The sequence below is a fragment of the Lissotriton helveticus genome, chromosome 3_2 (assembly GCF_964261635.1).
Source record: "Lissotriton helveticus chromosome 3_2, aLisHel1.1, whole genome shotgun sequence".
NCBI lineage: Eukaryota > Metazoa > Chordata > Amphibia > Caudata > Salamandridae > Lissotriton > Lissotriton helveticus.
The window spans coordinates 349,404,147-350,557,579 of NC_136062.1; the positions used below are offsets into that span (position 1 = coordinate 349,404,147).

The 1,153,433-nt window shown below is 44.6% G+C and overlaps 1 protein-coding gene, 1 long non-coding RNA gene and 2 pseudogenes across 2 annotated transcripts in view; all 4 read right to left on the reverse strand.

Annotated features, from left to right (window-relative positions):
* Window positions 1-21,288: 21,288 nt before the first annotated feature.
* LOC144826319 (uncharacterized) lies at window positions 21,289-573,449 on the reverse strand. Its single transcript, XR_013609784.1, has 4 exons — window positions 573,182-573,449; window positions 368,539-368,650; window positions 348,185-348,232; window positions 21,289-21,316 (listed from the first exon to the last, which is right to left on the reverse strand). It is a non-coding gene; the product is annotated as an uncharacterized LOC144826319 (long non-coding RNA).
* Window positions 336,674-337,956, reverse strand: LOC144826317 (amine sulfotransferase-like; annotated as a pseudogene).
* Window positions 558,018-558,732, reverse strand: LOC144826318 (homeobox protein Hox-D13 pseudogene; annotated as a pseudogene).
* A 191,740-nt stretch (window positions 573,450-765,189) lies between the features above and the next one.
* The window catches only part of NELL1 (neural EGFL like 1), a 3,494,430-nt gene continuing 3,106,186 nt past the window's right edge, over window positions 765,190-1,153,433 (reverse strand). The window contains exons 15-19 of the mRNA XM_078684549.1: window positions 1,112,922-1,113,062; window positions 991,365-991,558; window positions 904,909-905,085; window positions 783,023-783,247; window positions 765,190-767,864 (exon numbers count right to left, since the gene is read on the reverse strand). Of these exons, the coding sequence (XP_078540675.1) occupies window positions 767,814-767,864; window positions 783,023-783,247; window positions 904,909-905,085; window positions 991,365-991,558; window positions 1,112,922-1,113,062 (788 nt within the window). The 3' untranslated portion in view covers window positions 765,190-767,813. The remainder of the gene's footprint in view (window positions 767,865-783,022; window positions 783,248-904,908; window positions 905,086-991,364; window positions 991,559-1,112,921; window positions 1,113,063-1,153,433) is intronic.

A 1,153,433-nucleotide genomic window follows, 5' to 3' on the forward strand; every position in this document is an offset into this window, starting at 1 on the left:
TCACAGATGCTCCAGATGCTACAGTATCACCAGAACAGAATCAGGGAAGAGCAAGAACACGAAAGGAGACGTATGAAAGACACGAAAATGAAAGTATTAGTTGCACAATCTGTTCCACCAGACAGTCAGAAGAGGGGTCCGAATCAAGCCAGTCATCCTGCAGCTCCCGTTAAAGGGACATGCAACTACTGTAAACAGCCAGGTCATTTTATAAACGAGTGTGCAGTTCTGAAACACAACATAGCTACTGGTAAGACTAAAGAAAGACCACGTCCGCCTAGACAAGAACAAGTTTCACAGACTTCTCAGTCACCACAGAATGCACAACAGACAGTTCCAGCACCGCAGCCTATCGCTGCAACACAGCATGTTACACAGCAGATGTACCAGTATGCCCAGACAGAATATCCAGATTATCAGCCGTATTCATGAAACAGCCTAGAGAGGGAGGTAGGCTTGCCTCTCATCGAGATACCTGTAGATCAAGAGGGTCCCTATGTACACAGTCAAGTATTAGGGAAAGACAGAAAGTTTCTGATTGATACAGGGGCAAGTAGGACTACCATCAGTCATGACGAGGTTCCAGTGGCTCCGCTCTCAGGCTCTAGAAATGTTTCCCTTGGATTTTCAGGAAAGCCGATTGTTAATGAAATATCAAAACCAGTTACTCTAGAAGTCGGTCCATTGTCCCGAACTACTGATTTGTTACTCACGAAATCTTGTCCAGAAAATGTGTTAGGCATTAAGACATTAAAAGAATTAGGAGCAGTAATTTGTTGTTCCCCAGTGGGGGTCCGCTTGTTTTTGAGAGACTTCAAAGGTCATTATGTATTACGTGATTTTGATCCAAGATTATCGAATGTACCACAGCATTTATGGGCGCAAGGTCCAACTGATGTAGGTTGTATGCATATCACACCCCATCGTGTGACTCTGAATCCAGGTGTAGTTTTGCCACGAATCAGACAGTACAAATTGCCACCTGAGGCTGTAGCAGCCTTATCCAAAATTATTGACGAGCCTATTGCTCAAGGAGTGGTTGTAGAAACTGACTCCAATGTATGTAATTCTCATATCATCCCAGTCCTGAAACGTACTGATCCAAATGCACCTCCAGTATATCGATTAGTGATTGATCTTCGAGAGCTTAATAAATGTATCATACCCCAGTACCCAGTAGTCCCAGATATTTCATCCCTCTTGACAGCCATTGATTCTGAAGCTACGTTCTTCACAGTTATCGATCTCAAGAACGCATTTTTCAGTGTCCCCATTCATCCAGACAGCCAGTACCTTTTCGGTTTCTGTTTAAATGGAAGAAGCTATAAATTCACACGAGCTCCTCAAGGTTTTACAGAAAGTCCTAGCATTTACAGTCAAGCACTTAAGAGACAACTAGACAATATTCACATGCCAACTGACACTGCCCTGCTCCAGTATGTCGATGATCTACTGATCACAGCCCGTTCTGAACGTGACTGCGAGCGAGCGTCACTTACAGTCCTGTATTTTCTGGCCGAGATGGGGCACAAGGTGTCCCCTTCCAAATTACAATTCTGTGTCCAGCAAGTGGTCTACTTGGGACACTTACTGTCCAAGTGGGGTAGGCAGTTGACACCTGACCGTATCCAGTTAATAGCAAGTCTTCCACAGCCCAAGACACAGAAGGAGGTACGAGCTTTTATCGGCCTCACTTCTTACTGCAGACAATGGATTCCTCAGTATGCATTTCTAGCCAAACCACTGATACAATTAACGACACAGGAGGCAGCCGTATCGACTGTCCTCCCTTGGACCCAGGAACATACTCTTGTTTTTAATGAGTTAAAGAAAGCCTTATGTCAAGCACCAGTTCTAGCAACACCGAACTACAGTAAGCCTTTTACACTTTTTGTCACAGAACGTGATGGTACTGCATTATCTGTTCTTACACAAGATCAAGCAGGACAATACAAGCCCTGTGCTTATTTTTCTAGCACATTAGATCCAGTGGCCCAGGCTCTGCCTGCGTGCCTCAAGTCAGTTGCAGCCACAGCTCTAGCGATCAGGCAAAGTGATTCCATAGTGTTAGGACACTCCATGACAGTACAAGTTCCACACTCCGTGAAAGTTCTCTTAAACCGAACCCAGACTCAGCACTTGACAATTGCACGTTTAACAGGCTATGAACTGACACTGTTTCAGCCACATATAGAAATTAGACGCTGCAATATTCTAAATCCTGCTACACTGTTACCGTCAGTTACTTCAAATCCTGCCACACATGACTGTGTGGAAGTTGTTAACACTATGACAAAGCCAAGACAAGATCTGACCGATATTGCATTACCTAATCCAGACCTGACACTTTATGTGGATGGTTCATGTATGAGGACAAGTACAGGAGAACTAGTAGCCGCGTATGCAGTGACTACTGAAACCGAAGTCAGTTCAATCCAGGTAAAAGTGTCCCGGTGGAACAAGGTGGATTCCAACCTCCTGACCACCCTTTTGAAGTCCTCCAGATGGATTATATTCAGATGGAGCGATGTCGAGGTTTCAAGTATGTCCTCGTAGTTGTATGCGCTTTGTCCAGGTGGACAGAAGCATATCCAGTTCCAGATTACACAGCCACGACCACTGCCAGGCAGTTGGTTCGTGAGTTCTTTCCCCGCTATGGACTCCCTAGGGTCTTGTATTCAGATAACGGCCAGCCATTCTCATCCGAGCTCATGAAACATGTTTCCCTTCTGTTAGGGTACCAGTGGAAGTTCCATTGTGTGCGCCATCCTGAAGCAGCCGGTCTCCTAGAGAGACATAACCAGACTTTGAAAATCCGCATTGCTAAAGTATGTAGAGAAAAAGGTGTAGATTGGTTAGTAGCTCTGCCAGTTGCTCTATTCTATATGAGGATGGTTGCACATTCCAGATCAGGTCTGTCCCCGTATGAGGTCGTATTCGGCCGTCCTCCAAACATGTGGGGTACACCTAGACCCCGTAGTATTACAGACGTTTCCAGTAATATGCTGACAGATTACCTAGCTTCCTTGATGTCTGCCCTACACTCTTGTCGTTCACAGGTTGCCGCTGCATTTCCAGACAACACTGAGGTGAAACCACATGAAGTCGTTCCGGGAGAATATGTTTTGGTCCGCAATTTTGATCGTTCAAGTCCGCTGGAGCCCCGTTGGAAAGAGCCTCGAATGGTGTTATTGACAACAAGGACCGCGGTCAAGCTAGAGGGCCGGAAGGGATGGGTCCACACCAGTCATATCAAGAAGTTCCATGGATTACGACAAAAGACATTTATTAAGGACTGCCTTATTCCTAAGGACTACCCAAAAACAGACTCTGAGTTCAAAATTCCCCTGTTAGAGAAAACTCCGCAGCAGGAGTATAAAGCCAAGTTGAGGTCTAGTAAAATAAGTCAGCCAGTTTAATTGTCTAAGTCCCTCTCGGGTGAAACGGTTAGACAGGTTCCTGACATGTATGAGACAGACCCACACAGTGAGAGAGTTAGTCAAAACTCTAAAAGATGTATTATCGTTCTATTCTTCTTGTTATTTTCGAGTCTTATGATCACCTGCACAAGTTATGCTTTACATTTATGTTTTCCAATTTCACATGTACATATGTTTTCTAATGCTACAGTAGAGCACACATTTAGTGATCTGCCTCCTCACGAGCTATCCTATCGTCTTGCTATGCGTAACAACACATTTATCCGAATGTTGCACTATTCACATCAGACCAGCAATGCCACTAATTGTTGGGTGTGTGGTCGACTCCCCCCTTTCCAGACACCGAAGGGAGTTCTGCCACTCTTTCCTTATCCGTTTTCACATAATGGTTCGTGTGGAGCATGGTCTACGTTAACGTCATCCTCCACTGATATGTCCTTTCTGAATCGAACATGTTTCCCAGACAAGCAAGGTCTTTCCCATAGAACAGGGTTAGATCTAGAAAATGAAGTATATGATTTAGGTAATTATTCCTCGAATTTCATGGTCCTGAATGTTCAGTCCGATACTACTCCAGATTTGCCTGCTATTTCAGTACTACCAGTCAAAGGCGAATTATGTGTCAGAAAGAATGGTTCCGCACATGTAGGACATAGTGATTGTACTACTACTGTCGAGTATAGTGACAGTGGGAAATCTATTTTCAAAGCCTCACGTCATTCTTATTTTGTTTGTGGTCAGACCGCATATGTTCGTCTGCCCCTCGATTGGGATGGAACATGTTATATTGCCTTCCTACTGCCACCAGTTTTTCTAGCCCCATCTGATTATCACAGAAACACACATCTAGTACACGTTAGACATAGAAGGGAGACCGAGTCCCCAATTGTCGATCAAACTGAAACTGCTCTAGAACAATATCAAGACTTCAATAAAGGTTTCTTTTTCTTTATAGGACCTGTCCAGAATAGTAAGCTAATACGTAGGTTAACCAGAACCCTTGAAGCAGTAGTGAATGAGACCACTTCCGCTCTAGGTAACTTAACCGAAGAACAATCTGCTATGAGATTTGTCGTGCTCCAAAATCGTCTCGTTCTTGACGTCATACTGGCCGATAGAGGAGGAGCATGTAGAGTCATCGGATCTAGTTGCTGCATTTTCATTCCTAATAACGCGCCGTCTGTTTATTCAGCTATAACCAGACTTCATAAAATTGCCCATCAGTTACACCAGAATCCAGGCACCTGGACGTGGTCCGGTTGGCTCTGGAGTATCATATCTGCCTGGGGATGGAAAGTATTGTCATTCCTAGGTATAGCAGTAATGATCATTTTCAGTTGCTGCCTCTGTTTACAATGTGGCCCTGCGATTTGCGGCATGTGTGCTACCTCTTGTATTCCTAGTCCTAAATCCCGTTCCAAGACAATCCGAGACGAGCAAATGATGCTACATGAACAGATAGATGGTATCATGAATATTGATGTTTCCTGATGGAAACGTAGGGCACAAGGAGGGAATGTGGAAAAGTAAATTTTGCCATGTTATATGTGCCTACGTGTTCCCCATATTATGCTATATGTGCATGATCGATATGCATGTATCCCCCTATGACCGATTAAAGACGCAATTATAGTTGTGTCCATCTCTAGTATGCCAGTTTCCAGTTCTCGTGAAAGCAACGAGTATTAGGCCTATGTTGCCACATTTTACAGTGTGCACGTTAATTCATTGAATTGTCCCCGTTTCTAGGCCTCAAAAGGGGCCCGGACATCAGATTCAGCTCCTGTCTCCTGAACCCTCTCCGAGGAGCGATACAGCCCCCACCTGCATCCCTGACCCTTCACTTACTTCCTGCCTCACAGTGCCCGGCCCGGCCTTGCTCTGCCTTCCTGTCTGCCAAGAGTATGTTATGCTTCTAGTTATGAGTCCAGCCCTCCTTCTCTGCATTCCTAAGCTACTGAATCGCATCAACAGTTTCAGCCATGGTCTAGCCTTCCTGTCTCCATGTAAGAGAAATACTGTATTAATATTTATAGAATATTCCTAGCACACGCAATATATGTAGAATTATGCATGCACCAGTCTTAGTGTCAAGTAGCCTTTGCCCTGATAACTTTTGGATTCTATCAACATGTACTCCAAACACCAGATACCAGATATGCCATAGGTACAAGTCGTTCTGACACTGCAGACTTTAGTCTCCTCTTCCAGCGCAGAAGTCATAGCCCCCAGTTCCTCCTGGTAACACGTCATTGCCCGTTTGCGCGCACCACTAGGTTAAAGGTCCCAGCTGCTCAGGTAGCCCCCTCCATGTTTCCGCCCCATTCATGACACTTCTGTTACGTTTACATCACATGTCTATGTGTACGCCCTGTACACGCCTTCTTGTTACACCCATTTTACTCTTATCTTTCGCGACTGCTACGAGAAACGCCTACTGCTACGCCTACTTTATTGACTGTAATGTATTTGTTTAAGTATATATATACTGTGTACTGTTACTGAAGGTTGCCAAATCCCCCGATTCCCATTTCCCCGGCAGCTGCCATCAGTCTATTTCCGTGCAGGCTATCCCGTTCCTGTCCCTTCCCTTATGCCTGATTAAAGCCTGTCAGACTTCGATACCTCGAATCCTGTCTCCTATTTATTGAGCTATCTGTTTTATTCACTGTATTCAAAAATAGTACCGGTAATTAATTATTTATTTACCACACCTCGCTAAAGTCAATGAAAAGAATGAAACAACCCCAGAAGAAAATACACAGAATCACCAATATTATTCAAAAAAACAAAGAGAATTACTAACCTGAGTTTTACGAAAGAAATTAGGCCTCCAGTGAGATATCAACCTCTGATGAGCATTGTTCTCATTCACAGGGGTGTGGAAAAATAAGACCAAACCCAATTTCTGTTAATTTCTCCCTGGAATGTGACAAAGGACAAACCTAGCCAGTCAGAAGGCACAAATGGGGAACATGTTCTGGATCAAACAAAAAAGGTGGAAGTAGCTGCGACCAGAAGGCAGGTAGGCTTGCAGGAAGAATGCTCTGATGAAGAGCGGCAAAAAGTGGTTGCCTTCTTAGTTTGTGCTGTATAAAATCACAATAGCCCACATGAACAGAGAGGAAACTAATTAGTATCTTCAAATCGAAACACCAGCCATGCATTTAAATAAGCACTGATTTTATTTAGAAAACCTTGATTCACATTGAAGGGGCCATTAGGCAGACTATCGTTATGGTCTTCTAGACTGAATTGCTTGTAATATATTGTTGGTTGAGTACTATACCCCAAAGTCATAATAATTACTCCCAAAGGCGAGGAAGTTATACGAGTCTTTGCTAATACCCAGCCAGAGAGGACTGGTGTGCAATAAAACAGGCATTACAAATAGCTCAAGTGCTATCTAGAAATCTCGCTGGTTGGAACGAGTTCTTCATGATATCCCCTTGCAAGATACACTGAATGTTCAGAACCAGTATACGATGAACCAGAAGTAAAGCAGAATTCAAAATAAATTTTAGACAAATTCACCTCATAGATAATCTTTATATGAACACCACTATTTTTATGGTTTTTAAACTAGATAAGTCAGCATTGTAAAATGGTACAGAGCTAGAATATCGATGTTTAAATATCAATGTACAGAAATATCGAGGTAAAATTATTGTGCAATAGAAATATCCATGGAAAAAATATCCTGGTCACGAATAGTGATTGTTAGATAAGTAATATCGATTGCAAAAATATATCGAAGTGTTAAATATCGTTTACAAAAATATAGTTGTAAAAAACATCAAACTATTATTAATGTTGTGTATTTTAGTTTTTGTATGAAAATTGTTTGTAATTTTTGGACATGTGTTAAAAGTTTAGAGGTTAATATATTTTTTGAAATACAATTTTGCGTTTTTAGTTCTGTAGTGGGTTGTGGGTTTATAGGGGAATAGGGTGGGAAGAAATTTAATTTCATAGATTTTTTAATTATTTATAGTAGTTAATACATTTTTTTAAATGTAATTTTGCTTTTTTAGTTCTGTAGCAGGTTGTGGGTTTATAGGGGAATAGAGTGGAAAGTAAAATAATTATATGAAACTTATTTAGTAATTTATATTTATTCATAATTGTATAGTTGCGATGTTATTGAGTTCAATGTGTACACTAATTTATTAATTATTGTTTGATAATTAGTTAATTAATTTAAATTAATCACTTATTAATTAATTATGGTAATTGTTTTATTAAGTTTATGTGTGTTGACGTGTTTATAGGTGTAAATGGTGGGAAGGGTCGGAAGTAATTAATTTTTTATTGATGAATTATTCATTATTTGTTAATTAATTTGCATTAATTAATTATTGATTACAATTGTGTAATAAATGTTAGGTGTGTGTTGTGGAAATTATAGTGTTAAACAATGTGTAATTAATGAATGTTTATTATTATTTTTAATAATAATATATTTTAATTTAAATATCATTTATGTTAATAATGGACATTTTATTTCATAAAACTGTTGATGTTTTTTGTTATTGTTGTGATATCCAGCACTTTCCCTACTGTTGCACTCACTGGAGTGGGAATAGTAATGTTTACCCCTCTGCTATCCAACACTTTCCCTACTATTGCACTCACTAGAGTGGGAATAGTGATTTCCCCCTCCCCCACTGTCCACCACTTTCCCTACTATCGCACTCACTGGAGTGGGAATAGTAATTTTTACCCCTCCGCTATCCAACACTTTCCCTGCTTCTGCACCCACTGGAGTGGGAATAGTAATTTTTACCCCTCTGCTAGCCAACATTTTCCCTGCTTTGTAAGTATTCTGTTGTGAATATGTGTTTTTTTATAGCTTAATGTGTTAATGAATTATAGGATGTTTTCTTTTATTTGAAATTATTGATATATATTTTGTATATAATTTAAGAATTTATAAATTAAATAATTATAACAGTTAATACAATGCATTTAAGTAAATATTTGTAAATATATGTATTTTTGTGTGTTTATATTTTTTAAATTAAGCTTGTGTCTTATTCAGTTAAAATATATATTAAGTGTAATTTATTGTGTTAAAATATTAATATTATTTAATATATTTTGTTTAAGTTATATATATATTTTTAAGCCGATATTTTTTACATCTATATTTTTTACTTCGATATCTTTGATTCAATATTATTGTACTTACCTGTTTAAGTATGGGGAGTCGATATATTTGTAATCAATATTTTTACCTCAATATTTTTGTAAACTACATTTTTTACATCGATATTTCAACATGGAACCTTGTAAAATATACACCATTCACTAGTCACACAGTACTGTAATAATGATGCCATTCACACACAAATAGGGGCGGCTTGGTGAAACAGCACAGACTACCAGGCACTGTCTGAGCGGCAAACCAGGCCGCTCAGACCAATCCTGGTCATGCTCTCATAGCATGAGAGCAGTGTCTGGCAGTGGCGTAGTTAGCCCTTTGGCCACCCATGGTGGTCTCTGCATTTGCCCCCCTCTCGGCCGCTGCATTGGAAAACGGGGGTGGGGCTCGCAAGATTTCTCGGTTTAACCCATGGCGGGCGAATTGATATTCCGGGTGCTGGTGATTGCCATCCTGAGACGGCAGGTAAGAGTGGAGGGAGGCTGTCGCTCCGAAAACTCGTGCCGCCCAGGAGTACCGCCATTCCTATGCCCCTTACTACACCACTGGCATAGGATTTAGTAGGAATCCAGGGCTTTGAGGCACATCCACATCCGAGGAGCAACAATGCGACCTGCAGCATTAGTGGGAGTGGAGTGGCAGGTAAGTTTTGTATGCTTTTATTTTATTGCCTAACTCCCCTTCTTTCCCCGCCCCACAATTTTACATAGGCAGCAGCTGCCACTGCACACAAATAAAACAAAACCACTATTGATATAGCAAATTCATGTGTACATAGGTAAGCATCAATGCATGCATGTATGAGTGTATGTATGTGGTATTTCTGTGGTGCAAACCTATCCATAAGGCAGCTGAGAGGTGTACAAGTTCAAAGGCAATCATGAATTTAGTGAGTGATAGGAGATGTAACTGGTTTTCACAATGTTAATGCATTGTGATGTAGTGTTAAATAAAGAGATGCATCAAGTCATTCCTAAACTGGAAGATCATTGTTGTTTTTCATCCCAAAGCATTGCTCCTGTATGATACTATATGACATCATTCACATTTGCGGGAACACATAAGGATTACAAGATTATCCAAAGTGTATAAAATAGCAAAGAGGCCTTTTAAGCCTGCATCATTGACTTGTCACAGGGGGGTGAGATGGTGTTTATGTTATATATACATTACTGATGAAGAATTAAATAAACATATTGAACATACAGAGAAGATACCCACATTACTTGCAGAAGCAGGCTCTAAGCTGAACTTCAGGAATTACAAATCATTCTATTTGAATGTAATCTTCTTCGGAAAAGAGTTTTCCTGTGAAGGTAAAGAACTAGCACCGGAGTCCTCAGAAAAATCTGGGAGATTGGAACCCCCAACACTCTGTGTTAGAAATGGGGGTCTCTAGTTGGCAGAGGTAGGTACCTTTGGCCAAAGAGGGACCCTTGCTTCTAGTCAGGGTAAGGGGGATACACTCTTAAAATAACCCCTGCTCACCCCTTGGTAGCTTGGCATGAGCAGGTAGGCTTATCTCAGCAGTTGTGAACACATTCAGTAATACAGTGAAAACACTGCTAATGGACACCACACCAGTTTAGAAAAATAAGTAATCTTTATCTACACCAAAACAAGACCAAACAACAAAAATCCACAATACAGTAATACAAATATTACTTTCAAATGGTAGGAATAGTTCAGTGCAAGGCAAATTGCGGATGCAACACTTTTCAAGTAAAGTACCTAGGATGCGTCGCACACACAAACAAAAATGGTTGCAGGGAAGGTGATGGGTCAGTTCCTTACATTCAGAGAAGGTGATGCATAGGTTCCTTGGTCCAGGGGAGGTGATGCGTCTGTTCCTGTACTAGGGGTGGGCGTAGTTTGTGCAGTAGCCCTACGCGAAGCTACGCGAAGTGCACTTCGCACTACGCGAACTTCATGTAGCACTACGCGAGCTGCGTAGTAGCATGTTCGCACTGTGCAAGATGCATTTTCAATGATTGTACAGTGCAAACAAGCATCCGGCACTGTGCAATCATTGAAAACGGCATCTTGCACAGTGCGAGCTGTAGTTTTCAGCAGCTCAAGTAGATTTTTACTCGAGCGGCAGCTTTCTCAACGCAAACTGGTAGTTTCTCATCGCGAGCGGTTGCGAGCATGCACGACCACTCGCAATGAGAAACCTGACCTCCCCGCGTTCAGAGTCTCGCCGGGATGTCATTTTGCTTGCTCGAGGTGGCGAACATGACGTTGAGGACCGCAAACAAGCAAAAAATGACCGCTGCACTACGCTACGCTGCGCTACGCATGTTCGCACTGTGCTACGTGCAGCTCGCATAGTGGGAAGTTGCGCAAACTTCGCAAACTACATGAGCGTAGAGTAGTGCTTTGCCCAGGGTTATTCCTTACTACTGTGCAGAGTAGTGATGCGTTGGTTCCTTACCAGAGAGGAGGTAATGCTTCGGTTTGTTCCTCCATGGGGAGGAGATGCGTTGGTTTCTTACTGCATTCCCCAATGATGCAACAGACTTGGCAACTTGACGCGATGTGATGGTCCAGTATGATGCGTGGATTCTTGCAGCCGCACGGCAGGTCTTGCATTGGAATTGGTGCTGCGATCTTGGACTTCAGAGAGCGTGCACTCGATGTGCAGTGTGGCGATTTCTCAAGCAGCGGCAGGCGCTGTGATGGTCACTTCAGCGATGCGTCGGAAGGAGATACGGATGTGTCACGCTTCCTGGTGTTGCAATGATTTTCATGCTCCCAGCGGAAAACAGTCTCTAGAGGTCCCAAAACAACCGCAGGAAGACCTCCCAGCAAGGTAGTTCAGGAGAGCTGGTAGTGAAGTCTTTGTGTCCCTAAGAATTCAGAACAGGATGCATGCACAGTTTCAAGCCCTTGGAGATCTTCCTCAAACAAGGGACACAGCAAACAGCAAGTTTGGCAGCAAGTAGCCACTGCAAGCCAACCACAGACAGCCAGGCACAGTCTTCCTCCTCAGCTTCTCCGGCTCTACCCTTGGCAAAGGTTCCTCTTGATTTCCCCGAAGTGATCTAAAGTTCAGGGGTCTGGGCCCCAATATTAATTTAACAAAATCATTTGTTCTCTGGTGGCAGAAAAGCCCTGTGGTCAGTCAAAACCAGTTCTGTCCTCTCTGGTGCAGCTACCTGGCAGGAAAAGGAGACAGCATTGTGAAAGGCAGACCAGGCCCATTAAGGCAAAAAGAAATCTGCTCCCCCTACTCTAAATGCAGCCCAGGTCTATTTACCTCAGTCCTGACTCATCAGACTCTCCGGAGCAACTGCTCCTCCCCAGCCAATGTCATTCCAAAGCCAGACATGCAATACACAAAACTAACAGAGGCACACTGGATGGCTATGCAAGAAAATACCTGCTTTCTAAATGTGGTATTTTCAAACACAGAATGTATAATTCACCGTCACTAAATGATGTATTTTAACATTCAGGCATATCAAACTTTATTTTCCTACCTTATTCCCAGGGGAAGTTATGTTTATAAGATGTTATAAGCAAACTACCCATTCTATCCTATAGAAACAGGTAGACTTGCAATAGTGAAATACGAAATGGGTAGTAATTCCCAATCAGGGCTTGCCACACACCAGGGCCTGTCCTACCTTTTACATACATTGCACCCTGCCCACAGGGGCACCTTAGGGCTGACTAACATGTAAGAAAAAGGAAGGCTAGGGCCTGGCAAGTGGGTGCACTTGCCAGGTCGACATGGCAGTACCAGACTGCACACCGGCTCTTGCAGCGGCAGGCCTGAGTTACATTTACAGTCTGCTTATGTGGGTGGCACAATCAGTGCTGTAGCCAACTAGCAGCATTTGATTTACAGGCCCTGGGCACACACAGTGCACTAAACTAGGGACTAGGGAGGTAAATCAAATATGTAAACCATGGAACCACCAATCCATAACAACAATTTACCAAGGGAGCACTTGTACTTTGGCACTGATCAGCAGTGGCAAAGTGCCCAAAGCATCTAGTAGGGCAAAACGAAGTCCAACACACAATAAAAACACAGGAGGCAAAGGGCAAAAATACAGGGGAAACCCACACAAATGATGCCAGGTCTAATACTCTGAAAAAGCTACAAGAGTGAATGGAATTTCAGAATTTTGGATGGCCATATTTGTTGTATAAAGTTAGACTATTGCACCAGTTGATAACCACTACATTTGCAGGGAAGGACTGGATAGTAGGGCACATTCACATATATAAAGACACTTTATATTGACACCATTGCATCGGATAATGCATAAAAAAAGCATTAGGAATAGCTCTGAGTCAGCCAGGATTTACTTACAAAACGTATGACCAAACTAAGGCTATGTAAATTGCATACAAGTCAAACTTCACAGTGGGGAAGCAGGTCCCTCCAAAAAGTTTTCACATGAGTGCAGATAGTCCTTGTAAGACATTGATTTGTAGGTTGGCAGTGGTACAAGTCCTCTTTAAGCAGCAACCACAATCCTTGTTAGGGTGAGGCGTAATCCAACTCTAAAGTAACCTGTGCGCAACCCTCTGGCAGCTTGGCACAAAGCAATCAGGCTTAAATTAGAGACATTGTGGAAAGTATTTGTGCAAGACTAACAGTAATAAATGTGAAATCACCACCCAAAAGGATTCCAAACCAGATTAGAAAAATAGAGTCCATTTTAATAAATAAAAAAAGATTGAAACAACAAAAATCCAATCAGTCTAATTGGAAACATGCAGGTTTTTAAAGATTTCTGTTAAAATAGCACCAAAAAGCACAAAGTGTCAACTATAGATATCTGGTCATGCAGGCCCAGGAAAATGTCACAAGTTCAGGCCAACTACGATGGAGTGTGGGCTGGCTATAGGTACCCAGTTACCTGCTGAACAAAGTACTTTATTTCTTGGTTTGAGGAGCATTGCGAGGATCCACCTCAAAGATGCATTGTGCTGTTGTATAGCGTTTTAGGACCTTAGTGTAATTCTCCCGGTGCATGCCCTTATATAGGTAAACAATATCATATCCTAATATAGGCATAGAAATCACAACCATATTAAGACATAGCTCAAATAGTCCTAATACGGCTTGGCTACTTCCACAGCGATTTCTTGGAAAAACCCGCTTTCAGCAGTCAGGGACTTCCCCCTGCATGAATATTAATTTATCCAAGAACTCTTGGAGTTTTCAGAGAATTAAGTCTCTAATGACGTTATTATGTCCAATCTTACGTCAAACTCGGCACCTTCAAGGGATAAATATGCCCACACTTGTCCAAACAAACACACAGTGGTTTGGAGCAGTTCGACTATCTACTTGCCCGACGCGCCCTGCAGCAGCAAGTACCGAAGGAAGCCGACCCTCCAGCTGACACACTGAGAGACGCTGTACTTTCTCCAGCTCCAGTGTTTCCAGGCTACCCTTGCGGGTTGCTGGGAAATTGAGTCCTAAGAGAGAGATACCAGACTTCCTACATTCTAAAGACCAAGGTACAGAGTTGATTAGACCCTAAGAGAATTATTGGATTAGATTCTTGGCAAAAAATACTAAAACTAAGCAACACCTCACTTACTTCCTCCCTTGTACTAGACCTAGGTTAGGTACACCGTGGTAGGCGTATTTTAGAAGCACCAGTTGAGTACTTTTTAGTCACTATTTATTACTGTATATATTTTATGCATTTTAGGTATTGTATGGCTTAGAAACCATATCATCCTTTTACAATATTATTTTATAATACTCTTCGTCTTGTACGCTTTGTACTTTACCGCAAGTATTACGATTGCAGCAGTTCATTTCTTATGCTTGAGAAAGAAGACTGTTCAATAAATACCTTTTTATTGAAAACGCCCGTCTCTCTATTTCTCTGCACTTCTGGTGAAAAGAAGCATGCACAAATGACTGAGTGAAATAACTATCTATTGTTTCCGCTACTCTAGAGATATATTTCTTAATCTTGGGAAACAAACTTGTCATGTTTATGCGGTTGTCAGAAACAAATCCCTTCTTGTTCATTCGAGAAAGTTTCTAGTGACCTCTGAGCTAGCTGGCACACACACAATTAAGTTTAGTATATTCCGTAGTGATCTAGTCGACTTCAGTCCCACGTCTAAACTACAGGATACACTATTCCAATGCGCAGAGCCTATTGAGAATGTAGGAATTACACTACAGTGCAGCCTCAATTAGACGTTGTTCTCGAGATACAGTGAGGCTGCAATTGCCATGTCCTGCATCATCATTCCAGATCCCATCAATGAGGGCTTACCATATGAAGTCCAGTGCTGAGGATCTATTGCGCGGTCAGGGTGATACGTTGGTTCTGAGGAGCTGCGAAGCTGAGATGCGGAGTATGATGATGGGTGCAAGGGCCTGCTCTGAGAATGCATCGCGCAGCAGAGGTTCTGAAGAAGTTGTTGGCTGCAAAGCCAATGCAGGTCTTTGTGATGGATTAAATCCATGTTGCAACGATGACATGTTGGGTCTGCTCTGGTTGTACCACACAGCAGAGGAGATGCTTTGGTTTCACTGGTTCCACAGATGCTAGCAGTGCACCTTAGGCCAACTTGGAAGAGATTGCTGGGCTGGCACCACTTCGTAGTGTAGATTCACAGATGACCAGACCAGATGCTGGGGTCAAGATTGTTGGAGCCTTCTGTCCATGAGGCATAATTCAGGAGGCAGCCAACTTGCCTTTGGAGTCTCTCTGGGTACTGGGTTCTAACAGATACAGGTACAGCCCTTCTTACCCAGGCAAAAGGGCAGCAAGCAGCAGCCCAGCACATCAGGGCAATATTCCAGAGGAGTGGTCCAGAGGAGTGCCAATCCTTTTAAGCAGCATAGCATTCCTTCTTTCTGGCAGAGTATCCAAAAGTTCAGAAGTATGCTCAAGAAGTGGTGTCTGAGGATAATATTTATACCTGGTGCTCTTCTGCTGGAAGGTGGGAGAAGCTTCTAGACTTTCTCTGTGAAGTCCTTATGCATCCTGTCTTCCCTGCCTTGGCTCCAGACTTATTACAGGCTGAGACTGTTTGAGCGGAGGGCATCGGGGTATGTCGTGCAGGAATCTGGGCCAGGCTACCCAGAGAAGAGCCAGGTCTTTATGCTCTTTCTAAAAGTTAGCAGAGATGAGCTGTTTTTTATTTCTGCAGGGTGTTTATTCCAGGTTATCGCTGAGTGCAGTAGAAAACCTCTCTTCCATCTCAGTTGTTTGAAATGGGGGGTGCGGAGGAGGTTGGCACTGCTAGATCTTAGAGTCCTAGCTGGGATGTAAGATGCCATGTTTGTTTTCAAGAAATTCGGCCCTGACCCATGCATAGATTTATATGCCAGGCATGCTAGCTTACATTGGTTTCTTTTCTCAACCGGTAGCCAGTGAAGATTTCTAAGATTGGAAGCCACTGGCTCAAACCTGGGGATGTTCAGTATCAGCCGGGCTGCAGCGTTCTGCAACCGCTGAAGTTTTAAGAGAAGCTCTTTGGGTAGCCCAGCAAATAAGGCATTCCCGTAATCCATTTTGGAAAAGTCCAGCATAGTTACCAGTGTTTTACAGGCAACTGGAGGGATGTAAGGCAGTAGTTTTCGAATTAGTTTCAGGGTGAACCAGACCGAGGAAGTGAGTTTGTTAATTTGGGCCTTCACGTGATTTTGGAATCGAACATGAATCCCAGGTTCCTTACACTGTCCACAGGTGGCGGACAGTTGCCTAAGCTGTCAGGCCACCAATTAGGTGACCAGATCTTATTGTCCCAGTAGAGTTGAAACACAGACGGCTTATACCAGGTCGGCCACTTACCCATTCATTTACCATGTTATGCATGAAGAAAAGAAACCCCATTATCTAGGGAGGCAGGGTAGACTCACAGATGGCAGTGTCCAGGTGCTGGGTTCAAGGTAGTCGGTGCTTTATGTCGCTGAGACTCGAGTCAGGAGTCAGCAAAACGTGGCAAGTAAAAGGCAAAAAGTTTATGGTAGACCCTGAAGAGAGGGAAAATAAATTGATTATAGCGACAGTTATGAAATCCCTGGAGGTAGATAATAAAGCAAGTATACTAAATTCTAGAGACATACATGCGATAGGCACTTCACTAGGGGCCAGATGTACAGCATGATTTTGCATACGCAAACGAGTTTGCAAACCTGTTTAAGCATGCAAAATCACTGTTGGCCGTGTACAATTCCTAAATAGTGAATTGCAATTTATTTATTTAGAATGTTTTGTGACTGCAATTGGCGTACACAAAACACTCGCAAATTACCACCCTCTTCAAGAGGGTGGTAATTTGGAAGGGGTACCCAGGAGACCTCTTCCACTTTATGACTGGCTCTAAAAATATTTTTTAAGGGCACGCAGTGGTCCCGGGGACCACTGCCTGCCCTTAAAAAATGAAACGAAAATGTTTCATTTCTGTTTTTTTTAAAATGCATCCCGGTTTCCTTTAAGAAAAACGGGCTGCATTTAAAAAAAAAAGAAGCTGATTTATTAAAAAGCAGCCCCAGACATGGTGGTCTGATGAGCCCAGCAGGCCAACATCCCTGGGAGGGCTGGCATTCCCAATGGCCTTGCAAAGTGAGAGAGGCTCATTATTATTAATGAGCCTCGCAATTTGCAACCCCATTGGCAAACGCGAAAGAGTGAGTAATAAAACTGTTATACATTTTATTAGGCGCCTCACAATTTGCGACACGGAATGAGTCGCAAATTGCGAGGCGCTAATTGAAAGGGTCTTACATCTGGCCCTAGGTCACTTAATATATTTAATTGTCCCTAAGTAAAAACATAGAAATTCTTTCAATATTAGCAAGTAATGCTAAAGAGCCCATCGGAAAAAAACAGTGACTCAGTCATTATCAAACTACCTTATATAGAGGTGAATAACCACAAACCACAGAAACTATAGAACAGTGATAGTCAGGTCCCCAGTAGCAGTAGAAGAAGCATTCTAGAATTCTGATTTTAAAATAAAGCATATACACTTGAAACCTTTAGGTAATTTAACAACACAAATATCTGAAGTACATGCTCTCCTCCTGGCACTTCAGAAAGCGAATACATCAGTAATGCTTGAATGTTAATTTACCTTAAAGAAATGAAAAGACAAGAGGCATGGGGCAAAACAGGAACAAGTTGGTTTAATTAAATGCAGTGGTAGGGAGAGTCTCAATAGAATGTGTCTCAGTAGAGTCTCTCGCTGTACAAAGTTATATCTGGTGCTATGTACAGCTTGTGAGGTATAATAACACAATTTCTGCATTCTTGAAAAGCATCTCATTCAAAAATTAACAAGTTTGTGCATCTGATAAAGACACAGATGGCCCTCGACCTTGGGGAGAGCTAGTGTGGGCCAGGGTCCGGCATGAGAAGCGTGTGATAATTACGTATGATGTGTATGATACGCATGTTGTGTCCTGATTGGTTGACTGTTTCTATCTACATGTGGTATCTAGCTTTGGGGTATTTTTGTGGAGCAGGTGTCTTTGACCAAACAGGTTTTTTTAGGCCAATTGCCTCGAAACTGTTTGTAGTGCAAATATCTATTTGTGGAATTGATCAGGGTTTTTCCCTGGGTGTGTGTTTGCCGTTGGGTAATGAGAGACCCCACCTATGACCTGTTTTTTGATAGGCATGGGTGTGGGTCTCAGGGCTTATCTGACCATGTATCTCTCACTCAGGGTTGCTTGGGAGGTCACCATGGGAAAATATGTTAGCAATGATGCAAGTTCACTGGAACTATTGAAAATGATATGGCAGTCACTGCTGTAATTTTAATCGAAATTCTCAACATTGCATATGTAGATGTCATTGGGTACATTGAAAATGTCCTTACTGATATTGACATAGTTATGCATTCCTTGATCATGAGTTACATTGAGATCACTTTTACTGGTAACAACATTGTCATTCTTACATGGATTATAGCATACATTTACATTGTTACTGTTGGTATGAGTATGGCTGTAAGAGCTCAGGTGAGTGCACACATTGACATTTTCTTTATTGGAATTGCAGTTGTCTGGCCTCCATATATCACGGTATTCAATTACATCATATTTACCCATTCCAACGTCAGTGTCAGGTTTGATTATTTCTGACTCCTCATTTTGCGTACCGAATACAATTTAGATTTAAAACATTGAAAATCCAATATTACAAAGACTCAAGAAGAAGACACTAACAAATGAGCACATTTGGACAGGAATAGCTGACTTCAAAACGCAGTATCTATTGATGGATGTTCAGCACTTGCTGGACCACCAAAGTCAGGGAATCCACTCAAAAATTAATTCAGCCATTAATGAAGCTGCTGCATCAGCAGTGTGCAAAAAAGAAGAAATAACCTGGTTGCAAACTTAAGTCCACTATACAATAATGCCACAAAAATATAGACCTACCTGCAGGCTTTGCAGCAAAGTATATGTAAATTGTAAATGTAAATTGATATTTGTATAGCGCACTACTCACCCGCAAGGGTCTCAAGGCCCTTGTACGAATACCGCTGTGGAACCCATCCTGGCTTTCCCTGTGAGGTGTCCACTCCTGGGCACCCCCAAGGTGGAGGCCAGGCATCCTTAGCATTGTGGGGGCCGTTGTGGAGATTAAGCAAGCTATTGCCCAGAGTTGCAGAGTGGGACCCATGATTGGCACCGAGGCGAGAATTATCAGGTCCGAGGAATTTTGAGCCCAAGACCCGCCGAGGCGGGGAATTGAACCCTGATCCCGGGCCAGACCTCTGCATCAGGGTCTGCCGCTCTAACCATTGAGCCACACTTCTCCACTCTACATGATGGGCTACTTACAGTTACAAAAGTACTGATTGAACTGTTTGAGGTGAATTAGATAGATTATATTTAGGCAAAACAGTAAATGGGGGAGGGTTTCAGCATAAGCAGCACATGCAGAGGTTACAGTTAATCTGCGTATTTTGCAAGAACACTATTGTTGTCCTAAGGGTTAGGGCGCTCAACCTCGGACCTGGAGAACTGGGTTCGAGTCTCAGTAATGACGCTAAAACCTCCTGTGATTCTGGGCACATCACCTAATCTCCCAGTGCCTAACAAAAATGAATGTGTGTCCTCATGTAACGTAACTGGTGCTATGTAAAGCACTCTGATACCCAATTCAGGTCAAGTTCGCACTATATAAAACTCTGCAAAAAAAAAAAATTAATGTCCAAATAAACTAGGCAGTATGTGCTACAGTGTAAAGTCTTCCTAAAGGTGAAGCTTTCTTTCACTCTAGTGAAGCCATTACAAATGTTGTGAACATTTGCTATGAAAATATTACAGAGTATTATATGATGTGATTGTCCATTCAGGTAACAGCTAAATACCATACGATCATTTAACTCTTTGGGAATAACAGTATCAAGCTTCTTGATCCAGTATTACTCCCGGCCGCCACATAAATACCTGCACCAATTAAATCAGCTAGACTTGCACGAAAAAAGGTTGTGGGCAACATAGAACCCAGTGGCTGTAGGATATAGCAGCTTGCTCACTGCAGCTTGCAGTGATGGCCCAGGCTCGATGGGTAAATCCCTGCAACTGAAGTAGGATATACGGTGTCAAAGCACATCATGTCCCAGAAGTCATCCCCCTGCCGGCTTATGTTTTTCCATACCAATGGGGATTATAGCAAGTTGTAATGATGAAACTCTTTCTTTGCACACTATGATAGTGTAACCATGTACATTTGTCGATACAAGTAGTTTGATTATTGTTAACATGTTGTACCTTTTTCGATACCATGATTGTGTATGGTGACCATTACAATCTGCTGACTCCTTGTGGTAACAAGAACGATTTCCTAACGCGTGTATGCTGACCATATACCAGACATTTATTTTTACATATGGGTGATGTACCTATATTATATTTTTATGTTAGGAGGCTGCAACCACCACCATGAATTTTGTTCATGGTGGTGGTTCATTGCACTTTTTTGTAGCTTTTAGGATTCATAATGTTCTGACACAGCGTTATCAATTGGGCGCGATCTCCGTTACGATGACCTTTTGTTCATTCCAGTGCACCCCGGTTCACACTTTTGGTAACAACACTATTTTAAGTTGCGCTTGAACACCTATCAACAGTCCGCTTTCTATGCATGTTTAGAAGGTTTAAGCACACCAAGATGGTGGCGATCGCACTGAATGCCGTTGAAGTTGGTAGACATTCGGTAGAATTATTGAAACTTTAGGACTCTCCATTCACTTTTTCTAACAAACTGCACCTTAAAATGAATGGACTTTAGGGGAAGACATGCAGAACACATTTTGTCTAATCGCTAAACATTGTACTTTAAGAGGGATTGATTGGACTTACTCTATCTAAGGCATGCTTGTCCCTCCGGTGGCTCTTTCATACTTGTACCAGTTGTTTATCTTTACAACATCTTTTGAAAAAACAAAACATTCCCTCCCGCACAAATATACCATAACATTATTCCAAAATACACACAAACACCATACTCTAAACACAATTAAACATATATATCAAACCCTAACATCGACCGATAAATAAACTAACCACATTTCACAAAGGCAGGACTAAAACCTAAACCTCACAAAAAACACGAAATCCAAACACGACATACACTACATACTACTTAACGACCTTCATACTAATCCTAAATTAAATATTAAATAATTGAAATTAAACTTACATTAACCGATGTGATGCAGCTTCCAAACGTGAGCTTCTCCTTTCAGAAATGACCTAAAACAACACAACATACAACTTAGTTTAAACAATGGCTTCCTTAATTAAAAAAGAATTATATTTTTCTTTATTAAACTCAATGTACATTACAAATATATTACAAAAAATGTTTTAAAAATAGTAATTAGTAATAGTTATGTATAAAAAAATGTTTAAGATATTTTTCAAATGTTAAATTATAATAATGTATATGATAAAACAAATATTATGTATTAATATCATTAAAAACAAATATATATATATATAGAGAAAATTATGAATGCATAATAAAAAAATACTGTTTGCAAATAACGTGAAAAATGTATAAATGCTAAATGTCATTTTTTTGCAAAATGCTTTCTCTACTTAACAATACTATTTATATTTTCAATATAAATATTATTGCACAAACTATTAGATTATTTATTAAAATATACAATTATTTATATAAAAGTTATACAATGAAAACATTGTTGCAAAATAAATGTTATTAAAAATATAACTATATGTAATAATGTAATGCATATTTATATTATAAATAAATAATGTATAACAATTTGTATAAAACCCAATGGATAACATATCTTATCTTTGTAAAAATGTTTATCACTTTTATATAAAACAGAAAAATATTCAATGCTAACTATACTACTAATTGATATGTTAATCTATAAATACATACAAAATATGCCATGTATTCAAAAATAAAAAAATATTTTCTTTTCTCTGTATAACAATATATATATATATATATATATATATATATATTCACTGAAAAAACCATAGGTTAGAGACCATATATAGTTAGGAATTAGCATTTAAAAAACCTTGAAAATTCACTGAAAAAACCATAGGTTATAGACCATATATAGTTAGGAATTAGCATTTAAAAAACCTTATTTTACTCACACAAAACCATTGAAATTCCATATATAGTTAGTTGCACTAACTATATATCGCGCACCCGCAATCCACTGCTGATGATGTCGCATATTACATCATTCATGACATGGTCAGTGACATCACTGATGACATCACTGCGCGTTAGCGCATCCGGAAGTGCTCCGGTGCGTGAAGCGCAGCTTCCCGGAAGCGATCCGGGGCGCGGCGCGCAGCGCGTTACGTAAGCATAACAGGTCATGTGACTTGTTAATAAAACTTTTCACTGGTTCATTTTACTTTTCTTATTCTAATGATGAAAGGCTTGGTCATATGACCTAAAAAGTACGCTTTTTATTACTTTCGAACATTATTTTTTCTTAAACATATGTTATAATGTTCCAGGCTAATGTACTTTCCCGGAAAATTTACAACTGTCCTGCAAGTAAAATATATTCCTTTTTCGAGAAAAAGGGCGTTTCTTCGTCCCATGACGGAGCCGTTGAGCAAAAGAGGCTCGGCCTGCTGTCTTAGTCGCCGATACGCCTGAATATCAGATTCTTAAGGATCACTTTATGTTGCAGAAGTAGAAACACAACAGCCCTTGACCATTTATCTTTACTGCGTTCCTGCGTATTATACCTTTTACCCTTCATGTAATTGGACTGCTTTATTTCACTTGCCTTTTACTGATTCTAAAACAGTGACTATTATTAAAAACTTTACCAATGTAAATACTACTACCAGGTTTTCTTTTAAAAACCTTTATTGTGAAAATGTCAGTATACAAATACGGGCCTATAACCACGTGGGCCGGCCACGGAGCAAACTGTAATCGTATATGATGAGTAGACATTTACACTGTAGAGGAACGTAACGGGCGGGCCATTAGGTTGCAAGAACTAAGGTGTCTAACAGTTGCGGAATCGGTGGACGTACATTTTATAATTAAAATACGACAGAGCCAGTTACAATAAAATTATCTAGATATACATTTGCGGGCAAGTACCATGGGTGACGTTAATTCGAACTTTCAATAGTACAGTAATCAATAACACATCAGAACTTAATATCAATAGGGATGTCAAAATATTCAATCAATTCTCGTCCCCGCCCGCCATGTGCTTCAAAACTGCATACGTATCTCGTGATATCAAGGTTCTGCAACCAGTACACAACAAGGAGTTACGAGTCCCATTTATTCCGGCGCCATTTTGGGCGAGGACGGGCAGGTCCCGGATATAGTCAAAATGTCTCTACCAACCATCGACTATGATGATGTTCATATGCTGTATTTATTAGAGTAACACTCATCTGTCCACATGAAATTAATTTGCCACAATCTAAACATGTCATTTTAATCTTTCCAAAGTTCTTCTAAATATTTGGGACCGTTTCCCTTGCCTCTGATGCTGTCAGTGCCACTTCTTTGGTGAATGTACTGGCAGGTCGGGGGTTCTCCTCCAAATCTCTCTTTTGTGCAGCACTATAATTAATCGGTGCCACCTCTCCATATGATGATGCATGGTATAGTTACCATAACTATACTTTTTTTTCGGTTCCTCTGGAGAGTACATCGTGGCAGATGAGGCAGGTAACGTACCGGGCATTTACCTATTTTGCATGTAGAGGAAAGGAAAAAAAATTCGAGCGTCCGAGTTCTAAGGTGTCCCAGGGCCATTTCAGTGGACCAGGCCCAAATCCAAAGAACAGGCCGCCATTTTGAGAGTCCTGTTGCAGCCGCCTGTCGCTGTAGCATCAAGAGCGGCCGAAACTCAGCTGAATGGCAACTGAAACGGTAAAGGGGCGCCCCACTACAGCAGACGAGCCTCCACCTGGGAAGGCCCGTTCACGCCGCCTCCCCCCCCCCTTCGGGCACCCCACGCCGTTATTCGGAGCAGGATTGTAGGATGGCCACACCAGTGCGGCAACTTGCTAGACACCAACTCGGTGCCAACCGAATCTCAGCGCCTTGTGGTGTCTTCTATTCAGAAAATATTGTTGTGCTGCCTTCGGCCTATTCGCCGCAAGTGCGCACGCAACTCAGCTGCATAGCGAGTGAAACACCAAGGGGCGCCCCACTGCAGCCGAGGAACCTTCATCTTGGGGGCGACGCACAGCATCACATTGCTTTCCAATGCAGTCAGATCCTCAAACAACCCCCACTGACTGACGCGAACTCACAGGCCAACGGAGCGCCCCACGCCGACTTTCGGCGCAGCATTGTAGGATGGCCACACCAGTGCGGCAACTTGCTAGACACCACCTCGGTGCCATCCGGATCTTGGCGCGTTGCGCTGCCTTTGGCCCTATTCGCACATCGGTCCGCTACTGACGCCACCTCACAGGCCAACGGGGCGCCCCACGCCGACTTTCAGCATTGTAGGATGGCCACACCAGTGCGGCAACTTGCTAGACACCACCTCGGTGCCATCCGGATCTTGGCGCGTTGTGCTGCCTTCGGCCTATTCGCACATCGGTCCGCTACTGACGCGAACTCACAGGCCAACGGGGCGCCCCACGCCGACTTTCAGCATTGTAGGATGGCCACACCAGTGCGGCAACTTGCTAGACACCACCTCGGTGCCATCCGGATCTTGGCGCGTTGTGCTGCCTTCGGCCTATTTGCACATCGGTCTGCTACTGACGCAAACTCACAGGCCAACGGGGCGCCCCACGCCGATTTTCAGCATTGTAGGATGGCCACACCAGTGCGGCAACTTGCTAGACACCACCTCGGTGCCATCCGGATCTTGGCGCGTTGTGCTGCCTTCGGCCTATTCGCACATCGGTCCGCTACTGACGCCGCCTCACGTGCCAACGGATTTTCTACGCTTTTTATACCCTATGCCGCATAACAGGTCATGTGACTTGTTTATAAAACTTTTCATTGGTTCATTTTACTTTTGGTTTCCTAATGATGGAAGGCTTGATCATATGACCTAAAAATAACACTTTTCATTGGATGAAAACTTTTTTTTTTCCCAAACGATGAAAGCCCCACCTTGTTTCTGGATGTTTCAGACTGAAGCTGGCGTCAGCATGAGAGCACCACCATCTCGTGGCTCCGTCGTGGTCATTCCGCGAGCAATCATGGCAGCCGCTCCCCACCGGAAGCCTGCAGGAGTCGGGGGCCCCCAAGACTTTTGTAGAATCCTCAAGGCTGAGGGGACGCTTTCGAGAATGGGGTCCAAGACCTAGCAGACAAGCGTCCGATTTCCAAGTTGTCCCAGGGCCATTTCAGTGGACCAGGCCCAAAAAGGAAAGAGCCTGCCGCCATTTTGAGAGTCCTGTGGCAGCCGCCTATCGCTGCACCGCAAGAGTGGGCGCAACTCAGCTGAATGGCGGATTTTGGCACAGTGTACCAAAAGCGGCCGGAATGGCAACTGAAACGGTAAAGGGGCGCCCCACTACGGCAGACGAGCCTCCACCTGGGGAGGCCCGTTCACGCCGCCTCACCCTCCCACCCCCCCGCCGGGGCTCCCCACGCCGTTATTCGGAGCAGCAATGTAGGATACCAAAACCAGTGCGGCAACTTACTTGACATCACCTGGGTGCCATCCACATCTCAGCGCGTTCTGCTGCCTTGTGACTATTCGCACAACAGACCGCTACTGACGAGCCACCCCCCGGGACGCCCCACACCGTTATTCGGAGCAGCATTGTAGGATACCCAAAACCAGTGCGGCACCCAGGCAACATCACCTGGGTGCCATCCAGAACTCAGCACGTTGTGCTGCCTTGGGACTATTCGCACAACCGACCGCTACTGACCATTGTTGCTTCTTTTTTCCTAAAAATGTTTAAATGTTTTTACTGTTTTTGTTGCGTTGTATATATTTATAAGTTATTAAAGTTTTATAATCCGACTACTTTGTTGGAGTGCTATATATTTTTAATGTGACACATAATTGTAAAAACTTTGATGTACAAAGAGGCATCCCTGGAATCTTCCCCTTCCCAATCACAATACAGGATGGTTTTCAGATAGTAGGAACGCGTGTGGTGTGACGGATATCATCGGGTGGGGGCCTTGATCTACTGTAACTCCTTTGAAGAGGGATTGATTCTTTACAGCTGGGGACATAAACTACATCTGCAATTTGAAAAATCACTTGGTAAGAGGCAAAATTCAAGAAACCCCAGAAAATATTCAAACCACCATAACTGGAATGGAACCTATATATGGCAACCACAAATGTGGGACATGTCATATTTGCCCGCAGGCTATCGTGGGTGAAAATGTCAGTACCAACACCCGCAGGATATCTGTACGACGGAACGCCACTATGACGAACTGTCGCACCAGTAACATAATATACCTAATTCTGTGTCCGTGCAACCTCCCATATGTTGGGGAGACAGGCAGAGAGTGCCGAATACGAATAGGGGAGCATAGATCCAATATTAGGAATCAAAAAACTGCGGCCCCAATTGTAACACACTGGCTAGAAAAGGGACACAAAGAACTAGAACTGCGTTGGTTCATTCTAGAAAAAATTAAAGCGAATCCAGGAACGGACCCCGTGGGTTTACGAAAAAAACGGGAAGTATTCTGGATTTTCTTTTTGAACGCGTTGGACAATGGACTCAATGAAGAATGTCCTTGGCACCAGGCATTTCTGTAAACATGATCTCTCCAGCAATAATGTCCGACCACCCTATTGGATAAAAGCTATAATGAACTGGATGGAAACATCTTTGCGTTTGGATACATCTGTCTATTGGACACTTTTGCACATTATTAGGGAGAACTTTCGAATAGGTGTGCAAAATTTAAAAATTTAATGTCCCTAAAATATACCCACTAGTCGAATAAAATAGAATATAATTCCCTTTTTTTTAAAAATGGTGATTATTAAGTAACTAAAGGAATGAGGTCCAGTTTCCTTTACTACAGCTTCCGAATTTTAGCCGTTCTAAGATGGCCGCCATATATCTATCAGAAAAATCTAGTCGGCAGTCGATGTTTGCTACCTTACATCTGCCTAATCTCAGCCGTTCTAAGATGGCCGCCATCTATCCACCGGGAAAATCTAGCCTGTCGTCGATGTTTACCACTCTACGCAGGTGATACCGATTCTCTGTGAGGCGAAAAGCGGGCTATTTAAATGCAAACCGGCTCTGAATCAATGAGAGTCCGATCTCCGGCGCCGGAAGGTCGATGCGGTCCATCGGCGGAACCCCCTCTACAGACTGATCCGCTATTTTCGAAGGTATGTTCCACACATCGACATGCTACTACTTAGACCCAAAACATGCTTAGTCATATTCTGATCACTGTTCTTGTTCTACCTTCTATACCCCACTAGGTAGCCTTATGCGCAGCTCTGTACCCTCCCTACAGCGGAAAAGACAGTGGCATTTCGCATCACCCAATAACGGTGTGTATACGCCTGTACTTGATTTTCGAAATAACTAGTAGACTAATTCAATAATGTTTACTTATCATAGGCGCGTTATTCTTTACTCTTATTGACAGCCATAAACTTATTTCAATAGCGACGAAAAACGGCGGATCCACATCTATATCACCCGTGAAACCTGCTTCATTAAGCTGATGGTGTGTATATTTGCCAGATTCCCCTCTATCCTACTTTGTACTAATCAGAGGATACCAACAATAATACACATTTAACTCTGGCCGTTTATCCTCTATTAGGGATTTTTGACTGATAGTTTCCTACCCGCTCTTACCTACTCGGATAGCCGGAAGTGTGGCGAATTCACATCATAGATTGCTGAATTTTGGAACCGGTTCCCTTATTCTTTGCCACCTGATAACCATCTATTTTAGGTAATGAAACGCTCCCCTTGTGCAATCGTTGTGGGTTGACTAGACAACGCGAGACCATATATAATAAGTATCCCTGTTTGTTTATTAGGATCTATAAGATTGCCAGCATTTGGTGACACCTTAAATTCCCATTACTACGAAAGAACCATTTAAAGATTATCTCAGGTATTGTGAGAAACATATTATCCTCGAATGTGTACCAGAACGTAGGATTTAGTGCTGTTAACTTTATAATTGGAATCGGAATCCAACTATGTCTCCAACTAAATATGACACCTCAGTCTTTAATATTATCATGTTTACTTAAAGTATCATTTTACTTATAGGTTCTTTTTCGCGGTACCCAGTGTGAGCGGAAATAGAAACTACCTTCTACTGCACAAGTCAAGTTAAGTCAAGTCAAAGAATTTATATAGCGCACTACATACCCGGAGGGTCTCAAGGCGCTTAGGGATGGGAGGAGGATTACTTGTCAAATATCCACGTTTTAAGTTGCTTTCTGAATGCTAGGTGGTTCTGGGTAAGGCGAAGGTAAGTGGGGAGTGAGTTCCATGTTTTAGCTGCCAGGTATGAGAAGGATCTACCTCCCATGGTGGTCTTGTTGATGCGAGGTACAGTGGCAAAGGCTTGGCTGGAAGAACGTAGTTGGCGGGAGGGGGTGTAGAAGGACAGTCGTGAGTTGAGGCATTCTGGTCCGATATCGTAGAGTGATTTGTGTGCGTGGGTTAGAAGTCGGAAAGTGATCCTCTTATTGACGGGTAGCCAGTGGAGGTTTTTCAGGTGATCAGAGATGTGTTCGTTACGCGGGATGTCTAATATGATCCTGGCTGAGGCGTTTTGGATTCGTTGGAGTTTTTTCTGGAGTTTAGCGGTAGTGCCCGCGTAGAGGGTGTTTCCGTAGGATTCCATAGGATTACTGGTCTCAAGTTTCTGTATCGTTACGACTACAATTTTATAATAGGTAAAAAAATGTTTTTTTGAATAATTTGTCTTTAGTGGTTTAAACAATTGCTATGAAGAATAGAAGGAGAAATCGTTAGGTACCATTGTGGTTTGACCCCAAAATACTGCGCTTATTCCATATATGTTCTCTAAATCCCAGTAATGAAACAAAAGTTGTCCAAAGATGAAGCCTACTATTCCTCCATTTCCCTTTAGAGTAAATGAACTCACCCCATGGGTGGACCTTTTTTGTCCCTGAGCGTCACTTGCAATTGCAAGAATCTGTCTTTTATTTGGTTAAATGTGCTCTAGAAAGAATGTATGATGTACTGTGATAGACGAAAGTTGTGATGAAATGTACTCGATGGGTCGCTTAGTTAAGGTTATCTCTATACCTCTCACAGATCTCACCTAACCGGGAGTCTGTTCTAGGGAGTGTCACTAGGTAGTCGGGCGGTGCATAGCCACAAAAAGTCAACTATATAGTTGTCATACTAATACTAATAATCAATGTATTTTTCTGTATTAAATTGTATCAAAGAGTGAAAAAGTACATGTTCCAACACGTTATGACTGTATTTTTATAGAATGAAAAAATTAAGACATTGTTTTTTATTTCCAGATCTTTGTTCATTTCCCTCCCAGTTAACAACCCCCAGCCCTGACGAAGGTGTGGCCCTTCAGGCCTGTCACCGAAACGCGCGTCGGCTTGTGTTTCCAGAAATACGGCGTACTGTTTTATAATCATCAAAAGCCGTATTAATGTCATCTATCTGGAATAACATTCTGATTTATGTAACAAATTTACCATCTTTGTGTTACATATTCCAGGACGATAGGGATGAATAAATGCATGGAAGAATGAAAGTTGAATGAGAGAATATTAGGTAGGTTATTTTGGATATTTGTGAACATGAGAGTATGAGTGAAGTATGTTTTGTTACTGGGTAGGTCCTAAAGTAAAATGAATCTCTCTTATTTTTATCCCCTTTTTGCACTAATGTATGTTGTTTGATATCTTGTGGATTTGAAATGTTATCTATTTTTGTACAACCTTTTTTACATCAATCCAAAGAATATATATAAAAAAATAAAAATATATATATATTTTCTAAATACCTTTTGTTGAGTATAATTGGATTGACTAAATTTTGTCATGTGCACTGCTAAACTCCTAGGCTAATCATCCCATATATATTGGGATCCTATTGTTAGGACCATTACATCATTAGGCGGGGTTACGTTCCTTGTTCTATTTTCTGTTCTCTCCCCCTTACGGCCTGCCTACATCCTTAAAAACCCACTGGGGAACCCCCTTCTTTCATTAATTTACTCACAGCCCTGTGCTGTGGGGGTAGTCCGGGTATTTGAAAATTAAGCGACCTGAGCGAGACGGGCTATGAGAGAGAGTTGATATATGATATGAATGTGTGTTTGACTGTGGAGCACGCCTAACCTAACTTCCTTTCCAAGTTCTCAGAACCTATTTTTGTCCACTCTATTCTAATACGATATAGCCCCATTATAATAATGTCCAAAATGGACACTATAAAGACATTCGGTTTTACCGATGATGACTTTGCCAAAATGCTTGGTCTCCCTGCGGATGGCAACCAGGACTTCACTGTCCCTAAAGGACTTAATGGAGACTGGAACAAACTACTCAATCTTCGAAAAAAATCTAAAAGGACAGAGTTACACGCCAAATTTATGCTCGATTATTTACGCGCCGGCACCATCCCAATCGGACTTAGAGTCCGTAACATCCCAGGGATGTTCATAGAAATCAGACAGTTCCTGGAGCGATGGGCCCTCATATCCAACCGTTGCTCCAGGGACTGGATGATGCTCATCGTGGAAACAGCTCGGGCCGTGATTGATATTCTTAACAAAGAAATTTGTGAATTAGAGGATAAATTGAAAGAGGGAGATGCAGTAGATGAAGGCAAAAGAAAACTTGAAGAGATCCAATTCGAACTGGAATCCTTCTCTGAGTATCTTCTTAAAAGGAAAACAGAAAAACTGCGGAAAGATATTCGAATGTTTTCCCAAGAAAGGGCATACCCATACCTGGGAGCTAACTTCTATACTGCCCAGGAAGAAAATACATCTCGCGGGCAAGCACCCAGTTGGGGTCAGGGAAGAAAAGTCACCACCTTCTCAGAAACTACCGATTCTGAAGGTGATGCCCCTGAAGAGTATGATCCTAGCTATGACGAAGGATATAATCCTAATCAAGGGCATAATTCCAATAGAGGGAATAGAAATGGAAACTACAATCATCAACAGAATAGTTTTTTAGGGAATCGCCGGGGAAACACCCGTCCCCCTGCGAGAGCCCCTCAAACGAGGAATTACCGTCAGGGTCGCGGACAACCGCAGATGTATGTACAGACCCGCCATCAACAGTATTGGCGAACATAAGGGGGCTCCCTGTGTTTAATCTGTCAAATGAAACTTTAGACCCTATGGCCATTCAATTGTTAACGAGAGGCTTATCCTTTGTACCATCAGCTAACTTCAATAAATTTGAATTAAACAGGGATCTGCAGCAATTTTTTAGAAAGGTCCGTCTTCAAAAGTTCTTCTTGGAGGCTCCACCTACTAACAAAGACAATAACAGATCTGGATGCAAACCCCCGTCGTCATTCACGCCCTCACTGGAAATGGTAGGCCCTGAGGTAAACATATTCGAAAAGAGTGTCATGAACAAAATAAATAAAATGACTCAATATGTACCCATCCCCAAAGCTAACCTGCCTGTAGCAGAGAACAAAGCTTTAAAAGAACTTGAATTGAACAAAAATATCACAATTAAAGCCTGTGATAAAGGGGGAGGGATTACTGTATTTGATACCTCTGACTACAAAAGAAGAATGACCAATTTACTTTCCTCTTCAGGTCATTACATACGAATTACACGGAACCCCGAAAATGCTCTGAAAAAACGGATTCTAACCATGGTTCAGAGAGGAGTTAATTTAAATCATATCTGTGAGGCGGAAGCTGAATTTCTAACCCCGAGTAACACCAAAATACCCATTATATATGGGCTACCCAAGACCCACAAAAATAGCACTGATCCTCCCATGCGACCAATTGTCTCTACAATTGGCTCTGCCACCGAGCCATTGTCAAAGTATATTGACAAATTTTTAAATCCTATGGTCACTGAATTAGAATCTTATGTGCGAGACACGGGACATTTCATCCAACAAATAGAAGGCACATCATTCTTTGAAAACTCTGAGATAATGGTCACCCTTGATGTGGAATCATTGTATTCCAACATCCCTCAAAGAGGGGCATATGAAGTGATTGAAACCATACTTTCAAGGAACTCGGATATCACCAATGACGAATTCATTCTACAATGTCTCAAGATAGTTCTTTTTGAGAACTACTTTGAATTTGATAATTCCATGTACAGGCAGGCTACCGGAGTCAGCATGGGAGCTAGCTGTGCCCCTAGTATAGCCTGCCTGTACATGGGAGAATTTGAAAGAATCAACATTTTCAATGAAATGGCCCCCTTCTTCGAGAACGTCAAAAACTGGAAACGGTTTATTGACAACATCTTTTTTATCTGGAAGGGGGCTGAAGAACAATTGTCTGAATTCATCAAATGGCTTAATGCGGCGGATGCCAATTTAAGATTTACCAGTCACACAAGTACAACTAAAATTGAATTCCTGGATATCTGGATTGAACACCACGAAAACTCCATCAAGGTATCGCTTTACACTAAACCGACAGCTCGAAACACCTTGCTCCAGTACTCCAGCTTCCATCCGCGGAGTCAGAGGGATAGTATCCCTTATAGTCAATTTCTCCGAATTAGGAGAAATTGTTCAAATATGCAGGATTTCCTAATTCAAGCAGATATCTTACAAGAAAAACTCCGGTTTCGAGGTTATCCAGCCAGATTGATCAAAGAGTCCTTCAAACGGGCAAGATATACTAATAGAGAATCAATGTTCACAGGAGCAAAACATGAAAAGACAAACCAACTAGTCTGTGTCACTCGCCATTCAGAAATGAATCACAGAATTAGACAAGCCATCAACTCGAGTTGGAACATTCTAAATTTGGAAAGTGAGAAGCCACATCTGAATCGACCTATATTCGCCTTAAAAAAAACCCGCAATTTGAAAAATCACTTGGTAAGAGGCAAAATTCAAGAAACCCCAGAAAATATTCAAACCACCATAACTGGAATGGAACCTATATATGGCAACCACAAATGTGGGACATGTCATATTTGCCCGCAGGCTATCGTGGGTGAAATTGTCAGTACCAACACCCGCACGATATCTGTACGACGGAACGCCACTATGACGAACTGTCGCACCAGTAACATCATATACCTAATTCTGTGTCCGTACAACCTCCCATATGTTGGGGAGACAGGCAGAGAGTGCCGAGTACGAATAGGGGAGCATAGATCCAATATTAGGAATCAAAAAACTGCGGCCCCAATTGTAACACACTGGCTAGAAAAGGGACACAAAGAACTAGAACTGCGTTGGTTCATTCTAGAAAAAATTAAAGCGAATCCAGGAACGGACCCCGTGGGTTTACGAAAAAAACGGGAAGTATTCTGGATTTTCTTTTTGAACGCTGTGGACAAAGGACTCAATGAAGAATGTCCTTGGCACCAGGCATTTCTGTAAAAATGATCTCTCCAGCAATAATGTCCGACCACCCTATTGGATAAAAGCTATAATGAACTGGATGGAAACATCTTTGCGTTTGGATACATCTGTCTATTGGACACTTTTGCACATTATTAGGGAGAACTTTCGAATAGGTGTGCAAAATTTAAAAATGTAATGTCCCTAAAATATACCCACTAGTCGAATAAAATAGAATATAATTCCCTTTTTTTAAAAAATGGTGATTATTAAGTAACTAAAGGAATGAGGTCCAGTTTCCTTTACTACAGCTCCCGAATTTTAGCCGTTCTAAGATGGCCGCCATATATCTATCAGAAAAATCTAGTCGGCAGTCGATGTTTGCTACCTTACATCTGCCTAATCTCAGCCATTCTAAGATGGCCGCCATCTATCCACCGGGAAAATCTAGCCTGTCGTCGATGTTTACCACTCTACGCAGGTGATACCGATTCTCTGTGAGGCGAAAAGCGGGCTATTTAAATGCAAACCGGCTCTGAATCAATGAGAGTCCTATCTCCGGCGCCGGAAGGTCGATGCGGTCCATCGGCGGAACCCCCTCTACAGACTGATCCGCTATTTTCGAAGGTATGTTCCACACATCGACATGCTACTACTTAGACCCAAAACATGCTTAGTCATATTCTGATCACTGTTCTTGTTCTACCTTCTATACCCCACTAGGTAGCCTTATGCGCAGCTCTGTACCCTCCCTACAGCGGAAAAGACAGTGGCATTTCGCATCACCCAATAACGGTGTGTATACGCCTGTACTTGATTTTCGAAATAACTAGTAGACTAATTCAATAATGTTTACTTATCATAGGCGCGTTATTCTTTACTCTTATTGACAGCCATCAACTTATTTCAATAGCGACGAAAAACGGCGGATCCACATCTCTATCACCTGTGAAACCTGCTTCATTAAGCTGATGGTGTGTATATTTGCCAGATTCCCCTCTATCCTACTTTGTACTAATCAGAGGATACCAACAATAATACACATTTAACTCTGGCCGTTTATCCTCTATTAGGGATTTTTGACTGATAGTTTCCTACCCGCTCTTACCTACTCGGATAGCCGGAAGTGTGGCGAATTCACATCATAGATTGCTGAATTTTGGAACCGGTTCCCTTATTCTTTGCCACCTGATAACCATCTATTTTAGGTAATGAAACGCTCCCCTTGTGCAATCGTTGTGGGTTGACTAGACAACGCGAGACCATATATAATAAGTATCCCTGTTTGTTTATTAGGATCTATAAGATTGCCAGCATTTGGTGACACCTTAAATTCCCATTACTACGAAAGAACCATTTAAAGATTATCTCAGGTATTGTGAGAAACATATTATCCTCGAATGTGTACCAGAACGTAGGATTTAGTGCTGTTAACTTTATAATTGGAATCGGAATCCAACTATGTCTCCAACTAAATATGACACCTCAGTCTTTAATAATATTTATATAATGTTATTATTTAATAATAATATTTATATAATGTTATTATATAATATAATATAATGTTTACTTAAAGTATCATTTTACTTATAGGTTCTTTTTCGCGGTACCCAGTGTGAGCGGAAATAGAAACTACCTTCTACTGCACATAGGATTACTGGTCTCAAGTTTCTGTATCGTTACGACTACAATTTTATAATAGGTAAAAACATTTTTTTTTTTATAATTTGTCTTTAGTGGTTTAAACAATTGCTATGAAGAATAGAAGGAGAAATCGTTAGGTACCATTGTGGTTTGACCCCAAAATACTGCGCTTTTTCCATATATGTTCTCTAAATCCCAGTAATGAAACAAAAGTTGTCCAAAGATGAAGCCTACTATTCCTCCATTTCCCTTTAGAGTAAATGAACTCACCCCATGGGTGGACCTTTTTTGTCCCTGAGCGTCACTTGCAATTGCAAGAATCTGTCTTTTATTTGGTTAAATGTGCTCTAGAAAGAATGTATGATGTACTGTGATAGACGAAAGTTGTGATGAAATGTACTCGATGGGTCGCTTAGTTAAGGTTATCTCTATACCTCTCACAGATCTCACCTAACCGGGAGTCTGTTCTAGGGAGTGTCACTAGGTAGTCGGGCGGTGCATAGCCACAAAAAGTCAACTATATAGTTGTCATACTAATACTAATAATCAATGTATTTTTCTGTATTAAATTGTATCAAAGAGTGAAAAAGTACATGTTCCAACACGTTATGACTGTATTTTTATAGAATGAAAAAATTAAGACATTGTTTTTTATTTCCAGATCATTGTTCATTTCCCTCCCAGTTAACAACCCCCAGCCCTGACGAAGGTGTGGCCCTTCAGGCCTGTCACCGAAACGCGCGTCGGCTTGTGTTTCCAGAAATACGGCGTACTGCTTTATAATCATCAAAAGCCGTATTAATGTCATCTATCTGGAATAACATTCTGATTTATGTAACAAATTTACCATCTTTGTGTTACATATTCCAGGACGATAGGGATGAATAAATGCATGGAAGAATGAAAGTTGAATGAGAGAATATTAGGTAGGTTATTATGGAAATTTGTGAACATGAGAGTATGAGTGAAGTATGTTTTGTTACTGGGCAGGCTCTAAAGTAAAACGAATCTCTCTTATTTTTATCCCCTTTTTGCACTAATGTATGTTGTTTGATATCTTGTGGATTTGAAATGTTATCTATTTTTGTACAACCTTTTTTACATCAATCCAAAGAATATATAAAAAAATAAAAATATATATATATTTTCTAAATACCTTTTGTTGAGTATAATTGGATTGACTAAATTTTGTGCACTGCTAAACTCCTAGGCTAATCACCCCATATATATTGGGATCCTATTGTTAGGACCATTACATCATTAGGCGGGGTTACGTTCCTTGTTCTATTTTCTACATCTGCAGGGCTACCTGATAGCCTGGGACCGGCCTGGACAATCGGACACAGAGGAAGAGGAGTGTCAGAGGGTGCGGTAGTGAATAGGGCGAAAGGGAGGTGTCGGGCGGGCACAGGGTGTGATTCTCTGGGAAGAGCAGCGCAGATGGGGGGAGGTTTATTGCCCATGCATAAGACAGAGAGCGGGGGTGACCAGTGCCTGGGGGAGATGCTTGCGAGGGTGGGGAGCCATGCTAAGGATCGACAGCGTGCAGAGAGTGGGTCTGGTCAAGGCATCTAAAATGGCTGCCGTGCACGACAAAAGTGTGGCATTTGAAAAAAGGCAAGATGGCGCAGACAATGTTTATCAACACTTCCTGATTTCCTTCGAATCGAACGTTAACAGACGTTATCTCTCCCACACTTCCGGTCCCCCTGGGCTTAAACGCCGAGATGGTAGGGACTGCATCCCGTGGAGATAGGCCGAGACGTCACTCAGCAGAAAAAAAAGAAAAAAAAGTCTATAAACATACAATAAGTTAAAAGTCAATCATTCTTGTTTCCTTGTAGTACGCTCCCCAGTCCGCTTCCCGTTACGCTAACCGGGCGCACCCCACCAAAAAAAACGATTTTTCTTTTTTTTTTTTTGCCCCGCGGAGCCCTTTTAAAGCCTCCACATCAAACCTAGGGAGTCAGGGAGGATCTACTATGCCCCCTTATGGTCATTTGCCCCTTCGCTTTGGCCTCCTCTTGTCTCTCGATCCTACCGAGAGACAAGATGGCGGCCGCTCCGTACTGTTTGGAATGTTTACAGACACCGGAGAGCCAATCAGCTTCACTTCGCAAAGCTCCGTAACGCGAAAAGTACGCGAAACGGAGCGCTACCCGGGACGCTGTCACAGATATATATCTTTTTTTGAACGTTAATTTCTCAAAATCCACTGCAGCACATATATTGAGACCCAGCAAAGGCACATCGGGCTACCGGTCCCTACAATTTTGCCAAGTTTCATGCAAATCCATTCACCCGTTCGATTTTTTTTTTTTTTTTTTTTGCCCCGCGGGGCCCTTTTAAAACCTCCACATCAAACCTAGGGGGTCAGGGAGGATCTACTATGCCCCCTTATGGTCATTTGCCCCTTCGCTTTGGCCTCCTCTTGTCTCTCGATCCTACCGAGAGACAAGATGGCGGCCGCTCCGTACTGTTTGGAATGTTTACAGACACCGGAGAGCCAATCAGCTTCGCTTTGCAAAGCTCCGTAACGCGAAAAGTACGCGAAGCGGAGCGCTGCCCGGGACGCTGTCACAGATATATATCTTTTTTTGAACGTTAATTTCTCAAAATTCACTGGAGCACATATATTGAGACCTAGCAAAGGCACTTCGGGCTACCAGTCCCTACAATTTTGCCAAGTTTCGTGCAAATCCATTCAGCCGTTCAGGCTAAAAGTGAGGCCAACCGCCCTATGGAAATTAACATGGGAAAAACGCGTTTTGGGACCCCCCTTTTTTCTCGGCCCCCCCTTGACGAACCCCCCCCCCAAATTTTCAGGGGCTGCTCAGAAACAAAATGTTCCATTTTCCTGAAAGTTTCAGCCAATTCCGTCCACAAACGCCAAAGTTATTAGACATAGAATTTTCAAAAATCCCATAGAGAAAAAATCCTAACTATATATACCGTCGCCAGTAGGTAATATATATATATATATATATATATATATCTCTTAAACTCCGCCCGATGAGACAGCCGTCCCACCCCTGTCCGTTTTCCTTCCAGACAGCTCACACAAAAGAAAGGCGAACAGAACAGACCCAGATTTCTTCGTGCAATTAGTGGTTTATTTAAAAAAATAAAACCCAGCAAGTCCGCATGACGCGTTTCGCCTCCGACACAAGGCTTGGTCACATGATGACGTTGCGGAAATCAAAGAGGATACTTATACAATTTCTTCAAAGGGTTGAGGAGGAGCCACATTGCATCCACCCTGCTTATTTTAACCCCTTCGACTCCAAAGCTATGCATAGTCGTTTTGCAAAATATTAATGCAGAATTCATGGCCTAGTGCCATATAGTTATTGTATCACAATCGTAGATATCCCGACAATACATATTCTGTGCAAATTACGCATGATAATATAAATATACACATAATATACAACTTGATAATGTACATAAATCAATATAACCATATATATACACATAATGTTATTATCAAAAATATTCAATATGTTTAGCAAAAATATAACCAAATGCATAACTATACACTTCGAATTCATTTTATACTATATACATATTATATACAATGCTAGACCAGTGTCAAAGCGTGTGGACCAAAAAGTAATCCAATTTGATCCTTTTTTTTTTTTAAACTGGCATATGTACTACTGTGTCAAGATGTGGCCTGTGGTTCTTATAAAAAGATCACTGCCCAATCACATCTCATTTGAAACAATAACTATACATCAAGCCTACTAATAGGCGTAAATTTCTTATACTAATGCATAGCTTCTATATTTCAATTGAAATTGCCACAACTCTAATTCATATGGATCTATTATTTTTAATTGTATATCCTTAAAAAGACTTGCACCCTTGTGTGTGTAAACAAATATTATAGTGCAAAAATGGTGTTCAAATTCCTTTTCATATATAACAAAATTAATATTGAAAATTGAAAAATTATATTAATGAACCTTTGGGAGAAGGACTAGATTTTATTCGACCATCTGTTACCACTACGGGCCTAATGAGCACCTTGACACCCACCTCTGGAGATCTTATTATATTTGTTATTATTCATTTGGCACCAGGGAACTGTGTATCTATGTGAGATTAAACCCACCTTTTATGGACCACTTTACAGGTAAATTACTGAGACAGTATATACATCAAGAATTAGAGGCAAGTGTAAAGATCTTCACTTGCGTTCATACCGTGTGGAGTCTTGCTGTCAAATTCTAATATATACCTCGTCTCCAACAACCGAAGCTTAGCATTTCTGTTACCCCCTCTCTTAAGAGGGAGGACACAGTCAATGGCATAGTATTCTAAGGAAGCAGGATCACTTTTGTGCACACTTTCAAAATGACGGGCTACCGGGTATGTCTGGTCTTTGCCCACGATAGCCCTGATGTGCTGCAGTATCCGCTTGTGCACCGGCAAGCGAGTACTACCCACATACTGGAGAACACACGGTCACTGCAGCACATAAACTGCAAAATCTGTTTTGCAGAACATTCTCTTTCTTATTTTCACTGGCTCTTTTTTGAAAGGTACAACATATTGCGTCTTGTTGCACCTGTATTTGCAAGCCTTGCAAACTGTACATTTTTTAAAACCGCCTCCTAAGGCAGCCCAAGTATCCGAGACTTGTTTCTCAAGGAAGTTGTGTACCAACCTATCTGCCATGGACCCAGATCTTCTAAAAGTTATATCTGGTTTTTCGTGGATGTATTTACCGATAATCGGATCACCTGTTACTAGATTCCAGTTCTTATAGAATATCCTGCGAATTTCTTTATGCTGTCTGCTATACTTGATGATAACCCGTGGTTTGATCACTGACTCTTCCGGCTCATGTGTCATAGGCTTAGCTTTGATTTTCACTGCCAATGCCTCTTGCCTGGTGATAGAATTAGCTCGGCTAATAGCTCTTTGGACAGTTTTTGCCGAGTACCCACGTGCCAAAAAACGCTCTCTGCTCTCATCCTGTGCTGATTTGCAGTCTCTTTCTAAACTGCAAATTCGCCTTATTCGCAGCATCTCCCCGAAAGGAATGCTGCTGATTAGATGTTGCGGATGTTGGCTAGAGGCGTGCAAAACAGTGTTCCCTGCCGTGGGTTTTCTATGCATTCTTGTAGCTATACCTGTTTCCGTTACAAACACCTCAGTGTCCAAGAATGCAACTGATTTGGCATCAATATTTGAGGTAAACCTCAAATTGAGGCCGTTATTATATATCACTTCCACAAACTCTGTTGCTTCAACCATTGTACCTCGCCATATCAAAAAAAGGTCATCTATATACCTCAGATATAGTAAAACATGTTTCGTCATTGTTTCATTCAGTGCCCCTCTGAGGACCTGCTCCTCCCAGAGCCCCATGTGCAAGTATGCCAGACTCGGGGAGAAGCAGACCCCCATTGCGACCCCTCTGACCTGCTGATATAGCTGGTTGTTGAAAAGAAAAAAATTGTGTTCTAAGCATAGCTCAATCATAGATAACAACATTTTATTGTGCGCTGAGAAATTCATAGGTCTCTGATTTAGAAAAAATTCCACCGCTTTGAGTCCATCTGAATGCTTAATCGATGTATACAATGATGATACATCTAACGTCATTAGCAAACAATTGTCCTGCCAAACCACATTGTTCAACTTTCTAATGAAATCAGAAGTATCTTGAACATATGAGTCCAAACCTTTTACCCAGTCCTGTAAAAAAAAGTCTATATAGGGCGAAATGTTCTCAGTTGCGCTATTTATAGCCGATATGATCGGACGTCCCGGCGGAGTATTAATATCTTTGTGCACTTTTTGTATTAGATAAAATGATGGTATCACAGGGTGATCATTTTTCATGAATTTGTATTCCTCATTTGACAACAATTTGGCACTTCTCCACGCCATCAATTTCATGTTTTGCTCTTGCCATGCTGCCTTTACCAAAGTGATGTTACTTTTCTTATAGCAAGTGATGTCAAGCAGTTGCTTCTCAGCCTCAGCAACATACATTTGTCTCGGCCATAAGACAATGTTCCCGCCTTTATCGGCCTGGCGTACTATCACATCGTTTTTCTTTTCAAGTTTTTTGATTAGAGTTTGATAACATTGGTTCTTTTTGTTTATAACTTTCGCTTGTTGTTTGTAACGATGTAAAGTTGTTTTAACTCTTTGGTAACAAGTTCATGGTATACCTCAAAATTATCGTGCACTGAAACCGGTGAAAAGGTTGGTTTTGGTTTGAATGGGGTTTAACTTAAAGCACAGTCCTCAGAAGATGTGGTTAAAGGCAAGTCATTCGATACCATATCCTCTTGTTGTAAATCCCATATCGTCTCAAATGTATTGCGTTCTCCTGCTACCAACAGAGAAGGGCTACTCAATGTTTCCGTCGGTTTCTTTCTTTTTGGTTGTTGGAGAAAAAACTTTTTAAGTTTTAATTTTCTTATGAAGCGATAAGAGTCCATTCATGCATCCGCGTAGTTGAAATCCATTGGTGGACAATAGGTTAACCCCAATCCTAAAATGGTTTCTTCTTTTGGGGTCAAAGTGATATCTGTTAAATTTATGATTGATTTTTTGCTGCATGCTGTTAATTTGCCTTTTTCTTTGATTTGTTCCAATGGCCCCTCACGGTTTGTTTTGCATTGGGCTGTGTTGAGGCTGCGGCACTTTCTCCTTGCGCGCCGCTTTTGGTTGGCACGGTTTTGTTTGCCTGTGTCTTGCCTTTCACTCTTGGTCATAAAGTGTCGCGCCGGTCTTGACACAAGCAGCTCACCTCCTGTGCTAAAGACAGCTTGACAGACCCCACCGTGGAGGGCCCTGCGGCCTCGTTTTCCGTTTCACTTCCAGAAGTTAAGCTGGCGTCTGTGGATGAAACCAGTACATTTCCATCTTCCCCTGTAGTTTGTCTGGTTTTCCTCGCTCGAGCTTTAACACTCTCATACTTCTTAGCATAAGTGTGAGAAGTGTGGCTCAGTGGTTAGAGGCGGCAGACCCGGAATCTGAGATCGACCGTGGACCAGGGTTCGATTCCCCGCCTCGGCGGGTCTCGGGCTCATAAATTCCAAGGTCTCGACAATTCTCGCTCCAGTGCCTACTCGACTCACGGGGTCACACTCTGCGACTCTGGGCAATAGCTTGCTTAATTTCCACATCGGCCCCTCGCGGCGGGATGCCTGGCTTTCACCTTGTGGATACCCTGCCGGGGTTTCTCACAGGGGAATACCAGGACGGGTTCCCTAAGCAAGCGCGGAGATGCCCCAGGGTAAGTCCTGCGCTATATAAGTTTCATACATTTACATAAGTGAAAATGTGTCCATTAAGATAATCAAGACGGTCGCGTTCAAATTTAAAGGCTTTATGTTTCTTTATTATCTCTTCATCTTTTTTAACTCTTTGTGCCATATCACTACTCATTTTGTTAGCTTGTTCACTAGGTCCAAAACCCGCTATTTCTGTTTCTATTTTCTCGATTTCCGCTTGTATTTTTAGGCGGTCACGTTCAGCGTATTCAACTAGTACCCCCATCAATTTAGCGGAACAATCAAGATTTATTTCTGCTCATGTCGTGAGCATTGCGGGATCTGGCGTCTCATAACTTGGTGCAAGGCTTATTCGAAGGCCTTGTGGGACTCGACCAACAGTTAAGTATCTAGATGGAGACTTGTGTTCCCACCACTTAGCCTGTTCCTTTTTGGTGAGTTTTTCTAGTTGTTTAAATAACTCTCTCAGTGTGGGATTGGCGCTCGAATTAGTGTCCGATGGTAACTGATCCTGCGGATTCGACCCCCCAGCCGGGGCTTTGTCGAACATGCTCTCCGCCGCCTCCTCCCTGCTCCGCAACGTATCCGCGGACATTCCTGCTTAAAGCAACAGTTGCTTCCACTATTGGGGTAATTTGTTTGTTTCAAAAACCACACTTAAATCGGCTCAAAAAACAGACCTCGGATCCCCGAGCTAGTCCGTATACTTTCACCGACTGCACTCACTCCCCACTGGACTTTCTGGGTATCGTCCTACCTTTCGTGGGCTGTCTCTGACGCCGTCGGATTCCTCCACACGCGGCGCCCTCGACTCCCGTATACCAGGCAGGCGGTTCAACCAGCATCCAGGGGCTTTCGCGGTACGCTTCTCGCCGAAGCTGTGCTACTGTTTGTTTCCGGGTTAGGGCAGCAAACTGCTTCCAGCCGCCGAGCCAATCCTCCGGGGAGTGGTCTGTACTACACATTAGAAGCAACTACGGTGTTGAAAATCTCTTGAACTCCGCCCGATGAGACAGCCGTCCCACCCCTGTCCGTTTTCCTTCCAGACAGCTCACACAAAAGAAAGGCGAACAGAACAGACCCAGATTTCTTCGTGCAATTAGTGGTTTATTTAAAAAAATAAAACCCAGCAAGTCCGCATGACGCGTTTCGCCTCCGACACGAGGCTTGGTCACATGATGACGTTGCGGAAATCAAAGAGGATACTTATACAATTTCTTCAAAGGGTTGAGGAGGAGCCACATTGCATTCACCCTGCTTATTTTAACCCCTTCGACTCCAAAGCTATGCATAGTCGTTTTGCAAAATATTAATGCAGAATTCATGGCCTAGTGCCATATAGTTATTGTATCACAATCGTAGATATCCCGACAATACATATTCTGTGCAAATTACGCATGATAATATAAATATACACATAATATACAACTTGATAATGTACATAAATCAATATAACCATGTATACACACATAATGTTATTATCAAAAATATTCAATATGTTTAGCAAAAATATAACCAAATGCATAACTATACACTTCGAATTCATTTTATACTATATATATATTATATACATATATCAAAGATTTGTAAATAAAATAACATGCATAATATTTTTATAAAAATATAAACATAAATAAAATATTGACATGTGTCTGTATTTAATTTATAATTTTCTAATTCCCCCATATCTAATAAAATATTAACATGAATTTACTTTTATATTTCTTTATTTTAATACACATGTATATTTATATCAATAACCTTATTTCAAAATAATGAATACATTTTAACTATTCCCACTATACACATATTAACTCAGGGAAGATGCAGGACACTAAACATATATAATATACTATTCCGGCTTGAATCTATATTAACTCAGGGAAGGTGCTAGACACTAAACATATATAATTTACTATTCCCACTCCAAAACATATTAACTCAGGGAAGGTGCTGGACACAAAACATATATACTTTACTATTCCCACTCCAAACTATAATAACTCAGAGAAGGTGCTGGACACTAAGGGGCCCAGTATGATGGCGGGCGGAGGCACCACCGCGGTTCTGGCGACAAATGCAATTTTCCGCAAGCGAGCAACGGTCCTCACGCCCTCCATATTTATCCCCCTGTAATTTTCATACACATTTCTTTCGCTAATCACTGTATCACTATGCGGGCTCTTGTAGTACGTGACACCCCTACTAAACTACAATCCCCAAAACCCTTTGAGCCACTTGCGCCACGCAACGTAGGGCGGTGCCGGCAGTCAGTGGCGTTTTCGCAGGCATAGACTACTTACAAATACGCCGGTCCCCGTTAGAACCATGCAAAAGCCGGGGGACGGAGACCTATCCGATTTGAAGGTGGACAAAGTAAGTGAGAGCATGTGCACAGGGAAGCGGGACCATTCCAGACTAGTTTTCTCTTCTTTATAATGTTGTTTGCTAGTCATGGCCCTAGGTCACTACCACTAGCAGGCACAAAACCCTGAAACGAGCTAAGAGTTATTTCTCCTTTTGGGGCACTCTATAGGGTTTGACTACAGGGCTACCACCACGTGGCCACGGGAGATTCCACAGAAAATCGTGTAAGACTGTGTGTGTGGTGTTGTGTATGGAGCACAAGAAGTATGAGTATCTTAACTGTCGCGAATTTACATAAAGAATTAAAATGGACCCTGGAAGAGTGATGAGAGAGATTTTAAAGTGTTCTGATTCATTGGTAATACGCACTGCCTGGCATGTTGATACTGTCAGTTTGCGAGCAAAGCTCGCCACTCCACTATATTCTATCACAAATCTTGATAGTGTACAGACCTTGATGTGAGTGGCACAAGATTGAAAGAGTTTGAATACTACTAAGTAGCACATCTTTTGGCACTGGTGGGCCCACTCTTTCAACTAAGCACATATTTGGGAAACACGAACGTGTAAAATTACATGTATACTGATACATTGCTGTATGTTTTTCCCTCTTCCTTTTATTCATTTCTTCTAGATGGAGATCCACATGTGGTAGACAAATTCTTTATCTCGTCATGAGCATGCGGGCTCCATGTGCGCCCCCTCCCCCCCAGCACAGCGGGAAATTAACCCCCGCAGCGAAGGGGTTAACCTGCTTCACAGGGCTCTGGATGGGAGTTGATGTTGTGGGTGAATCACCCTTGGAGCTCTTTTTATGTGTACTCACTGCTTCCTGGCTTTTTGTCCCTGGGGGTCACCTGTAGGGCCTTTGCGCTCCGGGTGGCTTTAGTTTTCAGTGGGGATGGTGTCTGCGCCCTGGACTGCTTGGGCTGCTGCTGTTGTGTGCTGTCTGTGCTGTATTCTGCTCTTGAGGTCTGTGCTGTCTGGTCACTATCATCAGATGTAGCTACTGGCAGCGGGGTGGCCAAAGGGAATGGACCTGGACTCTGAGAATGTACCAGTTGAATGGCCACCGTCATTGCAGTGGACAAAGACTGGACAGTCCGGTGTAGCCCATCCACTTCTGAATGAATGCCCTCCATGAAAGCAACGACCTGTGCCAATTTTTTGTTGTGGTATAGGAAGGCATTGATGAGATTTGTCTGGCCCACACACAGCTGGCGCAAAACGTCCACAGACTCTGCATTGATGGCAGCAGGGGGGGCAGGGACAGCGGTGCCTGGGGTGAAGGACACTCTTCCCTTCTTACTAGTGCGAACACGGGCACCACTAGTGGAAGTAGGTGGGAGGGTGGGCTCTGGACGCTGTGTGGAGGAAGAGGAGGCAGAGTGCCCGCTCCCTGTGCCCGCCAGGATAGATGCATCACCGCTGGTGTCAGATGACGTTGAGGTTGGTGTCTCTGGCTGTGGTTCCTCAAGGAGACTCCTGTGCCCCTACGAGGCGCTGGTCACATCAGTGTCACTGTGCTCGTGTGCAGCAGTCGTTCTTGATGCCTCACCACTGGTGTCTGTCCCCTGTCCTTCTGCGCCCACGGGAGATGCTGCAGGAGAGAGATAGGTAGGGTCAGTTCAGTGGCATCAACACAAACATCATATGCAAGCAATGCACTAAACAAGCTGATGATATCCCCATGTTGCACATCACCGTGTGCAGTAACAAAGTGAAACCTCAATTCAAATTTCGATTTTACGTGTCATCATTTAAATGTGGTATAAGTGAGCCATGTGATGACCACACAGCCAAATAGCCTGCCGTGGGCTCCATTTACCAGACACAAAAATCCCTCTGAGCACACCTAGGGGCCTGAGAGGGGCAAAGATGTACCTCCAAACATGCTGCCACTATCACATCTGAAGGGAGTAGAAGTGGACAACACAGATACAGACTTCAACATAACACTCCACAATGGCCATGAGCTCCTGCCATCTACCAGGTCGTTCTGTGGGGCACAACTACAGTTGCACATTGGTGTCAGATGTCTAGTCCTCACAAATCTGATTTAAGCCAATGCACACATTGGGGAACGCACACTCAGATGATGCACTCTGCCGTTCCTTTCCATGGGATGCCCCCGACTCACCGAATGCAGATGATGACAGAAGGCCACTACTCAGAATGAAATGTCAAGGGCCATTACTCCAATGACATGAGCAAGTACAGGTAGGGCAAATGCATGACAGCTGCACACAACACAGAGGTCACTTACAAGCCACTGTAGCACACTACCAACATCACAGTGACCAGCGCTGGCCCAGGTTTGGAACACATGCAGCCACTAACAACCAAAGTCACCCTTCCCAGAATAGTCACCCCCATCTTGCTGCTGATGCTCCTTCAAACGCGCATCCAGCTCGGGCTCTGTCACAGCTAAGATGCGGGCCATTAGTGGTGTCATGCTCCAGCGCACCGACCTGCCAGTCCGAGGGGGCAGCCCCAGCATCCTCTCTGCCACGTTCTTGCTCAGCCGGCAGATGTCAACCCACCTCTTGTGACAGTATGTGTGCCCTCGGTTAGTGACACCCAGAGTCCGCACCTTGTGTGCAATGGTCCTCCACACAGCCTTACGCTGGTGGACTATGAGCTGCAGGCATGGGAGACCAGAGGGTGAAAAATCAGTGACAGTGTTCTGTAACACTATTTCTCAGTAGAGGTGCATGATACTAACTCAGCCCAACTCCACTGACATGTCAAGCTGAGACAATACTGCATCTCATATGGCACATTTGCATGGGAGAATCAGACGAACATGAATGCAGGCATGAGAGTGGACACAGTACCTGTACATCTCAGACACATGCAGAATACTAGCACAGAAAGTCATGTGTAGGCTGCCCACATCTCCTATCCAATCTGAGGGTGAGCAAGACATACATCACATTTCAATATATGTTTAGGGGCCGGCTCACTGTGTTCAACACTGTGCATCCAACAATGTCCTATCCCTGTAAATGGCTCACTGTGTCTTGGAGGTCACAACGAGGCACATGACATTACTATCCAACAGTCTACTCACAAGGCCTGTCATGTGCATCCTAAAGGGCTGAGTTGGCTCTTTGATGGAGAGTACAGAAAACTACACACATGTTACTCAGTGATGTGTCCTAGTCAGATTGGGCAGTGACTGTGCAGGCCATGCGGGATCACACTGTGTACCAATGTGGGGCATCAGAAATGTCACATGAAAGGACAATATGAGAGCAGAAACAGTACCTACACATGCCAGTCAGTACACATGCTAGAAGAAATGGAAGGGCTGTGCACAAAAGTATGACAATCTGCTGTGTCATAGGTGAATGACCCCTAGGAGTGTCACCCTTTGGTATTGAAGTCCTGAACATAGTACTGAGCCATGGCTGATGCAAATTATGAGTCAGACACAATTCCATCACTACCCTCTGGACGTAAACCCTTGCTAAGGCCACAGATGAGCCACTGAATTACATCAGGGATCCCCACAGCCATACACACAAACAATTACTGTCCTGACTACAGCATTACCTACATGATGCGTCACTGTATGGCTGACAAGACAATACATGTCCCTCCAAACTTGATGTGCAGGCAGGGAAACATGTGAAGTGGGCTACACACACCTTTCCCCTGGGGAAAGCATGCTAGGCAGTGCATGACACAACCCCACACCCTCAGGCACATACTTCAGCAGATGAACGTCATATGTGCCCCACCTACACTCTCACTTCCACTCTGAAACTCCTACCCCAACACTTGGAGCACCATATAGCCTCAGATACTGGGTGAGCACGTCATCCACCAGGACCACCAGCTCCTCGGTGGTGAAGGGACTGGCCCAGATCTGCTCAGTCCTTGCCATCATTGTGTCCAGGAGACAGGAGCATAAGCAGCAGCAGTTGGTGGTGAGGAGTGGCAGGCAGCAGGCTCTGGAGACAGGAGCAGCAGCAGTTGGTGGTGAGGGGTGGCAGGCAGCAGGCTCTCGAGAAATGAGCAGCAGCAGCAGCGGTTGGTGGTAAGAGGTAGCAGGCAACAGGCTCTAGAGAAAGGTGCAGCAGCTGCAGCAGTTGGTGGTGAGGGCTGGCAGGCAGCAGGCTATGGAAACAGGTGCAGTTGGTGGTGAGGGGTGGCAGGCAGCAGGCTCTGGAGACAAGAACAGCAGCAGTTGGTGGTGAGGGGTGGCAGGCAGCAGGCTCTAGAAGCTGTGGAAATTTGAGGCTCTCTCCCACATATGTTTAGCCTCCTGGGGTAGGTACAGTGGTTCTAAGCTGCTGCAAATGGTGTTCCAGGTCAGCTTTTTTCAAATGCATCTAATGACCTGCTCCACGCTGGTGGAGCACGCCTACCGCGATTTACAAAATTGCATTGGTCTACCACGATTGCGGTTCCCATTGGCTGTAAGGGCATGGTCCATGGGGGTGACACACCTCAAGGTCCAGGCGTCTCTACCGCGGGCATGCATTTTTCAATTGCATCCAATGACCAGCTCAGCGGTGGCAGAGCACGCCTACCGCCATTATCAAAATTGCATTAGTCTACCGCAAATGCGGTTCCCATGGCCTGGGCCATGGCGGTGACAGACGGCAGGGGCCAGGTGGTAGCTACAGTGATTTGTGTGCCATACATTGCAATGAATGCCTGTGATTTCGGTGTCGGTGCATGCCAGCCGCCATTTGGCTATACTCACATCACTATCACTTCTGCAATTGTGTTTTGCACATTGGCGGTGACACACCGCAGTGACCAGGCGGTAGCTACCGTGATTTTGTGCCATACATTGCTATGGATGACCGTGATTTGTGTGTTAGATCACCTTGACAGCACCTTTGGGCACGTCATGCAGTGTGAATGGCCAATGGCCAGGCCTCAACAGTGCATATTGGACACTAGAATCATGGCACAAGATTGTGCACTCAATGCCAATGTAACCTGAACCCCACTGCTGACTACACATGCCATGTTGTTGAATATCATTAGAAACATTGGCATTTTATGCCTGACTTCACAATGTGCAGATTTGACTGTCTAATTTTCTTGTAGCATGCACATACTTGTCAATCAACGCACAATTGTTGGGTCAGTGTGTGGTTGATGTGTGTCCTGTGTGACTTACGCAAGAAGGTGTGGCAGATACAGTAGTTCGGTAGGAGACAGTAGTGTGGCAGTTTCCAACATATGCTGTTGGTACTACTCTCAGGGCTGCCTATGCAAAATGTGGCCATGTACCTTTGTCGTTCACATATTTGGATATTGTTTGTGAGGTGCCAGCTGTTAGTAGACAGGTGTATGGATGGTGTAGCTAAGGTTGTCCCTTAAGCTGAACTGTGATGCTAGTCACTGTTTGCATTGTGTCTGTCAGAGCATAAGTTGTTGGACACATTTGCTGATGGATTGCTTTGACATGTGTCCACTTTCATCTCACCTAGGAGGAGGCCAAATGTGCATCGTTCCGTCACAGTGCTGGCAGATATGGAGAATGAGGTCATACGGAAATTCCATCTGGATTGAGATCCTCCAAGACCTATTTGCTACGTTGGAGCACCACCTGCAGCCTCGCAGGACATATCCGGGTGCTTTCACACCAATGTCTAAGCTGTTGGGGCACTGAATTTTTTTTGCTTCTGGGCTTTCCAGTACACGGTGTCTAGCGCAACCTATGTTCAGCATGGTGCTACGTGATGTCCTGTCTGCTATGATGATCTACAAGGACAGATATATCCATTACCCCAGGAGGCATGAGGTGTGGCTGTGGAGGGAGTTGTCTATGCTCTTGGCCACATCCCCAATGTTGTTGGTGCCATTGACTGCACACATGTAGGCCTTGTTCCACCACAGGCACGTGAGCACATCTACAGAAACAGGAAGAATTTTCATTCCATCAATGTGCTAGTGGTGTGCCAGGCGGATATGATCATCTCATACGTGTGTTCTAAATTCCCAGGCTGAGCACATGACTCGTTCATCATGTGTAAGAGCACTGTCCCCCGACTGATGGATAATCTGATTCCGGAGCATGCATGGATTGTGAGTGAGTACAAAGAATCCATTAGCATGCTGTGTGTGACATACTGTTCTCTGCCAAAGTTACATTACAAAGTTGCTCTGTGTATCTTACACCTAGGTGATTCAGCATATCCCAACCGTCCTTGTTGCAGAGTTCACTGCAGAATTCCAGGATCCCGGGTGAAGTCCGCCAAAATGATGTCCATGGAAGGACACGTCGTGTGGTGGAGCGTACTTTTTGGTCTTCTGTAGTCACGTTTCCATTGCCTGGACAAGACTGGAGGTGCACTGAGGTAGTCGCCCAAGAAGGTGTGTCAGATTGTAGTTGCATGCTGCATGCTCCACAACCTGGCTGTGTGCAAGGAGATCCCGCCAGCAACACATGTCCAGTGATGAGGATAGTGGAGAGGAGCAAGGTGTCAAACTGCGTCAACAGCTCATCAACCGCTCCTTCACCTGAAGGTGAGTAACAATGTACAACTGAGCCGTTGTCGGCTGATGTTGTTGTTGTTGGCAAGGTGTATGTGAGATTTGTGACTGCAGCCTGTTGTTGACTCAGTGATGTCTGCCAATGTTTGTGGGACAGGGGAGTTTGACAAATCTCCTGGATGTTTGTGTTGGTATAGTAGCTCATTGTAATGTGTGTACATTATAGTACCTTGATGACTAGTCTTGTGTGATGGCTGTGATGCTAATACCTGACTAGTGACTAATGTTCTGTTGTGTATTCCTATGTCCCTACAGCCTTTCCTCACCTACATACATTACATACTCCAGGTACATTGTAATCATGCTGAAGACTGCACATCCTGGAATAAAGACGGAGCAGACACAACGACATGTGTATGTAAGGAGTGTTTAATTGAAATGAGGACATGTGACGGGGTGTATATTTATAAAAAGGTGATTGGTAATGCAGTGAGTTGTCAGTGATGGTACATGAGACAATCGAGTAGTCACCACATTGATTTGGTGACCCAGTCCACAGACGTATGCCATTCACAAGGCAGTGTGGGGAAAGACAGTCCAAAAAGTCAATGCAGTGGTGAAGAGGGTTGCCATCATGGCTGGCTCCGTAACTGACATTTGGCAGGTGCTTTGCCACGGGATCCTCCCTGGTTGTTATTCGGACAGCCCATTGATCATTTGACAGGGGGGCCTCTGCTGTGGGGCCAGTGGGGTCTGAAGACTCCCCCCTCTCTGTGACCACAGGGGAGAATGGTGAACTGTCATCTTGCAGACCACTAGAGGGAGGTGGTGGTGTTGGTTGTGGTGCAGGCCTGTCCCTCAGGACCGCCACTAGCTGGCCCAAGAGGTCCACTATATAACCCATTCGGGTGTCCATGGACCTTATCAGCAGAAGGAGCTCGCGTGAATCTTTCTCAGCCTGGCCTGTTTGTCCCTGGGCCCGTTCATAGGCCCCAAGGACTATGTTGATGTTCTTAAGGACTTCGGTCACAATGTCCAGTTGTCTGTGCTTGACCCTGCCCTCCCACCTGCCCTGCTGCCACATACCTGTTGCCTCACCAGCTGCCACATACCTGTTGCCTCCTCAGTTGTTGGTATGTGGTGGTCATCCTCTGTGGCAGGGAGAGTGTTGCAGGGAGCACTGGTGGTGGTGGTGGTGGAGGCCGCACAGGCCACTACAGCAGCTGTCTGAGTAGATGTGGCGTTGGTGCAGATGTGGTGGGGGGACAATGAGTTCCTGGGACCTGTTGCACCCTGGTATACCAGATGGCCACCTGCGAGCTCCACGTCCGAGAGTGCCAGGAAGTCCTCATCTGAAAGTCCATGTTCCGGGGGGTAGGGAGAGACTGTTTCTGCAGGTTGCTGTTGTTGTCCTCTGCAGTCAGTTCTTGGTCACCTGTGGGACAGAGGGGAAATGGTCAATGTAGTGCACCCCTCAAGTTTGGTGTGAGATGTATCTCATTCACAGGTTATATACCACACAGTTTACTAGTTATCACATTATTGGTCTGCACACTAGTGTGCATCCTGACATGACGTGGAGGTACATGCATTACTTGTCCATGGTGTGACATGTCAGTACATACCATGCGGCACATGCATATTTTGTGATTAAAAGGACATGCTGTCATCTGATGGCTAGCGCCACAACTTTATAAGTGGCATCTCTGTTGCTTACTCTGCCTGGTAGACATTTCATCTGAGCATGCACTAGCCATTGTTGTCTCATGCATACCTTTGTCATGTCATGCAAATCTCAATTTGTAGTACAGACCATGCTTGCTTTGCTTTTCATATGGTCATTGATGCTCTGCCCACATGGCACTTACACATGGCATTCAGTGTTGTGCATAATTGTGCACATACTTTCTTCTACATGTGAATTGGTGATTCACACTATGGATGCAGTGACAGTTACATTTGCTTAGCTGTCTGCACACTGTGAGTGGTAATTGGATCTGTGATTTTTTGTGGGATGTGAGGGCTGGTGTTGGCATATGGGAGCATGTTCTTTGTGAGGAGTGGTTGAGTGCATGCACTGTCTACTTACCTGTTCTGTTGTCAAATTTAGGTTTAAATTGTGACATCCTGCTCAAGGGTGGGACAAGAGAGAAGGAGGTGGCTACCTACCTGTTAGTTTGAAGTGTACAATGCATTGGCTGACACATGCATCTGGGAGAGAGTGCTCCATCCTGTTGAGGGGTGGGACAAGGGGCATTGTGGGAGTTGTAGTGCAGGCCTCCCACACCCAAACAGCACAACCTGGGAATATGGCCATCTACCTGTTAGATGGAGGTGAATACTACAATGGCTGACACATACTTCTGGGGGTGATCCATCCTGCTGAGGTGTGGGGCAGGGCGCATGGTGGGAGTAGTAGTGCAGGCTCCCACACCCAAACAGCATAACCTGGGAAGATAGCTACCTACCTGTTGGATGGAGGTGAACACTGCAATGGCTGACACAAGCTTCTGGGGTTGCTCCATCCACCTGAGGGGTGGGACAGGGAGCAAGGTGGGAGTTGTAGTGCAGGCCTCCCACCCCCAAACAGCCCTCCATGGCAAGATGGCTACCTACCTGTTAGATGAAAGTGAACACTGCAGTAGCTTACACACGCTTCGGGTGGGAGGAAGTGCTCCATCCTGCTGAGGGGTGGGACAGGGGGCATGGTGGGAGTAGTGGTGCAGGCCTCCCACACCCAAATAGCACAACCTGGGAAGAGGGCTACCTACCTGTTAGATAAAGGTGAACACTGCAATGGCTGACACATGCTTCTGGGGGGAGTGCTCCATCCTGTTGAGGGGTGGGTCAGGGTACATGGTTGGAGTAGTAGTACAGGCCTCCCACATCCAAACAGCACAACCTGGGAAGATGGCTACCTAACTGTTAGATGGAGGTGAATACTGCAATGTCCGACACATGCTTCTGGTGGTGATCTATCCTGCTGAGGGGTGGGACAAGGGGAATTGTGGGAGTAGTAGTGCAGGCCTCGCACACCCAAACAGCCTTCCATGGCAAGATGACTACCTAATTGTGAGATGAAGGTGTACACTGCAGTGGCTGACACATGCTTCAGGGTGGGAGGGAGTGCTCCATCCTGCTGAGGGAAGGGACAGGGGACATGGGGGATTAGTGGTGCAGGCCTCCCACACACAAACAGCACAACCTGGGAGGATGGCTACCTACCTCTTAGATGAAGGTGAACACTGCAATGGCTGACATATGCTTCGGGGCGGGTGCTCCATCCTGCTGAGGGGTGAACAGGGTGCATGGTGCGAGTAGTAGTGCAGGCCTCCCACACCCAAACAGCACCACCTGGGAAGATGGCTACCAATCTATTAGATGTAGGTGAACACTGCAATGGCTGACCCATGCTTCTGGGCGGGTGCCCCATCCTGCTGAGGGGTGGGACAGGGCGCATGGTGTGTAGTAGTGCCGGCTCCCACACCCAAACAGCATTACCAGGGAAGATGGCTACCTACCTGTTGGATGGAGGTGAACACTGCAATGGCTGACACAAGCTTCTGGGGTTGCTCCATCCATCTGAGGGGTGGGACAGGGAGCATGGTGGGAGTTATAGTGCAGGCCACCCACTCCCAAACAGACCTCCATGGCAAGATGGCTACCTACCTGTTAGATGAAAGTGAACACTGCAGTGGCTGACACACGCTTCCGGGGGTGTTCCCATCCTGCTGAGGGGTGGGACAGGGCGCATGGTGGGATTAGTAGTGCAGGCTCCCACACTCACACAGCACAACCTGGGAAGATGGCTACCTACCTGTTGGATGGAGGTAAACACTGCAAAGGCTGACACAAGCTTCTGGGGTTGCTCCATCCATCTGAGGGGTGCGACAGGGAGCATGGTGGGAGTTGTAGATCAGGCCTCCCACTCCCAAACATCCCTCCATGGCAAGATGGCTACCTACCTGTTAGATGAAAGTGAACACTGGAGTGGCTGACACACGCTTCAGGGTGGGAGGAAGTTCTTCATCCTGCTGAGGGGTGGTGCAGGGGGCATGGTGGGATTAGTGGTACAGGCCTCCCACACCCAAACAGCACAACCTGGGAAGACGGCTACCTACCTGTTAGATGATGGTGAACACTGCAATGGCTGACACATGCTTCTGGAGGGGGCGCTCCATCCTGTTGAGGGGTGGAACAGGGTACATGGTGGGAGTAGTAGTGCAGGCCGCCCACATTCAAACAGCACAACCTTGGAAGATGGCTACCTAACTGTTAGATGGAGGTGAATACTGCAATGGCTGACACAAGCTTCTGGTGGTGCTCCATCCTACTGTGGGGTGGGACAGGGGGAATTGTGAGAGTAGTAGTGCAGGACTCGCACACCCAAACAGCCCTCCATGGCAAGATGACTACCTAATTGTGAGATGAAGGTGTACACTGCGGTGGATGACACATGATTCTGGGTGGGAGGGAGTGCTCCATCTTGCTGAGGGATGGGGCAGGGGGCATGGGGGATTAGTGGTGCAGGCCTCCCATACCGAAACAGCATAACCTGGGAAGATGGCTACCTACCTGTTAGATAAGTTGAACACTGCAATGCATGACATATGCTTCAGGGTGGGTGCTCCATCCTGCTGAGGGGTGAACAGGGTGCATGGTGGGAGTAGTAGTGCAGGCCTCCCACACCCAAACAGCACAACCTGGGAAGAAGGCTACCTACCTGTTAGATGGAGGTGAATACAGCAATGGCTGACAAATGTTCTGGGGGGTGCCCATCCTGCTGAGGGGCGAGACAGGGGGCATGGTGGGAGTTGTAGTGCAGGCCTCCCACCCCAATAAACCCTCATCCACCTACCTGTTAGATGAAGGTTAACACTGCAGTGGTTGACACATGCTTCTGGGTGGGAGGGAGTGCTCCATTCTGCTCAGGGGTGTGACGAGGGCATGGTAGGATTAGTGGTTAAGGCTGCCTGTACACATACAACCCTGGGAATGTTGCAGCCTACCTTTGGGGTGATTTAGATGGGGTGGATGTTACATCTGTGAGACCTGTGTTGGATATTCTGGTACATATGGATGTACTTGGGCCTAGGAGGTGTAGCTTTGTAGTTGTGCAAGACTGTACATGGCAGTGCGATGGTTTACATGTGTTTGTTCTTACCATCCTGCACTCCCCCGGGTATTGCTGTGAGACTCTCTGGATGCAGTGTGGCAAGCACCTTTTCCTCCCATGCGTTGAATGTTTTTGGTGGGATGGGAGGACCACCGCCAGTCCTCTGAGCCAGCTTACAGTTCTTGTTCCTATTTTCTTTAACAATCCTCTTCAGGTCATGCCACCGCTTTATGATTTTATTTCTGGAACGTGGGGTGGTCCCTACTGCAGTGACCTTGTCGACTATCCTTGCCCACATTTGTGCTCTTGCAGCTAATGGTGTCTGTTGGATCAGGCTGCCAAAAACTTGTGGTTCTACTCTGATTATCTTATCTACCATGACTGAGAACTGTCCACGAATTTGGGCATTTTCTGTGGTGCCATGGTGTGTGCTGTGCTAATGTTTTGGGGTAAAGTTGTGAGGGTGGTGCGGTGGTGTAGGTGATGTGTGTGTGTGTGTGTGTGTTTTGCTGGTGTGATGTGTGCAGGTTGGCCTCTCCTTTGTCCTGGGATGTTGAGCTCTTCAGTTGTGGAGTATTGGAAAGGATAATGGGCAGGGAAGGGGCTGTTTTTATGCTCAGCTAAGTGGGTGTGTCAAGTTGGGGTATTGCTGTCATGTGTGTTGTGTGGGTTGTCCTGGGAATGGTACTTGTTGAATTTTCCATGTGGGTTTGTCTTTGGGATGTGTTTGGTGTTTTGGTGGTTCAGAAAAGGGGGTGGTGATGAACAGAGTGCCTGAATTAAGCAGACCACTCTTACCCAGTCCAAAGATCAGGGCTTGATCCATCACCGTTTTTTAGCTCACTGCACCATCCCAGCTCAGAACTTGGCTATATGCAAATTAGTCTGTTCCTGTCCCAGTGCATGATGGGAACAGGGCAAACCAAACTACCAAGCCAATTCTTGTACTGGGAAGGAAACAAGCTTCCGGGGACCGGTTCTGCCATTTCAGGCGTCGTCGGTCCGGCTTGCTTGAATCCTGATGGTGCAATGAGCAAGGGACTCACATCTGAGTATACCCTTCCACGCTTATGGTGGACAAAATGATTCAGAAAAGGGGGTGGTGATGAACAGAGTGCCTGAATTAAGCAGACCACTCTTACCCAGTCCAAAGATCAGGGCTTGATCCATCACCGTTTTTTAGCTCACTGCACCATCCCAGCTCAGAACTTGGCTATATGCAAATTAGTCTGTTCCTGTCCCAGTGCATGATGGGAACAGGGCAAACCAAACTACCAAGCCAATTCTTGTACTGGGAAGGAAACAAGCTTCCGGGGACCGGTTCTGCCATTTCAGGCGTCGTCGGTCCGGCTTGCTTGAATCCTGATGGTGCAATGAGCAAGGGACTCACATCTGAGTATACCCTTCCACGCTTATGGTGGACAAAATGATTCAGAAAAGGGGGTGGTGATGAACAGAGTGCCTGAATTAAGCAGACCACTCTTACCCAGTCCAAAGATCAGGGCTTGATCCATCACCATTTTTTAGCTCACTGCACCATCCCAGCTCAGAACTTGGCTATATGCAAATTAGTCTGTTCCTGTCCCAGTGCATGATGGGAACAGGGCAAACCAAACTACCAAGCCAATTCTTGTACTGGGAAGGAAACAAGCTTCCGGGGACTGATTTCTGCCATTTCAGGCGTCGTCGGCCCGGCTTGCTTGAATCCTGATGGTGCAATGAGCAAGGGACTCACATCTGAGTAAACCCTTCCACGCTTATGGTGGACAAAATGATTCAGAAAAGGGGGTGGTGATGAACAGAGTGCCTGAATTAAGCAGACCATTTTACCCAGTCCAAAGATCAGGGCTTGATCCATCACCGTTTTTTAGCTCACTGCACCATCCCAGCTCAGAACTTGGCTATATGCAAATTAGTCTGTTCCTGTCCCAGTGCATGATGGGAACAGGGCAAACCAAACTACCAAGCCAATTCTTGTACTGGGAAGGAAACAAGCTTCGGGGGACCGGTTTCTGCCATTTCAGGCGTCGTCGGCCCGGCTTGCTTGAATCCTGATGGTGCAATGAGCAAGGGACTCACATCTGAGTATACCCTTCCACGCTTATGGTGGACAAAATGATTCAGAAAAGGGGGTGGTGATGAACAGAGTGCCTGAATTAAGCAGACCACTCTTACCCAGTCCAAAGATCAGGGCTTGATCCATCACCGTTTTTTAGCTCACTGCACCATCCCAGCTCAGAACTTGGCTATATGCAAATTAGTCTGTTCCTGTCCCAGTGCATGATGGGAACAGGGCAAACCAAACTACCAAGCCAATTCTTGTACTGGGAAGGAAACAAGCTTCCGGGGACCGGTTTCTGCCATTTCAGGCGTCGTCGGCCCGGCTTGCTTGAATCCTGATGGTGCAATGAGCAAGGGACTCACATCTGAGTATACCCTTCCACGCTTATGGTGGACAAAATGATTCAGAAAAGGGGGTGGTGATGAACAGAGTGCCTGAATTAAGCAGACCACTCTTACCCAGTCCAAAGATCAGGGCTTGATCCATCACCGTTTTTTAGCTCACTGCACCATCCCAGCTCAGAACTTGGCTATATGCAAATTAGTCTGTTCCTGTCCCAGTGCATGATGGGAACAGGGCAAACCAAACTACCAAGCCAATTCTTGTACTGGGAAGGAAACAAGCTTCCGGGGACCGGTTTCTGCCATTTCAGGCGTCGTCGGCCCGGCTTGCTTGAATCCTGATGGTGCAATGAGCAAGGGACTCACATCTGAGTATACCCTTCCACGCTTATGGTGGACAAAATGATTCAGAAAAGGGGGTGGTGATGAACAGAGTGCCTGAATTAAGCAGACCACTCTTACCCAGTCCAAAGATCAGGGCTTGATCCATCACCGTTTTTTAGCTCACTGCACCATCCCAGCTCAGAACTTGGCTATATGCAAATTAGTCTGTTCCTGTCCCAGTGCATGATGGGAACAGGGCAAACCAAACTACCAAGCCAATTCTTGTACTGGGAAGGAAACAAGCTTCCGGGGACCGGTTTCTGCCATTTCAGGCGTCGTCGGCCCGGCTTGCTTGAATCCTGATGGTGCAATGAGCAAGGGACTCACATCTGAGTATACCCTTCCACGCTTATGGTGGACAAAATGATTCAGAAAAGGGGGTGGTGATAAACAGAGTGCCTGAATTAAGCAGACCACTCTTACCCAGTCCAAAGATCAGGGCTTGATCCATCACCGTTTTTTAGCTCACTGCACCATCCCAGCTCAGAACTTGGCTATCTGCAAATTAGTCTGTTCCTGTCCCAGTGCATGATGGGAACAGGGCAAACCAAACTACCAAGCCAATTCTTGTACTGGGAAGGAAACAAGCTTCCGGGGACCGGTTTCTGCCATTTCAGGCGTCGTCGGCCCAGCTTGCTTGAATCCTGATGGTGCAATGAGCAAGGGACTCACATCTGAGTATACCCTTCCACGCTTATGGTGGACAAAATGATTCAGAAAAGGGGGTGATGATGAACAGAGTGCCTGAATTAAGCAGACCACTCTTACCCAGTCCAAAGATCAGGGCTTGATCCATCACCGTTTTTTAGCTCACTGCACCATCCCAGCTCAGAACTTGGCTATATGCAAATTAGTCTGTTCCTGTCCCAGTGCATGATGGGAACAGGGCAAACCAAACTACCAAGCCAATTCTTGTACTGGGAAGGAAACAAGCTTCCGGGGACCGGTTTCTGCCATTTCAGGCGTCGTCGGCCCGGCTTGCTTGAATCCTGATGGTGCAATGAGCAAGGGACTCACATCTGAGTATACCCTTCCACGCTTATGGTGGACAAAATGATTCAGAAAAGGGGGTGGTGATGAACAGAGTGCCTGAATTAAGCAGACCACTCTTACCCAGTCCAAAGATCAGGGCTTGATCCATCACCGTTTTTTAGCTCACTGCACCATCCCAGCTCAGAACTTGGCTATATGCAAATTAGTCTGTTCCTGTCCCAGTGCATGATGGGAACAGGGCAAACCAAACTACCAAGCCAATTCTTGTACTGGGAAGGAAACAAGCTTCCGGGGACCGGTTTCTGCCATTTCAGGCGTCGTCGGCCCGGCTTGCTTGAATCCTGATGGTGCAATGAGCAAGGGACTCACATCTGAGTATACCCTTCCACGCTTATGGTGGACAAAATGATTCAGAAAAGGGGGTGGTGATGAACAGAGTGCCTGAATTAAGCAGACCACTCTTACCCAGTCCAAAGATCAGGGCTTGATCCATCACCGTTTTTTAGCTCACTGCACCATCCCAGCTCAGAACTTGGCTATATGCAAATTAGTCTGTTCCTGTCCCAGTGCATGATGGGAACAGGGCAAACCAAACTACCAAGCCAATTCTTGTACTGGGAAGGAAACAAGCTTCCGGGGACCGGTTTCTGCCATTTCAGGCGTCGTCGGCCCGGCTTGCTTGAATCCTGATGGTGCAATGAGCAAGGGACTCACATCTGAGTATACCCTTCCACGCTTATGGTGGACAAAATGATTCAGAAAAGGGGGTGGTGATAAACAGAGTGCCTGAATTAAGCAGACCACTCTTACCCAGTCCAAAGATCAGGGCTTGATCCATCACCGTTTTTTAGCTCACTGCACCATCCCAGCTCAGAACTTGGCTATCTGCAAATTAGTCTGTTCCTGTCCCAGTGCATGATGGGAACAGGGCAAACCAAACTACCAAGCCAATTCTTGTACTGGGAAGGAAACAAGCTTCCGGGGACCGGTTTCTGCCATTTCAGGCGTCGTCGGCCCAGCTTGCTTGAATCCTGATGGTGCAATGAGCAAGGGACTCACATCTGAGTATACCCTTCCACGCTTATGGTGGACAAAATGATTCAGAAAAGGGGGTGATGATGAACAGAGTGCCTGAATTAAGCAGACCACTCTTACCCAGTCCAAAGATCAGGGCTTGATCCATCACCGTTTTTTAGCTCACTGCACCATCCCAGCTCAGAACTTGGCTATATGCAAATTAGTCTGTTCCTGTCCCAGTGCATGATGGGAACAGGGCAAACCAAACTACCAAGCCAATTCTTGTACTGGGAAGGAAACAAGCTTCCGGGGACCGGTTACTGCCATTTCAGGCGTCGTCGGCCCGGCTTGCTTGAATCCTGATGGTGCAATGAGCAAGGGACTCACATCTGAGTATACCCTTCCACGCTTATGGTGGATAAAATGATTCAGAAAAGGGGGTGGTGATGAACAGAGTGCCTGAATTAAGCAGACCACTCTTACCCAGTCCAAAGATCAGGGCTTGATCCATCACCGTTTTTTAGCTCACTGTACCATCCCAGCTCAGAACTTGGCTATATGCAAATTAGTGTGTTCCTGTCCCAGTGCATGATGGGAACAGGGCAAACCAAACTACCAAGCCAATTCTTGTACTGGGAAGGAAACAAGCTTCCGGGGACCGGTTTCTGCCATTTCAGGCGTCGTCGGCCCGGCTTGCTTGAATCCTGATGGTGCAATGAGCAAGGGACTCACATCTGAGTACACCCTTCCACGCTTATGGTGGACAAAATGATTCCAGTGAAGAATTGGCTTGGTAGTTGGGTCTGCCCTGTTCCCATAATGCACTGGGCCAGGGACAGACTAATTTGCATATAGCCAGGTTCTGAACTGGGATGGTGTAGTGAGCTAAAAAACGGTGATGGATCAAGCCCTGATCTGTTGACTGGGTAGGAGTGTTCTGATTAACTCAGATACTCTGTCCATCACCACCCCCTTTTTGAAAATATTTTGGCCACCATGAGTGTGGAAGGGTATGCTCAGACATGAGTCCCTTGCTCAGTGCACCATCAGGATTCAAGCAAGCCGGGCCGAAGACGGCTGTAATGCCATAAACCGGTCCCCGGAAGCTTGTTTCCTTTCCAGTGAAGAATTGGCTTGGTAGTTTGGTCTGCCCTGTTCCCATGATGCACTGGGCCAGGGACAGACTAATTTGCATATAGCCAGGTTCTGAACTGGGATGGTGCAGTGAGCTAAAAAACGGTGATGGATCAAGCCCTGATCTGTTGACTGGGTAGGAGTGTTCTGATTAACTCAGATACTCTGTCCATTACCACCCCCTTTTTGAAATTATTTTGGCCACCATGAGTGTGGAAGGGTATGCTCAGACATGAGTCCCTTGCTCATTGCACCATCAGGATTCAAGCAAGCCGGGCCGAAGACGGCTGTAATGCCAGAAACCGGTCCCCGGAAGCTTGTTTCCTTTCCAGTGAAGAATTGGCTTGGTAGTTTGGTCTGCCCTGTTCCCATGATGCACTGGGCCAGGGACAGACTAATTTGCATATAGCCAGGTTCTGAACTGGGATGGTGCAGTGAGCTAAAAAACGGTGATGGATCAAGCCCAGATCTGTTGACTGGGTAGGAGTGTTCTGATTAACTCAGATACTCTGTCCATTACCACCCCCTTTTTGAAATTATTTTGGCCACCATGAGTGTGGAAGGGTATGCTCAGACATGAGTCCCTTGCTCATTGCACCATCAGGATTCAAGCAAGCCGGGCCGAAGACGGCTGTAATGCCAGAAACCGGCCCCCGGAAGCTTGTTTCCTTTCCAGTGAAGAATTGGCTTGGTAGTTTGGTCTGCCCTGTTCCCATGATGCACTGGGCCAGGGACAGACTAATTTGCATATAGCCAGGTTCTGAACTGGGATGGTGCAGTGAGCTAAAAAAGCGGTGATGGATCAAGCCCTGATCTGTTGACTGGGTAGGAGTGTTTTGATTAACTCAGATACTCTGTCCATCAACACCCCCTTTTTGAAATTATTTTGGCCACCATGAGTGTGGAAGGGTATGCTCAGACATGAGTCCCTTGCTCAGTGCACCATCAGGATTCAAGCAAGCCGGGCCGAAGATGGCTGTAATGCCATAAACCGGTCCCCGGAAGCTTGTTTCCTTTCCAGTGAAGAATTGGCTTGGTAGTTTGGTCTGCCCTGTTCCCATGATGCACTGGGCCAGTGACAGACTAATTTGCATATAGCCAGGTTCTGAACTGGGATGGTGCAGTGAGCTAAAAAACGGTGATGGATCAAGCCCTGATCTGTTGACTGGGTAGGAGTGTTCTGATTAACTCAGATACTCTGTCCATTACCACCCCCTTTTTGAAATTATTTTGGCCACCATGAGTGTGGAAGGGTATGCTCAGACATGAGTCCCTTTCTCATTGCACCATCAGGATTCAAGCAAGCCGGGCCGAAGACGGCTGTAATGCCAGAAACCGGTCCCCGGAAGCTTGTTTCCTTTCCAGTGAAGAATTGGCTTGGTAGTTTGGTCTGCCCTGTTCCCATGATGCACTGGGCCAGGGACAGACTAATTTGCATATAGCCAGGTTCTGAACTGGGATGGTGCAGTGAGCTAAAAAACGGTGATGGATCAAGCCCAGATCTGTTGACTGGGTAGGAGTGTTCTGATTAACTCAGATACTCTGTCCATCACCACCCCCTTTTTGAAATTATTTTGGCCACCATGAGTATGGAAGGGTATGCTCAGACATGAGTCCCTTGCTCATTGCACCATCAGGATTCAAGCAAGCCGGGCCGAAGACGGCTGTAATGCCAGAAACCGGCCCCCGGAAGCTTGTTTCCTTTCCAGTGAAAAATTGGCTTGGTAGTTTGGTCTGCCCTGTTCCCATGATGCACTGGGCCAGGGACAGACTAATTTGCATATAGCCATGTTCTGAACTGGGATGGTGCAGTGAGCTAAAAAACGGTGATGGATCAAGCCCTGATCTGTTGACTGGGTAGGAGTGTTCTGATTAACTCAGATACTCTGTCCATCACCACCCCCTTTTTGAAATTATGGTGTTTTGGTGGGCCAAGTTAGTTTGCTATGTGCACTTGTTTGCCTTCTTGTTATTTTTTTGGACAACAGGCATTTTTTTCACTGAGCGTCAGCACCGATGGCCATGCTACAGGCCTTCCTCCGACTCTCCCATTCATCACTGTTTGCGACCCCGGCGGTTGGATACAGAGGAATGTACCACGGTCACATTGGGGATATCATTACACATATATAATTTTCTATTCCCAACCAAACCTATATCAACTCAATGAAACTTCAAAACAACATATACATAAAATCAAAATACCCCAAAATTAAATATCCTAAGTATTTATAAAACAATACATTTGAAAAATACCTGTTACCCTATTCACAATTTAACAAAAATGTAAACAACATTTTTTCCATATTTTGTATTTGCATAAACTAAAAATAATAACATGAATATTTTTGTTTTTGTAAAATTGTGATTATTATTTATAGTTAATTTTAAAAGTAATATAAAAATAATATTCCAATATTTTTATTAATTTACATGTTTCTAACATTATTAATGACAAACCAAAACATTGAAACATTTAGTCACTATATTAAATGTTAAATTATTATTAAACTTATTATTACACATTTTTATTAACTAAAATATATATATACCAGATCAATACAAAGCATCTCTACATTAAATGTATTTTTTAATTTGTTATATTTTATTATTCACAAATCATATTTTAATATTTAAAATATGTATTGATTATTTTCATAATTTTTAAACTTTTTGGGAAAAGCAATAAATGTAATTACCTAAATTATATTCAATATATATGATGAGGGGTATAACACCGAAACCGGTCCCAGAATGCTTGTATCCAGTCCAGGTAGGACCTGGCCTGGCCGTTCAGGCTGGACTGTTTCCTTGAGGAACAGGGTCAAGGCTAATTTGCATATGGCTGGGTCTGACCTGGGGTGGTGAAGTGAGCAGAAGAACGATGATGGATGTCACCCAGATCTAATACTACTGGGGTGAAAGTCTGAAATGTTTCAGCACTCCGTCCATCGTAATATGTGTTGCATTGACTGTCTCTTTCTGACTTCTAACCACACAATATGCATTTGTGCCAATCTGAGAAAGCATTTTATTTAAAATATGTAGTAACGTAAAAATGATGTATAACAGCCAAACTATCAAAAACAAGATTATCATTTAAAATAATAACAATAAATGTAATAGAAAGATAAGAATAAGGAAAACATACAAAACATATTATTTGCAAAAAATACAAAATAAAATTTGCACACACGTACACACATGTATGCACATACACACTTCTAGCACAATAAGTGATAAAAAATGTAGAAGTTAAGTAAACACATTTAAAATTTGGTCAATTAGGGCCAGTAAAATACCAGTCTAGAAAAAGAAGAGGCGACCCATAAAAACAGAGAAGTCCATTACTTTGGCCGAGAACACCACCAACACCTTAGAACTAAAGCAACACATTAAATGCAATAAAACAAACATAAAGCATGTCTACAAAAAATGATTTTTCTAAAAAGAAAGATGTTTTCGATTTATATTATTCACAGATCCCATAATGCCTTATTAGCATATGTGGGGTATCCCTTATAGAAAGGAAAGTATAACAAAAGTACATGCTTATTGGAAATGCACAGAATTTTAGTATAAAAGGTCCTGTTGGTGAACCTCAACTATAAATGATGATATTGGAAATATTAAGGAGAACAGCAATCCGCGCAATGACTAAATTAAGAATATCGTGAAAGGATTAAAGGAGTTATTTTTGCACTTAATGGGAGGGTAATTAAGGACTGCACCACAAATACACGTAACAAGACTTCCTTTTCATAGTCAAAAAAGGGGGTAGTACGCAGGAAACCAATAACTTAAAGCTGAGCTGTGCCTGCATGAAAAGCATTCTCATAAATATATATATTATGCCCATCTCTCTTTCATAAAATTCAAGGCTAGTACCATAACAATAATGTATTCTTCAGTTTATGTTCTATCCCTGATAAACAAATCACTATCTTTCATGTATTTCTATCTACAATAGATATGAAACAACAATTATTGCAATTTAAATTTCAAAATGGAATGCACATTGAAACACAAATACAATATAATTTTCACATTAACAATATTTTCTGTGTTAGGTTGCTAGGCACTGTAGCACAGAAAATAACCCACATGGCATCAAATTCGGAGAAGGTGGAAAGCAGGCCAACAGAAAAGACAAACTCACTTAGATAGTGCATAATTTAAGCTTTTGTGTAAGTATTTACGCATCGGCCATGCTCTTGTCGTGTAACCCTGTTTGAATCCTCTCTGCTTGACTGTGAAAATTCCTGTGACTTCAGCTCTTGGGTGTGGCTCCAGCTAATGAGTTTGATTCACTATAAAAGCTCTACTTGACCCCCTTCTCAATTGTGAATCAGTTAGCACCCCAACTTGGGGATCAATATATCATCAATTGTTTGCAACCACAATTGCGGCCACAGAGCATTGATATATTCCTTTCTGAATCAGAAATAGGAGAGGTGGTTCCCCTTTCATTCCCCTTCCCCTTTGTATCTTTGAAAGGATCTCTAAAGAAATTTTACATCTCATAAGAGGATGTTTGTACCAAAGGAAATGTCCATTTGCCAATCCTAATATTGTGATTTTGTGATTTTCATTGCCTGTGATAACAAATGACTTTTTACATGAAGTCTGTATTTTCTCGATTCATTAGATCTACTACACTATTCAGGGCAGTCCCAATGGTCTATGTTCGGTGGGCCAAAGTAAAGCTCAGACTATTTATTAACTATTAAACCCTATTTGATAGTCTTGACCTCTGGTCCATGCCAGCAACTCCGGCTCACACCGCTCCGAGCCCCTCCACTGGCAGGTTCGCGCCGGCAGCACGTCTCAGGTGTTTTTTTTCTCCTCTTGCCTGCTGTTTCTGTTTTGCCTTGCATGGTATTGTAAACCCCCCTTTTACTCTTTTTCATTACTGCCTTGTCCATTGTGTGCTGTTTACTTTGTTGGTTTATTTTACTGTGTACTCTGTACTGTTTTACTCTTCCCGCCGCTGATGCCCCTGCTGCACCACCCCCGACACAGTCCTGCTCCTTTCACCCTCCCTCTGGTCCCGCCTTCCTTCCCTACTTAATGCTGACCGCTGCGCGGTCGCACCGCTGGTGCGCCTAAGGCAAGCCGGTCTGCGCCCATCTGTGACCCGCCCGTGACCAGCGCCAGGTACCCTGGCTCCCCGAGGCCCCACCGCTACAACGCAACCACCCTCCACGCACTCTATCCTGGAAGACAGGCCGACTGCAAAAGATCCTCGCCGAACACCACCCATGGACAGTTCTCGTGCAGACACTGCCGCAGAAATTTCATCATCAGCAAAGCTCTGATGGCCGCCGAAGGCCCGGGTGATGCACGCACCTCCGAAACCCTGACATGCATCCTCGTTAACGTGCGCTTCCTGCACCAAAATGCCATATAGATCTGGGACCTGATCGACACCATCTCGCCCGATGTCGCCTTCTTCACGGAAAGCTGGACCAACGCCACCTCAGCCCGACATCGCCACTACCATCCCTGACGGATACAAGATCCAGGGCAAAAACTGTTCGCACAGCCCGGGAGGAGGTCTCGCCATCGCACAGAAGACCCCCCACCATATCCAGCATGAGTGACCCCTGCTCCAACACAGAACACCTCCACTTCCAGACTACCAGGACCTCGCACCCAGCCCGCTAATACCATCACAGAGCTCAACGCACCCCACGCCATCACCTTCACAGACTACATTCTACTCGGGGACCTGAACTTCCACCTTGACGACTGCAATGACCCCGACTCCATCACTCTCCTTGACAACCTCGGGAACCTCGGACTGAAGCAGCTGGTCAACACACCCACGCACAGAGCTGGACACACCCTCAAACCCATCTTCGTGGGAAAAACAAACATCCGCTTCAGCCACACCACCCAGCTCCCCTGGAGGGACCACCACTGCGTCCATTTCCCCTTCAACACCACCACAGCACCCAAGCCCTCACCACGCCGGCCATGACAGAACTGGAGCAAGATCACGGAGGAACCAAACAACACCAACCTCCTCCAAACCCCCCCCCCCCCAGCGCCATGACCAACACCAACTCCGCAGCCATGGATTTTCACCGCTGGATCTCCTGCTGCCCCACCAAGCCTGCACCCCTCCGACCAGCCCGCCAAACTATGTCCTCTGAAGGCCACCTGCTTCACCACAGAACTTTAAGAAGCCAGACGCTCCTGCAGACGCCTAGAGAAAACCTCGCTAAACCAGAAAATCGGAAGCACAGAACAACCGCAGGAAAGCCCTGAAGGAATACCACCAGCACATAAGAGACACCAAATGGTACTTCCTAAGAGACAAAGTCCAGACCAACGCGACCGACGCCAAGGAACTGTTCAATGTTATACAGCAGTTTGCAAAACCCACCAGCAAAGCCACAGATGTCACACCCTCCCAGGAATACTGCGACAAGCTCAGCTCCTACTTCCACCTGAAGATCAAGGTCCTCTATGACAATTTCAGCGAGCCAGTGCCAAACACCACCCCCCTACCCACCACAGCCGACAAGACCGACCATCACTACCTGGGATCCCGCTCCCAACGAACTCATCACTGCGACCATGAAGAAAACCCACTCAGGTGCCCCAACAGACCCCTGCCCTCTACACCTATTCCACAGGGCCACTGCCGCCATCGCACCCAAACTAGGACAGACCATCAACGCCTCCCTCAGATCCGGCATCTGCCCAGACGACTGGAAACGGGCAGAGGTGAAACGCCTCCTCAAGAAACCTACGGTCGACGCTACAGACCTGAAAAACTACTGGCCCATCTCTCACCTCCCCTTTTCAGCCAAAGTCACTGAGAGACTCGTAAACGCCCTGCTGACCGCCTACATCAAAGTGAACTCCATCCTAGATGCCTCCCAGTCTGGATTCTGCAGCAACCACAGCACCGAGACCGCCCTCCTCGCCACCACTGACGATATCCGCATGCTACTTGACCAGGGACACACTGCAGCCCTCATCCTTCTAGACCTCTCCACAGCCTTCGACATGTCTCACATCACAAGCTTATAGCCAGACTTCACTACGCAGGCATACAAGGAACCGCCCTTGACTGGATCCAATCCTTCCACTCCAGCAAACAAGGAGGATCCGACTCCCTCCCTTCCTCCCTGAACCCTCGGAAATCAACTGCGGAGTATCCTAAGTGATCATCACTCAGCCCCAAGCTCTTCAACATCTACATAGCCCCCCTCGCCACCATCGTCAGACAGCATGGGATCAGCATCGTATCCTACACCGACGACACCCAGCTCATTCTCTCCCTCACGAAGAGTCCCAAAGACACCAGACTCGGCTTCCAGGAAGGAATGAAGAATGTGGCAGCATGGATGAAAAACATCAGTCTGAAGCTCAACTCTCAGAAGACCGAGGTCTTCATCCTTGGACCCTACACCAGGTGACCCTCTGCCCTTGGGAACCCTCCCACCCCTACAGACCACGCTCAGAACCTCAGCATCGCCCTTGACTTCTCCCTCTCTATGAACCGCCAGATAAATGCTGTCGCCTCCACCAGCTTCAACTGCCTTCAGATACTCCATAAGACCTTCAAATGGATCCCCCCGACTGCAGAAGTATCATCACCAACGCACTCATAACCAGCAGACTGGACTACGGCAGCACCCTTTACCCCAGAATCAACAGAACTCTTCTACGCAAACTCCATACCATCTAGAACGCCGCTGCCAGACTTCTACTCGGGACACCACATCATGAGCACATGACCCAACACCAATGAGCCTTCCACAGGCTCCCTGTCGAGAAGAGGGTCACCTACAAACTCCTCACCCACGCCTAAAAATCCCTCAACAACATCAGAAACAAATACCTCAATGAGACATTATCCTTCCCCGTACCCAAGAGGAACCTCCACTCCGCTAACCATGCCCTGGCAGTGGTTCCCCGCATCCACAGAAACAGAACTGGTGGGAAAGCTTTTTCCTACATCACAGCCAAGACCTAGAACAAACTCCCTGTGAACATCAGATACTCCCCGACCCTGCACTTGTACAGGAAGGACCTCAAGATCTGGCTTTTTGACTGATCCAAAGCCGCTTCCCCCCCGTGCCTTGAGACCCTCATGCGTAAGTAGCACACTTTATACACCCTTGATTGATTGATTGATTGATTGATTGATTGATTGATTGATTGAAGGTTTACATTTTTTTAAATTTTCCCAGTACTTTACCCTGACTATGGAGTCTACCTATAGTAAATAGCAAAAATGTTTTTTGTGTGAAATTTCAATGTATATTAGTTATATATACTGGAGCACTATGAACTACATTTTTGAATCCATATCAAATTAGTTTAAATATAGTAAATAAATTGGCAAAAAGGGAAACACATTCAATTTCTTAAACTGTTTCTATTGCTTGTTCTTATGAGTCTTATGTACACGCAGTTTAATTACTGTGGCTGTGTCTTTTTTAATTATTTTTTAAATGTTGTTTTTAAAATTTATTTTTTATATGGTTGTTATATGTATTTTTTGTATTTGATATGGTTGTTATATATGAATATCTTTTCCTTTTGTTTAAATTGCTTGATATAATTTTTTGTCATTTATATTTGTTGGTGAATCTTATATATGTGTTACATGTAATCTGAACATGTTTTGGTTTGGATTCTTCCCTTTATGCCCTGATGTAGTTTGCATCGAGAACGAAATGCGCTGGCTGAAAAACCCTGTCTTTCTGTGAACCGTATCTTAATATCTTCAATAAAGAATTATTGGAAATTTACAGAGCAAATTCCTGGACATTACCTCTTCCTGCGCACACCATTTATAGACTATTCTATAATCTGGATAACAGTTGCACCATAGGGCGGTTGGTGTCTGGGTCTGTAGCGTGGATTCAACATTGACAAAATAGGAAACTGGTATAGAGGTGCGGGTAGTGTAGTCCACCGTATAATGTGTTTCCCTTTTTGCTGATATATTGGACTTCCTTGCACTCTTGAACCTTTCATTATTTATTCTGTTATTTTTGAAACAGCTTACTATGGCTCGTTTTAACGATAGAAGGGAGGAATGGGCACATGACTTATTTGGAAGAAATGCGAGTTTACAACTACCATTCAAAGTTACTGAGAGTAAAATGAGTCTTTGGGCTCTTTTTTTTAAAATTAGAACGTCTAAAGAAACAGGAATAGGCAGCAATATGTAGATCAGAAGAAGACCCCAAGAGGTCTGCTTATCCTCATATTTCCCACCTTTGAGGATCTCAGCGATGACCTCCTCAAGGAATGGGATTGTAATCGTGAGGGGGCATCGCTGGTGATGATGCAAATTCTCATCCGCCATGCTATTGAGAAAGGGGCTAAACTTTTGACTGAGATATAAGAGGTAGAAAAGGAAATTGAGGCATTTGAGAATAAGGAGCTGTGACGCGGGGGACCCGGACTCGGGCCCCCCTGGCCTGCCTATTCATGTCTTGCCTATGTTGTTTCAGCATACAGACTCGTGGAAACCATCCGACGTTGCCAGCTGTCTACCGGTGCTAGAAAGTGAGGGCCCCTGCACCTTTAAGTGGGCGGCAACGGAACCTGGACCATCCCACAGCAGCTCTGTAAAACCCTGCCCAGAACTGAGACAGGTGTGTGTTACACCTGGAGGAGTAGAGTGGAGACTGGAGTGCGAGGACGGAGCGGAGAGGCGTTGGAACGAGGACGGAGAGGAGTGGTGGAGAATCGAGGACGGAGAGGAGCTGAGGACGAGCCAGGACGGAGAGGAGTGGAAGAATACCGAGGACAGAGCGGAGGAAGGCAACAACCCAAGCCACAGCGGGAAGAGGCGAGACCAGGACGGACCGGGAGAGGAGAGCTGCGGATTCACCCCCACGGAGACGCGAGACAGCAGCGACACGCCAGGAGGCCAACGAGAAGGCGCATCGCCCAGCCACGCTTCCCGGGAAGTGTGGCTCGGACAGGTACGGTCTCGTTTCCTGGGCTGGGCGGGACATAGTTTGGGCAAACCACCTTGACCCTTACGCGGCTCAGTTCTCTGGAATCCCCGACGTTCCCCTGCACCATCCCTCACTTATAGCGGGGTAGATAACTTGCAAGCGTGTCTCCTCACTACCCTCCCCTCACCTCTGTGCGGCTAGAATAGCCGAGTAATCCTGGTTCTCTTTTATTTTCTGCACTCTGGCAAACTTCCCCGGACTCCACGCGACCACGGCGGAAATCCGGACTTCGAATCCCAGCAGACACCGGGAGACGAGGAGAAGTAGTGGAGCACGAGAGGCCGCTGAAGAGGCTGCAAACCCTCTTCCCTTCTACCGGGTCCCGGTAGCCAAACGTAGACTGTACAAATCAATAAAACCTGCACTCCCCAGAACCCCTTTGTCAGTGGATTTGTTTGACTCCCCGGCCGAATCCCCACAGGAGCACATAGAGAAAAACTATGAGATTTTGAAGAAAGTTATTGAGGAACACCAGAGTAATCTGAAAGATAAAAAAATGCGCAAAATAAGGCGTGACGACCGTGATTATAGAGACGGTCGTATTATACTTTTGCAAAAAAATTTGATCATATTGTAATTCCAGCAGACCACTTGATGTTGATGAGCGCAGGTTGTTGGGTAAGGGCTTGAGTTTTTGCCCGACCCAGGATGGCAATACAACTGACATTTTTGTTTACTTATTCAAATGTATCCGCTCTGTCAAATTAAAAGATTTCTTCCATAATAAACCTGTGGATAAGTCATTGCATGAGACTACTGCTACTTTATCTTCTCATACTGTTGCTGAAATTCGAGGTATTTAATGTTTATCCTCATTGGAAAGGGAAGAGGAAATAGATATGAATATGATCTTAGATGAGTTAAACATCACTGGGAATCTTAACATTGAGAGTGGGTGGAAGCTTAAGTCGAATTTTATACCTGCTACATCTTACCATCCCAATATTGATCTGTTTTCTTTTCAAAATAACTGAAGGACTCCACAATATGGAGAAACCCAATAGATTTAAGATGAAACCTTCAACGAACTTAAGCACCGGTAAAAAGAAAGCCATTGTGAGATTTCAGAATGACAGGAGTATAGTCATCCGCGAGGCGGATAAGGGTGGAAATGTTGTTGTGGTGAATACCCAGGACTATATGGGTGAAATCATACGGCAATTAAATGACAATCAGTGTTACCAACAATTTTTAACCAACCCTATGATGGATTTCATAAGGGATATTAATCTTAGACTTACTGAATGGAAAGACATTTGGTTGCTTTCCGATAGTGAATTTCGTTATCTGAAAAAAGAAAGTCCCACACACCCTTGTATCTATATTCTCCCTTAGATACATAAAGAGAGTTTGTTCCCTCCAGAGAGACCGATTAGTTCTGGTATGAGCTCCCCAACTGAGGCTATCTCGGATTATGTTGACCTAAAATTGAAGACGTATATTCAAAACTTACCTTCCTTCATTCGTGATAGCAAAGACATTTTATCCAAACTGAAAGACTTTCAATGGTCAAATGATTTATTGTTTGTGATCCTTGACGTGGTAAGTCTTTACAAATGTATTGATCATTGATTTGGCATTACGGCTGTAAGATCATTTCTGGACCAAGGGGGTGCAGACCAACTTGAGCACCAACAGATGACTATTGAAATAATAGAGTTGATCCTAACTAGGAACTATTTTATACATGATGGAGTATGGTACCATCAAAAACGTGGAACAGCGATGGGATCCAGGTTTGCTCCCTCTTATGCTGCCTGTTCATGGGCTGGTTCGAGAGAGAGCATGCCTGGGGTAGATGTACCTCCCCCGGGATGGAACACATTGTGTATTGGGGAGGTACATCGATGACATCATTTGTTTATGGTCTTGGGCGGAAATCTCATTACAAAAATACTTCGAATACCTCAATATTAATCCTTTCAATGGAAGCTTCACTATGGAATTCAGCCATGATGCGATCAACTTCCTTGACCTTCATTTCTATCTGAAAGAAGGGATCATACAAAGTACTCTCTATTGGAAAAGTACGGCATGCAATAGCATTTTGCATGCGAGTAGTGCGTATGGCACTTCAGTTATCCAGAATATACCTTTTGGCGAACTAGTAAGAATTAGGCGCAATTGTAGTGAATAAGAGACATTCACTACTAACATCAGGGAAGCAAGAAAAAGATTCGAAAACAGGGGCTATGCTAAAAGCACTTTGTATAAAGCTGAAGAAAGAGCCCTCAAATTAGATCGAGAGATGACGCTATCTAATAGCACTCGAAAAGTAAGGAGTGTAGGACAGAAGGATAAAGTACGTTTCATTTCGCAATACACCACACATAGTAGTGACATTTTTTTATCTTTTCAGACGTAATTGGCACCTGTTGCAGGCAATACCGAGCCTACAGGGATCTATAAGGCAATACCGAGCCTACAGGGATCTATCACTAATAATCCTTCTATTACCTATAGGAGTGGTGTGACTCTTAAAAACAAACTTTGTCCCTGTTACATCACAACTGAAAGGCGAAATACGTGGTTACCGGAAAAACCCAATGGTTTCTATACCTGTTGTTCCTGCAATATTTGTAGGTTTGTGTCCAATAAAACAAAAAGTTTCTGTCATAATGACTCGCCCATATATCAAATTAGGCAATTCATTAATTGCAACACAACATATGTTGTGTATATTATCGGATGTCCCTGCAATATGATATGTTGGAAGCACTAATTTATATATTTATTTTATAGCACTTATAAGGCGCGCAGCTACCCACAGGGTTTCCCGGCGCCGGACTAGCAAAGCACATGACACAACTAAAGAGAAAGCAATCGGCAGGCGATTATTTGTTGAACAACCAGGTTTTTACGCTTTTCCTGAAATTTGTATAGTTTTCTTCCTTGCGTATATGGATTGGCAGTGTGTTCCAGAGAGTTGGACCCAGATATGAGAAGGATCTCCCGCCCATTCTGGCCCGTTTGTACCTCGGCACCGCGAAGTTCGCTGCTGTACATGAACGGAGGCTGCGATTGGGGAGGTAATGCTTGGCAAGGTCTTGTAGATACTTGGGGGCAGTACCAGCTTTGATTTTAAACAGATAATTCAGGGTTTTAAAGCGAATCCGATTTTCAACCCTGAGCCAAAGCAGGTCCCTAAGATGTTTGGTGATCCTGGCGTATCTAGGGATTCTGCAAAGCAGTCTGGCAGCAGCGTTTTGCACGAGTTGCAAGCGTCTTATTACTGCTTTGTTTGAGCCCAGGTACAAGATGTTACCGTAGTCAAGCCGAGATGTAACTAAGGCATTGACTACGGTCTTCTGGGTGGTAGTTGGTAACATCCAGACAATTTTGCGAAGCCATCTAAGAATGGTGAAGCATATGCCTGCCACTTTATTGGCTTGCTGTGTCATAGATAAACTGTCATCTATGATGACCCCAAGGTTTCTGACCTGGGAAGCTGGTGGCGGGAGCTTACCTAACGACGTCGGCCAATGGGGATCACTCCAAAGATCTTTACTATTCCCTAAGAGGAGGATCTCGGTTTTCTCCCCATTTAGTTTAAGTTGGTTAGCCGACATCCAACTAAATATTTCATGAAGGCCTATTTTTAGTGCAGATGGAGCAGACGGGTCAGATTTAGAGAGTGAAAACAGAATTTGGGAGTCGTCTGCATAGGTCATTAAGGCAAGACCATAATTTTCTGCAAGGTTGGCAAGTGGTCGCAGGTACAAGTTAAAAAATAGAGGACTCAGGATAGATCCCTGTGGTACACCATGGGGAGAGTAGAATACATCAGAATAAGCCGCAGAAGTGGCGATCTGGAAGGTGCGGAGAGATAAGTATGATCTAATCCACTCTAGTGCCTTGCCCTCGACACCACTCTCCTCCAGCCTGACAAGCAGTCTGGAGTGAGAAATGGTGTCAAAGGCCGCACTTAGGTCCAACAAGACCAATGCTACCGTTTGGCCATCATCCATGAGCTCCCTGATCTTTTCTGTGACCCCGAGCAAGGCAGTCTCGGTGGAGTAACCACTCCTAAAACCAGATTGGGACGAATGGAGCAAGTCATTGTTTTCCACATAATTTGAAAGAGCCTTATGAATGTGCCTCTCCAAGATTTTAGAAAAAGCAGGCAATAACGATATTGGACGATAAATGGCCAATAACGTGGGGTCCGCGGCTGGCTTTTTGAGCAGAGGACTGACCATAGCATGTTTCCATAAAGCAGGAACTGTGGCCTGTTCTATGGAGGCATTAAGTATCTCTGCTATGGAAGTCATGGCGGAGTCCTCCAGCTGACCAATGATGCTGATAGGAATGGGGTCACGTGGGGAACCCGATTTGATAGATTTTAACAGTTCCTTCAGTTTATCCAAGTTAATGGGGGCCAAGCTTCAAGGCGACAACTTCCTCTGGGGACTTGGGGGGTGTTGTCTTGCTTGTGTGTATTGATACTGTTTCCGTTGATGTTAGAGACAATATTCTCGATCTTTTCAGTGAAAAAAGACGCCAGATCCTGGCACTGCTGAGTGTTAAGAGGATTAACCTCCGCTCTTGAATTCTCTCCAGCCAGCTCTTTTACAGTGTTAAAGAGGGTCTGGGATTTATTTACGGCCGTGTTAATAGTAGTAGTGACATAGCATGCTTTGGCTTTCATGCAGGCCGAGTGGTAGCTATTTCTGGCCTTGCGATAGACCTCTTTTTGATGCAGTTCATATTTCTTATGCCACTGCCTCTCCAAGGTCTTACATGTAGATTTTTCTTTCTTAAGGGCCTCTGTATACCAGGGGGCGGGGGGGCGATGCACTTTCCCTTTGCAACAGGATAGGGGCAAGCAAGCATTCACTGCGCCATTTAGCCATATCTGTGTGGCCTCTGATATGCTTTCCATATCCCCATTTAAACATGGGTGGTCTTTCCTCAATGCGTTATTGAGATCATCAATGTTTAGGGTTTTCCAATTTCTCCTAAAAGTTTCAGAGGGAATCGTGGAAGGGCGTTTGGCAGGTTTAAGTGAAATAGAGAAAAGTGTGAGGAAATGATCTGACCAGCAAATAGGGGTGGTGTTCAGCCATAAAAGTTCTCTCATGTTAGATATGATAGGGTCCAACAAATGTCCAGCTTTGTGGGTGGGGCCCTTATTGCGTAGAGTCATATCTAGGGCCATAAAGTCATCAATAAGATTTTTACGGATCTTGTTATTGTCGTCTTCCAAATGAAGATTTAGATCTCCAAGTACTGTAAAAGTGTGGGCGTTCAAATGGTGAGGTAGAATGAAGTTTACCAAATTGTCTGACCATGAGGGATTATTTCCTGGCGGACGATAAATAAGTAGGCCAGAGAAAGTAAAATTAGGACTGAGGGTAATTTTAAATGATGCCGCTTCGCAGTTAGGAATGTCTGCAGGTTCAAAATTACACACAAGATCTCTACTGTGAATAATGGCAATGCCCCCTCCTAGTTGGCCAGCACGGTCCTTCCTTGCAATAGCATAACTCGGGGGGAGGGCAATTGCAACATCTGGACCTGCACCATCATGTAGCCAAGTTTCCGTTAAGAATATCGCGCTGGGCTTTTCCTCCATTAAAAGATGGAAAATATCTAATTTATGTTGTGGTAATGAACGACAATTTACCAGGTAGAATGTAAAGTCACTGGTACTCTCTCCCTGACAGTGGGGTATGTGAAAGGTACCGTGGGGAGTATCAGAATAGGGCTGATGATTTGTTAAACAAAGGGTACACTTGGGACATGTTTGTAATCCAGCTAATAGCGGGTCCAGTGTTATGCTTTTATCATGGCTGATGGGGCGAAACGCCCTAAATTGCTCACATGTTATCATACCTGAAAAGGGTGGGGCAAAGATCTGTGCCCTATGTCCCGGCCTGGCCCGGACGGGCACAGACGGGCCGACTCTGGCTGGACTCCGGCGTAGACGAGGCGCGTCCGCTAGCGCGGAGTGGAACTGTTTCCTTTTATCTCGGAGACTAGCGCGCTCTCACCGCTCTGTCCCTCCCTAAGATGGCCGCCACTAAAGTCCCTAATGCTCGGTGCCTTGCCCTAGATCGGCAGGTATCGAGCGAGTATGTGCTGGAAGGGATTGCGGGTCAGCGACAAGTATGCTATCTGCAATTTCGTGATTTTTAAAAAATATAAGTACAAAGTATTGAAACAAATGCAATTTTTAAAATTTGTTCAGTTCGACTAAAAACAGCTTGAGAATGTCATCTAGCGTTGTGCTAAGCAGCAGAGTAACACGCTGCCTGTGTGCTCGCTAAGCTCGCGACCACTGTCTGGGGGCTCCTTTTATCTCGGAGACTAGCGCGCTCTCACCGCTCTGTCCCGCACTAAGAAGCAGCTTAAACTCCTTGTATACAAGAACACAGGAGGGCTAGTTTGAACAGGGACAATAAATATCCCCTAGCAGAACATTATCTAAAATTCCATAATGATAATAGTGATTTTTGGTTCTATGGAATTGACCATGTAGCTCAAAGCAAAAGGGGTGGTAAGAGAGAACTCACCCTAAGACAGACTGAGGCAAGATGGATATGCAAATTGAGGGCGATTATAAAGGGCCATAATTCTGATGATGAGATGCACTTCTTTCTTACGAACTGATTACTCCGATGTAATTATATAATGTATATTCCTGTGTCTGTGTCTCTTGCTTATTCTCTATGAGAATTAATTAATAATTGGTTTATGTGTCCTATGGTGTTGGTGCTATTTGGGCTATGGTCCCCCTTTTCTTTGAATAAGAATTGGAATTTGATTTGATTTAGATCTTTGGTTTTTTGTCTTTTATATGTATGGTCTTAATACATTCTAAATATATTTCTATCTAGACCTGAGTATACTTATAATCTGAATTCGACTTTATTCCGATTGTTTGTTTTTAGCCTCTGTATTTTTAATTCAATATGTTTTCATCTAGACTTAGTCTCTCTCCTCATATATATTCTGTAGTTCTATCCTTTTGTTTCTAACACGTTTTTCGAATAATTATTATGTTCACATACATTTATATATACCCATGATCTTTCTTTTATCAAGAATGTGAGATCTTGAGAATATTTAATTTTCGAAGTGTCCCATTATACGGATTTATAACGATACTTTTGTAGATAAGGTGAGGTATAGATTAATTCTAACCTTGGTTGTTATGAACGTTTTTGCAAAATTTCCGTAATGAATTTATCTAGTGCTCTAGCGGCTGGGCAATGCCCGCAAGCGACCTATTTCATCCGCGCGATGATTGACTAATTTACCTAAGGGCGCGGTCTAGTTTTTGTCTGCTTTATTTTAAATTAGGTGCTATCTACATTTTGGAGGTTTGCGCTGTAGTTAGAAATTTGGTGTCTAATGCACCAATGGTGGAGCACTAAATAAGTGATGTATATATTTTTTGCCGTGCGGAAGCTTAGTGTTTAGTCTGCGGTGGTTAGATTAGTGTAGCTTGAACTTCTCTGGGCATGTGGTGTACGCACTTCTGGCCTGACTATGGGCGTGACTCAGTTCTTGGGGGTTTGGTAATTTTGCTGACATGCTCCATTGCACGTTTGTATAAAGGATGATATGATAGGTTGGTGGCGTTATGTCGTCATGTACGGTAAACGAAGGACTAACGACTTATTTTCAGAAACTTCCTTTTAACTTAATGGACCCGTTCCAGTGGTTTGATTTTCCTGCCTGTGTGCATTGGTCGTTGCACCGAATTGACGACGTTTATAGTTCATGACTTTATGCCATCACGTATGCCCTGGATATGATGGGTATATTTAAAGCAACTCAAGTTAGTGGTCTTCGAGTTCGGCGTTTCGGGCGCGTTGCTGATATTCGTAAGGTAAGCGTGGGGCCTTTTGTTTCTCACACCCCCCTTTTTCTTTTAAGTAACGGGGATGCTCTGATCTACTGACCTCTATTCTTGGACCACTCATCTAGCTATAGGCCATAGATTTATATTTGGCCGTAGGTGGGCTTTTTCCGGAACAAAGCATGTAGATGACAATTTTGTTGTAAAAATTTCCCCTGGGGGTTCTGTTTTTCAACATAGTAATCATGCTATTTTGTCCCTTCTGGTTTCCCCTTTTTGATTAAAATCGAATGGGCTAAGATCGGTAAAAGGAGCTTAAAAAGGTTCTTTGGAGTTTCGGTTTTTCAATATGTTCTCTTAAATGTCTCTCTGTCTAAGCTACCGTATAGCTTGTTTATAATGTTAGCTCGAAGAAGGATGATGTTTTACTTTTCTGTTTCTTTCTTTCTCACTGCAGGCCGCAGTATGGCTCGCGGGCTAATTCCCCCTCTTGGCTTGAAGAATTGATACTGGAGTCCTCAGGTTTCATTGTAATTTTGTGACTAAAAATAGGTAATCTGGTGGGTTCTTTGTCACATATCCATTATTCGTTTTTGTATATACAGCTAAGCATGGGCTGAAAATTCGTTCCGCTCGCGGAATTTGCGAATTTTTGGCAATTTCGTGGTCCACGATTCGCGCGAAATTGCCAAACAATTCGCAATTCGTGAGTTGGCGAATTTTTTTTGCTTGGTCGCACTTCAAAAATACAATCTTGCGCGGGCGGCGTTGACTTACAGTGATTCTGAGTTCACCGAGTTGTTTTCCTCCCGGTTTGCATGCGCTACACCATTTTGGATCTGGCTGCATGATCGCGCGAGACTTTTCACCCACCAGTACGCCATGAAGCCCCGCCATCTTGCACTGCGAGACTTTGAGAACGCGAATACGTCATAAGGGCCCGCGATCACGCATCGCAAGAGTAAATATTAGCAAATACGTAGATGCGACGCGCAGTTGACATCCGGCGGGAGATTTGAACAGCTCGCTTTCCCAAAGTCGCAAAAATTGCAAATCTGCACAAGAAATCTATCTCTGGCAGCATAAACCTTCTGAAAATGATGATTTGGATGAGAATAACTCCTCAGATTGAAATTTGGCTGAACTTCTTTGTGTAAGGAGTCCATTTTTAGGGGGGTGGGAGAAAGGAAGTGCCCCAGAGTCTTCAACTTCCTGTTCCTGTCCAGCAGGCTCCTCCCAGTGCTTTGTCCATTTCCTGGTCACTTTTCATTTGGATCTGGAGCTGGAAGGATTACTCTTTGTGGCTGCTGCTGGATATTTGTATTTGAGGACTTTTTGTTTTGATCACTTTTGGATTTGAGATTTTACAAGTAAGTTGGTGTTGTTTCTTTGGGGCATTGCAGTTGCTGCTACTACAATTTATAAACCTTTTCTCAACTTTAAAAAATATATATTGTGGGTAGCCACAGTATCCAGTAGCCCAGGGTTAGTCATGGGTGTATGTACAAAGTTTCTGGGAGTTGTGTTGAATTTAAACATTATTTAGGGCATGGATGGCATTGGATTGGGGTGATTTTTGTGTGTATTTCGATTTTTTGGGTGTTGTTGGGGCCTGGTCCAGGGCCTGGCCATGTGGGTGGGGGACATTTTGATGCCTTCTCCAGGGCCTGGCAATGTGGGTGGGGGTCTAGGGGCCACTTTGAAGCAAGGCAGTGTGCTTTGTGCCATAGGCCTGCACCCAGTCTGCCTTGCCTTCATACATCATGTCCAGGGGTACTCAGTGGTGCATGGCCCAAGTCTTTCTGTGGGATCTCTTGAATTTAAACATCATTTAGGGCATGGATGGCATTGGATTGGGGTGATTTGTGTGTGTATTTCGATTTTTGGGTGGTTGTTTGGGCCTGGTCCAGGGCATGGCCATGTGGGTGGGGGCCATTTTGATGCTTGGTCCAGGGCCTGGCCATGTGGGTGGGGGTCTAGGGGCTATTTCGAAGCCAGGCAGTGTGTTTTGTCCCATAGGCCTGCACCCAGTCTGCCTTGCTTTCATCCATTATGCCCAGGGCTTCTCAGTGGTGCATGGACCAAGACTTTCTGTGGGGTCTCTTGAATGTAAACATCATTTAGGTATGGATGGCATTGTATTGGGGTGATCTTTGTGGGTTTTTCAATTTTCGGGGTGTTGTTGGGGCCTGGTCGAGGGCCTGGCCATGTGGGTGGGAGCCATATTGAGGCCTGGTCCAAGGACTGGCCATGTGGGTGGGGGTCTAGGGGCCATTTTGAAGCAAGGCAGTGCGCTTTGTGCCATAGGCCTGCACCCAGTCTGCCTTGCTTTCATCCATTAAGCCTAGGGGTACTTAGTGGTGCATGGACCAAGACTTTCTGTGGGGTCTCTTGAATTTATACATCATTTAGGGCATGGATGGCATTGGATTGGGGTGTTTTGTGTGTGTATTTTGATTTTTGGGTGGTTGTTGGGGCCTGGTCCAGGGCCTGGCCATGTGGGTGGGGGCCATTTTGAGGCCTGTTCCAGGGCCTGGCCATGTGGGTGGGGGTCTAGGGGCCTTTTTGAAGCCAGGCAGTGTGCTTTGTGCCAAAGGCCTGCATCCAGTCTGCCTTGCTTTCATCCATTATGCCCTGGGGCACTCATTGGTGCATGGACCAAGTCTTTCTGTGGGGTCTCTTGAATTTAAACATCATTTAGGACATGGATTATTTTGGGTCTTTCCATTTTTGGGTGTGTTATGTTAATAATAATAAATACCTAGTTACAATAGTATTAATTGAAGCACAACATATGCAACATTTATTTAACCGATGCTCCTCTTGCTTCTTTGCTTTTAGCTGCAAAAAGACTGAGAACCAGGAATAATCCTCATCCTCATCACTTGTTGTAGTGCCAGGAAGACGTCCTGCTGCAGTGTGTGCACAACGTCTGACATCTGAAGAAGAAAGGTGGCCGTAGCTCCTCTACCAAGAAAGTTGCCAGTGCCACTGCCAGTAAGAAGGAGCAGAAGAAGCAAGTGGCGCCACTTACCAAGGAGACTGGTGTGCCGACCCTAACTTTTTTGGGGAAAAAAAAACTACGCCTGCAGCAGCGGTGTCCGCCGGGGACCAAGCCACCACGCCTAGTTAGGCCCAAGCCCATGAGTGCTGCAGAGGCAGCCACTGCCAATTGGTCGTTCACCATCGACCAGTGATGTTGGCGTTGACTCATCGCAAAGTAGCATCCAATCAACGCAGGGTGTAACTTATCTGACGAGTGTTCAACCACAGCCGCAACGACAACCACAGGTGCAACAAGGAGCGGCACAAGGAGAGGCGCAAGGAGAGGCGCAAGGAGAGGCTCAAGGCGAGGCACAAGGAGAGGCACAAGGAGAAGCACTACTGCCCACAATACTTGTACCTCCAAAAGTAGTGGCACATCAGGAAATCGGGATTCATGCGGAGGTATCAGCCGAGCAAGCCACTCCTGATGATCCATTGTCTTCCAGATCCCAAACAAGGAAAAGAAGGGCTAGTACAACTTCTTCTTCAAGCCCCCTTCCTTCTGATGATCTAGATCTTGATTGGCACCCACCAATTCAGTCTGAGAGGGAGGAACACCATGAGTCGACTAAGCTAGGTAAAAGGAATGTTCCCGCAAGGCTTTCAGTTATGGGTGATGATGAGTTTGACGAAGAAGAAGTAGAAGTGGTGTATTCTGCTACTGATGAAGAGTCTGACAATGACGACACAGTCGTCACTCCAGCCCCAGTGGGCATGTAGCAGACAGACATTTTTACCCTTTCCCGATATTCTGCACGGGATGTGGGCGGTGTGGCACTGGTGCCACCACCAACACAGGTAACTACTACACCAACACGACCTACAGCTTCCATATTTTCTCTTCAGAAGGGCCGGCAGGGACCTCCATCCAGCTCGACCTCCATTACCTCAAGTAGTGGTGCTGTAAGTGCACAACATAGTCAAATTCCGCCACTCCCATCCTCCACTTCATCTGGCATTGAAAGTGGCACCTCCACCACCACCAGAAATCTCAACTCCCCAGTTTGGGACTTCTTTAGTATTAGCAAAAAAGGCGGAAAACCAAGTTATTTGTTCAATTTGTAAACAAGTCGGGGTAAGCTTGTTATCAACTATGGTACCGGAGGCCAGAGAGGTCATCTCCAAAAACACCACAGCATCCGGTGGGAGGCGCACCTAAGTAACAGCCAGAAAGCCAAATGTACAAATGCAAATGTAACCATTGATATTGCATCTCATGATGAGTAGCTGATCGTGCAAGGGGGAAGTGAAGAAGTGAGAGACATTTTTTCTGGTACACACAGTACCCCAGGCAGCAGCACTGCAGAGGTAGCGCCCACACCCTCTCCCCCAGCAACATCTAGGAGGCACAGTAAAAGTCTGATAGAGACACCAATGCAAAAAATCACATCAATGATCCTAACTAGGTTGAAGAAGTCTGGATCATCATCACATATGAAAACGGTCCAGACCACCATTAAAAGCATGTTTTGGTCAGAGGCACCATTTGAACGCAACCACCCAACGGTTTAATTTAATTGTTTAATCGGTTTAATTGTATAATGCAATGCTGGCTAAAATGTTAGCGCTGGGCCTTCTCCCTTTTTCTTTCATGGAAGAGGTGCATTTTCTAGAATTTGTGGCAACAGTCGGCCCTAAATGGAAGTTCTATTTTGCCAGAGTTGCAGTTCCAGCACTACATAAAGATGTGCTAGACGTGATTGGGGCAGCTCTGCAGAAGAGTGCTGTACACACTATCCACCTGACAACAGACATGTGAACCACTTGCCAAGCTGTTGATTACATGTGCATCACTGCACACTGGGTCTCTTTTGAGGGGGTTAGAGAGAAGATAGCTGCAGGTGTTTACAGTGTCACAATTTTTCAAGCTACTCGGAAACATGCAAAAGTAGCCATGTTTGCCATGGAGAAATCTCATACTGCAGTAAACATTTTGGAGGAGTTTAACAGTAAGGTCTTTCAATGGCTGCAGCCAAGAAGGCGCATTATTGGTTATGTTTCCACGGATAATGGCAGTAATATAGTTAAGGCCATGGCTGATGGTGGCTATTTCAGAGTGCCGTGTTTGGCGCACAGCGTTGACATTATTGTTCAAGATTTCTTGAAAAAAGAAAACATGGTCAGCAAGTTACCTACTACCTGCCGAAGAATCTGCACACATTTCAGCCATTCTTTTAAGGCCCGGAGGCAGCTGAGGATCATTCAACATGACCGTAGAGTGCCAGTCAGAGGACTCATCCAGGAGTTGGCAACACGTTGGAACTCAACCTTCTACATGCTTGAGCGTCTGTTTGAGCAGTACTTGGTAATCAATGAGTATGTCTTTCACGCACTGGGTGCTTCTATGAAAGACATGAGGCTAGAGGTGGAGGAATGGGACCTAGTTAAAAGCCTGACAGACATGCTTCATCCTTTTGAGGACTTCACGCGTAAAGTCAGCAGGGAGGACTGTACTTTGGGCAAAACTATCCCGTTGTTGCGAATGCTAGAGCACCAACTGAAGGCGTTGTCTTCAACGTTCCAAGTTGATGCTGAAAAACAAGATGCATATCGGTTGGCGGAGAGCTTATTAAGCTGCCTAGTTGATAATGCAAGGCTTAAAGCAATACATTCAGAACAACATTACATTTGTGCCACTATTCTGGATCCACGGTACAAAAAGACACTGGCCAGCAATATATTCATTCCTTTTTCTGAAGCAGATGTTTCCAAGTACAAACATTGGATAGCCCTGTCAGCCACTCAGTTCGAAAAAGAGCGGCAGGAAATTGAAGGAACCACCACAAGTACTACTGAAGCAGCAGGCCATCCGGCGTCAAGGTCCTCTTCTGTGGCCGAAGGCAGTCACTTTCCCTGAGAGCCATTACCGACACCAGCAACCGTCTCATCATCACCTGCACCAGGCCCAGCCATAATATTGTCGGAATCGGATTGGATAACTCATCAAGGGTTTGCTTGTTCCAGTGTTGATGCAAATGCAACAGATGGTACGCAAAGTGGAGCACCCCTGGAGGCCCTTGAGTGGATGGTGCAGGCGTATCTGGATGACCCAATAGAGGTCTTCTTTGATCAGAACCCATTGGTGTATTGGTATGGGAAAAGGCCTCAATGGCCACTGATCACCAAGCTGGCTATAAATTATTTGGCTTGCCCACAAGTGTGTCTTCTGAACGTGTTTTCAGTGCTACTGGTGCCATTGTAACTTCAAAAAGGACCCGCATCTTGCCCAAAAATGTGGAGAGGTTAACAATGATTAAGATGAATCAGCACTTCTTACCACCAGATTACTAAACACGTGAATCCACACAGGAAGAAGAGGACACCGACTTAGGGGACGGAAGTTCTTCTCTGTTAGCTGACCTACTCCTGTTTCAATTCACAGAGTTTGAGGACGAGCTTTAATTCCCTGACACCTAGGCTTGAAATACTAAAAAAAAAATTCCGTCCTTATTCACTTTTATTTCTGTGTGTCTTTCTTTGTTTAGCAACTTTTAGCACAACAAAACTCTAATCACAACAAATCCATCAGCAGCACTGTCTTCGTCTTATTTTCATATTGAAGGTACCGCTGTCTGCATTCCTGAAGTTCACAAGTTCACAACTCAGTCATGCGCCTCTATCCTCCTCCTCCAGACTACCCCTATCCATTTCCCTCAAGGCAGATGGCCGGATTACGCAGAATCAAGAAACTGTCGCTTCGTAGACTAGTCCCCTCAAAAGAAGTGGGACTGGAATGACTGACTATGCTGACTGTTACTTCTGAAATTGACACAAGAGGCTGCCCTGTGGCCCTTCATTTAAGAATAAGATGCTGACAAAAAGTGGAACATGTAATGAATGATGAGATGGCATGCAGTGGACAACATTGGCTGTCTGGCTCTGATGAAAGCAATTGCTGTTTGTTTGTTGTGCATGAAATGAATCCTATGTGTTCTGTTATTATTTAATCTTTTACACACTAAATGTAACTCAAGTCTACTCTGTTTACCTTGTTTAATGTAAATTGTTCTTCTACTGCAGGGTCCACTACGTTGCATGATTTTTTAATATGGAAGTTGTCCTTGGACTCACTGTGTGTAGACTATGACTGCATGAACAACATTGAGTTTGCCAACAACATGATGATTGATTATGAGTCATGATGACCAAAGTTACATAATATTGTTACAGTTACTTATTTGGATGGATGGATCATCATTGTCGATTTACGGAAGAACTATGGCCATTTCATGAGTGGAAAACAGGTAAACTAGTCAACAACAACCACAGCAGGGCTACATGTCTGTCTAGTCGTGGTATGGAGTGCTCAAGCCAGTGTAGTGTTATGCCAGAGTCCAGACAGCGGTTCATGTTAAATTGTGGCTATGTGGCTTGCTGTATAAAATTAGATCTGCTTTGTCTGTCTGTGTCAAAGAGGTATGCTACCTGGAGGTTGGTTCACTCAGTGGTGCCTGCCTTTACCGTCTGCATGGCCCTGGCCTGCTGTGTGCTAATTATTATCCGGGAAACAGAGACTCAGAGTAGGCACTTTAGAAATGATGCATGTATGTAATATTGTTGCCTCTGAAATTGAAAGTGTTATTTTTGCACTACACACCGTACCTTATATTTTTCCTCTGGGGTATTTTAATATCCCTTTCTGTTTTTCCATCAATAAGTACAAGCCGACACTTACCCTGTGCGATGGGAAATACATTAACTCAGGCTTACCATAGCAATCCGCAATTCCGCATCCGCCAGGCAGGCAGTGGACAGTGTGGTCACCAAGATTGATCGACGGAGCGCCCGATGGAATGGAGGAGTACCGCGAATAAGAGGAATGGCTGGATACATGTAACTTCCCAATTTGACCAGGACAACTACAACATACAGCTACAGTATCCTCTTCACTTGTCCTTATCTTTTATATAATGTTATTGTTGTGTACTTCTATGAGTGCGACTCTGTGCGTTTGCGCTCTGCTTCAAATATATCCGTACAGCTATTTGATAACTTTCTTTGCTATTTTTAAAACTAACGTAATATACTACTAAGTGTTTATTCTCTCTGAGGGCAGATAGGAAAGTGAAATTGCATAATTACTGCAGCCCTGTACTGTCTAATTGTTTAGTACTAGTTAGTAAGATGTAGTAAGTACTACTTTTCAGTAACCTAACCATCCATTTAGCAAACTACTTCATGCATGCACTTCGTTTGTGTCCCTTAAAAGATTTATGGATATCTTCGTATCCAAAAATTTGTTTTTCTTCATTTGTTGTTTGTCCATGCTGTGTTTTTTTTACTCTCTCCAAAAAACTTTCCCAAAAACCCCCATCCCCATCCATTTTTTAAACCCTAACCCTCTTCCTCTAAATGACACCAATAATTCCACATGCTTGCTGGAGAGGAAAAGGTTAAAAGCAACAGAAAATCGATTTCAAGGCAGGTCAAGGAATCCAAGGATATATTCTCATTCTGCTTGACACACACCCATGAGTATTTTCAAATTAATTCAGAATTTCATGTCGGCCATCGAGTGGATTCATCAACAACAACATCCTTCTACACGTGGCGAAAGCTTAAGCTGCTGTGACCTTCAGTACTAGTTGTTGTAGTAGCCATAATCCACGTAACTAGTAGCTAACTTTTGATTGAATACTTTGTTTAGGCTACAATTTATGGCACTGTTCTTGTGTACTGCACTATCATACTGTTCTAATGCTCCTATGAGGACACTCAATATCTCATTTCCTTTTTTTTTCATACGCTGCTACTGCCAGTGTGTACCACTACTACTACCACCACAACAATGCCATTTCATCCGTCCAGGATTCCATAGCCAACCTTAATCGCCATTTACCATGCAGCCAGCCCTGTGCTTGGCCCTATTCTCAAACACGAATCACAGGTAAGATAAGCAATTTGGGGGAGGAAGAATAATGGAGTAGGAGGAGAGGAGAGACTGACTAGAAAAGTAGTAGGACAATTGAATTCACCAACTCTGTAAGTGGCACTTTTATACAAATTTGGGCGATTACTTAGACAATTTGAATCAACCAGCCAGTTAAGTTTCAGGAAAACAAACGTACAGGTAACCCCCCGCGTTCCCCAGAAAATAGTAAACACACATATGCTATGTTTAAGAGGAAAATATATCATTATTTCGACCCTAACAAAAATAAACTATCCCACAAGACCCGACTCACCCCCTCCCTAACCCCAACCAATGTCCATGAAATGTCCCGAAAAGTTCCGAAACCCCAATGCCCAATTCCCACTCCCCCCAAAAGTCTTTAAAAAAGGGGCAAGGGCCGTCTCTACTTTGGCCGGCGGTGTCCTGTGCCCATGTGGTCACGCAGCTCTCCGGAGGGCCTTGAGCAGGACTTTCTGCCTCTCCACCTCCTGCTCAAGATAGGCCACTCGCAGGGTAGGGCGGTGCACACGCGCCTTTCAAGTACTGTGGGGGGCAGCTGTTGGTTTCCTGCTTGGCGGCGGCGGGTGGCTGCCGGACCACGGCGCCATACCGCTGGAGGATTGCGCTGGCTGTATGACCCAGGGGAAGTGGAGGAGGATGCAGCTGTTGTTGACTGAGAGTCATCCTCCTCCTCCTGAGCCACCAGCCGCCGATATTCGGAGACAATTGCCTCCATCTTCCGGCACCTGGCCCGGATAGCCAACTCCTTCCTTGATAGTTTAGAAGGAGTATCTATATGAAGAAAGAAAAAAATACTGTAACCAATACTCTTTCAGATTAACAGAAAATAATTCAACAGAAATTTGTGTCACAGTAGCATTAGCAACTTGCAAGCACAGTACATAACATTTGTGGCATGTATCTTTCTAATCTCCCACTTCTGCTCTAACATTAGTGGGAGTTTCAGGAATTCTACTAGCACTATAGACTCACTACATTAGACTCAGCCAGTACACCAGTTGTCTTCTTCTCTCCTGTTCAGCGAAATTAGTACGTAAACTTGTGGAAGCCGGCATAATGTCAGCGCAGTCAGCTTGCACCTAAGAAAAACAGACGCAAGCCATGATGACGCAGACTCACGTTACTGTTACCAGTACATGCAGGTGGAGAAGCTCTTACTTTTCTATTACGGGTGGCACTGGCCATACTCTGTTACAAGGGCTACTGCTCAATTATTTTAACTTTCACCCTGCCCTGCCCCTGACTACTATAATTTTGTACTTGTAAAGCGCACTTATACCCTAACTGGGGTTTCCTGGTGCTGTACGCATACCACTGTGGAACCCTTCCTGGCTTTTCCCTGTGAATTTCCCACTCCTGTGCACCCCCAAGATGAAGCCAGGCATCCCAGCGCTGTTGGGGCCATTGTGGAGATTAAGCAAGCTATTGCCCAGAGTTGCAGAGTGAGACCCATGATTAGAATAGGCACCGAGGTGAGAATTATCAGGTCCGAGGAAATTGAGCCCAAGACCATCCGAGGCAGGAATTGAACCCAGGTCCCGGGCCAGACCTCTGCATCAGGGTCTGCCGCTCTAACTATTGAGCCACACTTCTCCACTCTCCACTCTCCAAAAGGAAAATGAAGAAGATAATATGATCATCTATCCCTTCACATGATATTTGCTTATATTAGGGATGACAGTAGGTGCTCTGTTTTTATTGATTGAGTAAACACCGATAGCCCAGACATGAATGACAGAGTTGAAAAAAAATTATTAACATAGGTAAAGAGTGGTCCCCATAATCGCCGGAGGAAGGCACTTGTGACTTGACTTGATAATGTGAACTATAAAATATAGATACACAATATATGCTGTGCTTGCAAACTACTGTTAGCCAAGGGAGTATACTGAAAAATTACAACTTCTACTTTCCTCGGCTTTGTTACTCTGGCACGGACATGCGGTGTTACATGCTCTTCAAACTAACACTCTACATCGTCTACTCTACATACACCTATGCTATCTATGAGGAGGATACCATCCAGGCATCCATTAATTCAAAGTAAATGTCAATTATTCTTCTTAATGTCTCAACTGGACAAACCTTACACTTCCATCTCAAATTCGTGCTTTGGATAATTTGTTGGAGTTCAGGAGAGCCATAAAAACCCATCTGTTCCCTCTTGCATTCCTGGATTCTGTTTTCTGTCCATCTGACTCTTTGAGGTTTGTTGTGTTGTGTGTCTTGCCTGTCCAAATCGCCGGGACGCCCCTTTGCTGGGGCAGCTGTGCGCTATACAAGTGTGCATAACATAACATAACATTTTCACACCGAAAAACACCCTTTTTATTCTATTTTGTAAACCACCACCCATGCATCCGTGCTTGACTTGCATTTGAATTTGACCCAAAGGATATATTGCGCACACATACAGTTTCTGTTTCACTCACTCAGGCAGTCCTCTTTTCTTTCGCCTTCCACCCATCCTTGCTTCAGCCAGCCATGCATCAGATTCCTACCAGCCACCTCTGCCTGCATTCAAAAACACATATCATTCTTTGGCAGTCATTAATTTAGCTCGCTCGTCCTTCCTCCTTCCTTACACCCTTCTTTCCCTTTTCGTTCATCCCATCCATCAAGTTCATCTATGATCTGACTTGGCTTCTCGATAAAACTTTCACAGCTGAGTTGAAGTCAAATTTATAGGAGGCCATTGGTTACTTGTCAACTCCCGCCGCTATTGCTTTTCCGACTAAATAACAAGTCATAATATACTCAACCTATCAATCCTCCACCACTATCTCTTCTTAGTGGCAGGAGTACAAAGGAAGGACTGGACTTGAGTCTCTAGTCTCTCTAGCATTAAGCAGTTCTGTAAAGTACACTCATACATAATCACTCAGGCCAAATGAGCACAAAATTGAAAACAAGTAAGCATAGTAGCACCGCCACTGACTGAGCAGGCGAACACTTGCAATCACAGAAGCTTTTGAAACATAATTTACCTGCAATGTAAACGGCAGCATTCTTGCTCTTCGGAAAAAAACATATATTTGCAATATAACACAGAGCACAAGAAAACAAAGTAGTCACCAAGCCCAGGGATCTCGATGCCAAGCTGGGCGAGCAGGTCTTGTTCCCGGTCCAGTATGTTGGACCACCGGTGCGTCACCTGGTTGTAGGTGCGCCGGACCCCTCACTCCCTATAAATGGCCCAGCACACCTTACCCCATAGCTGGCGACCCTCCCGGAGTCCGTACCCGGTACCGGGCCTGCCCCCTGCTGCGACGGTCTTGGGGAGGTGGCACTGCACAAAGAAGACCAGTGCGGCCACCTCCACCGCGCTGAACATCTCCCTATGTGCAGGAAACCAGGACCTTGTTGTGTATTGGTGTACCATAAAAACTCATCTCATTACCTACAACCCCAGTCCGAATGGTTATTGTGTCTCATTTGTTCTCCGTACTACAGCGAAGATACCAATGATTAGACGTCCTAGAACATGTCACTCTGTCCCCCTCAGGAATCACGGGAAGAAGAACATTCTTTTGTTCAAACACTCATACTTGTCCACAATGTGAGTAAATAGAGACACTGTATAGTTTAAAATGTTTATTTTAACTAATATGCTCTACAATGCAGTATACTAGCCAACATAAGCAACAAAATGCATAAGAACAATATAATCAGCATGGTTCCATAAAGCACAAACGGGGCAATCATTTTAGAATGATAGTGGGAACAGGGCTACAGTGCCTTACCACCCTACCCATGCTACAAGCTAGTTCATTATATTTATAGAAGACCTCTAAGCTTTGTCAGGGGGACCCCATACATCTGAGTGTAGATGCAAGTAATCACATCTCAGGACAAGCACAGTTCTTCTTCGTTGGCATGAATCTCTCCAAGTGCCTTTTCATGCATGCAATGCCATATTAGAAGCTCTCGGCTTTCAATAGGGCAGCGGTGCTGTATGTTGTGTTTATGGGCGCGGGACTGACCAAAGTGAATCAACAGCATACAATGTTGTTCGACCTTGAACACGATGTGCAGACTAGGAGTACGGTGTACCTCTAAATGTGTGAAGGGCAGAGAGTTCTCATGCACAAATGAATCAGAAGTTTATCCACGAGAATATCAGAATGTAGTAACGTGCACAAAAGCAGCAAGCTGGCTGCCAAGCATAAACAAACTAATGCTAACTTAGCAATGCCTGCAGTTAATTTTATGACCTCACTACACACTTTAACATTCCAATATCAAGGAGAGCGCAAGGTGAAGGAGCAAGGGGGAAGAGAAATAGAATATACTAAAGAGAAATGGTAACACTGGGTTGGTAGCTGTCAATGTGCAAGGTTTGCCAACAGAGTAGCTGCCAGGAAGATGTGTTCTTTTACATACATCTTGACTGCATGAATGTCCCAGCTAATCCAATATGTGTAGAGACATGGAAACACTCCATGGAAGCTCTCTGGCATGAACCCCTTTTTATTTGAGTCACAGAGATGTATACATAACTTTCACCTCTGCTGCAAAAAAGGAAAACCAACTGATACTTTCTATCCCTGCTTTTGGAAAGCAGTTACAGTATGTCCCGGTTTTATATAAAAGAGGAACAGTGTCTCATAACCCTGATCCAGTATACACATTTAAAAAATGTGTTAATATTATGTACTAATCTAATATATGCCATATGTACTAATATTAGCACTATAATAATAGAGAGCTCAACAATATTGTTTATTATGAGAATGAGCAGTATAAGTAAGAAATTGCCTGCATTGTGCTATTATAGTACTATGTTGCCTTGTGGTAAAGTCATATAAAATACCCAACATATCAGCTGCAAATCTGATGTACTTCAGTTTAGTTCTCCAACAACCAACAGGTTCCCTAGCATCTAGCCCTCCTCCCTTTAGTCCAGTTGAGCTTAGACACTTTTTGCCAGTGGTATTTAAATGAGCTGGGGGCACATCTCGCTCAGACACTAGTACAGAAAATATACTCGAGCAGCAGCAAACCAACTCAAGAAGCATCACTGCGGCCGCTACCACCTCTGTAATAAAATCTTGATGAATGACGTCAAATCTTGCATGCGGTCACATTTCTGGAGCTATGGGGGAAAAATTCCACCACGCAGCGATTAACAGTATTTGGCCTGAGCTTCGCCTTACAAGAGTAATACAGATTCCCCTAGTGTAAGACCATTTTAAAATGTTTTAGGGAGTGAGCTCAAGCACGTCAGGTAATAATATATAATTTTGTTATATGTTGTATGTCACATGGGGTCTTTTTCACGAGTGCTTTTAAGCTATAATTAGTACATAACCACTTTTCTTCACAAAGACATTGTGTGTGATTGATTTCTTCCACCACAGATGATCGCACAAAATAGCTGTTAAGTACACCCACTATGGAGGAGTACATTGATCGAGATATGACACTGCATATATGAAGGGCCTGCCAGCTTGGCTAGTAGGCATGCTTTTTTGATTTTTGATTTATTTCCTACAGATACAGTGTGGCAGTGTACAAGCGTATGTATTAAATATCAGGTGAACACACATTAGGTGTGCTACCCATTGTTTCCTATTCACAGGATTCTTTAGGAGTGGTATGCACGGGGCTGGCTGTTGTGTGGTCCTGAAGAAGATCATTAGAGGAAAGTTCGAAACATGCTGACCCAGTACCAGGGTACCATACTCATTACAGTTAGGTCTTTCCCTAGTATTAACCCCTGATTTTAAAAATAAACTGACTAGGAGCAGGAATAAAATATTAGCTCACCCTCTAGCTATTTTCAACCTATTTTTTCCCACACATCACAGCACCACACATATTTTCCCAAAACTAAGTGCTCCTACGTAGTTTGTGCTCCTACATAGTTTGCAAGTCGCTACATGCCTCAATCCGCAGTGGAACGAGAAGACCCCAATGATGAAGCATGCCACCTAGGGATAACCCTGATGGGTGAGGGGACTCGAGAAAATAATTTTCCCTCTTGAAAGAGGGTTTTTCACACATGTTCAGTGGGATCCCTGTTTTTCCTATGGTTGGGTTTCTAATTCCGGTATTCCGTATGTTGTGGAACTGCATTCAGTAAGGAGGGTGAACCTAACCTTAACCTCTACCTCCCCCCGCTTTCTGATTGCACAAGCACGTTAGCACTGGTAAGCAGTGGTACAGTGCACAGAGTCCTATGGCCACCAAAAATAAATTTAGCAAAACATTCTGGGAGCAGGCAAAACATTTGAGGTAAGCCCACCCTAAGGCTGACAGGTCTAGCAGTCAAATAAACAAAAACATCATGAGGTGTTTTTGGAAGAATGACAATTAGAGTTTTTTAATTGTACTTTGATTGTTTCTTCTGTAGTGCAGCCCAACCGAGAAGTGGATGATAATGTGCTGATACTGTTACCGAAAGCAAATATAAACAAAAGAGGTAATACACAATTTCATGTTGCAAACAGAAGCAAGGCCTACAGCAAAGTTGCCATAAAATTTCACCAGATAAGCCTACGATATGCAAGGATGGGGTTGTAGCAGGAGAGGGATATTGGGGGATGGTGAGGGCAAAAATAGAAAGGTGCCAGGTTGAGAGAGATATGACTGGGCAGGTAAGTGGCAGGTCTAACACCTAGGCACAGAACATAAGTGTCTCTTGTGATTGATCTCTGGGGAATGGTGTCACCGGAGGTGATCTTAGGTGAGGGGCCCCATGCACACTCCCACCCCCAAAGACATCCATAGACTCTGATGGATGGGCTCCTTTGGATGTCTCTGAGGCTTGGGGAGGGAGCTGCATGCCTCCTTCCCCATAATATAATGAAACAGCATGGCAAATGGGGTAATCGGGGGCTGTTTGAGGGTTTTGGGAGAGGGTCCTGCACACCCTTCTCCTTATTATAATCAAATTACCCAGAGGGATGAGGAGTACAGGAACTCCTTGAGGCTTTTGGAGGGGGAGGCTGCTTGCCCTTCTCCCTTTATTGTGGAAATGGCCCTAGAGATAGGACCACTGCCTGCACTTAAAAAATAGTTTCAACATTCACAAAGGTGAATGGTTATCAATACCCATGAAGTGTCAGTAAATAATGAATGTTTGGAAGTTTAATTTGGTCACAGAACTTTCATACATAGCACTGCAATTTGATATTTGGAAATGATGCCCTAAACATGCCCCTTCCAAATACCATATCACTAAAAGCAAATTGTGATAGGGCAAATGTTACTAAATTGCAAACTGTGTTTTGCATATATGAAAAAGCATTTTTACACTAGGAACTCACTAGGCCAAATCAGGCCATTTCCAACAACAAAAATGCTTTTGTACATTTGGCCCTTAGTCCTAACTATAACTAGCCAGTTGCGATCTAGAGTTATTATTAAAGTGTTCTGTGCATATAACTCTGGACACTGACATTTGTATTGCTACTGTAATAATTGTGCTGTGCTCTTCTTGACTCATCCTACACCACCTCTCTTGAGATTTCTTTGACTGCTCATTCGCATCAAGTCAAAAACGCTTGACAAGGTTATCTTTACATGACAGAACAAGGGCTGATGACCTAGTTTATGGGGATCCTGGTATTCTCATGTTCTGGGTGTCTGGTGGCCTCTGCAGAAGTTGTCTTCAGATAAAAAGCCTGACACCCCTTTGGCAAATGAGGGAATAACTTTCAGTAGACTATCAAAATGATTGTCTTGTATTATATCTCAGTGCTAATCTAGTATATCCTCTTTATGAAACATATTCATCAGCTCAGAAATTATACTATTATTTGTTATAGCTGCAAAAAAATCTATCATTGAGGTAGAGAACCGATTTGGTATGTAATAATTAATGTAAATGTAATTCTTTCTTTAGCTGAATTATTGATTAAAAGTGGGATTTTAGCTCAAATAACTGAATTGCTTATTTTATTTTTGACTATCCTTACATGGTTTTCCTCTCCTCAGGCTGATTTCTAAAATCCCATGGCCACACTTTTACGAATAATTTGAGAAGTAGTTTGACAAGGCACCTCTCATGTCATTGCAGATTCTGGGCTGGCTTAGTAAAAATCTTTACCTTTCAGGGTGAATTACAGATTTCCTACTCGTTCTACTGAGCATTGCGGAGAAATAAATTGACCAGGATGTGCCGCTGAAGTTATATTTAAAACAGTAGCAATAACAACTGACAGGGCGTCAGAGCCTAATGGGACATAATTGTATCTCTTCTTTGATGTAAAGTGTAGGTCATACACTTATTGAGATATGGAATTCAGACTGTGTGTGTGCGTTTTGTGAATATAAGAAATAATGTAATGTTTTTCTTCTCTTACTCCGCCCTTCTCACTCCTCCTTTGTTATCTCTACCTCCCTGGTTGGATAAGGAGAAGAAGAGTTACTCTATCCTTATCAATACCTGGGGGCAGATTTACAAGCCCCTTGCGCCACCAGTACATCACTTTTTGTGATGTACTGGTGGTGCATGTTACGGCTAATATTTACAAGGACATGACATGCCCAGGACAGGAAAAGCCACCCTGCGTGGGTTTTCCTGTCCTAGTAAATATGGCCCCTTTACACACAGCACTTTCCGTGAAAGGGGCGTTCCATGGGTGTTGCTGTGGGTGTTCCCACGCAACTCCCATGGAACAAGACACATTTCCAGATTTATGAGGAATCGTGAATCTGGAAATGAGTCTGAATGCTACGCCACCCAAGGGGTGGCTTGGCTAGGCGCAACAAGGAGAATTGTTTTAATTTCTCCTTGTTTTTTCCTCTTTCAATGTGTGCTGCATTCTACAACACGCATTGAAATTGGCAAAAAGCCTGTTTTGATTGTTTTTGTGCAGGAAGGTACCCCTTCCTGCACATAAACAATCTCCCCATGACACAGGCACCCTTACACCATGGTGCAAGGCAGAGCACAGGAATGCGACCTATTATTGTAAATATGTCGCATTCTTGTGCTTTGGAAGTGCCGCAGAGTGGCACAGCCAAAGAGCTAGCGTTGCAGTGCTGCAGCACTTCCTTGTAAATCTGCCCTCGGAATTTCACGACAAAAAATGTAGACTACGCATGGAAGCTTAGAAAGGGTTGGTGACTTTTTGATGGGTGATATCCATACATGCTGGCTAATGCTTCTTTGTTAACAAATTTTTAGCGAGCTTAAATTGACAAAATGTTTTAAGCTATAGCCTATTGTATTTCCAAATAGGCAACCCAATAGAAAGGGCATATCAGTTTTGACAATATTTCAAAATTGACTCTAGTTCCCAAAAAACACAATGTAAGGGATTATAGTGCCAGCCTCCTACATACTGTAAATTGTATGTTACACTCTTCTGCACTTCTCACTTGTACTTTAGTAGTGTCAGAGAGAGGCAGAAATGAAATCACTCTCTATTAGGTGACACCTGACTGTTTCTTCTTACACTGCCTCCCTACTAACTAACTGTGATCTTTAAATCTGTTTGCTTGAAATCCTGCACTCCAAGTTCAATGCACCTCTTACATTGAGTCTTACCTAGTTCTGCTCATCATAGGAATTAATATCATAGCATTAGTCTCCCAAAGTGAAGAGAACCAGTGTTGGTGGTTAACTACTTTGAGGACATCCCGCTATCAATTTAAATATTTATTTATTATATTTATATAGCGCATTATCACCGATTGGTCTCTAAGCGCTTGTACTTCAAGAAAACCTGAACCATTCAGAGAGTAGACACCCCAGTTATATCATACCCCATGCTTCTCGAAAAAGCACTGTTTTTAAAGATCGCCTGAAAGGCATTAGATTTGGTTCCTTCCTGAGACTTGATGGTAGCTTATTCCAGGCTAAGGGGAGAGTGGTTGAAAAAGCCCGTCCACCCAAAGTGGTCAGACGATAGCGCGGATTCACTAAAAGAGCGTCATCAGATGAACGTAAGGTTCTTCTATGTGTATATTGCACCAACCTGGCTTTAATATAATTGGGTGAATTGCCATAAACCGCTTTGTGAGCGATGCACAGACCTTTAAATAAGATCCTCTGCCTAATCGGAAGCCAATGTAATTGGCGTAAGAGAGGAGAGGCATGAGTGTATCTGGGCTTTCCAAAAATCAATCTGGCTGCATCGTTCATCACGATTTGTAGTCTCGAAAGTTGCTGCTGGGGAAGCCCAATGTAGAGGGCATTCCCATAATCGAGACGTCCTAGAATCATTTAATATCGTCGTTTGCACTGATGTAAAAGTTGACATTTGCACAGTATAATTTTTAAAAATGTGGACACTGTAGTAAAATTGTACCTTGTGTGGGAAGTCACCGCTCATCTCCCCGTTCCACCGCAGCTTGTGCTGTTTGTTGTGGAGGGAGTGGACCAGCGCGGGACAGAGGGAGTCTAGCACCCTCACTTCCGGTGGCCATTTTAGAGAGGTGACGGTCTAGTGGTTTCACTAGGACCGTCAGGAGCCTCCTACTTAAGGCGAGCTTTTTTGGCGCGCTGAAGCTCTTACTCGCACATATACTCGGATAGGCAGACGCGCTGCTGACTACTTTTAATCCTAGCACGTTGTTAATAGCAGAATTGTAATTTTAATATCGTCGTTTGCACTGATGTAAAAGTTGACATTTGCACAGTATAATTTTTAAAAATGTGGACACTGTAGTAAAATTGTACCTTGTGTGGGAAGTCACCGCTCATCTCCCCGTTCCACCGCAGCTTGTGCTGTTTGTTGTGGAGGGAGTGGACCAGCGCGGGACAGAGGGAGTCTAGCACCCTCACTTCCGGTGGCCATTTTAGAGAGGTGACGGTCTAGTGGTTTCACTAGGACCGTCAGGAGCCTCCTACTTAAGGCGAGCTTTTTTGGCGCGCTGAAGCTCTTACTCGCACATATACTCGGATAGGCAGACGCGCTGCTGACTACTTTTAATCCTAGCACGTTGTTAATAGCAGAATTGTAATTTTAATATCGTCGTTTGCACTGATGTAAAAGTTGACATTTGCACAGTATAATTTTTAAAAATGTGGACACTGTAGTAAAATTGTACCTTGTGTGGGAAGTCACCGCTCATCTCCCCGTTCCACCGCAGCTTGTGCTGTTTGTTGTGGAGGGAGTGGACCAGCGCGGGACAGAGGGAGTCTAGCACCCTCACTTCCGGTGGCCATTTTAGAGAGGTGACGGTCTAGTGGTTTCACTAGGACCGTCAGGAGCCTCCTACTTAAAGCTCACATGGGGCTGACGCGCAGCGGACGCGCGCAGCGGGCGCACCGATGGCGCGCCGGAGGTGCGCCAGAGGTAAGCCCGTCTGTGCCCGTCCGTGCCGCGGCCGGGACTAGGGACACTGCCCTTGGCCATTCCAATCAGGAGTTACACTTATCCAGGGACAAGCTACTTATACTGCAGGGCCAGAACAGCTGCTGTCAAAATACTCTGAATGCAGACACCTGGAGGGGACCTATACGCTGTAAACACTGTAACGTTGAGCTTAGCCCGCTGATACATGCCAATACACCCTCCGGCTTAAAAATCTTTCAGGGTGGACTCATTAACGCTAGGTCAATGGGTAAAAATGGCGCTAATGTATACGACCTAATTACTGAGAATGACCTTGATTGCCTGTTCGTCACTGAGACGTGGCTTAAAGACTGGTCCACCCCTGATGTTGTCCTAGCGCTACCACAAGGGTACCGCATCCAGCGATTGGATAGGCAGATACAACGCGGGGGGGGGCTTGCCATTATCCATCGCGACTCGATCAAATGCACTACATTTGATCTTCCAGATATTAAGGAAGCGGAAAGTCTAGGCTTTAATCTTAATTTACTCAACACCACAACCTTCACTCTGTCCGGAGTACTGATATACCGACCCCCCGGTCAACAGAAAAACTTTCTAGCCAGCCTAGCTGAGGTGATTAGCAACCTCGCCCTCAAATTTGCGAACTTTACTGTCTTAGGCGACCTAAATCTACATCTTGATTCTGACTCCGACACTAACGCATCCTGTTTTAAAGATCTTATAGATGTATTAGGATTGACCCTACTGACACGGGACCCCACGCACAAGGCAGGACACGTATTGGACTGCGTATGCTCTAACCTTGCATGTCTAAAGGTAAAACCGCCTCGTCCCCTAACCTGGACTGACCATATGTTCATTCCATTTGACTTTTCAGTAGAAGGAAAGGGGATTAAAAAGGGTCTCCCTAAAGTAAACACTAGCAAGAAACACGACTGGAAGAAAATAAGCAAGGACCCAGATTTGCAGCTCAGAGCTATGGCACTTAAACCCATTCAGACTGGCATCACGGAGGCAGATAATAAAAATTTTAATTACTGGTTAGAGGAAATTCGAGGTCCCCCTAAGGCCACAAACCCCAGCAAACTTCTCCATACAAAAAAATCAGCACCCTGGTTCTCACTCTCCCTGAAGGAGAAACATTTAGAAGTTAGAAAATTAGAGAGAACTTGGCGCCGATTGTATAAGGAAGAAGATCTCTGCCACTACAAAGAATCTAGGAGGCAGTACCATGCCCAGATTAAAACTGCCAAAAAAGAATATTATTCAAAAGCAATTGATTCCTCGAATAACAAACAGAAAGAGATCTTTAAAGTGGTGAATGATTTTATGAAACCAAAGTTCCTCCTATCAGAGATTCCGCCCTCTCTCACCTTATGCAACTCGATTGCGGATTTCTTTGAGCAGAAAATACTAAACCTTACTAAAGGTTTCTCTGAACAGCCTGCTGTCATAGCAGTAGAGGACCTTGAAATCGCCCCTGTAGTAGCACAATTTTGTGACTTTCTGCCTATTAATCTAGAAGACTCACGTCAACTGATCCTGTCTACTAAATCTGGATCTCCCTTTGACCCCTGCCCCCCTATGATGCTACATGTCCTAGTAGATACAGTTAATCCTTTCATAAACAATATCATAAACTCATCTTTATCCTCTGCGGATATCCCCTCGGACTGGAAATTAGCGGCAGTGAAGCCCCTGCAAAAAAAATCTCTGCCAGATCCATCAACACTCTCCAACCTCCGTCCAATTTCCCTGCTCCCGATGCTTTTTAAAATGACCGAAAGGGTGGCGAATAAACAGCTCACCAAATTCCTAGAGGACGAGGATATCCTGCACCCTAATCAATCTGGATTTCGGGCCTCACACTCTACGGAATCCGCCCTTCTGTACACCGTGGAGACACTGAAGACCGCCATGGATCAGGGGAAGAAGGCCGTCCTTATCCTACTTGACCTATCGGCGGCCTTCGATACGGTGTCCCACTCAATACTAATCAGGCGACTGAGGGCAGCAAGGATTGGGGGCACCGTGTTGGACTGGCTGAGGAATTTCCTCGACCACCGTAGGCAGGTCACAGTGTTAGGAGAACACCGCTCTGAGGAAAAAATCTTACAAACAGGGGTACCGCAGGGCTCTAGCCTAAGCCCGGTACTGTTTAACATATACATGATCCCTTTGATTGAGCTGATTTCGTCTTTTAACATCAGCACTATATCATACGCTGACGATACTCAGCTCATCCTAGTGCTAGACAGGGAAAATGGAAAGGCAGAGGAAAATCTAAAAGCCTGCCTCACAGCAACCTTCATTTGGATGCGTGACAACCACCTAAAATGTAATGCTGGGAAGACCGAAATTATACCTTTCGGCCCCCAAAATCCCTTCTCCCCCAGCCTATGGTGGCCTTTAGGGGTGGAGTCCCCTCCGGATACCATCACTGCGGCCCGGAACTTAGGGATCAGATTCGACAGTGCCCTATCTTTCAAACAGCAAGCAGGGGCAGTGGCAGGGTCTTGTTTTAACATCATCAGAGGGCTTAGAAAGTTTTTTGACTTTCTTCCTCTGACAGCTAGGAAGACGGTGACAGTAGCACTTGTAACATCTCGCTTGGACTACTGCAACAGCTTATATGCAGGATCAAATCGATCTGTCCTGCATAGGTTGCAAGTTGTCCAAAATGCTGCTGCCCGTCTGGTCCTAAAATGGCCGAGGAGGTCTTCTGCCTCTGCCGCCCTCAAGGCCCTACACTGGCTACCTATTCACAAACGCATACTTTTCAAAATCCTAGTGATTACCTTTAGGGCATATCACCACAAAGGACCTAAATACTTCCTTCCCTGGTTCAAACATTATGCTCCAACACGCTCCTTAAGATCAGCCAACAAGAACCTATTACAGACCCCTAAATTCAGACTTTCAACTAGAGGAGGGAAATCTCTCGCAACGCTGGGCGCAAGAGCTTGGAATAAGCTCCCTTCCAACCTGCGCCTAATCTCCGAGGAGAAGATTTTCCGTAAGGCTCTGAAAACCTGGATTTTCAACCTTCCAGACTCGGTCTGTATGACCCTGGTGTAGACACAGTGCCCTGTTCAAATGAGATAGATGTGTGAGCTGATTTTCCGGCCTTCCATCTGGCTACGGGCTATAAGCGCCAGGATGCTCCTTGGAGTGACAGTCGCGCTATAAAAGTGCACACTTACATTACATTACATTACATTGCGGACACCACCGTCCTTCGTGTGGAAAATGAGAGCATTGGGAACATTTTCCGGAGTTGCCTTAGGAGGCCAACGCAAGTGCCAACCACCGAAGACACTTGATTTTTCATGGATAGATTACCATCTATATGGATACCCAGGCTTTTCACCACTTTTGCAGGTGTCGGTGTCCTACCCAACTCCTGAGGCCAGAGAAGATCGTTCCAAGGATTGCTTGAGGTGGTAATAGGCAGTACTTCGGTCTTCTCTGGATTAATCTTCAGGGAGTTGGTGGACATCCAGTTAGTCGTGTATTTTAAGATGTTATGTAACCTAGCCTGGGTATCAGATGACTCCTCAATTTGTATGATAATCTGTGTGTCATCGGCGTAGTTAAAAATTTGACACTCCATTTGATTTAGAGCAGAAATCAGTGGCTGTAGGTATATATTAAAAAAGGAGCGGTGAGAGGGCAGATCCTTGCGGCACTCCGCATGTTATTGCCGCAGATGTAGAGACCAAGTCTGACAGCTGGACCCTCTGCGATCTTCCCTGCAGGAATGATGTTAACCAGCCCAGCGCGGTCCCCCCGATGCCCAGATCTCTCACGCGTCTCAACAGTAGGTTGTGATTCACCGTGTCAAACGCGGCTGAGAGATCTAAGAGCACCAGGGCCCCCGGGATCTTTTTGTCAGCTCTACATCTTAGTTCGTCTAAAATGGATACCATCACCAGCTCCGTGCTGTGATTTTTTCGAAAACCAGCCTGATTATGCTCTAATAGGGCATTGGTCTCCAAGTGTTTTGAAAGATGACTCAAAACATGCTGCTCAATCATTTTAGCCAGAAAAGGTAATTGAGAAATGGGCCTGTAATTTTTATGATCTTTAACATCGGCCCCTGGCTTCTTAAGAAGCGGGATCAGCCTTGCCTCTTAAAAAGACACCGGGACCTGTCCCTTCTCTAGGGATCTATTAAAGAGGGTGAGCACATCCTCTTCCACTCCTGACATCGCGAGCTTAAAAACACTGGGTGGGCAAGGATCTACCTGCGAACCCGAGTTTACTCTCTCCGTCAGGGTGGCCAAAATTTCCTTAGTAATCAAGGGCAGATTGTTTATAGGATACCGTACATCAGGAGGGTCCTGCATGATATGCAATGGGCAGTCAAAACTTTGCATCTGGGAAATTTCTCCCAGGAGGTTATCGATTTTCCTGATAAAGAAATCCTGAAAGTTCTGGCAGTCTTCCTGTGAGAATTCAGGTTTCTGTTCTTTGGTATTTCGCAGTTCCTTGAGTACTTTAAAAATTTCTTTCTGTGGCAGCTGAGCAGTGTTTATTCTATTTCAAAGAAATCTGCTTTCCGGGCCAATATGGCCTTTTTATATTGTACCAGCTCCTGTATATACAGGTTCCGAGTATTGCCATTATAATCCCTCCTCCAGGCTCTCTCCACCTTACGGAGCGCCTGTTTCTTTGCTCTTAGAGTTTCATCAAACCAAGGAGCTCCCCTCCCCCTGTCCACCCATTTCATCCTTTTTTCTGGAGCAACGACATCGATGGCATTTTTTAGTTTATCAAATAATTTTTGACTGCTAAGCTCAACATTCTCAGAGATTATATTAACCTCCTTTGTGTTTAATAAGTGTCCAACCAGCTCCTCCTGGTTAATGTTACCCCATTTCCTTACCATTTTCCATGTAGTTCTTTGTTTATTCCCCACCCAGTTGCTTTTCTGCTGACCAATAATTAAGTAGTGGTCTGACCAAGCGCATGGTGTGGTACTGATGGAATCTGGCAGGGAGTCTAGGCACCATACCAGATCTAAAGTATGGCCTTTCTCATGGGTGGGGCCGGTCACTATTTGACGCATACCAAGAGTCATTAGAGCCTCTTCAAGAAGAAGGGCTTGTCCTACCTTTGGGGAAAGCTCCCAATGGAAATTGAAATCTCCAATGATCATGAGCTTATCATAACGAGACCTAAGGTCGTGTATGAGCTCTAGTAGGTGATCCAGAAAGATTGATTCAGCCCAGGGGGGACGATATAACAATAAGATAACCCAACAGATAGTACCCCTCTCAAATTTCACTCCAAGGGTCTCTGCTCCACCCAAAGTTTCTGCGCATATCCTTTCCGGTTTCCAACTGTTGTTATATAAAAACGCTACTCCCCCTCCTCTCTTAGTACCTGTACGGTTAAGACAGATAGCCTCGAAGCCTGGGGGGAGAGAGGCGACCAAATCCGGGGTTGAGGATTCCTCAAGCCACGTTTCTGTGACCCCGAGGATGTCAATATCGCCATCCTGTAATAAAGAGAAAACTTCTAAATTATGTCTCTGTAAAGAGCGAGTGTTTAACAACCTATAGTTCAGGATATTATCCATCGTGCGAGGTTTTGTTCCCTCCTTCGACTGTATATGTTTACATAGGCCCTCATGTCGTAATATGGCTTTGCATTCTTGGGGGGGTTCTACATTAGCCCGATTAAGTTGTAAAAGCGCAGTTCAACTGTATGTAACAAATTGGCCAGGGGTTGTAGCCCCTAGTCCCGGTTGGGCGCGGATGGGAAATATTAGCTTTTACACGGCCTCTCTGTACTGAAATCTCAGCGCCAGGTGTTCTTGGATGGAAATGCACGAATCAAATCATATAAATAAAGACATCACTCATATATCCACAGAGAATTGCAAAATATGTATACACTCACACAAAGAGAAATAGATTATGTGTAATGGGTTGAAAAGTCAGATTGAGTGATTGATTAATTGAAAAGAACAGCTATTAAACTATTCTTTGGAGAGATGCATCTTTAAACAGTTTGGGTCAGATGTAGGAAGCCTAATACCGGTCAGTAACGGCCGAAATTAGCGAACTTCCGCCGTTACCGACCGGCATTAGGCATTTGAGAGAATTCGGTAACCGAATCGGTAATTTAAAGTGTAGTGTGTTTATCTAGGTATCTGAATCAATATTCATATTCTTTGCCCTGGTCCGGTTATAAGTCAATAATATCCCTACAACGGCATAGAAACCCTTTTTCATAATTCAGTCATAGCGCATGCTGTCACATTAAGCAAGCACTATTCCTCCAGCCCCCTAGAAAGCACACCGAGTTCTTAAACAAATCCATGCCTCCAGCAACCTGGGAAATCCCCGCTGCTATTGTTTTGATTTCGTCCGAGAACTCCTGTAAAGCACTGTAAGAATGACCAGTTCTTAGTGACATCTTTATTGACGTCTTATGTCCATCCTTACGTCAAACCCAGCACCTCTCAGGTATAAATATACCAGCAAACACACGGTGGTAATCCTGGAGCAGAGCAGCTATCTACTTCCGAAGAGCCCAGCTGATGCGAGAGCCCACGGACGCTGCCCCTCCCTTTTGACGCGCTGAGAAAGACGCTGTCTTTTCTCTTGCCGAGAAATCCAGCCTCCAGCATTTCCAGCTTACCCTTGCGGGTGACCGGGATACCGAGTCCTGAGAGAGAGATACCAGCCCTCCTGCCTTCTAATACCCAGGTACTGAACTGACTAAACCCTTACAGAGAATTCTTGAGTCAGATCCTTGGCAAAAAACTTAAGTCTAATGAAGTCAGTAGAGACCTAGTTAACCTCAGTCCTAAGTCTACACTACTGAAGATATTATTCCAATGCGCAGAGCCTATTGGGACTATAGGAACTACACTACATGGCGCCCAACGTTTGGTAAGGCGATAAATCTAACGCAAGACATTAGAGTAACTCAGTCGTGCTTTTTCACACAGACCCTTTCTCCCGTAATACTCCAAAGACGTCTGGAGTGGGTCAAAGGTTAAAATCCGCCGAAACTTAGTAGGAGGAGACTCCTATGTATAGTTTTTGGTTTATTCAACGTTGAAGGATACAGTGTTCCAAAATATTATGCACCTAATCTTTGTTTCCTTGAAACTTGATCTGCAACAAAAACCCTTCTGTCAGTAAAAATGTCAGAAACTGAAGAAGAGAGGGAGACAGCTAGAATAGCAGCTCGCCTCCTAGAGGATGACAATAGTCTCCTGCAGACTGACCCAGATGCAATACTCATCCCGGTCAACATAGGAATAACTATAACTATTAAACATATAGAAAATGGACTAACATCGAGAGGTGGTACAGTCATATTCGTAATTGAGGCACATGAATATCAGCAGACAGAGGTATTCTATTCATGGATAAACTTTCCAGCAGCAAACGCTGTCACACATGAGTTCCACTATTACAAAATAGAGGAAGCTCCGGATGACTACACTCCTTTCGAGGAGGTGGAAATCCCATTAAAATACCAAGAGCACCTGCTCTGGTTTAAAGGCGCCCTAAAACATAATAATCACATCACCAGGCTCGGTCCACTAGGTAGACCAGGAGCAACGTGGCCGGTTCTAGCCAGCTACACACCACATCCAGACATCGAAAAAATGTCAATACCAGAACTTTTCGCACAGCTAAAACAACTGATTAAAATACATAGACAATTAGTCCAATATGTAATGCGGACTTCAACAGTTCAACCAGCTATTAGCATTCCACAGCTGACCCCTCATCAGGGGAACACAAATAAGATTACACCACAGAACATACAGTCATGTCTGGGTAAAGTACCCATAAAACGGGAACAAATTCCATTCTGGTTAGCACAAAAAATAACTCAAATAGAGGCAGTATTTCCGGATACTACCCCTGTTGAGAAACACAGAATTCTGACTATCTGTCTTCCAATGGGGATCGCACCACATGTGGAGGACTGTGACACTCAGGGCACAGTCTTTGCTTCCATTTACACAAAAACACATGGTATTCCGTCCATGGCAGTAATACACGATGTGCTAAGACAGATTAAAAATGAATACGGTCCAGAACCTGCTTTAACTCTGAGTATGAAATTACTGAAAGACTCCAAGCAGGTCTCTGCTTTATTATTATCCAACATAAAAGGAGAAGCAGCATCTGTGGCGATCCGCCAGAAACTGAAAGAAACAGATATAGCAGACCAACCATTTGAACTTGCCAGAATCATAGAAAAATCCTATGAAGAGCTAGGAAGAGATAGTTTGGGTGGGAAACCAGTAAAACCCCAACTAACTAAAAATCCTGAAAAGATATTTATTAAAAATAATCTAAACACTCCAAAAAAGAGCTGGGATGGAAATAAACAATCCACTCCCAAAGAAAAAAGATTCCAGTCCAGAAGAAGGTCCCCTCGGCGGAGAGAAAGATCTCCGGACCAAGGACACAAGTCTCCCCAGAGGGAGCCCTCTGAGGAAAGATACAACCTTAGAAATAGGGATAATTTGAAGAAACCTGATAGATATCAAGATATTGATACACGTCCCTCTTGATCTTTTCAGACTTCCTCGCAGAAATCGGAAAGAAGAGGACGGTCAGAACACAGGGAAGAGCACGTCAAGTCCAAAGACAAGGAACCTGCTCATCAAAGTAAAAAATTACAATTTCCTAAAAAGAAGGTAGCCAGTATTAAAATAATCAGACATGTCGAGGATCCGGAGGACACAGCTGAAAAACGGAGAGTGGGCTCAGACAATGCTAGACAGCGCAGCAGAAGTGAGCATAGCTCGCAAGATCCTGATGAATCATCTGGAGACAGTGGACACGAATGAATACATTCAGGTGGAAACTGCAGATACCAGAGTTAGCAAACCTCATAAAATATACGAAATAACATTACGTATAGAGGGAGATAAGACTAGGGAAATAAGGGGTCTATTTTGGGATAACCTCTCCAAAGGCTATGACATCCTTTTAGCTGAAAAAAACTGGCCACCAGAGTTTGTCAGGGAGTGCCCTCATGGCGAAGAAATGATTATGCCTGCCTTCTCAAATCATATTCCAATTCATAAAAAACTATACACTTGCAAGAAAGTGGGCAGTAGCCCAAGCCCCTGCATTATATAAAAACCATGTTGGATGGGATGAGGACTCTCCTCCTCACAAAATCCAGTTAAAAAGTCAACCAACTGCACAGTGGCAGTACCCAATTAAGCAAGAAGCTAAAAAACAGGTCAGGGAGATCTTAGATCAACTTGAATACCAGGGGGTGATTGAAACTTGCACCTCACAAATGAACAATCCTTTGTTTCCTGTCTCCAAGCCAGACGATTCATATCGTCTAGTTTTGGACTACAGACACCTAAACTCATGTTGCAAAACCTTTGCAGTACAAAACTCACATAGTGCAGCACTAATGAATAACATCGTGCGCAAAAAATACAAAACAACATTAGACATCTCTAATGGATTCTTTTGTCAAAACATAGCACCTGAATGCAGGTATTTGACCGCTTTCTCAATAATGGGCTCGCAGAAAAAATTCTGTCGACTCCCACAGGGGTTCAAGAACAGCCCAGGATTATTCTCAGCAAGAGTAACAGAGTTACTACAAATGTATGATGATGAGGCATTATCTTATGTCGATGACATCTATCTAACAGACGATGACTTGGATACTCACTTGAAAAGAGTGAACACCATAATACTTGCCTTCGCAGCAGAGGGTTACAAATTCAACTTTAAAAAGTCACGAATTGACCATCTAACTGTCCTGTTTTTAGGATATGAATTATCAAGTGAAGGCAAAAGCCTGGCAGACAATTTCTTAAAGAAATGTGCTGTAATCCAAGCACCAAGAACGCTTAAAAACTTACAATCAATTCTAGGTTTCCTGAATTTCGGAAGAACTAACATTCTAAATTATGCAGAGAGGGTTAAACCTCTCTATGAACTAATAAAACCAGAATTCAAAACAATCAATTGGACTCAAAAACACACAGAAATTTTGAGATCATTGCAAACAGACATGTTAGCTAAAACAAAATTGCAAACACGCGATAACACACGCAACCTTGTGATCCGGGTCATCCCAGGAAAATGCGGATTCACATACCTAACCTCTAATGAGGGAGAAACGGTACCAATAGCATACAAATCACATTTGTACACAAAAGCTGAAATGAAATTTAGCTCAACTGAAAAAATTTTAACCGCGGTTCAGACTGCGGTAGCAAAAGAAAGAGCCCTAGCACAAGGTAAACGAATAATCATCGTTACACCAGTACCAGCTCTAGAAGCGGTAACAAAGGCAAGCATTCCAAATGCTAAAGCACTACATCTAAAATGGATACAATGGGTTAATTCTGTCGACTCCCACAGGGGTTCAAGAACAGCCCAGGATTATTCTCAGCAAGAGTAACAGAGTTACTATAAATGTATGATGATGAGGCATTATCTTATGTCGATGACATCTATCTAACAGACGATGACTTGGATACTCACTTGGAAAGAGTGAACACCATAATACTCGGGTTCGCAGCAGAGGGTTACAAATTCAACTTTAAAAAGTCACGAATTGCCCATCTAACTGTCCTGTTTTTAGGATATAAATTATCAAGTGAAGGCAAAAGCCTGGCAGACAATTTCTTAGAGAAATGTGCTGTAATCCAAGCACCAAGAACGCTTAAAAACTTACAATCATTTCTAGGTTTACTGAATTTCGGAAGAACTTACATTCTAAATTATGCAGAGAGGGTTAAACCTCTCTATGAACTAATAAAACCAGAATTTAAAACAATCAATTGGACTCAAAAACACACAGAGATTTTGAGATCATTGCAAACAGACATGTTAGCTAAAACAAAATTGCAAACACGCGATAACACACCCAACCTTGTGTTCCGGGTCATCCCAGTAAAATGCGGATTCACATACCTAACCTCTAATGAGAGAGAAACGGTACCAACAGCATACAAATCACATTTGTACACAAAAGCTGAAATGAAATTTAGCTCAACTGAAAAAATTGTAACCGCGGTTCAGACTGCGGTAGCAAAAGAAAGAGACCTAGCACAAGGTAAACGAATAATCATCGTTACACCAGTACCAGCTCTAGAAGCGGTAACAAAGGCAAGCATTCCAAATGCTAAAGCACTACATCCGTGATGGATACAATGGGTTAATTCTCTTGCTGCAACAGACGTGGTCTACGAATTTGATCCTAATTTAAAAACACAAGAATTTCTCCAATATGAATTTGAATGTCCTCAGCCGACCGAAATCTTGCCTCTTGAACACTACGGCTGTATATACAGACGGATCAGCACAGCCCGCCGTTGGGGGTAAACAAGCTTATAGTGCTGCGTGCGCGATTGTTAAAGGTCATTGGTACGAAGGAAAATTTAGACCACTGGTCACTAAACCACAATCTCTAGGAGATTGAACAGCTCAGCGAGCTGAACTACTAGCATGTACGATGGCGTTTGAAAATACTGATCGCGAATTCCCCACACTCATAGTGTGCGATTCATATTATTGCGTTCAGTCTTATAATGAATACTTGCAGAACTGGGTTCCAAATGGTTTCAAAGATGCAAAGGGTGGCACAATCAAGCATAAAACGCTTTGGGAACAAGTAGTTCTTTTACAAAAGGAACTAGAAAAGACTCACGTGATACATACACTGAGTCATCAACGTGATGGCGTTCACATATCAGGGAATTCATTGGCTGATGAGGCCGCGAAGGCAGCTGTGCAAACGGCTTCCGTAGCTGCCATCACCCGGTCAAAAACAAAAATAGACAGCGAGATATTGCAAGCTGTCAGCGCTACAGTAAAAAATGCGATAAAAACACTCCCGAAAGGCTTTCCAGTAAAGTACTCATACATAACTGATGCGAATAACGTTCCATTTGCTCGAATCCCTGGAGTGGGGGATAGGGCAATTCCAAACATGGAACATAGGTTAGGACTAATTATAGCGGCACACGAAGGGCTCGCTTCTGCACACGCTGGTGTTTCGGCCACAGTATCATTATTAAAACAGATATACTGGTGGCCACACATGAGAAGACAAACTAGGAACTATGTTCTAGAATGTGAAATATGCCAAAGAATGAAGGTATCAATAGTGAAACGACCAGCACAGACGCCCCTTCTAATCTCAGATAAACCATTAGCGTGTGTTTACCTGGACCACTGCGGTCCCTTACAAAGGGATGGCAACTATAAATATATCATGGTCGCAGTGGATTCCTGCACTAGATTCATTTGGATGTGGCCCCAGCGCTCGGCTGATGCCAGAACTGTTATAAAAGGTTTGCGAGTCTTTATCGGCACATACGCAATTGGCATGCTACACTCTGACCAGGGTCCTGCTTTTAGCTCTCGAGCTTATAAGGAGGCCATGACCAGCATGGGCATTGCATTGCGGTATTTATGTCCCTTCCATCCTGAGGGAAACGGGATCGTGGAAAGAAAAAACCGAGACATAAAGCAATCTATAACAGCAAAGGTATTAGGTTCGGGGGTTGGGTGGGTCAAACATTTAACAAGTGTCCAACGTAGTCTTAATAATCTGCCAAGAAATTCTCTAAAAGGTTTCAGTCTGTACAAACTATTGTTCGGGACTAGAATGCATATCCAGGACCTCGATAGTCAAACTTCAGTGGTAGAAGGAAAATGCTTTGATATCAAAGATCGTTTGGCTATTTTACAGGACTTAAATGAAACAAGAAAAGACCTGAGCAACAAAAAGTTGAAACAACAGCCAACAGCCACTGAAGAGAAACCACCTGTCCCCGCAAGGCCTGTCTGGATTCCAAAGATTGGGGATCTGGTCAGAGAGAAAATCGCGGTGAAGAAGGAATTTGGGCCTTCTTACAGAAAAGCAGTACCTGTCTTAGCTGTCAACGGAACAAGATCAGTTGTACTACCGCCGCTTGCTGGTAAAAAGGAGAACCGAGTTGTATCCATCGACCTGGTTAAACCACAATCATGTGGCCAATAATAAGTAGTAGGCCAATTGCACTCCCAAGAAATAGCAGAACACCAACGTTTGCTACAAAACAAGAGGTTCAAACTGAGAGACTAATCACATTTGATAAACCTACAGTGAATCAACAAGGACTATGCAACAATGCCATGGAACTTACGCCTCTTAAAACCCAAATTGCAACAATTCGTCAAGAAACACCTGTCTACAACGATGTAGCCACAGACTATGCTAATGAAACAGAGAAAAATCCAGAAGCAATTCCAACAATTGACAGAACTGCATCAGGCTACTTCATCAATTTCGATGACTTTTCTGAGGATTCAAGCGAACCTGAGGAAGAGCCAACAACAACAAAGACTCTTAAAGACAAAGCCAAAGAACTCTTTCATCAACTTCAAGAAACCTATCTGATTTCTCCATGGATTGAGTTTTGGGTGGTGCTAGGTGTATTTTTTCTCCTGCTTTGGCTCATCATGGTACTATGCTTGGGACATTTCATTGAGGGAAAATATATTACAATGGACACAGCAAGTCAGAATATCAACTTGGTGCTGAAGCCACACAAGTCTTCACACATCGAGAAAAGAGAACTTTCTTCAGTAAATTTCACAGCCAATCCGATACCCGGTGGGGTAGCACGGGACAAAACAGATTACGAAATATATGGCCCGGTCGAGCTCTTGAAGTATCCTCATCAATTTAAGGTTTCATTAAGTGACTTCGTAAAACCGAGCACATTCTCTGATGATTGGGACTTTGAAAGTATTAATTATTATAATTATTATAATTACATTTATTAAGCGCGCAGCTACCCGAAGGTTTCCCGGCGCTAAAGCAAACAGAGAGTAAGTTAAGTTTTGAGAGGGAATAAGCACGCATATTAAATGTTAAAATGCCAGGTCTTAATTCCTTTACGGAATCTCAAGTAACAAGTTTCCGATCGCAAGGATTGAGGCATCGCATTCCATAGGGAAGGTGCAAGTAGAGCGAATGAGCGGCCGCCCGTTTTAGCTCTCTTGACCCGAGGGACCTGGAATTTGTTTTGTGTGGAGGATCTTAGCGTACGGGAGGGAACATAATGCTGCACTAAAGAGGACAAATATTTTGGAGATTTACCCATTTTAATATGGTGCATTATGCACAGAGCTTTAAATTTTACTCAGCTCTCAATGCGCAACCAATGCAGTTTGCGCAGATGGATAGAGGCCGATGATCTGGCAGGCAAGTTACAGAGAAGGCGAACTGCCATATTCTGAACCACCTGTAATTTCTTTGTTACCTCCTTACAGGCACCCAGCAGCAGAATGTTCCCGTAGTCCATGCGAGATGTAACAAGGGCCTGGACAACTGTCCTCAGGGTATCAGCTGGAAGCATCCACGTGATTTTTCTCAGCCACCTTATGATGGTGATACAGGTGGCTGAGACTTTTACAACGTGTTGCTTAAATGACAGCTGGTTGTCAAAAAGGACCCCGAGGTTGCGGACTGAGGCTGAAGGGGTAGGAGTTGGGCCCATCTGATGGGGCCAGTGTTGGGGACCCCAGAGCGAGGTGAGAGAGCCGAATAGAAGTAGCTCTGTTTTGTCACCATTCAATTTTAATTTATGGCTGTGCATCCAGTTGGAGATTTGTACCAACCCGGACTGCAAGGAGGAAGTAGGGAGATGTTTGTTGGTGGATAGCGAGTAGACGATTTGTGTGTCGTCTGCATATGAATAAATCATGAGGCCTGCTTGTTCTGCCAGGAAAGCAAGAGGTCTCACATAGAGATTGAAAAAGAGGGGGCTGAGGATAGACCCTTGGGGCACACCATGAGAGGAAGAAAAGATGGAGGAGACAGACGAAGGAGAAAAGACTTGAAAAGTGCGATTAGACAGAAAGCTAGCAATCCAGGCCAGGGCAGGACCATCAATACCCACAGATTGTAGGGTGGACAGCAGGATGGAATGGGAGACGGTGTCAAAAGCGGCACTCAAATCTAACAGAATGAGTGCCACTGTCTCCCCGCTGTCTACCTGTCTTCTAATGGTCTCAGATACACCAAGAAGCGTGGTCTCAGTAGAGAAGCCGGCCCTGAACCCAGATTGAGAACCGTGTAGGAGATTAGAAGATTCAACATAAGAAGTGAGAAGAGAATTGACGTGTTTTTCCAAGGCCTTAGAATAGCAGGAAAGCAAAGAAATAGGACGAAAGTTGGAAGGGTTATTTGGGTCCGCGTTGGCCTTTTTTATCATTAAGAAGATTCAGAATGATCTGGAGTATGGATGGATCCAAGTTACGTAGAACTTGTGGGGGCATAGGATCACAGGGAGAGCCAGTTTTTATTTCTTTTAAATAATTTTGAAAAAGAGAGAGCGAAATCGGTTCCCAGGAGTGAAGAAAAGGGGAAATGGGAGTTGGATTAAGTGTATCGGTGGAACCAGGAGTGGGTAAATGAGACACGGAAGTGGAAGAATCAATGGGAGTAGCATTAAAAGTAGCATAGATCTTATCTATTTTCTCCAGAAAATATTTTGCCAGGGCATTACATTGTGTTAAATCCAGGCAAGGGTCTTTAGGTGCAGCGGACATGCCTGAAAGATCTTTTACCACTTTGAACAAGGCCTTGGGTCGATTTTGGGCATTGAGTATAGAGATATTGGCATGGTTAGCTCTGGCGGTATCGCAGGCAGAATGATAGGCCCGCAAAGCGGCCTTATATTTTGTTTTGTTAATTGTACAATAATTGGAGCGCCAAATGCGTTCCAATTTTTGCAACAAGATTTTTCAAGGCGGAGTGCATCATTAAACCAGGGTGCCGGAGGGTGATGAATCTGAGATTTATTTTTCTGAGTTGGGAGGCAGGAGTCAAGGGCTGATGTCAACCAAGAGCTGACCACCGACACTTCTTTCGTAGTGATGGTGGGAAACGTAGGTTTGGAAATTTCAAGGCAGGTGTTCAATTTATTCTTATCTAACCGTTTCCAGTTCCTGCTGGCCTTGTGAGGATGTGAACTAGTTGGAGAATTGTGATTAGATGTCTTAATTGAAAAATCAATAATAAAATGGTCAGACCAAGTAACAGGAGAGGAGGAATGGTAAGTGATACCATTAAGATTTGAAATAAGGGGATCTAGTAGATTACCGGCTTTGTGGGTAGGGTCGGAATTGAGTAAGTGAAGGTCCAGAGCGGCTAGATCCAACAATAGACGTGTACTAATGGGACAGGAAGTTTGATTAAAGTGAATGTTTAGATCACCTACTATAAGAAAAGTGGTGGATTGTAGTAATAGAGGGGCAATAAGCTCCGGGAGAGCAGAGGCCCAAGCCGAGGCCGAGCCACGGGGGCGGTAAATAAGGATTCCGGTCAAAGTAAACGAAGGAGAGAGGAACAGTTTAAAGAGACCTGCTTCGCAACCAGGAAAATCTAAGTCTTCCCATTTGCAGGAAAAATCTCTTTTAAAAATAACAGCAATCCCTCCGCCCTCCTTGAGAATACGGTTTCTCCCCACAAAGGTGTAATTGTTGGGGAGGGCCATGGCGATGTCTGGGCCGGAGGTGTCGTTGAGCCATGTTTCTGTAACAAACATGGCTGCCGGACTGGATGACTCAAGGAGGTCAAAGATATCCCTCCTATGCCTAGGGAGAGAACGACAGTTGATGCTGATGAAGTTCAAATTAGGACATGTTTTCAATTTGGAAGAGGAGGCCTGATAAGTGGTAGGCGAAGTGTCCCAGAAAGTGGATAACAGATAATCAGTGACCGAGATAACAGAGTCTAATGTAAGAGCACATTTAGGACATTTTAACGGCGCATTTTGACAATTCAGGCTAGGGGCAAAAGTGCATGGAGGTGGCTGTAGACTCAATAGGGCCGAACGTGAATAACTAATGTAATCAGGGGCAGGACGAGTAGCCCCTGGTCCCGGCCTGGCGCAGACGGGCGCAGACAGGCAGGACTTTGGCACGACTTCGGCGCGAAGTCGGCGCTCCCGCTGCGCTCGTCCGCTGCGCTTCCGCCATTGCGTCATTAAGTACCAGGGGAAAGAAACTCACTAGCCCGCTAACCTGCCAATCGGCCAGCAGGGCGGAAGTGAGGATGTGGGGGCGGAAAGGAATTCGCGCTCACGTGGCCCCGCCGCTGCAAACGGCACAAGCCGTGGCGGATCGGTGCCTGGAGCAAAATAAAAGTTATGCGGAAGAGAGAGCGTTGCGCCGAGGAGCGGCGATCATAGCCAGGTAAATTGTTCGTCAAATCAACAATTAAAACAAACTATACAATGTGCAGAAAAGCGGCAGAATAAAGTGTCACACACAGAGCAAAAATTATTAAAATCTTTAAAATTATGAAACAGAGAAGCGCAGAGCCTCAGCGACCTCTCTTACCAGCTATTATTAATGATATGATGTGAGACTTAGTTATGTCAGCAAAATTTACAGAACATGATTATTTACAGGGTTCGTCTAATTATGACCAGATGTACTGTTACAACCACTATGCTAACCATTATTTGCATAAATCTGCTCAACCTAGAAATGTTTTTAATTATGATCAATGGGAACATTGTGCAACTCCACCAAAAGGCAGTTCGAAAACATTTTATGAGAAATTCCCATACTTCTCAGGGTTTAACACAAGTGATGCAGAACGTTTTATTTCAAAATGTTAAATAAGACAGGAATGAAAACAATGCTGACAAACACAAAATTAATCTATTCAGAAACATTTTATGAGAAAATGAATACATTTGGTTTTGATTTTTGGAACAAAAATATTGAAACGAAAACCATCTGGGGTACCAGAGATTGGCAGGTCCAAGGTATAGATTCATTATTCAGAGCCTGCATGATCCCAGAACAAATTATATTCTTGAATGACACAATTCAACAAACAACCTGTCTTGGCCTAGCCAAAATTAAAGACTTAAACAAACCGTCTATTCCGAAACCAACACCTGACAGTAATAGCACTACAGATGTTGAGATAGACGTATCCCATATTTTAAACCAAAACAGAACACATCCTGATTGGAAAAAATGGTTGATCTGGCCCACTGACACAAATAACTGTCAAGATAGATTCCTGAACAAAATACAGGGGTTCAAATTGACCAGGCCAGACCCTAGATACTCCCAGAGACAACATCCAGGGATAGTAACAACATACAGTGTAGGAAACCTCTGCCTCGAATGGCTACAGACATCCACACTGGCAGAAATTAAGCAACACTTGACTTTACTTAAAGAAGGTGCTGACTTGCGTGATTTTATAATGGGACCGCGCAAACAGCGTCAAAAACGTTTCATAGCGGCCTCTATATATGCAGCTTATAACGAAGCTTGGAAAGTAACACAAATTGAAACAGCAGAGAAAATACGGGAAATTGACCGTATTAATTTGGAAAAATCACTCTCTGTTGTGGACAATGGGTTAATGACTCTGTCTTCCAGAATATATTCACTGGACAGTATTGTATCATCTGCAATCAATATAATAGAGCAGGACTTACTAATGTTACAACATGGTCAGTCCCAATTGTGTTCTATTGTACAGCTTGGCTGGACGTTACAAAATCTGCGTTCAGGCTACGTGCCTTGGCGTTTAATCAACACAACGTCATTCTTTAACCTTACTGATACACAAATCAGCTTGGCACAAAAAGGAGCAGGATATACAATTCTGAGCATTGAAAAACTTGAGAGATTACCATTGACAATGTCAGAACGACTTGTCATTGAATGGATAATACACGGAATCATAACTATTCCGATAACAACTTTCCAATTTCGATACTGCCAAAAGTATATACAGGCAGGCCAGTATGAAAGGTTGGGTAAAGGATACATTAAGTCATAATGGAAATTACCTTACACACACACATGTTATAGTGAAAAAGGACAGAATGTATTTCTTAGTGGTAATAATTGTGAAAAATCACTAAGTGGTATACTTCTGTGTCGGGTATAAATTTGCATGGGGCCTGTGAGGGGACTTCAAATAACCTTTCATGTCACCAGCTTGGCACACCTGCAACTCGAATAGAGGCATTCTTTAGACGGCTTTCTAACGGGAGCTACATTCTAATTGTGGACCACAGATGTTGTGGCTTGGTGCCAGGAAAAGCTTATCTCGTAAGCGTTTCGTCCATGGTCACTTGTTGTATGCAAGTATTGTATCTGAACGACACTCCAGACAGGGAGGGAAGAATTTGGCCCAGTTTGAAAATCTCTTCTATTCGAATTGATACTTTAAGCAGAATAAAGTCTGTTCTTCTACAGACGCCTGTGCCCTTGACGTCATCGAAAGAAACGTATGATCTCCAAGTTGCAAGGACAACGACAGAGATACATGCATTATTATCAACAAATTGCCCCCTACACTTCGCAGGAATGCTAAACCAAATCTTAAAAATTTCTGATACGAATGGTATCCCAAGTGTATTTAAGACACTTTTTTCGGGACTGTTGACACCCTTCAAAGCAGTCCTGGGCATTTTTCCTAATTTTGTCCATTCAATCTTTGGTGGCCTTCCACTCCTGTTGGGACTCGTAGCAGGCATTTTATTTTTGATACTCCTGCTTCGTTATGGCAAGCCATGTCACAGACAAGACTCCAGCAACAATGGAAGAAACGATCCTAGCTATACGCTATCGGGACCGCATAACTAAAGTCCTTGGATTAGCCCGGCTAAGAGATCTAAATATGACCTGGTTTCTTTCATTCAGACCCATCTGACAGAATTGTATCTTACCTGTGTTAAGATGTATGCTGTGCGGAGAAGAATGCGTGTTGGACGTCTGTCTTACACTACAATCAGAAGAACCATTGGATACGGATACTTTGCCTAGTGCCGTAAAGGCTCATGCATCGTGTTGTCCCCAGCGGTTACCTATCCTGATGACGGCATTCGTGGAAACTTCACCACTGCGATTAAAGGGTAGTGAAGTACAAGATGAGAGCAGCATCAATCAGGTACGATCTTCTGTGAGCAATGCTGATCAAAACATCATTGAAAGCAATCATGCTCAAGACTGCATGGTAGCGACATTCACCAACTTGGTCGAACTTTCACCTGAAGCGGTAAACTGCTTTTTTGTAAAGTCTGTCTGAAATGAAGTTCTCTCCCGAACAAAAAGAATAACTTTAAGCATACGAGCACACAGCGTTCCCTGAACTCTGAATTTGGCCTTCAGCTTTGAAAAACAAAAGCTACTGGAAATATTTGGAACTGTTTTGAATTCTTCCCCTGACAAACGAAATAATTTTTTCATCCATTTCCAAAATATATATATTTTTTTGGGCACTCATCCTCTGCTTAAAGTAGAACTATTATTAGAGAACAGAGCTTCTAATTTTAGGAACTCTAGAGACAAAAACATTACCTCAGCCTCTAGCATATTTACAAATAACTGTATTTATATGTGATGAAGTGGTCTCGAACCTTCTTTTCTGTATTAAGAGCCATTTCATGTGTAATTTCGCAAAATCATTCCGCTGATATATGCATCCTATTTTATGAATGATTACTCTGCTTGAAATACTGTACCTATACTCATTTTTGTGTATTTCGCATATGCCATTTCAAATGCAAAAATGTATTTTGGGGTGGATCGGTATACACATGCACTATTAGATATGTTTACTATTGCTTAGTTTAGTAATTATGGACATGAATTCGTGGAGTGGGTGTAGTGTGTTTATCTAGGTACCTGAATCAATATTCATATTCTTTGCCCTGGTCCGGTTATAAGTCAATAATATCCCTACAACGGCATAGAAACCCTTTTTCATAATTCAGTCATAGCGCATGCTGTCACATTAAGCAAGCACTATTCCACAAGCCCCCTAGAAAGCACACCAATTTCTTAAACAAATCCAAGCCTCCAGCAACCTGGGAAATCCCCGCTGCTATTGTTTTGATTTCGTCCGAGAACTCCTGTAAAGCACTGTAAGAACGACCAGTTCTTAGTGACATCTTTATTGACGTCTTATGTCCATCCTTACGTCAAACCCAGCACCTCTCAGGTATAAATATACCAACGTTGCCTTAAGCAAACACACAGTGGTAATCCTGGAGCAGAGCAGCTATCTACTTCCGAAGAGCCCAGCTGATGCGAGAGCCCACGGACGCTGCCCCTCCCTTTTGACGCGCTGAGAAAGACGCTGTCTTTTCTCTTGCCGAGAAATTCAGCCTCCGGCGTATCCAGCTTACCCTTGCGGGGGACTGGGATACCGAGTCCTAAGAGAGAGATACCAGCCCTCCTGCCTTCTAATACCCAGGTACTGAACTGACTAAACCCTTACAGAGAATTCTTGAGTCAGATCCTTGGCAAAAAACTTAAGTCTAATATAGTCAGTAGAGACCTAGTTAACCTCAGTCCTACGTCTACACTACTGAAGATATTATTCCAATGCGCAGAGCCTATTGGGACTATAGGTACTACACTACAAAAGAATCGGTAAATTACCGAATTCTTAAATACCAATTCAGTAAATTACAAAATCCTTAATGTAGGAAGCACTCAAGTGAGTGCTTTTCACTTGTAAGGGTTCGTTATTTACCACCAACTACAAGTTGGTGGTAAATCACGAAAACCGTTAAAAAAGCAATTTTGTGCTTTTTTAACAGTGCCATGTGGCAGACATACAAGGGCATGTATGTGTGCCACATGTGCACCCATGCACTATCAGGGGTGCCCACCCTTGTAGGTCTTCCCCCTCTTACCGATTAAGTATTTACCGAATCGATATTCCCCATTTATACCTAGGGGCCTCCAGGCCCATAGGAATGAATGGGGATACCGAATCAGTAAATACTGAATCGTTATTTACCGAATGTTACCGATTCGGTAAAAGTTACAGAATGAATACCTACATACCATTTACCCATTCTAAAATACAGAATCGGTAAACATCGGTTTTAGAATTGGTAAATGGTATTTACCTACATATAGCCCCAAGTGACCGAACTAGGAGAACTACCTGAGATGACCCATTGGCAGCATGAAGGAGGTCCCTCCAGGAGGAATTCTGCAAGGCACAGATGGAGTGCCCTACTGTTGTTGGTTTTCAGCAACAGGCTGCAGACCAGGCAGTAGGTCGTCTGTCTAGATCACGTTTGATTTATTAGGAGAATGGTGTCCTCTATAGTCAGTCTAAGATTGCTGAGCCTGGGACAGCCTGTGTGCTGCTGGTACCTGCGTGCTACAGGGCCTTCCTACTGGGTCTTACTCATGACGTGCCTTTGGCAGGGCATTTGAGGTGCGACAAGACCAATCATAGGCTTGTCACCCACTTTTACGGGCCCCAAATGCAGAGGCAAGTTGGCACACATTATAGGTCTTGTCAGACTTGCCAGGCAAATGGCAAGAGTGGAGGTGGTGAGCACTCCTTTTGAGTGGGTGGGCATCGACATTGTGGGATCACTAAAACCCAAGACATCCTTTGGCAATAAGTTTATCTTGGTCTTGGTGGGCCATGTCACCCAGTTCCGAAAGCTGTCCCTCTCAGAATAATCACTGCCCCTTTGGTGAGCTGTGCATTGATGGGGATCTTTTCCTGTGTGAGGTTCCCCAGAAAGGTGGTCTCTGACCGTGATACCAACTTCATATCTAGGTATATGAAGTTATTTTGGGAGGAGTGCGGTGTAATATACAAATTCACCTCTCCTTACCATCCCCAAGGAATTGGGTTGGTTGAGAGATTCAACTGAACCCTGAAAGGCATGATAAAGGGTCTTGCAGAACCATGAGATGTAAGTGGCACGCATTCCTAACATGCCTGTTGTTTGCCTACAGGGCTCAGTACCTTTGTATGGGTACCCTGTGAGATGACCTCTGAAGCTGAGGAAGGAGAGCTTGGAGAAAACTCCTGGTAAGATCCACCAAGATGTGTTCAGCTACATGCTGGCCTTCAGGAACCAGAATCTGTGCTTCAGAAAAATCGCTCTGGCGAACCTGGAAGCCAGCCAGGAGGAGATGACACATTGGTACTACCAGAATACCACCCTGGTTGAGTTTCAGCCTGGACAAAAAGTGTAGGTGATGGCACCAGTGGTGCCTTGTGTGCTTCAAGAAAAGTGGACTGGTCCATTTGAGGTGGTGGAGGGTAAGAGTGACTTGACCTACTTGGTCATCTTGCTGACTCCCAGTACCCTTTGAGGGTCCTGCACATCAGACCTCACTTTGAGACGTCTGAAGTAACAATGCTCCTGGCAACAGATGATGGAATGGAAGAAGAGAGTGTGCCTCTTTCTGACCTCCGGTCCGCGAAGGAGCATCAGTGAATGGAATGAACCTCTCTCCCACCCTGACTCTAGAGAAGCAGAGGGACTGACGTCAGGTGCTGGGACAGTTGGTCACCCTGTTCTTCCTGAACCTAGGGGATAACCAATTGGTGTATCCATGATGGGGACACTGGGGACAGTTTACCTGTGAAACATAACATTTACAGAGTAACTGGCAAAGTCAGGGCCAGCATCAAGGAGGAGGTTTCCAAGATTTTAGCGTTGGGGGTGATTGAGCCCTCCAGCAAAGTGGTCTTAGTTCAAAAGCTGCTGCACCTGGTGCCACCCCTGAACTCCAGTTCTGTGTGGACTACCGTGTGCTCAATGCCTCCACCAGGACTGAGGCGCATCCTATCCCCAGAGCTGAGGAGCTCATTGATTGGCTGGGAGCTGCCTGGTACCTTAGTACATTTGATCTAACATCTGGGTACTGGCAGATTACCTTGACTGATGGGGAAAGAGAGAGGTCTGCGTTTTCAATGACGAAGGGGCACTACCTGTTCTGTGTCATGCCCTTTGGGTTGAAGAATGCCCCCGCCACATTCCAGAGAATGGTCAATCAGGTACTGTACAGGCTGGAGGAATTCAGCAGTGTTCAGCTTCAGCTAGGAGGAACTCTTACAACACCTCTGGGAGGGCTCTGCAGAAGGGAGGCCTCACTATCAAGGCCAGTAAGTGCCATATAGGGCAGAGATCTGTGGTGTACTTAGGGCACCAGGTAGGAGCGACCAGGTGGAGCCCCTACAGCCTAAGATCAACACGATTCTAGCTTGGGAACCCCCAAAGGCCCAGACAGAGCTGGGAGACTTTTTAGGTCTCACCAGGTACTACAGACGGTTTATCAAGAGATATGACACCATTGTTGCCCCTTGACAGAGCTGACTTCAAGGAAGCAGCCAAGGAAAGTGCTCTGGACTGATGTCTGTCAGACCGCTTTTGAAGCCCTGAAATCTGCCATGTGCACGGCACCCGTGCTCAAGGCACCAAACATTTCCCAAGAATTTGTTGTGCAGACAGATGCTTCGGAGCATAGTGTGGTAGCAGTACTCTCACAAATGTACGACGTGGGCTTGGACCAATCTGTAGCTTTCAATAGTAGAAGGCAACTTCCCAGGGAATAGAGGTGGAATGCAATTGAGAGAGAAGCTTTTGCTGTGATCTGGACGCTGAAGAACCTAAGACCCTACTTGTTTGGGAGTCACTTCCGGGTTCAGACAGACTACAGGCCCCTCAGATGGTTGATGCACTTGAGGTGTGAGAACCCACAACTGTTGAGGTGGTCCATCTCCCTATATGGAATGGACTTTACGGTGGTACACTGCCCCGGTACAGAACACGCCTGATTCTTCTGCCTTAGTGATGAAAACTCCCAGAAGGGTGGGTAGTACGCCCCACCTTTCACCTTTCAGTTGGAGGGAACATGTGTTGGACTTGGTATCTTCTACGTGGTTTCCCCGGACTTTTTGCCTCTACCTCCTGCATTTTTTATGCTGTACTGATTTTCGTTTTTGCTGGCTTATATGCTTTGGGCGCTTTGCTACTGCTGATTAGTGTCAAAGTGCAAGTGCTCCCTGTAAACATTGCTATTATAATTGGTTCTCCCTGATTGGCATAATTGCTTTACTTAGTCCCTTGTACGTGCACTAACTGTGCCAGGGCCTCTAAACAAAATGCTCCAAGTGGGCCTGCAGCACTGATTACGCCTGATCACAATCCTGACAGCGGAGTCCGAGCATTATGTACAACTCCCAGTGAAGCTGCTCTGTTCAGCTATTGAACAGATCAGCCTTGGTTCATCCCCTTGACCGTCACCTACCCAGCCGGACTTTGAGCACATTTTCTCCCTGTCTCCCTGTCTCGCCCATTCCACCCTTCTTGTTCTTCTGTAACTCTACCTTTTCCTTATCTATTTTTTTATCTATCTATCTATCTATCTATCTATCTATCTATCTATCTATCTATCTATCTATCTATCTATCTATCTAACCGATGCCTATCCTGACAGCAGCGTCAGAGCACTATGTCCGATGCCCGGTGTAGCTGCTCTGATGGGCCTTGGTTCACCCCTTGACCATCACCTGCCCAGCCGGACTTTGGTTATAGTTTCCTCCCTGTCTCCCTGTCTCACCTATTCCCCCTCATTGTTTTCTGTAACTTTTTCCTTGTTGTCCTATCTTTCTATCGATCTATCTGACTGATGCCCGATGGAGCTACCGGGAGAACTATAGGGATGATTGGCTGTGGATTCCCTCCTCGGTCGTCACCTACCTAGCCGGTCATTAGGCAGACTTTCCCTTCATCTCTCATACCTCCACCCCTTATTCCTCTCCCTTCTTACTCGCTCCCCCTCTCCCCCCTATTTGTCTCTCCCTCTCGCTCTTTATGGTGTCGCATATATTTAATGTAATGTGTAATTGTTATCATTGTTGTAACATTGTTGATCCTTATGTAAAGTGCTCTGATACCTACGTTTAGCCAGTGCTATATAAAACTCTTTAAAATAAAAATAATAAAAGAAAATACCCACAGGAGTAGCCATGAAATGGTATCTCAGACCTGCCACTGCAGTGTCTGCAAGCAGTTTTAAATTGCCATGACAACCTGGCAAGTGCACCCACGTGCCAGTCTCTAACCTTCCCTTTTCTTACATGTAAGACACCAGTATGGTAGGTCCAAGGTACCCCCCATAGGGAGGGTGCAGTGTCTGTGTGTGTGCATGTCCTGAGAGTGTGTGGCATGTCCAGAGAGTTAAATACTACCAATCTAGTTATTTTTTCTATAGAAAGGCTATCTGTCTCATAGGATAGAATGGGGAGGGGGGTATTTTATAACATGTTACAAGTATAACTTCCCATTGGGACAAGATGGAGAAGTAAAGTTTAGACTCTCTGAATTCAGAATTTCATATCACATCTTTTAGTAAAGATGATTTTTAATTTGAGTGTTTGAAAATACACTCTTAGAAAGTAGACATTTTCTTGTGCCTCTGTCTGTTTGTGGATTGACTGTCTGGTTTTGGAGTGACTGGGGCTGAGGATGTGCATTCACTGTAGACAACCACTGGGGGGTTGAGGTGTGCCTTGCCCTTCCTGGATGACTCAGAGCTGAGATTAATGGGGCTAGGCTGCATTTAAAGTAGTGGGAGTAGTTTTCTTAGCACCTGTATAGGGCCTGTCTCCCTTGCACAATGTTGTCTCCACCCCCTGTGATCATATTACACCAGTGAGGAAAGAACTGGTTTGGACTGGGCTCAGAGACCCTTGCACAAAGAGAACAAAGAAAAAATGGGGTATAAGTAGTAAATCTTAAACCCCAGAACTTTAGATCGCTTCTGGACTCAAGAGGAAAATCTGCCAAGGAGAAGAGCTTTGAGGAGAAGTACTGCCCCTTTGCTGTGTGCTGTGTGGGGTTGGCCAGTAGTTGCTGTTTCTGCTAAGGAAAGGACAAAGACTGGAACTTTTCTGTGTACCTGCTTGAAGAAGAATCTCAAAGGGCCTGACTGTGCTGGCCTCCTGTTCTGAAGTCTCAGAGACACAAACACTTCATGCCCAACTGCCCTGAATTCTATTGCTGAAAATTCTGACCTGCCAGAAGGTGCTTATTCCAGTTGTGGGCCTCTGGAGGTTGTTCCTGCTGTTGGGAGCTGAAAGAAACCTAAGAAAAGTAAGAAAAACTGTCTCTGACTCCATCATTGCCAGTGCCTGCATCCTGTTATCGCAGCGCCGATAAACACCTAGTGTGAATCCAAGAACCCACTGACTTTGCATCGTCACCAGAAGCAATGCCTCACCGCCGATGCAAAAGGTCTTACCCTGTCTTGGACACAACACATCACCTCCTCATGGACACGACGCCTCGCCTCCCACATAGAAGCCAGTGAGCTGGCCTCAACCACAGGCCCGACACCTCACCTCCACAACCCCGTGCATCATCATATACTTTGTTTCCAAGGTACTGTTTACTTGGGGATCCGTGTGACTACGTGCCCAATGTCATGCTCCTCCCTCGTGGTTGGCGCCGTACTTTGGATTTATTGTTGTGACGACATTGCGATTGCCCCATGTAGAGCTATTTTTTTCTACAACCTTTACTTTTGCAATACCTGCTCTAAAAGTCATATTTTGTTGGATGTTGTTGTATGTTGTATTTTTGTCGTTCTGATCTTGTTGACTTTAGATAAAGATACCTTATTTTTTTTAAACTGGTGTGGTGTCCGTTTGTGGTGTTATCTCTGTGTTAATGTGTATTTTGAGTATAAATACTTTACACATTGACTATGGGATAAGACTGAATGTTCGTGCCAAGCTACCCAGAGGGGAGCAGGAGTCATATAAGCAGTGTATCCCGCTTTAGTACCTTGTGCCAGTGACATCCTCACAAGAAGGATATGAAGACAATGTGAAATTCCATATTGCAAGAGAAAACATTTTTTAATGTGTATTTGTAAACCGCACATTAACTCTCTTAGGCATCGTGGCCAGAGTGGTGGATGTTTTTTGTTACCCACCTAAATGGTACTGTTATACCTGTGTGAGTCAGTTGGTGGGTGGGCTGAGCAGCAGGAAGGCTGCTCCTGGCGGGGCTCTGCTTTACATCTTAATATCTGATCCTGAATAAACCTACTTAACCAATCAACCTGAGACCCGATCATCTTTTAATTACTACAGGTACTCACCATAATGACCTCATAGTAATGAATGGCTGAGTGGACCGACCCAGATTAGAAGATCTGATCATAAAGTTAAACACAGATTTCTGCAGTGAATGCATTAGTTCACTGAGACACCAGACCAGGCGTTTTACTGAAACAAAATTCCTAATCTAAAAGCTCTCAATGTCCCGCTTCATTAGACATATTGATTGAAATGCACCAATGATAAACACTGAATAGCAACAGTACATACAAAGCCAAATATTCTGAAAGGATAACTAATCACGATTTATGGACTTAAATTGCGAAAGAGGCAAGTCATCCTTCTGAAATGTGTAAAATCAGCAAATTGAGTCAGTAATAATAACAGTTTTAATAAAGCATCATGAGACATTACAATTTAAGTTATAATAGCAATGATACTAATGAGAATATTAACCATAATGCTAAAAAGGAATGTTAGTAATGCTAACGCTTATAGTAATGATACTTGACTGAAAAAACATCCTGTTTGGAAAGGCGGGGTTAGCTGAGCAGTTCTTATCTGCTATTCAGCGATGGCATTTCTTAGCATTGCATAGTCAATAGTTGCTCTACCATTAAAATGCCTCGCAATTTCATTATGAATTCATAACTCTGGTGTCCATGAGGATCCCAATTGCTCGACAACGTTGTATTTGCGCTGGCGGTTCCTCCTCCCAAAAGGCATGGGGCCTCATTTATGAAAAGTGACGCATCGCTGCGTGAAAACAGCGATGCTTCACTTTTCATTGCGCCCTACTTGCGACACCAGTGATGCGTCATATTTACAATATGACGCATCATGACGCAAGGAGTTACAGATACGTCAGTATTTCTGACGTATCTGTAGGCGTAAAAATGACGCATTGCTGGAGTGTGTCACAAAAGAGACGCAACTTCAGGAATGGGCCATTTATCATGGGCAAGTCCCATTTCAATGTGCCTGCGTCAGTCTTAAGCCTGCTGTGAGGCAGGCGTAAGAAAATGACGCATTTGCGTCCTAGAAGTAACGCAGTGAAATCTCATAGATTTCACTGCGTCATTTCTACGAGGCTTATTTGCATCAAAACGCCCACCCTGCATACATTATACTTGGTGCAGGTATAATGTGGCGCAGGGGTTTACAAAGTGACGCATCTACCTAGATACGTCACTTTGTAAATATGACGGAACATGGCACATTTTTTTACCCTGCTGGTGCGTCACAAAAAGTGACGCACCAGCAGGGCAAAAGTTACGCAAGGGCTCATAAATAAGCCCCATGAGACGGCCAGTGAAAGCCTGCAGGACTCATAGAGAGACACAGACAGCTCACACAGTGCCTCTATGGAAGCAAAGATGTGATCAAACATATTGAGCTTAACAATGGCATGGAACGCTGTGCTCTGTCTTCTTGAAAACACCACAGCGCCCCCTTTGTTAACACAGACTGATATAAAACTAAAGCGATTTAAACTAATTATGCCGCAAGAAAAGAGTGAATTGTATGGCCAACCTTGAGTGGAAAAATGTCACATTCATTATCACGCTCCACTTGAGATGGTGTCTAGGATAAATATAACAGTTAAAGGCATTAGCAGTCTACCTAGCGTGTACTTTTTTTCGTATATTGAGAAACATCACGTTCTCAGTCACACTTCTGTTCGTTTATTTTTAAAGCTTAAAAACTACACATTTGGTATTTATTGTGCTGCAACCTAATATTTGGTTTAAGAATCTAACATAACCCTATTATGCCCAATCAAGTTTTAATTAACCTATTTAATTTCTTTCAGTAAGATTGGGCTAAAGGAAATGGATTAACAGGCCATGTGCAGTGAACTGACCAATGAAATAAATGCCTGTGTGAAAGAAGAGCAGCAGGCAGTCTAACTCGGCTACTGACCAATGAAATGCCTGTGTAGAAGAAGAGCAGCAGAGGGGCAAGGTCAAAGCCCTATACACTACAGCCTTTCAGTCTCTTTTTGTAATGATTTGAACTACTACGGCACACAGCTAGGACAATCTTTAAGAAGACGGAAGTTTAATGAGCATTTTTACTTGAATGTAATTCTTTAAGTCAGTGAAACATTAAATTTAAAAAACAGTATTTCTGAAATACGGCACAGGTTCAAGAAATGGTGCAATTCATTTGTTTTACAATACTATGGGAGTTCACTTCCTGCTGTAAATGATTGCACTGACACTGTTTGGCGTTTTAAAACCTCTTTATTCCCAAGCGCCGGGAAAGCCTGTAATCACCGCTTCGTACCGAGGCACCCAAACATGGCGGCTATGACGTTCCCGTCATCCCTTGTGGCTCTCGGCGTAACCACTAGAGCGTCACCACATATCTCTCCCATTTTACCATTATCAACAACACTAAGAACATTATACACAATATCAGCAGCTAGGGAGGTTGCGTCATAGACCAGTCTCATGAAGGAACAGTCTTACTTGCTTTCCATGTTAAAGTCCTCGAATTTCTTTGGCACTCTAACCACTCTGCCGGACTTCGTTCTTACTCGTTCAGGGCTGATGCTCTCGCCATGTCCACTGTCTGTCCTGCCAGCTCCTGCCTTTTTCCTTGTTCGCTGTTCACTTCCTTGTGCTTCCCCACCTGGGCTCTGTGGCGCAACCTGGTTAGTTCTACCCATTTCTTCGCATTCCTTCTGAGTGCACTGGTGTTCATTGCTCCGATGAAGAGGGCTGGTCCCAAGCTCCTTGGACTCTATCGCTTCTGCCATTCCAGTTCGTTTGCCTCCCTCAGGAGTGAATGAACTCCACTCATCTGGAACTTCCCATTTCATGATTTTGTTGCACTTCGCCATCCTGTCTTGTGACCGCACTTTACCATTGCTTAGCAAAGCCGACCTGGCATACGGCTCTACTACTTGCAGTGGAGGGGTGAACTTGCTGTCTACCTTCTTCTTCCACCGCCTGTTTCACTCTTACCCACTCACCCTTTTATAGGGCCACCTCTTTGACGTTCCGTTCGTTGGTTGTAATGTTCTGTGTACAAGGCCTGTGCCTTCTCAATATTCCGACGTACGACTGCCGGGGACCACTTGCTTTGGACAATAAGATGTTTCCACGCCAGATTGTCCTTCGTAAACGGGTCTCGTCCACGCAGTATTCTGAAGGGGCTATATCCTGTGCTTGCAGGTGTAATGCGATATGCCCATAGCATCCTTTGGAGCTCCTTCTCCTAATCTTGCCCTGCACTTATCGCTGCTTGCACTGACCCCATTATTACTCGATTGAACATCTCTGCCAATCCGTTCTCCGCTGGGTGGTAGACTGGGGTGTGTTTTACTTCTATCCCATTTCGGACTATGAATGCATCCCATTTCGCGGACACGAATGGCAGTCCATTATCGCATGTGATCACTTTAGGGATTCCTTCTCTCAAGAAGGTGGATGTGAGGAAGGAAAGCACTGCTTCAGTGTCTGCAGTTTCACATACTTCCACTTCTGGCCATTTGGAATGCCTGTCCACCCGTACTATAGCATATTTGAGCACTCCATTGTCATCCAGAATGGGGCCTAATATGTCCACCGCTAGTATCTCCCAAGGACTGGAAGAACATGCAAATCTCCCCAACGGCGGCCGCAGAAAGACTTGTGTTTTGTCCGCCCTGCTGCATGGTGCACAGTTTCGGGCATATCTCTTCACTTGACTGTCCATGGCAGGCCACCAATAGGCCTGCTTCGCCCTGGCTTAGGTCTTCATTATTCCAAGGTGTCCCTCATGTAGAATAGTTAGGAGGTGTTCCCCTAAGGTCTTAGGGGATACCACCTTGTCTCCTCTTACTCTCGAACTTCCCAGAATTTCCTCAGCTGGCTTTCTAAGTGTTTCCTGTCCGGCCAACCGCACGTCACGTAGCTCTTCACCGCCTTCAAAGTCCCGTCTTGCTTGTACGCTTCTTCCCATTCTCTTGCACTGATTACAGTTTCATGGTCTTGTGTGGACGCCACCATGAAGCCCTCCCATCCTGAGGGCTCTTGATCTGCTGCCGGCTCCATAGCTGCCGCTATGCTCAGGAAATCAGCCACTTTGTTTCTGTTTACCAGTATGTATTCCACTTCATATACGTAATCCAATAACCTCAGGGTCATTTTTGCTATGCGGGGGGTCGCGTGTGCATGCCCGCTGGAGGTGAGGACTTTCACTAGCGGTTTGTGGTCCATGCGGAGCAAGAAGCTGGAGCCCCATAAAAACTGCCTAAATCGCTCCATGACCCATACTGCTGCCAGAATTTCCTTTTCTATCACGCTGAACTTTTCTTCGTGGGGCGCTAACGATCTTGAGGCAAAGCTGATGATGGTGACTTCTCCCTCCTGGGACCTCTGTATCAACACTGCCCCGAGTCTCTTGTCGCTGGCATCGGTGGTCAGTACGGACAAGGCAGCTTGGTCAAATCCTTTAAGGGGTATGGCTTTGCAAATGTCTTGTTTCAGTTTGTCAAACTCCGTTTGCTCGTCGCTGGTCCATTTGAATGTGTTCCTTTACTTCAAGAGTTGTCTCAGATGATGGGTTTTGGAAGCGAAGTGTGGGACAAATTTACTGTAGAACTCTGCGAATCTATGACAGAATATCGAGAATGCAAATATCGACAGACAAAATATCGGCGCTGGAATATCGAAGGCAAGTATAGCGACACATTCTATCTACAACATGGTAAGTACAAAAATATCGAAAATAAAATATCGATGTTAAAAATATCGTAAATAAAAATATCGTTTTTTTTCAGTAAAAAAAAGTTAAATTAAATAAATAATACTTATATATAATTTAAACTTATTTTAAAATTTGTTATAATGTTTAAAATGAATAAATAAAACATATTTAATATTAAACATTTAATTAAAATTAAACATACAATATATAATATATACTTAATTATAATATATATATATATATATATATATATATTTATTAAATTAATTAAACATATTACCAAATAATATAAATTAAAAATACCTCAACACTCATAAAATATTAACATAAATAATAATAAATAATTATATTTAATAAATAACAACAATTAAATATACTTTCAATATTTTTAAAATTATTTAAATACAACAATATGTAACATATTAAATACATAAATAAATATAAATAATATTGGATAGCGTAAGGGTAAAAATTACTATTCAAATTCCAAAGAGTGCAACAGTAGGGAAAGCGTTGGATAGCGTACGGGTAAAAATTACTATTCCCTCTCCAGAGAGTGCAATAGTAGGGAAAGCGTAGAATAGCAAGTGGGTAAAAATTACTATTCCCACTCCAGCGAGTGCAAAAGTAGGGAAAACGTTGGATAGCGTAGGGGGAAAAATTACTATTCCCACTCCAGTAGGTGCAACAGTAGGGAAAGCGTTGGATAGCGTAGGGGTAAAATTACTATTCCAACTCCAAAGAGTGGAACAGTAGGGAAAGCGTTGGATAGCGTAGAGGTAAAATTACTATTCCAACTCCAAAGAGTGGAACAGTAGGGAAAGAGTTGGATAGCGTAGGGGGAAAAATTACTATTCCCACTCCAGTGGGTGCAACAGTAGGGAAAACGTTGGATAGCGTAGGGGTAAAATTACTATTCCAACTCCAAAGAGTGCAACAGTAGGGAAAGAGTTGGATAGCGTAGGGGGAAAAATTACTATTCCCACTCCAGAGAGTGCAACTGAGGGAAAACGTTGGATAGCAAGTGGGTAAAAATTACTATTCCCACTCCAGAGGGTGCAACACCAGGGAAAGCGTTTAATAGCGTAGATTTTTATTTTAACATACTTATAAATCATTCTTATATTTGAAATAATGTATAAATACATTTTTAAAAACATCAACATCAATAAAATACAATTACTAATTAATAAAACCAATGAAATTTTAAAAAAAATATTGACAATAAATTAACAACAAACACCATTAAATATTAATAATTAAATATTACTCACCAAATAATGAAAATAATAAAAATAACTAGTTATTAGTTATATCACTAGTTATTAAAAAATAATTACGATTTAAAAATATTAATTCCCAATTAAATACATTTTTTATGTTTAAAAATAATTATTTGCCAATTAATAATTAATTAATACATTAATTATCAGTAAAAAATGTGTTTAAATAATTAAATATTTACAATTAAATTACTTCCCACCCAATACCCCTATAAAACCACAACACGCTCCAATACTAAAACATCACATTTTAAAATTAACAATAATTACCAATTAAATAATTAATTTATCAATTTAAATAATTAATTTCCAAATAATAAATAAATACATTATACATCAAATAAATTAATTAATTACAATTAAATTACTTCCCACCCTATTCCCCTATAAACCCACAACCCACTCTGGTACTAAAACATAACATTTAATAAAAATTAACATTAATTACCAATTAAATAATTAATTTTTCAATTAAATTAATTAATTGCCAATTATTAATTAAATTAAAAATTAATTACACATAAAAAATTCATTAATTATTTGCAATTAAATTACTTCCCAACCTATTCCCCTATAAACCCACAACCCGCTCCGGTACTAAAACATAACATTTAATAAAAATTTGCATTAAATACCAATTAAATAATTAATTTATCAATTCAAATAATTATTTGTCAATAAATAATTAAAACAAAAATTAATTACACATAAAATAATCATTAAATATTTACAAATAAATTACTTCCCACCCTATTCCCCTATAAACCCACAACCCGCTCCGGTACTAAAACATATAATTTACTTAAAAATAAATTTAATATAAAAAAAAATACACATATAATATGAATTAATTTAAATACTTTACAAATACATATAACACATACATAATAAAAAACATAAAAATAATACACATATCGATATTAGTGACATTGAAATTAGTTACATCGATATATATGCTATCGATATTACTAACTTCGATATTACTTACATCGATATAAATGAAATCGATATTACTTACCTTAGGATCGATATTCTGTCCAACGATATTCTTGACATCGATATTCATGACCTTCGAAATTTCAAACACGATATTTTGGTAGGTCGATAATTAATACTCGATATTTTGACTGTGTACCGAACTCTGCCATGCCTAGAAACGAGCGAATATCCTCCTTCTCCTTGATGGCTGATACATTGGCTCTCTTTGGTTCTATTCCCTTTTCACTGATCTCATGACTCAGGTATGTCACAGATCTTACACCAAACTTGCATTTTGCCCACTCTGGGGTGAGCTCGTTTTGTGCCAGAATGGTTAATACGGAGTGTAGTTTCGTGTCGTGGTCACTCTTTGACTTTCCCATTATGAGGATATCATCTTGGAAGTATTGTACCCCTTCCAGTTTTTGAAACAGTCGATGCATGAGTCTTTGAAACACCGCTGCTGCGGATGCTAATTCAAATGGCATTCTAAGGAATTTGTAACATCCGAACGGTGTTATGAATGATGTTAGGTGACTGCATGAAGGATGTAGGGCAATTTGATGGTATGCAGATGAGAGATCCACAGTGGAGAACCACTTTATTCCTTTCGTCTTCGATAGCATCTCGTTTATCCGGGGTAGCGGAAACTTGTCCACCTATATGTTCTTGTTAAGTTCCCTTAGATCCACACTCAGCCTTACCTTCCAATTGAGTTTCTGAGCGACAAGGAAGGGCGCGAGCCACTCTGCACTTTCAATTGCTTCTATGATTCCATTCTGTTCCAGACATAGTAGTTCTTCCTGCACCGCCTCCCTGCTTCTGAAGGGAATGTTTGTGGCTTACCGGCCGTGCCCCTTCCTTTAAGCGTATTTTGTGTGTGAATTTGGTCATCCGACCTATGGTTCCCTTGAAGACCTCAGGATACCTTTCTTCCACGTATCTTCTTTATACTTTTGTTCTACCTCCGTCATTAGAACTTGGGTGACTCCTCCTGGGTTAAGTTGGATTCCTAGGGCGCCTAGATCTATCCATCCAAGAACAGAAGGCCCCTTCTTGGCAACGTACAGCTTGCCGGCCGCTGTTCGACCTTTTAAACTCAAACGTGAGAGGACAATCCCTACCATGGGTATGGGTTCGACTGTGTACGTGACTGGGCGTATGTCCGGGGGACCTAAGCTTGCCTTCGTCATGTGTTCAAAGTCTCTTTCTCACAGAGTTCTCTGAACTATAGTGTACGGGGAATCTGAATCCGCAACTATATTGATTTGTACTCCGCCGATCGTCATTTGTAGTACCGGCTTCTTGGATCTCGTGCAGTCTATTCCGAGGACTTGGTCGTCTATGCATAAGACTTCTTCTCCTTCTCTTCCTGGTGTTCCTTCTCCCTCTTTGCAGTCTTGGGATACGTACTTCACCTCCGTCCTCCTGAGCTTGCGCCTGCACACCTTTTCGTAGTGTCCCATTATTCCACAGAAGGAGCATTTGGCCCTGAAGGCTGGGCAGACTTTGTCGTTGCTAGCATGTTTTTGGCTTCCGCACTGGTAACATTTACTCTTGTTGTCTCCTTGTGGCCTTTGTGTTCCTGTAGTTCTATGAGGGTATTTCTTCTGATACCTTGCGTTGGGCGGTGAAGCTTGTTGGGTTCTTGCTAGTCTGTTTCTGTCTGTCACCTTGCATACTGCCGTTTTGCTGACTGTCTCATTTCTCGCCGCTTCCACGCAACTCTTGGACAGCTCCGCCTTCTTTACCAGTGCCACTACTTCTTTGAGGGGAGCATCTCCATTTACCCACAACTACTCTTGGATGGCTGTGTCTGAGGTGTGCATTATGATCTGATCCCTGATTAGTTCGTCATGCAGCGTTCCAAATTTGCACGTCACTGCCAGCTTCTGCAGTGCTACTACATAATCGTCGATCGATTCCCCACCGCTTTGTTTCCTCTGGAAAAACTTGCATCTGTCCATGCCTATGCATATTACTGGACGGTAGTGCAAGTCTAGATCATCCAACGCATGTTGGAACACATCCGTGTCCGTAGGAAGCCTGGTTTTCTTCACTAGGTTGTCATATACCCTGATGCCTTCTGGGCCTTGGTTGTGGAGAAGTATTTTCTTCCTCCCAGAGCTTGAGTAAGCCCCATCGCTTTCTTCTTCTAGGGCGGATAGGTAGTTCAGGAAGTACCTCTTCCAGTCTTCCCACAGCATGGCTGTTTCTCCCCTCTGAGGTAGGAAGAGGACTAAACTGGTGAGGGAGGACGATTGTGCGCACATTTTCTCTGCGTTACGTTGGACAGAGATCTGCTGTGCTGCCACGCCTGGTGGACTCCCCGGGGCTTGCCTTTCTCTTGAGCTGCTGTCTTGTGCGGGAGCAGGACTTCCTTCTCCTCCTCGGGAACCACCTGGGAAATCCAGCGCTGTGATCTGCCGTGGATCGGCTGACTTTGGGGCACCCCCCCCCCTGTCCGAGGCCTAGCTCTCTCCGGTGGCCTTCTGAGGCAGACTGCCACGCTGTACTCACGTTGTGGAGATGTTGCTGCTCACTGCCTCCTGTACGCTGTGTCCGTGCCGTCCTCAATATATGCTCGTCCAGTGGGCGAGGGTTTGCGTCCTGCTGGACCAGGCTCACTGTGGCCCCCCTTTGTGCTGGGCCGGCCACTGGTGCCTGTAGAGGGGTGTTGTGGCACACACATGCCTGCTGGGTCAGGGGTTTTTGTGGCTGCCGCCTCTATGCGTAGCTGGCTCCTTCGAGAACCGTCTGCCAGCACGAGCGTTGCCCCTCCCCCCTTCGCGGGGTAATTGCTCCCTCTGCCGCGGTCGGAGTCTTATGTGTGGTCGGGCTCTCGCTCTGCTCAATTAGCGGCTGCAGCGTCCCTCAGCCTCGTCACCATTGTGGGAGTTCACTTCCTGCCGTAAATGATTGCACTGACACTGTTTGGCTTTTTTAAAACCTCTTTATTCCAGAGCGCCGGAAAAGCCTGTAATCACCGCTTCGTACCGCGGCTCCCTAACATGGCGGCTATGACGTACCCGTCATCCCTTGCGGCTTTTGGCGTAACCACTAAAGCGTCACCACAAATACGCAATTTGTAGTTGTAAACTGTGCATTGGGGCGTTTTTAGGGGAGTGCTTGGGTAGAAGATCCTGAACGTAACTTATGCATGTTTAAAGTGACTTTGAAAGATGCTATGTATTTTATGTTTAACAGACTATGGTCTTAATAAACTTTCTGATTACATCTAGTACTAAGGCAGTGTTGACTCTGACATTAAAATTGGTAATGACCTGTTTAAATAGCACAATGGTAATTTCTACATAAATTATAATTAGGCTGTGTGGTTTTAGGTTTAAAACTATAATAACTGATAAAACCCCACTGAAAGAAAAATAGCACTCACCGGTGAAAACATATAAACACTGATAAAACACCTGCACAACCACAAACTAAATGCCATTCAAAGAAAGGAAAAAGAAAGTCAAAGAGTCATTTTGTTCTTACTGAAGGGTTCAATAACATGTAACTTTGTTATACAAGCTAGCAGGAAGAAAGACTGGCTAACATTATTCTGCTTGAGTTTTGTTCTTTAGGGATGCCACTAAAATATTGTTTCTTCTTCCTTTTACTTTTTTCAGTTTTATAGCCTTTGGTCTAAAGATGCAGTGTTTAGTTTCATGTTTTAGGTCTAGTTTAATTATTTTATAAACTGTAGAGAATCAGGACATATCAAACACATATTTGATATTTTGGCTGCATTTGATTCTTTCACTGATAGGTAAAATGGCTAGTTTCATAAAAATCTTTCCTAATACGTGTCATAACATTTAACCACAGAGAATGGGTAAAAACCCTTAATACGTCAGACCATAGTTTCTAGTGGGTCAGGATTGATAGTAGGTGAATTGCCAACACCTCAGGCTTTAAATATTAAATGCAAGGTCTAGTGACAAGCATATATATCACCAAGCATCTGGGATAGTGGTGAAAACGTGACACCAGACTTTTGGAAAACATGGAACGCAGTGCCACTTGTTATGCTCTGCAAAAAATGTTCTTTCCAATTTCAACAAAGATTGGAGTGATATTGTTTGTATTTGCAGTGATTCAGCTATGTATATAAGAAATGTGTGTGATGACCTGTTAAAATTGATACCCGAGCTGAAGGGATTCCCTGTAGGAGATCCTTGCCACTTGTTAGATGGTATGCTGAAAGCATCTTTACAATCTTAAGAGTTAATGAGGGATGCTATTGACTTTTTAGTCCATTCTGGTGCACTGTTTTCTTATGCCCAGGAACTAAAATGCAAATATTTATCATTTCGTGCTTTATGTGGCATCAAAGGAAGAGTCGTCCCAACTGTGCCCCTTAGCTGACGGTTCTCAGCCCAAGGGGATATGAATGCTGAGAGGGACTTTTCACAGAAGTTTACATGGGAAGGAAAGCGCGAGCGCACATGACCAAAGACTCACTGAAGAAGTATTCTATGGTGTACTACAATAAGATTAATTTGTAAAAATCTATTTGGACCTCATATACACTATACGTACACTGTCTATATACCATGTGCTTTAAGTGCAGAAAGCAAGCAATGATAAAAGCAAAACGTTCCATAAACACCGGAAAAACACTTTTTCTGTTGTTTTTAGTGGTGTGAAAATGTGTAACCACTAATAACAACTGTTTTTTAAGATATTGAAAACACTGAAAAAAACCCACCAGAATTTACCAAAAATAGAAACTGAAAACAGGACAGCCTAATTATAATGAATCTTCACTATCTCGCTCCCAACCTGGTGAAGCCAAACCTATGTGGCAGTTCTACAGTTCGGACTCAACATGGTTCCACTGAGGTGGTTGGTAATTAAAAGTTGTCTCCAATCAGGACTCGGAAGCAACATAAGTAGTGGTACAACCGAAAACCACAAAATGGATCTTGGAATATGATTAGGATTGTAGTCAACCTCTTTAGAAATCAGAAATAGTGGCTGCTATTGGGGATGGCATACAGTGTTCATCCATGCTGTACCCTTATTGCCTACCATCTAATTATCTAACTATGCTACTCTGGGAGTTTCCTGACAACATTAAATAGCTGTTATACCATTGGTAAAGCAAATAGCCCTGGCTTATAATTGAAAATGCCTATATAGATCCATAAATACAATCACTCATCTCTGCACTCAATGCAATCAATCTATTGGATATTTTGCTTTTTCAAGTGTTTTTGTTGAGACCATGTCTTAAGACTGGTTGTGTAAATATTTAATGATGGATGAGTCTTGAAATAATGCTGCAGCAATTGTTCCTTAGTGAAGTCCTTTTTCTCTGCTTGTCGTTCTTTGATGATGTGCTTCTCTAATGCATTCTATGGTAGGGCTAGTACTAATAATCAAGAATGGCTGTTTATATACTTTCAAGAACACTTACCCAATGACCACTGGCAGGCCACCAAGACACATCAGTCCCCAATCATGTGCACAACTGGTGGCATTCAGTGTTGTCACCAACAACCAGTTACAGCAGACAAACCCCTCACCCAACCCCATTAGTGATGCAGATGGTGACCCTCTGGCCTGGTCTCCTCTTGAGACAGGAGACCAGGCCAGAGGGTGACCATCTGTAGCAGTTTCTTGCAACTCTACTTCTGGGCTGGAGCTGCTCAGAGTATCAGCCCCCTATCCACCCTAGTTCCACTGTATGTGTAAGCACACTTAGGCCCAGATTCACAAAGGTTTAGCATTAGGTTAACATTCCTAATAGCTAAACCTATTTGGGGGTTAAGAAACTAAAGCTAGTTAGTATTAGCGGTGCTTTGCATTATTTTGCACCAAGGGGCCACTACCTGGGTGATACATGGGCTTTCCCATGCAACCACTCATGCTTTTTGATGCTAACCCCTATCTACTAACATTATTAGACCGGGTTTAAAACCAAAAATTGACGTAACTGAAAAGCATAGCTTAATAGAAGAAATGTTTTCATTTCTCCTTTATTTTATGACTATGCATGTGTTCTGCACTGTGCAGCAGGCATACAGAGTAGGAAAAGCTTTGGAGTGTGTCTAGGCATAGTACTTTATACAGGGAATGTACCCTACCTGTACAAAACCTATGCTAGAGTCAGGCACGCACTCAAGCACTATGGCACTAAGGTGTGTGCCTGGTGCATGTCAGCTGTAATCAGCACAGGCGCTAGGTAGAGGGGAGACAAATACCATGTGCATAAGGCGCTCTCCTGCTCTCTTCCTATCATGCAATGCAGTGTATCCTCTTTGGGGGGCTGTGCTGCGTTCCATGGTAGTTTCCAGAATCTGGGCCAATGTATGTGTGTGAGAATGTACTTGTGCATGTAAAGAAATGTAATTATTCATAGTGCAAGTGTACCTGTCTTGCAGGAATCGTTGTTTATGTGCATGAAGGTAGACATTCCTGCACATAAACAATAAATAATGGCGATTTACTTCTTCTATGTATGGTGCATTAGGCAGCACACATAAAAGTAGATAGTCATCCTTATTCAATGATCATTTTTGTGCGGGAAGGGGCACCTTCCAGCACAAAAACAATCATTAATGCTGTTTGCTCTGGCTATGTGTGCTACAGAATGCAGCACACCTAGAAAAAGCAAAACTAAGGAGAGAAAAGCATTTCTCCTCATAGCGCCAATCTAATATTTGCTCTTTCATGGTCTTAGTTATTGGGGCTAACTCAGATTACACAATCCATAAATCTGGGGCAGTTAAAAAAAACAATAGGGTTATGGTGGAATACCCACAGCAATACCCATTGCATGCCTCTATCATGCAGATACCTGCATAAAAGGGTATCATATTTACAAGGCGGTGTTGAGCCATGCACAGTGGCCTAATGCTGCATTGTAAATATGATGCAGGGTATTGTGACATCGAAAAAATTGACGGTCCAGTGGTGCAAGTCCCTTGTACATATGCCCCAGAGTGTTTGATCTCACTTACTCTGCCTCCAGAATTTTGTGAAAAGAGGTTAATTGCTAGAACCCACTCAGAGATTTATCAGAATGCAGGTGAGACGTATCCCAATGCTGAAACCCTGCTACCCAGCTGATGTAATACAGACAGAGGTTGTAATTCAATTATAGAGAAAGTTCCTAAGATATAGTTTTAAAATAAAATGCACATTTGAATATTTGTTTCTGTATTAAATGTATTGCACCTTTTAGGTTTCATAGCATGGAAGTTTCGCATCCTACATGAGGTACCTGTTAGGAGTGCAATGTAATAGTTTGTAGAACGCACTCACATATTATCCGATAATATCAGAGAAGTATATATGAGAAGAAACGTGAATCAACTGACATGTTCCTGTGAAAGTTAGTGCAATTCAATGTAAAGATCAGTAATTATTGCTTGTGTACCGATCATTGTATCCAATGTAACTCGTTAGTAAATGTGATTCGATGATGTGTTAATGATGATAACGGCTTTCTTAGATTAATAACTTAATTGCAAGATAATGTACTCAACGGAACTGTTCCTATCGAATGTTAACTGCTGATATATTTGTTAGCCTATATTGCATGGTGACTTTAATAATTTCGCTTAACTCGTAGATCTCGGTTTGTATAGTTGTGGCTCCTCCGCTGGTGCGGAGGAGCGTTGCTCCACTAGCAGGAAGCTTCAAAAGAAAGGAAAAAATAAGATGATAATAATGTGATGTTATTATCATTTTATTTAGTCCTCCTGCTGCAGCAGCTTGCGTGAGAGGGCAGGGCAGAGCTGCACAGTAGAGAAGAAGTTGTAGAACACTCCTGTGCGCAATGACTATATGGTCGGCCCTCTTGGGCCGGCCAAACTAGTCATGCGCACTTCCCTGTTCTCCATGCATGCTGCATTACCGCCTGCATGGAAAATATGCCAACACCTCCAGCCCCTGACTGAGCGGTGTATCACGGAACTCAGATCAATCACAATGCTGCGTTGCAGTGTTGTGTATGGCTGCGGGGCGCGTGAGAGCCCTGGTGCTTCCTGCTTCCACACAAGAAGCCAGAAAGAGGATGGGATAGGAAAAAAGAGAGGCGGCCGGGAGGTAAGTGATTTTTTTATGTATTACTCAATTTCCCCACGCCCCTTCACCCCCACCCGCCCCATTACTACTTGTAGGCAGCAGCCGTGACTGGATTTGTAATACATGTGTGGTGTCTTTGTTTCTGAAATTAATGTTCAGATCCTTATGTGAAATTCATAGAATGTTTTTGTTTCATGTTTGCATTGCAGGTGGACAACATTTACTAGGGAAGAGTAGGGGTAATGTTTCATTTGACAAGGTGGTGGAATGAAGGAGTGACTATTAGCTTGGTTGCTAGAGATTAGGTGGAGGGGGTGTTTTCACATGGTAGACAGAGAGAAGACCAAGGACGAGCAGGTACAGAGGGGCGTGCGTGTGGAGAAGGCCCTGTAGGGAGTCAACGTCATGGAAAAGTTCATGGACAAGCCCATTGTGCAGCCTATGAGAAGAATAGCATCATGGGGCATTTGATGAAGATGACTATATGTATATAATGCTTTGTAGATAGGGACAGTCCTCCCATTCCTGCTTGAACTCCTGACAGAGAGCACCTGCGCGCAGTTGTGCCTTCTTTCAATTCTCGTGGCTTTATGCTCCAGTCCCATCTTATGGAAAAGTGACCTCTTAGGAAGGCTTTGGCCACTGATGCCGTTTTCTCTCTAACGTCCTTTGCGTGTGCCCTAACTTAAGGATGCCACTTTACATTAGAATAGAAATAGATATAATTAAATGCTGCATACAGAAGAAGTGTCAATGCAAGGAGATTTGAGATTTTGTTTCCTCATCTCATGCATATTCTTATCGAAATTCTGGTTCTATTCATGCTTCATTGGATGAACTTTTGCATGAGGTTAGGTTTGCTTTTATTTCTCTTGTATTTCTATACTCTCAAGCTAAGATTTGTGTATGTCTAACATTATTTTAATTTGTAATAAAACTGAATAACCTTCACTTGGTTGTCAATTCGAGTTCTTATGTAACCGTTAGTGTTTAAGTGATTTATGATCTTTTCTTCCCTCTATGCATTCATGCTGCAAAGAAGAACCAAGGAGGATCTGACATTGGATTTAATTGAAAAGGTGGGATCAGGCTCCTTCAGGTTCACGCTGCGGCACAGTATAGCCCTCCCACTTGCACATTTTCCAGTGCTACCTATATGTTCAATTTATTATGGTGGGGCAGAAGAGGTATGGTACCAGAATATTGTAAAATAAATATTTTCTGACAAATTCACTGGGGCATATGGTGCAGTGCAGCGCTGTAATAAATTTCGCAGAACCGCTCTGCTCCATTTGAAAAGTGCAGGGATGCGCCATATTTAAAAGAATATGGCACACCCTGTGTTTTTCACTGCTCTGGCACTAAAAATAGCAGCTTAGCGCCAACACAGACACCCATGCGTCATAATGCAAGGGTGCATACGCTGTAGGGATGCCTCCCTTCCTGCACATAAACAATCAATTATGGCAATTTGTTACTTGTAAGTCTGCTGCATTCTGCAGCACTCATCAAAGTAGCAAATCACCATTATTTAAGGATTGCTTTTATGCAGGAATGGACACCTTCCTGCACAAAAACAATCATTAATGTTTTTTGCTCTTTCTATGCAGCACACATAGAAAAATCAAAAATGAGGAGAAATAAAAGTATTTCTTCTCATTACATCAATCTAACGCTTGCTTTTTACACTGTGTTAGTTTTTGCCGCTGCCTTAGATTTACACATCTTTATAAATCTGGGGCAGCATCCAAAAGCAAAACCCATTGCATGCCCCTTTCACGCAGATAACCCTTTCATAAACAGACTAAGAGTACTACTACCCAATGTAATGCCTGTAAAGAAGACAATTTTTAACAGTTTTTTTGTGAATATGTTAGCTCTGGCAAACTCAGGCCTAAAAATGGGAACTGAGCTTGTTAAAGATTTTGGGGCATATTATCAAAACAATTATCGCCGCTTTTGAATGAACTTTTACCTTATAATCCCCACAACACACAGCAAACATTAAACTGTAAAAAAATTAATTACACAATTAAAACAAATTTTTAAAAAAACTATTTCAGCATTTTGCCGCTAACGCTGGAATTTTTATCGCCATTGATAATAACGCGCTATCTCAGTGATAAAATCCAGTGATAGCCGGCGATAACTAAAATTACGCTATTTATCGCTGTCAGTTGATAATATGCCCCTTAGAGATCTGCCTTGGTGAGCAGGTGCTCTAATACCACCTTGAACAAAGTGCTTATTTCCCAAGACACTGAATCATGGTACAACGTCTCAAGTCTCTTAGTTACCTCTTAAAAATAATACATCACATATATTTGAAATATATACTGAAATACATAACTAATTAAACAATGTATATTTTAAACAACTTTTGGGCTCATTACGATGGCGGGCAGACTTCCGCCCGCCATCGTAGCTGTGATCATTGGTTCCTACTGACATGTGTGCGGTCAGATTCCGCACCTTTTGAATTGTAGCGGTGGCTGCTGACAGCAGCTCCGCTGCGATGTAAAAAAGATTATGTTGTGCATATCGCTGCACTATGTAACAGGCACTACATTGTGCCTGCCACTTGGTGAAGTGCAATGGTACCCCCCCAGTGCACAAACACCTCCCCTCAACACAAGGGGGGCCCGCAACAGGCCCCCCTTTCTGTCCGCCACGATACCCACAGCCATCATAATGTGGCGGGGGTAAATCTCATGACAATGGCGGAACGATCGCCACCGCCAGTCCGGCGGTGACTATTTTACCACCGTCATAATGAGCACCTTTATTTTGCATACAATATTAAACGCTTCCATATTTTTTAAATCGTTGTTTCATGCCTTAAATCGACATACTTGACCACAATATTCTTGCTATAGATATTTCTCACTCACAATATTTAGGACTCCATATTTCTGTAAGTCGACATTTAAAACTCGATATTTTGTCTGCCCACTGTGTACAAACTTAGTAGAACAGTCCTGATGGATTTTTGGATTAAGAGGACTATCTGTGCTCCTGACGGAATGAGGATGTTGGAAGAAAACTACCTGGGGAAGTGTGACTATGGTCAATGGAAAGGCATAGGTCACACTGCCCATGAAGACCGACCCTCATCTACTACCTACCTCGCTGACACCTATAAAACATAAATGGATGATAGATCCAAAAAATCAAAATGGGTTTCAATCGTTTAGTTGCAATAGGACAGTGCTCATTTGTACTTGTCTCTGGTTAACTGGAGATTAACATGGAAAACCGGCCACATCTTCTATTAAGTTAAGAAGAGCTTACACTGCATGAATGAAGCCAAAACCAATATTCTGGCTGTAGGAAGATCTGAACCTGTCTCCTGGTCAAACCGTTAAAACACCCCGATCAATCTCCCTAAAAAATAAAAGAAATTGGTGATCATCTTTGACTTTGTGCTCCGCTGTGCCCAAAATCAGCACAGTTATGAAGTAACTGCCCTTCCTGAAAAAAATCTCCCTTAATCCAACTTGACCATTGTGAGAAACTTACAAAGCACTAGCTGTGGCTCACCTTGTTTATTGTGATATTTCCACCCAAGTCTACAGTAGAACCTTATCAACAACATATGTAGCAAATGATGAAAAAGCTGGCTGTCAGAATATGCCTGAACTTTTACAAATGTGATCACATTGTGCTAGCAATGAAAGCACATCATTGGATCCCTGTGGAATCACTAATCAAGTTAAAGGTGCTCTACATTACCTATAACACCTACTGGTAGAACAACCCAAATCGATTCCAACAGATAACACCTACTATTTACCAACCTAGAATACCTCACCACCCAATGCTACGGATGACTCAAGCAAGCAAGAAGATCTATGGGATCCAGACATATGAGAATGAATTAAGCCCAAATTTGAGAGCCATACAAAAAGCCATTCTGACCAGCTGTCAAGCCTGATGTATACTACATCACCATACTTGATGTTGCACACACCTAAAAGGCTAGATCTATACTCTAGATCAAAGTCCATGAGTGCTGGTGTACACCACCTGCAACCACCTGTTCAAATTAAGCACTACGTTTACAGTATGGATCCTCAGACATTTCCTCCATTTGTTGAGTATTTTTTTTAGTTTTTGGAAGAAGTGCCTACCTCTTAATTTTGCTCGGTTGAATATCTTACCTTTGGGTCATTGTCTTTTGTGAACAAGTTAGAGGGGGAAACTTTGCAAGTGTTGCAGGGTTTTTGCATAGAGGGGAAATCTACACCAGTACAGGCACTCATATTAGAAAAAAGTCTCTCTAGTACACATGCAAGACTTGCAGCTATTATCAGATGTGATACTGATGATCCATGCTTCCCTCTGCACATTGAGAGAACTTGTTAAAATGATAATTTATTCGTCATTTGGACAGAACGGACGCGTACACACTATCTGAAATTTAACTGTTATGGAATTTTACTTAAGAAAAAAACATGAATGTACATAAGTCAATCAAATGAAGTACCTATTAAATGATAATATTATGAACATTTGTAAATGCACTGCACTAAATTAAGAAATATGTGCCCCAGGAGAACCATCCTTAACAACAACTCCGGTGTAACGCAAGCCGATCAACAACTTGCACAAACAATGACTTAGCCTGAACCACGCATGTGCGTGGGTCAAGTTAAGATGGTCTAGTGTTCTGGATTGCCAGTCCCAAAGAGTGTTGTAGGAACAGGAGAGGTAAGAGGGATTCGGGGTGGGGAGAGAGGGTTGGGTGTTACTTTTTAGGGGGTGGGAAGAGGTTCAGGGGAGATTTTAATAGGGAGGGGGATTTGTGTTCGTTTTTAGCGGTTGGGGGAGATCCTGATCGTTTTTAGGAGGTGGGAGAGGTTTCAGTTATTTTTAAGGGGGTGGAGGGTTCGTATTAGTTTTTAGGGCTGGGGGTTTGTGATCGTTTTTAGGGGGTGGGAAGGGTTTGTGTAAGTTTAAGGTGTGGGAGGGCGTGGGGTTAGTTTTAAGTGAGTGGGGGGTTGGTATTAGTATTTAAGGGTGAACGGGGTTTGGGTTAGATTTTAGGGTTGGAAGGGGTTAGTGTCAGTTTTCAGGGGTGGGAAGGGTTGGAGTTAGTTATTAGGAGGTTGGGGGGTTCATTTAGGTTTTTAGGGGGTGGGAGGTGGGGATATGGGGTAGATTTTAGGGAGTGGGAGGGGTTCGGAATAGAGTTTAGGGGTGGTTTACCATATATTCCTTTATCACGAAATTTGTGTTTAGAAATATCATTGTCGAGATGCGGTCGTAGTACAGACCGCGTGGTTTAGGGAGTTCTTGTTGAGGAACACGTTGTTCCAACATACAACCGTGCCCCAGCAAACTATCAACTTTTGGCAAAACCACTGCCAAGATCTTTCTTTTTAATGAGAACAGGTGGTTTGCCACCGAGATTCCTCCTTGGAGTATATGAGAGGGCCTTTCCACTAAAGACCAGATTTGCCCGCTCTGCTCCGAGGTTATACAAGATCTGATCTTTATGCTTTTTTGTTTGTCCTACTCAAATGGCAAATAGAGGGAAAATTTTTCTATCATTATGTATTCAATATAGACCAGGATTACCAGTGGGTCTGTGTGTTTCTGCTCCTACGTAAACCCCAGTTTGTGTGGGGGTCGGAATTGCAAGTTAGGTTGTATTTAATGCTTTTGGTAATACTGGGTGTGTTAAATATCTCACGCTTAGTTAAAATTTGGCAGGTCAGACCTGACTCTATTTAACAAGGGAAAAGTGTACGGTATTTACCGTATTATGTTGCTTTTGATGCATTACGCATCAAAAACTTGTTAGAGATACTATTTATTGCACCTGCTAAATAATGTACATGAGGTTATCTGTACTTCTCTGGGCAATTAAAAATACATGGGACTTCATTTACTAGAAACTGACCCATCGGGGTCAATGCGTCAGTCTCCTTGTGCCAGCGCCATATGTCCTTGCAGACTTTGGATGCGCTGTATTTATAATATATGCCTCCATGGTGCAAGGATTTAACTGGTGTTTAAGAAATTCTGACAAATCGGTTGCCGCGAAAGTGACACATTACTGTAGTTGGTGGTAAGGCTGACACAAATCCAGGAGTGCGTCAGAACATATAGGAAAGTCCCATTGTAAAAGCCTTGCTTCAATGTATGCCTGGTCTGAACAGACGTAAGGACTGGGACTCAGTGAAGTCGTAGAGTGATGGAGTTAAATGTTGTAGATATCACTGCCCCACTTCCAGATGGATTTTTTTCGTTGGAAAGAATACCCAGCATACATTATACCTAGTGCAAGCATAATGTGACACAGTGCTCTACAAACCGAGGTTGAGAACTAATATCAGTTAATAATTGCAATATTTGCCACAGATAAAAGACAGAAAAGGCCTGGTGAGATGTTTCTTTGTGTGTGCCGGATTTATAACGTAAACCTTTATTTACATTAAAGAACATTTTAAATGGCAATTCATTAGATGTATACACACCAACTCTCTGCCTGCTATGAATCTGAAGTTAGCACTTACTAAATGTAATAAGGTAACCCATTGTTACTCAATAGGAGAGTTAGGTCAAGCAACAGTGAAGAGTGACTTTTAGTAGACTTTCATCCCATTGGGCTCGAGGTATTAGATTGTTAAGATCCCCAAATTTCTCGCTTATACTACCCACATATAGGGCTATGGTGTTTAAAAGTGAATATTGTATGTCCACCTTTTCTGATTGGTGGAGGGGAGCGTCCACTGATGTGCTTAGCAGGGAAATAAACACACTTTCCCTTTGCGTTGGAGCTGTGTTGTTCAGAGTGGTTCTGCTGTTAGGATCCTTTCCCATACTGACTTTGCTGTCTCTGCTGGGGTTAGTTGAAGGTGATCTCAGCGGGGGCCTTTTGGGGAATCCTGTGAGTAGGAGGCCACCATGTCAGCATATTCCTTGGTGCCAAGATAGGATAGGACTTCTTGATCATCCTCCTGCTTTTTTTATTTGTTTAGAGTTTAATTAGGGCAAACTAGACTCGAGACATCAGGTATAAGAGTGCTTTGCTTAGCATCAGTTTTGTTACATTGGGACACATTCATTTTTAATTTTTTGTGAGGCTTGGGTAGATTTAGTGATTTGCCCAGAATCACAGGATGTTGAGTGTCATTGCCGAGACTCGAACCCAGCTCCCCAGCTACGTGGTTGACCGCTCTAGCTGTAAGGCAACAGACTAGCCTCTATGTAGTGCTTAGGGTCGGCGACTTGAGGTGATGTTTCCAACTGGCAATCTAGAGAATGGAGAGGGGCCTGCAATGGACGGGGGCCAGGATGTATATTGTATTTTCTAGAGCTGTAACTCCCACCTCTGGCTTCTTGATATTGTCGTCCACAAGTGCCACACAGAGGTTTTCAGGGCTGTGAGGTAGAAGCTTGAGTTGATGAGAAGATTTTGGTGACTGGTCCATCTCTTGAAGATCAGTTATATACTCGGGGGATGTCAGGTCTAGAGAGTGTAGGTGCATTTGTGCTGGGGTTTGCCTTGGGGCCCATCCGCTCCTTGGATCTGCTAGGCTCACCCCTGAGGTGTGAGTCCTGGCATCCCGATACTAGTCAATTGTTGGGGTCTGCTCCTCTGGTTCCTCGAACATCGCCGGTTCCACTGCTGTTACATTTTCTGGAGAGTGCTTAGTGCAGCGCACATAGAAGTTACAAAACAGCATTTAAAAAAATGATTGTTTATGTACAGGAAAGTCCCCTTTCCTGTACATAAACAATCATTGGCCTTTTGCTGTCTTCATGTGTGCTGCACAATGCAGCACACATGTAAACACTAAAAAAAAGAGAAATGAAACATTTCTCCTCGTTCCGCCAGGGTAAGACCAGATATTCCCTGGTCTTAATTCTGGTGCTGCCTCCTATTTATGCCTACCTTGAAATTAGGAGGCAGCATCAGAATCAATGGGTCTTGCGGTTGAACGCCCACAGCAACACCCATTGCCCTCCCCTTACACGCCAAGCATAGCAAGGCAATGTTAAGCCATGTTAAGTGGCTAATGCTGCCTTCTATATAAGGTAAGGCCCCTAATGCCAACATGTCACTGAAAGTGATGTTTTGATGGAGATAGGGTCTTTTAAAGGGTTTGTATTTTTTTATTCTGGCTAGAAGTATACACCTGTAACTCTGAGATGACTGAAATGTGCTATTAATGTTAGGGTTGTAGTTTCCAAAGTCAAAAGATATGAAAAATATACAGACTATAATTTTGAACCAACAGGCCCTCAATTACTTGTCATAGGAATATCGTATGGTGTGGCTGCATTCTCCAATTCCAGCCTCCGATACCACCTATCATGACTTGTAGTTCTGCTAATGGGGAATAATTGTGTGCAACCAGGCATACCATGGGAATATACACCTGATTTAGGGACTATTTAACTCATATTTGCCACTTACTCTGAGTATGAACACTGCGGTGGGATGGAGTTGGCTGGAGGCCAGGGGGGAGCGTCTGCTGTTGGATAAGGATGCTCCTGTGATTTCAAGACTAGGACTGTCATGACACTGTTTCACTCAGTATGAATGAGCAATATATCCCAGAGATAATGCTACACCAGTCGTGTAAATAAAACAATAAACTACATTAGCGATAAATTATGAAAAGCTTCTTAAATCCTGTTTGTGAGAAGTTGGCCTGGTATATGATGCTCACTAGTTCTAGTGATCACCTTGTACCATGCCAAGCAACCCTTATGGTGCAGGTTGTAAAGTCAACCTTATAGACAAGCTATCCTAGGGGTAGCATGGACTAAGCAGTCTTAGGCTAAACTCTGTAAAGGCATGTGAAGCAAGCTGTTTTACCATACACAATCCCTTGAATACCAAATGAAAGGACACCACACAGATATATATTGAAAATATATATAGATTTATTTCTACAATTAACCCTGATACTCTTTATGAGCACAGAAGCAAATGCGTTAAAACAAAACACAGTTTAAATACACAAAAGTTGCACAATTATGGATGAGCCCTAGGGGCCACCTAAACCATATACTAAAATAGGGGTATAAGAACCACTATGGGGAAAGTGAAGAGGCCTAGGGCCTGGGAAATCGCTGGAGCTGTTCGGGACTAGCAGTGAAGAAGTCGGGAAAGGCCCGCGGGACTCGGGTGCAGTGCGGAAAGTGCAAGCTTTACCAATGCAATGTCAATGGTGCGTAAAAGTTACAAAGTTAGTTAAACAGGAACCTTCCGAGTGACCTAGAAGGATGAAACTTTAGACACAGACACTAGAGGTGTGTACCAGTGTGGGAACACCGGCGGAGCTGAGTTACCTCACCCACAGGAAGCGGGTGCATAGGGTCGAAGTAGTGTCGGGTTTCGTCACGCAGGTCGATGGTGCTTGGAGTTGAAGATGCTGCAGGCGACTCGAGGTGAAGAGTTCCGGTGGATCCAAGGGTGGATCTGAAGAGGTGAAGACCTGAAAGCAGAGGGGACAATGTTCAAAGTCACTAGCCAGTGACTACCGTGGAACCAGAGTGGAACCAGGCGATGTCGGGTGCAAACAGGCGTCGAGGTGTAGCTTCTCTCTGCAGCCACGTAGACACGAGGGGTCGAAGACGTCCAGGAGTCGGTCACGAGCTGTCCCACGCAGGCTTCTCGCTGTTGGCGGTGTCGGCAACTTGATTGGAGCAAACAGGCCTTGGCTAATGCAAGCCACGCAGGAATCAAAAAAGGCTTGTTACTCGGACCAGCAAGGTCAGAGCATGTGCTCCTTTTTACAGGAGCGAGGGCAAGTCTGGAGAAACCAGACCCGCAGTGTAAGTTGAAGGTTTCGTCGCCAAGATGGCCGCTAGCCACGTGGCAAGTGGACGGGATGGCGCTTCGAGTGGCACAGTGCAAAAGGGCCCCACGCAGATCGTGGAGATGCTGGGGGCTGATCTTCGGTGCAAGGGCTGCTCGAGTTTGGGGCTTCTCAAACCCCAATGCACAGCGTCGAGGGTGCCTCGGGTGCTGCGCAGTCAGCTTCTCGGGGGTCTTCCAAGAGGTCCGGTCCCACGTCTCTCGATGCCTCCACGGGTCCCTTCTTTGCAGGGACTGTGGATCGGGATGTGAGATGTCTGGGAGTCTGGGTCTTGTCAGGCTTTGGGCTCGGTCTCCGGCGGGAGGCGGCGGCAAAGCAGACGTCGAGTTGCTGGTTGGTGCCTGTGTTCACAGGGTGGTCACTCCTTGGCCACAAGGGAGATTCTCTTCCGTCTTCTGTGCAGCAGAATGTCGAAGTCCAGTCTTCTTCTGTATTCCAGTTGATTCAGGATGACCTGAAGTCTCAGGACACAGCTCCCACTCTTATTCGAATCTGGGGGGCCGGATCACCTACTAGGTCCCTCCTCTGGGTGGAACCAGGAAGGGGGGTGGTTACACCCCCTTTCCTTTGTCCAGTTTCGCGCCAGGACTGGGGCTGGAAAGCCCCAGCACCGGTTTGAACTGGCCTATGCACAGGGACACCTTGTGTGCCCCAGGCATGTCTGATTCTATTCAGCCCTGTCCTACCCAATACACAAAATCCTGTCTGGAGTGGTGCTAGCACCTCCCCAGGCAGGATACCTTTTGTCCAAGCTGCCCTCGCTGGAAGGACTCCCAGCAGCAGGAGGTCAGACTTGTGTCTGTGGTGGCAGCATCCATTTTGTGATGCTAAGGCTCTGTTTAACTTTAACCGGGGTTCAGGCTAGGTACATGTCGTGTCCCTCTAGAAGGGTGGAATGCTACCCCCGTCGCCAGAACTGGCGAGGGGGTAGTATTCCAATTCGTATGACACCTTACTCGACATGTTTTGATAAAGCCAAACCCAAGATAGCATTTAACCGCGAGGTTCATAATGCACTTAAGAGTATATGGTATGGCAATATCATGAAACAGCTAAAGGACATGGTTCCGAAAGCTGCAGACAGGCTCAGCTCATGCCAGAGCACCATCTCACATATTTCCAAGCACTCTGCCTCCAGGATTGATGAGGCCTTCCATAGGAGTGACTGATAGGAACATATGTGTCCATTTTAGGTTAGGTATAGGCATACTACACCTAAGTAAGGGGTGGTTACACCGACTTACCCCAGCTGAGTGATCAGCCAGTTGTGTCAAATATGGAGGCCAGGCCTGGGGTGGCACAATACATGCTGCAGCCCCTGGTAGGCCTTGGAAGCACCTATGCCCTGGGTACCTGGGTACACTGTTACAGGGGCCAATAAGGTGTGCCAATTCCAATTGTGTATGTACCTAAGGTACATGGAGTCCATTTTAAGGAGAGAGCAATTAGCCTGGGGCCCTGGATAGCAGGATCCCAGGCCAACTAAAGTAAAAAACCTGTTAAACACCAGGCAAAAAGTTTGGGGGTAACCATAGTCAGATATCCACCTTCCTACATAACCCCCCCCCAAACGAAAGGAGATAAGGCTATCCTTGACCAGGTAAGCCTATATTGCCTAAGTGGCCATATAAGGAAGTACCAGCTCTGGCTTGGTTACCCCCTGTCTCATGGTCCACTAAGCAATCCCTCACCCTAAGGGTATCTGAGGGTCTCCACCATAGGGAATCTCTACCTGTGGTGTGTCTTTGCAAACTTAAAGGCTGGTGTTGGGATGGAGTACTGAAGTGAGATTCCTCTGTAGGACTCAGCTTCCTCCAATCACTCTCCACCATGTGTGCCTTTCTTTCTTTGACTGAGTTGCACTGTGCTCTCAGGGTCAACCTCTGGCTACCTAAAGCTGGAGGCTGGGTCCCTCTTGTTGGCTTACTGGAGGGACAGGTCAGGTTTGGGGCCTTGTGGTCCCAGGTTTGGCTGTGCCCAACAGAATCCATCTGTGGGAGGTCCCTAACTACTTTTAAGGGGGCTCCCTCAGGAGTTTTTAAAGTTTTCACCTCACTAGAGCTACTAGTTTCGGTGCCCCTAATCTGTTGATGGGGTGCTTTATTTGACAGGGGGCCCTTTGGGGCTCACTGTCCTTCTTGTCCTCTGCAGCCCTGGGCTGAGTAAGGCAAGGTAGAGAGGGGCAGGATACCTGCTCCAGACTGGGTCCCACCTGAGAAGGGTCCACTGTCATCAGAGGCTCTGTCAGGCCAGGCCTAACAACCTCTGGGACAGTTCCTTCATCAGGTGTAAGATCAGTTCCCTGAGGAGGCTGATCCTTTCCTAAAGTCTGGTGGGAGGGAGATTTCTCTTCCTCCTCAATGCTCTCTGTTTGTGTGGAGTGATCCATCTTTTCAGGCTTCACAACACATGTATCAGTTTGAGTTTGGGCTGTGGCCATCACAGCCCCACCAACCTTTTCAGGAGGAGACTCAGTTTGGGTATGGGCTGTTACCATCACAGCCCTGCTAATCTTTTCAGGAGGGAAGTTAGCTAAAGATGGGGCTGAGGTTTGCTCAGCCCTACCAACCTTTTCAGGAAGGACATCTTGGATTGGGGCTGTAGCCATCACGGCCCCACTAACCTTTCCATGGAGATTTACCATTTTAGAATGGGTTTCTTGTTCCACCTCAGCCCAGGCTGAGATTTCTAAATCATTCCCCAGTAGACAATCTACAGGCAAGTTTGATGACACTGCCACTCTCTTTGGGCCAGTGACACCTCCCCAGCTAAGATTTACTACTGCCATGGGGTGATTGGTTTCTATTCCATCAATGTTTGTCACCTGATATGTGGCATCAGGTAAAAGTTGCCTTGAGGGGACTAGACATTCAGCCAACATGGTGATGCTAGCCCCTGTGTCTCTAAAGGCCTCAACTTTCAAGCCATTGATGAGGGGCTCCTGTCTATACTTGCTCAAAGTGTTTGGGCAAGCAGTGAAATTGGCAAACCCCATGCCAGTCTCATAGACAAGAGTATCTGAGGTAGGGGACCTGGTTAGGCCAGAATCCACCTGTCCTCCAAAAGTAAACCCACCCAGATTCCTGGGTGTGCTCCCACTTCCTGGGGGATTACTGCTGACAGTAACAGGAGGTGTTGGAGCTGGCTTTGGAGGTATATTCTCTTTATTGCCATTCTTGGGACAACAGCTGTCTGTTTTGTAATGCCCAACCTGTTTACAGACATGACAATAAGGCTTTTTCTGGGTTGAAGAAGTGTCTTGGGACCCACCCCCATCCTTGGAGTTTTGGGGCCCTGGGGAAGTCTTTTCCTTACTTTTATCCCCACCCTTCTCTTGAGGCTTGGTAGTCTCTTTCTTTTGGTCACCACCCTGGTTCTTAGGCCTGATCCTGGTTCTGACCCATTTGTCTGCCCTCCTACCCAATTCTTGTGGGGAGGTCAGATCAGAGTCAACCAGGTGCTGATGTAGAAGCTGTTTTTGACAATTACTTAAGATTTGCTCTCTCATAATTAAATTATACAATCCTGTATAGTCAGTAACCTTACTTCCCAGCAACCAGCCCTCCAGAGCCTTAGTGGCACATTCAACAAATTCAGACCAGTCATGAGTCTGTGTCTTCTGGGTGTCTCTGAACATTAACCTGTACTGTTCAGTGGTTAAGCCTAACCCATCAATCAGAGCACTCTTCAGGACCAGGTAGTTTCTAGAATCCCCATCACTAACTGTGAGGAGTCTGTCTCTGTCTCTACCTTCAAAGCAGAGCCACAAGATTGCTGCCCACTGCTCCTGAGGGACCTGCTGTACTTTGCAAGCTCTCTCAAGTGCAGTCATCCATTTGTGGATATCATCCCCAACTTTGTAGGGGGGCACAATCTTACTCAGGTTTCTATTGTCATAGGACCTGTCTTTATCCTTAGGGATAGTGCTGCCACCAGTGGAGTCTAATCCACTCTCTCTAGGCTGCCTTGCTCTAGCAAGTTTCTCTTTGGCCAGGGCAACTTCTAATTCTTGTCTTTGGATCCTAAGTTCAGCCTCTCTCATTTTGGCCTCATGTTCCCTTCTCTGAGGGCTAGTGAACTCCCTTCTGGAGTTGCCATGAGAACCTCTAGAAACATGGGAAGTATTGGACTCACCTGAGTGATTCTTCCTCCTCCTATGCTCCTGGGTAAGTCCATTTGGGGGTCTAAATGGGTTGGACCCACCTTCAGTCCCAAATAAGCTTAGGTTAGCCTGGTTAAGTCTGCTGACTAACACCTGTCTATTTCTACCATCATCAGAATCACTTTCTTCTCCCTCCTCCTCCTCTTCTTTTTCCTCAGGCTGAGTATTCCCAGGGGTCTGGTCTTCCTCATCTATTTGGATGACAGGGGCAGGGGCATCAGGGTTATCATCTTCAGTGGGAGAGCCTCCATCTCCAGTCCCTGAGGTGCCTGGTTTGGAGTTCTTTAGAGCTTCAGACTGGTCTAAAAGCTCTCTGAGGTGTCCTGCTGTAGGAGTAGGACCTGTTTTGATTCCTCTCATGGAACACAGTTGCCTCAGTTCCTTAAATGGAAAGATAGCAAATTTGGATGGTGCCCTTGGAGGGTCACTCTCAACAGAGGTGGTTCCAGTGGATCCCTCTGCTCCAGACATTGCTCTAGTGTGGTGGATGTGTTGCAATCTACCTACACTGGTGTTTTCCTACAAAACCTATCTAGTAGTTGTAGTCAGGGTGTGCTACTCCCTATCCTCTACAACAACTAAGTTCAGTAGAACTTAAGTATATCTAGTCTTGTTTTAGTGTACCTATCAGGTACATGTATGATCTTTCAAATGATATTTTCAAAGATTGTAATGGTAAAACAACAGCAAGCTCAAATCCCAATCCGCTGCTCACCAATGTGAGAAGTTGGCCTGGTATATGATGCTCACTAGTTCTAGTGATCACCTTGTACCATGCCAAGCAACCCTTATGGTGCAGGTTGTAAAGTCAACCTTATAGACAAGCTATCCTAGGGGTAGCATGGACTAAGCAGTCTTAGGCTAAACTCTGTAAAGGCATGTGAAGCAAGCTGTTTTACCATACACAATCCCTTGAATACCAAATGAAAGGACACCACACAGATATATATTGAAAATATATATAGATTTATTTCTACAATTAACCCTGATACTCTTTATGAGCACAGAAGCAAATGCGTTAAAACAAAACACAGTTTAAATACACAAAAGTTGCACAATTATGGATGAGCCCTAGGGGCCACCTAAACCATATACTAAAATAGTGGTATAAGAACCACTATGGGGAAAGTGAAGAGGCCTAGGGCCTGGGGAATCGCTGGAGCTGTTCGGGACTAGCAGTGAAGAATGCAGGAAAGGCCCGCGGGACTCGGGTGCAGTGCGGAAAGTGCACGCTTTACCAATGCAATGTCAATGGTGCGTAAAAGTTACAAAGTTAGTTAAAAAGGCACCTTCCGAGTGACCTAGAAGGATGAAACTTTAGACACAGACACTAGAGGTGTGTACCAGTGTGGGAACACCGGCGGAGCTGAGTTACCTCACCCACAGGAAGCGGGTGCATAGGGTCGAAGTAGTGTCGGGTTTCGTCACGCAGATCGATGGTGCTTGGAGCTGAAGATGCTGCAGGCGACTCGAGGTGAAGAGTTCCGGTGGATCCAAGGGTGGATCTGAAGAGGTGAAGACCTGAAAGCAGAGGGGACAATGTTCAAAGTCACTAGCCAGTGACTACCGTGGAACCAGAGTGGAACCAGGCGATGTCGGGTGCAAACAGGCGTCGAGGTGTAGCTTCTCTCTGCAGCCACGTGGACACGAGGGGTCGAAGACGTCCAGGAGTCGGTCAAGAGCTGTCCCACGCAGGCTTCTCGCTGTTGGCGGTGTCGGCAACTTGATTGGAGCAAACAGGCCTTGGCTAATGCAAGCCATGCAGGAATCGAAAAAGGCTTGTTACTCGGACCAGCAAGGTCAGAGCAGGTGCTCCTTTTTACAGGAGCGAGGGCAAGTCTGAAGCAACCAGACCCGCAGTGTAAGTTGAAGGTTTCATTGCCAAGATGGCCGCTAGCCACGTGGCAAGTGGACGGGATGGCGCGTCGAGTGGCACAGTGCAAAAGGGCCCCACGCAGATCGTGGAGATGCTGGGGGGCTGATCTTCGGTGCAAGGGCTGCTCGAGGTTGGGGCTTCTCAAACCCCAAAGCACAGCGTCGAGGGTGCCTCGGGTGCTGCGCAGTCAGCTTCTCGGGGGTCTTCCAAGAGGTCCGGTCCCACGTCTCTCGATGCCTCCACGGGTCCCTTCTTTGCAGGGACTGTGGATCGGGCTGTGAGATGTCTGGGAGTCTGGGTCTTGTCAGGCTCTGGGCTCGGTCTCCGGCGGGAGGCTGCGGCAAAGCAGACGTCGAGTTGCTGGTTGGTGCCTGTGTTCACAGGGTGGTCACTCCTTGGCCACAAGGGAGATTCTCTTCCGTCGTCTGTGCAGCAGAATGTCGAAGTCCAGTCTTCTTCTGTATTTCAAGTTGATTCAGGATGATCTGTAGTCTCAGGACACAGCTCCCACTCTTATTCGAATCTGGGGGGCCGGATCACCTACTAGGTCCCTCCTCTGGGTGGAACCAGGAAGGGGGGTGGTTACACCCCCTTTCCTTTGTCCAGTTTCGCGCCAGGACTGGGGCTGGAAAGCCCCAGCACCGGTTTGAACTGGCCTATGCACAGGGACACCTTCTGTGCCCCAGGCATGTCTGATTCTATTCAGCCCTGTCCTACCCAATACACAAAATCCTGTCTGGAGTGGTGCTAGCACCTCCCCAGGCAGGAATCCCTTTGTCCAAGCTGCCCTCGCTGGAAGGACTCCCAGCAGCAGGAGGTAAGACTTGTGTCTGTGGTGGCAGCATCCATTTTGTGATGCTAAGGCTCTGTTTAACTTTAACCGGGGTTCAGGCTAGGTACATGTCGTGTCCCTCTAGAAGGTTGGAATACTACCCCCGTCGCCAGAACTGGCGAGGGGGTAGTATTCCAATTCGTATGACACCTTACTCGACATGTTTTGATAAAGCCAAACCCAAGATAGCATTTAACCGCGAGGTTCATAATGCACTTAAGAGTATATGGTATGGCAATATCATGAAACAGCTAAAGGACATGGTTCCGAAAGCTGCAGACAGGCTCAGCTCATGCCAGAGCACCATCTCACATATTTCCAAGCACTCTGCCTCCAGGATTGATGAGGCCTTCCATAGGAGTGACTGATAGGAACATATGTGTCCATTTTAGGTTAGGTATAGGCATACTACACCTAAGTAAGTGGTAGTTACACCGACTTACCCCAGCTGAGTGATCAGCCAGTTGTGTCAAATATGGAGGCCAGGCCTGGGGTGGCACAATACATGCTGCAGCCCCTGGTAGGCCTTGGAAGCACCTATGCCCTGGGTACCTGGGTACACTGTTACAGGGGCCAATAAGGTGTGCCAATTCCAATTGTGTATGTACCTAAGGTACATGGAGTCCATTTTAAGGAGAGAGCAATTAGCCTGGGGCCCTGGATAGCAGGATCCCAGGCCAACTAAAGTAAAAAACCTGTTAAACACCAGGCAAAAAGTTTGGGGGTAACCATAGTCAGATATCCACCTTCCTACATAACCCCCCCCAAACGAAAGGAGATAAGGCTATCCTTGACCAGGTAAGCCTATATTGCCTAAGTGGCCATATAAGGAAGTACCAGCTCTGGCTTGGTTACCCCCTGTCTCATGGTCCACTAAGCAATCCCTCACCCTAAGGGTATCTGAGGGTCTCCACCATAGGGAATCTCTACCTGTGGTGTGTCTTTGCAAAGTTAAAGGCTGGTGTTGGGATGGAGTACTGAAGTGAGATTCCTCTGTAGGACTAAGCTTCCTCCAATCACTCTCCACCATGTGTGCCTTTCTTTCTTTGACTGAGTTGCACTGTGCTCTCAGGGTCAACCTCTGGCTACCTAAAGCTGGAGGCTGGGTCCCTCTTGTTGGCTTACTGGAGGGACAGGTCAGGTTTGGGGCCTTGTGGTCCCAGGTTTGGCTGTGCCCAACAGAATCCATCTGTGGGAGGTCCCTAACTACTTTTAAGGGGGCTCCCTCAGGAGTTTTTAAAGTTTTCACCTCACTAGAGCTACTAGTTTCGGTGCCCCTAATCTGTTGATGGGGGTGCTTTATTTGACAGGGGGCCCTTTGGGGCTCACTGTCCTTCTTGTCCTCTGCAGCCCTGGGCTGAGTAAGGCAAGGTAGAGAGGGGCAGGATACCTGCTCCAGACTGGGTCCCACCTGAGAAGGGTCCACTGTCATCAGAGGCTCTGTCAGGCCAGGCCTAACAACCTCTGGGACAGTTCCTTCATCAGGGGTAAGATCAGTTCCCTGAGGAGGCTGATCCTTTCCTAAAGTCTGGTGGGAGGGAGATTTCTCTTCCTCCTCAATGCTCTCTGTTTGTGTGGAGTGATCCATCTTTTCAGGCTTCACAACACATGTATCAGTTTGAGTTTGGGCTGTGGCCATCACAGCCCCACCAACCTTTTCAGGAGGAGACTCAGTTTGGGTATGGGCTGTTACCATCACAGCCCTGCTAATCTTTTCAGGAGGGAAGTTAGCTAAAGATGGGGCTGAGGTTTGCTCAGCCCTACCAACCTTTTCAGGAAGGACATCTTGGATTGGGGCTGTAGCCATCACGGCCCCACTAACCTTTCCATGGAGATTTACCATTTTAGAATGGGTTTCTTGTTCCACCTCAGCCCAGGCTGAGATTTCTAAATCATTCCCCAGTAGACAATCTACAGGCAAGTTTGATGACACTGCCACTCTCTTTGGGCCAGTGACACCTCCCCAGCTAAGATTTACTACTGCCATGGGGTGATTGGTTTCTATTCCATCAATGTTTGTCACCTGATATGTGGCATCAGGTAAAAGTTGCCTTGAGGGGACTAGACATTCAGCCAACATGGTGATGCTAGCCCCTGTGTCTCTAAAGGCCTCAACTTTCAAGCCATTGATGAGGGGCTCCTGTCTATACTTGCTCAAAGTGTTTGGGCAAGCAGTGAAATTGGCAAACCCCATGCCAGTCTCATAGACAAGAGTATCTGAGGTAGGGGACCTGGTTAGGCCAGAATCCACCTGTCCTCCAAAAGTAAACCCACCCAGATTCCTGGGTGTGCTCCCACTTCCTGGGGGATTACTGCTGACAGTAACAGGAGGTGTTGGAGCTGGCTTTGGAGGTATATTCTCTTTATTGCCATTCTTGGGACAACAGCTGTCTGTTTTGTAATGCCCAACCTGTTTACAGACATGACAATAAGGCTTTTTCTGGGTTGAAGAAGTGTCTTGGGACCCACCCCCATCCTTGGAGTTTTGGGGCCCTGGGGAAGTCTTTTCCTTACTTTTATCCCCACCCTTCTCTTGAGGCTTGGTAGTCTCTTTCTTTTGGTCACCACCCTGGTTCTTAGGCCTGATCCTGGTTCTGACCCATTTGTCTGCCCTCCTACCCAATTCTTGTGGGGAGGTCAGATCAGAGTCAACCAGGTGCTGATGTAGAAGCTGTTTTTGACAATTACTTAAGATTTGCTCTCTCATAATTAAATTATACAATCCTGTATAGTCAGTAACCGTACTTCCCAGCAACCAGCCCTCCAGAGCCTTAGTGGCACATTCAACAAATTCAGACCAGTCATGAGTCTGTGTCTTCTGGGTGTCTCTGAACATTAACCTGTACTGTTCAGTGGTTAAGCCTAACCCATCAATCAGAGCACTCTTCAGGACCAGGTAGTTTCTAGAATCCCCATCACTAACTGTGAGGAGTCTGTCTCTGTCTCTACCTTCAAAGCAGAGCCACAAGATTGCTGCCCACTGCTCCTGAGGGACCTGCTGTACTTTGCAAGCTCTCTCAAGTGCAGTCATCCATTTGTGGATATCATCCCCAACTTTGTAGGGGGGCACAATCTTACTCAGGTTTCTATTGTCATAGGACCTGTCTTTATCCTTAGGGATAGTGCTGCCACCAGTGGAGTCTAATCCACTCTCTCTAGGCTGCCTTGCTCTAGCAAGTTTCTCTTTGGCCAGGGCAACTTCTAATTCTTGCCTCTGGATCCTAAGTTCAGCCTCTCTCATTTTGGCCTCATGTTCCCTTCTCTGAGGGCTAGTGAACTCCCTTCTGGAGTTGCCATGAGAACCTCTAGAAACATGGGAAGTATTGGACTCACCTGAGTGATTCCTCCTCCTCCTATGCTCCTGGTTAAGTCCATTTGGGGGTCTGAATGGGTTGGACCCACCTTCAGTCCCAAATAAGCTTAGGTTAGCCTGGTTAAGCCTGCTGACTAACACCTGGCTATTTCTACCATCATCAGAATCACTTTCTTCTCCCTCCTCCTCCTCTTCTTCTTCCTCAGGCTGAGTATTCCCAGGGGTCTGGTCTTCCTCATCTATCTGGATGACAGGGGCAGGGGCATTAGGGTTATCATCTTCAGTGGGAGAGCCTCCATCTCCAGTCCCTGAGGTGCCTGGTTTGGAGTTCCTTAGAGCTTCAGACTGGTCTAACAGCTCTCTGAGGTGTCCTGCTGTAGGAGTAGGACCTGTTTTGATTCCTCTCATGGAACACAGTTGCCTCAGTTCCTTAAATGGAAAGATAGCAAATTTGGATGGTGCCCTTGGAGGGTCACTCTCAACAGAGATGGTTCCAGTGGATCCCTCTGCTCCAGACATTGCTCTAGTGTGGTGGATGTGTTGCAATCTACCTACACTGGTGTTTTCCTACAAAACCTATCTAGTAGTTGTAGTCAGGGTGTGCTACTCCCTATCCTCTACAACAACTAAGTTCAGTAGAACTTAAGTATATCTAGTCTTGTTTTAGTGTACCTATCAGGTACCTGTATGATCTTTCAAATGATATTTTCAAAGATTGTAATGGTAAAACAACAGCAAGCTCAAATCCCAATCCGCTGCTCACCAATGTGAGAAGTTGGCCTGGTATATGATGCTCACTAGTTCTAGTGATCACCTTGTACCATGCCAAGCAACCCTTATGGTGCAGGTTGTAAAGTCAACCTTATAGACAAGCTATCCTAGGGGTAGCATGGACTAAGCAGTCTTAGGCTAAACTCTGTAAAGGCATGTGAAGCAAGCTGTTTTACCATACACAATTCCTTGAATACCAAATGAAAGGACACCACACAGATATATATTGAAAATATATATAGATTTATTTCTACAATTAACCCTGATACTCTTTATGAGCACAGAAGCAAATGCGTTAAAACAAAACACAGTTTAAATACACAAAAGTTGCACAATTATGGATGAGCCCTAGGGGCCACCTAAACCATATACTAAAATAGTGGTATAAGAACCACTATGGGGAAAGTGAAGAGGCCTAGGGCCTGGGGAATCGCTGGAGCTGTTCGGGACTAGCAGTGAAGAAGTCGGGAAAGGCCCGCGGGACTCAGGTGCAGTGCGGAAAGTGCACGCTTTACCAATGCAATGTCAATGGTGCGTAAAAGTTACAAAGTTAGTTAAAAAGGCACCTTCCGAGTGACCTGAAAGGATGAAACTTTAGACACAGACACTAGAGGTGTGTACCAGTGTGGGAACACCGGCGGAGCTGAGTTACCTCACCCACAGGAAGCGGGTGCATAGGGTCGAAGTAGTGTCGGGTTTCGTCATGCAGGTCGTTGGTGCTTGGAGCTGAAGATGCTGCAGGCGACTCGAGGTGAAGAGTTCCGGTGGATCCAAGGGTGGATCTGAAGAGATGAAGACCTGAAAGCAGAGGGGACAATGTTCAAAGTCACTAGCCAGTGACTACCGTGGAACCAGAGTGGAACCAGGCGATGTCGGGTGCAAACAGGCGTCGAGGTGTAGCTTCTCTCTGCAGACACGTGGACACGAGGGGTCGAAGACGTCCAGGAGTCGGTCACGAGCTGTCCCACGCAGGCTTCTCGCTGTTGGCGGTGTCGGCAACTTGATTGGAGCAAACAGGCCTTGGCTAATGCAAGCCATTCAGGAATCGAAAAAGGCTTGTTACTCGGACCAGCAAGGTCAGAGCAGGTGCTCCTTTTTACAGGAGCGAGGGCAAGTCTGGAACAACCAGACCCGCAGTGTAAGTTGAAGGTTTCGTCGCCAAGATGGCCGCTAGCCACGTGGCAAGTGGACGGGATGGCGCGTCGAGTGGCACAGTGCAAAAGGGCCCCACGCAGATCGTGGAGATGCTGGGGGGCTGATCTTCGGTGCAAAGGCTGCTCGAGGTTGGGGCTTCTCAAACCCCAAAGCACAGCGTCGAGGGTGCCTCGGGTGCTGCGCAGTCAGCTTCTCGGGGGTCTTCCAAGAGGTCTGGTCCCACGTCTCTCGATGCCTCCACGGGTCCCTTCTTTGCAGGGACTGTGGATCGGGCTGTGAGATGTCTGGGAGTCTGGGTCTTGTCAGGCTCTGGGCTCGGTCTCTGGTGGGAGGCGGCGGCAAAGCAGACGTCGAGTTGCTGGTTGGTGCCTGTGTTCACAGGGTGGTCACTCCTTGGCCACAAGGGAGATTCTCTTCCGTCTTCTGTGCAGCAGAATGTCGAAGTCCAGTCTTCTTCTGTATTTCAAGTTGATTCAGGATGATCTGTAGTCTCAGGACACAGCTCCCACTCTTATTCGAATCTGGGGGGCCGGATCACCTACTAGGTCCCTCCTCTGGGTGGAACCAGGAAGGGGGGTGGTTACACCCCCTTTCCTTTGTCCAGTTTCGCGCCAGGACTGGGGCTGGAAAGCCCCAGCACCGGTTTGAACTGGCCTATGCACAGGGACACCTTGTGTGCCCCAGGCATGTCTGATTCTATTCAGCCCTGTCCTACCCAATACACAAAATCCTGTCTGGAGTGGTGCTAGCACCTCCCCAGGCAGGAAACCCTTTGTCCAAGCTGCCCTCGCTGGAAGGACTCCCAGCAGCAGGAGGTCAGACTTGTGTCTGTGGTGGCAGCATCCATTTTGTGATGCTAAGGCTCTGTTTAACTTTAACCGGGGTTCAGGCTAGGTACATGTCGTGTCCCTCTAGAAGGGTGGAATGCTACCCCCGTCGCCAGAACTGGCGAGGGGGTAGTTTTCCAATTCGTATGACACCTTACTCGACATGTTTTGATAAAGCCAAACCCAAGATAGCATTTAACCGCGAGGTTCATAATGCACTTAAGAGTATATGGTATGGCAATATCATGAAACAGCTAAAGGACATGGTTCCGAAAGCTGCATACAGGCTCAGCTCATGCCAGAGCACCATCTCACATATTTCCAAGCACTCTGCCTCCAGGATTGATGAGGCCTTCCATAGGAGTGACTGATAGGAACATATGTGTCTATTTTAGGTTAGGTATAGGCATACTACACCTAAGTAAGGGGTGGTTACACCGACTTACCCCAGCTGAGTGATCAGCCAGTTGTGTCAAATATGGAGGCCAGGCCAGGGGTGGCACAATACATGCTGCAGCCCCTGGTAGGCCTTGGAAGCACCTATGCCCTGTGTACCTGGGTACACTGTTACAGGGGCCAATAAGGTGTGCCAATTCCAATTGTGTATGTACCTAAGGTACATGGAGTCCATTTTAAGGAGAGAGCAATTAGCCTGGGGCCCTGGATAGCAGGATCCCAGGCCAACTAAAGTCAAAAACCAGCTAAACACCAGGCAAAAAGTTTGGGGGTAACCATAGTCAGATATCCACCTTCCTACATAGTTGATAGCATCAGCCACTCTACTACCTCTTTTAACCCAAGACGGACCCGAGCGACCTTAAGAACTTCCAGCCCATCTCCTTTCTGCTGTTCCCAGCGAAGGTCATCGAAAAGATCGTCAACACCCAGCTCACACGCTACCTAGAAGACAACAACATCCTCGACCCCTCCCAGTGTGAAATCTAGGTCAAGGACAATCGATATTTGCCCGGCGGTATCGCCTCTTTAACCCACAAAGTACTAATCAATGAAGAGGCAGGCGCTGGAGACTGGAAGGCAGGAAACAAGGTTTATTCTCTCCGGAGGAGAACACATCAGTTCGGACAGCAGGTATCGTCACGAGGTGCTCTAACCGCATCTCTAAGGCCTGGCCTCTTATACACAGTTAAATGAATTTTATTGCAGGTAACACAGTCTTGTAATGCTTTGAAGTATGAAAGGATATCCTCCGAATCTCCCCCTCAGGCCCGTTCCCACACACATTTACAGTTGAAGTCCCCACCCCGGTCACAACAGGTGATGATTATCGCGCAGCTGGACATTCCGCCGATTCATGGAATGTTGGGGTTTGATCGGATCTCATGGGGTGGGGGCATTGATCAACTCGGGGGTCCTTTGATGAGGGAAGCTTTCTACTGTACGGGGAGGGGCAATAAACAGTATCGGCAGAGCTAGGTGTCGGCCTGGGAACGAGGAAGACAAACGGGCACACAGGAAAAGGGGGTTTGAATCAAAGGGTCTGGGACCATGAAGGGAATGAAGGGAGGTGTCGCGCTGGGAACAGGATGGGGCTCTGAGGCAGAGCTGCGCTGAAGAGGGGTTTATGACCCAAGGCATGTGCGAGCGAGGGGGTTTGTCAGCGTGCGGGCTTTGTGAGGGCGAAGGGCTATGCTGGGGGCCAGTGGCATGCAGAGGGTGGTTCTGATCGAGGCCCCTAAAATGGCGGGTGCGCACGACAAAAGTGTGGCATCAGGGGAAAAGGCAAGATGGCGCAGATAATGTTTACCAAACCGTACTAATTTTCCACAGTCCTCCCTTTAACATATCCAAGACATCTTGCTGGCCTAGTTCCTACCCATGTCTACTGTGGTGAAAGAAGCAGAGAAGCAGAGAAGCAGGAACCCAGGTGAAGGAGCTATAAACGTTACATTTAAAATCTTTCGTCTTAGGAGGCGGGTCTATCGATAACTCGTTTGCAGGAAAGTCGTAGTAATGAAATATCGGACAAAAATGATTCTGTAGTGAGAGCATGGAGTACATTTCATAGATACTTATAGTCGTTCGGAATGTAAACTGATAGGTCATTACATATGCAAGTTCTGTTCATATTTGGTTGGAGCATAATAAATACAATGGTGGCTGGGAGAGAAATGAGACATAGTAAAAACAATAATCAAGGGTGTCGTTGTTCGAAGTTAGTGAGTTCTCAGCATTCGTTGTCGTCGTTTGTTGGCACTGTGGAGCACCGGCGGTGGAGCTATGGATCCAGCTCTATTCTAAGTCTCGCGTTGCAGGGCATGACCTTTTCCTCGCCTTTCTGGTCAAAAAGGTCCTTTTCGCCCTGTGTCCTTTTGAGTCGATTGTCAAAAAGTTCAGGTGGAAGAAATGTGTGTGTGAGCAGTCCTTAGGGTAGGTCGGAGAAAAAAGGGGGATGGAGCAGGGCCAGATCGGGAACAGACTAGGGGGACGGAAAATTTCAGGTAGGCGGGCTCATGACCGAGTTCAGAGAGCGGGGACTTTTCGGCACACGTTGAACATCGAGCAGGGGCATCAGGTCAGCCCTTTCCTCTCATTTTGTCGGAAACAGTGCCTCGTCCTGCAACTCCTTACTGTCGCGGTCTCGCCTTGGCCAATGTCGCAGGTGTTCCACGGTCTGTAGTCAGGCCGCGTGCTCCCACATCCGGTCTCTTTCTCCTCCGACAGTGGTACCCTTAAATGAGTTTGAAAAGACAGTCTTTAGAGAATTGGCAGAGAAAGGTAATCACATAAGTCTATTTCTCTCCCAGCTCCAAGTAAATGAGAAACGTCCGTTACATTGGGGTTCACAACCAATATATAAATAATTGATGATGGGCTTGTTGGATTTCCTATAACTTTCCTTCATAACTATATCTTTGGTGTTGGTTGGTGTTACATTCATTGTCGTGGTACGAGATCTGGTACTTTTTATTGCATTACAGTTACGTCAGTTCTTCGGACAGAGACCCACCTTCCTAGTACGAGCCTTACAAAGCTATACCGTTCTCCAGGGTTTTACATTTAAAAAGGTGCAACGTGCTATCACCATGGTCTGATAGGTATCTTTCTGAGGGACGAACATAGGCTAAACATTTTCCATTCTATCAATGCATCCTGCCTTTCAGCTAAACATTTTACTTTCAACAGGGTTCATTGCAACGATTTCTTCACTTCGGTCTAATCTTAACTTTGCAAACATCATTCTAGTTCTTACATAGTCTCTTACAACCTGACTACTTAATTAAAAACCGGGGTCTTATGGAAAACAACTAGGGACATAGAAAACTGTGGTAAGGGACTATCGTCTTGCTTTGTGTTATAAGGGCATTATATAGCAGTAGGCCACAGTTCAGTTGGTGAGCGTTCAGTGATACTTCTCGAATTCTAAACTCTGTAGTTTGCTTATCAACAAATCATTTCTAGGAACAACGGCTGGCCTGCGTTAGTCGTAAATCGACCCATCTCTTACAACCGGGGGTGAGGGACAGTTTTAAAACTCTCGTCTGGGGCAGCTGATACAAAACTGGGGGCGTTCTGGGAAGATGGGGATGTTTCGATCACCTTTACTGTTTGGGAATTGCGACAATTCGGGACGGGGAAGGTCGCGTTATCTGAGGCATCTTTTTTTGTCATAGAAGCCGCTGACATGTAGTTCCCTTATTACGGGTCAGATTAGGGAACCTCAGTCGTCTTACCTGTCCTTTCCCTTATGGCTAATTCTCGGTTTCATCAATTTTTATCAGAAAGGAGAGGTAGTGACGCGGCGTCAGGGTGATTTTATTTAGGATACATTTTGTGCAAATACTTGCGGTATTTGGAGCCAATTGGGTGGTGCACTAGGGGTGGCGGTTTGCCAATTTAGGTGCTAGTCGTTCGGAAGAGTGAGAGAGTGAGAGAGAGTGAGAGAGAGTGAGAGAGAGTGAGAGAGAGTGAGAGAGAGAGAGAGAGAGAGAGAGAGAGAGAGAGAGAGAGAGAGAGAGAGAGAGAGAGAGAGAGAGAGAGAGAGAGAGAGAGAGAGAGAGAGAGAGAGAGAGGTGCAACAACAGGCTAAATAGTACACGTGCGACATGGGGAGTGGCCGTGTATTAAGATAGGCTATTCAGCGCATTACACAACATAAGACATTACGGGTCTGTGTTAGAATTTTGAAAGCATGCAGTTTGGGACGGACGAGCATTAGGCTGGGTTACAGGGGACATGCATCGAGTAAAAAGGGCACCATTGTGTCGCATTTTCTTGCATTCTCGGTCCTTTGACCAGTTAAGTCAACGCTTCAGTCACACACAAACATTCTCTCGTAGTTTCAGACATACGTGACATGTGTTCATTCACGCAACACGGATTAAGGGTGATCGTTTTTCATCATGTCATACAACTTATTGGTTCTTTCGTTACAAGAGCAGTTTGTGGGTGTGCTTAGGTGCCACCTGGCAGCGTTAGTCCGCTTCGTGTATCAGACGTGGCGAGGCTTCAGATCTTCACCATACCTTGGTCGTGATTCCGATGTGGCCTGTAGGGGGAGGAAAAGAGGGGAAGGGAGGGGGGACAACATTCGAGCATATCAAAAGCACGGGTACGAAAGTCTTTTACTGACCTCATACTCGTCTTATCTCCTCGGGATAGAATCCCTGGGGTTTTGGTTTCTGGAGCCAAGGGGGGGGGGGGGCAGTGTGTCCTTATAGGCTGTGTGTAGGGAAGCGTTAGAGAATCAGAAGCACTTAGTGCGAGGTTTCTAGTTGGTAGGTGTATCTAGCTATCGGGGTCCTTAAATCTCTTTCAATGCTGTGATGTTCTAAGGTTTATCAGTTCTTCGGTCAACTCTGTTCCCTAGTACCTTTTAAGTGCCGTACCTTTATAACATTCTATCATTTACACCGCCTCACTTTACCCATCCTCGGAAATCGAGGTCCTTCTCCATACGTTAGTTCCTGAGCCAGTCGCATACTTGGAGGCAGAGTATCGTGTCTTAGATTTGATCCTCCCTCTGGGGCTGAGCAACCATCTTCTAATAACCTTAAAAAGAGAACAAAGCAGCGTGCACAAAAAAACTCTCCCGCTGACCCCATATTTTTCGAAAAGTATGCAATACCCATTTCATAGTTCGGAAAACCTTTATTTGCACAATCGTTCAGCATGCAGATATGACAGTGCAATCGTATTTGGTCGGGCACGGCAATGGCTAAAGTGCGTACAGTAGGGGGGTTATTTTGCAGTATTGGGAATATTACGAATATTAAAAAGGCTTATTCATTCATTTGCAGGGAACTAAAATGTCTATCGATAGTTGAGGGATCAAGGGGCATTCATTTCACAGTTGGCAGTAAAGTTGGACTAGTTGCAATCAAATTTCCTATATGTATACCGTGTGCGTGTGTCGTAAGCGAGGTTATGTATCGGCTACAATAATGTCATAATAAATTGTACATTGAAAAAAACATTTTTCACAGGGCCCTTTCACATGTTTATCGAGTGAACCCTCCCTCTTTTTAGTCAAGTGTACAAAGGATCATATACATATTTCAGAACATCGAGTCTTTTTAGCTAAAAACACCACAAGATGTTCGTAAGTTCCTATTGATACCGGCGCCATTTTGGGCGGGGCCGGGTTAGTCCGGAAGTAGCATCAGGGAAAAAATGTTTCCTACAACCGGCAGTTGGACCAGAGTCCTTTTCGGCAGTTCAAGAATTCATGCTAACAGAAGGAGTGGCTATGTCATGCTTATTTCGTTAGCGATCAAGGCAGTTGTCCCTCACCGGAAGCCTGCAGGGGCCGAGGGCTCCGGGGACTTTTGTAGAATCTTCAAGGCTGTGGAGATGCTGTCGGAGGTGGGGGCTCGTGCCCCGGTGGGCAAGCGTCCGAGTCACATTGCTGGTCAAAGTTACTCTAGCGGCCTAGACCCACCTTCCAGGGGCCCAGACGCCATTTTGAGGCCCTGCAGCAGCCGCCCTTCGTCGAGTCTGCAAGAGTAGAGGAGACCCTTTGGAGTGAAAAGAAATGGAACTCTGTGTCGTTGGAGCAGGACATTCGGCTAGGGTGCAGCTGTGGCGCCCCCACCTGGGGGGGCGAGGGAGACTCGTTCGCGCCATCTCCCTCTCCCGGTGCACTCCATGCCGCTCTCTTCCATGGGGATGCACAATGGCCTCTCCACATCCCGTGCTCCACAAGTCCCATGCCCAGTGCTGCGGAAGTATGGCCACCTGCGGCGCATGTTCGGTGCTGCGCAAGTATTGGCGCAGCCGTTGCATGTTCAGTGCTGCGCTAGTATTGGGGCGCCACCATGGCATGTTCGGTGCTGCGCAGGTATTGGCGCCACCGTGCTGGAGGATTTCGGCGCCGGGCCGGGGGCTGGGAAACCTCCTATCCGGGGAGGTGGGAGAGGCCCGTTCGCGTCGCCTCTCCCTCCCAGCCCAACCTGGACAAATTTCTGCAGAGGTATTTGTGATGGCCGGACTGGGGCTGGGAAGCCTCCTACCTGCGGAGGTGGGAGAGGCTCGTCCGCGTCGCCTCTCCCTCCCAGCCCGACCTGGACTAATTTTCGCGGAGGTATGTACAAGACATCCCTCCCCCCAGAGTTGTCGCAGCCATTATTCAAGAAAGAAGTGGCGCCTGGCGTGTTGCTGCTGCCATTACGGAGGAGAAAAGAAAGAAGTGTCCCGTCCGTCTCTGGGTCGGGCTTCCGGTGGATGTCGGCCGGACGCCCCTTGCTCTGGCCCCATGAACGGGTTCCTTGGCTCATCGGCTGCAGCCGGATCCAGTTGGCCCCAGTCCCTGGCCATTGGTGGCCGGACCGGGAGAGCATGTGGCGGGACTATCTGCAACTCTCACGTGCCACCGCGGCCGGACTGGGAGAGAGAGAGAGTCGAGGACATAGACATCCCCCCCCTACAACTCTCCAGTGTGGTCAAGGCGATCCCCTGGCTGGGTCCCGCTGGCCCCTGTCTCTCCTCCGGCTCCACCCTATGTTACGATTTCCTGGCCGACTGTTGGCAGCAGGACCCGCCTTATATGGGTTGCTGCCGGCTGGGCGTAGCCGCAACCCTGCCCCACCTTGTAAGTTTCCAGAGTGGGGGGGGGCGGATGTTCTGCTGACTTTCATTTTCTACAGTTTACCGTTCTTGTTTCTAACGTTTCCTGTTGTTAGGGCATTAATAGGTGTTATTATTACGTATTGTTATTGTTTCTTGCTCGTTATGTTAAATAAAAGTTCATGTTCATCAGTGGCCTACTGATTTCGTTTTCCCATTCCTTTCTTTCCAGGTTGTTTCATGCTAAAGCTTCTGTTAACAGAAGTTAAGTAACACGGAAACACAGGTAGAGGGATGACGTAGATTCATGCATCACGTACACACAAACTCAGACGGGGAGACAGTACAAGTATTATATACAAAGACCCAAGACAAACATAAAACAGTTATTGGCCATAATTATCTTTTTCTGTATGCTGCGCATACTTATTGTTCTGAGTTCTTTTTACCTGTTTCTTATCTTTTTACAGAGTGGGGGGGCAGCAGAGAGTAATCAGTCCCATTGCACTCGAAGTTTGAGTTTGTTAATGGAATGTATACTAATTTGTCCGATACTACTCTGTGTATTGTTTCTATAGGTTATCCGAAAAGAGTGGCCTTTTTTTGTGATAGGGAACAGTAGCGGTAGCACGGGGTTCGTCACCGGGTAACTCAGAGCTAGACTGGGTTTCTCGTCTTAACAATGTTCGATCTATGAGGACTCGAACATGTCGCTGAAATCGGTCTGGCGAAATCTGTGCCATCGGGCATAATCAAACGTGGTGGTTCTATCTGGTTTGTCCATGTCAGTCTGATTCATCTTTGTCTCGCGCTTTTTCCCTTTCTGCCGGCCTGTTATTCTTGTCGGCCCTCTGTTCCTACTCTCGTTCAGTAGAGTCGGACATTGGGCTTTCCAGTGTCCGGCATATTTACAAAAAGCACATTGGTTTTGCCCTAAGTCTGGCCGTCCTGTGCGTAGTATCGGGGGATTACTTTCGGGACGTTGTGCCCTGGGGTTGTCCTGTCGATATATTCCTTTACCTGCTCTGTCCTCGTCTCTTTGCTTTCGTTGCATTGCTTCTTTGCGCCACATACCGAGACTGTCGAGCATAATAGGCGTTGTCTTATTATTACGAAGAGCTATTTCTAACGTTTCTATTTTATCAAGATCGAAGGATCCTATCAGTGGCCACTGTTTCTCTTGATTTTCTTTGGTATACCTGTGCCATAGTTTACTATAGGCTATAGTAACTAATCCATAGTTTATGAACATGTCTTTATTAGGGGTGCCTTCCAGCGGAGCTAGATGGTCCACCTCTAATAAACGGTCCGGGCTGAACCAACTATCAACCAGTGGGGAGAAGACAGACATGACGGCTCACAACGAGGGACAAACAGTCAGCACTTCCTATCTTATCACTGCGTGCAAAGACTAGACAGAATATTTCTATTCTACGTTGTTTGCAGGCAGTGAATACCTCATGAACCAATAACAAATAAACAATAAACGACCAGTGGAGAGAATAAGTAGGCCCGCAAAAGGTCTGCGTCCTCTACCTTTTCACTATCTGCAAAGGGGAACCTGTTCTTTCCTGTTTGCAGACAGAGAATCTCCAGAAAACAATCCGCGAACAGTAGTTCGGGGTAAAAAAAACATTAATCAGTGTGGGAGAGGGTAATCTCCTGAAAACAATTCGCCAATAAATAATCAATCAGTGGGGGAGAAAGATAGGCACGCTGGCTGCGTTACTTATCCTTCACTATTTGCAAAGAGAAAGAGCCTATCGTTTCTCCGTGTGCAGACAGTGAATCTCCAAATAGGTCAATAAAGAGTAATACTAGTATTTTCTGAACCATTAAACAATTATTTCGCGATTCGTCGTGTTTACACGACCTTACCCGGACCGTATGGACAGTTTCCTATCTTCCGAATCCAGCGCCCGATCGTCCTCTTTTCCTCGTATTCCTTGCGGCACTCCTGATGGTTCCCAGTCAGGACCGTAGATCACTCGAGAGAGGTCTGTTCGGAACTAGTGAAGTTCGGATGATCGGCTGCCAGACGAGGGTCTATTGGGCAAGAGCTCTCCCGATCCTTGCAGTCGTTCACTCTGTCGTCAGGACCTCTCCCACTGGATCCACGTGTCGCTGATGGGCCCCACGTTTGGGACGCCAATTGTGAAATCTAGGTCAAGGACAATCGATATTTGCCCGACGGTATTGCCTCTTTAACCCACAAAGTACTAATCAATGAAGAGGCAGGCGCTGGAGACTGGAAGGCAGGAAACAAGGTTTATTCTCTCCGGAGGAGAACACATCAGTTCGGACAGCAGGTATCGTCACAAGGTGCTCTAACCGCATCTCTGAGGCCTGGCCTCTTATACACAGTTAAATGAATTTTATTGCAGGTAACACAGTCTTGTAATGCTTTGAAGTATGAAAGGATATCCTCCGAATCTCCCCCTCAGGCCCGTTCCCACACACATTTACAGTTGAAGTCCCCACCCCGGTCACAACAGGTGATGATTATCGCGCAGCTGGACATTCCGCCGATTCATGGAATGTGGGGGTTTGATCGGATCTCATGGGGTGGGGGCTTTGATCAACTCGGGGGTCCTTTGATGAGGGAAGCTTTCTACTGTACGGGGAGGGGCAATAAACAGTATCGGCAGAGCTAGGTGTCGGCCTGGGAACGAGGAAGACAAACGGGCACACAGGAAAAGGGGGTTTGTATCAAAGGGTCTGGGACCATGAAGGGAATGAAGGGAGGTGTCGCGCTGGGAACAGGATGGGGCTCTGAGGCAGAGCTGCGCTGAAGAGGGGTTTATGACCCAAGGCATGTGCGAGCGAGGGGGTTTGTCAGCGTGCGGGCTTTGTGAGGGCGAAGGGCTATGCTGGGGGCCAGTGGCATGCAGAGGGTGGTTCTGATCGAGGCCCCTAAAATGGCGGGTGCGCACGACAAAAGTGTGGCATCAGGGGAAAAGGCAAGATGGCGCAGATAATGTTTACCAAACCGTACTAATTTTCCACAGTCCTCCCTTTAACATATCCAAGACATCTTGCTGGCCTAGTTCCTACCCATGTCTACTGTGGTGAAAGAAGCAGAGAAGCAGAGAAGCAGGAACCCAGGTGAAGGAGCTATAAACGTTACATTTAAAATCTTTCGTCTTAGGAGGCGGGTCTATCGATAACTCGTTTGCAGGAAAGTCGTAGTAATGAAATATCGGACAAAAATGATTCTGTAGTGAGAGCATGGAGTACATTTCATAGATACTTATAGTCGTTCGGAATGTAAACTGATAGGTCATTACATATGCAAGTTCTGTTCATATTTGGTTGGAGCATAATAAATACAATGGTGGCTGGGAGAGAAATGAGACATAGTAAAAACAATAATCAAGGGTGTCGTTGTTCGAAGTTAGTGAGTTCTCAGCATTCGTTGTCGTCGTTTGTTGGCACTGTGGAGCACCGGCGGTGGAGCTATGGATCCAGCTCTATTCTAAGTCTCGCGTTGCAGGGCATGACCTTTTCCTCGCCTTTCTGGTCAAAAAGGTCCTTTTCGCCCTGTGTCCTTTTGAGTCGATTGTCAAAAAGTTCAGGTGGAAGAAATGTGTGTGTGAGCAGTCCTTAGGGTAGGTCGGAGAAAAAAGGGGGATGGAGCAGGGCCAGATCGGGAACAGACTAGGGGGACGGAAAATTTCAGGTAGGCGGGCTCATGACCGAGTTCAGAGAGCGGGGACTTTTCGGCACACGTTGAACATCGAGCAGGGGCATCAGGTCAGCCCTTTCCTCTCATTTTGTCGGAAACAGTGCCTCGTCCTGCAACTCCTTACTGTCGCGGTCTCGCCTTGGCCAATGTCGCAGGTGTTCCACGGTCTGTAGTCAGGCCGCGTGCTCCCACATCCGGTCTCTTTCTCCTCCGACAGTGGTACCCTTAAATGAGTTTGAAAAGACAGTCTTTAGAGAATTGGCAGAGAAAGGTAATCACATAAGTCTATTTCTCTCCCAGCTCCAAGTAAATGAGAAACGTCCGTTACATTGGGGTTCACAACCAATATATAAATAATTGATGATGGGCTTGTTGGATTTCCTATAACTTTCCTTCATAACTATATCTTTGGTGTTGGTTGGTGTTACATTCATTGTCGTGGTACGAGATCTGGTACTTTTTATTGCATTACAGTTACGTCAGTTCTTCGGACAGAGACCCACCTTCCTAGTACGAGCCTTACAAAGCTATACCGTTCTCCAGGGTTTTACATTTAAAAAGGTGCAACGTGCTATCACCATGGTCTGATAGGTATCTTTCTGAGGGACGAACATAGGCTAAACATTTTCCATTCTATCAATGCATCCTGCCTTTCAGCTAAACATTTTACTTTCAACAGGGTTCATTGCAACGATTTCTTCACTTCGGTCTAATCTTAACTTTGCAAACATCATTCTAGTTCTTACATAGTCTCTTACAACCTGACTACTTAATTAAAAACCGGGGTCTTATGGAAAACAACTAGGGACATAGAAAACTGTGGTAAGGGACTATCGTCTTGCTTTGTGTTATAAGGGCATTATATAGCAGTAGGCCACAGTTCAGTTGGTGAGCGTTCAGTGATACTTCTCGAATTCTAAACTCTGTAGTTTGCTTATCAACAAATCATTTCTAGGAACAACGGCTGGCCTGCGTTAGTCGTAAATCGACCCATCTCTTACAACCGGGGGTGAGGGACAGTTTTAAAACTCTCGTCTGGGGCAGCTGATACAAAACTGGGGGCGTTCTGGGAAGATGGGGATGTTTCGATCACCTTTACTGTTTGGGAATTGCGACAATTCGGGACGGGGAAGGTCGCGTTATCTGAGGCATCTTTTTTTGTCATAGAAGCCGCTGACATGTAGTTCCCTTATTACGGGTCAGATTAGGGAACCTCAGTCGTCTTACCTGTCCTTTCCCTTATGGCTAATTCTCGGTTTCATCAATTTTTATCAGAAAGGAGAGGTAGTGACGCGGCGTCAGGGTGATTTTATTTAGGATACATTTTGTGCAAATACTTGCGGTATTTGGAGCCAATTGGGTGGTGCACTAGGGGTGGCGGTTTGCCAATTTAGGTGCTAGTCGTTCGGAAGAGTGAGAGAGTGAGAGAGAGTGAGAGAGAGAGAGAGAGAGAGAGAGAGAGAGAGAGAGAGAGAGAGAGAGAGAGAGAGAGAGAGAGAGAGGTGCAACAACAGGCTAAATAGTACACGTGCGACATGGGGAGTGGCCGTGTATTAAGATAGGCTATTCAGCGCATTACACAACATAAGACATTACGGGTCTGTGTTAGAATTTTGAAAGCATGCAGTTTGGGACGGACGAGCATTAGGCTGGGTTACAGGGGACATGCATCGAGTAAAAAGGGCACCATTGTGTCGCATTTTCTTGCATTCTCGGTCCTTTGACCAGTTAAGTCAACGCTTCAGTCACACACAAACATTCTCTCGTAGTTTCAGACATACGTGACATGTGTTCATTCACGCAACACGGATTAAGGGTGATCGTTTTTCATCATGTCATACAACTTATTGGTTCTTTCGTTACAAGAGCAGTTTGTGGGTGTGCTTAGGTGCCACCTGGCAGCGTTAGTCCGCTTCGTGTATCAGACGTGGCGAGGCTTCAGATCTTCACCATACCTTGGTCGTGATTCCGATGTGGCCTGTAGGGGGAGGAAAAGAGGGGAAGGGAGGGGGGACAACATTCGAGCATATCAAAAGCACGGGTACGAAAGTCTTTTACTGACCTCATACTCGTCTTATCTCCTCGGGATAGAATCCCTGGGGTTTTGGTTTCTGGAGCCAAGGGGGGGGGGGCAGTGTGTCCTTATAGGCTGTGTGTAGGGAAGCGTTAGAGAATCAGATGCACTTAGTGCGAGGTTTCTAGTTGGTAGGTGTATCTAGCTATCGGGGTCCTTAAATCTCTTTCAATGCTGTGATGTTCTAAGGTTTATCAGTTCTTCGGTCAACTCTGTTCCCTAGTACCTTTTAAGTGCCGTACCTTTATAACATTCTATCATTTACACCGCCTCACTTTACCCATCCTCGGAAATCGAGGTCCTTCTCCATACGTTAGTTCCTGAGCCAGTCGCATACTTGGAGGCAGAGTATCGTGTCTTAGATTCGATCCTCCCTCTGGGGCTGAGCAACCATCTTCTAATAACCTTAAAAAGAGAACAAAGCAGCGTGCACAAAAAAACTCTCCCGCTGACCCCATATTTTTCGAAAAGTATGCAATACCCATTTCATAGTTCGGAAAACCTTTATTTGCACAATCGTTCAGCATGCAGATATGACAGTGCAATCGTATTTGGTCGGGCACGGCAATGGCTAAAGTGCGTACAGTAGGGGGGTTATTTTGCAGTATTGGGAATATTACGAATATTAAAAAGGCTTATTCATTCATTTGCAGGGAACTAAAATGTCTATCGATAGTTGAGGGATCAAGGGGCATTCATTTCACAGTTGGCAGTAAAGTTGGACTAGTTGCAATCAAATTTCCTATATGTATACCGTGTGCGTGTGTCGTAAGCGAGGTTATGTATCGGCTACAATAATGTCATAATAAATTGTACATTGAAAAAAACATTTTTCACAGGGCCCTTTCACATGTTTATCGAGTGAACCCTCCCTCTTTTTAGTCAAGTGTACAAAGGATCATATACATATTTCAGAACATCGAGTCTTTTTAGCTAAAAACACCACAAGATGTTCGTAAGTTCCTATTGATACCGGCGCCATTTTGGGCGGGGCCGGGTTAGTCCGGAAGTAGCATCAGGGAAAAAATGTTTCCTACAACCGGCAGTTGGACCAGAGTCCTTTTCGGCAGTTCAAGAATTCATGCTAACAGAAGGAGTGGCTATGTCATGCTTATTTCGTTAGCGATCAAGGCAGTTGTCCCTCACCGGAAGCCTGCAGGGGCCGAGGGCTCCGGGGACTTTTGTAGAATCTTCAAGGCTGTGGAGATGCTGTCGGAGGTGGGGGCTCGTGCCCCGGTGGGCAAGCGTCCGAGTCACATTGCTGGTCAAAGTTACTCTAGCGGCCTAGACCCACCTTCCAGGGGCCCAGACGCCATTTTGAGGCCCTGCAGCAGCCGCCCTTCGTCGAGTCTGCAAGAGTAGAGGAGACCCTTTGGAGTGAAAAGAAATGGAACTCTGTGTCGTTGGAGCAGGACATTCGGCTAGGGTGCAGCTGTGGCGCCCCCACCTGGGGGGGCGAGGGAGACTCGTTCGCGCCATCTCCCTCTCCCGGTGCACTCCATGCCGCTCTCTTCCATGGGGATGCACAATGGCCTCTCCACATCCCGTGCTCCACAAGTCCCATGCCCAGTGCTGCGGAAGTATGGCCACCTGCGGCGCATGTTCGGTGCTGCGCAAGTATTGGCGCAGCCGTTGCATGTTCAGTGCTGCGCTAGTATTGGGGCGCCACCATGGCATGTTCGGTGCTGCGCAGGTATTGGCGCCACCGTGCTGGAGGATTTCGGCGCCGGGCCGGGGGCTGGGAAACCTCCTATCCGGGGAGGTGGGAGAGGCCCGTTCGCGTCGCCTCTCCCTCCCAGCCCAACCTGGACAAATTTCTGCAGAGGTATTTGTGATGGCCGGACTGGGGCTGGGAAGCCTCCTACCTGCGGAGGTGGGAGAGGCTCGTCCGCGTCGCCTCTCCCTCCCAGCCCGACCTGGACTAATTTTCGCGGAGGTATGTACAAGACATCCCTCCCCCCAGAGTTGTCGCAGCCATTATTCAAGAAAGAAGTGGCGCCTGGCGTGTTGCTGCTGCCATTACGGAGGAGAAAAGAAAGAAGTGTCCCGTCCGTCTCTGGGTCGGGCTTCCGGTGGATGTCGGCCGGACGCCCCTTGCTCTGGCCCCATGAACGGGTTCCTTTGCTCATCGGCTGCAGCCGGATCCAGTTGGCCCCAGTCCCTGGCCATTGGTGGCCGGACCGGGAGAGCATGTGGCGGGACTATCTGCAACTCTCACGTGCCACCGCGGCCGGACTGGGAGAGAGAGAGAGTCGAGGACATAGACATCCCCCCCCTACAACTCTCCAGTGTGGTCAAGGCGATCCCCTGGCTGGGTCCCGCTGGCCCCTGTCTCTCCTCCGGCTCCACCCTATGTTACGATTTCCTGGCCGACTGTTGGCAGCAGGACCCGCCTTATATGGGTTGCTGCCGGCTGGGCGTAGCCGCAACCCTGCCCCACCTTGTAAGTTTCCAGAGTGGGGGGGGGCGGATGTTCTGCTGACTTTCATTTTCTACAGTTTACCGTTCTTGTTTCTAACGTTTCCTGTTGTTAGGGCATTAATAGGTGTTATTATTACGTATTGTTATTGTTTCTTGCTCGTTATGTTAAATAAAAGTTCATGTTCATCAGTGGCCTACTGATTTCGTTTTCCCATTCCTTTCTTTCCAGGTTGTTTCATGCTAAAGCTTCTGTTAACAGAAGTTAAGTAACACGGAAACACAGGCAGAGGGATGACGTAGATTCATGCATCACGTACACACAAACTCAGACGGGGAGACAGTACAAGTATTATATACAAAGACCCAAGACAAACATAAAACAGTTATTGGCCATAATTATCTTTTTCTGTATGCTGCGCATACTTATTGTTCTGAGTTCTTTTTACCTGTTTCTTATCTTTTTACAGAGTGGGGGGGCAGCAGAGAGTAATCAGTCCCATTGCACTCGAAGTTTGAGTTTGTTAATGGAATGTATACTAATTTGTCCGATACTACTCTGTGTATTGTTTCTATAGGTTATCCGAAAAGAGTGGCCTTTTTTTGTGATAGGGAACAGTAGCGGTAGCACGGGGTTCGTCACCGGGTAACTCAGAGCTAGACTGGGTTTCTCGTCTTAACAATGTTCGATCTATGAGGACTCGAACATGTCGCTGAAATCGGTCTGGCGAAATCTGTGCCATCGGGCATAATCAAACGTGGTGGTTCTATCTGGTTTGTCCATGTCAGTCTGATTCATCTTTGTCTCGCGCTTTTTCCCTTTCTGCCGGCCTGTTATTCTTGTCGGCCCTCTGTTCCTACTCTCGTTCAGTAGAGTCGGACATTGGGCTTTCCAGTGTCCGGCATATTTACAAAAAGCACATTGGTTTTGCCCTAAGTCTGGCCGTCCTGTGCGTAGTATCGGGGGATTACTTTCGGGACGTTGTGCCCTGGGGTTGTCCTGTCGATATATTCCTTTACCTGCTCTGTCCTCGTCTCTTTGCTTTCGTTGCATTGCTTCTTTGCGCCACATACCGAGACTGTCGAGCATAATAGGCGTTGTCTTATTATTACGAAGAGCTATTTCTAACGTTTCTATTTTATCAAGATCGAAGGATCCTATCAGTGGCCACTGTTTCTCTTGATTTTCTTTGGTATACCTGTGCCATAGTTTACTATAGGCTATAGTAACTAATCCATAGTTTATGAACATGTCTTTATTAGGGGTGCCTTCCAGCGGAGCTAGATGGTCCACCTCTAATAAACGGTCCGGGCTGAACCAACTATCAACCAGTGGGGAGAAGACAGACATGACGGCTCACAACGAGGGACAAACAGTCAGCACTTCCTATCTTATCACTGCGTGCAAAGACTAGACAGAATATTTCTATTCTACGTTGTTTGCAGGCAGTGAATACCTCATGAACCAATAACAAATAAACAATAAACGACCAGTGGAGAGAATAAGTAGGCCCGCAAAAGGTCTGCGTCCTCTACCTTTTCACTATCTGCAAAGGGGAACCTGTTCTTTCCTGTTTGCAGACAGAGAATCTCCAGAAAACAATCCGCGAACAGTAGTTCGGGGTAAAAAAACCATTAATCAGTGTGGGAGAGGGTAATCTCCTGAAAACAATTCGCCAATAAATAATCAATCAGTGGGGGAGAAAGATAGGCACGCTGGCTGCGTTACTTATCCTTCACTATTTGCAAAGAGAAAGAGCCTATCGTTTCTCCGTGTGCAGACAGTGAATCTCCAAATAGGTCAATAAAGAGTAATACTAGTATTTTCTGAACCATTAAACAATTATTTCGCGATTTGTCGTGTTTACACGACCTTACCCGGACCGTATGGACAGTTTCCTATCTTCCGAATCCAGCGCCCGATCGTCCTCTTTTCCTCGTATTCCTTGCGGCACTCCTGATGGTTCCCAGTCAGGACCGTAGATCACTCGAGAGAGGTCTGTTCGGAACTAGTGAAGTTCGGATGATCGGCTGCCAGACGAGGGTCTATTGGGCAAGAGCTCTCCCGATCCTTGCAGTCGTTCACTCTGTCGTCAGGACCTCTCCCACTGGATCCACGTGTCGCTGATGGGCCCCACGTTTGGGACGCCAATTGTGAAATCTAGGTCAAGGACAATCGATATTTGCCCGACGGTATTGCCTCTTTAACCCACAAAGTACTAATCAATGAAGAGGCAGGCGCTGGAGACTGGAAGGCAGGAAACAAGGTTTATTCTCTCCGGAGGAGAACACATCAGTTCGGACAGCAGGTATCGTCACAAGGTGCTCTAACCGCATCTCTGAGGCCTGGCCTCTTATACACAGTTAAATGAATTTTATTGCAGGTAACACAGTCTTGTAATGCTTTGAAGTATGAAAGGATATCCTCCGAATCGCCCCCTCAGGCCCGTTCCCACACACATTTACAGTTGAAGTCCCCACCCCGGTCACAACAGGTGATGATTATCGCGCAGCTGGACATTCCGCCGATTCATGGAATGTGGGGGTTTGATCGGATCTCATGGGGTGGGGGCTTTGATCAACTCGGGGGTCCTTTGATGAGGGAAGCTTTCTACTGTACGGGGAGGGGCAATAAACAGTATCGGCAGAGCTAGGTGTCGGCCTGGGAACGAGGAAGACAAACGGGCACACAGGAAAAGGGGGTTTGTATCAAAGGGTCTGGGACCATGAAGGGAATGAAGGGAGGTGTCGCGCTGGGAACAGGATGGGGCTCTGAGGCAGAGCTGCGCTGAAGAGGGGTTTATGACCCAAGGCATGTGCGAGCGAGGGGGTTTGTCAGCGTGCGGGCTTTGTGAGGGCGAAGGGCTATGCTGGGGGCCAGTGGCATGCAGAGGGTGGTTCTGATCGAGGCCCCTAAAATGGCGGGTGCGCACGACAAAAGTGTGGCATCAGGGGAAAAGGCAAGATGGCGCAGATAATGTTTACCAAACCGTACTAATTTTCCACACCAGTCAGGCGTCCGCAAGTACCACAGCACCGAGACCGCCCTCATCGCCGCCACAGACGACATCAGACTCCTGCTCGACAACGGGGAGACAGCGGCCCTCATCCTCCTTGACCTCTCCGCTGCCTTCGACACCGGCTGCCACCACACACTGCGTACACGCCTCTACAATGCGGGAATCCACGACAAGGCCCTGGACTGGATCACCTCCTTCCTCTCCGACAGAACCCAAAGAGTCCCCCTCCCCCACTCCACTCAGGAGTCACGAAGACGATCTGTGGTGTCCCACAATGATCATCCCTCAGCCCGACGCTCTTCAACGTCTACATGGCCCCGCTCGCACGCATCGCCAGACTCCACGACCTCAACATATTCTCCTATGCCGACGACACCCAGCTGATCCTGTTCCTCACCAATGAACACCGCACCGCCACAGCCAACCTCCACTGCGGCATGAAGGCGGTCGCCGACTAGATGGAAGAAAGCTGGCTCAAACTCAACACGGACAAGACAGAGATCCTCATCCTCGGACCCAACCCCTGGGACGACTCCTGGTGGCCCACCTTCCTGGGCACTGCCCCCACACCAACCAACCACGCACGCAACCTGGGAGTCATCCTCGACTCGAAACTCTCTATGACCAACCAGATCAACGCCGTCTCCTCAACCTGCTTCTACACCCTCCGCATGCTCCGCAAGATCTACAAATGGATCCCTACCGGCACACGGAAGACCGTCACACACGCCCTCATCAGCAGTAGGCTTGACTACGGCAACGCCCTCTACACCGGAACCCCAGCCAAACTCCTCAGCAGACTTCAAAGAATCCAGAACGCCTCTGCCCGCCTAATCCTCGACGTCCCCCGCTGAGACCACATCACCCCCCACCTGAGAAACCTGCACTGGCTCCCCATCGACAGAAGAAACACCTTCAAGCTCCTGACCCACGCACACAAGGCACTTCACAACACCGGCCCTGCTTACCTCAACGACTGACTCTCATTCTACGCACCCAACAGGAGACTCCGCTCGGCTGACCTCTCCCTGGCCGCCGTCCCACGCATCCATAAAACCACCTCCGGAGGCAGGTCCTTCTCCTACCACGCCGCCAAGACATGAAACTCCCTCCCCCTCCACCTTCGGCAGACAGAAGACCCTCAGACTTTCAGGAGACTACTCAAGACCTGGCTCTTCGACCACTAGCTGCAGTCCCCCCAGCGCCTTGGGACCCTCGCTGGTATGTAGCGCGTTCTACACATGCGCTGATTGATTGATTGATTGGACACTATTGACTTAGCCTCAACTTCCATTGCACTACCTGTTGTTACAGAAATTAAAGTCATGTCTAGGGTGGGTGTATCTCGTGGAATTCTGTGTAGCAGAATCATGTCAAAATACCTAACAATTCCACTGGGTTAAGGAAAATTGAGAGTTGAGCCAGGCACTACAAATGTACGGATGTAAATGCAGTTTTAAATTGTTTTAATTCTGCTTCTAAAAATGGTTTTATTGTGTGAAAGAGTTATATCTCACTCAGCACTTTTCTTAGAGCTCCAAGGGGAAGAGAACTATTGAGTTGCCAGGCAGGTCAGCGCTCCAGTGGTTCAAACACCGCTTACTTAAAATGTCACCAGAGCAGCGGGACCGCAGTTAAGACAGGTACTTGTGGAAAGAAGAAATGCTCAGGAGACGTTGCACTTAAGTATTTAAGTGTTTATTGTAATCATCAGGTTCGAGTAAATAAGCCCACAACCGACAGCTACAGCGTCCTCATCGTAACTGCCAAGATAACAGTTTTAGGCAGAAACGGCGAAAACATGACAGCATGAGATCAGTCAAAAGATAACAGAGCGCGGGGACACGCTCGAGATGTATTTCAAAAGTAAATGTGTAAATAACAAGTTGCTCTTAAAGGGGAACGAGCAACTTATTACCTTAACACTATCCCCCTTATTAAACAATTAAAGGAAAAAAGAAATAGCTTACAACAAAATAAAATGTAACTAATCAATGGAAAAGGTAAACAATACATTGTAACAAATGATATTCTTATTATACAATAAAGTGATGACATGAAACAAAAATCTTTGAATTTGTGTGGAACAGAAACATTACGATGTGGTCTTTGAGAGGCAACAGGTGAAGAGATAATATCAGCTAATGACTGCAAAGTCAGTGGAGAATTGCAACATGTAGACGAACTTGGAATTCCAGCAGAAGAACAATCATTTGACATAGAATCTGTATATGAATTAGAACTTCTGTCAACATTAGTCAAAGATGAATTGTCACAACAGCAATCTATACCAGAGTTTGTCCCATCTACGTCAGAATCATAAAAACGTTTCTTTTTAGTAGAAATGATCTTTAATGCTTGATCATTGGTAATTTTAACCAAACTCCTTCTATTCCACCACCCCCTTCCTTTCAATAAAGCAGCACTTTTAGACACTTGTATGACTTTAACAGGCAAAGTGAGTCTTGACTCTCCTTTCTTAATTCTGTAGGGCTTTTTTAATTAGAACCCAATCACCAACAGAAACCAAAATGTCCTTTGTGTTTTTAGAATCATGATGATACAAAGAAACAGCAGTGTGTTTTGATCTAACAACCTCCCTGATTTTTAGCAAGTCACTTTCATGAGAAGTATTGTTATTGGTCATGTCTTTAACCCAATGAGGACAAAGGTTCGAAATTGCAACCCTGTTACGCAGCAATTAGAAAGGAGAGACACATGTAGTACTGTGGGAAGTGTTGTGGTAAGTCCAAAGTTTCTGCTTTAAAAATACCTCCAATTGAAAGCCAGCAGATAAGGCAGTCTGAACTCCTTCTTTCAAAAATCTGTTAATGCGCTCAACAAGACCATTTGATGAAGGAGAATAGAGTGCAACGGTGAGATGCTTGATTTGTAAGTACTGAACAAATTCTAACATTTGATGAGACCTAAATTGAGTGCCATTATCTGTAACAATCTGTCTTGGTGAACCTTCAATATCAAAAGTACGTTTCAAAAATTTGATAACATGATTGGTGTCTGGAACAGAAACAAACTCAAAATAGACCCATTTCGAAAAATAATAAATTAAAACTAAAAGATGTCTTTTATTCGCTGGAAGGAGCTTAAATGGCCCTGCAAAATCTAAGGCAACTTTTTTCCAGGGTGAGTCATTCCTTTCTCTTTGTATTTGCTCGACTAAGCGCAAATTCCTTGAAAAGGTTAACCAAACCCCTCTGGTGTGCGTGAGAGGAAGTCGTCACGACGTCAGAGGGGAGGGTCTAAGTCTCCTTCCACTAGGATGAGCGTCGTCCGAATTAGGCAGAGGCTTGGCTCACGTTGAAGGTAAAAATGCTTTTAATCCTTTTTGTCAGTCGGTGGGCTGAAACAATCCATCGTCGCCAAATGTGGAAAGAAGGAATGCTCAGGAGACGTTACACTTAAGTATTTAAGTGTTTATTGAAATCATCAGGTTCGAGTAAATAGGCCCACAACCAACAGCTACAGCGTCCTCGTCGTAACTGCCTAGATAACAGTTGTAGGCAGAAACGGCGAAGACATGACAACATGAGAACAGTCAAAAGATAACAGAGCGCGGGGACACGCTCGAGATGTATTTCAAAAGTAAATGTGTAAATTACAAGTTGCTCTTAAAGGGCAACGAGCAACTTATTACCTTAACAGTACTACACCGTGAGGCAGATGTAGACACTGGTTTACTTGTTTTATTTCTGCTTTTCAAAATTATTTTACTGTATCAAATTGATTACATTTGACTGAAATTGCATTAGCTGCTTAGGGTTCCTGAGGCCGAGATTTCTCTTGGCGCCTCGCTGTGGAACGCGCTGGTCGCGCGCTTGTTTGCTCCTGTTTTTAACATTTAAATACCTTCGTTTTTTGGACTTTTGTTATATTCATTTTTAGCCTTCCTCCCTGCTGCTATTCTGTCCTGGCCCTTACCTGCACAGTAATTCGTGTAAACACCACCGCTGTTGGGCGGGTCCGGGTTTCCGGGAGGGTCTGGGTTCAGCGCCATTTTGGATAGGGAAGAAGTGCGAGCGCCATCTTTGAGCGTCCAGGTCACCTGGGACGCCGAGACGACGCTATTTAGGGCGAGCCGGCTGCAAGGTGAGCCTGCTTAGGGTTCCGGAGGCCGAGATTTCTCTTGGCGCCTCGCTGTGGACCGCGCTGGTCGCGCGCTTGTTTGCTCCTGTTTTTAACATTTAAATACCTTCGTTTTTTGGACTTTTGTTATATTCATTTTTAGCCTTCCTCCCTGCTGCTATTCTGTCCTGGCCCTTACCTGCACAGTAATTCGTGTAAACACCACCGCTGTTGGGCGGGTCCGGGTTACCGGGAGGGTCTGGGTTCAGCGCCATTTTGGATAGGGAAGAAGTGCGAGCGCCATCTTTGAGCGTCCAGGTCACCTGGGATGCCGAGACGACGCTATTTAAAGCTCGCCTGACTAGCGCAGCGGTGCGCCTTCCCTGCGCCTGAGTCGTGCCAGAGTCCTGCCCGTCTGCGCTCGTCAGCGTCTCGGAGGCGGATGAGGCGGGACTCTGGCTCTCGGGCCTGTCATTTAGGATGATTACCTACAGTGCTGCTGCTTTATATGCGCTACGCCCACCTGGGTTGGACTGCAAATCTCTTTTCCCCAGCGGTCGCCAACTGGGTAAAGGATTGTAAGGGGGTGGGTGGTGGAGCCTGGTCTGAAACAGGAGCAGCTAGGGGGCCCAAGAGGGTTTCAATGGAAGCAGAGTCAGCATAGGCAGGAATCCTTTTTAAAGAGGGTTTTATTTTGATGGGCATAGTATAGGTTTTCCTTTGGCGGCTGGTTAGTCTTTCCCTCGCAAAGGCGGCAGGGTCGTAGGTGGTCCGGGCAGGATCCAGGTTGTCAGGGCCAGTGGTCCGGTCTTCACCTGAAGTCAGCTCCGGCAGCACCGAGGAAGAAAGGGAAACCGGATGTTAGAGGCTGCGTTCTCACGTTTTACAAGGACCAGGGGTGAGGGACACCAGTGCGCTCGTGTCTTTCACTCTAACGCGGGCAAGTGCTCATTAGGTGCTCGTGAGGTTGGGGGTAGGGGATGCAGGAGCAGGGACACACGTGCGGGGATCTTACTCGCTAGGGGGTAGCGGACTATGTCCCAACCAACCCGCCATACGACCCCGTACCTGCTTGAGCCACACTCCTCCCGTGGCCGTGTGGCAGGGCGGATCGTTTCTCCTCGGCTCTCCTGGCCGCTGGCTTGCTTCTCCTGGGCTCCTCGAGGACACGTCTTGTGGGCTCGTCAGGGAAGTTACAGCTGGGCACGTCCGTGATTCTACTCCGCCGGGGCAACGCCTGGGAAACACCTCGCGTCCTCTCGACTCGGGGCTCGCGTTCTCCGCCTCTTCCTCCGTTCTCGGCTCTTTTGAAGTTGCCTCTTCCTGTGCAGGGGGCGGGGCTACCGCGCCGGTCTCCCAGTCCTTAAAGGAGACGTGCTCAGCCTCCGGGTTCATAGGCCACCAGTATTCCTGATCACCCGTCCTCCACTCCTCTGGGTCCGGACGGTCCCGGGGCTGCATGGGGGCAAGGGAAGCACGTAAGTCAGGTGCGGTGGTCCACCAAGGGGTCATCAGCTCACTGGCCTCGGGGTCAGTTTCACCCACCCCGTGACAAGGATGTTCTGTGTGTGATTGGCGTCCTTTATCGTCGCCAACTCGTACTATACCTTCTCCCCCCTTAGAATGGCATTGCGCCTTATTGAATACTAGATCCCTGGCGCGTCATTCGGCGGAGATTTGGGATCTCCTTGCACCTTCTAAAATTTCCTGTCTTTTTCTGACAGAGACTTGGTTGGGGGCGGGCTCAGAACCAGATATTGCCAGTGCCCTTCCCCCCAATTACATCATTTTAAGGAAGGATAGAACGGGGGGTCGAGGTGGTGGAGTGGCCCTGATAGTCGACAAGACCTTGGGATGTTCCTCTTTCCCTGTGGATAATATCGCAGGATGTGAAGCCCTTGGTTTTATTCTTCATTTGTCGGCTTCACAGACCTGTACAGGGATTCTTGTTTACAGACCACCAGGGCCTATCGGCTCTTTTTTTGAGGATTTGCAGTCAGCTCTGTCAGTACCCTGCATGCGCTCTGCGCATTGCGTGCTGCTGGGTGACTTAAATCTGCACATGGACTCTACAACTGATGCCGAAGGTGATACGGGATATCACCGCGATGCTAGGGCTTGTCCCTTTTATTGATAGTCCCACCCATGTTAAAGGTCATACGCTTGACCTAATATTCTCTACGGTGCCGATTAAGGTGTCCCTCCCGCTCCCTGTTCTATGGTCCGATCACTTTCTAATAAATTTTGTTCTACTATCTGAGTGCCAGACTAGCCACAGAACTCACAAGGATGGGTCTCGACAATCAAGAGCCTTTCACTTAGTGACAGCAGACATGCTCGCTGATGCACTCTGTCAACATCCTTGTACTATGACAGGGAATCTAGAAGCCGACCTGTCGTCAGTCCAAAACTGGCTTCAGGCAAGATTTGAGGAGCTTGCCCCTCGGAAGCCAGCGCGAATAGCTCCCTGCCAGGAATCCGCTCCTTGGTTTACCTCCACTTTACGGAAAATGCGCCAAGACTGCAAAAAAGGCGGAAAGACTCTGGCGGCGCAAGTACGATCTCGTGGAGAAAATCAAGTACAGGGATGTTATAAAACTATACCATAATCAGATTGCTGAAGCCAAAAAGATCTATTTTGAGCATAGAATAGATCAAGCAGATAATATGAGCCGGGAACTATTCAGAATTGTGAAGGAATTCGTGGATCCTGCTGCTGGCGCCCGCATACACTCCCACACTGAGGAGTGGATCAGGCAGCTTGCTGACTTTTTTGTTGCTAAGATCCTAAAGATTCAGGACTCATTTCCCGGGGTGGAGCCTTTGATGGATGTTGTGGCCTCAGGATGTGATCAGAAGCTCCTGCCATCTGTAGAAGCAGAGTCCGGGCCAACTTTGACGGCTTTTCCCCAGTTGTCTTGTGAAGCCTCGCTTGAGCTGCTTTCTCGGTTGAAATCGGGTTCCCCTTTGGATGCTTGCCCGGCTAAATGCCTGGGCAATGTGGCTTCAGCTGTAAACAGCTTGCTGAACCCTTTGCTTAATTTGTCTCTGAGCTCCGGGGTGGTTCCTCGAGAGTGGCAGCACGCTCTTATTCTCCCGCTGATTAAAAAACCTTTGTTAGACCCCTTGCAGCTGGCCAACTATAGACCAATCTCCCTCCTCCCTGCTCTGGCGAAGGTGGCGGAGAAGCATGTCCAGCACACTCTTACCACCTTTATTGAGAACAACGAATTGCTGCATGACTCCCAATCTGGCTTCCATGCCAATTATAGCACGGAGACAGCTCTTGTGGAGGTCACCGACGCCATCAGGGAGATGCTTGATCATGGGGGAAAGGCTATGTTGGTCCTGCTGGACCTGTCGGCGGCATTCGACACCGTCCCACACGCAGGTCTCCTTTTAAGACTCAGGGAGATAGGACTGCGGTGGACGGTTCTGGATTGGTTTCAATCTTTCTTAGCCGACCGTCGACAGGTGATCTGGGCTCCACCGTTCTCCGCGGAAATGCCTTCGCTAGAGGTGGGGGTGCCTCAAGGGTCTATCTTGAGCCCCACCATTTTTAACATCTATATGGCCCCTCTGGCGAAGGTTGCGGAGGCATTTGGAGCCCGGGTCATTTCATACGCTGACGACACCCAGCTCCTGTTCACCTGCAGGAAGGGAGAGGTTTTCGACGGCGGTAGAATTAAAGACTGTCTGAGTGCAGTCTTTGTGTGGTTTCAGCGATGGAGCCTGAAATGCAACTCGGATAAGTCCGAGTTGCTTTTTTTCGGCTGTGCTCCTGACCCTGGCTGGAAGTCGTGGTGGCCCCTGGACATGTTTCCACCTGAGAAATCTTCCTCCCAAGTAAAAAATCTTGGAGTTGTGTTTGACGACGATCTTTCTTTTCGTCCACACATTACGGGATTAGCTGGGAAATGCTTCGGCATCCTCAAGATGCTGAGGAAATTTCTCCCACTCCTCTCCCTGCCATATCGCAAGAACATTGTTCAAGCGCTTGTGGGATCCCGTCTGGACTATGCAAACGCACTTTTTGCAGGACTGCCTAAATATCTTGTGTCCAGATTGCAAATTGTCCAAAACTCGGCGGCCAGAGCAATCTTTGGCCTACCGAGGAGAGTCAGTGCCTCTTTGCTGCGGGTCAGGTTACATTGGCTACCAATGCCCAGCAGAATTAGGTTCCAAATTCTTACGCTGGCGTTTAAAGCCCTCCACTCTACTGGCCCCGATTACTTCAGGAAGCGTATTGCTTTCTATGTTCCACGGAGGAAATTAAGATCAGCTGATCTGGCAAAAGTGGAGGTGCCTGTGGTCAAACGAGTGCGGATGGGAGGTCGGTCGTTTCAGTATATGGCAGCTCGATTTTGGAATGAGCTCCCTCTTTCCCTACGTAAGGCTAATAACCTTCTGGCCTTTAGGAGGGAGCTGAAGACTGTCCTCTTCTCTGTATAATCAGTGCGTCTATAGTGTATCTGCCTCTGGGTTTTCTGGTTTTTTTTTCAGGCCTCTTTGCTAAAGCGCCGGGACACCCCTTGGGGTAGCCGTGCGCTCAAAAAGTGTGGCTATAACATAACATAAGATAACATAAAAAGGGGGTAAAGGGTTATATTGCACTCAGCACTTTATCATAGAGTGCGCAAGGACAGAGTACTGTAGAGTTGCCGGGCAGGTCTGCGCTGAAGTGGTTCAAGCACTGCTAGCAGTTTAGACAAGTACTACACCGCGAGGCAGATGTAATTGACGCTTTTAATTGTTTTAATTAAGCTTTCATAATTTTCATGACTGTGTGAAATTGACTGAATTTAACTGAAATTGCACTAAATAGAATGGGGGAAAGGGTTATTTTGCACTCAGCACTTTAGTGTGTAGGGACAAAGAACCATAGATTTTTCAGTCAGGTGGACGCTCTAGTAGTTAAAGCACTGCTTACCTAAAATGTTGGCAGGGCAGCCGACCCGTCGCTGATGTGCCGAAGACGTGCCAAAGGCAAGCCTGGTTGCACCCATCAGGGCCAAAAACGGGACCAGAGGCCAGGAACCCTACCCCAAATCACCCAAATATGGCAACATACTCCACTCAGTAATTGGGTCGATCTAAGGAGGTTTTAAAACAAAAAATGCCTCCACTCAATTGACATGACAGAGGGAAACCTAATTTGTAAGTATTGCACATTCACTGCCTCAACAGTCCCGCCATTTGAGTACACCAGCCCCTCCAAGCCTGCCTGGAAAATGTGGAAAATGTTTCTACAAAATTTGTGTTCTCTTCCACACCATAAGCTTAAAACTTTTCACTCCTGGAAGAAGAAAAACCTGATGTGAACTTTGTGATCAAAATCTGGCTCAATGAGGAGTCCGCACCAGATATTGTCCAGACCTTACCCCCCCAACTACTATATAACACTTAGAGATAGAGAAGACAGGAAGGGCTGAGGCTTTGCAACATTCACATAGATAACCAAACCCTATCTACCTCCCAATTACAGTATGGGACAGTATGACATTCACCATTTACCTGTCCCCCACATTCACATCCTCTAGAGGTCGTATTTAGCGTCCCCCTGGCCCCACATACCAATTCATCCGGGCCCTATCTGAGGCTCCTACCAGCCTGACAGTCAGTAAACCCCATCTCACAGTTCTGGGAGATCTGAACTTACATCTCAATGAGCCTAACGACACCCAACCTGCCGGTTTCCCCACTCATGTAAAGGGTAACCTGCTACGTCCCATTATTTCTAACAACCCCCAGTTACAGTTCTTGGATCCTTTACCTACCATCTGGCAGCAGCGCCAGTGCAGGTAAGAGTGGTGAGGCAATGGCGCCGGGTGAGGTAGGATTTTGACAGATTACGACGAAGGAAAAATAATTATTTATTTAATTTTCCCTCATGGTCGTCTGTTGAATCCCCCTCCCCAACTCAGCCCCTCCGCTCTTACCACATGGGCCACTGCTGCTATTTGGTCACACCACTTTCTGATCTTGATGGACCTCACTATTCCAGCTATACCACTCCTGGGCCTTTTCATACATGTCACAAATTGCACAATCTCAGAATTGATAAATCAGTCCCTAGATCAAACCATTCCCAGAAAAACAGTAGCTCTTAAAAACAAACATAAGTCCTCCCCCTGGCCGCTGCCCACCTAAGAACACAAAAAAGTGAAAGATAGCAGAAACTAAATGGAGGGAGGATTACGGGGAACACAGCAAAACAAAATACCAGGAAACAGTAATGACTTGCCTTGCAGAAATAAAAACTGCTTAGACCACCCATTATGTAACCAGAATTAATGCAGCTGCAAATTCCCCTAGGGAGGTGTTTAAAATCAGTAAAGCTACTGCTAGAATCCACGGCCAAGGCCCTCCCACTGAACCCTCTAATTCAAGGTGAAGAGATCTGGCCACCTACTGTCAAAGTAAAATAGGTGACCTTCCAAGACACGGAAGAAAACCCAGACTCCAATTTCTTTAGCAAGGGCAAGGAAGCTAATCAATTGCCCTTTCGGAACACCCTTCCCTAACTTATGAAAACTTGTTTACCCTCTTTAGCAAAATCAGATCTATATCCCCACTTGATACTGCCCCCCCTAGGACCTTCCCTTTGGAGCACAATATATTTGCCCTTACTTTCCAGGCTTGAGCAGCTTTGTCTCACACCATATATACAAGACCACCAAAAGCCATACAGAGTGGTTTTATGTGGCCTTGTAGATATGGCACTGCACTGTGCGCCAGCGCAATATCAATAAATGTGACGCTCCAGTGGCGCACAGAGGCTTTTAAATGAGGCCCACAGTTTTCTTGGTTGAACCAGGGGTTTCACACCTGTTTCTACTATCAATCCAATGTAGCTTGTGACCACAAAATATTGGAAAAATTAATTTAGAAAAATATGAAGACAGTGGTAAATGGTTTTGATACAACTCTGGTCCTGAAAGCTAAGAAGAAGATGCTCCAGGCAACAAGAGCACAACACACCTATCGATTATATATCTTTTTAGATGAATACCAATTTGATTGCTTGCACAGCACTTTATTTCAATTTTGTTTAAGAAAATCAAAATGTAGCTATATTTTGGCTATTTTCTCGGTTCCTGTGTACATTTCAAACGCCCGGAATATTTGAAACGAAGGACACACATTTGATATGAAGACCTATTGTCAAAAAATGTCCTTAAGGTTTAAACATGAACTACTACAAACATCCAAAAATGCGCTTCGCAAGTGGTTAGCTTGTGTTCTGGTAATGAGAATACTCTGTGTCATTCCAGCGATAATAGCGCGTACATACTTTAATTACACTATCGTGTTTCTTTTATCTTTGCCTTCACACTGATCTTCCAAATGTTACAGGCCTCCGAGTCATTATAGCATTGGATACTCATAGACATCTGGTTTGCCATTTAGCTTGAAAGTCATGAAACATTCGGACTGCTTGGGGGTACATCCTCCATTTTTTCCATCAGATTAACTTCCAATTAAAACTAAACATCAGAATTAAAGGGCAATTCTTTGATGTTTTTATGTATATATGAAAATACTTTCAATCACCCTGAAAAGGTTTTTATGTAATTAATCAGAAGCGAAATGTTAACTTAAAACCATTCTGTAAAAGCATGAAATGGAAGAAAATCACTATTAATTACTTGAACAAGAGGTTGTTGCAACCCACAGCTCAGGATATGTAGTTTTCCTTTTTCAAATTAGAAACTGCGTACATCTTTTTAGGAAACTGTTCATCAAATAGATAACATTTAGAGAAGCACACAAATCTTTCCCAAAACTTAAATGGATCGAATTCTCCTAGAATATTGCCTAATTTGACATGTTTTCCAATGAGCCTGTGTCACTGTGTAACCACTGAGATGCAATTTATATTGAAATACCCATCCAGAGATGAAGCTGTGTATACAACTAAATAAACTTAGGTGCAGATTTATCAACGAGTTGTGTCGCACTTGCGCCACATAAGGGGTCACAAGCGTGATGCAGCTCGTAAGTCAGATTTATCAAGCCACGGAAGGCCACCTAGCATGGTCCTGCGTTACCTGAGAAATCTAAAGTAACGCAACACAGCGCAAATGGCTGCCTTGTGTTACTCTGCCCCAGGGAGGCTTTACATGGGAACACTGGTGTTCCCACACATCCACTTATGCATTTTGGTGCATCCCCACATTTAGCATTACTGGTAGACCTGCAAATGAGCAAAAATGCCTCCCCAGGATAGGCATAGTGAGGAGAAATATCTTTATTCTGCAGCACACCTAGAAAGAGGAAAATGCTTCAGAGGATTCAGTGTGGCACTATGGTGCAATGGTGTCTGTATTGGCTCTAGACAGCGTATTGTGCGCCAGTGCAAGGAAAGGACAGGAATGTGCAGAATCATGTTAAATATGATATATTCCTGCCCTTTCATGCAGTGTAGCGCAGTAAGGTGCCTTGCTGCACTGCATGAAAAAATAATACATCTACCTGTTAATTTACAAAATGCAATAAAAGTGCAAGTAAAGTAGTTTAAAAGTATATCATTAACACCTGCACTGGCTCAATTCAAAACGAAGCCATTTTTTGAGAATTTTCAGTGTCTAATTTGCACACATTTAACACCGTATTAGCAGTGGCGGCAGCTCCATTAGGGCAAATTACAGTGCCTCCCCACTGCTTCCTCGCAGCACAAGAAGCAGAAAATAAAATGGTATTTAAATACCATTTTATTTTCTACTTCTCGCGCTGCGAGAAAGCAGAGTATGCCCGGTTGGGGACGGAGGAGGGTATGCCTGGTTGGGGGCGGGCGGGTGGCTTGCACCACTCTGAGTGGCCTGACTGCTTGGTCAGCCCTTGGGCACGCACGCAGCCTACATAGAAAAAATGGCATCCCTAATGGTGCACGGCTGGGCACCATCCGGGACTCCGCACCAATTACAACGCTGCCATTGCAGCTTTGTGATTGGTTACAGGAGGGGAGGGAGCATGCCTGTTCCTGTTCGAGCAGAGGCGGCGTGGGACCCGGCCCAGGTCATGTAAGTTTTCAATTATTATTTTTTTTAACTTCTCCGCACCCCCGCGCGATAACCCACGTGACCCCACCCCCCTCCTGTGAGTATTGCGAGCCGTGACTGGCAGTGGTGGATCAGGCCTACTTGTTCAAATGCTGATGATGCAGAAATATTTCAGCATAGGCCCCAGCATAGTATTTTAAAGCTGTTGAAGACTGCTTATAATTCGGTTCCGTAAAAATATACAGACTTTTCAGACATGTTCCTGTGTGGCTGAAGGTCGTCGGAACAGGGGCGTAACACAGGCCCCCGCAGACCATGCAGTGCGGCGGGGCCCCCCCGAGCTGCAGGGACCCCATCAGAACAGTACTGAGGTCGGAGAGCGCAATGTCGGGGACCCCTCTTGCACCCCCAAGTCATCTCATAAGTTGGGCTCGTTATGCAAAAAAACATCCCTTTTGAAACGGCCCCCGCAGTCAACTTTCTGTTTCAGTTTAGAACATGTATTGAATCGTCTGGTGGCCACATTTCAGCGCCAAGTGTTGTTTCCTTCCTTTTATCTTGAGCCGTGCACTTGTAATAAAACCATTTAAATGTCGATATCACAGGCTCTGCCAAGTCTTGTCCTAAAGTGAAACCAGTTAGAGGGACCCTTTGCACCCTCCCTGGCCCAGCACGTTGTGATAAGGCTCATTATTTCATCCTCTTCAGAGGATGGAGCGGGGGGCCAGGCCAGCCAAGTATCACGCATCACGCGTGACTCTAACGCATTTCAGTGTGGTGTTCCGCAACACCGCACTGAAATGCATTGTCACGCATTTTGAATGCCATGCTGAAACTGGCTAGGCACATGTGCTACCGTGCGCCGCTGGCATCTGTGACACAATGTGCCGGCTCTGCTGCTCCTCGCAGACTTGGCAGCAGATAGTTAAAGTTTAGTCTGCAGCTCAGAAGCCTCTGGCGGAGAGTGCTACGAGACAATGTTACAAATTTGCACCTGCTGCCTGGCTGCGTGTTTCGCGCTCGCGGCTGTAAATCACTGACTTCACTGTGACACGGCCGAATTACCGAGACCCGGGGCGGGGCCTGCCCTGAGCAGTGGTTGCTTGCTAGTGGCTGTGGCACCGTGGGGGAGGGGATTATCCAGATGTGACCTCTGCCTCCTGTCACGTCCTGGAGGAAGTCAGGTGGTTGAAAGCGGCGGGGAACTCGAATGAGACTTAGAGTCATGTCGAGTGTCTGCGCATATATTTGTAACCCTCGTTACCCCGGCGGGAGGCCAGCTGCAGCATGATTAACCAATTGCCAGCGCTGCGTCCGGGCTGGGAGATTGGCTCTGAATGGTCATGTCATACAGGCAGTGTGCTGTGCCGCTCTACGGCCGGCGCCGGTGCGGGACCAACGCAGACAGTCAGAGACAGACTCTGAAGTTCAAGTAAGTACTACTTTAAATTAATTACATTTCTTTTGTCCACGCACTGACGCCTGCTGCCACCGAAAGTGTTGTATTAACGTGTCACACAGCGCCGCAGAGCTGCGTGCATGCACAGTCATCAGGCAGATTATCTGATAATTTAATTCAGACACACACTTAAATATACAGGCAGGGCTGCTTTGTCTCTCTTGTTGTCATCCTTCGGTTCTGAGCGACTGGTGATCTACAAGATCATTATCTGATTTCAAATTCACAGTAATGTGCCCTGCAGGCCGCAGGGCTGCTCTGTTATCATGTGGGCAATACGGCCCACTAGGGTTTATCTTTTTTTCTGACCAGTGTGAGGAGATCGCGCTCACACTGACAGCAGTGTTTTACGTCCTGCTGTGCTCCCTGCTGCTTCGCCAGCCCTGGCCCCAGGCAGAGATTCCGGTGGTCTGGGTGGGCCTGTGATACAAAGCATTCTTCACCTGCCCTGGCTCCACGTGTGTTCCGGGAATGGAGGGGCACTTGTGATGTACTATCTTCAGAAGGCACAGCATACCAGAGCCTGTGACTTCTCGATTACCTGATCTGGCAGCTGTGAACGAGTATTCTACAAACTGTCAATTCTGCGCTGAGCCCCCTAATTCAAGTGAGGCCCAGCGACTGCTGTGGCAGAACAATTCCAGCACCAGTTTGGGCGATTGGCAAACTTAGCTGAACCCGTAGTTGGGAAAGTTTGTTAGTGGCCTGTCCAGAAGGGGCTTTCATTCCGTGCTTATTGATGGCTGCAGTTGGAGGAGTGACTTATACCAATAAAATGTTGCAGGCAGTACTTTAAATGAAAACATACAAAAAGTGCTGGTACTTATACAGTACCTATTTCCTCCTTCAAAGTGCCACTGTCTCCCATTAAATATTGCAGCATTGCTGAGAAGTGCAGATGCTCTCTCTTTTAAATTAAAGTAGTGCAGGTACTCGGAACCCCACACCATCTGCCCAGGTACAGCAATAGTTTACAGAAAGAAGATTGGATTTACTGATCACTATGGTAAGGTTTAGTAGCATGGAATGGCAAATATAAAACTGAGAGAACGGTGTCAATTATCTGCGGTTCTGTGGTGCGAGCAGGTGTAATTTAAGTGTAGGATGAGAGGAGATTATGCTAATGTATGAGAGTTTTGTAGGGGAGAGTTGGTGTTTTGAAGGAGTATGTACATGGGAGAAATCCAAAGAAGGATGAGGTATTGCTTTTGCCACCTGTTGAGGAGGACTACCCTTCCATTTCTGGTCCTTTTCAGCATGTTAAGATAATCTTAGAGTTTCTAATTGCTCAAATAGGTGTCATTTCTGAAATGTATAGACTTCCCTTGTCCCCGTTACTTGATTTTTGCTTGCGAGAAAGCGTCACTCATTGTCGTTGAATGTCACTCATAATTACACTGAAGTTCTGAAAATGTCACACATAAGTAATCTGAAACCTTGGCAGCTATGGGGGGCCCGTGAAGTGGGGAACACAGGGAGACTTCAGCCTCAGCCGCTCGATGAGGAGGAGGGCCGAGGCCTTCAGATCTCTTGTTTGAGGCCAGGTCCCTGGTGAAAAACCTCCACTGGGGGAGCAGAGGTAGACAGGAACAGGCAGGATTTGACAGGAGCAGGCAGGGCTTGACAGAACAGGCAGGGCTTGACAGGCGCAGAGGTAGACAGGAGCAGGCAGGAGCAGGCAGGGCTTGACAGGAGCAGGCAGGGCTTGACAGAACAGGCAGGGCTTGACAGAGCAGGCAGGGCTTGATAGGAGCAGGCAGGGTTTGACAGGGCAGGCAGGGCTTGATAGGAGCAGGCACGGTCTGACAGGAGCAGGCACAGTCTGACAGGAGCAGGCACGGTCTGACAGGAGCAAGCAGGGTCTGACAGAGGCAGGCAGGGTCTGACAGGAACAGGCAGGGTCTGACAGGAGCAGGCAGGGTCTTACAGGAGCAGGCAGGGGCGGACAGGAGGATGCAGGGGAAGGCAGGGGCAGACAGGAGCAGGCAGGGGCAGACAGGAGCAGGTAGGGCCTGACAGGAGCAGGCAGGGCATGACAGGAGCAGGCAGGGACAGACAGGAACAGGCAGGGGCAGGCAGGGTCTGACGGAGCAGGCAGGGGCAGACAGGAGCAGGGGGCACAGGCAGGGTCTGACAGGAGCAAGCGGGGCAGGTAGGGTCTGACAGGAGCGGGCAGGCGGGAGCAGGCAGGGGCAGACAGGAGCAGGCAGGGCCTGACAGGAGCAGGCAGGGCATGACAGGAGCAAGCAGGGGCAGACAGTAGCAGGCAGGACAGGCAGGGTCTGACGGAGCAGGCAGGGGCAGACAGGAGCAGGGGGCACAGGCAGGGTCTGTCAGGAGCAGGCAGGGCAGGTGGGAGCAGGCAGGGGCAGACAGGAGTAGTCAGGGTCTGACAGGCGCAGCTTGTTACACACAGGAGACCATTATCCAGCCAAGGGCTTCACACAGGCTGCAGGGCTGAGATCTGGGTGCGCCCTCTGCCTCCAGTGATAGATCCAGGGGCGTTACACAGGCTCCCCCCACAGCCCCTGCGCTCCAGGGGCCCCCTCACTCTCAGCAGAGGGAGACGGCTGCGCCTGCAAGCAATCCTCTTCAGTCTTTGCAAATAAAATGGTGCTCCAGGCCAAGTCCCCATAAATTAAACTGTGCGTGCACGCCACGGTCGGCCTCTAAGCCTCTGAGTCTTCTCTCTCTTTCTGTCTCACTCCTCAGTGAAAACCAAGACTTTAAGAAACAGGTATTACCCTCTCTCTTTCCTCCTTTTATTTGCTCCCCTGTGAAATGGATCCAAAAAATGAAAAACATTTTTGCTGGAAAGTTGTCTTTTTCTGACACAAGTGCAGCCTCAGGTGGAGAGAAATAAAAAAAATCCAAATGTGAAACATAAATAACTAATTAAAGCAAGTCAGAGTGTTTGCAAGGTGGCCAGCTTGATTTATTTACACCTAAACACATTAGCAACACTCTACAGTGTTTGCCAGTGAAGTGATACTTTTGTTTTTCCTCTCTCTTTGCAAAACATTGTTTTCCCTGTGTGGAAAAGTGCACCTTGCCTGGAGGTACTGAAATACCTGCTTGATGGGTGAATTGGAAAACTAAATGTGTACAGCGACTGTGTGTTTACGAATGTGGTCTTTTTAAACCATACTGCCTATGTTTTGAAAGGATATAAGCCATGGGCACTGAAACAGGTCCCTTCCTTGCCCTGTAGTCATGGCCTTACCTTTTCATGCAAAAGCGCTCACTAATTTCAGAATAATGAGTGTAAAAGGAAAAAGGTAACCATGTTGTTCCTGCTTACATTTCACATGCTTTACTTAATCTTGCGTTCCCTATGAGTGTTAGCTTTTTCTAGGATGTTAATTTTTTTTAGGCAGCATATTGCTCTTGTCTAGTGAGTAATTAGAATTGAGTCACATGCAGGTGTTTATAGCGGGTCAGTGCAGTGCAAGTTTCTCTAAGTGGGGCAGTATGTTGTTCAGAGGGGGAGAGGATGTGGCGCTATGGTCAGAGCTGCTGAAGTGGAACTGGTGAACCATGTTCAGCCTTAATGACCAGGCTCCCAGACCACTCTCCTGAGGGAGCACATGCCTGTGCTACACCTTAGAAGGCGCTGCAAGATCTTAAAAGCCCTGGTGTCTTAGCACCAGCAGGTGGACCCTAGCGGTGGCAAGTGTGGATTAACCTTGAAGGTCGGTCCACCACTATCCATGAAGTTCACCTCCAGTCTTGGGGACAGACCTATGAGGCAGCACACCATAGAGTAGCAGTGACTCTGTCACTGAGGTTACAGGACCCTTGAGCAGGTTGGCTCTAGTGCAGTGCGACCGCACCAGGCGCTAACTTCTGGTGGGGGCGTCATGTTTGTAGGTACAATATAGTTTTAAAAGCACTTGCTGCCTCCTTCCTGGCCTCCAACATTTTTGGGCAACAATAAAAATGTCTTGATAACTCCAGTGATTAATGTTCTTCCTAGAGAGAAATAATTTTGTCTAGTGGTAGTTTTGATTCATGGAAAGGTAGCTTAGATGGTTAACATGCATGCTGCTAAGAACATGTGCCATGCAGATCACAAAGTGCGCATAATGTAAATAGGTCAGTGGGTTCCTGCTTTTGCCAGAGAGGCCCTATTGTTACTTGCAGTTAATAAGTTAAAATCCTGTCATAGAACATTGAGCTATTAACTGTCATGTAAGAGCTGCATGCAAACTCCAAGATATAAATTAGATCGTTATGTTTGTTTCCCCATTCTTCGATTAACCTAATATTGCAAAAAAGGGTTCATTTGGGTAGAAATCAATTCTGATTATTAAAGAGAACTCCCAACCGTGGTATTATGTTTTTAATCCTGAGTTTGTGTTTCTACAGACCAATAACTAATAAACTATGGTGCCTATTAGTATGGTTGTCATATGACTCCTACACCTTGTAGTCCTTTGTCTTATGTAACATTTCCTACACAGTGATTTACACACATATGAATGATTGTTTCTGTGTAATATGTGTGATGTAAAGTGCTCTGACACCCTACACTGGTATTAGTGGTGCTGTACATTTTCTGATACTTTATTATTTTGAAATGTTTACACATGCTAACAGTCTCTGCAAATGTTTTTCCTTATTAGTACTAGTGGAACATACAACTGCAGCAATGAGAAAGGTGACCAGTCAACCATTGCAAAGGGCCCTCCACTTCACAGCAGCACAAGTTACATTTTTTAGTAACTGTTGATGTGTTTGGGCTATAAACAATTTATTAGTTGAAATCGTCTGATTATGCAGCAGATGATGTATTATATGGCAAAGCCATAGTTATGTGAAAAACATTTGCAAATTAGGATATTTTGCCATTCATGTTTGAACTGCTCTTGTGGAAAAAGGGAGAAGTGCTGATGACAGAAAATCCATGGCTGGGAGACAAATGGCTTGTGATTCCACTTTTAAGGATATTTGGGACATTCTGTGATTGAAAACGTACCCCACTTTGTGAATGCATTTTAATGTCAATAACACATATTTAACCTTAAATAGACATGTGATCTATTGCTTAAATTAAATATTGTAATAAGCTGTGACCAGTTAGTGAAATGGGAAATGAATACGAAGAATTGGGATATTTTGCTCTTTCTGGCACACCTCTCACTCTGCCCACTGACCCCATCCATTGGTTATTCCCGCCTTCTGATTCTCCTCCCACAGTTCCCCTACTTTTTTTCCCCCACTTCGATCACTGCCTGGCACTAACATGCATTAGAGACAACTGTAGGCTTTTACCACTGGTTCTCTTGGAGAATTACTCCTCAGGTCCAAACACAGGGGCTAAACACAGCACGTTTCTGGGTTCTCTGCACAACGTGTTTGCTATTTGACGCCAGACTTCTGCAGCTTGTGTTGAGGAAATTAAACATCCCCTTGTGCTTGTATAAAACACAGCTGCCAAGTGGCATTGGTACCATGTTTGCATGCTAGAATGTTTAACCCCTTACTTAGATGGTCACAGCACAACTTCCAGAATGCAAGGCGTTGGCTAAAAATTCAGGCCTGGCTGGTGGTGTCACACATGACGATAGAGCCATTTGGAGGCAATGGTGAATCTGTAATTTAGCAGGTTTGTCTATACTCTTAGTAGATTGTAAATACCACCAGTGTTGACACACATGGTGGTCTGAGGACGCTGTTTGTTATGAAGTAAGGCCCAGTCTGGTTGTTCAGGTTAGTCCTTGTGAGGGAAGCTACTTGTCTTGTTTTTACCATGCACTTTGAAAGTACTTTCACTTTGATGCAAGAAAAAAGTTGGATTGTTTTACAAAACATGCTTAATTTTTGTATATTGCTGGACTGGTGATTGCTTTATTTTGCACTTTGAAAGTATTTGCACTTTTTCTTTTGCTTTACCAACTACCGTTTGTAAAGATTATCATTAGGTACTTGCTGATATTGTTTGTTTTTATTCTACATGCTGTGTTATTTAAGGTGTTGCTTGCACTTGTCTGTAATACGTGTAACTTAAATCTTGCATTTAGCATTGTTTACATTACAGAAATGATAAATTAAAACAGACAAACATCTGCATCAATGTTCTGAAGCATCCAGTTGTCTTCCTCAGCCTTGTTTGCCTTCCTGTTTTGCAGTGCTTACTAATAAAGACATTATGATTGAAATTGAGTCCTCAGTTCAGGCTATCATTCACAACCCTTGACAGTCACTAGTGTGTGGCATACAGATAATTCACTAGTCTATTTCTCTTGACTTTTGCAGGATACTGAGTTATAGCTTGTGTACTTCTCATGTATATTGTCAGTCAAGTTTTTATGGAATTGCAGGTTTGGGTTGGTCTTTCAAAGTTTCAAAGTATTGTCAATTCTATTTCAGACCCTTCATAGTTGTTCTTTGTTCTTCAGCCATAGGCAGTTCCTGAGGCAACAGGATCACTCTTTGGCATTGTTCTGATTGCTGCCTCAGTTAAATAATCTGCTTTTGACAGTATTGTTACAAATGGCATAGCTTGTATGTTAAGAGTATTTCCCACTTTCTCATTAGAACTTAGAGAAAGACAATATAGAGGTATTTCATTTAAATGTTGGAGGTTTCAAATCAAAATATGTTAGGTTTCTGGGTGGTAGGGCAAAGTGATAGATGGTGGTCCGCGCCGCCGGGAGAGGGGGGCCCCCTCCATGTGCTTTGCAGGGGGGCCCCCTCAAGTTTCATTACGCCACTGCGTCGGAAAGTATTGGTCTTTATAGGCCTTGGCTTGACAAGGATATTTTCCGATTGGGATGTTAGTGTTAAACATAACGATGTGCTTGCCAGAAACATAGTAATTTGATTTCCCTAGTCATTAAATGTACGGTCCTTTGGCTGTTTTGTGCATAAGGAAAGCAAACATTTGAATTATTTTTTAATTTATTAATTATAGGCGACTTCTTGGCTCTGTGTGGCATGTGGGGTTTGAAGTGGTTCAGACTTTCCCAGATTTAAGAAATCACAAAAAAGGCGAATACATGCGTACGCTGCTTAAGTTATATGCCATGGTGTGTGGTATGTGCCAATCATGGACCTCTGTCACAGTCACAACTCTGGCTGTCGTCTCCACATGTATGTAACATAGAAAGGCCAGTCCTTTGCTGGCATTCGTGGTGCTGCGTGGATAGCCTCTAGATCAGAAGCTCAACAGTCATTCTGTAGGTTGCTTTAATTGTCACTTTGCGCCACACTGGAGAGGACTCCTCCCACTTTTTGCACTGTGTCATTGACAGCACTCTGTCGAAAGGTAGGGCCGAATTCGACCAAGAACCCTTCAGTATTTGCCCGGCGTTAGCCGCCTCTCATACCATTCGAGATTACCAAACAAAGAGGCAGGCGCTGGAGACAGAAGGCAGGAAACAGGAGTTTATTCCGACGGAGCAGAACACGTCAAATCAGACAACAGGGTATCTTCTCGAGGTGCTCTAAACGCATCCTTGAGGTCTGCCCTCTTATACACAGGTTTATTGCTTTATTACATAAAACACATTCTTGTTAATACTTTGATGTACGGAAAGGCATCCTCGGAATCTCCGCTCCAAACCCGTTCCCACACATATTTACAGTAAAAGTCCCACCCTGATCTCAGTAGGTGATGACTATCGTGCAGCTGGATATCCCGCCGGCTCCCGGAATGTGCGCGGCTGATCGGATCTCATGGGGTGGGGGCCTTTATCATTCATAGATTCTTTGAAGGACAGCTTCCTACTGTAAGGGGCAATAAACTGTACCCGCGGGGCTAGGTGATGGCCTGGGATCGGGTGGGACAATCGGGCACAGAGGAAGGGGGTTCATCAAAGGATGCGTGATCATTAAAGGGACGGAGGGAGGTGTTAGTCGGGTACGGAATGTGGCTCCGAGGCAGGGCCGCGCTGAAGGGGTGGTTTATGGCCCAAGCATGTGAGAACGTGGGCTGTCAGCGCGCGGGGGATGCTGGCAGGGTCAGAGAGAGAGAGAGAAACGCGCGGGCTATCGGCAGTGGGTAGAAAGGCCATGGTGTTCAAAATGGCTGCTACTTACGCGCACATTTGAGCTAAAAAGGGGACAAGATGGCGCCGATAATGTTTACGTCGCAATCTAAATTTTAACAGTCCTCCCTTTTCAACATATCTAGCCAGCTTGTCAATTTATGTCTATCCCCATCATATTACGGATTTCTACATCATACAAAGCTTTCATGCGTTCAGCTTCAAAGTTCGGAGTCTTAGGGCACACACAGTTAGAAAATAGTGAACACAGAGGTGGCAAGCATTGAATACCCAAGCAGAATCCGCATATCACAACGATTGGTATCAGTGCAATCATGAGCAACCTCCATCCCCAGTCTTTTACAGTATTCCAGAACCAACTCCCGAGCGACCATCCTTCTTGTTCCTGATGAACTTCTGAGGAGAGTGTATGGAGGTGTTCGATGGCCTTGTACACGGAGGGTGAATTGTCTGGTATGTAGGTACAACAGCTGGACCCGATGATACGACATGCTCCTCCACGGTCCGCCAGAACCACGTCCAGAACAAGACGGTTTTGAAGAGCCACCAGACGGACCGCCTGAAGCTCGGCTGTATTGTTTGTGAGGATACCAGCTGTAATGTTCATCGTTGTCTCGACTGCCTGGGATAAATGTCGAATGGCACGACTGTTCGCCATCGGACCCCAAAGTGGAAAGAGTCCTTTCATTGCATCCAAGAATTGTGCTCCAGTGGAGTCGGCCTGCTCGATGTCCTTTGCTCGTCTCTGTCGGTGATGGTTTGCCGGAGCCACATAGGTTGGAGGAAGGATGAAGGCTATGTAGCAGGTACCTCCCCAGCCCTTTGGGAGCCAGGTGTAGACTTTTGTACCACAGACGAAGTACATGTTTGGAGAGGTGACAAAAGAGGGTGGGTCGGTTGAGTACAAAGTTCTGGTGATGCGGCAAGTGCTGTGGCCCACCATTTGTGTCCCACGGCCTGTGATGCATAAGAGGCCCGAGACATTGACGACAGATAGGGCCACAGTCAGGGTGGCAGCTGTTCGTTTCCGGAGGTAGGAGAAGGTGGGTCTGGCTGGATTGTTGAATATTTGCATCTCCACCCTTTCTTTGGCGGGGATGTCCATGTGAACAAAGGCATTGGAGGATAGAGGGCAAAAAGGAGCAGCAACTCTACCGGTTTTGTTCAGCCAGACTCCATGATAAAAGTGTGACATAGTTTCGCTGGATGTGGCGTTGTCTCTGTAGCTCTCTTGCAAGAGGATCAGCCAGGCAAGGCAGGAGCCGTGATCAGAGAAAGGTGAAGGGATGAAGGGAATGGAATGTCCGGTGGCATGTGGTATCAACCCACAGATCCAGCAATTCGTGGCATTTGCAGCAAGGTTGTGTTGGTGCAGCAACTGTACGAAGGAGTTGTTCCAGAACTCCTTACGCCTTTCTTGGATTTGAGGTGAAAGAGAGACCAGGTAGTGTTCTTTCATGGTGGTAGGCTGTGCAGTCGTTAGGAATGTCTTATGAGCCGGTGCGTTCTCTTCCACGATCCAGAAGGTAGTCATGAGGAGGAGGCAAAAGAGAAGAGTGATAAGAAGAGCAATAGTCTTTGAGCTGTGCAAACTGTCAGTTTTCGGGTTCCTCTAGCGGGTCTTCGGATGTCCGGTTGCTTCCATCATCTTCGTATCGGGCGCTTCCATCAACTTCAAGGTGCTCGGTAGTGGGCAGAACCACAGACTTCGTTTGGTTTCTCTCCTGGCAGCCTTTGTTGTGTTAGGCCGCCGCTCTGAGAATGATAACTTAGTCAGTGGTCTACTTAGCCGAAGCTCCCTCCTTTCGTCGCAGGTTATACCCTTCTCTGGATGGCACAGTGGGATCAGGGAATTTCGCCAATTCGAGTGTCTCTGTCTCAGGGTAGCAGCTCAGGGATGGTCGGTCTTTGTTCAGGAGCTCTTCTTGGGTGGTCACGTCTTCGGTCGACGTCAGGGTCGGAGAGATTTTCTTGCAATGATGTGCATGCAGCCAATTTCGCTTCCCCTCCACTCGAAGAGCTGTTCGGGTGGTGATCAAGACTTGCCAGGGGCCCGTCCAGCGAGGTTCCAGACTCTTCTCCCACTGGAAGTTCCGAATCAGGATGAAATCTCCAGGCCGGATGGCATGTCCGGGGCCCCTGGAAGCATCGGGGATGGCCTGCAGCACCTGATGATGAATAACAGACAGTGTTTTAGTTAGGTTATACAGGTAGTCAGACATTAGGACGTCCGGGACGTCGTGAATAGATGTCGGTTTGGGTGCGGACCAGATACTCATGGGCCGGCCGAAAACGACCTCGTAAGGGGTCAAATGGTGTTTGGTGGGGATGGAACGCATTGACAGCAATGCTAGGGGGAGAGCGTCTGGCCATTTTAGTCCTGTGGTAGCCACTATTTTCGCCAGTTTTAGTTTCAATGTGGCATTGTGCCGCTCGACCAGTCCAGCAGATTGGGGGTGGAAAACTGCGTGGAATTTCTGTCGTACCCCCAGTCCTTTCAGGATGAGCTGGATAACCTTGGCTACAAAATGGGGGCCATTGTCACTGCATAAAATACGGCAAAGGCCGTAGCGAGGGAAGAACTCTTTCAGTAGTACTTTTGCAGTGGCAATAGCAGTGTTGTCACGCGTTGGGTAGGCTTCCACCCATTTGCTAAAAGCGCACACAACAACAAGTACATAAGTCAGTCCTTGACATCTCTCCAACTGGATATAGTCCATCTGTAGGACTTCAAATGGATGGTTGGGGACCCCAAACCCTCCCCGGGGTACGACAGTTCCTTTCCCATGGTTGTGTTGCAGGCAGACTAGACATTGTTGGACTAATCGTTTGGCCGAGTCTGTAATTCTATCGTTATGCCAAACTCGGGAGACAAGTTCGGCCATAGGGGCAGATCCTATGTGTGCAGGGGAATGGGCCATCGTCAGTATGGGGATCAGGTACGAGTTGGGTAGCAACCATTTGTTCGTGTCTTTTGTCCGCCAGCAGCCTTCATCATCCTTTAATCCCACCCGTGCCCATTTAGTCAATTCTTGTGGTGAGCTGGCCATTTGGATGTCCCTAATAGTTTCCCTAGCGTCCGTCCATTTTTCTGCTTTTGACCTAGTCACGTACATGCGAGTCGTCGTCCTGTTATCAGCTGTGGTTCGGGCAGTGATGTCGGCCAGTGCATTTCCCTGTCACCTTTTTGTGTGCTTGGCATTTGATTACGGCAAGTTGTTTGGGGAGGAGAACCGCTTCAGTCAGAGCGGAGACTAGATCTCCGTGCAGGATGGGTGTACCATGAGATGTCAGAAATCCCCTCTCCTTCCATAAGAGCCCAAAATGATGTACCACCCCGAAGGCATACTGGCTGTCCGTGTAAATGTTTGCTGTCGTCCCCTGTGCTAGGATACATGCTCGTGTGAGGGCAATCAGTTCTGCCGCCTGGGCGGATCGTTGCGTGATGCGGGCGGTTTCAACTACAGTTCGGGCTGTGGTAACTGCATAGGCAGCTGAGGTGGTGCCGTCGGGGAGTTTAATGCAAGAGCCGTCTACCCATAGCTCTCCGTCAGGGTTTGGGAAGGCAGTGTCAACTCTACTCCTAGTCTGTTCGTCCGTGAGGGTCACACAGTCATGTATTGGGGGCACATCGGGATCGTTTTCAGGCAGAGGCAGCAAGGTGGCTGGGTTCAGCGTGGTGCATCGTTTCAGCGTGATGTGAGGTGCGAGCAGTGTCAGTTCGTACCCAGTCAGTCGCGCGCTGGTCAGGTGTTGTGTCTTTGTCTGGTTTAGGAGGGTGTCAACAGCATGAGGTACTAGTACCGTGAGAGAATTCGAGAGTACGATTCCCTCACTTTGTCGGATAGAGACAGCAGCAGCGGCTACTGCTCGAAGGCAGGCAGGCAAAGCTCTTGCTACAGGGTCAAGAGTGGCAGAGAAATAGGCACATGGTCGTTGTTTGGGGCCAATGGACTGAGTCAGGACAGACAAAGCACATCCCTCCCTTTCGTGAGTGTAGAGAGAGAAGGGCTTTGTATAATCAGGGGTTCCTAGGACGGGCGCTGAACAAAGGGCGTCTCGCAGTTCCTTGAAGGAGGATTGACATTCAGGGGTCCACGGGAGCGGAAAGGGGACATCTTTAGCCAGTAGGGAAAGTAGTGGTTTCACAATGAGGCTGAAATTTGGCAACCATTGTCGGCAGAAGGAGTTGAGGCCCACCAAAGAGCGGACTTGCTTCGGGGTTTTAGGGATAGGGGTCTCTAGAATAGCCTGTATTCGATCGGGTGTGAACTTTCTCCCGTCTTTGGACAAGAGGTGGCCTAGGTAAGTGACTTGAGGTTGGCAGAATTGCAACTTCTTCTTGGAGACCTTGTGGCCATTTTCCGCGAGGAAGTGCAGGAGTTGGATGGTGGCTGTGACTGCAAGTGGAGTGGTGTCGGCCGCCAAAAGGATATCATCGACGTACTGTATCAACACCACTCCATCCGGCAATTGGACTGCGTCCAGCTGTCTCTTGAGGGCCTGGCTGTAGATGCTGGGACTTTCAGTGTAGCCCTGGGGTGCTCTGCAAAATCTGTATGAGCGGGATTTTAAAGTGAAGCCGAAAAGGTAGCGGCTGTTCGCGTGAATGGGGATGGAGAAGAATGCGTTCTTGAGGTCGATTACCGTGAAGGTGGTGGCAGTGGAAGGAATCAGGGTCAGAATGGTGGTGATGTCTGAGACTACAGGGTACTGGGGTACAACCACTTTGTTGACTTCTCGTAGGTCGATGATGAAGCGGTACGCTTTTTCATCTCCCTCACCCTGCTTCTTCACAATGGGTAGGATAGGGCTGTTGCAAACATTGCTAACTACTTCTTCTACCACTCCTGCATCTACCAGGGACTGGATGATTTTTACCAACGCCTTCTCGCCTTTGGGCGATATCCGATACTGCGGGAGTTTGGGGAGTACTGCGTCCTGTCGAACAGTTATGTGTACAGGGTCTATCATCATGTGTCCTACGTCCGAGTCAGTCATTGCCCATAGGTACAGAGGTAGGGTGTCGAGCAAGGACAAGTCAGTGTCAGTGATAGAAAACATGCGTTGTGTGCGGCAAGATCTGAGCAGTGTTGGGTTGTCGTACAGAATGACTCGAACTCCGTCTTGTGAATACCTAATAGTAGCTCGAAAATGTTTCAATAAGTCAAGTCCCATAATGGCGTCGGGGGTGTTGGAGGAGAGCAAAAACGTCGTGTCAGTGGTGTTATTGTCCAAGTTAAAAGAGATCGGTGTGGACAAGGGATTAGTGGAGGGCGTTCCATCAAAACCTATTGATGTCACATGTGAGCCAGACAAGGGTGCCCTGGGAATCAATCGTTTAGACAACGCACTACGTGTTGCACCAGTATCTACCAGAAATGGAGACTTTGTACCTAGGACCTTAGCGGTGACATAAGGGCCTTGCTGGTCAACATAGAGCTCGACTGGATCCCTTCCTTGCCCTTGGCAGTCCTATGCAAAGTCGTGGGCATTGTCGCAGTCAGACTGTTGGCACTGATTCTGTCGGGGACGGTCAAATGTGTTCGGTCTACCAGGCCTGTCATTGTTGGTGTCGTTTGGGTGCCCTCGTCCCTGTCCTCTATTTCTCGGCCCGCCCGCTACGTCTCTCGTGTCTTTATTTCTGAGTGCTTCTAGTAGAACTGGACATTGAGATTTCCAATAGCCAAATCCTTTGCAAAACGCACACTGGTTCTCATCGAGGTCTGTTCGTGGAGCGCCGGGTGCGGGTGTGCGGTCTCTAGGGGGTGGATTTCTAGGAGCATTCGACTGGTAGTTCCCTCTATACTGTTCCCTTCCTATAGTCACCCCTTGCAACTGAGCAATCATTACCCTCTCTTTCAAGTCCTTTTTCTTTTTCTCAGTCGCTTGATCGTTCTCGTTCTTTTGTCGCTCATAGTATTGAGCCATCTGAAGGATAGCTGCGGGCTTGGAGGCCGCCCAACTACTCTCGCTAGTCTGTAGTTTCTGCGAGACTTCTGGTGTCAGGCCTTTCACATAGTTCTGGACAAACAAGTGATGTCCGGTTGCAGTGGTCATGTCCTGGCCGCTGTAATCGGAGAACACCGTTTCAAACCGGGAGAAGTATTCTGATAAGTCTTCCTGGGGTTTCTGGCGACAGGCCGTTACTACTGACCAGTCCACCTTCCTTTCTGGGACTAAGGTTTTTAATTTCTGCACGATTTTATCTGGTAGGTCTAGAATGGCTTTCATAGGTTTCTGTCCCGGCTCTCGCTGTTTGTCTACATCACCGAGTTGTACCCAGGTATGTCTGAACAGCTCAAGGTGGTCGACTTTCCGGATTTGCTTCCACACATCAGCTGGCAGACATAACCCGAAAAACAAATCGATATCCGCTAGGGTCATAATCGTTGAACCCAGAGCGGTGGCTAATTCTGTATAGAAGGCTGTGGGGTTCTTTCGCAGATCAGGCAAGGACTTTCGGAAAGTCAGGATGTCTTGCCGATCCCATGGTTGGTAAACCCAGTTGTAAACTACCCTCCCTCTCGCATCTTGGTGATTAATATCGTCGTGTGTTCCCAGTCCTCGTGGGGGAACCCAATAGGGAGCGGCCTCCTTTATGGGCATCGAGTGTCAATTTTTTCTACTCTGGCTTCAGTCACTGCAGGAGTCGTGGTGTTGGTTTCTGGTTTCAGTTCCATGAGGTGGCGGAAAACTTCAAGTGTACTTGTGAAGAGGTTCGTCACATCACACTCGTCCCCATCTCCGATATCAATTTTCCTATACAGAGTCGTTAGGTTTTCAGGGCCTTTTCCTTGGTAGCGGTCTTCGTAGGCATTAAGGGTATGGTAACAAAGGCGTACGACAAAGTGTCGCCTGTGGCTATTGGCATATGTATGGTACATATCCGTTATATAATCCTCACTTTCCTTTCGCACCACCAGTGTCTTTACGATCTTATTGATCCCAGCTCGTTCGTCCTTGCTTAATCTATTCGATCTCGCGGGGTCTTTCCTCCCTGCTTCGGGATCACCTGAAGTTGCTGCTTGTGCTGCGCTGAGTGCAAGGGATTCGGTCGGCGCAGAGGCCATGAGGACCGAGTCTCCGGCACTACTCTCGCCTGTCGTTGGGGGTTGCGGGCGCTGTGCTAAGGGTTGGGAAGGGGCGTATGGAGGGGGCATGTAGATGATCGGGGGACCTAGTAGTAAATCGTCGTTCGTTCGCTGTTTGGAAGGTAGCTCGGGGTAAAGTGTAGAGGGTGTCCTGACGGGACACTGGCCTGAAGATTCGGAATCTTGTTTTAGCTTGGTTTCCTCTCTTTCTTTTATTTCTTCCTTTAATTTGTTAGCGGCCAGGTGAGCTGCCTTGCGTAATTCCTTTTCTAACCTGACCTCATTTCTTTTCTTTCGCTGTTCTGTTTCTTTGCGCCACATGCCGAAGCTATCAAGCATAGTGGGTGTTGTCTTATTGTTAGAAAGGGCTGTTACCAGCACGTTTATTTTGTCGTTATCGAAGGACCCTATCAGTGGCCACTGACTTCCCCGATCCTTTCTCGTGTATTTATGCCACAGCTTACTATAAGACACGGTGACTAGTCCATATTTACTAAAGATATCCTTATTAGGGGTGCCCTCCAGTGGAGCCGGATGAATCACCTCTAATAAGCGGTCCGGGCTGAACCAACTACCAACAAACGGGGCGAAGACAGGCATGACGGGTTACAAAGGGGACAAAAGTCTGCACTACCTATCCTTCACTATCCGCAAAGACTAAACAGAGTATTGCGACCCTGTGCTTATTTGTGAATAGAGAATAACCCAAAGAGAACCAATTCCGAACGATCAATGTTCGGATAAACAATCAATCAAATGAGGGATAAAAATAGGCACGACGGATTACAACGGGGGCAAAAGCCTGCGTTACCTATCCTTCACTATTCACAAGGACTAAACAGAGTATTGCGACTCCGTGCTTTTTTGTAAATAGAGAATGATCCAAAGAGAACCAATTCCAAAACAGTAAATGCTTGGATAACAATCAATCAAATGGAGAGGGAAGCAGGCACGGCGGATTACAATGGGGGCAAAAGCCTGCGTTACCTACCCTTCACTATCTGCAAAGAGTAAACAGAGTATTGCGACTCTGTGCTTGTTTGCAGATAGAGAATCTCTCAGAAACAATCAAATGAGTAATACTAGTATTTTCAAACAATCAAACAATCAATTCGCAATTCGTCGTGTTACACGACCTTACCCGAACCGCATGGACAGTTTCTCGTATTCCGCTTCCAGCGCCTGATCGTCCTCCGTTCTCCGTAATTGCTGTGGCACTCCTGATGGTTCCCAGTCAGGACCGTAGATCACTCGAGAGAGGTCTGCTCGGAACCGGTGAAGTTCGGATGATCGGCTGCCAGACGAGGGTCTATCGGGCAGGAGCTCTTCCCGATCGTTGCAGTCGTTCACTCTGTCGTTGGAACCTCTCCCACTGGATCCACGCGTCGCTGATGGGCCCCACGTTTGGGACGCCAATTGTCGAAAGGTAGGGCCGAATTCGACCAAGAACCCTTCAGTATTTGCCCGGCGTTAGCCGCCTCTCATACCATTCGAGATTACCAAACAAAGAGGCAGGAGCTGGAGACAGAAGGCAGGAAACAGGAGTTTATTCCGACGGAGCAGAACACGTCAAATCAGACAACAGGGTATCTTCTCGAGGTGCTCTAAACGCATCCTTGAGGCCTGGCCTCTTATACACAGGTTTATTGCTTTATTACATAAAACACATTCTTGTTAATACTTTGATGTACGGAAAGGCATCCTCGGATTCTCCGCTCCAAACCCGTTCCCACACATATTTACAGTAAAAGTCCCACCCTGATCTCAGTAGGTGATGACTATCGCGCAGCTGGATATCCCGCCGGCTCCCGGAATGTGCGCGGCTGATCGGATCTCATGGGGTGGGGGCCTTTATCATTCATAGATTCTTTGAAGAAGGACGCCGATAATGTTTACGTCGCAATCTAAATTTTAACAACTCCACAAAATGAACTGTCACATGGTACCACCTCGCTCACTGGGAGGTTTTAAATGGGACCTGCGTGTGCAGAGAGCACCTACTTGAGGTAGAGAAACCCCCTTCACAAGAGTGAATAAGGAAGGACGAGGCTGGTTGTTGTTTGGTGATGTTGTGTGAAGTGCCCCGTCTCTCGCGCAGCAGCCTGCAGTTGTTTTACGTCTCAGTGGAGGTTGCTGCTGGCCGGAATTCGACATGCTGGGAGCAGCTTGCGCAGCTCTGGACTCCAAGTGAAGGGGCTGGCTGCTGCAAGTCATTGCATCACATGGTCATTAGCAGAAAACGGGACTCGTAAATAAAATAGTCACCCCGCGCCCTGCCAATCTCTAGTTACACTGCTGCTCTCCTGAATAACCTCTTGCAAAAGCAAATCCGTTGAAGTCAATGCCGCACAGAATGTTGTGTTTTAGTCGTTTTTGTCTTTAAGGTACTTTCTACGGAAGATAATTTTGAATGTTGTTAAGTTTTGTAACATTGTGGAGGATGCAGACATAGGGGTGAGAACTCCCCTTCTGCCTCCATCTAACCCCCCTTGGCGAAGAGGCCGAGCTGGGCTTGTGCATAATCTACAGCAGTGTACCCTTCCTCGGTCCTGGCACACATTAACATCTAAATGCAAACGTGAAGCTTTGCGCTGGCCACACACTTTACCATGCAGATGGTTCGCTATTTCCCTTCAAAGCACAGCATGCTTTTTACAAACCATTTTTTCCACAGAACTGGACCCGTTTTCGGAGCAGGGGCTGGTGGGATCTTGATTTTGAATTTATTTAAATATTTAGGATTTTTGTAACCTGCTGACGTCTGGTTACTATGATTTCTAAATGTAAACGATGCATTTTCTGAGAAAACTCATTTTTCATGATGCACAGAACCCTAAAGGCAATGTATTTGCTTGCGGTGGGGGAGGGGTGGCGAGAGGAGTTGCGTTTGTGTGAGGGGGGGTTAGTGGAGGACATATTGACTGGGCATGGCAGGGTCACTTGTCTGGAGGTTGAAGCATGACTGCACAGCCTCCTCTGGAATTCAAAGAGTCGAGTCTTGTGGGGGGCGCCATAAACATTTCTACTAACTGGAGTCCAGCTGTGGAAAAGTCTCGGCCTTAACAAGAGAGATGTAATGACGAGCAGAGGTGGCCGTCTTCAGTAGGTTAATTCATCACGTACCTTGATGGCGAAAGCTTGAAGTCATAAAGCATGCCCACGTACATTATTATCTGACATATTATTGTGATAAGGGCCGGCTTATGGCACGGGCGAGTTTGACTGTTCCTAGTGGTACAACTACCCACTCTAAACACTAACACTCTTTGAAGTGCAGATTGACTTGCACTTCAAAGAGTGTTAGTGTTTATAGAGTGAGAAAGCAGACTGGTGCAGAAAATGTTTCTCACTCTGAAGCTACAGGCCCTGCCAGGCATAATGCACCTCTGAGAAGCATTTACACTGAGTGCCAGCACTGGGCCTAGCTTCAAAAACATACCATACCGATAGAAATGTTTCTGATGCTAAGCCCTGCTGGCACATAGCGTGTATATTGCTCAGAGATGAGTGGCACTGGCAGGGCCTAGCTACAGAAACATTTCTATCTACATGTTGTTATATGACATGCCTTTATTAATGTAATAATTGCACTTTCACAATTGCTTTATTAACTTTCTTGCTTCTCAAATTTGCTTGAAAATGCACCATTTACCCACTCGTTTTTAAAATGTTCTCAGTAAGTACCCCCCAAAGCCCCCTTTTGATGCTCACAGTGAGCAGTGGTAGTCTCTGTGAAATTCCAGGTTAAATATATAAACTTTAGATATGCCACACTCCTAAAACAACATTACTCTGAGCCAGCGCACTTCTTCTTGAAACAGCTTGTGATTCACAGAAGGATTTCTGTACCCAACTTACACTATATTGGACAAAAAAATTCATTTTCGACTTGCAATTCATGAAAAAAGCCACATGGAAACCTTGCTCAACACTGGTGTAGCCTTGTGCACCTGTGTAAAACCGTTATTTGAAAACCTCCAGTCATGCATTCCCTCTGTTGAGGTTAGCATGAATTTTCATATTATATTTTCAGGTGCTCAGGACCAGATTTATAAAAATACCAACCAATGCAATCCATCAAGAAACTTGATGGATTTTGCTGTGTGACAGGGATAGAGCAAGAATGCACTGTATCTACTAAGTTAGGACACACTTCTGCCATGATGCCAACACAGGCACCGTTGTGCCATGGGGAGTAGGTGCCCATTTTACGGGTATGAAGGTGTCCCTTCCTGCACAAAAACAATCATTGGATACATTTTCTTCTATCAACCTGTGCTGCAGGATTTAAAAAGAAAAGTAATTTAATACGTAAAAAACGATATATTTTTACACCATAAATTACGCACAGAGACACTGTTAGAACTGGGGGTCTCTAGTTGGCAGGGGTAGGTACCACTGTCCAAATAGGGACCCTTGCTCCTAGTCAGGGTAAGGAGGAAACCCTCTAGGTAGCTTGGCACGAGCAGTCTAGGCTAACCAGAGGCAATGTGTAAAGTATTTGTACCAACACTCACAGTAACACAGTGAAAATACCACAAACTGACTCCACAATAATTTAAAAAAAAATAAAGGTATTTAATCTAAACTACACAAGACCAAAACGACAAAAATCCAACATACACAGTTTAAGAATATGGTTTCAAAAGAGTTCTTAAGGTTGTGATAAAATTCTTTAGGTTGCTATAAAATAATCCACAGTTACGTGAAAAGTTCACAGTTGCGTCACGTTTAGCTCACAGTACCTTTAGTTGCGACAAAATTCCAAAAGCAGTAGCTGGTGCAGTGGAAAACAAGCGATGCGTTGCTCCTGAGACCCTGGGAAGGCGTTTGCGACAGCCCCGCTGCAGCAGCGGGCGTGTTGGGATGTATCTGGTCTGTATGGGGAGGAAGGCCACTTGTATGGATTCCGTTGCGTAGGTTCCGTAGGAAGTTTGCTCTCGCAAAGGTACGATGTGACCATCTTTGGAGTTGCGACGATCTACGGGGCGACGATGCGCGGACGAACGGTGATCTTCTCTCTCACAGCTCCTCAATGCGATGGCTTCGGCGATGACTCTCGCAGCGACATGATGCAGTCTGCAAGCAGGCGGTGCGGCGATCTCACCCAGCGGCGACAGGCTCTGCGACGACACTCGCAGTGATGTTAGGCTTCCCGCACCGATCGGGTGCGTCCCGCAAGCGAAGGATGCGACGGCTCGGACAGCGGCAATAGGCGCTGCGACGATCTCGACCTTCGTAGCGGCGGGAATTTCCTCGCACTGTCGGGGATGCGCTCTGCAGCGAGCGATGCAATAAGTTTTCTGTAGCAAAGTCTCTCAAGCTTAGTTTCCAGCTTCCCAACCCAGGTACAACTTCCAGAGGCACCACACAGGGGGCCAAGCACTCCAGGAAGGACAGAACTCTCTCTGTAGAGCTCAGGGGAAGAAGGGGGTGAAGTCCTTTTGTTCCTGGTACTCCAGAACAGGGAGCCAGCTCTTCTCAGGCCCTTGGAGATTCCTTCAAGCAAGGGGACACAGCACAAAGTAAAGTCCTTCCCCTCTCCTTGGCAGCAAAGCAACAGCAGGTTAATCCAGCAGAGAAACAGCTGGACAATCGTCCTACTTCAGTTTCAGCTTTCTCCTTGGCAGAGGTTCCTTCTTGATTCCAGGATGATCTAATTTTCTGTTGTCAGGGGTCCTGTAATTTTACCCCTAAAAGTCTTTGTTCTCTTTGTGCAAGTGGGCCCTGAGCCGGGTCTGAACCAGTTCTGAGTGTTTCTTGAGCACTTTGTTTTCCTGGCTTCTCCTTTCCTTTCAGAGTGAGGGGCAGGGTCGTCAGCCACCCAGCAGGAGGTGGAGCCAGCATTGTGGAAGGCAGGCACAGCCCTATTCAGGCCCAGGTGCTATCTCCTCCCACCACTCAAGTAGCAAATGCAGTCATTCAGCCTAGGGCTGACTCAGCCAGCCTCCTGGGGAATCCCCAGCCCCTGTCACTCTCAAATCAGACAGTCAATACACAAACAGGCCAAGGCACACAGGAAGGTCAGACAAGAAAACAGCAACTTTCTAAACGTGCTGTTCTCAAACACAGGAGTCAAAAACAACCTTTCCTAACAGATGTGTTATTAAATTCTGAGTTCAAGGATACTAGACTCTTATGTCCTATCTTGTTCCTATGGGAAGAAAGGCTGGTTGCAACTGTAGCCAGCCTCCCCCATGTTAACCTATGGAGCAAAATAGCCTTACAATAGTGAAAAACAAAAATGGCTGTAATTCACTACCAGAGCATGTCACCTGCACCAGTACATGCCCTACCTTTCACATACATTGCACCCTGCCCAGGGGGTACCTTGGGCCTTCCATAGGGGTGACCAATGTGTACAAAAAGGAAAGGGTTAGGCCTGGCCAGTGGGGACACTGACCAGGAGGACATTGCATTTCACAGACTGCACACAGGCACTGCGGTGGCAGGCCTGAAACACCATTTTAGGGCTACTCATGTGGGTGGCACAATCAGTGCTGCAGGCCCACTAGTAGCATTTGTCATCACAAGCCCTGGCACACCCAGTGCACTTTACTAGGGACTTCATGGTGATACAAGTATGCCAATCATGTATATACAATCACAATAACAATTTACATAGGGAGCACATACACTCTGGCACTGATCAGCAGTGGCAGAGTGTCCAAAGCATCTAAACCAGCAAAAACAAAATCCAGCACAGCATAAAAAAAAACAGGAGGTAGAGGTAAAAAGATAGGGGGAAACCACGCCAAAGATGCCAGGTCTAACAGACACTCAATCACAAGCACACATACACATATATATATTTAAAGTGTCAACTTGGATAAATCTTTAAAGGCCCGGCCAATTAATACCTGCGCTGATGGAAGGTAACAATAGTACAACTATCCCCCAAATTCAGACCAGACCATGTAGATGTGAAGCATATTTAATAGTTTGTGTGGCTACATACCCTAACTATTAAACTAACAGTTATGAAGATTTTGTAGGAGAAACCGTGAAAGATGTTGCTGATGAATCCCATTTGAGATGAGAGAATGCATATGAAGGTGGTATGGTCATTTGTGTTAAAGGTATCTGAGAGTTTCACAATATCAGGATGTAGAGATCATCTTCATCTGTAGTCAATAAGACACAATCCATGATGTGTAAGGTAGTGGTCTCCATGCTGCAGGGTGAGCTGAAGCTAGATTGGAAGTAATGCAAAAAATGGTTAACACTGATGTGATGTTAGAGTTGAGCATAAAATGTGTTTTCAATGATCTTGCAGATAAATGGTAAGTGAGCAATAGGCCTGTTGTAATTTGGCAGCGATCAGGGTTAGCATTTAGCTGAAGCTATCTTGTATTCGGCAGCCATCTTGTTTGCCATATGTTTACCATGTGCTCTGTCCTACCTTGATGTTGTTTGCTCTTGTACTCTGCCTAGAGACAGACTATATTGAGGCTCTGCCACTCTGCACATGCGCAGAGGAGACTGTGACTGTCCATGCACCTGTCCTTAAAGTGTAACTTTCAGGATGTGTTTACTAGAATTAGCAATTGCTAGCTCCTCCCACTTGTTGACTGTGCATTTCTGTATGACCTTTTATGTATGTAACCCTTCTCTTCTGTACTTGTACCGCCTTCTTTTGAACCCCTGTGTGGGTATAAAAGGACCATGCTCCTTCTGTACAGTGTGCTACTTCATACACTACCGAAGGGTGTTGTGAATTGGTTCCACCTCATGAGGTTTATAAATTGAAGCTTTGTTTTATATTCCAGTTTCCGTGACAACTTCTTTCCTATTGGTCTGAGGACTTTGTGCATAGAAGGGTGAACCCCTAGCACTGGTAGGCCTGGCTGAGGCCCACCCCGACAGGCCGGTAGCTGATGAAGTCTAGTGTGAGTCACTTTAGGAGTCTGAGGATATGACCTGTCCACAGAGTTTCTGGTAGGATGCCTTGAGTAAAAAACACATTGATCATAGACTAAGTTAGGATCCTCAGAGGGAGCTTTGTTGTTGAAGGATGAATATAATGGATCATCTTCATAAGAAGAGGGAGTGGATTATATCAATAAGATCTAGGAGAGATATGGCTTTGAATGCTGACCATTATAGAAGATTTTAGGGCAAGGAGTGGATGTAAGAAATGAGGCCGGCTTGGTGTTGTAGATGTGCTGCTGGGTCCTCTGTATTCTTTCACTGAAGGCGTGGTTGACAACATTGCCTTCTTTGTGGAGTGGCAAAAAGGTGGGCCCCGTAGGGTGTGATGCAGAGCTTGATTATTTTTAACAGTGTTCTGCTTATGTAGGTAGCTTTATTGAGTCTAATCTTTGGCTGAGGTGTTGCATAAGGGGGACTTCAGTATCAAGAGGTCTGCTAGAGCTCTGTTTTCCTGTTATTTTCTTTCCTATCTGTTCATAGAGCATTTGTTGTCAGTAGGTTTTGTAGAGTACCAGGGTACATAAGGGTGTGGCTTGCAATTGTTTGCCTCAATTGAGGCTTGGATATTCAGATAGCCTTCCAAAAATTGTTGAAGTTGATTCTGAGGGTGTTGTCTTTAGATGTGAAGTTGATAGGGTGAGAGATGAGTTTAATCATTGGGTTGGCCCTGGAATATTCTTGGAAGTGTCTGAATATTTGGTCTTTTTATTTGTGTTGACATTGTTTTGTTGGTAGGTTAATTAACAGTGAATTTGTCAGTCCAAGTGCTTTGATACCTACACTGGAATTTCAGATCACTCACTATGTTCAAATACTTAAATAACTTCAAAAATTAATTCAGCTTACTCACAAACCTGCAGCAGGGCATAGGCACGTGATATGAAAGCCGAAAATGTTAACTGATTAAAACTCATCTTGAACTTGAAAATTATTGGACTAACTGGTTGATTGCCTGCTTTGCTAAATCATTATAGTCAGATGAGCACTAAATAATTTAAGAACTCAGGAGTTTGGCAAAAGGTCCCCAAAACGCTCAGAGACTAAAGCTGATGAGTAACTTAAACAAACATATTGGGTAGTGAAAAGAGAGCATGGGGGTGATTCAACAATTGGAAAAAAGTCTTGAAGGACCTAATTATGTCAACAATAGATATAGGCCTCCTGTGCACAGTACGTTGGAGACTTATGCCTCTTACCAGAAACAGATTTATACTGAGATTCAAAACTGCAGCAGGAGGTCAGATACTCCTAGAATTTCTCAATCAAGGTAGTGAAGTTTCTGTTGTTATAAAAAAAATATTATACGTTACCTCATGGAGTTTGCTGTAAAGCGTTTCTCCTCAAAAGAGTATTTAATGTGACAATTTTTCAGCTCTATGAGGACTCAGATGAGTTTTGAGGCATGAACGAGTTTATTAGATAGAAAATAAGTTCAATTGATTGAGAAGGCAGTGTTCCTTACAGATTAGTAAAAAGGCATCTAAAAACTTGGAATTATATCTTAGTTATTGTTAAGCCTACATGCCAAACCGGGTAATGCTTGAGCGTCTGTATTTTTGGGATGAACATGTGTTTAAACTATTTTGTTCGCCATTGTACATCATTGCATTATTTTCATTGGTAGGGCTGTTATTTGCTGTGTACAATTACATTTTCTGCAGTCACTGTGTATCAAAAATTAAATTGATGCTATTTTTTTCTAGCACACATTATAATAATGCTTTCCGTTTGGCATTGTCATGCAATGAATCCTAATAGGATTGAAACAAACTGTCACTTGAGTAATCCATCATGGGGCATTACAAACTCTTAAATCCATACATTTTCTAGGTAATCACTTCACATATCAGACTTCCAAATGAATTGTCTAGCATAATTAGCTGTATGGTGCCCTATAAGTTAAAGTGAGCCTTAGCACACCTTTTAGGTCTAGTGCTAGCCAAGACCATTTGATTTTAATAAAATATGTCTAATATATTTACATATAGTGGCCTTTAGCCACGTCTTGTTATCCATCGGCCTTTTTGTTTGTCAGCCGTATTTAAGAAATTTAGTACAAACACACACTATGTGCAATAGAGTTTCATGTGGCCACACAGTCTTCAATTAGTAGTTGGCCACCGCTGAATCTAAGTAGGCGTACCTTCCTTAGTTGGGTTTATGGCCAATCTTATCTTTCAAAAAGTATTTTTTATTTGAGCCGAGAAATAGGCATTCAGATATGGCTGGATTCACAGAGACTATTGTAATTTAATCAAAGACCAAGCATGAGTCTTTGCCACTAAAACTGCTTTATCCGCATTAAGGGAGTTGGCCTTGATTAGTTTTTTTTTATATGTTTAAAATTGGGCATTGTTATTTCGGTGAAACCTGTCTGCAGACCAAAATATTGGAGGCAAGATGAAATATAAGATCATCAGGAAACAGTTTAGGCAGAATTGATTATTTCATGCCAACATATGTTCACAAGGGAAACAGGCTCAGATGTATACATAACGTACATGCATTTCAAAAGTGACCCTTTGGAGTCCAATCTCCAGTTTTATTTATGCTTGCCAACTGAACTGGGGATCCTAAAAATTGTTTTGAAAGCCTTGATTAATAGTAGATCAAATAATTTTGCATCTTTCCTATATCCCCTGGTGATAGGCGAGCCATATGTAATAGTTGTCTGTAGCTTTCCCCTTATAACTTTAAGAGGATGATCATATGATTGCATCTCAACGATTTACACAGAGATTTGAAGGCATGGATTATAGTTACAGTTTTTGCCTTTAACTCTTTAAAATGATCTTTAAATGAAACTCTAATATAAACAAAAAATCCTAGATATTTATATGTTTTTTACCCCTTCAATTGGGCGTCCTCTGGCCCTTGGTGTTTGGTTTAGCCTGCCAAATTTCATGAATTTGTTTTTTTTGAACATTTAATTCCAAGCTATTCATTAGGATATAATCATCAAAAGCATGTATCAATCTTTGTAAACCTATCGGAGTTTGGCTCAGCAGAATGGTATCGTCTGTATATTGTAATTAGCTACGTTGGACCTCACCTAATTTTGGGGAATGGACATTAACTGATTTCAAGTGCTGGAGAAGATATGACAGAAATAAATTGAAAAGGCCCGGTGCAAGGATGCAGCCTTGCTTTAGGCCATTATGGGTTTGGATTCTTTGTGTCAGGGTATCACCGACACTTAGCTTGACCTGGACCCAAGTATTGATGTAAAGATGAATATTAGCATCTAACAAATAAAATGGAATGGCCCAGCGAACTAGTTTTTTCCAAAAATATTTTTCTAAAACTGACCCTTCAGCTAATAAGGTAAGGGCCAAATAGTTATTAACAGTAGAAAGGCCCTTATGAAAACTTGTTTGATTGAGTGGAATTATACCTAGCTGCACTGCCCAATTTTCCGGATCAATCAATAGAGGGGATACAAAAACCTTAGCGTCAACTTCAGTTAAGGTAATAAACTAATATTTAGCAGGGTTTTCAACCAAGCCGCTTTTATAAATGGGCTGCAAAATGCCACCTTGCTATGAAACGCCTGCAGTTTTCGATACCAGTACCTCATTGAACACTGGTGTCAACACTTTGGCTCACCTAATGATATTGGCACGGAATAAGTCGGTGGGAAGCCTATTAGGGCCAGGAGCACCATTTGATTGAAGGCGGCCTAAGTGAATGGCAATTTCATTAAAGTTTATACAATCCAGAAGGTTATTCAAATCAGAGCTGCGGATTTGCTGTGTAAGTGACTCACTAGGTTTCACAATATTTTTTATACCCAGGCACATGCCACTTACTATCACTGTATTTGGTTTGCTAATTTTATCACCACTGATCATGCTTGGCTAGATCGCCCATGCCATAAAGGTTGGTAATAAAGTTTTCCCATTCAACTTCCATTATGTTAATACTTTAAGCCCTATTACTTCCCCTTTCAACCTCGGTGATTATTTCCAAGAACATTTTTACATTATTTTGTCTCGATTCATGAAGTAATCTGTTCCATAGTCCAGATTGGTAACATGATTTAGCCACATACACTTCTTGCATGTAATATCTTCTTAATGCTCAACACTTTATCCTTATAAAGTGTGGCTCAATGGTTAGAGCGGCAGACCCTGATGCAGAGGTCTAGCCTGGGACCAGGGTTCAATTCCCCGCCTCAGCGGGTCTTGGGCTCAAAATTCCACGGACCTGATAATTCTCGCCTCGGTGCCTATTCCAATCATGGAGTCCCACTCTGCAACTCTGGGCAATAACTTGCTTAATCTCCACAACGGCCCCCTCAACGCTAAGGATGCCTGGCCTCCACCTTGGGGGTGCCCAGGAGTGGACACCTCACAGGGAAAGCCAGGATGGGTTCCACAGCGGTATTCGTACAAGCGCCTTGAGACCCTTGCGGGTGAGTAGTGCGCTATCCAAGTATCAATTTACAATTTTTTTTTTTACAATTTATAAGAATGTTGGTATCGTTGAGAAAAGGTATCCCATATGACTCTATTGAGAGATCGTTTTAATTTGAATAGCCTAAAAGTGTACCATTTATTTGGGGAGATTGATGTTAGATTTAATTTTATTCAATTTTGTATTGGAAATATAATTCCATTTATCGATCATGGAACCTACCCCCACCTGGTACTGTTCACTATCCTTTATTATTACTTCCGCAGCTGGAATTATTTCTTCATGTTTATCCGAATGGCATACCAGTTTCTTCAGATTGTATGAGGAGTGAACCGTGTTAAGGAGCTCATTAAATCTAGGATTACAACTTATTGGCAATTGTAAAGTAATTAAGAAACCAACCACGCACCATCGCACCCAACAGCTGCCTCGCTGCTACTGGAGCATAGTAACGGAAGACCAGATACTCACCTCCCACACCAAGAACCCACCCACCGACCCCACCAACTCTGACGCCGCAGCCCTCAACCTCAGACAGTGGATTTTAAACTACCCCAACACCCTCGCCCCGCTCAAGAAACCCTCCAACAGCCAAGCCAGCAAGAGAGCCACATGGTTCACCAACAAGCTCCAGGCCTCCAAACGCGCATGACGAAAACTGGAGAAGATATGGCTCCACAAACGCCCACCAGACAACCACGCAGCCCACAAGAACGCTACCCGCAGACATTACCACCTCATCAGATTAGCCAAGAGATCCTCCTTCAAAGACCGCTTGGATAACAACGCACACCACAGCAAAGAGCTCTTCAGCAACATAAAGGAACTCTCCAACCCCAGCGCCAAGGCCAACGACATCCCGCCCTCACAAGAACTGTGTGACTCACTGGCCATCTTCTTCCACCGCAAGATCGCTGACATCCACGAGAGCTTCTACACCATGACCACCTCGACTACACCAGACTCCACCTCCCCTGTGAACACCACCAGCGCCAACCGCCTGACCTCCTTCCACTTAGGATCTCAGTCTGACCCGTGCCCACACCATGTACTCAACAAAGCAGACGCAGCAATCGCACCCAAACTACGGAAGGTCATCAACAGCTCATTCGAAACAGCGACATTCCCGGAAAGCTTGAAGCTTGCCAAAGTAAACACCCTCCCCAAGAAGCCCAAAGCAGACCCCAAGGAACTCAAGAACTTCTGGCCCATCTCCCTGCTCCCATTTCCGGCTTAAGTCATCGAGAAAATCGTCAACATGCAATTGACCCGCCACTTGGAAGACAACAACATCTTGGACCCGTCCCAGTGCGGATTCAGACAAAAACACAGCACCGAGACAGCCTCATCGCCGCCACAGACTACATCAGGCGCCAACTAGACAACGGTGAAACATCAGCCCTTATCCTCCTGGACCTGTCAGCCGCCTTCGACATGGTCTGCCATCACGCTCTAGATACATGCCTCCTAGAAGCCGGAATCCAAGAAAAGGCTCTTGACTGGACCACATCCTTCCTTGCCGGCAGATCCTAGAGCATCCGCCTTGCACCCTTCCGCTGCCGAAAGCCACCGACATCATCTGCGGTGTCCCCCAGTGCTCATCCCTCAGCCTGATGCTGTTCAACGTCTACATGGCCCCCCTCGCACTAGTGGCCCACCATCACGACCTCAACATTATCTCCTAAGCAGACGACACCCAGCTCATACTCTCCCTCACCCAGAACCCACACACTGCCAAAATCAACCTCCACGAAGGAATGAAGGCCGTCGCCAACTGGATGAGGAGCAGCCATCTGAAACTGAACTCGGACAAGACGGACGTCCTCATCCTCGGATCCACCCCCTCAGCCTGGGATGATTGCTGTTGGCCGACCACACTGGGAACAGCACCAACACCCACCGACCACACACGCAATCTAGGATTCATCCTCGACTCCTCCCTCTCCATGTCTAAGCAGGTCAACGCCGTCTCCTTCTCCTGCTACAACACCCTCCGCATGCTCCGCAGGATCTACAAGTGGATCCCAACCGAAACAAGAAGAACGGTGACACAGGCCCTCGTCAGCAGCAGACTGGACTACGGAAACGCACTCTACACAGGAATCCCAGCCAAACACCTACGACGACTAAAACGCATCCAAAACGCCTCCGCCCGACTGATCGTCAACATCGCCTGCCGAAGCCACATCACCCCCATCTGAGAAACCTACACTGGCTCCCCGTCGACAAGAGGAACGCCTTCAAGCACCTCACCCACGCACACAAAGCACTCCAGAACACCGAACCAGCCAATCTGAAGAGCAGACTCAGCTTCCACACCCCCACCCGCCAGCTCCGCTCCGCTCCGCCAGCCTCGCCCTCGCCGCTGTCCCCGCATCCAACAAACGACCTTTGGCGGCAGATTCTTCTCCTAACTCGCCGCCAAGGCCTGGAACACCCCCCCCCCTCTACCCACATACAGCAGACCCAAGATCTACTCACCTTCAGAAGACTCCTCAAGACTTGGCTCTTTGAATTGTAGCAGCACACCCCCCGCCCCCTCCCTCCAGCGCCTTGGGACCCTCACGGGTAAGTAGCGCGCTCTACAAGTACTCTGATTGATTGATTGTTTGATTGATCATCTGAGGGTTATGGTTCCTTCTTTCCTCTTTCTTCCTTTCTATCTTTCTTTCTTTCATTCTATTACTTTACTTCTTACCTTCTCTCTATTCTCTTTTTTCACTTCTCTTTCCTTCTCTCTTTACTTCATTCTTTCCTTCTATTATTTCCTTCTTACTTTCTCTCTATTCTCTTTGTTTACTTCTCTTTCCTTCTCTCGTTCCTTCTTTCTTTCCTTTTTGCTTTTCTTTTATCCTTCTTTTTTGCTGTTTATCTTGATTTGTCGTACTTGTCTTCCTTCATTCTTTCTATCTTCCTTTTTGAAGGCAAGAGGCTTGCAACCAATGCCAGACTGACTGTAGTCTGTGTTAACTGAGACATTTTGATATTACTCTGTGTAGGGTTTCGGTCAGACTTCATTTATTAGTCTGCTTGGTGTCATTCATATTTTTCTTCCACCCATTCCAGAATACATTAAGGGTGTATGTATCAGCCTACTTCAGCCATTGGCTGAGTTCATTATGAGTTGTAGCACTATGAGTTACAGCATGCTGCTCTTTTACAAGGAACACATCCTCACTAAAAGTAGTTCCCTTCAGTGGCAGGGAGTACTATTTTAACATGCTCTTTTTTAGACAAAAAAAGTTATTGCTGGTAACAAATGATTTTTATTGTTTAGACTAATGAGGACCTGGCATATTCCCAAGCAATAACGTTTTGCAAAGAGCCTATCAGAAAAAAACAAAAATTACAAGAACACCGGTGACCAATGCAGAATTATTGGCTTTGCCATTGCTTTTTTAATCTGTAATACTACTGATTAACTCAGTAGACTGCACCTCATTAACTCACAACAATAGAATAAACTGTATATTTAGTTGCTAACTTTAACTGTTTCCTAAGACACAGCATATTGAAATGTTGCCTTTGAACCATTATCATTTTTGTAATGTCGTATGTATGACTCTTCTTGAGGATCTCTTCACATCCCACAGATTTCCTAGACACTGAGAGAATTTAGAGGAGCCTAGCCACAGTATTTGAGTGTTTCTCCAGCTTTGAACGTAAGAGCGTATGATCAGTTTGTAATATACATCTTATTGCCATTACATTCATGGTCTATTTATCTATACTCATATAACATTTTGGGTGAAAATTCAGTTAAACATTGTGATCCATTACTGATGGGTCTAGGGACACTAAAATAATAATGTTTTTAAATTCCACACACTCAAATGTCTGGATCACACAGAGGTGATTAATATCTTCCTTGAAGCATTTTGTTAAAAAAAATCATATTTTGACTCAAGGTAAAGTTTATGTATTTAAGAGAACATTCAGAAACACTGACTCATTGTTCACTAGAAAAGATTAATCGAGTTTGCTTCTTCCAGCTCCAGGAAGTTTGAATTTGAGATAATGCGATTAATGTGGGTACCCTAACATCCTACTTGGTCTCTATTTGCTTGGGATGCTCATTGGAATGACTCATACTTCCACTGACATTTAGAGCAGAGCTGTGTTGTGTACTTTGAGGAAACACATGAAAATGAAAATCTAATTTTAACATTCTATCCCGGGACTGTTGAGACTAATTTCTCAAGACGCTTTTGACATTCTCAGGTGGACCATTACTTGCCAATGTTTTCCAGTTATCACATTGTGATCACATTGTGATTGTGACCTCAGCTTTATTTAGCTGACTGTTGTGATCAACAAAATACCTCCATCACATAGTGTGCCTGATCCACCTAGTTAACTTACAGATCTGTCCTACTCCTTTTATGTGTGAAGACTCCGCAGTCGTAAAGATAATTCATGGTAGGACATTTCCTCATTTCCACTTGGCCATTTTTTGGACTTGGTTGGAGACGACAGCCTTCTAGTTGTTGGTTATTACTGTCTTCTCCCTGCTCACACCGGCATTTTTCGAAAAAATACCTCCATCACATAATGTGCCTGACCCACATAGTTAATCAGGAACATTATCCTATTATGTCCTACTCCTTTTAGGTTTGAAGACTTCGCAGTCGTAAAGATACTTCATTGTAGGACATTTCCTCTTGGCCATTTTTTGGGTCTTGATTGGAGACGACAGCCTTCTAGTTGTTGGTCATTACTGTCTTCTCCCTGATCACACCGGCATTTAAAGAAGTCTGTTGCCGGATGCACTTCCCACTCTGCTGGGTAGCCTTTCTTACGAGAGGAGCTTTTTTAGGAGTTTTGCTCTTTGTGTTTTTATGTTATTTTAAATGCTGCTCTTGAAATACGAATTTTAATCATTTTTCACTGCATGATTCTACTGAATTTGTATGGATATTGTATGATGCCAGCATTGTACTTATATTGAATCTGATGAGTTCCAGGTAGAGAGAAAGGAATTTACACTTGCACTGTTGCATGTACTGTTTAGGGAACAGCTTTCCAAACTGTGTGGCGCTACACGTTACTGTGTCGCGCCCCATGGGTAGGTGTGTCGCGTGATCAGCATGCTGTTTAGATCACCCCCGCGGGCTTTCCAGCAACAGGCAGAGTGGCGCTGCAGGGGCTCTAATATGAATAACAAAGCCTTATTAGCATGTTAAGTGGTCTTTTAAAGACCTGTGAAGTACTCGGGTGCAGCTGTGTGTGTGCCCGGGAGCCGTCTGAGCCGGGGCTGACACACACGACGGAGGGGGGCTGGGGGATATTACATCCAGCTATTTGGGTGTAAGCCGTGTTTTACAATGCGCATTGTGTTAAAAATGTATTTACATACCGAATGATTATAAAAATTGTTCCATTATATAAACACATTGAATGCTGGTGCAGAAATAATTGCCATACTATGCATTAATAGCATTTCTACCGGTCAAAATACACGGATACAGTCGGGATATAGTCAAGGAGGAAACTGTTGTTTCTTGTTTGCATAGCATGTGTTATCAATGTGCATTCTGTAACAAACATGATTACATCCAGAATGCTACAAAATAAAATACATCATTGAGTTGTATCCACTCCACTGAGGGATGCAAAATCATAGCGAATACAAGTGCAGAATTACTTGCTATATTACACACTATTAGCATTTCAAAATACATGAATACAGTCAGGGAGGAAAACATTGTATCTTGTCTACATATCAGAGTAAAGGTAGGTAAACCATGATGATGTTAATGCACTGTATTATGTGAATATTTGCCAAAATACCAATGCACATGTGTGTGGCTACTCATTCATGCCAAAGAAACGCTAATTGGGCATGGCTGACTTCAGATTCATTAAGGTCATTATTGATGGTGTCAAGCAGTGACATGCATTTGCATTCCCTCACATCTAGTATGCGCCCCATATTTTCACACTATGGGCCCAGAGAGGCCTTTTCCAGAATCAGCCAGCAAAGTTCATCAGGGCTATGATCAGCGTTGTGGAAGTGTTCAACCAGGGCATTTGACTTTAAAATGTGTGATTCTGGGCAACTTAGTTGACCTCACTGTGCATAAAATTGTAAATATTTGTGGAATGTAACGTGATTGTACATATATAAAATGTAATATCAAAAAATGTGTAAATCTCCTGTTCATGCTCTGTTACCAACCATGTGGGTTTTCTTCAGATCCATACAAACATACGCACATTATCTGGGGGTGGATGTGTGTGGGGGTGTGGGTGTGTGGGGGGGGGGTGGGGTTGTGTGGGGTGGTGTGTGTGTGGGTGTGTGTGGGGGTGTGTGTAGCTGTGTGTGTTTGGGGGGATGTGTGTGTGGGGATGTGTGTGTTGGGATGTGTGTGTGTGTGCGCGTGTGTGTGTGTGTGTGTGTGGGGTTGTGTGTGTGGGGAGCTGTGTGTGGGATTGTGGGGGTGGGGTGGGTTATGTGTGTGTGGGGTGGGTTGTGTGTTTGTGTGTGTGGAGGGGTGTGTGTGGGTGTGGGGTTGTGGGTGGGGTTGTGTGTTAGGTTGTATGTGGGGGTGTGTGTGGGGTGGTGTGTGTGGGGGTGTGTGTGTGGGGGTGTGTGTGTGGGGGTGTGTAGCTGTGTGTGTGTGTGGATGTGTGTGTGGGGATGTGTGTGTGTGGGGTTGTGTGTGGGAGGTGTGTGGGGTTGTGTGTGTGGGGTGGGTTGTGTGTGTGTGAGGTGGGTTGTGTGTGTGTGTGTGGAGGGGTGTGTGTGGGTGTGTGTGGGGTTGTGTGTGAGGTTGTGTGTGGGGTGGTGTGTGTGGGGGGTGTGTGGGTGGATGTGGGGGGGTGTAGCTGTGTGTGTGTGTGGGGATGGGGATGTGTGTGTGGGGATGCGAGTGTGGGGATGTGTGTGGGGATGTGTGTGTGCGGGGTTATATGTGTGTGGGTGTGTGTGTGTGGGGTTGTGGGGGTGGGTTGGGTTGTGTGTGTGTGGGGTGGGTTGTGTGTGTGTGTGTGGAGGGTTGTGTGTGGGGTTGTGTGTGTGGGGGTGTGAGTGGGGGGGGGGGTGTAGCTGTGTGTGTGTGGGGATGTGTGTGTTGGGATGTGTGTGTGTGGTGTTGTGTGTGTGTGGGGTGGGTTGTGTGTGTGTGTGTGTGTGGAGGGGTGGGTGTGTGTGTGTGTGTGTGTGTGTGTGTGGAGGGGTGTGTGTGTGTGTGGGGTTGTGTGTGTGTGGGGTTGTGTGTGTGGGGTTGTGTGTGTGGGCTTGTGGGTGATTCAGGCTAGCTCGCTGCAGTAGCTCGCGTTACCGTGTCCCTGAAACAAATTTCACAAAAAGGTGTGTCACCAACATGAAAAGTTTGGAAAGCTGAGGTTTAGGTAATTCACATTTAAAGTACGCTTTATGGCACAGTGGGTCTTCTCTTGGGGGTGTTTTGGTTGGAGACGGCCGCATTCTACTTGTTGGTTATGCTGCCTTCTTTCTCCCTGCTCACTCGTCTCCAGCATTTAAAGAAGTCTGATGCGTGGATGCGCGGATGTGCAGCTTACGCGCACAGCGGCTTGCCTTAAAGATAAACCCGCCTGCGTCCCTCTGCATGTGGACGGTGCCAGAGGCACGGAATACTGCCCCTCTTTTGCACAAACGGCTGGTTTACTCCTCATTTGCGCTTCTGTCTCTGAGGCAAGTAATTCATACCAATTTCCTTCACACTCGGTCACCTGGGATGGGCAGATTTGCCAGCACTAATTATGATTTTAGGGCTAGGAAATCTTCTACGGTGCCTGATTTGTCAGCCCCAGCCAATAACTATTATCGGAAACTTAGTGCGATTAACTGCCGCTCGCTGACTCGTCATTATGTGAAGCTTTTTGATTCAATACAAGACTGTTCTCGTTAACTGAAAAAAGGGATTTTGCATCTGGGAACGCTGGGAGATTCATAAGAACATCAGTACTGCTCTATCTCAATAAGGCATTTAATGTAAGACTACATTTAGCACAAGGCAAAGGGTGATGCTTGCATTGCCACCTGGATTCCTGGAACCCACCCCTCAAAATAAGAATATAGGTATCCTGAAATGAAAACAAAACAGCACACTTACCAAAAGCACTACAGCATAGATTTTCTAATGTTTCATGGATAGTAGCACAGGATGAATTTTTGCTGCACACCGGAATACAAGCAACCCAAGCCTGGCATCAGCCTGATTTGGGTTGCTTGCAATCTGGTTCAGGGAGAATATAGTCTAGATATTTAATATTTTTTCCACCCTTTAATGAGTGTTGTCAGTTCACATAGATGATGTGTAAGTGGTGCATGTTCACAGGACAATTTTCATATCAGTGTATCTGAAGATGAAGATGACCTTCCACCATTCGACCAGATACCTACAATCTGCCTCCCTCTTCCTCGCAGACAACCCCAGATCTTCCTCAGCAAAAGAGGTGGACGCTCCATCTCACACCTGGCTGCCAAAGCATGGAATGACCGTCCCCTGCACATCTGGACCACCTCATTGCTCCAGCAGTTCAGGTAAGGACTCATTGTCCTGGCTGTTTGAATTAACAGATCACCATGAAGCAGCTAGCAATTCCAGTGCCACAAGACCATCACAATCGCTTTGCAAATCCCTTGATTTATTTATTGATTGATTGGTTGATTGAAGATTCAGTTTGCACTTTTTGGCTATGGTCGGGCCACAGTATTGGATTACATCCAATGGCTAACTGTGATGCTTCCCAATTCTTTTTGCTTTTTTAGTAGCCTTATGTGATCAACTATATCAAATGTTTATGTGAGGTTAAGCAATTTCAATCATATTTAATATCCTCAGGTATTGCATTTATGATTCCCCCTCTGACAACAGTGTTTTTCTAGGTTCTTCCGGAGAGTCTGAACCATGTCTGATTGACTTGTAAAAGGCAAGTTTTATCCAACTGTTGAATGGCCCATCTCCTAGTTGTTTCTATGATACATCAGGTGGGAGTTAAGTAGATAATCTGGATCTGTAACAATTGTCTCTAGGAAAGAGATAGTACTGCAGTATTTCTAAGACACTCCTTCTAAGAACATTACATTAATACGATTGGTGAGCTACAGGGCAAGGTTTGAGAAGAATTGCTTCATAGTCCATACTTCTGCTCACTGACTTTGTTGCAAGTCCTGGATTCTAGACCCCATATCTGCAGGAATCGGTTTATTAATCCATGGGTATAAGGACTTACTCCAGTTCACTGTCACTTAAGAACGAAGTACTATATAACTGTAGCCCCATGTTACACACTGAGCATTCCGGCAAGGGTCGTGTTTGTGTTTTCTGGGCTACTAACAGTCCAATAAAAGGTTCATGGACACAGTGGTAAACAATATTTCTTTGATTAGTTACACACTAGCAACAGAATATTAATTCGGACACACTAGAAACAGAGGACCAGATATACGACTAACAAAATTGCGCCTCGCAAATTGCAACTCTTTAGCGAGTCGCAATTTGCGAGGCACAATTTGCCTTGTACAACAGTGTGTTTAACACTTTTTGCGATTCCCAATGGGGTCATAAATTGCGAGGCTCATTAATATAAATGAGCCTCTCGCAATTTGCGAGCCTATTGGGAATGACATGCCCTCCCAGGTATGGTGGCCTGTTGGGCTAAGCAAACCACCATGTCTGGAACTGCTTTTAAATGAAGACGTTTATTTTAAAATGCAGCCTGTTTTCCTTTAAGGGCAGGTAGTGGTCACTGGGACCCCTTCCAAATTGCGACTGCATTACCACTCTCTTGAAGAGGGAGGTAATTTGCGAGTGTTTTGTAACTGCAATTGCGGTTGCAAAACATTCATTCATGGGTTAGAGAGTCGCTATTTGGAAGGGAATGCCCTTTCCAAATAGTGAGACTCTAAACACTTTTTTGCGTGTCACAATTACCCAAAATTGTGTTGGTACATGACCATACCAATTTTTGCATGCACAAAGAGGTCGCTTACCCGTTTGCGCATGCTAAAATCGGTCGTACATCTGGCCCAGAATATCCATTTTGATATATTTATTTTAAAATAATTATTTTAAAATTCCTAATCTAGTGCATCCACTATAGTATGGTAACATTGCAGAAGATACAAAATAGAAGCAGCTAAGTGCTTCATAAAAAGTGAAAACAATAGGAAGAAATTGTATCATTATCAAAATTTGTAGCCCTAACATCCTTGCTGTGTTAGCTCTTGCACATCAATAAATAATAAGCCTATATTTCTTGAGTTTCCAAGGTGGTTCACATAGCTGGGACTACAAGGTTTGTTGTCTTTTTGGAACAGTTTGCCAGCTATTTCAGGAGCAAAGATATTGAGGTTGTTTGGGGGCAAACATTGCCCTGCCACATTTTAGTTCAGTCTGAGCCTCAGAGAATTATTGCTGCAATCTTTTTTGGTTACAGTGGAATCTATGTGCCACTCCATCTGGATCTTCACCCTTGGTGAAATTTCTCTCTCAATCAATGGTCAATTCCTGGGATTTATATGGAGTATTGACCACTGATTCTCCTCTTATGTTTTCAAACCAAATGAGGGTTTTAAGACACTAGATTTAACTGGATGCAAAATACGTCACCAATATAAAAGCCCCTAAGCATTTGTGTAATCTTTATCTCATGTTTACTTTTGTTATCTACTGCTAAAACCTTGCGTAGTAGATATCAAGGAGACTTGACTTGTGGTGTAGCAATTCGTAAGGGTCTTTATCAAGGAATACCACTTTCACAAAATATGACAAAATACTGACTGAACTAAAGTGTATACAGGCTGACTAAAATGGAACATGTAGTTAAAATGGAATCTGTCCTGTATGTGTTTAATAACCTCAATCTGTCTACTCAAATGAAATAAAGAAACCTAAAAGCAAGTGACTACAATAAATGAAATGATAGATTCATGAAGGGGAATGGTCACTGTGATTATGAGCTCCCTGGAATAACTTCTAAATTAAACAATCACAGATATATTTAATTAATAGGAACTTGTTTTATTACAAGCTTAATTATCTTAACAACTTTATGACACATTGCAGAAGAGAATAATATGTTAGAAAGGTGTATTTGATTGAAACACTTGTAGCATGTACAGTAACACATATTTCCATACTGAAATGACAAGGTTTCTGCATTGGAAGACACATTATCACAACTGCACAGATGAAGCCTAATAGGTCCTCATATCTTCTGACACCGTGCATTCATCCTGTCTTCCACCTCTACTTCTATCTCTATGCATATGCCTAGTTGAAGATCTTCCAAGTTGAGCTTTATTTTATAATTTGCCACCTCACTAGCTGAGTAACATACCCACACAATTCAAACTACAAATAAGGCTGAGGGGAAATTCTGCATTCAATCACTGGAAGACTATATATGCATTCCAGATCTCTGTGTAATTGTTTACTTTGCTCTTTGCTGTTTGATCTGATCATATTGTAAAATGTCATTAGTTCTCATGTATAACTTTTGAACATTCTTTGAACTATCTTGGGTTCTTGGAAATGGTAACATTCATTAGAACTTAGGTCCAGTGAGATAGTCAAGGAAACAAATGCCCATGGAATGACAGTCACCCATTCTTATAGAGGGAGAACAAGATGACCAAATAACTAACCACAGGTATTGCCAAAATGCTGTAACCGTCATTGTCATGGCATACCAAGGCTGGAAGTTAATACATCTTCACTAGAGATAACAAAGTCAAATAGAGGTCTGTATTGGGGGCATTACATTTCATTAATTCAATTTCTTTATTTCGGTTAAAATAACCATAAAAGAATACAATACAGTATTTAGAAACAATCATCATAAGCAGGATATGCCAAATTAAGAAAGTAAAATTGATACATACATACATACATAAAATATCTACTCAGTAAAGGGTTAACTTTGAAGGGCACACAAAATGTGAGGGCATTAGTGGTTCTACCAGACACAATGTAAATTCAACAGTCTTTTGAAACAAATCCGAGCATCCGTGGGCGAGGTAATAAATATATATAAAAAAAAAAAATAGAAAGCTTAAAATTACCAGGAACTTGTTATATAAAAAAAAAAAAAATTAAAACTAATAAATATTTAAATCATGGCAATCATACGGTATTGCACGTATTGCAATTAGGGTAAATCGATAAAGGGGGACTATATACATTTATTTACATATTTAGGTTCAATTGATTAACCTTTAAGGCTGATACATGTACTATCAGTACATGTCCTGGTAATACCATTACATTTGTAAGCCATTTCTTTTTCTAACTATCGCTACAGCAAGAAGAAAACGGCTCAGGCTAAATACTATAGTCTGTGACGTGTCACCCTTAAACATCCTTTCCCCATCTTTGATGTGCCGGAGGCATAAGAGGAGGCAAATGGGTTTGATCCACTTTTTTCTTGCCTGCAAGTATGCGGGGCAAACAAATAGAACATGGGCCTCGTCCTCCTTACCACCCATGTCACAGAGTTGACACAGGTCTGATTTGACACTGCCCTCAAGTCCTTTGTTACACGCCCATGTTGATGTTCTAGATTTAATTTGTAAAATGCCGTAACGGTACTTTAGGTACAGTGATTTAGCCAAAGGGGGCTGAATTTCATCCATAAAGTATTCGAGTTTGCTTTCAATTTTAACATCGAAGAAATTAAGGGTCAATATTCCTACTTTAGAGTTTTGTAATAGACAACTATGGGTGTATTCTCAGTACCTTGCCTTCAGCAATTTTTTGGAGGAATTTGTAAGGGAGTCAGGGTCTGTCCAAAAACTACGCAGGCCCAACTTTGAAAAACAAAAACAATTCCGGGTAGTATTCTTTATTTGCATTATTTCCTTTAATGCATCTCTGTAGTCCACTAGCTCGTCAGTAGACCACAAGCGAACCCAGTATAGTAGTGGACGTAAAGAGGCGTGATCATCCGAACGGCGTATGTTCAAGTCCCAAAATAAAGGGGTAAAGGGGGTGCAACCTGGGAGGGCTAGAAGTTGTCTACAAAAGCTGTTTTCTTGGACTGAGAAGGCGTCTCTTGCTACGTGGCCCCACAGTTCAGCCTCATAGAGGGTAGCCGATTGAGCTTTATATTTAAATAGCTCAATTGCAGGTGATACTGATCTAACAGAGCTATTTATATGCTTCCTAATTATGCGAGCTTGGTTATGTGTTAGTATTAACCTCGATTTTTCTATTTGTGGTTTCCAATTCATTTTAGTGTCGAGGGTAATACCCAAATATTTAAAATTTTGCACATGTTCAATCTTTTCATTATTTACAATAAAAGCTTTGTTAAAACCCTTGTGAGGACTGATCGTCATGACCTTAGTTTTAGAAGCGTTGATTTCAAGGTTTTTGTCCAAACAGTAAGACAAGAAATTGTTCAGCAGATTCTGTAATCCTTTCGGGGTCTAGGAGATTAAAATCGTGTCATCCGTAAATAATAGTGCCAGAACGGCTTGACCACACAACTTGGGAGAGTCATGCTCGCAGCCCAAGAGGGTGTCTGGAATGTCATTTACGTAAAGGTAGAAGAGGGTTGACGCTAAGACACAACCTTGCCTGACGCCTCTCTTTATATCTATTCTCTCAGACAACTCTCCATTAGGTCCCCACCTCACTCTTGCGTAGTTCCCCTCGTGCAGCCTGATCAGTTGTTGGAGAATGTCCCCGGGGGCACCCATGACCCTTAGCAATTTCCATAGCTTCCCCCTGGGGACCAGGTCAAAGGCCGCTCTGAGGTCCATGAAAGCTACATATAGGTGAGAGTTCCTTATATTAATATATTTCCAGATTAAACATAAGAATCTAAAAACTTGATCTACCGTACTAATTCTAGCTCTAAAACCTGCCTGGTATTTTGTTAAAATAGAGTTATCCTCGATCCACATATTTAGCTTGCTTAAGAGTTGACGGGCAAAAATCTTTTGAAGGACATCTATCAGACTAATAGGTCTATAGTGTGATGGATTAAGTCTGTCTCCCTTCTTGAAAATGGTCACAATTTCTGCGCCCCGCCAGGTCTCCGGAATTGGGGCTCCTCTTAGAATATCATTACCGAGCAAGTTAATGTATGGAGCCCACAAATGGTTCTCATGTTTCCAGAGATCCCCAGGAATTCTATCTGGGCCTGGAGCCTTGCCCTGTTTGACTGCATTAATGGCTAGTATGGTATCTGTCAAACTAAATGTTAAGGGTGTATCACATGTATTTATTTCTGTGCTTTCATGTATCCACTCTTCCTCAACCTCTCCACATGAGTACAGTGTAGAAAAGTGTTTGACCCAACCATTTTCCTCGAGAAACCTACCCCTGGATGGAGTCTCTTCTTTAGTACCTCTAGCTATAAAATTCCAAAACAATGTTTGGTCATTCAGTTTACATGCTTGGAGCAAGTCCGGCCAAACTTTTTCATCCCATTCCTTTTTTGCTAATAAAATGTTTTTTTTGTAATGCATTCTTTTGTCTCTAACAGTGCTTGTTTGGTTGCCTTTTACAGCTTTTATCAAATTCTGATTTGGCCTGGCGACAAGCTTAGTTATACCAGAGTTCTTCCTTCGGACAGTTATTTCGGCCGGATTGTGCTTTTTTAGTCCTTTTAGAAAGGATCTCGCTAAGTTGATGTATCAGATTCCCATGGACTGCTATTAGGGAGAAATCCTCAGAATTAGTATCAACTAATGGTAACATGAATGTTACATAGAGTTCATAGATTTTCTTAATGGTAGCAGCATTACCCATCACAGCAGGCCATTTTAAAGGCCTGCGATTATTTGACTCTAGAGCGTCATATGAAGAGTTATAGTCTCGAGGGACCATTTCCGTAGGAGGCACGAATAGTGAACTAAGGATGGTCAGGGAAAGAGGCAAATGGTCGCTTTCTATACGGTTGTCCACCTTCAGGTCCATAAGCATTGGCCATAGGCTTAGGGACACTAATATATAACCTAAATGGCTGGCAGAACAACCTCTTTTGTAGGTAGGTTTACTTGGGCAATCTGATGGAAATCGCCCGTTACAGGAGCGTAGACCATATTCCATTGTCATTTTTAACAGTTGCAAGGAACCTTTTGTACAGGTTGTTGTGTGGCTTGCATCTATGCTGGGAATATTATTAACAATATCTTCTTCCCCAAAGATATATTCTAGGCCCATAACTGGCTCAAAATTCCTGTTAAAGTCTCCCCCTATAATCATCATAGTTTTATGGCCTAGGTTGGAGATGATGCTATCTAACTGGGCTATTGTCTCTGATTCTTAATTTGGTGATTGAGGTCTATTGTAAATATTAATAATAGAGATTACCCGTCCTTTAGCATCTTGGAATTTTACAACCAAAATGTCAGGGCTATTAAAATCTATCTGTTTAAAATCAATGCCCAGTGTGATTTTTACCCAGATTATCAAACAACCACGCGGTCTACCTTTATTTAGGTTTGATGCCGGTATATAAAATGACCTGTAGCCTACTTTGAAGTGGTTTTCTACTCCCCATGTTTCTTGAAATAAAATAAGGTCCCCACTATTAATGTAGTCGTGCCATACAGGGTCAGACATGTTTTTCCTTATTCCGGCAATATTCCAAGAAATTAATTTAACCTCGGCATTGGCCTTGCTATCAAATTGGTTATGGTCCATATTTGTACCTTCATCAATTATTGATGTTGGTGAGTTAATATTTCCCAGTTGGTCCATCGCAACGGGATTAGAGCCCTGTTTAACTGATTCTGTTATATTACACCTGTCCTCATTCATCTGGATAGAATTAACACTTGTTTCCTTCCCATGGTTTATTCCCAGTCAGTCTACCCCATCTTGCCCATATAATTCTGAAAAATAGTTTTTTGTAGCTATCGGGGGATAGGTGTTGAAACCTCCCGACATCTCTTCATGAGCCGTGATTTGCTGACGCCTAAGTGTTCGCATAGCCTTCGAACTATAGAAATAAGTGAGTTTTTTTTGTTCTTATAGGGCCCCTGTCGGGATAATGCTGTTCGTTGGTAATTAATCTTACTACATTGCTATCTCTAAAGTTAACAATGATTGTGTCTCCCTGTATATCTTTTGGCCTTCTTCCTATCCAGTTAACCCTTCTGACAAACAATACTTCTCCTTTCAAGTGTCAGGGATCGGCCTGTTTTTATTCAACCAGAATATCACTTTATTTTTTAGTTCTTGATAGATTCTGGTTTCCCACTCTTTAGTTTTGGGACACCAGTGAGCACAGTTACATATGGTAATGACTCTGGTGGTAAGTTAATCGTTACCAATGGAGCTTTCATGTTGGTGTCATAGTTATCTTTTGTTTTTTCTGCGCTTTCCGAACAATCGGCCCTCCCCATCACATTTTTACCTTCACTTGTTTTTGTACCTTGTGCACTTTTACCAGGGGCTTTTTTACTCTGTTTATTGCAAATGGGACCCTTTCGAGTCCCTGCCTCTATCAGTTGAGCAGTAGCTACACCAGTTGCAGCCCCTGTAGCAGTTACAGGATCCCCAAGAGGTGGCACTGTGTTCTCCATTCTCCCTCTTGCTTCAAGTTTTATCAGATTTTTTAAGGAGGTGAAATTGTCTAGAGTTAACTGTTCGAATCTCTCCAGCTTTTCGTTTACCAATTTTATTATTTCAAGGAGGGGGAGGATCAATGATCTAACAACATGCTCTATATGTGCCATTGACCCTCCAACGCCCTCAGTTGGGGCGGGAGGGATAGTTTCTGTACTGTTACCTGTAATGGTTTGGATAGGTCTCCCTTGGTTATCATCAGACCTTACCAAAATCCTTCCTGTAAGTAAGCCTTGTTCGGGATTTACCGGGTCTACAGTTTTCGATATTTTAGGCTTCCTCACTTTATGTACAGTTTCTGTCATTTCTTTTTATAATACCTCCAGTATTTGCTCGAGTTTGGGGATATCGGTTAACCATTTTAGGAGAAGAGGCGCCATTGGTTAAAGAATCCCCCTGGACTAGTATCAGGTCATTATAAACTAAATGGCTTGTTTCCTCCTTGGCTAACGAGATTGATGGCCTATCTAGTATGTTTAAAGGATTAACCTCCATTGAGGGCCCCATGAAGGAGGCGTCCAGACCCTCTAAGTCGGTTGGATTATTGTTTGAGAGGGATGACTCCGCAGATATATCTTAGGGCTGCAGAATTGGGGTTTGTGAGAGTCTGCTAGCAGTAAGAAATGGTACTAAAGGTGGGTTTTGTGATGGCGAGATGTTGTAATTGCCCTCTATCCTTGGGAGCTCTGCATAGGAATCCAAAAGTATAGAGTCACAGGAATTGACCTATGTGATAGTGGGGTTAGGGTATAGTGAGGGGAGACACATATTTGGGGGAAGCGATAGGCGTCTCTCTGTGCTCTCTGTGGCTGTTACAACTACTCCTATTGTTTTCTGTAGCATCCTGTTTATTGCGGTCAAACTTGGCAAGGGGGTACTAGTGCACTTTTTCTGCCGGGTTCTAGATCGTGTTGTGACAGGAGCATTTTTGCCCATGATTCAGGTGACGGGACAATCTTTTGGTCAATAATGTCAAGTACCTTCAACTCGCAGTGATAATAATCCAGGCAGGTCGGTGTGGCAGGACCAGGGGGGATGGCCCCGCCCTGCCTCGTCCTGCCCCGGACGGCTACAGACTGCCCGCCCTTTGCCCAGGCTTAGCCCGGCGTGACCCGTGCGCGAACCCGTGTCGCGGGGCCGTCTTCGGCTTAAGTGCGCCTCCGGGCGCGGGAATGGTGTTTGTGGCGCTGGGGAGTCTGGGGATTGTAGTCCCCCACCTCCACTCGGCGGCCGCAAGAGATGGAACTGCGGCGGCGGGAGGGGGGACCAAGTAGCCCAGCAGCCAAGTGTCCAGCAGGAGAAAGAGGTTAGTAAGCAAGCCCCCAAAGTCAATTTTCAAAACGCCCGCTCTGCCGGTACCATCTTCCGCTTAAGTGCGCCTCCGGGCGCGGGAATGGTGTTTGCGGTGCTGGGGAGTCTGAAGATTGTAGTCCCCCACCTCCACTCGGCGGCCGCAAGAGATGGAACTGCGGCGGCGGGAGGGGAGACCAAGTAGCCCAGCAGCCAAGTGTCCAGCAGGAGAAAGAGGTTAGTAGGCAAGCTCCCAAAGTCAATTTTCAAAACGCCCGCTCTGCTAGGGCTGTCTTCCGCTTAAGTGCGTCTCCGGGCGCGGGAATGGTGTTTGCGGCGCTGGGGAGTCTGGGGATTGTAGTACCCCACCTCCACTCGGCGGCCGCAAGAGATGGAACTGCGGCGGCGGGAGGGGGGACCAAGTAGCCCAGCAGCCAAGTGTGAAGCAGGAGAAAGAGGTTAGTAGGCAAGCAGCCAAAGTCAATTTTCAAAACGCCCGCTCTGCCGGGGCCGTATTCCGCTTAAGTGCGCCTCCGGGCGCGAGAATGGTGTTTGCGGCGCTGGGGAGTGGCGTCCCCCACCTCCACTCGGCGGCCGCAAGAGATGGTACTGCGGCAGCGGGAGGGGGGACCAAGTAGCCCAGCAGCCAAGTGTCCAGCAGGAGAAAGAGGTTAGTAGGCAAGCCCCCAAAGTCAATTTTCAAAACGCATTACATTTAGAGTTTTATTCGGCATTAGGATTAGTCATAGTCGAAGGAGTAGGGCATATTTTATTTTGACTGCCCTGAAATATATGTAATTCTGGTTAATTTTAAACAGGACCTTATCCCGGACATATATCATGTGGAGGGTGTAGTAGAATTAAAGGGACCACAATGTTTTGTCAGATATGTGCATTTGATTTAGCCTCTAAATTACCTTTTCATAAGAAGTCTTTGCAGTCTCTATGCATATGAGAGTATTTTGGCAGAATATTTTCTGTGAAAAGTTTTTTGTCGTAACTAAATATCATTTACAAAAATATTCCCCTCAATCGTAGTTAAGAATGAAAAAACAACCTCAGTGGGTAGATGCTTTGTCAATGAACACCATATTTATATCAGACGATATTTCTGCATACCCTATTCAAGGGAGAGCAGTTATAGTTCCACTTGATAGGCTGCACCCAATGGGCAGCCAATCTGCCTTTTCAAGTATCCTGTTGTTACAAGAATTAGGGCAAAGCTTCCAACTGTGCTGCAGGTGCAGTGAAACCTGGACCCAGATGCCTGAGTGACCTGATGATCACTGATCATTGCTGTATTTCACAGTTCAAAAAGTGGCTGGGTGGCCATTTTCTGCCTTGCACTAAGGCCCATGCTACACTCCCTACACCACCACCTGGAATATGCTCTGTATCACTGTATTATTCTAATAAGCCTACAGGGACAAAATAGAAGTCACAGGTTGTCAACAACAACATGGGCCCATTCCCTATTGTTTTGCCCATATTTCCAGCAGGGAGAGTTAGTTGCGAAATGGGCCTAATCAAGCCTTTGTGGGACCAGTAACAGCCTTGCAGTCTACTGTTGAATGTGCTTATTAGTGTTACCCAATTTGAATCTGTGGATTCATCTGAGAGTATGTCCTGATACTTAGGGCCACATGTACACATTTTTCATTTTGCTAGTCTTTATTTGCGATTTTTTTTCAACTTGCAAAATGAAATGTAGTAATGTGTCTCAAACACATTAGCAATTCCCAAGTGAGTTGCATGGGACCTGTATCATCAATATTCATTACGCAGGTCACAATTTGAGAACCATAGGGAATAGGCAATAACACTGGGATGGTGGCCTGCTGGGAATAGCAGACCATGTCGGTTTGCTTTTTAAATAAATCATTTTTATTTCCAAATGCAGCCTGTTTTGCTTAATGGAAAATGGGAAATGTTTCAAAGAAAAAAATGAAAAGTTTTCGTTTCATTTTTTAAAGGCAGGCAGTGGTCCGTTGGTGTTGGTGCCCTCATTCACAAAGATGAAGGGGTCCCTTGGGAAGGGGACCTCTTACCGTTTGTGAAAGGCATAACACCAACTTGACATGGGTGATAACTGCAAAAGTTTTGTGACCCCATTTCTGGTCACAAAACATACCTACATGCCCACCCCTAATCCTGCTTCACGAACCTTATTTTGCGAGTCAGTAATAGGTAACCGATTTGCAAAATAGGGTTGATACATGTCAAAAAACCTTTTAGCATTCATACATCTGGCCCTTGGATCCACACAGTATCTGTGCAGGATTTGAATAATGATCTCTATATAAACCGGTTTACAGACTAAAAAAGAAACTTTTGAAGTACCTACAGAGATCTTGACAAAAAAGATTTTGAAGGCAATGCAATCGCAATTATGCTATCAGAATGATAACTTTAATGCCACATTTGTCACTCATGCTAATAAGGGTAAACTGCATTGACCCTATCTTTATATGTTGTCCTTTGGGTTGATACCAAATTTGACAGTCTAGCAATAGTTAATGGGCTGACTTAAGGTTGACTGAAGGTTCTGCCATATGCATGCCATGTATTATTGTTCTTCTTCATTACCATTAAACTATGTTCACTTTTCAGGTAAAGGAGGTCACCAGGAAGGGCGTTGGGGTTGAATTACTGAGAATCATGCTCACAATATGCCAGAAAAATCAGGGTTGAGAGTCCATGACTGATGAATATTATCCTGGCAGTTTGATAGACTATACTGTCATAGTTAAGTTTAAGGCTATAGTCAGGTGGTGAATGAATTGCAGTGAGTAATGGTGACAACTTAGGGACAAGAGAGCTGTAGCACAATATGGATGAGAATCGTTGTAGGGACGAACCTCAGAATGTGAACTGGTTCAATGGCACTCAATTTGACAGTTTTGTATGAACCTTATGGCTAGCATCAAATCCTGGGCTTCCAAATTGACTCTTCTCGCCTCTTCAATGAACTCATAATCATCAGATCAGCCTTTGGCACTAGACAAAACAATTGCTTCCTTAGCACACCATCCAAAGTCGACTGTGCAAACTCTGGTCCTTGCACACATTAACAAGGTTAATTGCTTGGCAGCAGGTGTTCGGGAATCCAAACTCATCATTTGTAGGGTATCTCGATCTGTTGTTTTATAGTTCACCGAGCCCTTTTCTGCAATTCTATTGATTGTATACTATATGGAGCCTCTGTGCCAACTTAATATTTACAGCCAGGACCGTAATAATTTGTATTGTGGAGAAGTGTGGCTCACTGGTTAGAGCAGGCATACCCTGAAGCAGAGGTCAGACCCGGGACCAGGGTTCAATTCCCGACGCGGCACGGTCTTAAGCTCAAATGTCCACGGACTCGATAATTCTCGCTTCGGTGCCTGCCCTAATCATGGGTTCACACTCTGCAACTCTGGGCATTAAGCTTGCTTAATCTCCACAACGGCCCCCCCGCGGCGGGATGCCTGGCTTTCCCCTTGGGGATGCCCTGTAGGGGCTATCTCACAGGGAAAAACCAGGACGGGTTCCCAAGGCAAGCGCCGAGATGCCTCCGGATGATTCGAGCGCTATATAAGAACATACAAAAAAAAAAAAAATTATGTTGTCAAGTAATAGCCTCTATTTTGGCAAAAGAGCATCTAGATTTTTTTAGCAGTTTTTGGTAAAAAGTGCTCTCTATTATCTTCATCATTGGATCAGTTTCTTCAAATGGACTGAAAGAAGTTTCATCTACTTGAACTTACCCACACTGCTCTGTCACCCACAGCATATTGCAGCTTATTGAAATCTAGTATGGGTAGCTGTCCATATTTGAAGTCTCGCTGCAGGCCATGCAGTGCTTAATTTGTAGAAAACATAAGTGACAGGGTCGTCATAAGGACGTCACTGCAGCTTGCACCACACATTGCCCCTTCTGGCACTGCCAATGGCAGTACCAAGACAATTACTAATCATCAAACTCCTACAATTGGACCCCACTCCTCATAAAAAATTATAAGATCAGCCATGGGGAGGGCACCCTGGGGCCTCTATTGGCTCAGGGAGATGGAGCTGGTACCCCTGAAATAAGCCCGAAGGTATGCTCCCCAGGCATAATGTAAATACATGTGGCCTGGCTGTATTTTTTATCAATATTGCAAGTGTCTTGCGGGACCAAGGTATTTTTTGCCATTTTTTTCCTATGTTGTTAATGTCTTCTGTGAGTTTTTTCGTCCGTTCTGTGGCTTTGTCAATGCCCAGCACCATCCAGTGCCTGGAACATGTGGTTCCAATGTAGCTTAAACCATTTAAATATTTTTTGTTATCAGGGAAGACACCAGGAATGTTCAATATCTACTTTAGACTAATGAGTAATTGGCAAGCTAAAACATTTGTGAGGCCACAACATGCTAGGTGGTGCCGCTGCAGCACTGCCAAGCATATTACAAGATCCCTCACTGTTACCATTTCCACGGCGGTGGCCGCGCCATGGAAAGGTTGGTGGTAATGTAACTCTGGGAGCCCTTACAAGGCCCCATGTGCTTCTGTGCAGGGAGGTGCATGTAGGACGGCACGCATACCCCCAGTTCCTGCACGGAATGAAATACACAACATTGTGCATTTCATTCCAGGAACGAGCTTTGGTGCTCCCATTGCGGAGTCTTTTGAAAGATACCGTAGTGGAAATGCAAAAGGACTGCCCACCAGACCACGAAGAAACAGATAATCTGGTGGGCAGCTGCTGGTGTATGAAGTGGGGCAGTGGTGTGGCGGCCCGCTTCCACATCGCAAAACTCATAATCAGGCCCTGAGTGTGTGGTATTTACTAGTGTGTTAGTAATATATATACCTTCCTTTTTCAAAGAAAAAACACTAACTGAACTGTACTGAAATGTACTTAGTGTTGTAGTTGCATGCCTGCGGATGGGATTACTAGCCAACATCACCTCCCCTGAGTAGGCCTTGGACTGTTCTCTCAGAGCTGTCCAAGGCCTCCAATGAGATTCAGGTGCTACAATGGGGTACTTTGTGCCCCGTAAGGAGACAATTGTGGATGTATTACGTGTGCAAAACTCATATTGTGCACAACTAATACCCAAATTCATACAATATAGCACTGATAAAGACAGTTTTTACTGACTAGATAAGTATAGCATTCTCCAAAATTTCAAGACAGTTGAAAGCCTCTTGAAAATGTAAGACAATCCTGGGGTAGAAATGGAACCAATAAGAACGGTCTCCTCCGTCTAAATCTTTTTATTAATCTTAAAATAAATGGAGGTACCTCTGCCAAGTTTACAGATAGACTTTTTGACCCGTATTTTAGCTAACTGTTACAGCAGACACAAATTGCTACAGTAACTACATCTGAGCTAGGAGCAGAGTTGGCACACCATTTTCCTGTATACAGTCATACAGCTACTGAAGGTTCTTCAACAGAGGCTGAGTGGCATATGCAGCATATCTACTGGCTCAAGTGCCAAAATGTGATACGGCGTATGTTCCTTTTAGAGTGGATTCGACTTTAATGTTGAAACTTTGGGAAGCACAAACTCTTCTGCTGAAAGAAAGGAAGAGTAGGCAAAGAATGACAATATGGTTTGACCTTTGGGATCTATGAAAATTTACCATCAAAACCTTCCTTGAGATACCTTTTATTTGGGAACCACAAAATGTTTGGCCTGTCAACATCTTTCCACTCTTTAAAATGATATCTCTAATAACATCATGCAGTGATAGGTCTTTGACTCTGATATCACTGTATTGTGCATAAAAGCCCTCCTCATCTTGAGGACTTTATTCAAAGCCCAATACTACATAGATGTAGACCTGCATCTCCTGTTCTCCTTTTCCCCTTTGCATATTACCCCACTATGGAACTGTCCTAGTCTACATCAGGCTCCACATGAGATTCTCTTCCCTCACTGTAAGTGTTAGAACTGGTGGTCTCTAGTTGGCAGAGGTAGGTACCCCTGTCCAAATAGGGACCCTTGCTTCTAGTCAGGGCAAGGAGGAAACCCTCTGAGATAACCCCTGCTCACCCTCTAGGTAGCTTGGCATGAGCAGTCTAGGCTAACCAGTGGCAATGTGTAAAGTATTTGTATCAACACTCACAGTAACACAGTGAAAACACCACAAACTGACTCCACAACAGTTTAGAAAAATAAATGTATTTAATCTAAACTACACAAGACCAAAACAACAAAAATCCAACATACACAGTTCAAGAATATGGTTTCAAAAGAGTTCTTAAGGTTGCGATAAAATAATCCACAGTTGCGTGAAAAGTTCACAGTTGCGTCACGTTTAGCTCACAGTACCTTTAGTTGCGACAATGTTCCAAAAGCAGAAGCTGGTGCGGTGGAAAACAATCGATGCGTTGCTCCTGAGACCCTGGGGAGGCGTTTACGACAGCCCCGCTGCAGCAGCGGGCGTGTTGCGACAAATCCGGTCTGTATGGGGAGGAAGGCCACTTGTAAGGAGTCCAGTGCGTAGGTTCCGTAGGAAGTTTGTTCTCGCAAAGGGCACGATGCGACGATCTTTGGAGTTGCGACGATCTCCAGGGTGACGATGCGCGGACCAGCGGTGATCTTCTCCCTCGCAGCTCCTCGATGTGATGGCTTCTGCGACAACACTCGCAGCGACATGATGCGGCCCACAAGCAAGCGGTGAGGCGATCCCACCCAGCGACGACAGGCTCTGCGACGACACTCGCAGCGATGTAAGACTTTCCCGCACCGGGCTGGTGCGTCCCGCAAATGAAGGATACGACCGCTCTGGCAGCGGCAATAGGAGCTGTGACGATCTCGGCCTTCGTAGCGGCGGAAATTTCCTCGCGCTGTCGGGGATGCGCTCCGCACCGAGCGATGCGATAACTTTTCAATTGCAAAAGTCTCTCAAGTTTAGTTCCAAGATTCCCAGCACATGTACAACTTCCAGGGGCCCCACAACTGGATCAAGCACTCTAGGAAGAACCGAACTCTCTCAGCAGAGTTCAGGGAAGCCGGAGGTGACGTCCTTTTGTTCCTGGGACTTCAGAACAGGGAGTCAGCTCTTCTCAGGCCCTTGGAGATTCCTTCAAGACAGGGGACACAGCACAACAGAAAAGTCCTTCCCCTCTCCTTGGCAGCAAAGCAACAGCAGGTCCATCCAGCAGAGTAACAGCAGGACAGTCTTCCTTCTTCAGTTTCAGCTTTCTCCTTGGCAGAGGTTCCTTCTTGATTACAGGATGATCTAATCTTCTGTTGTCAGGGGTCCTGTACTTATACCCCTAAAAGTCTTTGTTCTCTTTGTGCAAGTGGGCCCTGAGACCAGTCTGAACCAGTTCTGGGTGTTTCTTGAGCACTTTGTTTTCCTGGTTTCTCCTTTCCTTTCAGAGTGAGGGGCAGGGTCGTCAGCCGCCCAGCAGGAGGTGGGAGCCAGCATTGTGGAAGGCAGGCACAGCCCTATTCAGGCCCAGGTGCTATCTCCTCCCACCACTCAAGTTGCAAATGCAGTCATTCAGCCTAGGGCTGACTGAGCCAGCCTCCTGGGGAATCCCCAGGCCCCTGTCACTCTCAAACCAGACAGTCGAAACACAAACAGGCCCAGGCACACAGAAGGGTCTGACAAGAGAACAGCAACTTTCTAAAAGTGCTATTCTCAAACACAGGATTTAAAAACAACCTTTCCTAAAAGATGTGTTATTAAATTCTGAGTTCAGGGATACTAGACTCTTATGTCCTATCTTGTTCCTATGGGACGAAATGCTGGTAGCCACTGTAGCCAGCATCCCCCATGTTAATCTATGGAGCAAGATAGCCTTGCAGCAGTGAAAAACGAAAATGGCTGTAATTCACTACCAGAGCATGTCACCTGCACAAGTGCATGCTCTACCTTTCACATACACTGCAACCAGCCGAGGGGGGTAACTTGGGCCTTCCATAGAGGTGACTATTGTGCGCAAAAAGGGAAGGGTTAGGCCTGGTCAGTGGGGACACTGACCAGGAGGACGTGGCAGTTCACAGACTGTACACAGGCACTGCGTGGCAGGCCTGAGACACCATTTTAGGGCTACTCATGTGGGTGGCACAATCAGTGCTGCAGGCCCACTAGTAGCATTTGTCATCACTAGCCCTGGCACACCCAGTGCACTTTACTAGGGACTTCATGGTGATACAAATATGCCAATCAGGTATATACAATCACAATATCAATTTACATACGGAGCACTTACACTCTGGCACTGATCAGCAGGGGCAGAGTGTCCAAAGCATCTAAACCATCAAAAACGAAATCCAGCACAGCATCAAAAATACAGGAGGTAGAGGCAAAAATATAGGGAGAAACCACGCCAAAGATGCCAGGTCTAATAACAAGCAAGTAAATTAAAGAAGCATTTCATAATAAACAATACTGTGAATTCTACCACATCTGATACAGGACACAAACAGGAGGTGTTTGGGGGAGGAACACATGTGTGTGACATAATGGTGCTGGAAACAAAAGGATGACTAATCTAACAGGCAGTGTAGCTGGTCTGTGATGTCATCAAAGAGTCATATAAACCTTATGCTATTCCATGATGGTAAGGAAATTAAGCCATTGTGTGATCGCTCCTACGTACACCTCACACAACAAACAGTAGTTGACGGCCCAGATTCTCTAAGGTTTAGTGTCAGAAGTTGACGGCCCAGATTCTTTAAGGTTTAGTGTCAGGTTTAGTGTAATGGAAGACCGATGTGAAACCTTTTCTGGGATTCACAAGCCAACACAAATTGGAATTTGTGTTGGTTTGTACGGAAAAGTAAGCAAAGCAGTGTGAAATATGATTTGGATTTCTTCGCAACAAGGGGGTGTTACATTGATGGTACATGGGCGTACCCGTGAACAACCCATCCTTTTTGATGCAAACCCCTATTCTCAAACATCAGTATAAAAAGAGCAGTGCCAAAAATTAACGCCACTGAAAAGCAGACATTAAACGGAGAAATGTTTTCTTTACTCCGCGCATTGTCCGACTTCGCATGCATGCTGCACTGTACAGCACACGTCCAAATTAGGAAAAGATTTTTCACTTTTCTAAGCATAGTATTTTTTACAGGAAGGATACCCTTCTTGTAAAAAACCTATGCTAGACTCACACGTACTCCCTAGAGTGATGTGGAGGAGTTTGGCTCAATGGTTAGAGCGGCAGACTCTGATGCAGAGTTCTGGCCCGGGACCAGGGTTCAATTCCTGCCTCGGCGGGTCTTGGGCTCAATTTCCTCGGACCTGACAATTCTCGCCTCGGTGCCTATTCTAATCATGGGCCCCACGCTGCAACTCTGGGCAATAGCTTGCTTAACCTCCACACCGGCCCCAACAGCGCTAGGATGACTGGCTACACCCTGGGGGTGCCCAGGAGTGGACACTTCACAGGGAAAGCCAGGAAGGGTTCCACAGCGGTATGAGTAATAGCGCCAGGAAACCGTGTGGTGGCAGTGCGCTCTACAAATTCAATTACATTTACATTTTACAGTGATGATGCGAAGGTGTGCGCTCGGTGCTTGGCAGCTGAAAACAGCTTTGGTGCTAGGGAGAGGGGAGGGGAGGAGAGAGACATTTCTATGTGAATATGGCGCTCTGCCGCTCCCTCCCTGTCTCGCAGCGTAGCGCCTTTGGGTGCTGTGCTGTGCTGCGTAACACCTTTCAGAATCTGGACCGACATCTTTCTCTTAAACATGGAGGAGAAGCTCAGAGAGTCAACACAACAATGCAGCAAACACTAGGACAGGCTCCAATTGTGTCCCAAACACCACATAGAAATTAAGAAACATTACCAAAATAAAATTTCTCTGAGGAATTCAACACGTATTATTTCAGCCACAGGGGCGCTGTTGGTTCCTAAGAGATTCCCACTGTGTAAGCCCACAACAGATTCCACGCAAAGTTAATTTGAATAAAATAACACCATTTGTATACAAATGAATTTCTGTGTACAAAAATCGCCTCTGGGCAATGAATCTGCTGTCGATTTAAGTGGCTACCACTGTGAGATAATTAGCACAGGAAGACCTCATCCGTTCACAAATACCTCTTTATTTTCCTGCAAGAGTTAGATAAACAACGATCTTACAGCACATCATAAGATACAACTCTGTTTACAGTAATTAGTTTAAAAAATTGTTCAGACTGACATAATAAAATCATCACTTCTCATGTATGGTTGGGTCTGGACAATCAAAAGTCACGTGCTGCCAATTAATTCTAATTATGCTTAAGATGTGTTTGCTTAAGAGTCAAACTTCAGAAAATAAATGCATTACCGTTAGAGACAGCCTTGCTATTTGCTACGGGAAGATTATTGTCATAGTCAATGTGATTTATTAGGAAGCACAAGCGTTGTTGTTTGACCTTTGCATGCTAACTGGGGTGATGCTTCTCTGCACAATGAAATGTTATTTCTCAAAACAGTATATTTATTAGTGGCACTTGAAATGTTTTTCCTGCAAAACCTGTGTTCTGTAATTTAACCAAGGTTGTACCAGGTACTGCCAGTTCTTGAACTATGTGAAAGATTTGTAACTTAAAATGTGAGCGCTTATGTTCTATTAAGGGATACACGGCTGGTGCTATTAAATGTAAATTTGGCGGGTAGAATACCAGGGAGGCGTAATCTTGAATCCACCTCAGGCCTCTTTAATTCACTAAAAAAAAAAAAAAACACCAATACTTAAGGGAGGGTCAGAGGCAATATTTAAAGACCAACCTGGATACCTTGCCCCAATTAACAATACTCATGTACCTAGAGTATCCAAGGGTCTACAACCATCTTCCATATACTGTAAGATCTGCTGAGAAAGCACACCACTGAGACACTTGCCGCAACTAGAAAGAAAAAATCTTGGGAAAATATTTACTAAATTTCCGGATTCCCATCACGCACCAAGATGGTGACATGCTTCATCATCTGGGTCTCCTCTTTACAGTCACACTAGTGAACCTAAAGGCTACAACCCTATCATAGTGATGGGGAGCCCGAGGATGTTTTGATATGACTCCTATCAGATGAGAGTAGTTGAGTGTATGGGAACTAAGTGCAGTGCATAAGTTCTAAGTGAGGTTAAAATTGAGTTATGAGACACTCTATATTTATTATTGTCTCTCACAATTCAAATTAACAACAGTGCAAAAATACAGTTTTACCAAATAGCTGTCTAGGAAAATTATAAAGTGGTCAACATGTTTCAGCACAGTCAGAGTTTAGTGCCTTCGTCAGGACCCACCTAATGTTTGCTTCTGCAAAGGTGTAAAACCAAGTTAAAAGTGAAAAAGAGTTATATTAATCAATAGTGCAATAGAAATGGTTGGCAATGATACAACCAAGTCACCTCTTATATGTTATGTACAATCCTTTCTTAGCAATCACCACGTGTTTAAAGGTGTCTAGACCGTCTTGAGGTACCGACGGAGAGAGCGGTACCTCCTTTTTTTCCTGAGCTGTTGCCAGGTGAGGTGAGGCAGCTTCCTTGAAATGTCTTGACACCTTCAAACACATGGTGATTGCTAAGGAAGGATTGTACCAAGATACTCAATTAGACATGCGGAGTGATTTATCTACATCAGTTGTATAAATGATGGATGCATACGATATAACAAACAGCCCTATCAGTCATTTGAGCAAGTTAACATTCTTCAGTCCTATGACTGAAGACTATTTTCGAAAAATAGCAATGCACACTACTACCTGCTCTTCCCTGGACCCCGTACTGCTCAGAATCTGGAAAGAAATGGTGGATGTCAAATCCCCCTACTACTGCAGATATGCATCCAGTCATTGAAGTCAGGCATGGTACCCCAGGCTTTGAAAAAAAACATAGTCACACCCCCCACCCCCTATTAAAGAAGTCATTGGTGGACTCCTTGGTCCTCTACAAATACAGACCAATATTGCTTATGCCCTTCCCAGTACAAATCTAAGAATGCTTTTTCAGCAAGTAACTGTCCCAACATCTGATTGGAGGACCACAACCTCCTTGAGTAGTAACAGTTTGGATTCAGCATGAAACTGAGGAGTCTAGTCTGCTTCTAGCTATGGATGTACTCTCCTGATGAGGGTGGACAGCAGCTAGTCAGGAGTTTTGATACTTCTTGATCTATAAGCCACTTATGAAATGTTTGATCATAGAACGCTGCTGGCAAGACTAGCTACCAATGAAATCAGTGATATAGTAAGGAAATTGATGTGCTCCTGTAAGAGTGCTGTCAAGCAGTTTCTATACTACCATATTGCACTGACTTTAAAGCCATTGAACATGGAGTCCCACAGGGTTCGACACTAAGTCTAAACTTCTTTAACATTTATATGAGGCTACTAAAAAGAGTCATCAAATCCCATAACATTTGACTTGTCAGTTATGATGATGACACACAATGAATCCTGTCTAGTGAAAGCTATCGTGTGAAAGTAGGTGCCCAAAACCACACACTGATCCTACCTTCATAGTAGGTCGGAATACAGTGTAAAACCCCATTTTAATATACCAACCTAAGAGCAGAATAAATTGTTGAGGCCCACTAGCACGGTATTTTTAATCACTTACATCCACTCCATCTCACCACTTTTACACCATACATAGTCCTTCACAAATCAGTGCTCCTACGTAATTCGCAAGTCATAGCACGCCCCTTTTCGAAGAGAACCGGGATGGCCCCAATGATGAAGCATGTCACCGTGGAGAAACCCCGGTGAGTGAGGGGACTCTAGAAAGAATTTTTTCTTTCTTTTTGGCTCTACCTATTACTTTGGTAAGTAGCCATAAACACAAGACAGGTCTCGGAACCCAATATTTTGGGCCCCTACTTTCACATGATGTCCTTGAAGGGCGACCTAGTCTTTAGTTCCTCCTTCTCCCCCATTTATAATACATAGTGAAAGCTAGCAGCAGGTTTCTGTGGACGGCATCCACAACTGCATGAGTGACATTGTCAAATGGCTGGACACAAGCGCTGTGAAATACAATTGGGATAAAACACAGTTTTTTTTGTGCTGTTCAGTTTATAAAATTGTAAATGAAACACCCCTCTAACTTCTGATCACTAACAACAGTAGAATAGTTGAAGCAGTCTGTAATCTGGGGGTCACGTTCGACAACAAACTATCCATGGAGAGTCATGTAAATAGAGTTGCAGACACCTGTTTTGCACTACTCCTTAGCCTAAGGAAATACCTACCACTGCTGCTCCCCAAAACTCTGATTGTACGGAGAGTAGTGCTAAGTAGTCTTGACAATTGCAGCACCTTACTGCTAAGAGTACCGGACTACCTGATAAAGAGATTGTACTGAATCCAAGCGTCACCCACAAAACGTGCACTAAACAGATCAAGAAGATCGTCTACATATAACACTCTGAAAGAACTACAATGGCTATCATTTATTAAAACAGAGGATAACCTTCAGATTCCTGTGCATAGTTTTCAAACACTTCATGGCAAGGTCCCAGGTCCCTACAAAAAAAGACTGATAAGGTATGCCCCAGGGAGATGTCTCCGCTCAGCAACCACAAATCTCATCTGTGTTGTAAATTTTGACAGACAAGACAGGACAGAAGAGCATTTATGATCAGAGTGGCTCAGCTATGGAATGACTTACCATTTGCCATGAGATCTCTATCTGACCTATTGCACTTCAGGGAATACCTTGAATACCTGACTCTGGCCCGCATTATCCATACTTCTTTGATATGGCTTTTGCAATTGCAACCTGCTTCATTTTGGCAGTGGTCCTCAGCACCTGGACACACCTTATTGTGATAGTGCGCTATAAAAGTGTCATAAATAAATATATAACTGATGATAATAACTGTGAAAAAGTGCCTTTTGGATGATCGCCCCTATTTTTTTGTAGACTGATCCTGCTGGTTTTTTGTCTGGCACACCGCTTACTAGGTCCCAAATGTAACGCCCCCTACATCCCACCTAAAAACACTAATGGACCAGTGGAAGAAAAGAAGAAGCACTACGCTTGCTGTTTAAGGTTTGTTAGGAGACCTGAAGGGCTGGCCCTGCTTCCACTTGCACCCAAGACAAAGAAATGGAGTACAAGGGTCAGTTGGCTGACAGTCTCTATATGCTAAAGGAACTTTTAAAGCTGCAAGAGGCCGTTTCCCTGAAATTGGAACCCTTGGATGTGTCTAACTGGACTTCTCTTGCTGTCCCTGAAAACCTGGAAGTTAGAACATTTTGGGACTAAAAGACCACCGGAAAACCAGGATAAACCTGTCAAGCCAATCCATCCAAGGCAAGTTAACACTGGGCTGAAGAAACATTCTTCCTCAGCTCGGACCTTCTCCGCAGAAGCAAATATGATTCAACCAGACCTCATTGAGAATGTATCACTCCTAATGAAATCTTCTTCAGGGGGTAGCCCACTGCCTTCCCCTGCTAGAGGATTCCGAATTCCAAAAAATAAACAAGTCCAAAGGTAAAGGTTTTGACTTGGTGAAGGCAGGAAAAGTATCCGGCCAGTGAGTGGACTTCCGTAGGTGTGAACTTTGAATCTTCCCACTCCAAAGGTTTCCTCGTCCAACATCATTCTGTAGTGGGGGATCGCTTCTCAACTACAACCTGCTTGCTTGTCTCATTGAAAGATTTTGGCTTCCAGAAAAAAGACTAAGGAGCATAATTAATGAAAGTTCATGCAATGCAGCATGATAGGCAAGTTGCTGTCCTGAGTTGCGAGGATGGGGAGAGAAATGAACAGCAAACTTCTGGCTGCCTAGCATTAATGCAAGCATTCTTGTACCAAGGTTCAAGTGTCCTGTGTTATAGGAAGGGTTGTTTTTTTGCAGAAATGGAGTCCTTCCTGTGGAAAAATGACCTCGGAAGGCATAGTCCTCTTTCTATGTATGCTGCAGAACTAACCAACCCAAAGTCATGTAAATCGACTTTACGTGGCTTAGCGAATAAACAAATGGATTTTTCATTGGGTCTGCTCAACCAAAGTGACTCAACCCCAACATATAAACTCAGTAAATCTGAGCCTAACCTCCAACCCACGTTCCATCACTATAGGGCTGAAATCATGGTTAGGTCTTGGTCTATCACAACCAGTTGACTCACCTTGGAGCTTAGTGCTGCTTGGGGGTATTTTTACTTAGAACTTTAACCTGTGCTTAACCCTTTGTTAGATTGGCAAAAATTTCAGAGGCATTGAGTAAAGTTTTTTAAAGCACTTAAACAGTAAAAGACTTAGAAACACACACATGAAAGATCCCACACCACTTCAGAAAGATAGAACACAATTTAATAAATTATTTGACACTTAAATGACAAAACTCCAATCACAAAAACGGGAGTTATGAACTTTTGTAAAATCTGGCACTTAAAAGATCAAAGCACTGACTGCAGACTACTATTTGTGCGAGACCAAGGCTATGTCGCAATTTTTGGCCAACCACAATGGAGCGCCATCAGAATGCATGAGGTAGATTGGGGCCAGTCTCTGCTTACACCCAACTTTGAAGAATGTTTGCAGAAAAATATGTGAGAAGGTAAAGCTCAGTGGGGCAAGGCAGCCAGCAGTGTCTTAGGAGGTGTCATCATAGGGAGCTACTAGACACAGTTATGGTGAAGATTTCTACTATTGGACTTAGTCCCTTTTTTGGAACTCAAATATCTCCAGTGGGACGAGGCTGCAGGGAGTAGCCGATGAGGGCTCCTTGAGACTGTATACCGCTTCTGAGAGGAGCCACTGCACAGGATTTGTCGCTGTGAAGAAGTATGTAGTGGAAGCTACTGCAAAGTCAGACCGACTGTTGATGCACCTTGGGCGATTGGGAAGCAAATAGGTCCCGGTCTCCTCTAGGTTCTCAGGGCACTTTTCACCTGAACATTTATGAAGTTCACTGTTTTGACTTTAGGCTGGTTAGGCACCTTTACCACCACTTTCATCAGTCCTGGACTGTGTGGGCACCACTCCAGGCAGGGTCCATGTACAGGGTTCAAGTTGTTAGAGCTTAGTGTGTCCCTGTATTTCAGAACGGGAGACCAGTTAACTAGCCCTTGGAGCCACTCTGGTCGTCTAGGATCCGAGCAGGTCTCAAGTAGCAGTGCAGTTCGAGGTAGATGGTGGGAGCAAAGGAGAGGTTTCTATAGGGGGTTAGCACACCCCTTGCTTGCACAAGGGTATTGTACCTTGCTTTGTGGTGGGGGCTGACATTTACAAATGTTTCGACCCTATAAAAAAGCATTGAAAATGCACAAAGTGGGGAGATTTACAACTTCTGGCGCATCTCTGCAAATCAGCAGGGATGCGCCAGAACAGATGCGTCACATAATACCCCCCTTGCACCACCACAGATGCGCCACATTTACAATGCGGCACACCATGGTGCAAGGCGGGGCAGATGTGTGACGCATCTGATGCCGTAAAGGTGACTCAGTGCTTGAGTCGTGTCCCAAGCACGACGCAACTCCAGCACTGCTTGGGGCACCCTATACTAGCTGTGCTGCGTCATTCCTTGTGCCTGCTACATGCAGGCGTAAGGTTTTGATGCAGCGGGGTCGGAAAAGTGACTGAGTGAAATCTTGTAGATTTCACTCAGCCACTTTTCCAAGGCGTTCCTGAGCCGGAACGCCCCCGTGCACCAGAACGCCCACATGAAACCTGACGCAGGTCTTGTGTGGCACAGGGCTTAACAACGTGACGCATCTCTCTAGATGTGTCACGGTGTAAAAACCCCACAGCATTGTGCTGGCTTTGCGCCACCGCTGCGTCACAAAAGTGACGCAATGGCGGTGCCAAAGTGGCATACCGGACTTGTAAATAAGCCCCTCGATTCTAGACGAGGAGATAGCTAACTCTTACAATAACATCAAGTATGTCTTTGTGCAGAAGTTAGGCCTACACCTGAGGAGTACTGGGAGAAGTTCTAGCACACACACATAGATTCACAACATTTGTGTGCTGATTTTGTAGCTGTACTAGTGAAAGCAGGCTCGGAGAAAGGCAATATAGCCACAATGTATTATGCACTTTATAATCTGAACACATCTTGAGGAATTTTTATTTGAGTTACCCCAGCATCTATTGATTCCAAGCTGATTTACCCGAGGAAGTGTGGTAATATAGCTAATGTATGGGTACACACTAAGATGTCTAAAAAGTCACAATGAGTTGATTCCAAGAAAGGGGAACTCCTCACCCCCCAGAAAAAGCAAGGGAGCAACAAGAATGAACTGGAGCTGTCACAAGTTCAAAAGTCTAACCAGGAGTCCTGTATCTTTCTCAAATCTAAGTGAGGTGGGTACAAGGAGAGGAAATTCCTAGAGGTGAAGATTATGCCTGGAATACTGCAAGCCAGGACCCATAAAGTGAGACTCTAACAGCTACAAGATGCCCCTTATTGGTAGGCAGTTGCAAGTAATAGCAGGTGTAGGAATGTGGGTGGAAATTGGCACAGAGGATCCCAGGGGTTGGACTGAACCCAAATTAGTATCAGTGGATCAGTGGGTTGGTTGGATGTTTAAGCTCTGGTCAACATACCTCCTAGCATGGTGAAGTGCAAGAATTGAAAAGCGAAAGGTACAATTGATGGATGGAATGCTGGGCAATACCAACATTCACCCCCAGTCACAAAGATCTGGGTTTAATCCATCGTTCTTTTGCTCACCACGCCACGCCAGATCTTACCTAGCTATATGCAAATCAGTCTTGACCTTGTTCTTCATGGGAACAGTCGAGCCCAAACTGCCAAGCCAGGTCCTCCATGGACCAGAAACAAGCATCCTGGGACCTGTTTTGAGGCATTACCCCTTATCAGCCAGGCTAGTTTGAATCCAGTGACGCGGTGAGCATAGGCCTCAAGTCTGGGTAAACCCTTCCCACTTAGGGCGACAAAAGGAAAAGAACAAATGATGGACGGATTGCTGAACAATGCAAACATTCACCCCAGTCACATAGATCTGGGTTTAATCCACTGTTCTTTTGCACACCACGCCACCCTTGTTTAGGCCCAAATTAGTCTTGATCCTGTACCTCGTGAGAACAGTCCAGCCCGAAATGCCAGGCCCGGTCCTCCCTGGACCGGAAACAAGCATCCTGGGACTGCTTTCGGGACATCACCTCTTATCAGCCAGGCCTTCAATTCAAATATTATCTACAAGAGGATCTGATTCAATTTAACAGAGAATTGCCAGATGTTTGTGAATCTCAAAGAGTATCATTTTGTGGTGCAATATGTGTTGGGAGTTAAAGATTTCTTTGCAGATGCAAGATACCTTGTGCATTAAGTAATACATCTGGATACGATCTGGAGGTATTTGGATGGGTAGCAGCTGTGGAGTGGATAGAAATGGAAACGATATCTACTAAAGCGTGGTTGGTGTCCTGGCTCCAGACTAGCTACAAGGAGTGTGCATCCCTTTGTGTCGAGGCAGGAAACAGTCTATTCAAGTGTAAGTGAGACTTTGCCCAGTTTCTCCCTCTCAAAGCTCAACTGCCAGCTACACCCACTCATGTGACCCAGAGGCATGCTACAGGCGCTAAATGGCTAAGTCAGGAAAAGGCCAACTTTCTAAAAGTGGAATGGCATGGCGAGCCAAAAACAATTCATTTAACCCAGATCTGTGACTGGGGATGAAGGTTGGGGATAAGGGTTTAATTTGTTCAGCTTTCTGTCCCTGGCTGTTCTTTTTGCTTTTGTCACACTAAGTGGGAAGTGTATGCCCAAACTTGGGTCCTGTGCTCGCTGTGCCACTGAATTCAAGCTAGCCTAGCTTATGAGGTGTGATACCCCAAATTGGTCCCAGGAGGCTTCTTACCGGTGCACGGAGGACCTGTCCTGGCAGTTCAGTTCTGTTCTCCTAACAGGTAGGGTGATCTCCAGACATGCCACCTGCTGCCTGAGCCTCATCTTGCTGCCTCAAGCCCTCTAGAGTGGGGCACTCTTTCTCCACTTTGCAGAATTCCTACCGGTGGGACCACCCTTAACTTGCTCAAAAAGGTCAAGTAGGTGAGCCAGGGAGGCAATGTCTTCCCCATTAGTCTCAGGAGCATCCTCCTCAGATGCCCCGTCAACCTGACCCATGGAAACTTCAGTGGCTGGCTTCCCATGTCCCTTGTGCCCCGTCTTCTTGGCATTTGCATGGGCCACTGTACACGACTCCAGGAGCCCTTGATCCTTTCCGGTTTGACATACAGTTGCACTTGTAAAATACCAACATCTTCAAGTGTGACCTGAGCTCTACCGCCTCTGGATATGTTGCTCCGGTAATTGACTAACAGACGATTTACAGGCAGCTTAGCTCCCAGGTACATACCCCCTCCCTACTCTTTGGGAACCAGAGCCATTGGCAGATGGCTGTCAACTGCGACTATGACTTGGTGAAATGTGTTAGGGAGTTACTACCATGAGGACACCACCAGCTAACACCTTACAGTCATGCTGCCTCCTGTGTCTCTCAGTGGCTCTACTAATTGCCAATTGATGATGACCCACTGACTATACTTAGAAGTATTGGCAGGCGTGCAGGCTTTTGGCACAATCTACCTATCACTAGGGTCAACTCTGTCTGCTTGCCAAAGCTAACTGGGACCACCTCCTCCCTGAGCATGATACTTGCTAACCCCTGGTAGCTGCCCATCTGTAGGGGGCTATGCCCTCTTTAGAGACTTGAGTGTCCATACTTTTAACACTCTGAGCATTCGGGGACAAGCCCCTTAGTCTATTTGTCAGAGACTCCCTTTTTCTTGGGTTTGGACTGTGACTGGTAACCATTGTTCCCTGCAGGAATTATTTTGAAAAATTTTTACTTTTTAGTTTGTCTACCCCTTCTTTTATCTGGTGGGTCCCCTGACCAAATTTCTGGGAGTCCCCCGATGCCTTTATGGACACTCTGATGCTGACTCAGAGGTCTGCCTCCTCAGCCATCTTTTGTAAGGTCAGTCACCTTGCTGTTTTACTAGATGCTGGCGCAGCTCTGTGTAGCAAGTATTGAGGATGTGTTCCTTATTAATCAAGTTCTAGAGCCCACTATAATCATTTATCTTGCTTTGCCCACCCAGCCATTCAGTGCTTTGTTAGAATGGTCCAGAAAATACACCCATGATTGGAAAGTTTGTGGCTGTCACTAAACCTCTGTTGACACTTTTCAGGGGTCTGTCAAATGTTTGCTAAAAGGAGGGGTTTCATTAGGGTGTACCTGGTTCAGTCCTCTATTTCTAATGTCTGAAGAGAGTCTCTCCCCACGGGAGACATATGCTTCCAGAGACTTCCCCTCTACCTGTGCTCCTCTGAGATCCTGAGTACTCCCAGTGTCACAACTCTAGCAAAAAAACATTTATCAATGTCAGCCCTACCACTTAACTGGGTACCAGGTCTTTGGGGAACGTGACCTTCTTATGTCCTTCACATACAAAGGAATTGCTGCCACCATTGCTGCAATATGACTGATGTGCCTTTAGTTCTAGCTCTTTGAGACTACTTAACCAACTTTTACTCCTCCACCCTTTCCTCTTCCCTGAGTTGGGCCAGGGTCAGATCAGGGAATGTCTGGAAGCCGTGTTTGAATGGTTTCAGAGACATAGTCTGAAATGCAACTCGGATAAGTCGGAGCTGCTCTTCTTTGGAAGTCCGCGGTGGCCGCGGGACATGTCACCGCCTGAGGATACCTCGCAAAAAGCCAAAAATCTGGGCATCTTATTCGATGTAGATCTTTCTTTTAGACCCCAGATTATAGGGCTGACCGGAAAGTGCTTTGGCATCCTGAAGATGCTGCGGAAATTCCTCCCACTTATATCCCTCCATCATAAAAAAATTATAGTTAAGGCCTTGATAGGCTCGCGTCTTGATTACGCGAATGCCCTCTATCTAGGCCTCCCCAAATATCTCCTAGCTCGTTTGCAGGTCGTGCAAAACTCGGCCACTAGAGCCATCTTTGGACTGCCGTGAAGGGCCCGCGCGTCAGAGTTGCGAGAGACTTCACTGGCTTCCAATTGCCAAAAGAGTCACTTTTAAGATCTTGACTCTGGCCTTTAAAGCTCTCCATCAAACCGGCCCGAAGTATCTCCGGAAACGGATGGCTTTCTACGCTCCAAAGAGGGCCTTGAGGTCCGCACGACAAGCCAAAGCAACTGTCCCCATCATTAAACGTGCTCGTACTGGAGGCCGCTCTTTTCGGTATCTGGCCCCTTGTTGTTGGAATGAGCTCCTTTTTGCACTGAGAACTATGTCTAATCTACTTGTTTTCCGAAAGGATCTGAAGACGTGGCTTTTCGCCCAGTAATTTCTTTGCTGCCACGTGGAGAGCATTGTGTTATGTACTTCCCTTCTACTTTTCTCTTTGCCAAAGTGCCGGGACACTCCTCGGAGTAGCCGCGCGCTATAGAAGAGCTTTTATAACATAACATAACATGTGCAGCCTGAACTCCCTTCCTGCCTTCCTTTCTGCCAGTTCCTCTGGGGTCAGGCTATGCGAGGACACACTGTTCCTGCTCTAGGTGGGAGTTCTATCTCAGGAATTGGGTCATCTTCCTTCATTGTATACTGCATTACACGGCTGGTGTATAGCTCCTGAAGTTCCTTCACATCATTCTTCTCCTTTGTGGTTGTCTACAACTGGTGGAACTATGTTCATGAATTCATTCAAACACTGTTCCATTAAATGTTACAACATCCAAATGGCATGGTACAGCAAACACATGGCACTTTTGTAAGCATGGATGTAAGGATTTGAAATATGCTTTATTTATATGTCCTGCATTGCTATTATATCCTCATAAGTGGTTGATACCCCTCTTTTTAAGATTGTCAGCAGGTATGACTCCTGAGGCTTTGTATTTAGTGCACAACCTGCCTAATGAAATGTTTTTTATCCATGCTTTGAATTTTGTTTAACGTTTTTTGCCTTATTTACTCAAAGATGTCAATGCTGTTTTTAGGGTGCATTCTGGGTTTTTGTGTATTGTATTTTTGGTAATAATCGTAAACTCCTAAATAATGAATTACCTGTATCTTGGTGGGTTATTTATTTTATAAAGTTTGTATTATTGGTAGTAATGATTTTACACTTATGCATGGTACAACTTTTACACGCTTCAGTGTGATATTTCTCTTCCTATGGGCCTCATTGGAGTTCCAAATCATGAATACATAACTTATTGAAGAGGAGGACCTCTGCCCAGTTCGTCAGAAGTTCTGCAGCACCAATGTTGTTGTGTACTTCTTTATATTTAGTCTCCTTTCCTGGCATACTTGTTTTACTTCAGCCACTTTATAGCTTTCCAGGTCGACCAGTGAGAATCACATTGTGCTGTTTTGCTAAATACATTGTTATTGTTCAGTTTATCTGCCTAAGAATATATTTTGTTATAGCTGTTCAGGTACTTGGGGTAAAGTTTAACAGCAGTCTCTTATTTGTTTATTTGTATAGGTGTATTTATTGTATTATATTATATAAAGTATTTGGTATTATATTTTCTTCAATTTCTCCATTATTTATTGTTACATTTGTTATTTTGTATAAGAAATGAAGATATGCAGTGTTCTCACTTTTTCATTATAATGTTCTTATGAATTAGAATGATGGGGGTGATTGGAATGATGGGGGTTTTGAAAGGACGGCATTTATGGTAAGAGCTTCTCTGGGATAGCTGCGCTGGGGTGTTTTGGAATACACTTCTTTGAACTCATACTTGTGTTTCCTTTTATTCAGGAGCAATCAACCCACACTACTATGATACCCTGAAGGAGACACTGGGCACTGCACCCATCCTCCTGGGACTTGATTTCAGAAAATAGTTTGTGGTCCAAACAGATACTTCAGAATGTATCATTTGGACAGTGTTATCCCAGCTAAATTGTGAGTGTTAAGATCAACCCGTCGCCTCTATTAGCAGGCAACTTCGTGCTAGTAAGTAGCAATGGAGTGCCATAGAGAGAGAGGCCTTTACTGTGGTTTGGTAGGCGAAGAATCTGACACCCTACCTGTCTATAACTCACTTCCAGGTTGAAACCACAAATCCCTCCAGTGATTAATGTAGATGAGAGGAGAGAACATCAAACTGTTGGAAGTATTGGATTTGCAGAGCAAAAGTTCACTTGACATTTTATCTAGAAGTACTTGTCTCCCAACTGATTGCAAATGTGGTTCATATCTGTCACTAACGCTGTGCATCAAGTTGTGTAATTGTTTAGAGAATACTCAAATGCCTATTTTTTAGTTTCTTTCCACAGATCTTTTTGTCTGGAGACGCTCCATCATTTGCAAGCATTAAAGTGATATTAGAGATGAATTGGAGACGAATGGAGAGGAATCGCCAAGCCACATCCGACTGGAGACACAGAATAGAGCCGAAAGTGTTCATTGGCGGCAGCTGCAAGGAGAACCACTTTTGAAGTTAGGATGTTTAAAAAAAGCATGATGCACTTATAAAATCCCAGTGCACTCTTCTATAAGACAGCCGCCTCCGACAGGCCACATTAATAGAAATGAATTCAGCTTTTCCAATATTTCCTTGGGATTCATCAAAGCATATCAGGCGAGAGCAGAGTGCCTGTTTGAGCATGCTAATTAATTTACAACCCTCCCCAGCGTGTTTGCTCTCCCCTTTAGTGAACACAAATTATCCAAGACTGCTTGTATGTGCAGTTCACATAAAAGTGCAACAAACTGTAGGTCCAATAACATTATTTGTAGGTCATGCCATGTCAGCTGTGTTGACATGATAACCAATCTCCACATTTAAAAAAGATCTAATATTCCACGAATGGATCTACAAATGAAAAATATGAATGTCTGACGTTACAACGCATATTTTACAACGCCTGCCTTTACATTGCAGTTTTTACATCGCAACATCCACTACAACACACTCCATTACATCGTATGGCACTACATTGCATTTTTAGAAACTACCTTTACAACCCAGTCCATTACAACGCATTATACCTTTACAACACATACCATCACAACGCATACCATTACATTACATGTAAGGAAAGTATTGGATAGTATAGGGGTAAAAATTATTATTCTTACTCCAGGGGGTGCAACAGTAGGATAAGTGTTGGATAGTGTAGGGGTAAACATTACTATTCTTACTCCAGGGGATGCAACAGTAGGGTACGTTTTGGATAGTGTATGAGTACTATGCTTTGTAATAGTATGCATTGTAATGGTATGCGCATTAATGCCTACATTGTACTGACATGCGTTGTAGTATCATGCGATATAGTGTCATGCGTTGTACTGCCTGCATTGTAGTGACATGTGTTGTAAATAATGTTGCGCTGTAATCACTGCGTTGTTAGTTCGTTGTAAGTGTAGTGCGATGTAATGGTTGCGTTGTAAACAATGTTTTCCGAAAAATATATCACATCATAAAAATATGTTACATCAACGCCAAACCCGTCGAATCTTTGAGTGGACACACAAAGGTTTATATATGTTCATAATAATGTCAAAAGTCCACTAGTCAAGGTGAGAGTCCAGGTGTGGCAAACTAAACTCAACAATGGGCATGGGGTCTGTAATCTAAAATAGGTATTACAATTCTATTTTGATCTCTAGGTAGCTTGGTCAATAAAGGCCCATCTGCAAGGAGGGGATGAAGGTTGGGCTGTGGAAAAATCAAACACAATCACCACAGTTCCAATGAAGATAAAAATCAATCGCCTTAGTTGATTTATATTTTTTATCACAGAAAAATCAATTAACAGTACCTGAAAATCTATGAATGTACATGTCATTTATGTAAAGGCAAATTATGAGAGTCATACAAATTGAATGAGCAATGCAATACTCCCATAAACTGCAGTCGCAGCAATGGGCGCCAATGTTTTAAAAAAGTATATAATGTTTGTGATTACTAACTGATTGCAAAATCTATACTGTATAAACTAGCTAAACATAGAATATTAAACCCTACTGACGAAATCACAGTTATTTTATAAACCCTGTTTGTGGTTGAGAACTGATTGCAGATATCACAGATAAAATGGTAATGGCTGAAAGGTACACAACACAGGGCCTTGCATTACCTTGTGATACTATGAGTCAAGTAGGCGTTCCATGAGTGGTGCATGGTTCCTGTGCATCCTTCCATGCATGGATTCTGAGGAATTCCATAGCTACAAAGACTTGTAGACATGGGTGTGCTACAAAATAAAGCACCCTTCCTGTCGCAAACTATGCTGACCACAATGGAGACACCCTTACTCTATGGAGCATGGGTGTCTGTGTTAGCACTAAGCACCCCAAAGCCTAAATCAGCACAAAGTGCATCAGGGCAAGGCGAGAGTACAACTTCATAATTTTTTTGAAAATATGGTGCAGCACTGCTCTCTTCAAGGGACACAATGCAGCAACTTTGCTTGCTCTGTTGCATTGCACCATGTCTCTGTAAATATGCCCCAAGTATCTCAGAATTCAGAGTATCAAACCTGCAATGATATGCTTATTTCAAATTTGACCATTCCTTGAAAATGGATGTATTGTAACCTAGACGTCCTAGCATCTCTCAGTCAAAAAGCAACCAGTATGTAGTGGGGACATCTCTGCACTGATTTGATAGGCAGCTTTCTAACCCACAGGGACAATTGCTCTGTAGGCATAGAGCACATGCTGACCTTGATCTTTCAGCCATCTTGATCCTTCTACCATGAAAGTCAACCTTGTCCTTTACCTTGCAAGACATACAATGAGAACCCTATCTTCTAATTCTTCTTCTAGTGCCCAGGCTATTTGTAGACTGGTGATGGACCTATAGTCCTATCAAGACAATTGGTGGATTGAGGAACTCAGTGAAAGAATGGGTATGGAGAGTAGCAAAAATGATAAAAATGAGCAAAAAGAATTGAGTGGTACAGGAGGGTAGTGTTCTCCCCAATCAGAGTCTGCACAAAGCATGCTATTGGTTCTTGGACAGCCATCTACATGTCTCTTGTGTAGAGTTATAAATCCATGCTGGATACACTTTTTCTGCATTGTAGAATTACTTACTCTTTCAAAGAAATTACATCCAGGCAAGATTAGTAGTAGCAGTGTAGGCCATAATGGATTCCTCAGTGCAACAGGCTTAGTCCTAGCCTTGAGGAATCGGGTACTAAAAATTTCCATATTCAGTTACCATTGCAGCAAGACCGTCACCAATAAGCTAGAGTAGAGCTCCATTTATACTCAAAGTCATTGACAGCTGTCCATCCACCCAATGCCTCTTAGACGCAGTGCTTTTTAAAAGAGTAAATTCCCAACAAACTGTGTTAAAGCAGATTTTACCTCCTCAGAGGGGCTTTTCAGAAAGCCAGCAATTGTCATACTCCAAGATACTCCTGAGGATGTTGTGAGCTACTATGCACCAAGTTGATATGGGGCCTGATTCATAAACTGCATTTTGTAGTACATAAAGCAATAACAGGGTAAGAAGTGGGGATGGCTTAGAATCTGTGCATAACCATCAGAATATTTAGCTCTTTAGAGAATCTGTAGCATACTGAAAGGGAAAAGGGGAAATGGCCACCCAGATCCCAAATATTTTTGAGGACTGCAAAGTCCCAAAACCAAATCAATAATCAGTCTTAATAGATGTAGCCAACACATGTTTTGTCTTATTGTCATCGCCCTACGACTTCCTCAGGGCAAAAAGCCTACAATGGCTAAAAGCCTGACACTTTACATGGCGTACTCTCCGTCTGTGTACAGATATACCTTACGACATACCCGGTTTTGGAATAATAGTGGATATAGGTCATATATATACATTTGAGAACACTCAAATTCACAGAAGTTGTTGCTGATATTGTAGTATTTTTGCCCTGAGGAAGTTGGAGGATGATGACCCTAAGACGAAGCATGTGTTGGCTTTGTCTATTTACTACAACTACTAACAAGTTGTGATTGTAACAACCTACAGTGTTAAAAATTGTATATCATCTGGATTTGATTGCCAAGACATATGCCATGACCCCTTGAAAATAAAGAAGAAGAACAGGACTATCATATTTTTCGAACTCTTGGACATTTTATTACTTGCTCAGTATAGAGACTGATTATACATATAGCAATACTTACAGTAATACTGCCCACTGCAAAATGCAATTGACAAACCTACAATTAGAAATCTTCATCTCCACCTCTCCCATAATTTCTATGAGGAGATCTTCATACTCCACATTAACTGCTTAGTATGGAGGGTCCAGAGGGAGTTGCTGGCAAATGGAGAATACCTAAACTAACTGGGTGAGAGATTATGGAGGACTTAGGCGATTTTTAGGGAGGGACAGAGATATCCACCCATAAAAGATTAAGCACATTCTTATTCACATACAGAGATATAAAGTCAAAACAATGTAATTTCAGCTTAGAGTGCCACAGAAATTATGCATAAAAGGAAAAAGGGAACACTGGGTAGTTGCCAAGTTTTAGGTGGTTACCTCAAATTTCAGTTTTTCTAGCAGAATGTTTAAGCATGGGGTTAGCATACTGCTTTCCACACTGAGCTAGAAAGTGACAATAGCTTTTGCCATTTTTATAGCAGGGGCTTTAAACCTAGGACTAGCAAGTATTTAACCAATCCAAAGCTGTAATATTGTGACAGGAATAGTAAAAGGCTTTTAAAAATGTTCAGTTCAGCGTGAATGACACTAGCTAATCGTATGCTAATAGATTTGCTTCCTTTTTTGCAAAATTTCTAAAGTCACTAGAGTCAAAAAGACACAGATCAGTAGAATATGCATTCTAGTTCATGCTTGGAGTAGGTTCTATGCCCCACACAGCTAATGATTAGTACTGCAAAAGAATACCGTAGAAAATAAGGAAGGTAGGAACATAACTTAGAACCTCATAGGTAAGAATGTTGAAATTTGTTTATATATGTTAATGTCACAAAAATATATAATTACGAATGTTAGATCTGACGCCATTGGCGTGGGTCTCCCTTCCATTTTTGCTGTTTCGTCCTGCATTTTTGCTGGTGTTAGATGCTTTGGGCACTGTGCCACAGGGCAAGAGCTCCCTATTGTAAATTTATGTATTACTCAGTGGTTCCATGTTTGTCTATTTGGTTTGCTTGTCAGACCCTAGTCTAGTGCACTGAGTGTGCACAGGGCATGTAAATCCAAATGCTGCTGGTGGGCCTGCAGCACTGGTTGTGCCATCCACAGAAGCAGCCTTGTAAAATGTGTCTAAGGTCTGCCATTGCGGAGCCTATGTGCAGTCTGGTACTGTCATGCTGACTGGGCAAGTGCACACACTTGCTAGTCCCTAAACCTTCCCTTTTCTTCATATCAGTCATCCCTTTGGTAGGCCCAAGGGCAGGGTGCATTGTAAGTATAAGGTAGGACAAGCCCTGATGTGTGTGGCAAGTCCTAATAGTGAATAACAGCCATTTTCGTTTTTCACTATTGCAAGGCTACCTGTTCTCCATAGGCCAGAATGGGCTGTAAGAGTGATTACATTTTATAATCCTAATTTTCTGAGAGAACATGGTAGAAATTCGAGTTCAGTAGCCTGAACGAAGAATGATAAAATACATCATTTAGTGAAGTTGGTTTTAACATTCTGTGTTTGCAAATACCACTTTTAGAAAGTAGGTATTTGCTTGTCTAACCATTCAAACCTGCCTCTGCTAGGTTGTGTATTCCTTTGTCTGGTTTTGTGAGTGACAGGGCTGGGGGATTCCAAGAGACAGGCTGAGTCACCCAGTGGCGAATAGAAAGATCTGCATCTAGATGGGAGGGAGGAGTTGCACCTAAACCTTGAAGAGGGCTGTGCCTGCCTTCCACAATGATGGGTCCACCCCGTGGGGAGCGGCTGATGTCTCTGCCCTGCACACTGAAAGAAGAGAAGGAGTCTTGTAAACAAAGTGCTCCAGGACTGTACGTGCCTTCCACAAGGCTGGCTACACCTCCTGTGGGGTGTCTGATGTGCCTGCCCTGCACTGTGAAAAGAAAGGAGAAGTCTGGTAAACAGAGTGCTTCAGAACTGGTTTGGACTCGGCAATGGCCCCTCTCCCCTCAGAGAACAAAGGAGTTTGGGGTATAAATATTGGGACCCTGATCCCATGAAATTAGATCACTTTGGACTACAAGAAGAAACCTTTACTGAGGAGAGGAACCTGAAGAAACTGAGGAGAGACTATTCCCAAGCTGAAGTGATTGGCCTGCAATGGTTGCCTTGCTGCCAAAGGAAGGAGAAAGGTACTTTGTGTACTTTGCTTTCAACTTGTGAAGGATCTCTAAAGGCTTGGAAAAGAGCTTGCCTCCTGCTGAAGTCTCAGGGACAACAGACTTCACCCCCCAGTTCTCCAGAGTACTTTGGAAGTGCCGCTGCTGTTTTGGGCCTTCTGAGGAACTGCGTGTCGCAAGGAGCTGGAAGCGCGACTCAACGAGAAGAAGCATGTTGCCATCGCTGTGCCTGCCGTCACAACTCCAAAAGGAGGTGCCGCCGCCGGAACTGTCGCACTGCACCGCATCAGAGGGAAGCGTGCCGCAACGTAGAAGTGTGTCTCCGTCGCTGCTGCTGCCGTCGCAACTCCGAAGGAGGGTGTCGCCGCTGTAGCTGTCTCATTGCACCACATCAAGTGTAGAATCTCGCAACGAGGTCGGAGCGTGTCGCCATCGCTGAGCCTGCCGTCGCAACTCCGTAGGCCGCTGGAACTGTCGCACTGCACCGAAACGAAGAAGTGCACAGCGCATCCTTGAGAAGCGTGCCGCCGTCAGAGCTGCTGCTGTAGCATCATAGATGACGCCGCTGTAGTTTTCGCATCGTGCGGAAGCATCACGACTCGTTTTGAGAAGAGTGTCGCCGCTGGAGCTGTTGCCGTTGCATCGTAAGGGTGTCTCTGCTGCAGTCCACGCAACGAACCGAGAACTTCTCCCATCCCCGAGAAGCGTGCCGCATCTGGAAGATCTTCACATCTTTATTTCCTATGCACCTGAACTTTGCCGCATTTCCCTCGCTGCGACATTGCTTGTCATGGAAGCGCAACGCAACCTAAGGTACATTGACGCAAAGTGTCGCATCTAAGAACTGAACTGAACTAAGCTTAATCTACCATCTTAAAGTAACAGTATTGTGTATTTATGGTGTTTATGGTCTTGTGGTAACTTTATATAAAGTCTACTTATTTTTTTATAAAAAACCTGTGTGGTGTCCATTTGTAGTGTTGGTACTGGGTTACTGAATGTGGTCACAAATGCTTAACACACAACACCTCTGATATAAAGCCTGTCTGCTCGTGCCAAGCCATCAAGGGGGTGAGCAGGGGTTAATTTAGGAGTGTAATCCTTTTATCCTAACTAGAGGCGAGGGTCTCTATTTGTCACAAGTACCTACCTGTGCCAACTAGAGACCCCCAATTCTAACATTGTTTGTCAGAGGTAGGGATTCTGGATTTGCATTTGTGACTCATATACAGTGCCTGCTGGTGAACACTACTTAGTGAGTGCAGCCCATAACAATATCACATACTTTTGGTAGATTCTTTTTTGGATTTTTGTTCCATTTTTGAAAGATGCCTGATTCAGTTGTAGTAGAGAGAGCAGAATCCGTAGCCTCTATTGATCTTGAATAGGAAGAAGAGAAATTGGAAAGCTACAAAGTAAAGCATCTGTAGTTAGTTCTTCTTCAAGAAATTCAAGGTTGCCACTGTTGGGTGCACCAAGAAAGAAGAAATCTACAAGGCGCTGAGGGCCTGGGAAGAAGCAAGGAAAACCTCTGAAATTGAGGAGGGGGTGACCAGGCAGTTGAGCCATTTGGCTTAGGAGGAAGGAGAGCACCTTCCCCTGCATGTGGCAATACTTCTAACAAGAGTCTGTCTCCAGAGGAGTTGGAGGACAGAGAGAGATCAAGAAGGCATGAAATTGAGATGACCAAGTTCAAGGTGAACAGGCAACAGGAATTAGAAAATAGAAGGTAAGACAAAGAGGAAAAGAAAATGCAGTTTGAGCATGACAAAGTTTTGAGGGAGTTGAACTTTAAAACCAAAAATGTAGTAGTTACTCCCTCTGGTGGCAGTATACCGTCGGAACATACAGAACGTAGAGTGTATATTCCCAAGAATGTGGTGAAAGAGTTTTACAAAAGTGATGATATTGGTCACTGGTTCAGAGCCTATGAGGTAGCTATGTCTTCCCACGAGTCACTGAGAGAGATTGTGGAGCGGGGTTGTGAGGAAGGTTCCTCAGTAAGGGGTGGGACACATTGTTAGACTTGCCTTCTGAAGTCCAGAATTCCTACAGCCACATGAAAGATGCATTGATGTCTAGATATGGTTTGACACCTGCGCTCTATAGGCAGAGGTTCAGGAAATGCAAAAAGTTAGAAAACAGTACTTGGGTTGAATATGTCACTTTCTTTTGCAGAGCATTGGATGGTTAGGTAAAGGGCAGCAAGGTTAATGATTTTCAAGGTCTTTTTGATTTGATTGCATGGGAGCACTTGTCTGATAATTGTTTTCCAGAGCTGCGCCAGCATCTGATAGATAGCAAGCTGACTAACCCTGACTAACCCTAGAAAGCTTGCTGAGGAGACGGACCGCTGGGTGAGCACCCGGGTCCACAACAGTCACGTGGGAAGTTCAGCCAAAAGTGGTCAGAGTCCCTCGCAGAAGAGTGGGGGGGACAAGGGTAAATAGAAGGAGTTCCGCAAAGGGCCCCAAGGTAATTCCCAAGGGAAGCAAGGGAAAGGTTCCCAGCCTCCCCCTGAGAAGAAGCAAGGGGCCCGGCAGGAAGTCCTGTTCCCCAGGGGCCCCTGAAGTGTTACAAATGTGGCGACCTGGGTTATAAGGCGAATTATACCAGGTGCCTCCCGTTTTTGTAAACCAGCACCTACTGGTGCTACCCCCGGCAGATGGCTAGTGTAGCCTTGGGGGAGGAGATTGATGTCCAAGGTGGGTGGGTCCTGCACAGATCTCCTTAGTTTCTTTAGGAGATTGTGAGATGGTCTCAGAAGCTCAGCTGCCCAGGAATACTAAGAAATATGGGCAGCGAGTGACCACCAATGGCCAAAAGGTGGAGGCTCTTAGAGATACAGGAGCCAGTGTGACAGCTGTCAAGTGTCACCTGGTGTCTCAAGAGCAGATTGTCCCTCATGCATTTTGCCGAGTTGTTGCAACCGACAACACAGAGAGTCATTTCTAATGGCTCAGGTTCCCTTTGAGTGGGGGGTCTCTGCTACTCTGCAGGTAGCTGTGAGGCCCGCCATGCCTTTTGACTGTTTGTTGGGGAATGATTTGGAGAGCTCCCCTTAAGAAAAGGTGGAGAAAACAACTCAATTGAAGATGGTTGGACTGCCTGACTGGGCGTGCGTGACCACCCGGTCAATGTCAGCCAGTAGGGGTTTTCAAGAGGACCTGGAGCCTGAGAGGGAGGCTCAGGAACCTGCCGAAGAGAGAAGTGGTGGGGGCGCGGGAAACCGGCCCCCGAAGTTCCCATGTCCCAGGAGGAGGTAGACCCTGAGGGGAATACCCTGGAGCCTACCGGGGAGCAGGTAGCTGAACTGGGGGACATGCCTGAGCTGACCCATTGGCAGCAAGAAGGAGGCCCCTGCAGGGAGGAATTTTTCAAGGCGCAGAGAGAGTGCCCTTCTCTTGTGGGTTTGCGGCAACAGGCTGCAAGCCAGGCAGAAGGTGATCAGTGAGGGTCACACTTGATTTACTGGGAAAATGGTCTCCTGTATAGTGAGTGAATGTATGAATGAATGAATGGATGAATGAATGAAAGGCGTCTTATCTCACACGAACTTAGCCCAATGGGCGTCAAGGCGCCTACTTCAAAATACCAGCTCATATCCATGGCGTAGCCGTCCATCATTAATAGGCTCTTGAAAAGCACCACGTTTTTAAGGCCTTTTTGAACCGGTCCAGTGAGGGTAGGGTTTTAATCTCAATTGGAACGGCATTCCAGAGCTGAGGGGCAACAACGGAAAAAGTGAGCCTAAGGTTGCTGAACCTGAGTCAACCTGTGTGCTGGTGGTACCCCAGAAGTTCAGAGCCTTCCTACTGGGGCTGGCTCATGATGTGCCATTAGCAGGATGTTTGGGGCAGAAGAAGCCCTTTGAAAGGCTTGTCACCCACTTTCATTGGCCCCAAATGTGCAAGAGTTCAGACACTCATTGCAGGACCTGTCAGACTTGCCAGGCAAGTGGAAAGAGTGGGAGGAAGCACAAGACTCCTCTCCTCCAGCCATTCCCTGTGGTAAGTACCCCCTTTGAGCGGGTGGGGATTGACATTGTAGGGCCACTGGACTCCAAGACAGCCAGGTTCATCCTGATCTTGGTGGACCATGCCACCAGGTACCCGGAAGCCATACCTCTGAGGACAGTGACGGCCCCATGGTGGGAAGAGCACTGATGGAAATTTTCTCCTGAGTGGGATTCCCTCGCGAGGTAGTGTCTGACAGGGGGACCAACTTCATTTCCAAGTAAATGAAGTCCCTGTGGCAGGAGTGTGGTGTAGCCTGCAAGTTCACTACTCCTTACCACCCCCAAGGAAATGGGTTGGTTGAAAGGTTCAACCGAACCCTAAAGGGCATGATTATGGGTCTTGAGGAACCTATGAGGTGTACGTGGAACGTCCTCTTACCATGCCTGTTTGCATACCGTGAGGTGCCACAGAAATCTTTAGTGTTCAGTCCCTTTGAGCTTCTCTATGAACACCCGGTCAGAGGACCTCTGAATCTGGTTAAAGAAGGCTGGGAGCAATCTCCCAAGAAACCTCCCCAGGATGTATATAGCTACAGCCTTCAGAAACCAGACTAGGCATTTCAGGCAACTCGCTCAGGTGAACCTGTAAGCCAGCCAGGAGGAGATGAAGCAATGGTATGACCAGAATGTCACTCTGGTAGAGCTTCAACCTAGACAAAAGGTGTGGGTCATGGCCCTAGTGGAGCCCTGTGCGATCCAAGATAATTGGACCGGAACATTTGAGGTTGTGGAGCCCAAGAGTCCAGTTACCTACTTGGTGGACTTGCGATCTCCTAGGAACCCCTTGAGGGTCCTCCATGTCACCCGCCTTAAGCCCCACTTGGAGAGGCCTGAAGTGGGCATGCTCTTGGCCACAGACGCTGGGATGGATGAGGAGACTGAGCCTCTTCCTGACCTCCTGTCAGCCTCGGAGCAAGATGGGTCAGTGGATGGTGTTAACCTCTCTTCCACCCTGACCCATGAGCAACAGAATGACTGCAGCCAGGTGCTGAGACAGTCTCCTGATCTGTTCTCCCTGGTTCCTGGTGTCACACATTGGTGCGTCTATGATGTGGACACAGGAGATAGCTTGCCTGTGAAGCATGAAACTTACAGGGTAACTGACAGGGTGAGGACTTGCATCAAAGAGGCGGTCTCAAAGATGCTTGCACTAGGGATGAGTGAGCTTTCTAGCAGCCCTTGGCTGACAACCCAGTGGTCTTGGTCCGAAGGCTGCAGCGCCGAGTGCCACACCTGAACTCCAGTTCTGTGTGGACTACAGAGGGATCAATTCAGTCACGAAGACTGATGCGCATACTATACCCAGAGCTGATGAGCTCATTGATCGGCTGGGGGCTGCATGGTACCTCAGCACGTCTGACTTAATGTCTGGGTACTGGCAGATCGCCTTGACTGATGGGGCAAAGGAGAGGTCAGCAATCTCCACACTAGATGGGCATTTCCAGTTCCGAGTTATGCCCTTTGGGATGAAGAATGCCCCTGCCACCTTTCAGAGGTAGGTCAACCAGGTGTTGGTTGGACTGGATGAATTCAGTGTCGCCTACCTGGATGACATTGCAGTGTTCAATGCCAGTTGGGAGGAACATCTGCGCCACCTCTGGGAAGTGTAGATGGCACTGCGGAAGGCAGGCCTCACGATCAAGGTGAGTAAGTGCCAGAACGGGCAGATTTCTGTGGTGTACTTGGGACACCAAGTTGGGAGCGGCCAGGTGGCGCTCCTACAACTCAAGATTGAAACCATCCTGGCTTGGGAGCCACCTAAAACCCAAACAGAGGTGAGAACCACTTGATAAACCTTACAGGAGGTTTATCTAGTGGTAGGGAAACATTGTTGCACACTTGACAGAGCTGACTTTCAGGAAGCAGCCCAAGAAGGTGATCTGGACTGACACCTGTCAGAAGGCTTTTGAGGCCCTAAAAGCTGCCATGTGCACGGCGCCCGTGCTCAGGGCACCCAACTTTTCAAGTGAGTTTATCATTCAGACAGACGCTTCAGAGCATGGTGTGGGGGCTGTTCTGTCACAAATGAATGAGGAGGGCCTAGAACTACCTGTAGCCCTACATTAGTAGGTGGTTACTTCCACGGGAACAGATGTGTATTGCTATTGAGTGTGAGGCATTTGCTGTGGTCTGGGCACTGAAGAAGTCGAGACCCTACCTGTTTGGGGCTCATTTCAGGGTTCAGACAGACCACAGGCCCCTCAGATGCTTGATGCAAATGAGGGGTGAGAATTCAAAGCTGTTGAGGTGGTTTATTTCTCTTCGGGTATGGACTTTGCGGGGGAACTCCGCCCTGGTACAGAATACCCCAATGCTGTTGGTCTGTCCAGATTTTTCCGCCTTAGTGAAGAGAACTCCCAGGAGTTAGAGTAGTTCGAAATCGGCCGTTACCGACCGGTATTGGGCGACCTACATCTGGCCCTCTGTGTTTGCAAATACCACTTTTAGAAAGTAGGTTATTTGCTTGTCTAACCATTCAAACCTGCCTCTGCTAGGTTGTGTATTCCTTTGTCTGGTTTTGTGAGTAACAGGGCTGGGGGGATTCCAAGAGACAGGCTGAGTCACCCAGTGGTGAATTGAGAGATATGCATCTAGATGGGAGGGAGGAGTTGCACCTGAACCTTGAAGGGGGCTGTGCCTGCCTTCTACAATGCTGGCTCCACCCCCTGGGGAGCGGCTGATGTCTCTGCCCTGCACACTTATAGAAGAGAAGGAGTCCTGTAAACAAAGTGCTCCAGGACTGGCTCCACCTCCTGTGGTGCGTCTGATGTGCCTGCTCCCCACTGTGAAAGAAAAGGAGAAGTCTAGTAAACAGAGTGCTTCAGAACTTGTTTGGACTGGGCAAAGACCCCTCTCCCCTCAGAGAACAAAGGATTTTGGGGTATAAATATTGGGACTCTGATCCCATGAAATTAGATCACTTTTGGACTACAGGAAGAAACCTTTACTGAGGAGAGGTACCTGAAGAAACTGAGGAGAGACTATTCCCAAGCTGAAGTGCTGCTTGGGGGATTGGCCTGCAGTGGTTGCCTTACTGCCAAAGGAAGGGGAAAGGAACTCTGTGTACTTTTCTTTCAACTTGTGAAGGATCTCCAAGGGCTTTGAAAAGAGCTTGCTTCCTGCTGAAGTCTCAGGGACAACAGACCTCACCCCCCAACTCTGCACAGTACTTTGGAAGTGCCTGCTGCTGTTTTGGGCCTTCTGAGGAACTGAGTGTCGCAAGGAGCTGAAAGCGGACTAAACAAGAAGAAGCGTGTCTCCGTCGCTGTGCCTGCTGTTGGAACTCTGAAGGAGGGTGTCGACTCTGGAACGGTCACACTGCACTGCATCGGAGAGTAGCGTGCCGTAATGAAGAGGAAGCATATCGCCATCGCTGCTGCTGCCATCGTACCTCCGAAGGAGGGTGTTACCGCTGTAGATGTCGCATTGCACCGCATCAAGAGAAAAATCTCGCAACAAGGTTGGAGTGTGTCGCCGTCGCTGAGCCTGCCGTTGCAACTCCGAAGGAGGGTGTTGCCGCTGGAACTGTCGCACTACACCGCATCAAAGAAGAGCAACTCGCATCCCTGAGAAGCGTGCCGCCGTCGCATTGTAGATTATGCCGCTGTAGTTGTCGCATCGAGCGGAAGCTTCACGCATCGTGGGAGAAGAGTGTCACCGCTGGAGCTGTTGGCGCCGCATCGTCAGAGTGTCGCCGCTGCAGTCCATGCATCGAACAAACAACTTCTCGCATCCCAGAGAAGCGTGCCACATCTGGAAGATCTTCACATCTTTATTTCTTTGCACCTGAACTTTGCCGCATTTCCCTCGCTGCGATATTGCTTGTCGTGGAAGCGCAAAGCAACCTAAGGTACATTGACCCAAAGTGTTGCATCAAAGAACTGAACTAAGCCTAATCTTCCATCTTAAAGTAATAGTATTGTATATTTTAGTTGTTTATGGTTTGTGGTAACTCTATATAAAGTCTACTTACTTTTATATAAAACTTGTGTGGTGTCCATTTGTAGTGTTGTACCTGGGTTACTGTATGTGGTCACAAATGCTTAACACACAACGCCTCTGAGATAAAGCCTGTCTGCTCGTGCCAAGCTACCAAGGGGGTGAGCAGGGGTTATTTTAGGAGTGTAATCCCCTTATTCTGACTAGAGGTGAGGGTCCCTATTTGTCACAAGTACCTACTTGTGCCAACTAGAGATGCTCAAATCTAACAACGAATAATTGTTCTTTTGTGATAACATTTTTTTATAAACTTTCTTTTTTTACATTTTGCTTTACAGAGGGTTTAAAATAAAATCTTTTACAATAATTTTTTAATCAATGAAATATAAATTTGAATCAATTAAATATTTAATTCACTTAAGGTAATATTGCGTATGCACTTCTGTACTTTGTTCTAAATTTAAGTCTAATAAACATTTTGGGCCTCATTTATGAGAAGTGATGCATCGCTGCGTGAAAGCAGCGATCCGTCACTTCTCAGTGCGCTCTCCTTGCGACATGATTGATGCATCATATTTACGGTATGATGCATCATGTCGCAAGGAGTTACAGATACATCAGTATTTCTGTCGTATCGGTATGGCGCAAAAGTGTAGCATTGCTGGAGTGTGTCACAAAAGTGACGCAACTCCAGCAATGTGTCCGGTCACATGGGGCAAGCCCCATGTGAAAGGGCCTGCGTCAGTCTTACGCCTGCTGTGAGGCAGGCGTAAGATATTGACGCATTTGCATCCTAGAAGTGGCGCAGTGAAGTCTAATAGATTTCACTGCGTCACTTCTATGATCCTTTCTTGCGTCAGAACTCCCCCCTTCATACATTATACCTGGCGCAGGGGTTTACAAACTGATGCAACTACCTAGATGCGTCACCTTGTAAATATGGTGCAACAAGGTACATTTTTTACACCGCTGGTGTAACTAAAAAAGTGGCGCACCGGCGGCGTGAAAGTGACGCATGGCGTCATAAATAAGGCCCTTTAAATTTTTCTTCACTAGCACAAAGGCATAACTACCGCTTTATGGCATCATGTCTACCAGCCACTGAGAGCAAGTTGCCTGCTGTGTGTAAAGGTGACACTTTGAAATGTGAGAAACCTTAATTGAAGAGTTGACTTTATATTTATATGGCTTCCATAAAACGCATTATTTACATCTTCTTCTATTTCCAAGTGTCCCATTTACAAACACCAGCCATTTCTCCAAGTGGCCTGTAGGCATGTCGCCTATTTTATAACAGAAACATGCAACCATTTGATTAAATGGGTAGAATTTAAATTGAAGAAATATGCTTCTTAAAAATGAAGATGTAATTGGCATAATTTAATGTGGAGAACAACATAAAGGGCCTTTTTATGAGTCTGACAGTCCACGGACCACCAGATTCTAGGTGGTGGTCTCCCGACTGCCCTATTATGACTAGGGTATTCAGGCTGCCTTGAGACTGCCACAATTGCGATGGAATCGCTGTTCCCTGGTAGTTGTGAGGCGGGCCTGATCCCACAATATGCTTGGGGGGACCTCTGCGGTCCCGCTAAGCATATTACTAGTTTCCTTTCCGCCACAGTATTTACGGTGGTGAGCCCGCCATGAAAACCATGACGGAGAGGAAACAAAGGGGACCCTACAGGGCCCCCTGGTACCTCACGCCATGTAGATGCACACAGGGGGCACTACGGGTGTCTCCCTATGTGAATGCATCCCAGCACCCGGCACGGCATGTACTGCAGCAGTCCATGCAGTGCGGGTCTTGCCTATGACATTTCCATTGCAGTGCTTACATCAAAGGAATCACCCTGGGAACGCCAAAGAACCGCCCGTAAGACCAGGAGAAAACTGTTGATCTGGTGGGTGGTTCGTACACAGGCCCACACCACCAAACTTGTAATGATGGCCTAAGATAGAATGTGACCCTTTGAAATGTGAGAACGTTAAAATGATGTGTTGACCTAACATTTCGTTTTAATTTATCCTATTTGAAAGCTTTCAGAAGGATATTTTTTTTCTCACGCTCAAATATTGAGTTGATAAGGACTTTTATTTAAGTGTTAAATACCTCAGTTCTTCAGCTCTCTAGCCCAGCCTCTGTTAAAATCTGGCTAATGCACTCTCATTATCAGACCCTGCTACCAGAAGCCTGTTGATAATAATGTAAAATAAACACAGTATTCCCTTAACTTTATGGTTTAAATGCCTTTATTGATTTTAAACATACAAATGTCTCCATTTACATTCAGCTGTTGTCAATCAAAGTCTAAACAATACAACCGGAAAGAGGCAGCGTGAGCACCGAGCTCCGCTGAGAAACCCCGCAATTATCCTGAAAACACAATTCCCTGAACCCCCTATCGATACCAGAAGACCAGAAAACAAAGGTGGACCGGGTTGGAGCAGAACCGCTCTTGAATACGGCGTGGTTCGGGACTCCTAGGAGGTTTCCTGAACTGTGGCACCTGCACAGACCGCGCTAGCTGCGACTATGGCAACTGCCTTCGATCGAATTGGGGCGCTGGAAAAGCGGGCCGAAGATGCCGAAAGTAGAAATCGACAGAATAATATCCGCATAGTAGGCCTGCCTGAAAAAGCGGAGGGGCCGGACGTGGTGCGCTAACTGTAGGACTGGCTGAGAACAGTAGTGGCTCCCGAGGGATTGTCGTCCTTTTACACCCTGGAACGTGCTCACAGAGTCCCAGCGAAACCACCGCAGCAAGGACGCCACCCCCGACCGGTGGTGGCACACCTGTTGCACGTTAGGGACAGGGACTTGCTGCTCCAGAGGGCCCGTACCGATGGCCCCTCCCACGTAGGAAATAGTAAGGTCACTCTGTTTCCGAACTGCACCTTCGAGATTCAGCGCCGCGGCGCGTCCTTCCAGTCGGTTAAAAAAGAACTGCGGGCGGAGGGACTGCAGTACTCCCTGTTGTTTACGGCAAAAATGAGGATAATCCTGGATGGGAGGACTTGTTTCCATGAAACACCAGTGGAGGCATGGGAGTGGCTGGAGTCTTACAGAGCTGGTAAAGATGGCCAGCGCGACAGACTCGACAAATCGCGGAGCAACATCAGCTCCGCAAATCACAGCGGATAAGACACCGACGGCGGGGACTGCAGAGGCCATCAATCTCACAAACTGAGCTGGAGCGAAGAGGAGTCCTGAAAGTGGTGACGGCTATATCTAGTGAACTGATGGAGTAATCGCAGAGGGGTACGGACATCGAGAATGACAAAGAGCACTCGGGTGCTGACTCCTCGGAGACAGACTGTGTACATTTGCCGCTGGTCACACCGGGAACGGCGGATGGACTACTAGATGAGTAAAATTGTATTCTAAGAGAGTCAGATGTGATTGTTGGGAGCGGGGAAGGACGGTTGAACAGTATTGCGGGTCCACTGCCTGGGCGCCTGGGACTATAGAAGGGAGGACCTCTGGATCCTATGCCACAGTGTCACGTTTGAAAAAGGGTTGAGTGCTCAAAGGGGCCTGAATGCATATCGGGGGGGGGGGGAGGGAATGGGACAGTTACGGTTATAGGGGGGTTTTGAAGCGGTACTGGACCTGTAGTGTACGAGGTCGCCGGTTCGCACTAAGCACCCCGCATTGCCCATAAGGCTTGCCCTCAGTGACTACTGGTGGGCTTAGAGTTGAGTTGGTTGTTGAAATAGTTTGGATGAAGGCTAGAAATAATGTTCTAGGTCCTGTTCTGGGGGTGGGGGGTCAGGGGAGTTGGGGGAAAGGGTGGGGAAGGGAGGGGGCCGGTGAGTTTGCTATGGTACGTAGTGAAATGTGGGCATTTTTGTATTGCAATGGGAATAACACCTGATTTACGTTGTATTACCTGGAATGTAAGGGGGCTACATACAATGACGAGATGGCACAATATACATGCATACTTGGTCAGGAGGGGAATACATATAGCACTACTCCAAGAAACTCACCTCACAAAAGCAGAGGGACTGGCATTACAATGAAGGTGGAGAGGGCAGGTATTCAGCACCGCATATTCTGCGTTTGCCAGGGGGGCATTGATCTGGATAAGAGCAGGGGTACCGTTCCAGGCCACGAAACAGACCATAGACCCCGAGGGCAGATTCTTTGCAGTAGAGGGGAGACTGAGAGGGAAAGATATAGCGCTGTGCAATATTTACGCACCAAACAGTGAACAGGCACGCTTCTTCAAATTCTTATCAGGCACACTAGCGCATTACCTCACAGGCTTGGTGGTGATGGGGTGAGATTTTAATTCCATAGCAGATATGTCGCAGGACAGGTCACATCCCCCTCTGGTGGACTCCCCTACTCATATAATGGCCAAATGTAGACTGAATTGGCAGACTAGGTGGGGTTTAATAGACATATGGGGCACACAGCATCCACAAGACCGGGACTACTCATACTTCTCAGTGATGCACGATTTACATGTTAGATTAACATAGTCCTATGCTCCTCACGGGTAATGTCCTCCATAGTGCACACTGAATATCTCACAAGGACGTTGTCGGATCAATACGCGCTACTATTTAACATGCTTTGGATGGTGGTACAATCTGACATCCCCACCTGAAGGCTCCGTCCTGAGACATTGGAAGATCCGGTTTTCCAAAGAGAAGTAGGCGAGGGAATAATACATTATTTCAATGAAAATGCGAACACGGCGACCACGAGGGCAATAGAGTGGGATGCATTTAAGGTGGTGATACAGGGGGTCTGTATCAGTAAGCACGTGGGAGAGAGGAAGGTGCTACTGCAAGAAGTGGATAGCGATGAGAGCAGGCTGAAGGCAGCTGAGTTAGCGCGACCTGGCCTGGAGAAATTATGACTATAAATCCTAAGTTACAAGAGTACATGTAGAGGGTGAAAAGGCAGGGACACTGTTGGCCTGGTTGGCCAACCCCACGAAAAAGGGCTCCCCATTCTTGGCACTAAATAACCGAGGAGGTGACACGGTCTTCAATCAGCGTGAAATTTTAGACCGATTCTTACATTATTATGAGACATTATATGAAAGCTCGCTGGTAGCCGGGGACTCAGAAATTGAAGCATTTATGGATAGTGTACCACTTCTGCAGGTGGAAGAGGAGCAAGCGAAATGCTTCGGTCAGGATATCACACTGGAGGAAATTATTTGCGCTATCAAATATATGGCCCGTAATTAAACGCCGGGCGTGGATGGACTGCCAATAGAATTTTATCTACAGTTTGTCGACCTATTAGCTCCACGATTGCTTGAGGTTTATAGAGAAGCGAAGAATTTAGGTTGCCTCCCCAGTTCCATGAGGGGGGCGCTTGTTATCCCGTTGTTAAAACCTGGGCAGGAGAATACAGACACAGGTCGGCTTACAGACCACTTTCAATGTTGATCACAGATTACAAGGTTTTGAGTAGGATTTTGGCGACTCACCTGCTACAGCACATAACGGGTCTGATCCAGGAGGACAACAATGTAAGGAGATGAGTAAGGATTATAGGGGAAGGACAGCTGGGTGCCCCAAATCCAACGGTGCTTTCAGTGGATATAGAAAAAGCCATTGAGAGCTTAGAGTGGTTGTACCTATATAAGACACTAGGACGTTTTGGGCTAGGAGATGACTTTGTAGACTGGACCAGGGTGCTGTATAATTCCGCGGTGGCCAGGGTGAAAGTAGGAGGGCTGATATCACCCCAGTACTGAGTGGCTTTTGGCACGAGACAGGGCTGCTCACTCTCTCCATTATTGTTTGTCCTGGCAATAGAGCTCTTGGCAGCAAGGGCTCGATTAGGACCACTATGAGGGCCTGGGTTTCAGAGGAGAACAGCAGTACATTTTGCTGTATGCGGATGATTTGCTGATGTTTCTAGTGGATGCTGGCGCCGCATTAGATAGAGCAGCGAGCTTATTATCAGGGTTTGGCGATGTTTCAGGGCTACAGGTGAATTGGGCCAAGACATGTCTGTTCCCGGTGAGGCGCGATGGGCTCCTCCCAGATGGATCGAGAGAGGTGCGTTGGGAACCGACGTGCCTGGTGTACCTAGATGTAAACATATATCATGGAGCTAATGACATGCTAGAAGGAAATATAGGACGATGTATGAGAGCTCTAAAGGGCAATATGGCCTCCTGACCACACTCACGCTATCTGTGATGGGCCAATAGCTTTATTAAAAATGGTAGCACTACCAAGAATGCTGTATTTCTTTAGGACGCTGCCTGTTTGGATACCGAACTTGGTCTTTAAATCTTTGAAATCCTTGCTAATCCCCTTCCATGCTCATGACGAGCTCAGCTCGTCATGCGATATACCTCTCAGGTGCTCATGACGAGCTCAGCTCGTCATGACCACACCCGTTTACATTGCTGTCCAGCACAGCAGGGGAAACTCTCAAGCAGCGATGAGGTTAAAGGCTTCCTATGGGGAAATGGTAGACGAAGAGTTGCACAAGCAACTCTAGTACGACCGAAGGCAGAGGGCGGACTAGTGGTCCCAGATTTTGAACTATACTACCTAGCGGCCCAACTTTAGGTGCTGACGCAGGCGGTAGCAGTGGAATTTAGGGATCCAGATAATTTGAGAAGGAGGGGGATACCACGGCATGTTTTATCCTTTATAATTTCACAACAGAAGCTAGATCTTGCCGATCTCTCTCTGGAGGAGAAAACGCTGCGAATGTGTTGGAATCGTAGTCAACGTAAAGCTGGAGTATTACATCCCTATGCTCCCGAGATTCCGCTGGGGATGCCTACTGCATTGCCTCACGGGAGTGACTGGATGCCTTTGATGGACTGGGAGCAGGCTGGGATCCAGGTAATTGGGGACCTATATGAAGACGGGTACTTGTTGCCCTACAGGGCTTTGCAAGAAATATGTGATCTCCCTGGGGGAGGTTTCTTGTTACATGTGGAGTTAGCTCATGCACTACGGCTGCAGTGGCGAATAGGGCAAACAGAAACCAAAACAACGATGGCATGCCAATATGTAGTGATGGCCGCAGGGACTTTTAAGGCGGTAACGTGCTTGTACTCCAGAATGTTGAATGAGGGATTAGTGCCCCAGATGCTTTGAGATTAAAGTGGGAAACAGGGGTTGGGAAGCCTATACCGGAAACCACATAGGCGCAAATAGTACGTAGGGCTTGGAAGGGCGCGAGGAACGCGCGATTCCAGTTGGTGCATTTCTTTATACTACACAGGGCATATCTGACGCCGGGTAGGGTGAAGAGGTACTTCAGGGTGGAAGATGCAGCATGCCCTAGGTGCACAAGCGAAGGGGCGGAGCTGGAACACATGTTGTGGGAGTGTCCAAAACAGGGAGATTATTGGGAGGAAGTGGGGAGCATATTGAACGAGGTCACAGAGAGGCGCCTAACATTTGACATGGCAACATGTATACTGCACTGGTTCCCTCACACCTCCAAGACAAAGCTGAATAGTAAATTTGTGGATCTGGGGCTATTGTTAGCTAAAAGGGAAATAACAAGGCGTTGGAAGTCGAAGCAAGACCCCAATAGCAGGCGGTGGAAGGCTGAGTTTCAAAAGTGGGCCAGAAGCGAGAGTACACTCAGATTTCAACAGGCAAGACGTCTGAAAAATGAGAAGGCGCTCGAAACTGCAAGTGCCTGGGAAACGTTGGTACAAGCACTGGCTGATCATCACTTTGACGAGGAATAAGAGGAGACTACTATGCATGGAAAACCCCCCTTGCAGGTACACTGTGGAAATAGCTACATTGCAATACAAGTACAAAATAAGATTTGTACTGAGTGCTTAATGTATGACACACCGGAGGGTAGGGATAAGGGAGGAACCGAGGCTGGGACCAGGGATAGTATGAGTAAGATGTTTCAGATATTTATCAATGAAGAATGTTGCATGGCGATAAGTATATAATTATGTCCGGATTATAGACCTCACAAGGTAAGAGATGATGACTGTGGAAGCCATTGTATTTTGTAACTGGTTGCTATGAAATTAATAAAATTTGTTTTATAAAAAAAAAAAAGAAAAATGGAATAAGCTTAGAGGAATAGGAAAATAGGAGAAAATAACTCCCCAGGTACCCTCTCCCTCCCCCCGTCCAGTGCCCCCGGTCCCCCGCTAACCCCACACCCCTCCCCCAAACTATGCTAAGCCCTCAGTGACCCACTTAACAGTCTGTCTTCCGTGGCTCCGTGGGACGCAGCAGTCTAAGATATCGGGGGCATGTGATTTCTCGAAATTCGGAAGCCAAGAGCGACAAAAATGGGTGCCATAGGTCGTCATATGTGGATCCCCTAACTTTAAAAGGAAAATGTGACCATGTGTATTAGACCTGGCATCTTTGGAGTGGTTTCCCCTGACTTCTTTCCTCTACCTCCTGTATTTTTGATGCTTTGCTGGATTTTGTTTTTGCTGGTTTAGATGCTTTGGACTCTTTGCCACTGCTGATCAGTGTCAAAGTGCTAGTGCTCCCCGAATAAATTGTTATTGTAATTGGTTATCCATGATTGGCATATTTGTATTACCAAGAAGTCCCTAGTAAAGTGCACGGAGTGTGCCAGGGCTGTTGATTCAAATACTACTAGTGGGCATGCAGCACTGATTGTGCCACCCACATGAGTAGCCCTAAAATGGTGTATCAGGCCTGCCACCGCAGTGCCTGTATGCAGTCTGTGGACTGCCATGTCCACCTGGCCAGTGTCCCTACTGACCAGGCCTAACCCTTCCCTTTCTGTACACATCAGACACCCCAATGGAAGGTCCAAGATACCTCCCCTGGGCAGGGTGAAGTATATGTGAAAGGTAGAACATGGAATAGTGCAGGTGAAATGCTCTGGTAGTGAATTACAGCCATTTTTGTTTTTCACTATTGTAAGGCAATCTTGCCCATAAGTTATCATGGGGAATGCTGTGTACAGTGGTTACCTGCATATCTTCTCATAGCAGCAAGATAGGACATAAAATTCTGGTATCCCTGAACTCAGAATATAATAACACATCTTTTAGGAAAGGTGGTTTTTAAATCCTGTGTTTGAGAACAGCAACCGTAGAAAGTGGCTGTTCTCTTGTCTGACATTTCTGTGTGCCTTGGCCTGTTTGTGAATTGACTGTCTGGTTTGTGAGTGACAGGGGCTGGGTGGCTCCCAGAGGCTGAGTGGGCCATCCCTGAGCTGAACAGCTCCATCTGCATCTAGAGTGGTGGGCGGGGGTAGCACCTGGGCCTCAATAGGGCTGTGGCTGCCTTCCACAATGCTGGCTCCACCTCCTGCTGGGTGGCTTATGACCCTGCCCCTCTCTCTGAAAAGAAAGGAGAAGCCAGGAAAACAGAGTGCTCAAGGAACACTGAGAACTGGTTCAGACCAGGCTCAGAGCCCTCCTGCGTAAAGGGAACCAAGATTTTTAGGGGTATAAGTATAGGACCCAAGACTACACAAAATTAGATCTTCCTGGAATCAAGAAGGAACCTCTGCCAAGGAGAAAGCTGGAAGACTGTAGAGGTAGGACGGTCCTGCTGTGTGTTTGTGGTCTGACCTGCCGTTGCTTTGCTGCCAAGGAGAGGGGAAGGACTTTGCTTTGCGCTGTGTCCCCTTACTTGAAGAGATCTCCAAGGGCCTGAGTAGAGCTGGCTCCCTGTTAAGAAGTCCCAGGAACAAAATAACTTCACCCCCAACTTCCCCCCTGAATTCCCCCCTGAACTCTACTGAGAGAGTTCTGTACTTCCTAGAGTGCTTGGGCCAGTTGTGGTGCCTCTGGAAGTTGTACCTGTTGTTGGGAAGCTGGATAAGAAGAAACTAAAGACAATGTACTAAATTTCACATATCGCTCGCTTGTGGAGCGCATCCCAGTCAGTGCGAGGAAATTCCAGCAGACTAACATTTATCACGTTTGCTCTACAGGAAATTGAACAGTTTGGGAAGGTAGTAAAACTTCCCTCTTCTCCCCATCCCAAATTAGCCTACAGACACTGACCATAACCCCCAGACTTGGTAGGATGACTATGGTCCTTTTGCAACCTGAAGTCCGGAGGTAACTGATCCTTCTTCAAAAGTACTTTATTAGTTTTTGTTTTTGTTTGTACAGAACCATAAAAGTTCATAAGACAAGATATATTCCAAGCTTTCAGTTAAAAAACATGTTACAATATACACTAGGTAAAACAAATTTATCATAGCATTAAAATCAATCTGTTGCACGTTGGAAAGAGCATCAATCGGGGGATTTACTTATACAGTTGTATGTATCCAGGCATTTTCTATACTTCATTGTGCTTTTTAAAAAGCCGGTCACATGGGGTATACAATCGCATTTTAACAATTGTAAATACAGTAGGGCAGGGTGAGCTTGTACAAAATGCAATCTTTTTAAAATAGGTCTAAGATAAAAATCCCTGGGGAAATCATAATATTTACAAAAAAACATAAAGTGCAGCAAGTCCTGTGGAGACAATTTGTCGCAGCCACAGGGTGCTAGCACTGTCCCTCTATGACACCCCCTTGGGACTGCTATTAAAAAGTAAAACAAATTAAACCTAAACCTAATTAGTAAAAAACGCTCATAAGCTGTTAGTGGCCAATGTAGGTATGGTCCCTCGCCTGGCGAGGTTTTGAGCATCATATGGAGATGAACATTGGGCTTCAACAGGTCCATTTCCTGCCTTTCCATTATTTTCCGTGTATTGAAGGACTGTTTAATATATGCTACGTCATTTCTAGTGATTCCTTCCGGGTTTGAAAACAAATCCAAGCGTCCCTCCTTCCAGAAACTAGTTTTAAGGTATTTCATCCAGGGAATCTTGGTCATACCATCTAGACTCAATATCTCGTTTAAGAGACTATGAGTTAAGCCAAGCTGTTTATTGAGCCAGCATTGTAGCCAAAAAGTAAGGGGACGCAAGGACAGGGTGTCACTAATAAAAGGCATACCAGTCTCTTCATGCACAGACATATTCGATGTCCCCTATGGGACCCACAGGAGCTGTTTTAGGAATTTATTTTCGACCACCTGGAGACCCTCTAGGTTACAGTATCCCCATAGTTTGCTTCCATAGCTAGCTATCGAGATGCTCTTTGCACGATAAACCTTCAAGATGGCCCCCACTGGTTTATTGCCCATTCTCGCAGCAAAATCAAAGAGCGCTGCATTAGCCCTTGTAACTTCTCCCCTTTTTTTATTCAAGAGTGAGGCCCAGTTCAGCTGATGATCCAAGAAGACACCCAGGTAGGAAAAAGAGGTACACGAAGGCACCCTAGGGCCATTTACCCTAAATGGGTACTGTTTTTTTGCTCCTTTCCCCACCTGCATCACGTAAGATTTTGTGTTATTTATGGATAGGTCGCGACTAGCCATAAACCTCTGAAAGGCGTCAAGTATTGTTTGTAGCCCTTTCGGGGTGCGGGCTAGAAAGACAGCATTGTCCGCGTACAGCAGGACGGGCAGTGTTTCTTCAAGGTCATTTATATAAAGGTTAGAAAGAAAGGGGGCCGGGATGCACCCCTGCCTGACCCTCCGACTAGTTCTAAAATTTCTTGTTACCTTGAGATCCATGGTGTATCTAACGTTTGCCTTTGTGTCTCTGTGTAGATCTTTTAGAAAGTTTACCAGCTGTTGCTCTACCCCCAAGGCCTCCATGGACTGCCACAGCTTTCCCCGGTTGACACAGTCAAAAGTCGAGGAAAGGTCCATGAAGGCCATGTAGATAGTCCCAGGACGTGAAAGGGTGTACTTGCCCAAAATCAAATAGAGGTTTAGGCATTGGGCCAAGGTTTAGTGCCCTGTGCGGAACCCATACTGGTTGTCAGAAATTATCTCTTTCTCCTCCGCCCAGGTAGTCAACCTCTTTAATATAATGCCCCCTAGGACTTTTACAATAGAATCAATTAAGGAGATAGGCCTGTAGTTTAAAGTACTGTTTCGATCTCTCTTCTTGAATACGGGTACAATTGTTGATAATCCCCAGAAGGATGGACAGCCCTTTTCCGCTGCAGCATTTCCCACTGCTGACAAAATTGGGGCCCAGAATAGGGGGCTACATTTAAATAGGTCAGGGGGGATGCCGTCTGGACCAGAGGCCTTCTTGTTTGAGAGGTTGTTAATTTCCTCCATCATTTCCACAACTGAGAACACCATAGAGGCCAACCCCAGCTCCTCTTTTGGTTGGGCTGGATATATAACGGTATCCTTAAAAAGTGTGGTAAAATGGGACACCCATTCATCCTCCGTGATATTTTACCCCACTTCTTTAACCCCTGACGTTAAAAAAGGTGACCGAATAATTGTGGACCAGAATCTTGAGCAGCTTCCCAGGGTCACAGGATCTAAGAGCTCCTTCCAGAGCTCGTTTTTCAACTCCTTTTTCCTATTAGCCAGCACACTTTTATAAATTGATCGGAGTGTGCGGATCATGGATCTATCCCGGGGAATTATTTTAAGGGCCTTCTAGAAGTCTCTGGCTGCTTTAGAGTAATTGTGGCAGAACCATTTAGGGTCTCCAGATTGGGTTTTCCCCCCGGGGCATGTAACATATTTCCTACATGAAGGGCTATGCTTTCGAAGGCTTTAAGGACTCCTTCACCCAAGGGTTCAGTGCTAATGCAGATTGAAAGTTCAGCAGCGCAATCTTTTTTAAGTCTATCAAGAAAGACGGGCGGTGTGACCTGATTCCATTTAATGCGTCGCCCTCCATTTATAGGTTGTAGCATATTTCCTCCTACAACTTTATCCTTTTTTTTCATAAGGTTCCCTCCTAACAACACACAGACTGGATCGTGATCGCTGTGTGCGCTCGGTGTTATACAGAAGGCCAAGAGGAGGCTCATAATAGTTCTAGAAACTAGAATAAAGTCTATAAAGGTCCCAGGACTTCTACCCTTAAAAGTAGGTTCCTTTTGTGTGGATAATGGTGGTGCAATACTCATGTAAACAACAGGTCATGCTCATCTAGCCTAAGGTTGAGCGCATTTCCCTGTTTTGTGTGTTCAAAGTGTAACCCAGTTATCGTGTGGCAACCCATAGTCGCTAGAGTATTTAACATAGGGCCACCGCAAGGGTGTACATTGAAGTCGCCTGCAAGTAGCAGGTTCCTTCTTGTTGGTCCACGACACTGAGTAATAAAATTGTGCAGTTCAGTAATCCTACATCCCTCGCCCTTGTTACTTGCGTTATAACAGTTTATCACACACAGGCTGCTGTCTTCTTTCCCCAAGATAATGGCCTGGATGTTTCTGTTACCTGAGGAAAATGCCCTTATGCTGCATTTTAATGCCAGGGAGGTAAAGATGGCTAATCTTCCCGATGCACGGCCACTGTTTAAGCTTGTTGCTGGAACCCTCCAATGAAGTATTACAGTTGGTGGCCCATGCCTCTTGGAGACAGATGATAGAGTGTTTGCTTACAAACTGCACCCATAAGGGGTCTAAAACCTTTCCCGACAGCCCCGCAACATTCCATGAGAGAACATTAAATTCTGAGTTAGCCTCTATGGTCACCCAAACAGGCTTTCTAGGTGAATCAAGTTGAGTTGTTCCAAAGTGGTTAACCTCACAGGAACCTTCATCTACTGATGGTGCAGTATTATTAGGGATAACAACAACAAGGTTATTAAAACCTCTCGCCGAACTAACCAGGGGTAAGGGATATACGGGCAAGGTGCTAGAACCATTATGAGGGGGTAGCTAGATGGGTTACCACACAGTCAATCGCAATCATTAAGGCCAGAGAGGGCATTAAATCTGTTTGTGACCTCTATATCCGGGAAATATCCAGGTCCAGCCCTCATCTGAACTCCGTTGGACCTCAGAGATATTGTGTCCCACCCATCTGATCCTCTGGGGTAAGGTGGTTTATTAGCGAACATCCTGTTCCTATTGTAGAAGTTGCTGAAAGTGCCCTGCCGCCCTGGTCTATTTAAAAACCCAAGGGGCAATATTTCTATACCCTGTCCCCCCAGCGAAGTACCTCCCTCTGCATCCCTAAGTATCCTTTCCACTGGTACCGGACTGTTAAAATTCATTACTATACAGTCTCCATCTCTGGTTTTCCTAGAATATCCCAGCCATGCTACTCGTCGGGCCATAATTATGTAATGCGCTACCATATGGCCTCCTACAGTATTTCGGGAAAGCCAGTGTGTGACCTTGTTTTAAATCTGGGAAAAGTCCTCTCTTTCTCCTTGATGGAGAGGAGGAACTTTTCCCAGGACTATCACTAAGGGGGTACTTTGTGAGGGTAGGTCTAGGATAGTTCGATTACCCACACCATGGGCCGACTTGTTGGTCTGTGTGGGTCCATTAGTCAGTAAGGCTGATTGTGTGCCCTCATCCTGATGTGTCTGAGGGGCCCCCACAAGACTGCGACTTCCCTCCGTGCGCTGAGGTCTGTCCTTTATATCCACTGATCTATTATCCCTGTTAGTCAAAGTCCCTTTTTCTGTTGACATTACAGGTTGACTGGGGATGAATCCGGGGGGTTGGTTAATATCAATCCGTTTGCTTAGGTATATCGCTTGTCCCCCCGACTTCTTGTTGTCTGTTAGAGAGTATAGCAGTTGGGTATTATCTGATGTGGCCTGTTGTAACTTACCTAAATTTTCGTTAAATATTTTCAGTCTCTCAAAGAGAGGGAGCATTAGGGACTTTACAATCTGTTCCACCTGCCGTATCGGCCCACCATCTCCCTGTACAGTCATTGGCAATCTTTTCGTCGACTGATGTTGGCCATTTTTCAGCAGAAGGGGAACGCTCTTATTCTGGGCGGAAGCGGCGGCCTGTTTGTGGTTTGGCGTGCCCGATGGGTTGGCCATTTTGTTTGCTAGTTTGGGAATCTTTGCCCATTTGCCTTTCTGCCCGCCCCCACCCCGCTTTCTTTTCCCTATTTGTTTGGTGCTTGTGGATGTCGTTTCAACAGTGGGGCATACATGAATCTTCGTGGGGGGTGTCTTACAAGGCCCACTTTCCTCGTGAGTAGTATTACTATTCTGTGTATTCTGTGTACTATTCCCCAGGGTAATGATACTTGGTGTATCCGACCCTATGCTAATCTCTGGCAATCCTAGATCAACAAGGCGTTGACTTATTCGGTTTTCAGGGGTTGTGCAGCTCTTGATAGATCCCAAAGAGGATTGTTTGGAAAATATTTCTAGTGAGAGCCGTTTTTCGGTGTCTACTATCTCCCGGTCAAGGGCGGCTGCTGCCCGGGTGATATAATTATCTAGAGTTCCGATAAGGCTTCCACCGGTGAATTTAGATGTTAGCTTTCCCCCTTCATCTAATCGTGTGGACATGTTTAGTGAAACAGCACGTGCTTATAGTAAAAACAAATAGCAAGTATTTTAAACATATATCAGCTCAGTCCTTTAGTATTCGCAATCGTTTTATTCACCTGTATTTACAGTCACACCGATGTTCAAGACCTTAGGGGGGTGGCCCAGCCCGGCCTCCTCTGGCCCCGGACGGCCACAGACGGTCCCGCCCTTGTCCCGGGCTTCTCCCGCGCTTTCCCGCGCCGCGGGGTAGGGAGTGCTATTAAATCGCACCTGAGACTGTGGGCGTGACGGGTCCAGACCAGGTGTGCGGCAACAGAGAGAGTCCTGGGACTTGCAGTCCCCCAAGGATCGCGGTAGGTCAGTTCAGCTGACAACAAGGGAGGAGCGCCTCTCCCACTCAGGGCGCTGTGTGTAGGATTCTTCTCCTGCTAAATTTCACCAGTTAGAAAAGTGATTTGCAAACGGTCCACGCCACAAACCACCTCCAGCGCTGCGGCATCCTTCTTTCCAGTGGATGGATGTTAGGAAATCTATCGTGTTCCTGTCTGATGGAAAGGCCTGCGCTCCGATAGCATTCCGGGGTACCTGTTTAAATCTAATTTTGATGTCTGCACCCAGTACTTTATTGCAGCCATTTAGTCGGTCGCTCCCCTTTAGCTAGGAAACAATCGATCATTGTCCCGATCGTGAAGAAATTTCTCTGGTGGCCAGTGAGGTTAAGGTGTTAGGGATCGCCTTACCACTTGGACGACAAATAAGCATGGATTGTTTGAAGTACAATATAGTTTCAGGGCAGGGCGGGGCACTGTACATCAGACCCTGAACCAGCACGTGTTAATTGCGAAGTACACCAGGGCGAAGGAGGGGGCGGTTTATTTGGCTTTTGTGAACCTAAGCTCAGTCTTTAATAAAGTTAATAGAGCTACGCTCTCGGCTGTGCTTGGGGCCATGGAGGTTGAACCATTCCTGATCTCCTTCTTGCACAGTCTTCACGGGGACCTAACTGCTTCTGTAAGATGGGGGGTGAATTGGGAAGACACCCAATCTTTCAAATTTTCAGAAAAGGGTATGTAAGGGGGTATCCTGGCCCCTTTTCTCTTCATTCTCTATATTAATGGTCCGGAACTGGCTCTATTGGACCAAATGGTGGATGTACCAAGGGCAAGCAGTCATTTTCTGCCTGTTCTTTTACACACCAATGTTGCAGTTCTAATGTCATGCACTGCCAAGGGTCTACAGAGCCTTCTAGACCTTTTTGCAACGCTTATGGATGTGCTTGACCTTACCACCAATTATGCTGAGTGCTGCGTAAGGTCCTACAAACACTAGCACTAAATGCTTTTCGATAATGGGTCAGCCCATCTCTAGGGTTGATCATATTTCATACCTAGGAATCTACTGAACTCCAAGCTTTCTTACCAACCCTTGCTCAAGAAAAACACCTATAGGTTTAAATCAGAAATTAGTGGGGTTAGTGTCTTGTCTAGGCGCATAGGTCATATGCACATATGATATGTCCATGCTTAAAGTATTTACTGCTAAGTGTATTACAGTGGCTTGCTACAGGTACGACATTTGGGGTTTTGTGCCATCTTCTCAATTACAGGTCATTGAAAACTCCTTTCTATAAGAACTTCTTAGAGTTCCCAGAGTACACCTTCTGAGATAGCTGGACTGGGTTATATTTCTAACCTCATCGGGTTACGCCCCTTGCTTCTTTGGCTTTCCATTTGGTTAAAGGAAGATTTGAACTTTAACAGACTTATCATTCGACAATGTTTGGCTTTGGATTGTATGTAGGCATTTCATGTCTCTCATATTTCAGATGAACCTGAACCTCTCTGGGTCGCCCTGAGCTCTTTGTGGAACCAGAGCACATTGTGAGGAGAAGAATTTCTTGGATAAAGCAGTCTTTTCCCGCCAGGGGCACAGTGAAGCGAGAGTCCGCTGCATTTCCCAAGTGCTCTATGTGTCATTTCATCATTGTTAAGAGTGTCTCCGTGATGGAACCCTATTTGACGGTGGAGATGTTCAATTTCCATTGCAGGTTGTTTACCTATTTTAATCTGTTTCATCAACTGTTGCTGCCTATAGGGACTTGGTCTAGAGCTTGAGATTTACAGGCGTGTTCTTGCGATGATGTTTCAATTCCTGATACCTTTCACATTGTTATAATATGCCCAAGATTTAATAGTCTCCGTCATATACTTCAGCTTCTTTTGTCTTTGAAAATCAGCCAAGTAAGACCAGCCTTCTTATTTCTGCAATTGTCAAAGTCTCCCACTATTTGTTCTTCATGACTCGTTTTTTATCTGGGATTGTGCACTAGCATTGAACTTTTATACAGTGTTTAAAGTTGGCACTGATGTGATCGTTCCTATTGGAAATTGTAGTGGCTGAGTTTTAGACCTTTTTATATTCTTCTTTTGTATTGTTTTTTGTGTTTTGCATACTTTTGTCATTTTCTTGGAAAATCAAATACAGTTTTCTACTACTACTACTACGGTTACAATGTGTAAGAGTAAATTTACACATCTATATTTACTCACAATTAACCTTTCAGAGTAGGCACCAAGATTTCGATCTCACACTCGCCATTTTCTATTTTAAAGATATTTCACATCATCAAGGGTTATCTTAACCAGAAGAATAGCACTCATTCGTATAGCAGTGTCAATGAGTCACAGGGATGTAAAGGAGTGATTGCACCCTCATTATGGTCATATTGTGTTAGCCAAACTGTAGCACTGAGACCAAAGGCTTCTTGGTGGCTTTAGGGTTGATGACACTCACGTTGTGCTTCTGCCTCTAACTACAGGTGCAATCAAAATCCTCCCTTACTTAATCTGAAGTTAGCTAGCTTTTGTTTGGAAAAGTGATGCACAAAAGTGCTCATGCATAATGATGTAAAGACAATTACATGAAGTGGCCACATTTGCTTCACATCACAGCGCTCAATCTCCTTGGGGAGGCCAGTACGCATTACCCATTTGTTTAGCTAATACAGGAAAAATATATGGATAAAGATGGTAAGACTGCCTGCACCCTTGAGATTACATTAAGGGGAAATCAAGAAGGGTTTCCCAATCTTAGTGCTCACCAAAATTGCCCTATGAAGAACCAGATTTATGGTTGTGGGGTTGCAGAGGTCCCCTAGGCATTAAAAGTACTTTTAGCTAAGTCAGAATGTGAAAATACTTTGTAATTACCAGGATTTGGCAAAAGAGGTTTCGGGCCAGCTGCCAATCAAGGCTGCTGGTCGGTTGTGCACAGTGTGCTGCTGGAAAATCCCAATAACATTTTAGAAGATATATGCTGTCTACTATTTACATTACAAACTACTAGAATCCCACTTCTTTTTGAAGACTAATTTTGGTTGTGTAGGATCTATGCAATCCTAATCATATTTTCAGCATACACTTTTGCAAAAATGATGCATGGTGCAGCTAGGCGCAAAAATCGATTACGCCATACATTCGCTGAACTATTTACAAAACACAAACAGGTGTTTTTGCCAATGTGCATTTTTTGTACAAGTGTCAAATAATGAAGGTGCACTGAATGTATTACTGTATGTGTGAAATGTGAGGAGGGTGGGAGCACACTGGCACACATCCGTTTTTAGAGTTTCACAACACAGGCGGCACCAACATGGTGTGAAAAATTAAAGCCTACTACTGAAGTAGTGTTATCATGCACTACACGTATCATGAGGAACTGTGGCAAATTGATTACATGGATGTGAGTCAATGTGCTCCGACCCTCCTCCTGCTGGAAAAGGCTCTCTAGAGCTACTGTGCTGACGAGCATGTATTGATGCACATGCACCCAGTGAGTGGTACAGAGACTTGAGAAGACTTTGGTCTGCATTTTCCTCACCCCCAAATGACTAGTTGTTACATACTGATGAAGGTATTAATCCAGAAACAAGTGTCTAGGGTTTCACAGCACAGGGTGCACCTGTAAGGGTGAACAATTAAAAATTACTGATGTGTTATCATGCACTGCATTTGCCTTGATGGATTGTGGCAAATTGAGTGCTGAGTTGTGAGGTAGTGTGCCCCCACTTTTCTTCCAAGTGTATGAAATATATGAAACTTCTACTGATACAAATATTAGGGCAGACATTAACCTATAGAACAGGAGAGAGCAGCAACCTAATTTGGTGTGTTGCATTATGCAAAACAGCATCAGATAAAATATTCTTTCATGGTGCCACACACACACACTTTTGCACCATAATGCAGGCCTGGCTGCTGTAGCAGAATGGCTTACTGCCAACTGTCTACAACTTAATGCAGCCAAGACGGAGGTGCTATTGGTGGGCAAAAATCCCGAACTTTGGGGAGATCACTGGTGGCCTTCCAACTTGGGAAAAGCTCCTACACCTAAGCCAGAAGTAAAAAACCTGGGAGTCTGGTTAGATCCTGCTCTAAGTTTTATCACCCAAACTAAAAAAGTTGCCACTACATGCTTCGGTATTTTACGGAGTTTAAAAACTATTTTGAAATTTTTCGACCCAGATACCAGACAAGTGATTGTCCAATCTACGGTGTTGTCCAGATTGGATTACGCTTCTTCTCTGCTTCTTGGTACCAATAAAACAGAAACTGCCCGTCTGCAACAGACGGGCAGAGCTTTAGTAGGCCTGCCCCGCTTTAGCTCTACCTCCAAAACCATTCGCAAACTTCATTGGCTTCCAGTAGCCCAGCGAATACAATTTAAGGTCCTATGTATCTCCTTTAAAATTTTAAGACAGTCTACCCCTAATATGCTAAAACCTTTACTGAAGATGTATGTGCCCACGCGAGCCTTTCGCTCAGCTGGTCAGAATCTGGTTGAAGTCCCCCGGTTCAAGCCCAGCAGAGCCGGTGGACGCTCTTTTCGGTTCCTAGCAGCAAAGCTATGGAACACTCTACCAGGCCACATTCGAGAAATAAATGAACTGTACCAATTCTGGAAAGCCATTAAAACTTTTTTATTCCCTTAATTTCCGGATGTCTCTTTCTGTTCTCTGTTGTGTTTTGTTCAGGATCAGCGCCGGGACGCCCCTTCGCTGGGGCAGCTGTGCGCTCTACAAATTCCCATAACATAACATAACATAACATAACATAATGCACAGGACTGTGCATGATGTCTAGTACAGGCTTTGTACCAATCAGCATACATTAAATGCATGAAACAATATTAGAAACAAAACCATTTCTATTTGCTAGCATCTGCCTCACAAATGTGTTATTTTATTTCGAACAAAGCCTTGTCTACTATTGTTCCTACATAGGACTTTGCATCAAACACAAAAGGTAGTAGAATGAGAACTCCCATGTACCGTCGATGGGACTCCTCTTGATGCAAATGTTGACAAGTATTACGTAGTACTATTTGCGTAATTTTTAGGGTCACTTTTCAGCACAAAAATAGTTTGTGCTGGATAGTAAATACTGCCCCTTAGTAGTATAGCAACTTCACAGTAGAGGTAGTCATTCCATATGTTGCTGCTGTTGCTAAATACCATTAGTTCCATCTTGTATGTGTTCAGCTGCAGGCAGTTGTTTTTCATCCATTCAGAGACTATTGTGAATAGGGGGTGGGCGCGGGTGGCAGAGTGGAGCGGAGTTCCACAGAGTTTGTTCCAAACTACGAGGACCTAGGCATAGTACCGCTATGCCCACTACGCCCAGAGTAGTGATTGTTTATGATATTTTCCTGTACCTTCACAGGGAATGAGAGCAGGCAAATTGGGCTGTAATTTTTGAGTTCACTGGAGTCTGCAGAGAGTTGTTGAGTAGGCTTCTGACTTCGGTGTGTTTCCAGGCATTGGGAAATGTTGCAGTGGTGATAAAGGTGTTGAGTACGATGGTGCGTTCCCAGCTGATCCTTTGGGTTCCGAGGTTGAAGATGTGATGCAAGCATGGGTCTGGGTCTGTGGGAGCTGCTAAATGGATGGATTGTGTGGAGGAGGTGGTGTCTTGGAAGGAGAGGATGTTCCAGGTGGTTAGTGTGGGGTTCGTGTCAGTTACTGTGGTGGCATATCTGTTGAGTAAAGTCTGTAAGTGTGGTTTGGGGTTCGAAGTTTCTGTATATGGTTGTGATCTTGTAAAGAAGGCAGTGGGCGAGTTTGTCACACAGCTCTTTTGACGATGTGATGTTGTTATCGCTGGCAACTGGGTTGTTGAAAAGTTCCTTGGTTTTGTTGGTGCTGGCTTAAATGCGTTCGGTCATGGCTGTCCTCTTTGTTGCACTCAGCAGGCGGTGGTAGAGGTTAAGGGAGGTTCTGAAGGCTGCCTTGTCGTAGGTGTCCTTGATGTGTGCCATCTCCACTCCAACTGTTTGCTGACTTGTTTCACTGTTCTGAGTTATTTGATATACCAGCTGGCCTTTTTAAAGGAATTTCTCCGACTGTTATTCTTGATGGGGATGATGCTGTCTGTGCAATTGGTGATCCGGGCATTGAAGTTTTTCACTCCCTGTTCAAGGTTGGTGATGGTAGCACAGTTGGAAGGTTGATGGCGTTCTCCCAAGTGGTCTCTGAGATTTTATTCCATCTCTGGTGGGGAGTGTTGGTCATCTTGAGTGTGGTGGTGTGGGTGCCTGAGATGCTGAACTGGATGATGGAGTAATTGGTCCATGTGACTTCTGTGACATGGCTGTTTTTGATGTAGATGCTGGTGGTGAAAATTGAGCCCAGTGTGTGTTTTGCGGTATGTGTAGAGTTGTGAATGTTCTGATTCAATCTGAGGCTGCTCATACTGTCATGGAGGTATGCAGGGTTTTTGTCATTGGGGTTGTAGATATGGAAATGTAGGGGCCGAAGAAGATGTAGTCTATGGAGTCTAAGGCTAGTGGTGCAATGAAGTCTGCGATGGTGTTGCAGTAGCTGGAGCACGGACCTGGGGTTTTGTATGTGAGGGTGCCTCTGTTGGCTGTCTTGTCATCCATGTGGTGCTTAAAGTTGTGATGTTTAATGGGCGTCTGTCAGTGTTGGTGCTACACTGTGTGGTCTCATTGTGAATGATACCTGCTTATTGATGTGGCTTTGGAGAGAAATTGAATATCCGTTAGGGATCGCTGTGGCAATGTCTGAGGTGAATGTGGGGTTGAGCCTGGTCTCAGTGAGAAAGACTATGTTGAGTGCAAGTATGGTGATGAGGACCCATGATTCACTAGAATGCTTGTATAGTGTTAGTGCATTGAGAAGTGTGCATGCGAGTTGGTGTTTTTTTCAGGTGGTGTCTATGGTGTGTTTGGGGTGGGGCTGGCTGGTAGGCTTAAGTGTGTGCAGTGGCAGGTGACCTGGTAGGGGGTAAAGATGGGGTGGTGTAGCAAGGCGGGCGGTCCACCACAGACAGCATGAGTTTTCGGGGCAGTGGCCCCATGCCCCCTGCTCTTACCTGCGTTTGTAGTGAGGTGGCAAAGGCAAGAATCACCGGCACCCCCGCTCTGACATTGCGCCACCTTGGAGCATAGATTGTCATGATGGCAGTGTTTCTTGCGCCATCCAGGATCGAGGATGTAGAGCTCGGCAATGGTGTACATTTGTGGGGATGGAGGGCTAGGGGTCAGGGCGCTGGGCACGGTTCAGACACTGATGGGCACAGATGAGCTTGTCTTTGGCGCGCCTTGGGTGCACTAGCAGTGAGCACGGTGCATGGGGAAGCCTGCAATCAGTAGGTCCTGGGGTGAGTGGGACTACTGACAACCCGTTTGGGAAAACCCCAGTGGGAAAACTGGGGCAGCTGCGGAGTCACTGGATCAGTCTGGAACAAGCAGGAACTTGATGCCACAGGGAAGTGGCAAGATAGGTGTTCAGGTGCCTCCTCCTGAATGAAGAAATCTGATCATGTCATGGATGCCAGAGTGTTTGCACTAATGGGCGATAAATTATAGAAAAACAGCTCATTACGTTAAGCTACATTTTAGATGCACAACTGGAGTGGTTGTCCAAGGTATGCACCTCATAAGTGCCTTTTCACTTTGCACTCAGATTATTGACTTTGCAAAATCGGCAGAAACAATTTTTAACAAATGAGCCAAAGGATGCCTCGTCATAACTTTTCTTTTTATATGACTAAATGCTGTCTTTTCTCTACTCTACTCCCTGATGCTGACACAATAAACACAGTCTGAAATTATTTTCTGAGATGTACTATACAATTTTAAGAAGTCACTCACTCACCCTGAAGGAAGCAGAAGCTGTGAAGAATGTTATTATTACATATAACGCTGATGTTCAAGAAATTCACTGCAGCTAAGAAGCCCAGCTCTAGTTATAGAGACATACAGCTAGATTCATGAATGAAAAATCGGCTCGCAAAGGGCCAGATTCTCAGAATCTGGCCCTTTGCAAGCGCAATTTTTGCATTTGGGATTCATCATCCCAAATGCAAAAATCGCTATTTGCGAAATCGCATATTTGCAAGGAATTGCATTTAAGGAATCTCTATTTGAGATTCCTTAAATGCAATTCATTAACCAATTTTAAATTGCGAATTCTCAATATTTGTCCGCTATTTAGAAACTTAAGTGCATTTTTCTCAGTTGCATGTTACACACACACACATGTCCTTAGGACATTTGTGTGTGCAGCACCTCTGTAAATTTGCATTTCTGGGGTGCTACACGGTGTCTTTTGGACACCCCTGGCACCCTTGAAATCGCATCCTTATTTAATAAGGAATAACTCCCCATTCATTCCTATGGGCCTGTAGGCCCATAGGAATGAATGGGAAGTTATTCATTATTTGCGATTAGCAATCTGCTAATCGCAAATAAGGAAGATGTAGGAATCGCAATATTTTTTGCAATTCCTACATGAATCCCGTTTTGCAAGTCCTTAATAGCAATTCCTTATGAATCGCTATTACAGACTCGCAAAACGGGACTTTGATGAATCTAGGTGATAGTCATTTTCTCACACTCTTCAATAGATTCTCACCTCCGTAGGTCGTGCAGTCAAGACGTGGCATGCACAAAATTGCTTGATATCAAGAGCTTGTACCTGCTTCAGCCCCGCCTCTTGGCAGTCATGAAAGGGGAAGGTGACACAGTGGGCCCGATTAGCAAAAGTAATCTGAGACAAAATCCTAACTTTATGACTTTCGGCCTTTACAAAAGGCATTGAGTAGTAGTAAAGTTAGGATTCCTAATATAGCGAAGGAGGGAATGCAAATGCAAGTGCCTAACCGTATATACCAAACAGACGCGTAGAAACCACTGTAACCTGTAAACCACGCTGAACCACCCTTGAAATAGTGAAATACCGAAACTGTACTGTATGTATATATACTTTTCTTAACAAAAATTTGTGAAATAAAAAAAAGGATTCCTAATATTACTATTACTAAAGGCCTTTTGTGAAAAACAAAAGTCGTAAGGTTAGGATTTTGTCTCAGATTACTTTTGAGAATCGGTCCAGTGTGTTTTGACTGGGAGCATGCAACATTAACACAATTATTTTTTGTGTAATTACTTGAAATTCCAGCAAAATTCCATTAAGAGCAAATGTGTCCGTTTGTGCTATATTTTAGCATGAATTGTGTACTTGTGTCAGGTTTTGGTGCAGGGTGCATTTAAACAAAAAGCGCTGTTGTTTGTTCCAGTGATTTAGCTGGACTTTTTAAAGTGAACACTGAACTTGCATAAATATTTACTGTGAGTGGCATATAATTAAGAGTTGTAGTGTGATGGCACAAGTTGGGGAGTTTCATGTAACAAGTATAGTGTGAAATTCCTGCCATTACGCAAAGTATGTGGCATAATTTAAACTTCAGCCAGGCCTAATTGTGACAGCTTTGTTGTCAGGCTGTCAACTCTCTCATACCTTAAACAGTGCTGAGAGTTTTAACTGACACCGGAAGACAATCTAGATAGTATTTAGTGGTAAGGTGGCAACTAAGAAGAGAGAGAGAGATTGCACAGTGGATGCACAGCAAGATTGAAGAGCAGCACGCCTGCTACCTGAGGAGAGTGGGGGTAAGTACAGAGCACCGTTTGGGGAAGAATGGGTAGCAGAACTAGAGGAGAGGCTTCTGGTTGGGATCCAAGCCTCACCAGATCGTCAACTCAGGAGAGGTGCTGGCCAGCAAATAAGAGACGAATGTAGCCTGGTGCAGACTGAAGTAAGACGTAGGAGAAATAAATGGCACCTTTGCGTGCACATGAGACGAGCAGCAACAAAGACATATGTTGCTCCTCCCGAACGCATGGGACAAAAAAGACTGACCTCAAGGGAGATAGTGACCCGAGAGGAAGGCAGGATTTTTGTACGCTCATTTTGCCACCTGTTAGCCTGGTGTACCAATGGAAGCACCAGTATGACAAACCCTGCCTGGAGAAAGGGTCCTTCAAGCCAGAGGATATGTCCATTTCTGAAGAATACATCCGGCAAGGAGGAGGAGATCCCAAGTGGAATTGCACCTACATGCATGATTGTCTAATAAGATGCGAACGAAATGTTGGGGAAAGACTAGTGGAGCTACCCTAAGCCAAAATGTACCCACTACTAGTGACAGCCTATGTTAAAAGTCTGCTTACTAGCCTCATAGTAGCCCAGGCTAACGCAGTGTTTGTCCAAGCTCGCATCCCAGCAGTCACATTGTGTGAAAGACATCGAGCATGATGGGTCTGCATTCAATTCATACAGGGACCAAATATGGACGGCTCTGAGGGAAATGTTCCCTGACAGCTCTGATGTAGAAGGGATAAAGGTGAAATCTATTAAACCTGGGGAGACTATAGCTGAGTTTCTGGATATAATAAGGGAACAATGGGGACAAGAGACCAGGCAGCCATGGACTGACACAGGCCCACAGGTTGCATTCTTTCTTAATATTCTCAAAAAGGGGCGGCCCACTGTGATACTGAGAGGTTTGGACAATGTAGTAGAGTCAGACACCAAACCTCGGTGGGTGATACAATCTCACATATTACACTATTACAAAAGGATACTAGAAACGTACAGGGAGTAACAAGTGCAAACTCAGAGAAACACCGCTAAGTTGGTCCAGCACAAGTTGCAACAAACTACCCTTGAGAAGACCGCGTTGGCCGGAAATGTGCAAATGGTACACGTCTTGAAGGGGGTTTCACCACCTAACACCTGGAGGGTTTCATCCTAACTATAACAGCAGAAGTCAGGGAGGTTGGAAGGAGCCAGACCTATCAAATGTTACTAATGCCACAAAATTGGTCACGTGTCCCAACGATGCAATCTAAAAGAATATCACGAATAGAGGTTAATAAACCTGGGCCAGTACCCACAAAACCCCCATCCAAAAAAAAAGACCTGACGTACCAGAATACGCCTGACCACCACAGCAGGAATGGGGTAGGTGAGCAAACATGTGGCAACCCCAACAACTGATAGGAAACCCGGCCCAACAGAGACCAGGGCCACATCTCTGGCAGGGAGAGGTAACTGTCTGAGGAGACAATGCATTCACGCAAAGATAGATCACCAATGTGCAGTAAGTCAAAACTATGCCTGGTGATGAAAATCTGCACCGCTCCTAGAGTTTGAGGAGTTAATACCACTCCGTGCTCTGTGTAGTGCACAGAGTTCAGAAAAAGTCTGTGGAGTGGAGTATTTTTCTTGCTTGCGCCCGCCGGCATTAAATTGGCGAACACGAGCAAGGAAAAGCTTAATCCAGACCAACTCCTGTGAGATTTTACAATGCAGACGTGTGTGGAAGTTTGCCACTGCTCGAGTTGAGGAAGCTGGTGTTCAAGTAGAACCACTCTTCTCTACTCTACTGTACTCCAGCGACAGAAAGAAACAGTGCCACCTTCTACTGTGTGTGCCGCTTGTAGTGTTGTTCATGTTGATTATGTAGTGTGGGACAAATGCCCGGTACTAAAGATCAGGGAGAATGGGGCAACTGCTTTCAGAACTCCGTGTAGTTTGGCAGAATCTTTTGGTCACATAGCAGAACAGCGAACTCTGTCGAGAACTAGTCAAAACCCCCAATGCGAAGCATGCATTTTATGCATACCTCACAATTCATTGTGCCAAACCTCAAAGAAAGGACCAATGAGACCACATTAGAAATTCAAGTCTTTACTTGTACTCAAGAATTCAGGGCTGCTGGATGTGTTTTATTGATGGGGTCTCCTCACTAGAGTCCACCATTCAATGTGCCTGTGGGAGTCTAGGCCACACTCTACAGTGGATTGCCAAAGGCAGGGCTGGGTGACCACACATCCAGTCCATAATAGCAGGCATCCAGGTCCCCGCACCCACAAGACAATTAGGATGGGGTCGGATCACCAAATTGAAAGGAAACCTCATTCTCAGGCCCCTAGTCCAGAATCAAATTCCTTCATGGCATGAGGTTCCAAATATGACCCTAAAAAACTAGTAGCCTCCAGACTACGGAGGCCTCTTTTAAGTTCCAAAATGCAGCCGTCCTCCAGTGCTTGGTACCAGGTTTCCTATACATATGAGATAACGAAGACCTCATTTCCTCCACCACACAAGATATGACAGGTCGCAAGGCACCGCACAGCCTGAGTCAGTAGGGAGGGGAGGTCCACCAAATATCATAAAGTCAAATGCCACATGAAGTTAGGAACACATGGCTAATCAGGATACAGCACACACAGTACACACAGTGATCATGTGCCTTTCATGCCAGACATCTGGACACGTTACATACTGGCTCACATTGTGTCCACGCAAGGTAGAGGCCCACCTGCATCTGTTATCAGGGGCCTTATTCACGACTCAAAAGATAAGGCCTACATTCTATGCCCAAACAAGTATTGTCGGAATTATTTTTATGATACCTAACAACTGTATACAGCTTGATCAAATTGATTGTACTTTGAGATAGTCCTCAAACCCGCTACCGTAACTGTGCTCCCAAACAAGGTGTTTAATTAAACCAACTGTTCCTGCTTTGAGAAACACATCTTGTCTTTTGCTTTTTGAATACTATTCAATAATAAATAAACACCCCTTGCAATTATGTAATAATTAAATATATTAAAACAAATAGGATTTATTAATACCAACATATATATAAATGTATATATATTTAAAACAAATATAAAGCAATTATAAACATGCAAATAAATATATACATTCACAAAATACAATAAATATACTCACTAACACATATTTATTCACATACACATATCATATACGACAATTATTTAAGTTATAAAATAAGATGATTAAAAATATTTTTATATAATTACAATAAAAAATATGTTATAAATATCTAACAAACAACACATATGATTATCTAATTAAAAAGTAACTGCTTCTTAATTCAAAACACAGATCTCAACCAATGAATTTAAAGTAAAAGACCACAAACCAATTAAAATTGAGAAGTACTTAACTAGCCACCATAAAAACTAACTTAAAGAAAATTACCATTTATTGGCCAAACATGGAGGAAGAGCGTTACTTTGCTGGTGTGAGAGAGAAAGAAGATCTACAAAAACTACTGTAACAGATTATACTACAACACAGGTAACAAACAGCATTTTTTAATTAATATAAATGTCTTAACATCCTTAACTAAACTCCCTAAATTAACTAAATGTTCTCTTCTCTTTAAATTGAAACTAAACTTCGTAACAACAACAGCAAAAAATATACAAATGTGATTAAGTACCCCATCTACAGAAATTACAACTGTGAAACTCAATAAAACAACAAATATAGCCATCAACAAAGCAAAAAGACCAACAATATAAGTATTTTCTTTAAATTACTAATAAAACAAACACAATTATAGATGACCAAAGCATATTTACTCATCACATATGTATATGTCTACACAGATATACCCTGTAAATGGTAAATGGTAAATAGTGGAGAAGTGTGGCTCACTGGTTAGAGGCGGCAGACCCGTAAGCAGAGAACGGCCCGGGACCAGGGTTCGATTCCCGACGAGGCAGGGTCGTGGACCAGGGTCAGCGGACTCGATAATTCTCGCCTCGGTGCCTACTCTAGTCAGAGACCACACGCGGCAACTCTGGGCATCAGCTTGCCTCATCTTCACAACGGCCCCCCCAGATCGCCGGGGATGCTTGGTCGCACCTTAGAGATACCCATCTGGGACCATCTCTCAGGGTGAGCCAGGACGGGTTCCCCAGCGGTCGAAGCGTGGAGATACTCCTCCGGGAGTCGATTCCTAGCGCTATATAAACCCACAATTTCAAATTTCATGGCTGAAGGAGCAAGCTTTATTACATTACAAAAGGGGAAATTAATGCTTAGCTACATGAGTTATACCTACACCCAAGAAAAGGTGAAAGATAGTAAAACACATTGGAAATGTAGCAAATACTATTTAACTGCATGTTATGGTTGTGCTACAACTACAGATAACAACGTTGTGAATGTGAGAGAGCACAACCATCCACCCAATGTGACATAATTAGAAGTAAGGGAAGCCTTAGAAACAATTTGAAAAGCAAGCAAAGGCTCCCAACTGACAAGCACTGAAATCTTGAAAAATGTGTTGACAAAAGTACCAGAACATGTCACAGGACAATTATCCTCCATCCCCAACCTGAAACGATTAATAGCTAAAACTAAAAGAGCTCCCGATCCAACTCCAACCACCCCCCAAATCTTTCAAGAAATTAAAATACTATCTGAATATACTATTACGCACAAAGAGGACAAATTCTTGATGTATGACAACCAAAGTAATGATAAAAGAATTCTTGTTTTTGCAACTAATAATGACTTGCAAAAATTGAAACGCTGTGAAACATACATGATGGACGGAACGTTTAAATTGTGCCCAAAACCATTTTACCAACTTTACACCATTTATGGTGAATTTCAGGAAACCAATATTCACTTAATTTATGCACTGCTGCCAAATACAAATAATCCCACCTATTTTGAACTATTAACAACAATAAAAGAATGAACTGATAATTATTATCCCCAAAGGATAATAATAGATTTTGAATAAGCTATGATATAAGCGATTCTAAAAATATACCCACATACTGCAATCCAATGTTACTACCACCTTAATCAAAGTATGTGGAGACACCTCCAAAAATCATCCTCTAAGTATTGAGTACTCTACTAACAGCAACTTTGCATATCAAATTAAAAAATGAATTGCACTAGTATACGTGCCAGCAACAGAAGTAGAAAATTATTATAATGTGTTACTAGATAACCCTTTCTACAGCATTATTGAAAAAAGTTAACTCCTTTGTTGGATTACTTTGAGGACACCTGGGTGGGGAGGTTGCATCGTTCAGGTCACCGTGGACAACCAACATTTCAAATTCCCTGGCAGAATGTCTACACCAGCACTTTTGCATGAAAAGAAACAGCTAATAATGCAGTAGAAGGATGCCTTCCAGGCACAAAAGGGAGAGGGCAACCAACACTGCACAAACTTATGCTATCAATTAAAAAAGAACAAAGTTACCAAGAGCTCAGAGTGGAACTATCTCTAACCAAATAGGACCAAAACTGAGTAACCAAACAATTAATATGTACAACTAACTCCACCTAAAAACAAGAATGTGTCCAAATATCCAAGTTCTAGAATACATAGACCTAATAGCAAAATCTATTCCTTAATGTGAAAACATATCAAACATATAACTAATAACTAATAAAAAAAATGTAATTCACTAATAGACATTGCCCACCCTCAATAAAGTTAAAAACAACTTACTGTTGTGTAGCTGTGGAATATCCACGAAATCGATGAAATGAAAAACAATCCAAGGCAAAGATAATTCATGTAGTAAGGAAATACCCCAAAAAATAGAAAAATACAACTGTACAAAAAAAATCCAATGCAGCAATCCTCTCGATCACAAAACCATTAAAACCTGTAAATATGTACCTATAAAAAAAGCTCCAACTACCTAAAAAAAAAGGAATTGCATAGCAATTTGTTTTAAAACAATAAACAACAATTTCCTTTATTAAAAAAAAAAAACGTGTGGACAATTCCATCTGTTCACCAAAGCCTGAACCTGTAAATAAAAGCAAACACCCTCCCATAACAAATATGTAAACCCACAAATCGAAATTACAACATTTAATAAATATAAAGACAAATAGTAAACAAATTAGTAAAATAACATTGCATTTTAATAACATTCAATCATAAACAAATCACAAAATCACTACCCTATGTAAACAACACGTAACTTTCATAAAACTGTTAAATAACACCTTTACAAAGACATTAACACTACCACTAACTTAAAACTACCTTAAAATTAACTTAAAAGAAAACCTACAGGAACGTAGACGAAGCAGCTCCCAACCGCGAGGTTCTACCTTCACAAATGACCCAAACAACAAAGTAGATAGTTAAAATAGTGATTAAAGGAAAACAAAATGGTGGCATAATTAAAACTAAAATAGGACTAACTCCCCATAGCAATGAATAGAAAATAATAAAAAATGTTTTAGAAATGTAAAAAAAATGTATGATATATTTTTTTCAAATGTTTAAAATAAACATATACAAACTGTAAATTATTTATTAAGGGGCCGATTCCGATCTCGGTCGGAAGGGCACGGAATCGGGTTCGTCATTAGCGGATCCGGTTTGGAGGCTGAATTTCCGTCCGAGTCGTACACGGGTCCGGACGTCGAAGTACGATGCGAACAAGCATGAAATCTCCGTCTGAATAGTTTCCGGGTCCGAACCGCTCCGTACGACTCGGTTACAAGCAAACCGCGGCGCGCAATGGAGAAGTTTCACGACCGAGCTAGTACGGTGCTCGATTCGGACAGCCAGATTGAGTTGGAGCATCCAGCTTGTAATAGCTCCCAGAGTTGGACTTCGGGGGTCCACGTCGGACCCCCTGTTACCCGCAGCCTTACAACTCGGACACAGGGGGAGACCCAAGGGTCTCCCCAACACAGGAATGTACAGTGCGGATAGCACCGACGCGTACCCACTGTAGGGGCGCACTTTTCCGCGACATACCCATTCAGTCAATGGAAGTCCATGTATGCGTTGTACAACCAGCTACCATTGACTTCTATGGGAGTCCGACCGAACCAAGTCCGACAGCATACTGCTGCATCGTACTCGCTCGGTCAGACTGCAGCAGTCCGGATCGGTTGGAAAACACCCCGGATCGAGCTCGATCGGAGTGCTTTCCAACCGAGATAAGAATCCGCCCCTAAGTATTGTATTACAAAACATAATATATTAATTAATGTATATTAAATATGTTTATTACATATACTCCTTATTTCCTAATATTATACAAATGTTCAAAAATATATATGTACTTTTCAAAATATAAATATAAAAATGAAAATTATTTAACATAATGTAAAAAATGTACAATGTATATATAGTCCAACTACTGCACTTGTATAAATCATGATATAAAAATGTAATACTGTTGATGACAAATATTTCAATTTTTGCACTAAAAATATTAAACAATACAAACGATAATGTATAATAATGTAAAAATATTATTTATCTTTACCATTTTATATGGATACTAAAAATATAGTCAAATGTTTAAGAAATGTCAAATACATTTGTACATCAATGGAATAAAATATAGTTTGTTGTACATGTGTAAATAATTGTTACAATATCCTAATAAAATATGAAAAAACATAACAAGGTGTCTTATTTTTTCAATACTGTAATAAATTGTAAACATATTTTGAATGTCATAATTTACTATTCTAACTGCAACTCCAAAAAAACATAGAGGAAAATGCTGGATGGTAATTTAGTATTGTAACTCCAAATCCAATTAAACTTGGGGAAAGTGCTGGATATTAAACCATAATAATTTACTATTCTAACTCCAAATCCAATGAAACTCTGGGAAAGTGCTGGATGGTAAACCATAATAATTTACTATTCAAACTCCAAATCCAATGAAACTCAGGGAATGTGCTAGATATTAAACCATATTAATTTACTATTCTAACTTCAAATCCAATAAAACTCAGAGAAAGTGCTGGATGGTAAACCATAATAATTTACTATTCTAACTCCGAATCCAATTAAACTCAGGAAAAGTGCTGGAAATTAAACCCTAATAATTTACTATTCTAACTCCAAATCCAATGACACTCAGGGAAAGAGTTAGATATTAATCCATAATGATTTGCTATTTTAACTCCAAATCCATATAAACTATAAACAGTACATATTTAATATATACTCTTTCATTTACAGTATTTAAAAATACATATCCATTAAATTACATATAAGAAATTAATAGACATTTTATTTCTACATTTAAATTAAAACCAAATAGAAAATTCTTTGTTATTATTAGTATATTTTCAATTGTAAAATATACATATTTTTGTATTACACTATTTCATCAATAATTAAATAAATATTAAAAAATTATAATATTTCCAAATATAATATTTTTCAAAATGTATTTTATTTAATTTTAAAAGTTAAAACTATTTTACATTATTATACACAATTTACAGATTTGACTACTTATTTTTAATAACAAATTATCATTAACAATTTAAAAACATATTTTCACAAAATGTCTAATTTAGAATATTTAATTTCTAATTACATTTTGTTCTAAATTTAAATTATTATTATTACAATTTTGACACATTTTTAAAATGTTACCCACCTTTATCACCTAAAAACCCAACATTCTGCTCCTAAAATATGTACAAATGTGAGCAATTTAATACACTTTATAAAAAAAGTAATTACTACCCACCCTTATCCCCTATAAACCCAGCATCCCGCTCCTAAAATATTTACAAATTGTTTAAATGTAATACATTAAATTTAAAATTTTTAAACAATTTTAAATTACTACCCATCCCCTAAAATAAATATAGAAATCAGCAAAAAAAGATCACATTTATTCTTACCATACAAACATTAGAAATTTAATTTGAAAATATATCATAAAATAACTATGAAACAACTAAATAAAATAAAATTCATAAAGATTAAATCGATATTTACATCGATATTTTTTACATGTATATTTTTAACATCGATATTTAACACTCGATATTTTTACACAACTCACAAATTGATATTTTTTACATAGATATTAATTACATCGATATTAAAATCAAACAAAATTCTTACCTCGATATTCTTGCTCTGCACCGTTCTCACACTGGGGAGCATTAGTATAGTCCCTTGTGTGCATTAGCCAGTATTCTAGAGCTATTCTAGCTACTACATACAGCCCACCACTGCTAGTTTAGTGTCAGAAATCTAACTTTTTGCAAGACAACAACTATGAACTGTGCCTTTATTCTACGTGAACTAGGAGATGCAGAACTGGCGTTTCTGTCTTGAAGGCGCGATTTACAAATAATCTGGCAAAAAGTAAAGAGGTCTATGTATTGTTTGCTTGTATGCACCTTTATGTAAATGAGCCATGTACACAAGTCATATCTTTTTATGCATACTTCTACTGTTGTGTACCTTCTCCTGAGAATTGTTTAAAATATTGTGAATCAAGAGTACATATAGGAGACAAGTGCAGTGCAAATGTAAGTTTTTATATAGGTTTCTTCTGCACTTAATATATTTTCCCCCTTCCTTGAAAGTTTGGGATTATGTGGGTAATTTTGTATTCAATGTGGTTACCTATTTTCCTTATTGCCCAATTCGTACAATTTGGTTGTAAAAGTAATTCGGAGAGTTTGTGAATGACTTTGTCTGGAGCGTTTGTGGATGATTTTGTCTTGTGTTCACCATTTTTGAGATGACTAACCGATCCAATTTCTTTGGAACATCCATGTTATCCCTAAACGTCGGACTGCATCCTCTATATGGGCAGGTTGTCTGTTGCCAAAGGCAGAATTTAAGGGCCCCATTATCAACACTGCACTATAGCAAGGTCACAAAAAGTGACTGAAAAAATGTAGTTGCACTTGAAATTAGCCTTAAAGTAACACAACTATCATTTTGCACTAATTTTGATTGCTTTGCACCAAGGGTTCATCCCGTGGCTGGAACATGGACGATCCCATGATAACACTCATGGTTTTTCATTCAAAGCCCTGTCTACTAACATTGGTGGAATTAGGATGGAGAATATTTAATTTTCTGGAAATCTTTGCCACATTGCATGTTTGTTGCAGTATTCAGCACACATGCAATGTATAAAAGTTTTAAAGTTAGTATGAGATTAGTATTTTAAAGTCTTCCTATACAAAGTCTCTTCGAAACAGCCCACTCACACATCTTTGCACTACGGTAAAAGGGTTTGAGAGCGTTGCTAGTGGGCGTGTTTCCAATGATGTCATTTGGAGGTAGTCAGGGGTCGCAGCCTTGACCTCTATCTTGCTCCCTGCTACTCCTGTTACTTTTCCTGGGCCCCTAGCCTTAGAAGAGGCAAAGGTATTCCCCCTCTTTGTCCGGAGGTTGCAAAAGAGGTGCCAGGAGTAGCAGGGAGCAACCTAGAGGTCACAGTTGTGACCACTGCCAACCTCCAAATGGGGTACATGTCTGTTTGATCGGCAGTGCAGAGAATGGCCGCAGCAGTGCCATATCTTTATATATATGCATTTTGTCCCTCCTCCAACGCAGCAAATTTGGTTTCTCTACTGCATTGCGTAACTTTAAAAAAACCTGCATCTAGTGTTTTTAAATTCTTGTAATCCTAAAAACAATGGGGCATATTTACTAGAAAATTTTCAGCGAAGCACTGCAAGCCATCTTGCTATGCTGAACTGGTTCATTAGAAAAGTGAAGGGATGTGTCGTTTTACAGCAATTTGTTGCATCCCTGTGCTTTTCTGTGGCCTGGCACAAAATTAACTGCCTAGCGCCAATGTAAACACCCTTATACAATGGTACAAGGGTGCCTGCATTGCAGGGATGATTGTTTTAGTGAAGGCTGGAAGACCTTCCGGCACAAAATTAATAATTGATGGCATTTTCTTCCTTATACATGTGCTGCAGAATGCAGCACCTATAGAAAGAGCAAAATAAAAGAATAAATAAAGGTATTTCTCTTTGCTACACCACTTTAACACCTCTCCTTGCAAGGCATTAGAATCTGACACATTCCCAGAATTACGAAACCTATAAATCTGGGAATGGGTCATGCATGGGATCATCCACAGCAACATGGAACTCTCCTTTCACGCACAGTAATGAGTAAAAGGGGGATATATTTACAAGGCCATGAGAAGCCATGCCGGGTGGCTTGGATGGACTTGTAAATATGGCTCAGCATTGTGCTCCACCAGAGCGTAAAATAAAGTTAATGATCTGGTGGTGCTGAAGCCTTGTAAATATGCCCCTATGTAATAGAAAATGTGACCGTAAATCAATTTCCTGACCATAAAAATATTTGAATGATGTCCTGAGTAAGCCATCAGGAAAGATCTGGCAACCAGCCTTTGCTGCAATTGTAGGGAGTGATACACTGACAGATGCTCTTGATAGTAAAAGTGCTAATACTCAATATAGATCACAGGTTAGGAAAACTATGAAACCCTTGTGTAATAAATTGATTAAATTAGTTGCTTAATAGTGTGATACTTTTTATTGCTAACAAAACTCTAAAGACTACAACACATTTCAGAACATCGTAAAAATGGTGTCCGCTTAGTAATTTAATTAGCAACAGATGCAGTGAGGACCGTGCTCATAAGATGTTTGCTTGGGTTTTGTGTGAAAGCTACTTTCATTTAGAAATGTGTTATATTGATTTTGGAGCCTCATGTGGTCCACAAAATGAAAATTGTGATGCTGATGCAGTACATTTGATAACGTTGTTAAAACTTTGGGCTTGATTCACAAAGGACCTTCACATTTGTGGTGGTGGCCCGCACTCCTGGCTCCCATTGATGAGTCCAGGAGCCTGAGTTCTCCTGCACTGCTGGGGATGTGGGGCCTCCGTTACTCCCTATAAGACACACGGCCTTCTGACAAATGTGTACATATTTTATAGAGGTTTCACAGAAGCTACTAGTCAACCCACCGTGCTCACAAGATGGATGTTTGGGTTTAGTTTGTATGCTACCTTCATTTGGAAATGTGTTAAATTGATTTTGGAGCACCATGTGTTCCACAAAATGGGAATTGTGATGTTGATGCAGTACATTTGAGAATGTTGTAAAATATGCAGGCCCAATTCACAAAGGACCGCCACACTTGTGGTGGTGGCCCGCATTCCGGGTTGGGCCTCCACAATGAGAAACTACAATGCGGATGTTCCCTCATGAGTGCAGCTCCCTCCACGACTGCGGGCCCCTGCCATCAGTGCAGAGGCCATTCGGAGATGAAGTCTGCCTAGTTACAGCAGATGCGATGTGGCCTGATAGCACTTTGCTCTTTTAATACCAATTGAAAAAAAAAGAGCTACAGTCAGATACTTTTGGCACAGGGCTCTTCTGAAAATTCTTAGGTCTATTTATAGTAACGGGTAAGGAAACGTCTTTATGAATATTGAGGCATTTGTTTTTACGTTGATAATTATGACCAGCAGGGCCTTTAAATACAGTTGCAACTACCTTTGAAATAAACAATTTATACTTGTAATTGCCATAATTAATAAATAAATGGGAATCATGTTCAATTGCTGATTGGTCAGACATTCATATGTGTCATGGGCATCAAGGTTTTTAAACTCATTGTTACTCATACATTAAGCTGCCTCCATGGCCCTCCAGAGAGTTACTGTTTTGGTGAACAGCCCCAAGGTCACTGTTCACTGTTAACCTTAGTGCCAAAGTTGTACCTTAGCATGGACACAGGTATGGAGTATGGCCCACACCTGTTGCCTTGCTCCTGTGAGCAGTGATCACCTCATCACTGGCGGGACCCTGACATGCTGAGAACCCCCACAGGGAGCCCACCGCCACACCCCCACCTCTCTGTTACATCAGCCCCAGAACCCAGCGTGACCTTGCTAGCTTCAATGCTGCAACTACACACCCCTGCTCACTACCTACTTCAGCCTGTTGACATCTATCCTATGCCTCATGGAATGTTCTAAGTGAGTACCACAATGACTGGTGGACCTCTACCACCCGCCGTACATCTGTCATAGGCAATTTCTTCTACCATCCTAACACAAGAGAGATTACCTGTGGTAAGCGCAGGACTCCACCTCCTCCCCAACTTTGCTGGCTGGCCTGCACTACACCTTGACCTTCTCCCAATGGGGCACACAAAGTCTGGGGTCAGTATCTACACACTGCAACAGCTCTGACTGTCTTTCAAGAATCTGAGACTCACCTGAAATGTGTTACTTGGTCAGATGCTGGCCAGTTCTCAGTACGCCTGGGAGGTGCCTTCTGCTTCTCTTTCATCCACCTACATTTAGATTACCATATTTATCTTGAGGGGCCTCCTACCCAGCTGAAGGCACACCCTGCTCGAGACTTCCAGGACTTCCTGGCATGGGCCCCACAGCACTAGGGGCATGTTCTGATAAGCGAGTCCATCAGGGGTTTAGGATCTGACTTTGCTCCACATGCCTCTCAACCATCCCAGGACCATATGTCTGTTGACCACCGCTCATGGCTTCCGGGTTGGCGACTCGCCAGCTGCTCTTCACTGAGGTAGTAACACAAAATAAACCTCATACAGTGTCTCCGTCAGTGTGCCCAGATGACCCGATGGATCACATTCTATAGGAAATCATGGAGATAAGCCAGAGACTTGAAGTAATGGATGACAAGATCACAGACCTCACCACAGATGGACATAGATGCAACCCAGATATTTTTAGATGGCATTGACAACCATCTAGGTGTGCTGGAATCATAAGCTGCATAATCTGATTCCCGGGACTCAGAACTTTACTTTTTCGTCACATGATCACTGACCCAGAAGAGAGAAGTTGGAGAGACAATGTGCATTTTTTTGGCATCCCGGAGATGACTGAACTGGATGACGGAGGGTGATGTTTATGTGACTCAGTTCCTCATTTCCTGGGGTTGACTTTTACCCAGCCACTGGAGATCCAATGCGTCCATAGGTCCGGCAATTGTGACAAACTATGCCTGCTCAGTGGTACCCTTGTATCTTGATTGACACCTATTTGTGTCGATAGGCCAAACCAACCATCCCTTCAAAATGGGGTCTGATGAATTGCATGAATCCTCATGCAGGATGTCATTCTGTGTATCCCACTATGTTGTATATACTTTTTCCATCCCTTAACATGTGTACATTGTGTACATGTGGGAATCCAAGGTGTGTTCAAGTCCTTGATAGTGGCGAGTCTAAGACAAGAAGTCTGTTGTACTGTGTTGTTCAGGAAAATAATTTGCCGTGGTATGAGGCATGCCCAAAATAATACCTCAGTTCCCTGAACTTGGCAATCTCTAGTCCCCCAGACAGATTTTGTGGCTGTGGTGTCCCTCCAAAAGTTGAAACCTTATGAAGACAGCTGGGAAATAAAGGAAGCAGAATATATCTGTTGCGTATTAGTGAGCATATTTTTCTTTGCAGGTGTAGGTGCAACTATATAAGAGTATAAGGTCGGGTCTGAAGTATTAAACCCGAAAAATAAGCAAACTTCAGTGCAAATGGTTGTAAACTACCTTTTGGTGGTTTCGGGCAATGTTTCCATTGATGGTAAGTGAAAACATTACGTGGAATATTTGTTTTGTGCTAGAAATGATAACCATAATGTTGGTAACAATACATGGTATCAAAATTAGATGCATCATTCATCATACAAATCGTTATTAGAGAAGGCAGAAGATTGTTCTAAATCAGAAAGCATACTATTCACAGTTTTAAAGTCCCAATTATCAGAGAATATACTTGAGGTGATGATATAATTCAAAGAAAATTTAAATAGATAAGGTATTTTTAAAAGCCCAGTGGGACCAAATACATTATATGATACCTATCCCAAACCATTCAGTCCGAAATCGGAACTGCTGTAATATTCACAAAGTACAGGTCTCTTCATTCACGATGAGATGATGAATGCAGTTTCAGGACCAAGTTCACATGTTGTGCTGCGGAGCATTCTGGAAATTAATGTCCATTCTGGAGCAGGAAAAAGACAGTAACTACACCTATCCAAAGGTCTAGAAAAAGTAGACCAATTACAATCCAGAGCTGTGGCAAGGAAGAAACAAAGCAAGTCTTTTTCAGCCAAAGGAAGAAATCTGGTATCTTTTCTTTACGGAAAACAGAGGCTGGTGATGACTCTTTGGTAGCTCAGCAGGTTTTGCAGAACTGGCAGACTGGCTCGTCATATTCACATAGGTGTCAGTATTTGACAGAATTCAGTTCTGTGTTTCATTTGTATTTTTTTGTTGTTCAATTACAACAGGTACGAGTTCCATTCAATTGTTGGCAAATTTGTAGAGTAGAATCTTCAAAAGGTATTGGTCTTTCTGTCAGAGCTTCCTGTATGGTAGAGAGACGAGATCAGCGGCTACACAGAAGCCAATGTGGCTTGCTATTCAGTATCGGCCACATAATATGGTTTAATCAGATCAATAGAGACAAATCTCTTTTCTTTCTTTCTGGCAGCAAGCAAAAGAAGTACTGTTCTTGTTCCTATGACAGCCAGGACAGGTACATGCGCTCTGTATAATGGCCCAAATTCTTTTTGTCCACAATCTTTTCTCTGACCAGGTCCCTGATCTTTGGAACCCAATCAGGTCTTGACGAGACTGCTTTCACTTTCCCAGTGACGGTGCATTTTATTTAGACATTGCTTTGCAGTGCCCGTAATTCATTGAGTTCCTGTAAAATTGCCAAATGATCACTGATGTCAAATGTTTTTTCAGCCACCACTGTGTTGCCACAATCAAGGTTGGATACCCACATTCTCGTCCCAGATAGGATCTTGTGAGGAGTTCTGCCTTCTAGGGAACGTCTTGGCATGCTATTAAGTGCCCTCTGGACCCCAAATAGGTGATTGACCAAACTGATAGCCGAGCCTAATACCCTTGATGTTAAGGATTGCTTTAAGTCACGTTTTTCCTCTCCACAATCAAATTTCCCATTGGATGATATGGAGAGGAGTACCGCAATGCAACACCCAAACTACCAATGACTTCCTTGTGTTATATTCGATATAGGTACCCTATATAGGCGCAGGTAACACTGCAACCTTTCACCTATATCCTTCCCTACATTACATATATAACTGTTCATAGGGACTTGGCTTTTACCTAGACACGACACTGCGTTCAGAACGCGGGTTTTTCTATAGTACAAAACTCATACATTATGCATTAGGCTTCTCGAAAGCACAGCAGGACTGACAGCAGGATGTACATCGCCTGTATATTATCTCTGTATAAAGTTAAGTCCGGACGTCATCCTTCAGGCCTACACAGTAACAAAGCAAGGTAGGACCCCTGGGGAGACCTGCGGATATATATACATCATGTCTTGCTAAATAAGATGGAGTACACACTTCCCAGAGAGGCTGAGGTCCTGCATGCAGACACTCCAGCTCGCAGTGGTCTAACGTCCCTCGCAGGGTGTTTAACTCGAGACCAGGACAGGTCCCATATTTTCTCCTTTCTCAGGTAATGGGGTTGACTAGACCTTTTTAAGATTTTATATAGCGCTGGCTAGACCCAGAGGTATCAGAGCGCTTTACATGAGTATCAGATCATAGTTGCAGGTTACATTGTTACAAAGGTTACACAGTTATTAGAGCATGGAAACATAGTTACATGTAAGGTCGAGATAAACAATAAGCACTTATACGTAAGGGAAAAAGCAGGCAAGGGGAGAGATTCAGGGGAGGGGGTAGGAGCAGGGGAAGTAGACAGAGAATGAAGGAGGAAAGAGGAGGGGGAGGGCGACGGGGACACAGACTGGTAGACAAGTCAAAGCTGCATCCAAAGTCCAGTAAGCTCCGATTCTAGGGGAAGTGGTATCATTTCCCAATTATGTTGTGACGCAGTGAACTCTCTCAGAGGGGTCTCTGAGACTCCAAGGCCTACATACTGGATCCTTCCCCAAAAAGGGGAGAGGGAGTACTTTGGCAATGGGTACTATACCATACCTCAGCTGGGAGTGGATCCCTTGGCGCTGTGGACTCTCTCTGCGGGTTCGCTGAGACTCCAGAGTATAAATATTGGCTCTTTACCCACCAAGGGCAGAAGGAGTGCCTAGTCAAAAGGCACAAAGAAGTAGGCAAAAGCTTCACTTGGTAATCACTTCCATGCCCCTTTCAAGTAGAACTCTGTTGTGTTCCTAATTATACGGACCTGGATATTCCTTTTGCATAGAGGCATTCAATACTTTTTTCATGTACTTCCATCAAATATATTGTACAAGCCATACAAATTCTTTCCCTCTGCATCAGTAATATGTTATTTTATGACTGCCTTTGCAAGTGCAACTACTCAAAATCCAAACAAAAATACTTCTTTCTGATAGTGCTGTGAATTTTATTTAGTATGAGCACATATAATAAAATAAAGTTGTAATTACACCTGGACCAGCAAGTTGGCTCACAGAGCGAACACCTACCACTGACATCTGTGGTGGTCTGCAGGTCACAATTTTGAATCCCAACATGGCCAACTCATTCTTTGATTCTTTAGAAATGTTTGGTTGCACAGTATGAGGGGAAATAGAAGCTTCATGTGTTAATCCATATACCTTGGGATAAGGATGGCAGTTAGTTGCCTGCCCTTGAAATTATGGGACCTCTCCGCTGATGAGGGCTCATCATGAGTAAAATGCCACACAAGTGTGGGCAATAGAGCTATTCACACATTTCCCCTAGGGTAATAGTGTGAAGGAAGCTTTTCTGTGCAGCCCTGGTTTCACTTCAGGTGCTGTTTTGTGAAAGAAAGCTGCTCTCCCTTCCCTGATATGAGAAGTCAACTTCACCTGTTGCTTTGCTAAAACCAAGCCTGAATTCCTACAGAAGCCAACTAAGCTAGGGCCGCAGCACACAGGGGAGATGGGGTGCCCAAATGTCATTTTTGCGGGCCTATAGAGGTAGCTGAGAATGAATTAGAATGCACTTTTATCATTATTTATAACCTACAAAACATATTGAACAAGAAGATGACTTAGAAATGTACCCACAGTTCTCTGGGTTACAGTTTACTTCAATGAACATGTCCTTCTGCATTTCTTTATGTGATTTAGCTCTTAGGGTGCAAAAAGAAAACATTGACAATGGCTTGATTGACAAGACAAAGGGGCTCATTAGGATGGCGGACGGAAGAGCGACCGCAGCCCTGGAGTACGCGGAAAATGCCTTTTCCGTGTCCGCCAGCGGTGGACACTCCGTCCGCCATATCAGGATAGGAAATAGTGTCAAAATTCCGTCCGCGACGGAAAAGCACGCACCGCCGCCCAACTACACCTGACCACGCGGCGGACGGAATGAATCCTGAGACTCCGACGTACGTACTGACGTCTAAGACCGTCCCCCAAATCAAGATGGCGGAAAATACACATAAAACCGCTGCGGAAAAACAACCTGTCTGAACACGGCATATTCCCCACAGCGAAGATAAGATACATAGCAGATATACCCACCACAAGCTGTTCGCCACCATGGACCCAGCGCTACATGCTTTCCCGCTGCTCTTCGCGATCCACCACGTCCTAGTCTTGGCCCACCATCAACGCCGACGCAGGTAAGGCACAAACCATTGGCTGTCTGGAGGGGAATACCTGCAAGGGTCGTGACGTAGGGAGGGGGAGTGTCATGTTACCGAAACCACTGATTAGAAGCAAATTGAAATACACATGTGTAGTACGCAAGCAGGAATGACAACGACAAACCACGAGACATGATTGACTACCTTTATTACACATAATAGAGGTATAATCACAGTGTATGCGTGAGCATGGGCAAAGTGGGCACCAGAGCATGAACATCAGAGGCAGCACGTGAGAGGGCAGAATGCAGTATCAGAGCATCAACAGGGCATTGTGTCCAACAGAGCAGGTACATCAGAGGCAGTAAACGAGAGGGCAGAATGCAGTATCAGAGCATCAACAGGGCATTGTGGACAACAGAGCAGGTACATCAGAGGCAGTAAACGAGAGGGCAGAATGCAGTATCAGAGCATCAACAGGGCATTGTGGACAACAGAGCAGGTACATCAGAGGCAGTAAACGAGAGGGCAGAATGCAGTATCAGAGCATCAACAGGGCATTGTGCCCAACAGAGCAGGTACATCAGAGGCAGCACATCAGAGGGCAGAATGCAGTATCAGAGCATCAACAGGGCATTGTGCCCAACAGAGCAGGTACATCAGAGGCAGCACAAGTACGTGTTCCAACCAACCCGTCCCAGGGACCACAACAGTGCAAGGCTGTTCTCAATGGACAATGGACACACCATGTGAAATAACATGTGAGTGAAGTGAACAGCACCTCACATCACAGAATCAGGTGGACTGCGTGAACTACCTGCCTCGGACACACTGCCAGCATCAGAAACAGGAGTGTGAGACACAGCCACAGCCCGAGTGGCATACACATGGGCCACAGACCCAGACACACTGCCAGCACCAGAAACAGGAGGGTGAGACACAGCCACAGCCCGAGTGACACACACATGGGCCACAGACCCAGGCACACTGCCAGCACCAGAAACAGGAATGTGAGACACAGCCACAGCCCGAGTGACACACACTTGGGCCACAGACCCAGACACACTGCCAGCACCAGAAACAGGAGTGTGAGACACAGCCACAGCCCGAGTGACAGACACATGGGCCACAGACCCAGACACACTGCCAGCACCAGAAACAGGAATGTGAGACACAGCCACAGATGTAGTGACGGACACGTGAGCCACAGACCCAGACACACTGCCAGCACCAGAAACATGAGTGTGAGACACAGCCACAGATCTACTCACTGACACATGAGCCATAGACCCAGATACACTGCCAGCACCTCAAACAGGAGAGGGCACAACTGAGACTGTGCTACTACATGATGCATGACAGCAAACAACAGACACAGTGCCACTATCTGATACATGAGAGTCAACTGCACCTGCGCCACTGGGACCACTTAAATGATGAGCCACAGGGCTGTATGGGAGGCAGGGTGGCCCTGGGAGCTGGGGATAGCTGTACTGGAGCGACATCGGGGTGGGCAGGAGTCAATGGTGTGTGTCTGCGTTTCTTAGGGATATGTGAGTGCACCCTGGACAGGACAGGACTGGCAAGTGGTGGTGACTCAAAACAAATATTACCCACCATAGGTGGAGCATCTGCTGTCGGGGATCGGATTTCTGGGGACGTGCTGGAGCCTGCTTGTCGTTTGCTGTGTGCCTGCCGCCTGGACTCAGAATCATGTGTAATGGGTGATGCAACAACAGGGGACTCCCTCCTCTGCTTCTGACTGGCCTGGATGGGAGTGGAGGTATGGGGGGACTCCGCCGCGGAGACATCTGTTTGCCGTTCATTCGAAAACATCAGCTGCAGTGCAGCCAGGGGTGAGGTATGCCTGTCCTTGAGTGCGCCATTGTCCAAGGGAGAAGCCATGTCCCTAGGATGTGCCTTATCCGTAGGTGGAGTGTTGTCTCTGGACTTTGCCTGTGCCCTGGACGGTGCCCTGTTCCTGCCAGCAGACTTGTCGTCTGTGGTGTACCTGTCTCCAGAAGACACCTGCTCACTGTGTGTGTCCCTGCCCTTGGGGGATGGCCCTTGGGACACTCCCTGCTCTTAGGAGGTGCCTTTGTCTTTTGACTGTCCATGTCCCTGTCCTTGGGAGTGGACCCTTCCTCTGTTGTGGGCCTGCCCTTGGGACTCTCCCTGCTCTTAGGAGGTGCCTTTTTCTTTTGACTGTCCTTGTCCCTGTCTTTGGGAGTGGCCCTTTCCTCTGTTGTGGGCCTGCCCTTGGGACACTCCCTGCTCTTAGGAGGTGCCTCTGTCTTTTGACTGTCCTTGTCCCTGTCCTAGGGAGTGGCCCCTTACTCTGTTGTGGCACTGCCCTTGGGACACTCCCTGCTCTTAGGAGGTGCCTTTGTCTTTTGACTGTCCTTGTCCCTGTCCTTGGGAGTGGCCCTTTCCTCTGTTGTGGGCCTGCCCTTGGGACTCTCCCTGCTCTTTTGAGGTGCCTTTGTCTTTTGACTGTCCATGTCCCTGTCCTTGGGAGCGGCCCCTTCCTCTGTTGTGGGCCTGCCCTTGGGACTCTCCCTGCTCTTTTGAGGTGCCTTTGTCTTTTGACTGTCCATGTCCAAGGGACTGTCCATGGACTTGGGAGTATCCCTTGCCTTGGGAGTACCTTTTGTGTTGAATGCCTGTGTAGCATGTGAAGGCATGTCCCCCAACACCACTTGTGGATCCTGTGCGTGTACTCCAGTGTATCTGACGTTGTCTTTGTGAACAGATTTTGCTGACCTAGGGGATGGTGTCTGTGCCCTCCGTGCCCTGACGTGCTGTCTGACGCTGCTTCTAGTGCAATAACCTGTATTAGAGTCCTGGTCAGAATATTCACTACCCCCTGAGACATCCAGTGGTGTAGATGGGGAAACAGAAGTAGCACCCTGTCCATGCGACTGTACTATGGCAGACGACACACTGCTTGCCAATGACTGAACTGTCCTGTGTAGACCAGCAAGATCGCCATGCATTCCTTCCATGAATGCCACTACCTGCCCCAACTTCCTATCATGGTCTTGGAAAGCATTTGTCATATTGGTCTGCCCCACACACAGCTGTCGCAGCAGATCAACAGCCTCAGCACACAGTGCATTTTGGCTCACCGTGGCAGGGGCAGCGGTGCCTGCACCCAACGCCACTCTGCTCCCCCTACTCCTGCGTGCACGAACAGTACATGGTGCAGTTGGCGGAAGTGTGGGCCCTGTGTGCTGTGTCCCGACAGAAGGTGTTGATTGCCCACTCCCAGTCTGTGACAACAGTGCTGGCTCACCAAGATTTTCCGAAGTTGAGGACGATGGTGTCTCCACATGCGAGTCCTCAGGGACGGTCCTGTCCCCCTCTCCGGCGCTGCCCTCCTCTGTGTCAGTCTGCGTGTGCGCGAAGTCTGATCCGGGTGCATTGCCTCCACTCATCTCCGCCGTCTGTGGCTGAGTGCCCTCTGTCAAAGCTGAAATGCACAGAAAAGAGGTGTAAGTCATGGGCACACTCAGGTACAGAAGGCCAAGGAATCCCTAATTCCATAGCTGACAAAGTTCTTCTAGCCCCCATCCTGCACACGGCCCACCTCTACAAGTCATCCTCACATTACATAAGCGTTGGTGGCCGTGACACATGTACAGCATGCGGACAGGGCAGGAGCACGTACATCTGCACACATGTCTTGCCATGGGTCCACGGACCACTACGGCATGTGCTTAAACACTCAACTACTAAGCAAGTGGCGTGTCAACATGCCGGACCTGGATGTCAAATTACACCCACCCAAATGCACCAACATGGCATCGCAGAGATACATACGCACCACGGAACTCAATACTGTGTCTGGGCACCAATACATGCATTGCACTCCCAAGTATCCTACACAGACAGTATGCTCACCGCTAGTTTGCTGTTGATCCACACTCAGCCGTTCGGACAGGTCAGGATGCGTCACAGCAATGATACGGTGCATGAGAGGGGTCATGGAGCATCGGGCCAGACGTGGCGTCCTTGGAATCATCCCCAGTGTCACTTCCGCTACATTCTTGCTCAGCCTGGAAATGTCGTCCCAGCGTTTGTGGCAGTGTGTATGTCGTCTGTTGCACACCCCCAATTCCCGTACATCACGTGCAATGCTCCTCCACACGTCCTTGCGAAGGTGCAGCTTGACCTACCATGATGGGAGACAAAAGGGTGCAAGTCAGTGGACAGTTGGCCTGTCACACAGATAGGGGCAACACGTATCTGTCATCCGCCATGCACAATCCGAAAAATATGTCGAGGCCACAGTACACAGCTGAGATTGCAGAAGCCAGGAGTCATTGGCCACCTCATGCACACCGACATGTCCCGCACTGCACTTACCACCTGTCCGGGTGCGCCGTAGAGCCGTCCAAAGTTGCGGAGCACACCGTCCACGAGGACATCAAGTTCCGCGGCGGTGAAGGGACGAGACCGGATCTCTTTTTCTCTCGACATGGCAAGATCACGGAGTATGGCACTAGAGCAGCAGTCGGTGGTCAGCTCAGCAGCAGCAGGTTGAGGTGATGGTCACAGGCAGCAGTCGGTGGTCAGCTCAGCAGCAGCAGGTCGAGGTGATGGTCACAGGCAGCAGTCGGTGGTCAGCTCAGCAGCAGCAGGTCGAGGTGATGGTCACAGGCAGCAGTCGGTGGTCAGCTCAGCAGCAGCAAGTCGAGGTGATGGTCACAGGAAGCAGTCGGTGGTCAGCTCAGCAGCAGCAGGTCAAGGTGATGGTCACAGGCAGCAGTCGGTGGTCAGCTCAGCAGCAGCAAGTCGAGGTGATGGTCACAGGCAGCAGTCGGTGGTCAGCTCAGAAGCAGCAGGTCGAGGTGATGGTCACAGGCAGCAGTCGGTGGTCAGCTCAGAAGCAGCAGGTCGAGGTGAACAGGCAGCACTGGTTCCCAGGGTAGGATGTGTGCTTTTTGACATCATACATATATAGGGCCCTCAGCACGTGTCAGTGGCATACGTCGCCAGCAATTGGTCAGCCCTGGAAGCGTGTTCGTAAAAGGGCCAATGACTGCCCCTGGTGTTGCGGTGCACTGCTTCCGCTACTTTCGATTGGTCATACGCGGCCAGCGTTCCCTCTTCCCATTGGCTGCATGTGCACGGACCGTCACGGTCACACATCGGCAACAACACATGCAAGCTTCCGGCACGGATGCTTCAGTTGCAACAATGTTCTATCACTGGCGCCACCATGGCGGTGCACGTACTCCGCGGGGGAGGTGCAGGCCTACACACCCTTTAGATGTAGACAATGGACATGGCAGTTCATGTCCCCTCTTACAGTCATATTGCATCATCCACCGTCCACCGGCCGGACCAGCCCGGCCTAGGACCGGCGTGCCGGCCATGTCAGCCACCGCCGTGCCAGGCCCGGCCTAGGACCGGCAGGACCGGCGTGCCGGCCATGTCAGCCACCGCCGTGCCAGGCCCGGCCTAGGACCGGCGTGCCGGCCAATTCAGCGACCGCCGTGGGCTGCTAGGCCTGGCACGGCGGTGGCTGACATGGCCGGCACGCCGGTCCTAGGCCGGGCTGGTCCGGCCGGCGGCTGACATGGCCGGCACGCCGGTCCTAGGCCAGGCCTGGCACGGCGGTGGCTGACATGGCCGGCACGCCGGTCCTAGGCCGGGCTGGTCCGGCGGCTGACATGGCCGGCACGCCGGTCCTAGGCCGGGCTAGTCCGGCCGGTGGCTGACATGGCCCGCAGGCCGGTCCTAGGCCGGGCTGGTCCGGCCGGTGGCTGACATGGCCGGCACGCCGGTCCTAGGCCGGGCTGGTCCGGCCGGTGGACGGTGGATGATGCAATATGACTGTAAGAGGGGACATGAACTGCCATGTCAATTGTCTACATCTAAAGGGTGTGTAGGCCTGCACCTCCCCCGCAGAGTACGTGCACCGCCATGGTGGCGCCAGTGATAGAACATTGTTGCAACTGAAGCATCCGTGCCGGAAGCTTGCACGTGCGGTTGCCGATGTGTGACCGTGACTGTCCGTGCACATGCAGCCAATGGGAAGAGGGAACGCTGGCCGCGTATGGCCAATCGAAAGTAGCGGAAGCAGTGCACCGCCATGGCGGCGCCTATGATTTTATATTGTCAGACGCTGCACCGTGATGTGTTGTCTGCAGTTGCGTCATGAGGGTTGTGAGCGTGATAGGGAAACTTCATATGTCATGCACTATTCCATGTGTGTACATACTATGCCCATCGGTGGGCACACAATGTGCAACAGATGTGCATGTCAACGTGTTGACGTCGGGTGTGACCCTACAGACGTTATTACATCTTCACATCTACACATGACATCACGGCTGTATGGCCACATTCTGGATCTGTTGTCAGTGTGTGGTTCAGGCGAGGTGACTACAATGGTGGGGGTACACATGCATTCAGTGTATGTGTGTTGGCTGTTGTGTCACCATGCATGTAATGACCGTATGCTCACCATTGTTGGTGTTGGCATTGGTGCATGATGACATGGTGTGTGTGTATCATTATCGTTTGTGTGCATGCACTTGCATGTGTGTCTGTGATGTGGCTTCTACACATTAGGGTCATGACACACGTATTGTCAGTAATGTTAACATGTGAGTAAGTTGCGTTGTACGTGTTGACACACTTCCTGTTGCAAGTGGCTGCACATTGTTAAAGGGCCACTCCGTATTGTAGTAACTATCAGAGATGTCACACATATGACCATTCTCCTAAACATTTTTCTTCTTGCTAATGTTGGCTTACATGTGATGTAGTTGCACACGTATGCGTCGTTTGCAAGTTGACTCAAGTTACATCTCTCTCCCACACAGGAGGGCTCCAAATGTGCATCGGCCATACACTGTGCTTGAGGATATGGTTGACGAGGAGATGATTAGGTAATTCCGGCTTGATCGACGTCGGTTGATGGAGCTTGTTGCCCAATTGTCTCCTCATCTGCAGCCACGAAGGACGTATCCTGGTTCCATTACACCCACAGCAAAGGTTATGGCGGCACTACACTTTTTTGCTACTGGCACCTTTCAGTACACAGTTGGACATGCCGGCGGGATGTCACAGTCAATGTTCAGCATGGTACTTCGGGATGTTTTAAAAGCTATGATGCTGTTCAAGGATGACTATATCCATTTCCCACGGCCGGAAGAGTTGCCAGCAGTCAAAGCAGACTTCTATGCACTGGGCCAGATACCACACGTAGTGGGTTCCATTGATGGCACACATATCGCTATCATTCCACCACGGGCACGTGAGCAGGTTTTTAGGAATCGGAAGCACTTCCATTCGCTGAACGTGCAGGTGGTGTGCCTGGCCGACAATATCATCTCCCATGTGTGCGCAAGACTTCCAGGCTCCGCACATGACGCCCACATCATGCGGAGCAGCATTGTCCCCCAACTGATGGCAAATCTGCGCCCCGGTCAAGCGTGGCTTGTTGGTGAGTCTGCCGTGGGGACTTTTGTGATCTCTGTGTGGCATGGGGTACCCACCAAATCTGGTTGTGATATTTGTGTCCGTCATCCCCCTACATAGGCGACTCGGCGTACCCAAACCGGCCCTGGCTCCTGAGCCCCATACGTAATCCTACAACTGCGGGTGAAATGCGCTACAATGATGCACATGGAAGGACACGTAGAGTGGTTGAACGTACCTTTGGACTGCTAAACTCTAGGTTTCGGTGCCTGGATAAGACCGGAGGGGCCCTGCCTTACTCACCAGGCAAAGTATGCAGGATCGGGATTGCCTGCTGCATGCTCCACAACCTGGCCGTGCGCAATGACATTGAACTGCTCTTGGACCCTGAAGACGAAGAAGTTCCTCGGCCTCCCATCCCACCCATGTCGACTGATGAGGATAGTGGTGAGGAGGAAGGTGTGGACCAGAGGCGCCAGCTCATTGATCGCTACTTCCCTTGAATGTGAGTAACTACCTCTTGTGCCGGTTGACAATGCCTTATGTATGTTTGCTGGTGTTGTGTGGATGTGGGGTGCATCAGCTGTGTGTTCTGGTATGTGATGGTTGCATATGTGTGTGTTCATTTATTTGGACATGCAAGTCTCCATGATGTGTGTCCTCTCATCCAAAGCTTTTGTGATGAGTGTAGTTTGTGGAATGTTGCTGTGCAGTGTGTTGTGATGTGTGTGAATCTGTTTCCTGACGTGTGTTTGCTGTCTCTGAATTTCCCTAGGTCACTCCCGCAGCGGCATGATTATGTACGACTTGGATCCCTGCACCTGGTTACGTCTGTTTCTGAGGCAATCATGTGATTAAACATGGAGGCAACACATCATTGAGTGTGTAAGTGGCATTTATTTACAGGTTGTGCATTTGTGCTGGTGAATATTTACAAGTAAGTGTGGGGTGGGGAAGTGGGAGTTGAAGGTAATGGCAGATGAAATGTCCGTGCTGACACCACATTGGGTGTTGTCAGGCTAGTCCAGCAAACCTGTGCCAATGATTGGCTATGTGGGACAGGATACTTGGCAGGGTGAATGGCTGCCTCAAGCAGTGTCAGAGTAATTGGCGGCCCCTCTTGGAGCGTGTGGATGGCGCACCCACACTGCTCTCACCCACTTCCAGCCTCGGACGGCCCCTCCGTCTTTGAGGTGGAACAGAGTCAGCTGGGGGGGCAGGTTGTTCAGGGGCCACATCCGTCGCCAGAGGCACAGGTGGTGGTGGTGGTGGTGGCGGTGGCGGTGGTGTTGCTGGCCGTGGCACCAGGACAATTGGTGGAGGGGGGTGGGGTTGTTCCGGGCTATCCATTCCCTCCACATTGTTGTCTGCTGGCCCATGATGTCCACTATCTTGCCAAGGGAGCCCGAAATTTCGCGCAACATGTTCGTGTTGTCCACCGAGTCCTGGTGGGCATGATCTGCCTGTTCCTGGCCACGGTCGTATGAAGCCTGGCACCTGGCTAGGGCTTCAAGGGACTCTGCCACAGGATGGGGTGGGTGTTTTTCCTCAGTGCGGCGGAGTGTGGATCGCCTGATTGCCTGCTGTGTCCTCGCCTCTCTCCTTTGTGGCCCACTCACCCTCCTTGGGTGGGAGGCCGATGGACCTGCGTCGTGCGGTGGGTTAGGCAGGGTGGCACAGGCAGGAGGGGTGGTACTGGTGGTGGTGGTGGTGACTCTGCAGATCACTGAGGCCGGTGTCGCTGGAGTTACACATGCGACGGTTGTCGGGCCGGGATTCCCTGTGAGCCAGATGGCCCTGGCTGTCTGCTTGGGCCCGCACCATCCTCCGCACCGGTGCTGCCTGTGTCATCGTCCCCAGAGAGTCCGGTATGGGTGTGAGGTGAGTCTTGCGGCCGGGTGCTGGTTTCCCCAGTCAGATTACGATCACCTGAGGGACAAGATTGTGCAGGTCAGTAATGTGGACATTACATGTTCATATCAATTTGTATACATTTCAGTGTCCAGTCGCACACACCCCACCCACCCTACCCTCCACCACCCTCCCTGTGGACATGGGGGCCTGTTGGGAGTTGTAGTTGTGAGCTCTCACACACCCCACCCACCACCACCACCCTCCCTGTGGACATGGGGGCCTGTTGGGAGTTGTAGTTGTGAGCTCTCACACACCCCACCCACCACCACCACCCTCCCTGTGGACATGGGGGCCTGTTGGGAGTTGTAGTTGTGACCTCTCACACACCCCAGCCACCACCACCACCCTCCCTGTGGGCATGGGGGCCTGTTGGGAGTTGTAGTTGTGACCTCTCACACACCCCACACACCCTACCCTCCAACACCCTACACCACCCTCCCTGTGGACATGGGGGCATGTTGGGGGTTTGAGTTGTGAGCTCTCACACACCCCACCCTCCACCACCACCCTCCCTGTGGACATGGGGGCCTGTTGGGAGTTGTAGTTGTGACCTCTCACATACCCCACACACCCTACCCTCCACCACCCTACACCACCCTCCCTGTGGACATGGGGGCCTGTTGGGAGTTGTAGTTGTGAGCTCTCACGCACCCCCCCCTCCACCACCACCCTCCCTGTGGACATGGGGGCCTGTTGGGAGTTGTAGTTGTGACCTCTCACATACCCCACACACCCTACCCTCCACCACCCTCCCTGTGGACATGGGGGCCTGTTGGGAGTTGTAGTTGTGAGCTCTCACACACCCCAGCCACCACCACCACCCTCCCTGTGGACATGGGGGCCTGTTGGGAGTTGTAGTTGTGAGCTCTCACACACCCCACCCACCACCCCCACCCTACCTGTGGACATGGGGGCCTGTTGGGAGTTGTAGTTGTGACCTCTCACACACCCCAGCCACCACCACCACCCTCCCTGTGGACATGGGGGCCTGTTGGGAGTTGTAGTTGTGACCTCTCACACACCCCACACACCCAACCTCCAACACCCTACACCACCCTCCCTGTGGACATGGGGGCATGTTGGTAGCCATTTACATTTTGGTGAGTATGTGTCCGACGTGAATGGGTTGGGGCCTGGGAGATGTGTCTTCTCAGTTGTGTGAGGCTGACCATGTCGTACTGATCGTGGTGCTTGGTTTGTACTTATCAGCCTCTTCTCCTTCCTCAAGTCCGTCTAGGCTCTCTGGGTGAAGTATAACCAGCACCTTCTCCTCCCAATCGGTGTAGGGTATGGGCTCCGGGGGTGTTCCGCCGCCAGTGTGAATGGCTCTCGCATGGTTTTTGGCGCGGATGCCTTTCACCCTGGTTTTCAGGTCATGCCAACGACTCTGTATTTCGTGCTTTGTCCTTGGCACGGTCCCTGACGCATTCACCCGACTGACTATTCTGTCCCACATGTGATTCTTTTGCGCCACGGTGGTCTGCTGGACTTTGGCCCCGAATATGTGGGGCTCAACACGGACTATTTCATCGACCATTACCTTGAACTCGGTGTCCGTGAATTTAGGGTTTTTTTTGGGTGCCATGGTGTGTGGTGCTCAGTGGGTGGGTTGAGTGAGTTGGGGGTGCAGGTGTGTGGTGTGTAGGAATGGTGTAGTGGGTGTTTGTGTGGTGGGTGTGGTAGGGTGGTGGTTGTGTGTCTTCAATTTGAGTATGCTGTAGATCGTATAGGGGCTCTTGCTAGCAGCAATGCTGTGATGCAAAGGATTGTGGTAGTGGGTGGGTGTCATTTTATAGTCGTGTCTCAATGGTTGTTGGCAGTCAGGTGGTAGGTGGGTGTGTTGACTAGTGTGCATTATTGGGTACTTGGGGGGGTGTCATAGTGGCTTGTGATTGGTGTTGGTGTTTCAGGGGGGGGTTGTCCTTTTTCGTTTGTTTGCTATTTACTGGCGGCACACTTTTTGACATTGGTTTGACGGTAGGGATGTTGTTCGTGTTGGCCTTCCGCAGTCTGTTTCTCGTTGCATTCTTTCCGCCGCGGACGTGGATGGCTGTGCGTACCGTGGTACAGGCGGCGTTATCCTAATTGCGGACACGGGGTTTTCACAGGTATGGCGTTAAATGTGGCTGTTTCCGCGGTCATGTCCGTCCGCGGCGGTGGGTGTTCATTTGGGTCTGTTCGCCGCGGACGGTGTTAGATGTGTTCCGTCCACCGCGGACGGCGTTTGATTTGATCCGTCCGCCGCGGTCGGAGTTTCTTGACATGAATATCCTAATCGCAACCGTGGATTCTCCGCGGCGCTGCCAGGAGTTAAATTTCCCCGAACATGGCGGACAGTACCCGTTTCCGTCCGCCATCCTAATCGACCCCAAAGTATGTTGTGTAATTTTATGCCTGGTTTTCCCTTGGAATGTCAAAAATAAATTTGATTGGTAGATCTCCCATTTTCTCCTGGTAAATCTTGTCAATCATGTCACTCTGTGCTACGGTCATTATATTTTTCCAGTCTCCAGCGGTGCCTGTAGAAAGCAATTTAGAAACCCAATGGTGTTAATTAATAAATGCAGCCAAACAGATGAATAGCAATAACAATTAACAGTTTTGGATGCTCAGAGAATCCACTAAATAAAGCTACTTTCTTTGTGACTGATGAATTACATTTGAATTGGTGGTTTTCGGCTCATTCAGAGACATGTCTATGCACCAAAGTTAAACTTAGATATGCACCAATCCTCTTTTTCAGGGTGTCAATTCATATTTTCTTTTCATATTACCTACATTTACATATGAAAAGTAAGTCTAATCCTCATTCTCAGTATGGCTGTAGATCTGTAACATTCATGTATGGGAAGCCGTTCATGTCAAAATTACAGATCCCCCATATAGGACACCTTCTGAAATCCATAGCCTGCTTTTCCGAGTACATTTCCCTTGTCTTTTTTTTAAAAATCAACTGGCATGGCATTGTTTTTTGAGTCCACCATCATGCTTTTGAATGTCGACTGTTTCACAATTTTGTCCAGTTCCTGATCATCCAGCTGATTACTGCAAATCGCAAGTCCAGAATCAACTCCTTATAGGTAATGAAGAGAACATTGAAGTCCCCGCTGTTGGTATACTAGCCTCTGAGGTGATCAAACCAAGTCCCAGCAAACACATGCCCCGCTAAATACTTCTTCAAAAAATGTTCAAAATTGGGTGACTCTTGAGCCTGTCTGATCATGTGTTCGAAATGGCAGAACGAAGCCATAACATCTTTTGGATTTCTGGCTACATAGATAACCTTTCCTCGTCTGTTTCTGAGATCTTTCGGAACAAGGTAATATAGCAGGTGAGAAGTGAAGAGACGTGGAGAGGGTCTCTTGCTACAATCTTGATTACTAAAGTTGGATTCAATCCACGGTGATCGAGCAGCATTTGTAGAATCTTCTATTCCATTCCGATAATTTTCATTACAAATAAGACTTACGATCTGCTGCATCCAAATTGTGCCAGACTTTGGATATGCAACTTGGAATATATTGCTGTCTCTTACTTCAAATTTCTCCAACAAATCTACAACTTCTGGATTAAACACGTTCTTTACAAAAGTGAATCCTTTATATTGGCAGAGGTAAGGATCATCTGCCACAGGTAAAATCTCAGCCATTATCAGCGTGCCTGAAACTTTTACTGGGTCTGTAGTTTGTCAGTTTTAGTTTTATCTCTGCTGCAAATGGATCGGAATAGATTTGTTGTGGGTTTTCAAAACTGTGTTGTCAACATGAAGTGCAATGTTGATAAGCTATAGCGCAAAGGTTGTTTCCCTCCAATCTGTTAGTCAGTTATGCAACTGTAAGGCTTGACTTGGAAAGAAGCATGCGTACAGATCAAATTTTACTAAGCTGTTGCCAGGGCAACAGTCAAAAGTGTAGATAGCCAGAGTGCAGAAAACAGAAGGGGGTTGAAACCATCCTTAAAGCAGGCAGTAGAAAGTATTACATTTATATGCAAATCTCATATTCAAAACTAAAGTTGGTGCTTACTGCTGACCAGCAAGACATCTTGTTGTGCAAATGCACACCTTTTTGTTCCTTTATTTACAACCGAAAATCTATTTTGGCATTTGTTGTTTGGAAGCCGAATGCGCCATGCAAACCAGACGACGGTCATTATGGCTTTTCCCGCTGCAGGCTGGTAGTGTTTCATTCCCAATTTTTTTTTTCTGGAGGCTAAAGTTTTTCAATCAAGTCCACTGCTGGTGTACTTTCCGAAACTAGGTTCTAGTCTCAAGACGTTCCTGGCATAACACCTACACAGATGCCAGGTACATTTAGGTACATCTAGTTAGGGAGACATTGTAGGAGTACGTACTTTCTTATCATGTGTTTTATGTACTTATATACATTCAAGATTACTGAAAAATGGTAGAACTGTATCTCTGCTACTGTCTAATGGTTGCTACAGCATATCTATTTTACACTAGAATAACAACTGTTCAATAAATCCTTATTGAAATGCCCAGACTATTAATTCGGTGTATGTCTGAGACCAACTAAGTGAGCACGAGTGACTGAGGGAAAAGGCTGTAATTGTTTCACCAATTGAGGCTATGATTTTTATCCATACATATTGGCGGCAATTTTAGTTTTCAAATTATAAAATCAAGATTGGTAAAAAGGATCTGTTCTCCCCAGTAATTACGGGGGTCAGAGAAGTACCACTCAACCAGGCCTTACCATTGTTGCCCTGTGCCCCGAGAGAGTCCAAAAAAGCAGAGAAGTTAATAAAATGGCACCGGCCAATGTAAGAGCCCGTAAAAACTGAAAAACTGGGAAAAAGTCCGAGAAGAACACTTCAGAGACCGGAGAAGGCAGTGGAATAGGCAAACCAAAATCGGTGTTAAGTGAGCCTGCTGGAAGAAATATTCAATTCTTGTTACTAACACCCAAATCAGCGTAGCCAAAGTAAAAAGGGGTGGCTCATCAGTATCAAACTCGATCAAAGACTTTTTGGGAAGACATTTTAAGGGGAATGATGTAACTAGTAAGGAGGCAAGTGCTGTGGCATATACAAACTCTGAGGTTAGGAGTGATGATGACTTAACTTCTTTGAATCAGTCGATATTTAATTTATCTGGGGTTCCGCTGAATCCACGACTGTCTTCTTCGCCAAGAATGTTCCAGCGGTCACTTCAATGTGAAATTGAGGACGAAGGTGAAGATGTACCCACAAGTAGTAAAGAAATACGCCCAAAAGACCTAAATGGAATTATTACGCAATCTAAGGAGAATGTGGGTGTGGACTGCTCTTTTGGTTTAGGAAATGAACAATTTCACTGACCACTGCATGGGCTTGAGGTTACAGGAACCTTGAGTACCTCCATGCTTGAGGTTATGTGAATCCTTCAAAAAACCCTGCAAGGCTTGCTAGAGGTCTCTGTATTAAATAATGATCTTTTAAAAACCCAAGGGGAGCAGTCCAAAGCAATTTTGGATGAGCTGACCCAAATTAGAGGTTTAATGCCGGCTCTAGTTAGACCGATTGGTGGAAATCAGGAGGGGGTAGGTAGAAAAGAGGAGGAGGAAGATGCGTTAAGGGACCCAATTTCAAAGAAAGAGGACCATCAATATATATATATCCAGGCAGCCAATGATTGTGAAAAAATGGGGTGAAATGAGATATTATACGAGTAGATTTCAGAGAAGGGAGGTTTGCTCGCACAAAAAGAAGTCTATAAAATATCCTGTCAGGAAGTTGAGAAGAGGGGAAGGAGAAAAGATGGAACAAGTAGGTAAAGAGAGGGAAAACATGCAAAGACGAAAGGAGAATAAGGTAAAGTCCCTAATGGAACAGGAAGAACATTGGTAAAGTTTAGAAAGACTAAAGATCAATAAAAGTGGTCTGGTACCTACAATAAGGGAGATGGAGGGCAAAGAGGGGAAAAGTACAAAAAGGAGGCCATCGAGACAAGTAAGTTCAGGATTTTTAGGAAATCCAATGTGCAGCAAGGCCCTGATTGAAAATGATGAGGGAGAATATTTGTTAATGAGAAGAGAAGCCAGTTTTAAGGGGGATACCTATGGGTCTAGGCAAGCAAGTACTCAAGATCTATGGGTTTTCCTAAAACCGGATAATAATGGTAAAGGCGGGAAAAAAGTTTGAAAACTAAACCCATTAAATCAATCTCAACTTTTATTCACTATGGCAAACTGTGCAAGTCTTAGGAGCATTGGCACAGAGGACCTTAAAGAAGTAGGGTTTGTTACAAGCAGCACAGGGGGTGATGTGACTAAGGTCCTTTTTAATTCTGCTTGGGTGAAAGTTGCGGTGGAAAAAGCAAAAAATGAGTTACAAAAGGAGGGGATTAGACTGGTAAGAAAGGAGGAAATACAGAGACAGTATTTCCTGACGAACCATGCAGGTCTAGGGTTACGGCAGATAAGGTCAATTAACTAGAATTGGAATAATAAGGAGGATATTGCAATTACTGTAAATGACTGTGAATTTGCAGGGTATGAAGAAGATGTGTTAGCCGGAAATAGGTATAAAGCCCTAGCAACCCCAGAATTAGGGAGTATGATGAGGAGGGATTTCTCAGTGAAATCGACTAGGAGCATGGGTCGTCACACAGCCTATCAATCATATCATGGAATATACATGGTTACAAGAAAATATCGGCACAGATTGAGTTCGACAAAATTATAAAGAGTAAAGATATTGTGTGCCTACAGGAGACGTGGCTGTGTGACGATACCCTAGAATCCTTAGTTACAGAAGGATTCGCACAACACTCCAAAGCAGCAAAGAAAAATAATCTGGGGAGGCCATCAGGGGGTCAACTAACGCTGATCTCCTCACAGATAGTTAGGAAAAATGAAAGGTTAAAATTACTTTGTGAGTGGGTATTAGGCTGCAGAATTCTACTGCAGAAGGTAGACCCCCGCTATGAGGGAATATGCATCATAAATGTATATATACAGAAGGGAAAGGATCATGAATATAAGGGCAATTTGGGAAAATTGAAAGAATACTTAGGGGCCCATTAGGATGGCGGGTGGATTGCCCCCGCCAGGCTGTCGGTAGCCACCATTGCCTGGCGGGGGTAATCCGCCCGCCCTCCGCACTGAAATGACCCCCCCCCACATTAGGATGGCTGGGGAGTCCGCGGCGGACGGAACGACCGTCCGCCGCTTTTCCGCCCCAGTCGCCTTGCGGCAGTGGTGAAATAGGTTTGATATGGTTGTGACAAGAGAGCTGGGAATATAAGGAAAAATCTGCACTACTGTTGAAGTACCATACACTATATAGGAGTTGAAGGTGCTCAGTCCAGACACGTGATCCCCACACGGGCCTCAGGGAAGATAGGCAACCTACCACCCAAGAAACTGATTTTTGAAATTGGACAGCACCCTTCAGAAATCATGCACCATAGCAAAACAGTTGTTTAGAAAAGAACATACAGATGAACATAGTATTAGTTTTCCCAAACGTTCACAAAAGACACACAGTGTTGTGACTTTGGTTTTCTTTCTTTTATTCAGTTTGTATTCTTTCTTTTCTTGATAGTTGCAAATAGCCGACGCGTTTCGTCCGTTGCCGGACTTCTTCAGGGCTACAAATACTCTTTCTGATTTCACTTTTTCACATACGTCCCGGTCAGGTTATCAGGGATTTTCTATTATTAATTGAAAAGGTCATAGGCAGGATCACAGATCCTAGTAACGGTCAGTGTAGACAAAAAGACAAAAGCAGGCCCACAGTGAGGTCAAGGGGCTGGAACATACAGGAGCATCTGGAACGAGCGATGGACTTACGTATTATGTTCTTAAAAGCAATATTTATGAAATATGAGATTAAAACAAGGACCCAGGCTGTGACTCTGATGACTGAAATGACCCATTTAGATATTGCCGTGGCTATGGGGAAATTTATGCAAAAAGTGAAGGCATTTTTATATCTTTGTAATGAGTTTTAGCAAATAGTTTACCCGCAATTTAGGTAATAGTGGGTTTGCAGATTGAATATGTTTTTAGAATGTATTTATGCGTGTTAATGAAAAGTACTTTCAGATTAATTTTTACTAAAGATATGTATTATTTGTGGACCAATGGTCCGAATAAACGTGAAATAAACTTGAACTTGACTGAGGGAAAAGTAGTATATTGTTTCAACGATTCTGAGGGATCAGTGTTGTCATGCTCTGAGGTTGCCAGAAACTATTCTCCCCGATAACAGAAATTCTAGTGGCACTGTGAGTTAGCTAATGCAAACAGGTTAACATATCCGGTTGTGTTCCTCTGAACTAGTCTGCCACCAAACTCACAGTTTGTTATCCGAACGTGCAGATCTAACATAGGGTCTATAGGCACTACACAACATTGTGCCACCAACATTGATTGGGTACTTATTTAACAGCTGAATCTGAGTAGTTCAGTTGTGCTATTCTCAGAGACCCTTACTCACAAAACACCAGAGACGTCTAGAGTGGGTGGGCACAAACTCCACCACAGCTAAGTAGGTGAAAAATCGTATTTATTAGCTGTTGGTCAAACAATCTTGAAGGTCTAAGTGTTCCTAAAATTGTGCATAAAAACCTTTATCTTAGTGCCCTTGAACAAACGTCTTCTTTACAAAAATGACTGAGGACAGAGATAACAAAAGAGTAGATCTACACATCTCAGCCGGAGAAGAAGATGCAGACGCAATTCCGATTGCTGAAAACTCAGACATACAGTCACACTGACACTGTTAGAAAATGGTTTATCAGATAGGGGTGGCTTAGTAGTTTTCGTGATTGAGGCACACAATTCAAACAAAACAAAGGTATTTTATTTGAGGGTTACATTCCTAACAGCAAATGCACAAACAAAAACATTTAATTCTTACTCAGCAGGAGAAGCACCAGTGGAATATTGGCCATGGAGGACAAAGAGGTTCTGCTCAAGTACCATGAACAAATATAATGGTTTAAAGGCGCCCTACCCCATATAAGAGGATATTGACACAATGCCACCAGAAGATTACTCATAAAACACAAAGATTTAATTAAAATCTATAGAAACCTGATGCAATTTTTCATGAGAACGTTCAAAGTTCAACCAGCAATAGTTACAATGAATGGAACTCAATCTCAGGGTACAGCAAATAAAATCACACTACAAACATTACACACAGTGATGGGCAGAATGCCCACAAAATGGGAACAAATGCCATTCTGGATAGCTCAAAAAATAGCTCAAAAAATAACGCAGCTAGAGGCAGTATTCACAAATACTATCCCGTATGAAAAACACAGAATACTAACAATCTGCTTGCCCATGGGGATAACACCACAAGTAGAGGATTGTACCACTTGGGGTATGCTCTTTGCTACCATTTATACCAGGACTCATGGTGTTGCTTCATTAGCAGTGATACCAGATGTATTGAGACAAATACAGAGCAAGTATGTAGCAGAGCCTGCTGTGAACGTAGGAATGAAGTTTCTAGGTAACTATACCCAGATGTCAGCCATAATACTTGCTAATATTAAAGGGGAAGCAGCTTCAGTGGCTATCCACTAATGCCTCAGGGAGTTCAGTACTTTAGAACATGAACATGAACTACCAAAAATAATTAAAACTGCATATGCAGAATTAGGCAGAGACAGTTTGGGTAGTAGTAAAGCTTTAACACCACAACTGATAGGCAGTTGTGAAAAGGACACTACCAAGCAGCTACCTGCTTCTTCTATAAAGAAGAGGGATAATAATAAACAACAAATATTTAAAGGAAACAGATCTCAACCCCACAGGAGCCCTCTGAAAAGAGGTATATTCTCAGGAATAGGGAAAACTCAGAGAGGGAAGGACGGTCAGAAAGATAAGAAGATCATACAAAGTCCAGAGACAAGCAGTACGCTCAGGATTACACTTCTAAAAAAGAAGAGAAGCCAAAGTAAAAGCCACAGTTCAAAAAGAAAAAGGTTGCAGGTCTAAAGGTCAGACATGTCCAGAATTCTGAGGACCCGACTACTGAACGGAGAATCGGCTCAAATGATGCTAAACAGTGCGGCAGAAGTAACAATAGCTCGCCGGAACCTGATGGAATTTCTGGTGATAGCCAACTTGAATGAATATGTCACGGTGGGAACAACTGAAACTAGAGTAAGTGTCCCACGTAAAGTATATAAAATAACGCTCCAGATGGAGGGGGACAAATGTAGAACAGTGAGATGTCTCTTTTGGGAAACCTTATGTTTGGCTATGACATTTTATTAGGTGAATGAGATTGGCCGCCAACATTCGTCATGGATTGCCCATAAGGAGAAACTGTAATTCTACCAGCATTCCCAGATCATATTCTCAGGCATTTGCAAGAGACATATTACAGGAGTGGGCGGTAATCCAGGCTCCAGCTTTATACAAGAACCATGTTGGATGGGATAAGGATTCAAGCCACCATGTAATTCCTTTAAAAAATACTCCAACTGCACAGAGGCAGTGTCCAATCAAGCAAGAAGTTAAAAAACAGGTCAGGAAGATCTTAGATCAACTTGAATACCAAGGGGTAATTGAAAATTGCACCTCATCAATGAACAATTCTTTGTTTCCAGTAATGAAATCCGACAATTCATATTGTCTAGTTTTAGATTACAGACATTTAAAAGCTTAAACTAAGAAATTTGCAGTCCAAAATTCACACAGTGTGGCATTAATGAATAACATTGAGTGGAAAAAATACAAAACAACACTTGATATCTCAAATGGATTTTTCTGCCAAAATATAGTGCCTAAAAGCAGGTATCTATCAGCATTCTCAGCACTAGGGTTCCAGGGCAATTTTGTTGACTCCCCAGAGGGTATAGGAACAGCCCCGGCCAGAGTAACAAAGTTACTGCAAAAATTGGATGAAGAGGCATTGTCCTATGTGAATGATATGTTTTTGACGGACGATGACCTAGATGAACACCTGAACAGGGTGAATACCATCATTTTGGGATTTGCATCTGAGGGCTACAAATTTAACTTTAAAAAATCAAAAATAGCCCACCTCAGTGTCCTGTTTTTAGGATATGAGATTTCAAGTAAAGGAAAAATCCTGGCAGACAATTTTTTGGGAAAATGCGCACTGCTCCAACCTCAAAGATCATTAAAAGATGTAAAATCAATACTGCGATACCTAAATTTTGGTCGAACATACATTTTGGATTACGCAGAAAGAGTGAAAGCTTTGTATGATTTAATGGAACCTAATTTTTCAGCCAGAAGTGGACACAGAAACAAACAGATATACTACTTTCCTTACAAGCTGACATGATAGCTTCCAAACACTTACAGACACGCGTAAATGTACACAACATGGTGATCCGTATAATTGCGGGTCAATTTGGGTACACTTTTTTAACATATAATGAAGGTGAAACAGTACCAGTTGCATTCAAATCACACTTGTACACACATGCTGAGATGCGTATCGCATCCACTGAAAAGATTATGACAGCAGTACAGACTGCTGTAGTGAGAGAACGAGCACTGGCTCAGAGGATACCAATAGTAGTAGTGACTCCGGTTCCAGCCTTATAGGCTGCGACAAAGGCAAGCGTTCCTTACGCTAAAGTTTTACATCCGGGATGGATAGAATGGGCTAATTCTCTCACTGCAACAGATGTAGAATACAGGTACGACCAAATTGGAAGACACAAGCATTCCTGCAATACATGCTACAATATCTTCCAAATAATTAAATATTGCCTCTGGATCAGTATGAATATATGATTAACACAGACGGATCTGCTCAACCGGCCCAAGGAAGTTAGCACCAATATAGCGCTGCATGTGCAATCGTTAAAGGTCGCATGCGGGATGGAAAGTTCCATCCTACCTGCACTAAAATGCAATCTCTAGGAGACTGCACAGCACAGTTGGCATAATTAAAACCACTTATACTGGCACCTCTAAATACGGATCACAAATTCCCCACACTAATTCTGTGCAATACCTTTTACTGTGTGCAGTAATATAATGAATACTTGCAATACTGGGTTCAAAATGGGGAATACTTGCAATACTGGGTTCAAAATGGGTTCAAAGATGCTAAAGGTGGCACAATTAGGCATACAATGCTATGGGAACAAGCAGTGGAGTCGAAATCTGAACCACTAAGGACTCATGTGATACACACACTGTCATCAGCGTGATGGCGTTCAGGTTGAAGGGAATTCATTGGCGGATGAAGCCAGAGAGGGGGCTGTAGGCACGGCTTCCGTAGCTGCAATCACTCATTCTAAAACAAAAATAGATGGTGAGTTTAGGGTGGTTGTTTTTGCTTCACGCAAAAACAGCGGTGCAGTACCAAAAAGATTTCCACTCAAGTACTCCTGCAAGTTAGATGCCAATAATAATCCATTTGCTCAGATTCCAGGAGTGCGGAATAGAGTAATTCCAAACATGGATCATAGGTTAGATTTTATTCTAGCAGCACACAAAGAGATAGGTTCCGCACATGCAGGGGTTATGGTGACAGTATCTTTATTGAAACAACGCTATTTGTGGCCTGGTTTAACAAAGCCGACTAAAGACAATATCTTGAAATGCGGCATCTTCCTGCAGATGAAAGGTTCCACCTGCACCTGCAGATGAAAGGTTCAACTGTTACACGTCCAGTGCAGAAGCCGTTTTTAATGGTTGACAAACAACTAGCGTGTGCCTACCTAGACCACTGCAGCCCCTTGAAAAGACATGGGGCTAAAAGTCATATCATGCTAGCAGTGGATTCCTGTTCAAGGTTCCAATGGGTGTGGCCCCAGTGCTCGGCTGACGCTTGAACAGTTATAAAGGATTTGAAAGTCTTCATAGGGACATATGCAATTGGCACATTACATTCTGGTCAGGGCCCTGTGTTTAGCTCTCGGGCTTACAAGGAGGCCGTGCGAGGATTGGGTGTAGCATTACGGTACTCCTCTCTGTACCATTCCGAAGGAATTCGGTCATGGAGAGGAAAAACGGAGACTTAAAGCAGTCTTTAACAGCTAGAGTAATAGGCATGGGTGAAAGCTGGGTGAAACATCTTTATGGCATACAGCGAGATCTCAACAGCTTGCCAAGAAGTTCTCTGCGGGGATCACTCCATTTGAGGTAATATTTGGGACAAGAATGTGGGTATCTGTTCTTGACTGTGAAGGCGCAGTGGCAGATGAAAAGCCTTTTGACATCCATAATTGTTTGGCTGTTTTACAAGATCTAAAGGAATCCGGAACACAACAAAGTAATGTCCACCTGTAGCAGACCACTACTGGGTAAATCAAATCAGTCACAGCAAGACCTGTTTGGATCCCAAATGTCAGGGAGCTGGTCAGGGATAAAATAGCGGACAAGAAAGAATGTTGGCCATCCTACAGAAAACCTTTGCAGGTCCAAGCAGTGAAACGATTAATTACTGTACTTCTGCCGCCTCTTGCCGGAAAAAAGGAGAAAATATTTGTCCCAATCGACCTAATAAAACCACACTATGTGGGCGATACTGAGCAGTAGGCCACGTGGACTCCAAAGAGGCAGACGCCCTACTCTCGCCACTATTCAAGAATTTCAAACAGAAAGACTCATCACGTTCATAGAGTCACCTGCACAGAATGAAGGACTACGCAACAATGATATGGAACTCATTCCCAGGGAACCTGAAATTTGAATTCAGAATCAAAATGAAACACAAATTGCTATTCGACCAAATACAGATGTCTACATCAACATGCCTTAACAGGAACAAGCACAGTCTTCTACAAATCCTGACGCAATACCAACAATTGATCAAACTGCTTCTGGGTACTTCATAAACTTTGATACATTTTCTTTGGATCCAAGTGAACATGAAACAACGTCAGCTCAAAAATCACGCAAGCAATAAGTTAAAGACTCTCTGAACTTTCTTAAAAAGACTTACCTGAATTCACCATGGGTAGAATATGGGTAGTTTTCATTCGACTTAGCTCTGAAACACAGAAGGTACATTTAATTTTAAAGCCACATCAATCATCTCATCGAGAATAAAGAGACTTATCATCAGTTAACTTTACAGCAGTTCCTATACCGGATGGTAAAGTTTGGAACAAGGTTGATTTCGATATATTTGGCCGGACAGAAATTTGAAAATGTCACATTTATTTAAAATATTGAGTGATATCATTACCTCAAGTACATTTTCTGATAATTGGGACTTTCAAACAGTAAATAACATGTTGTCTGATTTAGAAAAATCTGCTGCCTTTTTCTAATAGTGAAACATTGGAGAGCTCATCAGATTTCAAATCAATGTATTGTTATCAGCATTATGGTCAATTGCATTTTTTGCAAACATCTGGTAATCCTAGCAATGTGTTCACATACCATCAGTGGGAACATTGTCCAACACCGCCAAAAGGCAGTTGAAAAATAATTACACAAAAGTTTCCATATTTGACAGGGTTTAATATATTTGACTTAGCCTCATATATTATACGGTTGCAATAATATCAGCACAGAAAATATGTTAACAAACACGAAACAGATTTATTCCGCATTCTTGTTTGCCCAGTTGTCTGAACAAGCTAAGCAAGTAGAGTCCAGTTCAAATGGTGGCAGTGTACAGCCAGCGTAAGGGGGTGAAGTTTACATTCCCAAAAACCTAGTGCAAAATTTCCAGAAGGGTGAAGATATTTAAGCATGGTTTGCCTCTTATGAAGCAGCACTGAGAATGAATGAGGTCCCTGAGTAGCATTAGTGGGGGAAGGGTTGTGGAAACACTTAGAGGCAACTGGGAGGCACACCCTGACTCCTTTGTATGAGGCAGGTAATCTGACCCATCCCCACATGAAGGAGGCTTTATGCCTCAAGTATGGGCTCACACCTGAACGATACCGGGAGAAGTTTAGGTATTTTGAAAACTTGAGTCCAATACATGGGTGGAGTGTGTGAACCTTTATTGCAGAGCACTGGATGGTTGGATAAAGGGGAGCAAGGTAACTGACTACTAGGGGTTGTATAACTTACTTGCATTGGAGCACTTGAATAGTCTTTTTGTTCCAGAGCTGCGCTGGTCTCTAATGTATAGCAAGTTGACTGACCCCAGGAAGCTTGCTCAGGAGGTAGACCACTGGACTAGTGCCAGGGTTCACAAGGGGTATATGGGTAATGCAGCCAAGGCTGGGCACGGTCCCCAGCATAAGAGTAGGGGAGACAGGGGTAATCAAAAAGAGTTCTGGCAAGGGCCTCAAAACAGTACCCTGGGTATAGATTCCCAGTCCCCCAGTTCTAAACACCCATTGCCCCCTGGGGCAGGCAGGATAACAGGGGTCCCCATAGGTGTCATAGATGTAATCAGGAGGGCCACCTGTCAATAGACCCCAAGTGCCCCAAGGAACCACCAGCACCCACTGGTGCATCAATAACCAGGGTTAGTGAGTGTAGCGCTGGGGAAGGAGTGTGTTCCTGTGAGGGTGGGGAGCCAGCAGTTCATGACCCTTGTCTCATTAGGATACAGAGAGGTGGTCCAGGGATCTTATCTGCCTAAGTACTAACCCTGGGCGAAGCACTACGAAACGCTCGCGTAGTTTGCGAAGTTTGCGCAACTTCGCACTAAGCGTGCTGCACGTAGCACAGTACGAACACGCGTAGTGCAGCGTAGCGTAGTGCAGTGGTCATTTTTTGCTTGTTCGCGGTCCTCAACGTCATGTTCGCGACCGCGAGCAAGCAAAATTACATCCCGGTGAGACTCTCAATGCGGGGAGGTCAGGTTTCTCATTGCGAGTGGTCGTGCATGCTCGTGACCGCTCGCGATGAGAAACTACCAGTTCGCGTTGAGAAAGCTGCCGCTCGAGTAAAAATCTACTCGAGCGGCAGAAAACTACAGCTTGCACTGTGCAAATTTCCGTTTTCAATGATTGCACAGTGCCAGATGCTTGTTCGCACTGTGCAATCATTGAAAATGCAGCTCGCGTAGTGCTACGTGAAGTTCGCGTAGTGCGAGATGCACTTCGCGTAGCGCTACTTCGCGAACTACGCCCAGGGTTACTAAGAACACCAAAATTACAGGCAGTGGGTGATCATCAATGGTAGGAGGTTGGTGGCACTGAGAGACACAGGAGACACTGTGACATCTGCCAGGTGTCAATGGGTATCTGAAGAACAGATTATTCCCAATGTGCTTCACCCAGTAGTTGGTGCCGACAAAGTCTGAGTGCCTGTGCAAGATGGCACAGGTTCCCTATGAGTGTGGGGGAGTTCAGGTTCCTTGAAGGTCCTTGATAGTCATCCATGCCTGCTGACTGTATGCTTGGCAATGGCTTGGAGAGTTCCCCATGGAAGGAGGCTCATCTGGAGAAGTTGGGTGTGCCTGAGTGGGCGTGTGTGACCACTCGGTAAATGGCAGTCAGTAGGGGCCATCAAGAAGACCTGGAGCCTGAAACAGTGGCCCAGGTGCCTGCTAGGAAGAGGAAGGGCAGGGGCGTGGGAAACCACCTCCAGTAGTTCCCGTGGTCCAAGAAGGAACAGACCCTGATGGAGATGCCATGGAGCACACAGGGTAGCAGGTAGCCCAACTGGGAGAACTACAGGAGCTGCCCATTGGCAGCAGGAAGGGGGTCCCTCTAGGCAGATGGAATGTCTATCTCTTCATGATTCCAGCAACAAGCTGCAGATCAGGCAGCAGGTGATCATTCTGGAACACATCTGATTTATTGGTAAAATTGATTATTGTATAGTAAGCCTTTATGTTGCTGATCCTGGTGTAACCGTGTGCTGGTGGTACCTGCATGGCACAGGACCTTCCTAATGAGTCTGGCTCATGACGTGCCTTTAGCAGGAAATTTGGGATGCGCCTGGAACTATCAGAGTCTTATCACCCACTTTAACTAGCCCTAAATGAAAAGGCATGTTGGTACACACTGCAGATCTTGTCAGACTTGCCTGGCAAGTGGCATGAGTGGAGGGAAGTGTATGGCTCCCCTCCAACACTTTCCTGTGGTGAGCACCCCTATTGATATTGTAGGGCCACTGGAAACCATGACATCCTTAGACAACAATTTAATCTTGGTCTTGGTGGACCATGCCACCCGTTATCCGGAAGCTGTGCCTCTTAGCGGCACTTCATGAAAATGAAATGCAAGGTAGGTGTTCTCGTGCAAAAACTGCTGCTAACCCCACTACATAATATTTACAAGGAATTCCTTGCATGGTGCTTATGGAGCCTCATCCATGAAAAGTGTTGCATGGCTGTGACTAAAAAGCATTGCAACACCTTTCACTGCACCCTTTTTGCGACACCATGGATTCACTGTATTCACTGTACAGCGTTCCATGTCTCAATTAATGACAGATACGTCTGGAAACCTTACGTATCTGTCAGCGCTAATGTCACACATTGTTTTTCTTAGTTGTGTCACAAGCGTGACACAACTGCAGCAATGTATGAGGCCAGTTTATCCCTCTGGGACTGCGTCACCCTTAGGTTCTGACCGAATGACGACCTAGAATTATTGTAATCCATCAGTGAAATCTGATGGTTTATACTGCGCCACTCCTATGAGGCTTGGTTGTGTGGGAACACCCACCATGCATACATCATGCCTGATGCAGGTATAATGTGGCACAGGGCTCTACAAGGTAATGCATATTCCTAGATGCGTCACTTTGTAAATATGGCGCAACGTGGTGCAAAATTAACGCTGAAAGTGCGTCAAGAAAATTATGCACCAGCGGCTTTAAACTGTCTGATGGGGCTCATGAATGAGCCCCTTGTAGTTTTCCCCTACATTTACGCATAATGGTTGTCATGTGCCAACACGTGCACCCTTGTGCCATGATGTCGTGGAGTTGATTGATGTTGTGTAGGAAGGGACATATGCCTGCACAAAAGCTATCAATCCAAGGGATTTTTTCTTCCTCTGTGTAGTGTGCGTTGACAGTGGATTTGAAGGTTGTGTGAGTTTCAAGGGTATTGTTGTGACTCACTCTCTTCTTGAGATGTCTAGAGGTATGTCTAGACTAGTGGAGTACAGGAGTGAACCAGTTGGCCTTCTTGTAGTGTTGTTTGCCTTGTCTTTTCTTGAGGGATGTCAGGGTGTCGGCACAGTTGGAGATCCATGCGTACTGCCGTTTTGTTGTCTGTAAGAAATGGCAGAGTGGTGGAGCTGAGGGAGTGGACGAGAAGTTCTTCGGTGGATTTGATTCAGCTGCAAAGCAGGGCGATGATGGCAGTGGTGTACGGTGGGCATGATGAAGTAGTGAAGTATACAATGATGGCCGGTTCAAGAGAGTACAGTGGTGTGACTGTAGATAGGCTCAAGCATGTGCCTGGCTGTGTGGGATGGTGCAGTGACTAGCTGCTTGAGTCCAATGTTGGCTAGGTTCCCCTGTAGGTGGGTGGTGTTCTGGTCACTGGGGTTGACCAAGTGGAATTTGAGGTCGATGAGTACAATGTAGTTGGTGGATCGGAGAGCCTGGGGTGCAATGAGGTCTACAATAGTATTGGTTAATGTGGGTTCATGGTACGGGGACCTGTAGACGAGGGTGCCACAGAGGGTGTTGTTGGGGTTGGTCCAGATCTGGAAGTGGAGGTGTTCCATTGTCACCTGTGGGTTATTCGAGTACGTGGTCAGTCGGAGTGTGTTTTTGTAGATGATGGCAATGCCTCCTCCTGGATGGTCAGGGTGGTCCTTGCAGGTGATGTTATAGCCGTCAGGGATGGGGGCCGTTCCAGACCAGAGGATGATCCAGGTTTCCGTGAAGAAGGCGATGTCTGAAGAGGTGGCGTCAAGGAGGTCCCAGATGTCTGTGGCGTATTTGTGGACGAATCGCACATTGAAGAAGATGCAGTTGAGCTGGTTTAGTTGGCTGTTGGTGGACTGGGTGGCAGGAAGTATGTTTGCAGTTTCAGCAGGCTCTGGGTGCAAGGGTATTCTTTGGTGATGCTAGATGGCAGGCAGCATGGCGTCCAGGGTTGAGCAGCAGCAGAAACCAGATATCACAGCACTGTGGAAAGAGGAAGTCCACTAAGGGTTAGTCCTCCACACACCCAAAAGCAAACTAACAGGGGACAAGGAAAGGCCGCACCACCCATTTCCCTTTTCCGAACTAACAGTGCCAACCATATACCATGTTCCCCAGCGAGTAACAGTGGAACAGGCTGAATACACAAGAGCCTGCGCCAGAACCAGCCTGTGTCCCTGGGACCAACGCTGCCACCAATGTCCAATCTCTGCGACTTGAACCAGTTAGTGGAGTCCCTCACCAGTCATGTGCCGTACCCTTGGTGATACGGCCCAGACCTGACTCACCCCCAGGCCTCCTCCATTACGCGTCCCACCTTCTGGACACATGGACATTGACACCGGGTCTCAATACACTGTGCTCTCTCCAAATCTGTGAGTCGGCCAGCAGGAGCCTCAGCCAGATGGGACTTCACAAGCCTGGGTACAGCAGTCACCACCAAGCCTGCTGGGGAAACTCCAAATGCAGGTGATGTAACAGGGCCACCGTAGGTGCAAAGTTGCTGTGCTCCCACGATACAAGTTTGGCACAGCTCAGGGGCCTCACTCTCTAAAGCGTCTGGCCAGCACAACATCCTACAGCCTGTGATGCAGAGAGGCACGGCCCACCAATGATAATCTCCTCCATGCACCCCGGTGTAGGTGTGGCACGTAGTGTGCGATGCAGACCTCCGTACATTTGTGTGCAGCAGCGCTGCTACCATTCATAGAACCATGTGGTGTGAGGTGGTCTTCTCACACAGGTTAGCAACTTGTGTCCATGCAACATGCCAGTCTTCACCACCAGGTAAGGGTGGTTGCAGCACCACCATGTCTATCGGCATGGACCAGAGACTCCACAGCACTTCCGCATCCCACTCCGGGTCCCAGATGCAGGCCCAAGGAGACCTCCGGGCCCCAGGGTCCGTCTGCGCTTTCAAGGTTTTGGATGCAAGGGTGTTGCAAGGAGTGCATGACTGGTTTTTCTCAGCAATGTGCCTCTTTTCATAAATGTAGCCTTGAATTTACTCTTTCCCTGGGACTCTGGCTGGTCATCCTGGCTGTTGAGGGGATCAGGGGGTTGTTCGTCTGTGCTGCACTTGTTCCTGGCTGCTCCATTCTGCATTCCATTGTTTTTATTTCTTATTTTTCATGTGAGGTGGTCTTATAGGTTGTTTGTGCTTCTAGAGGCCTTGGTGCTAGGGTTAGCAGCAGTTTTCACTGTGGCTAACTGTTACTATCGCCATGTATTGTAAATACATTGCTAATAGGGCAATAGTTTTTGGTGATAGACTGCGTTAAGAACACTGCTGCTAACTAACGCTAACGCAAATGATAGTTAGCTGCAGTTCTTGTGCGTATACCCCATAGGTTGTTGTTTCGGAAGGGTTTCCTATATACTTGGAAAATTTGTTTTCAAATATATTAGAGGACATGGTATTCATTTGTTGTATTGTATTGCAGCTGTGGACGAAATGTGTTGGCTGACGCTGTAACATTCTGATTATGAAAACACAAGTTGAAATTTATAAATAAAGGAAGAAATACACAGAAAATTGAAGAATCTGGCTGGACTTTATTCAGTTTCAATATTGCTTTAAATTTGGGTGCATCACTATATTTCTATAGTACGTGTAGTACTACTTTACTAGGGACATCCAAGTAAATTTAGTATGCCAATTAGGTGTAAGCCTATTCTACATGTTTAAATGAGAGAGCACAAGCACTTTAGCACTAGTTAGCAGTTGTAAAGTACACAGACTCTTACGACCAACAGGAATTGTATCCGAAAAAATAGGAGGAGTCCAGGCTAAATGTTTGACGGAAGACCACCCTAAGACTGACCGGCCTGACACAACACTTTTATGCTGGTGTTCTAGTTGAGTATGAGGCTGCACCTCAGATGTGACTGTCTTGGAGGTTGACAACCAGATTGATCTCCTAGACAATAGCAGTATTTACCTACTTGTCCTATAGGACCTTTATGCATCCTTTAATGGGGTCAAACCTCAAATAATGCTTGCTGATTCTTCATCCGCTGGTTGCTCTGTGAGATATTGAAATGGTAACCCTAAAGCTCAAGTAAACACCTTCACCCTGCCCCTCAGGTCCAGGCGACTGGTGTAAAGCAAAGTATTCTTAACAGGGATCGCAGCTCACCACCTCTGACAACTACAGACAATCCAGAACGCCCCAGCCAGACTCGCCTTAGACCTCCCGAGACAAATCTGCATCACCCACCTACCTCAAGGAACTCCACTTGCTCTCTGTACAGAAAATCGGCCCGTTTAAGCTCCAGTCCCATGCATACAATGACGTTTACAACTGCAGACCCACCTACTTAATACCCTGCTTGTAGTTCCATCATCCCACCAGACACCTCTTCTCCGTGACACTTTTCTCGAGTCCTCATCTACCCTGCACATGCAGAGGTGGCACCTTCGCCACCAAGCAAGAAAAATGTGGAATGAGCTACCCTTTCATCTACGGACCTCACCATCTCTTTCAGAGTTCAGATAATCCAGGAAGAACTAACTAGTCGGCTAATCAACTGGAACCTGCCAGGGCCGAGATATGTTCACGGGCGACAAGTAGCACTCTACAAATATACATATTGATTGATTCACACATTCAGACTGCATTTGTGATTAACCAACATTATCCTATGGTGGTTTGAGTAATACGTGAAGAAACAATTAATTTTTTTCCAAATGGACAATGCCAGGTCAGAGGCTATCTCGCATGGTTTCTGTTCAGGTGCACCTTGGCTCTGTTCTTTATCATAATTTGTGTGAATTCTCCTACTGAACCGATCATTAAATCAATCAAATAAGTTGCAAAGCGCACTATATACCCACAAGGGTTTCAAGGTGCTGAGGGTCGGGACAGGGGGGTGCTGTTGCTACTGGTCGAACAGCCAGGTCTTGAGTTGTCTCCTGAAGGTTAGAAGGTCTTCGGTTTGTCGTAGGATGAGGGAGAGGGTGTTCCAGGTCTTGGCAGAGTGGTGGGAGAAGGATTTGCCTCCGGCTGTGGTTCTACGGATGCGTGGGATGGTAGCCAGGGAGGGGTCTGCGGAGCGGCTTTCCTGTTGGGTACGTAGAAGGATAGTCGACTGTTAAGATAGGTTGGCCTGGTCTTGTGGAGTGCCTTGTGTGCGTGGATCAGGAGCTTAGAGGAGTTTCTTTTGTTGACAGAAAGCCAGTGCAGGTTCCTCAGATGGGGGTGATGTGGTCGCAGCATGGGACATCGAGGATCAGGCGTGCAGAGGCATTCTGGATTCTTTGCAGTCTGTTGATGAGCTTGGTAGGGGCCCCGGCATAGAGGGCGTTTCCGTAGTCGAGTCTGCTGCTGACTAGGGCCTGGGTGACAGTTTTCCTAGTGTCTTTCGGGATCCATCTGTAGATCTTGTGGAGCATACGGAGGGTGTTGAAGCAGGTGGAGGAGACAATGTTGACTTGTTTGGTCATGGTGATTTTTGAGTCGAGGATGACTCCCAGGTTGTGTGCGTGGTTGGTGGGTGGGGGGTGTCCCCAGCGATGCGGGCCACCAGGAGTTGTCCCGTGCTGAGGGGTTGGGCCCGAGGATGAGGATCTCCGTCTTGTCTGTGTTCAGCTTAAGGCGGCTATTCTCCATCTAGTCGGCAATGGCCTTCATTCCCTGGTGGAGGTTGCATCTGACAGTGAGAGGTCCTTGGTGAGGGAGAGGATCAGTTGCGTGTCATCTGCATAGGATATTATGTTGAGGTTTCCTTCCACGAATGTGGTACCTCACCAGAATAAATAATACCATTAAATAGATCCACCAGTATGGGAATGATCTCATTCTGAAAACTTTTGTACACTCTGAGGGGGATACTATCTGGCCCGAAGCCTTCCCTGGTGCTAGCTCCTTCAATGCTTCCAACACCTCTTTCATATCAATATCCTTATGAAGCATCGTTCTTTCTTCGCTGCCAGCAAGGGGCCTTCATCCCTAAAATCTAAATTAGGACAATCAGAATGCGTCTCATTCGTGTATAACCTTTGGTAAAAAAATGTAAACACCTTTATGATGTCTTCTGGCTCTGTATAATTCTGGGCGCCCTCTTCTATATCAGTTATTACATTCCTATTGAAACCCTACCTGATTCTTAGCGCTAAAAGTTTACCTGCCTGTTCCCCTGTCTCATAAAATCTACCCTTGTGATTCTGATACTCGTATTCCGCTTTCTGTGCTATCCCCTTGCATAATTCTGCTTTTATAGCCAGAATCTTCTGCTGTCTCTCAGTAGCATCATTGCCCTGAATAATATCCTCTATATGATGTTCTTCTGCCACTACAAGTTGGGCGATTAATTTCTCGTCATCCTCCTGCTCCTTTTTTCTTAGTCTAGCGGCAAAACTTATAGTTTCTCCTCTCAGGGCAATTTTAAATGCGTCCAAGACACTATTTCTATTAGCGCTATATCGATTCATGTCATAATATTCTGTTGTCCATTTCCTTAAGTGTTCTACAAATATCGGATTGGCTAATAACTTCTTCTCAAAGGTTCATCTGGAATAAGTCCTGGATGAGATGCCAATATCATACTGCAAGATTAGCGGGCTATGATCAGAAATGAGTTTAGGTAGCTTTTCTATCCCATGGTTTTATTAGCTGCCTCAATTTCCATCGTCTCTCTACCGTTGAGTGGCAGAAGTCAAGGCGAGACCCCCTCACTTGACCTCCTTGCTTCCGGCCTGGCCTTCTCTGATATGGTCTGTCTTAGGAGGAAGTTGCCCAGAAATAATAAAATTGCCCTGGGTTTATCTCCCTCTTTTGCTTGCACTCGGGGTTTAAACGGAATGCGATGGGCCCTTTGAACCTCAATCGCCCAGTTTAATTTGCTCAATTCAGGGAAGGCAGATTTAAAGAGACTAATTATGTATGCTCTTGCTTCCTGCCCTTCGACTCCTTCAGGGACACCCAGAAATATGAGGTTATTGTCTATTCTCGGATTCCTCTAACTTCCATTGGATGTCCTTGATTTGCGAAGTATGCATCTCGGCCTGGGCAGACGCACTGGAGGCTTCTGTCTCCGTTGTCACTATTCTCTCCTCCATATTTCTCACTCTTTCCCCTATATTTGAGCATGCCTTGGAGAGTTTTCTGACCGTCCCTTGCATCTTCCTCATTGCTGGCTGTGCTTTCCGGCTGTTCTGCCGTGTTTCCTCCCTGTGAGAAAGGATGGCCTGATGTATCACTTCAAGTGTCGATGGAATAGCACTGATTTGAGACTGGGGAATATCCATTCCTTGGCCTGACAGTGGAGTAGTAGAGGAATAATCCCACTTGAGATCTCTCCTCCCCTGATTCTGGCCTGTAGTTAAGTATTGTTTTTTAGCTGTTATGGGAGGGTCCGGTTAATTTTCTTCTTCGGGGTCAGAATCTAAATTACTAGTAACAGGTGATGAACTCTGATCACCCTCCGACCATTCTCCCCCATCTGAGAGTGAAAAAAACAGTCACTGGGCTCTTTATCCCACTCGGGCATATCTTTATCAATGTGAACTAGCTCTATGACCAAACTCATACCTCTTGTTTCATTTTCCAGAGCCGATTGCAGCATTCCCTTACTATGTGTAATTCCATTTAGTTCCAGCGTCAAACCTGGTGCATCTTGATCTTTATCTACAGTCCCTACAACAGACTGAGCCACCACTAGAGGAGCCGCTTTTTCCTTTGGTATGCAATCAATACTGCCACCAATCCCTAGACCCAACCCGCGGACCCCATCTGCAGACCAAACTCATACCTCTTGTTTTTTTTTCCAGAGCCGATTGCAGCATTCCCTTATTATGTGTAATTCCATTTAGTTCCAGCGTCAAACCTGGTGCATCTTGATCTTTATCTACAGTCCCGACCACAGACTGATCCACCACTAGGGGAGATGCTTTTTCCTTTGGTATGCAATCAATACTGCCACCCATCCCTAGATCCAACCCGCGGAACCCATCTGCAGTGAAGTCCCCTGTGTCCGGAACTGTTGGGGCTGTTAGAGCCAGGGGCCCTGGGGACTCAGGCACACTCATGCTCACCTCATCATCCTTTCCTCCCGCTGCTCCTTTCTCCGTACAAGAGGGCACCCCCGTCTGGGCCTACGGCTGTGGCTCTTTTCCGCGAATTAACATATTCGCTATGGACGATGGCGGCGGTCAACTCTACAGTGAGGTCCCCCCCTTTGCTCGTCTCGCCGGACCGGGCGAGGGCGTCTGCTCTAGTACTCCCGATCCCGAAGCTGCCTGCACCTCTCCCCGGAGCGTGCAAGCCGTGGTAGCACCCTTGTGGCTTGTGGCTTCATAATACTTGCATCGCGCTCGCTCTAAGACGCTTTTGCGTTTTTCTCTTTTATTTAGGCATTATTTTTCAGCACAGTTATCCCCTGGTTTTACTCACCGTCCGCATTTCAGCATTGTAAATTGTGCCTTCACCGCTATTCAGGCGGCCCTGACCCTCGCATTTTAAAATTGGTGGGCGCCATCTTGGGTGGGTCTGGGGAAGCGCTGCACTATTGGGCGCTCTAGCAGGCAGGTGGACTAGCCAGAGCCCTATATAAACCGGACCTATGGCGCGCAGCGTGTGCGCGCAGCGTGTAAGCCGTCGCTACGCCGGAGTCACGCCAGAGTCCAGCCCGTCTGCGCCCGTCCGCGCTAAGGACGGGCTGGACGGCTGGCCAAAATGAGGCTGGCCCATCGGCCGGTAAGTACTCGTTACAGGAGATGTTAAGGCTCAAGCCTTTAAGATTATCGTGTTATCATAGAAGCTCTCCTGAATATCTTCTTTCATCTCCTCACTGTGGCTGCTTTCTGGCATGCCCCAGTGGCTCTGGTCTACCTCCCTCCACTCATTTATCATACTCTCCGGTTGATATAGGAGTTAATACGCTGCAAGAAGACTGTATTCTTGTTAATGCTCGCTCACTTATTAAGAACAACATCATGTTTAAGGAGCTCGTACTTGATGGGAAGCCTTCGCTGGTCTTTGTCACGGAGACATGGGCAAAGGACTCCTCTGGTCCTGACCTAATTGAAGCAGTCCCGAAGGGGTACTGCCTGGCATGACAGAGCGGGCCGTGTGGGAGGGGGGTTAGCTATTCTCTATAAAGAGTGCTTCCACTGCCTCATTACACCGGTCAAGGTTTCCAGGGACACCTTTGAAGCACTCTATTTCTCTCTGACAGGCCCCCATAAATTCACATTTAATGGACTTTTGGTCTATCGCCCTCCAGGCCCTAGAGCCGACTTTGGACAGCAACTGCTTCACATCCTAGAACCCTATTTTGGCTGTGAAAACCTAACGGTTCTGGGAGATTTTAATTTTCATCTTGAGCTGTCAGAGACCCATGACACTCTCTCCCTGTTGGATGTTATGCTAGCTTGTGGACTTTCCCAACTGGTGAAAGCGGCCACCCATCGAGCAGGACACACGCTCGATGGAATCTTTTCCAACGATCGGAGGTTGACAGTAAAAGATTCCTTTTTTCTGTCATGGTCAGATCACCTGGCCGTACCATTCACTATGTCCTGTCCGATCTTGGATGGTTTTAGAAATATTCCGAGTAAGACGGAATTACGTAGGAACCTGAATAATATCACGGAAGGTTCCTTCATACCCTGGATATCTAGCTTGTCTACTTCCCTGGGGGACAATGTCCAGTCGGCTGTCTTACAATATGATAAGACCATTACAGAGGCTCTGGAAGTACTGGCCCCCACACGGCCATGTTATTCTGCTAGGAAAAGACCTTCAGCCCGATGGTTTACGGAGCATTTAAGACTACTCCGACAGGGAGACAGGAGCGTTTATGGCATACTAGCTGGGATCTAAAGGATAAGGAAACCCATAAGACCCTGATAAGAAAGTATAAATTGGAAGTTATTAGGGTAAAACAAGAATACTTTACTGTCCTAACTTCCTCACTTTCGTCTCCTAAAGAGCTCTTTAGGATAGCGGATTCCCTTATTACCCTTCAGACCCCGGACCCGGTGATTGCGTCACAGGAGCTCTGTAACAATATTGCTTCGTTCTTCCAGACTAAGATCCTGGACATTTATACCGCTCTAGAGTTGCTGAGACCTGTTACCACCAAGCCCGCGGTCCCTGCTGCCCTGGACCCTGCCCTTTCGGAGAAACCTCAGGCATGGTGCCTGGAATCCTTCCCTTCTCAATCCCTACAGGATGCAGAGACACTTCTTAATAAAATAAATCTGGCTCTCCTCTAGATGTTTGCCCGCTTAAGATCCTAAAGCAGTGTAGAAACTCTCTTTTACCCCCCCTTGTAGACATCATGAACAGGGCCATGAGGGAGGGTATTTTTCCTCAGCAGTGGAAGAATGCAGTTGTAAGACCCTTACTCAAGAAACCCTCTCTCGACCCTGCGGTACTAAAGAATTTCCGTCCCATCTCACTGCTCCCAGCCCCCGCGAAGATGCTAGAAATCCATCTGAATAAACATCTTGCTGCCTTTATGGAAAATTCTGGCTGTTTGGATCCCTCCCAGCATGGAATCAGGAGGGAACATAGCACAGAGTCTGCCCTCACCATAGTACTGGATAATATCCGTATGTGTGTGGATGGGGGACAGACCTCCCTCCTGATCCTCTTAGACCTTACAGCCGCCTTTGATACCCTTTCTCCCTCAGTGCTAACATCTCGCCTGAGGGAGATTGGGGTTCAGGGGGAGGCACTAGCTCTACTCACCTCTTTCCTCGATAAACAAGAGCAAAGAGGGAAGCTGGGTAAATTTCTATCTCCATCCCTGTCTGTGCAATGTGGGGTCCCTCAGGGGTCGGCGTTAAGACCGACCCTTTTTAACATCTATGTGACCCCCCTTGCCAGACTAATTAGATCTTTTGGGATGGAGGTAGTTTCCTATGCGGATGACACCCAGATCCTCGTCTCTCTCTCCCAGTCAGTTACTCCGACTGCCTCCAATTTTAGATCTTGTATGGAGGCTGTCGGACAGTGGATGATTCACAATTCGCTGAAACTGAATGGGGAGAAGACCGAGGTGATGGTGTTCGGAGGTAAGGAGGAGGTATGGTCAGCCGATTGGTGGCCAGATTCACTGGGAGCATGTCCTGTCCCTGCTGCATCTGCTAAAAATCTCGGGGTAGTGATCGATCCTACCCTCAGTATGTGTCAACAGGTAAACAGGACCATCTCCACCTGTTGGGGCATCCTTCGCATACTGAGGAGGATCAGGCACTATCTTTCGCAGCAAGCTAGGAAACAACTGGCAGTTGCTCTAATGGGCTCTCGCCTGGACTACTGCAATGCGCTGTATGCAGGACTGAATAAAAGCCTGCTGCAGTGCTTGCAGGTGGTCCAGAACGCAGCGGCTAGGTTTGCTTTGGACCTACCTCGGGGCACCTCGGCCACTCTGGCCAGAAAACGGCTTCATTGGCTCCCCATGGAGGATCGCATCCTGTTTAAAACCTTGTGCTTGATCTATAGGGCTCTAGCAAGAAACAGCCTTATAGGATCTGGATCCATCTTGTCCTGTTATAGTCCTTGCAGGAACTTACGTTCCTCTAACAAGGCTCTTCTATCAGTCCCGCGTATCCGAAGAGCTAGGTGGGGTGGTAAAGCCTTTTCCAACCTGGCACCCAAGTGGTGGAACGTTCTCCCTGTGGAACTGAGGTCTCTCCCCACCCTGCAGTTATTTAGAAAGGCCCTGAAGACCCGTCTTTTTGCGCTCGCATACTTGTAGTTTGATCTGCCATCTTTTTGATTCATTTTGTTAGGCGCCTTGATACCTTAGGGTTTTAGTTGCGCGATATAAATTATTTTCAAATCAAATCAATCAATCACCCTTAATGCCGGCAGAGTTTGCCGTGTTTTTCGGAGCCATTCTCTCTCTGTGATGAGTGCTCCCAGTGATCAGGTGAGTCAGATGCCTCAGGACAACACGCTCAATCAGTCGGGGTCCAAACCTCCAACGAGACAGCCTGCGAGTATTATGAGAGCTTCGAAGACCTGACATAAGTGGGGGTTAGGAGTGCTTATATTTATCCACCACAGCTCACGGGTGGTTCGCGTACATTAATATGGGGAGGTTCTCTCAGTTTGCTATCAGCCTAGGATTCGCTGATGCTGCTATCGGCCTCCTACACGGCCGCCATCCTGCCTCCGGAAGGATACAAACAGGAAAAGACGTTTTGAGACCCTATTTTTTCCCATCCCCGCTTGACTAATCACCCGCAAACTTTCAGGGAAGGATTGGAACAGAGCTGGCCAAACGTTTGGAAAATTCCGAGAAGATTCATCAATCGGCGCCAAAGTTATTGGCAATAGAATGTTGCGGGTTTCTTATGCATAATAGGTCCTAACTACAATTACCTACTGCTGACCGCCAGTAGGTAATATATATATATATATACAGGATCGCCGAAACGCGTCGGATCGCGGCACCCTTGACACTGCATTCAACATGATAAAATAAAAAAGAATTTTGCTGCAGAAATTACCGGAGTGGTGTCCGTTTCTCTGCCTGGCTGTGCTGTTTGTTCGGTGCTCCAGGGAGCGTTACACGCATATATATATATATATATATATATATATGCCACAAAACTTTCTTCCAACAAAAGAAGTGCGGGACACAACGGTGCTCATCAAGACATTTATTAAAAAAGCGATCGGCATGGCCGGTTTCGGCATGGAGCCTTTTTCAAATGCCACAGTTCGCCAATTTTTCCCATCAAGTCTTTAAAGGGCTCCTCCTACCCAGTGGTGAAGGGCCCAGCTGCAGCTCATTTTCGTGCCGATGCCTCAACAGCCTCTGCCACGGACTGCTGATCCCATCATGCACCTGGCTGGTATCCAATGCGCTGCAGTGGGAGAAATCTTGCAAAAATTCTGGGGGATAAATGTCCTAATGTCCCCTACTTCCCAGCCTCCTTTTCCCTGAGTCCCCAAGACCGGAGGTGCAGTGACAGTGCATGCGCCCCTTCGAGAAGTCTCGGACCGTCAGCTGGCAGCAGCTACTTGAAGAACACAGTCAGGGAGGCGGGCTGTGCAGATCCGATAACTCAGTGAAAATAAATCAGTTCCCTGACGTTCTGTAAGCTTCACAGCCACTTGTAGGAAGGGTCCCCCTTAGCGCGCTACAGGTTGCACGCAAAATATGCCACGAAACTTCCTTCCATCAAAAGAAGTGAGGGACACAGCGGGGCTCATCAAGACATTCATTAAAAAAGTGATCGGCATGACCGTTTTCGGCATGGAGCCTTTTTCAAATGCCACAGTTCGCCAGTTTTTCCAATCAAGTCTTTATAGGGCTCCTCCTACCCAGTGGTGAAGGGCCCAGCTGCAGCTCATTTTCGTGCCGATGCCTCAACAGCCTCTGCCACGGACTGCTGATCCCATCATGCACCTGGCTGGTATCCAATGCGCTGCAGTGGGAGAAAACGTGAAAAAATTCTATATATATCAAAGCTCCAAGGTTCCCACCTGTTGGAGACGCACTCTAACATCCACCGCAGCAACCTACATGAGGTAAAAGCCAGCTTGGTGGGCGGATCCAATTTACAGCATGCCTGTCGATTCACCCCGGACGCAGTTCATGCTCATTGCACTCTTCAGTGGCGCGACAGTCAATTTGGCATAGAGGCCACACCTCCCACTTAAAAAAGTGAGCCCTCCAATGGGTGACTTGAATGAGTCTGCATTGGTTGCCACGGCTACAGCCCGAACGACTGAACGGAATTACACCAAATTGGGCAAAGAGGTAGTCCTCAGTTCACACTTGAGCCTTTTGCTTAAATTGTGTTAATCTGTTCAGTAGTTCCTGGGAAAATAAAGGTGAAAATTATTTATATATCCCTGGATGTCTTTCTTCGTAACTGTGTTAGACTAAGTTGTGGCCAAGGTGTTCCTGCCACGATTCTGGTTCCTGGACCTGCAGAGATTGGTGCTGTTGCTGTCATCTCAGAAGTCGGCTGCTCTGGCTCAGTGTTCGGGGAAAAGGAGCTCATGGCAGCTTTGGTTTTTTAAGATGATGTGGGCCAGGATGCACCTTCAGCCATTGCTGTGGTGCATTCATCATTTATGCAGTTGCTGCTTCTAGATCTGTCTTTGGGGATCCCGATATCTTTGAAGGTTGTGTGCTGCCTGCTGTGGTGGCTGGTCTCATTGACTCTCTCCTGGAGCATGGTTGTTTCTACCTTCTCCTTCGCCTGAGCTGCTGGTGGTTGCCCGTGCTCTTGGTTGGGGCACTATTGGGGGTCCATAATCCATTTGTGCCCATTTTATTGGATTGGGGGCCTTTCGTTCCACCACCTGATAGGGTTTGTCGGCTGTGGTATGGGCCCTTTGATGCTTCGTGCTCCCACCTGTTGTGGTGTGATGTTCTGGTGTGATCCGACAATATGGTTGGACAGCTCTCGTGGTAATTCATTGGCTTGTGCAGAGGCGAGTTGTATTTATTTATTATTTATTTATTTATTGATTGAAGTTTTATATAGCGCTTGCCAGACATGAAGAAATCAGAGGGCTTTACAGCAATCGTAGCGACCGAGTCACACAATATAGCAACAGTATACAGGTTGGCTCAAGATGCTTTAAGTTGGTTTGAGTGGGGATCCATCTCTTCCCATGTCTGCTCAAAACATCAGGAGTACGGCCAATCTGGCAGTGAATGCTCTCTTCAGAGTTTTACCGTCCTCACTGAATTCATGTGTTTCACCCAGAGTTTTTCCATGGTCTGCAGAAAGTTATGTTGTCCAGAAGTGGTTTTATTTGCATCCAGGCCCAATGCTCTTCTGCCGCCATTTGCTCCTGGTCTCTGGTGGTGGGAGTCTGGGGAGTGGCTGCCTTCCTGATCCCTTGACCTCATCTGTTACTGTAAGCCTTCCATCACTTTCCCCTCATCAGGCATTTTGGTTGCTGGTCAAGTGGTTGAGGGTGCTTGTGGTGGCTGTTCATCTGTTTTGGCCTCTGAGATCCTGGTTCCCGTTGGTGATGGTTTTGGCTGTGGGACCCACTTGGTTCTTGCTTCAGAGGCTATCTCCTCTGCGGTGTTCCATTGTCCGCTGGTCCCTCTGCCCTTTGTGGTTGAGCTGCAGACTCTGGGAAGGCTAGGTTTGCCTGCCCACCCTATTTCGGTGGTGCCTGGTTTTTGTAGGGACTCTACTCTGTCATCAGTTATTTTTGGCTGTCCTTCATGGGAACTTTCCTGGTTACTAAGAGGCTTGACGGGAGCTTTCTGCTATGAGGTGTTCTCCTTTATATCTTCATTTCTTGGAGGATGCTGTATTTATGCAATAGCTGCTGGCTTCCTCCCTAAAGTTCAGATTCGATTTCCTGCCTCTGTGGAACTGGTATTGCCTTCTTTCTGTCCTTTCCTTATTAATCCAGGAGAGCAGTTGTTGCTCACCCTTGGTGTTACGTGTGCTATGCCTTTTTGTGTGGACAGGTAGGTCTCCTGCTTTTCAGTCATTTGCAGTCTTTTGGTCTTGCAGGGCATGGAAAGCTGCTTCTGAAGTGACCCTGGGCATTGGGTTGTTCTCATCAATTCTTTGGCATAACAGGGCTCTGTCTAGTGTTGCTCAGCCTTTGTCCAGACAGGGTCCTCTAGGGGAATGTCAGCTTCATGGGCCGCATACTATGGCGTACCCTTTGTTGTGATCTTCCGTACAGGACCTTGGGAGTCTGAAGTTATGTTTCTTAGAGTTTCCAGTTTCACTTGTGCTCGCACTGCTCATTTGGATTTTGGGAGTGGTGTGTTGCAATCTGTGGTGCTTCCTTTTACTGTGTCTTTGTTCCATGGATATGGCATTGTTTCACTGTGGTGTATTTATATCCTGAATGTTTTTTGTTTTATGTCACTATTTCAAAGGCCTTCTATTTGGGTGTCTGCTTTGGTATAACTTATTTATTATGACCGGGTCGAGTACGAGGGATGTAGAGGTAATGCCCTGATTACTTATGGGTAATCCTTATTAGTCTTAGTCGTCCTACTCGTTCCTAATCCAGTCATAATATACACCCATCCACCCTATATCAGGCCATTGTTTTGCTTGGTATTTCAGGAATTACAGAGGGTTTGATATTGTATTGTACCCATTGGCATGATGGTGGGTGGGGTTAGTAAGCATTTCCTGTTTTGTTGCCTGTTTGTAATTGCATACTACCTCATTTATTAGCACGTCGCGGACGAGTAGGACTAACAGTGATGAGAATTACCGGTAGTTAATCAGTGCCTTACTTCTTGATGTCTGGCTTGTGCTTCTGTCACTTCTTGCTTCCTTTCAGCCATTTCCACTCTCCTTTGGCCCTCTCCTTTGCTTGTCCCTAGTCCCTTATTTTTTACCTCCTTTCAATTTGCTGTCCCAATTCAGTTTTGTCACTCAAGGGCCCTAAGCATTAAAAATAAACCATACAGGTTAAGTAAAAAAACTAAACATTAGAGCAACATAATAGTTTAGAAATGGAATTTGAAAACGTTAGAAATTGACTGAAAAACCCAAAGGTTACAGTTAGACTCAGATTTCAGTCATATGAAACCAATGAAATTCAGCAGGTATAGTTTTTACCTGAGCTAACTGTAAATTATGCCCCAGCAATGAACTGCTCAAAATCTCACAAAAGACATCACTCATGACATGGTCCATGATATCACTGATGATATCTCAAATGACACTTCCTATGGCCTACTCTCATTACCCAAGACCTAGGAGAATTCCGCAAAAATCTGCTGTTCATTCTCTTTTTCATGCAAATCCATTATCTTCTGTATGGGAGAGATATCCATTGTACTCTACTCTGGAAACTAATTCAAATTCTTATCACTAGACTGAAGACCTCATCAGTTCTGATGGGGTCTTCCTAGGAAAACTGATCCTAGGTTGATATTACTTGATCCTAGGTCACTTTGCGATTTCTCCAATTGATTATTAACTACCAGTAGCTTAATGTCAGAACATAAGCTGAAGATAACGCAAAAGTGGAATATCGCCTGACCATGGGCCCATGAAGACTTGACAATGTACTTGGACTAGTACACAGCTGTGTGTAATAAGTTAAAACCCTCATACCTTTATAAATATTCAACATAGTCCACTGTTTATGCCAGTCACTATAGTTGCAGTTTTCCACCATAAGATTCTATACCAGATTTCCCTCCTTTTCAGCTTTCAGCATCCCAGTAAACACAGAACTTCTACTGATAATCTCTAGTGTCGACTGATCAAGCAATGTACACTTTCAACTCTCTTTCCCTTACAATGCATCTTTAACTATTATAATGCACAGTATCATGGTTGCTGCTCTGTTTTACCTGTTGTGACCATCTCCAATTTGTCTTGTCCTTAATTCACTCGCTGCCAGTGGCCAGTTGTGTTACATTCAAGGGGCTGTAAATTGTACTACCACAAGTGGGGTACTTGCTCCTGACAAGAGAAGAAGAAAAGACAAATAAAAACCAATTATATCTGGAATAATGTGGAGGGGATCTTCCTAATTAGGTAGTGATGCCCTCATACACCCATGTGGGTGTCAAGCTTCATCATCTGGCTTTTTGCTCCTCGTGGGGCCGGCGCTGCAATGCCACAAATGCTCTTTGACAGAGATCTTTTAATAGCAAAGGCTGTGATGATGCATGTGGGTGTGTGGAGCTCAACAGTGGGGTGTATGTGTGAATTTAAAATTAACTGAAGGGTACATTAAGGGGTCCCTCTGGGAGGTTATAAAAGGGAATAAAAACTGAGTAGTTGGTGCAAGGTAAAGAAGCATGACTGTCTGGTGAATAAAGCATAGAAGTATTGTTGTTTATGCTGGATTATATCAACATGTTTCATGCCCTGGTGGTACAGATGGATCTGAGGCGTTACTTCAGGACCAGCGACTGTGGTGAAGATCCTACTGTGGGTCTGAAAAAAGTGTGGAGATGTTACAGTACGTCGTCTATTCTAGTGGAACAGCATCTGGTTTAAGTACTCCAAATATACTTTCGTTATAATCCAACCTGGAGAAAAGGAAACAGCTAAAAGAAAAATAATACCAATGAAAGCAATGGAACTATCCACAAGAAAAGGAATACTGTGTGCTAGTAGGGGAGTACATAATGGGGGATCAGCACATTGTATCATTCTCTGAATAATATGCTTTCATTAATGAGTATTGTGCATAGTTTTTAATATATGGAGGTCTCACATCTGTGTATCTCAACATGGGAAGGTTTCGCATCCCATCATTAGCAAGACAAACCACCATGTATTTATGCATTGGACTAGACAACACAACACATATTTGTAATTGTTTAAAAAAATGAATGTCACACATCTCTATTGAGATCAATCCACGGGTCGAGTGGCCCACATTTCTTACCCCCAAGAATTAGCTTATGTGCTCCTTAGGTCTAGGCAGAGGACCGTGTACACTGCGGGGAACCTAGACTTATAAATAAACAGGCGCCGCTGTTAAGAATATAGTTACTCTATGTCATTACTCATGTGTTTCTGATATTGTGTTCAGAGTGGTTATACTCACAGTCTGGCGCGCGTGATCACACGTTCGGCCTACCCCTCACCCGGCCTTCCTGGAAGTCGGAGTTTCACTGTATATTCAATGTATATAAGCATCTTCGTATGGGGAAATGGGTCCCATGGACGGGGTTGGTGACCTGGACGTGGATCCGACCAGGCAGAAGTGGAAGACCATCTTGCGTCGAAAGTGACTCTCTCTGGCCGCCATCTTGGAGCAGGATGAATGTATAAATCTTGAGTTTTTCACTATTACTAACGGTGAGATGCAATGATATAATGCAGGTGTTATACTTCTCAAGCTTCAGCCAGGGCCGATCTAGTACTCTGTTGTGCCGGACAGGCATAAAGTTATTGACTAATAGACTACTGCTCCTGTCTTCAATACAAGGGCAGGGGCAGACCTAGTGTAATGTGCCAATCAATCATCGAGTGATACAATAGCGATGTAATGCCCAATACTAAGATAGGAGGGGTATGCTCAGTGGTCATCTTGGAGGGGGGCTATGTGGATATAAAGTCCCTCTTATTATTGTTCCGTAGACCCTGAGTGGGATGTAGTATAACACCATTATGTCAAATCATGCACTAGGTGGTCATGGGTCAGGAATATATGGTCATGGTGTGAAGGAGGAGATGACAATCTCGGAAAGATATAGTGTTCTTCCTTGTCATTCTTTAATAAAACCCAGTGTTGCTTTAATGCAAGAGCGCAACTGGTGATTTAGAAGGCATACTATAATGTCATGTATGGGGTTGTAAGGACAGCTAGTAGCTCAAATGTGTATTAAGGAATTCCCACTGCTGGCCCATGAGAGGGGTAGGCCTCGTAGTATTGAAAAACGAATTTGCCTGTTTGTTACATGTTACATGGCGCCCTGCCCTTTAGGGCTACTCAGGGCCTATCTTAAAGGTTACTTATATATAATAAAAGCAGAGTTTAAGGTTTGGCAAGTAGTTTTAAATACCAAGTTGAAGTGGCAGTAAGCTGCACACACGCACTGCAGTGGCAGGCCTGTGACAGGTTTAAAAGGCTACTTCTGTGGGTGGCACAATCAGTGCTGCAGCTCTCAAGTAGCATTTGAGGTAGAGACCCTGTGTATATGGCATACCACATACAAGGGACTTACCAGTATATTAAACATGCAATCAGCTATACACCAATTTCATCATGTGTAGGAGATCAGCATATGCATTTTAGCACCGTTTAACAGTGATAATGTGCTCAGAGTCCAAAGGCCAACAACAAGAATCAGAAAAAGGCAAAAGGCGAAGAGTTTGGAGAAAGACCACCCTAAGGATACAGGACAACAACCTACTCATAATGAGGCCCCTAGATAATTCACAAAAAACCTTCAAAAACAAAGCTTGTAGTTTTCCACACAGAAAACAAAAAGTAAACTGGTTTCTTACATTATTATTGTATTCCTGTACTGTCATTAAACTTGTTTAAGGAACCAGTGTTCAAACTTTGAGTCTCTGAGTGAATTAATGTATATAGGTTTTGGAACTGAAAGTTTATACTACTGGCAATTCCCCTGAGAAGATCATTGGGTTCCCACTGTTCTGTCAATAATTAACTATAACAGAAAATATTAAAAGCACAATTGTTGACAATATGACTGAATATTTATTGATTGTGTTAGTACTGTGCACAAACTGCAATTTTCTATCCTACAAAATCAATCATCAAATATCCACATATTTGAGTCAAATGAAAGAAAGATACGTACAACTTTCATTTCATTCAAAACATAACTCATGTTGTCTCGAGAATCTATAAAAGCATTGCTCTTTCAATTAAAAAAAGCTAAATATACAAATATGTGAAACTAGGACACAAAATAAAATCTCAAAACGATCTGATGCTGCTGATAAAGACATAACCAACAAGATCGTTGTTTACATTTTAGACAAAATATAGAAAAATAGCAAGTGTACAAGTGTCACAGTTTCAGGGGAAATGTAAAAAGCATGAGGCTGTTGAGAAAAATTCTGCCCCATCTCCCTTTTCAGGCCTGCAGGATTATGGTGCAGGCTCTTATCTTGTCAAGTCTAGACTATGGGAATGCCCTGTCCCTGGGTGCCCCGACGACCACCATCAAAAAGCTTCAGGTGACCCAGAACTGCGCGACAGGCTTACTTTTGAAGCGGCCTCGGAGACACTCAGGGTCAGCTGCTTTGAAAAAACTCCACTGGCTGCCTATCCAGGCCAGGATTCGATTTAAGGAAATGTGTATAGCCCACAAAGCTATGTGGCACGCAGACCCTGCTATGATTTGTTCTTTACTGACCCCCTACCACCCCTCCAGAAATCTGCGTTCTAGCACAACTTTTCTTGCAGTCTCACGGAAAGTTCAATGAGCCAGATGGGGAGGTCGCTCCTTCTCCTGGAATGCTGCCTCCTTTTGGAACACCCTGCCCCCCACCATGCGCAGCGAACTAGATCTACAAAAGTTTCGCAAACTTTTGAAAACCTTCCTTTTTCATTAATTTGCACAGCCTGATTGTTGTACCTGCCCACCCGTCCTAAGCGCTACGAGGCCTCAGGGTAGAAGTGCGCTTTCTAAAACCGAATTTCCTTTCATTTTCATTTCAAAGAAGGTCAGGCACAGCAATTCCACTATCTGATCTACAACCAGTCTGGAGAAGCTTTCTCATGAACTACTGCTCATGATCAATAGCTGAAACATAAAATAACGCTTGCAGAAATGCGCCCATGCTTTTTTAATAAACAATGTTTTTTATCATATTTCTGATTGTTTTTAGATACTGACATTGTATGAATGTTCATTTAATTTTTACAGAGGATATGGTTAGCAATGTCTATACTCTACACGTGTGGACATTTGTGAAAATCAGCCACATGAAGAATTCTGTCTTATCCTTCAATCACAAAAATAAAATCGTTTAGAAACAATTTAAATCAACTATTCCTCATGACCTCTAGGGCCAGCCTGTCCAATCACCTGTCCTGAAATGATCAATCAAAGACAGGTAAGAGATGACCATCCCCAGCGCCTTGGACATCAAGGACCTTAGCAGCTTTGACTAACATTCCGCATCCTTTGAGTACTGGTACCTACCTTGCAGAGCGAGCGTGCAGGCACTTCTGATCACCTATGCAGGGCTTCGAGGCACCAGGAATGAATAAGTGCATATTAGATGGAGTAATAGTGTCTCTATTTAACCACCCTTTAATTTCCTCATAAATTTGGAGGAAGCATATGTTTGCAGATTTCAATCAAATACATGAACTACATACACAAACAATTGAAGTTGTATCTGTTCTGTCAGTATGCTTACCATTGCGAGATCACCTAGAGCTCATCTCATTGTTGAATTATAATGCCCTGGTAGGAAAGTTAAATAATCAGTACACATCCTCTAGAGTTGTGTCTGCAGAAGATGTGTAGGAGTCACGTATGCTTTTGTGCAGAAATGTCAATTGTGAAAGCTACTGAATTATCCTCTGCTTTAATAAGCAATTCCATCACAACAAGTATCACTATAATTAATAAAGCTTCTGCTAATAAGGGTATATTTTGCATTTATAAGAAGTCAGTTGAAATGAGGAGCTGATTTCTTCAAGCTAGATTATATTATTGTCTGTGGCTAACATAGGAGATTAAGAGAAAAATGTACAGAGCCATTTTGTGGTTACAATGCCTGGGTGATTATCGAAATCACAGGGTTTGCAAAGGCAAAATGGATTTTGTAAGGGAGTAAACCCACTTTCTGAGTCAGTGACGGGTTACTAAGAAGGGGCTTGTTTAGGGCATCCCTTCCAAAGATGTGTTGCTGGATGTATCATTGGTGTGCAACCTCAATTTCTTTCACAACTCATTGATAGGTTGTCAACTCTCAAAGGAAGTAGTAACCCATTCACAGAGGGAGCCATTCCTCTTTGAGAATGGAAAACCAAAATTTGTTTGGGAGTGGGTAGTACTTCAGGGGTCCACTGCTACCTCTTAAACAAACATTAAAAGAATTATTCCTGTAAGAGAAACGCGATGCATTAAAAACAAAAATGCTTTATTTAAATGCAGTCCCAGACATAGTGGTCCGCTGACCTCAGCTGATCACCGCCCTTTAATGACTTATTACTGGCAGTTTCAATTTGTGACCTACCTCATGAATAGTAATGAAGTAGGTCAACTTTCAATCCACTCTGAATAATGATTCTGCAAGCTGCAATGACAGTAGAATGGTAAGGTCACAAAATCAGAATCAGTTTGCAAAAAGTTGGCGTTCAGTCTTCACCCACTTTTTGTGAATTGAGTGTTTGTACATCTGACCTTAACTTTCGTAGATTGAAATAATTGTTGACTTATTTGACTGTCAGCAACCTATCTCCTAGGCCTTAAGTCATTTGTTTAATAAACAAACCAGCCAATTCAATAGCCCAAATATCCAATGGAACTGACAATTAATAGCACATATTCCACAAGGCACTACTCTATAGGTACCATTAGTGAAGGCCATAAAGAAAACTGAAAGCAGGCCTGTAATAGCATCTCTTTGCCAACTTTGGGTTTGCTTGTATCAGTGTTTTCCTAGAGCAACAAGACCTGTTTCTAGATGTCTTAATAAGCACCAAATCAGAAGCCTGAATGCACAAGAAAAAGAAGGGTAGTATTTCCTTTTTCACCTAAATAAACCAATATGGGAAAAGGCTATTTTGTACACAGAAAACAAATTAATTTGACGTCTACTTGGATAGGCCTTTAGGTGCTGCTTTACATGAAGGAAAGAGTTAAGCAATACTCTTGCTGTTATTTTCTGACATCAGTTTCTCATAACCCCGACATATGTACTTTAATTATCTTCCTGCTTGTATTATTTGATTCCCAGTACTTGCCCAGTCTCAAATATTTATGTATGTTTAATCCTTAGTATGCATTTCTACTCATAAGGTGAAATGTTGGCAATACATACAAATTCTTATGCAAACACAAAATGCAAGCCTTTGGATACAGTACCTCATGGAATCAAAATACTAGAAGTTGCAGTGACATTGATTTATGTAGGTTTTGTCTACCTCACTGAAGAGCAGTATCAGCTTAATTTACATTGAGGGTACCTTATTCCATTTACTAAATGTCCTTCAATAGATAGAGCTGTAAGCCTCTCTCAGTGAGAGAGTGAAACTAGAGGCATCCTCTGCATAAAGAAATGAATTTACAGCCATCTGAGTCAGCACTGGGGTACGATGAGTTAATTAAAAGAGGATCCGTCAAAGTGAGTAAGTAAAGGATTAACAGTTAGGGTGCCAATGAACATCTTTGTCTAGCTCTCCTCTTTATTTAATACAGTATGAGCCTGCCTACAGTTACTGATAGATATTAATTAGCTTTTTACACAATCTCAAGAAGACCCCTCACCATATTTAGCTACCCATCTATTGTAAAATGTAAAGCCATAACATTCTGCTAAGTGCAGATAGGCCAGGGAAATGTGACTCTTTTTTACAGGGGTATGCTTTTTATCATGATTCTAAGGACCATGCCACAGTGCTTCTCAAGAATGTAAGCCAACTTATTTGAGATAGAAAAGTCTACCTTCGTGTTCTAAATTCTCAATATCAATTATGATTCACTTAATGAAAATCCAATTCCTTCGAACTTTTTACAGACGGCGACACAAACATTTTGATAAAATACCATGCCTGTTTTCCTCCATGGTGGCTACCTGTAAGACATTAGGATTATCAGTTAAGAGAACCTACCTTAAATAATTAAACACTCTTTGTCATGGTGAACCGCTAAAGTCATTACATTAACTGTGCTTAACCCCAGGTAGCTATGGCACAGACCAGATAGGCTTAACTAAGAGGTAATGTGTAAAGTATTTATGCAGTACCAAAACAGTAATAAAGTCCAAACCCAACAGAAGAAAAATTCTAACACAATTTGAAAAAGAAGAGTGGCAATTTTAATAAATACAATTATACCAAAAATGTCAGAGATCCAATAAGGGACGCAGAGATATACATTTCTAATGTCTTAATTAAAAATAGCTCCAAAAAGGGGCACAGCAGTATCTTCAACGGGACGAGAGAGAGGGTACTACGAGACTCTGTGAAATCCTAGGGGAGGGTCAGAGACGAGATAGACTGGGGCTAGATGGTGCGGCAGAGAGTGTCTTGTTTTTATTGATGAATCATGGAGGGAGGGGGCGGATGGGTGGGATGTGTTGATTAATGCTGATATGCGTGTTGTGTTCATGTACTATAAAATGCAAATAAAAAAATGTTTAAAAAAAAAAAACGTTCCAAAAAGCTTTAAGCTCAAACTCCTTTCACTAGGGCGGGACATTGGTGCAATTTGTGGCCAATGGTAATAAAGCTTTTGTCAACTACAGAAACTAGGTTCGACCTACCCACTCTTGCAGCATTTACTGACATTTATGGATGTTCCCTAACTGAAGATAGCATTACTAAATGTAATGCTGCCCCCTAGTGTTTTCCTATGTAACAGCCAGCTTTGCTTCAGTGAAAATAGGCTGTTTCACTGTAAGGACATGCTTACTATTACATTTCTAAATGACTTACTTTTAAATACTATGCCCTCTGCCTTATGGGTTGGTAGGCCTACATAAAGTGACAAAGTAATATTTAAAAGGAAGGGTTAGACCTCTCAAAAACATTTTTTTCATAGGCTGAATTTCAGTTTAAAAGCTACTTTAGTCTGTCTACAGACTAAATGTCATGGTTTACACTATTCTATAGTAGATTACATAATGATTGTTGCAGTCCACTAGTAGCATTTATGCGTGTATGTTCCAACTCCGAAAAATCCGGAAGATCAGGCACCTACTTCCACATGCGGCTCTGTGTCAGGTCATCATGTCCCTTGTCATATCGCGCCTTGACTTCTCTAATTCCCTCTATCATGCACTTCCGCGATTCCTCTTGCACCGCCTCCAGGTCGTACAAAACCAGGCAGCCTCACATTTAAGATCCCTAGGTGGCAATCTGCGAAGCTTTTGCTCCGCAAGCTTCATTGGCTGCCAGTGAAGGAGAGAGCAGCCTTCAAGATGGGCTGCATGGTATTCAAATCCCTTCATTGCTCCTGTCCTGTTTTTTAAAATCCTTGGTCACTTTGTATCAACCAGCACGTTCCCTCCGCTCAGCCTCCCTTCACTTGGTTGTTATCCCCAAATTTAAACGTAATAAATTTGGAGGTCGTCGATTTGCTTTTCTTGCCCCTAAACTCTGGAATTCCCTTCCCCTGACCATCAAATCCAGCAATTCCCTTTTTCAGTTCAGGAAACTCCTTAAGACTTTTCTGTTCACTCTTTCTGAATAACTTTTTCTGTTTACACCCACATGTCCCTTCAGCCAGCGCCAAGAAACCCTCGGGTGTTAGCGCGCTTAAAAAGTATCATTTAACATAACATAACATTTAACATAAGGGCCATATGGACACTTTGTACCATATGCTAGGTGTTATAAATTGGGTTCTTAGTTGAAGTAGGTGTGAGCTTACCACAATCCGAGTCCGGGTGAACAACAATTGTTGTAAAATAAACTTCTGCTTAACCCTCTGGTAATGAGGACACAAGCAGTCAGGCTTAACCTAGGAGCAATGTGTAAAGTATGTATGCAACACACAAACAGTAATAAAGTGAAAACACAACACAAAATTGGTCCCAAAAAGACCTAGAGAAATAGAGTATATTTTCATAAATAGAATGACACCAAAAAGACAAAAAATTAAATCAGAAGAACTTGAGATCAAATTTGTTTAGGTATTAAAGAAAAATACCACTTAAAAACTGGAAGTGCCGAAGTGCTTGTAGTCCGGCTGGAGCGGGTAAGTTCAAGCCAGGAACATAGGAGTCATGCCAGCATTGGAAAACTAGGTAGGCCCCGTGAAAGAATTACCTTGGGCTTGAGAGCCCAAAATGCAAGGTTTCAAGGTGTTGGGAGCGTCCTTCACTGTCAGTGTCGCTGTGATCGATGATCGGAGCTGCTAGTCATTGGAGTAGAGAGGACCACAGTTGCAATGTCGGAGCTTTAGTGGTATCAGACAGGGGTCGCTGTTGTTGGTTTCGGATAGGAACTACTCTGCATCATAACAGCTGGAGCCATGGAACAGGGTTCGCATTGGAACCCGAGTTGGGGAGCTATTGATGGCTGATGCTGCCGTTGTAGTTGGACATGGAAGCTGGACTTCATACCAGCTTTTAGTCTTGAGTTAAGGTGTTGGGCCCTTCAGAAGTTGTTAATCGGAACATATTTGGAGCCAGAGTCGGGGATCATGGAATCACTCAATGTTGCTAGAGTTGGTGAGCGGAAACTTGCAGGAATTTCAGGGAGTAGCACAGTCTGGCACCTCCCAAGGGTCTTGGACCATTTAGGAAAAGCAAGGAGGATCATGGCTCACTCTCTCAGGGGCAGAAAAGCAGCAACCATACACCAGACAAGGTTCTGGTCATGGAAATGCAAGTGAGGCCTGTGAAACTTGTTGTAATCTAAAAGCAGGGAAGAGGACAACTGGTTCTTGGAGCCATTTAGGAGTCTTGGGCAAGAGAGCAGGTCTAGTCTCTCATGCAGCAAAGCAAACAGCAGCGCAGTTTTGTCTTCTGGTTTCCAGACCAAAGTTGTTCTGAGGCAGTTCCTTTCAACCAGGTGTAAAACTATGAAGTGTGTCGCAGAGTATTGACATAAAGCCCTGCATATAGCAATTCCTCTCCACTCCTCCAGAGATGCCATGATGTCTTGTACCTGGTTGGTCATTGTGTAAGTGGGAAGACTGGCTAATAATAATAATAAAGAATCTTTTTGTTTATTAATAAAAATCATTTCAATCAAGGAATATATAAAGTACATTAATTTGCTTAAAAGAATAAAATGATATAGACATAATCATACAATTGTATTTTCTTTACTCAACAATTGCAGACCGGTATACTACTAATTTTGGGGATAGCCATTGCAGCAACCCATCCCTTGAGTGGCATTTCATTCTACAATTTATATTTCAATTAATTTGTCTTTCTTTATTAAAACAACGCTTCCTTATATACTAATAAAAATCGTCCATAAAACTATTGATACTACATTGCATTTTAAATGCCTGAGTTAAAGTGCCAATGTGCATCTCATTCAGTAACTGCCATTCTTACTTGAATCATTATTCTATTTTATTATTTAGGTGAAAATAGGAAGTTTCTCACAGGTCATACACCAAGTAGATCAAATAGTTGATAGTTATTGCAGATCACTACCGTCATAGAAACCCATATAAAATTTCCACTGCTGAGATGTACTAAGCACTAAAATAAATTTTTCATGGAATTACATTTAACGATCACCATGTTCAGGTCTCACAGCTCCATTTAAAAGACATAATATCAAAAAAACATTACTAGTCATTACACACTACCCTTTGCATCTGGAGGGCACTCATACTGTTTCTTTTTTTCTACTATGAGGATGAACTTTTCTAATTGGGTTGTCAAACGTGCATATTTCCTAAAAAGATAAGTTATAGTTGCTTGGGGACATGTTCTCACTCCATTTTCTTTGTGGATTGACTTTAACAGGGCTTTCCTCTCCTGTAGCAATCTGAGACAAGTGGATACAATATGCAATAATGATTCATTAGGAACGCAGCATAGCCTACACTGTTTATGGACAGTTTTGTACCTGTAAAGAAATTTTGTCCATTGAGGGATATCGCCCAAATCATAACAACAAAAATGTTTCTCTTAAAAAAGATTTTAAATGGGAAATAAGATATGGTTGTGGCTCTAATTTGTTAAATCAAGAACTGGCCGGGCATGCCTTTTTTGCAAACTCCTCCTTATCCAATATAATCGATAAGAAGTTAGCCGATTGCTTTAATATCTGTCTAAACACAGCTTTGTTTCTAGCCATAAACTGGGAGTAAGTATTGTGGCTCTTAGTTAGATAAGATCTCCAATCACTTTCATACTCATTCTTCATTGTTTCCTGCCAGCAGTAAAATCAAAGGGTGCCGCGGTCGGACAAAAAAAGTGAGTATAAACATTTTAAAAATGCAAATTGTCTTATTAAGGTTTGTCTTTTCAAGCCAAATTCCAATCTGACATTGGCTAGCCCAACATTCTTTGAGACCCTGATGATTGATTTCAAAACTTTTATTTGTAAGTTATCAAGGATTTCGAGTCTATGCCTCAAAAAATTACTGACACATAATTCAAGGAGGGAATCAGCTTTGATTTCATTACCTTTAGTAAGTGCTCATGGTTCGGACATACCAGTGTATCTCGCAGCTTTCTAAAAGCAAAAGACTGTGCAGTAGCTTTCGCTTTTATATTGACAAAGTGCTGTGTAAAAGAGATTCTGTTGTTAAATAAGATACCTAGATACTTAAATTTTTTTACTGTTTCGATCTTTAACCCATTAATATTCCATATTCCCATACCTGATTTAGTCAAACCTATAGTCATTATTTTTGTTTTTTAAGTATTCATTTGTAAACCAATGGCTAGAATATAATTCCTAAATGATTCTATCAATCTTCATAGACCTATAACAGTATGGTTTAACAATATAGTATCATCTGCATACTGTAAATATTTTATATTTTGTTGTGCAAAGTTTGGTGAATGTGCATAACATTTGTAAAATAAGATGGTAAAACCGGCCATAAAAAGGTTAAAAAGACATGGGGCGAAGACGCATCTTTGTTTAAGACCACCTTGAGTTTAAAGTAGGCAATAAGTACAACTGACGTTCCCCACTTTTTCCTGGACACACATATTAGAGTATAGCAATATAATCATATCTAATAATTGTTTCGGAATATCCCATGTGGATAGCTTTGCCCTAAGAAGATTACGGGGAACAGAATAAAAAGCAGCCATAAGGTCTACAAAACAGATGTATAACTTTTGCCTTCTATACTGTGCTATTTCCACCAATAAGGTAATTGATATAAACTTCAAGATCATTGACTGGCCCCTGCGAAAACCAGTTTGGAATATTGGTATAATTTCTTCTTTTGCGGCCCACTCTTCCAAGTCCTAAAGCGGAAAGGCAGCAAAGATTTTCGCCTCAATCTGTCAGGGCAATCTACTTATTGGAGGGATTGCCTAATGGACCACTTTTATAGATTGGCTGGATTATACTTCCCTACCATGATTCTGGAACCATTTGAGATTTTACAACACCAGTAAACAATGATGTTAAAATATCTGTTAAAATATCTGACCAAAGATCTATTTTTGCTTTAAAAACAGAGCTTGGGATCCAACTGGGGCCTGGTGTTCCATTTGATCTAATCCCGCCTATTACCATTTTAAGTTGTACTACTCGCAATAACTTGGTTACTAATGGTTTGACTTCGTTATGATGATATTAATTTCCCTTTATCCTGCTACTTATGTTAATCAGCTGGCTTGACAGGTACTATTTGTTGTTGTTGTCTAAAACCATGAATAAAAAGACCTTGTATAGTTTATTAATGAAGGAGGCCTAGCATAATTCAGAGATGTTGGCATTGTTGGCTCTTCTACTGCCATATTTAAGGTTATTACTTGGACCCCAAAAAGCTGTCAGATTATGCGATTTGCTAATGAAGTGCTACTTTGTCCATATTTCTTCATGGTGTGTACGTTTGGCTTTCCATATTTCATTTTTATGTATTCCTCTCAAGCGTTTTAGTGAGCACAGTTTTCAGAATTTAAAGGCACAGTTGGGTTGTTTGAAGATGGCCTGTAATCCTTTAGTAAGTGCCTTTGTTTATTGATACAACCGATTTGCATACCACCCAGTTCTGTTTGGCCTTGCAGTATATCCCCTTGTTGTTATTTTTGCCTGAAGGGATCTAACAAGGAAGCACAGAGTGGAGCAAGAATTCAACCATTGATTTCCCTTGTCTGCTCTCAGTTAGTGCTGATTGTATTGCAGGTTCTATGAATGCCCATATGTCCTTTTGATTTATTGGGTGCCACACTAACCTTTTCAGATTGAAAGCCGTTGATCCAGTTACCAGAGACCTTGATTCTGGCAGTTGACCAACTATTAACAACAATGACATTGTTTGTGGACTATGATCACTTTCCACAGTGGGGGTCACTTGATACTTAGAAAGGGAAGATACAAGATCCTTAGAGATAATGACATAATCAATATAAGAATGTTGTCATTTTTAAATGTTGGAGCGCTCTCTGTATTATTCTGGTTGACTTCCTGTAGTAGAATAAGTTCATATTTATTTAGTTGGGAACACCACATCTGTATTAGAGCTCTACTTGGTTTATCTGTTCGGTTTTTAGAAAGCAAATGCATATTGTAGTCTCCTCACATAATTAAGAAAATGGCAGGGTATAGATAATTCAGGAATATAACTATTTACCAAACCAGGGTAAATTGAGATGTCTTGACCGATCTCTTTGTGCTTAAATATACCATTAATGATATTATTGTTTTTTTTAACATCTATTTTGATATATAATAACCATGTTAATTGGAAATCAATTTCACAGTGCTTCATATCCAGGTCCACCGACATATAAATAGATAGCCCGCTACCTGCACAACCATAGGCAGATGAACGGGATGCAAAATTTGCATACTCAGGATATCTGATTACACATATTCTAGGTTTCCTGAAGAATTAGCACTTCAAAATTCTGTATAGAAGTTACTGTATCTTGATCTAGCAATCTTATCAGGCAGTGAATATTCCATGAGCAAATATTAATAGATTTATTTGTAGTGGTCGAGCTGTTTAACCACTTGGATGCTAAGGGGTGTGCTAGGAGGACCATTGAATTTCCATTGAAATCATTGGAAACTCCATGACGAGCTGGGCTCGTCATGAGCGTCGAAGGGGTTAAGCATCATTCATTTACTTCAGCCTTCTCTTTAGTAAGAATTTTCGGAAGCCTAGCCCAGTCATCACTAAAAACTATTTTTTTTTAATACTTCACAAACTCGTAAGCCTGAGTTACAGCTTGTAACTTTGAAGTCAGTACAGGATTAAATAATGGACCTATTGCTCCTTTTAAAACATTGATGTGACCTCCACGTGTTTCACTAGTCATGGGGTTTACCGGAACAGTTCTCTATAACACAGGCTTTGGAATAAATAAGGTTGTATTTTGGTTGTCATAATTTCCTTACTTTGATGCCCCATTTCACAAATTGTGATAAATTTTCTAGGATTTTATTAGTAATCTCTTCACTATGCCAAGTGGTACAAGACACCTCTTAAGTGAGATTACTTGGATCTGGGTTAAATCATCCAATGTTAGATCATTAAGCTCTGGGATTGAATTTAATAGTTTAAGAATATTACTAAGATTTAAGATTATGTATTCACCACTTGAAACATACAATGGGACAAATATTAATTTCACAGAGGAAGTAAAACTGTTATCATCCATTGTCATTTCATTTTTTTATGTGTCCACACTTCGTAAATAATGGTTGTAAGCCTTGAGTCTTCCTACCTCCTGATCAGTCTTCTTCTGTAGCAATTGGATCTAAGCTTTTCCCAGATCTTGAGATTGATGGAGACTTTATGTTAGTTGGTTTGTTTTCTGGTAAAACGTTATTATTATTTCACCTTCGCCTTTCCGTATCCTGCACTGATAACTGAAAGTCTCCGCTTCCTGGTGGGAGCCACTGTACGTGGCCTTGTGCGGACGCCTGGCAATTCGATGCATCTGTGAAGTGCAATATTATATGCTTATAAACAGTATCATCAGAAGAAGATGACACAGCTGGTCTACTAGGACTTGTGGTCTACCCATTTTTCACTTTGCACTGGTGAATTGCCCATGATTTAAAAATTGGGTAATTTCCTTTGGATTATGGAGTGAACTTGTATTTGTCATTTTATTCATTTGCTTTATTTCGTTATGCGTTTTTCTTCATCCTTTCCTTGCTCCTTAAGTTAGCCCTTCTTGCATTGGTTTGGAAGATAAATCTGTATTATTGATAACTTGGGTATCTTCAGCATCTTATGCTGGTGATGACTATGTGTTCATACGTTCAGTAGGATCAGGCAGTTTTTGTAGACTACTTAATATGTGTTCTTCCCTTTCGAATCGATATTCCCTTCTTTCGTCTTTCATTATAGATCGTAATATTTTCTGTCACTGATCTTTGTGCCTGAGGGAAACTTTTTTATTGTCCGTCGATTTTTTCCAATCCTATTTTTATCCAATGTTTTTGTAAATTGGCAAGATGCTGGCATGAGTGGTGCTTTGGTGTCATTGCACTGGCAATGATCTCACTCTATTGTACCTACTCGCTCCTTTGTATTCAATACTGACATTGACTTGCCATCAAAGAACAGACTATATTTAGTTCCTCCGAGATTTTATCTAACATGTGTGCACAGGTACACATGATCGATTGATTATCTCTATCAGATTGTGCCTTGACTACCAGATTTGATCAATTTAGTAACTATGAGTCAATCCCGGCAACATATAGGGCTAGTGTGTTTGATAGATCTAACTGAATGTTCAATTTAGCTCAGTGAAAGTTAAGAGCATTAGTTATAGTATCCATGGTATTGAGCAGGCTACCCCATAATCCAGTTTCGGGCTCTTTTGGACACTCTAGTACTCGTGCTCCTACCAATAATTTTTCATCCTATTTAGTTAATAATGACAGCCAGCTGAGTTGAGGTGATTGTTCATAGAGGCAGCTTGTCCATTTATAGTTAGCACAATCTCAATGTCAATTATCTCCGGACTCAAAGTCGGTTTAAGGTCATGTATAATAATTTATTTTTCCGATATTGGACTAAATGGATCTATTTAAATTGTGTTCTTACGTTCCTTAAACTTGAAAACGCTTCAGGTATATTATTTGGCATCCGTTATCTTTTTTTAAATTTGACAAGGCGAGTTTGGGGGGTCAAAAAGAAGATGACAAAAATACCTCATCACTTATATTTTGATCAATGCCGGATGATAAAGTAATCCCCATATTGTTCTCATTAGGGCTGGAATCCTGTTCCATTCTGAAAATGTTATCAGCGTTGTGATCTATCACTGACTTTTTCTCCTGCCCAAAAGATGTACAGGCAATTTTTGTTCCATTCGCATGCCCGATATGTGCACTTCTTTGCTGAATTACTCCTGTTGGAGTACTAGGGGAATGGACCTGCGTTTTTAGCACCAGTGGGCAAGGGCCCATCTTCAGATTCTCCACAATTGAGATAACTTTGTCGACTTTAGATATGTTGCAAGGACTCTTATCAGCTGTTGAAGGGTTATTTACCACTTCCTCCTTCCCTGGAAAAGAAGTATCATTGATCTTGTTGCGTCCAGGTTTTTTTACAACTTATATCGCGCGTTGCTTTACCTTTGTCCATTGTTGTTTGAACTCCAGGATCTATATTGACTCCCTGGTGCCTTTACTGGTTCTTTCAAAAGTTTTTAAATGTTCTGCTGAAGTTGGCTGGCAAGCAATGTTATGAAATGTTTAATATTGATCCATGGAGTCATTTTCATGAGAGGTCAGAGATGATATTGCTAAATTAGCTGTTTCTCCTGTTCGGGTGCTTAGACCACTACACAATGCTCTGGCCCAGTTTTTTGCCCAATCTCTTCCCCCGCTGCTTAATATGTAGTTGGAGCAATGTCCAATGCAATCAGCCTGACCTCATAGCTATATTTTCTCGAAGGAATAGAGGGTCTGTGAGCCGTTCTAACTGTGCTAATTAAGTTGAGAGCCAGGGGGCATAAGGGCTCCTCTTTTACTTTGAGCACCCTTCTCCTTCCTCCTCTCCTCCTCACATTCAGTACACTGTTTCAAACCGATGCCACTTTTCTTTGTTATTCTATGGTCACACCCTCATTTTCTTTCTTCCTGGGGCAATGCGGGTGCAGATTGCAGCCTTGGGGCAGGCAGACCACCTACCGTCGCTCCCCCCCCTACTTATGCTACCCCCGAACCGCAAGTCACACCTGGTCTCTTCTACACTGGGCCTTCTCCGTGGATAGGGGGACTAGAGTTGGTTAGTTCTATGGTTAGTTAAATTAATTAGCAGCAATGGTCGTCATACAGAGGCTTCACAGGACAAAAGGACACCGTAGGCACTGTATGTGCTGCAGGTGCCAAGATGCCTCTATGGGAAATAATGATGTATGGGAGGCTGCACCCCTTCCTCTAACCATTTGAGGCCTCCACTCCGTGTTTCTGTGGCACCTCTGTCCACCCAGCTAACCACCAAGCGAGTGGACGCCACAAGACGGCCGCAGACTGCACCCAACCTGGTCGGGCCGTCTCCGCAGCCCGTCTGCAGGCCACACTCCGCGGCTGGCCACTACTGGCAACCGCACTCCCTAAGGTTGCTGTTGATTTGTGGATGAAGGTGATGGGGGTAATGTCAGCAGCGGGTGGCCGCCGCCGCTGTGCACAAGCCTCAAGGTCCTGGCAGATGGCAGATGAGAGGGCGGGGAGAGCAGAGGTAGTGAAAACATCCAAGCTCGACCTCGCTCACTGCTCGCCACACCCCTCGAGTCGCGTCCTTTCGTCTACAACAGCCTATTGAAAGGTAAGTGGTGTAAGTGCCAGCTCCACCCTCTCCTGCCTCAAGTGTACACCACTCATGACACACAGCCCCCATTTTCTAGTGTCTGGCTCCAATTCACAACCCAGGGAGGGAGCCATCAGCATGCCAGGCAGGGTGACTACATCCAGGAAAGGCCGCAGAATCTGGCAGAAGAAAAATACCAACTTTCTTAAAGTGGTATTTTGAATATTAGGAGCTAAAATCCACCTCTACCATTAAAGAGGATTTTAGATTTTAATGCAAGTAAGGGTAAGAAATATTTCTCTAGCTGTTCCCATTCCGATTTTTGCATGTAGTGGTTGCACAAAAGGGAATCCGTGTTAGTCTATGGGAGAGCCAGGCCTTGCAACAGTGAAAGTTACATATGGGAGACTTTCACTGTTAGGACATATAACATTTAAAGTACATATGTCCTACTTTTTAAATACAATCCACCCAACCCTATGAGCTGAAAGGTCCTTTTCTAAGGTGACTTACATCTAATAAAAAGGAAAGTTATGGCTGTGGAAGTGGTTTATCCTGCCATGGCAACATTTTAGTTTTATTACTATACTTATAGGCTGCAGGAGTACAGGCCTGAGGCATAGTTATAGCACTATAGTAGTGGATGGCACAATAAGTCCTACATCCCACTAGTAGTATTCCATTTACAGGCCCTATATACCACAGTTCCATTTATGAGGGCCTTACAAGTTATTTAAATGTGCCAAACAGGTAGATAGCAATTGCAACATGTTTAGGGGTGGTGGGGCGGGGGGGGGGGGGGGGAACACAATCACTTTAGCACTGGTAAGCAGTGAAAAAGAGTTCAGAGGTCTAATGCCACCAAAAATGAATTTACCAACAAGCGGACCAACATGCAAAAAAAAAGTCTGGGAAGTGACCACTCAAATGCTTTTTAGTCCAACACTAGGGACTTATAGGTTTCATACACACCTACACTGTCCATGCTTTCTTTCACATTCACATTCTGTGCTCTCAAATAACACCATTTGCCTGTGCCAATCAAGTCAGCGTTGAAGACCAAACCATTAGACAACATGGGCCTACTGGAAGGTCACTATTCTAGTCTTTAATGCAGGCCTCCTTTGGTATCCCACCCAACTTGATTTCCTCTGATGTGTATGGTCCAAGACCTTGGAACACTCAGTACAGTTTAAATCTGAAATAGAATTCGGAAAACGTAGTTGTCTAACAAAGTGGTTACTTACAATTGTATAAGCATGCAGTACAAAACCACAGATCATACCTGGTCTGCTGTAAAAAGGAATCATTAACTGAACAATCAAACATTGGCCATATTCATATTTCAATCATCCACAATCTCTAGAACACAGCATAGATTGAGAGACCACAGCCTATGAAGAGAGCAAAGTTCACTTCTATGACAACAATTCAGAGGGTTGGTGTGCTTGTAAGGTGATATCTTACTGCAACTCACGTTATCATGATAAAGAAAATTATATAAGATGCTAGTCCACTAGCAAAGTGCTGCAAGATCCTGAAGGCAAAAGGCAGTAATATTCATGTTAAAAAATACACATAAAAACAGTAGGTAAAAGGGAAAACTCCTGTGTACCTGGGTGCCTGTTAGAAAATGCCCCTATTTTGCACAGACACCCCCATTTGTTGGACTCTGCACACTGGAACATTGCTGTCAAGTGCCCAATCTATTTGTTCTAACCCTTAAAGCATGTCAACATTGGCAATGTCTGTATTTGCCATATTTAATTTACCATAAAGTCCCTGGTTTGTGGTTCAAAATGTACCAAGTGTAAATGTAAATGTAGTTGAGCTTATATAGCGCACAGCTACCCGCTGTGGGTTTCCTGGCGCTTGCTTAGGGAACCCTTCCTAGTATTCCCCTGTGAGATAGCAGGGTATCCACAAGGTGAAAGTCAGGCATCCCGCCGCGAGGGGCCGTTGTGGAGATTAAGCAAGCTATTGCCCAGAGTCGCAGAGTGTGAACCCGTGAGTCGAGGAGGCACCGGGGCGAGAATTATCAAATCCGTGGAATTTTTAGCCCAAGACCCCACCGAGGCGGGGAATTGAACCCTGGTCCAGGACCGATCTCAGCTTCCGGGTCTGCTGCCTCTAACCCCTGAGCCACACTTCTCCACAGTGCCTGAACATTAATAATCACTAGTGCACTACAGCACACATTGTGGCATGACTAAAGTGTGCAAAACATGACTACAGGCATACCACTGTGCAGTGTCTTTGCAGTTTTAAGCTGCAATATCTACCTGTCAAAATAAACCCTTTTGACAGGATTTTAAACATGAATAAATCACCACTGAGTAGGCTTTGAATGCCCCAATGGCAGGATGCATAATATTTGAAAGTCAGACCTCTAAAGGTTTAATGGTAAACATGCCCTTGTAGTGACTAGGTTTTAACAGATAGCCAAGCCACAGTTTCATTGGCACCACCAGCAAAGGATACGGGTGTGACAACTGAAACTTGAGCTTGTTCCCGCTCAGCTGTTTCTGACCTAAAATTACGATTCCGCCGAGACGCTGCCTAAACACAGGAATATGTCATTTTTGAGCCCCCTTCTCACAGTGTTAGCTTACTTCGTTCTTTCCTGAATGTGGTTGTTATTGAGAGGTGATTTTCCTCCTGTATGAACTTGTTCCTTACATCCGATCCTAACTCCAATTTAAACTTTACTTTTGGCCTATTTTCACTATAAAATTTTTGATTTCGATTGGTTCGCCAGATAGCCTGAAACTGCCCCATATTGGCCTATAATCTCCTCTATCTTTGGGAGTGAGCTGTTTAAAATGCCAGTAAATATCATTAAGTCATCGACATATTGGGCGACTTTTTTTTCCCAATCTTGATGCTTAAAAGGTGCGATCCCCTCTTCCCTTCTCAAGAAACACGCTAAGGGCTCTATGTAAAAATTAAATAGGAGAGGGGAAAGGGGGCTTCCCTGCCTTGTGCCTCTCTTTATCTGTATGTAAGATCGTCATTAGCCAATATTTTGGCTGCAGGGTTTTTGTAAATATTTATTATTGCTTTCTCAAAATTATCCCCAAGATTAAATTTGACTAAGGTGGCATTCAGGAAAGGCCAGCTAACCCTGTTGAAAGCTTTTGCAGCGTCAAAAGTTATGACTGCCAAAGGTGTGGAGTAACGGGTTGCGATGTCAATGGTGCTAATAAGCTCATGCGATAATTTGTGTATTTGCATGCCTTTAATAAAGCCTTTTTGATTTGGGTGGATCAGGGACCCTGCCACTGCCCTCAATCTTTTGGCCAGTATCTGTGTGTAGATTTTGTAGTCTGAGTTCAAAAGGGAGATAGGCCTGTATGATTCATATTTGGTTGGGTCTTTTCCTGGTTTAGAATTATATTTACTATTGCATCGTTCCATGAATTTGAGAGATCTTGATTTTCTAGAAATATATCATTAAAGATGTCTGTAAGGGGGGCTAGTAGTACTTCCTCAAGAGTTAGGTAGATTTCATTTGGTAATACATCTGGGCCTGCCGCCTTTACTCTCTTTAGGCTTTTTATTGCGGTTAAGACATCTTCTCTGAAGATCTTCTGTTTGAGGTCTAATTTCTGTTTCGGGAGGCCGCAGGGATCGCAATTGTATCTAGAAAAATTTGTATTTGCACTTTGGAGCTAGAGGTCTCTTCTGTGTATAGTTTGTCGGGGAAATCTGTAAATTCTTGCCTAATTTCGGAGTTTTCCAAGCAGTATCCCAGTTGGCCTACCTTCTGTATCTTTGTGACCCTGTTCCAAGTTACGTTGGTTTTTGCTTTCCATGCCACAATCTACCCACCGCCTTCTCCATATTCGTATTGTGAAAGTTTACTGGCTTCCCACTTGTCCCTAACTATTTTTTCAAGAAAATCACTTAACTTTTCCCTTTTTTTTTATTTTTACCTCTATTTCCACGCTTTCTAGAGTGGTGTTGATTTTTTTAAGCTATACATCCAAAGTCATAAGTACTTTCAATTTGTTCAATAAAAATGTTTTTCTCCCTATTTTTGTGCCCTGCAGTTCTTAAAATATTCTCCCTCTGATAAAGGATTTATATGCATCCCAGGCTATTTGCTTTGTTGTGCCTTCTTTGTTCAATTTGAAGAACAGTTCTATCTCATCAGCTAACTTATCCATGCAAGTTGGGTCTAAAAAAATGCTCGTCTACTGTCCACCTCTGAGAGGAGGGAGAGGTTTTAAGGCCAAACTATGTTGTACTGCTGAGTGATCTGAGATGTGCGCTGGAATATTCTCAACTTTTTTTGTACATTCCACAAGGCTTCTGCTGCTCAGGAAGAAGTCGATTCTGGATGCAAGGCCTAGCCTTTTGGTTTTAAGAGTAAATTTGTAGTTTTTATTCCCTTTTTCCTTCTACACATCTACAATCCCCAGATCCTTAATGCATAACCCAACCCATTCTCACATTCTCGGTAAATTGGGGAGGTTTTTTGCTGGGAGACGATCTTCATTGGGGCTTAACATTATTATTGGTGCATTGACTGCCAGTAGATTAGAATATAATTTTTAGAGTGGTTCAGGGTCATAAACATTCGGGCCATAATATCTCACTCACAGAATATCCTACTGCACGAGTGGTTTTATCTTAATCTCCTGCTTAAGTGAAGGCAGGAACCACTGCCCACTTAAACTTTGACAGATTTCACAATTAAAGGAAAATCTTGGCCAATCACGAAAACAGAGTACACTCCTGACATGGTCTCCCCAAAAAGTAAAATATCCTAACTGTGGCATTAATCAATTCAGACACATTGTAGTTTAAATGTAATAAATATTATTTTTCACATTTCGGTACATTGTGTTCATTAGAAAAAGTAGGACTAATAAATGATTTTGCCGGTTTTAAATTGGAGTTGAATTATACATTGAAGAGGCCATTCTCAGCAGTGCTTTAAATGGGCCGGTACTCACCAGTACTGAGTACCGGCACTTTTTGATCTTCTCCACTTTCCTTGGACAAAGAGAGTACCAGTACTTGTAAGGGCCCGATTTGATGTGGTTAGTGCTACGCTACTGAGCTTCATCCTTGGCAGCACCTTCTGCACGTCCTGAGCAGCTTCAAGTTTCAAACCAAGCTGATGAAGCCTGGCTGAGCGGGTTAAAAACCGCGGGACAGCAGTTTGTCTTCAGTAGAACACAGAGAGCTGCTACTGGCTCTCTGGTAGCTAAGAGATGAGAAATATTACTTCAGGGTGTCTTTCAGAGGGGGTCAGAAGATGTTCATAAAACCTAATGGACTCAAGTGTTGGACACATTGTTCAGGGTGATATACCTTGTTAGCATGCCTATTGTTTTAAACACATGCACATCTTTGCCCATCAACAATTTAAATTAGAGGGATTTGCATGAAAGAAAATCCCTGTCCTCTAAACTTAAATCAATGCATTCATGATTTTAAAAAAAAGGCAACACTAGTTTTGATAAACATTTGTTAGATAACTATAACCTTAGGTGATTTGCAGCACCCAAATCATCTCTTAAGTATCTCTCCTCCAATGAGACATACCTGTGACAGTCTCTGAAAAGGTTTCAATAGGGGAATATGTACATCTCACCAAATGCGACCCCCAACTTTGTGCTGCACCTGTTAATGTTTTTGAAGGCCTCCACTGTCCAGCACTGCATGTGAAAGAGAATGTGTGAGAGCCAGAAAGTAAAATGAATAAGTGTGTGAGTACGTAAGCATGGATATGACTGTGAGAATGAAAAGCACTACTGTGTGTTTCTGTGAAACTAAATGTGATTCAGAGACCATAAAATGGGCTTTTAAGTGTGTGAGGGGGTGAGTTTGTGTGAGTGGCGGCAAATGAATTTAGACAGAGTGTTAACAGTTCATCTCCATCTTTTCTAGAGATAAGTTTGTGATATTTATGAAGTTCTTAGATGATTTTGTGAAATGTTTATCTTTTTAGGACAATGCCAGCTATGTGAAGAAATGAAGCAGCAGGTTTACCATTCAGAAGACAAATGTAGTGGTGGGGGAGCCAACTAAATTACAGGGAGAGCAGAGCCAAGGGTCTGGCTGGGCTCTAGGAGAATTGCATGAGCCGAGCCCTGGAACTGTTTGCAATGTAAATCATCCAACAAACTTCACATACAATCGGATAAAGTCTCCTCAAAAAAAAAAAAAAAATTCTTTAACATGGTACAGCTCTGACATTAATAGGTAACATAATACAGTGTTGAGATATAATGAAGCAAAAGGAAGATTTGTAAACCAAAATATTTGCCTAAGATCGCAGAGTTTGGTTAAGTGGAGAAGCCCAGATATATTTCAGGTTTTCTTGTTTCAGTTTGTACATATCACCCCCTAAATGAGTATATATTTATCTCTCCTTTTTACGTCAAATGTTAATGTTTTGTTTTTAAATTTGTGCCATTTTGGGCTCGCAGTTCCAAGAGGACCTTGTGTTGATCATGAGCCAGGGATCTGGCTCAAACCTGGCTAGACCTGTAAGTGGCTCACACACCTCTAGGCAAATGTACTTTAAAAATAGCTACTCATGAGGTCAACTCTAGCTTTATCAAAAGGGCAAAGGTCAAGGGTTTGCAGCAGAAAGTGGACGCAGTCGCAAAGAGCAAATTCTGAACGTGATTATTTTTTAAAACTCTGCCCCAAAGTATTTGGCTACAAGAAAGATGTGATAATAAATGCATTCTGCCTTGCCTAACTCATTACAACATGCTCAATTTCGAAATATTACAGAGAATTTTGTGTATCCAGTAAATTCCTGGGTACAATGGCACTTTAATAACTCTGGTGGTGTTAGACCTGTCACCATTGGCGTGGGTCTCCCCTGCATTTTTGCCTTTGTCATCTGTGTTGTTTGCTGTGTGTTGGACTCCGTTTTGCTGGTCTAGTTGCTTTGGGCACTTTGCCACTGTTGTTCAGTGCAAAAGTGCAAGTGCACCCTTTGTAAATTGTTGTTATGGATTAGTGATTCCATGATTGGTATATTTGATTTACTTGTCAGACCCTAGTATAGTGCACTGTGTCTGCCCAGGGCCTGTAAATCAAATGCTGCTCGTGGGCTGCAACACAGATTGTGCCACCCACAGAAGCAACTGTACAATGTAAGTCTGGCTTGCCATTGCGGAGCCTGTCTGAAGTCTGAGACTGCCGTGTTGACATGGCAAGTGCACACACTTGCCAGTACCTAAACCTTCCCTTTTCTAAATATTAGTCACCCCTAAGGTAGGCCCAATGTACCCCTGTGGGCAGGGTGCATTGTATGTGAAAGGTAGGACATGCCCTGATGTGTGTGGCATGTCCTGATAGTGAAATATTGCCAAATTCGTTATTTACTATTCCAAAGCTACCTGTTCCCATAGGACATCATTTTTTATAACATCTTATAAACATAACTGGCCCTGGGAACAGGTAGAAAAATAAAGTTTAGTATGTCTGAACTAAGAATGTTAAAATTCATCTTTTAGTGAGGGTGAATTTTACATTCTGTGTTTGAAAATACTACTTTTGGAAAGTAGGGTTTTTCTTGCCTAACCATCCAGTGTGACTCTGCTAAGTTTGTGTATTGCATGCTTTGCTTTTGGATGACAGGGGCTGGAGAGAGGCAGCGGCTCCAGAAGTTTGAATAATCAGGGCTGGGTTGATTAGACCTGGGCTGCCTTTAGAGTAGGGGTTAGGAGATTTCATTTCACCTGAATGGGCCTGGTCTGCCATCAACAATGCTGTCTCCACTTCCTGCCAGGAAGCTGCACCAGTGAGGACATAACTGGTTTTAGCTGGGTAAAGACACTCTCTGCCCTCAGAGAACAAAGGATTTTGGTGTATAAAAAGAGGGGCCTAGACCCCAGACTTTTAGATCACTTCTGGGAATCAAGAGAAACCTTTGCGTAAGGAGAAGAGCTGGTAAAGCTGAGGAGGAATACTGCCCCTGTGCTGTTTTCTGTCTGGGGTTGGCCTGCAGTGGCTACTTGCTGCCAAGGAAAGGAGAAAAGGACTATGCTGTTTGCTTTGCCATCTTGAGGAAGATCTCCAAGGGCTTGAAACTGTGCTTGCCTCCTGTTCTGAAGTCCCAGAGACACAAAGACTTCACCACCAGCTCTACTGAACCTCCTTGCTGGGGGTTCTGATCTACAAGAGGTGCCTTCTGTTGTTTTGGACCTCTGGAGAACTGTTTTCAGCTGGGAGCTAGAAAATCAACGCAACAACGAAGAAGCGTGACGCATCCGTACCCATTTCCGATGCATCACTGAAGAAACGGTTGTAGCGCCTGCTGCGGCTGGCGAAATCGCCGCACACCGCATTGAGTGCAACGACTTCCAAAGTCCGAGATCACTGCACCTAGTGCGACGCACGTCCTGTTGTGCAGATGCAAGAATCCATGCATCGTCCTGGATCATCGCATTGAGGTACCAAGTCTGTTGCAACATTGGGGGACGCAGTAAGAAACAGACGCATCAACTCCCCAAGCAGCAAGAAATCAACGCATCAACTCCTCTCTGTGAAGGAACAGACACCCCTGTGCCGCACCCTGTGTCGCAGTAAGAAACCGACGCATCACCTCCCCAGGAGGAAGGTACCGACGCATCACCTTCCCTGAGTGTAAGGAACCGACGCATCACTTCCCTGTGGCCCATTTTGTTTGTTTGAGAGTCGCATCTAAGGTACTTTGGGGCACATGCATCAAGCTATTTTGCGACAGCAAACGTGGGAATCGCATAAAAAGGCAGTTTGCTTTAGCAAAATAGCTTAGTCCAATGCATGAAGCTCATTCGTAGAATTTCACATAAATTCGAAAAAAAATGGCAATGACTTAAATAACGAATATGAAATTGCAATTCTGCATTAAGTAATAGCTAATAGGAAATTGCTAATCCTATACATAAAAAATCAACGCAACAACGAAGAAGCGTGACGCATCCGTACCCATTTCCGATGCATCACTGAAGAAACGGTTGTAGCGCCTGCTGCGGCTGGCGAAATCGCCGCACACCGCATTGAGTGCAACGACTTCCAAAGTCCGAGATCACTGCACCTAGTGCGACGCACGTCCTGCTGTGCAGATGCAAGAATCCATGCACCGTCCTGGATCATCGCATCGAGGTACCAAGTCTGTCGCAACATTGGGGGACGCAGTAAGAAACAGACGCATCAACTCCCCAAGCAGCAAGAAATCAACGCATCAACTCCTCTCTGTGAAGGAACAGACGCCCCTGTGCCGCACCCTGTGTCGCAGTAAGAAACCGACGCATCACCTCCCCAGGAGGAAGGTACCGACGCATCACCTTCCCTGAGTGTAAGGAACCGACGCATCACTTCCCTGTGGCCCATTTTGTTTGTTTGAGAGTCGCATCTAAGGTACTTTGGGGCACATGCATCAAGCTATTTTGCGACAGCAAACGTGGGAATCGCATAAAAAGGTAGTTTGCTTTAGCAAAATAGCTTAGTCCAATGCATGAAGCTCATTCGTAGAATTTCACATAAATTCGAAAAAAAATGGCAATGACTTAAATAACGAATATGAAATTGCAATTCTGCATTAAGTAATAGCTAATAGGAAATTGCTAATCCTATACATAAAAAAATTTGCAAATACTGAATCTGGGAAAAATCGCAATTAGTATTTCTTAAATAAGAACAAATTCTATCAGGTGGCAACCATTTCAAAGTCAACAAATCAGGTGCTAATCATCAGCAAACTACTTAAACAGTCCCAGAAGGCACCAGAATGTTTAACAATGGCAGTGCTCCATGTCATGGAGAGGAGGATTAGGCTAAAAGCAGCAGCACAGAGAAGGATTATATAGCAGCACATTTTCAGAGTGCAAGTTACTTTGCTTGGACAGACGGAGGAAGCGATTTATGATAAATATAGGCTGAATGCAGACACAATCTATGAGCTCTCAGCTCAATTTTATCCAATACTGCAGCATCAGACTCACAGGACACACGCCATCCCCACACATGTGCAGGTCCTATGTTCTCTGCACCTCCTTGTTTCAGGGAGCTTCCAGGGAGTAATTGCTGCAGTGGAGGTGTCTTCCAAAGTGGCCTATCACAATTTTTTAACTCATCCCTTGTTGCCATGTTGCAGTGGATATACCACCACAATAGGTTCCCCACAACACCACAACAATTGCAGCAAACTAAATTAGATTTTTATCATGTTGACCATTTTCCACATGTTATTGGTTGCATTAATGGGATGCATGTAGCCATTTGTCTCCCTCAGTGAATGAGTATGTTTACCGATACCAAAAATCTTACCATTCATTGAACATTCAAGAAATCTGCATTTCTAAAACATAATCACAGACATAGTGGCTAGTTACCCTGGCAGTGCGCATGACTCCTATATCTTCCGACACAGTGGCATACATAGACGTCTACTTGTGGATGAATTTGGAGAAGGATATTTGCTTGGTAGACAAATTTAATACTGTCTTGCACACCTGTCCACCATGGTGACCCATAGCAGTGACTAATGTATTTTCTTTTTACATCCAGTAGGTGATAGTGCATACAATGTGCACTCTTTCATCCTAACTTTGTATCTAAATCCTACTACACAAAGTGAGCAGCGATATAATGTTGCACACATCTCCACACACAACATGATTGAGTGGACCTTGGGTTTCCTAAAATCCAGGTACCACTGCTTCCACAAAACTGGGGGTGCTACACTAAGCAGGACCTGCAATAGGGGCTATTTTAGGTACATTTAACATGGGAAGATATTTAGCAATGGTCTTACCTTGTGAGGTACCAGCCTGTTCAGAGGTATCAATCTGGATTATTCCGACAACTGTCTCCGGATGCAGTGTGGATTCTACCATGTCCTCCAGGGGAGTGTTTGCACGTCTTGCAGATGGTCCCCCTCCAGTTTTCTTTTTGCATCTGCACGTCTATTGCAGCCACCCTCTCTTTAGCTCGGCTGGTCAGTTGGTACCAAGACTTGCGCAGGTCTTAGTTTGAGCGCTGTGTGACCCCCACAGCATTTACCGTTGCTTAGATAGCCAGCCAAATATTTCTGTTAATTGACTCTGCAAACCTGCAAGAGCAATTTGCCAAAGATCTTATTATGGCTCAACACCACTTCCTCAAGGAGGATTTCCAATTCTTTCTCGATGAATTTCAGCTTCCTTTTCCTACCTTCACCTTTGTTGTTCCCTTTTCTGTAGCCATGCTGTTGTTTTCAAATAGATTCAGCTTCAAAAACTGCTGGTACCTGCTCAGCTCCATCAGTCTGCCTTCTACTCCGACTCTCTCTGTGAACAGGCGTGTGCATTTCCTGATTCACTTCCTGGTTGTGATGTAATCCCAATGCAGCAATATGGGTAAGTCGCTATTAGAGATTCTGTTTAGTGGTTTCGCTATTACTGATTCGGTAATAGCGGGATCGTTATTTGAATTTGCAATATTTACCGATTCGCTCAAATATAGCGTATTTTTTTATGCATTTGGTTTTGTGAATCCGTAATAGCTATTTCTTAATATTTGCTATTAAGGAATCGCAAAAATGCATTTTGATGCATGTGCCCCTTTGTGTGAAAAGTGTTGCATCTGCAATTTGCTTTGAACTGACCTATTTCTATCATCTGAAAGTCATATTTGTTTTACTGCATTGTGGATTTTTGTTGTTTAGTCTAGTTTTGGTTTAGATAAAGATGGTTAATTTTTCTAAATGGGTGTGGTGTCCATTGTAGTGTTTTCACTGTATTTCTGTATGTATTCACAAATGTGTCACACATTGCCTCTGCAATAACCCTGTCTGCTCGTGCCAAGCTACCAAGGGGTTGAGCAGGGGTTATTTTAGAAGTGTATCCCCCTTACCCTGACTAGAAGCAAGGGTCCCTATTTGGACAGAGGTACCTACCTCTGCCAATTAGAGACCTCCATTTCTAACTGGTGGTTAATGCACTTGCTGCAAATATCTGTGTGCATTCTTGTAATGAAAGGTTTGGCTAAACATGAAATGTTATAGAGGATCAATGTGCCTGCTGCACCGCACAGCATGGAACATGTAGATCTCAGATATGTTTTTATATTGAGAGCTCTGTTGTTTATTGTTCTTGTGCAGAGATTATTGTGTTAAATTTAATTCTTTATCATATAGTTTAGTGATTCCTGATCCTGCAACAAGGCTATGCATAAAACTACAAGGCACACATTAGGAAACTTGTTTTTTTTCTCAATATTTTATTATATGGTTGCTAAAAAAAGGTTACTTTGGTTAATATTAAGGAATTTTTGGTAAGTACTATATACATGGTTAGCCATTCTTACAATGCATGCATATTTGCATATTATTTGCTTACCAGCTTAGAAAGGTAAAAAACATAGCTTCGTCCAAAACTCCACCCCCAGTTAATTGCTTATTTTTGGTGAGTACCTACACTTATTTTTTCCCATTTAAAGCACTGATTCCCAGGATATGTTTGCCTGTCTCTCATCGTTTGACTCATGAGCTGATGTCGAGTATGCATAACAAGCATGAAGGACAATAATTTTCATGGCGATGCCCATCACAACTTTAACAAATCCTATTTTCACGTCCTCTCTGCAAACCGCAATGGTTCAGAAAATTCTTTCTGAGCCTGCAAGGACTGCGCCCTGTTCCTACTGTAAAAGTTGAACAGTGGCAGATGGAAAGCATCTGCTTTCCCCTTTCTGTCTAGTTGATGAAACCTTAGTACACCGCGATGTTTAGAGATGTGGAAAGAGGCCTTTATTGTCAGGTATAGCCCTCACTCTGAGCATTCAGATTGGACTGAACTTTTTTTTTTAACTGAATGTATCCAAAATAAGTGTACTATGCACACGAATCTAGGGGCATATTACCAAGCAATAGCGCTAATTATCGCTATTGCTTGGTTAGAGACAAAAATTTACCGCTGAGATTTTTATCGCAGATAAACCTTGGTATTACCAAGGTTTATCGCAAATGCGATAAAAAACGGCCGCAATGCATGAATATCGCTGAAAAGTCAGCGATATTCATGCATTACCGAGCTAATGCATGTTATCCACCTCCCATTGGATAACATGGCTACGAACTGCTCAGGGGCAGGTGTTAGCTTTTGGAGATATTCGCGCTTAGCGCGAATATCTCCAAAAGTTGGTAATAGGAGATAGCGATGTTAGCAACTGTTTCCAGTCGCTAACATCTTGGCACGCCCACTTTGCATGTCATTAGTGATAAATATCACTGACATGCAAAGTGGGGCCCAAGATGGTCGCTATCTCCTGCTAGCTGTCGCTAACTGGTGTTAGCAACAGCTAGGTAATAGGGAGATAATTTTATCTCCGCTTTCTTGGCTTTTAAAGCCAAAAAAGCGGAGATAACCCCCCTTGATAATATGCCCCCTAAAAACATCAATTCATGTCCAGTTGTATCAGTTAGTGACAAAAAATAATGATTAGTTAGCGACAAAATTTAATGATTACTGTAATTGTAACACGTCGTTTTTCCTAGTTCAGGTCCAAGACATGTTTGTTTTCTCCAGTGCTCACGTCTTCACGTTTTTTTTAACGAAACTATTACTAATATATTTCCTAGCAAGAGTTAAATAAAAGGGTGACGCTTAGAATCTTCTAAAGAGGAACAGAAATTTGGGAGGATTGCTTGTGACTGAAAACTGCTTCCAAGACAGGGTAAAACCAGCTCATTGAATCTGTTCTAGAACCTTTTTTCGGCATCAGCTCTCCTGGTTCGGGTCAGCCCTTAAAAAAAGAGGCGTTTCGTGTTGTTCAAAATCAATATATCCAGTTAGTCTGAGCTGTTACTATAAATTTGTATTAGGAAGACAGTGCTGCTTGCACTTGGATAACTGAAACTATCCTCTGCCATTATTTTCTAATGAGACAAATAGTTTTTTTTTTAGCTCAGTTGCAAAATGAGGACCTCTGGCCTAAATTATCTTGCAGTACAATTGCATCTCGGACATAGAAAGAGGCTCTGTCCGTCAAATGCTCCTTGTGGCCTAGGTCGATGCTTGAGTAATGTGTGTTTTGTAGCAATTGCTGCCCAATATTTCACTACGCCACGCTGATGCAGCAATGTTGTGCCTCTTTCCAAACATTTTCCGCATAAGACCTTAACAGTAATAGACAACAATGACTTCCATTCATATTATTAAGTGCTTAGAGTTTCTGATGAAAGCCTGAAAGAAGTAATTAATGAAACAAAAGAGAATAATTCCAAACGGTGGTCCTACAATCACCTATGAAAAGTACTACCACAGCTGTGAGATATATCAAGGTCCAAAGGTAATATTAAGATTGGCTTCAGAGATGTTTTAAGGCATGGGCAAAGAGGGCTCTGGCCCTGGGCCCGAGCCTTTCAGGGGCCCCCTGATAGAGCCATCAGCTCTGTTCTGCAGAGAGTCTTGCCCTGATGACCTTGAATAACTATTAAACAGATTGTTGCAAATACTGTCTTCCTTTTATGTGTTTTTAGTGTGGGTGATGTGTGAGAGTCTAATACAGACATTTTACAGATGAATGTGTTTGTTTCATGAAACACCCATAAAAAGATTCTTTTAGATTGGGAGTGGGTCGCAGAGATTATTTGCAGAAATATTCTGTAGTACAATTTGAAAACACACACTGCTGTCCCTAAACATTAGACACAAACACATGTAGAATTTGGACCAGTGTGTACGTGCACCATCAGTGACCTGGCTAAAATGAGCATGAAAGAGCTAAAATTGAATCATAAATTCAAAGTTGTTCCGAACAATGGCCCCAAAATACATTTGGCCCTGGGCCCCCAAAATCCTTAAGATGTCCCTGTTGGCTCAGCAATCAAAAGTATTATATTGAAGATATTAACTACTGCTATTTACCTGCATGCCAAGTTCAGTACAGGCTGGATGATATAGATCAGATTTCTATTGGGGTAGCCTTCACAATTCGGCTGATGTTCCATCTGTCTTCTTTATGGTTGATGCACCTCATTGAGAGGCATAGGGACCACTCTGTTTTCAATAGCAGAAACTCAGCTGGCTCCATTCAAAATAGCCTTTTTTGTGGTGGGCCAACAAATCAGAAGCACCAGCTTTGTGGCACTGGAAGTCCTGCACTATCTATTGCAAACTGTGTAATGCTGTGTTCGACCACCATGATCAACATGGCAGTCTTGGGCCAGAAATAACTAGTGATATACATTAGCAAATTCGACTTTTCTGAATGGTCACTGCCGATTATTCTGTGCAGTTTTATGCTGATGTGTGGACTCTGTGCATTATGATATTGCTACTAAATTTATATGATCTAACCTTATAGTGGTATTGATAAAATTGATGCATTCAATTGTTCTATTGAACTTTTGTTGGAATGCATAGTAGATGACACAGAATATGCACTAATGTTCAATGGGAGTTAAATGTAATATATGGGTGCAGTGTGTATTAACACCCCCCACATATATGACAAAAATATATGGCTGCCAAGACCAAGACTGTGGTTTGGCTAGAGTGCACTGTAGAGGTGCTACATTACCATGTGGAAAGGGAAAAGAAAATCGACAATCGAAAGGGAGAGAGATGAAAAGTAACGGCCATTCATCCTACCAAGCAGTAAACATTACACTTAGGATTATGGTGGATATATTATTGAAATAAAAAAGTAGATAATGTAACAGGGAAGGGACCAATATTGTTGAAGTAGAACCCTCGCCCTTTACCCTTTATCTTGGTGCTTCATCATGGGGACTTCCACCAGGACAGGACTTTCACCTCCTAAGGTTCACCAGAATCTGGGCACTCCTATAGTCAATCAGTCAATCAATCAATCAATCAATCAATCAATAAATCAATCAGGGTTCGTATAGACTCCGTTAGGGTCTTTAGGCTCTGGAGGTGGGTTCTGTAGTACATTCGAAGAGCCAGGTCTTAGCAAATATTCTTGGCTTGAATCAAAGAAAATAGAAGTTTGATATTACCTAGGGAAATCTGTAAGGTTGTATATTAGTAAGGTCATTGCATGTTTTGTAAATGTCGATTTTCCTTCGTTTTCAACCATGAATATATGAGATAAGAGATCCTAGAGTCTGATCAACTGGGGCAGGTGGCATACAGTCCTGTCCAGAGAGATCACCCCATGAGGAAGCATGTCACGATAAGTGGTTGAAGGTTCCGAAAGTTTTCAAAAAAAGAAAGTGGATTTGCCATGTAGGAAAACATATTTTACATGTAATAATAGGTCATCCCTTAAGTGTACCTTGTAAGCCCTCAAGGCAGGGTGTCTAGGATATATAAAGGAGTGGCACAGCATATATTTAAAAAATGTGCCTTCACAGTGACTGAAGGCCAAAACTCTACTTCAATGTGTAAGTTCAGCTACTTTTTCTACATCGCCACCTAACGGAATGCTGGAAACATTAATAGAAATTATTTTGTATGTCATTATAGAAAAGATGACTTAAATAAGAGTGACGTCACTGCGATGTATTGTATAACTGCTTGAGCCAGAACTGGCTTAAACCCATTAATTTCACTCATCATACCTTAGAGCTCATCTTTACCTCCTTTGACTTGAAAATGCCAGTAAGGATTTCTCCCAGTAATTCCTAGGACCCTCCTAGAGAGCCCAGCTGCATTCCAGAGAGTGGGAGGAGATCAGCCTGGAACCTTAGACCTAGAAATATAGGGCCTCATTTCCAACAAAAAAGACGCCAAAAAAAACATGCATCTTGGCACTGCATCGCATTACCAACAATTTCCCATTTGCTGGTGCACTATTGGCTACCATGTGCCAGAGCAGCAACAGTCTGCCATGTTGCAAGGATGCCCGCATTGCACGGATGATTGTTTTTATTTTGATGATTGTTTTTGTGAAGGTAGTGATGCCTTCCTGCACAAAAAACAATAATTGTTGGCATTTTCCTATTTTTGTGTGTGCTGTAGAATGAAGCACACTTAGAAAGAGGAAAAGACGAAGAGAAATAAAAGCATTTCTCCTCGTAGTGCCGCATAGGATTCTGACACATTTCCAGGTTACAAAACTTTCTAATTCTGGGCCTGTGTCTTGTTACATGGTTGTTGCGCAGAAACACCCACAGCAACACCCTTGGAATACCCCTTTTATGCAGAGTAATGTGTTAAAAGGGCCCATATTTACAATGACCGGAAAAGTCATGGAGGGTGACTTTACGTGGCCTTGTAAATATGTGCAAGCATGCTGCATTGCCGATCCGGCAAATATAGTGACTCACTGGCAGGGCAATGGCCTTGTAAATGAGAACCATATCATAGGTCATATATTAGGTAGTGGCTGGGGAACTGATGCTTTGCCTGCCTGGTTGCAGACGGATTCTGCCATATAGAAATTGGACTCATGGATAATTTGAAGTAAGGCAAAGATTAATTGCTTCAAAAGAAGGTAAGGGCTCCAAGAAAAGATTTTAGATTGGGTGGTCGATATTCTTCAAGTGCTTGGTAATTCACATGAAAATCTCTGGCAACTCATGCATCACTTTCTCTGATCATTCACTCACTCATCACTTTCTTTGATCATTCCTGACCCTGGAAAGACTCCAAAACTGAAGTAGAATGTAAATGTAAATGTACAAGAATTTATATAGCGCAAATCACCGAGCGGTTTCTAAGCGCTTGCTTAGGGAACCCGTCCTGGTATTCCCCTGTGAGATAACCCCGGCAGGGTATCCGCAAGGTGAAAGCCAGGCATCCCGCCGCGAGGGGCCGTTGTGGAGATTAAGCAAGCTATTGCCCAGAGTCGCAGAGTTTGAACCCATGAATCGAGTAGGCACCGGAGCGAGAATTGTCGAGTCCATGGACATTTTAGGACTCAAGACCCCAAGATCCTTAAAAAAAAAAAGGTAAACTAATGACTCCTTCCTTTAAATAGATCACAGATTTTCCTGAATGTGTCTCCCATTGGCCTATCAGAAGGTGGATTCACTTAAATACGGATGAGAACAAAATGTAATATCCAATATAACCAGATATAAATTTGATGATCTATTCCATGTGCTCAGTGCATATTTGGAAATTTGAAATAAAGCATTTTGCAGGGGTGGCAGTTTCCGACATATGAGTGTGCAACCTGGAAATCACCAGTTACAAAGTTGCCTTCCTCCTTACGGGCATCAAAATCAAGCCATCGAGTCAATTTATTTACAATGTTGTTTACAGAGCTACAAAATTATTTAAATTTTTCAAGAAATGGCTTCTGATCATATGGTCCTTGTCATTTAAAAATATTTTATGCCATCTTCTACATAAGTAAAACTACAGTTGATGGACAGAATGCAGAATAATGTCACAGTACACACACCACCACAGTACAGAGTACAGTACAGTACAGAGATATGGGCCTAACTCCATCGTTTTTTTGCACTCCACACCACCCCAGTTCAGACATGGCCTTATGCAAATCAGCCTTGACCCTGTGCCTCATGGGAACAGTCCAGCCCGAACTGCCAAGCCATGTCTTTACTGGACCGGAATAAAGCATCCTAGGACCGGTTTCTGGCTATCAGCCGTCTTCAGCCAGGATAGCTTGACTCCAGTGGTGTGGAGAGCTTGGATCTCACGTCTGAGCATGCCCATCCAACTCGGGGTGACAATTGCAAAACAACAGTTGATGGACAGAATGCAGAACAATGTCATACATTTACCCCAGTACAGAGATATGGGCCTAAATCCATAGTTTTTTTGCATTCTCCCCTTTTGTATCGCTTTGTTCGCCCTAAGTGTGGCAGGGTATGTTCAGACCTGAGTCCCTTGCTCACTTGGCCACTGGATTAAAGATAGCCTGGCTAATGAGGATTATGAATCTGAAACCGGTCCCAGGATGCTTGTTTCCGGTCCAGGAAAGACATGGCTTGGCAGTTGGGGCTGGACTGTTCCCATGAGGCACAGGGTCAGACTGATTTGCATATGGCCATGTCTGAACTGGGGTGGCTGAGTGAGCTAAAGAATGGTGATGGATTAAACCCAGATCAGTTGACTGGGGGTGAGTGTTTGATTTGCTCAAACGCTCCGTCCATCATCCCCTTTTGTATCTTCTACATAAGGGCACAAACTAATAAAATGACAGGACCTGTTATCTAGTCGATAACAGTTAAAAAAACACCTCAGTGATAGAAAGTGTTAGACCTTGTTACCATCAAAAAAGAGCACTATTTATTTCCAGTAGCGGCTGTTAGTGCCCGGGGTTGTCCGCCATCCAACACTTTCTCTACTGTTGCACTCCCTTGAGTAGGAATCGTAAATTATTCCCCTCCGCAATCCAACATTATCCTTACTGTAGCATTAGCTGGAGTGGAATAGTAATTTTATCCACTCCGCTATTCCACACTTTCCCTACTGTTGCACTCTCCGGAGTGGGAATAGTAATTTTTACCTGTCCGCTATCCAACACTTTCTCTACTAAAGCACCCTCCGGAGTGGGAATAGTAAATCATTCCCTGCTGCTATCCAAAACGTTCCCTACTGTTGCACTTGCTGGAGTGGGTATAGTAATTTGTATCCCTCCGCTATCCAACATTTTCCGTACTATTGCACTCTCTGGAGTAGGAATAGTAAATGAATCCACTCCGCTATCCAACACTTTACCTACAGTTCTACCTGCTGAAGTGGGAATAGTAAATTATTCCCCTATGCTATCCAACACTTTCCTTACTGTAGCATTCCCTGGAGTGGGAATAGTAAATTAGTCCCCTCCGCTATCCAACACTTTCCCTACTTTTGCACTCCCTGGAGTGCGAAAAGTAATTTTATCCCATCCGCTATTTAACATTTTCCCTACTGTTGCAGTTAATGTAGTGTAAAATGTAATTGTAAAAGAATAAAAATAATTTAATATATTAAATTATTATAAATTATTATATATATATATATATATATATATATATTTTTTTTATTTTTTTTTTTTTATTTTACTGGTATATGTTTATATATATGTTTTGATTATATGTTTCTAACATTTTATTATATATTGTAATCAATATTTATTAATATTATTAAGTAAATGTATAGATTATATTTTATATATGTATGTTTAATTTTTTTACATTATATATATTTTTTTAATGTTAAACATTTTATAATATTTCTATCTATTTTTTTAATTATATGTAGTATTTATTTTATATTATTCTTTTAACATTTAAAAAAACAATATTTTTAACAAAGATATTTTTTACAACAATATTTTTTCCGATATTTTTGTACTTACCATGATGTAGCTAGGATGTCGACATTCTTGACATTGATATTTCGGTAGCGATATTTTGGGACCTCGATATTTTGGTCGTTGATATTATATCAGTGATTCACGACCAGTGAGGGGAATGCCACACCGCCACTTTGGGTTTGGCAGTCTATTGGACTCATAATCAGGCTCTAAGACATTCCTTCTTGCTTGGAGTTTTTCCATGTAATGAGGAGTAGTGCTACAGAACAGTGACGCTATTAGCAAAGTCAGCGTCAACTAAACACTGGATATCGTTGGCAGTCTGTACAGATGAACACTCTTGGATCAGGTGCTGCCCTGCTTTGTTCAGTTCTCGTGGAAATGTTATCTGTGCTTAAGCAAACAAATCAGTAGTCTTTGAAAGCATAAACTTCCAAAATTAAAGAGGGTAAATAATTTGACAAATACAGTATGGAGCTAATTAAGGATATCTTTGTATGTGTCATAAAATGAGGCAGTATATGGGGTTCATACATTTTAAATGTTCATGATAAACATTATACATGGAAACAAATACAACAGAGTCTGCATTTTTTACACTGATTGTTGCCACAGTTTGTGATACTATTATTCATTACCCCTATGTATATTACCTGTTTACTTGTCAGACTCTGCCTCCTTTGAGTGGGCTTGGAAGTCACATATGGATATCCACTTTACGTACAAGGTGCCTGCAACTATGGATGGGTTGAGATGCGGCCCCAAGCACTTGACAGTGGCTGCGATTCATTCAAGCACTCCATCCTTCACCTTGTTGTTTTTGCATTTGCAACTATTCTACGTTATTCTTAGCTCGCTTCTGTACTAGGGGATCCCATGGGTTACTATCCAGTCTTCTCCAGGGCACTGAGCCTGTCAATGGCGTCATAGCATAATGGTATGCTTGACATCGTGCTAGGCATGTGTGAATAATGAATTGTTATCAGCTCTTTAACGTTTATTTGCCCTAAAACATTAACATTTTGTGTGCAGCTTAATGGATTTTACTTTATGGTGTGTTTGTGTATTTTTAGTTGTTTTGGTACTTTACACATTCAATAGTTAGGTTAAGTCTGTCTGCTCCTTGCCATAGCTGCCAGGGCTAAACCAAGGTTTATTGATTGAATTTTTGTGCTGGACCTCGTATGAATTTGGACTTATAGTCTTGAAAGGACTCACATCCTTCCCAGAAAGTAACCCTTTTTTTACAATGCTTACAATAGTGAATTTAACTTTGTGATAAGGTAAGAGTAACTTATCAGAATGTAGCTGTGGCTGCTTGAGCCAGATCTGACTTAAAATCCATTCTACCACTCATCACTCTTCTAGAGCTGGAATACACATTGGGAAACTTCATGATCTTAGCTAAGAGGTCAATGGTTCAGCTCTGAGAAGAATTGAGCGGTGTTAACTGCTGACACTTACCAAAAATTAGCCACCTGGGGTTTGACAGGAACAGAGCAGCATAACAAAAGTCAGGCTTGGCACTACCTCCTTAGACTTGGGGATGCCAGGGAGGGCTTCTTCTATTCATTCGGAGGACCCTCCTAAAAAGCATTTCTTTTGTTACAGTGCAGCAGAAAACTAGTTTGGAGCCTGCCATGTGGGAGAAGAGCTAATCTAAACCACGTGGAACAGCTGAGGGGCGGAAGACAAGCCTGCTTAGTGATTAAAACATTTACCATTTTGAAACTGGGAATCTTTAGTAATTTTACAGTAAGGTAAAGAGTAAGTGCTGCAAATAAAGGTGGGGGACTATGATAAAATGGGGATGTGCCGCCTAATTTCTCCAGTCACTGGCTAATGCTCATGATAACTCTGGCACCTCGACCACCACCTTTATACAACATTCTTGGGTATGGGAAATCTCCACTTGAATAAGTCTCTGTTGGAAGAAAACTCTTGACTCTTAATAGAAGGAAAGGACACACTCAACGTCTCGTGGACTGTAGATGCCTGATAGCACTCAGGAACTAAAACTACTCTCCAAGGGTCAAGAGTCTGCCTCCTGTTTGCCTATTTTAAAGACACAAAAAGCAGAAGGACTCTGACTCCGAAAGGCACCAGACACAGAGGACCAAAGCTTGCAGGAGACCTGGCAAAGAAAGACATGTTGGCTACAAGCCTGCCCTGAAGACCTAGGAGCTGCAGGACTAATAGGAAGTACTTACCTTGCAGTGGCAGAAAAGTTGGATTATGTAAATTCTTCCAGTTCCAGAGGACCGGGCAAAGAGGTTGAGGCTTATCTGGGACTGTCACAACCTAGGTAGGGAAGAAAGCCAAGTATGCCCCACTTGGTGCTTTTTACCACACTAGCAACAGGTTTAGCAGGACCTCACGGTAAAGGTATAAGGCCTCATTGATCCCTGCACAACTACAGATTCCAGTTTTACCCTGTTGAGAGGGTTTTACTTACAAAAAGTGTCAAAAGGGCCTGATTGTGAGGTTGGCGGATATGTTACTCCATTACAGATATCCTGTCCACTTATTACAAGTGCATTATATCCAAGGCACTTGTAAGATGGTAGACAGGATATCTGTCATATTTGTGTCTGCGCAACCGGTCAGCCAAACTTTAAATCCGACTCTGAGACCTAAAAAAATCGGGACTTTGGTGTATCAGTAGATCTATCTGACTGGCAACGCATTCTCTCTAGCCATGAAATCCAGCTTTGTCTAGCTCAAAGGATGTGGTGCTGATAGCAGTGGCTTCAGCAGGAACCTGATTAGATTGCACCTGACTTTTGAGGGACCCATGCTTGCAACAGCCTGTGCATAGTCGGTTGTGAGGAAGTACAGGCCTCTCTGTAGAGACCTCTCTATGGGATGACAGGTGAGTGTAGTAGGGTATGGGGAGGTACTGTCCCTGTCCTTAGATTGCCCTCTTGGGTGAAGGGCATGTGTAGATGGGTGTTGGGAGTAACTGACCTCTCTGCTGAGACATCTCTGTTGAATGACAGATCTACAGCTAGGGTGTGGGGAAGAAATTAGCTCTATACTGAGAAGTTTCTCTTATAAGACAAGCATACACACTGGGTTGTAGAGAGACTGCCAGGTCAGCTCAGACATCTTCCTAGAGTAACACGTGCAAAACAAGCTGTGGGTAGAGACTACTCTCTCTGCTCATACCTCTCTTCAGATAATGAATGTTATTAGTGGAGTATAAAATGGAGGTTCCTCTCTGTTGACAACTGTGTCTTAGACAATCAGCGTGCGTATTTGAATGTAAGGACACACTCACCTCTCTCTCAGCACCTTCTTATGTGGACAGACAGGTGTAGTAAGGTATACACAGAGACAGATCTCTGTGCTGAAACTGTTCTCCAGAGTGACAACCATATAAATTAAGATGTGCAAAAGAACTGCCCTCTCCGCCAGCTGACAGCAGTGCGTAGTACACTATGTCAATGCATTCTCTTCCGTGCCAAAACTTCTCTATCGTATATAAATCTTTATACTACAATGGGAAGAAGCACTAATCTCTGTATAGTCCCTTATGCATACGTATACATCAAGCAGCACGCTGACAGTTCTTGAAATTGGAACTGCCAATTCAAGTCAACCTTGCAAACCTGTAATAATTTTAAGATCTTTCAAAGCTAAATAAGGAAAGAAATCCATAATAACAAATTGTTTTATTACAAAAACTCTATTTAACAAATAACAACAACTACATTAGGAAACTACAACAGCAACTGTACAATGATCAAAGCAGCAAACTTAACTAATCTATAAAAAAATTTCCTCACTTCAGTTACCAGGTACCAACACATCCTCTTCTTTTTTTCACTTGGGTACTAGATTTTGATGTACGCAGATCTTCTTTTCCTTTGCTTCAGCCACATTAGCCTGCCAAACAATATCTCCTTTAATGGTCGTTTGTTGACAGGTAAGGTGGCAAAAGAGTGAGTTCAAATAAAATTGAAATCAACCAGTGTGTTAAATCCATTGCAGGAATGTGGAACTATTGTAGATGCAGTCATTCTGAAAGTATTGCTGAGACAAACGTAGCTTGTGTAGCCAAAGTACATAGTTGTTCACCTGTCTACACATTCTTTCAAGTAGCAGAAACAACCTCTCCCCAGTTAATTACTGCACAATGAGATAAAAACCTTCCTTTTGTAAATCAGTTTTTTTTCTGTTTAAGTACGCAGATCATTTTGTAATCAAAAACAACTTATCTACACAGAACATGCTTGTCCAAGGGTACAAATTTCACCATTGGCAGTAACAACAACATCAGATCTGCAATAGAAGAGGCTTGTCTTTCCACATAGTTACTGTTCCCTCTTTCTCACACAGGTAACAATTTTAGTTTTCCTCCTCCATATATTCTGTGACATGATATTTCTGTTTTTCAAAGCTTCAGTTTTCTATTTTATACCTAAAAAAAGACAAGGTATGCAAAGTTTTTTAAAAAATAAATACTAATCAATATTTGATATAAGTGATACATAACCATTTAGTCTGAAGTTTTATTAATATATTTTTCACCCACAATCACATAGTTATATGCACTGTCCCCTAACTTCATGTTCCTTTCTCTTGAAGAATTCAGCACTCTCAACCAGTGCATTTCTTCTACAATTAAATTATAACATGCCATCAAACATTGCGCCATAACAGTTTAAAAAGTAACACATTCCTCTAGACCATGGGTACTCACAAACTTTCTGTTGGGGGCCAACATTACAGTGTGGTTTGTGGCCGAGGGCCGCACCGGTAAGAGTGGGGTCAGTGGGGAGGCGGGGTCAGTGGGGGGGTGGCTGGAGTAAAAAAAAATCAAACCTGGTTCAAAACATTAGACAATGCGACAATACTGTATTTCAAAAGCAGATGAAACTACAAAGAGCACATTTTGGAAATACATTTTTATTAGCAGACAAAAAGACATTCCGTAGCTTCATACACACTTTGACCCCAATTCCATCACAGTTTCCCTCTCTCTCAGTAAGTCAGTCTCTCTCTCTCTCTCTCTCACTCTCACTCAGTATCCAGCTCTCTCACACTCTCTAAGTCAGTCAGCCTCTCTCTATTTCTCTGTCAGTCAGGAACTCTTCTCTCGGTCAGTCAGTCTCTCTCAGTCAGTCAGTCTCTCTCAGTCAGTCAGTCTCTCTCAGTCAGTCAGTCTCTCTCAGTCAGTCAGTCTCTCTCAGTCAGTCTCTCCCAGTCAGTCTCTCTCTCAGTCAGTCAGTCTCTCTCTGTCAGTCAGTCAGTCTCTCTCTCAGACAGTCTCTCTGAGTCAGTCTCTCTCTCTCTCTCTCTCTCTCTCTCTCTCTCTCTCTCTCTGTCTCTCTCAGTCAGTCTCTCTCTCTCTCAGTCAGTCAGTCAGTCTCTCTCTCTCTCTCTCTCTCAGCCAGTCTCTCTCTCTGTCAGTCAGTCTCTCTCCTAGTCAGTCAGTCCCTCTCATAGTCAGTCAGTCATTCTACCAGTCTCAGTAAGTCAGTCTCTTTCTCTCTCTCTCTCTCTCTCTCTCTCAGGCAGTCAGTCTCTCTCAGTCAGTCTCTCTCTGTCAGGCAGTCTCTCTCCTAGTCAGTTAAGTCTCTCTCATAGTCAGTCAGTCAGTCAGTCTCTCTCTCTGCCAGTCTCAGACAGTCAGTCTCTTTCTCTCTCTCTCTCTCTCTCTCTCTCTCTCACTCTCTCTCCCCCCCCCTCTCTCTCTCTCTCAGACAGTCAGTCTCTCTCAGTCAGTCTCTCTCTGTAAGGCAGTTTCTCTCTCAGTCAGTCAGTCGTTCTCTCTGACACTCAGTCAGTCTCTCTATGTGTCACTCTCTCTCAGTCAGTTTCTCTCTCTGTCAGTCAGGCTCTCTCTCAGTCAGTCAGCCAGTCTCTCTCTCAGTCAGTCTCAATCAGTCAGTCAGTCTATCTCTCTCAGTCAGTCAGTCTATCTCTCTCAGTCAGTCAGTCTCTCTCAGCCAGTCTCTCTCTCTCCATCAGTCAGTCTCTCTCTCTCAGTCAGCCAGTCTCTCTCTCTCTCTGTAAGTCTCTCTCAGTCAGTCAGTCTCTCTCTCAGCCAGTCTCTCCCTCTCTCTGTCAGTCCCTCTCTCAGCCAGTCTCTCTCTCTCCATCAGTCAGTCTCTCTCTCTAAGTCAACCAGTCTCTCTCTCTGTCTGTTAGTCTCTCTCTCAGTCAGTGAGTCTCTCTCTCTCTCTCTGTCAGTCAGTCTCTCTCAGTCAGTCAGGCTCTCTCTCTCAGTCAGTCAGTCTCTCTCTTTCTCTCAGTCAGTCAGCCTCTCTCTCAGGCAGGCTCTCTCTCGCTCTGTCAGTCTCTCTCTCAGTCAGTCAGTCGCATAGTCAGTCAGTATCTTAGTCTCTCAATCAGTCAGTCTCTCTCTTTCTCTTAGTCAGTCAGTCTCTCTCTCAGGCAGGCTCTCTCTCTCTGTCAGTCTCTCTCTCAGTCAGTCAGTCTCATAGTCAGTCAGTATCTTAGTCTCCCAGGCATCAGTCTCTCTCTCTCTACCCTCTTTCTACTCTCTCTTCTCTCTCTCTCCACGGTATCTCTCCACTATCTCCCTCCACTGTCTCTTTCCACTGTCTCCCTCCACTGTCTCTCTCTACTGTCTCTCTCCACTCTATCTTTCTCTCTCTCCACTTTTCTCTCCTACCACTCTCTCCCCTCTCTCTCTCTTTCTCTCTCCCTCCACTGTCTCCCTCTCTCCACTGTCTCTCTCTCTCTGGGGGGATATGGGTATATTACCTGCAAGGTCTGCGCGCCGCCCAAGCAGGCCTGCCAGGCCGCTGGCGGCCCACGGGCCGTACTATGAGTACCACGGCTCTAGACACACCTTTCCCTACAGCTAACACAGTGTGTTACTCTACAAGTAGCAATTTCTCCACTCAAACATCTCATAGGAGTAAAGTATGTGTAAAGCAAGGTTCAAACAACACTTGGCCTTGTACTAATAGATTGCAGATTCTTTGTTTTATACTTTCAGAAACACTGCCCCTTTTACTGAGAACCACATGCAGATTGAACATTTGATCTTTAATCATAACATCCAATGCTTGGTGATATCTCGCTACATTCTAAATTCTACCTCTCAAAACCTATATTAAAAACATGCACCTCTACATACAGCTTTTGATTAATTATACCTTGTATACAATAAGTTTAGCAAGAGTAGTGCATTTACTGACACATGTCAACAAAGTTCATAAAGTATATTTTTAATTACCTGAATTCTCTTATATGCAGATAAAGACACCAGTCTGTCTCAGTTCCAAATCCAGCAACTTCTGTTGTGCACAACTCCAACAGGTTTCCTTCTCCTCCAAGTCACCAATAACAATTTGAACTCTCTCTGGTTCTGTCCCAAAGATAGGATTCAACCATGTAATAGGAACGATAGCTATTGGTTGAGCCTTGGCCCCTTTTTCTACTTCTCCCCATTATGATCTTGTTCACTCTTAGTTTGGGAGTCCTAAAGTTAGGAGTCCTAACTTCACTACTCCTAAATTGAGAAAAATCCTAACTTTAAGACTTTCAGTATTCACAGAAGGCATTTAGGAGTCCTAAAGTTAGGACTCCTAACTTCTGTGAATACCGAAATGACTAGGGGCCCGATGTAGGTAGGCATATACCGGTCGGTAACGGCCGAAAAATGCTTTTTCCAATGTAGGTGGCATGTATTTACAGATTCCGTATTTTTACCGAATCTGTATTTACCGAGTCTGTAAAATTACCGAATCGGTAAATGCAGATGTAGGTGGCGCTTTAAACAGTGCCACAGGCCCCTAAGAATTAGTTATTTACCATGTAATACAATTGCATGGTAAATAACGAATTCAGGTGTACATGCACATCTGTGCATGTACACCTGTGCCATGTGACACACAGACATGGCCTTAGGGCATGTATGTGTGCCACATGGCACACAAGCCTGACATTGGGGTGCTACAGGGTGTCAAAGTGACACCCCGTTCCCCCTTGCAGGATTCGGTATTTACCGATTCGGTAATTACCGAATCGGTATTTGCCATTGATTCCTATGGGCTTCAAGGCCCATAGGAATCAATGGCAAATACCGATTCGGTATTTACCGAATCGGTAAATACCGAATCTTACAGATTCAGTAATTGAAAAAGAAAAATTACCTACATCTGCCTACTTCCAATTTACCTACTCTTAAATACCGAATCGGTATGATTCGGTATTTAAAAGTAGGTAAATCGAGCTTACCTACATCGGGCCCTAAGTGCCTTCTGTGAATACCAAAATGGTAGTACGTTTAGGATTTTGTCTTAAGTTAGTTCTGTGAATCGGGCCCCCTCTTCCCAGCAATAGTTATATTGTAATTATATATTCTCATTTTCGCCTATGGGGCTAATAATCTACCAAAGTGAAAACAAACTTGGCTGTTTTCCCTCACCAGGGTTTATAAATTATATTTGATATGGTCTCTGCTTATAGGTACTCAATACCCCACCCTTGGGACGCATTGGAGAGACCTTAGAAGTGATGAAAAATTTAGAAATAAGGTAGATTGTTACTTTTGATAGTGCCTATACCACCAATTCGAATTTGTATTGAATTTACTTTTAAAGAAAGTCTGCAAATCAAGACTATCTTTAAAATGATAGCAGACACTCAGCAGCGCACACATGCAAGTGCAGGAAATCTGGTAGGCTTCTAAACTACCTTGCCTTATTATATGCTAAGGATTTATAGGTAGTTTTATCACCCTGGTTCCAATATATGGTAGGGACTTACATGGTCTGTCCGTACCAATTGTAGACATGGAAAATAAAGACAGACAGCAGGTACACAAAAGTGCACACATGCAAGTGCAGGAAATCTGGAGGGCCTCTAAACCTCCATGCCTTATTGTTTACAAGGGATTAATAGGAAGATTGAATCCCCCCTGACCCTATTATATACTAGGGACTTAAATGGGTCTGTCATTCCCAATGGGAAGTGTACCCAATTACATGCACCTATTCATCAGAGCACTGGCCCTGGTTAGCAGAGCCCAGGGCACAGTCAGTTACCACCAACACCAGTCAGATAAAAAACAGATTTGCCCTGGTCAGTGATTTTAGCTTCAGCTTTGTCTTTTTTTGTGAAACTCAACAAATACGATATCTAATCAAGTATTTTCCAGGCCACTGGCTGTAGAATTTACCAGGTGCAATAAAAAGTGGATGGCATTTTTGTACCATGTAAATACATCACATGATAAATTTTGTAGGTAGGATAAATATTGCATGTAAATATGTAGTACACTAGGAAATGGCTTTTCCTGACAGTGTTTATGCAGCCATTTTTAGGGTCTTAACCCCTGGGAAAATATTGTTTGATGAGCTATTTCATTCTTTCCCACTATTTAGGTGTCACTGGCAAATGCTGCCATTATTTACCCCAAAGTGTTTGTTGGCTGTCATATACACTCAACTAGCAAATGCTACCATTATAGACTCCAGTAGGGTTAGGAAGTATATGTTTGTGTGTTCTGACCTGAGGTCTTGAGTGGTGAGGCACTGCTACTGTCTTACAGGCCAACTCCAGATTGGCAGCTGAGGAGGGAGATATTAGACAGATTTGGTGGGCAGAGGGTACTCCATCAAGAGGATGGCAGACATTACCACTACCATCCAGAAAGAACTCTGCCCGCCAAATGTAGAGTTGTCCACCAGTCCTTAGGACAACTCTAAAATTTGGTAGCAATTGCTGTGATGGAGGTTCCTCTCAACATTAGTAAAAGTTTGATGATCAGCTCCATTAAACACAGTGGCTAACCAACAAACTTTTACCAAGTCTTTTATTTTTCAAAAATAAACTCCCAAAGCGGAAGTTTGTTTTCGAAATATGATATACCAGTGACCCCACCCTACTAGGGGTATTTTCCCTCATGGTATGGAAGTCGATATTTTTTGTTTTTACTGTTCCTCCTTGCCAGTGTTCATCCAACAGTGACGGACAGCAAAAAAGCACATACATTAATTGTGATGATGTGTTAATTTCCAATTCTGTACATCGTGGACGATGCTCTACTTGCCTTGGACCTTTCAGCAGCATTGGACACTGTAAACCACACATTGATTGCCTACAGGCGGGAAGGAGCAAGATGGCGGGTTGACGCCGCCGGGATGTCAGGCTCTCTAGGCAGCTCCCGCTAAAATCCCGTTAAAGCACTACCGAAGTCTGTGACGATTGATTTTTTTTCTACTGGAAATGCTTCTTTTACTGGAATTGACAGAATACTAAAAATGGAGAAGTTTATAGAGTTACTGTAAAGGAGTTTGAGTTCGAATTGTGACTACAGGACCTTAAAGCAATACCGCACCTTGCTGGAATGTGAGAATACGTGAACTAGTGGTCCTTTGTCGGCAGTCGAACCTCACGAACTGTAAAGCTTAAAGTCTAAATCAGGTGCAACAAAATAACTAGCTTGGCGCCTTCATACACTAAAGTGGACTTCCTGGTATGCGATATAACAGATCTTCAGCAACGTATGGCGTAAACTGAGGCAGCAGTGTTACAAACAGCAGACTTAACACAGACCCATAATACTTCAATCAAAGAACTCCAACTTAAGGTGGAAGATCTGGAAAACCGCCAGAGATGACAGAACTTGAGACTATTTCGTGTTCCAGAGGGCAAAGAGGGCTCTGACCCTCAAGTATATCTGGTGCTGTAATTTCAGAAAGCTTTCCTAGATGTGGCAGATTGGGATTGGGACGGTCAGATACAGCGGGATCATAGATTACCTCTTGTGGCCACAGAGGCAGGGATCTAAATTTCCAAGGCCTATGTTAATTTACTTTGGCAATTTTTTGCTACGTCAAGCTGTATACCTAAAGGTTAGTCCTAGCTCGCCTGTAACATCCGAAACTGTAACTTTTTTGTACTCTCATATTTAAATAATGCTACGATGGAAAGGCGCTGGTCCATGCGACAGATAATAGAGCCTATGAAATCCCCGAATGCACAAGTCTTTTTACAAGAGCCGGCATGGCTAAAAGTGCTTAGAGGTGGTCAAAAGTATTTTGTTTCTGCAATTGAAGAGGCTAAGAAGGCACTTAACACATGGCAACAGGAGAAGGGTGGGAAGTATTAAATCGATGAATTGCTGTAGAATTGTTGCAGAATTGTTGTGATGGGGTTAATCAATTGTATGCTTTCACAAGTTTGGTGGCAGAGGCTTTTGGGTGAGGGCCCTGTTAAGGGGGTGCGCTGTCTCCCTTTGGCTGCTTGCTAAGCAGCTTTTTGCTAGGGGGATAATTCATCTCCTAAGGTACCGGGGTGGGTTTATAAGCGTCGGGTGGAGTAAGGTGGTTGGAAAAATGAAAAAAGTATTCAACAAGACAGCTAAAAAAAAGTAGAGATACCTACAATAAGGCAGGAGAAAAATAATCTTAACATAATGATGGGTTACATTGAACAGGAAAACAAATATTTTCATGACGATTAAAATAAATGCATTATTTGGAATGTCTCTGGTCTAAATAGTATACTCAAGAGAGTGTTGGTGCGTGAGGAACTGAAAACATATAATCCACATCTTGTAGTACTAACTGAAACACATCTTGCTTATAAGGATCGGAAGTTATTAGGGCAGCTTGGCTATGAAACAATTATATGCACTTCACAATATTTTTCTATTTGGGTGGGTGGCTATTTTAAATCAAAAGGGATTTTGTTGTGTCCCTTTAAAAACTTTAACGGACCGAGCTGGGGGATGGGCACTGGCCCAGGTAGAAATACAAGCAAAAAAGTATGTTATAGGTGCTGTATATGGCCCTAATTTAGATGAACCAGTGTTCTTTGATTCACTAAATATGGAATTTTTAAATTGGGAAGGAGAACAAATGATTTTGGGGGACTTTAATTGTATTATGGATTACAATATAGACACTAGTAGACAGACATCTAGTCGCAGAATGAAAAGGTTAATATCAGCCATAATAGATAGGGAGAGATTACATCTAGTGACTGACTTGTGGAGATATTTACACCCTAACACTGCAGGATCTACTTATTATTCATCTCCACATCAGTCATATTCAAGAATTGACATGGCGTGGGTTTCTAACTGCATCTCTATAACAGCTGAGATGATGATATGCCCACGCATAACCTCTGACCATTATCCCCTTATCCTAAAATTTAAAGCTGCTCCTGCAGAAATTAATCTTAAAACTTTCACCTTCCCAAAATATTTACTTATTGACAAGTTTTATGTAGAGACTATTAGCAAGCAGCTTAAACTCTTCTTTCAGGAAAATAAGGATACATCTACACCTATTGTAATAGGGGATACGTGGAAGGCAGTGGTTTGCGGCCTGACATTACAATTCATATTACAACAAAATAAAAAAAAGCAAGATCAAATACAACAAGATATTTTGCTTATGATACAGGCTGAAGAGGCCCACATGAATGCAATTTGGTCTGCCTCATCTAACCAAGAGGAGCTGGTTAACTAATAGATCGAAGGGTAGCAGCTAAAAAGCTATTTAGGGAAAGAATGGTCAATAGATTTAACAAATATCGGGCTACACATGATGAATTTGGGGAGCATATGGGAAAGGTCCTCGCTCATAAGGTAGCCAACAATCAGGCTAAAACTCATATTAAAGCAATTAAATCAGCAAATGGGACCATATACACGGAACCAAAGGGGTTTTAGAACAACTCTTTGCTTATTATCAGAAGTTATATACCTCTGAGACTATTGCTAATGACCAAGAAATACAACATTATTTTCAGAACATACAATTGCCAAAAATAAAACAAAAAGATACAGTTATTATGGGTAACGACATTAGCTATGAGGAAATAATATTGGCAATATCTGTGCTCCCTTCGGGAAAAGCTACTGGGGAGGATCCTTTGGAATTCTATAACGTTTTTAAGGAGCACCTAATTAAACCATTTAGGGATTTAACACAATATATTGGTCAAAATGGAGTGGTACCAGAATTTTGGCATCTGACACAAATAGTCTTCTTTTAAAGAAAGACAAATCTCCTACTGAGTGTGGCTCCTATAGGCCCATTGCACTTATTTATTCAGATGCCAACTTTTTCGCCAAAATCATAGCTACTCGATTAGCACCAGCAATGAACGAGCTGGAATCAGTCCACCAACATGGTTTTATTCAAGGTAGAGTGACTACAACTCATATAAATACTGCCATTACTGCTTTCGATCTCGCGGAAAAAAGAGGGATTCATCTGTGTATGTTGCTTTTAGACGCACAAAAGGCCTTTGATCAGGTGGATTGGAAGTTTTTATGGGTAGTATTGGAGAAGGCGATGTAGGGGGAAAATTGAAACAATGGTTTCAAGCTCTATATGTTAACGCTAGAGCTAAACTAATGTATCTAGGTACACAATCGGAAATCTTTCCAATATTTCGGGGTACTTGACAAGGTTGCCCACTTTCTCCCCTTTTATTTGCACTTTATATCGAACCATTTATTTTTTCATTACAAGCTACTCCTCAAATCATTCCATTAAGGCAAGGCATAAACACATTTGAGGTAACGGCCTATGCAGATGACTTAGCTATATTTTCATCCGAACCAGTAAGGGCAATGTTAGAAATAGAAAAAGAAGCAGATAGATTTGGAGGTGTAGCCGGATACAAGCTTAATGCACACAAAATGCAGGTGTTGGTAAATTTTAACACTGGGGATAGTCTAAGTGGGGTATGTACTGTAGCTGTTTATCTGGGGGTCAGAATAACATTGCAGGTTAGCCAAATAATTCCATTAAACTATGAAATATTGATTAAAGAAACAGATCCAGTTAAAAAATGGCACAAACTCCTGATTGGTATCATTGGCCGCGCTTGGTATCATTGGCCGCACTAACATAATTAAAATGAAGATACTGCCATGATTTTTATATCTCTTTAGATCTATTCCTTTACATGTCCCTAATAGCTTTTTTAAAAGGTTGGATGGTCTCTTTAGCATCTTTCTATGGGGTTATAGGACGGCACGTAGAGCGATGGCTCTATTGAAGTGTCCTTTTGAAAAAGGGAGTATAGACTTCCGAGATTTTAAAATTTACTTTTGGTCTTCTTTCACAACTCGTTTCCAGAGCTTATTCATTTCTTCTCGTTCCATCTTTTTCCATCAACTGCTATTGGCAGAAAACAGCAAGATGTATATTTACAAAACCACCGATCCTAATTACTTTAAGCGGATAAAAATCAAGACATTGCAGGATACTATCCCTATAGGGAAAGCTATCTTTAACAGCCGTGACCAATCTTACTATCACGATAAACTTCCATTGTGGGGGAACCCAATGTTCCCGGAGATTTTTCATGATAATGTATTACGACAATGGGCGGATTTTGTCACTTGGGGATTTATTTGATCATGGTGGGTTTGTCTCATTTGAGAAACTACAAACCTTGTTTAACTCACCAGGCCATATGTTTTTCAAATATCTGCAAATCAAGAGTTTCCTGGTGACGCTCTTAAAATTGACCAATATTGCTGAGTCAGATATATGGAACCTATTATATCAAGACAGCGCCAAATTTAAGATTAGTCGCATGTACAAGGTTCTTACTAGTAATAGAAAGGGCGATGGTAATAAATTAGCTCATAAATGGAGCATGATACTTGGAGAGGAGGTCTCGGAAAACGATATAGAGCACAGCTTATATATAGTAAAGAAATCTGTACATGCCACTAATTTACAAATGCAGCAGCTTTGCACTATCTGCAGCCTGTATTACACACCAGAGAGAATAGCTAAATGGACTCCTGCTGGCTCACCCAGCACATGTACGAAATGTCCCAAATGCGATCTTCATGCTGCAAATTAGATACATATGTTTTTGGAGTGTCCTAAATTGAAAGATCATTGGCAACAGATCGGCCAGGTCTGCTCTCAGAAATTAGGGCTTGATTTTTTTCCACCCTCAAGGGATATTATGCTAGGACTTCGTATGTTTAGTCATCAACAAAAACGGCTATTATTGATCTTGTGTGTGGTAGCTAGATTGGTCATTGCTAGAGTTTGGATTAGCATATACCCTCCTAATATTAGTGATTGGCGGATGTTGTTTAAGTAGGTATATTCAATGGAATACATATTGGCAAATTCTGGGGGCTTAAAAGCTCAGAACAAATTTAACTCTATTTGGGGACTTATATCGGAATGTTTTTGATTAGTAATTTAGTATAATTACTTACGTATCTATTGTCTCTTGTTTTACTTTAGTCTTTATATAATTTTTGTGTTCCTATATCTTTTCTTTTTCCTTATATTATTTTTACAAGATATATGTACTCCTGCCTATTATTGGATTGAATCATTGAAAAATTGTTTATGTTATTTGCTGACCTGTTGAATAATAAAGATATATATATTTTTTTTAAGGACACTGTAAACCACACCAAAATACTAGATCGCCTTAAGAAAAGAATGGGCTTAGTGGGTACAGTCCTAAAGTGGTTTAGTTCATTCTTAGAAAACAGATCGCAGAAATTCATAGTGAACCAAACACTATCTGCCTCATCCAGAAATTCTATTGGAGTACCACAGGGCTCAACACTCCCCTGCTCCATTCAATTTGTACATAGAGCAACTCTCAGAAATTCTACAGCAAGCCAACATCTCCTTCCACATGTACGCTGATGATACACAAGTGTGTACATAAAGGTGTCCACTATTCTAGTGGGCACCTTGCACCAGTCCAAACGACCACAATTAATTGGTAGGTTTGCAGCCAACCTTATAGAAAGCTATCCTAGTGGTAGCTGTGGAGAGCAGCCTTCAGGTTAAGACTTAGAGGCGAGTTAAGCAAGTTGTTTTACCAGTTTATAATCTCTTGAATGATCAAATGAAAGTACACCACACAAGGTATAAATCAAACATATATGTATTTATTCTAAATACAACCCCTATGTACTCTTTATGAGGTCAGAGGTAAAAGTACAATACAAGGAACTTAATTAGCATACGTTAAGTTGCAAAGTATAAATTATGCCCTAGGGGCCTCACAAACCATATACTAAAATAGTGGTATAAGAACCACGTGAGGGATAGAAGTCAGACCTAGGGCCTGTAGAACTGCTGGGGCAACTAGGAACCACCCAAGGTATGGCCACAGGATACCCACAGGGGACATGTGCAATGTCTAAACATAGCCTCAAATCACCCTTGACTTTCTATGGAGAACGAACAAGTTGCAATTTTAAAGATTAGGACACTTAGAGGTGAACTACTATGGAACCCTTTTAGACTAGGATACTTTGAGAGTCAAGATCCACGGGAGCACCAGAGTACTTGTGTTACCTCACCCAGGGAAGCAGGGTGCGTAGGTGTCTTTTGGTGTCGGGATTTGTCGTTGATTCCAATGGAGAGCTGCGAAGAAATGCTGCAGGCGACCAGAGTAAAAGTGTCTGGGTGGATCCAAGGGTGGATCGGAGATGTGAAGAACCTGAAAGCAGAGGGCACAGAGTCTGGGCCACTAGCCAGTGACCAGGATGGCAACAGGAAGATGCCAGCCGATGTCGGGTGCTTTTAAGTGAAGTAGGTGATGCTTGACTCTTCAGCCACGAGGACCAGGAGGCATTGACGATGACCAGGAGCTTGATTCAAGCTATCCCATGAAGGATGTTGAGTGTCGCAGCGTCAGAATATGAATTGCACACAGCAAGCCTTGGCAATAGCAACCCATGCAAGATGACAAGATTGGCTTTGGTGCAGACCAGCAAGGCCTGAGGGACTCATCCTATAGAGGGAAGTCAGAGCATGTCTAGAGCAACCAGGAAAGCTCAAGAAACAAAGGATGTTTTTTGTGGGAGCCCACTAGCCAACAGACTAGGAACTGCAAAGGAGCCTCGAGCTGCGGTGAAGAAAGGGGACTTACGGGTCACTCGTGGAATGCTGGCCTCTGTACTTCAGTGCAAAAGGTGCTCAGGCAGGGTCTTCAAAGACCCCAATGCACAACTTTGGGAAACTTCGGGAAGAAGGTGCAGTCACAAAAATGCAGTATGTTTCAGGAGTTCCCATCATCAGGGTTTTGAGAGAGCAGGTCTGGGAGAGGGTCACTCTCTTCTTCCTGTCCTTCATATGTAGCCATGAGCAAGCCCATGCCTGCCCTGTCAACATATGGTTTCAATCTGTTGAGGTTAGCTCAATTGAGCTTATAGACACTATTGTCCAAAGCTCCCTCCTTGTTCTTTGATATTGGCAATTAAACCGCCGTCTCAGTTTAAAAATGGCACAAGCTTTACTCAGTGCGCTCGAGCTCACCTGCATCTCCTCGCAAGGCGTTTCTGCTTCTATGACGTTCAGAGCTGCCCCTGGACGTCTGTGTACACTGACACCGTGAACCACCCGGGGTAGCGTCAAGGAACGTGCAGCCATGTTGTGTTTTTCATCGGAGCTCTGCACTCTAGTTACGCTATCGTCCGATGTTCACTCACTAGTGCTGCTTCTGTCCACCACGTTTGTTTTCCGTTTGGGGGACAATAACGTTTTTTTATTTTTTATTTTATTTTTCAGTACAGCACCAGGACATCGGACTTCAAAGACCTGCCTACTCAAATACTCTGGTAATTTATCTGTTACAAGTTCCACATGTGAATGTTCATTAGTTTAGGTTTATTTATAGCCTTCTACTGCCAGTAACAGATTTTCCTATGGTATGCGAGGTGGTGTAATCGTGTCAATCCTGGCATTACAGTGTTGGATTATCTAAACCACAAAATCTCTAGTACGTGATTTTAATACAGCGCATCGGACTACAGCGATCATCTTATTACAGCCTGTCTGTGCCCGTCCGTGACCGGATCGCGGCCAGGGCCTGTTATGCTGCCAGTTCGGGGTCAGGCGCAAGCAGGATCGTCCGTTCTAGAGAGGAGCTACTGTCGTTGAAGCCAGGACAGCCGTGCAAAGCATATATACCTGATCCAGCTAACGATTATAGCCCACAGGTTTGTTCGGATTGTGGTATATCTTTGAGCAAGGTAATCTCCTCTAGACCTCACAAGCCTCATGCCCAGTCAGACTTTCGCTGCTGCAGCTTTAAAGCGGGTCTTTTAAACTGCAGATCTTTGGTAAAGCATGCTGACGACATTTGGCTACTACTAGAGGATCGGGAGTGGGATGCGATGTTTCTGACGGAAACTTGGCTGAACGACCACACTATGTCCGCCATTGCCCTAGCGGTGTCACTTGGTTTTAAAATGAGCTTCTCCAATCAGGCGGATGGCAGAAGGGGCGGGGGGGTGGCTCTTATTTTTAGAGACCGTTATACGCTCACATCTTCCCTGCCAACTACGATTGCAGGGGTGGAAGGATTGCATTTTTGTCTTCAAATCAACCCCCGTCAGTCACTGGCCGGGTTGGTTATCTACCGCTCCCCGGATTGGTACTGGTGGTACCTCCGAGGATCTGGCTAATTCAGTGAGCCCGATCTCCAGTGATGTTGATGGAGATGACGCTGGGACTTCTAACGCTAAACAAAGAGGCAGATCTTCCCCTCTGAACCCGGGCAAAACAGATGCCGAGGTCGGAGGTACGAAGCCTAAAATTCCAGGAATGTTTAAAAAGAAAACGCACTCTAACGGTAAGACTGTTGCCCAATTTGAAATGGCTGATCAGCAAAACATTCAGCAAAATATTCAGCAAGACCATCTGCAAGAGGAGATGAAAGAGGTGGAGACTAAGAGCAGGGACGAGATCTCTAATTGGGACACCCATTCTGAAAATAGTGTATTACCTCATGGCGCTATGTTAACAGAGATGGCAGATGCTAACTCAGACAAATCTGACTAACCCCTGTCTGGGAGACCATATTGAGAGTGAGGTTGCTCTAGTTACTATTCTTCAAACTATTACGATGTATCGCGAGGAGACAAAAGCAGAAGCCTTGCGGATTCAAGTGGCGGTGCGAAAATGACAGAATACGGTACGCCAAATCGTCAAGACAACTAATGAACTGTCCACTCGGATCGGTGAGGCGGAAGCCAGAATTTCCTCGGTTGAAGACTAAATGGTGCAACAGAAAACTGAAGTTGCCTCTCTAAGTGCCCTCAAGGATGACATCAATTGGAAGTCAATTGATCTTGAGAACAGATCGTGGAGGAATAACCTACATGTCTTAGGTATCCTGGAAGGGGCGGAAGGAAGTAACATTCGACAATTTATTCAGGAACTGTTTTCAGAAGCTTTCCCTGAACTGACGCAATGGAAATGGGAGGTTGAACTACAAAGAGTGCATCGATTCCCCTTCCATAAGTGGCGAGGCATTAGGCCTTATGATGAGAAACCTAGAGCGATTCTGATTTGTTTATATAACTTTTTATCACGTGAAGCTTTATATAATCTAGCTAGACCAGACCGTAAGAGGTAGAGACCAGCCCCAACCCCCAATGGGGGTAGGGCAGTCCCTTTGCCTCATTTCGGTGGGTTTTGGGGTGGGTGAGAGTGGCTTTCAGGGTAGGAAGGGCGGGGTGGGAGGGGTGGTGTGTGGCGTAAGGAATAGCAGAGAAGTGGTTTCAAGCACAAACTACAGCCAAGATTTGTCTAATAAAGACTTTACAATTGTATACTTACTATTTGGTGTGTTAGGTAATATTACGACCAAAGATTTTGATCAAGCCTGGTTTAAACCATTATTAAAATGGGTAAATTCACGGTGTGTTTATGGAATATTTGTGGGTTAAATGACTGGGGGAAAAGGGGAATAACGGCCCAAATGCTTAAATCTATGAAAGTTGATTTACTGTGCATACAAGAGACCCATATATAATAGGAGCTGGCTTAAAGATCTCGGGTTCTTGAATTAGTAGGGTGTACACGGCAGGCTACACCCACAAGAGGGATGGCTGGTATGAAAAAATATGGCTGGGAGCATGTAAGCGTGCAAAAGAAGACCCCTTTGGCCGCTGGGTAATCATTGAGCTGTTTCTGGAAGGCTCGTTATTGACCATATGCACTATCTATGGTCCTAATCTGGATGATCCAGACATGCTGAATCAGCTTAGTATAGAGCTTGCAGCCTTGCAATCCCCTTTAATCCTATGTGGGGATTTTAATCTACTTCTGGATGGAAAGGCTGATATAACTACCAAATATGTTTATGAGACAAAGAAAAATGATGTCTTCAGGGCAACCAGAGGGCTAATTAAAGAATTTGGGTTAGTCGATGTAGGTCATATAAAGCGAATGGGAGCCCCAGGGTGTACTTTTTTCTCTGCCCCTCATCAAAAACATTTCCGCTTAGACTATTTCTTTGTAACCGCTGGATATATCAATAATGCCAATAACGTCAGGTTTGATATTTTGCCTAAAATAATCTCCGATCACAACCCTATCATCTCAGAGTTAGATACTAATTTTAGACCTCTTCCGAGACCCTGGACTTTTGAGCGCAAATTACTATTTGACCTTATGTATGTTGAGCAGATGGGGAAATGGTTAGTGAGTTTTTTTAAATGGTTGGTGAGTTTTTTTAAATTAATCGTGGGTCTGCTCCGGTCAGGTGGTGTGGGATGCTTTGAAATCGGGGGTTCAGGGAGAAACATTAAGCTATTCAATTAATAAACAACGTGAAATACGAAAGGCACATGATATTGACATGGGAAAATTACGAGATATTGAAATCCAGCTGGTGTCGGCAATTGGTAGAGTGGTTAAGGGATAAAGCCATTCAGAAAGCAGCATTGTACCAGAACTTTGCCACAAAATTAGCTGCGCAAAGCACAGTTTATAGATCAAAGATTTATGAGGTGGGAGAAAACTCGGGGCGATTATTAGCTAATAGGCTACATCAGAAAGAGGTCGCTACTAAGGATAGATAGTATTCTTGATGATTTGGGGCAAATGCATGATAAACCTACCGAAGCATTGGAGGTTTTTCGTAAATTTTATAGTAAATTGTATACAGAGGAAACTACTTGTGGTACTGAGGACAATGTAGCAGCTTTCAGTTCTAATATTGAAACCTCCATATTGGCACCTGAGCAAACTGAGGAATTAGATACACCTATTACATGGGAAGAGGTCGAGGCAGCGTTAACATCACTGGCGGTGGGTAATGTTGTTGGACCAGACGGCATTCCTCTCACATTTTTTAGGATCTTTCGAACAGTCCTAAAAGAAGAATTAATGGCAGTCTTTTTGGAAACTCAGAAGGTGAATGCACCTTTCTCGTGGCGGGATGCAATAATTACAATCTTTCTTAAAAAAGACAAGCCACCTTTAATACCTTCTTCTTACAGGCCTAAATCGCTTATCAATGCAGACAGCAAGATATGCTCCAAGATCCTGGCGTTGCATCTTTCTGGCATAATTACCCCTATTGTGCCAAAGTTTCAGCCTGGATTTATTCCTTTACGCGTCACAGCTGATCATGTTCGGCGCTTGATCGCCCTTTTGGATTGGGGGCAAGCAACTTGCTCCACAATTGGGGTAACCCTGTTGGTTGCTGAAAAAGCATTCAACAGGGTTTCCTGGTCTTATATGTAGGAAGCTTTAGGCCGGAAAGGACTTGGTCCTGGTATGTTATTCGCGTTAAAGGCTCTTTACCATTCCCCCACCGTGTGTATACGCTTGGCTGGTCAAACATCTTCCTTGTTTTCAATCTCTCGTGGTACACGGCAAAGGTGTTTGTCTTCACCACTCTTGTTCGACTTATATATTGACCCCTTTTTGAATAAGCTAAATGCAGCTGAAAATATCAACCCCATCGGCTTATGTCATAAAGATTATCGAGCCCTCCCCTATGCGGATTACATTGTAGTAGTTACAACAGACATCGGTACTACACTTCCTGTCATTAATGAATTACCAGCCCAGTTTGGATCATTTTCGGGCTATAGACTTAATATTTCCAAAACCCAGATTCTTTATGTCGGTGAAGATCCCCCGTCTAACATAATTATTGTTCCTGAAGTCACCTATTTAGGAATCAAGATCTCACTTCCAGTATGTAATATTCCAGAACTAAATATGAGCCCTGCATTGACTAAAATAAATTCAGTATTAGAGTGGTTAGATCACCTCCTCTTGTCTCTATACGGTAGATCTAACATGCTAAAAATGTTGGTATTACCCTAACTTTTACATGTTTTAAAAGACTAAAGAGGATCTAATCTAGATTTCTGTGGGATTATCAGCGACAACAAAGAGCTTATAAAAAGATGGTACTGCCGAAAGACCGGGGGGGGGGTTGGGGAATACCCTATTTTTTGTTTTATTACATTGCAGCAACTTTGCAATTCATCAGTCCACTGGTAGTTGGGGCTAGAGCCCGGATATTGTCTTGTAATACTCCTTCTATCGATGAGCTTGGAATGGGCGAGGCAATTAAGGGCTGTCTGGTAAAAGTAGTGGAACCTAGCTATTGCAAAAAAACAAAATTTAAAATCTTAAAAGCTGCATATGCGATATGGAAATTGGTTAAGCGCCAGATGGTAATTTCCAAAATTAAATGTGTATACACTGTTCGCAGCATCCGAGTTACTACCTTTTATCTTTCCTGATCAAATTGCCAATGGGTGGGGCACTAGAGGAATTCAATGTTTGGGGGAGCTGCTTCAAGAGGGACATCTAGTCTCATTTATTGAATTGCAAAAAAATGTTGGTCTACTTAAAAATGAATTTTTTTAATTTCTCCAAATCCATAGCTTTTTGCAGACTCTAGGTCCTGAGATAGAACAGCAATTGATGAAATCTCCTCTCATTGAGAGTATGGGAAAAAAACATCAGTAGGACAGTTTTATTCTTAGCTTGTCACAGAACTCCCAGATGTTCTTGAAAGCTGTCAAATGAAATGGGTAACTAAACTAGGGATAGCTGAACCAAATATTGTTGAATAATTTTAGATGGCTAATCGGGTTCTTATGACGGGAATGATGCGATCACAGCATTATATGGCTATACACGATTTACATTATGCTCCAAGAAAGATTTCTAAATGGAGCACTGCCCAGGAGTAGTATTCCAATCGTTTGACACCTTACACAACATGTTTTGATAAAGCCAAAGCAAAGTTAGCATTACCCGCAAGGATTATAATGCACTTAAGAGTATATGGTATGTCTATAACATAGAACAGCTATAAGGAGATATTTCTGAAAGCTGCAGAGGGGCTCAGCTCATGCTAGGTCACCCTCTCACACAAAACCATGCACTCTGCCTCCGGGATTGTCAAGGCCTGCAATAGGAGTGCCTTATAGGTTAATATATCTCTATATGTAAAGTTAGATATATTTATACTATATCTAAGTGAGGGGTGTTTACACCACCTTACCCAGGCTGAAAGTGCAAGCCTGTGGTGTCATTTTGGAAGGCTAACCAGGGATGGCATAATACATGCTTGAGCCCCTGGTATGCCTCTGGTGTACCTATGCCCTGGGTACCTAAGGTACCATATACAGGGACTCATAACGGTGACCCAGTAACCAATCTGGTATGTACCTAAAGTACATGGTATCAACTAAGAGAGAGAAAACTAGGCTGTGGTCCTGATTAGCAGGGCCACATCCAGTCTAAAGTCGAAAAACCAGTGAAACACGCAATAAGTGGGGATAACCATAGGAAGCAGAACCTACTCCCCTACAAGCCACTAATCACCTCAAGCTTAAACAACCTAAAATATAATTCCTTCTGATTTAATCCCAGAAGCGCTACAAATCATGTGGAATATACCAAACTTTTCACAGTGCTAAACTGTACTCCGAGGATTGTAGAGTCAACCAAATCACTGGCCATTACGCTAGATAAAAACCTGAACATGCTCACACATATTAACACAATGGCAATAAACGCCCGCTTCCATTTAAGCTACCTCAGAAAACTGAAACCTTTCATAACTCGCTCAGACCTCAAAACTGCAGTCCTGGCACTAGTCATATCAAGGTTAGAGTATGGTTGTACACCACTAGCCAGTCTTCCTAAGATTTTCAACAGCCCCACTAAAAGCTGGTCTCAATGCGGCCACAAGACTTATAACGGGATACAGAAAATTTGACCACATCACCCCACATCTGAAAGGGCTCAACTGGCTGCCCTACGTAGCAAGAATAAAACTAAAATTGGCATGTATCACTCAGGATGCTGGGTTTCCTGGAGCCGTGTATATCTGGTACTGAAACCGGCCTTCTTCCGAAAGAAAAGTACTTACGACAGAGGTTTCACTGGTGCAGCACCAATAATTTGGGACGCTATCCCCCGCAACATTAGAAACATTTCTTCCATCCATGCTTTTAAAACTGCAGCCAAATCCTTTTTTATGAACAAATTCCTCACATAACTACAGCAGACTTCACTTTTTCAGAGGACCTTCTTGTTTAATACATATGCTACCATACATCGACCACTAATATCATTGTGGTCCTGTTAATTTGAATGTTAAGCACAAATGTTTGCCTCACAAATCAATGTACAATAAATGTATTACTTTGTAACATAATTGAATCTAGCGACCGTACATTAATAAGGTTTACTGAAACTGCATGGCGTTTGTGATGTTCCAAGTTGAATGATATGTTAATGTAAAGCGCTCTGATACCCTTTTAGGGTCATGTTCGCACTACATAAAACACCAAGTAAATAAATAAATTCACACCAACACATAAGTTGCCAGGACGGATGTTATGATTGTCACATATGCATTAGAAGAAAGTTGCTCATGTAATCAAAACAAGCATCCATTCATACTACCAGGTTCTGACACAAACTACAAACATGTAGCATACACAAATTAGAGGCAGTGGTTGAATGTTAGACCTTAGCAATCATTTTCCAATGAAGAGATTCCTAGACCAGGGTAAGACAGCACAATTCACGGACCACCATTCCCGTGAACATCCGGAGTGCCAACAAATATGTTCTAAGACCAATAAACACATGACATGCCTACTTGGATTCTCACTATCACTATGATATGCTTGCATTGGGGGTGAGGCACATGAGCAGGACGCCAGAGATGATCTTACATCAGAATCTACTAGTACATCTTCACACATCTCTAGAAAAACATCTGTGGCTCTAATGGTGTCCACCAAAAGGCTGCAGCACAAGCCCCATCCAAACATTGTTGCACATGTTTACCCCATATACCACCAACATGAGCACTAGCCAAGAATAGAACCATAAAACCCAAACACCACAACCAGCCAAAGGTGGTCTCACAAGTGAAACTATCAAAGCTGGACAAGTCAAAGACAAGTTAAGCACTTGGCATTGCATGACAACCGCCAGCACTGTTTCCACCATTATGACAAGCGGCACTTGTCATTCTACTGTTCATAAATATTTCCACAGCCTCAACTACGTCTGCCAGCAGGAGCACACCTGTAATGGCAAGGGCATTGTGGCATTAGATGCAATGTCTGCCATTCCAATATCAACTGATATTGGAAGGGCTGGAAACCGTCATCCAACATGAGGATGTAATTTCCTTGACAGTCCCATCCACTGTGGTGGAAGTCATGGAAAAGAAAACCATAAAATCAATAGGAAGAGCTTCAATTTCAAATGATGAAGCCCAAGCTACCAAAGCATATGTCCAAGATATAGACGGGACAGAACAGTGTTCTGGCAAAGTACACCAGCAAAGCTCAAAGCATATCTGTTGTCCCTGAGTTAAGGGGGCATTTTAAAAAAACAGCTCTAGCATTTGAATCAGTCAGATTGGGCTTCTCAGTGGCACCCACATACAGATGCTCTGAATGGCCTGTCAGCCTCCTTACCAGCCAGTTATCAAATGGTGGAACGATATGCAGCCATTAGCAGGAGATTGAACATCTTGGGCAATCTGCAAGAGAGAAGGAGGTTACACTCTCACAAATGAGACATTTTGCAAGACAGGAAAGTCAAGTTCTTTCTCTGAGGCAGTCGCCTCATATTTGAACTCCTTGTAGAGAGGCAGGAGAGGTTGGCCAGTATGGCTCAACCTACTGTACCACCCATGATGCTTGCTCTCAAAAAAGGAAAATGTTGAAGCAAATGCAAGACTTCCCATCCTAAATGTTTGTTTTGTATGGTTTTCAAGTAATGATTATGAAGATTTTAGTTTGAGTTGCAGAAGTCAAATATAGATATAGCTTTACAATGTTTGGACAGTACTTTAGATTTCAAAATGCAGACATTTAATTCTTTTGAGAAAATCTGTTTTTTTTTGTAAAAGTGCTTTTGATTAATTAAAGTTTAGAAATTATGCATGGTTATATTGTTCACTGACATTAACATCCAGTTGGCTAATACAAAATAGGCAAGAGAGTTTATAAAGCCACTACCAGTACCACCTTCTTATAGTGCTTACAAATCAAGAAATATTGATCGTAGCCTCTAACGAAGACTGATGTATTAACTAAACAGTATATTAACTCACGTTCCTGCATAGTTATCAGCTTGGCTTGCTGATTGGAGGAGAGCAATGAATATAGGCTGCCAGAGTGAGGGACAATCAGTAAAGACCATGCACCGTATATCATGGAATAGGAGGGTTCCCTACCCTCCTGTCACCTGTAGCATAAAGACGCAGAGACATACGACAATACCATTGAACACTAAGAAATGCAGTATAGATAGAATATTTACCCTTGCTTCAATTTCCATTTAGAAAGAATACTTCACGATAGGGTCATGTTAGTCCTGAGAATACCCTGCAGATATAGGAATACACTATATAACGTCTACAACATGTCGCCCTGACATCAGCAGTGAGGGAGGTATCATAATAAATACGATACACCACACTCTTATCATGCTCTTTACCTTGGATGGACAGGATAACTTTGCAATAAAGTATCCTAAGAACACGATTACAATAAAGTAATCCTTCCCACCCTAAGAAAATGCTTTCATATAAAGACCCCAAGATTGCCTGCCTTGCACTAGTCTGGCACTAGCGAAGGAGGGCCTCCATAATAAAGCATGCCACCTAGTTTGTGAGGAATTGTGTCCTTTTTAGGTCGAACCTAGGCAGCGCATGCGCTGTCTGGAAGATCTGGGGAATTCAATTCAGGACTTTTATCCCACCTGCTGCCTTCACATTTATTCAGCGCAGTATGGCTCTGTTTTGCTAACTCCTAGTTGGTTCATGGAGCGATACCTCTCTTCCATTTTCTGCAGCACAGTACCGCTCAACTACTATGTCTTTCTGATTCTATTCCTTATGAGTTATGGGGAGGACTTTTTTTCTAATTGCTGTACCACTGCACGCCGATTTAAGCTTTACATATAGTGGTCGCTACTAGATTTAGGTTTACATAACGCGCATCTTGCCAGCTCCATATAGTCCTTCTTTATGTGGTTATGTTATATATGTGTAGCCGTTTTGCTGTACCTCCGCACGCCGTGCATTAGTCTTTAAATGTGGCAGTTGCTACTTGCTTTTGTTTTACAGGGCTCGCATCTTGAACATTTTGCTGGTCACCCCCAGTCATTTGTATTTTTTTGGCATTATTAGAGCGCATGGCTACACTTGGGCGTTCCAGCGCTGTCATTGACCTCTTTCCTTTAGTGCTTGGGATTAGAACCCCTGGAGACCCCTCTTTCTCTGAGGCTCCCACAGGTCCCGGTGGAGTGGTTACACTGTTGGGGAGAAGCTGTGTCCAGTCGTCACACTCTGCAGTAGGTTTTATTTTTTTTAATTTCCTCCCGGGCACTCAGGAATTAATTGCAGTTGTGCCCCATTCACTCCAAGCCCCGAGTTAAACAGGAGTGTAATGTCGCGATACTGCATGTTAGCAGTTTAGTAGATCGTGCACGTAGACGTGCGCAGATGCGGTGTCGTACGGACGCCGCGTACAATATAAATAAAGGAGGCGTGGCCCCTGGAGTTAGTCCGGGACCACGCGGAGTGACTAAAAGGTGTCCCGGGTCCCTTATTGCGCGGCGCATTGTACCCATGCGCACGCGCTAGAAAGAGGCCCAACAATGGCGACGAGGCAGTAGAAGACCCCACGCTGTGCACCGACGGCCGTTGCAGCCTGCCCGCCGGTGCGTCGATGTTCGATCTGCGCCCAGCGCTCCGTCTGTGGTCTGCCCAGTGAAGCAGCCCGCCCCAAGCCACGGAAGTCAGCAGGCGACGCACCACAACACTGATGACCCAGCGTGAGTGTGCACCCCGGGGACAGACTTTAAACCTGGCCTGGCAGCAAGTCCATGAGTGGCGCTCGGCACCTGCATGTTTGTGGGGGGGGTGTCACCAGCACTGCAAGCTGACGCAGGAGGCTCCCTGTCACCGGAGGTGGCCCTGTTTTCACCACCTGTCGCAACACAGGCCCTGCCCATAGGCCCTTCGACAAGCACTATCCAGTAGGCGTCGTTTCCTGGCGACCGCAGCGTCTGTGCCCTACCTCCAGTTCACGAAGGAGTCCCACGTGCCAAGATGGCGGCCATTCCCCCCGTTGAGCCGTTTGTGGTCGACGGTGCGCCTGCTACCCTGGCGCCAAGATGGAAAGACTGGACGGAACGACTACAGTTCTATTTCCAAGGTGCTGGAACGGCGAGGGAACGACGCAGGGCACTTCTTCTTCATCTGGGAGGAAAGGATATCCACAGGATTTACAAGACCCTAGTTGAAGCTACGCCACACACCTACGTCACGCTCCTCAACGCGCTCAACGCACATTTTGAGCCCATGGCCAGCAAGGACTATGAACATTTCATATTCCAACAAGCGCGACAGGAGGCAGAAGAATCCGCATTCCACGGCAGACTGAAAGAGCTCGCTAGCACCTGTGGCTTCAGAGACGAACAAGAGGAGATACGTGGCCAAATAATTCAAGGGTGCTACTCTTCCAACTTGCGAGTCAAAATTCTCCAAGAGGATGGAAAACCGCTTGCTGATATCCTAAAACTGGGCCGCTCCAAAGAGCTATCACAGGCGAGAGCATCTCACATGGAGGCAGCACTCCATAGACCGGTGAAAGCAGAACAAGTCAACACGGCTGAGCAAGTAAATGTTGTCCGGCCAAAGCAGCGACAATTTGGAGGAAGAAAGCAGCAAGAACGCAGAAGAGAGTGTGGATATTGCGGAGGCACGCCTCACCGCGCTCAAGACTGCCCAGCGCGCGGGAAGAAATGCGGCGCATGTGGACGCATGAACCACTTCGCATCGGTCTACAGGTCCTCCAAACAATAACCAGAGGCGGCCCACGGAATCAGAGAAAACCCATATAGCGAAGACCTGGACGATGATTCCAGCGACTATCCGGTCCACTACGTATTTGCCATCAATCAGCCACAAAAGAAGAAGAGACGCCTCCCAAAATGCCGCATTAGGTTGAACCAACAAGAAGTGAGGGCTACCATCGACACGAGAGCCTCGATTGAACTCATGGCGGCAAACGTGTACAACCAACTGCGGGACAAGCCAACTCTCAAGACAGCAAAAATCTGCGTCTTCGCCTATGGGCAAAAGACTCCAATCCCATTGATCGGATGTTTCCAAACGGAGCTACAACATCAAGACAGGAAGGTCCTGACGACCGTCTACGTAACCAAAGAAGGAAGCAGCATGCTCCTCAGCGGACGGGCGGCGGAAGAACTCCAACTGATCTTTTTCGCGATGGCCGTACTGGAAGAGGAATTGGACGCGATCCTCGAGGAATTTGAAGACACGTTCCAAGGCATTGGGTGTCTAAAGGGAAAACAGGTTTCCCTTCACATAGACCCGTCCATTCAACCAGTCGCCCTCAGACATCGGAGGATAGCATTCCACCTCAGAAAAAAAGTGGAAGAAGAACTCGAGGCCCTCGAGAAACAAGGCATTGTCGAGAAGGTCAGCGGGCCCACCCCATGGGTTTCGCCAATCGTGGTGGCGCGAAAACCCAAACAGCCAGGACAAGTCCGCATATGCGTCGACATGTGCCTGTCCAACGCGGCAGTCAAGAGGGAGCGGCACTTAACTCCCACAATCGATGATATCCTGGGAGAATTAAACGGCGCAAAGTGGTTTTCCAAGATGGATCTGCGGTCCGGCTATCTTCAGTTGCCCCTGCACCCCGACTCCAGGTATATCACCACCTTCTCTACCCACGTGGGCCTCAGGCGTTATCGACGTCTCAACTTCGGTATTTCCAGCGCAGCCGAAGTCTTCCAAAACACCATCAGAGAAGTGTCGAGTGGACTCCCTGGGGTTCTAAACGTCAGTGACGATCTGCTCATTTATGCAAACACCGTCGAGGAGCACCACCAAAGGTTGAAAGGAGTATTGCAGAGACTCAAAGACTCAGGACTAACGCTGCACAGGGAGAAATGCCAATTTCTTCAGAACAAGATCAGCTTCTTCGGATACACTTTCTCTGACCAAGGGATCGCCCCTGACCCTGACAAAGTCAAAGATGTGCAAGCAGCCCCAGCCCCGACGAACATATCAGAAGTACGAAGCTTCCTGGGCATGGTAAACGTCTGTGGGAGATTCATCCCAGATCTATCCAACCTCACCAGGCCCCTCAGGGAACTCACGAAGTCGACTACCCCTGGCAGTGGGGCGATGAACAGAACGCGGCGTTCCAGAACACCAAGGCCGCATTGTCAGCGGAGAAGACCCTGTCGTACTTCGACCCGGCGAAATCGACCAATATAGCAGTCGTATGGCCTGGGAGCGGTCCTGACACAGCGTCAAGGAGAGGAAGACTGGGCGCCCATTGCATACGCCAGCAGATCACTGACCGAAACGGAGCAGCGGTACTCCCAGATTGAGAGGGAGGCCATTGCAATCCACTGGGCCTGCAGACACTTCCATGTGTACGTGTATGAACATCCGTTCACCGTCTCCACGGATTACAAGCCACTACTCCCTCTGTTCCGAGGGTCAGTCTCCAAACCACCACCCCGAATAGAGAAGTAGATCTTGCAACTACAGGAGTACGATTACCAACTGGAGTTCAAACCGGGAGCGACAAACCCCGCCGATTATCTCTCTAGACATCCCCGAGCAGCAACGAAGGGAGAAGAGAAAGATGCAGAGGAGACGGAGGAATACGTCAAAGCCGTGATGGAGTGATCAAGGCCACTACCCATGAGCATAGACATGATAATTGAAGCGACCTGCAACGACGAGGTCCTCCAGCTAGCGGTTAACGCCCTGCAAGCCAATGGCTGGAAGGCTCTTCAAGAGTCACTAAACAAAAGGACTCCACAGGCAAGAAGCGCCCTGGAAGCACTACTAAGAGTAAGGGAAGAACTGTCCATGGACAATCAAGGGTGTTTAATGAGAGGGCCCAGAATTGTGATGCCAACGAGCCTAACCCAACAAGCCATCGAACTCGCTCATCGGGGGCACCAAGGCATGGTAAAGACAAAGAGCAGGCTCCGAGCGAAAGTATGGTTCCCGGACATGGACACCAAAATAGAACAAACCGTCAAGGAATGCAAATGGTGTCAAGCGGCAGGCCAACCTGACTGCCCACCCCCGGTCATCACCGAGGACAACCCGCGAGGACCCTGGGAGCGCGTGAGCGTGGATTTCGGACACCTGCCGGATGGAAGGCACATGCTGGTCATCATTGATGATTTCACTAAGTATCCCGAAGTAGAAATCGTGACAACACTCGCTGCCAAAGAAGTCATAGCAAAATTTGAGAAAGCCATTGCCACCCACGGCATCTTCCAGTGGGTTAAGACCGATAACGGACCTCCCTTCCAGGGACAAGAATTTGCGGATTATCTCGCCGAATGGGGGATCTAACACCGAAAAGTGACGCCCCGATGGCCTCAAGCAAACGGAGAGGTCGAGAGATTTATGCAAATTCTCAACAAGGTCATCCGGATTGCCCATGCGGAAGGAGCCCCATTAGAGAAAGCGATCTACTCTTTTCTCAGGGAATATCGGCTCACGCCACATCGCACGACGGAAGCCAACCCGGCCCATCAGCGATGGGAAGGATAGTCCGAGACACTATTCCCAATCATCCTACCTGGACTCCAAGTGTCACAAACGCAGATAGAACACTATGCCAGCTTCCGAAGGAGAGCCAAGGAACCGTTCATAAATGAAAGAGATCACGTCTACGTGAAGGACAGATATCCAGGAAGTAAGTTCAGACTCCCCTTTGAGCCCCGGCCTTGGAAAGTCACGCGCCGCGCCGGGACCATGGTGACGGCCCAGCGAAGAGGAGAGACTGTCACACGCAACATCTCGTTTTTCAAAAGAGCATCCAGTCCAACAGAAGATCCTTTATATCAAGAACCCAGCCAAGACTCGCCCAATCGGCCAGAAGAGGATCATAGTCCACTCGGAAGTGACAGCAGCCTCAGGAGCGAAATTTCAGCATCAAGTCCCTTGGCTGCAACAACGCCAAGAACTATCAGTCCTCAGCCACCCAGGGGAGCCCAATCCTCTGGATTCCAACATCAAGAGACCCCCAAGAGAGTGTTATTCCGGGGAGAAGCCGCAGGCTATGGGTTGAGAAGAAATCCAGCCCCGTCTTCACAACTGGCGGACTTTGCCGTGGGCTGATTACAGACTTCCGAGCCACGAGACTGGTAACCGGCCGGATGGCCCCCATCTTTCTTTATCACAAATGTGTTATCTTGTGACTGTGAAGTATCTGGAGTTTTGTTGTTCAAATTAAAGGTTGAAAGGAATGTAATGTCGCGATACTGCATGTTAGCAGTCTAGTAGATCGCGCACGTAGACGTGAGCAGACGCGGTGTCGTACGGACGCCGCGTACGATATAAATAAAGGAGGCGTGGCCCCTGGAGTTAGTCCGGGACCACGCGGAGTGGCTAAAAGGTGTCCCGGGTCCCTTATTGCGCGGCGCATTGTACCCACGCGCACGCACTAGAAAGAGGCCCGACAAGGAGGGATCCGGTGGTCGAGAATCCACCACTGCTCATCTCTTAGTCCGGACCTCAACTTGTGCTGCTGTGGTGCGGTGCCCATACAGCCAGAGCCCGACTTGTGTCCAGCAGTTGTCACGCCAACTTGAGTCTCAAATTCTACAAAATATTCTTTTTTTGTCTGCGCTGAATTAGCATTTCCCCAGGAGACACGCATTCCCGTAAGCGTGAGACTGCCTCCTCTTCCAGGTCAGACATTCCTTCCATATGCTTCCACAGAGAATGTATACATTTTAAGTAAACATTACCACCCAAGTGTGCTTGAAAAACTATAAGACAAGACAATTAATCAGGAATATATTTGTAACAATTACCAGTAACAATTTTCCAAGTAGTGAATAGGGCAGATTATGAAAACATATTCGCCTTAGTGTTTTCTGAGTTATAGGTAACAAAAGGGCATTTGGTAGTGAACTAAATTAATGTGAAATGCCTTTCAAAGATCAACTATTAGAAAAGCTCATACTTTTATCAGGCTAATAAAGGAATGCGCTAGGCTTGTTACACATCTTCTATCAAATCACTAGTCCTTAATGCATCATTACTAATTCTGGAGAGAGATTGATTGACTTGAATAGGAAAATCATGGCTATCTGCATGTATTTCTTAGGATGTTGTTAATGAACAGGCCCCCCTCGCCTAGGGGAGGGGCACCCTTAGTAGTGCCATGGGACTGAGCCTTCTATGGGGCTAGAATTGGGGGTTGGATGAGGTGATGTCATCAGGATGTGCAGGAAGACCTGGGAGGGTACTTAAGGCTGCTCCCTGGGATCTTCAGCCTCTTTGTCCCCTTGGACCTCTGGCAAGCTGCATGGGCGCATTGTCGACCACACACCCACCCGGCAGAAGAGCGAGGCTTCGCAGAGGGAAGAGCGCTGACAGTTAACAACAAACTAAGTAAGTAAGTGACTGAATCTGGATGGACCCCAGGAGGGGGTAGGATCCACGCGTGCAGAGGGCTGGCGGAAGGGGGGACTGACCTGCTGGTGGTCCTGGACTCTGCTGCCCTAACCCGCAGAGTATGGACTGAGTGGAACATTGGGGAGGCTGCCTGTGTGCAGGTGCCTCGGTGCAACTGTTTACTGTAGCGCGTTGGGGCCGGCTGGCACAATGGGTGCAGCAGAGTTGGGGTTTGGTGGGCTGAGACAGCCAAGTGCAAGTATGTGGCTAAGTTTAAGTGTAATGTTGTGCCTAATTTCTTTACTGTATTTAACAGGTCGAGGCCACTAAAGTGTATGGACAAGCTCAAGTTCAAGTGTAATGTTGTGCCTAATTACCTTCTGCCTTCGTCATGTTAATGCAGCTAAAGTATGATGCTGCGAATCAATTTTATATACCCAAGTAGGATATTGTTACTCTTGTGTTGGTTTGTGGTGAATTACCTGGTTTGGGGTGAATGAAAAAGGCTACGCCATGGACAACATGCTCTGATTCTGAGAGTTTTTGGGTATGGCGGGAAGGAAATGTGGCAGCAATTGGGGAGGAGCGAACGTCATGTGTGCGTACTATGGGAGCCAGTCGATCATCACGGGGAAACTTTGGCAGGCTTAACTATTGAGCATTTCTTTATATTTTTTTATTTTCATTAAACACATTGAATTGGTGCATCAATTCGACAACCGAGAGGAGGTGCATTGCATTCACAGTAATAACTACAAAAGGGGCCTTTTATACTTAGGCTATACATCTGGAAGCACTGCTCTCATGGTGTTGGTGGATCGTCGTGAATTGGGGCACTTGGGGGGCTACAGATATTTCCCTGGTAGTAGTTCCATTTGCTCCAAACCAAGGACCACTTGTTGGGGCATCTCCATACAATATACACTATTTTCTCCCTGAACATGCAACAGTCTACGTCTGCACTCCATGCCGCCGCCTTAGGTGGATGTGCAGCCCCCCACAATTGTGCAATATTTCTCTTCACTATCATGAGTCCTAAAGTGACCCAGAGCTTGCTTTTCCTGTTTGGCTCCCATACATTTAAGAGACATCTCTTCACTTCATTGCAAATTGTATGTGTGAGTGCCTCACTCAGGTTATTGTGGATTTTGCACCAATACCGTTGAATGTGGTCGCATTCCCACAATATGTGCATGAAGGTTCCCGCCTGTCCGCATCCCTGTCTACAGTTCCCCATTTCTGTCTTCCCCATATGGACCAGGCCTGGTCCGGTGATGTAGATTCTGTGCAATATCTTAACCTGTAAAAGTCTTAGTCTAGCCGAGATAGCTACCTCTCGTGGGGAAGCAACTGCTACCTGCCACTCCTCATCATCCAGTTCCAGGCGTCTCCTTCCCACCTCCCCCGTAGTTGCTAGAGGGGGTCTGAAGTGTTGTTAAGCAATTTCCTATAAGTTAGTGACACAGCTTTTGTAGACAAGTAGCCATCTAAGAGTCTGTCTTCAAGGGGAGAGGACTCTGGAGGGGAGGGCCCTTTTGGCTATGTATGTTTATAGGGCATGGGGTATCTGCCGATATCTAAAGTATTCGGAACTGGCTAGGTTTTGTTTCTTTTGAAGGGAGGAAAATGTTAGTACCTCGCCCTTTGCCCATAGGTCCCCAAGCCTGGAGATCCCGATAAGGTCCAATTTTCTGAACCTTTTTGTGGTCCACAAGTTACCCAGTATCTCGGTATCCCATTGGGTAGTTGCCAATGTCAGTTTCTGCTCCCTCCCCAGGCTTCTATTTGCCCGTGCCAAACTTGTACCGACTATTTGATCAGTCCTGTCAGAGGGATCACTGGATTTTCGAGGAAAGCGCCCCATTGTAGTTCCATCCCGACAACAGCCACAGAATAGGTGTTCATGGCGAATCCTGGGTCATCCCTACGTGAGTAGGTGCCATGATTATTGGCTGCCAGGTGGGCAGCCCAGTAGTACTTTTTAAGGTCTGGAAGGCCTATACCCCTGTCGTACCAACTCAGGGTGAATTTGTGAAGTGCTATCCGGGGTCGCCAATTCCATAGTAGTTCTTTTTGGAGACTATGTTTCTGAAATAGCGTGCCGGAATCACTTCCGGGTCATTTTGGAGTGCATATAAGAAACGCGGGAGCAACACAATTGTGAAAAGTGCTGCCCTTCTCAGCAGCGACAGCGGGATAGTTCTCCAACTGAATAGATCATGCTTTAATCTTTGCAGGGGTGGAAGTAGGTTGCACTCGAATTGTAGGTTTTGATCTGAGGTAACAAAAATACCCAAGTATTTAAAGCCTACTGTGGTGATCGGTATTGGACAGTTTTTGGGTTGGGGGCGGTGCTCCTTAAGGACAAATATGAGAGACTTACTACAGTTTATTGAGTACCCAGAGTACCAGCTGAAGGTTGCAAAAATGTCTAGCACGCTATTAAGTGACATTTTGGGAGAGGCAAGGCACAACAGGATGCCGTCCGCTAACAGGGAAATATGATCCTCGCATGTAGCCGACCTTCGCAGCCCACTGGAGTCATATGGATCCAGGCCGTGAGCGGCCAAAAGGCGAGAGCAAAGTGGAGGTGGGACAGCTGACGCCCCTGATGGGTCCCCAAGCCCAAGGCAAACACTTCAGATTTTTTAATATTCACCACCACCTGAGCTAGTGGCTCCGAATAAAGGAGTCTTACCCACTGAATGAAGCTTGGACCTAACCCCATCTTTATTATTACTGCAAACAAATTTGGCCATTTGATGGTATCGAATGCCGTAGTGGCATCTAGTGGGACTATAACTGCCACCTCCTGAATTCTGTCCTGCCTTCTCATCACACCATGTACCTTGCGTAAGTTCAGTGCCGTAATTGTGGTGTGGCATAAAGCCAGACTGGTCCGGATGGACCAGTCTGCCTATAACTTTAATGAGTCGGTTCACGAAGAGTTTTGCTAGGATTTTCGGTCCCGCATTTAGCAGGGAGATTGGTCCATAGGAGGCACAATCGTGTTTAGGCTTGCATTCCTTATGGATAGTGGCCAGTGTTGCTGGCCACTATCCAGTAGAAGTTTCCCCAGCCTTCTGCTCTCTTCCAACATTGCACGCAAGTATGGGGCTTGTTTGTCAGGCCGCAGTTTGTAGAGCTCGATAGGAAACCTTGCCCGGGTGTGGGCTCCTGATCGCTAGTACTATATTGTCGTACGTAAACTCATTCTCTAATAGACTCTGGTCGTTTGCCTACAGGATCAGGAGTGTTATGTCTTGAAGCAGTAGCTAGGAGTCGTATTCAGAGTGTAGTGTTCTTGTTCGATAGACGATGCTATAGTGAGCGGCCAATTTGTCAACTATTCCCTGGGGATCTGTGATGGTCCGTTCTGTCTCATCACTCAACTCCGGCACCAGCCGACTTGCCAGCTTTTTCTTATCTAGCCATGCAATCAGTTTTCCGGCCTTACTCCCCAGATCATATATTCTGCCTTCTTGTACCCGGTCCATGGCTTTGGCCCCGTCAGTAGCTATTCCCTCTATTGAATATTTCTGTTATGCCAGCTTTGTTATCAGGACATGCTGTACCATTATGAGAAAATTCGGTTTGAGTTTCCAAAGTCAAAATGTATTAATTTAACTGCTAACACTGCAAATGTTTTTCTGCTCTATGTTTCGCCCATATACATATGCCCATTACGAATATTATTGTTGTGCTGTGGCGAAGCAATTCTCTGGATACTATTTCATGCTTTATTTATGTATTTATGTATTTATCTGTTTTTTATAGTGTAGGTTTAACCAAGAAGCCAGATTAATGTTTCCGCTGCAAAGAGATCAGTTATGTCTACTGCGAGTTTTGACTCTCACCATAAAGTAGCACAGAGGGTTAATATGCCTGCTGCAAAGAAAGTCTAACAGAATTTACAGAAATGTATTTTATGTGCATAGCTCAGTGGGTTGCTGCTCTTGTGACACCTTGTTGGTCAGCTGAACCTGGCGCAGAGCTAAAGGTGGAAGGTGCTGGTTATTTAGAAATAATAGGTTTTAAAGCACCTGCTCCAGAGTTCCTTAGAGTTTGTCGTTCCTCAAGTGAGTGTAATCTCTGGTATTTGTCTCTTTCCATGGACCTCGTTACATGATTTTAGTCACAAGCAAGTGTCATTCATAGTCATTGAGTTTCAATAATAAGTACATTGAAACTTTGAAAAAGTCAGAGATAAGCAATCTAAAACCTTGGCAGTTATGCTGGTGGAAGAGTTGGGTGGGAAATTCCGAATAATAGCAGTGTTTTTGGCTTGCAACATCGTGCGTCTCCAACTTCACTTGGCACCTTCTTTGTGGGCTGGAGGGTGTGCTTACAGTTCTTCTCCTTCCAATTATTTGCCCACCATTACTCTGACACTTCTCTTCCTTTTATGGCAGCGACAGTGTCCCTTTTCAACCCTCTGTCACGCTTAATAGGAAAACAGTCTTCTTTGCAAGTGGTTTTAAAACTCAAGTCGGTCCCCCTCGCCACGGTGTCCATCTAAATTTGATGTATGTTGGCCATTTGTTGGAAACAAGCTAATCCCGCTGATAAAATAAGAATCACTGAGCTTTCAAGTGCACCTTAGCTGTATAGAAAGTCTTCCAATGGCAACTTCCAAGGGTAGGGACACAAAGGCCCTTTCATGCTTTCAGGACGGGCTCCGAGGTATGTCATTTGTTTAGACCCTTACCTCGCTATATTTTCACATTATTCAGCTTTCTATAAAATACGGCAGTGATCATTTTCAACCATGCAGGTCTTTCTCTGAAGAATGTCAGTGTTCCTCTGTTCTCTTTCCTCTCTGTGCCCCCAGGCAAGAGCCGTCTCAGTGTTAAGCCAACCCTCTACAGCCACTGAGACAGCTGCACCAATTCCCCTTTTATAAATATACCTGGACATTCTATCTTCACTTCCGCATCGCATTCACATACACAAAGTAAGTATTCCTCTCCATCTTGCTTTCTAGCGATTCTTAGTAGCTCTCACCCCTATCTATTCACTACACCACATAATTCCACTACACAATTACACTCCACACAATTGCACAACTAACATTTCCAATACAACCCTCATAGTTCCACTCCACTCCAATCCAACCAAGACACATAGATAAAAAAGACATTTTCATTTACACTGCCAATAGCTCTAACTCTCGCAAATGCGAGACCAAATGCATTGCAAATGATTGTTAAAGAAATGTTTCTGCTCATCAAATGCATTTTCCCTTTAAATGGTCCAATGAGTCACCGATCTTTGTAACACAGAGAATGCATGAACTGTATGGATTATACGTGTCATGTATTAAATCCTCCTTGAATAAAGCCTACCAATTATAATAAATCTACTTAAAGGGCTTTTAGCCACCTTCCTTTAACCCCTTCGGGGCTGATGACGAGCTGGGCTCGTCATGGAGCAGGGCGCTCGCACGCTGATGACGAGCCCAGCTCGTCATGAGCCCCACCCTCGGGGGAAGCGCCAGCGCTCCCCCCCACCCCCCGAGTCTGCCCGATTTTCTGCTTTTCTGCCGGGATGGCAGGGGAAGACTTTCCCCTGCCTCTCGCGCGCTGACGTCACTGGGGGTTCCTTTTGTTTACCGACGCGCAGGGAAGCCATTTGCTTCCTGCGCGTCGGATTGGAAAGAGGTTTGTTTTGCGGCTGGGGCAGGGGGGAATTTTCTGAAACGTTCATCGAGGGGAAGGAAAGGCCTTTCCTTTCCCTCGATGTAACTTTTGAGCATTCTTGCTGCACGATCGTGCGATCGTGCAGCTGGAATGCTAGGGATTTAATGTTTTTTTTTTTTGTTGCCACTTTCGTTGTTCGGGGAGCGGCCCCTTGGGGAAGGGTCGCTCCCCTTTTTGGGGGATCATTATTTGGATGTCTTTGTGTGCCTCCTATGTTGAGGAATGGTCGTTTTTTCAAAATGAAATGCTTATGGGGGACATTTTGAAAATAGTGTTATTGTGCTAATATTTATCAAGGATGCAAGTGCCTCTGTCCTTCATTTCTATTACTTTGTGTTTATCTGAAGTGGCTAAAAAACACACCTGTCCTGCCTAGGCAAAGCTCACTATTGTTTTTGGGCTGATGTTTTTTTTATTTGTGCTGCAATTCAAACACATGCTTTGTCTCCAGTGACCATGTGTGTGTTACTATGCCATCGCAGCTATGTGCGAAGGGGTCCCTTGAGTGAGCTGTCCATCATAGTGGGAAGCTCACAAATGTTTTTGGGCTGATAATTGTTTTCCTGAATTTGTGCTGCAACTCGAGCGCCATCTTTGTCTCCAGTGACCATGTGTGCGTTTCTATGCAATCGCACAGATGTGCGCAGGGGTCCCTTGTGTGAGCTGTCCATCATAGTGGAAAGGCCACAAATGTTTTTGGGCTGATGAATGTTTTTCTGGATTTGTGCTGCAACTCGATCACCTGCTTTGTCTCTAGTGACCTTTGTGTGTGTTATTATGCCATTGCACCGATGTGCGCAGGGGTCCCTTGAGTGAGCTGTCCATCATAGTGGGAAGCTCACAAATGTTTTTGGGCTGATGATTGTTTTCCTGAATTTGTGCTGCAACTCGAGCGCCATCTTTGTCTCCAGTGTCCATGTGTGCGTTACTATGCAATTGCACAGATGTGCGCAGGGGTCCCTTGTGTGAGCTGTCCATCATAGTGGGAAGGTCACAAATGTTTTTGGGCTGATGAATGTTTTCCTGAATTTGTGCTGCAACTCGAGCGCTTGCTTTGTCTCCAGTGACCGTGTGTGTTACTATGCCATCGCACCGATGTGTGCACAGGTTCCTTGAGTGAGCTGTCCATCATAGTGGGAAGCTCACAAATGTTTTTGGGCCGATGATTGTTTTCCTGAATTTGTGCCGCAACTCGAGCGCCATCTTTGTCTCCAGTGTCCATGTGTGCGTTACTATGCAATTGCACAGATGTGCGCAGGGGTCCCTTGTGTGAGCTGTCCATCATAGTGGGAAGGTCACAAATGTTTTTGGGCTGATGAATGTTTTCCTGAAGTTGTGCTGCAACTCGAGCGCTTGCTTTGTCTCCAGTGACCGTGTGTGTTACTATGCCATTGCACCGATGTGTGCACAGGTCCCTTGAGTGAGCTGTCCATCATAGTGGGAAGCTCACAAATGTTTTTGGGCTGATTATTGTTTTCCTGAATTTGTGCTGCAACTCGAGCGCCATCTTTGTCTCCAGTGTCCATGTGTGCGTTACTATGCAATTGCACAGATGTGCGCAGGTGTCCCTTGTGTGAGCTGTCCATCATAGTGGGAAGGTCACAAATGTTTTTGGGCTGATGATTGTTTTCCTGAATTTGTGCTGCAACTCGAGCGCTTGCTTTGTCTCCAGTGACCGTGTGTGTTACTATGCCATTGCACCAATGTGTGCACAGGTCCCTTGAGTGAGCTGTCCATCATAGTGGGTAAATTTAGGAAAGATGGTGCACTCTGCTAGTTGGTGGGCGTTGCCAAACGGGGATCTTCTGTGTGAGTTCACATGCCTCTTATGTGTATAAATGGTCAGAGACTGATGAGAGCAGCAGATGGGGAGAAAGAAGCTCCTGGTCATAGGAATTGTTTTTGGATTGCGCTTGTGAAAATCAAGGATGCAAGTTCCTCTGTCCAGCATCACAGTTAACCACAGTAATTCTGTTGTCCCCCTCCCCACCAGAATCCCTGATGACGTCAACGCGCACAGCACGCGCCAACATCTTCAGGGATTCCCAGGCGGTCGGGAAGCCATTTGCTTCCTGCGCCTGGAGGTGTTAGGTTGGTTTTGAGATATTTGGGGGGGTTTAGGGCTGCAAAGAGGCATCAGGGGAGAGGTAAGTGAATTTCCTCTCTTCTGATGTCTCTTTGCAGGGCATTTCTGCCTCACGGTCGCGCACAGCATTGCGATTGTGCGGTGGAAATGCCCCCACTAGCACCAGGGATCTTATTTTAGATTGTAGGAAGTGACCCATTGGGCAAAGGTCGCTTCCAGGTGGGTCGGATTTTAAATTTAGATTTTCTGGCCCCCCCCGGTGGGCAAATCAACCCGTACTTTTGTCCGTTTTGCCCTTTTTGATGGCCCATCTGTGTGGGTGTGATTTTGGAGGTAAATTTGTGTGTTGTTTATTCATTTGTTATGTTGTTTGTGAAATGTAGTATTAATTTATTTTTTTTCTTCTTTGTTTTTGATCCAGGCTTTTGCTGTTTGTATTGGTGTAGGTTGTGGTACAGTTAATGCTGGTGTTGCAGCTTGTGTAGTTGCATGTGCTTGGTAAGTAAATGTTTTTTGTACTACTTTTCCTAGAGGAATGTGTTTTTATGACAAGTGAAGTTATTGCTGTTTGTGTGGCTTTGTGTTTGATTGTTAACTTTTTTTTGTATTGCTGCTTGATGTGTACTTTGTCTAATCTATACTTTTTTTTTCTTTCCAGTGGGATTTCCTTTCTTTTTGCTGTGTTTCAGCAGAGTAGGTGCTGGTGAGTGTTCTTATATTTGGTTAGATTTGAATTGTTTTTGAGTGTATTGATTTTTGTGTGAAAACTCTACCTTGTTTACTTCTTACTTTGCACAGTGTAGGTTGATGTTCACTTGTGTGTGTAGTCTTCTTGCTTTGTAAGGATAATGGCTGCTCGCAGGATGACTGCTAGGCAGGTTGTTAGTTTGCTTTTTGAGTCTTCCTCTGACCATGGTCCAGACACTGACTCCGATTCGTAGCATGAGGTAGGTGCAGAAGATTCAGGCAGTGAGTTTTCTCTTCGCATGGTATCATCGGATGATGATTCTTCTTCTAGTGCTGATGAAGTGCCTGTGGTAGAGAGGGACATTGATGTGCCGGTAGAGAGGCAAGAGCCATGTGAGCGGCAGCCTAGGTCCTCAAGGTTTCCCTTTTTTTCTCGTCGGGAAGAGGCAAGTGTGGTAAAGGCTGCGCCCAAAAGGTTTCACATTGCTGTGGTGCGCCAAAGGTTATCTGGTGCTGCTAGTCTTCCTGTTGTAGAGCAGCATGAGGCATCTGGTGCTGCTAGTCTTTCTGTTGTTGTTGAGCAGCAAGTGGCATCTGGGGATGCGAGTTCTTCTGTTGATGTTGAGATGCAAGAGGCAGCTGGGGATGTGAGCTCTCCTGTTGGTGTAGAGATGCAAAATGTATCTGGGGATGCTAGTATTCCTGATGGTGTAGTGATGCAAGAGGCATCTGGGGATGCTAGTGTTCCCGTTGATGTAGTGCAGCAAGAGGCATCTGGCCTGCAGGCTAGGGTGGCTTCTTCTTCTGATGTTACTGATGACGTCTGGGTTGCCCCTGGCATGGTGCAGCCGGAATTGCCAGACTTCACTGGTGTTCCAGGGTGTAGAGTGAATACTGACAATTTTTTGCCAATTCAATTTTCTCAGTTGTTTTTTGACGATGAGTTTTTGCAGGAGATTGTGGAGCAAACTAATTTGTATGCAGAGCAGTATTTGAGGGACCACAGTGCCAGCCTTAAGCCCCATCTAGAGCTACCCATTGGTCTCCCACATATGTTGAAGAGATGAAGAAGTTTTTGGGATTAACTTTTTTGATGGGCTTGCTAAGGAAGCCATCAATGTCTTCTTATTGGTCCACTAGTCCCTTGATGGCAACATCTATATTTCCAGCAGTTATGACTCGTGATCGATATATGCTTCTTCTTCGCATGATGCATTTTGTTGATAATGATTTAGCGTTGCCACGCGATCACCCTGATTGTGACCGTCTTTTTAAGATTCGGCCTGTCCTTGATCACTTTGTTGATCGTTTTCCTGAGATCTTTGCACCTGGAAGAGAAATAGCTGTGGACGAGTCTTTGGTATTGTTCAAAGGCCGCTTGGTTTTTAGGCAATACATTCCTAGTAAGAGGGCACGCTATGGCATCAAACTGTATATGCTGTGTGACAGTGATACTGGATATGTTTATAATTTCAGGGTGTACACCGGTAAGGATTCCAGCATTAACACTTCTGCTTGTCCGTCCACTTTTGGAGTGACTGAGAAAATTGTGTGGGAACTAGGTAGACGATTATTTAACAAAGGCCACCATTTATATGTAGATAACTTCTACACTAGTGTGCGTTTGTTCAAGGAGTTGGCCAAAGTGGGCACTGTTGCATGTGGCACGATGCGCAGTAACCGGAAAGGTTTCCCAATAGAACTTGTTTGCAAAAGGCTTGTGCGGGGACAGTCTACTGCATTGCGATGTGGGAAGCTTCTAGCTGTGAAGTTTTCAGACAGGAGAGATGTTTACATGCTGACTACTATCCATGACGAACGCACTGAAGCTCTGCCAGTTCGGGGTGAGACTGCTGAAGTGCGTAAACCTGTGTGCATTTTAGACTATAATAGGCACATGGGTGGTGTTGACAGAGTAGATCAGAGGTTGGAACCTTATGCTGCTCTTCAAAAGGCTTACGTTTGGTACAAGAAGTTGGCTATCCATCTTTTCCACTTGGCATCCTTTAATGCTTTTGTTGTTTTCCAGAAATCTTGTCCTGAGTCAAAGATGCCTTTGGTTAAGTTTCAGGAGACTAGAATAGGCAGCCTTGTACTAGTGGAACAGGCAACTGTGCCAAGATTTGGAGTGGTGGAGGAAGTGGCTAGACTGAAAGATCGCCACTTTCCAGAATACATTCCTCCCACGACTGCAAAAGACAATCCCACTAAAAGATGTAGAGTCTGTTGGCGAAGAGAAGTGCAGAGGGAGTCTCGTATGCACTGTCCTGACTGTCCTTCAAATCCTGGATTGTGTGTGCCAGCTTGTTTTGAATCGTACCACACACAAAAGAAGTTTTGGGAGTTTCATTGAGCTTGTAAGTGTACTGTCTGGTCTGTTTTCTGTAATATTTTTTAGTTTGCTTTTAGATTTGCATTAGTGCAAAGCATTTAGTTTTTGAATTTGTGTTAGCAGATTTGTAGGTTTCTACATTTGATTTGTGGTATTTCTTTAAAAAATTCTAATTTCGATGGTGGTGTGTGCAGGATTGTGCTTGGATTGTTGGTGTGCGTGGACTGGCGCTTGGTTGGTGGTGTGCGTGGTCTGGTGCTTGGCTGGCATAGTGCATGGATTGGAGTTGTGCTGGGGGGGTGAGTGGATTTTTGCTTGGCTGGCGGAGTGCATGGTTAGGTGCTTGGCTGGTGGTGTGAGTGGATGGCGCTTGGCTGGTGGTGTGCGTGGTCTGGTGCTTGGCTGGCATAGTGCATGGATTGGAGTTGTGCTGGGGGGGTGCGTGGATTTTTGCTTGGCTGGCGGAGTGCATGGTTAGGAGCTTGGCTGGCGGTGTGAGTGGAGTGGTGCTTGGCTGGCGGTGTGTGTGGAGTGGTGCTTGGCTGGCGGCGTGTGTGGAGTGGTGCTTGGATGGTGTTGTGTTTGTGGAGTGGCGCTTGGCTGGTGGTGTGCGTGGAGTGATGCTTGGCTGGCAGTGTGTGTGGAGTGGTGCTTGGATGGTGTTGTGTTTGTGGAGTGGCGCTTGGCTGGTGGTGTGCGTGGAGTGATGCTTGGCTGGCGGTGTGTGTGGAGTGGTGCTTGGCTGGTGTTGTGTTTGTGGAGTGGCGCTTGGCTGGTGGTGTGCGTGGAGTGATGCTTGGCTGGTGGTGTGTGTGGAGTGGTAGTTGGCTGTCGGTGTGCGCTGAGTGGTGTTTGGCTGGCAGTGTGCATGGTCTGGTGCTTGGATGGTGGTGTGGGTGGACTGGCGCTCGGCAGGCGGTGTGTGAGTAGTTACTTTCTGTTGGTCACTACACACACTGCTAGTTGAGTGACACTCCACACAGTCCATCATTTTGTGTAGTTGCAGTGTCAGAAATGTGGGCGTGTGAAAGTGATGGGCCCTTGAATGGCGCTGTTTGCTGGTGTGAGTGTTGAAATGTGATGGGTCCGCGGCTGGCGGTGTGAATGTTTTGTATGTGTCACGCGTACGAAAGGTGTATGAATGGCCTGTAAAGAGGTTGGTGCCTTGACGTGCCTTTACAGCTCACGAGCTGTGAGTCAGTGGTTCAGTTTATCATACTTTCAATTATACGCAGTGTATTTCATTTTTGATGAAATTACTTGCGTATCCAATTGTATGTACTGAATCATCACTCACCCTCGTGCCAAATCCAACCAGTATGTGTGTGTGCTTGCGGATTAGATGGGTGTGCAGTAATAGTTGTTTTTTTTTCTCTTTCTGCATTAGGGTGTACCTTGTCCCTTATTGTGATTGTTGTAATGTGTTGCTTTTCCATTCGGATGCTGTCAATGGTCTGGTTTGTATCAGGTATGAAAGGTGCGTGAATGGCCTGTAAAACGGTTGGTGCCTTGTTGTGGCTTTACAGCTCACGAGTTGCGAGTCACTGGTTCGGTTTTTATGCATTTATTTATTGACAGACCATTTCATTTTTTTGAAATATCTTGTTAATAAAATTTTATGTACTGAACCATCACTCGCCCTCGTGCCAAATCCAACCTGTATGTGTGTGTCTTTGAGGAACAATGGTGAAAATGTTAAGTTCACCAGCTTTTGCAAGAGGGGTTACCTGGGTTTTTGGCCCCGTGCGAGACAGCCATCTAGGGAAACCTACCAAACCTACACATTTCTGAAAAGTAGACACCCGGGGGCTTCCAAGGAGGTATGGCTTGCGTGGATCCTCCAACGTTCCTTTACCCAGAATCCCTTGCAAACCTCATTTTGTGCTTGGAAAAAATCATTTTTTTCCACACGTTTTAGTGTGGGAAAGCGTGGCATCACTAGGCTCACACAAATTAACACCCACCCAGCGTTCCCCAAGGTCTCCCGATAAAAATGGCACCTCACTTGCCTGGGTAGGCATAGTGGCTGCTTTAGGAAAAGGCCCAATTCATACTGTGGCGACCAAAACATTACCTTTAGCCAAATCTTATTTTTTGAGGGGGTCACCTGAGCTTTTGGCCCGGGGCTTGCTGGGCATCTTTGGAAACTACCAAACCCAAACAGTTCTGAAAATTAGACACCCGGGGAAGTCCAGGGAGGTATGGCATGCATGGGTCCCCCAATGTTTTCCTACCCAGAAACCCCTGCAAACCTGACATTTTGGTCAAAAACCCCACTTTTCCGTACTTTTTTGGGTGGGATCTCGCTGCCGGAACAAATGTCCTACGACCCAGTGTTTCCCTTGTTCTCCCGAGTAAAATGATACCTCACTTGTGTGGGTGGGCCAAAGGCATGTGACTCAGGCTGGGGGGCTTAATTTGTCAAACTTAAATATGACTAAAAACTACTTTTTTCAAAATTCATTTTTGGGGTGTTCTGCTTTGGGGCACCCACACAAGTGAGGTATCCTTTTACTCGGGAGAACAAGGGGAACGCAGGGTGGTAGGACTTTTTTGCCGGCACGGCGATCCCACGCCAAAAAGTTTGGAAAAGTGCTATTTTTACCTAATTTTAAGGTTTGCAAGGAGTTCTTGGTAAGAAAACATTGGGGGACCCACGCATGCCATACCTCCCTGGACTCCCCCGGGTGTCTAGTTTTCAGAACTGTTTGGGTTTGCTACTTTCCAAAGAATACCATCGAGCCCCGGGCCACAAACTCAGATGCCCCCCCCCCAAAATTAAAGGTAGTTTTGCAATAAGGTAATGTAAATTCACCACCGTACGATTTGAACCGTTTCCTGTTGCAGCCACTATGTCTATCCACGCAAGTGAGGTACCATTTTTTTCGGGAGACCTGTGGGCACGCTGGGTGGGTGGAAATTTGTGGATCCACGCAGATTCCAGAACTTTCCACCACAGAAATGTGAGGAAAATGTGTTTTTTTGGTCAAATTTTTATGTTTGCAAGGGATTCTGGGTAACAAAACCTGGGGGTAGGCAGACGAGTCAACCCATCCTGAATTCCCCTGGGTGTCTAGTTTTCAAAAATGTATAGGTTTGCTAGGTTTCCCTAGGTGCTGGCAGAGCTACGGTGCAAAAACAAAAGGTAGTCTTTTTGTCCGAAAAGTGCTAAATTTCACTGGGAAATTGAGGTGCGACCATGCTGCGTTTTGCGCTGTTTCATGTCGCAGCCACTATGCCTACCCACGCAAGTGAGGTACCATTTTTTTTGGGAGACCTGGGGGCACGCTGGGTGGGTGGAAATTTGTTGATCCACGCAGATTCCAGAACTTTCCACCACAGAAATGTGAGGAAAATGTGTTTTTTTGTCAAATTTTTATGTTTGCAAGGGATTCTGGGTAACAAAACCCGGGGGTAGGCAGACGAGTCACCCCATCCTGAATTGCCCTGGGTGTTTAGTTTTCAAAAATGTATAGGTTTGCTAGGTTTCCCTAGGTGCTGGCAGAGCTACGGTGCAAAAACAAAAGGTAGTCTTTTTGTCCGAAAAGTGCTAAATTTCACTGGGAAATTGAGGTGCGACCATGCTGCGTTTTGCGCTGTTTCATGTCGCAGCCACTATGCCTACCCACGCAAGTGAGGTACCATTTTTTTCGGGAGACCTAGGGGCACGCTGGGTGCGTGGAAATTTGCTGATCCACGCAGATTCCAGAACTTTCCACCACAGAAATGTGAGGAATTTTTTTTTTTATGGTCAAAATCTTAGCTTTGCAAGGGATTCTGGGTAACAAAACCTGGTGGTAGACAGTCGAGTCATCCCATCCTGAATTCCCCTGGGTGTCTACTTTTCAGAAACGTATAGGTTTGCTAGGTTTCCCTAGGTGCCGGCAGAGCTAGGGTGCAAACACTACAGGTAGGCACTTTGCCAAAAAAGGGTCAATTTGTAACTGCAAAATTTAGGTGTGACCACGTTACATTTTGCGCCGTTTCCTGTCGCAGGCACAAGGCCGACCCACACAAGTGAGGTACCGTTTTTATCGGGACACGTGGGGTAATTCAGATTTGTAAATCAACTGTTATTACCAATTGAGCTTTCATGCATTTCTCCCTTTGAATGAAAGACATTGTGTAAAAAAAAAATCTTTATGAAAAATTACCAATAATTCTCATGCTAGTATGAGTATTCCCAAGTTTGAAAATGTGCAATTACATACAGTTTCTGAACTCTATAATTTGTACCCAATTCATAAATACATAGGTGTCTTTCATACAGAATATTCCATGTATACATTTTCCAAGACAAAGTACACTATACCCAGTAAATGAAAAAATACCATTGCAAGTTGCTGCTCAGTTTTTGAATCTGGGTTCGTCGGGTTCTTGGTGAAACTACAAGTCCTATATATCCCCACAATCAGGAGGGTCTAACAGATGTAACGGTATATTGCTTTCCAAGAGCTGTCAAAATTAGAAAAAGTTATAGGTGAAAATGTTGAGACAAAAGGCTGTTTTTTTCAACAAATTTTCAATTATTCCAATATCTAACTGTTAGTTTCTATAACGAAACCTTCATGGATTTAGACAAATGACCCCTTTCTGAATTCAGAATTTTGTCTACTTTTCGAAAATGTAAAGCTTTCCAGGATCCATTATTGCTTTCAAACTCATTTCTACCATTAACTGGACGAAGGTGGAAAGCTCTAAAAATAGCAAAAATAGACTATGTCCCAGAAACATGCCAAAACTGAGTGAAAAATTTCGGTTCTCTGACAAAAGACTGTCATTCCCTGAAAGCTGAGAAAATGGAGATTTCAGCCCCACAAACCCTTTTGTGATACCATTTTCAGGGAAGAACCCAGAGGCTTTCATTTGCAGCCCGTTTTTCCCATTTTTCTGAAAAAAACAAAAAAATCACTATATTTTGGTTAATTTCTGGGACCCCTCCAAGGGAATCCACAAACCCTGGGCGCCTTTAGAATCCACATGATGTTGGAAGAAAAGGACGCAAATTTGGCGTGGATACCTTATGTGGTCAAAAAGTTACAAGGGCCTAAGCGCGCACTACTCCAAAACGCCAAAAAAAGCCTCAGCACAGGAGGGGAAAAGGCCTAGCAGCGAAGGGGTTAATTACTGGTCTGTCAGCGTGTCATTCACATTTTGCTTCCGCCCACTGTAGCATAAAGCATGGGGCAGTGAGGCAGTACACTTCAGCCACTGTTTAACTTCACTTTGAGTGATTACATGTTCTACTTTCACAAGGAGCACAGTTGAACACAAAGTTTTTACTTTGTTATCACTTTAAAGTTGTGTTGAGAGCCCGATGTGATCATAAGGTGCTTTTGATGTGATGCACATTCCAGCTTTATCGGTTCTTGTATCTTGCCAATACTGTTGTAAATCCCTTTTGGAGTGGCCTCTGCTTATTTCTCTGACTGCTACTATTTCATAGTATTCCAGATTGTGTCCATTGGAAATCTTCTGCACCAGGGTATGTCTTCTTTGTTTCTTGCCTTCATTCTTTCTCGATTTCCTTCTTTGTTGCCTTCTTACTATCTCTCTTTGTTTGTTTGTTTCTTTTCTTTTATTATCCCCATCTTTATTTCTCCCCTTCTTTGTTTCTTTCCTTCCTTTGCTTCTTCTTTTTTGCCTTCTTGCCTATCTTGCCTGCCTTTTTATTTATTCTTCCTTGCTTATTTTGCCTACCTTCTCAGTTCATTTCTTTGTTGGTGTTCAGCAAGACTTCATTCATTGGTATGTGGTTGTGTCATTTACATTTTTTATCCACCCATTTAGGGCATGCGTCAAGGGGCAATACATCCGCCTATTTCAGACATTTGCCGATTCCACTATGTGTTATGGCACAGCCGTTTCATAGGAGAACATCCACACACACAAATGTTCCTGTAAGTACCAGTGAGTGCTCTGGTATTTATTGCTTTTTTGAGACCTCAAAAATTATTTATGTCTTCAGCAAATTCGGGAAATCTGTTTTTACATTGATGAGGACCTGGCAGCTTCCCAAAGAATAATGTTTTGCAAAAACCATGACTTATCAAAACAAGAATTGCCAAAAGGCTGGCAGCCAGCGTCAGACCAATTGGCTTTGCTAATATTTGCATTCTGATTCTCATTCACTTACCATTGCTGTTGGGGCTCCTCTTTATCTGTGCTTGGTCTCCCATGTTCAATGGCCACAGGCTTTGGTATCCGTTATCTAATGACAATGTAATGGAGAATGACACATTTCTCTTCTAGAATGATGGCATCTAAACATCTCTAAGAGACTACGGTAAATGCTTCATAGTGAAAGATTCTGGGATCCCATACTGGTGTGATGAGCCGAAACCTGAAGGGGTATCCAGCTTCACCAGCATGGGTGAGACACATGGATGTAGTATTCCCAGTGATATTAAATCACATTGGTATGATCAGTGTTGCTTTTCTGCGAGATCATGGTACAGGAGTACAGACTACACAGTTCTGCTTCCCTCACCAACTGCAGTGTGCTGCAATTTAAAATTGATTTAGACTTCTTAGAGTGTATATGGACCACCAAGGGTGCATTAATGTACTCAATATACCCTCAGCACATTATCAAATGCAACCATGGGACTAGATTTTGCCTTGATGGCATTGACTGTGTGGGGCCCATGGACAATCGTACAAGCTGAGCTACCCACACTAGAAAGCATCCAACACTTTGCAAATACTTAGCTGTTAACATCAGGGGCCAACAGTGTGGATTGCAGTACTGGGCTCCATGACATTGCCTATTGATGCCATATGTTCTCTATGGTGTACCTATCAGCATCTCTTGCTGAGTGAGATTCAGGTGCAACTTCATTACTCTGTCAGTATCAACCGGCATTGCAGTAGTCTTCTTTGTAGATGTTTAGTGGCTTGGCAATCATTATCCTGCTGCAGTTAGCAGTTAGCAGTTAGCAGTTAGCTATGGAAACACAGGAAACTGTCATTATATGGCGTAGTAACCTAACAGGTACTGTGCCAATAGTGGTGTTAAAGATTGTAGGAATCGCTGTTAGCATGAGCTGAGAGCCATTTTGTACTTGGCAGCCATTTTAGTTAGCCATGTGCTCGCCATGTGCTTTCTCCCTGTTCCAGAGCCTTGCACATGCTCAGAAATGCCTGGCTATTAGAATGCACCTGCTCCTAGTATAGAACTGTCAGGCTATTCTTGCTGATGTAAGGAGAAATGTCTCTCCTCCCACTTTGTTGAGTAAGCAAATTTCGTATAGCCATATTAGTCAGTAAGCTTACATGTGCCAGGACATCCCCTTTTATGCTGACTAACCTATGCATATATAAAGGCCATGTTCTCTGTACTCCTTAGACACGGGAGTCCCAGAGTGGCCTGAGGGTACCGTATGACGCAGTCTCCCTCATCTGAGGTTAATAAAAAAGTTTTTTTTATATTACAGCTTCTGTCCCAATCTCTTCTTTGTTGGTCAAAATGACCAGGTGTATCAGTGAAACCCTTAGGGTGTTTATATTTCTTCAGTGGTGTACTTCAGATTTGAAGTTTGAGAGCTGATGTAATAAACCAGTGATTGGTACATCACTGAATGGCTCTTTTTTAGGTGTCGGCATGTGCAGAGGTTTTGTGATTTGCTGGTAGATCTTTGAACATCTACAGTGCATTTGCTGTGCGTTGTTGCATTGTTATGTGTTATTTGTAACAAATCCCCTGTTCAGTACACCTCTGGGTACTTTTACTACCTGCTTTTGGCAGATACCATTTTTGGCTGGAGAGTATTTTCCACTGGTCAAGCACCCCTGTAGTACTTGATATTGGGTTTTATTTTTCCACAGTAGCTATTTGATGGATATCATGATCTAGGATAACTGGTAGCTACCGCATATGCCAAAAAGTGTGATATTTCAGACTTAATGAGACTGTATGCTATATTTAAACAATATTAACTGGGTTATGAAGTAATCAGATCTTACTCGCCTTTTCGCTGCAGAAGTCAGCAACGGCATCGCATTTTGGCTGAGGGCAGGAGATGTGTGGAGATTGGCCAGAAGTTTTATTGGATTGTAACTTAAGCAACTCAAATAGCCTATTTGGGCAACTTTTGGCTTTGTCAAGTTGGGATTTGAAGAAGGTTGCTTCGCCAATCTGATGAGTTTGTTGTATTTACTACTTTTTAGTCCTAGAGTTTTTAGTAGATCAGTGGATGGAGTGGATCTCCAAGCGCGTTCTGCGAATCTCAGGTTGCATCTGTCTGCATTTAGGTTGTCATTGAACCAGTGTTTGGAATCTTTGATGAGTTTTGTTTTTAGTTGAAGGGGAACAGTTGCATTCAGGGCAGACAACATGGCATTGTTATAGTGCTCAGTGAGGTCGTGAACATCGGCCATGTTTTGCAGGTGGCATTAGGGAGATATTGCAGTGAAATATGTGCTCATTTACATTTGTATTATGAAGCGAGCTTTCCCACATTTTTAGTTTTAGTGGTTGTTATGTTTTGAAGCTCCAGCTTTCAAGGATACCGAAGGTGATAAAGTGATGGTCTGACCAGTCACAGGGAAGAATAGAGTCGAGCCGGAGGAGTTGGGATTGGAGATGATTAGATCTAGGGTTGAGACTAAGTTTTGCTTGGGACTGTCACAGAATTGGGTCAGGGAGAGGTCAATTAGGAAGTTTTTGAGCATAAATATACTTGGGGGCATGGTGCAAGGATGGTATAGAACCAAAGCCATGTTTGGTTGATGCCATCATCAATGCAGTCCCACCCATACACAAAACAAATCTAAAGTAATTTATGGGTTTTAGTGGGTTTTATACCAGATTTATTCCTGATTATGCCTCTCACGTCAAAGTGTTGACTGATCTGTTAAAGAAAAAGGTGTCATTTAATCTGGATAACTCCAGGTGTCAGGCGGATTTTGATTGGACTAAATGCCAGTTAGCAAGCTTTACAGTTCTAAAACCATTCAATCCTAAACTGCCTTAATGTATATCTGTTAATGCCAGCAATTATGGATTAGGGACAGGTGTAGAGTACACTAATGGATATGCATCCAGAATGCTCAGGGAGCCTGAAACACATTTCTGCACTATTGAGGAGGAAGTATGTCACGAAGGGATTGCCTAAGGAGAAAACAGTGGAAGCGGCATGGTACCTCCTGTAGGGTTGAGGTACACACGTATCAAATTGGCACATGAAGGACATTTAGGGGGTACATTTATGAAATGTAGGTGAAGGCAACTATTTTTGTGCCCTTCAAAAGACATAGAGGTAGATGAATGTGTCAGTAGGTGTGCCATTTGTTCCACTTTGGAGAAACATTTTGTTGGAAGAAAGCCATCTTTCCAACTAGTTGAGAACTTGTCTTGTACATGGGAAAAAGTAGGAATTGATCTGGTTGGTCTATTTTATGTCCTTCTAAGTCAGTGCTGCTATACATTGCTTTTAGTTGATTTATATTCAAAGTCGCCTGAAGTGAAATTTGTGTCAGAGTCTAATGCAAAAACTGTAATTGAGTTTTTGAAGAGAATTTCCATGCAAGAAGGTTTCCCACAGTTTCTGTTGTCAGAAAATGGTGTCCAATTTGTTAATGAGGAAGTGAAGAGGTTTTTGATGTCATATTTGAAAACATTACTGCATCATCCCCAGAGCAATAGTCAAGTGTAGCGCATGAATCAGTGGTGGTAAAGTGTGTTCAGTGGGCAGCTGCAAACAAATTTGTTGTGATGAATGCTGTAAGTTCAAAAATTTGGTTCAATCATACTGGGCTGCAAAGTTGTACGTTGGCATCTCCTTTTGAATTGTTGAGAGGAAGGAAGCCATTGACCAGGAAATGCCCAATAAGGGCATGCGATGTGACAGTTAAGAGGAACACTCCGGGGCAAGATCTACGTAAAGAGAGAATTATGCCATTTGGTCTAGGGTGAGTCAGAATAAATTAAAAGTAGGAGATTGTTAGAGGTTGGATTACTAGTTGGGGTAGGTATGTACCTACCACTAGCAATGAGGCCCCTACTCAATATAAGGTACAAACAAGGTCTCATTACATTAGCCCCTGGTTCAACCCTTGGTAGATGGCTGTGAGCAGGCAGCCTTAACTCAGGAGAGAGGCATGTAAAATATTTAACAACACCAATACATAAATAAGTATGACACAACACAGAATAAAAATCCCACACCAATTTAAAAATAGGGAATATTTTTATCTTTAAAATGACACCAAAATGACAAAAACCCAAAATAGGGATACTGAGATATGAATTTTGAAAATTTAAACAGGTGCACAGACAGAATATTGAGTTTGAAATGTCAACATACACAAATATCGAGGTGGAAATATCGTGATGCAGAAATATCGACAGCACAAATATTGTAGTCAAGAATATCGACTTCGAGGTAAGAAATATCGTTTTTGAAAATATCAAATATATAAAATATTGATGTTTTAATTAGAGTTATATGTTTTAGTTTGCATTTTAAAAGTGTTAACTATTTTTTATTTTGTTTTTTTATATATGAATTACATTGTTAGTAGTTATTAATTTTATTTGAATGTAATTTTGCCTTTTTTAGTTTTGTAGCGGATTGTGGGTTTATAGGGGAATACTCTGGAAAGTAATTTAATTATAATAAATTAATTATTATTTTTTATTAATTAGTATTTTTTTATTTAGATTTTATAATGTTAATTGTGGGAATTAATTAATTATCAATTAATTATAAATCGTTTTTTAATTATTATTAACCAATGACTTAATTGGTAATTATGTTAAAATTGTGTAATTTGTTTTAGGAGTCGGTTGAGAGTTTATGGGGTAATCAGGTAGGAAGTATATTCATTACAAAAAATATATATTATGTTTTTAGTGATTAACATTTTTTTAATTTTCACTCTATAGTGTTATTTGTGGGAAATAATTTATTATCAACGATGTATTAATGTCTTGTTAAATATTAATAATTATTTAATTGATAATTGGTAATTATGTTAATTGCGTCATTTTTTTAAAAGTGGGTTGTTTTATAGTGGGTTGGGGTGAGTAATTTATTTATAATAAAGCTATTAATATGTTTTAGTTATGAAAAATTATTTCATTTCTATTTTATCGTGTTAATTGTGGGAATTAATTTATTGTTCAATATTGAATAATTGTGTGGTAATTATTATTAATGTATTGGTAATTGATTACGTTAGTTGTGTTATTTTTAAAAGGAACAGGTGGAGGAGTTTATAGGGGAATAGTGTGGGTAGTAACTTAGTTATAATTAATTTGAATTATTTGTTAATTAATGAGAATTAATTAATTAAAATTAAAATATGGCAATTGTGTTCTTAATATTAGTTGTGACTTGTGGGATTTATTGTGGTAAAGAATGGGAAGTAAATGATCTTAAATACATTTTTTAGTTGTTGCCAATTGATATTAATTTATTAATGTAAAATTAGTTATGGAAATTGTGTAATGATTTTTAGTTGTGGTTCGTGGTATTTATTGGGGTAGCTGGTAGAATTTTTTATGTTTAATTAATTAATAATTATTTAATCATTAATATTAATTGATCACTTCATAAATATTTATGGTAATTGTTTATTTTTATTTTTTGTGTGGGTTTTGGTTTTATAGGGGTAACGTTTGGGGAGTAAATAAATGTATATCTGTTTTAATTTATTTTTTAATTAATAATATTTTTTAAACTGATAATTAAATATGATAATTATGGGGTTACTTTTTTTTAAGTTAGTTGTGTGTATGAATTGTGTGGTGTTATAGGGTAAGAAATAAAAAAGATTACATGTAATCAACTATTGTTAAGTATTCGGGCACTATGCTGAAACTTTTGAACGTAATATAGATTGTAGGCACTTTTTTGCTCAGTATTCGGGCACTATGCTGAAAACAAGCTTTCTCCTCGGATACTCTGACTCAACAATCAGAGGCCATTGCTCCCCACACCAAGCCGCCAAAGGTTTGCGCGCTCAAGACTTCGTAGGAAGTTGAAACGCGTTGTGGAATAAACACTTCAGTGGAACTATAATGATGCGGAGTCCTTTATCCTGAGAGTGCGCGAACATTTGGCGGCTTGGTAGTGAAAGATTTCCCGTGTGCTCCACCGGTGTGTGTGCCACTCTCCAAGGGTTCCCGACAGTCCCGTAGCAGCGTGTCTTTCGATAAATATATATATATATATATATATATATATATATATATATATATATATATATATATATATATATATATATATATATATATATATATATATATATATATATATATATATATATTTATATATATGCCACAAAACTCCTCCCAGAAAAGACGAGCAGAGACCCAGGGGAACTGTTGGAGGCTCTTTAATGGACATATTTTGGCGGATGCATTTCTAGCCGGTGTTTGGCCGTCATCAGCGCCACAAGCCTCCATTGATGAGATGCACTCTGCTGCTGAGCGCCGCCTTATCTGAACTCGTGGTAGCGAGTTCGCACCGCCCCCTTCACAGTGCAGCACACCTGTGCAGAGTCCTATACGTTGAAGGAAACTGCATGTCCCAGAGTCCTGTGTGGCGGGTCCCCGGGGGTGTTGCTCGGGGGGGAGGGATCGATGAGTAGAGATCCACTGTGCTCGGCAGGATTGCAGCAAAGTGTGCCCAAAAAAGAAAAAAAAAACAAAGTGTGACGGTTTAAATTTTCCAGGTTTGTAATCCATCAAGTTTCCTCCTCGGCTCCCCAATACCACCTCAGCCTCGGGTTCCAGGGGGTACTTGCGGCAGGGACTACACTGACAGTGCAGGCAGCCCAAAGCGAGGTCTGAATACCCTCGTCACCACCAACATGATTCCCCGGGCTCCAAGGCGGACTTTGAACTGTTCAAGACACTATTGAAGGAAAGTTATTGTGGCAGGGAGCTATATATATATATATATATATACAGCAACCTCCGTTTCCGTCGCAAGCTCGTCCTCCCACGAAAACGCACAGGAAGCAGGACCAAAGAAATTTGGATGCTGAAGTTTAAAAAGTATGTTGATCCTAACTTGTACTTTACATTTAATAGATCGTACCTCGGTGAAACTTGTAATCATTATATGATGTGATGAGATTTTTTTATAGTGAACCTTTTATGTAGGCTATGTATTTACATCTGATCAGGATATCCGAAATGCATTGAATGAGCATGGGGACAAAGATATATAAAGAATGATGGAACAAGAATTTTCCTTCCACCTAGGGGCCTTCTTAAAATCATATGAAATATTGGCTCTGTGTCTTAAATGTAAAATTTGGAGACATTTTTTTTTATCTTGCACTTGCATTTTCCTCTTGACACCAAAATGTACTTTACAAATGATGTCAAAATGGCAGATGAATTAATCCATGTTTGTAAAAGAGGGCTAGCAGTCTAGTCGCTTAAAAATAGTAAACACAAACAAGGGGTTAAGCACTAAGCACTTTACAAATACGGTCTAGATGCGATGGACTCTGGTCCAGTAGAAGGCTAGTGGTAGCTGAAATATGTCGACCGTCCTATTTTTGCTCGTTTTGCACAATGGTGTGGAAATAAATCACGTTTTAAAAAACAAATACCTTTGCTGTGGTGCCATGACTTTCACTGTGCAAGAAATTCTTCATGGGATGCGAAGGAAATCCAGGCATATATATATATTCTTATGGTGTAGGGGGTCTGCTATTAAATCTATCAATATACCACCAGTTTGGAGTGCCGTCTGCTTTCTTCTAAATAAGCGAGCGTGTATTGATATATATATATATATATATATATATATATGTACATTTTAATATATTTGTAAAATTAAAATTAACAGTTAATTAATTGTTCAAAGTAAATATATATTACATTTTTATATAAGTATGTTTATATTTTTTTATTTAATTTATTTCTTATATTTGTTAACATTTATAATAAATCAAAATAATGTTTTGAAGTTAATTTTGTTACTTAATATATTTAACATTGTTTTGTACATCTATATTTTTTACATTCATTTTTTTCTGTATTTTTATACATACCATCATAAATATAGTATGTTGATATTTTTGACATCGATATTTATGACTCGATATTTGTGTATGGGGATATTTTGGGGATCGATATACTATCAGTGAACCGTTTAAATACTTTCTAGTGCTTAAAAACATGTAGTGCCAACCTATGACATTGGTTGCACTTGAAAAGGACAAAGTCAAAGTTTGAGTCCGACCATGATGTTGCCCTAGTTGGATACACTGAGCGTGAATAATGTACGTTGTGGGGTCCCCTCCAGCAGGCTGATATCGATGGAATGTGATTGGATTGATTTTCAGAAAGGCCATGGATAAATCCTGGATGTCTGGATCTCCAGGGCTTTCAGCGGGATGAGCCTGAAATACAGGCTGGGTCATGGTTGAAGGGAGACTGCTCGACTCTTGACTTTTTCAAAAATTCCTACAAACATCTCCAAACTTCTGGAACGTCTTCCTGATGATCTACTTGAGGGTCCAATTTGTTCAGAACACAAGTCTAGAATCTCTGAGATGGTCCTTTAAATTTGGACTACAGTTTCCACAATGCACTTGGCCAAATCCTTAAAAGCCCACTGGATGCACTCCAGGTTGGGGACTTCTTGGAGGAGGTGGTGCAGGCAAACTCTTGTAACCTGTTGCTTTCAGGTAGTCCACTCCTTAATCCTTTTTGATGCAAGAAAAATTCCTCCGGTCTGTGGTTCAAAGTGTGTAAGGAGGAGCACATTTTCAGGGAGAAATCTTACGTGGTGCAGACCAGTGTTCCAGCAGGGCAATCCTTCTTGTAGTTTTAGGCAGCATATTCAATGTCAGAACTGAGTTGCTGTGCAGCTCTCATATATTTATTCAATGATCTGTGGCAACAAGCGTGGGGATACCCCTGTCTGATGGGGTACAGGGTGCCACCCAAAAGTATGACAGCTTCCTCCAAAGTGTGGCACCTTCGTTTGCCACAAAGTACTGCACTTTAAAATTCAAGATGAATGTATCGTCTCCAAAAGAGTACGACCTGGCTAAACCAACTTACTGGTGTGGCGCATTTCCATTAGCACTCCCCCTGCCCTTCTGCAAATTCCTGTAGTCTCCATGCCATCTGGCCTGGAGGTACAGCATGTAGGGGTAGTTAGGCCTGGCTTTCCTTTACTGTCCTCCTCTATTTGAAGCTGTTTAATTTAACCAGTCCCTGGCCTGGCTTGTTTCTTTGCAGCTTCAGATACTTCCTTTATCAGATACCCCATGCTTCCTGCTGGCCCCTTCTCACCTCATCAAAGCAGCCTGGCTAAGCCTTTGAAGGCTGATCAATCAGCAGAGGCTGATAGAAGGCTTGAATTTCACTTACAGAAGAGACATTTCTATAACTTATTTTCTATACTAGTCATGATACATTCAACAGTGGCAAGTTGTTGGATTTATCATTGCCCATCCTTTTAGTTTTTGAATGATATTTGAGCTCCTTCTTAGCAATATTTGCAATTAAATAAGTGTTCCCAATGTTAACATATGAAGCTAATAATCTACAATGGGAAACAATTAAATTGACAGTTTTCCTTCACCAGTGCATAAAAAAACACTTTTCATAATGTCCTTGCTTACAGTAATATGGCACCTCGCCCCTGGAGCGCCTAGCAGAGACCTTGTGGGCAACTTATATGTATAAATGACATAGGTTTCCCTTTGGAAGTACCGGCACCACCAAAGTTAAGTTTGCATGTCATTTGCACTTTAAAGTCAGTCTGCTAAACAGGGCTGCCTTTAAAAGGGACAGTAGGCACACAGTAGTGCACACACAAGTGCAGGAAACCTACTGGGTCCCTAAACTCCCTTGTCCTATTATGTACTAGAGACTTTTAGGTAGTTTGCATCCACTTTGTTCTGTTATATACTAGGGACTTACAGGGTATGTCATTATCAAATATAATTTTTTTATCACATACCTTTTTCATCAGCGCTCTGGCCCTGAGCCTGTCTAGCAGAGTCCAGGGCATAGTCAGAGTCAGTTTCCACCAGTATCAGTCAAAAAATGGGGATGAACAGGGCAAAAAGGATGACTTTACCACGGTCATTTTATTCACTTCAAAAAAGATATTTGTCTAAAAAAAGGCGGAGAAAAATTCAGTGGGCCTGTTGTGGTTGATAAGTTCTGTGGTAATGCAGTTAGAGTAAATGGAAGCTATTGGTGGAAGTGATGATCAGATGAGTGGGGGGCTCAGAGAGAGTTAATGGAAATGGATATTCCCAGTTTCTCAACTTCACACGATGTTAATGTTGTAGTATGAAGGAGCACTCAGGGTAGAAATTTGCCTAAAAGATTTAGATAATTCTTTTAGGTTGAGCATATGTTATCAACCACTCTTTGGGTAAAAGGTATGTACCTTTATTAAGGTCGAAAACAGCCAGATTCATTTGCGACTGGAAAAAAAGCTTTGTATGTACCAAACCCTATTTGCGATTCCGTACCCTATTACCAAATTGCAAATAGGGTTTGCAAATAGGGTTTGCAATTCGGTGTTAGGAAGGTGCATGTTTAAGGCCTCCCTTCCTAATACCGAGTCACAGGGTATGTAAGAATATTTTGAGACCAAAATGTCGTCGCAATACAATTGCATTTTACCATGAACTACAAGTTGGTGGTAACCCTTCTCATTGGTGAAAGGTAATACAAAAAATTTTTCAGCCATTTGAGCACTGCAAAGCACGTAATAGTGTCTCGTGATTTAATGGAGAGTTTGTTATCAATGAGAACACCCAGTATTTTACCAGAGGAGACGAGGTGGGCAGTGTCCCAAGGGACTCCGACCATGGGCTAGAACCCCACAGAGGGGCATTCTTACCCACGATCATGACCTCTGTCTTATCCACATTAAGCTTGAGGAAAGCACCTCAGTCAGTTCCAGGCAAACTTATCCATTGCAATGGTTTCCTGTAAAGGTGGTCTAGATGCAAAAGACGAAGGAGGCTGAAGTTGATTTGTCAGTGGAGCTAAGGTAAGGCATTATACTCATGCCTTTGGGTACCGGATACCGAAGGGGCTTGCTATGTCAAGCTTAATTTAGATAACAGCTAGGCAGGGCATTGCCATACCTGCATGTTCCAGTTTAATACAACGAATGCTCCTAGTGTATCCATACCGCCCGGGAAAGAAAACCTATGCTGTGGAAGGGGTGGAGTTGACCCTGACAATCTGACTAATATTAAGGGGCATTAATTTATTCTCTCTCCCTGGCTAAATCTAAAATCAAAGTCCACAAATTCATTCTTTTACTGTCCCTTGACTGTTTATTCCTGAAACATGGGCGAGAGAGGACTCCAGTCTCGATCTAGTTGAGGCAGTACCTTCTGGCTATACCATTTCATGACTTGATCGTCAAGGCCGTAGAATAGGTGGGATGGCTATAATTGCTCGTTATGTTCTCAGCAGTACTCTTGACTTAGTGGCTAAGAACTTGGGGACTCCCTGGAGGTAACCTTTTTTGGCTTAAGTGTTCGGCTATATACACTTTTCTGGTCTTTTGGTGTATCGCCCTCTAGTACCATGGGCCAATTTTCTCTGATGTATGGTGTCAGAACTTGGAATTTGCCTGACCCACTCTAAATTCTTCATCTTAGGCGATTTTTATTTCCATCATGATGATCTATCTTGCAGAAACTCAGTTTCTTTTCTTGAAGTCATGTCCAATTTTGTGTTTTGTCATTTAGTAAAATATACTACCCATCCCGTGGGCCACTCTTTGGATAAAGTTTTTACCAAACATGTTCAATTCAGTTTTGTAGATGTCCAACCTCTAAACTGGATAGATCATTGGGTAATTCTTTTTCAAGTTTTTTTCTCCTGCTCTTCATCTGGGATGAGATTAGTCTCCTCTAAACATACGTCTTGCAGAAATGTAAGCAAACTTACCTAGGAAAACCTGGAACAGGCTCTTGAACCGCTAGGGCCAGATAGGATAGTTCATTTGCATATACCACTGAAGGTTTCTAAGCCTGGGTAAATACAGCTTTGTATATTGTAGTGCCCCTCATAGCCAGGACTGCAACCAAATGCAAGCCCTTTGCTCCCTGGTTTTCAGTAGAACCTAAGTCTCTTAGGCAGGAATGCTGCAGACAGGAGCATACATGGAAAGCTAATCCCCATTTTAAGGAAAAAGAGCAGCATGAAATCCTTCTTATGGGTTATAAGCAGGACATTGGCGAGCTAAAGCGACATTTTAAATGGAGAAGATTATATACCCTAATAATTTTTTCATGCAGCTGTTTAAACTAGTGAAGGAGCTGTCCAATCCTTCCTCTCAGTTGTCATTTAATCCATCCCAGAATTTTGGGAGACAGTAGCTCTTTTCTTTCAGGACAAAATCCTTTACATTTTCTCAGACTTCAGTGTACCTTTGTATTTCTGCTACCTGCTCCCAAGAGAATTCTCTTTCTGTTTTTCCTCTGATCTCCCTTCAACAAACTAAGGAGTTTTTTCTGAGTCTTAGATATGGCTCTCCTAGTGACCCTTGTATTCCTAAAACCATATATTTAGCTTTGGATCTTATTGCTAATTTCCTGCAGAAGGAGTTTAATTTATCACTGTATTCTGGGTTTTTCCTAATGTCTGGAAGGAAGCAGTCATCACCCTGCATCTCAAGGAAGCACCTGACACTAATGAAATAAAAAGTCTACACCCCATGTCTTTGCTGCCAGCCCCTCCAAAAAGTTTATAAACGGTAATTAACCAAGAATTGGTTAAATGTGTTGAGACCCACAGTGTGCTTGACCCTTCTCAGAATGGGTTTAAGGCTGATCATAGCATCGAGGCTGCTCTCATTGTAGCGGCTGATAGTATTCACTGCCTGGTCGAACACGAGGGGTGGCTATTCTGGTAAAGTGTGTCTGTCTACTCGCCCGTACGGATAGTGCAACGTCTGTAGCAAGCCGGGATCAGCGAGACTGCCTTGTAGCTTCTCCACTCTTTTTTGAATATACATGCTCATTCAGGCTTCAAACTGTTATATGCTGACGATACTCAAATTATCGTCTACATCTCAAAAAACTGATTTCAGAGGCGGAGAGGTTCAACCAGTGCATGTCTAGCATTAGCAGCTGAATAAGAGACAACTCCTTTAAGCTGAATGCAGACAACACTGTTGTTCTTCTGTTTGCATCCCGTAAATTCATCTGGTCTAACATCTGGTGGCCTGAAGCCTTTGGATCTCTTCCCACTCCAGGAAAGATAGCAAAAAATGTTGGTGTTATATATGACCCCATCTTGAGCTTTCCCACACAGGTCAGTTGTATTACTAGTACTTGTTTCTACATCATACGGATTCTGTAAAAGTTCTTCAATTATAGTCATCATCACCTTAGTCAACTGGCAGCTTGATTATTGTAACACACTGTATGTCAACATTAACAGTTCTTCCCTGAATATATTTCAAGTTGTACAGAATGTGTTTGCCTACTTTCTCTTAAACATCCCAGAGAGGCTTGCAGTCAGAAAAGGCATACACGCTCTTCATTGGCTTCCAATTAGGAAGTGCATCTCCTTCAAGGCTCTGTGTATTGGTTTTTGAGAATTGTAAGAGAAGGGCCCAGCACACCTAAAAAATAGGTCTCTCAGATCTGCTTACCTTAATAAAGTTGCAATTCCCAGATTTAGGAAAGAAAGATGGGGAGAGGGCCCCCTTTCAGTTGCTGCTGCTATGCTGTGGAACGTCATGTCCACTCATATTTCTGAAGTAGACTCCCTTGTGTCCTTCAAAAAATCATTTGAAAACCTGGCTTTTCTCAATACAGTTTCCTGTTTTTGTGGTTGGTCTTACTCTGTTGATTAGCCTTTTTCGTAATAGTGCTGAGGGTTTTATTGCGCTTTATAATATTTTATCATATCATATCTCATTTCATATCGACCTCTCTACTCTCTGCCATGGCTTCAGTGCCTGCTCGGAGTATTTCCTGGCAATATTGGAGAGCAAAAATCTTTCGCACTTTAGCCTAGGGCATGCCTGACCTGATTATGAGTACCATTGTAAACCATTGTAACCATGAGTAAACCATTGTGTGCTGTAGATGGCCAACAGTGACAGGGCGTTTAGAGGACACACTACTGGGGTTGTTTACACAAAAGTGTGTACCCTTGTGATGTTAATGCCTTTCAAGGATTGGCCTCTAAGTGCGCCTACTCCTGTTTTTCCAGGTCACTTAACACCAGGTCATAACTGGTAGTAATTACCAGTGTAAACCAGTACAGAACGGGTAATACTACATTGAAAATTGGGCCAACTTCGCTTTGCCCATATTATTGCCCACATGCGATAATCAGGGCAAAAATACATCCACTAGAAAGAGATTCTGCAACTGCACCATTTATTAACGGGTGAATTTAAATAATCATGATGTATTTAAAACATGCTCGAAAATGTATATGCAAAACGGTATAAATGACAGCTTAAATAATCTATTCTGCAGCTTATAATAGGATGACAAGGATACCTGATTCCAGCTGCAACTCTCAGTTGCATTGCAGCGCCTTTTCAACCTGTGGCTATCGTGTGGGTCTTAATGGCCATTATGTCTTTAAAGCACTGGGATCAAACATCTGTAGAAGGTTCTACTGAGTTGACAACCCTTTTAACCTCCATAACATGTAGCATATGCTTTGTGTTCTTTGCAGAATATTGGAAATCCCTCTCCATCCATGCCTATCTGGTTGAAGTAATGCAAAATCTAAATCAGTCAGAGGCGTGCATATTTTATGCAAACAGACTCGCACTCTGCATTTTTCTAAGTGTGAGACTGAAGCACAAAGACAATAATGTGTCAATTGATGAATAATGTATAAAGCTTCATAGTATCAACGGACTAGATTAAAAACAAGCGCGCATTACACTCAAATCGCTGTGGCAATGACTTTGATGATTAGAATAATTAAGTCCATTACTGCAAATGGAAATAGTTCTTAATTGCTTCTACGGCGCAGGAAGCAGTTGTCCCATCGAAAAGATGAATCTCTGCAGTTTGCAATGCCAATTTATATTTGCGACGTGTCACAAACATCTAGTTGAAAAGTTAATTCTGAATGGAAAATGTCATTCAAGTTGACTTCCGACGAGAACGCATACAGATGTGCAATTTCGTATTCATAATTTGTTTTGCTTTAGAACATTTCCCTTCAATTGTATAGTGCCAAAAGTAACAGGTGAGAGTGAAATAAATTGGGTTATTAGCTGAGGGGGTGTGGGGGAGAATAGCCACCTCAAATAGAAAACTTCTAAAGCCCCAAGGACCTCACGGGAGACTCACTGGGTGTCAGTCAGAAGCCATCAGCAGAAACCTGTCCAGGTTGGGTTGTCTCTAGTCAAATGGGCAGTTGCAGGAAAGGATCCTGTCACTTGTATAATTGTAACCTGAACAGGAGGTCAGCGTTATCACTCTTGGAGCACACTCCTTCGTCCTGCGTACAAGAGGCAGAAAAGGTCCAGTCCTTAAGGGCTCTTCTAATTTATTTCTTTATTTATGTAGTTATTTATAAATTAATTTAAGGTACTATTCCAAAATATTTGTTATAAACTCGACTTCACCAGTGAATTGGGCTTGTTATAAATAATTATAAATATTTTAAAAAGTCCAAGAATTACATTTGCAGTTGCTTCCTATTAAATGTAACATTGGATCCCAAGGATTTCCTATGTAGCAGCCACTCCTGCTACAGCGAACATAGCTTTTACAACCTCTACACTCTAAGACATGTTGACATTGCACTTTTACATGTCCTACTTTTTAAGTACCATGACCTGCCTTATGGGTGGTTAGTCCTACATTGGGGTGAATTATTATATTTAAAGAAGATTTAGGCCTCTCAAAAGGACAGGTGTAATATGTACTTGGAAAAATATGGTGCATTCCTGAACTGTCACTTTGCAGTAGGGCAGTGCAGAAGGTGACTTGCTACACTGCCCTACACAAAAACCCCGTAAATAAGGCCCTATGGACTTATAGGTAAGTAAAATATGCCATTCAGGGGTATGCCATTTTTATTATTATGAAAATGGGAGCACCAGGCACTTCACCACTGATTAGCAGGGGTAAAGTCAACAGAGTTATACAGCCAGCAAAATACGTTTAAGCAAAACAAATAAAAAATTCAGGGTGACTCTGAGAAAGGATGACCTACTTTAATATTTTATCAACTCAACTCAAAATCGACTCAATCACGACAAGCGCACTATGCGAATGGCAGAGCGTACTTGGAGATCTGACCCCTCATCACTGCATCTAAAAACGCTTAAAAAGAAGAGAAATGACTACTTTAGGAAAATAAAGCGCACAAAGTCGGACTTCTTTAGCCGTCTACTGGACCAAGCAAAAAACAGGCCAAGAAAACTGTTCGAACTAATCAAGACTCAAACAAAGACACAACCCTTACAATCAAGCAAAGCAACAAGCGACACCCCACACTGTGAAGCCTTCTCTGCTTTCTTTAAGCAAAAGACCGACAACATAAGAAATGACCTCGTCATGGATTTAAGCCGATTCCCCAATCACACCAGAATGTCTAACATTCATCCTAAAAACAATGCATCATGGCTGCACTTCGACATCTACACGGAAGAAGCTATACACAAACTACTCTGCACTTTGAAGCCCTCTAATTACCTCACAGACCCCCTACCTGCTAATGCAGTAAAAGACTTCACCCCCTTGCTCATCCCTCTTTGGACCAAAATCATCAACAGCTCCCTTCAACAAGGTCTCATCCCAGACTCCATCAAGGTGGGGCAAGTCACACCTATACTCAAGAAACCCACAGCTGACCCGTCTGACCTGAACAACTACCGGCCTATCACCAATATCCCCACCCTGGCCAAACTGCTAGAGAAATGTGTCCAACTCCAACTAACAAAACACATTGACCAATTTGACCTCCTTAACACTCACCAATCAGGCTTCCGAGCGAAACATAGCACGGAAACAGCTATGACACACATAATCGATGACGCCCTCCAAATCCTTGACCGCAATGAGTCCTGCCTCCTCATCCTTCTTGACCTATCGTCAGCTTTTGACACGGTCAAGCATGAGAACTCATTGGAGCTGCTAAGCACTAGAATGGGTCTTTCGGGAACTGTTCTCAAATGGTTTTCTTCTTTCCTTCATAACCGGTCGCAGAAGTTCAAGATCGACAATGTGCTATCTAAACCAGTGCCTGCAGATCTAGGTGTCCCACAAGGATCTTCCCTCTCCCCCACACTGTTCAACCTCGTCATGGAACCGCTCGCCACCTTGCTCCAAGCATCCAATGTTCAATTCCATATGTACGCCGATGACACACAACTTTACCTAAAGCTACAATCCCCGGAAGATATCAAACTACTGAATTCCACACTTAGCAACACTCAATCCTGGTTGGCCGTTAATCACCTCAAACTAAATGCGCTGAAAACTGAGTTCCAACTCATCTCACCCCCGGCGAAAACTTCCACCACCCAAACGTGGCTCAATAACCTAACAGCACTCAATGTCCAACCTACTATCGTTGACTCAGCGAAATCCCTAGGCATCACAGTTGACGCCAAGCTCAACATGCAACAGCACGTTAGCAAAGCCACAAAAGGGGCTAATTTCCAAATCAACACACTGAGGAAACTCAAACTCTTCCTCCCTGTCAAAGACTGCCAAACTGCTGTACAAGCTTTAGTCATCCCTCGCATAGACTACGGAATTGTGGCCCTCAGCGGACTCCCGCTATCCACAACAGCACCCCTAAGAGCCTCCCTGAACGCTGCCGCGAGACTCATTACTGGCTCAAGAAAACATTTGCATATTTCCCCGGACTTAAAATCTCTTAAATGGCTGCCTTTTGAAGCCAGAATACAGCTAAAAATTGCAGTAATGACACACTCGGCCGTGCACCACAAAGCACCCAACTACCTCGCGCAAAAGTTGTCTATATCAGGAGGGTCGAGATCCAATCGTAGTACAAAAAAATCTACTCCTGAAACCTAGTAGATTCCGGAAAGAAAAAACATACAAGCGCTCCTTCTCAGGAATGGCACCCAGGATCTGGAATGCGCTCCCTCCGGAAACCAGGCTTATCTCCTCCACTGCACTCTTCAAGAAAGAGGTGAAAACAATCCTTCTGGCCAAGATCTCCTGAACTTACAGAGACTGGATCTGAGTCTCTGCATCGCGCTGTATCACTGATCACCCTGCCCTTTGGCACTATCCTCCTACCTAGGGGGTCACTACTCTCTTTCCAACGACCAATATATGTTACTCTTTGGTGTATTTATATTACTTGTTTACCTGACTGTATTTTGATATGTTTCTGTACATTATTGTTAGCTTCTATGTTTAGTGATTACTATGTTGCTCCCATTATTATCTTGTTCATTCCTGTTGCCCCTGCCCCTGTCTCTGTGAAGCGCTCTGAAATCTGTAAGGATCATGTTCGCGCTATATAAAACTTTGAATAAATAAATAAATAAAATAAACCTCAGAAGTTTGCTTTCGCAGGAATGCCACATGTGACCTGTAGTTCATGCACAAATGTCAGCATTAAGAGCCTAACTCACCCAGCCATCTAACCTGTTATCGAATTTCACATATCAGATGAAACTTGCTAGAAGTAAAAGGTATTTTATGATATTTTGTCGTGGTCGTGGTGGGGTCAATGGTTCATAAAATTATCTGTGCCTATTCTTTAGCTGCTTTTGTAGTAGGTCAGTGGTACAATATCAGTATTACTCACATGCTGCAAAATGCTATTCACAAACCTGCACGTGGAGACCTCTACCTCTGCCTTATCCTATCTTTTCTATGCAGAGATCTCTGCCAACATCACTACATCGCCACACATCTAGGTAAACATTTTGGTAGTATATGAGGGAGTACCTGGAAAATAGGAAAAATTTGCTACAAAATGAGAGGGGGTTAGGGCGAGGTAAGAAGGGGTTAGGGAGTGACCTGCTAATTCAAACACCACCCACATAAGAGTAAGACCATTACTATTCATAAACTACACTTCTAAAGTTACTACAACACAAACAGTATAACATTTTAGTAAAAGTACTCCAGCCCAGCCATAGAGGAAGTCAAGAACAACATATGGCCGGTCATTACTAGAAAATTTAATATTTTATAATTCTAAAAAACTAATTATTATTTTTAAAAGGTAATGCAATCACTCTTTTACCATTTAATAATGATTTGATATATTCTTTTAATTAATACAGCACACACATGTTTTACTAAATGTGAATTAAACATTATGAGGGTTGCTAATTCTAATTATTTAATTAATGTTTAATTTGATGTACTGCAACATTTTATTTTTTTATTCTAGATTAATAGTAATTACCTCAATTTACAGTTTTACATTTTTAAATATTTTAAACATGTTTTATGTATCATTCAACTTTATTATTTTCCCCCACCCTTTCCGTTAGGCAGATTTATGCCCCAGTATCAGAGATCAGGATTTAAGTGTGAAAACCTAGCAGTAATTTTACACCTGTAAATTTTGTCTGTAACCCCCACGTTCATGTAGTGGAGACATATAAGCCACCATTTATGGATAAACCTTCACATGAATCCGTGAATACCAAAAACATGTAGACTGACTCCAATGTGCAAGAATAAATGTACACATCAATACAGCTACATGCATACATGTAACTTTGTGGATACAGCCCAGTGTTTGACTGCTATTTTGAGCATACAGAGAAAAAAAACCTTTGTGTGAGAATGTCTTAGCATCTTTGAAATATTATTGGCCAGAATCACAAGGTGCAAAAGTACAGGCAAAAGTCAGAAATCTGCTCCCTATATTTGGAGAAGATTTGTAACTTTCATCACTCACAAATGATTGAAATATATGACAGGCAGAGACACACATCAGTGCTTCAAAAGTCAAAGTAATGTTTATTTAGACTATTGGTCCTTAAACCACGCAAATAAATATGTATAGATCACTAATATACCATTCATCAGTTTATATGCAATTCTAATATCATAGATAATTTCATCAACAATTTCGTGACTAAAAACAATATCGCTCAACAATTCCTGATTATAGACATACCACTTCATTGCACATACTAAATAAAAGTTTTCACATTTCAACAAGGGTTTTCCCTGTCTAGAATTCATCTACCAAAATCAAGCTAAAATCTCCACCTTTTGGAAAAAAGTCCTACTTATTGCTATATCCTTCATGTCTCACTATGGCTACCATTCCTAAAATACTTTTAAACATTGATTATCTTATTTCACCAAGCAAGACCTTTTTTACTGCAATCATGAACCTTCCAAAATTTATTACAATATCCAAGTAACACACATCAACAAGAATTTCTACAGCGTGGACACGGTTCTTAATTCCATATTTGGAGAAAATTGGACAGACAATCAATTTCCGCAGGGGGCACAGTTTTAAATAATCCACTAATATGTGTGAAATATTGCATTTTGTGTCCAGCTTGCATGTACAGTTCCCACCGGGTTGAATTATTACCATTTTTATTCTGTTGTTTTTATCCAGGGGTTAATACCGATTCCTTATTGTTAATAATTCACACCTAAACCAACGATTTGGTAATATGTCCAAATATGGGATCCAAAGTTCCTTCTGCCATGAATTTAGCATAAAGTGAACTAATTTTTCTCTCTCAAATACTGCCAATCTCTTTCCCGAGATAAATCCTTCCTCAAAGTTCTTAGTTCACCCTTTAAAGACTTCTACTTGTAATGTCAGTTGGCATACTCTTACCTTCATATTTCCACATACAGATTTCAATTTCTTTCTGACTCATTTGACCCATTTTAAATCATTTTGCTGGATCTCATTCTTACATCACTGGGGACTTCTTGTTCCTCTCCCGAGCCCAGTCTTTTCCAAAATGTTAACAGTGCCACTTCTGCCTGTAAATTCTACGAGGTCATACCCATCTCCATTCTTATTGCCTGTTATCAGGTATGAGCCTGGTAGGGGCATTACGGTCTTTATTCTTTTCCCTTCCTCAGTATCCCACCCACTTTTAACACTGGTACAAAGTAATTCTACTCCATAATGTAGTTTTGGAGGTATCATGGCCATAAAGGCTCTCCTTAGTCACAGTTACATTTCTTCCAACCACTCACCAATGTAAGTGCCATAGCCTTCAGGGCCTCCATATGGGTATGCCAATTCACCTGACCTTCTGTCTTTTCGCAAATCTATAAAAACGTTGATTTTCAGCCAATAGTTCCTTTTCCCCCTGTTGTTTCACTGTCGGCGCCGGGAAACCCCTTGGGGTAGCGGTGCTCTGTTATATAAATTTAAATAAATAAAATAAATAAATAAAATTCATGGACCTTGCATATCAGACCCTGGATAGTTTTGTTTTGTTTTTTCAGTTTTGTGGAGTCTAGGTATCATTGAAACTTATCTACTTTTTTCCCAAAGCACAGCACCTTGGTTTTATCCAGATTTACATCAGTGCTTAATTTGTGAGTTTTTGCAGCATGTGGAAAATTCGACTAGCAGAATATTGGCTAAAATTTAGATGTAAAAATGTTAAGTTCCTTCATTCCCTACAATCGAACCTACAAACTGGAGCCTACTTGGGGGAGTGTTCTGAATCCCTATACAAGGTTTAGTTTAGTTGTGCTCACCTACATTTGAATGGTGGCCACTCCATCAAGAACACAGATATTCCCACTAAACTCTAAACATGTTGGAAGATTAATAGCACTGTTTGTAGATTGCCCGTCCTATCAGCTAAGAGAAAACAGAGGCCCTTTACACACTCCTAAGGGCAGACGGGGCATCCCATGTTTTTGACATGATGTCCCACATCCAGCATGTTCTAAATACAACCCTAAGTTCTGCCACGTTGGATGAATGTTTGAGTTTTGAATTCCACCACACCCGATTCAATGCATACGGTGTGAGTGAGGCTGTGAATTCAGAAAAGTGCTTTCTTTTGTGCACTTAACATGACAAGGTGGTTCGACGTAGTAATGCATTTACTCCACAGGCCTTTGCTTCACTGTGTGGTCACGTGCTCGAATTCTGACAGACCCATGCCCTCTATAAGCTATACACTGCCGAAAAACGATGTACCTTTAACCGCATGCGCGCTAGCGGTTTTCCCGTTGGGCGCTGCGATTTTGAAAAACCCGCGTTACATGACGAACTCAGCTCGTCATCAGCGTAGGGCACGTTACGCTCATGACGCTCAGCTCGTCATGAGCGCCGAAGAAGTTAACCTGGGTAACGATAAACAGCTGTGGCGACATTTTAATATTTCAGAAACATTTTATTATGTTTTATGCGTACAGGAAATATAGGAAAAAAAATACATATAGAGCAATCCATCCAGGATAACAATAAATCCTGGGTAACAATAAACATCTGAGGTCGCTTTATCATAGAATATTAATATTTATCATTATACACTGAGATGTGCACACTGCATTGTGAATCAGACCTTATGCAAATCTGCTAAACATGTTGGCAGCATAGTTTGCTGAAAATAAGATTTTGCGTGCTGGCACGTACTTCTGCCATCATTACAGGGCCTCATATGGGAAAGCACTTTTTGGTCCATGCAAGGACATCTTAAGGATTTTGGGGGCCCTGGGCAGAACGGACTTTGGGGGTTAGAACAACATTTACTTTGTAGTCCAATTTCAGCTCCTTCATGCCTTCTTTGGGCAGGTTACAGAGTGCACGGGTACACTGGTCCAAATTCTAAATGCGTTTACATCTAATATTCAGGGTTTGTGAGCCTTTTTTTAAATATTGCAACACAGGAGCAGCGCACTAATATTACTGCAAATAATCACCCTCCCATTTCCACAATTTGAGGACCTGAGTTGCTCTGAAAGAACTTTTTTTTAGGGATGTTGCATGAAACAAACACAACGGGCCTCGATTATAAGAAATGACGCATCGCTGCGTGAAAGCAGGGATGCGTCACTTCTCAGTGCGCACTCCTTGCGACATACCTGATGCGTCATATTTAATGTATGACGCATCATGTTGCAAGGAGTTACAGATACGTCTGTGTTTCTGACGTGTCTGTAAGCGCAAAAGTGACGCATTGCTGGAGTGTGGCACAAAAGTGACGCAACTCCAGCAATGCTTCCTTTCACATGGGGCAAGCCCCATGTGAAGGGGGCTTGCGTCAGTCTTACGCTTGCTGTGAGGCAGGTGCAAGATTTTGATGCAACGGTCTTCTAGTAGTGACGCAGTGAAATCTCATAGATTTCACTGCGTCACTTCTACGACCCTTTCTTGCGTCAATACGCTCCCTTTGCATACATTATACCTGGCGCAGGTATAAAGTGGCGCAGGAGTTTACAAAGTGACGCATCTACCTAGATGCGTCACTTTATAAATATGGCGCAACAAGGTGTATTGTTTACGCCACTGGTGCGTCACAAAAAGTGACGCACCGGGGGCGTAAAAGTGACGCAAGGGCTCATAAATGAGGCCCAACATTTCTATTCAAGATGTCTGTAATACACTCTCACACATCACCCACATTAAAATAAATGAAAAGAAAATGGTATTTAAAACAATCTGTTTAAGAATTATTCAAGATCATTAGGGCCAGACTCTGCAGAACAGAGCCGACTCTATGAGGGGACCGCTGAAAGGCTGGGGAGTGGGGCCAGTGCCTACTTTGCACACACCTTAAAATGTCTCTGGGTTCATGAATTGCAATTGAAGAACGAGAACTGCTCTAGGGATGACTGAACACAGCACATCTACAATGGATGCCTATTTCTTCATATGACACTGCGTCAAACGAGCAAACCATTTTGACATGTTAAGTCCTTGTCATTTTTTCAGACAAAGTCGTGCTGATGACTGCAATCCATCACATGTAAATGAAATTCTACAGGGCTCATCAAATTGTAATCCTAAGTGCCTCTGCCCAGCAGACTGTGCAACATGTTTCATGGTGTTTGACTCCAGACATTTAACATGTCTTACTTGCTCGGCTCATCAGCTATCCTATTTTGCAGGGACATTTTAATCTTTAAATTGAAGCACAGAGTCTAGCTTCTGACCAATAGTTAAGAAATTACATTCTAGTGACACTTGGTCATATTGCTGACTTTTTAACTCATTTGTTAAATTGTTGGCCCATCCCTACTAAACTACTGTACACAGACTGCAAAGTAAAATATATTATATGCTATAATCCCCTAGGTATTTTCCTGCACACAATGGACCAGATATGCCAAACATTCACGGAACGCAACGCAACTCAGCAAGACACCCTGATGTGCTGTGTAAAATGGAGAGGGCAGGAACTCTCCATATTTACCATTATTTGGTGCATTCCTGTTCTCGCCTTGTTCTGGCACACAATGTGCTGGGTTGCACCAATGCAGGCACCCTTGTGCAAGTGTGCCTGCATTGGAGGCAGGATTGTTTTTGTGCAGGAAGGCACACCTTCCTGTGCAAAAATAATATTTTGAGGCTATTACTGTGTGTGCTGCAGAATGCATATATTTCTCCTCAATGCACCTTGGGAAGGCGTAGCATTTAGACACATTCCCAGGTCTACCACTCCTTGTAAATCTGGGAATACACAATCTAAGTAAATGTGCTCATTATGCACACAAGCACACACTTTTATAAACATTTTATCAATGTTAAACATATTTAAACAAACTTTGCATGCAATGCTGAAAAAGGGCTCCACCCAGACCACTTCGACATTTACATTCTGATTCCTGAGGTCAGGACGATTAGTAATACCTAGGGGACTGCGTTCCCAAATCTTCCCTACATACGATGACCTTGATCTGGATCTCATGACCAAATGGGAGGATTCTCTTAACCATAATTCCATGGTACTAATGGATATCCTCATTGAAAGTGCGGACCGAAAGACAGCTACATTACAAACTGAGATTTCTATCTTAGAACAAGAGATTAAAGACCTCAACTTACCCGAGGCCACTATTAAGAACTACACCTTACTGGACGAGATCCTGCTAAAACATCAAGCAGAGATTAAGAATAGAAAAGCACGACAGATTAAAAGGGACGAGGCTGATTACAGGGACGGTAGGGTCTTTACCTATGCTCGCAAATACGACTCTATGATCCCTGGTAACAAACAAGGATCGCAGACAGGTAGATCCACTACCAATAGCTCCACCACATCTAGCACTACATCGTTAAGCACAACAGGACTTAGTGAACCAAAGACAGAAATAACAGAGAACACTGACACCACACGCTCAGCTTTTTTATTAGAAATGCAGATGTGGTGGAGCTATTGGTAGTGGATCTACCTGTCTGCGATCCTTGTTTGTTACCAGGGATCATAGAGTCGTATTTGCGAGCATAGGTAAAGACCCTACCGTCCCTGTAATCAGCCTCGTCCCTTTTAATCTGTCGTGCTTTTCTATTCTTAATCTCTGCTTGATGTTTTAGCAGGATCTCGTCCAGTAAGGTGTAGTTCTTAATAGTGGCCTCGGGTAAGTTGAGGTCTTTAATCTCTTGTTCTAAGATAGAAATCTCAGTTTGTAATTTAGCTGTCTTTCGGTCCGCACTTTCAATGAGGATATCCATTAGTACCATGGAATTATGGTTAAGAGAATCCTCCCATTTGGTCATGAGATCCAGATCAAGGTCATCGTATGTAGGGAAGATTTGGGAACGCAGTCCCCTAGGTATTACTACACTACATCGTTAAGCACAACAGGACTTAGTGAACCAAAGACAGAAATAACAGAGAACACTGACACCACACGCTCAGCTTTTTTATTAGAAATGCAGCGCATCAGGAAAGGCAACAGAATACTACCTCCAAGGGGCGCACAAGACCCAAAACCCACAGGGGTAAGGGCAGGAACAAACGAAGAATATCGCAAGAAGTTGAGATCAGGGACGGTGAGGAATTAACTACAGCAAACCAAGATGTACAGGTTATCAATCGTTCCTCCTTTCCATTAACCTCCGACATGATTTCCCTACTCAGTAAGGGTCTTAGTTTCAACCCCCACGCAACAGGTGACATGTGCCAAACGAAAATAGATGTTTTCAAATTTGTGCGCAACTTAAAACTAAAGAAACATTTTGCTGGGCATAAAGACACCATGAGATATTCTAAGAATATTCCTAATGTTTTTGACGATGAAATACTGACAATAAAAGATGTGCAAACAACACACCTGCTTCTTTCTTTAACAGATCAAGAAGAGAGTCCTTATGACATGGAAAGACTTTTGGAAGAGTTTGATGTGGAAATTGACTATGGGCTGGCCAGTGGTTTAAAATGTAAATCCAAATGGACCCCCACACTACCAGGGGCTAACGCAATAGATAACTTTCACAGACATGTTCTTGAGGATCTCAACAGAACAAACACTAAGACTCTAGACACAACGTTCAAATACAGAGACAACCTGAACAAAGGCGAACGGTTAGCACTTTCAACATTGAGCAATAACCCCAACATCATCATTAGAGAAGCAGACAAGGGGGGCAACATAGTGGTGATGAATCTCGTCGATTATAATGATGAGATTTTGAGCCAATTGAGTGATGACTCATGCTATGAGCAATTAGCTCAGAACCCTATGGGTCCTTTGACACTGCTAATCAATGAGAAATTATCAAATTGGAAACAATCTGGTCTTTTGAATAATGACAAGTATCTTTACCTTAAGGTATCCAGACCAACGTTCCCCTGGTTATACACATTACCCAAGATACACAAGGATCTTCCCTTCCCCCCGGGCAGACCAATAGTTTCAGGAATAGGGGGTCCCACGGAAAGGCTGGCTGAATACTTGGACCTTTTCCTGGGACTACTTGTAAGAAATTTACCCTCACACATACAAGATTCTAAACACATACTGAGCATCATGACAGACATGGAGTGGCAACAAGGCACCACATTAGTGACAATGGATGTGGTGTCACTATACACCAGTATTAATCCCAAGTTAGGCATGGAAGCAATGAACAAGATATTACCCAATAGACCTGCCTCATTATGGGCCCATACCAATATGCTACTGGCCATGATGGACTTAATCCTTGGCAACAACTTTTTCATGTTCGATCATAAATGGTATCGACAGAAAAAGGGAGTTACAATGGGGGCAACATCTTCACCCTCCTTTGCTAATCTCTTTATGGGAGCACTGGAGTCGGATCTAATCTGGGGTACGAAGGGATCACAATATATCTACTCCATCGTATTTTGGGTTCGGTATATTGATGACTGTTTTTTATTATGGTCCGGTTCTGATGAATCACTGCATTCCTTTTTTGAATATCTCAAGAACAATACATGGGAGATCAGCTTCATGATGCAACACAGCAAAAACAATATGGAATTCCTATACTTAGAGTTTTATGTTAAAAACGACACACTGCACAGTAAACTCTACAGGAAACCGACTTCTTGTAATTCCATTCTTCACGCATCCAGTTCACATCCACAACACCAAATACGCTCAATCCCATATGGAGAATATCTCATACCCAGGCGCAATTGCAGTGAACAAACAGAATTCGACAATTGTATCACCAACATGAATGACAGGTTTCTGAGAAGTAGATACCCTAAGGAGGTCATAAAGAAGGCAGAAAAGAGAGTGAGACAAACCACAAGACCAGATTGTCTTAAGAAACGCATGGAGCCTAAGTGCTCCAACAATCAAGTGAGACTAATCACAGAATACAACGCACTACACCAGACTATTAGGAAGAGCTTCAACAAACATTGGAGCCTCCTAACAGCAGATTCCACTCTTAAAGAGTGGATACCTGACAAGCCGCAAATTACCTACAAAAAAGGACAAACACTTAGGAACAAACTCATTCCCACTGTTCCCCTTAACACTATAGCCCCCAACTGGTTGACTAAACGTAGCACAGGCTTCTATAAATGTGGTTTCTGTTCTATGTGCAAATGGGGTAAACACGGGACCAGAACCTTTAAAGGATTTGACAAAACTGTGTACAATATCAAACAGAATATTACATGTCTGACCAAGTTTGTTGTCTATATTATAGAATGCCTCTGTGGCAAATATTATGTAGGCAGCACTATCAGGGCTCTGAAAGATAGATTGGCTGAACATATGAGAGCCATACAAAGAATAGATACCAAATATCCAGTGGCTTTACACATTGCAGAATGCCAACCAATCGAGGATGACATCAAAGTGCGTTTCTATGGCATTGAGGTGATTCCACTGAATATCAGAGGTGGCAACCGAGAACTCACACTAAGACGAAAGGAAGCGATGTGGATCATGCGCTTACAGTGCGTGGAACACGGGCTCAATTTTGATTCAGAATTACAATTCTTCTTGGGTGATTAAGTTCAAAAACTCGATAACCAAAAGGGATCCACACATTAACAATTTAGATTCAAAATAATCAAACAAAACCAGCATACTAAGTCTAATATGTGTGATTCTCTATTCCAGGGACAATATATGTAATTATACTGTTGTAATTCATGTAACATTATCAATGTAACTGTATAAATATTTTAATTAAGGTCAAAAAGGTCCTTTTAGCAATACAGTATGGTGTAAACTTGTACCTTTCATAGAATAACATTACGTCATAATTTTGTAATGTATCAAGTCACCAAACCCACTAGGGTGTGGGTTAAATATCACTTCGTGAAACACAAATTCGAATATCCTTAAGAAACGTCCAATCACTTACTCACACGCCATCACCACGGAGTACACTCCCACTACTGGAAACCCATGATGCCGTGAATCTTACCATAACAGACAGATACAAATATAAGACTAATTCGCTTTCAACATTAAAATGCATTTACTGAACTGTGAATTCATTTTGACGTTAGACACACGTCCTTCTCTGTTTATGTGTATATCCCTATTTTGAAATTAGACACACTCCGTTTTATGCGCACACTATCGCATATTATCTCTTTTATTTATACCGATACACCGTTTGCCACAAGAAACTCTCATTCACATTTTAATTAAATCTCGGGTCATTTCACCGCTTTAATTGTCGGAAGAGGACTAAGATCTCCAATATGGCGGCAAACAAATCAACATGACCGTTCTAGTGCTCCTGAGGCGCACTCCTTAAATTCTTCTCCTCTTTCCGGTCACGTGTCCGTTACTGGAAGACGGCGACCGGGAAACGAAGGAGGAGGGATGCCACTAAGGTGGTGAGTACCGCGTCTAAGAACGCTTAATGTTCACTTAAAAAGAATATGACCATACAGGTTATGCTCTATAGAAATCGAGGACAGCTCTAACCGCGGCGGTTATCGCTTCCACCCCTTTCTGTTCTCTACCAGATACTTCCACGAGTCCAGCCATACCCGCAGGACCTGGAACAGGATTGTGGATCCCCTCCCGGTGATGTACTTAATATATACACATATTAAGGTACCAGTTCAAATATTTTCCATGAGAGAGAGATACTTACGCTGCACCGTTAATTAACTTGTTTGGCAACTTTAAAACACCTTAACACTTGGTTTTCTTTTACTATAGTGTGAATAAATAGCACTTGTTGACCCTATGTGCTTATGAATACCAGGAGAGAGACATATATCATTTAAAGGAAAATAGACTACAAAGACAGACAACCAAACCGGTGTCGTTTTGATTTAGGGTAAGTTGTGACCCAAAATATACATAAAATAATAGGTAGACTTGCCCTACAGTCATCAGTTATATACGCAATTATACTGATGGACACTTGCATAGATATCATAAATGTTTTTTCTCAGTAATTTTTACAAATTGCTGAAACATGTGGGTGCTTTATCTCTTCTCTCTGCCGCAATGGCCTTGTCGATCTAACAATTGCCCCCTTATATGCTTTTCCTTTTTTCCCCCCATCTCAGATTCTGACTCCTTGTGAATTTTTCGCCTATTCCTAAACGAGTGTAGGCCGTGCCACAAGGTAGGCACTTTCTTTCAGGCACCTATATAATTTTCCCTTTAGTAATCACGCACCCGGGGCCTGCATGTTATCACTCAGTAATGGAGCTCGTATGACCAAACACCCTACCAATTACGTGCTCACATGAGACCTTTGGTGATGGATTTGTTTCAAACACGGTATGTAAATCATGTTCTGAAGATATTGCTTCTCAATGGTTCCCACTTCAAACTGATCGACTATCATATCACATAGGAGAAATTGTATAATTCTTACACGATTCGAGGCGTCACAACCGGTTTTCGTTTCTCCTGAACCATCACTTTAATCACATAAAATCACATCATTTCCTCTTATGGTTCGTGGGGACAGGCGTTACACCAGTGGTTTATGAAATACTCACCTTGAGTCACTAGTGCATGTTATTGTTTAGACAATTGTCTTTCTTAATATGCGCTGTATGCAAAGTAATATTCTATACACATTCCTTTATGTTTTTTTGCCAGCCCTGAAGAGTCGTTGTGAGTTGTTCCCACACGACGAAACACGTGTCGGCTGGTTGTGGATTCATTAAAACTACCCTTCTTTTGGATTATACATAAGATATTGCATCTGTCAATTCATTGGCTATATGTTTATAACATTGACTGTTACACTACTACCATTGTAATACCGTGCTTGTTGTGTGCGAGAGCTTTGCTGTTTCGATTAATGCATCATCAGGGTCAACCACCCAACAGATAAGGCAAAATAAAATTCCTGACGCGCAGAGAAATTAACCAGCACTTACATGCCACTACCTTAATTCAGTATCACAAGACTAGCTGGATTCCCAGAGATTTGAGCTGAAAAGCAGAATACACCATCAGCTGACTTGTCTGCAACAAGGGTGTCTTTTTTTAGCCACAAGATCAGTGTTCAACTACCCACCAGTACCTCTGACAGTACAAGCTTAACAGTGGAAAGAGCTGAAAACCTTTTTATTTAATAAATAGTTGTTTCTGTTCTGCTCACTAACTTAGCTGATAACACATTGCTGGCACTCAGCGCTTGGACGCCTCCGGGCAGCTATCTGCGCTTTACAAAACCCATTTTCATTTCATTTCATTTCATTTCACTGTAAAAGAAAAAGTAACTACCAGGAGTCATTTGAATCACTAGTTATGAATATTTCATCCTCAAGGTTAACCCCTTACAGACATCTGTTCTAAACAAGGGAAAGTCAACATCACATAATGTGCTGACTACTAAGGTACCTTTATTCAAGTCCATGCACAAACTATGGTTGCAGCATTTCTTTGGGAATCTGGAGTCCACATCAATTGGAGGAGAAGAACCCTAGTATCTGGAATTTCAAGCGAAGAGCTTTTTCATTCATCACACAAGACTTTAGACTCTTCTCAAGTGTCTCAAAAGTAAGATTTTTTGAAGATGTATCTCTCCGTCCCGAAATAGAAGAATATGCTCAAACAACAAAGGGACACTAATTTCACTGATTTCAGAAAATAACCTCACATTTTAACTAGCGGATTAAGGCAGATCCTTGGTTTTAATGGACCAGAGTTTCTATGAGAGAAAAGTCTTGACACATATCAGTGATGAGCAGATATAATTGTCTCTGGACTATGATCCTACTGTGTCATTAATAAATACCCTCAAATTGATGCTAGACAGAGCTGTTGAAATGGTTTGGATTAGCGCTCAGATAAAAAAAATTCTGATTACAAATTATTGAGGGAGGCCACGTTTCTATGTGTTACCCATTTAGACCAATTCTTTCTGGATGCGGGTCAATTAATGAGCCACCAGGGAAACATCTCAAGAAATCTATCCAACCTCTAGTTCCGGCAGGTCCGTCACACTCCAGATTGTTTGAAACATCTGGAAAATGTGCAGATTGATGATAACAAAGAAATATCGCTTTGTACAGTAGATTGGGGCTGAAATGGCTGTTGCTGCATCTGCTGTTGTTCTTGGAATTGAAGAGGTTGTCGCTGAGAGGGCCTTACGACTTGTTGTCCTTCGCTCCGCATTTTAGTGTGGCACTCTCACAGAAGGAGGGGTTCTAGGGCCAACACCCAGGGGAGCACCGGAGTACTCGAGTTACCACACCCAGTGAAGCCGGGTGCATAGGTGTCTTTTGGTGTGGGGAATTGTCGTTGATTTCAATGGCAATATGCTGCAAAGTACTGCTGCCGTTGAGAAGGAAAGTGTCTGGTGTGACCCAAGCCTGGATTGAAGAATTGAGGGACCTGATAGCTGATGGGATAGAGTCTGGGTCACTTGCTAGTGGCCAGGGGCACGAAAAATAAATGCCCACTGATGTTGGGTGTTTCAGGTGTGAAGAGGTGAAGCTTGACTCTGCAACCATGAGGGCCGGGAGGCGTCAATTACAAACAGGAGCTAGATTCGAACTGTCCCATGAAGGATGTTGAGTGCTGTGGCACCGCTGACCAGATTGGACCCAACAAGCCTTGGCAACAGCAACCCAGGCAGGAAGACAAAAGATGCTTCGTTGCGGACCAGCAAGGTCCGGGTGACTCACCAAGTGGTGGAGAGTCAGGGCACGTCTGGACAAACTATGGAAACCTAATGAAAGTCAAAATTGCCTTCCAGGGACCCACCAGTCAATGGACCAGGGATTGCGAAAGTACCTGAAGCGAAAACACAAAGGGCCGGCTCACGGAACACTCGTGGAGTGTAGGACAGTAATCTTCGGTGGAAAAGGCGCTAGGGGTCTGGGCTACAAGTAACACAATGCACAGCCTCAAGGAACGTCGAGTAGCTAATGCACTTGCAAATGTTCATGGTGTCCAGGGGTTCCTGTTCCACAGTACCCACGAAGGCTATGTGTCTCAGATTTGCTGGGGACTCAGATCGACCTCGGGGAAGTCTAAAAATGTACCTCTGTGTTGTAAATACTTCGAGTCCGGCCTTTAGACAGACTTCTTTTCGTCTCTCCTTGTTGTCTCTGCCCCTATCCTCCCTTTCTCACCTTCCCTATCCCCTCCCCTCTACGCTCCATTATTTTGCCCTCCATGTTCTTTAAATGTTTCCCATTGAGACCTAGCTATTCGGCCAAAGCCCAGTGGAGCTACCTGATAGCTATAGAGGAGATGGGTTTTGGGACTTCCCCCTCGACCTTCACCTATCCAGCCGGACTTTGGGCAGACTTTCCTTTGTGTTTCTGCCGCATCTCCCTCCCACCCCTTTACCCTTACTCCCTTGCCCTCTACACTTCACTTATCTCATTCTCTATGCTCTTGTAATTGTTTGTCTGGAAACTGATGTAAATTGAAACTGATGTAATCTTGTAATTTTGTGGAACCTCATGTAAAGCGCTCTGATACCTCCGGGTCTAGCCAGCGCTATATAAAACTCTTCAAATAAATAAAATAAATAAACTCCAAGGGAGGTTCTACAGTCATCTAGCGTCGTGCAGATCATTGAAGTTCCAGGATTCTGTATCAGAGTTTCGTCCAGGTGTAATCTAAAATCCTGTAGTAGCCTGGGCTATGCACAGGGACACCAAATGTGCCCCCAGTGCAGACTTCAAAGAACTCTTGAAGTGTACCCACCCAGCCCTAATATACTAAATCCTCTCCGGGAGGTGGTGACACCTCCCTGTGACAGGAAACCTATTATCCAGGCCTCCTCTGCTGGAGTTTTGTCCAGCAGCAGGAGGCCAGAAACGTGTCTGTGGCATCCATTTTGTGATGCCAGAGTTCTTTTATACTGGTACTGCGTGTACCAGTGTGGCCATGTCCCTCCCTCTAGAAGGGTGGAATCATATCTCCGCCGCCACGACTGGTGGGGGGTTTGACACCGAACACGACATGTTTCCATGCAGCCATTCCAACGTTAGCATTTACAGCAAGGTTATAATGCACTTAAGAGTATATGGTCTGGCAGCATCACAGAACAGCCCCAGAGAATAGATTCTGAAGGCTGAATGGGCACCCTCTCACACAAAACCCAGCACCCTGCCTTCAGGATTGCCATTGGGGTGACTGATAGGTTTATATGTGTAGTGATTTAAGGTAGATATAGGTAACCTATAACTAAGTAAGGGGTGCATGCACCACCTTACCCAGGCAGCAGAAGCAGTCCCTTAGTGTCATTTCCCAGGGGTGGCATAATACATGCGGCAGCCCCTGGTAGGCCTCTGGGGTACCTATGCCCTTGGTACCTAAGGTACCATGTACCAGGGACTCATAAGGGTACCCCAGTAACCAAACTGGAGTGTACCTAAGGTACTTGGAATCATTTTAGAGAGTAAGCAGCTAGGCTGGGGTCCTAGATAGCAGGGCCCTAGCCAGACTAAAGTCATAAAACAGTGAATCATCAGCAAATAGTGTGGGTAGCCGTAAGAAGCAGATCCTACTCTCCTACACTCTTTTTCTGAAGAACCCAAATGATCAGTTCTAACTAGACCTTCCCTGGGCCTTGTTGGTGGATTTTGTTGGAGTGAGTCTTGGCCTCCAAGTGTTGTAACTGAGTTACTGGACCCTTGGCTGTGTCAAAGTGTGCTCGTCATAGCATTCTGAAAGACCTCTGACTTAGGAACCATTTGGCTCTGAAAACTTTCAGAGGACAGGGACAAAGCTACCAAGTCACTCCAATGAAGATGTGTTAATGCTGGGCCAAAGAGTTACCTTGCTTCCTCTCTGTGCTTTTCCGCAGCATCAAACCTGCTTCAGTAGGACATCGCAGTGAGGTTACCCAGCCTTGTGGAGTCATATTATGCTACAGCTTTCAGCCTTGCTCAGCTGGAACAGTCCAAGCTACACAAAATTGACATGGGGCCAGATGTATGAACATTTAATTTTGTGAGTCTCTAATTGTGATTTATTTGCTACTCTCAATTAGAGAGTCGTAAAGTGAAATGTACTAATGGGTTTCAGACACATTTAGCAATTCCCAATGGGGCCGAAAGTTACCTGCTTCATTAATATTCATGAGGTAGGTCACAATTTGCAACCCATTTAGAATGGGCAATATCAAAGAGATGGTGGCCTGCTTGGGTACAGCAGACCACCAGGCTGTGTCTGCTTTTAAATAAAGCAACTTTTATTTTAATTGAACCTGTTTTCCTTAAAGGAAAAGTGGATGAGTTTCAAAAAGACAAATTAAACATTTCTGTTTCCTTTTTAAGGGCAGGCAGTAGTCTGTGGGAGCCATCTCTCTGTAGCGACTAGGCTCAGGGTACTCTGTTCACTGGGCCTGTGTGGCTCCTGTTTCTCTACTGCGCTCTACTGCGCTCTATTGTGGTTGGCCTGAACTGTTGAATTTGACCCTGTCCAGCGTGACCAGATGCGCCACATTGGTGCTTATGGTTTCTAAGCACTAGAACTTTTTTATTCTTTTAAATGTCATATCTCAACTTCTACGTATTGGATTTTTGTCATTATGATCATGATTTATTTATTAAATATTTTTTTTTAAACAAGCGCTAATTCTGTTTGTGGTGTTTTCATTGTGTTGCTATGTGTTGTGCTTCACTGATACTTTGAACATTGCCCCTTTAGATAGGCCTGACTGCTCTGTGACAAGCTACCAGAAGTTGAGCACAGATGATCTTTTAGTGTGTATCTGGCTTACCGTGACTACAATAGAGGTCCCTACTTGGACAGGGTCCTTACTCCTGTCAACTAGAGACTCTATATCTAACAGTACTTTCTCACTAAAGGTCAAAAGCATCACCCAAACTTCTTCTGATTGCTATCCGGCCTTGTGGTACTTATCCCTGCAACATCCTGCTGCTTTGCCCTGCTGAGGATTTCTGACTTCCATTTCAGAGATTAAGGGCCTGATTATGAGTTTGGCAATGTGAGAGTGGGCCGTCAGACCAGCACCCTGCTCCCAAACTGCCAAGCTTGTTCCCTGACTGCCCGCCAGATTAGGATTTTACTCCTGGTCTGGTGGGCAGTGCTTTGGCAGTCCAAGGTGGTGGGCCTTAGAAAGGCATTGCAATGGGAATACCAAATCAAGTTCCTACACCACATGGACTGTTAAGTGTGTGCCATTAGGGAACTGGGGGTCCATGCATACAGGGGGGCACACCGTGTGCCCCTTGTATACATCCCCTGGCCCTGAAGCAACAGGGTGCCCTGTAAGGCTACATTTACCGGCTCCCCGCCATGAAAACTGTGACAGTGAGGAAACTTGTAATGCGCTTGGCGGTGCTTCAGAGGCACCACCAACCATATTACATGTCTCGGACCGCTGCACCACCCCGTGGACCTGAGATCCCCAGTGGCTACAGCAGTCCTTTGGTAGCCCAACCGCCAAAGTCATCATAGGGCGGTTGGACCACTGGTGCCCACACTGCCACCGTGGCTAAAGTAGTCTTAATCAGCCCCTACATCAGAAGGTAAAATTTCCAATATAGATGAACCTGGTTTCTGTATCTGACCCACTCTCCATCACAGTCAGCCTTAAATCATGCCTAGGTCTGTTCAACTGCAACTAGATGACCACCGCTGAAGCTTTACAATTATGTGGCACAATTTTCATTCCATACTTCAAAAAGTCACATCTCCAGTTTAACCTAATGGATTTTTGCTACTTTGCTGTCAATGTATAAGTTATTCTCTAATATTATAAATTGGAGTGGGGTTTTATTGTGTTGTGTTTTCAGTTTCTTAACAATTTTGGTATTTTACAAAATATTTACATATTTTCTTAAGTTAATCATATTTGCTCTGTGACATAGCTACCGCGGTTCAACACAAATTTGGATTACTGCAACCTTTACTGGAACTAATAAGAACAGTGACATTATTACTTATGGTGACCAATCATCTGCCCCAACTTATAAAAACCTTCCTCACACAGACCATTTCAAGCTATTCTGTGCTCTTCTGGGAATACTTACATGATTTTGTTTTCAAAAAAGGAAGTACTTTTGGACTAAGGAACTATATTCAAGTTCATACCCCAAAAGAACACATGTTGATTTTTAAGAGGTTTATCTGCATCCACTGATCCATTGTTTAAAGGTCAACAATCTAGGTTATAGGATTTGTGAGCCTGAGGAAGACTCAAGTGCCATCATTGTAGTTGCAACAGTTTAGATTCAAATTTTGATGAGGCCTCACAGTTGAGTGAGCTGCATTAGACAAGCAGAGAACTGATTAAAACATATTGGACACCAGAATCAGTACAGAAATGCGTTCAGATTACAATAGGGGTGAGATGATTCTAAGTATGTTAGAGTAGCAAAAGGAGATTCAATCTAGAGTTATTTCTTGAATACCAAAACCTTCGAGCGTCAATAGCAGGATGGGTAGATGGACTGTATTAAAGGTTTCCCAGTAACAGTGACTGTGATTTGATCTTAAGGTCATTCCAAATAGAGATCAGGTTATGTCTGGTTGATCTATGCGGTCATAAAATCGATTCTCATCATGGATTAGGATAATTTCCTCCAGGAAATAGGAGATTTGCATTATGGTGCCAGTTTTATTGGGTTTTGCCTAGTCATGGTTAAGTTAAACTAGAAACTCGTGAGGTCTTGTGAAAGATGCCTGGGTGTGTATTCATCAAGAGTTCTTACAATGCATGGCAGCAAGCAACCCTTGTGCGCTTTATTGCATGAATGGGACAGAGCTGAATTGCTTATATCTACTACAATATTCTACTCTTCAACTCTCTCCTAGCGCTGGCACAATGCAGCCACCCATGGTGCAAGGGTACCTGGATTATGGGCAGGGTAGCTTTTGTGCAGGTGCCTTTCTGCCCAAAAACAGTCCAAAGAGGCATATTCTTGTTTTCATGTGTGTTGGAAAATGCATCATGCATTGAAAGAGGAAGACATGAGGAGAAACAAACATCTTTCTCTTCATTATGCCTCTCTGTAGTAGATGTATTGATTACAGGTAATTCCAACTTTAAAAACCTTTTTAAATCAGGGAATGCATGACATCCACGGGTGGATGCAAAGGAACGCCTATGCTCCACCCGTGGAGTGTCTACCACTAAGAAATGTAACACAAAACAAACTGCTGTGGTGTTTTACATTTCTTTACCTAGCCATGCAAGGCAATACAAATTACGCCTTGCTTGGCTTTGGGAATCCTAAATAAGCTTTTGAGTTCCCAGCATTGCCTTTCGCGATACATGGATTTTGCAAAGGTTTTGTAAATCTGGGTCCTGATGTCTGAAAGCTATGCTAATGATGATGGTTATGGCTAGTGGGAATGGTAGTAAGCACAATATCATTGAAAGCTTGAGATGGGCAAGGGATCCGACAACTTATAGGCTATGACCATTCTCCTGAGGTGAATAAGCCAGCGTTGCTTAAAAATGGCCAGGACTGTTTGTCTGCCAGAGTGGCATCTTGGGGGATGGTTCAAGTTCAAGTTTATTTCACGTTTATTCGGACCGTTGGTCCACAAACAATACATGTCGATAAAAGGTTCATCCAACAAGTTAAACAAAGCATTTCATTAGCATACATAAAACCGCCTAAAACATATTTAATCTAAAAACCCACAATTATCTGATCTAAAAATAGCTATTTATTAAAACTCGTTAAAAAGATATAAAACTGCCTTCACTTTTTGCATATATTTCCGCATAGCCACAGCAATATCTTAGTGGGCCATTTCTGTCATCAGTGTCACAGCCTGGGTCCCAGTTTTAATCTCATATTTCATAAAAATTGGTTTTAAAAATGTAATACGTAAGTCCCAAAATTTCAGGCAATCAAATAAGATGTGCAGCATATCACATTTGGACCCCAAAGAGCAAAAGCAGATTCCCTCCTCATTGATCATAGCCCGCTTTACAGAATTGTTCATATAACAAGGGTTTACCCCAATTCTTACCCTCCGAACCTCATTTCGTAATTTACGGTCCGGTAACTTATCAGTGTAGGGGAAACATTGATCATTATTCCATGCGTCAATCATAAAACAGATCAAAGTTTTACTAGCAAGATAGTTTTTGTCCTGTGCATGCGATAATTCCTTCCCCGTCGACCTGAGTAACTTTTTATCAATATTAGCCACGGAGACAGTAGGGCCTACATTAACGCTCATCTTCTTGCATCTTGGGGGATGGACAACTTATGCCTGAGGAAGTGTGTTGTGCTATGTGTGGCTATATATTTGTCTGGGTGTGTAGGGGTGACTACATTCTTGCATTCATTTCAGCATTATTATATCAATATATTACATCTGTTATTCAGTCTTTATTTTAGAGCAAGGACCTCTCCCATCGTACATTCTCTCACCTCTTGGTCCTCAGGGAGGCTAGTGCTGTAAATTCCCTGATGTGTTTTGGAATATACTTCCATAACTCAAAAGTGCTATGAGCGAAATAAGACTAAGTGACATTGACATCATGATCAATAATGTCTCAGAAACATAAGTCTAGTATTCAGCTTTTGACCCATATTTTCATGCCAAATGGATAAAGGCTGCATTATTGTGTCCACAGCGGCAGCAGGTTGGGTCACCTTTGAGCCCATTACATTCAGTCTTGCTGGAGTATAATACAGCCTTTTTTTTTTTTTTAATAGAGTTTTATATAGCACAAATTTGACCCGAAGGCATCGGGTATCAGAGCTGTTTACATGAGTACCAGTTGCCTTACATGACGACACATTCGGGGAGATTAAGGGCCAGATGTAGGTAAATTCAATTTAGTGAGTCCTTAATAGTGATTTTTAACGAATCGCTACTAAGTACTCGCTAAATTGAATGTAGGTAGGCAAAAATATTTGCGATTCCTTAATATTCCTTAATTGCAAATCGCAAATTGAGAACAAGGAATACCATCCCAATCATTACTATGGGCCTCTTGAATAGGATTTGCGCCCACAATTTGCAAGTAACCAAACGGCAAAAAAAGACACCCTGTTGCACCCCTGAAGTATGCATATGTGCATGTGGCGCACATACATGCCCTAAGGGCATGTATGTGTTCCACATGGCACTTTAAAAGAAGCCAAAAAGTGCTTTTTAAAGGAAATCGCTAATTACCACCCACTTGAAGTGGGTGGTAATTAGCTATTCCTTAAGGCTAAAGTGCACTTTCTTTGTGCTACTTACATTGCCTTTTAGGAATCGCAATTTGCGATTCCTTATATGCAATTACAAAATAAGGAATCACAATTTTTGCGATTCCTTATTTTGCGCTTAGGTTCAATCTTACCTACATTGCTCAAAGCCAAATTGCGAATTTTGGCATTTGCGGTCGCTATTTGGCTTCCTATGCGTGGCCCTAAGTGATTTGCCCAGAATCATGAGATGTAGTGCGTCCTTGCTGAGACTCTGACCCAGTTCTCCAGATTGGAGGTTGACCGCCTTAACTGTTAGGCTAACTCCTCGCCCAAAGCCTTTGAATACATTTCTAATGAATTAGTCTGTATCTGCTGTTAAGTGATATTTCCCGTTTGGGTGCAGCAATTATACCAACTTTTAAATTAGGTGTCCATTAGGATCGCGGAAGGTCTTGCGTCAGTCCGCGAGCCCTGAGTAGGAGGGAACGTCCGCATGTGCTGCGGCGTTCCCTCCTGTGCAATTAGGATGTGACCACCACCCTGGCGGTCACATCCTCTATTTTTAACATTGAGGCGGGTGCTGCTTGAAGCAGCACCCACAGCAATGTTAAAATGAAAGAGGTGCATTTGCATGCACAAAGCGGCAGGCACCGCGCGGTGCCTGCCGCTCTGTGCACGCAAATGCAGAAGGTACCATAGGTACCCCCCATGTGCACCCCCCACCCCTCCCTTCACCCCTGGGGGCCCGCAATGGGCCCCCAAACAAGAATCCGTATGCCTTTGCACGGCGGACATGCCGCCGTGTAAAAGGCATTGAGATTCAGACATCCTAATATGGCTGGCGGTGTCTGAGAGACACCGCCACCATATTAGGCCTTTTCCGCCGCGGTTGTAAGCCAACCGCGGCGGAAAAGCAGCAGACTTAAACCAGGACCCACCAGCCATCCTAATGTGGCGGTGGGTCTTTGGTGGGTCTGCAGAGGATTTTCCGCATCCGCCGGGCCGGCGGTGGCTTCCGCCGGCCCGGAGGATGCGGAAAATCCTCCATCATAATGTGCCCCTAAGAGTGTACTTTGCAAACCAGCTTCCTATTTTTCCTTTGCTCCTGAACCCCACAGGTCTCTGCCATCATGCAATATAGTTTAGTTTTTAGCTCTCGCTGAGTTTCACATTTACTCAATTAGGTCATGTAGTGTAGTTCCTATCATCCCAATAGGCTCTGCGCATTGGAATAATACCTACAGCAGTAAAGGCCTAGGCCAGACGTTAACTAGGTCTACTACTGTTGATACTAGACTTAAAGTTTTGGGTTTGCCAGCTTAGCTCAGAGTTCACTAGAAACTTTCTCGAATGTTCAGAAAAGAATTTCCCTGATTAGACAAGAAGGGATTTAGTTTCTGACAACCATAGAACATGACAACTTTGCTCTCCCCTAATCAAGAGTAAATCTCGAGAGTCGTGTGAACAAAAGGCAATTTATTTTACTCAGTCAGTACGTGCATTCTTAGTCTCATCAGAATGTAGAGAAAAGGAAGAGACGGGCGTGTTCAATAAAAAGGTGTTATTTATTGATCAGTCTCTTTTCTCATACAAGAGAAATGGATCGATATTATTGCAATACTTATAGCTAAGTAAAGTGCATACATTAAAAGCAATAGTATAAAATAATACTGTAAAAACATCGATATGGTTTCTAAGCCATATGATGTTTAAAATGAATAAAATATATTTACATACACATATACATTTGACTAAACGTACTCAACTGGTGTTTCTAGATACGCCTACCCCGTGTACCTGACCTAAGTCTAATACGTGGGCGGGAATAGAAAGTTATAGTTTAAGTTAAGTTTGTTTTTGCCAAGTGAATAACTAAAGAATTCTCTGTGAGGGGTTATTCAGTTCTGTACCTGGAAGTTAGGATGAATGAGGAATGGTATCTCTCTCTCTGGTCTCGATATTCCAGGCTGCCTGCGAGGGCTACCCAGAAACGCCGGGGCTGGATTTCTCGGCAGGAGAAAGCAGCGCGTCTCTCAGCGCGTCAGGAAGGAGGGGCTGCTGCCAGCGGGGCCTGCTCTGCTCTTGGCTTCGGCAAGTATGGCTGCTCCGTCTCGTCACCACGCGTGTGTTTGCATAGGGCAAGATCGGTAATATTTATACCTTTAAGGTGCCGAGATTGACGTAAGGATGGACATAGATACGTCAATAAAGATGTCATACGACTTGCTCGTTAGCACATTCTTTTACTAAAGTTCTCGGTGAAATCAAAACAATGGCCGCAGGGTTTTGCCCAGGTTGTCATAGGTTTGATTTGTTATGAGAACTCCGTATGCCTTATCAGGGGCTGGAGGAATATCGCTTGTCTAATTAGATCGCAAGCGTTATGACCTAATCAGATAACACGTTCCTGTGCCGTAGTGTGACTGCGTCAGATAACGGTATCTGCATCATGGGGGTTTTTCTGCCTCATGGGCTGACTGCTAGTTAACTTGTCGGTTTGTTTTAACTAGAATAGGGTCAGGAATAGGGGGATCGATTCAGGACCTATAGGAATACATGACACCCACTCCACGCTAACTATGGTCATATTTACTAATCTAGGCATAGTATAACATAGTACAACATACTGTAGAGTAGTGTGTATACCTTACCACCCCAAAATACATCAATGCATTTTGAAATTCCCAAATATACTGAAAAATTGCAGACATATATATTGTATGCACTCAAGCTGTAGAATAATGCCAAAGTAATCACGCATTTGTATACATTATTGCTTATTTGGTATATGAGAATTACACATGAAATGGTTTCTTAAATACAGAAAAAAGTTTCGAGACCATTCCATCACAGAATAAAATATTTGTGAACATACCAGCGGGCAGCTAATGTCTATAAGCTATCTAAAATTTAGAAACCTTAGTTCTCTAAGAATAGTTCTTACTTTAAGCAGAAGATAGTGTCCCGAAAAATATGCAAAAATATTTGGGGCTGCTGGAAAAACTGCTGTCCGTGAACTGGAGCGAAAATTGTTCATGTGACTTTATTTTTAAAGTTGAAGGCCGAATTCAGGGAACGCCGTGTGCGAGCTTGCTCAAAAGTCTCTATTTCTGTTCGGGTGAGAACATCATATCATTTAGGCTTTCGAAAAAACTGTCAACAGCTTCCTGGGAAAGTTCCACTAACTCGGAAATAGGTGTAATCATGCATTCATGCGCATGATTGTCTCCATTGACATTCTGATTTGTATTACTGACAGAAGGTCGTACCTGTTCGATGCGGCTTTCATCTTGAACTTCACTACCCATCAATCGTAGTGGTGAAGCTTCCACGAATCAGGTCATCAGGATTGGTAGTCTTTGAGGGCAGCACAAAGCATGAACCTTGATCGGGCTCAACAATGTTTCTGCATCCATTGGCGCATCCGATTGTAGCGTCAGACAGGTGTCTAACACGCATTCTTCTCCGCATAGCAGACACCTCAATACAGGTAAAACACATCTTTGCCACATTGGTCGAAATGATAGAAACCAAGTCATGTTCAGGTCTCTAAGCCGGGATAGTCCCAGGATTTTTGATATCCGGTCCCGGTATCCAATGGCTAGGATTGTTTCTTCCCTTGTCGCAAGAGTTTTGTCTGTGACATGGGTTGCCATAACGAAAAATAAGGACTAAGAATAGGATTCCTGCAATTAGTCCCAGGATCAGGGGAAGTCCGCCAAAAATCGAATGGACGAAATCTGGAAAAATACCCAGTATGGCTTTGAATGGTGTTAATGCCATCGAAAATACTGTCTTAAATACCTTTGAGACCCCATTGGTATCAGAAATATTTAAGATTTCATTCAGGATTTCCGCGAAATGTACGGGGGAATTAGTTGATAATAATGTATGTATCTCTGCAGTCGTCCTTGCGACTTGTAGATCATACGTTTCTTTTGATGACGAGAGCCTGGTAGGCGTCTGAAGAAGCACTGTTTTCATTCTGCTTAAAGTATCTATTCGAATAGAAGTAATTTTCAAATCGGGCCATGCCCTTGCCTCCCTGTCTGGAAAGGAGCTGGGGAACAATGAGCGTCCACAGCACTTGACCTTCGCAGTCGTAGTTACTAGATAAGGAGTCCCGGGCATAAGACTACAACATCTGCGGTCTACAATAAGAATGTAACTCCCATTAAAGAGTCTTTGAAAGAATGGTTCTATTTCTGTTGCAGGTGCGCCTTGCTGGTGACATGAAAGGTTGTATGAATTCCCTTCACAGGCTCCATGCAAACTAATTCCGTTACACAGAAGTGTGCCACTTAGTGACATCGCACAATTGTTGCCACTAAGAAACACTTTCTGTCCTCTATTACTGACACATGCATGTGAATAGGGCAGGTTCCAAGTTGTTTTAAGGTACCCCTTTCCCAATTTCTCGTACATGCCAGCCTGTATATATTTTTGGCAGTATTGAAACCTGAAGGTTGAGATTGGAATATTAATTATCCCATGTATTATCCATTCACTGACAGGTCGTTCTGACATTGTCACTGGTAATCTTTCTAGTTTTTCAATGCTCAAGATTGTATAATCAGCACCCTTTTGTGCCATACTGATTTGGCTATCAGTAAGGTTAAAGATTTGGAATAGTGACGTTGTGTTGATTAAACGCCAAGGCACATAGCCTGAACGCAGATTTTGTAACGTCCAGCCAAGCTGTACAATAGAGCGCAATTGTGACTGACCGTGTTGTAATAACAGTAAGTCTTGCGATAATATATCGATTGCTGAAGACACAATGCTGTCCAAAGAAAAAATTCTGGAGGACAGAGTCATTAACCCATTGTCCACTACAGAAAGTGATTTTTCCAAATTAATACGGTCAATTTCCCGTATTCTCTCTGCTGTTTCAATTTGAGTAACCTTCCAGGCCTCATTGTATTCTGCATATACAGAGGCTGCTATGAAACGCTTTTGACGCTGTTTGCGTGGTCCCATTATGAAATCACGCAAGTCAGCACCATCAGTAAGTAAAGTTAGGTGTTGTTTAATTTCTGCCAGTGTGGAAGTTTGTAGCCACTGAAGGCATAATTTGCCCACACTGTAGGTTGTTATTATCCCTGGGTGATGTCTTTGAGGATATCTAGGGTCTGGCCTGGTCATTTTGAACCTCTGTGTTTTGTTCAGGAATCTGTCTTGACAGTTATTTGTATCTGTGGGCCAGATCAACCATTGTTTCCAATCAGGATGTGTTCTGTGTTGGTTTAATATATGGTTTACGTCTATCTCTTCATCTGTTTTAGAGTTATTGCTAAATATTGTTGGCTTTGGAATAGACGGTTTAATTAAATCTTTGATTTTGGCTAGGCCAAGACAGGTGGTTTGTTGAACAGTGTCATTTAAAAATATCATTTGTTCTGGGATCATGCAGGCTCTAAACAAAGCTTCTATACCCTGTACTTGCCATTCTTTTGTACCCCAAACACTTTTCAATTCAACATTTTTGTCCCAATAATTAAAACCAAAAGTATTCATTTGTTCAAAAAATGAGTCTGAATATATCAATTTTGTGTTTGTTATCAAGGTCTTGGTCCCTGTTTTGTTTGACAATTTGAAATAAAATGTTTCAGCATTACTTGTGTTAAAACCTGAAAAATATGAATATTTGTCATAGAAGGTTCTTGAGCTCCCTTTCGGAGGTGTTGCACAATGTTCCCATTGATTATAATTTAAAACATTTCTAGGTTGTGCAGATTTATGTAGAAAATGGTTACCATAGTGGTTATAGCAATACATACTATCATAATTTGTAGAACCCTGCAAATAATCATGTTTGGTAAATTTAGCAGACATTACTAAGTCAGACATCATATTATTAATGCTTTCGAAGTCCCAATCATCAGCAAATGAGTTTGGTTTTGCAAAGTCACTCAATGAGATCTTAATTTGGTGTGGATATTTCAGGATTTCGACCGGACCATAAATTTCATAGTCAGTGTTGTCCCAGGCTACCCCACCAGGTATTGGATTGGCTGTGAAGTCGACTGAAGAAAGTTCTCTTTTCTCGATGTGTGAAGATGTGTGTGGTTTGAGGATCAAGTTGATTTTCTGACTTGCTGTGTCCATTTTAGCATATTTTCCCTCAATGAAGCGTCCCAAAGTAAGTACCATGATGAGCCAAAGTATGAGGATAAATGCACCAAAACCCACCCAAAATTCAATCCATGGGGAAATCAGATATGTTTCTTTCAGTTGTTTCAAAAGTTCTTTAGCTTTATCTTTAAAGGTTTTTGATGATGGCTGTGTCTTTGATTCACTGAAGCCTTCAGAGGAATCATCGAAGTTTATGAAGTAGCCGGATGCAGTTCTGTCAATTGTTCCAATTGGTTCAGGATTTCTCTTTCTTGCATTTTCACTTGGTACTTCATTATAGATTGGTGTGTCCCTGCTAAATGTTTTTATTTGGGTTTTCAGAGGTCTGAGTTCTATTGCATTGTTGCATAGTCCTTGTTGTTCTTCTGTAGGCGTTTCGAATGTGATGAGCCTCTTTGTTAGGACCTCTGTACTGGTAGCAAACCTTGGTGTTCTGCTACTTATTGGGAGTCCACTTGGCCTACTGTTTGTTATCGGCCACATGTTGTGGTTTTACCAGGTCGATGGATACAACTCGGTTCTCCTTTTTACCAGCAAGTGGCGGTAGTACAACTGATCTTGTCCCGTTGACAGACAAGACAGGAACTGCTTTTCTGTAAGAAGGCCCAAATTCCTTCTTTACCGCGATCTTCTCCCTGACTAGATCCCCGACTTTTGGAATCCAGACAGGTCTTGCTGGGACAGGTGGTGGTTCTTCAGTGGTTGTTGGCTGTTGTTTCAACTTTATGTTGCTCAGGTCTTTTCTTGTTTTGTTTAAGTCCTGCAAAATAGCCAAACGGTCTTTGATATCAAAGCTTTTTTCTTTCACCACTGAAGTCTGACTATCAATGTCAGAGATCATCATCCTAGTTCCAAATAATAATTCGTACGCACTGAATCCCTTCAGAGAATTTCTTGGCAAGTTATTGAGACTACGTTGGACACTTATTAGATGTTTGACCCACCCAGCTCCCGAACCTAATATCCTTTCCGTTATAGATTGCTTTATGCCTTGGTTTTTTCTTTACACCATCCCGTACCCTCAGGAAGGAAGTGAGAAGATTCCCGCTGGACTATGCTCATTTGGCCATGTTTCCCCCCAGGCTGGAGGGCCCGAGTGAAAACAATGGTCAAACGTAGCATGCTCTTAGCGTATATGCCATTTAGACTCGCAAATCTTTGTATAACAGTCCGGACGTCAGCCGAGTGCTGGTGATCTACATTATAAGTGGAACTAGCCTGTATATGTTAATCGCAACCCTTCCTTTTTACTCCTGATTTTTCCCGGAGTGGAACGACGAGGTATTAAACTGTTTCTCTCCCCACTGCGATCTCTGTTGCAGTTTGGGCAGTTTTTTACAAACATGGTGTGGTGCAGGCTCATGCCTGGCCACCAGTACCGTGATTGTTATTCTTCCAGAGAATCTTTTAGTTTGAGGTGTCTGAGACCCTCGCCCATATGTGCGTCTGCGATTAACAAGTTTCTCCTGTCCATGTTTGGAATCACTCTATCCCCCACTCCGGGGATTCGAGCAAAAGGGACGGAGTTTGCATCGATTATGTATGTATAATTGAGTGGATAGTTGATCGGTAACGCTGAGCAGTCGCCTTTTGATGACGTTTTCACCGCCAGCACTGTTTCACCGTCAATGTATTTTAATGTACGCTTTTTTCGAACTACGGGAGCCGATTTAGTGGCTGCCGCTGCGGCTGTTTCAGCCAATGAATTCCCTACAACGTGAACGCCATCACGCTGATGACTCAGTGAGTGAGTCACGTGAGTCTTTGGTAGTTCCTTTTGTAAAAGAATTACTTGTTCCCAGAGCAGTTTCTGCTTTATTGGTGCATCTGTGTTATCTTTGTAACCGTTTTGAATCCATGTCTGCAAATCGCTGTTATATGATTTGACGCGGTAATATGAATCTGACACTATAAGTGTCGGGAATTCGCGATCCGCATTATCCAGCGCCATTTTCAAAACTAATATTTCAGTTTGTTGTTCTGAATTAGTTTCAACTGAGTGTGTTTTTGTTAATAGAGGTTTTAGTTTACCTCCTCGCCACACTTCTTTTGTAATCCCACATGTGGGGTTGTATGCTTGTTTTCCCCAAACGGGGGGTTGAGCATGTCCGTCTGTATAGATTACACAGGCGTAATGTCGTAAAGGCAGAATGTCAGCTGGCAGAGGGTATGTTTTTTCATATTCTAGATTTTCCATTTCTTCTAGTTCTGGATCAAAGCAGTAGTATACTTTGTCCGTTGTGATTGAATTCACCCATTGTATCCATTCTGGATCCAATGTTGTTGTTGGTAAATTACACGGTGTTGTTAATGCCTCAAAGGCTGATTCAGCTGTTCTGACTGTGATATGTCTACCGTCAGCTTGATCTTTTTCTCTAGCTATTGCGGTTTGAACTGCATGAACAATTTTTTCTATGTTGCTGAATTTCTGTTCAGCTTCTGTGTACAAGTGTGATTTGAATGCAATTGGTACCTTTTATCCCTCATTAGAGGTCAGGTATGTGAATCCGCATCTTCCTGGGATGACTCGAATCACAAGATTGCGTGTGTTATCACGTGTTTCTAATTTCGTTTTAATTAGCATGTCTGTTTGTAAGGATCTCAAAATTTCTGTGTGTATTTGAGTCCAATTGGATCTTTTAAAATCTGGTTTTATCAGATCATAAAGGGGTTTGACCCTTTCTGCGTAATTTGCAATGTATGTTCTTCCGAAATTTAGGAAGCCTAGAACTATCTGTAAGTTTTTTAGTGTTCTAGGTGCTTGGAGTACGGCACATTTCTCTAGGAAATTGTCAGCCAGGCTTTTGCCTTCACTCGATAACTCATATCCTAAGAACAGGACTGTCAGATGGGCAATTCTGGATTTTTTAAAGTTGAATTTGTAACCCTCTGCTGCGAACCCAAGAATTATGGTGTTCACTCTTTTCAAGTGAGTCTCCAAGTCATCATCTGTTAAGTAAATGTCATCGACATAAGATAATGCTTCATCATCATATAGTTGTAGTAATTCTGTTACTCTTGCTGAGAATACCCCCGGGCTGTTCTTGTACCCCTGGGCTAACCGACAGAATTGTTTTTGAGTGCCATTTATTGAGAATGCAGACAAATATCTGCTCTCTGGTGCTATGTTTTGACAAAAGAATCCATTCGAGATGTCTAAGGTTGTTTTGTATTTTTTGCGCACTATGTTATTCATTAGTGCAGCACTATGTGAGTTTTGCACTGCAAAGGTTTTGCAACATGTGTTAAGGTGTCGGTAATCCAAAACTAGACGGTATGAATTGTCTGGTTTGGAGACCGGAAACAAAGGGTTGTTCATTTGTGAGGTGCAAGTTTCAATCACCCCCTGGTATTCTAGCTGATCTAGTATTTCATTTACCTGTTTTTTAGCTTCTTGCTTAATTGGGTACTGCCTTTGTGCAGTAGGTTGTGATTTTAACTGGATTTTGTGAGGAGAAGAGTCCTCATCCCATCCCACGTGATTTTTATATAAAGCAGGAGCTAGAGCCACTGCCCACTTTCTAGCAAGTGTATATTTTTTATGAATTGGAATTTGATTTGAGAAGGCAGGCATAATTATTTCTTCGCCATGAGGGCACTCCCTGACAAACTCTGGTGGCCAGTCTTTTTCAGCTAGAAGGATGTCATAGCCCTCGGAGAGGTTATCCCAAAATAGTCCCCTTATTTTCCTAGTCTTATCTCCCTCTATACGTAATGTTATTTCGTATATCTTGTGAGGTTTGCTAACCCTGGTGTCTGCAGTTTCCAATTGAAGATATTCATTCGTGTCCACTGTCTCCAGATGATTCATAAGGACTTTGCGAACTATGCTCACTTCTGCTGCGCTGTCTAGCATTGTCTGAGCCCATTCTCCGTTTTTCAGTTGTGTCCTCAGTATTCTCGGCATTGTTAACTACCTTGATACTGGCTACCTTCTTTTTTGGAAATTGTAATTTCTTTTTTAGCTGAGCAGGTTCCTTGTCTTTGGACTTGGCGTGCTCTTCTCTCTGTTCTGATCGTCCTCTTCTTTCCGATTTCTGCGAGGAATTCTGAAAAGATTGAGCGGGACGTGTATCAATGTCTTGATATCTATCAGGTTTTTTTATATTATCCCTATTTCTAAGGTTAGATCTTTTCCCAGAGGGGTCACTCTGAGGTGACCTGTGTCTTTGGTTCGGAGATTTTTCTCTTCGCCTCGGAGACCTTCCTCTGGACTGGAATTTCTTTTCTTTAGGATTGGATTGTTTGTTTCCATCCCAGTTCTTTTTTGGTGAATTATTATTAAAAAATATTTTTTCTGGACTTTCAGTCAGTTGTGGTTTTACTGGTATTCCACCTAAACTATCTCTACCTAGTTCCTCATAGGATTTTTCTATGATTCTGGCAATTTCAGCTGGTTGGTCTGCTATATCTGTCTCTTTTAACCTCTGGCGGATCGCCACGTTTGCTGCTTCACCTTTTATGTTGGCTAATAATATAGCCGAGACCTGCTTGAAGTCTTTTAGTAATTTCATACCAAGAGTTGAAGCAGGTTCTGGACCGTATTCGTCTTGAATTTGTTTTAGCACATCTGGTATCACCGAAATGGATGGAACACCGTGCGTTTTTGTGTAGATGGAAGCAAAGACTGTACCCCAAGTGTCACAGTCCTCAATGTGTGGTGCGATTCCCATTGGAAGACAGATAGTCAGAATCCTGTGTTTTTCTAGCGGGGTGGTGTCAGGAAACACCGCCCCTATTTGGGTAATTTTCTGTGCCAACCAGAATGGTATTTGTTCCCGTTTAGCCGGTACTTTACCTAGGCAGGACTGGATGTTCTGTGGTGTAATCTTATTTGTGTTCCCCTGGTGAGGGGTCAGCTGTGGAAGTTTAATCGCTGGCTGAATTGTTGAAGTCCGCATCACATACTGAACTAATTGTCTATGAATTTTTATTAATTGTTTTAGCTGTGTTAACAGCTCTGCTGCAGACATCCCATTGATGTCTGGATGTGGTGTGTATCCGGCTAGGACCGGCCACGTTGCTCCTGGTCTACCTAAAGGACCGAGCCTGGTGATGTGATTATTGTGTTTTAGGGCGCCATCAAATAAGAGAAAATGCTCTTGGAATTTGAGTGGTACTTCCACCTCCTCGAAAGGAGTGTACTCATTAGGAGGTTCCTCTATTTTGTAATAGTGGAAGTACTTTGTTACAGCATTTGCTGCTGGAAAATGTATCCATGAATAGTATACCTCCGTCTGCCGATATTCGTGTGCCTCAATTACGAATATGACTGTGCCACCTCTAGGTGTCAGTCCATTTTCTATAAGTTTTAGGGTTATAGATCTCCTTTTGATGACCGGGATGAGTATTATATCCCCGTCTGCATCTAGTGCTGCAGCATCAGCCGCTGCGAGTTCAGCTGCTAATCTAACTGCTTCTCTTTCTTCTTCATTGTCTGACATTTTACTGTCCTGAAGGTTATTTTGTTTGTTTGCAGATCAGGTTCTTTATAGAAACAATGATTAGATGCACAATACTTTGGAACATTGTATCCTTCAACGTTGACTATACCAAGAACCATACATAGGAGTTCCCTCCTGCGAGGTCTGGCGGATATAACCTTTCACCCACTCCAGACGTCTTTGGAGTATGTGGGAAAAGGGGTCTGAGTGAGAAAGCACGACTCAGTTACTCTAAATGTCTTACGTTAGTTTTATCGCCCTTTCCAAACGCGTTGGGCGCTATGTAGTGTAGTTCCTATCATCCCAATAGGCTTTGCGCATTGGAATAATACCTACAGCAGTAAAGGCCTAGGCCAGACGTTAACTAGGTCTACTACTGTCGATGCTAGACTTAAAGTTTTGGGTTTGCCAGCTTAGCTCAGAGTTCACTAGAAACTTTCTCGAATGTTCAGAAAAGAATTAACTTCCCTGATTAGACAAGAAGGGATTTAGTTTCTGACAACCATAGAACATGACAACTTTGCTCTCCCCTAATCAAGAGTAAATCTCGAGAGTCGTGTGAACAAAAGGCAATTTATTTAACTCAGTCAGTACGTGCATTCTTAGTCTCATCAGAATGTAGAGAAAAGGAAGAGACGGGCGTGTTCAATAAAAAGGTGTTATTTATTGATCAGTCTCTTTTCTCATACAAGAGAAATGGATCGATATTATTGCAATACTTATAGCTAAGTAAAGTGCATACATTAAAGCAATAGTATAAAATAATACTGTAAAAACATCGATATGGTTTCTAAGCCATATGATGTTTAAAATGAATAAAATATATTTACATACACATATACATTTGACTAAACGTACTCAACTGGTGTTTCTAGATACGCCTACCCCGTGTACCTGACCTAAGTCTAATACGTGGGCGGGAATAGAAAGTTATAGTTTAAGTTAAGTTTGTTTTTGCCAAGTGAATAACTAAAGAATTCTCTGTGAGGGGTTATTCAGTTCTGTACCTGGAAGTTAGGATGAATGAGGAATGGTATCTCTCTCTCTGGTCTCGATATTCCAGGCTGCCTGCGAGGGCTACCCAGAAACGCCGGGGCTGGATTTCTCGGCAGGAGAAAGCAGCGCGTCTCTCAGCGCGTCAGGAAGGCGGGGCTGCTGCCAGCGGGGTCTGCTCTGCTCTTGGCTTCGGCAAGTATGGCTGCTCCGTCTCGTCACCACGCGTGTGTTTGCATAGGGCAAGATCGGTAATATTTATACCTTTAAGGTGCCGAGATTGACGTAAGGATGGACATAGATACGTCAATAAAGATGTCATACGACTTGCTCGTTAGCACATTCTTTTACTAAAGTTCTCGGTGAAATCAAAACAATGGCCGCAGGGTTTTGCCCAGGTTGTCATAGGTTTGATTTGTTATGAGAACTCCGTATGCCTTATCAGGGGCTGGAGGAATATCGCTTGTCTAATTAGATCGCAAGCGTTATGACCTAATCAGATAACACGTTCCTGTGCCGTAGTGTGACTGCGTCAGATAACGGTATCTGCATCATGGGGGTTTTTCTGCCTCATGGGCTGACTGCTAGTTAACTTGTCGGTTTGTTTTAACTAGAATAGGGTCAGGAATAGGGGGATCGATTCAGGACCTATAGGAATACATGACAGTCAACACTATAAAGGTATGAGGTTCCATAGGGAATTTAGTCTAATAGGCCTTCAATGAGTGCTTGAGCCAATCAATCAATGAATAATTCTTGTTTCCATTTAAAACAAGTAAACCACAAAAGAAAAACAATACAATACAATAAAACACCAAAGGAATTAGAGGAGAATCAAATGTTATAAGCTTTATGAGGAATCAAGTGACAGTTAAAAAACAAAGACAATATTAAAAGAACGCTAAAGCCATTATGTCAACCAAAAATCCTTGAATTCGTATTATAACTGCACATTTTTAAAAGCAGGCAACAAACGGCAGGTTCAAAAGTCAGTCAGCATCTGTAAGAATAACAGAACAGGCCAGGCTTGCCTAAAATTCCACACTGATAAAAAGCAACTTTAAAAATCTTTAACGCATATTGGAATATGGAGAGAAAAAGAAAAAAGTGCAAAGTCTCTTTGGCTGGGGCAACCATCACAGTGGCAGAGGGCATCGACTTTCTCTATTGTCAAGCCATTTGGCACATACACCAAATGATGAGTTGAATTTAAACTTAAAGTAGGTTAACAGAAAGCAATAGATGTTTGACAAACATGTTTAAACCACATTCTTTTGTTAGCATGATCAAGGCTTAATCAGGATTCAATTATTGCTCTGTTAAGCTCAAGTTAATTCTTAGCCAGACAGCCAATCATAAGATGAGGGGACTGTTGGACCTGTCAACCTTAGGGTGATCTCCCTCTACATTTTTGCCCTTTCGCCTCCCATTTTTAGCGTACCTTTTTGTTGGATTTAGGCCTCTGGCACCTCACCACTGTTAAACGGTGCTGAGGTGCAGGTGCTCTCCCCTAAAATATTGTGACACTGGCATATCTGCCACAAACCCCTGCTACTGCAGTGAGGCTTAACGCTCCATAGGTTAACATTGGGAACGCCCCTTCTGGGATAATTTCTGACTGAGACCTAATACGTCTGTCATGTTTGGTCTTGGTAGAATCGGCCTACTCACAAAAAAGCAACCTGGGGGTCTAAAAAGGAGCTAAATGTTGATCCCTAGATCCACTAAACTCCTATAGAAGTGAGCAAGTGACTAAGGTACTCGATCAGACTGACTACCTATAGTAAAGAAGGAAATACAACCTCACAGTCATATGACTCACCGCGATTGTTTGAACAGACCCATACAGAGAGAGATAGGATTCCCATCAACAGTGTGTAGATCAAATGATTATCATTTGGTCATCCTGATAGGGCTGGCGTGTCTCTTGATCAGTAAGACCATGCCATGCCTCAAACTCATCCGGGTCAAGACCCTCAATCGCCGTGATCACCATAGAACTATGATCTGAATGGGAACTGTGCAGTGCAAAAAGGAAAAAAGTGGTGTATATTAAAAAAGGATAGAGCAACAATAAGAACAAACTTTAATCAGCATTGTTCTCCCCCTTATTAAAACCAAGCAAGTAAAGCAGTTTAACCAAATAGCTGCATGTTACAAGGCCAACATGTTTCAACCAAACTGGACTAATTCCAAAGGCTTTCGTCAGGGCCACAGTTCTAAATACTTGCTACTGCATTAAAAAGGTGCAACAAAAAGGATCTAAGTGTGCAGATGAATATTAATTTTCCTCTGTATCAACTTGGTGTATCAGCCATCTGTGTGAAACAAACAATGCAACAATTGAGTCATATTGAAAGAAGTAAAACCATAACTACCCACAGATCAGTGAATTTGATATTCAAAACAATTAATTAATACATCATACTCCCCTGCATTGTACAGGGAGTATGCCTCACCACTCCTGGAAACCTTGCACAGGAATAGAAGGAGGTCCCGCTCTACAAAAGGTAAGGAGGGGGTGTTTGTGAAGAGGAGTGGGAAGACCAACTTGTACTATCCTTGCCTCTACATCTATGTTCACCCCCGTTTAATCAGAACCTCTTGGAGGGCAGTAAAAAGTCTCAAAAAACAGGGACAGACCAGGTTAACAAACCACCTGAGTGTTCAAAGTACCTCTTACATAATGACTGCCTGGTTTATAGTAGCAAATTTCCACCCTTCAAAGAAAGAAGAGGAACTATATCTAGTAATCAAATAAGAATTTGAAACCGCTTAGTTACATAGACTCACCTGTCCGTGGCGACTCCTTTACGCTCATCTGAGCTCAGTGGGAGGCGAGGTACCATAATGTGAGACTAAACAAATAGTGAAGGGAACAGGAAGTGGGCGGAGCTGCACCGGCCGGTGTCATAAGATAACGCTCCGCTTTGTTACTGTCAACCCTCAATGACAACGTTGTCATATTGTAATTAAATATCAATATTGTAAAAGCGAGGCCGGTATCAAACTTACCAGGGTCGCCGGTCTAAGGAAAACAATATCGGCCATTGTTCCTGTCATAGCGTAGTCCCGCGAGATGTAAGACCGGGGCTACCGTATGACGTCATCAGTGCCGTCAATGTAGTTCGGAAAGCTGCCTCAGACAGTGCAAGGTAAACGTTCGAAACGAGGAGCCCAAGCTCTCACGATGCTCCCTCTAACATGCACCGACTTAGTAATAAACCGAACAGAAAAAGAAATTACTCTTTGTCTATCCTTGTAGTCTGTTGGTAACCAAATTTCAACTATTAAACCGGGACTCCAGATACAAAATTAACCGGTATAATGGGTCATTCAGCTGACGTATATTGATACCCGTTTTATTATAGTCCATCATGGTCGCATCTGGGAGGTACTGTATGTGGTACAAACACCACCTGCAAGATCACGTGATACTCTCAAGTCTCTAGAAAAAGGCTGAGGCTCTCAACCAAAAAATGAAGGACAAAACATCATAGGCTTAGAATACGCCGATGTCATCGATGATCAAGTACGTGATAATTTTAACTCCATCAATATATCTAAGATAATATTGTGGTTCTCTGATAAATAACCTCTCCTCATCATCACTATTGTAGCTAGAGAGGGGATCCACCACAGGCCACGCGCGATATAATACGTGGACACGTTGGATGACCAACCCAAAGCAATGATTTTGAAGCAATGTGAACACCTGAAGAATAAGTCAGAAAGGCTAATTAGTTCAATTTAAAGCCACCCAAGGTATTTCATCATTTAATCCACATGTGTCAGTAGACAATTTGAATATCCATTTATTTGCTCTCTTAAATAAGAAATTCGATATGTCACTCACATGGGATGGAATGTAGGGTTTGACCAGGACAGTCCAAATGAAGTCTGTCTCAGAATGGTCAAATTCCAAGAAGTGTTTGTTCAACTTAGACACAGTTTTTTTTACATCTAAACAAGCTCTTGTGTTCTTGCATTCGAACTCGGACCTTTCGGGTCATCATTCCCACATACTTCTTATCACATGGGCAAGTTATTTGATAAATCAAATTGATGCTATTACAGTTTGTGAATTTTTTGAGTATCCATGGTCGATCCGACCCAATGTCTAGTTCTAATGTACGTGATGTCTGAGGGCAGACCGAACAGGACCCACAAGGATGATGCCCTGTCACTGCTGGCAAATCCCAGAGGGTACCAACGGATCTTTTGGGAGTGTCTTTCGGACGGGTATGGACCAACCTATCCCGTAGGTTTGTAGCCCTCTTAAAGGCGAACAAAGGGGGTTCAATTTTATCATTGTCCGCATTTAGAATTCTCTAGTGACGTTCTACAATGCGTTGTATGTGATTGGACGTTGTGTTGAATGTGCTCACAAAGGTAATACGTTCCAGAGGTGGTTTGGCTACTGGAATGTCAAGTAATGCTAGACGATTGTTATTAGTTGCTCGTTGCAGTAACCGTTTAACAAGCCGTTTGGGATAATGTCTTTGGATCAACTGTTGACTAAGAAGTTCTGCATGTTTAGAAAAGGTATCTTTCTCTGAGCAATTACGTCTTACTCTAAGAAATTGCCCGTAAGGCAAATTGTCTCTAAGGGCTTTGGGATGTTGACTCCCATACAATAAAAGGGAGTTCCTGGCCATAGGCTTACGGAACAATTCACTTTCAAGGCCCGTGTTGGTGGCATAGATGGATAAATCCAAAAAGAAAATCCTTTCTTTGTTGAGCTCTACCGTAAAGCGTAAGTACTGGTACTGCATATTCAGCCATTGATGGAACAAGCAAATGGACTCATAGTCACCTCTCCAGATCACCAAGATATCATCTATATGGATATTCAAATTGTCTACTGACACATGTGGATTAAATGATGAAATACCTTGGGTGGCTTTAAATTGAACTAATTAGCCTTTCTGACTTATTCTTCAGGTGTTCACATTGCTTCAAAATCATTGCTTTGGGTTGGTCATCCCAGGTGTCCACGTATTATATCGCGCGTGGCCTGTGGTGGATCCCCGCTCTAGCTACAAATGATGGAGTTAAAATTATCACGTACTTGATCATCGATGACATCGGCGTATTCTAAGCCTATGTGATGTTTTGTCCTTCATTTTTTGGTTGTGAGCCTCAGCCTTTTTCTAGAGACTTGAGAGTATCACATGATCTTGCAGGTGGTGTTTGTACCACATACAGTACCTCCCAGATGCGACCATGATGGACTATAATAAAACGGGTATCAATATACATCAGCTGAATGACCCATTATACCGGTTAATTTTGTATCTGGAGTCCCGGTTTAATAGTTGAAATTTGCTTACCAACAGACTACAAGGATAGACAAAGAGTAATTTCTTTTTCTGTTCGGTTTATTACTAAGTCGGTGCACGTTAGAGGGAGCATCATGAGAGCTTGGGCTCCTTGTTTCGAACGTTTAACTTGCACTGTCTGAGGCAGCTTTCCGAACTACATAGACGGCACTGATGACGTCATATGGTAGTCCCGGTCTTACATCTCGCAAGACTACGCTATGACAGGAACAATGGCCGATATTGTTTTTCTTAGACCGGCGACCCTGGTAAGCTCGATACCGGCCTCGCTTTTACAATATTGATATTTAATTACAATATGACAACGTTGTCATTGAGGGTTGACAGTAACAAAGCGGAGCGTTATCTTATGACACCGGCCGGTGCAGCTCCGCCCACTTCCTGTTCCCTTCACTATTTGTTTAGTCTCACATTATGGTACCTCACCTCCCACTGAGCTCAGACGAGCTTAAAGGGGTCGCGACGGACAGGTGAGTATATGTAACTAAGCGGTTTCAAATTCTTATTTGATTACTAGATATAGTTCCTCTTCTTTCTTTGAAGGGTGGAAATTTGCTACTATACACCAGGCAGTCATTATGTAAGAGGTACTTTGAACACTCAGGTGGTTTGTTAACCTGGTCTGTCCCTGTTTTTTGAGACTTTTTACTGCCCTCCAAGAGGTTCTGATTAAACGGGGGTGAACATAGATGTAGAGGCAAGGATAGTACAAGTTGGTCTTCCCACTCCCCTTCACAAACACCCCCTCCTTACCTTTTGTAGAGCGGGACCTCCTATTCCTGAGCAAGGTTTCCAGGAGAGGTGAGGCATACTCCCTGTACAATGCGGGTGAGTATGATTTATTAATTAATTGTTTTGAATATCAAACTCACTGATCTGGGGGTAGTTATGGTTTTACTTCTTCCAATATGACTCAATTGTTGCATTGTTTGTTTCACACAGATGGCTGATACACCAATTTGATACAGAGGAAAATTAATATTTATCTGCACACTTAGATCATTTTTGTTGCACCTTTATAATGCAGTAGCAAGTATTTAGAACGGTGGCCCTGACGAAAGCCTTTGGAATTAGTCCAGTCTGGTTGAAACATGTTGGCCTTGTAACATGCAGCTATTTGGTTAAACTGCTTTACTTGCTTGGTTTTAATAAGGGAGAGAACAATGCTGATTAAAGTTTGTTCTTATTGTTGCTCTATCCTTTTTTAATATACACCACTTTTTTCCTTTTTGCACTGCACAGTTCCCATTCAGATCCTAGTTCTATGGTCATCACGGCGATTGAGGGCCTTGACCCGGATGAGTTTGAGGCATGGCATGGTCTTACTGATCAAGAGACACGCCAGCCCTATCAGGATGACCAAATAATAATCATTTGATCTACACACTGTTGATGGGAATCCTATCTCTCTCTGTATGGGTCTGTTCAAACAATCGCGGTGAGTCATATGACTGTGAGGTTGTATTTCCTTCTTTACTATAGGTAGTCAGTTTGATCGAGTACCTTAGTCACTTGCTCACTTCTATTGGAGTTTAGTGGATCTAGGGATCAACATTTAGCTCCCTTTTAGACCCCCAGGTTGCTTTTTTGTGAGTAGACTGTTTGTTTGGGGAGTTCATCCTGAGGTGGTCTTTAAATGATTTCCCTGCGACCCTTGGTTTTACCTTTTTGTTATCTCTTGGTAGAATCGGGGCAGGTGAACCCCTTCCAATGATATATGGGGTTTGGGCACTACTACTCTAGAATTATCCCTTTTAGAAAGTAGATATTTCTCTGCCTACACTTAGTCTGGGCACTGCAGATTCCCTCCTCCCATCTGCATACTGATAGCCTGCCTTCACTGTTAGGTGGGATTGGTGATTCACACCTTCTCCGCTTGAATGGGCAGTTACTGGCTGCCCACTGTAGCCTTAACAGCCCTGCCTTTTGTCACTGTGACAGCCAGGTCAGGGAAGGCAGGAAACATCCCAGAACTCCCTGGATCCTTCCAGACACCCCAGCCCCCGAGACCCTTTCAGAGACTTCTGCCCCCTTCTAGTAACTAGACTGCAGGGTATAACACGGAGGGACCTGGCCACACATCTTGCTTACACTGGTAGAGTATGAGGAAACTCTGATGGAGTGAAGACTGCTGTGCCAGGAGGAGTGCCACCTTTGCTAGGACTGACTGCTCCAAGGACCTGCTGCCTCAGCATGCTGCGCTGCCCCCCTGCCTGCTGATCTTGCCCTGCTACGAGAGGACCTATAGAGCATCTCAAGAGTGTCTCCAGAAGAAGAATGACTGATCCCCCTGGTCATTGGGATCGTCAGGACAGCAAAGACACCGGGTACTGTCCCTGCAGCATTGTGGGACTGCCTAGCTGCAAGAAGGAACAGAAAGGACAGCAACAACCCGTTTATGAATTGCCCCTGCAGTGCTGTATGCCTGAAAATCACCGCCGCTGCCTGGGGACCCTAACTGGACTGTAAAGCGCTGTGAGCTGGAAGCGCGGAGAGTCGGGAATCACCGCTGCTGGCCCGAGCGGAGCGTGTCACTGAGAGCAGCCTCCTAGCACTGTGCATGGGTGCCTGCACGTTATTGGCAAGCGGACTCCAAACTGCCCACGAGATCACAGCCGCCGCCCGGGACCTCAAATCAACTGCAAGCGCTGTGGGGAAGACAGAAGCGAAGTGGGCCGAAATCACCGCCGCGGACCGGGAACCGCGGAAGCCCTGTTCGGGAATCCCTTGTGACGTCAGGAGCCGCCGCACTGTGATTGGGCGCCAGCATGAGCTGTTGCCCAGCAAGGAGGAAGCGTCATCGGGATGCCGCACTGAGGCCAGCGAAGCGCAAGGCGTCCCGTTTCATGGCCGCAACCAGCTGCTGCCGGTGAACAGTGGAGAAGCTACCATAACCCCCAGGTAACTGCACAGCCAGGGAACGCCTATAGTTCTGTCTGTGGCAAGGGGGAGGTGTGGGAATGTGAACGAGCACTCGTGGCCGCCCGCCGGTATTTACTGAGGCCGTGGCGCCGCAAGGGGACTACGTACCCGGGAGGAGTCCCCACTAGCGAATAGTGAGCAACGGAGTACTGGCGGACCGGGGACCATTGTGAGGGCATTCACGTACCAGCAGGACTTCCTTGCTCTTCCCGATGATAACCACGACCCGAACGCACATGAAGAGGCATTGCTGTGATTAAAGGCATGGCGGGGGCACTTTAACGTCGTAAGCCTTAACACTGGCGGCAGGATTACAAGCAGGGATTGCACCAAGCCGTTCTGGGCTGCATAGGGCATTTTAGCGACATATATCTACTTTCCCACAAACAACAGACACTAACATCAAGGGCAGCGCTTAAGCTGATAGTGCATCTAAGGGTCCAGCAGTACAAATAAAACTACTGCGTAGCGTGAGGGGCACTGCGCGTTAGGGATAGCGCCAGGCCCAAAGGACCTCATTGTTCTAACACCCCATTGAAGGACCTCGTCACCCTGAGCCCCAGTTCGCTTCCCCACGGGACTTTCCCCCCCTTACCTAAGACTGAATTGGGGGATTACAGGACCATTGTCTCAAGAGACTCACAGAACCTGCACATCTCTTCTGTGGTTATACTGCACCAGGAAAGTCCTGAGTATATGTGCATTCTGTTTATATTGACCTAACCTTGCCTGAAGTATAGATAAAGATTTTAATATTTTTATAAACACTGGTGTAGTGTCTATTTGTGGTGTTTTCCTGTATTATGGTGGGTGGGCGTTACGCAAGTACTTTGCACATTGCCTATTGAGCTAAGCCTACCAGCTCAGCGCCAAGCTACCAGGAGCGTTGTCTAGGGTACTTTGAGACCCACCCTGATGGAACCGGTGGTACCTACTTGGGCTAGGGTACATACCCCTGCCAACTAGAGACCCCGTTTCTAACAGGGACAAATTTCAATTAAATCAGAAACATGCACTTTAAAAAGAAATGCTGCAAGACAATGATTAGGCTTTTGAGGAACCTGGTTTCAATAACGTATAAATGCAACATCCTGGAATACCCCCACATCTCCACACCATAAGATGCAACAGATAAACACTAGGAGGCAGATCTACAAGAACGTGCTTCATCGCTGCAATGCAAGCCCTTTGGCTGTGCCACGCTGCAGCACATTCAGAGCACAAGAATGCAACATATTTACAATGATTTATCGCATTCTTGTGCTCACCCCTGCCCTGGCACACAAACAACGGACATGCACCAGTGCAGGCACCCTTGCACCATTATTGCCCTCTCTGTAATTTTAAATTTAATCCTTCTGAGTTTCTCCCCTCAGAAGTTGGAAAAGTAAAATCCTTTTCTTTGCTACTTCTTAATTACCGATCCCTCCCTAAGCACGCAAATGAAATTTGCCTGCTTTTAGAAGAGAGATGCCCTGATGCTCTCTTTCTTACTTAAACATTTGGCCAATGCGGCCTCTGATGCCGATGTGGTCCAGGCTCTCCCACCTAACTACACCATTGTCAGACAAGATGGTGATAGCGCTCGGAGTGGGGGAATTGCCATCATATATAGAAACACCTATAGCTGTAGATCGACTAGGTGTCTTCAAATAGATTGTGAGAGCTTCTCCTTTACCATTGGCTTCTCTCCTACCTGTACCTTTCAGGAATCCTTTTATAGCGCCCTCCAGGTGGACACGTTAACTTTTGCAATGATCGCTCTGAACAATTGCTATAAATTAAGCCAGTCTCGCTCCCTTTTTCTCGATTCTTGGCGATTTCAACATTCACCTTGATGAACTTGACTCTTCTCCTTCACATGATCTCAAGGCAGGCCTTGAAGCTTTTCAATTGAAACAAATTGTGACGGGCCCTAACCATAAATTAGGCCATTTCCTCGATCCTTTTTTTACTAATCTTGACAATATTATTTTGGATGAGACCATCTTAGTACCCTGATCGGACCATTCCTTGTTATCTTTTGTTTGAACCCCCCGAGATTTGCTACAACCCTTTATAAGGACTAAAAAATTGGGTCGTACTTGGTCAAAACTCTCAGTGGAGAGATGGGCAATCAATATTAATAACTCTACCCCTGCATTTTGCTCTAATCCTATTAAGGCGAATTATTGATTATTTCAATAGTTGGTGGAGTCTTCTTTGCACCTTACCCTCCCTAAGAAATAATTTGCCATTGAGTTGGCTCTAATAAAAAAGCTTGGTATTCCCTCGAAATCAGACAATCATGTAATCATGTAAGCAGTCCGAACGGAAATGGAGGAAGGATTCTTCTGAATCCAGTAAGTCCAATTATAAAGCAGCACTTAGGCTCTATAAAAGTAAAATAAAAGCTGCTCAAACCAGCTATTACCAGGAAAAGATTGTCTCTGCTTCCAATTCCTCTAGGAACATTTTAAAAAATTTTAAATCCCTTATCACTCCCCCCGGCACTCTAACTGAACCGATGAACGCCCAAAAAAGTTGTGACGATATAGTAAAATGTTTTGCCACAAAGGTTTTCAACATCTACTCGTTGTTTCAGCAACCTGATTTTGACATACATCTCCTTCCACCCTCTCAACAAGCTAGGTTGGAGGAATTTGCTCCACTTTCTCTATCCAACTTGCAGCGACTCTTGGGGAATCTTAAGTCTGGACCTCCGGCAGATGTTGCGCCTCCCTCCATTCCTAAATTGGTCTTAGAGATTGTTTCCCAAGTTATTTGGAATGTAATGAACGCCTCCCTTGCCACCGGAGTGGTTCCGCCGTTATGGAAACAAGCAAGAATTAAAGCCCTTCTAAAAAAATCTATTTTAGACCCTGAGGATTGGGCTAATTATCGCCCCATTTCTTTATTGCCAGGTAATAGCAAACTGGCCGAAAAGCATGTTAACTCCATATTAGCTGCTTTTGTGGAGAACAACAAAGGCCCGCACCCCACTCAGACTGGCTTTAGAAGCAAGCAGGGTACGGAGATGGCCCTTCTTGCTGTGGTTGAAGAGGCCAGAAAAATCGTGGATACCGGAAGCTGCGCTGCCATTATTTTGTTAGATCTCAGCGCAGCCTTCGACACGGTAAATCATTGTATCATGATTCAAAGACTGAGGGAGGTGGGTGTAGCAGGGACTGCCCTTAAGTGGTTGCAGTTCTTTCTCTCCGATAGATCTTTTGCGGTATTTGAACAGGATGTTCCTTCAAAACAGACTCCTCTGCAGTATGGTGTCCCCCAAAGATCTTCTTTAAGCCCCACCATGTTCAACATCTACATGAGGTCCCTTGCGGACATTGTGCTTCCCTGGGGGGTCCAACTGGTCACCTACGCTGATGACACCCAGCTGGTGGTGTCCCTCAGCCGACATGATACTAGTGATAAGAACCTGACCTCTTGCCTGGTAAAAGTATCTGAGTGGATGGATCTGTCTTTTCTCAGACTCAATGGTTCCAAGAAGGAAATCATGATGATAGGACAAGCGGCCCCCCTGAATTTAGATCCCTAGTGGCCTAGCTGTCTTGGTCCTCCCCTTTTACCAAAGAAACAAATTAAGAGTCTGGGCATATGTTGTACCCTAATCTTAGTTTCTCGGTACAATCGCGTAAAGTTGCTGCTACCTGTTATGGTCCGATTAGATTGATGAGGAAGATTCTGCATCTCCTTCCTTTTGAAGCTAGACGTTTGCTGGTTCAAGCCTTTATTTTATCGCTGCTGGACTACGCCAATGCGGTTTACCTGGGCGCACCGCAGGGAACTATTAAGATTCTACAGATTATACAGAACTGTGCCGCTCGACTACTAATGAATGTGCCAAAGCACAATGCTGCTAAGTCAGCACTTTGTCAGTTGGACTGGCTCCCAGTGCAGCAAAGAATCTGGTTTAAGGCCATGTGCTGCAATTATATCAGGTTTCCCGGACACTCAGATCTAACAATAAAATACTTCTGATAGTCCCTAGGATTAAACGGGCACGTATGGGTGGCCGACGTTTTTCACCTCACGTGTCAAAATTCTGGAACCAGCTTCCCGACCCCATTCGTCTTGAACCTAACTATCTCTGTTTCAGGAAACAGCTGAAAACCATTCGTTTTCCATGATTAGCGAAGTATGACTAGGTGTCACAAATGCGCTGGGATGCCCTAGGGTAGCCATGAGCTATATAAATGCGTATTCATTCATTCATTCTATTAAAACCATCATCGTTTGAAATGCATTAATACAATTTCTATCATAAAATCTTTATTAAGACTTGTACCATTTAAAAATACTAAGGAGGTTTAGCCTAGTAGATATGCTAATGTATAAAAAGGGGAGCAGGGTAAACTGGAATCAAATTGTTGCCATTTAAGTTTGTTTACATTGAATTTTAACAACTTGGCGAAGAAAGCATAAAAGGAACATTGGCTTTAGAGCGATTATGTGCAACGCCAGTTGCTTCTGTTTGAAATAACAGCCTGCACCTAGTAATACAATCTGTTGCAAATGCCCCAAAACACAAGTTAATTAAAACCTATGATGCCTTCTATGGCACACTCTACACACCAGAGGCACTGGCAGGTGAGGATCGGATTACCACATTTCTTGAGAAAGTCAACCTCCCACGCCTTACTGACAAGGGCTGAGAGCTACTAGTGGGGGACTTTATTAAGGATGAAATCTGGGAGAGGAGGGCTACCCGGCTGAATTCTATTGATGAGCAGGGGTGAAGTTGACCGACTCCCTCCATGTGACCTTCCAAGAGGTAAAGCCGATGGTCTCTTTGGGATCCCTCTCTAATAGGGCAGTGATCGCGGTCCCTTTCAAACTGTGTAGAGACCCGTTGCTGTGTGGAAGATACAGACCAATATCTCTCCTAAAGGGTGACATTAAGAGCCTTCCAAGCATACAGTTGTCTCACTGAAAAGCGGTCTTCTCCTTCATCATTCACAATCCACAAGTTGGCTTCGTTCAAGGCCGTTCCTCCAGGAACCACTTCTGTGACCTGGCACTTATTCTCTGGGCCACCAGGAACGTACCGGAGGAGGCTGTGTCCCTATCTCCAGATGCCGAAAAGGCAGTCGACCTCATTGAGTGAGGGTGTCTTTGCACCACCACGAAACAATTTGAACTGGGGGATCAGTTTATCTCTACACTCTATCTGCTGTACGACTGCCCGACAGCTCAGGCCAACTGTGGAGGGTCCATCTATGACCTCTTCCAGATCCTGAGTCGTACACACCAAGACTATCCGTTCTCTACACTACTATTTCTACTGACAATGGAGCCTTTGGCATCCGACATTCACCACTTCACACTCATAGCTGGCATCCCCATCGAGGACGTTCTCTCAAAGGTATATCTTTATGCCAACTAAATCCTGCTCACCCTGCGAGATCTTGGCAGCTCCCTTCCAGCGCTAATGGAAGTCATAGATGACTTCGTAACCTTATCCGGTTACAAGGTAAACTGGGACAAGAGTGGAAAGCCTCTTGGCTTAAGTACCTGGCATCTTGGTCAACAGGGGCCCAACTGAGATAGTCATGAACAATCTGACCCCCCTCATCACACAGATGAAACAGGACTTAGCAAAGTGGTAACTGCTGGGTTTTTCCATGTGGGAAAGGGCACGGTGGTCCGGATGGTTACACTGCTGTGCTTAACCTACATGCTCGGCATGGTGCCACTAACCACACTACGTCTGATTGACTCCTACATCCGAGCCTTCATGTGGGAATCCACCAGGTGAGACTAGTTGTAGCCAAACTTATGGCATGCTATTCCTGCCTGAGCCTACCATCTGTGGAACACTACTCTTTGATTCTACACCTTTCTGCCTATGTACTGCCGGGTATCTCGGAACCCCAACAAAGAGTTCATACTGAACATTCACTACTCACATGCCACATGGGTTACTCTATGGAGCCCACGCTCCCCAAACTTCATATCCACACCCAGTACTGCAGGCCCTGTCTAAAGCCTGGCTCCATGCTCACCACCTCCACAAAGTGAATCATGGACTACATAACAGGGTGATACTGTGGGGCAATGACACCCTCCATATTGACGGCTGGACCCTCCGATGGCCACTTTGGGTCAAAGTGGGCATATATACCTTGTGCCAGGTCCTGCTGGATGGAGAACTGAAACCTTGTCACCTCCTGAAGGAGGAATTTGGCCTCCACTCATGACAGGCCTGTCAATTCCTGCAATTGCAACATTGCCTTCGGAGCTGCCAGTGTCCCACCCAAGGTCTCTCCCATCCTCACCAGTGGTGGAATACCTGTTCAGATGGGGCCCACATTGGGGTGTGATGTCGGGACTTTACATCACACTAACAAGCAACCTCGTCTCATAGCCCCTCTTCCCAACTTCCACACCAAGTGGCAGGACTGCCTTGAGATCACCAACGAGGAAGATGACTGGCCATAGATTTTGGAAGCCCTGGACAAATGTGCCTGGGAAACCAGATTGAAATGTTGCTTGTTCAAAACACTCCAGGAGTGGTCTTGGACCCCACAAAAACTGCAAGGGCTGGCCTCCTACCCCACTCGAATTGCTGGAGGTGCTTGGTTACCCAATGTGACCTTACCTACATTGTTTGTGAGTGCTCTTCAATCTAATCCTTCTGGACCTATGTGGGGACACCCTGGGGATGTCCATGGCCCTCCAGCTCCCCTTCACTCCTCCTACAGGATCACAGAGGCTTCCCTGAACTATCCCGTCTACAGCCCCAGCTTTTCCACACTGCGCTGTCCACAGCCAAGCTCTGCATCCTTTGCCAGTGGTGCTCACCCACACCCCTTTCTTAAGAAGCCTGGATGGTGGCAATGATACAGATGGCGTCCTATGAATGCATCATTTATGGAAGGCAATACTAGACAGAGGTTTTCACCCAGATGTGGATGCCTTTCCTCCAGGATACTCCCTAAAAGATGGCCGCAATGTTACTAGCTCACACTCCCTCTCACGATTCAACCAGGGCACAGAGAGCAACCTGTTATCTGATGTAATGATACAGGCCCCTCTCTCTCTCCCCCGGGTTGGGTTCTCGGCGTCCACACCCACCCCAGCCTTCCTCAGGGACCCTTCCCTTAGACCCCTTTTTTCCCCTCATCTTCCCACCTGAGGCTACTACTAACCCCCTTCTCTCTCCCTCCCTGTACCCCCTTCTCCATTCCCCCCTGTCTCCTTTCCTCTCTCCCACCTTACCCCCCACCACTGGGCTGCAGACATACATATCTTTCCCCTCAGCACAGATGCCCGAAACCGTACAACAGTGCACAGGGGGCACCATACACCAGGGACACAGGACACCCCTTCCTCTTCCACCACCTGATCCTCTTCCCTGCCACATGTACACCCATCCCGACACCTCTTTCCTCCTACCCCCCTGGTTGTGGCATCTTTCTTCATGGTTCTGGGCCAGCGGTCTACCCCTTCTTGCGACATAGACCTGCCTCAGGTTGCCACCCCCTAATCTCCACACCTGCATCGTCAGACACCTCCTAGGACGACATGGCACAAGGGCCTCCAACCTGCTTGTAAAATAAAAAGGTACATACCTAATCCGCTGCAACCAATACTCAGGTCTGGCACATAGAGATAGGACAAAAGGCCGGACACCATGTCTTCATTAGGGACCTGCCCCCTCCTCCTTGTACCCTTGCCTCCCACCTCCCTATCTGCCCTTCCCACCCAGCCCCTCCCCGTATCCATCCATTGTATTGCACCATTCAATGTTGTGATTCACTGTTGCCTTCCGTCTGCATTTACATTCTGTTGTACACTCCTATTTCTATTTCAATAAAAAATTACAACAGAAAAAAAAGAATTGATACCAATATGCAGCAAAGTAACAGGTCTTGTGATGTTGTATGCCCGGTGGAACAACTTTCTATAATCTTCTATAATCTTCTTGGAGATGTGATGCACACAATTGATTCCTGATGACCACAACTCTTGAACCCTTAAAGTCACTAAATTAGCCTAGACCTCGTCCCCTGGTAGCTATGGCATGGAGTAGACATCCTTAACTTAGAGGCAATGAGTAAAGTATTTAAGCAGTAGCCAAACAAAGATAAAGGCAAAAGGCAACTCAAGAAGAATCTCAAAACAACTAAAGCAATGTTTAATAAATATAAGGACATCAAAACAACACAAATCCAATAGGGGACAGCAGAGTTATGAATTTCCAAATGTTGAAGGTAAAATGTAGGGACAAGAAGAGCTAAGTAAGGGCATTTGGGTGTGCCTGACTATAGGCACAAGTAAAGTCCTACTGAAATAGAGTGCTGGTAGGAAACAGAAACAAGGTTCAATTCAGGTTGTAGTTTCACCTTTAGACTTAGGGCCCGATGAATTTCTTTGCGGTAAGGATACTCTGCCGCAATGGTGATGGAGTATCCTTACAGCCAAGAATGCATTTTTCCCGGTTCATTTACATACGAGCGGACCTATGGGTTAATCACAGTAGAGACTACTCTGTCTTCGCCACTATTAACCCGCTGTGACAGCCCTGATGAGCAAGGGCCGCCGGAAAGAATACTAAATGTCCGCCCAGCTAATTTAGATGTGCAGGCATGTAGTATTTTTTTACTATTTCTTTTTAACGCTCCCTATGTCATGGGAGAAGCCTCCCATTGCAAGGCGAGAATTACTTTATTTATTTACAAAAAAGAAAATCACATTTGGGGATTTTGTTTTTGAAACAAAAAAAAGATAACTGGCTGTTTCAGGGCTGTTTCCTTCCCAAACAGCCCTGTAACAAACAGTAAATTGCCTGGTCTGGAACCGTAATTCCTGCCAATGCCTTTATAAACGACTGTCTGCTAGGTGGTCATTTATAAATTTGCTGGGTGGCGTAGTCTTGGCCTGGAGGTAGTAAAGTTCTCCTCCAGGAAATTTTTGAGAGCTCCATCTGCCAATAATTAAATTGGGCCTTTAGTCTCTGAAATGGAAGTAAAAATTCCCAGTGGGGCAAGGCAGCAGGCTGTGGCTGAAGACTTTTGAAAGAAAAGCTCTAACCTGGAAATGGTCGGTGGGCAGTTGCACAAAAAACCTTTTGTAACTTGTTATGCCCCTGTAACTTGAACAGGTGGTCAGCCTTATGACCACTGATGTTCACTTCTTTGCCCTGGGTGCTAAAGGGAGAGCAGGTCTAGTCATTTAGACATTTCTCTCAGATTGCAGGTCCTGTCCTCTTACACAAGTCTAGAAAGTGTTCTGAGGAGGGCACTGTGGTTACCACATTTATACCTGGAATTAGTCTGAGGGTGGGGGGAATTTTCTTTCCACTCCCTAACCAATGGTGTAAAAATTCCCAGAAGAGGCCATACTCAAACTTGCCACATTTATTGTGCATCCTATTGCAAACAATACAACTGCACCGTTCTCTACCTTAAACTAAGATGACAGAACCTTTTTTTCCATTGAGCAGAGCTCCTGTGTCCATCCTAGAGTTGTGGCAGGGAGATGTGTAACCCCTCCTCTGTTGTCACTCATAATTGGTTCTGGTAGCAGCTACTAACACATTGACAGTGATGCTTGGCTGACTAGAGAGACAAAGAACAGGTCAGTCCCAGGTGTTCTTTACATCTGCCTTTGACCAGGTAGGCCTTTTTTAAGTTAATTAGGTTCCTGGCCACAGCCCAGATGGTCCTCCATCCAGAGGAACAGAACAGATCCCCATAATGTGTTATTTTCTAGATAGGTACCCTAATATAGGCTCAGGTAACATCGTACCCCTTCACCTATATTCTACCCTACATTAAATACAATAAGGTTCTTACGGACTGACCTTTTAACTAGATACTACACTGCATTGAGAACGTGGAATTTTCCCTGGTAAAAACCTCATACATTATGCATGAGGATTCTTTGAAGCACAGCAGGGCTAACATCTCCTAAGTGAGTACGAGTGACTGAGGGAAAAGTTGTACACTGTTTCCACAGTCTTTAGGGATCAGGGTTGTCATGTTCGATGGGTGCCAAGCACTATTATCTCCTTGGTAAGAGGAGATTCTAGGGGCACTGTGAGCTAGATGATACTGTAAGGCCAACATACCCGGTGGGGGTGTTTAGAATCAGTTTGACACCAATCCTCCATTGTATGTCGTCTGAACGTGCAGATCGATCCTGTGTAGATTTTACAGAAACTACACGACAACCCAATGTCTTTGCCTCAGCTCTGGGAACACGTTCAAACCTTATCAAAAGAGCTATTCAGCTCCTGGGTGTTAACTGAAGGAAATGAACCTCTAGGGATATTAGGCAGGGAAAAGTTAACTTTTTAAATCTACTATTTCAGAAGCATTTATTTTAATCCAACTTCATCTGTGAATTGGGCTTGTAAGTTTTAAAAAGTTCAAAGGATTGTTTGCTAGCTAGAGATTACATTTAATATTGTATCTCAGTGCTTTCCTTGTATCTCTGTGCTTGGAAAAGTCGATGTTGCTACAGTGAAAGTAGCTTTTAGGGCATTTTCACTTCAAGGATATTTTTAACATTAACCTTCTACATATTCTACTTTTAAATACCAAGCACTATGCCCTACAAAAAGTAAGGCCTACATAGTGGTGACATTAATATTTGAAAGGAAAGTTTATGCCTGTCAAAAGGGGATATTTTGACGGATCAAATGTACAGTTTAAACCAGCACAGCTGAGCTACATATGGTAGGCATGCCGACATGTTTACCTAGTAAATGTAATGAATGACATAATGAGTGCTGAAGTTGACTAGTGACATTCAACTTACAGACTCTGCATATAATTTTGTACCATATACTAGTGACGTATAGGTGCATCGAATATGCCAATTAGGTTTATGTCAGTTCCACTATGTTGAAAGGGGGTGCACAGGCACTTTGCCACTGGTTGGCAGTAGTACATACAGTACATAGAGTTCTACAGCCAGCAAAAACTTTAAAGGCAAGCTTTGGTCATTTCCAACAGTTGTCATTGCAGTTTTTTTTTAGGTATTTAACATTGATGTTCCAGAATTCTATTTTTTGTCTTTAGGGTCTAGATCTTGGTTGAATCAGAGTATCTATTATTGGTGTTTCGGAGACAAGAAGGCCTTGTGGAACATCACCTTGCTGAATCTGAAGATTTAATGATAGAACTAGTTCTATCTCATAGCAATGCAAAATAAAAATAAATCATAGAATAAAAGAAAAGGGTGTCCAAAAGAACCCTGAGCAATCAGTAAAGAACTCAAACTGTAAAACATAGCGAGAAGTAAAGAATAATAGAAGATATATAAACTGCGATATACAAAGAAAAAGCTAATAAGATCTTCTTCTCAGAAGGGTCCAACTTTAGTTAATCCATTTGATACTACAATGCTTGCAATTGATCATTTTGACACTAGGCAAGCTTTTTTGTTCTGGTGCAGACTTTCTATTTAAAAGTTGAATGAAAATAACTGTTAGTACGTTTCTCTCTCTGGTATCAAACTTGGTGCTAGACCAAGCAGCAGCTGCAAGGTGCTTCCAGATAGAGTTGTGAAATGGCCACATCAGCCATCTGTCTCTAATGCTTTTTCCTCCTTGTTAGTACTGTCATTTCTTTTGCTATTGTGCCCTCACAGCTCACATCTGTTGAAAGAGCCAAGTGAGTCTCCTGCTGTTTTCTATTTCAACCCGCAGAAAGCAAGCTCTATCATTTTACCCAGCAGTAAGCAATTTGCCATTATGCTTTCAAGGGTGCATCTCATGGGTGGTACATTAGCATTTCCATACAGACACCGATGGATTTTGATGAAAATCCCTATCTACTAGTATTTGTAGACAGGGTTGTACACCAAAGATGTACTCCTCGTTGAGGCAGGAATAATGTTTGAGACTTAAAATCTTTCAAACGCTGAATGTGTGCTTCACTGTATAGCACGAGCACAAAGATAGGCAAGATTTTAACTATGTCTATGTTTATTTTTTTGTACTGTGTGGATACCCTTCCAGAACAAAACCTATACTAGGGGCCTTATTATGAGTTTGCACTCTGTGAAATGCTGTATCAGTGGTTGTGGTCTAACTGCCAAAGCTCAGCGATCTATTGCCATATTACGAGATGGGCGGATGGCATTTGAAAAGATTGTGACTGGCACTTAGTTCGCTGTCATGGAAAAAGCAGGTGTCACATGGCGTACAGGGGAGTTTCACCACTGTCCGTATTACGAGTTGGCTTGGCGATGAACTGACCACAGCGGTGGGACTGCCAGCTTCGGCAGAAAGGAAGGATTTGGGGTGCGTATCCACCCCTTTTCTGTTCTTTCCGCCAGAATTTCATGTGGATCCCTTTCTTCTGGTCTCGCCGTCACAGCCGCATCTACGACTCTGTTTGCAGCGATATACAGGTGAGTCCACTTAGTACCATATACCCAGTGCCTGGACTTACCCATAAATGGTCCAGACTCCAGCAATGAATAGGTGGTATTTCCCCTATGTATTAATCAATCAATCAACAATCAATCAAGGCTTGCAAAGTGCAACTACTCACCCATAAGGGCCACAAGGTGCTGGGGGAGTGCTGCAGGTCCATCAAACTGCTGTGGTTCAGTTAAAGAGCCAGGTCTTGACGTCCTTTCTGAATTGAGGCAGTGAGGGTGTTTGCCTGAGGTGGAGGCAGGGTGTTCCAGTTTTTGCTGTGAGATATGAAAAGGCTCTTCCTTTTGCAGTGGTCTTACGGATACGTGGGACGCTAGCCAGGATCAAATTCAGCTGGGTGGATGTCTCTGATGGGTACGTGCAATGCGAGGCAGTGTTTGAGGTATATAGGTCCCACTTCATGTAGGGCTTTGTAGGCGTTTGTGAAGAGCCTGAAGGTGATTCTTTTGTTAACTGGGAGCCAGATGACGTCTCTTAGGTGGCTTGTGATGTGGTTACGGTGGTGGGATGTCGATAATGAGTTCTGCAATTTCTTGAGAATTTTCTGGGTGATGCCGGTGTAAAGTGTTGCGCTGTATTCGATTCTGCTGCTGATGAGTGCATGGGTGGCCGTTTTTCTGGCCTCTGTGGGAGCTGGATTAGCGTGTGTATGTAGGATGATGAGACAGCGCTGATCTGGTGGCTGATGGTGAGCGAGGCGTCCAGGATGATGCTGAGGTTCTGTGCATTGTCTGTAGGTGTGGGGGAGATTCCAAGGGCTGTGGACCACCAGTAGTCATCCTAGGTGTAGGGGATGGAACCCATGATGAGGACTTTGGTCTTCTCTGAGTTAAGCATGAAGCAGCAGTTCTTCATTGAGGCGGCAACAGCTTTCATCCCATCTGTTGGTTTGTTGGTGAGAGAATCAGCTGGGGGTCGATGGTAAAGAAGATCTTGAGTCCCTGGTTCCTGACGATGGCTGTGAGCGGGGTCATTAGGATTGTTGAAAACGTGGGGGTCAGGGAGGAGCCCTGAGGCACTTCGCAGCAGAGCTCTCTGGGTTTTGAGAGGAACGGAGGAAGTCTGACTCTCTGTGTTGGGTCGGTAAGGAAGGAGCTGATCCATTCAAGACTTTGGACACTTGTGCATCAGGTGCAGTGAGAGATGGTATCAAAGATTGCCGAGAGATCGAGGAGGATGAGGGCTGCACTTTCACCTTGGTCAAAGAGGGCAAGGACGTCATCTCTGGCGGCTAGTAGGGTGGTCTCGGTGCTATGATTGCTTCGGAAGCAGGATTGGGAGAGGTTAGGATATTATTATTATTATTATTATTATTATTATTATTATTATTATTATTATTATTAGGATGTGGTTTACTTCGATCAATTCGGAGAGCTGAGTGTTGATGGCCTTCTCAATCAATCAATCAATCAATCAATCAAGAACATTTGTAAAGCACGCTACTCACCCGCTAGGGTCTCAAGGCGCTGAAGGGTAGGGGTGGCTGCTACTGCTCGAAAAGCCAGGTCTTGAGTTGCTTCCTGAAGGAGGGATGGTCCTCGGTGAGTCGTAGGTGGGTGGGGAGGGCGTTCCAGGTCTTGGCCGCCAGGTAGGTGAAGGATCTTCCTCCGGTGGTGGTTCTGCGGATCCGTGGGACAGTGGCGAGGGCGAGGCTGGCAGAGCGGAGCTGGTGGGTTGGCGTGTAGAACGTGAGGCGGTTGTTGAGGTATTCGGGGCCCAAGTAGTGGAGAGCCTTGTGTGCGTGGGTGAGGAGTCTAAACGTGTACCTCTTGCTGACGGGGAGCCAGTGCAGGTCCCTCGGGTAGGCAGAGATGTGGCTGTGTCAGGGGATGTCCAAGACGAGTCGCGCTGAGGCGTTCTGGATGCGCTGGAGTTTTTTCTGTAGTTTGGCGGTAGTCCCAGCATAGAGGGCGTTCCCTTAGTCCAGCCGGCTGGTGACGAGTGCCTGGGTGACCGTTTTCCTGGTTCCAGTGGAAGATCTTACGGAGCATGCGGAGTGTGTTGTAGCAGGAGGAGGTAACAGCATTAACTTGCCTGGCCATCGTGAGGGAGGATTCAAGGATGAAGCCCAGGTTGCGTGCGTGGTCCGTGGGCATGGGTGCGGGGCCCAGAGCAGAGGGCCACCAGGAGTCGTCCCAGGCGGAGGTGGATGGGCTGAGGATGAGGACTTCCGTCTTGTCTGAGTTCAGTTTCAGGCGGCTGAGCTTCATCCAGTCTGGGATGTATTTCATTCCGTCCTGGAAGCTGGCTCTGGCGGAGGTGGGGTCGTTGGTGAGGGAGAGGATCAGTTGGGTATCGTTGGCGTAGGAGATGATGTTGAGGTTGTGCTTGCGTGCGATGGCTGTGAGGGGGCTCATGTAGACGTTGAAGAGGGTGGGGCTGAGCGAGGAGCCTTGAGGTACGCCGCAGATGATCTTGGTGGTTTCTGCGAGGAAGGGCGGGAGATGGACTCTTTGGGTTCTGTCGGAGAGGAAGGAGGTGATCCATTCTAGGGCCTTTCCTTGGATCCCAGAGTGGCGGAGGCGGGTTGTCAGGGTGCGGTGGCAGACCGTGTCGAACGCGGCCGAAAGGTCGAGCAGGAGGAGGGCGGCGGTTTCTCCGTTGTCCAGCAGGGTCCGGATGTCATCGGTAGCCGCGATGAGGGCGGTCTCGGTGCTGTGGTTCTCTCGGAATCCGGACTGCGATGGGTCGAGGGAGCCGTGCGTCTCCAGGAAGGCTGTCAGCTGTTTGTTGACGGTTTTCTCGATGACTTTTACAGGGAAGGTGAGGAGCGAGATGGGGCAGAAGTTCTTGAGGTCTGAGGGGTCTGCGGTGGGTTTCTTCAGAAGGGCGCTGATCTCTGCGTGCTTCCAGCTCTCCGGGAAGGGGGCGGATATGAAGGAGTTGTTGATGATGTCCCGAAGTTTGGGTGCAATGATGGAGTCGGCCTTGTTGAAGATGTGGCGTGGACAGGGATCGGCTGGGGAGCCCGAGTGGATGGTGTTCATCGTGTGGGTGGTATCTTCCGTGCTGACCTGAGTCTAGGCGCACAGGGTGGTGGTGGGGGGTGTAGGTTCGGTGGTGGGGTACGAGTTCTGAGCGCCAAAGCTGTTGTGTATGTCGACGATCTTACGGTGAAAAAAGGTGACCAGAGAGTTGCAGAGATCTTGAGAAGGCGTAATGTCGTTGTTGCTGGCGTTGGGGTTGGAGAGCTCTTTCTCGACGTTGAAGATTTCCGTGCTGTTCTGTTGTGGGTGTTGTTGTCCAGTCGTTTTCTGAAGGATGGCCTTTTGATGGTGCGGATCAGCTGGTGGTGTTTGCGGGTGGCGTTCTTGAGGGCTGTCATGTTTTCCATTGACTGGTTGTGGCGCCAGGCTTTCTCGAGGACACGGCAGGATTTCTTGGAGTCTTTGAGATCGTTGGTGAACCACGCGGCTTTCTTGCTGGGAGGGTTTTTCAGTGGAGCAAGGGTGTCGGCGCAGTCGATGATCCACTGTGTGAGGTTGTGGGATCCTTCGTTGGGGTCCGTGGTGTTGGTGGGAGGGTTTAGGCTCAAGGAGGTGGTGAGTCGGTCGGTGGTGATCTTGCTCCAGCATCTTCGGGGGGTTTGTTGAGGGCGGTGGTGGGTCGTTGTTTTCCTGAAGTTGAAGTGTACGCAGCTGTGGTTGGTCCAGTGGAGCTCGGTGGTGTGGCTGAAGGAGATGTGGTTGCTGGAGGAGAAGACGGGGTCGAGCGTGTGGCTGGTGTAGTGGGTGGGGGTGTTGACCAGTTGCTTGAATCCGAGGTTGGCGAGGTTGTCTAGTAGGGCGGTGGTGTTGTTGTCCTGGTCGCTCTCCAGGTGGAAGTTGAGGTCTCCTCGGAGGATGTAGTCGGGGGAGGCGAGGGCGAGCGGGCTGATGAAGTCTGCGATGGCCTCGCGTGAGCGTGGTCCCGGGGGTCTGTAGAGGAGGGTTCCTCTGAGGGTGGTCTTGGGGTCGGTGTGAATCTGGAAGTGCAGGTGCTCTGCGGTGGCGAAGGTGTCGTCGGTGCTGGTCGTGATGCGGATAGTGTTTCTGTGGGCGATGGCGATGCCTCCTCCAGTCTGGTGACGCGGTCCCTCTGGATGATCTTGTATCTGTCCGGGATGGCAATGGCGATGTCGGGGGCTGAGGAGGCGTTCATCCAGGTTTCCGTGAAGAAGAGACGTCTGGTGCCGTTTTGTCCAGGAGGTCCCATAGTTAGACGGCGTGCCTGTGGATGGAGCGGGTGTTGAGCAGGATGCACTTGAGGTGGTTGTTGTTGGCAGCTGTTTTGGCTGGCGCGGTGCAGGACCGAGTACAGGTGAAGTAGCAGGCGTGGCAGGTGAAGGCTCCGTGGGTGCGTTTCGGGGTGGCTTGGTAGCAGGCTGGATGTCGACCGGTGTTTCGTGCGTGGATGGTGGCGGCGTCGTAGCTCAGTCGGGTTGGCTGGCTCTGGCGGGGTCCAGGGGTTCTGGCGCTGGGTGCGGTCCAGGCGTGGACGGGTGTCAACGGGCTGGTCTTTGGCGCGCCTTTGGTGCGCAATCAGCGCGCCCGCTGCGCGTGGCCACTGCGCGTACCCGCGGTCCCCGCCATTTATGGCGAAGTGGGAGGGAGGAGCAGCTGGGAGGCAGGAGCGGGGCGGCGAATGGGGAGCGATAGACAGGAGAAGGGGGCGGGGCTGCAGGAGAGCAGCGGCGGGGAGCAGAGGGGGGTTGGAAAGAACGGGAAAGCGGAGCGGGGAGAGCAAGGGCAAGCCTGGTCAAGCCTGGAGAGCGAGGGCAAGCCTGGAGAGCAGGCGCCCTAAGGAGAGGCGGCAGCAAGAGGGCCAAGCAGGCAGCGGCAGCAGAATCCGGGCACACAGGGGCCATGCGGTAGTGGAGTGACCGGGTCAAGGGTCACCTTCTCAATGACCTTGGCTGGGAAGGGGAGAAGTGAGATGGGTCTGTAGTTCTTGAGGCCTGTCGGGTCTGCAGAGGGTTGTTCTCTGCATGTATCATTGATATGTGTGCATCCAACACATAAGCATTCAAAATGCCCACACAGACATCAATGCATGTGGAAAACTAGTTACCAACCCTGAAAGATCCTTGCAACTACACCACAGCCACCGTGGTAAACTCATAATGCGGCGGTCGGAAGATCGCTGGTACTGAAGTCTTCTAGAGACCACGGCTGCAGCGCATAGACTGTTGGGGCGCCAAATTTGTAATCAGGCCCTAAATGTCAATACACTGTGGTGCAAGGATGTGCGTAAGGCACAAGTCAGGCAAAATGCAACGGTGCTGAAAGAGAGATAAATAGCACAATATCTTATTAGATACAGCACTGTCCTACTCTGGCCTTGTCACGCAATGCAGCACAGCAACTCTGATTGCTGCGCTACATGACCTCTCGGAAATTTTCTCTCTTCAGGTGCCACTGCGCAGTGCCTTTTTGAACAAAATAAGGTCAGTCTCAAGTCCAAGGTCAATTACTGAAATCAAACCCACTTCACCCATAGTATCATTACTTTTGCAGGGTGAGGTCTGGCATTGCACTAGTAACAAATAATTCGTATTTCCAGAAGAAATTAGGAGGTGAAATGACACCCCCAAAACCAAACAGCAAATAAGGGGCCAGAAGGCAACCTTTTTCAGTCAAGTTTCAATGGCTCAAAATCAAACAGCCTACCACCTATTAAAAATATTAACATAGATCATAAAAGAACGAGACTTAATGATGTGGGTCTGTAACAAAAAGAGAATATTTTCTTTTTTGGGGTTGGGTGATTTTAAAGCAGCCAGAATAATCTATTTCTGCAACTGGGATTCACTTGATCTTGTGTTACTTGTTTAGAGCTTTTCGATATTGGGCAGCAATATATTTTACCTTCCCTGCTATCAACCAATTTGCAAGAATGAAGGTGAACTCAGATTGGCTATTTATTTTAGAAACCGTCGAGAAGTCTATTATAATTTTCTTCCAGTAGGGGTTACTGTCTGCGAAGAGCAAATCAATAACCCATTCTGTACCCAGTAACATTGTAATTGTAATTGAAATTGCATTTATATAGCGCTTACTACCCCGTGGCGAGGGCTGAACGCTTGTCAATCCTGCTTCGTTTTCTCCAGACATGTTTTATCGGCGATTGTCTTTACCATGTTTTACAGATGAACACTTCCGCGAGATGCACGCTGCTTGGATCAAAAAAGACAATTTTAGGACATTTTATAATATTTAAATACTTAAATTGGCGTTGCCACTCGGGGTATAACGAGGTCTACACCAGTTATGATGACAGCAAAAGCCACTTTTCGCTAGATGCTGCTAGCTTTACCACTATCGCCTTTTCATATCAAAGTTAATGTACAATATTCATGCAGTATGGTCATTTGTTTCACTTCAAAGCAATGACCTTAGCCATCAATCCAAGGGAGACATCATTGACAGCCTCTGGCGACAAGTCAGCATCTAAGATGGGCTCTCAGCTTCCAGTTAGACACGCCAGCTTAGAGGACCAGGGTTAAAATGTCCCTGCAAGCACTCGAAGGCAAGACTCAGAAGGGCGTGGAAGTCACTGCTGCTTCCAAGGGGAGATGGCAATGATGGTCGCAGTAATTAAAGCAATTTGTCTCAGTTGTATGTTTTGATGTAGAACCAAAGCCTTGTTCTTAAATTGGAAAAGAAGGAAACGAGATCAAATAGAAGTCAAAGAATCTCGGGGAATTGGAGGTGTTCCGAGTCCTTGCTAATTATGCAAATTACTTACGCACACGTGGGTTTTCCGCATTCTTCTGAAATTTTAATTTTCAATCATTTCCTACTGCAGAGAGGCATTTTTTACATCAAGAGGAGGCTCAGTGTTAATTATTCCTTGCATTCAGGAAGATAGTTCCAAAGTGATTGTAGATAATGTGGATTCTGACTAAAATCCTTGGCTCACTCTTGAAAACCTTGGACTAGCAGAAAATATTTTGTCAGAGAAAAAGCAGATGGTACATGTTCAAAGTTAGCCACATCAACTATACAGGTTAAAAATAAAGGGGCAAAAGAGCAAGGGTAGGTTCGCCACTTTAGCTGCACTTTTTGCCGGTAAGGCGGCCATATTTTTATCGCCCTATCAGTAAGCTGTCGCTAACAACCGTTTTGGGCGCCGTATTGCATGTCAGCGATATTGATCGCTAATGACATGCAAAGGAGGCATTCCCAACTTGAAAGCGACTGTAAGCAGTCGCAAACACACCTTGCGCCGATAAAAAAACTCACCCTAACCGCATTTATCGCTGGATTTTAACACCTGCTACAATCCTGACTTAGACATAGTTTTCTATGGGAGGTGGATTCTATGGCTGAATCCTAACCTGCCTATTAGCGACCTTTTCCTTAGAGCTGGGAATTCATCGCTGGAATTCCAGCGTTATGGCTGGAGAATCGATGCTATCTCTGGTTTATTATCGCCTTTGCGATAAATGTTGATAATAACGCGTTATGTTCGCGGTGCAAACCAGAGATAGCCGGCGATAAAAAATACAGCGCTAAGCACGCTTTGCGATAATCATCGCAAGTCCTTGCTAATATGGTCCAAAGAACTTAAAAAGTACCAACCTTGTTAGGTGAAGGAACACATTTATTCAAACAATTCCACAAAATGTAGAAAACGTAATATAAGGGGCAAAGTAAGTATGACAGTTTGGGGTATATTTACACGCCCTATTGCCCCACAACGTCACTTTGTGGGTGGCGATAGGGGTTTTGACTTATTTGCAAGGTAGCGTTAAGCCACTTAAGACTGCCTTGTAAATAAGGCATCCTTTCAAGATGTAAAGAACAAAAGTACCTGTAAGTCGAGTGACGCTGAGATGCTTAAACTAGCACTAGACAAGTTGCACAGAGAGAATCAAGTCAATAGCTAACAATCAGATTGACTATCAACAATTGCTGTTTGAGTCCTATCAGCCCACCCAGATGGCGGAGCCTCATCATGTAGGACACTCAAACCTTGGTCAGTCTGCAAACGCCCAGATGTATTTTGGCAATGCATCACTTGGCCATGGTCTGATCACCGCAATTGTTCATACAAGAGGTGAAGCTGATGTGTGCAGTGCAAAAAATATATCAAGTGAAGTGGATAAAATGGCTGTCAAGGCAAACAAGGACCTTTAATAGTGATTGCCTGGACGTCAGATTAAAAATAGTGTAGTGACAGTGTGAAATAATCACTGTCTGGCTTGCTTGGTGGAAAACAAAAATAAGGCCAACATGTTTCTGCCGTATTGTGACAGTTCACTGGCATTCATCAGGGCCAAGCTCTCATATGCTACTGCAATTACACTATCAAATGTGTTAGAATAACGAAAGAAAAATTAATAGACCATTATGAAAGTAGAATAAGAGTGGTCGTTCACGACCATCCTACCACATCTTCTTAATTTGCTCAATGGATGCAATTGGTCTTCCCCAACGATCTGTGGGAAGTAAGCCTCACCTCACCCGGCAACTGCTCGGAAGGATAAGGCACCGCTCTGTCCGTCGGTACCTCGCGGCGGGATCTCGAGATGTACTTAGCGAGTTGAGCAATGGGTGTTGCTGTGGACATTCCAATCACAACACCCATTGATTTTGACGCTGCCCCCTATTTACAAGGGTAGTGTAAATAGGAGGCAGGGCCAAAATTAAGACCAGGGAAAACCTGGTCTCAAACAGGTGAAACTAGGAAAAATGCTTTATTTCTCCTCATTTTTGTTGTTTCCATGTAAGCTGCGTTGTTCATCACAAATGGAAACAGCAAAACGCCAATGATTGTTTATGTGCAGGAAGGTCTCCCTTCCTACACTTAACCAATCATTAAAAAAAGATATGTTGTAACTTCTATGTGTGCTGTATTAAGCAGCACATATAAAGAGATATTCTCAAGAATGGGCGATAATTGTCGCCAACCTAGGTTAGCGCAATTTTACATTACGCAGTCTATCGCTGGAAACTAAAGCTGTGCTAACAGCGTATTCTCACACGCTAGCAACAGGCAATAGTTTCCCAATAACGCGTCAAATGTCCACGTTAAAATTTACTGAGACACCGATAAAAAAGGAAATCCGAACATGTAATAAGTTGCGATGGGCCTAACAGTGATAAAAACATCAGCGGTAAGCAGCGCCAGGCCTGCTATTCCCACGTCAGGCGGCAAACAAATTATCATAAAGCTGGAAAAAACAAAAAAAAGAAACCCAAACTACTGAGAAGCGCCATGGAGGAAGCTGGAGCAACTACAGAGGCCAACCAGAACCCCACAAACCCAACGGAGGACCAGCCAGGGACCTCAGGGAAAGAGAAGGGCATGGGGAAGGAGAAGAACATGCGATTCAGTCTGCAAGAAAACAAGATCCTGATTACGGAGGTGCTAGAGCACCACCAAAAACTGTTCATCTCTTCCACTGTGTCATTGGCAACTAAAAATGCAATATGGCTGTACATCTTGGCCAAGGTGAATGCAGTCCGAGAGAAATGCCAAGAATCGCTGGAATGATGTGAAGCGTAAAACCAAGCTGAAACTCGCCAACAACCAGAAAGCAGCAAGGCAGACTGGAGGTGGGAGTCAAGCGCCACAGTAGGAGCTTTGATGAGATGGAGGAAATGGCGTCCACAGTCAGCAGTGGGGCGGCAGTAGCAGGAGCCAACAGAAACAGGATGAGTAACGACCAGGGACTGGGGGGACGGGGGGAGATGGGCACTCTGGCACACATGCACAATGAAGTATAGTACATTGCACACCCCCAATGACTCTGGATCAAGTCCCTTTTCTCCTTGGCATACTGTAGCACACATAGAAACATCAAGTAGGCCCCATCGACATTGTGCCCTGAGGGGGCCTTCCCCACACATTAATCTCAAAACAAACCCATGCACATGTGCTGAACCCAACAAAGCTGCGGGTCCATGAGCCACACTGACAATACAAGTAACACTGCATAATGATTAGCATGGCTGCAGTCCAATTATCATGACATGGTGCACGCCACGACACTGAGTTGGCTGAGTGTGGACCATATCCGTAAAGGAGCAGGTCACAATCATGTGCATAAACAGCCCCTAGACGTCATCCCCCTTACCGTCGGGTTATTCCTACTGCATCTGCAGTGGGGTGTGGTCCACTTGCCTCATCTTCCTCATCATCGTCCGGTGCATCTGGCACTTGAATCCATGGGGCATTGGTGCATACACATATGATGTGTAATGGACAACATGCAATGATCATCTTGCACACTATTTCTGGGCTGTACATGAGTCTTCCACCTGTGATGTCCAGGCACCTGAAATATGACTTTAACCCACCAAATGTGCGCTCAACAATGCCCCTGGTGCGTTTGTGGGCCACTTTGTACTGCCTCTCGGCCGGGGTGTTCGGGGCATGGTAGAGTGTCATCATCCACGTGCAGAGTGCATATCTGTGATCACCTGTGAGAGGTAAGTGAGATTAGTGTAAATTGGGGGTCCTGCATGCTATGTTGGCAGACTTACAAATTTTGTGGCATGTGATTTGTGCGACTTTGGGATTCATGTTTGCCATGTATTGCTTCTGGCAAATGTGCGGGATCAATGTGTATTATGTAGCCTCACAGCTGCTCCTCCCTACCCCTGAACCTATTTACTTGTGTGCGCTGTGTTCTTGCATTGTTTGAACTCCTACAGCACACCATTGTCATGCCTGTCTGCACATGTCCACAAGCCTGACAATAACGCTGTAATGTTGGCCGTTGAAGGTGGGCGGCCATGTGTGTGTAGGCCTATGGTAAGGGTAGGGTAGACAAAGATGTAGAGTTCAGGCTTGGCTGAACTAGCGCTGCGATTGAGGCTAGGCCTTTGGCTTATGCTGCCGAAATGAATATTCACACACAACAGTTGGCAAGTATGAGCCAAGACCGAGAGCGGTCTTGCACTCCTTTATTTATCCATTCGGGCGAGCCCGCCCTCCGGGTGCATGCTACATTGCAACATTGTCGATTAAGGGCCATGTGGCGCCGACACTACAACAGAGACACAAGCCGTAGTCACTTTTGTGGCCAGCCCAGAACAGAACCAAGCCGAGTGCCCAGATCTGAACCACGCCCATAGCCCCGGCCCATTTCTTCACAATCCTCGCACGCCTACAAATGGGCCACCACCGCAGCGCTGGGATATTGTGTGCTTCATAAACCGTCTCCAGACATTACACCCAGGCTTTTCAGCAGCCTTCCTGGAATGGGAGTGGCCCAGTGACTGTGAAGGGCTTCAGTGGCGTTACCGAGGACATGCTGTTGGCTGCTGGAGGTGGACTTGTGGGGTTGCTCCACGGGACAATGACTTGTAGTGCAAGAGGTAGTGGCACCTGAGGCACTGCGTCTGGCACGGGCCTACTGCCACGTGGCGATGCCTTGTAGTGCACGGAGGTAGCCTGTGATGATGCAGCAGGCCTGGAGGTCCAGACGGCGGACTGGAATGGATTTGTTTGAGACTTGTTGTACCACAGTGTAGGCCTGGGGGAACAGTCAGCACACACAGAACTCTGCGGTGTGGTGCTGCAGGGTGCACTGGCGGCCTGTTGCGTAGAAGCCAGCGATCGGCTGAGGAGGCTGCCTAACTCACGGGCCTCGGGCTAGGTGATTGCACCGACACGTGGGGGGTCCTCTTGGAGATACGCCGTGGCAGCAGGTGAGAAGTGAGGCCTGGGTGCGCATGGGAGGGTTATCACCGCTGGGCGCCAGACGGGTCTGGGGACCAGCGGGCTGGGGTGCAACAGGCACACAGTATCATGGTGATCAGCCTCAAGGTAGGGTGAGAGGCGCCACCCTGGCAGACACAGCCCTGCAGGCGATTACGAGATGTGCGCCTGGTGGCGTGTGACATAGCCACTTTGTCGCTGGTTTAAATTTGGCTATTGGAGGAGGTTGGCTACCTCTGTGTAGGCCTATGGTCAGGATATGGCGGACACAGATACACATGCAGTAGTTACTTTGGTTGCCATCCCAGAAGTGAACCACACCCAGAGCCCCGGGCTATTTATTCACAATCCAACGCTGGACTGGCATATGCCGGCCCAGCCCACTACGATTACGCTTACAGAGGGGAGCAACATAGCTACATGTCCAAGGTCTTCCCCACTGCCCGAGGTAACATGGTTGCGTCCACTTTCCACAACTCTACAAACACCAGCAGTATATGCACACATGGGCATGTCTGTGCTCTGCATACTCCAGATTGTCCAGCACATCACCGCCACACTTGGCATTGTGTACATTCTTATTTCAGGGGTCTATTGCCTCCTTTGCACATTCTTGGTCCCACCTCTCCCCATATTCTGCAAATATGTGGCAGAGGGGCTATGCCTTTGTGGATGGTTTGTCGACATGTCTGGCCCCTGTAACCACAGTTACTTGTGTTGTCGTGTATGTGAGTTTGTTACATGTGCATTCCCACAGTTGTGAGTTGTATGATTGTGGAGTTGAGGTGTGTGGTGTATTCTGTTGGTACTTACCAACGAGCAGTGCATTTCCATAGGGACCATCCTGAAAGCGCTGGTTGATGGACTGTCGGAAGATGTAGGAATCATGCACACTGCCAAGGAAGTTGGCGAACATTGGTGAACAGTCCCCGGTGGCCCACTATTGCCTGCACATTGATGGAATGCGTGTGCTTTCTGTTGCGGTAATTGTGTGTAGTGTCTGCAAGGGGCACAAGTAGGACATGTGTGTAGTCAATTGCTCCAAACACGTGCGGGAAGCCAGGTATGGCGTAGAAGACTTGCTTGTTTTCCAGCTGTTCCTGCGCATTGTGGCGGAAGTGAAGGTGCTGGGGTATCAAGCTGATGATGGCATCCAAGACAGCTGTAAGGAACTTCGATAGGGCTGGCTGTGAGACTCCTCTGACTCTTGCAGTTGTTGATTAGAAGGTATTAGAAGCCAACAAATGCAGCACAGCCAACAGCTTTGTCTGCGGGGGGAGGATGGTTGTCCCTTTGACCGTGTTGGACCTCAGATGTGGCTTTGGGCTGGGCTCTCTTTATACTGCAGGTTTTCATCCTACTTAAGACCAGAAAAAAGCAGGTCTTAAGTCCCTGCTGCTAACGTGCCTTATCGCCTGTTTTTGGAATGCATCGCCGATTTGGCTGGTCTTTGAGAATATCGCGAAGTGGTATTATCGTGAGTTTTTGCACGGGAATGCCTACTTTGCATATGATTAGCATTAGTAAGCCTTGGCGATGTTTTTAGAGGAAGCTACCGCAGGTAAACTGACGATGTCAGCTGTCGGCTGTTAGATTTATTGCCCTATTCACAAGCCTGCACTATCGCCACTTTTGTGGTGGAAAAGTGCCACTAAATCGGCAATGAGTCCTTGAGAATATCCGCATAAAAGTTACAAAACGCAATATAAACATTGTTTATGTGCAGGGAGACCTTCCTGTACATAAACAATCTACTCTTCAACTCAAACACCCTTGCACTATGGTGCAAGTGTGCCTGCTTTTGCGTTAAGCTACTAAATTTAGCGCTAGCACAGGGGGAAGTGCAGGGCTGCACCATAATCTTGTAAATATGGTGCAGCTCTGCGTTTCTAAAGTGAAGGTGTGTCATTAGCCTTTGCCACTTTGATGTAAATATGCCCCTACTTCCCTTGACAAAATAATTTGGAAAAGGCATTCTGAATACCCTTATGACTTAAAAAAAATATATATATGTATCTATGTAGTATTTGTATAGAACGTACCTAGCCGAACATGTGGTAAGGCTCTGTGGAGGGTCAAATGCAGTTATACAGTCATAAAATGACAGGAGAGTCAGCTGGTTGTTGAAATATGCATGTGTATGCATAAAACTCAAAGTAATTCATAGAGTTAACCAGGAGCAAGACACCTTAAATAACTGATAAGTGAGTGACCATGTGCAGGTATATGTTAGTGGAAACAATAAAAATTGTGCCTTTTGAGTTAAATACATTTCTGGTGATCAACTATATTCTGTGCGACAAGCATGGAAATAATAGCTGCAAACGGTTGCACATGGTCAGGTACTTTTGTTGCGCAGTCCCATCTCTAGCCTTCCATCAGTGCGGGAAAAAGTGAAAATATGAAGCAGCAGAGACCCAAATTGTTTATGCAATTTCTGGTGTAATGGCTACTCTAAAGAAAGACCTTCAATTCTTCAGGACTGACTCTTCAGAAGTTGGACAAATGTTTAAGTTGCAGAAGGCATTCTGAAAATCTGCTGTAAGGCCATGGGTAAATGTGCATTTGCAGCTGTTCCATTTTAATTCCCTCAAGCAGGTACAGATTTCTCGGATCCCTGCGACCTTTGCAACGCCAGTTATTCTAAAGAGCAAACATGCTTTCTCGCAGGTCCTTTGCCATTATAGCCCTGTTGACTAGTAGCAACCTTCACGTGCATGTTTTGAAGAGAAAGCTGGAGATGCCAGTCTACACTACTGTGGGAGTTGGGTTCCACATTCTACAGCTACTCTGGAACCCTAGGCCGATATTCCTGTCAGCATGGAAGTATGGAAAGGAGGAAAAACGTTGGCCAATCGCTATTTACAGTTCCAATGAACTATGACTTCCACAGACTCCCAGTTAAGTTTAGTTAGTTTATTACAAAGCCAAGAAGAATTGGACATACAAAACACCTCAGAATGAGGGTGTAGAAATACATTGGAAATACATTGGAACTAATACAAAGCCAAAACTATGGATGAAGTTAAAACTATGGCATCAACATCAAGATTTCCCTTCATTGGAGGTTCGTAGGTATAAAGCATTAAGCCGTCCTTAGTCTACCACTAGCGGGACATCCCGACTTAGTATTTCCCAAGGCAAGATCCATAAAGGTGTCAGCATGTGATGTCATCCTGTGAAACCTCTTCATGTTCAGATGGGTCAAGTAGCTCTGTCTGTCAAGGCAAGGCAGAAATCCCCGGAACGGTCACTAATTAAGATACTTTGGGGTAGATTTACAAGAATTGCCGCCAAGCAAAGTTAGTATTGCTTATCAGCATTTTCTTACCGCTGAGTATTGCCGAAAAATATTGCCATGGTACTGACGTATTTACAATTTGTCGCTACATGGTGATAGGATATGCTCACAACGGCCAATGTTTCTGCAAAAAATTAACGTCACTGCGATAAAAATCTTGCTGCTAATGTGAACAAGCATTTGCAATGCAATAGGTCTCGCAGTAGCAAAGTTTAAAGTTGTTGGTATTGTAAATGGCATTGCTTTTTATCTATTTTGTTTTAAAATCAATAAATATATACAACGTTAATTATAATGTTAGTATGTGGTAGTGGGGCAATTGTGTTATAGGAAATACAGTCCATGCATGTGGGATAAGACGCTATCAACAACTGCCACTCCCTATAGCCATGGATTAATATGATGTTTTGCCAAGTGTGTTTTCTGTTGCAGAACCCATACCATGATTGCCAACTGATGCTGAAAATAGTTCCCCAACAAAAAATGCTGACGACCAGCTTTCAGAATTAAATCAGTTGGATTTGTGAATCGCACAGGCGCTGCATACTGTGTTCTGTAGCTCCTTATATAAGTGGCACATGCTGCTTTCGAGAGCAAAGAGCGTGTGCTCTGACCCGACCCCCCACCCACGAAAGCCTGAGGAGCTTGCCGGGGTCACCTTAGTTGATGAAACAACTAGGACTTCATCGCCAATCACGCCTCTGTGTTTGCACACAGCAGCGACACCTAGCAGCCCAGGACCCTCATCGGCAGCACAGAGACAGCTGACATGGTTAGGTGTTTCTGCTTTTATACATCATCCTACCAACGGAGGGCAGTGACAACAGTCAGTAGTTCTGCTAAACCAGCCAAAGTGGGGTAGTGGTGTCCAACCCAGCAGGACTAACAGCAGTTTTACAACCACAGCAATACCTATGCACCCACACTACCACCACAGCGCACAAAAATACTGACCGCACCAACAGAGGGAATGGGTGTGTTGTATACTGGTACACACCCACCACAGAGCACACAAAACAAACAAAATGGCAGCGCCTGCCAGAAGAAAGGCCGCTCTGCATACCAGCAGACTACCACCACATTAGCAGAACTAGGAAAGAGTCTCAGCACAAAGATGCAGGGTATCATGGGTAACTAAAAAGTGTTTATTGTATCTGCTCATAGCATTTCAACAATAAAATGTGTACCAGCAACCAGTTACATAAGAAGTTTTCTTTATATGACCTCAGAACAGGATGTAGATTCTATGGATGGTGGCATACGTGCTCACAGTGATGAACTGACCGGACACGAATCGATACGACCGCCCACAATAAACACACAACGCTATGCCGCAAAAAGGTCTGCACGTGGGTGCCACTGTCAGCTGCTGCCTAGTTAAAGCTGCCAGACTGCACACCGCACACTTCAAAGCAGATCACACGCACCACCTACGCACAATCCAGGCGTCCAGAGACCACTCACCGCTGAAGTGAGCTGCATGCAGGCTGTTTGAGGACACAGTTCATGTGAAACGAAAATGTATCGGAGGGATGCACATTTTCAGGTGTGTGTGTGGGCGGCTGTATTTCCATTTCAAGCACTGCCCTAAACACGTGCCTTTCCTTCCAAAAACCGATTCGGTATGGGTATGGTTTTTTTAAAGCCATTGAGCGGTTTACTATATACCAAAAACACATTTATAGGTAGCAAACCGTGCAATTTACAAAATCATAGAGTTTGCGAACAGTAAATGTGTTATGCACCAAAGCCATCAAGTATTCAAAAGAACAACAAATTAGCTACATGTGGACAGACACCCCTTTGCAGGAAGCAGTGAAGGCAGGTCTTATGTTATAAAGAATGCGCGTGCAAAGAGTGCGCTGCCAAATGGGAATTAAGCCATGTGCTACAGGAAAAAATGCACTCTACTACCACACTGCATCTCCTCTCATATCTGAGCTGCGTACCAATATACACACACAACTCATTTTAGATGATCCCTAGCTCAGCAAGACAAAGAGCTTTGTGCGACACCGCAGAAACAGCTTCCCACCCTCTGTTTCGGCTCTGGGATTGATGTGGGGTGGCGTAACATGGGCACGCAGTAAGACAGGGAGGCATTGTGAGCGGTGTCAGGGAACTCTTAACCTTGCTCCTGGTCCCCGGGCACAGCAAGACAAAGGCGTCCACGGCCACAGAGCTGCATTCTGCACCAGGGGCGGCACGGTCAAAAAGAGTCGATGGGTCGCTGCTTGTGTACACAACAATATTCTGGCATGGCAGGGTCCAAATCAAAAGTGACGTCATCTCCCGACCACCGCCCAGACCTCGCAAAGAGTTGGGACATTATGGACAGAGAATTCACCACACGGCCACTGTGACAGAAGAAAACGTGCACGATGCTGGTAGAGAGCACACGCGTCATCTGTGCACATGACATGCTAGAGAGAATACAATCAAAACAGTGCACACCATTTGTTGTTACAGCGCACCCATCTCCGGTGCAATTCCGCGCTGCCCAGAGATCTAACGTCTCCGATATACTGTCTGCGATGTAACCGGCGTCCAATGATCGCACACGTCAAAGGTCACGCTGCCATAAATAACACATTTCTACACTACCCACCCTCAACCGGCTGAGGAAAATACACATCTCCAAGGCACTGCAATTCAGGCAGGCGGGACACGCATTGACATTGCAGGGCCTACGACGTCCCACATAATGTGCATCACTGACGCGCACAGCGAGGGGTCATAAACGACACACATTACTGATGCACCAACACCCAGGCTGCTAGAGAGAACATACAGACACTTGCAGTAACTGACAGAAAATGTGCACACATCAGAAGGCTTCACAAACAACACTGACACAAAACGCAGGTCGATATTCAGAGCCTACATCCACAATGTATGTGCACGATACACATCAGTGCAAACAGTCAATGGTAATACATATCAGAAGCGCGCGCCGCTATGCTGGCAGACAGATTACATCACAGCTGATGCACGGCTCGTGCTGCCAAAAGAAACATACATCCTCACTGCTGTGCACGTGCTGCTTGCAAGAGCGTATGTCATTGCCCTACACAACATGCTGCTGGTATTCTCATCTAACATAAATAAACCCATGCTGCCCGAGAGAACGTACTCACCACCTCGCTATATATATATAACATACATCGCACATAGAAAGGCTAATGTCCAATCACACTCCTGGAGTCAAAAACTGCACAGAACAAGGGAAAGTGAAAGAGCATCCGCGCGTTGTAGGCACGGCGTGAGCGTGCACATCGGTGTGACCTGCAGCTCATGACCGTGGCAGCGCCTGACTAAGTGTTGCTCGGCTGGTGCTGCCCAGGGAGGAGACCGCCAAAGCGCCTAAAGCAAAAAAAAACCACAACATAGTCTCTACGTGCAATACATTTGTTTACCCAGCATGTGCGAATAGCACTTCAGTAGTCTTGATGCCTCGTGACCGCCATTGCAGACGGACCCGGAAGCTCTTGGCCGGCCGGCCAATCCGCTCGCGGCCGACCGGAAGTCCCGCCTCCCCAGGTCCGCGAGCTGCCGGCGCATGGAGCGCCCTGCCGTCCGGTATAGCCCGGGTCCCCAGGAGGGGGCCGGGGAGAAGGAGATGTGTGGCGCCTGTTGCGGGGCTCCTCTGACCTGAGGGAGCCCCGATTTAGATGGAGACGCGCCGTGAGGAGCCCCGCCGGAAGAGCGCAGTTGGTGAGTGGGGCCCAGGGCTGATGTAAAGTGCGTGCGTGCCTGTTTGTATGCGTGGGGGGGGGAGTGTGTGCGCGAGGGAACGTGTGTGCACATGCGTGACTGTGTGTGATTGAGAGAGAATGCGAGGTAGGGGATAATGTGCCTGTATGTGTGCCTGTATGGGTGCTGTATGCCTGCGTGTGCATGCGCGCGCCTGTGTGTGTGTGCGTGCGTGCATGCAGAGAGGTGGGGACTGCCTGTGTGTGAGCAAGGGCTTTGCGCATGCGCAGCGGCTTTGCGCATGCGCAGCTACCAGACGCTCGCTCCCGAGGTCAAATCCGACGCTCGTAACACTTTGGTGTCCACTCTCCTGAAAACGGATCACATTAGTTGTCGAGCTGACAGCATTCATGCTTCGCATGAATGCTAACGTCAGCTCGACCTAAAAAAGTCATGGCCGGCCCGTTAGATGCCAGAAAATTCACCTTAGTCAGCATCCAGTTACTTTTTTCATGCATTATGGGAAAACGAAACCAAAAAAAGCCTGCGAACCACAAAAACAAAATACAAACGTGGAAGAAAAATGGAACAGGCTGTACCCAGTTTAGCAGGCAATACCAACACCCTGACCAGCCACAGTCCCATGGGAAGAGGAAGAGGAAAAAAAGATTCAGTCAGGAGGAAAATGAGATCCTGATTGCGGAGGTGACGGAGAATCAACGTCAGCTCCAGGGTGTCACTGGGGACAAAAATGCCATTTGGATGTCCAATGTGGCCAAGGTGAATGCAGTAGCAGAAGTCAAGAGGAAAGTGGCCAACTGCAAAAAGCGCTGGCATGTTGCCAAGCGCAAGACTAAGCAAAAACTATCCAACAATCTGCAGGCAGCACGGCAGACCGGAGGTGGGAGTCCAGAGCCACAGGAGAAGCTTCATGCCTTGGAGGAACAGGAGTCGGCAGTCATCTTTGAGCAGTCTGTGGTTGGAGTCGAGGGACAGGATAATGCTGAATATGACCAGCAACATTAGCAACAGGGTAAGTAACAAACAGGGACAGTGGGGTGGGGCAGTAATGTTGCTTCTATTCATCTAAGTGGATCTTAGTGCCCGCCCACACAGTGTGCAGACCAAATTCCAGATATGTTAGTACTTGGGGGTATATTCACATGTCACTTTAGCTGTTTAACACATATAAAGACACATAATGGTGGTGTAAGTGACTTTTAATACAGCACACATGCACATATAAATATGCACATATAAAGATATTTGACCACACAAGTGTCTCCTAACTCTGGGTTAACGTAACAAGCAAAGGGCCATATTGACTAGAGAAGTGGCGGGGCGTTACATTAGCCTCCTCGGCTCAGCACCACACTCCGCCAATTCAGTAACACTAGGTTGCACCTTATTGAAATGAAATTTGTACTTGTAAAGCGCACTTATACCACAACTGGGGTGTCCTGGCGCTGTAACGCATACCACTGTGGAACCCTTCCTGGATTTTCCCTGTGAAATGTCCACTCCTGGGCACCCCCAAGGTGAAGCCAGGCATCCCAGCGCTGTTTCAAAAGTTAGCTGCCCACCACCAATGCAGGCACCCTCGCACCTCAGTAAAAGTGTGTCTGCATTACGGGATGGATTGTTTCTGTGCAGGTAGGTCTCCCACTCCTGCACAAAAATAATCATTGGCCTTTTGCTGTTTCTATGTGTATTGCACAACGTAGCACACATAGAAACAGCAAAAACAAGGAGAAAAACAAGTCTCTCCTCGTATTGCATTGTGAAGACCAGTGGATTTAAGCTGCATTGTAAGCACATATTACCACAGGAAAGTCAATCAAAGTGACGTACCTGTGGTGTTATGGGTTGTAAATATTCCAAAAAGTAACTGAGCATTGGTCAGCCCACTTGGCTCAACACAACCCTCTTCCACTTTTGAAACACAGCACAGCACTGTACATACACCAATGTGGCTCCGTACTGTAACACAATATGCATTGGTGATCATTGTAGTTGACTAGTTGTAACCAGGGCCCTTCGCAACGCCCCGATGCCGGGCGCACACTGACCATTTGTGACCCCCCCTCTTGTTTCCACAGCCCCCGCACACCACAGTATGGACTGGTCTGGAGAAGTACAGCTGCGATGAGGAGGAAGAGTGCGGGCCCTTTAACTGGACCGAAGGTCTAATGGAGGAGGAGGAGTCCGGGACTCTGATAAAGGGCGGCGTCGATGACCCCCAGGTGTGTTACTACACAGGAGGAGTGGACAGAGAGAAGCAGAGTGGAGTGGGGGGAGGCAGCGAGGAGGAGTGGAGCAGCGGAGGAGGGCGAAACAGCGAGGAGGAGAGGAAGAGCGGAGTGCGGTGGATCAGCGAGGAGAGCTTACCGGAGGCGGAGGGATCGGTGAATAAGGAACCGAGAGCCGAACCGACAGCCCGAGGAACAGCTGGGTCTCAGGAGTCGTCGGGAGGAAGAGGAGAGACCGGGACAGAAGGACGGGACACGCCAGGAGGCCAACACCACGAGTCGCCCAGCCGTACACCTGGAGGGGTACGGCTAGCAGAGGTGCGTAATCGCTTCCTGGGGTGGTGGAGAAAGAAAGGCAGACGCCTGACCTAGTTCAACGTGTCCCTTGAATGCCTGTGATTCCTTCCCTGCTCACCCCCCCCATTAAGTTATCTCACGTCTTAGTGTGATTTTCACTGGGTGCCTTACACACGTCCCCTACCCTGAGGGTTGATACTCCTCACACTCAAATACGGATACGTGCCTCTCTTCTGTTTCCTTTTGGGTGTCGGCGAGCGAGGACATAACGGAGCCTCCGAAGACCAGCAGGAGGAGGAGCCCCATCTGGAGAAGGGAGGAGGGAGTGCTCCGGAAAGCCCGACCGGAACGGAGCCGTTCTCCAAGGAAAGGAGCAGCGAGAAAGACTTGTATCGATTCTCTGTTAGAGAAAATAAAACCAGGCATAACTAAGACACGTCTCTTGCCTCTTCATAGTCCCGCGGTCACACTGGTGGAGAATGCGAGCATAGACTCCGTCTGTGCTACAAAGATGGAAGAAGTGGTACAAGCTCTCGTACAAGGACAGGAGAGATTGGAACGGCTGGCCGAGCAACAACTGTGTGCGGCTGACGAAGAAAGGGAACTGATCAAGGCGGCCGTGGTGGCCCGTGCACTCAACCCCCCTCAATCTGATGGACCAGTGGCGGTAGGCAGTATACCCCATAACATGGGGGGGGGTATCGTTGCAGAAATATCAACCTGGGGAGGATCCGGATGCCTTTTTGCTTAATTTCGAGCGGGCTGCCAGAGCCTGTGGATGGCCGGGAGTGAAATGGCCGTTCTTTTTGGCCCCATTGTTGGTGGGGAAGGTCAAGCCGCCTACCAGGTGGCCAACCCCCGAGGGGACACCCCGTATACGGAAATAAAAAGGATCATTTTGGAACATCTTTGCCTGGATAGAGAGGCTTACCGGCTCCGATTCAGACGAGAGAGAGGGGTACCGGGAGAGATACAAAAAACACTGTTTGTCCGCCTAAAGATGGCCGCGGATAAATGGCTTAGCCCCAACGATAGTACCAAAGAAGAGATTATGGACCGCATATATCTGGAACAATTCCTTGATGCCCTGCCTTTCGCTACCCAAAGGTGGCTAAAACAGCACCATGATCTAACCACCAGCCAGGCAGTCGAGATGGCGAACACATTCTCGAGAGTACCACAGAGACCACCCATGATGAGGGAGGCAGAAAAACAGAAACCCCCCTTCAAAAGCGAGAGGAGACCCTTGAAGGCCCCGGAACCAATGAAACCCCGGTCTTGGAGAACAGAGCCCTTGCCGCATAGCGGACCGCAGTGTTTTGAGTGCGGAACCTGGGGCCATATAGCCCGGCTATGTCCATGAAGGAAACCAGTTGAGGAGCCCATGGAGGTGGGATACTTACCCCGGACGGTGCTATACTCAGCGGAGATGGGGCACGCCTATCGCGTAAGTATGGAGATCAACGGTAACCCGGTACAAGCCCTACTTGATTCAGGCTGCCGTCAATCCGTAGTACAGGCCCATCACGTGCGTCCCCACCAGGTCATACCCAAAGAGAGAGTGTACATTAGGTGTGTCCACGGTGATGTGAGACCGTACCCCGTGGCGGTACTACCGTTGATACCCCAGAAGGGCATCCCATTCCGAGTAAGAGTGGGGGTGTTGTCCTCTCTTCCCGAGGACCTGATCATCGGAACGGACAATCCTGCTTTTCTTGATATGTTTAAAAAAAGTATAGGGTCGGACAGGGGGAGAAGGACTGCCCCCGGAATGAGGACATCTATCCCAGCAATGGACTCCCCTGAACCTTGGGTACTGGACAGAAGTTTTCAATTCGCACAAGCTAATGACCCGACTTTGTTCAATGCCTGGGAGACAGCACACCAAAACCAAGGGACAGACCCTATCACATATCCTCGTCTCTTTATCAAAAACGACTTGTTGTATAGACAAGGGAAAGAAGAAGATCCAGAACAACTGCTTGTCCCGGTACCGTTTAGAGAGCAAGTACTGTTTTATTCCCACTCACACCTGGTGGCAGGCCATACCGGGGCAGAAAAAACGACTCAAAACCTACTAAAGTGCTTCTATTGGCCGAGGATTTATAGAGATGCGATGACCTATTGCCAGGAATGCGATGTGTGTCAAAAAAGGAACATGACAAAACCTCCAGCCGTACCGTTACAACCCCTCCCCATCATTGGAGTCCCTTTTTAGAGGGTGGGGAGGGACCTCATCGGCCCTTTACCAAAAACAAACAAGCATTTACAATGCAACGGTTTCGCCTTTGGAAAAGTTTGAGCTATTGGCATTGTAAATGACAACATTTGTATTTATGTGTTGGTTTTGAAAACAGATAAATAAATGGCATTGTCCTTTACATTGCCAATAGCTCTAACTTTTCCAAAGGCGAAACCGTTGCATTGTAAATGCTGGTTCTTCCTTCCTTGGTTCTCCCCTCTCTCCCGTCATTCGGGGCGGGAGAGGACACGGACGGCGGGAGGGGGCGGGAGAGGACACGGACGGCGGGAAAAGTGCACAGGACAGCGAGGGGGGGGGCGGAAAGGCACACGGAGGGGGCGGGAATGGACAGACTTTCAGTGAAAGGGGAGGGAACGGGAAAAAACGTAACACTTACGCTGCTTGTTCAGTGTATTTAATAGGTGTTCAAATCTTTCCTACAAGGAACCACACCCTAAAATCGGAGCCACACCTACACCTGACTCATACTAATTATTGTAGCAGTGGCGATGTGTGTATGTAGGCAAGACTCGCAATGTGATTTGAACACAGGACGGCCATCTTAAACAGCATTCACTTTAGAGTGACATACGTTTGTGTCTTTTAATTATTATAGTAAAAAGTAACTGTTTCATCGAACTATGTAAGTCCATCTAACTAGAAAGGGAATACTTGAAATGTATTAATAGGGCGACTGTGTTGTGGTAGATTGAAAACACAACAAAACTGAAAGGAAATGTCCAACATTGCATCTTATCTCTTTTATTTTACGATTCGAACTCATTCTGTGCCCAGTAAAGTAGAAAATGATAAGTTCCAACATGGCCACCAGCTTCCCGTACTGTTGAGACCGGCTGATCGTCCTCCTCCTCTCTATGTTTCTATTCCAGCGCCTCTTCCTCATTTCCCTGGCTGCTCACTGGCCAGGTCTCCTGACGTTGCTTCCGCCAGTTCCTTCTGCAGGCAGCAGCGCTGGCTCCGAGGGAAGGGCGGCCGCTGGAAACTAGGCACCGAGTTGACTATATATGGTAACAGCCTACGGAGAGTCGCGAGCCCGCCGCCTTCTTCCGGGTTTGAGGAGAAGCTTGGTAGCAGGCGCACCATCCACTGCCTGTCAGGAGCTACGGCTGACAGATCCTCCGCCGAACCCTAGCAGAGAGCAGTCACCGGGAAGATGCCATATGACATTAGTAAGTACCTCTGTCCATTGAATGGATTCAGTGTTAGCTCCTGTGATGGCAGTGGAGACTAACAGTGTGATGGCAGTGGAGACTAACAGTGGCTGCTTCGCTATAGAGCCGGTCATAAGCTGCATGGGCGTTTTGCAGCGATAGTCTGCGGCAGGCTGGGGCTACACCCACGTTCAAGGGTGTTTTTACTGGCATGTGAAACACGGAAATAGAAACTGACAATCTAGAAGCCCAGCTTTATCTTTACAGTAGTCTTAATCATAGAATCACGACGTATTTTCCAACTTGTTTTAATATAACCGAGAGCAGATCTACAATACAAATCGAACTGAATGTTACATAAATGTGTGTTAACTTTTTATAGTGCTCTCTCAAACTGTGGTATATAGCTTGGCGGACGCTACAGGCGTTGCTCTAGGATCATTCTAATAAATAAAAAAACTGGAACAAACCTGCCTAACTATTATGTGTCTTGTATGCATAATTTGTTAGCGCTATAGGCCAGTATGCGGGAGGGGGCGGGAGAGGACACGAACGGCGGGAGGGGGGCGGGAGAGGACACGGACGGCGGGAGGGGGGCGGGAGAGGACACGGACGGCGGGAGGGGGCGGGAGAGGACACGGACGGCGGGAAACGTGCACAGGACAGCGAGGGGGGGGGGCGGAAAGGCACACGGAGGGGGCGGGAATGGACAGACTTTCAGTGAAAGGGGAGGGAACGGGAAAAAACGTAACTCCGCCCTGGGAAAAAATCTCGGGAACGCCCCCGAATCTGGTCCGGCCTTGACGGACAGATCCGGCACTCAATGGCTAGCCTCCATTTATGGAGCTAGCCAATGAGAGACGGGGGACGTCCCCGAAGTCCTTATGGTCAACATAGGATTTCACCTGCGCCGAAAAGCTGCGCAGAGCGCAGCCTTCGGCAGGCGAAACCCAAAAAGCATATTGGGTGTATACCAAGACCAAGTATTGAACTGCTCTAATGTATAAAATACATGTTATTGCTTCAGTAACAACCATCCAACACCACTAACTGTTGCACAATATTTAGCTTTTTGCTTGACAACACACACCTCCTAAACTGCACAAAATGTATACAAAAGTCAATTTACTGTTTCACTAGTAACACCTCAACTGAGCACCCACTGAAATAATTGTACATGAAATATAGTTTAATACTGCAGTGGCAGCTACCTCCTCTGTATAAACTGCACACATGGCAGCAAAATGAATATTATTTGTTTTCACTGGCACCCAACACCTCATCATAAACCGCACTAATCGCACCAAAATGTAATTTCTTAGTTGACTGACGTCTTCGCCTAATAATAAACTGCACGAATTTAAACAAAATATTTAGTTTTTTTGTTTTCACTAACTAATATATAACAATTACGTGCACAAATTGTTTATATGTTTCATTGCCAACCAAAATGTGAGAATCAGAATACCAGCAGCTAAATGTGTCAGGACATGTCAGGGCCTTTTCAGTGCACACAGAGAGGTAGGAAGACCTGTCCTGTTTCTTGGTTAGGATTCTTGAGTTGTATTTTGCACACTCTTACTGCCTCTCAGCACCAAGATACTGTCGAAATACCCTGATAGCAACCATAACCTGCACCCACTGTAACCAAATAGAGTGTATTGTTCCACTGACAACTGTCACCGAAAAGTGAATGGCACAAACCAGAACAAAGCCGATAATGTACTATTTCACTGACGACCATTTCACAGGGTGCACTGTTTGAAACAACAAAGCAACATATATTCCTTAGTGTTTATCTAGAAACTCCTAATAAAATGAACGGATTTGAGTAAAAATATAGTTTATATTTTAAGATAAAACGAGGCCCGAAATCAAACTTCACAAATTGGAAGAAACCCTGTGGATTACCGTTTCATGGACAGCCATCGTCTGCTTTTAATTAAACTGCACTTTTTAAAAATTAATTTAGGGACACTATCTTGGGCTATTTTTAATGCTCTTACTGCTAAAAAACAGATAAATTGTACTGACTTTTATTTCAGCGATAGCTAAAAGCAGGAAATACTAATTTACGTAAACATGTGTTGTATTTAATAACGTTCGATGTACATGTGTTTTTTTATTTCGCTCAAAGTCATATAATGTAATAAACTTGGCTAAACAGAAATGCGTGGTCTGCTATTTCAGTGTCCACTAAGAACAATAAATTGCCCTTATTCTGATATACATACTTTATTCTTTCACGAATATCCGGTGTCTGAATAACTGCAGTTACGCAAGAAAATGTCCATACAATATGTATCGATTGCCATGCAACAGATGCGAAAGAACTTCGGCTTTTCTAAGAGAATCGCATTCACATTCATTTCCAGAAAATGTCAGAGTGACATTGCTTTCTTACACCAGATCCACTGATAAAGGTTGCCCCGGAACAAAAGCCCAAAGTAAAAGCAATTGAGTTCCAGAAAAGTCTTGTAATATGTGTGGCGGTCGCAAAGTTTCAATGTTTGAATTTGTCCGGAGCGTGTAGCACGGGCGAGAATAGAAAGGCGCCTGGGAGGGCAGAGGCATGCCTCCCTGCACATAAATCGCCGGCACTTAAGCGAGTTGTAGTGCACATAATTTATACTTGATGAAATTCAGGAATCGCGGCGCAGCCCCTGTTGTTACCTCCGTGGCGTCTGACGACATGTGCCAGAGGTTCGGTGTAATTGGGTCTGTGTGTGGGGAGGCTTCTCCAAGCACATATTAACCGAGGCGCTGTTTGCATGTCAAGCGCAGTGTCGTGGTGTGCACTTGTCAAACTTCACATGGGATTCAGAAACCCTCAGCCCAGAGGAAAGCTCTCCGGACGCGATGTGATTACGGGAATCATTCTGAGAGTTGCAATGCAATACGCCGAGTGCGCCCGCATGTGTGTTCCCCTGGACGTTTTGGTGGCCCATAACTTCCATTATTAAAACATCCCCCTTGACAGACAGACGGACATAAACACCATGCACACATACACATGGCATGTCCACACACATGTCCACACACAGCTATAATCACACACGCGAAACACACATACCATATAAAAACACAAACCCCACACATACCCAGCATGTACACACGAGCTATGTTCACATACGCGAAACACACAGACCATATACAAACACAACCCCCCACACATACCATGCACAAACACACACACTGCGCACACACATATCCCATGTACACACCATGCACACACCACGCAAACACGACCATTTCATACACACACCGCACACACATACACACAGACACACCCCACATCACGCACTCACATACCGTGTATACAGCCTCCATGTGAACCCACGCATCTGCCTTGCTCGTCAGTTTCTTACCATGAGCTGTAATGGGATTTGGCAAAAGCGCCCCGTTCTATCTTCCAGACAGATGCAGCTGCCCCAGTCATGTCCATGAGAAGGATAAAAGCCCTCACCTGCGAAGGATGACTTCCAGAAGTGCGCGCCCTGAGGCTGCTCCTTGGCGCAGTACACGCCGCCGCTCCAGCCGTTCGCCAGGGTCCACGACTGGTAGCCGTCCATGGGGATGTATGCCTCGTGCCTGGGCTCGCCCGGCCCGAAGCCGGACACCACGTCGATGTACCCGGGCATGGGCTGGTAGGGCCCGGGGTACCCCGGGAAGTAGGAGACTTCCTTGGCCCGCGAGGATCCCTCGCTGCCCTGCGCGCTCGCCCCGCTGCCCAAGGCGGGCACGTCCATGTACTTCTCCACCGGGAAGGCGCCATGAGGCGAGGGCTTCAGGGCGCTTTGCTGCACCCCCACCCCATGCGGCAGCTGTAGTATCCGTTCCCAAAGTGGTAGCCATAGCCCAGGGAGGGCGCGCCGGCCCCATCCTTGCCGGAGTCCAAGCGCGCAGCGCCGGACGACCTCCCCGGGCCGGAGAAGGCGAAGCCAGATGTTGCTCGGCCAGCGGTGGGCCCGAAGACGTTGGGGGAGGCGAGGAAGCCCCGGGCCTGGCCGCTGGAAGAGGTGCCCTCCGCTCGGAGCCCGTCCATGTCCCTCTCAGGGGCCTGCGCACGGCTCTCTCCTCCACCCCCGGCCAGGCATGGCAGAGCCAGGCATCCCCCCAAGCAGGTTAGGTCACCGCGGTGCGGTGATAAAAACTAACCTCCAGCCAGAGGGAGGGAGAGGGGAGTGGGAGGAATGTGTGCGCAGCGTGCCAAGTGCAAGGCCATTGGCCGTCTGAGGCAACGTGGTCCTGGAGCGCTTGGGAATCTCTGCCCTCAACCCCCAACACAAGGTGATCTGGGCCCACTCCCCTGCGCACAGGCCCTCCTGCAAGAGGAGTCTGCCCCCAACCCACTATCCAACACTGAGGCCTCCAGCACTCTGCCCCCCCCCCCTCGCCATCACAAGGAGGGCTCTTGCCTCCAGCACAAGGACTACCCACATCCGGCATATACTTCTGACGATTTTATCAGATTTCAGAGCCTATTTTCCCTTCACTGTAAGGTACGAACCCTTGCACGAGCTACAGATACATCTACGTGTTTCCCATCAACTCACTTTCATATGTCCTAGTCCAAGAAAAGAAAGGTCCTTCGCACTTGACTTCCCGTCACACATTCACCCACGTTCAAGGGTGTTTTTACTGGCATGTGAAACACGGAAATAGAAACTGACAATCTAGAAGCCCAGCTTTATCTTTACAGTAGTCTTAATCATAGAATCACGACGTATTTTCCACCTTGTTTTAATATAACCGAGAGCAGATCTACAATACAAATCGAAATGAATGTTACATAAATGTGTGTTAACTTTTTATAGTGCTCTCTCAAACTGTGGTATATAGCTTGGCGGACGCTACAGGCGTTGCTCTAGGATCATTCTAATAAATAAAAAAACTGGAACAAACCTGCCTAACTATTATGTGTCTTGTATGCATAATTTGTTAGCGCTATAGGCCAGTATGCGGGAGGGGGCGGGAGAGGACACGAACGGCGGGAGGGGGGCGGGAGAGGACACGGACGGCGGGAGGGGGGCGGGAGGGGGGCGGGAGAGGACACGGACGGCGGGAGGGGGCGGGAACGGGAAAAAACGTAACTCCGCCCTGGGAAAAAATCTCGGGAACGCCCCCGAATCTGGTCCGGCCTTGACGGACAGATCCGGCACTCAATGGCTAGCCTCCATTTATGGAGCTAGCCAATGAGAGCCGGGGGACGTTCCAGAAGTCCTTATTGTTGACATAGGATTTCACCTGTGCTGAAAACCTGCGCAGAGCGCAGCCTTTCGGCAGGCGAAACCCAAAAAAGGCCACCAATATGTGTTAGTGATGGTGGACTACGCCACTAGGTTTCCTGAAGCATTTCCCCTCGCCTCTACAACCACGAGAAATGTAGCTGATAAAATGCTGGAATTGTTCTCCCGAGTGGGGTTCCCAAAAGAAATACTGACGGACCAAGGAACCCCCTTCGTGTCCCGTCTCATGGGGGAGGTCTGTAAACTGCTAAACATACATCAAATACGCACAGCGGTGTACCACCCGCAAACCGATGGCCTCGTGGAGCGATATAATCTCACCCTGAAGACCACCCTGAGAAAAATGTAAGAGGTCAATAGTACGGAATGGGATCAGGTCCTCCCCCTAGCATTATACGTCATCCGAGGACAGAAACAAAGCAGTATGGGTTTCTCATCCTTCGAGCTATTGTACGGGCGTCAACCCCGTTCATTGTTGGACATGACCACAGAGGCATGGGAGAAGGAAACCCCGGAAGAGACAACCAAAACCTTAGAATATGCCCGCAATCTACGTTCCAAACTGGGCAAGCTAAGAGACCTGGCATTTGCCAACCTAGAGAAAAGCCAGGTGAAACAGAAGAACTGGTACGACAAGGGAAAAAAATGGAGAAGACTGGAGAAGGGTGACTGGGCGTTGATACTGTTGCCCTCCTCGACACAGAAATTTAAGGCCGGATGGGGCGGACCATACAAAGTGGTCGACACGATCGGAAACCCTAGCTACAGGTTACAGATGCATCTGAGGAAAACTCAGGTGTACCACATCAACATGTTGAAGAAGTGGCTCGGGAGCCCTCCGGCAGAGATACATCTAACGGAACATGAAATGGGGAGCCCAACTAATACCCTGGCTCATCTCGTGATCAACGATGAATTGAGCGAGAGCAAGAAACTGGAGTTGATGGAGACATTGCAAACCCACGCCCCGATGTTTTCCGATATGCCCGGCAAAACTAGCCTGGCGGAACATCACATATCTACTATACCAGGGAAGATGGTTAAAATCCGCCCATATAGAATACCGGAGGCCAGACGGAAAGGAATAAGACAAGAAGTGGAGGACATGCTGAAACTAGGGGTGATCCGGCGGTCTCACAGCGACTGGTCAAGTCCGATAGTTCTGATCCCTAAGCCCGATGGGACGAGACGATTTTGTATGGATTTCCGTGCGCTAAATGAGATATCCACATTCGATGCATATCCCATCCCAAGAATAGACGAACTGATAGAAAAATTGGGAGAGGCCAAGTACATCAGCACGATCGACCTCACCAAGGGATATTGGCAGGTCCCCCTTAAAGAAGAGGACCGACACAAAACCGCATTCTCGACGGAAGACGGACACTACGAGTTCACCGTGCTCCCGTTTGGATTGCACGGTGCCCCCGCCACCTTTCAAAGGCTGATGAACACTGTGTTGAAGGACATCTCTACCTTTACATCAGCCTACCTGGACGACATAGTCGTGTTCAGTCCTGACTGGGAAACCCATTTGACACACATTCAACAGGTGTTGGAGACCCTTGCCAAAGCAGGATTGAGGATAAACGCGAAGAAATCCAGAATAGCGTTTCAAAAGGTGAAATATCTGGGTTATGTGCTTGGCCACGGCATGATCGAACCCCAAATCGAAAAAGTGCGAGCCATATCAGAGACTCAGTTCCCAAAAACAAAAAAAGAACTGCGTGCGTTTCTGGGCCTCATTGGCTATTATCGTCTATTTATACCCAGTTTTTCTCAGATGGCCGCCCCCCTCACAGACGCACTCCAGACGAACATAAAACAATCGGTCTTAACATCGCCCACGCCTGCCATGTTGGATGCTTTTACCTCCCTCAAACGGATGATAACCTCAACCCCAGTCCTAACCTCGCCGGACTTCTCACGTCCTTTTGCACTACATACAGATGCCTCGGAGTACGGCATCGGTGCGGTACTGTCTCAGGAGGGTGATGATGGAATGGACCACCCGATCCTGTTCATAAGCAGGAAACTATTTCCCAGGGAACTCAAATATCCCACGGTGGAGAAGGAGTGTCTCGCTATCCGTTGGGCAGTAGATAAACTGGCATACTACTTGGAGGGGCGCCCCTTTACTCTCTACACGGACCATGCGCCCCTCCTCTGGATGGCTCGAAATAAATCCAACAATGCGCGAGTCATGCGGTGGTTCCTTGCGCTACAGCCCTATGCTTTTAGGGTTTGCCACAAAAAAGGCGTTGACAACAAGGGGGCTGATTTCCTGTTCAGGAATCCACTTCCCGATCGGAAGTGTTCTGGGGGGATTGTGTGTAACCAGGGCCCTTCGCAACGCCCCGATGCCGGGCGCACACTGACCATTTGTGACCCTCCCCTCTTGTTTCCACAGCCCCCGCACACCCCAGTATGGACTGGTCTGGAGAAGTACAGCTGCGATGAGGAGGAAGAGTGCGGGCCCTTTAACTGGACCGAAGGTCTAATGGAGGAGGAGGAGTCCGGGACTCCGATAAAGGGCGGCGTCGATGACCCCCAGGTGTGTTACTACACCGGAGGAGTGGACAGAGAGAAGCAGAGTGGAGTGGCGGGAAGCAGCGAGGAGGAGTGGAGCAGCGGAGGAGGGCGAAGCAGCGAGGAGGAGAGGAAGAGCGGAGTGCGGTGGATCAGCGAGGAGAGCTTACCGGAGGCGGAGGGATCGGTGAATAAGGAACCAAGAGCCGAACCGACAACCCGAGGAACAGCTGGGTCTCAGGAGTCGTCGGGAGGAAGAGGAGAGACCGGGACGGAAGGACGGGACACGCCAGGAGGCCAACACCACGAGTCGCCCAGCCGTACACCTGGAGGGGTACGGCTAGCAGAGGTGCGTAATCGCTTCCTGGGGTGGTGGAGATAGAAAGGCAGACGCCTGACCTAGTTCAACGTGTCCCTTGAATGCCTGTGATTCCTTCACTGCTCACCCCCCCCATTAAGTTATCTCACGTCTTAGTGTGATTTTCACTGGGTGCCTTACACACGTCCCCTACCCTGAGGGTTGATACTCCTCACACTCAAATACTGATACGTGCCTCTCTTCTGTTTCCTTTTGGGTGTCGGAGAGCGAGGACATAACGGAGCCTCCGAAGACCAGCAGGAGGAGGAGCCCCGTCCGGAGAAGGGATGAGGGAGTGCTCCGGAAAGCCCGACCGGAACGGAGCCTTTCTCCAAGGAAAGGAGCGGCGAGAAAGACTTGTACCGATTCTCTGTTAGAGAAAATAAAACCAGGCATAACTAAGACACGTCTCTTGCCTCTTCATAGTCCCGCGGTCACACTAGTGCAAAAGCAGGAGAGCCTGCTTTTGCACTAGTCAACTACATTGATCACATGAGGATGTACAATGGTGAAAGAGTGCCTGTGTTGTGGCTAGCCAGCTACATTAAATGCATGTGCATGCCAAAATTACATGCAACAACGTAAAGTAGAAAATAAGTCTAAGCCCTGCTTCACAGAAGTAGCTGTTTGTCAGAGGACGACAGGTCCATAATGAAAGTTTACTTTCTCTACACGGTATTTTCACTTCTCATCAAGTGGGTCAACGCAGTCATGTAAATATTGTTAAGCATGCTAGCCCTCATTAAACAGAATCTTGATGATGGTCTGGTTGCAATAATGCTTTGGAAATGTTCTACTAGCAAATGTAATGGTGTTACTGCTGCATTTGTGTGCAGATGAAAGAAGCACGCATAACTACATCAAAAACTGGTGGAAGGCCCTCCTTCAAAGTACACTCACCCAAAGTACCCACATCAAAAGCTGCAGTGCCATTGCAAGCAACCTTTGTCAATTATGTGCACATTCCGTATTGACAAAAATGAACATACTGGAGGGCCAAGGTGCTGTCCACCTTTGAGTAAAAGGGATATGCATTTAAAAGTACAGTGCAAGGCCGCGGCATTGTAGGAGTGTATTCCCTAAAATCACAACATGTCTGTTCTATTTGCTATGCTCCCAGTACCACACATTCCCTGTCAGGCTCATGTTAAGTGAAGTATGACAACAGGCCCCATTCACAATATGGCACTAATGCATGTCATTTTGCTGCACGTTGCCTTGACCTGATTCATCAAAATGTAGTCATCGACATTAAAGTATTGTACTCCCACGATTCTCGGGATAGAGTACACAGGAAGAACCCCACGAATCACAACAAGTCGTAGAAGTAGCTCTATATGCTTGTTTAATGAACACAATCACATACAGGCATAATGCAACTCAAGAAGATGCGATAAGTAGTCTCGCTAACAAAAAGTATAATCATACGATACCCATCAGTCGCTGGCCCGGTTCTCCTTAGGGCCTGGTCCAAACGTCCTCTGCAAGAACACCGGTCCCGGTGTTCGTCCAACAGAGGACACCGTGCAAAGTAACGGCCGAAAATGCCGTTCGTATACGACTGATGGTATCGGGACCTCAGTCCGAGGTAGAGAAAACACTGGAGACAGCGTCCTGGCGCTGTGTAGACTCTCGACTCGGGAATGCCCAGCGGCGCACTCTACCGAGGGGTCTGTAAGCTGGTACTGCCCAAAACAGAGACGCTGCAAACACCTCCTGTGGCGTGCGTCTCTGTTACCCAAATCCGCCTAGGGAGCGTAGAACCCAACGCTCAACCCAGACTCCAAAGCGTAGGTGCAATAACGAGCAGCCGCTGGCTTCCCTACTTATTCCCGAAGTTCCGATCCGCGGGACCGCATCTACGTCCTATGAATGGTTCTGTGTCCCCGAGTAGCATCAAGCAGCTGGACACAGCAAACGGCCGGCGAGACTCAAAATATCCGACGGTGTTCCTGGCGTCCCTTGCGCCTTTTGTATTCTTCCTGCGTGCGCGCTGATCGCGCCAGGCATGCTGGATCTTGTAGTTCCTCTCTCCGCGTGACGCGGTGAACTGCGGCTGATTCGGCTTCTGTAGTTCGCCGTGATGCGCCGCTTCCCGGAGGAACCTGACAAGTATTTACTTGTGCTGTTCAGTTAGCAGTATGTCATTGTCATGATGGTCTTGGTTTTGGATGTCCAAGACATATTGACATTGACATGCATGGCTCTTAGGTAAAGTCAACACTGGCATTGAACAAATGCAAAGCTATTGATGTGTGTAAACACCCTACAAGTAACAAAGCAATCCAAATTCCCCAAGCAGAAGATCATGTATCATCCATGTGCCCATCCCTGTGAGGTAACAAAAAAGGTCTGCAGTGCAACTATGCACCAATTTCAGAAGCCTGCCTCAACATCCTATGTCTTCCTGCTTGCATCATATTACTATTGCCAATTCACCAAAGTGCAAGGGTGACTAGATAGAGGGAAAGACTGTCATTGAACAAGAAGGTGTCCCTCCCTGCACATAAACATCCATTATTGGGATTGACCAGTGTCAATGTAAGTTGGTCACCTTTAAGCACATAGATACGTCTTAGAGTATCGGAAATCAAACACATCTACTTGTCATCTCATTGTGTACATCACTGTATCCCTGATCTCAAGTGCATGATTGCCCTCCTCATGCCACAGTACATACTAGGTGGCATTACCAACAACAATGGGGGGTGAAGTCTAATCTACACCTTAAAACCAAGTGACTAACACCAATATGCAGACTTGATTGAGTGCGAGTGACTCATCCACAATGCAGTTGAAAGACACATGAATCAGATTAATTCTGCATTGTCAATAAGGTTACTCAACCAGCACCCGAGAAGTTTTAAATAGATGATGTCACAGATGCTGCAGGGGTCTAGAAATATGCCCCTCACTGTTGGCATACAAGGAAACTATCCTAACCTATGATCAATCAAAATGTCACATTGGTGATGTTGTACAATGATTTACAAAGCTGTGTGCAATAGGTGTAGTATGTGCGATTAGAGAATGGAAAGTGCCATGCCGTCTGATTGTCAACTGCGTAAATGCCTGACCAAAGTGGACAAACACATGCAACGGGATCGGCCCTTTAGATTGCAGAGTAAGAAGCATCACCTTCTGCTGAGCAGCCTGTCCCACTCTTCAATGGAGAAGATGAAGAAGAGCTCACAACTATCTACCAGGACACCCTTCAAGAGCTGCTAGACTCCATAGGCAGTATGGAAGTAAAGAGATCCAGCAGCATCAAGGCCTCCCACCTGTAGCGCAAAACATACAGCAGGCACCACCTAGCACCACAGCTGTCACCCGGGACTCTGAGGACCCACTGTTACATTTCCAACATAGTACAGTAGAAGTCCAGTGTGAGATGGCTGCTCAGGTGCGGGTGAGGTTGGATAGCCTGGTGGCCAAACTGGATGAGATCCGTGGGTACCTCAGTCACCTTACGTACCACCTAGAAGCCATCAGAGGTACCCACAGTCTGCTCAACGCCCTCCAGCATTCCATGGGTGACATTGATGGTGTCCTTACTCAGAGACAACAACAACTGTCCTGTTCAAGTGGCACCAGCGATGTTGCCAAACAGTTGGTGGAAATGCGCAAGATCATGGAGAACATGGAGCGGTAGCAGGATTCACACTTGGCTGCTATGGCTGCCTAACACATAGACGTTGCTGGAGTCTTGCAAGCCCTACTACTCATCATCACTGCAGTGATGCCTCATCTGTTGACACTAGTGAATGCGGCTGCACCTTCAGCATCCACCTCTCCACCCTCTATGTGTCTCTGCCTCTCAGTGCTGCCGCCCATCCACCATCACCCTCACGGGAGGCATATGTAAATCAGAGGAGAAATTGTGGACGAAACAACATTCATAAGGAGAAGGCAGCGGTAGTATTCATCTGTGTCAAATGGATAGTGTCTGCTTAGCCTTGTGCTTACCATCATGTCTCGAATCATCATCGGCCACTGTCCTCAGATAGACTATGCTACATTAACTTTGGACTTTTAATGGACTGCCAATGTGGCCACTGATCCCAATGACACAACAATCAGCCTCCTGACTGAAGTTTTTTTTTTCTAAATGTGTCTCTGCACATGTTCCACCCAAGGACTCTGTCTGGCCATCCACCAGCCATGTGCACAATGAGGGCATTGTTGTCCTGTGACCATTCAAGTTTTGATGTGTCAACAATATATTAGCAGTTTACGCAGCACAGCTTATCCAGGGGGCCATTTGAAAAAGGGTTACTGCTAAGTCTGTGTCCCTGATAGGAAGTGAGATGACAGGATGTGTGTGAAGTATCCAGTCCTTCATATCTCAAAAAACAACGTTGTTGCTAGAAGTTCACATTTCCCTATGTTCAGCATGGGGATAGGGACTTGTTAGAATATTGTGGCCAGTGTCATACCACACAAAGTGGTATTGCTTTACTTTGCTAACAAGTCATACTTGGCAGATATACTCATAGTAAATGATGTGGACAATTGTTGTTGTGATGGATGTCATGCCATGCCACACCTCCAGATAAACCCACACCACATTAAAAAAGATGATGAAGCACAATGTTTTAAAAACTCCGTCATAAGATACAAACTAACTCAGAAGACTACCCCTATGCAAGGTCAGAAGTCAACTTTGCCAGCCTAAATATCATGCATGCTTTCTAGTCACAATCCAACAGCAGTATGACAGTAGCTTTTCCCTAGAAGATGATTTTTTGTGATGGAATCTGTTATATCCAACTACCAAATCACCAGTCCATCAAATCATTTCAAACCTAAGTGACACCACAAATCGCGAACCAATAATGATGTATTCATCAGAAAAACTACTACCTGACCTAAAACTACTACTAATCACCTATTATAACCTAATCTGAACTAACGTATGCTATAAATTGTACACTAAACTAACTACCTTACCAAATACTATACAACACTGAACAACATATATGAGACATTAACCCACATCCCCCCTTAAGGCACATCTGTAGGCGGAACAAAGACAGCTTAACCTAAACATGAACTAACTACACATATATCCTAAACAAATATATATTTTTGGGGTATGTTTTTATTTCAAGAAAAAAATACATCAAACCACCCACCCAAAAGAAAAGGAAACTTAGCCCATAACACTATAAAAATTGAATTAAACACCTAAATCCCTACCTATACCTTACACTAACTTATAACTCATTCTAAAATTACTCTTAAATTACCTAAAATCCTACAGTAAGTAAGTAAACAGTGTGTAAAAATGGATAGGGGGATTGTACAAGAGGGAAGGGTCACAAAGTCATGGGCTCTTAAGGGGAGCACCAGGACAGCCTTGTTATCCTGGAGGTGGATGTTGATAGCTGAAATGTCCCTTTCAACTTGTGCTAATCTGACATTATGGTCCAAAAGACAGCGACAGTCTCTATCGGTATGTGTCCATGGCACAGCTGGCAGTGATGCAGGGCCTTGAGGGCGTGGTTGTAAGGGGGCACCTGGTTGCGTGCCTGAGGCAGGTGCAGCAGATGGACGTGCGGTGTCTGTCGGTGAGCAGCAGCTTGGGGATGACGTTTGGACCCACGTTGGGACCTGATGGGCCTGGCATTGCTTTCTGTCCCTTTCACTTTTTTGTATTAGCAAATTCGGGCAGCAATTTCCAACATCCGGCTGCCCTTTCCTCCTGGTACCTAATAGCCACATTGTTATATCCCTTGGCCACACGACAGATGTGTAGGTACCATTCCTTCCTAAGTTGGAATTCAAGAACCTCCTCAGGTGAAATGTTGTCTGAAAAAACACATATATACACATATATATATATATATATATATATATATATATATATATATATATATATATATATATATATATATATATATTATATATATATATATATAACAATATGTAAGATCCAAGATAAATGACAACGTTCACCATGTAAGTTTAAAACACACGTGCATGAAAACATCGACTCTACACTCTCATTAAATGTTTGGTACTTCCAACATGACCTGAACAATGCAATGTGAATGAAAAGATCAATTAAAACCTGATAAGGATACTGACATGTCAATGTGTGGCATGGGACATAGCAAGGGTAGAGTATAGTCAGAACATTTGCAGATTATTAGAATTAAATGATAGTCTGAGTCTACCAGGGGAATGACCTCAAGATGACAGCTTGACACGTCCAATGCAGAGCAAGGCCATGCCATGCCACAAAATACATAGGGACATATTTACAATGAAGTCTTGGAGCGTGGCATTGGCCTCCTTTGCTTAACATGATGCCCTGCTACTTCAGAAATGCAGGTTTGCAGCATAATTACAACAGTATGGTGCAGACCTGTGTTCCTCCCTACACTGGTGACATATTTAGAAGCCTAGTGCCTAGGTAGGCACTGTTGCATCATGGTGCAAGGGTGTCTGCGTTATGGGATGATTGTTTATCTACAGGAAGGTTCCCCTTCCTGCACATAAACAATCTTTAAATTATGTTTTGTCACTTCTATGTGTGCTGCCTAATGCAGCAGATATAGAAGTAACTTATTGTTATTTTTTGTAAGCTTGACACGTCCAATGCAGAGCAAGGCCATGCCATGCCACAAAATACATAGGGACATATTTACAATGAAGTCTTGGAGCGTGGCATTGGCCTCCTTTGCTTAACATGATGCCCTGCTACTTCAGAAATGCAGGTTTGCAGCATAATTACAACAGTATGGTGCAGACCTGTGTTCCCCCCTACACTGGTGACATATTTAGAAGCCTAGTGCCTAGGTAGGCACTGTTGCATCATGGTGCAAGGGTGTCTGCGTTATGGGATGATTGTTTATCTACAGGAAGGTTCCCCTTCCTGCACATAAACAATCTTTAAATTATGTTTTGTCACTTCTATGTGTGCTGCCTAATGCAGCAGATATAGAAGTAACTTATTGTTATTTTTTGTAAAGCTTGTTTATGTACTAAAAGGCTCACCTTCCTGCAATGGCCTTCTGCTGTTTCCATATGTGCAGCTCAACAAAGCATACATTGGAACAGCAGCCTCATTTTTATATCATTTTTTGACAGTGTCTTATACATTACGCACTCCACCACATTCGTGCTGGGCTTGTGGATAGGGGCCAGACCACCGAAAATGTGGCTACAAAGGGAGACATTGCACACCATTTGCACCCAAAAGATGGTGTGAAAAAAGGGGCCTAAAGCACAATTGCGCTATAAACAGAGGTAGGTGGCTTAAGGCTGCATTGTGACTAAGGTTAAGCCACTCTTGCTACTACAATGTTGTTGTAAGTAATATTGCGGAGGCAATGGTGTCCTTGTAATATGCACCAACATGTCAAAGACACACTACATTAGAGGCAAGCCAGTGATTATAGACATGAATCAAGTGTTGGTACCTTACTACCTCTTACAGTGATGTAGACAAAGGAGGTGTGACCCTGGCTCACGGCACTCAAACTAAATTCTCACGTACACCAGCTCTCATCTTGTGTATGAGACTGACTCTTTAGACTGATAGGTGTAACTGACTACTGATGCTCCAATGTACCGATCACCAGTGACAGCTATCTCATTCCAGGGTGTACAGGGATACCATGTCTGGTCATACCCATCACTAACACCACTCACATGGTTCTTCTCCAGTATGTACACTGTGGAATCCACATGCATTAGCTGCATTGACATACCACTTTTTAAGTTCAGGCCTCAGTGACAGTGTAAGTGTGACTTCACGGGTTCCATTGACTGTATCAGTCAGTACAGACTGACAAAATGATATGTCATTTAGCAGTAGCCATGCAACATAAGCCTAAGCTGCCACATAGACATTATGCAATACCAAAAAGGAATCTACACTTAGCGATTTGGACATGAATTCACACCTGATATCACAGTATTACACACATTGCTGGCACATTGTGAGACAGTTGTATACAGCATTTATCTGTCTATGAGCAACCACAGTCACCACATCCAAAGATAAAGAAAACTTGGATTCAATGGATACCATAGAATCACAAATCTGTTGAAATATATTTAAGATAGCAACCTTTGAAATGTACGTTGTAGTGTATTGACATGCCAAAATCTTAGTAAAAACGGGTCTGGCATGTTGCTAATGCATGTTGGCAAACAATGTGCCATGTTGACATGCCAGCACTAATTTGCATAGAGAACTGTGTCCATTTTCTATGGCTAGCTCCATCACAAAATCATAAATGTGTGCATTCAACTTAATTTACGGCTGACTCATCACACTAGAGGTGAGGTCCATGTGATACACACCCAGACTGTGTTCAACTACATACAGGAGCATTTCCATCAAAACTTCACATCTCACAAACATCAACTTATATGAGGGAGGCATTCATCAGCGGCGTATTGGTCCATGTACGCATCTACGTCCCCCTGGGTTATCAACAGTCTCCCAGCTGTGAGACATGTAAAAACATGCATTTGTTCAAATGTGATTCTCCACATGTGTCATGTTCATAATCAAAATCATCTACATTCACTTGGATGGCCTGTAACAGTTCTGTCTCTGTTCATGGTGCATACATGATGGGATCTACTTTGCCTGTCTGACCCACAATACATGACTATTGCAGCCCTTTGGATTATAAGACACTCCAATGCTTGAGTGACACATTCAGAAGGCGCAGTTTCCACACACAGCGTCAATTTCTAGACGTTGGGTAGTCAATATATGCTCAGCATATTTCACAATGGTGTATTGAGATAATTGACGTGGTCTGATCCCACATTGTGTATGAGGCAGGCTTACACACAGAACATTGTGGCAAGTGTTCCAATGGGGATGGGTTTTGTGATGGACATTACACAACAACACCCATGTCATATTGCAATGTAGCAGTTTTAAAAGTGTGGCATACATGTGATCCAGCAAAACCAACAATTGATCCAGCACCTACATTTTGAACTGTTAACAAAGGCTTAGACCCTTGCAGAACAGGGATTGACAAGCTAGTCCATCAGGTTGTCTGTTTTGTCATGTGTGCTGGATTGTGCAGTTCACATGGGCACTACATGAACATTGCGAGTCCTCACACACAGTGTCATGATTCCCTTATCAAGAGACATGATCCCCTTATCAAAAGTCGCCAAACATCCTTCTAAACAGGTAGACTCTGTTTATTCCCCGATAAAACCCACCCCTATCCCATCCATCCTGCACTCCAGGTTTGTGTAGGCAGGGCTTAATTTGTGCGGGTGCTTTCCGGTGCTTAGCACTGGCACTTATTTCCCAGGGCCGGGTCTATAGACTTTGTCACCCCTTTGCACTGGGCCATGTAATTATTACTTGCCTGTGGTCAGGGCCGGCTTTTGGGCGGTGCGACTGCACCGGGTGCCAAGGTCAGAGCGGCGCCAGGTGCCACCATACCTCTGTCTTCAATTGGCAGTCACTTCAAAAGCCTCCACTGTTAAACGGTTGTACCTCTTTCTTTTCTACGATGTTAATCTTCGTAGAATTGGAAGAAAGGAATACAGTGTTAACAAATCAGGAGGCAAGCTTTCATAGCTGCCAAGGTTTCAGATTGCTATGTGTGACATTTACATCATTTCAGAGTAATTTTGAGTGACATTTCAACGACTACGAGTGACACTTTCGCGGGGGCAAAACCAAGCAATGAAGATTAGGGAAACATATAGATATCAGAAATGACATTAATTTGGAGTAATGAGAAATTCTAGGAAGATTTTAAAACATATCTGCAAAGTACCAGAAACGGAAGGAAGGAAGGGCACTAACCAGAGACAGACTGCGTGTCTGCAATCCTCAGTAACTGAGGGCAGACAGGCACTGCTGATGATCTCATTGATGTGATCATTCATGACATGTGCTAACCCAAAAAGGAATTTTTTTTTTTACCATAGCAAGTGCAACTAGAAGATTAGGCCGTCGCTCAGTCACAGGCATAATCGGTTGCTAATGTAATCAAGTAAAAAAGAATGGTGGGAAACACAGAGCGTAAAACTTGGCAGTGTTTTACTCTGAACACATGATAGTGCAAACAAATACAAATTGCACTGCCAGTCTTTTATTAGTTTAAAAAACAAGCTTTTGCAATCATGTCACTATTTTATCAGATCACTAATGATGAAGAAACCTCGCCATCCACAATGGTATTATTCGGGGTCTGCTGGCAGGAAGTCTTTATTCTGTGTTAACATTTTATCACTCAGAATACAAACGGCTGACAAGTGGTGCAGTACTATTCATGCAATATTATCACCATGACCTGTTAAAATGAAAGCGGATAAAAGTAAATGTTGAATTGTATGAATAGATATTTTCACTGACTCACATATCGTAAGAGATGTAACACCTAGTCCAGGCTGTCCAGTGCGTCCCGGGCCGCGGACCCGTCCAGTAACGCACTGCCTAGCAGCCGCTGTAACTCGGGTCACTGACTCCTCCGTCTCCCTCGGCTGCCTTAAAACCTGAAATGTTCGGCAGGGTGCACTGCAGCACAGCTCACAGCATACTGCGACCCGGGCCGGTGCGAGCTACAGCAGGACACTCACTGCAAGCGCCATGATTGGTTTGCAGGCGCGCAAATTCAGCCTCCTGCCTCCTACACCAGCACGCAGGATGTGACGTCCCCGCGCAGGGCACGTAACACACAACCTGACTGGGCCGGTCATGACGTCAGGCTGAAAAGTGAGTATGTGAACCTGCCAGCGCTGAGCAGCCTTAGGTCAGCTGTGAGCCCCAAGTGTGGTAGGGCAGCGCACGAAAAAACAAAATCATGTCATATTAGAGATATTCTCTTCCTATTAGAAAGTAGGAGTCTCTAATAGGAGGAAAGTAAGTGTTTTTCACGTTTATGGAGCAGATCCCGACACGAAGCGATTTGAGCGCAATTAATATACAAACAACCCAGAAAGGCCAAAAGTGAAACATACAGGAGCCCTTTATTAAGCCTCAGAAAAAAAAAGATAAAAGTACAAGTCCGCTGTTGCAAATGAGCGTTAGGAGCAGGGAAACGGAATGCATACATGTTAAATGTCCAAATAAGCAACTGCCTAGTATTTTGGAAAAATACAACTTAACTGTGCTTGTCTCGAAAAGAATGCTCAGAGTAAGGCCACAATTAAACAAGGAAGATAGCTGCAGATTGAAATCGTAGTTTCGAAGCGCTGCAATGCCACAATAAACAAGCATTGGCATAGCCGATAGGTCTCGCATTTGGGACCTTATAAGTATTTAGTCATGCAACAGTTGGTGTTGTTGCACCAAGGATATTCTGCTGCATGACTAAATACTTACAGTGTCCAAAAAGTGAGACCTATTGGCTATACCAATTTTTATAGCTGCTTCAGGATGTCTTTGTTGAAGTTTTCTGACTGCTTTTTGGGGCAGATGGACAGATATTCTTTGGGGAGCTTATATCACCTACTAGAGTACTCTGGCCCTTGAAATAACAGCATAGCTCGCACTTCATCCATGAGGCATTTGGGAAATAGTGTTGCAGTCTTGTCACTTAGTGTGCGACCCATCTGTTGAGACACATTTTACACTCCTCTCCGCTGGAGAAGACAGAAACGTTGTCTAAGCCAGTGGTCTGGTCCTAGGTGCTGTTTGGAATTTGGCACAAAAATTATAGCAGGAAGACACCACCTCGACAGAAACTGGTCAGTTCTGACGAGTAACAAAAAACATGTAACTGTGAAAGGAATGTCCGGCAACGGCTGTATTTATCAGAGAATACTATGGAAATATTAGTAAAACGACTTCTATACACTGCAACTACCAAGATGCACCTGAGAGAACTGTTGCAGCGAGCCTGCCAAGTGCCAATAGATGTGTGGCCCTACTGCAAAATTAGGCGGTGTTCTTCCCCCCGCCCCCACTGGGGGAGCCTGTAAAGTTTGTATGCCCCGAAGTGCACCTGAGCAACTTTGGCACCCCTTCCACGTTTCTCGGGTCCATATATGATGTGCTGCTCAAGTTCCAGATTTTTTTCTTTAAATTCGGAGACTTGTAGCCTTTTTTTATTCCATTATAAGACAGGACTACAAGTCCCAGAATTCAAAGAAGAAAATCGGCTTTTGCCCACACATGCGTTGCTCTCCAAAGTGTTTTGATTAGCTGCACGGTGCAACTGCCTGTAACAGTACATCGCGGGACTCGGGCGGGCCCTGGAAAAATCAACAGATAAGGCTGCAGCATAAAGGTGAGTTAGGTCAACTTTTTTCGAAATGAGGGCTCTCGAGCTGCACGATTATGATGTGATATGTGAACTTGGATCGTGTAACTCCCCACCATCTTGATGAGACTGCGCAGCATCTGCCCGTTTCTCGGCTGTTGAGGCTCGCCTCTCCTTTCATTCTCCCGTGCTTGGGTGCCTTTTATAAGACCGCGTTACCGGAGCCGACTGTGAGTGAAAGCAGGCCAGGCCAATCTGGAAAAAAATCTTTCTCTTCATCTCTCCCGATCGTTCCCCTTTCTTTAAATCCGCTGTGTTCAGGGCTTTAAGTAGGATGAAAAAAAACGGAGGGGGCAGGGGCGAGGGAGAATGGTATTTGGACGTGGCTTTAAAAGTAAGCAAAAACAAGCAGGTACTCTGGTACAGAGTACTTCTATTTTTACATTTAAAGCACTGCCTACACCCGTAACTGGAACGGGTTTGGCTCCAGGAACATTGTCTTGTCTAACACACATCCAACCCCTGTGGAGCAAGCACACATCCAGGCAATCACCCTCTTGAATAGCCTGGTCTGAACTCCGACTGGCTGGCACCCCTAACCCAGACTGGCATCAAGGCCTCAGAGACATCTGTGCATCGGTTCTCTGTGTAAAGCCTGGCACGACAGTTTGTACGTGAGCTGGCACAGACATCCTTTAAGTGGCTAGCACACTCGCACAAAATGCACTGGTTGGCACACACGGTGAGGGCACACCATGGCATCTAGTCTTCTTCCATAGACTTGGACATGCACCCTCGACACGGTCTAGCACAGACTTTCAAGCACAGACTGACACAAACCAGCAATTCATGGCCCAGCAAACTGCATACTCCTTCTGTTGCCCACACTCTGCCGCCTGGAACCGAGATCCCTTTGCACACCCTGGTACCTACACCACTTACAATGCGGAGTAGCAAATCCTTTCCAATCCTTGCATTGTTTAGTACATACATTTGTGACTGCCTGAAACCTAGGAGTTGTGCATGGCCTTGCACCAACTGCCAATTCACAACATGGCACCGACGGTATACAACCCAAGGCTCACATGGACCCTAATGCTAGCAAAGAAAATGAGCCCTAAACAGTCCAGTTAGGCAGTAAAAAAACAGAATATTTGGAGTTCTGATGGGCCCTCACAGCCACTGCATTTGCCGCACAATTGACAGCCCACCCCCTAGACTACCAAAAGAGTATGTCCCAAAAGATGACCAAGCCACAGTAGGGTGCTGAAAGTCACAGGTGAAGAAGGCATGCTGTTTTATTGATAGAAAAGGTTTAGGTCAAAGAGTTTTAGATCACACCAAAGCTGAAAGATACCATCAAATGTTACCAACCATCAAAATATCTACCAATTGTTAAAGCAATGTGCATGAGAGGGTTTATGGGGCAGTGGAGAAGGAAAGGAATGCGGACTGGTAGGGGTACTAAGTGAGATAAATTACAATAAATTGAAAAATACAAAATATGTTTGAAGAGTTTCAAAACTGAGCGAGGGAGAGAGTGTGTGTGCAATTTTGTCTGTGTGGGTGCAAGAATTCTTAGTAAAATATTTGATCTCAGGGTCATAAATGTAACTCTTGGTGTGGCCACTCAGCCTTTCATTCTTCTGAGGTGAATAAAATTAGTGCTTTTGAGTTGGTAACAGCCTTTTTAATTCGGTTGCAAGGCCTCCTCTGGCGAATATGTGATTTACAAACATACATGGTGTGCTAAGGACACAGAAATGTATTTTAACCTTTTTTTTTTCTATCATTATTTCCTCTGTCACTCCTTGCCGCAGTACCTTTCATGCTTGTATCCATTCCCCTGACCTCCTTTCTTTCCTTCTTCTCATCTTTTTTTCTTTTTCTCTTCCTCAGCACCTCAAGCCATGCCTCCTTTCTTCGTTCCATTCTTGCTTCCTTACATCCTCATTTATTCCCCATCCTTCCTCCTTTGGTGCATATCTTCTTTCTTCCTCCTTTTGTTACTTACTTTCTTTTTTCTTGATCTTTCCTTCATCCTGTCTTTAATTTCTTCCTCTCTTATCCTTCTGCTTGTCTTCCTCCTTTCCTTTCTTCTTTCTATTCTTCCATCACACATAGTTTACTTCCTTTCTCCCTCTATCCCTTTATTTCTTCCTTTCACATTATTTTCATATTTCCTCCATCTATCATCCATTATTTTTATTTACTCACTCCCTGCCTGCATTTGTTGGTGCCTTTTTTTTAATGTATTTCTTCCGTCATCTTCTCCTTTCTTTTACACAGCACTGTACAGGCACATTCTCTTCAGTTTGCCAAGTTGCCTCAAGTCCTCAAATTACTTTTCCTAAAGCACCATTTTGAAATGTACACACATTTACTAATTTGAGTTCACTTTGCAGTTGTTTTCATAGGCTTTCCATAGGTTATGTTATATTGATTTGCATAGTGCACTAATCCCCTGAGAGGGTATCCAGGCGCCTGAGCAGGTGTATAGGTGTATAGGTCCCTGTGGTGCACATATGAAGAGCCAAGTATTCAGCATCTTGCGAAACTCAAGAAGTGAGGAGCAGGCTCTGAAGTGTTGAGGCTTGTGGATGAAGGTGGAGCCAATAAAATAAATTGGTGGAGCCAGCAGAGGAAGTGGGTGGAGCCGGGGAGTGGGGGTAGCCTCCTTAAAATAAATCTGAGCACCTGCACTTAATATTTTACAAATTACTGTGTGTAGGCCTATGTGTTGTGCACGAGTAGACATGACTGTGTGTAAAATCAATGCTTTCTTTATTGTATATAACTTTTGTGTATAACTTTGCTCGTTATTCTAGGGCAGTGGTTCCCAAACTTTTGACTCTGGAGGACCCCCATTTAGTTTCCACTTGAAGTCGGGTACCCCCAAGCAATTATAGGATTTAATTTTCAAACATTATAACAGTAATTCGAAGAAAGAAAGAAAAAACACGTGTGCACACAAAACAAATACTCAAATTACTAAGGATTTTAGGGGCATATTTACAAGCCCATATCACAATGGGAACGTCAATTTTTGTGATGTTTTCGTGGCGATAGGGCCTTCGCCATATTTACACTGCTAAGCCACTTAATGTGGCTTACGCTGCCTTGTAATTAGGGCTGGGCCGTGGGAGTTGCGGTGGGTGTTCCACCCCAACACCCATTGATTTTGATGCTGCCTTCTATTTACAAGGGCAGCGTAAATAGGAGGCAACACCAAGATTAAGACCATGAAAAACCTGGTCTTAACTTGGGGAAACGAAATGAGGAGAAATGCGTTATGTGCTGGCCCTTCCAGTACATAAACAATCTTTAAAAAAATAAATGTAACTTCCATGTGTGCTGCATTAGGCAGCACACATAGAAGTGACACACCGGTATTTCACAATTGTTCATGTGCAGGAAGTGGGAACTTCCTGCACATAAACAATCTTCCCCTGCACGCAGACACCCTTGCACTATGGTGCAAGGGTGCCTGCATTGGTACTACACTGCTAAGTGTAGCACCAGTGAAGGGGGAAACACAAGGCTGCACCATATTTTTGTAAATAAGGTGCAGCCCTGCGTTTCTGAGATGGCGGAGCATGTCGCTAAGCCAAGGAGGTTAACGACATGCTCCGCCACTTCTATTGTAAATATCCCCATAGTATTTTATATTGAAAGAAATTGCAAAAAAAAAACATTTTAATGGGAAGGTTGGTGCTGCATCTCCCAGACTAACTTTTGAATGGTTGATTTTATTTCGCGGTACGAGGCTCCTGCCAGGGCCAGACTGGAAACCTAAAGAAGCCCTGGCAAATGTTCTCAGACCAGTCCCTATGTGGTGAACACCAAGTGCAATGACTGAGCCTGACCACTACAAAAGGGGCTATGGGAGGCTCGCCTCCCCAAAAAATGTAAGAAACAGTGGTGCAGTCTAAAAAACATTTATCATTATATAATGAATTGTATTAGCTTTTAAAGTATAGTAAATGAAGACCTAACTATGCACCAGGATACGACAATCTTTGTTGGGGTTCTTCAATGATTCCCTTATTATCACCCTCCAACAGGGCCTCTCCTCTCACCATAGCCCCTCGGTCACATGTATTTCATTTGTTTTATAGCATCTCTCTCATACCATTATAGGATGTCAAAGCACTTTACATCACACACATATAGAGACAATGAATCATACGTGAAAATCAGTGTATAGAAAATGTTACATAAGGCAAAGGGGACTACAAAGTGTAGGATTCAAATATCATTCATACTTCTAGGCATTTTTATAGAGTGTTTGGTCTGGTGAAGCACAAACTCAGGATTCAGAACATAACACAGTGGTTAGCATTGACTTTAACATTAAAAATGTATTTCCACCCAAATAAACCTTTTTAACAGCATCCGGATAATTATAGACTGGGAAAAAAAACATAAGTTACTAACTTGTACCATGCAGTTTGCAAGCAGCTCTTTGATGAGAGTTTATAGGTCACTGTGCTAGATTACGATTGTCCCTTATGAATTGCACAGTAACAAAAGAATCTCTGTGACAAAAGCAGAAGCCCACTGACCTATGCACATAAAATACAGTTTTTTTAAATGCATGGTACACGTTCTTTGCAGTAGGCATATTAACCCTCTGTGCTACATTAGATAAGTCAAAGCTGCCACTGGACAAAACTCTCAACTCTCTCCAGCAGATACATTGATCACTGGCATTTTCATGACACTTTTATTGTTGCTTGAAAACTGCTAATTATACCAGGAACTTTTCAGTGCTTTTCAAACTGCTGCCTGGGGACCCTCTGGGAATGTGCCACGGACCCCTGGGTGTCCACGGACCACAGTTTGGGAAACACTGTTCTAGGGGATAAAACGTGTATTTTTTCCAATGCTTGTTTGAGAGTATTTAGGAGTGTTACTTGTTTAAGTCTTTGCTTCATTATTTCAATCAACATTGGAGGACTGTTGTAAGAAGGATGTTCGTCGCGCACAGAAAAGCAGCGTTGAATGACTCGCACGTGTGTAAGAAAAGCAGCCGGGAAAGCTTTGTTCAGGCTGCAAGTTGTCTTGCGTCTAAACGCGTACTACGTAAGCAGCTGTCAAGGGCGTGGTTCGGGTGTGGCTCAGCTATAAAAGGCCACACCTGAGTTCTGGAAGGCGCTTAGCCTTTCGCCTGAGTTCTGGAGCACTTCTGCACTTGCCTGGGGAGTTCCTGTTTCCATGGACAGTGCTACTTGACTTCAGTGGCCTCCATGATTTCGGAACATCTACGTATCCTGAAAAGACAAAGGAGATAAAAGAAAAGCTAAGTGCATTTTTTGATTCTTTATTTCTAAAGGCACCCACCGCAAGAAAGCAAAGTTAAAGGCACGCAAAGGACAATTTTTGGAAACCTCTTTTCTGCAAAAGATAAAAGACTCATGAAAAAGACACATTAGTGTTTTGGACTTTCGCAGTATTTATTCTTGGTTTGAATTTTATTTTGTGATTGCAATTAACAATAGGATGTTATGTATCTTGATGCCTTTATATTTTGAATTCAGATTCGTGTGAGGAATTCAACAACGATTGCCCTCTAAGTAAGTGAGTTTAGAAAAAGAACCCAATGTACAACAATGACTTATGAAAGGTATATGATTTAAAGAATTGGAAAATTAATACTTTTCTTTCCTCACATACATGTAGAGAAGGACACCATCTTCTTCCTCAATGATGGATACCACCTTCTCGATAAAAGACGGACACATCTATAGAAGACTCAACCTATGAGGACAACCAACCACACCACGACAACTAGGGCGCCAAGATCATACCTGTAAACTCTCAGGTAGGACATTTATATCGAGTAGTTTGCTAGACTCATTTTATAGGATAGATTGAGCAGGGAATTTTGAAGTCATAGTTCAACAGTCTAAAAGTACTTCTTGTTGCCTCGCAGGTCGACAACAGGAAAATACTCTGCCCGAGTCTGGCCCTCCTCCCCGATTTCTATAGTGTAGCCATAGTATACAATCTGAAATACTGGTTGTATTTTAAGGGTACTGAGAGGTTGGCACATTGTGTCTCTGCGAAAACTAAAGTCAAGAACCTTACAGGTAAGAACAAGAACTTGCATGTAAGAGTGCATTGGTAACCTGACACACAGATTTCATCAACACTATCTTTATATGTTGCACTGTGCAGCACACATTGAAAAGTAATACAGTACTTCATGATTTTTTATGTACAGTCCTGTCCACCCCAAAGAACCACATCATGTGATTGCATATATGCTCCCACTTGACCTTCCGGACGCGGATACCACTGCCCTGCAGGATCCATCCCCCACTCTCCACCATCAGTGGTAGGTACATCTTTACAAGACAGAGGAAGCCACCCAATGCCCCCTCTCCAGACACACACATAACCTCCCTGTAGAAAAATAAAACCCAAGAAAATTACCAAAAATCATTAAAAAACACAAATATACCCCTTTGGCAGATACTCCACAAGAGAATCGAGTGACAAGTAGAGACTAAGACACAGGACTTAACGGAGACCCTAGAGACAGATCACTGGACACAACACCACTCTCTTCCACAACAACACCAGCACACAACTCAAAACACCTCCAACACTCTCTACAGACACAAGCATTGTGGTTAAAAGAGAAAGTGTACAGTACTCATCCATGACACATGATACAGACTGACATCACTTCCTGGGTGTTTGCGGCACGTTTTTGAACTCAGCAAGAATGTTACCCGCTAAGGGCTAAGCGTGAATTTTCATTTTTGTAACTTGTATCAGCAAGTGTGTCCAATGGCGTTTATTAAAAAAAATTATCCTGTACGTGGTAAAGTGGCAAGGTTTTTATTGTCAAGTCCTAGTTGATCATCAGAGGTTCCATATTGCATGATATATTATTAAAGACAACAAGGGTCCTCAGGAGATTCAAATAGACAAAAGAAATGAAATTACAGACCACAATCGGTACTATAATCAAGTTTCCAAACCCAGCCGGGTGAGGAAATGTTTAATTTAGGATCAAAAAGGATTTGGTTGACCTGGAGAGGGTCATATACAAACATTTAGATAGGGCACAATCCTGTACCTATCCTAAGAGTAGGAAAAACATAGTAGAAGAAATAGATAAGGAAGGAAGAGGGTTTTTTCAGGCAAGAGGTTTGGAGCCAACTGTCGCTTGCAAATTATTAATCAATTTAAACAAGTTTCGACATACAGTATTTACAGAATAAAATACAATTGAATTTCCTGTAATACTGTTCAAGCGTCAACATTTCGATCCCCTGGCTCCTAATGAACCGGGATCATCATCAGGACTATTTTAATCATTGCCTGTTTTTACTACAAATGCCTGTGGGAGTAAAAGGGGAAAAAATAAAGAAACAACATAAGGCATCCGCCCAGAATAGTAGGAACATAGAAACAATTATCGTAGCGAGGACCAAGTGCATGGTTCCGTGGCTAAAACATACATGTCATGGTGCAGGGTTATGAGGCAGGTCTGTGGCGCAATCATACAAGCGGGGGCCAACGCCAAGAACAATGCCCGGTGAAAAAGAATGAAAGATTAAAAGGTCGACGTGGCCAGTGTCGGTTGTCCGCCGTAATGTTAAGATTTATCGCGATCAAGCGGTGACTGTAGTGGAGTCCGTGAACTACTGGGTGACTGTTTAATTATCAGGATATTCAGATGGTGCAGTTGGTGGCCATTGGGTGGCACCAGAAATGGATGACTCGTACGTGGTGTGCGTACATCACACTGTTGAAAAGTGGTGCCCGTGGGGGGGGGGGGGGGGGGGGGGGGGGGGGGGGGGGTTGGTGTTTGGAGGATGGTGTTAGCCGCAGAATTAAAACGGGTTGGACCATGGGCTGCTTCATAGTGGACAGGGTGAGTGAGATTATTACTTGACTTGCATCAGTCAACCTTGGGAGTGGGTGGGTGAGTAGTGAAGCATTCAAGGGCATCATGCACCCGCCGGGTATTGGTCAGGGACATCACTAACCTGCCGAGCGAAGTGCTTGGTCCTGGTCAGGCGCCGTTGTAGGTGAGCAAGGTACAGAGGGTGTACAAGTGCCTACAACAACAACAGGAAAATTAGTGTGCGTACATCACACTGTTGAAAAGTGGTGCCCGGGGGGGGGGGGGGGTTGGTGTTTGGAGGATGGTGTTGATGCAAGTCAAGTAATAGTCTCACTACCTCTGTCCACTATGAAGCAGCCCATGGTCCAATCCGTTTTAATTCTGCGGCTAACACCATCCTCCAAACACCAACCCCCCCCCACCCCCTCCCCCCCACGGGCACCACTTTTCAACAGTGTGATGTACGCACACCACGAACGAGTCATCCATTTCTGGTGCCACCCACTGGACACCAACTGCACCATCTGAATATCCTGATAATTAAACAGTCACCCAGTAGTTCACGGACTCCACTACAGTCACCGCTTGATCGCGATAAATCTAAACATTTCGGCGGACAACCGACACTGGCCACGTCGACCTTTTAATCTTTCATTCTTTTTCACCGGGGATTGTTCTTGGCGTTGGCCCCCGCTTGCATGATTGCGCCACAGACCTGCCTCATAACCCTGCACCATGACATGTATGTTTTGGCCACGGAACCATACACTTGGTCCTCGCTACGATAATTGTGTTTAGTCATCAATGGAGCGCACACCGCTAGCCCCTCCTCCGGATCGCCCCTCGGGACTCTGGTACTTGTATTTCTTTAGTGGATCACCCAGGTGGGTGCAAGTCGGTACTTGTTGGACTGATGAATCTCTAGACCCGATACATGTCCCGGGTTTTAGGATATCGGCCGAGACATGTCTCGGGTTTCGGGATAACTTCCCTCATCAGTAGAGAAAGATTGTTAGGGGTGGAAGAGAAGGCCGCCAAACAACAGTCAAAGGCCTCGATGCCAGAACCGGCACGCAGGTGCGTCGTCCAAGAGCCCGTCGGCCCAAAGCTCAAGGGAGCCATATTGTGTTTAGTCATCAATGGAGCGCACACCGCTAGCCCCTCCTCCGGATCGCCCCTCGGGACTCTGGTACTTGTATTTCTTTAGTGGATCACCCAGGTGGGTGCAAGTCGGTACTTGTTGGACTGATGAATCTCTAGACCCGATACATGTCCCGGGTTTTAGGATATCGCCCGTGACATGTCTCGGGTTTCAGGATAACTTCCCTCATCAGTAGAGAAAGATTGTTAGGGGTGGAAGAGAAGGCCGCCACACAACAGTCAAAGGCCTCGATGCCAGAACCGGCACGCAGGTGCGTCGTCCAAGAGCCCGTCGGCCCAAAGCTCAAGGGAGCCATATTGTGTTTAGTCATCAATGGAGCGCACACCGCTAGCCCCTCCTCCGGATCGCCCACCTGGGTGATCCACTAAAGAACTACAAGTACCAGTGTCCCGGATTCGCAATCCGCGAAGATCCGCGAACTCTAGCGGATTTGCGGATTTTCCCGTTTTTTGTGTTGGCGCGCGTTCGCGCCGATTTTGGGACAAGTTTGCAATTGCGAACTTACTTTTCGACTCGCAACGGCCGCGACTATGTTGTTTCTACGTCTGGTTTATCATCACAGGTTCACAGCACCCTCTGTTTCACCACTGCCACCCTCTGGGACACCCATGCCACCCTCTGGTACATCCTCACTGCCACCCATTAGGTTTATTTATCACTGTAGATTATGGTGGTTGAAAAAAGCAAGCACACCTGCCCTTCTTCAACTGCCATCAATTAATTTGTGTTTCATTAATGTGTCAGTAATTTTGAAAGTTCCAGTCTGGCTGGCACCTGCTTCCTTCCTTATCTGTAATTTGCTTTTTGTTGCAGTGAAAACATTTTTTCACAGGACCTTTATGGTCTACTTGTAGCTATTGTATGAGCCTGCTGTTTGGGTCATAGCAGGGTCATAGAATAGTTGCAAACTCTGGAGGGGCCCATCAGGAAGCACTACCTTGAATGTTACTAATGTTAAGTTTGAACTTTTGCACCTGCTCATTGCTTTCAGTTTAGCTAAAATCGTTTTTTTCTGCAATTTCGCGCGTTTTTTGGGGCGCGAATCCGTGCGAGATCGATTTCGGAAGCCGCGAATACGTGCGAATACAAAATTGTTTTTTTTGCGACGTGTATGTTCGCGTGATCTTGCGCGTGTTCGTGAGGCGCTTCTAGCTATACGTTTGCCAAGTTACCCTATCGGTCGTACACGGGCGCGGCCATCTTGTTTGCGTGACGTATTCCGTTTCTGGCCGCTATGTGTAATCTCGCAAAGTGTGCTGCTCGCTAGTACAATTTCGCGCGTGCTCGCAAGGAAAATCTCGCGCGAACTTACCCACGCGGTCGTGAACGGGCGCGGCCATCTTGTTTCTCATTCATTGCTATGGTTCTGGGCATGCTTTCTCTATCCTCTCTCAATCTCTGCCATCCTTTGCTTGTTTGAAGTTTTTTTGATCTAATTTTACTTATTATCTATCCCTCTATTTTTCTAGCTCTATATTTTTGTGTTTTCTGCAGCTTTTAGTTACTTTTAAACTACTTTTTTAAACTCTTTTCTTTTCTTCTTCACTATTCTATTTCTTGTTTATCATTTAACTCTATTTCTGCCCAGACCATGGTAAAGGGAGCCGGGAAGCACCCTGAGAAGGGGAAGGGTCCCGCACCCCGTGCCCGGCTCCCGTGCGGGCGTTTAAGGGGGGAGCAAGTGGTCCCGCGGGAGATCTTCAGCGCGGAGGAAGTGGCGGCACTGATCTTCCACGTCCAGCGCCGCCTCCCCAAGACGATCCTGGGAGGCGGCAAGATCGCGACTGGCTATGGCATCCGGGAGCGTCGCAAGCGGTGGGAGAAGGTGTGCCGGGCCATGTACAAGATCTCTGGGGTCCGGCGCACATATAACCAGGCCACCCACCGCTGGACCGATGTCATGGACCGGGAGCGGGACTTGCTGGACGCGCTCAGCGTAGAGGTCCCCGGGCTTGGTTAGTAGTAGTACATTTACTACTCTGTTTTATCCTGCTCTGTTATTTGCAAATCTTTGTTCTTTACCAAGAGCAATAATGCTGCCGATTACATTGAGGTAAATTATATTTCAAAATCTTCTATGCATTTCAGGTGCACTGCTCTCCTTCTCAGTAGCCTTGCTTGCTACTATGCTTCTTTGTTTTGTATGTTGTGTTCAGAAGCATTTCATTGGCCTGAGAAATTATGTATGAGTGTAGTGTAAAGATAAGAACTGCGTAATGCTAGACAGTAAGGGTCATATTTTCAATTACCGGCGCATCCCTGCAAAGTAGCAGGGATGCGGCAGTAATTGTGTGCCATGCCACCACCACCCATTGGCCCAAAACGTCACAGAAGCCTTACGCATCTGTGCCGTAAAGGCAGCGCATTGCTGGAGTTGCGTGCCAACGATGGCGCAGCTCCAGCAATGCTCTGGGGTACCCTATCTCCCCAATGCTGCATCAAGCCGTACGTCGGCTTCAAGCGCGCAGGGTTTGAGTCATGCATCATTGTCCTAAAAGTGACTGATTGACATCTTGTAGATTTCCCTCAGCCACTTTTAGGATTCGTTCCTGCGCAGGTACGTCCTCCCTTGCGCCGGAACGCCCCCTGATGGCGCAGGGCTTTACAACGTGATGCATCGCCCATATGCCCATATGTGTTTTTTTTTAATATATACGCCGCACCAACACCATGGCGAGTCTTTTGTTCTGCCGCTGCGTCACAAAAGGCACGCAACAATGGAGGAAAATGAGCCGCAACTTCCGCAAGGGACTTCTAAATCAGCCCCAACAGACTGAAGTCCAGTCCTTCCTTTAGACACATGGCTATAAGAAGAAATAGTGGCGGTGGTGGCGGGTGGATTGATAGTTTGAGTATTCACTGATCTGCAAGCAGGATGGACTTTGTCTGTCACTTCGCGTGCTGCGCACTGCTGCCTGCAGTGCCAGGCCTAGGCAAACCTCTTTAGTAGTCTGTTTATTGAGTTACATAGGAACTTTCTAAGTCAACGTTCCGCAAATCAGGCAATACGAATAACGTAGTATACCACATGAGATAGATCCCGTGGAATAGTTGTCTATCTATTTGCTATTTTTCCAAAATATTTTGTTATTGTTCTTTTGAAATGTTTGATTTGGTTGAAAAATCTCATCCATGTTTTCTGGTTTTTCTTTCTTTCATGTTGTACATCAGCTCCCCCCAAGGGCAAGAGGACACAGGAGGAGGGTGCTGAGGATGCAGGCCAGGATCGGGCAGGCGAGGGCTCCTTTGCTGGCCCCAGTAAGTTTACATTTTAATAAACAGTACCTATTTTTTCCTAGCGTTCCTCATTCGATTTTTTTCTAAATCGTCTTTGATCTTCTTGTAGACTGGATATAAATTCTTATCCTGCCTCGAATATGACTCCCTGTGGTATTACTAGACTATTCTTATTAGTCTGTCTGTGTAGCTAACTAAGATTGGACATTTGGCAATTCCATTGGACTCCCATTCTATTCAGCAATACCTCTATGCACTGTCTCCTTACTGACTAGATAGTGTGGCAGAGTCATTCAGCTCCCGAAGTCACCGATTATAGATCCCCAATGATCTCTAGATTATCGTACGCAGGACAAGAGAGTAGTACGGAGTCACAGCACAGTCAAGAAGTGTCAGAGGCACTCATGCTTGCAAAAATTCCAAAACCTTTAGCTCATCCCTTCTAGTCTGGAGGAACAAAAACCACAGAGTCTATTTAAGTTTAAAAGCTTTATTAAAAGTAAACACATTTATTAAAATCTACTTTGTCATAAAACTATTTAACTGAAAACGGAAAAGTGGTTAGTGCTGACGATTAATTGGACACATTTCTTGTGGTCGAGCCGAGCTCTCACCTGGTTTGAACTTGATCCTGGTCGTGTTCTTAGGAGTCAAGCTTCTGTCTGTTAGGAGAAAAAGTGGTGCGTGTTAAAAATCAAAAGCAAGCATTCATCAGTTGTGCATAAAAGTGCAGCAAGACAACAGCCTTCCCTGGAAAATGGGACATTTTTACTATGGAGTAGACAGTCACAAATTATTACATTGTATTCTGTTTTTTTAACATTTCTCCTAGACCAAATATTATATAGTAGTGAGTGGTGTATTCTAACATTCTTAAATGTACTTTGTAGGTGTAACATCTGGTGACGGGGCCAGCGCGGAGGTGGCTGTGTTGGGCGAGGACTCGGAGCACTCTGGGGAGGAGGCGGTGCAAGAGCCGGCGGACGTTCCTGTGGGGGTTCAAACGGTGGTGGCGGAAACAGGTAAGCTATATATTCCTTACTTATTGAGATTGAAGACTGCATAGTGTGCTTTCTGCACGGGTGTATTACAATTACAAATCAACCAGGTAGTAGCCTCCTCGAAATGTACTTCGACTTAGCTGTGAAGTTTTTGGTGAGAAGAATCCCAATAAGTTCTTAGACGAACGTGATGGATGGGATGAACGAAAAGCGAAAGAAGGGTGTAAGTAAGTGGGACGCGAACTTGTATGATGGCTGGCAAAGAAGAACGATATGTGTTTGCTTGGCCCCCGAGGTGGCTGGGAAGGAAAGAATATGGTATGGTGCATGGCTGGGTCAATGATGAAGCAAGGATGGGTGGAAGGACAGCAGCCTGGGTGGGTGAAACAGAAACTGTATGTGTGCGTATACTTTGACTGAATGGATGCCTGGAGCATGGTATTCTCTGACTCTTAGATAGCACATGTGTATCTAGAGAGAGTAGATGGTCGCCAGGTGAAGTAAGTGTTACCTTGAAGAGCATGTACCACCGCACCCGCACGTCCGTTCCAGTGCAGGGAAGGCAAGGAAAAGAAATTGTAAATGTGTCCAATACTACCATGAATAGTAGCAGTACTTTGTATTGCGTTTGCAATCACAGCATATATCTGGTTATTACGGTGGACACTCCGTACCTCTCTTAATAACTTTAGTTTACTTGTAGTACGTCATTCATGTGTGGGTGTATCACTGTTCACTCAATATTAAGCAAAGCACCTAAAGTCATCTCATATGTCATCAAATACGTCCCATGTGAAGTGATAGATAATCAAATTAGTTAGCTTCTTCATTTTCCTTTTCTAGTACTCATTTGCACTGTAGGGTGAAAGGTAAATTAATTAAGCAGTAGCCCTTGTAACAGAGTATTCTCAGTGCCACCCGTAATAGAAAAGTAATAGCTTCACCACCTGCATGTACTGGACCGGTACAGTAACGCAAGTCTGTCTCACTCATCATGGTGTGCAACTTTTTTTCTCGGGTGCAACTTCACTGTGCTGTGTCCATGTCATTCTGCCGGCTTGCATAAGATAACGTACCAATTTCCCTAAACAAGAGAGAAGAAGAAGAATAAGACTGGTGTACTGTCATAGTCGACTGTAATGGAAGTCCATAGTGGTCGTAGAATTTGTTCATTAAACTACCACTAATGTTAGAGCAAGGATGCAGAAGTGGGAGGTTACATAGATACTGTCCTCAATAGTTATGTACTGTGCTTTCAATTTGCTACTTGTACTCTGTGACCCAACTTTCGGCTCAATCACTTTGTGTTATTAATAAGGAGCATTGGTTACAGACTATGTCTTTCTTTCTTCATATAGTTGCTCCTTCCAAATCAACAACACGGAGGGAGCAGGCTAGATTGGCCCGGCAACGGAGGCTGGAGGCCACTGTCGCCGAATATCGGCGGCTGGTGGCCCTGGAGGAGGAGGAGGACACGCAGTCGAGCGGGGCAACAACGACATCCTCGACTGTGACCACTGCATCCTCCTCCGTGACTAAGCCAGCGGGACCGAGCCGGGCTAAGAAAGACGACCGCCACCGTCAAGCAACCGAAATACCAGCTGCCCCCCACAGGAGCTGCAAGGAACGCCAACGCCGCCTACGAGTCCGCATGTCCAACCTGGAGCAGGAGGTCCTGAAGTATAAGAACTTGGTTAAGGGCCTCCGCTCCGAGCTTGCCACCCTCCGCAAGGAGTATGATGCCCATGCCGCATCATGCACCAGCACCAGCACCCTCCAGTAGTGGAGTGTCCCTTGCCCTTTTTTTATAGACTTTTGGGGGGTGGGATTTGGGAGTTGGGATCGTTTTGGGACGTTTCAAAGACAATCGTTGGGGTTAGGGTGGGTGAGGGAGATTATTTTGTTAGGGCTACATAAACATACATTTTTCAACTTTATCTGACCATACCTGTTTTTTACTGCTTTTCAGTCTGGTGGGTGGGGGGCGGGGGTGTAACAGTAACTTTGTTTTCCTGAACAGTCGTAGGACTTTAGTAGTACAACCGTCAATCTCTTGTCTACTCCGAAATAATACTCCATTATACTACCTCCCACCAAACGCTTATCTTACCTGTAATTTGTGTTAGAAATTAGTGCTAGGCCCAGGGCTGGCTCCAGGTGAAATGGGGATTAACGTTGTCAATCCTGGGCGGGTGACATTTCCTCATTGCGGTGGTACTAGTGGTGTGACACAGTGGCAGTTGCATGCCTATGGAAAAAAAGAAAACGAAACCTTGTTTGTCCTTACTGTAGCATTACAACGGTTACGGTACGATCGAGAAAATAGCAGGTGACAGTACACTAGAACAGTGCCATAATGTAGCCTAACAAATGGTAAAGTATTTGCTTGCAAGTATAACTAGTACTTGCGTTGAATTTATTTGACATTGGCTACTACTACTAGAAGATATAGTACTGAAGCTGAGTAAGTCTAGAAGATATCCTCGTATTCCTTCACCAGCCTGTTGCTATGACCTTATCCTCCCCAGCAAGTGTGTGGAATTATTGATGTCATTTTAGTCAGACATCAAGCAAAACAACACATCCCGGGGGAAGAGGGTTAGGGTTTGTAAAATGGATGGGAATGGGGGTTTCTTTTTGGGTAGGTTTTGTTGAGAGAAGAAAAAAAAAGCAGAGCATGGACAAACAATAATTGAAGATAAAGACAATCTTTGGTTACAAACTAAAGGTAAGCACATGCAGTAACACTCATAGAATAAAAGACAACAATGGATACTGTATCTGTATTGCGTATGTTGTTGGAGTTGTCCTGTTGAATTTGGTAAGTAAGTTGCATGCAGCAAACAATTCCTCTTATTGGCGGCACTCCTCCATTCCAGCTGACGCTTCGTCCATCAATGTGGTGACCACTGACAGAAGACACCCTGTCCACTGCCTGCCTGGCGGATGTTGACTGAAACCCGGCCTGTAATTATTCAACGGAAAACAGGAAGTGCTATTACAATACCACTGATAAATAAATAAAAGGTATGTACGCTGTGTGGTTCAAAAAGTGACACTTTGATTTCCCTAATAGACAGTACAATATTTTTGAAATTGCGTGCTCTGTCGGAGTCACCTTTTTAAGGATAAATAATTATGGCCAAAATATTATAGCGGATCTTTCCCCTCAAGGTAGGTGTACTGTAAACTGTGTTTTAGAACAAAATTTGACCTTCCCAGCAATGCTCCCACCAAGACCCTTACTAAAGCCAGTCACAAAAATGTAGAAGAACCCCAATCAGACCTCCATAAACGATGCCTAGCAGAAAAATGGTTACAAAACGTACTTTGAAAGTAACAGTAGGCCCAAATACAGACCGTGGATTGTATTCAAACCACTTGCAAGCAAGCAAAAGTATCCATAGCCAGCATCGCTCCAACAGTGCTCTACAACAACAGAACTGCGTTGCAATAGAACCCCCCGAAACACATGCAATCCTGCTGCTAGGGCTAACCCTAACGAACCCTAACTTACAAAAAGTGCCAAAACTGGTGTTTCCTTATGGATTTTGTCCAAAACACTTCTATCCGGTATTAGACCTTCCCAGGAATGCCCCAGGCAAGACCCGCCAGGCGCCAACCCACCCGCAAAAATCCACCCGACAACACCCCCAAACAGCGAAAAAGCTAAATCTCATACTTACAATATCTCTCGGCCTTCGGTCCAAATGCGGCGCTGTTCAGCTAGGTCATCATCATCAATCATCATAACTCCTGTTTTCCACCACGGATTTCCTGGAAAGCAAATGCAATTAAGATTTGACTGTCGCAGCAGTGCTTCGACAGAGACCCCGGCCGCAACCCACCCACGAACAGCAGGAAGCCCCCCAAAACGCTACATTGAGCAAGATGTCAGAAGAAATAGCAAAAAAAAGGCTGTTCCTTATGGATTTTGTCCAAAACACTTCTATCCGGTATTAGACCTTCCCAGGAATGCCCCAGGCAAGACCCGCCAGGCGACAACCCACCCGCAAAAATCCACCCGACAACACCCCCAAACAGCGAAAAAGCTAAATCTCATACTTACAATATCTCTCGGCCTTCGGTCCAAATGCGGCGCTGTTCAGCTAGGTCATCATCATCAATCATCATAACTCCTGTTTTCCACCACGGATTTCCTGAAAAGCAAATGCAATCAAGATTAGACTGTCGCAGCAGTGCTTCGACAGACACCAAAAATTACCCACAAACACCCGGAACCCCGCCAAAGAGCACCTCAAAGGCAAGCAAGTCAGCAAAAACGGCAAGAAATTTCCACCTCATATTTGGTCCAAAACACTTTTGTCCATTATTAGAGCTTCACAGCAATGGGCCAAAATCCGTCAACTCACCCGCAAAGAAGTACAACACCCCCACAAGTGCTGAGTCTTTCTTCATTGGGCGTAATCCAGCACTCTGCTTGGAGGGAAATCACAGTCTGGAGGAGGAGGATAGAGGAGCATGTTCTTCAGAACTTGTGAACCTGAGGAATGTAGACTGCGGCACCTTCAAATCAATAAGCAAACAAGTGAAGACAGTTCTGATGGTCTTGTTTTTGGGATTAAGTGATTAAAGTTTGAATTAAATTAACTGTGCAAAACAAAGAAAGAGAGACACAAAGCACACAGGAATAAAAGTGAATAAGGACGAAAAAGAAAGTTCTTGATTGATTGTCTCATTTTCAGGGCTCGGTGTCAGGGAATAAGAACAAGATTTCGTCATCATACTCTGCGAATTCAGGCTGGATGAGGTCAGTGCCACCGAACAGAGAAAAAATCCCCTCATCTACGTTGCCGTCCTCCTCGTCTTCATGCGGCGTGCTTTCTCGTACTTTGTAATCTGGTGGTATGAGGTGCTGATTCATCTTGATCATTGTCAGCCGCTCCACATTTTTGGGCAAGAGGCGGCTCCGTTTGGGAGTTACAATGCCACCAGCAGCACTGAAAACACGTTCAGAAGACACACTTGCGAGTGGGCAAGACAAATAGTTTATAGCCAGGTTGTAGAGCTGTGGCCACAATTGTTTTTTGCCATGCCAATACTGCAATGGCTCATCATTAAGAAAGACCTCTGTTGAGTCATTCATATAGTCCTGCACCATCGACTCAAGGTCATCAACGGTTCCTCCACTTTGCTTACTTTTTGCTGTGGCTGTGACATTTTTTCGAGAACCATACCCAAGCAAACTTAGCCAATCCTCTACAACAGCCACTGTTTTTGTTGTGTGTGGTGCAGATGATCCAGTTGCCGGTGTCTTTAACGGCTGAGAGGTCACTTGTGCCCCAGCCACAGGTGCAGAAGTCGATTCTTGTGACTGGGGATGGCCTGCTGATGCTGATGCTGATGTACTGGCTTCTCCTTGAATAACCTGCCGTTCTTTTTCAAACCTCTTGGCTGACCAGGCTAACCAATGTTTGTACTTTTGAACATCTGCATCAGCAAAAGGAAAGAATGCTTCGCCTGCCAGCGCCTTTTTGTAGCGTGGATCCAGAATAGTAGCACAAATGTAATGCTGTTCTGACTTGATCTTTTGAAGACGTTCATCACCACGTAGGCGCTCTAATAATTTCTCAGACAAAATAAAATGGTCTTTTTTTTGTACATCTTTTTCAAACTCAGAAGACACCGCCATCACTTGGTGCTCCAGCATGCACAACAATGGGATAGCTTTTCCCAAATTACAGTCCTCCTGGCTGACTGCACGCGTGAAGAACTCAAAAGGACGAAGCATGTCTGTCAGGCTTTTAACTATGTCCCATTGCGCCGCACCCATCCGCATTTCCTCCTTCTGAGATGTAGCCTCTGTGAAGAAATATTGATCGAGTACCGTATACTGCTCATACAGACGCTCAAGCATGTAGAAGGTTGAGTTCCAACGTGTTGCCACCTCCTGGATGAGTGCTTTCACTGGCATTCCACGTTGAAGTAGCAGTCTCCTCAGATGCTTCCGGGCCTTAAAAGAATGGCTGAAATGGTTGCACATTTTGCGGCAGGTGGCCATTACCTCGAACGCTGTACTGTCTTTATCACTCAAGAATTTTTGAACTACCAGGTTGATACAGTGCGCCAAACACGGCACTCTAAAATAGTTACCCTCCCACATGGCCTTAACTACATTGGCGCCATTATCCGTGGAAACATAACCAATCTTGCGTTTTAGGGGGGATAGCATGTTCAAGACCTTTTTGTCAAACTCTTCCAAAAGGTTTTCTGCTGTGTGACTTTTCTCCAAGCCAAACATGGCTAGTGTTGCATGTTTCCGAGCAGCTTTGAAAACTTTGTCCGGGTCAACACCTGCGTTTAGCTTTGCTAAAACACCTGAAAAAGAGACCCAGTGTCCAGTGATGCACATGTAATCAGCGCCTGCGCCACTGGTCCACATGTCTGTTGTCAGATGTATTGTGTGAACAGCACTCTTCTGCAAAGCTGCCCCAATCGCCTCCAGCACATCTTCATGTAGTGCTGGAACCGCAACTCTGGCAAAATAGAACCGGCTAGGAACCTTCCATTTAGGGCAGAGCGTTGCCACTAATTCAAGAAAACCTACCGCTTCTACAAAAGAAAAAGGTAGAAGGTCCACAGCTAGCATTTTAGCCAGCTTAGTGTTATACAGACGCGTCAGTAGGTGGTTGCGTTCATATGGCACGTCTGAAGTAAGCATTGTTCTAATGTTGCCCTGGACCAAGCATTTACGGGCTGATAATGACTTCGTTGACCCAATTTTGCTCGCTGGTGAACTTTTGTGCGTTGGTGTCTCACTCGCTCCAACACTCTTAGTGTGCCTCACATTGGGTGTGCTGCTGACAGGGGTACTGGGTGTAAGGGAAGTGTTTGACACGTCTTCTTCCTGCTCGTCATCATCAGATGAAACATCAACGTTTCCTTGAATTTGGCCTTTCTTGATCGCATCTAGGTGCGCAAACCATTTGACAGTGTGCTGTCTCCTAAGATGACCTCTCTGGCCTCCGGTACCATAGTTGGTACCTGGCTTACCACGACTAACTGCTTGCTTACAAATGGTACAAATGGCAAACTTTGGATTTTTTGGACAAACAGTAAAAAAGTCCCAAACTGGGGACTTGAAGTGTCTGTGGGACATGGAGGAGGCGGCGATACTGGTGGTGGTGGTCATGAAGCTAATGCCAGATGAAGTGGAGGATCTGGATTGCCCAACTTTTGTACGTTTTGCACTTTCACCGCCACTAATTAAGGTCGAGGTGGATGGAGGTCTCTTCTTGCCAGAAAGAAATATGGAAGCGGGACGAGTTGGTGTACTACTTAACTCCAATGATTGTGGTGTTTCCACTGCCTCCTCATCGACAACATCATCACCATCATCACGCTCAGCAGCTCTTCGGGCTAGGGTCAAAATGTCTGTTTGCTGCATGCCCGCTGGGGCTGCAGTGACCTTTATGATGACTGGGTCGTCGTTGGCAGAGTCTTCATCAGCAGCAGTATCCGCCACTTCTTGTTGAGCCTCATCACACTCCATAACTCTGAGACTTTGGACGAGCTTCCTTTTACGCTTAACTACCTTTGTCGGATCATGGTGTGCCTCACTCTCAGACGGCAGTGGTGCTGGTTCCCAAGTTTGATCCGTATCATCAGAAGGAGGTGTGCTTGAAGAAGATGTAGACACCACCCTTGATCTCTTCCTTGCTAGGGGTGTGGAAGACAATGAAGGATCATCAGGAGGAGTGGCTTCCTCAAATGATACCTCGCCTTGATTGTCGATTTCCTGATGTGCCCCTACTTCGGGAGGAACAACTATTGTGGGCACTTGTGACCCTCCATGCACCTCTGCTTGCGCATCTCCTTGCGCTGCCTCTCCTTCCACATGTACTTGGGCTTGTACTTGCACATGTGACTGTTGTTGCGGCTGTGGTTGTTCAACACTCGTCAGATGAGCTACAACAACCTGTGTTGATTGAGGGACATTGCTGCTGCTTTCTTGCGATGAGCCAACATCACTGGTCGATGGTGATTGAAGAACTATACTGGCTGCCTCTGCAGCACTCAAGGGCTTGGACTTAAGTTGGCGTGGTGGTGGTGGTGGCACTGAGCCCAATGGAGCGGGGGTGCTGCTGCCAGCTTGGTCCCCAGCAGATCCCGCTGCTGCTGCAGGCATACTTTTTTTTTTACTCCCAAAAAAAGGGGCGGGCGGCACACCAGTGTCCTTGGTAACTTGCTTCTTCTGCTCCTTACTGGCACCTTTCTTGCTAGAGGAGCTACGGGTTACTTTTTTTGGGGCCATCTTCTTCAGAGCAGGTCAGAACAGCAGGCAGCAGTTGCACGAGTTGCAGAGGGTTCTGTGTCCAGACGTGACGTCGCGTGACGTTATGCTGCACACACACACCGCTGCAGGACTTCTTCCTGGCACTGGTGGTTCTCTTGAGTCTTGTGCACCTAAAAGCAATGGAAGACAAAGGAACATCAGTTCAGTTATACACCCCAAAAAATCGAGAAAACACAGAAAAATGAGCACAATCCCATGCCATCCATGATGTTTACATTAAAGAGAGTGAGACCACACCACAGGCACACTCAGTCCATGCACCACCACCCCTGGGCAAAAGGCCACACCAGCAGCCCCCCAAAAACAACAAAAAACAATAAAATAAGCACAATCCCAGCCCATCCATGGCCTCAATTATGTTTAAATTCAAGAAGACACCCCACAGAAAGACTAGGCCCATGCAACACTCACCACCCCTGGGCAAAGGGCCCCACCAGCAGGTCCAAAAAAACGACAAAAAACAATAAAATCAGCACAATCCCAGCCCATCCATGGCCTCAATGGTGTTGAAATTCAAGAAGACACCCCTCAGAAACACTAGGCCCATGCAACACTCACTACCCCTGGGCATAATGGATGAAAAGTAGGCAAAATAAGTGCAGGCCTCAGACACTGCCTCTCCTCTAAATGGCCCCCTTACACCCCAAGCACATGTTGCCTGTACCAGCCAGCACTCAAGATGGCCACCACCACCACCCACATGGCCAGTCCACATCAACAGTACACCCCCAAAAAACAGAAAAACAGCCAGAAATCACCACAATCCAATGCCATCCATGATGTTTACATCAAAGAGAGTGAGACCACACCACAGGCACACTCAGTCCATGCACCACCACCACCCAAAAAACAGAAAAACAGCCAGAAATCACCACAATCCAATGCCATCCATGATGTTTACATCAAAGAGAGTGAGACCACACCACAGGCACACTCAGTCCATGCACCACCACCACCCCTGGGCAAGCAAAAGGCCACACCAGCAGCCCCCAAAAACGACAAAAAACAATAAAATAAGCACAATCCCAGCCCATCCATGGCCTCAATTATGTTTAAATTCAAGAAGACACCCCACAGAAAGACTAGGCCCATGCAACACTCACCACCCCTGGGCAAAGGGCCCCACCAGCAGGCCCAAAAAAACGACAAAAACCAATAAAATCAGCACAATCCCAGCCCATCCATGGCCTCAATGGTGTTTAAATTCAAGAAGACACCCCTCAGAAACACTAGGCCCATGCAACAACCACTACCCCTGGGCATAATGGATGAAAAGTAGGCAAAATAAGTGCAGGCCTCAGACACTGCCTCTCCTCAAAATGGCCCCTTACACCCCAAGCACATGTTGCCTGTACCAGCCAGCACTCAAGATGGCCACCACCACCACCCACGTGGCCAGTCCACATCAACAGTACACCCCCAAAAAACAGAAAAACAGCCAGAAATCACCACAATCCAATGCCATCCATGATGTTTACATCAAAGAGAGTGAGACCACACCACAGGCACACTCAGTCCATGCACCACCACCACCCCTGGGCAAGCAAAAGGCCACACCAGCAGCCCCCCAAAAACGACAAAAAACAATAAAATAAGCACAATCCCAGCCCATCCATGGCCTCAATTATGTTTAAATTCAAGAAGACACCCCACAGAAAGACTAGGCCCATGCAACACTCACCACCCCTGGGCAAAGGGCCCCACCAGCAGGCCCAAAAAAAAGACAAAAAACAATAAAATCAGCACAATCCCAGCCCATCCATGGCCTCAATGGTGTTTAAATTCAAGAAGACACCCCTCAGAAACACTAGGCCCATGCAACACTCACTACCCCTGGCAATAATGGATGAAAAGTAGGCAAAATAAGTGCAGGCCTCAGACACTGCCTCTCCTCAAAATGGCCCCTTACACCCCAAGCACATGTTGCCTGTACCAGCCAGCACTCAAGATGGCCACCACCACCACCCACATGGCCAGTCCACATCAACAGTACACCCCCAAAAAACAGAAAAACAGCCAGAAATCACCACAATCCAATGCCATCCATGATGTTTACATCAAAGAGAGTGAGACCACACCACAGGCACACTCAGTCAATGCACCACCACCACCCCTGGGCAAGCAAAAGGCCACACCAGCAGCCCCCCAAAAACGACAAAAAACAATAAAATAAGCACAATCCCAGCCCATCCATGGCCTCAATTATGTTTAAATTCAAGAAGACACCCCACAGAAAGACTAGGCCCATGCAACACTCACCACCCCTGGGCAAAGGACCACACCAGCAGGCCCAAAACCCCAAAAAACGACAAAAAACAATAAAATCTGCACAATCCCAGCCCATCCATGGCCTCAATGGTGTTTAAATTCAAGAAGACACCCCTCAGAAACACTAGGCCCATGCAACACTCACTACCCCTGGGCATAAGGGATGAAAAGTAGGCAAAATAAGTGCAGGCCTCAGACACTGCCTCTCCTCAAAATGGCCCCCTTACACCCCAAGCACATGTTGCCAGTACCTGCCAGCACTCAAGATGGCCACCACCACCACCCACATGGCCAGTCCACATCAACAGTACACCCCCAAAAAACAGAAAAACAGCCAGAAATCACCACAATCCAATGCCATCCATGATGTTTACATCAAAGAGAGTGAGACCACACCACAGGCACACTCAGTCCATGCACCACCACCCCTGGGCAAGCAAAAGGCCACACCAGCAGCCCCCCAAAAACGACAAAAAACAATAAAATCAGCACAATCCCAGCCCATCCATGGCCTCAATGGTGTTTAAATTCAACAAAACAGTTGTATCATGCACCCATAACCAAACCTGGTCCTACTGGATACTGTGGCTACCCACAATAGAATTTATTTAATTTTCTGAAAAAGTTCCAAAATTGTACTTGCAGCAACTGTAATGCCCCAAACAAACTTACTTGTGAAAGTTGATTTCTAATCCAAAAGTGATCCAAAGACAGTCAAAAAGGCCTCAAATCCAAATATCCAGCAGCACCCACAAAAAGTAATCCTTCCAGCTCCAGATCCAAATGAAAGTGACCAGGAGATGGACAAAGCACTGGGAGGAGCCTGCTGGACAGGAACAGGAAGTTGGAGACTGTGGGGCACTTCCATCCTCCCCCCCCCCCAAAATGGACTCCTTGCAAAAAGAAAGGCCATGCAAATATCAACCTGAGGAGTGATTCTGATAAAAATCATAATTTTCTGAAGGTTTATCCTGTTTGCTGGTGATTTTCTTGTGCGAAATTGCAAAATCTCTACTTCGCAAGTGCGAGATTGTTCCTTTCCGCCGCAACTACGTGTTCGCAATTGCGAACTCTCGCGAGATGTGCTGTGCAAGGTGGCAAGCCGCGATTACGTATTCGCGGGAGCCAAACTCCCGCGGGAACACGCAGCAAGATCCAAAATGGCGCAGCACTCTCAAAATATGATCGAGAAAAACAACTCGGCAAACGCTAAATGACGGAAAGTGAACGCCGTGCACCACGCCGCGCGCCGCAACCAAGCAAAAAATCCGCCGCGAGCGGATTCACGGATTTTCGACAAATTCGCGAGAGTTCGCGGATTGCGAATTTGCCGAAAATCCGAAAAATCCGCGATCGGAGCGGATTTTACGCCCATGCTTAGTCCCGAGGGGCGATCCGGAGGAGGGGCTAGCGGTGTGCGCTCCATTGATGACTAAACTCGCTACGATAATTGTTTCTATGTTCCTACTATTCTGGGCGGATGCCTTATGTTGTTTCTTTATTCTTTCCCCTTTTACTCCCACAGGCATTCGTAGTAAAAACAACAGGCAATGATTAAAATAGTCCTGATGATGATCCCGGTTCATTAGGAGCCAGGGGATCGAAACGTTGACGCTTGAACAGTATTACAGGAAATTCAATTGTATTTTATTCTGTAAATACTGAATGTCGAAACTTGTTTGAATTGATTAATAATTTGCAAGCGACAGTTGGCTCCAAACCTCTTGCCTGAAAAAACCCTCTTCCTTCCTTATCTATTTCTTCTACTATGTTTTTCCTACTCTTAGGATAGGTACAGGATTGTGCCCTATCTAAATGTTTGTATATGACCCTCTCCAGGTCAACCAAATCCTTTTTGATCCTAAATTAAACATTTCCTCAACCGGCTGGGTTTGGAAACTTGATTATAGTACCGATTGTGGTCTGTAATTTAATTTCTTTTGTCTATTTGAATCTCCTGAGGACCCTTGTTGTCTTTAATAGTTTTTTTTTTTAAATCTCTTTATTAGCATCAGATTGGTCCGTGCAAGCATACAAATACACAAGAAATTGTCGACAATAAAAACGTTAATGATCGTTATACAAAAGAAGTACATGGATGACTAGACCAATGACATTACAGGTAGTGTAGCACATTCTAGATTCTTATTTTCACTTTTCCATACCTGAAGGACAATTGCACATGCGGTATAAAGAGATACAACTTTTCACAAACAAAACGAAAACAAGTGAGCCTTCATGACAGACAGAGCGGCAAGCAATACACCTAGTGACTAGTAAGATGGCATAACCAGAGGCATAGGCAGACGAGGGTAATTAAAACGACAAGCGTAAGGACTAGGGCGAAGCAACCACCCCATCCGGGGCAAGGCGTGCAAGGGAACTGAAGAGGGAGACGCCCCGGCCCCAAGCAGCACACAGTCCAAAATCAGCAGCTCACTCATAACCCACTCCAGTGGTGTGTGGACGTTAAGCCCTGCAGACCCCAATAGGCAGCGCACTGGTGGTGCAGCTACAATCACCTAGCCCACCCCCTCTGGGACAATTGAGCTAGCAGCCTGGGAGTGTGTATCCCGTGTAATCTTGCTAAGATACTGTCGATATGGGCCCCAAATGTCAAGTGGGCGTGAGGCTGTAGGAATCTGGGTGGAGTATTCCACACTATTGGTGTTACATTGGGCAAGGCTGCGCATCCAATTCACGGAAGTAGGGATTCGCCTGGACCCCCAAAGTAAAGCAATTTCCCTTTTCGCCAGCAAGAAACCTATGGCGGCAAGCTTACGCGTGGCCCGGGGGAACTCTGCGACATAGCCAAGCAGTGCAATTTCCGGCTTATGTTGCAGTTCGCACTCCAGAATGTCTCCCAAAATGTGGTGTACCTGTAGCCAGTAAGTGTGCAGTTTCGGACAGGTCCATGTGAGATGTGCAAAATCGGCATGGGGAGCTTTGCATTTAGGGCAGTGATGAGGTCTGTTCGGATCGATTCTGTGGGCCAACGCCGGAGTGAAGTATAGTCGCCTCAAAAATTTGAAATGAATTAGTTTGTGTCTACTGTTAATAGAGACCTCTTTAGTGGAGCGGCAACAGGCATCCCATTGGGCATCTGTGATGGGGCCGCCCAAATCAAGCTCCCACGCCGCCCGAACCCTAGCATCCGAAGACGGGAGGGCCGCCACACAAAGTCCATACAACCTGGAGACCATATGGGCTCCCGTTTGCGACTGGAGTAGAAAAGTCAGTGCTGGCATTTCATCCGGCGGCAATGGGAACGACGGAAACTGCGCTCTAAGCAGGGACCTCAGTCTAGTCAGGACAAAGGAATCCATAAATGTCCGGTCCGTGAACCGTGGATCCTCGGACACAGAGAAAACATGTCCGTCCGGAAACAGATCTCCTATTGTGGTGAGCTGGTATTTGGCCAGCGTTCTGCAGACCACCGCTTCCGCAGTGATGGGGAGCCAGTGAGGGTTAGGTAATGGAAGAGCCGGGGAATACAGTACGTCCAGCTGGAGCAGTCTACGCACCTGCATCCAGGCCCACGATGTAGTGGACACAGTTTGTATGTCAAGGGGGTCACGCGGAAAGCCTCCGGGCAAGATCGAGTTGAGGGTAAGTGGCAGCACCAAGTCTGCTTCAGGTCTCAAATACGGGATCCGAGCGTCCGGGTGAAACCAAGGGTGTGCATAGGCGCACTGCGCGACCAGGTAATAAATATAAAAGTCCGGCACTCCAAAGCCACCTCGCTCATAAGGCAGCGTTAAAATGCGCCAAGAAACTCGCGGCCTTTTATCCCCCCACACCAACCGCAACAACAATGAGCGGAGCTGCGTGAAGAAAATCCGAGTGAGCGGGACCGGTATGTTATTAAATAAGTACAGAAAGCGGGGAAGAATGATCATTTTAATTATGGCGATACGGCCGGCCATAGAGATAGGGAGGCGAATCCACCGTGCAATATTATCCTCCAGAAAGTCCAACGCCCGCCCATAGTTAAGACGAATCATGGATACCGTTTCTAGATGAATGTGGATACCCAGATATTTCACCGAGTCTGTATTCCATTCCAGCGGGAACGGGCAGTCCCAGCGAGCAGTGGAGGGGGTGAGCGGAAAGATCTCAGATTTATGCCAATTAATACGAAGACCGGAGTATCTCCCAAAGCGTTCCACCTCAAGCAGCAAAGGTGACAGGTTGGTCTCCGGAGACCTGACATACAGAATGGTATCATCAGCGTAGAGGGAGACGAGTAACGGGCCTGTCCGGAACTGGAGCCCGCGGTGCAGGTGGCGCTCCTGAAAATGACGCACCAAAGGGTCCATGGCTAGAATATATAACAGAGGGGACAGGGGGCATCCCTGCCTGGTTCCCCGGGAAAGAGGGAAGCTATCAGAGAGCGTGCCATTAAGGCGCAGTCTCGCTCTGGGGGCAGTATAAAGCAGCTCGACCGTGGAGACAAACAAGGACGGCATGCCCATGCGGTGCATGACAGATAGAAAGAACGACCATTCTAAGGTGTCAAATGCCTTCTCGGCGTCTAAAAACACCGCAGCTGCCGGCGTAGTCGGCTCAATTTTGTGAAGAACAGAAAACAGCGTCCGCAGATTAAAGGAGGTGGATCTATGGGGAACGAACCCGGACTGGGCTGGCGAAATGATAGACTCCATAAGTAAAGATAGTCGGGTGGCAAGGACTTTCGCCAAAATTTTATAGTCAAGATTGAGCAGGGAAAGGGGCCTGTAGGAACCGCACCTAGTGGGGTCCCGATCCGGTTTGGGGAGTAAGATGATAGCGGCCTCCCGCAATGTGGGTGGCAGAATCCCCGTCTCGAGTGACTCCGCATACACCTCAATCAGGCGAGGTACCAGTTCCTCCTTGTACTCCTTATAGAAGTCAGCTGAAAAGCCATCTAGCCCAGGCGCCGACGAGCTTTTCAATGCATCAATGGCTTCCACAACGCTGTCCGGTTCAATAGGCATCGCCAGAAAGTCCTGCATGTGTTTTTCCAGGAAGACCATAGAGATTTCGTTAATATAGGGGCCAGGGTCGCGACAGTCAGCCGATAGTCCCGAGGTGTACAAGTCCTTGTAGTAGGATAGGAAGGCCTCGCAGATGGCAGGGGTGGTCTGATGACGAGCTCCCTGATCATCTACCATGTCCGAGATAAATGAAGCCTGGCGGGGGGGACGAAGCAGATGGGCCAAGAGCTTGCCAGGCCTGTCTCCTTCACCATACTGCCTAGCCGAGTGTTGTGTGCAGAGATATGTCAGTTCTCTGTCTGCAGTGTCTCTGAACTCTTGCAGCAGTGCCAACCTCTTTGCCTCCACCCCACCATCCGTGTCAGTGAGCGTGTTAGTGTCCAAAGCGGCAATGTCCTTCTCAATACGGGCCAGGGAGGCACGGATGTCGCGCAAAGCCCCTACATGTTTGTTGATGCAAACCCCCCTAATGGTGGCCTTGAAACCCTCCCACAATGTAGCCCAAGTGTCCACTGTGCCCTCGTTTAACTCAAAGTACTCCTCTATGGCAGTGCGAATGTCCTCCTTGAAGACCGGGTCAGCTAACGCCCTGCCAGGAAAACACCATTGTTTCTCGTACCCTCCCAACCTGGGGATGAGCAGGGTCAGCACTATGGGAGAGTGGTCAGACAGAGTGCGCGGGAGCGTCAAATGGTCACTCACCCAACCGGCTACCCCTGGGGAAAGGAGCCAGTAGTCTATTCTGGTGCTAGTGTTGTGATACCCCGAGTGGTGGGTGTAGACGGGTGAGGTGGAATGCAAACGGGCCTCAATGTCAATCAGTGAGTAATGAGCGCACACATCCGCCAGCACAGCACGGGAGCGGGGCTTACAATCCGGGGAAGAGGAGGTGCTGTCCCTGGCAGGGGTCATGAGCAGGTTAAAGTCACCCCCCAGTATCAACATATCAGTGTCTAATCTCAGCAGAACATCCTGAAGTCCCCGGAAGAAGGCAGGGGAGTCCGAATTGGGGCCATATATTCCAACAAAGGTGACCTTAAAGCCCAGAAGCACACCCGTAACCACAACATATCTGCCATCTACATCCAATATGCTGTCTGAGAGCACGAATGGAACACGTCGATGTATCAGGATTGCAACCCCCCTTGCATATCGGCTATAGCTAGAGAAAAATCTGTGCGCGCCCCAGCTTTTTGCAAAGGAGGAAGAGTCAGCATCCACTAGGTGTGTCTCCTGCAAAAATAGGACATCCACCCCATGCCGCGCTGCATAGTTTAGAACCTGTCGCCTTTTCCTCGTATCATTTAAACCTCGGACGTTCCAAGACATGGAGGTGAGCCTGGAAGGACCAGACTGCTGCCCTAACTTAGCCATTCAAACTCGGTGGAATCGTAAGAGAACATGCGTGTACGGACCTGCCATTCCCTATCGCAAAAAAGGCATCACTTAGATAGAAAAACAGTGCGAATGCACAAACAACAAGACCCAAGCATAAACAAGCCCATCCCAACCACCCACCACCCAGCCACTCCTCAAGCCCAAGGAGGCTAAACCCACCCTTCCGGAAACAACCTAGAGCAACAAACAGCAACAGTTGTCCACTAATGTACCTGTAAAATAAAGACAATGTTAGAGAAAAAAACAATGCGGCTCGCGCCATGGGGGTAGGCGACGCTCCGCCATGCAAGAACCACAACCGGGGCAACGTTCAAATTTCAGCAAGTATGAAAAAGCACTGCAAAAGTAAAAAAATAGGAACAGTAGTATCAGATGCAGATTACTGGGGCAAACACTCCGGATCGAGAAGATGGAAAGGTGCTAAGTCAGCCCTGACCGGTTTCGGCAAACAGGTCAGCACTAGCCTGCGAGTCAGTGTGCGGCGGAGACTGTTGAGCAACATCAGATTGTCGAGGGGACCCCCTGTTTTTGTAGGCTCGACAAAATTCCTGTGCCTCCGTAGGAGAGTCAAAAATGCGAAACCTGCCGTCCACGTCCACCCGGAGCCTGGCAGGATACAGCATACCATAGCGCAATCCCATTTTGCGCAAGGCAGCTTTGACACCAGTGTACTTACGGCGTGCATCTTGGACCATGATGGTGAAGTCCGGGTAGAAAGAGAGCACATCTCCCTGCCACCGAACCTCGCCCGCCTCCCTGGCAGCCTTCAGCGCCGCATCTCTGTCCCTGAAGTTCATAAGCCTGGCGATAATGGGCCGGGGTGGCAGGCCAGGGTTAGGTCGGGGCCCCAGCGATCTGTGAGCGCGCTCAACCACGAAGCCAGCGGTAAACGTGTCTCGGCCAAAAAGTTCGATCAGGAGGTGTTCCACAAAAGTGTCAAAGCGTCCGGTAGCTGTCGTCTCCGCCACGCCGATAATTCGGATATTATTGCGCCTGCTGCGCGCCTCTAAATCCTCATTCTTAATTGCGACGTCTTTAAGGATCTTCTCCACTCGTTCCAACCTTTTCAGCGTCGACGCCGCACCATCCTCGAGGTCGGAAACTCTGGATTCCGCCAGGTCCAGACGCCTATCGTGCAGTTGGATCGACGCGCCCATGTCCGCCATTTTCAAAACGAGAATCCAAGGCCTTGAATCCAGCCCTCATCTCACCCATCATCTCAGCAACCATACCCGCAGTGTCTTTCGCTGCCAACTGGCCCCCAGTGTCTACCTCCGCCGCCGGCGAAGCTGCAGAAGCACGTACGGGTGCTGAACTGAAGGTAAGTCGCTTCTGGGTAACATCCTTCTTCACCATGTTGGAAGCAGTGGCGGGCAAATCGCCAGTGGCACAAGACTCTATGCGGCACCCAGAGAGTCAAGCACAGTGTCCGGGCACCCCAGTAGCAAGGCGGGTAGGACGGGACCAGAGCAGGGGTACTCGGCGGTCCACCGTCCCAGGGCTGACTCACGCTGCGGGAGCCCACGAGTCGCCAAGGCGGTTGCACACAGGACAGCAGGGCATGAATCTGGCTGGAGGAGTGCGCCGGGGGCCAAGAAGCAGAGTCAACAGGCGGCTGCGGCAGCCACCCGGCAGCAGCCGGCGGATCAAGGGGCCCACCAAAGCAGGCAGCCAAAGGTGGTGTGGCGGGGGGACCAAGTAGGCAAGGCCTCGAGGCAAAGGCAACTCAGCTGGGCAAGGTCTCGCAGGTCAGGTAGCCAGCGTTGGTCACAAGAAGCTGTACAGGCGGCAGCCAAACAGAGCTACCGCATCTGCAGGAGCGCAGGAGGCCAAGTTCCGCAGGGGGACAGGCGCAGGTCTTGGGTGCACGGTAGCGGTGGGGCAATGGAGGTAGGTTCCCACCGAGTGCAGCAACGCCAGGCCGTTCGCAGAGCGCCCTGAAGCCCGCCGGCCACACCCCTCGCCAAGCGCCCCGAAGCCCCGAAGCCCGCCGCCCGCGCTCCCCGCTCACCGCCGCCCCACCCGGCGGTCCCCAAAAATCGAGGCCCCGGCTCCCAAGGCCGGACCAGGCCGCAAGTGCCGGTCACGCACCGAGGGGCCGCACCTCCACCCACGGAGACCACCTGGGCCGAGCAGCGGACCCGGGAGAGTACTACAGCGGCCCTAGGGCCGAGGGGGACAGCAAGCGGGCAATCAGGAGACTCACCAGGCACTCCGCAGCTGCAACGTAACGGCCCGCGAGGCGCAGCCGGCCGCAGCACCACTCAGCTGTTCCGACCTTCCACGGTGTCCCCCGTCCTTCAGATCAGGCAGGCTGCATCAGTAGGCTCCAAGGATCGGCTGCAGGCGTAATTCGTCCTCAGCGCAGCGCCGGATCAGTGGCGAACGGCCCCGGTCATTTCTCGCCCGGCGGAGCTCTACGATCAGGCGGCCATTTCGTTCGCCCGCGTAGCCACGCCCCCTTGTTGTCTTTAATAGTTGATCACCAATGGTCCAAAGGTACTTATTGGGTTCCCTTGTTTATATGAAACTTATATTGCATGATATTGCATGACTGATAACACCTTACGGCTATGGGATTTGATCTGTGTTTTGTAGTAGACTTCAGTCATTCTGATGTCATGATATCAGTAACCCAGAGCTGTCAACAAGCCTTTGTTTTTCAAATTGATGCCTATCCATATCTAGTCATGTGTGATTGTAAAAGCATGCATCAGTGGTAGGCATAAAGGTTAGAATAGGTTGTGTGTGTGACTACAAATGTGACTGTCACATTACCCACTGTTGTAATGTCTGTACCTGTTTAACAGGCTTGTAACACACATGAACATGAACATCAGGCATTTACTACTTGAATTTCAGATTTAAGATGCAGCAAACAATGCAAAGGCTTGGCCACATATACACATTTGAGTATTTGCTTAACTGCAGTTAAAGATGTGCACATTTACAACTGGCTGTGCAAAATCACTCATTGGCGTAATTTAAAGAGTTTGTGGTACGCACTTGAGAGTTTGCAAATCTGAAAATTATTTTAGACTGTCTATCAACCATATCCATTGTCATGTTAGTGACAAATGTAAAACACGTTATTACAATGCATAAGGATCAGCTTGTGTAAGACACAATTGCCCATCAGTCTAGCGTGACAGTGATACCAGCCACGGTCGGTAGGGGAGTACCTGCCGGGGCGGTGACGTGGGGAGGGGGAGGGGCAGGGTGGGGGGGTAGTAATCTATGGGTAATGGACGTTTACAGGTGAGTAAACATATAAATAAATCAAACTAATTTTGTTATGTGTACTGCATCCCTAAATGCAATGCAGTGCACGCAACGCAACGAATGAGGCTAGGCTGGGCCACCCCCCTGGTCCTTGCACACAAAATAACTTCAGGGACTTTTGGGTATGCATAAATACGTTCTACCTTGCATTGATGTCTTATTGCTAATCATCCTTGTTCTAGTCATGTGTTAGTTTCTATTAAGCCAGGGTGTGGTTGGGCTAAGAAGAAAACGTTTATTGAATTACGTCTGTTAGTATCGGGTGGTTACTACTAGTTGATTCCATTAATAAGAAATTGGGAACACCCACTATAAACTAGCATTAAGGGAGGGAGTGCGTACTATTGTCTATTAAGCCGGATAGTTGTGACTGTTAATTGAACTGTGAGTTCTCTCTCTCTTTTGGCATGTGAGTATGGTTTAATCTTTGACAGTGTAGACTTGCACAGCAGAGAAGTCTTACTTAGCATTCAACCATGAGCAAACGAAAATGTACAGCAGGGACATTGGATGACTTCATCATTAGGGCAGAATCACTCATAACCCACGAAATTGAACTGGTTAAAATTACCAACGTATAAGGAGTCTGGTCTACCAATTGCACTAGCTCCATCACAAATGCCCACGACCAACTGTATTGTAGCCCCTTCCCCCGAACTAGACAGCCCTGTCTAAAATCCCATTCCCAGTCTCAATGATCCTTCTGATGTGGATGTGGTAACAACACCATCAATAGCGTCAAGGCTGCGAGGCCTTAGGCAGGGAGGATTAACGAAGGAAATACCAAAGAAGACATCACGAGGGAAAAGGAATGTTAATAAAAATGGTGAACCTGGGCGGTTAGGGGTGTCAAAGCAAGGGGACATTGAAATGACAGAAGACATGGAGATCGCAAGTAGGTCCTTTGGAACCAAAACTGAGATCGATAATCTACTCTGTTCTAATAGAGCAGAAGGTATGATTGAGACATTGGAGCAAATTGTAGCGTACATCTTTAAGACTACCCTAGACTCCGTCCAGGCCCAAACAAATGATTGTTTGGGCATTAGAATGAGGGACATAGATGGTACAATTGCCCAAAAAACCACCCATTCCAAAAATAAGGAAGCGAGCCCCGACGGAAATATCTTAGTGCACCCTAGAACATATTCCCTGAATAATACTAGCATTGTGGAAGAAAGAGTAGAATCAGTAAGCAAAAGGGAGGTACAGAGTAAGACTAATTATCAAGAAGAGAGACAAACAGACCCAATTATGAAGAGAATAGATTCGTCTGAAAATGGAATTACAAGGGTGCCAGCATTTAGTCCAAAATGCACTGACCTAATCCCCAATCACGACATTTTAAACCACCAGCTGTATGCCCGTATGTGTTAATACTAACTGGGTTACCGGCTTTAAGACGGGACCAAACTGAAACTTGACACAATCTCAGAAATAAAGTCGTAGATTGGCTTCAAAAGTTTAAAAGGTCTAGTCCCCGAAAAATGAATGAAATTTTAATCGTGCGTAGGGTAGGGTGGGTGGGGGACCATAGGAAAAATACTCAAGGCAACTGCATAGTCATAAATTTTAGGCGTCCCTATACAGCCTGAAATATATTGAGAATATATGAGGAGACCTTGATGCAGAATACTAACATCCATACCCTCCCTCTGGGGTATTTTTATAGACCAGTTGGGGAAGAAGCAATACAGAATTGTGATAATTTCTTAACCCCTTATACATCCAACAGGTTCCAACAATTATCTTCCTTGGAGGCTGTCGATTGACTGCATCCGTTAACTACTTTGGGAGACGAAATGTTGGGTGTACCGATAGAAATTGAGATAGAGGGCGAAAAGGTTGTCCCACATACTGTACCACAGACTAACGCACTTATAGTAAATGAGGTATATATGGGTGGGGATGGTTCAGAGCTTCAAAACATAACACTGAGTATGGTGGGTGAAGTAGTGTTGCCAAAGGAAAACACGAATACAAGTCATACCTTGTTAGATGGACCTTTGGTAGCCCCTAGTGGTAGTAACTTACCAGGATTAACATTAATTTCATGGAATATAGCGGAGCTAATGAAAAATGTTAGTGACCCCGAGTGGAATGAGTATATGGAAACAAGTGATATCTGTCTCGTGCAAGAAACCTGGGCGTTAAATAATCCGCATAGAGTGGGGTATAGACCATTTTATATTGACGCACGCCCCTCTGCTAGGGGAAGGCCCTCGGGGGCTTGTAATATGGGTAAAAGTAACACTTGAGATCAGAATCACAGAATTATGTATAAATTCAATAGATATACTTGGAATAAGAATAACAACGAAGGAAGGAAGGGTGCTACTCTTATTTAATGTGTATAATAGACCAGGTCCCCTATCAAAAGAGTCAGTGACATTAGAAAAGTTGGACTCATTCCTAAATTGTTTGGAGGAAAAATCAAGCATGATAATAGGTGGTGACCTGAACTGTAACTATGAGCTCATTTCAGGTTTTGGAGGCATTTTTTAAGGCGAGGATAGCGCTAATATTATTCCTATATTATACAACATCAATCCGGTTCCTTGCACTGTATTAGCCTTACAAATTATGAGGTTGACAGCTGCTTATGGGCTGAGAGCTTGTAACGGCCGTTTACCATCAGACACATTAAATGCCTCTACCTTCTTTCGGAATAATTCCCAAAGCAAGATTGATTACATTATGGTTTCCCTTGATATCTGGACTTATGTAGTAGATCTAGAGATTATGCCTAGAATCGAGAGTGACCACCGTCCACTCCAATTGTTACTTCTTGGTAGTCTATTGCCTGGTATAACCATGAATAATGAACCATCTAATGTATCTAATGATGATATATTAGCCAGTAATAACCGTCGCTCACTAAAATGGGCCCACGTGTTGGAACATGGCGAAGTATTCGCGAAAATTTATAGTACACTAGCTGATACCTTTTGTAGATACCCAACCTCACTGCTTGAAGGAAGTGTTTTTTTAGACCTACATACGCAGCTTTTTAAATCATTAATACCGCTGGTTACAAAAATGCCCAAAAAACCCATCAAAAATGTAAATACTATGCCAAGCGGGAAACCCTGGTATGATAAGGACTGCCGTAATGCTAAGAGTAGACTACTAAAAACAATAAAAAATAGGAATCCTATTAAAATCAAGGAAGCTAGAAGAGAGTATAGGAAAAAACAAAAGATACAAAAACAAGCTGGGTGAGGAAAGTTGGTTAGGATTGCTAATTGCTGCCAAGAATAAGGATCAAGTGGGGTTCTGGAGATTAGTGGCCAAAGGGAACAATACGGTAGGAGCAGTTAAGGATGTTTTTCTTGATGAGGCTACTTGGGTCGAGCATTTTACTCAGCTACATAGGGCACCAGACAATGTAGGGATATCAAATAAGGATGCGCTATTGCAAATCCCAAGTGTAGTGTAGCAGGGTTTCTGTACTCACACAGAACTGTGCACAGAGGAGTGGAACCTCGGCAAATTAGGGTGTCCCAAAACTTACCTTAGCAACCAACTCACCCCTTACCGAGCTAGCTACAGTGTCTCATTGGACATATCAAACTCCCAATGTTTAGACAAACCAGAACATGAACTTACAGTACCTCAGGGTACGTGGGACTCATGAACACTCTTTCGTTATATTATCATTACAAACCAGAACATGGAGTAAAGAAGACACATGTGCATTTGAAATGTTTATTTACTAATGCCGTCTTCTCAGGCGCAGTATCTTAGATAATACAAGTATACTTATTATCAGTATCAAAATTACCAGCATAGTTACTAAGACATAAAAAGCGTATGGTGACAGCATATTAACATGCTGTAATGAATAAGAGTTAACAACACTTATATCTCACCCTCCCTAACACATATATTATATTATTAGCTAAGAAGGTCTCTTTGGGTTGTTTTAGGGCGGGCCCATACCTTAGTGTCCTAGCATGAAGGAATCACATCAGCATACACCAGCTCTCTCTGCATGTGCACCGCATCAAGTGTGTTAACAAAACTCGTGCAAAGCAATATCAATCCCGCCTCAAGCCCAAGTTGGCAAAGGCTGCACTTGTGTTATGACTATGAAGGCGTGGAGATCAGACCTCATAACAATTCCATATCGTGTTGCTCCTGAAACTTCAGCACTCTCCGTGCAGACATGGTTTAACAAACAAAACTGATATCAGAGCAATAACATATTATTCTCACATACACCACGGCAAACCACTAGGTTGAAAGCTAAGTCAACAATTAAGGGTCGTGTGCAGAAGTTGCAAGAAAGGAAAAATGGCGTTTAAATCTCAAATGTACCTATGCTAACTTAACACGATATAAGGATATATAGGAGCTATACAACACCCCCCCATGATCCGAGAACGGACTAAATAAGATAACAGAAGTGCCATCACATGAGAGCAGAATCCAATTATAAACGAGCATGAATAAAAATTCAATTATAAAAACTAATGCTAAAAAATAGCCCACAAGTATAATGTGGCTCAAGCCAATAGGCAAGAAAAATAATGTCTTGACTAAAAGTCAATAAAATCAAGGAAATGCTATCAATCAGCATGTCAATTTGAGGCAGTGTCTATGATAAGACTGTATATGAAAAGTAAGCTGCAACAGCCTCCAGGAGGAAGTCACTGTCCTCATCCGAAAACAGTTCAGCCATCCAATTTAAAAGATGAAAGGAACATACGTGATCTTCCAGCACCGGATCCTCTAGAACCATCAGAGGACAGCTCGGTGGGTATTCAAGAAAACCTCGTTCCAAGAAATTTTGCGCTGCCGACAACACATCCCAGGGACCCATTAGTCCATGTGCCACCGCCAAGGCCATAATCCTTTCGTCAGAACAAACCAACTCGTGAGCAATGATAGGACTCATCAGTTGATCAAAATCGACGTCAGAAGATATTGGTCCGCAGAGACACAAATCAATGGCCCAAAGGAAATCACAGGTCAGGCAGCGAAATACAGGCTGGACACAGGTGAAATAGGAGAACCGAAAAGATAATCCAAACGCCGTGCTTAGAGTCGCCAACGGCAGTGTGCCATAATAATCAAGCATGCGGTTGCGAAACCGCGTCAGTAGCAGCTGAGCGTGGTCTTGCACAGGAAGGGCATCCATATTTAAAAAGGCAGAAAACCACCAAGGCGCCAGCCGCTAATGCAAGTAAAAACGGGAACCCTCCAAATAAGGACGAAAAAATAGAATGGAAGAAGGCAGGGATGACTCCAAAAATCTTCTCAAAGGAAGTCACGAGACCACCGCTAACAACTTTAAAAAAATGCGCTAGGCCCGTTGTGGAGGATGCGTTAAAGATAGAACGGACCATGGCTCCGAAATGCAAAGGCAAATCAGTGTTTAAAAGAGCCTGAACCTCCGTACGGGTGTTAGCAATGTGAAGCACGAAAGTTTCACGGGCCGAGCTCAAGGCCACCTCTTTCTGGGACAATAGAGCTCTTATTCTAGCCATGCCGCTGAATTCTGCTCCCAAGGTCGGTATCTGTGGCCAAATGGAAGACTCCCTATGTTCACGTGTGGGAGGATAAAGAACATTTCTGCAGCAAATAACTCGCTCACTTACTGTTACTATGAAAGCTATACCTTTAATTAACCCACAACAGTTTCATTATTGAGCATTAAATAACTACCATTCTCTAACAATTTAAACGTGGGGATGATAGCAGGAACTGGCGTGCCCTGTAAAACGCAAGCCATATTCGGTCGGTCCTTGTTACATGAACCGTGTAACTGTATGTGTCTGCACATTAAAGAATGATCTGGCGTCTCAGTACACTCATCCCCTGTTAGATAAACTTCTTGTTCATCCTTGAAACATCTGTATGTGTATGGGAGTGACCAGACCTCATGAAGAAAACCGCTACCTAAGGGTTCAAAACGACCTATTGGCACATATTTCATACAATTTGAAAACTTATATAAAGCAAAAGGCAGTGTTATTAAACCGTGGATAAGCCACGTAGCAGTAGTGGCTTCTGCCACAGAAAAAGGTAAAGATTCCAACCTTTCAATATGGAGCATAGAAAAGGAAGCATCACGCATTGAAAGCAAGCGTTGTTTATCTGTCAAATTAAACGGTGAAAATAAAGAGGAAACGTTCATGTATCCCCAGGGAACTTTACCCATTTTCAGAGTCTGAAGTGTCCATGCAAACTGCATGATTGACCGTAATTGATTTTGACCATGGTATAATACTGACACTTCATCATGCACAATATCAACAACAGACGACACAATATTATCTAGTGTGTAAATTCTAGAGGAAAGCACGTTAATGCTATTGTCAACAACTGCAAGCACTTTCTCAAGATTCGCCTGATCAATAGCCCTAAGGCGTGAAGCAGCCTCAATCTGTGAGAGTTTCCAAATTTCATTGTAAACCCCATATAACCACCGTTTCGACCTGCCACTAGCTGGGCCCTTAATGAAATCATTCAAATCCACGTCTGCATTCAGTTTGGAAAGGTGATACTTAACCGCAGGTAAAGTTGAATGTTTCAGCCAAGCTCGACACAACTTGCCCACAGAGTAAGAGGTGACAGTATGACTCAAATCAAACCGGGGATCAGATCTAACAGTCTTAAAACCGTCAGTTATATTTAAAAATCTTTTTTGGCAAGAATCAGCACTACGGTGCCAAAGCAGCCAACCCTTGGGATTCATACTGGAAATGTTAAAGGAGGAATTAAGAAGCAGAGCCTGTATATCTTTAATGGACAATCGAGTAAAATTACTCCAATCCTCATATTCTGCAACTCCGGGAAAGACGGGGTGTTTAACCTTTTAGATGTAGCCAATCCAAAGCATGTGGTCTGGGAAATGGTTTCATTTAAAAACAACATATGATTCGGGATGAGACATGCACGGTGCAAAGCCTCAGTGCCTCGTACCTGCCAGGCCCTTGAACCCCAAACCGATTTAAGGTCTATTGTTTCCTTCCATAACTCATAGCCCCCAGTAACTAATTGACCTAGGAAGGCCTTCGAATACAACAATTTTGTATCGGTAAGTCTAACCTTGGACAGTGGCTGTTTGTGAAATTTAAAATAAAAGGATTCGGGATTGGACTGGTTAAAGTCAGTGAAATAAGTATACTTTTTAAGAAACGTTTCTGAACTCCCTTGTGTAGGAGCTGGGCAATGTTCCCACTGAGTAAAATTAACAGCATCCCTTCGGGAAGATGTTTTGTGTAAGAAGTGATTGCCATAATGTTGGTAACAGAACAATTCACTATAATTAGCAGATTCTAAATATAAATCCTCAGCATCAAAAGCAGCATAGTATTTCAAATCAGAAAACAAACTTTCCACAGCATTAACATCCCAATCATCAGAACGAATGTTTTGTTTCACCACATCCCCCATATTAACTCTTAGTACATTAGGAACATTAACGACTTCCGTTGGGCCATGAATCTGAAAACGAACTGCATCCCACGCGATTCCATCCAGAACAGGCCATGCTGTGATGTTAACCAAAGTCAAGTCTCTCTTTAATCTGTGTGTAGAATGTGAAGAGGAAAGTGGGGCCAATGTTCCATTTAAATGAGTAATGCAAGTTCTCTCCTCGACATAGTGTCCATTCATAATCCGAAAAAAATAAAACACAAAACCAATTGACATAAAAAGGTAAACCGAAAAAAGGACCAGCCAAATGTATATCCAAGGAGGAATCAAAAAATGTTTTTTAAACAGGCTAGCATATACCGCAATTTGAGAGGGTTTTTTCGAGGCAAGGGAAGCAGAGTCAAATGAAAATCTGGATTCCGTGGCTAAACGAGCTTGCAGGTCAGGCATGGACAAATCAGTGGGGTATGTATAGTCTGTCTCATCAAGGTTAGTTCCTGGTAAATTATTCAATAATGGACTGGAAACAGCAGGTAATTCGATGGCCACCTCAGGTTCATTATTAGAAGCAGTGGGCATAATTGAATTTCTCACAATGGAAGGACAGGAAACAGCCGGTGTCATGCTAAGAAGAATCGGCCACTCTGTGTATCTTGACATTGTCAATAGAAATAAACCTGTTTTCCTTACGACCTGGAAGTGGTGGTAAAATGACTGTTCTTGTGCCCTTCACTCCAAGCACTGGGACTGGAGCTCGATAGGAGGGACCAAACTCTTTCTTGTTGTCGATCTTCTCCCGAACCAGTTCTCCAACTTGGGGTAGCCAGCCAACTACCGGGATCTGCAACGCATCATCCGATGTGGAGGGCAAATGTTCCTTTGCAAGAGTGTCTCTGGTCTTTTGTAGATTCTGTAAAACATTGCAATGTTCATCTGCGTCAAAGGAAGTGGCGCGAACCACAGAGTCTAGACCGTCAAGGTCAGGGACGTACATCTTGATGCCAAAGAGCATTTCGTATGGGGTCCGCCCACCCAGAGACCTTCTAGGGAGATTATTAAGAGCACGCTGCACGCCATAGAGGTGAGCCAGCCAGTTTCTGCCAGTGCCTATAACTCGGGCTGTCAAAGATTGCTTTAAATCACGGTTCATTCGTTCAACTACACTATTACCCTCAGGTCTGTAGGGTGACGAAAACTTGACTTGGACCCCCATCGAAGTCATGGCATCCTTATACGCCTTAGAGGCGAAAGCCGGACCCTGATCCGAATGGAAGGTACCACAGGCAAAAATCCCTATAAAGATACGCAAATCTCTAATGACAGTCCGTGAATCAGCGCTGCGATGTGGCCATACCCACACAAAGCGTGTGCATGAGTCAACTGCTACTAAGATGTACTTATACGCAGTATCAGATGAAAAAGGACCGCAGTGATCTAAATAAACACAGCCTAGTGGTTTATTAGAAATGTACAACTGAGTCTGTGGCGGACGCGTAGCAGTTGAAGGTTTAATCTGCTGGCATATGTCACAAAGAAGGACATAATCACGCGTCTGTTTGTACAGTCCCCGCCACCAGAAACGTTGTTGTAGTTGCGTTACAGTGGCTGAGACGCCCGCATGCGCAGACGCCACACCTTCATGAGCCGCTGTAATCAAGTCTGTTCTGCGATCCGAGTTGGGAATCAGCCGTTCCCCAACATCAGGAATTGTCACAAAAGGAACCTTTTCGGGACTTAAGTGGTATTTATACTTCGAAGGGAATCCCGCAGGATGTTTACTTCCCTTCTCAGAGGCAGCAATCGCTGCCAAGATGTCGCTATCAATCTTGGTTTTAGACCTAGTAACTGCTGCAACTAAGTATGTAGATACTGCTGATTTCGCTGCTTCATCAGCAAGCGAGTTGCCAACAGCGTGAACTCCTACGCGCTGATGACCGAGAGTATGAATCACATAAACGAGTGGCAACATAGCCTTAAGCTCTGCCACTCGAACCCAGATCATTTTATGTTTTATTGTGCTACCCTTGGAATCATGAAAATCATTTTGAATCCAAAAGAACAAGTTTTCATTGTAAGACTGGACACAGTAGTAAGAATCACTTACAATTAGAGTAGTAACACTTGGATCTGCGTACTCCAAAGCTAGTAAGAGAGCACGAAGCTCTGCCAATTGTGCGGTGCAATCTCCCAGGGGCAACGTGTGCACTTCCCTTGAAACGAACTCATCATTCAACATAGCACCGACCACAATGGCGCATGCGGAAACGTAGGCATGTTTAGAGCCATGCGCAACCTGCGCCGACCCATCAGTGTAAATGATGCAATGGAAGTCCTCCAAAGGTCGCATAGCCAGAGGAGCAGGATGAACGAATTCATACTGCAAGTACTCCTGCGACCGTAAGGAAGCGTCAAAAATAAACATGACATCCGTGGATGACAATGACGCTGCCCACTGAATCCACCGAGGGTGTAAAGCCTTTGAATTCGGTACACTGGTTTTCGTGACTGCCTCCAAGTGAGGACAGGGTGTTACCACTAGCATGCGTTTTCCCCTGAGACAGTGCTCGTTCCTTTAGAATAGCCATCTGTACAGCAGTTAAAACCTTTTCTACTGTGGGAAACCGCATCTCAGCCGAAGTGTACAAGTGTGACTTGTAAGCAATAGGTACTGTGTCACCTTCATTAAAAGTGAGGTATGTGAAACCCACCGTCCCAGGAATTATTCTTATTACCAGGTTGGTGTGGTTATCACGAGTCAGTAAATATTTAGAAGCGAGCAGATCAGCCTGCAAGGATTGCAAAATGGCTGAATGCTCAGGCAGCCAGCATGATTTTGAGAAAGTTGGTTGTATCAAAGCATACAGAGGCTTGATACGCTGGGCATAATCCGGAATGTAAGTTCTGCCGAAATTCAAAAAGCCCAGTAAAGACTGTAATTTTTTAAGAGTTGTTGGAGCGCGCAATTGTGCGCACTTCTCTAAGAAGTGAGGAGCCAAACCTCTACCTTCATTGCTGAGCTCATAGCCCAAAAACAACACTGTGTGTTCTGCAATGTGCGATTTTGCAAAATTAAATTTGTAACCCATGTCTGCAAAGGTACAAATTATGGAATTCACTCGACACAGATGCATCCAAATTTCGTCGTCTGTGAGATAAATATCATCCACATAAGAACATGCATCCGGATCGATTCCCTCCAATAGTGTAACTATTCTGGAGGTGAAGACCCCAGGACTATTTTGTAGCCCATTGGGAGTCGCCGGAAGCATTTTTGCACCCCAGCGGACGTAAAACTTGTCCATTGGGAGCTAAAGCCATCCAGTCTGTGGGCATAAAAACCATTGGAAATGTCAAGCGTTGTCTTGAAACGCTTACGCACTAGACTATCCACTAGGGCAGAGCCGTGAGTATTCTGTACTGCACAGTTACGGCAATGCGAGTTCAAATGCCGGTAATCCAATACCAAACGATATGATCCGTCAGGTTTGGTCACAGTAAAAAGGGGATTATTCATTGGTGACACACACGTTTCAATAACTCCCTGATATTCCAATTGTTCAAGGATTTCTGCGACGGCCGCTTTAGCTTCACGCCGTATGGGATATTGAGGCTGTGGCTGCGGCTCAGACCGCAAAGGAATTTCGTGGCATGGGGACAATTTGTCCCAACCACATTGGTTGCAGTAGAGAGCCGGTGCAAGAGCACGAGCCCACTCTTCTGCAAAATGCTGCGCATGCTCAGTTGAGACAGTGTGCGCGAAACTGGGAAGGATTACCTCCTCCCCTCGCGGCGCTGCGAGCACAAAAGGTGGGGGCCAGTCAGCCTCGGAAAGCAAAATGTCGTACGTAGACGAAAGGTTCTCCCAAAATACCCCTCTGACAGTACGCTGTATGTCACCTTCAATTAACAGGACAATTTCAAAAAGTCTTTCAGGGGGAGCCAATCTCGTATCGGCTGTTTCTATAACAACAAAAACTTCAGTCGCTGTCACCCTCAGTAGTGGACGGAGCGCCTCTCTGACTATGGTAATCTCCGCCGCGCTGTCCAGCAAGGTCAGAGCCCACGTCAGATTCCGAAGCCGCGTTCTCACTATCTGTGGCATATCTATGCGCTGTTAAGGCCGCGACTTTCTTCTTCGCAAACTGCGGATGCTCAGGCGTAGAATCCTCCTGCTTCACGGCGCCGTCTGTCTGGCGGGACTGACCACGTCCTTGCTGGCCACCACGTCCACGTCCACCCCCTCCTCCACCACCGGTCTTCTGGGCCGATGTTTCCTGAAAGGAACGAGGAGAGCGTTGATCAGAACCCTGAAAACGATCAGGTGATTTAATCATCGCGCGATCGCGCAAATCATAAACTCTGTCTGCCGGCGCAGGAGCTTGTATTGCAGGAACAGAATCCTGAGTTTGCCTAGTCTGCTTCCCCTGTGTCTGTTTCTTAGGCCAATTCTGTTTTTTGGACTTGGGCTGGACATCTGTCACTGCAGATTGTCCCTGAGGTTGTTTTTTATCCTTCACTGGAAAATATTTCAGACCTCTACTTGTGCGGCCAATTGTCTTATAAGCGGCCACCACAATCTTTGCTAACTGGCGGGGTTTGTCGGCATCGGGCAGAGCAGCCAAAGCATTCGACACCTGAAAGTTAACTGCATCTCCTTTAACATTGGAGAGAATGAGATCACTTACAATCTCAAAAGAACCACACAGGCGCATACCCAATTCAACCGCTGCCTCTGGACCGTGATCATTCTGAACACGTCTAATGATTTCAGGCAGGGCATTCATAGACGGGGTGCCGAAGCACCTCGTATAAACTGCCGCAAAAGTTTTTCCCCAGCTTTCACAGTCAACAAGTTCAGGAGTTATATCCTTCGGTAGAGTAATCGTTAACATTCGATGTTTATCAGCAGGAGTAGAATTCGGAAAAACCGCCTCCAGTTGATCAAACTTCTCTGCTAGCCAGAATGGGAAGTCATCGTTGTCAACTGGACGCGCACCAAAAACCGAATTAACCATCACTGGATTGAGACGCATTCCGCCTCGTTCCATGGGAGCGGCCGCACCCCCCTGGGGACCACCAGGAAGATGTCGACCGATGTATTGCACTAAAGCACGAATCACGGAAATGGAAACAACATGTAGCCTGCGAATTTCTGCTAGGGTACAAGCCCCGTGATTCGGGTGCGGGGTAAAGCCACCCAACGCAGGCCAATTTGTACCTGGAATTGAGAGTGGACCTAACCTCGCAGCGGACAAAGAGTGGGGGAGGGCGCCATCAAACCAAACTCGATGCTGCCAATGATCACTAGGTATTTCCAATGCCCTGTACGGCGTATATTCAGCCGGGACATCCGAGGCGGTGTAGGAGTGGAACAAACCAGAATTAGCGTCCACAGCCGGAAACGTAACCCAAGAGTAAAACAACTCGTAAGGAAACGCCGGATCTGCACATACCACGAAAATCACAGCCATCCCATCTACCGGGACCTGGTACGTCTGAAGATGATTGCGTACCGCTACGCGACTATGCTGCGCAATAGCCACCGCCGCCATGACAGTACTGGAAACAAGAAAACACAAAGAATACTTTGTAGCACAACTGGGTAGTAATTCAAAGAAACCGTTTAAGAAAGAATCAAGCTTGAATAAAGACCTATTTCAAAAAATAGGTAGGTTTCACCGACACCCCGTTTTCCGGAAACGGATGTGAAGGGGTTAAGGCATGAACGATAAACTACTCGAGTGTCATGATATAAGACCACCAAAACCGTTGGCCGCCATGTAGCAGGGTTTCTGTACTCACACAGAACTGTGCACAGAGGAGTGGAACCTCGGCAAATTAGGGTGTCCCAAAACTTACCTTAGCAACCAACTCACCCCTTACCGAGCTAGCTACAGTGTCTCATTGGACATATCAAACTCCCAATGTTTAGACAAACCAGAACATGAACTTACAGTACCTCAGGGTACGTGGGACTCATGAACACTCTTTCGTTATATTATCATTACAAACCAGAACATGGAGTAAAGAAGACACATGTGCATTTGAAATGTTTATTTACTAATGCCGTCTTCTCAGGCGCAGTATCTTAGATAATACAAGTATACTTATTATCAGTATCAAAATTACCAGCATAGTTACTAAGACATAAAAAGCGAATGGTGACAGCATATTAACATGCTGTAATGAATAAGAGTTAACAACACTTATATCTCACCCTCCCTAACACATATATTATATTATTAGCTAAGAAGGTCTCTTTGGGTTGTTTTAGGGCGGGCCCATACCTTAGTGTCCTAGCATGAAGGAATCACATCAGCATACACCAGCTCTCTCTGCATGTGCACCGCATCAAGTGTGTTAACAAAACTCGTGCAAAGCAATATCAATCCCGCCTCAAGCCCAAGTTGGCAAAGGCTGCACTTGTGTTATGACTATGAAGGCGTGGAGATCAGACCTCATAACAATTCCATATCGTGTTGCTCCTGAAACTTCAGCACTCTCCGTGCAGACATGGTTTAACAAACAAAACTGATATCAGAGCAATAACATAATATTCTCACATACACCACGGCAAACCACTAGGTTGAAAGCTAAGTCAACAATTAAGGGTCGTGTGCAGAAGTTGCAAGAAAGGAAAAATGGCGTTTAAATCTCAAATGTACCTATGCTAACTTAACACGATATAAGGATATATAGGAGCTATACAACAGTAGATAAACTAGAATTTGATCTTGGGGAAACAATATTAGCTATTAATGCTGTAAAAATTGGAAAGGCACCCAGGTGATCAATACAAGCAAAAAATCAATGTCTGGAGGGCCTACATTATTTTTTTATGTAATACTGGAGCAGCAGGTGCGGATTTTCCAAATAGATGGAGGGGGGCAGAAATTGTACTAATTTTTAAAAAGGGTAATAGGAATGAACCAGCTAACTATCGCCCCATTAGTTTAATGAACGTTTTACAAAAGAATCTATGCAAGGCATATTTTAAATCGCATGAAAACTTGGATAGAGGAAAATGATGTCCTCACAAAGTTCCAGTCCGGTTTTAGACCCAAAATAAGCACTATAGACCAGGTTTTTAGATTTTGTTGTTTATGTTGGATGTATGTCAATATGAGGAAGGGGCATTTGTATGGTGCATTTGTAGACCTTAGGGCTGCTTTTGATCTTATCCCACGCAAATTGTTATGGGAGTCATTACATTGTCAAGGGCTCCTGGTTAGCCTTCTGCAACAGATCATAAGGTTGCATGAAAATAATTATGCTAAAGTAAGATGGGGCCCAAACTGCGAACTTACAAACGCTATCCCTATTAAGAGGGGAGTTTGCCAAGGATGCGTGTTGGCACCCACATTATTTTCAATGTTTGTCAATGACATTCTGTCATATTTGGAAGGCTGTAGTAACGATGCACCGAAATTCTCAAACGCCCAGAGGTCTACAATCCCTATTAAACTCATTCCAAACATATTGCAACGGAAAAGGTCTTGAGATTAATACTAACAAGACTAAATATATGGCCATAAATCCTCACAAAACTCTTAGGGGGAACTTGTTTTTAAACGGCCAAAAGTTAGAATCTGTACAGAATTTTACATACTTGGGCGTCTCACTGGATTCAAAACTATCGTGGAAAACCCAAGTAGAAAAAAGCAGAATGGTACTCACACAGAACACCTTACCAATTATGAAAAAATGGGAACAGTCCTAGTAAGGCTGTTTCCCCGGCACTTGAGGTTTTTAAATTCTAAGCCCAGTCCGCTGCATTATATGGGGCGGAAATATAGGGAACTTAGAGTAGGAATGTTTTCGCGAATACCGAAAACAAATTTTATAGGGCGCTCTTGAGACTGTCGACAAGTACACTATTAATACCAGTAGTATTGACCTAAATATGAAACGTACGTAACCATTATGTTATCCTGAGACCAGTATCCTTGTGGGTGAGACGCTGGTCCACACCGGAGCTGGTTGATTATAAAGAGGGTCTGCAAGAAATAATGGGATTAGACCGGAACAATACCAATGTTTGGGTCAAACATGTTCGCACATGGTTGAAAACGATTGGCTTGGCGCAGTTTTGGGATGAGCCTTCGACTCTGACCCAAAACTCAAAAAAACGATTGAAATCTGAATTCTGGGTATACATTGATCGCAGTGTGTCGAGCGAACGAGTAGGTGGAACTTTGATAAGTAATTTCCTTGTATTTAAAGATAGTACTTCTTTTGAACAGTTCTTAGACGAGGTCCAACCACCTTTGGCCAAAACATTATACATGAAATTCAGGTATGGAATTCTGAAAACAAATATGACCATAGCCAGGTGGACAAGTATTCACACCAAAAAAAGACTAGTGACTTATGTATTATGTGGCCATGTAACAAAAGAGAAGAAGAGTCGCATATTCTTTTTTTTTTTTTGTACAGCGTATGAGATTATTAGGAAACGATGGATTAAACATCTTTGTTTAAATTTAGGAGTACGCCAATACAAAGAAGCGGAAAGGATTCTGAAGACTGATACTAGTCAGGTGATAGTTTTTGGTGTCAGTAGATTTCTGCTAGTAATAAACTTTGTACGTGATAAAGTGGGTCTGAAACTCTAAATGGAATCGTGATATAATTTAAAGCAACTAGTTATAAAGGGTTGTTATTACTTTGTTTAGAATATTTTGTGTAAATATATTTTTTCTTATTTTAAAGTTTTATTAACATTAGAAAATAATGAAGTTTGTGGACTGGAGCAATGAATTCCATGTGTTTTTTTACACTTTGATGCCTTTTTAATCTATTTAAATTAAGCTTTTATATGTAACGATTTCCTAACCGTATCCGTGTTATCTGTAAAATCATCAATTCCCTTATGTGGACCTTGTAATAATGTATGTTATGTTTTATGTATCTTTTATTGCTCTATTGTGCCGAAATAAAGATTATGAAACGAAATGAAATTAATATTATCGGTTTTCGGTCTTAAGCTCTTTAGAAATTCATCAGCACCAGTGTATATAATTCTCCCTTATTACAATAGCTGTAATTGAATAGATTGGCATTCTTGATTCTGCTTAAATTCTTTAGAAAGCTATTTTAAACAAAACTATATAGCCTTCCATCCTTGCTTATTAAAGCTGGAAGGGAATGGATTAGCTTTGTTCATAAGAAGATTTGTATATTGGCAATACTGGGGAAGAGGTACCATAGGGTATATCAACATCAGTCACCTCATGATTTTGGTTTCTAGTAACATTCAAATGCACCTCAGATACGAGATCATAAGCTTCAGTGGGGATGTAACAGCACTGAAGAATGGACACACTAGAGCAATATGTTAATATTAAGTCCCACCTATTGTTTGGGACAGGTGTGACTTAGAACTTTGTTCCCCAGGTAGAGGTGAGGTGTTTTATCCTACAGTTGAGGGTAAGTTGAACTACATGGAATACAAAATGCATGGCTATTGACAATAGGATGAATTATAATATGTAATAAGCATGGCACAAGAACTTACAGTGTGTGTTTGTTTTTCTCTCATTTTGTTTCACAGATATTCTCTGTAATAACTGACATCGCTACGCAGTATTACTGGTGTTGTATCTTTTATCTTTTATTATCACTAATATAAATAACAGCAGCAGCTTTAACAACATCTCTCTGGTCCTGAAGAAAGCCACTGGTACAAAGTATTGATCACTAGGCTGAAACATGTCGACCTGATTTAATGAGTAGTTTTAAATCTATACTGCTCATCACACTGCTCTTTAACCCTGCCAGTGAGAGCAACCCAATAAAATTGATTTTTTTGCATCTTCATAGGCAGTTTTATATCACCATTAGTCGCTGCACCCACATTACACCATGTCTTCACATATAGGATTTTAGCATCCTAGTTACACTAGTGAACATCTATTGAAAACATCCCTGAGCGCCTTCCTCACAGTGAGGGAGTCGAAGCCCCCAGTAGAACTAGGATTTCCTGCTGGGAGGAGGAACCTATATGATGACGCATGTCACCTTCGGGTGAGTGAGGGTTCTAGTCCTTAAGGGATAATTCCCCCCTATCTGTTATATCTTTTTCACAAATCTTTTGAGAGAACCTGTACATTCATCACACATAATACATGTGCTAACATATAGACCTGTGGTAGTATTGTGTTACTGATTATGTGTAGGGGAAGATCTCCTCGATGGTCTTTAAACTAAATTCCCTAGGACCCCACCCCACCCCACCCTTTTGTGGTCACAGTATACTTTACAAGCTACACATCACCATGATGCCATTGACCAGGTCCAGTGAATTACCCCCATGTTGTAACTGTCAGGATGTATGTGTACCTCAGAATACCTTGGGGGTGGTTCACAAGCCCCCTGAGCCACTGGTATGTCACTTTTGCACATATTGGAAGTGGTGCACCGGTGGCGCATAGGGCTTGCAAAGAAGCCCCCCTTGACCTTTAGCGCATTACTATGTATGAGCATTAGCAAGATCCTTCATTGTTAGTCATTGTACTGAGGGTAGCTGGCACCGGAAGATCTTTGATGCTAAATATTGTACTTATTATGGGTCAGGTACATCCCCCTTGCAACCCAGGTAGGTCACTGTTTGAGACATAGTAGCACTGCTACCTGGTGCCCTTGACTGACTGGGACATTTCAAGACAATGTACATGTCTATTTATATCCTTGTAAATGGGATCGGATGGATGCACAGCAATATGAAAGATGATCACCCTATTTAGATAATGTTATGGTAATTTTATGGTGCTCCACAAGGTGACGTTGAGTGCCCAACGGCATCGGTCGATATGCGTTTAAGAAGTGAAGCTAGAGGATCTCTAGTTTCATCCCTTGGCAGGCACACATGTTGTTGTCTTTTCTAGTGATAAAAAGACTTCCACTCGATAAGTTTTCTTTAAATGTCTTTATGTTTCATTGCGTTTTTGACTTCAGAATTTCAAAATTAGTTCTTATGTCATCAAAATCATTGTGGACAATGTTTACTTCAGGCAATGTCTTTAAAACGTGTCCAATGCATTTCGGGCATTAACTTCATGCCCTTCATCAGGGAATCGACACTGTGAAATAATAATATGAATAGCTATTAGTGTGGCTTCTGTGTCAACATATGTGAAAATTAACAAACAAACGTATTCCTAAACATAATCGTATTCACCCCAATTTCGTACTGTGCACATACGGATGAAAATAACATGATTAAGTGGTGGTACATAATGATGGGCATGGTCCTACACGTATGAGAACGGTTGGGAGTAAACAAAATGTAAATGTAAGAGCGGCGTGTCACTTACATGCCTGTCTGGGGAAGTTGATCAATTCTGTAAAGAGCGATAGGGATGCGGTCAGCGCATGATAATTAGGTGCTTCGGTGAAGCGCTCAGGAGTTAAATCTAATGTGTGTCGGTGACTAACCTGAAGTGAGGTTGAGAAGTATTACGGTCCGTTTATTCGTCTCCAGAAACGCCGGCACAGAGGGTTCTGGCCGCGTTTAGATATTTTGAAATTAGCCGATCATGTGACACGTCACGTGTCTGACATAGTGAAAAGACTGTGGGAGTCTATCGTGTCATCGAGTGGAATGTGGAAAGATCGTGAGGAAAGAAAGGGATGACGGGCTTGTCAGTAATGCAGACTGTGTGCAAGTTAATAAAATGTTAGAGAATAACGGCTGAATGGAATATAGACTAACAACATTATCGAAAGAAAAAATATTATATACATGCACGGGTCTAGGATCGAACTGTGGGTGTATGGGATAAGAATGAGTCTGTTGCTAGCGCTGTGCCTAGTGTCAATTGTGTGAAAAAACTGGATGAAAATTGAGGGGTTGGGTGCTGGTGGGGAGTAAAAAGTGTCAATGTTAATCATGAACAAACACAGTGGTCACAAGTTGCAGTCAATGGAGCAAATGTTTACAGGTAACAGGACAGTTCAATTCTTTCATTCAGACCCATCGGTTTTTGAGTCGACAATTTCTGAATCCAGAAATTCTCTCTTCTTAGGAGGTGTTTCTTGTTATCTATCCCCTCCATTTTTTGAACAGTTTCAAGGATGATGTATTTGATTTGCGAAACATTGTGATGTTCTTCAACGTAATGTGAAGATAGTGCTGACTTCAGATTTTTAAGTCGGATGTTAGACTTATGTTCAGTGAGACGCACCTTGATGCGTCGTTCTGTCTTACCGACATACATCTTGCCACATGGGCATCTTATCCCATAGATCAGATTGCTGGTGTCACAGGTGGCATTGACCCTTAGTTTGATGGCGTTACCTTTCATGGGGTGATGGATAATGTTCCCTCTGATTATACTGTTGCAATTGCCGCAGTTAAGGCAAGGTTTTGTTCCAGAATATGCTATGGTCTCAGTGGGTTTATTTTGTAGAATTTCTCCCAAGTTCTTTGCCCTGGTGAAAGCGAATAAGGGTGGTTGTCTAAATGACTGTTTGAAATCGGGTTCAATGTTTAATATTGGCCAATGTTTCAATATAACTTGTTTATATTTCTTGCTGGCAGTTGAATATTTAGAAACCACCACAGTTCGTGTTTGATCAGGTTTTGCTTTGGGAGTTAAGAGCTTAGACCTATCGATATTGGTAATCCTTGCTTTGGTTTCTTCAACTAGGGTTTGGGGATAACCTCTGTTGATGAACTTATTGGTCATTTCATTGAGACTTGCGTTGAGGATTGCATCATCAGAGGTAATCCTTTTTACTCTGGCCATCTGTGAGAATGGTAGGTTCCTTATCAGATTTGGTTCATGAAAGCTCGAGTGTAGTAGCATGTTGTTTCTGTCTGTCGGTTTGACATAGAGTTCCGTTATGAAACCATGTTGGGTTAAAGATATTTTCACATCCAAGAAATTGACAGAGATGTCTGATATATCCCAGGTTAGTTGAATTCGTTCATCTATTTCATTGAACTTTGTAAGTTCAGTTCGTAGTGTCTCCTCCGTGTTATTCCAAATGATGAAAAAATCATCAATGTATCGGATTATCATTCTCAAATTGTTGGTCCATGCTGTTTTCGTGAGAATATGTTGATTTTCGTACCACTGCATAAAAATGTTCGCATACACGGGTGCGGCCGAATTGCCCATGGCCATCCCGGTGAGTTGTTGGTACCAATTTTCTTTGACTTTAAAATAGCTGTGGTATAAAGTGAAACACATGAGTTCCATTAGAAACATCTGTAAGTCTTGGTCCAATTCAGTGTTCAAGAGTGCTGCTTCCATAGCTTCAATCCCCATGTCATGGGGTATGCTCGTGTATAAGCTACACACGTCTGCAGTGCATAAGATCACTTTTTCGTCTGGATTCCATGACAGTTGTTGTAATTTCAATAAGAATTGTGAGGTGTCCTTGATGTAGGTTTGCATAGATCGTACTGTTGGTTGTAAATATTTGTCAATCAACTGTCCTATTGGTTCGTGTAGGCTTCATCGCGTGGAGACGATTGGCCTCATTGGTGGGTCCCTGATGTTTTTGTGAATTTTCGGCACCATTCGCAATGACGGGCTTCTTGGGTTGGAGGTTGTTACAAAGTTTTTTGTTCTCTCGGTAATAACACCCTGGTTATGAGCTCCATCGATAATGATCTGTAATGTTTTCGAATACTCTACTGTCGGGTTGTGATCCAGTTTACAGTAAGTGTTGATGTCTGTAACGTGTTCCATCAATTTGTTCTCATACATAGTGGTGTTCATGATCACAATCGCTCCGCCCTTGTCCGCTTTGGTGAATGTTGTTCGGTCATTAGCTGCCAATTTATGCAATGTATCAAGGTCCTTTTGTGTCATATTCCTTGATTTAGGTTTGGTGTGTCTAATCTTACTGAGATCTTGTTTGACTATAGTTTCAAATAAATCCAATGTCTTGTGGCTTATTGGTGCTTGAAAAGAGCTCTGGGGACGTAATCCCAACAGTTGATCTTTCTCTTGTTGTGGACGCTCCGGTACAACGTTATCAAAGAAGTGTCTTAGTCTGAGTTTTCGCATTAACTTAAAGAAGCTCACTTCCAGTTCTAAATGGTCCGTGGAAGTAGTAGGTACGAAGGAGGTTCCCTTCTGAAGTAATCCCAATTCATAGGAACTAAAATTTTGGTCACTGATGTTGATAACTCATTGTTCTATGGTAGATTCTTTTTGGGTCTCTTCTCCTTCTCCTTGTCTTTGGTTGTTGCTGTCGTACTCCGAGTGGTTGGAGGATCTCTTTCTTTGTCCTTTTCTTTTGCCTCTCCTGGGTCTCCTTTTTGGGCTTGACCCTGTTCTAAAAAAGGATTGATGTCTGGTGTTCTGCTGGTAGTTGGTTCTTCAGCTGGTGTTTGATCTTGTGATGTCCGGGTGGGTTGAGTTTTGCGTGGTTTTTGACTTGGTTCGCTGTCAGTTGATGAAGTGTCAGTGTTGGAGTTATATGGGCGATTCCTGCGTTTTTGGGCATAAATGTCAGCCCATGTGTAGACTTCACCAAGTCTGTAATCCAAGGTGTCCCTCTTTATATCCTTGGACATATAGTAACTTTGAATCTGTTTGAGTGCGTGTTCGGGGCAGGCCATGGATATTGCCATGTGTGTTCCCACTCAAGACACATTTATTTGGTTACATTTGTGCATCTGGTATCAATTTTACACCTGGAAATGCATCAGATTGATTCACCTCACCAGGGTAGGTGTAGGGGTGCGCACAATGGAGTCAGATTTATATACCTCTTGTTTGTATGCTCTTTCTATGCATGCTAAATTTTGAACACAACCCAGAGTAAAGGTAATTGCACTTTTGTGATTGTGTGCAGTTAAGTGTCCCTTCATGCAGAAATACTTTCCTCATCATGACGCAGACACCCTTGCACTATGGTGCATGGGTGCCTGTGTTGGTACATGGCAGCTAATTGTGTACCTGCACAGGGGATAGTAAAGTTATCTGCCATCTTGTACATATGACACGTCTTTGTTTCAGATTTAATGTAGCACAGCGCAAACATATTTCTTTTGGCACATGCTGCATTTATTCCTTACAATTTTTGTCTGATGAGCTGTGCAAGATCTGTATTCCTAGAGTGACTTAGTAGTTTGTGAGAGTATTTATAGCCTACTCCCTTGTTGGGTCTACTTACATTTGTGCTGTTCTTTGGCATTCAGTGTTTGTGTAATGTACTTGCCCAAGTTACAATGTATGCAGAATTCAATTTGCTACATGTGTATTCTCACATAGTTCAGATACATGATTGGTGACTTGAGGTGTGTGATCTGTTCATTTTGTACTTAGCAACAAGCAGTTTATTTCCATACATGCCTTGCTGGAACCACTCGTTGATGACAGATTGGCGGAAGATGTACGAGTCCTGCACACTAAAAAGGAAACTTGGTGACGACCATGATAAACCTGCCCAAATGGTCCACAATTGTCTGCACATTCATAGGGTATATGTGCCTTCTGTTCCTGTATATGTGTGCAGTATCCACAGGAGGAACAGGTTTCATATGGGTGCAGTCAATTGCCCCCAACTCATGCGAACAACCAGCAATGGCATAGAATCCTTGTTTGTTTCAAGTAGTTCTTGCGCATCGTTGGGGAAGCGTATGTGCTGTGGCATAAGCCTGATGATAGCATCCAAGACAGTGGGGAGGAACCTTGAGAAGGATGCCTGAGAGACTCCGGCCACTCAGGCAGTGGTTGGTTGGAAGCTACCTGAGATCAACTTGTGCAGCACAGCAAGCAGCTTGGTCTGTGGAAGTATGTTCATGCTGAGCTGGGATGGGGCGTGCAGCCTTAGTGCTATCTGGTTGAGTAAGAGTAGGATGGAGGTACTTTCTAGCCTATAATTGGCTATCACCTCCTATGGCCGGAGGTATATCAGGGGGATCCTTTGGCGGTAGACCGGCTGTCTTTTGCAGCGCTGCCTCTGTGGTGGTGGTGGTAGTGGTGGGTTTCTTTCGTCTCCAAGTTGCAAGATTAGCACCTTCATGGCGTGGTTGAGATTGCCAATGTGGGTCTTGGATTGTCTTCCTTATATACTGGTGTATTTACACCATTTTTAAGGCCAGATAAGTCTTGTTGTCAGGAAACTACCACCACCTGGACTTAGCAACCGTTTTGGGGTTTATAGATGTACAGGAATTTCATTGTAAATATCGCAAAGGGTTGTTAGCTATAGTTTTTTCATGGCAACATCTACCTTGTGTCTCATTTTCCTTAGGTCCCGCTTACAGAAGTGGCAATCCTGAAAATTCACGTTTACCTGTAAAAGTGCCACTAACTGCAGGTAGGGGGCCTTTGTAAATAAGGCGGAAAAAAGGCCGCAGTGACTTCAAAAATAGTGAGGCTATGGCGGTGTTAAGTTTTTGTAAATTTGCCCCTTCATTTGCCCAGAGTAACACATAAACAGCAGCGATACTCACAGGCTTTGGCGAGATGACCTTAATTCCCAGGCTTACTTTGATGAGAAAATACAACAGTTCTTTATTACCAGTATCGGCATTCAATGTATCTTCTCAGGTGGATTTATTAATGCATGCACCCAGAGAGCACCTTAGAGGTGCCCCCTGAAAACCTACCAACTACTAGTGTACTGGCTGGTGTAGACCAGCCTGCCACCACAGACAGGTTTCCGACGCCCTGCTGGTGACAGCCCACTCTCTCTGAGGGTAGAAACAATGCCTGCTCTGGCCAGAGGTGTTGTCACCTCCTTCAAACAGGATGACTAAGTGATCTGTATATCAAGGCAGAATGCTTCAAAGGTCTCTGCCGCCTTCGATATGTGACCTTTATTCCTCCAGACTTGGATGATGCCACCCCCTGCCCTGCAGCCATTTGGCGACAGGATAGATGGGGAAATTAGCTTCGGCAGGCATTGTGTTCCCTATCAGGCTAGTACCATCCCTAAGGCGAGGTCACATGTGGATGTGCAGAAGGGAGATAAAGAGTCAGGGCAAGGAAGGACAAGATTTTAAAGGCAAAAGGAGATGTCATAAAGGCAAAAATAGAGGAGCCAATTGTGGTGGCATGTGGAAATTCATCCACAAGTGGGGATGTAGAGTTGACATGTTCCTCTGGTTTTGAAAATTCAGATGTTAATGAGAACCTTAATAAAAGGCGAAAATTAGATGATAGGAGAATTAAGTTGGAGGTGAGGGATTTTGTGAATCACCTTGGGATGGAGATGTTGATCCTTTGTTGATTCAGCACCCATTGTTACCACATTGGACACCAGTAGATCATGTGGTGTAATATGTGAGTTATTGGATTCATTGGGAACTACCAAACAAAGTGCGGAATTGACTTGGGTCAAAGTGTGTAAGACCTGACCTACCCTTCAATTGAAGGTTGCATATACTCCTGAATTGGATCCAAAAATGATGAGTTTCTTAAATAAGACTGGACGAGAGCCAAGAACAGAGTTGGATAAAGGCCAGAGAGGGTGCCAGCACAGATTGTTGGAAATTATGAGTCTGTTGACAAAGGTTTTTGATGTGTGATGACCCACATGTAAATAATGCAGGAGTAAATGTAGTTAAATTAAGACAATGAGTACAGAGAGCAATATGCCTGTTGGACAATTCAAATACAACCTTGTGTATAGAAAGACACAAGAGCATTTTAATGAAGATTGATCCCAAGTTGGTGGAGTTGGCCAGCATAGAGTTTGGAGTGCAAAGGGAGGGAATGTTATTTTGTGAGGAATTGGTCAGAGACATGTCAAGGTATGAGGACACATCTAATTCACTGTAAAAGGTACAGAAGGACATGAGAGAGGTTTTTGGCATGGCCGGGAAAATGCGAGGTTGATTCCTAGGTTGAGGACAGGAAATCACTTGTGGATCATTTTCACAGGGTTTCATTTTCATATGGCTATTAATATGGCTATTGGTACAAAACAGAGCGCATGCAGAGGGCAAGGTCACATGGAGCCAAGCGTGGGAGAAGGGAAAGAGTATCATCAGGTGAGTGTAAACAAAGACCCTTTATGTATGGCGATTGCCTACCATAGACAGGGTGCCAAAGGACACATGTCGACTATTTTTATTTTCCCCTCTGTAAGAAGGAGAATGGTATGGATGGTGAATAATCAGGCACCACTGGGGGGCGAATGGTACATGAGAAATTACAGGTACTAGAAACTTTGGGATGCCAACCGGGAAACAAAATCCGGCATTACATCTCTCCACAAGGCTATAAAGCCCCGCCTCTTCTCAGTCAGGGCGTGACAAACTCTCCAGTCCTCTGCATAGCGGATAGTTTTCTCCGCTGGATTCAAGCCTGTTTCTGAGATCTGTTTTCCAAAACTAACACACGGTCAGTGCCTACAGTTCCTTTGTGCTGGTTTTTTGGAGCCACCGCTCGTCGTCCATTTGCCATAATTGCCTAGAGCTTCTACAAAGTGGATGCTGTCTCCTTTCAGGTATTTAGGTTTTGCGAGAAGGTAGCGCGGATGCGCTCCTTCTCGGATCAAAACTTTCAGTGTACTCTGCATTCCCCGAGCATTTGGGCCACCCAAGTATTTTGTACTTCCCGATGCTGTAATTAATGGTGATATTTTGGTAACTCCGTTAGAGATCACGCTGCACCTCAATCTGCTGTGAGTGAACAGCAAAATCAAACTATACTCTTTACTTTCACGCTGCTGCTTACTCCTTTGTGCGGTAATTGGCAGTTCCTCTGGCATTTACACTGCAATATCCGCTGCATTTATTTTTGGACATATTTTCGTGCTGGTGAATGCGCTGTGAGGACAACAGCATTGGTAGCACAGTTCTAAACCGCGCTTTGTGTGGGCTTCTCACAGGATTATTCTTGGAGTATTTATTACTCACCAAAAAACTACGACTGTTACAAAACCCCAGAGGCAATTGCTGTTTTATTATATGAGTGGGTGATTTGTGCTTTAAAAGCAAATATGAGCCTGACATTTCCTTTTCTAGTCAGTTTGCTAAATATGTATTCTTTTCATTGTTTTTGGACAGTCTATTTCATGGGGGTCCTTTGAGGATAACCTGAACCCTAGAGCAAGACACAGGGTTAGAAGATTTCCGTGAGACGCAGCATTTATTATTTTTATCCTCTTCTCTTTTCCCCTGGTGTGCTTCCTTGCACAGTAGTGTTTGTTGCTCTGTGTGGGGTAGCGCTCAGGAGACGAGGGGGGTTACTCTATGCGCCATCGCCCCCGCTGGCAGACCTCTAAGGTTAGTGGCTGTTTACTGAAATTTGGTGCATCTGACGCCCTGACATTATGTTTCCATGCAAAGCTGGGTGGCAGACTAGTTCAGTTTTTACAAGGTGAGAGGAATTATTCAAGACCCTTGGGTATTAGGAATGATACAGGGGTATAATATAGATTTCATAGGGGTGTCAAATCATAATGAATATCCATGGTTGTAGAGGTTCTGCAAGGAGTAGGAGGAATTAGTGTCTCTAGAGGTGAAGGCACTTTTGTAAAAAGGTGCAATGGAACAGGCAGAGGAGGTACCAAGTTGTTTTGCAAGCAACATCTTCTCAGTTGTAAAGAAGCACAAAGCGATGAGCCCTGTAATAAATTTGAGAGAATGGAACCGTTAAAGATGGAAGGGTTTTCACATGTTAAGATATTTTTAGAGGAAAGTAGATTGGATGACAAGATTAGATTTGAAGCACGATTATTTGACAATTCCAGTATGTGTCAAACACAGAGATTATCTCCAGTTCAGGTGGAATGGGAGACGATGGAGGTTCAGGGGTCTACTGTTCGTCTTGACCTCAGTCTCATGGTGCTTTACGAAAGTAATGAGACCAATAAAGGCGTGGTTGCGGTTCAGAGGTATCTGTCTGATTGTGTATCTGGATGATGTTTTGATAATGGCAGAACAAGAAATTATGGCTTTAGAACAGACAGAGTTTGGTGTGCAGATGCTGGTGTATTTAGGGTTTGTGGTGAACAGACAAAAGTCTTGTTTGAAACCAGCACAGGTGCATGAAGCTCTGTTGAATTTGCTGATAGAGAAAGTGAAGAAGTATCTCGGGGGTTGAGAAGAGTGAAAAATTTGGATTGGATAACATTCTGTCAGTTGACAAGATTTAGTAGGTTTGCTTTTAGAATCGATTTAGGCAATTTTTCCAGATCCCCTACATTACAGAGCTCGTCAAATATTGAAGGGTTAATCTTAGTTAAGATTAAGGGAAGTATTCCCAGAGGGTGAGAATGAATCCAGAAACTATAGAGGAGTTGGAGTGGTGGTTGATGAACATCGGCACTTGGAATGGAAGAGCGATATTTGGGAAGGTCCTGGAAGTGGTTATCCAATCGGACGCAAGTCTGCATGGTTGGGGAGCAAGATGTGGCACAGTAACAATTGGGGAGAGTTGTTGCAGAAGGAGAAGGTTTGTATATTTACTGTCTAGTACTATTGGCTGGTTCATTTGTAGTGAAACATTTTCAGAGAGATCAGGTAAATATTGTATCAGCAGTAGGTTAGATCAACAAATTCGGTGGGCTTCATTCACAAGGTCTAGCAGGAATGGCATATGAATTTTGGAATTTTTGGTTTGGACAGGGAGATAATGGTGTAAGCCCAGCATATTTTAAGGAGGAACACTGGAACTCAAGGATTCTGACAGATATGAGCAATTGGAGGTTGAACAGGGAAGTGTTCAAGAAATTAAAGGAAAGATGGGGATCACTGGAAGAGGATTTGTTTGCAGACAGACTAAATGCACAGTTGCAGAGGTTTCTCTGTTGGAGACTAGATCCGGAAGTGATCGAGGTGGATTCTTTTCTACAGGATTGGAGGACAGGGAGAATCTATGCTTGAGAATGTCCGTTTTTAATGGTAGAGGGAGTACTAATGAATGTAAGGAGAGACAGAGCTGAGTTGGTGTTCATCACTCAATTCTGGCAATCTCAAGTGTACTGCCCGGATGTAATGACTCATTGATGAACAATACAGTGTTGTTACCTGTTTCCCTCAGATTCTCTTGGATGTCCAAGAGAATTATCACGTGATGGTGGTAGCAGGACAGTTGAATGTTATAGGTTGGGTGATTTCAGGAAAGTGTGGCAAGTGTCTTGGTTATGAAGAGAGGCTGGAGATCTTATCAAGGAATCTTGGGTGCCAGGCACAACTAAGGCAAACAGATTGCTATGGCAGAGACGGAGTAGTTGGTGTGTTATGAGGGACTTGGATCCCGTATCAGCTCCTGTAGTGGAAGGTGTCAATTATTTAAAAAGTTTGTTCTGGAAAGGTCTGGCCCATTATTTAGTGATTTCAGCAGAACAAGAGTTGATGGGTGGAATACCAGTTGGTTTTGGTGAAGAGGATAGTTAAGAATTTACATTGCCACCAAGAGCTAATTACACTTCTCTATGGGGTGTTTCTCAGGTTCTGAGGGAGGTAGGAAATTAGGGAGCAAATGATTGTTTGATATTGTAGTTATCTTGGAAAATGCTGATTTGCCTTGTCTTGTTTTATTTAGCATGGTATATGATATTGGGGCATTGGAGGTAACGTCTAGGTTTTTCCAACCTGAAGGTGTCTGTTTTGAGGTACAAAAAAAAGTATAAGACTATGTATAGGACTATTTTCTATTCTAGCATGGTAGGACATGAACATGTATGTGTAGTACGCTGTTTGAAAGAATATGAGAAAAGAACTGAGAAGCTGAGGGAGAGCGGATGTTCACAGGTATTGATTGCTTTCAGAAAGCCATTTGAACCTATGTCAAGTCCTACTTTGGCAAGCTGGGTTAAGGAGGTGATGAGAATGGCAGTATTGATAGTGTGTTTGGAGAGCATTCTGCTAGAGGAGCGATGGCTAGTTAGGCACTACCATTGCGCTCATCCATTCACTGAGGCATTATACTTGCTCTCATCCATTCATTGAGGCACTACCCATGCACTCATCCAATCACACACGCAGTACCCATGCACTCATCCATTCTCTTAGGCACCATCTATGCACTCTCCCAATCACCTAGGCACTATCACTGCACTCATCCAATCACCCAGGCACTACACTTGTACTCATTCATTCACTGAGGCACTACCCATGCACTCATTGAATGATCCAGGCATGACCCATGCACTCACATATTCACTCTGGCATTTTCCAAGCGCATATTCATTCACCCAGGCACTACGCATGCACAGCTCCAATCACCTAGACACTGCTCTACCGCTCATCCATTCACTCAGGCACTAGGCATACATTCAACCATTCACTCAGGCACAATCCAAACACTTGTCTAAAGACCCAAGCACTACACTTGAGCTCATGAATTCACTTATGCACTCATGAATTCACCCAGGCACTGACTGTGCACATATCGAATCACTAAGCCGGTATCCATGCACTCACCTTTTCACTCAGGCTCTAGACATAACCGCATCCATTCACCCAGGCCCTTGCACTCATGCAATTACCCAGACACTACCTTCCACTACTCTTCCACTCACTCAGGTGTTCCTCTTCCACTCATTCATTTACTTAGAAGGTACCCTTGCCCTGATCTATTCATGCACTACCCAGATGCTCATCTATTCACCCATGTACTAACCACACACATATCCAATCACCCAGGCCCAACTTTATACTCATCCATTCACCCAGACACAACCCATGCACATATCCAATCACCTGGCTCTACCCTTGCACTCATTCATTTACTGAGGCATTATGCATTCGCTCATCCATTCATTGAGGCATTACCCATGCACTCATATAATCACCCAAGCAGTACTCATGCACTCATCCATTCTCTAAAGGCTCCATTTATGCAATCTCCCAATCACCTAGGCACTATCAATGCCCTCGTACTCATTCATTCACTGAGGCATTACCCATGCACTCATCCACTCACCCAGTAAATACTCATGCACTCATTTATTCACCCAGGCAGTACCTTTGCACTCATCCAATCAAACAGGCACCACTCATACATTCTTCCAATCACCCAGGCACTGCTGTTGCACTCATCCATTCACTTAGGCACTACCCATGCACTCATTGAATGATACAGGCTGTATCCAGAGCTTCCAATTTCTGGAGAATCTTCGCTCAGTCTTTGTCTACGTATTTTCCTAAAATGCACACTAGTCGTGCTGAGGCCTCTAAGTTGCTGGTTGCCCACTCTTCAAGCATTTCTGGGTCTGGGTTCTCAAAGCTGGCTGCGATGAGAATCTGCAAGCCAAGGGGTATACTGCCAACATCCAAATATGTTGACAGTGATTTTACTTCCCACCATTTAGTCATTTCCTTATGGTGCTATTTTTCATATTCCTTTAGAATTTGATGAATATTTGTGCTCTGCAACGGAGTGTGTTTATTCTGTGACCTCCATTTTTCTCCGTGTGAGCTTGATACGCTGAACATTTGTTCAGCGTCTTCCTGTAATTGGCGTACTGCTGTGGCTGACAACCTAGCATATGAAATTGCAAAGCTTATCCACTGCGGTTGCACTATCTGGTAGCTTGCATTTGCCCCCATACCCCTGTCCTGCCGCTTACCTGGGGTCTTCCCCATGCATGTTCAGTCATCCGATTTGATTCTTTGCATTCCGATCCTCCATTGTAATTACCGGTTTGTATTATTGCATGGGGGGCCTGCAGCTGCCTTACACTGCGTTTTCAACTGCAGCACCGAAGTATAGCACGTCCTTTGCTTGACTGTAGCTGATGGTCCTTGCTGTTGGTGGTTGGCTTGCGAGACAGTAATGTAATGTAATATAATTTAATACTTGTAAAGCGCGACTGTCACTCCGCTAGGAGTATCCTGCGCTATTCTAGAGGGGAGTGAGAATAACCAACAGAATGCTAAATAAGTGAAAGGCATAATTCATCTGGGGCAGTAAAGAACCACGTCTTCAGGACTTACCTGAATTTGGATTCTGTGTTGAGTAGCCTTAACTGTGATGGTAGTGAGTTCCAGGCTTTGGTCTTGAGAACTGCCACAGTTTTTCCTCCTTTTTGTTTCAATCTGAAAGTGGGGGGTTTAAGCAAGTTGGCGGAAGATGATCTGAGGGACTTAGCTGTAGTGTAAGGAGTGAAACGTCCTACCAGATACTTGGGTCCTATACTAAGCCTGGCTCTGAAGGTAATCAAGAGTATCTTAAAGAGAACTCTCTTGTGCACCGGAAGCCAGTGCATGCTATTCAATGCTGCAGATGCTGACGCGCTTTGTGGAAGCTTAAACACTACTCGTGCCGCTGCATGTTGTACCACCTGCAGTTTCTTGAAGATCGCTTTATTCGCTCCCGCGAGCAGACTGTTGCAATAATCTAAGCACAAGAGAATCAGAGCCACTGCCACTGATTTCCTTGCTGCCAGTGGAAGTAAATGAAAGAATTTTTTTTGTGATTTGATGATCCTAAAGCATGTCCCGGCTACTGCTGTAGCATGGGGTATAAAGGAGATTGCTGCATCAAATTGTGCTCCCAAATTCTTTGCCACCTTGACCACATCTGGAGGCGGGGTGATCACCTCCGGCCACCATTTCTCAGGATGGAACAGAACATCCTTCCCCACCGGGAGGATTTCTGTTTTGTCTGAATTGCATTTAAGGTGGTTGTTCCTCATCCATTGAAAGACCGCTGCTAAACAGCTTTTAAAGTTAGTTTCTACCTCTGAAGTGGTGTTATCTAGGGAAAGGATCATTTGGGTATCATCAGCGTATAATGTGACTGCTATCCCAAATGACCCAATCAGAGAGATAAGTGGGGTCATATAAATATTAAACAACAATGGGCTCAAAGAGGAACACTGAGGGACCCCTACTGAAATATTCCGCTCCGCTTAAACGGAACGTCCCCAATGTAACCGTTTCTCTGTGGTTAGTTAGAAACAATTTAATCCATTCCAGTACCTTGCCTGAGATGCCGCAGCGCTCGAGACGATTCAGCAGAATGTTATGAGAAATCGTATAAATGTCGCCGACAGGTCTAGAAGGATCAAAACCGCTTTCTTCCCTTTATCGGCGATAATTTTTAGAGTGTTGGTTACCTGTAAGAGGGCCGATTCTGTAGAATTCTTAGGACGGAATCCCGACTGTTGCGGGTGCAGAATGTTATGGCCTTCGATAAAATTCGTCAGTTCCTTCTGAACAAATTTCTCTGTTATTTTACCTAAAAAGGGGAGCAGAGAAATAGGCTGGAGATTTGACAGCACCGAGTGGTCAATACTTGGTTTCTTTTTTAACGGTTTAACCAGTGCAAGCTTCCACTTGTCAGGCACCACTCGGCTTTTAGAGACGAGTTGACAATGAAATTCACAATAGGATTGACTGTGTCTATAAATTTCTGGAGCACCACCGGGGGACACGCATCCAACGGTGAACCAGATTTACATCTCCTGATAACCTCATGTGTCTTTTCCAACGAAATAGGTGCAAAAGTCTGAAGCGAGCCGACCGTTTCCTCTGCAACTTGGTCATTGATCGAGTCCTGGTAAATGACATAAGTAGCTCAAAATTCTCCTTGAATTTTTTGAATTTTTACCTCAAAAAAAGCTGAGATATCATCACACAATTTTGGCGAAACAGGAAATTCTTTAAGTTGCCTTTTAGGGTTTGTGAAAGACTTCACTACTGAAAAAATAATTTTCTGATCATTATTGGATTCTTGTATTTTTTTAGGGAAATATTATTTTTTCGCCAACTTGATCTGCTGATGATAGAACTTTCTACTCTTTCTGAATCCTATTTTGTGTTCGGGCTTGTACATTTTCTTCCATTGCCTTTCTTTTTGCTTACATAGTAGATGTGCTTGTGCCAACAGCGGTGTATACTAGGGCGCCTCCTGAGTTTTTGATTTGGTTTTCATTGCTTGCTTTGTTTCTCTGAAGGGGCAAGTTCATTAAAAGGGGTCCATTAGGATGGCAGGCGGACTTTGCCCGCCCGCCATTCTCACAGTACTTGGGACCGCCCGCCATAAGGGCGGGGGTCCCGTGGGAAGTATTAGGATGCGCCCGCCACAGTGGCGGGCGCATCATGCATTTTTAACATTGTGCTAAAAATGCATGTATGCATTTGCATACACAAAGCGGCAGGCCCCGCGCGGTGCCTGCCGCTTTATGTATGCAAATGCTGGGGGTACCACAGGTACCCCCATGTGCAACCTCCACCTCGCCTTCACTCCGGGGGCCCGCAGGGGGCCCCCGAAGTGAAGACCGCCTGCCTTTCCGTGGTGGCGATACCGCCACAGAAAGGCATCTGTTGCAGCCCATACTGATATGGCTGGCGATGTCTGATAGACAACACCACCATATTAAACCTTTTCCGCCCCGGTCGGCGGAAAAGCGGCGGACGGTCTTTCCGTCCGCCCCGGACCCCCCAGCCATGCTAATATGGCGGGGTGTCATTCTGGTTAGGATGGCAGCCTATGACGGGCGCTAGGCTGGCTTTGACTACCGCAAGCTTGGCGGGGGCAAGCCGCCCGCCATCGTAAAGGGCCCCAAAGTCTTAGTAATCCAGGAATGAAACAAGCGGGAATCAGATTCAGTATTTCCTGTAAGTTCAGCAGTGTTTGCCTGTGCACACATTCCTAGTTTAGGATTCGCAGCTACTTGTGCCCAATAGGGGCCGTGTTGGGGTCCAGGGGCTGGCTTATAATGCTGAAACTTCTGAAAAGTTCTAACTGTGATGGGGACAAAAAAGTGGTCAGACCATAATTGAGGTGACGGAGTACCAACAAATAACCCGGGCAAGTTGGAGCAGACCTCATCCAGGGTATACCCCACCTGATGCGTTGGACCCTCCACCAGTGGTGCAAGAGTTTCCATTGTTTGAAGAAAACTCTCTGTGCTAAGCTCTGTTCTATCTTCTGGGTGAAGGTTAAAATCGCCTTTCATGGTGCAATTAGCATCAGGCGCGCAACACCCATTGGGCTCACCGGGCTTCAGCCCCCCCCGTCGCCTCCTCTGCCCCGGCTAAGATGACACGCACTGAAATCATTAACTAACGCTGCACATCGGAGCCGAGAATGTGATTTTTATTATGCATTCTGAGAGGCCCAGCAGCCCGAGCAGACAGCCTGCCTCTGAACAGTTTCCTCGAGTGAACCCCCCTGCCCTGACCTCTTGTTTTCCTTTAGAGTGGCGCAGAGGTGAAATCCTTGCCTGAAGGCAGGGATTCACCTAAGCACTTGATGGGTTATAAGCATGGGGTGTGAAGTGCACAGCAGGGAGGAAGGCATGGCCAGTGCAGGTGACGCTTTTCTTTTGTATGGGAATTTCTGCTGGCGTCATAGCCCAGGGTGTGCTGTCTGTGCACTTGTAAGGATGTGTATTCCATACAAGTGCACAGACAGCAAACCCTGGGCTAAGACACCAGCAGAAATTAATTTTCAAAGGAAAAGCATAACCTGCACTGCCATCCCTTTCACCCTGCTGTCTGTGCACTTGGATGGAATTCACATCCACCGCACTGCTCACCAGATAAATGGTGAACAGGGCCATGGATCTTTCTATTTTCGCATCCAAGGGCAGCAGCGAAGAAGCAGAGGGGACCCAGGCAAGGAGAATCCAGGAGACCTATCTACTCTGAGACCTTCGAGGGGCTGAATGCCAGGACGCAGTGCTGCTGATCAGCCCGACTCCACAGTATAGTATCAGAGGAGCAGTCAGGAGTTTTTTATGTAAGTTCCAGTAACTTTAATGCTTTTTCCAGCACATCATTACCTTTTGGGGGTGCTAGTGGGTAACTTTAGAGTTCAGAGTGGGTGTGGGTTTTAGGGAGCCAGTGAGTAATTTTATGGTTCATGGTGGGTTACAAATTGGGGTGCCAGGGTTTAATTTTAGGGTTCTGAGCGGGTATGGGTTTTGGGGTTCCAGGGGGGCAATTTTAGGGTTTAGGGTGGGTATGGGTTTTGGGGTGCCAGGGGTCATTTTAGGGTTCAGCGTGGGTATGTGTTTTGGTGTGCCAGGGGTAATTTTAGGGTTCAGGGAAGGTGTGGGTTTTGGGGTGTCAGCAGGCAATTTTAGGGTTCAGGGTGGATATGGGTTATGGGGTGCCAGGGGAATTTATGGTTCAGCATGGGTATGGTTTTTTGGGTGCCAGAGGGTAATTTTAGGGTGTGGGGTGGGTATGGGTTTTGGGGTGCCAGGGGTGGGGGGGATACTTTTAGGGTTCAGGGTGGGTGTGGGTTTTGGGGTGCCATGGGATTAATTTTAGGGTTCAGCGTGGGTATGTGTTTTATAGTGCCAGGGGTAATTTTAGGGTTTAGGGCAGGTGTGGGTTTTGGGATGTTAGGGGGCTATTTTAGGGTTCAGGGTGGTTATGGGGTGCCAGAGGGGAATTTATGGTTCTGCATGGGTATGGGTTTTGGGGTGCCTGGGGTAATTTTAAGGTTCAGGGTGGGTATGGGTTTTGGAGGGCAATGAGGGAATTTATGGTTCAGCATGGGTATGGTTTTTGGGGTGCCAGGGGTAAATTTAGGGTTCAGGGCGGGTATGGGTTTTGGGGTGCCAGGGGGTAATTTTAGGGTGTAGGGTGGGTATGGGTTTTGGGGTGCCGGGGGGGGGGGGATAATTTTAGGGATCAGGATGGGTATGGGTTTTGGGGTGCCAGGGGGGCGGATACTTTTAGGGTTCAGGGTGGGTGTGGGTTTTGGGGTGCCATGGGATTAATTTTAGGGTTCAGCGTGGGTATGTGTTTTATAGTGCCAAGGGTAATTTTAGGGTTTAGGGCAGGTGTGGGTTTTGGGATGTCAGGGGGCTATTTTAGGGTTCAGGTTGGATATGGGTTATGGGGTGCCGGGGGGAATTTATGGTTCAGCATGGGAATGGGTTTTGGGGTGCCAGGGGTAAATTTAGGGTTCAGGGCGGGTATGGGTTTTGGGGCTTCAGGGGGGTGATTTTAGGATTCAGGGTGGTAATGGGTTTTGGGGTGCCAGGGGGTAATTTTAGGGTGTGGGGTGGGTATGGGTCTTTGGGTGCCGGGGGGATAAATTTAGGGATCGGTATGGGTTTTGGGGTGCCAGGGGTAATTTTAGGGTTCAGGGCGGGTATGGGTTTTAGGGTGTGAGGGGGTTAATGTTAGGGTTCAGCGTGGGTATGTGTTTTGGTGTGTCAGGGCTAATTTTAAGATTCAGGGTGAGTATGGGTTTTGGGGGGCAAGGGTGTAATTTTAGGGATCACTGCGGGTATGGGTTTTGGGGTGCCAGAGGTCATTTTAGGGTTCAGGGTGGGTATGGGTTTTGGGGTGCCAGGGGGGTGATTTTAGGGTTCAGGATGGTAATGGGTTTTGGGGTGCCAGGGGGTAATTTTAGGGTGTGGGGTGGGTATGGGTCTTGGGGTGCCGGGTGGATAATTTTAGGGATCGGTATGGGTTTTGGAGTGCCAGGGGTAATTTTAGGGTTCAGGGCGGGTATGGGTTTTAGGGTGTGAGGGGGTTAATGTTAGGGTTCAGCGTGGGTATGTGTTTTGGTGTGTCAGGGGTAATTTTAAGATTCAGGGTGAGTATGAGTTTTGGGGGGCAAGGGTGTAATTTTAGGGATCACTGCGGGTATGGGTTTTGGGGTGCCAGGGGTCATTTTAGGGTTCAGGGTGGGTATGGGTTTTGGGGTGCCAGGGGTAATTTAAGGGTTCAGGGCGGGTATGGGCTTTGGGGCTCCAGGGGGGTGATTTTAGGGTTCAGGGTGGTAATGGGTTTTGGGGTGCCAGGGGGTAATTTTAGGGTGTGGGGTGAGTATGGGTTTTGGGGTGCCGGGGGGGGATAATTTTAGGGATCAGGATGGGTATGGGTTTTGGGGTGCCGGGGGTAATTTTAGAGTTCAGGGCGGGTATGGGTTTTAAGGTGTGAGGGGGCATTAACCGATCCTGATTATCTGCCATTTTAGCTTCGCCCCATTGATTAACATTAGCCACGCCCCTTCTTTTGCCATGTTAGCCCCCCCCGAAATGAAGACCTAGTTGCGCCCCTGATTAGCATATTTAAGTAAAAATGACTCAGGGTCTCCCCTAGGGAATCCTGTCTCGATGAATAATGGCCAGTCCGCCACCTCTACCCCCGTTCTATCTTTCCTATGAATTGAGTAACCTAAAGGCAGAGCCACAGCAACATCTGGGCTACACAATCTTTTAGCCATGCTTACTCATGGATGAGCATTAATCAGCCCACCTTTAAGTAGGATTTTCCCAGTGTTTTTAGTAACAGGACTTATGATATCCGTAGTGTAAGCCAAAGTAGTCCTGCAGAGGCGACATGAGCATGACCCCAACATTTTATCTGGAAGTATTACAGATTTACAAGATCTGGAGTTATTCAAATTATGACGCTCCTCAGAGGTGTACTTGAATTTTTGAGGAATTTGGGCAGCATTTCCCTGCATTGTCCTGGACTTGGTGCGGACGGGCGCAGACGTGCTTGCCTTTGGCACGCCTTCGGTGCGTCCGCTGCGCATACGGACCAGCATGTGATTTAAGTATCTGGCCGGGAGCGTAATGATTTAGGACTCCTCCCTCCTGCCGGAAGGGAATTCCTCCAGTGCCCAGATTGGACCAAAGAGGTGGTGTGTCCGCATCCCTCCAATTAAACCGATGCAATGTCGGCGTTGGACCGGGGAAGCACAGGAAAAAGAAAGAATGCTCTACAATAACCCCTTGCTCGAACAAATGTGCAAACAGCAAAAGATTAAGTGTAGGTACATTGCGATGCTCTGATCCTAGAATTACGATCCGGAATAAAAAACTAACGTGCCCCCAGTAAGGCTAATAACCATAAAAATATTCACAACTAAAAACAAATGCTAAAACAATTAATGACTTTTCCCCACTCATTCTCCTTCTCACGTCCGGACCCGCATGTGATTATAAAGTATCTGGGCGGTAGAGTAATGAATCAGGGCACCTCCCTCCTACCGGAAAGGAATTCTCCAGTGCCCAGATTGCACTAAAGAGGGTATGTGTCCGCTTCCCTCCAATCAAACCGATGCAATGTCAGCGTTGGACCGGAGAAGTGGAGGAAAAAGAAAGAATGCTCTAACATAACCCCTCGTTCGGACAAATGTGCAAACAGCAAAAGATTAAGTGCAGATACAATGCAATGCGCTGATCCTAGAATTACGATCCAGAATTTAAAATGTACATCCCCCCAGTAAGGCAAATACCATAAAAATATTCACAACTAAAAACAAATGCTAAAACAAGTAATGGATTTTTCCCACTCATGCTCCTTCTCGCGTCCGGACCAGCATGTGATTTAAGTATCCGGCCAGGAGCGTAATTAATCAGGGATCCTCCCTCCTTCAGGAAGGGAATTCCTTCAGTGCCCAGATTGGACCAAATCTCGTTGGGGTAAAGCAAAAAATAATGGCATAGTAATTACCATGTTGGTTAGCTGTAGGGTCACACTTAGATGCCAGCTTCACTTTTGTAGCTGCTGCTGTCGAATACTGCTTCCCGCAATCATACCCATACCCAGTCTTGCTGAAAATATCAACAAGCATTGAAAATGCAATAGGTCTCGCAATAGAAGAGTTTGACATTTTTCGTTTTTCAAATGGATGAGTGGCGTTGCGTGGATGAGTGGCGTTGCGTGGATGAGTGGCGTTGCGTGGATGAGTGGCGTTGCGTGGATGAGTGGCGTTGCGTGGATGAGTGGCGTTGCGTGGATGAGTGGCGTGGGTGAGTGGCGTGTGTGAGTGGCGTTGCGTGTGTGAGTGGCGTTGCGTGTGTGAGTGGCGTTGCGTGTGTGAGTGGCGTTGCGTGTGTGAGTGGCGTTGCGTGTGTGAGTGGCGTTGCGTGTGAGAGTGGCGTTGCGTGTGTGAGTGGCGTTGCGTGTGTGAGATGTGTGTGCGACAGATGTGTGTGTGTGTGCGGTTGTGTGTGTAGTTGTTTGAGTGGTTGTATGTGTGGGTGGTTGTATGTGTGGGTGGTTGTATGTGTGGGTGGTTGTATGTGTGGGTGGTTGTATGTGTGGGTGGTTGTATGTGTGGGTGGTTGTATGTGTGAGTGGTTGTATGTGTGAGTGGTTGTATGTGTGAGTGGTTGTATGTGTGAGTGGTTGTATGCGTGTATGGTGGTGGGGTAGGAAATTAAACAGCAATCGAGTTTTGCATGCGGTGACTGTTGCCATGTTTTCGCCGTGCCCTTGTTTATCCCCTTACCACATTTGCCCTGGAGTTTCGTTGGCTGTGCAATTTAAGGATATCCCTGCCTGTCTTGGCCCCCGGTAGCAGGGAGGAGAGCGCGCCGGACCGGTCGCGTGGCACTGCTATGGACCCCCGTGTTATTCTTCGAGAGCAGCGCTGCTGATTGCCTCAGCAGACGTCCGGGTAATTATCTGCAGGTGGCGTTGCCTAAAGCGCTGCCATTATTATAAAAATATAGACCCATGACAACATATGAAAAAGCCAACACACAGCACGGTACTAATAAAACATAGTTGAAACGCACTCACATGTGTGCGAGAGGCAGGCGATCATGTGGAGAAGCGTCCTCGGTTACAAACACCTCGTGTAACTAACAGCGGCAGCATTTTAAAACATTGTTTGCACTTTAAAACAAAGAGATTACAACAAACATATGTTTAGTTTAGAAGAAAGTGCCTGTATTTTAGCCCACCTTAACAGTACTACAACAGTGCGTTATAGAAGCCAAAGGAGGGTAGGGCTGGGGGAGAGTCAATGGCTGCAGCGCTACCCAGCATGAACCCAAACATCCCATGTACATTATAAACGCACCAAAAAAGACGCAGCCTTGGTTACAAACACCTCGTTTGACTAAGGCGAGAGGGGGAGGTGGGGGTGCAACTCTGTGTGGCTTGTGCTCTCCTGGCGCCTCTGGTCTGTTTACTGTTAACACATGGAATTCCAAAGCAATCATTAAGCCGGATGGCTCCGTCTATGTTGTGCACCACTGGCGCCTTTTGTCTGTTTCCAGCAGAGAGGAAGGAGCTGGAGAAGCAGGAAACTGAAAGTACGGCCGGCCACCGGCCAGCCATGAATGAACCCCTCGGTTGCCTGCACAAAAATACGGGCATCAGAAGCAAAAAAAAGACGCTGCGAGGCAAAGAGAGAAAGGGACGCGGGCTCATGTTTGTTTGAGGAAATCAGAGTTTAAAAACGAAAGGCACTAATCTCTTGCTCTTTAAGTTCTAGACATGGTCGTTTTTTATGTTTAAATCAAAAGAACTTTTGGCATGCTTGAGATACTGTAAAGAAACATACGGGCATCAGAAGCAAAAAAAAAGACGCTGCGAGGCAAAGAGAGAAAGGGACGCGGGACAGATAGAGAAAAGAAGAAACGGGTAAAACAAGACGGAGGGCATTGCTGTGGGGAGGGGGGAGGAGAAATGCGACACGGCGGGCAGGGGAGGGGGCGGAGCGGGGAGAGCGGCATGAGGGTGTGAAAGCAGCAGGGGCCTGGAGTGCGGCTAAGGGAACTGAAGAAACGCGACACGGCAGGCAGGGGAGGGGGCGGAGCGGGGGTTTGGGAGGAGTGCGGCTGAGGGAAAATACATGCAAGCAGGCGGCTGGGGGCATGTGCACGCGCTTTTAAGCTCAATGCACATGCGCATTAAGCTTGAATTTCACGGGCACTGCAAGGAATCGCCACGATTCCTTGCAAGTTGGTTAAAGACTGTTTAAGCCCCAATAGTCTCGCAAGCTCGATGCGCATGCGCATCGACAGGCGAGACCTAAAAAGGCACTTGAAAAGTTCTCCAAAGACAAACGGAGCCATCAACGAATACAAGTGAAAGTTCCTTGTTTAGTTTTCTTAGGATTCAGCCATTACGCATTTCAGCTGGCACAGCGGCCGTGGTCACACAGATTTACAGCATTTCTGTCAATGGCTCTTACATCATGTGCTTGAATGGCATGGATGACACACTTACGAATGTTTTACTATGTATAGTTTTACTGGGGTTCAACATTTGTTTGAATATAAGTGGTCCTAGTCCGGCTGTGGAAGAGAGCCCCCGGCTTGGCAGCGTGCCCGAGCTGGCACGAAGATGGTGTCGGTATGATTGCGGGAAGCAGTATTCTACAGCGGCAGCTACACAATAAAGCTTGCATCTAAGTGTTACCCTGAATCAAACCGACATGGGTAATTACTACGTCATTATTTTTGGCTTTACTCTAGACAGACTCAAACGAAATTAAAAGCTCAGCACTACATGAACCAAAAGGCCATGTGGATGGCCACGCCCTCTAGGGCAGGCTCTTGGAAGTAAAAAGTGCAAGAAAATGCTGTCTTCTATTATTGCTGTTTTGCCACTAAAGAAAGGACGAACTCCTGACACACGTCTGGCTTAGCTTGTATTTCAGATGCTCGCATTCTCACTGCTGCCTGTGTGTAAGCTTCTACCATTAAAAGATCTAATTATTTACCTGCTGGAGGCTTGTTTCTACTGGGCCAAAATGTTTGTTGAAATATTAGCAGTCCTAGTCCGGCCGCGGAAGAGAGCCCACCATGTGTCAGCAGGACCGAGCTGGCGCCAAGATGGTGTCGGCATGACTGCGGGAAGCAGTATTTGACCGCAGCAGCTACAAAATGAAGCTGGCATCTAAGTGTGACCCTGTATATACCCATATGGGTAATAACTATGCCATTATTTTTTGCTTTACTGGAGACAGACTCAAACGAGATTAAAAGCACAGTACTACATGAACCAATAGGCTGTGCGGATGACCACGCCCACTGGGGCATACTCTTGGAAGTCAAATGTGAAAGAAAACGCTGTCTTCTGTTATTGCTGTTTTGCCACTCAAGAAAGGACAAACTCCTGAAACGCGTCTAGCTTTGCAGATGCTCGTATTCTCACTGCTGCCTGTCTTATGTATATATAAGTATATCCCACAGAAATTACATTTGTCGTATTAGTCTAGGTTTTTAAATAACATTTGGTTATGTACATCACAGAAGATTATCTCTCAGTGTACTAATTTTTGGCTATTTCTGTTATATATATGTGTAAATGTTATTGTTTATATACGTTCTCTGTGGCTGTCCTGAAGAAGGCGCTCACACACTGATACGTGCGTAGACAAAAAAAGAACTTGTCCACCATCTAGCCACTATGTATTAACCCCTTCCATGCTCATGATGAGCTCAGCTCGTCATGACTCACAGTGGAGCCGTGCTCATGACGAGCTGAGCTCGTTATAACGGCTGTGGTCCGCCCCAGCACGGTTAATTCACCGCCTGTGCCAGAGAATTAATAAGTAGGCGGGTCTGTGATGAGCCCAGCTCGTCATGAGCACAGCTCCACTGTGAGTCATGACGAGTTGGGCTCGTCCCGAGCACAGCGGCTCCGCGGACCTCCCCCACACTGTGAGGGGAATTACCCCGCAGCGGAGAGGTTAATAAGAAAGAATTTGTTTATGTTTATATGTTATATGTTGTATGTTTGAATTTTTTGTATTGAATTGGGTCATATTTGTTTGTATAAATCTATCTCATGTTTCTTTAATATAGTGTTAAATACAGTATGTCTCAGTATCTTGGATTTAATTGTTTTTATTAGGAATTTATAAGAAGAAAATGAAGGTTTTAAAATATATGTGCAGTACACGGAGTATGTACATATATCAATGAGCCTGTATAGCATAGGTCGCTTGATGACCAGTTAATTGCCTAGTTTTTTTTGCCTCTATTTATATGTATTCCACTGCCAGTCGGTTTGTAGGTAGTTATAGTTAGGACTATGATTTCATGGAAAAAGCGTTTTTTGTTTTGCCAATAACATTGGCGTTGTTTGACGAATCTTCTAGAAATTTTGGGGGACAACTATGCCTCCTGTTACCTCCAGTAAGTCCCATACAATGGGATTGCTAAGAGGTCTTCGGAGGCCATGCCCCTTTTCTCTTTTACTCTACAAATGCGTTTCCTGGTGCACTACTGGTTGGGTAATGAAGACCCTTTGGATTGGGGGCCAAAAAGCCCTGCTCCTACTTTCTGTAATTTCTACACAGCTGGAATTCAGAAAGTTGGTGAAGAGCCACGCTCCCTTCCTCCAAAAATCTGCAAAGACCACTATTACTTAAAAACACAAAAACACATAGAAATTCAGTGACAAAAATACAAAGGTTACAGGGACATTTTAGTTAGGAATTAGCATTTAAAAAATCTTAGTAATTCACTGAAAAAATCAAAGGATACAGGTATGTTATAGTTAGGAAATGGAATTTAAAAAAACTTCTAGTTAACTTCAGGTTTTACTCATACAAGACCAGTAAAATTCAGCAGTTATAGTTAGCTGTGCTAACCATGACTCATGCCCCGCAGTGCACTGATTATGACCTCACATAGCACAAACCTCATGACATCGTTAGTGATATCACTAACGCCTCTCAACTCGGAATCGCCTGCAGCCTTGCCTCAGTGAACTTTACCATCTTGGATATTTTTTTTCCATGACATTTCTTCAAAGTCTGAAGGGAAGTGCTGACCGGGCCCAATTCACTTCTTTTATCTGACCTGCTGTCCATCGCGGTCAGCTATATTTTTCTACTTTTAATTCATAACTCCGGCTTTACTTTTCGACGTTAAAAAATTAATTAAGAAATTAGTATAGGATTTTGTTATGCCGACTCCCTTGCCCCGTAGCGAGCCACTGAAGGGGAGTATATATTTCCTGCAACTCCGCACTATTTCTTTGTCCCCTTTCGCTACCAAGTCACTTACGTCCAGAGCAGCAGCATCATCTTTGGCATGGTTTCAGCACTTCAGACGCCTCTCGTTGAGTTTCTTCCAGTGGCCTGTTCCTTGTTTTCTCGCTGTACCGTCCTCCAGAGTTTTCATTGGCGGTCGCTGTTCGGCGGCACCTGAGTTTCCTGTCCACCACAGCGGTTGATGTTCGGAGACCTCCTGAGTTTCAGTTCTCCTCAGCTATTGTGGTGCAAGCTGCTTCCCTGCCTTCCCGTTCTCTTTGTCGGCTGTCTGTGGATCAACAGTTTTCTCCTTAGCAACGTCTCTCATTTGGTAATCCTGCAAAAGAGACAGATCTCTTTACTAGAGTAAAAACCTTATTTACTTATTGTGCTCGGCTAAATATATAATATAAATACACTTATCTGAGCAATTTCTACCGCTCCTAGAGGTCTGCCTTGTCTAATTATTATTTACAGAGTTCCTAAAGATAAAGAAGATATATTGGTTATTAGTTCCCAAAGTTAGGAAAGCAAAAGAAAAATTCCAAACGCATGCTAGCTAGCGTATCTCTTCAGTTATTTTTTTGTTTTTTCCCTAAAGCCAGCTTTTATACTAATCAGGTGGGGGCAATCAATGTCTCCTTGGTTTTCTTTTATAATGGGGTTGGTATCAGAGACCGAGTCAGTGATATTTGCTTCTCCATTTAGATAAATACCTCCATATGACGCTCCAATAATTGGGATATACCACAGTAGAGGGAAATTACTCAGGTATTTACATTACAGTCACTTTTACACATTTAACACTTTCAGATCTGTTTGCACACATTTTACCCTATCCTTGTTGTCTTTTGTAGAAGTTCTCCTGTCCACCTGTAGTACCATTCGACTAGGATACAACGTGGGACCTATTTTGGCTCTCATACCTTCCCCTCTTTCCCTGATTTACCATTGTTGCTTTGACATTGTTGGGTATAATATGTGAATAGAGGAAGTTGGGACCTTCCCATCTTGCATGCTGTTTCTGCAGAACACGTGGTAAGAGTTTGACAGATTGTTGTTGTGTTGTGTTGTGTTGCCATTTTATTACTGTTTTTGTACTGCAGATATAGTCTACACATTATATTCTAGTCAAGCCTGACTGCTTTTGTGCCAAGCTCCCAGAGAGTAAATCACAGATCAATTTTAAATATTGTGATTTGCCCTAACAGGGATTGTGGCTGTTGTTTCAGCAGGGTTATCACCCTACTCAACCAACAACCCAATTTCGCACAAACACTATAAAAAATAGTTATTATTTTATTATCAACAAGGTCGGATGCTCAGAAATACTACTCCGAATTTACAAACAGTTTGGGATTCAAAACGTACCTTAAATACATGAGACATTTTGTTTCCCATGTGATTCAAAACTGCAGTTTTCTTGGTACAATATGGCTGTCAAATCTTAAATGGCTTTAAAGTTAGCATGAGCACATTTCAGCATTGCCACTAGGACGCCAGTGCCCTGAAACCCTTTTGTTTCAGTAAACACTTCTAAAAAGTGGGTGATACATTCATAAAAAGAAAGATAATTTGGTACCTTCCTGTCATGTACACTCACTCTAGAGGACAGAAAATCGACAAACCAACACCTGTTTTGTTCAAGCATGTTGTGCGTGACAAACCGGGCTTTTTGCACTGGAAAATACACTACCAAGTTATGAGGATTCCCATTGATATTTGTACAAAAATGTGAGAAATAAATATTTCACTACAGGTTTATGATTCTAGCCATCCCTTAAAAAGAAGCGCTTCTCCAGGCCGTGTTTTAGATTATAGAAATAGAAGAGCAGCAAGAAAGGAAAGAAGCTTTGGGCCTGATGTACAAACATGTCTAGAAAGAAATCACATATTTGTTCAAATAAATATGTGCATTTTGTGATTTCTTATTGGGAAATTACTAATATGGATTTGATAGACGTGGATACATTGGTATTTTGTGAACAAACCTATGTCTTAATAGGTTGGCTAAACAAAATACTGATTAGCAGTGAGTCGCAATGCGACCTATTTCCTTAATATGCATGACATAGGTTGCAAATTGTGACCCACTACAATTGATTAGAGTCACAAGCTTTGTGGCCTGCTGCCTGTGATTCTTTTTACATAAAGCAATCTTTTTGTCAAATGCAGATCATTTTCCTAATAGGAAAACAGGATGAATTTAAAAAAGAAAAATTGGAACACAGGATGTGTTTAAAAAATAAATCTTTTTTAGGAGCATGCAGTAGATGTTTATCTCCACATTTGTGAAAGGTTACTATCAATTTGTAATTGGTGGTGAAATATTAATGGTTTATGACTGAATTTTGATTGCAAAACATTTATACATAAGCTGAAGAATAGGTATGTGGAAGATACACTTTTTACTCATCCCTTCCAAATACTGATCCATTATTTAATCTAAAACCCAGCTGGTTAGTCTGTAACATATTACCAAATCACAATTTGGGATTTGAACATTTAAAAAATAGATTATGCTTTAATTAGGACTTGTATCGACATTGCTACACCAATGATGTCAGGAGTCAAAGCAAAATAAAAAATAATGGGTGCATTAAAAGCTTACTATTTCTAATGTAATGAACAAATGGTGATATTTACAAATTCACCTTTATTGAAAAATTGAATTTTTTTATCACTATCACCAGGTAACCTCCAAGTGTGAACTAAAACGTATAGATCTAAAAGATTTTTTTCAAAAAGGCAGATCCAGCCACCACAACGCTGATACATTACATTTCTCATGCAGAATGAGCTTGCACCCAACGCTACCACTAAACATCTTCATTAAACATCAGAAAGAAATGTCATTCTAAACAGCAAATTTAGCAGGGTACTAGCCATTCCACAATAGCCAAATAAGTATTTGTCAGTGCTAAAATCGGGATTCAATTCCAAACCTGCCAAAGGTAACCCAAATTAGGTAATAAATGATTGTATTTGCAATGCAATATAAACTATTCTCTCAGAGCTCTAACTGAGGTCGAACCCCTCATGGGTTAAAGACATCCCTGAACTGACACTTTGTTGCCTAGGGGGAGAAAATTAAGTGGCTGTCATGGTTACAGGTACAGTTCTGCTTTTCACTTGGCAAAGACCACGAGGAAGTCTCAAACGCCTTGTTCTGAAACACTGCTGTGAAAAGTCAGATCTAGGCTGTCAGTCTGTATTGCAGGTTCCAAACCTCTCTCTGCAGTAATTCAGCGAGCCTATGTAGGGTACGGTATACACCATTGTACACTAATTTAAGGGACGGATTGAAACCAGAGCACTGAGAGTGTTGTGGTGGTGGTGGTAAGGGCGTGTGTGTGCCGAGGGAGGAGCAGTGGGCAACACGGCATTTGGACCAGTTGGGTGATTTTTGGATATCAGAGTCATTAGGTTAACTGAGCTGCTCTTTCCTACTCACCATCTTCAGTCACATTAGCGTCCCAGGCTTCAAATAAAATGCCACTTTGACAGGGAGATGTCTAGCATTCTGAAAGAGATATGAATGGCTCATTATAGTGACTAGGTTTTAAAATCATACATTTCATACCACATAAACCAGTACATAATGGGTGAGCAGCCGTATTAAATGAGGTCTCATCGCCTCAACAGTACAGAACAAGGACAACATGTTATAGAGAAAAGTGCACTCTAATGTTTTCCGCCTTTGTTCCCTCTATTGACAGGTGCAGAGTGGGTGGTGGACTCAGCAGATGCCAGAAATTTAGATTTGATGATCCACTGCTTGCACAAGTGGGATGGCAGAGCAAGTGCTAGTACTTTGGGTAACTATGAATTGGGGGCCAAGGTGTTGCAGAGAAAAGGAAGTGGAGTCACGATGGGCAGAGCTTGAAAAACAGCGTGTCAACTATACATTTGTGTCAACTTATACATTTATTTTAAAAAGCATCTGCTGCAAGGAAGTAGGTAAAAAGGACATATGTGCTAGTAAATCTGTTTTAGCCTCCTGAATTGGTCACAAAGAGGCTGCATTTTAAAGTGTCTTACAATATCTTACAAGTGTAAGACACATGATATAGTGATAACTGTGTGCCCCGTAATGTTGAGGGGATTACAGCTTTGGCTCATTAAGTGGCATAGAGGGTCAAAGTGCTTGCTGCAAGGCACAACATGTAACATGCAGTTCTCAGATTTGTATTTTATGTAGATAGTTGGCTACCACTTTGATACTGAGATCTTTTATCAGCGTGCTCATTAGGCCATAATCCTTCTACTAAAGCATAGTGATCTATTTATTTACTGGCATCAAGGAGCTGCATACAAACTGTTAGTCATGGATAATAATAAATAATGAAGTATTTTTAGTACAGACAATCACAATAAGTTAAGTTGTAAAATCTTGCTTCCTGTTTCTCCGGTCCATTCACTGCTAACATATAATGCCTACAAGTATGGATGTTATGTGATTCTTACACCTGATAACCCTCATTTCCTGAACATATAGTTATACACTTCTATGATTTGCTATGCCTCTTTGTTTGATGTAGAGGGGTCTGCATCCTACACTAGGTTGAGTAACAGTATAAAAGAATTAAATAAAACTAATATGTGCCATTTAAATCAATATTTGTGTAAATACTATACAGACAGATACTTCTTGCATTATTGCAGTGCAAGAGCATCTCCTACATAGGAAGCTGAACAGCGTTACTAATCTACCTCAAATACATTTTCTTAAGTAGGGATAACAAGCTATGTCACTTGTTTACTTCCATGGTATAGATGTCTAGGTGTTGGTCTCCAGATAGATGTCATCCAAGTTGACATTTGAACAAAAGAATGGCTGATGGCTCTTTAAAACAAGCCTTTGTTAGGGATATTAAATTAAGAAAGCCCCCATGCTGCTTACAGGTTGCTGCTCCGAAAGGAATACAGACAACATGCAGGTGCTGCTGTAGTATGTCCTGGTGTCAGAAAATGACAGCTGACCAAATTCTGAAACATTGAAAGGGGTGGTTTGCACACCGTGTGTAATGAAATGTACAAATTTGAATTTACAGACTATACAAGTTGCGTGCGAAACTGGGCTGTGCTTCCCCTTTGATGCACCATAATAAATACAATGTTGTGGGGAGCGCGAAAATCACGCTCCACTCCCAGACGCACTGGTTAATGGATTTCATATCCAACCAATGATCCTCCGTTTAAACATGTTTCCAAATTGTCCAGTTTAGTCCACATTATTTTTCATTTTCTTCTTGTTGTTTCACTTAATCCACATATATGACGGTGTGTGTAAGGAATGCTTCCTATATTCGCGTATGCCCATCCAGACTTCTTTGCAAATACGATCCAAACACACAAGATGGTTCAGAGCACGAGTCTTCATTAAAAAACCAATGCATTTTGGCCTCAGTGCGGCCCTTCGTCAGGGGTAACTGCAAGTTAACAATTACAGCATTACTAGAGTGTTCCATTATCGACTGTGATCACAGAAATCAGTGTTACATCTTACGTGTATGACCTTTTGTGCTTTAACCTTCATTTCAAAGGTTCAACACAATGTCAAACCCTGTAACACTCTAAACATTTTTCTTTCATCTCTCAAACCAACATTACTAAAGCCAGCATTACATTTGTTATCAAAGCTTTCCCTCACCCCGCGCTCTCTTTGATTTCTTCTTCTAGCTGTCTACCAAATCTTATTTTTCGCTCACCTTCTCGTTAAACTACGCCTACTCGATCATGGTGACAGATAAGTGCTAACTTTCTCTCTTTTAAATCGTCAAATATACTTCTCTCCCTGTGGGACAAACTTTTCACATGCTCCAATATCCTTAATATCCAAGGCCCTACTACGTTACACGTACTCCTTAATTCTTAACAGCCCGACTTTACACGTACCTGCTCATTATGTACTCTTCTAACCAGTCGGCGTGCGCCTCAGGCAATTGCTAATCCCGTGTAACCACCCTTCCGGTACAACCCACTTTTAAACCCACGTGTTCCCCCCTGAAGTGTCTACTAATTAATACCCTCATCAACAGGCTTTTATTTTGAAAAACTATAATACCCATAATGCACTTAATGGCTTAAATTGTAATCTGTATTAAACTCAGTATATACGCGCAAATTGCTTTCTGCCTATTCTACATACATGGCAAATTGGATTGTTTGGTCTTTTCAACATCTTCAAATGCCCACTCTGTCCACTCTTCTTACTAAAAACTTGCTGTTTCGCCATGTGTGAATTAAATAAGATCATTCTATTCAAATTTAACTTTTTATCTCGGGTGCAAAACCAACAGGGGCTATTATGTGAAACATTGAAAGGGGTGCTATGCAAACAGTGTTTATTGAAATGTACTCATTTTAATTTAAAAACTATACAAGTTGCGTGCAAAACTGGGCTGTGCTTCGTCCTTGATGCACCATAATAAATACAATGCTGTGAGGAGCGCGGAAATCACGCTCCACTCCCAGACGCACTGCGTTAATGGTTTCATATCCAACCAATGATTCTCCGTTTAAACATGTTCCCAAATTGTCCAGTTTAGTCCACATTATTTTTCATTTTCTTCTTGTTGTTTTACTTAATCCACATATATGACGGTGTGTGTCGAAAGGTAGGGCCGAATTCGACCAAGAACCCTTCAGTATTTGCCCGGCGTTAGCCGCCTCTCATACCATTCGAGATTACCAAACAAAGAGGCAGGCGCTGGAGACAGAAGGCAGGAAACAGGAGGTTATTCCGACGGAGCAGAACACGTCAAATCAGACAACAGGGTATCTTCTCGAGGTGCTCTAAACGCATCCTTGAGGCCTGGCCTCTTATACACAGGTTAATTGCTTTATTACATAAAACACATTCTCATCAACACTTTGATGTACGGAAAGGCATCCTCGGAATCTCCGCTCCAAACCCGTTCCCATACATATTTACAGTAAAAGTCCCCACCCCGATCTCAGTAGGTGATGACTATCGCGCAGTTGGATATCCCGCCGGATCCCGGAATGTGTGCGGCTGATCGGATCTCATGGGGTGGGGGCTGTTATCAGTCATAGATTCTTTGAAGAGGGACAGCTTCCTACTGTAAGGGGCAATAAACTGTATCCGCAGGGCTAGGTGATGGCCTGGGATTGGGCGGGACAATCGGGCACAGAGGAAGGGGGTTCATCAAAGGATGCGTGATCATTAAAGGGACGGAGGGAGGTGTTAGTCGGGTACGGGATGTGGCTCCGAGGCAGGGCCGCGCTGAAGGGGTGGTTTATGGCCCAAGCATGTGAGAACGTGGGCTGTCAGCGCGCGGGAGATGCTGGCGGGGTCAGAGAGGGAGAGAGAGAGACGCGCTGGCTATCGGCAGTGGGCAGAGAGGCCATGGCGTTCAAAATGGCTGCTACTTACGCGCACATTTGAGCTAAAAGGGGACAAGATGGCGCCGATAATGTTTACGTCGCAATCTAGATTTTAACAGTCCTCCCTTTTCAACATATCTAGCCAGCTTGTCAATTTGTCTATCCCCATCATATTACGGATTTCTACATCATACAAAGCTTTCATGCGTTCAGCTTCAAAGTTCGGAGTCTTAGGGCAAACACAGTTAGCAAATAGTGAACACAGAGGTGGCAAGCATTGAATACCCAGGCAGAGTCCGCATATTACGACGATTGGTATCAGTACAATCATGAGCAACCTCCATCCCCAGTCCTTTACAGTACTCCAGAACCAACTCCCGAGCGACCATCCTTCTTGTTCCTGATGAACTTCTGAGGAGAGTCTGTGGAGGTGTTCGATGGCCTTGTAAACGGAGGGTGAATTGTCTGGTATGTAGGTACAACAGCTGGACCCGATGATACGACATGCTCCTCCACGGTCCGCCAGAACCACATCTAGAACAAGGCGGTTTTGAAGAGCCACCAGACGGACCGCCTGAAGCTCGGCTGTATTGTTTGTGAGGATACCAGCTGTAATGTTCATCGTTGTCTCGACTGCCTGGGATAAATGTTGAATGGCACGACTGTTCGCCATCGGACCCCAAAGTGGAACAAGTCCTTTCATTGCATCCAAGAATTGTGCTCCAGTGGAGTCGGCCTGCTCGATGTCCTTTGCTCGTCTCTGTCGGTGATGGTTTGCCGGAGCCACATAGGTTGGAGGAAGGATGAAGGCTATGTAGCAGGTACCTCCCCAGCCCTTTGGGAGCCAGGTGTAGGCTTTTGTACCACAGACGAAGTACATGTTTGGAGAGGTGACAAAAGAGGGTGGGTCGGTTGAGTACAAAGTTCTGGTGATGCGGCAAGTGCTGTGACCCACCATTTGTGTCCCATGGCCTGTGATGCATACGAGGCCCGAGACATTGACGACAGATAGGGCCACAGTCAGGGTGGCAGCTGTTCGTTTCCGGAGGTAGGAGAAGGTGGGTCTGGCTGGATTGTTGAATATTTGCATCTCCACCATTTCTTTAGCGGGGATGTCCATGTGAACAGAGGCATTGGAGGATAGAGGGCAAAAAGGAGCAGCAGCTCTCCCGGTTTTGTTCAGCCAGACTCCATGATAAAAGTGTGACATAGTTTCGCTGGAAGTGGCATTGTCTCTGTAGCTCTCTTGCAAGAGGATCAGCCAGGCAGGAGCCATGAACGGAGAAAGGTGAAGGGATGAAGGGGATGGAATGTCCGGTGGCATGTGGTATCAACCCACAGATCCAGCAATTCGTGCCATTTGCAGCAAGGTTGTGTTGGTGCAGCAACTGTACGAAGGAGTTGTTCCAGAACTCCTTACGCCTTTCTTGGATTTGAGGTGAAAGAGAGACCAGGTAGTGTTCTTTCATGGTGGTAGGCTGTGCAGTCGTTAGAAAAGTCTTTTGAGCCGGTGCGTTCTCTTCCACGATCTAGAAGGTAGTCATGAGGAGGAGGCAAAAGAGAAGAGTGATAAGAAGAGCAATAGTCTTTGAGCTGTGCAAACTGTCAGTTTTCGGGTTCCTGTAGCGGGTCTTCGGATGTCCGGTTGCTTCCATCATCTTCGTACCGGGCGCTTCCATCATCTTCAAGGTGCTCAGTAGTGGGCAGAACCACAGACTTTGTTTGGTTTCTCTCCTGGCAGCCTTTGTAGTGTTAGGCCGCCGCTCTGAGAATGATAACTTAGTCAGTGGTCTACTTAACCGAAGCTCCCTCCTTTCGTCGCAGGTTATACCCTTCTCTGGATGGCACAGTGGGATCAGGGAATTTCGCCAATTCGAGTGTCTCTGTTTCAGGGTAGCAGCCTAGGGATGGTCGGTCTTTGTTCAGGAGCTCTTCCTGGGTGCTCACGTCTTCGGTCGACGTCAGGGCCGGAGAGAGTTTCTTGCAATGATGTGCATGCAGCCAATTTCGCTTCCCCCCCACTCGAAGAGCTGTTCGGGTGGTGATCAAGACTTGCCAGGGGCCCGTCCAGCGGGGTTCCAGACTCTTCTCCCGCTGGAAGTTCCGAATCAGGACGAAATCTCCAGGCTGGATGGTATGTCCGGGGCCCCTGGAAGCATCGGGGATGGCCTGCAGCACCTGATGATGAATAACAGACAGTGTTTTAGTTAGGTTATACAGGTAGTCAGACATTAGGACGTCCGGGACGTCGTGAATAGATGTCGGTTTGGGTGCGGACCAGATACTCATGGGCCAGCCGAAAACGACCTCGTAAGGGGTCAAGTGGTGTTTGGTGGGGGTGGAACGCATTGACAGCAATGCTAGGGGGAGAGCGTCTGGCCATTTTAGTCCTGTGGTAGCCACTATTTTCGCCAGTTTTAGTTTCAATGTGGCATTGTGCCGCTCAACCAGTCCAGCAGATTGGGGGTGAAAAACTGCGTGGAATTTCTGTCGTACCCCCAGTCCTTTCAGGATGAGCTGGATAACCTCGGCTACAAAATGGGGGCCATTGTCACTCCATAAAATACGGCAAAGGCCGTAGCGAGGGAAGAACTCTTTCAGTAGTACTTTTGCAGTGGCAATAGCAGTGTTGTCACGCGTCGGGTAGGCTTCCACCCATTTGCTAAAAGCGCACACAACAAGTACATACTTCAGTCCTTGACATCTCTCTAACTGGATATAGTCCATCTGTAGGACCTCAAATGGATGGTTGGGGACCCCAAACCCTCCCCGGGGTACGACAGTTCCTTTCCCAGGGTTGTATTGCAGGCAGACTAGACATTGCTGGACTAATCGTTTGGCTGAGTCTGTAATTCTATCGTTATGCCAAACTCGGGAGACAAGTTCGGCCATAGGGGCAGATCCTATGTGTGCAGGGGAATGGGCCATCGTCAGTATGGGGATCAGGTACGAGTTGGGCAGGAACCATTTGTTCGTGTCTTTTGTCCGCCAGCAGCCTTCATCATCCTTTAATCCCACCCGTGCCCATTCAGTCAATTCTTGTGGTAAGCTGGCCATTTGGATGTCCCTAATAGTTTCCCTAGCGTCTGTCCATTTTTCTGCTTGTGACCTAGTCACGTACATGCGAGTCGTCGTCCTGTTCTCGGCTGTGGTTCGGGCAGTGATGTCGGCCAGTGCATTTCCCTGTCCAATGATGTCTCACCTTTTTGTGTGCATTGCATTTGATTACGGCAAGTCGTTTGGGGAGGAGAACCGCTTCAGTCAGAGCGGAGACTAGATCTCCGTGCAGGATGGGCGTGCCATGAGATGTCAGAAATCCCCTCTCCTTCCATAAGAGCCCAAAATGATGAACCACCCCGAAGGCATACTGGCTGTCCGTGTAAATGTTTGCTGTCGTCCCCTTTGCTAGGATACATGCTCGTGTGAGGGCAATCAGTTCTGCCGCCTGGGCGGATCGTTGCGTGATGCGGGCGGTTTCAACTACAGTTCGGGCTGTGGTAACTGCATAGGCAGCTGAGGTGGTGCCGTCGGGGAGTTTAATGCAAGAGCCGTCTACCCATAGCTCTCCGTCAGGGTTTGGGAAGGCAGTGTCTCGGAGGTCAACTCTACTCCTAGTCTGTTCGTCCGTGAGGGTCACACAGTCATGTATTGGGGGCACATCGGGATCGTTTTCATGCAGAGGCAGCAAGGTGGCTGGGTTCAGTGTGGTGCATTGTTTCAGCGTGATGTGAGGTGCGAGCAGTGTCAGTTCGTACCCAGTCAGTCGCGCGCTGGTCAGGTGTTGTGTCTTGGTCTGGTTTAGGAGGGTGTCAACAGCATGAGGCACTAGTACCGTGAGGGAATTCGAGAGTACGATTCCCTCACTTTGTCGGATAGAGACAGCAGCAGCGGCTACTGCTCGAAGGCAGGCAGGCAAAGCTCTTGCTACAGGGTCAAGGGTGGCAGAGAAATAGGCATATGGTCGTTGTTTGGGGCCAATGGACTGTATCAGGACAGACAAAGCGCATCCCTCCCTTTCGTGAGTGTAGAGAGAGAAGGGCTTTGTATAATCAGGGGTTCCTAGGACGGGCGCTGAACAAAGGGCGTCTCGTAGTTCCTTGAAGGAGGATTGACATTCAGGGGTCCAAGGGAGCGGGAAGGGGACATCTTTAGCCAGTAGGGAAAGTAGTGGTTTCACAATGAGGCTGAAATTTGGCAACCATTGTCGGCAGAAGGAGGTGAGGCCTACCAAAGAGCGGACTGGCTTCGGGGTTTTAGGGATAGGGGTCTCTAGAATAGCCTGTATTCGATCGGGTGTGAGCTTTCTCCCGTCTTTGGACAAGAGGTGGCCTAGGTAAGTGACTTGAGGTTGGCAGAATTGCAACTTCTTCTTGGAGACCTTGTGGCCATTTTCCGCGAGGAAGTGCAGGAGTTGGATGGTGGCTGTGACTGCAAGTGGAGTGGTGTCGGCCGCCAAAAGGAAATCATCGACGTACTGTATCAACACCACTCCATCCGGCAATTGGACTGCATCCAGCTGTCTCTTGAGGGCCTGGCTGTAGATGCTTGGACTTTCAGTGTAGCCCTGGGGTGCTCTGCAAAATCTGTATGAGCGGGATTTTAAAGTGAAGCCGAAAAGGTAGCGGCTGTCCGAGTGAATGGGGATGGAGAAGAATGCGTTCTTGAGATCGATTACCGTGAAGGTGGTGGCAGTGGAAGGAATCAGGGTCAGAATGGTGGTGATGTCTGAGACTACAGGGTACTGGGCTACAACCACTTTGTTGACTTCTCGTAGGTCGATGATGAAGCGGTACGCTTTTTCATCTCCCTCATCCTGCTTCTTCACAATGGGTAGGATAGGGCTGTTGCAAACATTGCTAACTACTTCTTCTACCACTCCTGCCTCTACCAGGGACTGGATGATTTTTACCAACGCCTTCTCGCCTTCGGGCGATATCCGATACTGTGGGAGTTTGGGGAGTACTGCGTCCTGTCGAACAGTTATGTGTACAGGGTCTATCATCATGCGTCCTACGTCCGAGTCAGTCTTTGCCCATAGGTACAGAGGTAGGGTGTCGAGTAAGGACAAGTCAGTGTCAGTGATAGAAAACATGCGTTGTGTGCGACAAGATCTGAGCAGTGTTGGGTTGTCGTACAGAATGCGAGTCACACCTAATAGTAGCTCGAAAATGTTTCAATAAGTCAAGTCCCATAATGGCGTCGGGGGTGTTGGAGGAGAGCAAAAACGTTGTGTCAGTGGTGTTATTGTCCAAGTTAAAAGAGATCGGTGTGGACAAGGGATTAGTGGAGGGCGTTCCATCAAAACCTATTGATGTCACATGTGAGCCAGACAAGGGTGCCCTGGGAATCGATCGTTTAGACAACGCACTACGTGTTGCACCAGTATCTACCAGAAATGGAGACTTCGTACCTAGGACCTTAGCGGTGACATAAGGGCCTTGCTGGTCAACATAGAGCTCGACTGGATCCCTTCCTTGCCCTTGGCAGTCCTATGCAAAGTCGTGGGCATTGTCGCAGTCAGACTGTTGTTACTGAATCTGTCAGGGACGGTCAAACGTGTTCGGTCTACCAGGTCTGTCATTGTTGGTGTCGCTTGTGTGCCCTCGTCCCTGTCCTCTATTTCTCGGCCCGCCCGCTACGTCTCTCGTGTCTTTATTTCTGAGTGCTTCTTGCAGAACTGGACATTGAGACTTCCAGTGGCCAAATCTTTTGCAAAACGCACACTGGTCCTCATCGAGGTCTGTTCATGGAGCGCCGGGTGCGGGTGTGCGGTCTCTAGGGGGTGGATTTCTAGGAGCATTCGACTGGTAGTTTCCTCTATACTGTTCCCTTCCTATAGTCACCCCTTGCAACTGAGCACTCATCACCCTCTCTTTCAAGTCCTTTTTCTTCTTCTCAGTCGCTTGATCGTTCTCGTTCTTTTGTCGCTCATAGTATTGAGCCATCTGAAGGATAGCTGCGGGCTTGGAGGCCGCCCAACTACTCTCCCTAGTCTGTAGTTTCTGCGAGACTTCTGGTGTCAGGCCTTTCACATAGTTCTGGACAAACAAGTGATGTCCGGTCGCAGTGGTCATGTCCTGGCAGCTGTAATCGGAGAACACCGTTTCAAACCGGTAGAAGTATTCTGATACGTCTTCCTGGGGTTTCTGGCGACAGGCCGTTACTATCGACCAGTCCACCTTCCTTTCTGGAACTAGGGTTTTTAATTTCTGCACAATCTTATCTGGTAAGTCTAGAATGGCCTTCAAAGGTTTCTGTCCCGGCTCCCGTTGTTTGTCAACATTACCGAGTTGTATCCAGGTATGTCCGAACAGCTCAAGGTGGTCGACTTTCCGGATTTGCTTCCACACATCAGCTGGCAGACATAGCCCGAAAAACAAATCGATATCCGCTAGGGTCATAATCGTTGAACCCAGAGCGGTGGCTAATTCTGTATAGAAGGCTGTGGGGTTCTTTCGCAGATCAGGCAAGGACTTTCGGAAAGTCAGGCTGTCTTGCCGATCCCATGGTTGGTAAACCCAGTTGGAAACTACCCTCCCTCTCGCATCTTGGTGGTTAATATCGTCGTGTGTTCCCTGTCCTCGTGGGGGAACCCAATAGGGAGCAGCCTCCTTTATGGGCATCATCGTGTCAATTTTTTCTACTCCGGCCTCAGTTACTGCAGGAGTCGTGGTGTTAGTCTCTGGTTTCTGTTCCGTGAGGTGGCGGAAAACTTCAAGCGTACGCGTGAAGAGGTTCGTCACATCACACTCGTCCCCATCTCCGACATCAACTTTTCTATACAGAGTCGTTAGGTTTTCAGGGCCTTTTCCTTGGTAGCGGTCTTCGTAGGCATTAAGGGTATGGTAACAAAGGCGTACGACAAAGTGTCGCCTGTGGCTATTGGCATATGTATGGCACATATCCGTTATATAATCCTCACTTTCCTTTCGCACCACCAGTGTCTTTACAATCTTATCGATCCCGGCTCGTTCATCCTTACTTAATCTAATCGATCTCGCAGGGTCTTTCCTCCCAGCTTCAGGATCATCTGAAGTCGCTGCTCGTGCTGCGCTGGGTACGAGGGGTTCGGTCGGCGCAGAGGCCATGGGGACCGAGGCTCCGGCACTACTCTCGCCTGTCGGTGGGGGTTGCGGGTGCTGCGCTAAGGGTTGGGAAGGGGCGTATGGAGGGGGCATGTAGATGATCGGGGGACCTAATAGTAAATCATCGTTCGTTCGCTGTTTCGAAGGTAGCTCGGGGTAAAGTGTAGAGGGTGTCCTGACGGGACACTGGCCTGATGATTCGGAATCTTGTTTTAGCTTGGTTTCCTCTCTTTCTTTTATTTCTTCCTTTAATTTGTATCGGCCAGGTGAGCTGCCTTGCGTAATTCCTTTTCTAACCTGACCTCATTTCTCTTCTTTCGCTGTTCAGTTTCTTTGCGCCACATGCCGAAGCTATCGAGCATAGTGGGTGTTGTCTTATTGTTATAAAGGGCTGTTTCCAGCACGTTTATTTTGTCGTTATCAAAGGATCCTATCAGTGGCCACTGACTTCCCCGATCCTTTCTCGTGTATTTATGCCACAGCTTACTATAAGCCAAGGTGACTAGTCCATATTTAGTAAACATGTCCTTATTAGGGGTGCCCTCCAGTGGAGCCGGATGGTTCACCTCTAATAAGCGGTCCGGGCTGAACCAACTACCAACAAACGGGGCAAAAATAGGCATGACGGGTTACAAAGGGGACAAAAGTCTGCACTACCTATCCTTCACTATTCACAAGGACTAAACAGAGTATTGCGACTCTGTGCTTATTTGTAAATAGAGAATAACCCAAAGAGAACCAATTCCGATCGATCAATGTTCGGACAAACAATCAATCAAATGAGGGATAAAAATAGGCACGACGTATTACAACGGGGGCAAAAGCCTGCATTACCTATCCTTCACTATTCACAAGGACTAAACAGAGTATTGTGACTCTGTGCTTATTTGTAAATAGAGAATGATCCAAAGAGAACCAATTCCAAAACAGTAAATGCTTGGATAACAATCAATCAAATGGAGAGGGAAGTAGGCACGACGGATTACAAAGGGGGCAAAGGCCTGCGTTACCTACCCTTCACTATCTGCAAAGACTAAACAGAGTATGGCGACTCTGTGCTTGTTTGCAAATAGAGAATCTCTCAGAAACAATCAAATGAGTAATACTAGTATTTTCAAACAATCAAACAATCAATTCGCAATCGTCGTGTCACACGACCTTACCCGGACCGCATGGACTGTTTCTCGTCTTCCGCTTCCAGCGCCTGATCATCCTCTGTTCTCCGTAATTGCTGTGGCACTCCTGATGGTTCCCAGTCAGGACCGTAGATCACTCGAGAGAGGTCTGCTCGGAACCGGTGAAGTTCGGATGATCGGCTGCCAGACGAGGGTCTATCGGGCAGGAGCTCTTCCCGATCGTTGCAGTCGTTCACTCTGTCGTTGGGACCTCTCCCACTGGATCCACGCGTCGCTGATGGGCCCCACGTGGGGCGCCAATTGTCGAAAGGTAGGGCCGAATTCGACCAAGAACCCTTCAGTATTTGCCGCCTCTCATACCATTCGAGATTACCAAACAAAGAGGCAGGCGCTGGCGACAGAAGGCAGGAAACAGGAGTTTATTCCGACGGAGCAGAACACGTCAAATCAGACAACAGGGTATCTTCTCGAGGTGCTCTAAACGCATCCTTGAGGCCTGGCCTCTTATACACAGGTTTATTGCTTTATTACATAAAACACATTCTCGTCAATACTTTGATGTACGGAAAGGCATCCTCGGAATCTCCGCTCCAAACCCGTTCCCACACATATTTACAGTAAAAGTCCCCACCCCGATCTCAGTAGGTGATGACTATCGCGCAGCTGGATATCCCGCCGGCTCTCGGAATGTGTGCGGCTGATCGGATCTCATGGGGTGGGGGCTGTTATCAGTCATAGATTCTTTGAAGAGGGACAGCTTCCTACTGTAAGGGGCAATAAACTGTATCCGCAGGGCTAGGTGATGGCCTGGGATCGGGCGGGACAATCGGGCACAGAGGAAGGGGGTTCATCAAAGGATGCGTGATCATTAAAGGGATGGAGGGAGGTGTTAGTCGGGTACGGGATGTGACTCCGAGGCAGGACCGCGCTGAAGGGGTGGTTTATGGCCCAAGCATGTGAGAACGTGGGCTGTCAGCGCGCGGGGGATGCTGGCGGGGTCAGAGAGGGAGAGAGAGAGACGCGCTGGCTATCGGCAGTGGGCAGAGAGGCCATGGCGTTCAAAATGGCTGCTACTTACGCGCACATTTGAGCTAAAAGGGGACAAGATGGCGCCGATAATGTTTACGTCGCAATCTAGATTTTAACATGTGTAAGGAATGCTTCCTATATCTGCGTATGCCCATCCAGACTTCTTCGCAAATACGATCCAAACACACAAGATGGTTCAGAGCAGCAAGTCTTTATTAAAAACCCAATGCATTTCGGGCTCAGTTACGGCCCTTCGTCAGGGGTAAATGCAAGTTAACAATTACAGGATTACTATAGTATTCCATTATCGACTGTGATAACAGAAATCAGTGTTACATCTTACGTGTATGAGTTTTTTGCGCTTTAACCTTCATTTCAAAGTGACAACTCAATGTCAAACCCCGTAACACTCTAAACATTTTTCTTTCATCCCTCAATCTAACATTACTAATGCCTGCACTACATTTGTTATCAAAGCTTTCCCTCAACCCGCGCTCTCTCTGATTTCCTCTTCTAGCTGTCTACCAAATCTTATTTTTCGCTCACCTTCTCGTTAAACTACGCCTACTCGATCAGGATGGGCATATGCGAATATGGGAAGCATTCCTTACACACACCGTCATATATGTGGATTAAGTGAAACAACAAGAAGAAAATGAAAAATAATGTGGACTAAACTGGACAATTTGTGAACATGTTTAAACAGAGAATCATTGGTTGGATATGAAATCCAATATTGCAGTGCATCTGGGATTGGAGCGTGACCTGAACAAATTCAGCATGTTTCCCTTTGCTAAGAAATAGCTGCTGGAGCCAGATTCCAGCAAGATCCCCTTACTTCCCAGCACTGGGCTGAAAGTATGTCCAGGACCCTCAACTCCTCTATAGCTGCCAGCACTCAAAGATGAGGGGAGTAGCTGACGCTGTAGGTGCAGGGACTAAGGCATGGATCCTGTGCTCTGGTTTTTGGAGCTCCTGGCATGCAGCAGTCTTAGTTCTCTGTTTCTCATTCAATGCTTTAACGTTTGTAAAGGGCTGAGTAGAGTGCAACAAGAGTTGAACAGGCTCAAGTCCATGTTGGAAAGGATTGTGGCAGCCATAGAGGAAGGCACTGATGCACATCATTTCTCTGAGGTTATAATTGGAAAGTAGAGCTTTGCCGGAAAAGAGCCAAACAACATCAGGCCTAGGGGGTTTGGTTCTTGCAAAAATGTAATGTAATGATGATGTCTTGTCTTGTAAAGCTCATGAATCACCCCACATGGGGTATCTCCGCGCTGTAGACCGCTGGGGAACCCGTCCTGGCTTTCCCTGTGAGATGGTCCCTACTGGGTATCTCCACGGTGAAACCAGGCATCCCCGGCGTATGTGGGGGGCCGTTGTGGAGATGAGGCAAGCTAATGCCGAGAGTTGCCGAGTGTGATCCTTGGTTAGAGAAGGCACCGAGGCGAGAATTATCGAGTCCGCTGACCGTGGTCCACGACCCTGCCGCGTCGGGAATTGTACCCTGGTCCCGGGCCGTCCTCTGCTTCCGGGTCTGCCGCCTCTAACCAGTGAGCCACACCACTCACTGATCACCAATCACTTTCTTTTGTGAACAGACTTGAAAGCTTTTTATTAAAGAAGCATTGGCATTGCCAGTAGGGCTGGTTTTCTGAAGCTTGGAAAACATCCACAGGCCAATTGACCTGTTTTGCTGAAATAATGCTGTAATTGCAAGGCCTGAGAAATAACTGAAATCATGAGTTATATGTTTACCTGTCATTCTGCCGCTTTGCTACAGTTGCGCAATTTGAAATATCATCCAAATATAATTTGCTGATTGCAGAGAATTTGATTGGATAAAGTGTCTTGTGACTACCAGAACTTTACTCCAGGGATATGCCCCGATTGGCAAAGTTAGTAAGAAAATATGTGCTGAAAGTGATAAAAACCCATGTAAATCTGTCATTTGAGATGTCAATGGTGTTGTCATCAGTGATGCCACTGCCTATGTCATGAGTGATCTAATATGTAAAGTCAAGTAATAAGCAGTGCATTGTAAGGGTGTTAGTTAAAGCTAACTCAGGTAACTATTAAGTATGGGCGCAAAATCCGTTCCGCTCACAGAATTTGCGAATTTTGGGCAATTTCGCGATCCACCAATCTCGTGAAATTGCCGAAAAATTCGCAAATTCTCTCGCGGGCGGATTTTTTTGCACATGCCCGAGTTGAAGCTCAAATAATCAGCCCAGAAAATGTTGTTAGAGAAGGGGGGACCACCCATTATCAGGGCACACCCTTTTCTAATTTTAATTATAGTCCTGCTAGAGGGGCCATGTGGCCCCCTTCCATGGGTTGGTTTCAGCCCTGGGGACCCCATTCCCCAGGGCCCTGCCATATGCAAATGAAAGGCAGGAGGTCACTCAGTCCAGCTGGATTTTGGCCAGAGGACCCAACCCCTGCGGGCCCAGCTTCTTTATTATGGGTGCCCTGGCCCCACCTATGGCACCCCTTTATCTCCGTGGGGGACCGCAAGTGGAGCCATAAGGCTCCCGTGGCCCCTACCGGCTCCTTGCCTCCTGTGAGAGCCGGCATTTTTTTGACACACAGGGAAACATAACCACACACTCACATATCCAGTCAGACACTCATGTACCCACTCACAGGCCCACTCAGAGACTCATGCACCCACTCACAGTTCCAGTCAGACACTCAGGTACCAACTCACAGACCCACTCTGAGACTCACAACCCACTCATGGACCAGATCACAGAGACTCACGCACCCAGTCATGGGCCCCCTCAGAGATACACACATTCACTCACAAACCCGCTCAGACACTCATGTACCCACTCACAGATCAAGACAGACACTTATGCACCCACTCACAAACCCACTCAGTGACTCATGCACTCACTCACAGACCAAGTAAGAGACTCACACATCTACTCATAGACCCACTTAGACACTCGAGTACCCAATCACAGACTCACTGAAACACTCATGCGCTCACTCAAAGACCCACTTAGACACTCTTACACCTTTTCACAGACCCATTCAGATACTAATGCACCTAGTGAGATCCACAGTGTCACTTGTATAGCTGTAAATTTTAAATGTACTTCTGTCAATTGATCATCTGCTTTTGTTTGGGGAATTTGGTGATGTATTCATAAATTCAAAATATAACTAAACATGTTTTTTTAAAGATAATGAAATATTGTCTGGGAGGCTCTGAGAAGACCCTGTGGGGCATATTAGCAATGAATAGCGATATTTATCGCTAAATGTGTTTAGCGCATTTTTTTTATCTATGCTTTACAGGGATTCCGGAGGACAGCAAATGTCTTGATGGTCAGCCTAATCCAGTGGGTTATATAGAGTCAATGATCAGAGATCATATACTTGAGAAGGCACCTGAAGATCTCACTGTAATGCGGGCCCACAGAGTCCCCTCCCAGAAAATTCCAGGAGCTAAGTATCCCAGGACAATAGTTGTGAATTTTTCTGATTACCGCATTAGAGAGGCTGTGTTACCTAAGGCGATCCAAAAAAGGGAGATTGTATTACCTAACGGGGCCAAAGTAAGAGTGTTCAGCAGTAGCAGCACGAAGGCGGAAGGACTTTTTGGGGATGTTGAGCCAATTTAGGAGCGCAGGAGCATAGGTTTCTATTGCCCAGCAGTGCAAACTGAAAGTTTTATGGAAAGGAAGGTTCCATTTGTGTGCCACTCTTGAGGAGGCTAAAGATTTTCTACAAAAAATTGTCCAAGCAAATGGAAAATACTGGAAGGATGGGTATTTGAGCAGTGACTCTCGTCCATATTATCTAGATTATAGTTAGAAATGGACATTTAAGGCAGATTTTTTCTTTTTTTCTCGTTCTCTACAATCAGACACTTTAATCATTCAGACACTTACCGCTATATGTATGAAGGGACCGATTAGCGATTCAGAAATAGCGAAAATTACCGAAACGCTAAATCTGTATCGCTAATCGGGATGTAACAACGCATTAGCAAATATTTAGCGATTCGGCCACAATCGCTAAATATTTGCACAATATGAATCAGCGATTCCATAAACGGCCAAACTCGCAAAATAGCGCGACCCCGCCCCGAAAAGCGCTAATTAGTGCGACCGCGTCGCTAATTTGCGCGACCGCGCCCCTAAATACGCAAAAATAGCGCGACCGCGTTGCTAAATTGCGCGACCGCGTCGCTAAATAGCGCGACCGCGCCCCTAAATACGCTAATTAGCGCGACCGCGCCGTGAAATAGCGCGACCGCACCCCTAAATACGCTAATTAGCGCGACCGCGCCGCTAAATAGCGCGACCGCGCCCAGCATAGCGCTAAATTGAGAGGTACCCCCGGGAAAAATCGCAATTTAGCACAAATCTGGAAACATCCAATTGCTATCCTGATGCTATATGATGACATCACAACCAGGAAGAGAGTGATTTCCCATGGGGCATCTGGAGTGAGACAGAGAGAGTGAGAGTGTTGTGTGGAACTCTTGAGCCATGGCAGAAAGTGGAAGCCAGGATGTCCCAGCAAGCCAGCAGGAGCAGCAAGCAGGGGAAGCAGCCAGGAAGAGGAAGCTCAAGTTCTCAGAGGCTGAACTAGAGACCCTAATCACCGAAATGGTGCCACACCATGACTCATTATTTGGGGCCACTTCCCACAAGGTGCCAGAAGCCAGCAAGAGAAGGATTTGGGAGGGCATCCAAGCCAAAGTGAATGCCCTAGGAGTCACCCACAGGACAGTTGATGTGTTGCGCAAGCGCTGGTACGACCTGCGCCAGCGCTCCAAGGAGAGGTTGGCTGCCAGGCTGGAGCAGTCCCAGCTCACCGGTGGGGGAACCTCCAACGTCCAAGACTCTACACCACTGGAGGAGCTGGTAGAGGGCACACTGCCTCATCAGAGTGTTGCGGGCGTGTCCGTGCTCGACAGCTCAGCACAACCAGCAGCAAGACCAGGTAAGAAGCATGCCTCCCCACCCTAAACCACCCCCAGAACCCCCTGAGGCGACCTAGGGATTAGGGCAACCACATGTCAGGCTAGACCAAGTACACAGCAATGCATTATGGGAGATGTAGTCACAACAGTCAGCAATGTAGAAAGTAGCATGAGATTGTCAAATTGTACACATGTGCAGGTCAGGAGAGGTGAATGACACAAGTAAAGTCAGGGAACACTGTGAAAAATGTATTAGTACATCACTTGTGATGATCAAATAAGTAATGTGTGCTGTTCTATCCACAGCACCTGCAAGTGGGAAGGCTACAGCCAGTGCAACAGAGACAGGAGCCAGAGGCTCAGGAGAAGGCAGGCATGGCCATGATCCAGATGGGGAGGACAGTCCTTTAATCCAAACACAGGGACACAGTAGGAGGAACGTGAGGCCATTCAGAATAATGGATGATGAGGAAGAGGAAAATGTCAATGTCCAGTCTGAAGCACCAGTACCCCAGCAGCAGGAGTCCAGAACAGAGTCCAGAGGCAGGCGTAGACCCCGCACGGCCATCAGCACCAATGTGCAAGAAGAAGAATCAGTGTTCGCCGGTCTTGAAATGCACATGCTCCAGGTTCACCGCCTGCAAGCGAAACACATGAAGGCCATTCAGAGAGAGATCAGGGCAGGGAACAGAGGACTACGCGAGGAAATCAGGGGGGCTGTGCAGGAGCTGACTGCAGAGATGAGAGCTGAACGCGCAGCCAGGCGCAAAGAAATTGCCCGCATGGACCACTACACGCGTGCTATTAATCGCCTCGCCTCCTCCACCAATATGCTGGCAAGGCGTGCCATAGAGACCCAGCGAGAGTTCTCGCATGGTATCCAGGACATAGCCACTGTGGTAGTGCAGTCAACTGCCACCCTGGATGAGCTGCGTGCGCTGCGTACTGCTGGACCCGGGGTGCTTACCCCCAGTGAGGAGGACTCACAGTCGGTGCGGAGCTCTAATACACCACCACCCACTGTTGAGAGGCGCCGTAGTGGCCGGAGCAGCAGGCCTGCCACACAACAATAGGGACTGCATCAAAATGACTACTCCACACAGGGGGGATATGGGGCCAGCAACTGGGTAGCACTTGCTATACCAATGACTGATTTAGTTGCACTGTGATTTGAACATGTGCTTTGGTTTAGGAGAGTTCATCCTGCTTTTTTTTGGAAGTCACATTGTTGGTTTTGGAAATTAAACACGTTTGCAGAGCAAGAAGTTGTCATTGTATCATTTTTACTCACCTAGAAGTAGTTCCGCATGATCTCATCACGCCTCTGGCGCCCAGCTGCAGCAGCAGCTACGCCAGCTTCCATGTGTATGGGTCCGGGTCCCTCCACGTCCGAGGTATCTGAGTCACTCGACTCCATAGGTGTCCCTTTCCTGGTTGCAATGTTGTGGAGCATGGCACAAGCTACAACAATTTTGCAGCATGTCTCAGGGCTGTATTGAAGGGCACCTCCACTTTTGTGGATGCATCTGAATCTGCTCTTCAGAATCCCGAATGTTCGCTCGATGGTGTTTCTTGTGGTAATGTGTGCCCGGTTGTAGCGGTGCTCCCCAGCAGTGGCAGGATTCAAGTAGGGTGTCAGGATGAAGTCCCTGACTGCATAGGCACTGTCCCCTGTGGGTGGAAGAGTTGAAAGGTCAGTCAATGTGATGCACATGCAGGTCATGAGTAATATGGGCTGACAATGTGTGCTGTTACCTAGTAGGTATCCCTCTCCAAATTCCCCTCTTGAGAGTCTACGGTATAGGCCACAGTGACGGAATATAAATGCGTCATGTGTGCTTCCTGGGTACTTTGCCACTATATCGGTGATAATGTTTTTGGCATCACACACCATCTGTATGTTCAGGGAATGGTAGCATTTCCTGTTCCGGAATACATACTCTATGTTTGTGGGGGGTGAAATGGCAATATGTGTTCCGTCTATACATCCTATGACGTGGGGGAATTGGGCTATGTTATAAAAATCCTGCTTAGTCTGTGCTAGTTCCTGTGGGGTGCTGGGGAAGTGTATGTGATGTTGCATCCTCTGTGTCATGGCGTCGAGGAATGCATGGAAAAAGCGAGACAGGGCACTTTGAGACACCCCTCCTGCAGTGGCTATGACCCCCTGGAAACTACCTGAGGACAGCAGGTGTAGTGAACACAGGACCTGGATGTGTGTGGGTATGGCTTGGGTCCTGCGGGTGGGGTGTTCTAGGTAGGGCCTGAGTTCATCAATCAATTCAATTATGCTCTCTTCCTCCAGTCTGTAATGGGTGTGGATATCCTCATCAGTGCGTTGGAAGATGGTAATGCGCAACCAGAATATCCTCTCCTGCCGTCTCCTCCTCTGCGCCAGAGCTCTCACTCTTCGCCTCCTCACTATCATGTACAACCCGGACATTGTGGTAGGGAGTGTGTTGCATTCTGGGTTTCAATTTATAGTTTGCACCTGGTTACCACCTGCTCCCACTTGATGGTAATTGCGATGCGCTATTTTGCGAATTTGCTTGATTCGCTAATGCAAATTGGTTGATACATTCCATAGCGATTTCAGAATTGCGATTTCCGCTTTAGCGAATCTTGCTAACGGATTTCTACGCTAAATAAGGATTCGCTTTTGTATTCGCTATGTTGCACTTTCGCAACGTTTGGGAATCGCTATTTACTGAATCCTTATTTCGCAAGCGTATTTTGCTTCATACATAGCGAATAGCGATTTTTTAGTCGCTAACGCTATTTATTGCGATTCGCAGCGTTTGCGATCGATTTTTGGCTTCATACATATAGCGGTAAGTCCACTTTAACTGTATGAATTTTTTGCAATTTTGCACTTTGAAGATGTATTGGACTGAGCTACTGTTTTTCTGTCTGCTGCTATAGGTATTACTCTCTTCTTGGAATTTTCTAGTTTGTGAATTCTAGAATGCACTGTGCACTTTATTTAAAATGTGCACTACTGCACCATCACACTTTACTTATTTTGCCTTTATGTGAATTATCTTATCTCCATTGACTGGTGTAAAGTTTTGCAGCAGTTCCTCCTTCTTGTGGTGCTCAAAAGTATTTTGTTTTATATATAGCAATGGAATTTAAAGCGTGATCTTTTGGTGCATTTTGAGATATTTTCGATATTTAGGCATTAAGCTTATTCTAATTCTGTTTATCGCTGTCACTTGTACTTTGTGTTTTTTCCAGAGTGGAGGATGCAGCCCCCACCATCAGTTCTTGCTATATATATTATTCTCTCTGGCAAAATTATGTAGTATTTGAGGAATAGATTGTTTAAGTCTCTTTATGAGATAGGTCTATTTTCAGGACTGCACTACTTATTTATTGCATAAACACTTTTTAATAATGAAAGCACTTTATATTAGAGATACTTTGAGGCAGATTTACAAGGACTGACGCAGCACGTTAAGCATAGGGCACACCTGAGCATTGCTGGAGTCGCGTCGCGCTTGCGACGCGACTCCAGCGATGCACGCCCTTACATCACGAGATGCGTCACGCATCTGCCTACCCTTGCGCCACGGCATGCCGCATTGTAAATGCGGCGCATCCGCCGTAATGCAAGGGTAGATTTGCGTGAAGCATTTGTTCTGGCCAATCCCTGCTGATTTTCAGAGATGCGCCAGAACTCATAAATATGCCCCTCTGAGGCTTTATTACCTAAATGGTACCATGCATATCGGAAAAGGGGGACGTGCTCCTAGGTGCCAAGTCAAGGCGCCCTTGTTGATTAAGGGAGGCTGGGGAGCCGAGGTAAGGGCTACCTCCCTCCACAGATAGTACAGGGAGGTAAGGGGTGGTGAAGCATATGAAACAAATGGGTGGATAAATAGCGATCAAGCTTAGGATAATAGGCAAAATGGTAACACGGACAATTCTAGAGGCCAAGATGTATACAGCAGTTTTTATTTCATCAAGTTATATGAAACCTTAAAAATACAGACGGTACAATCCAAATAATGGCATAGGAGAGATTATAGCAGGTTTCTCTTAACGCGGCATGATTTCTGTTGAAGAATGGTACAATCACTGAAGGTTACTTCATGTAATGTGAATGGTTTTTTGAACTTACAGAAAAAAGGAGCACTGTTAAAATAGCTAGTATCCTTTTCCCCACAGGTGATTTTTTTTACAGGATACACACTTTAAATTCAATTCTCCGAACCTTACACTCCCTAATAAGTATGCTGAAACATATGAAAGAGGACCTCGCCCTATTATACCCATGGAGGATAGAACATCCCGGCCGTACTGAGTTTACGTGCTACTCAGCTTGATTTAAAACAGCATCTTGTTTGGATTTTTTTCTGATAAGCAATCATCTTGCAAGAGTGGAATACCCGATCCTATCAAACCCATTTTCAGATCACTCTCTGGTCTCCTTGATAGTACACTTACCAATCCCCAAAGGAAAAATTATAAAAGGTGGTTCTTTGATAAAACATTGCTCTAGGACCAGAAATGGATTGCAGAAACCCGTGATTTTATACTATTTTTTTGAAGGAAAATATGAACACAGAATCAGGCTTTATTGTTTGGGAGGCTTTTTAAGGCTACTTTTATGGGACGGGTTGTTGCATACACGGCAAATCTTTACAAACTAAGGAAATAATAGATTGCCGGACTCCAGGAGGCGGTGGATCGTGCTAGGTGAGAACTTTTGTCTAAGCCCTCTGGGGATTCTGAGGAAGAGGAATTACTAAGGGCAAAAGAAGAATTATTATTTTTTTATTCTTTAGGAGATTGCTGGGAGTAAAGCCTCTCAACAAAAAGTCTACGTAGAGACACAGCACATCGGTCAATATTTAGCCTGGTCTACCAAAACTCATCAGAGCACACAATCAATCCCACAAATTAAAGATCCCATTACTAGGAGGCTGGTTAACGATAAATATGAAATTGCCGACATTTTTGTGTCTTATTTTAGTAAGATTTATGCGGAAGTTCGGTTAATAAGCCCTAGGGCTCTTTTGGATTATTTTATGGCAGTCCAGCTACCTACGATCCACGGAGAGGACTGTCAGTTGCTAAATGATCCAATTATGAAAAAATGGCAAATGCTAAGTCAAGTGGTAACAATAGGATCCCTATTGTAGTTTATTTGTTTTTAGACAAACTTTGCCAGGTTTTGGTATCCTTGTATAATGAAATTATGGATGGATTGTTGGTCTCAGATAGATTTAAAGAATCAGTTGTGATCTCTGTTTTAAAGAAGGAAAAGCATCCACAAGACCCAAGCTCCTACCGCGCAATAAGTCTACTAAATGTAGACTATAAGCTTTTAATGAAAATCTGGGCAAATAGGAACTTGGACTGTGCACAACGGCTGATACATGTGGTTCACACAGGTTTCCTGTCAGGAAGATAAATGGCTGCAAATACCTTTTATCTGATCAGGCCATCGATTACTTCTCTGCTATGAAGGATAGTGTGTTCATTTTAATGATGGATGCAGAAAAGCATTCGGTCTGGTGGATTGGCATGCCCTTTTATAAATCTTAGGGTAGTTTGGCTTTCCATGCTGCCTGGTCGAGATTCTAGAAAGAATTTATGGGGGAGCTCTCGGAAAAATAATTATAAACCCTAATGAGGTGGGAGAAGTGGCGATAAGGCGGGGTACTAGGCAGGGATGGCCTCTTTCCCCCTGTTGTTCTCATTTTTTATCGAGCCATTAGCGATAAAAATTTGCTCCATTGTGTTATTTCAAGCTCCACTAGTAGGAATGGCAAAAATCAAGTTGTTTGCTGATGATTTTCTCCTATATCTGAACCCAGGTAAGTCGAGTATCCAGCTGGCGCTGGGAGAAATCAAGGTGTTTCCAGAGCTGTGGGATTACAGGGCAAATCAGTCCAAAATGGAGCTTCTCCTATTCAATGCATCAGGAATCGATCCCCCGAAAGGATAACACTTTTGTCTTTTAAATTTGTTAGATATTTGGGCCTTTATGTTACAGCTGACTACCTTCAACTTTTTCATCTGAACTATGTTAGAACACTTGATAAAATAAAAAACCTGCTAGAAAGATGGTCGCTTCTACCTTTGACTATCATAGGCCAAGTCTCTTTGGGAAAGATTTCAAAACTTCCTTGCTGATATTCTTGTTTATAAATCTTCCTTTAAAAATACCAATCTCATATTTTAATGAAGATAAGGTGATCTGGGAGATTGTATGGGCAAAGACAAAACCTCAGATTAAGTTATCCATCTTACAATTGGACGTAGAGCAGGGGGCTTGCATTATCTAATTTAACTACCTATTACTAAGCTGTGCTACATAGTTTATTAACTCTGCTAGTAGCCCTTCTCTCGAATTTTAATTATTTTGTATTTAATCTCATGCTAAAAGACAGTGCAATTAAGCTACCAGCATTTCTGCGCACTGCAAAGTTACCAAAAAACAAGATATAACCTTGTGCACATACTTCTAAGCCATATACAGCAGTATAATAAAATATACAATGTCCCAACATGCCATGCATATTCCTCTCTTCATGACTGTGAGTTATGGGGTCTTAAGCTCTTGCAAAAGGGGATCCAGTCATATAATATGCTAGGCTTTTGAAATTTAGGTGACTTTTATTACGGCACTGATAAGATAATGTGGGAGGCTTTTTAATGCAATTTGAACCTCAGAGCTGGGATCTCTGGTAAAGCTCCCTTTGAGTTAAATTTAACTGGTATTGGTAGTTGGTATAGGCTATTGCAACAGGACACGAATAAGATTCTTGTTGAAACAATGCACCCTAATATCTCTCAGGAAACTAACTGCTGGTTTACCACCCAGGAATGGCTACGAGTCTGTGAGCTTGACCATGGAGCCCTGAAGGCAGCCACTTTTAAAAGAATGTCTTTTTTCTCAAGATGGGCGATTTACTACAATCCCTCCAGCTTACATAACTGGTTTCCTTAAATCCTGAATGACTGTTTTAGATGTCATTTGCCAGAGGTGGGTGACTGGACACATATGGGGCTGATTTACAAGCTCCTTGCAACACTTTTACACCGCAGTTGCGTCACTTTTCTGACATAGCAGCAGCTTAAACAATGTGCTACCATGCGACAGATTTACAAAGTGACGCATCTAGTGAGATGCGTCACGTTGTAAAGCCCGGCACTACATTATACCTGCGTCAGGTATAATGTATGCAGGATGGGCGTTCCGTCGCAAGGAAGCCCCAAAAAAGTGGTGCAGTTAAATCTACAAGATTTCACAACATCATTTTTACGTCCCTGAGCATTACTGGAGTAGCGTCGTGCTTGCGACACGACTACAGCAATGCGCTGCCCTAATGCCAGGAGATGCGACACGGAGCTGGCTCTCCTTACGCCACGGTACGTCACATTGTAAATGTAATGCGTCCATGGTGGTGCAAGGGTATTCCTGCTTGTCACATCTTTACTGGAGCATCCCAACTAATATGCAAGGATGCGTCTGTCCTTGTAAATCTACCCCATATATTTTTGGCATGTCCGAGATTCCAACACTTCTGGGAGGAGGTGTTTAGGTTCATTAGTAAGTGTAAGTCAACAGCCATCCTACCATGTACATCGCTGGCCTTATTTGGCTTTTCTTAAGCAGTCATTCAGCTTTTAATATACAGGCAATGTTTTGTTTTCACAGCCATAGCGGAGGCCAGATGTTTAGTACTGCAAAATTGGAGATCTCAGAAAATTCCTACTTTGGGTCATTGGCTACTGAAGCTGGACCAGGCCTATACATTTGAAGAGGCCTATGTGAAGAGGTTAGTGGCGTTGCAGAGATTTGGGCTGACATGGGAGGGCTATGCTTTGACTATGTACACAAATGATACTATGTTACTCAGGTGATCTCTTGTATGAATCCAAAGTCAATGGTAATTATTCTCTGCATGTTGCTGTACCTGTTAAAATATAGTTAGTTTGTAGGAGAGAGCTTAGGGTGCAGAATCAGAGTAAATATGAAGCCTCCTCCTTCAAATCTATGCCTGGAATCCTACAGGTCTTCGAAGTTAGGGTTTACATGTTATCGTGGAAGTGCTATTTAGGATGCTGGTTTTGTATAGCATGTAAAATAGAATATGAATTTGTGCTTTTTACTGTTCTTTTTAAATATGAGACTGCATATTATGCAGGTTTAATCTTTTTTAGATATCTTGCTCTTCATATTTATCATGTAAAATAGAAGATGAATTTATTGACTTTTTTAATATGAGATAGGATATTATGAAAGTTTGCCTGCTTCATGTACTTTGGTTACCATGTCTGCTATTTTACGCTCAATAAAAAAAAAAAATAATAATAATCATGATCTCAGTGACCTGGAGAATACCCTCACATGAGAAGTGATGTTACTTGCATGGAATTTGTGTTAAAGTGATATCCCTCTAATAAGGGAGTGCTCGGATATCTTTCCCCTGTAGTTGACTAGATGCTCCTTGCCCAGAGTTCTTCAACCAGCAGCACTCTGTATCTCTCAAGACAGAGCACACTGGTTACCTCCACTCCGAGGGTTCCGTATTCTTCTGGCACTTTCAGGGCACCTGTGTCGTACAGCAGACTGAGGTACCCCTTCCTAGGGGTCCTTTACATAGAATTTCTCAACAGCAATTCCTGGGGAACCCTCTCTTCTAGGTCCACAACAAACCCACCTTGTACTGCCACAAAAAAGGAGTGAGGATGCCTGTGCCAAATCCCATGGAGACCGACTCCACAGAGTCCCTAGGAGTACCTGTCCAGAATATCTATTGATTTCAGGCAGGGCTTCATCCACAAGGGCTCCAATCTTCTTCATCTGTAGTTGTACTTCTTCTCAAAGTCTGTCTCTTGTCAGGGATTAAAAATTATAGATGGAGAGGTCTGACCAATCCAGAGATGAGATGAGAGATCTCAAACACTCACCCTTGCAGTCACCTACTAGGAGCAACCTACTGGCTGCTTCACCCCTTTGCACATCATTTTGGGTAGACTGAAAATGGAGGAATCAAATGGTGGCTGCAAGATCCCTCTTTGGGAATATAAATCTGCTCTTTTTACCACAGGAAAATAGTTTCATTCCTTCAAAGGCATCAAGGCCCTCACTGTGATTGGTGCCAGGGATCTCCCTGTTTCTACATTGTCCCAGTGGAAGAAATTGTGAATTGATTGCTGTTAGAGCTGTCAGCCTTAGGGTGGTCTTCCGCCAATTTGGTGCCTTCCTCTTAAATTTGTCTGTTCTCGTTTTTGTCTGGCCTTAGCACTCAGTGAACTTTACCACTACTCACTAGTGCTAAAGTGCTTATGATCTCTCCTCTAAATCTGGTAGTATTGGCTTATCTGCAATTGGCATATTTAGTGTGCGTATAAGTCCCTAGTGAAGTGATACTAATTGAACATAGGAAATGTAAATGAAATACTACTAGTGGGCCTACAGCACTGGTTGTGCCATCCGTAGCTTTGTAAACATATCTCAGGACTCCCATTGCAGAGCCTCTGTGTGTCTAGTTTATTCCTCTACTTCAACCTGGCAAAATAAACCTTACTTTTTAATACATAGAACTCCCCCCTAGGGTACATGCTAGACATCCAGAGGGTAAGGTGCAATGCATCTAAAAATGTAGGACATGTACATTTAAATTTTACATGTCCTGGAAGTGAAAAACTCTTAAACTCTTTTTTTTACTACTGCAAGGTCTATCTCTCCCATAGGATGACATTGGCGTTCTTTAATACATTTTAAAAGCGTAATTTCCAAATGGGAAGAGATAGTCAGTTTATGTTTGGTACCTACAATTTATATCGGGTTTTAAAAATGTAATTCTGAAAAAGTTTGCATTTCCTGCCATTAGTGCCAGTAGCCTGTCTCTGATCACATGACTACGTATAGCTGACAGTTGGGCTTTGTGTATTTCTCCAAAACAGCTGCACACTATAGAACGTTTAGGTGTGTCTGGATGGGCCATCACTTGGTAGGATGGGGGCAACTGTCCCAATTACAACTGAGTAGGCTGTGCCCTGCCTCTACACAAAGGGCTGCATACACCTTGAAATAAGCCTGGAGCCAGGGGAGGGACAGTTGGTTGCCTGCGGACCTGACAGGGAAACCTCCAAAAGCTTCTCCCCCACTTCAAAGGCATGGGTATAAATACTCGACCTAAGACACCAACGCTTCAGTACACTTTTGGACTTGTGAATACTTTGCCAGGAAGAAGGACTTATGTGCTGGAACTCTTCTGGGCTTCACTGTGCTGGACTCCTGTTTTTCTGTGCCAACCTGCTGCCATCCTGTCAGGGTGAAAAGGTCTGGAACTGCATTGCTTGAAACCAAAGTGACTTCAAGACCTAGTCCTCATCTGAAGCTGCAGGGACATAACAGGCTTCCAACAACCTTGCATTTGTACCTGGACTCGGCCATCTGTGAGTCTACACTGCCAAGTGATGTCAGATCAGTCCTGGATCCTTGGAAGTGGCGTTAAGGTACCTTGTCAGCCTCTGTGGATCCAGCTGTACCAATGCATCTGTGCTGCTGCGTGGTGCAACTCCAAGCAGAACGGATGTATCTCCCCTGATGCATGGATTGGACCTGTCTCAAAGACTCACAGTGAGCCCATGGCCCACAATGCCAGTGGAATGCCACTAACTAATGCATCCTCAGCGCATGCCCTTGCATCTGTCATCAATGACAGCCTGTACAACGACTCCAAACTCTGTCTCACACCTCTTCGGAACATCACACATTGCTTCAGCTGCGTGATGCTTCTTTGACGCAGATCCACACAAGGCCCTGCAAACCAGCATTTAAGGTACTCTGTTCATTGGACCTAACTCTGTCCCAGTAGCTAGCTTCCACTCCATTGTGGTCGGCCTGAACCTGTAAAATAAAGATGGGGGAAGCCCACCCTAAGGCTGACAGGTCTAACATGTGTCCCCCCAGCTGAAAGTGGGGAGAACTACCCAACCCCTTGGGAGTTCCCATCAATAAGGCTGAAGAACTTAAAATATCAGCAGTGGCATGATCTGACCCAGTACTGTGCTTCACCATAAAGTCCATTCCCTGAAATGAGATGGACAACCCCAACCATTTGGGAATTTCACCCCTCATCTGCTGAGTAATCGGACGGGCCGGTAGTCTGTCTGAACCTGGAAGTGAATCCCAAACAGACATGATCTCAACTTCTTCAGTGCCCTACCAGAGCTAAGGCCTCCCTCTCAATCACACTTCATCTCTGTTCCTGTGGAAGTAAACTTTGGCTAATGAAGGCTTCAAGTTGGTCTAGGTCCTCCTCATTTAACTATACTAAGACTGCACCTATACCGTTCTCTGAAGTGTCTGCATGTAATCCTTGGAGAAGTCTGAAGGGTATCAAGGGCTTTCTAGCAGGCCTCTGTCAGATCACTTTTCTGGGCTGCTTCTTTGAAGTCATCTCTTTTAAGGGGGTAGCATTGGTGCCAATAACCCTTAACAAACCTATAGTATCCTGCGAGGCCCAGGAAGGCCCTCACTTCACTCTATATTTGAGGGGGTTGGCAGACCTGGATCTTGGCCTGGAGGGGCTGTATCTTAACTCGCCCACAATGTGGCCCAGATAAGCCGAGGAACACTGCCCTATCTGGCATTTACTGGCCTTGATAGCCAGGCCTGCCTGCTGTCACAATAGTCACCCACCTGAACTCCAGTTGTTCCATTCTTGATGCTACTTTTTTCTCTGATCCCTCTGGGAACTACCAGAACAGCAAGGAGACAGGTACTTATCGCACTGATTGTTTCTCGGGGGAAGGTGAATAGTAGTGAGAGACAAGAGAAAACAATAGACTGGATTCCTGCAGATTACTCGTTGATGAAGTCTCTTTTAACGTCTCTCGAGGACTAAGAAATATGATGGGACTTCAGGTTTCTACTCGTGACTGTTCAGGAACAGTTATCTAAAGGAAAGAACAACCGTCACTAATGCTTTTGTACAATACTATTGGACTTCCATCGTACTTATTGTTGTCTTGACAACCTACCCGGCTAACAGAATGCCATGAATAATTCTACTAATGATATCAACGATTTCACTTTGTAAATACGCATACCTTTGTAAATATAAAATTTAAGCATAATGTCACTAGTCAGCGTTTAGCAATTATCTTCATGTATCGTAAACATTACTTAGTTTTATGTTGCATCACATACCTGAACTATGTTTGTGTCACTCTCAAAACAATTCAAAAACTAAAAGAAGAAATTGTAGCAGGGATCCAGTTCTCCTACAGAACTGTGCATAGAGACTTGGAACCTCAGTGAATTAGGGTGTTCCAAAACTCACCTTAGTACCCAAAATCCCCTTAACTGACTAGCTACAATGTCTCATTGGTCATTACAAACTCCCAATGCTTAAACAAACCAGAACACAGACTTAGATTACCTCAGATAACGTGGAACACATGAACACTCTTTCGTTATACAATCATTTCAATTCAAAACAAGGAGTAAATAAGGACGCAAGCATATTTGAAATGTTTATTCACTAATGCAGGGTTCTCAAACACAGTATCTTAGATAATACCAGCAAACATTTTATAAGAAGCAACATAATCAGCATAGTTCCTAGTCCATAGAGTACACAAGGTGACAACATGATAAAATGCTGAAATGAATCGGGTTTAACAACACCTGATTCTCACCCTCCCTAACTAGCATATTATATTATATCCAAGAAGGTCTCCTTGGGTTTTAGCAGGGTAGCCCCATACCTCAAGATCCTAGTGGTAAGGGATCACATCATCTTCCACCAGCTCTCTGCATGCAAAGCACCATCAAGTGTGTGTGGGTGCGCTGCGTAAAGCAATATATAAAACGTGTCTAAAGCCAGAATTTGGCTGCCGCTGCATGTATGTTATGTCTAGGAAGGTGCGAAGATCAGACCTCACAACAACCACTGTCAAGTTATCCTTGAAGGCTTCAGCACTCACTGTACAGACACAGTTCACTAAGCAAAGCTGATATCAGAGTAATAACATATTAGTCTCGTGTGAATCAAAGCGCTCCACTAGGCTCAAAGCTAAACAACAGTTTATGTGTCATGTGCAAAAGCAGCAGAAAGGAAAAATTGCATTTAAACTTCTAATAAGCTCATGCTAGCTTAACACAGCATATAGGCAAAGCGTATCTATATGACATCCCCCCATGATCTGAGCATGGATAAGACAAGATAAGATAAGATAAGGGGTCCATTTTTGAAATGCAGCGTTCAAGAACGATAGTCAGTTCAAATTTGAGTAAGTGAGAAATAATATTTTCGTCACAAAAAAAAAAAAAAAAAATCACCATCTTGACTATTTGAGAAAGTCAATAGTTCTGGGACAAGAACAATTCGGATATAATTCTAAAAAAAAATCAGAAAAAAATTAAATGGCGTCAAAGTAAATAGTTCTGGGAAATGTTAATTTAGTCATAATTTCAAAAAAAAATTGAAAAAAGTTCAATGTCAACAAAGGCCTTGATTGATCTCAACCCAGGACTGAATATGCAAAATAAGCAGCAACAGCTTCCAAAAGGAAGTCACTGTTATCATCCGAAAACAATTCAGCCATTAAATCTAATAGCGGGAAAGAACATTCATGCTTTTCAATTACCGGAGCCTCTAGCACCATCAGAGGGCAACTCGGTGGGTTCTCAATGAAGCTGTGTGCCAAGAAATCTTGCGCCGCTGCAAGTACATTCCAACGACCCAGTACTCCATGCATTGCTGCCAAGGCCATAATCCTTTCGTCGGAACAAAGCAACTCGTAAGGGACTCATGAGATGATTAAAATCCACGTCAGGAGAAACCATCTTGCAGAGACACAAATCCAGGGCCCAATCGAAATTGCAGCTCAGGCAATGAAAGAAAGGCTTGACACATGTAAAATAGGAAAATCGAAACGATAATCCATACGCTGCACTTAAGGTGGCGAGCGGTAGCGTGCCACAGTATTCAAGCATTCTGTTGCGAAATAGTGCCAGGCGGGACTGAGCGCCTTGAAACACAGGACGGGCATCCATTTTTCACAAAACAAAATATCACCAGAATGACAGCAGCCAACGCCAGTAAAACAGGAAACCCACCAAACAGGCTTGAAAAGATTGAATGAAGGAAAGCAGGAATGACTACAAATATCTTTTCAAATGAAGTCACAAGACCGCTGCTAACTATTTAAAAAAAATGTGCAAGGCCTGTAGTGGAGGACGCGTTAAAGATTGTATGAATCAGTTCACTGAAATGCAATGGTAGGTCAGTATTTAATAAAGCTTGCACCTCTGTGCGGGTGTTGGCTATATGAAGGACAAATGTTTCACGAGCCGAAGTCAGATCAACCTCTTTTTGTGACAATAGGGCTCTTATTCTATTCATTCCATTGAACTCTGCTCTCGAGATTGGATTTCGCGGCCAGATGGAAACATCCGAGTTCCCATGCGGAGGAGGATACAAAACATTTTTACAGCACACCACACGTTCAGAGACTGTAACCACATAAGCAATGCCTTTTAATAACCCACAACAATCTTCATTATTTAAAAGTAAATAGCTGCCGTTTGCCAGTAATGTGAAAGTGGGGACTATTGCGGGAACAGGAGTACCTTTCAAAACACAGGCTAAATTAGGCTGTTCTTGGTTTGCAAGAACCATGCAATTGGATATGTCTACACATTAATGAGTGATCAGGCGTTTCTGTGCACTCTTCACCCTTAAGATAAACTTCCCTCCCTTCTCTAAGGCATCTGTAAGTAAAAGGGAGCGACCAGGCTTCATGAAGGTATGAACTACCCAGTGCCTCGTATCCACCAATGGCAAAACATTTCAAACAATTTGTAAATTGAATTAAAGCAAACGGTAACGTAATTAAACCGTGGATAAGACACGCCGCAGCCGGGTTCTCTGCCACAGAGAATGGTAAAGACTCCAACTTTTCAATGTGTAACATGGAAAAAGATGCATCTCTCATTGAAAGCAAACGTTGCTTATCTGTCAAATTAAAAGGGGCAAAAAGAGAGGAGACATTAATGTAATTCCAAGGCACTTTTCCGGTCTTTAGCGTCTGCAGGGTCCAAGCAAACTGCATAATGGAACGCAATTGATTTTGACCATGGTAAAGGTAAGTATACTTGTAAAGCGCACTGTTACCCAATCTCGGGGTGTCCTGGCACTGTATACCGCTGGGGAACCCGTCCTGACTTTCCCTGTGAGATGGTCCCTCCAGGGCACCTCCAAGGTGAAACCAGGCATCCCCGTGGTTGATGGGGCCGTTGTGGAGATTAAGCAAGCTATTGCCCAGAGTTGCAGAGTGGAACCCATGGTTAGCGTAGGCACCTCGGCAAGAATTATCGAGTCCGCGGACATTGACCCAAGACCCTGCCGGGAATTGAACCCTGGTCCCGGGCTGTTCTCTGCTTCTGGGTCTGCCGCTTCTAACCAGTGAGCCACACTTCTCCACTATAACACAGATACTTCATCTTGCATAATATCAACAACAGACGACACAATATTATCCAAGGTGTAAATGCGGGAAGAGAGCGTGTTAATGCTATTATCTACTACAGCAAGCACTTTCTCTAAGTTTGCTTGATCAATGGCCCTAAGGCGGGTAGCCGCTTCAATCTACTTTGTTTTCCAAATTTCATTATAAACCGCATATATCCATCTTTTTGATCTACCACTAGCAGGGCCTTTTATGAAATCATTTAAATCAACATCACCCGTTAGTTTAGATAGATGCAGTTTTACTGATGCCAAGGTAGAATTTTGGAGCCAATTCTGACATAATTTGCCTATTGAATAAGTGGTGACAGAATGGTCATTCTCCAAACGGGAATCGTCCCTTAATTGTTTAAAGCCATCAGCTAAACCCAGAAAACGATGTTGGCACGAATCAGCACCTCTGTGCCACAACAGCCAACCATTGGGATCCAAACTTGATATATTAAAGGACGAGTTATGCAACAGAGTTTGCAATTCCCTAATGGAAAATTTTGAAGAATTACCCCAACCTGAATATTCTTCTAGATCAGGTATGGAAGGAGTATTCAACTTTTTAGAAGAAGCAAATCCAAAACATGTTGTTTGAGAAATGGTAGAGTTAAAAAATAACATATGGTTCGGGATGAGACATGTACGGTGCAAAGCCTCAGTGCCTTGCACCTGCCAACTTTTAGAACCCCAAACAGATTTACGGCCAATCGTCTCCTTCCACAACTCGTAGCCACCAACAGCTAACTGGTCTAGAAAGGACTTTGAATACAATAACTTGGTATCAGTAAGTCTAACCTTGGACACAGATTTTTCTGTCATTTTAAAATAAAATGAAGCGGGATTGGACTGATTAAAGTCGGTAAAATAAGTCTACTTTTTAAAAAATGTACTCTAACTGCCTTGTAAAGGAGCCGGGCAATGCTCCCACTGTGTATAATTCACAGTATTTCTTCTGGAACTAGTTTTGGGTAAAAAGTGGTTGGCAAAATGTTAGAAGCAAAATAAATCACCATAATTAGCCGAATCTAAATATAAATCTTCACGCATCAAAAGCAGCATAATATTTCAAATCAGAAAACAATGCCTCCATGGCCTGAACATCCCAATCATCAGAACATATGTTTTGTTTCACCACATCCCCCATGTTAACTCTAAGCACATTAGGGACATTAATGACTTCAGTGGGGCCATGGATTTGAAATTTAACAGGATCCCATACAATCCCATCTAGGACAGGCCAAGCAGTGATGTTAACAAATGCCAAGTCTCTCTTCAGTCTGTGTGCAGAATGTGAGGAGGAAATGGGTGCCTATGTTCCATTTAGATGTCGAATGCATGTTCTCTCTTCAACATAGTGTCCTTTGACTAACCTGAAAAAATAAAACACAAAACCAATTGACATAAAAAGGTAAATTGAAAAAAGCACCAGCCAAATATATGTCCAAGGAGGAATCAACATTTTTGTTAAATAAACTAGTATATACTGCAATCCGAGAGGGCTTTCCTGATGTGTGCGAGACAGTGTGAAATGAAAATCTGGATTCTGTGGCCAAACGTGTTTGCAAATCAGGCATCGATAAGTCCGTTGGGTAAGTGTAGTCTATTTCATCAAGGTTAGTACCAGGCAATGTACTTAATAAAGGACTGGAAATTGTAGGCATCTCGATGGCCACCTCCGGCTCAGGATTAGAAGCAGTGGCCAAAACAGAATTTCTCAAAATTGAAGGACAGGAGACTGCCGGTGTCATACTAAGAAGAATTGGCCACTCTGTGTATCTTGACATTGTCAATAGAGATAAACCTGTTTTCCTTACGACCTGGAAGTGGTGGTAAAATGACTGTTCTTGTGCCCTTCACACCAAGCACAGGAACCGGAGCTCGGTAGGAGGGACCAAATTCTTTCTTGTTCTCGATCTTCTCCCGAACCAGTTCTCCAACTTAGGGTAGCCAGCCAACTACCGGGATCTGCAACGCATCATCCGAAGTGGAGGGCAAATGTTCTTTTGCAAGACTGTCTCTTGTCTTTTGTAGAGTCTGTAAAACATTGTAATGTTCATCTAAGTAGGCAGCACTAGCAACCGAGTCTAGACCGTCATGTTCCGGTACATACATCTTGATGCCAAAGAGCATTTCGTATGGGGTCCGCCTACCTAGAGACCTTCTAGGGAGATTATTAAGAGCACGCTGCACGCCATTTAGATGAGCTAGCCAGTTCCTGCCAGTGCCTATTACTCGGGCTGTCAAAGATTGCTTTAATGCGTTATCAAGAGAGAGAGAGAGGACCAGAAAGCTAGTCCTTATCCCCGGGGTTATATATGATTTAATCAAAAGGAGACTAGCTCATGTTTTACGAAATTTAGAAAAAGTAAAAGACTCGAGTATGTTTTGTCATGGGGTGGGAACACCTGGTGAGTGTGTTCATGAAGCCCTCACCCACCAACCTAGTTGGTGGCATGCTTCATCATCGGGCCCACCCAGTGACACCTAGCGTGTCCCGGGTGTGCTTCAACGCCTGATTACAGCGGAGCAGGTATGTTGCTGAGTGTGCAGTGAAGAGTGTTATGAAAGTGATGTTAAGACGGCTTGGCGGGGGTCCCAGTACCCAAGGGTAAATTAGACTTTAATACCTGGGCCTCCGTCAGTGGTTAAAAATAAGGCTGTTGGATGTTAGAGGCGAGTTACGACCTCCCACATCCGGCGGTGGGTCAACATGTTTCAGCCAGTGCCTTATGTATATGCTGGCTTTCTTCAGGACCTATATTAAACAAGCATTTGCAATGCAATAGGTCTCGCATTACTTAAAGTTTGAGCTAATTACGTTGCATTAATTAGAACGCCAATAGCTCAAAGTTTTAGTAATGCGACACTTATTGAATTGCAAATGCTTGTTTATCTCTGCTGACCTGCCGAGGGTTATTCCCTTATTTACAAATGTCACGGCCTGGTTAATGTATTTTCAATAAGGGCTGAGGCACACATTGAGGATATCAATTATGCATGAGTATGGGGAAGGCCGCTCTTGTTAAAAGTGAATGCGCACTGCAAATAAAAACAAGCACTGTAAAAACAAACAGGCACTGTTTGTTTAATGCTAAACTCCAGCAAGAACATGGAAGGTTTGGAGGGCGCGACCGGGTGGTATGGAGAAGCCCGCTATTGTTCAAAGTGAAAGCGTGCTGCAACGAAAAACAAGATTGTGGCGGAACAGGGTGGAGGGGAGCAGTTGTGGGATCAGACATCCGTCCTGTGCAGCCTTCAGAAACTAGCATGGTAAAGAGAAGTCCAAGCTTTTAGCAGGCTTCAATAGCTAGTAAGAGGTGCATTTATTAAAAAATAAAGGACATCACACAAATCCGCTATTGATATCATTTCACTCACCAGTTGACGAAGGGCGAGCGGAGGAGAGCTGGGGTGCCGTGCGAAGTGCTCGGGCCTCGCAGAGGATTCTTAAAGGCGCACTACAGTAGAGTTTTTACAGTACTACTATTAAACAAGCTATGCACAAATGTAAGTTGTATTATTTCATGTTGCACTTTATAGAAGGAACACACATTGGCAAATGTTAACAAGGTATTACCCGTGAAAGGAAACCCGGGGACCTACCTGTGGGCTTTATGTCTGCAGTCCGGATTAGAACGGAAGCCAGGCAACTTGTTTTGGGACGGGGGCGGGGCCGCAAACAGGAAGCGGACGGGAGCCCCGCGCTTCTGTAGTCAGCCGGAAGATTTGCCTGTGAACTAGCGGAGCTCCCGTGGTCGTGGAGAGCCCCGCCTGTTGTCAAGACTGACCCGCAGGCTGCCGAGGGAGACAGGGACACACGAAAAGACCCCGGTAAGTGTGGGGGGAGGGGGTGCGCGCGCGTATGTGTGTGTGCGTGTGTGTGTCTGTCTGCGTGTGTCTGTCTGTCTATGTGCGCGCGCCCCTGTATGTGTGTGCATGCAGAGGGGTGGGGGCTGGCTGTGTCTGTGCCATTAATGCATGAGAGCAGAGCGACGCGAAAGTAGGGGCTGGGAGTTCATCTGCGCAGGCGCGGCTCAGACGCGCGCTCCCGCGGTCAAAACTGAGACTGCAAAAGCGCGCGTCTGAGTCGTGTCCACTCTCCTGAATACGGGCCACATTAGGTCTGTAGCAGACTCTCAATGCTCACGCATTTAGAGTAGTCTGCTCGACCTAAAAATGAGTGTAATTAAACTAGTGGGTGTGTAATTCAGACTATGTGTATACACGCCCTAAAGTGTTTATCTATGTGTGAGAGGGGGGGGTTCCCTTCTCAAAACACCTGTACATGTAACATATATGGACAGAGACAAAACATACAGGGAAAAAAAAAGAGTCACTGGGATGTATGACATTAGACACATCTGGTTGCCGGCACTATAGCGGGTGGTGTGTAGGCTATAGGCGGCTATGGTGTAAGGGTATTGGTGATACCATTAAGTGAGAATCGCACTTTTAGTTCGGGAGTGGAGTGGATAAAACACGGATATCACATACACTGTGCATATGTGTGAACCGGCGCATGAGGTACTTCTTACGCTAGTTTAAGCAGTTTCGGACCTCAAGGTTGAGAGGTGGCAGGGGGTTGACCCTATGGGAAATAAAGGTTTGGCCACACAGATTAAGGAGACCTGTAGGGAAGAAAGATAGCGCTTACCAGAGGTAGTGGTGGTTGTTCTCATACTCACAGCTTTTCTGGGCAGAGCCTGCTCTAGACCTGTAGTGCCTCCTTCGCATACCGGTGAGTAATGGCCGTTTTCGTTGGGTGTTATATACTGTGGTCGATTGGATAACCATGTGCACCTGCATATGTGGAGGCAAGAGTAGAAAGACTCAAAGGGTCGAGTCATGGTGCCTGAGGGAGCCGTTCCGCGATGTAGGCGCGTGCGCAATACCCGTAGGTATAGATGCGCATGCGCGGGGCGGTAGTGTTCTATCCGCGCGTGCGCGTCAATTAGTGACTGCGAGGCTCAGGGGTGCATGCGCGGGGCGGTAGTGTTCTATCAGTGCGCATGTGTCACTGTGTGATTGCGGAGCTCGGGGGTAAAGTGACCATTGTTAGTGAAGTATAGGTCGAGTTATACCTTCGCATGCGCAATGGTAGGAATGTGGTTAGATATATATACTGGGCCATAGTGGGTGCGTTATAGATCATAACGTGAGGATGGCACGAGTAAATGGGGACACCAGGTTTCAAAGGCTCAGAACTCAGGGGCTCTATCTCGAAGGGAGATATGTTACCGGGGGAAAGGTAACACGCCCAGTGTGGGTGTGACAGACAGAGATGGGTCATGGTGTTGGTATGCACACTGAAGTCAGGGATATGTCAGGGAATTCCATGGGATGGCATCGTTGAGGCCCTGGGTTGCTGTTGAGAGGCGATATATCCATCGCTGTTCTTTACTCAGTAGTTTTTTGTCATTGTCCATTGTGCTTTCTGGAACCTGTTCAATGACCGTCCAGGTTAGGTCGTTGGGTGTGTGGCAGTGGGTGATGAAATGGTTGGTGAGCCTGCTAATGTTTTTCCTGCATCTTATAGTACTTCTATGTTCTGTTATTCTCGTCTTGATTTTGCGTGTCGTCATTCCGACATAGCGGAGACCGCACGTGCATGTGAGTAGGTATATCAAGTTGCGGGAGTTACAGTTGGTGTGGCTACGTTGAGTCCAGACCTTGTTGGGCTCCAAGTCCAGGGTTTTGGTGTGTGTGGTGAGGTGACATACGCTGCAATCATTGCAGGGATAATGTCCAGCGATCTTTGGGAGGCCCCATGCGTTCAAAATAGTATTAGTAGCTTGTTTTGGTTGTGGTCTGGGGTGAGTGCTAACCAGACGATCTTTCAGGTTGTTGCATCGTTTGTACGCAAATCTCGGGGTGTCCCATTTCCTCTGTCCGGAATTGATTATTTTCCAGTGTTTTCTGATGAGTTTGGTTACTTCATTGGACGCCGTGTTGTAGGTGGTAACACAGGTGATGGGTTGGTCGTCTTGGTCTTTAGTGACATTCTCCAGTAAGGCTTCACGGTTCTGGTTCCTTGCCCTTTTCTGTGTTTTTCTGATGATGGCTTTAGGGTAGCCACGGTGTTCCAGTTTGGTGGCCAATTCCGTGGATTGCTTTTTGTAATCGGTAATATGGGTACAGTTTCCACGTATGCGTAAAAACTGTCCGTAGGGCAGATTCTCTCGAAGTGGGCGGGGGTGGAAGCTCGTGAAATGAAGCAGTGAGTTCCTCGCAGTTGGCTTATAGTAGGTTGTCGTGACCAGGGTCCCGTCCTTGACTGTGATGTCTAGGTCTAGGAAGGGTAGCTGATTGTTGCTAGCCGTGCTAGTAAATTTAAGGTATGGGTCCCTGTAGTTGAGCCAGGTCATGAATCTGTCTAGGTCAGTCTGGGATCCCTGCCAGACCACCAGAATGTCATCTATGTACCTACGCCAGTTCAGGATATGATGGTGGAAAGGGTTGGTATCTGTCGCTATGTGGGACTGTTCAAAGTGGTGGACATACAGTCCCGCTATGCTTGGGGCGAAAACGCTGCCCATGGACGTTCCATTTGTTTGTAAGTAAAGGGTGCCATCATATTCAAAGTAATTTTCTTTGAGAGCCAGGGTTGCACAAGCCATCACAAAATCCCTCGAGGTATGGTTTGGCCAGGGGGCTTCTATAAGGATGTCATGGAGTGCAGTCAGGGTGGCATCTTGTGGGAGGCTCGTGTACAGACTCTCCACGTCCAATCCTACCAGTAGTTGTGTGTTGGGATTGAACTCCTTGTTGTTTATGACCTGTAGGAGATGCTTGGTGTCTTTGATATATGTAGGTGTTCTTTGCACTAGAGGGTTCAAGAAGAAATCACAGTACCGTGACAGTGGTTCCAGTAAGGAGTTTATGCCTGACACGATGGGTCTGCCAGGAGGGGGGGTAATGCCCTTATGTACTTTCGGTACTGTATAAAAGTACGGGATCCTGGTGTGCTGGGGGCATAGGTAGTCTGCTTCCTGTTTGGAAATGTGCTTAGCATCTGCTGCCCTTTTGACTAGTGCGTGGATCGTGGTCCGTAGTTCTTCTGTTGGGTCATGTTCCAATCTTCGATAATTTCTGTTGTCACTCAGTAGTCTGCGGCACTCTATGTCGTAGTCTTGTTTGTCTTGTAAGACGATGCCTCCCCCTTTATCTGCCGGTTTAATGACAATCGTGGGGTTGTCTTGTAGGCGTTGTATGGTCTTCCTATCTTCCCAGGATAGATTGTCGAAATGGTTGGTAGGATTGAGTTTCTCTATGTCATTGTACACAGCCTGTTCAAATGTCGTGATTTCAGGTCGCACGAACGTGGATTTCGTTCGGAGGCCCGTGACATTGGGGTTTTCATTGACTGGGACGGCGTCCAATGAAGTAACCAAAATCATCAGAAAACACTGGAAAATAATCAATTCTGGACAGAGGAAATGGGACACCCCTAGATTTGCGTACAAAGGATGCAACACTCTGAACGATCGTCTGGTTAGCACTCGCCCCAGACCACAACCAAAACAAGCTACTAATACTATTTTGAACGCATGGGGCCTCCCAAAGATCGCTGGACATTATCCCTGCAATGATTGCAGCGTATGTCACCTCACCACACACACCAAAACCCTGGACTTGGAGCCCAACAAGGTCTGGACTCAACGTAGCCACACCAACTGTAACTCCCGCAACTTGATATACCTACTCACATGCACGTGCGGTCTCCGCTATGTCAGAATGACGACACGCAAAATCAAGACGAGAATAACAGAACACAGAAGTACTATAAGATGCAGGAAAAACATTAGCAGGCTTACCAACCATTTCATCACCCACAGCCACACACCCAACGACCTAACCTGGACGGTCATTGAACAGGTTCCAGAAAGCACAATGGACAATGACAAAAAACTACTGAGTAAAGAACAGCGATGGATATATCGCCTCTCAACAGCAACCCAGGGCCTCAACGATGCCATCCCATGGAATTCCCTGACATATCCCTGACTTCAGTGTGCATACCAACACCATGACCCATCTCTGTCTGTCACACCCACACTGGGCGTGTTACCTTTCCCCCGGTAACATATCTCCCTTCGAGATAGAGCCCCTGAGTTCTGAGCCTTTGAAACCTGGTGTCCCCATTTACTCGTGCCATCCTCACGTTATGATCTATAATGCACCCACTATGGCCCAGTATATATATCTAACCACATTCCTACCATTGCGCATGCGCAGGTATAACTCGACCTATACTTCACTAACAATGGTCACTGTACCCCCGAGCTCCGCAATCACACAGTGACACATGCGCGCTGATAGAACACTACCGCCCCGCGCATGCACCCCTGAGCCTCGCAGTCACTAATTGACGCGCACGCGCGGATAGAACACTACCGCCCCGCGCATCTATACCCACGGGTATTGCGCACGCGCCTACATCGCGGAACGGCTCCCTCAGGCACCATGACTCGACCTTTCGAGTCTTTCTACTCTTGCCTCCACATATGCAGGTGCACATGGTTATCCAATCGACCACAGTATATAACACCCAACGAAACTGGCCATTACTCACCGGTATGCGAAGGAGGCACTACAGGTCTAGAGCAGGCTCTGCCCAGAAAAGCTGTGAGTATGAGAACAACCACCACTACCTCTGGTAAGCGCTATCTTTCTTCCCTACAGGTCTCCTTAATCTGTGTGGCCAAACCTTTATTCCCCATAGGGTCAACCCCCTGCCACCTCTCAACCTTGAGGTCCGAAACTGCTAAAACTAGCGTAAGAAGTACCTCATGCGCTGGTTCACACATATGCACAGTGTATGTGATATCCGTGTTTTAGCCACTCCACTCCCGAACTAAAAGTGCGATTCTCACTTAATGGTACCACCAATACCATTACACCATAGCCGCCTATAGCCTACACCCCACCAGCTATAGTGCCGGCAACCAGATGTGTCTAATGTCATACATCCTAGTGACTCTTTATTTTTTTCCCCTGTATGTTTTGTCTCTGTCCATATATGTTACATGTACAGGTGTTTTGAGAAGGGAATCCCCCCTCTCACACATAGATAAACACTTTAGGGCGTGTATACACATAGTCTGAATTACACACCCACTAGTTTAATTACACAAATTTTTTAATATAGGTCCTGAAGAAAGCCAGCATATACATAAGGCACTGGCTGAAACATGTTGACCCACCGCCGGATGTGGGAGGTCGTAACTCGCCTCTAACATCCAACAGCCTTATTTTTAACCGCTGACGGAGGCCCAGGTATTAAAGTCTAATTTACCCTTGGGTACTGGGACCCCCGCCAAGCCGTCTTAACATCACTTTCATAACACTCTTCACTGCACACTCAGCAACATACCTGCTCCGCTGTAATCAGGCATTGAAGCACACCCGGGACACGCTAGGTGTCACTGGGTGGGCCCGATGATGAAGCATGCCACCAACTAGGTTGGTGGGTGAGGGCTTCATGAACACACACACCAGGTGTTCCCACCCCATGACGAAACATACTCGAGTCTTTTACTTTTTGTAAATTTCGTAAAACATGAGCTAGTCTCCTTTTGATTAAATCAAAGATTGCTTTAAGTCACGGTTCATTCGTTCCACTACACTATTACCCTCAGGTCTGTATAGAGACGAAAACTTGACTTGGACCCCCATCTAAATCATGGCATCCTTATACGCCTTAGAGGCGAAAGCCTGACCCTTATCCGAATGGAAGGTGCCACAGGAAAAAATCCCTACAAAGACGCGCCAATCTCATATGACAGTCCGTGAATCAGCGCTGCGGTGGGGCCAGAGCCAGACAAAGCGTGTGCATGAATCAACTGCGACTAAGATATACTTATATGCAGTATCAGAAGAAAAAGGATCGCAGTGATCCAAATAAACACATCCCAGTGGTTTATTAGAGACGTACAACTGTGTCTGGGGCAGACGCGCAGCAGTCGAAGGCTTAATCTGCTGGCAAATGTCGCATTGAAGGACATAATCGTGCATCTGTTTGTACAGTCCCCACCACTAAAAACGTTGTTGTAACTGAGACACAGTGGCCGAAACGCCCGCATGCGCAGATGCAACATCTTCATGCGCCGCTGTGATCAATGCATGTCTGCGATCCGAGTTGGGAATCAGCCTATCACCAACCTCAGGAATTTTCACATAAGGAAGCTTATCGGGACTTAAGTGGTAAGTGTACTTCGAAGGAAACCCCGTAGGATATTTACTTCCCTTCTCAGTGGCAGCAACAGCTGCCAAGATATCATCATCAATCTTACTTTTGGACCGTGTAACTGCTGCAACCAAATATGTCGATACTGCAGATTTCGCTGCCTCATCAGCAAGTGAGTTGCCAACAGCGTGTATTCCAACGCGCTGATGACCCAGAGTATGAATTACAAACACTAGTGGTAACCGCTCTTTAAGCTCAGCCACTCGTACCCAGATCATTTTATGTTTTATTGTGCTACCCTTGGAATCACGAAAGTCATTCTGAATCCAATAGAACAGGTTTTCATTGTAAGACTGGACACAGTAGTAAGAATCACTCACAATAAGAGTCGTCACACTAGGATCAGCGTACTCTAATGCAAGCATCAGAGCAGGAAGCTCTGCCAATTGTGCGGTGCAGTCCCCTAGTGTCTGCGTGTGCACGACACTGGACTTAAACTCATCATTCACCATGGCACCGACCACAATGGCACATGCGGAAACGTAGGCGTGTTTAGAACCATGCGCAACCTGTGCCGAACCATCAGTGTAAATGATGCAATGGAAATCCTCCAAAGGCCTCATAGCTAAAGGAGCAGGATGAACGAATTCATACTGTAAATACTCCTGAGATCGTAAGGAGGCATCAAAAACAAATGTGACATCCGGGGACGTCAATGAAGCAGCCCATTGTATCCACCGTGGGTCCAAAGCTTTTGAATTAGGTACACTGGCTTTCGTAACTGCTTCTAACGCAGGACAAGGAGTAACAACCAACATGCGTTTTCCCTGTGACAGAGCACGTTCCTTAAGAATCGCCATCTGTACAGCCGTCAAAACTTTTTCCACAGTGGAAAATCGCATTTCAGCCGAAGTGTACAATTGTGACTTGTAAGCAATCGGTACTGTGTCTCCTTCGTTAAAAGTTACGTAAGTGAAACCCACCGTCCCAGGGAGGATTCTTATCACCAGGTTGGTGTGGTTGTCACGTGTCAGTAAGAATTTAGAAGCGAGCAGATCAGCCTGCAAAGATTGCAGGATAGCTGAGTGCTCAGGCAGTCAGTTTGATTTGCTAAAAGTTGGTTGTATCAAAGCATACAAAGGCTTGATACGCTGGGCATATTCAGGAATGTATGTTCTCCCGAAATTCTAAAATCCCAGCAAAGACTGTAATTTTTTCAGAGTTGTTGGAGCGCGCAGCTGTGCGCAGTTCTCCAAGAAGTGAGGAGCCAATCCTCTACCTTCATTGTTGAGCTCGTAGCCCAGGAACAACACTGTATACTCTACAATGTGCGATTTTGCAAAGTTGAATTTGTAACTCATATCTGCAAAGCTACAAATTAAGCGGTAAACTCAACACAGATGCTCCCAAATTTCGTCATCCGTGAGATAAATGTCATCCACATACGAGCATGCATCAGGGTCGACTCTCTCCACGAAAGAGACAATGCGGGCAGTAAAAATCCCAGGACTATTTCTATAGCCCATAAGCAAACGTCGAAATTGTTTTTGGACACCACCGCAAGTAAAGGAGGTCCATTGGGAACTTACACCATCCAAATGGTGGGCATAAAAACCGTTGGAAATGTCAAGCGTTGTCTTAAACCGCTTACGCACAAGACTATCCACTAATGTAGAGCTGTGAGTATTTTGTACTGCACAGGTACGGCAATGCAAGTTTAAATGCCTGTAATCCAACACCAAATGGTACAAACCGTCAGGCATGGTCACAGTAAAAAGAGAGTTATTTATTGGTGACACACATGTTTCAATCACTCATTGATATTCTAATTGGTCAAGGATTTTCGCAACAGAAGCCTTAGCTTCACGTCAAATGGGATATTGAGGTTGAGGCTGTGGCTGTGGCTGAGACCGCAAAGGAATCTCGTGGTGTGGGGAAAATGTATCCCAACCACAGTGTGTACGGTACAGAGCTGGCGACAGAGCCTTAGCCCACTCTTCTGCAAAATTCAGCGCATGCTCCCTCGAGACTGTGTGCGCGAAACTGGGGAGGATTACCTCCTCCCCTCGCGGAGCTGCGAGCACAAAAGGTGGGGGCCAGTTAGCCTCCGCTAACAAAATGTCATAAGTAGTCGTGAGATTTTCCCAAAATATTAGGTATGGGCGAAATTTGCGAATTCGTGTTCCACAAATTTGCGCGAAATCGAATTCGCAATCCGCAAAATCACTGGGCTTTTTGCGTGTTCGCGAGCCGCTTGCATGGTGAAGTTACCCATGCGGTCGTGTATGGGCACAGCACCCTCTGGTTCACCACTGCCACCCTCTGGTTCATCGCTGCCACCCTCTGGTTCACCACTGCCACCCTCTGGTACAGCCCTGCCACCCTCTGGTTCACCACTGCCACCCTCTGGTTCACCACTGCCACCCTCTGGTTCAGCACTGCCACTCTCTGGTTCACCCCTGCCACCCTCTGGTTCATCACTGTCACCCTCTGGTTCATCACTGCCACCCTCTGGTTCACCACTGCCACCCTCTACCGAGACCTTTTGTGACCTTTTGTGACGCAGCGGCAGCACAAAAGATGTGACATGGTGCTGGGTATTAACAACGTGACACATTTGAGAGATGCGTCCCGTTGTAAAGCTCTGCGCCATCAGGAGGCGTTCCGGCGCTGGGGAGGGCGTTCCTGCGCAGGAACGCCTCCTAAAAGAGGCTGAGTGAAATCTACAAGATTTCACTCAGTCACTTTTAGGCCAATGCTGCGTCAAAACCCTGCGCCTGCTTGAAGCAGGCGCAAGGCTTGATGCAGCATTGGGGAGATAGGGCCCCCCAGTGCATTGCTGCAGCTGCGTCGCAAGCGCGACGCAGCTCCAGCAATGCGCTGCTTTTACGGCACAGATGCGTGACGCATCTGTGCCATTTTTGCCACATGGTGCGCCGCATTGTAAATGCGGCGCACCATGGGTGGCGGAGCTGTGGCGCACAATAACTGGCGCATCCCTGGAGATGTGCCAGTTATTGTAAATCTGCCCCTATACATTTAGCCAACGAGGGAGCACGTACTGATTAGACAGTAGAAAGTACTCCAGTTGAGTAGAGGTATTGCACAAAAAGGTGACATCTTCATGGACAAACACGCAGGGCGGGATTCATTCTGCCCCCTGTTAGACTCGTTTTTTATGCCCTTCTGCCCTCTGTTAGACTCGTTTTTCCCTTGTTTTTCTGCCCTTCTGCCCTCTGTTAGACTCATTTTTCCCTTGTTTTTCTGCCCTTCTGCCCTCTGTTATTCCCTTGTTTTTGTGCCCTTCTGCCCTCTGTTAGACTCGTTTTTTGTGCCCTTCTGCCCTCTGTTAGACTCGTTTTTGTGCCTTTCTGCCCCGTTAGACTCGTTTTTTGTGCCCTTCTGCCCTCTGTTAGACTCGTTTTTCCCTTGTTTTTATGCCCCTCTGTACTCTGTTAGACTGGTTTTTTGTGCCCTTCTGCCCTCTGTTAGACTCGTTTTTCCCTTGTTTTTCTGCCCTTCTGCCCTTTGTTAGACTGCTTTTTGTGCCATTCTGCCCTCTGCATCACCACATCATCACTCAGCGCTACCCCAGCATCACTCAGCACCACCACATTATCACTCAGCACCACCACATTATCACTCAGCACCACCACAGCACCACTCAGCACCACCACAGCATCACTCAGCACCACCACAGCATCACTCAGCACCACCACAGCACCACTCAGCACCACCACAGCACCACTCAGTACCACCACAGCATCACTCAGCACCCCCACATTATCACTCAGCACCACCATAGCACCACTCAGCACCACCACAGCATCACTCAGCAGCACCACTCAGCACCACAACAGCACTACTCAGCACCACCACAGCATCACTCAGCACCACCACAGCATCACTCAGCACCACCACAGCACCAATCAGCACCACCACAGCACCACTCAGCGCCACCCCAGCATCAATCTGCGCAACCATTCAACAACAACTGGTTTAAATATGTTCTCTCAATGTTTCAAACTTTATTACAAATGTCACAAAAAGATGTTAATATTTCACTTCTGTTCTTGGATTTTCGTCACAATAAAATACACTGAACATAATCTTCACAAAAGGTATTTATAAAAGTTTAAGCTATTGCCATTATAAATTAAAATCACTTTTATTTAAGTATTAATTATTTAAATAAATTAAAAGCCATTGTAATTTGTAATATCAATACAGCTAAGTCACGTAAATACAAAACATGTTGCATTACAAATGCTATAGGTGTCACATTTGCGAAAGTTATAACTATTGGCATTTTAAATGACAAAGCTATTAATTTAGCTATTTTCAAAACCAACACATAAATTAAAAAAAATTGTCATTTACAAGACCAATAGCTCAAACTTTCCTAATGCGAGACCTATTGCATTGCAAATGCTTGTTTTTATATCTGTCAGTGCTTCGCGGATCACGAAATCGCACAAAATCCGCAAATTCCGTGAGCAGAACGAATTTTCAGCCCATGCTTACAAAATATCCCTTTTATAGTACGCTGTATGTCATCCTCTATTAAAAGGGCTATTTCATAAAGTCTGTCGGGGGAGCAACTCCAGTGTCAGCTGTTTCCACTACAACATAACGGTCAGTCGCTGTCACCTTCAGTACTGAACGCAGGGCCTCTCTCACTATGGTATTCTCCGCCGCGCTGTCCAGCAAGGTCAGAGCCCATGTCAGATTCCGAAGCCGCGTTCTCACTATCTGTGGCATATCTCGCTGTCAGAGCGGCGACTTTCTTCTTTTGAAACTGGGGTCTCTTCGGTGTAGAGCCGTCCTGCTTTCCCGCACCGTCTTTCGGGCGGGGCTGGTCGCGTCCTTGCTGGCCACCCCGACCCCTGCCGCCTCCTCCACCACCGGTCGCCGAGGCTGATGAATCCTGAAAAGAACGAGTAGAGCGTTGATCAGAACCCTGAAATCGAGCAGGTGATTTAATCTTCGCGCGATCGCGCAAGTCATAAACACGTTCTGTGGGGGCAGGCAATGGAGATGCAGGACGGGACTCCTGTTTCTGTTGCTGTTGCTTTCCCTGTTTCTGTTTTTTAGGCCAATTTAGTTTTTTGGACTTGGGCTGGACATCAGTCTCCGACTTCTGTCCTTGGGGTTGGGTTTTCTCCTTAATAGAAAATGGCTTGAGACCCCTACTATTGCGGCCCATGGTTTTATAAGCCGCCACAATAATCCTCGCTAACTGACGGGGTTTTTCGGCATCGGGAAGCGCCTGCAAAGCATTGGCTACCTGAAAGTTCACTGCATCTACCTTGACATTAGCAAGTACAAGATCGCAAACCACATCAAAGGTGCCACATAGGCGCATGCCCAATTCCACCACAGCCTCGGGTCCGTGTTCATCCTGAACACGCTTAAGGAACGTAGGCAGGACAGTCATAGACGGAGTGCCGTAACACCTCGCATAGACCGCCACAAATGTTCAACCCCATGTCTCGCAGTCACCCATTTCAGGGGCCAAGTCCTTAGGTAAGCTTATCGTAAGAATCCTGTGTTTTTCACCAGGATTCGTGTTAGGAAGTACTGCTACCAGCTGGTCAAATTTCTCGGCAGGCCAGAAAGGAAAATCATCCTTATCTTGGGGACGCTTGCCCATCACTGCACTGACCATCATGGGACTGAGCTTCATGCCGCCCTGTCCTGCAGGAAGCGCCGCTCCACCTGGGGCCCCGCCCAGGAGAATACAAGTTATGTATTGTACCAACGAACGAATAACGCTAATCGAGACGACATGTAGTCGTCTCAGTTCAACAACGGTACAATTGCCATGTTGAGGATGAGGAGTAAATCCAGCCAAAACAGGCGAATTTGCGCCCGGAATGGACAAAGGACCTATCCTCGGAGCTGCTAAAGTGTGGGGGAGGGCGCCACCAAACACGATGCTGCCAAGTATCTATAGGTACTTCCTGTGTCCTATACGGAGTATATTCATTCGGCACAGGAGTGGGAGTGTACGTGTGGAACACACCTGAAGTTCCGTCCACTGCCGGGAAGGTCACCCACGAGTAAAATATCTCGTAAGGGTAAGCCACCTCTGCACACACCACCATTATCACCACCATGCCATCCACGGGAACATTATACTGCAGCAAATGGTTGCGCACCGCAATGCGAATATGCTGCGGAAAGTCCACCGCAGCCATAACGACACAGGAAGATAAAAGGACAAAGTAAACTTTGTAGCACAACTGGGTTGTAATTCAAGGAAACCGTTTAGAAATATTCAAGCTTGAAAAGACCTATTTACAAAAATAGGTAGGTTTTTCCGACACCATCGTTTTCCGGAAACGATAGTGAAGGGGTAAAGAATCGAAAGATGTACTACTCAAGTGTCATGTAATAAGACCACCGAAACGTTGGGCGCCATGTAGCAGGGATCCTGTTCTCCTACAGAACTGTGCATAGAGACTTGGAACCTCAGTGAATTAGCGTGTGCCAAAACTCACCTTAGTACCCAAAATCCCCTTACCTGACTAGCTACAGTGTCTCATTGGTCATTACAAACTCCCAATGCTTAGACAATCCAGAACACGGACTTAGATTACCTCAGGTAACGTGAAACACATGAACACTCTTTCGTTATACAATCATTTCAATTCAAAACAAGGAGTAAATGAGGACGCAAGCATATTTGAAATGTTTATTCACTAATGCAGGGTTCTCAAACGCAGTATCTTAGATAATACCAGCACACATATTATAAGAAGTAAAATAATCAGCATAGTTACTAGTCTATAGAATACACAAGGTGACAACATGATAAAATGCTGAAATGAATCGGGTTTAACAACACCTGATTCTTACCCTCCCTAACTAGAATATTATATTATATCTAAGAAGGTCTCATTGGGTTTTAGCAGGGCGGCCGCATACCTCAAGATCCTAGTGGTAAGAGATCACATCATCTTCCATCAGCTCTCTGCATGCGAAGCACCATCAAGTGTGTGTGGGTGCGCTTCGTAAAGCAACATATACAACGTGTCTAAAGCCAGAATTTGGCTGCCGCTGCATGTATGTTATGTCTAGGAAGGTGCAAAGAACAGACCTCACAACAACCACTGTGTCGAGTTATCCTTGAAAGCTTCAGCACTCACTGTACAGACACAGTTCACTACGCAAAGCTGATATCAGAGTAATAACATATTATTCTCATGTGAATCAAAGTGCTCCACTAGGCTCAAGCTAAACAACAGTTTATGTGTCGTGTGCAAAAGCAGCAGAAAGGAAAAATGGCGTTTAAACTTCTAACAAGCTCATGCTAACTTAACACAGCATATAGGCAAAGCGTATCTATATGACAAAATAAAGGGAAAAAAAAAAGAAAATCGCAATAGTGTTTTGCGTTGCACCAAGTACTTATTACAGAGAATTCAAAAATCAGCAGTATAAACTGTCCAATAAAATTGTTTTGTGAAGAATTCAAGTTCTAAATTGATCAATATCCTTTAACAAATATTAGAGAGTTGTTTTGAGTTATTTTGATCTCATTGCTAAACTCAAATACTTGTTTAGACTGAAAGTTCCAAATTCTTGTATTCGGAAACTCCTCTTTTATTTCTTTACAAAGTTTATTATTTCAAAGGCTTACCGCATTAAAAACAAAGTAATGCGGTGTTTCAAGTGATGTCCGGTTGTAAAACACTGTTTTGCAGTCTTGACAAATCCGCAAAATTTTATTTTAGCTTACTGCGATGTCTTATTCTCAAAATGCTTAACTGTTCTTGTTACTACATTGTAACCTTTTGCTGAAATAACCTTTCTTTTATGTCTTAAAGTAAATCGGAAGGAGCGTCGGCAAATGTCCGGAACTGAAACTCCATTGCAAGACGCCGAGGGAAGTCAGGAAGGGATCAAGATGAGGCCGGGGAGCGGGAGCCATGCTGATTCGGTCCAGTGCCAGGTATGCACTGGGAATCCACAAAGCAAAGCGCACAAGCAAATCGCGCAAGCAAAGCGCACAAGCAAAGGCGGGTGGGGTTTAAATACCCGCGCTCTCGGCTTCAGTCACCGCTTGCACGTTGGAACAGTATACACATGCATTCAGTGCAGCGGTTGGAGACTAATTTCCATAATGTTCAGGAACCACGTGATTCGGAAATGGTTCTTTTAACAACAAGCAAATCACAATGTACAACTAGCATTGGCAACTACAACAATAATGCATCAGATGTGTATAATGTCAACAACCTTTCACAACAATGTAGAAACATAGCACTAGCTTCTTGTGACAATGCTTGGTGCAAGATTGGGAGAACAGTTCGATTAAAGTGTAAGAACTTGATAATGAATTATTTGTGAGCAAGTATAGTTGGCACAATTGCTAATGAATTTAATCCTCTCATAACAGTTCCCCCACCCAAAGGCCTTCACAAGGGACAGTGTTTATCAGAGTGCAAGGCATGGAAACATCTAACTAATCTTGGGGCATGAAAATGCGTCTTAGGTTCCCATGAGCGTTCTGCATCATCGTAGCCTTTCCAGTCTATTAAGTAGTGTAAATGACCATGTATGCGTTTAGCATCCAGAATACGATGCACATCATATTCCACGACCACAGGAGAGGGTAGATTGTCTTCCCCTGTGGATGGGTCATAAGGTCTGAGCAGAGACACATGAAAAACTTAGTAAATGGCATATTCTTGGGGTAAGGTTAATTTCATTGAGAACGGATTCAAGATTTTGCTTTTAGGGAATGGGTCAATATATCTTGGTTTTAGTATTTTGGGGCCGTCCATTTGAATATTCCTGGTGGATAACCAGACAAGATCTCCTATCTTATTGGAGGATGGTTCAGGGGTTCTGTGTTTATCAACAGACAGTTTGACCTTTTGTTTATTTCTAGCTAAACTATGTTTTGCTTTTTCTTCTAGTTCCTGCAAGATTGTCAATCTTTCATTTACTGCTGGCATAGTGTTGGCTAAATCCGGAAGAATAGTAGGGAGAGATCGTTGATGCAATCCGGTAGTGAAGAAGAAGGGAGAACAGCCTGAGGCTGCATGATAGCTATTGTTGTATGAAAATTCAGCTAATGGTAAAACTGCATCCCATTCAGCAGCTATTGTGGACGTAAAACATCTTAGACTTTGTCAAGGTTTTGTTTCACTTTTTCAGTTTGTGGATGGAAAGCAGATGATAATGTTATTTCGATTCCTAAATGTGTGCACAACTGTTTCCAAAGTTTAGAAACAAATTGAAGGTCACGATCAGAATTATTTTTACTGGAAAGGCCATGAAGTTTCAAGATATTGTTAATGAATATTCCACCAAACTCAGTGGCTGTTGGTAGTTTTGTTAAAGGAGTGAAATGTCCCATTTTAGATAGTAAGAATACAACTACCAAGATAGTCAGAGTTGTTTGACTTGGGTAAATCCGTGATAAAGTCCAAACTGATTGTGTGCCAGGGAAGTGGGAGTATTTGCAATGGTTTCAAAAGACCAGTGGGAGATAAATGAGAACACTTTTGTCTAGCACATACTGGACAGGCCTTAACATATTGCTGGACATCTTGTCTGGTGCTATTCCACCAGAAATATCTTTGACATAGTTCTAAGGTTTTGTAAACTCCAGGATTCCCTGCAATACTTGAATCGTGATTCAACTTTAAAATCTGCTGTTGTAAACTCTCCGTAGAAATGCGCAGTTTATTATTGTGAAAGAAAAAAACATCATGTATGGTGTTTTGTTTATGTGCTAACCATAGCTGTTCATTTTGTGACTGAACGCTCTGCCTCACTTCATTTAGAAAGCTGTCTGCATATGTGACTGCCACTACTTTCTCTGGTGAAATTAAGTATTGTGAATGTCTTTTTTCATCATGATCTTTTTCACAACATATCCTAGACAAGGTGTCAGACAGGAGTTGTTTTTGTCCTGGGTGATATGTAATTATGCAATCAAATTCAGTAAATAAATGTAACCAGTGCATTTGTCTAGGGGTAAGTGCTTTTACAGTAGTAAAGAACTGGAGATTCTTGTGGTCTGATAATATAGTGATGGTAGAATAGAGATATTCTTTTTTCTTCAGGGCAGTGGTTTCTGATAATAATCTATTAAAATTTGTTACATATGTTATTAAATCTTTGGACCCTTGGAGTAATTTCAGCAACTCGTTATCAGAGGCTTGAATGAATACATGTTTTGCAACCAGACGCGACATTGCTGTCTTAAAGGCAACCAAATTGTGCAATAAGGGATCATTAGTATCGACTAAAGGCATAGCCCAGTTAGCCGCTACCCCTCCTAAGTAAGAGATGATGAAGGGAAATTTGGAAGTGTCAATGGTGAAAATGTTTGGTTTACACAAAAAATGTAAATGACATTGGCTCATGAAAGCCGCAAAATAATTACTAACACCCATAAAAAAGTTCCAGGTTTGACATAGGGACCGGGCTAGGGGAAACCACTGTAACTTGAAGGTTCTGATCAGAATTAGGGCCTGATGACATTGATGGAAAATGGGTTTTGGGACCAAATTTTGAAGGGGCCAGTATGGGCCGGTTCTCACCAACTTGAGGGTCCCTTCAACTTGTAAACCCGGTTTTTGTCCTAACTACTTCTTGCCTAAGGGCCTGGTTTTCTTGTCATAATTCTTGCATTTCTTCGGTTAATTTATGAACTAAAGCGGTCAACTGTGATGAATCCAGAGTGTCTTGCCCGAACTCCATAATTCCATGTTCATGGAAGGAACAAAGGTAAGGGCTTTGCTATCTGTCACGATAGTCACCCACCTGCATTCCGGTTGTTCCTTTCTTGATACTGTCTTTTTCCCTGATCCCTCCGGGAACTACCAGAATGGCAAGGAGGTAGGTACTTATCGCACTGATTGTTTCTCGGGGGAAGGGGAATAGGAGTGAGTGACAAGAGAAAACAACAGACTGGATTCCTGTGGATTACTCGTTGATAAAGCCTCTTTTAACATTTGTCGGGTACTACGAAATATGATGGGACTTCAGGTTTCTACTCGTGACTGTTGAGGAACAGTTATCTAAAGGAAAGACAACAACCATCACTAATGCTGTTGTACAATACTATTAGACTTCTATCGTACTATTTGTTATCTTGACAACCTACCCGAGTAACAGAATGCCATGAATAACTTCTTCTAATGACATCAACGCTTTCACTTCGTAAATACGCATATTTATGTAAATAAAATATTTAAGCATAATGTCACTAGTCAGCGTTTAGCATTAATTTTCATGGATCTTAAACATTACTCAGTTTTATGTTGCTACACATACCTGAACTATGTTTGTGTCACGCTCACAACAATTCATAAACTAAAAGAAAAAATAAAGGAAAAAGCAAAAGAACATAACAATAGCGGTTTGCATTGCAGCAAGTACTTATTACAGAGAATTCAATATTCAGCGGTATAAACTGTCCAGTGACTTTGTTTTGTGAAGAACTCAAGTTCTAAATGGATCAATATCCTTTAACAAATATCAGAGACTTCTTTTGAGTTCAATTGAACTCTTTGCTAAACTCAAATACTTGGTTAGACAGAAAGTTCAGAATTCTCGTATTCGGGAATTCCTCTTTTCTTTCTTTACAATAGTTTGGGCGATATGTATCAACATTCCGTTTTGCGATTCCTAAATAGCAATTTTTTAAGGAATCGCTATTTAGAAATCGCAAAATGGTATGTTTCGTAGAAATCAGCTACTTTTTAGCGATTTCTTAAAATTCCTTAATTGCGATTAGCAAATTGCTAATCGCAATCAAGGAATAATTTCCCATTCATTTCTATGGGCCAGGAGGCCCATAGGAATGAAGGGGAAATGTGCGATTAGCAATTAGCTAATCGCAAATTGAGAATATTTTCAAGGGTGCAGGGGTGTCCAAAGGACACCCCGCTGCACCCCTGAAAAGGACATGTGTGGGCATATGGCGCACATACATGCCCTAAGGGCATGTATGAGCGTCACATGGCACCTTTTGTTTTAAAAAAAAATGTTTTTTTAAAGGAATTCGCAACTTACCATCAACTTGAAGTTGGTGGTAATTTACGATTCCTTAGGGACCATTAGCAAAAATGTTTTGCATCATACATTGCATTAAAGGAATCCCAAATATTGCGATTCCTTAAATGCAATCGCAAAATAAGGAATCGCAAATTGTGCTATTCCTTATTTTGAACCACATTTGCTTAATACATATCATATTGAGAATTTGCATTGGCAAAGGCCAAAATTCTGCGAATTTCGGCCTTTGCGAATGCGAATTTCAATGATACATATCGCCCTTAATTATTTTAAAGGCTTACTGCATTAATAACAAAGTAATGCGGCGTTTCAAGAGATGTCCGGTTGTAAAACACAGTTTCCCAGTCTTGACAAATCTGTAAAATTTTAGCTTACTGTTATGTATTGGTCTCAAAATGCTTGACCGTTGTTGTTGCTACGTTGCTTAGCAACCCTCTGTTGAAATATCCTTTCTTTTATGCCTTACAGGAAATGGGAAGGAGCGTTGACGAGTGCCCGGAACCGGAACTCCATTGCAAGACGCTGAGGAAAGTCAGGAAGGGCTCAAGATGAGGCCCGGGACCGGGATCCATACCGAACGGGTCCGGAGCCAGGTAAGCACTGGTGAAGCGCGCGAGCAAAGGCGGGTGGGGTTTAATTACCCGAGCGCTCGACTTCAGTCACCACTTGCACATGTGCACGTTGGAACAGTTTACACGTGCATTCAGTGCACCAGCTGGAGACTAGTTTCCCTAATGATCAGGGACCATGTGATTCGGAATGGTTCTTTTAATAACAAGCTAATGACAATGTACAACAAGCATTGGCAACTACAACAATAATGCATCAGATGGGTATAATGTCAACAACCTTTCACATCAATGTAGAAAGATAACACTAGCTTCTTGTGACAATGCTTGTGCAAGATTGGGAGAACAGTTTGATCAAAGTGGAAGAACTTGATAAGGAATCATTTGTAAGCAAGTCTAGTTGGCACAATTGCTAATGAATTTAGTCCTCTTCTAACACCTGCTGCAGGGCCCGAAGTGGTATAGGTACTTCTCCCAGCTCAAGCAGAAGGTGGTACAGAATGCCTCCTTCCCAGTTAGTACGCTGTTGACCAACCTCTGAAAGGTGGAAGGGGTATTCTTCAAAGAGCGCTGACAGTGACCCACTGAGGTTGAGAATGCAGACCTCTCTTGTCCCCCCCCCCGAATCAGTACCCTGATGTCAGATCAAAAGTACTGAGAAATTTGTCAGTGCGCAGCTGTCTATGAGCTCATCAGCTTGGGGATGGGGTGTGCATCAGTTTTTCGGGATGGAATTGAGACCAATGTAGTCACTCTGCTGTTTTGGGAGGACAGAGTAGGGAAGAGGTTGACTGACCCATAATGTTACTGGGCAGACAGGAAGTCTAGGAGAGGCATGCGAGAGCTCATTGTCAACTGGAGCATACTAATTTCGGACCTCTCTAAGTGTGGTTTGAGGCGGTTGATGTGGAGCACCCTTAATGAGCTCCTAGGGGTCTTCAGATCCACCTAGGAAGTGGACACCAATTCCACTCCTTTACTTCATATGGGCCTGTCCAGCGATCCTGGAGAGGTCTGCTATCCATATGCTCTATAACCCACACACCTCTTGGCAAGGTTGAAAGTATATCAGAATTGCCTTCTGTGGCATCTCCCTGTAGACAAAGAGAAGGCATGGAAGGAGAACATCCCATCTAGGCTTCATGGACTCAGGTAGGCCCATTATCACGCCCTTCCAGGTCTTGTTGAATCTCTCCACAGGACAACTGATTTCGGGGTGATAAGGTGTGGAGAACTTATAAGTCACCTCATACTCATCCCATATGGACTTCATGTACGCTGACCAAAGAAGGTAGTCAGACAGTGACTTTTTGGGAAATCCTACTTGGGGAAAAATCCCCATCAGGGCTCTGGCTACTGTAGGTGCAATCACATACCACAGATGGATGGTCTCTGGCTAGGTAGTGGTGTGATCACCAAGACCAGGATGGACCTGCTGCCTAAAGCTCTCTTGGGGTTCAAGGGTTAAATAAAGTCACTGTCTACCCTCTCACAGGCAGTGCCAATAACAGGTAATGGGGTCAGTGAAGCTTTGTGCTTTTTTCCCTGACTTTCCACCAGCCTGGCAGGTGGATCAGGACCTGTGGAATGCATCTGAGGCTATCTTCATCCGGGGCCAATGGAAGTGGACAGCAAGCCTGGCAAAGGTCTTGCCCCAGATGCCCTGCCAGGGGTATGTCATTCGTCATAGCTAGTAGGAAGGTCCTGTAACACTAAAGACCACCAGCACACTGGCTGTACCAGGTCTAGGATCCTTAGACTCATTATATAGGAGGCCATTCTCCCAAAAGAACCGTTGAATTCCTGAGTGGGGCACGCATTCTGCATCTTGCAAAATACCTCCCTGGTGGCCCCACACTCTACCTGCCAACCAGCAAGCTCAGGCTGGTCACCCATGGTGACAGTGTCCTCCCGGGTTGGCTCGGGAAAACGTCCTTAGGTGCCCTGTCAAACTCAACTGTGGGAAGTTGAGGGTCTGGATTCCCATGCCCCTTGCCCCCTGCTTCTTGGAGGCTCTTTAGGCCATTATTCCAAGCTCCAGACACCTTTGATTCCCTGCCAGGGCAGCCATGAAAATGGTGGTCTAACACACCCACTCAGGTAATCCCAATTTCTCCAAGTGTGTCATTAGCTCTTCCTCCCACTGTAGTATAGTTCCTATATTCAATAGGCTCTGCGCATTGGAATAACATAAACGATAGTTTAGACGTAGGACTTAGGTCGACTGGGTCTCTTCCGAATATTTTAGACTTAATTATGAATGCCAGATAGCTCAGAGGTCACTAGAAACCTTCTCGAGTTCACAAGAAGTTTCTGACAACTGCATAAACATGACAACTTTGCTCCCCCAAGAATAAGGAGTATATCTCCAGAGTCGCGGAAACAATAGATAGCTATTTTACTCAGTCAATCGTGCATGCTTAGTTTCACCAGAAGTGCAGAGAAACAGAGAGACGGGCGTTTTTAATAAAAGAGGTTATTTATTGAACAGTCTTCTTTCTCATGCAAGAGAAGTGAATTGCTACAATCGCAATACTTGTCATAAAGAAAAGTGCGTACAGTAATAGGAGTATTATAAAATAATACTGTAAAAGCATGGTATGGTTTCTAAGCCATACGGTGTTTAAAATGAATAAAATACATACAATGATAAAATAATGACTAAACGTACTCAACTGATACGCCTACCCCGGTGTACCTAACCTAAGCCTAGTACATGGGAAGGAGTAAGTGAGATGTAGTTTGAGTTAAGATAGTTTTTTGCCAAGAATCTGAATCAAGAATTCTCTAAGGGTCTAATCAGCTCCATACCTTGGTTATAGAATGAAGGAGGTCTTGTATCTCTCTCTCAGGACTCGATCTCCCAGCAACCCGTAAGGGTGACAGTGAAACACTGGAGCTGGATTTCTCGGCAGGAGAAAAGACAGTGTCTCTCTCAGTGCGTCAGCGGGAGGGTCGGCTTCCTTCGGCATTTGCTACAGCAGGGTGTTGGGCAAGTAGATAGTAGATCTGCTCCAAACCACCATGTGTTTTGCTAGGGCAGCTGCTGGTATATTTATACCTGGAAGGTGCCGCGTTTGACGTAAGGTAGGACATAAGACGTCACTAAGAACTCGCAGTTCTTTCAGGACTCCGGGAGTTCTAGGACAAATCAATACAGAAGCAGGTGGAATTCCCGGGCTGCTGGAGGCTTGGTTTATTTAAGAACGCGTTGTGCTTTCTAGGAGTCTATGGGAGTAGCCTGCCGTATTTGGACTGCATTGGCTATGACCTTATATGGGTATGATTCTTATGCCTATATAAGGATATGATTTGATATAACCACATGAGGGCATAAATCGGGAATATTTAACCACAGTCCTAGATTTGTCTACAACAACACTCAATTGTGTGCTCGATGTCATTGCACACTAGACAATATACAGGCATGACAAGATGCACAGCTACTTTTAGAGGACCTGACACCCCCCACCCTCAAAGGGAACCAGATCCAATGGTAGATGACTCTCATGATTGTCAATGACTATGACTTGGTGGAATGCATGAGGGAGGACCCACTATGAGGACACCAGCTGATACTCCATAGTAGTCATGTTGACTCCTGTGTTCCCCAGAGCATCCAAATATTGCCCATTGATGGTGACTCACTGCCTATACATAAAAGTTCTGGTAGTGATGTCTGCTTTTGGTAGAACTTCTGTATCCTCCAGGTAACCTAAGGTCAACTCTGTCTGCTCTCCAAAGCCAGCTGGGACTACCTCTTCCCTGAGCGCTACAATCACCAATCCAGGTGTCTGTCCACTGGTGGGGGATGTACCTTCTTGGGCCATTTGGAGTCACTCTTGGTGTCCCAAAACTTGTAGCACTCTGAGCATTGGGGTAAAAACTTCCCTGCCTACTTGTCATAGAACACCATTTACTTAGGCTCAGACTGGGACTGTTTACTACTACACCCTTGCAAATTATTTTGGGGGCCTTTTAGAAACTCCTAATTTTAAGGTTTTCTCCCCCTGTTTCTTCTGGTGGAATCCCTGACCACCCTTGTGTGAATCTCCCCCAGATATCTTTTTGGACACTCTGGTGCTGGTCCAGAGGTACACCTCCTCAGAAAGCTTCCTGGGTCAGTCAGCTTGCTGTCAACTAGGTGCTAGTGCAGCCTAAAAACTAATACTGAGTTTATTAAAGATTAGATAGTGCAACCGATTATAATCATTTAAATTCATGCCCCAAACCCACCCATCAAATGCCTTGCTGGAGTAATCTACAAAATCCACCCATGATTAGTTGGGGAGCTTCTGGCTGTCTGTGAACCTTTGGTGGTACTATTCAGGGCGAAACAAAAGGGGATGATGGACGGAGCGTTTGAGCAATTAAAACTCACCCCCAGTCAACTGATCTGGGTTTAATCCACCACCATTCTTTAGCCCACTCAGCCACCCGATTTCAGACATGGCTATATGCAAATCAGTCTGACCATGTGCCTCATGAGAACAGTACAGCCCGAACTGCCGAGCCATGTCTTCCATGGACCGGAAACAAGCATCCTGGGACCGCTTCGGATTCATAATCCTCATCAGCCAGGCTATCTTGAATCCAGTGGCCAAGTGAGCAAGGGACTCACGTCTGAGCATACCCTGCCACACTTAGGGCGAACAAAGCGAAACAAAAGGGGATGATGGACGGAGCGTTTGAGCAAATCAAACACTCACCCCCAGTCAACTGATCTGGGTTTAATCCACCACCATTCTTTAGCCCACTCAGCCACCCCATTTCAGACATGGCTATATGCAAATCAGTCCGAACCTGTGCCTCATGGGAACAGTACAGCCCGAACTGCCAAGCCATGTCTTCCATGGACCGGAAACAAGCATCCTGGGACCGGTTTCGGATTCATAATCCTCATCAGCCGGGCTATCTTGAATCCAGTGGCCGAGTGAGCAAGGGACTCGCGTCTGAGCATACCCTGCCACACTTAGTACTATTCAGGGGCCAGCCCAAACTTAGCAATAAGGATGGATTTCATGGAGGTATAACTGGTTTAGCACCAAACCTGTAAAGTCAGAAGGGTGTATTGCCCTACTTTAGGCATGTGTTTCCACAAACCCACTCCCCCCCAGTGCTCTTCTTGGATCTCGTGAGCCCTCAAGGCTACCTCATAGACAGAGCACCACCTTTCATTGTCATCCCCTGCCACATAACTGAGCAAGTTATTCTTGGAGATGCGAAGCTTCAAATACTGCAGGTATGGTGTCACCAATGCTGCTAGTATCTACCTGCCTTGCTTTAGTTCCATTTACTTAAGGCTCCTTTTATGAGCGAAGTGCTTCAAACCTAGTTACTCCTCCATTGTCAGCTTCTCTACCATCCTGAGCCTGGCCTTCTCCAGCCCAAATTCTCTATCCTACCTCCTCTCCGCCAGCTGCTCTAGGGACAAGTTGTGGGAATATACAGTGCCCCCTGCCCTGGCATGGAGCTCCAAGTTAGGGGTTAGGTATCCCCGTCAGCAGGTTATTAGCCCTTAGAACTGTGATCCAAGTCCACCTCCTCATCTCCTTCAGTTGCTGTAGCACGTGACTGTTGGAATTCAGCCTAGGCCCTCAACGCCTTTCGCAATTCCACCTTCCTGGTGGTGCTCTTGGTTGTACATCTACTATCTTTACAAAACTCAGTTGAGCCGCAATGTAGGACTCCAATTTTGCCAGCTCAGATTTCATGCTTGAAAAGGTGGATTCAGCCAAAACAGACAGAGAGAAATGTTTGGAAATTCAAAAATAATTTAACTTGAATTGGTCTTAGATTATTAATGTGGGGTGGTAGTGTAACAACAAATTTACTGTATGGCACTGCACAAACACAAGCCCATTCCTCACCAATGTAAGAAATGTGGGGTTGGTTGACTGAGGTCTGAGCCCTGGTCAAGCAGCAACCACAATCCTCATCAGTGTAAGGCACAAAAAATCCCAAATTAACCTTTGCTCAACCGCATGGTTACTTGGTACAAAGCAGTTAGGCTTAACTTGGAGGAAATGTATAAAGTATTTGTGCTGGCCTGCACTCTGCTGGACTCGTACTTTGCTGACCTGCTTCCTTCCTGCCTTGTCTGGACTGGACCTGCATCTCTTGAGTCCCGAATCCAGAGTAACTCAATGGGATAGTTGACTGGACTCCTGATCTGAAGCCTCAGGGATATAACAGGCTTCCGAAAACCTTGCATCTGCACCTGGACTCAGCAGTCTGTGAGTCTATCCTGCCAAGTGGTGCCCCCACCAGTCCTGGATCCTTGGAAGTGGGCTAAAGGTGCTTTGCCAGCCTCAGTAGACCCAGCAAAACGGATGTCTCCCCTCTGCCACATGACACAACCCGAGCAGAACCGGTGCATCTTTGTGAGGATGGGATCAGTCGCAAAGACTCACATTGCTGCCACAGCCCACATCGCCTTCGGAATCGCCACTACGTGACACAACCTTTGCACAGGCCCTCACATTCCTCGTTGATGACATCCTCAACAGTGATCCTGGACTCCACCTCGCAGCTCTTTGGAATTGATGTATCGCCCCGACTGAACGTAGCATCCTCAATGCTGGACTTTGCATCGCAAGCCTTGCCCACGGGATCTTTGACATTAACTCAACTGGGATTTTGCACCGCTGCTCTGCTGCATCTCAGAACTGACGCATTGCTCGGGCTGTGCAACACATCTTCAATGCAGATCCACAGAATGCTCCGTAGTCCAGGATTTATGGTGCCCTGTTCAGCGAGCCTAACTGGGAACCTGTAACCAGCCTGTACTCTATCGCGGTTGGCCTGTACTTTGGGTTCATTTGTGCCTCTCCCTGACAAGGACTGTAGCTGCTGCTTGGTCAAGGCTCACACCACAGTCAACCAAAAACCCAATTTCTTACAGTTGCCCAGTTCAGATTGCACTACCAACCCCTATCTCTTCCAAGATATAATCGCCTTGAAACTAGTCTATTATCTAGGGAAAACTGTGATCTCCCTACTGGTCAGCAGAGTCGTTTGAAGCCCAAATCCCATTAAAGGATAGCTCAGTGATATACTGCAAAACATTGGATGGGGTGCGAAAATGACTACAGTTCTATTATATTCGATCTCAGGATGCTTATAAACATCGGAAAGGGAAACTTAGGGAAAAACATCAATCACACAAAAGGTGATGGGATGAATGCTTGTAATTTGACTAACTACTGCCAACCCATTGTTATTTTGCCCACCATGCCACCTAAGTATGCACCTAGCTAAATGCAAATCAATCTCAACCCTGCTCTAATACATTGCAGACCATAATCATTTTATTTATGAGCTTACTGTGACGGGCTATCTGTGTGCAGATATTAGTCTTAGTTAGATGGTTACTACTTTAATTAATTTGCTCAGCCCACACTTGTGTGCATGTCTGTCTCCATCTGTTTACATGCAGCCACAGCAGATCCTCTTAGCCCATCTGTTCAGCACCATTTATTTTAAAAGGCAGTCCCAGGTGGTTAGCACTCAAAAGCATTTTACAGAAGCTTATAGTGAGTGAGCTTCCTTCACAGCAGAGATGGAGTCAGAAACCACTCTCTCACATTTAGACTTTAATAAACCTACCTTCAAAAGTAGTAACGTGATTTTTATTACGTGTTTGAGTATACATTTTTCATTCTACATTTACAAGTGTGGGCTTCATTTAGCATTAATTGCACATGAATATAACAAAATGTTTTGCTTTATTATAGGTCGATGGTATATTAAATGCTCATATAACTCATATATATCCATTATCGTGATTAATAATGTATAGTGTAATGTACTAAATGCGTAAAATAATATATATGCTAATTCTTGAATTTGACATCATTCATTATTATCTGGCCTTTTCATAATAATTTGAAAATGTTATTTTAAATATACATTTGGAGAGAGACATATTCAACTTTACTGGGGAGCTTCAAGAGAGATGTATATTGCAAACATCTTCAGTGAAGGCCAATGGCTCTCTAGAGCAGGCCACTTATCTGCATATTTACCAGCTCGAAAATGCCATAGCAGAGGCAGAGAGTCACCATATCAAAGAATAGTAGCTAACTGAAAACAATTATGTTATTCAGCTAAGATATGCAGGTTAGAACACACTTCATAAATGCAAATGTCCACTTTGATGCTAAGAAGATTTAGCAAGTGGTTAGAATCAAGAGGGTGGATATCAAGGACTAATTCCATCATTTGATGCAATGGCCTATTTATTAACATCAGTGATGAAATTCGATTTAATATTTGGTTTATTAACCATTCTCATTGCCAATGTTCATTGTATTTTTGTAGTTACACCTACACATAAAATCTGCACTAGATTAGGGTATTGTTTATTAATATGTAGTGTGAAATTCCTGTGTGTATCGATTTATGGGCAAAAGAGTTTTAAAACTAATTTAACAAATAATACTGTAGTCTCACAAGACTGATCATAGCCCTACATGCAACATGCATTCATATAATGCATTGGTGGTTTGTTGGTTACTGTCTGTCAGATTCTATGGCTCTGGTTAGTAAACTAGTTCAACCTGGAATATACGACTTCCGAGCAGTCTCAACCAATCAGCTGCGAGCAGCTGACCGACCTCACAGGGTAAAAACCGGGTGCCTCACGTCCCGCGCAGCACTTGCAACAGACGAGACAGTGGCAGAGTGTGTGGGTCACGGAGCGCCGAGAAAAGGGCTCCACTTTCTGGTACTAGCTTTTTTAACCTTTTTTTAACCATTCTCTACCGAAACTTGCACAACTGTTCGTTTTTAATACTGCATATTGTGTTTTTAAAAAAATTGCACACTTGAGTAAATACAGCCACCCACCTCCTACTCACGCATTAGTAAGCACCAGGTCCCCGGTCCACCGCCGATTTTCCGCTTCGTGTGGAGGGACCGGAGCTTGCCACCGGAAGTGATTACGACTTCCTAGCAGTCTCAACCAATCTGCTGCGAGCAGCTGACCGACCTCACAGGGTAAAAACCGGATGCCTCAAGTCCCGCGCAGCGGGCGCTCCACTGGCGTGCTGAAGGCGCGGTAAAGACAAGCCTGTCTGCTCCCGTCCGCGCCCGACCGTGCACAGGCCCAGGCCTGGACCAAAAGGGGCCGATATCACCTACTCTTGACACCATTTTATGGCAATAAGGGTATCGGAAAATGAACGTTGTGGGCACTGCATCGCCGCTTCATACAGTGAGCACCCCTGCCCTAAATGCAAATTCCAAATCGCAACACCAAAGCACATCTCTTCTAATAAAGTCAAACATACGGAACATAAATTACTCCTAGTAAACTGCAGGTCTATGCCAAAACACAAAACAGAAATAAACATTCTGCTCAGAGAAGATGAGCCGGAGGCCCTTTTTCTCACCGAAACCTGGGTGCATACAAACTCAGACCCAGATGTGGTACAAACCCTCCCCCCAGGATATCATATACTAAGGAACGACAGGAATTCAGGGAAAGGATGAGGGACCGCCATCATCATAAAGACCACATAAAAGGGCGCATAGAACCAGACATTGCCCTAGACTGTGAGAGAATGAGTTTCACACTATTCTTCACACACACATGCTCATTTTCGGGGATACTGATATACAGACCCACTGGCCCCTGCGGAATGTTCATTGAGTCTCTTACCAACCTAACGTCAGCCAGGGCAAACCTAACCGCTAATTTCATCATCCTGGGAGATCCAAACTTGCACCTAGAGGACCCCAAGAATGCAGTGGCTGGCAGCCTAACCCAAAATCTTCTAGCGCTTCAAATACGACAAACTGTAACTAGCCCAACTCACAATAAAGGAAATATACTAGACCCTGTGTTCTCTAACATGGACAATTTTGAGACACTAGACCCCGTCCCCATCCCCTGGTCAGACCACTTTATAATCCCTATAGTCTGGAGTACTCCTAACCCGCCGTCAGACTACCAACCCACGAAGGAGTGGGACCGACCTTGGGCAAAAATCATCCCTGAAACCTGGACAGAGCAGCTTACAACCACCTACCCTTGCTGTAACACTGAACCCACCAGTGCGTATGATAAATATAATGAATGGATCACGGCATCCCTAGATGGATGTATGACGTTATAACGCATACTATTACTCCGCAGACCATTACAACGCGACTTTTACTCCGCATACCGTTACAACGCATAGCGCCTTGGGGCGCTGGATAGTGGTAAGTATAATTTACTATTCTAACTCCAGTCCCCGTGGACCCTAGGGAAGGTGTTGGATAATAAATTATACTTATTCCCTATCCTAGAGCGCCCCCCAGCGCAATGCGTTGTAATGGTATGCGGAGTAAAAGTCGCGTTGTAATGGTAGTGCGGAGTAAAAGATCCGTTGTAACGGGTGTATACCTCCCTAGATGCAACTATCCCACTTAAATGGAGAGCAAAGAGACCCACTAACAAAAGAACCCCATGGTACACTCCAAATATTCGGGAACTCAAGCAAAACTGTGAAAAGCTTAAGAGGGCATGGAGGAGAAACTATTGCCCGGAGAAAAAACAAAAATACAAAGAGGCAATAAAAATTGATCAAACAGAAATAAAAAAGGCACAAGCAAATTACTTTGAGGAAAAGATTAAAGCAGCAACTAACACCCCTAAAGAAATAGCCAGAATAGTAAAAACATTATCTACATGCCCTCAGCCAGAAGGTTCCAAGGAAGGAGCCTCTCAGAGATGTAAGGAACTAGCAGAATTCTTTAATAACAACATTCTCAATATATACAATACGTTCCAACCCCTACAGCAGAAGGACACACCTTACCCCGAAACTCCTAGTGGATCAGACAAACTAGGGCTTCTTGAAGAAATCCTAATCATGGATCTCACTACCTTGGATAACATTTTTGGGAAAATCAAATCAGGATCGCCCAGCGACCTAGCGCCTGCACACATGCTACAAAAAGTTAAGGAAACAATCCTCCCAGTTCTCCTAGAAATGCTAAACTTATCCCTGACCACTTCAACAGTACAGGTAAAGTGGAAACAGGCGATGGGGAGGGCACTCATACACAACCTAGTCTAAATCCAGATAACTGTTGGGTACTACAGACCGGTTTCGCGCCTCCCACTAGTCAGTAAGATACTGGAGAAACACGTGAACACGATACTGTCCAATTATCTAGAATCATAGGACGTTCTGCACAAATCACAGACAGGCTTCCGACCTAACCATGGGACGGAAACTGCATTCCTAATGGTAATGGAGGTAGCGAGGAAAGTGCTGGATCATGGAGGAACAGTGGCAGTTATCCTATTGGATCTCACGGCCGCGTTTGATATGGTAAACCAGAGGATCGTACTAGACAGACTCAGAGAGATAGGAAAAGAAGGAAAGGCCTTAGCTTGGCTGGAGTCCTTCCTATCAGACAGAACTTTCCAAGTGTTCGAAGGCAGGTACAAATCAAGAGAGATACCTCTCACTTGTGGAGTCCCACAAGGCTCATCTCTTAACCCCACCCTTTTTAACGTGTACATGAGACCACTGGCCGAGATAGTACAGCCGCATGGTGTCACAATTGTGACCTACGCAGACGACACCCAACTTGTAGTAGCCCTAGAACACCCTAAAGAAAACCCCATCGACCTTAAGTCATGCCTGGAACAGGTAGCCACCTGGATGGAGCAATCGTTCTTCAAACTCAATGGGGACAATACGGAGCTAATGATCCTCGGAAATAAGGCAGAGTCACACACTAACACAAGTTGGCCTAGCCCCCTCGTACCCTCTCCCCAAAGAGAAGATTAAAAGCTTGGGAATCTGGCTAGACAGCTCACTCAAGCTCGACCACCAAGCAGTCCTAGCAGCAGCTGCATGCTTTGGCATCCTAAAACAACTTAGAAAGATTTTACCACTTCTCCCGGACACTGTGCGCAGAACCATGGTGCAATCTTTGATTCTCCCCCGGCTGGACTATTGTAATTCACTCTACCTAGGAACCCCTAAAAGCACGATCAGGAAGCTCCAGATAGTGCTGAACGCAGCAGCCAGACTACTTCACAATATTCCAGGAAAACAATCAGCAAAACCAGCATTAATAGCTCTACACTGGCTGCCCATAGCAGATCCTGTCAAATTCAAAGCACTATGCATTGCCCACAAAACTCTCTGGAACACAGGCCCAAAAATAAATCAAGCCCTCCTTACCTTTCACCGACCTTCACGTAACCTTAGATCCGCCAACCTTTCCAATCCAAGACACCCAAAACAAAGAGGGCAAGAGCAGGCGGACGTATGTTCTCATATAATGCATCCATCTTATGGAACTCTCTCCCAACCAAGCTCAGATCCAATCCTGACCATCTTACGTTCAGGAAACAACTAAAAACATGGCTATTCCAGAACATTCACTAGACCTCCTTTCCTAGTCCGTTTCTTGACAGTGCTGTGATGCCTATGGGTAGCCATGCGCTCAACAAGAATTGATTAATAATAATAGGCCTGAGTGTTTTTGGTATTTACAAATGGCCCGTATTTTCTTCCAAAGCTGGAAAACCGTATCCCCATGTTTCCGTCTATGAAATTCTATTCTGCAGAGAAGATTCCCTATAATTGGGAATTGTTCATTTTTGCAGACTGGCAAAAACAGGTGATGAATCTAGCAAGGCATGGATCTTGTGAAAGCGAAAGGGCTAGTGTGTGGAAATCACAATATTCAGCTGTTCATTTGATATGTGGTGGAAATATTTTAGGCGAATATTGATAATATTTGATGAGGATGCTGATAAGGTTGGGAAGCTATGTTTTCCATAACCAAAAGCAGCACATAGACCATTGATCATATTGGAGGAGAAAATTGAGGTATCCTTGCAGAACTGTAGGGAAGGCTGTACTCTAGTTTGGCTTGCTTTGGTGAATGCAGAAATTAAAGGAGTGAATTCCTTTCAATATTTAGGGGCCTGTTCAAGAAGAGAACAACACCATCCTGATCAGGGTGGGAACCAGCCCGCCGCCCAGCACTCAGGTTTATCATGTTCAATGGCAGTCCAACCCTCAAACCTGACAACATGAACCAGGGTTTCACAAACATCAGTACATTTACACACAGTGGATGAGGGCAGAAGTAGAAGGCCCACAAGGGATTTGGGAGAGGAGGGAAGAAAATACTAAGGGGGAGTGTGCAAGGGGTCAGACACTATCCCTCCTTGCTGTGGAATGTCCATAAGTGTTAATTTTGGTTAATGTACCAGTACTAAGGTAAGAACTGTTCAAATCTACTGAACAAGTTAGGGCAGAGAGGGGGAGTGCATAACACCTTTCAATAGAGGTGTGAGGCAGGGGTGCATCCGTGCTCCTTTCTCTATACTAATAAGCTGGATGGGTTACTGAGAGAGACACCTAAGGACGCCTCAAATGTCGAGACATCCCCTCTCCTGATTCTTTTATGCAAATGTTGCAACGCTTCCGGCCAGAACGCCTTTGGCACTGCAGAAACTCATAGAGGAGTACACCAGATTGATGGCTACCCTGGATCTGCATGGAAACAGAACTACATCTTATGTGAATATTGCAGGGACTATATAAAAAAGAGCCCCAAGATTTTATATAGATAAAAGGAGGGTGGAAGTGATATACACATTTCTGTATTTAGGGGTGCTTTTCAAGAGGAAACTATCATGGCAAAATATAAACAGAGCGACCTTCTGGAAAATAGTATTTTTAAATTATCGGAAAAATTGGGCGCTTAACCAATTCCTGAGATTCTGAATATCTATTCGGTCAAAGCAAAAGCTATAGCTACGTATGGGGCTGCGGTCTGGGGCATGGTGGACATGGGACCATTGCAGCAGGTCGAGGACACGTTTTGTAAAAGATTGTTATCACCTCCTCGCACCTGCACTAATAACATCTCCCACAGCAAACTAGTCCTTTCATACCTCGAGGACCATATCAAACTGGCCCCATTACTATTATGGCTCTCGGTTTGGAAAAGAGAAAGCGTACCTTTGAAGCAAGCGGTGCTAAGAGATTGTTTAACAATGGACCATTTTTATAAGATATCGTGGCTGGGTTACGTGAAAACCACTCTTTCAGCACTTGGTCTTCAAAGTTTGTTTGATTCTCCATCGTTGTGTGCACACTTTCCGAATAGGCAATTAAAAATGTTTTTTTTTTTAAAAAGCTGCAGAATATAGACTGGAGAAAAATGAAGATAGACATAAGGTAGCTATGTACCACACACCTCCCCTCACGAACAATGGAACTCGGAATTATTTGACTTTGTACAGAATTCTCAACATAGACATATACTGACAAGATTTTGCTTAAATTTAATTCCACTCATGCTTGGCTTTCCAAAAAATGTATATTCCATGTAGGAGTTACCGCCTTGCCCATGTGACAAGAGGGTAGCACAATCCAATTCACATCTTTTATTTTTATGCTCCTTTTATGGTCCTCAGAGATAAAATATTTCATTGTACCTCTTTCACGAAAATATAACTTTAGGATTCATCGACTGGCTCCAGCTGTTAGTAAAAAACGAGACGACCTACACATATTCTATGCACGTGCATCCTTTTTGTGGGCAGTATTGAGATGCAGACATTTGTACGAATATACGTGAGGCCAGGTACTAAGATGAAGAATTAAGAAGGTCATGTCTCATAATGATGAGAGGTGTATAGGGGGCTGAAAGGGGAACATAGCTATCTTCGTATAATCATTTTAGCATCCAATCGATTTGATGAATATGATCCAATTTAACCAATGAAATCAGTTTCATCTCTTAAATTGTTTTAAGACTAATATTTGATGATTTTAATGTAATGTATTTGTTTGATATTCTGAGATCTATGCACTTTTATGAATTGAACATGAATGTGAAGTTATCTATTGATTAAGAAGATAACTCGATAAAAAGCAACTAAAGTGGTTTGCCCCATTTTTAGGTCGTGCATCAGCACGCATGCGCTGTTTGCTAGACCTGCTGTAATCACTATACTTAGTGTAATTACAGCTGCTGCTTACCATTGGGTATAAACTTTAGTGCTTTTGTCTCCTGGCTCATTATTGGCCGGTGCTCCTGATAAATCATTTCCATTTGTATGCAAGGAGGCCAATAACAGTTTTCTTACACTACAGGTATTTTTCTTTTAGTTTAGGATCCTTTTTTTCTGTTATAAGCGCCCCATCACAGTGCCTGTAATGGTTGCATGCTAAGAACATCCATCTCACCTCCAAACAGCATCAAGCAGTGATCACTTTGGCTCCCCTCCCATGTTATAAAGCAGCATCAAACAGTAATTGCGCTGGCTTTTTTATTTATTTATTTACTAGAGCGCCGTGATGCCTTCCTGCACAGAACTCCCCTCCCACGTCCCAAACATCAACCAGAGGGATGCCCTGGCTGGTTTCACTTTCTTTAATCACTGAGGCTCCCCTCCCATGTCCCAAACAGCATCAATCAGCAATCAAAGTGGCTTTTTTATTTATTTATTTACTAGGGCGCCATAATGCCTTTCTGCACAGAAGACCCCTCCCAACTCCCAAACATCAACAAGAGCGATGCCGTGGCTGGTTTCACTTGCTTTGTGGTCTAATTCTAAGCTCCTTTCTCCCCCTCCCAATCAGTCAATGGGTTCCAGCAGAGCAGCGTAGCGAGGGGGATGGAGAAGGCAAATTATACTGCCAACTTGGAGCATGGAACACTGACTGGTCTTTGCCTGCTCCTCGCAGCTGACCCGGTTTTGACTTGCTCTGGTCTCCAGGAGATCTGCAGGTAGGAGTTCTTATTAAGAGCTCTGTTGATCAGCTGCTTTCCCTGGCCTGTATTTTAAACACACTCCTGCAACCCCCCTTCTCTTTGCTCTCCATCCTCCTACCCCCTCCCTTCTAGTTACTCACAGGGCATGCACGATTGCACGTTTAGAAAGAAGCCTTCAGAAATGCCTGCCATTGCAGTGTGAAAGCTCTGCAGCACAAGTCTCGCCACTGCAGCTTTCAGGCTAAGTGTGGTTAGTGGATTCTGCAAGTATTCATGCTGGCACTTTCTCCAGACAAAAGGGCATGCTGCCAAGTGATCATTATGGAATGGCAGCTCACAGACTACAGGAGGTCCAAGCCCAGCTTTCTCTGACATCTTATGCTGACTTTTGCTGCTGTTGCTATTGCCCCTCTTCTGCCTCATCTGATCTCACTCTTTTGCCTCATCTCTCTCTTCTGTCGCGTCTCTCTCTTCTGCCACGTCTCTCTCTTCTGCCTTATCTCTCTCTTCTGCCATCCTAAAGATGCATGAATTGGCTGGCACCAATACATAGTGCCAATATCGGCCACAGTCACCAGCCCTCACGCAGCAACATACAGGTACCATAAATAAGCAGTACAAAAGGGGGTGGTGATGGATGGAGCATCTGAACCAATCAAACACCCACACCCAGTCAAAAGATCTGGGTTTAATCCATCACCGTTCTTTAGCCCACTCTGCCACCCCAGTTAAGACATGGCTATATGCAAATCAGTCTGACCCTGTGCCTCATGGGAACAGTCCAGCCCGAACTGCCAAGCCATGCCTTCCCTGGACCGGAAACAAGCTTCCGAGGACCGGTTTCTGGCATTACAGCCGTCTTCAGCCCGGCTTGCTTTAATCCAGTGGCAAAGTGAGCAAGGGACTCACGTCTGAGCATACCCTGCCACACTTATGGCGGCCAAAAGCGATACAAAAGGGGGTGGTGATGGACGGAGCATCTGAACCAATCAAACACTCACACCCAGTCAAAAGATCTGATTGTCGCCATTGGTTCAACACTCTGTGATTCTGGGCAAATCTCTTAATCCACCCCCCTACCTACAACCGATGAATGTGTCCCTGTGCAATGTAACTGGTGCTCATGTAAAGTGCTCCAATACATTTGGGTCGAGTTTGCGCTTTATAAAACTGCAAGACAAGTTATTGTTCACTAAAGTTTGCACCCAGTCTTCTTACTTAAAACTAAGGGGCATATTAGCAAGGGCTTTATTGCCGCTTTAGCAGCACTTAATGCCGCTAAAGCGGCGATTTTCTTATCACCCTATCAGCAAGCTGTCGCTAATACGCATTGGCAACAGCTTTCTGGCGATAGCGGACAGTTTTCCTAACGCCTTGCATGCCAGCGATGATTATCGCTAATGACATGGAATGTAGGCATTTCCAACTAGAACCGACTGAAAACAGTGGCTAACACAACTTCCCATATTAGCAATGCAGGCGTAGCGCGATTATCGCTAGTATTTAACACCTGCTGAAACAGACTTTCCTGTATCCTCAATGGGTGGTGGATTTTCAGGCGAAGTCCACCATGGCGTTAATGCGTGAATATTGCTGGATTTCCAGCGATATTGAGGCATTTCGCCGCTATCACTGGATTTTTCATCACAGTGAAGATTAACCTTGCTAATAGCATGTCATCCCCACAAAAATATCCAGCAATAGGCGGCTATAAAAATAAACGAGCTAAGCGCGTTTTGCAATAAATATCGCAAGTTCTTGCTAATATCCCCCACAGTTCGCTTGGAGTAACCTCTGAATGGGAGCCCCATATGGCTCCTTTCGGTTGCATCCCTGGAGAACTGGTTTTAATTAAAATGACTTTGAGCTGCACAAATGTTACTGTATTTACATCAAAAGAATTTTTTTTTTCAATTTGTTTTAGCAATTTACATTTATTATGTACCTGTACATTTCACGTGATCACATTGTTGGGAAATTCTTAAAGCATTACTGCATGAGATCAGTCAGTGATACGTTGTCACTGTTCAAGTCCTCTTTGCTTTACGGTGTCTGAAATACTCTTTTGCCACCTAACATAGGATCACCATTGTGGCCCACCTAGCTAGTCCACTGCACTCTTCACCCCACCAAGGTGGAAATCAATTAAGTTCTGGAAAGAAAGATATGGGCATAAAATGACTAATTTTAAAGCAACCACCCTGCCACAATGGATTATGCTTTAGACTGCTCCAGGGAAGCTACTGGACCACTTCCCTCATGCATGCAGTTCTTAATTTGTAAAAGAACAAGTGCCAGTGCCCAAGTGCCAGACGCCTGAAGCCAACGTACTTAAATGTCTGCACACCGAAATCAAGAATGAGTAATTTTGAATGCACCTCCAGCATCATCCTTAATCCACTACCAGACACTCCCTGCCCCTTTATCTCAGTGTGGCAGGTTCATGCTTTCTCCTTGTATGATGGTTTTCCTTCTTTCTCTACCTCCGTCTTTCCATTTTGTTTAGTTTCCTTGCTTGCTCTTGGGTACGTGTTGGCTGCAAAAAGGGGTACCAATGGCCCCCACTCGCAAATACAGGCTCAAATTTAATACATCACCTACCTAACCAACGACACTAATCAGTGTAATGTTTGTGCTTAATCTCTAAAAAATTTGTTCTTCGTTAATACAACTAGGATTCCAAAGGCAGCTTCTCCGTGCATGTTTTGCCCTGATCCATGGGGATCACAGTCCAACGTCTTCCCCAACAGCTCATGATGCAATAGAGAGCAGAATAGCAATATCTAATTAGTCTGGTGGTTTCTCGGCTGACCTAGAAGCATGTTGAGGTCTCCTCTTTGAGCCAAATGGTGCACAGAAATCTATTATGGTTTGTCCAGAGTGCCTTAAACTCAGGCTCACTTCCCAGGGCTATTCTTGGACCCATAGAACTTTGTAAGAAAATCTTACAATGTTAAACTTAGTCTGTTGCCTTTTTTCTATTATGAGAATCACAGCCCATGAGAGCAATATTTTATTAACTTTGCAAGTGAGTCTGATGTGTGGAATGTGTGCAAAGCCACAGTGACTGATGTGTTGTGAGTGGGTCACAAAGAGAACCAGTAAGCTGACTTTGGCAATGCAATGTCTTAGAGAGCACCGGTTTAGATATGCACAATCAATCAATCAATCAGGGGTTTATACCGCGCGCTACTCACCCGTGAGGGTCTCAAGGAGCTGGGGGGCAGCTCCGGGTCAGTCGAAAAGCCTGGTCTTGAGGTCCTTCCTGAACATGTGCAGAGTTGGAGAGCATCTGATGTTTACAGGGAGCTTTTTCTAGGTTTCGGCTGCGATGTAGGAGAAAGCTCTCCCACCGGTTCTGTTTCTGCGGATACGGGGGACCTCTGCCAGTGCGAGGTTGGTGGAGCGGGGGTTCCTCTTGGGTGCATGGAAGGATACTCTCTCTCGAGGTATTTGGGTCCGATGTTGTGGAGGGATTTGTAGGCGTGGGTAAAGAGTATGAAGGTCACCCTCTTCTTGATGGAGAGCCAGTGGAGGCCTCCTAGGTGTTGGGTCATGTGCTCATGGCACGGTGCCCCGAGGACGAGTCTGGCTACAGCGTTCTGGATGGTCTGGAGTCTGTGCAGAAGAATTCTGTTGATTCGAGCATAGAGGGCATTGCCATAGTCCAGTCTGCTGGTAATGAGTTTGTGGGTGACAGTCCTTCTGCAGTCGGGGGGATCCACTTGAAGGTCTTACGGAGGATGCAAAGGCAATTGAAACTGGTGGAGGCAACAGCATTGATTTGGCGGTTCATGGAGAGGAAGGAGTCAAGGATGATGCTGAGGTTCCGAGCAAGGTCTGTAGGGGTGGGTGGACTCCCGAGGGCCACCTGGTATTCTCCCAGGCGGAGGTGCAGGGATCGAGGATGAGGACCTCGGTCTTCTCTGAGTTTAGCTTCAGGCAGCTGTCCTTCATCCAGGCTGCCACGTTCTCCATGCCTTCCTGGAAAAAGAGTCTGGTGTCTTCGGTGTTCTTTGTGAGCGAGAGGATGAGCTGGATATCGTCGGCCTAAGATACAATGGTGAGCCCATGCTGTTTGACAATGGCGGCGAGGGGGATCATGTAGATGTTAAAGAGCGTGGGGCTGAGTGAAGAACCCTGGGGTACTCCGCAGTTGGTTTCTGTGGGTTTGGAGAGGAAGGGAGGGAGTCGGATCATCTGGGTTCGGCAGGAGAGGAAGGATTTGACCCAGTTGAGGACAGCTCTTTGTATTACCGTGTTGTGTAGGTTGGCTGTGAGAGTGTGATGTGAAACGGTGTTGAAGGCTGCGGAGAAGGATGAGGGCCGTGGTGCATCCCAGGGTTGCGTAGCATGCGGATGTCGTCTGTGGTGGCAAAGAGGACAGTCTTGGTGCTGTGGTTGCTGTGGAATCCAGACTGGGAGGAGTCCAGAATGGAGTTCTCTTTTATGAAGATGGTCAGCTGGGCATTTACGAGTAGTTCGGTGACTTTGGCTGCAAAGGGGAGGAGAAAGATGGGCTGGTAGTTTTTCAGGTCCATTGGGTCGGCTGATGTTTTCTTGAGGAGGGGTATTACCTCTGCCTGTTTCCAGTCGTTCGGGCAGATGCCTGATCTGAGGGAGGTGTTGATGGTGCATTGAAATTCGGGTGCGATGATGGTGGTGGCCCTGTGGAAGATGTGCGGTGGGCAAGGGTCTGTAGGGGCTCCTGAGTGGGTTTTCTTCATGGTAGCTGTGATGAGTTAAACGGTGGCAGGATCCCAGGAATCAATAGTCAGCTTATCGGCGGCGGTGGGTGGGGGTTGGTGTTCGTCATTGAAGTTTCAGACAATGAAGAGTCAACAGTCAAAACATCCTAACGCTTTGACAATCCCAGCATTTTTAGCATTTGTATAGTGAAAAGATGTATCCCAAACCACACTAACGCATACTATAAGTACACCAGGAGCAGCAGCAGTGTCAGCTTCCCTCACACAAAAGGTACAGAAAGATTGTAACATCTGCACTACAGATCTCCATAATAAACAAGCACATATGTACAAGTTGCCGCAGTATTTGCTACCTCGCACATTCAACAAGTACTGCTTAGATTCACTCATAGACAGAGGAATAACAGAGACAGCAGGTGAGCAGCCTTCCACACATGAAAACCGGTACAGAACATGTGCAGCAACTGAGCAAGCTTCTATGTGTAAGAGTCAGTATGTATTGTTGTGGGGTGGAGGTTGGGTAAGTGTTATTATGATATTAGTGATTTATGTGCTTGTGTTGGTAAGCAGGTCTATGTGTGTGGTGTGTTTGATGCTATAATGGTATGTTAGGGTGTGTGTGCTCGAGTGAAGTTGGATAATGGTGTGTGTCTGCGCGCAAGAGAATGGTGTATGTATGTAATTTAAATAATTTATGTTAAAATTATGGATTGATGTTATTCTGAGTGTGGCGGCCGCCTTTTCTATATACGTAATTTTGTAGCAATCGCTGAATGCTGCGCATTGGACTTCACATATTTAAAGCTAAAGCACGTTGTGCTGGAATTGTTATAAAAAAATATACATTTTTTAAACAGGGCGCCTTTACAACATTCTCAGCTTTTCCTTTCTACTTGGCGGTTGCTCCCCTTTACTTTCTATTTATTTACTTTTCTAGCACTGACAACACAGCACATTTTAGCTTTAAACATATAAAGGTAAAGTGCGGTATACCGCAAAGGCTGCAAAAGCCAAAAAAGAATGCTTATACTCGTTAATCTCTGTTATTTTATTAACTTTTATTGTGGCGCCTGCATCCGCCGTTTCTATTGATTTCCTTTAATAGCATTCGCGGCAACTTCACAATATGTAGTTAAAGACCAGCGTCCTGCAAATGCTACAAAATCCCCCCCCCCATAAAAGGCCCGTTCTCATGCCTTACACCACTGCATAATTCTATTCCAATATTAGGTCTCAAGGAAAGGGTGCAGTACCACACAGGTGTCCTTGTGGAGTTGTAAAGTACTGCATCCTTAATGGAAATATAAACAGATAAATTACAGTACAGCATACGTTTCCATTAGCTTTTATTGGAAGTTTAATTTTTATTAGCTTGAATTTGAAAAATGCACACATTTTGTTAATTTAGCTTTATTTCACAAACAAAAATAAATAAATAACAATGGTGCTTTTTTAAAACGCAAGTTAACAAAAGTCTTTATTCCAATAAAAAAAAAATGAAAATGTATGATCAGCAGCAATCTTTCTTTATAATTTCATTAAAGGTGCAGTGCCTTATGTGGCAAATAGAGGTCCCTTTACAACTCCACAGGCACACCTTGTTACAGCCTCTAGTACTGCAAGCTTTCCTCCATTTGTGGTATTTCATTTGCTATTATTTATGCTACTAGTGGGATATTTTAAACAAAAAAAACTAAACATTAGCATTTGCAATGCCAATAGCTCAAAGTTTTACTAATATGAAACCTATTGCATTGCAAATGCTTGTTTTCATTACAGTGTTCCAAAGTTCGATCTTCTGATAAGAACCCTCAAATAGATCAGGGTTCGAAACATGTCGACAATTAGAAAACTACCAGGGAGGGGGCGTGGCTTGGCGCCGCGCAAGATGGCCGGCTAGCTACGGAGCTCCGCCGCACCACCCGACCTCCTTCAAGTTTCCCCGATGTGAAGGGGTCTCTTTTCGCCTCCTCTTCCTGGATTCTGCCACCGGAGCCGCCGGAGACCACACGGAGCGCCTGTGCGGCGTTTCAGGTGCCGTTTTTCTTCATTTGCCGCGATGCTGCTGCCGCTCCTCACACGGCCGCCATTTTAGGCATGCCGCGACGCACCGGACCTCCGCCTCCTCACCAACCCAGCGCTCCCTCGACCACCATGAGTCACTTGGCTACACTACTTTTTGGGGTGAGCATTTACAGCGCATTTCTACCACAATTTCCTCTCCTTTGAGGCACGTCTATTCAGGCTTTTACACTGTGAGGATCCTGCTGTGCAACCTGCTTCCCCACGCGCTTTGCCACTACAGCGCTTCTTCATTGGGCTGTGAGGTGACTGTTTCTCTCAATGTCTGCTTCCTGAATGCTTCACAACCTTTTTCCTTCTGAGGCAGGTTTTGTGCCTTTTCGCTTCAGTACCACCGGCACCCACGCCATTCAGCTCGCTGAGCTTCTCAAATGTGACTTACCTGTATTTCCTCAGGTTTGTTTTTTGGCGCGTGCCTGTCAGATTTAACTGAAGTTTTTCGACGACTTTTGCTCTCCTCTGGTCAACGTAACCCACGGAGATGTGTTTTTGAATTTTCTTCTATATTTTCCCAGTGACTGGCTCCCTAAACACTGCGGTGCTCTTTTTGCATCACTACTGTCGTCTTTCTTTTCACTTCTACGCACCTTGAACTTTTGTTGTTGTTTGGGGGAGAGTCCCCCTATGGTATCCTTACGACAACCTAAGTTTCTCTTTGATTCTTCGGTGTGTTTTCCGGAACTTTCTTCACCTGCTGGATCTACACTGCCTCAGCCTACTAAAATGTCGACTCCTTCCTCTCAGCGTGCCTCCTCTGGTACCTCGGCCTCCAGTAGATCCTCTCCACAGGCTCCAACTGGCAAACGTACCAAACAAAATTCTCCCACACCAGACGACCCATCTTCCTCGTCTCCTATTGATCAAATTTTGGAGGAACTTCGTGCCATGCGTCCCTTTATTGAAGAGACGAGCAAAGATATGCAGCTTCTCAAAGATAAATGGGAATCTATGGATGCGCGCCTCTCTTCTGTTGAACTACTCTCACCTGAGGTTCAATCCAACACACAACGCATTGTCACATTGGAAAAGACTGTCCTTTCTCTGCAGAAACACACGGAAGATTTGGAAAATCGCAACAGAAGAAACAACCTTCGTATTTACAATCTGCCAGAAAATCTTGAGGGGGACGATCCAGTCTCTTTCTTCACTACCTTCCTCCCGAAACTTTTGGACTTACCCCCCTCTACGTCCATCAGTCTTCAGCGAGCACATAGACTTGGCGCCAGACAATCTTCATCTGCCAAACCCCGTGGGGTTATTATCCTGTTTCTGAAGTTCACCGACCTTCTTCTGATCCTCTCGGCAGCAAGAACCAAAAAACAATTGACTTTTCAAGGTCAGCGAATTTACTTCTCTCAGGATGTATCTAATGTTACTGCCTCCAGACGCAAGGAATTTTTAGCAATGCGTCCCTCTTTGCGTTCCCTTGGAGCACGCTATGGCTTATTTCATCCTTGTACCTTCAGAGTCACTCATCGGAATAAGACTTGGACTTTTCAGGAACCTGGTGAACTCCGTAATTTTCTTCTTCTACAAAATGAGGAAGGGATGGAAACCTCCTCCTCTCCATCAAACAGTGGCTGAAATGTTTCTGTTGTATTCATGTTTTGCTCTCTAGCTCTCTTTTTTCTCTAGTTCTATGTACTCTTTTTGGCCTTTTTCTCTTCGTCTTTTCGTTCTTTCTCCTCTTGAATTTTTTCTTTTCTTCAGTCTCCTTGAATACGTTCAACATTTCTCTTTTTCTACTTCTGGTTATGTTTCTCATGTATCTTGTTCCGGTTGTCCTTAATTAATTTCTTTTTCCATACACAGATCTTCTCGGATGTCTCCTTCACCATCTTGTTCAGTCCTTCGTTTCCCTTTTGTGAGGTCTCGGTGTGGTTCCGCTCCTGTTCCTGGTCCCCCCGTCTTGTAACGCATCACCACCTCCCCGCCTTCCCTTTGTGTATTACCCCCTTCAGGTATGTTTATTACAGTCATCCTTTTGGATTTGTACTGTCTTCTATGCCTTCTCTCTTTTCCTTTTTCAACATCCTTTGCTGACCTTCTTTCCTCTCCCCTCGCCTTTCCCCCTTCCCCCTTTCTTTTTCCTTTTCCTCCTATTCTTCTTTCTACCTTTTCAATGGTTCTAATATTTTTCGATTTTTTGCAGTTTAACCTATTGCTCATACAATATGTTTCTCCATTTTTCCATTCCCTAGTTCTAATGGTTTATATAGTTTCTACTTCACCTTATTGCTTGTACAGTATGTTTTTGCACCTGTTATTTCTAATTTGTGCTATACAGTCTCATGTTTAACGTCATCTCCTGGAATGTTAAAGGCTTTAACCATCCTATTAAGCGGCAGAGAGTTCTTTCCCACCTCTCCTCTTATAACCCTGATATTGCTCTTATCCAAGAAACACACCTCTCTGACGTTGAGTCTTTGAAACTCAAAAGACTTTGGGTCGGCGATGTTTTCTTTTCACCTGCTTCTAATAAAAAAAATGGGGTCGCTATTCTAGTTCATAAACGTCTCAAATGTAAACTACTCCTTGAAGAGAGAGATGAAGAGGGTCGCTGGATCTTAGTTAAATTGCTCGTTAATGCTATCCCGATTACTGTACTGAATGTTTATGGTCCTACATGCCCTGATTCTTCTTTTTGGCCCGTGATCACAGCAAAATGTATCCAATACAAGGACGATACCTTTTTACTTGGTGGAGACTGTAACCAGATTGTAGACCCCTTTTTAGATCGTAAATCTTCTGTTCGTTTCATTCCTCATAAACCACACAAACAGTTTCTTGACACGATTTCTCAGGTTCATCTCATAGATTCCTGGAGGATCACACACCCGGACACTTTGGATTTTTCCTTTTTCTCTCCCCCACACTCTTCCTTTTCCCGCTTGGATTACATTTTCCTTTCTTCCTCCTTATCTCAAAACCTTCTTTCCTCTTCCATTGAACCTATTGTCATCTCTGATCATGCCCCTATTCTTACTGTCTTTGATCTTCTCCCCCCTACCCCTAAATCCTCGCGCTGGCGCTTTAACTCTTCTCTTCTTACTGATCCCACTTTCTCTTCAGCATTTCGTTCTTTCACCTCAGAATTCTTCCACCTTAACACTACACCTACTATCCCTTTGCACACCCTCTGGGACTCGTTTAAAGCCACGGCCCGTGGTTTCATTATTGACTTTGTCTCCAAGAAAAAGAAAGCGTTTCTTCAAAAACGCAAGGTCGCCCTACAACATATTAAGTCACTTGAGCACCAATTTTATACCTCTTCTCCAAATCAGATGTCTCCTGAACTTCTTCGCTCTAAAATTGCCTTTAATAAGCTCACCACAGATTCGGCCTCTTCTTATCTTCTACGCAGTAGCGCACGGTACTACGGGGGTCGCAATAAGTCCGGTAAGCTACTTGCTAATTACCTCAAGTCACGGAAGGAGCGGACTGTTATTGATGCTATTTACTCCCCTTCCAATACTCTCCTACACACGGATAAAGATATTTTGGAGCAATTTCAGTCTTTCTATGAAACTCTATATACTCCCGAAAATCCCCCTACCCCAGATCTTCTTCAGTCATATTTTGCTCGTCTGCCTGCACCTGATACCTCCCAGCTCAATTTCTCGACTCTAGACTCTGACATTACCCTTTCTGAATTATCCACTGCATTGACGTCTCTTACCAAAGGCAAGACCCCTGGTCCTGATGGCTTTCCGGTTGAATTTTATCTCCATTTTTCCGACATTCTTTTACCTCATCTTCTTCTCCTTTTTCAGTCCTTTTGTTCCGAAGGCCTTGCTCAAGGATCGTTCCAAGATGCCACTATTTGCCTCATCCCTAAAGAAGGGCGTGATCCCAAATTTTGCAAAAATTATCGGCCGATATCTTTGGTCAATGTAGATTATAAATTATTTGCTAAACTTCTCGCTCTTCGCCTTGATCCCCTTCTACCTCACCTCATAGGGAAAGAACAATGTGGCTTTGTTAAAGGTCGCCTCACTTCGGACAACTCTAGACTATTCCTTAATGTCCTCAGTAAAGCCCCTTCCTTATCCATCCCTCTTGCGGCCATCTCAGTGGATGCTGAAAAAGCTTTCGACCGAGTTGATTGGTCGTTTCTCATGGCTTCCCTGAAATGGCATGGTTTTGGTCCAAAATTCATTTCCTATGTCTCCTTAATCTATTCCATGCCCAAAGCCTCTGTCTTAGTCAATGGTAAACTCTCCTCATCCTTTACTCTTAAACGAGGTGTTCGACAGGGTTGTCCTCTTTCCCCTCTTTTGTTCATCCTAGCTCTTGAACCCTTTTTGACCTCTATCCGTAATAATTCTTCCATTTCTGGCTTTCCATATGGACCCAATCACCTTAAGCTGTCTGCATATGCTGACGACATCCTTCTTTTTATTTCTGACCCTGTTACCTCAGTCCCCTCCTTATTGGCTGAATTTGAACATTTTTCTTTGGTCTCCGGGTATAAAATCAACTCGGATAAGACGGAGATTCTTCCCCTCACTAAATTCTGTCTTCCGCACTTCTTTTCTTCCACTGGCTTTGCCTGGCAGAGTAAGAAACTTAAATATCTAGGTGTACTTTTCTCCAACTCTCCCTCGTCCTCTGTTCGTCTTAACATGAACGCCGTTATTTCTAGAATAGATGCCCTCCTCACCTCCTGGAATCCCCTTTTCCTCTCATGGTGGGGGCGTCTCGACTCCATTAAAATGATGGTTGCTCCAATCTTAATTTATTTACTTTCCATGCTCCCGATCCATATTCCGACTCTTTACTTTCGTCGTATTGACTCTGTCTTGTCCAAATTCCTCTGGAAACAGAAAAAAGCACGCATCTCACTCTCATCCCTTCGTAAACCCAAAGTACATGGTGGTACTAATTTTCCGGATTTCCGTCTCTACCACAAATCTTTTTCCCTTCGTCAAGCTTCTCGTTGGTTATTACAGGACATCTCCTTTCTGTCCCCACTTTGGCTTTCTGTTGAGCGTGATCTGTTACTTCCACATTCGTTTAAAGAAGTTCTCCTATTCACCGCTAAAGCTCCGTGTCTTGTATCCCCTATATTTCGACATACTTCATCTCTTTTGCGACCCTTGACCTCATCTGTTCCTATTTCTCGTGAGTCCTTTCTGCTAATGCCCATTTGGTATAATTCACTTATTCTCATACGGAATAGACCTATTGCCTGGCCTACTTGGAGATCGAGGGGTGTTATCTGGGTCCATCATCTTTTCGATGGCTTGTCCCCTCGCTCCTTCCCTCAATTTCAGTCCTCTTTCCAATGCCCTTCCTCCTTCGCAAAGAAATACTTCATTCTTATGGAAACTGTTCTTGAACGATACTACTCTCTTGATTCTGACACCTCACCCCCATCATCTTCTTCTCTACTTACCCTTCTTTCCACTGTCCCTAAGGCCTCCCTTATCTACCGATTTTTCTCTGCTTCTGACCCTGCTCGTCCCAAATCGAAATTAGAACTCTCTTGGGAGAAAGATCTCGATTCTATATGGCCGATTTCTCTTTGGGATAAAATTTGGGCTAAATCTCTCAAAACCTCCCGCAATGCCTCTCTGACTCAATCTCTCTTTTTCTTTTATCATAGACTCTATCTTTCTCCACTTTCCTTATCTCGTTTTATATCCTCTTCTAGTGCTGATTGCTGGACCTGCAATGCTACCAATGCAGATTCCTTTCACCTTTTCTTTCTCTGTCCTTCCGTCCGCCTTTTCTGGACACAGGTGTGGACCCGTATTTCTCATATCTTTCACTTCTCTCTCCCTTTCTCAGCTTCCTTGGTGTTTCTAGGCAGTCTGTCTGATTCTCTTGACCTCCCACCAAACTCGAGAGGTCTCTTTGACCTCATGCTTGCCCTTGCCCTCCAACACATTTCTTCCAATTGGAAATCTCTACACAAACTTTCCATGGTCTGTTGGTGGAACTTACTCTGTCACTCCCATAGGCTTGACGTAGCCTTCGCAGCCTTGTGCAAACCTTCCCGTAATGTTGATTTATACTGGTTACCTTTAACTTTACATTTGGACCAATCTGCCAAGACAAAACCCTGTACATTTTCCTCTGCCAACTTTAAGCCCCCTTGAATAAGTGTGCTCCTGTATCTACTCAATTTACTTACTCTCTCGCTTATGCAGTTTTATACTTCATAATATGTTATTTACTGCCTTTTCGACCATATATCTATCGTTATGCATAGTCCTTGGTGCTTTTACTGTACGTTTTTATGCTTGATGTTCATAATTACTGCAATTTTCTGTTTATGACTTATTGCTAGGTGTTTCTTACTCCCCCCCCTCCTTTCCCTCCCTCCTTTTCCCCCCCTCTTACAAAACGCTTAAAATGCTTTGTTCCTTATTTGTACCATCAGCTTTATTTTTTATCCTTCATCATATTCCCTCTTCCTCATTTATATATGCTGGTGTTACCTTGTTGGATTGATTATTTTACTTCAATAAAGCTTTCAAACATAAAAAAAAAAAAAAGAAAACTACCAGGGAGGTCTGTTTTAAAAAAAACTGTCTAGCTTCAGGAAACCCCTTTATTCACTTCGAAGTATGTTGTCAATGTCAATCGGACAGCATTATGACCAATTCAGTACGGGAATGGTTTCTGAACGACTTCGGTTTGGGCAGTCCGACCGACTGATTAAGATGGTTCTAAACACTGTTCTGTCAGACTCCTATTGACTTCAATGGGAGCCTGTGGTTCAACCGTCAACATAGGCTCCCATTAAAGAAAGCGGTGGTTGTAGAACACCATGCACCCTGTGGCGGGCCCCCCGTGGTGCCTGCCATACTGTGTATGGATGTAGAGTGGGGTCCCTCGGCCACCCCCACGGAGCTGAACCAGAGAGTTACAGGTGAAGGGAGCCTTCTAAAGGCCCCCAAAGTCAGATTCCCACAGCCGATCCATGTCAGACAAATCGAGTCAGAATGGCTGACTGAATCTGAAATTGTAATACGCTGGTCGAAAACGCAGTCCATAAAGCTGTACGAGTTGGCTCCAACCTACTCATTTCCTCCGAATGCCTGTCGGTACCGAGTCAGAAGGACCGAGAGGTTACCTACCATTGTAATCATGGGGTCAGAAATGTTTCTGAGTCGGTCAGAAACGGGTTTAGACACGGATTGAGACAACCTGAATGCCGTTCGGAGACTTTCCGATCAAAATCATAATGAGGCCCAATGTGTTATAGCAATAGTTTACACTTTAAAAGTGAGGCCACACTATTGGTAGAGTCACTTGAGACTCATTAGTTCTATTGAATGCATGAACTGGGGTATATTTATGTATTATGGTTATTGATGTTGTTACATTTTTTGTCTTGTGTCAAAAAGATTTCTTTGGTATTTTTGTTAGAAGGTTGTTTTCAGAATCATGTTATGGAGAAAGATGCATTTGAATGGTAATGATATCTTCATGTCATGCTCTAATGTTTATGACAGTAGCTCAAACAGATTGATAGAAATGTGTTTGAATTACCAGTAAACCAAAAACTGTGATCACTTTGATTAAGTGTCATGACCACAAAATCAAAAGATTCTTGTACAATGATTAATGTCAGTACTGGGTTATCTTGGTTAATGCTCAATTGATAGTAGCTTTGCCTTGCTGACAAAAAACTGTCCCAACCCACCTATTCTGTCACTATTAGAAAGTTGGTATTTTATTGTGCTAATGATTTGGTGCCTAGATCACTTCACTAGGCATAGTTGACAGTTTCCATTTGTGTGTTCCTCTGAGATCGTATCGCAAAAGGGAGACTGGATGTCCATCCTGACTTGACGAAGGGGATGAGCTGTCACGCTTGTATTTCAGAGACACTGTTTCAGCATGCACACAAATAACTTCTCACTGGCCTTTTGTGCCACCTACCCAGTCGAGCCAGTGCAGGGAGGCAGGAAATTCCAGACACTTCTGTGGCGGAGGGGCAGGGGGTCATTCAATAGTTTATTCCACTTTCACAAATGGCACCAGGTATAAAACAAAAACTCTTCAACCCACTTTTCAGTGCACTCTAGATCATGTAAACACTATAGAAGAAGGACTGGCCTACTTATTGAAGCTTGCCACACTGCATGAGGAGGAAGATTGGACCAGCTCCTTTGATCCAAAGCTAACTGAGTGAGTTATCCTGTGAGGTTAGAACAGGTGGCTAGTTACCTGGCTTCCTGTTCTGAGCTACAGAGACAAAACATCTCAAGAGTCCTCTCTGCACTTGCTCAGCTGACCTGCAGTGGGGTACCTGCCTGGACCTGGAAATGGAATTGCCTGAGCCCTCCTGACCTCTGCTGTAGTGAGTTCCTGATCCCAAGAGGTGCCTCCAATGTCCTGGAGTGGACCATTGATGTAGCTTTAGTAAAGTTCCTCCTGGAAGAAAAGGAGAAATACTAACGCTTTGGGCTCTTTGCAACCGATAATGGGCCCGTCCCTGCCAATGTCTGCCCGCTCATGCCAACTGCCAACTGGAAGCTCTGGTGAACATGAATGTTCTTGCGACAGCGGCCCCTGTGACAACCGCCAATGCGAGATCTGTACTTCGTGCTATATCATCAAGTCTGGAGTGGCCTCTGGCCTGAAGTTTCAATGATGACCCTCTGGGATGCCCAACAGGATTTTTGTGCTACAGCAATTTCCATCCGCAATGCTGTCACTCCTCCACTCACACTCCTCAACAGGGTACCGGACTCTCCATGATGGACAATGAGAAAGTAACTTTTTCAGCTGGACTACCCTGGTCCGTGTATCCATCGGGATCCATTTTAAGTTATGACTTTCAGCTGGTCTTGCATGACCAGGTAACAACAAGTGGCACTTCATGCGCTAAACTCTTAGCAATTTCATGTCTCTGGTTCTACTGATTAGCTTTTCGTAATTTTAGAATAAAATATTTATTACATTTTGCTCTATTTTTCTAAAATGTGGGATTATTCTTGTGTTGTGTTTTTACTTTATTATTGTTTGTGTGCTGCAATATGGCTTTGCACATTGCCTCTAAGTTAAGCCTGAATGTGTTTGAGACAAGCTACCAGAGGATTAAACACAGGTTAATTGTGTGACTTTTGTAAACTGCCCTGGTAAGGATTGTAAACACAACAGTGATCTTTGGACTGGGGTGAATGTGTGACATTGATCCACATTCTGTCCATCATTGTTGTGTTTGCAGGTACCGCTCTAAGTGTACTGGGGATGCTCAGACGTGAGTCCCAGGCACTCCACACCACTGGAATCAAGCTAGCCGGGCTGATGAGAGGTGTTACCTCGAAACCGGGCCGGTCCTCGGATGCTTGTTTCCGTTCTGGGAAGGACATGGCTCTTGTAGTTCGGACTGGACTGTTCCCATGGGGCACAGGGTCAGCGCTGATTTGCATATCGCCATTGTCTAACCCAGGGTGGTGTGGAGTGGAAAAACGATGGATTTGGGCCCAGATCTTTGGACTGGGGTGAATGTGTGACATTGATCCACATTCTGTCCATCATTGTTGTGTTTGCAGGTACCGCTCTAAGTGTACTGGGGATGCTCAGACGTGAGTCCCAGGCACTCCACACCACTGGAATCAAGCTAGCCGGGCTGATGAGAGGTGTTACCTCGAAACCGGGCCGGTCCTCGGATGCTTGTTAACGTTCTGGGAAGGACATGGCTTTTGTAGTTCGGACTGGACTGTTCCCATGGGGCACAGGGTCAGCGCTGATTTGCATATCGCCATTGTCTAACCCAGGGTGGTGTGGAGTGGAAAAACGATGGATTTGGGCCCAGATCTTTGGACTGGGGTGAATGTGTGACATTGATCCACATTCTGTCCATCATTGTTGTGTTTGCAGGTACCGCTCTAAGTGTACTGGGGATGCTCAGACGTGAGTCCCAGGCACTCCACACCACTGGAATCAAGCTAGCCGGGCTGATGAGAGGTGTTACCTCGAAACCGGGCCGGTCCTCGGATGCTTGTTTCCGTTCTGGGAAGGACATGGCTTTTGTAGTTCGGACTGGACTGTTCCCATGGGGCACAGGGTCAGCGCTGATTTGCATATCGCCATTGTCTAACCCAGGGTGGTGTGGAGTGGAAAAACGATGGATTTGGGCCCAGATCTTTGGACTGGGGTGAATGTGTGACATTGATCCACATTCTGTCCATCATTGTTGTGTTTGCAGGTACCGCTGGTAAGGATTGTGGCTGCTGCTTGAGAAGGGTTCACACCTTGCTCTACCAGAAAACCAATTGTTTACACAAATATATTTGGACTCAGTCAATCAATAATACAGTGAGATGGTTCTCTTCTTGTGAAGTTGTGGACACCCAAGGTAATATTTACTATTTGTTAATGTATGTGGTGCAGAAAGGAAACTTGCTGCACTGCATTGCATGAAATAGAGAGAGCAGAAATTGTCCATATTTACAAAGATATGGAAGATTTTTGCACTCTTGCTCTCTCCTTGAACTATTGCAATGCGTGCTGTCTATTGCCAATGTAGGCAACCTTGCATCATAGTGCCAGGGTATATGCATTATGGGCAGGATTGCTTTTGTGCAGGAAAGGATACCTTACTACTCAAAAGCCATCAAAAGAGGCATTTTCCTCTTTCTATATGTGATGCAGAATACATCACGCATAGAAAGAGGAAATAATGAGAGGGAAAAGGTATTCTACTCGGTACACCATCCTCTGTACGGATTTGACGCAATCCCAAGTTTACAAACCTTTTCTGATCTGCCAATTGTGCCAAATCCATGAGTGGATGCGTGGGAACATCCATGCTGCACCCGTGTAAAGCCTTCCAACTCAAAATGTATGGAAACACAGCTTTAGCAGCTGCTTTGCGTTACATTTCTTTACAAGGCTAAGGATGGTGCATATCAGCCCTTGCATCGCTTTGTAAATCTGAGTGAAGAATTTACACTGCCTTGCATCCCCTTGCATGATGGAAGGACACCACTTAATTAATGGGTGACCTGATGTATGTGGCTGAAGTGTGTGCTACTTGTTGTATATGTACCACATGCAGGGATGAGTTTTAGTTGCACAAGATTGCCAGATATTTGAAATTCTCATGTTAAATGTACCAGATGGAGACAGGGATTGTGTATAATTCACATGACTTATTTTCACATAATTATGCAGAATTATGATAGACATGCACCAAATAGTGCAAAAGGCAGATCTGTTTTTTTGGGCTACTTTTTTCCACAAAATGTGTGCTTGCATCAATGTTTACCACGGATGGGTCAAATTAAGGCATAGTCGAGTAATGGCATAATTTAAGATATTTCAAATATCAAGATTAACATGAAATTCTCAAAATTATGTGAATTACACTTGTGCAATTTAGATTTTTCTCATGCCTACTAGTGGCACATTTTTACTCATTTCACCTATAATAACGAGGCAGACTTTCATGGAAAATGTAAATTAAGTGCAATTGAATTGAGAATCCAGTAGGAGTTCTACACCTAGGGCCTGATTATAATATCACGATCCATGTTTTAATGAGTTTTTACGCATCTGTCGCAATTATGAGTTTAAAGTTATTTAAAGCATCCGATAGTTATTAGATTTGTTAAATAACTCAACCTTCGACAAAGTTCAGAGGGTCAAACCTGCCTAAATTTAACAGGGGAAACATGGTATTCACCTTATCATGCAGATGTTGGAGCACCAAACCCCAACATACATGTTATTCCCCATAAACTCATAATGGATACTAAAACAAGAGTGCAACTGTATCTTAAGTTTATGCCTACATGTTGTTCAGAGTCTTTGAATCAGACCAATATATTCTTGAGGTTACTGTCTCAGCAAATTATGTAAGCTACTAATGGGCAACATGATATGTCTATAAAACTGAAAGACTTTGCACATGTGAGTGTATTAGTGGCTGGAGAAGATAGAATGGAAAAAGCTGTCAAGTATTAAATCAATCTCAAAAGTCGTGTTTTCTTTTTGACACAATAGTTCTTCCATGCGTCGCCTTCTCATGTCGACACAAGATTTCACTGCCTGGAAGAAATATTGAGCCCGTCTTTGCAATATTCAGAGGTCACACTGAGAAAAATGAAACACGACCTTTGCTTGACGTATACTATTGACAATTATTCCTCTGATATACTGAATAAAACCCTGATGAAGTCCCATTTTGTGGACCGAAATGCGTTGGCTGCACTGATGTTGGATGGGTACTAAAATAATAAATGAAAAATATTTTTGGGATTGAAACACAATTTAATACCTCCTGCTTTAATGGATATATAAGAAGGACTGTATTGTCTTTGAACATTCAAATTAATTTCCTTGGACTTCTTAAGCACTTCTTTTTGTACATGATGTTATTATTGGGTATGTTCTCAGAGCAGTAAGGCCATTGAGGCCATTGAGCGATTGAGTGGTGTATTTGTGAACTGTGTGTAATAATACCTATGCGGCTGTTCTTCTGCAGATACTGCTCTCTTTAATGATTTCCAATCTCATCATGGAATCATCATCAACAACACGTTATTCTGCTTTTACAGGGAAAATCCATTTAAAAAAAATTGTCCTTGAAGGTTTATCACAGCTGGACCTAAGCCTTATAGCAACCCTTCAAAAGATAAGAACATACAATACTGAATAGCTTGAAACCTGACTAAAACCTACTTTTTAAAAAATAAGAATGATAACATTCTTTCTATTAAAAGATAGGAAAAATAAAATTATTTCTGGGTACCTCGTATAAAACTACAAAACATTAAAAAAGTGCATCATGTCCTGTGGAGATTTGCTATCGCAGCCACAGGGTGGGAGGCACTGCCCTATATGTGCATCACGAGGATGGGCCAAAGATATCGAAAGAGGTCCAAACGAAATATTGTCAGTAAAAAATGGTCATGGCTACTTTTAAACCAAATGAGAGAGTTCATTTGATGACACAGTTTTCAATAAAAAATACCTATGCATACTACACTTCCTCAACTGGACTTCTGCTCTGGTCCAAGTACTTTTTTTTGTTTTCTTTAATTCTTTTATTAACATTCATCGACAGAAAATATACAGTACAGAGAATTCAGCATAACCGTACATGGCGAAGACAATCAGCAGTCACACATTACGACATTGAATTTTCGGGGAGAGTTACGGGGTAGGGGCATTGTACTGATCAATGCTACGCGGCGGACTGTATATCTCCCCTCGATATGAGTTCCACAGGCTCCATATCTGGGACCATTTTTTGGGGCAACCACGGGCCGTACAGACTGTCTTTTCTCTGTGCATGCACCAATCAAGGTCTTTTTTCCAGGCTGCTATTGTGGGTGATTGTGCGGCTCCACATTGCTGTGCAATGTTCCTCTTTGCCACGATTAATCCAAATGTAGCCCACTGTGTTTGATGAGTGTTCAGGTCAGTAGGTTCTCATATATTGAGGAGGCACCAACGTGCCTCTGGGCGAAGGACGACAGAGAGTACTTCACTTATTACGTCATGTACTTTTCGCTAGTAGGATTGTGTGTGTTCGCATTCTCATATTATATGAATAAATGTGCCTAATTGGCCGCACCGTCTCCTACATTGTCCTCCCTCGGCTCTTCCCATCTGTACCAGTCGGGGTCCTGTACCGTATACTCTGTGGAGGATGTTGATCTAAGTCTTGCTGGGATTGCAACCACTCTCAGGGAGGACACTGCTTCCTGCCATTCTCCATCGTCCAATTCAACACCATCCCTTACCCATTTCTCCTGCAGTGATTGGAGGGGATCTGCCATATTGTTTATCAATTTCTTATATATTATTGATATGGGTTTCTGGGGAAAATGACCATCAAGCACGCTATCTTCCAAAGGAGAGGACTCAGGCAGGGAGGAACATTTTGGGAGAAGTGATTGGAGTGATTGTGTGTATTGAAAGTGCTCCATGTCGGCTAACTTGTGCTGCTGTTGAAGGGTGGTAAAGGTCTTCACTTCGCCCGGCTCCCACATGTCTTTAATTTGTGAGAACACAATGAGTTCCCATCTATCGAATCCCTTCGACCACCATAGATCTCCTAGTTGTTGGGAGTCCTATAGTGGAGTTGCTAAAGTGAGTTTTTTTCCCTTCCAATAGATCTAGTGGCAGCATGCCAGATGCTAACTGAGTATTTAGTAGGGCCCGTCAGTGGATATTGGCCAGGCTTTGAGTAGAGCACCCTATTATAGTTCCCCCCAGTGAGGAGCCACCTCTCCATGTTATGTCCAGGGTCGTCAGGTCGGATATATGTACCATGGTTAATGGCCGCAAGCTATGCCACCCAATAGTATTTCTTGATGTCCAGTAGGCAAATGCCCCCATCATACCAGTTTAGTGTGAGCTTTTGCAGGGCGTTACGTGGCTTCCCATGCCACAACAAGTCCCTCTAGAGACCCTCAATTCATTTTTCTAAAGTACGACATCAGGACAAGATCTAACGAGTTCTACAAGGCATATAAAAAAAGGGGTAACAACATCATTTTAAAAAGAGCCGATGTGCCCAATAGCGATAGAGGAAGCATTTTCCAACTAGCTATGTCGTGAGCCTCTGCAGAGGAGGGAGAAGATTCAGATTGTAGCGGAGAATTTCATCTAGAGAGATGAATATTCCCAAATATTTTAAGCCCACTGTACTAATTTGTATTGGGCAGTTTCGCGGTGGGGAGGGTGGGTCTCCCTTGAGGATATACAGAAGGGATTTGGTCCAGTTGATGGAGAACCCAGAATATTTACCGGATATTGCCAGGATGTCCAGGACTGCCACCAGGGACCTCCTGGAGGAGGCCAGGTACAATAGTATGTAGTCTGGGTGGATTGAAATGTGGTCCTCCCAATCTGGGGACCAACGCAGTCCTCGTACCACTGGGTCCCTCCAATCCATGCCATCAGTGGTCCCAAGGCTAGGGCAAACAAAAGAGGTGAATGCGGGCATCCCTGATGAGTCCCACGACTGAGCGTAAATGTGTCTGATTTTTTATTGTAGACCACAACCTGTGCCATGAGCTCGTGATACAAGAGGCATATCCTTTGAGAGTAGCCCGGACCAAATCCTATCTTTGCGAGCACTGCCCAGAGATAGGGCCATTCAATGGTATTGAATGCCATGGTCGCATCCAAGGATACAATTATTGCTGGTTCTTGGATAGTGGGCGCTCTACCTAGAACTCAATTGACTCTGCCCAAGTACAGAACTGTGTTTTGGTGTGGTAGGGAGCCTGACTCATCAGGGTGTCCTAGGCCCCCAAATATTTTTACTAGATGATTAGCCAGGAGCTTGGCCAGAATTTTGGGTTCTGCATTAAGGAGCAAGAGCGGTCTGTATGAAGCACAGTCAGGTTTGCATATACCCTATTTCCCCATTTATGAATGGTGATGAGGGGGGCCACCCTGTGATCCATTGGCAAAATCCCCCGCTCCTTGCTCTCATCAAACATGGATTTTAAATATGGAGCTAGTCTGTCAGGCCTGCGTTTGTAGAGCTCGATTGGAATGCCATTTGGACCGAGGGCCTTTCCTGAGTTTAATGATCAAATTGCCTGTGCTATTTCGTCCGCCGTCAGGGCACTTTCCAAAAAATGATAAAATGATGGTCCTCAACAGAGAGTGTGGGGAGTGTTATGTCTCACAAAAGCTTGTCTTCATCAGTATATGGTGCCACGGTTGTGTATACAGCACTAAAATGGGTGGCGAACCGGTGTACGATACCCCACGGGTCTGTTATGGGAGCATTACCTGTATCTCTAAGCTCCTGTACCAGTCTGCTTGCCCACTCTCTATTATCAAGCCGAGCTATGTGTTTCCCAGCCTTGTCTCCCAGGTAACATATTCTGCCCAGCTTTTACCTCTCCAGAATGTTAGCTCTGTCAGTCACTAGTGCCTTATAGTCGTCTTCTTTGAAACGCAGAGAGTGGAGTGATCTCAGGTGTGATCTGTTTCCACTTCACTTTCCATCTGGTAGATCTCTGCCTCTGCTTCCAAGATATCTTTCTGTCTGTCTTTCTTCATTCCAGATATTAGAGACAGGGGTTTACCCCAGATCACTGTTTAAAGGCTTCCCATAAAATCTGAGAAGAGTCCACCGTCCCCTCGTTTCCCCGGAAATAGTTATATATGGCTTTGATGAGGTCTTTACAGATTATAGGATACTGGAAGTACCACGGGCTGATGGGGGCGAGTCTCCTCATAATTGCTTGGTTAGGACTATTTGTATCCTCATCGGGGAGTGATCAGAAATGCCCCTTGCTTAGTGTCTGATCTTGTGAAAATGTGCAACTTGTGGGGCGGGGACTAGGATGTAATCTATGCGGGAAAGGCTGTGGTGAGCTCTGGAGTGGAAAGTATGTTGTATTTTGTCTGGGTTGTATGTTCTCCACCTATTAGCTAGCCCCAGGGCCTCAAGAAAGTCAGGCAGTCAGCGAGAAAACTGCCCTATCTCAAGTGGGGAGTGTTGGTCTAACGTGCCCGAGACTACTGAGTTGAGTTCGCTCCCAAGCACTAGCAAACCGTCTGATAGCGCGAGTAAGATAGCACCCAAGTCCTTAAATGTGGTAGCTTGCCCTCCAGGTGGTATGTAGAATGTCATGAGTGTTATGGTGCGCCCCTCTCATGTACCCGTGATTCCTACATATCTGCCCCGATCATCAGTCCATGTGGAATTTACGATGAGGGGAATGAGTTTTTCAACATAATACCCACGCCCCGTGAGCCAGTCGTGAATCCTGCATGAGCTACCATTTTGTAACCCCACCTGTACATTGCCTTACATGAGTTCCCCATCAGGTGCGTCTCCTGAAGCATAACAATATTAGGGGCCAGCCTTTTAATATACTGAAGGAGCACACTTTGTTTGATCTTGTTCTCAAGCCTGTTAACATTCCAGTTCAATATGTTAGCCCTTGTGTCCCACTGTGTACTCATTTAATCCAAAAATAGTCTTTGTATCCTCTGCGATGAAGTCAGTATGCATTGTCGATGTTAAAACCACGACAGTAAACAAACACAAATCCCCAACCCAACAACTCCCTCCCTGCTTCCCTTCACTCTGGGCGTAGAACTGCTCATATAAAACTTGCAGAGGGCCTGTCGTCCTGTTGATTAACTAAAAGTAGATATAAGTGGGGCGCATTACTCCGTCACCCTATCCCCCCACCCAAATTACTGCAATGCATTCCCCAAGAAGAGTCACGTTTAACAGCTCTAAGTATAGGTAGCTGGGAGAGGACCCCCGGTGGGGGGTAGCAGCAATGGGTCCCCAGTACCTGACTCATCTGTGGATTCTTTCAGGTCCGACGAGGCTCCATCATCATCATGGGCCTTTATAACCCTTCAGCTAGGAGGCTGGCTTTTCACCACTGTTGCCAGAGTGGTGGTCTGCCCGGCGCTCAAGCCAGTCAGAGACTGCCTCCGGTTGTTCGAAGAGTCAGGCTCATCCCTTCGCCTCCACACGAAGGCACGCTGGGAAGAACATTGCTTATTTAAATACTCTATCTCTAAGCTTCTTTTTCACCATCAAGTAGGACCTTCTCTGCCTCTGCACCACTTCCGTGAAGTCCGGGAATAAGGTGATTACGGTATTGTCATAGCGGAAAGGGGCATTGTCCTTGCATTCTGGAGGATAACATCTCTGGCCCTGAAATTCAAAATTCTTGCCAACATCGGGCGTGGGGGGCTCCCGGCTATGAAAGCCCCCCTGGGACCCTGTGTGCCCTTTCAATGATGAAAAATGTGCTGAGGCCTTTGGGCTGGAGATGGTTAAGGATAATGTCCTCCACCAAAAGGTCTGGTGTCTGCCCCGCTGCCTTCTCCGGCACTCCCAGTATGCGTATATTGTTCCGTTGAAGCCGCCCCTCATATTCGTCTAGTTTGCAGAAGGTCTGTAAGACACGAACATCCCCTTGCAGTTGCGTGATGTCCCCAACTAGGCTCTTTGTCATAATTTCTACTTGTTTGACCTTCTCATTGAGTTTGGTGAGGTCTGTTCAGATAAGATTCACGTTGATCGAGAGGGAGTCCATCTTGTGTTCCAAGGTGTTCTTGATTCCAGTTATGGCTTCCATGACATCTTTGAACGTGATTTTCTCCTCCCGGGTCACTCATGGATTTACCTCTTGTGTGAGCTCCTGCAGTGTTTCCCTGGGGAAGGTGTACTGGTCAAGCTTGTTTGTTTGGACAGTAGTTTTGGAGCCCTTTGTCTCTGTTGTTGTAGGTCTTTTCCATTGTTGCGTCTGCGTGGGCCCAGAACACTGCAGTTCAATCTCTCACTCACCCTGATCCCATCGTAATGGCACTTGGTGGGGAGTTGTATCACTATCCCTGGGCGCCACAAGCTAACAGGTCTGCAGGGCAAAGGATCCGTTGGATGAGGGGCTGTGGTGCTCTGCCCATCACGTGTGTTTCTCTCAAAATTGGGCGGTAGTCCAGGGCAAGAGGCTCGGTCCACCACTGCAGGTTGTGGTGAGTACTCACTGTGGCTCAGTCAGTCTTCTTGACCTCACACCCCCAAAAGATCAGCAACTGGACCACTCAGCAGTGTCTCAGGCTCCCTCAGGCATGTCGCAGGGCCCCTCAGCAAGCACGGGTTCTCCCTTATGATGTTTGGCGCCTTCACCATGGGGGGAGTTAGTCCCCGTTCTGCTGCCGTTTTGACCTTGGGGAGGGCGGGACGGGTCTAAAAACAGGAGGGGCCCTGTGGGAGTCACCCGTCTCGGCAACCTCAACGTCCCACATTTCAAATCCGGCTCCGGCGCTTGCCGCTGTATCAAACTGCCTCTCTCAGCCCTTCTCGCGGCCGTATCCAGCACTCCAGTCCCCGGCTCAGGCGCCGTTGCAAGCCGTCGGCAAATGGGACCCTCAGCTTTGGCTGTAGTCGGTCTATGGTCTCGGGAGCCCCTAGTAACGGTTCCACTCACCTTCTGGTATGGTTCACTTCTCTTGGACTCGGATTAATGTACCGCATAAACGCGGGAGAGTCAGGGTTAATGGAGCTAATGAATTAGGCGACTATTTCGCTCCACTGCTTGACCATACCCATGGTCACACGTACGGTTTTAAAAAAAGTTCTCCTTCACCCATTCATATTCCTACTTCAGATTTCCTCTGGGTTCTCAAATAAGTCAGCCCTTCCCAGACTGGTAAAACATTCTCTAACATACTTAAGCCAACAGATACGGCTAGCGTGATCAAGGGAAAGACAGTCCCTTAAGATTTCCTTTGCTAAGGGCATTTTCCTTATTATTGTCATTCACAACGATATGGGGTGAAAAGTCACTTCAGAGAGAAAGGCCATCCTTAATTCTTTGTGCACATTTGGGATGATCTGCGGTAAACGGAGTATCTATCACCAAGAAATGTTTTCCAAAATTTGTAATCTAACCTGCTCAGGATAACCCCAGATCTTGCTCCCACAGGTAACCTTTCAGATACATTTAGCTTTATAGATATGCAGGAGTGACCAATCGGGTACTTCCTAGTCTGGTAGCAAAGTTTAAAACAGCAGAAATCGCCCTAGCCAAATCCCCTTCCTTTCTACTTGTCAAAGGGTGCCAATTCAGGGCCTCATCAAAAACTATCCCCAGGTAGGAAAAAACATCAGTCTTGGGATTAGGCGTAGCCCCTATCGTAAATGTATGGGACTTGCCTGGTCGGAGACCCACCTGCATTACAAATGATTTCTATGTTTGACCAACAAGTCTAGGTCCATCATGAATTGAACAAAGGAGTTGAACAAGAATTGTAAGCCCCTTGCCATGAGGAATGCATCATCAGCATACAAGTGGACCAGCAGACTTCGCTTGCCCACCTGTAGACATTCAGGGACATATTTACAAGCCCCTATCCCCACAGGAACGTCACTTTTTATGATGTTCCTGTGGCGATAGGGGCTTTGCCTTATTTACAAGGCAGCGTTAAGACACTTAACATAGCTGAACACTGCCTTGTAAATAACGCCACCTTTTATGCTGTGAATAGTGGGAAAGGGGAGCGCAATGGGTGCTAATGTGGGCATTCCACCACAACACCCATTGATACTGATGCTGTCTCCTATTTACAAGGTAGGCTTAAATAGGAGGCAGCACCCCCTGGGGCAACGAGAAGACATCTTTCATTTCTCCTCTTTATTGCTTTTTTTATGTTTGCTGCATTGTGCAGCAAAAGGCCAATGATTGTTTATATACAGGTAGGTCCCCCTTTCTACACATAAATAATAATTTTTTTAATGCTATTTTGCAACTTCTGTGTGTGCTGCTTTGCGCAGCACCCATAAAAGTTACAAAACGGCATTTAAAGGCTGTTTATGTGCAGGGAGGGGGATCTTCCTACACATAAACAATCATCCCATGCACGCAGCCACCCTTGCACTATGATGCAAGGATGCCTGCATTGGTGCTAGTCTGCTAAGTATAGCACCAGCACAGGGGAAAATGTAGTGCTGCACTGCGTTTCTGAAGTGCTGGAGTGATGCGTTAAACCAGGAAGGCGAATGCCTCACTCCACCACTTTCCTTGTAAATATGTCCCTCTGGGCGTCAAAACCAGGGGATGATGATATATATCTAGATATGTCATTAAAACTGGGTGAGAAAATATTTCTGGCTGCACACCTTCAAGCACAACACTATAAAATCCTATTTAACTTATACTATACTCCAACATGTTTTACGTGTGCAAGTCTCTGATCCCATTAAAAAAGGGTATAGAAAAATTCTGGCAAGTATCACTTAACTCAACTGTGCGCACGAGATTAGCTCTTGGATGATGCTATTAGGATACGATAGATGAATTGGGCTAGCACCAGCACATCAGGACTTTGCTTTTGCTACAATAGTGGTAGCAAGATTGTTAATAGCCACAGCTTGGAAACCACCGGTATATACTGCCTGGCTTTATCGCCTATTGGGTATACATGCTCTGGAAATGGCTCTCTATAAGAACAAGGGTCACCGGGCCAGATAAAAGGGGATAAGATCAGGGCACCTATGAGAAACTGGCTCAAAAAAAGTCACGGGGAGCCGCAAAACAGAATAGGAATTGGGTAATATAAGTTTGTAATTGTAGAAAAAATTGAACAATTTAATTTGATGCTTTCTTTTCTTTCTTTTTCTTTTTTAAAAAGGTTTGTTCATGAACTTGTAGAAAAAGTTGTAATATTGTAATATAATGTATGAAATGACATCGGAAGTGTAAATACCTTTTCTTTGTTCTTTATGATGTACATGATGGCATAAAAGTAAAGAAATATTAGAAAATTAAATATGCCCATCAGTTTTTTTCAATTCAATTTCAATCTTTATTCGGTTAAAAACCTTATAAGATACAGTACATATAATTAAAAAGAAAATACAACAAATACAACATCACAGTTAAATTAGAGTACAATTAACAGCACGTGGTTCTTTACATGTCCCAGAAATTATACATTGGAAGACATTTCGTCACAGTCGGCTTACCTCATCTGATAAGATCACTCAATAAATATAAAGGAAACATAAAACAATAAGATATTTTCCATATAAAAGATGCACCAGGATCGCTAAAACAACCACAGTTTACCATTTAGTAAGCAATATCATGTTGAACTCACCAGTTCATTTTGCCCCTGCACTTAGCTTATAAATTCAGTTCAAGCCAACAAAAATACATTATAAGGGTAGATAAGGTTTAGATTTTAAGACCTTTTTTCTTTCTAATCAATGCTACACATAAGAGAAAACGGCTCAGACTAAAGACTATCGGTTGAGAGGTATCTCCCTTAAATATTCTGAGCCCAACCCTAATGTGGCGAAGGCCTAACATTTTGCATATAGGCTTTAACCATTTTTTCCTTGCGTTAAGATATGCAGGACATATAAATAATACATGAGATTCATCCTCTTTCAACCCCATTTCGCAAAGCTCACATATAACCGGATCAGTATTCCTATTTACACCCTTGTTACAGTGCCATTTGGTTGTCCTGTCTCTCGTTTGCAAGATGCCATACCTGAATTTTAGATATAGACTTTTAGCGAACGGGGGGTGGATTTCATCCATGAGAGGCTCCAATCGCATATTCATTTTTACCTCAAAAAATTTTGAGGTCAGAGTTCCTATATTGGGGTTGGCTAGCACTGTATCACTTATAAACTCCCAATACCTTCGTTTCAGAAGTTTTTTTGAGCTATTAGTTGGCGAGTCAGGGTCTGACCAAAAATTACTCAGCCCCAATTTTCCAAACCATCTTTCAACATACACTAACCATGGCAGATAAGTGATATTTTTTATGGCCATTATCTCTTGCAGTGCTTCTCTGTAGTCTACCAACTCCTCTGTAGACCATAGACAGACCCAGTAAAGCAACGGGCGAAGAGAAGCATAGTCATCTGTGCGTCGAAAATTAAGGTCCCACAAAACAGGGGTCAATGGTGTGGAACCAGGTAGACCTAGGAGCTGTCTAATGAAGGAATTCTCGCGAACTAAAAAAGTATCCTTCAATGCATAACCCCAAAGGTCCGCTCCATAGAGGGAAGATGACTGTGCTTTACATTTAAATAGTTCAATGGCCGGTGAAACTGATTTAATGTGACTGTTCTTGTGCTTTTTTTAAATTGGGAACTGGTTTTGAGTCAACCTCAGTTTTGCATTTTCTAGTTGTGTTTTCCATGTTAGTTTACTATCTAAAATGATACCAAGGTATTTAAAATTAGGGCCTTCTTCAATAATTTCATCATTTATTTTAAAAACTTTGTTAAAACCTTTATGGGGATTGATTGTCATGACCTTTGTTTTAGAGGAATTAATTTCCAATTTCTGGGTTGGTAGAGTGGGCTAAAGAACGGTGATGGATTAAACCCAGATCTGTTGACTGGGTGTGAGTGTTTGATTGGTTCAGATGCTCCGTCCATCTCCACCCCCTTTTGTACCACTTCTAGAAGTGGGCATGTTTGTGTAATTTGTGTCTGGCGTGTGATTGGCTGGAAATGGCTGGTGAGCCTGACTCCAAGAGTCTGGATGGGTCTGCCCGGTGTTGAGTGGAGAGATTAGCATGCTGATGTGATGGGAGGGGTGCACCTGGGACCTGAATAGGGCTGGGTTTTCCCCACACAATGCTGGCTCCACCCCCTGTGGTGCGTCTGATGTCCCTAGCCTGGCCAGTGAAAGGAGTTCCCCATAACCAGTTGTAGCTGGTTCTCACATTGCCTGCACCCTGCTAGACAAAGGATTTTGGGTATAAAAAGGGTGCTGTGACACTCTGAAAATGTTATTGTTCCTTACTTGAATCCTGCCAGGGGCGTGCTGCTGCTTGGGCCCAGGGGAAGGCTTGCCTCCCTGGGCCCTGCCCAGCCCTGGATACCTGATGGACCTGGATGCCTGGAGGATCTTTTCTTTCTTGGGGTCCTCTTTGCTTCAGTTTGCCCCCAGGACCTTTGTCTTTGAATCCTGTGTTTCTAGGGCCCTGCTGGGGATAGGGATCGTTCCTGTGGTCTTGCCTATGCCCCTAGCGCCTTGAGAGCGCTTTATTTTACCTTCCTGGACATAGCGCTGTCGTTTTCCCTCTGTGGGACGCGCTCCTGCCCGGTTCCCACCCTGCGTCTTTATTTGCCTTATTTTTTATATTGAAGGGTGCCACCCCATTTATTTAATGATCTAACGGGTGCTCACCCCGTTTCTACTTTATTTTTACAACCGAGGGTGTCCACCCCTCATTATGCCCCTTTGTTTCACCGCCACGGCCCGAGACATTTTTAACAATGGCCGCCGTGTTCGCAGCCCGCCTGGTTGTGGACGGGGCCGTGGACGGAAGAGGAAGCTTGCGAGAGAGAGGTCGGGAGCCCACCCAGCCTCCTCGAGTGCCGGTGAGAAGCCCCGGTCCCGAGATGGGGGACCAGGTGAAGGGGCCGGCGTGAGAGCGTGGACGCGGGGCTCCCATGCGGAGAGGAGAGCCCCGTGATTGCCGCCGAGTGAGGCGCTGCGCTGCGAGACCAGGAGGAGTAATGCCGGTCCAGCAGCAGAGAGAGAAGTCCCACGCTGCCTGCCCAGAGGAGCCCCGATGGAGGACAACAGCCCGGTGAGTGGACACGGGCTGGGGGGGCTTCAGGCAGGTGTTGGTGCCAGTCAAGGGCACAGAGTCAGAGTGGCCCCGTGTGCTCAGTGGGCCGCTCCAACGTTGGAGGCATGTTTGGTTGAGGAGCCGAGGTGGCTCCCCCGCCCCTGAGAAGTTGCTGTAAAGCCGTGAGGGGCCAGAGAAGCCCAGTATGGGCCCCATGGCCCCCATCGCTGGATACATATTTACTTTAGAGGTCCCGAGCCTCTCCCCTCGTCTCTGCCTTATTGTTTTTAGAGCCCAATGGCTCCCCAGGGTAAATGAGTTATTTACCAGAGCCGTAGAGCACCAATGTTTGGGGGCACCTGTGATTGTGTAAGGGGCCAGTGGGCTCCGGGGGTGCAGTTGATTGCCCAGAGCCTGTGTGGCTCTAGCATGTGGCGCAGATGTGACTTTGTGGACCTGTGTCATGTCCCCAGAGTTTGAGGGGACCTGGTAATTTTCAGAGCCAGAGGGCTCCAACAGTGGGCGCAGTTTTGTTTCCTAGAGCCAGTGAGGGCCCTGTCGCAGTTTTGCTGGTTCCCAGCTGCCCAGTAATTAGTGGGCAGCTGCACTATTTAGGCGCCAAGAAAGAGAGAGTCCTTGTGAGGGACGGGTATGGCACAGAGGTGCCGGGCCTTCTACAGCTGCGCAGCTCTTAGTGCCAGCTGCAACGTTTAGGCCCTTGTGATTTGTCCCAGCTGCCCAGCAAGTAGTGGGCAGCTGCTACATTTAGGTTTGCGCCAGTGGCGCACTCCCGACTGGCGCTGCGATGGCAGCGCGCCCTGACATTCTGGACAACAGGGCATTTTAAGCCCTTCTTGAGATGGCCAGTTGGCCAGGGGGCTGGTATGTGGGTAGGGTGCAAGGCCCTAATGTGACTTTTGCGCAATGTAATTTTACTATGTTTATAATGGTAATTGCCTAATGTGATTTTTGCGCAATGTGATGTTACTATGATTTTGAGGTTATTTTACCTATGTGGGTTTATATCAGTGAGAGTTTACTTCACTGCGAGGTACGCCCCTAAATGTGATTTATTCTTAGGGGGGTCTAATGTGTTTAGACTAGTGAGAGATTGCCTGCTGTAGTTGTACTGGTTAGGCCTAAATATGATTGCTGCGTAATGTGCTTTGCCTTTATGCTTGTGTTATACTTCTAAATGTGTTAATGCTTAGGAGTTTCCTTTGCCTAGTGATGGAGCAGATTCCATCTGCAGTCAGGCATTGTTTTATTTTTGTGCTACAGACAGGCTGCATTTAAATTGCCACGCACATTTTGGTGCAAGTTAAAACCATGGCACATGAAAAACATGATAGTAAGGCCTATTCAGTCTTAAATGCTTTTGCTGAATTAACATGTGTTTTTGCAGTGTAGAGAAAAGTGGCCTTTTTACCTTTGAAGATTAATAGAATATGTTTCTCTCTTCCCAGCTCATCCCTTGCAATCTAAATTCACTATTTCTGTCTTAGGAGACTTTGACTTGTTGCATATTTTGATAAACATTTCAGTTAATAACACCTCTTTTTATAATGTGTGTGAATTAATAATGCACCAAACACTACACAGGGGACTAAATGGTTTTTTGCATGAAAAGCTATGTAAAACATTAAAGCATGTTGTTGTGTGCGCTGTCGTAACTGTGTGAGCTTTTCAATTTTACACTAAAGCACGAAAATGCTATTTTGCACATTGCACATTTTTGCATGTTGTACACAAATTAGAAAAAGCAGCTTTATACTAATAGCTTGGCTAGGTAAACATGTATAAGGGGTATTAGTATGGAGATGGGAAACATAATGGGCTGATTTACATGAAAATAATATTTTCTTTGTGTCTGTTTTATTTTTGGGGCCTACACAAAACATGGCTGCCTGTGAATCCATCAAGGCTGTGACATGTAAAGAGAAGGGTGCATGCGCAGACTGAGCCAGCTTTCCTCATGACAAGAAGTCAAGGACATCTTGAACTATACATTCTTGTGACTGTGCCAATGTACCAGTTAGTTAAAAGTATCCATCTGACTGCACTGTGGAAGGAAGGAAGGACGAATTAGAATGAAACATTTTTCCTAGTAAAAGTTGCAAATATATAAAATGTATTAAATCATTTGCGCTTCTTTTGTTAAAACTGGTATAGTCAGGATTTTAGAATGAGTCAGGACAGTGAGACCTAATGCCATCATAACTGACCAATCACGTACAAGTTTTCCTGAAAATTAAACAACTTTGTGTAGTCTGCCAAGAATTAGAGTATAAAATAATGATCTCTCTGGAGGGGGTTTGGCTTCTAGGCTCATTAGGTGTGTGTGTGAGCTCTTGAGAGAAGGAACAGATTAGAACAGACACTCTATGGGTTAGGTACGAGAAACATCCCGGGAGATTGCTGAAGGGCGGAGTTGCGTCCGAGGAGAGTCAGGGGGAGGTTTCTTGCTTCCACATCATATTTTGGCACTGCAGGCCACATTCCTTTGAGGTCTCGTGAAGGAGGGGCTGTTTCCTCTTTAGACACAGACAGACAGAGAGTGCAGTGGATCAGGATAGAATTAGATGCTAAACTTTAGGTTTATGCTTTGACTAATTAATTAAGTCTGAAAAGATTTATTTGACTTATGCATTTATTTCTCTTAATGGGAGATTTTTGCTAACTATTTAATTATTGATTAGCCTTGCAAGACTATTTTTCTTAGAAACTCTTTAAGAATTTTGCGCCACATTTTCTTTCCTACATGTAATGCTTATATGCAGACGGTAATGTGTTCTGTATTAATGCTATTTTTCCTGTTTTCCAAATTCTGTAACCTGATCAATATTTTACTAATGAATAAAGGGTCAGAGAAAAATTTACTTTTGTCTAGAAAATAAAACCCTTTAAAATATTCAACAACTCTCTTTATTGGCTTGAATCATAACTGCAGTTTTTACTGTTCATGATTATTTAAAATCTCCTGAAGGTAATACATGGTGTGAAGGGCCCAACACCTTTTCAGCGGTAAATTAGAGGTAGCATGAGGGTTTTGCATTGAGAAATTACCAGAAGAAATTACGCTCCATCACTAGTATGTTATACTAGTGAATTTGTGTCCCTGCGTGATCTAGGCCTATGGTTATTAGTATTGCTTAGTGTGTACCTACCTGTTACCAGTGGTTACTGGTTGTGATCTATAATTGTTATTTTGTATTCCAGTTATTCTAAGTGCTAGTTCTACTAAGTGCTGATTCTGACAGTGGCCCACGTGGCCCTGTCCTGGTGTAAATAATCCCTTGTGAATATTGCCCATGCCAGTTGGCACAATGTATATTGTGTGATTACTATCTGATGTGTTTTGACAATAAAAAAGTTATTTTTATATAACCTTGTGTGGAGTTCCTTTTGTGGTGGGCCTAGGATGTTGTTGCTGTTGTGTGCGTGCACAAATGCTTTACACATTGCCTCTGGGATAAGCCTGTCTGCTCGTGCCAAGCTACCAAGGGGGTGAGCAGGGGTTATCTTGGCGTGTGACCCCCTTGCCCTGACTAGAATGGTGGTTTCTGCCTGGCTTTGGCATAAGCCTTAGCCAACCAGAAATCCCAGTTCCAACAAAACTCATACAAAATAGTGTTAAGTAAGGAGCCCTGATGGGTATGTTCCATATGCAGGCCAGTAAGGTGTGCACATCCCATGACTTTGACCCCCCAATTCTAGGGTCCCCACACACATGGACATTAGAATCTCCTGCAAAAAGAACATTAGAATAGGACTGCCCCTGGCTTCTTCTAAATGAAAACAATTGGTGGATCAAAGGCCAGTAAAAATAACCTAATGGGAGGGTGACAGTGGCCGAGTTAATGACCCCTAATGTTAAGTGGAGAGGCTGTGCTAAAGATACTGGTTCCCACATAGGATCTCTTAAAATTAATAGTAACATAGTCTCCATTCCAGTTTTTCTTAACTCTACCCACCCATGATGTTCTATGAAGCATAATAATGTGACTTTCTACCCATGACCCTGAGGCAATGTTAGAATTTAACCAGTACACAACTTTATTCCACAGTTGATAAAAGTCTTCCTTCTCACTCGGAGCAAGTCAAGGGACATAAGCTAGTACCACTATGAATGGAGTTGACTCAGGTAGCAGGTGTAAAGTGCAAGATATCTGGTTGGAATTACTGAATTCCCCTGAGTTAGTCCCACCTGACCTTCCATCAGTCATCATGTTGGGCCAACCTGCAACAGTTCCAGGGTTCTAGTGCTGCTATAAATGTGAGGAGGTCCCATCATTAGAAGAAATTGCCAATGACGATGTTATGTTCAAATTTGGGACCGATGTAGAAGAACATACTGGATGACACATGCGCTGAGTTGCACCCTCCGTCACGGGCTTAGATAAAATCTTCGAGCCAGTCTCCTGCATATTAGGACAATTACTGGAGGCAAAGCTATTGGGACCAGGGGACAAGTGGACAATGCTATAGAGTCACCTTGCTGTACTGACAACAGCTTATTACAATCGACCTAGCTCCCTTTATCACTGCAGCGCCCACACCAGGGGTATGGAGTCTATCCGGGTAGCTGTTAACTGGGCACCTTCCTATTGAGGGGGGGTCAGGAAAGACCAGCAGACACTCCCATCAATGATTGTGGCCAAATTCACGGGTTACAGGAGAGGAGACTTGTTCAGGAGAAACTGGACATAGAGGTATACGTGAACTCTTGGAGGAGAGAAGTATGGGTGATCAGGAGTCTTGACGTGTAACCATTTCAATTTCCTTGTCACAAACACCTTCGGCACGCTGCAGGAAAGCGTCCATAGTCATGCAGTGTTCACGGGCTACCTTGGAAGGGATCCCACAGGCCTACGTCTCCCCATTATGGGAACCCAGACAACCCAGGGAAATGACCCCTTACTTTATCCTACAGATAATACAGTTGACAGCTTTCCAAAAAGGGTAGAGCCTTTGATATGACAATTACTCAAGGGAAAATAAAGAGCAGGCCCTAAGGGCCGATGACAGAGAAGTAAAAAGGCTCAGACCACTCCACGCACCAGTTCTTAACATTGAGCAGACACCCATATTGAAACGTACAAACACTGGAGCCTAGAAACTGGGACCGTAGGACTGTAAAAGAACACGGGGCCTATTCTACTCATGAAAAACGGGTAAATGGGCTCTCCTACCTGCACAAGAGTGCCTAGCCAGAGCCCAAGTCCAGAGTCCTCCAAGTCTTGATCTGAGCGCAGCCTTCCCTGGTAGTTCCAAAGTGGTCCTGCTCCTTACTTCCAATTGAGCAATGGTGGACAGCCTGTAAACTGGCCCTGTGAAGTCCTAGAACCAAGAGGGGGGCCGAGCCCAGCCTCCTCCGGTCTCTGACGGGCGTGGATGGGTCTGTCCTTGGCCCAGGCATTGCCAGGGTGCTGCCCGCACTGTGGTAGATGATCAGCGATTTTACAGCCTGTGGCTCAGGGCAGCTGGTGCAGGCTTCACCTCCGCCAGACACTGCCTCTTAAGCATACAAATTGGTGGTATCATTGATAATGTCTGTTTAGATAGCATAATGTATCTTATCAATATATTCTACAAATCTTAATATTTATTAGATCACAAGTTTTATAACAGATGTCAACAGTGATTTTCATGCGTGACGTGCAGTGCTTGGTTGATGTAGTTTACCATGACTGTCATACTACAAAGGTCTTAAGGTTTGATTCATACCATAACATCAATTTTTATTGTTTTTTGCTCTGAGATTGTCTTTGGCTTTTGTAAATCATTGTTACTATTTTATTTATTCAAAGTTTTATATAGCGCGAACAGGATCCTTACAGATATCAGAGCGCTTCACAAAGACAGGGTAGGGGCAGTAGGAGTGAACAGAGATAATGGGAGCAATATAGTAGTCACTAACATGGTCGGATAGTAATAACATACATAAAACATATCAGCAAACAATCAGTATACAATCAAGTAAACAAATTATATAAAACGGTACAAGTCATTGATCCCACTACAGAGTTGTTCAGGTACACCTTGGGTGTGTGAATGGCTTATATCAATGTCTTAGTGTAGAGTGAACACTGAGTGTGGGCATCGGGAGAGTGAATCAGAAAACCAACGTGTATCAAATATTATGAAAAAATATATCATAAATGACTCTTAACTAAGAGTTTCAAGAAATATGACAATGTTATTCATGCACTGCTAATGTCAGACATTCTTCGTCTGATTAGCATGAAATATGAAATCGCTTTATGAAAGAAAAGAGCACACAGAGACGTTAGTTAGAGGATGTTTATTTCCCATGAGGCAAACACTGGCATTTGTATATTTCCCAAGTGTTATCCATTACTTTATGGAGTGGAAACCAAAGCTACAAAGAATCATTATTCATTTTTTTTTTACAAATGTACTGGTTTATTTAGATGTTTATGTTTACAATCTTATGAGCGATAGGGTAACAAGAGCCTTCTTATATACACTATGCTTCAAACAGGTATGAGTTGTTAATCATAGAAATAGTGACTGCATTGTTTAACATATTTCCTGCTTAACCTTTCAGTAGCATTAGCATCATAATATCAGCGTGGCAAACAAAAACATAGCAATTAGTGTTTGCTTTAATGTATTAGTTCCACTTCTTCAAATGTTACTGTCTTTGCTCTAGAAAACAAGAAAAGTAATTATTGTAATGACAGTTTTTGTGCTTGTAACAGATCACTTAATGACTAACTTCCTCGTCTTCCAGCACTTATGAATGCAAGTAGAATTGGCAAGTATTATTAAATATTTTCTATTGTGAACAACCAGATCAGCATAAATAAACTGTTTCTATACTTCCTGTTGCAATGACATGGTTTGTAATATTATTAATTATACAAGGAGAAGTGTTTTATCTTTTTCCTGTAAGCCAGTTTCTTCTCAGATGCATAGATTGACAACATACAGGCATTATAATGCAATCTGGAGATGTGTTGACCATTGTCTTACAAAGTGCATTGTGTTCATTTAATTTTTCACTTGTGGTTACAATAAGACCAAATTCTAATTTGCACAGATAAAACACTGTAATAGTAATAGAAAAAGTATGTACAGTTAATGTTGTCAAAGAAAAGTAATACTGGAATTGATCTGTTCTAAAGCATGCTAAGATACAAAAGGTAAAAATATTAGAACTCTTATGGGTGACTGTAGCAGCCCCATATTCTTTTCATTATAATTTATGGGTCATTTATGTCTGTAATACAGTGCTCTTAAATAAATAACAGTTTCCTATTTTATTTCTAAACATTGTTATATTTCAATATATGAATGTGACGTAAGATCATATCATTTTCCCACAAGCATTCAGTGATCACAGGGAGCAATATAGCTGAAGGTCAGGTACACTTAGCTCTTAATCCAGTGCATTTATGCTAGAAAATATGTCACAAAACAGCTTTTGATAACATTGTCTTTTTGAACAATGCTACAGTGTAAGAAAGATAGTGTTATATAGCAAAACATATTGTATATGGATCCAAGTATCAATATGAAGAATAAACAGATGCACTGAAGATAGCTTGTGCAGCAATGGCTAAAACCGAAGGTCTAATGTACAATAAAACAGAAAAGTAGATGATGCTATGCGTTTGATTAAAAAAAAAAACCATTATATTTATTTTGGATGTACAAGACACTTATATGGCATTCTTATCAAACCCGTTCAATGTATTGGTGATGTTCTATGTATTCACATATGATTGCTCAGTTTCCAGTATGAACAGCATCATTGTCAAGATTCCACAATCTTCACTTATTGAAACTTAAATCAAAATACCACAACACTTATAATAAAAGAATACAAGACATATTAAAATTCTAATATTGTTGGAGATACAAAAGTCCAGCCTTGCTCAAATATAATGTGTCCATGTACTTTGGAGCAACTGAAATTCAACTACTTCAAATGACTTTAAATTTTAAAGCTTTCTTCATGATTGTTTACGGAAATAATCTATGGATAGCAGTTAGCTTAAAAACAATTTAACAAATGAAAATATAAATATCATGCATTTTAGGTATATAGGGTTCTTTTGTGCAACAAGGGGCCATGCAGCTCATCAATTTTCCATGAAAAATAATATATGTTGCTTATTTAAACTGTTTGTCTGACATTGTTCCTAAAAGTGAAAACGTGGTAGGTGTACTCTCTACTGTACAATTTTATAACAGCAATAGTTTTAGGGGTAAATGGAATGTATCAACATGGCACATAAATCTCTGCTTTAAGTAGATTTTATGTTTATGTAGTATATGTCACAGTAAAAGATCAGATTTATCACTTCTTTTAGATATTTGGGAAAAATTCACACACCTTTCAGGTACATTTTTCATTATGTCTACTAAATGTAAAGCACTTTACAACACTCTGTACAAGGCAATAGCATGTTGTAATGCTTTAAAACAATTCAATGTAAATACTATCCAAATTGACTGTACATACATACATATTTTCATAAATACATCGGAAGCTTACAAGATAGAGAACATTTAAAAAACAATGAGATAAAATAATAAGTGGTAGTTACTGATTATTTTCTATCTGTTGACAATAAATAAGCAAATCAAACAAAAACGCAACCAATTATAATGAAATCAGTTGATTTTCTTGATATTGATGTCAGAAGAGAAGTGTGTGGTTTACAACACAGAGGTTTCATAAACAATAGCCGTGCTTGCTCTTCATTGTAAGTCACTCGCACAAGGATTGCAAACATGGGAATAGTATCAGGTCCAAAGTTCAACTCCAAAATGTCTTCCACTGGTTGAAGACTTTTCTAATTGTTTATTGTATAAAACTTCAGCTAGTACACGCATACAATTCAATTTTGTTGGTAGCTGCATCGCTTTCCCTGAACCAGGAGAGTCAGTATTTGCTATTTTAGTTATTCTGAAGACATTCTAAATCCACTGAGCAGCAAATGCTTCCATTCTGTATGGGTTAGGAAAGAAAAAAGTACATTTAAACATAGGAACATAAAATGAGTTATACAATGATAGTGCGTCTTGATTTAAAGGTTTGGAAACAAGCTCTACTCTACTCAAAAACGAACTAAAATGTGGTATTTTAATTTGCTCATAATGCCTCATAATGAAACAATATAGTGATGTAAAAGCACAATACATCATTAAAAAAAAAACTAGACCACCACATTTTAAACTAAGAAGCATTTTTTCCAGTTTGGAGCTGCTGTCATCTTCTTGTTAACATCTGTAATGTTTTCCCTTCCTCAAAGGCTAGTTTTAATGGCACACCTAGATATTTAAACCATTTATTTCAGCAAATTTGCATCTCAAAAGGTACTTCTGGGAGGAGATAATGCTGATGATTGTTTCAGTGTTATATTAGCCAATTTTGATGCATACTTATGCGTATATGTCACATTTTCTTACTCAAATAGAGGAGTAATTGTTTTATGCTATGATGATTCTTGTTCTGTAGATTTTGCTCTGTAGTTTAGTGAAGTTTCACTGAGCTAACGATCCAACAGTGAGCTATTTACTATAATAATTAATTTTGTTAGATTTGGCCAAGTTCAGTAGGATATCCACTACTTTCTAAATCTTTTCAACAGAAAACCAGACTAGGTTAGTTTAGCGTTTGTCTAACTCTTGTGAGTTTCCGAGGATGTTTAACCCACTAAGCCTCCTACCCTTTCCAATTCAATATTGCTATCAGGTGGGTGAGGCAATTTAACTCAAAATCTTGACCCCTTTGGAATACATCCTCTTCTGTCTCCTTCTGATATGACCTTATTATGTTGAAGGTATTGTAATTGCCATGGACAGCATTCATTTTTAAAAAGAGAGGTACACATAGGACTTACATATCCTAGAACGCTTTTCATTTTTCTTTCTGACTTAGGTTTTGGGAGTACAATAGCATTGAACAGTGTGTACATGATGTTTCGTTTTAGTTGAATTAAGGTGATAATTCAAAACCAACAATTAATAAAACAATACAGCTTAAGCAATAAAATTGAATACATAAATACATTTGAAATTGGCTGTTTACAGGTAGCAGAGAATATCTTTAAAATAATGAATACCCCTTTGCATATTTTCTGTAAAGGTGTGAATAAATATACTCTTTCAGGTCACTATACATCTTAATGAATTGCAAATGTTATGTATCTGGCTTGTTGACCCAGTTGTATGAGTAATACAAGTTGATTAAAAGGTGTGCTAATGACAGAGAAAGCTACATGGCAGAAAACATTCTAACATATTCCTTAACATGGAATTTCTATTCATGGCAGCAACCATTCAACAGAGAGAAAATAAACAAAGTGTACAAAATTAATTAGTATGATCCTTTCATGTGACATTTCAGGGGTTTACCTACATTCTGAGATGCCCCTAGGAACACGTTTAACTTTCTGGTGAAGTTGTCTTCATATTTCTTGTATCCATTACACAATTATAATCTTTACTTAAAAAGATCCATGTTATTTCTAATGTATGTAGAGAGGGCCACCCTCTAAAAATCCTTCCACAAAGCCATTTGCAAACCTACAAGGCATAGAAAGAACACACTCATTATTCGCTATTATATTCTCCTGAGTTAAAATATAATTGGCACAGAATGAAACTATGGATGCTGATCCACCACAATACCCTTGGTAGCAGTATTAAAACCATACACACTTTGAATTTAATGAAATCGATTTGTTGACTAGATGTCCATTTATATTGCTGCTGCTCCTTGATGACTACTGAGACTTGCAGTAGCAAGGGTAGTGTCAGGCATACTAATAGGCAGCGGACCATCCCTGCTTCTACGTCTGGCAGCCTTTAATTGACTTCCCTTAATGGGCTCAGACATTGGAATTAATATTGTACAAATATGTAAAAATTCCTTACTAATGCAGATACTTCTCATTTTCTGATAATTTGTATTTTATTGAAAAAATATGCATGATGTACACCAACCCAAAACTAGAGTTGCAATGATTGAGATAATTGTTCTTGCACATTTGTAGGTTTCGCCTGTACAGTGCTTGGCGCTGTGTTTGTGAAATCTCTTGTATTTAATATATCTTAAAATAAGGCTCTTATCGATTCCCGTAGCCGAATTACTGTGTTTATTTGCTTTTGTGCGGAACTTTTTTTTTGTTTGCTTCCCCTGGCTGCACACATTTGCAATACTTCTACTGCACACTGTTTAAGCCCCATTCACTGTTAAGATAAAGATCTCTTTTCAGGGAAAAGGCAGACAGCTGCTAACAGTATTCTGGAATGCTTGCCTTTTATTACTTAGTTGTGTAAAGCAGATGCTTTAGCCTTAGAATATTTGTGGCATTTCCTATACATGCCTCAGTACCTTTCTTTGCATTTTGTTGGCATTATCAGATTTACTTTTTTCAACTTAACTATTTGGTCATTATGATAAAGTTCTAAATGTTGTAATAAAAATTGCATGTTAAAAATAAAGTGAACATACAAGAGCATAGCTACATTTTACTACTAAATAGGCAGTCAGTTAAAAGGAACTTGATTTGAATGGTGCAGCAGGTGCAGTGGCACTGGGCCCAAAAGTTGCCAGAACTCATCATAACACCTAATATTTCTATATTTTACTACTTTACGGGCAGTCACAAGTGCAGTTATCTTGCAAGCGCTTGGCTCACATTTTCAATAGTGCAGCGGGAGCAGTGGCACCTTGACTAAAAGCTCCAGGCACCCCTGAAAATACCTAATATTGCTATATTTTATTACTAAACACGCAGTCACAATTGCAGTTACCTTGCAGTTGAAAGGTGCTTGATTTAAATGGTTCAGCAGGTGCAGTGGCACTGGGGCCACAAGTTGTTAGAACTCCTTTAAACACTTATATTGCTATATTGTACTACTATACAGGCAGATACAAATGCACGTGTTTTGCAGTTGAAAGGGGCTTGATTTAAATGCTGTAGCAGGTGCAGTGGAGCTGCAGGCCAAAGGCATTAGCTACCCTACCAAACCCAGTTATTGCTAAATTTTACTACTAAACAAGACAGTCAGTAGTGAAGTTATCTAGCAGACAACAGGGTCATGACTTCAATGGTGCTGCGGTGCAGTGACACAATGACCAAAAGCTCCAGGCACCCCACTAAAAACCTACAATTGCTATATTTCACTAATAAACAGCAGTCACAAGTGCAGTTACCTTGCAGACAACAGGGGCATGATTTGATTGATGCAGCAAGTGCAGTGGCACCAGGCTCAAAAGTTGTGAGAACTCATATAAAACTTGTAATATTTCTATATGTTACTACTATACAGGCAGCCACAATTGCAGTTACCTTACAGTTGAAAAAGGGGCTTGATTTAAACTGTGCAGCAAGTGCAGTGGAGCCGGGACCAGAGATTGTCATAACTGTACTAAATACCAAATATTGCTATATTTTACTACTAAACACGCAGTTACCTTGCAGATAGATTTCAATAGTGCAGCAGGTGTAGTGGCACTGGGACCAAAATCTCTAGGCACCCTACTAAACACCAATTATTGCTATATTTTACAACTAAACAGGCAGTCACAAGTGCAGTTATCTTTTAGGCACTAGGGTCATAATTTGAATGGAGCAGCAGGTGCAGTGGCACCGGGACAAAATGTTGTCAGAACTCCTCCTAAGGCCTACTATTGCTGTATTTTACAACTACACAGGCATCATAAGTGCAGTTATCTAGTAGGCAAAATGGCCATGATTTGAATGGTGCAGCAGGTGTGGTACCAAAAGTTCTAGGCACCCCACTAATTACCTTATATTGCTATATTTTACTACTAAACAGGCAGTTACCTTGCAGACAACAGGGTCATGAATTGAATGGTGCAGCAGGTGCAGTGGCACCGGGCTAGGAAATTGACATAACTCTTTATACACATAATATTGCTATATTTTACTACTATAGAGGCATATAATTGTAGTCATCTTGCAGTTAAAAATGGCTTAATTTGAATAGTGCAGCAGGTGCAGTGGCACCGGGTCACAAGTGCAGTAACCTTGCATGCACTAGGGTCATGATTTCAGTGGTGCAGTAAGTGCAGTGGCACAGGGCCCAAAGCACTAGGAACTCATCTAAACACCAAATATTACAATAGTTTACAATTAAACAGGCAGTCACAAGTGCAGGTATCTAGCAGGCACTAGGTCCATAATTTCACAGGTGCTGCAGGTGTCGTGGCACTGGGGCCAGAAGTAGCACCAGGACCAAAAGCTATGGCACCCCACTAAACACCTAGGGCCCTATTTATGAAAGCCTTGCGCCACAGGTGCGTCATTTTTTCCCATGTTAAAAGCGACGCACCGGCGGCGCAAGGCCTTCATAAATAAGGCCCCTAAAATTTCTATATTTTACTATTATAGAGGCAGTTACCTTGCAGACAACAGGGTCATGATTTGAATGGTGCAACAGGTGCAGTGGCACCGGGCCAGAAATTTGTCTGAACTCCTCTAAACACCTTTTATTTTACTACTAAATAAGCAGTCACAATTGCAGTTATCTTGCAGGCAGTAGGGTCATGATTTCAGTGGTGCAGCAGGTGCAGTGAAATCGGGGCCCAAATTTCTAGGAACCCCTCTGAACACAAAATAGTGCAATATTTTACAACTGAACAGGGAGTCACAAGTGCAGTTAACTTTCAGGCAATAGGGTCATGATTTGAATGGTGCAGCAGGGGCAGTGGCACCGGCCCAAAAGGTTTTAGAACTCCTCTAATGTGAAATTAACAACCCAGGCGGTATTAGATGCTTGTCAAAGTAATAATAGGAGGGCACAGAACCAATTTCAGAGTGGAGAACACAGTATTTTATAGGAATACACACAATTTAAAAATGATTTAATGAAAAATGGCAAAAGATAAAAATGCATGAACACCATGCACAATGTGTGAATATACAGAATTCTAAAAATCATATCAACATAACACAAAAGGCAATTCCATCAATACAATATATTAAAAGCAATAATAAAAAAGGACAATAGAGTATTTTATCGACGCGCGTTTCGGCGACCAGCGCCTTCTTCAGGACAAAGAACACTCAAATACTTTGGGCGTGTCTGACAAAGCCGTGAATTACTGTCGATTTATTCAGTCAGATGTAGATCTCGCGCTTGAAGGGGTAATTTACGGATTTTCAGAATAAATCCTCAAAATTCGCGTTTTCCATTTACACAAAAGACGAATGTAAGTTTTCTCCTCCGTAGATATAAAGAGACTGCTTAAAATGCAATATTTCTATAAATACCGTGCTAACATTAAGTAAAACGAGTTCTTCAGAGGATGAATTCTTCTATGGAAAGCTTGATGTAGTTTCCAACAAAATCGTGCCTCGCCTCCACGTTTCCTAACTTCGGTTATAAATATTATAACACTCAAACGGACGATGCCGGTGCTGACACTAAAGTGAGTGATGCACGAGGAGGATGGCCGCTACACATAGTACTTCCGGGTCACAATGGACGTCAAATGCCGTGAAATCCTCTCTGAAATTGGTTCTGTGCCCTCCTATTATTACTTTGACAAGCATCTAATACCGCCTGGGTTGTTACTTTCACATTGTATTTTCCCTGACCTAGGGGTTAAGTTACCTATCTATTCAGGGAACCCTTGTTTTGACTTTAGAACTCCTCTAAACACATATTAATGTTATAACATCAATAAACTCTATTATTTCTCTCTTTCATTTAATTTTTCAAAATGTAGCTATTACTTACCAACACTATACCACTAGTAACAGCACAATATATTGCCTTTTTGTAAATAAACTTTAACTGGTTCCGTGTGTCGGATGGCCGGGAGCCATAAGTATGGGGTGGGGGCTGCCCAAAATAGGCAGGCAAATGCCCCCATCCCTTTAAAAAAAATTGCCACAGTCTTTCTCCACCCCGGAAGGTAGATGAGGGCAAGAGTCTCTGAGCTACTGCCAGGAGGGCAGAAAACCCAAGAGGAACCAAGGATTATGTTGTTTTTTTATACATAGGGGTGGGGGTTGCCAAGAATGCCGAGACATGCTAATACCACCTCCCCTAAAAAGTATCTCTGCTCCCCCGCCCGGAAAGCAGATCGGGGAATAGCCCCTTATCTGCCCACGGGGGGATAGAAAATCCACTAGGCACCAGGGATATATTTATGGGCATGCCAGGGAGAAGCCCCAGAGGCAAGGATCGCTCCCCTTTTTTTAGGCACACATTTTGGCTGTTTCAGTGATATTTTTAAGCTGATCTGCCCCCGAGCTGGGTAGGAAACCACTGGAAACCAGGGAGAGTTTGTGTGCATGTGAACTGGAGTTTGGCCGACGGTCTGCGTGCACTGAACTTTGGCAATTTGCTGGCAGTGTGTGTGAACCTGCGCTTGGCTGATGGTGTGTGTTGATTGTGTGTGGACTCGTGCTTGATGACGGGGTGTGTAGATTGGCGCTATCCTGGTGGTGTTCATGGAGTAGTGCTTGGCTGGCGACGTACATGGACTGTTGCTTGGCTGACTGTGTGCATTGATGGTGCTTGGCTGAAGTGCCAAAATAGCAGTAGTGGGCACTGAGCATTTCCCCTGTGTGCCAGAGGGGTGGGTGTCAAAACATTCACTCCCAGTCAGACTGTTCTCATGAGGCACAGGGTCAAGACTGATTTGCATATGGCCATGTCTGAACTGGGGTGGCTTGGTGAGCAAAATAACGATGGATTAAACCCAGATCTGTGACTGGGGGTTAAAGTTTTGCCATTGTGCAACATTTCGTCCATCCTCTTGTGTGTTTCACTGTTCACCCTATGTGGGAAGGGTATGCCCAGACGTGGGTCCCGTGCTCACCAAGCCACTGGAGTCAAGCTATCCTGGCTGAAGACGGCTGATAGCCAGAGACTGGTTCTAGGATGCTTGATTCCGGTCCAGGGAAGACATGGCTTGGCAGTTCGGGCTGGACTGTTCCCATGAGGCACAGGGTCAAGACTGATTTGCGTATGGCCATGTCTGAACTGGGGTGGCTTGGTGAGCAAAATAACAATGGATTAAACCCAGATTTGTGACTGGGGGTGAATGTGTTGCCATTGTGAAACATTCCGTCCATCATCTTGTATGTTATTGCTGTTCACCCTATGTGGGAAAGGTATGCCCAGACGTGGGTCCCGTGCTCACTAAGTCCCTGGAGTCAAGCTATCCTGGCTGAAGATGCCTGATAGCCAGAAACCGGTCCTAGGATGCTTGATTCCGGTCCAGGGAAGACATGACTTGGCAGTTCGGGCTAGACTGTTCCCATGAGGCACAGGGTCAAGACTGATTTGCATTTGGCCATGTCTGAACTGGGGTGCCTTGGTGAGCAAAATAACGATTGATTAAACCCAGATCTCTGTCTGGGGGGGAATGTTTTGCCATTGTGCAACATTCCGTCCATCATCTTGTGTGTGTACGGGTACTCACAGTTTCAGAGATGTGAAAATAACTACTGCTTCTAAACTCAATATTTTGTTTCCATTTTAGAAATACCTAGGTGTCCTTGATATCTATTTTTCACTCCTTATATTTTACCAAATGAATTGCTCCATACCTAGTACACAATGTAAACCCATTGCAAGACACGGCTCAAATATTGGCTGTGGGTACCTTGGGTTCTTGGTGAACCCACAAGTCCTATATATCACCACAATCTCAAGGGGCCACTGGACAAAACAGTTTATTGCTTTCGAAAATCTGCCATAGTTAGAAGAAGTTACAAGTGACAATGTTGGCACAAATGGCTGGATTTCTACTCAATTTCAATATTTTTTTGTTTCAACAGTAGCTTTCTATAGCAATACCTTGAAGGATCTAGACAGATTACCCCTTACTCAATTTAGAATTGTATCTACTTATCTGAAACGTATGTCTTTCTGTGATCCATTATTGATTTCACACTCATTTCTACCACTACCTGGAAGGAGGAATAAAGCAGACACAAAAGTAAAATTAGGCTGTCTCCCAGTAATATGCCAAAACTGGGTAGAAAATGTTGGTTTTTCTTACAAACGTCTGCCTGTTCCTGAAATCTGGGAAGATGATGATTTCAGCACCTCAAACTCTTTGTTGAAACCATTTGTAGGGCAAAAACTGACGTTTTCTGCAGCACTTTTTCCTTAATTAAAAAAGAAATGCTGCTGTATTTTGGCTAATTTCTGGGTCCTCTCTAGAGAAAACCACAAACCCTTTAAAATCCTCAGGATGATGGAAGAAATCCTCTGCACTTGGCAGTGTATGACACCTACCTCCTCTTTATTGCTCTTTCACAGACTATAGCTACAGTAAACCCTTCACCTTTTGCAGCACTAGTTTGTGGCTAGATGTGCACTACCTACATCATATAAATACTTACCAATGACAAAATGTAGTTCTACCATTTGTAACGTACTATAGTTCTTGGCACAAACCCTTTAACTGCATATGTATACTTATTGTCTAGTTTAATTCTAGAAAATATTGAATTAGTTTTAAATATAACCAATGCATCAGAGGCATAACACAGCCCCCCACAGCCCCCGCGGTGCAGGGGGTGGGGAGGCCCGAGCTGCAGGGGGCCCCCTCAGCACAGTACTACTGAGGTCCGAGAGCTCTGGAAAAACTTCCGGAGCGGGGGCGCCCTCCCAATCTATTGTTGATGTAATCAAACCGAAGAGAAAACTACAGCGAGCACAATATGAATGTGTACACGTTTTTAAGAGAATACTCCCATTTATCGAGTAAGTAAAACGCAAATGCCATGCTCATACAACTAGCATTTCCTATCTGCCTTCTGCTTAGCATTCCCCCGTCACCTAACCTATGGTAAATGAGTGTTAAAATATTAACACTTAGAAGCTAGCTCTCAGGATCAAAATTAATCAATGGAATGGTATTTGCCACAGCAAAACAAACTACCTCAGTGTTCGGCAAAACATTTAAGCATTGGTAAAGCCAATATGTCTGGATATTTGCTTAAATGGCATTGCTACTTTATTGCCAAGTTTGTGCTGTGTTTTAGTGGCTTCATTGGTGAATCTGTGAATGTACAAAACGTTGATTGTATGTGTTTATGAATGGATAAATGAGTGTTTGAATAAATGGATAATTGATAGGTAAGTGAATGAATGCATGTTTTATAGTACTGTGCTGAGTTGCTATATCAGTTTTTTTTTATATATTATGCTGCTGTTATAGCTCTATTTAGTAATTTTGGTATTTTGTTGCATTTTTATTCTACTATTTTGTTTTCCAAATGCTTTTTTTGTTTTGAATTTAATGTTATTGTATGTCTGCTATGGTGTGTCATTCTGGAGTTACGCTTGAATTTAGTCTCGCATATTTGTTGTGTTTTTGTGCTGTGCTTTTGTAGTTGGTTGAGTTATGTGTCTTGTGTTGATACGTTGCTTTGTTGTGTGTTGGTTTAGTGTCTGTGTGCTACTGTTGTGTGTTCATATCTGTTGTGTTTTTGTGCTGTGCTTTTGTAGTTGGTTGAGTAATGTGTCATGAGTTGATACATTGCTTTGTTGTGTGTTGGTTTAGTGTCTGTGCGCTATTGTTGTGTGTTATTTTTGTGTTTTTGTGCTGTGGTTGTGTTTTTTTCTGTGTTACCTTTGGTTTCTTAGTAGTGCTGTTCTAATGTTGTAATGAATTTGTTATAAAGGTTTTGTGTTTATGACGATCTGTTGTTCTACTGTGTTATAATATTGTGGTACTATAATGTGATATTGTTGTTGAATGTAGTCATTGCTGTGCCCCCACTGCGATCCATCTGCAGTGTGGGTAAGAAGTACAATGTGGGGTTACAGTGTGACTTTTAGAGGTAGTAGAGCAATGGTGGAGATTGTGTGGTGATATGACTTTTTGCTGCATTGGTAGTGGAGTGGTTGTGGGTGCAGTTATTTTAAGGGAGTTGATAAAATGGGTTAGGTGAAGGTACCTTCATGGTGGGTGGGAGGGCAATGGAGGGAAGTGGTAGCATAGTAGTGGGGTTTGGTAGGTTGACGATGGTGGGAAGTACTGTGGCTCTGTTAAGTGGTAATAGATTATTGGGTTCATAGTACAACTTTGGAGTGTGGTAGTGTAAAGGTGATGGGTGAACTCATGGTACTGGGATATGTGTTTGGAGGATGGTAATCCCATGGTGGGGTTTATAGCATGCTGCTATTTATTGTCATATGGTGCTAGCAGGAGAATGTGGTGCCTGGATGTGTGGTATTGTTTGGGCGCTGTACAGTGGTTGCATGGTAATATTGATATTGTGTGTTTGACAGTGTAAGTGTGAGTAGTGACATTTCAGTTGTATGTGATGGTAGTGCAATGCTTTGCAGGTGAAGATGTGCTGGAGTAAATGTGTGTTTCTGAGAGTTAGTACTGTATTTGCTGGTTGGTAGTAGTGAGGTATTTTAGTGGGCGACCCATGGACCAAGCACTGCAGAGAGTCCTAACAGGATAAGAATATAAGAAACTTTATTGAGAAGAGAAAGAATAGATCTGTTGTTCATTTTAGTGGTAAAAGAGAGAGGGAATTATGAGCTCTAAATGGGAAATAAATCTAAGCCTCGGGAAGTGGAGAAAGAAGGAGAGGATTCATTGATCAGAACAATCCATGCCGATTACTAGCCTGGTCCGAAATGAGTGACTGAAAAATGTTTTCTTAGCAGTGTTTCGTTTAGTAGCAGAGCAGCTTCACTTAGTTAAGAACCTGGGAAGGTAGCAGGGTGGGTTTTGCTTGCACTGAAGACGGCCAAGAAGAGCCCTCAAGAATGATGTAAGGAGAAGTATCCAACAGTAAAGGAGCAGAGGCCTTAGAGAAGGAAGCAAAATGCAAGTGAAAGGAACTGATCGAAGGAGGCCTGGGGTTCACAACATGAGAATAAATAAATGTTCAGTCCCTCCTGAGGTCAAAGGTAAAGATTCACACGATTGCAGGACTGGCCCAGATTCCTCTTGATACAAAGCTGAGGCCAGAAAGTCGAGGGGCACTTTCAGGACCTGACTGGAGCTGGGGCACTTTCAGGACCTGGCAGGAGCAGGCATAGGTAGACCGGGGCCGCGGCAGGGGCTGTCAGGAGAAGGCAGGGGGAGATAGGAGCAGGCAGGGCTTGGCAGGAGCAAGCAGGGGCAGACAGGAGCAGGCACGCAGTAGCAGACAGGAGCAGGCCAGGGCAGGCAGGGTCTGACAGGAGCAGGCAGGGGGAGACAGGAGCAGGCATGGTCTGAGAAGGTCAGACACAGCAGGCAGGCAGGGACAGACGGGAGTAGGTAGGACCTGACAGGAGGATGCAGGGGCAGACAGGAGCATGCAGGGGTAGGCAGGGTCTGACTGGAGCAGGCAGGGCCAGGCAGGAGCAGAGCAGGCATGGTCTGACAAAGTCACACACGGACAGGCAGACGGAGGCAGGGACAGTCAGGAGCAGGCAGGACCTGACAAGAGCAGGCAAGGGCAGACAGGAGCAGTCAGGATCTGACAGAAGCAGGCGGGGCAGACAGGAGCAGACAGGGGCAGATCGTAGCATGCGGGGCCTAACAAGAGCAGGCAAGGGCTGACAGGAGCAGGTGGGGCAGGCAGGGTCTGACAGGAGCAGGTGGGGCAGGCAGGTTCTGACAGGAGCAGACAGGGGCAGACAGGAGCAGTCAGGATTTGACAGGAGCAGTCAGGATCTGACAGGAGCAGGCAGGGGCAAGCAGGATTTGACAGGAGCAGGCAGGGGCAGACAGTAGCAGGCAGGGCCTAACAAGAGCAGACAGGGTCAGACAGGAGCAGGCAGCACGGACAGGGTCTGACAGGAGCAGGTGGGCAGGCAGGAGCAGGCAGGCAGGGTCTGATAGGAGCAGGCGGGGCAGGCAGACAGTAGTCAGGATCTGACAGGAGCAGTCAGGATCTGACAGGAGCAGTCAAAATGGAGCAGGCAAAGGCAGGCAGGGGCAGACAGGAGCATGCAGGGACAGGCAGGAGGAGACAGGGGCAGAAGGGTGCAGTCAGGATCTAACAGGCATGCACAGCTTGTTCCACACAGGAGACAGTTATCCAGCCAAGGGCTTCACACAGGCCGCAGAGCTGAGATTTGTGTGCCGCTGTCTGCCTCCAGTAATAGATCTAACTTCTGGGCCATGCTTTGCAAGGGGCTGTGGAGCTTTCCAGGAACTCTCAAGTATTTCCAGCAAAACTGCAAATCCAGTTGAGAAAGGTATAAATATTGTTTTCTCCTGCAAATGTTTGAAGATCTTGGGAAAGTAGTGTTTCAGCTAACTGTCATGCCCCGGGATTCACGAGTACTGTCCCTTTAAGTCCTACACCTATAAATCCTGACTGAGCCCTGGGAGCGACGCTTTACGTTCTTGCGTCTAGCTCCGTGGCTCTTTGTTCCGTCTGGATTCTTCCGCCTGACTTCCTGTTTGGTGTTTCCGTCCTGCAGACGGGCTTTGGAGTTCTCTGTCCTTAGCTCTATCTCGTTGTTCCCGGCTGCTACTTAGTGGCTCCCCTGGTGCCTTTGCGCTGTGTTGCTCCGTCGTCTGGCCGGGCATTGTTTTCTTTGAACCCTTGCTCCCGTCCACTGCCCCGCCCGGCGGCCGGGTTTATGCTCCGCCATCCGGCCGGGCACTCTATTCCTTACACCCGATCCTGCCCTTTGCTCCGCTCGTCGGCCGGGCTTGGTCTCCGCCGTCCAGCCGGACTACACGTCTCTCCTCAATCCAACACCAGTTCGCTGCTCCGCCCGACAGCCGGGCCTGGTCTCCGCTGTTCGGCCGGGTGGTGGGTGACATTGATTGTTGTTTATTCATTCTAGTCTCAGTTCAAGACGATCCTCCACACTTCCTATACATCTATTCTGAGGCTTAGACAAAACATTGATGGTATGTATTATTGACATAGGGACACATATAGACGATAGTATAGACACTGTTGTTTCATAACGTGCATATTTGTTTCAGCCCTACGTCCACCAGAATTCTGTACATTGTGTTGTACGACCAAGCAGAAGATTCCAGCCAAGATTTCTTTTTACCTTCCCAACCTTTCCTTGTTTTGTCTCCCTGTTTTCCCCTGGCGAGCCTCTCGTCACTCTAGTGTTTGATAGAGTCGGAAGGCCGTAGGGGAAGGCTGTGGTATATCTTCGGATCCCTGACGCTCCTGTGGAACCTGCCTGGAAATCCTTACACTAACTGACCCAGAATGATGAGTGGGAACGGACTGAAGTTATTAATATCCCGAGGGTGCAGAAAACCTTTTTCAGGAGGGGTATCATAGCGGCATTTATCCAGGCAGTGAGGAAGGTGCATTGTCCTAATGGAAGACTCAACAATTCCAACAAGGGGACTTTGAGAAGCAGAAACAGAGCTCCTTTAGCTTCTCTGGGCAGAACGGGAAGGTGGTCCAGTGGGCGCAGCCTGCAAGGGTGGCATCAAGGTTGGTTGCATCAACAGGTGCACAGGAGGTGCGGGATCAAGGTTGGTTGCATCTACAGGTGCAAAGGAGGTACAGGTGGGAAGATCTTAAAGAAAGATTGTTGGGGGTAGGCATTATTTCAGTCTGAATGTTTTACATATTTGTTTAATCTTAAATAGAAAGTGCCAGACCCTTGCAAAGTTGTCGAGATTTTTAGAGAGTTCTTGAACAAATATTGGGAGATTGCAATCTCTCTAATAAATTAACTGACCCTTTTGAGAGGTTCAGAGCTGGAGAGATGCAATCTAAAAAGCACTTGGGAGAGTGTCTCTGCCACAAATAAGTGACAAGAGACAAAGATGAAGGCCTAGTAAGGGAGCAGCAGAATGAATGGCTTGTTCAATGAATGCAAATTCACAGAGTCCACATCATGTGAACACGTAACAGCTGCACCAACAGGAGACTCCAGCCATAGGCTGAGGTCTCCTATGACCACCAGGAGACTTCAGCCTTACCCTGAGGTCTCCCAGGACCATTAAGTGACTCCAGCTATTATCCGAGGTCTACCAGGACCATCAGAAGACTCCAACCATAGGCTGAGGTCTCCCAGGACCATCAGACGACTCCAATCATAGGCTGAGGTCTCCAAAGACCATCAGGAGACTCCAGCCATAGGCAGAGGTCTCCCAGGACCACCAGGAGACTCCAGCCTTAACCTGAGGCCTCCCAGGACCATTAAGAGACTCCAGTCATTACCTGAGGTCTCCCAAGACCATCAAGAGACTCCAGCCATAACCTGAGGTCTCCCAGGACCATCAGGAGACCCCATCCACAACCTGAGGTCTCCCTGACCCATCAGGAGACTCCAGCCACAACCTGAGGTCTCACAAGACCCTCGGGAGACCCCAGCTATACGCTGAGGTCTCCCAGGACCATCAGGAGGCTTCCACCAGAAGCTGAAGTGTCCCAGGACCATCTGTAGACTCCAGCTATTACCCGAGATCTCCCAGGACCCTCAGAAGACTCCAAACATAAACTGAGGTCTCCAAAGACCATCAGGAGACTCCAGCCATAGCCTGAGGTCTCCCAGGACAATCAGAAGTCTCCAGCCATACACTGAGGCATCCCAGGACCAAGAGAATAGAATGTTCCTCCACCAAGGAGGAAAAGGTGGAGGTTAAGATGAACATTCAGGGAGAATATTTGTGAGAGCTTTGTGGCAGTGGCGTAACCATGCCCTTGCTGCCTCTGCAGTGTAGAGGGCCCTAGTGCTCCAAGGGTCCCCTTCAGGTCAGTGACCCGGCCTGAAAGCTCCTGTGTGAGTCCAGAGGGGGCCCTTCCATGTACTTTGCAGGGGGGCCCCCTCATGGTTTGTTAAGCCACTGCAATGCATGCAGTACTGTCATAAGGGCATACATTTGATTTTTGGTTATAGGAATAATGAATATTCATTCGATTCTAATTTAAATGGTGTGATATCTCAACAACCTACCTTTACACAATTATTATTAGCAACCATCATATTGATTGTGCAATAATCATTAGTCGCAAAAAGAGAATTTCTAGTAGGAAGGACAGAAAATCTCTATCCCCCACTCTATTATTTTGTTCACGAGTCTTTGAAAATGGAATTATGCAAATTAGAAATACAAAGCCATTGAGGAAATTGTGTCTGCATGTACATGGTGTATTACTTTTTTTAATTTTATGCAAACATCACCCCTTTGCTGTAGGCATTCTATAATTAATTTACCTTGCATTGACAAGTCGTGCACGGAGAACCTGCCATGGTCCAGATTGATCCACTGAGTCGTGTGATGCCCTGGGTATCTAGGCAGGTATTCCTAATGTCGAAGACAATGTTGTCCAGTAGGCAGGGGTCACTGACACAGCGGGGGCAGCACTCCCCGTCATTCATTGTAGTTAAGTTACAATTCAGATTGGGGCAGGTGAGGGGCCAACAGTCTACTTCTCCTTCCTGCAGAAGAAAAGAATGACAAAGAGAGTGATTTGCAATTATTCAAATTTGATAACATTGTCCAGTAAGGCGTGTCAATATGGCACAAAGCAAAAGACAAAAGATGGAGCTGCAGGTCATTCACTTTACTTGAAATAATCTATATGCATATATGAAAAAAGTACATGTTGAAAGAAATAATTCAATATTTAAATGAACCAAAAGTAAGTTTTTGTTCTGTGGTTCAATCTAATTGTTATGATTTTCATAGTTAGTTTATATGCGAAAATAGGTAAAGTCCAGCAAATGGGCATTAATGACACATAATAACTGTAATGCAATTGAAACTGCAAACATCAAGGGAACAACGTTTTTCTGGATCTTCTACAATATCACGAGGCTTGCTCCATGAAACAGACGCAGTGTACTGTGTCCAGGGTCACACTCAACTACTGCAATGGATCTCATACCAGACTGCCAGATAGTTTGCTGTAAATACTATAGCATGTACATAACCATTTCTTGCCCTTCATCTCGTCGTATCTCCATCTACTTAAACTGTGCATTACACAATGATTTGTTGGAGTGGGCTTAACGACATGCTGTGCCACTTCGGAACCGCACGGCTGCAACATATTTACAAGAATGTGGGGCAGCCTTGCATATCCTTCTGCAATGGCGCTAAGTTTAACAATTTAGCACCAAGGCGGGCACCCTTGCACCAGAGTGCAAGGGTGTCTGTGTGCAGGGGCGGATTGGTTATGTGTAGGAAGGTGTCCCTACCTGCACATAAGCAATCCTAAAATGCCATTTTGTAACTTTCATGTGTGCTGCTTCATGCAGCACACATGAAAGTTACAAAATGGCATTTTATAAAAAGGTTTGTTAATGTACAGGAAGGGGCAGCTTCCTGTACATAAACAAACCATGGCATTTTGCTTTTTCCATGAGTTCTGCACACAATAAACAAGCAAATACAAGGAGAAATAATGCATTTCTCCTTGTTTCCCCAACTAAGTCCCTGATTTTCCGGGTCTTAGTTTTGTCACTGCCTCCTATGTACGCCACCCTTGTATATAGTGGGCAGCGTCAAATACAATGCGTGTAGCGGTGGAACACCCACCACAACACTGACTGCACGCTCCTTTCATGCTAAACATTGCGTAAAAGGGTGCCTTAAGTACAAGGCAGTGTTAAGCCACATTAAGTAGCTTAACGCTGCCTTGTACATAAGACAGGGCCTCTATTGCCATGGGAACATAACAAAAAGTGGCGTTCCCGTGGCCATAGGGGCTTGCACAAATTCCCCAATGTACCTTAAGAAACACATGGCCCACCCTGTCTCCACAAGGAGATGCATGCACATCCCTGGCGGAACTATGGAAATGTCATCCCAAAAAAACAATTAAGTGGATAGTAATGCTGTCGCTCATGTTGATGTTGAACAAAGGAATGCATATAAATAAATCCCAGATCCACCCAGGCATGTGCTAGAGAGATCTCCGATATCATCAGGCTTTGTGCACCATACAAGCCTTTGTTCTGCATGTTTTCCCATTCCACCCCACCCAGCTTTCACAACGCCATACCATGTGTTTTCTCTCTCCTTCATAAAGTCAGATCTCACAAAAAGAAAGATTTAGTAAATATTATTCAAAATAACAATTAACCACATTCAATTGCAGAGTCCACATCATTTTTTTCTATAACATTTCTCTCTATAACCATCAAACTAAATCATAATATCATATTATAAAGTAATATAATTCAATATATTTAAGCGCTTTGTGCACTAGGCAGCAGAATTTGAAGGTGATAAGCTACCTCACAGGCAGCCAGTGTAGTGCACCCACAGTACCACTGCAGCACTTCCCTCAATGTCCAAAGTGGGACTTGATGTAGCCAGCAACATAAGCATTCTGTATTTTAAGCGACTGCTGAGACGACATAGTGTTCGACGCAAAGGTACCTGTGTTTTATTAATTTCTTCTCTATTATCCTTCATTTTGTCGTATAACTAATCATTTATCAGGAGGGCAGTGGCTCAAAATGGCCGATGTCATAAACTACAAAGGCAAGTTGGCCTCCCCCAACCACTGGCCGATCCTAAGTCAGTGTAACAGCAATGTTTATTGACTCGAATCATTCAAACTGAAATAGGACTTAAATCCTCAACATCAGGATGGAAAGTGAAACAGGTCTACATTGGTCATCTCACAGTGCAAGGAAACAGACAGAGGACTTCATAGCCACTCTATAGCGCTCCTAAGGAGTCGGCCATTTTAGACTGGCTCCTCCACAGTGTCACAGCCCATAGTCCCTACGGCTACTTACCTCTCCTCCTAAACACTTCAGATCAGAATCTCATTGCATTCTTCCCCAAATTTTTTTGTTTAGGTACATGATGTATATATTTGATTTATATATATGTTTGATATATATTTGATATATATATGTATGCTCTATGTCTCTTCTTTTCTTTTCTTTCATTCTTTTCTGTCCCCTAACCCACCCCACACCCTACTCCGCACCTGGTGCCCAAGAAGCAAACATGAGGAGACTAGATCCGACCACCTGCCCCCCTCAGCCCATAATCTAGCCACTTCCTCAGTTGCTTCTCTCACCTTCCTTGTCCCACCCTCCGTCCCAAGCACTTCTCGCTGCTTATTGCAGATCCCTCACGAGCCCTTTACATCCTCTGCGCCTCTTAGCATCTCATCTATTTGACTGGTCATATCATGGAGTTCACAGGCATACATACCTACAACATCATATATCCTCCCAATATTTCAAGAAAATCAGCCAAACGATTCAAGCACAATTTTATAAAACGTCACCTGAAACTCTCATCGCTGATCCCTATTTCTCTCCATACAATGGGAACACAACCACTGATATCATTTTCCACACGAAACGTAGAGCCCAATGGAGGAAAGCTTTCCTAGCCTTTCTTACGGTCTCCTCCACTAGGAAAACCGTGCATGATCTAGTTATTGGTATTGCTCCATCCAAGCTCTTCCAAGCGACAGCTACCATCACCATCTACAATAAAGGCACAATCTTCATACAATCCACAGACCGTAATTTAAACCTCCTGGATATTATCTTCCCCATTATTAAAGAACAAGTCTCTAAACTCCAAATTGCCACTCAAGCCACGCCCACCACCAGTACCCAAGATCTCATGCTTCCAACCCGTTTTAACAGCCTCGTCCATCGACTACACCGCCCATTACTGTCAACGGATTCAGATGCTACTTCCACCCAGATTACCACTCCCACCGACACACATCTCATCACTTCACCTAACCCCCACATTGTAATACCTCACACTATGTCTGAGATTGCATAGGCACCCCCAATAGATATTGAACCCCCTCCGTGTACAATCATAACACCTCCCTGCTAACATCATCCCTCCCATAACCAACTCTCCCGCTACCTCATCTGTGTGGCACAACGATTCTCCTAGCACGTTCATCCCCCATTCTTGCCAACACACCAGTCCAAGTGCTGGCTCATAATAGGCTATCACATTATCACTTAGAATATACGCCACCCGCAGATCATACACCGCACCTAGTTACTTTGCCCACACCCACACACCAGCCAGCCACACCCAATAATCAGCCATCCCCATCCACAACCCATCCAGCCACACAAGCAACACTTCCTCCAACCCCACCCAGAACTGCACCTGACCACAGACCTAACCAGACCACACCGCTGCCACCCACATTCATGTCACAACCACCAACCCCATTCATAACCACTCCAGACCCCAGACTGGGTGATTTTATGTTTGCACTTCACCAAATCAAAGAGGAACTCCAAGCTTTAAAAAGCTGATATTGAGACATCCACAGTGCACTAAGCCTTCAAGACCATCTAAATCTAACGGGCTCCTGAGTCACATAACATTCACCTCTAAACTGACTCTTCCCATCTGGAAATCAGTCCACTCCCATTAAACATCCACCCGCCCAATTCGGAGTACAATTCCGTTTTCCGAGAGCGATCTACTTTCTCTACTACACTCTTATGAACCCTCTATCACGCACGGCATAACCCCCACTGCTATGTCCATCCCTACTATCTCCCCAAATCCTCACATGTCCTCTAAATACATGATAGAGGAAACATTGACAACAACCTAAGAAGAGTCCCACTCACTCAGGATCCCACTTCATCCCTCATCACCCCCCGTCTGAAATGCATACTCCTTAATTGTAGATCGGTTTCTAGACATGCAGCGGACATAGCTGACCTCATTATCTCTCAAGTACTGGACCTGATAATGTTAACCGAAACCTGGCTAAAGGAATCCACCACACCTATGATCGACATTCTGGTACTCCCAAATTACGACATCATTAGATTGAACAGAATTGATAAGACAGGGGGAGGTATCGCCTATATTCATCGTAGCAACATCTCTGTTATCAGAGACATTTCCCCTGCATTCCCTTCTTGCGAATATACATGCCTCGACATCAACAGCAATGGCAAACCATTATGCTCGCTACACATCATCTATCACCCACCGGGGGACAATCGCACCTTCACTGAACACCTCATGAATATGGTCTCAACGAACACAGGGCGGCAAAATACCCAAATATACCTTGTCGACTTTAATCTCCATTGAAACGACCACAATGATCCAGTAGTCAATAGTCTAAAAAAATTCCTAGATGCTCTGGACCTCACCCAAATCTGCGACAACCCTACACACAACAGAGGCTCAATCCCGGATTTAATTATCTACAAAAGTGACTCCATTCAGCTTGATTCGATCCAACCTTGTGACTGGTCACACCATCATATTATCACCTTCTTTATCAAGGAAACAGTGAAACTTATATGGTTCAATCCACAAGACCTAAGGTATGGAAAAGAGACTTGAAAAAACTCAACCCTAACACTTCACCTTCCTCCAGCTACAACTTACTTCTGCCCCCTGCAAGGTCGTCCTAAGTCAATGTTCTTACCAACCACTACCTCAACTCCATGACCGCAATAATAAACGAGGTATCCCCCCTCTTACTAAAGAGAGTCTCCACAAAAGACTCTAAGCCCTGGTACAATGGTCTACTCAATGAGGATAGTCGGTCCCTCAGACCCTCTGAATGCAATTGGAGATCAGTCCCATCCGCCAATCACCTCAAGATACTAAGGAAAAAGAGAAATGCATATTTCAGAAATATCAAACGCACTAAAGAAGACTTTTTCAGCCACCATCTTGACCAAGCAAGAAATTGCCCCAAAAAACTTTTCAAACTAATCAAAACATAATCTAAAGACACGCCGCACCATCTACAAGACATAGCCCGACCGCAACCCAACTGTGAAGAATTCACTGCCTTCTTAATTAAGAAGACTGACAACTTCAAGAAGGATCACTTAATGACCTAACCTTACACTTGGATCGTAATGCGAAAACCTCCCCATTACGCCCAATGGCGCCACACCAAATCACCTCAAAGTTTGTCCTAAAAAATTGACGCTACTTGGTCATCCTTTGCAACTTACACTGAAGAAGCTATTTGCAAGATTCTTAGTGCCTTGTAGCCTGCAATAACCTCACTGATCCTTTCCCCGCAAACGCTGTTAAAGACTTCATGCCACTGCTCTTGCCTCTCTGGACCAAGATCATTAACAGCTCACTGCAACAAGGTAGCATTCCGAACACCTTCAAAATTGGACAGGTATCACCCATTCTAAAGAAACCCACGGCCGACCCTACAGACCCAAACAACTATCGTCCTATTTCCAATATTCCTACCATGGCCAAACTATTGGAAAAATGTGTACACCATCAATTGACAAGACATATTGACCACTTCCACCTTCTTGACAAACACCAATCAGGCTTCTGAACAGGTCACAGCACTGAATCAGTCATGACACATATAATTGACGACACCCTACAAATTCTTGATCAGAATGGATAATGCTTACTCATCCTGCTAGACTTTTTCTCAGCCTTTGATACGGTCACACATGAGTACTAGAAAGATCTTGTGAAACAGAGAATGGGTCTTTCAGGGTCAGTACTAAACTAGTTTTCCTCATTCCTCCAAACCGGACACAAAAATGTATGGTCAACAACACTCTGTCCAAACCCATACCAGTTATATTGGGAGTACCGCAAGGGTCCTCATTGTCCCCCACAATGTTTAATCTTTTCATGGAACCACTCACTGAAATGCTTCAAGCATTTAACGTGCAATGCCACATGTACGCTGATGACACACATCTATACCATAAGATACACACCCTGGAAGACATTAAATTGCTTAAGTCTTTGCTTAGTAATACCCAGACTTGGCTAGCAGAAAACCATCTCAAACTGAAGGCCCTAAAAAATGAATTCCTCCTAATAGCTCCACCCGCCAAAGTCCTTATAATGCAAGACTGGATAAAACATCTTAATGCACTGAACGTTCATCCAACCATTGTCGATTCAGCGAAATCATTGTGAATAACTCTAGACAGCAACCTCAATATGCAAAAACACATTTGCAACGCTACGAAGGGTGCAAACTTCCAGATAAATACACTGAGGAAGTTGAAACCCTTCCTGCTAGTCAATGACTTCAAGCTGGCAGTACAAGCTCTAATTATCCCGCTTGTGGAGTACGGAAGTGTCGCTCTGTGTGGCCTTCCAAAAGCTTCAACAGCACCGCTAAGTACTTCTATAAATGCTGCAGCGAGACTCATCACTGGTTCGTAAAGAAGTTCCCACATCTCACCAGACCTAAAATTCCTGAATTGGCTACCACTGGAAGCCAGAATTCACCTGAAAATAGTGTGCATGACCCATAAAGCCATGCATCACAAAGCACCCAGCTATCTGGCACAGAAACTGACGATCTCTAGGGGGACAAGATCTTCAAGGAGCGGGGAAAACCTTCTACTGAAACCGCAAAGATTCAACAAGAAGAAAACATACAAACAAACCTTCTCAGAGATGGCGCCCAGGATCTGGAATGCGTTACCCCCAGAAACCAGACTGAACTCTTCTACTGTATCTTTCAAAAAGGAAGTAAAAGCGATTCTCATGGCAAAATTCACCTAAGTATAGTCTTATGAACTTTCGAGACCAGGCGAACCCTCGATATTAACCCGTGCTATGACAATGATCCAACTGTACAACCTAGACATTTTAACTACCCCTGACCTGAATCATCTGATTACTGGGTTGAACCCTATTGCTCTAATCTTATAAGATGTTATGTATACCTGTTTATCTTACTTGTATTTGTTGTCCAATTAACTTCACTGATTGTAAAGCGCTCTGTTATCCGCAAGGATCCTGTTCGCGCTTTATAAAAATCTCAAAATAAATAAATAAACTTCCAGATGCCCTGGAACAGTACATCAATAAATAAAAACCTGATCTCTTCTGAATACATAGAAACCTGAACATTCCACAATCAAATGAACATAATTTCTCTCTCATCCCACTGCATTGGCGAACACCAGTCATTTCACTACATCTCTCCCTCAACTCCTAGTCCTTGACAATCTCTTCAAGCTTGACTGGTAAACCCATCGCTTAATTACATTCCACCCTACCAAGATAGATATTTTGATCAAAGACAAATCTTGGATAATAAAATAGTGTAGAGCCAGAAATTTGACATTTTTGACCATTCACTATCTGTCTGTAACATGAAAACAGTATGCATTACTGGTGGTCAAAGAACAAGAGGTTATGTCACAAGAACCAATAAATGTAGGTGTACAGAGGCATGGTATTCATTTAGGCTCTCGTTTAAAAATCTGACTCTGCCAAGTCGGAATTTAGCAAGGTATGCTAATTACCAACCAATTACAAATTTTAAGGAAATATTATGTACATTTTGCTGACTTCCACACCGAAATCCACATGCTCAGCTACATACCGGTGGTTTTCCTCCATTAAGTATTGGCAGGTTAAATCTGTGAATATTTATCACAAAATTCCTACTTGCGATATGTACAGTAACAATAAATACCGTACATTTTGCACTTAATCGGACTGCTCAAAATGAGGGCCTTAGTCTTTCAGAACTTTTATAGCCTGACTTAATTTCTCCTCATTAATAACAAATGCAGATTAAATAACATCCTATATTTCTAAAATGGAAGCAGAAATGGCAATTATGTATTGTACCTTTCCCAAACCAATGCATACTCAGAGTCATGTTTCAAAGAAAACAAATGTGAACTAGAATGTGGCACTGATCGCTCAACTCAAGTGTATTAAAGTGCTTTCCCTGGATAATCTTGTTTCCTAATGCCAGTTTCATGTGATGCAGTGCGCGCAACAAAATTCGTTTTATTTATGTATATGTTTACTTACCTGTTAAACTCCGTAATCCATACATTACTACCCCCACCCAGACCCTCCCCCTCCCCATGTCACTGCCCTGCAGGAACTCCTACTGCCGACCGCAGCTGCAACAGAGACACACGCCATAGTTACGTTTGTGGCCAGCCCAGAACTGCACCACGCCCAGAGCCCAGAGCTAAACCACCCCCAGAGCCCCAGGCCATTTCTTCACACTTCTTACACACCTATGCGTGGGCTGCCGCCATGGCGCCCGGGATGTTGTGCGCTTCAGTGTACGTCTCCAGATGCACCACCCAGGCTCTCCAGCAGCCTGCCTGCGAAGGGGTGGCCCCATGACTGTGAAGGGCTCCAGTCGCCTAACCGAGGACATTCTGTTGGCTGCTGGTGGCAGATTTGTGGGGTAGCCCCACGGGACGATGACTTGCGGTGCACTGAGGCAGTCAGCACACAAAGAACTCTGGGTGTGCTGGGGGCTGTTGTGCGGAAGCCAGCGTTCCACTGAGGAGGCTGCCAAGCTCGCGAACCTCGGGTTTGAAGATTGCATTGGCACGTGGTGGGCCCTCTTGGAGACACGCCGGTGGTGGCAGGTGAACAGTGAGGCCTGGGTGTGCAGGGGAGGGCAATCCTGCTGGGTGCCGTACGGGTCCGGGAACCAGCAGGCTGGGGTGCAGCAGGCGCACAGGATCGCGCAGGCACCACTGGTCACGGCGCCGGCAGCCTCGAGGCAGGGTGAGGGGCTCCGCCCTGGCAGACACGCCCCTGCAGGCGATGATGCGATGTGCGCCGGCATAGAAGCCTTGCTTGGTATCCGGCTGTTTCTGCACAGTGTGGGAAAAGTGAAGGTGCTGGGGCATCCAAGACAGGTGTGAGGAACTTTGATAGGGCTGGCTGTGAGACTCCTCCGACTCTGGCAGTTGTTGGTTGGAAGGTAGCAGGGGCCAACAAGTGAAGCACATCCAGCAGCTTTGGCTGCGGAGGGATGTTGGTTGTGCGCTATGTTGGTACCGTCAGCCTGTGGGCAATGTGGGTCAGGATGCGGAGGATGGTTGTCCTTTGGAGCCTGTAGTGGGCAATGACATCCTCTGGAGTTAAGTCTCTGAGACTGGTGCGATTTTGGAAGGTCTGCTGTCTTGTCGGTGGTAGTCCGGGGGTTGGTCCTAGGGGTGGAGGGGATCCTGGGGGTGTTGGCGGTGGGTGCTGTGGCTCTCTTGGGTCTCCAAGTTGCATGATTAGGAGCTCCATGGAATCTGTTGGTCTTCCGATATGGGTCTGGGCTGGGCCCCCTTTCTACTGCAGGTTTTGTCAGACTTAAAACCAGACAAAAGCAGGTCTTAAGTCCCTGCTGCTAACGTTTCTTATTACCTGGTTTGGGACCGCATCGCCGATGTGGCTGGTCGAAGAGAATATCACAAAGTGGTGTTATTGTGCGTTTTTGGACGGGAACGCCTACTCTGCATATGATTAGCGTTAGTTGTCGCTGTCAGCCTTGGCAATGCTTTTAGCAGCAGCTATCGCAGGTAAACTGGCGATGTCTGCTGTTAGCGCAGGCTTGTGAATAGGGCGATAAATCTATCGTCACTTTTGTGGTGGAAAAGTGCAGCTAAATCGGTAATGAGTATTTGAGAATATGCCCCAAACTGTGGCATTTGTCTCACATGTACACATTCCCATGCATGCATGCACGCACACTCACACAAACACACACACATATACGCACACATATATAAATTTACTACTCTGTCATAATCATATCAATCCCAACTAAGTCTTTCCACACTACTCAGAGAGGTCCCAAACTTGGACATAAGAGCCTGACTGATTAGGATTTATTAAGGTAACTGATTGAAAATAGACAGGTGATGAAGGGCTGAATTGGGAGGAAACTCACCGTTCTCTTCCAACCCATACAGGAAGGTCATGTCTCCCATGTTCATTTATGGACAGGTTCCGGTAAATTTCCAATGTAATTAATGGGTACAATTGTTTATGATAATCCCATTTTATATAGGCAACTGTGCTCTGTACAAAAAAAGCTCAAGTACATGATTCTGTGAATGTCGTGCGAATCACATAAAAAATGCTAATATTTCTATTAAAAAAAAGTATACCTGTATTAGCTTAACCTATAATTATAGCTGCAAGCTATGAAATACAGATATTTGTTAGGACAGTAATCGTACAACTGATGTAGATCCTTCCTTTGAAAGGAAGATCAATCTAAATTTATTTTCAGCATGTTAAGGTTATTTTTAAACAGGAAAGAAGAAAACATGTTAATGTCGTTGTCTTCCATCCTGCTGGCATCCCGTGCAATTAAATGCAAGAGAAGACGCCTGACTTGTAACCTGTGCTACAAGAGGCCACCTGGCATTATAATTGAAAGATTTTTCTAAGCAAGAGATGAAAATCACACCTGCAGCAGTAGCTGAAGTGGCGGGTTTCATATTTATCTTAAGTGAAGCAGGAAATAGGAGGACCATTAAATTGTGCGGTTATGACATTCTTCAGAGGCCCTAATTGCGATTGGGACAGTAATTAACGAGTAACAATACAACTGGGCACAGATGAGGTGATGCTGCGCTTTACGAAATCACATAACATAACGCGATGTAACATATTTCGGATTTAAGAGTTGTGTGTCTTTTGTAGCACAAACCAGTACATAACAGATCTTATCAAAAATGTGTCCCCGATTAATTTCAATAAAGTCAACCCTAATCGTACAGGACTTTAAAGGGAGAACAACGATTGGCACTCAGCAAGACCTGCAGATTTTGATGCAATATACTCCAAAATCCTTATATTAGGCCCAATTTGTATCAGTATTTCATGTGGATGTTGCAATACTTTGTCCTCTAATAACTTTAAAACCCCTGTTTTAAAGTGTCATCTTCTAAAACAAAAACGACACCAAGTAATTGCCCTATTCATTAGGTTTTCAGAAAGTTTGTAAAAGAAACATTTTGCAATTGTTCATACACCCACTGTCCAGGGGATAGCAATGATAAGGGGCACGACTCACTATAAAGGTAATGTCCTATTACTTAACGGTAATCTTCATTACTCCTGGTCCCGTTGACCTCGTCCCATTCCTTAAAATATGGAGATGACTATCTCCGCGACAGAAAAAAAGAAAAGGAGCATGCTGGGATACCCTACCTGCTCCCTCCCAATGGGAGTACATAAGCGGTACCAGCCCAGCATGCAGCCTGAAAACACCAAGCCAACAACAGGAAGGCTGGCCGCAAGGGAGGGAGGGAAGTAAGGAATGGGACGTGGTCAACGGGACCAGGAGTAATGAAGATTACCGGTAAGTAATAGGACATTACCTCCAGGTCCCTCCTGACCTCGTCCCATTCCTTAAAATATGGAGAATACCAAAGCAGAGAATCCGGCCTTCCGGAACCCCACAAACAACAAGGGCACCAGACCAAAAAACAGTACCCCATGGGCCCGAACCAAGACCCCAAAGGCCAGAAGGGGACCGCCACGCAGAAGGGAGGCACAGAAGCAGAGCCAAGCCCCCAAGGAGTAAGCAGAGGGGCCAAAACCAAGCCCCCCCCCACGACCAAAGGAAGCCCAGTAGAAGCGCACGCGCCCCAACAGAGAACGGAGCCAGGAAAGGGCAAGCAACCAGTGAGAAACCCCCAAGGGAGAAGCCCCTGTACCCAGGCCGCCAAACAACCAGGGACCAACAGGCCAAGCCAGCCCAAAGGACAAGGGCAGAAAGGAACAGCCCGCACAGGGCCGACGAGCTGAAGGGACAGGAAGGAACAAAGTAGAGGGATGACCCCAACACAGCAGGGGAAGCCCCCAGCAGAACCGAAACGAGGGCAGCAACAGGGAACCACAGAGGAACCAGGCCACAGGGCAGGACCAACTAAAGGCCAACCCCCGCAGAGACCCCGAAGAGCAGCAGCACCCAAAAGGCCAATCAACTGGGAGAAGAACCCGGTGCCCCAGAAACGACCAAGACCGGGGTAAAAACGAGGGCGCAGCCAAGAAAGACAACAAAGGCCCTCACGGAACTAGGGAAATCAAAACCCCAGAACCGGAAAGGAGGAACCGACCCTCAGGAGGAAAAGAGGGGAAACAGGGCAGCAGGCAAGAAGAAACCCGAGCCAACACCACCAAAAAGGCCAAGGCCCACCAGCACAGAGGAAGGGCACAACAAACCCAACACCCCCCCCACCTGGAAACCAGGGGGAGACACCACCAGAACGCAGACACCCTGAGCACGGGGCAATCAAAAGCACCCAAAGGGAGCAAAAAAGCGCCCAAAGCAAAAAACAGAGGCAGGCAGGCAGGCCGGTACCCAGACAGGGACCCACCCCGCTCAAACCAAGAGAAGGGCAGGAACCAAGGGGCGAAAGGAAGGTGCAGAGAGGCCACACACCCGGGGAGACCGACACCCAAAACCCACCAGCAGGGGAAGGGCACAGCACAGCAAGGACCGGCAGACAGGGTGGGGCACAGAAGCCAGGCACACGAAGAACAAGCGCCCACCCAATGCAGAGCCAACGACCCAGCCCCCACCGGAGGCAACAGCGGTCAGTGAAGCATAGCCCCAAAGAACAATCCGCCATCCAGAGAAACAAGAGGGGAGAAGAAAACCACAACAGGAAACCAAACCCCACCAGGCAGAAGGCGAGAAACAAATCCCACAACAAAAGGATCTACCAGGAGCACAATCAGTTCGGCTTGGGGCCAACCCGAACCAGGACAAGGCGCCCCCAGGACAGAGGAAGGGCCCAACAGCCCTCCCCCCAACAAGGAAACAAGGGGAGGACACAGGAACCCGCCAAAAGCCAGAAGGCCCGAGCAGGGCCCAAGCACAGCACCCGAGAGGAAGCAAGATGCGACCAGCAGCGGACACCTCAGGAAACCGACAGGCACGCACCAGGACCGAACCAACAGGAACGCCAGGTACCGAAGGACAGAAGGCTGCAGAAAGCGAGCCACGGCCTAGCAGGACGACACCCCACCAGGGACGGCCAGGCAGCAGGAGGACCAGAAGCCAAAGCCACAGGGCAACACAGCCGCAGAGCACAGCACAAGCGGCAAACGACCCACTCCAAGCGGCAAGCGGCAGATGGAGAGGACAGACGGGAACAGCAAAGAAATCCAGCAAGAACCCCGGAACCGGAAAGCACAGGGAGCCGCAGCAGCAGGTGAAGGACAGAACACGAGCGCGTCAAGGCCCAACCGGAACACCCAAAACAGCACACAGGCCAGGGGAACAGGAAGAAAAAGACCAATCCAAGGCACAAGGGCAAGCCAACTCAAGAGGCACGCCAAAGGCACACTGGAGAAAACAGACGCGACCCTGGAACACAAAGAACACAGGGACTCAGGGCGCAGGCAGGAAGCGAGAACAGCCCAACCTCAAAAGAAAGAAAGGGGGAACGCACACCCCTCCAAGGGTACAAGCGCACCCACCAGGGGCAGAACAAGTGCAGAGCAGGGGGGCCCGAGCAACAGGGGACCCCCCCCCAAAAAAAGTCGGGCCGGAGAACACCAGAGAGAGCCAAAAAGGCTGGGGCCAACCCGAACGAAGCAGGGGGCCCCCACCACAGGAGAAACATCCCAGAACCCCTCCAAAGCCGCAACCCAAGAGGAGGAAAAAAGGACTCCAAGGTGGCAGGAAGAACGCACCACCAGCCCACCGCCCGACCAACAGAACACACTATGCCGAGGAGGCACGGGGAAGGCAAACCAAGGCAGCAAGCACGGAGCAGAAGAGCCAAGGCAGCACTGGAGACCAAGCGACATGTGGACATGAGCGGAGGAAACAGTGCAGGAAAACAGCACACACCCCACACAACCGGCAGGGAGACGCCCAGAGGAAGACACCCACCAGCAACAGCCACGGACAACAGCAGGCAAAAGACGGAACCATGTCCAGCAAGGCCAACCCGCCCATACACAGCCTTAACCGCCACACAGTGCACAAGTACAGTGAACAGGAAAGAAACAGGGACTTCCAATACACGGTACTCACTAGGGGGGCAGGAAGAGGGCCACAACAGCACCCCCCCCACCCCCAACAGACTGACCAGGCGCCTACCAGAACACCCGCGCCGGGCAGAGAAGTCCGCCCCGCCGAGGCCACAGCAAGATCCCCACTGGCCACAGGCAGGGAGCCAAGGACTAGGCCCAGGAGGTACCTGCAAAAGAAAGACAACAGGAAAGCGCACCACAAACAAGAAAAAAACAGGGACCGCTACGCGGTACTCACCCGAAGGGCAGGAGGAGCGCCCCAACAGCTCATCGCCCCCCAAGAAACTGCCCAGGCGCCCTCCAGGACATCAGCGCCAGGCAGAGCAGACCACACCACCACGACATCAGGGGAAGATACCTGGGGAAGACATGCGGCAGCCAGGCAAACAGTGGGGCACAGTGGCCGACACAGAGGAGGACACAATGAAAAGTACAGCAAACAAGGTGCAGAGCGAGGCAGAACCAGGAAGGAAGACTGGGCGCCAGGGAATGAGGCCGGCATCGTGAACCCAGGACCAGGTACACCAGGGAACCGAACCCTAGACCCCACATCCCTGGACAAAGCACTTATACCTTGCGTCCATCACAGAGCCAACACCGCAAAGCGGGACTCACCCGCAGCGGGGGCCGCAGTAAACCAACGGGGAAGTGCCGGTCCCCACATCCCCAGGCAAAGCACACATCAATTTTGTCCATCACAGAGCCAACACCGCAAAGCGGGACTCACCCGCAGTGGGGGCTGCAGCACGAACAAGGCCCCCACACACCCAGCCGGCACCGGAATGCCATCCAGCGCCGCGGCACCAACAACAAGAGCAGCGCGTCTCCCACCCGGCCAAGCTCGGGGAGACGTGCACAGGCGACCCGGAAGTTCCATCGGGAGACGGCGCACCAGCCGCAAAGGGCCGGCAATCCGGAACAGCAGCCAGGAAGAAGCCCCGCAACCCAGCAAGCCAGGCAGGCCGGGAGGCAGACACACCAGGAGACAGCACCCCTGCCCGCGAAGCCAGGCAGCCGGGCAGGGGGAGCAGAGAAGGACCAGCACGCCACCCCAGCCCAGCAGGAGCAGGCGCAGGTGAGTGAACATCACAGCATACCAGCAAACATTCTGTCGGAGACAGAAAAAAAGAACAGGCTGCATGCTGGGCTGGTACCGCTTATGTACTCCCAGTGGGAGGGAGCAGGTAGGGTATCCCAGCATGCTCCTTTTCTTTTTTTCTGTCGTGGAGATAGTCATCTCCATATTTTAAGGAATGGGACGAGGTCAGGAGGGACCTGGGAGTAATGGGAAGGATGGAAGAAACAGCAAATGATGAAGCCCCTGGTTGGTCAGATGTAATACTGAGTGGCTCATATTGGTCAATTTCCTTTATGAAGCATTCAGAGAGCGCAAGAATCTTCAGCAAGTGAACTGGGAGGTTCAGACCAGTCGGTGCTCCATGACCAGTTATAACGCTAGTGTAGCTCATTATGAGTGTCTTTTCTGGGACTGATGTTTCTCCAAGCTGTACACTCGACCAAAAGAAGGAACCTCAGCTACACTCTGGCTTAGACTGCCCCAGACCTTCGTACCAGTTGAATATTTACAGAGCAGGATTCATGTATTGCACATCTGTTGCAAAATGGTAAATATAAAAATCAGTATCATGTGTTAAATCTGGTTACTCAATGCACACATTTGATTATATAGATGATATAATTATAATTTGAAGCGACAAAACACAAATGTGATGTGAAAAACCCGAAGTAAAAATAAATTAAAGCATGAAGACAATAGTACATACATATTTACATTTGTATTTAAAAAGTTCGTTTATTACGCCAAAGGCCAAAACATTACAGCCAAATGAAAAAAAAAATCTGTGTTCATCTAAAAATGTCATCATTAATGCACGTATGTAAATACACCCGGAAAGCCCACCAGGAACTTCTTTGTTCATCTTCAGCAACAAGTTGAAACCATTTACCATTTTTATTATGCTTCTTTAAATATAAAGCAGGCCATAAAATAGTAATACGAAATGACAAAAAAGAGAGTGTTTTAGTAAGAAATGCTCTAAATTGAATTCACCACCATTCCACAAAGGCATGGTAATTTTGAAATCTGGATAGAAACAGCTTTAGCTATCTAAAAGAGCTCCAATAATTACAAAACATATTAAAGAGCAGTGTAGAGATAGGGATGGTAGTAATCCCCCTTAATTGGCCTTCTCTACTTTCATTTGATTTAGCAATAGTAGTAGTAGCTGGCCTATGAAAAAGATTCACTGTTAATAGAAGATAGTAACAATGTTAACTTAAATCCAAATTCAAATACGTTAGTAAGAGGCTTTCCAGTGAGTCACCGAGACATACTATAGCAGGAAGAGAGTTTTCCATAGAAACTACAATAGGAAGGGGTTTCATATTGACAATTCTCTAACAAGGACAATAGGAATGAGGTGTACATTATTTAACACACGGATATTACTCCAATGTGTTGTTAAGGTGAGGAGGATTCAGAGAGCTAGATTGTATTTTGTTCATTTGTAATTTCATGTTTGTATCATGCAAAAAATGGCTCCCACCTTAATTAGGGTTAATTCCCACTTGGCTAAGGTGGCCGGTTTGAATGCTTCGTACATGGTGTATGCTGACAAAATTTTTTTGATCAGTTATACAAAGGGGATTCTTCAGTGTTTAATCAATACAACCACTCAGTATGCTGCGGATCATGGGTTAAGAGTGTGTTCTGATACAAACAAACCAGTGTTTCTGCTTTTTTGAGCTATCGAAGAAATCTAGAAATAGGTAAGCTGCACTGTTTAGATTCAATAGTGGGCATGTTCCAACAAGCCACACTGTTCACCAATGACAGTGAGAATTAAAAAACAAGTTGAATTGTAAAGTGTGTATGTACAGTTGTTTTTGGCTTTGTAATAAACTTACTAAACCTAATTGGGAGTCTGTGATTCTCTGGTGTCATAGTACATTGGAACTGAAATGATTGACCTGCTGATGATTTCTCTCCTATCCAAGCTTTAATGCTGAGGCTCGGCAGGAAAGTATTCCCCATCAAGAGCATGGGGCGGTAGCGCAATAACCAGCCAACGCGGCCGTGCACATACGTGTGCAGTGTGGTGGGGGCAAGGAGGGAGGATGGAGGAATGGAAGCTGGGTGGAAGTAAAGGGGGAGCAAGGTTGGCAGGGAAAAGGGGGAGGGATGGGAGGGCACACCGCCAAGTGGATCTCACTAGCGTGAATGGGAACTTACCCGAAAATGTGGTAAGTGGCGGCCCCAATCTGACCGGGCAGGGAGTACGTTCAAAGGCGTATCGTCACGGCTGTAGAAGCAAAAGTAAGGGAATCAGTTAGGAAGCCTAGTGCAGCAAGGAGGTGTCATGACTGGATGGTGTTATCTGCAAGCATCATAGGATCATACCTGTGGTATTGATGTATCGTTACTAGGGAAAGTGTCCAGGAAATTTTGCCTTGCCTTGAGAGAGAGAGAGCATCTTAGAATGAGCTATGTAGTTTTATGCTACTTGACCCAACTGATGTGAAGGGACTTCTTAGGAAGACTTCAAGACCTAACACCTTAATGGATCTTGCATTGGGAAACGCTATGTAGGGGCGTCACTCTAGAGATTGTGTAGTGTAGTGTATAGCTTTATACCCACAAACTTCCACGGAAGGGAAATCTGGATGTCTGCTCGATCATCTTTTGTATCCTTATTCACGAACTAATCATCCTCTGCATATTGCACCACATTAACATCATCCATAGAATTGGCTTTGTATCAGTTCCAATGTATTTCTACACCCTCACCATGAAGTGCCTGTATGTACAGTTGTTTTTGGCTTTGTAATAAACTTACTAAACCTAATTGGGAGTCTGTGATTCTCTGGTGTCATAGTACATTGGAACTGAAATGATTGACCTGCTGATGATTTCTCTCCTATCCAAGCTTTCACACTTATAAAAAGTACCATCGACCTTAGGATCCAGAGCAGATCTAGAACGTGGAACCCAGTTCTTCTACGCTTTCATAAATATTTTAAGGAAGATATTGCCACATTGTTTGTATCTGACCAGCCCTAATGCAGAGTGTAATGGACTGTTGAGACAGTTGTTTATTAGAAATACAATACGTACAATATATACATTTCTGCAAGCAGGTAAAGCCTGTCTCCAGAGGGAGGATTTGATATACTTCTACTAATCAACTGCTATCTGGACCCAACTAAATATCAAACCTCCCAGGCCATGGAATCACTTACCGTAACATTGGAAGTTCTTTTAATAAACAGGGAGACCCAAGATGTATTAATTGTGGGCGAATTCAATTCCAGAGGCCTGGGTTTCATCCCAGAGGCACCACCAAGCAAGAAGTCTGCCCCATTGTTTGAATCTCTCGTAAATTTTAACCTGCACTCCACCGACAGAACACAAAAAAAGACCCACCCAGAATGGAACGCCTGTCCAATCTATAGAAATGTCTCCACCATTGACTAAATTTTCACCAACGTAGGACTGGCCCACAAACTTTGCAACTACATAGTGGATGGCAGAGATGAAAGCGACCACAGGCCCCTACGCGCCACATTCAATCTGGCGCAGGAACAACTGATATCACAAGTAGTCAATGGAACCACCACTGGCGAAGAACATCATAAAGTCCTTAAAATGGTCTACCAACCTCAGCCATAGACTGTCAGCTTATGTGGCCAGAAGGGAGGAAGAACCAAATCCTGTTCACACTGAGAACATTACACACCTCTGGGAAACATTGACCTCCTACATACTGAAATGTCTGGGCAATATTCACAGTCCAAGAAGCTGCCAATTCCACACTGGGTCTTGCCGTTCACAATCGCAGTGCTTGATACAGAGTAAGCGTGCTCTTAACAAGGCAATCAGGGAACAAAAGAAAGGCACTCATTTGCCTGTGAGGCACACAATTGCCGCTTTGCGATCTGACTACAAAAAGAAAGTCTGGGAGCACAAAAGACTGCAGACCAAACAGAATTGGCTGACTGTGTTCTCCTTAATTAAAGGTAATGATAACAGCAAGCTTTGGCGCTTCATCAACAGTCTGACCCCCAGAGGCGTGTACAAGGAAAACAGCGTTGCTGGGAAAGTGTGGGAAAGGTATGCCAAGGGGCTGTACACCGGGGAGCCAAACCGGCCCAGCCCCGGAAGTTTGGCGTGGTCCAAGGTGGTGGCAACAACTATCGAACCCGAAAGCTCCCCGATAGAATGCCCAAGTCCAACCTGGCCCGGAAAATTCACAGAAGCGGAGGTCCTAAAGTGCATCAAGGCCATTAAAACCGACGGCGCTCCAGGCCCCAATGGATTCCGGCCCAGGTCTTCAAAACTGCCTCAGCCTTTTTTGCATCCAGACTTACCCCTTTATTTAACCACTCTTTTGCCACCGCAATTCTGCCAACCTCTTGGAAAGGTTCAATCGTGTTCCCTATTCACAAAAAGGGGGATCACACGAACCCGGCCAATTATAGGCTTATAGCTCTCCTAGATATAGAAGCAAAGATTTACGCTTGTCTTCTTCTAAGAGACCTGGAGGATTGGGTGGACAAGAACGGCATTCTCCCGCCCACACAGACCGGCTTTAGGGCTAACAGTTCCACCCTTGATAACATCATAGCCCTTTCCTACCTCGCGAAGAAGGCCAATACGAGGAATAAGCCACCTCTGTTTTGCTGTTTCACTCCACCGCCTTTGACCGAGTGAACAGAGGTTGACTTTGGGCAAAACTTGATACCTGGGGTCTACCCAAGGTCCTGCTAAAAGCCATAAAAGCGCTCTATGAGGGAACCTGGGTTAAGGTGAAATTAAGTCCCACAATAACAACTGCAAGAATCGACACTAACTTTGGCCTCAAGCAGGGATGCGTCTTGGCCCCCATGCTTTTTAACTTGTACACTGCGGACATGGGGTCAGCTCTGAAAAATGCAAACTTAGCACCCCCAAGACTAGTGAAGCTCGTCCTGGGAACGCTCCAGTATGCAGATGACACGGTGGTCATCTTTGGCAAATACCCACATAAAAAGAAGCTACTTGGTCCCTGGGGGAGCACCGCATCGTTACTTCCTCTTCCTACAACTATCTGGGAACCTGGGTATCCGAGAATACCACTGCATTCAAACCCCTGAAGGAGCTTAAACCAAAAACAGCCAAAACCATACTGTCGCTAAGACGCTTAAGTCATCGCTTGGCCAGTCCCTCAGCCGAACTAATGCTGACAGTGCTCGGGGCAAATTGCTCCCCGCCATCTCGTATGGGCACATTGCCTACCCAGGGGCATTTGACAAAGTGGTCAATGCGGCCCAGGCGAAAGCCTACAAGACGGTGCTACAGGCCCCCAGATTTGCAAGGAAAAATAGGCTCAGGCTTGAAATAGGCCTTAAGCGACCAGAGCTGGCTTTGCTGGGGGACCTGTTAAAATTCTACATTAGAGTATTGAAAGCGCCTGAACACACCCTAAAGCACTCCCTAAAATCAATCTTTGGCGAAGTGGGATCCCCATGGCACTCCAAGGTGGAACTAGCCATTGACGTCCTGAAAATTGAGAGAAGGAGCCTGCCCATGCACGAAATTCCATTTTCAGCCTGGGTCCAAGCCGCCAAGCGCCAAGTCCAGACCATCTCATTCGGGCTTGACCTTGCATCCCTTCGGCAAAACCCACTAACTCAGGCCCTGGACAATTCATATATCACTGGTAAACCCCAAACTTACCTGCAAGACCCAGTATCCATCCACGTAAGAAAGAAAATCCTGTTTTTTCTCCTCCTGGCCCTCAGGATCACGGACTTTAACCCAAATTGGGCACAAACGGATGGCACTGTAGCCTGTCGTTTATGTAATTATCGCAGAGAGTCCTGGCTGCACTTGCTGTGTTGCTGCACATAGTTGGTCAACGATCGTCTTCGTTTGCTGCGCCCGATCTTACGGTACTTAGGCCACAGATCTTGCAGAGAGGCCTCGGACTGGTACCTCTCCGTCTCCACGACCTGTCTGTTAGCAGAGTCGGAAAATGTATACATCAGGTAAGAACGACACTTGACTCCCACTTAACGGCCACTAATCCCAACGGTTCTGTCAATGGGGTGTTTGCCTTACCGGTGGCCCAAACGATGTTAGCTCATAGTTAATTTAGGGAGTCCCTGCAAAGTAACTGGAATTCACCGACCCCAGTCATCTAACCTGGGTTGGCTTAAGGGCTCAATGAGGAATCCATCTATCATCAACCGGCTTTGGTGTAAGAACTGATTCTATTGAACTTCCATGTGCCTCTCTCAATCTGATGTGGAACAATGGAGTAACTGCCTCTTAAAAGAACTCTGTTCTGGACCACCAAGCAGTATCAACTGTCAGTATTTTAACCCAATGTGGTATCTACCTTTTAAGTGTGGATGGGGCACGTCCGGTGTGGGAGGGGATGTTCATCAAGTTTGATACTGTAAAGATTTTAAGTAATCGTGCAGTTCATCAATAAATAAATAAAAGGTATACTCTGGGAAATTCTAGAAGTTCATGTCTGATGCTGAATCCAAACTAGTAAAGTATGAGTTATAACGGTAAATGTTGGTGGTACATGGAGCATGTAGGTGATGTCTATTTGCCCATTTATATACATACGTATATTTTAAATTACATGTATTGGTGATCTAATCAAGTATGATTTTTATTGGTTTCATCCTCAACTGTAAATGTTTATAGTTATGTGCCATTGATCATGCTAAACCAGGAAGGTTTTACCTGTAGTTCTGCTATCATGAGAATAGTTTTAATAAGAAGTAAGTAATTTAGGAAAGGCACATTGCACTTTGTTTTGACTATTGTTGCACAAACTAGACATTTTTAGTTACAACATCGCCTGATGGCATATTTTAAATGCAATTATATTACATTGGACTAATAAGGCACATGCTCTGTAATACTTAACTATTAATGAACTCCTTTTCTAACTCTTATTGGGCAAAGTTAGCAGGACTATATTTCACAGTTGGTAGTTTAGAGATAAGGATCATTATTACATGACATACAACTCAGGTTAAGCGCTATCTCCTCACTACTCTGAGTTTTAATGACGTTAATCTTGGCTAATCCAACTATTGATGCTCAGATTTTGTATTATTAATTGGGTGATGCAGATGGCAGCACAGATGTCATCCACAACAACACCAACAGCTATGACCTGGAAATATATTATGACTGGAGGTATTATTGGTAAAGGAAATGCTGTCTGGACTTAATGATGAATTATGGGAACTACTTGCACCTTAATCCCTCTCCTTGTAGCCCTGGGACAAGCTGTGTTTGTTCCTGGCAGGAACTTGTCCTATAATCTGAGAACCGAGTTCAGTGCAATGCAGAATACCCGCCCCGATGTACAGGCCATAGCGGTGCTTTTAGATATGGAAAAGGCTTCTGACTCTGTGAAATGGACTTTTATGAGTGCTGACATGGATGGGGCTAGGTGGAATATTCCTACAATCGGTTGTTGTCTTAAATAACACTCCTACTGCCAGAATCAAACTTGATGATTTTGTCACTGATCCTATAAGTATTACTAGAGGTTCGCATCAAGGCTGCCCTCTATCCCGGATTCTATACGCTGGTGGGGGAACCACTGATCTACGCGCTACGAGAATACCATCACCACAGAGGTATACGATTCCAGAGCACGACCTGATTGTTTCAGCGTATGCAGACAATATGAAGCTTTATGTTAGAGACCCTGATATTAACCTATCTCCCATACTCAGGGAAGTTGTGCAATTGGGTACGCATTCAGGCCTCAGGGTTAATTGGATAAAGTCAATCATTTTCCCCCTCACTTCTGACACTGTGCCGATTAAGCCTGATTACCCATTACAGTGGTCATCGGAGCCAGTTAGATATTTAGGAATAAAAATACACACAGACTCGGAGGTAGTGTTCTACGAGACCTATGGGGTGGCTATCAATAAGCTGGAAGATGAGATTGAGAGGTGGATTTGTCTTCCCCTCTCATTTCTGGGCCGGATCTCGATCATGAAAATGGTGATACTTCCCCACTTTTTGTTTCTATTCTCTAATATTCCTATGGTTCTTCCAGGTTCTTTCTTTCCATCTCTCACATCACTACTAATTAAACTAGCTTGGGCCGGAAAACAGGCCAGGGTTAAATGGGACGTTTTGACTCTTCCCTACCATTTTGGAGGACTGGGGGATCCAAACCTGGAGCTGTATTATAGTGTGGCACAAGCAGCCCATGTGCATTACTGGATGCACAGCCCACCGGGCACACCCCATATTCAGATAGAGAGGTTGGCGACATCGCCACTCCCGTTACCCGCAGCACTGTTTACTCATACAGATCGCTGCACGGGAAATTTTGATTCAATTAATGTGACTAGACATGCATGGCATGACCTGCTCAATCTGCAGGCTGGAGAAATACGTTATTCCCCTCTTGCCCCCCTGGAGTGATGTTTTTGGCTCCCTCCGTGCAAAGATAGAGGAGTGACGAGAGCACTTGGAGCTCTGAAGATATTGACAATTAGGGATATGTTTAGGAAGGTATGGTCAAGACATGGTGTGATCCTGAGGTGCCAGTCCTACGCACTACATTCCTTCACAGGTTCCAAATCCACAGAACACGACATGCCCTGGCAGATATTCTGAGTGACGATTTGGAGGAGCCGCCGGACATTCCAACACTCTCATTTGTGATAAAAACTGAATCCCCTACCCACATAGTTTCAAAACTTTACAAATTCACTCTGGGATATCGGGAACACTTTTGCACCAAGGCAAGACTAGCGTGGCAAACAGATTTGGATAGGGAACCCAATGATGAAACCTAGCGATACGGCTGTGTAAACTCAAAGTGGATTTCATTAAATGGGAGGCACAGGCTAATACATTTTAAATTCCTGAACAGGGTATATTACACGCCCGAAAGACTATGCAGGTATGGACAGCGGACCACGTTGTTGTGCCACCGCTACGGAGCACACCTGGTGGACGTCATGCACTTGACTTGGAATTGTATTGGAATCGCCAGCTTCTAGGCGTTGGTGTTTAGAGAGGTAGGTGAAATAATTGATATGCAACTCACCGCTGACCCTTTACTTGGCTTACTGGGTTACTTCAAGCCATTCGCGGAGACGGTTTTCAGACCAGTAGACATGAGCATGCTGATAGCTAGGCGTAGGGTAGCCATGTCCTGGATGAGAGGTTTGCTCTACTACAGTACGCAAACTGAGAACTATAGCGAACGACTCCAACCGTGGAGCCGCCCTAAAAAGTTCTGGGAGTTATATGAAACATATAAAATGGCTAAAGACAGTGTGGCAACAGATGTGATGGTAGGGTGAGGGGAGGAGACCTCATTCAGTTACTGGACACATAGCACAGGGAGGGTATGTTAGACTATTGACGAAGACTCGGTCGGTGGGCAAAATAGGCGCCTAAGTGAAGACAGTTCATGCTGAGAGCTTGCCAACACAAAAGGCTACAGTAACAGAAGGTGCTTGCAGATGCTGTACATAGCAAAGAAACAACTGATGGGAAGGGATACGATGTGATTTCCATTATGCTCTCATTTGCTATCTTTACGTAATCTGTCATTTTTCTTTAGGATGTCATGTCTCATTATTTATCAGAAAATTTCAATAAAGTTTACTTGGTAACCTCTCTTCTTGGTTAAGAACACAACTGATGTGCTGTAATACTTACAATCTTCCGTGAACCATGAATACACCATTTAAGAATCCACATGGAGGTGTATGACAAATACCTTGTGAAGTGGGTCAGAAATTCAACTTTTAAAAAAACTGCACAATTGGTGGCGAACCCTCCACAGCAAACTACCCCTCCCCATTCTGACTGCTGTTCATTTGTATAAATTGGATGCAACTTGAGGCATGTCCTGTGACATTGATAACAACTAGATCGCTACTGAACTGACGCCTAGAACAAAGTATCATTACCCAGTAATGTACAAATAAAACACATTCAATGCGCTTAAGTATATTGCATGACATGTCTGACTTGCCAGAAATGCCATGTATCAGATGCTGATTGCTAGCAACCTAGCTATTGTCACCACTGGAGACAATACTTAGTCACAAATAAATATGAATGGCAAGTGTCACGTGAGAAAGTGATTTATAATAACAATAATGATCAATTAACTGTAGCCATGGGCCCCTTCCTGGTGACATCTCATTCAGTTCATACACCCACACATACAGCAGGATAAATAAGATTAGTCATACATCCTAAAGATGTTACGCCACATATATTTCTGGACAATTAGTGTGTTACTTAAATACTACTGGATGCCCGGATTTTGATCTTGGCAAATATCAATGATATATTTTATGTGCATTACACACAGTGTTAAGGCCTTAATACCACACACCAGATGTGCCCATAGGGCATGCACCTTGAGAGCATCTTGACCATGTGATGTTGACCATGATATCCTTGCTCTGTGGACTTCAAATGTAACCCCACCCCCTCCCACATTCTTGTCTTTGAGTTATAACAGTAAAGACCCATGCAGTCCTCTCCTCCTTACAATCATTAGCTAAATTGGGACCAACAGTGCTCAAAACCTGAGATGGGACCTGTCATCCCAGTCCCTTCCTCTTAACAGTGGGACCTCAGCTGTTATTTGTACTGTTCATTTAGATGATCTGTAAGAGGAGTTAGCCCCAGGTAATACAAATATTTTCTTTGCAGTGTGCAATGGCATGTTTAAGCAAACATCTAATGAAAAGCTGATGCAAAAAAAAAGAATGTAAGAATGTTTGATTTTGAAATGTAAGGGTACACAATTTTTCCTTAGGAGTTACCTTGTATTTGCGGAGTTCTGATGTTTTAACCTTCGCCATGTCCCACAAAAAACCTTGGACTCCTCTACTCCACTACCCTTAATGTCAAGTGTTAAAGGTGTATCCTTCGTGTTCAATTTAGGTCCAACATAACTCTAGATCTCATGAATGTAGACCAATACACACTGATTTCACATAAACCCTTGTACCAGATCCAAAATTCCCAAATGATCTACATTGGAGTTACATTGTTATTGTCAACAGCCCCAGAAGTAATAAATTCTGCTGCAGTCCTTCTCCCACTGCTGTGGCACCACGGCCGTCAATAACTGCAAGACATGTCTCCTGTGAAAGACAGACATAGCACATATTGAAGCATGTTTCATCATCAGCAGTGCCATTACAAGGTGTCATAATGCACTAGGAAATCCCAACTCCAGATATGGCTGCAGTGTCCAAATTTAATGAGAAAGTGGTGCATGCCACAGTGGCCCATGCTGCAGTAAACAAATCAATTGCTGACGAGCTGGGGGGGCTCTTTGCCTGTAACACTGCTCGAATTCCTCCAGAGCCACCACTCTTCTATTCCAGTAAGCAGCAGTGGGCGGGGTCTATTATGGAATTATGGAGATGTTTACCACATGCTTAAGGTAGTCATCCTGCTCATTGGTGAACAAACTGCTACAATCATGCTCACTGTACCACATGTGCACCATGCAAGTGAAGGACATTCTGCTGCACATGCATGCTTTGCAGTGGCTTCAGGGTAGGTGCACTGGGGCCCAGAATTAGCCAGGGAGAGCAGCTGTACAATTCTAATAAGCTGTTCATTTAAGTAACTCAGCAGAGAGTGGGGGTCTAAGTGATGTTTGGAGTCCAGGGAAAGTGAGTTTATACAAACTGCACTGTTGTAACTGGTGCTTGGAGAAGACTGATCTAAATGAATCTTTGCTTAATACCTGGTTGCACTGTATTAAGCCCTCCTCAAGGAATAACACACTAACTTGTACGGGTGAATGCAAAATCACTAAATCCACCGGAGCTCAAACTTCTGATAGATATGGCACAGAGTTGTCAGGATTAACTAAGGGAAATGTTTAGAGTATTTATGGAGTACCAAAGCAGTAATAAAGTAAAAATGACACCAAAACAACAAACATCTAAATAGGGAAAGTGGAGCTATGACTTTTGGAGGCTTTAAATAAAAATAGCACCTAAAACACTAAATGCCAATGATAATTTATAGAAGCAGTTGGCAAGGACCTAGGTACGGCATAGCATGGGCCAGAAACTTTAGGCAGGTTTGTCTCAATCAAAGATTTTATCTTCTACATTTTTATGTAGCTCAAAATCCCCCAACAGGTAAACCCTGAAGCTGAATACAAGGAAGAGACATCAAAATTGGACACCTTTGCTGAAGGATTCTCCTTACATCTCCAGGGGTCTTGAAATTCAAAATATTTTCCAAGTTCTACCTTTTCAAGTTCTGGCAGCAGCTCCACTTGATCACTTTCAATGTTCCCAGGACTTCAGGGACAGCACTTAGGGGCCAGGACTCACTCCATCAGAGGTCATCACCAAGGTCCAATCCAGGTCCAGTTGTTACTAGTCAATTCATAAAAAATGCTCCTTGTAGCTTGTTGTGTCCGTGTAGCCACACAGGTGTTCAGCTCATACTTGTAATTCACTTGTTTGCCCTGGTTTCATGAGGGAGCAGGTACAGTCATTGCAAGATGTGTATATTCTTCCTCCCTTGTGCAGACCATGTGTGCTCACTCAGAGATGTGACATGGGAATTGAGCAGGACCCTCCTCTGTAGGTATGAAGAAATTATTCTGGGGGTAGCGTCCTTCCACTTGGGTTTGGAGCCAGTCTAGCTGAGGAGATAAACTGTTGCATTCTTTAAGTCTCACCTTACATTTAAGGGTAGGCCTTTTTATAAGTTAATGAAGTTCCCAGGTCCATTCTAACTGGTTTTCCTGTAAGCAGAACCAAATTTCTCTCCACAAACAGGCTATTGTTCCTGCTCTGGAAATGGTTTTAGTACCCCATTATGGTCAAGGACTTGCTGAGAAGCAGCTGAAAAGCTATTGCAAATTAACTCCCATTAGTAGCGGATGAGGAAAAAAACAGTTTCCTAAAAGTAACATTTTCTAAATATTTATTAAACATCCACCTACACCGATTAATTTGACATTTAATAAATATTTAAAATAATCTTTAAAAGTCTATTTTAGCTACACATTTTAAAGAATTTCTTTTTCAACTCTATGCATTTTTTAAGATTCCACTACAGCCCTGCAAGTGAAAATAGCTTCTGGGGGATAGTACGTGGAGGAAAATGCAAATTTAAATTTTATACATGTTCTTCTTTTAAATATCAGGCACCCTACACTGTGGGCAACAAGGTCTTCTCAGGGGTTATTTATTAATATTTGAAATCAGGATTTCCTACTAGTCAAAATGGGTTATTTTGACAGGTGTCAGTCAAGTTTAACCAGCCCACTCTGTGGATGGCACAATAGGTGCTAAGTCCAGAGATGGTATTTCTGTACATTTGCTTCAGCATATACTACCTTAGACACAAGTTAAATATGTCATACAGTGCAAAGCCAATTTGCCCATCTTTAAAGAGGGAGCACTGACACTTTTATCATGTTAGCAGGGGTAAAGTGCACAGAGTTCAAAAACCAGCAAAAGTATTGTCCCAAACAAGGTAAATATCTGGGGTGACAATCTGCATAGAAAAATGCATGTTACGTTGTAGTAGCAAAGTTCAAGTTAAGATCACAACACAATAACATCCCCAAAGCTATTTAGTAAAATCAAGAAAAATTATTGAAGATACACAAATTATCCAATTCTGAAAATGGGAAGCTAATCTCTTGATGTGTAATTTATTTAGGTAAAAAGCACTAAGAGAGGGGTCTCCAACCAGTCGATCGCAAGCTAGCGGTAGCTCCCCGAGACCCTGCGAATAGCTCGCGCTGCGTGTTGCTCAATTTAGTAGCCCTTTACGGTTATTTGGGCTATTAGGTCATCTTCAGGGTCCGATGTCCGCCCGCACCCAATCCAGCTGCTCAGATTGGCTTGAGCTTAGCTGGGTGGGGTGGGCCGAAGAGGATGACGTTCCTCTACTTCATACATTGTGATCCGCGTCTCGTGACCATCTCTAAGCGCCCCCTGCCTTTTCTTCACTGGCACCGCGGTGTTGAGTCACGAGTGCTACGGGTGCCAGTGCGTAGCTGCAGCAGGCGTCGCAGGGCAGAGCAGCTTGTTTGCAGGTCGCACAAGCAGTAGGACTGCCAGGACCCTCATCATCTGCCCTTTTCAGTACAGCCTGCCACCTTATATTAATTTCTACAGAGCAGTAGGTAAGCCATGTCGAGAGGCCTCTCGAGGTGTTAACATGGATTCGTCACTTTTTGTGCAGGAATACCAATTTTGAAAACCTGTAGTAGCGTTAGGATTCTTAAGTGTCAGGCCTGATTCATGTTTTCAAGTCAGACACTGCTCACTGCTGGCCCCCCACCCACCTCTCAAGTTGCTGAACGGCGCCCTTGTGGGTAGGCTTCTCTGAGGTATTTCAAAGTGCGCAATCCGATTATTTGTTCAGCTTTGTATAATGTTGATTTCCGACGGAAGAATATTTCTCCGGTGATTTATGGACTGTTTATGGCATTTAAGTTCTTGATAGCCAAAGCGTGGCATATCATTCACAATCAAGCAGCCTAATTTTGGAATTTGGCAGGAATATTTCTGCATCCTGGATGTTAATTTTTCTCATCTGCTGAAACTATTATTAAAGTTAGGAAATCTGGAACAGTGTTGGCTGCTCGCCCAGTATGCATCAGTGTTAGCGAACAGTGAGTGGAGTTTGAAGATTTTGTATCAGTCGTTGTGCTGTTGTAACTTAACTCAAAGTAAATCAGTGACTCGAGCCACCTTATGTTAATTGCCATTGAGCAGCATGTAAGGAGCCGTGTCAAGTAGCCTCTCGGAGGTGTTAACACGCATTTATTACTTTTAGTGCAAGAATACCAATTTAAGTAGATAACTACTAGGATTCGGGAATGAAAAAAATGAATTTTACAACATGTATGTCAGGCCTGGTTTATGTTTCCGAGTCAGACAATGCCCAGTGCTGCACCTCACCCCCTCTCAAGTTGCTGAACAGTGCCCATGTGGGTAGGCATCTCTGCGTTATGGGTCAGGTAAAAGAAGGTCTGCCTTGGCAGTATCATTCATCTTGCTGCTACCCCTGTCAGCCCCCTCGACTAGAGCCCCCGGGGTGCTGGTGGTAGTAGTGGTCACACTCTAGGAGGGCACACAGGGTGTACCAATGAATCCTTCTCTGGCTCAATCTGTGTCACAAATGCTTCCAGCCAGCGCGCTATGAGTGCTGAGGAGGGGCCAGAAATCAACAGCTTCCGCTTACATTCTTTATTTTTAGATGTATTTTATTTCTTTTATTGGGTTCCAAATAAGGCAATTGCTGGCATCTTGGCTTCATGAGTTTATACCAGGAGTAGTCTCTTGGAAGAACATCGAACAAGAATAGAACCCGGCCCATAAATGTTTGAAATTTCTGTGCCTGCATCCTTCAGTAGGCTCGACTGGCATCTGACCATGGTCGCGAGGCAGCCTTCTTATATATATTTGGTCTGTAGATATGAAAAAATGTTGTGCAACACTGGGAGCAGAGAGAGCAGTCGCTACCATGCCTGGGTAGTGACCTCAGGGCTGCTTGGAACATTGCCAGCATTGACTCATGGCCCTAGTTGCAGGCCCGGCGTGGACAGAGCACTATATGAGGAAAGGTTGAACTATTTCGGGATTGCTGCATGGATGGGGCACTACTTCCATATGATTGGGTCAGTGGTTTAATTGGATGAATGTACTCGCTACTGGGTGACTGGACAGTTGTTGGGTTTGCCTTGGGCTCAGGTAAAAGAAGCTACTAAAGGAGGCACTTCTGTTGTCTTTGCTCCCCATTCCAGATCTTTTTCATGCTCCAAGAATAACAAATGTACTGCCAGTTTAGCGTGCTTAGCAAGGTCGGACTTGGTAATTTAAATTTAAATAAAACTATATGCTGGAGTGGACATTACCCCCTTGAGGTGATCTGAAGAGTGTGGGTTCCAGCCAAAAATAACAGCACAAATACAGTGACTGAGAAATGGGCCCCATTTCTGATCATTATGACAAATATGCTGTAATCTTTAATGGAAGGTAACTGTAAAGAAGCAAAGTGTGATGTACGTCTGTGCATACTTGAGATCTGGCTTGGGTGCAGATTTGCCTTCACATTATTGCCTCATGGCAGGCAATCACCATACCCCCAATCAGGCTCAAAAACTTCTGGAAGTAACTCTGATTATCTTTCTTCCCATCAACACCACCAAAGACTAGAGTAGACTAGGAAGCTATCATTTTCTTAAGTGTCTCTTTGTTAAGCTTTTATGCTCCGGTAGTGAAATGTTCAAAACTCTTCCAATGACATTTTGCTGCGGTCCCCTTCCTTGCCAGCGTTGGGCTTTAAAGTGATGATTGGGTATTCCATGCAGTGCTCCATTTCTGTAGGCGGATCTTTACACATCTGTGCCATTGTGAAAGTTCTGGAAAGGGCTGGCGGTTTGTGTCTGAACTGTCTCTAGACTCGGAGCAACGAGCAACAGGCGAGCAGAGAGCTTCTCAGCTTTGTACAGCCACACAGCCAACCTACAGCTTCCTCTGATGACCTCCAGGCAGGTCCAGAGCCATTCAGGGGTCATTTCTCCTCCCAACACCTGACCTTTGGTGTCTACAAAAAGTGTGCCTATACAAGCGTACTCAGTGGGTATGCATGGACTCAGTAGATTATCAGCACAGACCGGAGGGACTCAGGAGGGACTGGCACTTGTCGCAAGACTGTGTGCCACACCAGCTGGGTGAGGCCTCAGTCTGGTAAGGCAAATTTAGCTTTCAACCTTCCTGAAGTTGGTAACGCGGAGTTCTGACATATTAGCGCTACGAAGCCACTGTACAGTACCAGGAAGAACTATAAAAACATAATATTTGGGAACTCTTTAGTATTGTGTTCAAACCACAGTATGGGCTCTGAAGAAATAATGCTTAACATCAATGAAACAGGGCGTGGGAGGTCTCTCGGAAAAATACCCGAGTTGCTTGGATTTTAGTAGCTCACGACAAATTTCACTGACCAGAATTAGCTCTGACTACACAAAAGGTTGGAGAACCCTGCACAAAGAAATCAAAAAGCACCAAATGAAAGTGACTGTTTTCAATCAAACATTGGACAAACCTTTCAACTTGAGACTCGGGTGTTTTCCAGTGCACCCCACCTACTAACTAGCTTAGCAAGGCAGAATGCTGATGTAGATGAGGGTCCTTTTCCATCCATGCTCTATCAGAATCCAGTGGCAAAGGTCAGTTGAGTCATGTTAAGATCAAGGAGCCCTTGTGTGCCCTTATGTAGCAGACACAGGTGGTCCCTGGGGGCTAATAGGAGTCAGAATCCCATCAGCCTTCTTTACCCTTGCAGATATTTCTTTCCAGATCAAGGCATGCATTAATGAGGATGTGGTGATGTGCCAGTCTTATCCTTTGCAGTAGCCACTAATAGGACAATACTCTACACCCAATCCTGGAAATCCCCCCTCTTTTTTCAGCACTTTCTTTCTTAGTAAGTAAATAAGTGAGTAAGTAATATTTTATTTGCAAATTAATTAAAATCATTGCAATTTACATAAAATGTCTGGGTAAGAAAACATTTATATGTTAAAATAATTAATTATTTATTAAGATTTCATTACTTAGTCCATCGAGTGCTCTGAGAATTTTGACGAAGAGTGTTTATTATTTAGCAATGAAGGGAAACTGATTCTCGGTTCAACTGGCAGCTGTCAAGATCCTGATTTCAAGGTTCAATGCCCTGGGGCTGCTATTGTCTTTCTGGGGTGGCCCAATTGGTGGAAATAAATTATTCACTTGTAGACGGAACTCGGCCGCCCTGCATGAAAGCTGCAATGATTTGCTGTTTAGTAATGTCTGCCCTGCAAAATGGCATGATCGTATATTGAGTGCCCCGAAGGTAGGGAATAGTAGTTTCTGCCTTAAAGAGTTAACTGCCGGGCAGATGCACAGAAAATGTAACAAGCTTTTGTAAAATCGACCTCAAAGTTGGCAGAGAGAGTTTAACCATCTTTGTTTCCAGGGCGGCACCTGGTCTTTTGAAGGAAAGACACCCATTCTTGTTTTTAAATAAAGGTGCTGGATCATTTGAGAAATGTGGCACATAAGGTATGGTTGGGGGCCCCAGTATCTGTAAGATTGTTCGGCTGAGCAGCTGTGTTTTGTAGGCGAGTTTTTTAAATGCTACAAGGCTAATGTTTAGCTCTCAGGACTCGTGTAAATTGAAAGATGACAAATCTTGGCGGAGCGCTGTTGGCCAGCTGTGTTTGATCGTATGCTAGCTTTCCATTTCAGACCAACACAAAGTGGCCAAGGACTCCGGAGGGGCAGCTCTCAACTTCCAGCACAATTTAATTAGAGTAGCTATTCTCACCGGCAACTGATGCTTAAGTCCGAATTCCAAGTGCACTTGAGCTTGGCAGGTGTGTTGTGGTATGCGGTAAATGCTTTTGAACAGGACAAACTGTAGAGTGTTAAGGATCATTGCGTCTTTGCCCTTGAGGAGTTCTGAACCATAAGTCAAAGACGGTAAAAATGTAGCGCCGATAATTTGCAATAAGTATGACAGAGATGTACTACCCATTTTTTTGTCAGCGTTATTCCATTTGAATTTGAAGTCTTGCTGTCTGCTTTTTGGCAAGAAGCAGCTGACTTTACTGTAGTTTGACTTCAGGCCTAAAGATTTGATTATACTATGTGGATTGGTGATTTGGCGCTGCAAGCCGATGGAAATCCGGCTGCCTAATACGATGTCATGTGCATATTGTAAGCTGCGCACTGGTCTTAGTGCGAGTTTTGGTAAGTCACTTATGACTTCAGATAGCAGAGTGTCCAGGTCTGCTGTAGAAATATTAAAAGGCAAAGGGCGAGAACACATCCCTGTTTAAGGCCAATGGATGTGGTAATCTTTCTTTCTTAGTATAATGCAATCCTTTTCACATTCCCTGGCCCCAAATGGCTCTACCGCTTCCCCATGTGCAGGAGTCTTGTCCTTTTGTCCCCCACTCCCATATTAAGATGAGATATATTCCCTCTGTCAGTGCAGTATTTTCCAGGAACATGCCTGGAAAGCTATCATGGCTTCAATTTTCCAGACATATTACTGGAAAGCTTGCTGTATTTCCAGACATTTTAAATCTACATACCTATTGAGGACTATGGGTACAGGTGTAGAATTAAAAGAGTATAACTTGTAAAATTGGGATCATATTTATCATGCAATCAAGCTATAAATACACTTTACTATCCATAACTATTTCAGAGGTTTATCTTAAAAAAATCCCAATACTTTCTTATATCCGGTGTGTTTTTGTTAAGTGCATTGTTCAGTAGCATATCATATAGAATTTCACATGTGTGCATTTGACAGAACCTTGCAGAAGTTACAGCTAAGAAGTGGATTTTAAAAGTATGCGAGGAATACTCCTGAAAACCATTAATGAAGCATGAAGTACTACAAGAGTATATCAAAGCAAAGTCTTTGAGATTCTAGACCATGAGTTTCAACCAGTGCTGCTGGTCAATAAAGTTATTTTAAAATTCCAAAAGGTTTGACAAAGAAATCAATATGTGCTCCTTCGCCGGTTGTTTTCTGTCTCTTTCGTAGAACTATTTGCTTTATTTACTCCAGGGGTGTAGTAAAAATAACTTCTCCTGCAGAGAGAATAACAAAAATGTAGTAATGTTTGGATCATTTAGTCAATTGGTGCAAGTTATACATGCAGAGCAAATAATATCGTTTTGTAAATGTAGTATATATTATCATTTTAACATATTACATATTATGCTACACTTAGAAGCATAAGGAGGTCCTTCATTACCTTTTTGTAATGCCATTAATATTGAATGATCTCAAGACTGTTAGACTGCTCAAATGGTTATCACTCAAAAATATATCTGTGTATCAATGAATATTAAGAGATCTATTTGAAAAGAAATAGGTTTTAAATTATGAGGCAAGTATACTGTAACATTTAAAAGATGAACCTTGAATCCAGTTGATAGAAATAGATCTGATTTATTGAAGATTTGTATTAGATCAAGATGATAATAAAGTATTAAGTAAATTCAATTATAATCCCACCAGGAGCAGCTGGACTGCTGCTCAGCCTCAGATGTAACTGACTCTCATCTCAAGCATACACAACCAGCATTCTAAGTGACATCATAGATGTATGCTGAGCAAGTTATAACAAACACTAAAGAAAGACAGAGAAGAAAGAAAAGCAGGATGTAACATATACCCATTCAGAATTTTGCATCTACTCATAGTTAAGTGTTTGTCTCAGCCTTATTATAAATATTATCTCTAAGTAACACTGTTTCCTTTAGGGATCTGTCATCATATGTAAATATTTACATGCATTTCAGTCCCTACTTCTCGATTAATTACATTTGCACCTGTCGAGCTCTATAGCTGATGCTTCTCAACATCTATATGCTACTCTCAAAAGGTTCCTAGACTCTTAAGGATGGCACATCACATTTACAATGACAATACTTAGCTGCATATTAAGCTTGACGACAAACCTGCCAGCTCATTAAAAGTCTCAGTCTATCTGACCCAGATCCATCTATGTAACCAGCAAAACTTTTTTTACCAAAATAATAAGAAAACCTCTAGTGTTTGGAATTGGTCTCACCAACCTACCATCCCTTCTCACGACATCAGTCTCAGTATAAGCTCCATCAACAAGTGATGAAAACCTACAATGTGTGTGTGGTGCTAGACTGCATTCGCTCCCTGATGTTTCAAATAAATGATATCCCCAAATCTGTTTTCCCCTTCTGTTCCATTATTACACCTCGTCGAGGATATTGTCTTCAGCCTCAGAGTGGTGATCATCTGCATTAGATTTTGCAATAGCCTTTTTTCCAGCCTTCCTAACGGATCAATCTTCAAACTCCAACAGGGACAGAACAATGCTATCTGTCTTCTGTTTAGTCCAGTTGACTATAATTATGTCTCCCCAACACTTCTGTCCCTCAATTAGATTTCCGAAGGCCAGATGGGTAGGTCGTTCCATCTTGGTGGCTGCTGCCAAATGTTGGAATACTCTGCTTGTCCATATCTCAGTAGTTGACTCACTTGCCCTATTCAAAAAACATCTGAAAACATGGCTTTTCTCTTCTCATTTCTTTTAGCCAACTTGGGCCAGTTTTGGTTCCTTTAGGGTGTATTCTGCTAGCCCTTTGACACCTAAGGATATAGTGAGCTTCATAAATTCTTTTCATTTCACTGAATTTCACTCAGGCAAATATTTCCCTGCATGTAAGTACCATTGTATGTTTCCCTAACCTGCATTTTCATGCCTTGCATAGTTGTCCCGGGTAGGGAAAACCAGTGAAGGCCTTCTTATTCTAAATAAGGAGGAATGATCATCGCTTTGTACTGACGACTGTCTGGAAAAAAGAGTTCATCCAGGTAAAGGTAAAGGTTTATGATGCCTGAGCTAGTGAAACACTGAGATTTTCTCTAAATAAAGTGGGAGAAATGCAAATTTGACAGGGCTGCAGCATCTTCAATTTAAATCAGTGCTTGCACTCTAGCAAACTCTAAATGAGGTTCTACATTTTGCACAGTAGTGATGATTGGCTTATAATTAATGGTGCAAAATATCAATTTTCAGTGACCATTACAATAGTCAATTATCAGGTAACCACTATGATGCACTGTTATTAACCAGTGCTTAACAATCATGACGGGTAATAACTTAATAAGAGGATAAAATCGTGCTGAGAACTGTGGCTGATCTCTCACAGAGCCAAAACAATCTGGTTGTTTATTAGGTACAATAATGTCTGTTATACTGGTCTCATTCTTGACAAATATGTCAGTGGTCCATATGCAACAAAACAAAACATTATAATAGTTAAAAATGACATAATCTAAAACTTTCATAATGGTTTAATCAATAGCAGAAACATTTTAGACTAAAATAGAATAGAAATATAGAAATCGGTGTTTTAATAACAACATTAAAACAATGGGAAACTCAAAACTAAATTCTAATCACTGGGGTTCCTTGAATTTGGATAAACGCTACCTCTGATGCCGACTGATAATACACAAAGTTTTGTTAAAATTCAGCTGGTCACCCTAGTCCCATGTTACGGAGGACTAGCACACCGAAATGTTTTGCAAAGTTCAACACATTCCATATTAAATTGAAAGGGGGTTTGCTTTAGATGTGGGTATTTCACCAATGTAAACAGAGTAAGGGCCAGATGTAGAAAGAAACTGTTCACACAAAGTGTTTACTAATTATGCACCAACTTTTTGCAAATAGATTCTGATTTTGCCTTTAAAGAAAATAGGGTACAGTGGTCCCTAGGACTACTCTCCACTCTCATGCTTTTTTTAAAATTCATTTGTAAGGGGTTTCTTAGGAAAGGGTTCTCACTTCTTTTGAGGAGTCGGTAACCTATCAATGGCTTGCAATGGAAATTGCAGATGCAAACTACTAAAACATAATGTATCACAATTTGGAAGAGAACACAGTAAACATGTTGCGATTTGAAAAGCAATTTAAAATCCAACTTAACCATAAATTGTGTTTTTGAATTGTGATTCCAGAGACCCCAAATTTGGTGGTCCCATCCCTTCCCAATTGGAAATTACACTTGTAAACTATAATAGGGTAATCCCAATACTGAAATATAGGAGAGTAAGGCCTTGAAGTAGTAAAAAACGAATTTAAGAGTTTTTCACTACCAAGACATGCAAAACCTAAAAATACATTTGAAGTACACTACACCCTGTTCTTGGGCTGTCCAGGGCCTACCTTTGCGGTGAGTTATATGTATTAACAAGCAATTGCAATGCTATTGCTCTCGCCTTAGGGACCTTATATGTATTTAGCTATGCAGCACATTAGCCTGGGTACAGAAACATTTACTGTTCTTTAACATGGAGGAAAAGTAAGCACCACACTGCGTGACACTCCAGGTATGGGAACACATGGGAAGAAATATTGCCTTTCAGCAACAAATCATATAGTCCAAAGCTCTGTTTTAAATATATAATCAGGGCCTTCGTTGGTCATATCACTGAAAATACAAGAATTAAAAAAAAATATTATTGCCTACGGGTGCTTGTGGAAGTTTCTAATGTCTAGAATCGTTTTCTATCAAGGAAGTTAAATAGAGGCAGTTGCCAGAAAAATAAAAATAATAAAGTCCCTCAGCAGAAAGCAATTCTGGTATTTTACTGACCTCTACTGGTTGTCTCCTATTAAGACAGTTTAATAGAGGCAGTTGAACAGAAAAAGAAGTCACTAAGCGGAAGCAGACAACTCCTAGGGCTGATCTCCAGAACCCACAAGGTACATACACATTAAAGTATATACGAAAGTATATAAGTATATACTTAAGTATATACAAGAGGTCTTGAATGCTCGACCTAAAAAGGAAGGTTGGGATGCGGCAAGAGGGTTAACTTGCCAGGTCAACATGGCAGTTTAGAACTGCACACACAGGCTCTGTGAAAGCATGTCTGAGACATGTTTAAAGGGCTACTTCAGTGGGAGGCACAATCAGTTACAGGCCCTGGGCACATGTAGTACACTCTTTTAGGAAATGCCAATGTTACCATGTTTTAAGTATAGAGCACATGCACTTTAGCACTGGTTAGCACTGGATAGCAGTGACTCCTATAGTCAGCAAAAACAAAGTCAGCAAAACAGGAGGCCAGAAGGCAGAAAGTATGAAAAAATCAATTTTCAGTGACCATTACAACCATGCCTTGGATGCCTGGTCTAACATTCTCCTTGCTGCAAACTAGCATTTGTATTATTTTCTGAAAATACATCAAGCTGATTTTCCAACAGACAGGGATGCCAGTTTAAACAAAGACTTGTTTTTTAATCATATCCAAGAGCACATAAGGCTGGGGGATAAGTAGCAGGTCTTTTACAATGAAAGGGTGGAAATATCAGACATACGCCGTGAGGGCAACGGCCAGTCTTACTTATCTGTCCTTGGGCAAAAGGAAGCCTCCTACTCCCCTTCTGTGCCATGAGGGCAACAGCGGCAGTTCCTTCACGCCGGACCGGTTGGCAGCGGGAAACTACATCTCCCAGCTGCCCCGGGGGCCGGCGCACCGCGCACCACCAGTGACGACATCTGCACGCCCGGAGGCGCTACAAAGTCCAAGGAGCACCTCCCGCCCCGCGGGACGCGCGCGGGCCGAATCCGGGCAAAGCCTGGGCAAAGGGCGGGCCGTCCGGGGCCGGAGGGGGCCGGGCTGGGCTATTCCCCTTTCATCCGCCCTCCATAGTTCCTAGTTCCAAAGGTACTGTCTCTGCATAGCTTCCAATAGTTAGCTCCGTTTTGTCTGCTGCCTTGTTCCCCTGCTATTCTCCTGCACCATTTGGTACCATCCCTACTATGGGGAAGAGGAAGTCTATGGAAGGTGGGGGGGCTCCCGTAAACAAAAGAGGGAAAAAAGGCACCCCATGCTGCAATGAATTGTGTGCTGTCTAGAATACAGGGAATTGTGAATGATTGTGAGGAGGTTTTAAGCCAAAGTAGCACTGTAACGGCCAACTGTACAACATTAGAGGCTGTTGAGATCTCCCCCCCTGGTCAAGGTAAATTAATTCCTCCTATGTTTACTCAACGAAAACGTGGTGTGAAAGCTGGGAACATCATCCCCGCCCCGTTAGGGGAATATCTCGATCCACCTATCACCATGCATACAAACTCTTCTGTGGCCCCTTCTGAGGAGTTGGATAGGGCTCAAGTACGGGCCTGTTTGGTCCCGTGCTCAAACAAGTTTGCCACTTTGGATTTGGAACCTGACGAGGATGGGGGGTCATCCTCGTGCCAGTAAGTCCTGCGTAGAGATCCAGGTGAGTTGCAACCTGTGTGGGCCCTTTAAGTCTGATTTGCTGTTGAAGATTTCTGAGCTGGAAAAGCTGGTTGCATCCTTGTGTGACAAGGTAGAGGGTCTACTGGTGGTACGGGTACCCTCCCACAACCTTCGAGCTCAACTCCCCCCTCGAGAGATAAGCGATCGAGTGGAAAAGATCAGCATAGTGCGGCTCAGGGGTGCCCCCCCACCTCTCTCTATCACTTGCCAACCACACACACAGCTCCGCAGGGCCAAATTTCACAACACCTACCACTAGATCATACGCCGACTCTGCAAGATCTAGGGTAACCCAAGGATGACCCCAGGGGCAGGGCCCAACTCTGGACGCGACTCGTCTGTGGCCCCCCTAACAGAGCGCTGACTAGGCGGTTGATAGATACAGGCCCCCAAAGTGGCTCATCTCATCATAACAGGGCCACTGTATACATGACACAGGTGCCAAAACTGACGACAGTAGGGGGTTACGAAAGTAATGAATCCATACACAATAAGGCAATCCACTGGCTGAGACACACCAGGGGTTGTAGATCCATCATACGGGAGGATATGTTCAAGGTGAGGCGGGTCACTAGGGTGAACTCCAAAACTGATTGCATCGAGATCCATCGTATCACCTCTTCCCCGGACATCTTACATTTATCTATCGGAGGGGGTAAAGAGGTAGCCCACATAGAGAATTTTAACATTTACATTAGGGGCTCGCCCAGTGCTGTATCGAGCTGTATGTGGAGTGGTGTGGCTCACTGGTTAGAGGCGGCAGACCCGGGAGCAGAGGACGGCCCGGGACCAGGGTTCAATTCCCGACGCGGCAGGGTCTTGGACCAGGGTCAGCGGACTCAATAATTCTCGCATCTGTGCCTACTCTAACTAGGGATCACACTCGGCAACTCTGGGCATTAGCTTGCCACATCTCCACAACGGCCCCAAACATACGCCGGGGATGCCTGGTTTCACCTTGGAGATACCCAGTAGGGACCATCTCACAAGGAAAACCAGGATGGGTTACCCAGCGGTCTATAGCGCAGAGATACTCCTTCGGGAGTTGATTCTAGCGCGTTAGAAACCCACAATTAATTAATTAATTAATTAATCTACCCTATCAGTTCTCGATGCCGAGCTGTCAGCTATCTCCAAAAAAGCAGGGATCATTGTTGCAGGAGATTTTAACTGCACCTTTGAACCCCTGAGTGAAGATGATATTCTGGGCACCAGGGAGGAAGACTCTAAACGGACCATTCCTACACTTAATCTAGCTCCAATTAAGAAATGGTCCCAAAGAGCCATACAGATTAATGCCTTGGCTATGGAGCATAATTTAAGAGCAGCCAACGGTAGGACCTGTTCAGATCCTGGTGGGGCATATACATTTAATAGGATCAGCTCCCCCTCCCGCATTGATAATATATTGATAGATGTGGGACTTTGGGCTGCCCTTGTTGATATGGAGGTCATTCCGAGTTCAGTCAGTGACCACAATCCCCTGTCCATGCAACTTTCTCGACCAGCAGATACCACATCTATCGCCAGAGATATAATCCCGCTGCTATCAACGAGGGAGGTTCAACCATCCAACTGTAACCGCCGCCTTAGGTGGCATATGGTGGCTAAACAGGATCAGACTCTAGAAAGTATTAGGCCATACTGGAGTCTATGACCTCTGAGCTCGATTTATTACTCAGCCCGTTTCCAAAGGCCACACGGGATCCTAGGTTCACTGAGTTATATCAGGAGACCACGGGCAAAATAGGCGAGTTCTTTAGTATAAAGGACAAGGGGTGTCCCAAACCACACTCCACCCAAACAACAAACTTATGGTATACTGCCCTGTGCCACAAAAGGAGGCTGGATCTCTCGCTAGCCCTTAGAACAAAAGATCAGGCAAAAATAACAACAGTGAGGAAGGTATACTACAAGACATTAGACAAAGCGAAGCGGGAGTGGGAAGAAACCCATTGGCAGGAGCTTAAACTGGCAGCCCAGGCTAAGGACTCCTCCCCGTTCTGGGAGCTTATCAACATCAGTACAAGGAAGGGAGAAGCCTAAATCCAAAACCATATTACACCTCATCAATGGTATGAGCACTTTAATGGTCTGTACTCAGGAGGAGGGGGGAACCCTTCGCTTGACCAGGGTCCTCGGCTGGCCACCTTCGGGATCCAGGATCCGGGGGAGGCATTTGATCTCGAGGAGGTAAAATCTGCCATTGCTAGTATCGCCCCGGGTAAGGCGGCGGGCCCAGATGCCCTTCACGGTGACCTAATACGTCACAATAGTGAGGTTTGGGCCCTTTTTATCCTCTGGGTCCTGAATTGTATTGTGCGTGGCCACCCCGTTCCCGACTCCTGGAAGGGTCCTGAGATGGCCCCGATCTACAAGAAGGGGGACAGGGAGGATCCTGCCAATTATAGGCCGATCAGCCTTCTCGACGTTGTGCAGAAAGTGGTTGGCAGGGTCCTCCTTACGAGGCTAAGGTCATGGATCAATGAGGATGAAGTTCTATCTCACTTCCAGGCAGGTTTTAGACAGGGGATAGGCACGATGGACCAGTTCTTTAGATTCTGTATGATTTATTGGACGACTGTAACAAATGAGAAAGGGAGCCTTTACTTGGCATTTATTGATTTAAGAACAGCCTTCGACCTGGTCCCTAGTGCCAGGCTCTGGCTTGTCCTGTCCGATCTAGGTATCCCCCCCCTGATTCTGGATTTGATTGTGCGCCTTCATGAAGGGAATTACGCCAGAGTGAGGTGGGGCAGGCAGGGACACCTGACGGAGAGAGTAGCGGTTGAGAGAGGGGTCCGCCAGGGTTGTGTTTTGGCTCCGACCTTGTTCTCCCTCTTTATCAACGGGGTGGTGGAGCACCTGAGGGAGGACTCGTCTGACGCGCCAACCCTGGCAGGGGAAAAATCACCCACGCTGTTCTTCGCAGATGATACCCTCCTGATCTCTCAAAGCCCTATGTGTTTACAAAAGCTTTTAGATCGGTTTAGCCAATTTTGTGTGTCCAGAGGCTTGTGCATTAATACATCCAAAACCAAGCTTATGGCCCTGGCCCCATCCAAGCGCTTTAGAAATTTCATCAGGTTGGATGACTCCCCTTTGGAATTAGTCGAAGCTTTTGACTACCTAGGCGTACGGGTCAACAACCTGATGAAATGGAACTCACATCTGGCTAAGATGTTGTTGAACCATAAACGCATGTCGGGGGCTATTGCAAGACATCAGCGTCTATCATATAGCCGTCCGAACGCGCCTGCCATTAAGGTGTATGAGTGGAAAGCCTTGCCTTCGTCCCTGTACGGGGCGGAACTCTGGGAATTCGAGAACATCAAGGAGCAAGAGAGATCGGAGAACAAGTTCTATAGGGACTTGGTCTCTTCCACTGTTGACCCCTCTGGTTCCTCTCCGCCACGATCTTGGAAACATGCAATAAGGGATATAGCAAGGCTGTGCCCCCTTTTGTTCTGGGTACACCTTAGAAGGACCCCAGAACTGTGTAACTATGCTGCCGGACTGGCGGAATTAGTTCGCTTGGATACAGGCCACAAGATAGCTTGGATAACAAAATTGAAACAGCTGGTGGAGACCATCGGCCTAATAGATGTTTGGGAAAGCCAGAATCCGCCACCAAAGCAACTAGTCAAGAAGGCCTACTGGGAGTGGGTGTCTAATAATGCCATACGAAATTTGAAACTTGGCCCCTTGACAGAGAAATTCTTAGACTTTAAGCCTACTCCCAAGCTGGAACCCTTTCTGGATTTCATTGAGTCCCCGAGAGATAGGGCATTGTATTTGAAGCTGCGGTCTGGCACACTCCCTCTGAATGATTTTACATCAGGCTGGAAACACACAGGGGTGAGGGTAAGCGGGTACCCTGGTTGTGCTTCCCCCACGGAATCTATTTCCCATTTTCTTTTTGCCTGTCCAGTGTACTGGCAGGCAAGAAGAAGGTGGTTGAAACCCGTGTGCGCTAACCTGGGGGTTAGGAACCACAAGGAGGCACTCCGCATTCTCACAACAGACACCTCTGCCCCTAGTATAGTCTATGCAACAGCAAAATATTTGGGAAGTGCCTGGCTAATCAGATCAAAGCGCTTATAGGTGAAGCAGATAAGTAGCCCCACAAACCCCCGCCTCCTAATGTTCTTGGTTTAGATACATTGTTCTTAAAAAAAATTATATAACTCTTTTAATAGTTTTTTAAACCTTGTACATATTGTTCTTTTAAATTTTAATTCACACTGTATTTATGGGACAAGATACATTGTTTTTTAAGATACTCACGTTCTTTTCTCTTAACATATGAATGAATTGTGCAAACTTTTATGATACATGTATCGAATAAAGCCATACAACAACAACAACAACAATAAAATTGATTTTCTAAACAGACTTTGTACATTCTCTCCAACTTGCGCATTTTACTTTTCAGTAGTACGGGTCAGGATATATTACATTTAAATACTAGGTATAATTATATCCATGGGGGTTTCGGTCTGGTTAACCGAGCTTTCTGTAGTTGTGTCTAACAGTTGCTGCTTTATTTCACTATTTAGAGATAATTATGGACACTTTCTGTTTTTTATAGGAGAAATCATTCAGTGAATAATTGTGCTCTGGAAAAGTTTAATTGCAGCTTCAATTTCTTTTCCATGCCTGAATGTATACTTGGTTGAGTCAAGAATTTTGTGTTTGGGATTAACATTACAATTCAGTATTACCCCCTCCGTCCTTGATGTTATAGCGCGTCCCAAAACCATGTTCCTTCATTTCCGGGGTTTTGATACTGTGAATAATGTCTTGTGACATTATATTTTTAGCCCTGTTTAGCATCAAACTCTTGGGCTAATCAGAAGGATCAAGAATTGCGATACTATTTCTTTCCGCAGGCAATCTTTTTCCCCATAGAAGTAGAATTTGCCTTTAGAATACATTGGTTTTGCAGCAATTTTTCTTTAGTGCAGAAAAAGAATAAATGAATGTTCTCAAAAATACATCCCAATATATAAAGAGGACTGATGTACGGTTTAGCGAATATTGCACTGTGTCACAAATGTGACAGAGTATCAATCCAGTCAAGCAACTGCTCAGTTATAAGGCAGGCAGGGGGCCATTGGAATAAATACATCAGACCCTCCACCCTATATCGAGCATAGGGTGTGATGTGCATTTATGTTAATTATATTTCTAGAGCGCAAAGGTTACCCAAGGGTGTCCTGGCGCTAGTTACCTGTCCTTTCAGCTATCACCAACAGAGAAAAAATTACTTATTAAACTGCCATGTTTTTCTGTCCATCACCATCAGATAAACCCTGCTGGTCGTTAACAAAAACCTAATGACCCCTACACTTGTGAGAAAACTCCCAGGGTATGAGGACAATAACTTTTTAGTTGATCAAAACAAAAATTTTTAGTTTGTGGCCACTCAAAGGCAGCAGCTGTGCAACAAATGTTCAGTGTCTGCACAGGTGCTGCAGTGGCCGCGGCTCCTTTAAATGCACAGAGGTCACTTCTGGGCCAGCTATGACCTCTAACTATGGTGATCCCCATTCATCAGGGTGTCTGATGAAATGTCCTCCATCATCTTGTGTAATTTACATGAAATTAGCAAGATAACTCCATCACACCGCATCATGAAATTAGACTCCGATTTAGGATAAGAATTTAACATAAAATTCGGATAGTTTGAGAGTGCTAGTGACAGTGTTTTGAAAGTGAGAGGGATTTCAGGTAGACTTTTTACCCAAGCGGTCAGTTAGTTTAATTGTTGAACTTGAAACTACAACTTAAAAATGAGCCGCAGTGTTTTGGATCCAAGTGGCATTTCAGGATTATTTTTACCCAGACCTTCGGGTCATATCTTAGCACAAAATTACATATCCGAATGCAAGCAGCAGTGTTCTAAAAGCAAATGAATGGAAATAAACTAAAAATTAAAATTTTGATTTGAATGTTTACCCGAATGGACTGTTTGGTAACTTTTTGGGAGCTAGGTACATTTTGCATACTTATCTGTAAATTCTTTAAATGTGGTGGTACTTTCGTTAAATGACACTACAGCAAATTGAGCAAGTTTCACACATCCCAGGCAAAAATCACCTTACTATACATATACGGTTCTTGCCCCCAGATGCATCAACAACCCATTTTGCGATTCCTTAATAGCGAAAAATACCGATTCGTAATGAGGAATAGCAAAATGGAATGCATCAAGAAATCACTACAAAAATAGCGATTTTTTAGAATTCCTTAATTGCGACTCGCAAATTGCGAGTCGCAATCAAGGAATACCTCCCCATTCATTCCTTTGGGCCTAGAGGCCCATAGGAATGAATGGGAAGACAATCTCAATTTGCGAATCGCAATTAGCGAATCGCAAATTGAGATTGCGATTTCAAGGGTGCAGGGGTGTCCAAAGGACCCCCTGTTGCACCCCTGAAATAGATCTGTGCACATATGTTGCGCACACACATGCTCTTAGGGCATGTGTGTGCGCAACATGAAGCTTTGAAAAATGCACTTTAGTGCATTTTTCAAAGTTTTTGCAAATTACCATGAAGTTGTACTTCATGGTAATTTGCGTGCCCTATTAGCGAATTCGCTATTTTTAAAACTTTCATGCATTTCATTTAAGGAATCTCAATTTGAGATTCCTTAAATGCAAATAATCGCAATTTAGCGAATTCTCAATTTGCGATTTTTGCATTTGGGATGATGAATCCCAAAAGCAAAAATACCGGTCGCAAAGGGGCAGATTCTCATAATCTGCCCCTTTGCGAGCGGATTTTTGCTTGACGAATCTATGCCTTAGTGCTTAGTTAGCTTACAGACGTGTCGAAATTGGAATATATTTATATCATCCAGAACATTTTGAAGTCTCACAATTTAAATATTGTGTAGGTTTGACTAAAAATGGCTTTAAATCATAAAGAAGCAGTAGCTTTTCTCATTACTTCAAGAGAAGTAGTTGTTTGGGCTTTCAAGAAGACAAAGACCAGTGTGTTTTCACATTACTAAAGGGAAAAAAAGGATGATATAAAAAGAGTTAATAGTGCTGTTGAAAATAGTTCTTATCTTTTTAGGGAGTTATTAAAGATAATAGGCCTTTTGTCAACAACAATTCAAGCAATTTTCACACAAGCCTTACATTTCAGGACATGTTAGAGAATGAAAGCTTTCCATTACGAAGATGGGATTGCTATGGAGACAGAGTCCATCCGAATAAATGTAGCATGAGAAAAACAACTTCATTGTCTCCAAAACATGGAACCCTGGAATGTAAGAGCTATTTAAAGGAGTTTGTTATAGAATTTTGGTGTTTGATGCCAGCCTGAAAGGTTAGACCAGAATGGTTACTTAGTGACTGGGGTTGAATGGTCCTCAAATGATAGATACATTGTCTGGTAACAAGTGAGCAACGAAGAGTGTTGTCATCTAGGCAGTATAGACTCTCTAACATTTATCTGAATAACTTTATTTAAGTTCAATCAGAAAAATCGTTAGCATTCAGTAATGGGCTGCACCATTCACCTTAAAAAAAGGAACCTTAGATGCAAAGAGAATAATTTGGCAGGTGGAATGTCTCATTTTATTTCTGATTTCAGAGATGGAATGGTACTCTGGAGAGGTTACTTATTTCAGGCAATATGAGGAGAATCCAGAATGGCTGTTCATAGTCCGTAAATGTTGGATCTATTGAAAATAGATCATATTGCTTCTCTTATTCTAAGAAACAGCACATGCTCAAAGGGCAGCGGGTTCAAAACGCTGCTGCTCGGATGTTGCTGAATATTCCTAAGTTCCAGTCTGTGTGCCAAGTCCTAAAAAAACTATGAGCTGAATTCAAAGCCTTGTGTCTAGCGTTCAAGGCTTTACAGGGAACAGGACCTGCATAAAGGAAACAGCACTTATCATGTTACCATCCAAGTAGAATGCTTTGCTTGGCTCAGAGCAAACTACTCCAGATACCCAAATTCAGGAATGTTTGCTGGGGAGGAAGCAGTTTTCCCCTCAACACCGTAAAACTGTGGAACTCACTTCCTCTAGCCATAAAAAACTCCCCAACATTACTCTTCTTCAGAAAATCACTGAAAGCCTGGCTTTTCTCAAACTAAATCTTACCTTTAACTGCTCAATTCCGTCAGACTCCTCCACTGCAGAGCCTAGACACCCTTGAACATTCCAGCGCTATTTACATTTCAAATTCAATTCAATTCAATTTGTATTGGCTAAGATTCCAAAATCCTTAATTTCGAGGCCAAATATTCGGTGACTGTAGAGACATAGGATGCAACATATACTATCGGGATCCCTTAAAGTCCAAGCCCCCCATTGTGTTAAATCTTGGTGAGGCTGCCCCTGTGCCTTGGTATTATGGGAAGCTAAGCGAGACAGACCATCTGGCAGGCTGGCCCAGCAGTATACACACTAATGGGCTAATTCTATGCACCCCAGAGGTAAGAACTTATGAAACAGAGGTTAAGCTGAGTACGTGAATTTAGTAAATAGTGCCAGATCTTACTTAAACCTGGCGGGAAGATGGCAGCTGTTTTAAGAACCAAGGGAGGAGACTCCAGCATCGATTGACACAATTTGAGGGAAATCATTTTCGATCTCAAATTGTTATTCCTATCAAGTCCACAGTCCTTTGACGATAAATTAATAAGATGAGGGAAGTAAGGGAAGTGGCTGAACATTCAGATGAATACAAAGGGACAAAAACAAGCAGGGCTTCAACCCCGACGCCCCCCAGAACACTTTGAGGCTCAGAAAGATAGTTTGATCGATAATAGTGTCGCTGCTGCTCAACCTAGGACTGGCAGAGGGGGGCAGGAAAAAACAAGATCACACAATGTTTAATCAAGTCTGCTTTAGGGTTGCAATATTCAATGAGCACTCCCTAAACCTCATCGGCCCTGGCAACACCAAAGACTGGTATAACCCCTTCCATAAACAAAAATCAAATAACAACCATAGCCCAAATAAATGCCCCCCACACTTCAAAATGAGCCATAGTTAACTCTGTCTGATGTCTCTACCCCAATGTCAGATACCATCATGAAGAATATTATAGGGGCCTAACTAGACATCTTGAATTTAATGAACATTTTGACCAGTGTAAACACAGAGGCTCAAGTTGGTCCCTTATTAACACCAACACCGCTATATCAACAGCAGTTAGGACATGACAAAATTACTTCTGAAACGCAGCTAAGCAGAGAAAATATAGGCACTCAAGCCTACTGGGCTCCGGAATGAATAAAGGAGAAGAGCTCATTGCAATAGCACGTTCTAATACTTCAGAGAACGAAGATAACTCAGAGCCCCTTCAGTCATATATAAGTAAACAGAACATACTACGTAAGTGATCTGGGTACAGAGGTGTGTCACGGTTTCTGGTATCCCATTCCCTTCAATGGGAGAAAAGCCCTGGTACAAAGAGGCTGCAATTAGAGACTGATTTACTAGTCCGGGGAAACAACAGGAGGACTTCACTCTTGAAATTCTCAGGCACATGGGGACGCCTTTGGTTTAGTTCTCCTCGGACTGTAGAGCTTGGGAGCATTGATGTCTTTTGATGTCTGATTCCGGTATAGGAGTATCCCTCATTTGGGGGACCCTGTAGAACGAGGTGGCGACTGGAATTACGGTCTGGGCAAACCCAAGCATGGGCATGGGCTTAGCTCTTGCAGGTCTGGAGACCCCGTTGGCATAATCATCTTCCTTGGACTCGGGTTCTGGAGCACGGGTGCATGGGTAATTTGAGACGTTGGATGGCGGTGGTCACAGACTCACTTCTGGGTCTTTGGTTTTCAGTCTCACTGTCCCTAAAGTCGTTCAACATGCAAGTTGGTCGTTCTTGGCTTTGGTGTCCGGACTGGGCACAACAAGCCATGGCTGCTGCAAGGCATCCAATACCACTGAGGTCTGGTTAGATGGTCTCAATGTACTCTCAGAGTTGAAAATCAGCCTCTAGCAGCTAAAAAGGGGGTAAAAGGTTGAGGGTGGTCAATGTAGCAAAAGCCCAGTTCTACACAATCTTCGAGAAGTTGCCAATCAAAAAGCCTAAGCAAGCAACACAACCTACAAAATTAACTGAGGCTCATAAGGGGAAAAACTGAGACAACCCCATTATTTTGGCTGGAAATTTTATAATTAATAACACAAACCCAACTAAAACAAATCACTCTCCTGACTGAAGAACAGTAGCAACTTCTGCCACAGATTCGAAGGACTGTAACACCACCAACAATCAAGGTGAGGGGTAAGAAATACTCAAGATCATGGAAGGAATATCTGAAATATTAAAGGCACTTGAAATCCTCACATCAGGAAGAAAAGGTGACATTGATTCTCCTGAGTATTAATAGGGATTCTGTTCCTCAAGAGCCATCAATATTCTTTTTAACAGTATGCTGCCAGCGACGTGGGATGGGCAACCAGATGCGAATACAGCAGGGGCTAGTAACACAGGAAGGCAGACCCTGAAGAGAGAAGTTTGATTATTCCCGTAGCAGTCAAATTCGAATGACGGACACTCATTTGCAAATCGACTTCTGTCTAGGCTAGGACTCTGAAGGCCCTTTCGATATCTTGAATTTACAAAACATTCTCAGGCTCCTGCATCTTTTCCCTGACCTTGAACATCATAAGTAGGGGGAACTTCTCTATTCACGTTCTGGTAGCGGCTCCAAGGGAAAGCACTTGCACAATTTGTCCAACCGTTATCTGCATGAAATACTACTTGAAAAATTAGGTGACTTATCACATTGGGAACTAATCATAAAAAAGGTATAGGAGAGTAAATATCCACATCTAATAAAGGAACCAACCAGTCAATTCTCTATGAACCCCCAAACAATATCCTGAACTGCAGACCAAAAATTATATTGGTAGTAACGCCATGGCAATGACTGTCGGGTGTACCTAGACCAAGATGAAGAAATGTGTTTGTTATCCATTAGCAATTGCCCTGGGTCTATCACAACAAAGGATCGATGTTGGCATTCCAGATTCAGGCTGTGATGACCTCAGATCATGGGGGGGCCTGGAGGTATGTTATTGAATTAGAGTTTGGTGGGACAGACAAGAAACGAACATAAGAAACAAATATGTATGATACTATCTGCTTACAGAAAACTTTGGATTGTATCATATGTTCATCTAGTTGAGTAATCCAACAACTATTGCATTGCGGGGTAGGTCGAGTGGTGATTTATTGGTATATTTGAGATGCTCCGCATTGCGTATGAGTCCGAAAATATCTTGGCAGTTTGGGTAAAATTGGTCAGAAATACACTAATTTACTTGACCAATGTCTGTTCCCCCCCCTTAGAAGCCTGGGATAGGAAAACATTCATAATTGTTTTAGAAGGAGCTGAAACCTTCTTAGGTCTAATTCCTAACTCCAGGATCATGCTGACAGGTGACTTTAATAAAAACCTTTTCAATCGAGACCATAAAACTCCCCATAGGAATAGTATAATTATCAGTCATGGATCCAATCTTCAATTCCAAAATATATTCCTGTCAGGGTAGACTGGGTAGCTCCATCCTAACTGGCCTGCAGGTTTGCCATACAAATAGTAGACATCTGAACAATCAACCTGCTCCTCCAACTCTCAAATTGTCAGGTGAAGAATTAATAACCAATTATACATTTTTAAATGTCAATAATCTTGAAAACCTGCAAGCTTTCAAAATATTAGCCATACTTGAAAGTGACCACAACCCACAACACATTGGCTTAAGATTTAACACACGGGACTATAAAGCAGGAATGTTCCTAGGCAAGGCAGTCCTGTCAGTTAGAAAAGGAAAAACAACAGTTTAGAAGAAGGGATGTATTCAGTTACAAGATCAGATCTGGAGTCAACCATGTGTAACAAGCTATTTGTTACCTTTAAATTCCCAATGGGGGTGATTGAAAAGTAATATCAACTGCTTCGCCATATTACTCACCCAACTCTTCGACTTCCTAGGAACCGTCCCAAGAATAAGACGCCACCCCAAAAGTTGAATAGAGCGTGAAATTCCTTGACTAAACATGCAGTACAGAATGGAAATAAGGCATCTGTTGAAGGTCAGAGGGGAGGCATGCAACAATACCCAACATAAAAATAAACTGTAATCTAACTTAAGAACAGAAAATCCCTATATTAAAAAACACAGAACGAGAACGCAAATGGGTAGAGTTGCACAACGCAACAGTAACTAAAAATATATTTTTTTAAATTGCCATTGTTAGTAAGGTCACCAAAAGCCTTAAAGGGGAGTAAGATTATCATATAACATACAGTCAATGGGAAAAGCACTTAATGGTGCTATGTGGGGTTCTAGAAACGAACACAAAGTGTACCGTAAACCTAGAAGACAGGTGCCAACTAAGAATCAGTCATGTAGATAATGCAAAATTAGTTAAACATTGCAAATCCCCATGGGCTTCTGGTCCTAATGGGCTCCACGTTGCCCTAATGAAGCTTAATTCCCAAAAATGTGTCTCGGTTTTAACACCTATGTTCAACGTGGTAATATGCTCGGTCCTGGTTTTACCTTCATGGTAAGGAGCACATTTGTATATCGTTTATAAACAAAGCCCCAAACATTTGCTGAACAGCTATGATCTCATGCAGATAGGTAAATATTTGCTGAACATCTACTATCTCACCTGCAGATATGAGTGGATACATCACAAAGATTAACTTCCCATCCGCCCTTACTGCAGCACGTAAGGATAATTTCATATCCTTGACTATGATCGGACAGATAGCCCGTACCAAGAAAAATAATCTTTTTGCTTGCTTTAAAAAAATGTCCAACAGCTTGGTGAACCAAACTAGATTGTGGAGGAAGCTTTCTGAGTAGGGTATCCCCCTGTTCTTTTAAGCCTGATAATAGAACTCCACAGTAATACATTGGTTAGAGAGGAGGTGCCTGACAGTCATGGCCTATATACAAAAATTCCCACCCATGATGGCTCAAAGTAAGGTTATGTCTTAAGCCTCTTGTTAAGCTGCACATATCAGACTTAGCAGCTGTTCTTATACATATCTTAGATGATGCTCGAAGCTAGTGGAATTGAAAGTACTTTTTTTGGAGTACACTGATGATCAAGTCATCCTCGCGATGACCCAGATTGGCCTTCAAAGGCAACTCAATCAAATCCAAGTGTACTACCAAGAAAATAACCTTTTTATTAATATGAATAAATCCAACGAAATGTACTTTGGCAGAAATAGTTCTAAGTTCATCTGAAAGATAGGTACAAAAATGGAGGTTGGGGGATACCAATATTTAGGTTTTCATATAGACAAAAATCTTTCCAGGAAAGGTCATGTGGAGAACTTAAAAAGTCGAATTACTACTATTTGCGAAGCATTAAAAAGATTTTCCTCTCTCTATGGGGAGGGCACTAGGTCCTTTGCTGGACATTTAAAAGGCTAAGATTATTCTTGTTCTTTTATACAGGTCCACAATGGGGACTAGTAAATTTGCACAAAGCCCTAAATCGCATGTGCACAAAATGAATTAAAAAATGGTTTTGTTTAAGGCAATCAACCCCTTTATGCCATATTAGACTAGAATTGATGCCATTATCTGCTGTGATTGACAATCGGATTACATACTTCATAGAGATGAAGGAGACAGGAACTAACTGTATAAGATCACTTATTTCCAAAGCATTACCTGCATCCTGAGTAGTAGTAATTCTATCAAAAAGGTGATTAAAAGGGCTGCTCCCCTTGATTGTATCACTTGCTTCTATGTCTAAATCAGCACTCAAACTAGAGTTGAAAATAGGAGTAAAAACCTAAAATTCTAGTAGGGACATTGACACAGCTTCAAGATGTAAACATATTAGGTACCCTATAGAGGAGTTGTGGCAAGATGGTGGCCGGGATGGGCGCGCAGGGAGGAGCTTCATCCGGCTCAAAAGCCTGACACAATCCATGAGACTGGCGACTCTCACCTGACCTCTGCTGGGGATGCCCTTGAGGTCTACACAGCAGCTGGGACCGGGCGATGTGGTTGTTTCTGCTAGATAGAAACAATGAGAAAACCTCTAAACTAACCCACTTTGTTTTACTGATGGCTAAAAGCTCCTCTTGTAAAGAGCCCCCCAAAACAACTTCCTATAACATGATTAATTCATACAACTGAATTTTATTGTTTATAAAATATATTTTATCTTTTTATCTTTTTTCACATATATATTTGTTTTATCATAATAAATAGTCATTCATGTATTTACAATTTTCATATAAATATTGTCATGTTACAAGTTTGAAACACAATTTACAAAATTGTCCATAACCCCACAGAACACCCATCAAACCTGCATTCACACCTCTCAAGACTCTACAATCACACTAGCATTCACATCGAATTTCCTGATAAGAAGCTTTTGTTCTATGTCTGTAATTGGTATATGGGTTCTCACCCCAGTTTTGCTGGATGATTGTGGCTTGGTTATCATCAGGGTCTTCCTTTACCAATGGGAGCCATCTTGGCTATGTACCAAAATGGTTAATCCCTTTTGTGGATGGGGGTCCCACACAGCTCTTGTAGGCGGGCAGGAAGGGCCCCCACAATCCTGCCACTGCTGGATATCCTTTGCCCCGACCCTGGTGGACTTCATTAGTTTTGCTATGTTTTATGGCATCTCATTGGTCTTGGGATTGTTTTTGCTTTAGCTTGTGGATGGGTGTGAGGGTTTGTGTTTCTGTGTTTGACTCTTTTTGTTTACATGTCTGTGTATGATCACTAATGTGACACCAGAGAGAGGAGAGACAGGGGAGCGTATGTGACCCACAGGGGTTGAGAGGTGTGGGGGGCTTCTGGACATCTCACTCATGGCTTCACACATTGCTTATTACCACTCCTTCGATAATGTTATATCCAGGAATCGTGGGGGATTGGAATGGAATGCCCACACGTTGCTTCAAATGTACTCTTATTTGAAGCGCAGCCATGTTCACATAGCCTTCCCCAGGATTGACAGTGTGCATGTGGATGTCCTGAGGCGGAAGCCGGGACTTGTGTGTGAGCGTGTATTGAGTTTACGATATTTTAATTTTAATTGCACTTGCGACCGTATTTAGCATTCACATTGCTGAACTTTTAAAATTGGGTTATTGCGCTCATTGCGCTGGCACTGACCCGCCTAAACTCGTAACTGGCCACCTTGTCAGCTTGCTCATACCCATCGCAGCCGATTAGGCGCTGCCTGGGGTCCAGCATTCTAGCCGCCATCTTGGGTGAGGAGCAGGTGAGCGGACCAGTGCTCTGCCCCTCCCGCCCTCACAGGCATTAAATGGCTCCGCCGTTTCGGAAGCGCAGCAGACTAGCGCAGCGGGCGCACCGCCTGCGCCTGTCCACGACCTGACGGGACCCAGGGCCAGTCATGCTGCCCGTCTGATCTCATACTCTCGCAATGATCTTCTGAAATACAACAGAGGCCAGGTCCATCTGTCAAGGGATACGTGCAATAGGGCCAGGAGACAAGGGATGTTGGCAGACTGCACTGCTTTCATAGAAAGCCCTAACACACTGAGCCTTGGTCCCAACAGCCAGGCGGAGCCTGACTCTCACTCGCACTCCTTGATCATCTTCTATTTAAATACCCGTTCCCTTGTGAAACATCAGATGGACATTCCAACCCCTTCCTCCTCAGCAAAGACACTTGGAGTCACCTTGAATAGTGATCTTTTACTGAAAACACAAGTAGGCCAGGTGGTCTCCAAGTGTTTTTTCCAGCTCAGGAAAATCCGGAAGGTACAGCGTTTTTTTACCCTGGAGGCCATTATCCAGGTGGTGATCGCCACTGTGCTCTCCCACCTGGACTACGCAAATTCTATCTATCTAGGCCTACCCCTCTACCTGCTGAAGCGCCTTCAGATGGTGCAGAACTACGCTGCCAGATTGATTCTTGCTCAACCCAGATGGCAATCGGCCACCCCATTGCTCAGGAAACTTCACTGGCTCCCCATGGCCCAACGTTGCTCCTTCAAAATAGGCTGCATGATTTTTAAATCCCTTCATTGTAAAAGCCCTAAATTCACTGATAAACTTATCATGAAGCATATTCCTTCTCGCAATCTGCGTTCAGCCCACCTGGCCCTTCTTCAGACACCTTCCTTTAAACGCAAGCGCTCTGGGGGCCGCAGATTTGCTATTCTGGCTCCTCGCCTGTGGAATACCTTCCCCCTCGAGATCCGGACTTGTCCGGATCTCATGTCATTTAGGAAATCACTAAAGACCTGGCTCTTCAGACAAACATATCAATAATCTCAGCACGCACCTCTCTTCAGACAAGCATATCAATAATCTCAGCACGCACCAAAACCTCAGGTCACGTTCTCTGTCTCTCATTAGTGCCAGAAAACCAATCGGTGGCAGTGCGCTTAACAAATTATTTTTAACATAACATTTTAACATAACAGGAAACCTAAATGATGGCTGCAGAGTTGCTCCGATTCCAGTGCCGATGGCGGGGACGGATTGTGGGTCCTGCCTACTCACAATATGCTTGGAAAGTGTTGATTTAGGTGGTGTCTAAACTTCCCTTATGGTAATGTACCAGAGGGTAGGCCCTGTGGCCCACTTCCCTTGTAGCGCTCTATGCACCTAATGCGGGCCAGTCCCATTTTGTGAATACCCTCACTCTATCGCCGATAGATGACCTGAATGCACTGAACCTATGGGGCAGAGATTTCATTTGTGTGTACATAACTCACAGAAACATGTCCAATACTCCCCTTCAGGGCACACAACCGGCCTTGACCACCCATTTCTTTGCAGATTGGTTAACACATGACTGGCTATGGGACGTCTGGTGATCCCTGCATCCTCACATGCAGGAATATTCACACTTTTCCCAGCTCCACCAACTTCATATGAGAATAGGCCTTTCTCCAGGTCTGCTGAATGTTTTGAATGCACAGTATCAGACCCCAATCCCCTCTTGTGAACATTGCATTGGTGTATGGGACAGGCCACAATCCATATGACGAAGCTGCCAACCCAGGAACTCCTGCATAACGTGTTCCATCAGACCATAAGCACCCACATTTTCCTGTACTTTAAGTGTAATGAGGGTACTATGACCAACAGCATAGTTGCCAACTGTCCCGTTTTTGCAGAGACAGTCAGGGTAATATTGTTGCAGAAACTATTTCTCTTTATTACAAACAGGTGGGCAAACATGAACTTTCTTTCTGCAGCAGCCCTGTGCTGCAAAGTATCTGGGGAAATTCTTTTCAAATGTAGGCAACTATGCGACCGGGATGGTGGAGTGGAATGCTTTCAAGGTGGTGACACAGGGTCACTGTATTAAGACTGAATATGGTGTGAAACTGGTATTGCACCATGTATTGACAGCCATGGACCCTGCCATTCATGCGGCAGAGATTCGGAGGGGCAGGGGAGGGGTCAGTTGGATAAATTCACTGCTCTCACGGTAGAATACGGGGCTTTAGTCATTTGATTTGGGAGACCAGAATAAGCTGACTATTTAGCCATACAGCATGCGGAGGGTAATAAACAGTGCGTGTCCTGGCATGGTTGTTGTGCTCTGAGGTCGATAGGCCCCAACTGACTGCCATTAGGTCCCCAGCGTGTGATGTGCTTACAGCACAGCAGACTACATGAAAGCTTTTTGTTTAAATATAACTCCCTTTATCAGGAACATGACAAGATTGGGAATCTCAATTCATAGGTTTATCTCGATAGTTTACTTATCCCCAGCTTCAACCCCCTTCAGAGCTGTGCCCTTGATGAACAGTTATCACTAGTTGACATTCACCTGACGATAGAACAGATGGCACATCAAGAATATGGCGACGAAAGGCTAACTGTGACATTTTATTTGGTGTATCTGGTTACTTTCCCTTCCAAAGCTGTTGCACCTTTTTCACTCTGCCAAGGATGTGGGCATCCTCTATATATCCATGAGAGAGGCCTTGTTTGTGGTCCTTCTCACCCTGGAGAGGGATACGCTGGAGATGCAGCCGTATCGGCCTCTCCGTCTTCTTTTCAATATGGACTGTAAGGTCCTTGGGAAGGTAATAGCAAATTGAGTGTTCCTGTATGTTGCTACATAGGTGCACCCTGACTTGAATGGCTTCATTCCTGGGAGGAACACGTTGCTTTGTCTCTTCTGTCTGTTTCACCTAGTGGATGAATACCCCACCCCAGTGCCCTCCAGGAGTGGAATATTTGTTATATATCGAGAAGGCCTTTGACACACTGTGCTGGCTCCATCTGCGGGGAGTGTTACGCCATATGGGTCTGGAGATATTGAGGTGGGTTGATCTTGTGTACACAGAGCCGGTCACTAGGGTCTAAACAGGAAGGAAACTTTGGCCCCGTTTCGGGTGAGCAGGAGTACCGGACATTGTAGTTCACTCTCCCTGCTTATATTTGCTCTGGCGCTGGAACCATTGGCGGGTCTGTGCCAACATAGGGCCCGCAATGGGGCCTACCAAGAGCTGCCTTCTGGGAGATTGTCTCGCTCTATGTGGATGATGCTTTCATTTATCTTTAGGACTTCTGCAAGGCTTCCCTCAGGTGCTGGGGGCTTTGGACTACTTTGTAAAGCTTTTAGCTAGCTTGAGGTTGGCCTGGACTAGGTCCAGCCTTTCCCCCTTGCACAGACTCTCTGAGTTGAAGTGGGAAGGTCCGCTCTACCTGGGCTCTGATGTTACGATACCTTTCACCACTTTGAGGTGCATATCTATCATAAAGAATGCAACATGATCAGCATGCACGCCCTGACCTCCACCGACTACATCCTCCTTGGAGACCTGAACTTTCACCTTGAGAACAACAACACCACAACCCTGATCGATAACCTCGTCAACTTCGGACTGAAGCAACTTTTCACAATGCCCACCCACTCTGCAGTCCACACGCTCGACCACGTCTTCTCCTCAAGCCCGCACGCCTCCGTCAGCCACACCACCGAACTCCTCTGGACCGACCACCGCTGCATCCACTTTGCCTTCCAGAAGCCCACCACACACCACTGCACTAAGCATGGGCTGAAAATTCGCTCCGCTCGCGCAATTTGCGGATTTTCCGTGATTTTGCGATCCGCGAATCTTGCGAAATCGCGGTAAAATCCGCGAATCAGCGGGGACGAATTTTCAGCCAAGCACTTACAGGGTTACAGCAGCAGGTGCAAAAGTTGAAGCTAATTTTTTGTAACCTTTTACAAAAGGGTTACAAAGAATTTAACTTCAACTTGGGCACCTGCTGCTGTAAGCCTGTAAGTGCTTCCTGGCGCCTCGTTGCCTACTTGGAACTATTCACTGACCCTGCTCTGACCCTTGAAGCAGGGTCAGAGAATAGTTACAAGTAGACAATGGGGTGCCTGTCACGAAAATTAAACCTCAACAGGAAGCACTGACAGATATAAAAACAAGCATTTGCAATGCAATACGTCTCGCATTAGGAAAGTTTGAGCTATTGGTCTTGTAATGAAATTTTTTTTAATTTATGTGTTGGTTTTGAAAATAGCTAAATTAATAGCTTTGTCATTTACAATGACAATAGTTATAACTTTCGCAAATGTGACACCTATAGCATTTGTAATGCATTATGTTTTGTATTTACGTAACTTAGCTGTATTGATATTATAAATTACAATGGCTTTTATTTTTTTAAATAATTAAAACTTAAATAAAAGTGATTTTAATTTATAATGGCAATAGCTTAAACTTTTTAAAATAACTTTTGTGAAGATTATATTCAGTGTATTTTATTGTGACGAAAATCCAAGAACAGAAGTGAAATATTAACATCTTTTTATGACATTTGTAATAAAGTTTGAAACATTGAGAGAACATATTTGAACCAGTTGTTGTTGAATGGTTGCGCAGATTGATGCTGGGGTGGCGCTGAGTGGTGCTGTTGTGGTGCTGAGTGGTGCTGTGGTGATGCTGAGTGGTGCTGTGGTGGTACTGAGTGATACTGGGATGGTGCTGAGTGATGCTGGGGTGGTGCTGAGTGGTGCTGTGGTGGTGCTGAGTGATAATGTGGTGGTGCTGAGTGATGCTGTGGTGGTGCTGAGTGATGCTGTGGTGGTGCTGAGTGGTGCTGTGGTGGTGCTGATTGGTGATGTGGTGGAGCTGAGTGATGCTGTGGTGGTGCTGAGTGATGCTGTGGTGGTGCTGAGTGGTGCTGTGGTGGTGCTGAGTGATGCTGTGGTGGCGCTGAGTGATGCTGTGGTGGCGCTGAGTGATGCTGTGGTGGCGCTGAGTGGTGCTGTGGTGGTGCTGAGTGGTGCTGTGGTGGTGCTGAGTGGTGCTGTGGTGGTGCTGAGTGATGCTGTTGTGGTGCTGAGTGATGTTGTTGTGGTGCTGAGTGGTGCTGTGGTGGTGTTGAGTGATAATGTGGTGGTGCTGAGTGATGCTGTGGTGGTGCTGAGTGATGCTGTGGTGGTGCTGAGTGATGCTGTGGTGGCACTGAGTGGTGCTGTGGTGGTGCTGAGTGGTGCTGTGGTGGTGCTGAGTGATAATGTGGTGGTGGTGAGTGATAATGTGGTGGTGCTGAGTGATGCTGGGGTAGCGCTGAGTGATGATGTGGTGATGCAGAGGGCAGAAAGCCACAAAAAGCAGTCTAACAAAGGGCAGAAGGGCAGAAAAACAAGGGAAAAACGAGTCTAACAGAGGGCAGAAGGGCACAAAAAAACAGGCTAACAGAGGACAGAAGGGCCGAAAAACAAGGGAAAAACGAGTCTAACAGAGGGCAGAAGGGCACAAAAAACTAGTCTAACGGGGCAGAAAGGCACAAAAACGAGTCTAACAGAGGGCAGAAGGGCACAAAAAAACGAGTCTAACAGAGGTCAGAAGGGCACAAAACCAAGGGAATAACAGAGGGCAGAAGGTCACAAAAAACGAGTCTAACAGAGGGCAGAAGGGCAGAAAAACAAGGGAAAAATGAGTCTAACAGAGGGCACAAGGGCACAAAAATGAGTCTAACAGGGGGCAGAAGGGCAGAAAAACAAGGGGAAAATGGTGGTGCTGAGTGATGCTGGGTGGTGCTGAGTGGTGCTGAGTGATAATGTGGTGGTGGTGAGTGATAATGTGGTGGTGCTGAGTGATGCTGGGGTAGCGCTGAGTGATGATGTGGTGATGCAGAGGGCAGAAAGCCACAAAAAGCAGTCTAACAAAGGGCAGAAGGGCAGAAAAACAAGGGAAAAACGAGTCTAACAGAGGGCAGAAGGGCACAAAAAAAAGTCTGACAGGGGGCAGAATGAATCCCGCCATGCGTGTTTGTCCACGAAGATGCCACCTTTTTGTGCAACACCTCTACTCAACTGGAGTACTTTCTACTGTCTAATCAGTAAGTGCTCCCTCGTTGGCTAAATGTATAAGGGCAGATTTACAATAACTGGTGCATCCCCAGGTATGCGCCAGGTATTGTGCGACGCAGCTCCGCCACCCATGGTGCGCCGCATTTACAATGCGGCACACCATGTGGCAAAAACGGCACAGATGCGTCACGCATCTGTGCCATAAAAGCAGCACATTGCTGGAGCTGCGTCGCGCTTGCGACGCAGCTCCAGCAATGCTCTGGGGGGCCCTATCTCCCCAATGCTGCATCAAGCCTTGCGCCTGGTTCAAGCAGGCGCAGGGTTTTGACACAGCATTGGCCTAAAAGTGACTGAGTGAAATCTTGTACATTTCACTCAGCCACTTTTAGGAGGCATTCCTGCGCAGGAACGCCCTCCCCTGCGCCAGAACGCCTCCTGATGGTGCAGGGCTTAACAACGTGACGCATCTCTCAGATGCGTCACGTTGTTAATACCCAGCACCATGGCGCATCTTTTGTGCTGCCGCTGCATCACAAAAGGTCTGGGTAGAGGCTGGCAGTGGTGAATCAGAGGGTGGCAGTGATGAACCAGAGGGTGACAGTGATGAACCAGAGGGTGGCAGGGGTGAACCAGAGGGTGGCAGTGATGAACCAGATGGTGGCAGGGGTGAACCATAGGGTGGCAGTGGTGAACCAGAGGGTGGCATGAGTGAACCAGAGGGTGGCAGTGGTGAACCAGAGGGTGGCAGTGGTGAACCAGAGGGTGGCAGTGCTGAACCAGAGGGTGACAGTGCTGAACCAGATGGTGGCAGGGGTGAACCAGAGGGTGCTGTGATGAACCAGAGAGTGGCATTTGTGAACCGGAGGGTGGCAGCAGTGAACCAGAGGGTGGCAGGGGTGAACCAGAGGGTGGCAGTGGTGAACCAGAGGGTGGCAGTGCTGAACCAGAGGGTGGCAGGGGTGAACCAGAGGGTGGCAGTGGTGAACCAGAGGGTGACAGTGCCGAACCAGAGGGTGGCCGGGGTGAACCAGAGGGTGCTGTGATGAACCAGAGGGTGGCAGTGGTGAACCAGAGGGTGGCAGGGGTGAACCAGAGGGTGGCAGTGGTGAACCAGAGGGTGGCAGTGCTGAACCACCAGAGGGTGACAGTGGTTAACCAGAGGGTGGCAGTGGTGAACCAGAGGTGCTGTGATGAACCAGAGGGTGGCAGGCGTGAACCAGAGGGTGGCAGTTGTGAACCAGAGGGTGGCAGTGGTGAACCAGAGGGTGACAGTGCTGAACCAGAGGGTGGCAGGGGTGAACCAGAGGGTGCTGTGATGAACCAGAGGGTGGCAGTGGTGAACCAGAGGGTGGCAGGGGTGAACCAGAGGGTGGCAGTGGTGAACCAGAGGGTGGCAGTGCTGAACCACCAGAGGGTGACAGTGGTTAACCAGAGGGTGGCAGTGGTGAACCAGAGGTGCTGTGATGAACCAGAGGGTGGCAGTCGTGAACCAGAGGGTGGCAGTTGTGAACCAGAGGGTGGCAGTGGTGAACCAGAGGGTGACAGTGCTGAACCAGAGGGTGGCAGGGGTGAACCAGAGGGTGCTGTGATGATTCAGAGGGTGGCAGTGGTGAACCAGAGGGTGGCAGGGGTGAACCAGAGGGTGGCAGTGGTGAACCAGAGGGTGGCAGTGCTGAACCAGAGGGTGACAGTGGTAAACCAGAGGGTGGCAGTGGTGAACCAGAGGTGCTGTGATGAACCAGAGGGTGGCAGTGGTGAACCAGAGGTGCTGTGATGAACCAGAGGGTGGCGGTCGTGAACCAGAGGGTGGCAGTGGTGTACCAGAGGGTGACAGTGCTGAACCATAGGGTGGCAGGGGTGAACCAGAGGGTGGCAGGGGTGAACCAGAGGGTGGCAGTGGTGAACCAGAGGGTGGCAGTGCTGAACCACCAGAGGGTGACAGTGGTTAACCAGAGGGTGGCAGTGGTGAACCAGAGGTGCTGTGATGAACCAGAGGGTGGCAGTCGTGAACCAGAGGGTGGCAGTTGTGAACCAGAGGGTGGCAGTGGTGAACCAGAGGGTGACAGTGCTGAACCAGAGGGTGGCAGGGGTGAACCAGAGGGTGCTGTGATGATTCAGAGGGTGGCAGTGGTGAACCAGAGGGTGGCAGGGGTGAACCAGAGGGTGGCAGTGGTGAACCAGAGGGTGGCAGTGCTGAACCAGAGGGTGACAGTGGTAAACCAGAGGGTGGCAGTGGTGAACCAGAGGTGCTGTGATGAACCAGAGGGTGACAGTGGTTAACCAGAGGGTGGCAGTGGTGTACCAGAGGGTGACAGTGCTGAACCATAGGGTGGCAGGGGTGAACCAGAGGGTGGCAGGGGTGAACCAGAGGGTGGCAGGGGTGAACCAGAGGGTGGCAGTGGTGAACCAGAGGGTGGCAGTGCTGAACCACCAGAGGGTGACAGTGGTTAACCAGAGGGTGGCAGTGGTGAACCAGAGGTGCTGTGATGAACCAGAGGGTGGCAGTCGTGAACCAGAGGGTGGCAGTTGTGAACCAGAGGGTGGCAGTGGTGAACCAGAGGGTGACAGTGCTGAACCAGAGGGTGGCAGGGGTGAACCAGAGGGTGCTGTGATGATTCAGAGGGTGGCAGTGGTGAACCAGAGGGTGGCAGGGGTGAACCAGAGGGTGGCAGTGGTGAACCAGAGGGTGGCAGTGCTGAACCAGAGGGTGACAGTGGTAAACCAGAGGGTGGCAGTGGTGAACCAGAGGGTGGCAGTGCTGAACCACCAGAGGGTGACAGTGGTTAACCAGAGGGTGGCAGTGGTGAACCAGAGGTGCTGTGATGAACCAGAGGGTGGCAGTCGTGAACCAGAGGGTGGCAGTTGTGAACCAGAGGGTGGCAGTGGTGAACCAGAGGGTGACAGTGCTGAACCAGAGGGTGGCAGGGGTGAACCAGAGGGTGCTGTGATGATTCAGAGGGTGGCAGTGGTGAACCAGAGGGTGGCAGGGGTGAACCAGAGGGTGGCAGTGGTGAACCAGAGGGTGGCAGTGCTGAACCAGAGGGTGACAGTGGTAAACCAGAGGGTGGCAGTGGTGAACCAGAGGTGCTGTGATGAACCAGAGGGTGGCAGTGGTGAACCAGAGGTGCTGTGATGAACCAGAGGGTGGCGGTCGTGAACCAGAGGGTGGCAGTGGTGTACCAGAGGGTGACAGTGCTGAACCATAGGGTGGCAGGGGTGAACCAGAGGGTGCTTTGATGAATCAGAGGGTGGCAGTGGTGAACCAGAGGGTGGCAGCAGTGAACCAGAGGGTGGCAGGGGTGAACCAGAGGGTGGCAGTGGTGAACCAGAGGGTGGCATGGCTGAACCAGAGGGTGACAGCGGTTAACCAGAGGGTGGCAGTGGTGAACCAGAGGTGCTGTGATGAACCAGAGGGTGGCAGTCGTAAACCAGAGGGTGGCAGTGGTGAACCAGAGGTGGCAGGGGTGAACCAGAGGGTGGCAGGGGTGAACCAGAGGGTGGCAGGGGTGAACCAGAGGGTGGCAGTGATGAACCAGATGGTGGCAGGGTTGAACCAGAGGGTGGCAGTGCTGAACCAGAGGGTGGCAGGGGTGAACCAGAGGGTGGCAGGGGTGAACCAGAGGGTGGCAGTGGTGAACCAGAGGGTGACAGTGCTGAACCAGAGGGTGGCAGGGGTGAACCAGAGGGTGCTGTGATGAACCAGAGGGTGGCAGTGGTGAACCAGAGGGTGGCAGGAGTGAACCAGAGGGTGGCAGTGGTGAACCAGAGGGTGGCAGTGCTGAACCAGAGGGTGACAGTGGTTAAACAGAGGGTGGCAGTGGTGAACCAGAGGTGCTGTGATGAACCAGAGGGTGGCAGTCGTGAACCAGAGGGTGGCAGTTGTGAACCAGAGGGTGGCAGTGGTGAACCAGAGGGTGACAGTGCTGAACCAGAGGGTGGCAGGGGTGAACCAGAGGGTGCTGTGATGATTCAGAGGGTGACAGTGGTGAACCAGAGGGTGGCAGGGGTGAACCAGAGGGTGGCAGTGGTGAACCAGAGGGTGGCAGTGCTGAACCAGAGGGTGACAGTGGTTAACCAGAGGGTGGCAGTGCTGAACCAGAGGTGCTGTGATGAACCAGAGGGTGGCAGTGGTGAACCAGAGGTGCTGTGATGAACCAGAGGGTGGCGGTCGTGAACCAGAGGGTGGCAGTGGTGAACCAGAGGGTGACAGTGCTGAACCATAGGGTGGCAGGGGTGAACCAGAGGGTGCTTTGATGAATCAGAGGGTGGCAGTGGTGAACCAGAGGGTGGCAGCAGTGAACCAGAGGGTGGCAGGGGTGAACCAGAGGGTGGCAGTGGTGAACCAGAGGGTGGCAGTGCTGAACAAGAGGGTGACAGCGGTTAACCAGAGGGTGGCAGTGGTGAACCAGAGGTGCTGTGATGAACCAGAGGGTGGCAGTCGTAAACCAGAGGGTGGCAGTGGTGAACCAGAGGGTGACAGTGCTGAACCAGAGGTGGCAGGGGTGAACCAGAGGGTGGCAGGGGTGAACCAGAGGGTGGCAGTGGTGAACCAGAGGGTGGCAGGGGTGAACCAGAGGGTGGCAGGGGTGAACCAGAGGGTGGCAGTGATGAACCAGAGGGTGGCAGTGATGAACCAGAGGATGGCAGTGATGAACCAGAGGGTGGCAGTGGTGAACCAGAGGGTGCTGTGCCCTTACACGACCGCATGGGTAAATTCACCATGCAAGCGGCCCGCATAAACGCAAAAAGCCCCGCGAACATGCAAAAAACCCAGTGAACACGCAAAAAGCCCCGCAAACACGCAAAAAACAAAAAATCCGCAAATTCGCACGAATTCGCGGATTTTGCGGATTGAAAATTCGATTTCGCGCAAATTCGCCGAACGCGAATTCGCAAATTTCGCCCATACTTACACCGCACTCACAGATCCCCCAACCACTGCTGGAGCAAAATCACCGAAGACTAACTACACGCATACCTCGCTCTCAGCCCACCCACTGAACCCTCCAACAACGACGACGCTGCCCAAAGCCTCAGATGCTGGATCGAGGACTGCGCCAACACCCTCGCCCCGCTGAAGATACCCCCCCCACAGAGACACCAGCAAGAGGGACAGCTGGCTCACCCCAGAACTCCTAGCCTTCTAGCAAGCCTGCCGGAAACTAGAGAAGAAATGGAACAATGAACAAACTCCGGACAGCCGTGCAGTACACAAGGACACATTCCTCAACCACCACCACCTCATCAGGGTGGCCAAGAGGACCTCCTTCAAAGACCGCCCGACAACAATGCACACAACAGCAAGGAGCTCTTCAACATCGTGAAGGAACTCTCCAACCCCAGCTCCAACACCAACAACATCCTGCCCTCGCAAGCCCTGTGCGACTCCCTCCCCACCTTCTTCCACCACCAGATAGCAGACATCCACGACAGCTTCAACACCCAGACAGCCCCAACAGACAGCAACACAACAGACCCTCCGCACACCATCAACCACGACCCACTGCTAGCCTGGGCCAGCGTGAGCATCGATGACACTATCAAGACCACTCTGGCTCTCCGTCAGACCTATTCCCGCACCACGTCTTCAACAGAGCAAGCAGCTCCATTGCACCCCACCTGCGCAACGTCATCAATCTCTCCCTCGAGACCGCGACCACCCCACAGATCTGGAAACACGCCGAGATCAATGCCCTACTCAAAAAACCTAGGGCAGACCCAAGAGACCTCAAGAACTTCTGACCCATCTCTCTGCTCCCCTTCCTGGCCAAGGTCACCGAGAAAACCGTCAACAGACAGCTAACCCGATACTGCGAAGAAAACAGAATCCTGGACCCTTACCAGTCAGGGTTCCGCAGCAACCACAGCACCGAATCTGCCCTCATCGCCGCCACCGATGACATCAGGACCCTGCTGGACAACGGCGAGACAACAGCACTCATCCTCCTAGACCTCTCTGCCGCCTTTGAGATGTCTGCCACAGCACACTACGTGCACGCCTCCATGCCGCAGGGATCCGAGACAAGGCTCTGGATTGGACCACCTCCTTCCTTTCAGGCAGCACCCAGAGTGTCCGCCTCCCCCATTCCGTTCTAAACCCCAGGTATCCTCCCTCAGCCCGACACTGTTCAAGATTTACATGGGCCCGCTCGCACACATAGCCCAACAGCACCACCTCAACATAATCTCCTACACCAACGACACTCAGCTGTTCCTCTCCCTCACCAAGGACCCCATCACCGCCAAAGCCAACCTCCACAAAGGAATGAAGGCCATCACCAACTGGATGAAGACCAGCCGTCTGAAGCTGAACTCGGACAAGACGGAGGTCGTCATCCTTGGCTCCAACCCTTCAGACTGGGACGACTCCTGGTGGGTGACTGGACTGGGAGCAGCCCCAACACCCACCGATTACGCACGCAACCTGGGAATCAGCCTCGACTCAATGCTCTCAATGAACAAGCAAGTCAACGCCGTCTTCTCCTCCTGCTTCAACACCCTCCGCAGGCTTCGCAAGATCTACAGATGGATCCTGACAGATACAAGAAAAACAGTCACCCAGGTACTGGTTAGCAGCAGACTCAACTACAGAAACACCATGTACGCAGGAGCCCCGATCAAGCTCATCAAATGACTACAACGCATCCAAAATGCCTCGGCATGACTGATCCTCGACGTACCACTCCACGGCCACATCACCCCCCACCTGAGAAATCTGCACTAGCTCCCCATCAACAAGAGGATATCCTTCAAGCTCCTCACCCACACACACAAGGCACTCCACAAGATCGGCCCAGCCTACCTTAACAGACGGCTCTCCTTCTACAACCCCAACATCCAGCTAAGCTCCCCCGACCTCTCACTCGCCACCGTCCCGCGCATCCTCCAGTGAGAGATCCTTCTCCCACCTTGCCGCCAAGACATGGAACACCCTCCTACTGAGCCTACGACAGACCCAAGACCTGCTGACCTTCAGGAGGAAACTCAAGACCTGGCTGTTCGATCAGTAGCGCCCCCGCCCCAGCTCCTTGAAACCCTCACGGGTATGTAGTGCGCTTTACAAATGATTGATTGATTGATTGATTGATGGATACGATTCATGATAACCTCACTAAGGCCTTGTTGGGTGTGTGTCTCTCCCAGACATTTCGGACCTCCCTACCGCTCTCTCCAGTGGGTTGAGTCTCCTTGATAAAAAGTTTGATCATGGCCCAGTTTCTTTATCATTTTCTGCCCTGCCTGGCCTCTCCCAAAAATGCTTCTTCTGGAAACTGAACACACTCCTTTCTGACTTGATTTGAGGCACATGTAGAAAAGAGTGGCTTTACACAAGTTTTTTGCCACGTTGGAAAAGGGGAATGGGGGTGCCTCACTATGAACTGTATCCTGCTGCTGCACAACTACAATGGCCCATGTAGTGGCTGGCGATGGCCACCACCCCAATGGGGCTTTGTCAGACGAGACCTGGAGTGCCAGAAGTCACAGATTAACTTATGGAGCCCTCGCGAGACACCCTGAGGGTGGGACGCCTCATCAGTGGAGCAAAGATGTGGCCCGCAGCAGGATCCAGTGCAATATGCACCCACTCTACCACTGTGGGTGCTTTTAGTATTTAGCAAGATTGCAGACCATCACAACACAGGCTCTTGGTGTCCAACCAGAAATTCAGAGTGCACTACAACATCTCTGAGGGCCAGCTGTTGACTTACATGTTACACATCTTGTTGGAACATGAAAGGGGTAAGTATGCAGTGGCACTATGATACAGCCGTTTGTTAGACCCTCATATTTTGACCTTTCATGTTTTAAAGGATAAGTGGGCTCTGTCTCTTGGACAAGACCTTGCAGATAGGCAATAGTCTTGTGTGTTGGAGCAGGTCCAGGGTGTCCTTAAGAAATCGAAACTGAAATGTACCCATTTCAATTAAGTACATCAGACATATCTGACCTCTCTGCGACTCCAGAACATCTTTCCGGGAGTCACACCAAAATGCCCTCGATGACTCTGCTTATCATATGGTCTGGGACTGCCCGGTGATTGAAGGATAGTGGAGAGAGACCATCCAGATACTGTCAGATATTGTGGGCTATCCCTTACAGTTTGATCCCTTCCATTGCCTCCTGGGTCTGCCACACATACACGCAGGAATACCTAAGTTGTTAAGTTTGTTGACTTGGTGTTCAACCTCCCAAAGTGCTGCATAGCATGGCCTGGACATCCCGAGTGATGCCCATGCTGTCACTCTGGTTGAGGGACCTTCTTAAAGAGGCATGGGCTAAGACAGCAGCGCGGCATTCACAGCCCAAGCACTGGATGCCTGGGATACGTACCTTGGCAGTATGTTTGCTCTGACCAATAAGAGTCCACCTTGAAATCGGGTACTTACCGCTTGCCACTCCTTGCCATATTGGGGCCCCCTGGTGGAGGCTTTCTTTCTACAGAAATTAGCACAGCCCCGGATGGTCCAGTCACTCCTTGCCTCGGCTGCTCATTTCCCACACTCACTGATGAGACACATGGGACTCTCTTCCTCCAGACCCCCCATGTGGGGTTGGCTGTTGATAGCCCTTCCCCTCCTTACTCAGTTGCTGGGACATACAGATCCATGCCATTCTCATACCACAGACGCTATCAGGTTCTCTCATATTTGGGAATTGTTGCTGTGCTTTTGGTTCTCTTTCGTGAACATATCTTCCTACAGGAACATTGCACAGTTAATATGCATGGACGCTTCAACCTATGACCTTTTTGGGGACTGAGTGGCTCCTGGTCTGTGAGGTGTCTCACTGGGTTCCTTTCCATGCTTTGTGCCCCCAAGGGGGAGGGAACTCTGTTGTGCCGGGATATGTAATTTGTTCTGATGGTTTATTCTTGATGGCCTTGACTATTCACTATTTGCCCAATATGTATAAAACTTTAATAAAGAGCTATATTTAAAAAAAAAAATCAGGTACTCTATAGAAATATGCTCTCGCTCAAGGTAAACCTATTTTTATTTTAATCTGCGGCCTCAGGAGAAGATCGCTTTTATGTGATTCAGGTTTTTACCTCCCTTTTAAGGATTTCTGTAGTGCATAGAAATTAAAGGGCTGCATTGACAATATGTAAGTCAGCCAAAGAGTCCAGAGAGTGTTAAGGCAGAGGGAATAAGAACAATCTCAGAGGCTGTAATATTTTGCCTAAAGGGAGGTACTTTAAAAGCAGTGGGTAACCTTGTCAAATTCTTAAGGCAGGCCGTAAAGCTCTAGGAGGAAAATATCTAACCTTGTATTTATTTTAATGAACATTGCTTTTTAATGTGCACTTGAACCAATATTCTGCAAAGCGAATTATGTAAAATAACTAGTGTGTATACTGCCACTTAGTGCTTTTGCCTTTTCTCTCATTCTCCACCTCTCTCTCCCATTCTCTGCCTCTCTATCCCTTTCCCAGCTTTTTTTCCCTCCTATAACTCACTCTAGCCATCCCAGCTACTACTGACTTTGCCAAAGTTTAATTATTTAAAATTTGCACAGGCATTGGCAAAGTCAATGCCAACAACCGAGCCCTCTTCAAAGCTGGCTATCACACTGTAAGATGCAAACAGACAGTGTTAGAAGTCTCTTCTTTTTTTATTCAATTCCTAAGTTGGTCTTATTACTTTATTAAAATATTTTTGTCACACAGTGAGGGGCTTATTTACAAGCCCCTTGCACTGCCAGTGTATTACTTTTTATGAGTGCAGATCTATCTAAGAGACCACACAAAGCCACTTTGCATGACTATTCATGGCCTAGTAGATATTGTGTAAGGCAATGTAGTGCAACTCGCTCCGTTGCCATCGGAGAGGCATTTCATGGGCTTTGTGATGGGTGTTCCCACACAACACCCAAGGGTTTTTACACATTCCCAGATTTACAAAGATCGGTAAACCTGGGAACGGTTTGAAACTGCATGCCTCCACAGGGCAGGCGTAACGAGAAGAAATATGTTTATTTCTGATAGATTTTCCTCTTTCTATGTGTGCTGCATTTTACAGCACACATAGAAAGAGGAAAATTATTTGATGGATTGTTTTAGTGCAGGAAGGTGTCCCTTCCCGCGCAAAAACAATCCTGCCAACAATGCAGATACCCTTACTCCATGATGCAAGGGTGCCTACGTTGGTGCTAGGCACCATATTGTGCACCGGAGTTGGCTGAAAGGACAGGAATGCACTGCATCTCGTAAATACTGTGCATGCCTGCCCTTTTGATTTGGCATAGGGCACCATTGGAAAACACACTTGTGGCGTTGTCCTATGCCAAATCATTGATATTCATCACAAACATTCTTAATAAGTAGTACAACTGAGGAATTCCACAAGGATCCAGTGGGATACCTACAAAAAGCTGAAGAAACCTCCAACTATCAGTTTGATGGTGATGATAATAATGATGATGATGAACAGATATTTATATAGCGTACAGGTAAGCACTTAAGACTGAGCAAAAAAGCATCTTTTTCATACTTTTTCCAAAGGTCTGTTTATATCTTAAAAAGTGGAGGCCAAGGGGAAGTTTATTCTAGGCAGAAGTACCCAGATAAAAGTAAGAACGACCACCTATCCTGGAGCAATAGATCCTTGATTCCATTGACAAGACCCTGTTAGAGGAGCAAAGCTCCCTAGAAGGAAGGTAGAAATGAATTCTAGCTGCAAGATATCTAGGACCTGCCTGTTATAAGGCTCTAAAGGTAAGTCAATGCAAAGAATAGAGATAAAGCGAAACCTGAGTTCTCAAAGGCAGCTCGATAAGCAGCCATGTGGCTGCATTTTGAACCACTTGGATCTTGTTAATTAAATCGACCGGCAGGCCCAGGTACAAAGCAGATGCATAATACTTGAGGTAATAAGGGACTGAATAAAAATGTTCCCGCTGGTACATAAGGAAATTACAAAAATGTTTTTAATACGTCAAAGTGACCGAAACAGGTCCCTACCATTGCTATGTCTTGAGGCTGAAAGAAGATATGGTTAATGAACTGTACACCCTAAGTTCCTAACCACTCCGGTTTGAGGAAGCAGAGGGGGAGTTCCCTCAGGCCAACAAGTCAGGAGTTGAGTCCTGGCCAAAGAAAATAACTTCTAACTTGTCAGCATTACACAACAGCGGGTTCTGGGGCATTCAAGAGAGAATTGCAGCCAGGCATGGTTTTAATTAGATCCACAACAATTTCTTTAGCTTTATTAAAGGAGAAGATAAAGTGTGTGGCTTCATTATAAGTGAATATATAAATTTAACTTATACTGCCAGATTTGTAAGAGGGGTTAGGTAGATGTTAAATAATGTAGGGCTCAGAGCAGAGCCTTGTGGAGCTCAACTGTAAGGGTCTTATTACCTGATGAAAAAGGGTGGTCCAGACATCTTGACCTCTGTTCTCTAAAAAATAATCGAACTCTCTCAGCACACGGCCCTCCAGTCCAATTGACTGTAAATGGCAAAGAAGCATTTAGTGCGGAACTGTTTCAAAGGCTGCTGGTAGGTCTAAAAATATGAGTACATATTGTCCACCTTCATTTAAAGTACATTTAATATGCTCTGACACCTCAACGAGAGCAGGTTCAGTTCCTAGATTAGGCATAAACCCCAATGAGATGGGGTTCAGGAGATTATTAGAATCAGATAGTGGGAGAGCTGAGTTTACATATTTCTCTAGCAGCTTTTGAAATAGGCCTATAATAAGCCAGCCTTTTGGGGTACACAGAAGGTTTTCCACCAAGGGAAAATGTTTTGCCTGCTTCCACATTGAAGGGAGCACAGCAGTGGTTAAACAATCATTTTGCAGTTTATTCACTGATCGATTAATCACTTTTGCCCCCACAATTAGTAAACCAGTGTGGCAGCGGTCTATCGTTAGCCTAACTTAAGGCACTGCATAGCTGTTAAAGTATCCTTCAGAGAAATAGGGTTAAAGCATGATAAGGAACATGATGTGACCTTCATAGCTTCAATAGAGAGGGTTGTACTCAGGTCATTCAAGGAGATGTGACAAGATTAAATTGAATATTAAAAATCTATTTTGAAAAATCAGGCTAATTTTACACACCTTTCTAGAGGAGGGGGCAGACTTCTGACACAAGCTGTGGGTGCCATAAATATTTGTATCACCTTAATCACTTCTTGCATCTTGTTGTCTGCAGCCTCAATCCTGTCTTTATAGAAAGCTTTCTTGTCTGTCCTAACAGTGGCCTATTATCAACAGTAAGTGTTTCTGTAAACCAAGGTGCAGAGGGTCTGCTTCTGAAAGGTTTGCAAGAAGTGATGGGTGGTAAATTGATCACCGCAATGTGGAGCCAACTATCCTCCATAGAAGCATCAGCCTTTATATTTCCAGAGAGCAAATGGATATCTCTTTCAAAAAGGGAAGAAGCACACACAGCTAAAGCTTACTACAGGGCCTAAATTAATAAGGGTTCTTCCTCTCTGATATGCTGTCTTGCATGCAGTGTATGAGACCAATCAAACTTTATTAGAAAATGATCAATTCAAGGTAAAAGACTAGGGTCCAACATATCCAACCTGACAGTGAAAAAAACAGGTTGATTGTCGTGGCAAATGGGTGGGCTTAAAAACTAATTGGGTCTGATTGCATGATGACATCCACATGAATATTAAAATCACCCAATACTATAAAATGTTAACACCTCAATGCTAAATGGGATAGAGCTTCACCCAAAGAATATATAAAGTCTCCAGCAAGTCTAGGGGGTCAGAAAATTAAGACACTAGCTTGAGGTGATACTGAGAGACAAAACCCAAATGTTTCTGCTCCTACCAGTTCATCAGTCGCAAAAAGTGTACAAGGGTAGGCTTGTATATCCACTGTAGCAGCACTGCCTCCCATCCCTCTAGGTCTTTCTGGATTTGAAAGGGAGGGCCATTTCAATCTCAGGGAGGGCCAAACTGGGGAGCCAGGTCTCAGTTACGAAAAGAGCGAACAGCTAAAGACACAACTCGTATCAGAAAAAGAGTCAAGTGAAACGACCGTAGAACGGTGAGTCCACGTTACTGCCCTAAATTTAACCATCCAGTGCCGTGTAGCCATTAGGCAGCTAGAGCTTGTACTGTCAAAAGAAAGTGGTGCTACTAACTCTCCCAAGGAGGAAAAATAGCCAGCCAACCCAGGTTTCACAGTGCAAAGCAGTAGAAATATCCTCCCAACTTGGTTGCAGGCTCGTAGATGAGAGCCACAGACAAAGTAAGTAATCAGGTCAACTAAAAACACAACTCGTGTAAGAAAAAGAGTCTAGTAACATTACCTAAGAACTAAGGGCCATATGTATCACTATACCGTTTAGCGATTCCTAAATAGCCATGGTCCAGGAGGCCCATAGGAATGAAGGGGATATTTGCGATTAGCTATTTGCTAATCGCAAATTGCGAATATTTTCAAGGGTGCAGGACACCCTGCTGCACCCCTGAAAAAGACATGTGTGTGCATATGGCGCACATACATTCCCTAAGGGCATGTATGGCGTCATATGGCACCCTAGGAATTTAAATAAATTGCTTTTTTAAAAGAATTTGCAACTTACCACCAACTAGAAGTTGGTGGTAATCTGCGAATCCTTATTGGCATTTTTGCATAAATATTTCTTTGATACATTGCATTTAAGGAATCGCAACTTTTTCGATTCCTTAAGTACAATTGCAAAATAAGGAATAGCAAAATGTGCGATTCCTTATTTTGCTGCAAAAATGTTTCATACATACCATTTAGCTAATTAGCGAATTAATTTTCTATACACAAGTAGTTAACCAAGCAATTTGTGCACAGTCACAAAACATTTCTAAACAATGTAGAAGGTGGGAATTTGTACTCAATTTTAATTATGTTTTATGGACATTGCCTGTATTCCTAGCAGTCACAAGTGCTAATAAATCATTCATTCATTTAAAAAGCAGCATCTTTGGCTGACTCCTAATATGATTTATTCCTCCCAGATAAAGGCAAAATCATCAGAAATAATCTCACACAAGTCAAGATAGCATCTGCCTTGTCGTTCTCGTAAGCTCTCACTCCGGATCTAACCCTCCTCATCCTTATGCTTTAATGAGAGTATGGATTGTGTAGGTTTACCAGTGCAGCAACACCTCTGGACATGAACTGGGCTGTATTTAGCATATATTCTTTACGTTTACTCTAAAGACTTCATCTCACCTGGAGTCTCCCTCTTGGCCTACGATCTGTACTCATCACACTCAAATGTGGTGTAGTCTTGTCAGCTTCAGCTGCTGCAATGCCCCGAAAGACACGAGGGGAATGAAATCATGTGCATCAGCTGACATTTCTGGGGCAACTAATGGGAGCATGGGTGTGCCACATGGCGGTGCAGGTAATTTCAGCAATCTGGAGGGTGTCTCAGAAAAAACCTGATACATTGAACCTGGATAAAAAACGATCTCAGAGTTCTTTCGGTATACTAAAAGCAGAACAGGCCAATTAGCCAATAGGGAGAATCTTGATATATTAGGATGGATGGCTGGAAAGCAAGTACAGGCACTCTACATAGCCAACAAAAGGAGGCTGATCTGTCCTGAAAGAAGGCTGTGCCTAACCCTACCAATGGAGATAATCCAGGTTACCCGGGTATGCTTTTAAGGGCGAAGGACTGTCAAAAACTAATGGGAGGGCTTCTTGTGAAGGGGGATTAGGGCTTGTACCTATATCAATTCTTCCAAGCATTAGAGCTACTAATAACCCTACAGAGTCAGTCAGAAAAAAACTCAACAACACTACTGTGATCCTCCGCGAAAAACCTAAGAAATCTAAGGTAGAGAATCACAATGACCAGAACTGGGATGCCTCAAGGGAAAATCCTGGTAACCGGGATGCCTTGAAAGAGACAGCCTCAGGGACATTTTTTTCCTCTCTGTCATACATTTCATAATCAGCAGGAGATGAGACTTCATTTGTCCTAAGGCAGTCTTCAGGGGAAAAATAACCAGGCAATAGTTGGAGTGTATCAAGTAGCCTGTACCCCTAGGAGGAAGCTGTGGGTAATACAGATGTTAGACTAGCCATGGAGCACAAAAGTAAGGAACTGCTTGAGGGAGCAGAACAATCAGATGCTGCAGGGACACTCCTGTGGGACTATTCATTCACCTCAGGGCATGGTGCTGACGGAGTACCTTTGCCAAAGCATTTCAATAAAGCTATGTCAGAGGATCCCAGCGAGATATCACTTTCTGTGATTTATCATAATATTATGGAGCACAGGGAGGAGACAACAAGGGAGAGCCAAAGAACTCAGGGTGCATGCTGTAAGCTACAGAACTCTATTCGGCATATCGCAAAGTCCTGGTCAGAGTTTGAAGAAAGGCTCAACGAATCAGAGGCTTGAATCTCAACCCTGGAAGATGAGCTGAGCTTTCAGCCCAGAGATCTATAATGGAGGTAATGCAGTCTCAGAATGAAGATACAAATGGAAATTGACAGACTTGGAGAATCGCCTTCAGCGGAACAATCTCAGAGTTCTGGGTATACCAGAGCGTGTGGAAGGACAAGATGCCTTGAAACTTATTGTCAAACTATTTACGACAGACTTCCCCGAGCTCACACAGTGGAATTGGGAACAGGAAGTCCAGAAAGCTCATCGATTTCCCTTTTAACAACATCATCGACCATGACAAACATCCTCTAGACCTAGAGTGATTTTTATCTGTCTAAATATTTTCCTAGCTCGTCAAACAGTGTACGATCTGGTATGGCCTAATTAGAAGATGGCAAGGAAGGGGAATTTGTTTTTTGTGAGACCTGAATTATGCCATACGACAGTAGAGAAGAGCTGCCTACTTCGGCAGTTCATTCTTTTATTCCAGGGTAATGGGGCACAGGTCTTTTTTCTCAGTCCCACAAAATTGAAGATTATACATAATAATCAAATTAATTTTTTCTCTGCTGAGATACAAGCTAAGGAACATTTATACTCACATAAGATATATTACTAGGGGTCTTGTGTCTATTGCTGTGGAACACGAGCACTGTGGTTCATCAGACAGGAGACAGAAAAAATAATGCTGCATGTAACTAACTTCAGGAAGAGATGGGTGATCAGGGGGAAATGGGAGCATCTCATCACATGGGCCCTTCGGTCCTACTGCCTTGATTCTGGGAGGGAGTGGGTCGGGTTGCTAAGAGGGTCCAAGGGGGTATGAGTCCGGTGGGGAGCTGTCGGGAGGTTGTGGGGAAAGGGGTCACAGGTGTAAGGGGAGGGGAACTGTTGGGGGGTCGGGCTGGAGAGAGAAAAGAAAACCAATTCATGTCATGGCAAAGTTTGAGCAAGATGGGTGTATCCATATTTTGATACTCATCATGATTAACTTACGGAATGTGACGACTATGTTCAGATGGGGGATAGGATGATGGCCACAAGGGTGCATATTTGTTCTGTTAATGTGTTTGGTTTGAATAACATTGTTAAAAGGAAGAGCGTTGCAGCAGAGCTAAGAGTATTCCAACCTGATGTGGTTTGTATAAAAGAAACTCATATCCCTTGGAGCAAGGGTAGAATGTTGGCAGAATTTGGCTTTAATAGCTTGTACACAACAGGGTACTACAACTCAAGGGGTAGCCATTCTGGCTAAACAAATTGTGCGTATACTAGGCAGAACATTGGTAGATAAATTCAGCCGTCGGGTTATTTTGCGGATGTGCTGCAGGCACTACCAACTCTGTTATATGCTCTGCATATGGATCCAAATTGGATGAGAAATTTTGTACTGAGAGTGGAAGTACTGGAGGCCCGGCAAAGGATGCTATGATACAGAATGTATGCAGGGTTAATCATGGCGACAAAGTATCCGTGCAGCTCGATGCTTCCATTACACTAGATGAGTTAGAAGAAGTGATAAATACTCTGGCCATGGTTAAGGCATCTGGCCCAGATAAATTGCCATTAGAATGATAAATTGTCATTGTGCCCAAACTACGCTATACCATCAAAACCACCTTCAAATCCACTATCTTCCCCAATGACTGGATTTGGGCTGAGGTCAATCCACTCCTCAAAAAACCCTCAGCTGACCCGATGGACCTGAAAAAATACCCGCCATCTCTCTCCTTTCCATTCCAGCCAAAGTCACAGAGAAATTCCTCAACGCCAAGCTGACCACCTTCATCGATGAGAATGCCATCCACGATTCCTCCCAGTCTGGATTCCGAAGCAATCACGGCACCAAGAGCGCCCTCCTCACTGCCACCTATGACATCCGCGTGCTGCTCGACCAGGGCCACACCGCGGCCCTCAGTCTGCTAGACCTCTCCGTAGCCTTAACACTGCCTCCAACTGCACTCTTGCAGCCAGACTCCACGACCGGGACATATAGGAAACTGCCTTCGACTGGATCCTCTTCTTTCTTACTGGCAGAACCCAAAGGATCCCCGCTCCTCTCCGAACCCACAGAGATCAACTGCCGAGTACCCCAAGGATCATCACTCGCTTTAACATCTACATGGCCCCCCTCGCCACCATCGTCAAACAGCATGGGCTCAGCATAGTATCCTACGCCGGAGACACCCAGCTCATCCTCTCCCTCACGAAGAACCTTGAACACACCAGACTCAGCTTCCAGGAAGGGATGACGGTAGTCGCAGCCTGGATGAGCAACAGCTGCCTAAAGCTCAACTCAGAGAAGACAGAGGTCCTCGTCCTTGGGCCCTCCCCCACTACCTTGGACAACACCTGGTGGCCCTCCGCCCTTGGATAACAACCCACCCTGATGGACCACACCCAGAACCTCAGCATCATCCTAGACTCCTCCCTCACCATGACCCGCCAGATGAACCCCGTCGCCTCCATCTGTTTCAACTCCCTCAGCATTCTCCGCAAGACCTTCAAGTTGATCCCCACCGAAGCCCTGGTCTTCCTAGCATAACTAGCAGATGGACTACGGAAATTCCCTCTACGCTGGAATCAAAATATTCCTGCTACACAAACTCCAGACCATCCAGAACACTGCGACCAGGCTCATTCTCGGCACCCCATCAAATGAGCACATGAGCCAACACCTGCAAGACCACCTCTGGCTCCCCATCAAGAAGAGAGTAACCTTCAAGCTACTCACCCATGTCTACAAATCCCTCCACAAAATCGGACCCAAATACCTCAACAAAAGAATCTCTTTCCAGTTATCCAAAAGAAACCTCTGCTCTGCCGACCTCACCCCACATATCCGCAGTACCAGAGCAGGCTAAAGGGCCTTCTCCTATGTGGCATCCAAGGCCTGGAAGGAGCTCCCAGTCAACATCAGGTGCTCCCCTACCCTGCACACCTTCAGGAAGAGCCTCAATTCCTGTTTTTTCAACTGATCCGGAGCTGAACCTTTCCCCCAGCGCCTTGAGTCCTTCACGGGTGAGTAGAGCACTTTAAAAGCTTCTGATTGATTGATTGAGAAAGTATTTTTTTCAAAAGCTGAAAACCAATATGTTGGTGACATTCCAGGAGGCACAGAAGGGGATGGCGCCACCATCCTGAGATCTTGTGAATATCGTTGTTTTAAAAACAAAAAGATAAGCCACCTGCCTTACCGGGTTCATATATACCTATCTCCCTGTTGAACAGTGATAGGAAAATATACGCTAAGATCTTAGCTATGCGTCTAGCCACGGTCATCACCTAGTTGGTTTTGATCTGACAGCATGGCTTTATCTCGGAGAGGAACGGTTAGTCATATCAACAAAGTAGTGACTTTATTTGATTTGGCTACTGTACACCATGCTACACTGGGGCTGGTATTATTGGATGCCGAAATGGCATTTGACTTGGTCTCTTGGAAGTTTTTGTGGATGGTTCTTCGATGGCTTGGGTTTGGGATCGGTTTTATTAACTTCATCCGGGTTATGTATAGAACCTCCACAGCTCGTATTTGCACGATGGGTTTAGAATCAGAGCCGGCTATTATTCCTGGGGGGACGAGGCAGGGATGCCCCTGCACCCTTTGCTATTTGCTCTATTGACTAACCCATTTTTGACTATGTTGCAGGGTAGTGTGATCATCAAATCCATCCAATACAGGCAGGAAAGCTATTGGGCGTTTGCCTATGCAGACAATGGTGTCATTGTCACTACCAACCCAACCACTGCTATCCTGGAGATAGAGAAACTGACTTCTCTGTTTGGATAGGTATCTGGATACGAATTAAATACGACTAAGACACAGATTATTTGTACATTTCACGCTTGTGCTGGTGACCCTAGAATCATGGATGAAGTTACCTATCTAGGTATTAAAATTAGAACATGCCTGCCTGAATTGGAAGAGGTCATTAGGGCTGTATGATAGAAGGGATTAAAAAACTGTTGAAACTGATTAAATGTCTTCATCTTTCACTGGTAAGAAGGTGCAATGTACTTGAAATAAAGTGAACTGAAAATATAAACTTTAAAGGTTTTAAGGAGAAATGGCAGTGCCACTGATAGTTATTGGTTGAAGTACAACAGGACAAGGCTCAATTTGCATTTTGACTGTATCACAGTTCTATAGAGTTTAGCTTTTGACTTTAGTCCTTTAGGTTCCAATCCACCATAGGAGAACACTTATAAAGCTCCCAGTAGCTATGGGCAGGCACTTAGAGACTCACAGAGTGGTAGGCAGAGACCACAGCAGGTCCTGTTGCAACTGGTCAGCTGCAGAAAAAGGCCTCTTGTATCTAGTTGTGTCAAACACTTATTTATACTGGATACAAGAGGAATAGCAGGTCTAGTCTCCTAGGGCTTTTCATAGATTACAGACAGCAGGTTCAGTTTGCAGTCTACTGAGCTTACTGTTTTATAAGCTCCCTGGGTGGGCCACGTTTCAGGAGGAACAAATAATTATATTTCTTGGGGAGGTGGGCGCATGTGGCTCCGCTCCCCAAGTCTATTGCTGATCTGGGTACACCATCCCAATGGCCCCAAGAGTCCAAAATTACAGGCAAAATAAAGGGGTAAAGTAAAGGGTAGAGGCATGCACCCCCTCTCCCTAGGCAGTTGTTGCCCCAGAACTCCATCCCCCAGCCACATTGCAAAAGGGCAGGGGTGGAACATGTATCCCCTCCCCAGGCCGATTGCACCCCCATCTCCTGGGGCCCAGCAGTAATTGGATAGCGGTGTGCCTCTCATCCCTGGAGCCCAGCCATGCAGTGAAAGGAGAGGGACCCAAAAAGCTCCACTCCTTAGGTCGATATCCGCCTCTCTCCCTAAAAACTGCAATAGCCCCGTGGGATAGGTCACTGGGGACATATTCAGCCTAGGATAACTCATGCATTAAGGTAACTATTACTTGTGCCCTTGCCATACACTACTAATTTCCCTACATATCGTATCACTCATTACATCTTCTTTGAGATCATTGATATTGTCACTGTGCACAAGTTATAGTTACCTTAGGGCATGAGTTACAGTTAATTGAGATAACTCTTACAGTAAATGGTCAATTTTGGTGGTCTTTTTATTTTAAAATTGAACATTTCACCTACCTATAATGTTATATATATATATATGCACTGTAGTACAAATTATAAAGTAAAACTGTAGTTGGGTAAAATGTTCAATTTTAAAATCTAAAAAATCACCAGTTATAGTTATATTTAAAGTTATCATATATATATATATATATATATATATATATATATATATATACATATATATATATATATATATATATATATATATATATATATATATAAAAAAAACAATCCTTGTTCCGTCAGTGGTCGGCGGAACCCAATAGGTTTAGACCTCCAATGGCCCCACACAGTGCAACGAAAATCCGGCCAAGAAACCAGTCAAACCTCAAGTGAGTTGCAGAATGGCGATATATTTAATGAAAGATGACGCGTTTCCCTCCACTATATGTATAGTTAGGACCTAGTAACCTTAGGAAGAGCGTTTTTTGCTCTGCCACTAACCTTAGTGCTGCATGAAAAATCTTCTAAAAATTTTCAAAACTTTTACTTAAGTCAGTTTAACTGGTGTGTTGAAAGTTTCTGGGTCATCTATCAAGCAGGGGCTGAGAAAAAACACATTTTCCTTATCCATTTTCCAATAGGGATTTTGAAAACGACTACATCTTGTACCCATGATTGGAATTACACCAAATTTCGCAGAAAACGAGATGTTGTTTCAGAAAGCGTGCTTTTTGTGATTTGGTGTATATCTGTTCAGCAGTTTTCAAGATAATAAAAGGGCATACAATATAGATATCTAGGTACGCGGATCCTTGTAGTAAATTTGTGGAACCACAGTCCCCATCCTGACATCTGATTAGCTGCCAACACTTCTATCAGTGTTGAGAGACATCCCAGAACTTAGCTGGAAGTCGATTCTAAAAAAAAATTACAAAAGAAAGAAAAGAGGAGAGGGTAGGAATCCCCTGAACCCCTTGGAGTTGTGGCATGGTCCCACAGGGAAAGCGCTGAGGTTTAATAGTATTTTTTTAAATTATATTTTGTCCCAAATTCACAGGCATATCCGGATATCCACAGCACAATTGAAAAAAAAGACATGCAGTTTCTTGCACGTCTTTTTCAGGAAGCCCCTGGGTGGGCCAAATTCCTGTGGCATGTAAAGAATAAAGGAGGGAACACATGGGGGCCCCCCTCCTAGGGTATGTACAAACTCATGGACCACCACCTCCTTGGTGTATTCATCACAAATTATGAGGGGACCACATGGACCCCCACAGCCCTGAGGATTGCGTACTCCCTGGGATTATATACAAATAGGGGGGGACCTCCTTAGCCCTAGGGACCTTCATCCTTAGGGCTACATATATAGGCCGGTCTATATAGTTGTTGTGTCCTCCCGTGGTCAGCGCCGGGACGCCCCTTTGCTGGGGCAGCTGCGCGCTTTACAAAATGGATAACATAACATAACATATATACTGAAAAGGGGAGCCTCTCAGAGGCCCCTCATGATCCAGGGCCACCACCTCGACAGGCATAACTTTTAAAAACAGGGAGGGGAAATGTGTGGACCCCCCCCCCCCATGTTTTAAAGGTCTGGGCTGAGGGATGGTGTCCCTGAGGCGCAAATTGGCCCAGGCAGAGTTTTAAGTGGGGTGGGTCCTGTCAGTGATAAGCTCTGGCAGTTCTAAAAAGCAGGTGCTGAGGCAGGTCCCTATCAAACTCTCTAGTTTCGCCCTCACACTCACAAAAATCTTAACTCTGCGGAAGTTGTTATGTAAACAATTCATCTAGTACCGTGCTTTGTGGCTCTCTGGGTAACCCCAATCTGTACAAGTGAGTAATATCGGGAGCCCTGCCTGCCTGTTTTGCAATGTAAACAGGTGATGCACTGAATTCCTTGATCAAAACCAAATAAGCAGGCTGAGTGATGAAGCAAGAGAGTGGGATCCGACCCAACCCATAATTGCGCCCCTCATTCCACATCCCCTATGCCCCCTACGGCATTTACTGTGGTGGTGGGGGAAGGGTAGTATGCTTCCATTTACCTGGAATGCAAACAGAATACATCCCCATCGCCCTGTGACAGTCAAGGAATAAATTCTAAAATGTGCTTGGAGTCTAGTTCACCTTCTGAGAGAGGCCTAGGGTTGGATGGGATCATAAGCTGACCCTGTCCCTCCAGGGTCCGAATACAAATGTCAACATATGCCACAAAAATTCAGAAGAAGCTGATGTGGCGTACACCAAAGTGTGCTAGTGCTGCATGGGACTAAACATTCACCATTCAAAGGAAACTACATATATGCTGACCGATATGGTAATGTGCTTAATTGTTTTTAGTGGCTGCATGTATTAAGTGTCCTGTTGTCAACCATAATCAATGCACAGCTTTAGTCACAATATATGAAAGGGTCTAATAATTAACATACCATGCCAGTGGTGGAGCTTGGCGGCTTTCCTCCTAAGTAAAATGTTGGCCACCTGCACTTGAATTTTTCAATACAAATTACGCTCTGCTCCTGTGCAGGACTACATTGCCTTGCAGCTAGATTTGCACTCTAGAATAGTAGCCTACGTATGTACATATCAGGGGGATTTGTGTTGAGGCTTCTGGTGTTGGTGCCCTAGTCATAACCAAAGGAAGCTCACACACCAATGCTTATGGCACCAGCTCCCTTCATTGTGTGACCACAGGAGCCTGGCCAAAAGGCCAGACTGGGTGCTTCCTGCCAAGCCACAATATCTGAAAGGCCTGTAGTACTGAGATTGAGTCAGTGGTATGTGCAGCACCCTCGATAGTTGGGTTACAGTGTTGCTTATTTTTCTAATGCAACTAACAACCAGTGACAACGCTAATAGTCCTGGCTTGTTATGGGTGTAATGTTAGTTGTTGTATTGTATATCTGGATGCAATGACAGAAGCAGCAAAATATCAGTATCTAGTCATTTCTAGCCCTTCTTTTCATGCTTTTCATCCCACTGTGACCCTCATGTAATAAGACCAACAATCTGTTGCGTAACCCCACAGGAACTACCAATCTGTCACCCCTCCTTAGAACACCGTCTGAAAAAGATAATTCAGACCATATCATTTTGTACTCTCCAATAACACCTTTGTCAAATGATAATGAATGATAAGTTGTTGACAATTTGTTGTATTTTGTCATCCTCAAGAACAGCTTGGATCCATTCTTGTTCACTTATAGCATTGTTACAAGATTCTGCAACATTCGCAACCAACCATTCATCCTTGTCTTCCTGAACCTCATTGTCAGTACAAGATAACGGAAGACGAGATAGGCAGTCAGCACTGATGTTTTTGTGACCAGGGACAAAATTTACTTGAAAATTATATTCCTGTAGTCTATATAGCCATTTCGCAATCCCTGGAGCATCTTTAGATGCACCCTTTGTTGTGAAAATGTCAATAAGAGGCCTATGATCCGTCCTTAATTCAAACGCTGTAACACAAATAAATGTTTTAAAATGATCCACACCCCACCAACACGCTAGAGCCTCCTTTTCGATAACCGAATAAGTAGGTTAAGCCCCTCTAAGGGTACGTGAAGCGAAGGCTATAATCCGTTCTGCACCATTTTTCTTTTGCATCAGAACAGCCCCTAAACCATATGCGCTAGCATCAACTACAATTATGGAGGTGTCATAAGGATCATATGGTTTCAGAGCAACAGCTCTTACAATGTCAATTTTAATATCTTCAAAAGCTTGTTGACACGAAGTAGACCAGACAAAAGATGTACCTTTTTTCATCAACATTCTTAACTCATGTACCTTGTCCGCAAAATGTGGGACAAATTTAGAATAGCACTCTGCAAGTCCTAAAAACGATCGTAATTGTTCCTTAGTAGATGGAGAAGGTGCCTTTTCAATAGCTTCCAGTAACTTCATTTTAGGTTTTCCACTTTCATCAGAAATTGTGTGACCAAGACAATCAATTTGTTTTACGCCAAATTTACATTTATCAGCACACACTGTTAACCCAGCCTATTGTAACTTGTGTAGAACTTGGTCTAATACCTCATCATGGTTGATTAAATCTCTATCCCAAATTAAGACATCATCTTGAAACACTCTTATGTTACTAATGTTCTTTAAAACACTACACATGAGTCTTTGAAAAATCGCAGAAGCGGAAGCCAATCCGAATGGCATTCTAAGATATTGAAATGCCCCCTCTGGTGTAATAAATTATGTCAAATGTCTACATTCCGTATGCAATTTGACCTGGTGGTAAGCATTAGACAAACCGATAGACGAAAAATACATGGCGTCTTTAATACTAGATATCATTTCATTGATATGTGGTAATGGGTGACGATCGATCCAAATATTTCTATTTAAATCTCTCAAACCCACACACATTCTTATCTTGCCGTTGGGTTTTCATGCCAAAACTATGGGACTGAGCCATTCAGAGGCCTCTATAGGTTCTATCACCTTGGCTTCACACAATCTATTTAATTCATCCTTCAATAATCCACGTAAAGCAAATGGAACATTTCTCACCTTGTGACCTACAGGCACATTATCAGCTTTAAGGATTATCTTGGGCTCAAATTTTGTCAGACATCCTAACTCTTCACTTAATAATTTAGGAAACTTAGTTTGCCATTTAGGTAAAATAACTTCATCAATTAATAATACTTGATCAGGATGGTTAGGATTTAGAATAAATACCTAAATTCTTTTGATCCTTCCATCCCAACAAAGCTTTTCCATGTTCGACCACATAAACTTTGCCTTGACACGATCTACCCTTGTAAGATAATTGAGCTGAAAAATAACCCAACAAAAGTAGCTTGGTACCGCAATAACCTTCTGGATCTACATCTGGAGATATTAATGCCTTTTTTTCTGAATTTTCCCACATATTCTTGTCAATAATGGTGTAGGGTGAGCATGAATCTGCCCATAATGACATAATATCGTGATTAACCAATACTTTACACTTGGGAGGTTGATAACCTTCAGATATATCATTCACTGCCTTATCATAAATCAATTACCTCTATGCTACTTCCTCACTCATCATCATCATAATTTTCTTCCACCTCTTGAGGTTCAACCACATTTACAGATTGTTTCCAGTTACCCCTGTCACCAGTTCTACACCATTTGGCAAAATGACCTAACTTTTTTACATTTCATGCATGTAACCTTGGCAGCTGGACATTTATAAAATCCGCAGTGTGCTTTTGACTGCTACATCTAAAACATATGCGTTTACTCGCATTAAATTGACTCTTATTGGTGAATGACTTAAAATCCCTATTCACAATTTTGTGCTCTGTGTTCTTACTGTTATTCACTACACTCACATTGGAAGTTTCATTTTTATCTTTTGGATGTTCACTACTAAATTCTTTAACATAATGGGAAGTATTTTCCATTTTCCTGGCCGTATCAATGGTTTTCTGTAAGGAGGGATTTTTGAGCTCAAGAAGACGTTCTTGGATTTTCATATTCTTAATGCGATTAATGAATTGATCTCTAATTATTTCCTCATGTAAATCCCTGAATTTACACGTATTGGCTAATGTCCTAAGACAGGCAACATACTGTTGAACATTTTCCCCGGGTAACTGTGCTCTAGAAAAAAACTTGTGCCTTTCTACAACTATGCTAGTTTTCTTCCCATAGTTTTCTTCTAGCACTTTTAAAGCATCAGTATAATCATTAATTGAGCTATCATTAGAACTAGTTTCACTGGTTTCACTACTCTCATCAGCAGCTTCAAGAAAAGTAGAAACTACACTCACTGGTTTAAGTAACGTTTTAAAAACTTTTCTACCCTCAACCCCCATATTATGTTTCAATAACGCTAATTTCCTGGATGGTAAAAAAATGTCACCACCAATGGCTTCTAAGTAGGTCTCGAACGACTCAGACCAATCTTCCCAATTCATAGAAGGAGGACCAGGATTTTGCAAAAATGTTGGAGAAGCTATAACAGATGACATTGGATCCATAATGAATCTCTTTTACCTTTCTGTTTTTTTTTAAACGAAAAATGTCAGTAAGTGAAAATGTAACTATCTCACCTGGCAACAAAATGTATGCTCCACTGCAGGCATAGCGCTCAGCTAAGACAAAACGTTTGACTTGAAAATGGCACAACGTTTAAAAGTGCACTCGTAACTTAGCACTTGTAGGTTCAATAATAACAGTTCAAAAGTGCACTCACAACTCAGCACTTGTAGATTCAATAATAACAGTCCAAGTTTATACGAAGCAGTCGTGCAAGTTTGTCTCCTCTTCCACAACACAGTTGGTTCTTCTCTCTATACTCCGTTTCTCTCTTCAATTTCCTTCCTCTTAATAATAACTTATAGTTCACTCACTCAACACTCACAAGGAGTTAAAAAAAATTACAATGCACGTATTGGTCGCTTAAATTTGCTATTGTTCGCTCAAATTCATTTTCAAAATCATGTACCTCTTGTCCTTCAGTTCACAGCGACCACCTTAGGGGTTGTAAACGAAAAAAAAAATCTTCAATATTGCCTCTCCTTCAAAATTGCAATCCCATCCTCGTGGCCACCTTTAAATCCAAGAATGAGAGGCAGGTGATTGTAGAAGTAGGTTTATTCAACATATACAACCCCTAGGCACACAGGGTCCTTTTCCATTCAGCAACTGCTCTACTCTGACATGTCCCCTGGATTCTACAATCCAGAATCCAGTGAAAATGTCATACCTTAACAGAACACCAAGACTGGTTACTTGGATACAACAACCCTTAATTACATCAGCAATGCCTCTTTGAGAGGCCCACTATTTTTTCATCCCACATAAAGCCCTGGGCCCAGGGAAGGGGGGCTATGTAACCCCCTCCAGAAATAAAAAAAAGTAGAATAAACAATTTGGTACCACAAGCTGCTATATACTCTGACCCTTTCATAGCCACACTGCACACGTGCCTCCTGGCACACTAGTCGATAGGGGGCAAAGTTCCCTTTGCTCCTTAGAGTCCTTGGGGGCCAACTACCCCTCCTGTTACCTCCAGTAAGTCCCACCCAGTGGGATTTCTGAGAGGTCTTTGGAGGTGACTCCCCCTTTCACCACTACTCTGAAAATGCACCGCCTAATTCACTACTAGTCAGGGAATAAAGTCCCCTTCACTCCTGAGGGTCCTTGGGGGCCTACTATGCCTCCTGTTACCTCCAGTAAGTCCCACACAGCTGGATTGCTGAGAGGTCTTTGGTAGCCACGTCTCTTTTCTCTAACACTCTGGAAACACGCTCTTCCTGGTGCACTACTAGTTGAGGGATGAAGTCCCTGTGGCTACTGAGGGTCCTTGGGGGACAACTTTCCCTCGTGTTACCTCGAAGTAAGTCCCACACGGCATGATTGATGAGAGCTGATCAAAGGCCCACCCTCTTTCTCTACCACTCTGCAAATGCATCCCCTGGTGCACCACTGGTTGGGGTACTTGGGAGACAATTTGCCCACCTATTACCTCCAGTAAGTCCAGCACAGCTGGATTTCTGAGAGCTAATTGGAGGCCCTGTCCCCTTTTTCCACCACTCTGCAAATGCAATTACTAATTAAAAAAACCATAGAAATCCACTGAAAAAAACAACGTTTACGGAGACGTTATAGGTAAGGAAAATAACTTGAAAAACCTTAGAAGTTCACATAAAAACCAAAGATTACAAGGATATTGTAATTAGGAAATAGAATTTGGAAAAAAACAAAGGTTTAAGTAACATTATAGTTACGCTCAGATTCCACTCGAACAAAAGAAATACAGCAGTTATAGTGACCTGAGCTAACTATAACTTACGCGCCCAAAACGCACTTCTTATGACCTGCATATTACATTGCTCATGACATCGTCAGTGATATCACTGATGCCATCACTGATGCCATCACTGATGGCATCATCCACAAAATCACTCACACAACTACTCACACCCCAATCCAACCTCCCGTTTGCCCACACACACACTCACACAACCACTCACATATCCATACAGAGATCCATACCAGTACTCAAACACTGACGCACTCCTCCATAGAACCACTAACACAGTCACTCACTCATACAGCCGCTCACACATCACAAGCCACACACTCACCCATACAGCTACTCACACACAATTATTTACCTACAGTCACTGACACACCCACTCACTCACCCATACATCCTCTCAACACTGCCACTACTCACCCATATAATCACTCACACATTCACTCGCACAGCCACATACATACCCATTCATGCATCCATACAAGCACTCACACATCTGCTCACTCACCCAAACAGCTATTCATACAGACACATACTCTACAATACAGCCACACACATACCAGCTTACATATCCAAACACCTAGTCAAACAACCACTTACTCACCCATGCAGCAATTAACACACCCAGTCACTCATTCCACCAGGCATTCAGAACCCCACCTACTCACCTATACAGCCTCTACACATCCACTTATCCATCCATAGAGCCACTCAGACCACCATTAACTCACCTATAGATCCACTGACACCCTCACTCACTCACCAATACAGCCACTCACACAGCAATTCACTCACCCACTGAGCTATTCACACACCCTCTTATACAACCACGCACACACCCATACTAGCATGGATACTTATAGTTTCACAGCCACTCACATAGTATATGTTAGCAGTAGCATTACTCAGTAGTAGTGCACCTAGTATACTAAGTTACATTTGTAGTAGGTTAGTATGTATGTTTAACAAACAAAAACTCTTAGAAAATACATACACTCACTAGATGATGTCATCAGCTATGCCATTTGTCATGTCATTAGTGATGTTATCAGTGATGTCACTGACAATGTCATGAGTGATGTAATATGTGATATTATATGCAGTGCATTGTGAGGGTGCAAGTTATAGTTAACTTAGGAAACTATAACTGCTTAATTTCTATGATTTTCTAAATGTAAAATCTGAGTCTAACTATAACGTCCCTGTAACCTTTGGTTTTTAGATTAAATATAAATATATTATTATACATATTCACTGAAAAACAAAGGTTAACAGAGACGTTATAGTAAGGCTCAGAGTTCACTCATACAAAAACATAGAAATTCAATAGTTATAGTTACCTGAGCTAACTATAACTTACACCCCCACAGTGTACTGTTATGACCTCACATATTACATCACTCATTACATGATCATTGACATCACTGATGACATCTCCAATGACATCACTGATAACATAACTGAACACATTATCCAGTGATTGTGCTCTCTAAAAGTTTCTGATTGGTAAACCTATATACTAAGGTATCACAAAAGTTAAATTAGTCTACTTTGTGTACTACTAATGATCAATTCTATTTTAAAACATAGATTACATGAGTGTCCGTGTAACAGTTTATCTCCGTGTGTGGCTTTATGGGTGAATACGTGGTTGTGTGAGTAGTGGTATAGGTGAGCAACTTGCTGTTCAAGTGAGTAGGTGTGTAAGTCGTGTATAGATGAGTGAGTGGATATGTGACAGTGAACAGATCAGTGAGTGGTTGTGAGAGTTTGTGTGAGGGTAAGCAAGTGGCTATGTCAGTGGCTGTGTGAGAGAGTGGCTGTGTGAATGGCTGTATAGGTGGATGAGTGGGTATGTAAGTGACTGTAAATGGTGAATAAAAGAGTGCATGAGTGGCTGCATGAGTGAGTGGGTGTGTGAGTGGCTGTGAATGGTGAATGACAGAGTGCATGAGTGGCTGTATGTGTGGGTGAGCAGGTGCATGAGTATCTGTATTGGTGAGTGTGAGGGTACACACGTAGCTGCATAGGTATGTGGATTTAAGAGGGTGAATGGGTCAGTAAGTGGGTGTGTGAGTGTCTGTATTGGTGAGTGAGTTGGTGTGTGAGCCCCTGCATGGGCGAGTGAATTTTATAGAGGCTCATTAGGAGACTTATTGTTGTCTCAGTGGCTGTTTAGGTGTTTGTATAGAATGAACAAGTGAGTTGGTGTGTGAGTATGTGTATGGGTGAATGACTGGTTGTGTTAGTGCCTGTACAAGTGAGTGTGTGGGTATGTGAAGGGCTCAAAGCATGAATTAGTTTGTGCATTAGTATTTGTATGGGTTTGCGAATGGGTATGTGTTTGGCTGTGTGGGTGTGTGAGTGTGTGTATGAGATGTTGCATCGGGGTGAGGGTAGGTATGAGAGTAGTTCTGTGTATGATGTCATCTGTGATATAATTTGATATGTCAGCAGTGATGTCATCAGTGATGACACTACCATGTTATGAGTGATGTAATATGTGAGGTCATAAGCAGTGCAATGTTGGGTAACTATAACTGCTGAATTTCTATGGTTTTGTATAAGTGAAATATGCGCTTAACTATAATATCCTTGTAACTTTTTTTCTGTGAATTTCTACTATTTTGTAAAGATTATTTTTCCTAACTATAACGCCCCTGTGTTTTGGAGTGAATTTTCAAGGTTTTTTCTAATTCTATTTCCTTACTATGACATCCTTGTAACATTTTTTATCAGTGAATTTCTAGTTTTTTATGTTATTTCCAAACTGTAACCTGTAACCTCTTGAGAGTAACTGCGTGAGTGAGTGCATGAGTGTCTCAGTGGGTGTGTGAGTGACTGCATGAGTCTCGCACTGGGTATGTTAGGGGGTGCATGTCTCAGTGGGTCTGTGAGTGGGTGCAAGTGTCTCAGTTCTGCTTGTTTGCCGCTTTTTCTGCTCACTTCTGACATTTATTTTGCCTCTTTCTGCCTGTTGCTGACCTTTGTTTTTTGTCTTTCTGATAGTCCTGGGAAGAGCTTGTGGCACAAATATTGCTCTGCCACCCCTAATTAAGTTCCCTTAGATGCTCTGAGTAGTTAGGGGCCAAGAACCCCTCCTATTACCACTAGAAAGTCCCCCATAGCAGGACTGCTGGGCCACTCGGCAGACTACTGGTTGGGGGATGAAGTCCCTTTGGCTGCTAAGGGCCCTAGGATGCCAAAACTGCCTATTGTTTCCAACAGTCAGTCCCCCAGAGTGGGGTTGTTGATACCTCATTGGAGGCCCTCCCACTTTTCTTGACCACTCTGCAAGCACACCTCCTCACGCACTACTAGTTGGAGGATGACGTCCTCTTGGCTGATGAGAGTAGTTGGGGGCCAAGTACCTCTATTATTGCAACCAGTAAGTCCCCCACATCAGGATTTTTGACACCTCGGTGGAGGCCCGCCCCCTTTCTCAACCACTCTGCAAGCACACCTCCTGGCGCACTATTGGTTGGGTAATAAAGTCCCCTAGGCTACTGAGGCGGCTTGGGGGCTAAGACCGCTATTGTTTCCACAAGTAAGTACTAAATAGCGGAATTGCCTTAGTCTTCTTCAGAGGCCCCACTCCTTTTTTCAACCGATTTGCAAACGTGCCACTTAACACACTACTGGTTGGGGAACGTCCATTGTTACCAACAGTAAGTCTCTCACAGAGGGATTCCCCAGACCTAGAGGGAGGCCCCACCCCCTTTCTCAAACACTCTGCTAAGTAGACTCCTGGTGCACTACTAGTGGCGGGATAAACCCCCCTTGACTGTTAAGGGTCCTTTGGACCAAGAATTACTTTTGTTGCCACCAGTATCCCCCCACATTGGAATAGCTAAAACCTCATCAGAGCCCCCAACCCCTCTCTTTATCACTCTGCAAAAGCGCCTCCTGGTGCCCTACTGGTTGGGGGATAAAGCACCCTAGGCTGCTGAGGGTCCTTGGGGGCCAAGAACCGCCATTGCTGCCACTGGTAAGTCTTCCACAGAGGGATTACTCGCTATAGAAATTTAACTAACATAGCATTCTGATATCCACCGTATTCGTCACCTTGCTATGTATTGCTTTGGAAATTTCTGGCATTAATAAAAAAAATTTATTCACTTTTACGACCAAATGTACCTTGGTGAATAGGCTCAAATGTTTTGAAGACAACAACAATTACTCATATACAAACACTTAAATAGATGCCCAATGGGAAGAAGAGTGCAACACTACACTCGGGCAGGTATAGCATACAGTTTACAATAATAACGCATAGCTCTTGGCACTAGAGAAAATGCCTCTGGAAAAATTGCGATATGATGCCAACTGTGGGGAACGAAGAGGGCGTGGCACTGGGCTCACTTAAAGACTTTTATTATAAACATTGGGTGACTATGACGATGGTCCATTATCAAACTGACTTAAAAAAGTCCTCTCAAAGTTATGTGGGTGGATAGTTTAGGAAATTCATGCTAATCAAGCAAAGTAACCTTAGACATTGAGAGAGAGGTGAGAATAGGGAATACAAAGTGGAAATTCAAGAGGTAGGCTCAAAGAAACATTTTGTTAATCGTCTAAATCACTCCTAATGAACTTTAGCCAAATTAAAATTTAAGGAACAATGGCAAACAGCTTGAAGTAGTATAGTAGCATTATTCGCCTAAGGAAGGCCATAGAGAAATGCATTCTCTCAACTCTCAAGATAAGCAGGTTGAAAGTAGAAATAATAAACTGTTAATGACCTTATAACTTTTACTGTTTTTGGTTTACTGCCTTACGTTTCTAACGCTAGTCTTCAATAACAGTTATTTAAGAAACAGACAACTGACAGTAGGTGTTACTATGCAAGCTCAGCAAATATTAGACATAAATACTGCTATATCTTTTGATGATACAAAGACAAAAACAGAAAACGGGTACCAACAGAAAAAAAAACCAGCAAACGGGTACCAACAGAAATTCTGACAGAGTGGAAGATTTCCCAACTTACTGCTGGTTTCTGCTCGGCTCTGCATGCCTTCACATGCGGCAAAATGAGGGGGGAAACATTGTTTTTCTGGCAGGCATTCCACACACTACCAACGCCTCAGACAAGCTTCCCTGCCTGTTGTTGTCTGTCTGAATATGAAGCAAACGTCGGGGGCACACTGAATCAGTTCTAAAGGCTCACACTGTCAGCACATCCTGCACCATGTACAGAGGAGTGCAGTCAGGAACACCATGCATATAAACAACGAGGTCTCCTAAAAAATCTTATCTCTTTATTTTTCTTGACTGCAATCTTTATATTCAATAAAATTTCTCTGCATACATAAGTCACAGAAAAACAAAATAAACAGAAACCTGTCTTTTCTTATCATATCATAATTCTACTATTCCAAACGCTACGTATATCAAGTTCTGTTATTACCCAACATAGGGTACTCTATTTACTGACTTTTGAAGAATAGATGGCTGAGTCTGCTATGCTGGGATTACTACTCTTGCCCTTCAAAACACATTGGTGCCTATTTACAAGCCGCTTGCGCTGCCGGTCCGTCGCCTTTTACCATATACAAAGTGACGCATGGTCGCTTATTTACAAGGGCCTTGTAAATAAGCCCTATTAATTTTAGGAAACAAGCCTTGAACTCACTGAGCCATCCTATCACAAATAATTATAAAAACAGTTATTTGCTGTCTTCTTGCTGCAGACTCACCGAACTCACATTCTCAGCCCTGCAACCCAGGCAGCCACCGTTCCAAAAACGTTCACATATCCCTTCACTTCTTTGTAAACAGCTTCATGTAAGCAGGCACAGCAGCCTCATATTCCTGTTAATCGTTAAACTGGCCATAGACTTTTTGGGCCACGCCCACCCAATTTTAATATTCCAATAAGGCAACACAAAAGAAAACACTGTACTCAGGTTCAATAAAAAAAAGTACGCTGAGAAGAAATGTAATGTAGGTATTTTCAACATCCCAACTCACTTGCTCATACCCTTTGAGATGCATAACAAAGCCAATCCAGCACATCAGAGCAGTGTACCTTAAAATGTAGGAGAGTGATATTTAAATTGTCAAAGTGAAAACCACTGAAAATACAAAAATTGCCACTTTAAATCAAGGCACAGATGAATGAATCCTCCCTCGCGGCTCAAAATGCATTGAGTTAAATTTTCAAAATCTTTTTCAACCTCACAAAGTCATTTTGCACAGGGATATTGTTAGAAATTGAGTTCCTGGTTGACTCGGGTATGAGCGCACGTCAAGTAGAAACTGCAAGGCACAAGCAAACCCCAAATTAACGTATGCTCAACCCCCTGGTACCTTGGCACAGAGCAGTCAGGCTAAGCTTAGAGGCAATGTGTAAATCAGGATACTCCAGCCTATTTTGTAGTCAGAGCTACTACTGATGAGTGAAAATCATTGGGAGCTACTCAAACATTGTTCCCACAGTCCTCCCACGCACAGCTTTCTTGACTTAAGGGCCTTTACAGGAAAAGAGCTGTGAAATGCATAACATGAAACGAGAAAACCAGGCAATAGTCTTAGCTTCTCTCTTAAACAAAATGTGTGATCCCGATCTCTGTAGCCACAAATCGACTACAATCATAAGAAATGATAGGGACTATGCAAACCTACCAGTATACTGAAAACCATAAACTGCACGTCTGTCTCTAATACCTTGTAGTTCACCACACTGCTACATCCCATAACACTGTAAATGCACCTCGGTGATAAGCACGCATGAAATGGAAACAGTTCCTACTCAGAATATAAAGACAAAGATTCCCTACTGCCAACCACATAGCTGTGAAGGCAATCTCTTAAGTGCTCCCAAAATTGTAGTAGTAAGCACTATGCAAATGTTGCAATACAGTATAGAGCTGGGTGTGGTCAGCAGCTCACATAAAAATGTTCGGGGGCTACAAACTTGGCCACAGCTTTAAAATGAAGAAGAGGGTACCACCGCTTCCAGTCCAAAGGGACGTTGAAACCACTACTTGAGTATCTGTCTCAGATTCTACTAAACACCAGGCACCTCTACTCCCCCCATTTGATGGAGGCTGGTTTGTTTGTTTTTGTAATGCGGTGGAGCGAAGAGACTGGTGCAAAGGGCAAGGTTGTTGTGGGTGCTGTGTCTAATCAACACGTGCATATGTAGTGGTTCTCCCTACAGCGATGGAGTAGTTCAACTTGAGAATGGGGTAGTGGAGAGCTACATTTTCTTAAGTGGCTCAGTATGTGATCATACATGTGTGGGTAACAAAAGGCACCAGCTTTTATATTAGAATTTTTTTTTTTTGTATTTTTTTTTTTTTTAGAAGTTAGACTTTATTTTAAGTATGCCAATAGTACAAAGTAGTAGTCAGCGAATCAACAATTACTGTTACACATGCAGTATCACCTCTATGAAGTTACACAGCTGTTTAGCCGACAACTCTCTGGTCCGGCAGCAAATTTGGATAGTATACTTAGGCATTCCAGGAGTAGTTGCGGATCATGCAATGTCTCATTTTTATATAAATCAAACAAAACTTCAGACTCTTACAGATCAATTAGTCATCGTTAATCATTACATAGCATCTCTATTGTCACTTGCCGGTGTAGGTGTTGCAGTAGGTATCCCAATCCCCTCCTGAACTCCAGGCCGAGTGTTCCCCAGGGCACATGGTCTCTATCTTCCCTCTGCCTCTGTCCCACCTCCCAATGTTCATTCATCCAGTTCCCCTTCATCTCCTGAACTGTCTTCCGCTTCCTCAGAAAGAGGTTCGCATAGTCCCCCTCTATATCTATTCCATGCTTTCCAGATCTCGTTCCATTTGCGAGGGTTGGCTCTCAGTTTGTATACTGCCCGTTCAGTTAACATGAGTTTGTCCATTGTTCTACACCACAGTGTCAACGTAGGTATGTCAGGCACTCCCCACCGCTGCGCGATGTCTCGCTTGGCCACCATGATCCCAATAGTTATCCACTGCCGTTTTCGATGCGTCAAGTCAGTTCCCTCCCACACATTCAGCAGACACACACGCGCATCTGGCGTCAATGAGGTCTCGAGGGTTTGGGAGATGGTGCGCATGATCTGCTGCCAATACGTCAAAATGAATGGACATTCCCAAAGTGTGTGCAGTAGTGTCCCCTCTTCCCCACATCCCCTAAGACAATACGGGTGATCTGCCCTGTGCATTCTGTGTAGGGCGGTTCTGGTGTAATATACCCTGTGCAGTATTTTGAATTGTATCAGTCTGAATCGAGCCGAAACGCCCGCCTCCCGTGGCAACGCCAGTGCGGCGTTCCAGTCTGTCTCATCCATGGCCCCTAATTCAGTTTCCCACTTCTCCCTCAGCTTTAGCAGAGGGTCCGGGAGATTATTCAGCAATTTACGATAGGTGAGTGAGGTGGCGCCTGTTTGCATAAAATCTGTGAGCAGTCTGTCTTCCAGAGGCGAGGAGTCCGGGACAGTCGACCCTGGCTCAATTACTGCCATTAATGCATGTTTTATTTGTAAGTATCGGTATGTTTCATTGGGGCCCAACTCGTATTGCTGCTGCAATTGGGAGAAAGGGATTACACCCGCAGCGGTCCATAGATCTCCTACTGTCGAGATTCCAATGGTGTCCCATTGATTAAAGCCCTTGTATGTTCGAAGACAGCCTAGGCACTTGGTGTCCCATAATGGAGTGAGCTTAGTTATGACCCCTTTCCATTTAAGTTGCGTCATTGCCTTGTGCCACAGCGATACGGTATGTTTGGTTGGGCCGAACAGCGTCGCCGTTTGGCTAGAATTGTAGAGTGGAGCCAACATACTGTATGTTCCTAGTTGCGCTCTATCCGCTAAATATGCTGGGTCAGCATGTGGTGCGTGTATCCACTGATTAATGACTTTGAGCTGTGATGCCCAATAATAAAGCTGCATGTTTGGCAAAGCTATCCCTCCGTCGTACCACCCACGATTGAGTTTGGCATGTGCTACTCTGGGTGGGCGTTCTCCCCACAACAGGTCCGTCATCACCGCTGTTACTTTTCGGAAATAGGAAGGCGGTACTAAGACCGGAGTGTTTTCCAGTACATATAGAAGGCGCGGTAGAGCCATCATTTTGAATAACGCCGCGCGTCCCAGTAGTGTGAGAGGCAGGGCTTTCCAATGTCTCACATCCGCCTTCAGGCGGGCAAGTGGGGGCAACAGGTTCTTATCATAGAACACATCCGCATTACGAGCAACGTGTATACCCAGATATTTAAATGAGGTGTCGGCTATCATCAATGGACAGCTATCAGGAAGAGTTGGTTGCGGACCTTTCAGGACATAAATGACAGATTTTTTCCAGTTGATTGTGTACCCGGAGGTCAGACCATGAGCGTCACATATCGCCAATAACTTTGGAATACCAGCCATTGGGTCTGATAGGTACACCAACATGTCGTCAGCGTACAGGGAGACTCTATCCTCCCATCCATCACCCCATTGCAGTCCTTTCAATAATGGGGTAGTCCGAAGGGCGGAAGCCAGTGGTTCCAGTACTAGCGCGAACAGCAGGGGGGATAGCGGGCACCCCTGGCGCGTTCCCCTAGCCAGGGGGATCGTTCGGGAGACGTGGCCATTGGCCGTTACATGTGCTACAGGGTTCGCGTATAATAATTTAATCCAGGAAAGGAACTTGGGGCCGAAGCCCATACGAGCCAATACCGCGAAAATGTACTGCCACTCCACCATGTCAAACGCCATCCTGGCATCTAATGACAGTATGGCCGCTGGCTCCGACAGTCGATGGGCTCGCGCCAATACTCCGTGCGCCCGCCGGAGGTTCAGTGTTGTGCTTCTATGTGGTATGAAGCCCGACTGATCCGGGTGGATTAAGTGCCTCAGGTACGGGAGCAGTCTGTTCGCTATCAGTTTCGCCAGAATCTTCGCCTCAGCGTTAAGCAGGGAGATCGGGCGGTATGACGTACAGTCTATGGGCGGTTTACCTGGTTTTGGGATGGCCACTATGGTTGCCACTCGTTGATCCAGGGGTAGAGTCCCCACCTCCCGGCATTCCGTGTACATGGGCAGCAGAGGTGAGCTCAGGGTGTCCGTCATAGCCTGGAACCATTCAATCGGAATCCCATTAGGGCCCAGCGCCTTGCCTGTGCGCAATGCGCTAATCGCCGCTCGAATCTCGTCCTCCGTCAGGTCTGCCTCTAGATCAGACACTGCCTCCGGCGGTAGAGTCTCGACCCGCGCATCCTGAAGCGCCGACATTGCCGCTTCAGCCATAACTATGTCTTTAGGGGTGTAGACATCTTGGAAGTGATCAGCTAAGATTTCTATAATCTTAGAGGGACATGAGTGAAGTACCCCATCTGAGTCCTTCAATTGCAAAATGTGCCTAGTGCCCTCTTTTTTTTATCTAGCCATGCTAGTAGTTTACTGGCCTTGTCCCCTATGTCATACACCCTATGTGTGGTCGCCTCAATATTGCCTAGTGTTTGTCGCCTGAGGAGATCGTCGTGTGATTGCTGGCAAAGGTGGAGTGAGTGGAGTGTGTCCTCTGACGGGTGCGCCATATGGGCCGTATTTGCTTGTTCTAGCTTCAGTTCTAGATTTAACTGCTCCTGCTTTTGTGAGCGCTTGTGTCCCGCTATTGTTGCGATCGCCTGCCCCCTGAACACTGTTTTGTACGCTTCCCAGAGGGTCGTCGGGGAGGCCACGGAATCTGAATTCTCAGAAAAATAGTATCTAGTCGCCCTTTTCAGATCCTTACGGATGCGAGGTACTTTAAGGTACCCCGGGTAAATTGGGTAGATTGGGTAGATTCTCCTGCGGGCTATCGCCGAGCATGTCAGATTCATCGTCAAAGGGGAGTGGTCCGAGATACCACGGGGCCCTATCTTCACATCAGTAATCGTGAGGCGGCCGTCCCCCAGTGTAAGGAAATAGTCAATACGGGACAGGCAGTTGTGAACGGCTGAATAATAAGAGTATTGCTGATCCTCGGGGTGCAGACACCGCCATATATCTAGCGGACCCTGTGCTTCTAGGAACTCACCGAATCGGGATGGACCGGATGTGCGCGCCCGAGCCGGGAACCTATCTCGCGCAGCATCAGCCACCGCATTAAAGTCTCCTCCCACCACTAGATCTCCGTCAGGGAGTTCTAACAAGAACCTTCCTAGGTCCGGAAGTGCGGCCGCATGTAGTGCTGGTGGGATATAGACAGACACCACGTTAAGGGATGTTCCCTCCCACTGTCCACATGCTGCTGCAAAGCGGCCATGAGCGTCAGTCTTAGTAGTCTGTAAAATGAATCGGGATGTCTTCTTCATCCAAATGCCCGTTCCCCTGGACCCTGACGTGAAGTCTGAGTGCACTATCATGCGGTACCCTCGTCTATCCAGAGCCTTGCTGGCCGCTCCCACTAGATGAGTTTCCTGAAGGAGGACTAAATCGTGATTCATCCTTTTGATACTCTGGAGCACTAACCCTCTCTTCACCTTGCCTCCCATACCTCTGACATTCCAGGACATCAATCGCAATGGTGGCACAGGCCCCGTGTCAGGACTGTCTACTACGGTATCGGACTGTGACATGTGTGCCATTGTGTGCCTACAAATACATACATGAGACCGACATGGTGTAGTGTCAGCGCAGCTGTGTTGCATTCACTCCCACGCATTCAGAGATGGGCCTTCCCTCCCCGGGCCATCGCTGGCCTGGCCGGTGTGTAATCTCCGGCGTACTGTGACTATTGCTACCTTTTGTGAATTCTGCAGAGTCAAACATTTCAAACAGTTAAACCTTACCATACCCCCAAATCCCTCAACTCCCCCCTCCCTGCTCCCCTGCTACACGGACTCAAAACTGCCCGCCACCCCAAATTAGCAGAGTGCCTAACCCCACCCAAAAGGAAACACAGAGTTACTTGCTCGTTGGGGGTGAAGAGTATTCCGGAGTCAGCGACCCCTCATACCCTCTGCAGAGGTCCACAGCCCAGTGTCCATGGCAGCTAGGGCAGCAAGCACATTAATAATAAACAAGGGCTGTCTTGTATCTGCCGGGTTATTAATCTTGATCCTCCAGAGTCCCAGTCGCACTGTCTCTCATTGGCGAGCGCCGTTCGTCTTACGGTCCCTCTGTTCGGACGTCTTCTTGGTCCCTTACATTCTGGCCCTTTTTTGTTCGTCCCACGCGGCGGGGTTGAGAGGCAGGCCGCCAGCCGTCCAGCCAGTCCCGGGCCACCTCCGGATTATCAAAAAACCACGTTCTGTTTTCCGCCACCACACGCAGTTTAGCCGGGAACAACATGGAATATTGGATCTCTCTCCTCCTGAGCTCCTGTTTTACGTCCAGAAACGTCTTTCTTTTCCAGGCCACTTCCGCCGTGTAGTCCGGGAAGAAGGCCAGTGTGGAGTTCTGAATCTTCACAGGGGGGGACACCCGCGCCGCCTGCAGAATGGCATCTCTATCCCGGAAGTTAACAGTCTCGCTAGGATAGGCCTCGGAGGCGCCCCGGGTTTTGGCTGGCCACCCGGTACTCTGTGTGCTCTTTCAACCGAGAAGAACGCCGACAGTCCTTTGGGTTGGAGTCGTGACTTGATTACTTCTTCCACGAAGAAATCAGTAGCTCTAGTTCCTTCTGATTCAGGAACTCCAAGAATTCGTATATTGTTCCTTCTAGAGCGCCCTTCCTGGTCATCAAGCTTTTCCTTTAGCATTTTATTTTCTGCCGTTATTTTCTCCATCGCCGTCTGAAGCTCCGAGACATCCTCCACCAGTGATTTCGTAACCAGTTCCAGCGAACCCACCTTTTCAGCCATTTTGTGGAGATCCGCTCTGATAAGGGTTATTTCGGTAGAAATTGAGCCTACCGTGGTGTGGACTTGCGTAAGTGCTCGCATCACATCGTCAAGCGTCGCTTTTTTAGTCTCCGCGCCATCCACCGTTTTTCCGGAGGCATGTCTTCCGTCTGCTGGAGGGGACGCGGTTTTGTCACATGTGTAGCGTTCAATGCGTGTTTGCGTTGCTCCGCCTCTGGAACCTTTACCCGCCATGACGTCTAGTAGTGGTCGGTTAATTGTTTGTACAGTTAGCCTGTAGGAAGGACGGACTACGGAGAGGGAGGGGGGGGCGGACCAGTCTCGGTTGTGGTCCAGCCTGTGGTAAAGTTGTAGTGCTTAAGGCAGGCCACCAGTACAAATCAAATGAGGGTCCGTACATGTGATTTTATGAAGCTGGAGCCTCGGTGGTCCGTCCCCTCCAATCGCACCCCCCCCCGCGTCCCCGGCCCCCCAGAGTTGCAGCTGCGGCAATGCGTGGAACCCCCGGGCTGTAGTATGCAGTGACCGGTTGCAATTGGGGACACTCACGTCCTTGGCCGCCGCTAGTGGTTTTGGAGCGGGCCAACGTTGCTCAGCAAGGCGTGATATCAATGATTCCCAGGCCTGGGGTCAGTTAAGGAACGGTCGGCGTTTTCATGTGGCCCTTCATGCACCGCTGCCCCCCCCGGTCCGTTTCACGGCGGTATCTCCAGGCTCCAATCAGGCGCGCTGTCCCTCCAGTTCTGGCATGGGAGGGGGGGGGGCTCTCCAGTCCGCCCGCAACCCCCGCTGGTCAGTCCCGCTCCGCCGGTATGGGTATGTGGCGCCTCACCTCTTCAATGCCGGCCGTTGCAGGGTGGCGTTCTGGCCGCGATCACCTTCACTGCCCTTCCAGACGCGCTGCGTCCGTCGGATCCTGACACGGGCACAACAGGGGAGATACCAAACGTCGGCTAGGGCTCTCCCGACGCCGTTCTCGGGCCTCGGTCACTTCCGGTCCACTTCTGCCGTCCAGGGCTCCCTGGTTACCGGCCCGTGCTCGGGCCTCGCGGACAGTCGGTCAGATCTCCGTCACCCAGTGTCCAATTTTCAGCCGGATACTTGCCGCTTGTGCCGCCCGGTCCCGGGCCTTCGGTTCCTCCGACTGAGGTCTAATTTAGCCACGGATAATGGTACGGATTAATGGAGAGGCCGCTTCGTCTGCCGGAGCTGGTCTTCTAGGCTGCCGCTGCTAGCCACGCCCCCTATATTAGAATTTTTAAATTCAATCAATACACATCTGTTACTCCTAGTTTCGTCCTTTTTGCTTACCTAAAGTCATACAGCTGCCAAACTCTCCACATTGTGTCCTTCCATAGCACTGAAATCATAAACATCTCTGCAACTGCATTTCAGGCCTGACCACTCACCAATTAACCTCCTCTCCTCCAGTCTGATGTCTGGTTATTGTCCCGAGCCCCAAAATCAAACTAGTTCACACCACATTCCATTCAGGCTCTGGAGTGAAATAAGCATGAATGATTTTATTATAAGTAGCAGCTATTAAATCACAACCTCCCAACACTAATGAAATTGAGGAATTGGTACAATGCAGGCATAGTCAGGCAGGGTCCTTGTTATCATGAACATGCTACTCTTGCCAAAGCTGGTTCATCACTAGGACTGATGCATCTGTGGTCCCTCTAAAAATGCTCTGGTCACGTGGGGCTAGCCCTAAGTAGCACTTCAACGCTAATGTATTGGAGTGACCTGGAGGAGGCAGACATTTGTATAAAACACATTTTGTTAAAGATAGATTTACTCACTCCGCACAAGGAACATGCTTCCTCCCTCCCTACTTTCCTCTCCCCTCTCTCTCTGTCTCTCTTCTTCTTTCTTGCAAAGCACAGCTACCACCCCTCACCAACCACCATGCACAGAGGACATTCCCTGCCATGCAGCACCGCAGATGGGATTCATTTTGACGTAGTACTCACAGACTTTTTCATCAAACTGATCTATGGTGGCACTTCAGAAGAGTATATGAATGGATCATGGATCAGAGTAATGGGACAGGGTAAAACCAAGTCAGTAACATGAACAACTGTAAAAGGGAGGTGAGGGTGACATGCACAGAGAGGCTTTCCAAGCAGGCCTCCAAGTCTGCTGCTCCAGTCGCAGAAGTTGTGCAGGATGAAAGCATGGTGCCAGGCAACATAAGGCAGGCGTTGTGGTTCCACATGGGCAGTCTAACAGTGCTCATGCTGGGCTGACGTCATGTGCTTCACTCCGCCTCCCCCCAGCTCAGCTTAATATCCAATGGGAGAATTTGCTTCGTAAGACAATGGGCAAGAACGACTAAGAGACCAAAAAAGACCTAAAAATAAAAAAAATGACAATGCCAGGACACAAAAGTGGACATCAGGCCACAATCTACTGACTGGTTGCCGGCAAGCTACCTGTAGCTCGCAATTGACTGGCTGGAGACCCTGGTGTAAAGTATTTGTGCAACAGCTCAAACAGTAAAGTAGTGAAAAGAAAATACAAAAAGATTGTACACCCAGTTAGAACAATAGTTCTGAATGTAATAAATAAAACGAGACCAAAACAACAAATATCTAATCAGTAGAACCGTACTCATGATTTTTTTTAAAATAAACTAACAATAGTGCCTAAAAGCATAAAGTGCCAACCACAGCTATCTGGTCTTGCTGGACCAGGTGAAAGTCAAAATTTCTGGCCAACTGCAACGGAACGTGGGTCAAATGCAGTCCAAGATTAGTCCTGCTGGAGTTTTAACTTCTCAGGTTTTGTGTAAAGAGTCCCATTCACGTTGTAGAGGATCGCAGGGAGTGAGGAGACTGTCATGGGTGGTAGTCAGCGTGGAGTGAAGAGCAGGCCTTCCGTCGCGGATGGAACTTTGTGGTGGGGTCCTCCCCAGGCTTGCAGTCCAAAGAGACAAGCTGGCGGTAACTTGTACTAAATTTGAATACGAGCGGTGTGGCTTCGGTGCAAATGGGGTCAGTTGCAGAGATCCCAAAAGCTTGATTTAAAGAGCCTGTGAGTCACACGAGTAGCCCCGTACCTGAGAAGCATAACTTGGGGGTGAGGAACTAACTAAAGCTGGGACCAGGAGCTGGTTGGTGAGCTTTTTGTGTCCCTGAGGCTCAAATCAGGAGGTCAGCAGACTAATCTTTTTAGTCACTCAAGGGTCCAGGGCTCTAGAGGAAGTTGCAGGTCCAGTTCTCCTCTTCCCCAGGCAAGAGGGCAGCAGGTCAGACCGATAACGCAGCAGTTCTATTGCAGCAGCAGTCCAGCAGAGTGTCAGTCCTTGTAGCAACCCACCAGTTCTTCTTCCTGGCAGAGTATCCACAGGTATAGAAGAGTACTAAAGAGTTGGTGTCTGAGGTCCTTCTTTTGAACCCTGAGTCCTTGGTTCTGGAAGACGGGAGAATCTTCTAGACAGGGGCTTTGAAGTGCATTGAATTTCCTGACTTCCCTGCCCTGGCTCCTAGCTAGCTGACGTGGCAAGACAGGGACGTTAGGCCCTTTGTGTGAAGACGGAGCACACAATATTCAGGTGTAAGTGGGGCTTTGTTCAGCTCTGCCCCAATCCAGCCAGCAGACGGTCCACTCAGGCACATCTAATCCTTTTATTGTGTGACTGTCTGGGAGGATTTCAAAACGTCTGGGAGGAATTCAAAACGTCAGTCATTTACACCCAGCACTGTGGAATTTTAGTTTGTGAACTGAACATCATCTGCGCCATCTTGCCCATTCCTCAGACTCACGTATGAACATACACGACAGCCATTTTAGGTACCATGGTCTCCCTGTTCACGATCGCTCGTCAGCGCACTTCCCTGACCCTGCAAGCATCCCCCATGCACCCTGGCTGCCCCCGCTCTCACATGCACAAGTCATGAACCCTCCCCTTCCGCATGACTCTGTCTCTGGGAATCACACCCCGCGCCTGACCAACACCTCCTTTCCTTCCATGAATACCCCTCTTTTGATAAACCCTTCCTCTACGCTCGATTGTCCACATCGATCCTTCCTTTCATGAATATCTCTCCTTTGATGACCCCTTCCTCTGAGCCCGATTGTCTGCACGGACCGCTGGTCATCCCTTAGCCTGAGGATACAGTTTATTGCCCACTACTGTATGCACTCGCCCCTCTTCAAAGGAGCTACTATTGATCATGACCTCCCCACCCCCTGAGTTTCGATCAGGCGCACACATTCCAAAGGAATCGGTGGAACACTCAGCTGCGTGATAGCCCCCTCCTATTGTATGGGGGGTGAGGACCTCTACTGTAGCCACGTGTTGGAATGAGCCGGAACTGGGGGGTACCGGGGATGTCTTTTTCATTACTTCACAATGTCTTTATTGTAATAAAGAGCGGTCACATGTCGTAAACCAGTGTATAAAAGGCCAGGCCACAGAGAGGCTGTTAGAGAGCACCTCGAGACGATACCTTGTTGTCCGATCTGATGTGTTCTGCTCCGTCGGAATAAAACTTGTTTCCTGTCTTCCTGTCTCCAGCGCCTGCCTCTTTATTTGATAAACTTCGTATGGTATTAGAGGCGTTTAACGCCGGGCAAAATTACTTAAGAAACATCGACTAAATCGCCTGACCATTTTTCTGATTTTCCTCAATTGGCGTCCCAAGCGTGGGGCCCATCAGCGACACGTGGATCCAGTGGGAGAGGTCCCGACGACAGAGTGAACGACTGCAACGATCGGGAGAGCTCCTGTCCGATAGACCCTCGTCTGACAGCCGATCATCCGAACTTCACTGGTTCCGAGCAGACCTCTCCCGAGTGATCTACGGTCCTGACTGGGAACCATCAGGAGTGCCGCGGTAGCAACAGAGAGTAGTGGACGATCGGGCGCTGGAGGCGGAAGACGAGAAACTGTCCATTCGGTCCGGGTAAGGTCGTGACACACGACTAATTGCGAATTGATTAATTGTTTGAAATACTAGTATTTGCTTTGTCGCTCTTTGAGATATTCGCTGCCTGCAAACGGGGAGGAATAGGAATATTCTATCTCCCTTTGCGGATAGTGAAGGGTAGGTAACGTGGACTTTTGTCCCCCATTGTAATCTGCCGTACCTATTTTTCTCCCCACTGATTGATTGTCCGAACATAGATTGTTTGGAGTATAGTTCTTTTGAGGTTCTCTGCTTGCAAATAACGTAGAATAGCAATATTCTGTCTAGTCTTTGCAAATAGTGAAAGATAGGTAGTGCGGACCTTTGTCCCCCGTTGTAATCTGTCATGCCTGTCTTCTCCCCACTGATTGGTAGTTGGTACAACCCGGACCGCTTATTAGAGATGAACCATCCAGCTCCATTGGAAGGCACCCCTAATAAGGACATGTTCACTAAGCAAGGACTAGTCGCTATAGCTTATAGTAAGTTATGGCATAAATATGCAAAAAAGGACCCCGAAAGTCAGTGGTCACTGATAGGTTCCTTTGATGATCATAAAATAAAAACGTTAGAAGCAGCTGTTAGAACAAATAAGGCCACGCCCACCATGCTCGATAGTATCGGTATGTGGCGCAAAGAAGCAGAGCAACGAAGGAAAAGAGAAGAAGCAAAAATAGGGAAAGAGTTACGAAAAGGCAGCCCACCTGGCCGCTAAGGAACTAGATGAAGAAATAAGAAGGAGAGAGGAAGTTAGACAAACGCAAGAATCAGGGTCGGCAGGCCAATGCCCTGTTAGGACCCCCTCTACGCTCTACCCGGAAATGCCCTCCAAACAACGGGCAAACGACGAGTTACTGCTAGGTCCTCCGATTATCTACATGCCCCCTCCTTATGCCCCCTGCCAGCCTCTAGCACAGCACCTACCAGTTCTGAGTGCGGGCGAGGGTGACCCTAGCGCTAGTGCCCCGGCTCTTATGGCCTTCGCACCGGCCACATTGGTAACAACATCAGATGAACTCGAGACTAGCAAGCAGCCAACAGCCAGACCAAATAGGTTGAGCAAAGACGAGCGGGATGGGATTGACAAGATATCAAAGACACTGGTAGAACGGAAGGAGAGCGAAGAATATACGATGGATATGCACAATGCACATGCCGGTAGCCACAGACGGCATTTCATTTTACGGTTCAGCTACCACACCCTGAACGCATATGAGGATAGGTATCAAAATAAGGGTCCTGCTAAGCTGACGGCTCTATATAGAAAGGTCGATGTTGGAGATGGGACTGAGCGCAATGTGACGGACCTCTTCATGCAAACGCTTGAAGTCTTCCGCCACCTCACGGAACAGAAACCGGAGGTTAAGATCACAGTCCCTGAAACGGCTGAGTCCCCATTAGAAGTAGCCAACACTATGATGCCTATCAGAGAAGCCGCCCCCTACTGGGTTCCCCCAAGAGGTCAGGGAACAAACAACGATATCAACCACGCAGATGCAAAAGGGAGGGTTGTGTACAATTGGGTTTACCAACCATGGGATCGACAAGATATTTTAACCTTTAGGCAAACCCTGCCTGATTTAAGGAAGAACCCGACAGCATTTTACACCGAATTAGGCACAGCCTTGGGCTCAACGATAATGACTCTAGCAGACATTGATTTGTTTTTCGGGTTATGTCTGCCGGCTGACGTGTGGAAGCAAATCCGGAAAGCCGATCACACAGATCTGTTCGGACATACCTGGAATCAACTCAGTGAGCTAGATAGACGACGAGAGCCCGGAAGGAAACCGATAAAAGACATACTGGAACTTCCGGACAAAATAGTTCAGAAGCTAAAAACCTTGATCCCAGAGAAAAAGGTAGATTGGTCAATAGTCACGGCTTGCCGTCAGAAACCCCAGGAAGACGTATCAGAATACTTCTCCCGATTTGAAACGGTGTTCTCCGACTACAGTGGCCAAGACATGACCACCGCAACCGGACAACACCTATTTGTGCAAAACTACGTAAAGGGTCTGTCACGAGAGGTTTCCCAAAAGTTACAAACGAGCGAGAGTAGTACTACGAACACCAAAAGAATGAGAATGATAGGGCAACCGAGAGAAAGAAGAAAGATTTGAAAGAAAGGGTGATGATAGCCAGATACAAGGGGTGGCAGTCGGGAAAGAACTACACAGGGGGAGCTACCAATCAATCGCCCCTAGAAATCCACCCCCAAAGGACCGCACACCCACTCCCTACTCTGGACGTAAGGACATAGAAGATAATCAGTGTGCATTTTGCAAAGGATTCGGGCATTGGAAGTCTCAATGTCCGGTTCTTCTGGAACTAATTAAAAATAAAGAAACGAGGGACATGACGAATGGCCCCAGGACTAGAGGGCAGGGGCGGGGGTACACAAACGACACCAACAGCGACAGACCAGGAAGATCGAACACATTTGACCGTCCCCGACAGAACCAGTACCAACTATCTGACAGTGAGAACACTCCCGACTTCGCATAGGACTGCCAGGGGCAAGGGAGGGATCCAGTCGAGCTCTGTATTGACCAGCAAGGTCCTTACGTCACCGCTAAGGTCCTGGGTACAAGGTCTCCATTCTTGGTAGACACTGGAGCGACACGTAGTGTATCATCAAAGCGACTGATTCAAGGGCACCCTTGTCTGGCTCACACATTACATCGATAGGTTTCGATGGAACGCCCTCCACTAATCCCCTGTCTGTACCTATCTCCTTTGACCTAGGAAACAACCCCACTGACACAACATTTCTGCTCTCCTCCAACTCCCCTGACGCCATTATGGGTATTGATTTACTAAAACATTTCCGAGCTACTATTAGGTGTTCCCCAGATGGAGTCCGAGTCATCCTGTACAACAACCCGAGCATGTCCAGATCCCGCCCCGCATGACATATGTACTCTATAACTGATGCTGACCTATCCTTGCTCGACACCCTACCCCTGTACCTATGGGCCAGAAACGACTCGGATGTAGGACGAATGATGATCGACCCTGTGCACATAACTGTTTGACCAGACGCAATACTCCCGAAACTCCCACAGTACCGGATATCGCCCGAAGGCGAGAAGGCATTGGTAGCGATTATTCAGTCCCTGGTAGATGCAGGAGTGGTAGAGGAAGTGGTTAGTAATGTCTGCAACAGCCCTATCCTACCCATTGTTAAGAAGCAAGGTGAGGGAGATGAGAAAGCGTATCGCTTCATCATCGACCTGCGAGAAGTCAACAAAGTGGTGGTGCCACAGTACCCCGTAGTCTCAGACATCACCACCATTCTGACCCTCATCCCGTCCACTGCCACCACCTTCACCGTTATTGATCTCAAGAATGCATTTTTCTCTATCCCCATCCATCCAGACAGCCGTTATCTCTTCGGCTTCACCTTAAAAAACCGTTCGTACCGATTTTGTAGAGCTCCCCAGGGCTACACTGAAAGTCCCAGCATTTACAGCCAGGCCCTCAAAAGACAGCTGGACGCCGTCCAGCTACCAGATGGAGTGGTGTTGATCCAATATGTCGACGATATCCTTTTGGCGGCCGAAACCACTCCACTTGCAATCACGGCCACTATCCAACTCTTGCACTTTCTTGCGGAGAATGGCCACAAAGTCTCCAAAAAGAAACTGCAGTTCTGCCAGCCTCAAGTGACATACCTAGGCCATCTCCTGTCCAAAGAAGGGAGGAAACTTACGCCCGACCGAATCCAAACCATCCTAGACACCCCCATCCCAAAAACACAGAAGCAAGTCCGTTCATTGGTGGGCCTTACCTCTTTTTGCCGACAATGGTTACCAAATTTCAGTCTCATTATAAAACCCCTACTTTACCTGTTGGCCAAAGATGTTCCCTTCCCACTCCCTTGGACCCCCGAATGCCAAGCGTCCTTTAAGGAGTTGCGGGATGCCCTTTGCTCGGCACCCGTCCTAGGAACACCAGATTACTCCAAGCCCTTCTCCCTCTTCACTCACGAAAGGGAGGGATGCGCATTGTCTGTTCTAACTCAGCCCATCGGCTCCAAACAACGCCCTTGTGCCTACTTCTCTGCCACTCTTGACCCAGTCGCCAGAGCTTTACCTGCCTGCCTTCGAGCAGTAGCCGCCGCTGCTGTCTCTATCCGTCAGAGTGAGGGAATTGTACTTTCGAACTCTCTCACGGTGTTAGTACCCCACGCAGTTGACACCCTTTTGAACCAGACCAAGGCTCAACACCTGACTAGTGCACGACTGACGGGGTACGAATTGACTCTACTTGCACCCCACATCACTCTGAAGAGATGCACGACTTTGAATCCTGCTACACTGTTGCCCTTGCCTGAAAATGACCCCGATGTGCCCCCTATACACGACTGTGTGACCCTCACGGACGAACAGACCAGGAGTAGAATTGACCTCCGAGACATTGCTTTTACAGACCCTGATGGAGAACTATGGGTAGACGGCTCTTGTATCAAACTCCCAGACGGCACCACTTCAGCTGCCTATGCGGTGACGACAGCCCGAACAGTAGTTGAAACAGCCCGCATCACGCAACGATCCGCACAGGCGGCAGAGCAAATTGCCCTCACACGAGCATGTATCATAGCAGCAGGAACCACGGCGAACATTTACACGGACAGCCAGTATGCCTTCGGGGTGGTTCATCATTTTGGGCTCTTGTGGAAGGAAAGGGGATTCCTGACGTCCCACGGCACGCCCATCCTTCACGGAGATCTAGTCTCCGCCCTGATTGAAGCAGTTCTCCTCCCCAAACGATTAGCAGTGATCAAATGCCAGGCACACAAGAAGGTGACGGACTTAGTTGGACAGGGAAACGCACTGGCCAACATCACTGCCCGAACCACAGCTGAGAATAGGACGACGACACGCATGTATGTGACCAGGTCACAAGCAGAAAAATGGACTGACGCTAGGGAAACGATTAGGGACATCCAGTCGGCCAGCACACCTCACGAACTGACTGAGTGGGCACGGGTGGGTCTAAAGGACGATGAAGGCTGCTGGCGGACAAAAGACACAAACAAATGGTTGCTGCCTGACTCATACTTGATTCCCATACTGACTATAGCACACTCCCCTGCACACATAGGTTCTGCCCCATGATAGAACTCATTTCCAAAGTCTGGCACAACAACAAAATCCCCGACTCAGCCAAACGCCTGGTCCAGCAGTGCCTTATCTGCCTACAACACAACCCCGGGAAAGGAACTGTGGTACCCCGGGGAGGGTTTGGGATCCCCGACCACCCCTTTGAGGTCCTCCAGATGGATTACATCCAGCTGGAGAGATGTCAAGGCTTGAAGTACGTATTAGTCATTGTATGCGCCTTCAGCAAATGGGTGGAAGCCTATCCAACCCGTGATAACACTGCCATGACTACTGCCAAAGTACTACTGAAAGAGTTTTTCCCTCGCTACGGCCTTTGTCGAATTTTATGGAGCGACAATGGCCCCCACTTCATAGCTGAAGTTATCCAACTAATCTTGAAGGGGCTGGGGGTAAAGCAGAGGTTTCATGCGGTCTTCCACCCCCAATCCGCTGGCCTAGTTGAGCGACACAATGCTACACTGAAACTGAAACTGTCAAAAATAGTGGCCACCACAGGACTTAAGTGGCCAGATGCCCTCCCACTGGCATTGCTATCGATGCGCTCCACTCCCACTAAGCACCACTTGACCCCCTACGAGGTTGTGTTTGGGCGACCAATGAACCTCTGGACTGCCCCCAAACCGACCTCCATTCACGACGTCCCCGACGTCCTGCTGTCAGATTATTTATACAAATTAACTCAAACGTTGTCTGTCATTCATCAACAGGTGCAGCAGGCCATCCCCGATGCTTCCAGGGGTCCCGGTCACGATATCCAACCGGGAGACTATGTTTTAGTCCGGAATTTTCAACGGGCAAAGAGTCTGGAACGCCGGTGGACGGGCCCCTGGCAAGTACTGATCACCACTCGGACGGCTCTTCGAGTAGAGGGGAAAAGGCACTGGCTGTACGCACACCACTGCAAGAAGGTCTCCTCGACCCTGGCCACGACAGAAAACGTCAACACCCAAGAAGAGCTCCTGAACAAAGACCGGCCATCACTGAACTGCTATCCTGATACCGAGGCACTTGAACTTGCAAAATTCTCTGATCCCACTGTGCCATCCCGGGAAGGGTATTTCCTGCGTCAAAAAGGAGGGAGCTTCGGCTAAGTAGACCACGGACTAAGTTAAAATCTCAGAACGGTGGCCTAAAACAACCAAGGGTTACCCGGAGAGAAGCTAAACAAAGTCTGTGGTTCTGCCCATTACCGAGCACCTTGAAGATGATGGAAGCAACCAGAAATACCCACTACAGGAACCCAAAGGCTGACAATTTGCACAAATCAAAGACAATCGCCTTCTTCATTGTCTTCCTCCTTTGCCTCCTCCTCATGACTTCCTTCTGGATCTTGGAGGAAAGCACACCCGCTCATCAGATATTGCCGACCACTGCACAGCCAACCACCATGAAAGAGCACCACAAGATCTCCCTTTCGCCTCAGCTCCGAGAAAGGCGTAAGGAGTTCTGGAACAATTCCTTCGTGCAACTATTGCACCAGCACAACTTTGCTGCAAATGCCACGAACTGCTGGATCTGCGGGTTGCTCCCGCATGCCACTGGACACTCCATCCCCTTCATCCCTTCTCCTTTCTCAGTTCACGGCTCCTGCCTCGCCTGGTTGATCCTCTTGCAGGAAAGCCACAAGGACAACGCCGCTTCTGGTCAAACAGTGTCACACTTCTACTATGGGTTCTGGCTGAACAAAACAGGAAGGACGTCTGCCCCCTTTTGTCCTGTGACCTCAGGTTCCGCCTTCCATATGAACATCCCTGCCAAAGAACGAGTTGAAATGCAAGTGCTCCACAATCCAGCTAGACCCACCTTCTCCTACCTGCGGAAGCGAACGGCTGCCACTCTGACTGTGGCCCTGTCTGTCATCAATGTCACAGGTCTCGTGTGCCTCGAAGGCCAGGGAACACAGCTGGTGGGTCACAGTTCCTGCCACATCACCAGAACATTGGTCTCAGTTGACCCCCCCTCCTTTGTTGCTTCTCCGAATATGTACTTTGTTTGTGGCACCAAAGCTTACACTTGGCTTCCGAAAGGTTGGAGGGGTACGTGCTACATCGCCTTCATTCTTCCCCCCACGTATGTGGTCCCAGCCTACCATCACCGGCAAAAGCGCGCCGGAGACATTGGACAAGCCGACTCCACCGGAGCACAGTTCCTGGATGCGGTGAAGGGACTTGTTCCTCTGTGGGGCCCAATGGCAAATAGCCGCGCTATCCGACACCTGACTCAGGCAGTAGAAACAACCATTAACATCACGGCTGGCATCCTCGCTAACAACACGGCTGAGCTTCAGGCAGTCCGCCTGGTGGCTCTCCAAAACCGCCTTGTGTTAGATGTGGTTCTGGCCGACCGTGGAGGAGCATGCCGCATCATCGGCTCCAGCTGTTGCACCTACGTGCCAGATAACTCGCCTTCAGTCTACCAAGCAATCGAACACCTCCACAGACTATCCTCAGAGGTTCACCGGGAGCAAGAAGGATGGTCGCTTGGAAGCTGGTTTTGGGACACTTTGAAGGACTGGGGATGGAGGTTGTTTACATTTATACTGATGCCAGTTGTGGTACTGTGTGGGTGTTGCTTAGGTATTCAATGTTTGCCACCTTTGTGTTCACTCATTTCTAACTGTATGTGCCCTAAGACTTTGGACTTTAGAACTGAGCACATGAGTCCCCTCTATGAGATAGAAATACGTGGTCTTATGGGGATAGATCCGAATTGACAAGCTGGCGAGACATGTTAAAAGGGAGGACTGTGGAATTTTATTTTGTGAACTGAACATCATCTTCGCCATCTTGCCCATTCCTCAGACTCACGTATGAACATACACGACAGCCATTTTAGGTACCATGGTCTCCCTGTTCACGATCGCTCGTCAGCGCACTTCCCTGACCCTGCAAGCATCCCCCATGCACCCTGGCTGCCCCCGCTCTCACATACACAAGTCATGAACCCTCCCCTTCCGCATGACTCTGTCTCTGGGAATCACACCCCGCGCCTGACCAACACCTCCTTTCCTTCCATAAATACCCCTCTTTTGATAAACCCTTCCTCTACGCTCGATTGTCCACACCGATCCTTCCTTTCATGAATATCTCTCCTTTGATGACCCCTTCCTCTGAGCCCGATTGTCTGCACGGACCGCTGGTCATCCCTTAGCCTGAGGATACAGTTTATTGCCCACTACTGTATGCACTCGCCCCTCTTCAAAGGAGCTACCCACCCCCTGAGATTCGATCAGGCGCACACATTCCAAAGGAATCGGCGGAACACTCAGCTGCGTGATAGCCCCCTCCTATTGTATGGGGGGTGAGGACCTCTACTGTAGCCACGTGTTGGAATGAGCCGGAACTGGGGGGTACCGGGGATGTCTTTTTCATTACTTCACAATGTCTTTATTGTAATAAAGAGCGGTCACATGTCGTAACCAGTGTATAAAAAGGCCAGGCCTCAGAGAGGCTGTTAGAGAGCACCTCGAGACGATACCTTGTTGTCCGATCTGATGTGTTCTGCTCCGTCGGAATAAAACTTGTTTCCTGTCTTCCTGTCTCCAGAGCCTGCCTCTTTATTTGATAAACTTCGTATGGTATTAGAGGCATTTAACGCCGGGCAAAATTACTTAAGAAACATCGACTAAATCGCCGACCATTTTTCTGATTTTCCTCAGCCCTGTGACCCAGGCGAGGAATAGGCACAAAATGGGTTGGGGCAGAAAAATGGCAGCTTTCTAAAAGTGGTATTTTTTAAAATGTTATCAAAATCCTGACTTCACCACTAAATATAGCAGTTCACCACAGTTCCATAGACACCTAACATGAACTGGGTATCTCTTCCCATTTGGAAATTACACTTATAAAATGTAAGAAAGCAACTCTGCTGTTATCCAATTGGAGAATTAGGCCTTGAAGTAGTGAAAATCAAATGTAAAAGTTTTTCAATTCCAGACATGCAAAACTTAAAAGTACATGACTAACTTTTTAAAAACACTGTGCCCTGTTGTTAGGCTGTCTAGGGCCTGTTTTAGGGGTGTTTATATGTATTAAAAAGGAAGGTTTGACCGTGGTAATAATTTACAAAACAGAAAGGCATTGGATGAACTCGACTTTGTTAACAGTGTGCAGGGGGCGGGAGCAGGCGGCTAGAATATATATATTTTTTTGTGCGCTAATGGGCATATTATTGTTTCCATTTTCTGTAAATTGACTTTTTCTAATTTGACATTGCACTATTAAAGTTTTTTCACACTTTGTATACACATGGTCATAGTTTTCAATATGTCACATTAGCATGTGATGTAACTCTCTGATTTAAATTATTCAGATGCAGGTTTTTCAACATTTAATTCTTATGCGTGGGAGGGTTGAACTACACGTAACTTAGTTGGTCTTGGTTCACAGAACGGTGTTTAAATTGGTAGTGTGTATGTGTACGGTATTTTGAGGGGCAGAATGTTAGTGAAAACATGTTCATCATGCACATAGAAAGGAAATTGATTATTATGGAGGCATTGAGTGTGTTTTCCTTGTTTGAATCTATAGCTGATAGAAACCTCTTTTCAACATTTCAATACTGAAGTTTCCACTGAATGAGGAATCATTCCCAAATTGCATTGGGCTTATAAGATTATAGATGCAATCTGAATTGTTACATTGAGAGGAATCTACCTTCAAATAACTTTTATTAGGTATTTTGTAGATTGATATTATTGTGTTGTTAATAAAGAATGGCAGACAAAACAATAAATGTTTCATTCTGGTAAAAACATGATAACAATGGCTAAATCAATATTATTACATGATTTTTGCTGGAGTTATTATGACCTATGGCCTGTCAATTGGCTGTGCACCTTGGGACTGGCAAAGTACTTAGTGACCAGCTTACACAAAGTGATTCTCAATGTTTAGACAGAGCTCACACCAGGCACTGCACGCCATAGATCTTGCCTTAGAGACTGGGTTTAAATTGTTTAAAAGAGTTTAATAAAGGACTATTTGGTTGTGCATACTATCATTTACTTTGCCAGGTCTACAAGGGAAGTTTAAAACTACACACACAGGGTTTTAATGGCAGGCCTCAGACATGTTTAAAGTGCTACTTGAGAGTGTGATGCATTCAGTGCTGAAGACACACTAATATTTCAGTCAACTTGGGCAACACAGTATACCCTTGTGGGCTTGGGTAATACAGCTAAGCAGGTGAAGATGCTTACAAGGGATAGTTTTGAAACATATTTTTTGAAGAAATATATCCTATATAGATGGCATAACATGACACCGTAAATAAATTAAAGCAATAGCTTTTAAAAGCTTTTTGCAAATAAACTACATTACCCAGGTGTTTCATTGGTAATTTAGTTTATATCAATATGCATAGAAGAAGCTTTCAAAGCAAACACTTCTTACATACATCGATAGCAGCAATCACAAATGAGTCAAAGTGAGAATATACTAGGCATCAATGTATAACTGCCCATCTCCAAGAGTCAAAGATAGAGCTTCTCCTATACATAGCATCTAGAACTCAAAACATTGAATTTTTTTAATATCAAAATGAAAGAGTGGGCCATCAATTGATGTTTTGGTCTCTGCTGCAGTTTATCATCGAGACCATTTTTAGGACATAAATAAATCTTATGAAACATAATTTATAAAAGAATCATAACTAACCAATGAAGAATCACTAATCAAATAGACATCTGGAATTTTGAGAGAAAAGATCTGTGTTTTTAAAGTCAGATTTGTGTTGATAGACCTCCATCACCCAATGTTAGTTACAAAATGGTAAAATATATGTAATTGAAAAGTTATTATAGGTACAGTAATCACATATAAATGTAAATGTACAGGAATTTATATAGCGCAAATCACCAAGCGGTTTCTAAGCGCTTGCTTAGGGAACCCGTCCTGGTATTCCCCTGTGAGATAACCCCGGCAGGGTATCCGCAAGGTGAAAGCCAGGCATCCCGCCGCGAGGGGCCGTTGTGGAGATTAAGCAAGCTATTGCCCTGAGTCGCAGAGTGTGAACCCGTGAATCGAGTAGGCACCGGAGCGAGAATTGTCGAGTCCATGGACATTTTAGGACTCAAGACCCCGCCAAGCCGGGAATTGAACCCTGGTCCCGGGCTGACGTCTGCATCCAGGTCTGCCTCCTCTAACCAGTGAGCCACACTTCTCCACATATCCATGTCTATAAAGATTGCTTGACAACCCATAGTATGTAACATTAAACAAATGATCAAAACCTTACTGATCGATAACATGCAGGTCAGAACAATATCAGTAAGGACTCTTCAAAGCAATTAGAAGTAGAACACAATTCAAATCGTATTTCAATTTGAATTAATTTCTTCAATAAAGAATGTATATGTTTTAAAACGTATTTCAAAAAGAAATAGGGAAGTCTCATGTAAAGGACTTACTGCCAGATTCATCAAAGACCCATTTTGCAAGTCTTTAATAGCGATTCATAAGGAATCGCTATTAAGGACTTGCAAAACGGGATTCATGTAGGAATTGCAAAAAATATTGCGATTCCTACATGTTCCTTATTTGCGATTAGCAAATTGCTAATCGCAAATAAGGAATAACTCCCCATGCATTCCTATGGGCCTACAGGCCCATAGGAAGGCCAAAAGACATGTGTGTGTGTAACATGCAACTTAGAAAAATGCATTAAAATGCATTTTTCTAAGTTTTCGCTATTTACCACGAGGTTGACTTCGTGGTAAATAGCGGACCTAAATTGCGAATTCGCAATTTTTAAATGTTTCATGAATAGCATTTAAGGAATCTCTAACAGAGATTCCTTAAATGCTAATCCTCGCATATTAGCAAATTCTTTATTAGCGATTTTTGCATTTGGGATGATGAATCCCAAATGCAAAAATTGCGCTCGCAAAGGGCCAGATTCTCAGAATCTGGCCCTTTGGGAGCGCAATTTTCAATGATGAATCTGGCTGTTAAATCATAATCATACACAATCCTGTAAAGAATATCTAGAATCTCATCCATTTTTGTGAAGACGGTATAAGTCTCAAAGATATTGAAACTGTGGAACTCAACAAATTAGATAAGTCCTTAATGAAAAGTAGAAAATCATTCTGACAATTATATATAAAGTGGTATATATACACCAGTTTACACAATATATCATCTAAGTAGACTTACTAGATTTTATAGATCACACCAGGCTTTTATTATTGCTATGCGTTATGCTTCTTTTATGAATTGCATTAGCACAGGATTGGAGTAATCTATTTGTACTGTATTATCATGGATATTGCTTTTATGGTTTATGACCGAAATAAAGAGAAAGAGACCCACTAGTAGCATTAGATTTACAGGCTCCCTGGGCTTATCTAGTGCCACTTTACCATGGAATTATAAGTAAATTAAACGCACCAAATGGGTATAAGCCAATTGAGCATGTTTTAAGGAGAGAGCACGAACACTTTAACACTGGTTAGCAGAGGTAAATTGCAAAGAGTTTTAAGTCCCCCAAAAAATAATTATGTAAACATTGGAGGGAAAAATCCAAAAGGTTTGGGGATTACCCTGCAGAGATGGCCAGGTCCAAGAAATTATGATGTGCAACGTGTAATGCACAGACACAGACAGTACAAAGTATGACCTTCAGTCTTGTGACTGGTTGAGGTTATTATTATATGCATTCTAACCCATAATGTACAAAGCACCTACATTTGGAACTACTTGTGCTGAATTGTATTGCATTGTATTGTTGATTTCTGTGCCGCTTGCTACACCGTGCGAGGCACTGAAGCATTTTGTGGAAAACTACTCTCTGGAAACCAGAGTTACATTGTTGTGTCAGTTTTTCAGTTAATAGTATATTATGCACCATAATAATAGTTGGCATACTGATTGGTTTCATTCAATGGCAAGTGCTTTAATGTTGTATTTATTTGCATTTTATTACACAACCACTTGAGGACACAGGTGTACAGCATATGTGTACATAACTGTATTTCAACCTGCTTCCTAGAGGCAGATATAAATAATGTTCTTTGAACACTTCCTTTCAGATCTACCCTGTGAATGAAACTCTGCCACACATGTAATGAGAACCAATGAAAATAAAGATTTGCACACATGCCTGATACTTTGCATTAATGTTTGGCAGAATGAGAAGCTCTCCAATTAGCGTCTCTTCCTCGCAAACGAAGTTCAGTTCATAAATACTGGATCTGCATATTAATTGGGGGAAATAACATATCTGCAAACACAGCAGGTATCATGGTCCTTTGAAAATTGTTCACTTTGAGCCCTGTTGTAAGCCAACAAATTCTTGATTCATGATCAAAGCAAACAAGAGATGAACTGATTTCAGGCGTTTTAGAAATATGCTCAGAAAGTGGAGCTATTGCAAAAATAATACTTTTAACATGAGCGATTTGCATACATTTGGCAGAATCATATCCAGTGCTAGAACAAGTGAGTTTGGTTGCATCGTATTCAGCAAAAAACACAACTATTCACAGAACTGGTGTATGGCCCTAAATACAGAAAATTATGAAAAATTGGCGAGTGCCCTTTGTTTTGTTTACTAAAATGGAACAGATGAAAAATCAAAAGTAGAGCTTCATTGCATCAACATTATTAATGACTATAAAACGAGATGATTCTGGCAGCAAACGAACACCCAAGGTGGAATCTTTTTGTTTCTATCTTAGATTTCTCAAAAAATCAATTAGCATGAACATTTTTTTTTTTCGTACTGATTATGGGAACAAGGAAACACGATTTACTCTAGCGAGGCTTTAATCAGCTGTTCAATTACTACAAAAGTTAAACTCAAGATTTAGACATCTTAAAAATATTCAATTTTAAGAAGCCTAACCAAGAACAGTTAAAGTTATTGGGGTACGTCAGAAAAATAAATTTGCCTACAAAGAGTAGATTTGCATTGGACCTAAGTTTAGGACTTACCTTTTAGGGATTTAGAAGTGAATGAGTGAACTCCAGGACCATGCTTTCTTCATGAAATGTTTCCCTTTAAAAGACTATGGTCGCCATTTTAGTTTACATTGTTCTTACTCTAGCTCTAACCATGGGCAAACCACTGTTCACAATAATCAAAGCAAACATATATTAAAGGCACTTCCATACCAAACACCGGCACTGCTGGCAGCCATACTTCCAGTTGTCCCCACTTCGGTACAGCGTGTGTCCGTTCTGGTCCAGGCATTGGCTGGTCACTCTGGTGTCACACTCTGGGCAGCAGAAAAGATCAACGCTTGGATTTTGACAATCGCACTCTGTTCTCCGACAAAATATCTTTCCATCCTATTAAAAGAGGGTGCAAATAGCATGAAATGTATATTTTATTGTAGTGTCAAAATCCTTGCACATTTAACTGTGAGGCATACGTTTAACACAAAGTTCAAAATATGAATTTTTAGAGATTACAAAAAAAAAAAAAGGGCTATCACAGCAAATTCCAAAATGACATCGGCAATACTTTTCATATAACTTCCATATTCACTGTCTTTTCCGACAATTTGAATCTCAGGCAAAAAAAGCAGGATTTTTGTGAATGTTAAAATTGAGAATAAATGGAGACAAACATAATTAAAAAAGAGAGATGAAAGGAGCATCAGGAAATTTAAAGAAAGATGTGGAGGAAGAGGAAAATAGATAGAAGAATCAATGTACAGAGTGAGAGAGAATGAGTAAGAGAGAAAGCTAAATATATGTATTTGGTGATGATTCTCGCTGAAAGCATTCGCAGCTAATCATTTTTTTTGTTGTAACATAAAGTCTTCAATTAACTTTCCATTTATAAAACAATGTCAAAGCTATGGACTTTTGAATAAAAGTGTGATTATCTTAAAACATGTAGGTGGCCTCATTAATTTAATAAGAACTCTGTCTATAACTACTCCCGAAGTACATTGTCAGTGTCGAATTATAATAGGTAAGAGAATAGCAGCAGTACTCAGTCCTCCTTTTTTTTGAAATATTTTCCATTATTCTCGAAATCTTGATGTACATTTTGTCAGCTGAGGCACAAGGGATCACACCATACAATTATTGCTTGAAAATTGCCCTCACAGTAATTAATGACTTTGTAAGAAAGGAGTTGCATCTATAATTTAACATGCTACTATGATAAATGTTTGACTGGAAAATCTCGGCACTCTGAATTGCAATTACATGAAGATTAATTCTGTTTTGACGGAATGCATTGTTGCTACATCTTCCAAATTTGGTGAACTGTGACTCATCTTACTGTGGTAGACCAAAGGTTCGGCCGCTGCCACTGCAGGTAAGAGCGGTGGGGCGGTGCGGCCAGCTGGGAGTGCGGCATATACACAAATATGTATTTGTCAATTCAGCCAATTTAGCTCCTGTGCTTAACCTTGTATATCTGCCTTGGAGTGGCCCATCCTGGAATGATTTTGGCGACTTTTGCAGCCACAGCCGCTGCAGGAGAGAGCGGTGGGGCGGTGGTGCTAGTAGGGGGGGATCCCGAGAGACGACCACTACGGAAAATGTAATAAATAACGAATTTTCCCTCGTGGTCGTCTCTCGAAATCCCCCCCCTGCTAGCAATACCGCCCCACCGCTCTCGCCTGCAGCGGCTGTGGCTGCAAAAGTCGCCAAAATCAGTCCAGGATGGGCCACTCCAAGGCAGATATACAAGGTTAAGCACAGGAGCTAAATTGGCTGCATTCACAAATACATATTTGTGTGCACTTTTTGACATATGCAATTAGCTTTGTGAAATGTATGTAAAGACGGCATAGATTTGATCCTTGAGGACTGATACTGGACTCTCTAGACACAACTATGACAAGTGTTGAACTACAAAGGGAGCATTTGGTACTACGTAAGAGAACTGGACCTGCGACAGTCCATTCTTTATGCTAAACATCAAAGTGCAGCTCTTGAGTACCATTTTCAACAATGTCCTGAGGAAAAAGTGATTAGAGCACTTCTGTCTCACTTCACCTCTACTAGCCACTGATATACATATTAAATCTTTATTTCTCATATAATCCTTGTAAGAAAGTGGATTAATATTTGTGGTGGACAGTCACCCACCCCTAGAAATAAAAACACTAACTTGTCGCAGTAAACCACAAAAGTCACAAAATGAATATGAGCTAAACCCCCTTGAAGGCATGGCATATAGCAGGCAGATTTAACTTAGCGCAATATGTAGAGAACGTATGAAGTACCAAAACAGTAAAAATGTCAAAACACAAGACAATAAAAATCCCACTTCAATTTAGAAAAACATTTGTAAAAGGTAATACATAAAATTACACCAAAATGACAAAAACCTGTTAAGGGAAGTGGACAAATGAGTTTTTTAAAAGTGTTGATTGCAAATTGTGCCAAAAAGCACTAAGCGCACTAATAATCTATAGCTTTAGTATACTGTGACCTATGCACACTTTGAGGCAAAATACCCTGAATCCAGAGGTCAAATATACTAAGTCAGACCACTTGTTCAAGGATTTTCCCTTTAGAGGAAAAAAAATTCCAGTGGGGTACTGCAGCAGGCTGTAACTGGCTAAGACAATGCAAACAGGAACTTGAATATCCTGCCTGTTGAGGTATAACTGCTGGGCAGATACGTTTCACACCTTCGGCCATTCAGGGTTTTCTCATTGCGACTTGGTGTCTTAAATGGAAGTCATGTTCTTTCAGTAGGACAAGGTAATAGGCTGTATTCTATGAGGGTTTCATGAGGCCAGATACATTTCTGCTTACTGAAATGGATTTGCTGGTGTAGGGAAGCTTTAACCCCTTCTCTACGGGGTAATTCCCCTGCTGTGCAGGAGGGTGGGGGGGCGCGCACAGTGGCCCGGTGCTGATGACGAGCTCAGCTCGTCATCAGCCACAGTGCTCATGTGCTGATGACGAGCTGAGCTCGTCACGGCCACGCCCGTTCCTTAGAATGCCCAGCACAGCAAGGGAATTATCCGCACGTGTGAGCGTTCTAACGGCGGTGACGTGCTCAGCTCGTCATCAGCACACGAGCACTGTGGCTGATGACGAGCTGAGCTCGTCATAGGCATGGGAGGGGTTAAGCGAGATGTACCTGTTTCTTCAGCCCAGCACAGTATTGCCTTGACTGGATCAGCTTTGGTGGTGGATCCCAGTGCTTCGGTGGTTGCAAGTCAGAATATTTTGAAGTCCCAAAACTGTGCAGGGATAAGTACCCTTTCCTCAGCTCTTCGCCTAAGGCTCACAGACTTCTAAGTAGCCTGATTCAGTGAAGGCCTTGAGCAGGGTCCAGCACAGGTCCAGTTGTGATTGAGATATGTGCATCCAGGAACAAAGGCCTCTCTTTCTGCAGACCTCACTTTAAACTGTTGTAAAAGAGCAGGCCTCACCTTGGTCCTTTACAAGATAAGTAAGTTCATGGGGCCATCACACTGCCCATCTTGCAAAGGGAATAAAAACACCACCATGCACCCAGGCTATTATCTCTGCTACATGAGAATTTTTGCACACCTTAATGTCAGTGAGTAACTGACTGGCCAGCTGTCCCAAGCTAATTGTATTTAGCCTAACTGGGACTCAAGCAAGAAAAGTATAACTTTCCAAAAGCTACTTTTCTCACACATTTATTAAATATTCAACTTCACCACTTGATTTGATTTTTAAAAATATGAAAAATAGACTTTGAATGAAAATGTAAGCCATTTTCTGTCAAGCATTACAGACAAAGGTAAATGTAAATGTAAATGTAAATGTTTTTGTACTTGTATAGCGCGCAGCTACCCAGACCGGGTCTCCCGGCACTTGTACTCATACCGCTAAGGAACCCTTCCTGGTTTTCCTTGTGAAGTGTCCACTCCTGGGCACCCCCATGGTGAAACCAGGCATCCTCGCACTGTGGGGCCGTTGTGGAGATTAAGCAAGCTATTGCCCAGAGTTGCAGCGTGGGACCCATGATTAGAATAGGCACTGAGGCGAGAATATCCGGTCAGAGGAATTTGAGCCCGAGACCCGCCGAGGCCGGAATCGAACCTTAGTCCCGGTCCAGAGCTCTGCATCAAGGTCTGCCGCTCTAACCATTGAGCCATCCTTCTCCATTCTCCAGAATATGTGCTTTGACATTTTTCCTAAGAACCAACTACATAAAATAGCCTTTGTTGGCTAGCTTCTGGGACAACATGCCACCTTTAACTTTGCAAATGTTCCAATTTAAACATTGAGCACCCTGCCTTATTATTATCTTAAAGCAGAGTTTCCCACCCATCAGAAAGGGTTATTTTAACAAGTTCTGACAGTAGGTTTCTAGCCTGCTACATTCATCAACATATGGTAGTCCTGAATCAATGCTTTGCAAGCCTACTCACTGGATGGCATTATAGGTACTACAGTTCACAGGTGGCATTTACCTTTCATGCCGTGGGTAGGTTTTCTGCACAATCCTAGGGGAGGGCAGTGGGGATTTTTAGGGCTTCATTTTTTCAGTGTTAGAGAATACCCTTATGCTATGCGAAGAGACTTTAGAATTCATATCACCAACTAATATTAAAAACCTGCAATCTTCCCTTTCTAAAGTAGAGGAAATAAAAACAAATACATCTCTAAATAGGTAAGATTAAGATTCATCATGCATTTACTAAATTAAGTTGGAAGCATAAAAAAAATCCTTATATATGCTGTCCGGCCATTTAGCCAATCCCCCTTCATACATAAACACCATGCTGAGTGGTTGGCTGTAGGGACAAGCCCTCGGGATCCCATCCCCCGGGCCATTTGCATTTTTATTAAAAAGGGAAGGGATCTGCAGCCTCATCCAAGAGCATCATTAGGCTCTGTAAACCTTATCCCTTCTACTTTGCGACCACTCTCTCAGAGCATGGAATTCTGCGGAGTTACCTAAAATACCCTGTGAGATTGCAAGTGGTATCCGCAAGCGGCAGAATTCAGGTCTGTCATACTGATCACAAACATTTTTAGTACCAATACATTTCCCACACTGTAAAGAGCGTGCTGCTTCTTTCTGCTGCATGACTAGATTTTCTTCTTGAGTTTAAGCTTTTGCAACATGAGCAGCAACCTTCTCAACGTGAGTGGAAGTGACCTGCCACGACCACCAGGAGCGAGTATAGCGTCTGTTTTTTTCTTGCTCGCACTCGTCAACTGAACTTTGGTGAGCCGCGCGTGAGAAGTGTTTGCCGAACTCTGCGCTCCAGAGTGGGGGGTGGAGTTTACCACCCACCATATCAAAAACACTATGCACTTGTAGGTAAGATAAATATGTCAACTGTGATGAAGGTGGCAGCACAGAGTTTGATATCCAGCCAAAATGCTGGGGCTATAATTAGTGGTCTAGTGGATACTGTACCAGGAAGATGGACTGCTGTGATGCAAAAGGTTTGGGACTCTGCTGGACTGCTGCCCTCCTGATCTACTGCCTTACTGGACTTCTACTTTGCTGGCTGAACTACTGCCCTCTTGTTATGTCATGTTATATTGATCTGTACAGTGCACTATTTATCTAAGAGGCTATACACACGATTGGACAGGTGTGTTGGTGTGTGGTACCCAATGCTACTACAAAGAGTCAGGTCTTTAGCTTCTTGTGGAGCTCAAGAACAAGCCAGGGCAGAAATATAATTCTGCTTGCAGAATTTGAGAAATGTGGTAGATCCAGGCTCAGCTTGTAACGTGGAATTCCTGCCAATTTCCGCCAATCGATGTGTGGTGGAATTATTCTGCTGCTCAAGCCTCCTGATGTTCACAGGAACAACACGAGGCTTCATCACTGTACACTTTCAAGAGCGAGTGAGGTTTGCTGGCTGGCACACTTTCCACGGAGCCTTCTAGCAGTCAACTGCATACAAAGAATGGGCTGTTGGTTTAAAAAACACTGCGTGAAACTTTTTTTTTTTAATTGTTTTTATTGAGATTTTACCGTCGAGCCAGTGGATACATCAATACAGAGCATATAACAACCTTACAGATTTATACATTTCTACAAAACAGGCGCGGACAAAAACAGCCGCATAACCCAAGAACATGGATTGGTCTGAGCTACAACCATAATGTTCAGATTCAATGCAATACAGCCATAAGGAGGACATGAATAAAATACAAATGTGATACTTGACTTCTGTAGTTGGGCACAGTATGGCACACGTCCAAGGCTGAAGGACAAAAGTGGTTTAGGCAAATATATAAGTTAAGTAATCAACAGACATTTGCAACCTGAGAGTCAGTGGTTTCAGGTGTGTCCCCTCGCGACTTGGCCCAGGCCAGAAAAGGCTCCCAGATGTCCCTGGGTCTGGAGGAAGCCGGCATTAGTTCCCAAAACGTGGCCAGCTGTGTGTGACCGTAGGTCATGTCTGCCAACCATGCCTCGAATTTAGGAGCTGCTTTACGCCCCCAGCACACTGCAATTTGTCTTTTAGCATATAACAGTAGTAATGCATGCAATTTCCGTGTGGGGAGTGCAGTATCAATCACCAAACCCAGCAATCCGCGGTGTGGGGTGGGGACACCTGTTCTACCCAGGATTTAATTTATGGCTTCATAGGTTCCCGTCCAGAACTTCGGTAACTGATGGCAGCACCACGCCATGTGTACAAACTCAGCGGGCTCAAAACCACATCTCCAGCATCTCGCGTCATCAAGGAGTGACATTCGATGCAGAAGTCGGTGTCCTATAGTATCTATGTAAAAATTTGAAATGCACTAGACGTAGCTTGTAATTGGGCGAAAGTTGAAGTAGCTGCCCGCAACAAAACTCCCACTGCTTGTCTGAGAGTGGAGGGTCTAAGTCTACATTCCAGATGCTGTAATGATTTGGGCTTTACTATAGGGGCCTGGTCCTGCATAGCTGTGTATAAACGTGTGACCTGTTTACGTGGTGATGCCCTAGCCAGTATGTCCTGCAGTGCGTTCAATATAGGGGGGGCCTCAGGGAAGTCCGGAGACAGTGCAGCGCAAGCCCGCCTCAGTTTGTGGTATTCGAACTTCTCCCGAAATGTTAGCACTTTGTTGGTCGACTCCACCAACAGGGGGCGAAATCTCCCCTCCGGATATAAATCCGCAAAGGTTCGTAATTGGATCCCATCTAGCTCTAACAAGCCACCTCCCTCCTCTAGACACGCCAGCATTGGATTGCCTCTCAAAGGAGCCGCAGGGGCATACAGTAGCGGGAGGTGGGCTCTGCGCTGCATCTCCCCCCAAACCCATCGCAGCATGTCCGCAGTATCCACATCTAATCTGGGGCGGGCTGCCTTTTTATAGATAGCCACGTCTAGTGCCAAGGGAGCCACAGAGTCTATTTCCACAGCGACGTGAGGCTGGTATGGTGTGCGATGCACCCAGAAATGCAAATATTGGGCCTGAGCACAGAGGGCATAGAGCTGCAGGTCCGGAGCACCGAGACCACCCTGTCGCAGTGGCAATGTCAGAAGTGCCCATGACACCCTGGCCTGGCCTCCAGCCCATATCAGAGACAGTAGAAGGGTGTGAAGGGACTTAAAAAATTGTTGCGTTAAGGGGATGGGAATGTTCGCAAAAAGATACAAAAACTTTGGAAGCACCACCATCTTACTTAATGCTATTCTCCCTGCTACTGACAGGGGCAGTCTAGACCATATCTCCACCTTTTCGCCAAGCCACTGTACAGCTCTCCCAAAATTCATGCTCCAGATGTCTTGCATGTTCCTGCATATCCATACGCCCAAGTATTTCACCTCTTTAGGTGCCCATCGGAGTGGGAACTCCGTAGTCACCTTTGGGGTAGAGTCAGCCAAAGGAAATATGACCGACTTCGCCCAGTTAATGGAGACACCCGAAAGTCCACCAAATTTGATAAACTCCCTGAGGAGTGAATCCAGGTTTTCCGACGGGTTGGAGACATATAATGTGACATCATCCGCATATAACGAGATTAACAAACAGCGGGTGCTGAATCCGATGCCTCTGGCCGTATGGTGTTGTCTAATCCTGGCCGCCAATGGTTCCATAGCTATGGCGAAGAATAGGGGTGAGAGTGGGCAGCCTTGCCTAGTCCCACGGGTGATGGGGAAGGGCTCTGATGTTATACCGTTTATCCGCACTCTCGCTGACGGCGCAGCGTATAGAAGTCTTATTTGGTTGATGAACATGGGGCTAAATCCCATTCTGGTAAGAACTGGGAATAAGTATGACCATTCAAGGGTGTCAAAAGCTTTGGTAGCGTCTAAAAAAACTGCAGTGGCCTTCACACTCGGGTGAAGATAATGCATGACTGTAAATATTGTTCTGAGATTATGGGACGTACTTCGACCAGGTATAAACCCCGATTGGTCTGGTAAGGCCATCATGGGGAGCAGGGGTTGTAATCTATTGGCCACCAGCTTCGCATATATTTTCACATCAACATTAATGAGAGATAAGGGACGATAGGAATCCAACTCCGTCTCGTCTTTGTCAGGCTTCAATAGTGTTATTATTAGGGCCTCTCTCATCGAGTCTGGGAGTATGCCGGCCTCCAGCGCCTCGCCATATACTTCGTAGAGTCTGGGTGCTAGCTCCTCAGCATATGCCTTGTAGAAGGCAGTGGTGAGGCCGTCCGGCCCGGTGCCTTATTCAGTGGGAGACCCTTGATGACCTGTTTAATGTCGTCCACTGAGACAGAGAGGTCCATATATTTACGATGTCCATCATGGAACCACACCAATGCGATGGGGTCTGGAAAGGCTTGCAAATGTTCAGGGTCACCCACTTGTTTGGTTTGGTAGAGCCCAGCATAGAACTCTTTGAATTCATTGAGGACCTCAGACTGGCCTATTACTGTGTTGCCATCTGGTTTTCTGATCGTATGTATAAAGGGTGACGGTGACGTTTTGCGAATCATATTCGCTAGAGTCTTCCCTGGCCTATCCCCTTCTCCGTAGCGCCGGGCTTCGGCAAATTTCCCTAGGAATTTAACTTCACGTTGGGCCTCCTCCGAATATTCTAACAGCTTGTCTTTTAATTGCGCTGCAATTTGGGGGCTGCAGTCTGCATAGAATTGTCTTTCGAGGTCCTTGATCTGGCTTTCTATACGCGACAAGGTGCCCCTAATTGCCTTTAAAACTCCAGCCTGTCTCGCTATGCACTGACCACGGATTACCACCTTGAAGGCGTCCCATAGGGTCGCCTCCGTGGACACCGATCCAGCATTTTGTTCAAAGTATCCGATTATGTCGGTGCGGATCTCTTCTTTGAAGACTTCATCTAGTAAAGCATGTGGCAGAAGTCTCCAGCTGAAGGCCCGGGTAGGCGAGTCAGGAAGAGAAATAACCAATAGAGTGGGCGCATGGTCAGACAGGGAACGGGCCAAGTGCTGTACCTCTGACGTCGACGTAGCAACCTCGGGGGAAACAAGCCAGAAGTCTAATCTAGACCAGGTAGCATGTGTACTCGATATGCACGTCCCCTCTAGCAGCCCAGGGTGTCGAATACGCCAGATGTCCAACAGGGCGCCGTCCCTCATTAAATCACAGAGAGTCGCGCCAGCATTTGGATGTAGTGATTTAGCTGCACCCTTTCTGTCTAGCTCATCATTTAAAATAGCGTTGAAATCCCCACCCCAGATGATAGTATCACAGTTGGCAGACGTAATCTGTGCCCACACCTCGTGGAAAAACAATGGGGAATCAATATTTGTGCCATAGATTGTTGCTAGGACAACCTGCCTACCACCCAATGTACCATGTAGTATAACATATCGACCCTCGGGGTCCAAGGACACCCCATGTTCCCTCCAGTCAATCCCCTTGCGTGTCAGAATGGCAACCCCCCGGGCGTAGTTCGAGTATATTGCAGCATGTACGTGCGACCACCTATTGTTTTTGAGACTCTGGGAGGGGATCGTGTTCAAATGCGCTTCTTGAAGGAAACAGACATCAATGTTTTGCCGTGCTAGATAAGCGTGCACCAGTCGCGCCTTTCTACAATCATTAAGGCCTCTCACATTCCACGTGAGAATCCTATAAGTATGCATAGTTAGTGGATCGGGGCTCAGTAGAGCCGTTAATACCTCCCCACCTCAAGAGTAGTTCTCCAGCTGTATATATCCAGGAGTCATAGCAAGTTAGGACCAGTCCAAACAACTTCAACATACCCACCCCGTCCTTCCCCCACCCGCTCCAACCCCCTAAACAGTCGGAGACATACCCCCTCAAACACCCCCATACAGTAAGTATGCAAAAACATTTGGGAACTCCCCGTGGAGGCGTGGGAGCTCTGGCAAACACCCCTGTTTGCACAGGGTGGCTGAGGAATATATGTAGGTCGACCATATGAACCTTTGCATGAAATCAAATAAGTGTGAACATTCCATCAACCGCATGTACTATCCCTGCGTAACAACAACAGTCAACTTCACATCAATAAAACACACATGAAGTTAAGTCACACTATTAAACCTGCAGGTACACATAGTCCCTATATGTGGGAGACATGTTAAGACAAATAATACTCGAGAGATGTTATGTTATGTTATTTATTTTTTATATAGCGCATAGATGCCACAGCAAAGGGGCGTCCCGGCGCTTCTGGAGACCAATAACACAACGCATCAGAAAAGGAAGAAGAAAAAAGGCCTAAATTGTGGAAAAAAGAAAAGTTTTAAGTGCCTTCCTGAAAGGGAGTAAGTCAGAGATGGAGCGAAGAGAAGCTGGCAGAGAATTCCAAAGTGCTGCTGCCAACACTGAAAAGGAGCGTCCGCCCATTCTAGATTTTTTAAAACGTGGCACAATGGCAAGATTGGATCCGGCGGAGCGAAGGGCTCTTGCTGGGACATAGTGCTGAATAGTCTGTGCAAGAATGGGAGGAGAAGCTGATTTGAGAATTTTAAAAGTTAAGCAAAGAGCTTTAAACTTAATTCTCTGCCCCACCGGCAACCAATGGAGATCTTGGATAGTCGGACGAGCCGAGACAAACTTCGGGAGACCGACAAGCATCCTAGCTGCCGCGTTCTGGACTCTCTGAAGACGAGATAGCTCTTCCTGATTTAGGCCCAGAAACAAGGAGCTAGCATAGTCCAGCCTGGTGAGAACCAGAGCTTGGACAATAATTTGTCTGGTCTCCGCATCGAAAAACTTAAAAATTGGTCGTAGACACTGCAAGGTACCAAACCAAGTGCCAGCCACCCGTTTTGTGTGGGAGGTAAAAGATAGCTTATTATCGACCCAAACCCCGAGATTTCTAACCTCAGTCACGGGGGAAGGAACGGGGCCAAGATCAGAAGGCCACCACTGATCTCCCCATAGTCCACTTTCCCTACCAAAGATAATGACCTCAGTCTTAGAGGCGTTTAGTTGGAGCCGGTTGTTCGCCATCCAGCCTGCCACAGCTTTTAGAGCTGACTGGAAAGTGGGGGCATCCATATTGGAGTCGCCATTAAGTGCCACCGCCAGCTGCGTGTCATCGGCGTATGACACCAAGGAGAGACCAAAATTGTGGGCTACCTCCGCTAATGGCTGAACATATAAGTTGAACAAGGTAGGGCTAAGGGCCGACCCTTGGGGAACACCCTGAAGTATGGGACGAGAAGCAGAAACAAAAGGAGGTGTGGAAACCTTGAAGGCTCGATCCTTAAGAAAGGAACGAAAGCACTCGAGTGCCACCTCTCCAACTCCTGCCTCCATCAGGCGATGTAAAAGAATCTGGTGAGACGTGATGAGCGTGTAAGAAGAAACAGCAAATGAACAATTTGCCTATCAGCTGTGTAAGGGACATACTAGCTCCAGGAACTATGCACAACACCTCACGGTAGACAGAGTTAGGGATAAGGGCAGTATCATGTCCAAGTCAGGCAGCGCTACACGGAGCGCAAGGACCACCGCATCTGATGTACAGAATGCGACAGACTATGACAGTAAAGGATAGGGGACATACGCCCCCATGAAGGGCAGGGAGAGCATAGCTATGCCTGACCCGGTGGTGGGCGAGCAAAACGATGAAGGTGACGGTGGATTACATGAAAATATTATATGTGCTGAGTAAACACCACAGGCTCTCCCCAAACATAGCATGTCTAACTGCGGACCAGGAGTAACAGACCCGCAGGCGGCAATGACCATAGGAAACATGACAGGATACATTGCAATTCTGTTGGCAGCAGGTACAGAAAGGGCTCCAGGGAGCGGACGGGCACCCACCCACCGGGGAATATATCGGTATCAGGCGGTAGCGTCACCTATGCACAGCAGACCCGGCAAGTGGGAATGTCATATCATAGGCACAAGTAATACAACACAAATGAGTGCCGGTGTGACACATAACAGGAGGTGCAGTTCGAGAACTACCATACACAAAGACATAAGCTGAAGGCATCTGGAAGCAGACATGACAGTGCGGTAATAATTGTCACTGAGACGATCGTCCATAGTGCGACTTTCCACCCTAGATTTCCTGGATTTGGATCCACAAATATATCTTGCAAACTTGAGTGCCGATTTTGCATCGGTGAAGAAGTGCGACGTACCATCATGGGATACCTTAAGCTTAAGCTGGAGGAGTGTGGCTCAATGGTTAGAGCAGCAGACCCTGATGCAGAGTTCTGGTCAGGGACCAGGGTTCGATTCCCGCCTCGGCGGGGTCTCGGGCTCAATTTCCCCGGACCTATTAATTCTCGTCTCAGTGCCTATTCTAATCACGGGCCCCACGCTGCAACTCTGGGCAATAGCTTGCGTAGCCTCCACCCGGCCCCAACAGCGCTAAGGATGCCTGGCTTCGGGGGCGTGGCCAACAACATGGCCGGGTAAGACGTGCTGCGGCAAAGCTCCGCTGAGGCTGCCTAGTGATCCGGCGATAATCCAAATTCTGCACGCAACAAACGGATGCCAAACTGTGGCTAAAGGTGTCCGGCATCGATACGAGGCGAAAAAAGCGGAGGTTGCTGGCCCCAGAGTCGAGAAATTGCCTCGGTCCGACTGACTCACCTGCCCGGCTGCACCAACATGGCGGACGTCGGTTCCTGAGAGGCGGAACGAAGTGACCGTTTACCACGAAAGCCTTCTTCGCTCCTATGTGTGGCGGCGGGGAGCATACACGAACCGACTGGAACCCGCAGTGAGTCCCCATGCTGACAACTCCTCCCTCACACCCCAGCGCGGCGAGAGGAGGTACACCTGAAGGGGACCTTTAGCAACATGGCGCCCGGAGCGGTCTAGCCGAGCAGTCCTCGCCGAGAGCCGTGGACGGAGTATCCGGCCGGCCGAGGAAGGGAGGTGAGCGCAGCGAAGGGCAAGGACTGCCACTGCGGGTGTGCGACAGTTCACCGGCTAGAGCAGAGGGCAACGCGGTGGTGGTGAGCCCAGCCTCCCCCCCCCACAACCCCCCCTCCCCGCGGGACCGTGCGTCTTGGACAGTGTCTCATGTGCTGACCCGACCCCGGGGCCTCCCCTCCTCCACCCCCGCTCCAGTGGGGCATCATAACGGGAGCCTCTGCCAGGCGGTGGGGCACATGCACCATTAAACCGACGCACAGTGGATCACCTCATAGGAGGGAGGGGCAAGGGCACCCAGAGACTCTGACCACCACAAACGATCCAGAGCCAGGAGACGGGCAGAGGAAGAAACCACGCTCCACAGGAGAGAGGCCAACAGCGCTCGCCCGGGGGGGCACCTGGCAGTGCAACTGTGGGCGACCCGCCATTCCTGCGCCACCGACGACGGAGGGGGGTCTACAGGGGAACAGCGCACTACTGCAACCGCATGTGCAGAGCGCGACACGGAGACGCAGAGCGGCGGTTGGCGAGCCAGAGACAAGGAAGGGCGCACGACCGAGGATACCTCAGCCTGAGGGTCAGCCTGGACACGGCTACCCCTCGGTAGGGCAAGGGGACAGGCTGACGAGCAGATGGTAAGACGGGGAAACGGTCGCAGCGTGTAAGGGGAAGACGCTGGCCCCAAGCCCTTGCCCCGACGCGGTAAAGACTTGACGAGGAAGACGCATGAGGAGGTGCCCGGCCGGACAATTGCAGAAGCCAGTGGAGAAGACCTTGGGCAGGAGGGGGATGCCGGAAGGCCACATTTAACCACCCGGGTGAAGGCGATCGAAGGGCGGCAGAAGAGCCCAGGCGGTAGCTGAGACACGAAAATGGGGAAAAGGGACATCCAGCCAAAGGGATCAAAACAAGGTCCCATGGACAACTTTCCGGCACCGCGACCAGTAGCCGAGGGCCTCCAAACGGCGCAGCCCACTCGCACAGACACGGAACTACTGATGGCGGCGATACAGGCCTCCCGCGCGGAAATCCAGGAGTCCAGAGCGGTGTTGGAGGGCAAGATTGGCGAGGTTGGGTCGGAGATGACGCTACTGAGGCAGGATTTTCGGAAGCTGTCCGACAGGGTCACATCGGCGGAAACGAGAATGGGTGAGGCCGAGGACTCGATCAATACTCTCCGTAGGGAAATGGCGGAACTCCAGGCCTCGCACCGTCAGCTGGCCTGGAAGGTGGACGACGCCGAAAATAGGTCGCGACGCAATAACCTGCGCTTTGTTGGCTTTCGGGAAGGAATTGAACAGAATGATATGATATCTTTCCTGCACACGTGGCTACGAGACACTTTTCCACAAGCGCAATTCTCGCCGTGTTTCATCAGAGAAAGGGCGCACAGGGCCCTCTTTGCAAAACCTCCGGAAGGGGCTCGACCGCGTCCGGTGATCGCACGTTTCTTAAATTATGCGGACAGAGACTTGATACTGAAGGAGGCGATGAAGAAGGGGGAGATTCGGCTGGAAAAGTCACATGTTATGATCTTCCCGGACTACAGCCAGGAGGTGCAAAAGCAGAGGCGGTCCTTCGACTCAGTTAAGGCGAAGCTGAGGGACTTGACAATACCATACATGCTGCTGTTCCCGGCGAAACTAAAAGTGATCTTCAACGACAAAACCCTTTTCTTCACTCACCCGGAGGACGCGTGGCAGTGGTTGGAGGAGCGCCCGATCCTCAACAGTAGGGAAACGGCGAGGCGTGATGCGCTGAACAGGTCGCTGAGGACTGCGGCGCAATGGGAACTTCCGAAACCCCAAAGACTGAAATCCAGAAGATCCAAGAGACAAACACTGGCAACGCCATATAGAGGCCGCGACACGGGGCGAGTGCGAAAGGGGCGCTCGGCCTCTCCAAGAGGTAACACGGTGCAAGGATCGCGATTTGCGGTGCTGCAAAACACGTCACGCTCAGAAGGAGACGAGGAGGAAATACTGGACAGCCACACTTCGGCCGGAGAAGAAGAGGAAGAAGCAGGACAATCGGATCATCCGTTGGTTAAAGAGATCAGGGGACTGGAGCAAGACATGTCAGAACAACACAGTGCACCTGAGTCGGAATCTCAAGACTCCAAATCCTAAAAGGTGCGAGGCCAGCATAGATAATAAACTAGATCTACAGTGCATCGGAGTAACAGATGGGGACTGAAGAACCGAGTGAACAGGCAGGAATGAAAAGGCAGCCCGCTGCAGAGAAGCACGCAAGTTGTAACCACCCCCTTTTATTGTGTTTGTTTGCTAGTTTATAGGGTTGTGTGGTAGTGCTTCATAACCACATAGTGGGTGGGTGAGGGCGGGCGACAGACTGACTCCTACTGACAGCTCGGTCCTCGGTTGGGATGAGCCTGGAAGGGGAGGGAGGTGGGGAGGGGGGGATCATCGGGGGGAAAAGTTACACAAGTTGGGGCTGGAGGGGGAGATGGGGAGGGAGACAGCCACGATTGAGAAAGTTGCAGCACCACTGCGGGCGTTCAGCACCGACACCAACTGAACTTGATTACCATCCACCACCATGGCAGGTACACTGACCTCACCACCGCAGGAAGGCAGGGGGGTGTCAATCCTCACATGGAATGTAAATGGCCTGGGATCACGAATTAAAAGTGGATTAGTGAACGCCTACATTAAGAGGGTGGCGCCAGACTTTGCTCTACTGCAAGAAACTCACCTCAGAAGCGGAAAATGCACATTCATAGCACGAGGGAGATATGCGGTCCTAGCACACGCAGGGTACACTCAAGATTCACGAGGAGTTGCCATACTGATAAATAAGGCGTTTCCATTTACTATACTCCGTACATGGAGCGACCCACAGGGGACCTATGTGGGTGTACAGGGAATGTGGAGGAGGCAAAGGTATACAATACTTTCGGTCTACGCCCCACCAAAACTACAGGCAAACACACACAAGGCGATAGCTGCGATCCTTCTAGAGACTACAGATACAATACAAATAGTGGGGGGTGACTTTAACGACGTCATGTCGGAAGAGCTAGACCGCACGGGGCCAACACGTAGAGGTGGGGCGAAGACGGCCCTGTCACAACACATGGACAATCTAGGTCTTACTGATGTATGGAGATGGCGACACCCTGCCATGGAGGAATACTCCTTCTACTCCGGGGCCCATAGAGTGTTCTCGAGACTAGACTACATTTTCATGGCCAGGCAATATCTCACAACTGGGGATGAGGTGACATATAAAGCACGAGGAATTTCTGACCACTCACCGTTGTACGCGAAGGTTGGGGCGAGTAGGGGCAGGGCAGGCGCAGAATGGCGACTGGCAGCCTGGGATCTCCAGAAACCAGAGATAATAAGGGGACTACGGGCAGATGTCAAGGTCTATGTGGCAGAAAATGAAGGCACAGTTGACTCCGGGGTAACTTTCTGGGAGGCCATGAAAACGGTCCTGAGAGATAGGGCACGCAGTAGATTGCGAGAAGACCGTAGGAAACAACAGGCAGTGGTAGCAGAACTGGAGGCCACAATACTGCAGCTAGAAGAGGAATACCAGGCACGTAAGGACGAAACTGTGTTGAGGCGCTTGCTAGACAAGCAGCGAGAATATAGGGAGTTAGCCTCGAATGAAGCACGGACACAATCGCTGGCAACCCTACACCGGTTGTATGACGTGGGCGACAAATCAGGCAAGCTCCTAGCATGGTTAAGTAAGAAAGAAAGGGCAGCGAGGTGGGTGGAACAGATTAAACGATCGGATGACAACTTGGTATGCACCGAACAGGAGATTGCCGAGGCCTTTGCGTCCCATTTTGAAGGCTTCTACGCGGCAAGAGACCTTGGGACGGTGGAGGAAGCGCTACAATACATGGAGGGGGTGGATCTTCCTGTGCTAGCGACTGAATCCAGCGCGGCGCTGGAGGCCGACATCTCACTCGATGAGATCTCTGAGGCCATTAACAAACTCAAACCAGGGAAAACGCCGGGGCCCAATGGATTCCCGGCGGAATTTTTTAAACGTACAGCAGATCTATTGACACGCCACCTGAAGGCCCTGTATACTGAAACATACCAGGACAGAAGCCTTCCACTGGACCTCACTCTGGCCACCATTGTCCCAATATACAAAAAGGGCAAACCCACAGATGAATGTGCTTCATATCGCCCGATTTCACTCCTTAACATTGAGGTGAAGATATTGGCAACGGTGCTGGCGGCCCGCCTGCGGTCAGTGATTCCAGACCTCATACATGCAGACCAATCCGGATTCTTGCCAGACAGAGCAACTAAACTAAACCTGAGACGCACACACAACTTGCTACAGGAAGTCAAGGATAGAGGGGAACCTCACTGGTTTCTGTCCTTAGACGCCGAAAAAGCGTTTGACGCAGTGCACTGGCCGTTCCTTCTGGCGGCGCTGCGACGGTTTGGCCTTGGCCCAAAATTCCAGGGATGGATAGAGCTACTTTACACAGCACCGACAGCTCGTGTTTGGGTAAACGGCGAGCTATCGAGAGAATTCCGGGTGTCCAGAGGCACGAGGCAGGGGTGCCCACTGTCCCCCCTACTATTCACGCTCACGATAGAGGTCCTGGCAGCCAAAATTAAACAAAACCCTGACATACATGGCTTCTCGGGGGAGGCTTCGGGGGAAACACAGGAAAAAATCTCACTATATGCAGATGATGTACTGCTGTACGTTACCGAACCAGAGGTTTCGGTCCCGCCGTTATTGAGGGAACTAGAGGGTTTTGGAGCAAGAGCGGGTCACACCATCAACTGGAACAAGTCGGTACTATACGATCCCCAAGGGGGCGACAGGTGGGGGACGCTGCCTGAGCAACTGCTCACCACTACCGAGGGGTTTCAGTATTTGGGGGTTTATGTTACGCTAGATAGAGCACTCTCTTTCAACAGAAATGTAGAGCGAGTTATGACCGAGGCGATAGAGGACATGAATAGATGGAGGCAACTGCCGCTCACCCTGTTGGGCAGAGCGGCAATGTATAAAATGATTACCCTCCCAAAGTTCCTTTATGCACTCCAAAATGAGTACTACCCGCTTCCGGCTACTGCATTATCTAAGGTGCACGCAGACCTCCGATCCTATCTATGGCTGGGGAAACAGCCGCGTATTGCCCTGCAGACACTCCAGCGCCACCAGTACAATGGGGGGATTTCCCTACCCAATCTAGAAGCATATTATTGGGCGGAACACCTGACACCCATAAACGACTGGATTCATGCCCCGGCCGACCACCCGACATATGCACTGGAGAGACAGAAGATGTCCCCGCACAGTGTGCATCATTACTTATATGGAGGAAAGATGCGCAGATCACTCCTACCTGCGACAATGATCACGCTACGAGCATGGGTACGAGCGACAAAACGTATGGGATGGCACGGGAGACCGACTAGACAGACGCCACTATGGCAGTGCCATTGGCTAGCGGAACTACAAAAATTAAAGGGTTTTCAAAGGTGGGACGACATCGGCATCTCACATATTGGGGATGTTATATATAAAGGGGAATTGAAGTCTTTTCACAGGCTGCAAGAGGAATTCGTTCTACACCGCTCGCAACTTTTCAAACATGCACAATTGGCACATGCCTGGAGAGCTCAGCAGATCACACTTACGGACTTGCCGGAATACGCACCGCTGGAAGGTAGACTCCTGCAGGAACAATTAACGCATCAGGCGGTCTCCCTCACGTACATGACGCTAACCAATATTATGCTGGGGGACTTCACTAAATTAAGGAGGATGTGGGAGGCAGACGTGGGAGAAATCGAAAATTTTGACTGGGAGATAGTCCTGATGCACCCACGCCAGGTAGCGATTAAATCTAGGATGAGACTCATTCAACTGAACGTACTCCACAGGACGTACTTTGATAGGGTGCGCCTCCTCAGAACAGGGAAAACATCTGACCCCATGTGTCTAAGATGTAAACATCACATAGGCGACTTCTATCACATCATCTGGTCGTGCGATAAAATACAGCTATATTGGACACACATTTTTACGGAACTAGGGGAAGTTTTAGGGATTGAATTAGAGCGGGATCCAAAATTGGCATTGTTGGGAATGACGAATGAAGTAGACCTTCCACGCAACCAAATCATATTTCTAGTGCTGGCACTGGTAGTGGCAAAGAGGGACATAGCAAAACACTGGGGGGCGGTAGAGACACCAGACATAGAGGAATGGAGAAGGGGCCTAGATCTCTATATGGTGGCAGAAAGGGTATAAGGCGAGAGGATGCCCCAAAAAGTTCCGAAGAGTGTGGGCGAAGTGGAGGCAATACCATGGTCTTGAGGGAGGGCAGTGAGGTAGGATGGGTTGAGAACGGAGAGTAAGTCACGGGAGTAAGACCAATTGTGATGTGGTCGTGAGGGGACAGATGTACGCCCGAAGAGGAATTTAAAACACAAGACTGGAAAGACAATGTGCGGTTGGGAGGTGCTAGGTGGGAGGCAGTGGTGGGGGGGAGAACAAAGGCCACAGGGCGGCTGACACGAACGCCGTGGAATACTCTGGACTAGATGTGGCAATGTACATGTTGGGGAATGTTATCTTGGTTATAATGGACACAGTGGGGGGGAGAGGGAGGGTGCGGTATAAACAAAATGCAGGTCACCGATTGGATATGGAAAGCCCGAAATGTCAATGACTTTATACAGCTGGCTGATTCTAAGACACTGCGCCGCCCGGCCCCAGGGATGTGGGCTGATGGGCCGTGATAATAATTGTGATACAATTGTGATATAATATTAATGTAATACCGGCAGATTTGAAATGCAGCATGTGGGCTGATGTGATCCGTGTTTACCCTGCAACAAAAATAAAGTTTAAAAAAAAAAAAAAGGATGCCTGGCTTCACCCTGGGGGTACCCAGGAGTGGACACTTCACAGGGAAAGCCAGGAGGGGTTCCACAGCGGTATGAGTATCAGCGCCAGGAAGCCGAATAGGCGACACCGCAAGGTGACCGTCTGGTGACAGTGCGCTCTATAAGTACCATGACATTTACATTTACATTTACACTTACATTTAAGCTTAGCTGGGTAAAGGAGTGAATAGGGAATCTCTGCCTCCAGCAATAACTTTTTAGCCGGAAGGTATTCACGCCTAGCGGCTTGTACAGTCGGAGTAAAGTCAGGATAAAATAAAATGTTGTTACCTTGATGCGTTATTTTACCTCTCTCACGCGCCAGCCGCAGTATCACATCTATGTCCTTGTAGTTCAGTAGTTTGGCCAATATTAGCCTGGGCTTGCCTCCCACTGGAGGTTTCGGGCCCAGCGCCCTGTGGGCTCTCTCCACCAAAAACACGGAAGAGAGGTGAGGGTCAAACAGCTCGTGGAGGAGGTCGGTGACATACACCTCCATTTTGGAAATGGCCGTCGTCTCCGGAATGCCCGCGATGCGGACGTTGCTCCTCCGAGACCGCGCCTCCAGGTCATCATTCTTTGCCTGTTTAACAGCTAGTAGCTTATCCATGCTTGAGATCTGAGCCCTGGTGTCTTGCTGGAATTCATGCTACTGCGTGTGTCGATTTTCGAGGCAATCCAGACGGGTTTCATGCGCTGTGACCTGGGATTTGACCTGATCCAGTTGCGATGTGAGGGTGTCGAGCTTGGCGTCTATGGATTTCATTTCGAACATGAGCGACCTGAGGTCTCTATTTGTAGCGTCCTCAGCTGGCGCACCACCTGCTACACCCATGCTCTCGCGCTCAGCACCAGACTGCTTTGCACCGCGTCTATTGTCAAAGGTGATCTTTGGCTGGCGAGCCTCCAACTTGCCCATGGCCCCACAGATACGGAGCCTATGACAGGTAAGGACACCCTGGACGGGGTGCACACAGATCTCAACGGCACTTCACGTGTAAAGGAAGGCAACAAGGGCAGTGGGCACCCAGCCGCACCGAACGCAGGTGCAGACCAGCAGCTTTACCGGTGTGATATAAAGATCCCCTGCAGTAAGTCCGGGAGCACTCCAGGCGCGCCCACGGCTACAGGATCAGGCCAGGGCCAGATGGTCGTGCCAGGGACCGTACAGTAGTTCTGTGGCTAGGAAGCCCGCCACCAACAGCACGTCTCACATTTTCGCGCCACTCAGGTCGTAAAATGGCGGACACACATAACACATCGGCCCAGGGTGCCGGGATCACAGTCCTGCCTTCACTGCAATTGTCGCGCCTCCAGCCTGGGCACCCACTTGAGATATGCCCTTCAATAGCTGGTTACTGCACCTCCGGAGGTCGTGCGCCATGTAAGGAGCCAGCAACGTGGCCCATGGGAGTCCCAGGAGACAGTTGAGCCGGGGGGGCCTTCAGTGAAAAAGCACAGTTGCCACTGACAGTCACGCTGGGGCCAGCCGCGCCGCCACCGCCATGCACCGCAGTGTGCAATGGCAATCGGTACACGGCCTCCTTCCACTCACCGCATGGTCACAGTAGTAGCAGCCGAGGAACAAGCAGCAGGCCAGGCGAACCGCGCAGCGGGGAGCCGCCGCCGTATCTTCGACCTCACACGAGCGGCATCGCCGCACCGCGCACCAGCCACAGGTAGGCCCTCGGTCCTCGATCTTGCCTACGGCGCGATGCCGGGCCCCGCACCACCGCTCCCGGCCACTCCTTTTGATCGGCTCCGAACAGTTGCACATCTGGCAGCGAGGCCCCTCAGCAGCAACTCCAGTCGCTAGAAATCACACCACAGGCTCACCAGTTTTCACGCACCACCAGTAAGCGGTTTGGGATGTCAGGGTCGGAGATTTAGCAAGATAAATGCAGAATTAATTGCTCAGCCGGCGGAGCTCGCTCACAGAGCGGCCATCTCGCTGCCTGGCTAGCCACGCCCCCCCCACTGCGTGAAACTTAACAGAGCTAAAACAGAGTTTTTATGTTGTTCTCCTTCCAAAACCTAGCACACTCTCAAACAATTTCTGGCCCTGGACCAGTTCCTAGGGCTCAGAAACATAACAGGTAGTGCAAAATATGGGAGTGTATATTGATGAAAAACTCTCCTTAGAAAAACCTATTAATAAAACAGTATCTTTATGTTTTGTTCTATTGAGAAGCATGAGGAAAAATGGCTCTCTCTATTGTGTCAACCAGCAAGAAAGTTGGTGGTACAAGAGGCAAGCTTCAGCAGGTTAGACTTGCCCCAGACTATCAAATCGTCAGACGGTTCAGGGTACAGAAATTTGCTGCAAAATTGACCTTAAATAAATTGCGAACTTATTCTTCCTCAGGTGCGCTGAAAGCCCTACACTGGTTGCTGGTGTGCAAAATAATTATTTTCAAGACTTTATGCATTTTATATAGGGCACTGAAAGGATTTGGACTAGTACTGTGAAAAAATTAATTTTGCCATTACAGGCCTAGATGGAACTTATGCTCCACATAGGCTAAATTGTTCTGTATACAGAAATTCAGGAAAACTATAGTAGGTGGGAAGACTTTCCAGATTAAGGGTGCCCAGATGTGGAATAGACTTCCAATCCACCTTATAGCAAGTGAAAAATTGAATTTTTTTTGAAAATCCTAAAAACTCCCAGACCAACCAGCAGAAGCATCAGTGTTTGTGTAGATGTGAATTGGAAACAAGACTATAATGCTATGACACATGTAATGGTGAATCCCGCACTCTATAAATGTTTGTCATTTATTATTATTCATTTTTTGACGCAGTTGGTTGCCAGTGGTTGTGTTTGTTTCTTGAGTTGATTTTCCAAAATACCTTTTCGAGTGACTATTCTACATTCAACTTGATTGATCTGGCTGGCGACAATTTTGTGTAGCAAGTCAGTGTGAAATTTGCCATAGGCCTGTATGTTTTTTCCAAGTGGTTCGAGCCCTCTTGCTTGTTGCTGCCTGAACATATGGCCAGCGGCCATTTTGTATAACCAGCTAGTGTACAATTATCATAGGCCTGCAAGTGTTTGTTATTGCTTTTACATTAATTTGGTGAAGGGCCTAGCAGAGCCCCACCTATTGGAAGGGAGTGGCAGACCTTTGATTGAATTGGCCCAAAGGATGCACTCTCTCTAATATTACAACACAAAAAGAAACTTGGGGTATCCCTTGCCTATCTGGAGTTCTTCTATGTCACGTGGATACCCAATCATTAGTCAATTAAGGAAAAAGGTATCTTATTTTTAGTATGACCCTTACCCGCTCTAATAGAGGCAGGATTTTGATATTCTTACTACCGGGGAGTTTAGAAAGAATAAAAATACCTCGGACAGACCTAGGTATCCCTTAATTGTTGGGGCTAGATTAAAAGTTGTTTTAATGAGTGTTTAGGATACAATTGTCCTATGACACTAATATGACTGCCAACATGTTCCAGCCCCTATTCTACTGGCTCTCTTCATTTGGCCTGGTGTCATATACACTCACACTTTGTTAAAGGCATATAGGGCATGCAATGCTAAATTGTATGCAAGGTGAGAAGTTTTATTTGTCGTATTGTATGGTCTCAGTTCCTGAAAATGAATAAAGAGCAAAGCATAATTAACATTACTAATCAAAGTTAACATTGTTTGGGAACCACTAGGTGGAGAAGAAACAAAATGAATCCTTGTCTTCTTCCCAGGGCATGTATTGGGTGGTATTGGTAACCATCAACTATATAGTGCTTCACTGTGTTTCTTTGTGTACAATTAGAGTCAAGGTCATGTGAGCAACCTAATTCTATCATGCACCATGTGTCTCAATAGTTGAATTTCACATGTCATAGATGACACATAGTTTGGGGCCTAATGTTTGTCATGCCTTAATCGCAAACTATGAATCATTAGTGATATAACAAGCAGAATAGCATACATGAGGTGCATACACCTTCAACCTTACTGTCACTAACCCCTTTTGAGATATTGGCCCTGTCACTCAGTGGCTGGGGAGACTGCCCCACTAGTAAACACTGTCATAATTTTAAAATCACCACTGTGAAGTAAAAAGGAGAACAAAAGTTCCAGACAAGTTGTAAACAAGTGGTAAAGGAGTAAATCTAAGAAAAGTGCATGGTAGATGACAAAAATGGGGCGCAAGTCCTGTACTCACGTCCTTAAGGGCAACATGCCTCACCAACACAAAATTCAGTGGCTTGTCTTAGCTCTGTGTATAGAGCAAGCCGGCTTTAAAACGCTCTCTGGTTGTTCCGGTGGCCAGTCGCCTTGGTCACGTGATAACACAAAGTGTCATCACCATGTCATGTGATTTCAGGGGAGCTCATTGGAAATGGAGTGCCTGGCTGATATGGACATGCGTATAACACACTGCTGTGCTGCCAGACGATTAAAATATTTTTTTAGAAGTCACTTTACTTGTGGTGAATGTGGAAAACAAAATAGAAGGAGAAAATAATATACCCAATATGGGCTGATGTTATTCTGCCATTCTGATTTTCTCTGTACTGTGAATGGTGGGATGCTATGAATTAGAAAGTTATGGGATCATTTATCTAATGCTGTGTGTGTATGTTGATTTTCATAGCACATATAGATAATTTTATCTTATGCATGTATATGCTTAAAAATATTTGGCAACCCATATTTGGTCAAGAAGTTGATGGAGACAGGTTACCAATGGATTGCCCCTATGGGCAAGTTTTTTTGGCGTGAATTCCGGAAAATTCAGTACCTGCAAGTTATATACAATTGGAAAAAGAACCCATCTGGGGAAATATTGTGATGAAGGAAGGTTGAGAGTTAACTTAAGCTCTATATTGGTCACTTAGACTTTAGACCATATTGTATGGTCTGGAGAAGTGAAAGAAATAGTTTGTTCTCTTTCCGAACAGGTCAGGGTATGTGCATAGGTAGAGGCAGGTACTAACCTACATCTTCCACTGCCCCTCTAGTAAAGAGCTGGTTGCATGGGATCTCCTCATTGAAGCCAAACTTCTGTGTCTTAAACGTGTACACCGAGTGTTGCTCTTTTCCCAGGAGAGGTTTTGTGATCCTGTCTGGTGTGGCATTTTCTATATGATTGTCCAGTACATCTCATTTTTACTGTGACTCTTCTCAAGGTAATGAGCTGTTAGTCTTCTTGCAACAGATGTTACTCTAGTGTTCTTCAATTTATATCGTCTTAACTATATACCATAGCCTAGAAGGGCACTCGATAAGGTAGGCCATGTTCCCCAAATTACAATTGGTATATGTCCGCTGTTCTCAGAGAGTGGTAAACCCAAGTCAAGTGTCTTGAAATGTTTACTCAGGGGACACAGAGCTCACTGGCTGCATGAGAAGTGTTTTTTGCAGGTGGGATGTTCCACAAGGTACTTGGGCTTGGAGATTGTGTGTCCTTTGCACTGGTGTGGATCAACATGCCCCTGATACTTTTATTCTTCTAGAATGAAAACAGGTATGTCAAAGGACAGCTGGTTGAAGATCAGGATATGACAGTGTCTGCTTATGATTTTCTTAAAGGCATTGGACGAGCTGTTGTATGTGCTTGCACAGATGAGGGATGTTGTCTCTTTTTTTCTATTTATTTTGAGTAGTGAGTCCCTCAGGATATTGCATGCCAATTTCTTAGTTTTGGTGTTGATCCTTCTGAAACATATTTTCCTCAGCTACATGTTTAAAATGATTGGAAATGATTAGAAAAAATAGACAAAACCCGATACCTGTGTGAGCACATCAAACCACTAACATCGATTACCTAAGCGTTTTTAATACTCACTGTTCAAAAATGCCCAGCATTTATGTCAACATACTACAGACGAGGTACGGTAGCCTGAAGTAATGCATTACTGAAACCTAGCTCAACGAATCTTGTGCCCCGGTGGTTGAGCTTGCTATCCCTCCATGACTTAAAATTGCAAGAGTTGACCATAAACCCGGGAGAGGGGGCAGGATTGCAGTGGTGTTCAGGGACTCTTTCTCCAGCGAGGTTCCAGTAGGATTAGTGGAGGGGGGGTGCTCGAATTTTTTATTGTCATATCGCCCCTCTATACACTGGGAAGAACATTGATCTACCACCCCCCCGGTCGCCCTGGAGCTTTCCTGAAAGCCCTAGATGATGTCATTGCTCCACATGACTTACGTTTTTCAAACTTCCTCCTTCTGGGTGATTTTCACATCCATTTAAACTGTCCAGAGGCTACTGGTTCCAGGGAACTAATGGACCTGTTTGATCTGGCACAACTAGCCCTGTGGGTTAAGTCTCCCTTGCATAAGGGGGGAGATATAATTGACTTGGTATATGCCAATGTTGCCTTGTCTGCCTTTGAACCCCTTCAAGTCAATTGGGTAAGACCATAATTTGGTCCAGTTTTCCTCGACAATAGGGAAATCCTTGTCATCTATAGTGCCGGTCCAGAATAAACCGGTTTGGAAGATTGACATTCTGGCCCTCTCAAAATCTTTCAATCTCATGCCCACCGGCTTCTTATGATCTTGAAGGAGCGATAGATGGTTTTTCCACCTGGATCAGTCAAGGAGCTGGCTCTTTGTTAAAGCCGTTCTTCACCAGGCGACCGAGACTTAGTCCATCTAAACCATGGTTCTCAGGCACTCTTAGAGACCTCAAATTGGGCTGTAAAACACTGTAACGCCGTTTGGCGTCGGGAGTATTTCTCTTGCCTAAAAATTATCTTCGTAAAGCACAGAGAGATTACAATGCAGCCATTGGGGAGGTGAAAAGCAGTTTTTATGTGGAGCGGATTGCTATAGCTAACAACAATAGCAAGGACATCTTCTCCATTGTAAGAAGCTTTTTATCACCCTGCGCTGAACAAACGGCCCTCCCTGTATCATCACAATTATATGAGAAGCTATACTCTTTCTTTGTTGAAAAAATTCAGAATATCCAAGATAGTCTTGGGTCAGGCTCTCTGGCTCCAAGGGATTCTTTCAATCAATCAATTGAAGTAGGGGGAGGAGATTTCCTTTTCACCTGAATGGGCTTGGTCTGCCTTCAACAATTTTGTCTCCTTCAAGCTCCCACTCTATCTGCTCCTCCATTTATGAACTTTTTGCCCACAACCGGATTGGATACCCCGGCCATCCTCAAATCCCTTAAGTCAGGGTCTCCGACTGACCCTTTGTCCGGCCAGAGTGATGGCGGGGGTCGCTGAGGTGGTCTAACCAGAGGTCATTAAGAATATTAATCTATCCTTACTGACCGCTGTTGTTCCTTTGAGTTGGAAACAGGCTAAGCTCTTACCACTCCTAAAAACACCTTCCTTAGATCCGTCTAAACTGTCTATCATCCTATATCTCTTTTACCAGCACTGACAAAGATTTGTGAGAAGGTGTTCTTTTGACAGCTTGAGGCCCATGTGGAAACATCTGGGGCCAGATGTAGGTCGGTCGGTAACGGCCGAAAATCGGTATTTTCGGCCGTTACCGACCGGTATATGGGTGACAGGTATGTAGAGGGCATAATTTAACGAATCGGTAAAATTACCGATTCGGTAATTTTACCGATTCGGTAAAATTAAAAATCGGTAAATTTACCGATTCTGAGGCACCGAGATGTAGGTGGGACTCTTCAGAGTCCCAGAGGCCTTACAGAATCGGTATTTTACCATCAAATCCAATTTGATGGTAAAATACCCATTACGGTGTGCATGCACATGTGTGCATGCACACCTATGCCATGTGACAGGCAGACCTGCCCTTAGGGCAGGTATGCCTGCCACATGGCACCCGAGCCTGTTTTGGGGGTGCCAGAGGGTGTCAAAGTGACACCCCCTGCACCCTTGTGCAAATCGGTATTTACCGATTCGGTAAATACCGAATCGGTAATGCCCATTCATTCCTATGGGCTTCAAAGCCCATAGGAATGAATGGGCATTACCGATTCAGTATTTACCGAATCGATAAATACCGAATTCTTCAGAATCGGTATTCCAGCACATCTGGAATACCTAAATATCCACCCCTTAGATTTACCGATTTTTCATTACCGAATCGGTAAAATTTGGTAATTAAAAATCGGTAAATCTATTTTACCTACATCTGGGCCCTGGTCTTCTCCATCCGGTGCAGTCTGGTTTCGGGAAACATATTGTACCGTGACCGCACTGGTGGAAATGGGCGAGGCGATTAGGGACTGCCTGTACGCGGGCAGTAGAGCAGCCTCTCTGCCACCTTCGATATGGTGCCCCACCAACTGCTCCGTGCCCGACTCTCAAATATTAGCATTGCTGGTTCCGCCTGGGACTGGCTGAAATCCTTTTTGGAAGAGCGCACCCAGCAGGTTTGGATGCCTCCTTTTTCATCAGCTGCCAAGCAAATGTACACTGAAGTCCCTCTGGGTTCTACTTTGAGCCCGCTGCTTTTTAATATCTATTTGACTTCTTTGATTTTTTGGGCCGAGGAACTAGGTGTAAACATAATCGTATATGCTGATGACACCCATCTCCTTCTTACTTGGAAGGACTCCGACCTGTCGACAGAAATTGCCCGGAACTGTCTCGCGTCTGTGTTTAAGTGGTTGGCTCAGGCCCAACCAAAATGCAACGAGGACAAGTCCGAGGTCCTTCTTTACGGCCAGTTTCCACCCACCTTCAGAGCAACTCTATGACCTCCACACTTCCCTCGACCTAAGTCAGAGGGTGCTCCAGCAAAGAACTTGGGGGTCTGCTTAGGTGAACTTGGGGGTCTGCTTAGGTGAAGACCTGCAGTTTGCGTTGCAAAGTTTGCGTTGCAAATTAAGAAACTGACTGGAGTTTACTTTGGCACTCTTAAGTCACTAAGAAGGTTCCAAGGCAGGCCAAAGAAATGCTCATTCTCTCCCGCATTGACTATGCCAATGCTCTGTATATGGGCATTCCTGGATATCTGCAGAAAAAACTTCAGACCATACAGAATGCCGCGGCTACACTTCTGTCTAACATCTCGGGAAGATCTAGAGTAAAACAGCATTTACTCAGTCTGCATTGGCTTCCTGTAGCCCAGAGAGTGCAATTCAAAGCTCTTACTCTGGCGCATAGAGACCTTCAAGATCTTGGACCAATGTATATTAGGAAGCATTTTGCTTTCTACGTCCCTAACAGATCGTTGCGCTCAGCCACCCAACGTCCGATGGCGATCCCACGTTTCTGCCGAACGCGGCTGGAGGGCCAGACTCTTTCCGGCTATGGCATGGAACACCCTGCCTCTGAAATTACGGAATATTCAGGACCTCAGACTTTTTAAAAAGCAACTTAAAACCTTCTTCTTTAAGCAGCCATTTTAAATTCTTCTCTCCTCCAGGTCACTGTTATTTTGCACGCCACGATACTTGAGTATTTGAGCGATGTATAAATCCATTATAACATATAACATTAGCAAGGTGCCAAGCGAAGATCCGGAGACTCTGATTTTGGATAGGTTCATGCAAGGCCCTGTACCTTCTACTCAAATTTGTATCAACAAGTGTTACACAATTACACTGCACAATTGCACTCCAGTACTGCATGATAATAACAGTATTTATTGCAGACAAGTGTTTTTCACTGAAGTGCCATAATTCTAAAGCAAACCACAAAAGTAGATAAAAGTGAAGAGTGCACGCACAATATCTCAGAATGCAATACATTGCTCCTGACCAATCTATAACACGTAAACGCAGAGCTCAGATCAGCATATAACAGAGGCCGGATTTGTGTATGACCTTAAATGGAGCCCATTTAAATGAACAGAATGGCTCCAATGAACTAACGTGATAGAGTCACACTGCTGACATTGTGTACACATTCCCCATCAGTCAGACTACAGGAGCGTAATAGCCCAAATCAGCGCCGCCCGCAACAATCAATCCCTTCAGTCATTAGAGAAAACAGCAGGATTCCAGTGTGGTCCCAGCTTGCTCCATAGCATAAACTTCAGGATCCTTACAATTCACAAATGTATCTTCTAATACAGGACAAATCGCTGTGTAAGACATAAGAAGGTATACACACATACACACACACACACCCATACATAAATCAATCATTTTTCTAGGACTTTCATTAACAAATCATATTGTTGATGGAAGGTGGCCTTCATAGCCCTCCCACATGCCACCTCACTTGGGCATTGAAGGGGGTCCATTGCAGACCCACCGCCCAGAGGACAACCACCACCCCAGGGCACCCTCCCTTGTGGAGCCCTAAATGGCCCAGGGGACTGCCACTCCCCAGGGCCGCTCCAGCAATCTCCCAGGGTGGCTGTTAGACCTGGCACCATTGGCGTGGCTTCCACTTTGCCTCCTGTGTATTTTCTGGTCTAGATGCATTGGGCACTTTGCCACTGATTCCAGTGCCAAAGTGCAAGTGCTCCGTTTGTAAATTGATGTGATGGATTAGTGGTTCCATGATTGGCTGATCTGATTTACTTGTCAGACCCTAATACAGTGCACTATGTGTGCCCAGGGCCTGTAAATCAAATGCTGCTGGTGGTCCTGCAGCACTGATTGTACCACCCACAGAAGCAGCTTGTAAAATGTTGGTAAGGCCTGCCATTGCAGAGCCAGTGTGCAGTCTGGAACTGCCATGTCGACTTGGCAAGAGCATACACTTCCCAGTCCCAAAACCTTTCCTTTTCTAAATGTTAGTCACCCCTAAGGTAGGCCCAAGGTACCCCTGTGGGCAGGGTGCATTGTATGTGAAAGGTAGGACATGCCCTAATGTGTGTGGCATGTCCTGATAGTGAAATACCGCTCATTTTGTTTTCACTATTGCAAGGCTATCTGTTCCCATAGGCCAGAATGGGGAGACAGCCAATCCTCTTTCTCTTCACTCGCCTCCCCTTGCCTGACAACCAGCCCGGATTGAGGCTGCAACACTGTATCGTCACCAAGAGGAGTCGCAGCAGTCTCAGGAGTTTCCCCTGCACCGATCTCTACCTGATAATAGGGTTGGATTTGTGCTGCACCCGCCGGTATCGCTGCCAGGAAGGTCTCCGTCAGAGTGGGCTTCCGAAAGGTGCTCTCCCAAGCCTTACTCCTACCTACAATACCCCAGGAACAAGATAGGAAAATAAAGTTTAGTATGCAAGAACTCAGAATGGTAAAGTGCTTCTTTTAGTGAGGGTGGATTTTTACATTCTGTTTTTGAAAATACCAATTTCAGAAAGTGGGTATTTTCTGGCCTAACCATCGAGTGTGTCTCTTCTAGGTTTGTGTTTTGCATGTCTGGCTTTTGGATGACAGGGGGCTGGAGAGGGCTGCGGCTCCAGAAGTCTGATGAGTCAGGGCTGGGCTGAATAGACGTGGGTTGAATTTGGAGTAGGGGGAGGAGATTTCCTTTTCACCTGAATGGGCCTGTTCTGCCTTCAATAAGTCTGTCTCCACCTCCTGCCAGGAAGCTGCATCAGTGAGGACAGAACTGGTTTTGTCTGGATACAGACACTCTCTTCCTTATGCGAACATAGGATTTTGTAGTATAAATATTAGGGCCCAGACCCCGGAACTTTAGATCATTTTTGGGAAATCAAGAGGAAACCTTAGCCAAGGAAAAAAGCCGGAGAAGCTGAGGAGGAATACTGCCCATGTGCGGTTTGCTCTCTGGGGTTGGCTGCTTGCTGCCAAGGAAAGGAGAAAAAGGACGTTGATGTTTGCTTGTCACCTGCTTATAGAAAATATCTCCAAGGGCTTGAAACTGAGCTTACCGCCTGTTCTGAAGTCTCAGGAACACTACACCCCTTCTGTCTGCCTGCATCTAGTACTGCTGTTTTAGCTGCTACAGCAGAAAATTGCAAAACCGACGCTGGCGAGTGACACTGTAATCTGCAACGAAGCCGTGAGCGCTGCTCCGACTTGTGAAGTCGACCCATTGCCGGCCGCCGGGCCAAAACAACACCAGCGAGTGGCTCGTAACCTGCCCAAAGCCGTGAGTGCTCCTCCAACTTGCGACGTGGGCAGGATGCCTGCTGCTGTGCCGCATCGACTCCGTAGCCAAATTCATCATTGCGGAGCCGTTCCTCAACGTGGGTGACCCAGAATCCATCGATATCGCGACAATATTAGGAATAGTGGTTTTGCACCATCGTGACGTCACCTCCCTGTCATAGTAAGGAACTGTCGAATCACCTCCCCTGGGACCTTAAGGAGCTGACCCCGCGCAGCGCCTAACAAGCCTCACCTCCCCGACGCCCTGAGCCTTCTTTGTTTTTCATCACTTTTCCAAGTTACTGCTCTTTGTGGTCTGTTCGACCCCAGGCCCGAGGCCGCGCACCTCGCAGTCGGCGCCGTACTTTGAGATTTCTTCTATCACAACATCGTAATAACTCAAAGTGGAGTTATTTGTTGCTAGAGACTGCATTTAAGTGAATAACCTATTTTTAAGGATATATGCCTGTCAGCTCGTGCCAAGCTACCAAGGGTGTGAGCAGGGGTTATTTTAGATTGTATCCCCCTTACACTGACTAGAATCAAGGGCCCCTATTAGGACAAAGGTACCTACCTCTGCTAACTAGAGACCCCCATTTCCAACAGTGCCCATCCCCAGCACATTGCAGTTTGCTATGGCTGTGTAGGAGCACTGCTCCCGCCAAGCCATAGCACACTCTCCTCTTTAAGCAAGTGAGAGAAAATATGCTCTCACTTGTTGAAAGCAGAGCAGTGTCTGTTTCCCTGCCTGAAGTGAGGGTAGCAGGAAAGAAGACACATTGCTTTCGGGATCCATGTTTCTGCATATTAGAAGTTCACTGGATCCCGTACCAGTGTTAGCTCCCACAAGGCGTGTGAAGCCAGCAGGGACCATGGAGGCCTTCAGGCACCCCCCAATTATCCCCAACGGAGAGGCCATGCCGCGAGGGTTGAGGTAACTGTGGCTAAAGTTGGCCCTGCCACCTCCCCATTTTTTTACAAAAAGATATAAAAGCCTGATGACAAAATTGATCTCAGTAGGGGGGTAGCAAGCCCACCTTACTTGTTTTTGTTTTTTGATAAACCATCTTTGATACAAGGGGCAGATCCCGGGAATGGGGGCCACAAGGCTGAAATCGGCCAGGGTTGGAGGCTGCGAGGCCCACCTCCCTTTTAAAAGAAATAAAAGGCTATGCCCTGGGGGATAGGGTCCCCATGTCGAAATTGGCCCATGAGGGGGGCCCTGCAGCCCCCGTCCCTTGCTTTTTTGGGGGAAAAACATTTTAAAAACAAGTGGCAGGCCCCAGGAAGGGGGGGGGGGGCATATGGCCAAAATTATCCCCCTTCCTTTTTTGAAAATAAAACATTAATTATTAAAATGGTCCCAAAACAGCCTAGGGAAGGGGGGAGAACGTCACAAAAAATAGTTGTAAAAAAGTGTCAACTCACTGGAGGCCCTGCCCCCTTTCTCCACAACCCTGCAAACACAACTTCTGGTACACTGCTGTTTGGGAGATAAAGTTCCCTTCAGTGGTGAGGCTTCTTAGGGGCCTACAAGGTCTCCTGTTACCTCCAGTAAACCCCACACCGTGGGATTGCTGAGAGGTGGTCGGAGGCCATGCCCCTTTTCTCCACCACTCTGCAAACGTGCCTCTTGGTGCTCTGCTGGTGGGGGGTGAGTGAGTAGATGTGTGAGTTGCTCTATGGGTAGGTGAATGAATGTATCGGTGACTAAGTGGCTGTGTAAATAGCTGTACTGGTGAGTGAGTGTGTGAGCAAGTGGTTGTATGGGTGACTGAGTTATGTTATGTTATGTCATGTTGGGATTTGTAGCGCGCACAACTACTCTTGAGTATCCTTGAGTGGCTGATTGACTAGGTGTTTGGTTAACTGAGTGGGTGTACAGGTGGCTGTATTGGAGATTGAGGGACTGTGTGAGTGGCTGAATCAGTGGATGAATAGATGTGTGAGTGCTTTTATAGGCATGAGTGGATATGTGAGTGGTTGTATGGGTGAGTGAGTGGCTCTGTGTAGAGGCTATATAGATGAGTGAGTGCATGTGTGAGTAGCTGTATAGGTTAATAAGTGGCAGTGTTAGTAACTTGATGCATGAGTGAGTGGCTGTGTGAATGACTGCACAGGTGAGTGGCCGTATGGGTGAGTGGGTGTGTGAGTACCTCTATGAATGAGTGATTGGATGTGCGAGTGGGTCCATGTCATGAGTGATGTCAGTTGAGATGTCATTTGTGATGCCATCAATGATGTAATTAATGATGTCACTGACCAAGTCATGAGTGGTGTAATATGTGAAGTCCTAAACAGAGCATTGTGGCGGCATTATTTATAGATAAATATGTATATACATATTGCCGGCGATAGCTAGTAGGTAGTTATAGGCAGGATCATGTTTCCATAGGAAAAGCCTTTTTTAACTTACCTCTATCTTTGGCACTTTTTTCCCCAAAAAGTTTCCCATGATGCTTGCAGTGCATAGAAAGTATCGGGGTGTTCCAATGTTAATTTCCATATTGATGTTTGAACAGAACAGCAGTCCAAATTATTGGACAGAATAAAACCAAACTTGGCAGAACGCTAGCACTTGGTTCAGAAAGAATGATTTCTGTTATTTGGTATAAATCCATTCAGTAGTTTAGAGACATTTTAAATAAATGAATTTGTGTATCTAGGGACGTGGATTCTCTTAAGATCTAACAGTCCCTGTGTTCAAATCTGATTGGCTGCCAACCCTTCAACATGGGAGGGGGCCACGCTATGCTCACCACTATTACATTTTTTTTTGTTAACAGTCAGTTAAAGGCCCCTTAAATCCTAGGGGGCCCTTGGAGCCAACTAGCCCACCAGGTATCTCCAGTAAGCGCCACAGAGCTACATTGCAGAGAGGTGTAAAAAGGGACTTAATATAGGGATATTATAGTTAGAAAATAGCTTTTTTTTAAACTATTGAAATTCACTGAAAAAAACATAGGTTTCAGGCATATTATAGTTATTAATTAGCATTGAAAAAAACATTGAAATTCACAGAAAAAACATAGGTTTCAGGAAAGTCATACTTACGAATTAGCATTTAAATTTTTTTTTAACATTCACTGAAAAAAACATAGGTTTCAGGCATGTTATAATTAGAAATTAGCATTTAAAAAACCTTACAAACGAACTAAAAAAACCATGGGTTTCAGGGACATTATAGTTAGTTGGACATTTCACTTGTACAAAACCATAGAAATTCCGCTGTTATAGTTAATTCCCCTAACTATAACTCGTGCCCCCGCAATGCACTGCTGATAACGTCACATATTACATCTTTCATGACATATTCAGTGACATCACTAATTACATCACTGATGACATCTCAAATGACATCACTGATGACATCATCCACTTGAAAATCTGATGTACTTTCTCACACTCTAATATAATGTGTGATACACCCACGGTAAAATACAGACTACCATTTTCAAAACCATCGACATACCAATACCAGTTCCTACATATGCACTCACTGATTACTAGGTCTACACACACATCGACTCATTCACCCATACAATCACTCATACATGCAGTCACTCATCAATACAACACTCTCATATGCACTCGTACACCTATAAAGACACTCACACTCAACCACTCATCCAGAGTTACTTACACATCTAGTCAGTCATACAAAGAATCAATCACATTTCAATTTATTGACCTAAACAGTTATACACACAACACAATTCATATTCTAACGGAAACAAACACATACTTACTCTCTTATACAATGACTGATACAAGTACCCACTCATCCATACAGCCACTCTCACAATCAATGACTCTCACGTATAGTCATTCATATAATTCAACTCTCACATACACTGCCTTTTACATATGTAGTTACTTGAACATGTACCACTGAGATATCCATTCACTCACCAACTCACCCATACACATACTCACGCACCCATAAAGCTGTTTCCATATGCACTCTTGAACCCATACACCAAGTGAATCAACCACTCAAACATCTATGCACAGTCACACACCTACCAGCCACCCACACACACAGTCAGGCAACCAATCAATAGCCCATGTAGACACTCATGTAGCTACTGACCTACCCATGCAGCAGCTTATGCAACAACAGACAGACTGATACAGACATTTAAACAGTTTACTCACTAACCCATGCATTCACTAAGACACATGTAATCACTCACTGAAAAAGTCAGTCAGGCACCTACTAAATCCAACATCCAGACACTTATACACCCATGTATTCTTCAATACACCTTGGCATATATATAATACATATTTAAAATGTAAAGAAACACTGGATGATGCCATCAGTGATGTCATCAGGTATGTCATTTTGTGAGATTTCATCAATGATGTCACTGACCATGTCATGAATGATGTAATATGTGATGTCATCAGCAGTGCATTGTGGGGGTGCGAGTTATAGTTAGCTGAAATAACTATAACAGTGGAATTTCTATGGTTTTGTACAAGTGAAATGTCCAACTAACTATAATGTCGCTGAAACCTATGTTTTTTTCTGTGAATTTGTAAGGTTTTTTAAATGTTAATTTCTACTAAAATGTGCCTAAAAACAAAGGTTTTTTCAGTGAATATATATATATATATATATATTTTTTTTTTTTTTTTGGGGGGGGGAGAAGTAGTCTACGCGGAAATTCCAAAGAAAACAGTGGAACACCAAAGGACAGCACAATAGTTTTTTGTGGACACACACACATACACAACGACTCGTTTCAGCAAAACCTTTATCAAGTGAAGAACCTGAGTACCATCCCCTATAGAAATACAAAACTGAGTTCATGGAAAGAGAGAAAATACTCTAATTACAATCAGCTTATGCTTCAAAAATGCACAGGTTAGTCGTTATATAAAGTACAATGTCAGTTGACAAAACTTTATGCTTGAAAAAATATACACCCAACATTGCAGATTGAGACATGCTATGCATTAATGAGTCATTCCATTGTTATTCATGGACGGATACTTAATCATCTAAATGTTTCCAAATCCTGCAATTCGTACAAGACAAAACAAATGAAGATAAATAGATAAAATGTCCAACACTGTTTCCCCAAGGAATGTACCCGATTTATGATATGGGAACAATACTTAGTGAGCAATGATATTTCCTAGCGAATGCTCCCAAATAGACATGGAGTTAGGTTCGCTGGTGTGTATGCTTGCATGACAATCAATGTTAATTTTAATATTTCATTAAATGTGATGCATATACAGTCCTGGCAATTTTGTACCCACAATAGAGAAGTAAAAATGAATGATCAAAGACTGGTAAATTGTTGTTCGTTACGTGAAATATGATGGCCACTCCATCCAAATGATAATCCAGGTAAAAAGCAATAAATGGTATATACCAGACATCCTACACAAATAATCTAGGTTAATGTACCCCTTCGTAAATGGCTATCCTAAGAACATGATCTGTATATAATACTGATGTTAGGTAAAATACCAAATAACAGCCAGTAACTGTGTGTGGATGCCACTTGCAAATGCATGCGATGAATGCTCAAATCATACCACTCACCCACAAACCTTATACCTAAACAGAGGGGACAGGCTCACAAGAGTGTGTGTTATAATAAAGTAATGAAAATAATGTGAGAGTATAAAACACAAAAAGAGGGGATGAGGGCGATTTTCTCTAATCTCCAGAATATGATTTCATGTAACGCAAAAGGCACAACGATGGACAGGTACTAACTGAATCCATCAGATGGGTAACAACTAGACTCTGTGGGCAGTAGTCAAATCCATAGTCCAACTACGACCACTTATGGTTTCCCCCGTAATAGGTGAGAGTGAATTAAAACAGCAAACGCTGACTGGAATCACATACTTGGACTGTAAAAAAGACAATACTGCTGGGTCAGCCATGCCCTATATGAGTAGTTAGCTCCTCTTCACTATTGAGCCTATGTGTAATGTTTGTGTTGAGCACAATTATATATCCGGATTCTGTGATACATAACAGTTTTTCTCTATCCTGTTGGGTGTTGTAAGATTCTGTCTATTCCATAGAATTCTATCAGTTTGCTGTTGCTCTGATGTCTCTCCTGATAGCGCCTGGCTATAGGGTGGCTACGATCTTGCTTAGTCACTGCCCTCATGTGTTGTAAAAATCTGGTCTTGAGTTGCAGTGTTTGAGGCCGCAAGGGCACTCCAATGCATACACAACATAATCACTGGTGCAAGTCTTTAGTTTAGTGATCTGTTTAGTCTTACCAGTGTATGTGCTGTATTTGTCCCTGCTATTGCTGTATTTGTATGCTTTTCATGTGCTGCATTTTATAAAACCTTTAGGTGTCCCTAAGTGATTTGGATTTTTTGTATGTTATTTGAGGTGTTTTAACCGTACTAGTGCCAATAACCGGATCTGTTTCCAGTAAGCCCCGATGGCATTTCAGGATTCTTTTAATAACATTGGATTCGGTATTGAATGTGGTAATCATCCTGGGAACAGTACTCACTGTGGTTTTGTTTCTCCTGGAATGAAAAAGTACCTCATTGTGGTTGACTGCTCTAACTTAATAGCTGCAGACACCACTTTTCTGTTGTAGCCACATTGGCAAATCCATCTTCCATGACCTGTAGCTTCTTCCTATAGGCAGCCTCGGAGCTACAATGTCTCCGGGCCCTATGAAACTCCCCAAAGATGATGCTGTTAAGTAATGGCGCTGGATGATTACTTTTGGTGTGCAATAGAGTATTGCCGGATGTATCTTTCCTGCAAAGATGTCAATTGGTGACAATCTGCTTGTTTTCAATGTTGATGGCTACATCGAGGAATTCACAATATGAGGTACTGATTTTATATGTAAAACTGAGATTAAGTTGATTGTTACCCAGTTTGTTGATGAATTCTTGTGCCATGATTTTGGGACCATCCCAAATCAGGAACAGGTCGTCTATATACCTTATCCAGATAGGGATGTGTTCGGTGTATCTTTCATTCTCTACGGACCTTATTTGCTCCCTCCAGCCAGAAAAGAATTAGCTAGGCTGGGGGAAAGCAAGTGCCCATCCCCAGGCACGGCCCGTGTAGGGCGTTACACCGGGCGGTGATGTCAGGTGGGGGAGGGGCAGGGTGGGGGGTTGTAAAATGCGGGATATGGATGATTTCAGGTAAGTCACGAAAAAGATAAGTAAAACGAATTTTGCTGCGCGCGCTGCATCACTTTTGGCTATGCAGCGCACGGAACGAAATTCGTTTTATTTATTTTTTCCGGTACTTACCTGAAATCGTCCATATCCCGCATTTTACAACCCCCCACCCTACCCCTCCCCCGCATGACATCACCACCCGGTGTAACGCCCCGGTCCCAGACTTATGTCGATAGAGCGTTTTGGCAAAAATAAAGATGTTCTCATTTAGACAGTACAGCATCATTCTCTCTAACATGGCATTGTGTTCTGAAAGGGATATTTGCCCCCCCCCCGAAAGAAATACATGCATGCTACCACTCCCTGCCTCTGATCGATGCAGGTGTATAGAGAGCATACATTCAGTGCTATCATCAGATAAATCTCTTCTCACCTGAAGTCATGAATGCAATGCAGGAAGTCAGTGCTAGCCCAACAATATGACCTCAGATTGGTAACAGAGGGGGATAGGAACAGATCTAGGAAGATTGAAGTGTTTTCCAAGAGCACTCCATTAGAGGAAACAATGGCCCTTCCTAGTGGTATAGTGGGGTGATTATGGATTTTAGGTGATAGTTAAAAACAAGAACCTCTATAGAAGTCCCAACGGATTTCCTCGTGGCAATTAATGTCCCCCGATTGTCTCAGGGCTTCGTTGTTATACTGTTCCAAGTCCATCATGATTACGTTCCCGCCATTATCGGATGGTTTCATAATTATTTTGGGATCATTGATCAGACCCTCCAGGGCGTTTCTCAGTGATTTAGTCACATTATCCTGTTGATTATTGGGACGTTGTTCCCTTAGTTTGCTTATTTCTTGAATCATAATCATGTTGAAAGATTCAATATTGTCATGCGGGACATTTGGGTTAAATACTGATTTAGGTGTTATCCCACTGTGGTACGCTATATATATATATATATATACAATTAAAACCTTATTGAACAAAATAAATATTATTACAAATAAAAGTACTATAAGTATTAGACTTTAAAGCAGTCAAATGTATTATTTCAAAGCCAATTTAAGCAGAGTTGGGCTTTGGAGGGGTCATAAAATGATTTAAAATAAAAAACACTAATATATTTCCACCCTAATCTCCTTCAAACCCTATATTGAGCTACTAAATTTGAAAATTATAAATTAAATATAAATAAATATAATTCCCATAAGACTTCAAAACTAGAATAAAAAAATAAAATGATGACTATGTTGATACCAATACCTAAAAGTCATATAACAACTAACGCATATTTAATTAATTAACATAAAATATTTAAAGTATCTAATACAATTATATAAAACTATACGATGTAAAAATAATATTTTCAAAACCACGATATTATTAGCTTCTTTATTTTTCCCCATGCTATTTTTTTCGTGATGATATTGCTGCACAACAATATTTTGGTCATTAACCTCCTCGACTTCAAGCAAATGATTTTTTAAATACAATAAGCAAAAGCTTTTAAAATAGGATGAACGCCTTGATCTTTTTCTCGTCCCAACTTCTGAAATGCTAACAACCACCTAGCCTCCTCATAAGAACCGTTCCTCACTTCTGCCCTTAAAGCAATAACTAAAATCACATCCATTCTTAGAATTTCTTCCCTCCAATGTGTTTGCAGCTACTGCATGTACATTGAAGGTTTCTGTTTCAGCAAAAGATGCTTTTGCAGAGGTAAACCTCCATGAAAGGCTTTTAACAACCCACATGCTATTTTATATGCAAAAGTACCCTTATATGCCGATGTGGTAGTCTGATATGCCTGCAATGTGCTGTACTATTCCCTTAAAGTGACTTAATATCCTAGAAAAAGTGCAATCACATACCCAAAGGAATTCATCAAGTGCTAAAGATTTGAAACACATTTAAAGGCAAATAGGACCTCATTTACAGTTTGGTTTCCCCAAGCATGGCATACAATAAGTAAAGGAGCGCCTGCAATTTTCTCGATGATGCTCTCCATGAGATCATGTGCTTTTCTTTTCCTGGTGTTAGTAGGGTGCAGATAAGCATAACTGGAGATTTTTTTTTGACACTACGCACTAGGGACCAGAGGTACTAAGAGATACATTTACTAATAGTTCGGTTTACAAAATTACTATTCAGAATGGTTCGCAGTTCGACCCATCTCATCAGTATTCATGAGGTAGGTTGCAAATTGTGACTTACTCCTTTTGGATGTCTCAGATTGAATTCAAGTAAAGTGCTTTACTTTTTAAATGCTGTTGTTTTTCCTTAAACCAAACTGTTCGGCATTTAACCTCATCGATACTGATGACGGAACCACTCCGTCACCAGCCACGGACGCGCTGTGCTGGTGACGGAGTGGTTCTGTCACGGCCCGGTCGCCGCGCCTGCGTGGCGCGTTCTATTGAGTGGGTGGGTCCCTGACGGAACAACTCCGTCACAAGCACAGCGCGCCCGAGGCTCGTGACGGAGTGGTTCCGTCACCAGCATGGCGGCGCCGCACGGCCCTTCCTCCCCCCCTAGCGCTGCGGCGGAATTACCCCCGCAGCCAAGGGGTTAAGAAAAAGAGTACTTTTAATTAAAAGTCTGCTTATGAGTTGACACCGGTCCCTGGGCCACTGCCAAACACTCTTTGTTTTCATTCACAAATGGGAAGGGGTCCAATGTGGACCCCTTTCCTTTTGCAAATAAGTTACCATCTCCTTTGACGAGTAGGTAACCTATCAATGGGATGTGGCCAACATTGGGATCTCAAACTATTGATACATAACTTTGTGAATTTAGATAGCACGCACTAAATACGTTCCTGTAAATTGTAGTTTGTAAGTCTTTTCTAAACCCATTTTGTAATTCGATAATCAGTTGCTGAATCTCAAAAAAGGTTTATTATATTTATACAAGCCATTTATGGGTCGCAAGCCCTGTGAATTAGTGAAAGGCAGGCTTTGAGATTGCTAAATGGCTTTATATATCTGGTCCTAGATCTTAACTATAAGGTCTCTTAAATCGAGTTTTTTGTGTTTCATTATACAGATGCATAGAACATATTTAGTAGACTGATAAATTGATATATAATAATATGGCAAGATATAGCTTCTTCAGGAAGAAATGCAAATGGCAAAGTCTGGTTTCCTAAAATGCTAACTGCAATGTGTTGGGTAGGTCTAACATTACGAGGATAATTATTCTAGTTTGACAGTATTAATGTGTCTTTTAATGTGCTAGGAATTTGAGCTGAAAGTGTACTCATAAAATGGATTGGCAGTAAGCATTTTCATGCGATTGTCAAAGGAAAGCAAAATCCCATAATACCCCTAAAGTCCCCTCTGCAGTATAAAGGGGTAATGACATTGGATTATAATATAATATCTCTCAAGGGACCACGCTGCCTGCTTTCATCTGATACCTTATTCCAGATATTTACAATGATGTAAACCCATGTTTCCTTTGACACAGTATTTGTGTTTTTAATTCCCACTGTGGTCCTTCACAGATGTGTATCTAGTTCCTATTAAGATTATTGATGCTCAAGAGATTCATGTGGGTTACTGAGTTAGGTACAGTGGTCTTGGCAACAAAATATATTAGACATGATAGATGCTTGGGAAGGCAGTTGTTTTATTAGCCCAGGTGATCGTTAATCTGATAAGGCACTTTGAATTGCTTTCTTTCCCAGGGGAAGTTAATTAAAAGTGAGTTAAAAATTCTTCAGGCTTTTTAAAGACAGCCCAGGTTACACAAATGTTCTTTTCGATCATATATAAAGTTGTGCTTTTATTTGCCTTCATGTTAGAGTTTAACATTCCGGATAGCCCTTGGAAAACCTGTGTTACCAGAATACGGATCTCAACAACCAACATGCTCAAAAAGTCAGTTTTCCGAATTTGCTTTTTTTTCTGCAATATTTTACTTTCTAATAACCCCATGGAAAATGTTATCTATCAAGTGATTCATTAGACATTGAGCAAAGAGACACCCTAAATAAGCACATTTTTAAATAAGAAATGTGGAAACGAAAGCCCCGGTAGGGAACGTGATATTGACTTAAATCCTATGGTACTGATTTAGAGGCGAAGTCACTGCAGAAGTAGCTAACGGGACAACAGTTACTGTTTCCAGCATGTATCTACAGTCCAGGCACAGGCCTCCGTGAGTTGTTGGATTAGGAAAGGGGAATAACATGCTGAACCTGGAATAACCAGTTCCAGTACAGCGTGTGATTACCGCATTAGGCCAATTTCCAAATTCCAGGGAATTGCTATGGAGAACTAGGAATTAGGCCGCAGGACTGGCTCAAAAATGTATGCTCATCTTGCTTCTCTTCTGTTGTGGCTTTGCTCATTTCCCTTCATTCTGCTGCTGTTCCTGTTTTTCAGCTTTCTCAGCAAGTGCCCATTGTGTGGGTTTTCTGCCAGGCTCTTGAGGCTTACTATATTGAAGAAATAAGGAACTGCTCCGCAGGAATGATAATGCAGGCAGTCATTTTTCCAGTAAAAATATGGTGTCCACAGTCCTTAGTTACAAACCATATTTGATAAATGGAACTTCGTGTTATTAAGATGTTGATTATATAATTGTTTCTACATATCTGTCACTCGTGGAAAATTTCTAAATATTAGGCCCCATGTATAAAGTGATTTTGCTCGAGCAAAACTTGATTCACAAAATTTGCAATGCCCAAATGTCCAAAAGCCATTCTCTTGTAAAATTGCTTTTCTGACTCATAGAAATTCACAAGTAGGAGGATGTGTAAAGCTGTGTTTCCTCCTGTTACTGGGTTGCAATGCAATATATCATTGCTTCGCGAAAGAAATTGCAGGCACAAACAATTGGAAGGTTGCCAACACCCACTATGGGATTATAACCAGATAGCAAAGTTACAGATGTCCCTGTGGGAGAGATACCATTTTGTGAAGGTTGGTGGGACGTTTATGAGAGCCAGCAGTGCACCAGGAACAACTGCATGCTCCTTCCCATGTCACTCCTCACATGCAAAATCTTTTGCGGTCAGGACTAGAGACAGCTTTAGCTATCCATCCAGATCTCTTGTTAATAATATACACTACAATAAGATACATGAAAACCTGACGGGGCTTTGGGCAAACCCCTTTATTCATTGCTGTGTTGGACTGTCATTCACATCCTGGCTCAGTCCACAGTGAGCATGAACACAGTGCGGCAATTGGTCAGTCCACTTCAGCCATTGTTGTCTTTGATGCATTACTCAGGTTCAAGTCAAGTGTTTTGCTGAATTACATGTAATTCTGGAATATAAAACCGAGTTCCTTCTGCCTCACCACCTACTTTCTGAGAGCTTAGTGACTGAGCAAGTGCTGGAGCTCATGTTGGACATACTGCAGTAACACCAACATGCACACAAGTGGCCAATTTACAGTTGCAAACACCCAAGCGCCAAAGCCCTGTAAAGAGGGGATGACTCCAGCAAGGCAATGAAGACAGCAGCATTTGCCTCAGTTTACTTTAGAAGACCCACTTGGGCTGTACACTGTCATATTGCACTTCACCACCTGATGGAGCACAGCCAAGCGTGAGCACCCAGCTCCGTCTGCTGCCAGGATGGTTACAGTGGTCATCATCAGCCATAGTATGATCATCATCAGGACAGGGGATGGACGCATCTGCTACAGCTACCGGATCATGGGTCCGTAGGCCTTCGATCACACTCGACGGATCCTCATGCACTGATCAACTCCTCCAGGTTGCAGTGAACACTGTACCCACTTGAATTTTTCCTCCTGAAACGTATTATTGCCACGGATGTGTAGGGTAATACAAGGGCTTCACTGGTGAGAGGCGTAAAGTGATGCTGCATTGCTCTCCTGTGAAGATACTGCTCAGAGCCTTGGGGAGGCTGTTCAGTTATGTATTGGGCATACTTTGAGACAAAATATCACTTTTCATAAGTACTTCTGTTTGTGCAATGAAATGTACTGAAAATTCTCTGCAAGCAAAGAGTGCCAGGTTATCAGCTTACTTGCTTGAGCTTGAAACTTTCATTTTAGAGAGGTGCTTATGTTAATTGAATTGTTGTCTTACTGTGGCACTTTGAGTGTTGCTTTATTACCCCCAGTTCTACCACCTTACTTGTTCTTATGTTCACACTGCTATTGCTTCCATGCATGCATGCTACAGACGGTGCTGCACTCTGTATAATTATGTGTGTATCGTCTTACTGCCTTGTGTCTCTAATCTTCAGCTGGCTTCAAAACCTTTCATCTATCCACTACCTCCACACCAGACTATTGATATGTGCTTTTCCCCAGCTGGGTACATGCTACATAGATCCCATGTTTTACAGTGCGGTAGAGTGTTGTAGAGTCTTATGGAATGGGGTAGAGTGTCAGACCCAGGCCCGGACTGGCCGTTGTGGGCACCGGGCAATCCCCCGGTCGGCCGCAAGGGTGGGGGCCGGTTTTGGGCCCTGGGGGCCGTTTTTGTTGCAGAGCCGTTTTTGCAGCATAGCTGCAAAATCGGCCCTGTAACAAAATCGGCTGAAAAGCGGCCCTGGCAAAGCGCTCGCCCCCCTCCCGCCCGGGAGCGGGTGGGCCGGCCGAGCACTTTGCCAGGGCCGGTTTTGGTTCCCAGTCCGGCCCTGGTCAGACCGTGGACTATGGTGTACTACAGTCTCATAGAGACGAGGAGCACAGAGTGTCATAAAGTTTAGTAGAGTACCATACAGTGCTGTAGAGTGTAGCATAGTATTGTACAGTGGAAAAGAGTAGAGGGAAATACCTACTGCTGTATCTGAATCTCAATCGACTGTAATCTGTGACAGCCACTCTGAAAGTGAGCCTATACAGAAAATCCACTGAATGGATTTCTCTGCTCCACTTGAATATACCTTACGGGCAAAACCTCAGAATCCAGATAAATTGCACCAATAGAGAGGATTATTTTTAAAATGTAGAGACCCTCAAGAATAAACTCATAAAAAAGTAAAGTAAAGTCCACATTTGTAAAGCGCACAATCACCCGTAAGGGTCTCTAGGCGCTGGGGGCCGTCGGGAAGATTAAGCGAGCTATTGCCCAGAGTCACATGGTGCTGGGCTAACCTGCCGCCGGAGCCGGGGATCGAACCGTGGTCCCCAGATTCCAGCGTCAGTAGCCCTGGCCGCGGCGCCACACCTCTTCACAGAGACCTCCCCCAAAAAATTGACCAAGTAGACACTGAAACAGGCATGGTATACTCCGAGGGAGGAACTGCTCAGCCTAAAGAATAGATCTGAATCTAATCTATTGACCTATGTACTCACATACAATCCTAAAGCTAACCAACTAAAAAAGGTAATATTACAGATTTGGAAAATGCTCAATCACAGAGATGCCCAAAGCAATGTTCTCCTTTTGCAAGGGGAGCAACTTAGGTCTGCAATTGAACAAAGCCCCACAATCGCGGGAAAAAGGAAAGGATTTACGAGGGATGTTGGAGCTTCTACTGGTTATAGGGCATTACAAATGTGGTAATGATGCTGCTTGTCAATTAATGAAGAGCACTAACTCTATTACAATCAGAGGTAAAACTCATTACCAACATAGATTTTCCGATTGTAATACAAAAAATTAGATCTACAGCATAAAATGCCAGTGTGATTTGTTCTATACAGGACAGACCGCCAACCAGTGAAAATACGAATTCTGAAACATTGGTCTAGACTGAAGTGTGTAGCACAAGGTGCACCCTTAGTACAACACTACCAACAAAAGAAACACACTAAGAATGATCCTATGGTCAGTATTGGTTGTAGTTAAGAGAAACTTGGAGCTCGTGGGAGGCTTTCCACCTGACATCATCGATTTCCGTCCACTTTGCTTTGTAATCCTAAAATGGCAGCGGAAACAGCCTGGGCTCTGCTATCGGGATTACAGTGTCGATTTCCGCCTGCCCTTTCACGGCGGTCTGCCTGCCATGAAAAGGCAGGCAGAAAGTGACTTTGGGGGCCCCTAGCGACGCCCGCTTCCCCCTTGGCCCTCTGCTATTGGGACCTAAACATCCCTCTACCATGTGGCAGGCAACAGAAGGTGCCCGCCGTAGGGTGCAGGGATGTTTGAAAACATCCAATTTTTCTATTTCAGCTTGCGCTTCTGCCCTTTTCCGGCTGCCACATAAGCTGCAATAGGAAAATGTATGTTTCCGACCTCCCGTTGGGGGGTCACATCCTAATTCTGCGGGTGGAACCGCCGACTAATAGTCGGGCAGATTCCATCCCGCTACAGTGTTGGTCCGATGCTCTTCCAACTAACATAGTAATAAGGCCCTCTGTGTTTAAAGAAATAAAATATTAAAAATGTAATGATAATATTCTATTTTGAAAGGACACTAACTACAAAAACTCAAGAGAACACAAAAAAAAGAACTCTAAGTCAAACACAAAAAAATATATATATTTGTAACTATGATAATTTTAACAACAACATTACAAACAACATTAAAAAACAATAATCATACCTGCAACATTCTTATTGATGATATTTTACACGCCACAATATTCTTGTCACAATTTTCGTATCAAGATATGAAAAACTCAGCATTTTGTCCAAACACCTGCTCTCATCTAATTTACCTCTACTGCTACTGCTTGCTTTAAAACTTCATCAGAAGTCCACATCTTTGATTCCTTTTATTTTTTTTACCATTCTTGTGTCATTTTGCCTTTAGACTGACCTTACTTTTATAAAACAGATTTGACATTTTATTGTGTTGTCTTCCTTAATTTAATGTTGGTTGCTACTGCTTGAACTCAATGCATATTTCTGAAAGGAATTGCCTGCTGCTTGTGACATTGGTACCATGTGTTAAACAGTGGCTTGCTTTGAAATGTTTTGGGACCCAACTAGATTGCATTTATGTTGTTGGTGGGGACCACTCCTAACAAATTGGCTGCTATGTTCCATCATCTTTGCCATTAAATGAGATCTGGAAAGATGGTTGCATTTTTCAAAATAATTGTCATATAATGTATTGTTTTGGATGGATGTGGCTTTATTAACGTGTGTCTTTCATGACACATCTAATTTTTAAGTCTAAACATATAAACAACCTTTAGTTGCAAATCTGGTCATTCAATCAGTGTCACATGTCATTAGCTCTCCTTTCCTTTCATTCACTCTGTTTTTGACAGCACAAAATTATATGACCGAAAGTTGAAAGAGCTTGATCAAGATTGCTATGTATATAAACGAATTGACTTCCAAGAGTGAGACCCTATTAATCCACGACTCACCTTTCAAAGTGTAATATCTGCCTCTTATAGAGGGGACATATGAAAGCAAAAATGGTCAGAAATGGGGAGGCGCATATGACAGATGCCACTTTTCATTAGAAAGTTCATTTTGAAGTACTGGCTTGACAATGTGAATTCTATCACATCCTGAGTTTGGTCTTTTATTTATGAGATCAGAGTCAAGACCACCCATAGAACCTCTAGCTTCAAATGTACAAATACCTTCTCAGCATGGAACATTTCTATTACCATAAAAAAAGCATGCATTTTGCCAGATGGCACAAATGATTTAGTCGAAATGGATAAGATCTCCATGGAGAAGGTCCATTGGTATTCATGAATAGATCTTTATATGTACAATTTAAAAGTTGTTGGTTTTTATGAGATGCATGTCTATAGATCGACACCTGCTAAGGAATGCCTCAAATAATGACTAACTTCATGACATAGACTTATTAACAATTGCCTAATGGTTAATTAAACAGTACCTTGAGATTTGGAGAATGAATGTCTAAGCTGAGAGTGTTTTGATAAAAGGTAACAGTGAACCGGTAAAAGGGCAAGTTTTTCAAATTACATCAGATATTCATTCCCAACTGTCTGTTTCAGAAGCACTCGAAATATGGTGTCTTGAATGATTTGTACCTTGTTTATAGACAATACTGAATACGTTCCTACAATCCAATATTCTCTCCAGACTTCTCACCCCATTCCAGCTGGGTACATTTGTGTCATATATTTCAACAGCTAATTTGCTTTCACAGGATAAGTGTGCTGCACTTGATATGCTAGCTGTTTTTCTACCATCTTACTATTTTATCTTTTAACTGAAAATTGGCCTTACTTAATGTTTTCTGAGAACAACATAAAATATTGCATTGCAATTGAATGTACACCTAATTACTTAAGTCATTCGCTAGTCAATGCACCTCTCAAATGACTACAAAGACTAGCTAAAACATGCACGTCTGCTAATATCAGTCTTCAACACAACTTAATAGAGTTAACATTAAATTAGTTAATTGCATTTACTCATGGTCAGCATGAATCTGAAAGTTTTACATTTGCTAATCAGTTATATATTCTATAAAACATATTTGTACCTTCAAAATAATATTTATAATGCGGTGTCGACCAATAACATACCCAGACCCACTTCATTTTGATCCTACTCTGTAGATGTCCACACATTTATTATTAAGTTACTTTCAGTTTTTTTGCCCTAGAGTACTATTAGATCTACTACCACTCTGGATTTCTGAATCAGCTGAATCTGAGTCTTATCTGAGTCCTAAATGTTATTCCAGAGAAATAGTTTGTATGACCAGCTGGAATGGGGTTATGCCTATTCTTGCTAAGATTTGAGACTGCTCACTCAAATTCTGATAATATGTAAGATTTGTAAAATTCAAGTAATTACACAGACTCTAAAATCTTTGACAGTCATGGATCTCCATTGGCACACCATGTAAGAATGAAAACAGAAATAGGGTCTTATTACAAGTTTGGCCAGCGCTACGCTCAAGATCACCAAACCCATAGTCTGGCCTCCCGCCGACTGGTAGACAATTTGGGCGGTCCTGCGGCAGCAGGCCCATGGTGGTGCCTTTCATAGTCTTGTATGTGAGCCTTAGACAGGGGGCACCGTGGTACCACCACAGCACGTTCCAGAACGGTAGTCCATGCTGTGCTGGAACAGGGGGCACATAAAGACAGGCAGGGGGGTGCACCATGTGCCCCCTGCATGCATACTCTCACCCAGAGCCAACAAGGTACCCATTAGGGCCCCCTTAGTTTCATCACCACCATGAAAACTGAAGTGGTGAGAAAACTCATATTGTGCTTGGCCACGTACAGCAGCAGCACCGCCAGCATATTGCGGACAAAACCACTGAGGATCGCTGATCCTTGGCATTAGCAGCGGTCTTATGCCGGTCCGTCTGCCAAACTCGAAATATAACTGTTAGACTGCTGCTGCGGTGGTAACTACACTGCCATCACAGGTTTGACAGTCTATCGTACCCCAAAACTCCTAACGACCCACTTGAATAAGAAAGTATTTTCACCGTGGATAAACATCTTCCCGCTTGCTTAAATATGGCAGGTTTTATTTCACATTTCCACCTTGAATGCACTTTTTTATAGGTGCAAATTTAATGTTTATTAGCAGTGGAAAGACAGAACAAAAATGTATGAGAATATCCATGAAGCCCTAATTTTATGGATCATTCAAACATTTTCCATGCCACTTTCCCTTTCATTGTGACATCACTTGTGATGCTGAGATGAGCATCTAATTCTGGTCAAGGAAATCAGTCTCTACATGGACTACCTGAGTTTGTAAATCAACAATTCTATTTTTCATTTCCAGGCGAGTTTGTAAATAACTGTGACTTAGGCCAGAGTGTTCAGAAACAGAACAGTCAGTACATGTAGCTCTTTTCCTTCAGAACATGCATACTTTTTGGGGGAATTCTAATAAGTCCAGGTTCATATTGGGTCCTATCTACATGTTCAGTAAATAACTACAGGCTCAACCTCTGCTTGCTCTGTCATGGACCCTGAAGTCCTTGTATCAAGCCGATACTTTTTGTACATATGTGCAAATAAAGATTTCTACCTCTGGACTTAGTCTATTTTTTTTAGCTCAAAATTCTTCTGCAAGGCAAGCCCGGAAGCCATATTCGAAAAGGTCCTCTTGAAATTGGACATCTTTGCTGCAAGTCAGGTGCCCTCAGGTTTCTGGAGCAGTTCTTCTTAGTCTCCTATCAGGCTACAAGGACCTGAGAGTTGGTACCAAGGAGATGGGAATCTACTAGTGGGTGAAGATAACTCATGAACACCCTCTAACTAATGTACCAAAGTTTCCCATAACAACCCTTCCAACTGCTTAGCACATACCTCATGCCAAATTCTTCCTGCAGAAAGGTCGAAGCACTTCTTTCTGCTGTGGAAGCAGTATTCAGGCCTCATTAAGGGGGCACTGAAAGGCACCAGCTGCTTGGTTTCTAACATTAATTAGTTTTCTCAAGGTTCAGACATTCAAAGTTTAACTTTTCGAAAGTTTTTCCCCCTAAATACTTATTACATTTTTCACGTTACTAGTGACTAAAATTTTTAATAAATATACTGGTTATATCATTCATGTAGCATATACCAAACCAGACTTAACCAGAAATAATACCTCATCTAAACTTTTATCAAAGGGAAGCTCTAGCCCTTTACAGTGCAAATAGGTTTTGGGGCTTGTCACTATGGATACAATCCAACATTAAAATCATGCATGCACAATTTTCTTCCTGTAAAAAAGGACCATTTTCATAGGTTCTCCTGCAGGTTTAAAAGATGAATCAGTAAGGGAACTTAGGTAGGCCTGAAGCCATATTTTCCTTGTCAGTCTATTCGATGGCACAACATCTCCAGTCTGCACATGACTTTTAATTTCCATTGATGTATTTTACTTCCTGCACCATTTGCTAAGGCCTTACAGGAAGTTAAGTATTTCACTGCTGTTTAAATTCCCACATCTCTGATCGGGAGACTCTGTTCATTTGGAAAACAGCGTTTACAACGCTGTCAATACCACGCAGGTAGGTAACAATGCGGTTGTTATAACGACCACGTTGTTACCAAGCATGGCATTAGATCCCAAGACGTTTATACAACTTGCGCTAAGTGGCGTGCAATACCAGGGAATGTGTTGGATTTTAAATCCAACATCTTCTTGCTGTTGGGCTAAATGAAGTAGGAATAGTAAGTTAGAGTTTGCAGAGTTCCGGTACACGGAAGTACGAGAAGTGCAAAAAAACTCTGCCACGCTACGCGGTGCTCCGCAAGCAATGGAGTCCGTTAGATAAATACTGTTCTCAGTGATTTTCAGTACCAGGTGCTTGTCCGCACTGAATCACGTAGAGCACTGACGAATTACCAGGGTCGCTCATGCAATAGATTCACAACTTTTTCTGAAACTTCTTCTTCTGTGACTTCAAGTGAAATAATGGACTGAGTTGTAGGAACACCAAAGAAAATCCTTTGGTGTCTTTTGGAGTATATATAATACATTGGTCTTTGTGTTATATTTATGTTTATGATGTCAAATTAATGTTTGTGCAAATTGTGGTTATTGTATAAATGTGAAAATGTTGTGTAAATTGGCATATATATAAATATGTATATGTTACTTGATATGTGTTTCACTATAAAGATGTGAGGTCCTTACATCTATATATATAAAAATTAATGTATGTCTGTCTGTCCTTTATGCATTATTATTATTATTATTATTATGCGTTCTTATAGAGCGCTCGATTACCCGTAGGCATCTCGGCGCTTGCCTTGGGAACCCGTCCTGGCTATTCCCTGTGAGATACCCGAACTGAGCATCCCCAAGGTGAAAGCCAGGCATCCCGCCGCGGGGGGGCTGTAGTGGAGATTAAGCAAGCTAATGCCCAGAGCTGCAGAGTGTGAACCCGTGACTCGAGTAGGCACCGAAACGAGAATTATCGAGTCCGTGGATATTTGGGCTCAAGACCCTGCCGCGTCGGGAATTGAACCCTGGTCCCGGGTCTGACCTCTGCTTCAGGGTCTGCCTCCTCTAACCAGTGAGCCACACTTCTCCATTACCGCATTACTACACCATTCATCCAATCACCATGAAACTTTGGGAAGTTGTTGAGTACACTCCTGCGAAGGTTTCTGGCATTTTTTTAAATATCGGCCCGAGGGCCCTCATAATCTTTCGAATACTGATGTACGCACCAGACGGAAAAACAACAAATCGTGTATCCACAAGCGCTCGAATAAATAAATAGAATTAAAACACCATTCATCTGATCGCCATGAAACTTTGGGAAGTTGTTGAGTACACTCCCGCGAAGGTTACTAGCATACATTTGTTTTTTAATATCGGCCCCCCAGGGCCCTCATAATCTTTCGAATACTGATGTACGCACAAGACGGAAAAAGAAAAAACGTGTATCCACAAGCACTCGAATAAATAAATAGACTTAAAACTGCATTCATCCGATCGCCAGGAAACTTTGGGAAGTTGTTGAGTACACTCCCGCAAAGGTTTCTGGCGTAAATTCTTTTTGAATATCGGCCTCCCAGGACCCTCATGATCTTTCGAATACTGGTGTACGCACCAGACGGAAAACCAAAAAATCATGTATCCACAAGCACTCGAATAAATAAATAGAATTAAAACGACACTTTGAAATGTTTTCCATATTAAAATGGATACGTTTCAATAAAAATGACCCAATGTAAATTGAATGTTATCATAACGAGTTTCCTTGAATTTCCTTTCTTCGGAGATGACAGCAACGCACGACGGGTAAGCTAGTAATATATAAAACAGAGTTGTTGAAAGAATAGGTTGAATAAATAACCCAATCACCAAAGGAATATAGTGTGGTTGTTGTGATAAATCAAGTGTAAAATTGAGTAGGATACCAGGTCCCCCCTAGTTTTGCATTTATAAATGGCCCTACCTGGGTCCTGTCCGTTGGGCCTAACACACTTTTTTATTCAATTTCAGAAAGAAGGCATTTTCTTGCTTTACCATCCTGTGTGCCTCTGCAGGTTTGTGGATTGACTGTCTGGCTTTGTAGTGACAGGGGCTGGGGATGTGCATTCACTAGAGACAGCCACTGGCGGGGTTGAGGTGTATCCTGCCATATTTTTGGATGAGCCAGAGCTGGTCTGAGTAGACCTCGGCTGAATTTAGAGTAGTGGGAGGAGATTTCCTTGCACCTGAATAGGTGTGGTCTGCCTAACATAACGTTGTCTCCACCTCCTGCCAGGAAGCTGGGCCAGGGAGGCCAGAACTGGTTTGGACTGAGCACGGAGAATGTTTGCCACAAGAGAACGAAGGGAAAAGTGGTATAAATATTGGGGCTCAGACCAGATAACTTTAGAACTCTTTTGGATTCAAACACCTGCCAGGAATAAGAGCTGGAGAAGCTGTGTGGACAAACTACCACTTTGCTATGTGCTTTGCTGTGTTGCCCTGCAATGGCTGCTTCTGTCTTGGGCAGAGAAAGGACTGGGCTGAACTTTCTGCAACTTCTGTGTCTGAGTTTCTTCAAGGGCTTGAGGTAGCCTCTGCCCCTTGCTCTAGAGGTCTCAGGAAGAGTAAAGACTTCACCTCCCTCTGGTTACCTAACGCCTCTGCGACCACATGTCTAAGTTTCCACAGAGGAAAACTGCAACCCGACGCCATCACCAAGACCGCTGGTGGTTTCGTGAACTGAGGGCACTGCTGCACTTTGCACCGTCACCCTAGTCTCACGGATGACAACCGCTACCAAGCCGCTGCTTGCACTGCGACCTGTGGGCACTGCACTCCGCTCTGCCTAACTTCTCTTCACTGACCTGGTCTCACTGACAATGTTGTTGCCAGGTGACAATGGCACCTTGATTAGGGGGCACTGCTTGTCAGCTACATGTACCACCGCCCCATCCCACACTGCAGTCACAGCCCACTGATGCTAGCCCCATCGACCACTGATCTTCACTGATGCAGCTGCTTGCACCGTGACAGGCAGAACGAGCACCGCCCTGCTTTGCACCACAGCCCTTGTCTCACCGATGCCGGTGGATGACCACCACCGAGATGCTTCCTGCACCGCACCACTCCACTTCACATCCCAACCTCGATGACCACCACTGCTAGCCCACACCGCCGCGATCTGTCGAATAAAAGGTACTGTTTATAAGTCTGTAATACTTACGTTGTCCACACTGAGGTGATTGACTGAAACTGATGGATTACGTTGTGCTCAGCACCGCAGTAGCACCGGACGGAGCTACCGCCTTCAAGGAACTGCATTTTTAAGGTTATTCTTGCAAAGTACATATTTTGATTACTGTATGTTGGATTCTTATCATTTTGGGCTTGTTTTACACAGATACATATTGTATATTTTTCTAAACTGGTGTGGTGGATGACTGCTAAAAACATGGATTAGAACAGTAAAACAATCATATATCATTAAAAATACCATTCCAAGTAAACCACCCAAGATGGCATTTAGGAGCAGCACACTTGCGCAAAGATAAAATATTCTGACAAATTGAAGCTACAGATAGAATAAATTAAATGATTAATTTATTAATAAAATAGTAATACATATCCAAAATAATTAATTGAATGCGACAAAAATATGACTGGACTCAAATTTGACTGTACTTTTTAGATGTTATTTAGTCCCTCCTACAGCTTTATGGAGGTAAAAGGATACACAGATAAAGGGAGAAGAAAGGTGAGACAAAAATGTAATTGCATACTGATCCAATATCAGATTGATTCAATGGTTGGGCCAGTGGCTATGGTCCCTGACCCAGAGAATATAATGGATGAAGTAGGCGGGCCCACAGCTCATTGTATCTATATATTGGAAAGTGGTTTATTGGTACACCCAGTATTGAGGCCACCAACACAACACAAGGCCCAATAAAGATATCAGTAAATTAGTTCCTTGCTCAACCCTTGGTAGCAGGATGCGAGCAGTCAGGCCTAACCAAGGAGACATGTATGTAAACATTTAAAAACACCAAAACATTAAATGAGTAAGACACAACACACAAAAACCCCCCACAGCACTTCATAAAATAGGACTTATTTTTATCTTAAAATGACACTAAAAGGACAAAAATCCAATGTAGGTAACCAAAGATATGACATTTCATATATTAAAAACTTTAAAGTGCCTAAAAACAAATAGCGCTCACTTGGGTCATCTGCTCTTGCTTGCCGGGACAAAGTCGGGGCTTGAGGATGAACCTTGGTCAGGTGCACTAAGCAGGAGGCCTTAGTCAAAATGTATCACTTTGTCAGGTCGGATTTTGTGAGGGTTTGCTGGCCTAAGTTTCTGTGAGGCCCTGGTCAAATCCTGAAAGTCTGAAGCTCTGGAGGTTTCAGCAGGACAAACCTGAAATCCAGGCCAGTTCACAAATGAAGGTAGCCTGCTAGACTCTAGACATCGAGTTAGTCAAGTCACCTTATGGAGTTGTTGCACACAAGTTCTCAAAACTTCTCCAAACTTCTGGAAGTCCTTCCAGAAGGTCTCCTTGTAGGTACAAAGTGTCGAAAACACCAATCCAAAGGTCTGGAATCTCCAAGATGGTCTCTGGGATGTTTGGAATACAATTCCCACCCAAAACATTTGCACCCTAGCGAAATCCTTAAAAGTCCACTGGATGAACTGCAAGCTGGGGATTCTTGATGGAGATGATGCAGTTTTCTCTGTTAACCTGTAGCTTGGAGGGAGTCCGCTCCTTAATCATTCTTGAAAGAAAGCTAGCCCTTAGGACAGTTGTACCAGATCGTGCAGCAGGTGCAGTCACTCAGATTGCAATCATTTGAGTGCTGTTCCAGATTCCAGTAGGGCAGTCCTTCTTCTCCTTCTATTTTCAGGAAGCAGATCTGAAAGGCTATGCGGCTGCTACATATTTTTTCAGTGTTCTGCAGAGTGTTCTGCAGAGCCAAGCAGGGGGGCACATCTGTCCAATGTAATGCTGTGTGCCACCGAAAAGTATGACAACTTCTTGTAAAGTGTGTTTTCATTTTGTCCCACAAAACATTGCACTTCCAAAATCTAACATTGAAGTATTTTTTCCAGAAGAGTAAGGCCTGGCTAAACCAACCCACAGTTTGGCTCATTTCCCTTAGCTACCTCCCCCTCTTTACCTCTGCAAATTCTGTTCTAAGCCTACTGACTAACTCGGGGTACAGGATGTGGGGGTCGGTAGGCCTGGAATTCCTTTACTGTCCTCCGCACTTAGTAGCCCATGTCTTTTAACCCATCCTTCTAAAAGTCTTCCCTGATTTGTGAACTCTAACAGGCTTAGCCAGGCTCCTTTAATCAGGTGATAAGTGGCCTGGCCTGGTCATTGCAGTTGCAGAGCTCCATTCATCAGATAACCTCTGCTCCGGCCAGTCCACTTATCACCTGATCAAAGGAGCCTGGCTAAGCCTGTTAGAGTTCACAAATCAGGGAAGACTGTTAGAAGGCTGGGTTTTGGCTCAGAGAAAAAATAAAGTCTTATAACTGGTTTCTGTACTAGTTATGACAAATTAAACAGTGGCAAGTTGTTGAATTCATCAATACCAAACTTTAAAGTCCGTGAATGTTATATCACTCCTTTCCTATCAATTGGCCTACTAAATAAAATGTTGCAATGTTAGCCTTTGGAGCTAAGTATCTAAATTGGGAAAACATGAAATGGGCAGTTTTCCCTCACAAGGGCACACACAACATCTTTTATAAGGTCCCTGCTTATAGTTACATAGCACTCCATCCCTAGGGGAGACATTAGGGGCGAATTATATGTAACTAGAAGGTAGATTATAACTTTTAGAATGCCAATACCACTGAAGTGGAATTTGCATTGAATGTACTTTTAAAGCCCGTCTGCAAAGCAAGGCTGTTCTTAAAGTGACAGCAGGCACTCAGCAGTGCGCACATGGAAGTTCAGCAAATCGGCTGGGCCTCTAAACCTCCATGCCCTATTATAAACTAGGGATTTATAGTTAGTTTGATCCCCCTTGCCCTATTATATACTTAGAACTATTTGGGTCTGTCATTCCCAATGGTAAGTGTACCCAATTGCATGTACCTAAATATTCAGAGCACTGCCCCTGGGCCAAGTAAGCCGAGCCCAGGGCACAGTAGTCAGATTTAGTTACCACCAGTACCAGTCATAAAAATCGAGGTGAACAGGGTAAAACCATGACTTTCTAACACTATATAATATATTACTGGGTAAAAAAGTTTTTGCTTACACCAGACAGAAAAGCAGTAATGCAGTGCAGTTCCATCTAGCATCAAATTACTCATTTTAAGAGTGTGCTACTTTACAGTGGGTAGGGTTGTTTGCCTGTATCATAATGTAATGTCAGTTTTCAGAATGGACAAATTATGAACACTATTTTTCACAAAACTGAAATAATTATCAAAATGAATTGGAGCAAAGTAGCAAAACCTTTTGGCACATTTTTGGCACTAAATAGTACTCTTGTGGAAACAAGCACCATCCAAACATTCATATGATTTTGCCAAGGAGCTGTCAAAAAGGTGGATTACCGAGGCTTGATTTCTTTTGACAAAACGCCCCACTGCACTGGCAAGGCATTTCAGATACTAATCATGACGGTTAACAGCATGGCAGCAGCCCCTGCAGGCTTTCTGCGAATATTAGCATATTACATCTCATTTCAGAAAATAATTAAAATGTCTTATTGCACCTTGCAGCGCAAACAAACCGTGCATAAATACATAGATAATTGGAGGGGACATAAGAAAGTTAAATTACTTATTAACTGCAGAAAAGGCAGGCCAAATATTTGCTTTTGTTTCTGACCCTAACACAACAATGGATGTGAAAGGCCTGTACAGGGTCAACAGTCGTCCACTTGTCTGTATAATACTTTGGTGTTTTCATAACAAAAGTAAACAAATAGCAGAGTATTATGCAAAGATTGTCCTGTAACAAAAGGTGGACTATTTTGACATTTGGTTTAGCTTGAATCAATTTGCATGACATTTGGAGCCCTTCTCTTTTACATTTTTCATGCAAGAATTTGAACTCATCCTGCAGCACAAACAGTCTGTGCAGTACCCAGGATAATTAGCATTTAATGTAATGATAAGGTGAGTTTTGCCAAGGGTAAATTTCACCGCACACGCCTCTATATTTGCATGAAAATGTCATTGCAAATCATTACCAGGTCACCTCTGGATCGGCTGACACTTTTATGGAAACAAAGCTAATCTTTGCCCTACATGCCGCATAATTGATTCGGAGAATTTCTCAATAAATTTCAATGCAATGATGGGTTTCAATTCTTATGTGCTCTATGTGCCATGGGGGATAATACGAGCTATATTTCTATCCATAAAAACAATTACTGCCAATCCTAGATAAAAAATATAAAACTAGAATTTAGACTTTTTAGGAGTATTTTTCAAGAATATTTTCCATACATTTTGAAGTGGTACTTACCTAGACATTCATGATTTTAGAGACCTATTTCTTAAGTGAAAAGGGAAAATATATATTTTTTAAGAATGTCTGTTTTTGTGGTGACAATAATAGAAGGAGGGTATAGTATTTTTGCATTTGGTATTACCAATTCACAGTGATTTTTCTGCTCTTACTAATACCAGGCTATTTTAAATGTCCCAGTCTAAATTGGGGAATAACATGCTAATTTCTATGGGGCATATTACCTAGCAATAGTGATATTTATCGCTAAGCAGGGTTAGCGGGAATAATTTTATCGCCGCGCTACGCTACGACGATTTTTATCGCTGAGATACCTTTCTATCATCAAGGTTTATCTCAGAAACGATAAAAATCATTCGAAATGCATAAATATCGCTGAAAATACAGCGATATTCACACATTATAGTGACAATGCTCTTAGCCATGTTATCCACCTCCCATTGGATAATATGGCTAAGAACTGCTCTGGGCAGGTGTTAGCTGTTGGAGATATTCGCGCTTAGCGCAAATATTTCCCAAACTACGCCTTTGTAGGTAATAGGAGATAGCGATGTTAGCGACTGTTTTCAGTCGCTAACATCTTGGCATGCTCACTTTGCATGTCATTAGCGATAATTATCGCTGACCTGCAAAGTGGGCCCCTAAATGCCTGCTATCGCCTACAAGCTGACGCTAACTGGTGTTAGCAACAGTTTAGTAATAGGGCGATAAAATTATCGCCGCATTAGCGCGAAAAAGTCCCGCTAAAGCGACGATAATGGCCCTTAGTAATATGCCCCTATATTACTATACCGATTATCACATGTTTTCCCTAAACTCCGGCTCATTTCCACCTATTTACAGCGAATGGATTTAAGGTGGGAATCACCGGGATACCTGTAATCTGGTTATCGTCAGAAAACAGGAATACCCAGCGGGTTGTAATCGGCTTCTGGGTGGTAAGGACACATAGAGCAGAACCTCAGCCATACCGTCCACAACAGGAGTGGGATCACCTCCACTATACCTTCCACAATGATGATGATGTTGCATCACGGCGACTCGCCACGATTTATCGTCCCCTCGAGAGTTGGTAGCATGCATTGGAACACCTATTTCCCATCAGCTTCACATCCATATGAAACCATGGCTAAAGAGCTTGGACAATTGGGCTCCAATCCTCGTGGTAAATCGTGCTAAGTCTTCATTTTCTAATTGGGGCTAATAGAGACATAAATGGCATGCAAACCATGGTAAAAATATTTTGCTTTTCTAAAGGGATGCAGAAGGTGACAACAAAGCTAGTAGCAATGCATCATGTCCTATTTAAAACTTACACTCATGCGGGTCAACATGGTGTTAGATTGCATTTTTATTTTGAAGTAACTTCAGTAAGTGACAAAAAGTTATTTGGCATTGTTATACATAACTTCAATGTTGAAGTAATTATTTAATTCCAAATGATAGTTTCACTGATCCTTTGCAACGTAGCTGTAAACATGCATAAATTCTAAGACATTTGTGTTGACAATTGTGTAAATTCAATGGCAGAGCAGGAGTTTGTTTCTTAAATGATCACAAGGAGAGCAGAGTAAATAAAAAATATGTCAAATAATTAACTGTTGGTTAGTCCTTCTTTGTCCTACAAGTTTGGACAGCAGAAATGTGACAGAACCTACATATAGTTTACAAAGTTCATATGAATTGTAACATTGTGAGAAAAGAGTTGAAAAAATTGTGGAGGAAAAACTTTACAATGTTGCACATGGCCAAACTCAACATAGTGGTTTAAGTACGACTGCTAGTTTTTGTGATGTCAGAGTCTGTGAACGGTATTTTGGTTCCACGTCTTCTATGACCAGTTAAGTATACAATATAAACAGACAAAATAAAATAAAAAGTATCAAATTCGTGTTCAGTACTGCTCACGCCCTTTCACACCATCACTTGCCTGGATGTTGAAATCTACGACATGATAAATGCAACCTGTCGGTCACTAATGCACATGTGCAGATCCTACACTCTTACAACCATCCACCCCACTACAGCAGAAGCCAATACCCATTCCCAATGAGCTCCATTGTCACATCAAGGGTATAAAGCGCTATATAAGTGGCATTACAATATAATATCAAACATATATTTAAAGCATTTGTGCTACAGCACTAGTTAACAGGGATAGGTGAAAAACACTTCAACGAGGTACATTTATAAATGTTTGTAAGAATTTATATTGCTGTGTTTACTATTTATTTATTTATTTATTTAATTTATTTAGAAGCTTATAAAGTGCGTGGCTACCCCCGACGGGGGTGTCCCGGCGCTATGGACAGGAAAAGGTCAGGCGTGGCTAGAGGTTGGAAAACAACCAGGTATTCAGGTTGTCATTACCATTATCATTCTTATTCCAGCCTCTCGCAATCAGTGAGTTATGTGCACTTACACTACCAATTATGAAATAGAGAACCTGAAAATATGTATTTATTTATTTATTTTAAAGGTTTTATATAGCGCTGGCTAGACCCGGAGGTATCAAAGGGCTTTACATGAGCATCAGATCATAGTTACAGGTTACATCATTACAAAGGTTACACAGTTATTAGAGCATGGCAACATAGTTACTTGTAAGGACGAGATAAAATAATAAGCACAGATACGTAAGTAAAAAGCAGGCAAGGGTAAAGATTCAGGGGTGGGGTAATGAGGGGGGGAAAGAAAAGAGGAGGGTGACGGACACAGCATGGAAAGAGGAGGGGAAGGGCGACAGGGACACAAACCGGTAGACGATTCAAAGCAACGTCCAAAGTCCAGTAAGCTGTGATCCCAGGGGAAGTGGTATCACTTCTCTATCTCTGTTGTGGGAGGTTCCCTTTACGCAGTGGACTCTCTCAGAGGGGTCTCTGAGACTCCAAGGCATACATACTGGATCCTTCCACAAAAAGAGGAGCGGGAGTGCTTTGGCAAGGGGTGCCATACCATACCTCAGCTGTGAGTGGCTCCCTTGGCGCAGTGGACTCTCTCAGCAGGTTTGCTGAGACTCCAGAGTATACATATTGGATCTTTCCCCAACAAGGGGAGAAGGAGTGCTTAGTCAAAGGGCACACAGGACAGGGGGCTAGGCAGACTAGCAGGCAAGGTGAGAGATTCAGGGGAGAGGGGATTGGAGCTAGGGAAGTAGACAAAGAGAGAAAGAGTACTAAATGGGAACAATTTTAAATTAATGAGTTATCATATAGCGCTGGCTAGACCCGAAGGAAACAGAGAGCTTTACATGAGGAACAATAATGTTGCAATTTACATCAGTTAAAAATTAAATAAGTGTCAAGAAAAGCAATTAAAAAACATAGGGGAAAGGTGAATGGAGCAAGGAAGGGTAAGGGGATATGGTAAAGGGGTAGGAGGAAGATAGGACGTAGAGACGAGGGGAAGATCTGCCCAAAGTCATCCATCAAGATGTGATGCGCTGAATCAGTTACGATGTGGCTGTCAATCAATTGCTGTGAGATTCTGTAATCGAAGGTCCTGTGTTGCTTTGTATTGGGTTGCATCAGTTCTGATGGAAACCACAGTTTGGCCAGGAGAAGTAAACTCTAATGTCAGCCAAGGATGCAGGACCTGGGGAGCACCTCTTAAGGATCCAACAGAGGCCAGCAGAATGGCACAGGCAGGTCAGTTGAGTCTGGGCAGATGCAGGACATGTTTCTGGAGCATGCTATGTCCCTGTAGCCTAGAATAGGAGGCCAGTTAGCTAGCACTTGGAGTCACTTTGGTGGTTCTAGGTTCAATGAGTAGGTTTATTCGTTCTCCCTCAGGCAGCAAGAGAGTAGAATAGTCCTTCGTCCAAGTCTTCCAAAGATCCAGAAGTGATCTGAAGAGTTAGGTCTGATGGTCACTCGTTATACCTGGTACTAGCTTTGAAATGGGAGAAGCTTCTAGTATCCCCCCCGCACCCCCCTCCAAATGTGCCTGGAATTTCCTTCATCTCTGTCCTGGCCCCAGATTTTCTAGGGTTACAACAGACAAGTGTGAAACCCTTTGTGAGCTTACTGAGGCAGCCCATTTAAAGTGCAAGTGCAGTAGGTGACAGCACTGCCACCCCCCAGTCCTTCTAGATATGGCCCATCCGCCAACACCTAGTCCATCTTTTATCACTGTCTGGGAGAAATACACAAAGACCAACTGCCAGCTACACCTACTCATGAGACACAGGATACAGGCTGCATGCACCAAATGGTTAGGACAAGGAAATGACAACTTTCTAAAAGTGGCATTTTCATAACAGACTTGAAATACAATTTTACCATTAAAGCGAGTTTTAAATTACAAAGCTTTTGAGAGAAAACTCGACATTCCTACCTATTCCCAATCAAATGTTATCACTTATTAATGTAATACTACCCGACCCTAGGGCTGTTTGGGGCCTACACTAGGGGTAAATTATATGTATTAAAAAGGAAGGTGTAGGCTTGGCAAAGGTTTATTTTTAAGGTGGAAATATCAATTTAAAACTGCCCATGCAGGCTGCAATGGCAGACCGGAGAAATGTTTAAAGGGCTTTTAGCTTGCGCTGATTGAGTTTGGGTTACAACTAATTACCTCTGAGCACTGAATGAGAGAGGAATCATTGGAAAGGAGGGATTCTCCCCTTTCAATGGTACTTCTCCCTATTAGATTACTCCTTGGGGAGGGAGTTCCTAAACCAGGAGGAAGCACCACTAAACCACCAGTGTTGTTTTTCATGAAGCGAGTATCTACCCACTAATGGGGTTATGCTTCCCCTTTCACTTAAGCCCTATATAATCTGTCTGAAATCCTAAGGGAGCAGATTTGAGTTATTGCCCCAAATATACCTACCCCAGGGGGACAGAGATCACACTAGCTCCAGTAACATTAATATATATTGGGGTGGGGGAGAGGCTCCTGTAGCATTGAACTGCCCCTCTCCCAGACGGCCCACACAGTCTTTCTGTCCCCAATGCAGGTGGACAGATTTGAGGGTTTGCAAAACCAAAAGTTGATGGACAGAATAGAATAATGTCATACATTCACCCCAGTACAGAGATCTGGGCCTAAATCCATCGTTTTTTTGCACTCCATTTGAGGGTTTGCCTCCAATCTGCAGAAACTAGGATGACAGCACGCTCACTATACACTATGAAAATTATTTTTAAAAAGAATATGCCCCATACTCTAGAGCACAAACAGTATATCTTCCTCCGTGTGGGGGGATGAGCTGCAGATTTAGGGAATTTGTCACACTCTACCCATCCCAGCAGGACACAAAGTTAAATAAAACACCAGAGTAGTAAATTAAATACAACTTAACAGGGTGGAGAAACTGGAATGTCTGTAATTGGACTGCCCGACACTATTAGTATCTAAAGAGTCTTTCTGCCATCAGGGTGGCAGAAAGCACCACAAGAGCACCACTAGTACCAGAAATTACGTTTTTTATTATATAAAGGGTGGGTAGCAGGCCCGTATTGGCTTCTGGGTGCAACATGCTATCTCATGGACCCCAGAGTCTTTCTCCACCCTTGGGAGGTAAATTCAGGATTTAAATCCAATTTGTACATCAAAGGGGGAAGAAATAAAATGTAGACACTAAGGATTAGTAGGTTACTGTCACATTCTTTTTGGGGAGCTGTATGGGGTCAGAGGCCTCTGGGCCCCTATCTTGGTTTTACAGGGAGCCATAGGGGGGGGGATGCGGGAGTTTAGAAAGTAACACACAACCAATAGGCCCAATTATTAGATTGACATCTTAGTATAGAAAGACTTCCCCTACATCAGAGGTGAAATGATTGCAACACTTTTTTTTCTCTGACAGTGCTCTTTTGGTCTCCAAAACCTTAGCAGGTCTGTAGAATCTATCAAATAAGTTAGGCAAATTCTGCTTCAGCAAAGGTTTATCAATTAACATAACCAAAACAATACTGTTGATTCAACTGCTTACAGGTGTTAATAATAATTTCAAGGCAAAAGCCACTACTTCTTTAACCAGTGTTGGAATTCACTTAGGGCCAGATGTAGGTGTCAAAATACCGGTCGGAATCGGCCAAAAATACCGATTTTCGGCCGTTTTCGACCGGTATTTTGACATTGGTATGTAGGGGCTCAGAAAACATACATATTGGGTAATTTTACCGATTCGGTAATTTTACCAAATCGGTAAGATTACCGATTCTGTAAAACTACAGAATCGGTAAATTTTACCGATTAGGTAAATATACCGATCAGTAAAATTACCCAATATGTATTTTCCTATGTAGCTAGCACTCTTAACACTGCTACAGGGCTTTCGGGATTCGGTATTTACCATGCAATACAATTGCATGGTAAATAACGAATTCTTGTGTACATGCACATCTGTGCATGTACACCTGTGCCATGTGGCACACAGACATGCCCTAAGGGCATGTCTGTGTGCCACATGGCGCACAAGCCAGTTACAGGGGTGCAACAGGGTGTCAAAGTGACACCCTGTCCCCCTTTGCAATTCGGTATTTTTACCGATTCTGTAAATACCGAATCGGTATTTGTTATTGAATCCTATGGTCTTCAAGGCCCATAGGATTCAATAGCAAATACCGATTCTGTAATTACAGAATCGGTAAATACAGAATCCTACCGATTCGGTATTTTTTACCGAAAAATTACCTACATTACATTTACCGATTTATGAATACCGAATCGGTAAAATTCGGTATTTATGAAACGGTAAATGTAATTTACCTACATCGGGCCCTTATTCTGGTAGCAATTTTTCTCAAGATTTAAATAGGGAAAAGCAAATAAGAAGGAAGAGAATTATTTTAAATCAGTATTCCAGAGATTCTTCACACTTAACATATGATATAAGTGGGCACCTGATCTATCCTGCAAATAAAGTGTATTTAGTGGAATGTCAAAGTGCAGCACTCTTGACGCCATACCTCTGTGACTGATCTGTGTAGCAGTGAGGAAGATTTTCTAAAGGTCTACTAAGATTTCTCCCCAGGGACACCACACTCCCACTGCTCATGAATATTGTGCTTATAGTCAATGTGTCAATCAGGAAATTATGACATGCTCTTGTTAGAAATTGGATTTTTGGTAGGCTAGGGTGCGGGCCAATGCCAGGCAAAAACCACCACTCTAGTAAGGATAAGGGAGTTACATGCCTAAATTAACCCCTGCTCACCCCCTTAGGAGCTTGGCACGAGCAGCCAGGCTTATCTTGGGGCAGTGTGTAAAGCATTTGCACATGACCAACAGTAAGACAGTGTACGCATCACAAAAGGACACCACACCAGTTTAGAAAAATATCAAATATTTTTATATAATTAAAACAAGACCAAACACGATGAAAATCCACAACACCATATTTAAAAGTTCACAGTTCAAAAATATGTTGATTAAAAAGAGTTGTCAGCTGACGAACGAGAGTCGACGACACCGGCGTCAGTGGGCCAAGGCTGCGCTTTGAGATGAGGGCGGTGCATCATGTAAATTACGAGTGGTGCCCAGTACCACAGTGCAAGCAGCGGCGTCGATTTCGGCGGGAAGTGGCGGTGTCAGGAAGTCCACGGCATCATTGTGTAGCAAGGCAGTGCAGAGTGTGGGCCCACAGGTCACTGTGCGAGAAGCGGCTCGTGGAGGGCACCAGCAGGCGTCATCGTTGAGGCCAGGGTCGCGGTGTGGCATGGCAGCAGTGCACTCTGTGGAGCCAAAGGTTCCGCATGAAGCAAGAAGGTGCGGAGAGCGGTGCCCATGGGTTGCGATGCGAGCATCGGCTTGGTAATGGCATCAGTAGACGTCGTCAGTGAGACGAGGTTTGCGGTGCAGCATTGCGGTGGTGCCCTCTGCGGTGCCTTCAGGACACGGGTCCAGCAGGATCGTCGTAGACATCGTTGAGTGGCGTTCTTCGGGTTGCAGCACAAAACACACAGTCCCCAGTGCTGCGGTTCGAAGAACCTGAAGTCTTTGCGGTTCCTGAGATTTTGTGAACAGGGGGCAAGCTCTATCTAAAGCCCCTGGAGAGTCCCACCAGTTCAGTTACAGAAAGTCAAGTCCTGGCCTTTCACTGCCCAAGACAGAAGCGGCCACTGCAGGTCAGCCAAGCAAATCACGCAGCAAAGTGGTTGTTCCTTTTAACAGCTTCTTCGGCTCTTCTTTTGTGTAATCTTCTTGATCCAGATGAGTTTTAAAGTTCAGGGGTCTGGGACCCAGTATTTGTACACAGAAATCCTTTGAACTTCCAGGCAGAGTATATCGGTGTCCGGCCAGATCCAGTTGGGCCTTCTCTGGCGTGAATTCCTGGCAGGAGGTGGAGACTGCTTTGCCAGAGGCAGACCAGGCACTTTGAGGTGCAAGGAAATCTCCTCCCTCTTCCCCCACTGTAACCCAGGTCAATTTAACCCTCTCATGACCTACCTAGTTAACGGGAGCCTATCTGCTTCCTAGCCGTCAGTCGTCCAAAAACCAGACAGTCAATCCACATTCCACAAAATAATACCCACTTTCTAAAAGTGGCCTCTATGAACTCAGAATGAAAAGGGCACCCTCGGTAAAGGCTGCATCTTTAGACGCTGAGTTCAGGCAAACCAAACTTCATTCACATACCTTTTTTGGGCTACGTACGTGAGTGTCACAATCCTTGCTGCAGACTCACGAGTAGTGGTTGACTCACAAGCCACGGCACCCGCAGTGCCCTTTACTGGGGACTGACAAGTAAGTCACACATCCAATCATAACACAACTTACCAGAGGAGCACCAGCGCTTTACCACTTATCAGCAGTGCGAAAAGCACACAGAAACATTATACCAGCAAAAACAGAGTCAAAATCCGGGAGGGCAGAAAGCAAAAACTCAGGGGAAACACGCCAAAAGATGCCAAGTCTAACAGTCCTGTACTGGGTCTCATGTGAGGAACACCAAAGTTAAATGATGATCAGGAGGCCCTCAGGGAAGTAAGGCACCTTGATGGCTGCTGCTCGCTGTGCTGCTTCAGGCACATTTGTATCCTGCTTGATAATTAGGCTATGCTTTAACTTGGTACTTCTCTTTAATCAATCGCCCCCAGGATGTTGACACAGCACCTCAATGCGTCCATCAGAGGAGGGCTCCACCCTAGTTGAAGCATTCTATTATTGTCCTGATTTTTTAGAAAGGTAACAGGCCTGATCCTACTTGCTTTCATTGGCAGAAAGTGAGATTAAGGTATTCGAAAGAAACCTGTTGGACCAGCTTTCTTCTTGGGCTAAAGATAAGAACGTCTTCTCAGAAGCCCAATATGTGTTTAATGCCGGACACTGCAACTATCACCAGACCCTGAACTTTTACACGTTAAGCACGAAGTATACCAGGGCAAAGGAGGATTGGTCCACTTAGCCTTCATGGATCTAAGCTCGCCTTTGATAGAATCAGCAGAGCCAAGCTCTGGGTCACACTTGGGTCCTTGGGTGGTCGAACTGGCCCTAGTCTCCTTCTTGCATACATTTCATGAGAGTTTATCCACTCCTGTTAGATACGGGCAGATGGAGAATGCACTCTGCCACTAAAGCTGAAGACAGCAGTGCCTCAGAGGTGTTCCCTGGCCCCTTTCTCTTCACTGTTAATATAAGCAGCCTGGATGACCCTGTCCTTATGTCACACACGGCTAAGGGTCTACAGCGTTTCCAAGACCTTTTTGTTACCTATATGGATGGGCTTGATCCCAATGGAAAATACTCTAAATCTCATGTCATGGCGGTGGGCCCTTGGAACACTAGAGCCAAAAGTTTCTTGGATAAGGGACTGCCCATTACCAGGGTCGATCACTTTCCATATTTAGGGATCCCACTGGACTCCAGTCTCTACTGGCAAACCCTGTTAAAGAAAAACACCATGAGGCTCAAATCGGCTATTAATTGAGTTGGTGTCCTTGCTAAGTACATGGGACATACCAGTGTTGAGGCAATGCTCAAAGTTCATAGGACTAAGTGTCTTTCATTGGCTTGTTATGAATGCGACATCTGGGGTTATCCATCTTCCTCCCTACTTCATTTCTCTGAGAACTCCTTCTTGAAAGGTCTTCTCAAAGTCCCACTGAACACCCCGCTGATATGCTCCGTAAGGAAGTGGATCTGGGGTACATCTCTGACTTGATTGGACTGCACCCCCTGTTACTCTGGTTGGCCATTTGGTTAAAGGAGGACATGTCTCTAAATAGGCTCATCCTACATGACTGTACGGCCTTGGACGGTATGTTGAGTATCCGATGGCGTTCATACATCATACGTACCCTAAAAATCTCTGGGCCATCCTCAGCTTTTTATTTAACCAGAATGTATAGTAAAGAGGGATACCTCAGGAATAAAGCAGGCCTTCTTTGCAAGGACAGCTGTGGAACGAGAGCCTGCAGTCCTTCACAAGCGCACCATGCACCATTTTATCATGGTGAAAACTGATGGAGCGCTAATTGTCACTTTAGATGTCTAACTTTCATTGTAGGTTGTAAAACCATTTCAAGTTTAACATGTTCCATCAACGTTTGCTACCTAAAGGGTCTTGGTATAAAGTCTTGGCCCTTCCGTCATATTCTTGTGACAATGTTCATCTCCCTGAAACTAACTTTGTTACAAGTTCCACTCCTTTTGCCGATAAATTTCAATTATGTGAGGCCTGTTTTTCTCTTCTTTCAACTTTTAAAATCACCCACCAACCGTTTTTTCCTCATTTGTTTTTTATCTGGTGTTATGCATGGGCGATGATTTTTAGTATATGTCTTTGTAGTGGGATTTGTCCCTTGAGCTTGATTTTATGCTCTGAACTTATCATGTTTTTTCACAGTCCACTATTTGCTTATCATTTGGAGTGGATGTGATCCAGAGTTTTTCCTCTATTTTAACATGTATACTTTTGTGATTTTCCTGTAAAATCAAATAAAGTTTTACTTACTTACACTCCCTGGAGGTTAAATGTGCATATAAAAACCGGCTTTGGGGGACATTAGCTGTAAACTCTTTGAAAGTTTGATAAGTAAGGAAATTTCAAACCAGAAAATCAGCCCCAAAGTATGAACATTGCCTAGAAGAAATGTAATCTATACCGACTAAAGTTTTGTACCTTAATTTAAGTGCAGAATTTTACACTTTCACAATTTCACCTATATTTCAGTACCGTTAATACAAAATCAAAATACAATTGTATACTCCCAGCACAAGCTGGGGATGAAGCTCATGTGTTGTTCATTTATCTAGTTTATGCCATTCAGAGGATGAATTGGTTGAAGCGCATGTTGATCACCAAAGGCATAGAGAGGATGAAACATGACTTAGGGGTAATTAAATCTAATACCATAAGTTGAGTAATATTCACCTTCTCTTGGTGCCTGTTAGCTGCCTGTACATGAATGAGAAAATTTAATATTACTAGTAGTAATTTATGTACCCGTTATGTGTAGTACTGAAGTATTTTGGCAGGGTTCTATCAATGCACCGGATGGTATTTTCTATTGTGCGTCGATTTAAATATGTTGACTTTAATTATTTTTTTCTTAACTATTTACAGTTATGTTTTCAGGGCTTTGTATTTTATTAGTAGTTTATGTATTGTCAGCAGGCATCAGTCCAGGTAGATGTGCCCTCCAGGCTGAGAACCAAAAGGCGCTCATTGAGCAGTTGCGGACTCCACACAGGTGTCATATGTTTAGGTTCAAAACTAGGTTCAACAGGTATCTTGGGAACTTCCTGCGAATAGCAAAACTATAACTATCCTGTGCTCCCACCTGTTCCAAAACATTATCCAGTACCTCACATTGTGGGTGGGCATTATACATGTGAGAAGAATGGAACAAAACAGTAGGTACATGAAGACACATTGACACTGCATACAATTCACACAGTCCAAAATGTTATAGGTTTGTTTCTGACATGCTATGCTCAGCCACAAATGTGGGCTGCCATTTACATTGTAAAACATGTGGCAATGAAGAAAAGTAAAACTTTTGCTGTAATCTGGAAGTTTCAAAACCATCTCTCACATAAATATGTCGAAACAGTTTGTTATTACCCATACTTTTACATTTACAGGGCACTCAGGTAAGAGAAAATGTAGTGAGAACTATGCAAGCCACACCGACTAGGTCCCCTCTGGGAATCTAATTGTCAAACATTTCTGGGCTTGGTTGGTGTTGGACACAACCCTCTCTGCAGGGAAATGCCACAGTTTTGCCTTCACTCTCTTACTTTGCTAAATCCATTTTTGTTGGCTTCTGGTGTCTCTGCACACTACTACTGCTAACCTGTGCTAAAGTGCTTGTGCTCCTTCCCTACACCTGATTGGCACATTTACATTACGTGTAAGTTCATATTAAAGTGTACTAAATGTATCTAGTGCCTGCTACTATTGGCCTGCAGCACTAATTTTGTCACCCACTAAAATGGTACATTAAAACCTGTCTCAGACCTGTCATTGCAGCCTGTAGTGCAGTTTTTTTTTTGTTTTTTTTTATATGTTCAGTAAGATTTTATTACGTTTTAAGACAAAACGAAAAAGAATAAATACAATACAAAAAAGAGGAAGGAATTTACAGTGCAAATGATCAAAAATCAACATGAAATGCATTAAACTAAAATACACAATATTAACATATATTAATAAACGAGAATCGCAATTAAAGAGAAAGGGCAAGGAGGAAAGGGAGTGAGAGGGGAAGGGAAAAACATGTCATAGGATCATAAATTCATAAACTACAGAGTTACAATTGAAATGTAATGTAAAAATAGAACATAAGAGAATATATAACAATATCATTGCAAAACATATGAATCAATAGGAGACCAAAACGACTGAAATGAGTGTGGATTATGAGTAACGCCTTTAAGAGATAGCTGCGCACCTCTTCTCGTAAAGGTGATCCATGACCACCAAGCATGGACTGAAAGAGAAGAAGCATCTTTCCAACAGAAAGTAATGGATTTTAAGGCAGCTGTGATTAGAAAATTAAACAATTTTGCCTCTGACTCAGAAAGGGGATGAGTTAGGGCAATCGATTTGCAAATCAATAAATTAAAGGAAATATCATCTTGTAAAGGTAAAATTTTCAAAATTACATTCCATACTTCCAACCAAAATTTCTTAATAACTGGACACTCAAATAACATATGGCAAAGTGAACCAGGGCTAGCATTGCAGTGCCAACAAACATCAGAAAGTAACAGCTTTGCACGAAATAGACGAGATGGAGTCCATAAAGTGTTAAATAAAATATACGCATTGGTTTGATAAAGGGACACCGGGAGCCAGCCTGAGATACTGTCAAGCCATATAGAGGACCATGAGTCATCTGAGAAGGAGATGGAAAGCTCCTTGTTCCAAAACGACGAAATAATCTGAACATTGGAGCCGTGCGAGGTGGAAAGTTTTTTATAAAAAACAGAGACAGCTTTAGGGGATGATGTTACAGCTGTGAGGTAGATTAATAGGTCATTTGTAGTGGAAGAGGGAATACCATTGGGGAAGGAATCCAAAATAGAGTTACACAAAAATTGATATTTTAAAAGGTCAGTAGCTGGGATACCAAACTTTAACTGTAACTGTTCAAAAGGAATAAAAGCATGACCATTAAAGACGTCTTTAAGATATAAAATTCCTTTTGAAATCCAAGAGGACCAGAAGGTAATGTTTCTGTTCAATTTAAGTAGTGCACTGTGCCATAAAGACAAGTGGACTGTGGAGAGTAGGGGTAATTCAAAATTAGAATCTAAATCATTAATTATCAATCTGGAGGATTAATAATAGAGGAAAGATGAACAACCTTCGCTGTGGAGGACATGGACAGCAAGGAAGGGAAAGAAAAGGGCCGCACAATGGATGTTTCAATATCCAACCAAATTGGAGGTTTTATCATATGTGAAGTATTAAACCAAAGGGCACTCTGCTTTAAGATAAAAGCTTTATGGTAAAGGTGAAAGTCTGGCAGGGAAAAACCAGCCTGGGACTTAGGAATTTTTAACTTTTTGTAAGCAATACGAGGGACTTTGTTAGACCAAAGGAATTTAGATAAGAGTGTGTCAACAGGGGGGAGGAGCTTCGCGCGATTCCAAGATGGACGCGTGAGCTAAGGGCTCCCGAGACCCCTTCCGCCTCCCGCGACTATCGTGTACTTTATCCTGCTTACGACGACGGGTACTTTTCATTGATGCCCTGCTGATGCCAGCGTCCTTTTCAAAATATGTTTTGGCCGCCGGACACTGGACTTGCTGCGCCCTGAACTTTGAGGCCTACATCGTATGCCAGCCGGGGGCTGGAGTCCCTGAGGTACCCAGGTGGCAATCGAACAACAACGGCTGATACGCCACGCCCACTGCCCCTGCTGTACTTTCGGTTTCGTTTCAGCATCTTGTGTGACCGCCCAATTCCCGATCGGAGTTCCGATTCTGCAACCGCCAGCCTGGTGCTAGCGCTGTGCCCCTATTCACTCGCAGTTCCGCGCCTGCCACGACAAAGATTGTTTTGCCTGGTCTCCGCAATTCCTGTTGGAGCATCTCCCCCGTCATGACGGGCAGAACAGTTGTCAAGAGACGCGGCACTAGAGGTTCGTCCCGAGGGGGGGTCACCCAATCTCAGACCATTGATCGATTTACTCGACCAAGGGGCTCCCCGGGCGGATCGAGTGGTGCCCTAGAGGAAGCTGGAGATGGTACTCCTGATGACGAAGAGCCAACATTGAAAGACGTTATGGGCGCTATTGCGAGTGTCCAATCTAACATGGGCCAGCAATATGAAACCCTGGCTGCAAAGATAGACACGGTGGCGGTTGATGTTACCCTCATCAGAGCGGATCTTGGGAAGACAAACTAACGTGTCAAATCTCTTGACCTCAAGACCACAAGTTTGACCACGGATGTCTCGGACCTCCAGACCACGGTCCGTAATCTTCGGACTACTTGTGACCTGTTTGCCGATCGGTTGGGAGATTTTGAGGGCCGGGCCAGGCGCAATAACGTCCGCATCGTTGGTGTCCCGGAGAATTCTGCCGACACGCCTGTCGATATCCTAGTGGAGGACCTCGTGTTGAAGCATCTGGTACCGAAAGGCCTGAGTAAATTCTTTGCGGTGGAAAGGGCCCATCGTGTCCCGGGTGGCAAGCCAAAGTCGGGAGCCGCTCCACGGCCTATAATCGCTAGACTTTTCAATTTTCGCGATAGAGACGCTATCCTGCAAGCATCGCGAACGAATGGGCCCACTAAATTTGAGAACGTTTTAATACGTTTTTATCCGGACTTCACACAGGCAGTACAGAGACAAAGGATGGGCTTTACGGGTGTGAAAAGGCGCCTCAGAGAACTGGGACTGAAATATGCTATGCTTTTCCCGGCCCGCCTGAGAATTGAACATGCTGATCGCGCGTTTTTCTTTGACCGCCCTGAGGTGGTGAGTGACTGGTTGGACACTTTACCGACGCGAAGTGAGGGCCCGGAAGATTCGAGAGGCGCTGAGGGAGGCGTAGAGGACCAGGAGCAGTGAGTCTATATCGGCGAGCCAGAATCCATCGCAGTGGCTAAGAGACTATGTTTCAAGCATGATGTGCATGCCCGGGGGTGGGGGGGGTTTAGGGGATCTTCCTCCTCTGGGGACTTTTCTCTCTTTCTGTAGGTTAGTTTAATGGGGCGACAGGCAGACTGCAAGTTGGGGTGGCTTCTAGGTCTACCGCAGGGGTGCAGGGAGGGGGGTTTGACTCTGTTGGGTTTCTTGGGGGTGGTGGGGGGGTTCTTTTCTCTTTGTTTGTTCCGAGGCTGTGTTATGCTTTACAATTGCTTTCATGTGGCTGTTTCGAGGTGGGGTGAGCAGTCAGTCTCCTTCCGGGATGGGGGGTAGGGGACTTAGGGTGTTGAGCTGGAATGTTAACGGTCTTGGGGACAGGATAAAACGTGGGATTGTGCTGCAATACTTTAAGAGGTGCTCCCCGGATGTGGTCTTGCTCCAGGAAACTCATCTGGTGGGCAATACATGTCATGCATTGAATAGGAGAGGCTATCGTTTGGAGGCACATTCCGGCTTTACCTCGGGATCGAGAGGGACTGGTATCCTGGTCAGGAATTCCCTTCCCCTGGAGATAGATACCACACTGCTAGATGATAGAGGCCGCTATGCTGGCATTACGGGGAGGTGGGAGGGGAAATTGATTTCCATACTGTCTATTTATGTTCCGCCTGGGCTGCAATCTACCACATTCGCCGATTTGGGTGAGGTCATTCTGGGCTTACCCGATGGCTTGCTTGTGTTGGGTGGGGACTTTAATTCTGTGGCGAATGGAGAGTGTGATCGTAGCCCCCCCAGGCTCCTCCCTACATCGCAGTTGTGGCTGGGGAGGTTCCTAGATGCCTTTGGGTTGGCCGACTGTTGGAGGCAGCTGCACCCTGGCCAACTACAGTACACTTTTCATTCGGGGGCCCATGGCAGTCTCTCGAGACTTGATTATATCCTCGTGCCGATGGTGCAGTTGATCTCTGTGCGTGAAATCAGACACTTGGCTAGAGGGATCTCAGACCATTCCCCGATGTGGCTCCACTTAGATATCCATTTGGGGACTGGGGGCCGAATTGCCCCGATCAATCCATGGCATTTTCATAACCCCAAAATCAGATCTGAGGTGGTCAAGTGTATGAACTACTATTTCTCCGAAAATGAGGGGTCGGTGTCTTCCCCAGTTTCACTGTGGGAGGCCTATAAAACTGTGATCCGTGGTCAGGCGCTGTCCCTGGTTGCCGATGAGAAACGGCGTAACCAAGAAGAGGTGGTGAGTTTGGAGTCCGAGATTGCGGTGTTGGAGAAACGATTGGAGGCTGGGGCTACGCCTGAGATATTGCATGTTTTGGCTCTTAAGCAAACTGAGTACAGGGCCCTGGTGACTGCCTCGGCTGAGGCCATGCATCGTATGCAGCAGGGGCGACTCTATGATGTGGGTGATAAGGCCGGAAAGTTGATTGCTTGGCTGGACAGACGAGACAGATTGAATCATGTGGTGCCTGTGGTTGAGAGAGATGATGGAGTGCGAGTCGTGGACCCGGTTGAGATAGTTGAGGTGTTTGCACAGCACTTTCGGGTCGTGTATGCGCCGGTTTCGGGCCTGCCGGAGGAGGACTCGTGCCTGTTACTTCGGGATCTTGACCTGCCCAGTCTCTCGGAGTCAGACGGGGTGTTAATGGAGGCTGATTTTTCTATCGATGAGGTCGCGCTCGCTATTCGCTCTCTTCGTTCGGGGAAAGCTACGGGCCCTAATGGTATACCGGTTGAGCTGTATAAGTTATGCCCAGACAAAATGGCGCCGTATTTGCTGCGTATGTTTGCGGCTTCGCGAGATCTTGGCTTTCTTCCCAGGGACCAGAGGCTGGCCTCCATTGTGGTCATTCATAAAGACGGCAAGCCCCGCGAGCGCTGCTCATCGTATCTTCCGATTTCACTTTTAAACACTGAACCCAAGATATTGGCGAAAATACTGGCAAACCGACTGGTCACGGTGATTAGCGGACTGGTCCACCCGGATCAGTCCGGTTTTATCCCCCAGCGCAATACTGCACTCAATCTTCGTCGTCTCCATGGCGTCGTCGCGAGGGCGGGATCTCTTAGTGAACCGGCCATCTTGGTTTCTCTTGATGCTTCGATGGCCTTTGATACGGTCGAATGGCCATATTTGTGGGCCACCCTCGCCAAGTTTGGCTTTGGTCCGAACTTCATTGCATGGGTTAAACTCCTGTATGAGCAGTCACTGGCACAGGTGGTGGTTAATGGTAGAGCCTCGGAGCCCTTCGATCTCGGGCGGGCCCGAGGCAGGGATGTCCTTTGTCGCCGCTGTTGTTTGCGCTTGCGCTTGAACCGCTGGCCGTCTGGCTCCGATGGGAACCCTCCCTAAGGGGTATTCGGTGGTCTCCAGAATTTGAAGACCGTGTCTCACTATATGCCGATGACATCCTGCTGTATCTGACGTCCCCCCGTAAGTCACTGGGAGTTCTCATTGATGTTCTGCCCTCCTTCGGCCGTAACTCCGGGTTGGTTATCAACTGGTCCAAATCCTGTATCTTTCCGCTCACCAATGACCCTCTTTCTTTGCCCCGAGTATGTCCGATCCCGGTTCGCACTGATGGTTTTAAGTATTTGGGGATTTATATTTCGCTTGACCCTGTGCTGCGTTATGATCAGAATTTGTTGCCTCCGCTCGCTCCGCTTCGGTCGGACATCGCGGCGTGGTGTAATCTGCCCTTATCCCCCTTGGGACGGGCAGCATTGTTTAAAATGATGTCCCTTCCCCGGTTCTTGTATGCCGTACAAAACACACTCGATCTGGTGCCGGCTAGCTACTTTCGCGAAATTGAGTGCCTCCAGAGGAAACTGGTGTGGGCTGGTCGACCCCGTATTGCATTGGCTAAACTCACGCTACCCTGGTATGACGGGGGCATCGCATTACCCGATATCAGACGATATTACTGGGCGTCTCAATTGAGTGCTGTGAACCATGCTATGTATGGTCCAGTTCCGAATCCTGCTTTTGAAATGGACCGATGGCTCTTACCCGGGGGGGACTACTACAGGGCATTCTATTCTAGAGGTGCTAGGAAGACCTTGACGGGTCCCACGGCAGTGGCGGTGCGAGTATGGGGCAGCGCGACTGCGGCTACTGGGTGGACGGATAGGCTTACCAGAGCGACCCCTTTATTTGCTGCGGAGAAGCTGGGTGAACTATGGACTTCAGAAAGGTTTGATAAGTGGGACCTCATCGGGATCAGTAAGGTGGATGACATCTGGGTCAAAGATAGAGTTAAGACCTTTGCTGAACTACAGCAGGAGTATGGTTTGAAGGATTCTGAATCTTTTCGATATCTCCAGGTCCGCCATGCCATTGGGTCGGTTTTTCCGGCCGGTTCTGACATCCCGGAGAGCTCCCCCCTGGAGGATAGGGTGCTGGACGGACATGTTCCGGACAGCACTATCTCTCTTATTTATAAGAAACTTATCAATACTTGATCGGACTTGCTTGTTCACTTGCGTAGTGCCTGGACTACCGATGGGCTGGAACTGGATGATGAAGATTGGCAGGCCGCGATATCCTCTCCTAGGGAGGTCGCGATTCCGGCGCGTCTGCGACTGGTTCAGCTGAAAATTCTGCACCGTGTCTATGTCACGGGTCCCCGATTGATGCATATGGGTTTCTCTGAGGATGGACTGTGTCGGCGGGGATGTGGTATACTTGCTACTTTCCTCCATATTGTATGGGAGTGTCCGGTGGTTGTGTCCTTTTGGAAGGGAATACATGAGGTGATGAGTGAAGTCACGAATGTTCAGCTGCTACCTGAAGCCAGGCGCTGTCTATTGAATGTATGGGAACCGAATGATTGTAATGTTGCCCAGACTCAGTGGGTGACACTGGGGAACGTGGTTGCGAAGAGGCACATTGCACAATTGTGGGGGTCTCAGAGGGCTCCATCGGTCTCCGGGTGGGAAGACAATATGGACTGGTGCATGTTCAGGGAGAAGATCGTTTATATATCTCGTGGCAGGCCCAAAAAATGGGGTAGGATATGGAACCAGTGGAACGCGTTCCGAGGGGATATATGTGAACCCCCTTTCATTGATCCCCCTGATATTCCTTGTTCCCCTTGACTGTACGTTTTGGCTCCTTCCTGTACTGTATCACCGATAGATCATTGGCTCTGGGTCCCCGTTCTGCCCCCCCCCCTTTTTTTCTCATCTCCTGAAGAATCTCCTGTTTTTCATATTGTTATCTGACTGCTTCTCCCCGCACCATATGGAACGGATATAATAACTGGAATATAGCCTTGTTCTTTCTTCATTGTTTTTCTTCGTTTAGATGTTATAAAAATGAAACCTTTCTATATCCTGTCATTCTGGAACTTACCGATCTTAACTACTATGGCTGCCGGACCCCTGGTTGTCGGCTGATGAGCTGTGTATCACACTGTTGATTTGCGGTATTGCACTAGCCGGCCCAATGGGTTGTAGGCATATCTCTGTATTTTATTTCTTGCAAATAAAGGTTTTTACAAAAAAATAAAAAAATAAATAAAAAAAGAGTGTGTCAACAGTTTTATAAAAACTGAGAGGAAATTGGGTGGAGATCATAGCTAAAGAGTAAAAAACTTTAGGCGCTATATTCATTTTTATAGACTCCATTCTCCCCCACCAAGTGAGATGAAGGGCAGACCACTTGGACGTTTTGTTTTTAATGTAGTCAATTATGAAATCAGAGTTAAGTTTTAACGTAGCTGGCAGCGATGAAGCAAATAGAATACCCAAATATTTAACTTTGGTAGGTTGCCAAAGAATATCAGTGTTCGGGAGCATCTCTGAGGTACAAAACATGTTTAAAGGAAAAAATTCAGTCTTATTGATATTCAATTTGTAACCTGATACCTTAGAGTATTGAGTAATGATGTCTAATAGGGAAGGAACAGAAGAAAGAGGGTTATTAATAAACAATAAAACATCATCTGCATAGGCTAAAGTTTTAACAGTTACATCATTGATCGTAATACCCTGAATGTCATCACAAAGGCGAATATAATTACGAAAAGGTTCAATGCCTATAAGAAATAACAGTGGAGAAAGGGGACAACCTTGCCTAGTTCCTCTAAAAAGAGGAAATTGACTAGAAATTTGACCATTAACGAACAAACGAGCAGTAGGGGCAAAATATAAAGCAGAAATCATACGAATAAAAGGGGCACCAAAATCAAAGGACAACAAAGTTTTAAATAAAAAATGCCAGTGAATCTTATCAAATGCTTTTTCAGCGTCTAAGGCCATCACTCCCGCAGGAGAGGTCAGGTGAGAGCTTTGTTCAATAATGTGTAATAGAGTTCTAGTATTATTAGCAGAATATCTATTTTTCATGAAACCAGATTGATCTGGGTGAATAATGGAATGGAGTACAGGAGCTAATCTAGAAGCAAGGATTTTCGCATAAAGCTTACAATCCTGGTTTATTAGGGAAATGGGGCGATAATTAGAGACCAAGGTAGGATCTTTATCAGGCTAGGGCAAAACAATAATTAAGGCGTCCGTAAAAGAGCCTGAGATAGTACCAGAGGAGCCAAAATGAGAGAAAAGGGTATTCAAATAAGGGAGGAGATGAGATTGAAATTCTTTGTAGAATTCTGCTGGGATACCATCCGGACCTGGGGATTTATTCTTAGGAAGTGACTTGATGGCAAGCAAAATTTCTTCAGATGTAATTGGTGAATCTAGACCTGTTCTATCTGATAAGGAAATATGGGGTAAATTACACTTACTTAGAAAAGAATCGATTAAAGAGTCAGGTTTACTATAAAGGGTAGAATAAAAACGTAAACATTCTTGCTCAATATCATTATGAGAAATGGCCACTTTGCCTTGGGATCCTCGTATTGAGGTAATCTGAGTCTTATCTCTTTTAATTTGTAAGTAATTAGCAAGGAGTTTTCCCGATCTATTGATATTAAAACGAAATTTAGCATTAGACTTCGAAAGTTGAACTCCTGCTCTTTGACTAAGGATGGCATTAAATTCATAGCTGAGTTTTTGAAGTGTAAGTTTATACTGGGGGTCATTAGAAGAGATAAACAAACGCTCAAATTTAGCAATTTGCTTTTCCAAATGTTTAATGTTAGCGTTAAATTGTTTGTTCTCGTGAGCCATAATAGAAATAGTGGTACCTCTGATGTAAGCCTTAAATGCATCCCATAATGATAATTGATGTGGAATCCTCAGGATTGAACAAAAAATAGTCCTGTATAGCTTGTAATAGTTTAGGTTTATGCTTATCAGTAAGGACAATACTTGAGTTCATACATCACCTATTTTGTTTAGTAAAAGTAGAGGAGATATTTAAGACAAATGAAATTACAGCATGGTCTGAAATGTCTATAGTGCTTATAACAGGATTCTTAGCTGACTGAAGTAGGGAAGGTGAAATCAAAAAATAATGAATCCGTGAATGAGAATTATGGGAATTAGAGAAAAAAGAAAACCATTTTTCAGTGGGAAAGTGTAGTCTCCATACATCAGCCAGTTTGGTTGTACTAAGGAAAGCTTTAAAAGCATGAAAAACTTTAGGAGGTCTAAACTTGGTAGTAGAAAGTCTATCAAGTAGCGGATCAATGATCACATTAAAATCCCCTCCAACAATCAAAGGAACTTGTCCCAACTTGAGAACTTCTGTAGATAAGTTAGACCAAAACGATGGGTCATCGGCCGTGGGGCCATATATATTAAGCAAAAAGAAGGTGGAGTCATGAATTCTAACTTTAACAACAATAAATCTACCTTCAGTATCTGTAAATTTACTAATAATCTGACAGTGTAATCTCTTAGCAAAGAAAATCGCAACCCCATTTTTCTTACCAAGAGCAGGCGACGAGACAATATTGTCCACCCACTTTTTCTTCATATATTGTAAAATGGTATCATCAACATGAGTTTCTTGAAGAAAACATATGTCAGCTTTAGAAGCACCCAAGTAGTCTAAAATTTTAGTTCTTTTAACTGGATGTCGTAGACCTTTAACATTAAGAGAAACAATTTTAACAGCATGTATATCAGCCATAAAGAAGTAAAAAGAGGATGAAGAGAGGAAGTAAAGGAAGAGAAGAGAGTGAACAGCCATGGAAGAAAAGTAACTCTACGTAGAAAGCTAGAAAAGGCAAGGAAGGACACAAAAGGAAGAAACAAAAAAGGAAGAAAAAGCTACAAACAGGGCACATAAATAAGGACACAGAGACGCACACCCGTTCCACAAGCATGGCCAGAGACTGTTGGAGCCCATGAAGAAAGAAGAATCACCAAGAATGCTCAAACTAAATGCGTTCAGGTAATGGGAGCTTGTGTCTCCATCGATGACGAAGCTTGTTGGTCCAGAAAAAGTCTTAATTCTTCAGGACGATGAAAAGATTTTGAGAAGGTGTCCTTCCAAACTCGCATTGTAGACGGATCAAATAGACCATACTTAAAACCAAGGCTTTTCAATTGTGGACGCAAAGATGAAAATTCCTTGAGAATAGCAACCGTTTCCTTAGAAAAGTCTTGATGGATAAATATTTTGGAGCCATTTACCAGAAGCGAAGGAATGTCTCTGGCAGCTTTCCTTATGAGGACCAAGTGATGGTGACGCAGGACCTTGAAAATCATTTGCCTGGGTTTTGTATGGCGTGGATTCCTGTGTGAGGGAATTCTATGCGCTTTGTCCACTTCAAATTTTTCCGGAAATTTAATATTTAGAAGACCAGGCAGCAAAGATTCCAGGTACAGGCGACAGTCAGCGCCCTCAACTTCTTCCGGCAAATTGAAAATGCGGAGATTATATTGTCTATTACGGTTCTCCAATTCCAATAGTTGGTTATGCATTGGGACTATCTGAGCCATCAAAGGTGTAAAAGCGTTGAGTTTAGTTTTATTGTCCTGAATTTTAATAGAATTATCAGAAACTTTCATGGACATAGACGCCATATCTTTGCGAACATTTTTCACTTCGTTTGCAATAGCATCAGTATTCATGCGCAGCGCTTTAATTTCTTCCAGTATTAGAGTAAGTGAAGGTTCCGAAGTTTCAACAACCTTAGATTTATTTGGGGGAGGAGACACCTGCTGCTTCCTTTTGTTGGTAGCTGAATTTTTGTTATCCATCTTGAGGAGAAAAAATAACTTTTTGCGTCATAAAAATGTAAAAATCAAATCCACCTCAAAATTTTAGTAAATATGAGGGAAAAGGGTATTAAAAGCTCCAGAAGTAGTTGAGGAAAAGGCAGTGGAAGAGTTAAGGCGAGCCGTGGGAGTGGCTAGGCCCAAGCCAGGCCCTTTCCTCAGAAGTGCACCGCCCCCTGTGCTGAGGTAATCGGCAGAACCGGAGCAGAGGCTGGGGAGAGGAGCCAGAAAGCAGACAGAGGGACCCCCTTACGCTGAAAACGGCCAGAATTGACAGATAAGGTAGGGAGCCAGCATAGAATGCAAGCGCTGCAAGAAATGAGCAAACCTTGAGGCAAAATCGTTGTTTTTCAGCTCATTAGGCTGACGAAGTTACAGAGCTCCGGTAGTGGCGGCCATCTTGTCCAGTGCAGTTTTAAATTGCAATTCAAAGTTGGAAAAATAAACCTTTTGCCAGTACTAAACCATCCTTTTAAATACACCTAAGTAACTCCTAAGGTAGGCACTAAAAGCTTATGGCAAAAGGTGTATAGTATTTTAAATATAGAACATGTGGTTTTATGTTTTACATGTTCCTGTAGTGAAATACTCCTTAAGTCATTTTTCACTACTGCAAGACCTTAATCTGCCATAATACTTTGGGTTACTATATTTAATAATAGGTTACAACCTTTGTGTTGGAGCAAGTAGGAATTTTATTTTTGATGTTCGAGGAATTGTAATTTTAAAAATACTCTTTAAATATAAAGTCAGATTTTAAGTTACAATCTTGAAAATGCCACTTTTAGAAAGTTGACATTTTCCTGACTACAAGTTTCTGAGGCTTTGTAGGAGTTTCTGGCTATCTGGGCCATTTAATGTCTCCCCCAATACATATGAATATTGGGCCTAGACAGTGAACAATGGTACATGGGTGTAGCGGGGAGAGCCGTCCTGACAGAATGGCTGGGTGAGAGCTGTACCCAGCACACCTTACACTACAAAGAGCTTTGACTCCAACACACACAAATGAACCTGACACCAAGTCTGCCCTTCTTTTTATCACACCTGTGGAAGATTTGAAAGGACTGTCCTGCTGCGAGAAGATTTGTTTTGCTTCTTGAAGGTCAGCCTTGCTGTCAGAAGGAGGAGTGAATCTGGATGCCTTTATCTCAGGCTACCCAGGGTGACTCCAAGGGCTAGTTGGAGCAGCAGGGACACAACAAGCTTCCAGCGGCCTTCCTCCAACTGCCCATATGACTAGCTGAAACTGTGCCCACCTGAGCCCTGCTGCTAGCCTCTACCCTTGGCTGGCATCAGTGGAAGCTCCTCTAAGACAAAAAAAGGTGAACATCCTGAAATTGGGCTCCTTGTTATCTTCTCCAACATGAACCGAACTCTTTGCACCGGACTTGAGGAGGTAACACTTCAGTGGTACGCTTCATCGTGGTCGGCTACAACCCGTCTAGCACAATCAGATAACCACAAATGCCACGTTGTGCTTTTCGGTGCTATTTTTACTAAATTCAATATACATCTATATAATACATAATTGATAAGTTTTTGTTCTTCTGGTAATATTTTATTTATTAAAATAGACTCTATGTTTCTAAATTAGTTTGGGGTTTTTATTGTGTTGTGTTTTTACTTTTTTACTGTTTGTGTACTGCAAAATACTTTACACATTGCCTAAAGTTATGCCTGACTGCTTTTGTGCCAAGCTACCAGAAGGTTAAGCATAGGTTCATTTAGTGACTCTTGTGGTTCACCTTGCAAGGATTGTGATTGTTGCCTGACTGGGGCTTTAACCCCTTTAATGAGTAACCCAACGTTTTACAATAGGGTATTATGGGTGCCTGTGTAAACCTCTGGCCAAAGTACAAGACTCAATTCCAAGAATTAGATTAATTCAAGATAACAATATTTATGATTACATGGTGTATTTTAGAGCCTTTCCTGTTCTTTGTGCATCTCATTGTATTTTGTTATTATGGATTTAATTTCTTTTATTTTTGCCTTTCAAATGTAAGTCAGTGTGCAAATAAAAACTACTTCTGCTAAATAATAACCCCTGTTCATAAATTCAGATTACTGGCCATAGCTTTTCTTCATACCTTTTTTTCTTCATTAGATTTTAGCATAAAAATTGAAGCTTGATTGAAATGCAATGAATAAGTATCATAAGTAGAGCTGTAGGTACTGTGGGGCAGATTTACAATAACTGGTGCATCCCTGTATATCAGCAGGGATGCGCCAGTTATTTTGCGTCACGGCAGACACCTCTTGCGCCACCATGGATGTGCCGCATTTACAATGCAGTGCACCATGGGGCAAGAGTAGACAGATGCGTGACGCATCTGCTGCCGTAAAGGTGACGCATTGCAGGAGTCGCGTCGCAAGCAGGTGCAGGGTTTCGACGCAGCATGGCCCTCAAAGTGAATGAGTGGAATCTTGTAGATTTCACTCACACTTTTAGGAGAACGCCCCTCCTGCGCCGGAACACCCACATATGGTGCAGGGCTTTACAATGAGATGCATCTCCCAGAAGTGTCACGTTGTAAATATTCCGCAGTATGGCGCTTGCTTTACGCCGCTGCTGCGTCACAAAAGTGAAGCAACGGCGGCGCAAAGGTGGCATACGGTGCTTGTAAATCTGCCCCTGTGTATTTTTTGCCATCTCAATAACACTGTATACCTCACCATTAGAAAGGCCCCAGTATAGACAGGATCTGAGGGAAAAACAACAAAATGCAGAGGAAAAGATTTTCATACATACTTTCATCATTGTTTACTTTCTACTACAAGTTCATTGAGGAAAACTATGAGTGTGCTATGCAAATACCCTTTTCCGATTTCTGAATTTTGCCTAGTTTTCAGAAATGTAAAGGTCTCTGGGTTCACTCATGGGATTCAAACTCTTTCACTCTCAAACTGCAAGTAAGTACAGAGCATACATAGCAGAAAATATTGACCACCATTTAGAAAACTTCAAAATCTAATGTGAAAAAAGGTTTCCTCCAACTCTTCCTGTTTCTGAAAGGTAGGAAGATGAGATTCTTGATGCCATTTTTGGGAGAAAAACACTACCTTTCCTGCAGATAACTTTTTTCAACATATTTCGAACAACAGAGAAAATCCTAACATTTTGTTTATGTTATCGCTGCTCTCCAGGGGTAATCACAAACCCTGTGTACCTTTATTATCCTCAAAAATGCGGGTCAACAAAGACACAACTTTGGCATATATTTTATTTTAAAAAGCTCTATAAATATTTAACAAAAACAATGGATTTGCACTGGGATGGGTGGTACACCAAACAATCAAGTGTTTAAGACTATGGCTCATTTCAAATTTGATAATTCCGCATTAACACAAACACAAAGATTAAGCCAAATTTTGATTCATATTTACTGTCTAGTAAAATAGAACATTTATAGAGAGTGGTATTGTGCAACTATAATAAATGCAAACAAAGCAGCCAAGGGTCTACTTCACTACAATAAAAAAATATCTTGTCTGAGTTTACCTTACAGGAACACACAGAACACCTGTCGTCTTTCATCGTCCACACCTGACCGTTTCGCTTCAAGCCACCTTCGTGTGGACAATCACCAGTGCAGGATGGTCCCGAGGGACAGAGGCAGTCGAATCCCCCTTCCAAGTTAACACACGCTGAATCATTCCAGCACGTGTGGGTCCGTAAGGAACATTCATCAATGTCTGAAAAATATAGTAATTTCATAAGATGATTGCATGTCACACAGTGTTGAAAGCAATGCTTCATGCTATGATGATGTTGCCCGTGAGAGGACACATTTGAGTAATGGACATAACAATTGACCTTCTCAGATGAGTCACTACCACGGGGTAAGATGGAAAAAGTTTGTTTCTACACTAGTAAATGCAACTTATTTTTAACTGTAGCACAATCACCTTTGTTTGGAAGAAAATTAAATAAAAAATCCCAGCAGTAAGGAATATTAATTGCATTAAATTTAAAAAAAAGTCACCCCGGCAAAGCAGTTAATTTATTCGGAACTGAATGTTTCTAATCAAATAGTAATCATCCATCATACCTGAGGTTATAGTTCACTGTTTTTTGTTATCACTGGCTTTCCATAAACAAGGTCCTTACAAGACGTGTTTTGTTCAGTTGAGTTTGCTATTGAAAACTTTCTCAACGGTCTTACATACATTTACTTGATATTCGTGTTTTAGTATGACATTCTTTGGATTTGTTTACTAATTCTTTTTTCTTTTAGTGTGTTTAAAGATAATCACTCCTTTGTACTTTCACGCTTTAATTCATCATGATATGAAGTGACTAAAGAAACAGTTCACAGGTTTCTCCAAAAACAATATCTGCTGAAACAACTAGATGATGCTATGCCCCATTCAATTATGGGGGATGCTATTCTAGCAATCTTAATTTGTAGAACAGCTCGTAACCAAGAGTATTCTACCCTAACGGAGGCTACAGATAAAAAAGGTGGAGGAAGCTTTAAGAAAGATTTTGCCTGGTTAAAATCCGGCATTAATGGCAAGCACATATTCAGCTTATGTAGCCCAGTTGTTGGTCAAGGATTTTGACAACTTGTTTGAGGTCATCCAAAACGGTTTTGACTGTGCGGAGCTATAAGTGAAGATGGAGCAGCAAGCTAAATTATGGTAGACATTTCATCAGGTATGGTTCACTCTATGGAGATGAGAACAGGGTCTGTGGTGTCAGCACACAGGAAGCTGTGGATGAGAGATTGGAAGGCCAAACCTGCAGAGAAAATAGCTTATTGAAAATAACTTTCAATGGGGAAATGCTATTTGGGGATCAATTCGATAGCATGATTGATAAGGCTTTTAAGAATTAGAAACATTCTTTGCCATGCAAGGGTTCATCTTCATCAACCAGGAGCAAGTGAATCTATGCTTCCAAGTAATTCTCCTAAGAAGCTCTGTAAATTGTGCAAGGATAAAATGAAACAATTTCAACCAACAAAATCATAGAAGAAAAATGATTTCTTTAAACAACTAGTGCAGACATAGAAAAAGTCCTGACAACTACAGAGATTCTCACTCTCCTTATGGTGTAAAGATTCAGTGATTTCTTCATGTGTGGTAAACAATAGTGCATGATTGCTGGACTTTCTCCGTGGACAAAAGTTACACAATTGAGTTTGCACAGTGGTCTCCATTGGCAGGAAAAATATAATGCCATTTCCAAGAAATCTTTGGACGAGAAAGGGCCTTCAAGACAGTATGCAGGCATTATTAAACAAGGAAGCAATCGTCCTAGTGCCGGATACCAAGACAGGAGAAGGTACTTACTCCATTTTGTTTCTGGTGTAAAAAGCATTCGGATCTTTGTTGTCCTGTGCTTGAACTAAAATAAGTCAATTCACTTCTGGATGGTAACCTTGCAGTCTATAATTCCAATCGCCACCAGAGGAGAGTTTTTAGCTTCCAAAGATCTACATGATGCATATTTGCACATTTTGATCAAAGAGTTTCATGAGCGATTTCTATTGTACCCCATGAGAGCGTAATTACTTTTCAGGATGCCGCTGTTCAGGGTATTTACATGGAGGCGATCCCCTCTTCTGTCTTGTCTTCACAAAGAAGGGGTCTTTTACGATCCAATCTAGATGATCTCCTAAACCACGGATCTTCAAGAAAGCTTGTTTCTCAACATACAGAAGGGGTTCTTTCTATCTTACAGGATCACAGATTTTTGGTAAATTGTGAAGACCTGTGTTTCATCACATTGCGGTTTGGTATGAATAAGGGTGTTGTGACACTACCAGAAAAGCATATTGTGAAGACAAAGACTCACGTAAGAGATCTCTTGGCCTAGAGGGTTTCAAATATGTTATCTGGGATGCACATACAGAGGGATTTGGCGGCCACAATCTTTTTAGCTCTGTAGGCCAGATTTCTTTTCCATCCGCTGATAAGGTTTCTGTTGAGAAATTGGTCTCTAAAATCTCTGGATTTCACCAAATGAGTCTCAATGACTCCACAGAAAAGACTATGACTTTCTTGGTAGCTGGAGGACAGGAATCTGAAGAAAAGAGTACTCTCAGATCCTTTGCCAATGATGATTGTGACTACAGTTGCATGTCCTACAGGATTGGGTGGCTTGAATGGGAGTTTGTCAACTGCAGGGTTGCTGGTGTGCTGATAAGGTATGAAGTATTTATCAACAGACAGGGGGAAACAAGGACTGTCTCTTTGGGCAGAATCTCTAACAGGCTATTAAAATGGGCGTGAGGAGCAGTGACCTCTGTTTGGGCCATTCACATTCAGGGAATCAACAAGTCTGTAGCAGATAGAGAGAGATACCATCTTCTGTCCAGTTTGCTCTACATCCCTGGATGTGCAGGCTTCTGATGGGTGGTCCAGGCAGGAGCTCTTTTTGCCTCAGGGGACCATGCAAAGGTACCAATATTTTGTTCCAGGGAAATGGAGCAGGGAGCCTGGGTGCGCCATAAGTTGGCAGGGTATGCTCACACGTGAGTCCTTTGCTCACTTTGCCACTGGATTCAAGCAAGCCTGGCTGAAGACGGCTGAAATGCCAGAAACCGGTCCTAGGAATCTTGTTTTCGGTCCAGGGAAGGCATGGCTTGGCAGTTCGGGCTGGACTGTTCCCATGAGGCACAGGGTCAGACTGGTTTGCATATGGCCATGTCTGAACTGGGGTGGCAGAGTGGGCTAAAGAACGGTGATGGGTTAAACCCAGATCCTTTGACTGGGTGTGAATGTTTGATTGGTTTAAATGCTCCGTCCATCACCACCCCCTTTTGTACCGCCTTGTTTGACATAAGTTGGCAGGGTATGCTCAGACGTGAGTCCCTTGCTCTCTTTGCCACTGGATTCCAGCAAGCCTGGCTGAAGACGGCTGAAATGCAAGAAACCGGTCTTAGGAAGCATGTTTCCGGTCTAGGGAAAGCATGGCTTGGCAGTTCGGGCTGGACTGTTCCCATGAGGCACAGGGTCAGACTTATTTGCATATGGCCATGTCTGAACTGGGGTGGCAGAGTGGGATAAAAAATGGTGATGGATTAAACCCAGATCTTTTGACTGGGTGTGAGTGTTTGATTGGTTCAAATGCTCCGTCCATCACCACCCCCTTTTTTACCGCTTTGGTGGAGCGAGGGTGTGGTGGTGCACTGCTCCACCAAAAAGTCATAATCAGGGCCTTAGAATACAGTGAAAATGCCTACATACAGTAGAGTACACTATGGGGTAGGTTACCCCTATGATTAGCATGGCCTCCCCAATAAGGCCCTGGTACAGAATAGGGCAGGGTGATTAAAACTACCTTTAAGTACCTAGTATAGATTAGGGCATGGCAGTTTAGAGACCAGCAAACTTTTCTGCACTTGCCTGTGTTCACTGCTGAAGCCTGAGGTCAGTTTAAAACCAACATGTGTTGCAGGACTGATTTGACATTTTGGTTGTACCCAAAATTGACTTTGGTGGTTGGGGCACTTACAAATTGATATACTACAATATTTCTACATATGAGGTACCCCCAGGGTCTTTTGTAGGTGTCCCATGGGTGGGTAGTCCAGTACGTATAAGGGGGACCCTTATAAAATAGGTTTTATATGCCCTGGGGATGGTGACATAGCACATTTCACTTCCCTCATTGTAGTAAAGTGCTTCCCAAGATCTACTTTTGTGCTAGGAGCACTGTGGAGTGAGGCTCTAAAATATTTGTGTATATTCAGAACCCCAAATGTCTACTCTGGGAGTTTCAGGGATGGTGGTCCTGTAGATATAGGCAGGGTCCTTATAAAATATGTTTTAAAAGCCCTGATGTTGGCGAAATTGCTCAGTTCATTTTTTCCCAATGTAGATCCCCATCCGCATGGGTAAACATGGCAATCTGTTTTTATTTGATAACCAATGCTAGGAATTAGAGAAAATATTAATTTAAGGACTTGGGAGAATGGTATTGATAAATCCAACAATATGTTATTGAATTTATTATTGAATTTATCCTGAAATGTACAGAAAATAAGTAATGAGACGTTCTTGTCTGTAAGCTGAAATTCAGTCTTCCAGTGTCTGTCCTGATTGGTCAGAGTTAAGCAGATTAGCCAGACTGCTTTGATGAAGTGAAAGGCGCCACCTGGGGTGAAGATCCATTCTGGGAGGAGAGGGTTCTGCTGCATAGGAATGCCAGAGTAAAGGGGAGGGGTCGTACACCATGAGCTTCTAAGGCCCAGGGGGACAGGCAGAGAAACCCAGGTCCATGTATGCCCATCCCCTCTGAACTCAGCCAGATGGCAGGCTTAAAGAAGGAATGTGCAAATAGCAGGGGGAGGGAGACTATGGAGGTTGGTTTAGCCATCTCTTGCCTCTCTGGTGAGACTTCAGCCATATAGAAGTTTGGAGAATAAGTGATGTCTCGGAGGACATTGTGCCACACTTTAGAGGAAATGGTCATGCTCTGGACTGTTGCCCTGAACCTCATTGGACAGGAGTGCCCTCCTATGTGACCCCAGAGAACATTGAATAAGTATCTGGAAGGGACTGTGCCTCTCAGATCTGCTGCTTGAAACCACAGAAGAAGAAGTGTACATGCTGCAAGTTTGACTTGCCCCAACCAGGCCTTGCACTCTGACTGAATGCACCTTCTGCACAATCTGGAACTACAGCCTTGTGCATCAAACCTGCCTTAATGGACCAAAGAGTGGACTCCCTGCAAGCTCTCGGTTAGCAGCACTCACCTGGACCATCACCACCAAGAATCCCCAGCCCGGAGTGACTCCAGTGAATTGTAAGGGTTTGTCCAAGTGGATTGTGGGTATTGAAGTCCCAAACTTTCAAAGACCATCTTGGAGTTTTCAGACACATGGAGAAGGTTTTGAACACTTTTGGACCCTCAAAGGAACTTCAGGAACAAGTTCCTGAAATTTGGAGAAAGTTTGGAGCAACTTTGAAAAAAAAGTCCATAAGTGGACTAACTCGACCTGACCAGCCAAGCCGGCGACCCTCAACAATGAGCTGGCCTGCTTTCTCGTTTTGTCCCATTGAAAAGCCCAGGTGGTCTGACTTCTATAGTTTGACTGGGAGCTGGTAGAAATCCAAGCAAGCAAACCCCCACCCAATCTGGCCTGGTGAAGAGCATTGAGGGACCCCACAAGAAAAAGCACTGTAAAAGTTTATAAGTCCGAAGGTAGAATTGGTGACTGGGACCAGCCTCAAGCCACCCACCTTCAACCATGAGCCGGCCTGGATCTCTAGTACACCCCGCTGGATTGCTTCAGTGGTCTGACTTCCATAGGTTTGACCGGGTGCTCGTCGCAAGGCAAGCCGGCGAACCCTTTCTGAGTCTGGACTAGTGAAGAGCTACCGCGAGGAGTAGCCATGCAGGGCTCCATAGCGGTTGGCCTGAAACTTTGACTTTGTCCTGTTCTAGCATAACAAGATGTACCAATAGGTACTATAACATGTCACAATAAAAATACTACTATTTGTATCCTTAAAACAAGCATATTTTGGATTATATGCGCATACCAAGGGTCTTACTGATGAAAGGCTTGCACTGCCAGGGGGTCACTATTGACATTCTGGTGGTGCAAGTCTCTCAGTCATATCTATAGGGTGATGCAAAACCACTCTGTGTGTTTTAGCATGGCCTCATAGCTATGGAGTATGACAAAGCAACGCAAGTCACTGCCTAGCCTTACTTTATGTCAAGGAGGAAATCCATTGACATTGTGGTGGGTTCTATCATGCAATTTCCATGGATTTTGACACTGCCCCAGATTTACTTAAACACGTAAACCTGAGGCAACGCCAAAACCTTATGCCTCCCCAAAGCAGACCATAACGGGGAGAAATATTTATATTCTGCACACTTTCTCCTGTTTCAACATGTGTTGCATTCTGCTGACACATGGAAAGAGGAAAACGCCTCTGTATTGTTTTTGTGCAGGATTATACCCCTTGTGCAGAAAAAAAATCCTGCCTGCAATGAAGGCACCATAACCATGGTGAAAAAGTGCCTATGTTGCCGCCGGCAGCATATTTTGCACCACTGCATAGGGGACAGGACAGGTGTGCACTGTATTTCATAACTATGGAGAAGTCTGGCTGTTTCATTTTGGCGGAAAGCAGCGCAGCAAGACCACCTGTGGTGCTGCCCTGCACCAATTCCTCATGTACATGTATTTTATGAATTTTGGATTGTGTGTCATTGTTGCTATACAGTAAGAAAGCCAAAAATAAAAAGACATGAAAGCTGACACATAAACAGACCATTGATGCTTAGACGGTTTAACAGACACACATCTAGTCTATCAGGTACATAAACAGGGTCATAAACACACATACAAATCGTAAAGAAGGTACACAAGAAGGCAGAGAGCCATATTACTTATCTGGAAAATCGAGAGCAAAAGCAGGTATGATTGCTATCCACAAACTCCCAGAATTTTACAGCTTTCTGTCATCTAGTATAGACACTGGTGTACCAAAAAGTGAGGGGTCCTCCCTGCACGGTACTTAGGGGGGCCCCCTCTGGGCTCAATCAGGAGCTCTCCCGGCCAGAGTTCAGTGCCGAGGGGGCCCCTGGGAGCTAGGCGCCCCCCCACACCTCGTGGGCTGCAGGGGCCTGTGTTACTCACCTGAGTATAGACTACAACACTAACCCCCAGATGCATCAAGCATCCATTTTGCTATTCCTTATTAGCGAAAAATAAGGATTCGCTAATAAGGAATAGCAAAATGCTATGCATGAAGAAATCGCTAAAAAAATTGTGATTTCTTAATATTCCTTAATTGCGACTCGCAAATTGTGAGTCGCCATTAAGGAATACCTCCCCATTCATTCCTATTGGCCTAGAGGCCCATAGGAATGAATGGGAAGACATTCTCAATTTGCGATTATTAATTAGCGAATCGCAAATTGAGAATGCAATTTCAAGGGTGCAGGGGTGTCCAAAGGGCACCCTGTTGCACCCCTGAAATTAATCTGTGCACATATGTTGCGCACACACATGCCCTAAGGGCATGTGTGTGCGCAACATGAAACTTTGAAAAATGCACAAAAGTGCATTTTTCAAAGTTTTTGCAAATTACCATGAAGTTCACCTTCATGGTAATTTGCTACCCCTATTAGCGAAATCGCTAATTTGTTTACTTTGTTGCACTGCATTTAAGGAATCTCAATTTGGGATTCCTTAAATGCAAGGAATCTCAATTTAGAGATTCCTTAAATTGCGATTTTTTCATTTGGGATGATGTATCCCAAATGCAAAAATACCGGTCACAAAGGGGCAGATTCTGAGAATCTGCCCCTTTGCGACCAGATTTCCCTGTCATGCATCTGGGCCTAAATCTTATCTACACTCAAAAATAACTTCTCTGTCATGTGAAGAATCTACAGATTACAATAATAAAATGAAGTGTCTGTTCATCTGGTCATTTTATAATCTACATGTGCGCTCTATAAAGTGACCGCTTTCCAAGCTCTCAGCTTCAAACTCCCTAAAAGTTCTGAAAACAGGTGGCTGGCTATTCATCTCTGCCAGCTGAAATACCAAGGACAAAACTGTAGAGTGAAGTGGAAGTAATACTTGCTTCACAGGGACATCGTAGACTTGTATGGACAGGCTAAAGTTACAAATAGCTATGTATACTACTATAAAGTAGGGTCGGGTGTGCTTCATCATGCAAAATTACCTTCAAGTTCCACAAGATTATGCTTGAATTATGCGGGAGTAGTAATTATGCATTTAGTACTATGGCTTAGTGCAAAAATGCCCCTTTGTGCACAAAATGGATATGGGGATGTATTTCTCGCTAATAAATAGTGTTAAATGCAACAGAATATGAATAGTGAGCTCTCGCTTGCTAAATGTGCTTTTGGTGCTGAATTTTTCACCAGCTTACTACTTGCATTTAGCGCTGTTTAATTAGCGTTAAATGCAGCCTTGCTTCTAAAATAGACACGTTGTAAGCATTTTTGCTAAGAAGCAGCACAGAACGCAGAAGAAAAAAAAGTGAGCTCAGGCAGCCAACCACGCTTGCTAAATTTGTTTTAGCAGTAGGATTTTGCCTCCTGATTACTCTTAAGTATGTGAGGAGAAATAAATGCATAAATATCTTTATTTTTGTGTTAAATAGTAATGCAGAATTACCGAAATTACTCTGATTACTCCAGCGTAATCCAAATTCCGCCCAGGAGTACTGAAAAGGTCTACTTCACTGCCCGGATTCATGGAAACAGCAATGTTTACCTTCCTACTCTTCAGGTGACATATAGAGATGCTGGGAAGTTCCTGATGCCTTCCTTTTATAACACAGTTGCTGCACACTGTGCAATTAATACATTTTCCTGCTTTTTAAACTACAATCCAGGCGTGGAGGAAGTATGCTATACATATTGCTAGAGTTTAATTCCATTTGTTTATCAAAGGTAATATAGATCCTCAAGACGTCGTTGCCTTATAATGCACGGATTATCACGTGTGGTATACCTGTCCTACCCCATTGATTAGCCACCTCATAACCTTTGTTTATGAACTGGTAACGTATTTCAGAACATTAAACTTAGATTGTCAATCCAACAAATAATATCACATTTCAGGAGCCGGGGCTACTGTGTGCCTGCATACCTGCAAACAAATAAAAAAAGATCGATTTAATAAAATGTGTGCACCACGTATGTTTTTGCCTGACCACACCCTATAAACCAGTCTGTCTACATTTACACACCCCTATAAGAATGTGCTAGCCGAGTTCTGTATCCCAAGGTTCAAGGTCCGCTAAGGCTGGAAGATTCAGCAGGCCCTTCGGCGTCTCTTACATGAGTCTGGCAATCTATTCTGCATAAACAACATACAACCATATTCCACAGGTGGAACAGGTCACATGTCGGATACTCTCTCTTCCTTCATCGCATTCAAACCAGCACACCTTGTAGCAATTTTAATTCTTACTCCTCAGCGGGGACTTAACAATATTCTATTCTTGAAGACATTTGAGTCATGCTACCAGATCCAGGATGGTGTACCCTAGCTTTACTGTCAGAATAAATAAACATCCCTTCTTGAAAGCCTCGCATCTGCCCACTGTTAAGTTTCCATCAGGAGTTTAGACCAAAGTTTCAGGTAATAATAATCAAACTGAAGCTGAATGATTCTATCCACACCATCTCAAGGTGCCACTCCCACTCACCTGAGTAACACAAACACAGCCACTGTCATCACTTATCAAGTCAGGTGTGACCCATGACACCAAAGCCAAGAATACAAACATCTCTCTGTTGAAATGACCTAGGCAGCATGGCATGGGAGTGCGTGGAAACCACTGAATGCTATTGAGTTTCCACACATCTGCTCGACTTCTCCCTAGAACACCCTTAAACTGTTTCAGAATGCTTTATGCCAATCTTGGCTCAGATGTATAAAGTCACCCAAAAGGTGATTATTTGCATAATTCAATATATCATGCAATAACCTCAGCAGCCTAACACGACTGTGCTATTTCAAGCATCTTCCCCTGTCCCTTTAATTGCAGTTACCATAGAAAACTATTCAGCATTCACCCCATTAGCAGCAGCCGGGCCTTTAATCTAAGACCACAGATTTTAGTGGCTGACTAGTTGTGCCCAAGATCTGTAAAGTACACAGTGGTCGGTATCCAATCTAAAGACTCTCTTGCCTTCAAACAATAATTATTTTACACTGTGTAGCAACATGTACGTCTGACAATCATATTGTCACAGAGAAACACAATTGCTTACTTATGTTCACATTTTATACACACACAGCATGACCACTTTTAAATAACTTGCATTTGCCTTACATTAATTTATACCAGTCTTATTTACCTTTGGACAATATGCAGCTGTTCATTACATTACCAAGTCAAACTTTGGGCGAACCACATTCTATTAAAACACAGCATTAATACCTACAGGCTTCTGCAACTCAGTGCCCGATGTGTGAGCCGGGGTGCTGCACCGCACAGGCTGAGTCTGCTCAGGGTTTCCAATGCGACCTGCTCAATTGACCCTTCTGTGCCAATTATAACCCAGAGCAGTGCAAAACAGTCATTTGCTGGTACTCACAGAACTTGTGTCCCATTATTATACGTGTGGCGTGACTTATTTTGGTGAATCCTTGTGAGTGGCTGTAAATGCAGAGATGGAGGCCTGCAGGTGACATCTTTCTATTGCAAGTGCCCTCATTACACCCTCATGTCCGATAGAGGACTGTTAATACAATAACAAAAAGATGCTACATTACAAGTTGCTTATTAATTTCGATGGTGTCGTTAACATTGGTTACCAGCACCATTGGAATTTTGAGATCTGGGAAACATTGCAGTTCTCCTAACTTTTTAAACCAGTTGGGTGACAGTCCGTTCCAGGATCAGAAATTACCAGGGGAACAGGACACAGAATTACATAATTCCCAGTAATTCCTCATTTCTTAGTGGATCCTCAGGGTCTAACTGGTAATGGGCCAGGTTTTCCCCATCCCTGAAGTTACTAGTAAACTGGTATCAGTAACTCTGGGGGTGAGGACATCTGAGTAATTTAGGGCCATATTATAAGGAAAGGGCGATACATTATCGCCGCTTTTATCGGCAGGAAACTGCCACTATAGCGACGATAATGGGCTTGATAATATGCCCTTGTGAATTCCCATGGAAGCCCAGGTTCTGGTGTTAACCTGGTCTGCCCTTTCTTGATAATGTTGCCCTTACTGCGCAACTCATAACGAGGGTGGAAGGGACAAAATAGGGGGTCTTGAACAATCTATTGGGAAACGTTCTGCTTTCTCTGATGCTGACAGCTGCCATTTGCTCAGTTAAAGCTGTCTCTCACTGACTCTTTCCAGTGTGCCAATGGACAGTGATTGCTCTGAGCAGACGGTGAGCTTTCCTCACCATAGACATGATCACAAATCACTGATACGTTTTTTTTATAACTGGCAAGGTGGGTTGGGGGGGTCGTTGCTCTTGGGCCCATTTCCAACTCCTTTTGCAAGCGAGTTACCGCGAATTATAAAATTGACATTATGAGTGGCAAAACTATTGGCAATTTGCAATGTCATTTTATTAAAAATGAGAGTTTTTATAATTACGAAATTTGCCAATTTGCACACTGCATGCCTGTAGCTATGAAACCCACAGTAACAGATTTAATTTAGAAAAAACAGCTTTTCCTTTTTTTGAAGACATAATTTCGTTGCTTTGCTTGCACTCAGATTAAATCAGATAAATATTTTGTTTGTTTAGACCTTGGTCTATAAACAGTCAACATAGATACATATATAACTATATCCTAAAACATCCACTAATAAAATGATTAACAACACCCTATCATTATACATGGCATTTGTCCCAAATCCATAGATAAAAGCTCATATCACCCCAAACTCTTGCATTTTTTTCGGGAGCCCTTTTAAGGACACCCCTATTGCGATTAGAAATCTCCTTTTTGCACTTGTTTCGTTAAAGAGCTAAACATGTTCTCAGACTCGAGTCTCTCCATCCACAGACAGCAAAAGAAACCCAAAGTGACAACGGGTGATTGATCAGCGCCAGTAGACTTATTTAATCTTTTACTTGCCAAGACAGAGGGATGACACTCCAAATCAAAGATTTTAAATCATTTCACTGTTGATCATCGGTGTCATTAAACGACGTGATTCCACTCCTTTTACAGAGGTCACCAGGAATGCTGCTGCTGAGAGGTTAGTTGTAAACATGTGACCTTCAAAGAATGAGCAGATCTCTGGCGTCCTGCCTTGACCCACAGGGCTACCCCTGTCAATTTATGAGTTCTGGCTTTAGACAGTCTATAGTGAGTTTGTCCCTCCCTAAGTGTAAAGTACTTCCTTCTCCACACTCCCTAAGAGTGCATGTAAACACATGTGTCATCTTCCTGCACTGCATTGCCCTTAATTTATTGATTTCTATTTTAGGCGCATTTATGAAGCACACACTTGACCCAAAGGGACTGGAGTGCTTTACATGAGCACCACTCACATTACATAGGGACACATAGAGAACACTGCATAAGAGTGCATCTGCAGCCATCTTCTTTCATCCATGGCGTGCTAACCCGCCACCGCAACACTTCTCAACTACCAGCCCTGCTTTTATCCCACCACGTCCTCCTCCCTACTCTTTGTTTTACCCACCCCCTCCTTTATCCACCTCCCGTGACCTCCCTTGTGTCCACTACCCTCCCCTCTTGTGTCCCCCACCCTCCTTCCTCGTGTCATTTTTACCTCCATTCAGGGCCTTTAATTTGTATTTAATACATTTTTTGATGCTTTCATGTAGCACAACCTGGAACCAAAGTTGTTGGAGTGCTTTACATTGACATTACAGAGAGATATTTCATTTTAGGGTGTTTAATTTTTATTGGGAGCTTAAGTTATTTGCCGAGAATCTCAGATGTTGAGCAGATGGTGAAACTCAACCCGTTGTACAGCATGCTAAATGGCACATTATACACCTTACGTACAGTGGGATGGGCCCTGCCCTCTTCTGCCTCCCAGCTCACAGGCTGACCTGGGACAAAAGAGTACGGCTCTGTGCACCCATGCAAATATCAAGCCGGCATGCTCCAAAGTGTACTGGGGCTTTGCACAGCTGTTGCATCTCAATGCATATTGACATCTCCTGCACTGTCATGCATGAGGATATCTCTTGCATGCATAAGCGCATTTCTAGTACAGGTCCTTATTTTCTCATCTCCTGTGCTTTCCTGCATACAACAGCTTATTATTAATCATGTAGGCGAAACATATTGCATTTACCGATGCTTGTTTACAATTGGGTTGTTCTTACAAAAGCTTTGGTGTTGAATGCACGGCCTAAATTGGTATCTATTCCAGACCTCTGCCTATTACGCCACGGCAAAACTGTAATCATCACTGGTTTAACAAGCTGTGGAGTGGGCTCTGCGTGGGAAATGCTTTTTCTAATAGTCGTGCCAATATTTTTATATAATATCTTCCGGTGCTGCACTTGGCACCATTGCCTGTATTTTCCCCTTTATTGTGTAACACTGGCTACAGCTTTGATGCATAAATGGAACCCAGACATGGGATACTCTAAATACATTTGCCATCATTTTTAATTCTCAGCATTTGTATTACCGATCACTTTATGAATAGCGTCCATCATCTAGACAGGGACTCACACAGAATTATTTGCCTCTTATCGGTCCAAAACGCTGTGTTTGCACAGCTGGAGAAACAGCGACTCCCGGGTACCACTTTGTAAGGGCAAGCGGTTTCACTAATCTATTCGCTGGAGCTTTTCTTGCTTATACAGTATGGATGAAAGGCTCAAGTCAGGCAATGGAATGGCTCAATTACTCATTAGCAGACAGTTCCTGGCCTTCCTCTCACATTGTCACGGTAGAGACGTGGGATGGAATCCAATAATGCTTAATTTCTTTGCCAAGGAGGGGCGAACTGAAGAAACACTACTCTTAGGAGCAGTACTTCGGATTTCCAAATAACACCGCTTGCAGGTTCTCATTTTCACATTCCCTGTGTATTGCACTAGAATTTATTACCTCCACAACTGTATTCCTCTGCATACGCCTTACATACTGAGGGGCATGTGTATGAGGTAGTGGCAGATCGCAGCGTTAGCCTCCTTGGCTTACCGCCTCACTCCACCACTTCTGAAACGCAAGGCTGCACCACAATTACAAGGATATGGTGCAGCGTTGCGCTTCCTCCTGCACTGGTGATACACTAAGCATTGTAGTGCCAATTTAGGCACCCCTGCACCATAGTGCAAGGGTGTCTGCGTGCAGAGGGGGAATGTTTATGTGTAGGAAGGTGTCACTTCCTGCAAATAAACAATCCTAAAATGCAATTTTGTCACTTCTATGTGTGCTGCATCATACAGCTCCGTACAGTCATAAAAGGGGATTTTTTTACAGATTGTTTATATACAGGAAGGAGGATCTTCCTCTACAAAAACAATCCATGGCAAGTTTTACCTAGCCTTAATGTTGGTGCTGCCTCCTATGTACTCTGCCCTTGTACATAGAGGGCAGCATCAAAATCAATGGGTGTTGCGGTGAAACGCTCACCGCAACACCCGCTTCTCACCTCTTTCACGCTAAGCATAGCCTGAAGGGGACCTTATTGACAAGGCAGCGTTAAAGCGAAGCCCGTATCGCTACCACAACTTTGTTAAAAGTGAAGTTGTGGTGGCCATTTGGGCTTGTACATATGCACCCCAATTTGATGTTATAGAAATGGGAAAACAAGCTTTGTACTTCATTCACCCTATAGATTAGCCCTTTCCCTTTCCATATAGTCTCGCCCCACCCTCCTTAACAACAATTTTAGCCTGACCTAAAGCCTCTCTTGTTCTTTTCTTTCTTCATCCGAAGACGACAAATTGTGCTGTAGGTAATCGCTTATTTCTTCCATATATGTGTTTCAGAAGTTTTGTCAGAGGGACTTAAGGTTTGTAGCCACATAAGCCCTGACAATGTTTATATGGCCAGTTCCTCCCTGGACTGGAAACAAGCATCCTGGGACTGGTTTCGAGGTATCACCCCTCATCAGCCAGGCTAGCTTGAATCCAGTGTGACAGAGAGCATGGGAAGCTAGTATCCGGTCCAGGGAGGACCTGGCTTGGCAATTTGGGCTGAACTGTTCCCATGAGGAGCAGGGCTAAGACTGATTTGAAAATGGCTGGGTCCAAACTGGGGTGGCAAAGTGAGCTAAAGAATGATGAATTTAACCCAGATCTTTTGACTTGGGGTGAATGTTTGATTTGTCCCACATTCCATCCATCATTTATGTGTCTTTAACAACTAAAGAGGCCCTGGTGAGGTCTTGGTGTGGCACCAGTCTGTGTCCCATTTAGGACGAGAGGTCTACCTCACAAACAAGCTGGCCTGAAGAAGGATATTGCTGATGATCCCCTGCCTTCTCCATGGTGAGTCCCTGCCTTCGTATTTCATTTTCATTGTCATGTGCTTCAGTTTCCGTACGGTTCCTGCGACAGGTTACACATTTGCTGAATAACAGTTATTCTATCGTCACTATATCTTTTATTTAGATGCTTATGCGGCTGTCATAGTCATTCATGCTGTTGTCCTGTTCACCCCAGTATTAATAGGTCACATCTGCTTCATCCCCTTCGCCATAAAAGAAAATGTACCCTATATGGAGAAAACAGGAATCAGCTGTAGAACTGGCTAGACTAGCGGATTCCTTACTCCTTTTCTAGTGAGCTATGCATCGTTAAATAGGGACTGGAGGGCTCAGACAAACTTGCCTGAGCATCTCTTATCTGCAGGGAATAATAAAATGGCAGCTGTTGGAAATCGGGTGGATGGGTATCTTACCACAACTTCACCCTACTTGGGTCAAAGCACTCCTGCGTGGCACTGGACTCTCCTAGGGTAGCTGGAAGAGCAGCCAAAGGCCTTCTCAGAGGAGATGGTGTGGGCTAGTACTCCTATCCTCCAGATCACAACCAACGACACGCAATAACACTCCAACCAGTGCTTTTACTGATTATAAGAAAGTGTCCTTTATTACACACATATTACTCAATACTACCAATACATTTACAAATATGTACTAGGTGGCAGATGGAAATACCTTTGGTGTACACCCCATAAGCTCCAATCCTGCACATAATGAGGCATGACCCTCCCTCTTTCACCCCCGCAGACATGGGGCACATTATAATTGTGTGCAGTTATTAAAAGTCAGGCCTACTGACTTTGCCAGGGTGTCACCACAGTAACAAAAATAAGAAAATCAGATATATGCCTTTAGAACCTAATGCAAACCTCTTCGGAGGGTACCATCTAACAATGACATTCAATAATGTATGAAGTTATTAATTACTGTCGTCGTTGTCAATAAAGTATTACTGTATAAACCGTGTGCATGAATCTTTTTTTTGACTTTTAAACATGTTGTAAACCAGTCTTAAGGTCCAACAACAACAGTCCCTGCAACCTAGTACCATAAGGATAAAAACACCATCTCTGAGAACGCTTAATGATGCGGAAACACTCTCCTGAGGTCACCAATTTCTGTAGCCTATTGGTCAAACGACCTCCCCATGGACACTTGCAGGGCACCTGTGCATTAGTAGGGGGCACCTCCATTTAATAGTCACAGTACTAAGTGACCACTGCAGAGAAGACCAGGAGCTACCCCCTTGGGTATATCCAGCAGGTATATTCCTCTACCGCCCCATAGGTTGTGGGAAGGCCATGTAGAACCAAATCCTAGTTCCTGGGTGTCAGATTAAGTCAGAAGCCTTTGAGTCCACTTTTCCCTTGGTAGTCAGAAGTCCATTAGTCCTATCTCTGCAGTAGGAGTGAGGAGTCTTTGAGCACCTTTAACCAGGTGTCAAGCATCTTTCCCTTCCAGCTGGGCATTCCTCCAGTGTAGGTTCTTCCAGGTCCAAAATGGTTTAAAATGTCTTGCCCTTCTGCAGGGTTCTTTTAAGTGCAGGTGGAAATATCCACTAGGTAGGTGCCGCTGCTCATTAATAGAATTACCCATCAACAATGCACCTCTGTCTCAACCTACCTGCACTGCATTTTGGGACTTTTCAACATTGCAAATTCAAATGATCTCCTGAAAGACCTTCTCTGAGAGCCTAGGACAAAGCCCTGCCAATCACTGCCACAGCTTGCTGGTCCCTCTTGTCAGCCATGTAATATATATAGCTAGATTAGTTTACTAAGCTATGTTATATTAAGCAAGTATCGTTTTCCAGCTTATGTTATGTTCTCTCATTGGGTCAGCAGCCAGAATTCAGTCATTCAGTTATTCAGTCATTATGGGGCTTTCCTCCGTGGAGTGTGAATATATAATAAGCGGCTGCACCACTTTGTATCTGTTTCCTGCCAGTTTGTTCCACGTTATAACTTGTGTCCTTAGCTTTCCTTTTGTGGGGTTCCGTGGTCCCACCCTGGCCACCCACAGAGCCATCCATCGATTGGGTGCTGCAGGAGGAAACAAAATACTCCCTCGGGGAAGCTGGCTTCCTGCCTGCAGGTCCTGCTCTGCTGCACAGGAGTCACCCTCAGTTTGCCTGCTCCTGCCACACCAGGAGCACATTATTCCTCAGCCCCCAGGGCGGCAGCAAATCTTTGTTCTTGAGTGCTACCGCTCCATTGGACATGGGCACAGGGGGACGCAAAATGTCATGTAAATGTTCTTGCCTGGAGGGAGGGTGTTTCTAAGGCAGGCAATGATTAGCAAAGTGGTGCTGTTTTCGGTTCACTATTGCCGGCCCTAGGAAGACAGAGGCCACCAAGTGTGAACTTGTGTTCGAGGCAGGGTCCCCATGCACACCCCTACCCAGGGAACTAAATAAATAAAGCTTTCTAAAACCTAGTCCCTGGCCCACCCTGAGGGTAATTTTAGAAGTAGCAGAAGAGCTGGGGCGCTAGGTGGCGCACGAGCCGAATGGCTGCCATGGAGTGAGGCTCCCGCAGACCGACTGCAAATCCGACATTTATCCGGCTCTTCGTCCACATTATGAGCGACAGTGTGTGAGGTGACAATCCACTGACCTTGTGTCAATAGCGGTGCTGAAATTTGGACTGGTGGCGGAGTCTGTAGAGGCTAAGGGGTGAGAGAAGCTGTGCCTGCTACCCCTGGAGTGGACAAGGGACACGGCTAAGTACGAGAGGTCCCGGCCTCCCACGTGACAGCTAGGCCAGTGGGAGGAAACATCGACCTGGCCTGTGGAGCGACTGACCTCTGTGAGAGTGCTCAACGATATCTGCTCAGCGGTGATTAAGTGACTGTGCTCCATGGGCTGAGGGCCGGTCCCGGAGAGCTGAACGCGGGAAGGCACAGCTCACGGACGCACAGGGTGGTCATGTCGGAGGCGGGAATCACAGAATCAGCTCTTGCCTGTAAATCTGGACCTGTTGGTAACGAGGCGCTGCGGGAACCGCTCATTGTCATCGACACACACTCAAACACTCCGGGAGACAGGAGTGACCTCCCCCCTCCTGACTGGGTCTCCTGTGTGGTCGCTCGCTGGGAAAGAGCACGCTGCGCGAGTGCCACCATAAAACGGCTGAGGTGGACGACTGGGCGAGTAGGAGACACCTTCTTGCCGGCGCTTGGCCCTGACTGAACTACGAGAGAGGAACAGGTGTGATTGCGGGCTGTAATCGGCCGGGCGGGACGCAGCGGGTGAGACCTGGAGCCTGGGGGTGCTGCCAACATACTGTAAAGTGCCGGTGGGTTGAGGAGCCACATTGAAGTAGTAGCAGAGAACGGAGCAGGAGACAGCCCTATACATGAGCCCTCTGGCAGGGAAAGACAGTGCTGATTGCCACCTTGTGGGCTGCTGAGTAGATCATTAGGGGCACCAGTGGGATATATGACTGGTTCTGTGCTGAGCTAGTTGGCAGTGACACTAGATTCCACATGCAGACTCTGGGAGTGCACCTGGCGCTGCGGAATAGACTCTGCCTGTAATGAGAGCTGTGGTGGGACTGGTGTGGTGCCTTCCTATTGGCAGTAGTATTGAGATGAAACTTGATGGGAGAGCAATAAGGAGAGCTGGTCACAAGAGCTGGCGTTTGAGTAGGGGCCTGCTCGGACTGCCCATATTCCTTGCCGCCGTCAGCATTAGTGACGCGCACACCTTGGTGAAACCTGGAGCTTTGGCCAACATCACTGGCATCTAGTATGAAGCAAATTTTAGGTATTCCTGAGTGCTGCAGGACTACCTACGCAGTTGCAAAACGCGTTTGGGAGAGGCGGGTAGCGGAGAAATGTGTGGGCTTGGACTCAGAGCCACGATGGGATGATTAGATGCCTGCCAACCACGGCTGACTTTTGATGCCAAACAAAACGTCAAACAATCAGCAAGATCACCAACAAGTGTCTAGTGATGATCTCAAGTCGCTTCTCAATGAAGTAAGACAAGGATTTGCGACCATGGCTGATAAGATTTACACGGTCTCAACACGGATGGATGCCATAGTACGGACAATAGAAGGCCATGAGACGCGAATCAAGGAGACCGTACAACGCGTCTCGGATGTGGAAGACACCACCACCCAACTGAAAAAGGCGACAGCCCAAATGGACAAGCTTCTTAAGATAATAGAGGCAAAAAACGAGGATATTGAGGTGCGAAGCAGGAGGAATACCGTACGCATACTAGGTGTACCAGAGAGCACAAATACGGGTAAGATGGAGGAGTATGTGGAGCGATTGCTAAAGGATGTGGTGGGCGCAGAACTGCTTTCCCCTCATTTTTTGGTCGAAAGAGCACATCGATCTCTAGGGCCCAGACCTCCCCCTGGCACTGCTCCTAGACCTATTATTGTCTGTCTATTAAATTACAGGGATAGGGATGTTGCCATGCGAATTGCTGGAGAGAAAAAGCAATTGACATATGATGGCATGCCTATCACGATGTATCCGGATTTTACGATCCATGTGCAAGGGAAACGTCGTAAATTTCTGGGAATCAAACAAAAACTCAGACAAGCTCAAATTGACTACGCACTGTTTTATCCTGCTCGCCTTTGAGTTACCCACCAGGGGTCACAAAAATATTTCACTAATCCACAGCAGGCAGAAGAGTACCTGTAACAAATTAAACGGCAGAAGATTTCGCAATTGGAAGCGGAGGATTCCCCTAGATCGCAGTCACCGGAAGGAGAGTGAACGCCGCGGTGCATGGGATCACTACGCTATGGAGATGCACCTTATGCTTCGTAACTATGGCCGATGTACTAACTCATTATAGAAATATGGGAGAAGATACTGTGCATATTTGCATAGATGCCTCTACTTTGTAGCTATCATGGGGGACGAAAGAGATTAATGTATTGTCGGTCACCCTCGAGTTGGACCTGAGACATCGCTATGTAGCACGGCGCTCGGGCTGATGAGAGTTATTCGTGTGCTACATAGGCGTATTCCCCACTTGGGAGAACCCCAGGGTTATTACTAGTATGTTGTTGCTTCTCGCTCGTTTCCTCTCAAGGTTGCGAGAGATGAGTCAGACCCAGTTGGTCTACCTGAGAAGTTGGGGGTTGCTAGGGAGGGGGGAGGGCTGCTTATTACTGGCATGATTGGGATGCTTCAGTGGGTGTGAGGAGGGGGGGAGTTTAAATGTCACAGTGAAATGAGTGCGCAGGCTGTTTCTATCAGATGTGTTTGGCTATGCATGCGGATATTGGTGTATATGCTCCCACAATATATGGATCAGGGGAGGGAGACTTGGATTCATGACGCAGGAGGATAGCAATACCCTTGGGGTAATGTCCTGGAATATTGGGGGGCTTGGGGATTCGAGAAAGCGGAGGTAGGTCTTGGCATACCTGGACAGGTAGCAGATTCACGTGGCACTCTTACAGGAAACTGACATTGCACCGAATACTACAAACACTTTCGCTAGTCGATGGGGAAGCTGCTGTGTGTTCTCTTCCTACTCCTCTTATGCCCGTGGCACGGCCATACTTTTTAGCAAACACACGCGATTTGAGAAGATGGGGGTGCGGGAGGACCCGCAGATATATGTCATCCTATGGGGGCAGTTGGGTAAAGACACTATCACAATAGCCAACTGTTATGGCCCCAACACAGATTGCCCGGAATTCCTCACAAATATATGCAAATATATGCACAAAGGTACGCACTTTACATCACACAGAGGGACCTGGGCACGCGTAGATTAATACCGCCTCACTAGGGGACTTGGGTCGACTGTTAAAAATGTTGTACATCTTGCCAGATACTTCTCTAACCACTGCCCAGTCAAGGTATCACTTTCCCCTCCGGGGTATGATAGGACTAAGCAGTTCTGGCGATTACAACCTACGACCCTATCGGATGTGGTTTTCTGCGCGGAGTTGGGTGAGGAAATTGAATATTTTTTTGCCCGCAACAAAGGCTCAGTTGATAACGTTGAAACGATATGGGAAGCATTCAAAGTAATGATTCGTGGGCATTGCATGTCCAAGGGTATTGGGGTGCTGAGGGACATACAAAACAGGATACGCAAATTGGAGCAGGATCTGAGAGGGATGGAGGGACGAATGGGGTGGGGGGAGCTGCAGCATGTGCTAAAAGATTTTCGATCGAACGTAACTGAATATGAGGATGCAGCGCATAGGGAGGCGAAATTCCGGGTACAGTATTGAATGGCACGTAGATATGGAGAGGGCTGCGGTAACACAGGGCCCTTGGTTCAGCACGCATGTCTTGGAAATACAGGAGACGGGTAAGCTGCCACATCGAGATTCGCAGAGCATATTAGAGGCGTTCACCGCGCACTGCACTACATTATATACATCCCAAAGGCATGGCGCGAATTTTTAAGCATCCCGTTTGAGCTTGATGATATTAGGGAAGCTACCGTGCAGCTCCAGAAAGGGAAAGCACCGGGATCAGACGGCCTTCCGGCTGAATTTTATAAGGCCTATATTGATATCATGGCACCGGTCTTGAAGGAGGTGTATGAGGAATCATTGGAGGTGGGTATTCTCCCCTCCTCATTGAGAGAAGCAATAGTCACATCACTGCTAAAGTCTGGGAAACCACCTGAGTCCTGTGACTCATATAGGCCAGTGTCATTGATGAACTGTGACACGAAAATGTTGGCAAAGGTTTTAGCCAATCGGCTGTCACTATTACTAGACAAGCTTGTACTGCCTGACCAATCAGGCTTTATGCCCGGCAGGGCCATCTCTCACAATCTTAGGACCCTATTTTCATTAATCCACAATGTGGCACCTGACTTCCCACTCGCCGCAGTATTGTTAGACGCCACTAAGGCGTTTGACTCGGTATAGTGGGGTTATTTATTTGGAGTGCTGCGAAGAATGGGTTTTCCTGAGATGTACATGTCTTGGCTTGAACTGCTGTGTTGCCCCCCCCCCACTGCTAAGGTTTTAATAAATGGTCACTTGTCTGAGCTCCTTTCGATCTCAAGAGGCACTCGTCAAGGGTGCCCGCTGTCCCTGCTATTTTTCGCTATTGCGGTGGGGCCTCTGGCTTGTAGATTAAGGCAGTTACACCAGGAAAAGGCATTCCGTTGCTGCCTCCGTCCCATATTGGTATCGTTATATGCGGACGATATCACGCTTTACGTTAGAGACCCACAGCAAAATATCAATCCCATCTTACGCAACTTCATACGATTTGGCTGCCTATCTGGAACAGGCATCAATTGGGGGAAATCTCAGGTTTTCCCTCTTACATTGGTGGTAACGCACTTCCCCCTTGATTTCCCGATAGAATCATGTGAGACAGAACTACAATATCTCGGAATACAAGTGACCAGGGATGGAGAGGAAACCATAAGAGCAAATTATGGCTTGGCTATAACACGCCTTAACGCTGTCACACATAGGATGTCCTTGCGCCTCTCCCTTGCTGGGAGAGCCTCCCTAATTAAGATGGTTGTACTACCCCAGTTCCTCTACCTGTTCCTCAACATCCCCTATGCACCGGGACGTTTTATTTAAAAACGCTACGATCTGAGCTGATGAGACTAGTGTGGGGAGGGAGACAGGCGAGACTCATCTGGGCGATGCTGACAAGGCCATATAAGCAGGGTGGTTTTGATATTCCAGATTTTGAGACATATTTTCTAAGCGCGCAGGTGCATTATACATATTATTGGATGCACCCACCTCGTTATATGCCGCAGATGGCTACAGAAGACTGGCTTATGGATCCAGTGTCATTGACTGGAGTTATACACGTGCCTAGCAGCACGAGGGCGACGCCACCCACCACTGTCTCCGGCACGGTAGATGCATGGCATCAGATAGCCGCTCTTTTGGACCTGCCGGTCCTCTACTCCCCGTGACTTCCCCTGTCGTATCATCCCGGTCTGTCGCTGTTGCAAGATAGGGGTTTTCAGGGGCTATGCAAACGTGCGAACATAGTTAGTTGGAGGGATCTCTTCCATTATGGGACTTTCCGTTCAATTGAGAATCTTCTTCAAGGAGTGCACGCTACGCCTTTAGATATATTTCCTTATGTCCATCTTAGGCAGGGAATACGGTCTATCATCCTGACTTCCCACACGCGTCAATATGTCTCCTCCCGCTACACCAACTGCTGGGGTCCACAGATGGGAAACATCTTGTATCAGGTATATATAACAGCATCCGAGCGAACAGACTAGGAATTCACAACAGAACCGTTGCACACTGGGATGAGGAATTAAAGCGAGAAATTACGGAAGACCAATGGCACTATTGTTGTATGCAAACGGGACAAATTTCGGCCAGCTGCAGCCTGCGAATTATCCATTAAAAATTTCTGCACAGGCTATATTACACGCCAGTGAATACATTTCAGTTCAAGTTGGCTGATACAGACAGATGTGATCGGTGCAAGCAGTCAGCGGCGGGTTTCCTTCAACTAGCATGGGAGTGCCCAGCTATACATGATTACTGGGAGCAGGTACCAACAGCGCTGGACAGTATGACTGGTGGCATATTGGAGAGGGACCCACTACTAACTTTGATGGGACATACGGCACAGATACCTGCTTTGCACAGGAAGTGTGTAGCACTATCATTATTACTAGCTAAAAGGAGAGTAGCGTGTAGATGGAGTAGGGGCCGTGCCCCGAAATTTAAGGAATGTATGGCTAATCTGATTTATTGTTAGGAGCAAAACACTACGTATGCTGAGTTATTGCCTTTAGCTACTAAGCCCAAAGATATCTGGGGGCCCCTTAAGGAATATCTTATATTGCACAGTGAAGCAGAGCCCGGAGCTGAGTCTTCTGTTAACACGTGAAACTCTTTCCATCGCAGTCGAGCAGGCCATGAGCTCTGGACTTGGCACACCAATGGAGCCTCCGACATCTCTAACATAACATTGTGTTCCATAATGTGAATCCACTGATGTTTATGGTATGCATTGCCACTGCCTATGTTTTGAATGATGATGTATTATATCACTTGAGGGGGGAGAATATTGTGGGAACGTACTGATTCATTGTGACACTGTTGGGAGTTATCTAGTGTGTTACGTACTTATTACAAAATGAAAATAAAGTTAAAAAAAAGTATCAGAAGAGCTCTAGGCACTTTGTTCCTCCTGGGGATCATAGGTCAAAATCTTTAGACAACCATAATTTTGGCCCAGGAGAGATGATTTTGCTCCTAGTGGTGAGCTCCAGCTACCAGGAGAATTTCCAACCACTACATTGTGCACAATCACTTCTATCAACCTCCAGAGTAAGATATAATAAGTTAACCTGATTGAAGATAATAGATGCATATGTCTTTTATTGCACTCTTAGTGTTTTGATTTGAAAATCTTTGGCTTTTGACCAGGAAGCCACTGCTCAACGCACGGTGCTTCAAAAGTTAAGGATCAATCCTTTCCAGGACTTCTCCCATTGTCAGTTGTTGACCATAACCCATGTTAGTTGGTCCCTCCTGTTTGTTACCAGCCATCATATCAGAGAAAAGGCTTCATCTGATGCCTATCCTATTTTTAAAAAGGGGGTGGACCATCTGGAAATGAAGGGCCTTATTTATAAAGAAAATGCAATCAACAAGAGAGAAAGGGTCAAAAGGTCACTCTTGTTCCCCTTGGCATTAATGTATTTCAATCAACAGAAGAGTGACTATATAAATTCGAACGAAGACAAAAGAAAAAGGAAAGTCAAGGAGTAGTTTAGTTTCTCACTCTATCCCCCTATTGTCCATATACCTGTTTTGGTGGTAGAAACTAAACTACTCCTTGACTTTCCTTTTTCTTTTGTCTTCGTTCGAATTGATATAGTCACTCTTCTGTTGATTGAAATACCTTATTTATGAAGGCCTTACACCGCTGTTGCGTCAATTTTAGTAACGCTGCAGCGGCATATTCAATGCACTGTAGTGCCCCCTATTTTTAAACTGACAACTTTAGGCAGGTGCGTCACTTTGTAAATGCCTGCGGTACAGCTGTGTTAGGTACAACGTATGCAGGGTGGGCATTCCCACGTTAAAAAGGCTCTTAGAAGGGGTCAATGAGATTTCACTGTGCCTCTTCTGCGACGTAACTGCATCCAATTCTTACGCCTGCTTCAAGCAGGCATAAGGACTGACGCCAGGCCTTTCACATGGGTCTCACCCCATGTGTAATGACATATTTCTGGAGTTGTGTCAGGTTACCGACACACTCCAGCAATGCGACATTACTGCGCCACGAAATACGTCAGGACTCCAGACATATCTGGTTAATCCTTGCGACATGGAGCACTGTAGTCTAAATACGGCAGATCCATGGTGTCGCAAGTAGGGCACAATGAAAAGAGTTGCAACGTTGTTTTCTCCAGCGTTGCAACACTATTCATACTCTTTTCATACTCGAGACCCAGAAGACTGAGAAAAACTCTGCAAAATGGTTTCTTATTTATTTACTAAAACTGTAATATTTATTTGTATATATCTCAGGTCGCGGCTTAGTGAATTCTATTGTTGACTCACACTTGTCTGCCCTCAGATCATTGTCATGAAAATACTGTTTGAGCTATCAGACTTGCTTTGCTTGATCTGAAGTTTTGATTGAGCCAGTTGAAGGTAATTCAGTCACCTGAACTTTTAACAAATGTAAAGGTAAATGTAAATGTCCAGTATTTGTAAAGCGTGAACAATTACCGGAAGGTATCAAGGCGCTGGGGGCCGTCAGGAAGATTAGGCGAGCTATTGCCCAGAGTCACAGAGTGGTGGGCTGATCAGCCGCCGGCGCCGGGGATCGATGGGGCAGAAAGATTGAACATGAAGCTCTAGGCCAAAGGAAAACAGCAATGTGGTATCAGAGGATTGTACTAGTGCTGCAAAGTCATCCTGCATGCCCTGTGCTCCCCCATTTCTTGCTGACTGGTACTGATGGTGACTGACTCTGACTGTCCCTGGGCTCTTTCTAACCAGGTCCAGGGCCAGTACTATGTTGAAATCACATGCATAAGGGTACACTATGAGTTAGGGATCCCCTATGATTGGCATGACTAACCCTATGAGTCCCTAGTACATAATAGAGCAGGGGTATTAAAACTACCTATACATCCAGAGTATATAATAGAGCGAGGCAGTTTAGAGGCCAGAAGCCCTTTCTGCACATGCATGTGTGCACTGCTGAGAGCCTGAGATTATTTTAAAAGCAGCCTTGTGTTGCAGCCCTGCTTTTGAAATGTAAAATAAGCCCAAACCTGACTTTAGTGGTGGGGACATTTAAAAAGTGATAATCGACAATACTTTGGCATATTAGGTACTGTCAGGGTCTCCCCTTGATGTCCCAGGGGTAGAGGAACATGCACCTGTAAATAGGGCCCTTACACTAGAGGTTTTACATGACCTGGGGATAGAGAGATTGCACATTTAACTTCCTCCATTGCAGTAAAGTGCATCTGTAAATATACTTTGGTGCCAAGAGTACTGTGGAGTGTGGATTGACAGTAATTTTGCATATTCAGCACCCCTAAAGTCTCCTCTAGGTGTCTCAGGGATGCGAGGCCATGTAGCCATATGCAGGGTCTTTATAACGTATGTTTTATATGCCCTGGGATTGGAGAAATTGCAAATGTCATTTTCCCCATTGTAGATCCCCAGCCACATAGGATAACATTGCAATCGTTTTTTTAATGCATAAGTATTGCTGGGAATTAACAAGAAATGTCATTCAAGGACTTAGGAGAATGGTATTGATAAATCCAACAATACGCTAGTGTCGAAATTAGCCTACAATATGTTGTATTCTGTTCCCTAAGCTATATACTCTTAGCAACATGTGTCTTCAGGATGCTTGCTGTGCTGGCTTCTGGATTGTGGAAGGGCAGCAGAGAAGGCAAGTGGTTGCTGATAGAGGAGTTCTCTAGGTGTGTATGTAAGAGACACATCTACTCAATAAACTAGTTACAAAGAAGTTGTGTGGCTATGGTGCTTTCAAAAGTGGTGACAAGGATGGGATGTGTTTCCATGCACCATTAGCCTGAAGCGGAAGACAGATTTTACAAACCTACTACAACTCTTGAGAGTTTTCTGGAGCGACAGAGTTTCTGGCACAGTGTTGTGTTTGGGAGTACATGTTTGAGGCACAGAGCGCTTTTGGTCATTTGGCCCTTTGCGGAATGGTGAGCTTGGCACAGCAGTATTGGAAGTAGCTTTGGGGAAAATGAGAAGGAAAACACGCCACGCACAATGCATTCAATGGTGAGGGTCCCAGTATTTCTGGCTTCGCAGTGTGTACGCCGTCGTCATAGTCAGCAGCTTGCATCAGTGACGTGTGAGGATTCTTCCTGCGATTGAATTTGAAAACCAGGAAAGAGTACAGGTCAAGACCTTCGAAGGGAAAGCAACCAGTAATTACAAAAACAGAAGAATGTGGCAGATAGTTGTTCATGAAGACGTTTCAGATGAAGGCGATGGTGATGATGTGGAGGTATTGGTAATTTGTGGGGAAACTGTCAATGATATATCTGAATGTTATCATGCTCCCAAGGGCCCATTAAAAATCAATGGGAGCGATGTATTATTGTGGGCTAATTTGTGTTCCCTCTTCAGTATAATTGACAGATGTGTGAGGAAAAAGATAGGCGTGGACAAATTACATCCTCCCGATGTAGAACTGGAGGGGTTTTGTGGAAAAAAAATGTCTTTACTGGGGGTTTTCAAGTGTCACTTGCCATACAGAAACAGGAGCATGAACTGCAAGGTATATTTCATGGAAAACATTTTGAAAGACTTAAAAAAATGTAGAGGTATTCCAGGATGACATCTTAGTGTGGGGAGCGGATGTAGATAGGCACAATGCTGAATTGGATGACATTTTGAAAAGGTTACAAGATGCAAGACTAACAGTGTGCTGATAACTGCAAATTTGGCATCTTGAAGGGTAACTATTAGGACACACACTGTCGGGCCAGGGTGTCATGCCAAAGAAAAAATTGGAGCATGCGATAGAGAATGCACCATCGCCGATGAAAAAGGAACAATTATGCTCCTTCTTAAGATTAGCTGCATATTATTCCAAGTCTGTTTCCCATTTTGCTGACAAAGTGCACAGTTTGAGAGTCCTAATGAAGAAAGGTGTTCAGTTTGTGTGGTCCAATAGGTGTCAGCAAGCTTTTGATGGGGTAAAGGCTGACATTGTAAGAGCTGTGATCCTTAAACATTGTGATCCACATGATGAAACCATGGTGGTAGTAGATGCAAGTGAGTGTGGGTCAGGTGCAGTATTGATGCAGAGAAGGGATGTTTGCATGCATGTTGTGGCAATTGCTTCATGTACACCCAAGGGGGCAGGAAACACTTATTCTTTTATTGAGAAGTAGGCCTTAGCCAGCTGGTGGGCAGTCAACTATTTTAAAGCATATGTGTGGGAACCAAATTTTAATTGAGTTCTGTTCACAGACGCATAATGGATGTTTTCACAACCAGAATAGCAAAGTGGCTTTATTGACTGCAGAATACAATTTTCAACTTAAGTATGTCCGCAGTTGCAAGAATATAAATGCGGATTGTCTGTCCCAACTACCATTGTGCAATGTGGATGATGAAGGTGAAAAGGAGGATGGGTGTGAGTGGTTAGTGGTGAGTGTGAATGATGTATGGGGGAGTGCTGTGAGTATAGGTTAATGGAAACAAGCTTTTCCTAGATAACGATGTACAAAGATGGATGATGGTGTTTTTGATCAGTAACTCCGGACTGAACTTGATCGTAAAAATGCAGTATCCGGGTTACAGTATAGTGTGGGACGAATTGTCAGTTGTGCATGTCATTATAGGGAGAGCAGACATATTGGTAGTGCCTTTGGTTTGAATGTAGGGTTGGTAGAACTGTTGCATAAGGGTCACATTGGAATATCCATTATGAAGAGGCATGCCACGTGTGATTTTTGGTGGCCAGGCATGGACAGGGAAATAGAGAGAGGCATAAAGATTTATGTGGGGTGCATGTGCAGTGACACATCTCACAAATTGGAAGAACCTTCCATATCATCCATGATGATGCCTGACAAACCGTGGCAGAGGCTAGCAATGGACATATATGGGCAGTTCAGGGCCAGGGGAATTGAAAATACTTATGCAGTGTTATTAGTGGATTACTTCTCTAAATTACCAAAAGTTGTTTTTGTGAAGGAGGTCAAAGCATCTGGGATGATAAATTTAGGTGAGGAAGTATTCTGCAGAGAGCGCTATCCAGAATGTATAGTGACGGACGATGGGTTACAATTTGTTGCTGTAGAGATTCGGAACTACATGACAAAGTTGGGGATGTCTCATAAAACTACAGCAGTTTAAAATCCCATGGAGCATGGTTTATCCGAGAGGTTCAACCATGTGTTAAAGTAATGTGTGCAGTTATCGGAGGATAGTGTTGAAAATTGTAAAGGTGCTGTTAAGGAAATGTTGTGAATCTATCGCAACACACCACAATACATTACTAAGGAAACTCTGTTCAGGCATCTAAAGGGACATGAGGCATGCACCATGGTGACACCTGCCTGGATGAACAGGACTACTTCAAAATACGCTGACATAGAGGTGTTGGCTTGTAAGGTGGAGGAGTATCAAGATAATTATGAGAGATTGAAGGGAAATGCACGTAGGTTTGATATGGTGATTGGGTGATGACTTCTCTCATGGGGAGTCAGAGGGCAGGGTTTTCGAGATGGTCCAAACCTAAACAAGTAATGAGAGTTGAGGGCAACAGGGTATGGGTGGATGAAGTAAAAAGGTGGAACACTTGGACTCCATGCAACCAGCTTGAGTGTGATTTGTGGTTGAAGAATAAGTCTTCTACCTTCCCCGTTTTCGATCCTGTTGTCAAGCGTGATCTGAGAGCAGGGAGTGGCACTAAATGTAAACCCATTTGGCAGAAAGATTATATTTGCACTTAGATTATTGATGCTGCTAAAGTGATTGAAAGATACGCATGTAGTAATGCATGTTTAGGGAGGTTCAGAGGCTAAATGTTATTATCTATCAGTTATCATTTATGTTATTTCCTATTTCAGTATAGAAGAGAGATGTGTCGTATTCTATTCCTTAGGCAACATCCTCCCAGCAGCAAGTGTCCACGGGATGCTTTCTCTGTTGGATTCTGGATTATGGAATGGCAGCAGAGAAGGCAAGCAGCTGCTGATGGAAGAGAATCTCTAGGGTTGTATGTCAGGGACACATCTACTCAATAGACGAGTTACAAAGAAGTTGTGTGGCTATAGTGCTATCAAAACATAATACAGAAAATAAGGAATAAGACTTTCTTGTCTGTCAGCCAAAATCCACCCTTCTTATGGTCTCTCCTGATTGGTCATAGTTAACAGGATTAGCCAGGCTGATTTGATGAAGTGACAAGTGGTTCACTCAGAGAGAGGCAAACTGTATGCAGGAATGCCAGAGAAGGGGGAAGGGGTCATCAAACATGAGCTTCACAGAGGAATAGGACAGACAGAGATTGCTAAATCCAACTACTCCTAACCCGTATCCCAGTACCAGTAGACCCTGCTTTCTGACTATGCATGCTGCATTAATTGGAACTATCTTGCTTCAAGGGGAATACAGAGTGTACTCCCTGCAAGCTACAGATTAACCGAGCTCACCTGGACTCTCACCACCAAGAATCACCAAGCTTCCCCTGCCTGGAGTGCACCCAGTGTATTTATAAGGTTTTTTTCTGGTGCATTGTGGTCCCAACCTTTCAAGGACCATCTTGGAGAATCCAGACCAGATTGTTTTTTAGACACTTTGGACCCTCAAGAGGAACTTCAGAAAGAAGTTTGACGTTTGGAGCAACGTTTGAAAAAAGCTCCATGAGGGAACCGAATGAACCGCAAGCCAAGTCGCTCACCTTCAACCGCAAACCTGTCTGGCCTGCTTGTCCGTCCTGCTGAAAGGCTCCAGAATTCCAACTTCCAGAGGTTGACTTGGAGCACCCTGGATAGCAAGCTAGCAAACACTCTCCGAACCCAGACTGGTGAAGAGCATCGAGGGACCCTGGCAGGAAAGGACCCCGAAGCGTTTCAAAATCAGAAGGTAAATCCTTGACCGGGGACTACCACAAGGGGTATCTGAGCAGGGCTCCATTGCGGTCAGCATGAAACGTTGACTTTATCCCAATCAAGCACAACCAGAGGTTCCTAGATTGTGCCATATGTTTCTAAATGCTATATAGTGCTAAATATTAACTAATTCATATCTCTAGAACCCTACAATTGAGTTTTGCTACTTTTTAGTTATTTTAAATACAAAAATATTTCCTATTTGAATAAATTGGTGTGGGATTTTTATTGGGCATTGTGTCTTAATTATTTACTGAATTGGTGTTTTTAAAAGCGTTACATACCAGTCTCTTGAGTTAAGCCTAGTTGCTCGCAGCCAAGCTACCAATGGTTGAGCACCGGAATCTTTTACCGAGACCTATTCTGAGCCCTAGACACTGTTAGTGGCCTTATTGCCAGTGGCAGATGCATATTTACCACTACATATTTACCACTACTAAAAACCCACTTTCCAACAACAACTTGACTATGAAGAGAATTGACGTTAGAGACAGATAAATTGCGTATCATCCGCCTACGTATAGAATTTGCATAATTTGCAAAACTGTGTAGTATGCCAGAACAGTTCAACTTTCAGTTTGTCCAGATTTTTTAAATATTTAGTACAGTATCATGATCAAGTCTTTAAGCTGATGCTGAGGAACAGCAAAATGTGACATGCCATACCTCTTAGCAATCATTTTCTGATTCAGTAGCTGCCAGTAGTAATTGTTCAGATTGTTAAATTTAAAATATATCAAATTCTCAAACTACTTTGAAACCTCTGCTCTCCCAGTTAGTGTAAAAAAAAAATTATTTTGCTTATTTAAGAAATGAGCATTTGTGGAATCTCAATAGTAAAACATTACAAATCTGCAATTGAAATCAGTCATCATTTAAGACACAAGGGATCAATTATCACGCTTCAACATGATCCAACTCCCAAGACTGAACTTTGCAGGATATTGGAATTGGTGCAGGTGAGTAATATCTGCCAAAATCAACTTCTTGAAAACACATCTAAGTAAAGATTCCGCAAAATATCTTGAAATTAAATTCTATTATTTTTTGGGGATTTGTCAAATAAGGTGGGTATTCCTTTTATTATGGCTATGGCATTACACACCTATTTGAAAATTGCCTCTAATCTATGGTTTGTGTTCCAAGAAAATAGAAAAACAAAAAAGCAATATTGAAAATAGCATATTTTCGACTATTGCAAGTCTATTCCCATTTTAGGATTATCTCGGTATCTCTAACTTAATTAAAGTAAAGCAGAGATATATACCAGCAGCAACATACTAGCTTGTATATATTGAATGTGAAGGCTGTAAGTATGTGTCAGGTCAGAAAACTATAAAGCTCCTATTTATAATCACAAAATCAATGAGCAATCAGTGCAGGACAGATGTGTGCATTTATATGTTCTCTTTGGCTGTACAAATCTGGCATCCTAGACTATAAATATCCTTAAAATGAAATGCATCATTTACATTACTTCAATCTACCCTTTCTAGAGTTAACAAATGGACCTGCATTGCCCTTTTTTCTGCTGAATGAATGACTCAGACCCTTCTGGGATGATAGGCGATTAGTGAAGGAAACAGGTTCTGTACTTAGTTGCAGCATTTCTCTTTTGTGCTGTTGCCGCTCCTGTTTCATTTCTGAAAGCCTACATCCCTTCTGAGAATATAAAGCTATGGCATCTGTTATCTTGATCTTACTGGAAAAGGAGTGAAATGATTGTACTGCAGTCAGCAGCAAGTGCCAGACAAGCAATTAGAGAGACTTTGTGCCAATAAGGCCACACTTACCTTCGTGAGATATAACAGAGTATGACACATTTTTAATATAGGCTCTCATTCCGCTCAGAATCCCCCCAGACATAACACCATTGGAGCAAAAGGAATGTTTAAACAGCTGTCTAATTTGGAGCTTTATTCTCACTATGGGACTCATTTATGAAACCTCCAATATATTCTTCCCGGTAACTTCGTCCCCCCCTCCTTGGGTTTACTGATACCGCCGGCATGGTCAACTTCCAGGAGCAGAGTTACCAGGGAATACAAGTGCAATCCTAATAGTCCACTTAGAAATGAGAAACTGCTGAGTAAATTGCTCATTCCATTCTAGCTTCCCTTAATAATGCCTCAGGAACCCTCGATATTTCACAAAGTGATTCCATCTGCTGATTTACCTTGAATTCCAGTAGGGCTGCTAACCTCGATTATTGGCCCCGTCGGTATTAAAGGGACACTCGGCATAGAAATGTTTGTCTAGTATATGACTTACAATGATAACTGCCTGAAATAGCAATGTCTATTGATGGATGCATAACATCTATATGAATTTCACCATTAATGTCCAGTCTTTGAAAATGACATCATGCCGAGGGGCTCAGTGATTCCTAAACTATGATACTAGAGAGGCGATGACATTCAACAGAGACAAGTATGTGGCTAGCGGTACTTACCACACCATTAAACGAGCCCTTCACTAAAGTTCATGACCAGGCAACATTTTCATTAACATTTTTTACATTCTCACAACCTATATTTTGACCTCAAAAAGTCCTTGACCCTGTACTTAGGCCTCTGTGTTTCTGTTCTAATGTTTAACAAAAGCTTGTATTTGCAATGAGATGAAAGATGATGTTTACCATTATAGACCCCAATGTTTTGTGGTGTGACTTCTGCCAATTTCGCAATTCGCTATATTATTCTAAAGTAAAATTTAAAAGCAGGCATGTAATACAATTATGTTACATCCACCACGAGTACGAAATTTGATCTTAACAGCACGTGTCCTGCTTTTTAAAATGTTTTTGGACCACTGGATTTATTACCTCTTCTAAATAATGATTCTTTATTAATGCAGAACATGCCCCTGAGTATGTCACTGAGGTCAAATATTAATATCTAGTCCACTGTTACTGCAACACAAAAAATGTGCCAGTCACCCTTTCGAGTTGCATGCACATTTACTAAGGTTTTCTGTCGGTTTGCTTCACTTATGGCACAGCCCAATGCGAAATTCTTTTAGCATTTACTAAGTCACGGAAAGCCACCTTGCGTAGCTTTACACAGTGTGGTAAATGCAAAGGAGTTGAAGGCAGCGTAAATTGCTCCCTTATGTTACTTTCCATCAGGGAGGCGGTACATGGGTGGAGCATGGGCTTTCCAATGCATCCAGCCACGTGTGTTGGTGCATTCTAGATTTACAAAGACATGTAAACCTTCATGTGCATCATAGTGCTACAGGGCATATTACCAAGGGCCTTATCGCAGCTTTAGCGGCGATAATTTTATCGCCCTATTACCTAGCTGTCGCTAACACCAGTTAGCGACAGCTAATAGGAGATAGCGATCATCTTGGGCCCCACTTTGCATGTCAGTGATAATTATCGCTAATGACATGCAAAGTGGGCGTGCCAAGATGTTAGCGACTGGAAACAGTCGCTAACATCGCTATCTCCTATTACCTACTTTTGGAAATATTCGCACTAAGCGCGAATATCTCCAAAAGCTAACGCCTGCCCTGAGCAGTTCTTAGCCATGTTATCCAATGGGAGGTGGATAACATGGCTAAGAGCATTAGCTCGGTAATGCATGAATATCGCTGACTTTTCAGCGATATTCATGCATTTTGGCCGATTTTTATCGCTTAGGAGATAAACCTTGATAAAAGCAAGGCTTCTAAGCGATAAAAATTGGCAAAGCACTGCGAGAAAATTATAGCCGCTAACCAAGCTTAGCGATAATTATCGCTTATTCTTGGTAATATGCCCCTACGTCTCCCTTAACCAGGAATAACGAGGAGAAATATCCTTATTTCTCCTCGTTACTTCTTCTGTCCATGCATGATGCAGGAAAATGTCTGTAGGGATTGTTTGATTGCTTATGTGCAGGAAGGTGTCTGTGGTATCTCTTTTTCTTTACAGACCCTTCTTATGGAATGTCAAGATGTAAAGATTATGAGAATGTAAGAGGAATTGTGAAGAGAGTGGCCAGTTGGGAGTCAGAAAGAAGAGGTGACAGACGTTGGGTTTAACTACAAATGCATGAATAAAAACAAGGAGTATTCTCTCTTTCATGTATATGGAATTTTACTTCTTCAGATTGGCAGCACTCTTGTTTAATATTACGGAGATGTTGGGCCAATTGGAGGGTGCATGAGTCATTTCCGCTTTAGATCTAAGGTCTACCTATGACCAAAACAGATTGGAGGAGGGGTCTTTTGATTTAACGTTCCCTTTAGCGTGTTCAGATTTACAAGGATGTCGTTTGGCTTGATATCAGCAGCCTCTGTCTTTCAGAGAGCTATGCAGGATGTAGGAGCATATTAACAAGGGCTTTATCTCTGCTTTTTTGGCTTTCAAAGCCAAAAAATTGGAGATAAAACTATCGCCCTATTAACAAGAGGGTGCAAACATGCATTAGCGCATGTTAGCACCCTATTACCCAATGCCTCCCTTTGCATCTACAATGAGATGCAAAGTGGGCGTCACTGGGTAGTACAACCTTGTAAATATTGCTGATGTGCACATCGCGATATTTACAAAACTGCCAACGCATTTTAGCAGTCGTTAGTTTTGAGCGAATACCGCTGTTTTCGCCGAAAACTAAAAACTGCTAAAATGCAGACTTAGGCATACCTAATATGGGGGTGGATTGTGCTGATACGACCCTATGGGTCGTATCAGCAAGGTTATCGCCGTTTTGCAGGGAATATTGCTGAAACACCAGCGATGTTCCCTGCAAAACGGCGATAGCCCCGCTATCGCTGGTAATTTATCGCCCTAGGGAAACGCGTTGTAAAATAACGCGCTAACAGGGCGATGTAATCCAGCGATAAGTAGAAAAACGCTAATCGCTTTCTGCATTTATTTATCGCCATGCTTGTAAATATTCTCCCTGTTGAGCTGCATTTTAGGAGGGAAAATATATCAAGATGATGTGCTTGATTACGATCTGGTATGAAAAGGTTTAGAGAGAGGGGACTCACATTGAAAGAGGGAAAGTGTAAAATTAATTGCAGAGAAATTATGTATCCTGGCCATTAACTTCCAAGTGAGGGAGTAAGACACAATGAAAATCTGTGAAGTCCATTGAGGAACTACCTATATCTGAAAACAAAGATGTCTTAATAAAAGTCTTAGACATGGCCGAAAAATATGAAAAATACATTTGTTCCCCGTTTTGCAAGTTGCACTTGTAATCTGAGGTTGCTGCTAAAAAAAAGGGGTAAAATGCACATGGTCACCTGAATGCATCATACATTTAAAGCTATACAAAATGCCATGTATGGAGATCCTACATTATATAGAGTTGTAACTCCTTTGAGAAATCTATTTAACCGCATGCGTGCGGGCGGAATTCCGCTCGTACGCTGAGATTTTTCAAAGCGCACTTTACGTGACGAGCTGGGCTCGTCATCAGCGTAGCAGGAGGCTATCTCATGACGAGCCCAGCTCGTCATCAGCGTCGAAGGGGTTAAGTTACTGATGCTAGCTCCAAAGGGGTGAGTGCAGTTTTAAAACAATGACAAAGCAGTGAACAAAAAACATAATTTTCATTTCCAGATGTTCAGTAGGTCCCAAGTACAGATACCCTGTTATTGCAAGAGAAGCTCTGTGTGTATACTGGGTCATGAAAAAACTTTAAACATTTTTATTGGGAACGAATTTTTTGCGAAAACGAATCATAAACCACTCAAGGATGTTTTGGGGAAAAAACATTTAAATGCCATTTCTAGTAGACTTTGTAGATGGGTAAACTCTTTGCAAGAATTTAATTTTAAGAATGAATATATTTCGGGGGTGAAAATAGAGCGGTGGACTATCGCTCATGATTGATTTCTGGTACACAGGAAGGGGTGATGAACATGAGGTATGGGATTTTGATGAATGCAATGTATGTGAGTTCACAGAAGGCATCATAAATGAAGATGAGTGGCACAATTTGGTTACGAGTGGTATGAATCTACAGGAGATTAACAAGTTGAATGAGAATGAATGGAAATCTAAAGAAGGAGCGAGTGTTGATGGCTTGAAATACTGGAATGTTAAGGATTAATTATCCACATGGCAAGGGTTAGTGTGGAGAGATATTAGGCTTTTTTATTCCCCTCTTTGTCCCAGACAAATTTATTATTTTTAGGTTTTTATAGAGCGCGTAGTCACCCGTGGGTATCCCAGCGCTGAACCTAGGCCTCCTAAGGGGAGAGGGTGTTGACGATTCAGGGAAAGAGTAGGGTTTTAACCACTTGGCTGCTCAGCATATTCCCCTGCTGTGCTGAGAAATCTGAAATCCCACACAACATGACGAGCTGGGCTCGTCATGAGCGTGCGAGGAGGCTACTTCATGACGAGCCCAGCTCGTCATGAGTGTGGAAGGGGTTAAGGGACTTCCTGAATCGTAGGAGGTTTGGTTCTGCTCTGAGATTCAGGGGGAGCGCGTTCCATTTTTTTGCTGTGTTGACTGAGAAGCGACGGCCGCCTGCGCGGGCCTTCTTCACCTTAGGGATCGTGATAAGGTTTCCATGTTCTGACCGAAGGGCTCTCGCTGGTCTGTAGGGTATGATCCAGTTGTTGAGGATTGGGGGGCCAGCGTTGTGCAAGACCTTATGGGCCAGGCAGAGGGCCTTAAAAGTTACTCTTTCCCTAATTGGGAGCCAGTGTAGTTTCCTCAGTGCGGGTTTGGCTGAGGTTGTGGCTGGGGTATTCGTGAGTAATCGGGCTGCGGCATTCTGGGACTTTTGTAGTGTTTGGAGAGTGGATTCCGGTGCTCCGAGGTAAATGGCGTTGCTGTAGTCTAGCCTTGATAAAATTAGGCCTTGAATCAGCAGGAGTCGGGACTGGAATGGTAATAGGGGGAGCACCTTTCTACATGATCTGAGTAGGCCATAGCAGATGCCTGTGTTCTAAAGGTGAGATCTGTCTCCAGCCATACTCCCAGACTCTTGACCTCCGTCTTGGGGGTAGGGGGTTCACCCATACAAGCGGGCCAGATGTTGGGGGGGAGGGTCATTGCTTTGCGTCCTAGGAGCAGGATCTCTGTTTTTGATCCATTCAATTTCAGAACTGAGTCACTCATCCATTGATGGATATTGGAGAGGGAGTCATGGAGATTGGAAGGCTCTAGCTTGGGGTGGGAGAGCGTTACCACCAGCTGAGTGTCGTCAGCATAGCTGACGATGGTGACTCCGAATGGTGAGACCAGCTCCTCCAGTGGGGCCATGTACACGTTAAACAACGTGGGGCTTAGTGATGAGCCCTGTGGCACACCACACCGGAGGGGGATGGAGGGGGAGCGACTTTCACCTTCCCAGACTTGAAAGGAGCGTCGGGAGAGAAAGGACGTGAGCCATTTCAACGCGCTGTCTTTCACTCCGATGTTATCTAGACATTGGGTTAGGACCTGGTGGCTGACCGTGTCAAAGGCTGCACTCAGGTCTAGGAGGACCACTGCCACTGATCCTCCTGTGTCGATGATTTCCCTGGTCTTCTCTACTGCTGCAAGGAGGGCGGTGTCAGTGCCCTGACCTGGTCTAAAGCCTGTCTGTGAGTTTTTAAGGAGATGATTTGTTTCTAGAAAGTGTGACAGCTTTTTATATGCTAGCTTCTCGGCGACCTTACCTATCCAGGGGAGGAGCGAGATAGGTCTATAATTGGATAGATCAGCTGGGTCTAGCGATGGTTTCTTGAGAAGCCCTTTTACGACTGCCTCCTTCCTGCTTAGCGGGACTTCTCCTTGGGCAAGCGAGATGTTAATGAGGGCAGTGAGATTGGGCGTTATGGTCCGCGTGATGTCTTTGACGAACCGTATGGGAACTGGGTCACTGGGGGCGCCACTCTTGGTAGATGCCAGGGTAGCTGCCACTTCCTCTTCGGTGACTGGGCCGAATGACGCTAGGTAAGGCGTATCGGGTTTCCCGGGGGAGATACCTGCTAGGGGGGATGAATCGTTAGCTTTCTCTGTGGTGTCAGGGTTGGCCGCAGGAAGGGAGGCCAGGATTTTTTTGATTTTTTCGTCAAAAAAGGTGGCCAGATTGACGCATTTTTCTTCTGCTGCTTTGGGATCCATGGGTTTCTGCGGGGGGTCCGGTACGTGGAGGAGCTCTTTGAGGATAGAGAAAGTCTCCTTGGCTGAGCAAGAGGCATTCTTTATTTTTTCCTCGTAGAAGGTACATTTTGCGTTATGGAGGGCTTGTTTGTAAGCATTCATAGCTGTTAGGTAGGCGACTTTATCCGTCGTCAATTTGTTTTTTCTCCAAGTGCGTTCAGTCTATTTCCATTCCTTCCTTAATGCATTAAGGGGGGGTGTGTACCATGGAGCGGGGTTGATCCTTTTGACGTGTTTGAGAGAGCTGGTTAGTGGGATAAGGTCGTTTAGGGGGTGAGTGAGCCAGCTGTTGAATTCTCTGTCAGCTGTGTTAGGGTCGGAGGAGAGAGGGCCAGCGGATTCCCGTAACTTCGCTTCCCATTCCTCTGGTATTAGCTTGTGCCATCGTCTGGATCGTATCTTGGTTTTCTGTTTGAGGGGAGGGATGGACTGGGGGGACCAATGCATAGGGATCAGTAGATGGTCGGTCCATGGAAGGGGGATGGGGTCTTGGGTTTTGAGATTCCTGATATTAGTGAAGATCGGGTCTAAAAGCTGTCCTTTCTCATGAGTGGCTTTTGAGTTTAGGAGATGAAGGTCAGCTGATATGAGGTCTGCTAGTAAGTTAGCTGCAGTGTTGTCCGCCGGGTTTAGGAAGTGCAGGTTTAGGTCCCCTAGGAGGAGAAAGTTGGGGGCTGAGATTGTTTTTAATAGAATGTGGTCCATCAGGGAGTTTGAGAATTCTCCTAGCGAGCCTGGCGGTCGGTAAACTAAGAGTCCCGATAGTGAAGTAGTTGGGGAGATCTGGAGGGTGAAATGGCAGTTTTCACAGTCTTTGACCGTGCCACATTCAATCCTGCAACTGAGATGGTCTTTATAAAGTATGGCTAGCCCGCCACCTCTTCCGACTGGTCTGTTCAGGCAGCAGATTTGGTAACCGGGTGGGGCTGCATTGACCATGTCGAAGTTACTGTTGGGAGTCAGCCATGTTTCGGTCAGAAACAGAGCGTCTAACGTGAGGTTTTGGGCGAGGAGGTTTATTTCATGGGCATGTTTTACCAGGGACCTGCAGTTCAGAAGGCCAAAGCGAAACGTTTGGCCGCGTTCCGTTACCTCTGAGGGGTTACAGAGGATGCATCCTGTAAACGGGGTGTCATCCTTAAGGATGAATTCACACTGTGGATGTTTTTTTGTGTTCCAGGCTCGGAGCGTATCCTGGCTGTAGGATATACGTTTTTGCAAATTGGGCATAGTGTCTGGGCCCGGGGCCGGCTGTGCCCGGACGGGCCCAGACGGGCTTGCCTTTGGCTTGCCTTCGACGCGCTGACGGCGCGCCCGCTGCGCCCGTCTGCTGCGCGTACGGTGCAGGCACATACTATCAAGGGGAGACCGGGATGGGGAGCGTGGCCTCGAGGGGGCGTGGCCTTGCGTCTCGCGGTCGATGGCGGCGAGAGTAGTGAGGGCAAGTGATTCTCACCGACAGCGCTCCAATCGGCTGTGCAGCGAGTGACTTCCCAGCAGTTTTGCTAAGTGCCAAGAGCGGCGTGCTTCTAAAATACACAGGTAATGGTGACACAAATTTTTTAAATTCAGAGCAAACAAACTCCCGGCTACTTTGCCTCAGGAGGAAACAGGTTCTGCCTCAGAGCGCTCGTGGTCAGCGCTTTAAGTGCGGGATGGGGGGCGTGGCCTCGAGTGGGCGTGGCCTTGCGTCTCGCGGTCGATGGCGGCGAGAGTAGTGAGGGCAAGTGATTCTCACCGACAGCGCTCCAATCGGCTGTGCAGCGAGTGACTTCCCAGCAGTTTTGCTAAGTGCCAAGAGCGGCGTGCTTCTAAAATACACAGGTAATGGTGACACAAATTTTTAAAATTCAGAGCAAACAAACTCCCGCCTACTTTGCCTCAGGAGGAAACAGGTTCTGCCTCAGAGCGCTCGTGGTCAGCGCTTTAAGTGCGGGATGGGGGGCGTGGCCTCGAGTGGGCGTGGCCTTGCGTCTCGCGGTCGATGGCGGCGAGAGTAGTGAGGGCAAGTGATTCTCACCGACAGCGCTCCAATCGGCTGTGCAGCGAGTGACTTCCCAGCAGTTTTGCTAAGTGCCAAGAGCGGCGTGCTTCTAAAATACACAGGTAATGGTGACACAAATTTTTAAAATTCAGAGCAAACAAACTCCCGGCTACTTTGCCTCAGGAGGAAACAGGTTCTGCCTCAGAGCGCTCGTGGTCAGCGCTTTAAGTGCGGGATGGGGGGCGTGGCCTCGAGTGGGCGTGGCCTTGCGTCTCGCGGTCGATGGCGGCGAGAGTAGTGTGGGCAAGTGATTCTCACCGACAGCGCTCCAATCGGCTGTGCAGCGAGTGACTTCCCAGCAGTTTTGCTAAGTGCCAAGAGCGGCGTGCTTCTAAAATACACAGGTAATGGTGACACAAATTTTTAAAATTCAGAGCAAACAAACTCCCGGCTACTTTACCTCAGGAGGAAACAGGTTCTGCCTCAGAGCGCTCGTGGTCAGCGCTTTAAGTGCGGGATGGGGGGCGTGGCCTCGAGTGGGCGTGGCCTTGCGTCTCGCGGTCGATGGCGGCGAGAGTAGTGAGGGCAAGTGATTCTCACCGACAGCGCTCCAATCGGCTGTGCAGCGAGTGACTTCCCAGCAGTTTTGCTAAGTGCCAAGAGCGGCGTGCTTCTAAAATACACAGGTAATGGTGACACAAATTTTTAAAATTCAGAGCAAACAAACTCCCGGCTACTTTGCCTCAGGAGGAAACAGGTTCTGAATTGAAATGAATTGAAATGAATTCAATTGGCTCATCAAGGACATCAAGGAATTATTAAAACCAAGGAGAGGTTTAGAATACACTTCTGGTGGCCTGGTCTTGATATCCAGATGGGGAGGTCTATCAGAGAGTATCAGGACTGTATGTCTAGTGACAAGGTATACAAAACAAGAGTGCAGCGTCTAATCGTGAGGAATTCTCCAGAAAATGCATAACAAGAGGTTGCTCTGGACATTTTGGGACCCGTAATTAGAACTCTTCAGTTTTATGTGACAGTTTTAATTGACATGTTTTTTTGTTGGCCAGAAACATACCTACCTCAGAGCATAGAGACACACAATTTGGTGGCCTTTCTAAAAGAGTTTTTAGGCATGGAAGGTATACCAGAATAGATCCTCACGGGCAATGGATTGCAGTTAGGCTTGCATTAAATGGAAGACATTTTATCTGAGAGGAGCATAAAATATCAGAAGTGTTCTCTTCACCATCCCAAATCCAATGGTACGGTTGACAGATTCAACTGGGTATTGAAAGAATCTATTGAGGTCGCTAAATTGCATGGCAAACTGGCAGAATGAAATACAAGAATGACTAGAAATGTCTTGGCTGACCTCATTCTGTTACCGGTAAAGTAGCCTTCAAACTATTGTAGGATAGGAAACAATTAACTCATGTGTCCTTCCTGGAATAATAATAAAATTGAGGGTGCCATAGCGGCGCAGGATGAGTGGAAGAAAAGACAGCGTGGAAGGGTGTATCGAAGGAAAAGTTTTTTTGTGTGCAAACACTGCATGTCAAATCGAAGTAAGTATGAGTGATTTGGTGAGATTGTAAAAACCCCATGGGGTTGGGAACATTTCAAGATTTTAAACTTCACTCAGGGGTGTTATATTCTTTCGTAATGCTGTAAACTTGGAAGACAATCGTATTTGGAATGTAAGCCTAAATATGGTACTGTAACATAGTTCTGATGAAGGGTTGGACCTGATAATGTGTTGGGCTTAGAAGGAGTGGGATGTTGGTATAAAGACTACTTTTTATGAAAGACTATGTGCAAATTGAATGTAACAATTAATTGGGATGTATAGCTATATTGTTGTGCAATTTCAGGTATTGTCTGTCTACTACTGTAGGTCTTCAATTTTTTGATTTTAATATATATGAGCTAGATATTGCCGTTGTATCTATTGTCTTGTGTGTGTGTGTGTACATATATATATTTTTTTTAGGGGGAAAAGGGTGAGGATACATGGCATATCTTGATCTTTACAGAACCTTCTTATGGAAGGTTGTGATAGAAGGATTCTGAAAATGTTGGGAGGATTATGCAGATGGTGGTCATTTAGGAGTTGGATTGAAAAGGTGGCTGACCAGTTCGGATTAGCTTTAAATACATGAATAAAAACACGGAGTATTCACATTCCTATATGTGGATTTATACTTCTTCACAGTGCCATTTCCTGCATAAAAACAATCCTGCCTTTAATGGAGGCATCCCAGCACAATAGTGCAAGGGTGCCAGCTAAGGGTGCCTGCTTGGCGCTAGGCAGTCAAAAGTGTGGCAGCGAAGGGGGAGAGCTGAAGAGAGCCATATTTTAGTAGCTATGCCACTTTTCTAAACTATTGTAGCAGAACTGGATTAAGTGAATTATTGTGATATTCACATTTGTGAAAGGAACATGCTCACCATCTCAGAGGCTTCCCCAGGCTACCACTCAATTCTCCTTAGGGCATGGTATGAGAGGGCAGATCTTTTTGCATTTTTTCCCCAAGTCATTATTATCTTTTTGGATACTTATTGAGTCTCCACAAGGCTATACAATAAGCTATTCCTTTGTAGTGGTGGTGCATGCATGAGGGGTGATTTTAGTAGTCTGTGTCAGGGTCAAGTCATCTACCTTACTAATGGTTCATTTTTTTTCTGTAGGCCCTTTTCACATTAAATATTTATGAAGAACTTTATTTTTTGGCACTTGATTTAACTTATGTTACCACAATAGTAGTTGTTTCCAGGCAGGCTACAGACCTCCTCCAGTAGGCATGCTAACAAAACCCTCTTCCGAATACCCATCACATATGCACTTGTATCACACATCGTACTCTAAGGTACCTGAGAGTATGTAGTTCTTATATTCTACAACATTAAGGGCATTTCAGACAAATGTTTGGGGAAATCCCTTTATTTGAGATTTGTAGATATTACTGATTTTTTCTTACAGAATGCATGGGGGTCTCTTGACCCCATGTTCTATAAATTGAATATTTTACCCTAAGTTTGCATATTTTTGGTCAGTTTGTCATTTTTGTATGGTATGCTACAACAACCATATAATGTTTAATAACTGTATATTGTAAAGCACTCTTATAGCCTTGTGGTTCATGTTTGCGCTATATGAAACTTTAGAAATAAAATAAATAAATAAATATATTTTTGTTATATATGCTGGTGGTATAAAATAGATTTATAGGGATACAAAATAGTAGTAGTGGGTAACACTCGCATAGTTTTACTCCGCGGAATTTCATGAAGTTTCATAAAAACTCTTACTTTGAATCTGAGACACTTGGATAAAAAATGATCGAAATCTTTTTCTTTAGATGTTGCATCCGGAAAGAGATCTCATCCTTTCAGCATATCTACCATCAGCGCCATTATTTGGGAAAAGATTCTCTGCTTTTTTCAGCAGTATCTAAATACACGACTTGGGATTTTCTCAATTAGTTTTGATTACCACTCAAAACCTGTGCTGGAGTAATCTGCACATTACTAGGTTTGCATTTCATGATTGCATTAACTTTTGTTGCCTCATTGTAGAGCACTTTAATGCCAACCTGGGGCGTAGAAGTCACTGTGGAAACTTTTAAAGTAATATAAATCAGTACTTTGTAGTACAACAGACTGGTATGTACAGAAGGAAGGGAATACAGGGGCTCGCAGGGCTAATGAGACAGAACAGAAGGGCAGTGGCGTATGGAAACTTGAGAGGGTTCTCCTGCAAATGTACTCACCCAGTCCAGAGCTCTCAGGCCAAAGTCATGCCAGTAACATAGAAATGGATGATTTATCGGACAATGGCACTCAGGGACAAGTACACTAAAAGTATTTACCTGGTTTCTTTGTCAGTGATCTTTACAAGCGGTGCTCAAAGAGGAGTAGGAAATTCACCCTACTTCCCCAAAGCTGATTAGAATAATGGGATAATGACCCCAAAAATCTCTAGCACATACTGTTACGAGTGTACAAATTAAAGCAAACAGTAAATTAATACATATCAAGTCAAGTGTTTTGCGTGTGCTCTGGAGTTCTTTCTGTTCTTGATTCCTTTGGTCTCTTGCTTTACTCTTGTCCTGTTTCTATAGCCAACACATGTGTCTTCTTATACGGAGGACCCCAAGACTTCTACAGACCTTTGACCCTGTTAACTATACACCACATCGAAAACTAAGTGCATTCTGATTTCCCACAATCACTAATGTATGCATCCCGACAAGCAGGTATCCGAAATACTTTGTATAATTCTCTCTTAATCCTTTCATGGATAAAACAACCGTTGTAGTATTTCAAATTCCTAGTGAACCACCTCTCTCCAATTTTATCTACATGACCTGCAAAGTGGGTCATGCATGAGTGAACAGATATTCTGTACCAGTACCAAATTAAGTGGCCAAATCCCTGCATCCGTAATTGTAAGTAATGATCTCCTCGTGGCGGTGTGCCATCCAATCTCTGTAGGAAAAGACACACAGATGATAGGCGGAATGCAGAGCAAATCAAATATTCACTCCCAGTCAAGAGATATGGGTTAAATTCTTCTATATTGTTCTTTTGCTCACCATGCCACCCCAGTTTAGACTCAGCAATATGTAAATCAGTATTGACCCTGTGCCTCATGGGACCAGTCCAACCCAAACTGGCAACCCAAGTCCTCCCTGGACCGGAAACATCTATTCAGGGACCGGTTTCAGAGCATCACCCCTCATCAGCCAGACTAACTTGGATCCAATGGCACAGTGACCCGAGGACCCACGTTTGGGCATACCAGGTGTACTTAGGGGGAGAAATCAAAATTCACACAGGTGATGGACGGAATGCAGAGCAAATCAAACATTCACCCCAGTCAAGAGATCTGGGTTAAATCCATTGATCTTTTGCTCACCATTGCACCCCAGTTTAGACCCAGTCATATGCAAATCAGTCTTGACACTGTGCCTCATGGGCACCGTCCAGCCCAAACTGCCAAGTCATGTCCTCCCTAGACTGGAAACAAGCATCCTGGGACCTGGTTTAGGGCATCATCCCTTATCAGCCACCCTAGCTTAAATCCAGTGGCACAGCGAGCCAGGGACCACATCTGGGCATACCCGGCACACTTAGGGTGAGAAAGCAATTGACAAACAGATGATGGACAAAATGCAGAACAAATCAAACATTCCCCCCCAGTCAAGAGATCTGGTTTAAATTGATCGTTCTTTGCTCACCATGCCACCCCAGTTTTGACCCAGCAATAGGCAAATCAGTCTTGACCCTGTGCTTCATGGTAACAGTCCAGCCGACTCAGGTTCTCTTTGGACTGGGAAGTAGCATCCTGGGACCGGTTTCGGGGCATCACCCCTCATCAACCAGGCTGGCTTGAATCCAGTGTCAGGGTGAGCCCGGGACCCACGCCTGAGCATACCCAGCGCACTTAGGGCGAGAAACAAAAGACACACAGATGATGGATGGAATCCAGAGCAAAGTAAACATTAACCCCTAGTGAGAGATATGGGTTAAATCCTTTGTTCATTTGCTCACCATACCACCTCAGTTTAGACCCGGCCATATTAAAATCAGTCATGACCCTGTGCCTCATGGGAACAGTCCAGTCTGAACTGCCACGCCAGGTCCTCACTGGACTGGAAACAAGCATCGTGGGACCAGTTTTGGGGCATCACCCTTCATAAATCCAGTCACAGCTCAGGACAGGGGAACCCTACTCACTAGGAACCAGGGTATTAGGTTTATACAAGAAAACAATGGTTCTGGTGGCTAGTAAACAAACAATTATGGCAATAAATATGCACAATGGCGGTAAGTTTTGTAAAGACCCTATTAACATCAGAGAGCAGAATGGACACTCTACACAGTTAGATCTTTGACGTTTTAATAAATACACAATTAAATAGTATAAGACACTTTCTTAAATTCAAAAAGCGCTACACTTTGTGCGTTGTGTCCCCAAGTGAAGCATGGAACAAAAACAAGTGTGAATGGATACAGTGTACTATTTACAAGGAGTTTCCATAAACAAGAATCAACCATTCAATTTATACAATTATCAACAGCCTAGGTGTGTGGTGACACCGGCTGTCTGCTGGTCTGTTCTCTAAGGTTGTCGACGACGTTCCGACCCACGAAGGACTGTTTATTTGGGGACATCTAAAAAGGATAAGAATAGCATTAGGCCCAGTTAACGGCACATATGCGAGAAACTAGCGAAGGGCCATGATTGAAGGCATTTACCTGATGTCGTGTGGCGCAGCTTAATGTAAGTGGCGTGACCCAATTGTGGTGAAAAGAATAGATCAAAGGGACTCACGTGAGGACCCGGCCAGTTTTGTACCGGAACAGTTCTTGACTATGGCACAGTTCAATCCATGTAGTCCTAGGTCCTTATATTGTGCCAAGCAGGACAGGCTGAATCTTGACCAGGTCTATTAAATAATTAACTCCCAATTCAGAGTGCCATACATGATTTGAACAACTGGAAGAAAGTGCTAATAGCTTTAAAAAAAAAGGCATTTTCCACCACCTGCACTAATTCAAGATTCCTACGTCCCCCTATTTTAGTACCATACATTGCAATAGTTCTACATTTTGCACAGTATATGGTTTCTCTTGGTTGAATATTATCCAACTTCCTAGCAAAATTGCATAGGGCCACAATAGATCTTACGAATTGTAATCTTCTAGAATTAAAAGCACTTTTCCAAGTCCCTTCACAAACAAATACCATTCCCAAATAGGTAAAATATCTTTTCCTATATAAATGTTAAAACATTTAGCTGCATTACGGCCCACTTTCATGACAAATGTCTTGTTTATGTCCCAGATAGTCCATAAATAGAACAAAACTGTCAAGGAGACGCTACAAAGACATGGGGGTGTGCGCCATAACTACCGCGTAATCCGCATAAAGCAGAAAAGGTGTTGACCTTTGCTTAACTGGTGCCAAATCCACGCACATACTAGCCAGTGTGTTACCCAGGTAATTAGTGTAAAGATTCCATAAAAAAGAGGCGAATACACACCCTTGGCGAACCCCTTTTTCGATTCTAAATGGGCGAGTACACTCACCTTTTATAGCAAAACGTACCCTTAAGTAGCTATTTGCGTATAGGTGTCTTTAAAGGTTATTAATAGTGAAATCAATACCCATTGAACTTATCACTGACCACAGCTTATCGTGGATTACACAGTCAAAAGCTGACGATAAGTCAACAAATATCGTATATAAGTTACCACTTTTGATATGTGCATATTTGCCCAATAGCAAAGTCAAGTTGATAGCCTGCTCTGTGGTGGCAGTTCCCTGGCGGAAACCATATTGTAAGTCAGAGATCTTATTATTGTGATCCGCCCAACTTTAAATCTGGCTAGAAGAATACTGCCAACCACTTTGACCAGCAAATCTAGTAGAGAAATTGGTATGCAGTGTGATGGGCAATTTCAATCACCTTTTTTAAATATATTAACAATCTGTCAAAGCGAACCCCATATTCTGACAGGATCTAAGGACGTGTGTAAGGATCAAATTCATTTTAAACAGGTCAATTGGGACCCCATCTGGCCCTGGTGCTTTATTTCTCTTACTCGAGCTGATAGCGAGAGAAACCTCTTCTAGGGTAAAGTTCAGGGCAAACCAATCAGAGTGATTATCGGGGGAGCTACCACAGGGATTAAAACTGGTTGGGGAGTAGAACAGTCTGTAGTAGCCGAATATAAGGTGGAAAAATGTATTGCCCAGTCCTCTTCAGTCACTACAGCCTCTCTTTTTGGTTTATCACCTTCACTAAGAAAACTGGAGTTAAAAACACAGCAAAATTCTGTGATGTCATTACTACGATTAGCGTCATACAATTTCTCCCAAGTCTCCTCTTTTAGAGCTCTTTTATGATTGTTTAAGGTCAGCCTATATTCCTTCCGCCGGTGCTGAACCTCCTCATTGTTCCTGGGATTGATTTACAGAGCTTCTATAACTTTTGCATGGGTTTCACTGCATGCATGATCAAACTAACCCTTCCTCTTTGCCGTTCCCAACTACTGCTTGGATGTTAACCCCATTTTAATATCACTGGTAATTTGTCTCAAAGACTCCACAATAGCTAAGGCCCCCTCCGTAGAATCCAAACAAACATTAAAGGAACTCTTTTTCTACTGGATAAGGTTCTCTAAGAAATCAGTGGGGTCAATCATTTATCAGCGCATTGATGCGCGAGAGCTTTCAATTCTCCATGGCTAGACTGTGGAGATTGACCCTCTGATTTTTTACTAACCCAGAGTTTAATACCACGCTCTGAGGATAATGATCACTAATAGCACAGTCATGTAAAGTGTAGTTGGTGCTGAGTGCTGAGTAACGGTTCGGGAAGAGTAGAATATCTATAGCGCTTTTACCATCAAAAGTACAAAATACATCAGTTGGTCTATTACCAAACTCATTACTGAAAACTACATCATATCTAAAAATAAGCTTGTTGAGCTTCTTACCATAATCTGAGTGTAAAAAAATGGGTTGTGTCTTCATTTAATGGCGAAACCATACCACTAAATAGTTTTTGAGGGCAATTTGCAAAGTTGAATGTTAAAATCCCCCACCCAGAGTCAAATTTTGTCCCCATTCCCTTTGAGAAAATGAATACCAGATCAGTATTGAATAAGTGCAGTATGGCCAATATTTCCGACTCGCAAGCATTATTGTAGAAATTAACTCGAATCAGTTTGAGAGATACAGAGAAATCAAAACTACCAATGTGATAATAGGTGCTAGGTGTCTTAAGATTTACAGTAGTGGACGGTAGTTTGTTTGACACATAAGTACAAAGACCGCCTCTATTCCTACCATGTCTAGATGGAATTGCCAGAGAGTTGAAAGTTTTAAAACCATTACGATGGCAAGTTTCAACCACCCAAGTTTCTTGTAAGCAGGCAATAGTAAAGTTGACTATAAAGTTAAGCCACTCTGGAGAGTTAAGCTTACTACGCAGTTCCGTTACATTCCAGGATAAAACTGCGGTGTTATTTGAATCTAAGGCACAGAATCCACAATCAACCCCTTGCCTGGTGGGGGTTGTACAGAGATCGTTATAGCTTCAGAGCTTATATCTGGCTGCATAATGTTAACAGTAGTCGAGATTGCAGGATCAGGATTTTGCATTGCAGTAGCCACCAATAATTCATCCTTGAGTCAATCTACCCCAGCAAGGTTAGAGAGAGTGTCAAATCTGTTAGAAGTTGCAATGAAATATAGGGGGGTATTTGCATAGTTTACAATTATAGACGAGTGGTCAATACTACATTTACACTACAGTGCTAATCCAGGGGTTTCAAAGGTCATCCCATACTGATAAAGGAACATCTTTATGTGTAACAGGTACAGCCCCCTTTTTCAAAATGCTCATGAGCAAACTCCCTTAACAGTACCAATTTCATCAGAAAACACAGTAGGATGTTTTGCCAAAAAGCATTCCACCCCTTCAGTGGTGTTTTCTACTAATATCATGGGGACAGTGGTGCTAGGTCTTAATATAATTCCCAATCTTCCTTGATCAATCCACCCATGATGTCCCACCCATTAACCACTACATAGATTTTTGTAAAATTCTCCCTATCAGCAATCTTTAGGACATCTTCAGAAAACCAATAGTCTCATTTCTGTATTCCCTAAGGGATATGCGCTAATATCCAGTTTCTTCAGTAAATCATTACACCAGTACAACTTGAAAGAAGTTTTAGACAGTATACTAACATATGAACCTGAATGCACCAATATTTTAAATCCACATTCCCAATTTTAACATTGCAAAAAGGTAAATTTTTCTTTGCAGCTAACACCATATCACAGTCACTTCCTAGCACAAAGACCTGGTCTGATCAATCTCCAGAGTTAATATAGTAGCTGTATTCATGATATCATGCACCTGAGAGGGATTGTTTTTAATTTCAGGAACGTATTTAACCTGAGAGTATCCCCACTTTTACAAACCCTAAAAAAGTAACCCATCTTCTTGCGTTTATTACACCTTTTATCTTGTGCCAGACAATTTGAGCTATTCCCTAAATGATTGAATAACCCATATCTGTAACATGTCATTGTCTTACCAGCACCATTATATTTATAATTCTCCCACTAACACTTTGAACTGATTAAGCAGAACGTTCTATACCTTTCGCAATTTTTACAGTGTCCTTGAAGTAGGATTAGAAAAACAGAGAAGATGCTCCTGTAGATAGAGCGATACAAAAGGGGATGATGGACGGAGCGTTTGAGCAAATCAAACACTCACCCCCAGTCAACTGATCTGGGTTTAATCCATCACCATTCTTTAGCCCACTCAGCCACCCCAGTTCAGACATGGCTATATGCAAATCAGTCTGACCCTGTGCCTCATGGGAACAGTCCAGCCCGAACTGCCAAGCCATGTCTTCCATGTACCGGAAACAAGCATCCTGGGACCGGTTTTGGATTCATATTCCTCATCAGCCAGGCTATCTTGAATCCAGTGGCCAAGTGAGCAAGGGACTCACGTCTTGTGATGTATTCCTATAGGTTCTGTATCGATCCCCCTATTCCTGACCCTATTCTGGTTAACAAACTAACAAGTTAACTAAGCAGCCATCCCATGAGGCAGAAAACCCCCATGATGCAGGAACCGTTATCTGATAAAGCCACACTACGGCACAGGAACGTGTTATCTGATTAGGTCATAACGCTTGCCATCTAATTAGACAAGCGATATTCCTCCAGCCCCTGATAAGGCATACGGAGTTCTCAAAACAAATCAAACCTATGACAACCTGGGAAAAACCCTGCGGCCATTGTTTTGATTTCACCGAGAACTTCAGCAAAAGAATGTGCTAACGACCTAGTCGTATGACATCCTTATTGACGTATCTATGTCCATCCTTACGTCAATCTCGGCACCTTAAAGGTATAAATATTACCGATATCGCCCTATGCAAACACACGCGGTGGTGACGAGATCAGAGCAGCCAGACTTGCCGAAGCCCAGAGCAGAGCAGACCCCGCTGGCGCAGCCCCGCCTTCCTGACGCGCTGAGAACGAGAAGCTGCCTATTTCTCCTGCCGAGAAATCCAGCTCCGGCGCTTCCGGGTAGCCCTCGCAGGCAGCCTGGAATATCGAGACCAGAGACGAGAGATACCATCCCTCATCCATCCTAGATTCCAGGTACAGAACTGAATAACGCCTTGCAGAGAATTCTTTAGTCAGTCACTTGGCAAAAACAAACTTAACTAAAACTGTAACTTTCTATCCCCGCCCACGTATTAGGCTTAGGTCAGGTACACGGGGTAGGCGTAGTTAGAAACACCAGTTGAGTACGATTAGTCAAATGTATATGTGTATGTATTCATTTTATTCATTTTAAACCTTCATATGGCTTAGAAACCATATCAATGTTTTTACAGTATTATTTTATACTTCTGCTTTTAATGTATGCACTTTACTTAACCATAAGTATTGCAATAATATCGATCCATTTCTCTTGTATGAGAAAAGAGACTGATCAATAAATAACATCTTTTATTGAACACGCCCGTCTCTTCCTTTTCTCTACAATCTGATGAGACTAAGAATGCACGTACTGACTGAGTAAAATAAATTGCCTTTTGTTCACACGACTCTCGAGATACACTCTTGATTAGGGGAGAGCAAAGTTGTCATGTTCTATGGTTGTCAGAAACTAAATCCCTTCTTGTCTATCCAGGGAGGTTCAACTCCTCCTTGCCTATTCGAGAAAGTTTCTAGTGAACTCTGAGCTAGCTGGCAAACCCAAAACTTTAAGTCTAATATCGACAGTAGTAGACCTAGTTAACGTCTGGTCTAGGCCTATACTATTGAAGGTATTATTCCAATGCGCAGAGCCTATTGGGATAATAGGAACTACACTACATGGCGCCCAACGCGTTTGGAAGGGCGATAAAACTAACGTAAGACATTTAGAGTAACTCAGTCGTGCTTTCTCACTCAGACCCCTTTTTTCCCATAATACTCCAAAGACGTCTGGAGTGGGTAAAAGGTAATATCCGCCAAACCTCGCAGGAGGAAACTCCTATGTATGGTACTTGGTTTAGTCAACGTTGAAGGATACACCGTTCCAAAATATTGTGCATCTAATCTTTGTTTCCATAAGAAACCTGATCTGCAAACAAACAAAATAAGCATCCTGTCGGCAAAATGGTAGACAGTGATGATGAAAGAGAGGCAGTTAGATTAGCAACTGAACTCGCAGCAGCTGATACTGCACTGCAAGAAGCAGACCGGGATATAATACTCATCCCGGTCATCAAAAGGAAATCTTTAACTTTAAAACTTATAGAAAATGGACTGACACCTAGAGGTGGTACAGTCATATTTGTAATTGAGGCACACGAATATCGGCAGACAGAGGTATACTATTCATGGATACATTTTCCAGCAGCAAATGCTGTAACAAAGTACTTCCACTATTACAAAGTAGAGGAACCTCCTGAAATGTACACTCCTTTCGAGGAGGTGGAAGTACCACTTAAATTTCAAGAGCATTTGCTCTTATTTAATGGCGCCCTAAAACATAATAATCACATCACCAGGCTCGGTCCTTTAGGTAGACCAGGAGCAACGTGGCCGGTCCTAGCCGGATACACACCGCATCCGGAGTTCGAAAGAATGCCTGCAGCAGATCTTTTAGTACAACTAAAACAATTAATAAAAATACATAGACAATTAGTCCAATATGTGATGCGGACTTCAACAATTCAACCAGCAATTAAAATTCCACAGCTGACCCCTCACCAGGGGAACACAAATAAAATTACACCACAGAACATACAATCCTGCCTAGGTAAAGTACCAGCTAAAAGGGAACAAATACCATTCTGGTTAGCACAAAAAATCACCCAAATAGAGGCGGTGTTTCCAGACACCACCCCGTTAGAAAAACACAGGATTCTGACTATCTGTCTTCCAATGGGAATCGCACCACACATTGAGGACTGTGACACTTGGGGTACAGTCTTTGCTTCCATTTACACAAAAACGCACGGTGTTCCATCCATTTCGGTAATACCAGATGTGCTAAAACAAATTCAAGACGAATACGGTCCAGAACCCGCTTTAACGCTAGGTATGAAATTACTAAAAGACTTCAAGCAGGTCTCGGCTATATTATTAGCCAACATAAAAGGAGAAGCAGCAAACGTGGCGATCCGCCAGAGGTTAAAGGAGACAGATATAGCAGACCAACCAGCTGAAATTGCCAGAATCATAGAAAAATCCTATGAGGAACTAGGTAGAGATAGTTTAGGTGGAATACCAGTAAAACCACAACTGATTGAAAGTCCTGAAAAAATATTTTTTAATAATAATTCAACATCACAAAAAAAGAGCTGGGATGGAAACAAACAATCCAATCCTAAAGAAAAGAAATTCCTGTCCAGAGGAAGGTCTCCTAGGCGAAGAGAAAAATCTCCGAACCAAAGACACAGGTCACCCCAGAGTGACCCCTCTGGGAAAAGATATAACCTTAGAAATAGGGATAATATAAAGAAGCCTGATAGATATCAAGACATTGATACACGTCCCTCTCAATCTTTTCAGACTTCCTCGCAGAAATCGGAAAGAAGAGGACGATCAGAACAAAGAGAAGAGCACGCCAAGTCCAAAGACAAGGAACCTGCTCAGCTAAAAAAGAAATTACAATTTACAAAAAAGAAGGTAGCCAGCATTAAAATAGTTAACAATGCCGAGAATTCTGAGGACACAACTGAAAAACGGAGAATGGGCTCAGACAATGCTAGACAGCGCAGCAGAAGTGAGCATAGCTCGCAAAGTCCTTATGAATCATCTGGAGACAGTGGACACGAATGAATATCTTCAAGTGGAAACTGCAGACACCAGAGTTAGCAAACCTCACAAAAAATATGAAATAACTTTACATATAGAGGGGGATAAGACTAGAAAAATAAGGGGACTATTTTGGGATAATCTCTCCAAGGGCTATGACATCCTTCTAGCTGAAAAAGACTGGCCACCAGAGTTTGTCAGGGAGTGCCCTCATGGCGAAGAAATAATTATGCCTGCCTTCTCAAATCATATCCCAATTCATAAAAAATATACACTTGCTAGAAAGTGGGCAGTAGCTCTAGCTCCTGCTTTATATAAAAATCACGTAGGATGGGATGAGGACTCTCCTCCTCACAAAATCCAGTTAAAATCACAACCTACTGCACAGAGGCAGTACCCAATTAAGCAAGAAGCTAAAAAACAGGTAAAAGAAATCCTAGATCAGCTAGAATACCAGGGGGTGATTGAAACTTGCACCTCACAAATGAACAACCCTTTGTTTCCGGTCTCAAAACCAGACAATTCATATCGTCTAGTTTTGGATTACCGACACCTTAACTCATGTTGCAAAACTTTTGCAGTGCTGCACTAATGAATAACATAGTGCGCAAAAGATACAAAACAACATTAGACATCTCTAATGGATTCTTTTGTCAAAACATAGCACCAGAGAGCAGATATTTGTCTGCGTTCTCAATAAATGGCACTCAAAAACAATTCTGTCGGTTAGCCCAGGGGTACTAGAACAGCCCGGGAGTATTCTCAGCGAGAGTAACAGAATTACTACAAACATATGATGACGAAGCATTATCATATGTCGACGACATATACTTAACAGATGATGACTTGGAGACTCACTTAAAGAGAGTGAACACCATAATACTTGGGTTCGCAGCAGAGGGTTACAAATTCAACTTTAAAAAATCCAGAATTGCCCATCTGACAGTCCTGTTCCTAGGATATGAATTATCAAGTGAAGGCAAAAGCCTGGCTGACAATTTTCTAGAGAAATGTGCCGTACTCCAATCACCTAGAACACTAAAAAACCTACAGTCAATTCTAGGCTTCCTAAATTTCGGAAGAACATACATTGCAAATTACGCAGAAAGGGTCAAACCCCTTTATGATCTAATAAAACCTGATTTCAAAAGAACTAATTGGACTCAAATACACACAGAAATTCTGAGATCCTTAAAAACAGACATGTTAATTAAAAACAAAATTAGAAACACGTGATAACACACGCAATCTTGTGATTCGAGTCATCCCAGGAAGATGCGGATTCACATACCTGACCTCTAATGAGGGAGAAAAGGTACCAATTGCATTCAAATCACACTTGTACACAGAAGCTGAAAAGAAATTCAGCATTAAGGAAAACGTTGTTCATGCAGTTCAAACCGCAATAGCTAGAGAAAAAGATCAAGCTGACGGTAGACGTATCACAGTTATAACAGCAGAATCAGCCTTTGAGGCATGAACAACACCGTGTAATTTACCAACAACAACATTGAATCCGGAATGGATACAATGGGTGAATTCCATTACAACGGACAAAGTATACTACTACTTTGATCCAGAACTAGAGGAACTAAAAAATCTAGACTATGAAAGAACATTCCCTCTGCCAATCGACATTCTGCCCTTACGACAATACGCTTGTGTAATCTATACAGACGGACATGCTCAACCCTCCGTTTGGGGAGAACAAGCATACAACCCCACATGTGAGATTACAAAAGAAGTGTGGCGCGGAGGTAAACTAAGACCTCTATTAACAAAAACACACTCAGTAGAAACTAATTCAGAACAACAGACTGAAATAATAGCATTGAAAATGGCGCTAGATAATGCGGATCGCGAATTCCCGACACTTATAGTGTCCGATTCATATTACTGCGTCAAATCATATAACAACGATTTGCAGACATGGATTCAAAACGGTTACAAAGATGACACAGATGCAACAATAAAGCAGAAACTGCTCTGGGAACAAATAGCTCTTTTACAAAAAGAACTACCAAAGACTCACGTGACACACTCACTGAGTCATCAGCGTGATGGCGTTCACGTTGCAGGGAATTCATTGGCTGAGACAGCCACAGCGGTAGCAACTAAATCGGCTTCCGTAGTTCGAAAAAAGCGTACAGTGAAGTATATTGACGGTGAAACAGTGCTGGCGGTGAAAACGTCATTAAAAGGCGACTGCTCAGCGCTACCGATCACCTATCCACTCAATTATACATACATAATCGATGCAAACTCCGTCCCTTTTGCTCGAATCCCTGGAGTGGGGGATAGAGTGATTCCAAACATGGACAGGAGAAACTTGTTAATCGCAGACGCACATATGGGCGAGGGTCTCAGACACCTCAAACTAAAAGATTCTCTGGAAGAATTACAATCAAGGTACTGGTGGCCAGGCATGAGCCTGCATCACACCATGTTTGTAAAAAACTGCCCAAACTGCAACAGGAATCGCAGTGGTGAGAGAAACGGTGTAATACCGTGTCGTTTCACTCCAGCAAAAATCAACAGTAAAAAGCAAGGCTTGCGATTAACATATACAGGCTAGTTTCCACTTATAATGTAGATCACCAGCACTCGGCTGACGTCTGGACTGTTATACAAAGATTTGCGAGTCTAAATGGCATATACGCTAAGAGCATGCTACGTTTGACCATTGGTTTCACTCTAGCCCTCCAGCCTGAGGGGAAACATGGCCAAATGAGCATAGCACAGCGGGAATCTTCTCACTTCCTTCCTGAGGGATACGGGATGGTGTAAAGAAAAAACCAAGGCATAAAGCAATCTATAACGGAAAGGATATTAGGTTCGGGAGCTGGGTGGGTCAAACATCTAATAAGTGTCCAACGTAGTCTAAATAACCTGCCAAGAAATTCTCTGAGGGGATTCAGTCCGTACGAATTATTATTTGGAACTAGGATGTTAATCTCTGACCTTGACAGTCAGACTTCAGTGGTAAAGGAAAAAAGCTTTGATATCAAAGACCGTTTGGCTATTTTACAGGACTTAAACGAAACAAGAAAAGACCTGAGCAACATAAAGTTGAAACAACAGCCAACAACCACTGAAGAACCACCACCTGTCCCAGCAGGACCTGTCTGGATTCCAAAAGTCGGGGATCTAGTCAGAGAAAAGATCGCGGTAAAGAAGGAATTTGGGCCTTCTTACAGAAAAGCAGTTCCTGTCTTGTCTGTCAACGGGACAAGATCAGTTGTACTACCGCCGCTTGCTGGTAAAAAGGAGAACCGAGTTGTATCCATCGACCTGGTAAAACCACAATCATGTGGCCGATAACAAATAGTAGGCCAAGTGGACTCCCCATAAGTAGCAGAACACCAAGGTTTGCTACCAGTACAGAGGTCCTAACAAAGAGGCTAATCACATTCGAAACGCCTACAGAAGAACAACAAGGACTATGCAACAATGCAATGGAACTTAGACCTCTGAAAACCCAAATAAAAACATTTAGCAGAGACACACCAACCTATAATGAAGTAACAAACGACTATGCAAGAAACAGTAATCCTGAAGCAATTGGAACTATTGACAGAACTGCATCCGGCTACTTCATAAACTTTGATGATTCCTCTGAAGGTTTCACTGAATCAAAGACACAGCCATCATCAAAAACCTTTAAAGATAAAGCTAAAGAACTTTTGAAACAACTGAAAGAAACATATCTAATTTCTCCATGGATTGAATTTTGGGTGGGTTTTGGTGCATTTATCCTCATACTTTGGCTCATCATGGTACTTACTTTGGGACGCTTCATTGAGGGAAAATATGCTAAAATGGACACAGCAAGTCAGAAAATCAACTTGATCCTCAAACCACACACATCTTCACACGTCGAGGCAAAAGAGAACTTTCTTCAGTCAACTTCACAGCCAATCCTATACCGGGTGGGGTAGCATGGGACAACACAGACTACGAAATCTATGGTCCGGTTGAAATCCTGAAATATCCACACCAAATTAAGATCTCATTGAGTGACTTTGTAAAACCAAGCTCATTTGCTGATGATTGGGACTTCGAAAGTATAAATAACATGATGTCTGACTTAGTAATGTCTGCTAAATTTACCAAACATGATTATTTGCAGGGTTCTACAAATTATGATAGTATGTATTGCTACAACCACTATGGTAACCATTTTTTACATAGATCTGCACAACCTAGAAATGTTTTTAAATTATAATCAATGGGAACATTGTGCAACCCCTCCAAAAGGAAGCTCAAGAACCGTTTACGACAAATATTCATACTTTTCAGGTTTTAACATAAGTAATGCTGAAACATTTTATTTCAAATTGTCAAATAAGACAGGGACAAAGACCATGATAACAAACACGAAATTGATATATTCAGACTCATTCTTTGAACAAATGAATACTTTTGGTTTTGATTATTGGGACAAAAATGTTGAATTGAAAAGTGTTTGGGGCACAAAAGAATGGCAAGTACAGGGTATAGAATCTTTGTTTAGAGCCTGCATGATCCCAGAACAAATTATATTTTTAAATGACACTGTTCAACAAACTACCTGTCTTGGCTTGGCCAAAATCAAAGACTTAAATAAACCGTCTATTCCAAAACCAACAATGAACAGCAATAGCTCTACAGATGAAGAGATAGACGTAAAGTATGTATTAAACTAAAACAGAACACATCCAGATTGGAAACAGTGGTTGATCTGGCCCACAGATACTAATAACTGTCAAAACAGATTCCTGAACAAAACACAGGGGTTCAAAATGACCAGGCCAGACCCTAGATATTCCCAAAGACATCACCCAGGGATAATAACCACCTACAGTGTGGGCAAATTATGCCTTCAATGGCTACAAACTTCCACACTGGCAGAAATTAAGCAACACCTAACTTTACTTACTGATGGTGCTGACTTGCGTGATTTCATTATGGGACCACGCAAACAGCGTCAGAAACGTTTCATAGCAGCCTCTGTATATGCAGCATACAATGAGGCCTGGAAGGTTACTCAAATTGAGACAGCAGAAAGGATACGGGAAATTGACCGTATTAATTTGGAAAAATCACTTTCTGTAGTGGACAATGGGTTAATGACTCTGTCCTCCAGAATTTTTTCTTTGGACAGCATTGTGTCTTCAGCAATCGACATATTATCGCAAGACTTACTGTTATTACAACACGGTCAGTCCCAATTGCGCTCTATAGTACAGCTTGGCTGGACGTTACAAAATCTGCGTTCAGGCTATGTGCCTTGGCGTTTAATCAACACAACGTCACTATTCAATATCTTTAACCTTACTGATAAACAAATCAGTATGGCACAAAAGGGTGCTGATTATACAATCCTGAGCATTGAGAAACTTGAGAGATTACCAGTGACAATGTCAGAACGACCTGTCAGTGAATGGATAATACATGGGATAATTAATATTCCAATATCAATCTTCAGGTTTCAATACTGCCAAAAATATATACAGGCTGGCATGTATGAAAAATTAGGAAAAGGGTACATTAAAACAACATGGAACTTGCCCTATTCACATGCATGTGTCAGTAATAAAGGACAGAATGTGTTTCTTAGTGGCAATAATTGTGCGATGTCACTAAGCGGTACACTTCTGTGTAACGGAATCAGTTTTCATGGAGCCTGTGAAGGGAACTCAAATAACCTTTCATGTCACCAGCTAGGCACACCTGCTACAGAGATAGAACCATTCTTTCAAAGACTCTATAAAGGGAGTTACATTCTAATTGTGGACCGCAGATGTTGTAGTCTTATGCCCGGGACTCCTTATCTCGTAACTACGACTGCGAAGGTCAAGTGCTGTGGACGCTTATTGTTCCCCAGCTCCTTTCCAGACAGGGAGGCAAGGGCATGGCCCAACTTGAAAATTACTTCTATTCGAATAGGTACTTTAAGCAGAATGAAAACAGTGCTTCTTCAGACGCCGACAAGGCTCACGTCATCAAAAGAAACGTATGATCTCCAAGTCGCAAGGACGACTGCAGAGATACATTCATTGTTATCAACTAATTCCCCCATACATTTCGCAGAAATCCTGAATGAAATCTTAAATATTTCTGATACCAGTGGAGTCTCAAAAGTATTTAAGACAGTATTTTCGATGGCATTAACACCATTCAAAGCCATACTGGGTATTTTTCCAGATTTCGTCCATTCGATTTTTGGCGGACTTCCCCTCATTTTAGGACTGATTGCAGGAATCCTATTCCTAGTCCTTATATTTCGTTATGGCAAACCATGTCACAGACAGAACACCTGCGACAAGGGAAGAAACAATCCTAGCCATTGGATACCGGGACCGGATATCAAAAATCCTGGGAATATCCCGGCTTAGAGACCTGAACATGACTTGGTTTCTATCATTTCGACCAATGTGGCAACGATGTGTTTTACCTGTATTAAGGTGCCTGCTATGCGGAGAAGAATGCGTGTTAGACACCTGTCTGACGCTACAATCGGATGCGCCAATGGATGCAGAAACATTGTTGAGTCCAACAAAGGCTCATGCTTTGTGCTGCCCTCAACGGCTACCAATCCTGATGACGGCATTCGTGGAAGCTTCACCACTACGATTAAGGGGTAGTGAAGTTCAAGATGAAAGCAGCATCAATCAGGTACGACCTTCTGTCAGCAATCCAAATCAGAATGTCAATGGAGACAATCATGCACACGAATGCATGGTTACACCTATTTCCGAGTTAGTGGAACTCTCCCAGGAAGCTGTTGACAACTTTTTCGAGAGTCTAAATGATATGATGTTCTCACCAGAGCAGAAATAGAGACTTTTAAGCAAGCTCGTACACGGCGTTCCCTGAATTTGGCCTTCAACTAGAAAAGCAAAATACCATGAACAATTTTCCCTCCAGTTCACGGACAGCAGTTTTTTCAGCAGCCCCAAAATATTTTTGCATATTTTTCGGGACACTATCTTCTGCTTAAAGTAAGAACTATTCTTAGAGAACTAAAATTTCTAATTTTAGATAGCTTCTAGACATTAGCTGCCCGCTGGTATGTTCATAAATATTTTATTCTGTGATGAAATGGTCTCGAACCTTTTTTTCTGTATTAAGAGCCATTTCATGTGTAAATTCTCATATACAAATTAGTGATAATGTATAGATATGCGTGATTACTTTAGCATTATTCTACAGCTTGAGTGCATACAATACATGTGACTGTTTTTTTTCCGTATATTTGATAATTTCAAAATGCATGTATGTATTTTGGGGTGGTAAGGTATACACAATACTCTATAGTATGTTTTACTATGCATAGATTAGTAAATATGTCCATAGTTAGCGTGGAGTGGGTGTGATGTATTCCTATAGGTTCTGTATCGATCCCCCTATTCCTGACCCTATTCTGGTTAACAAACTAACAAGTTAACTAAGCAGCCATCCCATGAGGCAGAAAACCCCCATGATGCAGGAACCGTTATCTGATAAAGTCACACTACGGCACAGGAACGTGTTATCTGATTAGGTCATAACGCTTGCCATCTAATTAGACAAGCGATATTCCTCCAGCCCCTGATAAGGCATACGGAGTTCTCAAAACAAATCAAACCTATGACAACCTGGGAAAAACCCTGCGGCCATTGTTTTGATTTCACCGAGAACTTCAGCAAAAGAATGTGCTAACGACCTGGTCGTATGACATCCTTATTGACGTATCTATGTCCATCCTTACGTCAATCTCGGCACCTTAAAGGTATAAATATTACCGATATTGCCCTATGCAAACACACGCGGTGGTGACGAGATCGGAGCAGCCAGACTTGCCGAAGCCCAGAGCAGAGCAGACCCCGCTGGCGCAGCCCCGCCTTCCTGACGCGCTGAGAACAAGAAGCTGCCTATTTCTCCTGCCGAGAAATCCAGCTCCGGCGCTTCCGGGTAGCCCTCGCAGGCAGCCTGGAATATCGAGACCAGAGACGAGAGATACCATCCCTCATCCATCCTAGATTCCAGGTACAGAACTGAATAACCCCTTGCAGAGAATTCTTTAGTCAGTCACTTGGCAAAAACAAACTTAACTAAAACTGTAACTTTCTATCCCCGCCCACGTATTAGGCTTAGGTCAGGTACACGGGGTAGGCGTAGTTAGAAACACCAGTTGAGTACGATTAGTCAAATGTATATGTGTATGTATTCATTTTATTCATTTTAAACCTTCATATGGCTTAGAAACCATATCAATGTTTTTACAGTATTATTTTATACTTCTGCTTTTAATGTATGCACTTTACTTAACCATAAGTATTGCAATAATATCGATCCATTTCTCTTGTATGAGAAAAGAGACTGATCAATAAATAACATCTTTTATTGAACACGCCCGTCTCTTCCTTTGCTCTACAATCTGATGAGACTAAGAATGCACGTACTGACTGAGTAAAATAAATTGCCTTTTGTTCACACGACTCTCGAGATACACTCTTGATTAGGGGAGAGCAAAGTTGTCATGTTCTATGGTTGTCAGAAACTAAATCCCTTCTTGTCTATCCAGGGAGGTTCAACTCCTCCTTGCCTTATTCGAGAAAGTTTCTAGTGAACTCTGAGCTAGCTGGCAAACCCAAAACTTTAAGTCTAATATCGACAGTAGTAGACCTAGTTAACGTCTGGTCTAGGCCTATACTATTGAAGGTATTATTCCAATGCGCAGAGCCTATTGGGATAATAGGAACTACACTACAGTCTGAGCATACCCCGCCACACTTAGTGCGAACAAAGCGATAAAAAAGGGGATGATGGACGGAGCGTTTGAGCAAATCAAACACTCACCCCCAGTCAACTGATCTGGGTTTAATCCATCACCATTCTTTAGCCCACTCAGCCACCCCATTTCAGACATGGCTATATGCAAATCAGTCTGACCCTGTGCCTCATGGGAACAGTCCAGCCAGGCTCTGGAATGCGCTCCCCATCTCACTCCGATCCAACCCAGACTTCCTCTCCTTTCGGAAAAATCTAAAGACACTGCTGTTTGCTAAATCCGAAGTACCTTAGCCTCCCGTGCTTCCTTGCCTCAACCCAGCGCTTGGACGCCTACGGGCAGCAACCGCGCTTAATAAATATTGTTACAATACAATACAATTACAACTGCCAAGCCATGTCTTCCATGGACCGGAAACAAGCATCCTGGGACCGGTTTCGGATTCATAATCCTCATCAGCCAGGCTATCTTGAATCCAGTGGCCAAGTGAGCAAGGGACTCACGTCTGAGCATACCCCGCCACACTTAGGGCGAACAAAGCGATCCAAAAGGGGATGATGGACGGATTAGAAAAGTAGGATTAGAAAAACAGAGAAGATGCTCCTGTAGATAGAGAGCAATCCGCCTGTGTCTGATGCCATTCTTTTGTTTGGAAAAGAATGCCAGACACAGGAGGATTGCTCTCTGTCATCCTCTTGTCAATGGCTTAGTCGAGAAAATGAATCGTACAATGATGGATTGTGTGCAGTGGTCTCTACAGAATGGGGCGGATGTACAATGGAAGAGGCTTCCGGTCCACCGAAATACACTTGTAAAGGTTCCTGAGATCCATACACATTCTCAACTCTGACCCATTTTCCTTAAACCGTGTATTTGGGTGGGTCATCAGCTTCTACCGAAAAACACTGTTGACAATTTGGAGAATCCACCAAGGAACCCCTCTGTCCCTCATACGCGATTGTGAGCTGTACAGGCTGTGTGGTCGTGGAACTGTCACTGCTGTGAAGTATAAGGTCACCAAACTGCGATGATCAGAGTGAGGTCATTGCTTTCTTGAATTTTCAGAAAATGTGAATACTTTTTGGGCCATTTACACACATATTTGCACACACATATGAATATTTTGGAGGCGAGCAGTATTTACAACGTAAAAATCGCCTTCCTGATTTAGTGTATCATATATTGGGTAATTTTGTTTCAGCACCTAATTCACTATACTCAAAATCCCAACCATATTTCAGGATGGCTGAATTGTAAATACATATAACTCTGCTTACAAAAGTAGGTTGTGAGCGTTCCTGTGAGTGGGCACCTGAAGGTAGTGGTCAATATTCATATAATTGCAATTTTCGACATCCAGAAAGGGAGGACTTTTGTTTTTAGGCTGGGAAAGGATAGGGAGCATCCGGAAACATATTGTAGATTTTCAGGGAATGCCTTTACAAATGAAAGAATATACAGGCACATGCATCAACCTTTTTTTAGAGCGCAAACAGAGTGATTCGTAAAAATAGGCTGTTTGCGCCCAAAAAATTGCTTTTGCGATGCAGTGTAAGGCACTTGCATTTAAGAAATCGCAATTTATTGCTATTTCTTAAATTGTGATTGCATTTAAGGAATCGTAATTTGTGATTCCTTAAATTCAATGCAATAACCACTTTTAAATAGCGATTTAGCTATATGGGGCTGCAAATTACAGAGCAATTGCACTGGTCGGTAATTTGCAAAAACTTTGAAAAATGCACTAATGTGCATTTTTCAAAGTTTAATGTTGCACACCCACTTGCCCTTGGGGCATGTGTATGCGCAACTTGGGTGCATACTACAATCCCAGGGGTGCAACAGGATTTCCTATTAACACCCTTGCACCCTTGAAATTACATGCGCAATTTCCTATTCATTCCTATGGGCCTGTAGGCCCATAGGAATGAATGGGAAGCAATTTCTTAATTGCATCTCGCAATTTGCGAGTTGCAATTAAGGAATGTTTAGGAATCGCTATTTTTAAAGCTACATGCATAGGCTTTTGCGAGTCCTTAATTGCGATTCTTTAATAATCGCAATTAAGGATTTGCAAAATCATACCTTGATGCATATGCCCAATATTTGCTTGTGAAGAAGTAAAAAGAAATAGTGCACAGGCACTTGATGGTGACCTTTCTGAATGTTAATTACTTACACATTAGTTAGTAAAATTTACAACTGTCGCAAAGTGCTGTAATATTTCGAGGAAAATGAAAAGGCTGAAATTCGCTCAGAACATAGTAAAAAAACATGCAGAAGCGAATTTCTGACTCGGCCAGCAGGCCATTTGTGAATCAGGTCCAGAAAGTCTATTGCATTTCAACGTACAGCATGTGGTGACCTCTCCTGCACGGAATCTATATAGCATTAATTTGTTTAAACTATCGCTTACTAGAGTTATTTTCACAGCTGAGGACAAAAATAGCTTTTTTGTAGCTGCCAACCGAACTACATTGCCTACAGAGCTGCATGTAATTGCTTTACTTATGACATGCAAAATCTAATTCTGCTTCCATGCAATTTAACTGATTTATGGAAAGGCAGATGCTGGCAATTATGGAAAATGGCATTCTTCATACTCTCAATAACACAGGCCTGTTTGCACTACACAAAGCCAACATAATCTATTAAACATATCCCAAGGCATTCAAAAGGGAAGGGGCGCCTCATTTGCATACAGCAACTGTTGCTGTCTGCTGAGCACACAAGGAGGGGTATTGCCTAGGAGAAGGAAGTTATCCAGCCAATGAGAATAGGAATAGTGGCAAGGAGTTAGTTATAATAGTCAAGACGTACATTTTCTAATCATTTTAAATGTTGCCTTCACTCTTTCTTAATTGTGCAGATCGCTTCATGTTATTTATAGTACTGCTGGCTTTCCCAATTAAACAACACAATTATGTGTGCAGTAATAATTCAATCCATTATTCAAACAACTTCATTATTTTTCATTTCCTTTTCACAATACATTGCGAACGTCTATCTTGATCTGATATGGCTGAAAGTACATAGGGGCATATTAGCAAGAACCTCTTTAAAATATCGCCGTTTTAGCAGCAGGAAACTGCCGCTAAAACGGCGATAATGGGCTTGCTAATATGCGTTATAGAATTCCAATAGAAGCCCAGGTTAGATGAGCAGGACATGTAACCCGGGCTTCTATTGGAATTCTATAAGGCATATTAGCAAGCCCATCATCGCCATTTTAGCGGCAGTTTCCTGCCGCTAAAACAGCGCTAATTTTAACGAGGTTCTTGCTAATATGCCCCTTAATCAATTGGTTGACTTATGTGAAAATTAAAAGCATAGTCAAGAGGCAACAGCATAGTTTTTTTCTGGCAATTGCCAGCAGGTGATGCACTGATATTTGTTTGCAAGCCCTATCGCCATTCATGGAAATGTAACGATTGTTTGAAGTACAATCGGTAGCTCGCATAACAGGCCTACAAACTAAATTAAATGCAATGCTTACGACTGCACCCTTAAGATAACTGATGCCATTACAAATGTTACAAAAGATCTTAAAAATGTGGTGCATACCACATTATGCTTACCAGTGTTAACTAGAAGACTATGAATATTATTATCATCCATTGGTCAAAATATGTGTTGTTGATTGCTTATAAATTCACTTTTAGGTGTTGTGAATTCTTGCTCTAACTATTGAGAAATCACAAGCATTGCATTTGGTGTGTGTGTCATGGTTTGTATGCCCATAGTGCGAGTTATGGGTTGAGCTCCTAACCATAACTTGTGAATTTCAGTGATTTCTCAGTTTTCATTTGTAACCAAAGCTTTAATTTTAGGTATATTTCTGAGGTTTCTTTAAACGTATGTAGAGGGGTTATGACTAAAGTTAACCATAACTTTGCTGTAACAGTCTATTATTTCAGAATTCTTATTTTTTTATGTTTTTTTTATCATCCAAGAGTTCCCTGCACTCTGCCCACCACAATCGGCCAACTCCCAGTATGCATTGCCTGTGGGCTTTTCCCCAGGGCCTGGCCTCCAGGCTCGGCACCCAACCCTCCATGAGTGGTCAATCCCCGATGAGCACAAATTTCAGCTGTGCAAAACAGAGTGCTTGTCGCTGAACGTGGCCACTTACCCAGCACAGTGCCTAACCCTCTAAGGTCAGCCACATATTTAGCACATAGCATTCAACCATATGCATCAGTAGTTGGCTACAGGGTATGTCGGAAGGCCTGACCCTGCCATGCCCTGCCCCCAATCGACCACAAAGATTTGTCGAAGGGTCTGGCCTCCCGCTAGCACTGGCATCTAAAGTATCTTTGAGTAAATCAAAGACTCACCCCCAGTCAACTGATCTGGGTTTAATCCATCACCATTCTTTAGCTCACTCAGCCACCCCAGTTCAGACATGGCCATATGCAAGTTAGTCTGACCCTGTGCCTCATGGGAACAGTCCAGACCGAACTGCCAAGCCATGTCTTCCCTGGACCGGAAACAAGCATCCTGTGATTTTGCTAAAAGGGGGTGCAAATTACCATCAATTTGTAATTGATGGTAATTTGCAAAAACTTATAAAAAATGCACTAAAGTGCATTTTTTAAAGTTGGCTGTTACACACACATACATGCCCTTGTGGCATGTGTGTGCGCAACATGTGTGCACAGATCAATTTCAGGGGTGCAACAGGGTGTCCTTTTGACACCATTGAAATTGCATGCGCAATTTGCGAGTACCTATTGGTACTTACAAATTGCGCTTGCAATCTCCCATTCATTCCTATGGGCCCGTAGGCCCGTAGGGATCAATAAGAAGGCACTCCTTAATTGCGACTCGCAATTTGCGACTCGCAATTAAGGAATGTTTGGGAATCGCTAATTTTATACATGCATAGGCATTGTGCAATTCCTTAATTGCGATTCCTTCATAATTGCAATTAAGGAATTGCAAAACCTACATTGATGCATGTGCCTGGAAAACCAGACCAATGCGACCAATGCCAAGGAACTGTTTATCATCATACAGCAGCTCACTAAACCACCCAGCGAAGGCACGGACATCACTTCTTCCCAGCAACTCTGAGATAAGCTCAGCTCATATTTCCGCCGGAAGATCAAGGACCTGTACGACAATTTCAGAAAACCGATGCTGGAAATCACCCCCCTCCCTTCGCAGCCGATCCGGCATCCATCTTGACCTGGAAGCCCACTACTGTCGAACACATCACCGCGACCATGCGTAAAACCCACTCAGGAGCCCTAATGAACCCCCGCCCACCGCACATATACCACAAGGCCATACCGCCATCGCACCCGAACTTGGACTGACGATCAACGCCTCTTTCATGTCCGGCATCTTCCCAGACGACTGGAAGCGGGTGGAGGTTAAACCCCTCCTCAAGAAGCCCACTGCTGACCCAACGGACCTAAAAAACTACCGGCCCATCTTCTCCCTTTCAAAGCCAAAGTCACAAAGAGACTCGGGAACGCTCAGCTGACCACTTTCATCAAAGAGAAACTCAATCCTACACTCCTCCCTGTCCTGATTCCGCAGGAACCACAGCACCGAGACCGCTCTCTTCGCCGCCACAGCCTGTGTTTTGTTATTTTTACTCTGAGCTGCAGGTGGAAAGCGCCGGGACACTCATATCGAGTAGCCGTGCGCTATATAAAAGCTACATAACATAACATAACATCCGCATGCTACTCCACCAGGGACACACCGTGGCTCGCATCCTTCTATACCTCTTCGCAGCCTTCGACACCGTCTCTCATTGCACCCTTGCAGCCATACTTAATGACGCAGGGATTCAAGGAGCCTCTCACTCACGAAGAATCCCGAAGACACCAAACTCTGCTACCAGGAGGGAATGAAGAATGTGGCAACCTGGAGGAAAGACAGCTTGCTGAAGCTCAACTCAGAGAAAACTGAGGTCCTCATCCTCAGACCCTGCAACTTCGCCTGGGACAACTCCTGGTGGCCCTCCGCCCTCGGGAACCTACCCACTCCTACAGACCTGGAACGCATCCTCAGCATCATTCTTGACTCTTCCCTCTCCATGAACTGCCTGATCAATTCTGTCGCCGCCACTAGCTTCAAATGCCGGTGCATCCTCCGCAAAACCTTTCAAATGGATCCTCCTGATTGCAGAAAGACTGTCACCCACACGCTCATAACCAGCAGACTGGACTACGGCAATGCCCTATATGCCGTAATCTACAGATCTCTCCTACACAGACTCCAGACCATCCAGAACGCTGCTGCCTGACTCGTCCTCGGGACTCCACGCCACAAACACATGACCCAACATCTACGAGACCGCCACTGGCTCCCTGTCGAGAAGAGGGTCACTTTCAAACTCCTTACCCATGCCTACAAATCCCTCAACAACATCGGGCCCAAATACCTTAGCGAGAGATTATCCACGTACCCAAGAGAAACGTCCACTCTGCCGACCTCGCCCTGGCAGAGGTCCCCCGCATCCGCAGAAACAGAACAGGCGGGAGAGCCTTCTCCCACTAAGACCTGAAATGAGCTCCCCGTGAATATCAGACGCTCCCCAACCCTGCACATATTTGGGAAGGACCTCAAGACCTGGCTCTTCAACTGATCCAGAGCTCCCCCCCAGCGCCTTGAGACCCTCATGGGTGAGTAGTGCGATATACAAATCCCTGATTGATTGATTGATTGACTGATAATTATTGTATTGCCAGATGGCTACCATTGGGGTTCCTTAAAAGGCCTGGGGGGTCAGTGTATGTTCACCCTGACACCTTATGCCATTTTGTTTTTACTTCTAGCAACACAGTGCTCTGTGGGTTATCGGGATGTATGACGGTACAACGCGCACCGTTACAACGCGTACCTTTACGACTTGCGTTGGGGGGCGCTGGATAGTGAATAGTTTAGTTTACTATTCCAACTCCAGTCCCCGTGGATAGGAGGGATCGTGTTGGATAGTAAATTAAACTATCCCCTATCTTAGAGCGCCTTCCAGCGAAAGTCTTTATAACGACTTTCGTTGTAAATCCTGTGTTGTAACAGTACCGCGTTGTAACGGTTCCGTTGTAAAGGATGTTTCCCGGGTTATGGTGACCGCTACAGATATTTTACTATGATGGTCTGCCAATAAGAGATTAGTAGACTGACAAATCTGCAGATGTATTTAGCTATGGCAATGGATGATGGGAGGAAAAGTCCTCTTGTCCAATGCTGTGCCATTGTTTTTTTTATTGGAGTTGTGAATCCTCCATGGATTTGCGAAACCACAAAGGATCCATGAATCAATAGACCAGATAAAATGTAACCTCTTCATGCCCAGACTGGAGCACTTTCTATTTGCTGATTTCTATAAAACTACCAAACCAATTTACACTAGCAAGCAAGTAAAGACATGTCAATGTTAGGCTATGCTATCTAGATTTGTAAAGTGCATCGTTACCCAAAGGCATCCGAGTGCTGATTGAGATATGACCTATGCATCCAGGGAACATGTATACAGAGTAGGATTAGTGGGGGTATAGTCGAGTTGTGAGTGGTTTCCTAATCCTTGTCTCATTGTCATGGTTTCATAGTACTGTGTACCACAGCTTAGGTGCAAGATGAGAAAAGAATCTTCCACCCATCTGTTTCTTTGGATTTGGCTCCCTTCATGAGTCGGGCATTGGAAGATATTAGTGATCTGTTGGGGATGTTGGGTGTTGGAAGTGCCCTAATCAAGGATGGAGCTTTTGAGTTGAATCTTCTGTAGGCTATACTAAACATTTTGAATTTTATTCTTTCCTCGACGGTCAGCTAGTGAAGGGGGGCATAGGCATTTTTAGCCATGCATGTTGAGTGACCTTTAGTAGGATCCACCTGGAGTCTCGTGATAATCGTATTTAAGTGAGCCCATTTATAAGGAGTTACCATTTTCCATTCGGGAGAGAACTAGCTCCTGAACCATGGTTTTTGCAGATGGGGTGGGTAAAAGTTACATGATTTTATGTAGCGCTCTGAGGATGCCAAAGCAGGACGCCGCAAGTTGTTCTACTTTTGTAGCCATAGACAGAGCGCTGCCCATCCACATGCCTAGGGTTGTTATGGGGAGGAAGTAGTAGATGGATTGCCCAAGGACTTTGGCTATTCTAGAAAGGGTTGGGGATCTGGTCAATGCCTCAGGATCAAGAGTTTTGTTTTTTCCCTGTTCAGTTTAGGGCAGCAGTTTGCCATGCAGCGGCTACTTTTTGTAAACAGGGGGCCAATGGCTACTGTTGTGATCCTATCCCGATGGAGAGGACCAGTTGTGTGTCGTTGGCATAAGAGATGATCAATATCCCAAATTCCTGCACAATATCAGCTATTGGATGCATATATATATATATCAAAAAGTATGGCGCTGAGGGCAGGATCCCTCCGCTACCCCACACTTCAGTGGGAAGACATCTAAATAGCATGGATTTTGGCATATCTGAAATTACATAGTGCTTAGAAAAGCAGTGGTACAAAAGGGGTGGTAATAGAAAAGAAGTGAGCCAAATTAAGAGCTGCATTATTTATTCCGGCTTCACTTATTATTTTTATGAATATTTCATGGTCAACCATATCAAATAATGCCACACTCAGGTTTAGTAGGATAATAACAGCGGCTCTTCCCTGGTGAAGCAATGTTTTTTACTCCTCTGTGACGGTAAAGAAAGCAGTTTCAATACTATGTTTAGGGTGGTAACCCATTTGAGTAGGATGAGAGTTTTCTTACAAAAATATGGAAAGGCTTTGATTGACATGCTTTTCCAAAACTTTTTCTACCACTGGAAGCAATGAGATGGGACATGAGGGATCAAGACTGCTCTTCTTAAGCAAAGGTTTGACCACAACATATACCCACTTCGAGGGTACCGGTCTCGTCGTGAGAGAGAGATTTAGCAGCTCCATTAGTGTTGGAAAGAAGGCTTGAGCTCCTAGAATGGGTTTGAGGGGCGGTCCCGGGTCCAGAGGGGAACCAGTCTTGTCGTGAGTGATTAAGTAGTTCATAGTGTGGGACAGAAGGCTACGCTCCTTGCATGAGTATGAGGGTCAGTACCGGGTCTAGAGAGTAGCCCAATTTTACCTTACCAAATAGTAATGGGAATACTTCCCTTGAGATGGGGGTAACTTTAAGAGACAATTCTCTTGGAATGGACTAAGGGCACTTATAGTCTGTTGTAGTGTTACATATATGTCTGAGAGTTTTTTCTGGAAAGAAAGCTGAGAGTCTATTGCAGCGAGCTGTTGTGGGGGTCCGGAGGGTGTTTCTGGACTGTGAGGTGGTAAGGATTTTGGCAATTTGGAATGTTCCCTTGGTGAGTTAGCTGCCTAATCAATTTTGGCTTCATAGTAGAGGCTTAGCCTCCTTAATTTCAAGCTGGTAGTGCCTAATTGCAAATTGATAGGAATTCCTTAACCTTTAAGGATAGTAGATGGGAGGTATATCAGGGCACAGAGTTTTCTTTTTTGTCTCTTGTGACCGCAGTTATTTGTGTCAAGAGAATGTTTAATCCACTCTTCGACTCTGATGTGAAGTAATGCTAAGGAGGCATTACAGTTTTCTTTATTAAGTCTTGACCATCTACAGTCAAGACTAGGTGTGTGTTTTGTGTTGTTAGTAGTGAGGTAACCATTCAATGTAAATGGGATACAAAATTAGTCAGTCCACATCTAGCAACAGGGTTTCTTTACCTTAATGTAGTGGTGCTGCCAAAAATATGGTATAGGAGATGCTCTCTGTCATGAGTGGGGCCTTCCACTCTTTGTATTAATTGGATAGAGCCTCGGTCTTAGAACATATATGTCAAGACCAGATTGTTGGCCTCATCAAAATGTATACTGAGGTCCACAAGAAGGGTAAGGTTCTTTTTTTGAATGGCTAGTCTAGCATTCAGATCTGGCATGGGCTCAGTGAACTTGGCGCAAGGTCCTGGGGGCATGTGGATCATTAGCCCTGAGAAGGAGCATGAAGGTGAGAAATTGAAGGGGAAGGAATGGTTCTCACACTCAGAGATGGGTAGAAGGCTGTACACACACCTGTCGAGGTCTTCTAATACAATAGCAATACTACCGCCCACCATATTTGTGCACTCTTTCCTGCAGATATACTACAAGAAAGCACTACTCCAGATATTCACCAAGCCACATATTATTTCCTGTGGCTTGGTGAACATCTGAAGTAGAGCTTTCTTGTAGCCACAATTTTCTCATTGATAATTGCAAGTCTTGCAGTGATATTATCAATGATTTCATAGAACATGTCATAAAATATTTTATTTTTTAGAGTTTAATATAGCGCGAACTGGACCCAAACAAATTGGGTATCAGAACGCTTTACATGAGCACCAGTTTCGTTACACAAGGACACATTAATTTGTTTTTGTTAGGCACAGGGAGATTAAGTGATTTGCCCAGAATCACAGGATGTTGAGCGTCGTTGCCGAGACTCAAACCCGGTTCCCCAGCTACAAGGTCGACCGCTCTAGTCGTAAGGCTACATCCTCTCTCCAAGTGATGTAATATGTGGGTAATTAGCAGTGCATGGTGAGGGTGTGAGATATAGATAACCTACGGCACAGGTAATAACTGCTTACAATAACTTAACCCCTTCCATGCTCATGACGAGCTCAGCTCGTCATGTAGTACACTGCTTGTGTGCTCATGACAAGCTGAGCTCATCATGAACAATGGATTTCAAGCACTTTCAGCACCAAGCGGGAATTGCTTTAGCATTGATAGTGTTGTACTATAACTGCTGTGGTTTTTAGAGTTTAAATGTTACGTTGTTACTGAATATTCCACCTAACTAGAATGTTACTTTACCTTTTTTCCAGCGAATATCTAGGTTTTTTTAATGTAAAGAAATATTAGATTACCATTGTAAAGGCAACCCCACAGGACCACCCTCCTCGAGAATCATTAGACCCCGAAGATCCCATTCCCTGAGGCCAAATTGTACAAAAAAGGAGAGTTGGGTCACATGGCCCCCCTCCCTGAGCCTTCAAAGGACCTGGGGACACCATCCTCCAGTGATAACTCCAATTAAAAAGAGGGGGATGCAGTGCCCTCCTTCCCGAGCATTTATAGACCCTAGGAACCCCATCTCCTGGGGCCCCTTTCTACAATTGGTGTGTAACTCAGTGCCCAAATGGCGCTCCCACCAACCAACACTTTTAGGGAGTAAGTGACCTCCAGGACCCCGCAGCTCCAGTCAGATCTCACATGGTGTGGGAGCTGACATTGCTCCTCTCCTGGGAACAGCTGCCTTTTGCAAGCTTTCTCTGGGTGGGAGCAATACTGTTTTGTTTCACTGCCCACGTCAGTGAGGAGGGTAATTAAACACAATGCCTGCTCCCTGTCTGCAGGAGAATGTTTAAATTTCCTACCGGCTGGGAGCAGATTTAAAAATGTTCCTGCCAGACGGGAGCAAACACGTGTTTCCCCGCCCACACTGGTGCAGGCTGGGAAACTACTGTGTCCAATGGGTGGGCTGGGACACAGTCACTGAGCTACCATCAGGACACAGTCACTGAGCTAGCTCAAGGGGATGGGGTCTATAAAGAGGCCCCTCGCCTTTTTATAAAGTGTCATGGCCCCAGTGTAGGGGTCACAGGGGTCTAACTAGGCTAAGGAAGTTAGGGCATGTGCCACCTGCTTTATTCTTTTACCCGGCCATGGGTGATGGGGTCCCCCAGGGCACTCATAGGCTCAGAGCAGAGCTCAGGTGCCGGCTTGCCCCCAAAAAAATATGCGCTCACCCTCGCAGGCACTAGTCCTCCCTAGGGGGTCGGGGTATCTCTACTCTGCCTCCCTATGTCTTTTTTCTGTTGTTTTAGGACTCTGGAGTAAGGCCTGAGCCCCAATATGGCTGATACCACTTCCCGTTTTATGCGGTAGCAACTAATCAGATCTCAGCAGGAGATTTGTCAGCTTTGCTTGTCCTCTGCGGACCTCAGGGGCATATTCATAAGGAGCTATCGCTGAATTAACGACACTTTAGCGCGGCCAAAGTTGTAATAAATGTACTCCACCATTCACAAGCTGTTGCTATCAGCAGACATCATCAGAATTCCCGCGACAACAGTCCCAAAACCTAACACCACGGTGGACAACACCGACTAACACCAATGGGATGCAGAAACACACGAAAAAACAACAACACTACTTTCACAACAAACTGACAGATCTGCAAAGTGAACTGAAAACAAGCGATAAGCCGCGGTAGCCGCAGGTGTTTAACACCTGCCTCAAGCAGGTGTAAAGACGGATGACTACCTGCAGTAGGCAACGGAGCCCCGCACATAGCCACACCAGAAGAACAAACGATGCCATGGAGCTACTCATCATGCAGCTCGTAGCCCCAATAGGGCCACAACACTCACTGCCACCACCCCGGGACTGTCACCACCCAAGGACCCGGGCCCACACCCCCCTGGACCACCACAGAGGCAGTACAAAGTAAGACAGTGGACCTACCGAAAACGCACCACTCTCACAGACCTGAAGCCCGAGAACGTCATTGCCCACTACAGGCTCAAAAGGACAACCATTCACCGCATCATGACCCACATCGCTCACAGGCTGACAGTGCCAACACAGCGGAGACCCAACATCCCTCCTCAGATAAAGCTGCTGGCTGTGCTGCACCTGTTGGCCTCTGGTACCTTTAAACCAACAACTGCCAGAGTCGGAGGGGTTTCACAGCCAGCCCTATCAAAGTTCATCACACCTTTGCTGGATGCCATCCTCAGCTTCATATCCCAGTACCTTCTTTGGCTTCTACGCCATAGCCGGATTCCCAGCTGAGTTGGGGGCAATCGACTGCACACATGTCTCACTTGTGCCCCCTGCAGATACTGCACACCACTACCGCAACAGAAAGCACACGCATTCAATCAATGTGCAGGCAATAGTGGACCACAGGGGACTCTTCACCATTGTCGTCGCCAACTACCCAGGCAGTGTGCATGATTCCTTCATCTTCCGACAGTCCATCATCAACCAGCACTTCCAGGATGGCACATATGGAATGGGACTGCACGTTGGTAAGTCCCAAGTCAACACACCACACATCCCAATGCCTCCAAAGCACAATGCACAACTGTGGGGATGCACACGTGACCAAACCACAATCAACATGTCGAACTACACGACCACCTACCAGACACAACCACACCACTCCATGGTCATCCTGTCCTACCCTTGCACCCAATACAGACATTTCATGGAACCACAGCCACACAACAGCTGAAAGTGTGGAGATACAAAAAGCAGCCATAACACATTTGAGGCACTGCTCTGCCCACATGACCCTACCCCAGTCTCCCGCAGTTCAGCGTCCCGTGGCGGTGGGCACGTGTAGCCTGCTGTGCATCTGGGGCCTCTAGCTCTGTGCGACTCATGTCATCCTCCTTTGTAGTTCTGACATTGCATTTCTGGGTGCCTATTGACTGTTGTTGTTGTTGCCAGCATCAGCTACTCCCTACGGGCTGGCTTACACTCACCCCACACACTGCCAGCACAGGCGTCACTGGATTGGTTGACCTGCCATCACATTCTGCCGACTAAGTATTGACTCTTTTCTCCATGCACTGTCACAGGGATCAAGGATATGCACTCATCCCTTGTTGATGACCCCCTCTGAGATCCGAACACACCTGCCCAGAGGCAGTACAATGCGGCCCACATATGCACCAGGGAAATCATGGAATGCACATTTGGCGTGTTGAAGTCACTTTTCAGGTGCCTAGATGGCACAGATGGGAAGCTCCTGTACAGCCCGTACATGGTGTGCAAGCTGATCGTTGCACGTGTTGCACAACATATGTGTTCACACCAGGGCCCCATGGATCCCAGTCCCAAAAGTACTGGACGATGATGGTGGTGATGGGGCAGGTGGGCCATATCCCACTGCAGCAGCGGCAGGAATGGCCCGTTGGAATACCATTATTGGCACTTACTTCTCATGAGCACGTCACATTGTGACCGTACTTGGCAATCAAGCGACAGTATAAATGTTCAAATGCTCTGCATGTGTGAATAAAATATATTTGCAGGTTTCAGCTTGTACTTGTACATTTTAATGTTACTTTTCCCTGCGATTTCAGATGTGATTTGCCAGGTCGTCCACATTTGCGGAATCAGTTGTGTCCTGTGTTCAAATGTGGTGGAGGCGCTGTTTGTACCGGGATGTTGTCAATGTCTAGGTACACTCCTGCCTATGTGTGTATGCTGCATGCTGAGTGTGTTGCTCGTGCAGCTCTGGTCTCTTTCATGTGGTGTGCCTGTCAGTTCTGTTCTTCCAGGGTACTAGGTAGTTGTGGTGTACATGTAGTCCTCTGCAGTTAGTCAGGGTGCATCCGTGGTACTCCGCTGTTGTTGGATTTTGTTATGTGGCATTTTCAGTATGCTGTTCTTGTGCTTTTTCCCGCATTGCACGTGTGTATTGCCTGCGCTGGTTGTCACTGTTTTCTTATTGCGCTATTGCCCATCGCAGGTTTTTTTGCGTTGGGGTTTGTGTTTTTATTTCTGTTGAGGTGGTTGTGTCGCGGGCATTGGCCCCGGTGCCAGCAAACTATCGCATGCTACCGCTGTGTTGTGAATTCCACATTGTCACTGAGTTGTTTTCCCGCGATGGGCTGTGATGTTGAAAATTGCGTTACACTACTCTTGCGGTAGTTATCATACGTTCCTGTGAATATACCCCTCAGTTTTCCAAAAAACTACAAACATTACAATAATGTTTATAATTAAACTAAAACACAAAATGGCGTGGCTTCGCTGAGCAGCGAAATGGCCGCATAATAACGTGGCTATGCCGGCTGAGCACTGACAATCCATAATTTATCCACTGACCGCGCCTGAAGGTAGGAAATCAGAGCAGCGGAAAGTGTTTATGATACTACTGACCCCCTCGGAGAAACCTCGTAGGTGTACAATCTGGGGCGACTGAGAACCGAACAGCTGAGGATGCGGGTCTGAGCTGCGGCCCAATTACGTGATGGCGCCAGGGACTCTGGTAGCGGCAGATGAGTGAAGCTATATGCGGTGGCTGAGTGGACGGAGATCGGACGCGATGAAGAGGACGGATGATGACCCCTTGAACCAGGGAGACTGCAGATGCAGCTGTGAGAGCCCCGTTGTGGTGGAGGCAGTGCTTGAAATGTTCAGCGCGCTGCCGGTAAGGTGGTGGAGAGGAGCTGTGCCTGGCGGCCGCCGCCTGGGGTCCAGGCGAAAAGCGCTGCCTGTGAGGTGTGACGCCGAGGCTGCGATCAGAGTGGGTGCACACGTGCAGACCCCCGCGGGTGCAGGAGATTTTGTCTGGTAGGCAGCGGAAAATACACCGGGGCCTTGCCGGACCCACTACGAGGTGGGGAGAAGTTGAAGCTGCCATTTTGTGCGCTGGGTGAAACTGCCTGCCGCCATATTGAGGCCTGTGGACCCTGGCCTGGAAGAGCGGTGCAGGAAGACACAGCGGGACCAGCGTAGCGGAACACCAGTGATCCCCCTGCCCCGCCTGGCTGAGCAGAGGCAATACGCGTGGCGGGTAACAGCATGGGGGAAAGGCGCTAAGACCTGAGACTAATGGTGCTGCCACCCATTTGATTGTGGAGAGTAATACGTGCATGGCTGCTTGCAGATTGTGGAGAGAGAAATAAGTGATAATACGCCACTTCACTGCGGAGTCAGACCACAATTGGCGAGGTAGCTGCACTGTGGGTGAGGATCCACACCACCCAGAGCCACACCACCTGGTGACCACTATCTGCTTGCGACGTGTAGAAAACTGACCGGGTTCCTCCCTGATTGCGGGTGAGGAGATACCCCTGGCCTGTGATCGGGTGGATTGCGAGATAGATTACAGTGGTTTGCATGGGACAGCGTGCTGCTGGAACACAAAGGTGGAATACAGGTCTGTGTTTTCGATCTGACAAGGGGTTGCAGGCTGAGTGGAGCTTTGCAGCAGGTAATTGGTAGAAAGCGTGTGAGATCGTGCGCAACCCGGTCACATATAAAGGCTTGCTAGCTTCTACTTCTTTGACACCGCGGATGGAGAAGTCACTTGTTAGACGCTCATTGCTGGCGGCCTCTGGTCAACACGCGCAAATATGGGCAAGCCAGATACCAGGCAACCCTGCATCAATTTTGATAAAAAAAACTGCCAAGCAGGCAGAGACTGATATGGCACACCAGGACCCTGCGGACGAGGCAGGCCCTGTTCAGCTACCAGAGGACGACATACGCACCATGTTCAAAGAGCTGAAGACCAGTCTCCAGGGTATAGCCTCCAAGATGGACACCCTCGCGGAACGCATGGACAGAATCACGCAAAGGGCTAAAAAGCAGGAAGGATGTATGAGGGTGCTAGAAACAAGAGTGACAGAAACGGAGGAAGGGCAGACTGAGCTGGAAAAGAAACTAAAGGGTATGGACAGAGTGCTAGAGGTGATACAGCAGAAGAATGAAGAAGCTAGGTCGCGAAGGAATAACGTGCGAATCAAAGGAGTTGCAGAATCGACAAATATTCAAAATATGGAAAACTACAAAGAAACTATGATGAAAACCCTCTTTGGACCCGATCTATCCAGCATGTTCCTCATTGAAAGGGCACACAGGTCGCTGGGCCCGAGGCCGAGACCGGGAGCGCCGGCGAGACCGATTATTGCAAGAGTTCTGTACTATAGAGACCGCAACACAATACTCCGCCTGTCCAGAGAAAAGGGCGATATCCAGTATCAAGGAAACGACATTGCATAATACCCCGACTTCACGCTGCATGTCCAGGCGGCTCGCAGGGAATTTATCCCAGCAAAGAAACTATTTCAACAAATTGGTATGAAGTACGCACTGATATACCCAGCTAAATTGCGAATACAAGGAACTGGGAAACCTTTATACAGACGCTAAAGCGGCGTTAACGTACGCCAAACAACTAGTAAAGGAACAGAGGAAGCGGAAAATATCAGACGAAGAGTTAACAGACATTAGACTGTGCGACAATGATTAAGCATGCAATGCGTGGGTCGTATAGTAGAATGATGCACGCGGAGAGGTGGTCTACTACTTGGAGGACGGCAACTCACTGGTAAGAACAATGTTGTCGATGGTCCGAGGGCCGTAGCGCAGACTTGTATGAATGGTTGACTTTCCGTGTAATGACATACTGCGGATTTACTTTGTGACATTCCTGATTTTGGGTGGGGTGATACACGCTCGCCCACCCTGCCTTGAGCACAGGGCTGTCAGCCAGCAGCCTCGCGCACCCCATGGGATGATTCCTTTCTGTTGGTTACAATATGTAATATGTTCTTTGTTGTGGCTGAGGGGTAATGGGTGTTGCACAACCTAATTGGGGGGTTGGTGTGGGTGGAGGGTGTAAAGTTGTATATTTTACTGTACATACAGATGTACTGCATAATGCACCTAGTGGAGGTGGCAATTAGAGCCTATCACATGCTGAGAGGTCTATAGTACTCCAACCACACGATATTGATGGGCATTTTACAAGCACCAGCACAATACAGTGCTGGGACGTCCGGCAGCACAGCCATTGTACGCCCAGCATGTTACTGATTACTGTTGACACGATCACCTAACTTGACTAACTTGAAGTGCCTTACTTGGAACATCAAAGGACTAAACGACCGTAGAAAAATGAGACTAATCCACTCTTACCTTACTAGACATGTGGGTGGATATTTGCTTTTTACAGGAAACGCACCTAATTGACACACTGGCAGGGGTGCTCCGGAACAAAAGATGGGGAGAGATAATTGAAGCTGGATATACTAATTATTCTGGTGTGATTTTAAACCATGGCCTATAGGAAATCAGTGCCTGCCTCACCTGAGATAGTCGGATTTTAACAAGTTTCTAGACCATAAAGCAGATTAAGAAATGGTCTGACCATAGCAGGGACAGCGGAACCTCAGTTTGAATTGCAAAGTTTGCAAAAATCTGATCAAAGATATGGTCCTTGTTGTGGGTGTGGGATATCACATAAGGGCAGAGATTCAAAGCTTCCATAGACTTCAATAGAGCGGTAGTATCGGCCTTCTCCTGATTGTCCATGTGGATATTAAAATCCCCAAGGACAAGAACATTTTTAAATCTGGGAGCCAGCGATGCTATAGAGTCACCGAGCATTCTCAAGAAGGCCCCTGTGTGACCCGGGGGTCTATAGATTAGCACTCCTGCTAGACATTGATGTGGGGAGAGAGAGCATTGAAAGCTGAGGCATTCTGCCCCATTGATATCCTCCATCACAATGGGGGAGATAGAAAGGACCATCTTGCTTATAACTGCAATGCCACCTCCTTTAGTGCCCACCCGGTCCTTCCTAAAAATAGAATAGGCAGGGGGAATCGCAGTTGCTATTGTAGGATTGGAATTATCAGTAAGCCAGGTTTCAGTCAGAAATAACAGATCAGGCTCTTTCTCTATCAGTAGGTCGTAAATATGTAAATCATGTTTATTCATGGAGCGGCAGTTTAGCAGAAAGGTCCTGATGTTCTCTTGTTTATTGATGTCCTTACTCTACAAAGGACAGGTAGCGGAGTTATTCTCTAGAGCATCCATAGAAACCCCCCAATTACATTGCTTCCACCTCTGAGTAGTAGTTTCAACGGGTGAAAGAATAGCATACCTACAGCTTCTGGTAATCCTCAGTTTCATTAAGGCATCTCTATCATAGCATCGTCTCGTCCCAACCTGGCCTACAAAACCGGCAGAGTGTCCTGCGCCTCGTGCCCCTGGGGCGCTGACGGGAGCAGACGGGCTTGCCTTAGGAGCGCCTTCGGCGCGGACGCTGCATCCAGTGTTTTAACGCAGCGTGGCCCAAAACAACTAGAATGCTGACCATAAGAAGCGGTCTGCTCTAACAGGCGGGCACCGCGGCCATGCGTTTCTGCAGTAGAATCTTGGTTTCACCCCCCACAAAAGATTTGGTTACATTTAGGGGCCAGATGTAGGTAATTCGAATTTACAGATTCTTAAATACCGAATTTTACCGATTCGGATTTTATGAATCGGTAAATATGAAGGGGTGAGATGTAGGTCATTTTAGAATTTGAAATACCGAATCGGAAACATTCGGTATTTACCGATTCGGTAAATACCGAATCGGTATTCCCTATTGATTCCTATGAGCTGTGAAGCCCATAGGAATCAATGGTAAATACAGAATCGGTATTTACCGAATCGGTAAATACCGAATGTTGCAAGGGTGCAGGGGGTGTCACTTTGACACCCTCTAGCACCCCGAATTCAGGCACGTGTGACATGTGGCACACAGACATGCCCTAGGGGCATGTCTGTGTGTCACATGGCATAGGTGTGCCTGCACACATGTGCATGCACACCTGGATTCGGTATTTTACCACCCAATTGGATTGGGTGGTAAAATACCGAATCTGTAAGGCCTTTGGGACTCAGAAGAGTCCCACCTACATTTGGATTTACAGAATCGGTAAAATTACCGATTCGGTATTTTACAGAATCTGTAAATTTACCGAATCGGTAAAATAAAGGCCCCCTACATACCAAAAACCCATTTACCGGTTGGTAACGGCCGAAATCGGCCGTTACCGGTCGGTAAATGGCCACCTACATCTGGCCCTTAGTTTTTCCACAATAATAAAATTCTACAGACAATGCTAATAATTATTCTTCATTGGGTTAAAAATGCAGAGAAGCAGCAAACAAATAGTTGTTTTTCCAGAGACACACTCACGGCAGCGAGCCAAGCAATCAGGCTCTACTCTCTGATCCAGTTATTGAGATTATCAACAGCCTAATTGTTGTCTAGGACTAACCCAGGGGCTTGTCTGTCAAGGGCCTCCTTTAGATCATTTTTGCTGATTTTGTGCCAAGGTCGAGTCATAGCCAGTGGCAATCTGCTTTGGGATAGCGCTTTTCTCTCTGGAACAAGTAGTTTGAAGAAAACAGCCTTGTGGTCTGTCCATGTTAGGGGCAGTGTTTTATCCAAGTTAATATTGGGCTTGTTCGTAAAGATGCCATCAAGTGTAGGGTTGGTCTTATGAGTGGGCTCCGAGACGATCTGGGTCAACCCAAAGCCCTGCATGTTGTCTAACAGAGTGGATGTGTCTGCACAGTTCGCATACTCACGGTGAAAATTAAAATCACCGTGTGCCATCAACATCTAGACGAGATTCGAAAAAGGTTTGCAGTGATTATATAAAAGGGGCGGCTCTAGGCCCCGGTGACCGGTAGAGGTGACCAGGGAATGCCAGGCTGTTACCAATTTTAATATTAAAAGTCATAGCTTCTGCTCAAGAGCGATATATGATTGCTTGCCACCTCCCCTATTTTTTTCCCTGTCTAAACTCGTCAGTTCATAGCCAGCTGGTAGCATCACATTCCAGTTGGATTCCGACATTTCTGTGGCCCAGGTTTCTGTTAGGAAAACCAGATCTGGGTTAGATGTTTGCATCAAGCACTCAAACTCATATTTGTGCTTCATCAGAGATCTAGTATTCAGCAATATGCAGATTACTGGCCTTCCCACAGAGCCCGGTGAATTATTTTCCCTCAGAGAGGGATTCAGTGGAAGGGCTGGGGAATGAGTGGCCGCAGCAGTGCTGTCTAAGTAGCTATATTCCCTTTTAGTAAAACCTAGTGAAGGGTTCACCATGAGGGTTGCCGTTTTTCCCTAATTGTAAGTGAAAGTTACACCTGTTGCAGTGATAGGGGTAGTTTACCTTATTTCCATTCCACAGAGAGAAATTGCAGCCCTTACCATTATTTAATGTAAGTAGCTGCTCACTTTTGTAAACGTGGCGGAGAAAACAAGCAGGGGCTCGGGTGCTGAGGGGCGCAGATGAGCTTGCATTTGGCCTTATATCTCCTATGTGCCAGAGAACAACTAGCAAGCTGACCTCGTGAATGCAGGCCCGTTCTCACATATGGGCACCGCAGGTCAACTAAAAATAGTAAATTATGAATCTGTGCACTCTCAGTAGTCTGGAAACTGGAGGGGGGCATGGCTTCAGTGCCAAAGAAGATGACCGCCTTTCCGTGAAGCTCCGCGGTGGTACGGGGGAAGGGGAGATCTCTGGACGACACCACCCGATGTTTTGCGACCCCAATTACCAGCGAGTGAAGATGAGGTTTTCCTAAGCATTTTGTGATGTTTCTGTTTGTCTGGGGTGAGCGCTTTGTCCTCCTTTTGCTGACTTCTTCCAATCAGCTTGTGGCCGCCATTTTGGGCATTTTATCGCTCGGTCTTCTTATCATTTCACTTCTCTTGCTGACATAACCTCCCCAAAGCGCAACCTTCATTACCACGTTTTTAAAATGTTTTTTGATAAAGGATATCTTTCTGCAGGCATCTTCATGGCATAATCTCGTTTTGCTTTTCCAAAATGCCAAAATGTTTCAAATTCTACTGACTGACTTGATGGGAATTTCTTTTAATTCCTTGCATTTCTTCATCAAGTTTTGTCACTCCTATTAATATATACATGAGGGTGTTAGTGTTATTGGTATATGGTTTATGGCAAAAGCATAAGTTACTCTTACTGGAGCTCCACTTTCTGACCCTACTACATTGGTGGATTATAACCCTTTCAGTATTCTACAAGCCAATATGAATGAAATGGAATCAAGCGCCACTTCCTCTGTCACAGGAGATGCACTATCTGTTACCCCTCGAATTGCTCCTAAACCAGTATCTAAATTACCCTCTGTATCATCGTCAGCAACATGTAAACGTGTAAAGAAATACCCACCTTCTACAACCAGTTTATCACCTATATCTATGGAATTACTTCTCGAAGAAATGTATGCTCCCAAACCTTACATGATGGAAACAAATGCTCCGCCTCCAAATGTCTTGAAGACAATTGGTCTCATACTGAGCAAAAAGTTACTCATTTGGAAAATCGAGTTGACTCCATTCATTAGGAAATTTCCCGCCTAAAACAACAAGTGGAAAATCTCAAGAATAGAAATAGACACAACAATCTACGCATCTATGGCATTGTGGAGGGACTTGAGGGCCCGGACCCTCTTACCTTCTCTCAATCTATTCTCCCAAAGCTTCTTAATATTCTAGTATCTCTACTGCTAAACAGTCAAAGAGCGTATTGCCTGGGTCATGCCCCACAAGCTTCTTCTTCATCAACTAAACCAAGAGGCATTATGTTATATTTTTGGGAATATACTGACTTACTTAAGGTCTTACAACTGACCAAACGTAAGGGAAAATGTTCTTGGCAAGGATCTAACCTGTTTTTTGCTCAAGATTATGCAGAAGTGACAGCAGATCGTCAGAAGCAATTTCTAGATATGAAGCCTGCACTCTGACGTTTGAATGCCAGATATGGTCTGTTCACCCATGCCTCTTTAATGTGAGTTATAAAAAGAAAACCACTAACTATGAAGATCTGGTTCTCTTATAGCATTTTTTATGATACCCGGAAGGAAGAAGACATGGACGTTACTCGTTCTTCGCTGATTTGACTGTTGTTATCCATTTTCCTCCTCTCTTTCTCATATTTTCCAGTTGCATTGTTTGTAGAGAGAGCGACATGGAAATTATAAGCTTTTTCGCTGATTTGATTGTTTTGTTTAACCTTGTTGTTATCTATTTCTCTCCTTTTCTGTCATGTTTTTCAGATTATATTGTTGTGTTTTTTATATAATGTGCTTTCTTTTTACTTCTAGGTATGGTTTTCATGATTCCCGATTCTGTGACTTTCACCCAGTGTGGATGTCCTCCCCTTTTTCCCATCCTCATCCTGGAGTTTACCGATTGGCTGTGCCGTCTTCCCTATGTGGCTCCACCACTCCCATTTTCATTGTATGTTCGTGGTATGTATTTTTGTTTTTCCCTTATTTTCTCTCTTTTCTACCCTTTTTCGGTCCATCCTTTCGATTACATATTTCTTCCCTGGTTCTTTTTCTTATCTATTTCTAAATATTCTAAATTCTTCTTTCTTTCCATCTCCCTTCTTATTTTCGTTTAACCAGACTTTTACCTCCTGTCTTTCACTAGTTATTGCATGATCTTTTGGAATTATGTTCCTTTATTCCATCATACTCATCTATACTGTTTTTTTCTTGTTTGTCCTTTTCTCGGTCACTATTTTCTACTTTGCACTACTGTATTTTCTGAATTGCTGTTAGATAAATTAAGATTTTGTTCAAATGTTTATCTTGGAATGTTAAGGGTTTGGGTTCACCTATGAAACATCAAAGGGTTTTATCACACATTGCTGGCTAGAAAGGTGATATTGTTTTATTGCAATAAATTAACGTAGTTCATAAAGAGATATCCAAACGTCAGCGACAATTGGTGGGTCATGTTTTTGCTTCTCCTGCTTCGGGGAAATATAATGGGGTAGCTATTCTTAGTCATAAACATTTAGAGATTCATGTTGTAGTCCAAGAAGCAGATACTGAAGGTAGATGGGTCTCAGTTTCTTTGCTAATCAACAAAAATCCTTTGACTATTTTTAGTTTATATGCACCTACTAATTCTGATAAATTAATCCTGATTTTATCCAAACTGATGACAAATAGGGATGATTATCTGATTGTTGGTGGGGATTGTACTATGATTGTTGACCCCTTTATTGATAGACGTTCGCAATCTAGATTTATCCCCTCTAATATCCATTCTCAAGTCACATCTACTATTGCTCAACACTCCCTCGTTGATGCCTGGAGATTATGCCACCCTACCCTTCAAGAATATACTTTTTTTCTCTCCTGTTCATTCCTCTCGATCCCACATAGACTACTTGTTTGTTTCTAAAGCCCTTACACAACATATTTCACATTCCGATATAGGATCCATTTTACTTTCAGACTTTCGACTGTAGCTGAACTCGAACAAGACAGAGGTCCTCATCCTCGATTCCACCCCCTCGGCCTGGGACGAATCCTGGTGGCTGACCGCAGTAGGAACAGCTCCAACTCCCAACTCCTGAGTGCCAAGATGCTCCTTGGAGCGGTAGTTGCGCTATATAAGTGTGAGTTTACATTACATTACATTACATTACTCCCACCGACCATGCATGCAACCTAGGGGTCATCCTCGACTTCACCGTCTCCATGACGAAGCAGGTCAACGCTGTATCCTCCTCCTGCTTCAACACCCTACGCATGCTCCGCAGGATCTACAAGTGGATCCTCACCAAAATGAGAAGGACGGTCACCCAGGCCCTTGTCAGCAGCAGACTGGACTATGGAAACAGCCTCTACGCAGGAGCCTCGGCCAAACTCCTGAAACAGCTACAACGCATCCAGAACGCCTCCGCATGCCTGATCCTCAGCATCCCTCGCCGCAGCCACATTATACCCCACCTGAGAGACCTGTACTGGCTCCCTGCCAACAAGAAGATAACCTACAAGCTCCTCACCCATGCACACAAAGCACTCCACAATACCATACCAGCGTACTTCAACAGCTGACTCAGCTTCTACACCCCCGCCCGCCACCTCCGCTCCACCGACCACGCCCTTGCCACTGTCTCCCGCACCTGAAGAGTGACCGCCGGTGGCAGATCATTCTCCCAGCTAGCCGCCAAGGCATGGAACACACTCTTCATCCGCCTACGTCAGACCCAAGACCTACTGACCTTCAGAAGACTCCTCAATACCTGGCTTTTAGAACCGTAACAGCTTCCCCACCCCTTAGAGCCTTGAGATCCTCATGGGTAAGTAGTGCGCTTTACAAATGCTTAGATTGATTGACCATGCTCCTGTATCTCTCAATTAAATTTACTTCCTCCTACAGAGGGACCTAAATGATGGAGATTCAATAACTACCTTCAATTAGACCCAACATTTATCTTGGCCTTCCAGCATTTTCCAAGTAAATTTTTTCTAGAAAATGAACCCTCACATACCTCCCCATCACTACCTTGGGACACCTTCAAAGCTGCTTCTAGACACTTCATTATTTATTTTGTAGCTCCGAAACGGAAATCCTCTTCCAAAAAGTAACAATCACTTATTTCGTATATTAAACAATTAGAACATTCCAATTAGTCAACAAATCCCAATCTGATTTAGATGCACTTCTCAAAGCCAAATTTTCATCTATTATACTTTCAACCAAATCTGCTAATTTGATATTGCTTAAATCCAGTGCTAAATATTATGGTGCTCAAAATAAGGCTGGGAAAATTCTCACCAATTACCTTAAGATTAAAAAAGAACAAATTAAAATTGATTCAATTTTAACTTCGGCCAACACTAGGGTTCATAAAAATGAAGACATTATTTTAGAATTTACTAATTTCTATCTATCCCTTTATACACCTGACTCTCCCTCTCACCAAGAAGATATCCTTCATTACTTCATTACTGATCTTCTATCACTCCCCCTTCTTCTCCTAATGTGGACTTCTCTTCCCTAGAAGACGATATTCAAACTAACAATATTCTGACTGCCATTCAGTCTATTAAAAAAGGCAAATCTCCATGACCTGATGGGTTGACAATTTAATTTTATGCTCATTTCTCCAAGAATCTTCTTCCTAAATTATATCAATTATTCCAACACTTTATCTCTAGCCAAAAATTGGAAGGATCCTTTCAGGAGGCCTTAATATGTCTGCTTCCAAAAGAAAACAAAAAACAAAATTGTGCAAAAATTAAAGGCTCATCTATTTGATCAGTTTAGATGATAAAATGTATGCAAAAATACTTGCCCTTCGCTTCACTTAATTGGGAAAGAGCAATGCCGTTTCATCAAGGGACGACATTTATCTGATAACACTCCACTGTTTTATAATGTATTAAGCAAATACAAAATATATAAAACCTCAGTAGCAGCAATTTCATTAGATGCCGAAAAGGTGTTTGATAGAATCAGTTAGCCTTTTATTTTTTCAATGCTTGCTTGGTTTGGTTTTGGCCTAAAGTTAATTAATTATGTTTCTTTATTATATTCCTCTCCCAAGTCTCTTATTTTAGCCAATGGTCTTGTATTCCCTTCCTTTCCCTTCCATAGAGGAGTCCAGCAAGGTTGTCCGCTATCGCCATTACTATTTACTATTGCCTTAGAACCTTTCTTAATCAAAATTAAATTAAATGAAGTTAATACAGGGTTCCCATATGGTGACAAATATTTAAAACTCTCAATGTATGCATATGACATTTTATTATTTATTTCAAATCCACAAACTTCCTTACCAGCTTTTCTGTCAGAGGTAGATGATGTTACCCTTGTCTCCGGTTATAAATTAAATGCTGATAAATGTGAAATCCTTCCTCTAAATAATTTCTGCTTTCATGCTGATTTTTCTACTTCATCTTTTCATTGGAATTCAAATAAGATTAAATATCTTGGTCTATGGTTCACTGTCTCTATTAAAGATAGTATTGCACTAAATCTGAAGGAGTTACTATCAGTAGTAAATGTGTCCACTTCGCGATGGCACCCCCTATATTTATCATGGTGGGGTCAACTGGACACCATAAAAATGATGTTACTCCCTATCATATTGTTTTATTTATCCAATATTCCAATCAATATTCCTAAATCTTATTACAAAAATCTGTATAATATCCTATGAAAATGTTTATGGCATAACAAAACAGCAAGAAGTCTCTTTGTAAGCTTAAAAAACCTAAATATATGGGAGGAGTTAATTTCCCAGATTTTCACTCCTATCGTTCTACATTCTTTCTTAAATAATCTGCTTTTCGACTATCTGACAATCAATCTGACATTATACTTTACCCCTTATGGGTGGAAGTTGAAAAGTCTCTTTTTCATCTGTTTTCCTTTGAAGAATGTATCTCCTTTTCCCACGCTCCCTCATCTTTATCTTTTCCCATTCTTAAAAATGCTCGAAAAAGTTTCCAGCCACTCTTCTCCTCTTCGCACGATGACCGTACACAGTTTCTAAATTCATCACTTTGGTATAATAAACATATTAAATGTAATAATAAATGTATCTTTTGGAAAGATTGGTATGCTCAGGGCCTTAAATGGACTCATCAGCTTTTTCAAGATGGCGTCTGTAACCCTTTTCCAATAATACAATCTTGTTTTTCCTTTCCCTCATCATATCATTCCAGATACATATCTTTGACTGCAGCAGCTCAATCTTCTTATAATGATTTATCCTCTAACCTTCCACTTCATCCTTCACCTCCCAAAAGAACATCAATTTTTTGCAATACTCCGTCTGCTACTCAAATCTATAAACATTTACCTAATATCCCCCTTGTACAAGATAAATTAGAGTAGAACATAGTTGGGAATCTGATCTAGGTGAATCTTTCACCATTTCACTATGGGCTAAAATATGGAGTCTTCTGGAGCAGCCAACACAACACAAACTCAATTCTTTGTTTATAATGGACTTCTTATCATCCATGCTAAACTACACAAGATTGACTCTACTTTCCTTCTACCTGTTGGTCTTGTACTAATTCATCCACAGAACCACAAACATATGTTATTTAATTGTCCACTTATCATACTTTGTGGACTCTAGTCTGGCAACAGATTAACCCCATCCATGCTCATGACGAGCTCAGCTCGTCATGCAGCACAGTGCCAGTGTGCTTATGATGAGCTGAGCTCGTCATGACCACACCCGTTTCTATTGTGGTCCAGCACAGCACAAGAAGAACTCAAGCAGCCAAGAGGTTCACAATATTTTTCATACACACATTCCTTTTTCTTTCACCCATATTTTTCTGGGGAGCATTTCCGAAGTTTGGTCGTCACAAACCATTGAGGTGAGTATTATCGATTTAATCCTTGTTGTTGCCTTTCAGTAAATTTCAAAATCATGGAACAATAGCTCTGCGGTCTCTTTTCAGGCATGGTGGTACGGAGTCTGCTACAATCATAGGTTGGATAGAGCTTATATATCTCACTTGCAATTAAAAGAGATTTACTTTGGTTGCCTGTCACTGACTTTTTAAATGTATCTGCTAACTAAAAGGATGTATTTACATGAACCCTCCCTTGAAGAAGTACCCAAACCACCTTGACTTTTATAACCATTGTTGTTTAATTCTTTATATTTTATTGTTATATGCTAGTATAATGCATTAGCAACATTTTATTGCAACACTATATTGCTTAAATATTTATTATCTATTCCCATTTACTTCTTTTTCTCTTTCTTTCCTCCCCTTTTCCTTCCTTCCCCATTTCTTCTTTCTAACATGTTTCTTATTATCTTTTTCTATTTTATCATTACTCTAGTATTACCTGTATTATGTTATATATTTTTTCCTTCATCAAATAAAAGCCTTTTAAAACTTAAAAAGAGTAGACTAGAAACTGCAGAGGGTCCAGCAGATCGTTGTTGCAACCTAGAGCTTTAAGGAAAAACCCACAGCTCCAGGAGTGACTGTATTCAGCCACAACCTCATCCAGGTTCACTATTGTTGGGTTCTGGCAAATACAGTGTGCAACCATTTAAAGAAAAATAATCAACGGAGTGATTGTCTTGGAGCGTGGCCTGCCGCTCTCCAGGCTGCCTAACTATGCCACTTGTTGAATTGCCCTCCTGGGGCACCACACAAACAAATGTGCAATTTTTACCCAAGCTCCTTGGCCTTGTAGACATGACCTTTGCCCTCTTATATGTGGCCAGTAAAGTGTTCTTTCAAAAAATATTTTTCCTCGTGCACTTTTTCTTTGATTGTGGGTGTGATCCTACCCTGTATGAACTAAACAAAAGTATTTTACAGGGGCTGCACAGGAGCTGAAGCTTTCATAATAAACAGCTCTCCACCCAACTAGCTAAATGCCTCTGGGTGTTAGTAGAGAAGCTGGCACCTTCTCTTCTCCTCACCTACTTCTTTTTTTCCAGCATTTATATCCCTGCCTTAATATGGGCCCATGGGTTGCCTTTACTTCACACAGTTCTTTAATATAGCAATGGGGCTCTTGGTACTGTAGCCTACCTGGTGCAGTCTGCTGCATTTAAGTGCAACATGCCCCAAGTCGGTTGGTCCCTTGGGAAAGGCTAAATATCATACTGCTAGGCATTTCCTCTCTGTTGCCCCCAGGCCACAGCCCCACCCTTGAGATTAAATGATTGTTGCTGAATGCTGCTAAGATTTAATTGATCAGCAGTGGATTGATCTAATGCAGGTCTTTAGAATAGGTCAAAACAGTAACTATTTGAAGGCCTGTAGGACATCCCTCTTTTGTGTATGGTCACCTCTGCTTTTTTAAATTTCTCTGGACCTAGAATTCTGCACACTGTTACCCCTGCTAAACAGAAGTAAAGTGCTGGTAATCCCCCTCTGAACATATTTAAATTACCTTATTCCGAATTCACGTGTTTAACTTGCATATTAGTCCCTATTATATGTTATGGAAAATGATGTACCCAGATCTTGCAGGTTAATTGCCACCTGTGAACTGCAGCACCTATTGTGCTATCCATAAAGTGGGCCTGGAAATCATGGCCTCAGGCCTATCATGTGCAGCCTGACAGGTTGAACCCTGCCAAAGTCACCCTTTTGACAGGTAGGAAAATCTTTTTTTAAATATTAAGTTAGTCACCCCTAAGCACATCTTCCTGCCTACAAGGTAGAGTGCATAATATTAAAAAAAACTTATGAGATATTAATAGGTGTATGTTCCCCCCAGTAACTAGGCCCACACCAATCTTGTCACTGTCCGACTGTAGATAGCACACAACAAACATCAAAATCTCAATTCAAAGACTTATTTTTACATTTTTACTTAAGAAAATCTCAATCTAATTTTGAAGTTGGATTTTTATAAATATATGAGCAATTTACTTTCATGAAACTAACCTTCACCCTGCAGAAGCTGCTTGGGGCTCTTTTTTATTACCTCTCCAGCCACTGCCCAGCCTGTACTTGGCCTGAATATAGTGTAAAAGAGGTGTGAAACCACTCATAGGACATGGACATTGGACTGGGAGTGGGGAGGTTCCCCATAGTCAGGCAGGGAACAATCTCAGTGGGAGGACAACTACCTCCTGAAACAATTTTTGTGACCCATGAAGCAGGAGACTGCTCATTAACCCTGGCCACATATTTGGGTGGTCAAACAGGCTCCACACAAAGGCACTAGAACAAAGTTTGGAAATGTTTGAAAGCTTTTCCTCCAGATCTTCAGCAGCACTCTCTAGAAAACGTATCCAGCTGGCAGTTCCAAGGCACTCAATTAAATTTCAGCTTCGTCCCACTCAAGGCTTCCAGGACCCTAAAAAAATGACTATTTCCCATTCATATTAGGGACATTTTCATTTGAAAAATACTAAGAAAATTGTCAGCTAAAAATCTTCAAAGCACCAGGGGGACCAACCTCATTATGGCAGGTATGTATAGCTTTTTGGATTCACTCATGGGTTTCACACCTGTTTCCAATATAGGCTAAGACTTAGAAAGATGTAAAACTTGTGATACAAATGTTCTTTTACAACTCTGCCTAAACCTTTTGTTGATGCCATCTTTACAAATAAAAATACCTTCCTAATTTGCACTTTTTCCCATTAAAAAAATACTCAAATGTAGCTATGTTTTCACTATGTTCTTGATTCCCACCAAGAGCACCCACAATCCCTGGGTACCTTTTGTATCCCCAACGTTTGAAAAAATATCAGAAATGTTGCCTGGTACATTTTGAAGACAGGAAGTGTAAGACGTTGGGTTATTAGTGTACATTGTAAACAGGAGGGGCACACTATCACTTGCCAAGGGTCCTGAATCTGGGGGGATGCCACTTGGGGTATTGGGACTCATGCCAGCAGAGGCCAGAAGCAGAGTCCAAGGCAAGTCCAGTTAGAACTGGTCAGCTGGGCATTTGCTGGGAGTGACGAATCTGGACGCTTGTTTTTTTCCCTTTAGCTCAAACAGAAGAACAGCCAACTAACTTCGGGGCCCTGGTTGTAAAGCAAGCAGGTCCATTCTTCCTTCAACTTCTTCAGACAGCAGGGCAGTCCTTCTTCTGATTCCTCATAGGTCCATCACTTTTCTCAGGAGATGTCTGTGGGGTCCACTTTTATGCTCCATTCATGCCAGTGGGTTGAACGGAAGCCTTTGTTCTCCCACTACAGCGGTTCTGGTTGGTTCCTCCCCACCAACTGGGTTTGGAGCCAGTAAGACTAAGAAGATAAAAGGGAGACATGCCTAGGTGTCAGTTTATTTTGCTTGTGAGAAGGTAGGCATTTGTTTAACCTCCGAAAGGGGCTTGACATGGCACTCTGGCCATCCTGCCAATGGGGGAACTTCCTTCCACACACCCAGAGCCATTTGTCCACTGTTTGGGAACAACACACATCTCACCACAGGCAAGACATCAGGGGTCAGGTGACAGCTGTACACTGGCAGGAAAAGCCTTTTGGTTTTAAGCAGGCAAATACATTTCTGAATGTGTATTTCCCCCCCCCAATTTTTTTTTTATTTCTTTTTATTGGGGTACCAAACACAGAAAACAAATATATACAATAATAATCAACGAAAAAATCAGAAGACTGTGGTAAATTCCCAAAATGTTTTTTGTAATTTTTCTCCCACCCCGCCCCCCCGACGGATCCACTCTTCTCCCAACAGCCCAACAATCTAAGGCAAAGAAAAAAACAGAGAAAAATGAAAAAACAGATCAAAATAAAATAATAGCATACTACACTAATACAATACAATCATGGGGCACGTGGGAAAGCAAACAGAAATATACATGAGTCTTTGCCTATCGATTGAGCCAATTAGACATAGGTAGCCAGACTTTCTCTCCTTTCTCTCTGCCCCGTCTGCCCCCCCTCTTGTTTACCGCCATCTCCCAATTATATACAGACATAGATTTATTAAGCCATACATATTCTGTCAGGGGAGTGATATCTAACCAAACTGTGGCTATGCATATACGATAGACAGCCAAAGCAACAAATACAAATATCTTATGGTTTTCATCCATCCCTTGATCAGAGATACCCAGCATGACAGTCAGTGGGGTAAGTATCAGAGGAAAACCCAAGATTGCCCTCAGTCTAAGTTCAATATCAGATAATAACTGAGACAATTTTGAACAGGTTGCAAACATATGGGTACTATCCGCGGCAACCAGTAGTGCCCCCACCTATGTATTCAAGTGGGGGTGACATATAAATTGCACCAAGTTTTAAAGCATTGTACTTGTAAGTTAGTGGATATACATGTCGTTTGACTGTAGTACAAAGAATCTTCACAATCCCCCTACCCAGCCTGTAACTGCAATTGCCATCGTTCAAAATGTTTAGGTAGATCATCCACCATTTCTTCCGTAATGAGTTTATAGGTGGTAGCTGTTTGTGGTGTCATATTTTTGCTAAGCATTTCTAGTAAGGGAATTTCCCCCCGATTGTGACATTTCTTGTCTATAAAATCCCTAACTTGTAAAAATTTAAGGAAATCCATATTGTCAATCCCGAACCATTCTTTAAGAACATCAAAAGAGAGTACACAATCCCCAGACAGAAAATCCCAGATACAATAAATCCCCGTAGCCCTCCACCGACGAAAATAACCATCATTAAAAATATCCAAACCGAGGATGGCATTACTGCCAAAAGGGGAAAAATCTGTGCACCCGGGGGATTCCAATCTTTTTCCTTACTGCAGTCAAAACTTTATATACACTAAGCAGCACCTTAAACTTGACCCTCTTAAAATACGCGAAATCAATCTGTCGTAATAACAAGCCCCGGGCCTCTACCCCACAAAGAAGTTGAAAAATCGAACATCCAGGGTTATCCAAATTACAACCATTTATTAGTTCCATTGAATATTTCAAAGTAATGGCTCAATAATATGTCTGAAAATCCCCCCCCGGTCGCTAGGCAAAGTCATGTATCTTAAGACCCGTCTTGGGTGCTGCCCTGCCCATAAAAACCAAGAGATAACTTGATCAAGTTTCCTCAACCAGACTTTGCTAAATTCCAGAGGGATAGCCCTAAAATAATAAAGAATTTTCGGCACAAAAATTATTTTGATAACGTTAGCTCGGCCCATCAGTGTCAGGTGTAAGTTGGTCATTCTCAGTGTCAGTTTTCATTTTTCCTAAGAGTGGCCCGAGATTTAGATCGGCAATTGTCGCTAAATCAAAGCTGATCTCGACCCCAAGATATCTTGCACTGAGTACAATCTGTGGGTCAGCCATATCCACCTTCTCATTTATAACTATTTGAGTTTTGCCTTCATTCATGTGGTAGCTGGAGACTTCCTCAAATCGATATGTAATAGCCCCTAATGCAACTAAAGTCTCCTGTGGAGCTGGAGTCACTATTGCTAGGTCATCAGCTTATCCTAAGATTTTTACCTCCCCTCCTAGAGCACAAAGAGGTTCAATTGCCTGTCTCTCTTGTATTAATCTAATTAGGGGGTCGATATTAAATTGCAAATATCAAGAGAGAGCAGGGGCAACCTTGCCTGGTGCCCCGCTCTATACATTTCTGAATTTTGGGTAATTCCCAAAATAATAATGTAAAATCCAACTTGACCATTAAGTTTGATTTTAAATAACTATTAAAATGAGTTATTGTGGCATATCCCTACCTACTACCATACTGAATGTAACATGTATTACATGTAATAGTGCAAACCAGTGTTTACCTATGGAAGAGCCAGCCTTTACACGGAAATAAAATGGCTTTGGAGGTTTTTCACTGCCAGGACATGTAAAATATTAAATAGAAATGCCATATCTTTTAATGTAAAACACTTTGCACTATAAGCATTTAAAGCAGGGTAGCTTACAAGTTTTGAAACAGAAGTTCTAAGCGTGGCAAAAGGTTTACTCTGCCAGGCTGAAAAGGCAGTTTAAAACTTCACACCCAGGCCTGAGGACATGTTGTACAGTGCTACTGCAGTAAGTGCCACATTGAGTGCTGACCCCACAAGTAGATTTTAATTTGTATACCGTGGATACAGATGGTACCGTATATTAGAAAAAATTAAATGTGTCAATCATGTGTATACCAATTTTAAAATGTTTGGTAGAAAGGGAACCAGCAGTTTACTACTGTTAGAAATGGTAAATCGCGCTATCACCAATAAAAATTACTACAGCAACAGATGACAACATTCGTGGGAAATACCACATAAAACGTAGTCTTTTGCAAAAGGAAGGCTTACATGTGAAGTGCCCCAAGCATCAAAACAAAGTCTCAGCAGTGGGTAGGTGGAAGCCTCAACAGTAATGCGTTAAAACAATTGGTACAGCTATAAAAAAATTGTTCCCTTTTGGAAAAACACATGAAAAGCTCTCAGACAATACTGGGTGTATACATTTAAATGTATAAATAAATAAATGTTTCACCCTCAACAGGAGAAAGTATGCTTATCTACAGATTTCAACAAATATTGCAATGAAAAAGCTGGAACATACTACAAATTTTAGTTTGGTAAATGCATTTGTGTCGAAGACTTTGGCATATAAATATGCATTTCTGCAAAGGTACATGGGGGCATATTATCAAGAAACGGCATTAACATTATCGCCGCTTTAGTGGTAGAAACTGCAGCTAAAGCGGCGATAATGGGCTTGATAATATGCCCTTGTGAATTCGCATAGAAGCCCATGTACTGGTGCTAACATGTGCTTCAATGGGAATTCTCTAAGGCGTATTATCAATCCCATTATCGCCATTTTTGCGGCAGTTTTCTGCCGCAAACGCGGTGATAATGTTAACGCCGTGCTTGATAATATGCCCCAAAGTCTTTATCTCAAGATGCTATAGTGGAAAAATATAATATGTTTATCTCTTCTAGTTTACAGCACACAACGAGAAAGAAGTAGAGTTTTGTATCATGTCTTCAGTGCTGCGCTGTTTACTGGAAACATAAACATTTCTGGACTACAAAAGGAAAAGAAGCTCGTCATCTTTCATTACACTGAACATGCAACCACCTCTCTAGAGCAGTGCTAAATTTGAGACAGTAGTTGAAGATTGCTTTTTGGTGACCAGCGCTCATTTTTCCTCATCACTTTTTGACGGGAAACATCCTTTACAACGCAACTTTTACCACGCAGTGCCTTTACGACGCAACTTTTACAACGCAAACCATTACAACGCATTGCGCTGGGGGGCGCTCTAGGATAGGGAATAAGTTTAATTTACTGTCCAACACCTTCCCTAGTGTCCACGGGGACTGGAGTTGGAATAGTAAATTAAACTATTCACTATCCAGCACCCCAAAGCGCTATGCGTTGTAAAAACCGCGTTGTAAAGGCATGCGATGTAAAAGTATGCGTTGTAATGTCATACATCCGTTTTTGACCCAGAGCAAGAAAGAGAATGGCACAAAATTAGTAAAAAAGGAAAAAGAGAAAGATGAAAACAGTGGCAAAAAACAAAAGCAGGGATGAAAAAAGCCTGAAACAAAGAAATACATAGGCAGGAGTGTCTGGTGGTGGATGAAAGAAGACTGATTTGGATTCAAGACCAGGAGCTGCTGGTCCGTGAGAGCGGAGGAGTATCGCACCCCTAAAAAAATGCGCAGAACAGCTAAAAAATAAAATTATAATAAACTTTATTTATTACCATTTTTTTTCAGCTACCCATCCTGAACAGGGTGTCAGAACGGGGCAGGGCAATTGCTGATGAGTGCCAGCAGGGAGCTATACACTTATGTTTACAGTGCACATGTCCCTTTGGCTGGACATCTTACGATGGATAGCCAGACATGTGCATTTTGTACTTCTCTAACCTAGTTGTCTTAGACAGCTGGGTTAGAGAAAGCACAGGCTTCTAGTGCTCTTAAGATCTCTAAGAGAGGCCACTCCTGCCAATTATGGTGCTTCTCTCATGCTGTGAGAGCAGTGCTAGGATTGGGTGGTGCAGTTTCCTTGGTCCGGAGCTTCCAGGAGGGAAGACACCTAAGGGAGGAGAATATCATGCAGCGATTGAGCAAGATAAGTAACTTTTTGTTAAACTATTTTTATATCACCTGTATTTTTGCCTGCCCCACCTCCGTAATTACATGCCAGCCGCTGCTCATCAAGACTACACAGCCTTGATACCGCCAGCTTCGACAGCACTGACAATGGGTTTCTGCGTACAACTTTAGGTCTTGGCACATATTAGTTTACAAATTTAGCATTACTCAAGACATCCAGAAAAGAAGGAAATGTGTGTACCACATTAAACAGAATGTCACCTATTTTGACCAGCTCAAACACAGCACTAAGGGGCATATTATCAAGCAGGGTGTTAAAAATTATCGCCGTTTTAGCGGCAGAAAAATACCGCTAAAGCAGCGATAATGGGCTTGATAATATGGCTTTGTGAATTCCAATAGAAACTCATGTTCTGGTGTGAACCTGGGCTTCTATGGGAATTCTCCAGGGCATATTATCAAGCCGATTATCGCCGCTTTAGCAGCAGTTTTCTGCGGCTAAAACGTCTATAACTTTAACACCCTGCTTGATAATATGCCCCTAAGATCTTTGGCAGTAAGCAGGGCATTTGCTCTGACGTTTTGGCTCAGCTTCTTGACACTACAATCTGTCCTCAGCTATTCGGATGAAGCATTCTGCAACAGCATGCATTCCAAGGCTCAAAGGGAACCAGCATAGAGGTACACACCATACTGATTTCCTACGAGTTATGTGTGTGTGATATTGGTTTCAATAAACAAGATTCACTTCCTGAAATTAAAATAGTGGTTAAGATCATCAAACTAGCTACTATATATCACCTCAACCACATTAAATTAAAGAGATTGGCATTCGCTTTGTGCTCACGAAATTCATTTCCCTTAATAGCACATTTTAATACTGCATGTTCAAGTTGCAAGCACTCTCTTGTAAAAGCATTAGCAACTGATATCTTGTGCCCATGCGTGTGAAGTACACACACCCTAAGATCACACAGGAACAAGACATATACCTGTAGTAACTACCTTATCACACATTAAAGGCATTTTCACCATGCAATTATCACCAGCATCTTGCTGATGGTGATAGCAATCATTTCAGTACACCTGATGAGATTTTGATGGCAATCTTTCAATGGCACAGATAAAAAAAAACGGTGACACCTATAACAATAGTTCCACTATTTTTAACACATGCAAGTGAGACACTGTGCACAAATCAGTATACCACAAAGTTTTCACTGCATACACATTAAAACACACACAATCCTCAATGTCCAGAGTGTACACGAACGACCACAAAATTATTCTACATAGTACAGATATGCAGTCACAAGCATTTAGGGCCTGATGTGAGTTTGCGAAGTTTACAGTTCACAAAATCACAGGGACTGCTCCTGTAAAATACTCTTTAATGTTTACAAAGCCCATTAGGAATCTGCAAAATGTTTAAAAGTTTAGCTCAGTCAGACTCACAAATAAGAGCGATCATGAAAGGGTTCTCAGTCTCCTATTTTTGATTTGTGTCAGTCGTTTGTGGCAGCTATTGGGTTCACAGATCACTAATCAGATCCAGCACTATAAAAGGAGTGGTATCAAGTTTTTAGAGGGGAAGCTGACCCCTCCCTGCTCTCCCTGATGTCCTAATGAATTAAAAACATTTCTTTATGTTGACGCCACACTAAACCTTTGATAGAAATTATGGCAAAGTCATTGTTGTGTCCTGGGCACCCTCCATTTGTTGCTGACTGGTGGTAACTGACTCTGACTGTCTCTGAGCTCTGCCTAATCAGACCCAGGGACAGTGCTATGCTGAAAACAAGCATTTAATACAGTGATAACAACACCTACATACACTACGGTACACTATGGGTTAAGGTGCCCCTATGATTGGCATGACCTCCCCTAGCACATTATAGGGCAGGAGGGTCAATACTACTTGTAAGTACCTAGTTTATAACAGGGCATGGCAGTTCAGAGGCCAGCAGCCCTTTCTGCACTTGCATATGTGCACTGCTGACGTCAGTTTAAAAGCAGCTCTGTTTCGCAGGACTGCTTTCACCACGTAAATTGTAACCAAATTTGACTTTGGTGTTTGGGGCACTTACAACATTAATAAACTACCATATTGTGGCATATTAGGGACCCCCAGGGTCTTACCTAGATGACTCAGTGGTGGTGAGTCAGGTACTTATAAAAAGGAGCCTCATAAAATAGTTTTTAAATGCCCTGGATTTAGTGAAATTGCACATTTCATATCCCACGTTGTAGTACAGTGCGTACCAAAATCGTCTTTTGTTTGTGCTAGGCGCACTGTGGAGTAGGGATCTGCCATATTTGTACATATTTAGAACCCCTACAGTCTCCCCTACATGTTCCAGGGCTGAGAGGTCCAGTAGATATAGCCAGGGTCCTTTTAAAAGATGTTTTATTAGCCCTGGTGTTGGAAAAACTGCGTAGTTCATTTTCCCCATTGCAGATCCCCAGCCACAAAGGTAAACATGACAACCAGGTATTATTTAATAACTAACGCATAGAGAAACAGAAAATATATCATTCAAGGACTTACTAGAATGGTATTGATAAGTCCCACAATATGCTATTGTTAGATTTATCCTAAAATGTCAGAGAAGAGGGTATAAGACTTTCATGTCTATGATAGAGTGCAATTTTGCTCTGCCAATTTTAGGGGTGCATTATAATCACAAATAGGTTGCATCCACATATATAATCTGTTGTCATATTGACATTAGGTAATTAGTTTGTGTATTGTAATAACATGTAGGTGAAGTGATGTAGTATTTTCTTCATGTGGGCCAAAGAATTAATGTAATATTTGTGTGTGATAAGATGAAATCATAAATGTGTAAAAGTATATTCATGACCAATGAATGTTTTGATACTAATGTTCAAATAACGTGGATATTAATGAACCAAATATACATGTATTTTAAACTTGTGTATTGTTTTTATGTTAGCCATACTTGGAAGGCCTAACTTTCATTTCTCCCTGTTCGCTCTCACGTTGAAGGTTGTTAATAGAAATCATGTGTGTGGCATTTTCATCTCTTCACGTCTCTGTTGCAGGTGCAAGAATTGAACCTTGTTAGTTTTAATAACGTCTTTGTTGCAGGAACTAGACGGACATAGGGAGGGTGCCTTTGAATAGCATTGCTGATAATGTAGGAGGTGTTCTTTTTCGTCAGAGAAGGCCTGGGAACCGTCAACATCGAGCAAGAGCCTGGAAGCACCATTGCCTCAAGGAAAGGTACCGGCAAGGAGGGGTTTGAATGGATGAGGAGGTCTTGTAATGTGTTTGTAGGTGTGATTTTTTATATTTGTATTGGGATTAGGGAGAGTTCAGGGGGACTTATGCCTTACCTGAGGGAAGCATCTTAGAACAACCTCTGTACCTTTATGATACTCGTTCCATTCGACGTGAGTGTGCTTCTTAGGAAGACTTTATTTGCTGACACCTTTCTGAGGACGTGCATGCCGAAATGTTAAGTAGGGGTGTCACACTAGCAGTAGTGTAGGGAAAGACTAATGCTTTTTGTCTACGAATCGCCATTGAAGGGATTTTTGATGTTGGCACAATAATTTTTTGTGTGCTGATTCTTGAATTGGTCATTTCATGCATGTTGCACTGCCTAAATGTCACTTGAGGTTTGTTTTTTTATTAATGCCCATATACTTGTACACTCTCTTCTTGAGAGTTGGTGTTGCTGTATTTCCTGTCAGGAGGATGGAGTGACTTCCAGGAAAGGGCACGGCTAAGGCCTAGGCCACTCCCATAGTTGGGTTTAGCTGCTGCACAGTCCTTATGTAGACTGAATTTTTCTCCTACCTACCTATTACTCACATAATATTATGCCTGGCTTTCTCCTTTATTTGTATATATATATATTTGTTTTTAATATGGATGACAAGAATTCTCAAACAATGTCTACTTAACGAAAACAAAATATTTCTCCTCCACCAGTTAAGTCTAAATTAGTGGATATTAATGAGCCTTCATTATCTACTTTATTGGAGGATTAACTAGCTGTACGTTCCACCACAGAAAAAATTGTGGCTGCGATTAAAAATCTGCGAAAAAGATATGGCTGGTCTTTCCATGAAAATATCTGATGATACTATTAAAATTCATGATAATAAATCTAAAATTGACCATCTTTTACCTAGTGCAGCCAAAATAGAACTTATAAATAAATTATTATTGGACTTGTAGAAGGTAATGACTCCAGGTTACTTTTAGAAAACGTACTACCTGGTTTGAAATATTTGAGATTGATAGGGTGCATAGAATTCCTTCTCACCACAACCCAAGACAAGATAAGCCATGTCAAATGATATTCAACGTTTTGCATCATACTCATTTAGTTTTGAGATGAAAGGCTGCCAGAGACAATCCTTTGTTAACGGTCAATGGGAATTATATTTTTATTCATCAAGACTTTGTTAAAGATACTGTCAATATTCGCAAGAAATTCACTGATCTTTGTCCCAGACTGAGAAATGCTGGATACAAATATGGTTTATTTGATCCATCCACTATGTGAATATGGAAAGATGGGTTTTTTCAACAACCTAATGCTCTTCATCACTTTTTGGATCTACAGTCATAGTCTTCCATGGATACAAATTAGACGGATACCTACAATATATAAGATTTGAATTTCTGTTGCTAGCCTTTTGATTTGAGTATCTCATAAGGGGATGTAGAGTAAGGTTATTCTTGGCATGCGTGTGTGCAATTCAAGAGTACTATTTTAGTTGCTACATTGTATAGTTGTTATTTTTGGTGTAATTTTGTGTCATATTTTTCTTCTCTGCCTTGGTGTTAAAGCTACAATTTTGTTTTCCATTCTATCTAACTCATCTATACATTTATCTATCTTTGCTGTTTTTTCAAAATGTTGAGCGTTAACGGTGTTAACATTGTTTAATTTAATGTTAAAGGTTAATGACACACGGTTAAATGCACTAAGGTTTTAGATTACTTAGCTAGGCATAAAGCAGATATATGCTTACTTAAAGAGACTCATGTAGACAATACAGTTTTATACTACATGAATAAAAAATGGGTAGATGCTATTATTTTGTTCCCGGCTCTCAATAGGAAAATTGGAGTGGTGATTCTTTTTGCAAAAAGATAACATGTTCAAATGTTACATCAACATTCTGATTCTGATGGCTGTTTCACTGTAGCCAATATTAACATTGACAATAAGGTTTTCTATCTAGTTCATGTGTATGGGCCTACATTGACGATCCTGAATTTTGGTCCAGATTTACTTCAGTGGTTCTTAAATTTGGTAATGTCCCTCTGATCATCAGAGGGGATTTTAATCTTATTTCTGATCCATTACTTCATAGAATCTCCCAAACCAAAGATTGTGCTCAAAAAGTATTTTTCTCTCTCAAATCCTACTTTAAAACTTCCAAAATGGTAGAAGTTTGGTGTCTACGTAATGCTACAGATAAACAGTTCACTTTTTTTCTAATCCCTATAATTCTTATTCTCAACTTGATTATCTTTTAATTCCTCAAAGTCTAATATCCTCAATTTCAAATCCAACTATTCAGAATATAGATATTTCTGACCATGTTCTAATATCATTCATTTTATCTTGCAACTCCCATCAACCTAGTCAAGGTCGTTGGCGCATGAATAACAATATAGTTCTTAATGACAAAAATAAACCAAAACTTTTGTCTGCAATTCATGAGTATTTTTATTCAATCTTGAAGGTTCTACGTCTATCACTATTCGATGAGACGCATTTCAAGCTTATAGTGGCGGAGAAAATATTTCCATTATGGCACAATAAATGATTTAATAATAAAATTAAAGATTTGGATAAACAGACAGCTAAATTGTAATGTTTATTTATTACCTTGAATAACCTCGAATATAAAGTTGAATTACTGAAACGTTGTTGTGAATTTAACTCTATTTTAAGCAATAGAGCTGGCATACAGATCTCTAATTACAAAGCCAAATATTGTTTTATTGCAATAGATGTGGTAGATTTTTCGCTAACTATCTCCGTATAAAAAAGAAAAAAATCAAATTAATGCTATTCACCCTCCAAATGGTTCAATTACTTTATCTCACAATGACATAATTAAGCAATGTATTAAATAATATTCAGATTTATACAAAACACCACCTTCTAATGGTATAGTGCATATTGATATTTTTTTGGAAGGCTGTGGTTTACCTAAAATCTCACAAGTAGATAGAACTAGATTGGATCTGCCTATTACTTTAGAGGAAGTAATTTTAGCTAATAAATCTCTAAAGTTAAATAAATCTCCTGGTCCAGATGGTATTCCTGCAGAATTGTCTAAGGAACTTTTCACCTCACCTTCATCACATATGCTTTCTTTGTTTTCTCATTATAGTAATACCGGGTCTACTTTAGGGTCATTCTGTGAAGCTCTGATTATGGTCCTCCTTAAAGTAGATAAATACCCTTCTCTGGTAACAAATTATCACCCTAATTCTTTAATAAATCAAGATAGATTGTAAACTATATGTTACAATTATTGCGACTAGCGCAGCTATGGTACTACCTCATATTATGCTTGTGGACCAGTCTGGCTTTATGAAAAATAGACATTTGACAAATAATACTAGACTATTATTTCATGCAATTGATGCTGGATCATTATTGCAGTTTCCAGTTGGAGTACTAGCATAAGATGCGGAAAAAGCATTAAATAAAATTATTTGGGAATACCTTTTTCGCATCTTGTCTGCTTTCAACTATGGTTCATTGTTTGTTCATATAATTTTATCTCTCTACTCTAGTCCATCTGCCAAACCTTTTATTAATGGTCAACTCTCCCATAAATTTCTCCTTTTTAGGGGAACTAGGCAAGGTCGCATATTGTCTCCTTTACTTTTTAATATTGCAATTGAACCCCTATTAATTGCGATTAGAAATGATATAGAATTTGAGGGCCTTCAGTTAAACAAAGTCCCAATTAAAATGTGAGCATATGCTGATGATATTCCTTTATATATTTCTATCCCAGAATCTTCCATACCTCCATTATTGAATTTAATTGATTTTTTTTTCTAAAAATTTAGGCTGTATGTTATCGCTAACAAAACTGGATTTTTTCCCTTAAATATTCATTGTTCGCTGAATATGCTAACTAATAAAGATATTTTTGGGCAAAAAGATAAATTGAATATCTAGGTATACTATTTTCTAATAACATAAAACAACCGCTGACATTGAATTTTGAGTCCACTTTTGCTTATATTAAGAATACATTTCAAAAATGGTCCTCCTTGTGTTTATCTTGGTGGGGAAGATGGGATGCAAATAAAATGATTATGGCTCCTGAACTGCTTTATCTTTTTTCAATGATACCTATTCAACTCCCTCGTAAATGTTATAAGACCATTGACAAATGTTTTTCTAAATTAATTTGGAAAAACAAATATCCCCAGTTAAGTTATAAAAAAACTAAAATTGTCTAAAATCAATGGTGAGTTTGGTATACCGGATTTACTAGAGTGTCTCTTAAGGTTTTTATTTTAAAACAAAGGGGCATATGTACAAATTCCTATCGCCACAGGAATGTCACTTTTTTTTATATTCCCGTGGCGATAGGAGCCTTGCCTTATGGACAAAGCAGCATTATGCCACTTAACTTGGGTTAACGTTGCCTTGTAAGTAAGGCACCCTTTCACGCTATGTTTAGCGTGAAAAGGGCATGCAGTGGGTGTTGTGGTGGGCGTTCTACCGCAACAACCAATGTATTTGACGCGAACCCTTATGTACAAGGGTGGCATACATAGGATGAAGTGCAAAAATGATGACCAGGAAACCCCTGGTCTTAAGTTGGAAAAATGAGGAGAAATGCATTAGTTCACCTCATTTTTGTTTTTTTTCCATGTGTGCTGCCTTGTACAGAACACATACAAAAAGCAAAATGCCTTGGTTTGTTTATATACAGGAAGGTGCCCCTTCCTGTACATAAACAAACCTTTTTAAAAAATGAAAATTTTTAACTTTCATGTGTGCTGCATGAGGCAGCACACATGAAAGTTACAAAATGGCATTTTAGGATTGTTTGTGTGTAGGAAGGGACATCTTCCTACACATGGCCATTCCTCCCATGTACACAGACACCCTTGCACACTGGTGCAAGGGTGCCTGCGTTGGACTAGGTTGGTAACGCAAGGCTGCACCGCATTCTTGTAAATATGGTGTAGCCTTGCATTTCCGAAGTGTCGGAGCATGTCGTTAAGCCCAGGAGGCTAACGACATGCTCCGCCACTTCATTGTACATATCCCCCAAAGTATTTTATGGTTTCAGCATTTAGACCCTAATAATTCGCCTTAATGGCTCCGTACTGAATGAAATTTAGCATCACCTTTTACTTTAAAAGCTTTAATTACAATGTCCAATTCTTCTGCTTTATTAAAGAAATCAGTAATGTTGAAGTCTACTAAATTGATTTTACATGATTTAGATTCTGTTTTCTAGTGTTCTATTTCAAATACATTGAATTTAAAGTTGTGGCATAATCTATCATTAAAATTTGCTGTAATAGGCAACGGAAATTTATTTTAAAATCTCGCGGTAGAGAACATTTTTAGCATGAAGTGTTACAATAGTTAGGCATGTGTGTGCAGATACTGTGTGTCCCTCTGAGTAAGAAGTATTAGCAGATGTCTCCAGTGTGTATGTACTCCACTTCCGTAGGTAAGCGTGTGTGAAAGTGCATTCAGTTGTAAATTTCGTGTCCCCGCAGGCACACTGAATCGCGTCATCCCCCGCTTCAGGCCCTGCTCCAGTTTTGTTTAATGTTGTGCTTATGGTGTAAAGTCGTTGATGAAGAGAGTTGAGTGGGTGACAGCGCGCGCTGGAGACGCATCATCCGCTGCCTGAGCCCGTCTCCAGCCCTGGTTGATGTTATGCGCCTGGTGTCAATTCGTTTATGCAGAGAGTTGAGTGTGTGACAGCGCGCAGGAGATGCTGCAGTTAGTGTCCCCGCAGGCACGGTCCTTTATGCAGAGAGTTGACTGGCTGACAGCGCGCAGGATACTGTGCAGTTATTGTCCCCGCAGGCATGATCAGTCGCGTCTGCCCCCGCCTAAGCCCCGGCAATTGCCGCGCCCATTGGCCATGCCCTGTGCTCCCATGCAATTGCCACGCCCATTGGCCGTGGCCACGCCTCGGCCCAACTCACACGTTTGTTTTCCACACGCCCCCGAGGCACGCTTTTTTTGGGGGATGTGCCGCGCGATTGTTGCCGGTTGTCGCGCCCATTGGCCACACCCCTTTCTGCTGCGCAATTTCAATTGCCGTGCCCATTGGCCTTGTTCACGCCCCCAGCACACGCCCCCAGCACAACGCACACGTTTAAGGAACGCTTTTTTTTTGTCGTCATGCCGCGCCCCGCCCAAGCCTACGCCCACAAGGGACTACTTTGCTGGTAAGGTTCTATTACCTTTCAAATGTAAATTCAGGGCATCTGTATAGCCTATGTCCTTCTGCTGCAAATGCCCTTTCCAATGCTGTATTGGGTGTTATGATTGGTGCTGTGCTTCCTGAGATTACTCGCCTCAAAGGTTTGGGCTCTCTCTTTATAATATTAATATAGAGAACCTAATATGGTTATGCTCACCATTTAACTTAGTAGCTCTGTAACTTGAGGATATAGAATTATGATGTTATCCTTTTTATTTTTGTTACAGTGATATAATTTTAAGTTATTGGTACTTTATAAAATATTCTTGATACTTATTTATACATTATAATGTTTATCTACTTACATATTGTTTTATTGGATTAGCGTTTGTTTCTGTTATCAAAAGTTTTATAAAATATTTTTAACACAAATAAAATATTTCCTATTTTCCCAAATTCACGTTGGATTTATATTTATGTTGTGTTTTAATTATTTACTGAATTGGCATTTTTAAATGCTTTATATTCCTGTGTTTGAAGTTAAGCCTACCTGCACACTGCTAATCTACCAAGAGTAGAGCATGGGAATAATTTTCTGAGATCTATTTTAAGCCCTATATTGTGTTAGTGGCCTTATTACCAATGGTAGATATATATTTACCACTACTAATAATGCACTTTCCAAAAGAAATAAACTGCTTTTAAAAAAAAGTTTCCTGTTTGGGAATGCAAATGCTGAGATGGAGATCCGCTGTCCTTTGCAGGCCTCTGTGACTGCATTTTCAAGCAATGTCTAGGGGTCACAAACTGCAGCGTGTCTAATATTAATTAGGCACCTGATCCTCTGAAAATGTACAACTTACAATGTGATCTATTGGTACATAAGTCTCTTCCAAACTGCATTCTGGTCACGTGCAAATTGTACAACCCTGCGTAGCAAATGGGCTATGTATATGAGATCCTTAGTTCCCTGGAGATATAATTATTTTTGCCTGCTAACTGATCCCAAAAGTGTGCCCTGCTGCCTTTGGAGAAAAGCAAAGCCCATATTCCCCACGGATAGATTTGTCATCCAGAGATGACAGAATTCCTAGCTCAGCCCTCTGACACCAGAGCATTATTTGACAAAGTGACATATTTCCTTTTTACTACCCGAACATTCTTGTGCAAATAAATAAAATCTTGCTGCTTGAAATGATCTACCGCAGTAGTCAAATTCTATCACACCACGAGGAGCTATCTTCAAGCAGCTTTACTGCCTCTGCACTGGCTTTTTAAAACTGCTCCCACTGATCATAAAAGCCAGTGCCTCTAAAAGATATTACAGCCCATCATTGTAAAGTGACACTTCCTCGCACATATCTCAACTTGCTTCAAAGGTTGTGCACTTGATACAACTGGAGCAGGCTGCAGTCACTTCTTTTGCTTGTGAGATTTCGTTTTATTATGCAACTATGATTTTCAAATGCTACCAAATTAATGCATTGTTCAGAAACATTTATTTCCTAGTGGCTCAGTTTATTTTCTTTTCTTTTAACGTAGCAGCAATCTTACTGAACAAACAGTGTTTACTCCGACTTTTGCATAGCCAAAAAAGTGCTGCATACAATATTTTCTTTCTTAATTATAATGAAACGTCGATTTTCCTTTTTTTAATTATTTTAGATTTCGTAATGGAAACCTGAAAGCCATTTGTGAACCGAATGAGAATATAAATAAATAATATGGCATTTGAATAAATGGCACGTGGCATGACGGTTCAATCGAGATAGTGCAAAGCCAATAATTGTCAGCATACTCGCACGATGTTGTTCATGAATTATTAAAGAACAATTATTGGATTGCCCTAAAATGCTGTAGCACTGTTGATAACAGATTAATATCGAAACTAATAAACATGACAAAACCACCATCAATGAACCGACACAGTCACTCAAACATGTCTTTTGGAAGCAGAGCGAACTGAGAGACTTAGAAATGCTTAGTCTAAGCATGTAAAAGGGGAATATAGGACCAGAATTTTGTTGTGACAATTACCCATTGAATATTGTTAAAATGTCATAGCATCATCGTGTTTAATAATAGAAATGTACACAAAATTGGATGACATTTTGCTAAACAATATTTAGGAAACAGTATTTATGTCAGGCTATATATGGTTTTTTTTTAAAGTTCAAGTGAAGGTTTATTGAAGAATTAAAATTGTTGTGAAAACAATACTTCGTACAGGTATTTATCAATGCATAAATGCATGAAAGAATACTTTTAATATACAAAAAGCCATCAAGCCAATAAAAGTGTAACGTATAGGATGATACTCATGAGCACCGGGGCGCTGTGCGCGCCCCCTGCACCCCAGCACAGCGGGGAAATTAGCCCCACAGGCAAGGGGTTAAATGAGTTCCGTCAAATTGTACAAGTTCGTACTGAAACACAGTGGCATAGCTAGACCTACAGCCACCCGGGGTGGACCCTACGTCAGTGGCATAGCTAGACCTGTAATCTCCTCTGGCGGCCCCTGCATTTGACCCACACTCTCCCTTGCTTCGCCACTGCCCTAAGTTTTCTGCACAGGGCAAGTATGAGCGGGGTGGGGGGTTGGAGTGGGGGCTGACAGACTACTTGTTCTGGGGGTCTGGCAGCATGCGGATGACTTGTTCTTGGGGGCCTGGGGATGTTGGTAGTAGGCAGACACAACTTGCTCACCTCTGCTGCCCCTAAATTTGGGCTGCCCAGGGGGGACCACCCCTTCCCCCATGGACCCTCCTGGCTACTTAATGCCGAAACAAATAACTTTTGGTTGAGTTAGTGTAAAGCCTAGTTTTGAGACACTTCCAAAATCCAGATGGTCTTTGATAACTCTCAAAACATGGGATAGAGAGCTCCTGGTCTTGATGTTTAGATGAGAGAAGGTGTTCCTCCATAGCTGGTTTGGGCTAGTTTCGAGAAAGATGTAAAATTACCAGGGATGAATCACGGATTGCAGGGGGCCATTTATTTGTGGGACCGAGATAGCAGAAGGAGAGGACCATTTTTACAAAGAGAACAGATGTAACAGTGATTACATAAATGTAATAGCGTCAATTACAATGTGGTGTCCTTGACTGCACTTTGGTCTCCCGCTTCACAATTCATAGATCTCATTATTAGAGTTTTGATACAAAGATGATTCTCTGTCCAGTAATTGGTAATTAGAAACACATTTGGGCTGCCTTAATCTAGCATACAAACTTTGGTAAGATAGGTAATAGTTTGTGAGGAAAAACAAAGGAACCACTGGCAAAGCCAATAATGTTATATCCAGAGCTGCTGAGTTAAGTGCTAAGCAAGCAAATGACATTGCAGACCTTGAGTTCCCACGGGCAAGCAAACTGACTTTCCATTTTCCAGAGGAAGAAAATGCTCAATCCTGGCCAACAGCATGCATTATAATTCATCATTTTAAGCATATTATATATTGTTCATGCATATTAGAAAGCCATAATGGATGCACCACACTCTGTCAATGAGTACCTGCCCTTCGTCCCCCACAGATGGACATGTTCCACCACGTCCAATGAGTAGCAAGCTGTTACAAACCATGCTTGTCTATTTCGAGCGATGGCTGAAATGGATACCAAGTCCACATAGAAGCAGAGCAATGTACAAAGATGGTTGGCACAGCCTTGGAATGCATAACAGGAATTCATTTTAATTATGTGTTTCAAAGGAGTGCCAGCCATCTTATATGCTGATCTCGATGACTAGCAATACAGAGCAGATATGGAGAGGGGAGAGGATGTGGCATTAGGGCTAGAGCGCGGACCTAGAATTTGGGGAACTGGGTTTGAGTCTTGACAGGAGGCTCAACATCTTGGGATTCTTGGCATCTCTCGTGCATGTGAACGTGTTCAGTTTTTAAAAAAACGTTTATTTCCAAATTCATTCAGGTTTTCAACAATTGAAATACACAAAGAGGACAATGCAGCAAGATTACAGTTGGTAGATACTGTTCACTTGGTGGTGTGTGTTGTTGTTATCTCCAGACCGGTGGTCACATGGTATACACTCAGTGCTCGCAGGAACAAAAAAACGCCTCCCTCCTCACAAATACCTGTCCCCGCTATGCAGGGCATAGATTTGTGATTAATTGTGGGGGAGGGCCTAAGCACCCTCTGGCAACCACAGATTCTATTTAGCAACCACACAGAGGCACCTCCGTCAAACCCAGTACAATCTACCAAATGCTCACTGTTGTGTGATACCTGCAAGTCCAGTGTCTCCCCCTATTTCATGTTCTGGGCTCACATCCGAATTTCCCACCTCGTCACCCCATTCTTGGTCCTCACTTCAGCTGTGTTCCCCACTGCCTTCTCTAAGTGTATTCAACATACTTGACTACAACTCAAGACCCCTTTCCGCATGCTCATCTGTGTGCACTCTCCTGAGCCTACAATCCTCTGCCACCGCCCACTCCATCAGGTCGACACTCCATTTAGTGTGCCCCGGTATCCTAGGACTGACCCAATGTATAGCTATACGGCTGTGTGCCAACAACAGGCACAGCTGGGCATTTTTTTTATCACATTCTCTTCCATTTCTGGGGAAAGGGCAATAGTCCCAACAAGCAGTGCCTAATCATGTTTTTCACCTCCAACCCATCACCCCATTCAATGTCCCATGTACTTGACTCAAGTACGAGGTGCGTTGTACACAATTCCATTCTACAAGACAGAAGTCAGGAAGCATAGCCCAGATTCTAATGCCCTGTGTATTCGAGCTGGGGTCAGGTAGGCATGTGGAGAAAATAAAAATGTATCAATTTGAAGCTGGCATTACTGGCCACTTCCTGCACCTGTGGGCTCAACCTGCGCTATTCAATGAATGTGTCTGTCTTTTATTCAACGAACGGCATCCGAACCCTGCTCAACAACGGGGAAACAGCGGCCCTCATCCTCCTGGACCTCTCCGCAGGGATGAAAGACGTCGCCGAGTGGATGAAGAACAGCCGCTTGAAACTAAACTCTCACAAGACGGAGGTCCTCATCCTTGGATCATCACCATCTGCCTGGGACGACTCCTGGTGGCCCCCGGCCCTAGGCAGCGCACCCAAACCAACGGACCACGCACGCAACCTGGGCTTCATCCTGGACTCCTCCTTGTCGATGACCAGACAAGTCAACGCCGTCTCATATTCATGCTTCAACATCCTATGCATGCTCCGAAAGATCTTCCGATGGATCCCCACTGAAACCAGGAAGAGGGTCACCCAGGCACTTGTCACCAGCCGACTAGATTACGGAAACACCCTCTACACCGGAACCACAGCCAAACTACAGAAAAGACTCCAACGCATTCAGAACGCCTCCGCACGACTCATCCTGGACATCCTCTGCCACAGCCACATCTCCGGAAACCTGAAAGATCTGCACTGGCTCCCCGTCAGCAAAAGAATCACGTTCCGCCTCCTCACCCACGCACACAAAGCCCTCCACGACCTAGGCCCCAGGTACCGCAACAACCGCCTGACCTTCTACACTCCCACCCTCCAACTACGATCGACCAGTCACGCCCTCGCCGCCGTTCCACTTATCCAAAGAGCCACCATGGGAGGAAGATCCTTCTCCTACCTGGCAGCCAAGACCTGGAATTCCCTCCCCATCCACCTCCGTCTTACCCAAGACCATCTCTCCTTCAGGAAGCAACTCAAGACCTGGCTGTTCGAGCAGTAGCGGACCCCCCCCCCCCCCAAGCGCCTTGAGACACTCCGGGTGAGTAGCGCGCTATACAAATTTCTTGATTGAATGATTGATTGATTGAACTGTATCTCGTGTGCAGCACTCTGATACTTTCGGGTCGAGTTTGCGCTATACTAAAAAGTGTAAAAACAATAAAATTACCAAAAAAATGAACAGTAGGTAGGAGTGTTACCTCGGAGGAGCACGGTGAATGGAAGGATACTGTCCACCAGCCACTCACCACCAGCCAAAGGGTACTTGGTACAAGCTCCAGCCGAAGGTGGGGAAAGAGAAGTGCAACATGATGGCGAGAACAGCTGTTCGGACCAGTGAGAACAAGAAAATGAGAGTGACTGGCGAACTCTACAAATGGTAAGAAATGGGGGGGTGTAAGCTCTTTTAAGATATCTTTTTTTAATTGCAAAAGATTTCATAAGCAAAGCACAAGAGCTGTGCAGGCAAAACCTAAAAAAGACCCTGAATCTACAAAGAGGTTTTGAGATTCAGGATAGTGATCTGCAGAAGAAGAAAGCAAAACACACCCATGAAGAGAGGAGCTGTTAGAAATGGGATTTCTGGTTGGCTAAGTCTTGCGTCAAGGCCAGGTAGAAACCACCAATCTAGGCAGGAGAAGGGAGTTACACGCTGAAGATAACCCCTGCTCACCCCCTTGGTAGCTTGGCACGAGCAGTCAGGCTTATCACAGAGGTAATATATAAAAAATAGCCTTTGTATTATCATAAACACATTAGAAACCTAATCACACATTTACACTGTGCCAACTGGCACGGCCAATATTCACAGAAGACTATATACAGAACCAGGCTAATCGGGCCATGGTCAGAACCATCAGATCAGGTAAGTCATTGCAAAACACAACCATACCAAACTTGACCACACTGCTCCTCTCATATCAGGAATTACCACTGAAACACTTATCAGGGAATCTCCAATGCATTCCTATGGGAGGGCAGCCCACAGTAGTGAGAAAGCAAAATGACTGTTTTTCACTACCAGGACATGTCACACACTTAAAATAAATTTCCTATCTTTTACCTACAATGTACTAAGCCCATAGTGCTAGCCAGGGCTACCTTAGGGGTGACTGGCATGTAGTAAAAGGAGGGTCACGGACGTGGCACATACTTTAGGTGCCACGTCACAGTGGCAGTAACACTGCACACACAGGACCTGCAATGGCAGAGGCCTGGGATAGGTTTGAGAGACTACTTTGGTGGGTGGTGCAATCAGCGCTGCAAGCCCACCAGTAGTATTTAATGTACCAGCCCTGGGTATATAAGATACCACTTTACAAGGGACTAACAGGTAAATTAAATAGGCCAAACAGGTGTAGACCACTCTTACTTTATTTAACACAAAGAGCACACACACTTTACACTGGACAGCAGTGCTAAAGTGCCCAGAGTCCTAAAACCACCAACACCATGTCAGAAAAAAGGCTAGGAGAAAAGCAAAAAGTTCGGGGATGTCCCTGCAAAGGGGCTAAATCCAACAGAAGCTATTGTCGATGGGAAAAGGAAGCGGAAGTAAAGTGGTAGTAGGATGAGTCGAGCTATTAGAAAGATCTGTCTGACAGTGTTCTGGTCTCATCTAAGGAGACCCTTGTGAAGACAGGAGCTGCTTCTACTAAACCTGTTTTCACTGTGCTGGAGGAAAACTGAGGCGGGACCATTGTTTACTCTGTCTACTGTGGTTTATCTGTTAATGCTTTCTCTGTCCAGGGTGATAGGACACATACTTTTATGAAGTATTTGGTCAATTAGACCTTTGCTGATTCAGCTGCCTCACCAATCCCACCTTCATTTACAGTGAAAACTGCTTTTATCACACTTTTAGCTTCCAGTTGCTGACTTCAAATAGACTTCCTGTGTGGGGTCATAGAAACATGAGCGGATAGTCTGGCATTTGACTTGAATTTCATCAGAGGTTAGTTAACCTGTTTCTCTACTCAAAGATGAGGCATTGCATTTAAAGGATTTGCTACCACTTGCCAAGTCCACCAGCTCTCCGTCCTGCTTTTGCAGGCCTAAGGGTGGGGATGTCTAGTCATTTTAACTCTCTCAATCCACTTGGGTATATGTCAGACGACTTGGTACATGCTCTTAGAGCCTCACAGCCCTCCTTAGGCCAACCATCCCCCAAGGAATGCTGGTCCAGGGATCTGCTAATATCCAAAAGTCTCCTATAGCACCTACTATCTGAGTAGCAGAATAATAATAATTGCAGATTTGTAATGTGTGACTTATCACCCCTAAGGGTATCCAGGCACAGGAAGCCGCTGGGGAGATTAAGTGAGCGTTTGCCCAGAGTCACATGATACTGAGCTGAGCTGCCGCAGGAGAACGAACCACAAGCCCCATACTCTGAAGTCAGCTGCTCTGGCTACTGTATAATACATCTCCCTCACAACCAGTGCTTAATTTGAGGCTGTGGTTTCCGGTGCTCAGCACCGGCACTTAATCATCAACACCGGCGCTATAGTTTCACACTCATTTTTAGTAAGTATGGAGATTAAGTGATTTGCCCAGAATCACCGGATGTTGAGCTGATGCTAAGACTCTAACCTGGTTCCCCAGGTCCAAAGTTGGCAGCTCTGGCCATTAGGCCACATTCTCTCCCTACTTCTTGGCTAGTAGTTGGGTCTGTTTTAGGCTGCGTTACGGGAGAAATGTGCTGGTGCAAGATTCCTCTGGATGAGAGCACCAGCACTTATATTTTTTTACAAATTAACCACTGCTCACAACACAAAGAAGCACACTACAAGTGGTGGGAATGTTTACCACTTCTATATGGTGGACAAGTGAGTGGAGTGTACTATAACTTTGTATATAACATAGAAACGTCTTCTCTGTTGGATAGCACTATAAGAAATAGATAGCAAAGTTACCTTTATCGCCGGTGAAGCATCTTTGAAGGTTATAGTAAAATAAAAGTGTACGCAGTCATTATTAATTTGAACCACAATATTTGTTTTGTGGTTATTGATACTATGACCTCCATCACCACGTCAGTAACACTGAAGTCGGGTCATGGCAGGTCTTGTTTGCAATGAGAAGAAACATGCAGCACTCATGTATATCATCTATGATCCTACAAGCCTCATCAGAGATCTTTCATTGTCTTCTCATTTGCAGACGTGGGGGCATATTAACAAGGACAAGTGATAATTATAGCTAAACGCGCTCAGCGTCTTTTTCATTATTGCCGTCTATCACTGGAATACATTACCGTGTTAGCGGCGTTTCAGCAATGGTAAGCTCACAGGTGATGTAAAATCCAGCAATAGGCGGCGATAACCGGCAATAACGCTGAAAATGCAGCGATAATCGTACATCGCTACTGAACAGCTTGCTAATAGGCAAACGTGCACTTAACCATTCAATCCACCTCCAATGCAAATGATGGTTAAGTCAAGAATAAAGCAGGTGTTAAAATCCTCCGATAGCCCCGCTTAGGCAACTTTTTTTATTGCGTTACGGGTCCGGGGCCGCATTGTAAATAATGAGTAGTTGTGTCTGCGACTGTTTCTATGTAGGTTTAGGAAGGAATGCCCACTTTGCATGTCATTAGCGATATATATCGCTGACATGCAAAGTTTAGAAAGTCGGCTGCTAACCCAAGGAAACACGCGTTAGCGTGTCCTTGATAATAGAGTGATATTTAAGTTTCTGCTTTTCCGACGAAAACGGCAGCTAAAGCGGCAAAATTGGGCTTGATAATATGATCCATTGTATGCAACTGGCGTACATCTTCTTTATACGTCAGTCTAATAGATGCCAGAGAATATTTGTGGAGACCCTGCAACGATTTAAAATCTACAATCGATTAGCAACAACAGAGTACAAAGTGGCACCAAGCAGACTCCATGTGCAATGGGGGATGAAGCCAGATATGAGTTTTCATGGGAGAGCTAATTTGCCAGCACATGCTCTGATGTTTCATCTGGTGCAGAGTTCTCTCAACTACATGCATTCTTAGTCTGTTAAATAAAAATGTGTTTGAATTGTGTAGGCTGTGCTACTAAAAATCCAATAACACTAATTCAGACATATACATGGCGGCCTACATCACGGAATATCAATATGCACAGTACCTTAAGTAAACATTTTACGAAGGTTTTGGCTGAAACATATTGAAGAATTGCACACATCCTTATGATGCAGGAGAGCTGCATACTTTCAACTCACAGTAACATTGGCAACTCTGTTTCGACAAGGGATTTACTACATAACTAGTCTATTGCAGACACTAAACCTAGATAATGTAAAGCTGCAATAGTAAAATTTGGGGAAACGGTATTAAAATGTTTCTATTGAGAGTAATTGAGGGTACTACATTTCCTTAGAGAAACAGAACAATATGTGGGCATATGAGTAGTAAACATGCGGATAGATTTGCTAAAGTGTGTGCATGTGCCAATCTGAAGTACATCTTCCTTCATCATAGTTTTGATGATAGCATTCGAATGAGCAGTATTTTCACTTTTTTAAATAGCTGAAGCTAAACAAAAATGAGAACAGGAAAATGAAAACTTAAAACGGTCTTAATATTAGATTTATGGTGCCTTTGGCGGCAATATTTACATTGTTTTAGCTCTGAATCTGTCCACTTTTCCCTACCATCCTGCCTTTCTTGTAGCATGCAGTGGTACGACAATGTCACAAAATAACTGAGGGGCCCATTTACGATGTTGGGTGGATTGCCACCGTCAGGTAGTTGGTGGTGGTCCGCCCGTCTTCCGCATTACAATGCAGTCGGTCACACCACTGCAGGCGGGGAGAAAGACTGCCGCCTCTGCCACGATTGGAGATCCTCTTGACAAGACAAATAATCCCTAAATGGGAGTGGTGACTGCTCAGGCACCGCTGTCAGGATTTTGATGTCCGTTTCCAACAGCCTTTCCATGTAGGCCTTTCCGACAGGGAAAGGCTGACAGAGGGTGGCATTGTGGGCCCCTGATAGGGCCCTTATTTCCCTGCGGCCTGCGCTATGAGACCTGGGGAACACCTGTGGTGCACCCCAAACAGACATGCACCATGCGGTGCCTGCCGCATGGGGCATAGATTTTTTTCGAAGTATATTTTTTCTATTGAGGCTTGTGCTGCAGGTGATTGCATCATAATATGGGAAGCAGGACCAATTATGGTTTTGTGTGAACAGACCAAGCAAGTGTACGTGCAAGGGTGGTGTGTGCAACAGACATGAGGAGTCAATTCATCAACGTATTTCTGAGTATAGGATGTAACATTACAGTACTCTTTTATGTACACTTAATTGCATTTGTAAATCCGCCCCAAAATGTTCAATTCACTATTAGTAACGGGCTAAAAGAGCCCAGTCCATCCTATTTTTCTGTGCATAAATTGTATATGAAGCGTATGAATATTTCCATTCTATGTCCATTTTAGATATTTTAGGGCTGGTTCACAAATATATGAGTACATAAAATATTCCTACAGGAACATTCTTTGATGTATTGTATATATGCTTTTTTTTGTCAACCCCATTATGGGTGTTAGAGTTAGTGTCTCTCTATAAACGTGTGACTTTGTGGGGACTGGCCTATACATTACTTGCGCCTGTCAGTGTGTCTGTAAATGTTTCATATGACATAGCACATTGCAAAAAACTTTCATGTCAATTTTTTCATTTCAATTTTTTAGTAAAGCTTTTTTTTTCAATTTATACTTTGAACAGTCTAATATGTAGAGCAAGTAATAATGTCTCATTGAGGGCAACAACTATACCTCAATGTTATGGAAGAAGCAGTACATGGGCAACAGCAGCATTTTTTTTCTTAAGTAGCAAACCTAGTGAAATGTGCATGGCGAAAGAGGACCCAGGATGGTAGAAATCAGCGAACAAAGCCCTTTTCCTGTTCCATTTACTCAGAATGTTCAAGTAATCCTGAACTTTGGAACTGTCATAATTTAAAGCTCTGAATGGAGGAAAAGGTGAGGTGTAAAACCCATTCTGATCTGCAGAACTCACAATGGAGAGGTAACACAGGACCGGGAACATAAGGCACCCCATTACTTCCTCTTAAGTCTTCTTCGCTACAAATCCATGTACTGTTTCATGTCAGAACATCTGGCGGAGAGTGCACTGATATTTCACTTGCAATCTCCGAAAGAGAAGACCAGTGAGTTTAGCTAGCAGATGGCAAATCCATCCCTTAATTTGGCACTAAATGCAGTCAATGAAAAGAACGCATGGTCTGAAAAGGGTGGACAATTGTTGTGTGTGTGTGTGTCTGCCTGTCTGTGCTTTTGTGTGTGAGAGTTAATATGAATCAGGAAGAGGAAAAGTTATATGCTGAAACCTTCTTACCGACACACGAATCCCCGGAAAGTGAGTATGTCCCGTTGTCATGGAAACCGCTTCTGCACTCACAGTGGTACCACCCTGGGAGGTTAACGCAGCGTGAATGGTTGTGACACTCAATGATTCCTTCCGAGCACTCGTCGATATCTGCCTCGGAGAAAAACACAAAAAAATACAGGAAATTAATTTATTTTAAAACTCCTGGGAAAAACACTGCTGCTGCTCTGCCCAACAGCCACACATGGGTGCGTGCTTCACTCCAGATAACTAGAAGCAGCACGGCTGGATTGTGGAGCAAACTATGCTTCATTCACCCTTAACAAAATGCTACCTTTTAAAAGATACACACCGAGTGATGTCTTTAATAATGTCAGTGGTGCCGCTGTGGAGCCAACACTCCTTGGCTGGGATGTGGGTTCAAGGGTTACTGTTTGGCTAATAATGGAAATGGAAGGAAAGGATAACATACTCTGTGGCATATTTATAAAAGAGTTGTGTCACCCTTGGTCACATAAGGGTGATCAAGAGTAACGCAACTCTTAAGTTAGATTAGTAAAGGCATGCAAGGCCTTGCACGGCTTGATCATTCCAGAGTAGCACAAGGCAGCACAAATCGCTGTGTTGCATTACTCTGCCTCAAGGAAGCAGACAATGGATGGAGTGTTGGCATTCTGCAGCACGCACAGAAAGAGGAAAATGCCTCAGGATTGTTTTTATGCAGGAAAGTGTCGCTTCCTGTACAAAAACAATCCTGTTTACAACGCAGGCACCCTTGCACCTGGGTGCTGGGTGCCAGCCCTGATATTAGGTAACACATAGTGCACCAGCGTGGGGATAAGACAAGAATGCACCCTATAATCTTATATGTGGCGCGCAGTATAATGTTAAGTACAGCGCATTACCCCCAGGTCCCTACGTCCTCGACACCTTCCAAACTAATGAGATGATACTATCTCTGTCAGAAAAAAGAAAAAGAAGGAATGCTGGACCTACCCTCCCCCTCCCGCCGGGAGTACATAAGGGTACATGTCCCAGCATTCCCTCTGTTTCTTTTTTCTGTCATTCTGACAGGGATTGCTGGGGCGCGAGGAGCTTGGAATGGGCTCCTGCGCCGAACTTACCTCCGCTGGGGCTTCGTTGTCCTCGGCGGCTTGGATGTCCTCTCCCTCCCTGCTGGGCTTGGGGGGAGTGGCGCGGGCTGCGTCTGACGCTCCTCTGGGCTGCGCGTGGATGTTGGACCGCGTGGGCCCCGCGTTTGCCCGATGGCCGCCCCTCCTGCCTGCCGGGCTTGTTAGGGGGCGCGGCCGCCTTCGCGTCTTTGGTTTGCTGGGTTGGGTATGCCTTCCTGTCATGGCGCTGCCTGGCTTCCGGTTTGGACGTAGTCAGGCGCTTCTGTCCGGTCGTTTTTTTGCTGGTATAAACGAGGGCAGCTGGTGAGTACCGCGTAGCGGTTTTTCTTTCATTGTGCTGTTTGCTTTTGCTACTGCAGCCTGTGTTGTTCCTCTGCTGTACAGGATGGGGAAAAGTTCGAGAAAGAGGCATCACAGAGAGAGGTCCTCTTCTTCTTCTTCTTCCAGTGACTCACGTTCTCCTTCTCCTGCCCGGTCCAGACGCCGTGGTAGGGGTGGGGATGCGCGCTTAAAACGCTTGATCAGGGAGACCCTTTCAGAGATGGGTTCTGGTGGTGCCGGACGCAAGGCTCCTGCTGCGGCTTCCGGTTCTTCTGCTTCTTCTGCTGACGAGTCGGCTTGGACTGGGGACTCTATGCTGAAGGGGAAGTATATAGACAAGGACGCTCTTCCTGGTATCCTGAAGCACGTGAAGCAGAATATGGGCTTTGCTGATGACGCTGTTCCCAGTACTTCGGGGGGTTCTTTGCTCCGCCAGTTCCAGAGTTCTGCCACGGTGGATGTTCCTGTTCATCCCTTTATTAAGGATGTCCTGAAGAGGGAGTGGGCTGATCCGGATCGCATTCTGGTTCCACGATTTATGGCCCGTCTTTACCCCCTCCGGGATATGGCTACGGATCTTCCTGATTCGATCCCCATTGACTCCTTTGTTGCAAGTTTGGTGGGTCGCACTTCCTTGTCTGAGGACGCTGTGCTGAAGGACCCTGTGGATAAGAAGGCTGACGGGGCTCTGAGGAAAGTTTATTCTGGCTCTCATCTGGCTTGAGAGCCGGGGTTTATGGTACTTATTTGTCGCAGTCTCTGCTGGCGGACATTAAGTCTCTTTACCAGTCGATGGACGATGCCACGGACTGTTCGAGTCTTCTTGAACACATTGAGCGACAGGTTGAACTTCTGTCCGATGTGTCTTTTGATGTGGTGCGCGCTGCTGCTCTTTCTGGTGGGGCCTGTGTGGCGGCTCGTCGCAGCCTTGTTCTTAAGGACTGGAAGACGGACTCTGCGCAGAAGGCTTGTGCCTTGCGTTTGCCCTTTCAGGGTTCTATGCTGTTTGGGGGGGAGTTGGAGACCAAACTGCACAAGCTGTTTAAAGAGAAGAAGCATTCCTCTTCTTTTAAGGGTTCTGCTTCTGCTGCTGCTTCTTCTGCCCCCTATAAGTCTAAATCTTTCTTTCGGCCTTCCTTTCGTGGGAAGTTTGGGAAGGGCCGAGGGAAGTTTTCTTCTGGCGGTGGTCGGGACCGTAAGGCTAGGTCTCCTCCTCCCCCGAAGCCTCGCTCCTTACTCTTTGGCTGTGGTTCCTGGGTTGTTGGTAGGAGGGCGGCTGCGCTTCTTCCTGGATGCCTGGGTTCAGTCATGTTCAGACGCTTGGGTGTTGGATGTTCTGCGGGAGAGTTACGAGGTGGAGTTTTCTGTTCCCCCTCCAGATTCCGGCCTCCGCCCGACTCCCTGGCCTGCTTGCCGGTCCAAGAGGGCCCACCTAGTCCAAGGGGTGGAGGATCTTCTTCGGAAGGGAGCTGTTCAGGCAGTTCCTCCTTCGGAGGTGGGGTCGGGCTTCTATTTCCTGATTTTTCTGGTGCCCAAGAATACCGGGGGTTTCCGCCTGGTCATGGATTTGAGGGTCATGAACCAGGGGGTGTTGCGGATTCCCTTCCGCATGGAGACCTTGCAGCGGGTTATTCCTTTGGTGCTACCGGGTCACTTCATGTGTACCCTGGATCTGCAGGACGCCTATTACCATGTTCCGGTGCATCCCAGGTCCCGTCGCTTCCTGAGATTTTGTGTTCAGGGGTGCCACTTTCAGTTCCGGGTTTTGCCCTTCGGCCTTCGCTCTGCCCCGAGGGTCTTTACGAAAGTTGTCGCCCCCTTGGTTGCCTGGCTTCATCTCCGGGGGGTGATGGTGTATCCCTATTTAGACGATTGGTTGATCCATGCTCCTTCTCGGGTCCTGTTGTTGGAGGCGAGAGAGTTAGTGTGCGCGGAGTTACGGCGGCACGGTTTTCTGATCAATCTGCCGAAGTGCCAGCTGACTCCTTCCCAGGATCTGGTGTTCATTGGGGCTCGGTTTCGCACAGACCTCAACCGTGTGTTCCTGCCGGATCCTCGGGTTGTGTCCCTGTTGTCCCTTGCTCGACGGTTCCGAGCGGGGGGTTCCTTTCGGGTGCGCCTCTGGTTGCGTCTTATGGGTCTGATGGCAGCGACTGTCTTTACGGTGGCTTGGGCTCGTTTTCACCTCCGCCCCTTGTGGAGTTACCTTCTGTCTCTCTGGGATCCGTTGTCCCGCGATTGGGAGTGTCTGGTGCCCGTGTCTCCTGTAGTCCTGCCTGCTCTGCTTTGGTGGTCGGATCCGGTCCATCTGTCTCAGGGGCTCCCCTTGCAGCCCGCTCCGTCGCTGGTCTAGACGACGGATGCCAGGGCTTTGGGGTGGGGGGCGACCTTGGGATCTAGGTCCCTTCAGGGTCGTTGGTCCCGGCTGGAGAGTTGCAGGTCTTCCAACTGGCGGGAGTTGACGGCTGTGTCCCGTGCCGTGATGGGTTTTCGGGCGTGTTTGCTGGGCAGGAACGTCCTGGTGAGGTCGGAAAATATGGTGTCGGTGGCCTATCTCAACCATCACGGGGGGGCCCGTTCGGCTTCCTTGAACGCAGTGGTGGTTCCCTTGTTTTGTTGGGCGGAGGGTCATCTGCTGTCTCTGGCTGCGATTCATATCAGGGGGGTGGACAATTGTGCGGCGGATGTCCTGAGTCGCAGCTTTCCGGCGCCTCTGGAGTTGTCTCTCACCCGGGTTGCGTTTCGGCTTGTGTGCGGGAGGTTTGGGCTTCCCTTTCTGGACCTTTTTGCCTCCCGGCTGAATGCGCAGCTTCCCCGCTTCTGCTCCAGGTTTCGGCAGGAGGGTTGTTGGGGGGTGGATGCCCTGTCGGTTCCCTGGCCTTCCCGCCTGCTCTATGCCTTTCCCCCTCTGGCTCTGATTCCCAAGTTTCTGTCCCGTCTGTGTCTGGAGGATCGGGAGGTGGTTGTGGTTCTGCCCTTTTGGCCTCAGAGGTCTTGGTTTCCGACGGTTCGTCTTCTGGCTGTGCGGGGCCCTTGGTTTCTCCCTCTTTCCCCGTCTCCCTTGAGGTCCTCCCCTCCCCTGTCTCTTCTCCGCTTGCGGCTGTCGGTGTGGAGATTGAGAGGCAGGGGTGGCGGCGGCGTGTGTTCCCGGAACACTTAGCTGTTGCCATTCAGGGTTCCCGTAGACCTTCTACACTCCTGTCCTATGATCGCCACTGGGGTAATTTCAGTCGTTGGTGTTCGACCTTGGACCTTTCCCCTTTCCACTGTTCTTTGCAGGCGGTGCTTCAGTTTTTGTGGGAGGGTTTTGAGAAGGGTTGGGCTGTGTCCACCTTGCGTGCCCAGTGGGCGGCTGTCCGGGCTTTTCGTTCCCCGTGGGGGAATCTGTCTGATGATGAGGACTTGGTCTCCAGGCTGCTCCGCGGTTTTTCTCTTTCTCGTCCGGTTTCCCGGCCTTCTTTTCCCCTGTGGGATTTGCCCTTGGTCCTGCGGGCCTTGATTGCTCCTCCTTTTGAGCCGTTGTCGGAGGTGGATTTGAAGTTTGTGACCTTGAAGGTTGTGTTCTTGGTGGCCATCACGTCTGCCCGGCGCCTTGGCGAGTTGGGGGCCTTGATGTCTCGGGAGCCTTTCCTGTCCTTTTCGGAGGACGGGGTGGTGCTCCGCCTTGATTCCTCCTTCGTGCCTAAGGTCGCTTCTCAGTTTCACTGGTCCCAGGAGTTGGTCTTGCCTGCGTTGGGTTCTGTTCTGGATTCCCCGGGTGGTACCTGTTAGTCCTTGTTGGATGTGTGCCGGGCTTTGCGTGTTTATCTTGAGCGCACGGCGGCTATTCGGTTGACTGACTCCCTGTTTGTCTCCTTTGGGGCTGCTTCCCGTGGGCGTAAGGCTACGTCTGTGTCCATTGGTCGCTGGCTGAAGCAGGTCATTTCCTTGGCCTATTCTCTTTCTGGGGCCCCTCCTCCTGTGGGTGTTCAGTGTCGTTCTACGAGGGGGGTGGCGGCCTCCTGGGCTGAGGTCCGGGGTGTCCCTCTTTCTGAGATTTGTAGGGCGGCCACTTGGGCTTCTTCCAATACTTTCATCAGGCATTACCGTCTTCTCAATTTGCTGGGTGATGAGGGCGGTTTTGCTTTGGGGGTGTTGGGTTGTGTTCGCCCATGATTTCTGTTCTGTGCACATTAAATGCCTGGTTCTTTGCTGTACTGGTTGTTTTTTGTGTTTTTTGGGATGAATGCCGGGTTTTGCTTTGGTATGTCTCATTAGTTTGGAAGGTGTCGAGGACGTAGGGACCTGGGGGTAATGTCCTATTACTTACGGTAATCTTCATTACTCCGGGTCCCGTAGTCCTCAACACCTTCCTGACTTCCCTCCCTCCCGCCCTGTTTGCCGGCCTTCATCCTTTGGCTTGGTATTTCAGAGGGAATGCTGGGACATGTACCCTTATGTACTCCCGGCGGGAGGGGGAGGGTAGGTCCAGCATTCCTTCTTTTTCTTTTTTCTGACAGAGATAGTATCATCTCATTAGTTTGGAAGGTGTCGAGGACCACGGGACCCGGAGTAATGAAGATTACCGTAAGTAATAGGACATTCCTGCCCTCTGCCTATCATGCAACGAAGTGCATAAGATGACTTGCTGCACGATTTCTTAATAAATATGCCCCTCTATAATTTCAGCCAATTAATGTAAAAATACAGCCCTTGAGCCACCTTAATTTCTTTCCAGTATGCGTGCGGAAAAAATATAATCTAAATATTATGCTTGGAGCTGGCAGGCCCACAGGACAATATACGTGCATTTGCAGTGAACGGCCGCTGCACTTGCATTCATAGGCCCGATGCAGGTGAGCACAGCCATGCGAGCATAACAGCATGTGACAGACGGAGAAAAACAATCTCTCGCCTTGTTTTTAGTTAAATATTAAAGTCGAAGAAGGAATATTGGGTGGGGGCAGGAGAACTGCCTGCCCCCCCCACCCCCCGCGGAGCACCAGCTCGGGTCCCTGCCTGATGGAATCAGAGCTCTTAATCGCTGTAACAACCTTGCTGGTTATTAATGGCACCTGACTACCGCCGTCCTGCGAGCTTTGAGGGAGTGATTTTGAGGGGCACAATTAAAAATTAGCAAATTAATTTTTAGCGTTAACCATGCCTTAATTAAGCAGCCATTATGTAGGAGTCATTATGTTCAGGCTGCTCATAAAAATGGATGAGCCCGCGGTTTAATCAGAGCCGCCATATCTATTTTTAACTACGACGGTCTCCTGCCTCTCGTCAGGGGGGCTGCCAATTATAGTTAAACATTTCTAGGCAAAGGAAAGATGTTTTTTCTCTGCAGACAATGGTTACCCGCGAGGGGACACCATATAAGGGCATCGCATAACTCCCGAGGAAGCTCTTAATCGCAGGTACACTAAAGATTCAGAATACTGAATATGAACAAATGCACTGAAAAATATCCCAGAGGGGTCTCCAAATATTTAGCTAAATAGAGCAGTTGCAATACTGCACGTTGAAAACTCAAGATCGAAAATTAGCCAATAATAATAATAATAATAATAATACAGGAAACTGTGTTTTGCCGGAAATTGGTTTTGCAAAGTATGCTGGTAATACTGGGGAAAATCGACCAGGTCGAAAATGTGGAAATGTGTTCCCACAAAAAGGCATCGAAAGGCATCGAAATCATATGTAGAAATGAATGTGGTAGTTACTGTTTCTACAGGTCATTTCCCTATGCACAGGGGTACGCATATGATTATTTAAAATCTTTTGCCGCAGAATTAATGAGAACTGTAGTACCTACCGCATAATTGTGTTGTCGGTCGTAGTCTGGTATTGCAAGTATAGTAAAAAAGACGCTTATGACTTGAAAGAGTGCAATATATATACAGACTTATATGGCAGTTTAACAACCACTTATATATTCTAAGAGTCTGTGGTCATTGAATTTCCCGTAATTTCACACACACACACTCTGCAGTTTTTCCGAACAAAAATCTCGGAACGTCTGTAAAAAGGAGCGTCCAATGCAACATTGGTCCTCCCTTCTTCACTGTTAACCCCGAATTTGTACTTAGGACAGAGTTTGTGGGGCCCCTGGATGATGGGAACCCATCGAACAGCTCTGTTGATACTTTCGTGTTTAATTTCTTCTGTCCCTTTTCAGTGTTTGTGATCATCCAAGTTTGCAAACAGCATTACATTTACAAGCAAGGGTACAATTGTTAGTTGTTTCATTGAGAACCAATGAGTATGTATTTGTAAATCAACTCTAGGAACATTATCTGTCCGCCAAATGTGTAATACTGCAATTATTATGCATCGATTAGCTGAGGTCTCATCAGTTTCAGATCCACGCCCAACCTTTAAAACAACTGAACTCCACGTTCTAGAATTATTTGTGAACATTATGAGTCAGGGATGCTTAAATAACCCCTCTACCTTTCTGTGGTTGCCCGATTTCCTCGAAAGCCTGATTGACAGCGACCTTTCCCTCTTATACAGGAGCACCTGTAATTACCCGCTGCGGGGAACCCGGCCTGACAAAGGCAAAGGGTGGGACTGTAAATGTTGAACTACAAAGCCCGCATTATCTTACACAATAGCAGCTCATAGTGCCAACGGAGAGTAGCTGGTGCCTAGCAAAACCTCGAGAGGGTAACAGCCCAGAAAAGGTTTAAGGACAGAGCTGTGGTGTTGCAAACAAATTGTGGGCTCCACTTTAAAAAGAGTAATTGAAACATTTATGGCCTGAAACACAAAATGCTGTTTGACACTACGTGGCACACTTTCACTGTTACGTTTAGAGTGACAGTGAAAGTGGTATAAACTGCAACAGAACACAACTATGTAAGGCACATACCAGTAAGTGGATATTGGTGATAGAAATTGGTGCATTGCTGCTATTCACAGATAACAATTTTCAGTGCATTGGCAATAGTAAAGGCATTTAAACTATCTTTAGGTGGTCGACATATTTTTTAATAGGAAGAACTCTGCTTTTCTGTTCGATCAGGCAAACGATTAGTGAAACAGTTTATTTGGAGCGAAAAGGAAATGTTCTGGTGGCAATCTAAGTGGAAGTTGTTAAACAGAAGATCCCATAAGAAAAACACTGAATCATGTAAAATGTATGGGTTCATTTGTCTTTGATAACTACATTTTGATTAACTTCCTGTTAGACCTGCCATCCTTAGGGTTGTTTTTCCCCGGACCTTTTGCCTTTTACATCCTGTTTTTGCTGATTATTTCTGTTGGCCTTAGGACTCTGAGCATTTTACCTCTGGTAACCAGTTCTAAAGTGCATGTGCTTCTCCCCTACAGATAATAACATTGGTGTATACCTGATTGGCATATTTCTGTACTGACAAGTTCCTTGTAAAGTGGTATATTATATACCCAATGTCTGTACTACAAATGCTACCAGTAGGCTGCAGCACTGATTGGGCCACCTACAGAAGTAGCCTTTCAAAACTGTCTCAAGCCTGCCACTGCAGCTTCTGTATGTGCAGCTTACTGTCACTTTGACTTGAGATTTCAAACTACTTGCCAATACATTAATCCTATTTTTATTGCATGTAAGTCCCCCCAGGTTAGTTCTAAGTAACCCTTAGGACAGGGTGCTTTGTTAGTCAAAGGTAAGACATGGATCTTTATGGTTTGCATGTCCTGATAGTGACAAACTGCCTATTTAATTTTTCACAACTGTGAGACCTACTCCTCACCCAAGCTAGCATTGGGAATTCCTTAATACAATTTTATGCCTTAAATCCTGCTCAGAGAGGAATAGCTTTTTCATGTTTCATGTGTTGGGAATTGTTATGATAAATCCTCCTTACTGACAAAGTTGGATTTAACCTACCTGTTTTAGAAATGTAATTTGTAGAAAGTGGACATTTCTACCCTCTAACTGCTCTGTGTGCCTGACAGCCTGTCTCCAAAACACGTCTGGGCTGGATGACAGCTACAATTTGTGCATTCCCTCTAGACGGCTACAACACAGGAAGGATGGGTATGTCTGAGTTTTCGTCTACATACATTTGCATTCTGATAGCCTTACCAGGAAGTAAGAAAGGGGCCAACACTTCACTTGAATAGGTAGTGTCCTGTCCCCACACAAAGGACTGATTTATTTATTTATTTATTACCCCCCACAGATAGCCTGGCAGATAGGACTGGGTTGAAAGGGATACTTCTGCACTTCGGAGAGCTGCTTTGAAGTCTCTCTCCAGATCAAACGCACTTTTGGGTAGAAGTACTGGGTCTCTGGCATTCTAGTTATGTGGGGTCTGTCCCATCCACTGCTGCAACAGTCTCATTGGCTGAAGAGAAGCGAGGTAGAGGTGCGCAAGGCTGGGACGAGATGGATCCCAGCTGCATCTACTAGACGTGAAGGCTGCGGAGTGAAGGAGGAGACGGGAAGAAGAAGGACCCAGAGTAACTGGAGGGCACTGAGGCAGAGCCCACGAACAGCGCTGAGGGAATCTCATGACAGCCTGCAATATCAGAAGGCCGGCAGGAGGAGTCCCTACATCTCACGAACACTGCCCTCAAGCACCCAGGGGTCGGCAACACAGATGAGGCAGCTGTGACTCTGTCAAACAGTCACAGCTTCAGACAAGTGGACAGGAACTGTGTGTGCGCCATTGGATTTTGGTTTGCTGCACGACCCACCTTGGTGGAGGTATAGCTTCCCCTGCATGATAAACACCATAAGGGAATTCCCCGTGACCTGGGTTTTGGATGCTTGGCACTAACAGTGTTGCATGCACGTTTAGGACTGCACTTAGGGGCAACCCTCACACCTGAGGAAAGAGGTCAAGAAAAGTCATGGGCAAGGAGCATGGGGTCACGCTTATAGCGACTGATAGTGTGTGGTACTCACCTTTTCTTTTATATACCACCAGGAGAAACAGCTGATATCAAGAGTATTTCATCGGTACACTGACTTTAATGAAGCACACGTAGGGTTGAAGAGTGGTGACGGGTTCTATGGTAATAATAGGACAGATATTCATGGCCTCATACTTCTATTTTCCCCCGGGGCTGACATCTAGCCACTGAGGGAGAATATAGGGGAAGACCCCGAGAGAAAACCAAGAGAAGCGGAAGTGTCAGATGGAGGACTGGAGTATTTAGGTACCTACCTGGTATTACTCAGACATTCATTAATAAACTACATACCACTCAGCTATTTGGCGTGGGGTCGTGTCGCTATTCCTGTAGCACATGATATTAAAAGGTTTATGCTATTAAACTATTTTGTAGACTTCTTGATTATAAATCAAATACCTGAGAAGTACAAACATGCAATGTTATATTTTTGACATACTAAGAGTATTTTTGTTTTATTTTTGAAAAAGCCTATGTGAATTTGTATCTTTATTTGGGGAACAAACAAGTACACCCCGCACATATTACTAAAAAAACACAGTAAAACAAATGAATGCTCAAGGTTGATTAGTTGAAAACAGTGTTCTCTTATTTTATGATAGGCATAGACATCCAAACAGCAGACAGTACATCCATAAATCAGCTAATAAAATGTCCTTGTACTAGCAAAGTGAATCCATCAGAAGACACACACTGGGACTCAGTTATTGCCTACATATCATTTTACAGCTGCAGATTAGAGAAAGACATCTAGAAGTAATCATTCTCAAAATTAGATTGCACTGATGAATAGTCCATTCAAGCACCAGCAAACCATGAACAACATATGAAAGGCAATGGCTGAAGAGGGCTGACCCAAAGACCACGCGCTGTCTATACATCTTTATCCTTCTCTCTGATGTATTGATGATGTGAGGTAATACAACAAACTAAAGCTCTCAGGCTTAAGACCTAAATAAGAGCTTACATTAGCCGTAGAGGTGAGCGGTATTTTCTACAGTGAACAACATGAAAATGAAAGTGAAGCCTAAATATTCCGCTGCATTTTCAAACTATCATTTGATGACCAATGTACAGCTATTTTCAGTTGGCCTGAAATCAGTGAGCGAATTGAAATAATTTACTTTAACCTTTTCAGGTGGCAAGCTTAATTGAAGAAGTTTAATTTCATTTGCAAATTATGTGAATTTAATAGTTGTCATTATTAAATTATTTTGGGATGTTACTAGCAGAATTGAGCCCAGAAGGACCCATTATAATTAGAAGTGAAACATTTTTTAGTTCACTGCCCACAGTTACATTCAATTTAAAAAACTGTAACTTTAATATGAATGCAACAATTTAAGAATTAATTTTAGCATCTGATGCTTGTATATTTATAGGTGCATTTTTGGAATAATATAGCTTAGGTGTATTTACCGGAAAAGGAATTTGGAAGGTTTAAGAAAGTTAGTTATTGAAGGAGGGATGTGAGTGCTTCTAGGAATATGAGTACAACATTGTTAGAGTAAAAGACAGTTTCAATTACTTATACCACTGCTCACCTCCGTGGTAGCTATGATACAGAGTAGATAGTCTTAATGTAGGAAAATATTTTGTGTATTTAGCAGTAACAAAAAAGTTAAAAGTCAAAACAAAACACAATAAAAGTCCAACAAGTCATTTCAAGAAATAGACGAAAATTAATCAACAGAATAACAAAATCCAGTAAGGGAAACCAGAAAAACAAGTTTTCAAATGTGTAGAGCAAAATGATACATCCAGATATTTTTGTCCAACAAGTCTTCAATTAAGACATGTTTCAGAGGGAAGAACCTTAATCTGACAGCAAATGATCCACAAGGTTAAAACGATTGACTACAGGCTGGTAAAGTTACTCATTAATTATTGCTGTTTGTGATTAATGAATCATGCACAGAAGCCGTTTACTGTTTAGCCCACACATTGTTAGTTACATTTTTGGCATGTGGTACAAATCTAGAAGGAATAACTACTGGACGTCAGGGAAAACTTCTGGGTGTACCATTTATAACTATTAATTCCATCCAGATGGACTGAACATCACTGGTAATACCCACTTGATTATTGCATATCACAAGGGATCGCAGGACTGCATTGATTCCCCTTCCCAAATGGAGTCTTTACCTATGATACTTTTTGAAAATCGAGCAATGTGAACTGTGCAGCCACTCAGCTGGGCAGCCACTGTCGAAAAATCCAGCAATGTCAGCTGTGCAGCCCCTGAGGAAGGTGGAAACCGAAATGTTGGAATGGGAACGTAATTTTTTTTGTCGAGTGAGGCCATCTGTTTGAGTCATTTCTTTCTTGAATATTACTTTTCTTTGATACTCATAGTATACTTTGTGTACCAGATATTTGCACTGGCTAGCAAATGTTTTCTAGTGGTTATCTATCTATCTATCTATCTATCTATCTATCTATCTATCTATCTATCTATCTATCTATCTATCTATCTATCTATCTATCTATCTATCTATCTATCTATCTATCTATCTATCTATCTATCTATCTATCTATCTATCTATCTATCTATCTATCTATCGGGTTGTCTGTCTGTCTGTCTATCTATCTATCTATCTATCTATCTATCTATCTATCTATCTATCTATCTATCTATCTATCTATCTATCTATCTATCTATCTATCTATCTAGCTATCTATCTGTCTATCTAGCTATCTATCTATCTACAGGAAATACATTTTTGCTTCTGCCTGGGCAGGAGCATAGAAAAATGCTGCTCTCACTTAGTCTTGACCAAAGTTAAAGAGCTGACTGCTGCCGGCACCACTATGGGTGGTATCTGGGGTATCCGGGACCTTGAGGCTCCCCTTTTATTAAATATATTTTTCCTTCCTGATGGTACCCCTGGGGGCAGAGGCACCACCAAGAACTTTAATAATATTTTGGGGTGCTGCAGCGACCACTATAGCGCCTCAGCAACAAAAATAAAACAACTGACATCTCCTGGGTCACCGAGCCCATGAACTCTTGTGATGGGGTCTAGATTTACATTTTGTGACCCGAACACGGTTGAAAATAGATGCCAAAACATAGATTTTTTTGTAATGTTTTATAACAATCACTTTTAATAAACATTGAAATGTGTTAATTTATAAAATATACATTTGATTATAGTTATTGGTGACCTTTTGACAAAGACAAAAGGTCTACTTGATATATGTGATATGCTTAGCTTTTGATTAACTCAATAGGCCTTCTTTTTATATTTCAGTGTTCTGACCCTTTGACCAATTCAGTTGGTCTGCCATACTTTAAATGACACCCTGTTTATGCCAGCCTTACATTATATGGAGCCCTTTATATTGTTACATCACCTAGTCAGCTAAGCGCACTTGCGGGCAGCAAGGCTCTGCACCCAGCCCCAAATGAGGGGCTGGGTTACTGTGGGGGCTTCTTCATTGCATAGGGTGATGGACATCTTAATTTACATTACCACCATGATAGAAATTAACCGAAAAAAGTTTAAAGTGGTGTTGTAGTTAGAAATTGTAATAAAATCTCACTTTAAATAAATAAAAAAAAACTTGCAAATTCACAGTAAAAAACAAAGGTTAAAGGGACTTATAGTTAGTTGAATATGTCAAACATACCATTTTAAGCCAACATAATAAATGAAATGTATCAGTTATAGTTATCTCAAGCAACTATAAGTCCTGCGATGAAGTAACTATAACTCACACCCTTAACATGCACAACTAATTATCTAACATGTTACATTACTCATGACATGTTCTATGAGATCATGGATAACGTGACTGCAGCATCTGAAGTTACATCTATGATGACAACACTGTGAATAGTGGGGTCACCCTCAACATGCACTGCTACCACTCTCACATGTTGCGTCACTCATGACATGTTCAATGACTACATTGATAACAAGCCCAATGACATATGAAATTACATCTTTGATAACAACACAGGGCATTACAGGGGCATGAGCAATGTAATTCATACTACTTATTTAAAATAGTCTTCTTTCTGAAAACCACATCCTGTGTATCGACAGGATGATTGATTTTTTTGCCTTACTTTTAAGGGTACAAGTTATAGGGTTTAGGCTGCTAGAACCGTGTTGGAGTACTTAAGAATATGCAACAAAAGGATGAATATTATCTGAGTGGACAATACAATCTAAATAGGAAGCGCAACCTGTAAATGTAGGAACACCCTATGACAAGGGGTGACACAAGTCAAAGAAAAAAGATAACATCTCATTAGGATGTTATTTAAGGCAACTTCCAATGCACCATGCTCAAAGTGATTTAGCTGTTGCCTTTAAAGTCAGTCGGTCTGCATACCCTGGTTGATTGATAATTGCAGAGATCAGCACTAAATTATCCCATCCAAATTAGTGACTACTCGCCACTGGCCTGAGAGCACAATTTTGAAAAGTAATGACCTAAAGCATGAATCCTTCTTGGGTCGAATGACTAAAATATTATATAATAGTTCCCCGACAGAGTTTTAATCTGACCCAGACCCTCCACAGAATCTAGCTGATAATACGGAGATTTAATAGGAAAAACAAAAAACTGAATTTGAAAGACTTAATTTTAACAAGGTGGCTAAGGAACCCTTGGCCTGTCCGTTATTTGACGGGGTGGTAGGGACTGCAAAAGTCCTATAACCATCAATGAAAAGGCTTCCCTTGTCCAGGTTTCTTGTAAGCAAATACAGGCAAAGTGTTTAATAAATGCAGCTATGAGATGATGCCTGACATGAAATACCTTGAAAAAACAAGAGACGTTTGGCAAAACAGGAACAGTTTGTTTAATTAAACAGGATGGCCGGGAGATCAGTTCCAGGTGCAGGGTCTGAAGAAGGTCTCAGTGTACAATCAGTTTGCGGCCTCTTTTATACACTTCATTGAAAACAATTAAGTATTTCCAGAGATCCATGTATGGTAAGGAATGTAATCTGCTGCCTTTGGAGTAATAAATTAATTGTCTAAAAGAAAGTACAGGTGGGTCTCGACCGTGCGTGGACACAATGTGGCCAGTGGGTAATGTGTCCAGATGTTGGGTATGGGGAGTATGTGATCACTGTTGGTGCTGTGTCCTGATTGGCTACATATTCCTTACTCATGTGGCATCTGACTAAATGGTGTTCCTAACTCATGTGGCAACTGACTTCATGGTGTTTTGGGAGCACACATACCCTCCGGCCATGAGTGCTTTATTGGGGCTAATCTCCCCGGAGTATTGTAGTGTTGCAGTGATCTCAGGCCTAGGTGTCAGAGCCTCCCTGATTACCTATTTATGAGTCGGGTTGCTGTGGAGGTCACAATAGGCGAATTTTCATTGTCTTGCATGAATTTATCACTTTTGATTATAACATCCACTTTTTCCAGATCACATTCCACCCTCACGTTAATTCCTCCTGAGGGATCACGCCCCGTTAGTGACGAAACACGTGTTGTCTGTGGCTGTTGAAACTTAGACACAAAATGTTGAAAATAAAAGCCTGAAAATAAGAACCAAAAGGAATTGTACATATTTATGTTGTCTGATGATAATATAACAATGTGTTCTTAATCATAATAGGGAAACCTATCTTACTACTTGACGTGTGCTGTGGAGTGAAGTAGAGTAACACAGATATAGAGTTTAGTACTACCACCACAAAGGAGGAGACTGAGTGCCACATTCTAAATTATTGACTAATGGCCCACTGAAAATATTAACACTTCAACCAGTCCTAAAGATCAGACAACAATTACATTTACTCCAAAATTTAAAAAAAAGAAAGGGGAATTATTTTTAAAGGCTCTAGTAGAGGAAGGTCTGCACCCACTCAATGATTAAACCAAATGACATACCCCCCCTAAATTCACAAATTGAGTTGGTATCAGACAAAGCGCTGTTGTTTATATAGCAATAAATATGGAAGCATGGCACCATTACTTCTGCTTTTGAAACATCCGAAATTGAGGTCTCAATGAGACAGATTCTATTCAAATTATAAATTGTCATACAACTGCCTTAAATTCAAACAGAAAGAACATTACCAGTTTAAAAGACAATAAGGAAACAGATATCTATACCACTATTTCAAAATGGTTATCATTACATAATATGACATTAGATACACCTGTGAACATAGTTGACCAACAACAGCTCCGAATGCACAAGTTTGAGGAGCTACTGTTACAAACAACTCTGGAAAGAGAGTACCAAATGAATCCGGTTTCTTAGAAACCTCTTCAGGATGGACAGGATTGGTTCGATGAGGAGTGTGCAAAACTGAAAAAATCACTGGCTCTGGCCCTAAAGACCGGACACCTGTAAAGTGAATGAACAGTTTTTCCTGGAGAAAAAGAAACACTACGAGGGACTTCTAAAACCGAAAAAGGAAGTATTACTTGCATAGGTAATGGCAGAGAACTGTTGGATGGAATATATTCGTGTAATGCAAAGCTGTCAGCCCGTAAAAAAGCATCCATCAGATGTATTTCGTGTGTTACTAACTACCGCCCAATGTCATTGCTCCATGTCGTGGGTGAAATATTTGGAAGACTACTCTTATCCCGGATGCTGGAAAAATTGGATCCGATATCACCATACCAAGCTGGTTTCAGTAGGGGCCAGAGCATTGTAGATCAGGTTTTCAGACTGAATCTAATTTGCTCCACAGAAACGTGCCTTAAGAATTCACCACTCTACCTGGTCTCCTGCATTCTGGCAACCCACAAGAGGCAAATACGCAACTGAAATACCATTCACGGGAGGCATTAAACAGGGCTCGGTCCTAGCTCCTATCCTTTTTGACTCCATGAATTATATCATTGCAGCCCTGAGGAACCTCAATCTGGATGTACCGAAAGCAGGCAATGACCATATCCAAATCCTGCTCTTCGCTGACAATGCAGTATTGTTGGCCAGATCAGAGTTATCAATGCACCTCCTACTGGAAGGTTTCGAGTCCATTTGTATGGTAAGGAAATTGTACATTAACATTGAGAAAATTAAATATATGATTTTAAACCAATAGCATAAGCTGCTAGCCACTTTCATGATATACAAAACACCCGTGAATCAAGTATCCACATACGACTATCTTACTATCAGACTGCATAACAAACTTAGTGGTCTCAGCAACAATCAAAAAACACTATCACATTGGCCCAGCAAGTTGGAGTAGTACAGATATTTGCAAATTCATCTGGCAAGCACTCAGTGAAGTCAGCAATGCTGGCCTACAAAACGAAAGTAAATCTGCTTGTATATACAGTACTGAGGTCTGGGGATACAAGAATTTGACAGAAATACTAACCACTGAAAACAACTTAATTTGATAGTTACTACATCATTAGGGGGCAGCAAGGTAATGCTGGCTTTAGGGAGAGACCTAGGTCTAGCAAAAATTGAGGACTATATTGCCTTGGCTCTACTAAAATATTGGCTTCGCATATGGTCCAGAGATGAACTCGTATCAGATAGACTCACTCTACAAGGCACTATGAAGCAGCAAAACTATCACAAGCTACCGTGGTTTGTTCATTTGTCAGATGTTCTGCGTAGTATTGGGCTACACAAATATTGGCATCATCCTGAAATGATCACAATGGATTGCCATGAAGTGGTAATGAAGGCATACTGGCACCATAAACAACACATTTTAGCCATCTGAGTGCCTTGTCAAATTGTTACTTTTCCTTTCACTAAGACCTGGTTCCTATGGATTGCCTCAATGATATTTATCCACCAGGAAAAGGACCTATCTAGCTAAAATTTAGATTAGGAACACTACCAGTGGCTTCCATGACTAAAGGTTGGCTGAAATCATAAGGTGACAGATCGGGGCAGTGCCCTGGCCCCTGAGAGTCTGCAAAATGCTACCTCATTTACTTCTGCTGTGCCTCTTTACGTACCACACACACACACGTTGGAGTACTTACTCTCCCTGGCTACAGCAATACAGGACTCTCACATCATGTGCAGCACCTGGGATGGTTTTATGGGAGAGGGCCTGGGAAACCTCTTGGCGGGCCTTCATTCGACGATCGCAGCGATTTAGGCCGCATGACGAGTGTTAGATCTGGGGGTCTCTAGTTGGCAGAGGTAGGTACCACTGTCCAAATAGGGACCCTTGCTTCCAGTCAGGGCAAGGAGATAACCCTCTGAGATAACCCCTGCTCACCCGCTAGGTAGCTTGGCACGAGCAGTCTAGGCTAACCAGAGGCAATGCGTAAAGTATTTGTACCAACACTCACAGTAACACAGTGAAAACACCACAAACTGACTCCACAACAGTTTAGAAAAATAAAGGTATTTTAATCTAAACTACACAAGACCAAAACGACAAAAATCCAACATACACAGTTCAAGAATATGGTTTCAAAAAGAGTTCTTAAGGTTGAGTTAGAATTCTCTACGTTGCGATAGAATTCTCTACTGATGCGTGAAAAGTTCACAGTTGCGTCACGTTTAAGCATGGGCGGATTTTGCGGATCCACGATTCGCGGATTTAGCGGATCCACGGATCGTGGATCCGCAAAATCCGCCTATTTAGCGGATTCAGCGGATTTGCGCATTGGGGGCGGGGCTTCCTCGAGTGTGTGGGCAAGGCCAAACGGACGGGGCTTCCACGCGAGCGCACATGCCTCTTGTGTGTCTAAAAGGTCAGAGCAGCATCGATGGTACATTTGGGAAGAAGGCACATCTGCCCAGCCTCCCAACGCTCACGATTTTTTTGGGGCTGATGCATGAGTCACTGCATTTGCGCTTCAACTAGTTCCAGCGACCAAGTGTGTGTTACTATGCAATCGCGCCGAAGTGCGCAGGGGTCCCTTTAGTGAAATGTCCATCATAGTGGGTAAATGGCGGGAAGACGGTGCACACCTCGAGTGTGTGAGCGGGGCCAAACGGACGGGGCGTCCATGCGAGCATGCCTCTTGTGTGTATAAAAGGGCAGAGACCGATCAGAGCAGCAGATTAATTTTTGGGCTGATCAATGAGTCACTGAATTAAAGCTTCAACTAGGGCACCGTTGAAATAATTTACCATGGCGCCGGCAAGCTGCCAGCGCCTTCCTGCAATAGTTACTTAATTAGCTTCAACAGGAAGCTCCAACTGTTAAAATAAAGCAGGCGCTCGAGCCCCTGCTGTATCTTATCTATTAGAGCTTCCTGTCGAAGCTAATTAAGTAACCATTTGAGGATGGCGCTGGCAGCTTGCCGGCGCCATCGTAAATTATGCAGGCTTGAACTTTTGACCGCAAAATCCGCTCCGATCGCGGATTGCGGATTCTCGGTAAATCCGCGAGAGTTCGCGGATCGCGGATTTACCGAAACTCCGCAAAATCCGCGCTCGGAGCGGATTTTGCGCTCATGCTTAGTCACGTTTACCCACAGTACCTTTTAGTTGCAACAAAGTTCCAAAAGCAGAAGCTGGTGCGGTGGAAAACAAGCGATGCGTTGCTCCTGAGACCCTGGGGAGGCGATGCGACAGCCCCGCTGCAGCAGCGGGCGTGTTGCGACGAATCCGGTCTGTATGGGGAGGAAGGCCACTTGTATGGATTCCGGTGCGTAGGTTCCGTAGGAAGTCTGTTCTCGCAAAGGCACGATGCGACGATCTCGTAGGGGCTGCGACGATCTCCGGGGCGACGATGCGCGGTCCAGCGGGGATCCTCTCTCTCGCAGCTCCTCGATGCGTTGATTCGTTCCTGGCGTTCTCACCCAGCGACGACAGGCTCTGCGACGATACTCGCAGCGATGTTCGATTCTCCCGCACCGGTCTGGTGCGTCCCGCAAACGAAGGATGCGACGTCTCTGGCAGCGGTGTCAGGCGCTGCGACGATCTCGACCTCCGTAGCGGCGGGAAACTTATCGCACTGTCGGGGATGCGCTCCGCAAGCTAGCGTTGCGACACTTTTCAAGTTCAAAAGTCACTCAAGCTCAGTTTCAAGCTTCCCAGCTCAGGTACAACTTCCAGAGGCCCCACAACTGGATCAAGCACTCTAGGAAGGACAGAACTCTCTCAGCAGAGTTCAGGGAAGCTGGGGGTGAAGTCCTTTTGTTCCTGGAACTTCAAAACAGGGAGCCAGCTCTTCTCAGGCTCTTGGAGATTCCTTCAAGACAGGGGACACAGCTCAGCAGCAAAGTCCTTCCCCTTTCCTTGGCAGCAAAGCAACAGGTCAGTCCAGCAGAGCAACAGCAGGACAATCTTCTTTCTTCAGTTTCAGCTTTCTCCTTGGCAGAGGTTCCTTCTTGATTTCCAGGATGATCTAATTTTCTGTTGTCAGGAGTCCTGTACTTATACCCCTAAAGTCTTTGTTCTCTTGGTGCATGTGGGCCCTGAGCCCGGTCTGAACCAGTTCTGGGTGGTTCCTGAGTACTTTGTTTTGCTGGCTGCATCTTTCCTTTCAGAGTGAGGGGCAGGGTCCTCAGCCGCCCAGCAGGAGGGTGGAGCCAGCATTGTGGAAGGCAGGCACAGCCCTATTCAGCCCAGGTGCTAACTCCTCCCACCACTCCAGTTGCAAATGCAGTCATTCAGCCTAGTGCTGACTCATCCAGCCTCCTGGGGAATTCCCCAGCCCCTGTCACTCTCAAACCAGACAGTCAATACACAAACAGGCCCAGGCACACAGAAGGGTCAGACAAGAGAGCAGCAACTTTCTAAAAGTGCTGTTCTCAAACACAGGATTTAAAAACAACCTTTCCTAAAAGATGTGTTATTACATTCTGAGTTCAGGGATACTAGATACTTATGTCCTATCTTGTTCCTATGGGAAGAAATGCTGTTAACCACTGTAGCCAGCATCCCCCATGTTAACCTATGGAGCAAGATAGCCTTACAGTAGTGAAAAACGAAAATGGCTGCCATTCACTACCAGAGCATGTCACCTGCACTAGTACATGCTCTACCTTTTACATACACTGCACCCTGCCCAGGGGGGTACCTTGGACCTTCCATAGGGGTGGCTGATGTGCACAAAAAGGGAAGGGTTAGGCCTGGTCAGTGGGGACACTGACCAGGAGGACATGGCACTTCTAAACTGCCCATAGGCACTGCAGTGGCAGGCCTGAGACACCATTTTAGAGCTACTCCTGTGGGTGGCACAATCAGTGCTGCAGGCCCACTAGTAGCATTTGTCATCACCAGCCCTGGCACACCCAGTGCACTTTACTAGGGACTTCATGGTGATACCAATATGCCCAACATGTATATCCAATCAGAATAACAATTTACGCAGAGAGCATATGCACTTTAGCACTGATCAGCAGTGGTAAAGTGCGCAGAGTCCTATTGCCAACAGCCACGGGTCAGGAAAAATAAGGGAGGAAGAAGCAAAAAGTTTGGGGATGACCCTGCAAGAAGGGCCAGTTCCAACAACGAGGTGCTCATAGCGCTTTAGTATTATTCCTATGTTGCTGCCTAAATAAGCTTGATATTTTTAATCTGGTGATTTTTGTGTGTTTTAACTCACCCATTTGGCATCTTCATGCTCCTGACCCCGTTCCGCCGCGGCATTGTGCCGTTTGTGCAGAGGGGCTAACTGCGAGCGCTACATAATGTACTACTTCCGGCCTGCCACAGAGATCCCGCAGGTTAGCGGGCTAGTTGTTGCAGTAATAGCCGACTACTTAAGACCAGTTATTTAAATGGGCCGGTACTCACCGGTACGGAGTACCGGCACTTCTTAGATTTGTCACTCTGAGTACCGGCACTTCTCTTCTGCCAGAGGAGAGTACAGGTACTCATGAAAAGGGAGGTCACTGGCTGAGAGTGCGAATGAGAAGGTGGGGACATTTCTGTCAGCCAAGGCGCCACTTCTGTAGCCCCCATCCGAGCCCCTGCTGAGCTAATCGGCAGGGGCTCACTTGAATAATGTGCGGTGCTCACGGTCACGCTGTGCTAGACAAAGCAGGGTGGCGATTCATTTTACCTGCTAGTGTGCGAGTGTGATTTTCAAAGCGCAGCACTTCAGGTAGTGAAAAGTACTTTAAACATATACATTTTAGCAGTGGCAAGGGCGGCGAATTCTCACACTTCCTGTACTTTCTGGATCAGATGGTTAATGCCCAGACAATGCGATGGAAGAGGCTCTTTGAGCGCTAATCTAACAGCGTTCTACACTGAGAAACCCATCTTCCTAAAAAAAAGGTCTCAATTACCCAGTGTCCCTGCATTTGTATGACTGTTTTTTTAAGAAAAACGCGCGAGAGAGAGAGAGAATCAAGGCATGCTCAGGAGGTATTTTAAAGCAAATGGGTGGCACGTTGTGTGTACATATCTGTGGTGACAAAGGTTCATGAATAACATAGTAGGGAATGTTGGTGGGTGAGTGAGTGGGTGGGTGAGTGGATGGATGAGTGAGCTAGGGTGGATGTATTGATGGATGGATGAGTGAATGGATGGATGAGTGAATGGATGTATGGGTGAAAGAGGGTGGATGATTGGATAAAAGGGCGGATGATGGATGTGTAAGTGAAAGATTGGATGGATGGATGGATGGATGGATGGATGGATGGATGGAAGTGAGGGAGGATGGATGAAAGGATGGATGAGTGAAAGGAAGTTTGAGTGGATGGTATAGAGGAGTGAAAGGGTGGATGGATAGATGAGAAAAAGGATTGATGGATGAGTGAAAGGGTGGATAAAGAGATGGAAGAGTGAAAGGATGAATGGATAGGTTTAAGGATGGGTTTGGATATGAAGGGTGGACAGACGGAATGGTGAAAAACTGAATGATGGATGAAAAACCGAATAGACGACAGAATATAAAGGGTAAATGGCCGACATCAGCAGGTAAATGGTAGGATGAAAGGATGACTGGATAGATCGATGGAAGAGACAAGAGATATCTTCTGCGGAGGGTCATGATGATTTGCTTCATTTTCTAGTTGCCATAAGAGCTTTGGTTTGATGTGGGGTTATTTTCAGTTTCTTCCTACTCACGTGCTCAAAAATATATAGTATTGTGCCTAACATCATCAATTAAATGTATGGCATTAAGAAGGTTCAACTATTGCAAAAAAAAGGAAAAGTTAACATATTATCGCATTTTTCTTTCATTTTGTATAATGAGTAAACCTGCTTTGTTTATATAAACACATTTATCATGTGTTTTGGTGTGTGCTGCAACTATTATGAAAGTTGTTAATTATCATTATGACTTGCCCTTAGCCCCGCCCCTAGCTCCGCCCAGCCCCGCCCACTCACTACAACTCTATTTTAATGAGCACCTGCACTTATTATTTTCCATTTAAAGCACTGCTTAAGACGCTGGGGAAGCACGCTCCGGTGACGATCGCGGCGATTTAGGCCGCATGACGAGGTGCTCATAGCACTTTAGTATTATTCCTATGTTGCTGCCTAAATAAGCTTGATATTTTTAATCTGGTGATTTTTGTGTGTTTTAACTCACCCATTTGGCATCTTAACGCTCCTGACCCCGTTCCGCCACGGCATTGTGCCGTTTGTGCGGAGGGTCTTACTGCGAGCGCTACATACTGTACTACTTCTGCCCTGCCACAGAGATCCTGCAGGTTAGCGGGCTAGTTGTTCCCCTCCCCTGATCTACTTAAGATGGAGAACGGACGGAGGCGCAGCGGACGGGCGCAGCGTGCGCGCCGGCAGCTAGCCAAAGGCGTGATAAAGGCAAGCCCGTCTGCGCCCGTCCGCGCCCAGCCGGGACCAGGGGCCATTGATAATACTCGTTTGGTCACTTACACCTCGTCTGACCTCCTTAAGCTCCAACACAACGGGCCCTTGAATCCTTGTGCTGGGAGAGCAGCCATGGACTGTGGTATCTCAATTCCCCGCAGCCCCCCCAGCCCACACGCACCCTGCGCTACCTATCAGTCCCGTGAGCCCCCCCTGCTGCCCTCCGGCACCAAGCCCCTGGATACTGATTCTCTCGTGGTGACTTACCAAAATATGCGTTCAATGGTGAAGCACCAACTCAACATCTTCCAGCTGCTGGATGCCAACAAGACGGATATCCTTCTTCTATCAGAAACGTGGCTAAAAGACGACTCAGCCCCAGATATTCTTGCTGCTATCGCTGCCGGATACTATATATTGCAAACTAATAGGCCTCCGGGTAAAGCGCGGGGGGGGGGGGTGTTTCAGCTATTATCCGCCAACAGTATAAATTCACGACCCTGGAAAGTGTTACTCTCCCCAGGGTGGATAGTCTCATCTTGAAATTTTCCTCTCCGAGGTCTTCTTTTATCTGTGCCCTCTTCTATCGTCCCCCAGATCATATGCCTCTCTTTTTCCTCAGCAGTTCGGTGACCTAATTACCCAGCTTGTAATTAACCATGCTAAGAACGTCATTATTGGGGATTTTAACTATTGGCCCACAGACACTCGCGAGAGTACTCTCTCGCGAGAGTTCTCCGACCGCCTGCTTGGAATGAACTGTTCCCAACATGTTAAGGTAGCTACGCACATTAAGGGACACATTCTGGACCAAGTCTGGACCTCAAATATTGACATTTCCCCCCCCCCCCCCTTATCTCCCCTTGTTCCTGGTCTGACCACTTTTTTATTTCTTTCACCTTGGCCCACATCTCTCCCACTCCCCCGACTCTGGTTAGCAACCTCTCTGCTTGAAATTGGAAACGGGCCAATCTGGACGAATTCCACTCTTTATTGGCTGCTTCAGCCCCCTGTGGTCAGGGCTCGGTTGCCTATCAGGCCTCCTGCCTTGAGCTGTGGTTGGATTCAGCCAGTGACAGGGTCGCACCCTTGAAAATAATAAAAACCAAACGCCCTCATGACGCCCAACGTTGGTTCACTGAACAATTAAAGAGGGACAAATTGGCCCTTCGTCAGGCTGAACGCCGTTGGAGACGTACATATGGCCCTTAAGAGAAATCCATATATGTTGCTTTGTTAAAACAATACAAAAACTCTAACCTCCAAGCCAAAACTACATATTTTTCTCAAAAGATCATTGACTCGGCCTCTAAGGCAAAAGATATTTTTTCCATCGTCAATGAACTTACACTACCTGATCGGGGGACTGCACAACCTAGCCCTTCACAGACACTCTGTGATTGCTTCAATTCCTATTTTATCAATAAAATTACTACTGTAAAAGACAACATACCTCCTCCTTCTTCCCCAACCCCCCCGGTTTTGCCCCCCAAGAATACATCACTTTTAGATGTTTTTCCTCCCATCTCCATGACAGACTTTGTGGCTTTACTGAACAAAGTGAGCTCGGGCTCACCTTATGACTGCTGCACTCCACAGATTCTTAAGGAGGCCTCTCTCGCTTGCCCTGATCCTCCGCTTGCTCTGCTTAATGAATCCTTAGCAACAGGCATAGTCCCTGACTCCTTCAAACGCGCAGTTGTGGTCCCCATTTTGAAAAAACCGAATGCCGACCCCCTGGTCTTAAGCAATTTTCGGCCCATTTCCCTCCTCCCTTCTCTTGGGAAGTTCTTGGAGGCCCACCTCACCAGCTGTCTTAGCTCATTCATTGAGAAATCTCAGTTTCTTGATACCCAGCAGGCGGGCTTTATGCCAGCCCATTCTACCGAAGCCGTTATTTTGGCGGTGATGGATGAGCTTAGGAAGGGCGCCGATAAGAACATCTTCCAGGCACTTGTGCTACTGGATCTATCGGCGGCTTTTGACACGGTCGATCACGAAATTTTGAACGACCGTGTCAATAACGCTGGCATCCAGGGTTTGGCGCTAAGGTGGATCAGATCCTTTCTGCATCAGCACACCCAGGCGGTTCACCTATCCACTTTTGTGGCATCTCACTCTAATCTGTCCTGCGGAGTCCCTCAGGGCTCGGCCTTATCCCCTCTTTTGTTCAACCTATATATATGCAACCCCTGATAGCTTCCCTCTGCAATAGCCCGGTCACCATCTTTAACTATGCTGATGACCTTTAGCTGGTTTTCACCATCGACTCCACCCCTGTTTCCCGCACTAACTTCCAATCCATCATGCTCTCCATTAGTGAATGGATGTACCACAGCCAGTTGAAGCTCAACCCCGATAAAACGGAGCTAGTCCTTACGGGTGGGCCTGCCAACCCCTGGAAGGCTAGCTTCTGGCCTTCTTCTCTTCGGTGAAGAGTCTTGGCGTCATCATTTGTAAAGACCTATCAATGAAGCCTCAAATCAATGCAGTTACCTCTTCCTGCTTTTTTCATCTCTGCAGAAATCGCAAGATCAGCAGGTTTCTGACCAAGGAGGCTCTTATACTTGTCATCATGGCCTTGATTACTTCCCGTATCGATTATGCCAACACTCTCTATGTTGGGATCCCAGTTTACCAGCTCCACCGGTTGCAGGTGGTGCAAAACCAGGCAGCGAGGCTCGTCTTTCGCCGGTTCAAACACCAACATGTCTCTCCGCTACTGAAGAGCCTCCACTGGCTCCCGGTGGCGAAACGCTGCATTTTTAAACTTGGGTGCACCATCTTTAAGGCTTTATCTGATCAGGGCCCGGCATTCATTGCTTCCAGAATCCTTCGCTCCTCTTTCTACAACTTGCTTACCATTCCTGCGTTCAAGCGGAAAAAACACGGCGGCCTCCGATTTTCATTTCTGGCCCCCAAGCTGTGGAACTCTTTCTCGAGCAACCTCAGACTCACCTACAGCTACGCTTCCTTCAGAAACCTCCTTAAAACGCACTTGTTCCAACAAGCCTATGAGTAGGATCCTTCCTTTCCCCTTTCGTCCCTAGTGCCATGAAACCACCTGGTGACCATGCGCTATACAAATACTTTTAACATAACATAACATAACACATCCACTGTTTACTTGTTGCCGACAGACCTGTTTGGGAGAAGGTGTCTTGGCTGCAAAGAAGGAGCAGCAGCTTGAGTGATAATTCCTCTTCTGTGGACCAGAAGTGGTCATATTCATGGCCTTCAGGGCACAAATCCAAAAACAAGCATTGGCAATGCCAGTCTGTCTCACCACATTGATGAGTTTAGTGTTTTAGTTTTTAATGTGCATTATTGTGCATTATTGTGATGCTAATCTATTCTAAACGTTGCAAGCCCTAGCACTCTGCAGTCACACAAGTCCTAAATAAAAGCTTACACCCACTGCTGAATTTGTTAAACCTAAAGTGCTGGGGCTAAAAGCAAAATTTCAAAAATGACCAAAAACTTGTCAAATACGCGATGACAAAGTAGATTCTAAATACTTATTCCCTTGAATGAATTGTCTTCAAACTATTTGCAATAAAATAACCAGACTTGCATATTAAAAATCAAACAAGCAGCAAATGTCATGTTTTACTTTCCAGCACTCTGCAACCACATATTTCACAAATAAAGGCCTACATACAGTGCTCAATTTGTAAAACATAAAGTGCCGGGGTTAAAAGCAAACTTTTAAAAATGCCAAAAATGCGTCAAAAACATGATAAGAAACGATACTCTAAATACTCCTTCTCTTGAATGAATTATTTCCAAACTATTTGCAATTAAATGAAAAAATACTCACCTTTATTGCGACACAAACACTATACGTGTAAATTCAGCTGAAGAGAAAATCCCCAAACCATACATGCTTATGCACAATCAAACAAGCTGCAAGTTCGACGCTTCAATAGTCTGCAGCTATACAAGTCCAAAATAAAAGCCTGCAATGTTTAATTTGTAAGATGTAAAGTGCCAGAGCTAAAAGCAAAATACAGATCTGAGACATATATTACTTCGGTTCTATCTCAACTTAATAAGATAGTAGTTTGGGCAATTCTCAAGTATCTCGCCAAGATACAACTTGAGTAATTAAAAAAAAAGTGCATGGCTTTTGACACAAAGACCTACCACCCTTACATATTAAAAACTTTTCTGAACTTAAGCACATTATATATTATTTTGGAATAGTAGTAATATAAAAGATATACAGTGTTAAGATCCCAAACTGAACTACCTCATCCTTACCACAAAAAGCTACATTTAACAGAAAAGTATTTGAAATGCACAATGGAGATTGAGATAATTAAATGGAGATGGCTGTAAAATTATCCAGGTATGGGAACAAATGGAGAGAAATATTGCCTTTCAGCAGGAAATGGTATAGTCTAAAGCTCTATTTTTATTATGAAAGCAGGGTCTTCAATGGTCATAGCACTAAAAATACAAGATTTGAAAAAAATATTTTTGTCTACGGGTGCTTGTGGAAGACAATTTCTATGGAATGTAATCTAGAAAATGCTAAAGTGATTCTGGTATTTTACTGACCTCTGCTGGTCATTTACTATCAAGAAAGTTAAATAGAGGAAGTTGCCAGAAAAATTTAAGAAAGAAAGTCCCTAAGCAGGAAACAATTCTGGTATTTTACTGACCTCAACTAGTTGTTTTCTTTCAAGACAGTTAGTTAAATAGAGGCAGTTGAACAAGCAGAAAGCAATTCTGGTATTTTACTGACTTCTATTGGTTGTTTTCTATCAAGACAGTTAAATAGAGGCAGTTGAACAGAAAAAAAGTCCCTAAGTGGAAGCAGACAAGTCCTAGGCTGATCTCCAGAGCCCACAAAGTACATACACATATAAGTATATACTACGGTATATACAAGAGGTCTCGACTGCTCGACCTAGAAAGAAGTGGGTGACTGACCTAGTTTGGCAGTATGCAAGTGACATGACAGTGGGCAACATCACGGCGAGTGACACCAAGGCGCATGACATCGCGGCGCACAGCACGGCGCATGACATACAGCGACCATCACACATGGCATCATAGGAATTGACATCATAGAAAGTGGCATCACAAGCCACGACTTTACAGGAAGTGGCATCACAAGAAGTGACATCAGATCTAAAGCCCTCACATATATGTTTAGTGGGTCTATCATGTGTACGTTTGAGTGCATTGTGAGGACAATAGCACAGTGAGCTCTGGGAGATGCTATGTTACTTTTACACCTTGCAATCCCCAGTTTTACGTAACACATCCTGTACTATCAATTACAAACATATATAATTTATTGTACATGTAATATGCACGTGTTGATGTAAAGCGCTCTGACACCCTGCATTGGAATGATTAGGGTTATACAAGAAAAATAGTGGTACTTAAATTATTTCAATGCCTCCTCAGGAGATGTAAGCTCTATATAAATGCAAGTTGCTTTGTGTAAATACTGGGAAAGACTAACACATCTGATATTCTTACAGTGCATGCATATCTCCTGAACAGGGGCTGAACAAAGTGAAAAGCTTCCTCTCTTAAGTATGTGTGGAGTGCTAACAATGTCTGCTTCATTTTCATCAGGTGTGAGGATCTTGACTGCTCCCAGCCAAGAGACTGGAACAAAAGGAGGTATAATGACCCCTAAAATTTAGCCTTTGTTATGGGCCCAGCATGAGTCTTAAATAAGAAAACCCCGTCCCCGCCTGCTTGCTGAAGATGGAAAGCAGACAACATGCAGGTGCTGCTGAAGGTGTCCCGGTGTTTGGAAATGACACCGGGACGAGTTCTGCACATTATTCAGTGGGGCCCAAATTCTTGGCAGTGTAGACAATGCTCACCCTGTGAAAAACGTTGGTGTAAGCCGTCCACCCTCATGTACCTCCGGCTCGTGCCCTGAAGGCCTCTGTAAATAGATGCCCAGCCCTGATGAGTAGACCACCAGTCTTGAGGGGGCACAGGCCCTATGTTGGACCACACAACCATTAGTACTGCTTTCTACTTTACATGTAACCTTAGACCAGTAGATAAAGCAAGCGAAAGAGAGAGACATATAGACAGACATGCAGAAAGAGACTGAGCAACCGAGAGGAAAAGACAGAAAGAGATTGAGAAAAGGTGTGTGAGAAATTTAAAATGTGTGTGTGTGTGTGTGAGAGAGAGAGAAAGATAGAGAACGAGATAGAGATGAAAACTAGAAGGGGCTGAGACTGTGAGAGGGACAGAAATAGAGAGCTACAAAAAGTGTAACAGAGCGAGAGCGCCAGCAGGAGTAGGTGAACCGGAGGAAAAAAGAGCGGGTGTGCACGATAGAAAGACTGAGCAAAAACAGAGGCACAAAGAGAAAGAGAAAGGTAGGTAGAAAAAGTTGATAAAACTGCTGCTCTGACTGCTTGCACTTCCCCTAATGCAAAAAAACTCATGTTTATGCTCTTAATGTATGAGGTGTATTTGTTATCACCCTTGCTCAGATAATATGCACAGAGCTCAGATGGAGGGATCTGTTTCTTAGAGATCCTCCTGTTGATGCACCTCGACTGAATCGTCTTATTCTCGCGAGACTCTCGAATGACAGTAATGCACGCGGATATCTGCCTGATCCTCTTGCCAACAATCTCCATTTTGAACACCACACATCAGAACACAATATCAAATTCAAGAAACTCGCAGGGCTTCTGCGGAGGGATTAGCGTGTTTTTACCCACACGTAAACGAAAGCGAAAAAATCAATACCGCAAATCCCTTAAGGTGACCAGCTATTCCAGGCTTATTTTTAGCAAGTCAGATGTGGGCGATGCATCACGCTTGACAGATACAGGACAATATGTGTAAATTTATTCAGGAAAACCTGAAGTGGGCTGCGATTTACTTGCATTTAAGTACATTTGTTAAACCTAAGTTGTCCTCATGCACAGTCATTTTTCTACGTAGACGACCCATTTTACACAAGTCCCTTCTTAGCCTACAATTGTAAGGTGCAAAATATGGCAACGGAGATAGGACGAATTGTGTCCCTAAAGACAGCGCGTGTCTGGGTCTGATAAAAAATATAGTTGTGAGATAAAGGAAGCACGTTGACCTTTTGTACAAGCACTTCGAGTGCTCTTTAGGCTACTCCTCTGAAGGTCGAGTGATGTTTTACAGCCTTATTATAAAGAACTGAAATATAGTTTAAATTGCAGAATTCCAACTACAACATTGACTGATGATAAAAAACATCCAGGATGTTGACTTTTCAACTTCTGTGTACTACTGTAGTGTACTCTTGTATAAGACTTCTCAGACACTGACTCCCTGTGTGATGCTCAGCACACATTGTTCCTAGTGTTTGTAAGTGGCACCCAAATACTCAGGGTAGGTTGCAGCAGGTACAAATCAGGCAACCAGAATGTGGCCGAGGTTTTCATGGCGCCACCTCGTGACACCATCACTGAAGGTGCTCTTCTGGCTCCTGGTAAATCCTAAAATAGCATTTAATGTAGCGCTTACTAAGCGCAAGGCTCTAGTTCCACGCAAGGATGACACAAAACCTTAGTCGGATTTATCAAGCCACACTCGGCCACCTTCGTGGCCCTGCATGGTTTGATAAATCCAGAGTAATGGAATGCGCAAATCTCCGCATTCCGTTACCCTGCTACAAGAAGGCATAGCATGGGCGTCCCCATGCATCCATCCATGGATTTAGGCGTATTCCCAGATGTAGCATTTCTGGTAAAATTGGGAATGCGTCAATATGCTATGCCTCCTCAGGTGAGGCATAAAGAGGAGAAATAACTTTATTTCTCCTCATATTATCCTCTCTCTATGTGTGTTGCATTCTGCAACAAATAGAGAAATAGTAAAATACCAAAGAGGATTGTTTTTGTGCAGAAAGGTGCCCCTTTCTGCACAAAATAATCCTGCTTGAAACACAGGCACTCTCGGGACCATGTGTATCTTTTGGTGCTCAAGGTAAGAGTAGTCATCCACCCCTTTAAATTTGGAACCCAAGGGGATCTTGTAGATATCACTACAAGCCCGTGCACACACACAATGTCATCCAAGATTTAAGTTACAACAAACAAAGTGCAAAAAGAATTATCAACAGTTGTTTGTGTTTTATTTTTCTTTCTTCAGTTGGTCCAGCCAACACGTGTTTCGTCATCTGTGACTAACCCATGACTTCCTCAGGGTTTTCTGGATCTAAAGTACACTGTCAGCCTTTGAACCAGTTATAATTCCGTCACGGCCAGGAAGGCAGGGAGTAAATGTAGAATTTCACGTATATGGTTGATGTATCTACTGTTTAATCCAACATCCACGTTGGTACTCGTAATGTCAGGTGAATAGTTTTGCAGTATCAAATATGTATTCAGGGACGCACTTGCGTGCTGGGACGTGTTTCCGCGTCTTGAAACGGAACCCAGTATGACCGTACTAGTCGTGGGTTAGTCCCAGACGACGACAAACAACTGTTGATTGTTCTGTTTGCACTTTATTTGTTGTAACCTAAATCTTGGATGATATTGTGTGTGTGCTTGCGCTTGCAGTGATGCATCGTATCATGTTAAATATGGCGCACTCCTGCAGTTTTTCTTTCATGCAGTACAGCAAGGTGGCATGCTGCATTGCGTGAAAGCTTCATAAATAAGCCCAGTATGTGCTTCAGCAGGAGGGGATGAGTTGTATTTATAAACAATAGGATCCACCCTTGAGGGATTAAGTTAGTGGATTTAAATCACTGGGGCCCCCCGCGGTGTGTGTGGCTGTACTGGGTGTTACCTATGGTATCCCCTTCATTGCCATACACAAGGTGGCAGGCACAGCACAGTACCTGTCACGTTGTGCATTGCAATGCACAACATGCACCTTTAACATTGCGGCGGGTGCAGTTATAGCACCTCCAGCCGCAATGGTAAAGGCAAGAATGCATCCACCAGTGTGGCGGGCGCATCCTAATTCGACTCGTGGGACCGCCACACACCTGGTGGTCGGTCCCATTTTCCGTTAAAGTAGCGGGCGGATCGTAATGGTGCCCTAAGTCTGTAAATGATGTTTATGGATGAATAAGATTCTTCCATATGGCTCCATCACCTACACAAAATAGAAGATTGTTGTGCCACCAAAGGCAATAGTAAAGAATCATTTACAAATACACATGCCCCTGTTATTTATTCACAATAGCTATGATATTGCTGTACCCAATGCACAAACATCAGTCAATCAATCAGGGTTCTTGTAAAGCATGACTCCTCACCCATCAGGGTCTTAAGGCGCTGAGGGGAGTGGGGGGATGTGCGGTTCAGTGACAACATCCTGGCTGGCAGCCTAGAAACCCCATTACATATATTGGTAATCCTACACATTACTTGTAGTATCTGTCACTGTTAGCATAGCAACTACCTAGTAATCGTGGCCATTATTTTAGTTGGAATGCAAACCGTAATGTTACAGGTTCTGCTGCAATGACAGATTTTTTCAGTCAGATGCTAGAGCGGAAAGCCGTAGGGAACTGATTTTGAAACTGTGAATGTATACGCATGTAATGTTGGTAATATGTTCTAATGGGTTTGTATGTCTGCGCATAAAACATAATTTATGACATTCATATTTCTAATGAGTAACGTACATCATAAATAATGATGCCATTCTTAACACCCTTAGCATTAGTTTACATTGGTATTATTTGCTGCATTTTATAAATGAATCTTGCAATGGCAGCAATAAGTTAGCAAAATATTAATTTGAGAACTGGAAAAAATGTAGGAAATAGTTATTTTTCAGGGGAATTAAAAAAACTTATGTGAAAATTGAATTATTTGAAAAACCTTTTTGTACATTTTTCTTATCCCCATTGCTGGTATATACTAGCTGAACATTGATATTCTATCAGGTGACTGTAAAAGTATTTGGAAGAGTAAATGAGAGGCTTTTGGATGTCTCAAATCAATAAAACAAGGGGGCTTATTACCAACAACTAGCGATAATTATCGCTAGGTTGGCTTAGCGGCAATAATTTTATCGCGTGTAGCGACGATTTTTATCGCTTAGGAGCCTTGATATTATCAAGGTTTATCTCCTAAGCGATAAAAATCGGCTGAAATGCATGAATATCGCTGAAAAGTCAGCGATATTCATGCATTACCGAGCAAATGCTCTTAGCCATGTTATCCACCTCCCATTGGATAACATGGCTAAGAACTGCTCAGGGCAGGTGTTAGCTTTTGGAGATATTCGCGCTTAGCGCGAATATCTCCAAAAGTTGGTAATAGGAGATAGCGATGTTAGCGACTGTTTCCAGTCGCTAACATCTTTGCACGCCCACTTTGCATGTCATTAGTGATAAATTTCTCTGATATGCAAAGCGGGGCCCAATATGGTCGATATCTCCTACTAGCTGTCGCTAACTGGTGTTAGCGACAGCTAGGTAATAGGGAGATAATTTTATCTCCGCTTTCTTGGCTTTTAAAGCCAAAAAAGTGGAGATAAATCCCTTGATAATATGCCCCAAGGTGTTTCCAAACTAGGGCCCATATTCTGTAAGGTGTCATGGAACTCAGCGCCGCAGCCAAAAATGCTGTGCTGTTTCGCATCACAGAGAGAGGGCAGGAGAGCGCCGTATTCACACAGATATGGCTCGCTCCTCCCCGCTCCCTAGCGCCAGTGCTGATTTCAGCTGCTGTGCGCCAGGCACACACCTTAGTGCCATCGTTCTAGGGTGCTTGCCATAGGTTTTGTGCAGGGAGGATACACTTCCTATACAAAATACTATGGCTAGACAAGTGAAAAGCCTTTTACTACTTTGTATGTATGCTGTACAGTGCAGCACACAGGCAATTGAATTGAAAGGAGAATTTCGTTTTATATAGCGCTAACTTTACCGGAAGGTATCGGGTATCAGGTATCAGAGCGCTTTACGTGAGCACCAGATGTGTTACAGATGGACATATTCATTTTGTTAGTCACGGGCAGATTATTTGATTTGCCCAGAATCATAGGTTGTTGATCGTCCCTGTCAATACTCGAACCCAGTTCCCGTGCTTCAAGGTCGCCAGCTTTAGCTGTTAGGCCCCATCCTCTTCTATTAAAGCCTGCTTTTCATTGCGTTAAATTTGGACGCTAAACCCTGTCTACTAATGTTAGTAGATATGATTTGGCATCAAAAAGCATAGGTGGTTTCATGGCAACACCCACGTACCACCCATGTAACGCGCCTTTAATGCAAATCTGGGTTTCACGTTACTCTTGGGTACTTTCCAGCACAAAACAAGTTTTGCACTGGAAACTGAATCAAGAAAATAAACATGTAATCCTGGTTAGCGTCACTTTTGTGATGCAAACCCAGGGCAAAATGTTGGAGAATCTCCCCCTTAGATCCAAAGGGGCAGGACCAAAGCCAATTTTCTGGATTTGCACATAACTTCATTAGAACTTATTCCATTAACTGTGGTTATGCAAAAACTCCAGTATAGGTACAGCCCATGCTAACATATTCTACAAACCCGGGCTAAACATGTGACATGGTAGTGGAGTTGGGAGTAAAAGCAGGAAGCTGATGTAAAGGCAATAGTCATGTATAGCCAGCAGACCAAGCATTGGCGTTGCCATATGGATTGAATATTGCATATTGTCATTAATGTCAACTAAATGAGTTTTCACCAACAAATAAAAAAACGTCTGCTGTAGTGAAATAGCAAAGCACAAAGGGCCAGATGTATGACCAGTTTTTGCATGCACAAATGTGTTTGCAAACCCGTTTGCGCATAAAACATATTGGGCCATCTACAAATAGGTTGTGCAACTCGCTATTTGAAAGGGGCGTTCCCTTCCAAATATTGAGTCTCAAAACAATGTACTGATGTTTTGTAACCGCAATTGCGGTAGCAAAACACTTGCAATTACCACCTACTTCAAGTAGGTCGTAATGCATTTGCAAAGGGGAAGAGGTCCCATGCTAAATCATTTTTTAAGGGCATGCAGTGACCACTGCCTGCCCTTAAAAAATAAAACGAAAATGTTTCATTTTAATTTTTAATGCATTCCGTTTTCCTTTAAATAAAAAAGCTGCTTTATTAAAAAGCAGTCCCAGACAGGGTGGCCACCATCCCTGGGAGGGCTGGCATTCACAATGGGCTTGCAAATTACGAGAGGCTCATTAATATTAATGAGCCTCACAATTTGCGACCCCATTGGGAATTGCAAGACAGTGTAAGCACACTGTTGTACATTTCATTTAGCTCCTCGCAATTTGCACCTCGCAATGTGTCGCAAATTGCGCGGCGCTGAATGAAAGGGTCGTACATCTGGCCCAAAATTATTGTTTTCTGTATACAATGCAGCTATGAAAATAGACGTGTTTTTATTCAGTGTAATTTTGAAATATATAATTGTTCCTCGTGCATTGTAATGCAAACACTCCACAGGAGGGGGAATGATACAATGACTGAATGAGAAAATTATTGAATGAAACTAATGCCTAGAGGCGTCTTGGCGCTAAACAGGACAAGAAAGAATTACTCTGATCTATTTCTGTACAAAAAGCCAAGTATACAAGCACTTTCTAAAAACAGACAGAGAGGGACCTGTTTTAAATTCCAATGGCATGCTGCTCAAGAGTAGGGCTTTTGACCCAAAGAAGCTTCTGCCACCCGGAGTGGTTTGTCGAAAAGAAGGAATCACCAAGTTCTTGGCAGAACCAGACCGAAGTATCCTGCTGGGGGTGTATCACCTCAGGTTTATTCTTAAAATAAGAAGGACTATGCTTGTGAAGGGACTTATAGCCCACAGATAAAGCCTTAAAAATAATGCGTTGTTCTGACAACCAGAAGTGATGGCTGTTTGATGCTCGAGGTCTGCATAGAGACACATCCCGGAAGGGAGCAGTGACACTTGCTGCATGGCGGGGGCCTGGTAACCTGTCACCATGCCACACTCGCTGCATACGGCAACTAGCCCCGCCTTCCAACCGCTATCAACACCCCCGCAGCTGGGCTGACTGCGTGTTAATGCTTGCACCAGCACTGGGCTGCTGGGCCTATGGGCAGGAGGGACGCCTCGGCCCACAGCAATGCGGTTCTCTCAGCGTGAGCCACCTTCACAGCATTGTCATTGTGCCAACCGCCACTAGGGTCCATTCCATCCCTGAAGAAGTTTGATCTCTGTGACCGGCAGCCCCGGTACACATCAAGAAAGGCCCGCTAGGTCTAGAGGGGACTGCGCAGCTTTGACCCGCAGTGCTGCAACGTTCCAGACTTGTGCCACCTCCGAGTGGCGCCCATGCAATGGCAATCCTCCAGCCCCCTCCATGGCAATCGTGTGGGCGGAACCCCATGGAGGACTCTGTTGGCTTGTCCGCGGAGTGCACCTCCCAGACACCCTCACGCTCCGGACCCAGCTTTCCACTGCTGCACCTCAGCGCTTTGCTTCTCCTCCCACCAGCCTGATTGCAAGGAGGGCAGTGCATCAGGCATGGGGTCACTGGGAACACCTCTACTCTCCACATCTATACACAGCCTGCCCCACCCCCCGGGAGGAGATAATTGCTGCACTGGCCCATCGGACTACAGTTAAGGACTGCCGGTGGTTTGCAGACCCAGCACACCGGCAACCCTGCTGGAGCAGGGTCAATATGGAGTAATGTCACTGTCTGGGCCGACCTCTCCAGGGTCCCTGCTTGGCCGTGAGCCATCATTGACTGAGCCGTACTGCCTGTATATGCGATGGGGGCACTGGCCTGGCCCTCCTGACTGCTTTTGGATCAGCCACCCCGTAACAGAGTGATGGAGGCTCACCGTAGTGCTGTTTCTAACGGACCAGGTTTTACCAGCTACAACCCACCCGGCCACACTGCCACCCGTGGGGCCGGTGGGCCCTCTCTGAACCTCCCTCTGGGGGAGTCGTGATGTCCCAGCTGCCCATGGCCCAGGCATGACCGGTCTGACTCAGTCAGCAGGTCCTTCTGTAGTATTACCCCCACACCACTTGCAGGACTATTGCCAGTCGCGCTTTGCTGACCAACTCATATCGCCGCCTTGATACCAATTGGATGGTGACACGGAAAAGCCAATACTGGACCAACCCTTAACCTCCTACCCCAGAAAAATCTATCACACAGGATAACCAGGTGGTCTGGATTGGCTGCGGATGGATGTCTCCTGGCAAAACCATGGGCAAACCTGCACAGCAACCTTCCTTTTCCACAGCCATCAACCAGCCCCACACCATGGCCAACCCGAAGGGGGAGACAACTTCAGGAATCAGCCTGCTCTCCACGGTCAACACTCAGGATACCACTATGGATCGCATACTCAATGAAATCTCAATCGTGAGACGCCGGATGAAAGGCAAGGACACGAACATCTCTGCACTGGCAGAGGCCAAATCGATTGTGCTGGCTATTGCAGGTTTTCAGGCCCAAGGGGATGGGCTCGACTAGCAAGTCACGGTGATGGAAGAATGACTAAACACCCTGACGGAGAGAGATCAGGAACTCTTAATCTTGCGTAGCAAGCCTATTGACCTGGAGGATCAAAGTCTGCGGGATAATGTCCATTTCTTTGGCTTTCCAGAAACTGCAGAGGGCCCTAATTCCATGTCCCTCCTTAAGGACACTCTACCAAAGCTCACTGGCCTTGTCATTGATCCACTGCTGGAGATGCAGAAGGTCCACTGTATCGGACATCCGCGCCAGGACACCTCAACGAGCCATTTGACCCCTCAACACCTGCTACCTGTGGCATGAGCAGGCCCGGCAACTGCTGTCTGCAGCCCGCTCTCTTGATCCTTACACGCACGATGGCTATGAAATTCGTACAGGGGCGCACTTCTCTAGGGAAACCAATGACCGTCACAAGGCCTTCATCTCTCTTCAGCCCCGGCTCTGCCAGCTGGATGGCCTCTACGAGACTGCTTGATTCCAGATCACCAAGGTTGGCACCTCAAAGGAATTCTTCGACCTTGAGTATGTACGCCTCTACCTGGACAGACTCTACATGCAGGACATGGAAAATGCCACCTCTGCAGTCGAGGTTTCAACTTTCAACTGTCAAATTTCAACTTTCAACTTTCAACTTTCAGATGAAGAGAGTGGATGTGGCTGTACTACAGGAGACCACCTGAACGCCCTAGAATCGTATGCACTGCACCGTGACTGGTGGGCAGGGTGATACTTAGTAGTGTAGCAGCAACACTATCCCCCAAAGGAGGGACACCTTGCAAGTGCGGAGTAGCAATCCTTATCTGCAAATCATTGCCCGTCACCATTGTGGAAATGTGGTTAGATCAGGATGGTAAGAAAGCGTTTGCCAAATTGCGCCCAGGTGACAGATCCCTTTGTGTGGGATCAGTATACATGCAGACTGGGGTAAAACGCCGCTTCCTTCTCGACTTGAACTGCTTGATTGTAGAAATCATGGCATCGCAGTATGTCACTGGTACCTTGTCCGTGGTTCAAACCTGTACAGAACAGGCCCCTTAGACAAAGGAAATTATGGAGACAGAGCCCTAATGGGTGACATGACTTCAGACCATGGCTTGGTCTTTCACTGGTGCCTTAGCCACCAATTGGATAAAGAATACACTTTCCTTTCATTGGTCAATGGCACACAATCCAGATTGGACTACTTCCTCATCTCCCAGAAAACTGTGGAACTAGCTGGAGAGTTTCAAATTCTGGAAGCGACACTGTCTGACCATCCCCTAATTCTCCTATCCCTCGACATGGGCCGAGGCCGCCACAGGCCGCAAACCATGGTGTATGAATAAATAGCGTTATCGCACCCCTTGGGGAAAATCCCAATTGAAAGCTCATGTTGCCACATATATGTAGGACAACAGGAGCTTGGTGGACTCTCACAGTGTTCAATAAACAGACGGCCCTTCTCCAGGCCGAATTGGTGGCGCAAATAGCTACCATCACCAGTCTATTCTTCACCCATCCCACGCAGCTCAATCAACGGCATATGGAACAGGCATGCATGGCCCTCAACAGCCTCTTCACCTCCATAGCTGAATAAGCACTGCAACACCTGAAGGGGCAGCATTACGAACAGGTGGATTAGGTGTGTCTCTTCTGGCAGCCCAACTGAGGCAACGGGAGGCTACCATTGCCATTCCTGCCATACACTTGGGGAGCAGGGAGGTACTCACCCACCCCCAGGAAATCGTTAACGAGTTCGCTTCATTCTACAAGACATTGTACACCCCAGAGGAGCCAGAGGACTGTGTGGCCACCTTTTTGGGGGGCGTAAATCTCCCCTGCCTATTGGACAAGGTAGGGAGTTACTGGCGGGGACATCGGAAAAGAGGAGACAGCGCTTGTCATCTCCAAATTGCTGTATCACTCCTGCAGAGTTCTATTGATGGTACGGTGAGGAGGTAGTTGAAACCCTGCGGGAGGTGCAGCAGACAGCCTCCCTGGGATCTCTCTCCAACAAGGCAGTGGTCGCCGTTCTGCTCAAACAGGGGAGAGACCCTCTACTGTGTGGCAGCTGAAGGCCCATCTCCTTACTGAATGGTGACATCAAACTCCTGGCCAGCA